The sequence below is a fragment of the Notamacropus eugenii genome, chromosome 5 (assembly GCF_028372415.1).
Source record: "Notamacropus eugenii isolate mMacEug1 chromosome 5, mMacEug1.pri_v2, whole genome shotgun sequence".
In the NCBI taxonomy this organism is placed as follows: domain Eukaryota; kingdom Metazoa; phylum Chordata; class Mammalia; order Diprotodontia; family Macropodidae; genus Notamacropus; species Notamacropus eugenii.
The window spans coordinates 298,950,475-300,103,907 of record NC_092876.1 but is presented as its reverse complement, the minus strand read 5'-3'; the positions used below and the strand labels follow the sequence as shown (position 1 = coordinate 300,103,907).

The window sequence follows — 1,153,433 nt, the reverse complement described above, 5'->3', positions numbered from 1 at the left end:
TTCTAGTTCATATCAGCTTAAAAATAAATACCAAGGATGGCCTTGGAAGGAAAAAAGAAATAGCAAAGGATTTGATAGGCTAAATGTGGGTTTGTGCTGAAGGGGAAGGGGAATAAGATTCCCAGGCAATCAGCCTGAGTCCCTCAAGCACTTGATGAATGTTTATGAGTTGACTGTTGTTGCCCGTCTTTCATTTTTTCAAAGAGGACCAATGACATCATGGGTGATGTCTTGACTTGCTCACAAATTGGATTGAAGGAAGGCAAAGGCGCACAAAGTTCAAAACCTCACTCTGTCTTCCAGAGTAGTAAGTCCAGTGGCAAGACCAAAGTCAGGACAACTAGTGATGGCCCAGGATATAGTGGATGACCTTGGCATCGTCAGTGTCTGACCAGCTTCAGTCACGTTCATTACTTCTGGAACAAATTCATCTCATCTGCCCATTCCACTGGGGGAAGTCTTCACATGCTTGGGGGTGGACATCCAACTAATTCACCCACGTGTTTGAGGTCTGTCAGTTAACCTCAACCTGCTTTAACCTCTCACCAAGACAATTTTACTGTGGTATGGCAGCTGTACCTCTACAGTTTCTTAGAGTCTCATGTAAGAGTTGAGTGACTGGGTGGACACCAAAGGTGGGTGGACAGTCCTAAATGGGGCTTGGCAAGTCCTCACACCAGAGGTGCTACTCCTCACTTAATGTCCCATACACCTAACATGGGTTGACTATATAAATAAGCAATTCAAATACTTTCTTAGATCCCAGGGGCTCATGAAACTACCTCTTCCTCCTCCACTGCCTGGGACTTGCCTCCCAGAATCACTGGCAGCCCAGACATTCAGTTACTTAACCTTTCTCTATCATTACCACCAAATCTGCTGTTGGAATTATGGATTCTGCCCTTCAAGACTGTTAATGATCAATTAGTCTTCTGCAGTCTCCTATATTCGGCAAACCATTTAATCTCTGTGGGCCTCAGTTTATTCACCTATGAAATAAAGTATGGGATCACCTTAATTTGTCATAATGTAGAGATGGTTCTACCTGGGATGGAGACAGGGTAGAAAATAAAAGAACTAAGGAAAGGAGGTGGTAAAATCAAGGAAGATTTCCTGGAAAAGAGGTGAGTTTTGAGGAAAATTTTGAAGCAACTAAGGGATGTTGTTGAGTGAGAAAGTGTAGACAAGGAAACTCTTAGAATCAGAGTAGGATGCATTAAAACAGGCCTGCATAACATACAGCCCGTGGGTGGCCTGCCAAAGTGACTGAAGGGCCAGGTGTTGTGCAGGCCTGTTTTATATCCTCTACATTTTTTGCAGGCCACCTGAAATCCTTTGACTGACTGCCCACAATGTTGTGCATGCCTGATTTAAAATATAATACATTATCTTTTCATATTCACAAGTGAAAATAATCTCCATAGGCCTTTTGGAGGAAAGAAAAGAGAGAGGGAAAAGATTCCTGGATTATGTAACTGTCGCTGAGTAGCCCCAGAGAGCCCTCATAAATTCCAAAAAGTTCTCAGTAGAACCAAATTCAAGAACCAAGTACAGATATTTGAGAAAGAGAAGATAGGGTAACAACAGTGGGAGACTGGAAGGGGACAGAGAAAATGAATAAAAAATATTTTATTTGTTTAGAATTTGATAATCATTTTTAAAATCATGCAGAGACTCCTGGGCATTGGGCAAGATTTTGGTCACAAATAGGACCCCTTTTAGTTTGTCTTGCTTTTCTCATTCTGGCTTACTTTCCAAGTGAATTTTATCCTAGTTTCTCAAAGAAAGAAACAAGAGGAGGTGCTCAATGGCAATGAAGCAGAAAGTGTGGACTGGGTGGCATGGAGAGCCACTGACTCAAGTGGATGCTCATAGAAATGAAGGGCCACTGTAAAGGCAACTGATGCTTCCAGCAGGGGGCTACTATATAGGGCTTTGTCTCAGTGAGGGGAAACAGTGAAGTTTAGAGAAAAGAGCTAGATTTAGATTCACAAGACTCAAATTCAAATTCAAGCCCTCCTTTCTTGTGTGACTTTGGCGCATTAGCCTGACTATGGATCACTGTTATTGGTGGAATTAAAAGGTGGTGGAAGTGATTTGCATGAGAGACTCATGAAGTCAAAGATGTTCACTGAAGAATACATAGGCAAGATCACGTGGAAATTAGCAACCCCAACATTCCCTATATTCCTGGAATGGCAGCTCTATCCATCACAGGCATCCCTAAGCCTACATTCCTGCATTCCACGGTATTTTGTGAGTCTCACTCTTATCCCATGAGTCTGGTAGCATACAGGATGCTGTGTCAAGCTTGAACCTAAGTGTAAGTCTAGGCCTCCATCAAAGGAGATGTTTTTCTATAGTGCAAAGATACTAGAAAATGTTATCCTGACATTTCCTTTGTTAAAGGTAGAGAAGAAACCTGTGCCTGAGGAAAATGACTTATCAGTAAGAGATGTCCTTAGGAGCTGAGGGTACCTGACATCCTAGGACTATGGACTTAGGTCTTCCAAGTTAATGGTTTAATGGGCCATTATCCTTCAATAACCCTCTATAATCATCTATAAAATGAGGAACTAGATGATCTTAGCAGTGTTTCTGAGATCTAAATCTATGACCTCTGAGGCCCCTTTGAACCCTTAGGACTTAACGTTTTGAAAAGATTCTATGACAAAATGAGTATATATTAAAACATAGTTAATCTAGAGACCAAAGTCCAGAGAGTGGGAATACCTAATTCACCTTCCCATTATTGAGGTGCTGAATATGGGAGAAATTTCCAGAAAATTGAAGTAAAACCCAATGCTACCAGGGCTGAAATGTTTCCTATTTTAACCTTTCTTAGGTTAAACCTAGGCTTTCTCAAGTATGTTACACATTTCCCTATTTTCTTAAACAGAAGCTAAATAATTCAAACTTTATTTAAACGAGTGTGATCTAAGCATTTTTTAATGACCCAGGAACATTACAGAAACTCAAAGATGGTAGGAACGTTAAGAAATCATGCATTCCGTTAATCTACCTGAACAAGTTTACCTGAACAAGAATGACCTGCTCAGTGATCCTCTGTTTAAAGGCTTCTAGAGAAGCAGAACTCACCACAACTCTTTATTACGTTGGGTAACATTAAAGCAGTTTTCGTCTTTTCTCCTGGGCTATTAGCTGTCACTTTTGCAGTCAAGTCTTCTCCCCACCCCACCCCTTTTAATTTGTTGTTTCTAATTTGCTTCAAAGCTGAAAAAATCAGATAATCAAAGTTGCTAGAATTCTATGTAAATTAAGAATCAATAAACCTTGAATGAAAGCCTTAGGGCTTTTCCTAGAAAGTTAAATCTAGCGGTTTTAGTGTAATGGTTCCTCTGAGGTTATTTTTGCTTACTTTCAGATTCCCATCAGTGTTCAAGATAGCTGAGGTTCCACGAACCTGACCTCCTGCAGAAGCAGGGTGTTACTTAATAATGATCTAGAGAGAGAGAGAATGAATGTTCTTCCTACGGGATCCCACAGGCACAAAAACACTCCGATTGCTAGGCACAATAACAAACATGATTCTGGAGTTAGAAATGAATTTCTCTTTCTTCCACTGAAAAACCTATGAATAGTTTTTTCACTTGCTATTAGAATAAATAGAATGATGTGTTCTGATCCATCCTCACTTGCCAACACTCTGATCTCCCCCATACACTTCTCCAGGTGATAAAATGATGAGAATAGTGACTGCTTTGAGTCTTCACAGCATTCATAGCAACTTAATCCTCATTGTTGTTAGGGGATAGGAAGCAAGGAGGAGAAGGGAGCTGAGACTCTCTGATCTAACCTGGACTGTTTTAGTTTCAAATTTCCAGGTGGTAATCGTGTTAACTGAGATGGTACTGGAAGTTGGAGAGACAAGAAGATGACAGAAGATAGAAGTTCCATCAAGTCATCTGACACTCATCTGGCAGACTAGTAATCTGATTCAATGAAGCTCTTTATTTTATCTCCTGCCCTCTGTCACTCAGCACCCCTGACAGGCTCAAGTTATCCCAGGGCAGGATATCTACACCCCTCTCCCACACAGCATAGGGACACACCTGCAGGTCAGGAAGACCCCACTGGTGGGTCATGATGAGCTGAGCTGGGCCTTAAACAGTGACTGTTCCCCTTGGGTGGTGTGTTAGGAGGCCATTCCTACGATATGTTCTGTTGCCTAAATTTTACCCCTTGTCTCCATCTATTCTCACTGATCTATTGCCAATCCTGGGCCTCACTTGGAAAGGGAAGCTTCTTTGGTCCTGAACCTAAGTATCCCCATAACAGTCATGCCACAGAAAGAGACAGTGCCATATATATGCCTTTGTCCTGCCCATCTTCATATCTATCCCCTACTCTACTATTTCTGGGGGTTCAGAGACCTTCCTTACCCACAAAGAGCAAGCCCTAAGAAGAATCCTTTCTAAGTTATGACCAGTTGTGTTTGGGATTTGTGCCATATCCCCAGCACTCTCCTTCCATGTTCTCTGCTAGTGGTTTTGTTTACTAGGAAATAATAATACAAATATTTATACAATGCGTTAAGATTTATAATACTCTTTACATCTAATTTTCACTACAACCCTGGTGCTATTTATTATTAAATGTTATTATACACATGTTAAGAGAAGGAAACTGAGGCTGATAGAGGCTATGACTTGCCTAGGTTCTCAAAGCTAGTAAGTATCTGGGGCAATGTTTGAACTCAGGTCTTCCTGACTACAAGTTCAGAATTCTATCTTAGCTACTTAGGTGAGAGAAAGAAGGTGATTCTGACTATATGCTGATTATAGAAAAGATTAAACATTAATACATGTAAGCCTGTCCACAATATTCACTTCTACCATAGCTGTGGCAAAACCCTTCCCTCTTTTAATATGTACCACTCTCAAGATGCATGTTTCCTTTCAAAAATGTTTCCCTTCCTTTCAGTAATGTTGCCTGTAATGTTATTGTATTAACTTGTTAAGGAAGGCCCTGTGACATAATGAAAAGAGCACAGGATTGAAAGATTGAGCACCAGGTTTCAAATAGTAGCTCTATTCCTTAAGTGACTTGGAGGAAGAAAAGGAATCCCTCTCTGGCCCTCAGTGTCCTCATCTGTGAAATAAGGGTAGAAGGAACTAAATTATTTCTAAGCTCCCCAACTCAAGATTCTGTGAGCCTAGGATCCCAGCTTTTGCTTCCTTGTCTCTGTGAAGGACTCAGCTGCTGTAGTCTTCCTGACATGGTCAATCATCTAAGACTCTGAGCTGGGGGTTGGGGGTGGTGAGGGGCACTTCATTGTTTTCAAAATGACTAAGCTTTCACCAAAGGATGGCCAAGGAGATGAAGCAAAGGCAGCAGGTTCCGTAGCCATTTGTTTTTACTTACTGTTCCCATCTCTAATAAAGGCTAAAAACAAGAAAAGAAGAAAGTCAATGATCCTTGACTTTGGGTCTCATAGACTTATATGGTTTATCATGACCACAAAATCATCCAAGGCTGGGGATTCTAGATCAAGGAGTCTAAGAATTTCAAAGGACTTTCAAAAGCATTTGGTCTAACTGTCTCATTTTACATGCAGAGAAACCAGAAAAAAGATCAAAGAAGCATCCAGCTGTTCTTCCTCTCTGAGATGGGGTGAGGCACAAGACCACCAGCCTTTTCAGTCTTCTCCAACCAGCCCAACCATTGTGATCTGCATAGAATAGAGGAGTATCAAGGACTAGAGGAGATTAAAAGTTAATTTCCTCACTACAATTTCGTTTAGCTATTTCATGTGAGGAAGAAGAGCCCCCCAAATTTAAGGAATTCTTACCCCCCAGGGCTATGTGACAAGAACCCAGGACTAGAATGAGCTCATTTTTTGTTTTTTGCTTTTGTTTCATTTTTGTTTTTGTTTTTTTTACCATAAGTCAGCTGAGAGTTGAACTGAGAGAATAAAGTGAGAGGTGGGAGATTAAACAAACAAACAAAGAAATATGGTCAAACATCTGCTTGCCTCCTATGCTACAGTCTGACTGAGGGGTGATGGTTCATAGCTACTCAGTAAGAAGCTATTGCCCTTCCCTGTAAGTCACAAGCTTATTCAGCATAGCACCTTAACAGCATGATTGACAGTGGCAAGTAGCCCAAAAGATTGCACATCACCTGAAGACTAGAGGTGAGGCACAGTGGAGGGATAAAAGAGCTTGATGAAAATGCTGTATCCTGGGGGTGGAGCCAAGATGACAGAATAAAAGCAGGGACTTGTTAGAGCCCTCCCCCTAAATCCAGTCAAATATCTGTAAAAAATGACTCTAAACAAATTCTGGAGCTGCAGAACTCACAGAATGACAGAGTGAAGCAAATCTCCAATCCAAGACAGCCTGGAAGGTCAACAGCAAGTCTCTATCTCACCAGGCTGGGAGGAGAGCACAGTACAGCGTGGGCCCCACCAGCACAGAACAGACCTGAGCAGGCCTGGGGCCAAAAGGGGAGGTACTGAATTACTGGCAGCTACAGCATTTTCCAGATTTCTCGACCCCAAAATGTTAAGGACAAATCAGAAGGTCAGTGGAAAAAACTGTCTGACCTGTGTGAGAGAGTAGAGTGGTTCCACCTGGACCCAGCCCATCACAGTGGAGGAGCCCCCAGAAGCCATAGCAGCAACAAGGGTAGTAGCAGCTGTTTCTGGAGCTCTAGGCCCAGGTTGTGGGAGGATGGAACAGCTGACAATACCCCCCACCCCACCCCCAGTGAAAGTAAAACTACCTTGATAAAGAGCTCAAAAGACAAGTAATTGGCTGAGGAAATGAGCAAAAGCAGGGAAAAAACATCAGACTATAGAATTTTACTTTCATGACAAGGAAGATCAAAACATATAAGCAGAAGGAGACAGCAAAGTCAAAACTCCTACATCTAAAATTTCTAAGAAAAATATGAATTGGTCTCAGACCATGGAAGAGCTCAAAAGTGATTTTGAAAATCAAATAACAGAAGTAGAGGAAAAAATGGAAAAAGAAATGAGAGTGATGCAAGAAAATCATGAAAAATGAGTCAACTGCTTGCTAAAGAGGAGGAGCCAGGATTAAAACCAAGAATCATCTACTCAGCAAAATTGAGTATAATACTTCAGGGGGAAAAATGGTCATTCAATGAAATAGAGGACTTTCAAGCATTCTTGATGAAAAGACCAGAGCTGAATAGAAAATTTGAATTTTAAATACAAGAATCAAGAGAAGCATACAAAGGTAAACAGGAAAGAGAAATCATAAGAGACTTACTAAAATTAAACTGTTTACATTTCTATGCAGAAAGATAATATGTGTAACTCTTGAGACTTCTCAGCATTAGGGTAGTTGGAGGGATTTTATATATATATATATATATATATATATATATACATGTGTATATATATATGAACAGAGGGCACAGGGTGAGTTGAATATGAAGGGATGATTTCTAAAAAAATAAAATTAAGGGGTGAGAGAGGAATCTATGGGGAGAAGGAGAAAGGGAGAAATAGAATGAGGTAAATTATCTCTCACATAAAAGAGGAAAGAAAAACTTTTTCAGTGGAGGGGAGGTGACAGGGAAAGAGTGAATCTTTCATTAGATTTGGCTTAAGGAGGGAATAACATGCATGCTCAATTGGGAATGAAAATCTATCTTACCCTACAGGAAACTAAGAGGGAAAGGGAAAATGGGAGGGGGTGGTTAAAGAAGGGAAGGCAAAAGGGAGGAGGGGTAATTAGAAGTAAACACTTTTGAGGAGGGACAGGGTCAAAAGAGAGAATAAAATAAATATGGGGTAGGATAAAATGGAGGGAAATATAGTAAGTCTTTCACAACAAAACATGGAAGTGTTTTGCATGACTACACATGTATAACCTATATCAAATTGCTTGTCTTCTCAATGGGGGTGTGTGGGGAGGGAAGAAGGGAGAGAAGTTGGAACTCAAAGTTTTAAAAATGAAAGTTAAAAATTGTTTTTACATGCAATGAGGAAATAAGACATACAGACACTGGGGAATAGAAATCTATCTTGCCCTACAAAAAGAGGGGAAAGGCATAAGAGAAGGGAGGGGTGTGATAGAAGGGAGGTCAAATGGCAGAAGGGGTAATCAGAATGCATGCTGTCTTGGGGTAGGTAGAGGGGAGAGATGGGGAGAAAATTTGGAACTCAAAATCTTGTGGAAGTGAAGGTTGAGAATGAAAAATAAACAAATCAATTAATAATTAAAAAAAACAGAAAATACTATAACCTTCTTCCAAAAGAAAATGGCTAATTAATCACCATGGTCCAGGTTCTAGATGTGTCTAGAAGAGTCAGCTTGAGGCTTAAGAATGGTAATACTCTCATTATCTTATTACTATGCTATTCAATTAAATACCTTCACTAGCAAAACCACTAGTGGGGGTTTTTTGAGTCATGGTTTGGAAAAGATACCCACTGAGAACCTGGGATTGGCTTTCTAGGGGCCCATGGGTGGAGTGACAGGTTTAACAGACAAATGAAGAAATAGTTTAAAATAGTTTAGTTACCTGACTGCTCCAAAGCATCCAAATGCATTAATCTGTAGCCTACTGTCCTTTATACAGAGACAATTACTTAGCCTTTTCTGTATCACAAACCCCTTGGTACTCTGCTAAAACTTATAGTTCCCTTCTCAGAATAATATTTTTAAATTCATAAAATGAAATATATGGGATTACAAAGAAAACAGAAGGGTAAGGAAAAGGATTTTTTTTCCACTGAAGTTCACAGACTCCCTCGAAATCTACCCAGAGACCCATGTCAAGAACCTCTGCTCTAATACTTAATTTACTGAAAGACTCAGAGGACTCTTTAGAACAACATTCCTTAGGGGGAAATGATTAACATTCTTTTTTTTTTTTTTTTTTGGTGCTGAAGATAAGACTTAAATTACAGCAATCAGGACTCAGGCTAGAAAATAAAAAGAACTCTAAATCTAAATCAAAATATACTTGAATATCTACTTTGGTCTCCAATAGATTTTTCTTTGATAGAGTTTTGGTTTTGCTTTTAAGAAAAAAAGAAACAGCACTCCGATCAAAGTTTGGGCATGGGGCATAATTCATTCAATCAAAAATATTCGACAAATGCTTACTGTGTACCAGACACAACTGAGAGCAAAGGATGAAAAGAAAAAGAAAAATTAGACCTTGACCTCCAAGAACTTGCATTCTAATGTGGGAGAAAACATACGTACAAACAACCAAAAGTATCAGGGGTGTCCCAGGAAAACTTCAGAAAAGGCTGAAGTTCTTCACAGGCTAAAATTGAGACATTGAAAATTAAAGGGGAAAGTCTTCAGAGACAAAATAGACTTTGTTCACCCTAGGAAGGGTAGGACACTTCAAGACTCTATTTGAGTATGCAGAGTCCCATAAGATAATGAGTGCTTTTAGGGCATAGACTTCATTTATACCTTCATCTCTAACTATTCAGCCATATAAGGTTCCCAAAGAAGTATGGGAGGTAAAAAGGACTGAACTGAGACTAATTGTTCTAATATTACATGGAATGACTTAGTCAGGAAGAATTTGTCAATAGGACAAGCAAGCATTTTCCTGTCTAGCGATTACAAGCAACTTTAGAGCTGAGGTTCTGATGAGTCAAAGGAAAGAAGCTTCTGTTGATCCCAGGGCTCATTGCCCTAGTTGGAAGAGCTTTGTAGCACTCAAGCCAAAAAAAAAAATACTGGGATACTTCAACTGAACAGTACAGTGCCAGGGCAGCTAGGTGGTGCAGTGGATAGAACACCAGTGCAGGAGTCAGGAGGACTGACCTGAGTTCAAATCTCACCTCAGATGCTTGATACTCACTAGCTGTGTGACCTTGGGCAAGTCACTTACCTCCAATTGCCTCATCCTGGGTCATCTCCAGTCATCCTGATGAATATCTGGTCACTGGATTCAGATGGTTCTGGAGGAGAAGTGAAGCTGGTGACCTGCACAGCCCTCCCTCACTCAAAACAAAGTCAAGTGCAAGTCATATCATCATTTCTCTGATGGCATGGTCTTCTTTGGCAATGAAGGATGAACACACACACAGTGCCATCCAGCTCAGTCAGCTTGGTAGGCAAAGACTGTAGTTACCCACTAACAGTGGAGCAACTTGTAGCACACATTATAAGGATCTTCTGGAGAGAGAAAACATAGAGGCTTTATAGCTCCAGAACTCTGAGTTGTATTGTGCAGGTGTGTCTCATTATTACTGTACGTCTGTGCTCATTGTTCCTTCCTCCTGGACTCTAGAGTTGTGGGAAAATGTGCCTCTGGTTAGCTGAGATGCTATGCCACTAAAAACATGCCTTCACTAAAGAAATTAGTCCACCAGCTGTTTGTTAAGGGAAAGCACATTGTTGAAGGCTTGTGAGCTGGAATTTAGGAGAATAACTACTGACAGGGTTAACCCAAGAATCCTCTAGGGATCTCCCTAGCTACAGCTAGACATGGGCAAGAGGCTAGCAGCTAACGGGTATGGGAAAAGCAATGAGTCTTCATGGAAACTATGGATTCTAAAAGGCAGAGGTGAGGAAGGAGAGTCCTTTAATCCATAGGGTACAGCCTGTACAAAGGCATAGGGAAAAGAGACAGTGTTATCTGAGAGGAAGTGCACATAGTGATTGGAGCACAGAGTGCATAGAAGGGAGGAATGTATAAGCAGACTAGAACAATAAGAAGGGGCAGGTTGTAAAGAGCTTTAATGTCATATGGAGGAGTTTCTCTTTGATCCTCAAGGTAAGAGAGAGTCATTCAATTTTATAGAGTAGGGAGGAAGTATGGTCACCTTGTCAGCAATGCAGAGGATAGATTAGAGCGTGGAGAGAACTTAGACAGGAAGATCAATTTAAAGGCTCTTATTACAATGTCCAGATAAGAGATGATGAGAAAGCTAAACTAGGCTGGTGGCTATGCTAATAGAGAGAAGGGAATGTATCTAAGAAATATCATGGAGAAGGAAGAACATGATTTTGGATTATGTGTGTGTGTGTGTATGTGTATTTGATTTTGTGTGTGTGTGTGTGTGTGTGTGTGTGTGTGTGTGTGTGTGTGTAATAAGTGAGAGTGAAAACTCAAAAATGGCACCAAAATGGTGAACCGGACTGACAAGAAGGGACCTGGTGCACTTGACAATAATAGGGAAATTTGGAAGAGAAATAGTTTGGATGTGACAGATATTGAGTTCTATTTTGGACATGGTGACATCTGCCCATGAATAAACTCCTTAGAGCTGAGTAGACCACCATGTGGGAGAGAGTATAGAGTAAAAAGAAAACCTAGGACAGAAACTTAGGAGCCACCTAGAGTTAGGGGCATGACATAGATAGTGGTCAGTTTCAGAGGCTGACAAGGAGTAAACAGGTAGGAAGATAAACCAGAGATTAGCATTGTGTATAACCAGAGAGGAGAGAGTCTCTGGCAGGATAAGGTATCATATGCTCCAGAGATTTAAAAACAAAAGATAAGTATTGGAAAAATACTATTAGATTTGCTCATTAGACATCTCTGGTAATTTTGGAAAGGACAATTTCATTTGAATGATGAGGTTAGATGTCAGAATAGGTTTCATGTGAATGGAGAAGAAGTGGAGGTACTGATTGCATATGGCTTTTTCAAGGAGTTAAACGGAGGAGAGGAGAGGAAAAATGAAATTCTAGCTAACTGGTGGGCATAGGTTGATCTAATGAGGGTTTTTAAGGATGGTAGAGACTTGTTTGTGTTTGTAAACAGAAGGGAAGGAACTGATAGAAAGAGATTGGAGATTAGAGAGATAGTGGGATACCAGTGGGGGCAAACACCTGGAGAAGACAGGAAAGGATAAGATTAAGGATATTTGCAGAGATGTGGGGCTTGGCAAGGAGAAGGAGCACCTCTTTGGCAGAGATTGCCATGGAGGAGATATCAAGGGGTGATACTGAAGGGATGTGAAATGAAAAGAAGGGAGGAAGAGGGAGCTTTAAGTGAATGGCCTCAGTTTTTTTTCAGCTAGGTATAATGTCCTCAATGAGATGGTTTGGAACAGTTGCCATGGGGAGTGGGTGGTTGATTAAGAAGAAGTAGAAAGCCAGCCTTGCTTCAGTGAGGAGCCTGTCAAAGTTAGGTAACATAAACTTGTAGTGAACATAGTCAGCATGGCTTTGTAATTTCTCCAATCTCTGTTTGGCAGCATGTGAACAGAAGCGAGAGGGCAGATAAAAGGGATGATTGGGAATTGGGATTTGGCAGTGAATAAAGGAAAAGGGATATGGAAGTAGAAGATGGTATAGAGGTGGATTGGTTCATTAAAAGAGTGGAGATGGAAGATCAGAAAAAGAAGGAAATGTCACCGTAGCAGGAGTGATGACCCAAGAAGGTATTAAAGGATGAAAAGACTGAAGGTCACAATGAAGATGAAAGACAAAGTTAAATTTTACTTTCTCACAGGAGACCGCTCATGAAGTGGGGGAGATAGAAGAGGAGAGGGAGGGAGAACAGTGAAGGAAAGAAAGAAGAAATAAAGGAAGGACGGAAGGAAGGAAGAGAAAGAAAGAAAGGGAAGGAGGGAGGGAGGGAAAAAGGAAGAAAAATAAAGTTAGGACTGAAATGTGTAGGGAGAGATGGAATGATTAAAGATTATTCTTAGACAAAGGAATTTCAGAGTTCTCACACGTAGGGGCAGAATATTTGTGGGTGGTGAGCAAGATCCAGGGTTTGACCATCCTTGTGTGTAGCTGAGGTAGAATGAAGTCATAAGAGTTGAACAGATTGACCATGGAAACATGGAACCAGGAAACACGACCATGTATGTAGAAGTGCTCTAGTATGAGGTCTGAAGCTATATTGGAGAGACAGACTAGGAGGCAGCCACTGAACTCACTGAAAAAGGAGGAAGAATGTTAGAGGGGGTTGAAAGATGATGTAATGGTAAGAAATGTGGATATACTAATCCTCAAAACAGGAGAGGTTACTCCTACGGGGTTGTAATAGAAAGGAAGTTTGGTACTGGCAGTGGGGAGATGAATATAGAAATGGAAATGGGTATGTATTAGATGTCCTTTGGAAGTGCCTTCTAACTCAGTAATTTAATTACTTAGATAGCAACCTTCATAGAAGAAGGATGTAGAAGTTATTTTACATAGATGAGTATGTCTTCTATTCTTTTAAGTAAATGACTTTAAGAAGGACAGATTGATATAATATTTTTAAGCCTTTAAGTTCTGAGGAAAGAAATAAAAGCATTCTGGACAGTCCCTGGCATCAGGAGTTTACCTTCTAATGGAGAAGACAAGATAAAGGAGACTGAGGAAGGATGTGAGTGAGAGAAGAATATGCCTGCAAGGGCAGTGGAGGTCTGGAGCCCAAAGAGAATAGTTTAATAGTTCAGCCAAAGCAGAACTATTAAAGCCCAGGGAGTTTTCAGGTGGGGAACACCATTTTCTGGTGATATCTGGTGCAAAAGTTGAGATGATGGCTAGAGTGAGAATGGCTTGGCTGCAAATGTATGGGAAGTGAGAGAGAAAGATTCATTCCCCCTAGCATTATGCAGCAAATGAAATGGCCCAACTCTCCAGACTCCCAAATCAAATGCACCCTCCATCAACCACTAATGCCCCATTCTTTACAGTAATAGCCACTAACTTGCAACATCTCTGGTCTGAAAGTCAAGTGCTTGGGAACATGGACAGAAAGGACATAAAAAGACAAATTAACCTGGGAGCCATAAAATCCTTGTTATTAAACTAATAATCAAAGCAAATGTAGCAGAAATCATTTGAAGAGGGAGAGTCTCCCCTCCCATCAATGTAAATTGGTTCCCAGGCTGTAAATGTTCCATCTGGCTCAGTGATTATGTGGCAGGGAGTCTCTGCAGGCACAAGGATGGATGATAGCCAAAGTGGCCTGAATTGACTGAACCCCAGAGTCCCAGCTTCACTGGAGTCTGATATGGAGAGACAGGATGAGTAGAGATTGAGGGAGAATGGTGGGGAGGGTGGAAGAATCAATTTCAAGGGGAAAAAAAAAACCAAAACCTGGACCCCAAGCACAATAAGAGGCCATCTGCATGACATACTCCTGGCATGAATTCTGGGTAATCACTCCTGTCCTCGGCCCTGACCCTCCCAGCTACCTCTCCTCTTCCCCTCTCCACATATAGGTCTAAGAACAGTGACCAAATCCATGCTACCTTCCCTAGAAGGTATTAGATTAAATTCTCATTTATATGTAAGCTCCCCAAAGCCTAAGATCATCCAGAATGCTTTTATTTGTATCCCCAGAACTTACGGGCTTAATAAATGCTTTACCAACCTATCCTTCCTAAAGTTATTGACTTTTAAAAAGTGCATATAAATACTTAGCAACATAAAACAATTTTTCCATCTTTTTACTGTGAAGGCTGCTACCTAAATAATTAAGTTATAGAGTTAGATGCCCCCTCCAAAGGTTGTCTAACACACAGCTGATCTTCAGCCCATTGACCTTCTCCACTCTCCATCTCTGTCACGTACCCAACCAGGATACCCCTCCTTAGTTATTATTCCCCTGCTTGTGCTGTCTTCCCTTATTAGAATGCAAGTTTCTTTTTTTATCTTTTCATTTCATTTTTTCTCAATTATATGTAAAAACAATTTTAATATTCTTTTTTTATAATTTTTAAGTTTCAAATTCCCTTCCCTCCTAGCTCCTGGAGAAGGCAAGTATTTTGATAGATTATACATGTATAGTTGCACAAAACATATTTCCATATTAGTCATGTTGCAAAAGAAAACATACACCCCAGAAGATGGGGGGGGGGGGAGATGGAGAACAGGAAAAATAAAGAAATTTTAAAAAATATACTTCAACCTGCATTCAGAATGCATCAGTTATTGCGCTGGAGGTGGACAGCATTTTTTTTATCATAATTCCTTCAGAATTCTCTTAGATCATTGTATTGCTGAGAATAGCTGTTATTCACAGTTGATCATCATACAATATTGCTATTACTATGTACGATGATCTTCTAGCTCTGCTAACTTCACTTTGTATCAGTTCATATAAATCTTCCCAGATTTTTTTGAAAGCATCCTGCTCATCATTTTTTATATCACAATAGTATTCCATCACAATCATATACCACAATTTGTTGAGCCATTCCTCAGCTGATGGGCATCCCTTTGATTTCCAATTCTTTGTCACCACAATATTTGTTACAAATATTTTAGTACATATAGGACCTTTTCCTTTGGTCTCTTTGGGATACAGACCTAGTAGTGCTATTGTAGGGTCAAAGAGTATTCACAATTTGTTGGATCATTTCAAAACTTCACCAGTGGTGCATCAGTGTCCCTATTTTTCCACATCCCATTCAACATTTGTTGTTTTCCTTTCTGTCATATTAGCTAATCTGAAAAGTGTGAGGTGGTACCTGAGAATTGTTTTAATTTGTATTTCTCTAATCAATAGAGATTAGAAGGCAATTTTCTTAACGGGGCTAAGGACTACCTTATTTTTTTTATCTTGTAATGGTAATTAAAATGGGAAGATCTTTCCCATTCATTAATAGGCCCATGTGACTTGCCTGGGCCACATGGAAGTCTGAGTCACATGGAGCTTGTGGTGGGAGGAGTTTGTTAAAGGGGTGGAACAGGAAGAGGCGGAGCTGAGAGGAAGTTAGTCATGAGAGCAGTCAGAGCTAGAAAGGATTCAGGCTGCTGGCTACTGTGAGTGAAAGAGCCTGTTTGTGATTTTGTTTAATGGAGCAGGTTTGTAGGGAGCCTAGCAGGGGGAAGGCTTGGGGCTATTGTTGTCCTCTGCTTTGTTATTGTGTATAAATTTTGTTGCTATGAGGGATTTGGCTTTCTGGTGTCTGAATAAATGTTTTGGTTCTGTCTTCCATGGGGAGAGTCTGTTGTATTTCGTGATTCAGAATTGCTCTGGGAAATTCATGTGAATTTCCATGTGAATATTGTTTTGGTGATACATATCTGTATCCTTAGCACTTAACACAGTACTTAACACATAATATATATCCTCTCTCAATCTTTTTTTCTGTATGCTTATAATGGACCCAAGATTGGAATTCAGGTCTTCAAATGTCCAGTGTAATACAAGGTGTCTTCAATCTGATCCACGATACTAGTATCAATGGAAGGAAGAGAATGGTTTAGTGGAAAGGTCACAAGTCTGGAGGTTAAGATCTAATCTCAGCTTTAATAGTAACTATCTGTGTAACATATCTCTTTTTTGCAGCTCAGTCAATTCTTGAGTCTATCAAAGGAGATAATCAAACCAAGTTACTCAAAATTGGGGATGTAGAATGTAAGGTATGGGAGGCTGATGAAATAACAGATTGGAAAACACTTTGAAAAGCTGACAACATTATTCATATAGGAGGGATTACTATTTAGAGGTTATAAAAGAAGTTAGAATTTTAAAAAAATCCAGCTGAAAGAAAAGCACTTGTGCTTTGTGTCTGAGGTCAATACGTTCCATGGAGGAAGAAGAAGAGGAGTCCCAAGTCCACTGAGGGAAATTTATGGAAGTTTCTGCCCAGAGAAGGCCAGGTTTTTGTATCTTCTGTACCTAGAGGGAGCCACAAAGTTTTCACCATTCCCCTCTGGATATCCTATTCTCCTTCATTATCCCAGAAACCAGATCTGATTTTACATAGAGCAGTGGAAGAGTAAATTCCCAATTTGCCCAAAAGCACCAATAGACATTGTCATGCCTCCAGAATTTTCTCAGCATTGGAGTAAGAGGCATGCAAAGATTCATTATTCTTGTTCAAACCAAAGGCTGTCTCAAACTTTGTTCTCCCTGAAAGTAATTGTTGACCTCTTTATTTATGGTTAGAAATATGAGCTTTGGCCTACAAGTCACAATCAATCTAGCAAAGACCAAGATCCTCATCTGTCCTCTCTAACCCTTGACTAAGCCTGCTTCCCATTCTCTGCATGGAGAATGTCACTCTCTCTTTCATTTGCCAATTAATCAAGAAACATTTATTAAACACTTGCTTTGTGCCAGGCACTGTGCTGAATCCAAAGAAATGCTTGTTGACTGATCTACAGGATGCAGACTAAGTGAAAGGAAGTGTTGAAGGAGAAGTCTCTAGCAACCGCAGTGACTAGGAAAGTGTTCTTTCGAAGGTAGCATTTGAGTTTTGAACCTTGAAGGGATTCTAAGAGGTTTAAGTAAAAAACGAAAGAATTCCAGGCAGAGGAAGAGCCAATGCAAAGGTATTGAAATGGGGAGATGGAAGGTATAGAAGATGCAAAGGTATGGAAATGGGAATACAGATGAATCATACAATGCATCACTGAACCACTGGCATAGTTGCTCCACCAGTGAAGATGAATCACAAACCTTTTTTCACTTAATGAATCATCTTTGATCTTTGACCTTTTGATTAGGGCATGTAGCAATTCCTACTGAGAAACAGAAAACGCTGAATGCTGTGTTACTGTCCTTATGTTTCCCTGGACAGGTAAGTTACTTGATTTTTAGTTTTTATTTCATTCAGTCAGTAAACATTTATTTAGTGCCTACTTTGTGCCAGTCACTGTGCTAAACCCTGGGGATACAAAGAAAGGCAAAAGTATGTGTGTGTGTATGTGTGTGTCTGTATCTGTGTCTGTGTGTATGATTGTGTCCGTGTATGTGTGAAAGAGAGAGACAGAGAAGAGAGAAGAGACAGAGACAGAGACAGAGAGAGAGAAACAGAAAGGAGAGAGAGACAGAGATGTGGAAAGAATAAGCATTTCACTGTGCTATCCTTTCTTTTTTCATTGTCCAGTTTTTGCTTTAAAAATGTCATTGAACCCTTCCTGACCTATTTTGTAGTTGAACAAAGAACTCTTATTTCTGCACATCCTGGGGACCACAAGAATTTCCTTTCTCCTTTCCTAGTGTATGTACATATGTATCTCCAGATAGAGTAGTTTAAGTTGTTTTTTCAATAGTTGGATAGCATTTATTTCCTCTTATCTTTTTATTTGTCTGAAAACCTCAATCCAACTTAAAACTTTGTAAACAAAAAGCAACCTTGCACAGCCCTCCATCATTCAAAACAAAGTCGAGTGCAAGTCATGGCATCATTTCTCTAATGCACGGTCTTCTTCAGCAACGAAGGATGAACACAACAATCTGAGTAGAAGCAGCTGCCTGAATGGGCACCCAACTAGCTGGGTAAGTCAGCTCCTCCTCTCCTGTCTGTTTCCCTCTTCTCTTCCTTCTCCTCTTCAAAGAAAGGTAAATTTGGATGGCCAGAGGATGCCCAGTTAACTTGGGGTATGCTGGCTAGATTTCTTCCTTTTCTCTTTCTCCTCTCCTCCCCTCTCCTCTCCCCTTAAACCTACTGCACTCTGAAGCCCATAGATTGGATGAGACTAGGCCTCTGCCCAAGCTGATGTAGTTATTTTTCTTTGCCTCATTAAAGGGGCTATCCCCTGACTACTTCTTAAACAGGCCTATGAACTCAATGGGCATTACCTCACCCTAAGTGAGTACCTGGAAAAACTTTGGCCTAAAGGGGCCAAGATCTCCCATTGCACTCTGGGTCATCTCCAGTCATCCTGAGGAATATCTGGTCATTGGATTGAGACGACTCTGGAGGAGAAGTGAGGCTGGTGACCTGCACAGCCCTCCCTCACTCAAAACAAAGTGCAAGTCATGTCATCACTTCTCTGATGGCACGGTCTTCTTCAACAACGAAGGACGAACACAACAACAAAAACAACAACTAAAAAGTGCATTGTAGTCATTCAGTCATCAAGCATTTAAGTATTCACTTCATGCCAGGTTTTATGGTAAACGCTGGGCATTCAAAGGAAGACAAAAAATAATTCCTGTAGTCAACTTGGTCATAAGCCTCTTTTAATTGGGTTCCTCTAGCTTTTAAACAACACAGTTATGGCCCAATGCCTGGGGCCCATTTGGAGTCTCTCTGGATACTTAGGAGCCTCCCAAGCTTCAGCTCTGCCAGCACAGCCTTCTGGAGTCCAGAGTCACTTGGTCACTACAGGGAGACATCAAAGTCACATTCGTGGAGGCCTGCTATTTAATAGGCCCCAAGTAAACGATTGCTGTATTTGCTGGATTGAAACAATCAATGCCAACTTCAAATAATTGTCACCATTTTGGTGTCCTTGACTTCCCTATCTAGGACAACATCCTATTACTACTTCCTCTAGAATATGACTTACTTTTCTCCCTTCTTTCAGCTTTAGGGGGAAGAAAAAGTACTTTCAATTTTTTCCTTCATGGAGACATCTTCAAAGCCACATATAGCAGTGTTTGTACTGTTGAGAGATGGTCACCATTGACTGATCCATCTAGGAAACCAAACGGAACCTCTTTTTAGCATAGGAAGTCAGGCCCATAGGAGCCAACTGAGCTGATTCACTTTGAGGGAGTGGTTAGTATCTTTAAGCTAATTTTAACCAAAGGTTTTATTCTATTTGCCTCCTCAATGTTTCAGCTCTTTCTCATGTTACCATGTTTATGCTGATAAAGCAAGGATTTAGGATCATAAATGTAGATCTGGAAGAGACTTCAATGGACATCTAGTCCATTTTACAATGGAGGAAACTGAGGCCCACGAGTTTAAATGCTATGTCCACTGATAATTAGAATCAGAGGTAGGATCTAACTCGAGAGTCACAGCTCTTTCCACTTAAAGTGAGGGGAATACAAGGAAACAGGGTGGTTTGCGAATAATCAGAGAAGTTGGGAGGGGAATCCTTTGTCCCAGCGTTTTAAGGGGGAAAGGGAAAAGGTAATGGGGTGATCTAGGGACTTTCTGAAAAAAGAAGTGAAACCAAAGCCCATCTTATGCACCTTTCAAATCCTGATTAAGTTCTGAGTTGCTTGCTCAGAATCATACAACCACTAAACTGAAAGATGTCCAAGGAAGGGCCTGTGTTTGTTCTTTTAGGGCAAGCCCTAGTCTACCGCTCTGAACCCCCTGGGTCCCTTTGTAGAGGTTGGTGCCTGATAGCACAACAGCTCCCGACCAGGAGGTCCCAGGCCCCAGATCTCTTCATGCCGGGGGTTTGGCTTTAAACCCCAAGAACAGCGCTCTCTCCATTTCCCTACGACTTTTACTCAAGGCTGTCACCCTAATTGTAGCCCTGAGTTTCTCTCCATTTTTTCTTTCTCCCTCTCTAATCCCTTCCTCCTTCAAGTTATTAGTCAGAAAACAGAATCAAATGTATTCATTAGGGCACTTTCTCAGTCATCCCAAGGCAATTCCTTAAACACCTAAATTAAGTTCGGCAGTTGCTTACAGTGAACGAGTGTACAGTTGGGAAATTGTACATTCTAATTTTGAAGAGTTTTGTGTATTCTTTTTGGACAAAAGCTATTCATTAAATATAGCTTATCATTCCCCATGTTGAGGTTAATGGAACTCGGCAATGAAGGGTTTCATAGAGTGTTGGAGGCTTAGAAGCCCTGGTGATCAATTCAGAGGCTTCATAAAACCTTTTCAGGGAACAAAATGCTCTAGTTTTAAACAGACACTTAAACTGGCCAAAGGACTTTTCCCAGGCAAATGTTACCTTCTGGCAAAGCACCCTAATAAAAAGGAAATGGTCTTTTCTCATGAAAAAAAATCTGTCTACAAAAAGCCCCCCAGACACCCATCCATGATGTTATGAAGTGAGGGGATTTTTACTCAAAAGAGTTCTAAATTTATGTGGCAGAGAGCAGATAGACTCATAGTATCACAGACTTGGTTAGAAAGGGCCTTTGAGGCAATCCAGTCCAATCCCCACATTTTACATATGAAGAAACTGAGTAATACTCTTAACATTGTATCCTTACCATCACCAAACACCTCCCAAAGAGAGGCTGGAGAAAAGAGCCATCAATGGCTTTGGAATCAGAAGACCTGGGTTCAGGTCCAGTCTATGTCATGTACTGCCTCTATGGCCCTGAGAAGACTCGCCTTAACCTCTCAGTGCCCACCAGCAATTTCCTAAGATTATAAATTGCAGACTAGATATGGACCTGAAATAGTAGGAGGAATTTTCTTGCCTGGAGTTGCCTAGGCCAATGAATCAAAAGTCTAGTCCAAGAAAAACCAAAACCAAAAAAAAAAAATTTTCCTATGGAAAATCATAGCCCTCTTTAATTTGTTTCATCTAATGTCACTTTTTAAAATAACTAACTAGATTAAAAGGTCTAAAGTTAGAATGAACCTTGTAAGTCATCATTTTCCAGGTAAGGAAAGTGAGACTCAAAGAGATTAAGTAGCTTACCCAAGGTGCATTAATTACACACAGCTTGTCAGTAGAAGAGTCAAGATTTAAACTGAGATCCTCAACTCCAAATCCAGCACTGTTTCTGCTGTACCATGCCTGATTTCAGTTAGATCTTTCCTTATATTCAACAGCCTAATCAGAACCATGGAACAGGGGTGAGGAAAGTCTGTGTTCCACCTGTAAGACATTAAAAATGAGATGGGCATAGAACTGAATATGAACACCTGTGAAAAGCTTAGTACTGCTTAGAAAATAGATGTCCTGCAAGGTTTGCCGTTATGGTGACACAGATAATATTTGTCTCTATTTTTTTCCCCAATAGGCATCCATAGGTATTTATTTTGGGATCACCTTTCAGTGTATTCTACACTTAAGAAAACACACAAATCTATATCAGACATTAAGAGATTTTTGGTGGTCAAAGTTGGTGATGAGAAATAAAATGTATACTAGTTGCATTAATCAGCATTTCTTGAGTTCCTCGTCTTTCTAAGAGGATAATTTGAAGGAGGGAGTTTTGCACCTGGTCCTAAAACTGGGGTGACCAGAGTTCTGTCATCCTCTCATGCAGGATGCCTGGAAGATGGCAGGTTCTGGCAGTTACATTTCAGAAAATAAACAAAGATAAACGATGCCTGTACTTGGCAAGTTCTAAAATAGACGAGCTGAGTTAAAGCCTGAGAGTTGGAAAGGACTTCAGAGATCACCCAGTCCAATCCCCTGCCCCCTTTTTAATGAAGAAGCTAAAAAACAGAGAGCTTAGTCACTTGTCCAAGGTCACACAGCTGGTATGCAGCAAATCCATAATCATATCCCTCTTCCTACTCCCCCTTCCTGTTTTTTTTTTTTTTACTATAGTACTTTGCATTTGCAGAATTCTTGCTGAATAGATCTCAAAATCCAACACTACTCTTTAAGTAATTTAATCCCTGGGAGTAATTCGGACACATTTGGAGGTTAAGTTCACTCTTTTTGTTCCAATATGCTCAATGCAAACTTCCTGGTTCTAATGCTTGCCAAATATCGCTTGCTTGGGCCATATGTTTACACTCACTTGGATTGATCATCTGTGAGCCGCCTCATGGAACTGGACAGTCGATGTAATTTAGTCATTAAAACAGATACATCTTGAACAGTTGTTTTAGTCGTTGTAAGAACAAAATCAAATTTATCCTTTCTCAATTTGGGCTACTTCTTGACACTAAGACAGCCCTTATGGTAGTTGGAAACAGCTAAGTTTCCTAGAGGAAGAATATTTATTGAGTGCCAACTATGCACCTGAAATCCTAACAACTTTTTTGTTAAAGATACAAAAAGAACTCTGACTTCATCCCCCACCTCAAGGAATTTATAGACTAGGTGGGATATGTCAGATTTACACCTGGAAAGAGTTTTAATGGCCAGTGCCATCATTTTTACAGATATGAAGATTGATCTAGAAGGAACTTTAGTCCAATGCTCTTTCTTTAAAAATGAGGAAGCTGGGAAACAGAAGTGAACTCATCTCACATCACTCAGAAACCTTCCACAACTTTCTGCTCTTTCACCTGCCTTCTCTAGCAGATTGGCCCCCTCTCATCCTCCTTCTTTAACTAATCTTCTATCTTTGTCTGCTGGTTGTTACTGGCCACACACATGTCCATGTCTTAAAATCCTTAAAAAAAAAACTCTCTTGGTCCATCCATCCTTCTTAGCTGTCACCCTACATCCCTTCTCCCTTTTGTAGCTAAACTCCTAGAGAAAGCTATCTACAATGCTTGCCTCAACTTCCTTTCCTCTACTCTCCTTAACACATTGTAGTCTGTTTTTCAGCTTTATCATTTATTTGAAATTGCTTTCTCTGAAGTTATCCATAACCTCTTAATCATCAAATCCAGTGGCCTTTTCTCAGTACTCATCCTTCTTAACCTCTCTTTCACATTGGTGATCCCCCTCTTTTCTCTGGGGTTTTGTGGCTCTTCCCTGATGCTTCTCCTATCTGTTTCTCCTCAGTCTCCTTTGCTGAATCTTCAACCAGATCACTCCTGACAAAATTGAGTGTTCCCCAAAATTCTATAACGGGGCCCTTATCTCCTCCCTATATAATATCTCACTTGGTGATTTCCTCAGATTTCATGTATTCAACTATCATCTCTGCATATGCTTCTCATATCTATTTGTCCAGCCTTAGCTTCTCTCCTGATTTCCAGTCTCATATCTCCAACTAAGTAGGGAATTCCAGGAGGAAATTCTATTTATGCATATTAGCAACTTCTCTGCAACTTATACTCTCAGTGGGTCACTTGTGTCATTGAGAGGTTAAGTCATTTGACTAGGGTCACATAGTCAGCTGATCAGAAGAACCCAGGTCTCCCTGATTCTGCAGCCAGCTATTACTCCATGGCTCCTCTCCTCCCCATTTTACAAAAAAGAAAAGCAGAACCAGAAAAGGCACATCTTACATTGTGCAAGTAATTCAGTGCATTGCTACGAGTCTGCCAGGAACCCAGCCCTATACACTAAGGCCTGTTAAAGAGATGGTATTCCCTACATAGAAATAGATATCAAAGTCTGGCTCTTTTAAATAAGTGACTTTTATGCTGATCATGAAAAGAGTAGGAATAGCCCCTTTGGGCCATCCATATACTGTCTTTTAATGTGCACGTATAACTCAATACCGTGGGAGCCTCACACCTCCCATTGCTCTTTAACTGTCTCCATCTGTTGTTCAACATGCCAGACTGAATTGTTGGACTTAGTCTAGAAAGGTCCTGGATGAAAATTTGAGGCAACTTCTGAAAACTCTTGGCACCAAATCCCAGTGTCTAACCTGAAAAAGACCATGGTATTTTGGATGCTTCCAGTTCATTTTCCCAACTTCCCCCTATGGTTCCCACATAAGGAGAGAGTTTACAACCCCAGATGGTCATCAGTTGCCTAAACTTAAGGCCATTTGTGTAGAAATCATTGTGTTATCTTCTTTATCCTACAGAAGAGGCAGCCTTTGCAAGCCACATGCTCATCATAACTTTCTTCCTATTCTTTTTTCTTTTCCTCTCTACTGCTCTATTTTCTTTTCCTTCTGACCTTTCCTTCTTTCTCTTTCAAATTTTTAAAAAATTCCTTTCTGTTTTATGCCTTTATGGCTCTCTATTTGTATATAAGTTCTGTATGGCTTTACATTGAGAGTCCCTCCCTTTCCTAGAACAAAATACCATAGCCCACTCATGTGACTCGTCTGAATTCAGGCCTTCCTAATAATGTGGCCAAACTCAAGGTGTCTGGGACAATGGATTAGCTCTGATCCCGCCCCACCGCACTCCCCACAAAAGAACCAATGAAGCTTTCAGGCCTGGAGTGAAAAAAAAGTGGCCTACTGGGTACACACAACATGCAGCTTCAAAGACATTTAGAAATATGTACTTGCTGAAGAAAAAGACAAGAGTTTTAAAGGGGGCACTGCTGGGAGCCAGAGAAGGCAAATGCAAAAGAGAATCTGTCTTTGAATTGAACCCTTTGAAAGATCTGTGAATTCTCAGCCCCGCTTCTGAAGAGCTTGATCCAGACTGTGAGCCAACCAGCAATTTTGATAACATTTACAAACATATCTTCAAAAAATAATAATAATAAAACACCCACACAAAATTCAATATGTGTTTAAGAGAGAGAGGAAGAGGTAAGGCAGGGAGAATAAAGTTTGGACTACCGCAGGATCTCCCAAGTGATTTCTAACTTCGAGTGTAAGACTTGATTGATGGATGTGGAACTGAAAGCTGAAAAGGCCCATAAAAATGTCAGTTGGTTGACATCATCCAATAATATGGGAAGTGTAAGCTTGGGTCTGACTCTCTGACCCTGCCTCTCACTGAGGAGGATTATGACAGCCGAGGGGCACATCTCTATATTGTTTGAATAGAGGAGGCCTGTGTTGTTTGCTTCTCTTTCTACCTGGTTTTCTTCAAAAATTGATTTTTATGAAAAATGTATTAGCTACTCTGGCTCTACCTGGGCACGCTGACGCACAAAAACTTACAGGGCAAGTAGTTTTGGCAACTTATCCCATAGCCCCCACTCTTATTCTCACTTCTGATTTTATGTCTCTCTTTAAAGAGAATACTGAGTGAAGCCATCAAGGTGTATCATAAGCAGCTAGGAACAGAAATTTCATTGGAATTGAACTCAACGGAATCTGAAATCAAGAACGTGTTCAAATTCTGGTTCTGCCACTACCTGTGTGCTAAGAGTAAGGATTGTGGTGTTCGAGGTATTTGTATCTCAGTGCCTAACAGTCCCTGGCACATGATAGGCATCTAATAAATACTTGATGGTGATGATGATATATGTAACCTCCCTGAATCTCATTTCCTTCAACTGTAAAACTGGAAGGTTGAACTCAATCATCTCAATCATTGGAAGGTCCCTTCCAATTCTATATCTCTGACCCTGTGACTTTTGTTACGTGACATATGCTCTTCCCATTCCAACTATTCCATTATGAGAACCTGGCCTCCCTTTCTTACTTTTGCTTTAAATAATTTACTTGTTCTAAAACATTGGTACAAGGCATCTCATATCGAAGAGATGTTTTAAAGTCTTGGCCTCTGAGTATAAATAAATGGCATGGGTCACTTAATGTATAGCAAAAGCTTCAGAGCAACAGTTCAGTGTTTCTGGAAGATTTTGCGTGCCCCTCTCACATCCAGGGTGACCTTTTCTAGTTCATGCTTACCTAGCTCAATTAACTCCTCTCAGATTTGTTTTTAAGCCATCTAGTGCCATCTTCTGGCCTTGTTTAATCATGGCAAACAGATTGAAATTTTCCTAGATGCTCAGTTCACTAAAGCTGCATCTACTATAGTTGCAGTGAACTTGAGGAGACAAGCAATAATTCATATAAATCTGCCCCCCCCAAAACATATAATGCACATACGAGCCTGAAAATTTTCTTTTTCCTTAGTTATCAGAAAATGCCCAGGAATGAATCTATGATAAAGCTGCTCTCCATGATTTCAATTAAACTTTTAATGAATATAGGTAAAAAGTGAAGCATGTACCAATTCTTGGGGTGATGAGTATCTGCTCAATTCACATGAGACAAAGTAGAATTTTAGTTTTCAAGTTTAGAGATCATCTTCCTGTAACTCGAGCCACCAAAGTACTATTTGCTCAAGGAGGAAGGACTGGAAATCCTAAAAACTCTTTTCATCTGACATTTTTGGTCTCTTACACAGAGGTCCTTCAACCTTCTTTGGCGTTTCCCTCATTTGCCATCTTGCCCTACTTCTAGCTGTTATCATTTAGAAAGGTTTTTTTATCCTTTTTACTTCAGGGGAGCTTTGTTTCCACAAGGTAATGTAGGTCAAGAAAGAAAACCAGAGACTGGGAATCAGAAGAAATGGTCTGGAGTTCCCAACTCCATTGCAAAGTCAATCTGTCTCCCTTGGTCCACTTCTTCAACCACAAAATAAAGAGGTTGGACTAAATTGAAATCCAATGCTGCATGAAGCTACTGACCAATCATGATCTCAGAAAGGAGACATGATAGAACTCCCATACATGTAGCAGGGAATTGGGAGGGAGGGAACTCTAAGAGCAAAATGGTTTATGCCCTTTTAAAACTAGTCACTTTTGCCTTTAGGTTTCGTGTGACTTTTTCTCTGTTACAATGAAAGGCTCATTTAGTAAGGGAAGGGGAAGTAGTATTCCTAGGAATTACTTTGATATAAGAACTGATGACATCAATAAGGTTTTTTTTTAATGAAGTTGAACAAGATGATCTTTAAGATTCCCTTCAATTAAAAAAAAAAAAATGAAAGTTTCTAGGACAGAAGTAATCAATGGGGAAAAAGATAATCCCTTTTTTCCTCATTATTTCTAGCTTTCTCCCTTTCTCTTCCCCTTTTACTCTTTCTGTGCTCATTCTGTTTCTTTTAAAGAGAGAAAAGAAAAAATAACCTTTCTTTATCTTTCTGCTTTACTCTCTTTACTCCTATCTTCTTTCTTTCCATTTTACTATTTATTTTTGCTTCCTTTTCTCCTATTTCCTTTTTCTCTGTTTACTCTCTTTTCTGCTTTGTTTAGCTTTTTCTATTTCCTTTCTATTTCTAAATTTCTTTTTCTCTTTCTATTTGGTTCTCTTTACTTTCTCTTTATGCTCCTTTATATACTTCTTTTAATAACAGGAAGAAAATATCTTATTCTGATGCTCCTCCACCTTTTCCTCTTTCTCTTTCCCTCTTCTTCCTCCTCCTCTTCACTCTCTTTCCCTCTCTCACCTAGTAGACAGGTTGTGAGATTGCCTAAAATAGGTAGAGAGTAAGAAGGTCAGGTTATTTATCTTCCATAAATTCTGTATTGACATTCACAAAGAGGTACCTATTTTGAGCCAGCACCAGTTAAAATTCATTATTAGAACACCATCCTGCCAGTGTCCCATCCGTTTTTTGTTTTTGGTATTCTCTCTTCCTATTTTCAGTTCATTCTTATCATCTCCTGTCCAAGTTCTACACTGCAGTATTTTATATTCCCACTCTTCTCTCCAATCTGCCTCCCAAACCATCAAAACATGATATTGGTCTGAATATAGGCTACCCGGTTTTATGAAAATACAATTTGCCAGTGTAGGGTGTTAATTAATGGAGTTCCTTGATCACTTTGATAAATTTATAGAGAAATGAGACTTTGTTTCAGACTTTTAAAAACTTCTTTAGAAGATAAGGACATGTCTCTTACTTCTTCTGGGAACATGAGTTTCACTGATGGGAAATGAATTGGATGTCTCAGTCTGATATGGAACAGATTGTTGTTGGAGGATCTGCATTTTTTGTTGGCCTAAAAGAGGAAACCAACAGCTACTTTTTTGTCCTCTTGTTTTTCAGCAAATCTAGGATCAGATCGGGGTCCTGGGTGGGATGGGGAAGTTTTTTTACCCAAATACCCTATACAGGAGGTGTCGATGAATGTCTTGGAGCAAGGTATGGAACAGCCTCATGATCTCAACTACATGGTGGCCATCCATAGAGAGATGAATCACACAACCAGAATACCAGAAGTGATAAGCTCTTAGCTCAAGAGATTCTAGCAGTTGGGACAGTAAATGTAGTATCAAAAGTATCTGAATCCAGTCCTAGGAAGACAGTTCAACAACATGCCTAGCAGTCAGGGAGAAAAGAACCGTGAGGTGTGAGTGGGGGGAATTCTTTTGCCCCAACTTCTAGAGGATTATTGAGATTGTTATTCTTGGGTTCTGCCTCTCTGACAGTCCCAAATTCAAGAGTATTGGCCTTCTACTCAGAGCAAGGGAGTTCATGAGCAAAGTCAGCTTTTTGGATAGAGGGGGAAAAAATTACATTTGTGCCCTCTCCCCCTGAAGCTAAGCCACAATATCAGGGAGCAAAGGTCCCGGATTTTGTGTTCAATTACTACAAATTATTCAGATGATGTGGGATCCGTTGAAAAGGGGGTTGTCTGTTTAGTAGCCCCAAGTATGATTCCCTCTCAGGAGAATCTAAGATCTCAGAGTGGCACCATAAAGTTGAATGACTACAGGCCTATCTCAGAGATATTACAGATTTAGTTCTAGACAATCACAATAAAGTAGGTATAGAAATAAAATGAGTCACAATTTTTTTGTTTTCTCAGGGCTAATAAAAATTATGTTTACATTATACTGTGGCCTATTAAGTATGCAATAGTATGATGTCTTTTAAAAATGTACATGCCTTAATTTTAAAAAAATACTTTATTGCTAAAAAGAAGGCGGGGCTAACATCACCTGACTCTTCAATGAGTCATAATCTTTACTGGTAGAGGGTCTTGTTTGATGGCTGCTGACTGACCAGGATTGGGATGCATTTGCCAATGTTGGGTATTGATTAATGGAATAATTCCTTAAAATAAGAAAACAATGAAGTTTGCTGCATCGACTGATTCTTCCTTTCACTTGAACATTTACAGGCCATTGTAGGGTTATTAATTGGTCTAATTTCAATATTGTTGTGTCTCAGAGAATAGGAAGGCCTGAGGAGAGAGAGAGAGACTGAGAATCACAGGTCAATGAAGCAAGCAGAACCCACAACATTAAGTTCATTGTCTTATATGGTCATGGTTTGCGGTGTCTCATTACAAAGGTAACATCACAGATCGCTATAATAGATATAATAATAATGAAAATGTTTGAAATATCATGAGAACTACCAAACTGTGACACAGAGACATGATATGAGCACATGCTGATGGAAAAAATAGCTGTAGTAGGCTACTCTGTGAAAGGTTGCCACAAATCTTTAATTTGTTGAAAAAAAATCTGCCAAAAGTATAATAAAACAAAGTGTGCTTGTATATACCTCTCTGGTTGGTGAAGTGAGACTCACTGAAATATTGGTATATTATCTAGAAAGACCAAGTTCTTTTCTTTCATTTCCCACTTCCCTTCCAGGAGGAGTGCAAACAGCAGTGGATCATGTAGAAGTCTAGGACCTTGTATAAAGGAGGACTCACCAGAGTGGAGAGAGTTGTATTGTTCATTTATGAATTGCTGGGAGGTTTTTATGTTTTGTTTTGTTGCATTTCCTGGAAGTAGAATAAAGGTTCAATATTTTAAAGATGGCCTTCAAGACTAGCCCCAAACTACGCAAACCCAGAGCTTGTTTGTGCTGGTGAATAGGAGACACTATATTCGTGTTTTTAGGACCACAGACACAACTGAAATCTCCATCATCTCCTTAGCCACAGAAAAATAGCATTGGCCTGTACTTGTGAAATAACCTGTGCTGTGAACTTCTATTACCTAGTACTACAAACTGAGGGTGGCAGATTCCCCAGGTGGAGAACAGCTGAAGATATGGCCCAGACATCAATATCTGGGGAAAAGGAGGAAAATACACCTCATCTCCTATTCCTCTACCTAATTACTGGGTGCTACTCCTCTGGAGTACCAGGTCAATATACCCCTTTCCCATGGTCAGCTTTCCCTTTGGGACAGACTGCCCCATTATACTGCCTGTCCTGAAGAACTGTGCCTCAGATATGTAGGATCAGTGCAGAGGTCAATGGAGGGATATACAACAAAGGTGGCACGGAGCTGTGGTCATTTCTCTCTGTCTGTCTCTGTCTCTCTCTCTGTGTCTCTGTCTCTCTCAGTCTCTCTGTCTCTGTCTCTCTCTCTCTGTGTCTCTGTCTCTTTTAGTCTCTCCCTGTCTCTCTGTCTCTGTCTCTCTCTGTCTCTCTCAGTGTCTCTGTCTCTCTCTCTTTCTGTCCTCTGTCTCTCTCTGTGTGTCTGTCTCTCTCTTTGTCTCTCTCTCTCTCTCTCTCTCTCTCTCTCTCTCTCTCTCTCTCTCTCTTCTGTATTCTCAATGTCCTTCATCTATTGTTGGATTATTTTTGTTTTGTCAGATTTGGGGGGGTGCCTTGGGAAGAGAGAAGGAAGGAGTTGAAGTTTTACGGACTCTTGTTCATTTTGTTTTTGCTTTTTGAGATTGGGTATCCTTGTCACAGCCAGGTTGGAAATTCCCATGATTCAATCCTGATGTTCATTATCATAGTAGCTTTAACCTGCTCTGATGCTTTGTTTTTTGTTTGTTTTTGACCTGGACTGGTTCACTCCTCCTTAAGCAGCCTGGTGGCTCCCCACTCCCAGAGGTTCATCACATGAGTTTGAGACTTGGTGTAGACACCCATTAGTTTTAGCCACATGACACCTCAGTTTCCAAACTCAGGTAGTTCACTGGACCAGACTCCCAATCTGGTATCTCTCCACTATTACTCACAAACTCCCCTTCATCTTAAATTCCTTTCTTTTATATTCCCTTCATCTGGCACTGTCTCTCTCCAAAGACACCACACCTCTTGGCATGTTCTCCCAGTGTTTGTTATTTCTTTCTCACATTTCCTGATATAAAGGGCCCTGGAGGATGATTTAGCAACCCCTTGCTCTCAACCCCTACTTTCAGATCTTCTCTTTTCTCACCCAGCACTCTCTTGCTTTCAAGTTCACTCCCTCCTATCTAGGTCTTTGTTACTCTTATCTATGAATAAGCAGGTCACTTCCCTCCCCCACCCCAATAAGTTCTATACCTGACTTACAGTCTTCTTCATCCAATCTGCTATACCCTTTCCAATACCCTTCCACTTCTTTCCACTCCCGACTCCCCTACTTTAAACATAAACAGAATGGCCATACCTTAGACATCCTACCTTTCACTGAATTTGCAAGATTTAAGGGATTGCCCTGCAGCTTTGCTGTCAGTCTGTTAGGAAATGCGATCTTACTGCCAAGTCCATCAACATCCTCTCCTTCCCTGATTTTCCAGCATCCCTTCAGATGGTGGGAATGGGTGGATGGAGAAAATCACCAATAATTCTCCCCCAAATGTTACAATTTAGACCCTACTCCAATTTGTAAAGAGATGATGTAAAGACTGAAGCTATGAGTGAGAAAGTCAGGAAGGGAAATTGTGAGAATGGTGAATCCTAGCAAGTGAGTGGTTGGTTACCCTACAGACCAGGAGGAGGAAGCAGATGGCAAATTAGTAATCTGTATGTGTTAACCTCCTCCCTAGCCATACAAAATCTTTTGAAGTTCTAGGAATTCTGTCTTCAAAATGAGATGATGGAAAAATACAATTTTTTCTTTATACATGCATGTGTGTATATATGTACATGTACATGCATACACATATATACATATATATGGATGTGTGTGTTTCCCTGCAAAGAAACAAAAAATATAAGGTTAACACATATTCTGAAATGGCTTACATTCTAACCAATCAACTACTTTCTCTATGGGCCATTTCCTTAGGGTCTTGCTCTATGCTATGACAATGGATTTATCAGAAAAACTAATCCCTATTCCAGAGTTAACTCACTAATGTGTTACACCTCCCAGGTAACTATATTTTAACCCATTTAAACTGTACAGTTCCTTGCTTGAGGCATCTTTTAAGGACAACTAATGGAATGAGAGAAATTTCTGGTATGGAAGCCTTTCTGGTACTCTTCAAACTATCCAGTCTACACTATCTAGATTGTGATTTTGTGTGTGTGTGTATGTGTGTAAGTCTGGGCTAATCCTTTCTCAGAACTGTGTACTCCAAAGGATTGTAGAGAAGGTATATTTATAGTTAAAAAAATTTTCACTTTAGTCAAAATCAGTGAGTTGGCTGGTTGAAGCAAAGACAACAGTCTTACCATAGATGTAGTTGTATCAGAAGAGAGATTATCCCAACCTTCACCAATATAGGGAATTAGGGCAAGCAGAAATAAGATAGGCCTGAAAGTGGATGCCACAACAATGAGCCAGAAAAGACTGACCAAAGACTATGGATCAAGGCATGCTGACTTGTGGACTGACAAGGCATACTGTCTGTGTAGCAGTGGTCAGTGCAAGGAGAAAGTAACTTATCTTGAAAAAAAAATTATCTTGAAAAAAAAAACTGTCAGTGAAGTTCTGGGGAAACTAGACTTATTATTTAAATAAAAGACTTTAATATTTAAATACCCAGAAGCACCTAGCATAATTTTACCAAAATTCTTTCGCAGATCTTGGTCTCAAAGAATTAGACCTGATAAACTATATAACTATGACAGAGTAATCGTTTTTCTTTCCTAAAACGTCAAAGGACTTGAATGGCTAGCCAGCTATTTCTAGAGTATCATATACTCCCATGGCTTCCTGGTGAGTATCGGGGTAACCTTGTGTCACCACTTGAGGTCTGAGAACCAAAAAAAAAGCATCAAGAAAGTTTGGGGGGATTGTTGATTTTTCTTGATGCAGACTTGTAATTTCTTTTATTTTCTTTGTATAAACTTAACAATCATCAATGAATACAAACATTTCAATGTACAATGAAGAAGAAAAAAGGAATTCGTATGGTCTCAAGAAGTGTTGTGTAGATTATGGGTGTGTTTTTTTAAAGGAGTGTTTTTAATAAAGGAGTAACAAAATTGCCTGGTTTGTCCCCTATTTGAACTTCTTTTCTCTTTTTTTCTGTGTTTTATGTTTTGTTGACACTTTTTCTCTGGCTCTATTATTACCCACTAACTTACTCTCACATAATTCTCCCCCCTCCCACCTCTCCTGACCATAACAAATAAATTTAGTCAAGCAAAACAGATCAGCACATTGGCTGTGTCTGAAAATGTGTGACTCATTCTGTACCTTCACGCACCTATGATTTCTTCAGTGCGGAAATTCCCTTCACTAAGACCGATGATGACTCCACTGTCAGTTATGAGTCTAAAAAGAGATGCTGGGGCATGAGAAGTTACATTACTAGCCAATATACATGAAAGATAGGGCTTGAATTTAGGCCTTCCTGACTCCTAGGCCAGTCCTTATATCCACTAGACCACACTGCCTATCTGGCTATATCTATTCCCAAGGAAATAATGCCACTGAGTGACTAACACATTGACCTCTGCCATCAGGTCAGTATGAAAATTGAAATAAAAATCAAAGGGACAGAAGAGAGTGGGGCGGCTGACACAAGAATTTTTTTATGATGGTTTTTGTTTGTTTGTTTGATAAAACCTCAGAAGAAGAAAGAAGATTCAAACCCTGAGCTGAAAGGAAATTGCTGCGTTTGTTAAAGAAGATATAGAGTGAGGAAGGGAAGCCGGAAAGTTTCATTTAATGCCAATTTCAACTTTAAAATTCCTTGACAGGATTTGACTCTATAACCTTTCATCATTTGAAGGTGACCTTCTTGGTTTGAATACTTTCCTCTCTTTTTATGAAGCCTTAACAGACTCCTGAGTGTCCAGTGAGAGCTATCCTGGCTGGGCAGACACCCAAAGAAGGAATGCCTGTAAATTTTTTTCCTTAGGCCTTCTGTTCCCAACACTGAAGTCCATGGTCCCAGACAGTTCCTGAGCTGGCATCATGTCATGCTACGTGACTGACATGTCTGAGCCAACCACATGGATATAAATATGCTTCCACAATGATTCCCCACCAAGACATCTGAACAGCTGTCTTTCTCCAAGCATGGGGCCCCCACATTTTAGTAATGAATAGGAGAGCTCCAGAGGAGGGTAGGGAATGTGTGGCATTACAATGAAGTCTGTGCTTTCCTTCTCTCTCCCTGAAAGGCACCCTCCTGATACACCAAATCCCAGACCTGAAAAGCAGCCAAGCTGGGTTTCCATAGGTCAGCAGGGTGCAAAAATCCCCCATCACTTAGTGCTTTCTCCTGGTTTCCACCCAGTTGGGAAGCGGGGACAGTCATGGTGAATAGGGTTTTCAGTTCACAGCCACCAAAGGAGCAATCTCACCCTTGGAAAATAAAGAAACTATGAACAGATGTACTGAGTCATGCTGAAAACATCTCCCACCTAAACACAGAGGATCTTGGGTATATTTTCTTCCCAAAGTCAGTAACATATTCCTGGCTCAAGCTTGAGGCCTTCGTTCTTCTTCTGTAGTCCAAGTATGTCAATATCCAAAGACCTGTCATTTTGTTGGTGCAGGTACCCTTTCCACCAAGGTAGAACACAACCCCCTATAACTAAATATACAGTCTTTAAAAATTACTTTCAAAAAACCAATTCTTCACCCTCTGTCTAACCTGGCAAAAAGTTTCTCACTAGTTTTAAAAGGAGGCAACTGGGTGATGAAGTGAATGGAGTGCTGGGCATGGAGTCAAAAAGGTCTAAGGTCAAATTTTGCTTCTGGCACTTACTAGCTGTATGATCTTGGGCAAGTCACTACCTCTCAGCTTCAGTTTCCATGATCTAAGAGGTCCTTTCCAGCTCTAAATCTATGACCCAATGAATGGTATATGTCAAATTTATCATACACTGTAAAAGAAAAGCAAGAAGACACAATAGAGATTCACCTGGTCCTTGAACAACAACTCAACCGTAAAAATTCAAAAAGTATTCCTTTAATGCCAACTGTGTGCCAGTCACTGGGAATACAAAATCAAAAATGAAACAACCTCTACTCTCAAGGAGTTTATTTTCTCCTGGGTAATCTATCCCTAATGCCATATTTCGAGTGAATCCATTTTGCTTCTGATTCTCTGGATTTCATTACCCTGGTTTTATTGCCTTCCCATCCTAGAAATTCTCTCACTACCTTTGTCTTCCTCATCCTGGAACATTACCCCTCTCCTCTGGCCTTCTTCTCCCCTGGAACCTCCATTTTGAGGGAAAGTCTCAAATAGCTATCCTTCTCTTCTCTTTCTCCTGTACTTTTCACTCTGTAGACTTTGACATCATTCTTCCAAATGGATACTTTCCCTCCTACCCGCCACCCCTGCCATTTTCAACTCCCTTTTGTGAGATAGTTTTCCTCATGAGATTATATAAGCTCCTTGAGGGCAGGAAATACCTTTCTTTTTGTTTCTGTTTGTGCTCCAGCACTCAGCATAGTACTTGGCACATAGTAAGTTGCTTAATAATACTTGTTGATTTGACTTGGGAGAGACTCCCAGAGTCTACTGGAATAGTCATGAAAATAATTTTTTTCCCATAGGGAACATCTCTGCATTCCCCGCTTCCTTTAGATTCACATTCTTCTCCAATACAAGATAGCGTCTCCTTCCAAAAGCCATTATTGAGCCTGCAGCAAAGAGGTCAATGGGCCAGTGACTGGGTAAGGGGTGAAGGTGGGAGAGACAAGGAGCTTGGCTTTCTCAACTACTCAGTTCTAGTAACCCAGTTCTCAAAATTCAAATAGTAACTCCAAAGCTCAGTAGAAAACAACCCACCAGAAAGTCATTGAACTAGAAAAATCTGTGATATTTTGTCTGAAAATAAATCCTGGGCCGCCGAGTTTTGTATAATTATACCACCTCCCATGAATTTAACAGCAACAAGTCAGTTCCTGCTAGGTAAAATGAAGGAAGACTTTGCCTCTGGCTCACAGCTTTGCAGAGATTCTCCCACATGGAGAGGAACAATTTGGAATCATACTTTATGTAAGGAATTCCCCAAATGTACATATATCATAAACTATCCTCAATGTTACTTCAGAAGGGAAGGGCCTAAATGATTTCACTGATAAGAAACACTCTCTCCCTCTGCAGATTGGCAACTTCCTTGCAATTTCTAATCTTGAAAACTTGCTATCTTTGTCATTACTGGTTTTGTTGACACAATTTTTAAGGGCATCTTCCTTTTGTATAGTATTTTGTATTTTTGAAAACACCCTTGCATACAATGTTTGCCTAATTTGATCTTCAACAAGAACCCTATGAAGTAAAAAAAGGTAGTAATTATTTCAATTCTCCATCTGAGGAAACTGAGCCACAGAGCACTTAAATAATGTACCAAAGGCCATTTAGCTAATCAACAGTAGAGCTGGAACCTGGTCTCCAGACTCCCAATCTGGTACCCTTTCTATAAAACCTACCTTTCCAAATATGTAAGCCTACTCTAAGGCTTGAAAATATATTGGCCAGGAGGAATCTTGGGGTACCTTTCTTTAAGGAACTTCTGTATTTCTCTAGAGTTAAATGGCTTCTATATTTTTCTATAGCTTCAATAGCTTCTGTATGACTCCAGAACTCACTTGTGATTCTATTAGCATAGGTGGTCCCCAGTGAGGAAACTTCTTCTATCAATATAGATCAGTAACTGCCCTGTATGTAACTCATAGTCTTGGAAAACTGAATAGGTCACTATGAAGTTAAGACTTGCCCAAGGTCACACACCCAGTATGTGTCAGAGATTGGACTTGAACCCAAATTATTCTCCTTCTGATGATAGCTCTCTACCACCTATGATATGTTGCCTCTGTTATATACATTAAAGAGGACATAGATACAGTAAATAGCACAGAGAATGAATAGGTTTAATCCATACACAAGATCAGTTAACAAAAGACAACAAAGTCTAGACAAGCCATAGTGAGTCACTATAACTTGTCCCCTTGTAGCCTAGTTTAATGGAAAGGGCAATGGCCTTAGGAATCAAAAGACCCAGGTTTAAGTCCAATGGCTGACCTTGACTAAGCTATGTGACCTTGGAGTTGTCATAGGATCACACACTCATAGATTTAGATGCATTTAGAGATTATCCATTCCCACAACGTCATGAAGTCTGAAAGAGGTTAAATAATTTTCCTAAGTTTATTAGTCCAAGATTTAGAACACAAAGGGACTTTATAAACTATCTAATCTCTTAATTTTACAGATGAGGAAATATAGGTCATCAGAGATTCAGTGACTTGCCCAAAGTCACATAGGTATTAAGTAGAAGAGATATTGAATCCAGGTCCCTAGACTTCAAAAACAGCACACAAAATCCCAGAACATTCCAGTTGGAAGGTACCTTACTTCAACATACATAATTCCTCCTACCACATTTCCAACAAGTAGCCATTCAGTGTTTATTTAAACACCTCCAAAGAAGGAAAATATTCCTAAAACTATCTACTCAACTTTGGGATAGCTCTATTTGTTATCAAGGCTTTTGTTTTGTTTTATTTATTTATTTTTGTTTCTTAGACCAAATTTAAATTCTCCTCTGCAACTTTCACCTTTTGCTCCTAGTTCTGCCTTCTGGGGCAAAAGGAGCAAGTCTATTTCATCTTCATGAATGACTTGAAGGCAAAATGGTTGCCCTTCAAAAATATGAAGTTAACTCTCATATCTGCCCTGAGTCTTCTATTCTCCAAAGTAAACACCCCTTGTTACTTCAGCTATTCCCCCTATGGCATGCACTAGAAGCTCTTTACCATCCTAGATGTCTTCTTTTGGATACTGTCCAGCTAAATCATGCTAAATTTGGCACCAAGACCTGAATGTCATGTGGGATTTAACCAAGGCAGAGTTTAGAATGATTACCACCTCCTTCATAGCTCAAAATCACATTTGTGATTTTGGGTGAAAAAACATTTCACTTGTATTGAGCTTGTAATACACTAATAAAAAAAAAAAAAACAGCAACAGAGCTTCCTCAGGCAAATTCTTGCCTAACCATTCCATTACTATTTTGTAATTGTGAAATTGACTTTTTGACCCCAACTGTAAAACTTTACATTTATTCCTGCTAAAATTCAGCTGATTAGCTTCAACTCAGTATTCTGCCCACAGGGATCTTTTTCAATCAAGCATTTGTTATCCAGTGTCTTCATGAATCTGTCATTCAATGTGTTAGCTTCCAGCTATGTATTATCTGAAAATTTAATAAGCATGCTACCTATGCCTCTATTCAAGTCACCGATTTTTAAAAATGTTACGTGGTCCAGAGCCACACACAGATCCCTGAGGTGGTCCATTGGAGAACTCCTTTCAAGTTGACATCCCAAATTAATGATTACTTTTTGGGTTTAGTACCTGTTCTGAATCTAATCGTATAGTCCTCTAGCCTAAATGTCACCACTGTTTCTTTAAGAAAAACATGACTTTGACACAGAGGGACTCTATGAGGTGGAGGTGAAGAAGGAAGGAATTCCAGGTGTGCCTGATGGCTAGTATAAACTATAGACCTGACCCACAGAGGGACAGAAATTGTAACCTTGGTCCTGTTCATATAGAATTCTGAATAAAGAGTCTATGAGCAGTACTGGCTCCCTAACACATGACAAGAACTGAGACTCCCTCCAAGAATAGTAATGAGCAGGCTAGGTGCATTCTGAAATCAGTGCACCTTATTGTATATAGCTGTCTGATCCCATCTAATGCTAGAAAGCATTAGAAAAAAGCCTGTCATTTTCCCGATGGATCATATGATCCTTATTCTTCCAGAAGCATAAGAGAATACTTGTTCATCCATCTAAACCCCTAAAAAAAGATCTGGGTGTTAAGTATTCCATCCCCCATACCTATAATGCACAGAGAACCTTTCTTTCTTTAAAATGCAGCTCAAGTACCATCTTATGCATGAAGATTTCCTAATTCCCCCATCTGCTAGTGCCTTCTCTCCCAAATTACTTTAATAATGTATTTAATTGCTTTGTAAATATTTTGTATTTATTCATTTTATTTTTATACTGTATATATTTTTATATTTACTTTTTTATCTCCTCCATTAGGTTGTAAACTCAGTATGAATAGAGATAATTTCTTTCTTTTTACTTGTATTCCCAGTGCTTAACCTAGTGCCTGATACATAGTAGGTGCTTAATTGAAGGAGACTGTTTTGGAAAGTCTTAATGCATTTATTGTATGTGAAGAAATAGATACTGTGCTGGCTCTGCAGATCTTTACAGAAACTCCCTACTCTCAAGAAACTTCTAATCAAACACAAATAGCACAGCTGGCAGATACGAGTTTTTGAACAAGCAAAACTGAAATCAAAAATTTAAATTTTTGCCATACTTCAACATCTCTGATGACACTTGCTATCCCTCTACACATCACAAGATAACTACCCACCCGCATGTGCCTTTGTAGGTGGTTTAATGAGTAGCTATAAAATAACTGATCAAACAGTGGCCAATCTTCTGGTGATGATCTTCTTTGAGTTTAGATGAGGCAATGTGACGTGGTAGACTTGGTGCCAGGAAACACTGGATCCATCTGCCTTTCCAGCTGAGCCAGTTGGTCATTTAATATTTCTCTGTGTCAGTTTTCCCATCTGTAAAGTGGGGAAAATAACACCAATACACCTCAGAGAGTTGCTCTGAAGTTCAAATGAAATAATATATGATTGAAATTTTAGAAATATAAATGTCTGCTGTGATTGTGGTTGTGGTTGTTGCTGCTACTGTTGCTGTTGTTAATGTTTTTACATACAGATATACAGCACATTACTGGTCTGAATTCAAAGCCTGCCCCTAGCTTGATAGGACCTGCCAACACTTTGGCTCCTCTGCCATAACCTCTTCATATTCTCTCTGCTCCATGCCTCATCACTACTAAATGCATTCTGTTCCCCCACTGAGATCTCCAGTCCTCCCAATCCCTCAGTACTTTCTTAGGTCACTCCTCTTTCTCTAATTTCTCTTCCTTTCCTCAATTCTACATTATCCTCAACTCTCAAACACCTTGCTTCCTCGTCCTAGCATCCTTCACCCCTTGCCAAACCTCAACTCCAGATTATCTCCACAATCTACCTCCTCTGCTCCTATTTAGGTTGCTCCTAAATGGAGTTGGAAAAATTCACACAGCTGTGCTAAGTAAATGAATTATAAATCCAGGTCATCCAGACCCCTCACTCCAACAAGGTCATTCTTTCATTTCTCCCTAGTTAATTTATAAGTATGTATGTATATATATAATATTAGATTATATACATTGTTATTATTATAGATCATAAAAGCTCCTATCATTCTTGTATCTTCTCAGTATTCTCTCCAATAGGCCTTGGTCTCATCTTCACATCATTCGTCTTTCCCCCTTGAGGCTACCTTCCCACACACACCTTAACCCTATTGTCCACCTCTCCTTTATATGTTGTCTCCCCCCTCATTAAAATGTAAGCTCCTTGAAAATCTTGTCTCCCTAGTGCCTGACATATATCAAACTCTTAATAAATGCTCTATCAGGCTATTTACAGGAAGATCAGATACTGAAGGTGAAGCTTAAATGCTCTGGTCACATAATAAAGACAGGATTCATTGGAAAAGACCCTGATACTGGGAAAGATTGAAGATAAAAGGAAAGGTGAACAGCAGAGGATGAGATAGATAATCTCATGGAAACAATGAGCATGAACTCAGACTGACTTCCAGGGATAATGGAAGATAGAAGGGCCCACTGTGCTATGGTCCATGAGGTAGCAAAGAGTCAGACATGACTGAATGACTGAACAACAACAACAAAATTATGATCTTTCTGTTTGTCTTTGTAAAAGCTAATTGATGCTAACTGGTTGATTGGAAGGAAGGGAGCATGCAGGATTTGGTAATCATGAGTATTGAAATCCACAGACCCTTAAGGTTACCCAATGATAGACCCCTGAGGGGAGCAGTAGTCAATTGCTCTCTGGGGACTTCTTCCATTGAGAGTGAGAGCCAGAGAAGGGATAGGGTTGGAGGGAAGTGCTATCATCTATCTATCTATCTATCTATCTATCTATCTATCTATCTATCTATCTATCTATCTATCTATCTATCTACCTACCTACCTATCTATCTAATCTATCTATATCTATCTTTCTATCTATCTATACATGTGTATGTATAAATGTTTTTGCATCCAGTCCCAGTCTCTCCCCTAAACTTCATTCCATATTTTCAGTTTCCTTTTGGACATTCCAAATGTGCAGGAGATACCTCAAATTCGACATATTCAAAGCAGAACTTGTGATTCCCCTCCCCCGAAAAAAAACACCTGTCCCAAACTTTCCTATTTCTGTTGAAGGCACCACCATTCTTCCCTCAAGTTCATAACCTTGGTATTACCCTCAATTCTTCACTCTTCCTCACCTCACATATCCAATCAGTTACCAAATTCTGGTGTTTCTGCCTCGATTACAACTCTCATATCTGATCCCTTCTCCCTACTCATCTAAATACCATCCTAATTCAGGTTCTCATTATCTGTGATATCTGTTTCAAGTCTTTTCTTTACTTCACTGTATTCTCCACAAAACTGCCAAAGTGATTTTCCTTAAGTCCAGATCTGACCATGTCACTTCCCTACTCAGTCATCTCCATGGCTCGCTATTGCCTCTAGGAGCAAATATAACCTCCTCTCTTCACGCTTTAAAGCCTTTCATAACCTTAAACCAATTTATCATTTCTACTTCCTTGTGCATGACTATCCCTTTCATGCTTTTCAATACAACCATACCAATCTTTCTTCAGTTCCTCCCGTAGGGCTCTCTATCTCCCATCTCTATGCCTTTGTACTAGCCATTGGACATATCTGGAATTCCTTCCTTCCTCACCTCCACCTCATACAGTCCCTTTATGTCAAAGTCTCTTCTAGTCAAAACTCAAGCACCAGCTTCTACTTGATGCTGTCCTTAATGCCCCCAGCTGCTAGCACTTTCCCTCTCAAACTACCTATTTATTATCTTCATTTTTTGTATTTATTATTTTAAGATAATTTATTTAGTATATACTTACAGATGCACGTTTGGTCTCCCTCAGAAGGGTATCAGATGCTTGAGAGCAGAGACTATCAGTTTTGTCTCTGTAACCCTAGCACAGTGACTGGAACATACATAGTAGGTCCTGGATAAATAACTTTTGATTGAAGAGATTCAAATATACAAAATTAAAACAAAATACAACTAAGCAAAAGAGACTCACCTTGATTGTCATACTATACTTTAACCTTTTGCTTCCAAGTATCATCTGCTGCTTTATCTTTACTGAATCAAAAGAAAGGAAGAAAGAAAGAAAAAGGAAGGAAGGAAGGAAGGAAGGAAGGAAGGAAGGAAGGAACAAAGGAAGGAAGGAAGGAAGGAAGGAAAGAAGAAAACCCTTATTCTCTAGAATCCCCTGTTAGACTTATGAAAAATTTGGAAGTGTACCTTTGGTGCAACCCCATAGCCCTGGTAAATGTTTAGTAACCTACTTCAGGGACACACACAAATACACGCACGCATGCATGTGTATATGTATCTAGCTATATATACATACATGTAAACATACATGTGTGCACATATACACATACACACACACATATATTCATGACACACTTTGAAATTTTAATCTTTATTATTAACATTTTCTTCATCACTTTCTTAAGCCTAGACAATCAACAAAGCAACAAATCAAGTCCTGATTGGTAGCATTTGCCAATTTCCCAGGTGTAAATGCTCACACTGGAAATTGAACAATCATTGAAATGGTGGCCTATTTTCTCCTTGCATATGGCTATTTTCCTACTTATTCCCAAATCATTATGCTTTTAGCAAAAGAGAGGCATCCATCATATATGCTTTAGTGTAAATGAATTTAAATTACTGCACTCTCTCTTCTAGGGGCATTTGCATTCTCAGTCTTATCTCTAATTATAGAATGAAAAGTCTTCCTTTTATTTTATCCCCTCCTGCTCCTTTTGAGGGATTTCTGGCATCAGTGGACAGGCAGAAGAGATGGAGGTGGTAATGTGATAGTGTGGAAAATCCAGCAGAAAAGGAGTCAGGAGATGTGGGTCCTCCACACGGCTCTGCCATTAGCTTATTAGGGAACCTTCGATTAGCCATTTCTCCTCTTTGAGCATCAGCTTCCTCACCTGCAAATTGAAAAGATTGGACAGGATGATGTTGAAAGTCATTTGCAGCTTTACTTATGATTCTATGACTAGGGAGTGAGAGGAATAGAAGGGACACTTTGTCCCCTGTCTGGACAGCTGTGACACCACATTCACAGCTCTCCGCAGACAGGTTTTCAGGAAGGAAAGCCATTGTCAGCGCTGTCCACCTGACCGCCTGAGAAAGCTGTTACCATGGCAGCCCACAGCAGTACTGGTCATGGGCTGCATACTTTTTTCTCTAATAACCTCTTTCCTTCTTAAATGGTGAAACTACCATTAAAACTCATGGATGGATGGAGGGATGGATAGATAGATGTATGAAAAAGTTATGTTTTATATACTTATTACATACATGATAGGCACCATCCTAAGTGCTGGAAATATAAAAAAAAAAGTGTTCTCTCCCCAAAGAAGATTACATTCTAATTAGAGAAGAAAATACGTAAAGGGGAGTGGTGGAACTAAGTGGGTATTTGGACTAGAAAATCAAAGTGATGATACGTAAATCTATAGGACAAGTGACTAAGGTCCCTTTGAAAAAAAGAAGGATGGCATGAAGATAGCCAAATCCAGATGAGCTAGCATGGTATGGTGAAAAGACCATTGCAGTTAGAAGCAGAGGGCCTGGGTTTGAACCCTACTTGTGCAACTTACTACTTGTGTTACCTTGGACAAGCTACTCCACCACTTTGGGCCTCAGTTTCTTCCTCTTTAAAATGGTCTTGTTGGACTTGATGATACCCTAAATTCCTTCCCTGTTCTAAGTCTGTGATCTTATAATGCTAAGATTATGACCAGGTATAATAGGCCACTCATTCCTTGAATAACTCACAAAAACAAAAATGTTTTTAAAATAATATTAATACCAACAGTGCACAATGTTTCATTCTGTAAGTCTGATGAAGGACTTTGCTCGTTATAACCAATGAGGCAGATAGAACATCTAGAAGGATGATTCTGTCAGCCCTTGAGCCCATATTCCTATTTTAGCATCTCTCTGCTAAGAGAAGATCAAAGTCATAGGATAATATCTAGATCAATCCTCTCGTCTAAGAAGCTTTACTGTTCCACGAGTCCATTCTAGTCATAGGAGCAGGCAATGTTATCCACTCTCAAACCAACAAAATTTCCAATCGATCAATCAATAAGCATTTATTAAGTGCCTATTATATAAAAGGCATTAGGAAATCCTATCATCCTTCCTTGTTATACACACAGGCATCATCCTAGCCCAGCTCTCCCTGCACCATCTGTCACTACCCTCTGGCAAAAGATTCCTCGCTTCCTGAACATAGATCCCTGCTAAATCTAGGGCCAAGCTCCCTTGAGGTATATGTACCTTAAATCTTAAGTTTGATTACTAAAATACATTTGTTACTTTAATCCCCTACCACCATATCCCTCAGGCTCTAGCCTATTGCTCTGTAGCTATGAGTCTTTTTCAAAGTTTAATCCTCCTTTTTCTCTGACAAGTCCAGCCCTATTTATCTATATATGCTAGTCAACAATCCTTAAAATGTTGCCATATTCCCTAACAAAGACAGGTTAGGGAAAGGATAGAAGAGCAATTTTCATAGTTTCCCTTGAGCATTGGACCTAAATCAGATCTACTTCATTCAAAAGGCTAACCTCTCAGCCACTATAACACTAAGGGATAGTGACCAGTTCTCATCATCTGGACTCAGTTCATCCAGACTAGAGTTGCTGGGTCTTCTCTCATGTAGCAAGTAGGTTCTGTGGGGTTCTGGCCACAGAAAAAGGTGCTATAGCAGATAGCAAGCTAGACCTGCAGAAAGGAAGACGAGTTCAAATACCACCTCAGACACTTACTATCTGTATGATCCTGCACACATCACTTAACCTCTCTGCATCTGTTTTATCATATGTAAAATGAGGGTAATAATAGCATCTGCCTCCAAGGATTTTTGTGAGGAAAAAAATGGAATAATATTTGTAAAGTGCTTCGTGTAAAGTGTAAAATTCTTTAAAAACTACTCTATAAATGCTAGTTATCATCATTGTCATCATCATCATCATCATCATCATCATCATATTCAGAGGAAAAGAGGAAAACTAGTTGGCCCCAAGTCCAGAGAATTTTGGAAGAGGCTAGAATTTCTTTCAAGCTCTTACAACAACAATATATATTAAGTATAACTATGTTCCAGGGACTATGCTAAGTTGTGAGAATGTAATTTTTTTAAAAGTTCTTACTCTCAAGGAGCATATATTCTAAGGGAAGACAATATACGCTAGTTGGAAGTAGTTTTAAATGTTTGCTGCCTCTGGGAGTAGAGAGATACCAAGAAGGAGGCAGGGGAGAAGGATATTTATGGGAAATATGGGGTTAAGTGTTATGACTGGGTCTTGCTGCCAGAAACTGGAAATTCCACCTTCCACACCCAGCAAGATTCCTGAGTTATCCATCTCTGGGCCTCAATCCAGGCCCTGAGTACCTAGGTGTTAAACAGATCTCTTGGTTTGTGCCAGTTCATTAAAGATGAGGGACTTGTTATTAATGATTTGGGAGGATCAGAGCCAAGCCTCCAGCAGAGCTCGTTCCAGTTTTCACAAGCTAACTCTAACCTACCCATGAGCCTGGGAACCAGAACAAGGGGCATCAGAGAAGAAATCTATTCAGAAGTAAAGAAACAAGAACAAAGCCAGACTTCACCTGCTCCCAAGGGTCTGAACCAAGGAAGGAGGACAAAAAGTACAAGGCTTAGAGAGGTTACAACAAATAACCAGGACAGGAGGACACTCATGGGTCAAAAGTTAGAATCTTACAGTACCCATACCATTCACCTTTGTATAACAGAGACATCTCTCTCCTTCGCACACCAGGGATGCAAATCTTCCTTGGCAATGTCCACCCATAGTTTCTACTTCTGCCCTGTTAAACCAATAACGATAAGGCTAATTCCTTTTCCACAATTCCAAATATTTGAAGGCAGCTATAATGGCCCCAACTAAGTCTTCTCTTCTCCAGCCCAAACAGCTCAAAGTATTTAATAAATCCTTGTACGGCATAATCTCCAGTCCTATACCATCCTAGTTATCCTTCCCTGGATACTCTCCAGCTTTTCAATATGACCAGAACTGGACAGGTTATTTCATATGTGATTTGAACAAGACAGAATACACCAGGGTTATCATTTCCCTTTTCTGGATATTAGAATTTTCTTGATGGAACTTAAGATTATATTAGGGCAGAGGGAAGAACCAAGATGGTAGAATTAAGTTGCCCAAGGTCTCTCCAGTTTCCCTCAAAACAACATTAAGTCAAGCTTCTAAATGAAGTCTGGAGAGACAGAATCCACAAAAAAATGGAGTGAAACAATTTTGTAGTCCAAGATAACTGATAAGGACTTCAAGAAAGACCTGTCTCACTTGGTTAAAAGGGGAGCACAGCCCAGTGCAGTCTGTGTCTAGGCAAGTCAGTGGGAGGCTTTAGCCTCAGCACAGATCAGCAACCAAGGCCCTGTGGTCCTGGTTCAGAAGGCCAGTGACAAAACAGGTAGCTGTGAGACCTCCAGCCCTAGAAGGCAAACTGCCAGCCCCAGAAGCCCTGCTTCAGAAAACCAGGGACCAGACCCTTGGTCACCAGTGCAAGAAGCCTGGGAAAGTGCCCCTGCATCCCAGGAGCAAAACTCAACTTTAAAAGTCATGAAATAGGATAGAAAGTGAGCAAAAAAAAAAAGTCCTAACCACAGAAAGCTACTATGGTGACAGAGAAGATCAAAACACAAACTCAGAAGAGGACAACAATGTCAAAATGCCTACATGCAAATCTTCAAAGAGAAATATGAATTGGTCTAAATTGCAAAAAATCTTCTTGGAAAAGTAAAAATATTTAGAAAATTAAATGAGAGGCAGAAGAAAAAAATGGGAAAAGAAATAAGAGTGATGCAACAGAATCATGAAAAAAGAATCAACAGTTTAGAAAAAGAAAACAAATCCTTAAAAAGTAGAATTGGCCAAAAGGAAAAGTAGGTACAAAAATCCACAGAAGAAAGTAATGACTTAAATAGTACAATTGCCCAAATGGGAAAGGAGGTACAAAAACTAACTGAAGAAAATAATTTTTAAAAATCAGAATTGGACAAATGGAAGTTAATAACTCTATGAGATATCAAGAGCAATCAAACAAAATCAAAGAATGAAAAAAACTATAAAATGTAAAATACCTCATTAAAAAAACTAACCTGGAAAATAGATACAGGAGAGATAATTTAAGATAGCATTATTTAAGATAATTTAAGAATTATTGGACTACCTGAAAGCCATGATCAATAAAAGAGTCTGGATAGCACATTTCAAGAAATTATCAAGGAAAACTTTCCTGATGTCTTAGAAACAGAAAAGAATCTACCTTTCACCTCCTGAAAGAGATCCCCAAATGAAAACCCCAAGGAATATTATAGCCAAATTCCAGAACTCTCAGGTCAAGGAGAAAATACTGCTAACAGCCAGAAAGAAACAATTCAAATATAAATTGAGCATAATCTTTCAGGGAGTGAAATGGATATTCAATGGAATAGAATTCCTTCAAACCTTCCTGATGAAAAGATCAGAGCTGAACAGAAAAATATGAAATTCAAATACAAGACTCAAGAGAAGCATTAAAAAAGTAAAGAGGAAAGAAACATGTTATTCAATAAGGTTAAACTGTTTACATCCTACATGGGAAGATGATACTTGTAATTCTTAAGAACTGTTATCCCTGTTAGGACAAGTAGAAAGAGAATTTACTTAGAGGATGTGGGTATAAGTTGACTTTGATGTGATGATATATAAAAAAGTAAGGGGTGAAAAAAGGATTATAACTGGGAGGAGAAGGAAAGAGGATGTAGAATGAGATAAATTATGAAGAGACATGAAGAGATAAAAGACATATCATAGTGAAGGGAAAGAAGGCAGAGGGATGAGCATTGTTTGAAACTTACTCTCACCATATTTGGTTCAAAAAGGGAAGAACACATATCTATACAGGTATAGATACCTATCCTACCTTATAAGGAAGTAGAAGGGGAAGGATAAAAGAAGGAGGAGGGCCGATAGAAAGAGGGCATACTGAGGGAGGTGGTGGTCAGAAGCAAAACACTGGTGAGGAGGGACATGGTGAAAGGAGAGAGAGAAAGGCATAAACAGGGGAGGAATAGTATGGATGGAAATATGCAGTAATTATAACAGTGAATGTGAATGGGATGAACAGAAACAGATGAGCAGAGTGGATTAAAAACCAAAATCCTACAATATGAAGAGACATAAATGAAGTAAAGGTAAAAGGCTAGAGCACAATATATTATGCTTCAGCTGAAGTAAAAAAAAAAAAGCAGGGAAGCAATCCTGATTGCCAACAAAGCAAAAGCAAAAATGGATTTAATTAAAAGAAACAAGGAAATAAACTACATTTTGCTAAAAGGTACCATAGACAATGAAGTAATATCAGTACTAAACATATATGCACCAAATGCATACACGCATCCAAATTTCTAAAAGAGAATTTAAATGAGATACAGGAGGAAATAGACAGTAAAATTATACTAGTGGGGGACCTCAACCTTCCCCTCTCAGAACTAGATGAATCTAACTACAAAATAAACAAGAAAAAAATTAAGAAGCATTTTAGAATAACATTTTACAGAAGTTAAATATGATAGACTTATTGAGAAAAATTAATGGAGATAGAAAGAAATATAGCTTTTCTCAGTGAAACATGGTACCTAAACAAAAACTGACCATGCATCAGGGAATAAAAGCTTCACAATCAAATGTAGAAAGGCAGAAATATTAACTGCATCCTTTTCAGGTCACGATGGAATTAAAAATATATTTAATAAAGAGTCACAGAAAGATAGATTAAAATTATTGAAAACTAAGTAATTTAATTCTAAAGAATAGGTGGGTCAAATAACAAATCATAAAAACAATCAACAATTCCATCATAGAGAATGACAATATACAAAATTTACAGGATGCAGCCAAAGCAGTACTTATGGAAATTTTTATATCTCTAAATTCTCACATCCAACAAAGCATGGAACAATAATTTCAGCATGCAAATAAAAAAATCTAGAAAAAGAACAAATTAAAAATCCCCAAATACCAAATTAAAAATCTTGAAAATCAAAGAGGAGGTTAATGAAGTTTAAATTGAGAAAACTATTGAACTAATAAATAAAATTAGGAGTTGGTTTTACAGGGGCAGGGGATAACATCAATAAACCTTTGGTTACTTTGATTTTTTTTAAAGAAGGAAGAAAACCAAATTACCAGTATCACCAATGAAGAAAAAATTAGAGCAATAATGTGGAGCTATGTTGCCCAATTTTATGCCAATAAGTCTGACAATTAAAGGTAAAATATATTAATATTTACAAAAAATATGAATTGCCCATATCAACAAAAGAGGAAATAGAATACTTAAATAACACCATTTTAGAAAAAGAAATGGAACAAACCATCAAAGAATTCCCTAAGAAAAATTTCCCAGGGCCAGATGGATTTACAAGTGAATTCTACCAAACATGTAAAGAACAGTTAATTCCAATACTGTATAAACTGTTTGGGGAAATAGGCAAGAAGAAGCCCTAACAAATTTATTTTATGACACAAATGTGGTGCTGATACCTGAACCAGGAAGAGCCAAAATAGAGAAAGACAATTATAGACTGATTTCTCTAATGAATATTGATACAAAAATTTAAATAAAATATTAGCAAAGAGATTATAGCAGTTTAATCCTGGGATAATACACTATGCCCAGGTAGGGAATTTAGGGCTGTCTTAATACTAGGAAAACTCAGCATAATTGACCACATCAGTAACAAAACCAACAAAAATTACATGATTATCTCAGTAGATGCAGAAAAAAAAACTTTTGATAAAATACAGCACCCATTTCTGTTAAAAACATTAGAGAACATAGGAATAAATTGAACTTTCCTTAAAATAAGTTTGGACAGTTTGGAGCTGCTGCCTCGGAGATCTGATTTACTCATGCACCCTACTCATCACTACTTAATCTCCAAAAATGTCTGACAAACCGGATATGGCTGAGATTCAGAAATTCAGTAAGTCTGAAAACACAAGAGAAAAACCTACTGCCTTCAAAAGAAACAATTGAACAGAAAAAGAAAGCAGGAGAATCATAATGAAATCTGCCCTGCCAATATGCACTGCACATTCCACAAGTACTGCCTTCTTAATTGTACTTCTTTTAGCTGTTTAACTTTGTAAGATGCAAAGAGATTGGATAAAGTTTAAATGACTGTGCTGCCCCTTTCAACATCAAAAGAAGAAACAACTACTGATGTTGAACTGAATGAAGGCTGAGCTGGCTGCCTCTTTCCATCTGCCTGTTCTGGCTAGTTTGGGTCCTGGTGGCATTAAAAAATAATTTTTAAAGAGCTTGCAAGTTGGTGAAAAGAAGAACCCAGTTGGGACTACAGTAAATCTAGTTAACAGGAAAATGCAAAGCTATATCAAGGTTCTGGCAAGCTGTAAAATGCATTTAATCAGAGTGCTATTTTTTTTTGTTCAAATGACTTTAATTGTTGGAATGCACAATTTTTTAATATGCAAATAAAAAGTTTTAAAACCTGGAAAAAATTATAAGTAATGTCTATCTAAAACTGTCAGCAAGCATTATCTGTAACAGGGATGAGCTAGAAGTTTTCCCAGTGAGATCAGGGGTGAAACAAGGATGCCCATTATCAGCACTATTATAGAGTATTGTACTACAAATGTTAGCTTTAGCAATAAGAGAAGAAAAAAGAAACAGAAGGAATTAGAATAGGAAATGAGGAAACAAAAGAATCACTCTTTGAAGATGATATGATGGTATATTTAGAGAATCCTAGCAAATCAACTAAAAACAAGTTGAAATAATTAACTTCAGTAAAGTTGCAGGATGTAAAATAAAACCACATAAATCATCAGTATTTCTATATATAACCAACAAAGCCCAGTAACAAGAAATAGAAAGAGAAATTCCATTCAAAATAAATGTGGACTATATAAAATACTTGGGAGTATGCCTGTCAAGACAATCTTAAAAATTATATGAACACAATTACAAAACACTTTTCACACAAATAAAGTCATATCTAAAGAATTGTAAAAATATCAATTGCTTCATGGGTAGGATGAGCAAATATAACAAAAATTGAAAATTCTAGCTAAATTAATATACTTCTTCAGTGCCAAACCAATCAAAATGCCAAAAAATTATTTTATAGAACTGGAAAAAGTATTAAAATTCATCTGGAAGAACAAAATATCAAGGGAATTAATGCAAAAAAAATGCAAAGGAAGGTGATTTAGCAGTAACAGACCTAAAACTATATTATAAAGCAGCAATTATCAAAACTATTTGGTACTGGCTAAGAAATGGAATGGTAGATCAATTGAATAGATTGTGTATATAAGACACAAGAGTAAATGACTATGATAATCTACTGTTTGATAAACCCAAAGAGTCCAGCTTCTGGGATAAGAACTCACTGACAAAAACTTCTGGGAAAACTAGAAAACAGTATGGCAGAAACTAAGTATAGACCAAGGAAGAACTCAAAAAGGATTTTGAAAATCAAGTAAGAGAAGTAGAGCAATAACTGGGAAGTGAAATGAGTGTGATGCAAGAAAATTATGAAAAATTAGTCAACTGCTGGCTAAAGGAGCTCCAAAAATGCTGAAGAAAATAACATTGTAAAAACTAGACCAACCCAAATGACAAAAGAGATCCAAAAAGCCAATGAAGAGAAGAATGCCCTAAAAAGTAGAATTGATCAAATGGAAAAAGAGGTCCCAAAACTCAGTGAAGAAAATAATTCCTTAGAGAACAGAATGGAGCAGATGGAAACTGATGACTTCATGAAAAATCAAGAAATTATAAAATAAAACCAAAGGAATGAAAAATTGCAGACAATGTGAAATATCTCATTGGAAAAACAACTAACCTGGAAAATAGATCCAGGAGAGATAATTTTAAAATACAGGACTACTGGAAGCCATAATCAAAAAAAGAGCCTAGACATCATTTTTCAAGAAATTACCAAGGAAAACTGCCCTGATATTCTAGAACCAGAGGGTAAAATAAATATTGAAAGAATCTACCTCTCTCGTCCTGAAAGAGATCCCAAAAGGAAAACTCCTAGGAATATTGTAGTCAAATTCCAGAGTTCCCAGGTCAAGGAGAAAATATTGCAAGCACTCATAAAGAGACAATTTGAGTATTGTGGAAATACAATCAAGATAACACAGAATCTAGCAGCTTCTACATTAAGGGATCACAGAGTTTGGAATATGATATTTCAGAAGTCAAAGGAACTAGGATTAAAACCAGGAATCACCTACCCAGAAAAACTGAGTATAATACTTGAGGGGAAAAAATGGCCATTCAATAAAATAGAGGACTTTCAAACATTCTTGATGAAAAGACCAGAGCTGAATAGAAAATTTGATTTTCAAACACAAGGATCAAGAGAAGCATGAAAAGGTAAACAGGAAAGATAAATCATAAAGGACTTACTAAAGTTGAACTGTTTACATTCCTACATGGAAAGATAATATTTATAGCTCTTGAGACTTTTCTCAGTACTAGGGTAATGGAGGGATTATATACATATAGACAGAGGGCACAGGGTGCGTTGAATAGGAAGGGATGATATCTAAAAAAATAAAATTAAGGGGTGAGAGAGGAATATATTGGGAGGAGAAAGGGGAAAATAGAATGGGACAAATTATCTCTCACAAAAGAGGCAAGAAAAAGCTTTTTCAATGAAGAGAAAGAGAGGGGAGATGAGAAGGAAAAAGTAAATTCTAATCTCACCATGTTTGGCTTAAGGAGGGAATAATATTCATACTTAATTTGCTATGAGAGTCTATCTTACACTACAGGAAAATAGAGGAGAAGGGGATAAGCAGGGGTGAGGGGTTAGAGGGATGATAGAAGGGAGGGCAAATGGAAGGAGGGTGTAATTAGAAGTAAATACTTTTGAAGAGGGATAGGGTCAAAGGAGAGAATAGAATAAATGGGGGGCAGGATAAGATGGAGGGAAATATAGTTAGTCTTCCATAACATGACTTTTATGGAAGTCTTTTGCATAACTACACATGTATGACATATATCGAATTGCTTGCCTTCTCAGTGGGGATGGGTGGGGAGGGAGGAAGGGAGAGAAGTTGGAACTCAAAGTTTTAAAAATGAATGTTAAAAATTGTTTTTACATGCAACTGGGAAATAAGATATACAGCCCTCCAGAAAATAGAGGGGATGAGGATAAGAGAAGGGGGAGGGGTATGATAGAAGGGAGGGCATATTGAGGGAAGGGGTAATCAGAATGTATGCTATATTATGGTGGGTAGAGGGAATAGACAGGGAGAAAATTTGGAACTCAAAAATCTTGTGGAAATGAATGTTGAAAACTAAAAATAAATCAATAAATTAGAATTTTAAATAAAGACAAGAAAAATGTTGAAAAAGAGAGGCCCTAATGTACTGTTGATAGAGCTGTGAACTGATTTAACCATTCTGGAGAGCAATTTGGAACTATGCCCAAAGGGGTATAAAACTGTGATCCAGTAATACCACTGCTAGATCTGTATCACCGAGAGATCATAAAAAAGGGGGGAGGGGAACTCACACATACAAAAATATTTATAACAGCACTTTTTGTTGTGGCAAAGCAGTGACAATTAAGGGAATGCCCATCAATTGGGGAATTGCTGAACAAGTTGCGATATAGGAATGTAATGGAATATTATTGTGCTATAAGAAATGATGAGCAGGAGGATTTCAGAAAAACATGTAAAGACTTACATGAACTGATGCTGGGTGGGGTAAACAGAACCAGGAGAACATTGTACACAGTAATAGTAACACTGTGCAATGATCAATTATGATTGACTTAGCTCTTCTCAGCAATACAATTATCCAAGACAATTTGAAAAGACTGATGATGGAAAATACTATCAACATCCAGAGAAAGAACTGATGGAGTCTGATTGTGGATTGAAGTGTACTATTTTCACTTTGGTTTTTTTTATGTCTTTTTCTTCTTTTACAACATGACTAATGTGGAAATACCTTTTAAATTATTGTGCATGTATACCCTATACTACATTGCTTGCCATCTTGGCAGGGCACAGAGAGAGAAGGGCAGAAAAAATTGGAACTCAAAATCTTTCAAAAAATGAATGTTGAAAATTGCCTTTACATGTAATTGGAAAAAAATAAATATTTTAAAAAATAAGATTATGTTAATATATATATATAGTTAACTACTATTAATCTTTTTTCTATTTATTTTCATTTTAAATAGTATTTTTCCAATTAAATGTAAAGACAATTTTTAACATTCTTTTTTAATAAAACTTTAATTTCCAAGTTTTCACCCTCTCTCCAAAAATAGTAACAAATATGATATGTTATACATGTGTAATCTTGTATAACTTATTTCCGTATTTGACTGCTATTAGTCTTGCAATAAACTAAGAGACCCAGAAATTTTTCACACAAATGGATGTCCAACTGGCCTTCTCCTTTTTGAACTTGAGAAGTTCATCTTTTGAACCCAAGTTTAAGACTTATTTATCTCGTCTAAATTTCATCTTATTATTTCAGTTCACTGACCTCCAAAGATTCTTTTAAAACATAGTTCTGGTAATCAGTATATTAGTTATGCTTCCCAGATTTGTTTTATCTGCAAATTTGCTAGGCTTGACATCTATACATTCATCCAAAGCAAGTTGGATGATATGTTAAATGAAATGTCACTGCACAGAGCCATGATGGTGTATAAGGGAAATGCCTTGGAGAATCTGGAGTATGTGTAGATATTCTGTAATAAATTTTGATTGACTAGTTATATGGTGTGTGGGAGGAGCCTTTTTTGATCGGCTGCATAGGGGAACTGTATCTTCGAAAGGCCTGGATCAGCTTCAGGCATCTCTTTGCTTTATTCAAGTCTGGCCATCCAACTAGTTTCAAATCTAATTTACTTGTTCATCTACCTAACTGGTAATAGCATCAGCCCCACATCTCTCCATATATGTCCACACAGGATAGCAAGAGACTCTTTCAAATGTTTTGCTAGTCTGCTATATGAATAAATTAAATAGTCCCCTCCGAGCCTCCGGAACCCGAGCGGCGGCCGTGAGTTGGCGCCATGGCTGCCGAAGGTGCCCGGCCGCTGCGAGGCTCCGCCGGCCCGCGGGCGCCCAGGCGGCATGTGCCCGTCCCGACGCCCCGGGTCCCGGAGCGCGCCCTCAGAAAAATGCAAGTCTGGATCACCTGAGTAGTCTGAGTGGAGCAATCCAGCTCAGGCATCTCTCCAATAACCTAGAGACTCTGCTCAAGCGAGACTTCCTCAAACTTCTTCCTCTGGAACTCAGTTTTTATTTGTTAAAATGCCTCGATCCTCAGACCTTACTCACATGTTGCCTCGTCTCTAAGCAGTGGAATAAGGTTATAAGTGCCTGTACAGAGGTATGGCAGACCGCCTGTAGAAACTTGGGCTGGCAGATAGATGATTCCGTTCAGGACGCTTTGCATTGGAAGAAAGTTTATTTGAAGGCAATTTTGAGAATGAAGCAATTGAAGGACCATGAAGCCTTTGAGACCTCATCATTAATTGGACACAGTGCCAGAGTATATGCACTTTACTACAAGGATGGACTTCTCTGTACAGGGTCAGATGACTTGTCTGCAAAACTCTGGGATGTGAGCACAGGACAGTGCATATATGGCATCCAGACCCACACTTGTGCTGCTGTGAAGTTTGATGAACAGAAACTTGTAACAGGATCCTTTGATAACACAGTAGCCTGTTGGGAATGGAGTTCAGGAGCCCGGACCCAGCACTTCCGAGGACACACAGGTGCAGTGTTCAGCGTAGACTACAGTGATGAGCTTGATCTCTTGGTGAGTGGTTCCGCAGACTTTACTGCGAAAGTATGGGCCTTATCAACGGGGACGTTCCTGAACACACTCACAGGACATACTGAGTGGGTAACCAAGGTGGTTTTACAGAAATGCAAGGTCAAGTCTCTGTTGCACAGCCCTGGAGATCACATTCTTCTCAGTGCCGACAAGTATGAAATCAAGATTTGGCCAGTTGGAAGAGAAATCAACTGCAAATGCTTGAAAACATTGTCTGTATCTGAGGATCGAAGTATCTGTTTGCAGCCCAGACTCCATTTTGATGGCAAATACATTGTATGTAGTTCAGCCCTAGGACTTTATCAGTGGGACTTTGCCAGCTATGATATTCTCAGGGTTATCAAGACTCCAGAGTTAGCAAATTTGGCATTACTTGGCTTTGGAGACATCTTTGCCCTGTTATTTGACAACCGCTATCTCTACATCATGGACTTAAGGACAGAGAACCTTATCAGCCGCTGGCCTCTGCCTGAGTACAGGAAGTCAAAAAGGCGCTCAAGTTTCTTGGCAGGTGAAATGTCATGGCTGAATGGACTAGATGGGCAGAATGATATGGGTTTGGTTTTTGCCACAGTATTCACTTGGTGTTATGGAAGGAACATGGTTGAAAATATGGACAACAGCTGAAAAAAAATGACTTTGGGTGCTGAGGCTGATAGTTCTAATGCAGCCTCTGTGGGAGCTGATTTTGCATGAACCAAAGTTCATACCTAATGGTGTCGTCATGCAGTGCACAATCATTTATTTTCCTGGGTGGGGAGTGATGGGGGGTGGGGAGAAAAGTGGGGGGAAAGGGATTATTTTATTGACATAATGCAACGCAGCATGCTAACAGTCTTCACCATTGAAACTCATTTGTACTTAGTTATGCTTGTCAATATAAAAGAACAAATTTTGGGCCTAAAAAAAAAAAATAAAAAAATAAATTAAATATACAAATCAGAACTATAAACTAATGAGTGATTTCTTTTAAACAGTGTAACCCATGCTCAAATGTCTGTCTTACAGACTATAGACACTATCCTTATTGCTTTAAGAGCCAAAGAGAATCCTGGGAAAAACCAATTAGTACTGGTAGTTTTCAAGTGAGAGTTGAGATATGACTTAGTATTCTTCCTATAGAGTCAAGTACAAGGTATATATTTTGGCTGTGATCTATGAGGATCTAGGGAGAGTCTGCGGAGGCAGAGTTAAAGAAGGCAATATGGAACTTCTTTATCAGAACTGTCATTAAGTTATAGGTTATAAAGAAACCTTATAGAAAAATCCTATGAAGAGTTTATGAAGAGCTGGAAAATACAGAGTATTCTGGAAAGACAATTCCAGGCAATTACTGAAAAGACCATTTTTAAAAGGATTAGTCTAGCTTATTGGCCAAAAGATTGAATTCACCTTTTATGTAAAAGAGAAATATGAAATTCGTAAGAGATTTTTAACCAGTACCTAAATTGATCAGCATAAGACTTTCTAGACAAATGAAAAGGAAATATTTACTGTTGTATTGAGAATATGAGGAGACTGTGGTTGTAAATTTCTGCATAATCATTATGAATAGCTATATATTCTTTATTATTAATTTTATTCATTAATAAATTATATATGTAGTAATTTTAATATTTAATTATAGACAAAGAAGATTAATTGCTATTGAGAAGGAGATTTATTCAGCTCCTTAAATAATTAATATTTAATTATACTCCGGGGTGGAGTCCTGAGCTAATTAATTAATGAGAAAGAGATCACACTCCTCAGAGCCAAGCAATCTACCATTCCCTTAAGTGTTTCAGTGTATCCTGAGGAGTTTCTGGGACTCTCTACCACTGTTGGCTCAAGCTCCCACTGCCTGTGTTCCTCCTCTGTTAGGGAGCAGTGACTAACATCCCTGATTCTATTTAACCATTTTAGGAAGGAAGCAAACAAGAATTTATTAAGCATCTACTATATGCCAGACACTTTACTAAGCACTTTACAAATATCTCATCTGATCCATCAGTTGGCTCTTATAAAGGGATTTTTATTTTAAAAATATAGTAGGAACAAACGTACATCTCTCCAATACTTCCAGACTATATGACCTTGGTCTCTGGAAGACTTGTCTCACAACTTACTTCCTACTTGACCACATCTTGTTCATACCTAACCTTGATCCCACCACCTTCACATCCCAAAGCAGCATCATTGTCAGATGTCTTCATTCAGTTTTCAATGTCATGTGTCCAGAAGACTGATCCTGTCTCTTTGCTTCTGGCACTATCTGCAACACTTGACCTACAACCTAGGCTCTAGCACAACAGAACGTTGAAAGACCTTCATGACAACCCTTTAGTTCATTAGGTTATTTGGTTCCACTCCCTTCACCCAAAATGAAAAAGAAAAAAGAACAAATAAAAAGACCAAGAATTAAACCTATTTTGGGGGGAACATGTGGTCTCAGAGGAGAAGATCTTGTAGTCCTTGACCTTACCACATGATCTCTCAGCAGACACCTTGAGCAAAAGAGTCATTGAGCTTCCCCAGAACTGAAGGAAACAATGTCATAGCTGAAGCTTCCTCAGACTCATTCAAAGACACCAACAATTCCACTGATGTAGCAGTCACAGAATTTCTATGAAAGTTCCACAGTTTCTCTATAGCAGTTAACCATCATCACAACTCTCCCAGGAATCATTTACCCCACATCTCCACGAAGAAAGATTTCCTCAGTTGTGCAAACTGGTAGGATCTATACATAACAAATCTCATTACATATTAATGAGAAATCAATTATCACAACATACTCCTGGATTTTTCTAAAACTCATAATGTTAAAATAAAAACCAGGTAACAAGTCAAGTGATAGATTGAGAGGTAACTGACATACCAGTGAAATGTGGTCCATCTCATCATATCCTACTAGACAAGGAGGCACATCCTCTATAACCTGCTATAATAACAACTTATACAATTGACCTTTCCTTCACAGCCATGATGGTGTAGATAACATACAGCCAGCTTCAATACAGCTGATCAAAGGACAAAGACAGACGCAGAGATACTTAAACTTCCTTGTGTTAGGGCACTACCTTGTTCCTATTAAAAGTCACATACTTGTTGACATACTTCTTATGTGTTATGGGTGTGCATCAATAAAACTTACTAACTCCTTTAACGGAGTCATATGAAGAAGTTACATACTTATTTCACTGATGCCCCCAGGAATCAAAACAGTTTTAGAATTTCTCTTTTAGGATTGTTAAACCATAGACTTCCCTGAAGGTGTGCATGCACACATACATGACTTATAGGCATATATATATATATATATATATATATATATATATGCATATATATATATATATATATAAATAATATGTATCATATGTAAAGTATGTCACCAATTGGGAGGTTTCCAGTATGAAACAAAATAGCTCCCCAACACAAAAAGCTAAAGTCTCTTATATCTCTGTCTTTGCATACCTACTTTGAATAAATCATTAGAAGTTGACTGTATATTATTTATGCCATAATGGATATTGAGCAAATGTCAAACTTGCATGAAGTGATGCAGTATGGAAAAAGCAGAATCAGTGCACTGTGCATGATGACTCCAACAGTGTAAATAAAACAACACAAAAAGCAGACACTGATGAATTAAAATGACCAGAGAATAGATCTCTAGAGAGAGGTAAAGAATTATAGGGGTTCTTATGCCATCAAATATGGTGCTTTTTTGTCAGTTGCTTTTGCTCATCTTTCTTTCTTACAGAAAGGATTCAATAGGGATCAAGTATATTAGGAAATGACTAACCTAAATATAAAACTAAATTAAACATAAACATAAAACAAAAGTCATCAATAAAATATTTTTAAATTGACTAAATACGCAAATGTCTTCTGCAGACGTAAAAGTCAAAAAAGCAATTATGAGTAGTGTCATGTGAAATATATATTGAATTAAGTACTAAGCTCTGCAAATACAATAAAACCTTGAGGTTTACAAGCCCTACATGAACATGACCTCCTTTGATTACCTCCTCACAACAGCCCTACGAGGGAGGTGTTTTTATTATCCCTGTTTTTACAAAACAAGAATTTAAGACTGAGATAATGAAATGATTTGTGCAATGTCACACAACTAAAAGGTATCTGGGGCAGGATCTGAACTTAGGTCTTCCTGATTCCAAGTCCAGTGCTCTTACCCACTGCACCAACTACCTACTGTCTCTATGAAGATTTGGAAGAAAACGGTGGTCTGACCTATCTTCTCAGCCACACCTGGAACTACATGATGATAGCACATTCATTACCCCTCCAAAGAGAATGAGATAGATATAGAAATAACTTCTGTTAGGCAGTATGTGCACACACATTCAACCTATTTTTGGTTGCTCAACACCAAAAATAAATTTCACATCCTTAAAATTTTTTTGCTTCCTTCACAACCTGCAGAAAATGTGAGATCAGCTGAGAATGAGCCAGAATGTTTGCATCATGTATCATATGTCTATTTTGCTTCAGTCCATACTAGTACAACCTCTGTCAGTCAGTCAATCAGTCTACAGGCATGGATTTAATGTGCACTGAGCAGAACTCTTTCCCCCAGCATCTCTGCTGGGAGAATTCAAGGTAATTAGAAAATATGGTCTCTTGCCCTGCTGATTACAGTCTAATTAGGAAGATTGAGATATAGACACATGAAACAACCTGACAGCAATTACTATAACCAAGTCCTGTCCTTTTTTCTGTGGCTCTACCTCCATCCATTTCTTCCTCTTCCTAATGACCTCACCCTTCAAACCCTAATCACTCAGTGCACACAGTAGGCATTTATTGAATATTTATTGAACGGAATGAAAAGTTTGAACAATAGAAGACCATCTAAATTAGTTTCTCTACTACTAGAGTATCTGTATTTCATTCTATTCTGATCCCTGCTACCAGTTTCATCTTTCTAAATGATAAGTATGCCATTTTCTACTCAGAAATCTCCAAAAACACTTTATCTGCTATAAGATAAAGTCTAAACTTCTTAACCTGACATTCAAAGACTCCCAATGGACCTGGACCATGTGTTCCTCTATAAACTCCCTAGCCTCATAATCTACTCACCTAGAATGAAGATATACGTAAATGTTCAAGTGGAATGTGATTGTAGTCAGGTTCTGTGTCACCTGAAAATGATTTCTGCTTGTCCAGCCTCCACACTTTTATTCATAACAACTTTACTTTTGTCGAATCACTTGCCCTTTATTGGCCCCAGTTCCTTCACTGATAAAATAAGGGGAGGGGGTTGTATCCTGAATCTTGAGCACTACAGCCCACTTAATACATCCTTGGATGCCACTGACCTTTTTAGCTGCCATATCACATTTCTGTACCTTTTGTTGAGCTTGTGGTTTGCTGCAACCCCCAGATCTTTGTCAGATAAATTGCTACCTAGCCACACCTTTCCCATATTCTACTTGAGAAGTTAATTTTTTGAACCCAAGTGTAAGTCTTTACATTCATCCCTACTAAATTTCATCTTCTTATTTAAAAAGTGAAACAGATGAGTAATCATCCCTTGCATCTATAAATCCTATGACCTGTGAACTGGAATACTATAACTACCCTCCTCCCAAGTCAGAAACTACCTATCCTCCCAAGCCCAGTTCAAATCCCGTGTCTTTCATAATGAATTTTATAGCTACCTAATTATACACAGAGCTTTCTCCTTTCTCTGAAATATTCTAGTAATTACTGTCTAGACAATTAAACCAGCCACTGAACAGGACATACCTTCTTAAACTGTGATTTTTAAAAATTTTATTATTTAACTTGTTCTTTGTTCATGTTCTATCTATTTTTCACACTCCCCAGCCTCACCACAGCTCCCACTTAATTATAAGATCCTTGATAACAGAAACAATCTCTCAATGCTTCTTTGTATCCCCCATTATTCCTACCAAATAAACTCATAGGACCGTGGACTGAGAGCGAGAAAGGATCTTAGAAGTCATTCAGTCCAACTTTCTCATTTTACAAAGGAGAAAACTGAAGCCCAGAGAGGTTAATTAACCTGAGAAAGATCACACTTTAATATGTGGTCGGGCCAAGATTCAAACCTGGATCTTATGGCTTCAAGTCTAGCCCTCTGTCCACCATGCTGGTTAAATTAGATTTGTGTTGGTTAAAGTAGATTTGAGAACAACTGCTATTTTTTATAGCACTTTAAGGTTTACAAAGCACTTTTCCTTATAATCTACAAAACAGATATTTTTTATTGCTGCCATTTTACAAATGAGGAACTTAAGACTAAAAGGGATCACAAAATATGAGAGACAGAGATGGCAAAGTCCATGTAGTCCAACCTATATCTCAACAAGAATCTTCTCTATGACATTCCCAATAAGTGGTCATCCAGATTCTACTTGAAAACCTTCAGGGAGGGGAAACCCTTTACCTTTGGAGATAATGGATATCTTTGGGGACCACTTTGATTGTTCCTAAGGTATTCTTTACACAAGGCTTAAATTTGCCTCTTTGTAACCTGTCTGCATTACTCCTCATTCTGCCCTTGGAGACTGAGAAACACAAATCTCATCTCTCTTTCACATGATGAAGGCTTGAGAATAGCTATTATGCTGTCCACTAAGACCTCTCTTCCCCAACCTAAAGTTCCCCTTTTCCTTCAACTGATTTTCATATGGCATGCAACTCAAGACTCTTTACTGTCCTGGTTAGCTTCCTGTAGGAATCATCCAGTTTATTATTGTTAGCCTTGCTAAAATATTAACGTCATACTTCAAATATAGTCCAATTGGGGAAGAATAGAATGGATCGATCACCTCCCTTGGGGCAGCTAGGTGGTACAACAGATAGAGTACTAGACCTGAAGTGAGAAAGACCTGAGTTCAAATGTGACCTCATATGCTTACTAGCTGTGTGATCCTGGGCAAGTAACTTAACCCTTGTCTGTCTCAGTTTCCTCATCTGTAAAACAATCTGGAGAAGGAAATGGTAAATCACATCAGTATCTTGGCCAAGAAAACCCCAAATGGATTCACAAGGAGTTGGACATGACTGAAAGGACTACACAACAACATCACCTCCCTAGTACAGGGAGGCCTTTCGGTGTCATCCTTGGTTGCCATATGATCCTGTTGACTCTGATTCAGTTCACAACATAACTCTGAGTTCTTTTTCAGACAAACTGAAGTCTAGCTATACCAGCAGGGATTCACGCACAGGCTAGGACTAGGCACCAGGAAGGTCAGGGTAAATTCAATAGATCAAACAATCAACAAGCATTTATTAAGTGCCTACTAGATGCCAGGCTTGTCGTTGCTTGTCCTTCCTTCTCAAAGAGGACTATGACATCAGGGAGGTGATGCCATGACATGCAAGTGAATTAGATTGAAGTGAGGGAGGGCTGGGCAAGGTCACCAGTCTCACTTTCTCCTCCAGGGCTATCTGGACTCATTGGCAAGATGAAAATCAGGACAAGTGGAGAAAGCCCTATATATGGTGGGGGACCTTAGCCTTTTTAAGCTAAGGTCTTTAATAGGTCTCAGTTGGACTGAGGCAACTCCCACTCAGTGATTAAGGCTAGGTAAGAAATGAGACCAAGAGAATGGTCTCTTTTACTTAGTCAAAAAAAAAAATCAATCTGGGAGGGGAAGACTCTCAGGGTTTCTTGCTCAAACAGAAACAATTGCTATTTACGCTTATTCTGAGCCAATCAGATTGTGCTAAGCATTGAGGATACAAAGAAATTTGAATAAGCTCTGCTTTCAAGGAGCTGATCCTAATGTAGACAGATTTTATATCTATGTATCTATACATACGCATATATATATATATACACATACATACATACATATACACATACATTTACCTATGTGTATATCTGTGTATATACACATAAACATACATATATATCTATCTATATATATACACTCACATATATATATAGATATATAGATATATATATGTAGGTACATACAGACTAATTATAAGATAATTCAGCAGTAAGAGGAAAGGGTAAGGCCCTAGCAACTAGAGATAAAGAACGATCTCATATAGAAGGTAGTACTTGACCTGAATCTTAAAGGAGATTTCAGTTTCCAAGAGGTAGAAAATATGGAGTTAATTGAAGGCATGGGAAACAGCCAAGTCAAAGGCAGAAAGGCTTCTGGTCTGTGACTGGTAAACGTTCACCCTATCTTATCCAGTCTTCAACCCACCATGCCATTCCTCAGTCAGTACCATATACCATGTTGCTTTGTGGCTACCTTCCCACATTTACACTGTTCCCCTCCCCCAAAATTTTCCTCTTACAATAGGATATGCCAATCATTTGCCCTATGGCTCCAATCACTATTTCCTCTGACTTCTCTGGCTAAAATACTCCTCCATGGCCACCACTACCCTTCCTTTATATGTTATATAACCCTACCAGAGTGTGAGCCACTTGAGGATAGAGATTGTCTAGTTTACTTGTTTGTGTTGCCCTGGAATTTGTCATAGGATCTAGCATACAGTAAGTGTCAGATAAATGTTTTTATTCTTTGATTCATAGATGTATCGCCATGTATGAAGGACAGTAAGAAGGCCAGTCATTCAGGTTGTTCCTGGTTGACTTGAATGCTGAATAGAGTTTACCTTTTATCTTAGAGTACCAAGGGATCTTCTTGGAAGAAGGGAGACAAGACTTTAGGACCAACCCTTCCCTTTGCATGTTGCCAGGATCATATTTGCCTGTTCCTGGGGTATTACCATGTCTCCCTGTTCCTGGAGATACCTATCACGGCTTAGGCCATTGAATTGTTGGATTTATGTGATTTGGCAATAGTCAGACAATTAGTTTCAGAGCCAAGACTTAAATTCAGGCCTTTCCTTCCAAGTTTGGGGCTCTTTCTGTACGGTGCCAAATACCAAATGGTATTGAATACATATGGGCAGAGCTAAATCCCTTCCTGTATGCTTTCCATTCTGTCCTACCACACATTAACCCAGTCCACCAAGGGGCAAGCCCTTGGAACTGACTCTATAACAGGAAACCCTCCACCACAAGCAACATAATATATGTACATATATATATATGTATGTATGTATATATGTATGTATGCATGTATATGTATATATAAAACCTAACCCCTATACCATTGTTCACATTTCAATGGAGGTCCCTACTGAAGTTAGTTCTCCATTCTGTACAGTATTTTGGGATTACTTAGAAATCTCTGGAGAAAGGATTCAAATCTCCCATCATTTCTCTGCCTCCCCAGCAGACATTACTGCCTCCAGTGTAATCCATGGGAATACTCCTCAGGGGCCTACTCATCCTCAATCACACTTTTTTTTTTTTTTTTGGCCAAATTAAGTCCAGCTCAACACCCTGTATCGAGATGCTGCTACCACAGCCATCCATTGCTTCTGTTTCCTGCCCACATTTTGCTCCCATTTCAGAATGCACAATAGCTTTCCTGAAGTTATTACACATAAAAGGGAACAGTGTTCTGAGACTAGAGAAAATTCCCAGGTGGTAACTCAGATAGTCAGCCAACCATCCTTTCTCACTTGAGAGTAACTTCTCTTGTGGTTGCACATATTTTCAATTAGCACCAAAGAAACCTTTTCTTCATGTGGCAATATCAATAGTATAACATTCCCATAGCACATTTCTCCTTTTAGAAAAGAATGGTTATAATTAATTGTTAAGCCCTGATCATTTGGGGTAGGGGGACCCTTCCTTCAGGTCACAGTAATAATACAATTATCCCTTCCACATCATGACTTTCCTCATCATGGTTTCAATATATCACAGGTCAGCATAAGATATGGGAATTTTGGAGGAGTTTTGCAGGAGTCACAGATGACACCCAAAGATCAGCAGGTGACACAGAGCCTGTGACCAAACAACCCAAATTTTAAGAAAAGGTACTGCACACACCCCATAGAAGAAAGAAAAATTGAAACTCTGGTATGAAAGGAAGGCTGTGTAAAAAATTTTTGCACAGATTTTCCATATTGGGGGATACACCCACAATCCCCAAGATGTGGAAGGGACAACTGTAAGTCAATCCACCAAACATCAATTGAGCATCAACTATGTGGAAAATACTGCATGAGTTGCTGAAGGGAATATGAAGTCAAATATAATAGAGTTACTTCTCCCTGGGGATCATGGATTTAGAGTAAAAAAAAAGCCTCAGAAACTGTGTAAGCCAACACCCTTATTTTACAGATGAGAAACTCACACTCCAGGGACTAAAGGACTTGCCTAAATCATCTAGTCATTTGTCCATTTCCCACAGGTGAAAATTTGCATAGCTAGGATATGAAACATGCAAATCCTCTATCTCCAAAGCCAGAGATTGTTTCCCCATATTATCCTGTGCTCAGCTTACAATCTAGCAGCTGGGACGAAAGAGCTACACAAATCATTCCATCAACAAGAATTTATGAAATGTCTGCTACGTGCCAGGCACTGTGTTAGTTACAGGGAAAACAAAGAGAAAAGAAGAAATAATCTCTACCCTCAAAGAGCTTACAGGGCAGGGAAGGGAAAGAGATCAATCCAGTTCGGCTTCTGAGAGCTCTTTATTTTAACTAATCATTCCTACTAAGTAGGAGTATGTTCATTATTCAGTGCTGAAGGACTGCAAGTGATGTCAGCACCCTCTAAATTTGGTGCCCTGAGGCAGAGCCTCAACTGTCCCACCCTTGTTATGATTCTGGTACCTATGTATTGGGTTGAGCTCTTCCCTTGTCCTGACATTCTCTCCTTTCCTGAACCAATATGTGATGGCCTGCCAGGAGAGTCCTGAGGTCTCCCCACTAACCTCAACAGAAAGCTCACATCATGCCACTTATCTCATGTATGATTTGGGGTATTTGTCCTGGGCACCAAAACTTCTAGTTATAGCTTAGGCATAAAGGGTGAATTAAAGTGTGGCCCTTGTGTCCCAGGAACCCCAGCCGATGAGCAATAAAGAAGAAAAAAATCACTTCTACTGATTAATCACCCTCATGTTGGCCCATTAGGATCACTAAGTGGCAGAATGAATAGAGTCCGGGTTCTGGAGTCAGAAAGACTCATCTTTATGAATTCAGATCTGGCCTCAGACGTTTACTAGCTGTGAGACCCTGGGTGAGTCACTTAACTCCTTTTGCCTCAGTTTCCCCATCTGCAAAATGAGTTGGAAAAGAAGCAAACCACTCCAAAATCTTCGCCAAGAAAACCCCAAATGAGGTCACAGGGAGTCAGACACAATTGAAAGATGCCTGGACAACAACCAAAGAACTCATTAATCTTCATCCTTTATCCAAAGAGGGGGTTTTTCTTCTAGACGTCCAAGTCTGAGCAGAAATAGGTCCCCTCAAACTCCCTGATCAAACTTGTCAGGTTATTTTATTAGTACTGCTTTCCTCCACACTAGAGTATGTCATACTAGCGCTCTTGGCAAGCCTGATTGAGAATACCAAAGAGTTCAATTAATTTAATTAATGTGCTCAGCACTTAACGTTGGGTATTGCATAATTAAAAATGATAATGAGATGGTAGGCCAGCATAGGGGACCAAAACAATTCTAATACACAGCACTGATGCCAAGAATCAAATTTTAGTTGTTTAAAATGTTAAAAGAGCATTGGGTAGAGGGGGGATTAAATATTATGAATACATAATGTTGTTGACACAATAAAAACGATAGAATCAACTCAAATCAGGAGAACATGCCCTTTGACCTCTGTCTAAGGTAGCGAGGTGGTACAATGGATAGTGTGCTGAGTCTAGAGCCAGAAAGCTGAGTTCAAATCCAGTTTCAGATGCTTACTAGCTGTGTGACCCTGAACAAGTCACTTAACTCCTCTCTGCCTCAATTTCCTCAATTGTAAAATAGGGATAATAATAGCACCTACCTCCCAGGGTCGTTGTCAGGATGAAATAAGATAATATTTACAAAGTACTTATCACAATAGTCAGCATTTAAATAATTCCTATTCTCTTCCCCCTTCTGTTTCCAGTAGTTGTAATGGGTTTTGTGGATCCAGCTGTAATCCTTCTTTGCCTCCCTTTTGACCAGAGAGACTGTGTGTGAGTTGACTACTAGGGGCATTGAAACCAAGAAGAAAGCAACTTTCTCACTCTAGGATGGAGTCCAGGCTTCTGGCCTCAGCATTCAGCAACATTCAAAGTGTCAACCAATAGCTAGCACATGAGCTGTCATGGACAACAAAGAAATCAGGGAGAGTTTAAGGAAAATTGGGCACTAGGCCTCAGAGACATACCTAAGTCTATGCCTCCTTCATATTCCCTTTTTGGTTTTCCAGTGAAACTTGGGGCTGTGGACTTTTTAGGGGGTGGTGGAGGTGGGGAGCTTAGAAGCAAGCAAGCTTCTTTTTTTAACTGCAGCAGGCCTCTTTTGTATCACCAAGGTTGCTACTGTGTTGTCCTTTCCTGGTGGTAACACTTACCAGGTTAGGGAGGTCTTCTAGGTCCCATAAGCTAGTGACCTTCAAAGCTGACCTCTCTATTAGCCCTTGAGCAATGCGATGTCCCATACCGATGGAACATACAAAAAGCCCAGCATCTGGATGACTCCAGGTATCTATTTGCTTCGCTATGATCCTGTTTGGTCATCGATACCTCCTTTCTCTCACCCCACCCCTCCACATTCTAAAGGAGGGTTATTTATCCTCATGAAGCCCAGGAAGATAGTACTTCCAATGCAATAAATTCTCAGTTCAAGGGATGCACCTCAGAAGGCAGCCCCTTCAGCTGTGAAAAGAATTAGCCTTTCCACTGAACTGGGCCCTTCCTCAGCCCTGCACATGGCTCTGATTTGGGATGACACAGGAGTGTCACGCAGGAAGGGTTTTGCAGAGAAATTCACCCCTCATCAAACCTGTCTGCTGGGTAGATAGTAAGGAATGTCAGATGTGCTTTAAAGAAAAGAAAGTACATTCTGAACTCATTATCCATGAAGAAAGACGGCAAGGGGATCACAGAGAAGAAATGATGAATGATAGAGCATGTTTTTTGCACTTTTAAAAGTTTATTTTATTTTTAATTTATCGAATAAAACAAGCATTTCCACAACATAGTATCATAAAAAAGATGATTGTGCATGACATTGCAAACCTACTATATACAACTTGCTATTCTTTTTAAATGTACAAAAAAATTATCCTGTAAATTTCTTTTAAAACTTTTCTCAAGAGTACACTGTGTACCAGACACCGTACGGAGTGCTGGAGAGTTCTAATATAAGTTAGCCAGACAACTCTTGGCCTCAGGAAGTTTACAATCTAACAGAGGAAGATAGAACACAAATAGGGAGGCTGACAAGGGGAGGTCATGGTTTGAAAATGGCTTGGCCATGTCCATGGAGGCTTAGGACCTGGCCAGAACAGAAAGCATGGTGGGGAGGGGTCTGGGAAATGTGTATGCAATAGGTAGGAAGTAGTCTACATATACAGGATAAGCATTCATGCCTGTTCATGCCTGAAACTTTCCCTGAGCATCCTTGGACTCCTGTTTGCAAGCTGGCAACTCATTGAGGACCTTTGGGCCCAATGTAAATGAATTAAGCTGTTGCTCAGTTCATGGTATGATTATTAAGGTTTCATAATAATTAGGAGGGGAGACAATTGATTAAAGACTTTCCACGAAACAGCAGCAACTTATGAATTATAAGCCCAACGTTAATATTACTACTCTGAGGATAAAGATTATCTGTGGGATATTCATTAAGATGATATGACAACAGATCAGTAGTTACAAATTCCCATTTGTTTCATAGGCCATAGTTGTTGGAAGTCTGTTTTCAAAGCTCGGCCCAGGAGTAGGTAACTGCTGATATGGTAAGATTTTAATGAAATGATTCAAGCAAAATATCAATCCTTACAGACAGACTGGTGGGTGTCAAGGAAGGCTTCTTGGAGGAGGGGATATTTGAGTTGGATTTTAAAGGATAATTAGAAATGCAAAAGGTAAAGTGGAAGATTGAAGATTGAGAAAGTAGAGCTGGAGGGGGCGGAGCCAAGATGGCGAAGTAGAAAGACGCACATACACATAGCTCCGAACCCACAAACCACAGAACGGCAGAGGGGACTAACCCAGGGTGAATTCTGCACCCAGAAACCACGGAATATTGGAGCGAGGGAGATTTCTGTTCCGGAGAGACCTGCAAACCTCTCACGGGGGGTCCTTCGTGCCGTGGACTGGGCGCCAGGGCGGGTAGCAGAGAGCAACCATACCGCGGCAGCGACACCGTGAGAAAAAGATCCAAGAGAGCTACGGGACGGGATCTCCAGCGGCCACACGGGTTCCCCCACCCACAGAGGGACCAGCAAACCTCTCGCAAAAGGTCCGCCGCACTGCAGACGCGGTGCCCAGCCCGGACCTGCGGCAGCAGTGGCGGCCACGGCTCCAAGAGGCACAGATCTGAAAGGGCTCCGGAGGCGGGATCTTCAGCCGCAGCACGGGCCCCCCCCACCAACAGGTGACTGACGGGGGTAGGTGAGAGAGTCTCTTTGGCGGGTTGAGAGGGGAGTGAGGTGCCCCCAAGGCTTGGGCCCCCCCGGGAGGCGGGGGCTGAGAGGCGGCTGCGGCCGGGGGCTCCCCAAGCGAGCGGGAGCCTGGATCCATTGTGGAAGGTCTGTGCATAAACCCCCTGAGGGAATTGAGCCAGAGAGGCGGCCCTGCCCCTGACCTCAGCACCTCAGCCTAATTTAACACTGAATAACAGCCCTGCCCCCGCCAAAAATCCTAAGGCGGGAAGCAGCATTTGAATCTCAGTCCCCAAACGCTGGCTGGGAGGACCAGGAGGCGAGGTGGGTGTGAGGAGAACATTTAGAGGTCAGGCCACTAGGTGGAGAAAATGCCAAGAAAAGGGAAAAGAAATAAAACTATTGAAGGGTACTTTATCGGAGAGAAAAAACACTTCCTCCCTTCCTTTCTGATGGGGAGGAACAATGCTTGCCATCAGGCAAAGACACAGAAATCGAGGACTCTGTGTCCCAGACCACCCAATGGGCTCGGCCCATGGAAGAGCTCAAGAGGAATTTTGAAAATCAAGTTAGAGAGGTGGAGGAAAGACTGGGAAGGGAAATGAGAGGGATAAGGGAGAAGCATGAAAAACAGATCAGCTCCCTGCTAAAGGAGAACCAAAAAAATCTTGAAGAAATTGGCACCTTGAGAACTAGCCTAACTCAGCTTGCAAGGGAGGTGCAAGGGGCCAATGAGGAGAAGAATGCTTTCAAAAGCAGAATTAACCAAATGGAAAAGGAGATTCAAAAGTTCACTGAAGAAAATAGATCTTTCAAATCTGGAATGGTACAGATGGAAGCTTTGGACTTTTCGAGAAAGACAGATATCTCAGAACATACCGCGCAGATTCGAAAAATGGAAGATAATGTGAAATATCTTATTGGAAAAACAACTGACCTGGAAAATAGAATCAGGAGAGATAATGTAAAAATTCTGGGACTACCTGAAAACCATGATCAAAAGAAGAGCCTAGACATCATCTTCCATGAAATTATCAAGGAAAACTGCCCTGAGATTCTAGAACCAGAAGGCAAAATAAATATTCAAGGAATCCACAGAACACCGCATGAAAGAGATCCAAAAAGAGAAACTCCTAGGAGCATTGTGGCCAAATTCCAGAATTCCCAGGTGAAAGAGAAAATATTGCAAGCAGCTAGAAAGAAACAATTCAAGTATTGTGGAAATACAATCAGGATAGTACAAGACCTGGCACCTTCTACATTGAGGGATAGAAGGGAATGGAATAGGATATTCCAGAAGTCAAAGGAACTAGGACTGAAGCCAAGAATCACCTACCCAGCAAAACTGAGTATAATACTTCAGGAGAAAAAATGGTCTTTCAATGAAATAGAAGACTAAAATTTTCCTGATGAAAAGACCAGAGCTGGAAAGAAAATTTGACTTTCTAACACAAGAATGAAGAGAACCATAAAAAGGTGAACAGCAAAGAGAAAGCATAAGGGACTTACTAAAGTTGAACTGTTTACATTCCTACATGGAAAGACAATATTTATAACTCTTGAAACATTTCAGTATCTGGGCACTGGGTGGGAGTACACACACACACACATGCACACATGTACACATACATAGAGACAGAGTGCACAGAGTGAATTGAAGAGGATGGGATCATATACTAAAAAAAAAAAAAACAAAAAAAAAACGAAATCAAGCAGTGAGAGAGAAATATTGGGAGGAGAAAGGGAGAAGTTATATGGGGCAAATTATCTCTCATAAAAGAGGCAAGCAAAAGACTTATTAGTGGTGGGACAAAGAGGGGAGGCAAGAGAAAAACACGAGGTCTACTCTCATCACATTCCACTAAAGGAAAGAATATAATGCATACTCATTTTGATAGGAAAACCTATCTCATAATACAGGAGAGTGGGGGACAGGGGCACAAGCAGGGTGGGGGGGAGGATGGAGGGGAGGGCATGGGGAAGAGAATGCAATACGAGGTCGACACTTATGGGGAGGGAAAGGACCATAAGAAAATAGAAGTAATGGGGGACAGGACAGGATGGAGGGAAATATAGTTAGTCTTATACAACACAACTAGTATGGAAATCATTTGCAAAACTAAACAGATATGGCCTATATTGAATTGCCTGTCTTTCAAGGGGAAGGGGTGGAGAGGGAGGGAGCTAAAGAAGTTGGAACTCAAAGTGTTAGGACCAAATGTAATGTTCTTACCACTAGGAAATAAGAAATACAGGTTGGGGGGTAGAGAGAGCTATCTGGCCCTACAGGACAAAAGAGAAGATGGAGACAAGGGCAGGAAGGGAGGATAGAGGAGAGAGCAGATAGGTCACAGGGGCAATTAGAAAACTTGGGTCTGGGGGGGGAGGGGAAAAAAGGGGAGAAAATTTGTAACCCAAAATTGTGTGAAAATAAATGTTAAAAGTTTAATAAAAAAATAAATAAATAAATAAAAAATTTAAAAAAAAAAAAAAGAGAAAGTAGAGCTGGAAGGGACCTTTGGGGTCAACTAGTCCAACCCCCTCATTTTTACATAATAGGAAACTGAGGTCAAGAAAGGATAAGTGCCTAGCCAAGTGCCACCCAGATTGTAAATAGAGCTGGAATTCGAATCACAGTGTAGCATAGCAGACAGAGCATGGAACCTAGTGTCAGAAAGAACTGGGCTCAAATCCCAACTCACTGTGTTCCACCTCTGACATTTTACCACCCCTCTCTGTATGAAATCTTTCCTTATCCATCAACTGCTAGTGCCTACCATCCCAAACCACCTTGTCTGCTTTTCTCTGTATTTGGATTTATTTCTTTATATTTATGCTGTATGTATATAATTAGAATTATATAATATATAACTATGTCATATCATGTATCATATATAATTATATAATGTTAATTATATTACATTACATTATATTATATGTACGTGTCTTTCCCTTAGAATATATGCTCCCTGATAGCAGGAATTGTTTCATTACTTATACTTCTATCCCCAGCATCTAGCATGGTACTCAGCACACAGTAGTAATAAATACTTGTTTACTGGTAGATTGATACTCTGTGCTAGGCACTGGGGGCAAATAAGAAATTTACATAAGATACAGTTCCCTCCTTTACAAGGTTTGGAGTCTAGTATGGGAGATTTAAAATACAGAGATAATTAACTCAAATACACAAAATAAAAAATATACACATTGAAGAAATGCAAAATAAATCTGTAGCATTTAAGGGAAGAAATATCATTACAAACTTGAGGGAGACATCATGGAAGGCTTCAAGGAAAAGGCTGTATAATGAGTTAGACTTTAAAAAATGGATGGGAGTTCAAAAGGCTAAGAGAAGAAAATTCACATTTCAAGGACTTAAAAATGAAAGGGATTTATGAAGTCATCTAAAATAGTGGTGTCTGCCCCTAGCATAATGACTGAGAAAGCCACAAATTAATATTATCTGTGTTTGATTGTATTTTATTTAATATTTCCCACTTATATTTTAATCTAGTTCTGTTGTACCTCCACGTTTGACACCACTGATCTAGAACTTCATTTTTACAAAATGACAATATTCAAACACAAAGATCCCACAAGGCAGAGAGTGGCAGAGCTGGGATTCATAACCCACATCCTCTGACACCAATGCTTATTCTTTCCACAGTGCTACCTATTATTATAAACACAAAATAGCACAATCGAAGAAGCAAAATCAGGAAAAATAGATAGAAATTAGTCCAGTTTAGCCAAAGGGAGAGAATGTAGAGGGGAACAATGTGAGGTAAGATTTGAAAATATGATAAATCATGAAGGGCCTTGAATTCAAGGCAGAGATATTTGAACTCTGAAGAGCAAAAATCCTCCTCCTCTTTTTCATTTTTCCCAGCTCCAATCAAAATCACCTTTACCTGTCTACCACAGGTGTCTGATATCCTACTGTTAGAAATTCATTCCTCTGACTTATGCTTCCCAGTTCTATCACATGCTACCTGTGTGACCTTGGGCAAGTCATTAAACCCTTCTGTCCCTCAGTTTCCTCATCTGTAACATGAGAGGGGTTACTTGTCTGAGGTTTGTTGTATCTCTAAACCTATGATTCTGTGATTATGCCCTGGAGGCTGCTGTCAAAATGTGAATACTCCTGAGAATGACAATTCGTGAACTCACTATTTGACCTTGATATTTTAATCCATATTAGCTTAGCAGATATTCATGTTCTTGGAAAATGAAGAGCAGGAAATGGAACATAGGATAAAGAAAGAACTGGAGTCAGGAAACATCCAGAACATTATTTGTTGAGATTTTTCATGTGAGACCGGAGGGGGAGGCAGGAGAGAGCCACTGAAGACAAACTCCCCCTTTCTCCTCCTCATTTTCTGTAGACTTGCCTCACCTGTTCCCTGAACAAACTACACACCCATGCTGGGGGCCTAAACACAAGTGTCGGGGAGCTGTGAGGGAGCAATGCTTTTTAATGATATTGTATTTGAAAACTCTCTGTTTTCTCCCGATCATGGACCCCTGGGGCTTTCTAGTGTTTTTCTGTGTTCTCCTGCCTGTGAGGCTGGCTGGAGAAAGCAACACCAGTGGCCTGGAACCTCCACTGTTGGAACCCTTCTGCAGGAAGAGAGCCTAGCCCCCACCCCCCTAGAGTTTTTCTGGCAGTTTAATAACAGGGGTTGTTTCAGTTTAGTATTTTTTTTTTTTTTGCCTTGCAAATAGCCTCTTTCTCTCCACCCAAACATCCTAGGAAGGATATATTTCAGAGTTGGGCTTGAAAATACTTAGACCAGAAAAGGGAGAGAAGGAGAGAGGGAAAGAGGAAGGGGTGGGGGGGGGGGAGAGAGAGAGAGAGAGAGAGAGAGAGAGAGAGAGAGAGAGAGAGAGAGAGAAGTAGAGAGGGGAGGAAGGGAGGGAAAGGGGGAGGGAGGAAAAGATGGGGAGGGAGGGAGAGAGACAGAGAGAGGGAGGGAGAGAGACAGATAGACAGAGACAGAGACAGAGAGACAGAGGTAAGTGCTTAATATGTGCCAGGCACTTGATAAGCCCTACCAATAAACACCCAAACAGAAAAAAATCAGTCCCTGTGTTCTAGGAGCTTGCATCTAATTGAGGTAGATAATACAGATACGGGAATTAGAAGGGAGGATTACCCCTTGCATGGCAACAAGGCTGCTAGGGAGGAAGTGGTAAAATCTGGAAAGGTAGGAACCAGGAGAGAAATAAATATAGATGATCTGAGTACTTCATAATTATGGTGAATGATGATGATGATGTTAAATTATACCACAGAAATGCTATAAAGAATAGAAAATGGAGATGAAAGTCCCAACAAAGCTCATTGTTCTTTTGGAGATCATAGTAGGAGGTAAATCTCTCTTAAAACATGTTCATAAAAGATTGTATGTCAATTGAATTTTGGTCAAAGTGACTTTTCCAAGGTCACATGGTTAGTATATGTCAAAGGTGGGATTTAAACCCAGATCTTTCTGACCATCCAGACCAGCACATAATACAACATACCACCCTGCCTCTTGTGTAGACCAAATTATATTTTATTTCAATATTATTATTATCCCTTATTTCAATAAGGATGCTATCTAATTAAAGGAGTCCTTTGATGTGCTTTTTTCTAATGCAAATAATTTCATAAAATGAAGAATTACCATTTAATGTATCTTTGGTTAAATGTGAATTTTTCATCTATTTATGTGTTACTTAAAGGGAAGCTTATCTATACCATACTGTAGTGTTTAACTTGAGAACAGAATCTTCTTTTATTAACCCTTTCCATTTAATTCAAAAAGGCATCATATCTCGGGCACTAGGATGAGAGAAAAAGAGAGAGAGAGAGAGAGATTATTATTGAGGGATGGAGGAGGGGGAATAAGATGAGGAAGAGGAGGAGGAGGAGAAGGAAAAGGAGAGAGAGCAGAAGGAGAAGAAGAAACAAAAGGGAACCATGAAAGCTTCTTAAGCAGGGGTAACCTGGTCAGATCTGGGCTTAATGATATACCAGTTTGACAGCTATGTGGAGGATGTATTGTATAGAGAAGAGAACATTAATAGAACAAAACAATTATAAATGAAAAGCATCCTAAAAAGAAACTAAAGGCCATATGACTGTAATGAACAATTCTGGCCCTGGAAAAGAAATAACAAAATGAATCTTGTTCTTTTCATTGAGTAGGTGAGAGACAACAGGGGCTGGAGAGTGTACATTTTGTCAGACTTGATCTCTGTTGGTTTTGTTTTTCTTGTTACAAGAGATTTGCTTGGAGTTGAGGGTGAGATGAGTAACTGATTTAAAAGTATGTAATAGTTATACAAATAACTAATAGGGTATAATACTACATAATAGCTATGAAATAATTAAGTAATAGAAGTAACTGATTAAAAAGGAAGGAAGAAAGGAAAGTTTAAATACCTAGGATTGGAGGTTTGTTCTTTTCAGTAGTCCAAGTCAGAGGTGATGCCAGCCTAAACTAGGGTGGTGGCCCTGAGTGGAGAAAAAAGGACAGATACAGAAAGTGTTGTGGAGGTAGAAAAGAAAGGACTAGGCAACTGACTGGATACATAGGGTGAGGGAAAAGGAAAGGATGAGGATAACCCTGAGTTTGAGAACATGGATGAGTGGCAGTGCATTGGTGTTCTTGATACAAATGAGAGGGGGGGCGCATGATTAGTCAGAAAGATGAGTTCTGTTTTTGGGCATATTAAGTACTAGGTGTCTATAGGACATCCGAGTGGAGTCAGCTAGTAGGCACTTGGCGATATGGAATATACTGCAGGAAAATAAGGAAAGGGAAACTAAACTGGGGAAGGCTGAGAAGTTACAGAAAAGTGGGCTCAGGGGAGGAACCTGCTGCCAAGAATCTTCGAACTTAGAGCTTAGAAATAAAAAAAAAAAACCAAGGAGACAGAAGAGATCAGTTGCATTTTTATAGAATGCTTAAAAGTGATTTCATTATATCCTGAAAATGTGCTGCTCCCTCAAACTGATGCACAAACATGCCTTGTACTTCCCAAGTCTCCCCTCACCACCAATCTTAGCCCAGGTCTCTTTCATTCATCCCTCAAGATAAAGCTCATGTCCCACCTCCACCATGAAATCTTTCCTATTTGCACCAGCCCTCTTTCCCTCTTTTGGAGTCCCCTCAGCAAAAATCTAAGTTTCAAGGGCAAGAATTCTTTCTTTTGTCTTGTATCCCTAGTAAGTTGTTCAGTGCCTAGCACATAGTGGACAGTTAACAAATGTTTGTTGTCTTGAATTGAAGTAAGCATTTTTGTCCATGACAATTAACACTTTCTGTTTTATGTTAAAATATTTCCATGGCATTTGCCTGCTCACCCCAACTAGAGTTTAAATGAAATTTCTTCAACTCTAGGACCTTATTTTCCCATGTTATCTCAATTCCCCTATCCCAACCCAACACATACAGAATACCTACCACAACTCCTAACATGTAGGAGTAGTTTGACAAGTGTTTAAAGACTTGAGTAACTGGTAATCTTGAATTAAGGAGAATGAGATTGATTCTAGTTACTGGGGGGGGGGGGGGGGGGTCCTGAATTTTCCTAGAGATCATTTGGAGATGAGGTTTTCTTGGCTGCCTCTTGTGACACTAAGAGTATCTGGGGCTACTTCCTTCAAGATAGCTCAAATTCCATCTTCTGTAAAGACCTTTTGTAATAACTGCACTAAGACTATTTGTAGAAGAGAGACAGAGACCGAGAGAAAGACAAAAAACAGAGAGGTTTTTAGGTTTGAATGAGGGTCATCTGAAAGTTCCAGTTCCAGGACTTGTGATTCACAGATCGACCACTGGGTGGCACCAACAATATGTCTTAGAAAACAGATGGCACTACTCTTCCAACGCTCTCTCCTTCGCAAGTAGCCTCGTTGGGTATCCTGGTGGGGAGCTGTGTACCAACGCTTAGACCAAAGTCATCCCACAGGAAATGAACCAAGGTTGAATCAGATTGGAGAGCCTGGTTTGGCGGGTGGTGAATGCTGATAAAAAAGCTGCCAGCAAATTTGTGTGGTCTCGGGATAGCACACACAATACCGAATAATGAGTTCCCGTTAATGAGAAGCTTTTAAATTTGTTTACCAAAAGAGCACAAAGTCCCTGCAGGCTCTCTGCCGACTGCCGGCAGCGTTGACATCCAACACCTTAGCAGATCCCTGTTGAAGTGTTACTTCTTAAGTGAATCAGCTGCCTTTTAGGGAGAACTTACAGCATCCACTATAAATACACCGTAATTAACATCACATAGATAGCAGGGAAACTTTGAAAATAGATCATTGAACATCTCAGAGGAGATGTGGGCTTCCCTCCCCCCCACGAGGAGGATATGGTCAAATTATTTATCTAGAGCAAACTGTGAAATCTACTGGTTGGGAAAATAATGTGTTAGAGAAATGTTATGGTTTTAGTGCTAGAGAATATCACCCGTTTGACAAGCTCCATAAGGCTCCATAAATGTGTCACTGGTAAGTCCCTTAAACTATAATCTCCTGAAGGGCAGGGCTATATCTCTTCAAACTGAGTCTTCCCCAGTTGCTAACAGAGGCTTCTCATGGGGCAGGCACTTAGTAAATTAATGTTGGATTAAACTAAATACTTCAATACTCAAGGGAGCACTTAAGCAGTGGTGCCCACATGTCCTCTCCCTTGGAAGTAGACAGCTTTTAGCCTTCCTCACTCCCCATCCCTCCTCCCCCATCCCCAGCACTCTTTCAGGAGGATGTGACATTTTATCACATTTTGTCAAGGATGTGGAAAAGGTGTAGACTCAAGAAACGATTACCAAAACCTTTCTCTTCCTTGACTCATGGTATCAAGTTAGTGCTTGGCTTTCTACCACCCTAAATTTGTAAAGTATGGGAGGGTGGGGGGTGGGCAGGAAGCAGCCCTGAGTAATCTGAATAACTCTACCCAGTTAGTCCCAGATAGAACAAATTGGGCACAAGGGCCAAGGGAAGTGAGGGGTGAATTGGGTGTTTTAGATATTTCACCTCTTCTTTAAGTCTAGGGTAGGAGAATGCTGGGGAAAAGCTAAGCATTTGGCTGGGTTGAGATTATTTTGCAACCTGCAATGCCCACACCTCCTCTCTCACAACTAGGTGCCACATTTGCTGCCAGTCATGTTTGGCTCTTTGTGACCTCATGGACAATAGCACACCATGCCCTGTCCTCCACTCCATCTGGAAGTCTGTCCAAGTTTGTGTTCATTGTTCCATGACACTATCTATGCATCTCATGCTCTGCTGTACCCTTTTCCTTTTCTCTTCATGGGTGTCATGTACCTTACCCATATCAGAACCTCCCACAGATGGGCATCTAGGACCACAAAGTAATCCTAACCCGACCCAATAGTGTTGATGGAGACCAACTTAGCATAGGAGAGGGGCTATGTGTTCTGGAGAGTTGGACAAATTTACATGAAGAAAGAAGTTTATAGGAACTGTTGTACCTTCGTTTGTTATTGCATCAGAACAGAGCACAGAAAAGCCAAGCGTCTCCACTAAAAATGAGAAAACTCTAGAATACCTTCTTTCAGCTACAGAACAACAGATCTCTAAGGCAAAACTGAATCTTAAATATTTGTAAAGTGCTTTGCAATTCTGAGACTGCAATATAAATGCTAGATATTATAATTAAAGCAGAACCCATCAAAAGAAGAGGGTGTGACAGAGATATCAACCAAAGGGACTTTACATACTTCAAATATGTTCTGAACCACGTTAAAATGTAGTTTGGAAATATTTGACAAAATAAATAAAAATACAGTAAATCATGGATAACTTTAATCTGTGCTTTTCTAACTCAGTCTATTTATGCATGGCTTAGTGGCCCCCATTTCTACTTGAGTTCGACACAGCTGTGGTACAATGACCAATGTCACTGGCTGGAGAACCTCAGGTAGAACTTGCACCATGTAAGACTATGAAGCATGATAGAGAACCATGTGGTGATTGTGAGCAGCCATCAGCACAACCTTCTGGTAGAAGTAGAGAATTCCAGCCAGAGCAAAGAACTCCATGAAGCTCAGGGTCAGAGGAAACATTAATGAGAATAATGAGGAAAAATGAGAAGGGCCTTCCTGCTAGGGCTGAGGAGAACTTTGACAGCAGATGGACATGAGCAAATGATACTAAAAGGGACAAACATCCTCCGGGAGCCCTACCCAGGGCATGACTATGGGTGACTGAAACTGTATGGGACTCTATTGTCCTGAGTGCTGTTGTAAGCTTTACTCATTTTATTTGATCCATAAACAAACGAAATAAGCTAATCCTTTGAGTTTTGTGAACCCTGTTCTTAGAAGCAGAGTTGGTGACAAGCCATTGGGTAGATTCCAGAGAGTGAAGTTGCTATAGTTCCTGGGCAAGGGCAAGTTGCCAGAGAAGTGAAAAAATCCTGAAATGTAATCCCTCAAGTCCTCTGAACCATGCAAGAGTTTATGACACCTTGCTTATTGAACCACAGAATCATAGGGATAGAAAAGGCACACCAAAGGGGAAGAGGAAGGGGTGGGGGAAGGGAGAAAAATAAGAATGCAGAGAGAAGGTTAATGTCACCAAAAGTCTCTATACAATAATACCCAAAGTTTTCTTCCCTTCCTCCCTTGGGGAAAGGTAGGAGGACCTTTAATGACTAGCTAAGATGCTAGGCTTTACCCTTTAGGCAATGGGGAGCCACTGATAATAATGGAAATTGGAAGGGAAATTGAATTGGAGAGGTAGGAAGAAAGTAGAGTCAGGGAGTAGCTAGGTGGTCCAGTGGATGGAGATTTAGAATGGGATTTAGAATCAGAAAAATTCATCTTCTTGAGTTCAAATCCAGTCTCAGATGCTTACTAGCAGTGTGACCATGGGAAGGAATTTGCCTCAGTTCCTGCTCTGTAAAATGAGTTGAAGGAAACAGCAAACCACTCCAGCATCTTTGCCAAGGAAACCTCAAAATGGGGTCATGGAGAGTCAGCCACGACTGAACAACAACAAAGAAGCAAGCAGGGGCAAGACCACTGGCAGCTCCACAATATGGGGCATATTCTGATGACATTGGGTACCAAAAGTTCTGTTTTTGATAGAGGTTTGGGGTTTTTTTTTTTCAAATTTTATTTTTTTCCAACTAACGAGCTTTATTTTTTTTTTTAAAAGCAAGAATTTATTTTCTTTCCTTTCTGCTCCCCTTCACTGAAAGAAAGAAAAAGCCCTTGTAATAAATATGCAGTCACACAAGACAAATTTCCACACTGGCTACATGTAAAAATGTTTGCTTCATTCTCTCATTCTACATCTTAAATTCACCATCTGTCAGGGTGTGGGTAGCATTCTTCATCAGTAATCATACTAGGTCTTTGCTTATCAGAATTAATAATTCATTCAAAGTTGTCTTCACAACAAAGTATTGTTACTGTTATTATCATATAAATTGTTTCCTCACTTCCCTCTGCATCAGTTCATACAAGTCTTCCCAAATTTCTCTGAATCTATCATTTCTGTCATTTCTCTTCCAACTGACCTAAATCTCTTCCACTTGCCTGAAATGGTAGAGGAGGAAAAATTATATAAATAAATGCAGCCTACATATTTGGAAAATACAAAAACTCCTCCAACCAACAGGCAGAACTGCAATCCATTTTCATGAACTAAGTAGAGCTCTCTGGATTGCTTCCTAGTTCCAGGCTTTGGTGGTTTTCACTTTAGGTTTAATTCAATAATTTCCTGCTCTTTCCTCTCTCCCTCCCTCCTCCTCTTCCTTCCTGCTTTCCACTTTTATGTTGACTTGTACTAAGTTAAGGACTCTTAGGATCATAGGATCACAGATTTAAAGCTGATAGGGTTGTTTAAATTCCAAAGCTAGGAAGGCCTGTGGGGCCAGTGATAAGTTAATTCTATTAACAGGGATTTGGACTATAATATAATTTCAAAACTACCTCCCTTAAGCATGTGCTTACTCTTTCTATACTCTTTTTAGCAAGCAGATCTTAAGCATTCCCCACCAGTCCTCTGATTTGAATTTTGAGGTGCAGGAGCCCAGTCATTTATCCTGAATGAATTGCCTGTGTCCCCTTAAATAAGCAAAGTGAGTCAATGTGATGTGATGGAACAGTTAAATTATTGATCCCTCCTGGGCTTAATGAGCAGTTTTTGGAAATTCAGCTGCAGCTTTCAGCATTAGCACTTTTCTTTAGCCATACAAGGGAAGGTATTTTCTCCTTAGTTTTAAGCCTACAGCTCCCATTTATAATTGTTTGTATATACCACACATGCAGATTCAAGTCAGGCTACAAGTCTAGGCTTGAAAAAAATGATCTGGATGAAAAAATACCTGATAAAGTGAGTGCAAAGAGCGTAGATTTCAAGTCAGAGGATCTCAGTTCAAATTCCATTTCTGTTAGCAGCATGACATGACCTTGAGAAATACAGAAGACCTGCCTCTGCATTTACTGTCTAAGAAACTCAGTTTCCTCATTTGTAAATGAGGAGGATTGGAAAAGGTGATGTCTAAGATTCCTTCCAGTTCTAAATCCACCATAACAGTAAATGGTGGTCTTCAATATATTTTTACTTGGATGGACCTCTTTGATGTGGCTGTCTTCCAGTGATGTTACTGAATATAAGTAACATAATGATAACATGTAAGTACATATAAGTAACAGGTTTTATTTTGGGTTGCTTCTCACAGTAGCACACAAGTTCTATGTGGAGAATTTTTGCAAAGGAGAAATATCCTGATGTTCATGTCTTGTCTTTCTTTCCAATCTGACCTTGAGCATTTTTTTCAAGGTATTAAACTTCACAGACTCAGCCCTCTACACCAGTTAGCTAGCATGTCATCCTTTTCACACTTTTCTTTCTTGCAAAAGAAAGCTTGAATGTGCAAAGGACCCAGTTTCAGCTTTGCTACAAGGAATGAGGTAATTGATGGCAAGAGGAAAAAAAAAACAGGACAAATTCAGTACAACAGGTTCATTTCCAGAACATTCTAGGTCTCCATAGTTCAGGGTTTCAAATACAATTGAATCCAGAACTCTAGATTCAGCAAATGATTTTTTTAGATAAATGTCTTTGTTGAGAATAAAAGGGAAGGTACCCACAGAATAAAATATTTTGTCATAAGATGGTAGCAGTTGATGAGGTTCAGACTCTAGGAACTTCCTTGAGCTCCCCTGGAATTTCCTCACTTAACCTGGCTTTTCATACTCAAATTGATCACTTCCTGTATCTCCTCACAGAATCTGGCCTTTCATACACAGATCTGTGATCATTGTCTGTTATCCCTTGATTGCCCTACCTGCTTCCCACCCAAACCCTCCATTGTCTGTCTCCTGATGATAGCCTCCTGGTGTTTCCAGCCTTTGACCCTCCTTGGACTTCTCAAGACCCTTCCTAAACCCCTCCTCCCATCACCCTGGACTACCAGACCACCCCCCCAGATCCCTCCTATACTCTTTTCTGTATTTAAGTCCCACCTTGCCTCCATGAAGGCGCTCAGATGCAATCCAGCTCAGACGCTGTCTAGCTGGGATTGTGTCTGGCCCGCTTGTGAATACAAGCGTTACAAAAGCTTAGGCTCCTTAAGAGGCAACCCAATTAGGCGAATCCTTAATGAACTTTGTTTTCTTTGGCTTTAAGAAGGCTTGAGTCGAATTCATTCGAGCACGACCCGGACCGTCGGTATTTTGGGGTTCCCCTCACCATTAACCTCATCACAGTGACAATGGTTATAAGGGATTAATTGGAAATACTACAAATTTTAGAAATCTGTTTTCAGACTTTGAAAGTGATTTGAATACAAGAAGATTAAAATAAATAAAGATGATTTATTTTGACCTTCAATATTTTACTCTTAGAACAATTTGAGAAGAACAAGAATGGATCAAACAATAGATAAAAATCCATTTCTCGTGCAGTTTTGACCTCTCAGATAATAAATAGAGGTATGGGGTGGGGGGAATGCTACTTTATACGCCTTCTTGTTTCTTTTAATTTAATATTTTTATTTTTCCCCAATTACATCTAAAAAACAATTTTAGCATTCTTTTTTTTAATTTTGAGTTTCAATTCTCTTCCTCCCCTCCTTCCCATTGAGAAGACAATCAATTTGACATAGCTTTTACATGTGTAGTCATACACATTTCAATGTAAGACATGCTATGAAAGAAAACACTGACCAAAAAAAAATACTCAAAGTAAAGAAAAAGTATCTTTAATCTGCATTCAGCCTTCACCAGTTCTTTCTCTCCAGATCAAAAGCACCTGTCATCATAAGTCCCCCAGAATTGTCTGTTTATACCCTTTCTGATTATTAAATCAAACAACAGTGATGTTTCCTAGGAGGTGACAATGAGATTTTTTTCACCCCAATCCTGGGACAAAGATGGAGCAATGGGCTTTAGGAGCAGAGAAGGGCTGCCTAGGGCTATAGTCACTGGGAAGAAGGAAGCACTTAGCAATAGTGCCTAGCACATAGTAGGCACTTAGTAAATGTCTATTGATTGAAACATTCCCCAGAAGTGTTGCCAACTCTTAAATTTCAGCACCCTGAAAAAAGCCCTGATTGCCAGACCTAGATATGACTGTGTTTCAACAGTCAGAACTGGTTGCCTTGAGATTTAAATTTCTTTCTAACCCTATCTATGTCCTGTCCTCGGGCAATCTCTTTTCCTTTGACGCGTACCTCTGCCTGATATCCTAACCCTTGGAACTTTACCCTGAATTTTTTTTTTTTAAAGTAGTCTATTGTGGTAGGATTAAATTGTACATTATAGTACAACATAAGCTCTTGAGGGTGAGAACTGTCTTCCTTTCCTTCTTCTCTTTCCTAGTGTGTGGCACAGTCTTCACTTACTAAATTTTTGTTCATTGATCCTATAGATGAGGAGGGTTCAAAGAGGAAAATGCTCCCTTTGGGGTTGGTTCCTAATCAAGAAAATGAAGCATGTGGCTACCCAGTGGAATTTACAATAGCCTTGTTAATTTTAGCTTTAGCAATATTGTAAGCATATTGTCCCAATGGTAATAATAATTTAGGTTTGTATAGCATCTTTAGGTTCACAAAGCACTGCCCTCACAGAAACTCTGTAAGATATGGGTTATAAGAATTTCCCCCCATTTGCAGATAAGAAAACAAACTCTGAGAAGTGACTTGCCCATGTTAACTAAACCAAAAAGTGCCTAACGCAGGAGCTGAAGCCAGCTCCCCAGAGCCAACATACCTTCCACTAGGTCACATTGCCTCTCACTCATGTTACAAGGGAGACAGAAGAGCTGAAAGGAACAGGGGCTCTGCATCCTAAGGACTGGCACAAAACTGACATCTACCACAGAATTTATCAGGAACCAGACAAGAGGAGAAAATAGTCACTAGGTGACCATCTAAAGGCAGAGCCAGATAGGCAAATTAGAATGAGGTATGCAAGCATAATAGAACTGTTACCAAGACAACCAAGGAACCTCTGCCCAACCCCCCCAGCCTGTACTGAGCATGTGTAAGATGCTAATGCATATCAATGATATTAATCATAAAAAGGAGTATCTGCAGGACATTTGTTGCATGGTATTTGGGAAGAGAATGGAATCTGATTTACTGTATATCAGGTCCTAAACTCACAGGGACGGGAGACTCAGGCTGGGCAGACACAGCAAGTTCAGGAAGTTCTTTTCCCAATTTTGTATGTATATATATGTGTGTAAGCATGTATGTGTGTGTATATATGATGTGTATGTGTGTATGTATACATATGTACTTGTGTATGTGCATGTTTATTTATGTATATGTATATGTGTGTATATATTTGTGTGAATACATACACACACATTTCTTCTACATACCACAGAATTCTGAGACACAACCAGGTTTCATCTTTGTTACTCCTCACCCAAGTAGGACATGATCAAAGGGAAGATGGAGAAAAATCATCATTGTGCACAGTCCTGAAAAATTCCCCAGGAAGAGTAAATGTGACTGGTGGCCAAAGTAGGAGAGCTAGCAAACATTCTCCTCTAACTTTCTCCTGGTCTCCTTTCATCCGTTTTAAAAGTTTTACCTATATACCCTTAGTGTATGCAAGAGAGAGCTAAAAACAAACAAGGTGCCTGATTTTAGGTGACAACTTTCTTGAGCTAGAAAGGAACAATCTAGAGAAACAGAACCTAATCACTGAACCTAAGCATGGGCAGAGTAGCTCACCACCTCCCTACCACAGTGCTTTAGCTTTCCATCACTAGAGTAACTTCATGAAACGTTTCTGAAAACATTTTAACTGAGTTGAGGCATCATAGTTTTTTCTGGTCTGCTTTTGTTGTTTATTTTAAGAGGGAGAATTATAGTTGTTAACCTGTGATGGGGAACAAATTAATGTGATGAAACAGGGTTTGGATGTCAATACCAATTGGGAGAGGTGGTAAAGAAGACAGATTTATCTAGGGTCCACCCTACATGGAGGTAAAAGAATGATTTTTGCTCCATAGGGATATTATATCCCTCTACATCAAGGAAAGTATACACACTCCTTAGCCATAGCCCTCTTTAAATGTAATTCTCTTTTGTAGATGAACAATGCATAGAATAGGTTTGGTGGAAATAGCTTCCAAATTTCACACTATTGTTGACCTTAAGGCTTTATTGATTTGGGGGGACCAGAGCTATGATTTCACTAATGAAAGGAACTCTCAATAAGGAAATTTGTTCTACTAACGTTATGCTTTGAAATTTATAGTTTTAGAGAATTGCTTGGGTCACATAGAGGTTTAAGTGTCTCACACAACTATGTGATATGGCTAGCATGTGTGAGAGGCCCAGGTTTTCTGGTCTCTGAGTCCGGCTCTCTATCCACTGTGCCATACTGCTTCTCAGTCTGAGGGCTATTGAAATGAAATATCTGAAAAATATACATTGTCTGCATTAGGTGGCTAGAAGGCAGGGTATTGAGTTCATCCATAAATATGTATACTTTGGACAGATGTTGCAGAACAATAATGAACTGGGCTCATAAAATGAGTGGGAGGTGCTGGGAAGTTGGAGGAGGAAGAGGAATCCTAAGAAGTCATGTAATCCAACCCCTTCATTTTATGGATTGGGAAATTAAAGCTCAGCAAAATTAAATGACTTGCCTAAGCCCATTTAAGGAGTAAGTGTAAGAGACAGGATTTGAACCTAGGTTCTCTGACTCCCAAACCAGCATTCATTTCCCTCTGATATACTATATGATTAAAAAAAAAAAACACCTCTCCTCTTCTTGGGTCAGGAAGGAAATAAAGAGGAAAATTGTTTTACTGCCTCAATTGTAGTCCTATAGAAGGAGAACTGGACTTAAAATCAGGAAATCTTTGGGTTAAAATACCAGATCTCACTAAGAACAAAATAGTCTTCAAGTCAAATTTAAAGGTTGGAGAAAATATCAAAAATAAGGTTCTAGAATGAAATGTCACTCATACTATTAACCATAAAATCCCAAAACAAGGAGGGACCCCTCCGTAAAATGGGGGTAACAATACCTGTGGAACTTGGCTTTTGGTGACCACCATCTGTGAAAAAATTGCTCCACCCTTTAAACGATCTCTTTTTCTTCTAGCACACAAAGAAGCTACTAAGAGATAGGAATCCTTAACTATAGTGTTTAGAGTTCTAAAACCTGAAAAGAAAACTCTAGAATTGCTGTGTGACTGCTTTGCTGATCTGGGGTCCAAGAACTGGTACGAATTCTAGTCTTTTTCACCAACTATGAGATTCTCTCAACAATGAAAAGCAGAGCTTAGTTCCTGTGTTAGGAAAATCTCTTTTCTAATGGGTGGTGTGGGCTAGCTCAATCTACTTGGTAACCCATACGGATTTGCCAAAACCTTTCTGGTCACCATTTGTAAACATGTGTTGAAAAGAGTTCACTGAATTCTTATTTTTAACTACTAAGGAAAATCTGAGACTCACAGTGGTATCATAGATTTAAAACAGAAAGGGGTGTTATGGGCTATCTAGTCCAATTCCTTCATTTTACAGCCAAGGCAAGTGAGAGTAAGTGACTAGCCCAACCTCAAATAGCTAACAAAGTGTTGGATTTGAACCCAGATCTTTATGACTCCAAGTCCAAAATTCTATCCAAGGTGCATAATTATTAACAATTAAAAAGCATTTGTTAAGAACTTAATATTCTTCAGGCACTGCTAAATTCTGGGGATATAAAGAAATAAAAATACAGTCCCTGGCCTGAAGGTGCTGACATAAAATAGGGTGGCACAATTTATGCTTGTCCTCAGGATACTCAATATGGGGGATGCCAAAATTACAACTTTGGCAACACATGCAATCCTTTAACTTTCTAGGGTTAGCTTCTCAGCCTCCAGTTCCCTAGCAGCATCTGTGGGCTGGTTTCCCAGGATCTCTGTCTCAGTAGACTACCATAACCTACATGACCTCTTGCCTTCAACTAAGGGCACCTCCCATGGTGCTTGCCCTTCCTGGGAGCAAGTGGTCCCAACAAGTTTATGCTTGGCCTATGGACAAAAATTTCCAGATCTAGCTCTGCATAATGATAAAGTATAGTCCAGTATATACTATCAGATGATTTAGTTCCACAGTTCACAGGATTTAATTAAACCAATTTAAAGGCATACATGAATGATAGCTTGCCTTAATATGTTGAGCCACCTTCTATCGTAAATGACTGGCGTTGCTAACCATAGACTACTGGCTGTCCAGAAGTCTGGGTCAATGATTATCTAATGGTAGAATTCTATCAGGTATATTTTGAAGAGGAGAGGCCTTACTGGCCCCCTCAGTTTTGCCCTGCTACAGTTCTGAGTGAAGCATTCTTTCCCATCCTTTAGCTGACTCAGTTCCTGGGGAGAAAAAAAAAAAACAACTCTGCCTCACCAAAAAGGAAATTGCCTCCGGATTCTGTACTGTGTACACACCAATGCACAAAAATTTAAGAGGTCTGTGCCACGGGTATTTAATGTTATTTTCCACTGGAAAAAAATAATGCTTTGCTCAGTCAAAACTTCATCAAAGTTTAAAAGAGGAAATATCTCTAGTTTGAGGGAGGTTCCACGTATGTGTATTCGTCCTTTGTTGCTGAAGAAGACCATGCGATCAGAGAAATGGTGATGTGACTTGCACTTGACTTTGTTTTGAGTGAGGGAGGGCTGTGCAGGTCACCAGCCTCACTTCTCCTCCAGAGCCATCTGAGTGACCAGAATATTCATCCAGTGACCAGATATTCATCAGGATGACTGGAGATGACCCAGGATGAGGCAATTGGGGTTAAGTGACTTGCCCAAGGTCTCACAGCTAGTGAGTGCCAAGTGTCTGAGGTGAGATTTGAACTCAGGTCCTTCTGACTCCTGCGTTGGTGCTCTATCCACTGCACCACCTAGCTGCCCCAAGGAGGTTCCATGGGGATATTATAGGGAGGGATCAATATCATGGAAGGAAACCTTCCATACCCCATTCATTCTCACAAGCCCCTCCCCTTTAACCCAGCCATGGTACATAATAATACCTAATGTTCATAGCTAACATTTATATAGCACTTATCATGTGACAGACACTATTCTAAGCACTTTATAATTATTATCTCTTTTGATCTTGACAACCCTGGAAGGTAGGTACTCCTATGACCCCCATTTTAAAGATGAGGAAACTGAGACAAACAGAGGTAAAGTGACTTGCCCAGGGTCACACAGCTAATAAGTATTTGAGGACTGATTTGAACTCAGGTCTTTCTGACTCTAGGTCCATTTCTCTATCTGCTGTACCACCAAACTGTCCTCAAGTTACATTTAAAGCTGGATGAAACCTTAAAGATTACCTACTCCAATCCCCTCAATTTGCCCATGGCAACCACAAAAAAAAATGACTCAACCACAAAAAAAAAAAAAAAGACTGCTTCTGTTTCTGTTGCATTTGAAGGTCTACAAAGTACTTTCCATGCATCATTTCATTTGATTCTCATGACAACTTTAGGTACTATTATTATCTGCATTTTCCAGCTAAGGAAACTGAGGTTCAGAAATATTCCTTGCTCAGGTTTAGATAGATGAAGTATCATTACTTTAAATAAGTATTTGGGTAAGATTTGAACTCCAGCATTCCTGACTCCAAGTACAGAATTCTATCAGAGGAGGAAACTGAGACCCCAAGCCAGGAAGAGAAATGGCCTTAATTTTGCTAATAGGAAGTTGACAAGCCAAGATTCAAACACGCATTATCTGGTATCAGATCTATCACTCTTTCTATTACCTCCCTATGGCCCTTGAGAACCTCAGTTTTTCTTCTAGGCTATGGGACAATACTCTGAGCAATGAGAAGGTGTTTTTCTTTGAAACATAACAGGATAATTGTTGGTGATATGAAAATAAATCTATGAGCCATGAATACAGGCCACATGACAGGTAGTAGGCAGCATGGTACATGGGAAAAGAATAATCCAAGTCTGTGAAAATAGGATTCAGTCCAACTAATTTACGATGCATCCTTGAGCAAATCACTTCCCTCTGTAGGACAGTTTTCATGTGGGCATAAGGATTTCTGCTCTCTACTTCACAGCTTTTTATTTGGTTTATTTTGGATGTGGAAGAGGTTGGGGGACCCAGACCAGCATTAATATATGGAAAACTCTCTACCCATGCCAACTGGATCCTACTCTGCAACTGAAGTCTTAGATTTAGATAAACCAGAGACACAGAGATATTGAGCAACCCCCTGTCTAGGGACACAGAGCCAATATGTGTCAGAGGCCAGAACTGAACTGGCATTTTCTTTTCTCACTTTCCAATAGGTGATGCTGCTTCTCTTTTCAAATGAACTAATGGATGTAAAAAAAAAAAAATTAGAAAGCATGCCATCAATTCAAGAGATGACTGTATTGTTTTTAATCTCTGGCCTGCCCTGCTCTGAGATGTTGTAGCCTGTAGATATTAGGCTATGGTTTAGTTCCAGGCCCACCTAGAGACAAGAGAAGCATTGCCTCACTCCAAGATTCTTGATTACCAGGAAAAAAAATAATTCCACATTTTCTGCAGAATTACACTAAAAGAAGCTTCCTGCATGTCTTGTTGTTTGCTTTTTTCTACCCATCCTATAGCACCATTAACCTGCCTGTCCATCTGTACCGCCTCCTTTCCCAGGAGCGTGCACAAGTCACTGCCAGCAGGGATCAGGGAAATCGTTCTTCTGGGTGGCTGAGCACTACACAGTGGGGACCAGACCTGGGAAGCCAGGCAGCTTGGTAAAAGAGTCCCCACCCAGCCCGCTGCCCTTGGCTGCCCCTATAGTGCTGACTCTCTGCCTGCTGACCAGGAGCAGCCAGCATCCCTCACCTGTCATGTGAAAGAGGCTGGAAAATGCAATCCTGCCAGCAGAGCGGAGGGAGAGGCAGAGGAGATGACAGGTCATTCAATCAACTCATCAGTCAAACCTCCCAGGAATCTCAGAAAACAAATTGAAGCATTGACAAATACTACTAAAATGCAATTTTCCCTTCCTCCACAATTCCTCCCCCACTGCCAAATGGAAGCCATTTAATGCTTTAATCTTTAATGAGCATGTAGCAATTCTTGATTTTCAGAATTATTCGTTGCTTTAAAATACCCAACAAGCATTTTTTTTCTGTCAACCCTCAAGAGCAAATGCATTACTTTCCACAGAGTGATTATTTTAATACTGAAAGCAACCTGTACTCATTCATTTAACAAGTATTCGTTGTACACCTACTGCAATACCAGCCCTAAGCAGAAATGGTGAATAAGGCAGTTTCTCCTTGAGAACTCAAACCTTCCATCCTATGCCCTTGGCCCCCATTTCAGGTATCCAGTGTCGTCTTCATCTTTCTTCTTGTCTTATCAAAATCAGTTTCCAGAAAAAGATGAGAAAATATCCCCCATAGGGTGTAAATGGCTGAAAATAGCCTCTCATGAGTAATTGCATTTTACCAAGGATCAAAGTCTTAAACTAAAGGAACATTGTCCTAAAGTTGGAATATGGGGCATCAGCCAGCAGGGTGAGATAGTTAAGGTCAATGATCCTCCCTGGACCTCCTGAAATCATGCCAAAAGTATGATAGGTGAATTCATACCTCCAGCCTTAGCACTATACTAAGCTCTATAGGTTTAACAAGAAAACTACATAGCTCAGTCCTTTCCCCCAAGATGCTTACAAGCCATGCAGGAGATAAAAGATAGATATTTAAAATATTTAAATACCAACATAAAACTAGTTTGATATAGTGGGTAGAAAGCTACACTTGGAATCAGTAAGAGCCAGGTTCAATTCCCATCTCAGACACTGGAGAGATAGCAAGATGACTCTAGCCAAGTCCTTTAACTTCTCTGGGCCTCAGTTCCCTTATCTATAAAATGAGGGATTTGTACTCTACAACTACTAAATCTATTATCAAACAATGAAATAAGCACTGAGAATACAAATACAGAGGATGAAGCAATACCTAGATATATATGTATGTTATCAAGCAGGTAGGTGGAATGAATAGTCAATAGGCCTTGAGTCAGAAAGAACTGAGTTCAAATCCCGCTTCAGACACTTAATAGCTATGTAGCCCTGGACATGTCGCTTTATCCTGTTTGCCTCAGTTTCCTCACTTATTTATTTATATTATTTATAAAGGGAATGATAAACAACTGCAGTATTCTTGCCAAGAATATCCCAAATGGAATCATGAAGAGTCAGACATGCCTGAATGATAACATGTATGTTATAATATTGTATCACTATCATTTTTATTATGAGAAGCCAAGAGGTGTGATATGTAGAGAATGGGCCTCTGATACAGGAAGACCCTAGTTCAAGTCCTACCTTTGCTCCTTATAAGCTATGTGACCTTGAGAAAGTCACTTAATTCCTTGGTGCCCCAGGTGACTCTATAAGACTATAACGTTCAGAAAAAGTACCACCTGCCTTAGGAGAGTAACCACCTTACTGAGATGTCCTTGGACAAATGAAATCATAAATACAGTCAAATATATATTTATATATTATAATAAATAAGCAGTGATATGATACAATGGAAAGAGCATTGGCTCTAAGTAAAAGGATATGGGATCAGACACTTGATATCTCTATGGTTTTGGGTAAGACATAATCTTCCTGGACCTTCACCTATAAAATGAGGTGGTTTGACTGCATGGTCTCTGTGCCCCTTACAGTTCTAGGTCTATGACTTTTCAAGACTATGGGACACCAGTCCCACTCATAGCCTTTAAGAGCCCTAGTTGGAATGTCACATAATAGAAATGACAGCTGCTGTACCTCTTTCAAACCATCCACCACCACTCCCTTTTCCTACTGGATCCAGACTCTATAACCCTTGCAGAAGATAATGCTGAAATTAACAGCTGGTGACCTGAGAAATAATTAAAATGTCATGAAAGCTTTGCTGAGGCTGGGCTGCCCCCATTAAACACATACCAGTGAGTCTCCTTGGGAAACCAAACCTGCTTGAGTTTACATAAAGGAGTTGAAAGTAAGGAACAATACTTCCAAAATAGCTGAAGCCTTTTAAAAATACCTGCTTTTCCATTACCCTGCCTGTACAGCAGATTATTTTGGTTGGGGTTCCAAGAAGAGCTTTTGAGTAGTTGATTTTGACTAGAGAATCTTGGCAGGTGTGCAGAGGGGTGCACAACACATCTGAGAACAACAACCCCAGAGGTTGCTGCCATAACCCAGGCTCTAAAACTCCCCCTGACCCTGTCCTTCACCATCTTCATCCTCAGAAAAGGCTGCAGATTCTCCCTTCTCATGGTAGAAGTCTATGAGACTAGCTTAAAGTATAGCAGAAGCTATTGTAGAGACTGTGATGACTGAGTCAGAACTGCTGGGTGCTAAGGGAAATGAAACCCTTTCTATTGGAGCCTTCCTGAATCAAATGGACAATATCTGCCTCTCCAGTTGGGCCCAATAGGGGGCTGATATTTAACACTAACAAGCATATACTTCAAGTTGTTCTGGCTCTTTTTTCAAGTTCAAATATCATGCTTGTCAACATGAACTGGGCTTCCCAGAAGAAGCTTGTAAGTCCTTAGCTAGAAAGAATGAAAGGGTATGATGTGAAATTGATTCTTTAGGGGATGATCCAACTAGGACTCTTCAGGAGTAGGGCTGGGGCTGGCTTCCCTTAGCTCTGAATGTCAAGCTCAAACCCTCTACGATGTCCCAAACCACTCCTTTGGTTTCTTCCAGGCATTCTCTATTCATACTTTCATCCCACTCCCACTTCTTACCTTCTTCAAGATAGCATGTTAGGCCTGTTTCCATGCCACTCACCTACCAAGTCCATTCTCTAATATCAATTAAACATATCCTGAAATTCCACCCTTGCTCAAAGCTTTCCTAGGCGGATTAAGAAAGGTTAAGAGTTTTCCTCAACAGCTAGCCAAACAAAGAATCCCTGACAGTGAGTGCAGCCAACACATCAATATCAGAACCATACATGTTTTAACAAATAAAACAGAGCAAACCTCAGTTCCAATGGGTCTAAAGAGTGATTCAGTCAGGCAGAGTTGTCTGGGTATTTCATTGCTCTAAGAATGCATCCTTGAACAGAGTTTATGTTGAATTAGTAGTGTGCTTTAGGCCAGCCTCAGGACAGATACCTTTTTGACTGTGATCCAGTCAGAGAGAGAGAATCCTAGTGACCATCACTATTGAGCGACCCTAGTAAGGCACAAGCTTCCAGTGAGATTTGATCTCAGACTATGTAGTTAAGTAAGCATTTCTGAAGACTTTTAGCCAGTAGGAAACAGTTTCAATAGGAAACAAGGGAATGAGCAAGGAACAACCAAGGAATCCAGAGCAATGGGCAGTATCTGTGGTCTGAGGTCATAGAGGATCTCTTTATCTTCTCTCATTAGAATATAAACTCCTTAAGGGCAGGATCATCCTGCTAGCTTGTATTTGTATCCTCAGTAATCATGACATTGTCCAATATATACTAAGTCCTTAATAAACACTCTTATCTTCTGTCTAGGCATCTAGGTGATGAAATGGATAGAGCTGAGCTGGGAATCAGGAAGGCTGATCATCATGAGTTCAAAACTGGCCTCAGACACTTATTAGCTGTGTGACCCTGGGCAAGTCACTTCACCCTGTTTGCCTCAGTTTCTTCAACTTTAAAATGAACTGGAGAAGGAAATGACAAACCACTCTAGCATCTTTGCCAAGAAAACCCCAAAATTGAGGTCACAGAGAGTTGGACATGACTGAAACGACTGAACAACAAAAATCTATCTCAGGAACTGTGATCCTTTATCAAAACCCTGTAGATGGCGTAGCTGTCCTTGATCAATCTCTTTCCTGCATCTACTTTCTCAATACATTCTTTCTCACTACTCTTTATAGGCTGGTTTGATACAAGAGACACCAGCCCCCTTCTCATTGTCCATCTCTCCTAGCCTCCCTAGAAGAAGGCCCAATGCAATTACCTGCTACTTGATTTAGTTGCTGCCCCCACCTCCTCAGTGCTGGCACCAGAGGGTACCATATATGACCTATTCCCCCACTGGACCCTTCAACACTCCATTGCCTTTACAACGTTGCAATGTAAAATGGTGTGTATTGGCTGGTGGGAAGGGGTAGAGGTGGAGGAAAAATGGCCACCTGGGATTAACTCAGAACCCCATTACCAAGTCTGGGCTTTCTAGTCAGTGGTTGCTGGAGCTGTAGATCTTACTCTTTGTCTCAGAAATATTACCCAGAAGTAGAGAGTCTCTGAAGAGTGAATAATCTGTTTGGAGCGTTGAAAATAATTCTGTAGGTTAGAGGAGTCAGCAAGCTCTTTATTTGATTTCTTCTTCAGCCGTGTGCCCTGGAAATTCCCATGTGCCTCATTGTAATGGTGAAAGCACCTGCTGGGCTGTGTGTATGGAAGCATTATTCTTTCTAATGTCTTAAAAATTATTATCCTGAGGTATTTTCCTAGCAATTCTGGCTATTTCTTTGGTGTGCAAGATTATAACATTTATTCCTCATCCTTATCAGGGGCCTCATCTGGCATTTGGCCCATAAATGTTTGACAAGTAGCTAACCTCTGAGATTTCTTAATCGTGTGTCTGTGTCTGTATGTGCCTGCGTTCTGTTAGAGATATTTTCCAAGGCTCCTCATTTATTATTATAGAACTAAACAGAATTTGAGCTAGCAGAGACCTTAGATATCATGCAGGCCAACTCCCCCATTACACAGAAGTGGAAACAAAGATTCGGAGATGAAGAAATGTGTTGCCCAAGGTCACACACACATTTTGTTAATGATACACACTCTTACTTGCTATAGACAAACATAGGTAAAGCATGTGTTGCTACCCTGCCTGTCAGGACTCTCAGGACCTAAGTGTAGAGACCCACAAACAAAGTCTCTTAAAGGCTAAAATAGCCCACATTAAAGCAATATCAACATAGGTTTATACCTATGAATTAACATCATGAAATCTTGTCTCAACAGTGCCCTCCAAATCACAACCACATCTTAAAGGTTTAGATAAGCTTTATAAAAATCCATGAAGTCCTTCTTTCTTCAGAAACAGCAGCTGCTGATTCTCTTTCAATGATTTTTGACAGTTCAATCAGTTATCTGAAAGTCACAGAAGCTAAAAATGAAAGATATTCTTTGCTAATGTATTCAATTGCTACAGGCGTGGGGGTTGTCCAATAAGCAGGGGGTAGAGAGGACAAATCATTTTGGAATATTCTAAGCTGTTTGGGGTATAATGGGGTTCAACTTGCTGGTTTAGTCTTATTTGCTCCAGATTTTCATAATTTTCTGGAGTGAAAGGACAAGTCAATAAGCATTTATTATGTGCTAGGCATTGTGAAAGCACTAGAAACATAAATACAAGCCAATTTCTTTTTAATGGCGGAAAAAGCCCTCAAAGAGCTTATATCCCAATGGAGTAACCCAACACATAAAAAGAAACTGAGAAGTGGGGAGAGGTATGTGAGTGGGGGCATGTTGGAGAAAGAAGTCTAGAGATCCAGGAACAGAACCCAGAAAGGAAAGAAAGAAGGAACATGACTGACCTGGGTACTGTCTTTGAGATGGAGATTCTGAAAGGAACTGATCAATCAGAAGAAAGGGCTGAAGGGAAAGAAGGATATTCCCAGGTGAAAAAGTTGCTGAGGGTAGAGTGATCTTCCAGAGTTGAGGAGACTGCTGGATCATGGTAGAGCAAAAAATACAGATAATCAGGAACAGAGCCCAAGAGGAATGAAAGAGTAAAAATAGCTGGCCTGGGTACTTCCCTGAAAATGGAGGTTCCAGGAGGAAGTGATCAATTAGATGAAGGACCTGTTGGGGCAGTGTGATCTTCCAGGTGAGAAGACTGGTAGGCATGGTGAAGAATGAAGTTTGAAGAGCTAGTAGTGTAATCCAGGGAGGAATAAAAGGGAATCCAAAAGAATGTTTTAATAAATCACACCCAAAGGATAAGCCAACTCATGGAGAAATTACCCAGGACCCACTGATATGGCTGTAGCAGCAACTGTGGAGGAAGGATTCTTTTCAAGGAAGTATCCTTATTATTTATCTTGCTATGCTATTGAATTAAATGCTTTCTTTGATAAGTGACTACATCCTCTGGTTGGTCTAGTGAAAGCAAACATTGGTGGAGACCCTTGAGTCATGATTTTGAAGAAATGTTGTGCCAAAGTGCTCCTAGGATTGTGGGTAGCTTTTGAAAGAGAAAGTTTCTCTGAATGAATCCCATGCCATCCTTGCAACTATATCTGTGGCATATTCCAGCCCAAACTCAAGGGGTTCATCATGTTGTGAATGGGGATCCCTATCCCGCCAAAAACAAGCACAGCTTTCCATGTTGATTCTCCTAAAGATGATAAGCTTAGTAGCCTGTCCCTTACTACCACAATGGCATCTAGAGCTATTTGGGTTAACTTTCTTACTTTCCATGATCTGCTGAAGAGATAGAAACTCTTCCAAGTGATGCTGTGTCTGCTGAGATGCTTCTTATCACCTGGAAGCCTTCAAAATATCTTGCTATTTCCTGGTTATCATCATTATAAGGGAACAGAAAGGGAATAAGCATTTTTTATGTACTATGTTCAAGGCAGTGTGCTAAGTGCTTTACAAATATTATCTCATTTGATCCTCATAATAATCCTGTAAGGTAGGTGCTGTTATCAAGCCCATTTTGCAGAAATTGAGACAAACAGAAATTAAGCAACTTGCCCACGGTCACATAGCTAGGTCATATCTGAGGTAAAACTGGAACTCAGTTCTTCCTGGCTCTGGGTCCAGTGCTCTATCTAATGCACTACCTACATGCCTAAGTCATTCCCAAACAGTACCATTAATAGCAGTCTCTTTGAAAATGCTAGATTATGTCATTGTATATAATACCTAGAGTAATGCGCTCTAGACCTATATTCCTTGGACCAGTGGTGGGAAACCTGCAGCCTTGAAGCCACATGTGGCCTTCTAGGTGCTCAAGTGGACCTTTGAATGAGTCCAAGTTCTACAGAACAAATTCTTTCATTAAGGGGATTTATTCTATGAAATTTGGATTCAGTCAAAAGGCCTCATCCAAGGACCTAGAAGGTCACATGTGGCCTCAAGGCCATGGTGGGTTCCCCACCTCTGCCCTTGACAGTTTTTTATATATCTCACATATGTCTTCAGCTTGCTGCCAAGTTCTCTCAATAGTACTGTCAATGCAGGTAAGAGGTATTCCCATATCCAATAATCTTTGAGGCAGTCAAGAAATTAAACGACTGAGTACCAATCTTCCAAAAAGGGCAGCTAGGTGGCACAGTGGATAGAGTGCCAGGCCTGGAATCAGGAAAACTCATCTTTGTGAGTTCGGATTCAGTCTGAGACAATTACTAGCTATGTGACCCTGAGCAAATCACTTAACCCTGTTTGTCTTAGTTTCCTCATCTGTGAAAATAAGTTGGAGAAGGAAATGGTAAACAACTCCAGTACGTTTGCCAAGAAAACCCCAAATTGAGTCACAAAATGCCAGGCACAAGTGAACCAACTAGACAACAACAACCAATCTTCCAACACTTGAATAACCATAGTAGCTATTAAACCTGTGATTTAATCAAAATGTCCTGTGATCATTTAATAATGTTAATAAATAACAAGAAATCACTGTGTCCAACATTCTAACAATTCCAGGAAAATCATTAGTATGGTTTGTAAAAGTTACATCAGAAAATAAAAGAAACTATCCCATTATAGCCTATGAAAAAATTACAAAATTATAATAACCTTTTGACAAAGGAAAAACTTTAAGGGGTACCTCCAATGCTAGAACATTTTTTAAAAACTGAAATCCTGAACGATCCTCTAAAATACAGTACAAGCCCTTCTTCAAAAAGGGGCCTCCTGAAAGCTACCTCAAGTTCAAGCTACACTGTTGGTCAACATGAATTCGAAACTGTAGCTCATGAGCACTAACTGATGCATCTCTTTTACCAAACCAATAAAACAATACATTAATTCAAAACAAAATTCACTTAATTAAATATTATAGCAAGAAAATGACAAGGACCATCCCCACCCCCCTCCATACAGTTACACTTTCCCAATAAATTCCTACGACATCACTGGGAGAAGAACTATATGAGCAGAGAATCGAGGAAGAAGAGGGAACAGAAGGAGAGAACGCATGTGATCAGGCAACATGCATGGAGAGTGCAGTGGAATGAAGTAAGCCTGTGGCAGAAGCAACTGCCAGAGCTCTGACCCTACCTGCCTGAGGATCCAGAACAGCTTGGATGACTGCCAGTGCCCAAACATCAGCAGGCAGAACAACAGGTGCAAAACCGCTCAAGAACACTGTGCCAATAGAACCATCTAGCCCCTTGGTATTTGACACCATAGGAACACAGGAACTAAGATGAGATGCATGACCATGGATACTGCACATGAATTGCTTCTACCAACTGGCTAACACAACTTGGGGAGACGCTCTGCTGCTGTGAACCTATGCCAGTACAAAAATATGGGACAAATGGTAGGATGTTTGGAATGGACTGCTCTACCATGGCTTACAAGGAGCTGCAGGCTTTAGTCTTCCCAGTGCTGTCACAATGTCTCAGTCCCAAAGAACTGCCCTGCTGGGAGACACGGAGCAAGCACTCCCCACCAGGAAGTACAGACACTCAGGCCACAGTATGATAGAAATTTAAAGAAGAAACTGAAGATGCAACCCAAACATTAGGAAAGTTGCAAGCTTGGATCCATGGTAATGGACCAAACTGTCTTTGAATTACCCACTAGCCAGTCTAGGAGGACTTTGCACTGAACCTCATACTTTATGCACATAGATCCCTCTGGGGAAATATCCACCATCACCCCATACATGAGGAAATGAGCCAATTAGATACCGTCAAGAGGGGAAAGTCACAAAACCAAACCCCATCACAGATTCATTCTCTTTCTTCCCAGATCTCTGGTCAGGAGTATTGAAAGCTATGAAGTAGGTTTTATTGCAGTCATGGGAATCACTGTCATTAAGAAAATGTTAAAGCATGTTAAGACATAGATATGATTGGTCATAGGACTAGACTGTGGATTGTAGTGAAATGATGTAGTAGAAAAATGGTCCTATGACCATCATACAAATAGGAATATGTATTAGAAAATAAGAATGTACAGAGATGTGTTGAAGTGAAATATAAGACTGTTATAATGACACCTAAAGTCATGAGTGACATCTAAAGTAGGATTGGCCAGCTTCGCAGACCCAGTCAGTCCTCCCAAAAGGCATCCCACTAGATTAGGTGAAGCCTGGAAGCTTTGGAAAAAACTCCCTTTTAAGATTAGTTGAAGCCTTTAGGACTGGCCATGGTAACCCTATAAGACTATTACATGCGCCCCAGGGGATATGCTAATGAGACAGTCCTAAGTGTTGGGCCACCCCTAGCACTACCCCTAAGGCAAAAGAATATGAGTAACATTTGATGTGGGTGTCCTAGAACTTTGAGCATTTCCAGCTTTAAACCGAAGTACCCTACCATTCATTACCCAGTGTTCCTACTGGCACCAGAATAGAAGTAATGTGTGTTCTCGATGCTATAAAGTCCAGTAAAATATAAGAGCATTGCAACTCTGTCATATCTGTCTGTTGGGGAACCTCCCATACAAGGAGGCACAAGAGCTAGGGTTTTGTTGGCCCCTCATTGTGACAGGGGCCATTGAGACCCTTCCTTTAGTTTATGAGCCAGATGCCAAGTCTTGGACTAGATTGTTGTGGTTATTGTGTTCATCCTTTCTTACCAAAGACCACGCCATCAGAGAAATGATGACATGACTTACACTTGACTTTTTTTTTTTTTGAGTGAGGGAGGGCTGTGCAGGTCAGCAGCCTCACTTCTCTTCCAGAGCCATCTGAATCCAATGAGTAGAAAGCAGGAGTTGTATAGGAGGGTGGAGCTAAGAACTCCATTGGCAGAAAGCAAGCACCATGATTAACACCCACTGTCCTTCTGAATAGGGACACCCTTGTAAGTAGGAGTATAATAGAACAGAGAAGAAATGTGTAGAAACCACACACATCTAAAGCAACTCATGCTCACATCTCATCAATGGAATCCCTGCCTTATGGGGCAGCTAGGTGGTGCAGTGGATAGAGCACCAGTGCAGGCGTCAGGAGGACCTGAGTTCAAATTTCACCTCAGATACTTGACACTCACTAACTGTGTGACCTTGGGTAAGTCACTTAACCCCAACTGCCTCATCCTGGGTTATCTCCAGTCATTCTGATGAATATCTGGTCACTGGATTCAGATGGCTCTGGAGGAGAAGTGAGGCTGGTGACCTGCATAGCCCTCCCTCACTCAAAACAAAGTCAAGTGCAAGTCACGTTATCATTTCTCTGATGGCATGGTCTTCTTCAGCAACGAAGGACAGACACACAAGAATCAGTTCTTTTAGTCCATAGCCTCAAGGGCTATTTCAGCTCTTTTGTGAATCAGACCCAGAGTCACAACACCCATTCAGCAAGTGCTAGAGGAAGTTAGGTATGCTTTTTATGAAGTTTCCTTCTATTTTGCTACTCTCCAAGTTGTTTGCCATTTGACTTAAGGTGAGTATATTTGTTTTCATTTCACCATGTCTCTGTCTTCTGGAAATCACAGAAATGTTACTGAATTTGATTTTCAACATCTTTGACTTTTGTTCAAGAGATGTTCAATGGTGATTTAGGGGTGGGTGGGTAATAACAAATTAGTCCTGCTACAAAGATAAGAATATCTTCAGTACACTTAGTGAATACTGATTGAGTTGAGTTAAATTTTAAAGCCCTTCACCATCTAGGTCCATTCCACATATTCTACAATCCAGAGATACTATCTTTCTTGTCCCTTACACAAACATTCCATCTACTGACTCTGTGTCTTTTTACTGGCTGTTTCTGAGTCCTGGAATGCTCACCTCCTCTTATCTTCCCTAGCTTCCTTCAAGACTCAGGTCAGATACCACATTTTACAAAAAGCCTTTCACAGTCCCCCCAATTGCTATTGCTTTCTTTGTCCATAAGTCATTGGGATATTGTCTCTCTTGTTAGAATGTGATCTCTTTAGACCTGATACCATGTTCTTGCCTTTCTTCATAACACCCAGTGCTCAGCACAGTGACTGATGGGAGTAACCTTAATAAATATTTATTGGTTAACTGACTGAATTGAATTAAATATCAACTCTAAACTCCAATTTGGCATTTAAATCTCTTCTCAATCTGATCCATTCCTACCCTTTTTAGGTTTCTTTCACTTTACTACCCTTCATTTTCTCTACAATGCAGCTGCACTAGCTGATATGAAGTTCTCTCTCATCTCTCTGCCTTCACTGGCAGGCCCTGATGCCTATTGTGCTTTCTCACCTCCCTTGCAGTTCTTAGAATCCATGGCTTTCCTCCATATCCATCTCAATTCTTATCCCATAAGAGGTAGCTCCTGGCTGCCCAATTGATAATGCCTTCCCCTCTCACATGGCCTTCCATCTACTCAGTACATACTTGAGTATGCCTAGTTATTTGCAAGTCATTTCACCAATTAGAATGCAAGTTCCTTAAGAAGGGCTCTCCTTGTGTCCCTGTGGCTGGCACTTAGTAAGCACTTCATAAGTGCTTAGTGACTGGTCAACTGACTAGTTAAGGGAAGCTGTTTCTCCACTCATTTCTGCCAGCCCATTGACTTAAAAACCAATTACTGTCCTTTCAGTGGTCAGTGGAAATCTTAAGAGTGCTTATTAATGAGAATGAAAATGGGCTAAAGAGCATGTGTCCCCAGGCTCTTAGAAACCATTATAATTTTTTTTTCATATAATGAATCTCTTTTCCTTTATGTATTAGCCATGTTGGGCCTAATTGATAGAATCTTTGTCATAATTATTCACTTCCAAATGACACATGCTTTAGTCAATCAAGCATGAAGCTTCTACCATATGCCAGGTACTGGGCTAGACACCAGGGATACCAAGGAAAAGTGACACAACCCTCACCCTCAAGGAACTTACATTCTCGTGGGGGAGATAATAAATAAATATACCATACAAAATTATATAGGGAACAGTCTGGAACCTGTGATTTCATTGGTATATAGGGAACGTCCAGGTGAAAAACATTCTCTGTAATTTAGTCTTGGAAAGTTTCCTAGAGCACTGAGAAGTGACTTGCACAGGATCATACAACATAAAAGTGTTAAACTGAATTCATCCTGGTTTCAAGGCCACCCCTTTGTCCACAATTCCTCATGGATATCTATATTTAGCTTTTTTCCATAGGTATTTTATCTATAGGTATAGAAAGGTAGAGATATTAGACACAAAAGGCTCTAGTATCTGGAGAGATAAAGAAATGTCTCACACAGAAGGTGGAATTAATAATTTAATTAGCATACCTCCTCCATGAAGTCTTCCCTGATCCTCCTTGCCCCTGAACCAATCTATAACAACCTTCCCCCTCAGATCTCATAGAATACTTTACTTTTCAATTCTCTGATTCACTTACCATATAATAAGTTATATGTCTATATATCATCCTCCTATTAGACTATAAGTTTCATGAAGGCAGGAACTGGTTGAATGACAACTTTCTCTGTCTCTCCCAAGACCTGGTACAGTTCTCTTCATGAACAGAATAGGAACATGATAAACACAGAATAAACAGATGGTGGATGTGTGTGAAACATGAATCAGTGAATGAAAGAATGAATGAAAAAATGAGCAAGTGAATGAATGAATGAATGAAAAAGCATTCATTAAGCACTTAATATTTGCTAAGTATTGAAAATACAAATGCCAGAAAGGAAAACAAAGGGACCCTACAGCCTTGAGGCAGAGCCCCAGAATCCTGGAGAAATATGGAAATGGACAAAAAGTTCAAATAGAAAAGACAGGATAGAAGAAAGTGAAAGGTGGCTTTAAAAAAAAGACGGGGAAGGAAAAGACTTTCTTGTTTCAGTCAAATAGTTTCTTCTTTTCTCTCAACATAGTTTATCGAGACTCTCCTATGGCTAATCACATGGGCTTCAAACTGTCCCTTTTGATCTGCTTCTGACTTTGGAAAATAGCTCTTGGCAGCTCCCAGGAGCTATACACATGTATCTGAGGGAAGAGGGCCAGCTCCCCACCTCCACTCCAGGATGCAGCATCTCTTGTTTCAGTGGAAAGGGAATCCCATATGGAAACAGATGACCCATCAGGAAATGGATGATCCCTCCCTCCTCCTGCTGAGACAACAATAGAGAAACTGTAGCATGACAGTGGAAAACAGCTGAAGTCATTTCAAATATTGAATTGGGAGCATCTTTTGATAGATCTGATGAGAAGTTAAAATCGAGTTTTGCCAGGCCAAAGGAATATAAGGGGTGAACAATTATGTTGTGAATTAGCACCGTGATAGGAACCTATCACTTCCTTTTCTTTTATAGAATTTGTGTCTTGATTAACCAGATGATTTTTCAATTCTCTACTTCACCGCAGATGTAGAAGAGGGAGGAATAATTTGGAGGCAGGTTTGTTTCTTTGTTTAAAAGAGGCTGGGAATTTTGAGTTGAGCAAACACTATAGTGATTACTAGGAATTCTGGCACCTAGAACAAATTCAGGACTGGGAGGATAATAGAGGTGGGGGTGTGGTAGCATAAAACAAATTACAGCATTAAGTGCAATCATACTCTAGGAAGAGGCAAAGAAGGTGGGGTAGCAGAGAAGAAAGTACACCTTTGTCCTGAAGTTTTATAGGGTCATAGACAATACATATAGGTTCGATTATGGGCTATAGAGTTAGAAAGGACCTCAAAGACCATCTAGTCCAGTCATTTTGCCAGTGAGAAAACTGAGGCAAGTGATATTAAGTGACTTGCCCAAGGTCACCTGGTTACAAGTGGCAGAGTCAGTATTCAAATCCATGTGCTATTACTCCAGATCCAGCCCTCTTTCTGGAAAATCTCCAGGAGTAGGGAGGAGAAGATAGTGTGGTCCAGTCAGGTGAGGTTGGGCACCAGATTGGGCCACACAGAAGGTAATTTGTACTATCTAAATATAGACTGTCTGGGCAGCCTTCGAGAGGATGCAGCAGCTGGGAGGTAGGGGTGGGGGTAACCTTCATGATGCATTCAAACCAGGCAACCCCCAGAGAGAAGGTGAAAAGGAAAGAAGGGGCTGAGGGCACTGAGGGCATACAGAGGACAATGTTCCCCAGTAAGGTGCAGTGTGCTGCAGTGCAATCCTTATTCTCAAAAGGAGGCTTCAAGGAGGTGAGATGGCAAGCAGAGAGGGGGGTCCTTATGAAAGAAAAGGAGCTCTGGAAAAATGCCCATGCCAGGGGATGAGGCTCTGGGATGAGGGTTGGAGAGAAATCCTACTTCCCCTGGCCAATCAGCACAATTACTTAAGAATTCAGTGTTTCTGAATTCAGTGGTAAACAAACAAAAACACATAGCCAAATGGTCAAACATAGGGTCAGTTCACTCTGTGCTCCATTCAAGCTGCAGGGCTTTACTGCCAACCCTGGAAAACTGTCAGTCAGAAGAGAAGCCAGTCGCAGGAGTAAGGGATGTGGATGACCATCACCAATGCAGCCCCACAAAGCATGACTCTGAGGGATCGCATGCCACAGCAGGGAGCGTTAATCTTGTATTTAGAAGAACTCTGCACACGCCCCTCCCTCCCCCCCCCCCCCCTCCCACCCACAAGCTATGTTGCTTTAGGGAAGTATCCACCTCTTTAGATAGCCATTTCCCCCTTTGATATCAGTTAGCAGTTAAGACTTTAGTCTAGATAAGGGATTCTTAACCTTTTTGGGGTCATAGACCCTTTTGGAAGTGTTGTAAAAACTAAATACCCCTTCTCAGAAGATTTTTTTAAATGTATAACATAAAATGCTTAGGATTACAGAGGAAATCAATTATATTAAAATTGTATTTTAATATATTAAAATTATACATAATTTAAATTATACAATACAAAACTCCTCTTCCTGGGTTCAAATCTAGACCCAGACACTTACTAATGGTGCAACCCTGGGAAAGTCACTTAATCCTGCCTGCTTCACTTTCCTCAACTGTAAAATGAGCTGGAGAGGAAAATCCTAAATTTCTCCAGTATCTTTGCCAAGAAAACCCTAAATAGAGACACAGAGTCTGACATGACTGAAAAACAACTGAACATATTTCAGCCATAGTATTGAGTGGAGTATCAAAATCAAGTCAAAAGTAATCAATACAATCCCTGCCCTCAAGGAGTTTACATTTTAAAGGAAAGGATAACACATTAAAGAGAGCTGCAAAGTAGAAGCTGGATATAAAGTACAGCCGGCATGGAGATGGCCTGAAGCCTTGGGCCTGAGCAACATAAGGCAAAAACTGACCAATCAGAGCTGAGGACTCAGAGATTGGAATCAAGGTTACCAGCGGGGAAGAGATAGAGCAAACTGGGAAGGGATACTTCCTTACTCCCTCTGGGTCTTAGTTTTCTCTTTTGTAACAGAAAAATAGTGATGCCTGAGGTTGATAATGTTAAAAGGATAATGTCTGTGAGGGCACTTTGATAAAACTTAAAGTTCTTCCTAGACCCTATAAATGAAGACATTTTAGGGTCAAGGAGATGAAGTGATTTGCCCAAGGTCACACAGACACCAATGTCTGTCTTACTCCAGAGTCAGTGAGTTTTGAAGTCCTTGTGCTTTGAAGAATTACCCTTTTAAAAAACCAAAACCAAAAACCCTATTTTTGTCAGGTGCCTAGAAATCTTTCTGGATCTGCCAGATGATCATTTCTAAAATTGGTCTCTCGACCTGCCTCAAATATCCTTTGGCATGAATTATACAGAATCACAAATAATAGGAGAGCTGACTGTGTAAATTAGGTCCCAATTTTGAATGCTAAGTAAAAGTCACATTGAGACAGCCAGCTAAGCCCTGTGCATTTGTCAACACGGAAAATGATATCAAATTCTCAGGAGATGGAAAGAAATCTCTGCATGTAATTGATGTGCCATCAAAACAAAATTACCAGGAACAAGGGGAATATTCCTGTTTTCCTGAGTTGCCCACAGGTCCATGGCATTCTGTGCAGTGCTGGGAGCAGCTTGGGGCAAGCCCCCTAAACCATGCTCAACTGAGTCCTGTGATGGGTTTCCCTAAAGACTAGGTCTGACCATGTCACTCTCTCCCACCCATAAACTTCAAAAATCTCCATTAATTCTAGGATCAAATATAAACTCCTTTGTTTGGCATTTAAAGCTCTTCCCAACCCGCCTCCCCCCTTTCTTTCCAGTCTTTTCATATTACTCCCCTTCACACGCTCTACACATACTGACCTATTTATTGTTTCTCACACAGGAGACTCCATCTTCCTTCTTTTGCACCGAGGCTAGTGTCTTCCCCTTTAAAGCTGTCTTCCACCTACTCTGCATTAATGTTGTATGGGCCAATTTGTATGTATGCTTTCAGGGACCCCCATTATAATGTCAATTCCTTGCCTTCTTTGTACTCTCAGTGCATGATACAAAATGAGCACTTCATTTTTAAAAAAAAAAATTATTTTATTTTTAATTTATGGACTGAAACAAGCATTTCCATAGCATAGTACAATTAAAAAGATGATTGTACATGAAATTGCAATCTGCTACACACAACTTCCTATTTCTTTCAAATATACAATAAAATTATCCTGTACATTTCTTTTTTTCCTTCTTTTTTCTTCCCTTCTCTCCTCCCTGCCCTAGAAATGGCTATCATAACACACAAATAAGTAGAAAAGTGTAAAATTATTCCATACATATTCTATTTATCAGTTCTTTCTCTGGATGCAGAGAGCATCTTTCTTCATATGTCCTTTATAGTTAATTTGGGTATTTATCATAGTCAAAATAACTTACTCACACAAGTTCATTCTTAAAGTAATATTGCTGTTACTGTATACAATGTTTTCTTGGTTCTGTTTATTTTGCTTTTCATTATTTAGTGCGAGTCTTTCCATGTTTTACTAAGATCACCGAGCTCATCATTTCTTATAGCACAGTAATATTCCACCATAATCATATACCACAACATGCTCATCCATTCCCCAGTTGATGGGCATTCTTGTAGTTTCCAAATCTGTACAGCCAAAAAGAAAACTGCTATAAGCATTTTAGAACATATAGGTTCTTTTCCTTTTTTTCTAATTATCTTTGGAAATAGAGCTAGTAGTGGCATTGCAAGATCAAAGGGTAAAGCACTTTAAAAATGCTCTTTAATTAATTGATTGATCTGATGCATAAAACTGGGGAAAGAACTAGGATATTTTTTATATGGAAAAAATACAGGTAGTTCATAGCCTACCTGGTTAATGTCTACTTACTCAGATAATCACAGATTTAGAACTAGAAAGAACCTTGGAAATAACAGTTTTACAGCTGAGAAAACTCCAACTCAGAGATTATGTGACTGATAAGAAGTCCTGAATCTCCTGCATAAGCCCATTCTCTTCTCTGATACTGCCTGGTACAGATATCACCTTATGCCTAGACTACTGCATGACCTCCTGGCTAAGGTCCTACCCACTCCAGGCCGCCCTTCACTCAGCTACCAAACTTATCTTCCTAAAGAGCTCTGGCTACTACTAAGCATCTGCTTCTAAGTAAAACCCTCTCTAAGCATGACCATTAAAAGACTTCAGAATCCCTGCCTAAAAAGGAAGCAGTTGAGAGTCCTTCTTTTCTCCTTTTCCCTTCCTGCCCCTCCCTATTTTCCCATCCCATTTTCTTAACTAAACAAAACAAAACAAAACTTGAAAATGAAAGTTGGCTGGCGAATAATCACCAGTCAGCCCTGATGTACATGAAACCAACTTTCATCCCAAACATCAAATCCCTGAAGGATGCATTTTTCTGTTTGTTCCCAGTGATCCATGAACTCCCAGCCTTTCACCATGACACATTCAAATCATGTAGAGCTACCCACACTCAGTTCTCTTCCAAGAAAGAATCATGAGCTATTATTCTTAGTCCTTATAGCTATTCTTAGTCTCAAACCTTAACAATCTTTCCTACCTGAGCTATGCGTGACCTCTCCCAGGAAAGGTAATAGCATCGTTTGGAACCTTTCATCGTTTTGATTATTTCACATGGTTTCCCAAGCTCGATGCTATTTGTTCTGGTGAGATCCGCAAAAGGAGATGAAGAGATTAAATTTGTACTTCATTAAGGGCTGTAGGTGGGAAAAGATAAAAATAAAACTGGGCATCCCGCTAGCACTCCATATTTGCACCAGGTTGAATGATGACCAAAGTAGATTTTCAATGAAGCTCCTCATTTATCATTTCTGCATCTCTGAATTTTCAGCTCTTTTCCTCTAGTTCTGTCATCAGATAATAAAATCAGGCTGTCCTTCATTTATAAAGATGACTCACTACCAGTAGGGCATTTGCATTGAGCTACTTTCCAGAAGAGTGGTAAGGATTGGAACTGAATCATCTACACTATCACCTTATATGGCTAGTGGCAGAGATTTATGAGATGACTGACTAAGATTAAAAGTAGAGCTGGGGTCCATGAAACAAAGGCAGGCTAAATGGTTGGTATGAAGATTAAACTCATGACCTCGGCCTTATTAGAGGTTGGAGGAGGGTGTGGGTAGGCATAGGTTCCATGTTTTCTTCGGAACTATATTCCTTAAAAATCTGTGCATAAATTTTAGCAGGAAGAGCCTTTGGAATAGGTTTTGAAAAAACTTGGGGAAGACTCATGAATGGTGAGACAAAGGCACAGAGCTTGACCTCAGGGGAATAAAAAAAAAAAAGGACTGTATAGAAATTCCCCTTATGCCTTTCATAGGAATACTTCCTTTTTCAAAATCTCTAATACTCTGAACCTCCCTGTGCGAAAGGTTCATCCATGGACTTCTGAAGGATGTAGATCTTGGGGCCATAACCAGATACATTCCCTTATAAGTACAATCTATTAACCTACTAAAGCTCCAACTATACAATTTTTACATGCAAGCAAAATGAAGAGGAAATGATATATATGGTGTCAACAGGGGTACAGCTGGTCAGATCAGTTCTACTATTTTTCAATGATGGATTCATAGTAGGTGTTCAAGTTTCTCTTTTTCCATGAAGACTTGTCAAATCACAAGTAATCTTTCTCTCTTCTGAACTTCAAACATTCATTGTGGTCTCATTCAAAAAATATTTCTCCCTGGCTCTAAAGTCTGTTATCTTTCCCCATTACAGAATAAGGACCTCAAGGGTAGCAATTGTCTCCCTTGCTTGCATGTATAGCCCTAAATACTTGGCACAGTGCCTGGCACTTACTAAGCGGTTTTCCATTTATTATCCTTTGTAGGGGTAGGGAGGAGCCTCTGGCAAGGAAAATTTTCAAACACTCCATATGGACTGATTCTCTGTGACCAGACATAATGAAATATATGTGTGTACATCCACATACAAACACATATATGTATATATATTCAAAGAAAGTAAGTGGCAAGATAACAGAGACAAGGTGGTGTTAAGGTCTTAAACAAAGTGTAAAGAAAGGTTTATACTCTTTGTTAGCTCTTTGTGAGGTGTACAGAAGTGTTGGAATAAGCTTGATGAAGAACAACTTGCCACTGGCTAACCATGAATCTGTGGCACCCTGAGATGCCTTTAGAAAGCTAAGATGCTCATTGGGAGACATAGCCAAGAAAGGAAATCTTTCTAGAAATGTGGTCTCTGGCAGCAGAGAGGAGCCAGTTATAGAAGAAGAACCTTCTTCTTGAAAAGGGATTGCTCTTTGCCTTTCAGCCTTGAGTCTTTACTAGATGGAAATAGATGGTCTTCCCCTAGTACAATGTTAGTTCCATGAGGAGAACAATTGTCTTGCCCTCTTGTATGTGGATCCCTAGTACTTAACTCCATGCCTGACCCATCATACTTAATAAATGGTTTTTCACTTATTCATTCTCTTTTGTACTATCACAAGAGGGGTCATTCTTTCCTCCTATCGCCCTCTACTACCTAAGTTACTAGGTCATATCAGAACTATATAACGACTAACAACAATAATAAAATTTATATCCTGATAACTCTATACCAGGCACTGTGCCAAGAACTTCTGATTATTATATCATTTTAGATACAAAATCAATTATTATCATTATGATATTATTATATCACAACAACCCTGGGTGCTATCTCGATGCCCATTTTTCAGAGGAGGAACCTGAGGGAAACAAATTAAGTGACTTGCCCAGGGTACCAGAGCTAGAAAGTATGAAGGCCAATTTGAACTCAGGTCTTCCTGTTTTCAGGCCTGAGGCTATATTCACTGTACCACCTAGCTGCCCACACTGAGAAGGGAGCAGAGAAAATGGATGAAATTCTAAAAAGTATTACCCTTGGCATCAGAAAGAACGCTAATTACAAATTTGATAGAGAATAATTCCTGGCCATCAGTAATTGAGCGGAAGGGAGGAGCATGCCCATGGAGCCCATCTGAGCAACCTGCTGAGCAGGAATACTTAGCCCAGAAGAGCGCAGCATGAGGACCGTGAGAAGGAAGATACCAGGGTCCTGATGTCCTGAAGTTTCCTGGTCCCACGTGTTCCTTACCAGTGTGCTTCATTACCAGTGAACTCTTATGTATGTGTCCACTTTTCCCACTGACTCTGTGTATATTTGTGAGAAGGTGTAGCCCAGATTTGGTGGGGGTAGTGTTTTGTGGTTACTCTTCTTGCCATGCTATCTTATTAAATGCCCTTGTTTTGTGCCAACTGTGTCCTCTTGCTGGTGATTAAATGTAGGAACCTTAGTGAAGAGATCATGGATTGTTTAGTTTTAGGAGTATCACCTCACAGCGGTGACAGCCACTCTCTGAGGAATCCAGCCCACCAGTGTGAATACTGAGGTGGGGAATGTTAGGTAGTTATATGTGTGAACATTATCCCTCTTTCTGGATTATAAACTGTCTTTGAATCATCAGTGCTTTGGATATTCAGGTATTAATTTGTCCAGTTAAGTTATCTAAGCCACTTACTGGGTAACCATTATCACGTAACGGTGTAATAATATTCAGATTTTTGTCCCCATAACTTTAACATTTATCTGTATGGCTGCTCCCCGACTCTTTAAGGACAGATCCTGTGTCTCATGCCTCTGCAGTATCCTTTACATATAAAGGATACTCGGTAGATATCATTTGATTTGTTGTTGTTTTTTTTTTAAAGAAAAGGTTAATTCAAGATGATAGGAGGGAAATTCATTTCAAAAACCTAGTCTACAGTGTTGGTCCTCCGCACCACATAGCCAACTTACTCCATTAACTAATTGAGCCAAACTGCTTTCTCATCACTGAAAGTTTCTTTGTTGCCTTGACCTTTTGGTTCTCCAGCCAGACTCTAAATCAACTCTTTGGCTGCTTCTGCTGCTAGTACTTTGGTCTCTACAATGTATCTTTCTCAAAGATTCATTCCACATTGTGCAAGGACACATGGTTCTTGGCATAGGTAGGTTGAGAGTTTCAAAAGTGGTATAATTTCAGGAGCACCAAAGGCCAGCTGCTATGCCAGTTGCTTCCCCCTCCTAAATTACCTTGTATTGATTTTCATATATTTTGTTTTTAATTATATGTGCTCATATCATTTTCCTACCCCTTCCCCTTCCAACCTCTTAACAGAACGTAAGCCCCTTGAGGACGATTTGTCTTTCATTCTCCTTCCCTCCCTTTCATTCTTTCTTCCTTTCTTTCTTGTCTTTGTAACCTCCGCAGTGAGAATAGTGCTTGGCATATAGTATGCACTTAATAAATGTTTGTTGTATAAATGAATAAAATACTCATTGAATGAGTAAAGGAATGAGTGAACAAATAAGACACTGGGAATGCTCCCAAATATATGTCTTAATTACTTGCACAGTGACGAAAATGGAAGGGTTTTTTTGCTCTAAGATACTGAATGACTGCTAATGTGCAACTGTTATCTGGAAATGAGGGAGAAGGGTATTGTACTGAGCCAGCGACTGACTCCCAAATGGAAATAATTTACCATATTAATCACAGGACAGGGAAAGTTTGATAGTGGTAAGAGGCTAAAAAAGCTCCAAAACTTGGAGCTCTTCCCAGAAGGTACGACCAAATAGACCACAGCAGAGGGGATAGAGATCCTTAACAGTGAGTAAATGGGAAGAAGTGTCTTAGTAAAAGGGAAACAGACCATGGCGTGAGGGAGAAGGTATGAAAGAAGAATAGATAAAAGACAAGCAGGAGCAGGAAAGAGGATGCTGAAACCAAATTAAGTTATTTCACAATTTTGTCAATAACCAGCTGTTGCCAGACCCCTGGGGAATGAGACTCTGTCTCCGAAGCACCAAAATGGTCAGAAAATAAAGTAGGAAAACCTTTTTTTTTTTTTTTTTTTAATATCAGAGAATCAAAACGTCCAGATGATTACCTGGCTTTTTGTTTTGTTTTGTTTTCACTTTTCAATTAGTTGTTTCCAAGAAGTTAAAATTCTGCAGATAGAACCATCGTCATATAACTAATCCTTCAGATTTCAATGGTACCTTTTCCAACAAGAATTTCCTACATTTTACAATTTTTTTTCAATATAAACCCTCCTAGTAACTTCCCATGGATGAAGTAGGCAGTGACAGATAGGTGAGATTCCTGTTTTCTTTCTTGTCTTTTTCCCATACGGATACAAGATTTTCTTACGGGAGAAATTTTCTCACAGATGTTTCCACAATTGTTTCCCTGTGGAGCAAGTTAAGAAGCAGCACTTGGAACTGATCCAGGCTGGAAACCAGCGCTGTTATCCACTGGGGGCCCCTAACATCCCTGCAAGCAATTAAGGGTCACAAAACAAAGTTACAGTTACGTATTAAATACTCTGATACTGATAACATATTATAAGGAGTTATTAATTAACTTTCCTCCTATTCATATGTTTTCCTTATCCAATCTTCTAATCCTTCCTCAATTCCCCAATTGGAAAAAAGGAATGCTTTTCCTTTGGCAAGGTACCCTGTCTTCACTTAATTCTTTTATGCTCCATGCTCTGGTAAAATGTGAGTTCCTTGGGGTCAGAGTTTAGCTTGTTTTTGTCTTTGAATACCAAGGTCTCACCTAATGCCTTTCACATAGGAGGCTATTCAAATGGATGGAATGTTTCTGAACTGAGCATTCCTGGGGCGTGCTGCAGGTGTCTTAACATCGGTAACCCCACTCTTTTTCCCACATTCATAAACCTAAGCCTTGGGTTATTTGTCCTTGCTTCAGGTTACTAGAAGCTACCATTCTCCCTAAATTTCTAAGGTTCCCAAAACCTTAGGTAAATTTAAGTGGAGCTTCCATTGGTATCCCATCCCCTTGTTCTTATAACCCCCCAATAGCAAACTAACCTCATGAATGTCTTAATTACAAAGCTTCCTTTAAGTCCCAACTAAAATCCTACCTTCTACAGAAAACCTTCCCTAACCCCTTTTAATCCCCGGATTTTCTGGTTTTTCTGTGTATAACCCAGGCTTTGCATGTGTTTGTTTGCATGTTCTTTCCTCAGTAGATTGTGAGTTTGTGGAGGACGGGGATTGTCTTTTGCCTCTTTCTGAAGCATTAGCACTTGGCAGAGTGTCTGACACATGGAAGGCTTTTTAATAAATGTTTATGGATTGATTAAGGCCCATTGGACCCTATGAGGTCATCACTATTATTATCCTCATTTTAGGGATGAGAAAACAGAGTCTAGGAAACAGTAAGTGATAGACCTCAGTTACATAGTTAGTAAGGGTCTGTGGCAGCATTCTGAATTCACACCTTTCTCCCTCCAAGACTAGCACTACATCTACCTACACGTCTTTTTTAAAGCGACTTTACTGTATAGAACTAAAGGAGAATATATAAATTAGGGAAGATTAATTATACAAAAATGAAAAATTCACAAAGTTCAATGATTCTTATAGTTCAGTCATGGTCCTCAGCACTGACTCTAAGTTACTAGACTTCTACTTGGACTTCCTCCTACTTAATATCTTTCTTCTCAGCTTGGTTTTTATATTAATTTTCATTCCTTCATCAAGGATTTAGTTGGCTGGGTATAAAATTCCCCAACAGAGCAGCTAAATGGCACAGTGGCACTGGGCCTGGAGTCAGGAAGACCTGAGTTCAAATCCAACCTCAGATACCCTACTAGCCACATGACCTGGGTAAGTAACTGTCTCAGTTTCCTGAATTGTAAAATGATCTGGAAAAGAAATGGCAAACCACTCTAGTATCTTTGCCAAGAAAACCCCATACAGGATCACAAAGAGTCGTGCATGATTGAGAAAAAAAATTACTCTCCAGTTATCCAGAATACATTTTTCCCATACTCAGTTATAGGACATAGGTAGGGGCTTAGGTAGGCCCCTTCCATTTATTGCCCCATCAACTTTGTCATTCCGTAAAATATCTTACCTGATCATAGCCTGATAATGGGTCTCCTGTTACCTGTAAACTGCCATAAAAAAATGATTTTTTTCTCACACTAGACCTCAAAACTTAGTTCTCCCCCAGATTTCAGGTCTCCCTTCTGTAAGGTTTAATGTAAGCGAATCGTGGGTGAGGGAAAGAGTTAAAGATCTTCCTGGCCCATTAATAGGCCTCAGATATCTGTTGTTAATTTCTAATGAGGCACAGGTCACGATATAAGGTCACGATATATATACTCTGAGGTAATGTTTTGCTTTGGGGCTTTTTTGGAAGGAGGTTCATGTGCCAGGTGAGACTCTGAGCAGCCGTTTTTAAGAAGCCCCCGGCTTTGAAAACCCAGATGTTGGTGCTTCTGTCTCTGGTAATGATGTATGTACGTATTGTCAATGGTCAGACAGCTGGAAGCCCTCTCTGTTGGTTAATCTTTGTTTCTCTGTTTGTGTTTTCTCTGAAGTTCAGGGTGCTGACTTTTTCCCCTTAACTAAGTGAATGATATAGGTGCTTAATTAAAGTGATTGGTGACCCTTCAAAAGTTGCTTTCCTTTTAGAAAAGCAGATCTAAGTCTGTATAGCAGGCCCTCCTGTGTATGTCGGGGTCCTTACTGATACACCCTCCCACCTGTACTTCTGACTTTCTAGATGTCAACACCATATCTCAGCTACAGTCTCACCCTTCAATCTGCTAGCAATTGTGGCATCCTCACGGTGGTGAGTTCCTCCTGGAGCTGTTGTTTTGTGGAATATCCCAGACCAGGCAACCTTGATACCCCTGGAGGCTGTGCTTCTGACTTTACAGACTTCAACACTATGGTCCCCAAGGCCCCCTTTTCAGTTCTTTTGTATATTTTCTTTCCTCATTAGAACGTAATCTCCTTCAGGGCAAGAATTGCCTTTCTTTTTGCTTGCATTTATACCCAGTGCCTGTCACTTTGGTTCAGTCATTTCAGTTGTGTCAGACTCTCTGTGACCCCATTTGGGGTTTTCCTGACAAAGATACCAGAGTGCTTTGCTATTTCCTTCTTCAGCTCATTTTACAAATAAGGAAACTGAGGCAAACAGGGTTAAGTGACTTTCCCAGGGTCACACAGCTAGTAATCGTATGAGGCCAGATTCAAACTCAGGAGGTTCTTCCAGGCTCCAGACACTATACAGCTTAGTTTCCCCTGCCTGACTATGCATAGGAAGTATTTAATCTTGCTTGCTTGCTTGTTTTCTGAATATTTCCCTTACTCCTTCTCCGGAAGTGCCCATGCTCTGGTACCTTAAAATTCCTTTCATCTTACCCATTTTTCCTTTCTTCCTGGTCCCCTGAAACAAATTCTTTTCAATTTAAATGCTACAAAATTTTAATATCATTTGATGTCACAGGCATGTCACTTCTCATTGGAGACAGATACTATTATGTCCATTAAAAAGAAATAGGAACACAGAGAGGCTCAGCAACTTTCCGAAAGGCACACAGCATTTGAGTGGCAAAACCAGGAAAAAAACACATGCTCACCTTAGTGCTTCATTCTCAGTCCAGGTTTTCCTATTCATAAGTAGAGAAGAGCCAAGAAATGATATTGGGGCATCATCAACATTTCACTATTTGCTGAAATATTAACATTACTGAACCAACTAAAGCTACCATATATGGCTCTAAATTAATATATAATGTCCTTGACTCAAAGTAGTGCCATGGAGTGTTCTAATCTTGGGCATTGTTCATATGACCAAAAGTACTGTCAGATTGGTAAATAATGGGAAGGGTAGTGAAAAATGTAAGAACTCTTATATTCTCAGTCCCAGTTACTTTAACTCACATGATTGGGGAATTGCAATGTCTTCAAGCCCTTTGGGGAATAGCTGCTGCCAATAAATCTGAATCAGAAGAACTATAAATAGCTGAGAACAACACACACACACACATACTCACATACTTGCACACACAAAAAGTGTAAATCAGAGTATTTCAAAGGTCGTATCAAGCTGGATAAAGGAATGAGGCTCCAATACCACAAGCAAATAACTAGTGACCTATTTATCGTTCACTTCTTCTGGGTTTTTTTCATCCCACACTGTGCTTTTCAGTAAATTTAGTAAATTAATTTTAGTAAAATTAAAACACAAAGATCCAAATACCACTAACTATATATATACTTACACATATATGTCAATAGAACTTTAGACAGAATTATGACCATAGTCACTGATTCTTTCCACACTCATTTGAAACAACTGAAGAATTTGCCCCATGGGTTAAGAGAAGAAGAGGGAGAAGTTGATTGATTGATTGATTCAAAGAGCATTTATTAAGTGCTTTCTCTATACCAGGCTTGGGGGGGAATACAAAGACAATAGCCCTGAATCCAGCTCAGTTGCAGTTTAGAACATTAGCCTTTCTAACAAAGGTGAGAGCAGAGGTTATCCTGTGGATGCAGCTTCTAGTGGTTTTCCTTTCCCCTGCCTCACCTGCCTGCAAAGATGTGCCAACAACATAGGTGATAGCAGGCCATACAGAGATGTGTTTTCATCAGTCCTGAAAACAGTGGGAATAGTACTAGATTTGGAGTCAAAGATCTGTGTTTGAATTCTGGCTTTGCTATGAAATATATGTGTGTGTATGTGTTATACATATAATACACACACATACACACATATATACATACATATATGGATATATATTATATATATTTATATATAATGCACCTTTTGGTACTCCTTTTTGCCTCTTGGCAGCTCTCATTCTGAGGCCCTCTCCTGTGTAATCTATTCCCAAGGGGTCTTGAACTCATTTAAACAGTCCAATAATTCCTACAGTCAAACAAGCTTAAAAATATATGTATATGCTATATATAGTGACCCCACTACTAGGCATATACCTCAAGAAGGTCCAAGACAAAAAGAAAGATCCTCGGATGTCACAAAGTATTAGTAGCCTCACTTTTTATGATGGAGGAAAAATTTTGACTGTTCATTTGTGGCATAGGAACTAATTAAATATTATTATACTATGACATAAAACTTATGTCTATGTACTTATGACTATGAATAATTCAGAGAAGTTTTAAAAGATTTGTATAAATTGATACAGAGTGAAGAAAGCAGAACCGGAAGAACAATATATGACTGCAATCATGTTAACTGAAAACAATACTAAAAAGCAGCCAAATCTTAGTTATTGTGATCAATCTTAGGCATTAAGAAGAGAAAATGAAACATTATTTTTGGTTCTTGGTAATGAATTTTGGGACAAAGGCACAGAACATGGAATATATTATCAGGAATGATTAATATGTCAGCTGGTTTTCCAGAATTGTTTTTCTTTGTTTCTAGAGAGTGACCAATGGGTATGGGAAAGGCATATATTAGGAAATTCCTATGGTGGTAGGAAAATGAAAAGCATTAATACAAAGTTTTTATTCCTTAAAGAACACTTTGGTGAATCCTTTTAATTTTATTTTTAAGCTGATGATTCATTCATATTTTAATTTGGGATCCTGAAGACAAAGAGCTTTCAGGTCAATTGTGTGACCTTGGTAAATTAACTTCCCATGATGACCCTCAGTTTTCTTGTCTGTAAAATGAGGGAGTTGAATAAGATGTTTTTTTCAGAGTCTTAACAGATAAAACAAACTTTGAGTCAGCCTCTAAGTAATGATTTTTAACAGCATCACAGGAAGAAGGAGAGAGTGATATTTGGTGGTAAGGACATGCCTGGTGCTCCTCAAGTCACGTCACATGGGCAGTTTCTTTTATTCAAAATGTTGCCTGTGCATTGTGAACTATATGATGGCTTCTCTGTTCCCCCACACAAGGCCTTTACTAGAACTATGCAATCAAACCACTCCCCCTAAATGCATTTAGAGCCAGTAGGAATCCTGCCTGGATTCCTTTTCCATCCACACAGATAACTGATAAGATTAGAACTTTTGGAAAATTTATCTCCTTGAGATCACTTTTTGAACAACTTAACAGATCTGGGTGGAAACACAGACATTTGACCTGCCCTAGGAGGTTCTAACTATTTCTGGGAAACCCAATCTGTTAGAGATAGGGTGGAGACTAGGAAAAAAACACACATGGAAGAAAATGCTGGGAAAAAAATAGACAGAAAGAAACTGACAGGCTTAGAAGAACTTGTAATCAAAGGAGGAATTGATAACAGAAATTGCCAAATTAATTTATTAGACTTAGCACCCAAGAGGGAAGGGGACAGCAGACTAGTTGGTCAGGTCTCAGAACCCAAAAGCACCAGTCTTTGATAGGTTTCTATTGGAACTAAAGGTTCCATAAAAGCTATGCTCTCCCTAGCCTTGGCTGAATCTCCTCATTTCAGAGTTTCATACTCACACACCCATGGAAGCCTTGATTTATGGCTCTGTCTGGACTTCATAGCTAAAAGAATCAGTGTGCCAATGGAACCCAAAATTCAGATCTTTCCTTGGGTAACCTGCCCTATCCTTACCCCAAGAGCTATCTCCCATGAGAACTTTAGAGGAGCAGAGTAGCCAAAATAGTGCTCCTGTTCTGATGTGCAAGGGCTTTCTTTATCCCCAAATCTGACTCACAATCTAGATCTACTCTGACTTCATTGGGAAAAGAGACATTTGATGATCATAGAATCCTGACCTTGAACCTGGAAGGGATCTTATATCATGGGAATGGGAATGTGTTGAAGGGTCCGAGAATGCATTAGCAGTACAGGATTTCTATTATCGATATTATTCCCTGGAATATTCATCAGATTTTATACCTATTATTTCATAAGTAAAGCAAGTATAATTCAGTCACCTCCTATAAAATTGGAAGAGCAGTACTTTGTCAGCCTGAAAGCAATGGTTTGGACCAAATGAGTTCTGAAACTCTTCTTCAAATTGAGGATTTGTACTGCTTTGGGATTATAACTTGTATTATTTACCAGTAGGGAAATTTAGGGAAAGGCATAGGCTAGAACTCTGGCTTCCTTGTATAGCCCTCATTCCATTACGTCTGCTACCTTTTCAGTGAAAGAAACTGCTCAATGACTTCTCAGATTGTACCTTGCCTATCATGATCCCCACTAGTTATGCGACCCTAGGTAAGTCACTTAAGTTCCATTGCCTCATCTGTAAAAATGGAAAAGATAGCACCTATCTACGTCCCCCGGTTTTTGTGAGGATAAAATGAGATAATATTAGTAAAGCTTTTTGCAGACCTTAGGCATTATATAAATGCTAGCAAGTATTATTATTATCAGTGTCTCCTCCTATCCCTGACCCCATAACTGGCTCTTTTCTGCTTCATACTCACTTTCCATTTCCTGAGAATGGAATCATTTTGCAGCTGATCTCCACTAGGGCTATTCCTCAGATCAATACCTCCATGTCAGTCTTTCCCATATTAATTCCACCAAAGTTAGTCTATGAGCAAGATAGGCACCCAATGAATTATCATCAATTGCATCCAATTCAAGCACTCCTATACAGGAAATCAGACAATGGAAAAAGTTATAGCAGACTTGCAATTCTAAGATTACAAGAACCTAGATTTAGGGTGACAAGGGATTTTAAGGGCCATTTACTCCAATTCTCTCATATAGATGTAGAAACTGAGGCCCAGGGAAGTTGAGACTCACCCAAAGCCACACAAGTAGGAAATGGCATAAGATTTGAACTAAGGTCCTGTTATTCCAAATCCAGCTGTCTGGTTAACCAGTCATAGGTTTTCAATGTGAGTTAGAAGAGGAAGAAATCAAATTGGGAGATTTGGTCAAATCTAGCACTAGCACTGTCCAATTAAATATCTTCAGAACTACCAAGTGAAAACCTATCTTGTTCACCCTCAAACTGGGTTTTGCCAGATATAGACATGGCTTAATTTCTATATTTGTTTTACCTACATTGGCTCACACATTATAAGCCATCATGGTTCAAGGAGCATGTTGTATAAAGTTTCAGGCAGTAATAAATATTTAACAAATTTTAAAATTTCATCATAATTAAAATTGTTTATTCTGCCTTTTGAAGGCTGAACATTTGATGATGGATGCTAGTGGCAAGTCATCCTTTAAAAATTCCTCATTGCCACCACTTCCTATGATCTTTCTTTCCTCCGTCCTTGCTCAGAGCCAGCATGGTATAGTGGAGAGAGAAATAGACCTGCTTTTAGGTGTTGAATCTGATGTTTTACTGTGTGGCTGTAGACCAGTCACTAACCTCTCTGAGCTTCAGGCTTCCTTGTCTGAAAAAAAGGATAGTACTATATGTACTACTGTCCTCATGGAGTTGTTGTGAGGAAGATGCTATATGAAAATATGAGATACTACTATTGTGCCTCCACAATGGGCGGGTCTGGTTTCTCTACATCAAAGCATGTACATGTATTTTGTAAATTATTCCCAGTCCACTTCTACATGGTGAATAAGGTCTTTTCAGTTGGCTGCTGAGCAAGAACTGTAGGTCTATTTAAAAGGGTCCAATGGAAAAATTCTTTTTTCTTCCTGCTGGCTACAAAATGTAAAGATGACTCTCTGAGTTCCAAAAATCAGTGAGACAGTGGGAAGGGATGCTCTGCCCTACCCAGCCCATTCCCAGCAGAACAGCTAGTGAGTGAATGACCTCATAGGTAAGCCTGGGTCTGAGACAGAGACTTCCTCCTGTTTATATCTTCTTTCTTTACAAAGAAATGCTTTATTCATTCATTCACTCATACAGGACTTTGTGAGATCTCAAAAGTCAGCAACTGAAGTCCATAGCAAAATCGGTCCTCAGCCAAACCCATAAGGACCACAGCCCTGAGGAGAGATCTATAGAGACCCAGTGCAGCAGCGAATCAAGGGCAACCAAGCCAAGCAAGGTTCTGACTTCTTCCATTGGCTATGCCACATTCCTAAGAGAACTTGGAGCAATCACTCTGATTGTTAAAAAAGGCAATAATCACTTAGTCAATCAACGATGTAGGAGGGATACTTAGTATAACTGGCAATTGATATTGAGGGAACACACCAGAATAGGGGTTTGAGCTGACATCATTAGAAAGACATTCCCAACCCCTCATGGGTACCCCTAGAATCCTAAGAAAGAGATGCCCTCTATGGACTCAACTTGCCAGTGATATTAAGAGTTGGGGAAATGTACTCACAGAGTCTATGTGGTCTATACCTGAGGTGTCATGGCCTGCTGTGTCAACACTCCTTCATGCCTGAACCAGATTAAAATGTAGATGAGAAATGTTTAAGAAAATAAGTAAAACTACAATAAACATAAATAACGTTAATTTGTATTTTTCCAAGCCAACATAGGATCGAAGGATCCAATTCTATTTGAGCTGGACCCCAGTGGAATACATTATTCGCCTCTTCCTTCTCAGCACTTTCTCCCATATCACCAGGATCCAAGCCCTACAAAAATACATTGGTCTTGGCAGAGATTATAATCTATTTTCTCTGTGCTGGTTTCCAAGGTGCTGAGCATTTTGTCCTCAACATTTCTGATGCTAATTGAATCTAGCTGACCTCCATGGTTAAGCTCACTCAGTAAGGACAGAGAGAGATTTGTTTCAGTTGTTCTCAAGGATCAGCTTGGCTCTTCTGTGCACTATTGACTCAAAAACCCAGATCTACTGTATTCTCATTTACCTAATGTTTGTTTTCTCACCATAAATTGCAGTTTAGGAGAGTAGTGTCAAACTTAAATAGAAATGGGAGCCACTAATTATACTATATAAGGATCACTAAGGGCAGCATATTGACTTAGAAAACCAGAAACTAATATTATCTATGATATATCGTATTTTTATTTATTTTGTTAAATATTTCTCAATTATATTTTAATCTGATTGGGATAATGTTGCCCTCAGTTAGCATGTGTAGCATGCCAGACTGGAATTCAGGAAAATTTGAGTTCTAGTTGTTTTCTCAGGTGCATAGTAGCTGTATGACCACAAGACAAATCACTTAACCAAGGAATTCTTCAATTTCCTCATCTGTAAAATGGGAATAGTAATAGCACCTCCCACCTAGGAGTGTTGTGAGAATCAAAGAAGATATGATATGGAAACTATTTTGCAAATATTAAAATAAATGAAAGCTATTTTTATTATGATCAAAGTATGGCCTGTCTAACAGAACAGTAAGGATAGCTTACATTTTATTAGAACACAAATGATCATCTTGAAAAAAATATTTTAAATCTCAAAAAAATTTTGAATATCAATTATTTAATTATCATGTTAATTAATTAAAATTTTTGAAATTTTGAATTTTAAATTAAAAATAACATATTTTCTTAGGGCTTTCTATTTAATTTTATGTTTTCACTATGCATTTTGTTATTTATACCACAGGAATTTCCCAGTAATGTCTCCCATGTAGTACTCTCTCTCTCATAATGAGATTAGTTCAGCAAATTCATTCTATAAAGCGAACACAACCAACAAAATATGAAACATAACGCAATTTAGTCAACCCTTCATCTTCTAAGATAAAGGAAGGATTGTATTCTATTGTTTTTTTAAATGTTTTTTCATGCATTTCATTTTTCTATCACTATAGTTTCTGTTTATAACCCCCATCTTCCCTTCCCATCCTCATGTGTACAGACAGGGATCCTTCCCTTGTACTTAAGAAAAGCTGGTAAGCACCACCAAGTGACACAGCCACCAGGTCTGTCAATGTATGCAGCGTTCATAGGACTTTGTATTTCAGAGCCACAAAGGCAGGGTGGGAAGAGGAAAGGGTCACTTTGTGCACCTTGCTTCTTTTCTCTTTCATTCCTTCTAAGGAAAACGGCAATCGCGCTCCTGTTTCACAACTCAGCTGGACTGAAAGAAACTGGGATGTACTGGGAATTCCATACACAGTATGCTAATTGCTCAACTCCAATTAAAATAATAGTAATAATTGGTTACTCTCTGGGTTCCCCCAATTAACACCATTTTGAATCTGATGCACTGGGCACAGAGTTCTCCACTGTTCAACAGGGACCACAGCAGGCCAACTCTTTCCCAGTAGGCAGAGTAACCACCATATTAGAGTTACTGACAATCCCGATTCCCTTCCCCCCATCCCTACCCAGTACTGTCCCTAGGCTGAAACATGATATTCAGACCCTGGGGATAACTATGTGATTCTGGTCTGCTACCTAGATTTTTTTATTCCTTGCCCTACATGACTTGGGACAGCCTTCACTAAGCTAGACTAGCCATGACATTGGTAACATTGCTGAATAAATGAATAGTAGCTCTCTGATTTATAAGATATTAGGATCATGGATTAAGAGCCAGAAAATACCTTAAAGGACATCTAGTCTAGAAGCCATTTAATCTTACCTAAAAAAGGTTAAATGTCACCAAGGAAGTGAGAGAGTAGGAGTTGAACACAGAGTCACTAATACCAAATCCAGCACTCTCTCTAGGGTCCTAAGTTGCTTCTATCTATGCTCTGTCCTTGAGAAAAACAATTATTAAATAACTAATTATCCATATGGGGGAAACATAATATTTATACCTCTCTGAAACCTTATTCTCTACTGGGCGAAGCCAGCCTCTGAAGGACATTACTGGTAATGAGACTGTATTTCTCCTCTGTCATGTTTGGAATCCACCCAGGTGGGGAGGCCTATTGTGTTCCACTCCTATAAAGTCTTTTGTTAGATTGCCCCAGGCTGCGGGTGATTTGGAAGCAAATGGCAAAGTCATGTCCCCCAGCCCCTCATTAGACTAGGTGCACCTCTCATCATAATACTTATTCTCTCTCATTACTTGTTTACCAATCAGAATTGATTTCCATCCTCAGGAACACTCACTCTTCCAAGGGCATATAAGTGTGGTTTGTCTTTGGTGTAAGAGCCAAATGACCATTCTCGTCTTAATAATATGCTAGCATTATTAATAAAATGATTATCCAGAAACTGTCTCTCAAATTTTTTATACATCACAATCTTTCAGAATTACTCCTCCTCACAGACAAAAATACACACATACACACATATACGCACACAAATAAAAATAAAAGTTCTTTCTCCTCTGGGGAGGAATACATTGTTTTCAATCATCCCAAACTGTCCCTGTTGCCATCTTATTAATACCAATATTCTCGCAGCAATGCTTCATGACATGACGTCAGGAGATACCATGATCTCAGAAGAATTGTAGGAGACCCAAATAACAATGGAAAGACAGGGAGAAGTAGGCTATGATACATTACTAACAAACGTATAAGAGATGTTGTGAGTGTTGAAAAAAATATTAATTCTCTACTCTGTGTTTTAGGCATGAGTCTACCAGAAACAATTTATATAATACAGCATTTTTCTAAACCCAGGCAATTTCTAGCTAATAGAAAAATATCCAAACTGGTCTAATTCCTCCATGTCCTTGCAGAGTTCTCTATCCCAGGATTATCTGAGGTAACATTTATAGGCACCTTTAATAGGGAAATTATTATGTTATAATCCAGTTTGAGAGACCAGAATTATTAACATTATTCAATCCTTCCTTGACTATTCCCATCAAGTACTGAAAGGGTTTCCTCCATTTGATCAGCAAAGAGTGCTTCTTTGTTTATTTAATTATTTAACCTTTTTTAGGTTAGATTTCATGGTTTCTAGACTAGATGTCCTCTAAGGTATTTTCTGGCTCTTAATCAATGATTCTAATATCTTATAAGTCAGAGAGCTACTATTCATTTGTTCGGTAATGTTGCCAATGTCATGGCTAGCCTAGCTTAGTGAAGACTGTCCCAACTCATGTAGGGCAAGAAACAAAGAGTACTTCTGGGTGGGTCATAGGTCAATCATTTCAGGAAACAGGGAAGTGCAAGAATCTACATGGGACAACTAAAGGGGAAAGCCTGCAAAAAGTCTGGGGATGTTGAAAATATTTCTTAGTATTTCTAAAGAAATTAAAAATACTTTCAAAATGCTTCTATAGTGACATTAGTAAAGGCATGTAAGAGGTGGGCCACTTATGTAAGTGAGAATGAGAGTTAACAGATAGACAGACAGTATGGCTATCCAGTATCCATGAAATAATAACTCAAGACATATACTTTAGCACAGCCTGGAACATTTTGTTATTGTGTCATTTCAGTCATGTCCAAATTTTTGTGACCCTATTTGGGGTTTTCTTGGCAAAGGTACTGGAGTAGTTTGCCATCTCCTTCTCCAGCTCATATTTTTATAGATGAGGAAACTTAGGCAAAAGGTGTTAAGTGATGTGCCCAGAGTTACATAGCTAGTAAGTGACTAAGGCTGGATTTGAACACATGAAGATGAGTCTTCCTGATTCCAAGCCCATTACTCTATCCACTACATCACCTAGATGCCCGGAACACAGTGAACACTTAATATTTGTTGACACTGGGTGGATTCTCTATAATTTATTTACAGAAAGACCTGGCCAAGGATCATTGAAGTTGAGAGTACCACTAAGTGGGCTACAATCTGTACCTGAGGAAGAAATGTTTTTACCAGTAAAATTATATTTTATGTATTAAATTAAGTAAGATTAGTAATAAGTAAGTAATGAAAGCTTAACTATGTTTATCTGATCATTGCAATCTAATGGAACAGTTGTAATAAGCGATTAAAGGTATTTCCTTATAAATATGACTTTAGAAGAATAAATGTCAGGATTAGAAAGAGCAAATATTCATTCATTAAAATATGTGTTATTAAAATAAAAATAAAGTATGCTTTACAAATACCAACATTGGGGCTCCTGGTTCTAAGAGCCTTATGACATCTTCAAAGGTCTGATCACTCTTCTTTCACAACTTTTTTCAAGGAAAGGGCAATGCTGGCACATTTAAGATAGAGGTTAAAAAAATCTGTAGGATAGAGATAGGTACTCAGAATCCAGCTCTAAATGGTCTTAACTCTTGCCCCGGCAATGAAGCAGAAAGTTGGTCCCTGAAAGATTGGGTGTGCTCAGCTAGCCAGCAGGAATTAAGGGGAAGGAGAAAAAATGAAGAGCTTTACCTACCACCTCTTGAATGTGCTAACAAGCATTGTAACTCTTTATGCACATGTCATAGATTTCTTTGTTGTGGTAGTTGTTCAGTCATGTCCAACTCTTTGTGACCCCAGTTGAGGTTTTCTTGGAGTGGTTTGCCATTTCCTTCTACAGCTCTTATTATAGATAGCAAACTGAGACAAACTAGGTTAAGTAACCTGCCTAGGGTAACATAGCTAGTAGGTGTATGAGGCCAGATTTGAACTCAGGAAAATGAGTCTTCCTGACTGCAGGTACAGCATTCAATCCTTTGCACCACCTAGGTACCCATCCTAGATTTCTTAGTAGACAGGAAATACTCTGATGATAAGAATTATGTCAATTTCTATCACCTGCAGTACTTTAACCATTCAGGAATATTGTTACTGGATAAATATTCATTAAAATGGAATGAATGAAGTAGGAACACTGTCGCTAGGAAATGGCTTTCCCTTTGCCCACATTATTGCTTCCTGTTTCCTCTCCTATTAATTTAAATTTCATAGATTTTTTTTTTTAAGCGCTAAAAGGAACTTAAGAGATTATCTAGTGAATCTTACCCTTTCATCCTACAGAAAAGGAAATTGAAGTCCATAAGTTGCTTCCAGAGAAAATGGAAATTGCTAGAAGCACTAGCTGCTAGACAATATTAGTGGCAGTGATGGACAACCAAGAATAATGTGATTCACTTTGTCCTCGTCCCTTTACCCCTCCAGGATTTATAGAACAAAGATTTACACAAATTGCACCAAGTGGAGGCAAACTTCTGGCAGTTTTTCATGTGGGGAAAGGGAGGAGAAGACTCCTCCTTTTCTATAGGCAAATCAAGGCAGGGCAAGGAGAGGACCAGCAGTTGATACAAAGCATATTTTTCTTAAAGGCAGCGTAGCCTTATAGAGTGTAAGACCTACACTCAAGAATGTTAGTTATGAAACCTTGGGGAAATCACTTAAGACTTGCCCTTAAGTGATATCTTAAAGCAAGGGGTGCCTTCCAAATCTCAATTACCTTGTCCGTAAAATGGATATCATAAAAGCACTTATTTCACAAGTTTATTAAAACTAGATGACTTAAAGTATAGAAAGTGCTTTGCAAATATTAATGTAACTCAGTGTTTGTATAAATATAATAGGGTAAAAAGAAAGGCCAAGAAGGAAAATAGTAAAAAATAAGATGGAGAGAAATTCACAAATAGTAGTTAGAATTTTGTCAAAGTTATAGGAATATGAGCTATTCCCTAAATGATAAATGGTCAAAGGATATGAACAAGCAGTTTTTCAATGAAAAAATAAAAATAATTTATAGCCATATAAAAATGCTCTAAACCATTATTAATTAGAGAAGTGCAGATTAAAATAACCTTGAGATATCATTTTATACTCACCAGACTGGCTAAAATGATTGAAGGGGAAAGTAATAAGTGTTGGAGAGAATGTGGAAAAACTGGGACATTAATTCATTGTTTGTGGAATGGTGAAATGATCCAACCATTTTGGAGAGGTATCTGGAATTATGCCACAAAAGTTATTAAACTACTTGTACCCTTTGGGTATAATAATAAGAGAACACTGTATATAGTATCAGCAATATTGTTTTAAGAATGACTTTGAGTGAATAAATTATTTTATCTGTTACAAAAACCCAAATTAACCATAAAAGACATATAAAGAAAGATGCTATCTGCATCCAGAGAAAGAACTGATAAATAGAAGTATGTATAGAATAATTTTACATATATATATACACCTATATATATGTGTATATATATGTATATATACACCTATTTGTGTCTAATGGTAGTCATGGGGGGAAGGGGAAGAAAAAAAAGAAATTGTGTTGTACATATGGAAAGAATAGCAAATTATACATAGTAGATTTGCAGTTTCATGGACAATTATTTTTTTGATTGTACCATGTTATGAATATTCTTGTTTTATTCCATAAGTTAAATATTTTTTAAGTTACACCAAAAAAAGATTAACTCAGGTGAATGATATGGAAAATAAATGTTTTAGAAAGTTCCAGAAAGGAGAGATCAGAGAGGACTAGAATAGCTTAGGAAGTTTCATGAAGGAAATGGGAGAAACTGAGTCTTGAAAGATAGCTCCAACGGTCCTGTCTGTGGCTACAGAGTCCACAGCTCAGGTAGTAAAACTCCATTAGCCATGAAGTTCCACGGTTAATGATGGGGGCATGGAGTGTTCTCTCCTCACCACACCCAGCAGTAAGCTTCCAAGAAGGACAAAACAGTCTGATTCTTTAGATGTATCAATTTCCTTAGATACCAATGTACCAACGCCCTTGTACTAACATTTCATATAGTTATATTGATAGGGTAGGGATAATTTATCTATAGAGCCTTGAATGCCAAGCAGAAGACACAAGACTAGGAAATAGGAGTCACTGAAATATTTTGAACCTGAGAGTGACAGCAGGAAAATTATGTTTAAGCGCCCTTAAACAATTTGGGATGGGGTTTTTGTTTTCCAAATGTATTTGACTGTACTTTTAAAGAGAGAAAGATTACCTTTAAAGGGAGAAAGATTACCTTTAAAGGGAGAAAGTTTACCTTTTACAGGAGAAAGACATGTAGAGGAGAGAGGCAGAAACTGAGATCTGTGCCAGATGAGGATCTCATTACCACTAAGGAGAGTTTCAGGCAGGATAGATGCCAACACAAGGCAAGAAAGACTCTTTCCAAAACCTTACCCCTGCACTGGATCTTGTAAAGAAAAAAAAAGAAATAATAATAAATTGGAAAATGGGGAAAACAGCTTTTCCTGATCATCTGTGTGGTTTAGGCATCATGATCTTTGGCTATTGGACTATTTCCCTATGAGCTTCCAAGCTAGCTTATTCATCTTCTCCCAAGAAATGCCCAGTCTTCTTTTTGAGGTTAGTTTTTCAGTAAGAAATGAGAGAAACAGCAGGCCCTGGATACACGGCTGAATTGCTGTACTGCTGCACTGATCTGAAAAGTAGGTCATTCGAGTTCTCATGTCAAATAACCATGCCGGAGTGCCTGGTTGGCAGAGCAGACCTCAGCCAGCAGGCTTCTTCTTGGTTTGTTATAATTCTCTCTTCTGGCAGCCCTTGCGGTCCTAGAGGCTAAAGCATGGAGCCCCTCCAGTTAGAAACTGGTCTCTTGCCCTGAAGGTAATAACAAAACACTTCCTCTTCTGCTCCTCTTATGCTGTAAAATCAAAGTGATTTTTCTGAATGTAGTTCTCTTTTAGGGGATATTGACCTTCCAGGTCACCAGCAAGTCTCACCTAGACCTTGGAGCTTAGGGGCCTAGAAAGGGATTGGAAATCGAGACCTACCTAACAAAGCCTGGGACTGTGAAACTGATCAGAGGACCCAGATTATTATTTTTCTGTCAGAGACAAATCTAATCCTGTCCTTGCCTGAAATTTCTGTACCTGCTGTCTTACAGAAGCAGAGGTCTGCTACGTACATAGGCAGCATAGTTGGCCACCTATCTTGTATAATTTGAAGGATATGCCAAAATCTCCATCTGTTCTAAGACATGCCTCTTTTCACCTGCCCCTGAGGTTGCTACTTCCTTTATTTCATTAGGGTTAATCCTTAATGGTATGACTGAATTTTAACTGAGTACTGAGAATAATAAAATATTGGCATTTTATCTGATTAACCCAGGGGTTCCTAAATTTTCTTATACCATCAACATTTTGACAGTGTGGTAAATGGGTTTGCCTCAATTCCTCAGCAGTAAAATGATCTAGAGAAGGAAATGGTGAGCCACTCTAGTACCTTTGCCAAAAAAACTCCAAATGAGGTCACAATGAGTTGGACATAACTAAAAATGACTGAACAACAACAAAAGTCTGTGGACTTCTCAAAAAACTTCTGAAATTCATAAAATAAAACATTTTTGTTGCTGCACAGTCATTTCAGTTTTCATTATGTTTCCCTGGGAAAGTCACTTTAAAAAAAAACTAAACCACCATCTGCCTCAGTTTCCCCAACTGTAAAATGGAGACAATAATAACACCTACCTTGTAGGGGGTTGTTAGGATAAATGATATATTTGTTAAAAGTACTTTGCAAAGTGACTGGCACATTCTGGGCATGATATAAATGCTTATCCCCTTCTCTCTACTAGATAACTTAGAAAGTACCCACAGAAACATAGCAGGGGTTGGGGGGGGCTGGGAGAAAACGAGGGTCCTGAAAATAAATTATGCCATATAGTATAACAGAATTAGCCTTGAACTAGGAGATTGGTAATAGTCTCGATTAGACTTTGATCAACTAAACATCACTCCTTTGGGCCTCAATTAAATGATGGGTCAAGGTTGTCTCTTCCAGTTTTTTGATGCTATACAACTTTACCAGTGGCTGGCTCTGCCATAGCATTTGCATGGGACTTTCCAAATTGCAGTGTAATTCATAGTAATTCTTGCCTGGCTTCCTCAGTGCAGCAGATCTGCATAGGGCCTTGGCAGGCTGCCTTCTCCTGCCAAAGCCAAATAGCCAATGCAGGTGGCAATTGCACATTTCACACACAATTAAGCTTTAAATGCAGTTCAACCACTTGCAAGAAAATGCAGACTGGACTTTAACCTTGGAACTTTGGGTTTTCTAATAGCTCAGATTTTTTTCTAGAGAGGACATAGGGTCCAATCCATGACCCTGGCTCATAATGAAAATGATGTGATCCTCAGACATTTTTCAAAAGTAAGTTCTTGGCTCTCAAGGACATCTTCGTTGCCTCTTCTATTCCCAGAATTTATAAAAATAGCTCAAGTATGGGTTTTTCAGAGCCTCCTTAGGCAATGGTTAAGGCTTTATAGACTTAGCAGATTGACTCACTTTTAGAAGGCTGGAGAGACCAGTACATTGAAGGCCTTAAATATCATCTTATGCTTGTGTTATAAGTACAACCGAGAAGGAAGATACTAATCATTCAATCCATCGACAAGCATTTATTAAGCTCCTGCTATGGATACTGTTTTAGGCTCTGGTGATGCAAAACCAGAAATAATAGTCTCCATCTTCAAGCAGTTTAAATTAGAACAGAAAGACATTATATACACATATAAGTATACAAACTAAGTAAAAAGTAAGGAAATGGGGAGAATAGGCAGCTGGGGACAGCAGGAAAGGCTCCATATTGAAGGTAACAAGCTGAGCTTTGAAGAAAACAAGGATGAGAAATTTGCAGAGAACAGATCAAGAGGGCAGTCAACAGACTTCTTCCCAGATCACACCACTTTGGAAGTACTGTAAACTTATAGGCCAACAGATTGATCTGTGAAAGCAATAGGACATTAAAAAAAAGACAAAAGTTCAGGTCAGACATACCTCCCCAAGGTGAGCAGAGCTCAATACTAATATAAAATTCAAATTCAAGAAATAGAAAAGTGAGCAAACAAAAAATAACCCAACCACAAAAACTTATATCATAAGAGAGAACCTCAAAACACATACACAAAAGATGATGATTAAAAAATATCTACAAGCAAGAAAAATACAGACTGGATACAAGCCCAACATGAATTCACAGGAGAGTTAAAGAGACATAAAAGAGAAAAAAAAATTTTGAAAATAAAATGAAAGAGATACAGGAAAGATTGGGGAAAGAAACAAAAGTTATTCAAGAAAATTATGAAAAGAAAATGATTAGTTTGGTAAAAGAGGTCAAAACCAATACTGAAGAAAATAAGTGCTTAAAAATTAGAACTGGTCAAGTGGAAGTTAATAACTCCTTGAGACATCAAAACAATTAAAGAGACTGAAAAAATAGAGGAAAATGTGATATATCTCAGGAAAAATGACCTGGAAAATAGATTGAAGAAAGTAATTTAATAATCATTGGACTACCTGAAAGCCATGAACAACAACAACAACAAGAACCTAGACATCCTATTTCAAGAAATTACAAAGAAAAATTACTCAGATATCTTAGAATCACAAGGCAAAGCAGAATCTACTGGTCACATTTTGAAAGAAATACCAAAATGAACACTCCAAGAAATACTATAGCCAAAACCTAGACTTCTCAAGTCAAGAAGAAAATACTCAAGCAGCTTAAAAGAAAGAATTCAAACACCATTGGAGCCCTGTTCAGGATATCATATTACTATGATAAAGAAACAGAGGGCTAAGAATATGATAGTCTAAGAGGCAAAGGAATTAGCGTTACAACCAAGAGTAACCTGCACAACAAAATGGTATAATCCTACGGGGGAAATAGATAGATATTTAATAAAATAAAGGACTTTTAGGTATCCTAATGAAAAGATCAGAGCTGAATAGAAAATCTGATATTCAAAAACAAGACTTAAGAGAAGCATTAAAAAGTACATAAGGGAGAAGGAACTAAACATGGTTAAATTGTTTAAATTCTTATATAGAAAAATGATGCATCTAACTTCTCAAAAGTTTATTATCAATAGGAGTCTTAGGGGGAATCTACTAATGTTGGGATGGCCTTGAAAGAAGAATGGAAGGACAAGAACGTGGGATGCACTAAGAGAAAGGGGAAAAGAGAAGAAGAATGGGAAAAAGTGTCTTGGATAGATGTTATATGGAAGAGTTCATAAAACAGAGAAAAGTGTGAGTAGGGAGAGAAGGGTACAACACCTCAACTCACTCCAATATGAACTGGTTAAAGTAGGGAAGGATATATATACACATATAGCTGAGTAAAGAAATGTATCTTACCCAACAGGGAAGTAGGAAAGAAAGGGTTAAGAGAGGCAGGAGAAAAGGTGAATAAGAGGGAGGGTAGATCAAGAGAAGCAATGGTCCAAAACAAAACAGACTCTTGAGGAAGGGAGAGGGTTAAAAAGAGAAGGCTAGGCATAAGAAAACAGATTGGATGGAAATACACAGTAATCATAACTGTCAACGTGGATGGGATGAACTCACTCATAAAATAGAAGAGGAGAGCAAAATGGATTAGAAATCAGAATCCAACAATATTTTGTTTGTAAAAAATAGATTTTGGAATAGAAAGCTATACATAGAGTTAAAATTAAGAGGCTAGAGTAAGATCAATTATGCTTCAGTTAAAGAAAAAAAAGGAATAATCCTGATCTCCAACAAAGTAAAATCTGTTTTGTTGTAGCTTTTAGAGTTGTTGGAGAAGTTAATATTGTTTCTGATCCTATAGAGATTTTTTTTTTCTTGAAAGAAATTACAGTAGATCTGGAAAGCAGATGTACTGCCAAGCATTAAAAAAATAAAAATAAAAACCTGATATGTACCTCATAGGTTAGCAGTTTAACAAAATTAACGATTTTTCATCTGCCTCAACATCCTGCTATCCACCAAATCCTAAAATGATTCTTGAGTCTTCTGTTCTGTCCACTGCACTTCTGTTCTTTCTCTACTCTTTGATGTCGTTCCTGGTTTTGATAGACACCTCTCCTGAGACTTCACTACTTTCTTCAGTTCATTCAACACTATAATCATTAAGTCTGGTCACTAGGGGCCTTGCCTTCCTCTTGACACATTGCTGCCAACTGAACTTTTAGATGCTAGGTAGCACAGTGGATAAAATGCTAGGCCTTGAGTTAAAAAAACTGGGTTCAAATCCAGCTTCAGATACTTAGCTATCTGACCCTGGGCAAATCATTTAACCTCTGTTTGCCTCAGTTTTCTCAACTGTAAAATGAGGTTAATAATAGCATCTGCCTCTCAGGGTTGTTGTGAAGATCAAATGACATAATATTTGTAAATTGCTTAGCACAATGCATGGCACATAGAAAACACTGTATAAATGCTAGCTATTATTATTATTAATATTTTTGCATTCTCAGATTCCAATCTGTACTTAAACATCCTACAATTTACTCTTACCCTGTCCTGGTAACCTGAAACAGAACATCATGAATGAAATTCCCTCTTACACACACACACACACACACACACACACACACACACACACACACACACACACACACACTTTTTCCAACTGTAGAAAAGTTTCAGCCAACTCTATAATATAAGAATGAGGGTAGGGGGTATATCTCCAGAGCCTAGCACATTGCCTGGCCAGAAGGTGGGTGGGGTTAATACATGCTTTTGAAAGAGAATAATAAGAGTGGATGACCATGAAGTATTCATAGCCCAAGTCGAAGACTGTTGTTTAAGGTAGCCAAGGAATGAATTGCTAACAATGAGACCTGCAGGCACTTTGTGAGAACTTAGAGATCTTTCTACTTCCCTCAATGCATATAGAGATATTGTCTCTAAAATTTTCAATTGTATTAATAATTTTTTCCCCTTACGAGTATATTAGGAGAAAGTGTGGGGCAGAGAGAGACTTAAGGGAAGAAAATTTTTCCAAGTTGGTGTTGGATTATAACTGTCCTGAGGTACCCACATCCAACTCAAAATGAGGACAGTTGAAAACTTACAAAGAAATGAGTAAAGAAGGTAGAATAAAGGAGTGTTGGGTCATATTGGGGTGGAATGATTATGCTGGAGATAAGGACCATGACTGGATATTTGAAAAGATGGAATTTGACCTATCTTCCCACTATTTGATTTGTTGATCATATATGCTTTGGGTCAAACCACTCTTCTTTTGGGTTATGCCATGGCACCCCAATGGAACCCAGATTTTTTTTAAGACAACTGATTTAGAGTAGGAAAACAACACTTTTTTCTACTATAAAACCAGCTTTTTCAGGCAAATAGCCAGGGGTACACACAGTAAGCTCCATAATACACCTCTAGGCCACTCTCACAGATAGGCATCTGTACTATATGCATACCAAGGTAGGGATAGACATCAACGTACTTTCCTTATTCTGACAATACCATGGGTCTCCTTCAGCATAACCCCAGACTTACAGGATCAGAAAGCTAGTAGCATTCCTCATAATCAGATATTTTTGGAACAAGTAATTCATTCAGGTGACCTTTTCATCATGTCATTCCTAGGATTTAAAATTACTGGGATCCATTCATCTCTTTATGCCCAGAGACACAAGCCATGTACCTGCTTAGAGGCAGAGATGGGCAAAATATCCTCAGCTATCCTCTCAAATTTTCCATTTGCTTCCATTAGCAATACTGCTAACAGGACACACTGTACTCTGAGTCAATTGGCCAACAAATTGTTGTTGAGTTTCAGCTGGGTGGGGAGCTCTGAACCAAGAAGCCATTGTGGGAATAGAAGCATGCCAAATGAAGAGAACATTACACCACTCTCTCAAAATGGCATCCTTCTCCAAATATTCCAAGGATGATCTTAAATATCATAGCCTGCATGAAGAATTATATAGCTTATAGGTAGGTCTTCTAGTCTACCAAATGGAAGAATACCAGCACAAGACTTCTCAGTCTTCCTTTTCTGCCCATGTGTCATTGCTCATGCTGTTTTCACATTGATAATACCCAACCATTTCCAATTCATGTAAGTCCTGTGCATCCTACTGTAAAGGTAATTTAAATGGGAAGATCTTTCCCATTCATTAATAGGTCCATGTGACCTGAGTCACATGGAGCCTATGATGGGGGGAGTTTGCTGAATGGGTAGAACAGGAAGAGGCAGAGCTAGAGTAGAGCTGAAAGGAAATTAGTGAGAGCAGTCAGAGCTAGGAAGGATGCAGGCAAGCAGGCAGCTGGCTAGCATGAGGGAAAGGGCTTATTTGTGATTTTCTTTAAGGGGGTCTGCTTGTGATTTGTTTAATGGAGCTGGTTTATAGGAAGCCTAGCAGGGGGAAGGCTTGGGGATGGTGTTGTCCTCTGCATTGTTACTGTGTTTAGAGTTTTGTTACTATGATGGATTTGGCTTTCTGGTATCTGAATAAATGTTTTGGTTCTGTCTTCCATGTGTAGAGTGTTGTATTTCTCAATTCAGAATTGCACCGGGATATTCATGGCTGCTGTAGGTGCTATGAATATCACATTGGTGCTATAGCTACAAGGGCCATTTTTATTCTAAGGAACTTCTAATGAAGTCTGAGAACCATAGTATCCTAGAACTTCTCGTGTTAGAAGAAATCTTCAGGCTTCCCTAACCTGAAATAATCTTTCCCTACTCTTAAATCTCTGTATATATGTTGTTTCTACTGTGTTTATTTGGTACTTACTATTTTTTGCCTGATATAGCTAGTCATAGTTCTGCTCATATGTCTCCTATTAGATCATAAGCTTCCATAGGACAAAGTGCCATGTATATCTTTGCCTTCTCCCTGGTGCCTTGTACACAAAAGTTCCTCAATAAATATTATTCAATTGCAGCATTCACTGGTATTCAATGATTATGAACATCATGAAATGCTTCATTAACCTTCTCCAGAAGAGGCTTCCTTACTCTCACACCTTCTACCTGCCAAGTCTCAGATCTTGGGAACAGAGCTCCTAACTTTGCCTACACATTGAAAAGCTTTCCTGTTGAATTCCTCAATAAATTAGAATTTATTAAAGACCTACAATGTACCAGGGACTAGAGATCCAAAAACTAGATATGAAACAATTACTGACCTTGAGGTGCTTACATTTTTTTTTAAGGGAAAAGTGTACAAATATAAGTTGATATAAAATATATACAATGTATACAAAATATGTAAAAAGAAATTTGGGGAGGAGGGAGGTATTAACAGTTAGAGGGATCAGAAAAGTTCTTATGTGGAGGGAGGCACTTCAGCTGAGCTTTGAAGGAAACTAGGGAATCAACAAGGCCAACATGAAGAAGAAGCATATTCCAAACAAGGCGGACAGCCTATACAAGGCCACAAAGGTGGGAGACAGAATGCCTTGTGTGAGGGACAAATGGTAAGTAGACCAGTTTGATGGAACCATAGAGTACAAAAAGGGAAGTAATGAGCAATAAGTCTAGAAAGGTAAGTGGCAGCTAGACTGTGAAGGGCTTTTCAAGCTGGAGGACTTTGTATTTGATCCTAGAAGCAATAGGAGGTCAGTAAAACCACTTTACCTTGGGAGTGACATGGTCAAACCCATGCTTTAGGGATATCCCACTAAGAGCTGTGTGAAATTTGGATTGAAGAACGACCTAAAAGAAATTGGTCGGGTGCCAACCCAAGCCATCCTTTCAGTTACATAGGAAAAAAACCAATCACTCATCCCATTAATAGAAGACTCACTCTGGGTTCTGTTAAACCTATTTTCTTGTCACTCATCATAGATAGCGACTTCCGGTGAACTCATGATATATTCTGGAATCTTATAGCTGGGCAGGCTCCTGTCAAATATAAGTAACTATTTTCCACCTGATATCATTACTGAATATTTACCAATAGCCATGATTTCCTTCTCCTTTCCTTATAATCTGATCTCTTTTCCAATGATACTTTTACTGTCACTCAATGACAGAGAATGAAAAGACACAGAGGAAGCTATGACTATAGTGGGTATGCTCCAAAAATTTATTTGTGAGTTCATCACTTTGAACTAAGAATATATTCTCTCGTCCAATTTCCTTTTGTTATATTTATATTTTCAGACCATAAAGGTCTGTTTAACATGGGTTCAATTAATGTCATTAGTTGATTCAGTAAAAATATGACTTTAGGTAAAATTATAAGAGCTCTCAGTTATAACTCTGCATTATAAATTACTCAACCAAATTTATTTATTAAATTTACAGTCTGAATTTTGACTAAAAAAGCATCTTAAATGATTTTATAGAACTTTTCAAATAATAAGTGGGTCAACTGATATTTGTTGAATGACTATCAAATGGCTGATTGAAGAAATTTGCTGACAGTATTGTATAGTGGCAAAAACTCAGTATCAAGAGGCAGAAGTCTCTGAGTTCTCATCTTGGTTCTGCCCCTTACCCACTGATCTTGGGCGTCACTTAATTTCTCTGACCTCAGTCTCCTTACCTGAAAAATGTAGCTGTTGAACTAAGTGATTTCTATAGTCTCTGGGACTAAAGAGGATGAGGTAAGACCATAAGGAAGATACTTAAAGAAGGCAACTTTGCTAAGGAGGCTAACCTTGAGAACAGAGTAAGTCTGGTAGAGGCCAGGTTAAGAAACCAACTGGATGACAGAAAGGTGTCAGAATCCCAACTCCATATACAAAAGTTTCTTTATGCCATGGGTTTTTCTTAATCTATGAAGGTTTATCATAAAGGATTTCTTTTTTATAGTCATCACGTTTTGTTTTGTTTTTCTCTCAGTGTGTCTCAGCTCTGCTTTCAGCTCCAAGAAACAAGATGCTCCTCCCCTCTAAACTCACCACCATGCAGCTAATTCAGGCCCTGATGGACACCACCTTTTTTAATCTTCTTTCCCCTCTATTTTGAGAACTAGAGCTAGCCACACTTCTCCCAATTTCTTCCTTTATAGAGGGTAGAAACTGGACTTTTTGCCTCACTCTGCATTTCAGATTGGTTTCAACTCTCTGGAACAAAATCCCCCCGGACACAACTCCCTTCCAGAATCATTTTGTGTAATGTTTTTCTCTTTCAGCTGTAAGTTTCTGGAGGACAGACACTGTCTTTCTTTTTATTAATTGTATTTCTAGCATTTAGCACAGTGCCTGGTACATAATAGACATATAATAAGAGTTTATTGAATTGTTTCTAGACTTCAGGTTTATCTTAGGTTGTTTCTACATCTAACATTCTCCTCTCAACTCTTACTCTACTACAGTCTTAATAACTGTGGTTGTCCTACAGCCAGCCTGCTGTGTCTTTGTGCAATTATCTTTTAACCCATCCATATCTTTCAAACCCACTCTCTCTGTCTCCCTCACATACAGACCCACAGGAAGATAGATTTAGTATTGGAACGGACCTTACAGGTCATCTTGGTGTTATTCATCCTTCATATTTGAAAAGGATCAATGAAATCACTGGGGATGTCATGATTTGCACATGAATTAGATTTAAGTGAGGCAGAGTTGAGCAAAGTCATCAGATTCATCCTGTCTTCCTGAGTCACCAAAGTCCAGTGGCAGAACAAAAGTCAGGAGGACTGGAAATGATTCAAGATACAGTGAATGACCTTGGCATCTTTGATGTCTGACCAAGCTCTAAGCATTTCACAATGCTAGAGGTCATCTAGTCTAAGCCCCATCATTTAGAAGTAAGGAAATACATTTTATCTCCTACAATTAATCTCTAAAATCCTTTCCAACCCTAAATCTGGGTACCTTTGAAGTCAATTCAATAAAATAAGCATTTATTAAGCACATATGATGTTCAAGGCACTATGCACATAATACGGGGATACAAAGACAAGATGTAAGAAGCAGTTCCTACCTACAATCTCTGTTCAGGCTAATCTGGAACACACATTATCACTGTAACTAACCTAAATTCTAGGAAGCTGCAACTTGACTTTATTTGAATAATTTACAGAAAAATGCCCCAGGTTATATTACTTTCCAGGAACATGCTTATGAAAGATAATGAAACAACCAATTTGTCTCACTCTCCCAGGTGCAATTTTTAGCTATTGGTAGGCACTTAGGACATCTGCTTTCAAATTACACATCAATTTGGGGACACAAAATTTAATTTCCATTTCAATGTATGTATTACTCATAATTTTAAATTAAACAATTTTAACTCATCTCACTTCAACACGTTTATTGAGGATATGCCCATCTCTGCATTAAAATATTAGAGGGGATATAAAGAAATAAAAGACAGACCCTGATCTCAGGAAGCTTAGTATCTAGTTGAGTAGCTTAGAATGAAATAAAATGCTATAGGAGGACAAATACAAACCAATTACAGGAGTAAATGCTAGATTATGTGCTATGCTTTAGAAACTTTCTACATTTTACAGTTTCAGAGCAAGGGGAGAACAATGTGGGCTGGAATAATTAGGGAAGGCTTAACACAGTAGGTGGAACTGGAGTTAGGCTTTGAAGGAAAGGTATTTTAATGAGAAAGCTCTATAGGATCATCTAGGAAATCACAAGTGAGCTAATTTAGACTTTATTCAGAATTAACTGATGCAGATTGAGAATCAGCAGTGGAAAGAGTAATTGCCCATCAATTAGGGAATGGCTGAATAATTTGTGTTACATGAATGTAAAAGAATATAATTACACCATAAGAAATGATAGATATAAGGAATGTTTGGTAAGACTAGTATGAACTGATGCAGAACAAAGGAAGCAGAGCCAAGAGAGCAATGTACAAAATGATGACAATGATGTAAACAAAAAGGAAAGTGAAAAGAAATTGAACTCTTAATTGTAATAACCAATCTTGGTCCTAGAGAAGAATTAAGAACAGAACCCTCACCCTTTCAGGAGACAGATGTGTATACAATGTTGTATATACTGTCAGACATACATGATCACTGTGTCTGTTGGCTTTGTTTAACTGGTTTTCTTTGTCACAAGGGAAAAATCCATGAAAAAAGTGAGTGGAATAATGGAAATGATCAACATAAAAACAAAAGATATCAATTAAAAATATTTAAGAGCTCTGGACTTGAAGTCACAAGATTGGATTCCATTTTCAAGGCTCTGCCATTGCCTATTTTGGGCTTGACCTTGAGCAAGTCACTTTAGGTCTATGGGCCTTGGTTTCCTCATCTATACAATGACAGAATTGGTCTAAATGTTTTGTATGGTAGCTTCTAACATTTTATGATTCTGATTCTTTCAGTTGTGGGTCAGATCAGTTCAGTTTTCTGATTTCTAAGGTCTAGTTCTAACACTATATAGTTTTATGAATGTAATTGAGTTTTAATCATGCACAGTTTAGCTTCAAAAACAGATGAACAGAAGATATTACTTTACTACTACTACAAATAATAGCTCATTTATATAAAACTTTAAGATTTATGAAACATTTTCATTACACCTACCTTGAGAAGGAAGTCTTGCAAAGTATTATTATTCCCATTTTGCCAATGAAGAAACTGAAAATTAAAGAAATTAGTTAATTGAGGTTGGAGTTAGGATTCTAACCCAGGACTTTGAACTCTAAGACTAAAACTCCTAACCTTACACCCTGCTACTTTAACTGCTGGTTTAATTTATTAATTGAATTATAGAATTATAACTAGGCTAGGGCAGGAGGGACTTTTCCATAGGACGAGAAATTTAGAAGTTGCTGACAATACCCTTCTAGGGACAATTCCTCCGTGGCCCAGTTCTGCTGGTAGCAATAGCAGTACGATCCTTCCTCTCTACTCACTCCACCACTGGTCTCATTCACCAGCACCCTTCTTTTGACCAACTCCCTCCTCAACAGTAGAAATTTGTCCTTAGTAGCATTTTCATCAGGGCAGAAACTTCAAGGTGTTACATGGTGGGCTTTCTCAGTATCTTCCTTCCACACCCTTGGCCATATTCCATTGAGTACACCTACCTCTAGTTGTAGGCTTTGTTCTTTCAATGTACAATCCACTATATTGAACAGTGCCAGGCCTAGAGGCCTGTGTGGGCTACCCAAGTCTTCTTACCTCACCTCCGAGGTCTTCGGTTGGCCAAAACCGGATGCTCATATGAGAGAAAGGACGTTCCAGAGTCGAACAAGGGTTGAGCTTTATTTCAGGGTCTCGGTTACAAGTGCAGGAGGGGTCTTCCTTAGGAGGAAGAGGGGGAGATTTCCTAAGGAGGCTAAGATCTTAAGGGATTGGAAGTAGAAGTACAAGTGGGGAGAGAGGGGGAGGGGAGAGAGGAAAGAAGAAAAGCGGAGCCTACTGTCCTCTTGGCTCCTCACGTGCTAAGAGAGCTTTCAGGCTTCCTCAATCCTACTTAACCTTCAGCCGCATAGTTTGCATCTGAATACCATGCTGTTAGGTAACTAGGTGTGCCCAGATCAGGGACAATCTCGAGGGCGGGGAGATCTCTCTCCCATCACGTTTCTCACAGGAAGAGGAGGAATTACTCGAGATAGCTCGGTTCACCTTGATTCCCTGCCGTTTCCTGGGGGGGTCTCGTGAGAGCTCTAAGAATTAGAAGATCCCACCTTTACCCGCCCGAGACTGTCCACACGGAATTGAGCTTCCAATCCCAACAGAACAGAGCCCTAATTTTCATGGGGGAGTGGGGGACAACACTAAAGAAACAGAAGACATCGTCCCTGCTCTTAAAGCATCTTAAAATCTAACAGGATAGACTGAATAAAAATATAAGGAAACAGCATAAGACTCTCTATGGAGAACACAGGACAAGTACAAAGGAAAGTGATGCAGACTCAAGGCCTAATCCACAGCTGAAAAGATGTGGAATAGGAAAGTTACAAGAGTCAAGCTATATTCATTAGGACAAGTCATTAATTAATCAAGGTAAACTTGGAAGCAATAAAGAACCTAACGTGATAAGGATGTGACCTGAAACTCACAGAGTTCATCAAATCACTGAAAGTCACTCTCACCCAGTATGAGAAACTTTCAAAGAGCAGTAGCACTGGTGGGCCCAGAAGGCCTGATGTTGGGTATCCGCCAGTTGGCTAACTCCTTCAAAGGTAGCATTGAATAAGTGGATGTGGAATGCCATTGCACTGAGTTCCCTTTCCTGCTAAGTGAATGATGGCTGAAACCAATGCCCTGGAAGGGAAACTCAATCTTTGCTCATCGAACTCTCCTCTATATAATTTTGACTTCAGCCAGCCAGGACTACACTGTTCTTTGAGTCCTATACTGTCTCATCTAATGCCTTTGGTCATTTTGGTACCTGTCTCTGGAATGTCCTTTCTGTTGAATTCTTACCCATTCTTTAGACTAGAGAGGGAGCAAGGCAGTGCACGGAGAGAGCTGACTTTAGGGTCAGGAAGACCACAGGTTCAACTCTCACCTCAAAGCCTACCTGACACATAATAGCTTTATGACTATGGTCAAGTGACAACTTCTCAATGCTCTAGGCTATTGTCCAGAACTTTCAAAAAAGATATTGATCTAAATTGGTAGAGAGGTTTACTTTGGAATTCCCTATACTTAAGAAATCATAAGCCCAGTCCCTTTTCTTTATCTCCCTTAACATCACTGGTCTACCCCAACACATTCAGGGTCACAGCCTCTCCTAGGATGGGGTTTCCTGCCTCTGTGGCTGAATTTCCTTTAAGTGTATCCAATATTCATTTTACCTTCAGGCTCCTCCTTCTTCCTTTTCAAAGAAATAATAATACTATGTAAAGAATGCTAAACGTAGATGGAGGAAACTGTATTCCCTGTTCCATGGGCAAAGTTACTTAATTTATCATGGTCTCAGTTTTCTCATCTGTTAAATGGGAGTGTTTGACTAGATGTCTAAGGCTGATTGAAGCCCTACAAATGTGATTTTATAGGAACTTGTGATCATAAAGATACTCATCAATTCTCAAGTCATTTTTTTAAGAATCCAATCCATTCAAAGTCAGAAGCCCTGCTTGTACCCAGATGCTAAGATCCTAGCAAAGAGAAATGGGACCTTATTTAAGGAAAGCCCTTAACTGAAGGTAGAATAGATAATTGTTCCACAGGTATGGTTAGAAGGGAAAGCAACTTTCCTCCCTCCAACCCACCCTTCAACCTTGGCCTGAATTTCAGAATCTTGAAACTTCATTCAAAGAACCTTAGAGCTAGAAGAGATCTTACCTACCAGCTACGGCATTCTCTTCATTTTATACATAAAGAAACTGAGGCCTCAAGGGTTAAATGGAAAAAAATTAGAATAAAAAAAGACAGACTTAAGAATCAGGAGACCTAGATTTAAATCTTAGCTTTGATTTTGTATTAGCAGAGTGACCATGAGTTAATCATTTAATCTCTCTGTGCCTCTCAGGCCCCTCACCAACTTTATTCTCCAATCATTAGATTTTTGATAGTCTACTTGGGTTCATCTCATGCCTCCAGGACCTAAATTCACTAGACAATGAATACATGCAAAAACAGGCCTGCCTTCTTCATTCAGCACCAGTAGAGCTTTACTCTTGCAATTAAGACAGGGCAGTACAGTCATATAAACTTTACTCACGCTTTTTACATCTTACCAAGTTAAACCCTTAGAAGAAATCAAATAAGAAGACAACAGGTTGTGTAGGACAGTGAATATTATTGTTGTTCAGTCTTTTCTGTTGTGTTGGACTCTGTGATTCCAATTGGGGTTGTCTCAACAAATACATTGGAGTCATTTCTCCAGCTCATTTTACAGAGAAGGAACTGAGACAAACAGGGTTAAGTGACTTGTCCAGGATCACACATAGCAAATATTAGCACGGCAGGATTCATCAGAGTTCCCTCTCACGCCTAGCCTATTCAGTTGTTTTTCTTAAAAGCCTTGGGCTATCCTCTTTGGTTTCCATATTCTTCAGTTTAAATTTATCAGATTTTCAAATCTCAACCACACCTGATTTGTCAGATATTTTTGTAGATTAAGCAGTAATGGGTTTAGATAAACTGCTTAAAATAGATACCTCCTAGGACTGGTAAAAAATGGATGAGAGTGGGTGGAAGGAAAAGAAGGCAATAAGTATTTATTAATTACCTACTATGTGAAGGGCACTGTGCTAAGCATTTTACAAATATTATTTCATTTAATCCTCACAATAACTTTGGGAAGTAGGTGATATTATTATCATTCCCATTTTATAGTTGAGAAAACTGAGGCAGACAGCGGTTAAGTGACTTTTCCAGGGTTACATAGCTAATAAGTTTCTGAGGCCACATTTGAACTCAGGTTTCCTTAACTGCAGGGCCAGTGCTCAATCTACTTGTCCATCTAGCTTCTTCAGAGAGTCAGCAAAACAACATCCCCTGTGTCTCAGTTTCTTTATGGATGTAATGGAGATAGATGAGAATGCTGATAAGTAGTCTTGCTATTGTAAGGATCAAATGAGAAAATATATTTGCTTCAGGTATCTTAAATCCCTGTGCAAGTGCAAGAGAAAAGTCTTAGCCACAGGCTGTTAGCAACCATCCATAAAGGGAACTAGAATGGCATTAAAGAGGAGGGAGCCAAATTCCCACGACACAATCACCTGGAAATGACTCTAAACAGCTTCACAAAGCATGACCAAAAACAATGAAACATTTGGCCATTGAAACTGAAATCCAAACACAAGGATAATTTGGCCTAGTGTTCAAGGCCCTCTTCTGCCAATTCCTAACTACCTAGCTAAATAGCTCCCACAGCTCCCCAATAATATAATACTTCCACTTCTAATCAGCTCTTTTTGTTCTTAATAAAACATGCTCATTTCCCACCTCCAAATGTTTGTTAATTCCGTGACATTACCACTTCTCCCTTTTCTCTCTCACCTGGAATGTGCTATACCCCTTCAATACCTTTCCAAACTCATCCCATGCTCAAAGGTCTAGCTCTTTTACTGCTACAGTTACATATTTAACTGGATCTCTAGAGATCATATTCTGAAGGAGTTTTGCAACTCCTGCCCTGGGGCCAGACCGCGAAAATCTGCAGACCATGTTATATCCAGCCATCCATGCTCTGAGAACATCTAAGCTCCAGCAGATAACTCATGCTATCCTCTTCCTATCTCAGTCTTTGTCTACAGGTTTCTTATCTGTATTTACAAATATGCCCAGGTCTCGCCATTCTTACAAAAAGACTCCCTTGATCCAACCATCTTTGCTAGCTATTATCCTATATCTCTCCTCCCCTTCTTAACTAAACTCCTTGAGAAGCCATCTATACTCTGGTTACCTCTACTACAACTACTCTCAATCTTTTCGTAAACCCTCTGGCTTCCAACCTCACTGTTTAAACTAAAACTTCTCTCTCCAAAGTCCCCAACAATCCTTTAATTGTCAGATCAAATGGCTTTTTATTTTCTATCCTTCTTGATCTCTGTACAACCCCTTGATCAGATAGTCTCTTCTCTCTAGATTTTTAGGACACGGCTCTCTGACAGGTGTCTTACCTCTTATCCGACTGCTCCTCTCAGACTCTTTTGCTAGATCTTCACACAAGTCATACCTCCATATCTTTGGGTACCCCCCAAGGCTCTCTTATGGGATCTTTTGGTTTCTCCCCTACTATTTCATTTGGTGATCTCATTAGCCCCTGTGGACTCAAGTAGTCTTTCGATGCAAATTATAGATAGATAAGTAGATAGATAGATAGATAGAGATAGAGATATCTATATTTATACAGTCCGATTATCTTTCCTGAGCTACAGTCACACATCACCAACTATCTTTTAGACATCTCAAACTAGATATCATAGCCATTTCCCATTCAATATATCCCAAACAGAACATCTTTCCTCCCAAATTGTCCCCTTCTTTGAACCTTTGTTGAATTGTCCAGGGCATTGTTAGCTTTCCAATTACGTACCCTGACAACCTAGTTGTCATCCTCAACTCTTTACTCAAACTCACCCCACATATCCAATCTGTTATCATCTTATTTCTCCCCTCCTAATGTCTCCTCTATACCCAGCCTCTTCTTTCTCTTGACACCACCTCTTTGAGATCTTCATCACCTCATACTTGGACTATTTCAGTAAACTTCTAACTGTTTTCCTTGCCTAAAGTCTTACCTTATTCCAGTTCACCCTCAACTCAGGTGTCAAAATAAGTTTCCTAAAGTTCTAACCCTGCCACACTAGTACCATCATCCCTTCCACTCACTAAACTCTGGGAGGTTACTATTACCTACTGGATGGTGCATTCTGTGACTGGCTAAATGTAATGTGGTTCACAAATCTTTACAGTCTGGCCCCAGGGCAGGAGTTACAAAATTCCTTCAAGTTATGACTTCTGAAGATCCAGTTGGAGATACAACATTCCAGTGAAAGAGCTAGACCTTGAAGCATGGGCTAGGTATTGGAGAGGTATTGAAGGGGTACAGGATATTCTAGGTGAGAGAGAAAAGGGAGAAGAGATAGTGCCACAAAACAAGCCACAAACATTGGGAGGTGGGATATGAGCATGTTTTATTAAGGGTAGATGAGAAGTAGAAGTGTTACATTACTGGGGAATGGTGGGAGCTATTCAGATAGGTAGTTAAGGAGGGTTTGAGTATTTGTGCATCCTGTGTTTATTCTGTGCTATCTCAATTCTGCTTTGCTCAAAGAGCACAGCACCCTTTCTGACGCAGGCACCCCATGCTGAGCAGTCCTGTGCCAGTGTCTCCCATGTTGCACAGTCAAATCCAAAGTTCTTGAGAGTGTCCTTGTATCACTTCTTCTGGCCACCATGTGATCACGTGCCCCATGCGAGTTCTCCATAAAAGAGTCTTTTTGGCAAGTGTACATTTTGCATTTGAACAACATGGTCAGCCCATCAGAGTTGCACTTCTAAAGCATAGTCTGAATACTTGGCAGTTCAGCTTCAGCAAGGACTTCAGTGTCTGGTACCTTATCCTGCCAGGTGATCCTCAGAATCTTCCTAAGACAGTTCAAATGGAAGTGATTCAGTTTCCTGGCATGGTGCTGGTAGACTGTCCATGTTTCACAGGCATACAACAATGAGGTCAGCACAATGGTTCTGTAGACCTTCAGTTTGGTAGTCAGTCTAATACCTCTTCTCTCCCAAACTTTTCTTCAGAGCCTCCCAAACACTGAGCTAGCTCTGGCAATGCATGCATCAACCTCACTGTCAATGTGTACATCCCTGGAAAGTACACTACCAAGGTAAGTGAACTTCTCCACAGCATTCACAACTTCTCCATTTGTTGTAACCAATGGTTCCATGTATGGATGGTGTGGTGGTGGCTGATGGAGCACCTGTGTTTTTTTCGTGTTAATTATTAGGCCAAAATTAGCAGAGGCAGCAGAGAACTGATCCATACTTTGTTGAATCTCAGCTTCAGAGGTTGCATTAAGTGCACAATCATCTGGAAACAAAAAATCATGCACCAATATTCCCTCCATTTTGGTCTTGGCTTGTAACCTTTTCAAATTGAAGAACTTACCATCAGTACAGTAATTGACCTTGATGCCATGTTCATCCTCATTGAAAGCATTTGTCAACATGGCTGAAAACATCATGCTGAAAAGCATGGGAGGAAGCACACAACCCTATTTCACTCCACTGGTGACTGGGAAGGCACAAGAGCTTTGTCCATTATCCAGAACCCAGGCAAACATGCCATCATGAAATTGATATACAATATTGAAGAACTTCTCCTGGCAACCAAATTTTGATATAATTTTCCATAAGCCCTCATGACTAACAGCGTCAAAGGCCTTGGTCAGATATACAAATGCTGTGTACAGACCTCTGTTCTGCTCCTGGCATTTCTCTTGGAGTTTTCAGGCAGCAAACACCATATTGACTGTTCCTCGGCCTTTTCTGAAAGCACACTGGCTCTCAGGTATATGCCCATCTTCCAGGTGAAGGATCAGCCTATTAAGGAGGACTCTAACAAGAATTTTACCAGCAATGACTAAGAGAGAGATCCCCCTGTGATTGTCACAGGATGATCTATTCCCTTTACCCTTATAGAGATGAACAATGGAGGTATCCTTGAACTCTTGGGGGATAACCTCCTCTTGCCATATAACCTGGAAAATTTCAGTCAGCTTTTGTTTGAGCAATGGTCCCCTACCTTGTAAATCTCAGCTGGACAGAATCAGCACCAGCTGCTTTGCCACATGAAAGGAGCTTAATGGCCCTCAAAACCTCTTCTTCAGTTGGAAGTTCAGCTAAGGAGGGATTGACTTCAACCTGAGGTAAATGGTCAGTGGTCTCATCATTGATTGATGATGGTCTGTTGAGAACACTATGGAAGTGTTCAGCCCATGTCTCTAGGATCGTGCCCTTATCATTAATCAATGTGGCTCCATCAGCACTGAGTACCTGTGATGCACCATAGGTTTTTGGTCCATAAATAGCTTTCAGGGAATCACAAAAGCGTTTTGGATTACTACTATCAGCATAAAACTGAATTTCATCTGCCCTCTTATTGAACCAGGAATCTTGCATCTCCCTAAGTTTTGCTTATACTTTGCTTTTGATGGAATTAAACGTTGCCTTCTTAGAGGTGGATGAACTATCCTCCTGGCAAATCCTGTATTCTCATTTTTCATTTAGCAGCTTCTGAATTACCCCATCATTTTCATCAAATCAGTCTTGGTGTTTGTGACCCAGTTGGTTGTTCTGACCCAGATGACCCACTGCTGTACACCAAATCTCTAAAAGCTGCCCACTCCTTTTCTGCTCCACTATTGCCAACTGTGTGTTGGCTCAACTTTCCCTCCAAGTCAGCAGCAAACTGTTCATGCTCAGAGAAGAGCTCTAATTTGTTGACATTAATTCTTCTGGCAGTCATTTTGCCTTGGGGGTGGCACTTTTGATGAATGTGAATATTTAGCTTGGAAAGGATAAGTCTATGATCAGTCCAGCACTCTGCACCACACGTTGCCTTTGTAACTCTCACATCTTGTCTGTCTCTTCTCTTTACAATCACATAATCTATTAGGTGCCAGTGTTTGCTGTGAGGGTATATCCACAAAGTTTTATTGCATTTAGGTAAATGGAAGACAGTGTTGGTGATGAGATGGTTATGAGAAAGTCATGAGATGCACAAGTCTTCAGCAGTAAATGACCATTGCTGTTGCTGTTTCCAACTCCATTCCTCCCTAGTACTCCCTGCCAAGTCTGGTAGTCTGAGCCTACTGTAGCATTAAAGTCACCCAGAATTATAAGCTTGTCCTCTTTTGGCCCATTGACGATAAGGATCTCTAGGTCTTCATAAGATTTTTCTTTGGTTTCATCAGGGTTTGTCATGGAAGGAGCATAGGCACTGATGATGGTGGCATGGCATTTTCCTGCAAGTGGCAATTGCATTGTCATGAGCCTGTCATTCACTCCTTTTGACAGGCATATCAGTTTGCTGATTAGATTAGTTTTGACTGCAAAACTCATGCCAACTTCACAGAGCTCACCTTCACTCCACCCACTCCAGAAAAATGAGTAACCAGTTCCAACTTCAGTAAGCTGGCCTTCATTTGCCAACCTTCTCTCACTCAGGGCTGTTATTTGGATGTGATATCTGTTGAGTTCTCTCACAACAAGAGTAGTTCGTCTTTCAGGTCTACTGGATTTTGTGTTGTCTATTAGTGTACACACATTCCATGTGCTGATGGTGAGTGGAATCATCTTTGCAGATGTTTTTGTACATTTTGTACATTTTTTTGTGTTTCAGTCATAAAGTGGGATTCCTCGCCTGTAAGCAGACAGTTTTAGGACACCTTTTCTAGCCCCTTTCCTCACACTAGGAGGTGAGCAGTGTGATCCTTAAAAGGCTACTCAGACACCGAATGGAGTGCCAAGCCCCACTGCTGCTTCCAGTGAGAAACGACCCTAGGGCCTGGGCCACCTGTGTGCAGGGTCATAACTACAGCTCCCAGTGTATTCGCACCTGCTGCTTCAGCACTTGCCTGTCCCCACAGGACTTTGAGGCATAATAGTGAAATGGTATGGGTGATGTCTTTTGATTCATGCGTAAATTGGATTTATGCAAGGCAGAGTTGCACGAAGTCGTCAGCCTCACTCTCTCCTCTTGAGTCATCATAGTCCATGGCAGGACAGAGTCAAGATGGCTGGCAATGGCTGAGGATGCAGTGGATGACGTTGGTATCTTTGGTGTCTAACCAAGCTCTAAATGCTCCACATTGCCTGCTTCATCTGCCTTCATGGCTGTTGGAACAAACTGTTCTCGTCGACCCACTCCACCAGATGAAGTCTTCACATGCTTAGGGTAGACAACCCTCTAACTCACCAATGGGTTTGGGAATCCTTTGTTACCCTCAACTTGGTTTGGCCCATCTACTGAAACAGTTTACCAGGGTGTGGCCGCTGTACATACTGCAGCTTCATGGAGCTACAAGTGAGAGTTGGGTAGAACAGGTGGATATCAAAGGTGGAAAAAGCCCTGAAAAGGGTTCAGCAGCCATCACACCAAAGGTACTGGTCCTCCCTGAACACACCTTACACCCTACTACCTACACTGAAACAAGTAGGTCACTATTACACTACTATCAACTATTAAGTGCTCTAGTTGGCATGTAAAGACCTTTACAACCTTGCATTTTCCTACTTTTCCTATTTTCTTGCACTTTACTCCCCTCTATGATCCAGCTAAGAGTGGCCTGTTTGTTCTTTGTGAATGAAAACAATAGCAACCACTGGCACTTACACAGTGCTTAAAAGTTTGGAGGGTATTTCACATGTTAAGCCACTGAAGTATCTATAGTATCTATGAAGTAGGTACAATGATTATCCTACAACAAAAATGGTCTGAACTTTCATGGATAGGTACTGCTGCCAGTACACAACAGACACAGCATAACAGTCAGCAACAGAGAGATGGAGAATGGGTTCATTATGGTCAGAGATTAGACTCACTGTTTACAAAAGTCAGTGAGCCAGCAGTATCAGTAGCTTTGTATGGTATTTAGTTACACACGCAGGATGGGTTCAAAGGACTTTCAAAGAGCAAATAAAGGAAGATGATGATTTACAGACTAAAGAATAGATGACAGATGGGGAAGATCTCTACCAGCCACTATTAGCTGATATCTCAAGCTGTAAATCTGAGCACTGACAGAACAAAAAATTAACTAATTAACAAAGGGGCTCTGATTGATGGCTCAGCTTCATTTTGCAGGCTCTAACTGGTTACATGGTCTGCTCATCTTTGCAAATTGCAAGAAGAAAGTTAAGCCAGAAGTCTGCTTATCATAATTCCCATTTTAAAGATGAGACAGCTGAGGCGCAGAAAGGCTAAGTGATTTGCCCAGAGTCACACAGTTAGTAAGTGTCTCAGGCAGGTTTCAGAATCAGGTATTTCTAACTCCAAGTCTTCTCACCCTAACCACTGCTCCACGCCTTTGAACTGCCTCTTAGCTTTCCTGGCTTCCCCCAGGACTCAGCTTAAATCGGAACTTTGGCACGAGGTCTTTCCTGGCCCTAACCTATCTTACTTCCATTATCTGGTATGTACATAGCTGCTTGTTGTCTCCCCCATGTGAATGTGAGCTTTTTTGAGATCAGGGACGGTGTTTTTGCCTTTCTTTATATTCTTTGAATTTACCCCCTGTTGATTGCTATTTCAACCTGGCCATTTTTCAAGCTATGGGCATGGACATGTATACCCTCTCTCTGCCTATATTCCTTTTCTTGTACCTTGAACCACAATTAAAACACACTAGGAAAAGGCATGTTAACTTATTGTCCTATTGTTTCACTCACCAACCCTCAGACCCAAACTTCCCTGTTCATCCCCCCCCCTCACCCCCCCCCCCCGCACCCCCCCATACACAAGGTTATCTTGCCTAAGGCAGTGATTGATTTAACTTTGTATTGAATCCCAAGGGACTGGTACAACACCTGGCAGAGAACTGATCCACACTTTTGTTGCATCTCAACTTCAGAGGCTGCATTGAGTGCACAATCATCTGCGAACAGAAAATCATGCACCAACACTCCCTCCACTTTGGTCTTGGCTTGTAACCTTTTCAAATTGAAGAACTTACCATCAGTATGGTAGTTGACCCTGATGCCATGTTCATCCTCATTGAAAGCATTTGTCAACATTGTTGAAAACATCATGCTAAAAGGCATGAAAGCAAGCACACAGCCCTGTTTCACTCCATTGATGACTGAGAAGGCACGAGAGTATTGTTGATTATCCAGAACCCAGGCAAACATGCCAACATGAAATTGATGTACAATATTGATAAACTCCTGGCAACCAAATTTTGATATAATTTTCCATAAGCCCTCATGACTAACAGTGTCAAAGGCCTTGGTTAGATCCTGGCATTTCTCCTGGAGTTGTCGGGCAGCAAACACTATATCAACAGTTCCACAATCAGTTCTCTGATGCTTGTGCCAATTTTGGCCTTAACACTAAGAAAACACAAGTGCACTACATTAGCCACCACCACACCATCCATACATGGAACCATTGGTTACAACAAATGGAGAAGTTGTGAATGCTGTGGAGAAGTTCACTTACCTTGGTAGTGTACTTTCCAGGGATGTACACATTGACAGTGAGGTTGATGCATGCATTGCCAGAGCTAGCTCAGTGTTTGGGAGGCTCTGAAGAAAAGTTTGGGAGAGAAGAGGTATTAGACTGACTACCAAACTGAAGGTCTACAGAACCATTGTGCTGACCTCATTGTTGTATGCCTGTGAAACATGGACAGTCTACCAGCACCATGCCAGGAAACTGAATCACTTCCATTTGAACTGTCTTAGGAAGATTCTGAGGATCACCTGGCAGGATAAGGTACCAGACACTGAAGTCCTTGCTGAAGCTGAACTGCCAAGTATTCAGACTATGCTTTAGAAGTGCAACTCTGATGGGCTGACCATGTTGTTCAAATGCAAAATGTACACTTGCCAAAAAGACTCTTTTATGGAGAACTCGCATGGGGCACGTGATCACATGGTGGCCAGAAGAAGTGATACAAGGACACTCTCAAGAACTTTGGATTTGACTGTGCAACATGGGAGACACTGGCACAGGTCTGCTCAGCATGGGGTGCCTGCGTCAGAAAGGATGCTGTGCTCTTTGAGCAAAGCAGAATTGAGACAGCACAAAGTAAACACAGGATGCGCAAATTTTGGACATCCACCCCACATATTCACATGAACTATCTCTGCCCAACCTGTGGTAGAGCAGTCTGAGCCCGTTCTGGTCTAATCAGCCACAGTGGAATACACTGAAATTTCAGTTTATCATGGAGATGTCATTTTGGTTCTCTACAAAGACAAAGGACAATAACCAACCAACAATACCTGGCACATAATAAGAGTTTAAATGTTGTTTTCATTCATTTGTTCAACTGTTCTCTAAGTCTCCTTCCCAATTAATTCCTGCCTGTTTCATAGGATCATAGATTTAGAGCTCAAAGGGACATTAACAACTGTCTAGTCCAAACCCCTTTTTGCAGAAGAGGGAATGAAAACATAGAGAGGTCAAGTGACTCATCTGAGTTCCATTCTTTTTTTAATCAAATATTATCTTTTAATTAACAAATATTTTTTTTTTACCTCCAACATCTCTCCCCTTAAAAAGAAAAACAAAATCATGTGAACAAATAGGCTAAGTTAGGCAAAACAAATTACCACGCTGGTCATGTATAAAAGATTATGTTCTCTTAATGTTCTCTTAATCCTTCTCCTTTCTATCAAGAGATGAATAAGGTTTTCCATCATGAGTCCTCTGGCATCTTGGTTGATTGTTGCAATGATCAGACTCTAAAGTCTTTGAAAGGCATTTCACTTTCCATCCTTGATCTTACATAAATTGTTTTCCTGGTCCTGCTCACTTCACTTTGCATTAGATCTACAAATCTTTTCGCCGTTTCTTACCCTACATTGATGTAGCTGGTATGCTCAGCTCCCTGGCTGTCTCCAAGCCAGTCCTCTGAGACCTCACCCTCAAGGATCCAGAAGGACACCTTGAGGGCTAGGGAGGGGTATCTCTTCTCAAATGACATTCTCTGGTCAGTAACTAATCCCCAGTTCCACCTAACAAAAACAACATCAATTAGCATCCACAAAGAGGTACTAACTCACAAAGATGTGGCAAGAACCAGTGTATAATAAGCAATCCCCAATAGTTCCAGATCATTTCCCCCACTACACCACCTCAGTCTCTGGGAAACAGGCTCAAAATAGCTCAGTTGCTATATAACACTGATGTTTTGCTGCTGAGCTGGGATCCCAGCTTTTCTAAAGATTACTCCTTCTTCCTTGAGACTTCAGTGATGGGCTTGCTACAACATTCGACTTGGATTCCAGCTCTCTGATATCTGTGGCTCACTCTCCCAAGTGAGAGCAGAGTCTCCGTTCCCTTCACCTAAAACAGGAAACACTGAATAAAAAGGCCAAGTGCAGAGGCCCCCTTGCCACCCCGCCCTCCTTACAAAACTTCAGAAGGGAGCAGACTCAAATATCTATCCCTTGACATGATTTCTCACCAGATGTTGTAAAGGAAAGAATTTACTAAATGAAACTTCACAGCTGAACCTGACTAAGGCCTTTTAAGGTCTCTGAAATTTGTCAAAGAGCCTCCCGTTCACCCATGTGGTTATCCAATAAGAACCAGTTATAGAATATCTACATATGTTCCATAATCTATCCAAGGCTCTTTCCTCACACTTCATCATGATTCTATTACAAGCAAGTTCCCCATCATCCTCCATATAGAGAGGCTGCATCAGCCCTACACGTGGACAGGGACTGTTCATGTGCCAAACCCTAATCAAAATAGTATTTCTTTACACTCATATAGTACAAGTCCATGCTTTTTGAGTTTTCCTTTTTTTTCTTGTAATGGGCATGAGGATATGATAAGCCAAACACACTCCCTAGCCCCGCCAAGGCCCACATTTTCAAATTGGCTGTGGGATCAGAGGTACAATCCATGGTCATCAACACAACAAAGCCGACTAGACTACTGAAGACTTAAGTCTAAGACCTCAGTCTCATTGACTGCAAACTCCACGTATAGTTAAAACTATATGACAAGTTTTAGAAACTTCTCTGTGATCAAGTATCAACTTGATGGAAAATACAACACTCCTACACACACACACACACACACACTCCCAAAGCTGGAAAATTCCTCAGAAATTGGCCCATGCACACGGAAGGAGAATGGTTAAATAATGAATGAACCAGGCCTGATTCTTCACATGGGCAGTTATTGCATTCTCTTTGGTAAAAAAGTAAAAGTAGAGGGGTCAGAACCCAGGTTGCTGCTGCTGCAGCTGTTCTGGCTATGGGATATGCTCCCCAGCACACTGATATCCCCTGGTTCCCTCTGGTAGCACATTCCACAGAAGGGGCCTCATATCAGTGCTGCCTTAAGGTCCTGACATTACTGTACTGGGACTTCCCGGTGTTTTGGTTTTACCTCCCTTAAATGTGCTTGTTTTGCCTTAATTAGTTAAATATTTCTGCTTAAGAATGACATAAGCTGAACTCAGAAGAGGTTTTATTACCAGGGCAGGATCTCCTTACCAGTATAAGAGGGAGAAGTTGCCAAGTTTCTGTTAGGAGGTAGCCAGGAGGGCTGATTCACTGGGGGAAGGCAAGGGTTTCTCTGAGCCAAATCGTGCCTCTGCTTCTTTGGACCAGGTGCTTACAGATGCCCAGTATTATCCACAAGAAGTTTTAATTAAGGATCTAATTGTGCATGGCAGGCTATGCTAAGCCTTTACTTGTTGATTAAAAAACAACAACCACAAATACCTTTCCACTCATATCCTAGAACCAAGCCAATGTTGCATAGTTATTTCAACCCCAGTTCTCCAGTCTCTGCTCCAAGTAGGTCCACCTGGCAGGTATTATTATCCCCATTTTTTCAGATAAGGGTGGCACAACGGATATTTCTGCAGCCCCAGTATGTGAGCCATTACACCATGCCACCAAGGGCCTACACCCTAAGTGCTAAAGAAATCATTCCTGTTTCTCCCCACCCGTCCCCACCTCAGCCATCTGTGGTAAGATTTTTCAATATAAGAGGTGGGAAGATGAAGAAATATGCACCAGTGTGTTTGCTTTAGGGGTGGAGATGATGGGACAACACTGACTGCTGAATGCTTCCTTTATCCATTCATCCTGCTCCTGTTTACAGATCTTCCCCCAGCTGTTCCCTATGCTGGCAATGACCCCTCAAATACCCATCAACACCTCACTTTCCTCCTTCTTTCACCTAAGCTATCCCTAACATCCTGCCTCCCCCCACGCCAAAGCTCCCTTATGAGTCAAGAGTGGTGACTACTTGTAGTATTTTGTACCTGTGAACTTACCATGTTCCATAAGCCTCAGAAAGACCTGAGTTCAAATTTGTCTCAGACACTTACTAGCTGTATGATCCTGGGTAAGTCACTTAACTCCTGTTTCCCTCAGTTTCCTCATCTATAAAGTGAGAACAATAATAACACCTTCCTCGAAGGGTTGTTGTGAAGATCACTTAAAAAACACTTAGCACAGTTCCTGACACAGAGTAAGCACTACATTAAATGCTGCTGTTCAGTTATGTCAGACTCTTCATGACCCCAAGGACCATAATTTCCAAGGGATTTTCTTGGCAAAGATACTGGAGTGTTTTGCCATTTCCTTCCTCAGTGGGTTAAGGCATTAAGAGGTCTGCCTTAACAATAAAATGAATACTAAATGTTAGCTAGCTATTATTGTGGTATTATGGTTATTTCTATAAGTACTGTAGGACACAATAAGACTATAAGCTACATGAGAGGTCAGCATCATGTCCTTTTTATCTTGGTAATTCCTCCTTCCCTACCCCCATCAAAGTACACTCATAATCATTCAAAGACTTTTAACTGAGTTGTACAGGTAAGCACTTTAAGAGCTTTGTGGAATGAAAGATCTCCTTGGATTGAACTGATTAGAAAAGACTTTTTGGAAAAGAGTCTTTGAGCTGAGGAGAACTTTAACGGGACTAGATGAGGGGTGTCTACCTCCCTCCTGATTACTGATGATAAGTTAGTATATAGTGCCTTAAAATTATCTCCTTTGAACCCTGCAACAACCATATGAAGTAGACACCTATCTACCTATAGTAGATACCTATTCTACAGGAGAGGAAAGTGAGTTTCAAAGACTTTACCTGTGGTCACATAGCTAATAAGTGTCAAAAGCAGTATCTGAATCCAGTCTTCCTGGGGCCACATCCAACACCACTCACTACTACTGCACAAACTCTCAACATGGGAGTGGTAAAAGCTATCTGTCTTGTTTGCATTCCCCACCATACAGTTATAATTTCCTTAAGAGCAGAGACTCGGTCTATCCCTTTTAAATCCATACAACTTCTCTTGTCATACATTGAGCATATACTCAGCAAGCCATACCTTTATGGTCCTGGGAAGTGAGTACAATTACAGGCAGATGTGATGTGATGAACAGACAAAACTCTAGACATTATAAAGGAAGGGGCCAGTGCCATTTGGATTGAAGGCAGAACACATAAAGGGAAGATTAGACTGAAAAGATAGGAAGGCATGGAGTTGTAGAGAGCCTTAATTATGAGGTTAAGAAGTTGACTTCATTTGGCAAAATTTGATAGGCTAAAGTGCGAAGAATCATGCCTGGCACACAGTAGGTGCTAAATAAATGCTTGTTGGTTTAACACAGAATCAGAAAGAAGCTAGAAGGAACCTTGAAGTTCATCTACTTCAATCTATTTAACTTTTAACTTAATAAATAGATATTAAGAACCACTGTGTGCAAGGCTATGTATGTAAAAAACCAAACAGTCCCTTCCCTCAAGGAAACTTCTAGTCTAATAAGGGGCTTCCACAGATGCATGATGTGACCCAAAGGATGGGATTCAGACCAGAGAAGGTAAGCAGCAGCAAGGGGCAGAGAAGGACAGTTCTGGGGAGCAATACAGATTCTCAAAGATGTTGGCAAATGCTCCATTCCCCTAAAGTTACTCATATTTTCCTTAACCCCCTCTCATCTAACCTGAAGATTTGTGAGGACCAAATGAGATAATATTTGTAATCACTTAGCCTGGGACTGAGACCATAGTGGGCATTTCATAAATGTTTGTTGCCTTTTTAATTCCTTTCTCCTTCTTGGCCACAGGAATGGGCAGAGAATGAGAATTCACAAAAAAGGAACAGAGTTTCTCCTTCTTTGCCCTCCAATTCTTTAAACAGATTTCCATATTTATTTTTGAATGAAAATAATGGACCTCCTCCTAAGCAGAGGAGGAGGGCTTCTGAGGGTAGTCACCAGGCTCTAAGTGGGAGTGACAAAGCTTTCTTTTTCCCAAGTCAAAATGTGCTAACATTTTTTGCTTCTCTTTGTCGTTACTTTCTCCCCTGAGGCCTTATTTCTGCAGACTGCTTTTCAAAGGGGCTTTTTTCCCCTAGTCTAGGTTTTTCCTTTTTACTTTCCAATAGTTCTTGATCAAAGGGGTACAGTTATTCAATTTCAAGGACCTTCTGGAGAATAAGTATTTGCAGATTTGTTGGTAATTTAGAAGTGAAGATAGAGACCAGACTAACCAGAATTAACTGGTTAATTTGGGTATCTTTGCAGCCCAAGGGCCTTTCTATTTAGGACTCTTCCTTCCAATCCTCCTCTCTTTCATTTCACTTCTATCAATAATAGGTAGTCAATAATCATTTATTAAGCACCCTTGGGAGAATTACTCTCCTCCAGCCAAAGAGCCTATATTATAGTTGTCAAGATCAGACCTTTATCAATGTAGTCCTACCTCCATACTCTTCTTAAAATGTTCTTTTTTAATTATGAAATATTTAAAAATACAAAGAACAAAAAGAGGATTGTATATGGACCTGAGAGATTCTGTTCTGTGAAGTTTATTTAATGTGTTCATATTAAATCTAATAGAGTAGTAACTAAATTGCCCTATTTGTAATAATATAAACTATTAACTATTAATTATGTTAAATAATATAAACTATTTGTAATAATACAAACTATCCCCTTAAACTATTTTTCTACCTTTATAATCTTTTATTAATTCTCTCTCTGTCTGTCTGTCTGCCCCCCTCCCTGTGTGTGTGTGTGTGTCTGTCTCTCTGTTTGTTTCTCTCTCATATGTCACTCTCACTCAAAAAAGGCAGCTTGGTTGGCATAATGGTAGAGCATGGGCATGAATTCCGGAAGAACTGGATTAAAATCCTGCCCCAGACACTAGTTGTGTAACCTGAGCAAGTCTCTTATTCTTTCTGAGTCAGGATATTAGTACTTAACTTCCAATCATGCAAATTGCAACAAATTCATCATGCGCAAACTATCTATTACTCTTGTTCTACCGATTAGGAAACTGAGTCTTGAGTGTGGGCTTTCTACTATACCAACATTGCCTCTCTAAATACACACATATGGTTGAATACTTCAAGGATTTGTGGTTTTATTAGTGTGAACTCCTTATGCAGATGTAGATTCTAGCCCTCACTCCAAGTGACTGTCTTCATGAGTTGATGTGGTCAAAAAGTTCACCTATCCCCCAGTCCAGAAGCCTGAGCAGTATGCATCCTGTTCAGACACAATCACAGCACTTCAGCAGGATAAATGCTACAGCTCCCCCACCACTGTCCCGGGAGAAAGAAAGCTCATATAACAATAACACATCCCATAGGCTGTGACCCAGCTGCAGGGTTCCAAGCATCCAGCCATGCCCTTAACTCTTCCTTCCTTCTGTGCTCATATATTATCTGTCACTATGCTCTGTTGGTCAATTTGATAAATGATTTAGCAGCACTGGTCCCTTTGCCTGACTCCCCAAAATACCACAGGCTAACTACAGCCACAGCCTCTAGTGGAAGTGTTGGTGTATTTAAACTCTACTTAAACCCAGCTGTTCACAGTCAACCAAAATTTTACTCAACACATATTTATTCAACTGGGTTTGATGCTAGGAACTACGGGTACAAAAATGAAAATGAAACAGACCCTGTCCTCAAGAAGTTTACATCTTATCAGGAGAAATATCATGTACATACAAAAGTCTTTATAATATGTATATATGATAAATTATATATTATATTGGGTATATATAATATTATATATTATATAATACATATAACCCTATCCTCTATTCTCAATCCTCACTGTAATTTTCTTTAACAATATATAACTAATAGCCTGACTGTCAGCTATATATCAACAGCATTGGCCAATATTAATCAAATAAAAAGCCCTCTTTTTTAGGTCAACTTTCTCAGTTGATCTAAAGAACAGGAACCCTTGTCGATGACTCAGATCTAAGATCGGATGTTTGTTGGGCAAACAACACACAGAGGAAATTTCTTACCCATGTAGTCAGTCACCCCTGGGGTCTCAGCACTCCTGAAATCTGAGATACAAGGGCGCAAAGATGTGAACAGGGTTTTCACCAACCAGATGCCCCCTGCTTTAGACCCTTAGCCCTCAATCAGGGTTAAGTAGGAAGTGATTACTGGTTTGAGTCTTTTAGACAATAAGCGACATGCAGCCGCATAAACACAGTCAGTCCTAGCACCAGGGAATAGTCCGATAGTCCAAACATTGTTGCACAGATGAAGCTCAGAGTTCAGGGCAGTTACAGCAACGGATCCTAGAGCTATGACACTTGGGCTGTACAACACTGGCAATGTAACGTAAGGCATACAGTAATTCAAGCTGCAGAATGGTAGCCATCTGTTTTACAGCCTTCATAGACTTTTTAAGTCTGTGCTAGTGAGGTCCCCAAGGCTGACATAGAAACATATAAAATATGATAATAATAACTAACATGATGCTCCTCTGTAAGTTGTCCCTGATTATGTGCAGGACAGTTGGGTTAGTTCTTTACTCTGGATCTCCTGCTCCCCATGGATCTTTTAAGAACTATGTACCATATTGCTTGAGTCCTTGTGGTTTACACAAACAGGAAGAAAACTACCCGAGGACAAGGAATGTGTATCCCTCAGAGCTCTTAATCTCTCTAAACGGAGTGAGGAGTGCATATAGAACAAAGATTAAAGGGCTATCTCACCAAACAGCAAACTAACCAACAATGGGTCAGGAAAGCAACATGTTCTATGGGGAAAGATCCCTGGAGTTGGAGTAAAAGGCCCTGTGTTTAAATCCTGCCTCTAGGGTAGGGTAGATGCTATTGCTCATCTAGAGAAGCTGAGCCTGGGCATTGCTTTAGCTCAGGAATTCTAAGTTGTAGCGGGTTAAATCTTATTGGATGGCTACACTTAGTCTGGTATTAGTATAATAAACCCCTAGGAATTGGGATCTACCAGGTTGCCTAAGGAGGGACAAAGTGGTAAAGGTCAAAAGTGGAGCTGATCCAAGCTCCTATACTGATCAGAGTGGGAGCCATCATATGTATGGCCCCTGCAATTCAAGCCTGAAATTTAGGGAGACCTAGCCTATAGGTATAGAATGGATAGGGTTCCAGGCCTGGAATCAGGAAAACTCATCTTCCTGAGTTCAAATCTGGCCTCAGATACTACAAGTTACCCTGCACAAGTAACTTAATCCGGTTTACCTCAGTTTCCCCATCTGTAAAATGAATTGGAGAAGAAAATGGCAAACAACTCCAAGATCTTTGCCAAGAAAATGCCAAATGGAGTCATGAAGAGTCAGACACAACTGAAAAATGACAGAAAAGCAAAAGCTAATTCAGAATAATTTTTATGCATAAAAAATAAAATTTTTAAGCCAATTATATTGAAAGAGTTATCGAAAACATTTTTCTTAAAAAATCTCATAGACCCTAGGTAAAGAACTCTTAGACATTCTTCCAGCTCTAAAATATGTAAATCTATGACCTGTATCAGCGTTTAAGATATGTCTTTGTAACCTTGGAGGCCACCTGGACTACTGAAAAAGCAGTGGATCAAGTCAGACTTGGGTTCGAGTGCCAGATGTGCCACTAACCAGCTACGTGACCTAGGGCAAGCTATAAGCTTCAGCTTGTTCATCTCTAAAATTAAAATAACCTTACTCCCTGCTTCACAGGGTAGTTGTGAGGAAAACATTTTCAAATTTTAACACCTTATAGAAATGTGAGATGGTATTGCCTTCCTTGCAGGTGCTTACCTACCTACTTTGTTGTGAGCAATATGCTTTATAAACCTCAGTGGGAGAACCCATGATTTCAGCAATATGGGGTACCAGTTGGGGAATACCTTCCAGCATCACAGATTAACTTCTTATCTATCACTGGTGGTAGATGAGCCCTAGAAATTTAGCTGAAGTTAAGCAACTAGCCTAGGGTCACACATCTAGTAAAAAAAGAGAGGAAAGCTTCAGAGTTAGATCTTCCTTATTCCAAGTGCTGAAGTCTATCCACTATAACATACTGCTCCAATCAGTAAACCTCAAAGAACTTAATATAACCCAAGTTATAATTACCTTACAAGAGAAAAGTGGCTAAGATACCTGTATATGTGGGCAACATGAATTGAATTCTTTTGTCTACTTCAAAGGAACTTGTACATGACTGGCTTCTTACACTGAGGTCAAAGAATCGTACACGCTGCCTCCCAAACCTGTCCCTGAAACTTCAGCAAAGAAGCAGGTAAAACCTGAACAGTCATCTACTAAGAAGGGCCCTGAATTTCCCTCTTTCAGGACGATTTCACTTTCTCCCTCTTCAAAAGCTGGATGGTTCTTAGTATTTAAGCTATTTCATATAAAAAGAAACCTCTTTATTTCCACAGAACTGCTTTTCCATGTTCAAGCAATATTAAATTTTTAGATCCTGGAAAAAACCTTGCAACAATGCAGAGAGAAACCTGAAGCCTGGCAATTACTGTAACATTATCTGATAAGCTCTAAATTAATTTCCATATTATCACGTTATGTTAAGATAAAGGAATGGGCAACATGAATAATAAAAGGCACTTAGGTCCCTTATTAAGTTTCAGGAGAATATGGCATATGCATTATTCTAATAATGGGAAATCCTACTGGAAGAGATATCCGCAAAGCCCTGGTGATACAGAGATGGATGATATGGTAAAATAGGTTTGGCTTCCGAACCGATGTTTTCTTTTCCTCTGTGAATGGAACAAGATAAGACACATTTGTTACAAAATGTAACTGTTGCTGGCATGCTTTCCCTCTGATTTGTTTACCCCTAATGTACCCTAAATGATGCCAGATGCAGGGTCCCGTTATCACAATGACACCTAGCAGTTCATTTTCCATCTAACCCAATAGTGCTTTCCAGTAAGGACTCTGTACAACTCTTTCAGATGAATTTCTGAAAATCCCGGGGAAAATATCACTTCCAAATGATCTCTGCTTTGGCTCTGAACTCACCAGCCGGTGCCTAATATGCTGAATTGATGAATTTACTACAAGGCGGAAAGAAAGCTTCGCATTATTTGCCAGGAGCCCTAGTCCTAATGCATTTTTTAACTTTCTTGCTTTCTTTTTAATTGCAGGTCAAAGGAAAAAAAAAAGAGCAGGTTGAAGGAATTCCTCAGAGAGGCATGAGCAGAACAAGGACACGCGCTTCTTCACTTGAAAGACTAAAAACTGCTGGACTCGCTTTATTTTCATGAGCTTATGTAGGCTTTTCCTCCAGTGGGTGTAGTGGATTGTGAATCAGAGATCTAGCTTGGGGACCCTGACCTTGCTGCCTGTGCAGCTGTGAGCACATCATCTCACCTCCATTTTCTACTCTGTAAAAATGAGGGGAGCAGAACTGAACAAGATCGAAGCTCCCTACAAGCTCTACGCTCAGGCTCCAAGTCCCAGTGGATGACCCTAACATGTGCACCATAATCCAACAGTGTGCTGCCCCTCGAGCAGAGAATAGGGGGATGCCCAGTATATACAGCACACTCAAGTGGATAGAGTAAGAAACTTCATGAGGCAGGAGGTCACGATTCTTTGATCCATGTTTTACAGTACAGGCACTTTTCTAGAAAGGCAACATGGCCTTGTCTCAGCATCAGGAACACATGGGCTGAAGTCCTGACGCTCACACACACTGACTCAGTAACCCAAGGACAGTTACTTAATTTCTTGAAGCTCCAGGAAAATCTCAAGGCTGTAATTTATGAAGTTTGGTGAAGGAAGTTTCCACATCAGCATTTCCCTGCACCAGGGATGGAAAATCACAGGTCTGGACTCCTTCCCTGCCTCAGAAAATCCCCACAAAACCCAAAAAGCAACAACAAAAAATGTTTTTCAAAATAACTCAGAAGGTCAGAGCTAGAAGATACCTTAGAGAAAGTAGTGTCTAACCCTTCATTTTCCAAATGAGAAGACTGAGACCCAGAGAAATCACATGACTTCTGTGTCCAGTAAGGGATCCAGATTCCTAACTCTCAGCCCTGGGCTCTTTTTACATGTTATGTTCACATGCATTTTGTCATACGAGATACACTTGGGAGGAAAATCTATAGATGTGTACATATATACATGTATGCAATATGTATAATAATTTTTAGATGATGAGTAGAGCTTTGAGACACATAGCTATCTGATCCTTACCAAAACCTAGTGAGGTGGGAGCTATTACCCTCATTTTGATAAAAAGGAAACTGAGGCTGAGAGAGGTTAAGTAAATGGTTCAGGGTGATACAACCAGTAAGTATACATTACCTATACGTACATATTTACATACACACACATATGTGTCCTCTAACCCTTCAATTTCTTACTGTGGAGCTAAGATGACCCTGCTTACTCAAAGGCAATGGTAATAGAGCATTATCTCTGGCATGTCCTATCAAGGGGAAGGCTTTGAGTGTGAAGCTAGAGACAAGGTATGTCTGTGACCACGGGACCAGCCTAGACAAAGCCAAAGAGGCTGATCTTTGAGTTGGCTTGCAAGGGGGTGATTTTTGTTTTGGTTTGGTTTGGCTTTTTGACCATAGCACTTCTTAAAACCCATCCACTAAGTTAGAGGTGGGTTATGATCTACATAATGTAAGGAGTACCCACACTAGCAAAATAAAAGATATTAGAAATGTTTATGTAAGTTGATCTACATATATAAAATAAACAGATGGGTAGATAGATAGCTCATAGATTAAACAGATATCAATGTTGGGGGTAAACAATAAGAAAATCTGATCCTTATGAATTTGTGTATCATCAGATTTCACCTTAAATTCAAAATTCAAAAGCCAATATTGACCTGTTTATATAATGGTAGCAGTAAAAGTTCTGGATTTTGAGTCTGGAGACCTGGATTTTAGTAGTATTTTTTTCCACTTGGACACTGACTATATCTTGGTGATTGACCAGCTATGTAAAGATTGAATTACCTTAGGGAGAAGTGCAAAGGGCTAGATATATATGTGTATGTATGTTTATGCATATATTAGTCTACTCAAGAGTAGCAAAAAATAACATATACCAGGTAAGTATAAAGATTATAAATTACATTTAATCTAACAGTAAACATAATTAGATGAGGGACAGGGAAGGTAGTATGAATGGTCAGGTTAAAGGAAAAAATTGTTGGAGTACTTAATTATAAGACTGGTTTAATAAGAAAGGATTGAGTGTTGTTTAGTGGTGTGGTGGGGGAAGAGATTTACAAGTGCTAAATATGTACATTTCTTAAAAACAGGGCTTGTTTGTGTAGTTGAAAGCATCTTTTCCTTAGGATCTGGTAGCTTTCATGCAAAGCCCCAGGGAATACATGCTGTGGCATCTGCTTCCCTGCTTTGGTTTCCCATTTCAAGCCCTGGCAGTCTTTCTGGAATATTGTACCACATGGATTCTGCAGCCGCTGTCCTGTTGTCCATCTGGCTCTGTTCTCAGGAGAGAAGATGCTCCTTCCCTTGTCTCCACAATTATTATTCCTCTTTTGGTGGTTGGAGGACATATCAGAGATCAAGAGATTCAATTCTATGTTTAGTATCTTATCATTTATATAACATATACTTATCAAAATTATTTTGTGTAACATACTCATCAAAATTATTTTACATAACATGATCATGAAAGGTGTTTATACAACACATACTCATCAAGTTATCTTATATAATGGATTTATCAAAGTACCTTAGAATCACAAAATGTTAGAGCAGGAAGGTATCATAAATTTAGAGCTAAAAGTCATCTTAGAAATCGTAAACTTAGATTAGGAAGGATCCTTAGAGGTTATCAAGTCTAAGCCACTTATTTTATAGATGACAAAACTGAGATCCAGAGAATTAAGTGACTCACCTGATGACACAGAAAATAAATAACAGAACAAGGCTATTTCTGAGCACCTGTAATTGCTCCTGCCCATACTTCCCTGTTTCTGTCACATGGCTTTGCCTGTAGTTATTGGGGATCACTATCTCCCCGTCCAAGTTGATACAGGTCTCTGGGTTCTATGTGAATTGTCTCCCATTTCTGGATATACTACAAACAAATCTACCACTCTAAACCTTGCTGACACTTAATACACACATTCATAGAGTGTCAGAAATGATCAGAATGTTAGTGATTATCTAATCCAACTTCTACATTCTACAGAAGAAGAAATAAGACCCTTTAAAGCCATATTTAAATACCAATTGCTACTAATATAGTTGTTATTATTAAATGCCTTGGCCAAGGTCACCCAGTTACTTGACGATTGACTGCCTGACTGCGTGTAGCAAGGTAAATCTGCGGCCAGTTTGCAATTTATAGTGAAGGAGAAGCAATAGACTATTACCCCTGGATATTTTTGTGGTCTAACCTGTTGGGAGTTTTACTAGCCAGTTTTGTGAAGTTTGTTTTCCTTTCATGCTCCCAGAGTTTTTGATCCAAACATTTTCCTTCCCCCCTACCCCTGCCTTTCCCAGTCCTCTCTCTTCCAGATATCCTTTCTTCCTATTTTTTCTGAGAAAACCAAAACCATCTGTCATGAGCTCCCTAATCTCTCCAATTCCACCCCTCCAAACCCTGCTACCAACTCACCGGTGTTCTCCTTTGGTCTAGTCACTAATAAATAGATGCCTCCTTCTCTAATAACATAATTCACTGTTTTGGTCTTTTGTTGTTTTGTGTTATTGTTTGCTTTGTTGGTGTTTAGCCTTTATATCCCTAACACTTAGGTATAGCAGACACTTAATAAATGAAGCATATACCCATTAGCATTTTCATTTTCTCCTCAACTTAACCTTTCCTCCCAGCTGCCTTGTTTCTGTTGAGTCTACAACCATCCTCCTGGTCACTCAGATTCCTGATCTCAGAGCCATCCTTGGCTCTTTTCTCTGCCCCATCCTCATATTTCATCAAATGTCAGGTTGCATCCTACTTCCACAACATCCAATGGATCTGTCCCCTCCTCTTCTGACCAGGCCACCGTTACAGGCCTTTATCACTTTTCGCTTGGACTAGATTAGTTGCTCCCAAGAGGGCTCTTTACTTCCAAGTTCTCGCCAGTCCATCCTCCACACATTTGTTGAAATAATATTCCTAAGGCATAAGGCTAACCATGACCTCCACCTGTTATCTTCAAGATAACATGCAAACTCCTCAGGTTGGCACTGAAAGCCCTCCACAGTTGAAACTTTTATGAGCCTCATTCCATACTGTTCATCTAAATATACTCTTCATTCTTTCCAAATTTGTTTTCTGAAATTGACCCTCCATTTCCTGCCTCCAGGTACAGTATTTGGACAAATTGTATGGTGTGCATTCCCTTCTCAACTCTGTTTCTTAGATCCTTTATCTTTTTTTTTTTTAATCTTTCATTAAATTATAAGGTCCTCATTAGATGGTAAGCTGCTTGAAGGCAGGAACTGTTTTTTGCCTAACCTTATAGTTAGTGGGCAGGATATAGAGGAAGATTCAACAAAGAAGACTGAGAGGAGTGGTCAGATAAGTAGGAGAAAAACCAACAGAGAAAAATGTTCTGAAAATCTAGAGAAAAAAAGAGTATCAAGGAGAAGAGGGTGGCTGACAGGTTTAAAGGTTACACAGAGGTCAAGAAAGATGAGGACTAAGGAGGAAAAAGCACTGATTTGGCAATTAAAAGATCAATGATAACCCCCAAGAGAGCAATTTCAGTGGAATGATGAGATTATAAATCAGACTGTAAGGGGTTAAAAAGAGGATGAGAAAAGAGAACATGAATGTGACTATTATAGATGTTCTACTCATGGAGTTTAGCCACAAAGAGCCAAAAGGATGTAAGATGATAGTGGGAATGGAAGGATGAAATGAGAGCTTTTGAGGGTGGAGGAAGACATAGACACGTTTGTAGGCAGTAGAGAAGGACCCTGTAGACAGAAATTAAAGGTAAGTGATACATGAGAAACGACAGAGGAGTAATCCATTGGAGGAGACAGAATGGAATGGGATTGCTTGAAGGTAAAGGGTTTTGTTAGGGAGTAAAGCCACTTCTCCATAAGAAACAAAGATGAAGATAAATAGAGGCAAAGGTATGTGAATGAGGAGGAAAAGAAGAAAAGAGAAGAAAAGAAGACAAGAGAAGAGGCAAGGTTCTTAGCTGAGAGGGTAGTAGGAAGGGGAACCTTGGGAGATCTGAGGAAGGATGGAAACATTTCAAAGAGCCTATTCTGGGGAATGAGATAGTGAATTAATTAGGAAGATAAAGAAAGATTGCCTAGAAGCAGTGAGGGCCCAGATAAAGTTATGCAGCATAAATTTGTTAAACACCTACTCTGATGGTTACATGATTTGCACCTTTGCTCATTGGCATGTATGAAGAAGCAAAGGCAATTGAGGGTGAGAGTGACCCAGGGTTGAGGTTTGGCAATCAGTGATATGATCAGAAGGCAAGAAGAAGACAGCATAGAGCTGAATTGGCTCACCAAGAGGTCAAGAAATAGGAAAGGAAGAAAGTGCAGGGGGTGATGACTTGGGAAAGAACGGAGGCATTAACAGGATCGGAGGTCGTGGTGTGTATGAAAAACAGGGTTTGGTACTGGAAGGCGGAGGTGAAGGTGGAAAGCAAATAAATTATAATGAGAAAAGGTGGGAGAATAGATGGGATACATTTGCTTATATTACTATTCATTAATTTTCAAGTCCTCTTCCAAATTTGCCCAGAATATGACCTACTTTCTATTTTCTAGTAAAAAGTTTTCTTTTCTTTTGAAGTTGCTTTCATTTTGATCCTTATTTTTGGTGTGCCTCTATCATGCCCTTCTTTATCTCTGTAAAGTTCAAAGTTCATGAACATGGAGGTGGTACACTTGTAGGTGATGGTAAGATCAAGGGTATGAGCATTTTTCTTTGTTGGTGAGGTTGGATGGAGGAGTAGATCATGGGGGAACTGTGAGGTTAGGGTGTTTTAGAGAGTATCAGTGTATATTTTGAAATCCTCTAGTTATATTAGGGCAGGAATTGGGAAAGATAGTCAGCCAAGTACTGAACTCAAGGAAGGAAGGAAAGGGAGTGTCCTGAACATCTATAAACAAGAGCAATCAACATTTGAATTGAGTGGCAGATATGGATTGCCCGGACTTCAAAGAAAAAGGGGGTGATAGTTGTAGAAGGAAAACCTGGAAGGCACTGGTGCTCAAGGAGTGTTCCAATTCCTCCACCTCCACCAGTGGGTTGAGGGAAAAAAGTGAAAGTGCAGCCAGTACTGGAAAGGGTGGTCAAGAACACTATTTCATTAGAAGAAAGCCAGTCTCATTGTGAGCTTGAAAATGGAAGGAGTGGGAAAGGAAAAGGTTTAAGTTAAAAACAAGTTTGTTGCATATACAGAAGACATTCCAGAGGACACAGTGGAAGAGAAATGTAGCATTTGGTTGGGACTTTGGTGGGGAGGGGGTTGAAGGGGATTGAAATAAGGAATTGGGTAAGACAGAAGTCAATAGCTAATAAAGATTTAAGTGGCTACTATGTGCCAGGCACTATACTACACACTCAAGGTACAGATACAAAAAACGAAAGACAATCCTTGAAACTTTCAAGAGGCCTACAATCCAATGGGGGAAGAAAACACATAAAAGAAAGCTGAAAAGCAGGGGTGGAAGGAAGAGGTGGAAAAGTCAAAAAGACCAAAAATGAGTGCAGCAAGGTAGGAAATAAGGATGGAGTTTGGATGATCACCTATAGGACTTCAGAATCACTGGGATCTGTCTAAATAGAGACACCATGGACTTTCTGCTGAAGTAGTTCTCCCAAAAGGCCCATTGCAAACAGTTTTATAATTGTGCATTTTTAATTTCAAAACCAACTGACTTTCAGTTACAATATTTAGTATACAACATTCTGTACCTGTAGTCCCCCCACCTCTCTACCTAGAGGATAGAGGAGGTATATTTCATTGTTTGATCCCTTGTGCCACATTGGTTGTTATAGTTATTCAGAGTTGTTTCCTTTCAGTATTCTTATCCTGCGCTTTATTGTAGTCATCGTGCAGTTGCTCCCTTGGTTCTGCTAACTTCTTTCCGTATCAGTTCATACAAGTCTTCCTGTGGAACTACTCCAATTCATCATTTTGTATTACTCAATAATATCAAAAAGTCTTGTTCAAGCAAATAATTAGCCATAAGATAAAAAATTGTGAAGAGAATCACAATTCACAAATTTACTAATTTTTTCCCCCTGCTATGGGATTTAGCTAAAATTCATTTTAGATAGAATTTATACATGTCCTCCATTGAAGTAAGAACATTTCCACAGGACAGTGTTTTGTTTTGTTTTTTTCAGTTAAAATGCTCATTAACCATTCTAGTAGTTTTCCCTTGAGTTTAACAGATAGTATTCAACCCATAATATAAAAGCCATATACAGCCTAAGGTAAGAAATTCAGCCTGGAGCAAAGTAAGAGACAGTTACTCACACTGTTCTGAATTCCTAACCCTTGACCAAGCCTTCTCAAAGTAGGACTATCCCCTAGAGAACCTCCTTCTAGCAAAGAAAAGAGAGGTCTTAAAGGAAAAAAAAGGTGACAGAGAGGAGGTGAAGGAAGTCACCAGTCTCGCAAAAGCAGTAAGGCGAACAATGAAGCAGCATGCTGTTTGAATTATACATCACATTTCTCATTAAAGGCAGATCATTTCTCCCAAGCAGATATATTCTACTTATATTCTACTTATTTTAGACAATAGATGGAGCTATGTAGTGACTCTTTAGAAACTTGTAATCTTGTCTTTGCAAAGAGCTACATTTCTTGGTCTTATTGGACATCGAATCTCATGGGAAGTATTGACTTTATTGCATTTGTTTCATTGGTGACTAGAAATGGGAAATACATTTAACCTTTCTGAAACAGGGATTTAATAAAGGACTAAGCTACTGTCAATCCTGAATTTAAGACTTTACTCCATTAAGCTTTTGGATTATTTTAAGCACTTTTAATCTTAGGGTCTTCTGCCCAGATAATTCTCTAAAGTACAATCTCTTGCTGTCTCAATAATAGAAATACTTTTCTATCCCATGACCAAAGCATAAATCTTTATCCAGCCATGTGGTTTTGGAGAGTTTCTCTAAGTCTATGTCTAAGTTTATTTCTACTATGCTAAAGATTAATTAACCTGTGAATCCAACTGAATGTTATCAGGTATATAGGTCTCATTTCACAACAAGCAAGCCAGCATACTTAAACCACTTAGAAATGTATTAAGGTCATTGATGTGTAACTAAGTGATGTATAAAGATACCAACTGGCCTACTAGCATCCCAGGGGAGTTGCACCCTGGTGGAATAACTATAGTTCCGGGATTTAATCCTCAGTTTTACAATTCAGAAACTCAGCTTTATCAATTTTGTCAGTTTATCTGTTCATGCAACTCAGGACTGAGGAAACAAGCTCTGGAAAGAGGGATTTTAAAATCAGAATGACAATTTATTCATTTGCAGTGGGAGCCAGAGTTGTAACTAGCAATTTTGGACCTGGGGCAAGTGGCATGAAATATGCCTGAGGCAGACAAGAGAAACCTTATCCTCATCAAATTTTTAAGGAAATTTCATAGTGAGTGTGGGAGATAAGGGGAAAGATGGGTGGGAGAGAGGAGACCCTTGGAACAACGCCATGGGAGAGTCAGATACCTTGGGACTCTGGTCCCTGTGTACTAAGAACCCCAAATGCCACTGAATGAAGAACTACATGAGTAGAAGTATCTTCTATATTTTTGTGCCCTGAGGCAAGTCCATAATTGCTTTATCCTAATTATGGGTTATAATGGGGGAAAATATCAGTCCCGTATCTAGAGTCCATGTTTGTACTTGGCGTAGTGTCTCCCTACCTTTGACAGTGTTGATAAGTGCTGACAAACTACTACTCTGTTACTTTGTCTAGACTCCACATAGCCCACTACCCTTTCGTTCTAACAATATTGCCTTAGATATACTGCAATTAATTAAATCACAGGCTATTTTATGTTAGTTAAACTTAATGTCTTTGACAAATTGATAAGCACATTAGGCTCATTAGTAATCCAGTCACAAGCCATCTTTTTTAATAGTGTGATTTCTGCATAGGGCCAATTATAAGCAGTTTATGTTGATTTTTATTAGCTTCTATTATACAGAATAACACTTAAATTTCTCCATCCCCCTGTTTTGGTGGAAGGGTCTTGTTTAGAGTCGTCATTCTGTAAACTAGGATAATTTGGGTATAAAGTTCATAGATCTAACACCTTATATATATATATATATATATATATATATATATATATATATATATATACACATACACTTCTAGGTTACTTTAAGCTCATTTTGTGTAAACTTCATGGATCTTCTAACTTCTCATTATGGGCCCATTTTGTCTCGATTCAAACTATTAAGGAAAAGTTGTTCTGTGTAAGAACAATTTTTATTTAAGGTCTAATTACTATTGTTTATGTCAAGTCTGGTTCAAGCGTGGTTAAAATCATTAACAGTTATTAGGATACTATTTTTATGTCCTCAAACCAAACTAATCCTTCTACCTAAGGAGTTTCAGTATAGATCTAATAGAATAAGCATTGGATTTTGAGTCAGAATGATCCTGTTCATTATTCTTATAGCACAGTAGTATTCCATTACAATTATACACAATAACTTATTCAGCCATTCTCCAATTAGTGGGCATTCCCTCAATTTCCAATTCTTTTTCACCACAAAGAATTTCTGTATTAATTAGTGCAAAACTTGGCCCTGGCCCTTTTTAGATAGGTAATCTTGGGCAAATTACCTGAAGGTATCTGAACCTCAGTCTCTTCATTTATTCATAGTTTTTGCTTAGTTTTCTATTTATTTTTTACATTCGTTTAAAAAAATTTTGAATTCCAAATTCTTTCCCTCTCTCTATCTCCTCCTCCACTGTTGAGACAGCAAGCAAAATGATATCAATTATTCATGTTTATTAATGCAAAACATATTTCTATATTAGTCACGTTGCAAAAAAAACCCCAAACCCCAAAAAACCCCAACCCATAAAAAGCAAGAAAAATAAAATGAAAAAATATGGTTCAATCTGTCCTCCGAATTCATCAGATCTCTCTATAGAGGTAGATAGCATTTGTCCTTCGGAAGTGTCTTGGATTATTGTCTTGATCACAGAGTAGCTAAATCTTCACAGCAGATTATCCTTACAATATTACAGTTACTGTGTACAATCTTGTTCTGAGTCTGCTCACTTCACTTTGTATCAGTTCATATAAGTCTTTCTAGGTTTTTTTCTGGAATGATCCTGTTCATTATTCTTATAGCACAGTAGAATTCTATTACAATTATACACAACACCTTATTCAGCCATTCTCCAGATGGTGGGCATTCCCTCAATTTCCAATTCTTTTTCACCACAAAGAATTTCTATATTTTTTTGTGCAAATAGGTCATTTTCCCTTTTCTTTGATCTCTTTGAGATATAAACTTAATAGTGGTACTGCTGGTTCAACGAGTCTCTATTTCTTCCTGCAAGGTTCTGTTGTAGTATATAGAAATGCTAACGATTTATGTGGGTTTATTTTATATCCTACAATTTGCTAAAGTGATTATTGTTTTGATTAGTGTTTTAGTTGATTTTCTAGGGTTCTCTAATGCAAAGAGCAATAGTTTTATTTCCTTGTTGCCCAATCTTATTCCTTCAATTTCTTTTTCTGGTCTTATTGCTATAGTTAGCATTTGTGGTGCAATTCTAAATGATGGTGATAATGGACACCTCTGATTCACCCCTGATTTTATTGGGAAGGTTTTTAGTTTATCCCCATTATAGATAATGTTTCATAGGACTCCTTCTACATCTATTTTGTTTCAAATAGTTGGATATAGTATTGGAATTAATTGTTCCTTAAATGTTTGGCAGAATTCACTTGTAAATCCATCTGCTCCTGAGTATTTTTCTTAGGGAGCTCCTTTATAGCTTGGTCAATTTCTTTCTCTAAGATAAGGTTATTTAAGCATTCTATTTCCTTTTGTATTAATCTGGAGAATTTATATATTTGTAAATATTCATTCATTTTCCTTAGATTGCCACTTTTAATGGCATATAGTTAGGCAAAAGAATCCCTAATAATTACTTTCTTTCATCTTCATTGCTTGTGTTTTCACCTTTCTCATTTTTGATACTGGAAGTTTGGTTTTCTTTCTCTTTCTTAATCAAATTATCCAATTTTTAAAATAAATTTTGGTTTTTTTCCCCATAAATTAGCTCCTAGTTTTATTTATTAGTTCAATGCCTTTTTTTTACTTTCAATGTTATTAATCTCTCCTTTGATTTTCAGGATTTCCATACAGGTCTTTATTTGGGAAGTTTTTAAAAATTTTTAAATTTTCTATGTATATGTATGTATTCCCTCTTTGAGACAATTTAGATGAGAGACAGTTTCATTCATTGCCTACTCCCCTCACTAAGCATTTCCCCCTCTACTGTAAAAGTTCTTCCTTTCATGCTTCTTTCTTGAGATATTTTTTCCTCATTCTTCCCCTCCCTTTCCCTTTCTCTCAGTATATCTCTTTCTCACTTATGTTTTTAGATCATCCTAACATAATCAACTTATCATGTAGAATTCTTCTAACTGACCTAATAATGACAAAGTCCTTAGGACATACATACATACATACATACATATATATATATAATATAGTCTCCCCCAAAAGGAATTTTAACAGTTTAACCTCATTGATTTCTTTATGATTTCTCTTTCCTCCTTATCTTTTTTATGCTTCTCTTGAGTGTTATATTTGCATGTCAAATTTTTTATTTATCTCTGATCTTTTCATCAGGAATTCTTGAAAGTTCTCTATTTCAATAAATATTCATTTTTTCCCCTGTAGAATTATACTCAAATTTGTTGAGTAGATTATTCTTGGTTGTAATGCTAGCTTTTTTGCCTCCTGGAATATCATATCCCAAGCCCTCCATTTCTTTAATATGCTAGCCCCTAAATCCTTTGTGAGTCTGACTCTGGCTTCATGATATTTGAATGGTTTGTTTCTGACTGTTTGAAGTATGTTCAATGACTTGGGAGCTCTGGAACTTGGCTAATTTGGAATATTCCTGGGAGTTTTCATTTTGGAATCTCTTTCATGTGGCAATCAATGGATTCTTTCCATTTTTATCTTGTTTAGTGGTTCTAGTATATCAGGGCAGTTTTCTTAATATTTTCTTGAAATATGATGTTTAGGTGTCTCTTTGATCATGGCTTTCTGGTAGCCCCAAAATTCTTAAATTGTATCTCTTTGATCTTCTTTCTAGATTAGTTCTTTTTCCAGTGAGGTATTTCACATTTTCTTCTATTTTTTTCATTCTTTTGACTTTTTTTGTTGTTGTACCTTGATATCTCATGGAGTCATAAGCTTCCACATGCCCAATTCCATTTTTTAATGAATTATTTTCTCCAGTGAGCTTTTGTGCTTCTTTTCCTATTTGGTCAATTCTGCTTTTTAAGGAGTTATTTTCATCCATAAAGATTTTTTTTTTACCTCTTTTGCCATTTGGTCAATTCTGTTTTTTAAGATCTTATTTTCTTCAGTTTTGTGTCTTTTTTAAATGAAGCTGCTAATTGTCTTTTCATAATTTTCTTACCTTGCTCTCATTTCTTTTTCCATTTTTCTTCTACAATTGTTATTTCATATTTAAAATAATTTTTAATTCTTCCAGAAATTCTTGTTGAGCTTATTTCCAATTCATAATTTTTTCTTTAAGGCTTTGCTTGTAGCTTCATTGTAACTTCATTCTTCATTGTCTTCTGAGTTTGTGTATCAATCTTCCTATCACCATAATATCTTTTTATGGTCATGGCTTTTGTTGTTTGCTCATTTTTTTCACTCTATTTTGTGATTTTCAACTTTATTCTAAAATTGTGTTCTGTTTCCAATGTAGGTTTGGGGAGAGTAGGGCATTGTCTCAAGCTTCAGGCTTTTTTGCACTGCTATTTCACAGCTAGTTCTGAGGGTTTGGAAGTTTTCAGCGGTTCCAAGGTGGTCTGTACTCCAGTCCTAACTCAGAAAGAGCCCCTGATTCCTTGCAGCTGCCAGTGATAATGCTCCTCGGAATTCTTGCTCCCTTGGGACTAAAAGCTTTTCTCTTTATCTTGTAATTGGGACCTGGAAATAGGTATAGGCAATGGAGCTACTAAGTAGTGCCCAGTCTTGGACCCAGTACTCTTTCTGACCAGTTGCTTGATTCCCTTACTGTCTCTTGCTGCTTGAGTAGCAGCTCTCAAAGCTGCTGCTGTTGATATAGCTGCATCCAAGACTCACTGCTGGTGATACCATCATGTATACTCCAGGTCAGCCTTCCCTCCAACTCAAAATGTCTTCAGCCTCTTTCTAATGCCCTAATTTGTTTTTGGCTGGAAAAAAAATGTCTCACCCTAATCTTTTGTTGGAGTTACTCCTTCAGAATTTGATATGAGGCATTATTTTAAAGTTGTTTAGGAGGGACTGTTGAGAGAGCTTGACTTTAGGATTTCCTCTAGTCCACCATCTTGGCTCTACCTGGAGAAGTTGAACGTGATTCTTTATCTGCAAAATGAGATATTGGTTCTTTTACCACCTACTGTATACATGGTTATTATGAGGAAAAGATTTTATAAACCTTAAAGCCCTATACAAATTTGAACTCTTACTATTTATTTGCAACCATGAACCAGTGTTACCTGCTTTCTGTTGCAGAATTTAAGTAAAGACACAATAATAAGTGTCTATGGTAATAGACATTATATATATATATATATATATATATATATATATATATATATATATATATATATATATATATATATATATATGTGCACATACATATGTATGTATACGTATATATGGTAAATGAGGAAAAAAATGAAAATTTAACTTACTTGACTCCCTGTTCTACACTATATTTTAATTCACTTATTTCTCTTTATTTTCTATCAAACTGATGTCTCTATCAAAAGTTTGCTGTGATAGGAGCATCCATTAGACTTAACCTAACCATGGAGTCCACTCCACTTAATCTAATCAAACTCTTGGGTTTATTCCTAAATTCAGGAGATAATTGAAGAGACAGTAGTAGAATGATAAGTATTTACTCTAAGAACCCAGATGGTAATACTACATTTACATAATGATTTGCATTTATTTGCATGTAATTTCCATAAGTTCCTACTCTTTTAATACATTCAAATTATTTACAATTGTTTAGATATCTTTAAAGACTGAGGAAGTAGAGAGAGAAACACAGAATAGCATATCATTGTGGTCAGTGCTGAATTTAGGAGTCAAGAAGGATCTACATTAGAATCCTTATATCAGCTTACAAACAATATGACCTTGGGTAAATCCAGATCCCAGTTTCTTCATTTATACAATGGGGATCTTTGAACCCATGAGGTTGTTGTGAGTAAAGTACTTTGTAAATAATAAAATGCTATATAAATGTAAGCCATTTTTATTGAGAAAAGAATGTCTGACCTGGTTAGAGACTTTCCTGTCTCTGCTGGCACTACTTCACATCCCCATAGTAGATTCCATGAAAGGACTGAAATATTTTCATTAAGCTGAAGCATAGACTGATCTTTACAAGCCTGCACTTTCAACTGAGGAGTGCTTAAATGGTGTCCCCTGCCTTCCTGTCCTAGCCTTATTCCCAAAGTCTGCCATTATTAAAATGAGAATCAGATTGTCTGAAGACAGTTGCTTAGAACATAGGGCTAATGAGCTGAAGTTTGTGGATTTGCATCCCACAGGGGTCAATTACTTTTGCTCTGTTCCATGACCATAGACTGCTCCAGTAAACCTGGTTAGTCATCTTGTAAATGTGTATGGATGGTCACAAGGGGCAAGAGAGAACAGATGCATCCATCCATGATCCTAAAAAAGAAAACCTAACAACTCTAAGTGTAGGCTCTAGTGATGGCAAGTATAGAGTGTCACTTCCATAGACAGAAAAAATTCATTCTATATTTCCTAAGGACCTAAGTGAAAGTTGTTGTCCTAGAGAGGATGCATAGTTAAAATACTGGTACCTATAATATATTATATAAAAGTAAGTTAGAGGGGAGGAGTAAGGGAAGGAAAGAGACAGAGCAGAGTGGGGAGGAGGAAGAGGGAGAAGAAGAGGACGAAAGAGGAAAGATGAGAGAGGAAGGAGGAGAAAGAGAGGAAGGAGAGAGGGAGAAGTTTGAAAAGAAGGAGAAGGTAGAAGAGATACAGAAATAGAGAGTGGGCTGGGTGCAGTCTCCAGGAGCTGACAGTCTATAAGTTAGAAGAAAATACTAGATAGATAGATTAAAAAGTTACATCATAACTTTATCATATATTTAAAAGGAAGAGCAAATTGTACATAATAGATTTGCAATTTCGTGTACAATTTTTTAATCTTCTTCTAGGCTATGGAAATGCTTGTTTTATTTCTGAAGTTCAGAATAAAAAATAAATAAAAATTTTAAAAAAGAAACCAGTCTTCATAGATATAGGTATATTTTGAGAAACAGAGAGACACAGAGAGAATGGGAAAGAGGGAGGAGAATTGGGAAAGACATAACGTAAGAGACAACATCTGAGTTGTTATTTGAAAGAAGTTTGGGATATCACAAAGCAGAGAAGAGGAACTCATTCCAGGCATGGAAAATCATTTTTACAGAGGCAGAAGATAGAATATTATGAAGAGAGAGCAACTACTAAACCAGTTTAATTAGAAAGGAGAATGTGTGAAGGGAATTAGTATGAAATAAAATCGGAAAAGTAAATGAAAGCCAGATGATGGAGGAATTTCAATGTCAGACTGATGATTATCCTATAGGCAATAGGGAGCCACTGAAATTTTTTGTGAAAGAGAGTGATATGCTCAGATCCATGTTTTAGGAATATCAAACTGTATGCCTCATTCTAGCCTACTATATCAAAAGTATAGACTCACCAAAGAGTCTTACACATCTACCTTATAATTCCCTCTTCTATTCACCCCTTTAGCTTCATGTTATCAAGAAATTATGCTTTCCTGGGTTGTGTTGTTTTTTTTCCTTCCTGTCAAATAAGATTTTGTCGAGGCTCAAAACCTCTGTGCCAACTTGATTCTTTCTTTTCACTTACCACTCTGCCAATGATTCCTTCAAATATCTTATATCTATCCATTCCTTTATTCCCACTGCTTTCATTAACTTAGACTCATTAACTCATGCCTGGATTGTTGCAGCAGCCTCTTTCTCACCCTTCTCATCCTGTATTCAGGCACAAGATAGATCTTCCTAAAGATGATCTTTAAGGTCCTTTCCAGTGAGATGATGATAGCCACCCTTTGAGGAGTGTTTTTGTTATTCATTTGTTTCAGTCATGTTCTACTCTCCGTGATGCTATTTGAGATTGTCTTTGCAAAGACACTGGAATTTGTCATTTCCTTCTCCAGCTCATTTTACAGATGAAGAATTGAGGGAAACAAGGTGACTTGCCCAAGGTCACACAGCTAATATGTGTCTAAAGTCATATTTGAACTCAGGAAGATGAGTCTTCCTGACTCCTGGCCCACCACTCTATGCACTGTACCACCTAGTTGCCTTCTTGAGGAGTGTTGGGTACTGATACTTTCAGGTTATATTCAGGATGGAAACTGACAAAACAGTAAAAGAAAGAAAAGGCCATTCTTCAGTGTTCTGGGTCTTCCCAGAAGGGAGTCACTGACACAAAGTATATATTTACAATCCACAAACAATAAATACAGTAAGATTATGTATTCTCTGCATATTTTTTAGGAAAACAAACTCTTTGAAGACAGGAATTGTTCCATTTTTGTCTTTGTATCCTTAAGGCCTTGCACTATGCTTGTTGTATGACAGGCACAAAATAAATGTTTGTTGAATTAAATTTGAGATGCTATAGAAAATTGGTTGTGAAAATCTCCTTCTTTTTTCATATTTGCAGCAGCAGCAGCAGCATGCTTGGTATGTGGGTAAAAACATTCTCATAAAAATGTTATAGGCATGAATAAATAGGCATAAAGGTCAATTGTTAGTGATGTTCTTTTGATTGTGTTTTTTTATAGTGATACCTTTCAGAATTCTTATCAATCATTGAGTATATTCAATCTTTCAGACATTTTAGGAATTGATCTTTCAATGCTTTTGAAATTGTTTTGCCTTGAGTACAGATTTCTTCTCTGTGTACTGCCCTTACTCTAGCATAGCTTCCTTGCTCTTCTTCATCTTCTCTACTGCCAACTGTGATTCCTCATATAACATGAACAGGAAGTAAAAAGGTAAAGTAAGAATGTGGTAACTGCATGATTATCACTGATGCAAAGCAATAGAAATGCTGACATATATGGTCGATATTTCGTCTTTTTTTCTCCTCTAAGTTTCATCCTCTAGCTTAATTGTTTCTTATACCAAGTTTTCTACAGACCTGTTTTTGTCATCCCTGCCCTGTTCTGTTTTACTATGAGCTATTGCTCATAATCTTCCTCTATTCTTCTTCATATTGTTTTGCAAACAAATTTCTTTTCTACATGGGTGTTGGTCTTGGCTGCCTTGTTTCTCCACTTGACAAAGAGAGCCAGGTATTTATTGACTGAGCTAGATTCTGAAGTCTTTTGTACATTCTGTGATGGCCATCATTTTTCCTTCAGTAAAACTTATGTGTGAAATGTTTATAGTCTGGACAATGTCTTTTACTTTATCCATTTCTTATATTTCAGTGTCAACAGCTTATCTGCTTTAAATAAACTAGCATTCTTTGAGGTTGTTTTAGTTCACTACATTTTCACTTTAAATATTTGAGAGTTTTGTTTATAAATTTTCTATACTTTGTTTACAAATATTTGTGAATTTTTCCACATCCAGAGACTACATTTACAGTCTGTTTAACAATATACATCACCTCTAAACAAATTCTGGAGCTACAGAACCCACAAAATGATGGAATAAAGCAAATTTCCAGCCCAACACAGCTTGGAAAATCGCCAGGAAGTGTCTAGTGCGCCACCCTGGGAGCAGAGCCATGTTAGCACAGACAGGACCTGAGCAGGTGTTGGAGACATTGAATCTCTTACATCTGTGGTGGTTTCCAGACTTCAGGACCCTGAAACACTAAGGATAAATTAGAAGGTCAGTGGGAAAAGCCTGTGGGACCAGTGCAGGAGAGTGGAGTGGTCTAGCCCCAGCCCTAGGGCAGCTGAGGGGGAAGGGAGTGGAGGAGCCCAAGGCAGCCACAGCAACAGCAGGGGCAGCTGCAGTCACTATTTCTGGAGCTCTAGACCCATAGATTGTGGGGGGATTGAGCAACTGACAGTACACCCCGTACCCCACTGGAAGCAGAGAACTATCTTGACAAAGAGCTCAAAAGTCAAGTAAGTGGCTGTGCAAACGAGCAAAAACCAGAAAAAGAATCAGACTGTAGAATCTTACTTTGATGACAAGGAAGACCAAAGCATGCAAACAGAAAACAGCAAAATCAAAGCTCCTCCATCCAAAGCCTCCAAGAAAAATATGAATTGGTCTCAGGTCATGGAAGAGCTCAAAAAGGATTTTGAAAATCAAGTAGGAGAAGTAGAATAAAAATTGGGAAGAGAAATGAGAGTGATGCAAGAAAATCATGAAAAACAAGTCAACTGCTTGATAAAGGAGACCCAAAAAATGATGAAGAAAATAACACTTTAAAAAATAGACTAACCCAAATGGCAAAAGAGATCCAAAAAGCCAACGAGGAGAAGAATGCCCTGAAAAGCAGAATTGGCCAGATGGAAAAGGAGCTCCAAAAGGTCACTGAAGAAAATAATTCCTGAGGGAGGGAGGAAAAGAAGTCGGAACTCAAAGTTTTAGGAATAACTGTCAAGTACTGTTCTTGCCACTAGGAAATAAGAAATACAGGTAAAGGGTTATAGAAAGTTATTTGGCCCAACAGGACAGAGGAGAGGATGGAGACAAGGGCAGAGAGAAATGATGGAGGAGAGAGCAGATTGGTGATGGGGGCAATTGGAATGCTCAGTGTTTTGGGGTGGGGGGAGGGGACAAGGGGGGAGAAAATTTGGAGCCCAAAAATTCTGTGAAAATGAATGTTAAAAGTGAAATAAATACATAAATTTAAATTAAAAAAAAATAATTCCTTAAAGATTAGAATGGAGCAGATGGAAGCTAATGACTTTATCAAAAATCAAGAAATTATAAAACAAAACCAAAGGAATGAAAATATATCAGACAATGTGAAATATCTCACTGGAAAAACAACTGACCTGGAAAATAAATCCAGGACAGACAATTTAAAAATATGTGACTACCTGAAAGTCATGATCAAAAAAAGAGCCTAGACATCATCTTTCAAGAAATTATCAAGGAAAACTGCCCTGATATTCTAGAACCAGAGGGTGTGAAATAAGTATTGGAAGAATCCACCAATCACCTCCTGAAAGAAATCTGAAAAGAAAAACTCCTAGGAATATTGTGGCCAAATTCCACAGTTCCCAGGTGAAAGAGAAATTATTGCAAGCAGCCAGAAAGAAACAATTCAAGTGTTGTATAAATACAATCAGGATAACACAAGATCTCAGCTTCTACATTAAGGGATCGTAGGGCTTAGAATATGACATTCCAGAAGTCAAAGGAGCTAGGATTAAAACCAAGAATCACCTACTCAGCAAAACTGAGTATAATACTTCAGGGGAAAAACATGGTCATTCAATGAAATAAAGGACTTTCAAGCACTACTGATGAAAAGACCACAGCTGAAAAGAAAATTTGACTTTCAAACACAAGAATCAAGAGAAGCATGAAATGATAAACAGGAAAGAGAAATCACAAGGGTCTTACTAAAGTTGAACTGTTTACACTCCAACATGGAATGATAATATTTGTAACTCGAGATTTTTCTCAGTATTTGGGTAGTTGGAGGGATTACATACATATAGACAGAGGGCACAGGGTGAATTGAATATGAAGAGATGATATCTAAAAAATAAAAATAAGAAGTGAGAGAAGAATATATTGGAAGGAGAAAGGGAGAAACAGAATGGGGCAAATTATCTCTCATAAAAGAGGCAAGAGAAAGCTTTTTCAATGGAAGGGAAAAGCAGGGAGGCGAGAGGGAAAAAGTGAAGCTTACTCTTATCACATTTGGCTTAAGGAGGGAATAACATGCACACTCAATTTAATATGAAAATCCATCTTACACTACAAGAAAGTAGGGAAGAAAAGGATAGTGGGAGAGGAAGAAAAGTGGGATGTGGGGGTCATGATAGAAGGGAGGGCAAATGGAAGGAGGGGGTAATTAGAACTAAACACTTTTGAGGAGGGACAGGGTCAAAAGAGAACAGAATAAATGGGAGGCAGGATAGAATGGAGGGAAATATAATTAGTCTTTCACAACATGACTATTATGAAAGTCTTTTGCATAACTACATGTGTATAATCTATATTGAATTGCTTGCCTTCTCAGTGGCAATGGGTGGGGAGGGAGGAAGGGAGAGAAGTTGAAACTCAAAGTTTTAAGAATGAATGTTAAAAATTGTTTTTACATGCAACTAGAAAATAAGAAGTATAGGTAATAGGGTGTAGAAATCTATCTTGCCCTACAAGAAAATAGAGGAGATGAGGATAAGGGAAGGGAGAGGTATGATAGAAGAGAGGACACATTGGGGGAAGAGGTGATCAGAATCTTGGAGTGGAGGGAGGAGAGAGATGGGGAGAAAATTTGGAACTCAAAATCTTATAGAAATGAATGTTGAAAACTAAAAATAAATTAATTAATTAAAAAATATATACATCACACAACTACAAGTTAATCCAAAATAGAGAAATCTATTGTTACATAGGTCTCTTCTGTATATATTTGGAATCTAATCCCAGGCTAAGTTCATGGACAGTTGTTTTATCATCCGAGTCATGGTTATTAACGTCTTTGGTTTTTTGTCTCTTCAAATTTCTTGATTTTACCCAGTTCCCTATGACGGGCATTGATATAAAAAGTATTCACTGTTTAAAAAAAGTGGAAGAGCAAAAACAAAAGAAAATGCAATGCTTCAAGTAAAAATAAACCCAATTTAAAATGAGTAGAATATGTAATATGCTTTATTTTTAATTTATTTATTTGTACAATTTTTGTAAAATTTGTAAAAAAAAATTTACAATTTTTACAATTATCATCTCTTCCTCCCAATGTCCTTTCCCCCACCCTCATTTTATATTTTTTAAAACCTTCTCATAACAAATATGCATAGTCCAACAAAAAAAATCTCCCATTGGCCATATTCAAAACCATTGATCTCATTCTGCATTTTAAGTCCATCACCTCTCTTTCAAGAGGTGGGTAATGTATTTCATCTTTACCCTTTGTAATTATGATTTCTCTTCACTAATCAGAGTTTTGGACTTTAAAAGCACTTTTCCTTTTTGTCCTTGCCATTGTATAAATTTTTCTCCTGATTCTGCTCACTCCAGGCTACTTTGTCTAATAGAAGTCTTCCCAGTTTCCTCTGAAATTAACCATTTCATCATTTCTTGTAGCATAATAATATTGCATTATATTCATATACTATGATTTGTTTAGCTATTCCCCAGTAGGTGAGCACTCTCTCAGTTTTTATTTTTGTACTACTGTGACATGAGCTGATATAAATATTTTTGTACATATGGATACTTTTTCTTCTTATTTAATATCTTTGGTATATAGGACTAGGAGTGGTATTACTGGATCAAAGGCCTTGGGGCTAATAATTGACAGTAAGTATTTCACATATATTCTGTACTATTATTCCTTCTCACCACTAAACCTGATTGGAGGCCCACCAAAAATTAAAACTGGGATAGTTCTATGGCACTGACTGACTCCTCCCCAATTTGAGACCTGATGGAACATTTATAACAGGGATTTTTTCTCTGCAGATGTGAGCTAATTTTTTTTAATGAGCCCTCAAGGTCAAGAATTACACAAAGAAATACTGGAGTGGAACAGACCAGAGGTGGAAGGTAGAATTTTAAATGGAAAGATAGAATAGGGAAATAAGGAAATAGCCTGGACCTGTGATTTCAGTAGTGTAGGAAGGGAACTTGCATTAAGTAAACTCCCTCTGCCTGTGCAGTTTGTTGGTACCTTCTCTGGACTTTCTAGCCTAGAAAGTTGCCTAGAGAGCTGAGAGGTTAAGAGACTTGCCCCAGGTCACATGGCCAGTACATGTCAGAGATGGAATCTGAGTCACACTGTTTCTAAGACTAGTTCTCTACCCATTCTGCCATACTACCTATCATATCTGAGATAAAGCTAGGATCAAAAGCAGAAAGCACAGCGAGGTTGGAGAGGAAAGCTAATGAAAGAAGTCTAGGGTTCCATACTAGAATTATACACAAGAAGTTCCCCACATTATTCCAATTTGCATGTGCTGAGAAGTGGGAGACATCTGGTGAAAAACCTCCAACTCAGGAGGCGGAGCATCTGTGTGAGAAGGCCAGTGCCTCCAGATTTTAGAGAATGTAAAGGGAAATTGAGTATAAGAAGAGTGTGAAAAGAAGTTCCTTGTGCCTTCATACTCATTCTTCTTTAAATAATCTTTGTATCATTTACTGTGACAGCTCACAGCATAACTGCTAATCAGAGTAGACCACAGATAAATTTTAGAGGATCTTTCTCATTCTCTATTAATGCCATACAACTGACCCAGTAAAGCTGGGGAATATCACAATGAACTCCATTCCCCTGATGCTACATTTCAAAACTTGAAACCTTAGCATGTCATTTCATATGGATTATGTTGTGCATACATAACTACACAAATCTGCTGACATGAGAATAATAGAAATATATGCCTTACTATTATATCTCAGATCCTAGCAATGTATGCCACCTAGGGACATGGTAGTGTTGTCATCAGGACAGACTATAGCTCTGAGATGAATCTGGATCACAAAATCATTATTAAGAAGGAATAGACATATCAATTGACTTCATTAAAAATTTTCTTGATCTTTATAGATATTCTTAAATTCTGGGCCATCTATTACATAACTCCACCAATAGTATAGGCTATATTCATACTCTAGAGCAGCTATGGAGACAATTTGAGGGATATAGACAATGCCTACTCACCTAGTCAACTCTCCCAAACGGGAGGTCAACCAGAAGTGGACATGGACACAGAGATAGAAGAGAATTCAGGACCTCCAGACCTTTTCACCATAGCCACAAGTCCCATTTGGCTTCTGCGTCCTAGATCTAATCAGGTTAAGTACCAACATCAATCAATGTTCCTTTAGGGTTGTTGCTACAGCAATAACAATAATTCACATTTATATAGCACATCAAAATCTACAAAGGGCAAAGCCATGATGGCAGAGCAAAGATAAGGCCTTGTCTGAGTTCTCCCAAATTCCCCTCAAAACAACTTTAAAACAACACCCCAAAACAAATTCTAGCAAAAGAATGGGGTGAAAAAATTTTCCAGCCCAAGACAACTTAGAAGGTAGACAGAAAAGGTCTGTCTCCCTGAGGTGAGAGTGGAGTGCAGTCCAGCACAGGTGGCACCCCAGAAAACTAGCACATGGCTTGGAGATGATAGAATTGGCATCAGAGACTTCTGGAGTTCCCAGCCCACAGACAGTAAGGGGGGGGGGAGGGGAATGTGCACAATTGGTCAGAAGGAAACACTTTGCTGGATCTGGATCACAGACTCAGGTTACAATTCCAGGGCTCCCAGGGTAAGGAGAAGCACAATCACACTACAGCTTGCAGTCATAGGGGATTGGATACCCTTTTTATAGTTGCAGGATGGAAAAGAGTGCTTGTGGTTACCAACAAACTAGAGCACAGGTAGGGAAAGCATTGATCACACCTCTCCTTAGATCATATCATCTTGGAAGTACTAAGAACTTATAGGTCCCCAGAATTAGCTCTAAAAACAGCAAAATAAATACCTGAAGTTTGGGACAGCACTCCCTCCACCCCAGAAGGAAAGCCCACTTTAACATAAAGTTAGACATCAAGAAATAGACTGGAGAGACTTCTAAGAACCAAGAGAGTGAAGTAACTATTAAATCAGAGTAACTCTCCCATATTTATTTCCAAACAACCATAAAATAGGACCCCCAAACAAATCCTAGAATAGCAGAATCAGCAAAAAGATGGGGTAAAACAATTTTTGAGCACAAGAAACTTGGAACATTGGCAAGATGTTTTACTCTGATAAAAGGAGAGTGCAATCCAGGATAGGAAGTATCCCAGCAAGCCCCATCTCAACAAGCTAGCAGTAGATCCTGAGCTTCAGTGTGGTGGAGAAAACAAATGCCAACACCAGGACCCCCCACATGCCTCAGCATAGCCAGGGGAGTAAGCAGACTCCAGTTCTGAGAACCCCCATTTGCTTCAGCATAGCCCCAGGAAAACAGGCAACCTCTAGGGGCCAGACCTCTACCTGGTTCATTGTAGCCCAGGGAAAACAGGTAGACACCAACTTTAAGCAAAAAGCCTAAGCAAACAGGCAGCTACCTGTTCCAGAGCCCCACCAGAGACTAGTAGGTGCTTCAATGTATTCCTGGGGAAATGCAGAAATATGTCACCGACTTCAGCACATGCTAGACACTAGCACTAGGATCCTGGTAAACTGCAGACCTTGGCACAAGAAGCCTGAGACAGTGCCTCCCCACCAGATAGTTCAAATTTAAAAGAAAGGAAAAAGGCCAAAACAGATGAGCAACAGACAAACAAAACAAGAAGAATCTGACCATAGAAAGTTATTTTGATGACAGGGGAGATCAAGACACAAACTCAGAAGAGGACAACAATGTGAAAACACTTCTTGGCAAAATCCCAAAGAAAAATAGGAAGTGGTCAAAAGCCCAGAAAGAACTCATGGAAGAGCTCAAAAAGGAGCTTAAAAATCATATAAGAGAAGTAGAAGAAAAATTGGGAAAAGAAATGATAGTGATACAAGAGTATAAAAAAAAGAGCCAAAAGCTTGGGAAAAGGAAACAACTGCTTAAAAAGTAGAATTTGCTAAATGGAAAAGGAGATATAAAAATTCGCTGAAGAAATCAACCCCTTAAAAAGTACAATTGGCCAAATGGAAGAAGAAAGTACTAAAGCTAATAGAGGAAAACAACTCCTTAAAAGTTAGGACTGGGCAAATGGAAGCTAATGACTCTATGAGACATCAAGAATCAATCAAACAAATTCAAAAGAATGAAAAAATAAAGGAAAATGTAAAATATTTCATGGGGAAAAACAACTGACCTGGAAAAAAGATTCAGAAGAGATAATATCAGAATCATTGGACTACTTGAAAACCATAATCAAAAGGAGGACCTGGACACCATCTTTCAAGAAATTATCAAGGAAAATTGCATCAAAACCACTTGGCACTGGCTAAGGAATAGAGAGGTAGGTCAGTGGAATAGGTTAGGTACTCAAGACACAGTAGTTAATGAATATAGCAGTATACTGTGTGATAAACCCATGGACCTCAGCTTCTGGGATAAGAACTCATTGTTTAACAAAAACTGCTGGGAAAACTGGATAAGAGTGTGGTGGAAACTGGGCATAGAACAATGCCTGACACCATACACAAGAATAAAATCCCAAATGAATACATGATCTAGGTATAAAGGGTAATACTATAAACAAATTAGGGGAGCAAGGAATAGTGTATTTGTCAGACTTATGGAAAATGAAGAAATTTATGACCAAACGAGAGATAGAGAACATTATGGAGTACAAAATGGCAAAATGGGTAACTTTGATTATATTAAATTGAAATGTTTTTTCACAAACAAACCCAATGCAACCAAGATTAGAAGGGAAGTAGTAAACTGGGAAAGAATTTTTGCAACTATTGTCTGTAATAAAGGCCTCATTTTTAAAATATATAGAGAACTGAGTCAAATTTACAAGAAGACAAGTCATTCCCCAATTGATAAATGGTCAAAGGATATGAACAAGCAGTTTTCAGAGAAAGAAATTAAACCTATCTATAGTCACATGAAAACAATGCTCTAAGTCACTATAGATTAAAGAGATGCAAATCAAAACAACTCCGAGGTACCACATCATACCTATCAGTTTGGCTAACATGACAAAACAAGAAGATGATAAATGTTGGAGAAGATGTAGGAGATTTGGAACACAAATTCATTGGTCGTGGAGCTGTGAGATGATCCAGCCATTCTAGAGAGTAATTTGGAACTATGCCCAAAGGGTTACAAAAATGTAAATACCCTTTGACCCAGCAATATCACTTCTAGACTATATCCCAAAGAGATCATAAAAATGGGAAAAAGTCCCACATGTGCAAAAATATTTATAGCAGCTCTCTTTGGGGTGGCAAAGACTTGGAAATCAAGGGGATGCTCATCAATTGTGGTATATGAATATAATATAATACTATTGTTCTATAAGAAATGATGAACAGGAGAACTTCAGAGAGACCTGGAAAGACTAATATGAAGTGATGCTGAGTGAAATGAGCAGAACCAGGAGAAAACTGTACACAGTATCAGCTACAGTGTGCAAAGACTATTTCTGGTAAAACTAGCACTTCACAACAATGTTCACTGAAACATTCCCAAAGGACTCTTGAAGCAAAGTACCTTCCACATCCAGAGAAAGAACTATGGAACTGGAATGCAGAATGAAGCAAAATATTTTCTCTTATGTTATGTTTGTTTTGATTTGTTTTTTCTCATAGTTTATCCCATTTGTTTTTATTCTTCTATGCAATATAACTAATTTGAAAATGTGGTTAATAAGAATGTATGTGTAGAACCCACATAAGATTGCATGCATCTTGGGGAGACAAGGAGGAGGGAGAGGGAGAAAATCTAAGACTTATGGAAGTGATTGTAAAAAACTGAAAACATAATTTAAAAAAAAAAAAAGAAAATTTCCATAATATCCTGGAACCACAGGGCAAAATAAGCATTGAAAAAATCCACTGATCACCTCAGGAAAGAGACATCAAAATAAAAACTCCAAGGAACATTATAGCCAAATTATAGAAAGGTCAAAGAAAAAGTACTGCAAGTTGGCAGAAAGAAACAATTCAAATATCAAGAAGCCATAATCAAGATTACACAGCTGCAATATCAAAAGACCCAAGGACATGGAATATGACATTCCAGAAGGTAAAGGAGCAAGGACTATGACCAAGATTCATTTACCTGGCAAAATTAAGCATAATACATCAAGGGTGGGGTGGGGAATGGTAATCCAATGAAATAGGATTTCAAGCTTTCAAAAGGAGATGACCAGAATTAAACCAAAAATTTGACCTCCAATATCAAGACCCAAGAGAAGCATAAAATCATAAACAGGGAAAAGAAAATATAAGGAATTCAATAGAGCTAAACTTTTTACATTCCTACATGGGAAGATAATACTTGTAATTCTTAAAAACTGTATCACTAATGTTACATCTAGAAGGAATATTCATAGACAAAGGGTATGGTTATCAGGTGAATTTAAGTGAATGACTTCAAAAAACCTAAGGGATGAGAAAGAGGAGTACACTGTATGCAGAAGGAAGGGAGAGGTAGAATGGGATAAATTATTTCACATGAAGAGGTGCAAAAGACCTATTGCAATGGAGGAGAAGATAGGAGGGCAGGCAATGAGCATCGTTTGAACATTTCTCTCATCAGTATTGACTCAGAGAGGGAATACCAAACACAACAAGTTGAATATAGAAATCTATCTTATCTGACAGGGAAATAGGAAGGAAGGAGATTAAGTAAAAGTTGGGGAACTGATAGAAGGGAGGGCAGATGGGGGGAAGGTGGTAAACAGAAGCTAAACACTGGTGAGGAGGGAAATGTTGAAGGAAGAGAGAGGACAAACAGGAGGAAAAATAGGATGGAGTTAAATACAATTAGTCTTCATAGCCTTGAAAGAGAATGGAATGAACTCTCCCATAAAACAGAAGTGGATAGCATAATGGATCAAAAAAGCAGAATCCTACAATGTGTTGTTTATAAGAGACATACTTGAAGCAGAGAGACACACACAGAGTAAACATAAGAGGCTGGAGCAAAATCTATTATGCTTCAGCTGAAGCAAAAAAAAAAAAAAAAAAAAAGCAGGTGGTAGCAATCCTGATCTCAAAGTAAAAGCATAAATAGACCTAATGAAACAAGATGAGAAAGGAAATTACATTTTGCTGGAAGGTACCATAGACAACAAAGCAATATCCATACTAAACATATGTGCACCAAGTGGTATAGCATCCAAATTCTTAAAGAAGTTAAGTGAGTTACAGGAAGAAATAGACAGCAAAACTATACTAGTGGAGGAATTTCAACTCAATAAATCCAATAAAAAAAATGAGAAAGGAACTAAGGAGGTAAATAGAATATCAGAAAAGTTAGATATGAGAAAACTTTGGAGAAAACTGAATGGGAATGGAAAGAAATATATCTTTTTTTTCAGCAGCACATGGCACTATACAAAAATTGACCATATATTAGAGCACTAAAACCTCAAAATCAAATATAGAAAGGCAGAAATATTAAATGCATTCTGTCCAGATCATAATGTAATAAATTTAAATTCAACAAAGAGCAGCAAAAGGATTTAAAATTAATTGGAAACTAAACAATCCTAAAGAATAAGGGGATCAAAGAATAAATCATAGAAACAATCAGTAATTTCATTAAAGAGAATGACAACAATGAAACAATATACCAAAATTTATGGGATACAGCCAAAGCAGTATTAAGGGGAAAAATTATTTCTCTAAATTCTTACATCACCAAAATAGAAAAAAAAAAAAACAGATCAGTGCAACTAAAAAAACTAGAAAAAGAACAAATTAAGAATCCTCAACTGAGCACCAAATTGGAAATCCTGAAAATCAAAGGTGAGATTAATAAGATTGAAAGTTAAAAAAAAAAACCATTAAGCTAATAAATAAATTGAAGAGCTGATCTTATGGGAAAAAACACACAATAAGATAAATAATCTATTGGTTAACTTAATTTTTTTTTAAAAGAATGAAGAAAACCAAATATCCAGTATTAAAAATGAAAAAGGTTTAATCACCTCCAATGAGAAAGAAATTAAAACAATCATTGGGAAATATTTTGCCCAATTATATGACAATCCGAGTGAAATTGATGAATATTTATGAAAATATAAATTACCCCCATTAACAGATCAGGAAGTAGAATGCCTAAATAACCCCATCTTAGAAAAAGAAATTAAGCAAGCTATTAATGAACTCCCTAAGAAAAAATACCCAGGGCCAGATGGGTTCATAAGTGAATTTCAGCAAACATTCAAAGAATAATTAATTCTAATAATATATAAACCATTTGGAAAAATAGGCAAAGGAGTCCTACCAGAGTCCTTTTATGATGCAAATATGGTGCTGATATCTAAATCTGGAAGAGCTAAACAGAGAAAGAAAATTATATACCAATTTCCCTAATAAATATCAATGGAAAATTTTAAACAAAATACTGGCAAGGCAATTACAGCAATACGGCACAAGGATTATACATTATGACCAGGTAGGATTTATACCAAGAATGCAAAGTTGGTTCAATATTGAGAAAACTGTCAACATAATTGACCATATTAATAACAAAACCAACAGAAATCAGATTATCATCTCAATAGATGGTAAAAAAGCTTTTGACAAAATGCAGCAGCCATTCCTGTTAAAAACAACAGAGAGTATAAGAATAAAGGGAGTGTTCCTTAAAATGATAAGCAATATCTATTAAAAACTATAAGCAAGCATTATCCAAAATGAGGATAAACTAGATAAACCAATAAGATCAGGGGTGAAGCAAGGATGCCTATAATCAATCTAACTATTATTGGATATACTACTAGAATATTACCTTGAGCAATAGGAGAAGAAAAAGAAATTGAAGGAATTAGAATAGACAATAAGGAAACAAAACTGTCACTCTTTGCAGATAATAGGATGGTATGCTTATAGAATCTATTCCTGTAGAATCAACTAAAAAACTACTTGAAATAATTTACAACTAACAAAGTTGCAGGACATAAGATAAACTCACATAAATCATTGGAATTTCTTTATATAATCAACAAAGCCCAGAGCAAGAAATAGAAAGAGAAATTCCATTTAAAACCACTGTGAACAATATAAAATACTTGGGAGTCTACCTGCCAAGACAAACCCAGGAACTATATGGACATAATTACAGAATGCTTTTTACAAAAATAAAGTCAGATACTGACAATTGGGAAAATATTGATTGCTCATGTGTAGGCCAAGCCAATATAATAAAACTGAGAATTCTGCTTAAACTAATTGACTTTCAGTGTCATACCCATTAAACTACCCAAAAAATTATTTAATAGAGATAGAAAGAATAAGAACAAAATTCATCTGGAAGAACAAAATGTCAAGAATATCAAGGGAATTAATGGGAAAAAATACAAAGGAAGGTGGTCTAGAAATACCACATCTGAAACTATATTATAAAGCAGTAATCATCAAAGCTATCTAGTACTGGCTAAGAAATAGAGTGGTAGATCAGTGGAATAGATTAGGTATATAAGCCAAAGGAGTCAGTGACCTTAGTAATCTAGTATTTGTTAAATTCAAAGCCCCCATCCTGTGGGATAAGAACTCACTATTTGGCAAAACTGTTGGCAAAACTGGAAAACAGTAGGATGCAAGCTAGGCATAGACCAACATGTCATACTGTATACCAAGATAAAGTCAAAATGGGGGTGTGGTTTAGACATGTAGGGTGACACTGTACATGTATTAGAAGAGCAAGGAATAGTCTATCTGTCACATTGATGGGGAAGGGAAGAATTCATGACCAAACAAGAGATGTAGAACATTACAAAATGTAAAATAGATAATTTTGATTATATTCAAATAAAAATGTTTTGCATAAACAAAAGCTGGGAAACAATCTTTATAGCAAGTGTCTCTGATAAAGTAATCATTTCTCAAATATATAGAGAACTGAGTCAAATTCATAAGAATACATGCCATTCCCCAGATGATAAATGATCAAAGGATATGAACAGGTAGTTTTCAGATAAATAAATCAAAGCTATCTATAGACATATGAAGAAGTGCACTAAATCACTTTTGAGTAGAGAAATGCTAATTAAAACAACTATGAGGTACCACCTTACACCTATGAAATTGACTAATATGACACAAAAGGAAAATAATAAATGTTGGAGAGGATGTGGGAAAATTAGGACACTAATGCACTGTTGGTGGAGTTGTGAACTGATCTAACCATTCTGGAGAGCAATTTGGACCTATACCCAAAGGACAACCAAATTGTGCCTACATTTTGATCCAGCAATATCACTACTAGGTCTGTATCCCAAAGAGATCATAAAAAGGGGAAAGGACCTACATGTGCAAAAATATTTATAGCAGCCCCTTTCATGGTGGTAAAATAATTGGAAATTGAAAGGATGCCCATACATTGAGGAATGGCTGAATATATCATAACATAGTAATGTAATAGAATACTACTGTGCAATGTTGTTATTGCTGTTATTTATCCTTTGTTCTTGAAGAGGAACATTAGGAAGATGATGCCATGACTTGCAAGTGAATTGAATTTAAGTGAGGGAGGGCTGTGCAAAGTCATCTAGGTTCAGTGGCAAGATATAGATCAGGATGACTGGAGATGGTTCCAGTATTGTACAATAAGAAATGATGAACAGGCAGATTTCAGAAAAACTTTGAAAGATTTATATGAACTAATGCAAAGTGAAATGAGCAGAATCAGGAAAACATTGTACATGATTATCAGCAACACTGTGTGAAGATCAACCATGAATGACTCAGGTGTTCTCAGCAACAAAATGATCCAAGACAAGTACAAGGGCACTCATGAAGGAAAATGCTATCCCGACCCAGATAAAGAATTGATGGACGCTGACTGCAGACCAAGCCATATATATTTTTACTTGCTTTATTCTTTTGCTTTTTTCCCCCTTTTAATCTGTTTCTTCTTTCACAACTGTGGCTAATATGGAAATATGTTTTACATGAGAGTATATGGGTAACCTATATAAAATTGCCTACCATTTTTGAAAAAGGGAAGAGGAGGGAGAAAAGGAGAAAAAAAATTGGAACTAAATCTTGTAAAAACAAATGCTAAAAATTGTCTTGACATGTAATTGGGAAAAATACTATTAAAAAAAGAAAGAAAGAGACTGGAAAATTAGAACCTGACCAGAGAAAAGAACCAAAACAGGAACCTGATCATAGAATGTTACTATGGTGATGGAGAAGGTCAAAACACAAACACAGAAAAAGAAAACAATACCAAAACTGCTACATACAAACTTTCAAAGAAAATGATGAATTGGTGTCAGGCCCAAAAAGAATTCCTGGAAGAATTCTAAAAGGATTTTAAAATCAGATAAGAGAGAAATAAGAGAGGTAGAGAAAAAGTTTGGGGGAGAGAATGAGAGTGATGCAAAAGAATCATGAAAAAAAAAAAAACAGTCAGCAGCTTGATAAAGGAAGCACCAAAAAATGGGGGGAATATGTATATAAATTAACTGAAGAAAACAGATCTTTAAAAAGTAGAATTAGCCAAGTAGGAAAAAAAATGTACAAAAGCTCACTGAAGAAAATAATGCCTTAAAAATTAGAATTTGACAAGTGGAAGTTAACAACTCTATGAGATATCAGGAAATAATGAAACAAATTGTTTTTAAAAATGAAATAGAAGGAAAATGTGAACTATCTATCATTGGAAAAACAACTGATCTGGAAAATAGATCAAGGAGAGATAGTTTAAGAATTATTGAACTATCTGAAAGCCATGATTTAAAGAAAACATAAACATCATATTTCAAAAAATTATTAAGGAAAGCTATCCTAATATCCTAGAATCAGAAAGTAAAATAGAAATTGAAAGGATTCATTAATCACTTCCTGAAAAAGATTCTAGTTTTAAAACTTCCAGAAATATCATAGTCAAATTCTAGAGCTTCCAGGTCAAGGAAAAAATAATGCAAACAGGCAGAAACAGTTCAAATATTGTAGAGCCATAGTCAGGATAACACAAGATTTGGCAGCTTCTAATTAAAAGGTCAGATGGCTTGGAATATGGATTCCAGAGGGCAGATCAACTATTACAGCCAAGAATCACCTACCCAGTGAAATGGAGTATTTCAGGAAGAAAATGGATATTTTATGAAATAGAAGGTTTTTAAACATTCCTGATGAAAAGACCAAAGCTAAACAGAAAATGTGATTTTCAAATACAAGACTCAAGAAAAGCACAAAAAGTTTAACTGGAAAGAGAAATCATAAGGGATTTAATAAAGTTAAACTCTACATTTCAACACGGGAAGATGATACAACTCCCATTAATTTTATCATTAGGGCAGTTTAAGAGTATATAGACAAAGGGCATGCATGTAAATTGCCCAGGATGGGATTATATCCCCCAAAAAAATAATTAAAGGAAAGAGGGATGCTCTGGGAGAAGGGGTAAAGGAAAGGTTGAATGTGGTAAATTATCTCACATAAAAAAAGGCACAAAAGAGCTTTTAGAGTGAAGAGGAAGATGGAGGCATGGACAGTGCTTGAAAATTACTCTCATCAGAATTGACTTAAAAAGGTAATAACACATATAGTTAGTTGAGTATAGAAATTTATCTTACCCTACAGGCAAGTATGAGGGGAGAGGGATAAGAGAAGGGTGGTGCTGATAGAAGGGAGGACAGATTGGGGGAAATAGTAGTCAGAAGCAAAACAGTTTTGAGTATGAATGGGGTAAAAGTGGAGTGATAGGAGAGAGGGAGAGAGAGAGAGAGAGAGAGAGAGAGAGAGAGAGAGAGAGAGAGAGAGAGAGGAAAGATAACATGTTGGAAGGAAATACACAGTTAGTAATCATAACTGTGAATGTGAATGGGATAAACTCACCTATAAAATAGAAGCAGATAACAGAGTGGATTAAAAACCAGAACCCTACAATATGTTGTTTACATGAAGCACACTTGAAGCAGGGAGCCACATAGAGAAAAGATAAGAGGCAGAATCTATTATGTTTTGCCTGAAGTTAAAAAAAAAAACAGGGGTAGCAATCATGATCTCAAACAAAGCAAAAGTAAAAATAGATGTAATTAAAAGAGATAAGCAAAACCTATCAAATTGCCTAACATGACAGAAAAGTAAAATGACAAATGCTGGAGGGATTGGGGGGAAACTTGGGACATTAATGCACTGTTGGTGTAGTTGTGAACTACTTCAACCAAACTAGAGAATTATTTGAAACTCCACCCAAAAGTGAACATATCCTTTAATCTAACAGTACCACTACTAGATCTGTACGATTAAAGAAAAGGGAAAAGGACCTATTTGTACAAAAATATTCATAGCAGCTCATTCTATGGTGGCAAAGAATTGGAAATTGAGGAAATGTCCATAAATTAGGGAATGGCTGAACGAATTGTGGCATATTATTGTGATGGAATGCTATTGTGATATAAGAAAAGATGACCAGGATCACTTCAGAAAAATACTGGAAAGCCCTGCATGAACTGATGCAAAGTGAGCAGATCCAGGAGAACATTATGAGAGTAATATTGTAACAATCAACTGTCAAAGACATCACTACTCTGATCAAGACAATGATCCAAGACAATTCCAAAAAACCTATGATAAAAATATTATTTAACTCCAGAAAGACAACTGATAAACTGAGTACTAATGGAAACCTATTTTTTTCCCTTTTTTCTTGGTGATTTTTTTTTGCTTGTGTGTTTTCTATTGGAACATGAATAGAAATATGGTTTGCATGTCTTCACATGTATTATCATGTTGTTTGCTTTTTCTATGACAAGAGAGAGTCAGGAGAAAGAGTATTTGGAACTCAATTTTTTAAAAAAAATTAATATAATTGGAAAATATTCAATGAAATAAATAAAAATACATTAGAAGGGGTGGGGGTTGATTGACGTGTGCTTAGCCATAGTATAGAAAGATTATTCAACAAGGATGCCCATTTAGCTTAGGAGGATATGATCTTCCCTCCACCCATCTCCATATGGAAATGCATCTAGTTAGAAGATTATGATGACATACAGGATGAAAATTAATAATTACTGAATTGTAGGAGAAATTATTAGTTATTTCATTGTTCACATATAGCATTTCATGGCAAGAAACTATACTTGTATTGCCTGAAAACCAAAGTAGTTTAATATTTAACTTAGAATTTCAGGTCATGAAAACCCTAGAAAACTTCAAAGGACCCAAAAATTGATGCATGGGATTTCCAATTTCCTGACAAATGCATTATAATTAATCTATGTGAAACTTAATCTATACGTCCCCTTTGGAAACTGATTATGTACCAACCAATCAAATGGCTTTGCTCCTTTGCTTGAAACTTATATGACATGTAACTCCTAGAGATTCAATGGCACAAGCCACCTATTTCAACTCTCCTCTCTACTGGACAACTTAATAAACTTCCTAAATTTCTTCAGTTCTGGGTTTTATTCTCAGTTTACAGATTCATAGTGTTAGAAGTGGGGTCCCTGATGTTTGACCCAAGAAATGTATCAACCTAGAGGAGATCAAGCAACAAAGTAAAAACTGGGTGAGTATCCCCCGTGTTTCAGGTAGAATATAATCAAGTTGTGATCCCAAACTTAGTCTTAGGCCTGAGGGCTTATGGGTATCCAGAAAACTTAGCCACCCTTATTGTCAAATTAACAGTCCTCTTGCATTGATCTACCAAGGACTGTGGGAGTAGATCTGCTGTTAGCAAATTTAGCCAGTCCTCCTCCAACATCTCTCTCTCTGTCTCTGTCTCTCTCTGTCTCTCTCTGTCTCTCTCTGTCTCTATCTCTGTCTCTGTCTCTGTCTCTCTCTCTCTGTCTGTCTTTCTCTCCTCTTTTCTTTGTCTTATTATATTTCTCTCAATCTTCCCAAGAGTATTAGAAGATAAGCCAGATACCTGGTCTGTGACTATATACTGGTGTTATCTGCCCTGATATCTTAGTGAATGTGGTACTATAATCCATGATGTAAATACAAGGACCACCAGTTGAACCATGTGACTTGCCAGAAGGGAACCCCTTTATCAAAAATTTGTGTTGTGTTTTGTTTGTCCTGATATGTCTACAGAGCTGTTGAGCTGACCTCGTTGTTATATGCTTGTGAAACCTGGACAGTATACCATGCCAGGAAACTGAATCGCCTCCATTTGAACTGTCTTAGGAGGATTCTGAGGATCACCTGCAGCATAAGGTACCAGACACTGAAGTTCTTGCTCAAGCTGAACTGCCAAGCGTTCAAACTATGCTTCAGAGAGTGCAACTCTGATGGGCTGACCACGTTGTTCAAAAACACTTGCCAAAAAGACTCTTTTATGGAGAACGCCCATGGGGTAAGTGATCACATGGTAGTCAGAAGAAGCGATTCAAGGACACTCTCAAAGTCTCTCTCAAGAACTTTGGATGTGGCTGTGCAACATGTGAGACGTTGGCACAGGACCGCTCAGCATGGTGTGCCTGCTTCAGAAAGGGTGCTGTGCTCTTTGAGCAAAGCAGAATTGAGCAAAGCAGAGCACAAAGGAAATGTAGAATGTGCAAATTTGGGGTATCCACCCCAAATATTCACCCAGACTATCTGTGCCCAACCTGTGGTAGAGCATTCTGAGCTCGTATTGTTCTGATCAGCCAGTCAGATGCCCTGAAATTTCTCTTTATCATGGTGATGTCATTTTGGTCCTCTTCAAAGACGAAGGACAACAACCACCACCAACCGCCACCACCACTATACAACTTATGAGTAATGGGTGACCTAACATCATTACTACACTCATTCACTTGGTATGACCCTAGGTAAATGAGGAAAACTCAAAAGTATATTAATGAAATAAGCTGTTAACCAGGATTGTTCATTCATAGGCCAAACAGTCACAGGGAATCCTATTTTTATCTCTTACCTACCTTCTCTATGAACTTCTCAGGAAAATCTTAGTCTCGTGCCTTGGCTTGTGTCTTGTCTTATGTCCTGTCTAGTGTCATACACAAATCTTTCTTTTTATGTGTGACAATCTAGCTCTAAGGTCTCCCTGAGGACACTCACAGATAAGATATTTGAGCTTTATGGCCCACCCACTGTGAAATATGTTTCACAGTGGAATTGTTATACCAGAGACAATCCTACCTTATAGTTCCCTGAGGAAAGCTCCTTTGACTTACAGAAATTCATTTATTTGTGCAAAGCACTTGAGATCAAACGCTCCCACAAAACTGATGCTTATTTCCTCCGGTATAAGATGAAAACTAAAAAAGAAGATTCAGTCTATTTTTTTTGTAGCCATGAGGAAAATGAAAAAAGTGTGAAAGAGGAAATGACCAGATTAAAAATTCAATTGAAGGCTTTAGAGATTTGTTGTCAGTTGCTATTGAAGGCTATGAGGCATCTATTCCAACCATGTTCGCTCCTTGCCTGTTCTACTCTATACTCTCTAAAGATCCTCCCCTACCCCCTGAGGACCTCCTAGATCTGTGGTCAAAACTGGAAACAAAAATTTTCTCTATGGAATCTTCTCTCCTTTCAAAAATGGAGCCCTCAGAAATTACAGGATATAAGGAACACCAGGTGACATATAGAGACCCTTCCCTTTACTACTATGATTTTGAGAGTTCCTACAAAATGTTTTGCATGACTGCACATGTATAATCTATGTCAAAGTGCTTGCCTTCTCAAGAAAGAAGAGAGGAGGGAGGATGAGAATTTGGAACTCAAAATTTCAAAAAAAATTTTGTTTACATGTAATTAAGAAAGATAAAAAGAAACAAGATTTTAAAAGGAACCCAAAAATAAAAGCAAAAAATAAAAATAAAAGAGTTCCCACAATAGGATGGTACATATGAATTAATTCATGTACCCTGGTCACTTTGACTGCTTCTATTCTTGGTTTTCTGTTGCCACTGTTCCTGGGATACCTAGTCCTCCTCTGCCTCATTGGGGCTATTTAGTGACAGTGTGACAGCCCAGTGAACTTCTTAGAAACTGAACAGAAAATTTAGAGGAAGCTTGTTTTATTCTCTGATGACACCAGTATCTGGGGTTCTAAAAATGGCTGTCCAGAGACCTATTTTGACTTCTGGGAGTCAAGATGGTGGAGTAAGCAGTAAATCACTTTCACCCTCCCTTATTGACCTTGAAAAACTCAGAAAATATTACCCCCAGGAAAAATCCTGAAATAGTGGAACCAGCAGAAAGATGAAGTGCAGGAGTCTTTTAGCTCAAGAGACTAAGGGAATTAAGGGAAAGGTCTCTTTTGCTGTGGCTGAAGGAGACCAGTACAGGATAGGAGGTATCCAGCAAGCCAGCATCTCACCCCACCTCAGCAAACCAGTGGGAGATCCTGAGCCCCAAAGTGGTGGAGGAGGCAAGCGCCAACACCAAGCACACACTAGCCATCACCACCAGCTTCAGATCAGCACCAGGTAAGCTACTAGCCTCCAGCTGCCAGCACCTGAGACCCCAGCACACAAAACCAGTAACCAGACCCCTAGCCCCCAGCACAAGAAACCTGGGACAGTGCCCCGCCCCCAGCCCCAGAAGCAGAGATCATCTTTAAAAACCAGGGGGAAAAAAGGCAAACAACACGAGCAAAAAGCAACAAAGAAAAGCAATGACCATAGAGAAGTATCTTGGTGACAGGGAAGATCAAAACACAAATTCAGGAGAGGACAAAATTGTTAATATACCCACATCTAACACCTCAAAGGGGAATAGGAAGTGTCTCAAGCCCAAAACTCTTTTGGAAGAGATCAAGAAGGATTTTAAAAGTCAAAAAGAGAGGTAGAAGAAAAATTGAACAATTCCTTTAAAAATGCAATTGACAAAACAAGGCTGTCCAGAGATCTCGATGTGCTTCTCCACTCCTAGGTTCTGACTGTCCACCCTGTGGTCCATGTAAACCAAAGGGGACCAAGTAGAGGAAATTTGAGGAATCAGAATACTCCAGGAGTTATGTAAGCAGTTAAATTAGTCTGTCAACAATGCCTTATTTGCATGCAGCACAATTTAGGGATTAGTATTAAAGCTACTGCAGGGGCCCATCCTTTACCCTAGTAGGCCTTTGTTAACATCCCAGATGGATTTCATTGAACTTCTCCCTAGGGAAGGGTATAAATATGTCTTGATTATGGTAGACATGTTCTTGGGATGAATAGAACCATTTCTTTGCAAAAAGACTGCCACCACTGTTGCAAAGAAATTTTTCATGGAACTTATTCCTAAATTTAGAGTCCCACTGGTTATAAATTCAGAGAGGGGACACATTTTACAAGTCAAATTATTTCCCAGGTAGAATAGAGCCTGGGCATAAAAGTTGCATTGTAGATACCACCCACTAGTTAATAGGAAAATAGATAAAGAAAAACCAGAATATTAAACAGGATTAGCTAAAATATGTGAACAAATAGGGCTGAGCTGGGTCAAAGCCCTACCACTGGTCCTTATGCAAGCTCAAAATCTGGCCAACAGAAAAAAATGGGATTCCTTCCCCATTCATTCCCCATTCTCTTTGAAAGGCCTTTGTGAGTGCCTGATACCAGTCTCACCTTGACCAGTTTGGTATTGGATAATGACTCTTTGTTATCTTACTACTCTGTTTTACAGACTGCTCTTAAGGACATCACAGTCTCATTATAGCTCCCGGGAGACCAAGTCTGCATCAAGCAATTCCAGGGGAAGTAAGTTCTTGAGCCTCACTAGTCTCAACTCTCTCAGATGAGTTTCACCACTCATACTGCATTTACAAGGAATACTCAACTGGGTGCATTGCCTATTACTGTAAACAAATCTGCCTTAACCTCAGACATATTACATCAGATTCTGACCTCGCAGTCAGAAGACCCCTACAATCTGGTTCAGATGAAAGATCCCTCCCCATGTCAGTCCTTCAGTGAACTAAGTAGAAATTGAAGAGTAGGTCTGGGTCATATTCAGACTGGCAAATATACCACTGGGTGGAGAACTTGCAGTGGCTCATAATCATGATCCTCTTGGGGTTCATCTGTCTGACAGCACTGAGTGGGAAATCTGCTCTGAGGGGCAGTAAGTGCTAAGACTACAGGTAGAATCTCTGTAAATGTAAACTCTGATTAATAGCCCAGTTACTCATCATGGTTCCCAGGAAGATTGTGATTGTGATTGTGAAATGCTTCATCCAAGTAGGACAAGGGATTTACCATCACTGAACAATTGCCTTTCCTGAAAGGAAATATGTGGGTCATGCTGTCTAATAGAATCTGAATCGCAGTAACTTCTGTCTACAAGGAGGATTTTCGACAAGCAATATCATGACAATGTGTTTATTACTGAACTAGTATTAGAAACTATACATTTCTTTGGGATTTTAATTATAACAGTTCCTATAGAAATTTCTATGATTTAGACCCTAATACTCCATTCTAATATTAGATAGAGCAATAGTTGCTTCTTCTATCCAAAGTGAGCTATGCTGAATTTGTGAACTGTTTAATACCAAGTCTCATCTGTACTAATAAGGGCATGAATTATAACCAAACTATTGCGGTCTCTACCTATGTCCACATTTGTCTTCCTCCTGTGCAGTAGGATAGCTTATGCCTATGCAATGCCAAAGAGTCCCTGTATCCTAGGGAGAGTTATGACATTCCTTCTCCCTAATATCACCATATCATTATTTAGGCAGAAAAGGAACACTTTGTCACTGTCTAAGAGTAGTGAGGATGAAGTCACCCTCCCTTTCAAAAATAAGTATGTTTCATTAGCCTCCTCTCTTGTGGCATAATATCTATATCTATATCTATATATCCATAATTACACCCACTTGACCAATCTTGCCTATGACACTGCTAAGCCTATAAATCTTATATCTACCATGATCTCTGCTCTGGAAACAGAATTAGGGAGGTCAGACAGACTGCTTTAGAGAATAGGGCAGCCACTGATTAACTTTTACTCAAGCGTAATAACCATGGTTGCCAAGACTTTCAGGGAATGTATTGCTTTAACATTTCAGGTAATAGCCATCTTATTGAAACTCACCTATGGGAACTGTAGAAATTGGCTTTAGGTGTTCAACAGTCCTTCATTGGTGATACCTGGTAAACTTAGTTATGGTCATGGCTGCCTGGCATTGTATGGCTCAAACAGATTCTAATGGGGTTTGGGATATTCATGGCTATATATGTTTTTCTGTGTGTTCATTATCTTCAATGCTCAGGAAATCTCACTGTATTGTGTAGTATAATTGTTTCCCAATGCAATTCTAAGTCCGACCTGACTTACAATCCCTGATGCTAGCTCAATTTGATTTTCTGTTTGATGACTCATTGGAAATATATCCTCCCTTAAAGGAATTCTATCAAGCTCTTGATAATATGTAGAATGCTTCTACTGGTTTGAGTTATTTTGATGAATTTTCTTTTAAACTTTCACCTACCTCTGCTTCTTAAACTGTACGTCTTCTAGAATTTGGGATGTTAGACTTTAGAAGCCCTTAATGGCAAGGTGAGGGGATGAATTGTGGGCTTTGCTGTCAGCCAACACCGGCATGGTTCTGAACATCCATCAAGTCTGGAGGGATCTGATTCCACTTAGGTGGGCTGTTTAATGTCCTTAGGTGACCAAGAAGCCACATAAATATGATTAGAAATTACTAAGAAGCTTCATTAAGGAAAGCACAGCTTGAGCCTTAGAACATCATGCCAATAAAGTCCTAGGAACATCTTTATCACCTTTTAAGAGTAAACACTACCACTTGGTTCAGTGGCTAGGCAATCTTTTAGGTCCTTTTCAATCACACTTGTGAACTGATGTCTGATTCTTCTACAAGCAGTCAGGGAATCGGGATTGTGTCTAGTGACCTGTAGGATAATATCCTCTTGGCTGGGATTGGGGAGGGGTTGGGGGTTGGGAAGGAGGGAGAGAGAGAGAGAGAGAGAGAGAGAGAGAGAGAGAGAGAGAGAGAGAGAGAGAGCTGGAAACTGAGTCCTGAAACAACTTTACCTAATGGATTTGTCCATCTTGCTCTGCAAAAAATGTCTGATCCCACAAGTTGTGAAAAGCTGTTTGCCCTTGAGTTCTTCCTAAAGAGGAGAATTACCTCTTGTGTCTCAATTGTTGATGGCATCCCAGACCATGACTTAAGTTGTGAAGATTCTTTCAATCTATGCCTTTATAAAACTTACTCCAATTTATCGATTCATCACTAACATCTGGATAAGACATCCCTACCCTTAGCCATAAAAGGAGACCCTGAGTGAGAGAAAAAATCTCACTAATCTTCCTAGTCAGCTGGTTAGCTTTCTATTTCTGCAGATCATCAATCAATTCACATACTTATCTGTGATCCCAAATTATGATAAATTCTCAAGCATACTTACTATGAATGTTTACTATACAGTAAAGATCTGGAGTGGGACATTAGACACAGATGTTTGTTGATTGAAATGAGGTTGTTAAGATTTGTAATTTTCTTTGTCTTTTTTGACAGTTCAACTTAAAAAATTACCTGAATGTTAAAGCTATTTTCCAATGGCTAAGTTAATGGACCAATTGCCTCACTTTGGAGCAATCTGTTTCAGAAAAAGAAAGTCATTTTATTAGAGGTTTTTAAGGGCTCTTGAAAACTTCAAGCAGCACTGTCAAGGAATATATTTATTCATGAGAAGATTTATCCCTTTGCTCTTTTTAATTCACAGAAAAAAATAAAATATTTATCCTACCAATTTGGTTGCTTCTAGCTGGCAACACTGAGGTGTTTTAATGAAGTCAGAATTAACATTGCTCTCTTCATGCAGCTATAAATGATTTTCCTTTTTGTGTTAGCCTTGAAACTGACTACCAAGTAGGAATCATTCTTGTTTGTTTACAGTCCACCACTAAAACCAAATTCTCTAAGCTCTGGAAAAACAATGTCTATCTTTGGCATGTCTCAGCCATAGAGCGAGGGATTTAAACACAAAGAAAGTAGATATTTGAAATCTGGGCTTCTTTCCTGCTCAAAATATTGCTGTTAAAAAGTAGGTCAAATGCTGTTGCTATAAATTTGAACATTTCCCTTAATACTTTCCTTCAGTAGGGTGGGGTGTGTGTGTGTGTGTGTGTGTGTGTGTGTGTGTGTGTGTGTGTGTGTGTTTGTGTGTGTGTGTGTGTGTGTGTGTGTGTGAGGGCAGTACTCCTGAAGCAGGGAGGAAAAACCCTGCTTCAATTAATTAAATAATGGAAAATTGCAGTTGGAAAAATATTCACGGCAAGTGACAATGACATCCAACCTTATACCAAATAAGATCATGTCATTAAAAATTATTAAGAAAAGGAATATAAGTAGTAAGACAATCATTTTTAAATGGATGCCATAGTAGCTTGTTGACCATGTTGACCTCAAGTTTCCATTCTCCCTTGTAACGTGTGATCAGGAGGTGAACATAGCTAGTGAGTGGAGTCAGGAAAACTGTGGCCAGTAAGAGCAGTGGTAATGAACTTCCTGCTTTTCCCTGGCAGTCCCTCCCTAGAAAGCTCTAGAGTAGTGACAGTCAAATTGAGTTTGCGGAACCCTGCAATTGGACTGAAGTAAGATACGACTGTGAGAAATTGGGCATTTGGACTGTTTTTTTCAGTTAGGATTCAGGGAAGACAGGATTTCTAAATCCTCTCTACCTATCCCAAAATGTCAGGGAATTTAAGGGATTTCCAGTGATTCTATCCATAAATCATTCTAGAGAAATGATTCTTTAAGTTCTACTGGAAAAGAGATCTCTTATGCTTAGACAACCAAACCTGGGATGAAAGACCTTAAGTCCCTTATAATTGTTTGCCTTCTTGAAGGTACTACTTTCCTTCTCTGCCTTGGGCTAAAGTGATCTTTTCTCAGTCTTTTTTCTTAAGTTCTACCTTCCAATCCCTTGGTATTTTTTCAGATATTTTGGATTTTTTTCAATTACATGTAAAGAAATTAACATTCTTTTAAAAAATATTTTGAGTTCCAATTTCTGTCCCTCCTTGAAAAGGCAAGCAATTTGAACATGTGTAGTCATGCAAAATATATTTTCATATATAGTCATGTTTAAGAAAGTAAAAAAAAATGCTTCAATCTGCATTCAGATCCCATCAGTTCTTTCTCTGGAGATAGACAGCATTTTTCATCATGAGTCCTTTGTAATTATCTTAAATCATTGTATTGCTGACAGTGGCTAAGTCATTCACAGTTGATCATCATACAAGATTGCTATTTCTGTGTATAATGTTCTCTGATTCTGCTCATTTCACTTTGTATCAGTTCATGTAAGTCTTTCCAGATTTTTCTGAAAGCAGCCTGCTCATCATTTCTTATAGCACAAGAGCGTTCCATAACAACCATATACCACAACTTGTCCAGTCATTTCCCCTCAATTTCCACTTCTAAGCCACCACAAAAAGAGCTGCTATATATACTTTTGTACAAATGGGTTCTTCTCCCTCCTTTTTGAAATATCTTTGGAATATTGCTGGACAAATGATAATGATAATAGTCCTTTGACATTATTTTCAAATTATTCTCCCAAATGGTTAGAGTCAGTTCCACAACTCCACCAATAATGCATTAGTGTTCCAATTTTTCTTTTTTGTCATATTAGTCAATATGATGAATGTGAGGTGGTACATCAGAGTTGTTTTAATTTGCATTTCTCTAACAATAGTGATTTAGAACATTTTTTTAAAATGACTATAGATAGCTTTGATTTCTTTCTCTATAAACTACCTATCCATATCCTTTGACCATTTATCAATTAAAAAATGATTGATATAAATTCGACTCAGTTTTCTATGTATTTGAGAAATGAGACCTTTATCAGAGAAATGCTGTAATTTTTTCTAGTTTTCTGATTTCCTTCTAATCTTGGCTGCATTGGTTTTGTTTGTGGAAAAACTTTTTAATTTAATGTAATCAAAATTCTCCATTTTACATCCTATAATGCTCCTTATCTCTCGTTTGATCATAAAGTCTTCCCTTATCCACAGATCTGACAGGTAAGTTGTTCCATGTTTTCCTAATATGCTTATGGTATCACCCTTTATGTCTAAACTATCTACCCATTTTTAGAATGTTGGTTTATACCTAATTTCTGCCAAATTGTTTTCCAATTTTCTCAGCAGTTTTTATCAAATAATGAGTTCTTATCCCCAAAACTTGGATATTTGGATTTATCAAGTACTAGCCAATTCCCTTGTTAATTAATTAGCTCAATTTGACTTCAGGGCATGAGCAGTCAGATAAAAATTTTGACTCTTTTTCCTCTCATTCTCTAATGCAGCCAAATTCTTTGTTGTGTGGCATCTAGGAGATAAGAACTTAGTCACACTTATATCTCTGACCTATTCTTTTCAATTCAACAAAATTTTAATAGTCTTTACCAAGTGCCTACCTGGCACTGTAGGCACTGAAAAGGGACAATACAGGTATAGAGATAGGCTTTATCTCTGCTCTCCAGTTGTTTACAGTTTAAGCATTATATACCTGCTAATAAGTACAGTGTTTCCAGTAAATGCAGCTCAAAGACTATAATTAAATTGTTTCTAGTAAGTGATAACTGTTGGCCCAACTTGGCCACCCTCAATCTGCCCCAGCCTGAGACTCTTTGACTTTTTTACAACTAATAGTAACAGACAATCTTTGAAGAGAAAGATGGACAGAACCCATTAGACAGAGGGTTTTTTTCCAGGACTCATTTCAAAGCTTGCTCTTTCCCTTTCTCTCCCAAGAGGACAGATTACCCTACAGGCCACAAGGCCCATTCCAGATTTCTTGTTGGGAGAAAAGAGTCAACAGTCAAATGGCCAGCCGTCTAAACTCATAAACTCCTAGAACTCAAAATTGGAAAGGACCTTAAAGATCACCTAGCAATGAACCCGGTGCTAGGCTAGGGAGGGGGAAGAAGGAGGAGAATACAAAACAAGAAAGATACACAGTCCCTGCCTTCAAAGCATTTGTATTTAAGTTTGAAAAAAAGACATACTTATACATCAAAGAATAGCCAAGAATATAATGCAGTTCTAAATTATTGTAATATCTCAGAGGGAGATCAACATGGATAGGAATGATGGAAGAAATGGAACTGGAACTAGACTTTGAAAAAGGAATAGGATTTGGACAGGTAAAGAGCAGTGGAGACAGGAAGAGAACCGAAGGGCAGGCACTGAAAACAAAGAAAAATCATGAACGAGGAAATGTCACTGTTACCATCTGAAGGAATGCATAGCCTAGAAAATTCTATACTATTATACATGAAAGGGAAAAAAAGTGGGACTTTCCTGGAACCAGTCCTAACCAACTTCAGAGCCACCTGTTAAATTTTCAGTGTGAGAATCTACACCTGAGAAAAATAGCAGTTGCTACAAATTGGGGCTTGATTTATTATTTTGTTGATTGTTTAGACCTCAAAATGTGTTAATAAGACTGATTAAACTTAAAAGGGGTATGATTAGATTACTCCCAGTCCAGTTTGTGAAACATTTACTAGTACACACATAATTACTTAAGCACAGCAGAAATACAGTAGAAGGCTCAGAGAATAGTGTCCTCACCACATTGTAGGCCTGGGACAAAGAAGAAGAAGAAGAGGAAGAAAAGGAAGAGGAATAATGATGGTAACTGGCATTTTTGTAACACTCTAAGGTTTGCAAAGTAGTTTACATCCATTATCTTATCTGAAACTCACAATGACCCCAGAAAAGGATTTCTTTTCTTCTCCTCTTCTCCAGTCTAAGTTGCCTCAGATTTCATTTTTTCCCTCCGTTCCAGACTCAGGCTCATTGCTTTGTATCTCTTCCTTCAGAAAGGCAGCTTACAAAGCCCTGGGTCTTTTTGTTTGTTTGTTTGTGTATGTTGTCTCATGAGCTTCAGGAGAAGGGGAAAAAGCATAGTAATTCTTGTAAAGAAAGGGTAATGAGTTTCAGCTGATTTTTTTTTTTTTAGGAATTGTACTTGTAATCTTGTAGTGGTCATTTCTATGTCTTTGTAGATATCAGAACACCTCTGGGCATATAATGTGATCGTAGTTGGGGGCACCAGATTTGATTTTCTGTGCTGCTTAGAAATTCAGAATCCAAGAACAAAGCTATAACTTAGAGACCCACAGTGGCAGAGGAACTTTTTGATCTAGTTGTCAGAGAGCTGAATTTTCCTCTGGATATCCCATGTGCATTCTGCCCTTAATCACATCTTCTCTCCACCCCACCCCATCCCCCTTGCCTTGAATAATTGAATCACAGACTTTCAGAACTATTAGGGACAGCATACAGTTCAAAATGTGTGTGTCTAAAAATCCCTGCTTTGCCACTTTTAGGTCTGTATCCCAAAGAGATCATTAAAATAAAAAATGAGAAAGGGACCCACATGTACAAAAATATTTATGGCAGCCCTTTTTGTGGTGGCAAAAAAATTTGGAAATTGAGGGGATGCCCATTAATTGGGGAATGGCTGAACAAGTTGCGGCATATAAATGTAATGGAATACTATTGTGCTATAAGAAATGATGAGCAGGTAGACTTCAGAAAAAGCTGGAAAGTTCTTACATAAACTGATGCTTAGAGAAGTGAGCAGAACCAGGAGAACATAGTATACAATAACAGCAACATTGTGTGACAACTAACTTTGATAGGCTTAGCTCTTCTCAGCCAAGTAAGGATCTAAGATAACTCCAAGAGACTCATGATAGAAAATGCTATCTATATCTAGAAAAAAACAACTATGAAGTCTGAGTGCAGATCAAACATACCATTTGTGCGCTCTCTCTCTCTCTCTCTCTCTCTCTCATTTTGTTTCTTCTTTCTTATGGTTCCTCCCATGGGTTCTAATTCTTCTTTACAATGTGACTAATGTGAAAATATGTATAATATGAATGTATATGTAGAACCTATATCAGATTGCACACTATCTTGGGAAGAGAGGAGGGGAAGGAGGGGGAGAAAAAAAATCTTATGGAAATGAGTGTTGAAAACTAAAAATTAATTAATTAAAAAATAAAATAAAAATCTCTTCTCCAACATCCCCAGTGGTCACTCATACTCTCCTTTGTAAAGACTTTGAATGAAGGGAAGCCTACAGCTTCCTATGGAAGCTCATTCCACTTTTGAAGAGTTCTGATTGTTAGAAAGATTTTTCCTCACAGCAAATCTAAATCTGACTTTTTGCAACTTCCACCCATTACTTCTGGCTCCACTCTCCTGGACCAACTGATTGAATGGGTGAATCTCACTCAAAGTGAGAATGTGAAAAGACTTAGCCTGAAAGGGCCAGGGTCTCACATTGTATCCTGGGCCATCTCCAGCTATCCTGATGAATATCAGGCCACTGGACCCAGATAACTCAGGAGAAGAAAATGATGTTGGTGACCTTGAACAGCCCTCCATCACTCAAATCAAAGTCAACTGCAAGTCATGTCATCATCTTGATGTCATGGGCTTCTTCAAGAACAAAGGACAAACATAACAAGCTTAACCAAGCAGAACAAATCTAATCCCTCCTCCATGACAGCAGCTCTTAAAACATTTGAAGGTAACTATCATGTCCCCAGGAGTCTCTATTCTCTTGGATAATATCGCCATTTTTTTCAACCAATCTTTTTTTTCTTTCTATAGTTGATTTTAATCCTTTATACATTCAGAAAGACATATGAACTTATTAGGAGTTTATTTTATCTTTTGTTAATGCAAGAACAAATACGTATCTGTATTCCTATTTTGTGACTGATAACAAAAATTGTTGTGCAATCAAAAAAAATTAAGCCCAAACTGAAATAGAATATTCATTTTTCTCATGCAAAGAACAAAAAAAAGTGACCTTTAAAAAACAGAATGGCCTCTTAAATGATATTTGAAAAAAAATCAGGTAGAGGTATGGACTGAACCTGTGATTTCAGTTGATTAGAGAATGGGTGAGAAAACTCCCTCTACCAACACAAGTCAATACTTCCTCTGTAACTTGTGGTCTTAAAAATTGCTTAGAGCATTGAAAGACTGAATTCCCATGGGTCACACAACTGTCATGGCTTCAAACAATCCTTAACTAGCCTAGTCTCTAAGGCCTTTATCCTTCTGCTCACCCTCTCTGTTTGCTCTTTAATTTGTCAATATCCTTCCTAGGATGGGACTCTCGGGACTGATCGTAACATTCTGGATGTGGTCTGACCATGGCAGCGTCTAGAAAGACTACACCTTCCATGTTCTGAACTCTATGCATCTGTTAATGAAGACACAGGTTGAAATGACTTTTTCTGGTTTCCTTGTCATATCATTGACACCTTCAGCTTTCAGTCTACTAAAAACTTCAATTTTTTTCAGATAAACTGCTGTCTAGCCGTTTCTTCCCCCTCTTATACTCAGCAAGTTGAGTTTTTGAACCCACAGTCAGAATTTTGGTTTTTGTTTATTAAAATTTATCTCATTATATAGACCCTTTGTTCTTGCCTATCAAGATATTTTTGCATGCTGTCATTCAATATATCATCTATCCTCAGTTTTGTGTTATTTGGAAATTTGATAAAAAATTCCATCTCTTTCTTTATCTAAATAATTGATTAAAAAAACTTAAATAACACAGTCAGTCAACAAGCATTTATTAAGTATCTACTATGTGTCAGGCATAGTGCTAAGTGCTAGAGATATAAAGGTAAAAGACAATCCCTCAAGGAACCCATAATCTAATGAAGGAAACAAGTGAACAAGTATGTACAAACAAGCTATATGTGGAACAAATTGGAAATAATTAATAGAGGGAAGGCACTAAAATTAAGTGGGACTGAGAAAGGCTTCTATACCTCAGCAAGTAGAGATACCTGGGCATGCCTAAAGGTATCTTCCTATGGGAATTGATTCAAATTTATAAGAAAAAGAGTCATTTCCCAAATAACAATTGTTCTAAGGATATAAGCAGATAGTTCACAAGGTTATCTATAGCCATATAAAAAAAGTTCCAAATCACTACTAATTAAAAAAATACAAATTGAATCAATTCTGAGATTCTGTCTCACATCTGACAGAGTAGATCTCAGATATCCAGTATTCCAGTGGATCTATGTCATCAATATAATTATTTACTCCAAAGATGAAAAATGTGACCAGTTCATGCCTACTCATCCTATCTGACACTCATCCAAGAAATCACATGAATTGAAAATAGGGAATCCACCCAATATGGGGAAAGGGCTTTCTTCAAGTTCGCTATTGAATGGATACTATGGAACATTCTGGCTCCCTCTTTGCTCTTACTCTGTAACCAGTTCATATTTTTTTATTTTTCCCAGTTCTACATTTCTTTAATGACATCCTTTTCCTGCATAATTCCTCATTCACAATGTGTTGAAGACTGCTCCTGCCCAACCTGTGCCTCACCATTGCCCTTTGGTTTATCCCCAGCATTAATTTTTCAGAGACCGTCATACTCCATGCCCCAGAGCCATATAACATTACAGCAAATATAATAATATTAAAAAGATAAATCTTTTATTTCTAAGGGAAACTTGTGTTCATTAAAAGAGTTGTGTGATTTCCCAGAGGCAATCCAGCCCAGTTTATTGTCCATTTGCAGAATCTCTGTAAGGCATATGTATTCAAGGAGCTCTATAAGTTGTCCATCCAGCTGTATATAATAATCTGTAAAATAGGCATTCTTCATACACTAACAACACAAAGAATGGAACTGATTACATTAGAATACACAGGGGAAAACTTATTACAAACATAGAAGTTATCCTTGAGTCAGTTGTTTGTGCAAATCAGACCAGGGACTCTTCAGAGCTAAAATCAGAATTTATAAACAAGAACAAAGAATAACAATAAAAAGATACAACATGGAATTAAGAAGATTTAATGCAGAATTATTTACATATACTACTACAAAACAAAAACAAGAAATAGACAAAAGGAATTTTATCAACAGTAACGTAGTTTTTTCATCTAGAAGTTAAAATATAAATTAATTGCTACAAGAAAACTCAAAACTCAAACATCCATGTCAGAAAACATTTGACTTATTTGCCAGATAGTGGGAGATAACTGATGAAGATAATATTGTGTCAGAATATAAATCATCTGCACAAATTTACAAAGAAGGATGATGAGTTATTATATATAATTTTATATAATATAATTTATTGTATATATATTATTATATATAATTTTATATAATATAATTTTATAGAGCAAAGAGAAAAAGTAGAGTGTAAAACAAGTTTAAAGAAAATTTGGCAAGATGACTAATGAGCCATCCCAAGGAAATATAAGTAAAAAAATGGGAAGAGGAATGTAAACAAAAGAAAATTAAAAAGATTTGCAAGAATTATTACAGCAAATTATTTCCTTTATCAAAGGTAGTAGACCACTACATTTCAACCCTAACATCCCATTGCCTAAGGTGCTTACAGAGCAAGTAGAAATGGCACTAAGGAGAACAAAGATTGGTAAAGTAGATGGATTGGATCAAGTACACATAGAGTAGATCTGTTATAAAAACAACAAAATTGTGAGAGTACTGAGGGATCAGTTGGCAGGCTATTCAAAGGAGAAAAAGATTCCAAGGGTATGGAAAAAAACACTGGAGTTTTGATGCCAAGAAAAAGTGATTCAAAAAGTATCAACTACCAACCTATATGCTACTCTCTCATCCATAAAGAAAATCTTGGGAGGGAGGATGGAGTTGGAGGGAAGGAGAGGGAGGGAAGGAAAAAAATCTAAGTTAAATGGTAGTGATTGTAGAACACCAAAAATAAAAAAAATTTAAAAGTCTTCATAAATCATCTGCATACAAACTAAGGGCATCCTCACATAAGACCATTAGTGGTAAACAAGTAGGCTTATGTGAATTATCATCAACCACATATCCCACTTTTGCCATTTCACAATTGACTGAAAGATGTAGAGAACATATAAATCCATTCCCCTTATTGTTTCTTCATTTTGAAAAAGCATTCAATTTTGTCAAATGAAACAATATCATACAGACGCTTTTACAGTGAAGTGTTTACTGTCTATAGAGCAAAATCGTTAAAAATCCTATGGAAGACATAACAACAATGATAAGCCTGTTCAATAACTATGTTCATTAAGCAAGGCATAAAACACAAAAAAGTATTGACCACTAGATCAAGGAAGGATTCTCTGTGGATGATAAGATGCTCCAGATGCACTGTTTTGCAAAGGAGAGTGTGGTGACTGCCTAAATCCCCAGGACGTTGCAGAGCTCTACTTGAAGGGATCTATAGTCACTGCAAGTATTTGACCTATCCATCTACAAAGAAAAGACTAAATAGATGAACATCCATTACTCAGATTTAACATACATCTGAATGGACGCCCTGTAGAGCCTGTCCATCTATCTATCTATCTATCTACACATTTATGCATGTATAGGCACATACATAGACATACAACTGATGGACAATGAATGAGGTGAGCCTAGACTTAAAAAGGAGGTAGACAGTGGGGTATATTACTTTAGGAAAGTTACAAACATTTTTACCAAGCCTAAGCTTCAGCAAAGGTCCATCTTTTCGTTATAAACATTTTACAGGTGTTGTATGGCTGCAGCTAGCCAGACACAGAATACCATTTTCTCCAAAGAAATAAAGATTAGCAACAGGCAGAGGGAAATGGAAAAGCATATGGAGAATGGAGAGTGAGCTGGTTGCAACATGTAATCAACAAGGAAATCTGCAAAACAGAAGTAAGGTCTGTCATCGAAGAATTGTGTGGCAGAAAGAGAAGATGGACTGATCACACAGTGTAAGTAAAGGATGAGAGGTGGCTGGCAAGAAACTCCACCGGTGTCTTTTTGATGTTATGTGAAAGCCAGAAGGGAGCAGCTGGACCCCTTATGGCAAACTTTTGGGAGAACATGGAGAGGAATGGGCAGGCACAGATGGGTTATGATCTGTATCATTAGTAGGCCTCCCAAACAAGTGGCTCACAGATCCATTTGAGTATTTGAGTAGCCATGTCATTTAGGATGTTTGTAATGTTCTGAGATTTGATTCATTTAGCACATCAACAGTAAGCAGGGAAATATGGAACATTTCATCATCACAGAGAATCTCTCTTTGACTCAGATTCTGGGATAAATCTCCATAACTTATAGTGAACACCTTTGATATTCATGGCAAGAGAATCACCAAATAAAATTTTCTTTGTTATTACGTCTTTTAAGGAATCTTATATGATTTTTATAGGCATGTGGGAGTTCCTTTATTGAAAGAAGGTTTTTAAGGAAGACGTTCATAACTTGGGAGTCTATGAACATACTTTAAAAGTATTTTGATAACTGTATTTTGATAAAATTGGTTTATTTTGTAATCTTATGTATTTTATTTTATATATTTAAAAGCAATACACTGATAAGGGGTCCATGGGCTTCACAAAGGAAGCTATGTCCCAAACAAGATTAAGAACTCCTGCTTTTAAGTAATGTTTTGCTCTGCAAAATTCCTGGAGAATTATTTAAGTACATTGCCAACAGTTTATAGAATCTTCCATCTTACAGGAAACTTTAAATCCTTAGAAGAAAAAAAGGAACTCAATAGAGACCTTTTTCCTTGATCATCTATCCTCTCCTTTACTATTAGAGCCACTGTAACTCTAACTATCCATGGTGCTAAGTCCCCAATACTTACCACTAAAAAAGTTTGTCCAGTCACTCATTGCACAGCTCCTTCAGCTTGATTAGCATAGATTCCAAGATAACCTGTTCATTGGAGATCCCCATAGTGAACAATAAATAACATTGACTGAGCGCCTACTCTTTTTTTTTTTTTTTTTGTGAGGCAATTGGGGTTAACTAACCTTGCCCAGGTTCACACAACTAGTAACTGTCAACTATCTGGTCTGAGGCCAGATTTGAGCTCAGGTCCTCCTGATTCCAGGGGTAGTGCTCTATCCCCTGCACCACCTAGCTCCCCCAGAGCAGAGAGGTTGATGGGGGAGTCTAGTCTATCCCTCTGGTTCCAGCCCTCACTGATGATGTTTCTAATTTTAGGGTTACTTGTACCCCAGTTCAATTTAACCATTTAACAGACTTATTTTTATGAAGGAATATTTACTTTTAAGGTATAATAACTATAATTATATAAACATTCACCCCAATATATGAGTCACAATCCCTCCCATCCTATACTATCTTATTCTCTGGTGAGGATATGGAGATTAAGTCCACAGCTTAATTAATTCTTATATAGCATGTTCCACCAAGTTCCATGGGCAAATTGACTAATCTCACCTCTCTTGGACTAGAGTCCTGGGCACCCTGGCTTCTAAAGGTTTCCTTGTTGGGCTGACAGCAGTATCTAGCCTGGAATACTATGGCTCCATTGCCTGCTCCTAGAACTGAAAAACTATATTCTCAGGGCCATAGGGTCTACCTTCCCTGTATTTCCCCCTTGCCCTGTTGTGCTATTAATAAACAAACCTTTCACTTCCTACCCCCAACCTGTGGACACTTTCAAAAAAGAGAAAGAGACTGTCCCAGTCTGGTAGTTTTAAAAGGTGCAACCCATTCCTTCAGTAGTAGGGAAAAGATCATTCTGACCCATGTGGTAGGGGAATATAGGACGCCCTGTCCCAGAAGCAGGCCTCTGCTCTCTCCCAGATAGGTTCCTCACCTTTTGGTGCTCTGAGCATGGACCAAAATCAAATTACAAAAGACAATAATGCAAGTTAATAATCAGTAGATGACAAATGAATAGTCAAGACAATAGAATAGAAGAGATCAGAGAGGAAAGGCAAATATAGATGCAACCTTAGCTGGGCCTTAAATGATCGAGAGAATTTGGATAGATGGTAAGAAGGGACGTTGCAACTATTCTCATCTTTATGGACAAATGAGAGATGAGATCTGGATAATGGTACAGTTATAAGGATACAGAATTATATTCCACATACTCCTGCTTATAAATGACATCCTAATTGCATCAGACCTCAGAAGATTACAAAACATCATACAGAGAACAGAACAGACTGAGACAAAGTTTGCCTTTCTTCCATCTGTTATTGACTGGGAAGACCACTCTATTGCTTTCTGTCTCAGTTTCTTCCATGTCTAAAACAAGGATGAGACCATCCACCTCCATATCTGTAATTAGTTTTATCCTTATTTCTCTGTTTCTGCGATACTATGTTATTGCTTACTTTTAAATATTTGTCAGCTGTCTCCTTAGAATATGGACCCTATAGAGAATACACATTTTGATTTTTGTAGCATTATGCCCCAAACCCACTCCAGTCCAATAGCCTGTGCCTAGTATAACACTCTGTATGCAGTGAATACTTAAATGGTATTGACTGATTAAGAGGGTTGTTGTGAACAATACTGAGGCAGTCATGCTATCAAAATGCTTTTAACACCTTTGAAGAAGTTATACAAATGCAGAGAATTGTCTTGCAATATATTCTATGTCTCACACCGGCAACTTATGTTTCCACATTACCAGTTAGATGGACTGTTGGCTAACCATAACAATGGCATAGAAAGGAACAAAAATGTCCCTATCTCTCAGAAAGGGAATCTCTACTTATGACTTTCATTTCTTTCCCTTTCAAAAGTTCTAACAGATTCATCAATGATGGGAAGGAAATACTGAATAAGAAAGGGGAAAAAAAGGAATCTGCCCAAATTATTCATGATCCCTGCGGTAGAAGCAATATCCTAACGTCCTTACCTCCCCACATTTATTAGACTAATTTTTCTTTAAAAGGCATTGATATCATTTTTGAAATTTGATTGGCTCAGGGTATTAAAGATTCAGGCAATGGTATCACATCCTAGTTGCCTGAGAGTTCCAGGTACCTTCTCTGGTGCTTGGCTGGTGAATCACAGCCAAAGTTGCTTCACTAAGCCTAATCAATTTAAGGTTATCTTCAGTTTTCTTCCTTATCAACTAACCACTTGCTGTTGCTAAGGAAATATCTTTTTGTTAGCTGTTGAATGTTAATGTTTCATTTTTTTCCAATATCTGTCTAATCTAAACCACCAGTACTGGATTGAATCAGACCCAGTCCAAAACAATCTCCTAGTGAAAAGCCTACTTTGTACCCTCATAACTCTGTGCTAACAAATAATGTGCTTTTTGCACCTGCACAGCATTCTAGTAGATGACTGGAATTGGGAAAGTCATAGAAGAACTGCTTGGGGAATTCCAAACCATAGGTTCTGTGTGGAATTGGAATCATTTATTGTTCTTTGTGTCCTGAACTCACTGAAGCAATCCTCATTTTTGAAAGGTTCTTTTCTTAAGAAAAAAGTACTTATGTTAAATCCTTTCTGATTATGTGATTAGTTAAAAGTTTTGTTCAAAATATATCATAACTGCCCTTAAAGTCAGATTTGCCCATTAAAATTCATTCTCCCCAATTTCCTGTTTTGTTACTTTCCTAAGAAACCTTCTTTATGGGTTTTGCCTTACCACTTTAAGATATGGTAGCTCCTTCAAGGTCAGTCCTAGGGGAGTTATGATAATCTGCAATGGGCAGGGTACCCACCCTAAAATAATAGCAATCTTTCAAGGTTAGTGAATGCACGCCAAGGTCAAGCTGCTCAAAAGATCAAGCATGAGTTTGGAAAGACTGTTCATGAGTTCAGCCACCTGTAACCCTGGCCAATCAACATGTGACATGCCTTCAACACCATATCAAAAGTGAAATTTTTCTGATAAACTACAAGGAAAGCACCAGAAGTTGGAACTCAGAATCAGCATGGAGACATGAAGGTTCATCATAGATTTGGGAGGGACATCATAAGCAGATACATTATAGCACCATTCTTTATCATCTTGAGATCTGACCAGTTATACTATACAATAAACTCACTTGGATCCTTAAATTTGATAATGAACTCTACTTTCACATTTTGGTAGTAGATAGTAGCATTTACTAAATAACTACCCATTTAGAGACACTTGATGCTTAACGTTAGGGAATGAGCCAAAATGATTCATCATCTCTCCAGACTCTGAAATTAGTCCCTTTAATGGAAAAAAAAACCCTATATAGTGTCAGAATACTAATCTCTGAGTGGTGGTGAGTTTTGAGGAGGGTTTTCTTCCATCATTCAGCTGAAACTGATCCTACATGTTCTTTTCAGTAGCATGCCATCTATCACAAGGCATCACATAGCTTAATGAACCAACTAAGATAAGTGTACCTCAGATAGTGGTGTAATGCTAAGCTATTTGTAAGTAGATACATAATCCTGGCAAGAAGGAAGGAGGGCAGAGATGAAGATAAGAGAAAGCCCAATGCTAAGATATCTCTGCTTCTATTCTGGCTTCCCCTATCACAGCTGAAAGGCTTCTTATTTCCTGCAACATTTTGCAGATGTAAAGGGTGTATTGTGTGTGTGTGCGCGTGCATGCATGTGTGCATGCGTGCGTGTGTGCGTGTGTGTGTGTGTGTGTGTGTGTGTGTGAGAGAGAGAGAGAGAGAGAGAGAGAGAGAGAGAGAGAGAGAGAGAGAGAGAGAATGAGAATGAGGAATATTTCTATTTTAGGTAACAATCCATAATGGAAGAAACTGACTTTTTGATAACACTTCTAAGCCATCTGTGCAGACAGAACAAAACAACTTACCATTTCCCAGATTCACCCTCTAGGCAAAAAAGAGGGCTGCCAGGCATCTGAAGATGATGGCAGGGATGTTAAAGAATATGGAACTCACATTCAAAAGATGACTTTCTTTAAATCCTGAAGTGTCAAAAGGGTAGTAAAAAGAAGGATGTAAAGGAAAGTCCTTTAACCTTATCTAAATTATTGTATAGGTGAAGATAATCTTTGGCACCCTCCCATTTTTAGCACCTCTAACACCTATGTTGTAGGACTCTCTTCTCCCCTGATGAATCACCCCTCCAAATGCCCATGCTGCCTTAGGTATCCTCTAGAACTCCTCAGTGTAGTTTTCTCTAAATCTGCTTTTGCTACGCATTGGCAATCCATGGCATATGCATCAGAGATGAAAGGCTGAATTGCAATGGCCTGAAGATCAGCCACTGCCACCACATGCTCTTACTCAACACTTGGACATCTACATCTTTTTGCTACCTGTTTTCGATCCTATGTTGAGATCCTACATAACAGTTCTCACTTTGGTGTGTGTGATCACTGACCCCTTAACAAGTCAGAAAAACAGGAGTAAAAATCTTGGTACAATAATTTTGAACTACTGTTAACTTCAGCTCTGCCCTTTTCCTTAACCAACCTAACAAAACTTCCCTGACCCCAATCTTTCAGATTTTGCCCTTTGACAAGTGAACAGTTAATGTGACATACTGAAGTTAAGTTGGAGGTTAATGTATTACCCTTCTCTGGTAAGATATTTTCACTTTGACAAAGATCTCCTGAAACCAAATGCCACTTCTTTTGCACACAAGACAACCTCTCCAACTCTTTCTTCCTCTCCCTCTATCTCTGTCTTATTTCCTCTTTTCATCTCTCTTTCCTTTTTCTTTCCTCTCCTCTCCTGCTTCTTCTACTCTTCCCTCCCTCCCCCTTCTCCCTTTCATTTCATCACACTGTGTTTACGACTTCTTCATATTCATTATTTATTTCCACATAATAATTATAGTAATAATGGCAATAGTTAATATTTATATCGCACTTTAAATTATGCAAAACTCTTTTCATATGCTATGTCATTTGATTTTTGTAACAACTCTGTGAAACAGGTGCTATTATCCCCATTTTCCAGATGGTGAAATCAAGCCCAAATGAAGTGGTGATTTACAGAAGTTGAGGTAGCAAATGGCAATGAGAACTCTAATTCAGGTGTCCTAATTCCAAGATACCATACCACAAAGGGTATTATCATGCAAGAATCCATAGTAACTATTTAAGAGTCTTTTTATAAGTCTGCAGAATAAGAAGGAAAAGAAAAGAAAATGAGTGAGTGTAATAGCTATCCAGGGCAAACCTCTGCATTGGCCAGGAAACCAATATCTCGGGGAAAAGTAACTGTGTCCTGCATATTTATTCAGGACAGTGATAGATTCCTCCACTGTCATTAAAAGTTAATTTAGACCTAAACCATGGAAAGCAAAAGACTTTAATCAATTAACTAACCTTATTCTGTTTTGTTTCTTCAAGCACGAAACATCCCCTGTGGATTAGCCTTTACCTTTAACTTCATTTTTTTTCCTATTTCCTATTTTGAGTATTGTTAGGGAATTTTCTTGCTATTCATTAATAGTGTGAATAATTGTTTTATCTCAGAAATTGTTCAAATTAAGCAGTGGGATTTAGTGATCTCATCTCTGCCTCCTCAGAGGCTCTGGGCAATGTGCTTTAAATGAATTAGCTGGAAGGGAACTCTTTCTAGGGTTATACTGAATGCCAGAGTAATACTGTCTCTTTATTGTCCTTCCTACCTCACTCCCTGCTGAGGTTGGATTCCAGTTTCAGGATGTGAATCAAGTCTTGAGAAGGAGCTAAGAGCAAACAAGCCTGTAAACACCCAAAACACCTTCTTTAGGATCTCCAAAAGAAGTTCCTGTCCTGCAGCAGGCAATGAGCAGTTGATACTTTCCACAAGGCTTCACAGGGTTGATTCTCTGTGTTTTGGACAGCAATATTCAATACAGACTCATTCTGGGTTGTTGTTGTGGTTATTGTTCAATCCAGAGTTCACTTTTTAAAGAGTTTGCTTCCTGAAATAAAAATAAAATAATAAATAAAAATAAAAATAAACTTCGGTTATGTTTTTCTTTCTGGTAAAGTTCAGATAACCACAGGACTTTTTGTAGTAATCTTAAAATGACTTCATTAGAATAAAGACTACATAGGATTACGAGCAAATGAACTCGTTGTATGTCATTGATCAGATCACTTAAATTTCATTAGTCTCTGTTGCTTCATTTATAAACTGAGGATGAAAATATTGGCTTAAAGGCAAGAACTGGGCCATAGTACTGATCCTCAAAATCCTTCCAGTTCCAAGAACTATCATTCTAGTAACTTAAAATATAGTTTGGTTGTTTTCTTTGCTGTAAAGGGAAAGTAAGGTGAATGGATAGAATGCTGCATCTGGAGTCAGAGAGACCTCAGTTCAAATTTGACCTTAGACATTTATTACCTGTGTGACTCTGGGCAAGTTATTCAACCACTGTCTGCCTCAGTTTCCTCTTCAATAAAAAGGATATAATAGCATCTATTTCACAAAGTTATTATAAGGATAATATTTGTAAAATGCTTTGCAAATGTTAAATTGTTAAATAAATGTTAGCTATTATTATCTAGAAATTATTAATGTCAAACAAAAGGCATCAATAAAACTTTTTAAAACTTAAAAGATACACTTTGGAAGATTTATACTTTCTGTGATACTAGGATAGATCTATAAATGTACATTGGGTTAATAGATCATTGAAGTAACACATAGCTAATTGTTGTCATTCATTCTCAAAGAGGACCCAAATGACATTACTCTGCTAGAGGCAAGTTACAACGTATCTGACTGTGACTGATGAAACCAAGAGGTTGGATACAAATAATGGATGTGAACATTTGGTAGCCATTCTCTAAATGTGCACACCTTGCCTTTCTTTTGAGCTACTTCAATTCTGCTTTGCTCATATAGCATAGCCCCTTCTCTGATGAGGGCACACCACGCTGAGTGGTCCTGTGCCAGTGTCTCCCGTGTCACACAATCAGTTCCAAAGTTCTTAAGGGAGACTTTCAGAATGTCCTTGTATCGCTTTTTCTGACCACCATGTGAGCGTTTGCCCTGTGTGTAAATTCTCCATAAAATAGTTTTTTTGGTTAGTGTACATTTGTCATTCAAACAATGTGGCCAGCCCACGAGAGCTGTGCTCTCTTTGATAGTGCTTGAATATTTGACAGTTTAGTTAGAGTTTAGTTAGAAAGTCAATGTCTGGTACCTTATCCTGCCAGGTGATCTTCAGAATCTTCCTAAGACAATTCAGATGGAAGCCATTGTTTTCTGGCATGGTGTTTGTATATTGTCCAGGTTTCATAGACATACAGCAATGAGGTGGACGCAATGGCTCTGTAGACCTTCAGTTTGGTAGGCAGTCTATTACCTCTTCTTTTTCACACTTTCTTCTGGGGCCTTGCAAACACTGAGCTAGCTTTGGCAATACATGCATCAACCTCATCATCTATGTCTCCATCCTTGGAAGATATACTGCCAAGGTAAAGGAACTTATCTACAGTATTCTGCAATTGTTGTAATTTTGCTGCAGCTGACGGTTCCACGTGTGGGTGGTGTGGTGCTTGCTGGTGGAGAATCTGTATTTTCTTGGTGTTAATTTTTAGGCCAACGTTAGCATAAGCAGCAGAGAATTGATCCATACTTTGTGGCATCTCAGCCTCAGAAGCTGCACTGAAAGCACAATCATCACCAAACAAAAAAATCATAACTCTCTCTCCACTTTAGTCTTGACTTGTAGCCTTTTCAAGTTAAGTAATTTACTGTCAGTAAACTATTTGTCTGAAAACATCATCCTAAAAAGCATAGGAGCAAGTACACGGTCTTGGTTCACTCCCAGTCACCATTCATCAGAAGAAAAGAAGCCCTCCCTGGTAAGTGAATATAAAGACCTAGAAAAAGAGAGTGAGAGTAGCAGCTAGCAGAGAAGTGGCCCCACTCACCAGTGAATTGCTGTACAGACAGTTTCTGAAGAGGATAAAGGACTTTAAGGCCCGTAGTCCAGAGTTTTGTCCTTGACTCATGTGTCTTCTTGATATGGTTCTTTAAGTTTGTGCCCATTTTCATTGGTGGGAAAGTGTGTCACCCATTTATCAGTGGAATATTAAGTTATAATTATTCTTGCTTTACCTACTATTTATTAAATATTTCTGCTTAAGACATAATGATGTTATTTGGGTTGATTTGTTAAATGGATCACAACAGTTGGGGCTCGGGAGTTACAGTTGTTAGTGGAAGAAAAATACCTTCCTCCTCAATAGGATAACCCCTAGGACCTTCAGGGTGATGTAGCAGTACATCTCCACTCTCCCAACACCTGACATGATGAAAGTGTAGGTTGGGCCATTTGAGCCAAAAAGGGCAGAGAGGAGAGACAGAGACAGAGACAGAGACTGAGATAGAGAGAGAAAATGTTTTTGTTTTTTTCCCACAGCTTCCATTTTTGTGATGAGTATAAAACAAAGACAATTGGAATGGCTTATATTGACAAGCGTCTTGCTTATTGCAGAGTATCCAAGTGGCTCCTTGGGTCTGAGGAAATGATATGTGGGAAATAAAATATCTAAGGGTATAGCAAGGAAAAAGACTAAATGACATTTCAAATCTCATAGAATCACAGATTTTTTTTAAAGTCTGAATTTCCCCTATCTTACCCAGGTAGAAAATATACTCCCTGGTCTGATTCCACTACTGATTGGTTCTGGAGCTTCGAGCTTGACCAGGGCTAATTTGTCTTCCTTAGGCAATTTCCAGCTCCCAAGGGTACTCCATATTGACACCGGACAGACTTAGTAAAGATATCTGATGAGCTTAACCCACTAAAGCTCAGAACTCCCAAGCATTCTACCAGCCTTAGCCTCCTTGGTAGCTGGGAGCACAGGCATGTATTGCCAAGCACAGCTAAGAATCAGATCATTGTAGTCCATTAGATTATAAGCTCCTTAATGTCATGGATTATCTTTTGCCTCTTTTTGTATTCCCAGCCCTTGGCACAATGCCTGGCACATAGTAAGTTATTATTAATTGATTGTAGAATGTTTTGGGTAAAAGGAAATTTACTGGTCATCCAGTACAGCTCTCTCATTCCTTCCATGAGAAAATTGAGACCTAAAAAGGGGAAATGATTTGCCTAAGATCAAAGAGTAAATCAGTGGTGGTCATTAATTGGTTTGGGAACCTAGGTCTCCTAAATCCTGGCTCAATGCCTTTCTATTAATTTTACACTTATTACCTTCTTCTTTCATACTTTCTGTTTTCAATTGTTTAGAAGTTTGTATAAAAGCAATGTCAGCTCTTTCTAGGGAAAATTAAAGAGGTCAGAACAATGTGTAGTGAATAAATTCCATTTTTATTTACATACTGAAATGAAGTAGATGAAATTTGCCTGAACCAGCATCCTTTGAGATTCTTCTGTTTCCAGGCCATTGACACTACAAAGGTGCTGCTATAAATATTCTTGTTCACATGGGACCTTTCCTTACATCCTTGATCCCCTTGGGATACATAAACCTAATAGGAGTTTTTCTGGGTCATGTTGTATACATGCTTTAGTGACTTTTTGGTTATAGTTCCAGCATGTTTTTCAGGTGTTTAAACCAATTCATAGCTGCACCAATAGTATATTAGTGGGGATGTTCTCCCATACTCCCTCCAACAACCATTATTTGGCCCTTTTGTCATTTTTGTAAATATGATGAGTGCAAGGCAAAATCTCAGAGCTGTTTTTATTTGTATTCCTCTGATTATTAGTTGTTTGGAACATTTCTTTTTTTGTTTTGTTTTTTTTTGTTTTATTTTTTTAGTTAATTTATTTTTAGTTTTCAACATTCACTTCCACAAGATTTTGATTTCCAAATTTTCTCCCCATCTCTCCCCTCCTCCCACCCCAAGCCTGCATGCATTATGATTACCCCTTCCCCCAATCTGTCCTCCCTTTTATCACACCCCCTTCTCTTATCCCCTTGCCCTCTATTTTCTTGTAGGATAAGATAGATTTCTATACCTCATTGTCAGTATGTCATCTCCCAGTTGCATGCAAAAACAATTTTTAACATTTGCTTTTAAACTCTGAGTTACAAATTCTCTCCCTTTCTCTCTCCCTACCCACCCTCACTGAGGAGGCAAGCAATTTAATATAGGTTATACATATGTAGTCATGCAAAACACTTCCATAACAGTTGTGTTGTGAAAGATTAACTATATTTCCCTCTATCCTACCTTGCACCCCATTTATTCTATTCTCTCCTTTGACCATGTCCCTCCTCAAAAGTATTTGCTTTTGATTACCCCCTCCTCCCATTTGCCCTTCCTTCTATCATCTCCCCACCCCTTCTTATTCCCTTCCCCACTACTTTCCTGTAGGATAATATAGATTTTCATACCCAATTGAACTCCAATTACCCTAATACTGAGAAAAGTCTCAAGAGTTACAAGTATTGTCTTTTCATGTAGGAATGTAAACAGTTCAACTTTAATAAGTCCCTTAGATTTCTCTTTCCTGTTTACCTTTCTATGCTTCTCTTGATTCTTGTGCTTGAAGGTCAAGTTTTCTATTGAGCTCTGATCTTTTCATCATGAATGTTTGAAAGGCCTGTATTTCATTGAATATCCATTTCTCCCCCCGAAGTATTCCACTCAGTTTTGCAGAATAGATGATTTTTGGTTTTAATCCTAGCTTCTCTGGCCTCCAGAATATCATATTCCAAGCCCTCTGCTCCCTTGGTGTAGAGGCTGCTAGATCTTGTGTTATCATGATTTCGTTTCCATAATACTCAAATTGTTTCTTTCTGGCTGATGCAGTATTTTCTCTTTGACCTGGGAACTCTGGAATTGGGCTACAATATTTCTAGGAGTTTTCCTTTTGGGATTTCTTTCAAGAGGTGATCAGTGGATTCTTTCAATATCTATTTTACCCTCTGGTTCTAGAATATAAGGGCAATTTTCCTTGGCAATTTCTTGAAAGATGATGTCTAGGTTTATTTTTTTGATCATGGCTTTCTGGTAGTCCAATAATTTTTAAATTGTCTCTTCTGGATCTATTTTCCAGGTCAGTTGTTTTTCCAACAAGATATTTCATGTTGTCTTCTATTTTTTTCATCCTTTTGGTTTTGTTTTATAATTTCTTGATTTCTCATGAAGTCATTAGTTTCCATTTGTCCATTCTAATTTTTAAGGAATTATTTTCTTCAGTGAGCTTTTGGACCTCCTTTTCCATTTGGCCAATTCTGCTAATTTTTAAGGCATTCTTCTCATCATTGGGTTTTTGGACTTCTTTTGCCATTTGGGGTTCCAGACAAGAAATGAGGCTGATTGACTTTGCACAACCTTCCCTCACTCAGAACAAACTCAAGTGCAAAGTCATGTCATCATTTCTCTGATGGTGAGGTCTTCACTGGCAACAAAGGATAAACACAACAATCCATGAGTAGAAGCAGCTCCCTGAATGGGGACCCAGAGTAACTCAGCTCCTCCTCTCCTGTCTGTCTCCCCATCCCCTTCCTTCTCCTCTCCAAAGGAAGGTAAATTTGGATGGCCAAAAGATGCCCAGTTGACTTGGCTTTTACTGGCTAGATTTCTTCCTTTCCTTCTCTTTCCTCCCTTTTCTTCCCCTTCCTTCCCTCCCTTGCTTTCCTTTCCATTCCCCTTCTCTTCCCTGCCCTTCCCTTCCCCTTCCCTCCCTTTCCCTCTCTTTCCCTCCCCTGCCCTCTCCTTCCCTTCCTTTCCCTTCTCTTCCTTTCTTTCCCATCCCCTCCTCTCCCCTTCACTTCCCTTTCCTTCCCTCCCTTTCCTTTTCCTCCCCTTTCCTTTCCCCTTAAACCTACTACACTGTGAAGCCCACAGATTGAATAACACTAGGTCCCTGCCCAAAATTCACTTAAGGGCTGTTTTCTGGACCCTCTGGGCTTAAGAGTGATTATCAATAGTAACTGTTGCTATTTCCCTCCCAGCCTGATGCAGTTATTTTTTTTTCCTCATTAAAGGGGCCATCCCTTGACTACTTCTTAAACTTCTTAAACAGGCCTTTCTACTGAGTGGGCATTACCTTACCCTAAGTGACTACCTGAATAGACCTTAACCTAAAGGGACCAAGGTCTCCCATGGCATCATGGGCCATCTCCAGTCATCCTGATGCATATCTGGTTGCTGGACCAGACTCTGAAGGAGGTGGTAATGGTAATTTGTACTTCCTGTATTGTTCCATGTGTTAAGAAGAAACAACATTGGCCTGACATGTTGAATTTTCCAAGCCCATGTTGTGGATAAGTCTAGTGTTCAGTAATATTATAAATATTCTGAAGCTAATATTCCCAGACTGTCCTTAATTTTATACTGCTTTAATCTCCCTTGTCTCAAACCTCACAAAGTCGTTGGGAGGCAAGAGTTTTATAAACTTTAAATAAAGTTTTGTAAAGCTCTCAGTAAATATGACCCGCTATTATTATTACTTTTACTTCCTGCTGCATGGTAGGTCTTAATTAATGCTTATTGACTTGACCTTTCAATCTGGTTCTCAGGAAACAATCTCCTACCAATCTTTGACATTTTAATATGACTAAAGTATTCTGTCTCCCAAAGATATTTTCATTTAAACTTCCCTCATTTTGGAGTAAAAGTTTTGGGTATATAGTATATAATCCATGGTTGATTGGTTAATTAGTCATTATGGGAGTTCCACAATTTGGATCAGGAAAGGAAATACCTTGGGGAAAGTGACCAGATAGCCCTGACCAATTCTTAAAATGCAGCAACTGGGAGGCAAGGCATAGTGGATAGAGTGCCAGATCTAGAGTCAGGAGACTCATTTTCCTCACTTCAAATCTGCCCTTATACACTTATTGTGTTGTTTGGCCTAGAGGCCGATGAGCTACCCGAGTCTACTTACCTTTCGTCCAGGTCTTCGGAGGCCAACCGGATAAACATATTGAGAGAAGAGATTTTCCAGAGTCAAACAAGGGTTAGGCTTTATTCAGGGTCTCAGTTACGTATCCATATGCAGGGCGAATTCTTCCTCTGGAGAGAGGAATCCTCCTCCTCCCAAGGGGCAAGGATCATACAGCAAGAGGATGGGAGCAGAAGAGGGAGGGACCCTCTTCCCTCCAAGGGCCCCACAGCAAGAAGAGAGCCTTCAGGCTTTCCTGTCCCTACTTAAGCTCTCCCACCACATAGTTTGCACGTGAATACCGTTCGTGCTCTCAGCCCCTAGCTAATTAACAACAGGTGTGCTCAGACCACAGGCCAATCTCAAGGGTGGGATGCTCTCCCCAGCAAGTTTCCCACTGAGAAAAGGTGGAAATACACAAGATAGCCCATGTTTCACGCCTCAATCCCCAGCTGTTCCCTGGGGGGCCTCGTGAGAACTCTGAGGTTTAGAAGTCCTCACATTTACCTGCCCAAGACTGTCCACATGAAAACTGAGCTTACACCCCCAACACTGTGTGACTCTGGGCAAGTCACTTCATCCTTTCTTCCTCAGTTTCCTCAATTGTAAAATGAGCTGGAGAATGCAATGGCAAATCATTCTAGTATCTTTTCTAAGAAAATCCCAAATGGTGTCATAAAGAGTTGGACACAACTAAAAAATGACTCAACAACAACAAAACTTCTCAAAGTGAAGTCCTGTTTATGAACGCCATCCATCCTTATTTCATGGAAATATCCCTCACCTTTAGGAAAGGCTGCTGCTTTTTCAAAAGTGAAGAACCAAAGGAGAAAAGATATAATTCAATAAATTCAATTCCATAAACATTTATTCCATGCCTCTTATATGTCAGGCACTATGCTAAGTGCTGGGGATAAAAATAAGAAAAAGAAAGTCCCTTCCCTGAAGGAGCTTCCAATCTAACAAGTAAGACAACACACAAAAGGAAATTTAAAGGGGATGAGAAATCAGAGAATATGGAGAATAAGATGCCCTTATTGTGTGGAATTAAAATCAAGCTGAGCTGCAAATGGAGAGTAGAAGGAGAAAAGATCAAAACATAGCTGTCATTTCAAATTAGAGTCAAACCGGCCCATTGTGTAGTCCTAGAGAGGTCAACTTTACTCTCTGGAGAAGCCAAAGGAGCCTCTTAAATCAAAGGGAATTTTAAGAGAAACATCACCTCTTTTTAATGCTCTCTGGGCCTCTCCTTGGCCCTATCCCAGGGAATATAGTTACTGTCCCTGAGACATTCAGACTTTTGTTTTTCAGTGTTGTATGCTCTTGCGTAGCTGAGCTGAACTCTTATTAAAGGCCTGGGGGTTCTTCAGGCAATTACTGGATACATTAATTCACATGGTTTAGTTCACTAGACATGACAACAATCTGAATATCACTAGCTTCAGCAAGGCGTAGCTTATTATCTAGAAATTTAATTTTAAGTCCTGACTTTTTCCTCCTCATTTCTCTTTTCATATTATAGCTGCCTATCAGGCCCTGCCCTTGGTAAAACTGGGAAGTAAGTAGTGAATTCTGAGATAGCCTTTGATTTTCTCCATCACTTTTCCCACCTCCTGGAATCTGGAGTTTGAAGGGGCACCTATCTTCCTCTAGGCTAGCTGTCAACTGATCTCAGTTAAAAGTGGTAAGCTGATCTGCACTAAAAGTTACATCTTGAACTGGATATCTGATAAGCATCTCAAACTCAACATATCCAAAGCTGAACTCATTTTCTTTCCCCACAAATCCTTCTGTCTTCCAAACTTCCCCATGACTGTTGAGGGTGCCACCATCTTTTCAGTCATCCAGCTTAGATGATTGCTTACTCCAACTCAGAGTACAAATTTAGAGAAATGATTATTTTTCTCTGATATTAACAACCAATTACTATTGGTGAAATCCAGGATGTTTTTCCTTACTATTTCCTCATTCTTTACTAGGTCAAATCAGGCTCTGAAGAATAGGGATGATAATGAGATTGGATTTAACATTCTCCTCAATCTTATTCAGACCCCACCTAAATGGGAAAGCCCATTATGTTCTACTCAGGCTTTGGGGGAGGGGTTGATCTATAATGAGAAGTTCCCAAAGTTACACCACCTTTCAAAAAACATACTCAGTGCCCCCCTGAAAATCTACTTTCTGTAACCCTTCAATGTGTTTTTAATTTGTGTCATTTCAAAAAGTATATAAATTAAAAATAAGATATAACTTACATTTAATAATTTATTATAAATTAGGGGGGTCCTACATTGAAATTTTGATGATGTAATATTGCATCATGTAACCATATAGTATCATATTGGAAATAAGTCATTACAGAACATATTCCTTCCCAGGCGTGCTGGACTTCCTGACATTGTGTGACATGCTCCCCCACCAACACTTGCTTACTAAGACCTATCAGCAGACTTCACCACTGATTGATTATAACTTGCATTCTGCGTGTTTATTTGGAAAATAATGTAATCACTATGCTACACATCAGATGAAACAGGTATGGTTGGTTTTTCAAAATTTTCTTCTCTTCTTTCCTTATGCTTCTGCTGCTTCCTTAATTTTATTCAATGCCCCCCAATTGTACCTGAGGCTACTGCTGTGTCCCTGCATTGTTCTAGTGCCCCAGCAAGGAGTAGTAGCCTCCACTTTGGGAACCTATGATTGCCTGTGCTGGGTGTGGTCTGGGAGTAAGAATGATGTAATCAAAGTTACTTCCCCCTAGCCCTTCACTAGAACAAGTCCCCTTCTCATTACAAGATTCATTCTTTTCATTAACTAATAAAGTTGATTGCTAGGAACACCCACCCTTCCAAGGATGTATAAGTGTCAAGAGGCCACCATGATCCATCTTTGGTTTATGAGAAAAGGCCAAATAACCATCTTTTATTAATTGCTAGTCATAATTAATAAAATGATTAATTACCCAGAGATTATGTCTCTTGAACTTCTTATATGTCACAATATCCTATCTGGTGCCAACTCCTGTTGTTTCTTCCTTGGTAGCTTTACACACACACACACACACACACACACACACACACACACAGACACACACACACACACGCAATTTTTATTTAGATATTCATTTTTTTTTGTTATTTGCCCTTTATTCCTGAAGAGGACCAATGATATCATGAGGGTGGTATCTTGACTTGAGAATAAATTGGATATAAGTGTGTCAGTCTTACTCTCTCCTCCAAAGTCATTGAAGTCCAGTGGCAAGACAAAGGTCAAGATGACTGGTGATAGACCACAACAAAGTGGGTGACCTTGCCTTTATAAATTAAGGTCTTTCCCAAGTTTCTTAATAAGCAAGTCCCAAGTCTGAGGAAATATCCATTCAGCAATCCACAGTTTAAGAAGCACTGGTCTAGGCCAGTGGTGTCCAACTCAATTAAAAATGAATCTCTGCAGCAACATGTTGCCTTAGAAAAACCACAAATTAATTAACCAGAAATTATCTATGTTATATTATATTTTTATTTATTTTGTTAAACATTTCCCAAACATATTTTAATCTTGTTCTATCTGATAGTGATTTTTGACACTTCTAGTCTAGAGCCTTAATTTGAAAGAATTATTCACATTCTGTACTGTATGATACTCATTTGTATAAGGCAGGAATTCTGTACCTCTTAACCTTTATATCCCCAGTGCCTCGCACAAAGTAGCCACTAATGTTTTAAAAAACTTTTTTAAACATGTAATTGAAGAAAAATAAAATATTTTAAATATGTATAGACATATGTCTTAATCTACAAAAAAACAAGTTTGATAACTTGAATGTCACTGTTTGTTGTACCTAATGATAAAACTAAAATTGATAAAAGTTTTCTTTTAATTTTCCTACGGACACAAAGCAAAGTGTCCAAATAACATATGCAGGCATTTAGTGGTTTATATTTGTGTGTGAGCATGTATAGTATGTATATGTATATATCTCCCCTTCTTTCCACTGATACAGCTACTATTTTGGTATAAACCCTCCCTCCTGGGCTACTACAATAGTCTGTTGATAAGTCTTCTGGCCTCAAATCTCTCCCTACTCCAGTCCATCCACCTTGAAGCTTACAAAGTTATCTCCCTAAAGGACAGGTCTGACTAAGTCACCCCTTTCCTCCAGTTATTTCCTATTACTTCCAGGACTGAATGTAAAATTCTCCATTTGCTTTCACAACCTGTCCCCTTCCTCTGTTTCCCATATTCCTACACTTTACTCCCCTCCACCTACCCTGCCATCCATCGACACTGCCTCTTTGCTGACACCCCATCTCCTGTCTGTGCCTTTTCACTAACTGTATCTTACAACTGGAATGCTCTCCCCACTCACCTCTGCCTCCTGGCTTCCATGGTTTCCTCCTACCTTGTGTCCCATTGTTAGTGCTTTCCCCTCTAAGATTACCTCAGATCATATATAGACATATACATATATATGTATATATATATATATATATACACATATATAAAATGTGCATGCATGCATGTATGTGTATGTGTATATATGTATGTATATGTATGTGTATAGGCATATATGTGTGTATGTGTATATGTATGTGTGTTTATATATGGATATATGTATCTGTGTGTATATGTATGTATTTATGTTTATATATACACATTATCTATCTATTATATATAATATATATTGTATACATGTAATGTATATTATATGCACACAGGATTATTTGCATGTTGTCTCCCTCAGTTAGAATGTGAGTTCCTTGAGCACAGGAACACTCTTCTAGTTGCCTTTTATTTGCATCCCCCAAATTTAGCAGAGTACCTGGCACATAGTAACCACTTAATAAATGGTTATTGCCTTGACTTAGACTTCCCAGGGGGATTTTAATCATCAATTAAAAACTCAAAGGAATGAATCTATAATGGTGAAAGTCCAGACACGTGGCAAGCAGAACGTGGGATAATTTTGGATGTCAGGTTTTCCTAGCACTCCTCAAAACATACTAATAGACTGTTACTTATGCTCCCTCTCCCTATTCCAATATTTTGGCACTCGTTTTCCCTGCATATGGACTTGGCTTATCCTGAATAACAAACAGTCGGTCAACAAGCATTTGTTAAGTGCTTACTATGTGCCAGGGATACAACATACAGTAAAAGACAGTCACTGATTTCCAGAAGCTCACCATCCAGTAGGGGAGACAACATAAAAACAAACATGTACAAACAAGATTTATATAGCATAAATTGAGATAATCAATAAAGAGGAGGCATTAGCATCAAAGATCAGGAAAGGCTTTCTGTAGGACACAAAATTTTAGTGGGGACTTAGTTCCTTGTTACATCTCCCCAGGGTAAGGTTCTGTTTCAGGTTACTGTGGTGGTGAAGACAAGTGACAACATTGGATACAACATCCCCCAGATAAGCCTTATCCATACCTCTTGATGCATCACTGTTTTCATTAATTTTACCATTTCATTGAACCATATTTACTAATGCTTATAACATTGAACTGGGCTATTTCCCATTAATAAATTTTCCCACAACTTAAAAAAAAGGTCAAGGGAACTTTTTTTTTGTACTGGTTTTGAAGTCCAAAGACTGGATTTGAATCTTGGCTTTGCAACCTACTCAGGTGATCTTGAGAAGTCAAGCTCTCAGAACCTCATTATCTTTATGTATAACGAGGGTATGTGACCACTCATGTTCTTCTGAACTTTAGTTCTCACCTGTCAGTATGTAGTTGGTTATTATTGATGCTATTGTAATATTATTGTACTATTATTGGTATTATTGTAGTTGATTACTATTGGTACCTATATTTTTATCATGAATCCTACGCAGGGTAGGTACCTGTAGACAACTTCACATTTCATCATGAATCCTCTAGAATCAGAGTTCCTAAGTCTTTCAAATTTGTTTGCCTTTACAATATTTTTGCTGGTGTATAAATTGTACAAATTATTACTTCATTCTGCATCAGTTTATACAATTCTCCCCTTCATTTTTACAGCACAATAGAATTCCATCTCATTTATATGCTATAACTTGTTCAGAGGGTTACCAATTGATGGATACCCCTTTCAGTTTATGATTCTTTGTCACCACAAAAAGAACTGTTATAAATATTTTTGTATATCCTTAGTTAGAATCTGTTTCACTTAGGACTAATTATTCCCTTGATTCTCCCTCTCCCCACATTCCTTTTTTTCTCTGTTCTCTAATTTCCTTTCTGTTTCCTAATTGAGTAAAATTTATTTCTGTACCCAGCTCTATATGTGTACATGTGTAATCTTTCCTCCTTTGACCAGTTCACATGAGAGTTAAATGCAAGTGTCACCTTCTCCTCCCACTCTTTTCTCTTTGTTTACATAGACTTCAACTTGCACATCTCAATTATGTGATATATTTTTCCCTAATCTTCTTCGCCCTCCCTTTTGACCCCACCTCAATGTATTCTTTTTCCCTTTCCATTATTTTAAGATCTTCAAAGCATTACAGAACACCCCCAGACTAATTAGGCTCCCTCTAAGACCCCTGATGATAATAGGGTTCTGAGAGGACACATATATTATCTTCCCATATTAGGATATCAACAATTCATCCTTATTTAGTCCTCACATATTCGTGTTTACTGTTTCACAAGGTTGGTTTTTTTTATTTCCTGTCTTAGCACTTCAGAATTTTTTACAAAGCTCTTATCTTTTCATTAGGAATTCTAGAATGTGCTCTACTACATTAAAGATATATTCCCTGTCCCCACCCCCACCCCCCACGTAGGATTATACTCAATTTTGTTGGGTGAGCTATTCGTGGTTTTAAGCCTCTATACTTTGTTTTTTGGATATCATATTCCAAATTCTTTGCTTCTTTATAGTGGTGGCTGCTAAAACATGTGTGATCCTGACTGTCGCATGTAGGCACTTGAATTCTTTTTTTCTGGATGCTTGCAGTATTTTTTTTCCCCTTGATCTGGAATCTGGATTTCTTTCAGGATATGATACTAGCAGACTCTTTATATTTCCACTTTTCTCTCTAGTTGTAAGAGATCTTTGCAGTTTTCTTATATGTTTTATTGAAATAGTGATATCTAGACTTTTCTTTTTTGATCATGGCTTCTAGGCAGTCTAATGATTCTTGAATTATCTCTTCTGATATATTTTCAAGTTTAGTTGTATTTTTTATGATGTACTTAACAATTCTCAGGGAGTTTGTATCTTGGGTAAGATTTTGAACCTGAAATATCAAACTGTTAATTTCATTTCCAATTCTTTCTTCATAGCTCTCATTTCTTCTCCATTTCTTTTTCCTTTAGCACTCTTCTTTTATTTTTAAAAATATGTTTAACAATTAAAAAAATAAACTCTTTCTTCATTTCACCCAAGAATTCTAGTTAAATTTGTACCCGAACTGTATTTAAGTATGTGTGTATATAAAAACTATAGGCATACATCAGAGACAACGTGAGTTTGGTTCCAGAGCATCACAAGAAAGTAAATATTGCAATAAAATGAGTCACATGAAATTTTTGGTTTTCCAGTGCATATAAAAACTATGATTATACCATACTATGTATTCTGTTAATTGTGCAATAGTATTCTGTCTTTAAAAATATACACAGCTTAATTTAAAAATTTTGTTACCATTCTCTCATTTTCAGTCATGTCTGACTCTTTGTGACTTTATTTGAGATTTTCTTGGCAGAGATACTACTGTGGTTTACCATTTCATCCTCTAGTCCATTTTTATATTAGAAGAAACTGAGGCAACCAGAGTTGAATGACTTTTCCAAGGTCATATAGCTAGTAAGTGTCTTAGGCTGGATTTGCACTGAGGTCTTCCTGACTCTAGACACAGTGCCCTATTCACTGTGCCACCTATCTGACCAATTAAAAAAAATACTTTATTGGTAACAAAAAAATGCTAAGCATCCTCTGAGCCTTCAGTGAGTTGTAATATTTTTGCTGGTGTTGAGTGTTGCTCCAATGTTGATGGCTGCTGACTGATCAAGGTGGTAGTTACTAAAGGTTGGGGTGACTATGAAAATTTCTTAAAATAAGACAACAAAGTTGGCCTCATCAGTTATCTCTTCCTTTCACTTAAACATTTAGATGACATTATAGGGTTATTAACTGGCCTAATTTCAATATTGTTGTGGCTCAGGGAATAGGGGGACCCAAGGAAAGTGGGAGAGATGGGAAGAGCTATTCAGTAGAACAGTTAGAATACATACAAAAGCATTGATTAAGTTCACTGTATTATATAGGCGTGGTTGGTGGTTCCCAAAACAATTACAATAGTAACATCAAAGATCATTGATCATAGATCACCATAACAAATATAACAGTAATGAAAAAGTTTGAAACATTGCAAGAATGATCAAAATGTGACATAGAAAATGATGTGAGTACATACTGTTGGAAAAATGGCACTGATAGATTTGCTCAATACAGCGTTGCCACAAACCTTTAATTTTTTTAAGGGAAATATCTGCAAAGTGCAATATAGAAAAGTGTAAAATGAGGTATACCCGTTCTTGCCTTTCAGGATTGCTATAAGTATGTCATAAAATAAAATATATAAATTGCTTTAAAACTGTAAAGTTCTATACATATCTAAAGTATCAGCAATAGTAGTAGCTAGGGGGTAAGTAGATAGAGTATTGGACCTGAAGTCAAGAAAACTTGAATTCAGATATGACCTCAGACATTTATTAGTAGCTCTAAAATGAGATATTAATGGTATCTGTCTTCTGGGATTGCAAGGATAGAATGCAATAATATTTATGAAGCAAATTTGTAACTTTAAAAGTTCAATAAAAAGCTCACTATTGTTATCATCATCATGAGTATCACCACTAGTGTGTGCATCAAAATAAAGCTTTCTAAAGAAAAGCACATTGTACTGATGAAAAGGGAGAGTGGTCAATTGAGAGATACATTAAGATACGTTTAGAGTTAGAAGAGACTTAGAGATCAGTTAGCCAACCCCCCTGGCATATTTAATACCTCTCTGCATATGAACTTCGTCACAGGGTAATTTCCCTAGATTACTGAAGTTCTTAACATGAGATCTGAGAACTTTTTATAATAAATATATTTATCACTTGAATTGGTTTCTTTTATAGTTCTATGCCTTTTAATCATTTACACACATGACTGTGAGAAGGGGTCTCTAGGCTTCATTATACTATGAAAGAGATCCATGACACTTAAAAAAAAAAACAATTAAGGCCCCCATTCCTAAAACTAGAGACCTCAGAGCCCATTCAGTCCAACCCTTCTGATTTTATAAATAAGGAAATGAAAACCCAGAGAGGTTAAATAATTAGGCCAGTGCCAAATAAAATTGTGAGGCAGTATTTGAACTCAGGTCCCCTAATTGCAGATGCTTTTTGTACTGCTCTAAGTTGCTTCTCCAAGTGGTCTTTTGAAGTCATTAGCTAAGTAATTCCACTTCTTTCTTCACTAGCTGCCTCTTTCAGTTGGTTGATTGTTGTCTTTCATTCTTGAAGAGGACCAAAGTGACATCACTATGTTGGGCTCAGAGTACAGTGTGTCCAACTGTGGCTGATCAGAGCAATGTGAGCTTTAAGCAACATGGTCAGTTGTGCCTCAAAGTTGTGCTCTCTGCAGCAGAGTTTGAATGCTTGGCAGTTCAGCTTGAAAAAGGACGTCAGTGTCTGATACGTTATCTTGCCAAGTGATCTTCAGAATCTTCCTAAGAATTCAAATGGAAACAGATCAGTTTCCTAGCATGGTACTAGTTTATTGTCTAAGTTTCTCAAGGAGATCAGGGCCAATGGTTCTGTAGACCTTACGATGGTATGTAGTCTAATACCTCTTCTCTCCTACACCTTTCTTTGGAACCTCCCAAACACTGAACTAGTTCTGGCAATCTATAGATCAGCCTCATCATCTATGCATACATCCCTGGAAAGTATGTTGCCAAGGTAAGTGAACTTATCCACAGCATTCAAAATTTCTTCTTTTGCTGTAACCAATGGTTCCATGTAGGGATGGTATGGTGTTGGATGGTGGGGAACCTATTTTCTTGGTGTTAATCAACCAGTAGCAACCCAAAACCCAAAGGCAGAAGCATGTCACCTCCCTACTCAGACCCTCCAGGTTTTGGACCAAGTGTAATTGCTTCAATTTAGCATATCTGAGAGATGTCCCAGAATGGGAAATTAGGGAGGAAATATTGGTTGGTTACAAGAGGAACCCTGGAGGCACTGGGGGAATAAAATTGAGAACAAATATGACAGTTGTACCACCACCAAATCTTGGTGTCCTTCCTAAAGCAAAGGGAAATATGTTGAATGTATTTAGACCTTTCATCAAATTCTGGCATTTGGAATTCAAATGGGGAAGAAAATTCAGCATAAAACCAAAGATCTTTTTTAAAGGTATTTATAGTGTGAAGGCATTTTTAACAACCTTGTATAATTCTCTGCATTTAATGCTTTAAAAAAGTCCTTTCATATGCATTAGTTTAAAATTCTCAACTTCCCCCATTTTCCCTCACCCCTCCCCCATCAAACCACCTATCCCTAGACCCTGAGACATAGGCAAGGTAATGTAAACTGAATTTTTGCCACTTCATTCCATCTGAGCCCATGAAATTTTCTGGAGTCTGTGATTTTTCCAAGTCTCACAGTGCCTGTTGGTGCCAGATAAGAGAAATCAGCAGATGCAACAGACCTGTTAATACACTTTATATTTGTGTAGAATGTTAGAGATTATAAATCACATTCACACATACTAATTAATCTCCTTTGATCCCTGGAACAACTCTTTGAAGCAGAAAGGTCTGACTCTCCCCATTTTACAGATGAAGAAACAGGACCAGAGGGGATAAGTGACTTGCTCAAGGATATTCAGATTCTAAGTGGCAGAGTAGATACTCAAACCCAGACAGTTTGACATCATGTCCAGGGCTCTTTTGACTACACTGCCCTGCCTCATTTTAGTAAGAAAATTCCAGAGTATCTGACTGTGATTGCATGGATGAACTTAGTAGAAATTGCTACCCTTTGAAGGTCTACAAATAAAAAGAACTGTCTTTCACCCATTATCAGTGGCATTCAATTCAATAAACTGCTCAAGTGCCTAGTATGTGCTAGGAGTTGTTTTAGAAACTAGAGATATTTTTTTTTAAAGAATGGGAATGATACAATGTCAATAAGACAGCATGCACACAACATGAAATAGTACAAATGAAGAGAGACAGGGAAAGAGGGGGAGGGGGAAGAGAGAGAGAAACTAATAACTGGGAGACCTTTCCTGCAACCCTTCCCTTTCCTGCCATTGAGCTCAATGCAGACATAATATCAGCTTTTGCGCAGGCTATTGAGGTTCTAGTGGTGAAAGCAGCAGCAGTGACAGCAGCAACAGCAGCAGTTTCAGGAGTTCTTACCACCCAAGGACAGTAATAAGATAGGACAACTGGTCAGAAAGAGATTATAGGGGACTCCGGTACTGGTACTGGGTACAGAAATGGGTCAAAGTTCTAGGGCAGAGAGAGAGCAGGGACCCTAGTTTCAGGTGAGAGTACCAGGTCAGAGGAAAGCACTAGCATTTGCAGTGGCAAGGAGATAGGGCCCCTACCTAGGTAATGACCAGAGTGCAGTTGAAAGAAAAATGACTGCACATCTCCCTGGATTACTCCCCCTTGAAAGCATGGAAAACTTAAAAATTTCAAGAACTAGCTATGAAAATAGCAATATGAGAAAGCCTGAAGCTTGGGACAGTGATTCCTGTCCCCCACTAGATGAGTAGACACCAATTTTATTTTTTTTATTATTATTATTTTTTAATGTTTAACAATCACTGCCATACAATTGAGATTTTATCCCCCCCACACCTACCCTCCACTACCCCCCTTCCTCCCCACGACTGCATACAATTCTGTATAGGTTCTACATATACTTTCCTATTGAGTGTATTTTCACTATAGTCATGCTATGTAGTCAGACTAGAATAAATGAAAGAAATCATATAACAAATCTAAACATGATACACAAAAACATACACATACACAAACATGATCTGCTACATTTTGTGAATGACTTCCATATTTCTTTCTCTGAGTGTGGAAGGCATTTTGCCTTGAGAACCACCATTGGGATTTTTTTTTTTAAGAAGTTCTTGCGTTATTACAAAATTCCAAGGTAGACACCAACTTTAAAAGAAAATTCAAAATCAAGAAAAATGCTGGAAAAATGAATAGACAACAACAAAAACCTGACTACTTTGGTGACAGGGAAATTCAAGATATAAACTCAGAAGGAGTCAGCAATATGAAAACATCTACAAGCAAAGTTCCAAATGAAAATGCAGATTGAACATAAGCCCCAAATAAAAAATTCTTAGAGAAGCTAAAGAAAGAGATTTAAAAAGAACAAAAAAAAAATGATTTTAAAAATCAAGTAAGAGTGATAGAGGAAAAATGGGAAAAGAAATGAGAACAATGCAAGAAAATTGTGAAAAGAATATTAACAGTTTGGTAAATAAGGCACAAAAGATACTGAAAGAAATAACACCTTAAAAAACAGAACTGGCCAAATGATAAAAAGAGGTACAAACCCCCCTTGAAGAAAAAAAAACTATTTAAAGAAGCAGAAGTAGCCAAATGGAGAAAGAAGTACAAAAGCTCATCAAAGAAAATAATTCCTTAAAAATTAGAATTGAGCAAGTGGAAGCTAATAACTCCATGAGGCATCAAGAAACAATAAAATAATGTCAAAAGAATTTAAAATAGAAGAAAATGGGAAATGCCTCATAGGGAAAACACCTGACTTGGAAAAATAGCTTCAGGAAAGATAAATTAAGAATTATTAAACTACCTGAAAGCCATGATAAAAAAAGAGCCTAGAAATCATATTTCAAAAAAATTATAAAGGAAAACTGCCCCAATATCTTGAAAGTGGATGGCAAAGTAGAAATTGAAAAATAAATCCAAAACTCACCTGCTAAAGGAGATCCCCAAATATAAATTCCCAGGAATATTATAGCAGAATTGCAGAGCTCCAGGATCAAAAGAAAAAAAAACTGCATGCAGCCAGAAAGAAACCATTCAAATGCAGAGGAGCCACAGTCAGGATCACATGCGATTTAGCTCCTATTACCAAAAAGGAGCAGAGGATCTGGAATATGATATTCTGGAAGACAAAAAAAAAATATAGAATTATATCCACAAATAACCCACCCAGAAATACTCAGTATGATTCTTCAGTGTGGGGAAATGGATATTTAGTAAATGAGAGGACTTTCAAATATTCCTGATGATAAGACCAGAGGTGAACAGAAAATATGAGATGCAAACACAAGACTTGAGAAGCATAAAAAGATAAACATGAAAGAAATTCTAAGAAACTTAACAATGCTAAACTGTTTACATTCCCAAATTGGAAGGTAATACATGAAGCATTTAAGAACTTTATCATTTTTAGGGAAGGAAGATGAAGTCTGTGTAGACGGAGGACATGGAGTATGAGTCTATTATGTTGGGATGACCTCAAAACAAAAGGAGGGGTGGAAAAAAGGGATTCACTGGAAGAAGGGGGAAGAGAGAAGAAGAATGGGGAAATTGTCTCATAGAAGAGACATGAAAAGAAGTTTTTATAATGAAGGAAAAAATGAAAGGGGTAATGCTTGACCTTCATACTCATCTGAACTAGTTCAAAGAGGGAAGAATATATAAACACACTCAACTGGGTATAGAAATCTATCTTACCCAACAGGAAGTAGGAAGAGAAGGGGCTAGGAGAAAAAAAGGGGAAGGAGATGATAAGAGGGAGGGTGGATTAAGGGAGGCAGTGGTCAGAAGCAAAACAGACTTTTGAGGAGAGACAGGAGAAAAAAAGACAAGCAGAAGAAAATAGTATGAAGGGAAATCCACAGTTAGTAATCACAACTGTGGATGTAAATGGGATTAACTCACCCACAGAATGGAAGCAGATAGCAGAATGGATTGGAAACCAGAATACAACAATATATTGGGGGGTTTTTTGTTTATCTTTTCAATTTTTTTCACTTAATAGTATTTTTTCTATTACATGTAAAGATAATTTTCAACGCTCATTTTTGCAAGATTTTAAGTTCCAAATTTTTCTTCCTCCTTCTCTTCCCTTCTCCCTACCCCATAAAGTAAGCAATCTGAATTAGATTATACATGTAAAATCATGTTAAATATATTTCCATAAATAATGTATTTTTTTACAGGAAATACACAGGATGTAAAGATAAAGTCAAAATGGGTATATGATTTAGACATAAAGGATGATATAAGCAAATTAGAGAACAGAACATTTTTACCTGTCAGATCTATGTATAAAAGAAGAGTTTGTGATCAAACAAGAAATAGAGAGGATCCCAGGAAGTAAAATGGAAAATTTGGATTATATTAAATTAAAAAGGTTTCACACAAACAATACCAATGCAGCCAAAATTAGAAAGAAAGCAGGAAATTTGGGGAAATTTTACAGCAAGTTTCTCTGATAAAGGCCTCCTTTCTCAAATTATAAAATAAGATGCATTCTCCAATTGATAAATGGTTAAGTGATATGAACAGGCAGTTTTCAGATTAAAAAAAATCCAAACTACCAATAGTCATATGAAAAAAATGCTCAAAATCACTATTGATTAAAGAAATGCAAATTCAGATAACTATGAGGTGACAAGTCACAACTATAAAATTGGCTACAGTGACATAAAAGGAAAATGATAAATGTTGTAGGCAATATGGGAAAATTGGGACATTAATGTATTGTCGATGGAGTTGTGAACCATTTTGCAGAGCAATTTGAACTATGCTCAAAGGGACATCAACTGTGTATATACCCTTTGAATCCAATAATACCCCTTCTATGTCTGTATCCCAGAGAGATCACAAAAAAGAGGTGAGAAGAAGGAGCTACTTACACAAAAATATTTATAGCAGCTTGCTTTATTGTGACAAAGAATTGGAAATTGAGGGAAAGCCCATCAATTGAGAAATGACTGAGTTGTGGTATATAATACTATTATACTATAAGAAATGACAAGCAGGCCGATTTCAGAAAATCCTGGAAAGATTTACATTCACTGATGCAAAGTGAAGTGAGCAGAACCAGGAGACCATTGTACACAGTAACAGCAACATTATACAATGATCAATTATGAATGACTTAGCTCCTCAGCAATACAATGATCCAAGACAATTCCAAAGAAGTCATGAAAAATGATACTCATTTCCAGAGAAAGAAATGATGGAGTCTGAATGCAGATTGAAGCATACTATTTTCACTTTGCTTTCCTCCTTTGGTCTGTTTCTTCTTTCACAACATTCTTTCACAACTAATATGGAAATTTGTTTTACAAGATTGTACATATATAATATATATCAAATTGCCTACCGTCTTAGGGAGGGGAGATGTGAGGGAGAATGGGATAAAATTTGGAACTCAATTTAAAAAAATGAACAGTAAAAATTGTCTTTACACGTAATTGGAAAAAATAAAATACTATTTAAAATGTAGACTAAAAAAATGTAAGTCCCCAGTTGATAAATGGTCAAATGATATGAACAGGCAGTTTTCAGATAAAGAAATCCAGATATCAAAGAAATCAATAGTCATATGTAAAAATGCATGAAATCACTTTGGATTAGAACAGAGGTGGGGAACCTGCAGCCTAGAGGCCACATGTGGCCCTCAGGGTCCTCAAGTGTGGCCCTTTGATTGAATCCGAAGGACTTGAGGACCCAGAGGGTCACATGTGGTCTCAAGGACACAGGTTCCCCACCCCTGGATTACAGAAATGCGAATTCAAACAACTCTGAGGTTGAAGTGGGTTGAATAATATTGCTTTTAGCTTTCTTTATTTTGCCTTTTTATTTTTTGCAACATGGCTAATATAGAAATATGTTTTACGTGACTATGTGTGTATAATAGGTATCATAATGCTTACTTTCTCAATGGGTAGGGGAGGAACTGGAGGGAGGGAGAGAATTTAGAACTCAAAAGAAAAAAACGAATATTTAAAAATATGTGTGATCCAGATGTTTGGTTAATAAAAAATAGACTATTACCATTTCCATGACTTTGCAGACCAAATTATGTATGAAATCACCCTAACTGCTAGTGCTCCTATTAGGACATAAGTTACTATAAGGGCAAAGACTGTCCTCTAATTTGTATTTTTTTTATCCCTAGTATGCAGCACAGTTCCTGGCATATTAATATGTTATTATATTAATATAATATAATTAATTATACTATAGCAGTTAATAAATGTATTTTCATCCAATAAAAATAAAATGAATGCTGCAAAACTATGATGACCAAACTTAACCCCAAAGAAGAGAGATAAGATGCCTCCCTCCTTTGCAGGGAATTGTATATAACATGAGAGGTTTTTGATATATTGGTTATTTTTGCTGTGTTTTTCTTTTTTAGGAAAAAAATGGGAAATGTAGGTGATAGAAAAACTAAAGATATCAATAAAAATTAATTTAAAAAAATCCATAGCCCTGAGATGCTAAGGTGATTTCCCCACCCCCCATGCCTCCATAACTGAACTGCAGTCTGGTGTACACTTAGGGAAACTTAAAACATAAAAACTGAAGGCAAGTGCTATAGAAACATGTAAAGAAAAATACTAATGTGTCCAAATTAATTTGGGCAACATGCTATCCTTTACTATGCTTACTGTCAAACTTTAGTCCCAGGAGTAGGGTGGTTTTACACAACTTATTGGTCCTGTGGAGTGGTGGAATTTTTTAAATCTCTAGCATAGAGACTCATTTAAATAATGAATCTTATCACAAACCTAGAAAGGTAGATGGGAAAGTTGACCTTATTGGCCAGATTTGAACTTAGTTTTCATCCAATTTAATAGAACCACACATTATTTAAAAAGACATCAAATACATAGAAACTCTTAATTTACAAGATTTACTTTTGTAAAACACATTTTATTGATATCTTTTGTTTTTGCAGTACCTAAATTTCCTGGTATCTCTCCTCTTCCCCTTTTCAAAAGAGCTATCCCACTGTTCTCATCTATAACATTAAGCAGAAATGTATACTAATATCCCATTTCAACATTAGATCTGTGAACCAATTTGACTTGTCCCGAATGGCTTGGTTCATGAAAATTTAAGGTCTGTTATCGAGTATTTCGGGAAATGTGTTCACTTTATATGTGATTTATTATTGTATAACTGTATCCTTCAATTTGTTCATATTATAATAATAATAAAATACAGCACTTAATATGTTTGAGGCACTGTGATAAGCCCTTTACAATTGTTATCTCATTTGATCCTTAAGACAATCCTTGGGAATAGGTGCTATATTTTACAGCGAGGAAACTGAGGCAAAGTTAAGTGACTTGCCCAGTATCATACACTAGTGAGTGTCTGGGGCCAAATTTGAACTCAGTTCTTCTTAATTCCAAACCCACAACCATCATCTTCATATCATCATTGGCATTTCTTTGTTTACTCCTCCTCTGTGCCCGAGTTTGAGCCAACAAAAGAAATTCCCTGTTATTCCATTGTAAGCATGGAGAGGGTGGAGCAGCTTGACAGAAGTTGAGTGACTAGTCCATTGTGTTCTGCTCAATTATATTGTCACCACTGTTATAATTCTTAAGACCTATAACCTAGTATGAACTAACAAGGTAATATGCTAGACTTTCCATTCATATGTTGTGATTCACTTTGGGTATAACCACTATTTTTTTTTTAATTGTGAATTTGTCCCTTAAGTATGTTTCCCTAGACTATTAAGTATATTCTCATTTATGATTTGAGTCTTCCTTGACACCAACAATTAATTTCCCCTAAGGAACAAATCTCAAATTTAAGAATTAAGGTTCATAGGGTTTGAAATACAGAACAGTTTCAGAACTTTTTAGAAAATGTAGCATGTTGTAGGAATGCCCGGAGAATAGATGCTTCTTTAGGATAAAGACTTTTTTGTCTTTGTATCCCTGGAGCCCAGCATAGATGGGGTTTTGTATACAGTAGGTGCTTAACCAATGTTTGTTGAAATGGATGTTTTAACTCTACAGATTGGTAACATCTATATTAAATAATAACTAAGTATATTTTATAACATACAATCTTTATGTACTTTTTATGATTCAAGATATGTATGATGTGTTGTTTATAATTCAGTATTTCATGTACTACTTAGAACCATTTTAATTCACTTAAAATACTAATTAAGTATCCATTATGTGCAAGATACTGTACCAAATGACTATCCTCAAAGAACTAATCTAACAATCTAATTTTCCAATTGTTTTGCTTCAAATATTCGTTTTATTCCCTCTCCCCAATTCCTTATCTCTTCCATGAAATTTTTTTAGGCTAATAATCTTCACTTAGTTACCATCACTTCAATCAGTGTAGAAACCTTGTTAGCATTTGTGAAATCATCTTCATACTGCTGTGGTTGGTTAGGTTTTAATTATTTCTGTCATTTAAAAAAAGTTTCTTTACACGTGTTTATCTTGTTTCCCTGGTCATATTGTTAAATCTGTTAGGCTAGAAAAAGGAGATGTCTCTTCTTATTGTTTTAATCGCTCTTTATACCAATGAATATTTACTAACAATTTTTAATATAGCCTAGATTTGAATTAATTAATTACACAAAATGTACCTTTAAAATGGTAGTAAGGATGATCAAGGACACAGGGCAGAAAAATACAGGTTTATTCTTATATATATCTTCTATATAAGGAGAGGACCCCAACTTTAGAAAGAATGGTCCCCCTCTTGTAGGATGGGAGTGTCACTGTGTGACTTGAAGGGAGGCAGAATAGATATGTCTAGTCTCTAGCCCCAACCCTTCTCCAAAGGAGACTCTCATTCCTGCCACGAGAAGAAGCGGGAGGTTGGAGCTAAAGGCCACTCTGCTCTCCTCAGAGAAAGGAGTTACCAGGCTAGAATTATAATTAAATGCATACTTAAATATTATTAGTCTAGAGCAATTTAATTGGGTTCAATTTAACTTCTGATCACTTTGTAATTTGTTGGGGGAAGGGGAACCCCAGGCTCCATGTCTAAGACTTGACCCCTTTCCTATGTAATACCAATTCCACAGTAAACAAACATAACACATAGGAAAGAAATTATCTAAACTGACAGCAAAACAGAAATTGGAGAAGTTATACATAAGAAAATACATATCAGAAAACAGAGAGTGAAAGAGCTCTCCCATAGGAAAAAGGGGAATAACTCAGTTCAGTGAAACTTAGAGTGTAGATCTCAACCAAAGGGAAATCCCAGAGTAGCAAGCTAGAGACAGGGACATGACAAAGACTGCCTACTGCTCTTGTGTCTTCCCAGTGTCTTTGCATTCAGCAGCCTGAGGTGAGGCTAGGCTCTTCCACCTTCCCTCTCAAAGCTGGAAGTCAGAAGCGTCCAAAGTGACTCAAAGCTCAAAGAAGACGAGAAGCTTGAGGAGCCCCCATAAGGACTTAAAGTTTGAAGAGTCCCAAAAGGTACTGAAGAAGCCTGGAGCCCTTTTGCTCTCACCAACTCTACTCTGTCTGCCCCTCACAAAGGACAGGGCCTTCATGTCCACCAGTAAGTAGACAGTTCCATACCAGTGGAATTTGGGACAGAGGTTACATGTATAACCCCTACAATTATTTATCGCACAGAGAGAATGCTCAATAAATATTTGATGAGCTGAATTAAGTCATGTTGATTCAATAAGATTTATTATATGCCTACTGTGAGCCATGTACTGGGCTAAGCACCATGGATATTAAAGAAAGGTGAAATTCAGTCCCTGTTCTCAAGTGATTCATAATCTAATGGGGGAGACAACGTCAGTAACTATGTACAAATATGATATATGCATGAAACATATCAGAAGGAAGATACTAAACAGGGATTTATTGAGCCCCAACTATGTTCTTATCATCAAAAGAATCTTTTTAAAAAGTATAACAATTATACTCTCTTCTCCAGGACCATGTAATCTAATGCGGAAAATAATCTTTCATATAAATAAAAACCTTTCTCACCTAAAACCAAAAACCACAGACAAAGCAAAATGGTATATAGGAGAGCAGGGGTAGGAATGAAGCAGCTTAAGTTTTTACACATACAGTAAGGACTACAGCTTGACCAGAACAGAGAGTTCATGTTGGGGAGTAGTAAAAAATGAGATCAGACAGTTGCATGGGATCAGATTATATAGGATCTTGGAGGATAGACTAAAGAGTTTGGATTATGGGTATCACCATGTTTTCTTGATGTGTAGTTTTCTGTGGGAAGAATTGCCCAAGGGAGGGTTTGGGAACCTGAGGCCTAGAGATCACATGTAGCCCTCTAGGTCCTCAAGTATGACCCTTTGAACTTCAGTATGAAGTTTGGATTCAAAGGGCCACACATGAGGACCTAGAGAGCTATATGTGGCCTTGAAGCCACAGGTTCCCCAACCCTGGCTAAGGCAATTGGAGGCAATTGCCCATCTTGTCATCTCCCCTGTCACTGCCATACTTCTTCAAACCTGTTACAGCATATATGTAACTTATCATCAGAGAAAATGACTTCACTCCCTGAGGGAGGTAACTAACTCAGTTATAGAGTTCCTACCCTGGGTCAAGCTGTTATGATCAGCGAGTAAGTGAGCGCAAGCTCAACAAGTCTACTATATCTACCCAACAGATGACCAACTCAGATGACACTCCATCCATCTCCCATCCTGTCATACACGATGGCTAGCTCACTATTCCCCCCCCATCCCCATAGCTTCATACTAGTAAGTGTGACATTACCTTCTTGATGTTCTTGGTCCTCTTTGAGAATGAAGGATGAACAGCTACAAGGGTTCTTCATGAAGGTGTCTATGTAGAGAATGAATTAAACCTTATCACACACATTTCTTACATGTGTGCCTCACTACTATTATGGTCTGACCAGGTTCTTAGGAGAAGGAATGATTTTTTATATATTATTATTGCTATTGCTAATTTCTTCTTCTCCTCCTTGTTCTCCTTCTTCATTTATTTCCATTGATTTTTTTTTTTCTCAAAAAGCTGGCACAATTTGCTTTCTGTCCCATGCGGTTTTCATTTTTGAGTTCTTGAAATACAGCTCGGGAAAAGACAGGCTTTTAAGTCCATTGTGTTGTAAATAGAGCTACTTGATTCCTCCTTAAAATCTAAATCACTCTGGCTTTCACTGAATGGCCAATAATAGTCCCAGCCCAAGCCTCTGTGGCTTATTGTTTAGTTTTAGGTTTTGATTGCTTAGGATGAGTGTAAATAGCAATTCCGTTCAGTTTTTGCCAGAAACTCTGAGGGCCTTCCACTCTTAGACTGATGTTTCTGTGAAGATAAATTGAGCCTTTTTTTTTTTGGTCTCAACTTTTACCTAGCCCTTAGTCATTGAATAGATGTGGTCTCAGACAAACCAAGACCCAGGAAAGACCTTAATTTAGAAAGGCCAAGGTCACTGGTTGCATCGTGGGCCATCACCATCTTGACCTTTTATATCTCTGAAGGACAGAGTGAGGCTGATTGGTGCCTTTTTAAAGCTCTGCCTCACTTAAATCCAATTTAAGTCAAGACATCACCCTTGTGATGTCCCTGGAAGGACAAACAACAAACACCAGCAACTCCCATGCCCTTCTTGCTGTAGGTTCAGTAATCAAATCAATGCTACCATATGTATTTCTGAAAAGAATGTGTCATTGACCTATTCTATCAATCAACTGTTGCTGTTTGTCCTTCCTTCTGGAAGAGGACCATGGTATCAGGAAGGTGATGCCATGACTTGCAAGTGAATTGGATTAAAGTGAGGGAGGGCTGTGCAAAGTCACCAGACTCACTTTCTCCTTCAGAGCCATCTGGGTCCAGTGGCAAGATATAAATCAGGAATATGGGAGATGGCCCCACCAATCAATTGGAGGATCCCCATGAATGTATTACATTCACTTCCCTTGTCATTGCTTCATTTATTTGTTATCTCCTATTGGAATGTAAACTTCTTGGGGTCATCTCTTTTGTATTTATATCCTTAGCACTTAATACAGTGCCTGGCACATAGTAAATGCTTAATAAATATTTTTTTAATTCAGTCATGAAGCTAAACTTTGCAAATAGCAAGCCAACTAGACAGAATGATTTTAATAAGCACAACTGCATTACTGTCAAATATATCTAAAAGTTTCCTTGTAGCATCATGTCTTTGTGTTCACAAGGGTGGAATTCTTTAAAACTAACTTTGTTATTGTTCAGGGCCTTGAATACTGTCTCACAGATCTCCTGTGATTAAAGTTCCAACCATTATTTTTTCTCCTCGGTTGGATGAAAATATTGGTAAATTGTTGGATGAGAATATTGGATGAAAAACCCAATTCCAACCTAGGAAGCATCTTGGTGGTTTTTTATTCTGATGACTATGAGAAGTTGCTGATTTTCAGCCTCTGTTATATAAATTACAATGTCTGTTCCCTGGAAAAAAGCTAGTGGATAGTATTAAACCTCAGGACATGGGTTTTTCTACCAAATAAACATTCCATTGTAATTTTTTTTTTCATTTTGAAGGTCAAATCATAGTAATTCTATTGAACTTAATTTAAGATTTTCAAGTTGGAACTTAATATAAGACTTTCAGGTTTGACCTTAATCTAAGACTTTCAAGTTAATCTATGAGCTCTAGGTTAGGTAGTAAACTATTAATCAGACATGGACACTTGGCTCTAGACTAGGCAAATTCATCAGAATCCACACCATTTGCATCAAAAGTACAGTGGCTAATGACCACCAGATGTCACCATTCTACTTCCTCCCTAAATGTGCCTTGAGAAAAGCTTGAGATAACTTGCCCATCTTCCTAGGGACTGAGGTAAATATACACTTCAGAACTGGACATCTTTTGTTCAAAGGAATTGTTAGAAAGGTTTCCTTGATTTCTAATGAATTAATCTATGGAGACTTGAATAAAGTTAAAACGAAAACAAAAACATCACCCTGAGAAGTTTCTGAATATTCTGCAAAAAGGATGGAATCTCTGACTTAACCTGGGCAAGAGGTTTATAGGATAATACATTTAGATATGGAAGGAATTTTAGAGGTCATCCAATCCAAGTTCTTCCATTTACAAATACGAAAACTGAAGCCTAGAGGGGTTAAACTGGATTAGTCAAGATGATAGTAATTACTTAGTTTTCTTACTCTCAATTGAACCTCTAAGTAGAGTCACATGAAAGGTATGGTCACTGCATCCAGTCTGAGGCTATGTGTAAGGTGTCTTGTGGCTCTGGGGGTAGAAGAAAAGGCATCAATTTTATGGTGTAGTGGAAATAGTCATGTACTGAGTATTCTCATGAACTGAGACCTAGGTTCACCTTTGCCACTGGTAAACTCTTTTTCATCTTGAACTCTGTGTCTAACTGCCCTGTTAGTAAAATGAAGCTATTACATTGAATGATCTTTAGAGGTCCTTTACAGCTGTGCAGTTTATGGTTCCTCATCCTTAGTTTAGTTGAAAGCATTTAGGAATGTTTGACTGCCAGAAGGATCATGCTAGAAACTGAGGGATAGAGAATAATCAACAGAAGCTTCTGTATTATCATTGTACAAAGACAATTAATTCTGGTTGTACAATGAAGATAGATTCCATCCAAAGCTCTGCTCCTAAACTCTTTATTACAGAGTGTAAATAAGTCTGGTAGTTAAGAGCAGCTCCATAAAGTGCAAACAGTATTAGATCTGGAGTCAGGAAGACTTGAGTTCAAATTCTGCCTCAAACATTTACTTACTGGGTGACCATGGGCAAGTGACCTGCAAAATAGGGATAATTAGCACCCATCTCAGAGTGGTACTGTAATAATGTATAATAAGATTATACATATATATGTATATGTATATACACACAGAAATGTAAAGTGCTTTGCAAACCTTAAGTCATTATATATAAATGTTAGCTATTATTATCACATCTTTTGACAGATTTCCCCTGTTACCACCTGAGAATGTAAAATTTACCATTTATTATCTCCAGTTAATGCTGTTCTTTTAATGAGAAATAATGCTTATTATATACTTGTCTAAGATGGTTTCCCTGAAGGCTTAATCCATGGCGGATGTAGTCAATGCTTGTTGGGAGCTACTTTCTTCCCCTCAAGGAAAGTAAGTCTTTCCCCTTCGGAATCTCCCCCAGGGACCTGGGAGATGACCATAATATCCACAGATTCTGGGAGCTGGAGATCTCATTTCTCCAATGAGTGAACAGAGAACGAGAGGGAGAGAGTTTAGGTGACTTTCCCAAGGTCACAAATTTGGAGGTCATTGTGAAAGTCAGAGTCAGAACCCAGGTCCCTTCATCCTTAAACTCTGGATTTTCCACTATGCTGTCCCCCTCCCTAACACAGGGTTTGTGCCAGTTCACATTTTCTGTCTGTCCTGGATTATTATGAGAGATCCTGGCTCATGAGAGAATTTGCGGAATAACTTCAGTAGCAGTTTCGTGAATTCCTCAGTCAGAAGTGTCCAGTGACTCCGACTTAATTGCTGACTTTGAGGCGGTCAGGGGTGAGGGGAGGGCAAGGAGGCAGAGGAGCAGGAAAGGGAGGCAGGCAGGGAGAATGCTTCCCTGGTAATTTTAGTAATTTGCAGACGGTCCCTCAGCCGAGCTCCCCGGTTCAGAATTGGTTGTGCACAGTGACTGAGAGGGCGGAGAGTTTGCAGACAGTCCCTGGCCGCAATCCAGATCTTTTGCTACGGGCCAGGAGCAGGCAGAAGTGGATGAGGTTGGGTGGGGAGGGGAGGACTGAGGAATTTGCGGAGGAGCTCTCGAAAACCTGACCGCGGATCTCTCCCTGTAAAGAGTGTTGGCGCGTTGTGTGCACGGTCCCTGCCGAGCTGGGAGTTTGCAGACCGTCCCTGACTCGGCCCGTCTCCCGGAGCCTGCAGCGGCGGCGGCGGCGGCTCCCGGGCTCGGGTTGCATTCCCAGGTAGCTCGCTAGGCAGGCTCCGCGGTGCTGCTGCTGCTGCAGCCTGCAGGCGGTGTGACCTCCTGCCCGCCCAGCCCCGCATCCTTGCACACTGGCTCCTGTAAGGGACGACGGGTGAACAGCTCCTTCAGGGGCTGCTGCTGCTGCTGCTGAGGAGGGAGGCAGCCCAGAGGTAAGGAGCGCCCGCGATGATTTGTGTTGCCCTGGGGCTGGACAAGGACGCACGCCCCCTCCCCTCCCCATCTTTGCTGCTTTCACTCCCCAGCACGCCATCCTGCCGCCCCGCTGGAGAAGGAAAGCGAGAGGAACGGGGTGACTAGACAAGCCGAGGGGCAGCGCCGGGGGGCAGCTTCTGAGCCTCCCCGGGTTGCCCTCCTTCTGCAGCTCTCCAGCGCTCGGGTTGGCACTCAGAGCCCGGGGTGGTCTGCTGCCCGGAGACCCCTTCCTCAGTCCCACCCGCGGGACGGGCAGCCCAGCTTGGTCTGTTCCTCCCTAGAGAGAGGGGGGCAGCTTTCAGGGTTGTTGGAGGCGTGTTTGGGATGGTAGAAGCCCAGGGGCATCCCCTTCGGGAGAGAAGTCCGAGAGAGGTGGGCAGGACGATGAGCGATTAGGCTGTTAAAAATGGGAGCCTCTGAGAGTGAGTCCTGCCCACCCTCGGGAGTCCTCCTGAAGTCCAAGTGAGGTCGCAGGCTCTCCTGCCTCCGGGATGCCTGGGGGCCAGGAGTCTTCCCCTGGTTCAGGGAGCGAGGGAACAGGCTAGGAGGTCTGTATTAGACTCCGGGTGCAAGGAGAATGGGGTTGGGGAGCGGTGTTGGGCATGGGATGGTGGGGCAGAAAGCGAGCGCTTCCCACGGAGACTGGAGCTAGAGATGCGGCGAGCTTGGGGCTGTGAGCAGCGCTGGCTCTCTGCGGCCTCCTCTCTCTCCTCCGCCCCAGGGCTACGCTGGCCAGTGCCCACTTAGGGGCTTAGTGAGCCCTGGGAGCGCGGTTGCCAGATTGTGAGCCCGCCAGCTCAGGGTGGTTTATGAGTCTGGGAAAAGCGAGAGGCGAGAGAAGGGGGGAAAAGGGAAAGGGGGGGGGGGGGGGAGAGGAAAAGCGAGAGCATGCTCAGTGGAGCCCAGGGAACTTCCTGCCTAATAGTGAGCCACGCGAGGCAGGCAGGCACCCTGCCCGCCCGCCTGCCTTACTCAACCCTTAGCAATTCTGAAAGTTGGGGGGGGGGGGGGGGGGAGCGGGAGTAGCCTGGGCTCCGGTCCCCTGTCCCCCGGCGTTGCCAGCCACCCCTCCCTTCCCGAATCCGGGTTCCTCTAGCCCCTGCTGGAGCCTGCCAGCGAGCCACTTTCTGCAGACCTGGGGGAGGGTCAGGAGGGGATTTGACATCTCTCATCTGCTCTTCTGGTGCCCATTCTGGTGCTGAGGTCGGGGCGGCGGGAGGCCTGGAGCGTGGTGATGGTGTTCCCCTTTTGGAACTCAGGGGACTTGGAGCAGAAAGGCAGAAGCTGAGTTTTCCCGTTGGCCATGAGTATAAAGTACAGTCCGTTTTAGTCCACTCCCTCTACAGTAAACCCTCTTCCCGCAAAAGGATTTGGGAGGCGTGTGTGTATACATTTTACTCAGTAATATACCATATAATGTATACTCATTCTATTTAATAGCTTTATAGCTTTCGCCAGGAATAGGGGTAGTGATGAAGCCGCGGGTGGAACTTAGTTATTTGGCTGACACCCTGTTTTGAGAGCCCATGAGCGGCTTGCTAAGCAGGACTAGAACTGTTGGAGCCAGGTTTCTGGGTAAGAGGATGGAGGGAGTGCGCAGGGGAGCCTGGACATGTTATATTTTATTTGGTTCTTCCACTGACTCCCTCCCCTCCGCTTCCACTCCTTGTTTGAAGACATCCATCCTTGGGAAGCTTTACAGGCTCACACAGCCGCAGGTGGAAGCCAGTTGGAGGCGGTATGGGGTTGGAGCGAAAAATTTTCTGCGTGAGACTAGGAAGTTGGGGTGACATTAGAGGAGTGTGCTACCCTTGGAAAGCGGCAAAAGGCATCTTAGAGGGTGCATGCACGTCCTTATTCCTGGTTTAAAGCACACAAACACCTTAAGTTCCAGGTATGGTGAGGAAAAGCTTTTTGGGTGTGGGGTGGAAGTGTGGTAGGGGCTGACCCCTATCCCATTTCACTTTTATCAAGTTGGGAGGGGTTGTGTGTGACGCACACCCTGTGTCTCATCCCAGCTTTAGTGGTGGATTAGTCCCTCTTTGTTCTTCTGATTTGAAAGAACCAGATTTTTGAAAAGGACTAAGGTTCGATTCTGTTTTGACCTTATGGTATTATAATAGATATCCCCCCAACCGTTCCTTGACCATAATTTACAATTTAAAATGTTGAGATCTGAGATATAATCAAAATACCTCTTCAAGCAGTCGACTAATAATCATTGGGAGAAAAAACAACCCAGGAATGAAAGGGTCCTGAAATACGAAGTTGGGTCTCTTTGAAGAGGGAGTATGGTTATAGTTCTTTCCCTTTATCTCTTCCTTTTTCTCTTTGTCTCCTTTTTTTCCTTGTCCTCTCTCTCTCTCTCTCTCTCTCTCTCTCTCTCTCTCTCTCTCTCTCTCTCCCTCTGTCTCTCTCACTCCCTCCCACTCTTCCTCCTTCCAATGTTCCTCCCTCTAAATGAGGTTAGACTTATAAAGAGCTTAGCACGGTATCTGAAACATTGTAGGCACTTAACAAATGCTTATTCCTTCCTACTCTCTCTTTCCCTTATTTTTTCGTGCCTTTTTTTTATACTAGAGCAGTGGTTCTTAAAGTAAGATCTTGAAATTTTTTGCAATATAAATTGGATTTCTTTGTAAACCCATGTATTTAACTTTATAATTAAAATCATTCTGAAAAAAGGTCCATAAGGTTCACTAGTGAAACCAGAGGAGATACTCTATCTGTTGGGCTGAGAAGCTTTGGGAAGCTCAGCAGTATTGCCTATGATATTCTGTAAGGTGTATGTCAAAACCTTCTCAGTTATTCATTTGTGTGCCCACATTTCTCTTTCACTCCCACCACAGTCAATTCCATTGACATAAGTCATAAAAAAATGAGTCTACCTGCCTGGTTCATATGTACCTAGAATCCATATAATAGGTGTTGATTTATAACCAGGATGGAAATGACAAAGATTGATAAAGGGAATGATTGGGGGAATTGGGGGGCAGTGAAATTAATGAATGACATCTGTGTACTTCCAGTCACTGGTACAAAGCAGAAGATAATAAGATTTTTAAAAAAAAATCTGATCAAATTTTGAATTTCTGGTGTTTTGTGACTTGAAAGTGTGACCTCTGTATTCATTTATATATCCATTAACATATTTACATGTATAATGCTTGCATATATAGTGGTCTTTAATAGAAACATACATCTTGGAGCAGGGACTTCCAAGATCTTTCACAGTATTTTTTTTTCCTCCTCCCTTTCAGTTTAAAAATAACAAATCAGCCTTTTACTCAACTTTCCTCCGGAAGAGTTGAAATGCTAAAGCTGCTACAGTGTCTAAGGCTGTGCTGTTACAGTAAAGAGCTTCAATTGATGGAGAAGGGTGCCCCATATCAAGTTAAAGGTACTTTGATCTTCCAGTCAAACCTTGGTCTTTCCTCCATGCTAACTGCCTGTTGATCTGGGTATAATTGAAATATTGAGCTTAGTTTCCATAAAGTCCTAAATGTTGGGGTCCTAGTTCTCTGTGAAATCATTTCCTTGGAACAATTTTGCCAAGGTCCTATGAGTAGTGGCTAGATGACGGGACATTTTTTGGCTAATTCATGTCTGTTCCTATTTTTATGAGCTTTAATGGATGCAGGTGATTTAGTTTTAGCCAGGAAGTATAAAAAACTAGCACTATTTTCTTTTTTGTATCCTGGCCTTTACCTTACATGGGGAAGTGTTTACTTTAGGACTTCTTATCAAGAATTAGGTGTAAGGTAGAGTGGTCTTTGTGACATGGTGCTTTCTTGCTGATTGGTGTAGTTTGAATTATAAACTAGTGTTTTTCAGAAAGGCAGGTGGAAGGATGAGAAGAGAAAGTATTTTTAAGATTATGGTATGTCTTGTGAGTTTTGGTCTTTGTGGATATGTCAGATTTTGATGAAATAGGAAGAGAGATGTGGAGCTAGTCATTACATTTTACCAAGCCACCTTTAGCATTAAAAATTGCTTTGAAGACTATATACTCTTAAGAAAATTTTACTGGATATTTAGTATTCAATATTCATATGAATAAAAATAGTGAAGCTATGAGGTAACTTAGAAGAGCAGATATAGTTCGGGGGTTGTAGTCCTGAAAATCTAGAGTCAGAATTTTAATATCTGTGTGATCTTGTAGATCTTGTAGATCTGTGTGATCTTAATTCAAGTAGATCCCTGAGACTTATTTAGTGTGTATTCATGGATCAGCTGAGATCTGCCTGATTGTTGTTGTTTTTTCTTTTTTTGTTTGTTGGTTTGTTTTTGTTTTTGGTTGTATCTGACTTTTCCATTTTGGGATTTTCTTGGCAAAGATACTGGAACCGTTTGCCATTTCCTTCTCTGGTTCATTTCACAGATGAACTGAGGCAAACAGGGTTAAACAATTTGCTGAGGGTAACCCAGCTAGTAAGTGACTGAGACTGGATTTGAACTCATGTCTTTCTGACTCCAGGCCTGGCATTCCAGCCACTGTACCCACTTCATTGCCCCAAATCTGTTTGTTGGCAGAGGGAATTCCTGCACTTTAATTTTACATACTGAGAAAATCTCAGTGTATATTTGAGGGGGAAATTAAATTAGATTAAGATGGAACTAACCATGGTTGCCAGGGTTTCTTTTCACCATAGTAATTTTTTCCTTTTAATTTCTATTTTTATTTCTAATGTATCCATTTTTAATATAATATAAATACATTAATTACATTTTTAATGTAATGGTTAATGTATCCAGTCTTCTCTCCTTGTAGTAAAAACCAACACTTACCCTAGAAATCTATGTCATGGAGGTCCCAGAATACTATGACACTCACTATAGCCATTTGTGTAACAGGTAGAATTTGGGGTCTTTTTCCTGTGTCCGTACATTTAAACGAATTTTCATTGACACCAGATTGTAGGCTCCTTGAAAGCAGGAACTTTCACTTTTGTCTTTGTATGCCCAGTGTCTAGAAAAGAGTAGGTACTTAATCAATGCTTATTGATTTATACGACTATACGATTGAGTCTACCCCCATTTCCCTAGAAAGACACTTGCAAAAGTGTGCCTTTCTGGGGTTTGAACCCATCAGTTTTAACAGTAAGGCCTTTTAAAAGGGAGAATTGGTTACCTCTGCGGCTGTGATCCTTCCTCAGCCTCCTTTCTATTTCCAGCTTGGAAAATCCCAGCAATCTGGGTGGGTGAGTGGGAAGGAGGGGAAGTAGGGGAGCCTAGCTGTTGTGTTATTTTTTTGTTGTTGTTAAAACCATTGCTTTCCAGAGTCCCACTTGCCTTCTTTATTCGTGGTCTAGGACCAGGGGTGGGGAACCTTTGGCTTCGGGTCACATGTGGCCTTCTAGGTCCTTGAGTCAGGACTTTTGACTGAATCCAAGTTTTACAGAACAAATTCTTTTATTAAGGGGATTTGTTCTATGAAGTTAGACTCTAGGACAGTGGACTCCAAGCTTTACTTACTTAAATTATATACTACCTTATTAATAATTGTGGTCATTATAACACAAATATACAATACTGGTACCAGTATGCTAATAATTATGTATATTAGATGTTTAAAAAGGACAAGGTAAAGATCAAACAATACTTGATCCTAGAGTCAATAGGGAGTTACTGGAGTTTAACAGGGTACAGTCCAGAGTGACTAGGGGGCTAGTATAGATGTGTTGAAGATGAGGCCCTATATGACTGGGGCAGGGAGGGAGGCAGGGAAACTTCTTAACTTCTCATTCTCCTGTTCATTGATCACACACTCTTGCCCCTGTGAGCATATTCTGTTGCCCCTGCTTTGGAGCCCACTGGAGTCATTTGTTCTTTGACCTCTTATCTGAGACAGCTTAGTTGATTAGAGATGATATAAAGGGGGTCAGTCAGATCCCAAATCTGGTCAGTAAACTTTATAACTATCAAAGAAAAACATTTCTTCCCGTGGCTTAAGTCTCTCTGCCTGAATCTGGCAAGCTCACAATAAATGTCTACTTTGGTTACCAGAAGAACCTGTAGAGACTGTGGATAGCTTAATGTAAATTCTTCTCCACTACTCAACAATTTAAAGCACATTTGCTACTGACATTGGCTCAGGAGCATTTTCCTTGAGTCAGAAGGACAGTGTATCATGTTATAACTGCCTCTCCATAACAGGTTATAAGGAGTATCTTAGATTTCATCCCTCTTTTCTCTGGTTTTGCTTTTGAAGTTGTTTTTTTTCCTTAAAATTCAGCAATACTCTGTATTCTTAATTTTCAAACATCTGTCTTCAAAGCCTTCTCCTTCTCTAGGTTATTTATTTTTTGTCTTAAGTGTTTCAGCTTTTCTTGTTTGGTACGAACTTTGACCTTGGTTTCTTCTAACATGTATTTTTATTTTGTTAAAAGATTAAAAAAAAGGAAAAGTTGAAAAAAGAGGAGTAAGGAATGGGGCAAGAATGTCTGGGCAGGGGATTCATTTAGGAGATTTGTCAAAGTAAAGATCCCCCTGCCTCAGTAGCATCACCAAAGTTTCTGTGGAATCCTAGAAAGAGCAGAAGCCTAGAAAAACATTCCTGAATACCACAGCATCTGACCACTAGGACCACTTGACTCCATGGAGTTACCATGTTGGAATGCTAATAGAATTTTTTTCTTCATTTATACTTCTGGCATTGCTTCAAGCACTACTAATTCTCTCTTTGACTTCTCCCTATTTTATACTTTGTCCCTTTCCCCCCATTTTTGCCCATGTTATCTGGTTAGTAAATAATCAGTTAGCAGCACTGGGCACCTCCTTTAATGAGTATATAGGCAAAGAAGATGTTTTTGTCTAAGGATTTATATTTTATTCAGAAATGTATAGAGCACATGAAATATTAAAAGACACTACCAAAGCAATATAAAAAAATAAACGCAGCTTAATTAAATTCAAACTGACCTCTTCGTGTCTGGGTTTCCTGTTAAAAATAAGTGATTCGGAATAGGTAATCTCTAAAGATGCCTCCCAAAAGTTTAGTATTTTCTAATCATATAAGTGACCAGTTGGTGTGGAGTGAAAGATCAAAAATGGTTGTGGAAGAATGATCATTGTTTTTCCCCTTCAACAAACATTTAATTGAATTTGTTGAACTGAATTGGATTTTTCCTTGTTGGCAGAGTTACTTGGTACACAGTTGAAATACTTTCCCAGGAAGAACCAAATCTCTGTGCCTCATTTCCTTAGGGATATTTTCCCTTGGATATTTTGAAATTAAAGTTGTTGCTTATTCTCTGGCCAGGAAATGACTTGGTTTCTCAAGAAATAGAGTAGAATGGTTTTTCTTCCTTTGAGAAGGAGGTTCAAACAAAAGTTTTTGAGTTTGTGGAATTCTTATGGCCATGTGGTATAGTACCTCATGGAAAGAGATGTTTTATCCTGTGAGAAGAATGTCGTTTAGATGTTTTTAGTCTTCAGTTATCACCACTATGCAGATGACTTTCACATCTGTGTATTTATCACTAACCTCCAACTGCTTTTTAGAAATTTCCACTTGGATGTCCCATTGGTCCTACATATACCCCAGGTTTAAAAGTAAACTTACCATCACATCATCAGCTTTCCAAAGACTGCCCTGTTTCTTAATTTCCTTATTTCTGCTTATGGTATTTTTCCTAGTTGTAAGTCCCTCAACCCTTAGGGTCATCTTTACTTTTCTCTTTCCCTCAGTCCTTAGATCCAAACATTGCCCTAGTCTTGTCAGTTCTACTTCTGTTGTACCTCACCCATCTATCCCTTCCTTTCCCCTTATTGCTACTAGCTTGGTTTAGAACCTTATTACTTCTTGGCCTGGATGTTACTACTATTACCATCACTATTACTACCATTACAACTACTTCCACCTCTATTTCCACTACTACCTCTACCACTACTGATGTTGATAATGATGATGATAATGTTAGCAGCTAACATGTTGTGCTTACTATGTGCCAAGCACTGTGCTAAACACTTTAGGTAATACGCTGGGAGCTGGGTGTTAATTATTATCCCCATTTTACAGAGGAGGATACTGAGGCAAACAGATGTTATTTACCCATGATCACGTAGTTGTCTGAGGCCAGGTTTGAGTTTAGGTTTTCCTGACTTGGGACCAAGTATGCTGTTCTCAGTGTCACCAACCTGCCTCAATTTCTGTCCTGGAATGGCCTAACTGGTCTTCTTATCTCTTCTTCCATTACTCTCCTTCCCTCACAGTGTTTCAGTTGGTTGCTTATTCATTTTTTCCCTCTTTTCTCTTAGGTTTTATTTCTGAGGAAGGTCCCGTGCTTCACATTTTCAAATAATGCCCAGTGGTTATTAAATAAAATTTAAAAATTCCTGATTCTCTTTCCACAATCTGGTCCCAACTTGCCTTTTTATATACTACTCCCCTTCCCATGCATACTTTCTATCTTAAAAGATTCTTTTCTGGCATAGCTATTGACAAGGAATGCTACCACTAGGAGCAAATTCAGTTGAGGTAGGTCAACTGAAAGGGACATGAAACTTTATTCTCACTATTCTTGGGTGTGGTTGAGGTAGACTGGACTGGTCATGGCAGTTGAAATGTAGAGTCATGGGGAGAACAGAATATTTGAAAGAAGCAGGTTTGGGCAGGGGGTGGGGTGGAGACTATCTGTGATCCAGGCACTATTAGAGGAAGAATAGTGACTTGGAGGGAAATGGATGACAAAAACAAGAATATGGACACGATGAAGTGAACTTTGGAAAAGAAAAAATGTTTGTCAAAATCAATGGAGGTGGAGAGCAAGGAGTATGAGATCTTTTCCCCTTGGTCTTATGTGTTTATGAGGATGTGTTGTAGGACAAGGGTCCTAGAAGAGAGTACCAAGAGATAAGGTGTCTTCAGGAGAAAGCTAGGTTTCAACAAGAACCAGAAAGTGGGAGCAAGGTAACTGGAAAAGTTCTTGGATGAATGGTGTTTGTTAACAATAGAGGTAGGTTTCTATGGGCACAATGGAAAGACAGGAAGGATAAGGCTGGGAAGGCCTAAGGTTGAATTTGTTGGGGAAGAGGGCAGGGCAGCAGCCAGCCTATTCAATGAAACCTTGGGACAGGGTAAAGGAAACACCTTCTAACCATTAGCGTATTAGCCTCTGGGTCAAAGCTCCAGATGCCATTTTGCCAGATGCTCCAGATCTGATTTCCGGATGCCATTTTGCCCTTTTTTTTGGTCTGTGTGCCTTAAGTTTAGGTGCTATCTCCTTAACAAAACCTTACTCGATCCCAGTAGCTATCAATGATTTCTCCTTTCTCAAATTTCTCCAAGTACTCTATTTGAACCTCCTCAGTTCACTTATCAACATTATGACTTTTGTATTTATCTTCTATTTCCTGCTAGATTATAAGCTTCTTAAGGATAGGATTGTGTATTGTTCATCTTTATATTTCTGAGCTAGGCACATAATAAACGTTCATTGTTGAAATGAAATTCTAGGTATTTATTCATGTGTTTAAGTAGTGTCTTTGTATGTATTGCATAGTAGAGTCCTTTAGAAATGAGAAGTCAGAAAAAAATCCTATTCCTTTTAGAATATTTTTGTGGGCAATTACTCTTTATCTCTTCACCCCTGAAGTAGGTCAATATTACCTTTGTGATCTCTGTATTTGAAGAATCATAGGGTTTTGGAGTTTGGCAAGAACCTTAGGAGATAATTCTTTTATGCTCAGCCCTCATCTGACCCTTCAGAGCTTAATTCTTCATTAAATCAAACATTTAGAGCTAGAAAGATGTTAGAGGTATCTATCTCTTTACAAATAAGGAAATTTAGGCAAAGACTGAAGTAATGCATCCAAAGTTATGCAAGTAATGAAGACAGGATTGAAAACTAGGTCCTCTGACTCAACATGTAAACAAATAGGCAAATTATAAGATTTGAGTATGGAAGGAGAGTGCTAACAGCTAACGTAACCCAGAAAAGGTTGTGTATAAAAGTGACACTTGAGCTGAATCTTGAAAGAAAATAGGAATTCCCACATGGAACATAGGAAGGTGTCTAATCCAGGTATCAGGGGCCAACCTATTCAAAGCCACAAAGAAGGGAGATAGTATGAGATGGTCAGGCAATTCCAGATAGGGACAATTGGTGTCAGATATTGTTAGATTTTAGGGTGTGTTTCTGAGAGACTCTTTGGAATTTTCATCCTGGTAGTTAGTCATCTTCACAGGATGGCTGAGGTACTGCTCTCTACCCCCTAGCCCAGTCTGATGACTATATAACAGTCTCTGAACCAATAAGCTTTCTGTGTTCCTGCCCTTAACATAGTGCCTTGCATGTAAATATATATATATATATACATATATATAAAACAATTATGTATGTTAAATAATAACTTTATACATGATGTATATACATATATATGATGTTTAATAAGTGTGTGGTAATTTCAACTGAATTCCAGGAATCATGTTGGAAGGAAATGATTTGACTTATAGGATGATTCATTCAACTGAATGGCTTCATCCTAGTAGCTAAGAAATGATTCGATTCCCCCTCCCCCTCCTTAACCTATATTTAGAATATGAAAATGTTCAGCATTTCCTTTTGTTATTTGGAAATTAAGTAAGTGGTAGGGAAAAGGGAAGACTCAAACCTCATAAACACTAGTATGTATGTAAAGAAGTCCCATGAGTTATTTTCCATTCTTTTAGAAAGATTACATAGTAAATTTTTAAATTGTATATTTCCTCCATTTCCCCCATCCTGCTTTGATATACTTAGTTAATTCTATCAAAAGTCATTTAACAAGCACTACTTAATCAGTAATCCCTGTGTTACATCCTGCTCATAGATATAAATGTGAGCTAGGCCCTGCTTTCAATCAGTTTACATTGTAATAGAGACATAATGTATATTATAATATATTCATACATATATATTCCTTTATAAGAATGTTGGCCAGGTTTGGTCTAGGAAGTCACAGAGATTGTGAGTAAATCCATGATATAGTGGATTATCATGCCCTTTCCAGGAGTAATGATAATAGTGATTTGATTACTGTTACCAGAATAAGAGGTACAAAGAAAGGCAGAACAGATGGCAGTATAACTGAGCTGGAGAGGCTCTGGTTTCCTAGGAGAGATCTGGAAGGGATAACACGTACTGTCTGGGTCCAATGACAGTAGACATAGTGAGTTGAGGAGAACTTTCACTTACTATTCAGTACAATTCAGCCCCCATAGTGGAATCCCCAAATTGAGGGGATTAATTAGATTTTTGCCAGGACATGGGACCCTAAAGAATGGATATATGGTAGGGTGGGAGGTAGGATAAAGTTTCTTCTATAAAATAAAGGATTTGGACTAGATGATCTCTCAGGGTCTTCCTGCTCTCAAATTTTATGACTTTGTGAAGGGAGTGAATTTAATTTTGTGAAGAAAGCTAAATAACTTTTGTTGGAAGGGTTTAAATATTGAGGGGAAGTTAACCTATTGGTAGTCATTCCACTGATAGCACATGATGAGTCTGCCTTTATCCAATACTGTTAAATACATACAGAAATCTAGGAAATAGTGTCTTTGCCCTGAGGGTGGCAATCTGCTAATACAGAAAGCATGCGTATACAATACTTTTTTCCCCTTAAAAAAAAAAAAAAACCCAGACAACCCAAGGAACATTTTTACATAGCAGTATGCTGACCAATTAAGATTAATCTGGTATAAACCAACTACTCTCTTTATTCACTTTTGGTATAACTTTATGATAAGATTTTATGCCAAATATCAGCTTAAAGAGAATTTCATTTAAAAATCAACCTCAACAGGAGGAGCTTTAAAGCATGGTTTTCCTTTCATTAAAAAAAAAAGTATGAAGTATTATTTTTCTATCTACTTAAAATGAAACAATTACTAACCAGTTATAATAAAATTAATTATCTAAGGACCATCCCTCTAGAACAGTTTGAAACCCAGAAATAGAAACCTCTTTTTGGTACAACAAAAATGGTGGAGAGAATCCAGTAGTTATATCCAAGGAGATAACTGATATAATTAGCTCCCAGATCAGAAGGAAGGGGGCAGTCTGGCAGGTGATAGCTACACAAGGCCAACTTTTTGGTTAGAAAGTCAAGAACTAGGGAAGTGGTGAAAGGAGACAAATAGAGAAAAGAGAATGACAGAGGTTAAAAGAGGTAATAGGGACACCTGAGTGGTAGACATGCTGCTAATGGGTGAAAGACAGACCTAAAACAGCTGGGAATTTAACTACTCCTCCTCTGGAACTTTTGAGGCACAGGGTTAAGATGCCACTATGTATCATAGCAGGGCCAAACATCCAGTTATATCAATAGTCACTGTTACAGTTTTGCTTGACTTCATATACATATATACTGTATATTGTTTGCTTCCCGTTCTGTGTGTGTGTGTGTGTGTGTGTGTGTGTGTGTGTGTGTGTGTGTGTGTGTGTGTGTAGTATAATTACTGGGGCAGATGCTGGGAGAGAATTTGAAATTAATTTATGAAATATAAATTTATTTATAAATATATGAAATTAATTTAAATTAATTTATGAAAATAGTCAAGGCTCACGTTGCCCTGCAAGACTAAAGTAAAGTATTTTTACTCTCCATTCATATGAAGAGCATACTGAACTAGGAGTAAGAAGTCCTGGATTCTTAGACTTCTAACCCCTTTATGTTATACATGGAGAAACTGAAGCCCAGCAAGTTGAAATGACTTCTAACATTCACATAGGCAGTAGTGATTATACGTGTAGGAGCTGAACTCAGAATCCCAGATGGCAAGTTCAATCATTTCATTTCACTTTGCTGCCTTTTTAATTTCATTTTCCTCTTGGATTAAAATGAGGCAGATGGATTAATGTCTCAGATGGTTTCTGGTTCTAGAAATCTGTTCTAGGTTGACATCAAATAATCTGTGTTCTGAACATGGTTCTTCACACAGTCGTGAATTTATCTGACTCATCCTGCCCGTCCTTTTTGATCTTGTCCACTAGAACCTCCGGAGAAGTTTGTGTAGTACCTTGTTGAATTCAGGGTACCCTTTCTGTTAGATTTTAATTTACTTATCTGGTAACCAGATTTAAATATTTACATATTTCATATGTAAATATTTAAATAGTTTAACTTATTATAAAAAGTTACTATTATATACTTAATATATAATATTTAAATGTTTAAAGCTGGTTACTAGAAATAAATTTTCCAGTGAATATTTATAGGAATCTCTTAAGATATTTGTATGAGTTACCTTGGTATGACTTATTTTTAGGGATCTACATTAGCTTGAGGAATCTATCACATTTTTAAGTGCTCACAAATTGCTGTGGTCAGCAATATGTTCTAGAAAGTTGGAGGGGGATTGATATTAAGTTTTAAGTTTCCATAATTCACCTTTTCTTGTAAAATGAAGGCAACCACTTTTATGTTGCAAATCTTCTTGCAAGTTTTCTGTACTTCAAAATTTAATAGCAGTGAGCATTTCAATGATGCCTTAAAATTTGCAAAAAGTTTGCTGTACATATTATATGTATTTACTTTGCATAACAACACTTTCAAGTCTGTGGTGTTATTATTAAAAGGCCACGGTCACCCACTGCATCTGGGTCATTTCCAGTCATTCTGATCTATGTCTTGCCACTGGATTCAGATGACCCTGGAGGAAGAGTGCCTTAAAATTTATAAAAAGTGTGCTGTACATATGTTATTATATTTGCTTCTCATACCAGCACTTTCACTTTGCATAGCCCTGCCTCACTTAAATCCAGTTCACTTGGTAGTCAAGATATCAGCCCCTTGATGTCATTCATCCTCTTCAAGAGGAAAGGACAAAGTACAACAACAATGATTTTGTTTTATTTTGTAAATAAGGAAAGAGACTAAGAGAGGGTCAATGACTTGCCCAGGGTAACGCAGCTAGTAATTGTTAGAAGCAGGATTTGAATTCATATCTTCCTGACTTCAAGTCTGCTGCTCTTCCTATGCCTCTTAATAGCTTATAAAATCTTACCATAGGTTCTGTACAAGTTATCTTTGTGTTCCTGATATATAAATAGTTTGAATTTGTAGACTTTAGATGTCACTTTACCATTTCCTCACTTATCCTTGGTTTTAATTCTTTCTCCATCACAAAATATTCTACCCTTTCTAGTAGAGACCCATTCTCCTTGGAAGGAGCTGAATTGAAGATTCTTTGTCATATTGTTTAGAAGGTTGTTGTTAGCTTCCATTAGAAGAAGATATACCCTGGATAGATAATTTTCCCCAGATCCTGGAGTGATATGCTATTTTAATAAAGGAAGAGGGCATCCTAATAGTGCTGCAGTATTTGGTTAATGTTGAAATGATTCATTACTTATAAGATTTTTTCCCTGCTGCTTTTGAATTTTGAATGAATAAGGGACTGATTTCAGAAAGAAAAAATCCCAAACTTTCAGACATTCTGAAGTCAAAAGAAATGAGTTGAAACTATTTAGAGGGAAAATGTTTGAACAGGGTTAATTTCAAAAGGTCTCTTGAGTTGTAATTAAGAAACTATAATTCTTCATGTCTGAAGATGTTGATATGAATGGTATTATTTAATGTGCAGCTGAGGAAGGAGGAAAAAAATCCTAACCTATTCATAATATGAAGTAAGCAATATTTCTGTTAGTGGTTATAACCATGCATAATTTTGTGGCTTGGGGTCTATCACCTCAGGGAATCACAGTATTTTGGTTAAAGTCAGCCACTGTGACAATCATGTACAGCCATAACTGGTCTCCCACTTTTGTCACTCATTTTTCCTGACTTCAAAAAGAAATGGAAGAAATAGTCACTTTTGTTTCAAGAGAGGTCAGTGGCAAGAACCCTAGATCTGAATTCAAAATGACTGGTTTCAGATCTTAGCTCTGCTTACTTACTGCTGTATACAAATCCTTTAGCTTTTCTGGGCTTAATTTTCTTCATCTCTAGAAGCATTTGGATTAGATCAAGGTTTCTTAATCTGAGATCTGTGACCTTTTAAAAAAATTGATAACTGTGTTTCAGTGTAATTGACTTCCTTTGTAATTCTATATTTTATTTTATTTTATGCCTTTAGAAACATTCCAAAAATGGAATTATGTAGATTTAACCAAAGTGTGCCAAAGTGTGATGCAAAAAAAGGTTAAGAATCCCTGGTCTAGATAATTTCTAAGACCACATCTAGCTCTAAATCTTACAATTTCTTGACTTTATGATGAATGAGTATAATGGCTTTCCACTTCCCTCCAGTGGCAGTAACTTTTGGTTAGTTATAAAGAATAACTTGTTAACTTGAACCTGGTATTTCAATACTAACATTTATGTTAGTGTTAGGCTTTCATATCACTGATAGTAGAACTTTAGGTTTTGTATCTAAGATTCTTCTAGAAAATTTTAATTTTTATATCAATTTGTTCTAGGTTTTACATATGTTTGTTTACAAATATATGTTGTTTATTATGTTGCTACATTTAAAAGACAAAGTCAGCAGACCTGGTCCAGCCTGGTGGTTTGCAGACAGCATAATATTATGGGAAAGGGAGTATATTGATTTAACCTCTTAAAAAGTTTCAAAGAGGCCCTTTTTTGATCCCAAGATATTGGCATCCGTGTGATGGATATCTTCAAAGGAAGAAAAAAAACAGTTGAGTCTTTTTAGTGGAAGAAACAGTGTTTCTTTCACATGGAGTTGTACTTGAAAAGTATTGCTGTGATTAAAATATACAGTCAAACTAGTTTTCAGGAAATGTGCATTTCTTGTGTCTCAAAGGAATGTTACAAAGTTACTGAAAAAAATAAAAACTACCTCTGTGGGCCAATAGATTTCCCCCCAGCCTCTCTCTCCTCTCTTCCTTTGTGTCTCTGACTCCACTCTGGCATCCAACCTAATGTAGGATCCATTTCTTGGTTTTTAGCTTTATCTTGGAGCCTCAGTTTCTTAATATGCAAAATGAGTATAATAACACTTGTACTTCCTACCTCAGTCAATGGTTGTGAGATTAGTGCTTCATAAAACTGAAATTGTTACAAAAAATGTGAGTTAATGCTATTTCTATTGTCTAAATATGGGGAGGGTCAGGAGTTTTTCCTCGATGAGGAGATAAAGTTAATTATCTTTAAGTCTTTTCTGGGTAAGAATGGTAGATGATATATCTCATAACTGGAGAAGGCAGAACCTAATTTATAAGGAATATTAACCTGTGACTTTAAAATATCCCCTCTTAGTTACATTCAGCCTGTCTGAAATTTGTGACCTGCATGGTAAATTTTAGGGTAAACTGGAGACAAAAAAATAAAGATGTTTGGAGTTTTGCCCTTCTTCAAACTTAATTTTCTTCACAGGCAACCCTTAATAACAATTGTACTTTTTGTCAGCAGAAGGGGTAGGGTCTGCTAAAAGTCCATATGTACCTCCAATAGAAAATCCATAATTTCAGAGTCCCAAATAAATGTATTGCTTTTGTCAAACTTTAGAATACAAGATACCTATATGGTCCATGAAACCAAACTTAAATTAATGCTAAGATTTGACCCTAGTTGCTTGTAGAAAAAACAAAAACAAAAACCTGTCTACTGATAGTCATGTCATTGGACTGACTAACTGAATTTAGAGTAAGACTAGAATTGCTTGATGCACTTCATCCATACCTAATTCACAGAAGAGTATGTTAAAATTCAGCAATAATTCTACAAACATTTATTACATATGTACCATGAGTAAGGCACTGTACTGGGTACTGGAAATACAAAGACAAAAGCAAAGCACACCTTACACTTAGGTAGCTTACATTTTAATAGAGGAATAAACACAAATAAGAAAGTGTGTGTGAAGGTGGGAATAGTTTGGAAAGAGAGACAGAAACACAGAGAAGCAAAGCATTTTGATCACTATCACTGAACCAACAAGAAACAACTGAAAATTGGAACTATTTTGTTAGATATTCTAGTATAGCTACCATTTTATAGTGCTTTAAGGTTCTCAGAGCACTTTATAGATATATCTCAATTGATTCTCTCTGAAGCTCCAGGAGATGGAGGCTATTTTTTTATTCCCACTTTAATAGATGAGGAAACTGAGGCTGGCAGAGATTAAGTGAGTTGCCCACAGTCACATAGTCAATAAGTATCTGAGGCTGGATTTGAATTCAGGTCTTCATGACTTAAAGTCAAGCCTACATGTTTTCTTGTCAAGCAGGAAGTATATGAGTAGTATTTCCCATGTTTTCTTTTTGGTTAGAGCTATTATAGCAGACTCAATCCAGTGGTTTAAGCTTAATAGACAAAGCCTCCTAGAAATTTAGACATAGTCAAATAAATTATACATTTATCAACCCTTCCTTTATTGTAACTAAGTGTACCTAGTAGGATGCCCTCTTTAACATCTTTTTCATTGATTCCCTTGACATTTTTGATCTTTTGTTCTTTCAGATGAATTTTGTTATTTCTATTTCCTGGCTCTATAAAGTAATTCTTCGGCTGTTTAGTGTGGTAGTAAATAAGTAAATTAACTTAGGTAGAATTGTCATTTTTTTTATAGGCTGACCTACTTGTGAACAATTAATTTTTCTCCAATTTAGATCTGTTTTTGTTTCTGTGAAAAGTGTCTTGTAACTGCGTTCATATAATCCCTGAGTTTGTCTTAGCAGGTTGATTCTCAGGTATTTTATACTGTCTGCAATGATTATAAATGGAATTTTTCTTTCTATTTCTTCCTACTGAGTTTTGTTGGTAACATATAGAAATGCTGATGATATATGAAGGTTTATTTCATATTGTATAACCTTGTTGAAGTTGTTAATTGTTTCAACTAGTTTTTTTAGCTATTTCTCTAGGGTTCTCTAAGTCTGTTATCATATCATTTGCAAAGAGTGATAGTTTTGTTTCCCAGTTTTCTTTTTCTTCTCTTGTTGCTATAGATAGCATTTCTAGTACAATATTGAATAATAATGGTGATAACAGACAGTTTTACTTCACCCCATATCTTCCTGGGAAGACTTCTAATTTATCCTCATTACAGATAATACTTGCTTTTGGTTTTAGAGAAATGCTACTTATAATTTTAAGAAAACCTCCATTTATTCTTCTGCTTTCTAGTGTTTTTAATAGGAATGATATTGTATTTTGTCCAAAGCTTTTTTATGTCTATTGGTATAATCACATAAATTTTTTTTGTTGTTATTAATATTATCAATTATGCTGATAGTTTTCCTAACACTGAACCACTCTTGCATTCCTGGTACTAATACCACCCAGTATAGTATGTAATCTTTGTGTATTTTGCTGTAGTCTCCTTGTGAGTATTTCATGTAAAATTTTTCCAGGAATATTAATTAGGGAAATTAGTCTATTATTTTCTTTCTCTGTTTTTTGCTCTTCCTGAGGTATTAAAACTGTATAAATGTAATAGAAGGGATTTGGTAGGACTTCTTTACCTATTTTTTCAAATAGGTTATATAGAATTTATTTCAATAAATTGTTCTTTTAATATATAGTAGAATTCACTTCTGTATCCATTCAATCCTGGGAATTTTTTTCTTGGGGAGCTCATGGATGGCATGTTCAATTTCTTTTTTTCTAAGGTAGGGTTATTGAAATATTCTATTTCTTCTTTGGTTAATCTGAGCAGTTTACATTTTTTTTAATGAATACCCATCTATCTCGCTTAGATTATCAGTTTCACTGACATGTAATTGGGCAAAATAACACCTTAATATTGCTTTAATTTCCTCTCTATTGGTGGTGAATTCATCCTCATTTTGGTCTTGGTAATTTGATTTTCTTTCGTTTTTAAAAAGTCAAAATAATCAATGGTCTATCTGCTTTATTGGGGTTTTCCCCCCATAAAACCAGCTCCTAGTTTTATTCATTAATTCAGTGGCTTTTTTTTAAACTTTAATTTTTGTTAATCTCTCTTTTGATTTTCCATTTTGCTGTTCAATTGGGAATTTAAAATTTGTTTTTTCCAAATTTTTTTAATTGCATGTCCAATTCATTGATCTGTTCTTTCTCTCTTTTATTGATGTGTTTAGAGATATAAATTTTTCCCTAAGTACTGCTTTGGCTGCATCCTACAAATTGTGGAATTTTATCTTGTCATCCTCTTTAATGAAGTTATTGATTGTTCTTATAATTTATTTCTTGACACACTAATATTTTAGGATTAGATTATTTAATATCCAATTAATTTTTAATCTGTGTTTCCATAGCCATTTATTAAATGTAATTTTTATTGCATTGTGGTCTGGAAAAGGTGCATTTAGTAGTTTTTCTTTTCTATATTTGGTTATGAAGTTTTTTATACCCTAATACATAGTAAATTTTTGTAAAGGTGTCATGTAGAGCTGAGAAAAGGCATACTTCTTTCTGTTTCCATTCAATTTTCTCCAGAGGTCTATATATCTTAACTTTCCTAAATTCCCTTTATCTCCTTGACTTCTTATTTACTTTATGGTTAAATTTATCTAATTCTGAGTGGGGAATGTTGAGGTACCCCAGAAGGACAGTTTTACTTTCTTTTTCCTCCTATAATTCATTTAACTTTTCCTTTAAGTATTTGGATTCTATGCCAATATATTTTCTTCTTTAAACCAATTTAGATTTTATTGAAGTTCAAGTTTTCTCTCCCCGCCATTTACCCTCTAATGTAAAAGCTCTTCCTTTTGTGACTTTTTAAAATGTGAGATAATTTTTCCATCCTTCTCTCTTCCAACTTCTCTCAGGACATCCTCATTTGTGTCTATCCAGTTTTTAAAAAGTCATCCCAACATAATAGGCACCTTCTTTCTATGTAGAATCTACATAGAATTCTTCTAACTGCCCAAATAATCATAAAATTCATAGAAGATATGTATATCATCTTCCCATATCAAAAGGTCAGATGTTTAATTTTGAGTCCCTTGTGATTTCTCTTTCACATTTACCTTTTGATGTTTTGATTGAGTCTTATATTTGACAGTCAGATTTTATATTCAGCTCTCATCTTTTCATCAGGAATGCTTGAAAGTCTTCTATTTCATTAAATATCATTTTTTTCTCCTGAAAGATTATACTCAGTTTTGCTGGTTAGATTATTCTTGGCTGTAATTCCAGCTCCTTTGCCTTCCAGATAATCATATTCTAAGCCCTCCACTCCTTATATTATAGCTGTGCTAAATCTTACGTGATCCTAACTGTGGCTTCATGATATTTGAGTGATTTCTTTCTTGCTCCTTGAAATATTTTCTCTTTGACCTGGGAGCTTTAGGTTTTTCTATAAGATTCATGGGAGTTACCATTTTGGGATCTCTTTCAGGAGGTGATCTGTGAATTCTTTCAATTTCTATTTTGCACTGTACGTCTAAGATATTGGGGAAGTTGTCCTTCATATTTTTTTGTTTTAATATGGTATCTAGGCTCTTTCTTTGATCATGACTTTCAGGTAATCCAGTAATTCTTAAATTATTTTTCCTTAATCTGTTTTCCAGGTTAGTTTTTTTCCAGTGAGATATTTCATATTTTCTTTTATTTTTTCATTCTTATGACTTTGTTTTATGGTTTCTTGATGTTTCATGGAGTCATTAGCTTCTACCTGCCCAAATCTAATTTGTAAGGAATTATTTTCTTCAATGAGCTTTTGTACTTCTTTTTTCCATTTGGCTTTTTAAAGAATTTTCATCAGTGAATTTTTATATCTCTTTGTCATTTGGCCAATTCTGTCTTTTAAGGTATTATTTTCTTAGGTAATTTTTTGTGCCTCTGAACCAAGCTGTTAATTTTTGTCATGATTTTTCTTCCTTTGCTTTTATTTCTTTACCTGATTTTTTTCTCTACCACTTATTTGATTTAGAGAATCATTTCTTAGGTTTCCCCAGGAATTCTTGCTCAGCTTTTGTCCAATTCATGGCTTTTTTTTCTTTGAAGCTTTGCTTGTAGCTGTTTTGACTTCATCGTCTTTTGAGTTTATATCTCTATCTTTCCTGTCACCATAATAGCTTTTTATGGTCAGCTTCTTCATCTCCTCCCCTTGCTTCTTGATTTGGAGCTCTATGTTAATATTTTGCTCTCTTTCTGGTGTGTGTGAGGAAGGGTTCTATCTTAAGCTTCAGGCTTTTTCACACTGCTATTTTCAGAGCTAGTCCTGGGAATTTTGAATTTTTCATACTTCCCAAGTAATGTAATCAGGGGAAGGGTGTGGTTGCTGTTCTCTTAGTCTGTACTCTATTTGTTACCCAAGAAGGGTCTCTAATTCTTTGGGATTGTAGTTGATACTGTTTCTCAAGGCTGCCAAACCCTTTGAGCTAAAAATGATACTGCTTGTCAGGGTTTCTGTTCCCTTTTGATTGCAAGGTCTCCTCTCTGCCTTTGAACTATGAGCTAGAAGTGTGGGTGTAGTTGAAGTTGCTGGAGTCTAGTCCTTCATCTAGTGCAGGCCTGCACAACCTCTGGTGACCCTCAGTCTCTACGTTTTTCACTGACTGCCTGAAATCCTTTTATATGCTGCAAGGCGCCCGAGGTTCACCGGTTGTGCAGATCTGACCTAATGGTACCACCAGGTTGCCTTGTAATCTCTTTCTTATTAGTTTCCAGGTCCCCTTACTGAGACAGGATTGAGAAATCTTGAAGCTTCTGCTTCTTGCGCCACCACCTAGGCCCACCACTGGTATTTCAGCCATATGAGTTTCAGGTTAGCTTCAACCCCAGAGTCATAGATCTTTCTTCTCAACTTCCTGATTTGCCTTGGACTGGAAGAATATCTCACTTTGACGTGTTGTTGACTTTACCACTTCAGAGTTTGATTTGAGGCATTATTTTAAAGTTCTTTGGAGGGGAATGTTGGGAGAACTCAGATGACTGCTTCTCTGTTCTAACATCTTGGTGCCTGCTAGGGGCTGTCCTTAAAGACCTTTCCTCATATTTTGATTTCACCAGAATCATAACTGTTTTATAGGACTTTCTTGGGTATTTCTCTCTATAGTTTCTTTGCACCTGACCTCATTCAGCAATTGGACTGGATTGTCTCCAAGCTCTAAAGCTTTCATCTCTAAATCTTTTGATCCTACCTTATTGACAAGGTAGATACACAGGAAATAATTCCTTTGAGGAGAAATGGGAGGATGAAATAATAACTGCTTTCTTCCCTAAAGACAAAGTCTTTACTGTTTTATTAAAATGTCTACATATTCTCCTGAAAGCCTTCTTAAGGTAATCTGCTGGGGCCAGAGTTGGTGTTTCCAGTGTCAGATTGTTGTTCTTCTTGATATAAATTATAATACCTTTGTCTTGTGTTGTTACATCTCAGAAGAGTTTTATGTATTGTATATAAGACCCTTCTTGGGTGATTAAATCGCAGCATTTTACAGCAAGGCTGCTGGAATACTACTTACTTTTAGTAAACTACTGTATTTCTTGAGTGTAGTAGGAGAGCAGTGCTTTAGCTGAAGTTTATAGTCCCCAGGATTTGCAGAGGGGAAAGTAGGGAGCAGATACTTCAATGGGACTGCATACCATTTTGGTGGGTGTGAAGGGGCATTTTGCTTTATTATTTTCTTGTTCCTAGATTTTCTTCTCTTATACCACTTCTTTGTGCCTTTTAGGTCTTTGGATGTATAGTTACCAGTCACTTCTGAGTCTTCACCTTTGTCTTCAGAATTTTTACCCTTCCATTTAGAATTGGGCTTAAGGTGCTCAGACCCACCATATAAAACAGCTTAACTGATGGCCACACAAATAAAACACAATTCATTTTTACTTTAAAATGACTTTTTATAGCAAGAGATGTATAAAATATTCTGATCATTAACTTTTAAAATTAAGACCAGGTAATATAAAACTCTTCAAAAAAAGCAAATGATAAAAATGCTTTGGTTTTATAACCAGGTAAGGGGGAAAATTAAAAGAGGGATGGTGGAATATGGGAGAAATAAATATAGTAAAAGAGAGACAGGTGGGCTACATTGTATACACAGATTTCCAAAGAAAATATCCATTCTGGGTTCTTTTAAGGATATTTTTTTGCCAGAGACTGAAAACATTGTTATGTTTTCACAGTTATTGTAATTGATACTTGGTCCAAGGGCTGGATAAAATTAATTACCTGGTCCTTATTTTGAATATATTTATATTTATATATTTTCTCTCCTGATAGAATGGAAGCTGCTTCAGAGCAGGACCCATTTAATTTTCATCTTTGTATTCCTCACTTCTAACATACTACCTAGCACAGATCAGTTACCTAATCAGTGGCTATTGATTAGTATTTCTCATTGATGTAGTACTGGCAATCTAGTCACCTCAAGGGGCCAAGTAATGTTGCTCTTCCTCAAGGTAACCTGGTTAAATTCATCTCTCTGAATCTAGTTCTCATTCATTTTCCTGGGAAAACCTAAGCGTGAAGGAGAGGATGGCATACCGGAGAAAAAGCAGCTAGGTGAATCAAGAAAGCAATAAATGCTCAAAACCAGCTGATTGCCTTGTTTCACTTTACTCTTCCTCCAACCTGGGCTGCTAATTTCATTTTAGCAAGCTTCTAAAATCGTAGAATTTCTATAATGTTAACTTTTCTGATTTGGACCAACCATTTCACCCTCATTCTCCATAAGAGAGATGACTAGCAACCCCAGAGTCTGCTTTTTTTTTCTACAAGAGAGGGTAAGGAAGGCAGCTTTTCACCAAGACTTTCAAGCTTCATTTTAAGCCCAAAGTAAATGATTCAGAATTCTGACAGCACCACCATGCTAGCTTCTCTCCAGTCCTGTAAGTTGTCCCTGTAGAGATACCAGTAGAACCTTTGAAAACCAAACCCTTTAGCTTTTATAGAACATGTTGCAATAGATTCTCCCGTGAATTGTGGAAAAACTGAGATGACAGCAAGATTATGCTTCTTGTTAAAATGTGAACTAACCTTTTGGTTAAAGTGACAATTTGATTGGCTTACGTTTGTGGGGAAAGCAGTAGGATCATTTGGACATTTGTCACCATTTTTTAGCGTGTAGCAATGTGAATAAAAACAGGGTACTTTCTCCAAGGGCTCCATCTCCAAGATGGAGGTCACTTTTGATGGAAGAACGGGTAGATGGTTTCATAGAAATGCCTCTATGTTTCTTTTCCGGGTCAAGCCATGTGTTTTGTGGTTTGTTGCCAAAGTGAGGTGGAGGATAGAGGGGATTTACCTATCTGATTCTTTTTGTCTTTATTCTTTTCTTTTTTGTTCAAGGGTTTGTGTTAAGTATCTAAAGTGAAAATATTATGTTAAGTATCTAAAGTGAAAATAGTCACTGGTAAGGAAATTTGAAGTTGAAATAAAGTAGACCCTTTGAACATTTTTTTTTCAAAGTCAAAAGGTTACTCAACAATGCTCCGCTCTGGAGAAAAATGATTGATTGTGTGGTGGGGAGGAAGGATGGCATAATGGAAATCTAGCATATGTAGTCAGATCTGGGTACATCCCTGTAGGGTTCTACGGACAACTGTAAGTGTTTGGTGATATCTTTCTAACGATTTATAGTTTGGGAGCTCCTCTGGGGTGCTTCTTGCCCTAACTATATTTTGATTATCAATTAGTCAGACAATTAACTTTTAGGACGGAGTATTTTACTTGGATGGTATAATTGGTAAACCCCCTCCTTCCCTCAATAAAGTCTGTGAAACATTCTCCCACCCCTAAAATAAAATCCAAGGTGAGCACAGGTGGCAAAGAGATAGCACAAAGCTCCCGGAAGTTCTTTTCTTGGAGTCCTCAAAACCTCAAGGTATGGTATAGCATTTTTTGCTGGGCCCTCTGCAGAACTTACAAGGTCCTCATTTGGTCAAGGTATGGGGGACACCACTGAGGCTAAGGCCTAGTCCTTTGCTTCTCTCTTCCCTCTGGTCCTTTCCTTTTCAAAGATCTAGCAGGACACTCACTCCTCTCTGCCTACTCCAGTTGCTTGACTTCTGAAGTAGCTCTTATACAAGAGTATATCAAGGCCACAAAACATCATCATGTTTTCTTAGCCAGTCTTCACACTTTCTCTATTAGATGATTAACGATTTTTTCTGTACTTAGTCTAAAACTTTTGATTAATTGAGGTATGTTCTCATCTGGTTAGGATGGCAGGGCAGAGAATTTTATCACTTACCTTAAATGGTGTAGGATGACTTGATGGATTTATTCAGTCAACCCCTTCCTCACTTACAGGATAATGAATGGGTTTTAATCTTGGTGTTGACACTTGTTAGTCAGGTGACCTCTCTGAGCCTCATGGTCTCCATCACTTGTACTGTGTCTCTTCTCACAAGACTGTTGTGGGACAATCTCTTCATAAATTTTAGACTCTGTATACCCCTGAGCAAGTTTACAGTAAAAGATCATTGACCTAAATGCAGCTTTGCAGTCACAAAAGGACAATATGTACTATGAAGACAATGTATGATAGAGATTTCTACAGGACTGACCTATCGTCATGGCTGCACCTGTCTATTGTGTTTGCACATGTACATGCTCCCCTAGATTAGCTCTTTTGTTCTATGAATTTTAGGAAGGAGTAGGCATGTGTGTGACTGTAACAGAATTGGATTCAGAGGTATAGTCAGAGGGACAGATTTGAGAGAAAGTTAGACAGGGCTGTAGTTATGAGATACATTACATGTTCTCAGAACTGGAACAAACAAGCAGAAACATAGTTAGGAAACAGAAATCTGAGTAAGAGCCTCAGGCAAAACAAAATATAGGGCAAGACGACATACCTGGATTGTACAGTAATGTCACTTCCAGTTCCGCAATGTCCTTTGTAATATCTTGCTGTGGGTCTTGTGGACATGCTGTTATCTTCTGTCTGGAGGAGACCTCCTTGCTAGGTTTTAAAGGATCTTGGTCCTTATCCTGCTTTATTTTTTTATCTAGTTTAAAGGTCAGGGAGACCCAAGTTCAGATGTAGCTTCAGAGACTTACTGGCTACGTGATCCTATGCAGATCACTTGATTTTGTTTGCCTCAGCTGTAAAATGGGAATAAAAACAGCTCCTACCTCACAGGGTTGCTGTGAGGATCCAATGAGATAATATTTGTGAAGTTCTTAGCATAGGACCTGGAACACAGTAGGTGCTATATAAATGCTTATTCCTTTACCCTTCATGTCTTTTCTTTTTATTCTTCTTTGGAATTCCTCTTGGTTACTGATGTTGCTATGTGACATCAATACATGGAGTACCACTACTTCCAAAGAATAAAAATGAGTATCAAATCAATGGTAATGGAGAGGTTTAAAAATGTAGAATGATAGATAGATAGATAGATAGATAGATACACAGCCTGACCTCACCACCACCACTTGCTCTCCATGGCCACTGGTTTGATACTCAATTTTTATCTTTTGGAGGTATTGCTGTCATATAGTAACATGAGTAAAGTTAGTTTTCAGAAGATGGATTTTGCTTTCATTAGAAGGATGAGGCCAGTAAAAGAGCTTTGTACTTCCCAGAAAATAATCTAACCTGATTTCTTCCTCCTTTTCAATTGTAAGCCTAACTCGTTGACCATCTGTACTATTTGTCCTATACATACATATTGTTGGACAAGTTTTTTGTGGTGTCCATCCAAATACTCATTGAAATCTGAGCAATAAACATTTTTCACCTACTTGGTCTTTCCTGTGTAGATAGGCAGACCAAATTCTTTCGAATATGAATGACTAAATGTCTTGCAAGAAGAATTGCCATGGCTTGATGCAACTGGCTCAGTGGATTCTGCAAACTGGATTGTGTGGAAGATGCCTCACGATCCCCAGAGAATTCATCTGAGGGCCAGACTTGGGTGGTGTATCTTGTCCATCTGTAATGGTAAGAGAATTTGAAGATCTTCCCTGCCCCTTAATAGGCTCATGTGATCTGCTTTGAGCCCACAGCCTAAGTCACTTGGAGTCAGTGTCAGTGGTGGGAAGAGTTTGTAGAATGGGTGGAATTGGAAGGGCAGAGCTGAGAGAAAGGAGGCAGAGCTGAAGCAGAGCAGCTAGCATGAGTGAGAGAGTGTGAAATTTTGCCTAGGGGAGCTTGTTTGGGAAGGTATGATGGAGGCTTGGTGATGGCTGTGCTCCCTTTATTGGTAATGTGTACAAACTTCATTGTTACCATGGTGGAACTGGCTTTCTGGTATCTGAATAAATATTTTGGTTTCATCTTTGAAGAAGAGAATTTATATTTTGCAAATTTACCCTGGAAATACACATGTATATCCATACTGGCTGCTGTGGGTATCACATTGGCATTACACCATACCAGTGGTGAATACCTTTGGTGAATGGAATCTATTTGTTTTATGCCAAGCCTGATTTTATTTTCAAGGGGCCATTTGGCAGTGTTATTTCTATTGTTACACCTTTCAAGTAATACTAAATAACCTTGATATATGGATGGGAAATATGGATAGGGGATACCTTATTATAAAAGAGCCTATGAGACTGAGTTTTTTTCTACCAAATTAAATGCTTTTTCACAGTAAGTATGATACTCTCATGTATCCTCTATTTTGAAGGTATCAGACATATGGCCTATGGAATGCATTTGTCCCACAACACTGTTTAGGGCAGCCAGAACTAGATTGAATGTAATTAAGAAATATTTAATGAAATAAATAAAAATATAGCCAAACATAGATAATGTTACTATATATGGCTTTCAAAGTCAACGTGTGACTGATATGGCTTAGTAGTTCATATTTCCAATTGAGTTTGATGTCATTGTTCTATATCTTTCAGTTAACTGTTAGATATAAAAGATTTAGCATATTGTTGAATATTATATATTTTGTCAGCTTGTTCCCTGATAATGCCCCAATCATGGGAGACCTCGATTGGTGTATATAGATAATTCACATTAAGATTCTATATAGATGAAGTCTGACATCACATACAGAGTTCCACACTCAGAATCTTATTCTCCTACCCCCTAAAAAGCACTGAAGAATGTTCTTTTATATCTGGCAATTAAGTGAAAAATGTAGAACAGTGATGGAAAATTCAAATGGAAACAGGAGCCACTAGACCATACCAGTCACACATTGACTTTGAAAATCACATAATAACATTGTCTATGTTTCATTATATTTTATTGTAATTTTATTAAATATTTAAGAGTAGACGTGTATAAGGTATGTATAAGGCATATTTGCATAAGATTTTGTGTGTATATATTTAAGAGTAGAAGTGTGGGTTGGTGGTTCTTGTTGCTCTTGTCACTTTTTTGATATTAATGTTTAGAAGTTTTATAATTTTTTTAATCTTATATTAAAGATATATTTCCCTTCTTTAGTTTGGTCCCTTAGTGCCTTCAAAATTTTAGACTCCAACACAGAATTTCTCTCTCTCTATTTCATCCAGTCTGACTTCTTTTCCCATATTTGTTTTCTTTAGTGGCATTTTTACCTTCATTTTGGGCACCTCTGCAACTATGAAATTAGGGACCATGCATGGTGGCCTCACATCTGTCATTGATAGTAATGCTTTCATTATTTTTAAAAATATTTTATTTTTTTTCACATCATCTGCATTTCCAAGAGTTATCCCTTTTACTCTTTTAAGAAAGGATAACACAAGTATAAAAAAAAGTTAGAAAAATTGACCAATTTATCAATCAAGTCTGACACATGTAGAGTTCCACCTTCAGAATCTTATATTCCCACTCTCTGGAAGGAGGTAAGGGACATTTCTCATGTCTCTCTTTTGGGGCCAAGCTTGATCCGTTATATTTTCACAGCATTCAGTTTTGGTTGCTTCTTTGTTCTTTACATTGTTAACAATCAATAAACATATCAAGCCATAAACATTTATTAAGTGCCTACTATGTGTCAGGCACTGTGTTAAGTGCTAGGAATAAAAATAAGAAAAAAGAAAGTCTCTTTCCTCCAGGAGATTTTAATCTAGTAAAGAAAGTCAACATACACAAGGAAACAGAAAAGCACAGAGGGAACTCTGCTCTGCCCAGGTGGAGAATTCATTCAGTTAGAGAAGTCCAAAAATAGTGCAGCTAGGTGAGAAATGGAAAAATGCTTCAACTGGACTCCCTTCTTAAATAGAAGTTTGGAATTTATGGCCCCATCCTCCAGTCAGAATAGTTGTTGTGTGTGTGTGTGTGTGTGTGTGTGTGTGTGTATTGATTTCCTGTTTTTATTTATTTAACATTGTAGAAGTTTATATGTTTCTTCCTGTGCTTTTCTATTCACTTGATAGTATTCACCACATTCATTACATTAAGAATGCATTACATTCATGAACCTAAGCCTCTTTATTTATTCTGTGATTGGGGGGTATCTATTTTATTTCTAGTTCTTTGTATAGCCAGTGTTGGTGTACGGATTTTGGTCTATAAGGTCTATGAGACATTTCTTTTGATCCTTGATGTCCATTGTTTAGCAGTGGAATCTGTGTCAAAGGGAATGGGTATTTTCATCAATTTATTTATATTATTCCAAATTGCTTTGCCAAGTGGTTGGATCAATTCCCTTCTTTATCAGTGTATTTAATATTTCTGTCTTTTCACAACCCCTCCTACAATAATAACATTTTCTTTATCTGTGCACAAAACCTCAGAGTTCCGGTCAGATCAAAGTTCCAAGATTCATAGGATAGGTAGGATTTAGAACCTGAAGTGACCATGGAGAGCATCTAGATTTCTAGACCATTTTACGGATGAGGAAAGTGAGGCTCAGAAATGTTAAGCAGCTTTTCCAATGTCACCCAGCTGCTAGAGCCAGAATTTGGATCTAGGTTTCCTTGGAGTATATTGAGCTTGAAGTCAAAATCTGGTAAAGTCTAATTCCTCTGAATCCCTGGATCTTATTTTTAAGATTAAATGCAAGTTACCCAACCCCTAATGCCTAATCACTCTTCAGTGCACTGCCAGAACTCTGCTTGCCCCCGCTACAACTGAGAAAAGAAAATCTATTAAAAATAGGTCCTCCAAGGCAGCTATTTGATTGGTCTAATACTAGGGACTGCCTTGGTAGTTTAGGAAGGGCATCCACAGCTCCATTATCCATTTATCCTGGGTTTAGCACAGTGCCCGGATTATAGTAAGTGTTTAATAAATGTTCACTTGGTTGAAAGATCACATTATTCCACATAATACAAGTAAACTGGCTACCTCATTGTTATTTATGTAAAAATAAGGTCATGAGGTCATGCTAGTAGAAAAAAATATGGTGATACAATCACAGCCACAGTAGCTCTTCTCTTAGTTAAGTCTCCTAGGAAAGACTGTCAAATGCCAAAAATAGTCTACAAACTGGGAAACAAACTAAAAATCCATCTGTCTCTGGGACAATTTAGTGTTGAATGTTTAGTTTAGACATTGCTTACTGGGTTGTTACTATAGTATCAGTTTATTAAACATTTGTGAGAAGGACTTCTGGTATAGCTATCTTACCCCACTTAAAGTGGAAAACTTTGGAAGTAGGAATGTAAAAATCACGCAGAGTTACTGTTTCAGAGCTGGAAGAGTCCACAGAAATATCTAGTCCAACAACCGTCCTTTTATAGATGAGGAAAGTGAAGCCAAGAGAGGGCCTTGCTGAAGGTCATACAGATTGACGTGGTAGGGAATGGCGATGAACTGTGTTCTTTGACAACGTTCTTAGCTCTTTTCATCATGTGGTTAAGTCTTACCATTTGGGAGAAGAGGTTATTGTGCTTTTGGATTTTGGTTTTTCAAAGACTTAATTTTGACTGATGTTTTAAATTCCCTGAACAATGATTTTGGAGACAGGACTGAAGTTATATTTGGGGCTAGTGACTGGTGGGGGAACCTTCGGAGGCTTTTTTTTTTTTTCTGTTTCATTTTCTTATAAAACCTTCCTAGTTGTCCCTCTTTTTTGGTCAGGAGCTAAAAGAAATTTATAAGCTCCTCTGTGGCTCCAGGGTGGGCTGGGAGTTGAGTGGCAGAATCTTTTATTTCCATTTTGGTGTTCCTGGTATCCCCTCACCTTTTTTTTTTTTTTTTTTTATAAATTCAGCAAAGATGAAGTTCTTTTAAGTCTGACATGTAACAGTTAAGGAGTTTCTGTAACTTGAACAAATCTTTTCTCCCTAACAACATCCCAAACTTTTTGACAACAGGTAGCCCCATCTTAAATTATTTCTTTAATAAGTAATAATAAATAACTCTTACCAATCTCCCCTAGTACCTGGCACAGTGTTAGTAGACTGTAAATGTTGGTTGGTTTTTTACTAACAAAACAAAGAATCCCAATATGTGGAATCCCCCTTCCCCATTTGCTTACTTTAGAGTTTAATGGTATCTGATATGAGGAGGTCTGAGTTCAACAAACATTTTATTAAATACCTGATTGTGCAAAGCATGGTGCGAGGCACTGGAAGGAAAGAAGTTATTTACAAATATCACCTCATTTGATCATCACAACAACTAGGGGAGGTGGGTGGACTATGATCCTCATTTTACTTTTGAGGAAACTCTGAGACAGGTTAAATGAGTTGCCTAGAGTTACACAGCTAGTCACGTCTGAGGCTGGATTTGAACTAAGGTCTTATTGACTCCAGGCCCAGTGCTTTATTTACTGGGCCACCTGGTTGTCTCTGAGCATAATTTCAAGTTAACATATTAAGATTTGTGGTTGTAATGTTGTTTCTGTTTTCTTTGGTATTGTCTGAACTGAGTATCAGAAATGTCAGAAGCCCTGTTGATTGGTTTGGGGTCTGATATTCATGGCTATTACTTTTGATGGCCCATTTTGGTATTGGATAAATGGGTAATTGCATGATCTTAATGAGAATGTAGTTTGAGTTTTGATAGTGGTATGCCCTTATACTCCAGTCAGCTGTTTCATATAATTTGAGAGCTATCGGTCCTGGTCATGAGGAACATTTGGCAAGAGAATGTAAATGTCCAAATTGCTTAGACTGATATCTAAAGGGTTTTATCACTCTGATTTTCTCCTATCTTTTTAGTCTAATTCCTCATTCTTCCGTTATAGAAAACAGATCTATTGACTGTCTCTCAAACATGTCTCACCCCAGGTCCTTCCTCTGGGTCTTATGAAAAAAATCACATTCATATGGTGTTTTAAGGCTTAGAAAGCATGTTACTCACAAAAACCCTGTGAGATAGGTCATCTGATAGTTTGATACAAGATCTATTCATGTGGATACACCCTCTGTTGATGGAGATCATTGCCAATCAGTCCATGCCTTCTTCTCCATGTTGGTTTAGGGGTAGGGGGACACAGGAATGCTTCTTTTAGATCTCCTAATACAGGATACACATGAAGCCCAGAAGCTGTCCAATGAGCACATTCTTCTCTCCTACCCCTCCCCACCCCTAACCATAGCCAGTGTAATTTTACATTGATAATGTGGCACTTGGGTGACCCTCAACTATTCCAATGTTAAGATACTTGTGTGGTGTCATATATGTGGGATGTCCAAAGGCCTTTGATTCCAAGTTCAGCATTTATTTATCTTTTTTTACTCTCTCATACAGTGTCTGGTTGAGGGACTTTGCTAGAATCTCTATCTTCCTCTTATGGAAAGTTTTCCTGTTACCGTTTTTGAACTTCTATAGAGGTTGTTGTATATCATTCACTTGGGGTTTATCACATACTACTTTGTGGGGTTATGTTGATGAATATCTTTGTTTCTTTTCTCCCTGCCTTGATTGCTTTAAGGGCAGCAAACTTACTTGCCAAAATCTTTTGGGTGCCACAAACCTTTTTTTTTTCTTGTAATCTTAGAATGTCAAAGCTGAGATTATCTTGAGAATCATCTCGTTCAACCCCCTTATTTTACAGTTAAGGAAATTGAGGCTAGACAGATGAAGTGACATGATCAAGTTTATTCTGTGGCAGAGCCCAACTCTAGAATTCAGGGCTATGGATTCCCAGGTGAGTGGGTTTTATATTAATCAATTGCTACTACAGGAGTTTCCTAAAAATTCCGTACTACAAAGAATTTGTTTAATAAATATCACTGAGAAGTGTTTATATAAACATAATAGTAGCCAAATGTAGAAGCTAAATCAGTGTTTGATGTCAAAGTGCAAATTATCACCCATTCCCAAGTTGCTGTATTGAAAGTGGGCATATTTCAGGTATCAAGGCAGCCACTAAAAGAACAGCTTAAGTTTAGAGTCAAGAGACCAATTACTGAGTGCAAGTAACAGGCAAGTAACTTAAAGTCATTGTGTCTTATCTATATCTATAAAATGTGGACAGTAATACTTGTACTGCCTACTTAATAGGGTTGATATGAAAGATATAAACCTTAAGATGCTAGACAAACATGAACTACCGGTATTATTTTTTTTCATCATTATAACAACAAAAGATTTGTAGGCTTCTGTCTGAAACAAGGGTCTATCTATTCAAAGCCAGTGTTCTTCCAATGATGCATGACTGGGTCTTGGAACTAACTCCACTGTCTTAGAAGAATTGAAGTCGGGGATAACTCAAAGAGCAGCAGGGAAGTGCATAGTGGATTTCAGCAGATGCAACTAGAACATCATAAATTCAGGAATGGAAGGGACCTTCAAGGCCAGCTAGTTAGTCAACCAGTAAACATTAAGCTCCTACTATGTGCCAGGCACTATTCCAAATGCTGGGGATACAAACAATGACAAAAGACAATCCCAGCTCTCAAGAAGTTCATATCTAATGGGAGGAGAGGGGGAGATTTCATGCAAACAAGCTATTGACAGAATAGACTGGAGATGATCAACTGAGAGAAGAAGCTAGAATTAAGTGGTATCAGAAAAGGCTTCCTATAGAATACTGGGATTTTATCTGAGACTTGAAGAAAGCCAGGTAATGCAGGAAGTAGAGATGAAGAGGGAGAGAATTCCGGATATGGGGGACAGACCCCTTCATTTTACAGTTAACTGAGGCCTAGAGAGCTTAAATGACTTACCCAAGCTCATACAGTACTGAGTGTCAGAGGAAGGATTTGAACCTGGGTACTCTGTGATTCATTTGAGCACTCTTTCTGCTGCATCACATAAAAAAGAAATTGTAAGAGGAATGGGATGAAGTATGGCACCAAAGAAATGTGTACTCCAGAAATGATGTGCTGTCCATCTAGCAAGAATGAGAGATAACAGATGGATAGGCAGACTGTAGTCATGATCTCAGGAGCAGTAAAGACCTACCCTTTGCCCCATCTGACAAACTTAGGAGAGCTTATGGATGACTGACATACAGAATGGCAGAATGGACACACTTTAATATGTTGGGATCTTAAGTTTCATTGGAATGTGTTGTAGTAACAAAGAAGAGAAAGAAGCAATGATGACTTTTGCATAGTAAGCAAACATGGTCCTTATACACTGGGCTCCCATAACCTAAAACAGATGGTATTGATATTGGAAAATATACACAAAGGACATGAATCTATGCTTGAATGATGAGAATATGCTTCTTCATTTAGTAATGGGTTATTAGTCCAAGATCTCCCAGTGCATCCTGGGCCTTCTCCAATCATCATGACGAATATATGGTCACTGAATCCAGATGGCCCAGGGGGGGAAGAGAGGCTGGTGACCTTGCATAACCCTCCCTTACTCAAAACAAAGTCAAGTGCAAATCATGTCATCGTTTCTCTGATGTCATGGTCTTTGAAAATGAAAGACTAACGCAGACATTTTCGTAGTGCTGGAGTGTTTAAAAACACTCTGTTTATAAGTCATATGAGTTGGTGAACTGTAATTTTCTCCATTTTGTAGATGAGGAACCTGAGGCAAAGATAAATTAAATGACTTGCCTTGGACCCAGCCACTTGTAAGTGTCTAAGCCGAGAGTTGAACTGAGATCTGTTTCCCAGAACAGTGCTTTGCTTTCTTCCCTAAAACCGCCTCCATCATATGATCTTATAATGTATCGTTTGTTCTACTCTGCAGTTATATTCTAATTTTTGAGTCTGTGTTTAAATGTCTTATTCATACTCATAGTAGCTATCATTTATGTGGTGCCTACTGTTTTACAGGCACTGTGCTAAATGCTTTATAAATATCTCATTTGACCCTCACTACAACTTTGCAAGGTGGTGCTGTTATTATCCACATTTTCCATTTGAAGAAACTGAGGCAGGCAGATGTGAAGTGATTTTCCCAAGGCCAAATAGCTAGTAAGTTTCTGAGGCTGGACTTGAACTCAGGTCTTCCTGACTCTAGACCCGGCTCTCTCTCCACCATACCACCTAGCTGCCCTCATTTATAGTATACTTTGTGCTTCTTGAGAGTAGGGACCATGTCTATATTCATCTTTATGCCCTCCATAGACTCTTGTAGAGAACAGATGGTCTTATAAATGTTCACTGAATTATGTATGGATGATATGCCCTCTTTTTATTAGTGTGGTTAGTACTTTTTTCTGCCTTGAAGGGGGAAATGAAAGGGAACCAGCATTTATTATCTACTATGTGTCGGGCACTAGGCTAAGTGATTTACAAATATTATCTCATTTGATCCTTATAACAGTCCTGGGAAGTAAGCTATTATTATCCCTATTTTGCAGTTGAGAAAATTGAGGCAGTCAGGGATTAAGTGACTTGTCCAGGATTACATGGCTCGAAAGTGCTTGAGACTGGATTTGAACCTGGCCCTAGCACTCTATCCACTGGACCACCTAGCCTTGATTGTTATAGGGCACCTTCTAAGGGTATGGTTTTTATACATTTTGCTTTGGTATGGTCTAAGAAATGCACTTAACTCTTTATTTTTGGTATGAAGCATCAGCTTCTCCCTTGGCTCTCTGCAAGTAAATTCATTTAGGTGTATCATGGGGTATGTATATCCCCTTTGGAATAGGTAAAATGACATTTCTTTTCCTCAGTGTAGGAAAAGAGAGTGGTGCTTAAAATTAGAGAAGGAACCTTCAAGTGCTGGTATCATCTTCTCCCAAATGGTCAAGCTATAGTGACCATATCAGTCTATCTCACAGTTTTCAGAAAATTAGACTGGGTTTTGGCTTTGTAATCTTATTTTATGCTTATATAAGGCCATTTGTAGGGAATTGACTATTTTGAAAGGAAAAAGAAAAGTCATTCTAGAATTTTCAGTTTCTTTGAAAATGAGTGAGATTCTATATAAGGACTGAATTTAAAAAAATAATAAAGAGCTGCTGTTAATGCATATCCATCAGAGAAGAAATTTGTTTTCAGTAGGAATGAAGACCTTAGTATTTGTTGGTTGTCGATAGAGGATGTTTTTGTATAAAATACTGCAAATGGCATTCAAGCTTTAATAGATAGTTTAGTAGGAGTATTTGAAGAATGCCACTTTTGATTAATTATACACATACTTTTTGAGGCTTCTTTCCATGCAGTAGCTCAACTGAAAGGGTATCAAGTAACCTGAATTATTTTTCCTTTGTAGGGACAGTATCTCTGAATGTTTTAGTGATCTTTGAACATCAAAACTTATCCTTGTTTCTGGCTATAGCTTATGTGGTATGAACTAATGAAGTCAAAGTCTCTCCAAGAGGTTGAGTTATAAAAGCTTTGTTTCAGGGCCACAGACTATTATAACACCCTAACCCTAGTCAATCATTAAAAGGTGGTGAGAGCATGACTGGTTCAACACAAAATCCTTTCTCACTGCTGTAAAAATAACTATTAAAAGGTGGAGGAGTGTAACCTTAGAGTGTGAAACTTTAGGGTGTAAAGGACCCCAAAGGTGCAAAGGGGTTGTTACCACACTTCTTAGAAGGTGTAGAAACACCTCTTTTCTTAAAAGAGGAAGTACATCATATGTTCCTTTGGAAGTAACCCCAAAGGATGACTATGCCTCCTAAAATACAGTTTTCCTTAAGCCCCAGAGAACAGAAAACTTCCTGACTGTTACTGTCCACATGTGGAGTGGCTTTAGATATGAAACAATGTGGTCAGATTGGAAAGTTGAATTGAGGTATCAGATGGGCAGAGATTAGGTCACAGAATTGTTATGTATTTACCTAATTCCATTTTTCATGGTTCTAACAGGGCCATAACATCAAAGATATGACATATACATACAGATGTGTGATAATGTGATATATATGTGCATATGTATATATGCTTACATACACATATAAGTGCATATGCATATTTGTTGCACTTGATGGAATATTGCATGACTATACAAGTAGAGTGTGTAGAAGGAACATCATGCTGAGCACTGAATGAATGGAAAAAGCATTTATTAAGGCTTTATCATGTGCTGTATACTATGCTAAACACTGGGGTTGCCAACAGAAAAAGAAAACCATCCTTACTTTCAAGGATCTAATGCTTTAAATTTGGGGAGAAAACACATATAGAAGGGTTCAGCTACAGAGCTGATGCAAAGTGTAGAGGTCCTAAGGGCACAACAGCAGGGTAGCTAGCAAGTTCCCGAAGTGCTGAGGGTGCATTGGAGTGTTTTAACTTTCAGAGGGTAGATCCTGGAGGAGGGGACCAGCCCATCACCACTGGGAAGAAGAGTGAATAGAACAGACTAAACAATGCAAACTTCTGTACAGTACAGCTTGCAATTTCATGGCAAAATGTTTTGTAACATGAACATTTATGTGTAACTTAGACTAGGGTGAGCCAGGAGGGTTTGGTACTACAAGCTTTGGTTAAAGGAACCCCAAGAAAAGGTCAGAAATATCAGTCACGACAGCATATTTTTTGAAGAGAGGTAGGAGGCTGTTATTCTAGCCTCAATTTAACAAATATTGTGACTGTCATGTGTAGGGCACTGCTGGTGATAGAGAGACAAAAAAATGGGAAGGACAACCATTCCTTGCCCTCAGAGAGATTCTTTGCATACCCTTCGGTTAGAAAAGGAAGGCAAAGGTAAAAAACAAAACAAAACAAAAAACAGCTGACCCCTGGAAATTGCAACCCCACCCCCTCCTCCCCACACTGGTTGGAGAGATAAGACCCAGGAATGCCTTCCCTGAGTAAGGCATTGTGCTGATTCTGTAGAGGTCATAACAGAAGCATAACATTACATGCTATTTCTCTGTCTTCAAAGAGCTATGACCTGGTTTAAAAAATCAACAAGCATTCATTAAGCACATATTATGTGCAAAGTGCTGGTGATGCAAAAATGAAATAGTCCCTTCTACCCTTCAGGCACCTGTATTTTACTCGAGCTGGAGATCTTAACCTTTTTTTTGTGTCGTAGACGTTTGGCAGTCTGATAAAGATAATGGACCCATTCTAAGAAGAGTTTTTAAATATCGTATGTAAACTAAACTACATAAATCTACAAAAGACACCTAAGGTTGTTGAAAACAAAGATGCCCCTTTTTTTTCCATCCAAGTTTGCAGTCTCCCTGAAATTTGTCTGCAGACATGTATACCCCAGACTTAAGGACCCTTGTTACTAGACAGACACAGACAAATAAGTTCACCTGCCCTCCTCCAAACTTATCTATTTCTGGTACTGGCATCACCATACATTCTAGCTGTCCATGCTTGTAGCATACCTTAGAGTCATCTTTGGGTCTTCCCTTTCTTTCATCCCTCGTAATAGTAACCAACTTCCACTGATTCTCTCTGTAACATCTTTCAAATCTGTTCCTTTTCCATCTTTGACACAACTTCCAAAGGAATATTCTAAAGCTTAGGTCTTACAATGTTGTTTCCCTGCACAAAAAAGTTGCCACAGTTCCTTTCTGTGTCTAGAATAAAATATATAGTCATTTGTTTGGCAGACCTTATGTGTCAGAGCCTGGATTTGAACTCATGTTCTCTTTCTCCATGTTTAGAGCCCTTTCCTTTATCTTGATGCTCAGTGGTTGAGATGGAAGTTTCTTCCTCTCTGTTATCACCCAGATTCCTAATCCTTCTCAGTTTCTAGACCTCAGCTACTAATACACACACATGTATTTGAGAGAGATATACAGATGGGGGAGGGGGAGGGAGTTGAGGATGACTCCTAGGTTTTGAATATGGGGGATTGGAAGGATGGTGTTGCCTTATACAGTAATAGGGAAGGTATATTTGCACATTTTCCCCCCTTAGAAGATAAGCTGTTGGAGGGAAGAAACTTTTTCATTTGGGGTTTTTTTGTCTGTTTCTTTCCTTGTTGCCTTTTACAGTAACCTGCACTTAAATTAATTCTCACTTTAAGACCTCACTTCAAGCCACCATCACTGACTTAGACTGTGCTTGTTTCTCTCTTCCCCCTTTCTCTGTCTTTCTTTCTCCTTCCCTCCCTTCCTTTCTTTCTCCCTCTTACCCTTAATTTAGTTGCCTTAGGTAGTCTTCCTAATATACTGATTTAATTCATGATCCTCCCCTATTCTAAAACTTTCAGTGGCTCCCTATTGCCTACTGAATAAAAGATACATTCTCTTGTCTTTGAAAAGGTCCTTCACTATTCTCTTATCTCTTTCTAGTCCTGTCTCACAATTACTTTTTCCTTAGGTATTTCTTGTTCTAGACCAACTAGAGAGATTCACCTTCTTCAGCTTGGAATGAACTCTCACCACACCCACCTACAAATCTCTATTTGTTTGAAGTTCCCTTTCAAGGCCCAGCTCCGGTGTCAGCTTGACTTTGGAGTCTTTCTGGAATCTACAGCTTAGTGTTTTATCCCTTCTCATAATTATTTTAGCATTTTCTCTGGACCTTACCATTCCACTTATCTATTAGTTTTTTGTACATATGTCTCTCTCCCCTTCCCTTCCCCCCATTGTATTAGGTTAGATAGTAAACTCCTTTTGAAAAGATTCTGGGCAATCCTGGCTCTATCCTAACTCACTGGACTTTTCCACCTTTTCATCTGTAGTCTTTTTCACCCTGAAGATGCCTCCACCCGTAGTAACCCCCTCGCCCACCCCTCTGATGATCCTTGAGTTCTTGCCTATGATCAACCATTTCATGAAGTGCTCAGGCCATCCATGCTCCTTACTTTCCTGGCTTGACTCCCAGTTCTTAGCATGTGTCTATTGTAGGTCCTTAATAAACATTTGTGGAATTGAATGTTCAATAACAAAAATGATAATTTCAGTTATATATAATCTAGAAATTTCTCCCAAGAACAAAGACCTGTCTTTTTAAATACTAGTATCTTTTTTGGTGATGATCTATGATTGTGAGTTATGGAACATCACAGTCCTCAAAGAACTGAAACTGAGCACCACCTAATGAGACAGAAAGGCACGGCATATGATCAAAGGTGTAAGCTGGCTCCAGTATCTTTATAAATGAAGAATTATGCAAGAGGGAATCTGTCATAAGTATCATTAGAGGAATGCCAAGACTGGAAAAAAAGATGAACCTATAAGGTGGCTGTATCCCCAAGAACTCAATGTCTTCACCATCCCTTTTCTTCTTTAACGTGGCAGCATTAGACAAGGAGAGAATCAAGTTTATTTCTGTTTATAGATACTAACTTTTTAGTACAGAAACAATCAACATTTAAGTTACATAACTTAGTTCTGAATAATGTAGCTAGTTCAATGGCAAACCAAAGACAAAGAACCAGAAAAGAGATGAGGGACAGAGTGAGAAGAGAGTTGTGTCATGGCAGAGGAGTAGAAGGCCCAAAACAATTGTCTCAATATCATCCCAAAAGATAGTTTGGCCATTAGGTATCTCTTAGCGACTTGACCCAATAAGCAGGCTTCTAAGTTCTTGGTTAAGAAATCATTTTTGAGTGATTCGGATGTCATTTGTTGTGTATAATGGTGCTCCTTATCATCAGGTGGTCAATGCACTGGCTTGTCTGATTTTTAATTATCCACTTTATAGTTAAGTCATTGGGCAAGAATGGGTAATGAAATGTAATGGTTAGAATATTTATGATGCACTGTAGTTTTCCTTTAATAAGTGGAAGCAAGGGAACAAGTTTTGAGGGAGCATCAAGACTAGTGGAAGTAGTAGAAATTGTGGGTTTTTTTACTCTTGAGGAGAATTTTGGTGAATATTAAATTAATATACTTATATGTAAGAGATATTTTTCTTTGAATTTTATATTTATATACATGATGTTGCATGCTGTTGTTGAAGACGATGATCATTGTGTGATCTCTACTCTCTCTTTAACCTTTTAATTCTCTCATCTATAAAATGAGCATAGTTTCCATTCTCTACTTTTTGGGATTGTTCTGAGGGAAATGCTTCAAATAAACCTTAAAGTGTTTTTATAAAAAGAGATTTATTATGAATTATAAATTTATGATATATATCCTCCTTGCTTATCTTTCTGCCTTGCCAAATAGATAAAACTTCAGTTCCTGTTTTGAAAGAACTTAAATTTTAAATCAGAAATAAAGATTTATTTGCACAATAAAATCTTTACATCATTAGAGAGACAACTTTGGAGTTACCTCCATTGGTTCAAATCCTGCCCCGACACCTAGCTATATGACCATGGGTAAATGACTTAATTATATGGTATTCCATGCCCCGCTAGACAAAACTCTTAACATTAGTTGTATATTTTTTTAAATTGATGCCTTTTGTTTTTAATATCACAATCCTTTCTAAATGTGACTTTTTCAGTTCCTAAACCCAGCAGGCCTTCTCTTGTGTCAATTATCTAAAAAGAAAAAAAAAAAACATTTCAACAAAACGAACAATGATTGAGTCTGACTGTATATGCAATATTTCAAACTCATAGTTTCCTATGAAGTGCATTTTCTTGAATCTTATCTGAAGTCATAATGCAGTTCTTTTGGTTTCTCCTTTCATTTATGTTATTTTAGCTGTATACATTATTATTCTAGTTCTGTTTACTTAATTCTCTATCAGTTATGAATTGTTATAGTATTTAGTGGTTGACTTGCATTGATGGTGGGAATTTCCATGCTACCTGCTCCCCATGTCAATAAACTCATTTATGCAGACCTCCAAAAATAAAATCACCAAAGTCTACTCCTAGACACCCGACCCTAACACCCTTGTAGTAGTCACTTTATTGTATTGTAAAATGAGAGACTTATTACTTTTGGGACAGTGTCATGGTGGCTGTATTTGTCTATTTATCTTATTGGACTTTAGGAGGGCTTCACCCTTGAGAGAAAGAAGAAAATGTAATGTGAATAGGACATAAGAATCAGCAACCACAGACTTTTTCTCCATACTCACTCTGTTCATCTGTTCCTTCATATTGTGACTTTCCAGTAGCTTTTAGAGTAGCTATGGAAGGATTGCCCTACTGAACCTCCTTCTCTTATCTTGTTGAAAGAAGACTGATGCTATAGGCCATGTGAGTTGTTTTGAATTGGGTAGAGTTTAGAGAGATGGGAGAAGGAAAAGATTTTTTTAAATTCATACTCTTTCCAAGAAGCATGCAGAATTAGAAATGTATTTACTCTTATATTGTTTAATAGTGATAGTAATAACAGTAATAGCAGCTCTCATTTATAATGTTTTACATACTATCTCATTTGATCTTACAACAACCCTGTGAAGTAAGTGTGATTACTACCCTCATCTTGCCTTTAAGAAAATTCAAAGAATTTTCAGAGAAGTGACATGGTTGTGGGCACATTACTCTGTTTAGGTTAGGTTTTTAGAAAATGTGGACTTAGTAAATAGATTGGAATCAATAAGATCTGAGGAGTGAAGCATCAGCTCTACCATGTCATCTGTATGACTTTGTTGAGTAAGCACTAGTTAGATGAGAGGCCTGAATTAGCTAATACCCTATCAGAAGATCCCTGTGAGTAACTGTAGGTTGAACAAATATAATAATCCTCATTTTACAGTTAAGGAAACTGAGTCACTTGCCCATGGTCAAATAGAGTCATAAATTTCGAGCTAAAATGGATCCTTGAGTCCAACCTTCCTCATTTTTCACATGAGAAAACTGAAGCTGACAGTGCTTAAGTGACTTGCCCAGGATCACATGGCTAATATGTGTTAAAGGCACAAACTTTTTAGTCTTAGGAACTCTTTACACTCTTAAGTTATTGAGGACCCAAAAGAATTTTTGCATGTGTGGGTTCCATTTATCCCATATTCACTGTTTTCCTGAGTTAGCACAGTGAAGGGGAGCGCCGTGAAGCTGGTATGAGTTTTGCAATCAAAGCTAATCTAGTCAGCGAGCTGGTATGCTTGCCAAAAGGAGTGAATGACAGGCTCATGACAATGCAATTGCCACTTGCAGGAAAATGCCATGCCACCATCATCAGTGCCTACGCTCCCTCCGTGATGAACCCTGATGAGATCAAAGAAAAATTTATGAAGACTTAGAGACCCTTATCATCAATATGCCAAAAGAGGACAAACTTACAATTCTAGATGTCTTTAATGCTAGAGTAGGCTCAGACTACCAGACTTGGCAAGGAGTCCTAGGGAGGAATGGAGTTGGAAACAGCAACAGCAATGGTCATTTACTGCTGAAGTCTTGTGCATCTCATGACTTTCTCATCACCGTCTCATCACCATCTCATCACCAACACTGTCTTCCATTTACCTAAATGCAATAAAACTTCATGGATGTACCCTCACAGCAAACACTGGCACCTAATAGATTATGTGATTGTAAGGAGAAGAGATAGACAAGATGTGAGAGTGACAAAGGCAACGTGTGGTGCAGAGTGCTGGACTGATCATAGACTGACTTATCCTTTCCAAGCTAAATATTCACATTCATCAGAAGTGCCACCTCCAAGGCAAAATGACTGCCAGAAGAATTAATGTCAACAAATTAGAGCTCTTCTCTGAGCATGAATAGTTTGCTGCTGACTTGAAGGGAAAGTTGAGCCAACACACAGTTGGCAATAGTGGAGCAGAAAAGGAGTGGGCAGCTTTTAGAGGTTTGGTGTACAGCTCTGCATTTGCTCATCTGGGTCAGAACATTTTCAAACACCAAGACTGGTTTGATGAAAATGATGGTGAAATTTAGAAGCTGCTAAACGAAAAAATGAGAATTTCACAGGCTATATCAGCAGGATAGTTCATCCACCTCTAAGAAGGCAGCATTTAATTCCATCAAAAGCAAAGTACAAGCAAAGCTTAGAGAAATGCAGGATTCCTGGGTCAGTAAGAAGGCAGATGAAATTCAGTTTTATGCTGATAGTAACAATCCAAAGCACTTTTGTGATTCCCTGAAAACTATTTATGGACCAAAAACCTATCGTGCATCACAACTCCTCAGTGCTGATGGAGCCACATTGATTAGTGATAAGGATATGATCCTAGAGAGATGGGCTTGATTGAATACTTTCATAGTGTTCTCAACAGATCATCATCAATCAATGCTGAGGCCATTGACCATTTACCTCAGGTTGAAGTCAACCCCTCCTTAGATGAACTTCCAACTGAAGAAAAGGTTTTGAGGGCCATTAGGCTCCTTTCAAGTGGCAAAGCACCTGGTGCTGATTCTATTCCAAATGAGATTTGCAAGGTAGGGGGAACCATTGCTCATACAAAAACTGACTGAAATTTTCCAGGTTATATAGCAAGAGGAAGTTATCCCCAGGAGTTCAAGGATGCCTCCATTGTCCATCTCTATAAGGGTAAAGGGAATAGATTGTCCTGTGACAATCACAGGGGGATCTCTCTCTTAGTCATTGCTGGCAAAATTCTTGCTGGAGTCCTCCTTAATAGGCTGATCCTTCACCTGGAAAATGGTCACATACCTGAGAGCCAGTGTGTCTTCAGAAAGGGCTGAGGAACAGTCAATATGGTGTTTGCTGCCTGACAACTCCAGGAGAAGTTCTAGGAGCAGAACAGGTCTATATGCAACATTTGTAGATCAGACCAAGGCCTTTGGCACTATTAGTCATGATGACTTATGGAAAATTATGTCAAAATTTGGTTTCCCGGAGAAGTTCACCAGTATGGTACATCAATTTCATGATGGCATGTTTGCCTGGGTTCTGGATAGTGGACAATGCTTTCTTACCTTCCCAGTCAACAATGGAGTAAAACAGGACTATGTGCTTCCTCCCATGCTTTTTAGCATGATGTTTTGAGCCATGTTGTCATATGCTTTCAATGAGGATGAACATGGCATCAAGGTCAACTACTGTACTGATGGTAAGTTCTTCAATTTGAAAAAGCTACAAGCCAAGACCAAAGTGTAGGGAGTGTTGGTGCATGATTTTCTGTTTGCAGATGATTGTACACTCAATGCAGCCTGTGAAACTGAGATGCAACAAAGTATGGATCAATTATCTGCTGCTTGTGCTAATTTTGGCCTAGTAATTAACACCAAAAAAACACAGGTGCTCCATCAGCCACCACCACACCATCCATACATGGAACCATTGGTTACTACAAATGGAGAAGTTGTGAATGCTGTGGAGAAATTCACTTACCTTGGTAGTGTACTTTCCAGGGATGTACACATTGACAATGAGGTTGATACATGCATTACCAGAGCTAGCTCAATGTTTGGGAGGCTCTGAAGAAAAGTTTGGGAGAGAAGAGGTGTTAGACTGTCTACCAAACTGAAGGTCTACAGAACCATTGTACTGACCTTATTGTTGTATGCCTGTGAAACATGGACAGTCCACCAGTGCCATGCCGGGAAACTGAATCACTTCCATTTGAACTGTCTTAGGAAGATTCTGAGGATCACCTGGCAGGATAAGGTACCAGACACTGAAGTCCTTGCTCAAGCCTGAACTGCCAAGCATTCAAACTATGCTTCAGAGAGTGCAGCTTCTATGGGCTGGCTACGTTGTTCAAATATAAAATGTACATTTGCCACAAAGACTTATGGAGAACTCACATGGGGCAAGCAATCGCATGGTGGTCAGAAGAAGTGATACAAGAACACTCTCAAGGTCTCTCTCAAGAACTCTGGATTTGCCTGTGCAACGTGGGAGACATTGGCACAGGCCTGCTCAGCATGGTATGCCCACATCAGAAAGGGTGCTGTGCTCTGTGAGCAAAGTAGAATTGAGACAGCACAAGTAAACATAGGAGGCACAAATTTGAAGTATCCACCCCAAATATTCGCATGGACTATCTGTGCCCAACCTGTGGTAGAGCATTCTGAGCTCATATTGATCTGATCAGCCACAGTGGGGCACACTGAAACTTCACTTTTGTCATGGTGATGTCATTTTGGTCCTCTTCAATAACGAAAGACAGCAATCAACCAACCAACCAACCATTTACTATATTAGAAATTAAAACTGAGAATGTTAAATGTTCTCAATTTTTTGACATTGAAATATTTACTAGTCCATTAAAAATTACAGTAAGACAATTCTATATTAACAAAAATAACATTCTAATGAAAAGTAATTATATTTCTCAAAACAATAAAAAGTTGAAAAAGTGGCATTGTTTTTGATTTTTTTTTGTAAATCTTTTTAATGTCTGACTTAATAGAAGACAGCTAGATTCTCATCTGCTTCTGTGTTCATTTTGTTGTTATTGTTGAAGTATGTTAAGAGAATCTGGCATCATGTGACTATATAGTTGGAAACGGAAGTATTTTAATAAGCAAATGATATCTCAGTTTTCAGTTAGTTTTGACCTTGATGACGCCCTTGAGCATCTGAGGACCACACTTTGAGAACTGACAGTCTCTGAGGAAGGAATCAAACTTGGATCTTCTGACTCCTAGACCAGTGCTCTCAACAGTGTTGGCACTGTGTTACTGAGCTGCCTCATGTGTAGGAAGTAGTGGTGGGAAAAGATGATTTTTAAGATTGTGCTTCTCTCTAGCATTTTATGATTTCAATATTGGGAATATTTAGTCTATCTGTGCTACATTGTTGGGGTAAGACAAGACTATCCCTTCTAACTGGGGAGGCAAGACAGTGAACAATAGGGATGGATACTAGATCTGAGATTCTACAGGTGCAGGGAACCCCTTTGGTGAGGAGCTTCCTCTGTCAAATTTCTCTAGAGCACTAAGATTAGTTGACTATCCAGGGTCTCACAACTAATATGTGTCAGGCAGCACTTGAACCTCAGTAGGTGTTACTAAAGCTCTGTCCCCCATGCACTCTGCCTTTATTCACTGTGGCAACAGTATGATAGTCTGTGCTAAACTTTGTACAATAAATTATAAGCACTAAAGGAGTTCGAAGGAGGGGTGATGGTGGTTGTAGATGGAGGATAATATGAAAGTTACCATAGATGAGGTAGATGATGTCTTTAAGACCTGTGGGCAAAGTGAGAAATAGAAAATATCCCCTTGCTTGGAATGTTCTCTCTCATCTCTTTCTCCTGCCCTCCCTGGCTTTCAAGCCCCAGATAAAATCCCACTTTCTATAAGAAGCCTTTTTTCAACCTTCTTAATGCTAACACCTTCCCTCTGTTGATTATCTCCAGTGACTCCTGTACAGACATTATTTGTACAGAATTGTTTGCATGTTGTTTCCCCCATTAAAATGTGAGCTCCTTGAGAGTTAGGGATTGTCTTTTGTCTTTCTTTGTGTCCCCGGTGCTTAGTGTAGTGCTGGACTTAAAGTAGGCAGTTAATAAATGCTTGTTGACTGGCTATAGCCAGGGTTCTAGCTAGCATGGATGAACAAAATCCAGAGATAAATCAGGGAAGTTTCACTTAAAAATTTTATTGTCTGCCTACTTTGTTTTCATTATGTATATGAAGATTACACTAGCTCTTTCTGCCTGCTGTATCATTTTGTTGAATCATTGAATTTTCAGTCCATTAAAACCCTCAGGTCTTTAGCACCTGAACTTCTTTCTAGACTCTCACTGTGCTGGTGCAGAAGTTTTTTGAATGCAAGTGGAGGATGATGTGTTTATCCCAATTAAACTATAATTTATTTCTACACATAAGCGAGAAAACTTTACCTTTCCCCAAAGCCCTTTAATGAACTTGCCCCTAAAGAGTCAGAATGATTGATAAACTCACCTTGTCTGCAGGTGCTAAAATGCAGTGAGCGACCAGAGAGGTAGAAGAGGAGGAGTAATTGACACAGACGGTCAGTCCAGAAACAGAGCATGTGCACAGTACCTGAAGGACTGAGAGTTTGTTGTATATTAAACAAGTCTCTCTGTTTAGTCACTGCTAAGAGGTCAGGTATGTATGAAATATGTAAATATGTTACAGAGTTTCCTGTAGGGTGGGGAGGGGGAAGAGAAGAAAAGGGGATTCTGAAACTAAAATGTAAATTACAATATTTACATACTTTAACATTGTTATAATCTTGAGATAAATTCATGAAGTTACATGTTCAGCCCTGTTTTCAGAAAGAACTGTGAATATTTCATTTTCTTTATATTGTGAGTCCCTATTTCCTGTGCTCCTTGGGGTTAATTTAACGTCTTACCAGAATTAAAAATATTGTTTTTCAGATATAGTTATTTTTGCCTGCTTCATCTAATGTAAGTGTGGAATTATTCAAAAAAGGAAAAGAAAATAATGTCTAGTGTTCACAGTTCATCCGGACACTCCTTCAACAGGTTTAAAATTGACTTCTTTTGATTGGATGGACATAAATTTCATTAATGTAAAAGTTGTAAAAGATATTTGACTTTTTTTTTTATAAGCAGTCCCTAATGTTTTTTAAAAAAATTAGTTTTAGTTAATCTAGATATTCTCTATCTGGTGATATGACCACTAGACACATCATGGATTTAGAGGTAGTTCCTTAAAAGAGATCACATAATTGCAGAAACTGTCAAGATGTCTTTTTAAATGCCACCTAGATAAATTAGAATGAGCCAGATGGTAGATGTGTATTTGTTTTTAGTCAGTTTAAATAGGTTTGCCCAAATACCTACAGTTTTGATCTCTGTTTACAATAAACCAATTTGGAGCCTAGGTTCCATGTTTCCTTGTTATGACATGTGGCATGATTGGTTTCAAAGGAATACATTATTGTGAGCACATTATGAGAAAGAATAAAGTAATATAATTATAACCAGCTCTGGTAAGAGCTCTTGCTGCATTTGACAAAGGATACAGCTTTTGTTGCTGAAGTGTTTCTGCAATTACATCAGAAATGACACTCAACATTAACCTTACTTTTGGGGGGCGGACCGTTCAATATTTAAGTGAGTCTACAAAGTAGTAAATGAATCATAACCTCCTTATGAAGAAATAAAAACAGAAAAGAACAGTTAACATCATCTGCAGCAAGTGTTTAAAGAACTGAAAATTTGAGTCTGTTTTAAGGAACAGACCTCACATGCAAATTAATAACTTCAACAAATGGACCTCTGATGAAAGGGGGAAAGGACTTGTCATAATCCAAGGCTCGTTCATAAAGTGGGTTTATGGAGTTAATCCAAGGTGACTAATGAATACCACAGTAATTTGCTAGGAGCACCAGATTCACATAGATATTTGTGGGGACACTGAAAATTAATTGAGTAGAACTCATTGTGACTTGATTTATCCTTAGTTAAACTTGGTCATTCTCCAGGTTGCATGGCACCAAGGTAAATTTCAATGCTGGTGCTTTTCCTTCCTTTCTGGAATGTTGATACATTTTGTTAACAGAAAATACTTCCTACAGAAACTTCAAGTTCACGAATCTCTGTGGCAGTAATAGTTTTTTTTTAATTCTCTCGATTCCTTAAAAAAGTTAATTTCCCAATAATCCTTACTCCAATAGAACACTTTCTTGAAACAGCAAACCACATAAGCAAAACAGAAGCACTAGTCATATCTAACAGTGAATACCTCATTCTACATCTCTAGTTTTTACACTTCTTTTCCCAAAGAAAGGAGGCATGTTTCACTACCAGTTCTGTGGAGTTAGGACTGATAATTGCATTTGTTTGAATTCAGTGAATTTCAATGTTGTTTTTCTTCTTTAAAAAATCCTTTTTCTTCTGTTGGTTATTTTATACTGGACAAACGTAATTATATTGAACAAAGTACAGTATTCAAAACACAAAAAAAGCTGATTGAATATGAAACCATGAGCCCATTACAAATAGGTTGCCTAATTAAAATAAAAGAAATAATAAAATCATGCTAAGTTTAAAGCTGGCCTGCTTGTCTATATTTTTGACCAAGTTTCCTTTTGTCCTGGACATTATTCTAGCCATTTTGAGAAATGCCTCAAGGAACCTTCCTTTTCTTTTGTTGACATCATTATCGCTCCTTCAAATCTCCTTCAAATTAAAAGAAAACACCTCCCCATGTGACAGACAAACATAGTCAAGCAAAATAAATCCACACAGTGGCCATGTCCAGAAATACATATCCCATTTTGTATCTCAGTGTTGTTTGCCCTTGAGTTATCATCATCATTGTGCATATCATTCTCTTGGTTCTGTTTTGTATTCAACCAGTTCAAAAAAATCTTCTGGAGTTTTTTTAATTCCTCATGTGCATTACTTCTTATGCCTTAAACTCCATTATATTGATGTACTACAATTTGTTTAGCCATTTCCTGTTTGAGTATGTTGGGGATTAAAATTGTCCAACTTACAATAAAAGAGATTGAATCAGCTCTGAGCAAATGGCACTTTATCAAAGAGTCCATGGTCCACTCTGATAATCTTTCCCATCATCTGAGATTCCCCTTTCTAGGACCTTGTTTTTATAGGGTTTGATGCCTAAATATGCAAAAGAGGCAATGGTGAAATACAGAATCTAGTTGGTTCATGGGCTTTGCTCTTGAGGGTCAAAAAAAATGACCTATCATTGGGGGGGTGGGTCACAGATTGGGCAAAGAAATGCACAACTCCGATGACTAAGTGGTCATAATATGGTCACTTGCTCATGTTGAACAGCAGAGAATGGTCTTCATGCACAAAAATAATGTACAAAAACATCAAGGCTTCCCACTCATGCTGAGTTTTAACATGGAATTTGAGCAAAACAGGATGGAGATATCTTTGTCATCATTCTTGTGGTTGTGCAAGTGTCCTTCATAAATGAGTAAACAAGTAGTGAGCATTATTTTAAAGTTGGAGGTCTCTTGTAAGAACCTATCTATCCCTATATGAATTATGTAAAATATCAAAATGATTGGAATAGAGTAGGGATTGAAATGAATTATTTCTCACAAGTACCTAGTTTGTTTAAAAAAGAATTTTTTGTTCTAAAAAACCAGAACAAAATAATCTAGAATTGTCTCTAGATGAGTATGCATTTTAAATTGAGTATATTAACTTATTACAACTAGTTATATCTTCTTGGCAACATTGCCATAAATACCTAACACAGTATTTCTCGTCATCTCTCAGTTATACCATTACAACAGTCTCCTAATTTGCCACTTTTCCTCATGTCATTACCATTTCCACTCTATCCTTCATGACTGCTAAAGTGAATTTCCTTAACTACACATCTGACCCTGTTATTCTACTATTTTTCTGTGGCTTCCTATTGCTTCTAGAATAAAAGATAAACTTTTTTGGCTTTTAAAGTTCTTAACAACCAGTCCCCAACTTCGCTTTTAACTTCATTATATGTGTTACTTCTCTTCCCAAAATAGGCTGTCCAGCCAAATGGGACTCCTCTTTTCCTCATAATTCACCTCCTATATCTAGGTCTTTTCTAATACGACCATCCTGTGTCCCTGGAAGAGAGTGAATTTCCTCCTCATCTTTCTTAGAGAATTCCTCACTTCCTTCAAGATGAAGTGAATTTTTCCTGATTTTATTTCCCTAACTAGTTCATATTTATTTTGAATTTATTCTATGTGTACATGTTGTCCCCCTCAATAGAATGTTGGTTTCTTGAAGCAGTGATTGTTTCATTCTTTTTTATTTATCCTCATATCTATCACAATACCTTAAAAGCATATGCTTGCTGTTGGGCAGCTGGGTGGTGCAGAGGATAGAGCACCGGTGTAGGAGTCAGAAGGACCTGAGTTCAAATGTCACCTCAGATACTTGACACTCACTAGCTGTGTGACCTTGGACAAGTCACTTAACCCCAATTGACTCATCCTGGGTCATCTCCAGTCATCCTCATGAATATCTGGTCACTGGATTCAGATGGCTCTGGAGGAGAAGTGAGGCTGGTGACCTGCACAGCCCTCCCTCACTCAAAACAAAGTCAAGTACAAGTCATGTCATTATATCTCTGATGGCATGGTCTTCTTCAGCAGTGAAGGACAAACATACATGCTTGCTGATTGATTAAAAATTTTGTAGTTTTGATAAATTATTGTATCATATGCAATACACATTGTTTAACTTTATACTTAAATATATATATATATATCCTTTAGGCAAGAGTGATGTGTGAGCATGTTAGTACAGCTTTTCTTAACAACCTCTTTCCTAGGATACTAAAACATAGAAGAGAGGAGGAAGTAAGAAGAGGAAGGCTAAAAGTGATTTTTAGCTTGTGTGATTAGAAACAGGATAAGTGATTGGACTTCTTAGAGAGAAAAAAAGTCACCCCAGTTCTCCTCTTCCTTCACTGCCTGGTATGTCACTTGTAGATTATCTCCAATGATTGAATTAGACACCCTAACTTCATCAGCCCCTTTCATACCAAGCCTGTTAGTCTCGCTTCTTTGTCAGAGATCAGTTCACAGCCATATAACCTTTTAGGTTTCCAGCCCACTAAACTTTCAACAGCTTCGTGTGTGTGTGTGTGTGTGTGTGTGTGTGTGTGTGTGTGTGTGTGTGTGTGTGTGTGTGTGTGTGTGTGTTTTATTACCCTTAGTCACCTGTGCCTAGTAAGAAATGTGAGATTATCCTCAGCATACTTTTTTCATTTGTATGAGATGTCTTTTTGTCCATAATCTGGCCTCCCTTTAATCTTCTCCCCTTTACATTTGTATAGCATTTCTAACTTTGTGAAGCTCTTACAAATCTGTTGTCTCTTTCCGTCCTCATTATGACTTTGTGGGGTAGTAGGTGGACCTGGTGTTGTTACTCTCCTTTCGACAGATGATTAAATTGAGTCCTAGAGGTTAAGTGATTTCTCAGGGGTCACATGGTTGATGACAAAGCAAGCAGTAGAATTCTGATCTTCTGATTCCTAGTATAGTGTCCTCAAACTTTTAAAGACAAATTCAGTTGGAAGGAGATAGAAATTCACTCCCAGTGAGTATGGCATCTGTTTGTAGGGGGTAGGAAGCTAGTACCTTCTCGTACTCTAGCTTCCTATTTTAACTCAATATTTTTCTCTATAGCTAGGTTTGAGTTGGTACTACAATATGGTGTGAGTGTAGATGTTTGCCACTTCTAAATTTTGGTGCTTTGGAGTAGAGATTCTCTTTGTCCCTGTTGATCTGTCCTAGTTACATCTTTGCCATTAACCTTTTTTATAATACTCCTTCCTACAGGTACTGTTAATTTGACAATTCATTGTACAAGGAGCAAAGTCCTTTTACTTCCTGCATCAAGCCTTGTTCACTATCAGTATTGAGTAGATGATGTTGGGCGTATTTTACAGTCCTGAAAGTCCAAGGGTAGAATAACTTGAAATGAAAAAACAAAACAGCTTGGATAGGTAGACAAAGTATTTACTGGAGACTGTGTACTATGCTACAGAGTGGGATACAAATACAATTAAGCACAACTAGGGAGTTCTCCCTCTGCTTTCTCGCTTCATTCCAGACTCAGCTCAAATCCTACTTTCTGCAAGAGGCCTTTCCTGGATTCATCTTCCCACTCAGTCCTGCTAATGCCTTCCCTGTGAGATTATATTTGTAATGTATGTATCTTGTATGTACATAATTGCTTACATTTTGTATCTCTCATTAGAATGGAAATCTCCATGAAGTCAGGGATCATGATTTCAGCACTTAGAACAGTAGTACCTGGCACATATTCATAAATTAATAAATGCTCCCGGATGATGATGAAGACAGCCCTTGCCCTAAAGAAGCTTACATTCTGAGGGTGGGGAACTAGTGAGAAAGGGAAGGTACTGGTAGCAGAATGGCTTTGAACTAGAATGAAGCAGCATAAAGCTGACCTCTCAGAGTCAAAGTCCAGGTTTACCTGGGAGGGTGATAGTCTGAGTCAAGACAACATGGATAGAGAAGTCAAGAAGTGGTATAAAATTTACTTATGCACATAACTCGCTCCATACATACAGTATTCACGCATTAGAGCTTAGAGGGTCCTTAGAGATTATTAAGTCAATGACCTTCATTTTAGAGATGGAAAAATCTGAAGCCCAGAGAAGCTCAATAATGTGTCTCGTGTATACAGAATGAATTAATAGGAGATATGGAACTGGGAACCTGCTTTCCTCTTAGTATTGTGTTCTTTCCACAATACAGTGTTGACTCATGCCAAAGCACAAATTGCTTTGGTTTCTTCTCTGATTTCTATACTTTTCATAGGTGGCCTGCTTTTGAATGGTTCCCTTTAGAGGTTCACTCAGCATTCAACAAACATTAAGCAGGTGGACAGGGTGCTAAGGTGCTAAATAATGCTGGCATCAACTCTGTCTCACAAAACCCAAGTTCACATTTTATGAAGCATAAAACTCAGAAGAACATAGCTTAGAAGAGTTTACTGTAAATTTTGGGAAAATGTTATTTTAATGATGTTGAATAATGTTAATACATATTTTATTAATGTTGAATAACATTAATAAAAGCATTATTTTATGCTCTAAAATATTCAATATATAAAGGTATCAAAATACTTATTACATGTGTTATTTTTCTTTGTGAAAACAGACTCCTCTCTTTTCCTCCAACATTTTTTTGACTCTTGTTTATTCCAGAAACATTCCAGAATCCTGGAATCCTCATACTTAATGGGTTGTCAATATATTCCATGCCTACAAGTGTTAGATTATAGGCTTTTCAGTCGTAAAGTAAGATGATTAAACTTGTACCAACAGGAAAAGCAATCTGGCAGATGTTTTTAGGATTGAATGAAGGAAGAAAAGAAATTGGAGTTAGGTAGGCCAATTAGGAGTTACAGTACTTAAAAGTAGAGGTGATGAGGGAGAATTGTTGATGGGACCAAGAGACAGATGTAACAGAGAGCCTTCTACTTAGCAGGAATTTAATAAAGATTTGCTTACTAGAACTGAGAAGTTATGGAAGGAGATCAATGCTGTCTTCCTTCTATTGGAGTTCATCCTCAGTTAACTCCAGTTCCTTCAAGTGATCTACTCTTGGACTTCTCATTGTTGCCAGCTCTGTCTAGCCTTTTAAGTCCCCTCGATCCCTCATGCAATGAGGAGTTGTGAAGAAGTCAGGTAAGAGTAAAGGTGAAGGTGAAAGGCACAGGGCTTCAGGAATTTTCTCCCAAGACTTGGAACCTGTTTCACAAGAAAGTGAAAAGGAGGGAACTTTTCTTATACCAAAAAAGGGAGGTGGGGGGAATCATCCAGTAGAGGAAGAAAGAAAGGCTTTTTCTGCCTCCTGAAAAGTTGACAGTCTCTGAACTTAACTTAAATTGCCTACATAATTACTAGAGACAAAGGACACTTTCTGACCTTTGTAAAAAAGAATTAGATTGTAGTTTCTCCAAGAGCAAAAAGTCTAAGTTGAAACTGGATTACATACTTAATTCATAGTGATCTAAACCTTCCAACTTAAACCATAGGGGCATTGTTCCATCTGATAGAAAGATCAAATGACTTAAACTTAGCCTGTAAATCATAAGAGTTGTGAGTTGTCACTGAGGGCTGCTGGGTGTTTTCATGATCATTTTAAATCTTTGCTCTAGGCATTTTTAGCAAGGATTAAAACATCTTTCCTTTGGACCACACACTTTACGGGAATAAGCTTAGGAGCCATTTCTCTCATCTCCTTGATCAGCTACAATTATTTGGGAGTATGGAAATGGTGGAAAAACTGTATTTAAGTTCCATAAGTCTGTGCTCTGGTAACAAGGGGATGCAGATTTTGAGAGAGTTCAGAGGCACTGTTCCTAGGGCATAAGAAGAGGAAGCAATTCTCTGATACTAGAGGGGTTCCCAAGGAAGAGAAATTGAGAGCCTTATTCTTGGAGCACACTACTGCTTCTGTGTAATCACATCCCAAGTGGACTCTACAAACAATCGTCTTTCCATATGCTTTAGTTTGTTATAGTTCATCTTTTAAAAATATTTTGAATGCCACAATTTGGTTCAAAGGAGTGGGGAGATAGAGGGGGGGGGAATCTCATACTGTCAATCTTTTTTTTTTTTAATTTTATTTATTTTTAATGCTCTACAATCACTACCATAAAACTTAAGATTTTTTCCCCCTACTTACCCCCACAACCCCCCTCCCTCCCCAAGACGGCATACAATTCTATATAGGATCTACAAATACGTTCCTATTGAATACATTTTCATTATAGTCATGCTGTGTAGAAGAACTAAAATAAATGGGAGAAATCATATAACAAACCAAAACATAATGCACACACACACACACACACACACACACACACACACACACACGATCTGCTACATTCTGCGATTGAATTCCATACTTCTTTCTCTGAATGTGGAAGGCATTTTGCCTTAGAAGACCATTGAGAATTTTTTCTTTTAATGTCCTTGCATTGCTATGAAGATCCAAGTCTACCAGAACAAACTCTTGCACACTGTGGTCGTTGTTGTGCACAAAGTTCTCCTGGTTCTGTTCCTTTCTCTCAGCATCAGATCATGTAAGTCTTTCCAGGCCTTTCTGAACAGTCAATCTTAATTGTAAGCACTGCAAACTTAGCTTTTTAAGTAGGTCACCTTTTTTTTTGGTTAAGTATTTCTGAAGTACAATTTTTTTCTTTTTCCCACTTAGAAAGAGAGAAAGGGTGAAGTTTGACCTAGAGAGAGACTGAGTTTTTGCTAAATGCCTATCCTCACAGATCCTTGGTTATCTCTTATGCTCTGGAAACAATGGGAGAGCAAATATTATGATTTGGGACATGTCAATTCATCTCTTCTTTGCCTTGACTTCCTTGATCTGTTAAGTGAAGGGATTGGACTAGATGACCTCCAAAAACCTAAGCTCCTGTGAGCTTTCTAGAATACTTTGAGGCCATGTCTGTCCCAGAATGTTTTATAGAAAGGAAAAGCAAGTTATGACCAAAGTGATTGAAAAAATCTTCCCAGGAAGAAGGAAGTCTTAGGGTGAAGCTTTATTATAAACTTGAGTTGTCACATACTTTAGCCTAAAAGAAAATGTTGGTTTTTTAAACCTGATGGACACATTAAATTCCTGGTGTATACAGAGTGCCATGCTAAAGCAGGATGTTTGTGAAAAAAGCACTCTGTGTGTGTGTGTGTGTGTGTGTGTGTGTGTGTGTGTGTGGTTTAAGGTTTCAGACTTAAGATTAAAATAAAAATGGAGCTGTTAGTTAGTATGATTATAACTGTAATACAGCTTAATTTGAAATTGTTGGGGGAGTAATAAAGCATATTAAACAATCTTTCAGTAAGTTCTAAATATTTTAGTCACCCTCAGAATCTTACAGGATTTCATAGGTCTTCTATCACCCATCCATCAAGTGATCATACATATACCTGATTCCAAGTACCCACAGAATTCACCAAAAAAGACAGATTTCCAATAAATCACACATTTCTTGAAGATTAAATGAAAAAGTACTTGTGGAAGCACTTTGAAGAGTACAAAGTATTGAAAAGTTTGAGGCATTATGTAGGCCCCAGGCACATGGGTGTGGGCTAATGGGGATCATTTTCTTAAATGTTAAATCATGCTTTGCTTTGTTCTGTGTTTAAGTGCTTAGGAATGGTTGCCAACATTTAACTTGGCAACTGGACTCATCTGGGTGTTGCAGCTTTTCTGCTTTTGATCATTTTTTTCTATCTGATTCTATCAGCATTTTCACCGCTACTTTGGAGTTCAATGCTAAGGTAAAAGATAGCGTCCTGATTTATGTGGAACAAATAAAACCATGTTTATAAAGTGCTTTTGTACATTGCCTGGAGTTTACTAGATACTTATTGCCACCCTCCCACCTTCCATGATTTTTACATCCTAGTAAGAAATTTGTAGATTCAAATCAACCTTTGTTCACTTTTGGATCTTTTCTGTAGTCTTCTTACTGACTTGGCATGAAAACCCTGGGCTAGGAACGATCTAGAGCTCTAGTCTTTCCCTCTATCTCAGAGCATATTCATTCCTAAATGTTTATAATAGTGTACCTGTGTACTCTAATCCTAAAGATCTCAAGGGAAGAGTCTGTATTGGGCAGTAGCCTTTGGGATTAAAGAAAGTTTGCATTTTCTGGTATTTTCCCTCCTTACATTTTTGTTGATCATATTTGTAAGATTGGTGGTAGTTATTTGGTTCCATATTGCACTAAAATGGAGGTTGGGATGCTAGGCATATACTCCAACAGAATAAAAGAAAGAGAGAGAGGACTTTTATATACAGCATATTTATTTATTGCAGTAACAAACTGGAAACTAGAGGAGTTACCCTTCATTTGGGGAATGGCTGAAAAAATTATGGCATATAAATATAATGGAATATTATTATACCATAAGAAATGATTAAAGACATAAATTCAGAGAAACATAGGAACACTTGGATGAAATAAATCAGCATATAGTGACCAGAACTAGGAGGACAATTTATATAAAAACAACTTTAAAAGACTTCAGATCTCTGATCAGTGCAGCGACCACCACAACTCCAGAGAACTGATAGCAGTATTTGCTACACAATTCTTGTCAGAGGTGCATAATGAACTCTACAGTGTTTAGATATGGCCATTGTGTGAATTTACTTCACTTTACTATGCTTATTTGTCACAAAATAAGTTAATTTTTATTTTTTTTAGGAGAGTGATTGGTGGGGGTTAGGACTAATGATAGTGATGCCAGAAAAAAAAAAGAAAAGGGGAAAAAAGGATGTCACTGGAATAATTTAAAATGCACAGAAGAAAAGAGAAGGTAGTTGGAAGGGAAACAAAGGTGAGCAGGACAGAAATGGTGAATTTATTTGGAATATTTATTAATTTAAAATGAAGTACAAACCATACATAGTGTACAGTTTCATATACAGTCCCTTCCCCCCTCCCTATTCCTTTTATATGGATGTGTTCATGTCTGGTTATTTGTGAAGTTGAGTATAAATATATAAAACAGAAGGTTGGATCTTGAGGTGGGAAAGAAAAACAACTGAATATTTGCTTGTTAAGGGGAACACTTGGTTCTAACACTGCCGTCAAGGAGCCTGGAAATCCATTATCATGCTGTATTCAGGACAAAAAGAGTCTGGTAAATTGTGCCTTTTCCCTACCCCATCTTGAGTGGTTACTTTATATTTTGTATAGCATTTCTAAAATCCTGACCTGTCTTCTCAAAAGTTGTATGAACCAGGGATGGATTCTCTTACTCAGATCCCAAGCAAGAATAAAATCTGATTGGGAGAAGAATGACGGAAACTTGTCCCTGCTCCAGAGAATTTCCTGAGAGGTTAGGTCAACATCTTGGATCTATTCCATGAACTGTCTGTAGGTAAATAAGTATCACAAGTTGTACAAGGACTCTGGGCCCATTGTAGAGTGAAGCAGGCTTTTCCTCTTCTGCTATGTGACTCAAAACAAGAGGAATCTCCTCAGTTACTGTGGACTAGGAATGATGCACTAGAGATGGCTGAACAGTTGGTTTTACAGGAATGCTTATAGAGGCAAGGTATTCTTAACAGCTTGATTTTTGATGATTTTTCAGGCTTAGATGACATGGGAAAAAAAAAGTTTTCATGAACATGCCATTCTCCTGCTCAAATTGCTTCTGTGGCTTCCTGTTGCTTTAAGGATAAAATTCAAATGTCTATTTGACATGTAAATTTTCCAGCCTCTCTTTCCCAAATGATTTCATATTACTCTCATTGAAATATTCAATATTGCAGTCATATTGGACTACTTTCTGTTTTCCATGCAAGAACTTCCTGTGTCACTCCTGTATTTTTACACTAGCAGTGCCCATGTGTGTATCTCCTGTAATCCCTTGACTCAGGTGTCATCTCCTGTCCAAGGTCTTTTAAAATTTCCAAGGTCTTTTAAAATTAAAAGAGTTGTTCTTTTTATCTTTTCACCCAAATTACTTTTTATTTACTTTGCATACACTTATCTATGTACTTGTTGTAGTCCTATAGGATACTGTTGTACTCCTTGAGGGCAGGGATTTGTGTATTTTTTTTTAAATCCCAGACGCCTAGGACTTGCCTTGTAACATAGTTTAAGTGCTGAATTAAATAAAATGTGTCTTGTCCTTAAGGATAGAAACTATGTTCCATCCACACTGGGGATTAAATGAGAGGAAATGAGTTTAGATTAAGTTTAAGAAAAAATTACTTAAAGAAAAGGCTATTCTACTCTGAGGCAGATTTCAGATGAGGGTGGTTGATATATTTAAGAATGAGATAGATGGTCATTGTGGCATAGATGATTCAAAAGATGAATCATCCCTCCCTTGTCACCCTCTTCCCTTCTGTTTCTCGCCCTCTGTCCCTCCTACTGCAAAGATTTTCTGCCAGTAAATTCTGTAGAAATTAGAACTGAAATTATTTACTTTCCTTTTTGGAAGCACATTCAGCAATACCACTTTTTAAAAAATGCAGAAAGGCTAAGCCTCTCCTCCCCACCCCACCCCCACCCCCACCCTCACCAGTCTCTTCCTTTCATAATGGGTTTCCCAAAGAGAGTCTTGAATTTAGAGTTCTCTGAAATGAGTATTAGTTGTAACTGAAATGTTTTCTTTCTTGTGACTACATGCCCAAGGGAATGGATTGTTTGTTTTGTTTTCCAGGTGAAGTGACCAGAAATAATCTAGATGTTCTTGAGGTAAGGGATTTGTCATTTGACTAGAAAGACCTGCTATTCAAGGACATCTCTTTTTGAGAAATTTTATTTATTGAATAGAATAATAAACATAGTGTATAAATGGAAAAGTTGCCCAGTTGTTTTTCAGTTGCATCTGACTCTTCCTGATCCCATTTGGAGTATTCTTGGCAAAGATACTGGAGTGGTTTGCCACTTCCTCCTCCAGCTTATTTTGTAGATGAAGAAACTGAGGCAAGTAGGGTTAAGTGACTTGCCCAGGGTCACACAGCTAGGAAGTGCCTCAGGTCACATTTGAACTCAGAAAGATGAGTCTTAGACTCCTAGCCTGATACTTTCTTTACTGTGCTACCTAGCTGCCCAAATGGAAAAGTAGAATTCATCTATTGAAGATATGATGTTTTAACGTTTACAAGGCACTTTTCTTACAATTTCCCTGGGTAGATAATTATTTTCCCAATTTACCAATGGAGAAACGAAGTCTCGAATTTGTATGTTGTCATGCAACATAATTCCTAGGCATTTTAGCATACATCCATTAATGTGTGTATGCATTTTGCCAGAGAGAAAAACATTAAGGGTAGTGAAAACTTTAGTTAATGACTTCTGATTCTTGCAATAGGGGATCTCTTTTATATAGATGTTCTGTCCTTGCCAAATGTGACTTTAACTCCTACTGAACTAATACATGATGGATTTGGTTCCTAACAAGCAAGATAATACTCTTTCAGATAAATGTCTCTGGAGTGTTCAAATGATAGGTCCTCCCTCCAAGTTATTTTAAGGCTGCATTCTCTGGAGACAATCTCTAAAAGCATTTGGGTTTCCCCAAACAGAGAAACAAAGTTCAGACAAGCTCACAAAAGACCTTTTGTGTTTAAAAGAAATGTACCTTGTTTGGAATAGATAAAGTTCTTAAGGAGTAGGTTTTCCTCCTCCTTCCTTCTTGTTCCTCTGATTTTAGGACTGATAAACCATTCAGTAAAAGGACATCTAAGTAGGATCTGGGGCAAACAAGTACTGTAATAAACAGATATTAACCCCAGTCAGGCATGGTGCCCAGAATACCAGCCAAGCATACACAAAAGCCTCTACCCCTTGGGATCCTTGAATGGATAAAGACTTAAAAACTTTAGTTGAGAAGTGCTACTTACCTAGCTGTCAAAGTGTGTACCTTTTTTATCTCCCTCTACATAAGTTTGCTTGTTCCTACCAGTAGTAGTAAGACTCAGCTGTACAAAAGGGGGCAGGCTCAACTGAAGAAAGAAAAGGTTCAGGTAAGGCTCATCTGAACAAATGGAGAACTGCTGTTTTGGCCTTATTTGGAGACTGTAGAAATGACTCAATTCAGATACTTGGAGGGAGAAGGGCTGTCTATTCAGAGCAGTACCCCTACCTGATTGAACATGTGTTTGATAAGTTGCAAATGCTTATAAGGTAGTTCAACTGGAAAGGGTGGATCTTTTATTTCCTCACATGCAAAACTGAGGGGAAAGGCTGGTGTAATCTTTAAGGTTCCTTTTAGTTCTTGTTCTGTATGATTCTGTGGTTGCAAACAACCTCTCAGTTGTACCTCTTTCAAGGAATAAATGCACCTTCATGATTTCACTTTATTTAAGCTAGTGAATTGCCATAAATACGATTTGAAGTCTGTTTTGGATAGTTGCAGTTTGCCAGGCACCCACTCAATTTCAGTCTTGCCACAAAAAGTGGAATAGAAAATATTGCCCCTTTCCACAATTGAGAGTTATCTTTCGAGGCTTTAATTAGATTTAGAGGTGGTGGCAACCTAAAAGCTTGAGTATTATCCTTCCCCATTATTGTGTGTGTGCTGAGGATGGAGTTAATGACAAGGAATGAGGTCCAGAGAGCTTCAATCACTTCTCCAAGATCATACAGATACTAATGGACAATATCAAGGATTTAAACCCAGGTTTTAGGATCTAATAGGGTTTAGAAGTCAAGGTATATTAGGCCACAAGAGTGAAACATCAGTTAAACATCACAACGTCTTCTGAATGTGGGCCTTTGAACAGACTTCATACTCTAACAGTGTCATATGTATTTAAATGTACACACACACACACAAGGTAGGGGGAGAGAGAGAGAGAGAAAGAGAGAAAGACAGAGACAGAGAGAGAAAGAGAGAGAGAGAGAAGTCCATCCAAATGGTCTGATGTGAATAAAAGTATTCTTTAAAGATTTCACTCCTGGAGAGTCACCCTTAGCAACAGGAAGTGTCTCCTCTTGAACTTCAAAGGAATTTGGAATCTCTGCAGAGGTGGGATTTTTTTTTTTTGTAAATAGTATTTTTTTCTAATTACATGTAAAGATAGTTTTCAGCATTCATTTTTATGATTTTGAGTTTCAAATTTTTTCTACCTTCCTCCCTCCCAATCCCTCCCCAAGTTAGCAAGCAATCTGAGACAGGTTATACATGTGTAATCATATAAACACAGCTCCATATTAGTCATGTTGTGAAAGAAGGAACAGAATACCAAAAAGAAAAAGTCACCAAAAAAAAGTGAAAATAGTATTCTTTGATCTGCATTCAGACTCCACAGTTCTTTCTCTGGATGTGGATAGCATTTTCCATCATGAGTCCTTTGGAAATGTCTTGGATCACTGCATTATTGAGAAAAGCCAAGTCAATCATTGATCATCACACAATGTCACTGTTGCTGTGTACAATGTTCTCCCAGCTCTTGCTTCAGAGGTGGGATTTTGGTCAAACACACATCGTTAACTCCATCCTCAGCACACACACACACACAAACAAGTTTAATGGGAATAGAACTTCATTTCATGTCCTACTGAACAATGCTAACTTAAAACAGTATGATGCCCCTGAAAATGGCTTATTGCTGACTGAGAGAGAAATTGGTTCAGTCTTCTTAAATGGGAGCCAGGCATGGTAACTGCAGATAGTAGGCTGGTATGGGGAACTTTAAAGTACTATTTCTAGCCCCTACTAACACAACTGCAGTTACTTGTGTTCTGGAGTAGGTGAATATATGTCTGCCTTCCTTGAGCTGTTATTTTAGTAAAATGTTTGCACTTCAGCGTCTGGGTCTGACACATAGCCACCATTAAGCAGGCAGGCACTGACACAGTATGCTGTGTCTGTCTGCCATAAATGTGTGTCTTACTAACTCATCTCCAGCTCTTACTCTTTCTGTAACTCAGTGAAATACTCTGCTCTTTCAAAGCCCTCTTTTGAGCGTGAATAATGTGGGTGTCTTCTCTTTCCTGCCAAACTCGATGGATCTTTGTGCTCCCTGAGGACAGGGATAGTGTTTTTGCCTTTCTTCGTATCCTCACTACTTACTACATTCCCATTAGTACACAGTAAGTGCTTAATAAATGTTTGCTGCTTGATTGGTCTTCAACTTTTTATGTATGATTCATTATCATTAAAATTTATACTGTGGAAATCTTTGAATCTTACTTTTCATATTTTCTTCTAAATGTCAATTGTTATGGTGAGTGTAGAAAACACCCTCTCCTTTTGTAGCCTAATTGTGATCATAGGCATTTATATAACACTTTAGGTTTTGAAAACCAGATGTAAATGTATTCTCATTTGGTGCTCCTAACAACAATTTGAGCTAGAAACTGTTATCCCAATTTTAAAGATGAAAAAACTGAGACCCAGAGAGTTTTAACTTACTGAAAACAAATTACTCTTGTTCCCTCACCCCATCGCAACTGCCACATGTAACAAACATTTAGTTATGACGAATTGGCAGCTACCATATTGCCAACAGGCTACCTATGACTAACAGCACTATTTGTGAGAAGGCTCACTGAGATTAAGGATACCTTCTCTGCCAGTAGGGACAGAGATTGTTCCTGTAGTAAGTTAAATGGTGAAATGCCTCACACTTCCCCCCCCTCCAAATTAAAATTTTCCTTTTGACTTGTCTCCTCCGAGATGAGTATATATTGATTTTATGTTTTGTTTTAATATTTGACTTAATGAATCATTTTGAGACATAGTTTTTCAGCCTCTGAGGCAAAATGTCTATTCACTCATGTGGCTGCCAAGGAAATTGTGATAAACAGGCTGTCAGAACACAAAGGGGAAGGGACAGAGCTGAGACTATATGTTCCTGTACCTTAGGCAACGTTTGCAAATTGCTCCCCCAGGGTGCTATTGTTTACAGGAATCTTTGAACCTTTACGGTGAAGTACTACTTGATTTTTCACAAATAATAACTGTGTACCTTGGAGAAAAGAAGTTTCTGGTATCAAAAATAGTATCTAAAAGTTTAATTTGTTGTTTTTCCTTCCTTCCCACTCTGTTATACTCTGGGCTACTCCCTATTTTACCTCGTCTTCCTTAGGTCTAGATGGAGGGAATATAAATAAATGTGAGGGGATGAGTTGGGTGTTGGGGGAAGGAACTTGAGATAGAGATCGAGACAGCCTTACCAGAAAATCCAACGAGGATGTTCTCTGATACTGTGGTTCTTTCCTCAAAGTTGTAACTCATAAACATAAACCTTGTGTGAGGTTCTATGGGTGTGGGGAGAGGGAGGGAATCAAAAAGTGGTTGTTGAAATGAATAGTTGAAACTTCAGAAGCAGATGAGATGAGCACATTCTGCAAGTGAACTCAGGACCATATGAAACCAAAGATCATAGATATGGAAACAACCTTGGAGTCTGGGTCCAATTCCCTCATTTTAGAGATAAGGAAACCGAGGTCCAGATTTAATGACTTGCCAAGAACCTGATGGTACAAATGGAAAAAAGTTAGCCAGGATCTGACTCCAAGTCTACATTGCCAAAGGAACTGGTAGAGGGAAAAGATAAGGTAGGTGGTATTATAGAGCTGGGCATTAAATGATTTTCTGGGGATCCAGATCGACAGCAGAGTTCCTTTAACATTTTTTGTATCATGCCCCCCCTTTGGGATGAAACCTATGGACCCTTCAATTTTTCAAATACATAAAATAAAATACACGGGATTCTGAAGGAAACCATTTATATTGAAAAAACAATTATGAGACCATTTCAAAGAATAAATTCATGAACCTCCTAAATTATTTTAATTTCAAGTTAAGAAATTCATTCTATAGGAATACCAAAATTGTATCCAGTATAAAGGGTAACCCAAGTACGCAAGGCTAATGTTCTCCAACCACCTAGCCCACATTCATGTTATTATGTAGAGTATGCAAAGGGGAGTTACAGATTAGAAGACTGGAAATATGTGAAGAGAGTTTCTATTTGACAGAGATAGGGATTACATCTGTGATTTCACTGCTATACAGAACTCCCAGGAGAGGTTATTCCTTCTGTCAGTGCAGATTAGCACCTTCTCTGTAACTCCCAGTGTTAGAGAGTTCCCATACACTATAAGTGACTTGAGGATTGAGACTTATCCACCTTTTCTTTGTGCTTCCAGTAATTATCACAGTACCTGACTGATGCGTTTTGATTGCTAGGTTGTTGGCTCCCTTTACTCCAAGGTCCTAAGAAAAATGTGATATGTCTAGGACCTAGGTAGTTTGTGAATATCTAGTTTTGGGGGGACTGGTCTGATATGATCAAATCATGCTTTCTCTTCAGCATTTTTTTTGGTAGGTAGCACATACCTGATCAATTCATACTTATTTTGGAAAGGGGTGGGTCATAGTGGGAGAGGGTTTGAATTTCTGATATCTTGATATATATCTTTAGTCCCTCCCTAGTTAAACTCTGAGCTTCTGAAGGAGAGATACTCTGTCTACTTATATTTCACCTTTCCTGACACCACATTCCTGAGTTCTTTGTTCATCACATAACAGGTATTCATTCAATAACTGTTGCCTGGCTGTCAAGTTCATGTATTTTCTGTATCCCACTCCTTTAGTACAATCTTTGATCATATTTTGTGCCTGGAAATAGAGGATCAATTTGTAAATAATGTCTAGTTTCTTTTTCTCCAGATCAGATAAATCAGATAAAAGATTTCTTCTTGTATGTCATGCCTCCCCTGAGAAGATACGGGAATGACATTTTACTTACCCTTTATTAGCACAGAATGATAGAGAGTAGCCGTCCTAGGGTTTGAGTCTCTTTTAGGTTAGTTCACTTAAGTAAAAATTCACAGATGGCTTTCAGGCTGCTACACATCCTGTTTTGTTTTTTTTTTTTAATATTAGGTCCATGGAGAGCCCAGTGGTCATCCTTTAAGTACAGAGCTTATGTTCCTTGTGAAAGGTTTGGTTTGTGTTTTTTTAAAAACTTATTCACCAAATAGGTAGTTGATCCAGGCTATAGAATTAGAAACATACCACCTAAATGTCACACAGCAGGCATTCAACAAGAATTTAATACCATACCATGATGTTAGAGAGAAACAGGCAAGAAAGCAAAGTGAAAAGAATGGCAGGAGAGAGTGAAGGAGAGAAAAAATGAGGCTGAGGGTGAGGATTTGAAAGGCTGATCATAATAGCTGACATTTACACCAGCATTAAATCCTCCTTTGATACTCAGAATTCCCTGGGAGGTGTAGGTTATACAAGTATTAACCCATTTTGAAGGATAAAGAAATAATTTCAGAGAACTTAGGAATTCCACTTGTTTGAACCCAGGGCTGCTGACTCCCAAGGTCAGCTCCTTTTCCATCACACTTCAGTCATTGGTCATTCAGCTAAGTTCTTTATTTTCTTCATGTGTCATTTCCTCATGGTATAAAATGAGTGTTTATGAGGTTTATTTTAAACCATTTTGTACTCTATCAAGCTACCTTTGTAACCAATGTTGTGGTGATAGTTGTAACAGCAAGCACCCTGACACATCCAGGAGGGCCTGCTATCACAAGTTCTTAGATCCACTTTTCTAAAAGGAAAGCACTTTTGAGGGGTCAGCACTCTACTTTAATCAAGCACATATATCATTCATTTAGTTCAAGGGAAAAAAGTCAGCACCCTGAACTTTTGAGAAAAAACACACAGCAAAATAAAGACCAACGACAGACAGGGCTCCCAACTGTCTGGCGATAAGCAATACATACATCACAGATCAAGAGACAGATCCAACTGTCTGACATTACATACATACATAGTTACCAGAGAGAAAAGCACCAACATCTGGGTTTTCAAAGGGGTACTAGGCTCCTTAGGGTCTGCCCAGAGTCTTATCTGGCCAAACACTTCAAATGAGTAAGCCCCAAAGTAAACCTCACTTCAGAGTATTTATACACTTTTCAGAGCCAGAGGGCATCACAAACCTTGAGAACCAGCTCATTAGAAATTAAGAAAAGGTGTGGGCCTCCCTTAATCAAGCTTCCCTTAATGGGCAGGTCTATCTATGGATGGGGAAGATCTTTAACTCTCTAATTAACATTATAGTAGTAATATCCGACATTTGGTATGGGGAATTTTTTTTTTGGAAAATGTTTAAATTAAAGTGGTTTTTTTTTTTTTATTTGAGCCTCATAACTCTAGGAAAGAGATACTATAAATATTACGGAAGAGGAAAGTTAGGGTCAGAGGGGTAAAGTATTTGCTCTGGGTCACACAGATAGTTAAGTACTGGAAATAGAGTTTGAAACCATGTAATCTTGACTAAATCCAGCCCTCTTTTTATTATGCTATGGGGAACTTTCTAGGGCTAAGGATAGATTCTGTGGTTGTTTATTCTATATAAAGTTAACAGGCTGAAGATAACACATCACCTTAACCCTTCTATAACTATCCAGCTCATTGTAAAGATACATTTTCTGCTTCTTCCTGAATCTTCTAGCCACTGCCCTAGAAATGGATCCACACTTGTGTTCTCTTCTCTTAATGAACTGATGACCAGCCTTTGGTCCTTGGACAGCAGAAATGTAACCTGGCCCGTATTAAAAGCCTTGACAGCAAGCTATGGGATTTGCCAGAACTAGCCTCCTGCTTAGACTTTGAGAATACAGAGTTATCTCCTTGACCCAATGAGACATTGAAATAGGTTTTTTAGTGGAAATGAAAAAAAAGGTTTATGAAAGAAATATAATTTAATCTTGCTGACTGTGATTCAAGGTAAATGTCAATTACGCCATGATAAAGCAATGACCACAGGGACTACTAAGGAAGACATGGGAGATAATTTACCTTTTGATTGAATGGCCACAGACTATACTTTTTGAATCTTAGAACCATAGAATCCTAGAAGATTTAGACCAACCTCTCTTCCTTTCAACTCAACGTTTATTAAATGCCCATCATTTTCTTTTTAAAACAATTTTCTTGTTAAACATTAAAAACATTTCTTAAACACTTAAAGCAATTTTTAAACACTTAAACATTTAAAACATTTCTTTTTAAAACAAGAAGGAACTGGTTACTCACAGAGGTGATATGCCTTACATAAGAATACTAATAGTACTAATATTTGCATAGTGCTTTCAGGGTTTCAAAGTACTTCACAAATATTATCTCATTGATCCTTATAAGAATCCTGGAAGGGAGGTGCTATTCCCATTTTACAGATGAGGGGGCTAAGCAGATAGGGGTTAAGTGGCTTGCCCAGAGTCATATAGCTAGTTAATATCTGAGACTGGATTTGAACTCGAGTCTTCTTGAGCACTCTCAACTCCAGAGCTCTTTTCAAGCATTATCTCCAAACCTACCTGCCTCATGCAGCTAGGGTCAGAGTTGGGATTTGAATCCAGATTATTTCACTCCAAACTGAATGCTCTTTAGTTTGTACATACTGTTCTCATGTCAGCTTTGTATCTTTTATTTTTTTTTATCTTTTTAGCTCCCTCTTTTTTTGTTACCTACCTTCCTCTAGTAACTTCTTCCATAACTTCCCCAGTTTAGTATCTCTCTTCTGCTTTGGTCTATGTTTAGAGTTTGGCTAAATTGAAAGTAAATGCGGTCTGAGGGGCACAAGCTCCTCGGAGCTTCCCTATGAATTTCATGAATTGGAGTGAAGTGTTTTTGAGGACTATTTTAGGTGCTTGGGTCCATTAGTTTTGGTTTTGTTTGTTTGCTTGGTTTGTTTTTGTTTCTAAAGTCTGAGAGGTAGAAATGCCTAGTGAGCTAGCATAGAGGCCAAGAGGACTTGGGTTCAAGTCTTGCCTCTGATATATACTATTTGTATCATCCTGGACAGATGGCTTGACTGTCAGTGCTCTAGTAGGCAGCTATCTGAAATTGTTAATTTCAAAGATGGTAGAGACCTGCATTCATAGAGGAAGCTCTTTACTTTGTGCTCTTATATCTTAAAACCATAGGTTCAATCTCTATACTTTATGAGCTCTATATTTTTAGCTAGGCTGATGGATAAGTGAGTTATCACTCTAAAGATATTGTTGATTATTATATATCAAAGTCCTCTGAGTACAGATTGAGTAAATAGTCCCCTTCCTGTCAGTGTGTATTTAGTGGCCTGTGGAAGTAGGGAATATAGTAAATTACTTTCACAGGGAGCAAATTTACAATAGAGTTCTTGACCCACTGTGGATTTTATGACAGCAAACCTATTATTCATCCCTTGTTTGGCCTAAATTTCAACTTGGAGAATTTGAACCCTTGTGGAATGTGACAATTTTACAGATTATCATCATGGCCACTTTTTAATGGTAGATTGCAACAGGAAGCTGTATTTCTCTAGGCATGGCTCATGGGAGAGCAGGGTTATTTATTACTGCTTCAGAAAGAATTTTGAGTGTCTTATAGCTATAGTTTTATTTTTATTCTACACTATACAGTTTTATTTTTATTCTACACTGTCTCTAGAACTCTCTAAAAACTTGTCAGATCTCATCACATGACACCTGGCTTAATGAAGAACATAATTCCTATCATGTAAGAATCCAGTGAAGTCTGGGCATGCTGTACTAATTAGTGACAGCTTTGGTCTTAGTGGTATCTGACATGTGACATTTGTTGCTTCTATAACTTAGAAAGTGGCTAATATATGCCTATTGTGACTTGGTTCTACTTCAGAATATATTTGAAATATAGATAATGCTGCAGAAAATAAATCAAGTTACTCTAAAGTTAGGGCAGCCACAGATGTTGAAAACCTGAGTTTGATCTGCCAGAAAGCTATAAAAAATGGTTGCAGAGAAGTTTAGTGTGGCATTTGATTTTGAAGTCATAATATCACAATAATTTATTTTCACATCAATGGGTTATCATCATAATAGGATTATAGAATTTAAAACTGGAAGGTACACCAGAAATTATCTAATTTAGTTCCCTCATTTTTTCAAATGAGGAAATGAAGACCTAGAGTGATTAAAGTAACTGGCTCAAGGTTGCATAGGAAATAACAGATCTACCTGGGAGTCATACCTGGGCCCTTTGACTACAGATTCATTGTTTTGTTATGCCTTGCTGCTTTTTGAAGACTGTTTTCTGAGCTTTGAAGCAATCTTGTCTGCTGGGTCTTAAGTAAATGAGATTCTGAATGGCTAAAGGTTGGGTCATAGAGCTCTGAGACTTTACCCTATAGGGAAATCCAAATATTGAAGTATATCATCTCCATCAGTCTTTTTATCTCTCTTGCCTTCAGCAAGAAGCCTTTCCCAGTTCTCCTTCTTGAGTAAGAACCTTTCCTCTAAGATTATCTCCAATTCATTCTTTATCTTGTTTGTAGATGGTGGTTTGCATCTCTCTTCCCTGTTAGATTATGAGCTCCTTGAGGGCAGGGACTGCTTTTGGCACATAGTAGGAACATAAATGTTTGTTGGCTTTAAAACAAACAAACAAACAAACAAACAAACGTCTACTAATTCTTTTCCACCATCATACTTGGCTAAAGTATGTGCTTTATTTTATGCCTGTGGACCTGGTTGTAGCTCAGCACTGTGTTAAAAACACACAAAGTAATGTTTTGGTGACTGTTGTACAGTTAGCTATCCTCTGTTTATGATCACCTAGCCCACAGTTCCTATTTATTGCTTGGGAGAGGGAGTCAGGCAGTTAGGGTACACTGTTACACACAATTTCTTTTTGTTCTAGCACCAATGAAGATAAATGGGGCAGGCTCTCCACAAAATTGTCACATGGCTAGAAATTGGAAAGGGACTAGATCTCATCAGCCTATGTTCTTGGCTCCTTTTAACCTCTCAGTGGAATTCTCATTGCTTACCTGCCCCCTTTCAGGCAGTGGTTGGGGATGGCTTACTACTATTTTTAACCTTCTCTTGTGAAAAGAGAGATGGAGATATGATTTTTAAAAATTCATTCATATTAAGCTCTACTTCTGTATGGAGTCTTTTCTGATCCCCTGTATTTACCATCTCCCTAAATCATCTTGTATCTATTTGTAGCTGTGTATGCCAATATTATTTCACTTCAATAAAGTATGTTCAGGGATGGATTGGTTTTTCTTTGTTCTTGTATCTCCAGTGTCTTCTAGCACATACCATTGATTGATAGGCCAACAAATCCTTATGCACCAACTGTTTACCTCTTTCCTTCTGCTTCTAAGCATCCTTAACAACTCAAGTACCACATCTTTCAGCCCTTTTCAGACAATAGTCTGGTCAAACTGGGTAATATATAGTCTATGAACATGTACACTATAGTATATGAATGCAGCATATGAATATATGGAAATAACAAGTTAGCATTTAGATGTTGCTTTAAGGTTTCCAAAACACTTAAAAATTTTATCTAATTTATTCCTGCAATGACCCTGGGAGGTAGGTGCTTTTATGATCCCCATTTTATAGATGAGGAAACTGAGACTGATAGAGGACAAGGTAAGTGATTTGCCCAATATGACACTGCAGATAAATTTTTAAGGTGAGATTTGATCTTCCAGACTCCAAGATGCAGTAGATAGGGCATCAGGCCAGGAGGCAGGAAGACTCATCTTCATGAGTTCAAAACTGCCCTCAGTCACTTACCAGATGTGTGATCTTGGGCAAGTCCCTTCACCTTGTTTGCCTCAGTTTCCTTATCTATAAAGTGAACTGGAGAAGGAGATGGCAAACCACTTTAGTATCTTTGCCAGGAAAACTCCAAATGGGGTCATGAAGAATCAGACATGAATGAACAACAACAACTTCCAGAATTCAAGTCCTTTACCTTTCCACTGTGCCCCTTAGCTGCCTTGTGTAAGAGAGAATAAAGGAACTTTAGAGACCATTTGCTCCAACCCTCAGGGAAGGGGTCCCAGGGAGGCCCTTGTAATTAAGTTCAAGGTGATGTAGGTGGTAAGCATCAGAGGCAGATTTTGAACTAAGATATGACCCCAGAGCTGCCCCACTTTCCACTGTAGCATGCTGAAGCCAGTTGTGGAAGACACTGAGTCTTGAGATCAGAGGCTTATACTTTATTGAGTAGACAATGAGGAGCCACTGAAGATTTCTAAACAGAGCAATAAAGAAGTCCATTAATTAGTAAGATGACTTTTGGCATCTACCAGAGTAACTGGGGGAACAGAAGCTGGACTGCTGGAGGGTGTGATTACAATCTCCTAAAGGCAGGGGGAAAACCATCTCCTTCCCTCTCTATCCCCTCCTCCCTCACCCTGCCTTAAAACAACTTAATTAGATACATATTCTCATCTAATGTGACATCATCTGTATTTTACCATCAGTTTTCCATAAAGGATCCACCCCCACATCCTGGAGGCCTTCCCTGACTCTTAATACTGAGGGCATCCAGGGAGATTCCCAGCTGTATTAGTGTGATCTTAGAACAAGAAATACAAAAAGATGATTATGTATTTGTGTATAACTTGTACTCACACTATCATTACTGCTAAGACTAGCTGGCCAAATGTTTAGTTCCTGTGATGATAAACACCCCCAAGAGTATATCAATATATCGGTTTAGTAAAGGCGGAAATGTTTAGCAAACCAGTGCCTAAATAGTAGAAAAAGAACAAAGTAGTAGTTGATGTCAAACATATGGCAGGTTAACCCCAGTAACAGAGGAAAGAGGACTTCAAACCTACTCATTTATTTCAGAAAGATTTGTCATTTTTATTTATATCCTGTACAATCCAGCTGCTAATTTGTGTTTCTGTTGGGAAAGACTTTCAGGGGAATGGTTAACCTCCCTTAGCACTGTCTGTGTTTTTAAAATTAGAATTATTCCATTTTAACCACAACAATTCTGTCGCTGATTCTTTACCTAGGTAGTAGTGATGTGATCTCCCATTCCCCCTATTTTTTAAGGCGATTAGAAAATGAGGGTAGGGAAAACTGTAAAAAAAGAAGAGAAAAGAAAGAGATATGACTTGATGGTTAGAATCCTTAATTTGCATCAGAAAGACCTGATTGTGTATCCTACCTCATAAACTGTGTAACCTTGGGCCAATCACTTAACTTTTTATATGTCTCAGTTTCCCCATCTGTAAGATGGTAAAGATGTCTGTATTGGCTCAGAGGGTTGCCATATGAATTTAATCCAACAGACGCATTTTACTTAGCACTTACAATGTACAAGATGAGGCAGCTAGGTGGTTCAGTGGATAGAGCAGTGGGCCTGGAGTCAGGAAAACCTGAGTTCAAATTTGGACTCAGATACTGTCTGTGTGACCTTGGACAAGCCACTGCACCCTGTTTGCCTCAGTTTCCTCATGTATAAAATGAGCTGGGGAAGGAAATGGCAAACCACTCCTGTATCTTTGCCAAGAACACCCCAAATGGGGTCGCAGAGTTAGACAGAACTGAATAACAAGAATAGAAGACACTACTGTGTGTTGGAGATTCAAAGACAAAAACGAATTGAGTCCTTATCCTTAAGGAGGTTACATTCTACTGAGTTAAATGAAATTATGTAGAACACTTTTATTTTCCCTTTGGAAATAGCATTCTAGATCTAAAGCACGTTATAAATGTCAGCAATAATAATAACGTAAATATTAAACTCACTAAAGCGAGGAGGGGTGTCCATCTGATTATGTCACCCTTTCCCCCTTCTCAGTACAATCTGGTGACTTCCTATCACCACTGGGATCAAATGTAAAATACTCTGGCTTTTAAAGACCTGTATAACCTGCCCTCCCTCCACCTTTCCAGTCTCTTTATACCTTATACCTCCCCCCATGTACTTTTGGATCTAGTAGCACTGGCCCACTTGCTATGTCTTGAACAAACATACTCCATCTGTCAATTTCAGAGATTTTTGCTGGTGGGTCTCCCATCCCTGAAGTGCTAGCCTTCATTTCCTTCTCTTGGCTTCCCTTAAAGTCCAAGTTAAAAATCCCATCTTTGACAGGAAGCCTTTTCCTATCCAACTTAATTTTACTAGCTTCCCTCTGTTATTATTTTCAGTAGAGTCTGTCTATAGATTATTTGAAGATAATTGTTTGCATGTTGTCTCCCCATTAGACTATTAGCTCCTTGAGAGCAGGGATTGCCTTTGTATTTCTTTGTACCCCCTGTACTTTGCACAGTGTCTGGCACATAGGAGGTACTTAGTAAAGGTTTATGGACTGACTGCAGAGCCACTTTTTCTAAACAGAAGGTGAGGTCTTTATATTTCTTTTCACAATAATTTTTCACAGATTTTATTTTAAATTTATTAATTTCACAATATTTTAATAAATGTTTATTAATGTATATTTTTAAAAAACAATCTGTCATTTTCAAGCAACTCCCTTTTTCCCTTCCCACCAATAAATCATGCACCTAGTTATAGTCAAGAAGTAGTTAAGTTGTTCGAATTAACTGGCTCAGTGGATAGAGTGGTAGACTTAGCGTTAGGAAGACCTGAGTTCAAATTCTGCCTTACTAGATATGTAACTGGGGCAAATAACTTAAATTTTTGGTCTCATTTTCCTCATTTATAAAATGGGTGATAATAATAGCAACCACTTCATAGAATTATTTTGAAAATCAAATGAAACATATAAAGTGTTTTGCAAACCTTAAAGTTATGTGTGTATATTTGTGTATGTGTGTATGTATATATGTGTGTATGTTTTCCCATTTAAGAAAGTTTTCCTACTTTTGTCAAAATAAGAGGCCATGGGATCACTGACTTAAAGCCAAAGGTAACATGGGACCATATAGTCTGATCCTCCCCAGATAAGGAAAGAAACTGGCTCAGAAAGTTTCAGTGACTTTTCCAAAGGTATTTTATAGGTAGTAAGTATCACAATCAATGTTTGAACCCATGTTCTCCAGTACCAGGGCCACTCACTGCATTTTCTCCCATACCCAATATCAGTGGAAGGGAATTGAATGAATTGGGGCAAGTGTGGGTACAATTGATAAAATAATGATTTTAGACTGGGAAAGGACAGTTGGGGATAGGGTATCCAATTTATCCTTTTCTTAAAAAAACTAGAAATCTGACAAAAACCTGAAAATCCTTTTCAGTTTGCAAAATTTTGATGTTCCTTTATCTCACCTATTGTCCTTGCCATTTAGCTAATCACCTTTATTAGCCTTTGGTCACATTGCTTTTCCTTTTGCTCCTAGCATTTTTCTTCCTAGCAGTGATCATCTGCTTTGCTTCCTTGGAACATTTTTCTTCTCTGTCTTCCTTATGGCCGGTTAAGGACATGATTTCTGAATTCCACTAAATGTGCTCTCCAGCATGCTTTCAGAAACTATTTCTTAATGTTCTGAGGACTGTGAGTAGTTAATGGTTGCTCTTCCTAAAAATATCTGTTCTTTCCTAATCTTAGCACGTTTCTCCCTCTCAATGACAACCTTTAGGCATATAGAATAAGGAATTTTTAGGGCATATGAAGGAGACAAATACAAGAGAATGCTAGAGGTAAGAATCACAGACCTAGAGTATAAGAACAATGAAGACCATCTCATCTGGTCCTTTTTATATGGGGAACCTGAGGCCCAGTGATCTTAATTACCTAGCCCAAAGCCAGCCAGATCATACATATCAGAAGCAGAGTTCTTTTCTCTGATAGGCTAGTGTGTTTATTTTCACAATCACAACATCCTAGTGTCCCTCCCATATGCATTTTATATACCATGGTGAGTTAGGAAGTATTGCTCAGATTTTTTTTTCTTTCTGAGACGCTTCCAGTTGCATTTTATTATAGACAAGGTGGATGGGTACTTAATTTTCTTATATTTTTTTTCAATTCTTAAATTATTCCTTCCTTTTGAAATGTAACTGGGCAGCTAGGTAGGTGGTGAAGTGGATAGAGTGCTGAGCCTGGAATCAGACTCATCTTCCTGAGTTCAAATCTATGTGACTCTTGGCAAGTCCCTTTACCTTGTTTGCCTCAGTTTCCTCATCTGTAAAATGAGCTGGAGAAGGAAATGGCAAGCCATTCCAGTATCTTTACCTTGAAAACCCCAAATGGGAATATAAAAAGTGGGACATGACTGAAAAACAGCTCAACAAAAATAAAAATGAGAATTGTAATTTCTTTGGTCTTCCATGTTTCTTTAATAGCCTTAATAACTGACCTTCCATTTATATGACATTTCAGTTATAATAGTTCAAACATATACAGCATTTAAAAGTGGCTTACATACATAATGTATGTAAAGGATCATCTCATTTCATCCTCACAATAACTTTGTGCTATTGTACATATTTTACAAATAGGGAAACTGAGACTCAGAGTTTATCACCTAGTCTAGATCCTGGTGGCTTAAATCTTCTTGCTCCCAGATCATTCTCCTTCCTTTCTTAGTGAGTTCAGTGCCTTGATCATAATCTTCCAATCCGTCCTATCTTTTGACCTTACATGTTAATGGTTTTGGTATATATATTGATGTTTCCTCAACATCGGGGGCAGCTAGGTGGTGCTGTGGTTAGAGTACCTGGAGTCAGAAAGACTCATTTTCCTGAGTTTAATTCTGGCCTCAGACTCTTGCTAGCTTTGTGACCTTAAGCAAGTCACTTGACCCTGTTAGCTTCAGTTTCTCATCTATAAAATGAGCTAGAGAAGGAAATGGCAAACTACTCTAATATCTTTGCCAAGAAAACCCCAAATGGGATCATCAGGAGTTGGACATGACTTAAATGACTGAGCAACAACATGAGAACCTCCCAGTTCCTCAGTCTTTTATAATGTACTCCTCTACTTTACCTCACCCACACTCAGCGATAATTAATTACATGCTTGATTTTGCTTTACATCTCAGGTATTCAACTGTTATGATAAAGAACATCAAGATTCACTTATTGGATCTTCACCTCTTACCTTCCATCTCTCCATTCCCCAAACCATTGTTTTACCTCACCGGGGACTCTAATTCCTTCCCCGAGTTCCCACCCCCTCATATTGCCCCCAGGATTTCCCCATCACCCCTGCTCTAGCTTTGCTTTCTCACTTCTCAACCTCAACTTTTAATTGAATTTTACATTATCTTATACCTCCCAGAAGTCCTTTTTTGAAACTACCTATTTCTACGGAGGACATTGTTAGTTCTTTAGTTAACCAGGCTCATTACCTTATTATCATCTTCAGCTATTAGCTCTGTCACCATCCACATCCAACCTGTCTCTACCTCTTCTCTTAGTTCATTTCTTTCTCTTCATTCAGGCAGCCACTGCCTTAGTTCTCACCCTTGTCTCCTCTCACCCAGGCTATTGCATTGTTCTCCTAAATGGCTGCTTGCTTCCCTGCCACAAGTCTCTTCCTTCTCCAGTCCATCCTCCACACAGCTGCCAGTGATATTGCTAAAAGCTTAGTCTGACATGCAATACCTTTCTCAATAAACTGCAATGGCTTCCTGTTACTTCTCAGTTTGGCATTTCAAGCCCTTCACAACATGGTTGCAAACTACCTTTCTAACCTTATTACACATAACTTTCTTTTACATGCTTTGTGGTATGGCCAAACTGGACTTTTTAATGTTCTTTGAACATGGGTATCCCAACCCCCATCTCCATGCTTTTGCATTGTCTATCCTCATGCTTGGAATATACTCCTTCTTCACCTCTCCCTTTTAGAATCTTTAATTTCCTTTGTCTCTCTGCCCAAATACCATCTGCTCCGTGAGGTCTTTTTCAACCTTCCCAAACTACTAGTGTTCTCCTCTACCAAACCTCCCTAACTACCAGTACTTTCCTCCACTAAACCCTCCCTAGCTTCTAGTGCTCTCCTTCACCAAACCATTTTTGTTCGTTTTATATATTTCTCTATTTGTTTTATATATTCCTCTGTTCTTTCCTTTAGATTGTCTTTGAATCCTCTTTGAGGGCAGGGATGTTCCACTTTTGTGTATATATCTGCAGCACAGAACACAGTACTTGGAGCATGGTACATGTTCAGTAACTGTTTATTAATTGAGTGATTGAAACATGTTTATGTAACTAAAGTGTCTGAGGCAAGATTTGAACATGGTCATTCTTGATTCCAAGTTCAGAGCTTTAGCCACAATGCCACATTATTTTGCATCAAAAAGTCCATTGTATCCCATCATAGAACTCCATTAATTCTGTAAGCATTTATTGTTTCCCATGTGCAAAGTATTGTTACATCCTGGGTATATAAAGGTAAAAATTAAGGGAGAACCTGCTCTAAAGGACCGTATATAATCAGGGAAGCTACTTGTACACAAATAAGAAAAAAAATTATACATAGATCAAGTAAATTGAAAATAATTTGGGAGTATTAACAACTGGGGAGATCAAAAAAGGGCATATTTTAGATGTGGAACTTTAGGTGTTCCTTGAAGGAAGTTTAGGGTCTTAATAAGAGGTGAAGGTAAGGACAGTGTGAACTTCAGGCTTGGGAGAGAGACCAAGCAAAGACTCAGACCAGAGATGGAATGCTTTGATGAGAATCAGTATGAAGATCAGTCTGTAAGAATAGGTGGAGCCAATAAATTGTGAAGGCATCTAACTGTCAAATAGGGATTTGTATTTTACCCTAGCAGTCAATAGGGAGTCACTGAAGTTTCTAAGAGGTGAGTGATGGAGTCTGGCTTTTGCTTCAGGAATATTAATTTGGCAGCTCTGTGGAAGATGAATTGGAAAGGGGAAAGATTCGAAGCAAGAAGACCAATTAAGATATTTCAGGAATCCTAACTCCTGAGCTAGGGTGATGGCTCCCGTCTCACTTCCATCTCTATGGTCATTGGAAAAGGATATTAGAAATATTGTGAAACTAGAAGTGACAAGATTTGTCAAGTGATTGGCTCTATAGAGTGAGTTACCAATGACCCTGTGATTTAGAAATCTAATAACCAATTCCCAATCATCATCCTTCTCCATGTCCTGTACCATTAGACACTGCTGGTCACCTTCTCCTGGATATTTTCTCCTCTCTGGGTCTTCATGACACTGCTTTTTCTTGATTCTCCTCCTATCTGTCCAACCAGTCCTCAAGCTCCTTTGCTGATTCCTCATTCAAGTAACACTCACTGTGTCCAACCCCCAAAGGCTTCTCCTCAACCCTATTCTCTCCTTGTTTTTTTTTTTGGGGGGGGGTAGGGGCTTTATATTCTCCTAGGTGATCTCTTCAACTCCCATGGATCCAGTTCTAATCTCTCTTCTAATAAATTGTATCTCATGGATCCAATTATATTTGCTATTCTATTACCAGATCTATATATCCAGTCCTAGCCTTTCTTCTGAGCTAGAGCTCCTATCACTAACTGCCCCCTGGACATCTCCAACTGCATGTCCTACAGGCATCTTAAACTCAGTATGTCCAAAACAGAATTATCTCCAATCTTTTCCTCTTCCAAACTTGCGCCACCATTTTTCCCCAGTCACCCGTGCTCCCACCTTGGTGTTATCTTTCACACTTCATTCTTAGCCCCTATATCCAATCCGATGCCAAGTGTTGTCGCTTCTCCATTTACAACATCTTTCATTTCACTCACACAGTCACAACCTTAATTCAGGTTCCCCTCTCTTCTCACCAGAACTGTTAATATAGCCTTTTCAGAAACTTCCCCATTCCAGTCCATCCTCCATTCTGCTGCTAGTAAACCACGTCACTTCCCTTCTTTGCAAACTCCAGTGGTTCTCTTTTACATATAGCATCAAATATAAAGTCTGTTGTTTGGCATTAAAAGCTCTTCGTAGCCTGGTCCTTTCCTTTCCAGTTTTCTTATATTTTACTCCCCTCCCGTCACCCTATGAACTAGATACACCAGCCTTTTTACTGTTCATCTCACCTAGTAATTCATTTTCACTGACTGTTGCTCATGCTGGAAAGCTCTTCCTCCTCCCTTCTACCTCTTAGTTTCTCTGGCTTCCTTCAAGACTCAGCACATATCCCACCTTCAGTAAAAGACCTTTCCTAGTCTCCCCAGATGCTAATACCTTCCCCTTTGAGGTTACTTCAGAGTAATATATTCAGAGTAATATTAATGAATATTATTATACTGCTGTCTCCCTCCTTAGGATGTGAGCTCCATGAAGACTGGGATTTTCTTTTTGCTTTTCTTTGTAATTCCTAGCATTTAGCACAGTGCTTGGCCCATTAATTAAGTACTTAATTAAATGCATATTGACCAACTAAGGGAGAGTGAAGAGCCCAGGATCTTGGCTCTAGAGCTTGAAAGAACTCTTTATTCCAGTCTCTTCATTTTTCAGATAAAAAAAGAAATGAGGCACAGGGAAGGGAAGTAAGTGACTTGACCAAGATGACATAGTTAGTAAGTGTCACAGATGGGGTTTGAATCTCCATTAACTAAAGGCATCTAGGTGGCATAATGGATAGAGCACTAGACCCAGAGTCAGGAAGATTCATCTGCATGAATTCAAATCTGGCCTCAGACACTAATTATCTGTGTGACTCTGGGTAAGTCACTTTACACTGTTTGCTTCAGTTTCCTCATCTATAAAATGAGCTAAGGAAGGAAATGGCAAACTTCTTCAGTATTTCTACCAACAAAACCCCAAAATGGGTTTACAAAGACTTAAATGACTGAACAACAGGAACAGCAAATTAGAGGAAAGGTGGAACTAATAGGAGTGTACTTTTTTGGACAGTTAGTTGTTTTGTTTTGTTTTGGTGAAATCATTATTCTCCGAAAGAAGATCCAAGAGGATGTGAAAAGAGTTTTACCACAGAAAGGAGCATTATAATGAAATATAAAGCAAACAGACTCCTACTTCCAAATCCTTTTCTAAATAGGCAAGCTAATAAAAACATATTGCTTTTTATTTGATGAGCTAGCCTAGACAAATAGTTACATGCTATGGTAATAAAGCCATATAAACTTTTCCCTGGTGCTACCTCTTAGAAATCTTTTATTTAATTTTCCTATTTGGGGAGATTGAAAGCTCGCTTCAGGAACTACCACATTGACCCCAGCTCATTCATAATGAGGATGCTGGAATGAAGAGGCCTTGTAGATCCCTTGAGGATAATCCTGGGAAGGTTGGTGTTAAAGGGCTTCTTCAAGATCAATAGGAGACTCTCTGAGCATTCTCATTCATAGGAGGCCTCTCTGGCTTTAATTCAATTCAGTGAAATTTTTAAGGACCTTTATTTGTGATGGTAGTCTAGCAGATAAAGAGCTAGGCCTGGAACCAGGAATACCTGGGTTCAAGTCCAGCCTCTTGACACTATACAAGTTGGGTAATGCTAGACCAGTTATTCCAACACCTAGATACTCTCTAGGGCTCTTAAGCTGCAGAAAAGAGTACTGATGTGCTTTGGTAGAGGAACCTTCTTTATCTGGGAGTTCTCTATCCCAGTGGAATCGCAAGTCAAGTTCCTCTTTCTACTATGTACCAGGAACGATGCTAGGGCTAAGAACTGGGAGCAGTACAAAGACAAAAAGAAAACAATACTTTTCCTCAGGGGGCTTATTTTCTATTGCTCTCATTGTTCAGGTTATTGAAAGATGATGTCAGCAGAGTGAGAGGATTCTCAGAATGGAGTTACTGCTTTAGTAATAGTCTTGTAGAAAGTTCACTTGAGTGGAAGCGATAAGTCCTTGGATAAGTTCGGTAACCTCCCTATGCCTTCCTTTATTCATCTGCAAAATGGGGAAGTGGTAGTATATACTATATAGAGTTCTAAAGGCTCCTCGAACTATAAATGTCTGTGATTCCTTGAATGAGTTGGCCTCATTGGTATCTTTTTCAGGAGTTGGATTTCAAATAGAGAATGATTCAGGATATTTGCCTCCCCATAGGTTGGAAGAGCTCCTGTCAAAATCAGAGTTCTTACCTGAATGTGACCTTTAAAAAGTCTGCTGGTTCTGCTGTGTGGGATGCAAGGGAAATGCCCCAAAGGAAGATCTGAAACCTCAGATCAACTTCAACTGTAAAAGTCGCTGTAATCTCTCTGTGAGAGGGATGGCAGTGTACTAAGTGAGCCCCTATGGAGTTTTCTGGAGTTCCTAAATTCTCTTTCTCTAGACTCATTAACTTGGTTGTTGCCAGAGTTGGAATTGTTTAATCAGTCTCCATTAAAGCTGGGCTCCCACTTGATCTCATTTTGTGTAGTATAACAGACTTTCCTGTTACTTTTAAGGCCCTCATCAGCATACCCTACACAGCCATGTATGTCCTTGTAGTGTTCTTTTACAAAGAAGTGGGGGTGGGGCAGGAAGAAGGGCAACACTAAGCTTGTGTGATACTGGGAGTTCAGTCTCAGCAATGTATCTTCAGTTGGACATGGCTTGGGGCGGCAGATGGTATTGAAGCCTCCTGCTGTGTTAATGAATAGGCATTTGCTGGAAAACCTTGAGCTGCTCTTGAATGTTCTATGCATAAAATGTACCTTAAACAGAAAACTCTGCCAGTGGCAATTTACAGGATTTTTCTTCTCTCTCTCTCTCTCTCTCTCTCTCTCTCTCTCTCTCTCTCTCCCTCCCTCTCCCCTTTCTTTTTTTTTAAAACAAGGGAAAAAAAGGGACAATGATTTTTGTAATGATTTTCTATCCGTTGAATTAGCTTTATTGACAAGCAGCATTGTTACCTACTTTGTTTTTTCATGTTGTGGATCCTTAAGAATATATGTGTTTAGCTTCATGCCGTAGAAGCTTTCATACTTGTGGGTCTGCATCTGGCCAGGAAAGGAGGACAATGGGGAAATACTCAGAACTAGACTTAGCAGCATTGACTGCCAACTCCATTTATGTCAGTTTCTTAGGGGGCTGTTTGGACCTGCTGCTACACGTGACGTGAGTTTACCAGGCATTACTTCAAGATGCTCTGAGTAGATTTTCTGTCCTTTGACCTGGCAGCTACATCCCTGAGAGCTAAAAAGGGAAGCAAAGAGTATAGTGTACTTTATCTTTTCAAAGCCTAACATGATAAAATCTTTTGCCTAGATGCTAAGAACCAAGTTGGGGTTAGAACCCAGGAGTTCATGGTTCTGTCCCTGCTAATTTAACCCTGCAGATAAATCATGACTTTGTACTTATGCAAAATTTAGGTGTTTTTTTTTTTAAAGAAAAATTATTGAAATTTCCCTTGAAATCTACAAGTATTTAAGTATATAAATAAAAACAAAAGAAAATGCAGGTAACGTGGTACAGTGAAAAGAAGCTTGCATTTTCAGTCATAGGACCTGGGCTTAAATTCTACCTTTGTAACCTTGGGGGAAGTCATTTTAGTTGTCCCTCACTTTCCTTCTTTATAAATAGGAGGGGTTTGGGCTAGATGACCTCTAATTCTGCATCTATCATCTTTTTTTAAAAATTTTTTTCAATAAGACCTGTGATTTCATTACCATAGGGCATTCCCAATGAGGAAAAAAAAATCTATTTTCATCCTCATTGAGGATACCCTCAATTTGTACATAAATGAAACCCTTGTAAAATAAAGATTTTGCCTAGATGTTAGTAGGCATACAGGTAGAGAGTTTCTATTTACTTGGTCACCTTTTTTTCAATTCATTGAGATCCTCGACTTTTATCTTGCCTTTTGGTATTTTCTCTTCCAACATATGTACAATGCTTTGCAAAATCTTAAAACAACATCTGTGTTAATGCTAGCAGTTATGAGGAGCTAGATCATGCAGAAGATTCTATGTACCTTGGATCTGGAGTTAGGAAGACCTGGGATAATTAGTAGCCATGTGACTCTGAGCAAGTCACTTTACCTCTGTTTTCCTTAGTTTGCCCAACTATGAAATGGGAATAATAATAATAATAATATTACCTACCCCCAGGATTGTTGTGAGGATCGAATGAGATAATATTTGTAAAATGCTTTACAAACCATAAAGCAGAACATAAATGTCAGCTGCTGTTGTCATCATCATGTCCTTATCTTTAATTACCTCATAAATGGGTCTCTCAATGCTCTCTCAGCTATTGCCCCAAGCATAGCTATCCTCTATATTATGTACATGATCCATCCCAGTTTCTTTTAGCCTCTGAGTTCTTTTTAGTACCATTTCCCATTCCTCTAAACACTTTAGAGTCTATGAAGTAAGGGTTCAAGTATGGTGGCTCCTCTATTCTTGGTGAAGAAAATAGTTTGTTGTAATACTTTTTGCAAATACTGCTATTTTTTTCTGTTTGTAATTCTCCTTATCTTTCAGACCTATGATTTCTTAAGTGTCTGATGAAGAAATTCGGAAAGTATGCACACACCCAACATAATAGGCTGTCATAAATTAAAGTGGAACTTGGCCTTTTGCCTGAAGAAACAACAAAGACTCAGCCCTTCCCAGTCACTGAATTACCAAGTTGTGATTGTTGGCACACCTGTGTTCTCAACTGAGATGCGGGAAAGACTTTAGTTTAAAAAGACTAAGGTCACCCCCTACATTTGGAGCCATCTCCAGTTGTCCAGCTCTATATCTTGCCATTGGACCCAGATGGCTATGAAGGAGAAAGTGAGGCTGGTAACTTTGTGCAGCTCTGCCTCATGTAAATCCAATTTACTTGCAAGTCGTGACATCACCTTCCTGATATCATGGTCTTCGAGAATGAAGGACAAACAACAATCTGTGTCCTCAAACTGACTCCTTCTCCTTTCTTCATTACTGAGTGGGATTCAAACCTGAACCTTCTCAGGGTCTGAATTTGTAAGTCTCCTCAACCCAGAATGTACTGCTGTTCTGTCCTGCTTAACCAAACTGTCTTAGAAATGCAACATATGAACGCTTTCTAATTGTCAGTGTCCAGATATCGCATGCTTCAATACCATCTATTTCTTTGTCATGAATGAGGCCCCTCCCCCCCTGCCCACACCAGGCACATTCAAGAGCCAAGTGCATACACAAATATGCCGGATGCCTTTAGGGTATCTGTGATTCTCTACCATCTTTGGAGAAACTGACACTAAGTGCAATTTAGCCAAGCTCCTGGGGTTCTGATCAACAAATATTTACTAGAGGATCTATTCATTTTTTTGTTGGCCCAGCTCCTTCCTGAATATGTGGGAGAGTAAAAGCTGAAGAGGTTGATCTCTGCCTTCACAGGACTGTGTAAGGAAGGGAGTTTCTTTTAACTGGTAGCTGGATGAAGCAGTGAATAGAGAGCACTGGACCTAGAGTCAGGAAGAGCTGAGTTCAAATCTCCCTTCTGACACTTGGCAGCTGTGTGACCTGGAGCAAGATGCTCCACCTCTGTCTGCTTCAGTTTTCTCAACTGTAAAATGGGCCTAACAATAGTAGCACTTACATCCCAGGATTGTTGTGAGATCAAATGAGATAATATTTGTTAAAGCATTTAGGGCAGTGTCTGGAGTGTGGTAGGTGCTTACTGTATACTTACAAAACAAAAAAACCAAACCTAGTGTGACCCCCCCCCCCCCCCCCCATCTCACTGCTAGCAAACTCCCTTCTCCTCCCTTCCCCCTGGTCTTTTTGATAAGTTCCCTTGCTTTCTCTTTCTTGCCTTTCTTAACACTGCTTTTTCCTAGTTCTCCTGCTGTCTTCCTGGCTGTTCCTTTTCAGTTTGCTTTGTTGGATTATTCTGGTGGATGAACCCACATGGGATGCCTCCATTAACAGGCTCACACTCAAAATCACTCTGAATTTCACTTAGCAAATCCCATAATATAGTTGGACTGGGACACTGAAAGCTACTTCAGATTTGTTTAGTAGAGGGTTGAGTATACTGCACTTGAATTAAGTAAGGGAAGGATTGTTGATTTTCCTGATTGAGATTTCATGACTGATTTCGTATTTTAGAAGACAGGATATCTGCAAAGATCACTTCGAGGACAGGGCTTTATTAACTAGATGTATGCTCTTGAGTGGAGGTGTCAGACACATATCCTGAGGTCATGTGTGACTTCAGTACTCCAGTCAAATTAAAAGGTAATCAGGAAATATTTGACAAAATAAACAAAAATGCAATAAAACATAGATGACATTTTAAAATGAAGTCAATATGTAGCTGACAGGGATCCTTAAGTATGGACTAATGACCCCCATTTTTATTTGATACTGATACCACTATTATAATGGAAAAGAGTATTATAATGGACATCCAGGGTTCAAGTTTGGATCTGGAGGTAAGTTATTTCATATGATGAGACCGTGGTTACCTCATTTCTAAAATAGAGATTTAGACTGCTTATAAAGTTACTTAACCTTTTTGACCTTCAATTTCTTCAACCATAAAATGGAAATAATAATATTTTGCACATGTAGGGAAGCACATGGTAAACTTCAAAGTACTATTTAAATATGAGTTGTTGCTACTGTCCTTTCTGGCTCTTAACATTTTGTAATTCTGTGTATAAATATGTGGAGTTTTTGAGTGCTGGAACTTTATAGCAAGAGAGTATCTGTAGCATTATCAACCAGCAGCGTCTTGAAGTATAGAAATCAGCCTATCCCACTTGGTAATTTTCCCCAGAGATTGCTATTTAGCAGCATGCTGAACGATTAGTGTTTGGAAGAGTAGTCGTCTTATCGGTGTATTTATTTTCACTGTTGTTTCATACTCTTTTGCTTGACACTTGCATGGTCACTTTCTTTGCCAAACTCATGGTGCAAGCAGAGATGGAAATTTCTGTTGACTGTAGTATTCTCCTAAATTTCCATTCCTTTTTAGCAAGATTACTTATGACCTACTCTTGATGAGTGACAGGGAAATATTTTTTTTTTTTTTTACTGTTAAAGTGGAAAAAAATGAGCCTGTGGGGAAAGTCTTTTCCCAAAGTGGTATCTGGTTTTCTCTTTATTGCGAATTGTCATCATTTGAAATGAAAGTTAGATATTATCTTTTAAATCTTCTGACCTATTTTTGATGACAAGATATATATGGTCCTGGAACACAGCAATATCTTGCTCGTATTCTTTAGTATTTATTATTCTACAGACTATTCACAGATGGAAAAAATAATTGATTTTTGTAATTGAATCAAAGCATTGGGTTGGAAAGTTATCTTCTGTAGGCTTACTGAAAACATCTTCAGGGCATTTGTTAAGTGGATAGTACAATAAATATGGATTGTGGTTTATTGGGATACCCTATAAGGTTTTTATTTATTCTATCTCTATATTTTGAGAGTTTTTTGTTTTGCATAGGTTGGTGATTATAAAAATTGGTTGGCAACTTCTATTAAAAATGTTTTCCTTTGTTCGGATAATTGTGGACAACAGTTCTATCTGTGATAATGGTCCAATTTCAATGCAATTTATTTGTTGAATTGTAATTTGTATTTTTTATGGAGCTTTATTTATGAAAGTCAGTTTCTTCAAAACCTTTGATATTCAGCAAAAGCAGTAAGTAGAAGAAAATTTATATCTCTAAATGCTTGCATCAATTAAATAGAGAAAGAACAGGCCATTGGATTGGGTATACAATTATTAAACATAGGAAAAAGAACAAACAGAAATTCCCAATTAAACATCAAATTTTAAATCCTAAAAATTAAAGGTGAGATTAAAAAAAATGAATACAAGAAAATAATTGAATTAATAGATAAAACTAAAAGTTGACTTTCTGAAAACAATAATGAAATAGATAAACCATTGGTTAATATGATCAAAAAAGAAAATAAAATCTCATTACTAGTATCAAAAATGATATCACTAATGAAGATAAATTCTGAGCAATTATTAGGAGTTATTTTGCCCAATTATATGCCAATAAATTCAACAATTTTAGTGAAATTGAAGAATATTTATAAAAAAAGATGAACTGCTTAGATTAACTGAAAAGGAAATAGAATATCTAAATAGAACTATTTAGAAAAATAAAAGAACAGGTCATAATTGACTTTCCTAAGAAAAAAGCATCAGGACCAGATATATTTAGAAGTGAGTTCTACTGAACATTTAAAGATCAGCTAATTCGAATATTAAGTAAATAACTTGGAATAATAGGCAAAGGAGTCCTACCAAACTCCTTTTGTGAAACAGATGTGGTATTGATATCCAAACTGAGAAGAACAAAAGCAGAGAAAGAAAATTGTAGACCAATTTCATTAATGAATATGGATGTAAAAATTCTAGATAAAATACTAGTCAGGAGACAACAACATATCACAACCAAGTGGGATTCATATCAGGAATGCAGAGATGGTTTAACATAAGGAAAACTATTAACATAATTGATCATATCAATAATAAAAGTAACAAAAATATATGATTATATCAATAGATACAGAAAAAGTTTTTGACAAAAATACAACACTCATTCCTATTAAAAACTCTTGAAAGCATAGGCATAAATGAATTTTTCTTTAAAATAATAAGCATCTACTTAAAACCATCAGCAGTCATTCTCTGAAATGGGGATAAGCTAGAAACCTTCCTGATAAGACCAAGAGTGAAACAAGGATGCCCATTATCCAGTTCTGTTAGAAATGCTAACAATAGCAGTAAAAGAAGAAAAAGAAATTGAAGGAATCAGAATGGGCAAGGAAGTAGTCTCTTTTTGGAGATGTTATGATGTACTTGGAAAATCCTAAAGATTCATCTAAAAAGTTAATTGAAACAATAATTTTAGCAAAGTAGCAGGATATAAAATAAATCCACATAAATCATCAGCATTTTTACATATCTCAAGAAGGGATAGTAAGAGCTACCCCATTTAAAATAACTGTAAACTGTATCAAATATTTGGGAGTATACCTGCCAAGACAAATCAAGAAAAGTACATGAACATAATTATAAAATAACTTTATGTATAAATGAAGTCATATTTAAATAATTGGAGAAATATTCATTGTTTTTGGGTGAGCGGAATCAATAGAATAAAATTTACAATTCTACCTACTCTATTTCTCCTATGCCATCCTAATTAAATTACCAAAAAAGTTAATTTATTGAGCTAGAAAAAATTCCTTTGGAAGAATATCTGTTGAGATTAACTGTTGGATTACTGGAAAGCAGTCTGGCAGAAATTTGATATAGATCACTATCTTTCACCGTTTACCAAGATATGGTCAAAATTATGTTCTGGGGAGACAGATACAAATACAACTACAGCCCTACTCTTATGGGGTTCATAAACCCCTCCATTTCTGTGAACAAATTTACATAACTCACCCATTTCTGTGAACAAATTTACATAACTCACCCATTCTTTGAGCACATGCCCAAATTCATGTGTGTCACCCATGGAAGACTTTTCGATTCTAGTCTTAAATTTTGGCTACTTCATAGTTTCTGTCTGGAGGTAAACTGCTTTCAGTTACATTCAGCAAATGCATTGGCATTTGTTTGCTGAAATCATGACTGTCTGTTACAAAAGTATTTCTCTGTAAGGCATTAACTTTTCTCATGTGCTCGGAGAATATCTATCCTTTCTTTAGATGGTGAGTGTTGATTTCTCCACAGCTGCCTTAGAGTGATGGTCCTTGTATTTTGTTAATATTGTATTGTATGCATTTTTGTTAGTATACTTTCTATATCTGTTGTGCTGGGGTTTTTTTTCACCTTCAGGGATGTGATTTAAGATTGGTATGAAGGGGATAGCTAGATGGTGCAGTGGATGGAACACTGAACCCGGAGACAATAGGACTTGAGTTCAAATCTGGCCTCAGAGACCTAAGAGCACTGTGACCCTGTTACTTAATCCTGATTGCCTCCAAAATAAATTGGTATAGACTGATTTTTAATTACTTTAAACATTTTTATTGAGTTTAGATTTTATGAATGTTTTCATTTCAAGATTCCATTGTCTCTTGATATACAGCCATAGCTTTCTCCTTCATAGTTTTAAACTTGATGAGCTTTGCCTAGAGAAGCCTAAGGTTGTAAATATCACCTTTAGTTGTTTTGATTTGACCTTCAGAAACGGGCTTTAAAGTTCTTAGTCTCTTTCTTTGGTATTAAGAAAGAAATTTTTCATATCATTGTGGTTTTTGATAGAGCCATATAATTTGATCTCAAACAGGTACATCAAGTAATAAGTAAGAAATCTTGATATGACTTCCTCTTAAATGTGGAAGGTACATTCAGTTCTGTTCAGGAGAGATGATAAAGGGTTTAAACCTAGAAAGAATCTTTCTTTTTGTTCTTTCAGCTAGTATTTTATTTTTTCTAATTACATGCAAAATCAATTTTTAATGTTCATTTTTATATAAAATTTTGAGTTCCAAATCCCTCCTTTCTTCCTTAAGATGGTAAGCAATTTGATAATAGGTTTTGAGTTGTATGTGCAATCATGTAAAATATATTTCCACATTAGTCATGTTTATAAAGAAGAAACAGAATAAAAGGAAAAAAATGACAAAAAAAAAGAAAGCGAAAATAGTATGCTTTGATCTGCTTTCAGACTCCCATCAATTCTTTCTCTGGATGTGGATAGCATTTTTCATAATGAGTCTTTTGGATTTGTCTTGGATCATTGTATTGCTGAAAAGAGCTAAGTCAATTATAGTTGATCATCCCATAGTGTTTCTGTTCTCAGTGTACAAAGTTCTCCTCATTCTGTTCAGTTTACTTTACATAAGTGATTGTAAGTCTTTTCAGGCTTTTCTGATATTGCTGGTATTCCATCACAATCATGAACATGTTTGCTCAGCCTTTCTCCAATTGAGTATTCCCTCAATTTCCAATTGTTTGACGCCAGGAAAAGAACTGTTATAAATATTTTTGTACATGTAGGTTCCCTTCCCTTTTTTTATGATCTAGGAAGAAACTTATTGTTTGGGGAAACAGTTTTCCCTAAAAGAATGCCACACTTTGTATCCATTGTTCTTTGACATTTTTATGTTACCATGTTTTAAATATGGAAAAGTTTTTCACAGGAACAGCATTTGATGTTCTTAACATAACATTACAAAAGTTTTTAACCTGTGGTTCATTAATTTATTTTTTGAAAAATATTTTGATAGTTGTATTTTAATAGAATTGATTTCCTTTATGATCATTTGTATTATATCTTATGCATTTAAAAACCATTATTCTGAGAAGGGATCCATAGGCTTCATTAGACTGCTCAATGGGTCCATCACACGCAAAAAGAACCTTCACAAATACATAAAGTAAGCCCAAGTATAGTGAGGGCTTCTTTTAGCGTTCTCACTATACTTGTTTTTATTTTATGTATTTGCAATACATGAATAATCCCTTGATGTAGACAATGGTTTACAGTGATCAAGAAAGGTAGTATAAATGTTCAGTGATTTTGGTTGACCTGTTTAGTAATTTCTGAATCAATAATAGGTTGTGCTTTGCACCCCTAGGACTTTTTGTCAGACATCATTTTTGTTCCTGTTGTTGGTTGTACAGGGTGTATCAAAAATATAAGTGCAGTTTTAAGCAATTAAAGCTTAAAACTTAAAAGCTTTCCCTGATTGGTGAAAATGTTCTGTTACTGTTTATTGTATATGTGAGAAATTTCTCTCAACTTAAGCCCTTAAAGCTTAAAACTGCACTAAAATTTTGGGACACCTTATATTTCTGACGCACAAGCTTTCTGTTTTGCTTGGCTCCAACTTTGAAACAGAAAGACAACCAGAAGTTATGTACATACTTTGCTTTCAGGGGTTTTCTTTCTTTTAATTACTATAAAGGTTTTGATGTTGAATTTTTTAAAATGTTCTTTACACTGTTTTGACTGTGTTCATCTTAACTGTTTGAATTTTGCTTTCAGTTACTGATTAAGGGAATCTAGAATTTTTGCTACACAGTTATTTTCCATGTTACTTTCTTTTTTGTTGTGTTGAATTGGGTGATATATTCAAGTTTTTTATTGCATGTGCCAACTAGAAACTGATGCTCTCTCCCAGTTCATTTTCTCATGTCTTAAATAGCTTATTTTAAGTCACGTCTGCCATGATGGTGTTTGATTCTTTGCCTTAGAAACATTCCTTGATTGCTCCATTTTTCTCCTTTAATTCTTACTTGGACGTTAGGTACCCCATGTGTTCCAGTTTGCCGGTCTTAAAATGTATGTCCTTCTCTTCAAAATCATCGGAGATACTGATGTTCTTTTATGTCTTCTGTTTCATTATTAGGAAGAATATCTGGAGTTTTTGTTAAGTGAATATTTTCAGTGACCTCACCTTTTTTAGCTTTGCCGTCATTCATCTTAGAAGCCCCACCTCAATTTCATCTCTTATTTCATGTAATTTTGGTCTAGGAATTAAATTACTTCTTAACAGTTGTCCAGCAAAATGTTGTTGTATGACTTGTATGTAGCTCAAGTTTCCACTGACAAAGAGCAGAACGAAGACCTGTCAATGGCAATATGTTTTCAATTTTGTTACATTCTAACACTGTCACATAATGAAATAATTCTTACCTTGATTGCATTTTTTTGTGCCCTTGTGGTTTACTGGCATTAGTGATCCCTACCATCTTTATGGAAGCATCTCCAGCAGGTGGACTATTGATATTTCCTAGTTTTTTCCTGCTGTATCCTGCCTTGTATTGGAACTACATGTGGAGAAGCATCACTTATTTCTCTTTTCTTATAGTCAGAATAGTTTCAAGTAGGGCCAGCCCACAATTCTGTGCCTCTTCCCATCTGTTTTTGTAACTCTTAGAAGCAGTTGCATCTCACTGACTGAAATGCTAACCTAATCAGTGGTATTGCCAAGAGCCTAATTTTCAGGAGTTTCTGGGTTTGTGCCAGGACTTCATAACTACCATGGCAGTCTCAGGGCATACAAAATCCCTACTGTAAATTACCATGACTGGCATTTCTCCTTGCTCTTTTCTGCTTCCTCTTCATTCCCACCCTACTATGAAATGGAAGATTCATTTGATGCGTTATTAATATTATCTTTCTTAAGCTACATTCTGGTTTTTTTTAAACTTTCCTGCTATGTCCATAAATTTTCCTAATATACATATACACTATTGTTTTCTTGATTGCTTTCTTTTGCCTTTAAAACATTTAGGCATTTTTCCACTCAAACCAAAAATGATGTATAAGTCTTCATTTTTACAACAGATAAAGGGTTATTATTCTGTAAAAGGGTTGCTACTTTGCAAAAACATACCTTTAGGTAGCAAGTCCAATCCAATATTTTGAAACATTTGTCAGCTAACACTTAAATTCCTTACGTTTATTGGTCAAAGTGTGAAGTATCCCTGCAGTTTTGTAAGGTGTTATATTATAAGCCTATCCTGATTGGTGAGAGAAATGTTCCGTTGTTGTTTATAGAATGTTTAAGAAATTTGTCTTAACTGTGAAACTTGATACTAGTAGACAACTCTCCTGGGATTGTTAGGAACATGAAACATGACTTAGCAATAAGACCATAGAAATATTTAGACCAAATATCTGGGCCAGGGAAAGGACAGTAGTATTTGAAGCTAACATTTATATGGCACTGTAATATTTTCAAAGCACTTTATACATATTCTCTAGTTTCATCCTAATAATGATCCTTTGAAGTGGGTGCTGTTATTGTCCCCATTTTAACAGACATAGAAAATTGAGGCTAATTGAGGATAAGTGATTTGCCAAGATTATACACAGCTAGTAAATATCCAAAATTGAATTCCAACTTAAGTGCTCCTGATTCTCAAGTCCTGAACGCTGACTGATGTCCTGCATACCCGCCAGATGTCCATTATCATTTTGGCTCTGACAGTGAGGGTGTGTGTGTGTGTGTGTGTGTGTGTGTGTGTGTGTGTGTGTGTGTGTGTGTGTGTGTGTGTGTGTGTGTGTGTGTGTATGTGTGTGTGTATGTTGGGGTCAGGGGGTAAGGAAGGTCTTTAAAATAAATTAGACTCTTCCCTTTCCAGGAAGTCAAAGGAGACTAGAATTTTTTCCTTGACCATAGGCAGATTCAAGGATAAGAAAGATTTTTATAAGACTGGACAGTAGTGGTGAGGCTTACTTGAGAAGAAACTTGGGGAGAGGGGTCCCCTTTTCTTGAACTTGAGTTGATAAAACAAGTTCTAGAAGACAGCTGAGGTATCTCATAGCTGAATAAAACCAAGTCTACATTAAGTGAAATCAGACTTTGATGTACCTTGTACTGAAAACAGGATTGTTGTGACTGATTCTAAGAGCTAGCTGCCAGTACATTTCTGTATAGGACCAAGATTAACTGCAGAGACTTTTCTCCTTTTGCCCTTCTTAGTGTTTCCTCATGTACCTAGCAGTAGAACTTTTAAACACTTGTTTGGAGGCTTGTGTACTTACTGTCTTCAGTACCCAGGACAGAGGAAAAAAAGAGAAAAGACCACTGATTTCCTTTGGAGTGCCAAAGCTGAATGTTCTGGAAAGTAGGGCTCAGAATGCTAAGGTTTATGATTGATGTTTAATTGTTTATTTTGTTATCTGTACTGCTGTGACTCCTAGTGTTGCCTTAATCTTTTGGTTTTCAATTGTCAGTTAGGGGAATCAAAAATTCTTGTTGTATTAAAAAAAAAAATCAGCAAGCCAAGTCTTGCAGAACTCAGAAAGCTGTACTTGGGAGGGACCTCTCAGATCACCTATACCAGCCTTCTCCTTTTACAGATGAGGAAACTGAGTCCTGAAAAGACATATGTTTGCAACCTTGCTGAGTAGTCACACTACACAGAAACACAGAGACCACTTGTGCAATCTGATTATGACTTAGAATTTTTCTAAGAATTTACTCAGACATGGTTATTCAGACTTTGTTCAAAGCCTCACAGTGTAGGGGAGCTCACTCCCTCCTGAAGTAGTGTATTCCACTTTGGGATAGCCAAAATTGTTAGGAGCTCATCTAGGTGGCACAGTGGATAGAGTGCTGGGCCTGAGTCAGGAAGACTCATCTTCCTGAGTTCAAATCCAGCCTTAGACACTTACTAGCTGCATGCCCTTGGGCAGATCACTTAACCCTGTCTGCCTCATTTTCCTCATCTATAAAATGAATTGGCTAAGAAAATGGCAAACCATTCCTGTGTCTTTGCCAAAAAAACCCCACATGGAGTCATAAAGATTTGGACAAAACTGAAAAGCAACTCAACAACAAATTATTAGAAAGATTATTTGTTGTCGTCATTGCTTTCTTACATGGAGCCTAAATCTCTGTATGTAGCATCTATCCATTCCTCCATTGGTCCTAGTTCTGACCTCGCACGCTAAATAGTAAAGATACCTAATCTTGCCAGGTTCTTAAACATCCTGGTTGAATTAGCTGATTTTTAATGTTCCTTCCAGTTTTAAATTTTGTCTTTGGATGAGCCTATGATCCCCTAACTTTCTATGCCTTGCTGTCTTCCTGAGCTCCCTGGTAGAAGGAAGAAAAGACTGGGGTCACAGCCCTCAGGACCACCACCTAGGGCTTCATGAATATTCAATAATCCTTTATTCAGTGCCTACTCTGTCAGATGCTACTAAGAACTGGAGATATAGAGACAAAAATGAAAAAAGTCTACCCTTGAAGACTAGGAGGGTTATGTGCTAGCACTGGGTATGAATTCATGGGCTGAGACAGATTTCAAAAAACAATCTTCTTGACCTTGTACTTAACTGAATTGTCAGTTGACTGACTGGGCTCCCTGCAGGTCCTTGGAACAGGGTTTGCATCATTATCCTGTGCATAATGACTGTAGTGAAGCCAACATTCAGAGAGAGGCAACAAAGCTCTGGTCAGAGTTGACCCTCCATATTAATATCAGTCTATCAAAGATTAAGGATACATCCTTCCTTTATAAATTAGCTACTTTCAGGGATTGCATTGGTATGGATATTTGGGGATTTGGGAAGTGTCATCATAAAAAGAGAATATATCAAAAAATTAAAACAAAAATAAATAGAACTCCCAGATCTGTGGTTGTCTCATACTGGTGCCTTTTCCCCCAGTGTGACATCCCCGGTGTAGGACATCAAGTTGTGCCTTTGAATTTCTTCTGGAACATACTTGGTTGTAGAATACAGCCTTGTCTGTCTTGTAAGCCTTGTCTCTCTTGAACTCCATCCCAGTAGGCTGAGTTTAATGAGATTCAGTTGGCACAAGTCATTCTACGTTCTTATTACCTAGTGGGTCCTATGGTCCATGAGGGAGGACTGTTGAGTAAGACCTCTCTGTGTTGGTTTTCCATACCCTCATCTTTCCATTTGTTCATTTTGCCTCAGACTAGTGCTGTCAAGTACTCATGTCCTGTTTCCACTAGCTCCAAAGGACCGTTCAGTACCTTGTGAATTGTAAACAATGGACCTCAGATTGTTTCTTGCTCCATGAGAAGTGAAGGGGAAGAAGTTTATTCTAAGAGCGGCATTTGTGCCTGGTTTTCTTAGCTCCCATAAAATGTAGCAGCATTGCATACTAAGCTGTCATTTTGATTAAGATGAGGTTAAAAAGTAGCCCACTAGCTAGGCATGGCAGAGTACATGCCCCTTAGGAGGCCCATGGGCAATGGATCACTTGAGTTTGAGAGTTCTGAGATAAGATAGACCTATCAAACGTTAGCATTAAGTCTAGCACTAATATGGTGAACCCCAAGGACCTGAGGGCTACCATGCTTCCTGAGAAGAGGTGAACTGGCCCAAGTCAGAGACATTAGATCATATTGTTGGGATTGGGTCTATGAGTGGCCTCTGTCCATCTGGATAAGATGAGGACACCCAGTCTCAAAAAAAAAATTAGCACACATAAATTTCACCTGTACATTTTTACAGAAATTAAGCACTTCCCATGTTTTAAAGTAAGTGTTAAATTTAAGAAGCAGCTAGGAGATCCAGTGGATAGAGCACTGGACCTGGAGTCAAGAAGACCTGAGTTCAAGTTTGACCTCAGACACTATTTAGAACGTACTTTGCAAACCCTAAAATGTTATATAAATGCTTGCTGTTGTTATAGCTTTCATATTAAATTTCATTCTGTAGTTTGCCTCATTAAAAAAACTATAACATTTTCTACAGATTTGACCAAGTTCTTAGATAATGATGGTCTTTTTTTCTCTGTTGAATTTCAGATTGAGAATTCTGTATTTTTATATTCTCTAAGAGGGCAGCAAATTTTGCTTTAACCCAACCTGGCACAGAACTGAAGATGTAACAAAGCATGGCTACGTAGCGTGGAGCTGAAATCTTAGAAGATGGTTGGCACAGAGTGATGCAAGTAGTAGAACCAGCTGTTAGAAGAAAACTCTGTTCTTTAGTTGCCCTGCCCAATTGTCTATAGTTCAAGTTTCCTAAATACAGCTGGTACGTTAGAGCTGGGTGTTGGATGCAGCTGGATTATGCTTGCATTATTTTTCTTTTTTTCAAAAATGAGAATCTATGCTAGTTTTTTTTTGTTGTTGTTTTTTTGCCTCTTGCTCTGTGGGGATGGAGCTTTAAGGCACTGTTTGGAAAAAAACATAATGATTTTTGCCCTGTTCTGCATGTTGGTTAAATGATTACCAAATGTTAATGTTCTTTTATTTCCTCCAAATTACTTGATAAACACAAAGCTCATTTTATAGTTCCCTATTGCTTGAGCCATTCAATTATTTTTGTGTGTGTGTGTGTGTGTGAAGTAGGTGTATCCAGACTCTATTTTTTTTCTTCCTCAAGGGGAGTATGGGAAGAATACGGAGGGAAGCTAAAATCAATATTTCCTTATTAGCAGGTCTGATGAAGATTTGATGGAGGAGGAGACAAATCAATCAACACATGTTTAAATGTCTATTATGTGCCCACACTGTCCTAGATGCTATAGGAGACAGAAATATAAAACAGAAATCTACCTAGAAAGGAGCTTAAAAATCGAATTTGGTAAAAAAAAGTTCCCTTTTTTGGAGCCTCGGTTTCTTTATCTGTGAAATGAGAATGACTTCAGAGATTGTTGTGAGGAAAAGTTCTTTGTAAATCTTAGCATACGGAATGTCACAGATTTATATCTGGAAGGCCTTAGAAGTCATTTAATCTAGGGCTGGGGTGGAGAACCTATGGCCTCGAGGCCACACGTGGCTTTCTAGATCCTAGGGTATAGTTTTTTGACCGAGTCAAATTTTACAGAACAAATCCTTTTATTTAGGGGATGTGTTTGGTGAAGTTTGGATTCAATCAAGGGGACTTACTTGAGGACCTAGAGGGCCACATGTGGCCTCTAGATTTTCCCCACCCTTGACTAAGCATAAAATTTTTTTTTTATACCAGTAAGGAACTGGAGACCCAAAAAGGTTCAGTGAGTGGGATAGCTGGGATTTGAACCCATTCCTCTTTTCCTACTTTTCTCTTATTATGAATAACACATAGAAAAGAATTAAGGACTTGAAACCTTTGGTTTAAAGGATTATCTCTGAATTTCATTTCCTTATGACCCCTAATACCTTCTATGATTGAGACTAGGATACACAGGGCTTTGTAAATGATGGTCATTTATTTTTAGCAAGGTTGTTGTTCCAGCAGGCCCATAAAAAAGGATCATGTTAATAAAAGAGCTATAACTTAAAATGTATTTCAGAACTATCAGCTGAGCTCTCCTAGTAAGAACACTGCTAATGACCCACTCTGAGGAGGTTTCAGTGAATCTTCCAGTTACTCTTATTTGGAGGGTTTTCTTCAAGTTTCTTTTGGTGGGATCAGCCATAAAATATGTCACACACAAAGGAAAATGTTTACTATATGTGCTGTCTCCTAAAATTTGAGTGTGAGCTAGCTCCTTGAGAGTAAAGGTTTTTTTTTCCTGTTTGTATCACCAAGACTTAGCATGGTGCTCAAGAAGTGTTTTTTCATTGACTTCTTCCTACTTTTTATTAAAAAAAAAAAAAAAGAATTTTTTTTTAATGTTGTTGGGAGTAGAGAGGCATATTTCTAAGCATCAGGTTCTATTTTCATTTGTTTTTCAGTGCAGGGAGACCACCTTTCCTTTATGACTACTGTGCCCTTTGTATTTCAAGAGAGATGACTAGATTTATAGTATCACTTTTGGGGGCATGGCCCAGATCATTTCCATATTTCTCTGTAGTGGAAAATAACTCTCATTCACCTTTCACTGTGTTAGTCAGTCACTGAGCATTTATTGAACACTTAATGTATGCTTGTTGATGAACAGATAAGGCATTTGAATTATTGTATAACACTGATAGAGACTTCATCATCTGATTAAATAGGAAACTTCTCGGTGTCCTTAGTACCTGCTAGAGAAAAACTAAAGGAAAGTGAGAGAAAGAACTGATAAATAGAAGTATATTGAGTAATTTTATATATATGTATATATACACACATACATATGTGTGTATATATACCTATTTGTCTAATGATAGTCATTTCTTGGTTGGGAGGAAGGGAAGAAAAAAAAGATAAAAGAGAAAAAAAGAAATTTACATGATAATTTTGTTATATATTTAAAAGAAATAGCAAGTTGTACATAATTTGCAGTTTCATTTGCAGTCATCTTTTTTTTATTACACTGTATAATGGAAATACTTGTTTTATTCCATAAATTAAAAAGAAAATAAATGTGGGGGGGGAAAGAGTCTAGGGCAAATATTAGTGGCCTACTGTCTCTGATACTTATTACCTATATATCCTTGTACTACCTGGGCCTCATTTTCATTTGTAAATTAAGGGTGTTGTCAAATTGACCCTTTACACCCAACTCTTGTGATCATTGGTGATCACCGTCTTGTTTCCTGGACCCATTTTGTCTCCAATCTCTTTGATATTGTAGTGATTTGTGCCTCTGTCACAGTGTTCTCCATATTCTGTCTCCCTAATCTATGTATTTCTTCTCCAATTTCTGGCATGGTTCTCTGTACTCAGTAGGTGATTAATAGATACTTATTTGGATTGAATGTTTTGTGTATCCTTTTTTTGCTTAGGCCTATGGTCAAATTATTTCCCTTTCATATTATAATCTACTCTCTCTTGCCCCAGACCTCTGTATCTTTTAATAGGTGAGAAAGGGGGATTGTAGAAAGGAGTAAACAAAGCAAAGGGCCTCTCGGTGGATCCAGGGTTTCACCCTGAGAAAGAAAACAATGCCTTTTGTAGCACTGGGTCAGCCCAGGGCAGCATCCAGAAAGCTGAAACAATTTTTCAAATTTGTCTTCCGAGCTCTTTCTCCTACCTTCAAAGTGACCTGTACTTGTCAGATCCCTGAGGCAGGAGATGCTGTCAAGTGCAGGGACAGCTGAACAATGCTAATGAGCCTTCTGAAAATGGTACAGTTGTCTGAGACGACTGTGGGCCCAGCAGCCGGAGCAGCCTTATCAGCCCTGATGTGTTTGTTCACAAGGCCACCTCTCCCAGAGTCTGGCTGCTTGCTTTTGTACAGAAATAGTGACTAACGGTTTCTTCAGAATGCAGCTGATTAGCTTCCCCACCCTAACCCCGCTCCGGATTAAAAGGCTTGGGATCTTAATATGTAATTTGCTGCATGTATTACAAGTTGCTAAGATTTTGTACCGTTACTCAATTAATTCTTTAATGTTCTGAGTGCCTCATAAATGGCTGGTCCTCCAGTGTTTAATAATAATGCCCTAGTTTTATCCAGAGCTTTGCTTTATTTCCAACAAGCGTGTAGGGTCCCACATGACCTAATCCACTGTGCATCTAGAGAAAGATATGAAGTAAGAGTTCTTAACTGCAAATTTGTTTTTGTTTTTCAAAATATTTTGGTAACTATTTCAGTATCATTTGTTTCCTTTGTAATCATATATATTTTATTTCATGCATTTAAAATACATTATTCTGAGAAGGGGCCCAGAGGCTAATTTTTGATTTGGGAAAGCTAAAGCTAGGGAGGAGCTTTCAATTTTTTATCAAGCCCAAACTAAAAAATAACTTGAGGAATTAGCACCATTCTTTTCACTTTTAAACAAATTTGTGAAAGCTACCCCATAAGCACAGCAATTAACAAATTCATTGTCAGTTTAAATGGAGATGTGGCTTTCAGGGTTCCTCTCCTTAGCTTTTCTGGGCCAAAACTAATCCCACAACAGGTTGTTATTTTGATGTTACAGATGACAATTGCTGTTCTTATCAGTGTTTGCACAGCCACAGTGCTACTTATCCATGGGGAAGGTGAGAAGGGTAACAGTTTTAGGGCTGGCTTTCTGAAAGGGCCCCCTGAAATTGTTTTCTTGAGTTGCCCTATTTTCCATAAATGAAGCCCCCCTAAACAAACATTACAGGGATTTTATTTTTTTCAGTTGAACTCTGTTAAACTCTCATTGTGCCCTTGAAGAGGATTCAGCTTTAAATCTGACTGTAGCCAGTCTACCCAGACTGGTAAACTGTGCAGTTGGGACCCTTTTAGATGATCAGAACATCCTACCTCCATGGTTTAGCAGTTGGGGGGGGAGGGTAGGGAGTGCATAGGTTCTGCCCTTCTCTCTCTTTACTGTCTCTCTCCCCCTCTTCTTTTTCTCTTTGCTCTCCCCTGCTCCTACTGCTCCCTTTTCTTTCCTATGCCACTCCCATTTGGGAGAGGATTGCCTTTATCTCCTCCCATGAGATCTCCTCTTTCTGCTGTAATCTTTAAATACCCAAGGCCTTGCTTCATTATTGGCATCTTTTGTACTCTGTACAAGGGGAGGCCCAGAATGTATGTTTCTGCTTTCTCTTGTAGTAAAATAAGTTGCTACGTCAGCCTTTTGGAGTTCTGATTATTGGTTAACACAGATCTACACAACTTGCCCGTAGGTAAGAGCCCAATGAAAACAGGCTAAACTTCTTTGAGCTGCAGGTAGTTAAACTAGAGACAGATTGACAATGGTTGGTTGCCATGGGTCATGTGACAAACAGGAGAGTTCCCAGTAGCAACCTTACATTTTTCATGGACCCCCTGAAATTCTTTGGTGGGCCACATGTTGTGCTGGCCTGGGTTAACAGCTTCTAGCATAAATACAACCTTAGCACCAGGTAGATGTTTCCATCTTCACCAATAAAATTCTCTTCCTCTTGAATTAGTCTCTGCACAAGATTACAAGGTCAAACTTGTCTTTTTCCATTTCATCTCTATTGTTTAATTTATAGTTCTCTAGCTCTCATAATTCCTGATGTCAATTGCATTTCATGTACTATTCTCTTCTTTTTAAACTTGCAGTAGCAGAAATTTATCTTTTTTAACAGCAGTGAATTAATAATTTCCCCTTTTGGGAGGAGAATTTCCTGAGATTTAGTGAGACATTTGGAAGTTCCCTCGGTTCACAGAACCAGTCTGGGAATCACCACCGCAAGTCCGTTCAGTAAAGCAGTTCCAGGAATAGAAGTCCCTTCAGGAAATAGATTTGTTAATAAAGACGGTAGCACATTTATGTAAGGCATTAGCAATTTACATACATTTTCTCTTTGGATCCTCTTAAAGCCCCTGTGAAATAGGGCACAAAGATGTCTCTTTCAGGTAATTCTTGTTTGGGTGTTTGATGCTGAAAATAAACAGCAGACCCATCTTTGGAATCCTAAAGTGTTTGTTAGGGTCAGTCAACCACCAGTCAACCTTTATTAAGGTTCAGTTATTCAAAAATCTTTGTGACCCCATGCAGAGTTTTCTTAGCAAAGATACTGGAGTGATTTGCCATCTCCTTCTCCAGGTAATTTGACAGATGAGGAAACTAAGACAAACAGGGTTAAGTGACTTGCCCAGGATTACACAGCTACGAAGTATCTGGGGCCAGATTTCAACTCAGGAAGATTAATCTTCTTAACTTCAGGCCCGGCACTCTATCTACTGTGCCACTTAACTGTGGGGATGTACAAAAAGGCAAAAGACAATCCCTGTCTCAAGGAGCTCACAATCTAATATCAAATACAGCAGACAGACAACTGTGTACAAACAAGGTATATGCAGAATAATCAGGAAAAGATCAATTGAGGAAAGGCGCTAGAGTTAAGGGATTCATGATAGGCATGCATCACTGTTGGACAACCCCAGTAGATTAGCAAGTATAATGACCACATGGCATTGGAAACCTCTCAGTAGTATATTAGAAAGGGCTATAGAAAAACAAGTATTAATTATTATTGCTCATGTGACATTAGAAGACTATCAAACATATAACTTCTTAAAGTTGGTTCTGTCACTTCTGGGCTGATTCATTTCTCCTCTGAAAGTCCTCAATTGTATATTGCTGTACAGTTGTCCAGTTGGCCTGTCAGTGAGGATTCAAGGAAAGGTGCTGCTTAGTCCAGTGATCCAGTGATCCTTGACTGATGTGCTTTAGCAGGTCACCTTGGAGCTGCATTCTTTGGGACTGCCAATTGTTGACACAGTTCATGCTTGACTAGGCAAATATCCTTATTGTAGAATTACAGTCAGTCAGTTAAGTGAATTCCCTTTGGGAAGCCTTGGCCAATCATGTGGGGAGGAGAAGATACCTAGAAACCATTTATTTTTTAGCCAAACTAAATGTGTGAAAATAATAAATACCAGTAATAGAACAGATGTGTTAAATGTTGACTAGAATGCAGATTTATGGTTTTACTTACCCTGTACAAATGCTAATATTTTACAGATGAGTAAACTGGGTTTTATAGAGATGAAGTAAGTTGTGCAAGGTCATAGGACTTGCACTTGGGTCAAACATAGTGTTTCAACTATATTAAAGCACACTGGGAGAAAAGATCCTGATTAATACATAGCATAGGAGTTCTGGTATTGAATTCTTGGGAAGTCTACTGGTGCAGTGGATAGAGCGTTGGACCTAGAGTCAAGAAGACCTGAGTTCAAATCTAGTCTCAGACATTTACTAGCTGTGTGACCTTGGAGAAATTACTTAACCCTGTTTGCTTCAGTTTCCTCATCTGTCAAATGATCTGGGGAAGGAAATGGCAAACCACTACATTATCTTTGTCAAGAAAACTCCAAATGGGGTGACAAAGAGTTATGCATAACTGAGCAGTGATACCACTTTAATATAGTCTTTTTGGTATTGGTTCAGATGTGGTATCCTCAATCTAATAGATTTATTTGTCTGTCATGGAAATTATCAGCCCCGTTAAGTTATTTGTAGGTTGATATATATATATATATATATATATATATATATATATATGTCATTAGGGTTTTGAATGTAAAATCAGTTGGGACCATGATGACCCTCCTTTATAAGGAAAACTTAAAGCAATGGACAACTAAGTTCCCTTCCATCTCTGAGACTGACTCAGTGACTTTGTTACTTCACTGAAAGAGCTTTGGTGCCTGTCATTTTTCTAATCTCACAAGTCTTAAGAAAGATATTGTCTGTGATGCCAAGGGAGTCCGGTTTTTGCCACAGATAGCATATATTCAGGGAAGTTTAGAGTTAGTACAGTGCTCTTTTTCTGCAGATGAGGAAGTAGGGCATCAAAGATGAGAGATCACAGTTATGCTAGAAACCGAATTGTTTGGCTTCCACAGCATTAGTCTTTCCTCTCTTTGGTCTATAGCTAGAAGGTACTTCCCTAGGTAAGATGCCACCATCACTTCTAGTAGCTTCCATGACTACACGTTTGACTGGTGAGCAAACTGGATAATATCTGGAGTAAAAGGTCTGGGAAATAGGGTTTGAGTATTCTTCAATTTTCATCCTTCAAGTCTAAAGTTGTATTTATTTACCACTTATTTTCCTGTACAAACATACAAATAACTATTTACATAAAAAATAATTTCGCAGTTGGACCATTTTTTGTTAAAAAGTAAAAGAACATGAGTTTGTGACCAGTTTGACATATCTTCTGAACAGGCTAGAAGGAAGCCCAGGAAGATAATAAAGTAAAAAACAAAAGAAAACATCACCACCACCAAACCAAACATCCTATTTCCAAGAGTGTGTTAACCCCTTTTTTTTGGGAGGGAACTGTGGGTCTGTATTTCTCAAGAGGAAGAAGAAGGACCTTGTAGCAGTTGTATACTTTGCTTCCTCAAAAAATATTGTTTTTATTTCTTGAGTGTCCTTGGGAAATTGCTATTAAATAACAAGGAGACTCAATAATGTAATTCCCTGTCCTTGTGATCAATAATGAGTTTTGCTAGATTTCTTAGGAATAGTATTGCCTAGAACCATTAAGAAATATAGTATAATAATGATGAGGTTCTTTATTCGGAGTGCTTTATCCAGTGATACTGAATGCTTTCATCTCATTATTTTTTAGCTTTCTTTTTTTTGGTTGGCTCATTAGGTTTTTGAAGCTTATTTTTTTCCCATTTTCTTTCTTCTCTGAATCAGTTCATAGGACCAAAGATCAATAGCTAGAAAGGACCTGAAAGTGCTATTTCTAAGAAATAGCTTTCATTCTAGAAGCTGAGATATGAGGGGCAAAGTGACTTTCCCAAGGTCATTTACCAGGTGGTGTGTGGCAGAGCTAGGAATAAACCTGAGTTCCCACAACTCTATAGTCAGTGCTTTTCATATTCACATAAGGAAGTTGTGGGCTTCTTTGAAAAATTTCTATGAAGCTGCCTTATTTCAAACTCCATGTGAAAAAACACAAAATTAATGGAGATTTAATACCCACACTCTGCCCAGTGCTGGGCTTCAGTCTAAAGGCCTCAGAAATCACTTCATCTCTCTGGCATTCAGTTACCACTTCTTAAAAATGAAAGGGTTTGGACTAGATAGAGAGGCAGCATGACATGAGAGATGGAGAGGGAACCCTGGAGCTAAGAAAGCCTGACTTCAAATCCCTGACTGTGGCACATCATAGCTCTAGGTTCTTGGACAAATCATTTAGCCTCTCATTCTGTTGGGCAATTCTCTAAAGCTGCGGAGAAGATACTGACCAGTATGGAGTGTAGGGGATGCTTTCTTATTTGGGAGTTCCCTATAACAGTGAAATCATAGGTATCACCCTTATCCTATCCCCTGGACTAGATAATCTTTCAGGTCCCTTTCAACTCTAAAGTTCAGTTTTTCTTTGAGAATTAATTAATTAATTCTGTAATCTGGGTTTATGGAGCATACTGCTTTTCATTCCCATTTTTTTTACCCCTTCCTTCCTTCCACCTCCTTTCCTTTCCTCTCTCTCTCTCTCTCTCTCTCTTTTTGTTTTTTGTTTTTAACTTGTGATGTAATGAGCTGTTCTTTTCAAGGTGAGAGAGAATGTCAGTAAGATCTTGAAACTTGTATTTCTCCCAAATAAAGGGTGGGTGGTAAATGAGCTGGCTCAGCGCTGGAGCTCTCCTTGGTTTAGAGACCCTACTTACTTGAAGTAGAGCATGTTCAGAAGTACTTGTTTCATCCTCTATTTGACATCAAGTTGCCATGTGCTATACAGAAAAGACCTGGCTAAGCATGGCATTTGAATGTGTGTATATTACATGAAGGCACATGGCCATTCCTTAATAGTCCTACTCTCCTGATACAGCTTTGGATTCAGCAATCAACCTACTTACATCATTCTTCTTTTCCCCTCTTCTACAATAAATGCAACTGACTGACAACAAATTAGGCTATTAGATGCTAAATCCTCATGTTAGAGAAGTGATTGGTCAGTTATATTCCATGTCTTCCAATAAAATGTTGTGCCTGACGTTGAGGACATCTGATTAAAGGCAATGTAGATGGTATATGAGATTGGAATCCTCCCATTTTTCTAAAATTGTAGACTAAGACAAATGCAAGGTTTTTTTCTTGGCATTAACCTGAAAGTCAGGCCCTAGGCCCAAATTAAACACAGCTTCAGGATAAACCCAACACAAGCAGTCATTCAATAAGCATTTATTAAACAGCTTACTATGTGCCAGGCACTGTACTGCTGTATTCTGTGAATACAATAAAGGGTAGTGAAGAATTACATGATCTGATTCTGAGTGAAGTGAGCAGATCATCCTACTGAGAGAACATTGTACACTTCAATAACAACATTGTGCGATGATAAACTATGAATGACCTTAGCTCTTTTCAGCCATACAATGATCTAAGACAATGCCAGAAGATTCATGATGGGAAATGGTCACCACATCCAGAGAAGGAACTGTGGAGTCTGAATGCAGATCGAAGAATACTATTTACGTTTTATTTCTTTTTTGCTTTTTTCTTTCTTGTGGTTTTTTCCCTTTGTTCTTGTTTTCTTTCACAGCATGACTCATGTGGAAATATGTTTAACATGATTGTGCATGTATAACCTGTATCAGATTGTTTACTCTCTTGGGGAAGGCGGGGGAAAGAGAGGGAGAAAAATTTTGAACTCAGAATTTTACAAAAAAGGCATTTTGAAGACTATCTTTACTCACAATTGGGAAAAAAATAAAATACTATTAAAAAACAATAAGGAATAGAAATAAATAGCCATTGCCTGTGAGGAGCTTACATTCATGGAGGATACAATAAGTAAATGAATAGATATATATTTATTATTATTAATATCTGTTATTAGTTGCATAAGGAGTAGCTGGGGTAAGAAGAAATAGGGAGACCCAGAAGCAGATTCATGGAATATTAGAGCAGCAGAGGACCATATACTAACAGTCTGACCTCCTCTTCCAGGTGAGGGATCTGAGAGGCAGATGGATTAAGTGCAAGTGGCAAATACACAACTCTGGGAACCAGATTAAAATGTAATTGGTAAATATTTAACAAAATAAACCAACGATAAGGTAGATAACATATTATAAATCTAAGTCAATATGTGACCTAAGGATCTTTTTTGTGTGGATTAGTGGCCCCTTTCTATTTGAGTTTGACACCATGAGGTTAAGGGATTTCCCCCCATAGTCATATATCTAGTTAGTGTCAGAGGCAAGATTTGAATCAAGTACTTCGGACAGAGAGCCTGTACTGTGTTACCTCCCAATTTTTAAGGTTTTTTATGTTACCTTTTTCTTTATCTTGAAATCTCAGCTTAAAAACAAGGATAATTTAGAAGAAATTATCATATTTTTTGCGAGCTATTTGCCAAGTGACACTGCTTTGTATTATTCAGTTCGCTCATGAGTGACAACTGCCATGTTTTCTGCATTAACAGTGAATGACAGAGATGATGGTGACAGTAATAAGCAGTAGCTGGGATACTTTGCTATTCCTGACTTTAATTATTTTCTTAAGAGAGTGAGGTATACCAGATTGGGATGAAAGATGTTTTGTCCTCACCAGATGTTTTCATAGTAGTGGTAATGGGGTTTGCAATGATAAAAATCAAAGTTCCAATTAGTCAGACTGTAGAAACTCAGTGCTGGTCTATCTGTGTTATTAGCATCAAATAAGAGCATCGATGCTGTTGGCAGGAGTTATTGGGTGAGAGATGGTAAAGTCTAATTCTTGCTGAGACTTGTTATTTAAGAAATCCCATGCCACTAAACCTACGGTGCTGCTAGTGAATCGAAATTTCCCATGCTGCAACCCAAACATGTTTCCCAAATGGAAGCCAGGAAGTATGGATGGAATGGAAGTAGGGGCTAAAATTTGAGAGGGTGAAATAAAGTTCAGTGAACTTTACCCAAAAGAGCTTTATTCGGCTTCCTTTACCCAAAAGATATTTAAGGAAAACACAAGGTTGAAAGGTGTAGATAGAGAGTGCTGGAAGAGGGAAACATGCTTAAGAGGGCTGGAGTCTTTCCAATGTATAAGCAAGTAAGGATTTGTCCTCCTGCAGTTACTTCTAAGATGATTTCACAACAGACCCAGGAGAGTGATTAATGAAGCCAGATCTGGCACCATTTTCATTCTGTTGGTTTTGCCTTTTTCTTCCTTCCATCTCACACTTTCAGATCCATCCAGTCTGTCTGGCAAGTGCCACAGCCCTGTTAATAATGAACAGAAAAGCATGGCTTGAGTATAGCTTTATTACTGCTTAGCAGATGATGATACGAGTTGGTAATGACAGAATTTAACTTTGTGTCTTCTACCTGACAAACACCCATTTGGTCATCGTGTGATGTTGGGGAGACGGGTGAAGCCAGAGTAGATTTGGCAGAATGCTGTGTTAGAGATGAGGGAGATGATTTGTTTACTAGGGCCCCATTGCCTTGTTGTCTCTGGAAATATTCCCAAGGGTTGCCAGAGACCAGAGACCTTTGTTATTAAATGAAAGACTCATGAAGGGAATGGCTTAGTTCTTCAGTGACTCTCAGGGGCACACTTTTGGCACAGTAGTCCATGGTCTGTTGTAGTTATTAAATGGATGAATTTTGCTTGCTGAATAAGTGTGTGGAAAGAAGCTGAGATGGAGAGAAACTCAGTCATATGAGAGAGTAGGAAATAAGTTTTATAGAATGGTAAGTTGGAGGTTATCTTAGAAATGATCTAGTCTAATATCCCCCCTGCCCAAAGTCAGAGATGAAAATATAGAGGCCTAGAGAAAGGAAGTGATGGGCCCAAGAATTCATAACTAGTTAACGAGAGAGGTTAGCTTCTCACCAGTCTGAAGCTCTTTCCTTTACTGTATTCTGTCTTCTTCATGTAGTGGCAAGTCTGAGGGAATAATGAGAAATGAACATAGCTAAGTAAAAACTGAGCTGAAAAGCAGACTGACACTGTAAAGGAGAAGAAAAGGGAAAGACAACAAGGGAATGTCAAAGAAAGAGGCTGGATTAACTCCCATTGCTTATCCCTACAGTAGGGGATTATTTCTCTGTGTACTCTTTGCAAGGACAGACAGAAAAGTGTCCTTTAGGAGAAAACTTTCAATTCTATTTAATATTTTTTAAAAAACCCTTAGGAAGTGATTGTATTTAAAACATATGAGTTTTAACAATAAAAAATGAACATATGTTGAAAAGTATTTGTAATAACAGACAAAAATATCAACATAGAAATAACTGTATAACAACTTTCATTTAATAAGCATTTCTTAAACAACTTCAGTGTGTCTGGTACCGCTGTAGTTACTAGGGACTTCATTTATAAAAATGAAATCCCAGATCTCCAGGATCTTATTATACTCTCTTGATTCTATTGTATCAGCATGTATGTGGATAGGCAGGTTCAAATTTTTTTTTTAAGTAAATTTTGGGTGTGACTCTTGGAGTTGTCAATATAAGAATAAACTTTGTGAAGGAGCTATATATTTCAAGGTAGCCCTTGAAAGCTGAGCCTTGAAGGAAGCCTTGAGAGGATAAAGTTAGGAGGAATTCTTCATCCCACATCTATGCAAAGGCTTGACAGTTTGCTCTCTTGAAATCTCTTTTCTGTCTTTTTGATGACCCATTCCCATATGTATAAATGTATCTATTTTTAGGTTTCTTTACTGTCATTTTTAGTGGTGGCATGAAATTCTATGGGTAAATGTTCACTTTCCTTAAATAATTTGACCTTTGGGGCATTTAGGCTGTTTCACTATTAGGGTAACCAAAGGAATCACAACAGCTTGTTTTTGGAAAAAAAAATTCACTTCTTCTAATAAAAAATATCAACTTTCAAATATCAGGAATAATGATAAAAACAACAATAATATTAGATTTATTCATAGAATATTTGTAGGTTTATGTATATGACCTCATTTAATTCTCGCAACAAGCCTTTGAGGTAGTGGCTATTATTATCCTTATTTTACAAATGAGGAAATTGAGACTGAACAAAGTTAGTGGAGTCACAGAACTTAGAAATATCTGAGAATAGATTTGAACTCAGGTTTTTTTGACTCCTATATCCTACAATGCCACCTAGTTGCCTGAAGAAGCAATTAAACTTATGTTTACAACTATATGTATTTGAAAAATGAATGTCAGTATGCAAAATTAACTTACTGTTCTTCCTGTGTTTCTAGTGCATTCATTTTACAGTTAACTGAGGCCTAGAGAGTTTAAATAACTTACCCAAGCTCATACAGTACTGAGTGTCAGAGGAAGGATTTGAACCTGGGTACTCTGTGATTCATTTGAGCACTCTTTCTGCTGCATCACGCAAAAAAGAAATTATAAGAGGAATAGGATGAAGTATGGCACCAAAGAAATGTGTACTCCAAAAATGATGTGCTGTCCATCTAGCAAGAATGAGAGATAACAGATGGTTAGGCAGACTGCAATCATGATCTCAGTAGCAATAAAGACCTAGCTTTTGCCCCATCTGACAGACTTAGGGGAGCTTATGGATGACTGACATACAGAATGGACACACTTTAATAGATTGGAATCTTAAGTTTCATTGGAATGTTGGAGTAACAAAGAAAAGAAAGAAGGAATGATGACTTTTGCATGGTAAGCAGACATGGTCCTTATACACTGGGCTCCCATAACCTAAAACAGGTGGTATTGGTATTGGAAAACATACACAAGGGACATGAATCTATGCTTGAATGATGAGAATATGCTTCTTCATTTAATAACGAGTTATTAGTCCAGGGTCTCCCAGTACATCCTGGGCCTTCTCCAGTCATCCTGATGAATATATGGTAACTAGATCCAGAGGGGAGGGGAAGTGAGGCTGGTGACATTGCATAGCCCTCCCTCACTCCAAACAAAATCAAGTGCAAGTCATGTCATCATTTCTCTGATGTCATAGTCTTCTTTGCAACAAAGGACAAACACAATAAAGGACAGGCAGACAGTGTCTTTCACTTAGTTGGCACTTAAATGCTCCATTGAATCTGTAAAAAGCTGGAGTCAGTCCATTCCAGCTCTAATGATGGAATGTGCCCTTCTATTTTTTTTTGTCTATTTACCCTTATGCTTGTACATACATTCTTCCTTTTATATAATTGTAATTGTATACTACAAGTTCTTCCTTTATTCAAGGCACTATGCGAGGTTGCAATAAGAATGGTCTTGCCTTGGATCATGAAGAGTTTGTAACCTAGTAGAAGAAGAAATAGGAACACAAATCAGTGTAATACCAATTTGGGTATGATAAATGAGTCAGAGTATGAATCAGAGAAGATTTAGTAGGAGTCAAGGTAGAAGAGCTAGACTGGGAAGGATTAGAAAGATTTAGAGAATGATAAAAGAACAACAGTAGTCCCTAAGAGTTTCTTCAGTACTTATCTGTGTGCCAGGTCCTGTGCTGGGTGCTGGGAATATAATTACAAGTAGAAAGACAGTCCCTGACCTCAAGGAGCTAACAATCTAAGGGAGAAGGACAGCACATAAAGGTGAGTTGATAGGGAGGATAGAGAAAATCCAGAGGACAGTATGGAAGGGATTGTGGCATGACTGGCCTGAGTGACCTCCTTAAATGGACTCATCCAGTCAGAGGGGAAGAGGTTGCATATATATGTGTGGGGGACTGGGAAATGGGGCATTCCAGGGCTGGAGTGAGGATTGAGATGAATGTAGAAGGACATGTACTACTAAATGAGGCTGAGAAAAAGGGGCTTTGGAGCCAAACAGCTGATAAAGGTTTTCAACACCAGCCTGAGGAGACTGAATGGCATGCACTATGAGGGAGCCACTCTTTGCAAGTTTTTTGATCATGGAAGAGAAAGGAAATGATCAGAATCAGACCTATTGATTAGGAAGATTACGTTGACTGAGTGTAGGCTCTGACAAATAGGAAGGAGGCCCTTGGTTTGCTTTTTGGCCTTTATCCATTGGGGCAGCTAGGTGGCATAGTAGATAGAGTTTGTGGTCTGAAGTTAGAAAGACTCCTCTTCCCGAGTTCAAATATGACCTCAGACACATACTAGCTGTGTGGCCCTGGGAAAGTTGCTTAACCCTGTTGACCTCAGTTTCCTCATCTGTAAAAAAAAAAAAAAAAAAAAAAGTGAGCTGAAGAAGGAAATGAGAAAATACTTCAGTGTCTTCGCCAAGGAAACCACTAATGGCGTCATGAAGAGTTAGACACAACTGAAAAATGACTCTACAACAACGATATCCATTGGGCATCAGGAGAGTGGTGCTTTGAGACCACTTCACAGATTTCTGCTGGTCAAAGATTTTGTTGGTACTGTGGAGGGTAGAGGAGGAAGGGGGAGTAAGTAATTGTCACCAAAACGTCATATGTCTTGAGGAATAGTTTATACAAATAAGTTATATGGTCTCCAGTCAGGAGCTTTATAGACCTAGACTAATAAACTCTGTAGCCAAGATTTGTCTCATCTTCCCTGTCTGCATGTCAACCCCCATGACTACTGCACTATCTCCTTCCTTACAAGGAGATGGAGGGAAATACTAATTTAGCATTGACCTCACTCACTGTATTTATTGGTAGGTCCCTACAAGGGTGGCTAATGATGTTGCAGCTGAGTGAATAAAAGGAAAACAAATCATAGGAAGCTTCAGAGGTCATCGGATCTATGTCCCCTCTCCCCCATTTTATAAATGAGGAATCAAAATTAATTTAGTGACTTGCCTAGGAACATGCAGTCAGTATAGTAGTGGAGGCAGGATTAGAGTGCAGACTGTTCTGGACTCCAAATGTGGCCACTGTACCATCCTGACTTTCTGTCTGAGAGCTGAAGTCTCTCAGTGTGTTGGTACAATTCTGAAGCAGGTGGACAGTAATAGGATATTATATTTATATTCCGCATGAAATTACAAGCTATGATAGATAGTACTGTACGTCTTTATGCTTCTCAATGCAATACTTAATCCCTCCCCAAACTCCCATTTTTGGAAGCTTACTTTTTTATAAATGTAACTGGTGTCAAAGTGAAGATATAGTCAAATGCATCTTCTCCACCCCACCCCCATTTCTCTGCTCTCTATCTTTCCCTTTCCTCTCCCTCCTTCTCTTTCTCTGTCTCTCCATTTTCCCTCTCCCTCTCTGTCTGTCCTTTTCCCTTTTCTTCCTCTTTTTCTCTGTCTCTCCCTCTCCGCTCCCCAAGAATAAATGGATTAGATAAAAGGAATACAGAGTGGCATTTTAGCCATGTCATTTCCTGCACTAATGCAAAAGGAGCTAGATTGGTCCTATAATGTAGTTGAAAGGTTCTTGTAAGTGCCAGTAAATCCTTTCTATAATTCAGAATGCATTTGTTTGTAATTGCCGGCTGATTTGTGGTACCTCAGAAAGCTCATCTGTTACCTATCACCAGTTTGGTCTCCTGTTTTTCTTACCAGGCCCTGAGATTATGTAGATGTCAAATTCTCTGAGGTCTTTTGTGATTCTCCCCACCCCACCCCCCACCCCCAGCAAGGGTCTCTAGGGGCCCTGTGCACTCAGCTGTCTCCAGCCATCACTCTCTATCAGGCTGGTCTGTCAGCTCCTGCTCTTTTGTCAAGGGAACTTTTTTCATCTGCTTAACAAATGTCGCCTGGACGGCATCTCTTTGTGACTCGGTTGTGGGCTCATCTTCCATTCTGATCATGTTCTTCTTCTCCATTTCTGCCACATCTCTTTGCATTTGTTTTCCACCTCCACACTTTATTCTGTTGGCAATTCATGGAGCTTTTTCCAAGCTAATATTCCCCAAGTCCTGTGTCTTTTTTAATTGGTTTTTCTCCTCAGCTTTGTGATCTCTACTCCGCCATTCTGTAAAGATTTTCTTGTGTTTAACCACAGCAAATACTGCAGTTTCTTGAATGACATTAGGAAAACTTATATCAGGGGAATGTCAGTCATGGTGTTAGTTTTGAAATTTTGGCTTTTTTTACTCTAATTTCTCAGTTTTACTCATTTGTCATCTCTTTCTACTACAAAGTATACCACCTGTTTCTTGTCTCCTTGTGATATGCCTGAAGATTCCAGGGGGAAAAATACTCAGCACCTTCCTGTATGTTTTAGAATCATGTTTTATTCCTAATATAAATATTTTGCAATAAAAGCCCCTCTGTATCTGTTATTAATTTTGATGAGAGCTCCAGGGGACAGGAATAGGTTTTCCTTTGGGCTTTGTAGAGGGCTTAATAAATAACAAATAATAATGCTCTTTGTTGTTATTTAATATACAGTCCCTCTCAAAACACAAGTGATACGATTCTAATAAACCCATGGAATTGCTAAGAATGTTAGAATTGAGTTAGGCAACTAAATGCTAAAAGCACTGGTCAAGGTGACCTCAGTTCAAATCCTTCCTCAGACACTTACTGGTTGTGTGACCCTAGGCAAGTTAGTTTCCTTATGTGTGAAATAATAACACCTCAGTCCCAGATTTGTTTTGAGAATCAAATGAGTCAAAATATGTAAAGCATATTGCAAACTTTTTAACACTTTATATAAATGCTACCCTTATCCTTTCTTCTCTTCCATCATCTAGAAAGTCATAGATTGGTGTGGGTATGTATATGTGTGTATATATGTATTTGGGTGTTTTCTATTATTAATTTGTTTTTACTTTTCTACAATCACTTCCATAAGTGTTAGGTTTTCTCCCCCTCATTCCTCCTTCTCTCCCTAAGACAACTTGCAATCTTAGATGGGTTCTGCACATACTTTCTTATTAAACTCGTTTTCACATTAGTCATGTTGCATAGAAGAATGAAAATGAATGGGAGAAACCATGAGAAAAACCCAAATAAAATTTTCTCTTGTGTGGTTTTTTAAAGGTAAATATTGATGACTCAGGATTTGAGTGTCCATAAATTTCTAGTTCTCCTGTAAGAAATGCTTATACAGAAGAGCCTCCACAAGGAAGTTCATTCCTCCAAAGACTTCGCATTTCAATTTCTCTATGTTGTAACTAGTTACTTCAGGTGATTCAGAACATTATTATAAAGGAACCCAGGATCAGTCTCTTTTCTGGACCATTTATAATGCTTATTACGGATTTGTACAAAGTTGGACCTAGAAGGATCCTTTAGAGATGATCAGGTTTTCTTCCATTCAGAGATTTCATTTCTATGAACCAGTTTAAACCCTAGGAAAATAAGCCATCTCACAAATATGTGCCATAGGACTTCTGGTACATACCCTCCCTTCCCCTAGCAACAAATAAGTTCCTTGAGGCCAGGGGCTCTCATTCTTTTGGTTTTATATCACAGAGTCCAGTACAGTATTCACATAGTAGAGGCTTAGTAACTGTTTGCCGAATCAAATTGAGAGTTGACTAGAGATACTGAGAGAAAAGGACTAGATAGTTTATTACAAGCTGATCCTTTTTAGTGGATAAACATCTCAAGAGCATGTTGTTTTGGTGGCAGGCCAGTAGCATAAATGTTTTTCCCCCATATCCTCCCATCACTTGTAGTTTGCTTAAAAAAATATGCAGCCCAAATGGTGTACTGGTACCCACAGAAATGTAAAAAGATTCCTTTCTAATGTATGGGGTTGTTCTACTATGGAGAATTTATGGCTCAGGAATCACAGATGAGAGAATCTGAACGATGATACTGATGAGAAAATGGACTCCTTTGAAGTATTTTTAAATGTGTATTTTAACAAGGTAGTAATAAGAAATCTTCTTATGAACTTTTGGGGGGTTTTTGTGTATTTTTCCAGATCTATTTCTTAGCATCATTTTTTGTACATGAACACTTACTATGTAGTTTGCAGTTTTCAGTACTCACGGTTGCTGACCCTATTATTTGTAAAACTGCCCTTGTGAATCAGTGAGCCCATTTAAGTTACAAAAGGTGCTAAACATTCATTGAGCAACCTTTCTTGTATGTGGCAGATGTGTTTTTCTTCTGGTACTCTGGCCCTGCCTCTCATTAAATCTAATGACTTCTCTCTATGGCTTTTTTGCCTTTATAGACTCAAAATGAGGACAAGTATTATTGAAATTTAATTATTTCCCTTCTGAAAGACCCGGCTTAGGCATGCTTGGCATTTGCAGTGGCATGAAGACCAATGGGACCAGGAAGATGCAGCTTAGATTTCTCTATATGTATGTAGGATTCTTAGAAAATTTATCAGAGAAGAGAAGCAGTACTTGCGTAATGTGGGATTTTAATGTCACTCATCCAGAAAGAAAAGGCCTGGCAAATCAAAATATCCTCCTTGGGTATTTGCAATCAACTGCTAGTCCCTTTGGGGCTTTTAAATGTACTGCCTCAGAATCTCTGTTTTTTTTTTTCTTTTATGAATGTGCAAATTCTTCCCTCTCTCCCATCTCCTAAACCATACATTCCTGAATTAGTTTTCCCCTTTTGATCCCTTAGCAAGAAGGGACTCCTAGCTAAGATGGAATCAGGTCCATTTCATGAAGCCACTCCAACTGACTTGCTTTGATTGCTATGATCCTGGGTTTGATCTGTTTCCCTCTTTACTGGGTTATCACTTAGAATGTAATATAAGCTGATTTTTGAGTAGCAATCATTACAGTCTTTATATTCATATCCTCAGTGCCTGGCACAGTGCCTGCCTGGCAGGTAAATACATAAAAAATAATTATTATTTGATTGCTTGATGTATGCTCTTGCTCTATAGACATCACAGAGTGGCCAAAATAAGGCAGTTTCCTTTTAATTGAAGTTCTTGGGATCTTTTCTTTCAACTCTTAAGATGCTCATACTCTGTAGTCCCTGCCAGTCAATCCACCAGTGTTTTTTAAGCACTTCTTATGTTCTAAGAAATAGATAAAAATGGAACAGTCTCTGTCCTCAAGCATCTTACATTTTTCAGGGGAAAGACTTATCCACTTTACACAATAAACATGGTAAATAAGTGATAATTTTGAAGGGATGGGGGGAGAGGGTGCTATAATTGTAATAGCTAGCATTTATATAGCACCTACAATATGCCAATATGTGTTAAGCACTTTAAAAATATTACCTCATTTGATCCTCATAACAAATCTTGGGAGGTAGGTACTATTACTATCGCCTCCTCACAGTTGAGGAAATTGAGGCAAAAAGAAATTAAGTGACTTGCTCAAGGTCACATAGATACTGAGGCTGAATTTGAGCCAGATCTTCTTGACTCCAGGCTCCAGGCTCCATCCATTGTGCCACCCAACTGTACTCAGTGGATTAAGAAAGGCCTCCTGCAGGAAGTAGAGAAATTAAGGACTCTAAGACACAGAGGGAAGGAAGACATGAAATGTAGGCATGGGGGAACAGCTTGCACAGTGGCAAGAAGTGGTAGATGAAAGTTTGTGTGTGATAAACGAACAAAAAAAGTCTGTTAGCTTGACCATAGAGTGAATGAAGGAGAATAAGGAGAAATAAGTCTTAGAGCCAGATTGTTGAGGACTTCAAATGCCTAATTTTAGATGCCAAGGTAAGAACACTAAAACAGAAGGGGGATTGAAGATTTAAACAATGGATAATATAACTTAGTGAGAGAAATAGTAATCTTGAAGTATTATGGTGGCACCATCCAAATATCATTTGAGGAATTTATACCATCACTACGGAATTATCCTCAGCCATGTCTTTTGGGAATGTAACTCAGTGTGTGTATTTATGTTTGGGAGGAGCATCATTAGGTACTATTGTAGAGTATTGATTTGGGGTGGGAATCCTGAGTTTTTCTGTTAAACAATTTTCCCCGAGTACACAGATTCCCTACTTTATAAGTACATGTCTGGAATGGCACAGTGAAAATAGTATTGGACTAGAGGCAGAGGACCTAAGTTCAACTCAAGACTCTGATGCTTCTTAGCTCTGTGACCTTGTGCAAGACACTTAAGTTCTTTGGTCCTCAGTTTTATCATGTGTAAAATTAGAGGGTTAGATTAGATGGCCTTTGAGGTCATTTCCATGTCTAACTCTATGAGATAAAGAACTTGGAGCAAAGATTATCTCTTCAATAAACTTCTTCTTTGTGATTTTCCTCTCTTTTGACCCTATCCCTCTCAGTTTTCTGACTTAAATCAGTTGTATTTCCTTCTCTGAACCTTTCTTTACCTTGCTTTCTCATCAAAACTTATTGGTCTTGTGTCTTATCCACTCATGTCCTTGTTAGATGACTGATAACATAATTTGCACTAAAGTATTAGGATCTGATAAAGTTGTGAGGAATATTTTAGATCACTTTTTAAATTCAGGATAGTAATGTAGGTGCTTGTCTATAATAGCTATAACTGACATTTATAAAGGTTGATTGGGTGGGGATAGATATATATACTCTAGCACTTGTGGACATAATACCAGCCCTTTGTGAGTTTGCAATTTCATGGGAAAGATAAGTATACCATTTTAGAACACACCAGAAACAGAAAAGAAACAATTCTTGGAACCTTTTTAGGATATGTTTAATTTTTCTGCCATCAGAAGGAAGCCATTTAGACACCCACAGTTTTTCTCTTTTAAAATGCCAAGTCTCTACACAAATAATAATAATAGCTAGCATTTATGCAGTTATCCCTTCCACATCATGACTTTTCACATCATGGTTCTGGTGTATTGTGGGTTGACATGAAAAATTAAGTGGGAGTTTTTGGGGGAGTTTTGCGGAAGGCCAGCAGATCACACAGAAAAAGTTTAGAAATTCAAAAATGCATAAAATATATGTATAATATTGTATAATATCAATTCAAATTTTATAATAAGGTACAGTAAGCGCACCATAACAGAAAAAAAATTCAGACTTCTTTTCTGGTATGAGAGTCAAAAAATTTTACTCAGATTTTCCAAAATGTGGGGATGCCATACTCCAACTCCTATGATGTGGAAGTATAGTGCTTTTAAGGTTTACAAAGTGCTGAACATGTTAACTCATTTGATGTCACAACAACTATGAGGTAGGTGCTATTATTATTATCCCCATTTTTTTACAGATAGAGAAAACTGAGTCACAGAGAGAAATAACCTCCCAGAGTCACATAGCAAATAAGTCATATCTTTCTGACTCCCAAGCCCTGTGCTCTATCCACATTATTACTAAGTTGCCTGTAAAATAAAATTTTCAGAAACACATAAACTATACCAGATTGAATTAAAAGGGATTTGAAGCCCGATTTTAGGACACTTTGAGTCCTTGGTCACTTTCAAAAGTCATTTTGTCAAAAAAGATGGTGTATGAGTTAGAACAGTTAGCTTTTTTGGGTAGTGAAAACTCAAGCTGATGGGAATAAACTACATGAAGGGTCTGTGTGAACAAAAAAAATGACTAGATAAACTTTGATGTAGTAATTGTAGTATGGAATTGAAAATATGGAAATACGGAATGTTGAAGTATGGAATATGGAAAAATACCTTGATATTCTGCTGCATAAAGGTTCTGTGATGCCTTAAGGATCAAGAGTTCCAACTCTATGTAGAGAATTAAAAACTTTTAACTTAAGGTTGAAGCCAAGAAAAAGAATCTAGGAATCATTGTAGTTGTTTAAGAACAGAGGACCAATGTGCTTCTGTGGCCAGAAACCCAACAGTAGATAGAACATCATCAAGAAGAGTGCTAGAAACTAAATAAATAACATTATCCTACACTTAGATAAAATAATGCTCCACAAAAGTTCTATTTTCTTGTGTGATGGTGGAGTAGAAGGAACTATAGGTTCTCCAGGCTGATACAACACATACCCTGGTAGTAAAGGTAGAAAGTACGCAATGTTCACAGTCCAAGGACCATCTGAGCTAAGTTCAGAGATGCCCACCACCAGATATTTGGCTACCAGGTTAGGGATTCCTTTGACCAGAGGAACTTGTGTCTACAAAGATGTAGAAGAGTTAGGACTTGCATCTGTTAGAGAAGTACTTACACTGATGCAGAAATATGAGGAGCATTGTGAGGTCTGTACACAGCATTTGTTGATCTGACCAAGGTCTTTAACACTGTCAGTCATGTGGGCTTGTGGAAGATTCATGACAAAATTTGGTAGCCTGAAGAAGCTCATCAGTATGTCAGTTTCATGGTGGCATGCTTGGCCAGGTTCTGGATGATGGATGACATTCTCGCACTTTTCCAGTCACTAGTGTAGTGAAACAGGGCTGTGTGCTTGTTCCCATGCTATTTAGCATGATGGTTTCTGCAGTGTTGTCAGGTGCTTTCAGTGAGGACAATAATAACATCAAAGTCAGATACTGTATTGATAGTAAGTTATTTAACTTGAAAAGACTACAAGCCAAGACCAAAATGTGGGGAGAGTTGATGTGTAACTTTTTGTTCACAGATGATTGTGCACTCAGTGCAGCCTCTGAGGCTGAGATTCAACAAAGTAAGGATTGATTCTCTTCTGCTTGTGCTAATTTTGGCCTGACAACACCAAGAAAATAGAGGTTCTCCATCAGCCAGCACTACTATACCATCCATTCATGAAATCATTACTTACAGCAAATGGTGAAATTTTGAATACTTTGGATAACAATATACTTGGTAGTATACTTTGCACTGATGTGCATGTAGATGATGAGGTTGACAAAACACATTTCACACACATTTCAGCATTTGGGAGACCCTGAAAAAATTTTTTGGAGAAAAGAGGTATTAAGCTGCATACCAAACTGAAGGTCTACAGAGTTGTGGTGACCTCATTGTTGTATGCCTTTGAAACATGGGCATTATACCAGTATACTACTGCCATGCCAGAAAACTGAATCACTTCCATTTGAATTGTCTTAAGATTCTGAAGATCACCTGGCAAGATAAGGTACCAGGCACTAAAGTCCTACCTCAAGCTGAACTGCCAAGCATTCAAACTCTACTGCAGAGACCTCAACTCTAATGGGTGGCCAAGTTGTTTGAATGGCTAATGCGCATTTGCTTTAGGACTATTTTATGGAAAATTCACACAAGGCAGACACATACAGCTCAGAAGAAGTGATACACAGACACTCTCAAGGTCTCTCTGAAGAACTTTGGAATTGATTGCATGACATGGGAAACACTGGCACAGGACCTCTCAGCATGGCATACCCTCATCAGAGAAGATGCTGTGCTCTATTTCCACATCAGAACTGTGATAACTCAAAAGAAAGGTGACATGTTCAAATTTAGAGATATCTGCACTCCAGATGTTCATATGGGCTATTTGTACCTGACCTGTGGTCAGGTACAGCTGAGCCTTCTCAGCTCGTATTGGTCTGATCAGCCACTGTTGGACACGCTGTACATTGCCTCCAATGTAGTAATGTTGTTTCAGTCCTCTTCAAGCACTGAGAACAACAACCAATCTACACAGATGCAACCATGGATCTTTTGAATTATATAAGACAAATCTGTGTCCCCATCTGAAATGCTGCTTGAAGTTCTGCTCACTGTACTTGAAGAATAATATAATTGAATTCAGGAACATCTAGAGAAGGACAACTAAAATGATTGGATGGTTGGGTTTTTTTTCTTTTTGAGGGGGGGGAAGAACATTGTTATGAGGATGGACTGCAAAAGACTGAGGTTTAATCTACATTAAAGTTCAAGTCTAAGAGGGAAAGTTTTTAAAATCTAAAATTTTAGAAACTGTGGATGTGGTACAACTAACTCAGAAAGAATCCTGAAATGCAAAAGTCAGGGGACCTGGTTTGAAATCTGAGCAAAGTAAGTTTATGGCAGATTAAAATAAAGGCTTATGATGCAATGGAAATTCCTCTGGAGTCAGAGGACTTGAGTTCAAATCCTGTTCACTTCTTATATGTGAGTTTTCAGGTGAGTCTCTGAGCCTCTAGTTTCTTTAACTGCAAAATGAAGAGGTTGAACTAGGTGACTTCTAAGGTGCTTGCCAGTTGTAAATCTGTGATCCTGATAGCCTGACATTTAATTTAAGGCCTGGTCTAGCTAACTTCAGAGAGGCTCAGCCTCATAAATAAAAATCACAGCAACTTGTAAGAAAGTCTTTAAGTGAATTGTAGAAGTGTTTTCTTCTCTCCCTCTCACACACATACTCAAGAAAATATGTTTTCTTAAAAGGAAAAAAAAATATGATTCTTTGAAAGTATTGAATTAAATGAAATTATTAGTATTAAAAATCCATTTATGTATCAGTGTATCATTATAAAATACTTTGTATTAATGATCTTTTTAATTTTCATAGCCATCTTGTGCAACAGTATGATTAGTATTAAATTTCTTTTTGCATTCTAGGAAACTAAGGTTTAGAGAGTGGCTTGCCCAGGTTTGCATGGCTTTTCATTGGGTCACAACACCTCTCTAAATTCGGTTATTATGTACTAGGTAATAAACTTAACTCACCACCCTGGAAAGGTTGTACATTCTGGAAAAAGAAATAGATTGTAAAAGGGCCTATGTAAATAAATGAATGAAGGTGTTATAAATGGATGTTTAGAGAAGCTGTGATAGACTTAACCTCTGAGGCTGACTTTAGGAAGGGTGCTATCCTACAGAATGTCCCTTGAGCCTGTTATTGTTGACATTATACGGGGTGAATGATTTCATAGGTTTGATATAGTGTGTATAGTATGTATAGTATATAGATAAAGTTTGCATTTCTTTGTTGACTGTAGTGTCCATCGGATAAACTTTATACCTTTCACTTGTACATAAATTTGTAACTTCTTTCTATTAATAATGAATATCTAATGTCCTTTAGGTAAAATTGTACTTGTAAAGGTTTCTTTCCACCTTGACTGGAAGAAAAAAAAAATCAAAGTAACACTTTTCTCGTGATTGAGCTATGACTTTTTTTTTTTAATTTAGGTCATATTTAAGTTCAGAAAACTATGATCTAGGCATTCTTGGTCTTATGGGTTGTTTGCTTTTGTTTACTAAGTAGTGGTTGTTGTTGTTTTTAACAGCCACTTGTTTAACCACGTAAGCTTTAAAGAACTTTGCCAAGAACAAATGTGAGCATCAACATGTTGGCAATTGCCCTATATACTAGATACCGTAGCAGGCTTTGCATGGCAGAATGCTAGAGATTTATTCTCCTTGAAACTCAGAAAGATAATTATCTTGAAAAGATGTCTGTCTAAGTTGTCTTCTGCGTATGTTTGTAACCTGCTCTGTTGATTTGTGATGTAAACCATGGACCTAAATCTTTAGTGTTGATTTTTTTTTGTGATAACTTGATATGATGTTGTTCATTCTAGTGGATTAAAAGCTATTAGAGTCAGAACGGTGTAGGTTCAAATCTCACTTCTAACAATTTCTAGCTCTGTGGCTGCAAGCTAAACCCTACCAAGCATCACTTTCCCCACCTGTTAAGTTAATGTACTCTTTTGTACCGATTTCATAGGGTTGTCTTAAGGCTCAGATTTGCCTAGGATCATACAGCTCGTCTGTGTCAGGTTGGATTTGAACTCAGATTAAAATGTACTTCAAAGATCTATGTTTTCAGCATTTCAATCCACTGAGACAGATTATCAGTCCACATCTGATTTAGAGATGGTCTTTTGAAAGTTGCTGTGTCCAAAAGCATTCATCACCCAAGTGACTCACATTTGGATGAATCTTTCTACTTTAGTTATGCTCATTCCTGGATAACAGGCATATAATACACCAGTACTCCTCTTCACAAAGCCTCAAATTTCATGGCATGTTTTTTAACATTTTTATTTAAATTTTGACTTCTCTCCCCAATTCCCCTCTCCTTCTCTGAGATGATAATCAATCAGATATGTTATACATGTGCAATTATGTAAAACATTTCCATCTTAGTCATTTTGTATAAGAATACTCACATAAAAGGAAAAAGTAAAAGGAATGAAGTGAAGACTAGGATGCTTCACTTTGTACTTAATCAATATCAGTTCTTTCTCTGGAATTAGAGAGCATGCTTCGTCATTAGTCCTTTTAGATTATCTTGGACCACTGTATTGCGGAGAAGAGCTGCTTGGGGGTGGGGAACCTGTGGCTGCAAGGCCTCATGCAACTTTTTAGGCGCTCAGTGTAGCCTTTTGACTGGGTCCAAGTTTTACAGAATAAATCCTTTTATTAAGGGGATTTGTTCTGCAAAGTTTGAATTCAGTCAAAGGGCAGCACTTGAGGACCTAGAGGGCTACGTGTGTCCTAGAGGCCACAGGTTCCCCATCCCTGAGCTAAGTCATTCACAGTTATTCCTTGAATAGTACTGCTGCTACCGTATACAACAGGGTTGTATACAGGGTTAAGTGACTTGCCCAGGATCACACAGCTTGTAAGTGTCTGAGGACAGATTTGAACTCAGGAATTTGAGTCTTCCAACCTCATGCTGAGGAACCCTATCCACTGAACCACCTAACTGCCTTGTCCTGCTTATTCTCATTTTTCACATGATAAAAGTGACTCACTATAGTTAGCAGCTTGCTTAAGGCCACAAGGCCTTTCAGTAGGTGAGCTCAGATTTAAAATTAGGATTTCCTGCTCTAAGTATAATGTTCTTTTTAGAATGAAGAAATCCTCAGTCTACACCAAAATGTTCCTCTACATTCTAAGATCCATCTACCATCCAATTTCTGATAACTTCATTAACTGGGTATGACTTTGGGCAAGTATAATCTCTCTGAGCCTGTTTCCTCACATATGAAATTAGGATCATGCCTACCTTATTGTGAGAACTGAATGAAATCATATAGGTTGTGTGCTTTGTGAACATTAAGCATTCACAGTGTTAAAGCACTCCACGTATTTCCCTTATGATTCATTGTCTAGTTTGTTTTGTGCATAGTACAGGTAGCAGGTAAGAAGGATCAGAGGTTGTGATTGGTGGATTAAAGATTTAGCTTGATTAATGTGATATGATTCTACATATTTTAAATATATGTATATGTATTTATATATTGATATGTAAATTTATATATATAATATATCAATGAACATTTAAGTGCCTATATACATATATGTATATATGTGTGTGTATATCCACACATATATATGAGGTGTGTGGGAGGGAGAGAGACAGAACTAGAGATATGTGTCCCCAGAAATAACCTTGTTCAGTGGTTCTTTGAGATATATGTTAGCTGACATATAAAGCAAGATTTTTGCTTGCTTGTGTGGTGAGACCCTCCATGGTGGTACATCCAAGTCCAGAATATTGCAGAATGTCCTGGAAATGATCCGCAATTACTAAAAAGATTTTGGCCTGTTCATCCACCTAAGAGATACCAAATGGGTGGAATATATCTAAAAGACCAGGTGAATTAAAATGTCTCTTTCCCAAATTTCCATTCACATTTGTATGGATATCCTATTGCACTCATTCAACAGTATTTATATCTGGGACAGACGGTTGGGCTGGGAATGGAACAGGAGGAGGAAAACATGTTTGATTGCTTTGGGGAAATTGTAAACCTCCATTCCTGATTGCAAGTTTCCCATAAGAATAGAGGCCCATTTTTCAACATTAACATTCTCCTCATGTTGCTATATGGCAGTGAAACATCGACTCCACCTGCCTGCAAAGGACCAGAAGTGAGTATCACACAGAGGCAGTGGAGTGAAGGATGATAGGTGTGAGCAAGCTCCAATGGATAGCCAACCAGGAACTCTGAGGAACATGTGCACACACACGCGCACACACACACACACACACAATGGGGGTCAAACGGGAGGAGTTGCCTGTTGGGATAAGAAGATGAACTGGTCACATGGCAAGGATGAGAGATGCTTCATTTCTAAACTCATAGTATCAGAGGATACCTAGGAAGGTCTGTCATGTATTGGATAGATCCCCTGAGATCTCCATCTTTTTTGGAAGATGGAGAAGTAAAACAGAATAGTCAGGCTTAGATGAATTTCAGTATTCATTGTTGAAAGTAACCCCTAAATTGATGACATCAGAGGTCCCTTTTGAGTTTTGAAATTCTAAATAGATATGTAGGCATGCCCTACCCAACATTATGAATTGGTTCTGTGAAAATATGACATTAGGTGAAACAACTTGAGATACTTCCATGATAGAAATGTTATAAATAGTGATAGTGACCAATCAGTGTTACAGAAAGATTTTGAAAACGTTAGGTAAGGTTTATTTTTAATATATTGTGATGACATTGGATGGATTGACACTAATTTCAGGCCTACAAATGTGTGCTGTGCATTGTATGTAGACCAGCTAGTCTAATAATATAATTCTGTCCGTCATGAAGCCTCAGTTTCCCCTTTTCCCCTCACTGAATAGTATTTTATTTTTTTTCCAATTGCATGCAAAGATAGTTTTCAACATTTACTTTTATAAGATTTTGAGTTCCAAATTTTTTTCTTCTTCCCTCCCCAAGATGGCATGCAATTTGATGTAGGTTATACATGTACAATCCTGTCAGACATATTTCCACATTAGTCTTGTTGTGAGGAAGAATCAGAACACAAGGGGAAAACAACGATAACTGTATTTCCCTCTATCCTATCCCCCACTCCTGTTTATTCGATTCTCTCTCCTTTCACCCTGTCCCTCCTCAAAAGTGTTTTGTTTCTGACTATCCTTTCCCCCAATTTGTCCTCCCTTCTGTCACCCTCCTCTTCTCCCCTACTTTCCTGTACAGTAAGATAGATTTCAATACCCAATTGTTTGTGAATGTTATTCCCTCTTTGAGCCAATTCTGATGAGAGTAACGTTTACTCGTTCCTCTTAACTTCCCCCTTCTTCCCCTCTACTGTAAAAGCTTTTTCTTGCCTCTTTTATTTGAGATAAGTTACCCCATTCTACTTCTCCCTTTCTCTTTCTCCCAGTATATTCCTCTCTCAACCCTTAATTTTATTTCCCCCTTTCTTGAAATGGAAAGTCTACCTAAATTTAATTGATTAAACTAGAGTTTACTTATAGGCAGTGTTGCAACAAGTATTGGCTGAATTCATTATGATAAAGAGCAAAATATTTTCTCCTAAATCATACTGTACTATCATGAACATGTTATAAAATTATCATTATAAAAATTTGCAGTTTTTATATAGTAGTTATAAATGTGTTTTAGTAGATTTAAAATCCATAATAAAAGACTAGGGGTTACCAGAAAAGGATATGGATTTAGCATATTTGCAACTTACCACAGGTAAGAAGGAGGCAGCAAGGTGGCTCAATGGATAGAACACCAGGTCTGGAATCAAGTAGATGCTGAGTTCAAATCCGGTCTCAGATATTCACTAAGTGTATGACCCTGGGCAAGTCATTTAACCTCTGTTTGCCTTGGGCTACTGAAAAAGGAAATAGCAAACCAGTCCAGTATCTTTGCCAGGAAAATCCCAAACAGGGTCCCAAAGAATCAGACATGATTGAATGACTGATGAGGACAGAGAGAGCAAGGCCATGAATTCCTTGGTAAAGTCTTTGAAAGTGAAACACTTTTCTTTCATCCTTTTGGTGAGATTAGTGGACAAATAACCTAAATTAAAGAAGATCAGAACTGAGATGAAGGAGGTTTCTGTTATACTGTTTCATCCTTGTTTTAATTGGGAGGTGATGATGGGGAGAAATGTGAAGCATGATTGTAATATCACTGAAAAGGCATTGGACTGGACGTCTGGAGTCAGGAGTTCTTGGTCCAGCTTTTCTGCCATTGACTCACAGTGTGATGGTGATCATTTCACCTAAGCTAGGTGTTTCTTTATGTACAAAATCAGAATGATAATAATAGAATCACAGCTAATGCTCTCCCCATACCTCCCATCTTCATTTCCAAGGAAGGCAACTTACCATACACCATAGGCCTGTCCAGAGACAAATCCAGGCAGAAAAACAGATTCATGTGTATTTCCCACCATATCACATAGTCTCATTTTATACCAGTCTGAACCATTAGAATTCAGAGAAATGCGTATGTTCCCTTTCTTACTGGCTGATTTGGAAAATTCTGGATTAGAAAGATACTAAAGTTATATTTGGTTTTCAAGTACAAGCCAACAACTATTGTCAAAGCCTCTTATGTAAGGATGAGATGAGAAGCTCATGACTGCCCTAGCTACCACACAGGGTCATGAGGATCCAATGGGAATGTATGTGAAAAGAAATACAAATATAAATAAAAATTTAAGGCATTATTATTATAAGAAAGACAGATGGGCTGGGGGAGATTCTAACTAGAAATACTGTTGCCTTTTTTGTTGTTGTTAAAAGGAGGAACTGAGAGGGAGCCAGGGTACCAGTGAAGTAGCTTCTTTCTCCAAATGAAGTGTAAACTTCTGGAATTAATCTAGAAGGTCAGTTTTTTAAAGACTTTAGAGCTGACAGGTTTAGTTACCAGGGAGCCAGAAACAGCTCTGCCAATTTGGAAACAGACCATATGGATCCCTGCACAGAAGCCCCCAAGTCCCAGGCATGAATACTTGACAGCAGCAAATATTTTGGAAAGCACCCCAAAATGGTGGCAGCAGGATACCTTAGGAAGGGCATTAGAGTTGCTGAATACCAGTCAGTGCTGGTCACTTGAATAATATTGACCCTTCCACAAAGATAGGGGTACAGGTACATTTACATGTTATATTTTAAGGGAAAATCACTATCATTTCATTTTACCAAAATATGCCACTGAGCCATCATCCACCATTCTGCTCCCTTTCATTAACAAGCTTCTACAAGCATCTGGCAATACCTGAAATGTGTTCTTAGCACTGTTTTTTTTTTTCATCCTTTTTATAGACAATGATTTCTTAGCGTTCTAAATAGTTCCCCCATCCCCAATGACTTTTTGTCATTGACCCCATTTTCTCTTTTTCAGTAATCAAGATGGTTCTACAAATGGAATTTTATTCTATAACATTGTGTTTATTTTAGAGTGAAAACATGCTACTGATTTCTACAACCTTAAAACAATTTTCCTTCCTCTAGTACATAACAACATAAGCCTATCTCTGAGGTTTGTTCACAAGTGCCTCAATTCACATTCAGCCTTCAAATTTTCAGGACCTATTCCTAAACTATCATGACCCTAGGGCTCTTATAATCGTTCCCTTTTGACATCTGTCTGCAGGCTTATAGTGGCAGACATCGGAATGAGGACCAGAATGGCTCAGAGGGTTCAAAACTCTGTCTTGATATTTGACATTTGCATATCCCATAAATTTCAATTATCTAAACTCTCCACATCCAAGGTTATTTACTGCTGGCTATTTCATATTTTCAGAAATTGGGAAGACATACACAGTATTAGTTTTAAGACTTTGATTTTCTTTTTTTTTTCCTGCGGGAGTGTTGAGGAGAAAATAGATTTTTGTTAATTAAGAAGAGAATTTTAAAACAGAAACTGGACAACAGATTCAAGTGTTCTGAATACCAGCATCAGAATAATTTCTTCACTTTTACCTAAGGGACTCAAAAATTGCTTAATAAACCAGTGAGACTACTTCTAATTTATAGGAAAGGGTTACAGAGGACCTGAGAAGCCAAGTTACTTGGACTAGATCACAAAGGAAAGCAAAAGCCAAAAAGAAAACAGAAGGCAGACATTTTCATTAAGTATTCACTGCTGGCAGAGCCCCACCTATCTGAAATACTGAGGGAGTCATCATTCCTGATTCAGTTTTCTTGCTTCTTGGCATTATGGATTCAGAGTCCAGGTCCCAAGTTGGCTGGGCTACCATTTGCTAATTAGTCTCTGGCACTGAAATTCTTTCTCCTTGTTGAAGATGTGCATCTACAAATCAATAGGCACAAAGGGAGATCAAGGCTGTGAATAGGAGACAAATTCTAGATGCTACTTCAAACAGCCAAATAAAGATAGTAAGATAGAAAAGTACCACTTTCCCAGGAAGCAACTAAGCATCAATTTAAGGAAGAAAGTGAACCTGGTGTTTAAAAAAAAAACATAACACAATAAATCTAGAATGTCCAATCAATCCTGAATTAAAACGCTAATGAAGCTAATTTCTTCTTAGTGCTGAAGACAGGGGAAAAACACAAAGGAATTTTAGGGACTACATAAAATAATGTTTCTAAGGAGGCATTCTAGTGAGGTGGAGGGATCACACTGGATTTAACGTAAGAGTATATGAATTTTAATTCTTGCTGTGCTACTAAATTGTCTCTGTGGCTTACTCACTACCACCTTTCACCTTTTTTCTCACTAGTAAAATGAGATGTTCGGTTAGATTGGTCTCTAATGTCCAAGAGCTGTGAATGGGTCAAAATTCTAAATACGGTAGAATCCAGATAGCCAGGAACCCAAGGCAAAAGTTAAAAAAAAAAAAGTTAGTGAGCAATAATGAAAATAGTTGTCAGAAAGCTGGTGCGCTTTCTTCTATTAGAGGAAGTAGAGCAGCCCTCAGGACAGAGATCATTGAGTTAGGATTCTATGTAAAATTTTGGTTAGTGATTTAATAAGCTTGGTGATCTGATATCCCCTGGTGACTTTCAGCTCTGCCCTAGTTTGCTGCAGACATCAGATTAGAACAGTGATGTGGGCTGCTGCTAGCAGACCCAGTGACAGCACTGAAAAGTGACTACTGAGGTGAAAAGAAGACACTCAGGAAAAAGGCCCAGTGGCCTGAGGGCATCTAGTGTCTGAACAAACCACCCTTCATGGCTGAACAGCCCCTGAGGGCATCACTGCATTGTAGCACACTGGAATAATGAGAACCTGGAATTTTCAAGAAATAGCTGAATTATTTTCTCTGTGTTCTGTTTACTATGGTAAAATTGGTTAAAAGAAAGAAGAATCCTGAGTTCTGGATTGTTGTGTTCGTCCTTCGTTGCCGAAGAAGACCACGCCATCGGAGAAATGATGACATGACTTGCACTTGACTTTGTTTGGAGTGAGGGAGGGCTGTGTAAGGTCACCAGCCTCACTTCTCCTCCAGAGCCATCTGAATCCAGTGACCAGATATTCCTCAGAAGGACTGGAAATGACCCAGGATGCACTGGGAGACCCTGACCAAGGTCTATGCAGGTACTCACTTAGGGTGAGGTAAGGCCCATTCATTGAATAGGCGCTTTTAAGAAGTAGTCAGGGCATGGCCCTTTTAATGAGATAAAGAAAAGAAAGACGTAAATCTGGAAGGGAAGCAGCTATTGATAATCACTTTGAAGCCAGGAGGGTCCAGAAGGACAGGCAGGGGGCAGGGTCCCATGTTGTCTGAGCTTCAGACTGCAGTAGGCTCAAGGGCAAAGGCAGGGCAGGATAGGGAAGGGAGACTAGCCAGTAAAACCCAAGTCAACTGGGCATGTTTTGGCCATCCAAATTTGCCTTCCTTTGGAGAGAAGAAGGAAGGGGAGGACAGACAGGAGAGGAGGAACTGAGTCTACTCACAGGGTTGTGTTCATCCTTCATTGCCAAAGAAGACCATGACATCAGAGAAATGATGACATGACTTTGTTTTGAGTGAGGGAGGGCTGTGCAAGGTCACCAGTCTCACTTCTCCAGAGTCATCTGAATCCAGTGACCTAATATTCTTCAGGATGATTGGAAATGGCCTGGGTAAGACTGGAGTTCAAATTCCATCACTGATGCTTTCTGGCCCTGTAAGCCTGTGTTAACTCAATTAACTTCTCTTTGCTCTAGGCAACTCTAAATTACAGTGAGTACTCTGATGGACAGAATATTCTCACCCAGGAGTTCCAGCTCCTAAATCTATTCCAATTAAAAGATGTCAAACTCAGATCTATAGAAAACTCACTAATTCCCAAAGTAAATTTTTGTTTTACTTTTTTCTACTAATTTGTTGGACAGGAACTGCAAAGTGTCTCCTGGCTGCCTGTGAGAGCAAGAAGTAAATTCAGAGAAACTAAGTTAGATTAAAGTTGAAGGAGGTCAAGGGTCAAGTTTGCAAATGAAAATATTAATATGCATTATTATTGCATTAATATGTCATTAAAGTTGTATAGGGAAATAGGATCCCTGGAGATGAAAGTACTATATAAACTCTATGGTATACAGAGAACAGTCTCAGAAAATATGAGCTTATTAAAGGATGCTGGTAATCTGGAAAGAATGAGCAATATTGTCATCTTCTCTTTGGAAATCTGTTCAAAGTGATATTAATGACATTTCAGACTATACTTTTATTTAAAAAGGTGGGGCATGGTGTGAGAGGGAAGCTGTGTAAAAAGACAAATTCGAGGATTTGATTGAATAGTCCACTGAAACTGGCTTTGATCCTTACTTGTGTTAAAGACACTTAAAAAGAAAACCAAACACATTAGCTCTCCAATCAATCCAGTTGAGAGCTTGCTTATGTATTCAAGTTTGTAGAAGATTTTGTGGAACAAGAAGAAATAAAAAGCATAGTTCCAGGCTATTTAAAGAGTTTATAATTCACCTGGGGAGACAAGACTAACATTTGTGAAAACATACAGGTGCAATATAATTGAGTATGGAATCGTATGATAAAATAATGAGAATTATATAAATTCAGAGAAGGAGATCACTGTAGATTGGTCAAAGAAGGCTTTTTTTTTTAGAAAAAAAATTTGTTTTCAGTGTTCTACAATCACTTCCATATAAATTAGATTTTTTTCCCCTCCTTCCCCCCATCCCTCCCTGCTCCCTCCGTGAGATGGGATACAATTTTATACAGGTTCTACACATACGTTCCTATTAAATACATTTTCACCTTAGTCATGTTACACAGAAAAATTAAAATGAATGGGAGAAATCATAAAACGAAACATAATACAAAAGAAATTAATCTGCTTCATTCTGCAATCAAATTCCATAGTTCTTTCTCTGGATGTGGAGGGCATTTTGCTTTAAGAGACCATTGGGAATTTTTTAAGTCCTTGCATTGCAATGAAGTACTCAGTCTACCAGAAAAATTCCTTGCACACTGTGGTTGTTGCTGTGTACAAAGTTCTCCTGGTTCTGCACCTTTCACTCCGCATCAGTTCATATAAGTCTTTTCAGGCCTCTCTGAAGTCTTCTTGTTCATCATTTCTTATAGCACAATAGTATTCTATTGCATCCATACACCACAGTTTATTGAGCCATTCCCCAATTGATGGGCATCCCCTTGACTTCTGGTTTTTGGCCACCACAAAAAGAGCTGCTATAATTATTTTTGTACATGTGGGACCCTTCCCCATTTTTATAATCTCTTTGGGATACAGTCCTAGAAGTGATATTGCTGGGTCAAAGATATGCACATTTTTGTAACCCTTTGGGCATAGTTCCAAACTGCTCTCCAGAATGGTTGGATCAACTCACAGCTCCACTAACAATGAATTAGTGTTCCAACTCTCCTACATCTTCTTCAGCATTTATCATCTTCCTGTTTTGTCATGTTAGCCAGTTGGTGTGATAGGTGTGATGTGGTATCTTAGAGTTGTTTTGATTTGCATCTCTCTAATCAATAGTGATTTAGAGCATTTTTTCATATAACTATGTATAGCTTTAATTTTTTTTCTCTGAAAACTGCCAGTTCATATCCTGGTCAAAGAAGTCTTGGGGAATGCTAGAGCTTCCTCCTAAAAAAACAAAGAAGGAGGACAATCAAGTCAACACAAGGCTTGTTATGTGCCAGGTGCTGTGGTGAGTACTGGGAAAAAAACAAAAACAACAGCTCTTTTATTGTAGCCCAAACCTGGAAACAAAAGGCTGCCCATCTCTTGGGAAATGGCTAAACAAATTATGGTACATGAAGATAATGAAATATTACTAGTCTGTAAAAAATGATGAAATAGGTCATTTAAGAGGAAGGGACACCTCCAAAGTAACACAGACTGAAGCAGGGCTACAAAAACAATTTATACGATAGCACCAATATTATAAAGAAAACAACTTTGAAAGACTTTAGAACTCTGATCAATGTAATCACTTCTTGACAGAAATGTGATGGGTTTAAAATGTGGAATGAAACATATTTTTTGGACATGGTTAATGTGGGAATTTTGTTTTGCTCGACTATTTCAAGGTGGTTTTTTTTTAATTGTTTAATTAGGAAGGGTTGGCAGGGAGAGACAAATGCTTGTAAAAATAAAAAATATATATATTTTAAAAGGTACCCCATAGATAGGATTTGAGTTGAACCTGAGAAACAGTGAAATTTGGAAAGGCAATGGATTAGCAGACCCTTCTAAAGTCACTCGGTGTAAATAAGCATTACTTCACATTCCCTTTCCCGACCTAGGAGGACCTTCTTTGCCAGAGAAAGATTCTACCAGCTAATGGAACATGGGAACAACTTAGGGGAGAAGGCTAACACTCAACCTTGAAGCAGGTTCCCTATATTGTAGCACCTAGGCAGTTCAGTGCACAGTGATACTATTGTATGAGAGAATAAGGGTATGAAGTGATAGTTATATGCACATGAGGAATAGTTATATACACATGAGAAGGTAAAAAGTGCTTTGGGAATTCACAGGAACAGAAAGATTACTTTCTGTGAAGGATGTTATTAGATTTCATTTAGTAGGTAGCATCTGGGCTAGGCCTTGAAGCATGGATTAGATCGGAATAGACTGAGAGAGGAAAGGCTTATGCCTGGTGGGTTTCATCTGTACTGGTTTCCTGACTTTTTTTGCGTTGTTTATGCATAGATAACACATACATACTGCATGCACACATATAACATGTGTGTATATGTATGTTTGCATACATCTAGGTACACATGATATATGTATGTACGTAAGTATACTTACACACAGCATACGTGTGTGTGCATGTACATATACTCTGTGTGTGTATGTATGTGTGTGTGTGTGTGTGTATATGCCTCACCTCTATCTTAGTTCTTCTGATCTGAGGCTAAGATTTTCCTTCATCCATCCCAGTGTTCCTTTAATTCTCGCTTCTTATCCATGTCCTAAACCTACTAGTCCTTTAAAAGCTGTCAATTTCATCCTAATTCTACTCCGCTACTTAGTTAACCTTTATTTCTCCTTAGCAATGACATTTCTGGATTTTGTGTCTTTCCAAGTGTTAGTATTTTAATAGTTAATTACAATTCATTTCCTCTGACCTTATCAAGAGTTGACATATCCTCAGACACAGAAATTATGGGCAGTTATTTCCAGGGATGGAGTGGAGTCACCTCAAAGGGGAGCCGATTGTTAAATTTTTAGTGCGTTATCAGTTACACTTTGAAAACAGGCAAATGCTACCAAACAGGATTTGGTTTACTGTTTTGTTGATTGTCTAGACATGATAGAAATGATAGCTAAAATGTTGATGTGGATTCAGTATAAAAGTATATTCTGCTTACATTCCTCCCCACCCCTAAAGCTGGTTGTTTAAACATTTACTAGCATACCTCTGCTTGGTAAACTTTGTCAATTTTATTCCTTCTAGAAGAAGTGAGTGAGAAAGAGCAACTGAAAACTTAAAAAAAATTCAAATACAGACATTTATTAAGTACCTGTTGTGTTAGAACTTGGAAAAAACACAAAGTGTAGGTAAGATATAGGTCCTTTCTCTTAAAACATGTACAGTATGATGCAGTGTGTGTGTGTGTGTGTGTGTGTGTGTGTGTGTGTGTGTATGTTGTATAGGGGCAAATGGGAAACACTAATGCAGATAATTATAATATGTAATATATTGAATAGATGTTTTAGAGAAGTACACAAAAAGAGCAACATGATAACTAAGCGAATATGTGTTTATGTGATGAGCCCTTTCATTTGAAAAGCTATTGCGGCATCTTGAAAACAGGGTGCTTAATAAATGTTATATCTCCTCATTAGTGGAAATCATGGCAAACTAACATGGCTCATACAATAATTTGTACCTTTGTAGGGGACAGAAGGGACCTTGGAGGTTATTTCATTCATATCTCTCACTTTATAGAAGAGAAAATACATCAGGGAGAAAGTGACTTTTAGAGATCACAGTTTGTTAGCAGCAAAATGAAGGCTAGGAATTAGCTCCCTTGACTCAAACACAGTCCAGGTCTTTACATTGCACACGTCCCCTCAATCCCCCCTACCCCCACTGCTTCACCTCAGAGCATTCTTTTTTTCTCTATACGTAGCATTGCCCTCAGTTCTGTGGAGATGGAAGAGCCAGGAGAGGGGCATACAAAAGATATGACACTGTATCATGCCCCTTCAAGGATTTGTCAGGAGATGGAAAGCATGCTCCCAAACACATTCATGGACCTAGACAAAATAATTCTCAAAAACCTCTCTGAGGATTGTTGTGAGGATCCAATGAAATGATATATAAAACACTTCAGAAACCTGAAAGTACTATATAAATGTTGTTGATGATATTAATATTATTACTATTAATAATTAAGTAGCTAGGTGACACAGTGGATCATGTGCTGGACTTGGAGTCAGGAAGACTAGTTCCTTTCCTGCCTCAGGCACTTTTCAGCTGTGTGGCCCTGCACAAGTTACTTAACCTCTTCTGGCCTCAGTTACTTCATCTCTAAAATAGGGATAGTGACACCTACCCCACAAGACTGTGAAGACCAAATGAAAAAATGTACATGAAGTGCTTTGGAAACCTAAAGTCCTACACAAATGCTAAATGTTAGCATTGCTTTTGAACAATGCTCTCTTTTGGAGTGGAAGCAGGAGGCCTGCTAAGTGAGGATGGGGAAGCCAGATGGCAAAAATGGAGACACACCGTTATTGAGTCTGGCAGGGGTGCTGAAATAGAACAAGGTGCTAGGTGTAATGGCAGGAGCGGGGGAGGTGATAGGAAGGACCTTTTTTACATGCTTGAATAGTGATCAAAGCAGAAACCTATGTGTTCTCAAGCAATATTTGCACCCTTCCCCCCACTATGTCTTTGGTCATTGGAAAGAAATTTTTGATGTTACTGTGTGGGATTGTAAGAGAAGAGAGGTCCCTGTGACATCTCTCTTGTGGTCCATGGAGATTCATTGGTGTATTCCTTATCTGAATGGAAGGTGGGCATCTATTTTTTAGTACTAAAAGGAAGAGGTATGTGTTGGGTTCAATGCTACTTTGTCTGGTCGTTTTCAGTTGTATCCAACTCTTTCTGACCACATTTGGGGTTTTCTTGGTAAATATACTGGAGTGGTTTGCCATTTCCTTCTCCAGCTCATTTTACAGCTGCAGAAACTGAGGCAAACAAGTTAAATGACTTGCCCAAGTCCACACAGTTAGCATCTGAACTCAGATCTTCTTGACTCCAGGCCCCACACACTTCCACCTAGCTGCCCATTCAATGTAACATATAATTTATTAAGTTCCTTCTATGTTTAAGGTCTTATGCTAAGCACAAAGGATACAAAATGAAGTAGGACATTAGTTGTTTGTCCTTCATTTTTGAAGAGGACCAATGACATCATTGGTGATGTCTTGACTTGTATGTGTATTAGATTTAAGTGAGGCACAGTTGCACAGTTGTTAGCTTCACTGTCTCTTCCAGCATCACTGAAGTCCAACAGCAGGAAAAAAGTCAAGAGGACTGGAGATGGCCTGAGATGCAGTAGATGACCTTAGCTTCTTTGATGTATAACCAAGCTCTAAGCTTGCTCATCTACCTTTGGTGTCCACCTTCACCCAACTCTCGCCTGAGACTACAAGAAATGGTAGCATGTATAGGAGTCAAACACCAGTAAAACCATCTAAGCAGACAAGCTAAACCAGGTTGAGGGGAACCAACAGGCCAGATCCATAGGTGAGTTAGTAGGATGTCTACCCCAAGCATGTGAGGACTTTCCCTGTCAGAATGAGTGGATGAGTTACCATGAAGGGAACTGAAGTAGGCTCTGTGGAAGGCTTAGAGCTTGGTTAGGATATTAACATGTTTACCTGGAAGATTACTAGTCATCTAGAAGTTAAGTGACTTGCCTAAGATTTTATCTTAGGCTGTAGAGTTAGAGTTGATGAAATGGATTAAAGGTGGGCACTGAGAGTTTTGCTTAGAGAGATAGTAAGATTAAAACATTTTTAAAGAAGGTTATTGCATAGAGACTGGATTGAACCAAGCTCATATAGTGGTCCAGGTGGAGACTTTGAAAAAGACAGTCCAAACTAGAGAGACATCATGGAAGAAAAATTAGGGAAGATTTGAACAGACTGCTAGTGGTGAGTGAAGAAGAAGGAGAAGGCAAAATTACTCTAAGGCTATTATTCTGGGAGAAGAAGAAGAATGATGTTGTTGAGGATAGTGGGGAAGATGGAGAAAAGTTATAAAGTAGTTAAAATTAAATTTTTTTATTTATGTAGAATCATAAAGTTAGTGCTGGGAGAGACTTTAGAGCCAGGTAAATAGCACGATAAATAGAGTGCCAGGATTTGAGTTTGAATTCAGCCCCAGTGTGATCCGAGGCAAGTTATTTAACCTCTATCTATCTCAGTTTCCTCAACTGTAAAATGGGGGAAATAATAGCTAATACCTAACTCTTAAGGGTTGTTGTGAGAATCAAATGATTGCAAATGCTTGACAGTAGTGACTGTCACATAGTAAGTGCTTAATAACTGTTTGTTTCCTAACTTCCTTATAGGAGAAGGAACAGTCAGATTTGACCATTGATAGAAATAGAGGGTGAGAGAGAGGGAAGAGGAGTCAAAGACGATGCTTAGGATGCCAGCCTGGAAGACTGAGAGGATGGTGGTATCCCTGACAGCCAACAGGGAAGGACAGTTCATTTCTTGAAAGCAAAAGGTGTTCCTGGACATATAGATAATCGTGGCCAGACAATGCAGGTTAACAGCTTCTAACGATAGATGGGGAGTCTGAGCCATCGTTAGTCTGTCTAGCAGAAGGCCTCATGTGACTCTTAGATCTTACCGCAGCAGAAAGGATAGCTTTTCTAGAAAACTCTGGGACTGTAATATGTGAAGACAAGATAGCTCCTTAAGCTCCTGATATGTGAACTCCGGTGGCTCTGAAGTCTGTGACTGTTTTGATGATCATTTTATTAAATCTTTAGTTGATAACTTGCTGGCAGTACACTCATCATTTGACTCCCTTGACTACTATTGTGAGATGAGAGTTTCTCTTACTTGAAGAGTTTTCTTTTTTCCTTTGGAGGTGGGGCCTGATAATTTCGTATTCCTGATAGGAATTGAGATAGTTTCTGACATTACTATATCTGAGTATGTGGTAATGGTAATAGTAGTAAGAATTTATATAGTACCCTAAGATTTGCAAGCTGCTTTACAAATACCACATTTTATCCTCACAATAACCTTGGGGGAAGTAGATGCTTATTTCCTTTTTGTAGCTGAGGAAACTGAGACAGTCAGAGGATAAGTAACTTGCGCAGGATCACACAGCTAGTAAGTGTCTGAGATTAAATTTAAACTTGGCTCTTCCTGACTCCAGTTCTAGCTCTCTGGTCACTGCACACTCCTCTAAATGCCTTATATTGTTTTACCAGTTTCTATTGTTTTAAGAAAGAAATCTCATTCTTCTATGTCTATAGAAAGTCAAATACTCATTGCTCAGGCTTTTGCTTTAAGCTCATCTTCTGTACCCCAGAGGTGTCAAACAAATGGGCCAGAACTAGGTTAAAATGTAATTTGGAATATTTAAGAAAGTAAATAAAGTACAGTAGAACATTTTGTTGTTCAGTTGTGTCTGATTCTTCAAGACTCCATTTGGGATTTTCTTGGCAAAAATACTGCAATGGTTTATCATTTCCTTCTTCAGTCCATTTTACAGAGGAGGAAACTGAGGCAAGTGGGATTAAGTGACTTGCTCAGGGTTACACAGTTAGTAAGTGAGGCCATATTTGAACTCAGATCTTTCTGATTTTAAATCTGATGCTCTATCCACTATGCCCCCTAGCTGACCACAATAGAACATAGATAATGTTAAGGTGTGGTTTTCTAAGTCATTATTCAACCAGGGATCATTGTGTATGATTTAGTATCCCTTTTTTTTCTGATTTAAATAGAATATACCAACTAAACACTCTATACCAACAAGTAATTATGTGTATACTAGAGTAATTTAACATGAGATGGGCCCCTCTGATAGCTTTTCCAACAAACTAATGTATGAACAGGCCTAGAATTGAAATCATTCTCTTCCTGTTTTCTCTACCAATTTGTACCCTCAGTCATCCCCACCCTCTCTCAAATCTTTGCTTTTCCCCCATCTACTGATTCCTTCCCCACTGCCTTCAAACATCCTCAAATCCACCATCCATCCTTAATACAAAATAAACAAACTTCAGTAGACCTGACCACCATGTCAAGCTGTCATCCTCTGTGTCTTTTTTCTTTCTCAACCAGACTCCCCCAGAAGCTGATTGACTACATGTTCACGGCATTAATTTTCTATTTACTTCTAAACCTTTTGCAGACTGATTTCTGGACTTCATATCTCAAATGAAACTGCTTCCTCTAAAGTTATCAGCAGACCATCTGCTTCCTTTGCAGTACTGACCACCATCTCCTTCCGTGTAATTTCTCCTCTCAGGGTTTTCATGACATCACTCTGTCCTGTTTATCTTTCTTACCTGACTACTCTTTTTCTTTCTCTTCTGCTGGTTCCTCATCCACATTATGCCCTTCTAAGTGGGTATGTTGCTCCAGACTTTGCCCTAGACCCTCTACGTTCTCTGCTGTCTTCCTCTCATTAAACTCATTAGATCCCATGGTTTTAATTGTGATCTTTATGCATATGACAGTCACATCTATCTATCCAGGCCTAGGCTTTCCACTGAGATTCAACCCAGCTTCACCAATTGCCCATTGTACATTTCAAACTAGATGTCCCAGAGACATCTCAGAGATATCTCAAACTCAGTATGTCCAAAATGAGTTCATTATCTTTTCCCCAAATCTACCCCTTTTCCAAAATTCATTATTTTCTTTGAAGGCACAATCATACTTCAGCTTTTCAGATTTTTAACCTTGGCATTATCCTGAACTCTTTCACCATTGTCACATGTATCCAATCAAGTTGCCAGATTTTGCCATCTGCCTCCAGAAAAATCTCTCAGATCTTGCCCTTTCTTTCTGCTCCTATAGCTACTTAGATAAGACCTTCATTATCTTTCACCCAGATTATCACCATGGCCTCCCAACTGATCTTTATCCCTCATGTGCCTCCCATTCCAGTCCATTCATTCTCCATATTGTACCAAAGTGAATTTCCTTAAGTCCAGATTGATCTGTGGTTCCATTCTGCTATTCCGTCATCTCTACTGGTTCCCTTTTGACCCTAGGAATAAAAATGAACCCCACTATGTGAGATTTATGTCCATTTATGACCTCACCACAGCCAGCCTTTCCAACCTCATTAGGCATTGCACTCCAACTGTCACTTTGCCACATAGCCAAACTGGTCTTACTTTTCCTCATTCCTCCTCCATGATGCTCCATCTCATCACCATACCTTTCCCTCATGCCTAGAATCAACCTCTTTCCTCATTTTTGTTTATGAAATCCCTCTCTTTCTTCAAGATGCAGGCAAAGAAGAGCTATTTCATTGTCAAGATTAGGGGATGATGTCAAGAGATTTTAGGGTAAAAAAATGGGAAAAGAGGAATAGAATGAAAGTTTTAGGTGATAGGACAGTGGAACATGAAGTCTTAAAGGTAGGTTAGTACAGCATTATTGGGGGGCAGTACTGAGGGAGTTGGTTAATGTTGCATTACTAAGTGAAAGGAGACTGTGGTCCGCCTGAAGTTTAGTCAGTCAGCTGCCTTAATTGCACTTGCCTTTTTCTTTATAGGAATTATTAGGACCACACTTGAGGCTTGTCTTTACATCTGTGTTCTGTGTTATAAACCTACAATGCACTTTATGTGTAAATTGTTATTATCATTATAGGTAGTTCTTTGATCAGATCGTAGTCTATCTACACCAACTCTGCCAGTGCAGTATGATGAAGACATGCCATGTCCAGGGAGACTCCTAGAATTCCTAATATGACATCATATCCTTAAGTCAGTAGGACTTTTTGGTTTTCCTTAGTGTACAACCTTCTACAGATGCAAATGGTGATCCATCTATAATTTATAGTCTTAGAGAATTTCATAGGGTTCAGAGAAGTTAAATGGCTTGCCCATGTTCACTTACCTAGTAAATATCAGCCTGGGAATTTAAATCTAGATCTTCTTAACTACTGTAGCTAGGTTACATAGCCTGCTTTTTATCCTTTGGAGATTTTAATCACCTCTCTGTATTTTGCATATTATGATAGTAACTTACTTATGTGGTAATCATTCATGCTTGGTCTGTAGATCCTCAGGGATTTCTGTCTTATCTTTTTGGAAAAGGCCTTCCTGGTTGTTAAATTTGGTACGGTTGGTTTGTATTGAAGTTTGTTTCTGCCCAGAATCAAAGCACAAACATTTATCATGTTAGGTGCTATGGCTACAAAGACAAAAAATGCAAAGAATAGATGCTGCTTTAAGGCCAGACATGAGTCTTATTTAAGGACTTCATAATTTGCATGACATAATGTGAAAGACATGAAAGGGGAAAGGTTGTGGTTTCACTTGAAAATGTGTTGAAATGTAGAAGTGAAGAGTGAGAAACTGACACTTTTCAATTTATGGGTAGAAAATTAAATAACTCAGTGTTCCTGTATATAACCATTTGATAATAATGCTTTGGAAAGGAGCCATCCAGGAATCATCTTGTGTTCTGAATAGTCCTTGGAGAAACCTGCATTTGCCTGGATTGAATGCAATGCATTCTTTTATCTGTCTCATAACCACTCCCCATGGGAGGAATCCCAGTTTCATTATCATCTTTGCTCTGTGTGTGTGTGTGTGTGTGTGTGTGTGTGTGTGTGTGTGTCTGTGTGTGTGTGTGTCTCTGTGTATCTGTGTGTGTCTCTGTGTCTCTGTGTGTGGTTTGGTTTTTTGGTTATAAACTCAAGCAACAGCTACAGAAAGTGCTGAAGGGGGTGATATGGACTATTCTAGGATGAGGACTCTCCTTACCCCCCAGGTATTTGCTGTCATAAGTGATCTCTCTTCCATTGCCACTTGACTCATTTTAAAATAAGCTTCCTGTTTCAAACATAGTCCAGACTTGTAAAGTTCTGTTACACCTGTTAACACACATACTCAAACGTGTAGACACATCTTCCCCTTTTATATTTGTACAGCTTATCACCCTGCCAGATCTTCCCTCCCGGTTTAGTCAAATCCTCAAGAATAATGCAAATTATTGAAGTAAGCATTTTTTTTTTCAGATTTCACATTTGATAGCCACCAAAGTGGAAACCTGGTACTGTTTCCTGAGAGTTGTCTGTTTTTTGTGGTTAGCTGTGCTGTACTAACATTTTTTTTCTCCCTTCTGACAGCAGGATGGAACTGAAAGAAGGAAACCGGCTGACACAGGAGCCCGAGTGAGACTGACTGCCCTTTTTTGAGACCAACACCATGGATTCGCATCTCCCTTTGGTGCTTTAAGATCCAACCCAAGGAAAGAAGCAGCTCCTTGGGAGTCATGGCTTTCTTTGCTCCTTGGAAGTTATCCTCTCAGAAACTAGGGTTTTTCCTGGTGACTTTTGGCTTTATTTGGGGTATGATGCTTCTGCATTTTACCATCCAGCAACGAACTCAACATGAAAGCAGCTCAATGCTTCGTGAACAAATATTGGACCTCAGCAAAAGGTACATCAAAGCTCTAGCAGAAGAAAATAGGAACGTGGTGGATGGGCCCTATGTTGGTGTGATGACAGCCTATGGTAAGTTTTAAATAGGATGTTTCTCTGTTAAAATAACTACTGGTGGTGTTTTAAAAATTACAATCACAGACTCACAGTACTCTATTAATTGAGTAATTAATTGTGTGTCTTATCATCTGCATCTTTAGGAGCATTCACTAAATTAGCTCCTTGGTAATGGTGCTCTATATATCATTTGAGCTGACTCCTTCTGAAAACAAGACTCCAGTCACCAGCATATTCTCAAAGATTCACTCTCTGATTCATTGGAGACATTTGCAGATAACTGTTGAATATCTGGGTGTGGAAGTTGCTTGGGAAATTTTCAAGCCTATCTTTTTTTCTTTTCTCACACAATACATTTCTGGACCACTTTCTTCCTCATTTCCCAACCCATACAAACTGAGTCTAATTGGAATTGGATTAGGGGAAAGGGAGCTTTCTGGTCAAACACAAATGACATGCTTGAGATTCTAGGCTATTTCAAATAATAAGATGATAGTATTTTGCATTTTTTAATATTTAACAATCATAAGAATTTATTACAAACTACACAATATATTCAATTCTTTGAATAATAGTTATTTTCCTATTAACTAAGTCTTTCTTGAGAGCTAAAATATTTAAGAGACTATCAGTAACCTCCTGTGTTATATTATATATGTTCACTGAGGGTCTAGAATTGATTATATATGTAAAAGGACAATTCCCTGGGCAAGGGAATGCTATTGAACAGGTATTTGTTTGTAAGTTTTCATGCGCATGGAATCATGCATGCATCATACATGAGCTAATTGTAGGAGTTGGTAGGGATGGCAAGGAAGAAAATGACCATTTTATATTTTTGCTTGCTTAAGGATTTCTTCCAAAATAATTTAAATGACATTTACTTCACTATTTTATGCATTTTCCAAGAAGAGAAACTAGTTTTAAGGGAGTTTGTCAAAGTATTTCTTGCATACAAGCTAATTCATCAGCCTGTCTACTTTTAGTCTCTCTCTTCAAAGCATGGCTGGTCAGTAAGATACTTGTTGCTACTATGCCTAAAATAAAATTCTCTCTTCCCATAGCTTCTCATCTAGCTCTTTATCTTGTGATCCTATTCAGTATAGACACAAGTCATCATTTTGCAAGTGTTTTCTGAATACAACTGACCCATTTTCAGAGAGTAGCTGAGAAATTAACAATTTGCTATTTAATTTTCAGTTAACTGAGAGCTTCAAGGGCATTTCTAGAATTGTTTGTTGAGGCTGTGTGAAACTAAAATAATGGTCTCATTGATCTTCAATAAACACTTTGAGGGTCCATCTACATTCAGTGTCTTAATCTACACATTATATATGCATTTTTTCTCTGTATGGGATAAGGAGGAAGATGAGAGAAATGTTTCTTTTCCTTTTCTGTGAAAGCTGGAGGCAGTGGCATATGATGAATTGAGATGCTGACCTCTTGACACAAAGATCTAGCTTCAACCTCTTACTCATATTGGCTGTGTGACCTTGGGCAAATCACTTAACTGCTCAGCGTTCTAGACAACTTTTTGAAGCCTGTAAATTGCAGAGATGCCAACTTGCATTGCTGGAGGGTGTTTCTTCATCCAAGAGTTTCAGGGTCAATTACATCATAGGTCTAGTCCTTATTTCTATTACTAGAAAAGCTTTGTGAGAAGAGTCCTCCTTTAAGTCATATGAATATTCAGTGACAAAATTCTACCTACTCTAATTAGTTCATTTCTTTCTTCATTGCTTCTCATGAATAGTTCACAAAATAGAATATTCTCTCACATTAAAGGGAATAAACAATTATGCCTCAGAAATAAAGCTTCATAGGGATAATGCTAAGGAACAATCTTTGTTTCAATTTCCTTTTCTGAATTGGGTGCCTCTTTTTTTTTTTCTCTTTTAAAAGATTCATCAGAAATTCTTGCATATCCTGCTAGAATTTCTTTCCCTTACGGCAAATTGTCATATCAGTTCTAGTTGCTCAGTTTTGTAGTTGACTATGTACTGGTGAGACAGACAGTTCAGCTGTGCTGAAGTATTTGAGATCATAGGGTGAATATCACTGACCAAAAGAGAATGGAAGCAGAGGAAGTTGAAGTTATCAGACATCACAATCTTATATCAATCTTTGAGCAAGTCCACATTTTAATTATTTAAAATTTGCTAGCCTAGCAAATTTTCTTTTTATGTAGTTGCAAGCTGAATAGATCCATGATAGCATTCTCCATGAAGGGGATTTGAGTTCAAGGCACAGTATCTGGACCTCTTTATTATCCTGATGGCCTGTGTTTCCACTGAATCCATTGCTATCAAATACAAAACGTTGGCAATCTAGTCCTGTAATTTTTTGGAAATGAGAAAACAGGAGGTTGAGGGGTTTAGCCATATAGACAGAATTGAGATTAAAATGCAAGACCCTTCAGTGTCTAGCCTACTGCTCTGCCATGTACGCAGTAGACTGTTTAAGTATCTCTTCTGAGAAAAAGAAAGGCTACCCAGCAATCATCCTTGTCTGTAGTTGGAAAGATGTCAGATAAAATATCACAGAATTCCTCTTTTCCCTTCTTATATCGGATTAATTAAAGATCTTGTAGATATGAATTAAGAAAGCATTTTGTAGACATGCCAAGTCCTTGGAAGAATCATAGTGGGTTGATTCAACAGTTCAATACTGAGTCATAAAATTCCAAAGTGAGAAGATACTGTAAAGGAGTCATTTAATCAATTTTGACTAGTAGGGGTAGTTTCCTGTTGTTCAGATCCAAGGAACAACTACTGATCATGTTCAGTACAGTTTCATTCCTGGTACTAGGGCTTACACAAGACAGCCTTCTTGAGGAGCATATCCAATCAGAGGCTCTTGAGGTCTCTCTTGTACACAAATAGAAATTAGTGAGCTCTGCAGCAATATCTACCCTCAAACCTTTATGTATTAGGGAACTGGAAAGAAACTTTTGATCCCATTTTGTGGAATTTTAAAAGAAAGAATGGTCCCCAGGACATCTCTCTTGTGGTCCCCTTTGGTATGTATTCTCTATCCAGATGGGAAGTGGGAAGATAGTAGTATCCATCTGTACGAGTAGGAGGAGTATGTTTGTTTCAGTTTGACACATCAGACATTTAATAAATTCTTGCTATATGCAAGGTGCTGACCTAGACACAGGAGATGCAGAGGTGGAATAGGATCATCCTCAGCACTCTCTCTGTTGGTCCATCTTGTTCCCCCTTGATATGTGGTAAGGGAGCCTTAAATACCAGGAAGTGCTTGTATTTTTTCCTGGTTGAGTAAGGGGTCACTGACAGTTTACAGGTATGGGAATTAGACAGTTAAACTTGTACTTTAGGAAGATTATCTCAGCAGAAATATGGTAGATAGATTGGAGAGAGGAAAGGCTGGATTTAGGGAGATTGTTATTGTATTTTAGGTCAGAGGTGATGATAAAGACCAATACTTAAGCACTGACAATATGAGTGGAAAAAAAAAAGGTGGATATAACAGATGTTATAGTGTTAGAATCAGCTGGACTTAACAACAGAGTAACTTTGGGGCATAAAACAGAGAGAAAAGAGTTTAGAATGATAAGCCCCAGACTAGGAAGATGGTGGTATTCTCCAAACTAAATATGTAAGTACATAAATATATAAGTATCAATGTACATGCATAAGAGGAGAGGGTTTGGGATAAAGGTGATAAATTTATATACCTCTGATGACTAGTCACATCTGGGGACCTCAGTCACTCATAGGTTTTGCTGTCCTACACCTTATCTTCTGCATGTTCTTTGACTCTTGACTGTTTGCTTCTTGACTGCGTTTTGACCTCTGTCCTGCCTTCACCTCTATCCTTCTGTGTATTTTTTGCTCCCACACTATAGGCCTGATGTTTCACCTGCCTCTTGCCTTGCCAGACCTCAATCTTAGGTTGCTCTTATCATGCGCTTCCTCTCCTTATACTTAGGTGTTGCTGTCCAGAACTGGAAGAAGTCATGTAACTGAATTGACTGAATACATTATCAATTTATGTAATTGAACTTCAGCTGGGCTCTCACCCTAAAGCAAAGCAATCCTGTTTTCCCTAATTGATTTTCTATTCCCACTCCTTGAGAGTCTGTTATAAACCTTTTTTTTTCTTTTTGTAAGCTCTCTATCACCCCACCTCCCCACCACATTCCCTTCTCTCACCCTCTCAGCTGAGTACTCCCCCTCTTATTTTACTGAGGAGATTGAGGCCAGTTGAGCTGGAAAGAAGTTCCCTCTTCTCCCCTTCTCTTCATCTCAAAACTCTTTCATTTCTTCCCCATACTCCTCCTTTCCTCCAGTCCCTGGTAATGATGTCCTTCTGACCAAGATCAATACTTCAAGCTAAACACTTTATTCTATCCTCTCCAGCAGATTGCTCCTTCAGTCATCACCCTCCCCTACTCTAATCTTGAGTGTTTCCTTATCTATTGGTCCCTTTCTTATGGCTTACATGGGGCAGCTAGGTGGTGCAGTAGATAGAGCACCAGTGCAGGAATCAGGAGGACCTGGGTTCAAATCTCACCTCAGACACTTGACACTCACTAGCTGTGTGACCTTGGACAAGTCACTTAACCCCAATTGACTCATCCTGGGTCATCTCCAGTCATCCTGATGAATATCTGGTCACTGGATTCAGATGGCTCTGGAGGAGAAGTGGGGCTGGTGACCTGCACAACCCTCCCTCACTCAAAGCAAAGTCAAGTGCAAGTCATGTCATTATTCCTCTGATGGCATGGTTTTCAGTGGCAACAAAGGATGAGCACATACATGTGGCCTTCCAAAATACCCAAGTCTCCCATCCTTATAAACAAAAAGCCTTCACAAGATCTGATCATCTGATCTAGCTATTAACATCCTTTATCTCTCCTTCATTTCTCAGCGAAATTCTTTGGGAGTGGGGAGTGGGGAGAACTGTCTACTCTTTGCTTTCACTTCCTCTCCTCACTTTATAGTCTAAATTCTGACTGACTCAACTGAAACAGCTCTCTTCAGAATTAGCAATAATTTCTAAATTGTGACTTTTTTTTTAATCCTCATTCTTCTTGACTACTTTTTAACATTTGACAGTGTTGATCATCATCTTGGATATTTTTATCATCTTGGATATTTTCTCCTCTCTAGGTTTTCATAACACTTCTCTTTCTATCTGACTGGTAGCTTCTTTTCATTCTTTGCTGACCCACCATCCATTTTATTTCCTTCATTTGTGGATATTCCTCAAGGCTCTATTCTGGACCCTTCTGTCTGTCTCCATTTCTGTCTGACTGTCTCTTCCTCTCTTCACTTTTCCCATCTCCCTTTCTCCCCCTCCTCCTTCTCTCTCCCTTCATTACTTCCTATGGGTTGAATTATCAGCTCTAGAACTATCTTTTTAGCCCCAGTCTTACTCTGGGGTTCCAGTTCCACCTGACCAAATGACTGGTCAGTCTATGGAGTATACTGAACTTCCCTATTTTTGTCCAAGGCACCACCATTCTTCCAGTTACCCAGCTTTGCAACTTTGGAATATATTCTTAACATCCATCTCACAGAGTCCCTTACTTCATTTGAGGCTCAGCTGGAGCAAGACCTTCTTACAAGAAAACCTGTCACATCTCCTCCCTACCCAAACCTCTGTGCCCTCTGTCATTTAGATGTAACTACCTTGGATTTATTTATTCTGCATGTACTTGTGGAACATACCATCTCTTCTGATAGACTACCAGCACCTTGAAAACAGACAGGGTCATTTTTGCCTAGCAATATTTCCATATTTCTGCTTCTGTCCCCCCCCTCACCACCACCCACAGTCCACAGATGATACAGAAAGTACTTACTATGGGTCAAGTATGGTGCTAATGTCTGGGAATGCAAGTATGTGCAAGCAACCAAGTCCCTGCCCTCAAGGTATTTACACTGAAATGAAGAAAAGAGAGCTGGAAGGGAAATGAGATGGGAAGAGAAGTGTTGGGACACCCATGATGCATTTGAGTATAGCCTTTTCCCAATGAGATTTGGGCTTTTGTTGACTACTCAGTGAATATAACTTCTAGGAGAGTCCAGACAGTTTTTAGAAATATTTCCCATGAAGACGAGCTGATGCCTTCTTTCTCCTTTGCTTTGCCAACATATTTGGAATTCATACAGGCATTTAATATAGCCTCCTGTTTATCTTTTAAAATTAGTTTTGTTTTTATTTTTAATTAGTGTAATCAAACTGTCTGATATATTTTCCAGTCACCACTCCTACAGACATCTTGAAGGGCTTATTTTTTTTTCCTTTGGAGGAACTAGGATGTTAGTACTTCCCTGGGAGTAACATTAAAAGCTCCACCATTGAAATAGCAGAAGCTCCCTTCCTACCCTGCAAGGAAAGGAAATACTCCATTCTTGGGTGGAAAGTAAAATTGACTGAAGGAAATATTAAAAGCTGTTTGATGTGGCCATAGATTGTCTCAGGGAGACCTCTGTCATTTTAGCAGGTTAACGTGGTTAATTGAGAACCATCAGTTCGTAAGAAAAAACTTTGTAGGTACAGTGCTCCCTTTTGGGGATTTTCCCCCCAGAGCTACTGTGCTGGAAACATAACTCACCTCATTGCTAAAACCACAGCCAGACATGAAGTTCAGAAAATTGTACATACCACAAGCCCAGAAAGTTAGAGAAAGAACTGAAGATGGAGAAGGGGGAATGTTTTGGTTCTTTTATAAACCCTTGCCCTCAGAATAACTTTGTGGGGGGGGAAAGGGGGAAGTGGTGGTTGTGGAAAAGTTTGGGAATATTATTTCACATTCTTCCCAATTGCATCAGGTTCTCTTTTCCAATATTGTTGTCACCTCTCATTTAAACTATGACTGAGACAATTCAGACCAATAGTTTGGGAGTCAAAAGCGAGAAAAAATGAATGAGACATTGGAGCGTCAGTGTCCAGAGTACCCCAGCAGCCAAAAGCTGCTACCTAGATAATGCCACATGTCATCTTCCGGCTGTCAGCATGTGGGCAGACTGTGGTGTCCCCCTTCCTCTTTCTTTTGCAGGTCAATCATGTCATAAGGAGTCTTTAGGTAGAATTTATGCCACACTTTCATTATGAGAAATCATTCATACCACATCAAGTCCATTGTGATGGGAAAATCTTGTCCAATAAATGATTTTTAGGTCACTATTAATACAATAGCAAACAGACCTCAATGAACTCTCATGACCAAAGTGAAATGAGGGGATATCATCATGTTTGGGGCTTTAATCAGCACATGTAGGACTGAAGCATTCAATGCCCAGACCCTGTACAATGACCCAAGTTTGTGATTGTAGTGAATCCAAGCAGATGAGTATAGCACTGTTCTTGCATGGTGCTTTTGGCATGATGGTGGAATTAAGGAATCAATCAACAGTATTTATTCAGAACCTACAATGGGGAGAAATGAACACAAAGAACAAACTTATGGTGTCTACCTTCTAGCAGAGGAGACGAGTTGCATGTGTATGCAAATTACAATATCATAACAATATCTCACATTTATATAGCATTTTAAGGTTTTCAGATTGCTTTACAAATATTTGTAATATTTCATTCATCCTCAGGTAGGTGCTGTTATTATCTTCATTTTACAGATGAGGAAAATGAGGCAGACAGGATAAATGACTTTCCCAGGGACACTCAGATATGAACTTGTCTTCTTGACTCCAGGTCCTATGCCACCTAGCTGTTAGCGTATACCCGGTATAAATATAGCTTAAATAAAATATATGCATTTTAGTTTATTGGGGGATTACAAAAAGCTTCATGCAGAAGACGGTGCCTGAACTGCATCTTAGAAGAAGAGAGGGCACTTATGCGGCAGAGGTATGGAGGGGTTGCATTCTGGGCATGGAAGAAGGCCAGCGCACAAGTTCAAGAGACAAGAGGTGGAGTACATATGTGTGTGCTTTTACTTGTAGAGTTTAGATGGGGTTTTCATCACCTATTAGTCTTTTGGGGCTTTTTTAACTTTCAGTTTTATTGATAAGTTTTGATTTTACATTACATACATTTACATACTACTCCCACTTATGAGGTCTTGTCACAATGTAAAACAGTGGAGTAAAACTAATAGTATAGTAACCTCGTCTGAAACTACATGCAACATTTCCCATCTATGGCATACCCAATCTCTGTTTCTTTTAAACGAGATCCATTTACTCTCCTTTCCACCTCCATTTCATATATATATTTATATATAATGTGTGTGTGTGTAATGAGAAAGCCAATTTAGCTGATTGAAGAGTGAAGTAATGTTCATTGAGGCTGGACAGATATGTTGGGCCAGCTTGTGAAGGGCATGAAAAACTAAACATATGTGTGTGTGTATTTTATATTTTTTGAAATGATGCAAATTTCAAAAAAAAAAAAGGTAAAAGGTTAAAGAAAGTAGATTTCCAGGGGGGCCATTGAGTAATTTTTTTTTTTTGAAAAGTGGGCAGTAGACCACGTAAGTTTGGGAACTTCTCTCCTAAAGGAAGTTAACAAATATTTAATATCTTCTGATGGAAGACTCAGACTTAACAATGACCTCAACAAAATTTTTGGAATAGCATATGACATTGTTGAATCATGTCTCCATGACCCAGCCATAGTAGCTAACTTTTGTCTCCTCTCTGTACCTTTGCAGTGGTTACACCTGAAATGCTTTCCTATCTCACCTCTACCTCTCAGAATTCTTGACCTCCTTCAAGGATGCTCTCAAATGTCACCTTCTACCAGAGGCCTTCCCTTCCTTGTCTCTCTTTTTGTCCCTAGCTCCTAGTAATTTCCCTCTAATGTTAACTTTCTCCTACTTAGTGTGTTTCTTGCATGTAGTCTCTGGTATTGTCTCCCCTCTTGGAATATAACCTTCTTTAGGACAGAAAATGTTTTACTTCTGTCTTTGTCTTCACTTTGTTATTGATGAGGTACTCCATCAATTGTGATCCAAAGCTCCCTATAACTTGGTAGATAATTTTTGTAAGTTGTGACCAAAAAAAAATTAATAACCAACCCATAAAACAAGGGCTCATAACTTGATGACTAATCTTCTTGACATTAGCTCCTTTGAATTTAGTCTGGTCCTGGAAGGGGTATACATCATTGAAGACATACTCAAAGTCTTTCTAGCTTTGCCAGAGTTTGTGGTCTCTTGCCAGAGCCTTTGAGAATCCTTGGTCACATCCATTCAATAGTGAGACAGAGGCCCAGGCTATGAATCAGGAGTCCTGGGCTTTTTTCAGGTGTTCGTTAAGTGATGAGTCACTTAACTGAAACTCTCTTAGCAGCTTTTCATTTTGTTCTACTCTGCTTGTCATTATTGTAAACTTATTTTACTGCCTGTGTCTGTGTGTGTGTGTGTGTGTGTGTGTGTGTGTGTGTGTGTGTACATATATATATGTATATATGCCACATTTCCGCACTAGGTTGTAAATTCCATGAGGGCTGGGGCCATGCTTTAATGATTTTTGTAGCTTTCGTTGTGCTTTGCACATAATAGATGCTTGATAAATGGTTGTTTGATGAGTGAATTATTCTGAGAAATTTTTTAACCTTGGTAGTTATTCTTGGAAGACTTCTTTTTATATTGTGTTTATTTTATTTTACTTTCAAAAAAAAATAGACAGTTATTGATTTTTCTCTCTTTCCCTACCCTATGGGGGAAAAAAAGAGGAAAAAACCCCTTGTAACAAATACGCATAGTAGAGGAAGATGTACGTTGGTCATATACAAAAAGTTGTGTTTCGTTCTGCATTCTGGGTCCATCAGCTCAGAAGGTGAGCGGGATGCTTCATTGTTAGTCCTCTGGGATAATGGTCAGAGTTCTTAAATCTTCTTATGGTTGTTTATGTTTGCACTGTTGTTGCTGCAGTGTAAATCATTCTCTTGATTTTACTCACTTTACTGTCAGTTCATAACAAACTTCTTAAGTTTCTCTGAAACCATCCCTCTTGACATTTCTTATAGTTACAATAGCTATATGTATACACAATAACAATTACATTCATGTTCTATAATGTGTTTAGCCTTTGCTCAATTGATGGATACCCCCTTAGTTTCCAATTCTTTGTCACTCTAAAAGGAGTTCCTATAAATATATCTATACCTATGGATCCTTTGTCCTCATTTTTTGATCGCTTTGCAGGTATAGGCTTAGGAGTGATATTGCTGGACCAAATGGTATGTTCAATTTAGTGACCTTTGGGATATAGTTCCAAATTGCTTTCTGGAATAACCAAACCAATTCATAGTTCTATCATCAGTGCATTAATGTGCCAGTTTTCCTGCAGCCCTTCTAACATCTGTCATTTTTCCTTTTTTGGCAGCTTTATCAATCTTATGTATGTGTGGTGGGATTTCTTGGTAGTTACTTCCCAGCATCCTCAAGGCAGGTGTTGTTTAGTTCCTGTTATATAAATATCTCTCCAATGGAAGCCTAGTTATAAAGTATGAGGACATTATAAAGAAAATGTGCCTTTAAGAATCAATACCAAGATGAGGAAATCAGGGCAACTGATAATAGTAAAGTGAGACAAGTTTTTGGACAGTGTCCTCAATTTTGTTTTGTACCATCACTCAAGTTATCAGCAAATTATCTCTCAGTTCTCTGGATGGAATATGCCGTTTCTTTTTGTAATTATTATTTACCGTATTTTATCTTTCTAGTGAAGCTAGGGGAAAGTGTTTCAAAAAAGATTATTGATGCAATTAAACGTTAGCTTCAGCCAGTGTGAGAATGTGTACAGGCAAGGTTAAGGTTTTTAGCCATGTTTTCTCTTCTCACAAATGATTCTAGCAAACCAGTAGATTGAAGTTCATGAATTTGAAGTCAAGAAATATTCCATTAGATAGTTGTAGCTCAATGGCTGCTTGGCCAGCCAACCTAAAGAGAGATTTTACTGCTAAATCACTATGGAATTAAACCACCTTTATAGTCCAGGCTTTGGCCAAATTTAGTTCTCTGCCTTCAAGACCCATGCTTTCCAGCATAGCCCAAGTATATCTCACAAGTCCATGCAGACAGAGAGGAGGGCAGCAGTGCAAGACTCCCACAATAGGCAATTAATTTTTGTTGAATGACTAAATCAGTAAATTAGGATATCTTAAAGAATATCCTACATGCTGGTTGGAATTGTTCTATCCCCCTTTATTTCATGCTCCATCTTTGTGGTTTGCTAGCACTCCTAGTGGAGAGGACAGTACATCTAGCAGCAGCACCCCTTGCCTGTTGTGCTCCAAAACTTTGCTTGTACAACACAATTCCCTGTATTTTATCTATTCTGCCAGCCCTGTTTTAGTCATATGTCAAAGCTCTATAGAAAGCACAAAATAGCTGGGGAATCTAGCTGTAGAAAATAGGAAGGCTGCGGTTAAAGTTAGGAGAATTTCTAATGCCCAGAGATTCAGCTCTTGTGCAAGCTCCATATGTACCTATCTCATTAATGGCTCCTGTAGAGTATAAGGACAGACTTCCATTCTTAATACAAATACACTTATTAAATATACTCTACTGGACATAGTCCAAATCCAGTTACGATAGTGCTTTTCTAACTCCTATGTCATCCCTGTGCCAGACTACTCCCTTGTTGTCATAGTAGGCTTTGTGGGTTGAGAAAGTACTCTCAGGTCCATCATCATCATCAGTAATATTCACATAATGCTTTACAGTTTGCAAATCATTTTACATACATTCGATCTTCACATCAACCCTGTGATTCTCATTTTATAGATGGAGAAACTGAGGCTGAGAGAAGACAAGTGACTTGTCTAGGCTCCCACAGTGTCTGAGGCAGCCTTCAAACAGGTCTTCCTGACTCCAAGTCTAATGCTGTATCCATGGCACCCTCTAACTGCCTAAGTTGATTATCAACTAGAAATAAGAAAGATTATTAGGAGTTGAACCTCCATATGAAAAGGAAGGTACGCTAATCATCAGCAAAGGGGACAGTAAAAAAATTTACTGAACCCCCATGATATATGGAATACCATGTCAGACCTAGAGGAGGCTATAAAAGTCCTTGCTCTCAAGGAGCTTAAAATTGAGTTCATAGTCCTGAGGTGGTTAGGTTTTGATGCTGAATGCTACTGACTCTGTCTTGTACATTTTCCCAGATGCAAATTCTTTGATTGGTGACCATAGAAATCCAAATGTTCACTTACCCCCCTGTGAAAACAGGAAGACAGGTGTCTCCTCAGTGCTAGCACAGGTTCATACCATACAGGTAAATAACTGAGTCATAAAGACAAATAGGTATTAGATCACAGATAATGAGAATCATTTAATGGTACCTTCTGTTAAAAGCTGCTTTATCTAGCAGCTCTTTGTCTCAGAGAATATCAGGCTAAGCTTATTTTTCAAATGGGACAATTTCAAGGACAAAAGCATGTTCAAAAAAAGCTACAGAATGGATGAAAGACATGGTCTTTTATCCCCCTAATTCATTAGTTTCTGAACTTTTCACCCATTTTTCATGGACATCCATCCTTAGATTTCTTTACCATTCTCTATCTTTAATCCCAATTGTTCTTTTTCTGCAAATGTAAAAGTAAATCATTAAGTATTTACAAAGTGCCTACTGTGTGCTCAAGCCAGCAAAGCCAAGTCTGCATCAGGCATAGTCACCTCTTTTCCTACAGTTTTTTAATCACAGCACAATGTTATTTTGTCTGGAGTCTTTGATAGCCCAGTAAACTTGGTAATATGGCCTTGCTGATGGTTAGGGTCATTTGCTCTCACTGTTTGGGCATAACTATCCCTAAAATTACTATTAATTTAAGCTTCTACCCTAATACATTTCTATTTTTTTGTTCTGATGAATTCTCCATGTGGGACAGTCAGGCAGCTTTGACTTCAGCTCCAGCAGCTGCTAGTGTGTCTATTGTGAACCAGACAGATATATATTTATATCCTATCCATGCCGGGTTACATCAGCTCAACCGGCAAAGCATTTGTTTAAAGGCAAGCTGGCCTCTGTACCCTTGGAATAAAATGAAGGGTGATAATTTTTCATCTATCTAAATTCAAATCTCTCATAGTTACCCTGAGCTATGTATTCCCTACACCTTGTTTCTCCCTGAAATTCAGACCTGTCTTTTTAATACCAGTGTTGTCATATGGTTGTGAGTCATCCAATACTGTAGTCTTCACAGAATTAAAATTAAGTGTCACTAAGAGGACATTGGAAAGGTACTTGGTGGGTGTGAACAGGCTGCAACACATAACAAATAAGTAACTGTGAAGAACTGGAGGAAAGGATGTGTTTAAAGAAACATATAATAATAAAAGAAAATAGTCTGATTGTGGGGGAAGAGCAAAGAATTGCCATTGAGCAATCCTTGTGATGTCAAGGGAAAATCATCAAGGCCATAACAATAGACCGCCTGGGGAGAACGGGGACAAAAGACTCTGAAGATGGATGACTGTCTTGTGATCTGCATCCATTCACATATCCATGGGTTTACATTTACTCATCTGGGGCATATTGTAGGTACTTAATAAATGCTTATTGGGTGACTGATTGATCTACATATCTTTTGTCTTTCTGTTGAGACATCTCTTTCTCTCTCTACCTCCCTCCCTCTCTCCCCCCATATGTGTGTGTGTACATCTACATCTACATCTATATCGATCTATATATGTCTATATATCTGTCTCAGATGTGTGTGTGTGTGTGTGTGTGTGTGTGTGTGTGTGGATGGGTGTATGTGTATTTTTTTCCATTGTCTTAGATTGAGGATTCCCAAAGGGTTTTAGTTCATTATTTACTTTGTATAGTCCTATATATATGGAAAGGGTTTTTGGGAGGCTTTTTGTATAGGTGATAATGCTTGTGTGATCTGGGATGATTATATTTTGTTCACTAAATCAGCATCTCAAACTCAGTTAGGTGCTTGAGGAAGTGTGCTAACTTTATTACATTCTAGTCTGTCATTTCATATTAGCATTCAATATAATTATGGTTAACTCCATTTAAAAAATGGGGACATTGCTAAGTAAGCATAATTTAATCTTTCTTGAATTTTTAATGCATATTACTCTCTAGCATTGTCATGAACTTGCACTGCCATTGTATTGCAGACCTGTAAGAGCTAATAGTGTTCCAGCAGATAGAAAACTGTATTACAGAGAATTTGTGTTCTCATCCTAGTATCTTGAAATAAAAACCATGGAATTCCATAAGCAACTACCTTGTAATTCATAAGTAATGAATTTTTCCCAATAGGCTTTGGCTCAAAGCTTTCCATCATATAAACCCTTGATATTCAGCTAGCTTTGGAAAAATCTTCTACTGGTACTTTCTGAAGATCACTTTAGAAATGGTTGGGTTGAAGACTACTTCACCCTTTTGAAAGGAAAAAGCCCTATTAGGAGTCAACTAATTTCAAATAGCCCTTATTTTATTTTATTCTGTTTAGATCTGAAGAAAACTCTTGCTGTTTTATTGGACAATATTTTGCAACGTATTGGCAAGTTGGAATCGAAGGTGGACAATCTTGTAATCAATGGCACTGGAGCAAACTCAACGAATACCACCACAACCGCTGTTCCCAGCAGTATAGCAGCATTTGAAAAAATTAGTGTAGCAGGTAAGTGTGACCAAATGCTATTTTAATGGGATGAGATGGGGAGAAATGAGGCATGTGACGCTGTAGGGATGAGGGAGCAGCACTTTAGATTATACTATAAGGTTCTTAAGTATTTGAAATCTAAAGTTTAAACAGTTTGATGTTAAAAAAAATAGCAGTTTTTCATTTTGTTTTCATCCTTATATGCTTTGTCCTTTCTAGTTTATATTCTCATTTTATAATGTTTGCTTTATAATGAATTCTGAAATGTCAGTCATTTCTAATTGAGGAGGACAATAGTACAAATAAATTGAGTACACAAATTGTCCAAAAATTTCATATTAGCTTGATCTTACTCCCTACCATTTTATGCCAATCAGATATCTTTTCAAACTTCCTGACACATTAAAAATAGACTTTGAATTCTATCTGCCTGACTCCCTGAATGCTAGGTTAAAGTGATATTAGGCAATCAATCAACACAAAGGAAAAAAAGTCAACAAGAGATAAAATGGAAGAGAAAGAATAATACTGAATAGATTATGAACCCCTTCATCATCCAAACTTGATCATAGAAAACCATAGAATCAGTATTGTAGCTGATCAAACTCCACTTAAATACTTCCAGTGATGGGGAAGGGTGGCCTATTCCATTTTTGAACACCTTTAGCCATTAGAAAATTCATCCTTTACATTGAATAAAAATCTTATCTGTAATTTTTTTTATTAGTTCTAAGTCTCTTGAAACATAGAATAAACCTAATTTTTCTTCTACTTCATGACCAGTAAGTTATTAAAGACAGTTGATATCACCTCTTCTAGGCTTTCTTTTTAGGTTAAAGATCCCTGTTTTTTTTATTGGCAATCAGGGTAAAGTGACTTGCCCATGGTCACATGGTTAGAAAGTGTCTGAGAGTATCTGAGGCTGGATTTGAACTTGGGTCCTTGTGATTCTAGGGCCAGTGCTCTATCCACTGTACCACTTAGCTGCCCAAGATTTCTATCTTTTCTGATTATATATCATGCCTTCCTGGTCATTATCCTCTGAATTTATTCTAGTTTTCCATGCTCCTTTTTAAATGTGTTGTCTGCAACTGAGCTTAATATTCTAGATATAGTGTGACCATTATAGAATACAGTGAGACTGTCACTTTCCTTTGTTCTGGACAATATGCGTCTATTAACAGCCTAAAATTGAATGAGCTTCTAATAATGTAGTCTAAAATCAAATAAGCTTTTTTTGGGAGGTTGTAATATACTTTTGACTCAATGAGATTATGACCTATTTAAAACCTTTCAGTTTCTTTTTTAATGTGAACTGCTGTCTAAGTAAGTTTCCATACCATATTTCAGCAGATGATATTTTAAAAACCCCTCAGACACAGGGCACTACCATTTACCTTGATTAAATTTCATCTTGCTAGCTTTGACCCATTATTTTGGACTGTCAGATTTTTTTTGAGTCCTGATTCTCAAGTATTGCCCAACTCTGAGCCATTTATAAATTGGATATTCATACCATCTATGTCTAAATTCAAGTCACTCATAAAAATGTGGAATGGAACAGCACTAAAGACAAAGGCAGGTGTTACTGCTAGAGACCTCCTTCCAGAACGACATGGCCCCACAGCACCGCAGACAATCAACTAAATATATTTTCTTTTATCCTTTCTTGAATTGCAGGATTTTGAAATAAATGGGAGTTAATTTTAGGCAAAAAGGCACTTAGAGATTTTGTTATTGTTATTTTTTAAAGAACAGATACTTTATAAATATTCTTGAAGATAGGATTACAATTTCCCTATTCTGGCTGTCCCTTCCAGTTAATGGTGATGCTCTAAGGCTCACATGTACTTTTGTGGCCATCATAGTAGGCTGAGAGAATGTGATAGAAGCAGCAAGTCAGATCCAAACCTATCCCTCCAACCCCAGAGTTCAGTGCATCAAGTAATTATAAGTAATATGCATGTAACTACTGGGTGGCAACAAAGCCCTGAGTGAAGATAGTTTCATTTGGTTACATATTATTGTTGCTTTCTCAAAAGTATATAGTTTTCATAGCCACTTTGTAAAAATGTCATGAATTTTGCATAGATTTTGGTGAAATGCTTCCCCATACACCCCCATTTTTCAGTTTCCTCCCCTGAAATGTCAAAATATTTGTCTTTTAATTTATACAGCTCTGTTTTGTGAGCTTCTCATAATGTTCTTTGCCTTTTTGCAAATTGTAAATTTCAACATATATTTCCAATAATCTAAGTATCCAGCTAAAGAAAAGTATTAAAAATAACTTTTAATTACAACACAGAGACAATGTCATCTAGGACATAAATCCTTTCTTCCCTGCGGTTTCTAACAACTTCTGTAATTAGACAAGGAAACCACCCACTGTGTTGAGCTGCGTATTAAAATATGTAACACTCCCTCATCTACCCCTCCCCCTGCAATGGAAAATATTGTCAGAAAGGCCCTTGGCTTCATCAGTGTTCTCATCTTTGAGAGCTACTACTCTTAGCCTTCCCATGTCCCCTATATCACTGCTTCAGAGTTATGGCTTTCTGACATCTTTGCATTATTATCTTTGATAGTGATGAGTTTCAAAGATCCTCATGAGATTGCTTTCTGGAGTCATTGGGCAGAAGAAATAGAATACAGTATTCTGGGAGTCTAATGGGAAGGAGTCTCATTTTTGTATGATCCCATCGCAATGACTCATACTTATTTAATCCATCGACAGATATTTACTGTGTGCCTTTTGGGTACATGTGGGCAGGCTAATGGCATTGGGAGAGAGATAAAAAGAAGCATATGATATACTTCTTTACCTCAAAAAGTTTATGATCTTTTTATAGAAACAAAACACAATACAATTAAAAGACAACTAATTATAAGAGGCACTCCATAGTTCACAGTAAGCTCTAAATGAATGTCAGAAGATAAGGTATTAATTAAGGAGAATGAGATTATTTTGGAGTGGAGAAATGTGGGAAGACTTTACAAAAGAGGTGAGACCTAGGTTGGATATTGAAAGATGGATAGAATTTAAATAGAGAATGAAGGGATAGGGGGACAGAGCATCTTAGGTCCTTGTTGCATGTTGGAATGTACATGATGTATTTACCAACATCAGCGAGGTGATCAGTCTGGCAGGAGCAGAAGATTAGCATGGTGTGAGAAAAGATTGGTTAGAAATGGAAATTGAATCCAGATTATACAGGGTCTTGAATGTTCGGTTGTCGAAGGTATGCAGACTAGAAAAGGGAAGTAACGCTGAGATTGGTAATGGAAACACCTGCTCTTTCAGTTCTCCTTAATACTGCTATAGATTGCCTTCAAGAGCTAAATTTGGAAGGTACTATAACAAGAAAACAGTTCTCTCTGTGGGCTGCTATTTATACATTTTAAAAATTTTTAAATGCTACCAAAATCTTGAAGACACCAAGAAGTGAGATTCAGCCATGTACCTTGATATCCAGAAATCCTTCTGACCAGAAGTTTCCTTTTATTCATCTGTCCTGTTTCTATTTTAAAAGTCACTTCCAAAAATTTAGAACTCAAAATCTTTTAAAAGTGAATGCTGAAAACTAAAATAAATGAATAAATGAAATGTTTTTAAAAGTCTATTTCTTATTTTTTCTTTTTGATAAGATGGAGAAAAGCAAGCCCTTCCCTTTCTATTAAAATAGAATCTAATAACATAGGTAGATAAAATATATAGATAGTTGTAGACTGTTTATTTTCAATGTCTTGGCCACACTAGATTATAACTAGGGACAGAAATGGTCGTCTTAGAAATACTGGGTTGCATTTTGGCTCATTGAATTAGAAAGGGCTCTAATTATCCTCTCAACTGTTAAAAGTATTTATTTATTAAATAAGTGCCTTGACTGTGCCATGTGCTATTACTGTGCACAAAACCTATCTTAACAATAAAAACAACTCAAATACCCTCTGATGCCTTATTACAGAATGGATCCTTGGTTCTCAGAAATTTATTCCAGTGATAGGTTCAGACAAACTAGGACCAGCCTGGCTAAGTTCAGAGAAGTTCATTTCCAGGACAGCCAGATAAAGAAGATTGGGGAGGGGAGGGCTGCAGTAACTGTTGAAGCCAAATTCTGCCTAATCAGAGAGGAACTGTGATCTGCATCAAAGATGGGAAGACTCATACTTCAATGATGTTTAGAAGAGAATAGTAATGTGGGACTTTTTTTTGTAGTGTGTTAGGGTTTACATAGCGCACTTAATATCTCTCTCGTATGCCTTTGAGACATATTTTACAAATAAGAAATCTGAGATGCAGAAAGACCTATTGACCTGTTCCAAACCATAGAGTAGAAGTTAGAACTGATTTGAAACCAGATCTTCCTGACTCCCAAGACCAGCCCTCCTATTCTGACACATTGCCTCCTGTGTCTCTGGTTTTGTGGGGAGGGAGGCAATATTCCTCATGAGACACTTATGATTTAATTTAATCTCACTGCTATATGTCATCGGTTCCCAAACTGTCGCGAAGATGTGGCCAACATTGCCCTCGAGGTGAGAAAATCCTTTTTTTAAAAACAGAATTTCTTATATTAGTTGAGTGAAGTTTCCCTTCTTCCTTCTTCGCATTAAGACATGTGGTAATTGCTCAGAAATGTACTTCCTGGTGTGTCTGATTGCTTACTGATGTTTCTTATTGCTTACTGTTGTGTCTTATTGCTTGCTATGTATCTTCCTGTTGATTGCAAACTGTCTTTAAATTGTGTACTATGGTAGTGGAAGTCAAGTTTCTGAATTTATTTTCTGTGCAGTAGCTCTCCCTTTTATTCCATTTATTTCAAGACCAGAAAACTTAATTTCTAAATGACATTTGTCCCAAATTTTTTTTTTTAATGCAACAATAAATGTTTTAGCATATAGTGTCCGTAAGGCACTTTGGGAGATACAAAGAGTAACTCTTGCCCTCAAGGTCCATGTTGTTTAGGAGAAGACACCCCATTCGTAGAGTGAGTAGATTGTACTCTATGTCCTATAAACTCACTGAGTTTCTGCCTCTGACATACAGCTATTGGTAGCTGATATTTATCTGGTGCTTTTTGGTTTGCAAAGTTATATATGTTTATTATCTTATATATCATCTATTTTCTATTTTCATAAACCTGTGAGGTAGGTTTTATTATCCCCACTTGACAGATGAAGAAAATCAGGCCAATTGATCAAGGTCATATAACTAGTAAGGATCTGAAGCAGGATCATACTCAGGTTTTCCTGATCCCAGGTCCCAGAATGTACTGTATATTATAAATAGCTATAATAATATAAGGTAGGGTGTAAAAGTGATAAAGGAAGGCACATAGTATTTATTTTAGAAGAGAATGCCTAGCTGGGCACAAAGCATGGTTTGGGTTTGTTTTGTTTTGTTTTTGAGCTAAGCCTTCAAATGTAGGGGCATTAGATGAGTGGAACTGGTAGGAAATGAGACCATGGAAGGGAGAAGACCCTTCCAAGTAGAAGGAGTAAAGGCAAGAGGTGTATGAGAGGAAGAGCAGGTGGTCAGTTTGGTTGGCACATAAGATGAGGAAAAGAGGAGCAGGATGAATTGAGGTGGAAGGGGTAGATTGGAGCCTCTTTTTTTATTATCCTGGACTTTTTCATTCTCTAACATTTATGTTCCTCAAGTAAACATTAGTTAATATCTACCTCAATAAAGTCAAAAGGTGAATTTAAATAAAATTAGTTATGGTTCTTGATGTGAGTTGGTTCTTTGTCCTCAGAATTAGGAGGGAGAAAAAAAAGGAAGGAGAAGGTTTTCTAGAATCCTGAACTTTAGCCATTATTCATGATCTCTTACTCTCTGGTTTTAGTTTCTGAAGTAGGCTAATAGAGAATTTGACTTATATATGAGTGAGTGTAGTGCCCTGTTGGATGGAGGAGGTGGAGGAGCAGATGGAGTGCCATGCCTGGAAGTCAGGAAGACTCATCTTCCTGAGTTCAAATGTGGCCCCAGCCACTTACTAGCTGTGTGACCCCGAGCAAGTCACTTCATCCTGTATGCCTCGATTTATTTATCTATAAAATGGACTAGAGAAGGAAATGGCAAACCACACCAGTATTGTTGCTAAGTAAACTCCTAATGTGGTCACAAAGTGTCAGACACAATGGAAAAGCTGCGGAATAACCAGAAAAGTATGCTGTTACCTACTTTCAGAATGACGTGGATTTTTGGAAAGATTGACCAAAGTGTCAATAGATGGTTTCTCTGTGGCAAACTCTAGCTTTTCTGTACTTAGATGGGTTCATAGAATGGAGGGCCCAGGTCAGGACAGAGCTGAATCCAGAGTCATGGGTAAAGTTTAAGTGCTTGATAATAAAGAATTTAAGTTTGTTAATGACAAAGCCTATCTTGTTTTTGTTAATTGTATTCCTAACTAGTATGTACAAAGCACGAGGCTTAATATTTATTGAAGTATGATGAAAATAATATTAACTAGAATTTATCATAGCACTATAGGTTTGCCTAGTACTTTACAAATATTATTTCATCCTCACAACAACCCTGGGAGATGTTATTATGATCCTCATTTTACAGATGAGAGAACTGAGGCAGAGGTTGTGACTTATCCAGAGTGACCCAAATTTTAAGTAAAGATTTGAAATGGGGTTTGAACTCAGGTCTTCCTGATTCCAGTTCCAAGGTGCTACCTCTGTGTCACCTAGCTGCCTCTAAAGGTGACTTAAACATTTAACCCTTTACTCGTGAGTACTATTCACTATTCTAAGAATTGTTCTTCCCTGCTTGTACTTGTAGGGTTTCCATACAAATGAGATGAGAAGAAGAGAGAAATTTCTCTTCCTCCTTACCCTATACTTAGATACACCTACAAACACTACCCTTTGGTCCCAGGTTTACTACCCATAAGTTTTTCATTGGTTAGCTACCGAGAATGCAAGTCAGCAATATGGCTGACATTGGACAGTAGCATGCTAAGTGTATCAGCAGATCTAAATATGAGTATGTATGTTATAGTTAACATCTAGTTACAGGCTAACATCCAACTGAGTTATGGGTTAATGTTGAATATTCAATAGTAGCCAAAATTCAAAGGAAAAAAGCATCCTTGTATTGTAAATGATCTAATTTACAAGGTTAATTGGAAAACACAATCACAAAATCGAAGGTACATTTTCAACTCAAGTGGTTGTTTTCTGGTATTTGAGTTTAAGTTGAACATGAGGCAGCCCCTCATTTCTGGAACATTTTCTCTATAATATGCCGTATTTCAGTGTTAGGTCATCAAGCCAATGGATTTTAACTTGTATCCTGAATCTTATCAAGAAAGTAAAAACCATACCATCATACTTTATCATTTGGAAATTCAAAATGACAAATGGCTCTGCTGAGTTCCTGGGTCACATTTGAAAGCATAATTTTCCCCCTTTTGTATTGCTAATGGGCCTTGAAATTAAATTGGATCTGTTTTGTTTCCTTGATCATGTTTGTTCATGGGCATTATCAGTTAGGCTAGAATAGCCCACAAAACATCTTGACCTGTTCACCTATGCAGCTTTGTTATCCATATAATATCCCAGAGGGCTCACTTAGTAAAAGTGGAAACCTGTTGCAAAGGGATTTCCTTCCTATTAATTTTACTAAGAGACTATTTGGGTTTCTTTAAGACTCATTTCTTTTAATTTCATTCTTTCAAAGGGCAGCATTAAATATCTTGATACTCATCAGAAGTGATTCTCTTTGGGCCTCTAAGGGAAATACGTGCCATTGTTAGGATTTTTTTCGTTTTGTATGTTTTTTTCATTAAAAAAAAAAGAAATTAGGACTTTACAGTGCAAGGGAAGAAGCACTCAACTCTAAGTCTCGTCACCAGCCAGGTTAATGGTTTTTAAATGTTTTCCAACAGGAAGAACTTAAGGTGTACCTAACTTGCCAGCTGCTTGGTTGGCTAAAGTATGGAAGAATTACAAGAATGAGAATTTCTGTCTCACAACTGAAAGCAGACATCTAGAAAGCATAAAATTCAGACCAAAATTCCTAGGAAAGTTGTCTCTGTGCTGTCTCTGTCAGACAGTTGAATAACCTAGTGTATAAGACCTCAAGGGAAGCAATCGTGCTGTTCTTCAGTTGTTTTTCAGTTGTGTCTGACTTTGTGACTCCATTTGGTTTTTTGTTTTTTGGTAAATATACTTGTGTGGTTTGCCATTTCCTTCTCCAGTTCATTTTACAGATGCGGAAACTGAGGTGAACCGGGTTAAGTGACTTGTCCAGGGTCACACAACTAGTAAGTGTCTGAGGCATGATTTGAACTCAGGTCTTCCTGACTCCAAGCAGGGCACTCTATCCACTGCACCACCTTACTTCCCAGGGATATCTAGGGAAGCAGTCTATAGACGTGCTAGATCACCGAGTATAGGGACCTGACCTATCCTGACCCAAAGAAACTACTTTTAAACATGCAGATCCCATTATTTCTTCTACCATCCCACAATATGTGCATATACCTATACTTGTACATATTATTGTTATTTTTAGGAAATTCTTAAGAATGATGAGTCAGCAGAATATTTTAAAATAAATGTCTTTTTAAAAATTAATTTCAAGTAGAATAAATAATAAGTTTTGTGTATGAGTCATATCTAAGGTAAGCTAGTGAAAATACTGTAATTTACAGTTACAAAATACAGTTGGCCTGCATTACTGAATAGCAAGATGAAACATTCTCTAACAAGCAAGAATTGTTAGACAACACTGAAGCTGTGATGATGTTATTGATGATGTTCTTGTGCCCTTGTTTTGAAAGATAGTCAAAGGAATTGATTGGAAATTGAAATATCTCCTTCATTTCTAAGACCTTGATAATAGGCAAAGGAAGAGATTATGTTCAAGTGTTATATTCATAATGCTACACATATCACATCTCAATAAGTGAGACCTAAATTAATTAGATTCTCATTCAATTCAATAAACATTTAAATATCTCTATGCAAGACTTCATGCTAGTTACTAGAGAGAAAGGTAAAATCAAAATACTACTTATCTGCAAGGAACTTAAATTCTCCTCTGTAGATGGGAAAAGGAGGGTGATAACAGCATACAAATATGTACATAATGCAATTTTTGACAACTGGGTGAGTATGAGATTCATGGAATGCTTTGTCGAAAATTTGGCACCTGAACTTGAAGGAAAGTAAGCATTATGAGAGAGATGAAGATGGAGTTCATTGCAGACATGGAGAATGGTCTGTAGGTAGAGGGATGCAGGATAAAGTGCCAAATTTGGGGCGTGGTCGATATTCCAGTTTGGCTAAAAAAAGTTCATTAAAAGGGAAGTATAAAATTAAGTAGGAGCCAAATTGTGGAAGACCTCCTTGTATATCAGGATGAGGAGTTTGTGATTTTTCTAGAGGTTATGGGGAGCAATTAAAGACTTCTGAGCAGGGTTGTGACACTTTAGTATCTTAGATTATTTTTGCACCTGTGTAAAAGGTGAATTGGAAAAGAAGTTGGAAGACAAGAGACAGGACAGTTAGCTTATTAACACAGTAGGTGAAAGCTGATGATTCATTCCTTCAATAATCTCATACTCAGAACTTACTATGTAGTGGGTGTTGGTGATGAGAAACTTAACTAGGGTGATGGGGACTATGTGAATGAAGAGTAGGGGAATGGGTATGAGATGGCATTCAACAAAGATTTGCTTATCAAAGATGTTGTGAAGATAGAATTGATGAGACCTGGCAACTGAGTGGATTTGGAAGTTGAGGGTGATTGGAAACTTGGTAGTGTGGTTAACAAAAATAGAGGAGCTCGAAGGAGGAGGGACAGGTATAGGTGAAAAGATAATGAGTTTTGTTTTGAACATGTTAATTTTGAGGTGCCAATAAAATAATGAGTTTTATTTTGAACATGTTATATAAAATGAGAGTTCCAGTAAGATAGCCAGGTGGTTGAAGTAAATTGTTGGTCACCTTGGAGACAAAAATATAATTAAATGTTGAGGTTGAAGGACAGATGACAATAGGCTAGAAGTGAAATAGGTGGTAAAGAAATGGAGGTAATATGCTAGAAAACTCTAGGAATTTGTGAAAGATAAAAGAGACATAGTGGTAGTTTGAGGGGACGATGAATAAAGTCAAGTGAAATTTTTTGTTTGTTGCTTTTAAAAATGGTGTAGATCTAAGCATGACCTGAGATAGCAGGGAAGGAGCTGGTCAGTAGAAAAAGAGGGAATAATTGAGACAAATCCATGGAGAAGACAAGAAGAATTGTACTTGAGCCATCTCTTTGTTAGAGATTGGAGTAAAAGAAAAGAGGAAGGTTGAAGATGTAGGCTGGGATACTTAACCTGATGTCTGTGAACTTAAAAAAAGTTTGAGTAACTATATTTTAATATAACTGATTTCCTTTATGCTCCTGTGTATTTTGTTTTATGCATTTAAAATCATTATTCTGAGGTGTTCATTGGCTTCATCAGACTATCAGAGGGATCAATGACATAAAAGAGGATAAGAATTTCTTTTATGGTAGAGGATTTTTTGAGATGTGGAATAGGGGATGCAGGAGATCTTGGTCTGGATAGCATTGAGTTCCTAGTGAAGTCAGAGAACATCTGCTAAAAAACGAAGATGGTAGAATGGTTTGTAACAGCCATTGAGAATTCAATCAAGGAGGAGTAAATGGATTGGACTGGAGCATTGAGGGCCTGCCTAACATGAATTTGTAGTCAACTTATTGTGTCTACTTCATATGTTTAAGTTAATTCATGTACTTGTGATGCAAGCTTTGTTTTGGGAATGTCTTTTATGATTTGGGGTGATGGAGAGCAGTCATCTGATCTCTTTCATAACATTGGTAGCATCATGTTCAAGATTCTTTTTGGTTGATTTTCACACTTTTAAGGAATTGACAACAAGTTAGCTATCTATTCCCATCCTTATTTTAATTTTATAAAGAAATTACATGGCACCAGGCTGAGGGAATTCTGCTCATGAAAGTAATACTCAGGAACATTTCTTTAGTATTTCATTTTGCCCAGAGTTGGCAGTGAGACCTACTTTCTGCAGAAAGTGTCACAGATGTGGTAATGGATCCGTGCCATTTAAATGTAGCAGAATACTCTGAATCCTGTGAAGTTTTGCCCAACCAGAAGAAACATGTTGTTTATGCTTTCCTATGAGCTCCCTAGTATGACAGGCAAACCCTGGTTACTCACTGGCTAATGAGGATGCTGAGCTCATGGACTCTTTTCTTCTCAAAACTTTGATTTCTTGAGAGGCTAAGGACAGAGCTAAAAGTTTAATTCTACCCCAGAATTTCCCAGTAGACCTTGATAAGGTATAACAGGGACCATTTTTTGTGTCATGGTTCATAGCAACCTGGTGAAACCTATAGACCCTTCTTAGGATAATTTTTTAAAAATAAATAAAATAAAATGCTCACTATTACAAATGAATACAATTACATTGAAAGATATGTATCAAAATATTTTGCAAGTTTATAGACAGTAATAATAGCTAACATTTATGTAGTGCTTACTATGTGCCACACACACTAAACTAAATACTTTACAGTTATTATCTCATTTGATCCTCACAACAACTCTGAGAGGTAGGTGCTATTATTGTCCCCATTTTAGAGAGTAAATGACTTCACCAGGGTCACACAGTCAGTAAGTGTTTGAATTTGTATTTGAACTCAGGTCTTTCTGACTTCATGTCTGGTATTCTATCCATAATGCCACCTAGCAGAATCCAGGTTAAGGACCCCTGAGTTAAAAGTTTAAACAGTCCATAAAGATTGCATTGATTCAGTCCCAAAATGCTCAAGAAGAGTTGTTCCTAATTAAACTTTGTACTCTCTATTATTTTATTTTCCTTGTAGCAGTTAGAAACTCCTGAAAAGTCACATAGGTTCATACCTTGATTCCTTCCCTTAATCTCAATTCATAGGGACTGACCAGAAAAATCACTGGTTGGGTTTATGGATTTGTCAGAGCTGACCCAAACTCCTAGGAATTATTCAATAGTTGAATTTCTTAATCTGAATTTGGTTTCTTTAAAAATTTAGTGTTTTGTTAACTATCGTTATGTAACAGATTTCCTCTGTCATCCTAATTATTTTATTTTAAGCATTTAAAAACATGATTTTGAGAAGGGGTCCATAAATTTTACTAGACTTCCAAGGGGAAGTGAACCCCAAAAGTTAAGAACCTCTTTGCAGGGATGATTATGGGAAGATGGCAGAGTAGGTCAGAAAATTCCAGACTTTCCAGATTTCCCCCACAAATGAGATAAAATAGTGCCTCTGGGTGAACATAGAATGGCAAAAATAAATAAGACTAGGGGCAAAACAGTAGTTCTCCTGGGACAGTTGGAGAAGATCTGAAGAAAAATCTCAGGTTGAGGTTTGGTCCCTGTAAAGAGTAAACACCTCCAGGCTAGTTCTGCTTAAACAACAAGCGGCAAGCCCTGGGGTTAGCTCGATTGGGAGGCTGCCTAGGAACTTTTACCCCTGGGACAGCGAGAGGAGTTGGGCATCTGAGCCAGGGAAGATTGAGGAAACCTCTGCTGACAAGGAACGCCAATCCAGCTGTGCTAGGGAGATGCAGCCCTGGGCAAGGAGGAGACAGCACACACCTTGAGTGCAGGAGTGCAGAAGCAGCGAGGTGGGAATACTGCTGGCTGTGGACACTCACAGGACTCTGGAAGTCTTGGTTTTGGTTCCATGACAAGGGGCATCTGACGCCAGAGGCACATCCCCCATACCCCAGGACTAGAGATGATTGCAAAAAGTAAGCTAGTATAAATTTTTTAAAAAATGAACTGGCAAAAGAGAAGGAATCCAACCATAGAAAGTTACTGTGGGAATTGAGAAGACTGGGGCTCATATTTAGAGGAAGATACCAAAGCAAAGAAATGCTTTCCTACACCAAAGAGTAACAGTCAAATGGTTACCTATGAAAAGAGATTCATAGAACTTTAAAAAGACTTGAAGAATCAGATGAGAGAGACAGAAGAAAAACTAAAATATATATATATATGAAAAACAAGAAAATTATGAAAAGAAACTCAACCAATTAGAAAAAGAGATTCAGAATCTTAAGGAAGAAAATGACTCTTTGAAAATCAGAAGCAGACAAAGGGAAGCCAGCGAAGTCATAAGACACCAAGAAGTAATAAAACAAAATATAAAGAATGAAAACATAGAAGAGAATGTGAAAGATCTCATAAGAAAAACAACTGATCTAGAGAACAAATCAAGAAGAAAAAACAAGAATAATCAGACTATCTGAAAGCTATGATAAAAAAAATCTTGATTCAGTAGCACAAGAAATAATTAAAGAAAACTGCGCTGAAGGATTAGAACAAGAGGGGAATGTTTTTACATTATATAAAAAATATAAAAATATAAAAAAAAATCCACTGATCACTATCTGAAAGAGATCCTGTGAGGAAAACCCTCAGGAATATCATAGTTAAATTCTGAAACCCACAGCTCAAGGATAAAATATTATAAGCAACAAGAAAAAAAGCAATTTAAATAAGGTGGTACCACCATTGGATTCACACAAGACCTAGCAGGGGCAACACTAAAAGATTGTAAGTCGTAGAACACCTTATATTGAAGAGCAAAAGAACTGGGGTTCCAGCCAAAAATATCATACCCAGGAAAGCTAAGTAGAATCTTGAGTGAAAAAAATGGATATTAAATGAATTGTCAGATTTTCAGGTTTTTGGTAAAAAAAAAAAAAAAAAAAAACAAAAAAAACCAAAGAAACCCTGAACTTCATAGAAGATTTGACATATAAGATCCAAGAGAAATGCAAGATACATGTCAAAGACCAATTATAAGGGACTCAATTACGACAGACTGTTTACTTTTTATATGAGGCAATGTAAAAATATCAGACTACCTTTTATATGAAGAAATGGAAAAATGTGTCTAAGATTGTTATTAATAATTGGGTAGTTCATAAGAATGATTGGGGTAGACCTGATTATGATAGGATTTTTAAAAGTTAAACCGTTTAGGAACAGCTAAAAAGAGTAATTATACAAATGAAGTGTGAGAGGGAGAATGGATATAGAGGAATTAGATGGGGGAGGAGGGCTGGTTGTTTTGGAAATCTACTTTCATCTGAAATGGGTTCAAGAGGAGACAATGCATATATATATATATATATATATATATATACATAAAGGTATAAAAGTTTTCTAAATTCAGAAAGAAATAAAATACTAAGAGGATAGAGAGAGGGGAGAGAATAAGGGAGGGATCTTTAGAGGGAAGGGTGAGGGAATAGGATAAAGGGGGGTATAGAAGGATATTTAGATTAACAGCAATGGGAGGATAACAGAGGGATCTGGGCAGGAGGGTCGGGGTAGGTAAGAGTAAAGTAGAGGAGTCAGGAGGGATAGGAAATAAGAGATATGCACAAATACAAAATAAAAATCAGGAGTAGAATTTGTTAGGGAAAAAGGAGCAGAAGTGATATTTATAATCTCGGACAAAGTTAAGGCTAAAATTGATTTAATCAAAAGAGAAAAATGGGGAAACTACACTATGCATCAACCATATTCATCAGTGTTAACTATTTAAAATAGCTAGGCAATATAAGGTTGGAATATTGCTGTGGTGTAGAAAATGACGAGTTGAACTTGGAAATAAATGGAAAGACTGGGACTTATGAAGGAAGAGGTTAGCCACCCTTAAAGAAACAGAGGACAAATAAGTATGCTGCGGTCTTACATAGTTGCATATGAATGCATTTGTCTGTATATAAGTATGATTACAGCTATCTAAGTATATGTATGTGTATGTAAGTGTATGTATGAGTATATATGTGCACATATATATCTTTATGTGTATGTGTTTATGTATGTGTGTATATGTGTATTATGTATGTATACAGACACATGTGTATGTATACACACATATACACATGCTTAATTGTAGACTTCTGGGGGATGAGGAAAGGGGAAAACAACAAAGTAAAAAGTGCTCAGCAGAGAACAAAATAAAACTTACAAGTAAGCAGAAGAAAAAATGGACAAAACAATATAGTATTTATTTTTTGAATTGGAAATTTATTACTGTATATTTTGAATCCTCTCTTACATTCTGCTGTACACATGGCAATGCTTTTGTTTTCTTCTTTTGCTTTTAAGTTTCAATATTTGTGTTTCTTTTTTTTCTTATTGTATACTTAAGTTTCAGTATCTAATATTTTTTTTTTAAAAGAACTCCTTTGCAGAGGTTCCAGAATTTGGGGTACTACAGGGAAGTTGATCCTCCCTCAAAGTTTAGCAATATTTCAAGGATGGCCAGTCATTTTAGTTGGTAGTAGGGGAATGGTTTTTTTTTGGGTTTTTTTTTTCTATGCACCAGATAGTGAATCCAAAAAAAAAAAATAGAGCACAAACATTCAAAACATAGAAAGGGATAAGCAAAGAAACTGCATTTTGCTGAAAGGAACCATAGGCAACACACCAGTATCAGCATTAAATGCCTTAGGCTCTAAATATAAAAATGCTGGTGTTTAGACACTTCCTATGGGACAACTTTTTGTCCTCCCTTTCTCTAACAATTTGATATAAGCATCTGTGAGGGGAAAAAATTGTCTTCATGTTAACCTGAAGGCAATCATTTTGTAACTTTTTTTTTATGGTGCCAACTTTATATAGATTTTATTCTCCAGGACAAGAATTGCATTTCCACTTGTTTATAGTACTGATAAAGTGCAATGTCGTTCACTTCTCCCTCTCTACACACATTCAAGTATTCAGAATGCCCAGATTTACATAGTAGCTTAAATGTTACTTTTAAACAGCTACTGCTTTGGCTACAAATTTGAGTCCTTCAATTTTTGGAAGGCTCTTTCTTCTGTCTACCTCTTCAATGATGGATCCAGAAGAAGCACCTCCATATGGGGCTGCTCTACCCCCTGGGAACCCAGCAGGTGTGCCTCCTGGTATGCGCCCTGTACTCTGGTACAGCTTAGTAATGAGGGGGTTGCGGACCCCCTCCAATTCTTTCTGCTGATATTCAAATTCTTCCTTCTCAGCAGTCTGGTTCTCATCCAGCCAGTTGATTATTTCATTCCAACTTGATTCTTTGCAGCATCACTGATTCTGTGTCAGTGAAGGTGATATAGCTTGGGGTGGTCCTGTTTCCTTGGTCATTCGTTAGCAATGATCTCCACTTTCCCATATTGGAAGACTCCCATACAGGAGTAAGAAGTGCCGAGATCAATGCCAACCGTGGGTCCCTTCGACACAGTTGCTGGAGAGTCGGGGGGTCATAGCTGACCACTCTCGAGAAAGAAGGGCTACTGCTGTGCTGAGTAGGATCATTTTGTACCTTTGTTTAAAAAAAAGTATTTTCAGCTTTTACTGGCATATAATTTTGTGACCAACCCCTGAAAGAATCAAAAGTATATTTTCATATTCTTAAAGTGGAAAATATTTTAATTTCCTGAGGCTTTCTATTACCCTAATGTATTCTTATTAGCATTCCAAAAATTAAGATTCAAGTCAGAATAGACTTTTTTTTTAACAGTGTATTCTTGGAAATATAGTTTAGTACTTAGCCGCTTTCTTAATCACCAATTATCAAAAAGTAAACAGTTTTTAAAAATTCTAACACCTTTGGTATATTAGTAGAAATTCTGAAAAAATAGTTCTTGGAGACACATACAATAATATGCTAATAAATATAAAGTGACAGAATTCCAAACACCATAATACCTTTGGACTAATTCTTGACACTTCAATTAAGAGCTTAAAAAAAAAATTGGCAAGTAAGAGCAAACATCCCCAGTTTGGAATACTGATCTACCGTGGTCCTTTGATAAAAAAATCATGAAAGGGTTCTCTGGCTCCTCCTTTAGTTTTCTGTAATACTATAGAGGAGCCATTTTACTGTCCTCTTCAGTGTCTGGCTGTGGGAGCTAGTGCTTGATTTGGTATCATTGATGAAGACTTCACTGCATGCTGTTGCTGTTGGGATGAGAGATACCATACACTGAAATTTTTATTGTTTACTTTAATCAAAATGTGACACATCCCATATGCTAATTTGGCTTAATGAGGTACATGTGTTCAGTTGTCTTATCAACTTGCATATGGTATTGATTCAATAGACATTTTGCAGTTAAAATTGTTAACATATGTTTTTCCTTTCTCTGTTTTATTTGTTATCGTTCTTTACCTGTTTTCATTGATGTGCAAGTATCAGTTGAACTGTTCTTCTATTTTAAGAACAACCAGGACAAACTCAGGAATACTGTTAAGAGTTGTATATCCAGACATGCCTAGGCTTTTGAATCCCATTTTACAGATGAGGAAATGGAGATTGAGAACTCTTCACCAGTTGGATGTCCCTGGACAAGTAACTTTGTTTGTCTCTAAACCTCCATATCCTCATCTGTAAAATGGGGATAAAAACAGCATCTATCTCACAAGGCTGTTATAGTTATTGAATAATGATGATAATGATACCTTGCATTTATATAGCACTTGTTAATGTGTCAGATACTGTGCTAAGTACTTTATAAATATTACCTCATTTGATCCTCACATTCTGGGAGTTAGGTGCTAATATTATATATTTTATAGCAAGGGAAAGGAGACAAAAAGATGTCAAAAGATTTGCCCAAGGCCATGCATACATCTAAGTAAGTATCTGAAGCTGGATTTGAACTCAAGTCTTCCTGACTTCAGGGCTAGTGCTCTATCCACTGTGTCACTAACTGCCTAACTTTCCCGTCCTCCCCTTTCTTTACTGTATAGAGGCAGCTTGTGACACTGTGGATAAAGTGCTGGGCCTAGAGTTAAGAAATCAGGAAGACCTGAGTTCAGATGTAGCCTCTTGACACTTAGTAGCTCTGTGACATCGGGCAAGTCAGTATTGGTTTGATGAAAATGATGGGGAAATTCAGAAGCTGAATAAAAACGAGAACTCCTTAGGGTTTACCAGCAAGACAGTTTATCTGTCTCTAAGAAGGCAGCATTTAACTACATCAAAAGTAAAGTGCAAGCAAAACTTAGTGAGATGGCAGGATTCTTGACTCAGTAAGAAGGCAGACAAATTCAGTTTTATACTGATTAACTATGATTCTATGATACCTGAAGCCTATTCATGACCAAAGACCTCCACGGCCTCTCAGTTACTCAATGCTAATCAGCACTGGAACCACCCTGATCAGTTATAAGAACATGATTCTGAAAAAATGGACTGAAAACTTCCATAATGTTCTCAACAGACCTTCACTTGTAAAATAGAGATAAGTAATGGCATCTACCTCACAGAGTTACCTTGAAGATCAGATGACATAATATTTGTAAAAAGCACTTAGCACAGTGCTTTCTACATAATAGGTGTTTTATAACTGCTTATTCTTCTCTCTTCCCTCACTGTCACCACAGATGTAGATAAATTTATATAAATAGATATATAGTATATAGAAATACTATTAGTAGATAAATTCCTACAGATATACTATTTATATATACAGATACAAGCACATATAACTCTTTATCTATAAATATCTATAGGTATATAATTATCTCTAGATTTCTATACATATCTAGCTAACTAGAGATCTCTCTCTATATAGTTATATGTTTCCATATAACTATCTCTAGATTTCTATATACATCTAGCTTTAGATATCTAGATATATATATATATGTGTGTGTGTGTGTGTGTGTGTGTGTGTATCTCCATATAATACTCACTCTCTCTATATATCTGTCTATTTCTTATTTATAACTCTAGATTTCCATACAGAGATAGCTATCTGTTTCTATAGATGTCTAGAGATAAAAGTAGAGATTACTATCTAGGGGATTATCTATCTTGTTTATAGGATTTAGGGACTGTTTTTGCATAACCATTGCTTCAATTTATGAATCTTTAAATGGAAATCAAGTACAGCATTTTTCACCCTACTAGCTTATATTCTAAAAACAAAACCCTGAGCAAAATTGCATGTCATAAAAGCATTTCAAGAAGAGTATTATAAATTTTGAACTTTACTCCCCTGTGCAAAAGCACTGTGTTAGGGACCAGGTATCCAATCAGTAGATTGTGTGATTGAGAGGACTTGAACCATCTCAAAGTATGGGTTAGTGGAATTAATCTTCTTTGCAGAACTTTCTGCCCTGTGGTCCATCTTTCTTATGTTGAAGACAGTTGCTTCATGGAAAGCTTGATTGCAGCACCCTGTTTCTCTTTATGTCAAGTTAAGGGCATGTTAGACGTTGACATTTTAGACGTTGACAGTTAGGGCAGAGAGACTACACGTGTCTGAGATTTACAGAGGGTTTGTAAACTGCTTTTTTATTTGCCTTGTCAGAGTTGGACAGCTACACTATTAGCTAGTCTTAAGCTGTCTTTATGTTTCATGTTTGTGAGCTTTTTGAGTAAACATTTACAGTGGAGACTTACTCTTTACTGTCTTGCAGCTGGAGATGAGATCATGAAACTTTAAAATTGTGGACAGAAGCAAATTAACATCCTGCCAGTTATCTGCCTTCAGCATTCTAATACTTCATACTGTTGAGAATACTAGAAGTCATTCGGTTTCATATTGTTGCACACCTAAGATCAGACCGCTCCCAGGATACTAATTAGATTTGGTAGGTGGCCTGTGGGGTAGGAACCTGAAATTTTTGTAGACAGTGGGCATACTACCTCTAAAAACTCCGCTTAATGACTTCTGTCTCCTTTCCTAGGTGATTTCTAAGATCCCTTAGAGTTTTAACTTTTCTTCTCTCATTATCCTTTACTAAATAATTGTGAAATAGTGCCAACCTTGGGAATTTCCCCAGTTGGAAATATGGAGGTGGTACAACTTTCTAGTGTCTATCACAGGTGAATAAATTTCATCAGTTAGTCTCAGGTTTTGCATTTCACTATCTCATCTTAGGTTCATTCCCCCTCAAAAAAAAAGAAAATTCTCATATTGTAGTATTCTACCATCACTCAAAGACAATCGCCTACCTGTCTTAACTTTATACTAATGGAACATTTTCAGTGATTGCTTTTTTTTTTTTAATGAAAGGAAGAAGGAGGGATTATAAAGTTCTACTACAGATCAAGCACTATCCTATGTGATCTACAAATATGTTCACATTTGGTCCTCATATTAGCTCCTGGAAGTAGGTACTGTTATTATCCCCATTTTACAATTGAGGAAACTCAGGCAGATAAGAGGTTAAGTGACTTCCCTAGGTCACACAGCTAGTAAGAGACTAAAGCCAGGCTTGAGTCTTCCTGATTCCAGACCCAGAACTCAGTCCACTTCATCACCTTCTATCAAGTAGCATCCATTAGATCCTGATAAATAGAAGATCAAAGTAAATATTTGAGATTTCATTTCAGGTTACAGTAGCTGGGAATGGGAATAATGGCTGGGTTCAAGAATACAGGAGGCAGTGGAAGAAGGGTTTCGATTTAAGGGGTTAGGAGAGAGAAGAGTCAGTCCTAGGTCTGATCCTGTTTGTGTGATAGTAGATAAGGTTTTTAACCTCTCGAATGCTATTTCTCTATCTTTAAAATGGTGATAGTGTCACTTGTGCTATTTATTTTTTAGGACTAGAATGACAAAAGCTTTGTAAACCATGAAGCACTATGTAAAAGTGACTTTTGCTGCTGTTATAGTACTGTACCTGATTTCAGTTTAATAATAATAAAGCACAGCTCAGTTCTTATTAACTTCTCCTCAAGTGTTCCCTCATTTGCCTGTCATATTCTTAATGAGGAAGCATCCATTTTAACAGCAATTATTGGAAACCAGCTTTCCAGTGATTTTATCTCACCTTTGTTATACTTTTGTAAGACAGTGCTTTAGTCATAAATGCCTATCTCTCTCCTTCCTGGGAATGGTGGAAGAATTAAGGAAGTGGATGTTGGCAAATGACTCTTTCTCAGAAAGAAGGATGCCTTCTAAATTCCTAGTTCTGAAGCTTCTTGGGCCATTGACAAGCATTTGGTTTTTCCCAGAATTCCAGTTAGTATGTGTCCTTCAACAAACACAGTAGACTTTAACAGCTCAGGTCAACAGTTCTGTAATCCCAAGGCTTTGGGGGGATTAAATTAACAACTAATTTTTATGATATATGGCATCAGTCAGCAGTGGTCTATATTCTCTACCATTGAGTGCCTAAGGGAATCCAATCAGGAAGTTTACCCCTCAGACGAGAGACGTTTCAAGTCATGCTTATGGTCTACTCAAAATCAAACTCTTGGTATGATATTCATGGGACAGAGTGTAGTTGAGGTTATTATCATTATTGATTCTCAATAACTAAAATAGAGTAGCATGGGTTAAGTAATTGGTTTTAAAAGGTTCCTAGAGTCCTAGATTTAGAGCTGAAAGGAAAATTAGAGGCCACTGTGTCTAACCCCTCTATGAAATGACTTGCCTAGGGGTCATCATGATAAATAGCGATTCCTTAATTCAAACTCAGGTCATTCAACTCCAGTTGTTCTTTGATTTCTACTATACTATTTCACCTTAGGATTGTTGAAACAAAAGCTAATGAGCTTTAAATAGTCAAATTAGTAGGAGAATGAGGCTAATTCCCTTCATATTCTCTAGGATAAATTATGTTTTAGGTATGAGGAATATTCTAACAGGACAAGAGAGGGGTTTTTTTGTCCCCAAAACAGATTCAAGGTTTGTGGAAATCTGTAGTTTGTCTATGCTTGGGTTTATACTTATCTAAGAAGTTGAAATCTTATAATTGTGTTTCAGTTTCGTCATTTTTGTTCCTAAAGACAAAGACATGCTCTTAGGTTCCTATAAGATCTCTAAAGTTAGCTATGTCTCTGACTTAGTCTAAGAAAGCAGTCACCCTAATGATTTAGGTAGTTTGGTAAATTTAGCATTTCCCATTCTAGGATGCAAGCTTGCTCGTCTTGTATGGATTCTCAGTGTCATAGGGTAAGAAGGAACGTCAAGAAGTCATTTGAATTGTGTTTCCTGGACTCCAGACAAGAATGTGCTGTAACTGTACTGGATAGTTAGAGTCTTAGATTTAACAGAGGCCTTCCTAGTCATTTACCCTAGTCTTTAGTCAATGCAAGTCTTCCTTCTGTAGCAGGCTCAAGAATTTGTTATTAAGTTGTTTTTCAGTTGTGCCTGACTCTCTGTGACCCCATTTGAGGTTTTCTTGGCAAAATACTGGAGTGGTTTTGCCATTTCCTTCTCTAGCTCATTTTACAGATGGGGAAACTGAGGCAAACAGGGTTGTGTCTTCCTCAGCTAGTAAGTGTAAGAAGACACATATGAACTCAGAAAGTTGAGTCTTCCTAACTTTAAGCCTGTCACTACTGTGCCATCTAGCTGCCCCAGGCTCAAAAATACCAAATGGTTTCACAGAGCAGAGGTTACACTGGGTAACCCTTCCATATGTGACCTAAATCAAATTAAAATGTAACTGAGAAATGTTTAACAATGTAATAAAAATCCAATAAAAAGGAGATAATATTAATATGTGGCTTTATATAATATAGATAAGGTAATATGTGGTTTTCTAAATTAATATGTACCTGCAGGGTACATGTATACAATTTACTGGCACTCATTTCTTTTTGAGTTTGATGTCACTGGTATAGAGAAAGCACAGACCTAGACGTGGGTTAGGTCTTGGCCCAACTTTGGAAAGCTTAGGTTGTAGACCCAACTATGTCACTAAGTAGGTGCATTGGCTAAGACATGTTACAAACACTCTGTCCCTTGAGTTTGAGTTTGAGAGTTGTAAGTAATCAGATAAATCATGTAGCCAAGCTTTTAGTCAGAATAAGTATCCCTCCTACAATATATCTGACCTTAAAGGAACCTTAGAGGTCACATAGACTCTGCTTGAACACTTAAAGGGAGGGGGAGGCCACTCCCTAAAAAGGCGATCTTTTTTTTTCTTTTTTACACAGCTTTAATTATTAGGAATATTTATTTGTGTTATATGGATATCTTCTTCCCTGAGGTTTCTGCCTGCTGTTTCTAATTGTTTGCTTTTGAACTTTACATAATAAATCTAATTCATCTTCCATATGATATACGCTCCAAATACTTAACAAAGGCTATTCTTTCTTCCTTGTTTGTTTTTTCCATTCCAAACTAACTATCCTTAATTTCTTCAACTGTTTCTCACATGGCATGGTTTTGAGGATGTTTAACCATTCCGATCATACACCCAGACCCATTATTCTATCAACTCCCTTCTCAAAATAGGTTGCCTGGTACTGAAGTTGATATTCTAGGTGTGGTCTGAACAGCTCAGAATAAAACTTCGTATCTCCCTGACTTTGAACACTATGCTTGATTAACATAGTATAACATTAAGATGATTTATTCTGAAATAAATATCATCCTTGATCTTGGAGGATTTTAGTAGAATAACATTCCTAGGGAGAGAAATATATTTTTTTCAATGTGCTGCCAATAAGCCAGATCTCCCCTATTTAGTACTTGTACAGTTTTGTTTAAATTGTTTGTACAATCAGTTCTTTGAAATACCTTCCTATTAATCATCACCACAGCATTAGTCAAGTCAGCTGTTACTATAGCTGAGAAATACATACCTTGAGCTTCCTGTGTCATACCATCAACTACTTACTTTCACTGAAGAATGACTGAATTAAAGGGATATGGTAATTTGATATATTCTCGTAAAGGAAGTAATCTGATGATGGGACCTAAAGTGGATCCACCCCACTATCCTTGGAACATGTTAAGAAATACCTTACAAAGGTCGGTAGGAGGAACAATAAAACAGTTAGGTGAGACCATAAATTATATTGGACAAAAGCTAAAATGACTAAACTCATGAATAACATATGACAGGACTATATTCTCTCACCGAGAAAGATAAATCTCATTGTATGAGAATTGAAAATGTGGCAAAATAGAAGGTAAGGGCTGTGCTATAAGAACAAAATCAAATAATGTTTAATACTAGAAGGAAGAATAATATAGACTGTAATATGGCAGTGCCTAAAATGATCTCTAAATGTCCCTTCCTTCTCTTATAATCAGTGTAACTTACATTAAATTTATTATTAAACTTCAGTTTGTTAGGAAAAAATTCTCCTTTGTCAACCAAGATCTTTTTGAGTATTATTTCAGTCATGTAGCATATTAGCCATCATTTTTAGCTGTTTCATAATAAAATTTGATAAGCATACCTTATGTGTCTTCATGCAAGGTGTTGATAACTATTGAATAGACCATTGTCCTACAGAAGTTTACTGAGCACTTCTTTCATAATGTGATTGACATATTTAGGAACTTAGGGAAGACCAATGAGAATATGAATTTTCCCAGGGTAGGAAAGTCCTGGTGTGGAAACTCACTCTCCCAATGCAAATTGCAGTCCATCTGTGTTTTAGTAGGTAAGTCCTTGTGTACTCTTTGAGATTTGGAGATAATAAGTGGCTTGCCCAATACCATTCAGCTGATATGTGCCAGAAGTGTAATCTGAACCCAGATCTCCATTACTTTAAGTCCAGTACTCTATCTACTAGTATTACATACTCTAGTTTTGTGCTGGGACATTTATTAATTACCTATTGATTATAATTATTTAACACTTATCAATCTACTTTATGTATTCATAAGTAGCTTGGACTGTATAGCTGCTGATATAAAAATTTGATATAAAAATATCAAATTATGTGAATGATCATTATCTAGTCTGTCTTTCTCTCCTGTGCTAAAGGATATAAGTAGAGATTTCTTACATGTCTTGTTGAAATCAAGATATGTTATTTCTACTACATTCTCCTTATATAGCAACCCTACCCACAAAAAGGGGAAGGAGTTTGTTTGGCATAAATGAAAAATCCTAGAATCTGTCATTTAACCCTATTATATGTCATTTGATCAATACTCTCGTAAATGCCCTCTGAGGCTCAGAGGGATAGCGACATTTTTAAAGTAACTAGCGGATAAAAATAAAGACTCATTTCTAAGAGTTAAATAGCTAGTAAAGAGCGGTCTTTTGTGAACTCATTTTGGCCCATAATGATCATTTTGCAAACCTTAAAGTGCTAATAGATGAGTTTTACCATTCCATCTGCTTTATTTTCTCAGTGTTCAATAATCTCATCTAGAATTTTGCTGACTTGTTATCAAACTTAGCACTCTTTTTTTTCTGCAATCCACATTTTTTTTCCTTCTGAAGTCGATAGCATTTTTTTCTCTTACTTTTTCTCCTAGTTCTCCCTGATTCCACAATAGTTATTGTCAATTTTCCTAATCCTTAAGAGGAGATAATACCTTCATATAAAACCCCACAGCTTGTTCTGCAGATGTGGTGACATGAGGAAACAATTTGAAAAGCAAAATGTGTCATGCAGAGGTAAGGTGTTCTTTAGGTGACCGTACAATACTTGCCTGCAAACATACCAGGATTTGAGGTTAATTTGTCCTATCTGTATTAATGCTGCATTTCCCACTAAATCACTGTGGTTTTCTGTTATATATATTAGTTAAAATTAGTCCATCTTGAGGCTTTATTTTTGGTTTGGTTTGGTTTTATCTTGTTTGCAGAGATATTTGTTACTTTCTTAATACTAGACTTACTTTCTTAGGGAATAAGATCTGTAAAAACTTGTAGATACTTTGTGGTATATGCTGTTTCCAAGTCTTACTGGAAATAATTTCCTGAAGGCAGTTGCAGCTAGGGATTCCTAATTTGTGGTTTAAAGGAAGGAATCCATTAATTTGTTGAGAATATACCATCCTATTGAATGTTAAAACAAAAGGAAAGCAATGCATTGGGGTGTTGGGTTTTTTTTGCTTTAAGATTAGAAAAAGTTAATGATCTGAAAGTGAGAAATATTACTTTTAGGTAAGGTCTCCTATATTGCTTTGACGAAGCTCCAGTTACTTCATCTGAATATCAGTTTAAGGTGATAAGGACATTTTTATTTAGTTTTTTTTCCCCTACCTTATATTGATTCTCAGCAGATTTTCTTCTGAATCTTTAATAAACACTTGAGAAAAGTTCGAATGCCAAGAGGTTGAGTAAATCATTTTTACTCTTAAAAATTTTTTATACACTTCCTTTGTGATATGTTGAATATGAAGTGGGAGATGGGAGACAGAGAGGACAACTTTTCTTTTTATTCTTTTACGACGTTCTGTGTTAATTAGGTCAATGAGCAGCTATTCTTTAAGAAGGAAGCTAGTGATTCACTGTGAGATCTTATTTGCCTGTGATCCTATCTCACCTGGCCTAGTTCTCTACCTCTCATAGTGGCAGTTGTCCAGCAGAAGATAAAAACTCTCCCCAATCTCACTGTACTCTTTTACACTATTGTTCTTACAAAGAGAAAGGATTTATGGAGGAAAAGCAAAACAAAATATGGTAGTGAGAGTTGGAAGACCTGGATTCTAATGCTGACTCTGCCTCTTACTAGCTCTGTAACCTTAAGCAAGTTATTTCAATGGTTGGCTTCAGATTCCTTCTATGTAAGATAATAGTGAAAAGAACACTGGATTTGGAGTCCGAAGACTGGCGTTTGAATTCTGGCTTTATTACTTGCTACATATGTGACTTTCTTGGGGCTTTTTAGGTCTAGAGTCTAAGTCTATAAGTGAAATTATCCTTCCATCTGCAGAAGCAAGTAAGATTCTTATCAATTCATAATTTATTTTTTAAAAAATTTTATTGATGCCTTTTACATCATCTTCATTTTTCACTATACCCCTTTCCTTGTCCTTCCTTCCGGTTGTCCCAAATAATAATGAAATGTGTAAGACCAAAAACCATTCTTTATTAGATAAGTATTCAGAGGTTATGAGCAAACACTTCTAAAAAGAATTGGAAGCTATTAATCAACATGTGAAATAATGTTCCCAATTGATAATAATAGAAATGCACATCCAAACAGCTCTGAGGTTTCACTTTAAACTAAGTTGATAAGGGTGATAAAAATGTTGGAGATGGAGAAAGGTGAATACATTAATGCGTTGTTGGTAGAGTTGTGAACTGAGTTTTGTTGTGTTTGTCCTTCGTTGCCGAAGAAGACCATGCCACCAGAGACATGATGATATGACTTGCACTTGACTTTGTTTTGAGTGACGGAGGGCTATGCAGGTCACCAGCCTCATTTTCTCCTCCTGAGCCACCTGGATCCAGTGACCAGATATTCATCAAGATGATGAACCATTTTAGTAAACAATTTGAAATTATGCAAAGGAAGTAGCCAAAATGTGTATACCCTTTGATGCAGAGATTCCATGGTTAGGTATATACCTCAAGGAAGGCCAGTGACAAAAAGAAAGGCCCTACATACACCAAAATCCCTAAAGTAGCGCTTTTCATGGTAGCAAAGATCTGAAAAGCAAGTGAATGTCCATCAGTTGAACAACGGATAGACAAGTTGTAGTATATGAATTAATGAAATATTAATTACAAGAAATTATGAATATGAAAGAGATAAGATTGAATATCTATCTATCTATCTATCTATCTATCTATCTATCTATCTATCTATCTGTATGTATGTATGTATACATGAATTGTTGCAGAGGCAAGTAAACAGAACCAGAAAAACATAAAGCAAAATAATCAAAACAATAACAGAATAAGAAAATAGATTAATTAATCAAAATTGAATGTTGTAGAATGTTGATCCAACTTCACCCCAAAGAAGAGATGGGGAAAACCCACTCCCCTTACTTCTTTGCAACTAAGATTTTTGTGGTAGTCATAGTAGGTGCTTAATAAATGTTTATTGATTAGTTAATCTCAGAATAATCTGATTATTCAAGGAAAGCATCTTAGTATCAAATATATTGGTATATTCAAATATGCTCACTATTTTTGGTTTCATGTTTTAATGTTCAGGTCTTTCTTTTCTTATGACAGTTTGGGATCCTGGCTGACCTTATGATGTATATATATCCTGGGTAAATTACAGTGTTCATCCTTATCTTTTTCTCTTCCTTCACATCCATACACAAGTCAAGTCAGAGAGTTGTATGCAGCAAGGGGTGAAGAGGGAGTCTCTTTTTCTTAGCTTTGATATTGATGGGCACATTATTGGCTAATTTTAGGTATGTCACTCTCAGATCTCTTTTTTAAACTACCTAGTCTGAGCTATTTAATTTCATTTTCCTCTCTTTTGCTTGTAGCATTGCTTTCTTCATTTACTATATAGCCTTTTCCCCGACCCCAACTTAGAAAGGTACCAAAGTAAAAGTTCAGGAATAATGATTTTATAGAATAGACTCTGATTTTATTGTCATGGGGAACACATAATGAGAAAATAATAATGGTACGTAGAGTACAAATATGATACATATGTATGTATATATTCATCTGTAATACTTTAAAATTTTCAATGCACTTTATAAATGTCATCTCATTTGATCTTCATAAGAAACCTATATTATAGGTGCTATCATTAGCCCCATTTTAACAGATAAAATGACTTGTACAGGGTCAACCAACTAGCAAGTTTCTCAGGCAAAATTCAGACTTAGATTTCCCTTCCTCCAAGTCCAGCGCTCTATATACCAAGTCATGTAGTTGCTGAAAACCCTGCAACTTAGTGCCTTAAAGCATATCCTGGGGACACTGAGAAATTAAGGGTCTTGACCATAGGCACACAACTAGTATGTGTCATGGGTGAAACACTGGAACCAAGCTCTTCCTGAGTCCTCATCCCTTCTGATTCATGGCTCTAGTTAAACTTGATCTGTGGTTTCTCACTGGGTTCCCTTTCTACCATGTGTAGTATTTCTATTTCTGTTCATGAATTTGGTTTTGTACTTCTTTTCCTTTCTCTGACCCATGAGTTCTTAATCATATCTTGTGGTCTTTGTGCCTTTGGCATTCTGGTGAAGCCTGTGGACCTTCTCAGAATAGGATTTTTAAATGCATAAAATAAAATGCATAGGACTAAAGAGGACACCAGTTAGACTGAAAATAACTTTTTAAAAAAGTTCCTGGACCCCACATTAGAAACTTCTACTCAAGAACCTTTCTTGATCATGTGCCTTTAACCTTTGCTACCTCCTTTGCCTGTGTTAGATTATGAGAGATTGACAAGTCACTTTCAGTGCCTATCTCTCTCCCTACCCTACCCCACTTCTGAATCCACTGTCAGTTTGTTAAGGTAGAGAGCCTTGTCACAGTAATGAAGGGAATTGTTAATTCTTTGTGCCCTCACTCTCCACTGGGCATAGACTGACACTGGGGAAGAGAACATTTGAGGATTTCAGAAGTGAGACCACTCACTCAGACAAAATCCTACCTTTGTGTTTTACCTGTTGTTGCCCCCCAAAAAGTAGCAAAAGTTCCTGCAAAGACAAAATCCAAAATGAGGAAAAACACACACACACCCACAGACACACACACACATATATACACACACAAACACAGAACATATAGGTACATTTTTAGACTGAGAGTATGGTGATTGTTTATATTGTCAGCTTTTCTCAGATGCTAATTTGCATATAAGATTTGAGATTTTCCAAACTGTTCATTGATTTCTCTTGGGGATTGTCAAGTAGAATCTTAAATGCTGCTTTCTGGATAAGTTCATTAGGTTCTTTAACATACTTTTTCCTTTGAGCTCACCTAGTCTCATGAAATCAGGATCATGCATACTCTTTCCATTACTAATTATCTTACCAGGACTTGGCTGAAACGTTCCTGTTTCATGCTGTTTTGCTAAGCATGCTCTATCATGCTTAGTTATGTCAGTATGTTAGGTTTTTAATCTGATTTGTTGTTGTTGTGGTTACTATCTTGGAGGCAGGTGTACAGTTTCCTAAGAAAGAATAAAATTCCTAAGCACTTTGTGTATTATAAAAGTCTTTTTTTTCCCCTCCCAGATGCTTCCTATAATTCAACATATTTTATCTAATTTTAACATCCAGGAAAAGTAGATAGGGAATAGTAATGGGAGAAGATCCCCACCCAAGGTACCATTTTTACAGGTGCAATCAACAATATAGGGTAGTAGGAAAGACAATGAGTTTATAGCCTAGCTTTACCACATAATCCTCTGTGTGACCTTGGGAGGTTCAGTTGGGTTCATTGGACTTCAATTTCTTTACCTGTAAAAAGAAAGGTTTCGGATAAACTCCAGAGGAATACCTCACATCATAAACAAATTAGAGGAGCCCAGAAGAAATTACCTTTCTGATTCATAGATCAGGAAAGAATTTGTGTCTAAATAAGTAATAAGATCACACAAGATGAAATGGACAGTTTTAATTATATGAAATTAAGAAGCTTTTGCACAAAGAAATCTAATGGGGTAATTAGAAGGGAAACAGGTAATGGGGAAAATCATTGCAACAAGCTGCTCTGTTAAGTATTTAGATATGTATGTATATACTTATTATATGTACACACACACCGAAATGAAACTTATTCAAATTTACAAGAATAAGAGCCAGTCCCTAACTCATGAATGGTCAAAGAAAATGACCAATAGTTTTCAAAGAAGAAATTGAAGCTATCAACAATATTATGGAAAATATACTCTAAATCACTAAAATTAAAGCATTTTGATGTTTCAAAACTCCTGGCTGACAAAGATGACAGAAGATGAAAATGAAAAATGTTGGAGAGTCTTTGGGAAAGCAGGTATGCTAGAGCACTGATGTCAGCTAGAACTGTGTGTCAATTGGTTCAGCCATTCTGGAAAGCAATTTGGAATTATGCCCAGAAAGTTACCAGACTATACAAGTAAGTTCTTTGGCCATTTTATATTAGTACCAATCCAATATCACAAAGAAATCAAAGAAAGAAAAAAAGAATCTGTATGTACAAAAATATAGCAGTTCTTTTGTGTATACATATATAGGCATGCATGTGTATATATACATACATATCTCAGTCTTTACTCTGAATCCATGTATTTCAGAGCCACAGAGCTACTTTTTGCTTCTGAACTTTGTTCCTAACTCAGGACGCAGACTTGGGTTTGCAATCACTCCTCACCCTGGAGCACCTCCCCTAAGCTCATGTTCATTCCTCAGTCGACTCTGGATTAGTGTTCTGAAACAGAGCTGTCAATTGGCACCTGTTCCTGCATCTTGGAAAAGGTCACAGCTTCCCTGTATGGATCTGAAATCCCTTTGTCTCCTAATACACAGTCTTGGTTTTCTTTTCTTTTTCCATTTTTTGCCATTGGTCAGACTTCATCTCTATTATCTGGCAACCTTTCTCTCTCTCTTCTCATTTGCTGATCTGAACTAGAAATACGATTTCCCCCATTTTCCCCCTTTGGGTTTCTTGAAAAGGACTCAGTCTTGTGAATTCTCTAATCTTTGTAGAGTAGTTGTCTTGAGGAGCTTGACTGCACTTCTTTCTGCTTGGCTCCCTAATGTATATTCTAGCAAAGCTTTTGATGAAATATCTCTCTATTTTGGGAGAAAGGATGGAGAGATATGGACTTGATGAGAATATGGTTGGATAAATTCAACACCATTTGAATGGCTGTACTCAAAGATTAGTAGTCAATGTGGAAGGAGGTCTCTAGTGGAAAACTCTAGGGTTCTGTACTTGACCATATATTATTGAAAATTATTTTTATCAATAATTTGGATATAGTCATGAATATGTACATCAAATTTGCAGATGACCACAAAGCTGAGAAGGAAAAAGTTAGGATCCAAAAGGCTCTCAAGGAATTAGAACCTTGGAATTAATCTAAGGATAGGGATAAAGCCTGTGCCTGTGGTGTCACTGATGATGATCCCTCTTCTATTAAAGTAATATCTCAGTGTCTTCTGTCTAATTTACAGATTTAGAATTATCTAGAACATAGATGTTATACACAAACCCCACAACACTACTGAGTTTAACATGAATCAGATTAAAATGTAATTGGGAAGTATCTAATAAAATGACTAAAAATACAATAAGAGATAAATAACATTATATATGGTTTTCTAAATCAGTATATGGTCTGTAGTGAGCCTTATGTATGGTTTAGTGGCCACCATTTCTGTCTGAAAATACCACTGGTCTAGAGCATTGAGTGGTTAAATGACTTGACCCTTATAGCACATTTGGTTTGTTTCAGAGGTAGAGACCTGAACCCATCTCCAGGGCAAGCCCTTTATCTACCATGTGAATCTAATAAATTATTCAGTAGAGATTAATACTGTCTTGCATTTGAGTACCAAAAAAAAAAATCCCTTAACTTGGAAGGTATAAGATGGAAAAAGCATGGCTAGAATTAAGTATTTCAAAAAAAGTTCTGGAGGTTTTAGTGGACTGCAGGCTCAAGATGATTCAGCAGCCCCAAACTCCAACTAAACAAAAAAACAAGTGAGATCTTAGGTTTCATTAAAAGAAGTAACATTTCTAGGAATAAGGAGAGACATGGTACTTCAGGAAAGAACTGTATTCTGCTTTCTAGTCACCGTGATTTAAGAGGGAATCTCCAAGAGGTGAGCAGCCAGAATGAAATCTCCTTGGGTCTGTTTCTTATAAGGCTTGGTTGAAGGGATTGAATGTGTTTTACCTGGAGAGAAGAAGAATGAGGGGAGATGTGATAACTGTCTTCAGGTATCTGAAGGGATTTCATGTAGAGGATTAGTCTTGTTCTATTTGGCAGAGGGCACAAGGTAGAAGTTTGAAAGTGGACAATTTAAGCTCAATGTCAGGGGAAAACTTGCTAACAATTAGAGCTATCCAAAAGTAAGATAGGCTGCCTCCTAAAGTGGTGAGTTCCTCCATACACGTCTTCAGGAAGTGCCTGAACAATGACTGTTAGATGTTACCGTGGGAAGTCCTTTCCTTTAGAAGTTAAACTAGATGGTCACTAAGGCCTTTTTCAGCTTTCCAATTCTCTGATTCTTCTGATTCTATGAAGAGATGGTCAGTCCCATCTCCATCTTGGTCCAGGTAGAACGACTGAGAAGCTTAGAATCTAGTGTTAATGAATCAATGATTTCATCTTTAAATATGCAAGGGAGTCCACTTTCTTTTAATTACAATTTGTTTCAGACAGCACTCATGCCATCAATTTCTTCCTGCATGTTTTATTAATGTGTATCTGATAATAAGTATTACTACTCATTGAGTGGAAAATATGAAAATTGAAAATGGACGATGGACTCATTAAATTGCAGACGAGTACATTATCTATGCATGCTTGGTTCCAAGCACTGATATGGTTACTAGTCCTGTGATTTAGTATATTAAGTAGAAATTAAAAGCACACGTGACTACAGACATTTAGGAATAATGAGAAGGGTTAGGAGAAAGAATAAATGCTTTGTTCTTCACCCCCCACCTTACCATATCCATGAAGGTGAGGGAACCAGTCCACCAGAATTAAAAGGGAAAGGCATTTGTGCTCCTCTATATTAATTCCATGAGTTGGCCCTTCCATATCATCCATTCTTCTGGTTTGTCAAGCCTTTTGGAAAGAACTCACACAGTCCTTTTTTGCTTTTTATTTTCCTAATTTTAAATTTTATTATTTGCCAACTAATAAAACTATATTTTCTCTACTGTCTGCCTTCCTCCCCCTGACAAAAAGGAAAAATAAAACTCTTAGAATGCATAGTCAAGCAAAACAAATTCACATATTGCTCATATCCAAAAATATATATTTCATTTTGCACTTTAAGCCCCTCTCCATCTCTTTCAAGAAGTGAATAGCATACTTCATCATCAGTCCTCTGGAATCATGATTGGCCATTGCATTTATCAGAGTTCTTAACTCTTTCAGAGGAGTTTGTCTTTACAATGCCATCACTACTGTATAAATTATACACCAGTATCCACTTGTATCACTTTGCTTCAGTTCATGATGTCTTTCCAGGTTTCTTTGAAACCAATCCTGCTTTAAAAATTCATTTATTTATTTATTAATGTTCTACAATCACTACCAAAAAATTTAGATTTTTACCCTACCACCACCCCCCTCCCTCCCCTAGATGCCATACAATTCTATATAGGATCTACATATACTTTCCTATTGAATACATTTTCACTATAGTCATGCTGTGTAGATGAACTAAAATAAATGGAAATCATATAACAAATCAAAACATAATACACACATATACACATACACAAACATGATCTGCTACATTCTGCAGATGAATTCCATAGTTCTTTCTCTGAGTGTGGAAGGCATTTTGTCTTAGAAAACCATTGGGAATTTTTTTTTTAAGTTCTTCCATTATTACGAAATTCCAAGCCTACCAGAAAAAACTCTCGCACACTGTGGTTGTTGCTGTGCGCAAGGTTCTCCTGGTTCTGCTCCTTTCACTCAGCATCAGATCATATAAGTCCTTCCAGGCCTCCCTGAAGTCTTCTTGTTCATCATTTCTTATGGCACAATAGTATTCCATTACATTCATATACCATAATTTATTCAGCCATTCCCCAATTGATGGGTATCCCCTTGATCCAGTTTTGGGCAATTACAAAAAGTGCTGCTATAAATAGTTTTGTACATGTGGGACTCTTTCCCATTTTTTTTTATGATCTCTTGGGGATACAATCCTAGTAGCGATATTACTGGGTCAAAGGGTATGCACATTTTTGCAGCCCTTTGGGCATAGTTCCAAACTGCTCTCCAGAATGGTTGGATGAGCTCACAGCTCCACCAACAATGAATTAGTGTTGCAACTCTCCCACATCCTCTCCAACATTTATCATTTTCCTGTTCTGTCATGTTTGCCAGTCTTATAGGTGTGATGTGGTATTAGAGTTGTTTTGATTTGCATCTCTCTAATCAAAAATGATTTGGAGCATTTTTCATATGATTATAGATATCTTTAATTTCTTCCTTTGAAAATTGCCTATTCATAGCCTTTGACCATTTATCATCTGGGGAAGAAACCATTCCTTTTGACATTTCTTAAAATGTCAAAGAATCAAGAGTATTCCATTACATTCATATATCATAATTTGTTCAGGCATTTCCTAGTTGATAGTCAACTCCTTAATTATTCTTTGCCACTTTGTGTGTGTGTGTGTGTGTGTGTGTGTGTGTGTGTGTTGATTTGTACTTATGAGACCTTTTCCTCTCTCTTTTTTGCAGAATAGGCTTAGTGCTATCACTGGGTGAAAGTTATGCACAATTTAATAACATTTGAACATAGTTCCAAATTGTATTCCAGAATGACTGGATTAATTCATAGATTCACCAACAGAATATCAATGTGACATTTCCTGCAGTACTTCCAACATTTACCCTTTTCCCTTTTTGTCATTTTTGTCAATCTGAGGAGTGTCAGGTAAAAAATTAAAATTGCTTTTAGATTTGTTCCTTTGCAAATTGCCTGTTCATGACTTTTAAAACCATTTATCAGTTGGGGAATGGTTCTTATTCTTACAAATTTGACGAAGTTCCTGATATATGTTGGAGTTGAAACCTTTATCAAAGAAACTTGTTGCAAAGATTTTTTTCCCAGTTTTTTTTGCTTCTGATTTTAGCTTCACTGATTTTGTGTGCAGAACCTTTTAATTTTAAGTAATTATAAATGTCCATTTGATCTTTTCAGTCCTTCTCTATTCCTTCTTTGGTCAGAAACTCTTCCTTTATACATGGATCTAAAAAGCTATTATTTTTGGATCTCCAAGAAGCTTATGATGTGGTCTTTTATATCTAAGTCCTATGTCCACTTGAAGTTTATCCTGGTATGAGATCCAAGATATTGGTCTAGTTTTTGCCACACTACTTTGCAGTTTTCTCAGCAGTTTTTTGTTTTTTGGATAATGAGTTCTTTTCTTTATTCTTAGCACCAAGACTAGAAATATATCTATGAAATTGCTGTAAGATGCAAGAATTCCTGAGGATGTCTACCATATATCTATTTACCTGTGGACCATTGGTTGTTACTTTCTGTGAAGTAGGGGATTTGGATTGTAGGATATTTATAGGACCTTCCCACTTTAAACTCTGACTGTTGTGAGTTAGCATTGGAACCCATCTCCATCTACAACACTGCTTTGTTACAGTATAGAGTAATGGGACTTGTTTCAATCAGATTAAGTTACCAAAATCTTTAGTCTGCATTTTATCTGGGCTCTTCAAGAACCTAAGACAGCTTTCTTGTCTCACTTTAAAGGAAAGCTTAACCCAGGGGCAGAGAAAATGGATTTTGGATGATTCCAGAATATCATACACACTTCTAAATTACTATGGTTCTGTTACTTTCAGTGAAACCAGAGGATTGTCACAACTGTATTTCATAGGGAAGATACATGGGAAGATATATATTTAATAATTAATTGGTGATTGGATGAATGAATGAGCTCCATTTGGGGAGAAGAAGACCATTTAGACATATTGACAACTTGGAGCATAAATGTTCCTTTTCATATTTTTTTCCCTTTTGGAAAGAAAAGGATTGTGTGTCTTGTCCATTTGGAGAGAAATAGGGGAGCCATAATCCAGCCTTTGCAGGGAATGATTAAGCCCAGCTGGCAAGCTAAGCTAAGAAATCAGCCTTTTGGTAGAAACCTCAGAAGGACTCTGTTTTAAGGAACCTTGGTTGGGAAATCACTCTTCCATGAAAACCCACAAGTCTGTTTTTTAAAAAATGTATAATTAAGCATTACCAGTTGAATCTGGTAGTGGATTTCTAGAATTTGTGGGTATTAAGTAAACTCAAAGTCATAAACTTAAATGGTAACTGAGGGAGTAACTGCCTCAGGTTATGGTGTATTTCTCTGAATTTCCTGTTCATAACCACATTGACTTAATGGAAGGTTCCTTTTTTATTTTCATCATGTCATGGGAACAACTTCTCCATTCTCTCTTAGTTCTCACCCATATTTTTCGCTAAGTGGAATTATTTTGATACTTTAAAGGAATCATAGAAAATTATGGGATTTTAGAGTGGAAACAAAACAGTTTTTCCCTTTTAATAGGACATATGAGATCGAGATGCTATTTATGAGATTGACCTTATTCTACAGATGTTGCCATCTATCTTCTGCATTTAACCTCTTTTTCTATTACTGTTTATTTATGTTACTTTATTTAAAATGAAGTTACTGTCTGATCATAAGAAGGAGAAATATTCATTTTTTTGATGTATAGAGCAAAAGAATTCAGGAAAAGCGTCCAAGATAGATGAGGCTTATTTTTTCACAGACTTATCTAGTTAATAGGAAGAAAGTATGCTATCATACTTTTAAGCATTTGTAGTTACCTTGCCAAAATACAAGCCCCATAGCATCTTGATCATGTTTCCATGTTTTCTACTGAGCCAAATTGATAGATCACAAAAGATTTAGATTTCATGTGTGCCTTTTGCATAATTGTCAGTCTTCAGGGAATATTAATAATAATAATAAATAATATTATATAGTTCTTTAAGGCTTACAAATCACATTATGCTGATTGTTTCATTCAAGCCACATTTTTGCAAAGCAAATATTAAAGGTACTATTATGCTCATTTTACAGATGTGGAAACTGATGCTCAGAGACATTAAGTGACTTGTCCATGGTCATACAGTTAATAGATTTCAAAGGTGGTATTCAAACCCAAATCTTCACAAGTGCCTTATTTAATTCTTGCTATGTCCCTAGCTTTATTCTAGGTTGGGGTGGGGAACCTGTGGCTGGCTTTGAGGCCACATGTGGCCTTCTAGGTCCTCACATATGGCCCTTTGAACCCAAATTTTGGATTCAGTCAAAGGGACCCACTTGAAGACCTAGAGAGCCACATGTGACCTCCAGGCCACAGGTTCCCCACCCCTGATCCAGGTGCTCTGCAGATACAAAAGGGGTCCTGGTTAAACCACGGACCTGGAGGAGCTTACAGTCTTTGCATAATGTAGGCACTTAATAAAATGTTTATTGAGTTATTTTTGGGGGAGGCACATAAGAAACAGTTTAAATCATGCAGACCTGTTTATAATGAAGTACCAAGTGCTGTGGTCGTCCTACAAGTGCTAAGGGGGTTCGGAGAAAAAGATGGTCACAAAATCATATAGTGGCCTCAGTAAAGTTTTATGGAAGCATGAGATTTGAACTTGGCCTTGGAGTATGATGAGGTTTAGATCCTTAGAAGGGAAAGCTTTGGAGCTTGAGGAAAACCTTGAAATACTACCTGCTTGCTTCTTTTCTAGTTTGCTTCACAACCTTTGTTCATACCTTGCCTCCAAGGAAAACTGGCCTTATGCTTAAGGAATACCACTCCCAAAGTGGGTGTGTACTGAGAAACTGGAGATTTCCACATAAGAAGAAATGTCCCTACTTTCCATTTGTTTTTCTTTTTGTTTGAGAACCCTGTACTTAGAACTGACTCCTCTATACTTCAACACCCTGCCTCCCCAACTACATCTCATTCAATGTAACCCTACTCCCCCTCCCCCAGTCTGGGGTAAGTCCACACACACAGACACACAAACACACAGACACACACACACACACACACACACACCCTCCCTCCCTCCCTCTAAAAAGCTCTATATGGTCTTTCTATCTCATTGATCCTAATTCATCAGGCTGCTTCAGGTGGTTGTAAAACTCAGCCAGACAATTACTATGCTCTTTGATCTTTTCCTTGCTGATGCTTCTACCAAATGAGTCCCTTGGCTCTCTAGTGGACTTGATAAGAGTGGGTGGTTGAGTAAAGACTTCCTGGCTATCATTTAGCTCTAAACTTTCCTGACCTATGATCTCAGTTTTACCTGTACTTGCAGCCAGAAGCAGATGTTCCTTTCCCATCTCCTACCTTTCGGTAAATTACTTGTCTCAACTTTCAAGGATAAAGGGGAACAATTTGTAGTTACCTTTCAGGTTTGTCTGATATTTATCATCTTGACAGGGTTTTGGTTGATTGTTCAACACCCAACCTAAGTCCCAAAGAGAAAGCTATCTGGGTGTAGGCTGAGAGATGTGGGTTACATGCTGTAGATTAAAATCTCTGTAGTGATTTTTGTCAATACTTGCAGACAAGGAGTGGGAGGGAAATCACAGCCTTTGTTCTACTGGAGTGTTTTAGGGGTGAATTATTTACTGGTGGTGCTGACTCTCTTTGCACACCTGTAGTTTACCTTTTAGATTTAAGGCTGTTATTTAAACTCTTCTCCAGATTTGGGCTAAGCACTGGAAATATACAATTAACTATTCAGGTCCAAACACTTTGTAAACAGACTGGAAAATACAGCCAGAAAAACAACACCTTAACAAGCTGTACCTAACCCCTGAATTGTGATTTATAGAAGGTTTAATTTTCAACCTGCTTGTAGACTAACCTAAAGCAGCAATGCTCTTCAGAGTAATAGCTATTGATAGCAAATGTGACTATTTGGAATATGTTGGGAGGTTGTGTTGAGATTTAGGGGTGCTGGGACCCCATTGGACTATCTTCACTCATTGAAGGAATAGGCCTCTCCCTTTTTCATGGATGATGAAAGATTAATCATGGAATGTTAGCACTAGAAGGGATTTTTGCTACTGCTGTTGAGCTGTTTCAGGCATGTTCAGCTCTTCATTGAAAACCCCTTTTCAGATTTTCTTGGATACTGGAATGGTTTGCCATTTCCTTGTCCAGTTCATTTTACAGATGAGGAAACTGAGGCCAGCAGGGCTAAATGACTTGTCTAGGGCTACACAGCTAGTAACTGTTAGGTCTTCCTGATTCCAGTCCTGGCGCTCTATCCACCTGCCCAAGAAGAGATTTTACAGACCATTTAATTAAAACCTTCTCATGTTGAGGTTAGGGATGCTTCGGAACCCCCAAATACAAACACCCTAGGTCTTGACCAAATGAATTGGACTAAAGCCTTCTTTTAACCAAAGAGAAAAAGCAAAGTTTATTAAAGAGCTGCCATATTGGGTTGACTTAAGAACCTCACCATTTGTGACACTCTAATTGATAAGCCGGTCAGATAGAATGAGAGTTAGATTGAATCTGAGTACCTGCATGGAGGCAAGATGGAGTTTATATACCGAAAGACTGTGGGAGGAATCTAGGGCAGCCAAGTCCTCTGGAGTAATGGGAGGAGGGGTTTATTGAGGGTCTTGAGGAGAAGTCTGAGGAGGATCTTGATGGAACTGGGATGACTAGAGGTCAGAACCAAGAGAGTGGGATTTTGATGGAATCTGGGTGGGGAGCAGCCACTGACCATCCTGAGGTAATAAGCAGTGGAAGGCTAGACTAGGTTAAGGGTGGCAGAGATTCCAGCATAGTGATAACAGAAGGCTAATGGCCTCAGGCAAATGCCAGATCCAGTGGGAAGGAAAGTTCAAAGGGAATCCCGGATAGGAAGACGAGGCTGAGAATTTTAGAGATTAACTTCTCAGTTACACAGATAGTTTGTAGCAAGGCTGAAGCTAGAACTTGGGTCTCCTAAATCCAAGTTTTATGCCACTGAATCACACAAATACACAGAGCATTAACAAAGGACCAGGCTACTTGGTTTCTTCTACTAGTATATTATGCAGGGTGTCATTTTGGTCCTCCTTGAGGATGAAAGGACAACAACCAGGTATCCAAACCAGCTCTTTTTTCATTAGATAGGTTATTAACCTCTCTAGGCTGAAGAGTAATTTGCTTTTAATTCTAAGAACTCGTACCAATTTTTCTACACCAGGGTTAGAAGTCTAGGAACTTTGCATGTTTCATGTTAATTAGTTGATCTGATGTAGGTGGGAGAGGGCTGGTTGGTGTTTTGATTCACCTGATGAAAGCAGGCTCTGTTCTTTCTCCGAGTGCCCTGGTATTTTAGCTTTCTTGACTTACCAAGTGGTTTGCAAACTAGCACAAACCCACAAATTCTGTTGGTATGTCAACTGAGTGTGATACTTTCTCGGTTACTTAAAATCCTGTACTTCACTAGCATAAATAGAAAAGAATATACAATAATTCATTTCAGTTCAATTCAATGTTTATTAAATACATATTGCAGAGAATGGGGGAGGAGAAAAAGAGGAAATACAAGGATAAGACACTGCCCATTGTCCTCTGAAATTTACCATCTGGTAGGATAAGTATATTTTCAAGAGAGAGCTATAAGCAGATATAGTTAACAGTCTGATATAGACACAAGACATCCCTTCAGCAGGTAGTAGTCTTTCCTCTCTGTGAATGCTGATACACTTTGCACTTCTCATTCATTTTTATATTCTGGTTTGTAGTATATCAATCAACCAATCAATCAATCATTAAACACTTTTTCAGCACCTACTGAAGAAAAGACAGTACCTGCCCTCAAGGAACTTGTAATCTAATGGGGGAGATGACATGAACAATATATACAAAGCAAGCCGTATGCCAGATAAATAGGAAATCATTAAAAGAAGGAAAACACCCAAATTAAGAGGAGTTCAGAAAAAAATCCTGTAGAAGTGGGATATTAGTCAGGACTTAAAGGAAGCCAGAGAGGTCTATAGATAGAGTGTTGGATGAACAGCATTCCCAAGTGGAGGGATGGAATGTTTTCTTGGTGGAACAGCCAGAAGACTAGTATTATTGGATGGCAGGGCACATGGTAGGCAGTAAGGTTTACTGAAGACTGGAGCAGTAGGAGGGAGCTAGTTTATATGTTTTTGTGTGTCTGTTTTATTTTTACCCTGTAATTTTCAGATGAGGGCAAAGATTATATCTTTTTCATTTCTTCCCCTCAGCATCTAGCACAATCAGTAAATAAATGTTGGTTGAATTGACTAGATAAAAGTTACTCCTTTGGGTGGGCAAGTGTATTTTATGTAAGTTATGAGCAAATCAGAATAGGTCTTAAATTTGAATTGAGTCCTCTTTCTTGAAACCTTTCCTCTTTAGTATTTTGTTGGAAACACACTAAAAGATTTTTGGCCTTCTTTTTTATTCTTAACTCCTTTCCCAGCATCAGAAATTTAACTTCCAGATCTCAACTAAATTTAAACTACTCTGGCTCTCTGACATACTAGTGATACTTTTGAAGTGAGAAAACTGTGCCTAACATAATTTCATAATTTCTGATGAAATACAAATTGCAGAGATTTTTTTTGGAGGGGGGGAAGGGTGTCATATTTGTGCCTTTGCCAAATAGGAGTATTGTAGCCAGCAGAAAGCTAGATTGTTTTATCCACAAAATGCCTCCTCAGTTCCTGTGACAAGTGGCTCAACGGGTACACAGTATGGTAAGAAGACATTTGTTATATAAATATACTTGTATCCTGAATGCTACCTCAGCATCTTAGACTTTAACCTTCTCCCTCTTCTGAAGAAGAAAGTTGCCTCTGTAATGAACCTTTTTATTTCTCCCTCTCATTTTTAATAATAATCAGTAGCTTACATTTATATAGAATAAAATACCACATAATTATCTAATTTGAGCCTCACAGAACCCTTTGAAGATAAACATTATTATTATCATCCCCATTTTACAGATGAGGAAGCAGAGGCTGAGTGAGGTCAAGTGACTAGCCCAGGCTTGCATAGCTAATGTCTAAAGTAGGATGAAAACAAAGTAGGAATATATGTGGAATTTCTCTTGGTTTGCAAAAATAGACAGGAAGCCCTGTGACTGGATAAGAGCAGTTGGAGAGCTTTGGACTATGCATCACTAAAACCTGTTATTTGGCAGAAAGAAAAGGAGCATATTCCTAACTAGCAGTATGAGGGTGGATGAGGATTGGGAGAAAACTGTGCTTCCAACTATGAAGATTCATCACTGTTAAAGGAATCTCACACATAATTTATCTTTCTTATCATCAAACAAAATATCTGTGTGTAGAAGGGGGATATTATGTAAATAAATAATCTATTTTATTGAAAAGGAATCATGGTGTTGAAGGTTTTCCTAAGGTATCTAATATAAAAAGACCTGAGTTCAATCCAGCCTTTGATACTTGTTAGCTGTGTGACCCTGGGCAAGTCAACTAATTCTTCAATTTCCTCAAATGCAAAATGGAGATGGTACCACCTAGCTTCTAAGATTATAGTGAGGATCAAATGAGGTAATACCTATACCACCTTGAGTATTAAAGGTAACTTCAGTGATACTTCTCAGTCTTTAATGCATTACCACCTTTTTTATGTACATTTCTGCATCTTAGTTGACAAAGTTAAATTAGTAATAAAATGCGTCAGCACTAAAACCTGGATTTTTTAAAACATGATTCACAGAATCTTATGATTGTTATGGATTTTATAAATCAATCCACTTAATTTTTCATATTGCTTAATATATAAAAACAGCATTCCACAAAAATATAGAATTTAATGTCTATTTACCATAAAATATGAATAAAATGTTCCCATAAATGGTCCTTTGGAATATTTGTTATGACTTACATTACTATTTAAAATGCTAGTAAAAAACATTTTGCTGCAGCAGCTATGAGAGTAGGAATTAAGAATAAACTCGAGGAAAATGGTATTTACATAGAGATGAATAAATGCAGATTTATGCATAAAAGAATGATTATCCAAATTATTCAGCAAACTCAGCTTCAACATCCATTCCAAAAAGCCAATGGTGTAGATATGCTGCTGTAAAATGTATAAATTTTAAAAGATTTCAACTAGCCTCAAATCTGTTTTCTTCACTATTATAGCTTCAGCTCTTGGGTCCTCATACTCTTTTAGGCAACTGTGTCCTTACACATTTCAAAGGCTCTTATTTCATTGATGGGGGTCCATCTTCCATACCTTCAATTTAGCAGACTCTTATTAAGCACCTACTATGTGCAAGGCACTGTATTAGAAGCTAGAATAGTAAAAGCAAAAAAAAAAAAGAATTATTTCTCCCTCCCAGGAGGAGCCTACTTTCTGACTTTTTATCATATGTGCTTCTTGACCATCCATATATTTTACTAAATCCTTCGTGTGGGATCTCTCCAATGTCCTGAAGTCCTTTCCTTGGATAGTTTCAGTTTTTGGTGGATACCAGTGTTGATCTACAGTTCTCCATCTGTCATTCTTTGCTCTTATACTTTGTATTTTCCAGTCCTGTATGTCTGATTATGGGTATTCAGGAGATGGGCAATATATAAATAAAATTAAATTTTAGAATTTTAGCTACCCTCATGGAGTTGATAGTCTTATATACCATTGTCAGAGTTCTTGAAAAAATAAATAACCAAAATAAAAAGTGTGTGTGTTCCTGTAGTGTCCTGTTTTCCCTGACTTCTCTGCTTCCAACTTTATAAAAAATATTAAACATGCCTATGCATTGGTTTCTTCTCACTGCTTCATATTTCAAAGCATTACTCATTCAATACTGTGTGGAATAGACCTATCCTTTTTTAAATTTTACTACGTACCCACATTCTAGAAGGTTTTTTTTTTTCCCATGACATTGAACATATTTGGGCTGTGAAATTTACCAGCATATGTATATGTATGTCTGTGTGCTCAGTTTGATTTATATGCCTCATAACTGGGTTTGCAGGAATACATTGCTTTGAAAAAGCTTTTCTACACTTGCATTTTGGCATAGTTGACAAAAGCTCTGTGTTTGTGTGCCAGTGTGTGTGTGTGTGTGTGTGTGTGTGTGTGTGTGTGTGTGTGTGTGTGTGTGTGTGTATGTGTCAGAGAGACAAACAGAAAGAAACAGAGAGAGACAGACAGGAGGGGGGAGGTGGGAGGAGTAATCATCCCGATTATATTCTAGGAGCATGAATATGTGGAAAATGTGATCCCTTTCAACTTAATTGCTTATGTCAGAGACCAATAAAGCTACATTTTGCAAATATGTTTGTAAATCAACTGAATGGCTGTATCTGGGAATGTTTGATTTAGAATCTCAAATAAAGCCTATTCTACCTGAAAATTTACAACTGGTCTTATTTTAAATATATATGACCTAGCTACCATTGAGTTTCTGTATGTGGTTTACCTATAAAGTGGAAAAAGTGACACCATTTTATTTTATTTTTTCCTATTGTTGGAGAAAGGGCTATTGCTTTCACATCATTTCAGTTTCCTGAGATATAATCTAGTTTCCTTAGCCTGGAGTTCATAGCTCTTTGTAATCTAATACCAGCCTATTTTTCCAAAGTTTTTTTTTTCCTCTCCTTTTCCCCAAATTCTAGCAAGACTGGTCAATGCCCTAGACATACCCGACTTATCTCTGGCTGTTAGTCTTTGATATCTCCCCTTATCTAATCCTTTAAGAGACAGTTCTCACCTCCTCCTTCAAGAGCCCACAATTCTCTACTTCTTTTCTCATAAGGTGAGTAGAATTGTATTGTTTACCCCGCAGATTGATCTTTAATTATGTTGTTTTTAATCATTGGAAGTTTAGTTATCACATCTTTAAAATGAATGAGATTAGACCCCAGGATTTCTACTCTTGTACCATTATGTTCATCTCCCTCCTTCTGGAATTTGGGCTCCACTCCTGGGTGATCATCTGCATTATCTTGGGGCCCAGACCTCCAGCCACTTCCTGATATTTAGTCTCCATGTTTTCAGTACCATTATATGTTATTTTCCACCATTAGAATGCAAGCCCTGGAGTTTCATATATTTGCATCTTCGTTGCTCAGCACAGTGCTTGGCATATAGTAAGTGCTTAATAAATGTTTTCTTCCTTTCTCTCTGAGTATATACCCTATGCTAGGTTTCACCTTGTTGGATGGCTTTTGTTGAGGAAAGGTAAAGTAAAATTTGAAATGGTTGCTGCATTGCAGCATTTATTACAAAGGCACCATACAAAACTGAATAAAATGTAGACATTTATCTCCTAACGGAAAACCTCAAATCTGAGCCATTTAAATCTTGATCAGAAAGAGGAAAAAAAACCCATGATGTTATTCCAGACATATGTGCAAAATCGAATTAACAAAACAAGAAATTATCTTTTCTCCCAAAATTTTTAAAACTTCATTACTTACACACATACACACACATGCGCACACACACACATACATACACACATACGTATGCTATCTTTCTGGGTCTGCAGATCATATATGTTTTTCTAGTTTTCCTGTATTCTTCACATTTATCAATTTTTATTATAACATAATGTTCAATTCCATTGCAATATCACAGTTCATTCATCCATTTTCCAGTCGTTGGTCATCCAGTTTGTTTCTGTTTTTTTTTTAGTAATATAAATAAATTGGTTTTTTTTACAGATAAAACTTTTGATATCTTTTTTCATTTAATAGATAACAGGAACTTTTGAATAAGGTAACTCTTCCTACTAAGACAAGTTGGCATTTTCTCTGCAACTTACAGTCTTAAGAGAGTTGCCTAGAGCACATGACCTTCCCAGGTTCATACAATCAAAATGTGTCAACAGGTCTTGTTGGCTCCAAGGCCTGCCATATAACCACTATTCTTTCTGTCTCATACTGAGGCTAGTAATAAGATTGCAGCATATAAAAGTATGATCTATTTTGAGATCCTTAATGAATATTGCCAAATTGCTCTCTAAATCATTTATGATAATCTCACTGGTGATGTAATAGAGTACCTATTTCCCTATAGCTTTGCCAATATTGACTTTAAACTTTCCCCCCTTCTCTCTTTTTACCAATTTAGTGGATGTAATATAGTATCTTTAGGTGGTCTTTATTTCATTTTTTTTCCTAATTATCAGAGAGTTTGATCATTTTTCACATTAAAACCAGTTTTTATTTCTTCCTTCAAAAGTTATCCAATAGTTCATGTCCTTGGATTCTTTCTCATTTGAATATTAAGTATTAATCTTACAGATATTAGGTTTTGTTGTAAATCAAGCAACTAATATTAATATTCTCTTTAGGAAAAAAACACAATAAGGAATTAGAGAAAAAATATATACATTCCAATCTAGTACCAAATATAAATGATTGGGGGTTACCCCCTATGTTTTATTATTGATCCTGCCATTCCTTTCAACATTGATAATAACAAATTGATTATACATTATTTGCCATCATCTCTGTAAATATCATGATATCTTTTCTTACTCTTTGTTTCAGACTCACTCCTTAAAAAGTTGAAAATTTATATAACAAAAAGCATTTTCTTACACAACAGTGTCTTATAGTGGATAGAGGATAACCTTTCTTACATGGAGATTTGGTTCTGCCTCTGGAACTTATTAACTGACTGGCCATGGGAAAGTCACTTAACTTCTTGAGGGTCTATGAAACTCTCTAAAATAGTAAGAAAAGAGTTGATCTTGTTTAATTGATTCAGTTTCTTATTCCCTTCACAGATAACATCCCAGGTGCATACCATTTTTTTTTTTCTCATTGACTTGCCAAAATAACTTTAAAGTTGCATTCCTATGGGGAAAAATAGACTTTCCCCCTCTCAAAAAAAATTTACAGCAAAGAATACTGACATTTACTTCAAAGAACATTCTGCTTTTACCCATTCTGGGATAGATATAGGGACATATCTCTAGTTTATCTGAAACAGAGATAGAAATAGGGGATGGACCTGTGATTTTATTGGTACCAGTGAAGGTTGATGCCTTCTTTGCAACTGTATGGTCATAGAGAGCTGCCTAGAAGACAATGAGATTCAGTCACTTGCCTAAGATCACATAGCCAGCACATGTTGGGAAGAACTTGAACCCAGGGCTTTCTGGCTTCTAGGCCTGCTCTCTTCTGAGTCTGTGTGTTTGCCCCTCATGTTTCTAGTAAGAAAAGTTATTTTGGTATTTAATTTAGACTACTCCCCTTGTATATATCTTATTTGTGTATAATTGTTTTCATCATTAGAACTCTCTGAAAGCAAGGACTGTCTCCTTCTTTTTGTGCATAGTGCCTGGCACATAGTAGGTTTGCCATAAACGTTTATCAGTTGATTGATTGCCCACATACACATTTAATGCATGCCCTATATTAAGGGCTCTTAACTTTTTGTTTGTCATGGATCCCTTTGGCGGTCTGGTGAAGTCTGTCAAACCCTTCCTAGAATAATGTTTTTAAATGGATAAAATAAAATAGGATGTCAAAAGAAATCAATTATATTGAAATAGTTACCAAAAAAATTTTTTTTAATTCACTGGCTCCATGATAAGAATCTTTGCTCTGTAGAGAAGCAGCTGAAATCTAATACAGAAAAAGAAGTAAATTTACCCATTTTTTTCCATCTTCTTGGAACCACATCATTAGTATACAGTATGTCTTATACACTTTCTCTAAGTCAGGCGTTCACATGCTTAAAGACACAGGATCATTTCTCCAGTAAGTTCTCTTCTTAAGGGCAAGCCTCCCCACTTTACCTGGTACTTATATGGAATAGTTTCCAGTGTTCTCATTCCCTTGATGGTAGTGATTTTGGTGGGTTTTTATTTTGATTTTCTGTTTGTCTGTTTTTGCTTGACTCTTACTTGAGTTAGAGCTTGACTGCTTCTCCTGGGCAGTGGGACCAGAAATATGATTCTAGATGGTTTCCTAACCTATAGGAAAGTCGTTTCATAGCTTATAGTAGAGTTATTTCATAATTATAATTGAAGTCATAGGGGTGGGAAACCTGTCACCTCGGGGTCACATGACCTTCTAGGTCCTCAAGTGCAGCCCTTTAACTTCACAGAACAAATCCCCTTAATAAAAGGATTTGTTCTGTAAAACTTTTACTCAGTCAAAAGTCCACACCCAAGGATCTAGAAGGCCACATGTGGCCTCAAGGCTTCAGATTCCTCATCCCTGTAAACCTATAGTGTAGTAATTTCCTAATTACATCAAAAGTTGAATTGTCCTGAAGGAAGATTTGCATTTTACCTTTGTCATGTTTTTCATATGAAACTGACTTATGAATGGCATGAAACTCATCAGCATATAAAATCTAATAATGGTAATAATCATTTCCGTTAATTTAATTCTTTACAGTTAAATTATCTAATTATCTACATTATCTACACACACAACACACACACACACACACACACACACACACACACACACACACTCTCTCTCTCTCTCTCTCTCTCTCTCTCTCTCCATCTCTCTCTCTCTCTCTCCTAAATGAGGCTGGCTACTATAGGATCTGGACAAATATCTTTTCTTATGAGAGAGGTAAAGTTGAATCAGATCACTTAGAAACCAAAAAATTATAGGGGTATAGGTACATAGATATATTTCCCTCTTGTGATTATTAGGTAAGGGTGACTACATGTTCTCATAATTTATATGGCGTTCAGAAATAAGAACTACCTTATCCTGTGGACAAAACAGAGTCATTTGAGAGGTTTGCCTTTTGAAAGCAAGTATTTATAGGCACCTGTATCAGCTTTGCATCTACTGAATGGTGCCACTTCTTATAAGGATCAGTGTCTTAGGATCCATTAAATAAAAGAATAAGGAACTCTGCTAAGTTCTCTTAAACTTCCCTATGCTGACAGATGGTCATTTTTTTTAGGTTTCTAGGTTGGACTGTTTTCTTCTTTAAAATAGCTTGGTTCACTTAGACAACCAGACGGGAGTCCTTAACATATCAGATGCTTGACTATTCAGTGTTGGTTGAAATGTTAATGGTACTATGTTGTACAAGTACCCCCAAGAGAAGTATTTCAAATCCTTGACATTTTTACTAAACTGCATTTAAAAAAATAAATGAAACTTTTAAAAATTTGAATTCTGAAGGGACAAGAATCACTCAGAAAGTTCTGTCTTCTATTTCTCTATATTTCATTTCTTCCTCTTTCTAAATGCCCGCCCATACTCCTCCCTCCACTCCACATCTCCCATATTAAGGATTTCCTCCACAGTGGACAACTTAAAAACATAATTATAAAAGGAGATAAGATTTCCAACCTCCTGCTGTAAGTACATACGGAATCTATTAGTCATCGGTAAGGCGTATCTTCATTGCTTTAATGTCTATTGGAAATAAATGACTATTTTATGATATGATATAAACACATTAAGTACTCATTTTTTTTATCCATAGAGTGTGATTGTACAGATGTACAGAACTTGTCCAATGCTGAATCTGTGAATTTTGATTTATTTGTACACAAAAATCCTGGTATGTGTTACCTCTACTTCTTCCCAATATTTTAATGTTGGTTTTGCCTAAGGATCTGTCCATGTCTCCTTTCCATCTAACCTTCTAAACACTCTTCATTGAAGTAAATTTAATTTAGTTCCTCAACTTTGATCTCAGTATTTACATAGCTCTAACTGCTTCCCCTCTTTTTTTAAAGTTCAAGACCTGCAGTTTCAACTGCCCGTAGGATATTTACATATGACTATCCCACTCAAATTCAGATTACCCCACTGTAAAGTCTTTGTTCTTCCCCTATACCTTTCCTTTTTGATTTCTGTGCTTCTTTATGTGGCATCATCATTCACCTAGTCTCCTGTCTTTGTATCACTGCTATCATCTTTGATGAATTTCTTCCCTCTCCTAACCTCTCATGATCACTTCATCAGCGGCAGTTGTTTCTGTCTTGGTGACATCTCTTGATTCGATTCCCCTCCTCCTTATTTGTACTGCAGCCACCCAAGTACCATCTTTCATTATCATCACTCTGAATTTCAGTAGCCTCACAATAAGTTTTCCTGCCTTCCCCACCTGCACCCAACTCTCTCTTCTAATCGACCCCTTCTAGCACTACCAGAATAGTTTTTCTTACATATCTGATCAAATCACTCTTCTGCTCAGAAATCGTCACTGGCTTCCTCTTACCTCCTACATAAAATTCATGTACTTAGTCCAAACCATCCATAGACTTTTGCCCACTTACCTTTCTGTACCTTCTCCCTTATGTTCTGTTCTGAAGCCAACATGGATGTCTGTCTCTCCTACCTATTCTGTACTCTCACACCTCTAAGCTTTCCCTCAGACTGTTCCTATGCCTGGAGACCCTTCTCCTGGTTTCATTTAATGATTTCCTACCCATCCTTTAAAGCCCCATTCAAATACTATCTCTCTGGGGGTAATATACCTCTGCTCCCACAAGATGAAAATCGTTCCTTTCCCTTCCCCTCACTTACCCTACAGAATTTTGTTTTGTAGCTCTCTGATGGTTTCACTAAGCTATAATGTATATTATAGTTATCTATGTTGGTACCTTATTCCCCCCACTAGGCTAGAATAGCATCTTGAGGATAGAAACTATGTCTTATCTGAATTTTGTATCTCCCTCAGCACTTGGAATTTTGCTTTGTGTACAATAAGCCCCTAATAAATGCTCATCAGTACGGATTCAGATAGGCCATGAGTTAAAACATCACATGAAACATAATGATGTATTTTAAATAGGATTAGTCAACTACAGGAGTATTCGTTCTCTTTCCCTTTACCCACACCATAAAGAAATCATTGGCACTCATTTTCAGGTCTTCCTTATGACTTATTTAAATCTCTCCCATTACAGTTAAAATCCATTTCCTGTGGTGCAGATCCTCTGTACAAATGACCTTACTTTTCTATATAACAATCCCCTTTAAGACTCATTCAGAGCTCAGAGTTCCAAGTCAAAGACTTACAATGGAAGGCTACACACACACATACATGCTGATCCCCTATTACGACTTTCTCTGAGCTCATGGAACCCCTATTGCCTATAGTATTTGTTGGACCCCTAAACTCTGCTATGTTCTACTTTTTAGTTTTGAGGTATAGGTCTTGTCTTCCCAATGACATCTGAAGCTGCTTGATGACTGGGAGTATGCCTTATACCTCTCTGTATTCCCATACCCCAAAGATCACAGTCAGAACAGAGGTCTGGGGTAATACTGTCCAGGATACTGAGGATTCTCTTGCCTGACTTGTAAAAATGAGGAAATATTGCTTCTTGTTCCCAGTGAGGATATAAATATAAAATGTGATGATGAACAGAGGAAGGGAATGTACATCTATTTAGCATCTGTTATGTGCCAATCACTGTGCTAGGTGCTTTACATATATTACCTTACTGAATCCTCACAACAGTCCTGGGGGGTAGGTCTGCCATTATCGCCATTTTACAGTTGAGGAAACTGGGACAGAGAGAAGTTAAGTGACTTGCCCAGGGTCACATAGTGACTAAGGGTCTGAGGCTCAATTTCAGTTTGGGTTTTCCTGAGTCCAAGTCCAGAATTGTCTTCTCTGTGTTACGTAGCTGCCTCTAAATATGGTGTCCTACATAAATGAAAGGATGTAAATTGAAAACAGTAGGCATAGCTGACATTCACAATAGAACATTAAGATTTGTTCAGCATTTTACGAATATTACCTCATTTGATTTTGATCCTCATGACAACCTCAGGAGATAGGTGCTACTATTGTCTCTGTTTTACAGATGAGAAAACTGAGGCAGACAGATCAAGTGACTTGCCCAGGGTCACATCATTATTGTCTGAGGTTGAATATGAATTCAGGTCTTCCTGACTCCAGTGCTGGTACCTAGCTGCCTCAGTGGTGCGGCAGATAATATATATTGGACAGTATAGTAACCATAGCTTTCTTCTACTTTTATCATTAGCCTTTTTCTATTCTACTGTCCCTTTTTCCTTGTTTGTTCCAGTTCCCTCTCAACTCCCTGAGTTTTAACTCATTTCCATTCCTTACCTCCATCTGCAAGTAAGAAAGCCAAAGCTAAAAATATGTCCAAAGCTGGGGTTATTCATTATTTTTCTTGTGTCATGGACTTTTCTGGCATTCTGGTGAAGCTCTGGACTCCTTTCTAGACTAATAATTTTTAAATGAATAAAATAAAATACATTGTATTGTAAGGGAAAAATTGTGTTGGAAACCACCAAAATATTAAAAGTTCTAAGTTCACAAGTCCCCAGAAATCTATCCCACTGTACATGTAAGTACATGAATCACTACCCTCTATAGAAAAAGAGATGCTTAGTATGTTGGTGGTAATAAATCTCTTGTTTTTGACAACAATCTCCATTTGTGCCTTTTGGGCACTGAGTCGTTTATTCCTGCTAGGCTTGTTAATAGTTCCTTCGTTGCCACTTAAAATCTTCAGTGGCAGGAAATGTACCTATTTCTTTTGCTCTAACCACCTCATTGTCCCTATGGCACTTGCAGATAGCTTTTTCATACCTGACTAACATCTCCATGCCGGACACACAGCTGTTGACATGGCCATAAAAATCACCGTGGAGGTGAGGTTTGCTAGGAAAAAGGGGACGAGTTGGAGGATTTGAGCTGGTATATAGTGAGGATGGGATAGAGAAGGGAATATGAAATTAGAAGATAGGGGACAAGAAAATGCTGGAAGACACATCTGTTCTTCCTTTTGTCCCTTAGATCAGGGACATACCCGTTTTCCCACTCAAGAAGAGGTATCGTAGGATCCTTAGGCAGAGCAGGAAAGGAATTTTGAGATCATCTAATCCAACTTTCACATTTCATAGAAGAGAAAAGCAAAGCCTAGCAGGATGAATAAGTTGACAAAAATTCCACCAATAATAATGTCAGGGTTCAACCTAGGTGCTCCGACTCCAAATTCAGTATTCTTTTCATTGCATCATACTGCCTTCCCAAGGAAGGGACCTTAATAATGGAGTCTAGTCTAGTATGGTAGACTCACCCCCATGTGCCATTCCCCCAGCACCCAGCAACATGTCCTCTTAAGTGTATCTAGCTGTGTGACTCCTATATGCATTCATTGCTAGAAGACCTCTTAACCACCTCTTGTCCGCCTATGTGAATGCTTTTTTTAGGAAAGTGCATCAGCTATATCTTTTCTATCCTGGACTCACCTAGGTGTTTCTCAGACCCACTGATTTCTCCTGCCTGAAACTAAGCTTTTGGAAGGGTCCTTTCCATTTAGACCTTATGAGTATGTAACTAAACCGATGACAGAAAATCTATCAAGGACTAATGAATCTCTGGAGAAAGCCTCATTGATTTAGCCAAAAAACTGCCTGTTTAAGGAATTAAAAAAATCTTGAGCTAATTAATGTCATAACACAGACTTTGGATTTTCTCAGACCTGCTACTGCTATAGTCATGTAGGAAGATCCAGACTGAAGATCCAAGAAGAGAGCACTTCATTGGTTCAGCTGGTACTTTCCTAGAGCTTTGATCTGGGAATTGGAGGACTTGGGTGCAAGTCCTGCCTCTGTTATGGCCTGTGTGAGCTTGAGCAAATCATTTAACTCTCCTGGGCCTGTCTACTTGGCTTCTCAGGCCCTTTGTAGCCAGAAATGCATGACTTTATAAATTTAGATTGGCTTTCTTAATGGAAATTCATTATGAGTCTTAGAATCTCTTAGCATACTGTCTTCAAGGTTTATGTAACCTGAGTTTCTTCCAGGCTTCATGATAGACTATTCAAACAGACCATGGACAGAGATGATGTGCACCCTAGTCTGATGAACTTAATAATTTCGCCATCATATGTAGTTATTCCTACCCTTAGCCATGTCCTAGTACTAATACTTTTTAACGGTAGTAAATGCTGGGGACTGCAAAAACAGTAGTAGGAATATGGGAGAGCTTTCCTTTAAAACATTAGCAGCTACTGTCAATACCCACAGCAACTACTACTACTAGAAACTAACACTAACACCTACCAATATTCACAACCATGACCACCACCTCTTCCCCACAGTTTATGTTCTTTATACTTGGTCTGAGTTCTTCTGGCCCCAATGTCTTTGTTTAATGTGTAAAAGCAGTGACTATGCTTATTTCTTACCAGGGTTTTATTTTTCTTTCCCTTTTCTAATGGGGGCAGACAGGAGGGAGAGAAAGTGAATTTTTGTTGATTGAAAATTGCATTTTAAAATCAAATTATATTCTTTTGCAAAATCAGAAGACAGACTAATAATGGTGGTGGTGTTGGTAGTGATAGTGATAGCAGTAAGAATTATTTGTGCTTGCCCAGTACTGATTTTTCTTTGGTGAAGTTCTAAATACCTTTTATGACTTCTGTATTATTGTGAAATAACTTGATGCACCTTACCTGTGCTAAATATTTTTTAAAGTATATTGTTGAGAGAATGACCTTGGCAAGGTTGTAACTACAAAACAGGGCAAAGAAGCTCCCCTGGACTGTTTCTGATAGAATAAGCCCTTCACAGCAATGCAAGGACCTAAAACATTTTCAAAGGACTCTTGAGAAAAAATGTCATCCACATCCAGAGAGAGAGAGCTATGGAATCAGAACAAAGAATGAAGCAGACCACTTTTTCTTGTGTTATGTTTTGTTTTGTTTTGGTTTTTCTAATGGTTTCTCTCATTCATTTTAATTCTTCTGTGCAACATGGCTAATGTGAAAATGTGTTGAATAAGAATGTGTGTGTAAAACCCATAGAAGATTTCATGTTGACTCAGGGATGGAGGGGGAGAAAATTTAAAACTTATGGAACTGATTATTGAGAGCTGAAAACACAATAAATTAACTCAATTTTTAAAAAAATTAAATGAAAAATAAATAGAAGCTCCCTGGGGGCTGATAACCCTTATGCAAACAACAGGGATATTTACAAAGTACTTCTGAAAAGTATGGATGTTTTTTATCAAAAGTAGAAATTTATTGGGTTGATGGGAAAGGAGAAAAGATAAAAAATGTGAATTTGTAAGATAAAAGTTGCCTGGCATTTCCAAAGGAATTAGGGTCTTAACTTCCACTATAGACATAATAATTCCAATAGTACTGTATCATTATGAACTGGGTTTCAAGTAGCATCATAGGCCTTAGAGCTGGCAGAGAACTAGAGAATTCACACAGGGTAAGCACTCACATGGTGGTCAAGGATACTCTCAAGGTCTCTCTTAAGAATTTTAGAACTGATTGCGTGACATAGGAGACACTGGCACAAGACTGCCCAACATAGCATGCCCTCATCAAAGAAGGTGCTGTGCTCTATGAGCAAAATAGAATTAAAGTACCTCAAAAGAAATGTGAGCTGTGTAAATTTAGAGAATCCACACCAAATTTTCACATGGACTATTTGTGTCTGACTTGTGGTAGAGCATTCCGAGCTCATATTGGTCTTATCAGTCATAGTTGGATGCATTGTAACTTGACTCTAACATAGTAATGTCATTTTGGTCCTCTTTGAGGACCAAATCAACCAACCAGTCATTATAATCTGAGTTTCAAGTAGGATTGTAGAATTTAGAGCTGGCAGATATCTTCAGAGACCATCTCTTTCACAGACAAACCTACTTCCTCATTTTACAGAGGAGAAAACAGTTTCAGAAAGGTTTAGAGATGTAAATTAATCAGGATTATTTTTTTGGTCCAGATCTATGATTTCGTCATTATAGGTAGCTCTTAAGTGAGGGAATCCTCTCTACTAATGAAAAAATTCTTCAATTTATATCTATTATAAATAAGACTTGAACTCAGGTCCATTCTGATTCCAGAGGCAGGCTTGCTATACACTACTCTATATTCCTTTACTAAAATATACATTTTCCTACTTTGTTGTCTTATAACCCTAAATGCTTACATCATTAAATTAAAATTAAAATAGACAGAATAAAATAGAATCATTAAAACAGAGAAGGAACAGATCAATGCAAATTAAAAGATAAGTAAATAAAAAAAAACTAGAAAAAGGACAAATTAAAAATTCTCAATTAAACACCAAATTAGAAATCCTGAAAATCAAAGGAGAGAGTAATAAAATTTAAAATAAGAAAACTTTTGAACTAACAAAACTAAGATCTGGTTTTATAAAAATTAAAATAAAATAGATAAATCTTTGGTTAATTTGACTTTAAAAAAAGACAGATGAATGTCTATAATACTAATAAAATTAACTAAAAAGCAAATCACTATAAGAATTGTTCCAAAAAGTCATATGCTATAGTCACCTGTTATCTGCTAAACTTAATAGATATCCCAAAGGGGCCTGTCAGTAGGGTTATCATGTGACACTAGCCTTTGTTTAACAATAGCAACAAAATCCTTCCAGTCCCTTTTAATACTTTTAATCAAAGATGCTTGTGTCATGTGTGCAAATTCTCATGATTTTAGAGATGAGAAAAAAGGTATATGGGTCAGTAGCCCTTGGTATCCTTTATTGTATGGTAATTTCTATGATTTTTTTCTACTTATTCATTATTTACCCTTCTTTCAGATATCTTGAAATTATTCCCTTAATGCCCCTCAAATTCTGCTGCTTCCAGCATAGACCTTGTTCTGTGAATACTGTGTATAATCCAGCTATTCTTCCTGTCTTGGTTTTCATAATTCTCCTTCCTCATAGAGCATGTTCGGAACTATGATATTAGAATCTACCATCATTGATGGAGTAGATAGTATATGATAGAAATCACGACAGATCTCTTCCATTTATTTGCATCCTAGTTCCTGGTCTAAGCTAAGATTTGTATTCCCTCCTCCCTTAAACATCACCACTTTTCAGTTTGATGAGGAGATATTGCTCAACAACTTGCTACATATATTTTTTAAAAGAATGGAGTCTTTCATCTTCTGCATTAACCCCTTCTCTTGTCTGTCTCCCCCTCCCCTTCCTTCTCCTACCCAAAGTAAGGTAAATTTGGATGGCCAGAGGATGCCCAGCACAGGATGCCCCGTTAACTTGGGGTTTACCAGATAGATTTCTTCCTCCCTTTCCCTCCCCTCCTCCCTATTCCCTTTCTCCCTTTCCATCCTCTCCCTTCCCCTAACCTCCTCTTGCCTCCCCTCCCTTTTGCTTCCCTTCCCTTCCCAAAACCTTAAACTTACTGCACTCTGAAGCCCATAGATTTGACAACACTAGGTCCCTGCCGAAGCTCCACTTAAGGGCTATTTTTCAGACCCTCCTGGCTTAAGAGTGGTTATCAATAGTAACTGTTGCTCTTTCCCTCCCAGCTTCATTTAGTTCTTTTTTTCTTTGGCTCATTAAAGGGGCCCTGACTACTTCTTAAATAGGCCTATTCATTGAATGGATATTACCTCACCCTATGGGAGTACCTGAATAGGCCTTGGCCTAAAGGGACCAAAGTCTCCTATTGCATCCTGGGCCTTCTCCAGTCATCCCGATGAATTTCTGGTCACTGGATTCAGTTGGCTCTGGAGGAGAAGCGAGGCTGGTGACTTGCACAGCCCTTCTTCACTCAAAACAAAGTCAAGTACAAGTCATGTCATTAGTTCTCTGATGGCATGGTCTTCTTTGGCAATGAAGGACGAACACACACACACACACACACACACACATATTCTTTGTCATGAGAGCACAATATTTATCTGTTTATTCTCAATTCTCTTTATCACCCTTACTACCCCAGGACAACTCTACTCCTTGCCCTTGGTCAGTCACTTCTTTATCACCCCCTTAATCTGACCTGGAAGCAGAGTTCTTGATGCAGTTGGTAAAGTTCAATACTTCATAAAGTTCCGTACAGTTAATTGATTGTCAGTCCTAATGCTTTTAACACATGTTCTCTTTTGACCCTAATGGTACTCCATAGAACAGGTAGTGGCAAATAGCATTATGCCCACTTAACAAAGGGGGAAACTAAGGCAAACAGGTTTACTGAAATGTTGAAAAACAAATAGCTATTAGTTTTTTGCTGTTTTTCCACAGTGGAAAGACATTGTATAGTGAAAAGAATGTTACTCTTGGAAATTGGAAGGACCTGGTTTGAAATTCCACCTTTGATGTTCAATAGTTGTGTGATCATAGGCAAATCCCTTCACTTCTCTGTTTCCTTATCTGTAAAATGGGGATAGTAATGCTTTAACTCCCTAACTCACAGGATAGTTGTGAACATCAAATGAGATAATGTATGCAGAGTGCTTTGCAAGCCATAAAGCCCTACATAAATGTCAGTTGTTATTAATTATTGTTGTTGTTAGAGATTTATAATGACTTGTCAGCTTTGCAATTTCTCTCAGAATGCAAAGCCGGCCTGTGTGGATTTATACCTGCTACAAGTTTTTACACCTTCCCCCCCCCCACCCCCCCCCCACAGTTTTATTACTCATGATATTCGTGTTTTCTCCGTAGATATCATTAATGGAGCTCAAGAAAAATGTGAATTGCCTCCTATGGATGGCTTCCCACACTGCGAAGGGAAAATCAAGGTAAAGCAAGATGGCATCCATTTATTAGGCATCCATGCCTTGGATGTCTAACTTTATGTTTGTCCTTTCCTCTTCCTGAGTTAAAAAAAAGGTTATGGTGTTCATTTCCATTAATGAAGGTAGAACTCTATATACTTGTGAACCTCAATATGTTAGGGAACTTTTTCAGCCTTGATGCTGATATATTCTGTTAAGGATGCTAACTAGTCAAGCAGAGAGGCAGAGCTCCTCCTTCAGACCTGGGCCTATTTCTGGTAAACTTTCAAGATGACACTGATAGAGAGGTATTATCGTTACAATCAGTGCCCAAGGCCCTTTATAGAAAGTCTGTTTCTTGGGTTTAAACGTCACATTTACATTTGTGCCCAAATATTTAGAAGTCCCTAGGTCAATAACCGTTAAAAAAAAATAATGTTTTTAATGTCCCACATCTGGGAGAATGATTCTCCAAGAAAAGCAGGGTTTGCAAGGTTTCAGAAAACTGAGCTGGTCATGGAATTAGGATTATGATATTAAATTCCAAGGATGTTTTCATTGTAGTCACCTGTGTCTTCTCTGAATATTCAGGTGAAAACCATACCTGGTTGGGGAGGCAGGTTTAGTAGTTCAGTTTCCCTAGAAGATGGGTACTTAATAAATTTGTTAATTGAGGATTTTTGTTTGTTTGAATCCATACCATTTCAGCTTCGGTTTTCTGGTTTCTTACCGTCTCAGATGTAAACAACTCTTTCAAACCAGATACAAACCAGTGTTCAATTCTGATTACTGAAACACTGTGTTTTCTGTCCTCTGTACTAGAAGCTCAGTTTACTCCCTGTGTTCTTGTCCTCACACTTGAGAGGGTCAGCTGGTCCTGATTCTCCTCTGATTTCCCTTTATCTATTGGCCAGAAGTGTTGCTGAGGGAACAACAATGATGTTTTCATTTGACTTTTGTCATTGCAGTGGATGAAAGATATGTGGAGAACAGATCCCTGCTACGCAAATTATGGTGTGGATGGATCCACGTGCTCTTTTTTTATTTACCTCAGTGAGGTCAGTACAGTATCTAGTGGCTTTGGGGCCTGGGTGTGGTACCTGTTTTCTCAAGTTGGGTTCTGAACTAGAATTGCTTTGGAATTTGTATTCATTTTCATTTGAATAGCCATGTGTTCCCCTTTTAGTCCCTCTTTCCTGATGCCATGCTAATAAGCTGGCACATAAGAAGTGAAATGGATATGGTTTTTATTTCCCTGCGTTGCCATTTGTACCATGTAATTTAAATATCACCTTCCTAGAGGAGCTCTAAGCACTTAAGATTCAGAAAATTAGGAAATGTTAGAACTAGGGAGGAACCTTAGAGATCATCTGATCCAGCTCCTCCATATTACTTTATTTCGTGTTTATTTCATTTTTGTTCTGGACTTGTAATGTCATTGGTGGAGGTAATTTCCTGTGCTGCTGGAGACTTGCAACTTTCTGGTAATTTACAATCCAAAAGAAATACCAGGGGCCATTCAGAGATCAAGTGACTTAATCTGCTTCACAGGGCCAGTATATGTCATAGAAGGGATGTGAACTCAGATCTCCCTCACTTTCAGTTTGCTCTATATTGACTAACCTATGCTAACTTCCCCCCTTCAATTATACATACAGAAACTTAGATTCAGAAGTATTTTAACCAAGTTCGTAGAAGTAAGCAGTGCCTGAGCCAGGGCTAGTACACAAATACTTTGTTATTTGTTATTACCATGATGGTTTTCTACTTAGAATATTATTTCTAACTAATCATGTCATTTGTTAAAGGTCAGATTTTTTTATCTCCCTTTCATCACTAAGAAAACCAAGTCTTAAGGTGGAATCCTAAGGTCCAGGTTAAGGACAGAGCAGGGAATCTAGTGTAGGTTTTATACTATCCTACTCTATCTCATTGGGCAGCTAGGTGGCTTAGTAGATAGAGTGCAGGGCCTGGAGTCAGGAAAATTCACTTTCCTAAGTTCAAATCTGGTCTTAGACATGTAGTAGCTGTGTCACCCTGGGCAAGTCACTTAACCCTGTTAACCTCAGTTTCTTCATCTGTAAAATGAACTGGAGAAGGAAATGGCAAACCACTTTATTCTCTTTGCCAAGAAAACCCCAAATGGAGTTATAAAGAGTCAGACAGCACTGAAAATGACTCAGCAACAGTAATATTCTATCTCATTCCTGCTTCAAAGATTTATTCCTCCAGCAAAGTCAGCTGACTACTCTGACAAGCCTTCAATTAATGAGACCAAGTTACTTGAACTTGAATTTGGAGGATTTGTTAACTATCACATGAGGGTTTTGCCCTGCCCTTCCCTCCCTGTATTGTATCTTTGTTCACTCTTAAATTTGACTAATTGTTATTAATAGCTCTCTAATCATTCTAGGCCAGAGGGAAGTGCCTCTGTTTTTGATAATAAATTGAAAAGTCAGCTGAATAAAATACTTTTAGCCCCACTTCTTTCATAAGGAATTCATATTTCCTTTCTTCCGTTCCATGATGGAAATCATAGGAGGAGTCTGCCCTTTAGCCTGGAGGCCAACATGGCTGCTTATATAGACGTTACAGCCCAGATTTCTGTCATTTTGCCTGTGAGGGTTGTCCTCACCCCAGCTATTGTCTCTTTTTTTTCTTGGCCCATAATACAGTCAACTTTCACGTGATAATGTTCCTAGAAAAAGAAAAGTTCCATGAAAGAAAAAAAATGAGAATGTTGGTATATTGAACCTATGGGAAGTAGACGGTTAAGTTCCTGAGACCACCAAAAGCTGTAATCTTTCACAAGAGATTGCTGAAAATGCATTTTTCTGCATATGATCTTTATAACAAAACATTAGTTCTGATAATATGCACTTTTCCTAACATAGTAACCAAGAAATAACCTATAAAATCCTGGGGGGAAGAGAGGCAAATAGGACTGGGAGGTGCAGGGGCACTGATGTCTGAAGAACGCTGAGGTTAAAAAAGGGAAAGGGACAACTTGCCATCTCTAACTGACCCTTTCTGCTCTATGGTAAACTGCTGTTCCCCTTAAAGTGCTAGCACATAGCTCAGGCTGAGTAACCCCTCTGCCTCAGCTTGGACATCCCTCTTCTTCCCCCACCCCTGGAGGTGGTAGCATGGGAAGGGAGGGGAAGGGACTGTGTTGCTGCATGCTGAGCCAGCTGAGATTCTTGAGTATCCTGTAAGAGCAGCAGGAGAAGCAGGACAGTGGTAAGAAGTGAGGGATGGTGGTACCCACCATTTCATTTATCCACAAGTTTCATTTTTTTTCTCTGCTGTGACTATATAGCCTCAAGTGTGCATGGTTACCAACGTAAAAGTGAAAATGAGGTTACCAATAAAATCAGCCAATGCTTGAAGTACTTAAAGTTAAATGGGTGAATGTTAAGGATTGACTGTATTGTCACTGATTTTTTCCCTTTAACAAAGTTTCCCTTTAACATGGTCACTCATTAGCCAAGTACACTAGTAGTCACCTTGACTACAGAGCTAATGATCATTGAAATGTCTTTGGAAACTTCCAGCTTTGGCGGTCCGACTTTCCTGATTAACGGACTTTTGTAAATGGATTCCCATAGTATTTCTTTTCAAATATGTTTGGCTTTGGTTTTCTAATGTGTGTACCCTTCTATTTCCTTGGAGTGTGGAGATCCGACTTTAGATATGCCTCTGGTCTCAGGAAAAGTCAATTATAAACACCCTTTTCACCCTCAGGGAAGAGGTTCCTTATTCAATTGAATTTTCAAAAGTCTTCCCTTACTTCCTAGTTCCAGAATTTAGCCAGAATCCAGTTCCACTGATTGACAAGCCTAGCTAATTTCATGTTCTTCTAAGGGTTTATATATTGCAATGTATTTCTCCTAAGGTAAGGGATCAGCACCTCCACTCAGCATTCCTGTCCAAGTCTAGAAGAAAGAGCTTCCTGATTTAAGATCTCCCCCTTACTCCACAAAAAAAAACGTTTAGGTGCAAGACATATATATCTCCCTTATTGTGCTACAAGTCATCTGTATTTTTTCTACCTCTCTCCCTGTCTCCATAATACAAAGACACCAGATCAGAAACAGATACAGATCAGTGGAATTAACACAAAAAAGATGCATTGCTCTCTACCTTGTTCCTTCCTAAGGATCAATCTCCAAGAGCTCTTTCTTTCAGAAATCTCTCCCAACAATGTCATGCTTCACTCTTATATTGGATTGGATGAAGATGTGACCTTTCTTGTTATGGCCAGTGCCTCTGTAGTCTTGAAGTCTTGAAGTCTTGATATGCCTGCCTTTTACTCCAACAGATTGCCCCAATTCTCCACCCCATGTCTTCTCTTTAAAATGTCTCCCTGTATACTTCACTGATGCCTATAAATACATCCTTGTCCCCTTCAACCTTAAAAAAAGTCCTCATTTGATCCTGCCATTTCTTCTAGATATCGCCCTATATCTCACCTTCCCTTTTTGACTGAATTTTTTGAGAAAGACTGTCTACACTACTTCTACACTGGATGCCTTCACCTCTTCTAAACCTTTTGCAGTTTGGCTACCTACTACATTATTCAACTGAAACTTTCTCCTAAATGATCATTGATCATTAATTTCCACATCTATTGGCCTTTTCTTAGGCCTCATCCTACTTAACTCATCCTCAGTGTTTCACATTGTCAATCATTTTTGTCCTGTATACTGTCTCCTCCCAAGTTTTTCATGATTCCGCTCTCCACTCGTTCTCCTCCTACCTCTGTGACCCCTTCTCAGTTTTTTCCTGTGGTTCTTCATCCTTGTCACACTAGCTATTTGTGGATGTTCGCAATGGTTTCCTTTTCTCTTTTCTTTCTATATTATCTCATGTGGTAATCTCATCAGTTCCCAGAGGTTCTGTTAACATCTCCATGCAAATAATTCACACATCTCTGTAGCCAGCCCTAGTGTCCCTCCTGCAGTGTGATCTTGCATCACCTTTTGGATATCGCCAGCTGAATGCCCTACAGGAATCTGAAGCTGTACATGTTTAAAACAGTACTTATTATTTCCTCCTTCCCCACCCCTCCCCCTAATCTACCTTCTTCTGGACTTCCCTATTTCTGCTAAGGACACTACCACCATTCTCCTGGACACCCAGGCTCTCAACCTAGTTATCACTGTTAGGTCCTTATTCTCACCCACCCCATAAATCAGCATTTTGTTGCCAGATCTTGCAACATACCTTATATATTTCTCCCTGTTTCCACTCACAAAGTTACCACCCTTTTATCACCTCACTACTGGACTTCTGGTTTTTCTCTCTACCTTAAGTTCTCCCCACTTCAATCCATCTTTGGATTGAAAATCAGCTGCCAAAGTAGTTTTCTTAATGTGCAGATCTGAGCATATTACATCCTCTCACTCCCCAATTAATAAACTCCACTGGCTCTTTATTATCTCTAAGTTCAGATATTCCTCTGATTGGTCTTTAGAAAGGTTCTTCACAACCTGATGCCTCCCTGCCTTTCTTCTGTTCTTATAGTCTTCTCTCATTCATACTCTCTGTTATCCAACTACACTTGCCTAGTAGATATCCCTCACACATCACTCTCCTTCTGCTTCTTTGCGTTTACACTGGCTATCACCCATACCTGGAATGCACTTGTTTCTCATATCTGTCTTTTAGTTTCTTTGACTTCCTTCAAGATTTAGGTCAAATCTTACCTTCTGCAGGACATTCCTGGTACCCCAGCTGCTAGTGTCTTCCTTCAGACCCTCCATCTACTCTCTATGTATCTTGTATGTAGCTAGTTATTTACCTGTCTCCATCACTAGAACGTGCGCTCCTTGAAGTCAAGAGCTGTTTTTACTTTTTTTGTGTTCCCAGTGTCTAAGAGCAGCGCCTGACACATAGTATACTCTTAACAAATGACTGTTGACTGATCAACTGATCTGTGGTAAAAGAAAATAAAAGTTTTAAGAATTTTCAAAATATCTGGCCATATATAAGCTCTTCCTAGCCCTTATTTTATGCAAACTTGATATTTGCATCTGAGAAGCTGTGTGAATTAAGTTCAGAAGCAGGGAAATGGTTGGGAGGAGATTTAATTCTACTCCATTTCTAAATTCATGTAATTCTTTAAGAATATTTCATCTCTTTTACTTTCTCCTCAAATCCAAAGGCTGACTAACAGGGGAGAATCACAGTGTAGTTTGGTAACTCTTCGGGGTCTTTTGTTTTTACCACCTCCAATCCCAGTATGATTATTGTAGTATGGGTAGGGTGGTAGTAGATATGGCAAGTCAACAAACATTTATTAAGTATCTACAAGTAAGCACTGTGCTAATCTTGAGGGATAAAAGGAAAAGTAAAAATAGTCCCTGCACTCAAGGAGTTTGCAATCTAACGGAAGGCAGTAAGCAGTTGAACATAAAAAACAAGATATACAGTGGATTGATTGGAGAAAATACATTCTAACCCCAGAGAGAAGGCACAACCATTGAGAGGGATTGTGAAAGCCTTCTTTCAGAAGTTGGGATTTTAACTCAGACTTGAAAGAACCCAGGGGTGAGAAGAGATAGAAATGATGGAGAGAATTCCAGGAACGGAGTTTCATCGGTGAAAGTGTACAGAGAAGACCAGAATAGAGAAAAATCAGACAGCAGAAATGCAATTGGGGTTTCTGAAACTGAAAAAATTCCTTTGCTTCTGCCCATCTTTTGTTAAACACCCAGGGACCAGTGATACTCAGTGTAACAGAATATGATCTGGACAGAATTATTGTGTCAAGGCAATATTCATTGTCATTGAAGGAGAGCTGACTGTTCCAGACATTAAAAAAAGAAAGAATGCAAAACCACTGAAGTAGTGAAATGTTAGTGACTTAAGGAAGGTTAGACTAGCATATGAACAGCAGGTTTCATATCAGATGATTTATTCCCATGTGAAAAACCATAGAGTTCAAGTAGTATTATGACCTTCGGGGAAGATGCTGCTAGTCTACTATGATAGGTACCTTCAGAGTTATCCTTGACTCTTCCCTCTCCCTGATCCTCCATTCAATTACCAAGGTTTTTAAACCAGTCTCCACATCTCTGGAATCTACCTCTTTCCCTCACTTCACCCCTCTAGTTCAGATTCTTTTTCCTGGATCATTGTGATAGTCTCCTGATTGGTCTCCATGCCTCCGTTTCATTGTCCAGTCAATCAGTAAACATTTAATAAGCACTTTTGTGCCAGGCACTATGCTAAATGCTGGGGATACAAAAAGAGACAAAAGACATTCCCTGCTTTGAAGGAGCTAGAAATCTAATCACAGACCTTCCCTACTGGTCTTCCTAAAGCATGGGTCAGACATGTCACTCCACTTTATCTCCTTCCAGATCTATTTTTTATTATACCCCTTTATATACACTACACATCCACTAATTATCTGAACTTCCCTGAACTCAGCATCACATCTCTGTGTCTTTGGAAGGTCTGTCTTCCATAACCCAGAATTCCCTCCCACCTCACCTCCACCCCAATCTCCCCCTGCCTTCTACCCTCAGTTAGTGCTTTCTTTTCAGATTATGTTGTGCTATCTGATCTCTTATACTGTGCATACTGCATACCTGTTGTACTATTTCCCACCTACCCCTCCTCAGTAAAATACTTTCCATTTTAGGGTAGGTAGTGCCTGTTTCATTTTTGTCTTCGTTCTGCGGTGCCTGGCACAAGCTGCTCAACACTGAATAGTTTGGTGAATTGAACTGTTAATTCTGTGGGGGCAGAGGGGAAACTGTAGGCTGGAGGGCCTAATTAGGAGTCTGTCAGTGTGCCAATATTACCCTTTCCAGGTATTGGATGCATCTCTTTGTCACTCAGGATGGCCTGACCTTGAAGTCTGCTCTGCCAGTGTCCCACCCTTAGGAATTATAAATATCTCTTTCTTCTGCAGCTGAACTCCTGTATATATGTTGGGTCTCTTGCTTCTTGTGTAAGCTCCTTATGAGCTGGAACTGTCTTATTTTTTCTCTTTGTGTTCCAGAGTTTAGTTTAATTTTGTTGCATAATGAATGCTTAATAAATGCTTTTTCTTTCATTCATTCTGAAATGTAGTTGCTAGTAATGTAGACAGGTGAATCTTTTGTCTAAAACATCCATGCAATTTGAGCTTGAGACTATTATAACCTTGAAGTGGAGCCAAATCACTCAGGGGGCAACAGTGGGAAGAACACTGAATTTGGAGTTAAAGAATCGGGGTTCAAATTCCAGCTCTTACATTTACTCTAGATGTTACCTGCAGCAGTTCATTTAAGCCAATCAAGTCAATAAGCATTTATTAAGCACCACTATGTTCTAGGCACTATACTAAGGGCTGAATATACAAAGAACAGGAAAAGATAGACTTCAATCTCAAGGAGCTTACATTTCACCATTTAACTCCACTGGTCTGCAGTTTCCTTATTTGCAAAATTAAGGGACTGTAATAGGTGACAAAATACCACAGCAAGGGCTGTATGGTGGAATATGGAAAGTAGAGCCTCCCCAGTAGAAAGGAGGACTGGAGTTTTGTTTTGAAAAAAGGCATAGGAGAATAGTTTAACAGAAAAGGGCTCATTACAGCAAGTGGACCATCTCCTTCTTTCTGGATTTTTCTTCCATCTATTCTGGTTTCTAACAAAAGAGGAGCAGGGAAGACATTCCAGGAAAGGAAAATGGTATGAATAAAGGTGGGAGGACTGAGACTTTCTAGGGGCAGGAGAGATGATGTCATTCTCAAGGACAAATAAATAGACAAGTTTTGCAGGTGTGGAAGGGTCCAATAGAAGATTCATGCCATTAGAGAGGGTAGGGACCCTGTGCCATTAATTATTCTATATCTTTTTGTATTTTCAGTCTCTGTCTCTCCACCGAGTTGTCACCTTCCATAGTGTGGAAATTTATACGTAAGATATCACTAATTTAGTCACAAAAGATTACCTTAGCTACTTCCTTCCTCTCTCTACAGATATCTTAGATCGCCTTCCCATTCTAAAAAATCCTCTTGACTCTGCTTCCCCTTAGTTAATTCCATTCCCCCCTACTTTTGTTTCTAAACATCCTTCATTCCTTCCTTATACAGGAAGTTTCATCCCTTTAACCATCTTTGTCCTGTTGGACTCTCTACAGTTTCTCTACATTTTGTTTTAAGTTCTGTTACCCAACTTAGATGTTGTAGTCTAATAAAGATTCATATAATGCATGAAGAATGACTTCCTGGCTCTTTTATAACTTTCAAAAATACATTCTAGTAAAATGGCATGGTGATTAATGATAATGAAAAGGGGAAAAAACATAAATTCGAACTCCCGCAATTTTTAAAGCCAAAAGATAGTTTTGTTCACTTTTGATGGTTGTTGCTTATGTTATAGGTTATATAAATACAGGCTTATATAAATACAAGCTATCTAAAAAATCTTAGTGCCAGTTTAAGTCATTTTGGAAACACTGTATAACGAAGCCCCTATTATTTTTGTATGAAATTTTGTACGTATTTTCAATTTATAGAAAGATTTTAATTGAGGTTAGTTTTCTCTAATCGTTCAATATTCAGATTCCTTCCCTATGCTCTTGATTGGTGTGTATTTTGATTTTCACTCCAGAAGAAAAATGAAGACAAATCATTTGGGGAGTTTGAAGGGAGGGAGGGGTTAAAGGAGTCAGGAAAATAAGTGAAATGTTACCTAAAGCCAAATAAAAATTATCTTGTGTTATCCAGTATTTTAACTATTGGTGGTCTTCCTTCCTTTTTTAATAATTTCATACAATAAAAGTGAATTTAGAACAATTATATTTCAACTTCTGGGAATGTGAAAAATCCATCTGTTTTAATTGATTCATTTTTTTCTAAACATGAAAATTTTTGCTAGGATTACTGACTTTTCTGGTTATCTTTTATCTCCTAGAAACTTTGTATCTCTTTCATATCTGTTATATTATTTGTGAATTTTTTAAAGGGGAAGAGATACAGACAAATATACAGAGGGCATTTTTACAGGTACACAAAGCATTAAAAAATTAAATATAAATGTTTGTTGAATGACTGTATGAATATGCCTTTAAATACTAGCCCAGTTCCTTACGCAATAATTGTCCATTAACAATTATATTATGTCTTTGTTCTAAGAGGCATGGTGATAGTTGTTGGATTGGCAGTCAGGAGAGACTAGGGTGTAAATTCCTTCTCCTATTTCTTACTAGTTTAGTGACTTTGGGTTAGTTATTCATTTAATCTCTTTAGATCAGTTACCTTATTTGTAAAATTAGGATAAAATTCAAGATTATTGTGAGGGTCAAATAACATGTTTGAAAAAGTGTTTTACAAACCTTGAAACTCTACATAACTATTAGCTACTATTATTATTCTTTCCCTTTAAACCTTGTACTTTCAAAATTTGTAAAAACAAAACAAAAAACAAGTCATAAAGTCTCTAATGTAAACACTAATTGAACGTGCACTTCTGCATTCCCTCAACATTGCATCCTGTTATTTTTCCCATTGGGCTTCCCTGAATGAACTCTTCTTTTATTCCCTTGTAACCTCAGTAACCCTGGATATTATTTTGAGTAATTCCAGGCTTGTGCTTATTTGGTTTCTGATATTTCCCATGATGGGCCAGCTCCCATTGAAATATAGTTATGATCCCTCCATGCAGTAGGATAAGCCCATGTCAGACTTTTTAATTCATTGATTTTCTTTCCCTAGCCAAGGTCACCAATGGTTACTCTTAAAATATCTGTATGAAGTAAAAAAGAGTGAGGATAAATTATTCTCATTTTACAGATGAGAAACCTGACATTTTTGTTTCTAAAGAGTATATTTGTAGCCTTTTGTAAATACACTTTGAAATAAACCATAAAATCATAGAATCTTAGGGTTAAAAGGGACCTCTGAGATTATTGAGCCCTGTTTTGATTGGGTTTGGAGAGTACTAGTTTACCCTGAGGTCCCTTACAACTCTTAGAAAGAATCTATGATTCTGTGAACTTTTGCCCCCGGCGTGAACCCCTTCTATCCTGTCTTATACAAATGATTGTCCAGTCTTCAAACAAAGCATCTTTGTTGTAAACTTAGAGTCATGCATTCAGATCAATAAATGTTTGAAGTTACAATCACAATACCTGACTTCATACCTATAAAATAATTTTAATTTTCCTAATTTTACTGCTAGTTCAAATTTACCATTGAGTTGGCACCTGACCAAAAAAAAAAAAAGGCTTGAAAACAACCTTCTCTAGAAAACTGAGTATTCAGATACTCCAAGTGGAAAGAATCAGTGACTGATTCATTAGGCAGTTTTACATTTCTGGAACACCAGGGAAATAATTTTTTCTATCTGTCTTTGTGAATCATGTAACTACCCCCATTATGGAAATGGGGATCCATAAAATAATTATTATGAATGTCATTGTTTCAGGTATATTAACTTAGCTCTCTGCAGAGCTCTTAGAATCTGCTTCCACTGCTGTGATCTTTCAGTGAATTCAAAATGAATTTCTTAATTCACTTCTCTTGCTATGTATATAGATATTACCAGTGTATTTCCTAGCTACTTGCTCCTCTCTCTTCTTCCCTAGCTCCCAACTTTATGTGACTCTTCTAGAAATCAGCCTTGAAATAGGCAACATATATTTCTAAAACTCTTTAACCTTTTATGTCCCTTTGCAGCATTTAATTGTCTTGGAATTACAGTAGTTCTGAAAGAATGAATCTGCAGAGTGATTGATGGCAGGAATTATAATAGGTAAAAGCTGTTGATTCATACAACAGTGTGTGTGTGGGGGTGTGTGTGTTTTGAGGATGGGGAATGACACTGCTTCATAAAGCAACACAGAAGCCATTTTGTGCCTTACTCATCAATCTGTTTCTTATATCTAGTGAACAACAGACGTAAAGGTCTTTGCCTCTCTGAGTTCTCCCTTGGCAGTGTGTAAAACTAATATTGGCTGAACATGCTATTAACCTTGAGTTTAAATTCAGCGTTCTTAATCCCATGATTAATGCCAAGATTAATGCCCAACAGCAAAGGTTGAAAGCTTAAATGTTTGTGAATGCGAGCATGAAATGAAATCCTAATAACCAGTACAATGATTTGGATTTATGGGCTGTGTTGGCTGCTAAAGATAACTTGGAAATGGTGTTGCATGGAGTAATTTGTCAAAGTGGGCAGTGATGAAGAATTGACTGCTTATGATGTGGGGGAAAAAAATCTGGATGAAAAACACAGCTCTCTGGTTTTTGGTGTAACACCTCACGGTAGGACTTCTTTACATGAGAAGAATACCATAGTCTTTTAAGGATTTTAGTAGTTTAAAATTTGAATTCCTCTTTCAGTAAGATATAATGGGATCCTCAGCAGAAAAGTAGGTATATAGATTTATAATAATATTCCCTTCACTCTGAGTCTTCTACTTCTCTATGTATATTTGTAGTTTTTAGTATCTTAAATTCTAGATACTTGTCCTCACATATGCACACATATGCACACACACACTCAGAAATGACATTGTAATATTACTAAAGAGGTAGATATCTTTGGCTAGTCAATTTTGCCTTGATCTTCTGTTCCTTTAATCATTTGGTTGTTTTTCTTAACCATATTTCCAGTTCATAAGTTTTATTTATTGAGATAATGTCTATCCCCAACCAGACATATTCTTGGCTCTGCTTCACCAAAATAAAAAAAAAAGGGAAAATTATCCTATATTGTACCAAAATCTTGGCAAATATTATTTATAATAAATAAAGGCATAGCTTCCAATTTATTTTTCTTTCTATGTTTAATATTTGATCTCTTAAAATAAGATTATTTCCCTCTAGGGTGTCAGAAAGTTTTCTGCTCAGGTTTCTCTTTCAATTATGTCCCTTTTATTTTCTTTTCATTATTTTTACCAGCAACCCCTATAGTATAGTACCTTTTGAAGGTTCCACTAATATATTGTATATTTCTTTGCCCTTTTACTGGTTAGTGTTGCATTCTGTGTCTTTTGCAGTAGGAGAAGGTAGTTAATCAGACTGTGTTCAGTTGAATATAATAAACTCCTTAAAACCATGGGCCATTTTTCTTTTTGTCTTTTTATCCTGAGCCCCAAGCCTTGCTTAAGAGATATTTATTAGATTGGATTTTATCCGCTGGAGCAGTATCCTTTTTGGAGATTGCCTAAATTTCCCCCAGAAGAACCTGTAGTTAATGTATAAACAGAATGTATTAGTAATTTTTTTTAAAAAGAAACATTTGAAACAGAAAAAAGATGGCTTCACAGAGGCAAGTTTGTCCTTGTTAGGCTTTATAACTTCTCTGTCCATAAATTAGCAATTAACATTTCCTAATCCCTACTAAGTGCCTGGCACTTTGTTGAGCACTGGGGCTACCAAGAAAGGCAATGACAAAACAACGTCACTAACAAACTAGTCCCTGCTCTCTAGATATCGAAGGCTAATGCGGGAGACAAGAAGCAATCACTTAACTATAGACCAGATAGGTACAGGATAAATTGGGACTAGTCCCAGAGGGAAAGCACTAAGACGCAGGAGGACTGGAAGTCTTCCTGCAGAATGTGAGCCTTTAAGGTGTGTGTGTTCCTCCTTCATTGCCAAAGAAGACCATGCCATCAGAGAAATTGTGATATGACTTGCACTTGACTTTGTTTTGAGTGAGGGAGGGCTGTTCAGGTCACCAGCCTCACTTCTCCTCCAGAGCCATCTGAATCCACTGACCAGCTATTCATTAGGATGACTGGAGATGACCCAGGATGAGGCAGTTGGGGTTAAGTTATTTGCCCAAGGTCACACAGCTAGTGAGTGTCAAGTGTCTGAGGTGAGCTCACGTCCTCCTGTCTCCTGCACTGGTGCTCTATCCACTGCAGCACCTAGCTGTCCACAGAATGTAAGCCTTTAGCTGAGACATTAAGGAAACCAGAAGGCAGAGAGGAGACCCCTTCCATTCTTAATTACCATGGCAGTGCAAACTTAAGAGATAGTCAGACTTAATAAAGCATTCAAACTGGGGGGTGTATTGCCTAAGGAAATTCTGATTTCATGATGACCAAACTTATTTTACATTCAATCTTTACATTTTGCTGGCTAAAATGATCTGCTTAGGGAGATCATGAAAGAATTAGAATGTTACATGGTAGATTTAAGTATGTTCAAAGGTACTATTTTACTCCCATTTTAATAGTTACTTTCTTTTAACAATATTTACCTGTCTCTAGGCAAAAATGCAAATTAAAAATGCATGAAACATCCAAGAAAGTTTGTAGCTATATATACCAAACCATAAAAATCTGACTGTCTTTGAAAATGGTCAATGATGATGGCTAGAACTCCTTCATAGATTCCAGGAAAACACAGTTCATATAAATTTCTCTCTACTGATAGTAATGCTGTAGTTAAGGGGAAAAAATCAACTTCTTTTTTAATATAGGAAATTTTTACACTTTACCCCACAAGCACAATTAATTTATTCATTTCACTGCTGAGAAATATATCCCTACTCTCCTCTTTTGAGAGATCATTTTGTGTTTCCTCCCCAGGGAGAGTTACTCAAAGGAAATTTGAATCTTTATGACCATCTCTGTCTACAGACTGTGTGATATAGTGCAGAGGGGTCAAACACTTGGCCAGCAGCCGTCAACATTCCTGGGTGTGGGCCGAACCAGATGATAATTTAATTGGGAAATATTTAACAAAGTAAATAAAAATGCAGTAGAACATAAATAATGTTCATATGTGAGCTTTTTTTTTTAGGTAAGTATGCAACCACAGGGATCCTTTGGTGGACCCTGTTTGTATTTATGTCTGACACCACTGATGGAATATATAGTTGAGTCTCAGTTTCCTTTTTTGTAAAATATAGATATTTGTCCTACCTCCTAAACAAAGTTGCTGTGATTATCAGAGGCAATAACATAAGTACACTCTTTGGCAAGATTCAAAGTACAATATAAACGTAAGCTGTGGTTCTAATTACTCATCATTTAAGGCTCACTTTAAACCCCTCTTCTCCATGGATCTTCTTTCCAATTTTTCAGCCCACATTATTTCTTTTCTCTAAACTTGTAGTTGAGTCATTAATATATCATTAGTCACTTTGATTTTCTCTTCTTATATTAGGTATAATATAATATAATTAATATAATATAATATAATTAATATAATATAATATAATTAATATAATATAATATAATTAATATAATGTAATATAATATATATAGGTTCCTCCCAGCTGATTCTACACTAAGTTCCTTGAGGACAGAAAACACTTATTATGCTTCTTTACCCTTAAAGTCCACAGTCCTGGACATAAAGTAGTTGCACAACAAATGCCTGCTGATTGAGCAAGTCTCAGATGTGGACTGTGGTATCCTGATAATGAACCTGGGATCACAATGAAGAGTTTACATAGCAATACAGAGGTCCCTAAAGTCTTAAAGAAATTTTATGTTATTGAAGTTTAAGTTACCAAAAAACTTTAGTCAGAGACCAAGATCATATACAGGGTATCCCAGAAGTCTTAATACAGTTTTAAGCTATTAAAGCTTAAACTATTAATGCAGTTTTAAGCTACTAAAGCTTAAGATATTAAAGCTTAAAACTGCATTAAGACACTTGGCCACTTCAGCCAAAATGATAATCAGTCTAATTATGACTAGTCAGTCAATGTAGTGAAAATAATTGTGTATATAGACGAAATACTGTCATCTTTTGAATTTATTTTCTGAAACATTGCAAATCAGAACACAATAAAAAAAATTCCAATCAAATGATTTCTTCTCTCTCCCTCCCCTCAAGTAAAACTGAATATTCTGAATATGCACCAAATCCCTTTGAAAGTGATCTCTTGTAGTCTTGTTGGATACAAGTAAACCAAGCTATGTCCTTCACCCAGACTGAGTTTCAAGTAAAAGATTGAACTTGACTTAATTTAAATTGGAATGTGCTTCTTAACTGAAAAATATAACACAAGACCCTACAGAAACCTCTGTTCTAAATTGTCAGTTAAGAGAGAGGAATAGAATAGAGGTGAATAATTAACTCATTCAGAAGAATAAAGCCTAGAAAATATTCACTTTTGAAAAATGACAAGAAAATCTATCATGTTACATAGCATTGTATACATACAGTCATTGAATCTCCTGGTTTTTGACATGATTTTATTCTTTCCTTATCTCACTCTATATTCCAACTTGACTTATATATTTATTTTGTCTCTTTCCTTTTTAATTTAATGGAATATGTCCTTACAGTACATACAAATGTGACCTAGTTTTGATCTTTTTTGAAGACTTTGTGACCTCCTTCTCAAGGGATAATCTCTTTGATATAGAATATTATTATTATAGTTACTCATAGAAATGTAATTTTATTTTCTTTTGAAATAGGATTTCAAACATCAGATATATTTTGTGTATTCTCTCTGAGAAAACTTGGCTTGTAGAACATCTACATAAAATATATATTAGAATTCTGCTATTCTAGCTACTTCATTTTACAGCCTGAAGCCAGTTGACTAAAAAGATTTTTTCTTGTTGAATGAATTTTGCCCTCAAATTAGAGGTCATTTTAGGAATTATCTGACTTATTTTTTTAAATGGCCATATACTTTATGGCCTAGTGATGATCACATGAATCTTAAGTTGGTTTTTAAGAAGAAAGTTACAGATTAAGGACATTGAATTACTAGACCTTGGCAGTATTTTCCCAAAATGCCATTAATTGAAGCCATTATTTTGGAAAATGTTGCTCACTTAAGAGTTGTTTGTTTCAGCACTTGGAGTCATTGCCAATGTTGGCTTTCTTCCAGCTTGAGTAATCATTTGAGACTTGAAAAAGATGAAAATGTTTTCCTTATGGAAGAATTGGTTTTTGTATAATTAATTAGTTTGTTATCTAGGAATTCTTTCTTCCCTTATGCCTCTCCCCTGCCAAAACCAACTCCTGTTCATTCAAATTCCCACAGTCAGAGGAGGTGAATTTTTACTTTTTCTTCTATGATGGATATGTTACATAGAAATTCCTAGCTAAAAGTTTTACAGCCATATTTAATCTTCCATATTTAAACACACAGAAACATTCAAAGTTTTGCCCAGTGTTTCAGGTTAAGATCAGCTAAGCAAAACAGCAAAATTTTTTGTCTTCTAATCTAAAGTCATCTTTTGGAACCAAGGCTCATGCAACATTTCCACCAAAGTGAATCTAAGACTCTTTCTTATTTGAAGTAGGAGTAGAAGAAGGGAGAGGCTATCTTTAGTTATTAAAACCTACTCTCATTAACATTGTTTTTTACTTGTCTTAATTCCTTCTTTCCTTATGGACAGTTTCATTTCTCTGGTCCTAAATTAAGTAGGATTTTTTGTTTTATTTTGTTTTATTTTCTTAGTGTCGTTTATTTAGACTCTCCGCTTTTCTTCTCCTATACTTTTCAGTGATTTGTTGTGTTGGGAAGCCTGAAGTCCATTGAAGCTTTCATTTTATAAATATGCTTTTTAGCAATGTTTTGGTGGGGGGCTCTCTCTTTCATTACTTTGATCTAAGCTCTTTAGTCCAGCCAAAATATATGAAGCCCAGATGTAGGCAGTGTTGTTGGGTCCAACAAGGTCTTTTCTATGTACATTGCTTATTTTTCTTTCTATTCCTTTTCTCATTTGTAGTATTTAAGATCTTGCCATTCATGGTAATGTTGTTGTAAGACCAGTAATCAGAACTTGGACAGCCAAGGCAAGTTGCTTTTTTTATGTATGGAGAGCTGTTCTAAAAATCCCTTTCTTCGCTCTGGAGAGTCTTTTTGACATTTAGAAATCATTTGTAAGTATGATTAAATCTAAATTTGATCCAGAAAAGGGAAAAGATACATTTTGCTTCTCCTTTGATCCATAAAAGGAAAAAGATACATTTCACTTCTCTGGTGAAAAACTCTGCTCCCACATTGGTGTTATACAGTTATTGTATTCAGTTCATTTACAGTTAAGTATTACTGATGGAAACCCTTATTCATTTCTACTAACTAGATTAAAAGAAAAATCACTACAGATTAAGAACCCTATTTCTATCTTCTAGGTCAAAGTCACATTTTATTGACATTCTAAGCTATATTAAAATCAGAGTTAAGTGCTATAACTTTGGCTTTCCATTCATTAAAAAAATAGAACAACAACAACATATGCACTAAATACCTTAAGAAGTTTCCAGTAGGAGATATCATTTGATTTTAGCCTTGAAGAGAGCCTGAGATTCTAAGATCCATAAGTGAGGAGAAAGTGCATTTCAGGTATGGAGGACAGCCTGGACAAAGAATGAGAGATGAGAGATGGGGTGTCAAGCTATGAGACCAGCAAGTAAGCCAGTTAGGGTGGAATGTAGAGTGTATGAAGGGGAATAATAAGAAAGGTCTGGTAAGATAGACTGGATCCACAATATGAAGCATTGAGATATTTATATTTCATATTAAGGACAATAGGAAGTCTTTTTTGGACAAATTTAAATATGAGTGACATAGTGAAAACTGTGTTTTAAGATTCTTTTGGTAGCTATGTGATAGATAAATTGGAAAAGGAGAAAGACTCAAACTGGGAGACCAGTTCAGAGGCCATTGCAATAATCTGGACAAGAAATGATGAAAACTTGAATTAAGATAAAGCTTGGGCAAATGTGAAGAGATATGTATGCAGTGTATATTATGGAGGTCAAATCAATAAGACATGGCAGTTGATTGGATGTGTGCTGTATGCGAGAGAAAGATAAGCAAGAACTCCAAGGGTGTGATCCTGGGTTACTGGAAGGGTGATGGTGCTCAAAATAAGTAGAGAAGTTTAGTGTACAGGTAGGTTTGAGAGACAGAGATAATGATTTCTATATTAGACATCTTGATTTTGAGATGCCTGTAGTCTGTTAGGTAGGAATAGCTAACAAGCAGAATTGTAGTGTAGGAGAGAGATGACTTGAATTGGATCTGTTATCTTAGCAATCAGAGCATTCCTTCTAGTGACTCAACTGAAATCTGTTCATGTCTGCCCATCTTGTCTTAACTCTTTGTCTGTGACTCCCATAAATTCATGACACTCAACATGATGCAGGGCTTCCTTGCCTTCTCTCAATATCTCAGGATTACCAGTGGATCACTCTTAACTATCTACCTGTCATCCTTGGACATATCACCAGGCCATCTTCTCTTCCTATCATACATTTCCATGATTATGTCTTTACTTATGGTTCTTCAAAACTCTTATTTCATTATGTTACAGTCTCCTCATACCTAAAATGCACCTCTCTACTTCTCTGTGTGTAATATTCACTTTGAGTGTTTTAAAAAATTAGTTTCATAGCTAAAAGTCCTATGTTACCTTCAGAAAAACTCCTTTAATATTCCCTAACTTCTCCTAGCAATAGAGGACCATCTCATTAATACTAACAGGAGAAAGATTAGCGCTGCATATATAGATTTGGGAGTCATATAGAAAGAGATAATTGAACCCAGGAGATCTGATAAGATCACCAAAAGAGGTGTAGAGAAGGAAAAGAAAAGGATTCAGGAAAGCCTTTGGAGACCATCAGAAGATATTCTTGCCCTTTATCTAATCATTTCTTTAATCAATCACAGGGAAGATTCTTTCCTCAGCTGCTTAGGGTTCTTACTTTAGAAACTGGGTAGGCCTTTAATAAAGAATTGAGCTGTGAGATTTCAGTAAGAAAGATTGATGAGGGCTTTTTTTTTTTTAATTCTGATTAGACAAAAGACTTCAGACTAAATTATTGACCTAAAATTCTTTTGTAATATTTTTCCAAAGAAGGAATCAGGGAGAGGTGCAGGAAAGAGGCCTTAATATATGAACCAACTTATCTATGGCTTTGCATTTTTGTGTTCCAGGTTGAAAATTGGTGTCCTCATTTACCTTGGAGAGCAAAAAATCCCTATGAAGAACCCGATCAGAATTCAATGGTGAGAAAGTTTAAAAACCTATTTACAAGCCTTATATCTTTAGAACAGATTCATTTTCACTGTAATTAACTCTTTCTAGAACTTTGGTGTCAAACTAAAATAGAAATGGGAGCCACTAAACTACATATATGGCATATTAACATTACCAGTATTCTATTGTACTTTTATTAATTTTGCTATTTCCTGATTATATTTGAATCTGGTTCTGGCCCACTCAGGAGTCCTTAGGACTGCATTCTTGACACCTCTGTTCTAGATGTTTCCTGCTATAACATAGAACGCTATCAAAGGAACAACTTTCTTTTCCAGTCCTATGGAAGTTAAGTCTCTATTCAGGGCTGATGGAAGGCCTGGATAAATTAACCAGTATTTATTGAATACCTGTTGTGTGTCCTGCATTATTGTAGGTAGTATGTACATGATGGGACATGAAATTAATAGAAAATATGACTTGACCTCAGACAAGGAGTTTATAATCCTGTTGAAAACACCATATAAAACCATAGAATTCTTTGAACAACATCCACATCAATCATATGTCAAGTGCTTGCTATGTGTGAGTTTCTGTGCAATGCACCAGAGAAACAAAGACTAAAACAAGAAACATTTCCTGCCTATTGTGACATGAGGGTGTGTTCGTCCTTTGTTGCCAAAGAAGACCATGCGATCAGAGAAATAATGACATGACTTGCACTTGACTTTGTTTTGAGTGAGGGAGGGCTGTGCTGGTCACCAGCCTCACTTCTCGTCCAGAGCCATCTGAATCCAGTGACCAGATATTCATGAAGATAACTGGAGATGACCCAGGATGAGGCAATTGGGATTAAGTGGCTTGCCCAAGGTCACACAGCTAGTGAGTGTCAAGTGTCTGAAGTGAGATTTGATGTCAGGTCCTTCTGACTCTTGCTCTGTCCACTGTATCACCTAGCTGCCCCGACATGAGAGTAGGGATTGGGGGAAGGAAATATCATGCACCAAATTCATGTAAGCAAAGACAAGACAATTTGAGGAGGGAGAGAGAGCATGGTGATGGGAGGAATTTAGAAGCACTTCCTATAGATGATTGATTATCTCATTCAACCTCTGAGCATAACCTTAAGAAAAACAAGGATTCAGGAAGGCAGGAGTGGGGCACTAGGGTGGCTGGACTTCTAGCTAATTGCGAGAACAGGGTTATCACAATGAGATTTAGTTAATAGCTTAGGCCTAGAAATAAAATGTCTCCATTCTGCACTCATGCTGCCTTCTGAATAACTCCTTAAAATGACCTAGAAAAATAAAAGCTCAGTTTAGTTTTACCAATTTTGGAAGGAATAGTGATGAAAGAATCATTTTAAGAGAAAATAAGGTATTGAGGGATTTACTGGGATTTTCCATGCTTTATTCACATCGTCCCATCAAAATCAGGGATTCTTTGCTTTTATTAAGTTACACCTTAAATTTTGGCTGTCTGGTGAGGCCCATGGACCCCTTTACAGAATAGTGTTTTTTAATGTGTTAAAAAAGAAAACTTAGAATTCCCAAGAAAAGCAGCTATACTGAAATGACACTGTTAAAATATTTTTATGAATAAATTCACATGCCCCAGGTTAAGAACCCCCTTAAACTACTAACTTTTTGTCTGAGATCTTGAATTCTGGACCTTTGATGACTTGGGGTGCTTTCTTTGGGCCCCTTTCAAAGTTCACTATGTTCATCATAAAATATGGAACCTCCTGTTAGTCCTATTACTCCATCAAGAATGTCAGATGTTGCGCAGCATAGTGGATAAAGTTAGGTTTTAAAAAAAAATTCTGAGTTAAAGGTTCAGCTCAGAAACAAGTTGTGTTACCCTGGGCAAGCCACTTAATTTTTCAATTCTTGTTGTACATGAGGGCACTGGGGCTACAAAGACTAGAACATGAAACATTTCTTGTCCCCTCTGAGGTAGGAGGGCAGTGGGGAGGGAATATCATATACACCTATAAGCAAATACAAATTATTGGAAATAAGGTAATTCTCTAAAATTCTAAGCTATAAATGGTGATTACTCACCAGGAATTCCCTACCTCGATGAAGTCACAGGTCCACTCCCTACCCCCCACCTCCCCAAAACTGACCATACCAACACCAAGTGTCTTGTATTTAGAACTTACTCCTTGTAGAGTTGTCCTGATTGGTCAGGGACAGAAACAAAACCTTTTGCTCCCTCTCATAACCTTTCACTTTCATGCAGTAGAAACAAAGCAGGATAAACTGTGGAAATTTCCTCTAATTCTCAGGAGAATAAAGTAGCCTGAAGAAGATGCTGTATAGAACCACTTGTTTGTTTCTCCTTATCATTAAAATAGGATTCAGGGAAGTTCAAGATGTCTCATGTGTACTCTTAATTCATTTAGTAAAAAGGAAGTGGAACAGAATTCACTTAATAAGAACCAATTGATAATGGTATACTTTGGAAGGTCACTTTCTCTCATTTCCATTGATAATCCTGGCCCTTTAAAGTTAAGTTGTACAAAAGAGGAGATTTATTTTTAAAGTTCAATATTGATTCAGCTGCTCAAGTTGAGGACAAAATGTCACCACATAAAAATCATCATGCTTCTAAAATGTTTGGGGTTGTTCATCTAATCCCATCCCATTTCCCTTTTTTCTATTAAATATCTATTTGTAGGCTGAAATTCGGACAGATTTCAATCTACTCTATGGAATGATGAAAAGGCACGAAGAATTCCGATGGATGATACTAAGGATCCGACGAATGGCTGGTGCATGGATTGAAGCAATTAAATCATTGGCAGAAAAGCAAAACCTTGAAAAGAGAAAAAGGAAAAAAGTGAGTTTCTTATTAATTTTGTTACAGTCACCAGTTTTCTTTTTAAGTTTGATTCTGTTTTGAAATAGGACCAAGAAAGAAATGTGTGCTGTTAAGAATGGCATTCCTTCAGGGTGAATTTGCTATATCTTTTGTAGGGATTTGTGTTCATTTTCCTAAATTATGGTCCTCTCAAACATCAGGAATAAACAACTTTCTGGAAATTTAGCTGTATGCTTACTGATCATAGTGTCCCCAGTTCTTCCAGACTCCAAGTCCAATATTCTGTCAATATGTCATTGATCATTGTTATTTCAAATCATTTAATTTTTAGTGTTTCCATTTTGAGTTCTTTCCATTTTAATTGTTTTAGTTATTTTATTATATTATCTATTATGTTATTTTACTGGTACTACTTCATTGTACATCAGTTCACAAGTCTTCACATTCTTTTCTGCATTCAACATATTTATTGTTTCTTACAACATACTAATATTCTATCATTTTCATGTGCCACAATTTGTTTAGTTATTTCCTAGATTGGGCATTTGCTTTGTTTCTAATTCTTTGCTACTATAAAAGCACTGCTATAAATGTTTTATTGTGTAATTGGACCTTGCTTTTTATCATTGACCTCCTCATGATATATGACTGTGAGATCTCTGGGTCAAAGATCATTAATATTTTAGTCACTTAGAATAATTCTAAATTGGTTTCCATAATGGATGGTCCAGTTTATAGCTCCACCAACAATGTATTAGTATTTTACACTTATCCTTCCACAAACTTTCCAACACTGACTATTGACATCTTTTGTCATTGTTGCCAATTTACTGGATGTGAAGTAGAACCATAGACTTGTTTTGGTCTACACTTCCCTTTATTAAACATGATTTCTTAATATCCTTTTAAAAAATGACTTGAGTTCCTTATGGCTCAGATAGGGAGGTGTGGATTTATATGCAAAGGGTAGATCATCCATCTCACATTATTTTCTTTCTCTCTTCTTTATCAATCTAGAAAATGAAGCCTCTAAATGTGAACACTGTTTTTGGACACTTTATCAAGTACTGAGTTTTGTGTTGGAAGTGTCTTGAGTAATTTGGATGTTAATTCAACATGAGCCTATCTATGTGTCTTATTTTTCAGATTCTCGTTCACCTGGGACTCCTGACCAAGGAATCTGGCTTCAAGATTGCAGAGAATGCATTTAGTGGAGGCCCACTTGGTGAATTAGTTCAGTGGAGTGATTTAATTACATCTCTCTACTTACTGGGCCATGACATTAGGATTTCAGCTTCACTGGCTGAGCTCAAGGAGTAAGGAGATTACTTTTCAATTTTGAAGCTGGAATACAAAAAAAGAAATTGTAAACTCTTGAAGCCTCTATTAGTGTGTAATTTCTTGCAGAGAAAAATGAAAGTGATAATTCACTAAACAGGAGATAAGAAGATTATTTTCAGGAGCTAAATACATACACTGTGAAAAGGATGATATGTTTTCATTGTAGCTGCAGGCTCTGGAGGCTTCATAAATGAACGCAAGAAAATTCAAACTAAGGAGCTTATTCATTGCTATTACAGGTGCTTCATACATCTGCTGCACAATGCATTCTTGACTTTACTAATTCCCTGTCTCTTTCTGAAATTTATACCCTTCCCCACTCAGCATCACGCTTTTTATATCTTACAACAAGGCAAGTTCCTGTTTGTAATTTAATTTGGGAAGAGCAAATTTCCTGAAAGCCTAGACTTCTTTTTAAGTCAACAGACTTTCAACTCCATGTCTGTCAACTATTGTGTTTCTATTTAACTGACATTTACTTCTCCTTCTATCCCTCTCTGTTTTCCCTTCCCTTCCCTTTCCTTTCCCTCTCTCTCAGTCTCTTAATTCCTTTTAGATTGACGCAGCTGGCTAAGCATTCTCACAGATACATCCATCAGTTCTTTCCACTCACACACTGGATGAACTGCCCTTAGAGAGGCTGACCCAAGATGCCAAGTTATTACTGTGTGGCATAAGGAAAAACTTCCCATTGCATTTGAATTTAACTTATACATGAAATTGCAAGGAAAGGAACATTTTAGAGAGCAGCATTAAAAGCACCTTGTAACTTTTTATTAAGAACAGATGAGGAAGAGAAAAATGACATATGCTTAAGTTCCAGGTGATACAGGACCAGATGTGTATAACTAGCACGTAGCATCATGCCAAACACAGCAATACTGTCAATGTATGGTTCTTGACAAATGCAATAATGATAGTTATAATTTTAAGAAATTGCTTACATAAGACATTGGAGTTTATCAAACACTTCTACCAATACTACAGGAGTAGGTATAGCAGGTGTTAGACCCATTTCATAGAAAGAACAAAGTTCTGAGGTTAAATCGATAGTCTAAGAATACCATTATTGAGACTCAAACCCAGATCTTCTGACTCCTAATCCTAGTCAACTTTGTACTACATAACTAGCATCTAAGTGCCATGGTTGAGAAAGAGAGACAGAAAAACAGATGCTGGGAGATATCAGGAAAGGCTTCATGGAAGAAGTTATTTGAGATATTTGATTAGAAAAGCTACCAGAGTACCCATGTATATATATAGCATAATGTAAAAAGTCTATTGTGTGTGTTTTTCCTCTCTCCCTAGGATAATGAAGAGGGTTGTAGGTAATAGATCTGGCTGCCCAACTGTAGGTGATCGGATTGTGGAACTCATTTATATTGACATCGTGGGACTTGCTCAATTTAAGAAAACCCTTGGCCCTTCCTGGGTTCATTACCAGTAAGTGCTTTGTTTTCACTTGAAACCTTATGCCTATTTTTAACAATGACATTTAACTGGCATTTGTTTTTGTATGGGGTGAGAAGATAAAAGAAGATCCTTTGATTTTGGGCTGATTAACCCTAATTGAAGCCAAATTGTTTTACAGCTACGTTCCACCTTCAACACCCATTCATTATTTTCATTGATCTCCAAAGAAGAGGAAGCATGTTTCAAGCATTCTCTCTAACTTCTCAATTTCACATCCCTTCTTTCTCCCTATACCTCCTTCAGCTCTTAAATAAAGTAAAGGTTCAATAAGACAGACTTTGGTAAGGAGATTGCATCCCTTGTTTCTTTCATGTGTAACATGATCTTGCATTTCCTCTTTCTTAGATATCTGTCCTCAAACTAATAGGAAATGCTTAGAATGAAGGCTGAGTTTTACATTTTTTTTTTTATTTTTTTATTTTTTTAATGTTTAACAATCACTGCCATACAATTGCGATTTTATCCCTCCCCACCCACCCCCCACTACCTCCCTCCCTCCCCACCACTGCATACAATTCTGTATAGATTCTACATATACTTTCCTATTGAGTATATTTTCACTATAGTCATGCTATGTAGTCAGACTAAGATAAATGAAAGAATCCGTATAACAAATCAGAACATGATACACAAACAGATACACATACACAAACATGATCTGCTACATTATGTGAGTGACTTCCATATTTCTCTCTCTGAGTGTGGAAGGCATTTTGCCTTGAGGTCCACCATTGGGATTTTTTTTTTTTTCAGAAGTTCTTGTGTTATTACAAAAATCTAAGTCTACCAGAAAAAACTCTCACACACTGTGGTTGTTGCTGTGCATAAAGTTCTCCTGGTTCTGCTCCTTTCACTCAGCATCAGGTCATATAAGTCCTTCCAGGCCTCTCTGAAGTCTTCTTGTTCATCATTTCTTATGGCACAATAGTACTCCATTACATTCATATACCATAATTTATTCAGCCATTCCCCAATTGATGGACATCCCCCTGACTTCCAGTTTTTGGCAACTATATAGAGTGCTGCTATAAATATTTTTGTACATGTGGGACCCTTTCCCATTTTTATGATCTCTTGGGGATATAGTCCTAGTAGTGATATTGCTGGGTCAAAGGGTATGCACATTTTTGTAGCCCTTTGGGCATAGTTCCAAATTGCTCTCCAGAATGGTTGGATGCGCTCACAGCTCCACCAACAATGAATTAGTGTTCCAACTCTCCCACATCCTCTCCAGCATTTATCATTTTCTTGTTCTGTCATGTTTGCCAATCTTATAGGTGTGATGTGGTACCTCAGAGTTGTTTTGATTTGCATCTCTCTAACCAATAGTGATTTAGAGCATTTTTTCATATGATTATAGATAGCTTTAATTTCTTCCTCTGAAAATTGCCTGTTCATATCCTTTGACCATTTATCAATTGGGGATATCCTTTGACCATTTATCAATTGGGGAGAGTTTTACATTTTTAAAAATGCCTGGTATTTGGGAAACAGAAGAAAGACCATTTATTAAGCCCATACTATATGCCAGGCAGGTGGATAGAATGCAGGGTCTGGAGTCAGGAAGACTTTCAATGGTCTCAGACACTTACTAGTTGTGTGACCGAGGACAAGTCATTTAACCTTGTTTTTCTCAATTTACTCATCTGTAAAATGAGCTGGAGGAGGAAATGGCAAACCACTCCAATGTCTTTGTCATGAAAACCCCAAATGGACTCACAGAGTCAGACATGGCAGAAATGACTAAACACCATATGCCAGGCATTGTGCTAAGAGTTAGGGGTGCAAATATAAGCAAGTAAGATACATATTGTGTCCCCTTCCCCTCCTCCAGAGAATTATTATGTGCCTACTGTGTGTCAGGCACTGGACTTAGAGCTTTATAAATATCTCATTTGATAAGACAGCACCTGTCCTCAAGGTGTTTACATCCTTTTTTTTTTTTTTTTTTTAAGGAGTCAGCAATCCTTTTAATCAAGCACATATATCATTCACTTAGTTTAGGGGGAAAAGCACCCTGAAACTTCAGAGTTCAGAGAACTTACGAGAAATCAAAATCAACAGACATGCTTCTAACTATCTGACGTAAGCAAGATCTATATCACAGATCAACAGACACAGATCTATATCACAGATCCAACTGTCTGACCATGACGTATATACATAGTTACCAGATAGGGAAGCACCAACATCTGGGTTTTCAAAGCCAGGGGGACTACTTAGAGAGTCTCCTCTGGCACACAAAGCTTCTTTCAAAAACTAAACCTCCAGCTTACATTCTAATGAAAGAAGAAAAGGGAGGGAAAAAGGGGAAGAAAAACAGTACCAAGTGCTATGGCATGTTTTGGAAACAGCTGAGAAGGGGTATGAAAGTCAATTGTGGTGATAAATGGGGCATTTATTTAGTACCTCCTATGGACCAGGCATTATATACTTAGTGCTGAGGATAAAAAACTTCAGGAAGGTTACCTTCCAATAAGGTAAGACAACACATGTATAGGAATGGTAGAATGTCTTGGAAATGGCTGGCAGGTGATGGGGGAGCCTATGACCAAGCAAGAGAAGGTGAAAGTTCACTGATCAGAACACTAGGGTCCAGGAGAGAGAGTTCTGAGGGCAGGAGGAAAAGGTGGAAAGGAAGGCAGCATGGTTCTGAGATTCCTAGGAAATGACAGTGGATTGGACAGGAGATTATGGTTTTTTTTATCTCCTTGTAGTTATACTTTCAGCAATGATGTTTCTGATCTTTTGCTTCCCTTTTCCAAAGTAAGTTTCCCCTGTTTATTTCCCCCACCCTTTATGAATCAGTCATGAATTTGTTCTTTAAAATTACTTTTGATTTGTAGACAGCAGTGTCTTCCTTGTAGTTCTGTGTGTATAGACACACATACATATACATATTTGTATATATAATGAGAATAATATCCAATGTCACAATATATATTGCATGCAAAATGTCTTACATATAATTAGACACAAACGCATACAATTTTTTTAAGTTAAAAAGTTGAGAATTTGGATGTTTTTTCTTTCATTAGACCACTGGTTTCTCCTCTCTTCTCTTCCCCCACCTGCCTACACCAGGCAAATGCATGATAAATATTAGATGGAAATTCCTATCTGAATATTTATTTAATGCTTATAACACAACCATTAACTAGTGCCATTGTGTAGACTAACAACAAAACAAAAACTTCAGTAGGAAAATTTGTGGATCAGTTAAAAAGGACAATTGTACAATTGAAATGGTTATTTATTTGGTGTTTTATTCTAATTTGATTAAAAAAAAACTTTTTCAGAGGAATCTTTTCAAACAGCATGCGAACTCATCCGTTGCTTCTTACCTAAATGCTGTCTCTATTACTGATATTAAATGGCAGTCTGTCTCTCTTAGTGTCTGTGCCCCAAGAACTTTGTTCCATGGCAAGACTAAGAATCTAGGAAGTTTGGCAGTAGTTCTGAACACCTCATTGTGGTAGGTAGATGGGCCAAGGTGCAATCCAGTAAATCATATTGAATTTTAGTTTAGAATTGTTCATTTTTCAGTTAGGAATAAACGCTTGAACTTCATTAAACTTGGACTTGAAATGAGGTTTATAAATAGCCTCTTTTCTAAGTTGCCTATGGTTCCTGAGATGTTTTACTTCAAAATTTACCTAAAGAATGTTATCTGGGGAAAGTGAGAGACTTGGATCCCAGTGGCAAATAATTCACTGGCATTTTTTTTAAAGCAGTAAATTAGATATGAGAAACATGTAGAAAAGTGTAATGAATGATCACCCGGTGTTTCTAGAGACAAGAAACAGTGAAAGATGCTCCAGAATTGTCTGGCTTTGATATATGAGTCCCTCATTGGTAGAAGGCCACTTGCTCCTGGCATCTCAGGGCAGAATATCTTTTTTAATCATCAGTTTGCCCTGAGATGCCAGACACATAGTATCAGGGTGAAGACATAAATATTAATATCTTAAATATAGTTCTAAAATATAGTAAGTGTAGAAGCTTTTAGAGAATGGGACACTTTCCTGTGAATCTCTTCTGTTTCCTCTGTTTCCATCAGTCTGACAACTATTTTAAAAGACAATCTCAGAAACAAAAAAAAAGTCCCAAGCCTTGGAGCAGAATAACTCTCCGTGTTTTGAAGTCCCCAGTTTTTAGCAATTGCATGGGACATCAGCAGCATTTTGTTTTTTAATGTTTAGTTATTCCTAGTTTGCTAGTCATTGCATATAATGGTCATTACAAAATCTCTTATAAAATGGGGCTCAGGAAAGACCTCAAGTTCAGATGGGACTTGAACTGAGCTTTCAAAGGACATAGGGATTCTAAGAAGTGGAGAGCAAGAAGGAGTGCTTTCTAGGCATGAGGAAACAGCCTATGCAAAGGCATGGAGATGAGCAATGATGGGTTTGGGGAATGTAGCAAGTGAGCCAGTTTGCCTAGAACAGTGTATGTGAAAAAGCAGTAGTTTTAACACTGGAGTCAGATTTTGAAGGGCTTTAAAGGCCAAATAGAAAAATATAATTTACTCTAGATGCATTAAATTGCTGCTGAAGCATTTTCAGTCCAAGAATGACGTAGGATATAGTGACATAGTTTGAACTACACTTTAGAAAAATCAGCTGTGGGGAAAATGAACTGAGAAGGGGGAAAAGAAATGGAGACAGGGAGATTAATTATAATATCCCAGGTGAGAAATGATAAGTTTTTTCTTTTCTTTTTTAGGGGAATAATACATACTTAAAATATTTCAAAATATTGATAGATCATTTAATACAGGGTTTCTTAACATGGAATCCATGAACTTGTTTTTAAATAGACATTTTTGATAACTGTATTTCAATGCAATCCCTTTCCTTTTTAATCCTATGTATTTTGTTTTATGATTTTGAAAACATTATTTTTGGAAAGGGAGATTTCCCAGAGAGTCCATGACAGAAAAAATAAAGATTCCCTTCTTTAAATCATCATCAAAAGGAGAAACCTGCTAGAAGGAGAGCCTTTTATAGTCCATGCCTTATCTGTCTTTTCATTTAGTGTATAGAACCTGCTATGCTGCCTATTACAAAGGAGGAACTCATTCCCTGTTTGCATTGAACTGAAAAATGAGAATAGCCATTGTGGATGGTCATTAAAGAACACCATCCTAGAAAATACCCACAGTAGCTTCCAGAATGCCCCCACAAAGGTACTGTTTTTCAGTATTCAAAGAACATGGAAAATAAAAAATATGTTGGGACCTAAAGTTCCCTATTTCCCTGTCTTCTAGACCTATGGTTCCCATTTACCTCTATAGCATCCCCTGGGTTCCCAATGGAGTGTTCTGAGGGATGCTGAGAAAATTGATGCTTTGAAAATGTTTTCAGTGAAAGCCAGCAATGACATACAAAGAATAACAACCATTGATTTGGAGTGGTCCCTGTGGTTAACTTGTGTTCCAGTGTGGTCCTGGGTTGTTGGGTTTTTTTTTCTCTCCTATATTTATTGCTTTAGGAAGACAGAATGTATTTTCTGATAGGGAAGTCATCATGTTAAAGTGACACTATACCTTTTTCCTCTTCAAAATATTCCCATCTATCCATTTTGATTTTTTTCCTCTTGATTTTGTTTCCTGAAGTACAAAAGGTGTTTTAAATTTGACCTCCAGAATGGCAGGCATCCATGTTTCTAGAAAAGGTGGAAAGTAGCTGAGCCTGGCTCTTTCAAGTCATTCTCTTCATCAGGCCTTAAGATAGAAGACTTGGTCTTGATTTATATACTTTTAAGCATGCTTGCTCAGTAGGTTTCAGAATTTTTTATTTATTCATGAGTCCAGGAAAAAGATACTATTTTCAAGGAGCAGGCACTGATGATGAAAATGAGATAAACTTAACATTGTTAGCTTTGAAAAATAAAGTTTTTTGGGGTTTTTTGATATTCACTCCTCCTTTTGGGGTAGCGAGGGTGAGAGAGGTTTGGTGTGTGTGTGTCCAAAAAATGTTTATTGGATACTTTGCATGCATTTTTCTCCCATTTTTATGTTCTTGGGTTGCATGATATCACTTCATTCCTATAGAATACTTGAAAATCATTACTTTGCATTTTAAGCAAAATTCAAAGTCTTACCTAGATTCACATCCTAGAATCACATTCATGGCTTTTTAAACTCTCCACAATAAATAAGGTTATTTTGTGTCAAAGCAGAGGTAAGTTTGACCATTTTCATGTCTCTGGCTCAACTGCACCACATGCATGCATACCTACCAACCTTCAAACGCAAGTTTTGATTTATTATGTATTTATTGACAAGAATGAGACAAGTAAGCATTTGAAAGATAAGCTACAATTCTTGTGAGAAAGCTGAGGCAAATAGTGTTTATTATATGACTACATGGTAGATTAATATTGACATATGAATTTGATATGCAAAGGAGGCACCATGGTTCCAAGGAGAAAGTAGAGGGACTTGAGATCTCATCTCAGTTGTACAATTCATTGTTAGATTTGAAACAAATAGCTTAATTTTTCTGCACTTCAGTTTGTGCAACTGTAAAGAAGAGGTTTGAACTACATAAGCTGTCATTTCTAGCTCTAAAATTGATTCCCTGAAAACAACCCGAGGGGACAACAGTCATTAGCTTTTAGATTTTTTTTTTTTTTTAAGCAAAAGCACTTCAGTGTTTAAGGTACAACTATAAGGACAAATTAGTCTTTTGCTTTTATGGTTTTTCAGATAAAGATTTCAGTTCTGAGAAAACTTGGGTTTTTTTCTTTCAGGTGCATGCTCCGAGTACTGGATTCATTTGGTACTGAACCAGAATTTAATCATGCTAATTATGCCCAGTCCAAAGGTCATAAGACCCCCTGGGGGAAATGGAACCTTAATCCTCAACAATTTTATACAATGTTCCGTAAGTATTCTTTCTCCTGCTTTCAAAAAGCCTTCCTAAAGAGCTGTGTTTCCCTTCCTCTTCTCTCATGAGCAGATCCAGATGAATAAAGGACTGTAGAAAGGTGGAGTGATTTATAGCTTGTCTTGAAAATTTGTAAACAGATTTGGCCCAGGTGCTGAAGATGCAACTTGCATGCCCCTCAGTGACCATGATAATATAACAAGTAAACAGTATAGTACAATGGGGAAAATGTTGATTTTGGAACCAGAAGACCCTGGCTTCAAATCCTAGCTCTCTACCATTTGTTACCTCCTTGTTCTTGGACTTACTTCTCTGAACCTCATTTTCCTTATCTGTAAAAGGAGAGTGGTACAGTAAATTAGAGGTATCAAACACACTGTCCACAGGCCACTTGCAGTCCACAACCCTCTCCATTGCAGCCCAAATCAGATTAAAATGTGACTGAGAAATATTTAACAAAATCAACAAAAAATCATAGATAATTTTAATATATGATTTTCTAAGTCATTATTTCTCTGATTGGTATCCTTGTGTATGTTTTAGTGACCCCCATTTCTATTTTGAATTTGACACCAATGGAATCAGTAACCTCTAAGTTCCCTGTGAACCCAGCTCCTAACCCCTAGTTAGACAAAAGTTCCAGAATTTTCTTTTATTCTCCTCTTTTTTTCTCCTCTTTTAATATCTTTTCTCCTCTCTTTTCGCTTCTTTTTTATTGTCATTCAGCAGAAGACAAAATGAGGAGGTATATTTCTTTGTCTAGCACAGGAAATATGAAAATACTTTTACAGACTATGTTCTCAGGGGAAAAAATTTAGTTTGTCCAATATCAGAATTTTCCTTTGGACTTTGCAAAGTTTTGTAGAATAGCAAAATAGGAACATTTTTTAAAAGAGAAATTGACAACCTTCCTGCTTTTCTTTTTGATATATTCTCTTTCCTTCTCACTTGATTTTAAAATAAATCCTTTTTAAAAAATTCCTCCTTTGAAATTCTTTTGGCAGACATTTAATGGATAGACATTTCTAAGCACCAGACACATGCGGGTACTCTGGTAGACGCTGAGCATATAGGTATGAAGAATGAAACAATGCAATGAGCTTACATTCTAATGGAGAAAAAAACTCTAAAAATATGTACAATATAAATATATACACACATACATATGCTATTATGTGTGTGTATATATTTTTTAATACTTCATATAGAAGATGGTACCTGAACTGCCTCCTATAGGAAGAGAGGGATTCTGAAATGGACGTAAAGGAGCATTATATTACAGGCATGAGGAATGGCTAGCACAGAGCCCCAGAGACCGGAAATGAATGGCCGTGAAAGAGGAAAAGAGAAAAAGGTCAATGTGGCTGGAGTACAGAGTGAGAGCAGTAGTAGTGCCCAATGAGATAGGAAAGAAAGGTTGGATCCAGGTTGTAAATGGGTTTAAAAGCTAAATTGAGTTTATATTGGATCATAACCGCAATAGGGAGCCATTGGAGTTGATTGAGTAGGGGAATGACATCAGACTTATACTTTAGTCAAACCACTTTGGTGACAATGTGCAGGATGAACTACAGTAGGGAGAAATTTGAGGAAGGGAGAGCAGTTAGAAAGCCATTGGACTAGTTTAACTGCAAGGAGAGGACTGTTTGATTTGTGGCTATCTGACAAGTAGAGACAAAGTGGGGAAGCCTTTATATTGAGGCTAATATAGAAGCATTTATTTCATTCCCTACTATGTGTCAGGCATGTAAGTGCTTTCCAGCTATAATCTCATTTGCAAGGCAAATGTTCTCTTTTTTCAGTTGAGGAAACTGAAACTAACAGAGATTAAGTAACTTACCAAGAATTAAGCAGCTAGTTAAGTGTCTGGAGCTAAATTTGAACTCAGGAATTTCTGACTCCAGAGCTCTATCTACTTATGCCCCTAGAATAGTGAGGAAGAAACTGTTGTGAGAGATATATGGAGGTAGAAATGACAAAATTTAGCAATAGATTTGATGCATGAGGTGAAGAAGAATGAAGAATTCAGTCAACCTCAATGCTGAGGTTATGAACCTATGAAGTTAAATGTTTAACCAGTGCCTTTGACAAAAATATGGAATGTTGAAAGGGTTGTGGGTTTGAGTACAGAAGGAGATGAATTCTATTTTAGAGATGTTTAGTTTATGATTTTTCTGGGACATCCAGTTTGAAAATGTTGGGCTATTGGTCATGAGGGGCTGAAGCAGCAGAGAAACTAAAACGAGTAAATATTTAGATCTGTGAGTCATCTGCATAGAGATGATAAGTAAGCTCTTGGAAACTGATGACATCCCAAAGAAAAAGTGTAGAAAGAGAAAAACACAGAGCCCAGAACAGAGCTTTGGATAATGTTCCCAGTCAAGGAGTGTGATATGGTTGATGAGGCAGCAAAGGGGACTGAGAAGCAGAACCAGAAGACAGCAGTCTCACAGAATCCCAACAAGGAGAGTGTATCCAGGAGGAGAAGATGGTCACCAGTGTAAAATGCAGTCTATCAAAATAATCTGAGAAAAGGCAGTCAGATCTGACAATTAATTTAGAAAGAGCCTTTTCAGTTAAGTTTTGAAGTTGGAATATAGAGTGAAGAAGAATGAGAAATAAAAGGGAAAGAAGTCAAAGTGAGTGTAGACAGATTTTTATAGTTTAGCTGAGAAAGGGAAGATATAGGAAGAAAATGAGAGAGAATGAAAATGTTTAAGGTTGTAGTCTGTTGGAGAAGCTGGATTCAGGGATACATGTAAAAGGGTTGGTTTTGGCAAGGTCACAGTTACCTCGTGAGAGACTTGGAGTTAAAGGGGAAAAAGAGTGAGGGATAAAATATCTGCTATTGACACTCTAGTTTCACTATTAGTCATGTGAAGTACTTGTGGGTTTACTTTAGAAGTCAAAACAAAAAAGTTTTGAGCTTAGAAATACTTGTCATAACTTTCTTCAGTAGTATTTATAGCCCCAGTGAGATTATCTCCTTGAAGGCAAGAGGCTGACCCATATAACTTTTTAAGGTTCTTGTGATGTCTGAGTCTGTCGACGTAGAACTCTTCACAGGAAGAGCTACCCTGCAGCTGTGGGCAGACTAATTTAGACAAAGTAGAAAGCTACAACAAATGGCAGAGTAGTATAAAAAAATGTCACCTAGGTATTTGGAGAAACAGGGAGATGTCTCTGAAAATTATGTCTCCTTTTTTCCCTCAGACCTGGGGAGGAAAAGTTCTAGAGTAAAGTATTCTACGTCCTGAGTCTTGAGGGTGGGGGTCAATGAACACCAATTTTCTCATTATAAGGTCAGAGATTAGAATTAATGACTCTTAGTTCCCTGTGTTGTTGCATACTCTGTCAGGATTCAGGTTGCTCACATGTTCAGTGGGAGATAGCTATTGTTATTTTTTTTAACTTTAAAATAATGTCTGATATGCAGAGACTAAAAAGAATGGGCAATGGTCACCATTTGTCATATTGTTCTGAATTGTGCCAAATTTTACTTTTGGGATTTGAAAAGTATAACTTTATTTTGAAACCTGTTTTCATGGTGGGATGAAAGGAGATTATTAAATTGTAGACTACCCTTTAATTCAATACTTTTTGTTTGATTGGGTTTTTTATTCACTGCATTTTATTTTGATTCAGTGCACACAACCCGATAAACGCTGTGCTCGGTTTTAGCCATTGGACTTCTAAAAGGGTTTTTTTTAAAATGGAGATGATTTAGAGCAGAGGGTCACTGTATGAGGCCGGATTTGACCAATCAGTGGCACAGTGGATGAAGCATTGGGCTTGGAGTCAGGAAGGCCTGAGTTCAAAACCATCCTTAGATACTTACTAGATGTGTGATCCTGGGGCAAGTCATTTTACACTGGTGGCCTCAGTTTCCTCATCTGTAAAATAAGCTGAAGAAGGAAATGGCAAACCCTTCTATCTCTTTGCCAAGAAAACCCCAAATGGAGTCACAAAGCGTCAGCTAAAAACAATATTCCTGACTACAGACTAGGCATTCTGTCTACTGCACCGCCTACTGTGAAACATCACTATTGTTGAGGTGTGTTCATCTGGATTATATAAGCATCTAAATGTTCTAGATGTCACATGGCTTTTATTATAGTAATTCTTCTTTTATCATGCATCATCAGGTGTTCCACATAAAGAAATTTTCCAGATTGCTATCTCTTGCCTTCCAAATGTAATTTTAATAGAATTCTTGAAAAACTGTATTGCATAGAAGATAAAACTTAGAAGGTGCCAAATGTAATTTGATAGCTCACAGTCATTGTGAATATCAGTTATTGTCCTCCACTGGCATCCCTATGTCATCATTGCTGATATTCTCTCCAGTGATGCAGATGGCATTTCACCCATTCCTTCCATTCCATGGGACTTTAATACGGATTCTCTCATAAATCTGCCTACCCAAACATCTAAAGTACTGGTCTCTCTCCTTTTGTTTTCATGACATTACAGTAGAATGAGTGAAATACATTGTAATGGAGCACCCAATTTTTCTATCCTTAGCTCCTGTTTTATTTTTTTTAGGGGGAAGGCAAAGTAATTGGGGTTAAGTCACACTTAAGACACTTGCCCAAGTATCTGAGACTGGATTTGAACTCAGGTCCTCCTGATTCCAGGGCTGGTATTCTATTCACTACACCACCTAGCTACATTTTTACTGACCCATCATATCTTCCTTGTCAAGAATTTCTCAAATAACCCCTTTACACTGCTCTTGCTACATGAATTCATCCTTTGTAATGTGTTGCTGTCTCATCACAACTATCCTATGGCTCTCCAATGCCCTTTGAGTGTCCCTCAGTTGGAATTCTTTGGAGACTCTGCTATATAATGAGGTGATTTTTCTGGGATTATTGCTAAATGGCCCTAGATCAGCAGCCCAGATAAGACTGTGGTCTCTAGCATGCCCAGAAGGCTGCCACCTGTGACGTTCTCAGTGTGAAACAAGAATGAAACAAAGGAGTGGAGGAAACCAACTAAGTCTTGTACCCGATGATCAGCTGAAGGAGGACATATGATATTTGGGGGTTAGAAAGAATTTGATTTTGCTCTGAAGACATTTCCCAACTCCTTGCTTTGCGCACAGAACACCATTCTAGGCCTTAACAGTCTCAGTCTAATGGGGGATTTCATGTATCCAAATATCTATAATATTGAGTAATGCATTAATTATAAATTCATGAGAAAGTTTCAAAGCAAAGTAGTTTGTGAGGTCCTGGAGAGCATACTGGAACAGTAAAAAAATTCTTCTTGGAAGACGAATGCATCAGTTTATAGAAGATGGCTTGGAGTCAGGAGACTACTAGTGATAGAAACCACAAATAATCCACCAACTCAGCAGCTGACCACCCAAGAAACAAACCCAGAGGTAATAGCAGAGGCTACAAAATCATCAAATAATCAGCTTGTCTTAGCTGTCCTTCTATTTCCTCTTTCAGGGTCCTGTACTTCCTTCTTCGCCTTCCTTTCCCTACTTCACCCCTCTCCCAATTCCTACTAATACCTTCTAATGTGTAAACTATTAATTAAGATATAGGATGATAAGGGCTAGTTATGATCCTTCCCAGGGATTTTGGTGCTATTGTTTTAATGAAAGGTACTGTAGAAGTAAGAGCACTGAATATAGAGTCTGTAAGGACATGAGTTCAAATTTGACTTCATAGCAGTTATTAGTTTTGTGACCACAGGCAAGTCACTTAACTTTAGTTTCCTCATATATAACATGGGAAATAGTAATGACAGCAACATAAGTGCAGAAATGAGGTAATCAATGCATGTAGTGTGCTTTTGAACTTCAAAGCACTGTGCAAATGTAAGTTGCTGTTACTATTGGACTCTTGAAGGCATTAAGGCTCCAGAAGTAACCTGAGAAATCCTTCACAGTGCTGGGATGCTGTTCTCCCAACCACATCCTATCTCATCCCCATCCCCACCCCTACCTGTTACCAAAAGATGACTTGGTATGGTAGTGTTCTAGCAGGGCCTTGTCTTTATACATCACCACACCTCAAGCTAAACCTCTTTGTAAAGAACAAGGAACAGAATGGGATTGGATTTCCCCATGCTTGACCCTGCCCACTGTCTTGTCAAGGTGCTTTCATGAACTGTCTCCCATAACTGGAATTCTCTCCTTCTTTATGTCCACCTCCTAATTCCTGTGAACTCCTTGAGAACAGGGACTTTTTTGTTGTTGTTGTTTGTTTATTTCAGAATTTTGTTTTTGTTTGCCTTTCTTTGTCTCCCCAGAACTTAGCACACAGTGCCTACTACACAGTAGAGCTTAACAGATGCTTGGCGACTGACCAGTTAGCCTTGCTAACTGGGAGAGGTTGCCTCAGGAAGCCTGAATAGCTAGCCATCTAATCTATTGGCCATGGAGTATTGGAGAGCTGAGAGTAAACTCTGACTCTCCCTCCTTTTCAGAGGCTGCTAGGTAGTGTAGTAATGAGAATGTTGGATTTGGACTCAGGAAGACCTGGGTTCAAATCCTTATTAGCTGTGTGACCCTAGGCAAGTGATTTAACCATTCTCAACCTCAGTTTTCTCTTCTGTAAAGTGGGTATTATAACAATAGCACCTATGTCTTGAAGATCAAATAAAATAATTTGTGGCTCAGTGGCTGAACTGTGGGGTTGAGGGCAGAACCTGAGTTTAAATCTTGCCTCAGACAAATGCTAGCTGTTTAACCATGAATAAGTTACTTGACCTCTCTTAGTCTCAGTTTCCTTATTCTCAAAATGAGGATAACATTTACCTTCTATGGATATCGTGAGGATAAATGGATTTATATAAATGGGACTTTGCAAATTGTAAACCATTATATAAATGATAGCTATTGCTGTTCTTTTCATTACTGCGTTTATCATCATCAAAGGGGCTGTGATCAACTTTGGGCCTTCTAAGAGTACTTAGTCACTTGTGTCAATGTAACAGCGACATTGCATTTGCCAGTCTTATTCAAACTCAGTGACATGGATTGACTTAGTTTACCGATGTTCTGGGCTATGTGTGTATGATTCCTTTCCAAAATCACATCCTGACCAGACATTCTTTTGAGGAAGAGCTGTCTACCACCAAAACATATAGCTTTAAAAAAAATTTTTTTTTGGCCACATTAAGCAGTATAGGGAGACAAGGCAGAGGGCCAGATAAGATCTGGAAGAAAAATGAAGACTTTGGGTGTTAAGGTAAACAAGGGAGGAGAAGTAGTTTGAATGCTCAGTGTTGGAATTTACAGAACCTCCTTCAGCAGCAGCATACGTGGGAGCTTCTTAGTTCCCATGAGCTGTTGCAGAATCACTGTTCAAGATAGCGGGCATGGAATGTGACTTGGCTTTTTAATCATGAAAAATAGACTCTGTGTGTGTGTGTGTGTGTGTGTGTGTGTGTGTGTGTGTGTGTGTGTAAGTAAATTCTCTCTACCTTTCCTAACTGACAAGGCTATTCATGCCTGAAGGTTTATACCACTTCCCCTCTGAGCCAGTGACAAACTTCCTTTCAGTTGGTAGAAGTTGTGCAAACCACCCAGGCTGTGGTTAGGTCTTTAGTATGTGGTACAGATGGCCCTTTCTGATGCTTTTGTGACTCATCCAAATTACTTGAAGATGTTTTACCTCTAGATAGAACAAATGGGTATTAGTTCATATTTGTATAACCATCTGTGATTTATAAGGTACCTTCTTCATAATGCCATGTGGTAAGTAGGAGTATTACTATTCCATTTTGCAGATGAGAAACCTGAGGCTTAGTGGGGGAGGGACATTAAGTGACTTATCCAATCCAGTAAGTATTAGAAGTGGAACTTGATGCTAATGCCAATGTAGTTTCCATTATGGTTGGGTAAACTTGCAGTATTCTAACAATTTCTTTTTATGGTTGTTGTTGTGTTAGTCCTTTGTTCCTGAAAAAGACCATGACATGAAGATCATGACATGACTTGCAGTTGACTTTGATTTGAGTCAGGGAGGGCTGTGCAAGGTCACCAACATCACTATCTTCTTCTTAGCCATCTGGGTCCAGTGGCTTGATATTCATCAGAATGGCTGGAGATGGCCCAGGATGCAATGGGAGACCCTGGTCATTTCAAGCTAAAGTCTTATCACATTATCACTCTGAGTGAGATCTGCCCATTCAATGAATAGGTCTCTTTAAGTCAAGGTGACCAACAATTTACTTCAACTACCTGCTCAACATCTTCTCCTGGCTATCTTACTGGTACTCTAATTTTATAACATGTCCAAAATGGAACTCATCATTTTGTTGGCACCTCAAAATTAACGTACCCAAAACAGAACTCATTACCTTTTCACCTACACCTGCCCCTCCTCCTTCAAGCTCCTCTATTTTTGTTAACAGCACCACCAAATTCCCAATCATCCTCAACTCCCAAATCTAGTCAGTTGCCAGGTTTCATCACTTCTATCTTTGATATTTATCTTTGTTTATCTTTGATAAGCAAATCTTTGTTGAATGCCATCTCATACCCATTCCCCTACTCTTCACTCACATAGTCCCCATCACCCTAGTTAAATTTCTCATCACCAATGCCCAGTATATAGTAGGTTCTGAATATGTGGTTATGAAGGACTAAATGGATCATCAACTCTCACCTATTGTGTTAACCTGCTAATTGATCTGTCCCTTGTCTTCTAATTTCTTTTTTTTCCAATTCACCTTTTATACAGGTGTAAAAATAATCTAAGACATTGTCACTACCCTGCTCATAAGTCTTTAACAGGTCCCCACTGCCTGTAGAAAAATCATAAACTTCTCATCCTGATATGTAAGGAGGTATTCCACAATTTGAGTCCTACTTAATTTTGTAGTTTCTCTAACAGGCAAGAATTGTTAGACAACACTGAAGCTGTGTTGAAGTTATCCATGATGTTCTTGTGCCCTTGTTTTGAAAAATAGTGAAAGCAATTGATTGGAGATTGAGAAATCTCCTTCATAACTAAGACCTTGATAATAGGCAAAGGAAGAAATTATTTTGAAGTGTTATATTCATAATGCTACACATATCACATCTCAATAAGTGAGACCTAAATTAATTAGATTCTCATTCAATTCATTAAACATTTAAATATCTCTGTGCAAGGTTTCATGCTAGTTGCTGGAGATATAAAAGAAAAATAAAATCAAAATACTACTTGCCCTCAAGGAACTTAAATCCTTCTCTGGGGATGAGAAAAGGAGGGTGGTAACAGCATACAAATATGTATATAATGTAACTGGGTGGGTGTGAGATTTAGGGAATACTTTGTGGAAAATTTGGCACCTGAACTTGAAGGAAAGTAAGCATTTTGAGAGATGAGGATGGAGTTCATCACAGACATGGGGAATGGTCTATGGGTAGAGGGATGCAGGATAAAGTATCAAATTTGGGGCATGGTCAATATTCCAGTTTGACTTGAAAAAGTTCATGAAAAGGGAACTATAACAGTTTCTAGAAAGTAATTGATGGCTCTAAAGAACTACTTCTCCTTGCTATTAAAGACCGTATTTAGTCTTTGACTCCTCTTAACAATCATAATATCATAGCTTTAAAACTGGGAAAGATGTTAGAACTTATCTTGTCTGACTTCCACTCTTCTCAAATGAAGAGACTAAGAGCCAGAGCTGTCATAACTTATATATAGCCCTTCAGTGAAACTAACCAAACAATCAAACATGTTTGATAGTATAGGCAATATCCATAGCCATAGGGTGGTCTATGCTGTATTTTCAGAAGATTTCACCAAGTCTTGACATACAATAAGAAGGGTTCTCCACTGTTACCTAAGAGGAGTCTTTGTTGCAAACTCATGACTATTTTTCACATCTCTGACAAGGCTGTAGGTATTATTCAGAATAAGGAGCCTTATAATTTACTTTTTAGTTGTTTGGATTAGATAGCAAAGCAAGATTAATCTTTATTCTGGTGGATAGGTTAATATAGGAAAGTCAAAGAGATATTAAACTTAAATTTAGGGCTTCCCTCCCTTTACATGAATGGCTGCAATGGAGAACGGGGCATAGGAACAAAATTAATTCCCTCTTCCCCACCCCCTCAACCTATGTAAAGTAGGATGATTTGAAAAACAGTTTATGAAGAGGTGAGGAATACTGGGAAATGAGAAACAGAGCAGGAAGTTAGATCTAGGATGAGAGAGATAGAAAAGGTTGGAAAAAGAACCTCGTTTCCTGAATAAGAAATAAGTGGGAAAGCAATGAAAGAGGTGAAGGTGGTCCCATAGGTCAAGACATCCAAAGTAACTGTACCTGTATTTTTCTATTTCCAGATTATGTACCTATTGCTTATTCATTTATTCACTTTGAACATGATACACTTCATGTTTGGGGCTATGAAGTAAGGGGAGAAAAATCAATCCTTTATTGCATAGTTCAAGGAAGTCAGGTTAGATGATCAAAACTGGAATCAGAAACAACTAGAAGCAAGCAGACACAAAGTTAGGATTGTAGTAGATGAGCATCTAATTAAGAAACTGAAGTCAGAAACATACAAGTCAGGATCATACATTCATAGCTGCACGGGATCTTAGAGGCCACTGGGTGGATGAAGAAACACTTGGAGAGGTTAAGTGACTTGCCCACAGTAGTAAGTTACAGAAGCCAGATCCTATTAACAATAATAATAATAACATTTATCTAGCAGCTGTTATGTTCTGAATCATTACCATCGCCTACCCCTACAACCTGGGTATCCTTCAGGATTCTTTCCTGAGCCTTTTTTGACCTTTCTCTCTAGAGCAGGGAGTTCTCAACGTTGTGTGTTTATTTGTTGTGGACCCTTTTGGCAGTCTGGTGAAACCTATGGACCCTTTTCTCAGAATAATGCTCTTAAATGCATAAAATAAAATACAATGGAATGCTAAAGAAGCCAATCGTATTGAAATACAGTTATCAAAAATAGTTTTTTTAAGTTCACAGGCACTCAGTTAAAAACCTTACTCTAGACTCTCCCTTGGTTGTCTGACCTGTTCCTGTTAGCTCTTAATTCAGCTCTAATCCCTCTTCTGAATTCTAGTTCTGTGTGGTCCAAATAAGCTCAGGGATGGAATGTATTCTTTTTCTTCTTGTCTTACTCTCTCTAGCACCTAGTAAAGGGTCATTCACATTATAGGTACTTAATATATCGATATTGATATATATTTTATATATATATATATATGCTGTTATCACCCTCCTTTTCTCATCCCTGGAGAAGGATTTAATTATATTAATATTCTATATTACATATATTATATATATACATATCATATATATAATATACCTTATATATTGAATATAAGAAATAATAGGTTGCCAGTGGGCCATCTGCTCCAAAATACCTTGCATATATCTCAGAGCCAGTATGTCTGAAACCCATGATCTCCACAATTCCCTCCCTCCACCAAATTCTTCTATTTCTGTTGCAGACACTTATTCTGCCAGTCACTGAGGTAACTAACCTTGAGGCTGCACTTTACTCTTAGCATTCCCTTGTCCCTAACATTAACCAATTTCCAAGTCTTGTTCATTCTGTCTCCATGATATTTCTCAGATCTCTTTTCTCCATTCAGACCACCACCATTGTAGTATATGCCCTTATCATCTCCCAGCTAGATTACTGTCACAACTCCCTGTAACAGTTGACATGTTTGTAGTCTTTCCTCTCTCCAATCTATTCTGCCAAAGGAATTTTCCTAAGGCATAGGTCTGACCATAAGGTCTCCCTGATTAAAAATTTCGCAGGCTCCTCACTGCCATGACAGTAGTATTGCAAATTCCTCATCCTAGCATTTAAGACCCTCCACAATCTACACTTCTTTGGGGATATATTCTATCTCGCTTCTCCCCTCAGCCCCCACTCCATGAAAGTGGTCACTGATTCATTTTGGGCTTTGTATCTTTGCATCCCTAATGCCTCTCACATATTAGGCATTTAGTAAATGTTTATTGAATTGAATTGAACTCCAGGTTTTAAAAAATGTCCCTTGTTTTCCTCTCAAAGACCTTTGTTACACTCCACTCTGGTCTGGGAGAAGGATATGCTTGCTGCTGTACTGTTTTTCTCCCCACTCCGTTATTTAATCACACTAGTAAGTGTAGTGCAATAAAACCCTTCCCTGGAGAAGCCAATATAGGGCTTACAGGAATCTGATTTCTTGTTGAGATGATTGTGGGGAAAGCCTATTCTTGTGGCCTTTCATGCCACAAAAGCCAGGCAATGTATTTTCTCTATTTTTTTTTTTGAATGGGCCCCTTCAATATCACTTTAAGTTATTAAAATGGGTTGTGTGATATGTTCTGTTGCCTTGGCTGATGTGAGTTTACTTCTTATTCCATGCTGAAGAATTCAAGCTAAGGAATCTGTTAGCAGATCTAGGAGAAGGAAGAATAATGAGACCCAGTGGGGATGTGGAGTCATTTTCCTCCTACTTCACCAAATCTACACATTTTTGAATTAGAGTCCCTACAGGTTACCCACCCAGCCTTCACTCAAGGCAAGGATTTCCCATACACCATTCCTGATAGATGGTTATCTCCCTTCTGGGAGATAAGTATCCAACTCTACAGGTTGCATCATTGGGCATGTTTTATTGTTAAAGAAAAATCAAGCTTTCATGGATTTCTTAGCGTCCTTGTAATTTCTAGGTTTTGACTGTAGGGCTTCTGGAGCTAAAAAAGCAACTACTTTGTGTCTTCAACCTGTAGGACATATGGGCTAGCCATGCTTTCACTGTGCCCTTATGTTAGTTGGGAAGATTTATTGTGCAGTGCTGTATTTGAACTCTATTTTAAGGTGACTGCTTCTCGTTGACATAAAGGGAAGCCCTTTAATTTTGTGAAAGCTTTGTTATCCAGCCACAGTGTAGGGCAGGTTAGAATTAACCCTCTCCATTATACGTTGGTTTGTGAAGCTTTCTAGATTTAGGAGTTTGTTTTTGTTTTTGTTGTTTTTGTCAAAGAGGCCTGTCATCCTGTGTCTTTTTACCTAATAATTCTCTATATCCCAGTTTTTCTTTATGTATGAAACCTGTTAATATCCGCACAGTATTTCACTCATTTGAATGTATTTGGCCAAATAAAAAGTTAGTTATACTAACTGTGTTATGCTGGGGAAGTCACTTAGCCTCTGTTTACCTCAGTTTTTTCATCTGTAAAATGGAAGTAATAATAGTACCTAATTCTCAGGATTATTGTAAGGATCAAATAAGAAAATACTTCTGATGCACTTAGCACTGTGCCTGGAACATAGTAAACATGATATAAATGTTAGCTGTTTCTTATTATTATATAAACTAAAAGGTACGTGTTCCTTAAAGTCATGTCTTATACTTCTTTTGGTATCACTTAAGCATTTAACTGGGCATATTTAAATACTGAAAAATCAATAAGCATATCACTAATTTTAAGAAATAATTTTTCTTGAATTAACGTTTTAATTTTCATCAAATACTTTTCAGGCTTTGCTCTTTAGAACCACTGCTATTTGCATTAATGGATTGAAATGTTAACTTCTATATATGTTTGCTTTTTTAAAAAAATAAATCTGCCAAAATAGCTCAATCAGGCCAAGAATCTTAAGGGAAATCCCATTCCATCCTGAAGCAAATGGTTAACTGTTAGCATCTACTAAGCCTTTGAAGCTACAAATCAGTATGGTAGAACAGATTCCATGTAGGAATTTAAAGTCCAGGAGACCTGAATTTAAATCCCACCTCTCACATTTACTAGCCACATGACCTTGGGCTAATCATTTCACTTCCCTTGCCCTCAGTTTCCACATCTGCAAAATAAGGACAAGAATACCTACGGGACCTCTCTGAGAGCCTTGTTCCACAGCCCAAACAAGATGATGTGTGTACAAGCGCAGTGAAAACCCTCAAGAGCTATATAAATGTCGGTTATTATTTTTTATTATTTTTATTAAAAAGCACAGTAGGATTCTAAAATACTTTCCCCAAGAGAAGGCTTGCTGGGAACAGGAGAGGGAAAGATAAATGTGACAGGGAAACAAAAGGCATCAATAAAAGTTATTTCTAAAAGCAAAATATGAAAAATCACAAGTTGCAGTACACGCTACTTCCTCTTTCGGTCCTCAACTAGGAAGAACTTTAACTCTGGCCCTTGAGATGCTTTTCTCTATGTGAGTAATGGCCTTGGCCATTGTCACTCCTTTGCTCCTTTTTTGGTATATGATGAATTAGTTTCAATGTGCCTAGCTATAAACGATAGTATGTTCAGTTTGAATCACAGTTCTCCCTCTGATGGAATGATAAAAATAATAGCTTATGTTACATAGTCATTCAGTTTACCAAGTAACTTCCTCACTATCCTCCATATGATCTAGAGAGTACAAGTATTAGCCTACATTTTACAGAAGAGGAAACTGAAAAATATAAAGTACAAATGACTTGTCCATGGAACTCTCAGTTTCCTTCTAGTTCCAATTTCTATGACACCTTTTCTCTCACAGTACTCCGCCTTCTCCACTCCTATGTCCAAACTTGTGTCTTAGCATTTTCCCTCCTATTTTTAGAATTACTTGAAAGCCATCTTTTATTTTTTGGCTTCCGTCTCCAGGATACATGCATAGAGCATTTTTGTAAAGTACTTTAGGAATGACCCCAGGGCTCTTGGCTAGCCTAATGTAGACAGTAATAGATCAAAGTATAAAAGTAAGTCAATAATGCTTATATCCGTAGGACAATTTGAAATATGAGGTGTATAAGAAGTAACTGTATAATTCATTGAATTCATTCAAGAAGCATTTATTAGCCACCTATTATGTATAAAGCACTGACAGTTATTAAGGGTACAGAGACTAAAATAGAATTATCCCCATCTCAAGGAGCTACCTTCCTTTAGAGGAAATAATATGCATACACATAAGTTAATCCAAAATAGATTAAGTTAATCAAAACTAATTTTTGTGGAGGCAGGCCCTAACATCTGGAGGGATCAGGGAAGGCTTTGTGTAGGAATTGTCTCCTGATGTGAGCTTTGAAGGAAGCTGGGGTTTCTAAGAATCAGAGGCGAGAGAGGTCTGGGAGACAACCTGGAAAAAGGCGAGAGGATAGACACAGGCGGTAAGATGTGTATAGTGAACATTGTCCTTGACTTGACTGAAGAGTAGAGTTTATAAAGGGGAGTAGTGTGTAATAAACCTGGAAGAGTTGGTCAGAGCCAGATATGAGGACCGTTAAATGCCAAACAAAGAGGTTTGTATTTTTTTTTTGTCCCAGAGGGAATCAGTAGAGTCACGGGAGTTTGTTGAACAGGGCAGTGGCATGGTCAACTCTGTACCTTATAAATAAATAAATACAAATACCAAATACCAATAATTCTCTATGGAAGATGGATTGGAAAAAGGAAGGACTTGAGACAGGGAGACCACAATTAGGAAACTATCAGTCTGGTCCAAGCGAGTTACAGAGAAGGGGAAAGATACACACAAGTTCATGTGCACACAGCTGTGTGCTTGCTCTCTGCCACATTACAATGTGAATGCTTTGAGGAAAGAGATCATGTTTTGGCCTTTTTTTGCATCTCTAGTACTTAGCACAGGGCCTGATGCATAGTAAACATGTAATAAATACTTGTTAATTGATTGGTGTTTGATTAATTGATTGTTATATTGTGGAAGTAGAGTCAAAAAGACTTGGCAGGTGATTTGATATGGGAAATGAGGGAGTGTACTGTGTTAAATATGACTCCAAGATTTCAAACCTGGGTGACTAAAAGGATGGTGGTGCCCTCAGCTAACATTCTTAATTTGAGAAGGGGTAGGTTTAAGTGGCAAAAGAATGAATTCTTTTTTGAACACATTGGAGGTATCTAGTTGGAAATATTTAAAAAGCAGATGACAATCTGGGATTGGAGCTCTGGAGAGAAAGTATGACAGGAAATGTAAATCTGGAAGTTATCTACAGATAGATAATTGAACCTCTAGAGCTGATAAGATCACCAAGACTGGCGTAGAAAACATGAAGAAGGCCCAGTGCCCTGTCATATATAGGGAGCATAAGTTGGATGCAGAGCCACACTGAAAAAGAGTTGATCCAACACGTAGAGGTGAACCAGGGGAGGACAATGTCACCAAAAACTCATGGAAAACAGTTTCCAGAAAAGAAGACGGTGGTGGTCAGCAGTGTCAGAAACTGCAGAGAGGCTAGAATTGGCCATTAACAATAAAGCATCTGTCATGGTTAGATGTTTGGGGCTAGTTGTAGAGGTAGCCTAAGGAAAACCTTTCTACATGAAGAAAAGGGCAAGGTGCTTCTGGGATCTTGGTTTGAATGTTCCCTTCAAAGAGGCTGATTGTAGCCTGTCCACTCCTTGCCCATTCTGTGTGAATCTTATCCTTGACCTCCCCTAAATTCACCAATTTGTTCTGGAAACTTTGCTAGTTTAGGAACATAGTAACATAGATTTAGCATAAGAAGGGACCTTAGAGGTCATTGAGTCCAACCATTTCTTTCTTACAAATGAAGAAATTGAGACACAGAGGGATTGTATCACCCCTACGGGGTTATTCAGCTTGTAATTGTCTGAGGTGGAATCTGAACCCACATCCTTCTGACTCTAAGTACGTATTTCTATCCAGTATACCACACTTTTTCTATAACATCTCAGCTTACTACCAGCACACTGGAGCTATCCACTCATTAGCTTTCATTCTCCTCTCATGACTGAAAATCTTTTTCAACTAATTGAATTTCCCTAATGAAATCCTTTATTAGAGTTCTTTTAGAGTTCCTTTAAGATTTTGGGGTTTTTTTTAGAACAAGTAAAAAACTTTGAAGAAAGAGAATACCATGTATCCATTATTAACAGGGATCTTAAGATCTTAAGATCCCTAGGACAAGGGGGATGTTTTTCTCATCTTCATATCCTGGGCATCAGCATGTCCTTGAGAGCTCTAAGCAGACTTAGTGCTTAATAAATATTTGTTGATTGAATGAATATGGTAATTCAGACTAGCCCAATAGTGTTATATAAAAGTTGTCCTTAGGGGATAGATCAGTTAAAAGAAAAGTTTGTAATTAGGAAATTAATTGTTTGTATGTTGATGAGTACTTTCGAAGTGCTTGAAAATAGTTCTCTTAATAGGCTAAACATTCTCCCCCAAAGCCTTATTTACCCTACTAATTTGTTAAGCATCTTAAAAGATGAGCATATCCTTTATTCTTACTGACTATGAAAACAATTTAACCCCAACCAAATGATCACAAATTTCAAATTAGAGGGTTCCAAATAGAGTTATATTGTAATGCAGACTCACGTGTATACGTATCCAAGAATTGCATTACTTCATTCTGTGTAATTATTAGCTGTTAAAAATTTCCAAAAGCAGAGAATTTCAGCACCCATAAGCACTAGAATTTTAATAAATTTTTTTCAGATTTACATATAAGTATATCCTTGCCCTAGGGGCTTAATAGTGTTTATTCTATAGAGAGACTGAGGACTTTTCTGTATCTTTTTAAAAAGAGATTGATTTGACTTTTGTTTTTTAAGTATTTTCATGTCTTAGAATACCACTGTGCCTCTCCCTTACCCCCCTTTTCCAGTCTGGACAGGATGAAAGAGAATATGAGTTTACTGATATAACTTTAAGTATCTTTATCCAGTCCAGTCCCTAAACCCAGTTGAGCATCTCTGACTATAGCTGTTATGAGAGAGAGATGGCTAAGAATAATGCCTCTTATTCTACACCAGTCTCCATAGGTAGGTCTTCTGATACCACCTTTGTCTTACTGCTATTTGTTGGTATAGATTAGGATCACCAGCAGTGAAAATACTTAGGTGAAAAGTTCTCCATTTACTAAAGGCTTAAGGTGCTATGGCAGATTTTAGCAGAATCTGTCAAACAAAATGTTGTGGTATTCTGTTTTGTTTTGTTTTGTTTTAGCAGTGTCTAAACTTGTGTTCATCTAGTGCAGCAAAGATGCACGTTAAAAATGACACACACATGCACATGTTTTTTTTCTTGATTTTGATCAGAGGTGTTTGAACATTACTTGTGAGGCTGTTTATTCACAGGATATTATCCTAAGACCAGAGAGGAGTTAAGATAGATGATTCAAATAAAAACTTACATGTAGAAGAGAATGTATGTGTAATTTGGTAATTCATCTTTTGTACCATGTCAAAGTTGGCTTGGTTGTAAATTACAGTAATAATACAACAAATACCTGTCATCCATCAGCTGTATTTTGAATCAAATACCTGCCAGTTCTCTTTTCTTTTTTTAAAGCATTCCAAGTAATGAAGACACTTGTGAAATCTCTTTGATTCTTTTGGGAAAATGTAAAATGTATTTAGGGATTTTTCCTATCTATATTTCTCTCCCTGCTCCTCACATCCCCATTTGTCATGCACTGCTAACTCCCCAAGCCTATCTGTTTATGTCTGTCTGTCTGTCTGTCTCTTTCACTCACACACACACACACACACACACACACACACACACACACACACACACGAGAAAACAGTAAGCCTGTCCTCTCTTCTTCTTGCATGAGGAATTTATTCCACTGTATACTGTTCAGTAGGCTACAGGCATTGCAGTCGCCTCTGGGCACTTGTTCAAAATCTCAAAAATGAAGTAACAGATTGGCCAGACTACCAAACTCCCCGGTCACAACCCTATTATCTCCTCATTCTGTCACCCCCATTAGGCAAAAGCCTGAGAGACCAGATGATGATAACACTTTTTATTTATGTATCATGTCTTTCATCTGAGCTCCTCACTGCATTTTGCCAGTGTTAAGTCATTCTCCCTCTTTGGGTAATTAATTTGAGAATGAGGTTCAGGTCCTTAGCCTTCTCTAGTCCAGTGCTCTAGTCAATGGGGCATGCTCCTGATGTTTTTAGAAAGGGTACCCACCCTGGCTTTGTGGAGGCATCTTTGTAGAGTAAGTCTATGAAATGATTTCACCTCTCCTCTTATCCATAGACCAAAAATAGTGATCATTGTGGGAATGAATGTGATTAACCCCCCAGTGTGTTACGTTAAATGAATATGCTTCATTTACCAGAAAGAATTTGATCTAAATTATTCATAGCCCAGCAAGAGAGAGCAGTTTAGCGGATAGTAGAAAGCACACTGAATTTGGAATGCTGGCTCCGCCAAGTCCTGGCTCCAGATGTGGCTGTAAGCAAGGTAGATTCCAAATAGAATGCCAATAAGATAGGGCCTTTGAGAAATTCTTGGGATGGACAGGTGGACAAGGGAAAGAATCTTGAGGATCTTTTCTTATGCACCTGAATTTTCCCTTCATTCTTACTGAATTTGTTGATCTTTGAAGATTACAGGCATAGGATATAAATGATGACCTTCTTAGTGAATTATTCTTGGCCAAAGTCAAGTACAAAAATATAGTGGTTTCCCCAACTGATAAATGGTCAAAGGATATGAACAGGCAGTTTTCAGAGGAAGAAATCAAAGCTATCTATAGTCATATGAAAAAATGTTCTAAATCATGATTGATCAGAGAAATGTAAATCAAAACAACTCTGAGGTACCATATCATGCCTATCAGATTGCCTAACATGACAAAACAGGAAGATGATAAATGTTGGAGAGGATGTGGGAGAGTTGGAACTCTAATTCATTGTTGGTGGAACTGTGAGCTGATATAGCCATTCTGTAGAGCAATTTGGAACTATGCCCAAAGGACTACAAAAATGTGTATACCCTTTGACCCAGCAATTCTGCTTCTAGGACTGTATCCCCAAGAGATCATAAAAATGGAAAAGGGTCCCACATGTACAAAAATATTTATACCAGCACTCTTTGTGGTGGCCAAAAACTGGAAACCAAGGGGATGCCCATCAATTGGGGAATGACTGAATAAATTGTGGTATATGAATGTAATGAAATACCATTGCACTATAAGAAATGATGAACAAGAAGACTTCAGAGAGGCCTGGAAAGACTTATATGGTCTGATGCTGAGTGAAAGGAGCAGAACCAGGAGAATTTTGTGTACAGCAACGACCCAACCACAGTGTGTGAGAGTTTTTTCTGGTAGACTTGGAATTTCGCAGCAATGCAAAAACTTAAAAAAAAATTCCCAGTGGTCTTCTAAGGCAAAATGCCTTCCACATCCAGAGAAAGACCTATGGAATTCAATCGCAGAATATAGCAGATCATTTTTGTGTGTGTGTATTACATTTTGGTCTGTTATATGATTTCTCCCATTCATTATAATTCTTCTACACAGCATGACTATTGTGAAAATGTTTTTAATAGGAATGTATGTGTAGATCCTATATAAAATTGTATACCATCTTGGGGAGGGAGGGGAAAAAATGTAAATTATATGATAGTGATTGTAGAACACTAAAAATAAATAAAATTAATAATTAAAAAAAAAGAAATGATGAACAGGAAGACTTCAGAGAGGCCTGGAAACACTGATATGAACTGATGCTGAGCGAAAGGAGCAGAACCAGGAGAAATTTATACACAGCAACAACCACAGTGTGTGAGGATTTTTTCTGGTAGATCTAGAACTTCATTGCAATGCAAGGACTTAAAAAATTCCCAGTGGTCTCTTAAGGCAAAATACCTTCCACATCCAGAGAAAGAACTATGGAATTCGATTACAGAATGTAGCAGATAATTTTCTTTTGCATTACGTTTTGGTCTGTTTTATGATTTCTCCCATTCATCTTAATTCTGCTATGCAACATGACTAAGGAGTAAATGTATTTAATAGGAATGTATGTGTAGAACCTATATAAAATTGTATGCTGTCTCGGGGAGGGAGGCGGGGAAAGAGGGGGAGGGAGGAGGGAAAAAAATTTAAGTTATATGGAAATGATTGTAGAACACTGAAAATAAATAAAATAATAATATATATATGCATATATATGCATACATATATATGTGTGTATGTGTATAAATAGATAGATAGATAGATAGATAGATAGATAGATAGATAGTGGTGTTCAGAGCCCAGAGAATGAGAAGGGAGATACTGAGGAAAGTCTTTTGCCCCAATCATTTAATGAATATTCATGTTCTCAGTCCTTTTCCTCTTTGAAAGTGGTAAGCATTTTGGTGTGGTTTACCTATTGCCTAGAAAATCCTCATTTTTGTCATTTTTGTTTGTAGACTTTGTTCTCCTGCTGAGGAGGCAATAAGAAATGTATCTTAATGATTCTGAAACCAATGCATATTTCTTCTGAGAGGATAGGGGAATTTGGCTTAGGCTAATACACAATAGAGAAAACCATTCTTGCTAGGGATAAATATGAGACAGAGGAGAGGTTTGGGATGGGAGTAGGGTAGAGAAATACTTCCAAGCAAAAGAAACTCTTCATTCTTATGTTATTGCATAAAATTAGGGTAAATATAAACATTTAGCTGTGCATGTGTTTTCTATCACTTTACTTATAAAAGTATAAACCTCTTTTCCTTTCTTTTTCAAATAGCCCACACACCAGACAACAGCTTTCTGGGATTTGTGGTAGAGCAGCACCTGAATTCAAGTGATATCAAGCACATCAACGAAATCAAAAGGCAGAATCAGTCCCTTGTGTATGGCAAAGTCGATAGCTTCTGGAAGGTAAGTCTAAGTTTTAAAAACGTATCTTTTTTTTTAAATGTTTGTTCTGTATTATAATTAAACTTTGTTCCAGGCAACAATTAAAATAAATTCTCAGGGCTTAATGTGATTTCCTTAGAAGTAAACACAAATGTTAAGGAATTTGAAAGCCGAGTATTAAGGTATCAGACAAAGGTAGTTCCTACTCTTCCATTTATTCCACATGAACAAATTCTTCATTCCTTTTATATTTTAGAAGTAATGCTATTTTAGTTTCTTGAGATACTTTGCTTTGAAGTGTCCCTGTCAAAAATAATGAGTGAGCCAGGAATAGTGGTGCATGCCCCTAATGCCACCTACCAGGAAGATATTTTGAGTTCAGGAGTTCTGAGCTGTAGTGGACTGTGCCAGTGTAGTGGACTGTGCCAATCAGGAGTTTGCATTTAGTTCAGCATTCCTGTGTTAAGTCATCCAGAATGAGTGGAGGGCCAACAAATTATCTGAGAAGGAGGGGCAAACCAGCCTAGATTGTAAGCTGACCAAACCAAAACTTCCATGCTGATCAATAGGGCGATGGTGCCCACGAGTAGTCCCTGCATTTCTAACTTGGGAGAAATAGGGAGACCAAGTCTTTAAAAAAAAAAAAAGTAGAATTTTAAGCTCTTGGACATCTAGTCCTATTTGAAGAATAATTACTTGACCTAGGAATTATACTTTTTCTAAGAAGTCTTTGTTTCTACCCCTCTGGGGCTATATTCTAAAGGTCTGAAACTTTCTTAGACTGGGTAAAGAGCTGACCTCCCTGTCTATTATTTCAGTTATCACCAGCTAAATAGTGAGTGGAAAGACCTGTCACGGATAAATGTCCCTCAATTTACTTAGGTCAGTGATGGACAGGTTTAAACTGGGACCTTCAATCACAGCAGAATTTGTGACTGCATGTATTTTGCTAAGAACCCAATACATTCTTTCTTTCTCCTCTCCTGGAATGGTATCTAATACTGAAGAACTAGACTATATTAGTGATTAAAGTAGGAGAAACACCAGGTTGACAGCCAGCCAAAAAAATTTTGTGTAGGAAACCCTTCTTCAATACACATAGGTATATGTAAGTTATAATGAGACGTTTTATAGGACAGAATTGGTTCCTGGCTTAAAAAATGCCTGCCCACATATGAATTTTGCTCTTGTTGAGTCATTTTTCAGTCTTCTCTGACTCTTTGTGACCCCATTCGGGGTTTTCTTGGCAAAGATCTTGGAGTGGTTTGCCACTTCTTTCTCCAGCTCATTTTTCAGTTGAAGAAACTGAGGCAAACAGGGTGAAGTGATTTGCTAGTAATTGTCTAAGGCAAAATTGGAACTCAGGAAGATGAATCTTTTTGATTGAAAGCCCTCATTCTCTATCCACTATGCCACCTACCTGGTATATACATTTACTCCATAAAATATATTCCCAGAATAATCAGTAAGGTTCCTTGAATGAGAAAATGTTTTAGCTGAAACAGTACAAATGCATTTAGAACTAAAAAGGATTTCATGTTAATGATTTATTTTTTTTTCTTTTCAGAGCAGTATATAGGAAGAGGACACATTCTTTCTTATCTTAATATTAATGTCTTTCTTAGATGTTGATGAATGAGAAATTGACTGAGTTAAATCAAAATGTGGAAGGGAAGCTAATTTAACTAACCCAGAGTAGCTGTTTTTGTCATAGAAAAAACATATTTTCCAAGTTTTCTAATACCTAGGACTCATCATTTTGTATGAGTGTGGCAAAAAATGCCTTCAAATTTAAGTAGGGGCACATGAATAGATTTCAGGGGGTCCTCAACTTTGGTTGGGGGAACAATTTAATCTTCGTTTCCATATAATTGGATTCTTGTATAATGTTATGCATTTTACTTTATTTTTTAAAAAAAACCAACATTTTTTTCTGGAAGAGGCACAGGCTTTATTAGATTGTCCAAAGTTGGAGAGGGGCAGGAGATGGTCCAGGACACTCCTTGCTTTAAAGGAAAACACTTCCTTTCTGCTTTCAAGGCTGTCACCTCACCTTTCTTTCTCAAGTGAACACCAAGGGGGAGGGGGAACTATTTGGGTTACAGAGGGTTATTTTATAACGTTTCCATGAAGCTAATATTTCTTCATCCACTGACACCAAAATCTGCCCTGTTAGGCATTTTTTATTTGGGGCTCTGTTAAGAAAGGAAATGTTTCTTGTTTGCATCCTCAGCTGGGTTGTAAAATGAAATCATGGGCAGGAGGAGGATGTTTTTGTGGGAGACTTAAGCTCACAAGATAAAATGAGAGAACTGTGTGTTAACTTCGTCACTGTTCCTACTTCTCTGTCCACTCTCAGGGATGGGAAAAAGTCTGTTCATATTGACTTGACCTTGAAATTGTACTGCTCCTGCCTCTAGACTTGAGTCCTACTTTCTGCCAGGTGACTTTGACAACTTTCTCGGTATCACAGATGGATCACTTGGGTCTAAAATCTCATAAGATCATTAAAAAAAAGATAGCTAGGTACAAGGAAATGTCATAAATGCCAATCAAGATCCCTAAGATATTATTTCCTTGGCATAAATGTTTGAGAACAATCTAAGATTCTCAAGGTGTTAAAATTTTCTGCATTTTTACAGGCAGTGTTTATTCCTCAAGCATGAGAAAAGGCAGTCTAATACAATGTCTAAGTCAGTTTGATTTGCTTCAACACCAGAAGTTTGTTGTGTGATTCTGAGTTTATTACATCATTCTAGCTTTGTATGCTGGGAAAGGCCCAAACAGATGTAGCACGTTTTGAAATTTTGCATAAATATAGGACATATTCTTGAAATTTTGAGCATAACACAGTGTGTAGGAGTTTAGTTTCTTTTTCCAAAATGTTCCCATCTGAAAGCATCCAGGGAACCAAGTACAAGGAACAGATGTTCCTTTTAAAATGAGTGTTACTCAGGCCACAAATTTGTGTTGTGCCATTAACATTAGAATGAGCTACCCAGGAAAGTTGTGGAGTCTTCTCTCCTTCTCCACCCCTCCCACATCGATCCCCACAAAAACGAACTTTAGGAAAATAAATGTCAATCATTTCCCCCAAATTGTTTAGATAATTAGTTGTCTGAAGGTAGGGAATTGGACCAGATGACCTTTGGTGGTACCATTTTGATCTGAGATTCTTAGGTTTTGTGCTCATGAACTTCAGGAGAAGAGTTGCTCAGACACGTGAGCAGTATAACCCTTCTGGAAATCAAGGAACCCATTAAATGAGATTATTCCTAACCTATACCCACCAGTATAACTCACTAAGACTCCCTTCATCCTTATGCATCTGTGTCCACCATCAGACACCCTGACAGTACAGTGTATTCACTGGACTTGAAGCCATATAACTGAATAATTTGTGCTTAGTAAATATTCAATGATGCAATTACTTTTTGGTGGAAATATTTTTGAAATCAGTTAGACTAGAATGATATTTCTGAAAAGGACCTGAGAGATAATTTAATTTTACAAATTAAATAACTTAGGTCCAAGGAAATGGTTGTCCAAGGTCACACAGCTAGTTAGTAACAACTCTGCGTCTAGCCTTAGTCCTAATTCCTTCTCTAAAGTTTGCCCCCCCTTTACATTGCCTCCCATTGTATCACATACTCCCCCTACCTTCTTAAGCAGAGCATATAAACGTAGTTTCACCCTTTTTTTGAAGACTCATCCATCACTTTGAACATAATCAATTGCACTCTATTATAATAAACTGACACCCCACTGTCTTAGGAGGTATTACAACTATTTGCCCTTCCAAAGTGTGGTCTCAGACTGAAATATTTCTTATTTCTGATTTTGTTTTTTATAGTTTTTCCATCTTCTCTCATATCACAACATGAGAAGTGTTATTGTGGTAGGACTTCCCTCTCCCTTTTCTAGTTTGCTGTTTCTAGCTTTCTTTGAACTAATAAAATGAATAACCAAGAATATGATAATTATGTGAAAGCAAGAATAAATGGGCTGGATGTGAAGGCCTAAGGGAATTCTTCTGTGAATAAAGTCCCAAAGTTTCAGGGTATGGACTTTTTGACTTCTATTTTGGCCCTTTGCCTTCTTAGTTCTTAATAGTGTTCCAGATGGTTTAGGAAGACGAACTTCTATGTAAGTCAATTTTATTCCAGCTCTAAGATTCTCTAATTCTTTAGCTTAACTTTTCCCAGAAACAGCTTGTCTGCTTAAGGGCACCTAATGTTAGCTCCTTTCATGTTTCAAAAGCAGCTCCCTATGGCTACTTAAGAATGGAAGCCTGCAGAAAAGACTTGTGCAAAAATGATGAAAATATCTTGTTTCATGCCTGCCAACCTATTGCTCATTGTTTAAAGGTTTCGATACTCCATTTGGCCCTTGCCTACAGTGAAGACAAAAGAGATGTAAGAGAGGTTAAATAGAAGAGTGACTCCATTTCTTAGCGTCCCCGCTGAAAACGCTTATAATAAGCATGTGACTTCATTAGTGCCCTGCTGATACATAATTAAGGTTCTAATTTCTTGAAATCAACATTCAACTTCAGATCCTACCATCAGAGGCTAATCCTTGTCACCCTTGAAATTTATACAAGGAGTTGCCATTGATTGCAACTGTAAGTGCGTGCCCCAGCATCTCTGTAACGGTTTGCCACTTGTGATTTACCTGTTTCTTTTGGAACAGATGAGATGTGCACACTTTTAAACCTGCATTTGGGATTTGCAATTGGCTGATTTGCTTTTTAGAATAACAATCTTCCAACCTGCTCTTCTCCTTTCCAGTAAGAATTCATACTGCTGCAATAAAGTTGTTACACGTTCTTCATTTTTCAAAGAGGACCAGTGACATCATGGGGTGATGTCTTGACTTGTGTGTGAATTGGATTTAAATGAGGCAGAGCTGCACAAAGTCATCAGTCTAAAATCTAGTGGTCAGAGGCACTCTGTAGTTAAATTTAGTCAGGAGGTTTTGTTCGTAATCCCTGAAGGGAGCAGAAGAAGACCTCCCCTGGAACAACCTTTCATGATCTCACCAGATTTCCTAACCTAGTTTGCTGGAAAGTCAGGGAAGCACAGTCTTGGACATGAGTGAATTACATCAGTTTTTATAATCTCGGTACTCACCAGCTCACCCAATCAGAGGAAAGACAGTGTTCTGTAACTTTTAAAGGGCTAATGGACATTTGTCATACTTGGTTTGTGGCTACCCTCTTGTAGTATTTAGTTGTCTGTTTGCCTACACCTCAGTTTGAGGAAGATCTCCAATGTCTTAATCTGCACTTGGGGAAGTCCTGTCAAAGAAGCTAGCAAGTAGAACTCTCATGGGTAGAGGATCTTTGGTTGGTTAGTCAGCAAGTCAGCAAGCATTTATGAAACATTTGCACTGTAAATACAAATACAAGCAAAAGGAAAGACAATCCCTTCCTGACACTCTACTGGAGGAAAACAACACTTAAAAAAAAACTGGAGGAGGAGGACAAGGAAAATGTACCCAGCAAGAGGGCATGATGGAGAAATCCTAAGGAGTGCAGCTTAGTAGCAAATGAAGAGATTGCTAACCTGAATGTCTTTCTTAATTGGAGCTGGAAGGAGGAGGAGCCATCCCATATGAGGAATTCAGGGGCAGAAGGTACTTCCAAGATTGATTTCCTGGCCTGAAGTGATCTTCCAGAATGAAGATGCTTGGGCATGATAGAGAAATCTGGCAAGTACAGCCTAGTTTGGGAAGCTAAAGGTCCACATTTTGGTCCCACTGGTAGACAAGGCTGACCCCAAACAAAATGACAGTTTAAGAGTTCAACTTTTATAAATTTTCTCTTCCCTTTAGTGCCTACCTCATCTCTACTTTAGGGATCTAAGGCCCATCCCCACGTCAACCTGTTCTCTGTGGGCAGCATAACATTCTTGTCTTTTCAGTTCTATCACTAATTTGCCTGTCCCATATCCTTTCTTGCAGAACTCTGTCCATTCTCTAGTTTCTAAGGTAATAGTTAATAATCTAATCAACTGAATTTGGTCTGAGAGTGAGTTTTTATGATACCTTTTCCCAGAAAAATAAACATAAGAACCATCTTTACTATTGAAATCCTCAGGCATAGTGTGCACACAGATGGGGCAGACATTTTTGGTCAAAGAGACCATTTGGTATCTCTCAAATCATACCCCTACTTCAACCTCTTATAATGCTGACTCTCGTTATAAATTCAGAGACTCTAGGCCCCTTCCCCTAAGCACATGAATTCCCTAAGCCATCTAAGACAGCTGATTAGATGTCTTGGAGTAAACTTGATCTCTTAATTAATTTTAGTTGATGTCCATCTTTCAAAATGATGGACTCAGAGACTGGATATTATCACTGTCCTTTCTTCTCTTTTCATATGCCCACATAGATATAAAATATATTGAAGAACACATACAATAGAAAAAAAGCACCAATATGTAGAAAAATATTTATAGTAGTTCTTTTAGTAGTAACAAAGAACTTGAAACTGAAGGAGTGACCATCAGTTGGGGATTGGATGAACAAATAATGTCATTTGAATGTAACGCAAAGGTTTATTCATTTGTTTATTTGTGGTTCTGGATCCCTTTGGCAATCCAGTGAAGACTGTGGACTCCTTAGAATAATGTTCTTTAAGTGAATAAAATAAAAATACATAGGATTACAAAAGATACTAATTGCATTGAAATATAGTTATCAGAATATTAAAAAAAAACTTTCACAAAGCCCACGTTTAATACAATATTATATGGAATGACGAAAGATTAGGTTTCAGAGAAATCTGAGAAGACTTGTATGAACTGAGACAGAGTGAAATGAGCAAAACCAGGAGAATAATTTATACAATAACAACAACATTGTAAAGGCAAACGGTTTTGAAAGTTTTAATTCCGTTTGATCCAATAGCCAACCCTGACTGAAGAGGGCTAATGGACTCATGTTACCCATCTCCTGAGAAAGAGGTGGTGGACTTGTTACACAAAGTGGAATCTTGGACTCATTTTGGACTTGGCCAATGTGGGGATTTTATTTTGCATGACTGCATATTTATTACAAAGTTTTGTCTCTCTCTTTTTTTTCCACTGAAGGAGGAAAGGTTGGAGCAAGAGAAAATAGATTTTTATTCACTGAAAATTAAATTTAAAAACAAGAAAAAAATCTGGAAAACAATAAGACAATGCCAGCCCTAAGCAAAATTATAAAGTAGACAATGTTTTTCTTTGCTCCCTTTCTCTCTTTCACAATGCCTTCTTTTCATCTATATACCTGTTGTATTTCCTCTCATTCATAGACATACTCTGGCACCCTACCCAGACAAGCTTTTCTTCTTCAACATTATTGTCCCCTTTTCTCACCTTTAGAACTCAGGTAATGGCAGGTTAGGCCAAACTGGAGATAGCTAATGGAATGGGTAAGCATAGCTGCAGGCCTCAGCCACAAGCAATAGGAAGAAATTCCAGCAGATGAGCAGGCCATATTAGGTAGGGTCAGCAGATATAGTAAATGAGTGGTACCTGGTATCAAAAAAGCATGATAGCAAGCAGTAGGAACCTAGACACGGGAAATGAAGTTATCCTTCCACATTGTGAGATGTAGGGATACAGAACCCCTGCAGTCTGGAAAATCCATGTAAAAATTTTTGGTCCTCACTTTGTACTAGAGAAGTCTGAATTATTATGGTATTAAAAGATAAAATATATTGATATTACACATATATTTTATGCATTTCTGAGTTTCTAAACTTTTTCTGTCATCTGCTGCCCTTTCCATGTCATCTTCTGCTTCTACAAAACTCCCCCAAAATTCCCATTTAATTTTTTATGCCAATCTGTGATATATTCCCATGATGGGAAAAGTCACAACATGGAAGGTATATCTGTAGAGCTTAAAGGCAAGATACTCCTTCCTGGAAAGATTAGTGGGGACCAAAACAAAATTCCAGTCTTGGAGAATACTGGATATTAGCAGCAAAATAAAGCAGAGATTCAAGCACAAGGCAGGAGGAGAGGGAGCCAAGTTACTGGAAAAGTAGTACAAAGTGGTAGGTTGTTCCTAAGAACCTAGGCAAATTGTCAGTTACAAAAATTTTAATATATGGTTTGAATGGGACTGGAAATTAAGTCAACTGAGGTTGACTTAATGCTAAGCTGCTGAACCTGTGAATTCAAACAGTGGCAATGGCACCTTGCCATAGTGGTTACTGATTGTTCCCAAGGCTTTGGTGAACCTGAGCTAACAACTGTTAGTAAAGTTGCTCCTATTTGGGGAACTTTGGAGAAGGATTAGTTCACTAAGCAAAGGACCATTCTCTCAGAATGAGAGTTTCACTTTGCTTTGGAGAGGAAACTGATGGAATGCTACTAATTCACCCTGAGCTGAGAATAACCCATCATTTTCTTTATGCATTACCCCACTCAGGGGTCTTTGCATTTTATAGGAGCAAACTTATTTACCCAAGAATAAATCTCTAATATTGGACTTTAATCATGTGGGATAGGCTTGTAGGGGCATTATTTTTTTAGAGAGAAGAGAGTTTTTTCCTGTTGCCGTATAAATAACATCTACCCTACTACATGCAACACTGTCCCAGTTAGACCATACAAAAACCAAGTTGCAATTGCTACAACTGTGAGAAGAAAGAATCCTTAAGTGTTGAGGGCAAGTTCTTCTTCTGGTGTAAACACTAAGGGCCCAAAGGAGTCTCTGGGGTTCAGCAGTAAAAAGGAATGTGTTCCCAAAGCCCAGCCAGCCAGTGTACATCCTGAGGGTGGAGTGATGCTGGTAGGTTCCAAATGGCTGCCTGCTCGTGCAATTCTAATAGCGCTGGGATGAGTTCATTTGTAGCTCTTCGTAAACACAGCTGTTGTGGTTGTATTTGTCTCCAGACTCTTTACTATGACTCCAAACCTAACAGTTTGGCAACAGAGATAGGAATGATGGTGGTTAGGGGTGGGAAAAGAAGTTTTCTGAGAGGAAGAGAGGAACAGCAGCTGTCAGTGAAACAAAGACGTAGAGAACAATGAGGTGATGGAGAGAAGTTTTTTTTAAAAAAAAAGGAGCAAAAGAGAGAAAGAAAGGAAGAAAGAGAAAGAGCACAGTGGATAGAGCATCAGCCCTAGAGTCAGGAAGACCTGAGTTCATATTTGGCTTTAGACACTTACTAGTTATGTGACCCTGGGCAAGACACTTAACCCTGATTGCCAAGAAAGGAAAACAGTACTGGAGGAGGCAAAAACTGGCACATTTGTGTTGGGATGGTTGACCAAAGAGGTCTAATGATTTGCCGAAGTGTCCTGTGGTACTAGAAGGAGTCACGGAAATGATGTCTGATGCTCTCTGGAAGGCACTCAGAGATCACTCACTTTGGGAGTGGGAGAAGAGATGTTAAGACTGTTTTTAAAGTTGGAGACAGCCTTAAATTTCTCTGAATTTGTAGCTATTGAGGAGGCTTGTTTTCTGAATGCGATTAGACACTGAGAAGAACAGCTGAGATATCAGTTTGTTTATGAGATTTTTTTTTTTTTTCTAAAGCGAACTGAGTAGAAAATTATTGGAAGTGCAGCCTATGGGGAAAATTTGTTTTGGATGAGAGTGCTGGGCACAGTCTGAGTTTTTCTGAAAGCACTGTCCACAGCATGAAAAGACTTAATGGCTCTCAATGACTCCAGGCAACAAATGGGCACTTGAGAGGTGTTCTTAGTATCAAAATCTCATGTTTGTAGTGGAAGCTGTGTGTGCCCTCTGAGTATTCCCACACTAATTCCTGTAAATGGCTATAGTTTGCTAAAAATGTCTTCTGCCTCATGCTAGAAGAGACTATGGATGTCCTGAGGATGAAGAGCTAGCTAACATTTTTGCAAGAGGGAGAAAGAGAGCAGCTGTCTCCCCATTTCCTGAGTTCAAAGAAGTCTTGTTTCATGAAGGAGAGGATGTAACTATGCTATATTTTTAGTTTGGGAAAATGAAATCAAAACTAAAGAGCCACAGTTTGATAATGGGAAAATACTATACTATTCTTGTCCTTGCAGGATGGCAAGGTGGAGGAGCGCATATTCACACCTACGCTCCCTTAAGAGTTAAGCCCTTCTGTTGTTTAGTCATTTCAATCGTGTCCAATTCTTCATGCCCCCATTTTAGGGGTTTCTTGGCAGACATACTGGAGTGGTTTACCATTTCCTTCTCTAGCTCATTTTACAGAAGAGGAAACCAAGACGGGCAGTGTTAAATGACTTGCCCAGGGTCATACAGCTAGTAAGTGTCTGAGACCAGATCTGATTTCACGAAGATGAGTCTCTCTGACTCAGAGCTGTTGGGTCCCCTAGGTGCCCTTGACTTAAACTACTACAGTGAAATAATAGTAGCAATAGCAGTGGGAAAGGGAAACACATGAAAATTTGTGGTCTTTCTTAAAGATAACAGCTAAAACATTTGGGGACTAAATGAATTATTTTTTCCATAAGTCTGGAAAGCACATGCCCTCATTGGAACCTGATTTATCAGTGGGCAGCAAGCTTGACATAGGAGCCACAAGGCAAAACTAAGTGATGGTTTTAGATAAAGAATACTGACTCTAAGCATAACCTGCTTATGCTGAGTTTTGAGGGGAGCCAGAATGTACATTTTTCACATTTTTACTCTGAGAAGAATAGTTTTGACATCTGAAAACTTGTCAAAAACCGAGTTAGAAAATATTAGATCTAGCCTAGTAATGTGCTTCTGAAATAGTATTTAGCATTTATAGAACCTTTTATTCTTAAAAGGTTCTTTAAATGCTATGTACACATATGCATCATCCTTTCATGATGGCATTTCAAGTCCTTTAAAATCTGGTTCTCACCTACCTTTCCATTCCCTTTTCTTATTATTCCACAGTCTCCATTTTACTCAGACTTGCCATTTTGCCTTCCATGCCTTAGTACAAGGGGCTACCCATTTTTGTGAACGTATACCCCCATTTCTAGCTCTTAGACTCTCTTAACATCCTTTAAAGCACAAGACCTGTTGCACAAAGGTCTTTCTTGACTCTCTACCCCCCTCTCCCATTAGCACCCCTTCAGCCTTGAGTCAGGAAGATGTTTATTAGATGCTTACTAGTTATGTGACCCTGGCTAAGTCACATAACTTCTCTTTCAACCTCAATTTCCTCACCTGTAAAATAAAAACTGCCATAAAGGTTTGTTGTGATGCTCTAATTAGCATATATTAGCATATATATGGCTAGTATATATATTAGCCATATATATGCTTACATATAATATAAATAATTATAGCTTAGAAGAGCATATAGGGTTCTGCAAACTTTGAAGTGCTATGTAAATATTTTCTATTATTATTACTTCCCTAGTATGAGGAAATCCTAGTGAAGAAACTCCAGCTGTAAAATCAGATCTGGCCCTTCTCTGAGACTTCTTGGAGAGAGTTCCCTAAGAGAATCAAAAGTTTAAGTATCTTGTCTAAGATCACACACTCAAAAGCTAGATTTGAACACAAGTCTTCCCAGCTCTGAAGCTGAATGTGTACCGGTTATGTTAAGCTATCGATTTGCACAAAGTGTGCACTTAATATACATTTGTTGAATTTATTTTAATAAACTCTGGAACGTACCACCCTGAGAACAGAATTGATTTATGTTTGGGGAAAATAATGATTTGATCTTTCTCTGTGAATGTCATGATCTCACTTTGGAGGAGGCCAAGATTTGAGGAAAGTTCAATGGTCCTATAAAGTTTGCCATCTTAAAGTTGGCTGTCTCTCATATTTCTCTGATATCTGAGATTCTTTCCAGTTGTGTGTCATTCTTTCCTCCCTGCAAAAAGAAAAAAGGCCTTCCTTATCCCTAGAGTAGATTACCTCCACAGCCTCCTACTCTCAAGTTAAAAAACCGGAGCACAAGCCTCTATTGATGATGGGCAGAAATTCCAAAAAAAGTAAGCCTGATTCTGTATTGAATCCTACAACGTCTTTATCACCTTTTATCACATAAGAGGAACCTAGATGAGAAGCAGCCCAACTCTAATGTCTCCAAACTTAAATGAAATAAAACTCTGTCTAATGACTAAATAATTTTGGCCTTGTCCTTATCCAGAGCCAAATAATTTATTAAGGCCCTAAATTGCATTTGACTGTATCCTACATGTTGTACAAAGAGAACCGTGCAAACATCTGCATTCAGGTAGTTTTTAATCAGACAGATACTATTAACTTGTGAAGACTATATGAACAAAATAAAACTGGAAACTAATATGAAAACGCAGACAGGAGACTTTTTATTATTGCATATACCTGTGTATTTTTTCAGACCTGTGTATTTGTGGTAGGTTGAAAAGATGGCAGAGCACCAGCTGTGACTCTCAGGTAATGAGATGCATATTCACTTGTGGCTTATCTCCTAGCTTTATTCTCTGTCACACCTCATAGATCCACAAATGAAGTGGAGAGCTGGGAGGCTGACCATTGGAATGAGTATAGCAGGACAAGGGAAACCCTGGGGGAAGGGTGCACAGGGTAGGAACAGGCTGGCCTCATTCATCCTTGAGAAAAAGCTTATGTTGTAGCCTTCTGTAGCAGGGAGGTGACTGATGGACATTAGTCCTCACTCTGCTGAGATTTAACTAGGCTTCCCTTTTAGTGCCACCTGACCTGAATTAACACAAAGCATATAGACTTCTTTTCCTATCCCCCTTGAACTCCTTTGGGTTCCTATTGCCTCCAAGATCAAAAAAAGAAAAAATGCTGCTGTGTTTGGCTTTCATTGTCCTTTGTAACCAACCTCCCCCCTACTTTTCCAGTCTTCTTATACCTTACTCCCCAACACATACTCTTTGATCCAGTGACACTGACCTCCTGGCTATTCAATGAACAAGAGAGTTCATCTCTCAGCTCTGGGCATTTCCTCTGGCTGTCCCCAATGATTGGAATGCTTTCTCTAGTCTCTGACTACTGACCTTCCTGGCTTCCTTTAAGTCTCATCTAAAATTTTATTTTCTAGAGGGACCCTTCTGCAACCCCTCTTAATTCCAGTGCCTTTCCTCTCTTCATTATTTCCCATTTATCTTGTATGTAGCCTGCATTTTATGTATTTGTTTTCATGTTGTCTTCCCCCATTAGATTTGTGAGCTCCTTGAGGACAGGGACTGTCTTTTGCCTCTTTTTGTATCACCAGCCCTTAGCACAGTGCCTGGTATGCAGTAGGCACTTAATGAATATTTATATTTTAATCAACTGGCCTTTGGTAAGGCAGTAAACAGTGTTATAGTGCCATCCATTTAGTGGCCAGGAGGTTTGCACCTGGTTCTCAATGTTTTGCAAATTAGAGCTTTCAACACTTTAGTTTTGAAACTGAAAATCCCAAATTCCCCAAAGAGCTTATCCTCAAATAGAGATGTGTATTTTTTTCTTTGTTATTTGTTTTTAGTGATAATATTAACATGAAATGAATTGGAAATGAGATAATTGAAACCACTGGCAGTTTGTATAACAGCTCAAAAATGTGAAGCAGCAACATGGTAGCTTCACTGGGGAATATCCTTACCATTTGAAGAAAATATTCATTTTCTATGAATTGTTTTGCCACATTTTTAATAGACTGGAAGTGTTTTGTTGGGAGAGGGAGAATAACAAGGAAAAAATCCATTTTCAGACGTTACATAGGGATTACCTAGTCAAACTGGCATTATCTACATTTCCTGTTCCTCAGCATTAAGTGGGGATGAGTGGGCCATTCTTGATTTATTTATGCATTGTGTTAGAGAATAATCATGGTTAGGACTTTTCAGTTTACAATGCACTTTATCCACCATAACCCTATGAAAAGGTAGTAAAAGTGTTGTGATCCCCATTTTATAGATGAAGAAACTGAAGTTCAGTGATTTTCCAAAGATCATGTGACTAGTATGCAGCAGAGTTTGTTATGTTAACTCATTTCTTACAGTTAAGGTAACAATTTGTGAAATATTCTGATCTTTTGATATTTTCCCCATGCTCATACTCTTTCTCACTCTTTTCTCCTCTCTTTCCTTTCTTCCTCTACCTGCCCTTCTTTCTCCTTATTTTTTCTTCTGTTTTCTTAGGACTATGAGGGATAAGCAATGATGAACAAAACAGTTTTGTTTTGTTGGTTAAAAAAAAATAGTGTGCTTTTTCTTTAGATTAAAAAAAAGTTAAATTCTCAAGCATAATATCTGTCTGTGTATTTTATATTGTTTTAATGGTTGCTTATATCACTTGACTCCAGGGTCAGATAGTTGGGCTTTGTTGCTTCAGACCTAAAATAAAAAGGAAGTTATTTTACTGAGTAGATAGGACATTTTAGGAATGCTCACAAAGGGATTAGTGTAAGCAATTTCTCATCCTCAGGAGGAGGATGTAACTAACTTTCTAGTACCTCACTTTGCCAGTTGGTTGAGAACTTGAGAGTGTTCATTTTCCACTGGGCCTATCTTGAGATAAAGGCAGTCTTCTGGTACCTGAAGACAGAGAGAAAGTTGTACTAAGAAAGCTATATTTGCAAATGTCAGTAGGAATTCTCCAACTGAACATCTGGATGGAGTTGGGTCAGGGAGATATGTATTTTAAACACCTCCCAGTGAAAAAATAATCTGGTCATTTTCATGCCAGCAAATACCTAAATGAAAGTCCAGGAATTGATTTGTCTTCTATATGGCATACTTTCCTTCATTGGTCTCATTTTGATGCCCCCTTGGAACCTACATCTCCCTCAATAAAGTACTTTAGATTTAGAGTTTAGAACTAGAAGGCACTTCAGACATCTAGTTCAATCTTGCTCAGGTGAGGTACTTACTGTTTAAAATATGGAAGAGTGGATTGCCTAAGGTCATAGTGATAGTTCATCGCAGATAGAACCCAGGTCTCCTGACTCCTAGTAAAATGCTCTTTATGCTACATATAATAGGCATAATTGCCACTTATCATAGTATTTCTAATGTCCTCTAATGTTCAAGAGAAATTCTGCCAAATTAGGATCTACGTATGTATTTGGTGGAGTTAGTGGATTGTGCACTGGGCTTAGAGTTAGAAGACTTGAGTTCAAATCCTGCTTCTCATACTACCTCTATGACCCAGAGCAAGTTAACTAACCTTAATTCTATGTACACATATAGGTATATATAAAATATATGCAAAATGTAAAAAAAAATAAGATTACCTAATGAGTAAAGGAGGTGCTGTGACAGATGCTGGCAACATTTAAGCTTCTGAATTTTTAAGAACTGTGTTATTTATTGTGCTTAATGTTAACGGGTGATGGGGCATGGAGATGACTGGCAATCACTCTTTGCCTTCCTAAGCAATGCTTATTCTTTTCAGTAATTTTGCTCTTAACCCCAAAAGACAATTGGACCTGTTTATCTAACTTAGAGCTGAAACATTCTATAGATGTTGTGTCTCCCTTTAGAGTGTGAGTTTTTTGAGAGCAGGGGTGGTTTTACTTTGTTTTTAGCACAGTGCTCTGCACATAGTGAGCACTTCATAAATGCTTCATTCATTCAATGCCATTAGACATTAGTAAGCACTGAGTATAAAAATATGAGAAGATGTGTGAAGTTAAACACATTAGCATTTCCATGTTGTTTCTTTGAATTTCCCCCCCCCAAGACTGAATCAGAACAGATCAGAACTTTATTGAAAACAATAAAGTAATTTTCAGACTTCTTAGGCTATGATGTTGTACATGATCCTAGTTCCAGTTAAGCTACCTTATAACATTTGTTTTTTTGCTGTCATGTAAAATATCTCCTTTCAAAGTTCTTACAAATTCTGGTGACCTTTGCAGAAGATGATATTGAAATACATGTTATTCTTCAGTGTTTTTGTGTCATACTCAGACTTCTGTCTTTAAGAACTTCAAAGTTTATTTTTAAAGCTTTTTTCAAAATTTATTTTCGTATGGATTTCTGAAGACCTTTGCACTATGTATATAAAACAACAAACTGGAGCTTTTAAGAGTTTACTTGAACTTAGAGATTTCTTTTGAACATTATTAGACTTCAGGTCCTAATTAATATTTAAAAGCTGTTGATTCATTTCTGTCATAGACTGAATGTGGTTTGTTCACTTTGATTGGACCCTAGTGTACATAATATAATAAGAAAACATCAGAGGAAAAAAATCAAAGGAAAGACTTTTCCAATACTAAAAGGAATATGAAGTTGCAAAATAGGTCTTAACCTATACAGTCTTTTCAGTTACTCCAAAGTACAATGCTTTGCCCACTAGGTGATTGGTGGTGCTTGATTATATTAGCATCAGCCCAATAATTTCATTTACTTGAATAATTGTAATTCCATATACTTGCCAGTATTTTAAATAGAGATTTATGATGTTTATAATACTACTTTAAATATCACGCATAATTTTTTCATAGTTGAAGAAACAGTAAATAGTGGGTCTATCTGAAAACCAGAAACCTCTAAATTAACATACCACCTCTTGATATATATAGGTTCTGTGACCCAGGGCACGTCCCCTAAACTTTCAGTTCTCCATTCAACTTTATAAGACCATAAATTTCAAAGCAGGTACAACCTGCATTGGTAGAGGAAGTTTACTTATCTGGGAGTTTCCGGTAGCAGTGAAATTGCAGATCCAGACCCTATCCCTAGCCAAAAAAATTTTTACTTATATATTCTTATTTAACCCTCACAACAACCATGTATGAGATAGGAATGACGATATTATTATTGTTATAAGTCTTAGTTTTTACAGAGTAAGAAACTGAGACTCAGACATAAATCAGTTAAATATACTTAAACAAGAACTCTCTGGGCCTCACTTTTCTCATCTGCAAAAATGAAAGGGTTGAACCAGATGACTCTAAATCTATGATCCTCTGGCCATTGGATATTCCCAGATATAAATAAATAATATATATGTGAGAATTTTTTTAAGGATACTTAAGTACTGTGAATCTAACTTACACATGAAGCTGAGTTTCTTAGATTTATCACTTTGTCTTCCCTATCAATGAACTTAGGACATTTTCATAACTTTTGATCCTGTGTAGTTCAGCTTGCATTTGGCCCCTATTTAGAAAGCATTAATTACTTCTTTGCCACAGCTTTGCTATTCAGTGTGCACTAAATATCCCTCAGCAGCAAGTAATTTTCCTTTTAAGTTGATTCACCTAGCTATTGAAGCACCAAACTTTCTACAGTTCCTTAATAACTAACATTTAAATAGTGTGTTAAAACTTGTAAAGGCTTTGCATATATCCCCATTTTCAGAGGAGGAACCGGAGACCTGAAGAGGTGAAATGATTTGCTCAGGATCACACATCTAGCAGGTGTCTGAGACTGGATTTAAATTCACGTAGTCTGACTCCAGAGTCCAGCACAATATCCATTCTGCCCCCAAAGTGCCTATTGCCTTCTTTCTTGTCTCTTTCTTTAGTGGACCAGAAAGTCTTTTTAAGGAGAGCACTGTGTTTGATCTGAGATATCCTTTATTTATTTAGAGTGCTCAAGACTTCTCTTTCCAGGTAAAAGGTGATAATAATGATAATGAATTGTTTAAATATATAGTGTTTACTGCGTGTCAGACACTGTGCTAAGCACTTTATAATTAATTTCATTTGATTCTCACAACAATATTGGAAGGTAGATACTATTGTTATCCTCACTTTACAAGTATGAATCAAACAGAAGTTAAGTGACTTTCCCAAGGTCACGCAGTCTGAGGCTGAATTTGAAGTTGGGTTTTCCTGTCTCCAACTCCATCACCCTATACACTGTGTCATCTAGCACAGAACCCATCTTCTTTTTGCTTGTTTTGGTGTTGTTGTTTTTTTAAAACAGCTTTTAATGTTCTTTGTTTTCAGGTTTTTTGGGGGGAGCGGAAGTTAGGAAACAGGTTTTGTTTTTTCAAATTATTTGTAAAGATAGTTGTTAACATTTATTTTTAATAAAATTTTAGAGTTCCAAATTTTTCTTCCTTTCTCCCTTCCATTGCCCCCTCCCTAAGACAGCAAGCAATCTGATATAGATTATACATGTGCCATCATGTTCAGCATAATTCCACATTAGTCATGTTGTGAAAGAAGAACCTGAACAAAAAGGAAGAGCCACGAGAAAGAAACAAAAAAAAAGGGAAAATAGTACGCTTCAACCTGCATTCAGACTCCATCGCTCTTTTTCTGGATGTGGATACTATTTTCTATCATGAGTCTTTTGGAATTGTCTTGGATTATTGTATTGCTGAGAAGAGCTAAGTCAACCGTGATTGATCATCACACAATGTTTTATTAGGTACAATGTTCCCTTGTTTCTGCTAACTTCAGTAAGCATCAGTTCATGTAAATCTTTCCAGGTTTTTCTGAATTCCTCCTGCTCATCATTTCTTATAGCACAGTAATATTCCATAACAATCATATATCACAACCTGTTCAGCCATTCTCCAGTTGATTGATATTTCCTTGATTTCTAATTCTTTGTCACCACAAAAAGAACTGCTATAAATATTTTTATACATGCAGGTCCTTTTCCCTTTCTTTGGTAAGCCTTTGGGATGTAGTTTCAAATTGCTGTCCAGAATGTTTGGATCACTTTACAACCTCCCTTACAATGTATTAGTGTTCCAATTTTCCCACATCTTCTCCAACATTTTTCATTTTCCTTTTCTGTTTTTTTTATCCAATCTGATGGGTATGAGGTAGTATCTTGGAGTTGTTTTAATGTGCATTTCTCTTATCAATAATGATTTAGAGTATTTTTAAATATGACTCTAGATAGCTTTAATTTCTTCATGAAAATTGCCTATTCATATCCTTTGACCATTTATCATTTGGGAAATGACTTGTATTTGTATAAATTTGACTCTATTCTCTATATATTTGAGAAATGAAGCCTTTATCAGAAATACTTGCTGTAAAAATTGTTTCCTAGTTATCTGCTTTCCTTCTAATCTTGGTTGCTTTGGTTTTGTTTATGCAAAACCTTTTTGATGTAATGTAATCAAAATTATCCATTTTGCATTTCTTAATGTTCTCTATCTCTTGTTTGGTAATAAATTGTTCCCTTTTCTATAGATCTGTTCTCCTAATTTCTTTGTGCTATCACCCTTTAGGTCTAAATCATTTCCCCATTTTGGCCTTAACTTAATATGCAGTGTGAGATGTACAACCCATCTTCTTAACAAACTAGTCCCTTATCACTTTTGTACTTGTTAATATCATTCACCATTTCAAAATTAGGGTTAAATGAAAACAAACAGCTTTATTCTCACTTGGGGAAGAATTTAAGTATATTTTATTTCTTAATTTCTATGATTAGCATTTTCTTATTCTTTACATTTCCTTAATTTTGTTCTATCTCATTCCAATTTTGTAAAACTCTTTAGTAATTGTATGGGGACGATGACTGAAGGACTAATTAAGATGTGATTTATTAGGAAGAGATTATCTAGGAATGTGGAAGCTGGGCCTTGGAAGCCAGGTTCTAAGGATGCCTAAAAAATCTATCATGGAGCAGAGCAAAATGTGTGTGTGTGTGTGTGTGTGTGTGTGTGTAAAAGGACACAAATATGTATGCACATACATATATATGTATATGTATTTATGGTATGTATGTATGTGTGTGTAAAAGGACACAAATATGTATGCACATACATATATATGTATATGTATTTATGGTATGTATGTATGTGTGTGTAAAAGGACACAAATATGTATGCACATACATATATATGTATATGTATTTATGGTATGTATATATATGTGTGTGTGTGTGTGTGTGTGTGTGTGTGTGTGTGTGTGCGTATAAAAGAAAAACAGAAGTATGAGAGGTTTTCATTGACCAAATGAAGGAAGGCTCATATTTGGAGTGGAGCAAGGCAGGAGTGACCTTGTCTAAGAATCTTGAAATTTGTAGAAAAGGCAAATACCTTCAATAGAAAGAAGAAATAAAAAATGAGACCTTGATAAATGCTTCAAAGAAGAGTAAATCAAAGTATTCCCTTCCTCAGGGAACAGAAATACATTAGAAAATATTGGATTTCAGAAATGTAGAAAAGATGAAAATAACTAAGGTAAGAGTTGTGATAGTCATTGGACAGTATAATAACTTGGAAGCCAACAAAAATCCTTACTAGTTTTCTATAGTCAGCCAGTAAACCATATCAGAAGAAGGCCATAGAACAGTATGCTACCAGTACAGCGAAAGAAATCCTCAAATGCACATTGGGACAAAAGTTTTGACTGGGTAGCTTAATAATGGAAGTTTCTTTTAAGCATGGAGCTGGAGGAGAAGTTCTCAGGATGAGTAGCTGTCAAAGAGGGAAGACCATTAGTTGGTCAGAGCCTTTGGTAAAGGTTCAGAGGGATGGAGGACATTGAGATGAGCATGTATATTGCATGAAGGTTTTGAAGCCATGAATAAGTAAATATTCAAGGAAGAATGTGTACAGAAGACCAAGAACACAGTAAAGTAAGTGTATATAGTCCACTTCTAAAAAGAAACAAAACAAAATGGGGCAGAGTCAAGATGGTGGAATAAAAGCAGGAACTTTCTAGAGCTCTCCCCTCAAACCCAGCCAAATACCTGTAAAAAATGACTAAACATATTCTAGAGCTGCAGAATCCACAGAATGACAGAATGAAGCTAATGTCGAAGGAAGGTCGAAGGAAAGCATCTATCACACTGGGCTGGAAGCAGAGTGCAGTTCAATGTGGGCCATATTGGCACAGACAGGACCTAAGCAGGCCCCAGCAGGCCTCAGGGGGAATGAATCTCTGGCACCTGTGGCAATTTCTAGACTTCACAACCCCCAAACACCAAAGGCAAATTGGAAGGTCAGTGGGAAAAAACCTGCTGGACCTAAGTGAAAGAGTAGAGTGGTCTGCCCCAGCCCCAGGGTGGCAGAGGAGGTAGAGGAGCCCATAGCCCTGGCTGTTTCTGGAGCTCTAGGCCCTGAGATTGTGGGGGAATTGAGCAGCTGATAGTATACCTCCCACCCCTACTGGAAGCAGAGAATTACTTTGACAAAGAGCTCAAAAGTCAAGTAAATGGCTAGGGAAATAAGCAAAAACCAGAAAAAGTATCAGATTATCAGATCTTACTTTGGTGACAAGGAAGACCAAACTATACAAACAGAAGGAGACAACAAAGTCAGAGCTACCACATGCAAAGCCTCCAAGAAAATATAAATTTGTCTCAGACTATGGAAGAGCTCAAAAAGGATTTTGAAAATCAAGTAAGAGAAGTACAGGAAAAATTGGGAAGAGAAATGAGAATGATGCAAGAAAATCATAAAGACCAAGTCAACAGCTTGCTAAAGGGGACCCAAAAAATGCTGAAGAAAACAACACCTTAAAAAACAGAATAATCCAAATGGCAAAAAAGATCCAAAAAGCCAATGAGGAGAAGAATGCCTTAAAAAACAGAATTGTCCAGATAGAAAAGGAGTTCCAAAAGCTCACTGAAAAAAATAATTCCTTAAAGATTAGCATGGAGCAGATGGAAGCTAATGACTTTATAAAAAATCAAATTATAAAACAAAACCAAAGGAATGAAAAAACAGCAGATAATGTGAAATATCTCATTGGAAAAGCAGCTCATCTGGAAAATAGATCCAGGAAAGATAATTTTAAAATGTTTGGACTACATGAAAGCCATTATCAAAAAAAGAACCTAGTCATCATCTTTAAAGAAATTATAAAAGAAAACTGCCCTTATATTGTAGAACCAGAGCATAAAATAGAACTAGATTACCTCCTGAAAGAGAATCCAAAAGGAAAACTCCTAAGAATATTATCACCCAATTCCAGAGTTCCCAGGTCAAGGAGAAAATATTGCAAGCAGCTAGAAAGAAATAATTCAAGTATTGTGGAAACACAATCAGGATACAACAAGATCTAGCAGTTTCTACATTAAGTAGATCAGAGGGCTTAGAATATGTTATTTCAGAGGTCAAAGGAGCTAGGATTAAAACCAAGGATCACCTACCCAGAAAAACTGATTATAAAACTTCAGGGGGAAAAAAGTGGTCATTCAGTGAAATAGAGGACTTTCAAACTTTCTTGATGAAAAGATGAGAGTTGAATAGAAAATTTGACTTTCAAACACAAGAATCAAGAGAATCATGAAAAGGTAAACAGGAAAGAAATCATAAGGGACTTACTAAAGTTGAACTGTTTACATTCCTACATGGAAAGATAATATTTGTAACTCTTGAGACTTTTCTCAGTATTAGGGTGGTTGGAGGGATTATATACATATAGACAGAGAGCACAGGGTGAGTTGAATATGAAGGATTGATTTCTAAAAAAGTAAAATTAAGGGGTGTCAGAGAGGAATATGTTGGGAGAAGGAGAAAGATAGGAATAAAATGGGATAAATTATCTCTCCCATGAAAGAGGCAAGAAAAAACTGTTTCAATGGAGGGGAAGAGGGGGAAGGTAAAAGGGAAAGAGTGAACCTTACTCTCATTGCATTTGAATTAAGGAGGGAATAACATGTACACTCAATTTAGTATGAAAATCTATCTTACACTACAGGAAAGTAGGCGGGAAGGGGATTAAGCAGGAATGGGAGGATGTTAGAAACAAGGGCATATGGGAGGAGGGGGTAATTTGAAGTAGACACTTTTGAGGAGGGACAGGGTCAAAAGAGAGACTAGAATAAATGGAGCCAGGATAAGATGGAGGGAAATATATTTAGTCTTTCACAACATGACTGTTATGTAAGTGTTTTGCATGACTATACATGTATAATCTATATTGAATTGTTTGCCTTCTCAGGGGGGATGGGTGGGGAGGGAGGAAGGGAAAGAAGTTGGAACTCAAAGTTTTAAAAACAAATGTCAAAAATTGTTTTTACATGCAACTGGGAAATAAGACATGTGGGCAATCAGGTATAGAAATCTATCTTGCCCCACAAGAAAATAGAAGGGATGGGGATAAGAGAAGAAAGGGGGGAGAAAGAAAGAAGGGCAGTTGGGGAGAAGGGGTAATCAGAATGCATACTGTCTTGGGGTTGGGGGAGGGGAGAGATGAGGAGAAAATTTGGAACTCAGAATCTTGTGGAAGTAAATGCTGAAAACCAAAAATTAATTAATTAATTAATCAATTAGAAAGTAGAGGAAAAGAGATTTGGAAAATCACAACACATTTTTACAGGGTTGTGTGCTGTCAAAAATTTCACCAGGGCCAAATGCTGCTATCAATTAAAACAAACTACTAGGTTGACCTTCAAAAACAATAAAATAAGCAAATAAATAAATGCTTAAAAAACAGGAAAAAAAAATAAAACCCTGTGATGTAAGGGCATCTGATTAATAACAGCCTCCAAAAGTGATTAGTAGGATATTCACGCAGTTTACTTTACTAACAGAGAATTTAAGTGAGTCTTTGAATACCAGGAAATAAGAATCATACATATAGTCTCTACTTCCATTTGGCATCTAATGATGTACTGCCTTATTCAACAGCTCTTCTGTTGTGTTGAATCCTTGTTGAAATTTTGGTTGTGTGTAATTTTTCTTGTGTCTTCCCAACTGTGACTGAAAAAAATTATTCTTTTGATTGCTGTGGTCAAAGAATTTGCTATCTAGTGGCTACCTTCTTGATGACATCTTCTTCAGGTAGATTGGTCCTCAAACATCGGACAAATTGTATCTAGCATTATGGTAGAATAACAGGAAGGGACAGAATAAGAGTTGCCAACCTCGTTACTGTGAACCCCCAGGTGTCTATAGATAGATTTCAAGGGGATCTATGAACTCAGATGGGAAAAAGTTATGTCTGTATTTCCGTATAACTAGTTTCCTTTGTAATCCTCTGTATTTCATTTTCTGCATTTAAAAATATTATTCTGAAAGGGAAGGGGAGGATGAGAAACCCAAAGATTTTCAGAATGACCAAAGGGGGCCATGACACACAAAAAAGCTTGAGAACCCTTGGAACACAGGCTGCTCCAAATTGGCAAAGTTTCTGGATTACAGGTGAACTTTTTGGCACTCTCAATCTTTATCCAGTATCCAATGAATTTACTCCCATATGAACAGAAGCACATTAATTTTGAGACTCTCCCTATAAATGGAATCAGATGACATGAAAGTTACCGCTAATTTTAAGGATGACTAAGTTTTTCCTTGAGGAGGCAAATAAATGGATTGTCAGAGTTAGTTCATTGTGCAGCCAAAGAAATAATGGAGTAGAAATTTTCACAAAAAACCTAATGAGGTTCTCTGAAGCAAGCCACTGTGTGCCTTGATACTTAGTAACTTTAATGAAAAGTCAGGGAAAAAGGAAGAATATGTTGGACCTTGGAATTGGGGGATGGATATGTTGGGAAAATAGTTTGAAGATTAAGAAATCAAAAAACTTAATGTTTTATAGATTATTCAGAAGTCTTACATTTGTATGTCATCAAATCTTGTTTCATAAAAGATTCAGAAAGTTTTGGACTTTGTAAACAATAAAAGACAGCTTTTGGAATTTAAGTTGAATGGATCTTAACTAGTTTGGGGCAGCTAGTTGGTCTAGTGGGTAGAGTGCCAGGCCTGGAGTCAGGAAGACTCATTTCCCTAAGTTCAAATCTGACCTCAGATACTTACTACTTGTGTTGCCCTGGTCAAGTCACTAAACTGCTTGCCTCAGTTTCCTCATCTGTAAAACGATCTAGAGAAGGAAATGGCAAACCATTCTAGTATCTTTGCCAAGCAAATCCCAGAATTGGATCACGCAGAGTCAGACACAACTGAACAACAAACAACTAGTTACTGATTCAGAATCATTTAGAATCAGGGGATGATAAAGGATAAAGAGAACAGTACATACAGTTATAACCACTCCAACCAGAGTTAGCCAAACAAATTATTGAATTCTGAAAATAAGGAAATAAACAAAAGTAGAAATATTGACCCAGTTCTTCACCATTTCTTGCAGAAGTCCAGTCAATATAAGATAATTTCTATTGAAAAGCGTAGAAGAGTCTAGAAGCTGTTTCTGCCAGCAAACATTTTATCTCCTGGACAAATAAGGAGACATGACTGCAAGAGGATAATATGGTTTAAAGTATAAGCTCATTTGCAAATTATTATAGAAGATTAAAGGTTATAAACAGTGTTGTCATATTTAAAAAGATACAGCTATAGAAAAAGCCCTATTCAACAACCATGTGTAAAAAAATAATTTGATGAAGCATAAAAAAAGGAGATAAAGGTGTAAATTCACCATGGGTGTTCACCATTGTAATGGAGGAGATCCAGTCATTAGTGTTAATTGTAGATTTCTTGTGAATGGAGAGGTCCTCCAAGTTCTCCTGTTCACAGATGACATCGTGCTGATTGTCTCAAGTGCCCGAAACATTGCATGGCCTCCTAGAAGAGATCTGTAACTACTCAAAAAAATTTGGCTTGACCATCCATATATAAAAAATGAAGTGGTTGATGAGTGTTTATTGCCCAGTTTATGACATGCATTTAGATAAGCATCCTACTAAGTTTGCTCTTCAGTATGTTTATCTGGGACAGATAACACAGATGGATGCATTTGGGCCCAGAGTTGAACAGAAAGAAGGTAATGAGCTAGATAGCCTTCAAAAATTTTCAGAGCTTTTTTTATGACTCTAAGCTTCCCATAGAAACAAAGGCCCATCTTTTTAATACCATCACTCTCCAGTTGTTATATGACACTAAGGCATTGTAAACAACATTCTCTGAATAATTAAAAATGAAGATCACACAGAGGGTAATGGGTGGGGTAGGTGTGAGAAGGCAGCAACATAAGTCAATTGAGGAAATTTAAGGAACAACAGTAGTAAAATAAGTCATCAGGGAAATATGAGATGGGAAAAGAGGATAGGCAGGTCATGGGGTAGAGGCAAGGGATGACAGGTGGTCTGCCAAAATGCTGTCATCTCACAAAAGTGAAATACAGCAGAGGAGAAAAGCCTATAGAAAGCTTAGCATGGGCCCCAACTAAGCTGCTAAGCCAGATCATCCCAAGAGCATTTATAAATAAAACTGGAAAGACAATAAATAAGCATAAAATGAAAGAAACTTAGCAGTATTCCTATAGCAGTCTATTCATATCACCAGTACCAGTGGAGCAACTACATTTGGACTGTTACCTTTGTGCTATGTAAAGAAGTAGCAATGGCTCATAAAACGAAATTGAAAAGAGTTACCAAATCCAAACAAAGAGACAAAAAATGTAAAAGGCAGTGGGTTACATTGGGAAAAGCACTGAATTTGGTATCAGAAGATCTGGATTCGAATCTTATTTCTAGCACTTCCTTCCTGAGGATGATCTAAATGTATTAAGTGTATCCTTGATGAAAATGGCAGGTGGGAATGGGCAAGCTGTTAAGGATGATTTTCTACTCTAGACCATATGTTCTGTGGTATATAATTGACTGAGGTGTACAGACATGTAACATCCCTTTGAGTTTGTTTGAGGATTTAAAGAAACTCTGCTTCTGACCTTCTGGACTTTTAAACCATGTCTCTACTGCTTTCTCTTCTTGTAAATTCCCACAGTGCCTGGGATTTCTTTGAACTGGCATCCTACCCACCCTGGGACCTGCTCACTATGGCGTATCCCTCTGTAAGACCTACTCCCTTTCTTGTCTTGGTTCATTCCTTCTGAAAGCTTCATTTCACAAAGAAGAGCAGGCCAGCCTTTCTCCATTCTTTCCCCAGCCTGTTCCTGATTTTCTGAACTTCAAAATCATGCCCTGGGTACTTTTACCCACCCACCCCCCACTCCACTTTTTAGCTCCCTTTTGTGTAATATCTTCCTCCATTAGAATGTAATCTTCTTGAGGATAGGCTATATACATACACATACATATATACATACACACACATAATCATGTGCACACATAGACATACATATATATGTGTATGTGTGTATTTTATGTATTTATATATAGAATACACACACAGTGCTCAGTTTAGTACTTGGCACAGAGTAATATGTACTTATAATAAATACTTGGTGTATACTTGTTTTGTTTCCTTCCTTCATTACAGTATTATTTATTAAATAAGGAAGGGCACAATTAGTCCTACATTTCAGGATTTCAGGACAATAACTGGTAGCCATATGGAAGATGGTTTGGAGAGGGGAAAGACACTACACTATAGGGACACAAGTTAGGATGCTTTTGCAATAGTCTAGGTGAGAGGTGATAAGGGCCTCTCAGTTGGTCAGTGGGCATTTCTCAAGTACCTGTGTGCCAGGCAATGAACATGAACTTGGACAGACTTAGGGAGATAGCAGAGGATAGAGGGGATTGGTGTGCCGTATGGTCTATGGGGTTACAAAGTCGGACACAACTGAAAGACAAAATACGTGCCAGGCATTGTACTAATTGCTGAGGATACCAAGAAAGGCAAAAACATGTCTCTGAGCTCCAAAAACTCACACTGTAATGAGGAAGATAACATGTAAACTACTACGTATGTAAAAGATAAATACAGGATAAATGGGCGGTAATCTGTGAGGGCAGTGAAGTGGCTCAGTGGATACAGCTCCAGTCCTGGAGGTAGGAAGACCTGATCTCAGATTCTATCCCAGCATTTACTAGCTCTGTGACCCTCGGTAAATCGCTTCACCCTATTTGCCTCAGTTTCCTGATCTGGAGAAGGAAATGGACAACCACTCCAGTATCTGCCCAAAAAACCCCAAATGGGGTCATAGAGAGTTTTGGACATGACTAAAACGACTCAGCCACAAATCTCTGAGGGAAGGCAATAGGAAATAGTGGGAGAACAGGGTGGAGAGGATAAGACAGAGGGAAAGCCTCTTATAGAAGACAGGATTTGAACTGAGTCTTGAAGGAGGCCAGGAAAGCATAGGAGTGAAGCAGAAGGGCATTTTTGGCATGAGAGACAGCCAGTGAAAAGCCATTTAATTAGGAGATGGAGTGTTGTTTGTAAGGAACAAGGCAAGAAGACCTGAAATGTCCCTGAAATGTAGAATAGCAAAATGCAGGAGGGAAGTAAAGTAGAAACAGACTGGAAAGGTGGGAAGGGACAAGGTTGTATGAGGTTTTAAAAGCCAAAAAGAGGATTTTAAATTTGGCCTCAGCTAGTGTGACAGCTGTATGAGAAGAGAGAATGGGACAGATGGGAGACATATTGTGGAGTTAGAAATGACAAGATCTAGCAATTGACTGGATATATGGATTGAGGGCAAGTGAAGTCAGTGGTGATAAGGTTGCAGACCTGGATGACTGAAAGATATTGGTAATCTTAACAAAAATTAGGGAGGTTGAGAAGAATCATGGATTTGAAAGGAAAAAAGTGCTTTTTCAACAATCATGTTCTCAGTGACGCTGTAGAATTTCTCATACATTTTTCAGAGAACTGTTTGTTAAACCTTTTCTAGCATTGATCACAAAGAGAAAATGAAAAAAGTACATGATGAATGATTATAAATGAGGCTTATTACTGGTGTAGGTAGTGGTCTAAAAGGCTTCATTAGGAATATATGTAATTTTTTTTAAAAGAGGCTCAGTTGTATAGCTATTATTATTTAGTTGATTAATCATTTTCAATGCTTTGTGATGGCATATGAGGTTTTCTTGGCAAAGATACTGGAGTGGTTTGCCATTGTCTTCTCCAGCTCATTTTACAGAAGAGGAAACTGAGGCAAACAGGGTTATGTGAGTCACTCAGGGTTACATAGCAAGTAAGTGTTTGGGGCCACATTTGAACTGAGGTCCTCCCAACTCCAAAACCAGTACTCTGCTCTACCTAGCTGCCCTCAGTTGTATAATGAGAGATCACAAGTCTATGTGATCTCTCTTTATACAACTGAGATGTATCTAAAGTTTAGTACTTATGCCTTTGGAGGCATTTCTGACTCCAGCCAATCTGAAATCAGATCTAAGGCTTGTGAGTTAGGTTCTCACACTTTCTCTTCCTATCTATCCCATGGTCCAATAATGACTCTTGCTCATAACATAATTTTTTAATAATTCTGAAATGCAGTTGTTACCTAAATGAAGCATATCATTCTAAGGAAACTCCGCTGTAAAGTGTAGTTTTAAAGAACTCCTCCCTTGGAATGTTCTTTTGCTCAGCCTTGTGAGAGCTGGGGTCCAAGATGGAGTGCTCTGTGATGGGAAGGATCGAGGGACCTCGGCCATTAGACATTGCGTAAAGCATTCATGCTAAGTCATTCATGCGTCCTCCCTCGCCCCTGTCATTTAATTTGACCTGAGCACCCTTTTTGGTACTTGGCATATAGACTTATGGCATTAAATTATTTTTTTCTCTAAACTTCCATATTATTTTCTTAAAATGAATCCCTAGAAGACACTGGTGCTAGTCTGGGAATTTAACCATTCAAATTTTAGGATTTGCAACATCCCTAAAGCTACCTCAATGAGTCTACCCATAACTAGCAACAACTCTTTTCTGAGAATGATTATTTTTATAAGGTTCTTAAAGACATTTACATTTTAATTTTATTAAAGAAAAACTTTGGCCTATGTGCTACCTTCCATATGCTTTACCAGCTGAACTACCAGAATAACCAACTAGATAATGTCTCTGGTGATGAATTTCTTTCCTGGAAACAAACTGGCCCACAGTCATGCACATATGTTATCTAATGGCTTTGTGGCTAACTGAATTAATGGTGTGTGAAGATGACCTGAATAAATTTTAAATCAGAAGTACTACAGATTATCATGGGCTGATCCTGTGATAAATTTGGATCACACATGTTTTTTTGTCTAGGCAGATATGTTAATATTTTGGTGGGGAGAAACTAAGCTCAGAAGTCAAGGTCCAGAAATCCAGTGAAGGACACAGCAGCATTTTCTCTTGAAAGTGCTGTGAGTTCTTTTTGTTTGTGTCTTAGGTCCTTTTTTTTATGTGCAGTGCAGGGATGTAGGGTGTGTCTTCACTTCCCTTTCATAGCATGACAGTTTCTAAAAGGGGAACTTCATGTGAACAGCACAGATGTGGTCTTAATATAATCTTTCCAGTAAGGACAGTAAATTCACCCCTCTGCTGCCTTACTCATCCGTGAAGATGAAACAAATGAAATCATTTTTCTGCTTGCCATGGACAGCATTCTCATTCATCAAGAGCAAATGCTCCATTTGTAAAGCTTTATTAGTATCTTGGCATTAAGATGGAATTGTGTTTAAATCCTGTCTTCTGCATGTAATGGTATGACTCTCTTTTAACCTGAGCCTTAATTTCTTCATCTCTAAACTGAGGATGTTAATATTTGCACCACCTACCTTACAGGGTTATTACAAAGAAAGGGATTAGTTTGTAAAACTAAAAGCATTAGAAAAACACAAATCGTCAAGATGATCACAAAGACTGAGCTAGAGCTACAGAGCATGGGCCCTGCCCTAAGAAAGAGGTCCCTATCTGTGGAAAACTCACTTAAAAACAAGAATTTTAGAGAGTGGTCATTCACTAAATTGGAAAATTCTTCCCAGGATCCCTTCAGGTAAGTTGTGTTACTTATGTGTAAACCCTTAGTGAGGGAGATTAGTGAACAACTTCTGTCCCTGGAGACAGGATCTGGTTTATTTCACTTTTTCCAAGATATATGAATGTTTGAACTCCTTATTGGCTTTTAGCTATATTCAGAGGTTTTCACTCCTTCAGCCTATGTTTTTAATATGCTGAAGTAAGGTGAGTGTCATTAATTCAGCAAGTATTTATTAAACATCTGCTATATTCTGTATAACTGTATGGGTTATACAAAGTCTAGAGGGCTGTACTCTATCAGAACTTAGAATCTGGCTGTTGAGACAAGCCAAATGTATGTGTGAATAGTTACATAATACTAGAAGACAGCATATGATAAAATGACAATTTAGTCCAGACTGTAATTGCTGCAAAGATTGAAAGGGAAAAGATATCCCTCTGGGCAGATATGTTTGAAAAAGGCTTCATGGAGGAAATGGAATTGGAAGATAAATCCAGTTTGGAACCAAGAGTAGGACAGAATCATAACCAAAAAGCATTAGACATAAGAGTACAGAAATAGATAAAGAATTTTTAATGAGTCAGTGAACATTGATGTTCTTATTATGTGCCAGTGTATTGATAATGCCTTTTTGCTTATTGTTAATGTAATTTTGCTTCTTAATGGGAAGATCTTCCCCAACCATTAATGGGCTAGCCCCTTCAGGGAAATTTGATTAGGGGATATTTGAAGGGGAGATTTGGAGGAAGGCCCATACTTTTTGTTAATGAGGCACTGGTTCTCAAGGGTTGTGATGCCCTCTGACTCTGAAAAGTGTATAAATACACTGAGATAAAGTTTTACTTTGAGGCTTATCATTGGAAGTGTTTGTTTGGCCTGACTAGACTCTGGGCAATCGCTAAGCAGCCCCCTACCCCTTTTGAAAACCCAGTTAGTGCTTCTCTCCCTGGTAATTATGTATATAGGGTCAGATAATTAGCTGTCTGTTGATCTGTGATGTATGTATTGCTTATGTCAGGCAGCTGGAAGCACTGCTTGTTGATCTTTATTTCTCTGTTTGTATTTTCTCTAAGTTCAGGGTGCTGACTTCTTCCCCTGAACTAAGTGAATGATATATGTACTTGATTAAAGTGATTGTTAACCCCCCCAAAAGTTGCTTTCCTTTTAGAAAAGCAGATAGCAGGCTCCCTTGTGTATGTCAGGGTACTTGCTTTTACAGTCAGGTACTGTGCTACGTGTTTGGAATTTAAATACAAACAAAACAATTAATAATTCTTACTTTCTAAGGACTTAAATTCTAATGGGGTAAGGTATCACATGAAAAGAAGTTGGAAAAGGCAAAGGTTGCTGTAAAGTAGAAAAGTTAGGAGCAAAGCCAGGAAACAAATGAGCTTGGAAGTCCAAGGAATGTATATGGGTGTGTGTGTCTGTGTCTCTGTGTGTGTATATATGTATGTATGTGTGTAGAATGTAGAGAAATTAGGTTGACTGGGGAAAAAATTAGTACATTTTAAAGTACTAAGAAATTAAATGTTGAAAAGGCAAGTAGAGGAATTTGTACTTTGCGCATTTGACTACTGGGAGACACTGAAGGAAAGTGTGTGAGCAAGGTTGAATTCTGGATGTTACCTGAATGGAGGGCTGTTTAGCATATCTGGAAGGAATCTATCTAGACATTCTTTGATAATGGTCTTCAGTCTGATAGTAGAGTTCTTGAGATCTCAAAATGTAAGTTTCCCTATCTTGGCAGAAAGTCTGTGTTGGTTAGAAATTGCTGCTTGAGGGAAGATAGGAAGAGTATTGCTGAAAAGAATGGATAGCCCTGGGAATTTAGCTACAATTTTATCATAGGTTTAAGTTTTTCTTGTTTTCAAATTGCCACTTCTAAATTAGGCATTTCAGCTACTTTTATTTAGCAAATAAATTTACTCATGGCATTTTAAAGTTCTGAATATGCTCTCATTAGACCAAGTGCCCTAATTTTTACTGTCTGCATGTTTCCAAAAGGCAATAAGGTAGCGTGAAAAAATTTCAAGAGGACTTGTGATTTCTGGAGGAGGGGGAAGCTCTTTTAAAACTAGCCCTTCACTATATGACTAAGGGTTTAACTGTAGCTCACTTAAATTTTCAATCTAAAATCAGATTCCCAATCAAAATATTTGAGCTTTCTTGTTCTCTGTAAAAGATTACTGAAAGCTTGTGAATGGGGCTTAGCATATATGTTTTATTTGACACAGAATATAGGCAAAGATGAAGGGTCCTGGTTTTTTTCTTGTAGTTGTCGTTTTAATATCCTGGTTTATCCATTGTCCTTTCCTCTGAGTGTGGTCCACAACATTACAAAAATGATATGTTAACATTTGTTATTCTAAGGGGAGATATTATGCATATTAGTACAAACTGAACACATCCATCATCATCACGTCGTATTTATTAGTGTGTATGGCACTGGGCTGTGTGCCTTTGAAAGTAAATGAAACAGATGTATTCTTTGCACTTGAGAAGCTTAAAATGTGAAGTAGACAATAACAACTTGAGGAAGCAAGCACCAGGAGGCACAGAACCACAGACAGCTCCTACTACCCATTGAGAAGTAAACCAAATCACCAATGAAAACATCCACTAATCAATTATTTACATGACTTGGAGTCAGAGGATGTGGGTTCTAGCCCTGGTTCTGCACCCTTTAACTAGCCATATGACCTTGTGCAAATTATTCCATGTTGTTGGGTTCCAGTTTCCTCTTCCATTAGAGGAATTGATCCAGATGACCTCTCATTTTGGGTGTTGTTCATTTATCACTGTGCTATATTCCTGCTATATTGGAGAAAATTTAGATCCATGTTAATTTCTCTTGAATTTAAGTCTGTCAGCTGATAATCTCTTTCATTTGGAAATTATGCTTCTGAAGACTTCCATTTTCTCTTTTGATCTCCATAATGATGCTGAGATAGTGGAAATATTTTACTTCTCATTTGGCAGTCTTGGAAAACAGACTCAGGCTTAAGCAACTTGCCCAGTGACATACTTGCATTACCATTGGATCAAAATGACAGATCCTTGAATTATTTAATTAAAATGAGATGAATTGCATCATTGGTAAATGAAGATTAAACAGTTTATAGAGCCCCAAGTTCTTGCTAGCATTTATATAGCTCTTTAAGATTTGCAACATGCTTCACAAATATCTCCTTTTATCTTCACAGTAACCCTTGGAGGTAAATGCTATTATCATCTTCATTTTAGAGATTAGGAAAATGAGGTTGAAAGAAGTTAAGTTATTTGCCTAAGATCACATGACTAATAAGTATCTAAGGCAGGATTTGAACTCCAGGTCCAGCATTTTGTGCCTCCTAGTATATGAAACTCGATTTATTCTATCAAAAATTAAGCTTCCTTTGTGATTTTAAAGAAATAACAAAATGTGAAGCATTGTAATGAAGATAATTTCTCCCATGTTCTTGGATAATACATTTACATACTCTATGGCAAAACATTAGATATGTTCTTATAAGATGTAAACAAATGTATTAGGAAGTTAATTAGGACTCATAATATATTTTCAAATTTTTCTGTGTAATATTTTAAAGTATTGGTTTAAAATTTGTAGTGGGAGGTGAGTCAAATGATGATTTCAGAAAAAGATCTACCAATAAAAATGGGTCATTTTTTTTCACAGAAAAAAACTGAGGGCTACATAGGCACAGCATCTTATGGGTAATCTTTTTGCTGATAACACTTTCTCATAGAATTTTATCTACTATAGTTATTCCATTCAGTTTTACAAAGTCATATTTTCTTTTACAGTCAATATAAAAGAAAGAATACAATATGAAAGAGAATTCTAGAAGTACCTTTAATTCAGCAACTAAACACTCAGAAACACTGGGAGGTTTCTAAAACAATTAATTAGAAAATTATAGGCAAATTTTTGTTCCCTTAAATCCTAATGAAAATTTGTATAGCAGAATTTTTCAAAGGAGAAATTAAATCCTTGAAAATATCACAATGGAAAAAAAATAGTCTTCCAAATGCATCCCTTTAATTTGAATTTTCTATTGATGTTAAAAATAAGCAATTAAAATATTTATTTAAAAAATAAGTTATATAATATGATCAGAGACAGTACTAAGACCTAGATCTCTTAATTCTCCTAATTCAGTGTTCTTTCCACAACACCACACTGTCTACCAGTCTGAACCACTTCAAGTAAGTCAGATATTTCTTTAGCCACTTAGGCATCTTTAATGACTCAACAATCACTGATTTTGGTAATGTGGGTTCTCCCTCATACATAGTCCACTATTCCTTCTGTTGACAGACATTGTGGTGTAGAAAATAGAGCACTGAATTTGAAGTCAAGAAGAACTGGCTTCTTATCCTGCTTCATCCATTTGTGAGCTATGTGACCCTGAACCAAGTATTAAATCTGAACCTCAATTTCTTTATCTGAAAATTGGAGGTGTTAATATCTATTTTGCCTAACTATTCCATTTGTTGTGATGTTTAGATGAGATTATGTAAAGTACGTTTAATACTTTAAAAGGCTGCATAAATATACAGTAACTTTTCTGAGAATATATATATATAAATATACAGGATTTTGATGTCCAAATCTGAGTTGAAAATTTTTGTAGATGTTATCATAAATTTAGAGCTGAAAGAGATTTTTGAGGTCATTGAGTCCAGCCCTCCCATTTTATAGATGAAGAAACTGAGAGCTAGAAAAACTGATTGTCACAAATAGGGGTCACTTTTCTAAGGCAGGCATTGAAACCAAGTGTTCCTGACTCCAAGTCCAAGATTCTGTCTCCTATGAATACTACCCTTTTTGATACTTCGTTTTTCCATCACCTTCACTTCAGCCATTCCTTGTTAGAAAGAAGGGAGGAGAATCAGTTCAGCAGAAGTAAGCCATAATAACATCCACTATGTATGACAGCGTATGCAGTGTTCCGCACACGTAGTCTTTCACTTTCTGCACAGAAGGGAAGGCACTGACTCCCTTTTCTCATTTTTTATCTGAGGCCAAGTTTGGTCTCTAAAATTACATGGCATTCAGACCTGTTTTGATTTTTCTGCTTTCCATTTATATTATTCTTATCACTGAGTATATTATTTTCTTGGCTCTTCTTACTTAATTCTTCAGAAATTGGCTCAGTATACACACAGTACTTTACCTGTGAGTCAGGAAGTCCTGAGTTCAAATGTGACCTCAGAACATGTATTAGCTGTATGACCCTAGACAAGTCACTTAACATCTCTGCCTCAGTTTCTTCCACTGTAAAATGAGGATAATAATGACATCTACCTCCCAAGGTTACTGTGAGGACCAAGTGAGATGATATTTTACCACACTTTGAAGCCTTACAGTACTATATTACTATTACTGTACATCAATTCATATAAGTCTTTCCATGCCGTTCTGAATTTTATTCATTGATTCTTATGGCACAATAATATTCTATTACATTGTTCAGTTTGTTTAGTCATTTTGCATATTAAATCCAATTTGGGACCCTATTGTGTTTAGTCATTTCCCAAATTGAAACAATCGATCTCATTTTATAGCTGAGAAAACTGAGGCCAGGACAAAGTCATCCAGCCATTTAGCTACAGAACGGGGATTGTACCAAGGACTTCTCTCTCCCAGTCAGCCTTTGTTTTTCTGCTATACCACGATTCTTGTCTTGAAATCAGTCAGTGATATATTTTAGTTCTAAGCCTCCAAACATAGATTTCAGAAAGGACCTTCCTTTACCAGACCTTTTGTGGAACTGCCAGTTAAGTAGATCTCTAGAAGAAAGCTTCCATTCTCTTTAGATGATACTTAAAGTCTCTGCTTACAAGCCTGCGTTTAGGCAGCTATTTCTTGTACTGGTAGAAACTGCTTTAATCATGATGTATCTTATTTATCATTTGGCTCTTCCCCCTCTAGGCTATTCCCTTCTCTTATCTCTCCAGATAAAATCAGGTGTTTGATGCTACTTTTTTTTCTCATTAAGTGTTAAGTGTAGGAGGAGAGGACTTTCTGGGATTTTGTCAGAATTGCCTGAGGAGATTCACTCGGGTCAGGTAGACTCTAGCTAGCAGCTGGCTTCTGTTTTGTTTTTTACCTTTTGACTAGTAAGACTGCTCTTTTAGTCTAGGCCTGTGTGCCAGGCGCCGGGAGAATGGCTGTTTGCAGGCAGAGACAAATTTGCCTGTCCCCTATCTCCCTGCATAATAAAACATATGCTGGCAACATGTTTTCCATCTCCTCCATCCATTCTGGGAGACAGAACAGTTATTGCTGGATGTTGGAAAGAGGCACCTAACGTAAAGATATTCAGAAACTCTTCAGTCATTTTGAAGCATTGCTGCTTACCACACGCATAATCATGATTATAATGGAAACTTCCTGGCATATTCAATTATGTATCATACTGCAAATCTGTAATCCTCTTACAGGGAATTTTCAGTAATAGCCTGGAGCACCATTGGAAGTTGTGTTGTATGACCTTCCCACATTTTGTTGATTGCCCTATGGTTCTTAAAGAGATAGGTTTTATTTGAATTCCAAAGAAAATAACCCTACTATATTTAAAAAAAAATGAGTTTTACAACTCTGAGGTATCACATCACACCTATCTGATTGGCTAACATGACAAAACAGGAAGATGATAAATGTTGGAGATGTGGGAGAGTTGGAACACTAATTCATTGTTGGTGGAGTTGTGAGCTGATCCAAACATTCTGGAGAGAAATTTGGAATTATGCCCAAAGAGCTACAAAAATGTGCACACCTTTTGACCCAGCAATATTGCTTCTAGAGCAGTATCCCAAAGAGACCATAAAAATAAGGAAAGGACCCACATGTATAAAAATATTTATAACAACTCTTTTTGTGGTGGCCAGGAACTGGAAATTGGGTAAAAGTTCATCAGCTGGGGAATGGCTGAACAACTTGTGATGTATGGATGTAATGGAATACTACTGTGCTATAAGAGCAGGCAGACTTCAGAAAAACCTGGAAAGATTTATATGAACTGATGCTGAGTGAAATGAACAGAACCAGGAGAACATCATACACAGTGTTGACCTGAAAACTTGGTTAAAGAAAAGGCAGCAGGCTAAATGCATACATTTTATGATTTAATTAATTAATTAATCAATTCCCTATTAAAGACAACGGTAACATAATGCATTATGGAGCCAGAAATGTTCTGGCTACCCAGTGCAGAAATCTTCTGGCTTATATACATTTTGCCGTGAGAAAGGAACTCTCCTAATTGAGCAAATCGTAAATTCAGTAAGACAGGACAATTAACAAAGCAATGTTGGTCAGGCCTTGGGATTCCAGGCTGGATAAACATATGTCTCGGTGATAAGGAAATCCCACCACTAGTGAGTGGCAGGCTTCCTGCCCTAAACAGATAACTGACATAGGAAAGGGTAAACAAAGTTCAGTAGAAATTACGACCTAAGATGTCTGTGCTTTCCTCACCACCAACACGCCACAACACAGCACATGTCCATAAATATCAAGATATGGAAAACGTCCCATTATTCAAGATAGTGTCTTAGGTTAAAGGTCTCTTAAGGAATGTAGAGTCAGCCTTGGCTGGCTTTGTTGACATAGGAGAGGCATTCTCTGAGTTTGCTTCAGAGAGAACAAAGAGATTATTCCAAAATTTTATATTAAACATTATCAACAGTAACAGCCAGAATATGCAAGGGTGGTTTCTGATAGACTTACCCCTTCACCACAATGGAATGACTTAAAACATTTCCAAAGGACTCTTGATGCAAAATGCCATCCACATCCAGAGAAGGAACTATAGGATCAGAACACAGAATGAAGCAGACTCTTTTCTCTTTTGTTGTGTTTTGTTTTGGTTTTTCTCATGGTTTCTCCCATTCGTTTTAATTCTTCTATGCAATATGACTAATGTGAAAATGTGTTTAATAAGAATGTATGTGTAGAACCCATATAAGATCACATGCCATCTTAGGGAGGGAGGAGAAAGGGAGGAGGAGAAAATTTAAAACATATGGAAGTGATTGTTGAAAACTGAAAACAAATAAATTAATAAAAAAAAATGAGTTTTATAAATTTTGTACAATTCATTAAGTTCCACAATTGGGATAATTTTTTTAATGTCAGGCTGATAGTGGTAGCTGTTTTCTTGGTAGCAGTGTGGTATACTAGATTATGGCTTTTTTCCCCCCTTGTTTGCTGGGTTTTTTTTTTTTATTTAAATTTATTTAAGTTTTCAACATTCATTTCCACAAAATTTTGGGTTCCAAATTTTCTCCCCATTTCTCCCCTCCCCCATCCCAAAACACTGAGCATTCTAATTGCCCCTATCACCAATCTGCCCTCCCTTCTAACATCCCTCCCTTCCCTTATCCCCATCTTTTCTTTTGTCCTGTAGGGCAAGATAACTTTCTATACCCCATTACCTGTATTTCTTATTTTCTAGTTGCAAGAACAATACTCAACAGTTGTTCCTAAAACTTTGAGTTCCAACTTCTCTTCATTCCTCCCTCCCCACCCATTCCCTTTGGGAAGGCAAACAATTCAACATAGGCCATAACCGTGTAGTTTTGCAAATGACTTCCATAATAGTCGTGTTGTATAAGACTGACTATATTTCCCTCCATCCTATCCTGCCCCCCATTGCTTCTATTCTCTCTTTGGATCCTATCCCTCCCCAAGAGTGTTGACTTCTAATTGCTCCCTCCTCCCACGGCCCTCCCTTCCATCATCCCCCCCAACCTGTTTATCCTCTTCTCCCCCACTTTCCTGTATTGTAAGATAGGTTTTCATATCAAAATGAGTATGCATTTTATTCCTTCCTTTAGTCAAATGTGATAAGAGTAAGCTTCATGTTTTTTCTCACACCTCCCCTCTTTTTCCCTCCACTGAAAAGTCTTTTAGTTGCCTCTTTTATGAGAGATAATTTGCCCCATTCCATTTCTCCCTTTCTCCTCCCAATATATTTCTCTCTCACTGCTTAATTTCATTTTTTTAAGATATGATCCCATCCTATTCAACTCACCCTGTGGGGTGGGGTGTGTGTGCGTGTCTGTGTGTGTGTCCGTGTAATCCCACCAACTACCCATATACTGAAGAAAGTTTCAAGAGTTACAAATATTGTCTTTCCATGTAGGAATGTAAATAGTTCAACTTTACTAAGTCCTTTATGATTTCTCTTTGCTGTTTACCTTTTCATGCTTCTCTTGATTCTTGTGTTTGAAGGTCAGATTTTCTTTTCAGCTCTGGTCTTTTCATTAAGAATGCTTGAAAGTCCTCTATTTCATTGAAAGACCATTTTTTCCCCTGAAGTATTATACTCAGTTTTGCTGGGTAGGTGATTCTTGGTTTTAGTCCTAGTTCCTTTGACTTCTGGAATATATTCCACACCCTTCGATCCCTTAATGTAGAAGCTGCTAGATCTTGTGTTATCCTGATTGTATTTCCACAATACTTGAATTGTTTCTTTCTAGCTGCTTGCAATATTTTCTCCTTGACCTGGGAACTCTGGAATTTGACTATAATATTCCTAGGAGTTTCTCTTTTTGAATCTCTTTCAGGAGGTGATTGGTGGATTCTTTCAATATTTATTTTTGCCCCCTGGTTCTAGAATATCAGGGCAGTTTTCCTTGATAATTTCATGAAAGATGATGTCTAGGCTCTTTTTTTGATCATGGCTTTCAGGTAGTCCCATAATTTTTAAATTGTCTCTCCTGGATCTATTTTCCAGGTCAGTTGTTTTTCCAAGGAGATATTTCACATTATCTTCCATTTTTTTCATTCTTTTGGTTTTGTTTTGTGATTTCTTGGTTTCTCATAAAGTCATTGGCCTCCATCTGTTCCATTCTAATTTTGAAAGAACTATTTTCTTCAGTGAGCTTTTGAACCTCCTTTTCCATTTGGCTAATTCTGCTTTTGAAAGCATTCTTCTCCTCATTGGCTTTGTGAACCTCTTTTTCCAATTGAGTTAGCCTATTTTTCAAGGTGTTATTTTCTTCAGCATGTTTTTGGGTCTCCTTTAGCAAGGTGTTGACCTGCTTTTCATGCTTTTCTTGCATCTCTCTCATTTCTCTTCCCAGTTTTTCCTCCACCTCTCTAACTTGATTTTCAAAATCCTTTTTGAGCTCTTCCATGGCCTGAGCCCATAGAATATTTATTTTGGATGTTTGGGATACAGAAGCCTTGACTTTTATGTCTTTCCCTGATGGTAAGCATTGTTCTTCCTCATCTGAAAGGATGGGAGGAGATATCTGTTCACCAAGAAAGTAACCTTCTATAGTCTTATTTTTTTCCCCTTTTTTGGGCATTTTCCCAACCAGTTACTTGACTTTTGGGTCCTTTGTCAAGAGTAGGGTATACTCTGGGAATCTGTAAGATCTCAGTTCCTCCAAGGTGGCACAATCAAACGTGTATACTGGTCTGGGATGAGGGAGAGATTTTTGTGCTCAGAATCTTAGCAGAGTTTCTTCTCCATGGCCACCTGACCTCCAGTTCCACCAAGCCAGCACTGGGGGGCTGCGATTCAGTCAAACTGTGGGGACAGAGCCACCATTCAGTGTGAGACAAAGACCAGCTCCCTCTGGGCCTCTACACAGGGCTGAGGTAAGACTCAGCTCCTCAATGCCCCCAGGGGTTTTACGATACAACAGTGGATGGGGGCTGCTGTGGAGGCTGCATTGGGAACTGCTGCTGCCTGCCAGATGTGGCCTCTGATGCCGCTGCCTGAGGCTGGAGCTATGTGAAGGTCCTTCTCCCTTCCCGGCCAGCTGAAAAAACCCTGTCACTGACCTTTGGCACCTGTGGGTTGAGGGATCTGTGAGCCCACTGTTACTGGGACTGGGAATTCTGCAACTGGAGATTGCACCCCAAGGGGCTGTTCCTGAGCCAAGGCTGGGCTGGGCTCCACTCCGAGTCCGGTGCAACAGACGTTTCCGTGGGCCCTTCAGGTCACCCTGCGCTGGAAATCTCCACTCTGTTGTTCTCCACTTCTGCTGCTCCAAAATTTGTTGAGAGCCCCTCTCTACAGGTATTTTATGGGCTGTGTGGGGAGAGCCTGCATATGTGTGTCTTTCTACTCTTCCATCTTGGCTCCGCCCCCTAGATTATGTTTTTATAAATTGAAATTAATCTCCCAGATTTTTTTTCCTCTTTCTCGTGAGAGCTCCAAAATTAAGTGATCCAAATGTGAAAGCTTTTGCCTTTGAGCTCGGTGCAGAAGGATTTTGTTTGTTGGTAGTCAGATGCTAACCATGGGGATGTTTATGATAGAGATTTTTTTTTTCATTTTTCCCTTTTGAATGAAAGATCTGAGAAGTTCAGCCTTCAAAGCTGTGTCCTAACTCATTGGTTTCTACCTTTTGGTCGATCACAATCCTAGAGATCATCCCACCCCAAAACTTACAAATCATGATTCTGAAGAATCAATATATTTTCTTGAAAAGTCACCCTCCAGAACCCTTTGCTTCCAAATACTATTTAATAGGTAGGATTAGGAGACGGGAGGGAGGCAATATTTTAACATTCCTTTCCTAAATAGATATGAAACTGAAGAAAAGTTTGCTGCTAGTACAGCCAAATAGTGGCACACGGGTATTTAAAATAATAGAATATTAAAGACAGGAGAGACTTTAGCAATCATATGTCTCAGTCTTCTCAATTTGAGAGAAGTGAGAGGTCTAGAGAGGGATGTGAATTTTTCAGTAGATTCTATAAGTACACACATAGTAACTTATCAATTTAGTCAAGTGTATAGATCACGTTGGGCCCCTAGGTGTTGCAGTAGACCGAGTGCTGGGCCTGGAGTCAGGAAGACCTGAGTTCAAATTTGACCTCAGACCCTTTACTGGCCCTGACCCTGGGTAAGTCACTTAACCCTTTTTGCCTCAGTTTCCTCATCTGTAAAAATGAGCAAAAGAAGGAAATGACAAACCTCTCCACTGTTTTTGCCAAGAAAACCCCAAAGGGGGTCACAAAATGTCAAACACAGCTATCAAATGACTGAACAGTAACAATAAATGCACCATGTTTGCCTGTATAGTGAAACCTCATTTCAGTTGTAGAGCAACAAGTCACTTAACCTCTTTGACTTGCTTATATTTTTAAATTTTGAATAATGGTACTTGTTCTAACTATCCTACAGCATCATCCTTTGAATATTATCTAAATGTGAGTGAGTAATTGTTGTTTTAACTTGTCATGCTCAGGGCTGGTTACTATGGTATTGAAGGCAGGTGGATGGAGCCAGTTTTTTCTTGAACAATAATAGGAGGCATTTGTATAACCTCTAAAGTGCTTTACATATCCAACAACAGTCATACCTTGGGGCCCAAGGAACTTGGACACTCACCCCACTTCCTTTTCCCCTAAGGGAGCCCTCTGCCCTGCATCCATGTATATGATCCAGTCTGGATGTAATCACCAGGGAACATGGCTTCTAATGAGAGGAGCTAGGCCTCCCTTTCCTATGCTCTGGTTCAATTATATCTTCCACTTCTGGGGAAAACCTAGCATAGGTTTAAAGCCTAGGTTTTTGCTTTTGTAGAGGGTCTCCAGAGAGTGGGAAATAGATATTCATACAGTATGGATCAGGTATAGAACAGATATTTATTTCCTTTACCAAAAGAAATACCAAATGATGAATAGTTCATAATCACAAATTTGAGAGAAAGAAATTTAAACAGTAACAATAATTTCTGTTATAGTCTTCTAGGAGGTTGATAATTTAAACCTCATTCTGCAGGATGGATGGGTAGGCATTTTATATTTCAACTCAGCTGTGCATTCCCTTCTTGTATGATCGGGCTTCTGGCAAACCAGGTCAGGGCTTGGTCACATCCTCTTGTTGTTTGACTGTAGAACATTTAGTCAGCAAACATCTATGAAGTGCTTACAATGTGCTGGGCACTGTACTGATCACTACAGAGACAAATGAAGCAAACATATAATCCTCACCCTCAAGGATCTCTCATTTAAATGAGGCAGACAATACGTAAATAACTGTGTAAAAACAAAACATATACCCTGCAACCTGGGAGCTTTTGCACTGTAAATAGTGTTGGTCCCATTGTCTGTGGATACAGAATACTGCCAGGTTAAAAAAGAGGACATTTTCGAACACAGAAAATTAAGCCTGTTTTCCTAATTTTAAAATCCTATCCTTAATCTGTTTTTGAAATGCAGATGATAAAGCAGTGTATGTAGTGGTGGACCTAGAATCAGGAAGACCTGAATTCATATCTGACTCAATATTTTCTAGCTTTGTGACCCTGGGTAAATCATTCAACCCTGTTCCCTCATCTGTAAAACTGGTATTATTATTATAGCATCTACTCCCTCGGAGTAGTATGAGAATCAAATTAAATAATCTTTATAAAAGATTAACACAGTGCCTAGCACATAGTAGGCACTTCATAAATGCTCGTTCCTTTCTCTTCCCCTTTTTTATATATAATTTCATTAAGACATTAGAAGAAAAAAATCTCTAATATTAAAGATTCCTCATGGAATACCTACCTTTTCACATCATAAGGACTACCAAAGCACAGTAGAGTAGTCTGAGAAATAATACTGCATTAAAGCATTTGTCTAGCAATCAGAACACATGAGTTCTAATTATGGCCCTGCCACTAACCAACTCTGTCACCTTGTCAAGCAGCATCGCATCTCCAAATCTCAGTTTCCTTCTATATAAAATGAGAAAGCTGAACTGGATGAATCCCCACCATCCTTTCTAGCTTCAGAATAATAAGCTCTTGAGTCATTCAGAATAGTCAGGTTCCTTTTCTGTCTGACAGCCCTTCACCGATACCTGAAGGCTGCCATTCCAGGATCTATATCTAGTAGGGGTAACTTGAATACCATCAGGTTATGATAACGTATTAAGTGCTGTGAAGTTTCCAGTCATAGAAATTTCTTATGGCCATGAGCGGGGAGATCAGATGGATTCTCACAGACATGCATGGTTCATTGTGATTCCTGAATAGATCACAGCAGTAGAGCACTCCCTATGCACATGAAATGCATGTATATGTACAAACAGGGATCATAGGCTCAAAGAATATAGAATCGGAAGAAATCTCAAGAGATATCTATCTAGTACAATTCCCAATTTTACAGGGGTAAAAACTGTGACCAAGAGAAGTAACTTGTCCCAAGTTCATTCCAAGTAATGATTAACCGAAACTCAAATCCAGGTCCTCTGACTCCAAATCTAGTGAGATATATAATATAAGCAGATTAAAAACTGTGAAGGTTTTTAAAAGGTCACTAAGTACATATAAAAGTAGAATTCACAAATGAAATTCTTAATATAAAAAGCTCAAGTTAATGGAGAAATGAGAAAAGAGCTATTCATTTTACATACTGCCACTCTTTCCCCCAACCTTGTCCTCACATCAGTGATATTTCATATTATGTTGTTTTCCTAAAGCTCTCAATTCCAGCACTAAATATCTTACTACCAGTGTTGCAAATGTACTTGCCTCAAGCTATAATCATAAACAGCTAAAGAAAGAATGAAGCAGCAGAAGCTGAGTGTTCCTGTACTAAGTTCTCACCTTTTCCTTAGCCTTATTTGTTTAAATCTGGCAATGCACCTTTCCTGCTTTCGTTGATTTAAATTTTAATAGGTTTGATTGGTTGTTTTTAAAGAGAATTTAAATCTGAGTTGGGGACAGAAAAAAAAAAAGAATTCTTGGCATGCAAGAAAACCCTGCTTTTGCCCCCTCCTGTCTTGGATTTTATGTTTCCGCTGTTCTGTCAGTACATGTTTTTCCCTAATCCTTAGTGAAAGAGCCCCTTGGCTTCACTTTGGGAACAAGCTGGGGAGGGAGGACTGGGTAACTCAAATAATAGCTTAGTAGATCTAGAAGGCGGTCTTAGAGATCTGCCAGGATCATTCCCTTGTGAAACCAATGTTCAGAGGGGTAATGATCAGTCAATCAATCAATATTCATTAATTGCCTACTATGTGCCAGGCACTGTGCTAAACTGGGCATTCCACAAGGGGCAGGAGAGTCATTCCCATAACCCAGTGAGTTAGTGGCAGTCTGATGTAGAAAACAGAGTCCCAATTGCTAGCCTAATGCTATTTTCTCTTTACAATACTAACTTCCCGTCTTTTGGACTAGAGAACATTCTGGAACTTAACCGTAAAAACATACACCTGAGAAGCAGTTAGCAGAAGGCACAGCCCTGGAAGGTGGCTTTCGGGAATAGGAGCTTTGCTCATTTATGGAGAGAGAGACTGCCAAAGGATCCAACCCACTTGCCACCTGCATCTACCCAGCCCACAATCCCTCCCCCACACCAAGGAGGAAAGGCGTTATATGTACAGTGGAAGTTATCGTCCAGTATAAAACCTTAAGCTTTGGTCTTAGTAATGAGAGTCAGGGCTAAAGAGGGAAAGTGCAGCGTAACCTGGAAAATCAAACCAGCAGCACCATATTAATGTAAAGATTACCTGCACACAGCCAGCTCTCGAGGAGGAACTGCCTCTTTAAATTACACTGACTATTGAAATACCAAGACAATCTGGGAGGCTTTTTTAAGCCATTAGTCCACAGAGCTGTTATTGGAAGCTTTGTTATTCAGGATTTCTGGGGACTAGGAGGTTTCGTATGTGAATAAAACAAGGTTTTAAATGTCACTTCTATTCAATATGAATTTGCCATAAATGTATATAAATTAATGGAATTATATATAGCCTTAATTTCTCCATGCTTCTCTGTAATAAGACTGGAGCTCTATTTTTAAAATATTGTATTGAAGCCTTTTTAAAAGACTGTCTTTTCCTAATACCACCCCTTCAACAGAACCCTCTCTTGTAACAAAGAAGCAGATTTAAGTAAAACAAATCAACATGTTCATCATATCTGACAGCATATGCTTTTTTCCTCACTTGTAGCCTCTGTGGAAAAGAGGGAGGGAGGTTTCAGAATCAGTCTTCTGGAGCCAAAATTGGTCACTTGCATTGATCTAAGTTCTTATGTTTCCTAGCATTGTTTTCCTTTACATCACTGTTTATAGAACATGACATGACCGAGGATGTGAATTACATTTCTTTTTTCTATCCTGTAATACTTTTGAGACATATTTAAATTACCATTTTTTTGTATCAGAGGCTAATGTTCATATGTGGTTTTCCCATCTGAGCATAATGATAATATCTAGCATTTATGTAGCATGTTTAGGTATGCAAATATATAAAAATAAATTTTGCATTTATCTGACCCTATCACCCTAGGTGATAAGTGCTATTATGATCCACATTTTACAGACAAGGAAACTTAGGCTGAAAGGGGTTAAGTGACTTGGCCTGGGAATCACACAGCTAAGAAATGCTTGAAGCTGGATTTGAACTCAGGGCTTTCCCATTCAAATCTAGCGCTCTATCCCACGGTGTAACTTGGCTGTCTATATGTTGCAGTTTGGGGTATTGGGAACCCAGAAGTGCAAGGGGGGGGGGGGTGGAATTTGCCTCAAAAGAATTTAACCACTCAAGCCTTTCAGTAAAAGTAGCAAGTTTACTGTGATGCCAATAGAGGCTGGCAAGGTTCTAAATGAATCTGTGCAATTTAATAGGGTTAAGATTGGTACTTTTATACAGGAAAAGACGATGGGAAGATCTGGATAGGATTAAGGGGTGGCAAGTAGCCTGGGGTGGGTCAGGTGCAGACCATGAAAGGAGTTTAGTGATAGGGCCACCATGAAAGGAGAGTTAAAAGAATTATTGAATATCTGGATAGGCCAGATGGCAGTATGGGAAGGTTCAAGGCAAAGAACCCAGTGTGGGAAAGTTCAGGGGCAAAGTCCAGGTCCCATCCCCCATCACGAAGATAAATTAATATAATAGGGCATTGGACTGGAAGCAAAGGGATGAAACAGCTAGTGCTGATTCTGCCATTAACTAGGCTTGCAACCGCAAGAAAACCTCTAGACTTCAGTTTTCTTTAGAGAGTGGAACTCAATTTTGATTCTATAAAACACAATGGAGTAGGTGGGGTTGTGGGAAGAACACTCAGGAGTGTGAAAGTGACTCTTTGCTGTCCAGTCACATGAATATTAATAGACTCCTGGACTGCTTTTTGTTATTTTGGGTTTGTGAGTGGTTGGGATGGAAGGTTTGGGACAAATATAATCTGTGGACACATCCACACTCTGTATGCATTGCTTTTAGACACCTGAGTGGTTGGGGAATTTTTTTTCTCACTTTCAGAAGAGTAGCACACTATTTGGAACTGACCTCTTTGCTAAACAGACTTGAGATGAATGTGGAATGAAAGGAGCCTTGAGAGGTCATCTGTCTATCCCTTTGCCTTGAAAGTCAATAGGTCATTCTTATCTAAGCAACTAAGGATGCAAAAAGAGGCGAAAGATAATTCTTACCTTCAAGGAAGTCTCAATCTAATAGAAGCATTTACAATGCTGATCTTGAAAGCTCCTACTAACCTTGTGGTTTCCTCTCACAAAACCTGCTTTTGTTATGTTTGATTTGAGGGCTTAGGGACCAGGGTTAGAAAGAAAATTTACCTTCTCTTTTTATAGCAAACCATCATAAAGCTTGAACCTTTATAAAATGAAGAGATGGAGGAGAAAATCAAGCTTAAGCAGTAGATTTGGCAAGTGCCAAGCAAACATGAAGCGCTCCAGGCGGAAAGCTATGCAGTTCCACCCACAGAAAATTTTGACTTATAAAATCATTCTCAAAATATAGTGCCTTACAAACACAAGAGATACACACACACATATACTGTATATGTATGAACATACACATATATTTCATGTATTTTAAGCATGATATGTTTGCATTTTGTGTGCACATATATAGATATACATGCACACACTTACACACATAATACGTATGTCAATTGCTTCTGTAACTCTATATAATGGAGTGCTACATTTAAGCATTAAAAGAAATATGCTTGTTCCTCCTTTCTTCCTTACTTGAGTGCTGTAATTATCTCTACATTACCTTGGTTAATAAATAAGAATTGTCCAGGGCCACTAAGTCTCCTTGAGCTCAGAAATAGGCAGGCTCTCTTTTTGACAAGAGGAACCGAGCCATTCATCAAAGGATAGATTGGCAGGCACTGGGTGCTTGCTTTCCACAGGGACTCCTTGGCATCTCCAAATGTCTATTCCAGGCAGACTGAGTTTTCAGGGCTTTCCTTTCTCTTCCCCAAACTTCCTCCCCCACAATGAAGATGAGCCAAAACTGATGTGTTGAGTTCTTGGTAATCACAAAACCAGGATGTTACTTCAAAATAACTTGCCGTAAGCTATTCATTTGGTATTCAGTAACAGGTTGCTACTGCTGCTGCTGCATAACATATTTTTCCTTTGCAAAACTGTATAACTACTATATGGTTCTTTTGCCACTCAATACCCAAGCCAGAATTTTTAAAAGGAAAGATAAAACTCAGGACTTGGATTTGTAAATGTCTTTGCAAACCTTAAAATTCTATATGAATCTTAGATTTTATTATTTTCATCATTATTTCTAAATTACCATAAAATTATAAGCAGTGAGTTCCATAGTCTCTGGCTTTTCTAAGATAAGGTTTTTTTTCCTTTATAGTAAGTTATGACCCATATTAATAGAGTGCAAAACTCAAGTAACATATAATGTGCATTTGTGTTCTCTAGAATAAGAAGGAGTACTTGGACATCATTCACACATACATGGAAGTACATGCAACTGTCTATGGATCTAGCACTAACCACATGCCGAGCTACGTGAAGAATCATGGAATCCTCAGTGGAAGAGATTTACAATTTCTTCTCAGAGAAACCAAGGTAAGTCAACCTTTTGTTAAGAGCTCATCCAGTGGCCATATTTATCAATGTGTTTTTAGTTATTATTGTAGTTAATGTCAGGCCCTTCTTCTTCCTGTGTGCTGTGAAAAGTCTCTGGAATGTTATTTCCAGGGAGTGACTTTCTAAAGTGAGAGTTCACAAGGATTTTAGATGACAATTGCATCCATCATAATGAACTCTTTATTTGTAAGGAAGAGGTCACTGAACTATCTATTCCCTTGCTACTCCAGACTATTTCTCCTTATGCCTCCTAATGATAATTTAAGAAGTGTTTATTGGATGTTACAAATATTACAGAAGTTCAGAAGTGGGGAAAGATCAATGTGGACTGGAACAGTCAGGAAGGTCTTCCTGGGGAAGCCTTGAGCTGGGCCGTAAAGGGTATATAGTACGTCAATATTGAAGAAGGGAGAGCAGAGGGCATTTTAGGTGGGAGAACAATGTGCATACATTACAAAATCACCCATTTTGAGAATTGGAAAGGATCTCAGCTGTCCTTTAGTTCAACCTAAACACTAAGTGAACACCCCTTATAGTTAATATGCCTGGTAATTGGTTCTACAGCTGCTTCTTAAAGATCTCCAAGGAGGCGGAACAGTTCTCAGGACTGGAAAGTTCTTCCTGACGTCAAGCCTATTTATTTGTCTCTTGACAGCTTTCAACTGTTTCTCCTGGTTCTGCCCTCCAAGATCACGTCTAATCCCTCCTCCATGACAGCCTTTCAGATCCTTGCATACAGCCATCTTGTCCCCTTCATTCATCCTTCTTTTCTCCAGGCTAAATATGCCCATTTCTTTCAACCAATCCTCCACTCTTATGAACTCAATGCCTTTACCATTCTGTTCGCTCTTCTCTGAACACATCAGCTTCTTAATGTCCTTCTGAAACAACAGATCCCAGAACTTGAAATGGAAATGACCTTTTTGAAGGGGAAGGTGGCATAGGGGAAAGGGAAAAATGACTATTGAAATGGGGAGAAAATTTGGAATTCAAAATCTTGTGAATGTTGAAAATTAAAAACAAATTAACCAATAATAATAAAAATTGTAACCATTGTAAAAGCATACCACTTATCTAAAGTGGAGACTTAGTGTTGGAAAGTGATGTTATATAGGGGAAGCCAAATCACAAAGGGCCTTGAATGCCAGGCAGAGGTATTTGAAGTTTACCCATTAGGCAATAGGAAACCATTAAGAGTTTTTGAGCAGGAAAGTAGCAGCAGGAAGTAATAGTTTTTTGGGAAATTTGTGAGATTCTCACTGTCAGTTTAAGTGAGAGCCAATATTTCGCATTCTTCCCATCTCCTTGTTTACAGATAAACACAAAATGAGTTTAGGTGATTTCTAGGAAGCTGTTAGTTTAGCATTGACTGACAAGTAGTTTTCTAGATTAGTATTTGCTCACCATTTGCCAAGTCCTTAGAATACTAAAAAATGGCCAACCAATTGTCATTCATAAGTAGGAGGTGCAAGGGGATTTGAGAAAAATAATTAGTTTCCTTTTGCACCTCAATCAGTTTGTTCTGTGTATTTTATAAGGCATGAAAAAAAGTATTTCCTAAGTATATTCTCAGATCACTGTATTTAACTGCAAAGGGAACAACTATGTTAAGGCATTATGGTTCGAGGAGAAAAAATACACACTTTGGAGGCAGAAGAATGGTGCTCAGACCTGACTGTGTCATGCATTGTTTGTGTGACTTTAGGGACACAGGGAGATTAAATCTGTAAAACAAATGCTATTTTACTTGTTGGCCTCTGAGGCACCTTTGAGTTTTAGATCTGTCTTCCTATGATTCTGTGGCCCAAAGTCAATTGGGCATTGTCATTTACCTTCTTAACAAGATGTTGATATACATGTCCATAGTCTAGGGGGAAGAAATCCTCAAACTGAGGAGAGAGGGTGAATTGCCCCTGCGTTGCTCCCCTTTTCATATACATATGGGGAGACTGAGGCTCAGAGAATAGTGATTCACTTAATTCATATGATAATTGGTACTTGAACCCAACTATTTTGACTCTGTGCCCATATTGTTGTTATGTTTTCCTACCCATGCTTCGATTTTTCCATTTGTGAAAGGAAGATAATTTCCCCTTTTAGTGGTGAGTTCTTTAGATCCTTGGACAATGACACATTATATTCTCAGATTTGTTCTCATTAACACTTTGTTGCCCTAGGAAATAATTTTTCAGTCTGGCAAATATTCAAATAGTCTGCAAAGTCCAGAGAAATCCTGTGATTTTATTTTTGCCACTTGCTTTCATCAGGTACCCCAGGGCAGAGAAAGGTACAGTTTGTCCTGAGCTGAAATCTTTTGGATGAAGGTCCCAGCCCTTTTGTGGCAATGCTATTTTTACCATTTGTTTTGCTTTTGTACTTTTTTTTCCATACATGGCATGTTAGAAAAAGCTCATCCCCCTTTAAAATAACATTTGGCAGTGTAGTTGTTCAGTAGTGTGTCATTACTGTCTTTCACACCTCTATTAACTTCATGAATGTCTTATTCTGCCTCACACATTTAAAAAGAATGCTCACCCACCACCTCTGGCATCTATTTTCAGTCACTTGGTGGGGAATGGGCCAAAATAGAAACTATCCAAAGCCCAGGAGAGGACAATAGAGGGACCAGGAGAGATAGAAGTATTGTTGCCAGGACACCCTTGACACACAGGTGTGGCCAACAGAGCTGGACCATGAGAAGCAGGTAGTATTCGTTCTTGGAAATCAAATGCCTTTGTTTTATAGGACTGGTCCAGTTATGTATTGTTTCTTGATTTTCCTAGAGCAGGTCCAAATACTCTGAGTGGAATTATGGCTGACTCACTTAGTCACTGTGAAAGAAATCAGCCAGGGTATAGCTGAGATGATTTTTTGCACATGATGCCAGCAATAGCTAAAATGAATGAATCTTGAGTTTTGAAATAATGACACTAAAGACCAGTGGAGCTTTGCGTCTACAACCCATTCTGCCCATAACTTCTTCCTCTGCGTCTCCAGGCAATTTAAAAGCAATTTATTCTGATCCACGTTAGAGGTAGGGAACTGGAGGTGCAGGGAAGCAAATACTACTGGAATGAATGGAATCCCTCACTCTCTTCAGTTCCTCATTATTTCAAAAGGAAGTGAACCTACTACTCCTCAAGAGGTTTAGACCCATATAGAAATGACTGATGCTTAATCAGCTTCTGATTCATTATTTTTCATGATGAACCGTCTTCCTGCATTTCTGAACTGAGTGCAGGAAACCCTCTGTTCAGGAGAAATCTGTACCCTGAATGCCATTAGCCAAAGGGTGCATCATTAGCACTCTCAGGCTGTAAGAAGCAAGTGAAGACAAAATGTCTTTAGTGATATATTAAGTCTGAACCAAAAGAGCTGGGATATTTAGTGATTCTGAAGGACAGTCTTGACAGAGAAAGGAATTTTGATGGTTTAATTGCTTCTCAGAAATATACAGAAGGATAATTCTTAACACTAAAGTCCAATAGTACAATTCAAGCTAGGAAGTCACAATTCTATAGGATGGCCTTTGAAAGCATTTCCCCTGGTTCTTCCTGTTTTCCAATACAAACATATCTTTTTGTTATGTATCTAGCCATATTCCCTTCCTCTCCATTTCTCTGCTCTCCAATCTTGGTTTCACCTTGATAGGATCACCAACCCTTCTTAGAAATTAACTAGGGGGAGTGATATCCCACACTGTAATCCAGCAAACCAAGGAAGAATACTGGAAGATGCAGAAAAAAAATGCCTATAGAAAAATGGAAGGAAAAGGAAAGAAGCATTTATTAAGAGCTTATTATGTGCCAGACACTGAGCTGAGCACTTTACAGATACCTTATTTATGAAACCACAAGAGCTAGTCTCCATATCCTCAAATTTTAAGTTGTAGAGGAGTTACAGACCATGTTCTACAATTACTGTCTGTCTGGAGAAGGTGTCTTCCTGGGGATTTCCCTCTTCTTTCTGCATCACACTTAATTGTTTGTTTTCCACATGGAAACAGCTCCCTCTACAACTTGAGCAGGTCAGAGAGATGCGGTTTGATAATCAGTTATAGCTCAGCAGGACCCATGAGACATCTGTAAGCTTAGAAGACAAGATCTCTGCCCCTAGTTCAGCAGTTTTAACTTTTTTTTTTTTCTTGTAAGGGACCCTTTTGGCAGTCTGGTGAAACCTATAGAGGTTTCACTCAGAATGTCTTTAAAAGCATAAATTAAAGTACATAGGCTTACAAAGGAAACTAATTATATAGACAGTTTTGTGTGTGTGTATAGGTGTGTATGTATGTGTATATGTGCACACATATGCATGTGTTATGTATACATACATGAACGTGCATACATATATACACACATGTGTATACACACATATACACCCAAGGTCAAGAGCCCCAGGGTAAGAAATCTTGCCCTTAGTGCTTTCAGCAACTGTTCCTCACCAAACTAGATCCATGAGACAGGATGGTCATAGTGACATGAATCCAAAAGCTATTTAATTAGTATCTGCTTTGTGCAAGGCACTCTGATTTGCCCTGAGGGAAAAAGAAACATAATGAAGACTTGGTCCCTTACATTATGGAACTTATTCTATATTAGTCTATATTTATTCTGTATCTACTTATTTGTGTATTTTTCTTTCCCCCTAAAATGGCAGTTCTTTGTGAGTAAGGATTGTTCCATTTATTGAATTTCTATCCCCAGCACCTAGCATGGTGCCTGGTACAAAGTAGACACTTTGTGTTTCTTCATTGGATGATTGATCTAACTGGGGCGCTATGTCATACTGACAAATACACACTATAATGTAATAACTCTGCAATTCTGTAGTATGTGTTCAATAACAGCACAGTAGTTCTAACGCAGAACAGAATATGGTAGGGGTACAAGGGAGTGGCAGGCAAATATTAGGCCTGTGGAAAGAAAGGTTTTTACACTAAGAGAACAAGGAAGACTTTATGGAAGAAGCAGCATTTGATGATCTGGGTCTTAGAAGATAAATTCTAATTCAAAAAGTTCTAATTAGAACTTAGAAGATAAGTTCTAATTCAAAAAGTAAAGATACAGTAGGGAAGGGAAGGAATATACTGGATCAAAGAAGAAGTATGAGCATGAAGGCAAGCAAACATGTCAGCCAGGAATGGGTTCTTCACCCACTTGGCCAAGATAAGCTTTCACTGGATGAGTGTGTTGTGATTCAGTGATTGTCTATTTCTGACCAGAAATTTAGAGTATGTGAGCATTCAATCTCAATGACAATTTTATCCAGTTCCTTTCAGCTCCCTGGTTTTTTTTTTAGATTGGGCCCTTTCCTATTCAGATAACTATATTTAGCAGATTTCCTCTTAATGAATGATTAGCATTGTGACAGTTGACATTTCTAAGCTAGGCCCTTAGTATAAGGCACTTTACGAAGGACAACTGCTTTTTCAGGCCATGAGGTTTCCAGTTGGTGAAGGGTCTCCTGAATCAACATCCCCCTTTTTACCTGGTTCATTAAGAAGTCCCCTCACTCAATAGGATAAGACCCATTAATGATTAACAGTACTTACTGAACACTTGGAAAGAAATATAGGAAAGAAAAGAGTGTTTTATTGTAGTCTCTGGATTTTGTTTTCCACAATTTTAATTTGGCCACTTTGCTCTCCTCCTTGTCCCCAATTCTGAAATTAATGAATCCACTATGCAAGGTTTGCTGCTTTGTTTTCATCCTGGGGATTTCAAGTGACTGAAGTCTGGGGTTGGTTTTTCAAAGAGAATCCTAGACAGCTGAGTACAACAAGCTTGGCCTATCCCCAGTGGACTGATCTCTAGTAAAGGATCTGTGGTTTGGCAGTGACTTTAGCAGGCTTCAAACATAAATGATGCAAAATAATGCCTTTTGTCTTCCTAGCATATTTGGGGCCTTCTTGCTCTTCTGTGACATTACATTCTAAAAGAGTTTTTTGGAGATGAAATAGCCCAGCTGTCTAGCAGGACTTTCAGTTATTGTCACCTCTCCTTTCAGTGCTGGGTTCCAAAGGATAGGAGCATTGGGAGTCAGGGAGAATCTCACTGCCCCACTGTGCAACCTTGGGGCCTCATCACTTTCCTCCTTTGTAAAATGAGTCTAGTGGCTAGATTGGCTGATCTCTAAAGTCTCCTCAATGTAACATCCTATGACTCAGGTCATGTGCACCATAGACAGTGCATTAGTTTTATATGCATACTTAAGGTGGTTAGTTCCTGGCACTACCCTAGGAGCATGCCCTATTATCTATTTACACAACAGTTTTTATAGATATCTCTTGTAGGTAAAAGTGAGTAACAACTCACATTTATATGGTGCTTTGAAGTTTGTAGAGTGCTTTCCTCACTATGAAACTAGAGTGTCAGCATATTAAAAGAGAAGAAGCAAAGACCCACCAGGAACCTGTGACTTCTGTGTAGCATCTGAGAAATGAACTTTAGACTTGAAGTCAAGAGCCTCTCTGTTCACATGTTCTCTGCACCCTATGTCAGGTGCTCTTCCAGTTACACACCTTCCTCCAGGATCTTTGAAGTATGGGGCAGTTCATACTCAAGGCATAAAGAAATCACAAACGTATATTGTGAGGAACACTGAAGAAAGATATTCTCCTTGCTCCATACTCTCCCCACCTCCCTTGTATGTATAGCAAAGGCTAGATTTAGCATTTCATATAAAGCCCCGAGGAACTGTATGTAATCACATGAAGAGGAATCTGGACTTAGACTGTCATTAGCATACCAACTGTATAATCCCCTCACCAATTCAGACTTTCATGGCCTGAAAAAACTGATGTCCTCCCTAAAATTCCTTATACTAAGGGCCTTAACTCACATGGCAGTCTCATTCATTACAATGAAATGTTCTGAAGATAGTAATTTGAGGGAGAGTAGGCCCAATCAAAAAACCAAACAAACCAAGGAGTTGGTTAAAGGAATTGGTTAAAACTTCTCTTGAAATCACATACCCATAATATTCTAAATATCCAGTTAGAAATGAACAATTCGTAAGTCAGGATGCATCAATCAAGTGAAGTCCTTACCTGCTTAAATTAGCAACTTGGGCAAGTGGGTGAAAGCCCACCCCTCGCTGAGTGCGTGCCAGTCATGTTCTCCTGCCTCCACCCTTTTTGTATTTCCTATACTTAAAATGTCTTTTCTTGCCAGGGCTACCTCTCATCTTTGCTTAGTAGCTGTGTGCTTAGAAAGATGAAACTGATTATAATACTAGACTAAGCAGGTCAGAATTAGGAAAGTGAACATTTTTCAGACAACTTGTGCAGTATTTACCAAAGCACATGACAATTATTTGGGGGATTTTCTTCTGGTTTGGCTCATTCAGGCCAGCCCCCTTCCCTTTTCCTCTCCCACAACGTGAATGATTTCATAATTGAGTCCACAGGCTCTTTAAAAATCATCTTGACTTCTACTTAAGAGTCCAAATATTGTCTATGCCATTAAAAAAATACCACACCCAAACCTAAACTCTTGTCAGTTCCATTTCCCTCATCACGTAGAAAGAGTCCAAACCTGAGTAGTTTTTCTGAAATGTTTGTTCTTGTGCAGCCAGGTCCCAATAACATGCTATGAACGCAACGGATGGTACTTCATCTGTTTTCTATTGCTTAGGATTGGTTGGAAGATTTAATTTCATAGCATGTAAGGCCTCTATTTAGAAATGCATATTGAAGGAGTTTAAGGCGAGCAACCATAGAGATGTTTCTTCATCTGGAATATACTCATTAGATCCCAGACCTCTGAAGGGTAGAGATAACATAAATAAAATATGCTCAGTTTTTAGCTGAATAGGGAAGCTCAGCGGCCCCTGCACTTTAATGCATACTTGCATTTTTGTACCTTGGCTGTATGCTAAGGATGCTGAGGAAGTATGCACGTAGACAGGCAGTTAGGAGATTTCAGTTGCACATGGTCAGATTGCAAGCATGTGATAAAAGCCAAATGCATATGAAGGCTTATGAAATACCCTTTTGGATTCACAAATTGCCCAACCCAGGTGCCACTCAATATTTTGAAATTAGCTAGCTATGTGAACTTTGGCAAGTCCTTATGCTTCTCTGGGTTTTGCTTCCTAAAAATGTGAAATTCAGGGATTGGATTAGAGAGACTCTAAAGAAAAAGTCTTTTTTGACTTTTTTTGACTAGTTTTTCTGATTTTCTATGTTAACAGCCTGCAGTGACTTAAGAAGGATACTAGGCTGGAAATCAGGAGGCCTGGGGTTCTAGTCTATATTCTTTCATGAACTAGCTGTGTGACTATATTAACCATAACCCCTTTGAGCCTCTCTTTCTTCATCTGTAAAATGGGAACAAAGGGGGATTCAATAATTGTTAAATCCCCCTTCCCGCTCTACCATTCTGTGGTTGAGTGGTAATCACATGTGTTGTTTGACATCAATGGACCTGACTATTCCATTATTAAGGTCACAAATAATAGGGCGTATTCAGGAAGCAGGAAAAATAGTGAGCTGCTGGGAGGAATAACTTAAAACTCTTGTTTTGATGTTTCCAAGTAGTTTATTTCCTGTAACCTTAATTAGCACCATGAGAAAAATTGTTGAAGAGAAGTCGTGTGCTGTTGTTTAAGCTTTCCTTTAAATTGCCATGGTTTCTGTGAGTCAGTGAAAATATGTATTTTGTGGGGACTTGGTGACCAACACTCAGCAAAGAAGGTGGCACCAATTCAGATGTATTCAGATATAATTAAACCTAGGTCACATTCAAGTCCATTAAGCAACAGCCCCAAATACTTTTAATTAATGGGTTCAAATTGGTTGGTCATGGGAGCTTATTTAAAAAGAAAAATCATTCTATTTGATAGTCAAGCACTGTATGTCTTATCTGTTTTTCTCCAGGATTCTTATTTGCAATTCAGTGCAATGCAATTTGCGATGAAGGTTTCAACACATGCCCTTATTTACAGAGGTTATGAAGCAATAGGAACCTATATCTCTGACTCAAACCTTTGGGGACACAGTCTGAATCTTCTATCAGTCTCTATTACCAAGAATGTCACAGATCTAAATGACAGTAACAATAAACATTTATTAAAGCACATGCTTTGTGAGAGGCATTGTACTAGATGTTGAGGATTCAAAAACAGGGGAGAGGGGATCATATATCCCTTGCCTTCAAGGAGGCAATGAGGGGAATACAACATGCACACAAATACATGTTATATGAGGTAGAAAGTGAATGGGGCAAAGGGGAAATTCTCTTAAGGTGTTCTCTAAAGTTTTTTGGAAAGAGATAACCATTTTCTTCTTTTAACATATTTGTTTATTTTTAGTTTTCAACATTCACTTCCATAAGTTTTAAATTTTCTTCCCCTCCCCCCCCAAGACAACTTGAAATCTGATAATGGGCCCTACACATACATTCCTATTAACCACATCTTTGCATTAGTCTTGTTGCATAAGAAGGCATCATTTTCAAATGAGACAGAAGTTGGGGCCATGAAATCAAGTACTGTTTTATGGAGGAAGTGTCTTTTGAGCTAGACATTAAAGGAAGAGAAGAACTTTGATGGATGGATTTGTGGAAGTGATAGTGAGGGGAGGTGCTTTCTAGTCATGGGGGATGGTCTACATAAAAACATGGAGGAGAAAGATTACTCTTTCCATGGAGAATCAGGGAAGAAGAAGATATTGGATGAGATTGTGGAGCCAGAGGCAGAAAAGTAGAAGATGAGATCAGGAAACAGTTTGTTTCAGGGGTATTATGCATGAAGGGAGTAACAAGGCTTGATAGATAATGAGAAGGCATTGTACAGGGCCTTGGATGCCAGGCTACAGGTTTTGTATTTGGGGAACCGCTAAAAGTTTTTGAACAGAGGATTGACATACTGTCATTAATATAATTTTTGTAACTGTTTGACATGGGTTGGGGCGGGAAGAGACAGAAAGCAAGAAAACCAGTTAGAGAGCTATTACAATCATTCAAGTAGAGTATGACCCAGTGGTAGGCTCATAAATGTTTAATAACCATGTCTCCAAAAAAAACCCAAGATGAAGGAATGGCAAATTTTTAATTTTAATGTTCGTTATTAACATTTTCTCCATCGCTTAAGTCTACACAATCAAAACAATAAATCAAGACTTGATTTGTAGCACTTACTGATTTCTGCAGTGTGAATACTCACATTGATAATTTAAAAATTGGCTCTGAAGAGCCCATATCAGCTGTCTCCAGCACACCCCTAAATGTGACTTGTAGATGATTGGGAGCAGTGTGATCAGAGAGGAGAAAATAGATCTAAGCAGTAATAGAGGCAGAATTAATAGATGTTGGTATCTATAAGGGAAAGTTCAAGAAAGAGTTTTTGGCCCTAGGTAAATGTATATTTATGATACACACACAATGTTAGGAAGATAAGAAGGTTTTAGAGGTTAGTTGGTAAGTGAAATTTTAGATATTTGATATATGGTATTTAGATACATGAGGTGCTGGTGAGACAGAGATAGAATTGCCAGTAAGAAATACAGATCAGGGAAAGGATTGGATATATACAGATTTAGAAGTTGTATAAAAGTGATAATTCAATTTCAATCTTCAAGGGAGACAAAATACTAAGAGAGGACTAGGGCTTAAAATAGATCCTTGTGTGGGAATCCACATGCAAGTGATGGAGAGGTCAAGAGAAAACATGTAGGAACAACTGGAGAAAAACCAGAAGAGAATACAGAATTAAGGAGTAATAAAATATCAAAAAAGAGGAGGCAGGCAGAGGACTGGAAATAGGCCATTGGGTTTAATATGTAAAGGCCTTTCTAACTTTATAATGCTATGTTTCCTGTCACTTAACAAGTCAGACTTTGTACTATCAAATCTGTCAGAAAAGTGGAAATTCTCCCCAGGATATAGAAGCAAGTAACAGATACCCAAAGCTATCAAGAGTAAGAACCTTGGCTAGCTCTAGGACCTTAAATTGGTCAAAGAGAGAATGATTCTCCCTTCTCTTTACCAATACCTGGTATTTCCTTGAATTTTTTTTTCAGGTACATCATTTTCTCATGAATATACCCCCACTCCTAATGAAAGACAGTATAAAGATGCTAAGATGTGGCTAACCTGTAGAGGAAGAATCCATTGTTAGATCTTAAAGCCAAATCTGCTATAACATTTACTAAGTACTTGTGATATGCAAAGCACTGTGCTAGACCCTAGGGATAGAAAGATACCACACCAGCTCTTCTCCAAAGGGAGTGTGACAAGTTCACAAGGGAGAATGAGATAAATACTATTAGAAATTGGAGGAGGCTGAAATCATATTCACCAGAAGCAGTCAAGGTAGACTTGTTAAGGATGTACTGCCTGAGTTGGACTTTGAAAGAAGAGAGGGGGGAAATTGGAAGGGATAGGATGTTATTCCAGCTGTGGGGCAATGCTGTAAGTAAAGAAATAATAGCCACAGAGGTAAGGATGAGGATTGGTGGTAGAGTAGTGATGATATTTCTGAGCCAGAATGAATTTTGGAAGGCAGCAAGTGGAAACCCCTTATCTTTCAAAGGGAAGTAAGATTCAAAAAAGGTTGTAACTTTTCGAGGGTCATATAGTAGGTTGCAAAAGTAGATTTGAACTCAGTCTCTCTGACTATTAATCCAGTTTTTTCTTTCTTTCTTTTCTTCTTTCTTCCCCTCCTTCCTTCACTCCATCTTTCCTTTCTTCACTTTCTCCTTCCTTCACTTCCCCCTTTCCTTCCTTCTTTCCTTCATTCATTCCTGCCGTATTTACTAAGAAGGTATATCAAGGACACTCTCCCAAGCACCATCTTGGTCCCTTGAGAGTTCTTTGTATCATAACATTGCCTCCCTAGTCCAATAGTACTGAATTAGGGAGATTCCTGAAAGGTTTAAATTAAATGAAAAAGGTTGAGATCAGGTCAAGCTGGAAAGGACAACAGGTGCTGGATATTACAATGTCAAGATCGGGAGTTTATATTGTGTTTGGTAGGCAATGAGTTACCACTACAGAATTTTGAGTAGAAGAGTGACACGATTATTACAGAGTATTAGGAAGATCACTTCAGGAGTATCTCAAAGGATGACTTTGAAAGCAGATAAACAGGAATTATAGACACCAGTTAGGAGGCTATTAGTAGGGTGGACAAGAAGGGCTGAAAGTTCATGCTAAGGTGAGTGAGTGGAAGTGAAGAGGGGCTGGATGAGAGACGTAAAGATAGAAATGACATAATTAGCTGGGTTGGACCCCAAAAGTGAGAGCTTCCTCTCCCTGTTCAGAGACTATGTTTACATGTTTATACTCTTAGTATCTCCAGTGAAGGTCACCACTTACTTTATCCTATCTTTGGGGATCTTTGGGGAAAGGTGTAGTATCTCCCTATAACTGCAGTGTTAGGTATCCCCTTCCTTCAGGAAAAAAAAAGAATGTTCCATTTATGGTTGTAGACTAGCCATCACTTCTGAAAATTTGTAAAAAAAAAAAAAAAAAAAAACCTTGAAATTTTGCTTCTTTGCTCAACAAAATCCTAGGCTACTCCCATTATTCAAATGGAGCCAAATCACCTTTATGTCCACTTCTGGAATCTGATTGAGGATTGAAAGGATTCCAGATCCCTTGGTACTGTGGTGGGGTGAGGAGGTAGGAAGAAGACAGTTATTACTTAGAGCTTTTTTATTTAATCCATTCTGTTACTTCCCTGTTAAACCAGCTGTAGAGGCAGAAACGAGTAGGGGAAGAAGGAAGTCAGTGCATAAACGCAGTTCTAATTCAGCATCTATAACTCTAAGAGCCAGGAAAGTGAGAGGTTAGGTTCTTGGCATTCTCCATAGTTATTGCAAAAGCAAATGATCCCCCATGGAATGTGAGCTGTCTTAAGTTGATTTGCCTATGGGGACAACACAATGGGTTTGCTGATACCATACTTAATATTTATTGTTTGAGTACACTCCACACTGTACTTAGCACACTACCAAACTCTCCAGAGGGTAAGCCCTCACCATCTGGGAACTTAAATTCCTAAGGAGACAGTTAGACAGTAGAATCGGCTAGTGCCAATTAAATCCTATTTCATTTTGGACTAGGAAAAAACAATGCCAAGCTGCAGCATTATGTGACCCTCATTGTCCCTCTGTCTTAGCTCTGCTGAGGTCTGCAGACTGTCGTTCTGCTGCCATCTACCGTCTGCAGTAGGAAAAGCCCAACATTTTGCTTCAGCTGTGGGTACTGGCAGCTTTACTAATTTTACAAAGAATAATGCCTTCCCTTTTCTACCAACCCTCCTAAAAAAAAATAGAGTTCTGATGGTGTCCAGTGATGTAACCATTCTAAAAACCTGTGTCTTCCAGTCTGCCATCATGTGTTAGAATACTGTCATTCGAAATGTAATCAAGCTACCAAGTGACCTTCTGTGGCATCCCCCAACCCCCAGCATCACTGAAAGGCTCTGTTGTTTCATCCATTCAATGAAGAAACCCCCTGCTTAATTTGCCAAGAGTTTTCTTAGTCATGTTCTCTGGCCCATTACAGAAAGATTATTGTTGGACATTAGAACCTCCTCCTCCTCCCTCCCGCCAAGCTTATTCCTTCCCTTTTTTTCATGGAAGAAGAATATAGCGCATATTAATGACATTTCTAGAAAGCTTTGCAGTTGTATTTTTGCAGAGAGTTCAGTGGGAGTAGACACCTTTTCCCTACCTCTCACCTAAGATGTCTGTGGATGTCTTTCACAACTACCGCAAGCTCTGTGTTGAGAAATTTAAAGTAGTGATGACTCGTTTTAATTGAAGGACAACAATCCTGAATTGTGTGATTTTTCTTGTTTTTTGCAGTTGTTTGTCGGATTGGGGTTCCCATATGAGGGTCCAGCTCCCCTTGAGGCTATCGCTAATGGATGTGCATTCCTGAATGTCAAATTTAACCCACCAAAAAGCAGCAAAAACACGGACTTTTTTATAGGCAAACCAACCCTGAGAGAGGTAAGCATCTATCAAAACCTTAACCAAAAGACTGTAACTCTAGCCTAGTACTTCACCAAACATTATCCTTAGCCTTCTGATTACAGCAGGCTTCTCTAAGCAGGGGATGAAAAGCAAATGAAATTGATTAGCCAACATTTCTTGACCACTTGCTATGTGCAAGGCATCAAGTTAGGCATGTTAAGCTGTACAAAGAAAAATGAAGCACATTTCTTGCCTTCAAGAAGAAGCAGTGTAGCTGGTTGATGACATATTTGAGCGGTGACTACAAAGTGATGTGACTGATGTTTTTTAACAAGTCAATTATAAATGAATGTTCTCCCTTCAAAACAGTAATGTTGGGAGACTGTATTCAGTGATTCTGCCAGTGCTCAAAAACATTTTTAGAACTATTCTTTTGAGAAGAGAAAGGTCCTATTAGTCAGAGGGCTTTATGGTACAAGTGGCAACTGAGCTAGGCCTTCCTAGATAGAAGTAAAGTCTTATTGATGGTTTTTGATTTGACATCACAGTCCTATCTGGATATATCTATGTGTCTATCTATCTGTCTACTCCCCTCTGTAAACTTTTTCATGATAATAAACTATTAAAAATCAGTTCAAAACAAAACTAATGAATTGATTGCATCTGAGAGTATATAAAACATTCTACACCCATAGTTCTCTGCATCTCTACTCAAAGAGTCTACTAATGGTCATTCCAGTTAGTGTTCAGTTTCTTTAGTTCATTTATTGCTTTTATGTTCTCACTATATGCATTGTTTTCCTTTTTTCTGCTTACTTATCTCTGTATTTGTTGATACGTCTTCTGTGTTTCTCTGAGTTTCTTATATTCATAATTATACACAATCATAATTTCATTGTATTCATGTACCATGATTCATCAATAGCAACAAGGATGCATTTTCTTTCCAGCACTTTACTACCACAAAAAAAAAATACGCATATCTTTTTTGGTATCCTTATTGGTGTATCACAGGATAACTTTGAAAGTTCCATGTTGAATTATTATATACTTAAAAAGAAAATCAGTAGATCCCTAACCTCTCATCGGAGGTCTAGGTCTAGTCTTGCATCTCCAACTGCCTATTGAACATCTTAAACTAATTGTCCCTTAGACATCTTAAACTCAACCTACCAAGTACCCTCCACAGAAGAGATATTCATGGTTTCATGTACAATTCTCTCCTTTTTGCCAATGCATATTTGGAAATGCCTATTTTACATGGGAAGAAACAAATATTTATTAAATGCCTACTATGTTCCAGGCACTATACTAAGCATTTTACAAACATGTCTCATTTGAGCCTCATAACAACCCTGGTAGATAGGTGCTGTTATTTCCCCTTTACAGTTGAGGAAATTGAGGCAGACAGTTAAGTGACTTGCCTCGGGTAATATAGCTAAGACACACTAAGTGTCTTAATTAGCTGGGATGCAACTTGGGTCTTTCTGACATCCAGCCTAATGCTCTATATACAGTACCACACAGCTAAACTGTTTGTTAAGTTCAGAATTTTAAAAATAAAAAATAAATATATCTTTCATGGTAGCACATTCATCATTAACAGTGGGTTTTTGGAAGTGGCCAAATTGGCTTTTGGAGCCAAGCCTAGTGAATTAAGCACGTGATCAAACGGGTTAGTGTGATTTAAGTAAGAAATAAGGGTGATCTCCTGGTGTGGCTCATCAGCTGTCCCTGAAGTAAGTCTAAGAAAGATATTCCTGATTGAAGCAAATGCCTGTACCATATATGCTGGTATAAAAATAAATCTCAGCCCTAAATGGTCATAACTCATACATAGGAAAAATTGGGCTTTGAAAATAACTCATTAGCTCACATCTGTGTAGTGTGTTAACATTTAAAAAGCCCTTTTTTCTTAAGAATCCTATAAAGCATGTATGTGGTACAAGGATTACTATTTATTATCTTTTTGAAGGTGAGGAACTGATTTTCAAACATTATAAATAACTCAGAAATAATAAGCAACTTCCCTAAGGTCATATGGTTAGTAAATGGTGAAGACGTAACTCAGGTCATCTGACCCAAAGTGGTCTGTTTTTATATTCAACCCTTCTTCTGTAGGTCTGGAAAAATAGCAGAGGAGAATCAATTCTGAGAATGCTAGAAGAATATGAAGGGACCAGGCTGTGAAGGGATTTTAAAAGTCAAAGAGAATGTTATATTTGATGCTGGATACTGGATAGAGTGTTTAAGAAGTGAAAATGTTTGGAGGGTAGGGGAGATAATGAATTCTAATTTGGTCAGTTTAAGTTTGAGCTACCTAAGGGCTATCAGTTCAAGATTTCAGGAGAGAAGTTACGGCTGAATGTATAGATCCTGGAATAATCTACATAGAGAAGATAATTAAACCCATAAGAGCAGAGGAAATCACTAAGTGAGATAATATAGGAGGAGAAGGGAAGAGAACCTAAGACATGGTGTGGGGGAAATGCCCATGGTTACTGTCCATGCTAGTAAGTCTTAATAAATGCTTGTTCCCTTTCCTGTTCTTATTCTTTTAAGTAAAGTTAGGCTAATAGCCTGGAAATTTTTCATACTTCTCTCCTCTTCTGTGGGTTTCTGACCTGCAGAGAATGATACAGATTAATTATGGGTTGAAATGAGACTCTTGCAATTATTTATTAGACACTTTCTGAGTTTTGTTAGTTGATCTTTGATCATGGAGAACTGGAGATATATGAAGTATTGAAGGACAAATATACTAGTTTTCAAGAAAAGGGAAATTTGCACATTATCTGATAATGAGCTTAACTTCAATTCTTGGACAAAAATGGTGAGATAAAGTTGTGTGATAGGATAGTCAGGTTGATTTGAAAGTGGTTGAATATTTGGACCAAAAAGTGATCAAGAATGTGCTCCATGAACTGTACTTGACTCTATGTAGTTTTGCTTTTTTTCATTGAGTTTGATAAAGGCATGAATAACATGCTTATAATTTTGGTGGGAAAGGATAGCTAATAAATTGGATTTGAGAAGACAGTATCCGAATAGATCTAGAATGACTAGAATGTTGGACTAATTCTAGTAAGATGAAATTGAATAAGGGTAAAAGGAGAAGGAAAGAGAATAAACATTTATTAAGCACTCACTAAATGCCAAGCACTAGGCTATTAGCTTTTTAAATATTATCTCATTGGATCCTTGTGACAACCCTGGAAGGTAGGTATTTTACATTTTACAGATGAGGAAATTCAGACAGAGATGAAGTGACTTGCCTAGGGTTCCATACCTAGAAAAGTGTCTGGTGCTGGATTTGAACTTGAGTCTTCCTGAATAATATCTAGCAGTTTCATATGGTACTTACCCTGTGCCAGGTACTATGCTAAGTGCTTTACAAATATCTCATTTGATCTTTATAACAATCCTAGGAAGTGGGTGCTATTAGTATCCTCATTTTACAGATGAAGAAACTAAGATAGAGCGAGGTTAAGTGACTTACACAACTAGTAAGTGTCTGAGGCCAGATTTGAATTTAGGTCATCCTGGTGGAAGGGCACAAATATACTTCATAAGTTCAAATTGAGGCAGGCCTTGTTCACCAGCAGTTCATATGCAAAATATGTGGGGTTTCAGGTTGGTAGAAAGCTGAAGAAGAGTCAGTAATTTGATATGACAGCCAAGAAAGCAAATTATCTCCTAGGCTACCTTGAGAGGCATCATGTCTGTGACTAGGGAGGTTATAATCCCACTGTATTCTGCCTTGATCAGACCACATGTGGAATGCTATTTTCAGTCTGGATGCCACATTTTAGGAAAAATTCTGATAAGCTAAGGAATATCAAGGGAAGGGCAGCTAGAATGGTAAAGGGCCTCAAGTTTACATTGTATAAAGATCACCTGAAGGAATTGGGGATATTTATGCCACGGAAGGAACTAAGATCTACCTTCAAGTCTGGTAGCATCTGGAAAAGAGGTTAGATTGGTTCTAATTGGCTCCAAAAGGCAGGAAAATCATCATCGTAATAATAAAGCTTCATAAAAGGAGAATTGGCTGCCTGTGGAAGTAATAGGTCAAGGCTAGATGACTTCTCAGAAAGGTTTTATGTTCAGGTAGAGGTCAATAAACATAAGGCACCTATCATGTGCCAGGCACTATGCTGCCCTCTGAGATCCTTCCCAACTCTGAAGGTCTGTGATTCTGTGAGTTCTGTGTTCTGGGTCCTTGAGGATACAAATAATGATAAGATATGGTCCCAATCACCATGGAATTCACAGTCTAGTAAGATACATAAGCTTGTATGTTGATAAATATCATAGGGGATTGGAATAGTACTTATGATTTCAATTGTATAGGGAACTCCCAGATGAGAAAACACCCTCTAACCTCTACAACTAAGTGACTTGCCTGAGGTCCCCCAGCCAGTTGGTATCAGAGGCAGTTAGAAAGCTAAGTACAAAGGAAATGTTAAGCCATTTGAGAAGATACATATAAAGGACCATGGGGACTCAGAGAAGGAAAAGATCACTCAGCCTTGAGAGATCAAAAGTTTTCTTCTCTTCTTTGTGATTTCAAACACTTAAGTGCTTATTGGCATAGTATAGAACATTGTACTGGGCATTGAGAGAGACAAATTAAGTAATTCATGGGATTTTTTGCCCTTCATGGAGCTTTCTTTTAGTCTAGTTAGAGGACTTTGAAAGTGGCCAGATGTATATCTTCTGCACTGTTCGTAGGATAGGAACAAAATAATCATTCCTGGAAGACACAAGAATATTCTGTTATTACTGGAGTGACTGGGAACTGGATGGATTGAGTCAGGGAAGACTTCTTGGAGAAGGTGAATCCTGAGCAGATTTTGGAAAGAGGAGAGGGACACATTAGGACTGTGGCAGGAGGCTAGTATTAATAGTCTTGGCACCAGGGGCCAGTGTCTTATGCTTGTTCCCTTGGCTTGAATAAGGATGGTGCAAGCCTTTGGTATAGTGGGAAATGTAGAGTAGAAGACATGGCAGAGATAGGAGATTGCAATGAATTCTTTCAATCGATATTTATGTATGATTTTTTTAAAACACTGTGCAGACCAAACAGGTTTTGCCTAAAAGATTAGGAAACCTAAATGTGAAGAAAGACAAGCTGGCTAGACAAATATACCTATTGTAAAGTATCTTTGCAGGCCAAAAAAGGATTCGTAGTGAGAAATAGTCTAACTTAGTGCTCTGGGCCAAATTAAGTTATTAATACCTAGAGGATACAACAACTATATATTCCCTAGGTCCCTTATAGAACTATCACATTGTCAGCACTCATTAACTAGAAAAACATCATATTAGCATAATTCTTATTCTCCAGATCAGTCCAAAAACTTGTAAGGTATCTTCCTGGTCTTATTTTTTTTTTCTTTTTTCTCTGCTTTTTAGCATTACTCATATTTTTGTAACATTCAAACCTTGATTTTTATCATAAGCCTCCCTTCTGTGCCTACTTGACAGTCTAAGCTGCTGTTTAATAGATACTGGCTGATATAGGTGATATTCAGTGATGGATGGTGTGTGGCAGGCTATTTTATTTTCATCTTTTGGCGGGGTACTGTTATATCTTCCATCTTACTCCGGAAGTGACACACCATTTCCTGTCTCCAAATGGGCTTCGTAATTTGTTCTTAGCCTTGAGGTCATCCCTATTTAATTGTTATGTTGGTGTTTAGAAGGCTTAAAACCAGTTGTGGGGCAGGTGGAAGGGGAAAAGAGGGTGGGATGTGAATGGAGGTTCCTTTATTTTCTCGTTTGTTTTTAATACTCAGAGAGTGGTCTGTTACTTGCACCAGTACAACTCAGTACCATAAAAGGCACAAAAACCAGTGTCTGGCACAGAAAGGGAAATATCAGTTGCATGATGATCATGTATTTGGTTTTGTTTCTTTTTCAGCTAACTTCTCAGCATCCTTACGCTGAAGTTTTCATTGGGCGACCACATGTCTGGACCGTGAATCCAACTGATCATCGTGAAGTAGAGAATGCAGTGAAAGCAATTTTAAATCAAAAGGTTAAAAAAAAACTACATTCATTTTTTCCATGTATAGCATGAACCAGAAAATGTTGTGGGTGCTGATTTGGCAGTCATCCTAAATGCTTTGTTTTCCTAAGTCAAACTTTAGCATTGCGCCTTACCACTAAAGATAGACAAATCGATCTAACCTATAGGATTTGATTTGACAAGGGAGTTTCCCACATTATCTATGAAATGAAAAAGAATAGGCCACAATTTCACTTGGTTCTTATTCCATTAGAAAGCTCTGAAGGCAAAAGATAGAAGACGGGCCTAGAACCACGGCATGTGCCCATGATAAAGAGATAAGAAAAAGTAATCAAGGAAATGCTCGAAAATGGTTTTTTTTAATAGCAACTCATTCTTACCTTAGTGCTGTTCAAATTATAAATTGTATAGTACTATATAAAGAAACTATTAGTTACTGTGCTAAATTAATATGTATAAGATAAGGTTTCCCTGTTAGACCTAATTAGAAGATTGGAATTCCAATTAAGTGGCAATAATTTTTTTTCTTATTTAGGAAATTACATTGCGTATGTCCTTTGGCTTTCTCCAAACTGTGTTATGCCGGTTAAGAGAATCTCTGTAAGGGCCATGTACCTGAAGTATTTTACTGTAGAGTTAACCTTTTGTCAGTCTTCTGTTTCAGTGCTCAGGGCATCAAATTAGTTTAGGTGGTGCAGTGGATAGAATGCTGAACCTGAAGTCAGAGGACTCATCTTCTTGGGTTCAAATCCAGCCTTAGACACTTACTAGCTGTGTGACCCTGGGCAGGTCACTTAATCTTGTTTGCCTCAGTTTCTCCATCTGTAAAATGAGCTAGAGAAGGAAATGGCAAACTACTTCAGTATCTTTGCCACGAACACCCCAAATTGGGTCTCAAAGAGTCAGACACAATTGAAACAGCTCAACAACAACCACAAGGCATCCCACATTAATAGTTGAGCACAAAGTAATATTGCCCTTGCCCACTATTGCCAGGCACTCTACAGTAGGTAGAATTGGAGCCAAAGTAGCATTTCAGACCCTCTTTTCCCAAAATATTTTCCTTCTATTTCTCATCATATTTCTCCATTTAAAAATTGCTCCCATTGATTATGGAACTTTTTTTGGTGTTAAAGGGCCCCCATATTAAATGTGATTACACCTGCTTGGGAGTTGATAATATAGTGAATTATCAGACCTAGGCTGATCCCTCATCATGGAATGCAGGAAACCAGAGTTCTAGAAGGCTGTAAGTTTGAGAAAGCCTCAAAATTCTGGAAGGGATTCAAGTGAGTCCCAGAAATAGACTTTGTTTACTCCCTAAGGCTCAGTCTCCTCATTTCAGCTCAGCACAGCTCAGGTTCATTCCTAGATTAGTCAGAGAATGATAAACTTTTTCGGTTACATCAATTCTTAGAGACCATGTACAAAGTTATACAGGGATTAAAATCTACTTTAGTGGAGGAATTGCCCACCCTGATGCAATCACATCACATTGAGATATGGAAGAAGTTATCAGCTAATGAGCTAGTGGGCATGATATGGTGGGTAAAGAACTGGGCTTGAAACCAGAAGGCTCTGGGTTCAAGTATCATCTCTGACACATCCAGGCTGCATGACTTTGGGCAAGGTACTTGATCTCTCTAACTTTCTGACCAGAAGTTGCCAAGAACTTGGTGACCTGCGGAGATGGAGGGGATTTCCTCACCTAGAGTGAAATCAGGAGGCTAGTTCTTAGCATTATCAACGAATACCATTGGGGATTAGCTGTCACTTATTGGAAAGTAAGACTTTGTAGGTCCAAAGAGGTTCCTATGGCAGAGAGCAGTGGATAGAGGTGCTGGTAAAAATTCCGTGAGATTGAGTAGATCCCTGAAAAAGACTATGTCAACCTGAGAGGAATGTTGAGAAGTGGGAGAAAAATCTCTTGCATTTGCCTGATGCTTCTGCTAACCAGTTGTGACCAGCAGCTTGGAAGGCCTGGTTCCTGGAGAATGACTTCTTTAGGCTACAGTTGAGCTAACTGCATAGCCCTTTGGTCTGTTGCAGGTGATATCAATATATTTCTGTTTCTCCAGAAAGATGGATCTCCTATAGAGCATCATCATTGGCATGCCTAGATCCCTCTCCAAAGGAATGTACTTAATATGTTCAACAATTTCAGGAATAAATGACACTTTTTGTTTTTGCTTGATGGAAAAATTGCTACAGTTAAGAGCATTTAATACATCATATTGGCAGTTCATGTACTCTCATCATGTTTGCTAGGCTAGGGCTTCATTTGGGTAGAGAACAGTAAAAATAGTTCTCAGATTTAGTTTGTCAGAATAAGTCTTTTGAGTTAATAAACTCCCTTTTCACTTCCGTGTGCCCTTTGGGATACGATGGAGAAAAGAATTCTGTTTTTTAGAGCTTGTTTTAGGCCCATAACTAGATTTGCTGGCCACATGGAAGGTGGTTTTTATCAGTTTGTCTAGCTGTAGAAAAAAATATTGCCCACAGCAAAATGTGCTAAAACCTGTGAGTGAGTGAATGAGTCCTCTATTACAGAGACTTTTTTTTGATCCTTTGTATGAACCTCTTAGTAGACATCTGTTGGAATGTGAGAAGTATAAGTGGCTGACAGTGAAATGTAAATACAAATTCTTTAAAAGAACATAAAATGTAATAGTTAATGTGAAAGACCATCTCTGTGGAGAGGACATTTTAAAAGACTTGTAGAAATAATAGAATATCTTCAAAGTACTTTGAACTCTTCAGAGATACGTACTCTACAAATAGGAGTTCTGCTATGAAAATCCTTGGTTTGATCCCACAGTACTTAGATACAGTTCCTATATTCACGCTACTTCCTCAAACCACTACCAAACATACAGATTAGTGTTACTGATAAATATTACATGCTGCATATAGGGGAAAAAATGTTGTATTTGGTCATGATTCATCCCTCCAACAAACACTATACTATGAATTATGGTTATAAGTTAAGGACATTTCATGGGTAGCATAATGTACTAATACAAGACCATGAAAAGTAAGGAAACTCAAGTTTGACCTAGTTTTATTGCAGCATTGTTAATAGTCTGAGAATTACCATTATAGGGTTGGTCCAATTTTCTGTCCTACAAATTGGCCATCAAGATGTGATGTAAAAGCTACAAGGTCTTGGGTAGAGGCACTAGAATTTGTCCTTCTGTCCTGGTTATGTAAGACTTATTAGGGCATCTGGAGTGGGAACAACAATTGAATTCCCTGGTTGTTTAGTTTGGAACTTAGATTTTATTAAGGTTCTGAAATGGACAAAAATCATAAATCTTCTTTAGAACATCATGACTGTCATGTCAGAAGCAACAACTGATAGACATAATTTAACCCAAGCTTACTGCTCATTTAGCAGAAAAATCAGTGAGTAGTGTCCTCCTTCTCCATAGAAATAATGTGTCCTGTTTCAACAGATTGAACCTTATATGCCATATGAGTTCACATGTGAAGGGATGCTGCAAAGGATGAATGCATTTATTGAAAAACAGGTAAGTCTCTTTAGAAATATCTCTTTCCTGTTAGTTGTACTGTTTAATATAACCTCAGGTACAGGGTTTTCAAGAACAAAGAAAACATGTTAGTAATTCTGTTGCTGCTCTAATGACCAGAGAAAATGAATGGATGGTTTATTGAAGCTAAAAGTGAGTTTTCTGGTAATTATCCAAACAGGTGATTTTTCCCACATTGTGAGGGTTGTTGTTTTGTTTTTTTTTTAAATAACATCTATAGATTACTCCTAGGGATAGGGATAGGGACTGGGGCTGTACCTGTATCTGTCATTTCACTAGGAGAGAGAAATCCTACATGAGGAAATTCTCATAACCAATGGATGTCAGTGCCTTCTCTGCTAAGACTCCTAGTCTAAGAGCTGGGATTCTTATTTCTGTGGGGTGTGGACCCCTTTGGCAGTTCGGTAAAGTTTATAGACCCTCCCCTTCTCAGAATCATATTTTTAATTGAATAAAACAAAAACCATAAAATTACAAAAGAAACCAATTATGCTGAAATACAATTATCAAAATATTTATTTTATAAAATGAGTTAGCAGATCCCAGATCTCCTATCTTAAAATGTTGCCTGTCTTAAAGAGGGAAAATCAGAATAGGAACAATTAAGAAAATGATAAACTTGTTTTGTTGTTTATAAAAGTAGCTAGATGATACAGTGGATATAGCACTTGGATTTGGAGACAAGAAAGTCTGAGTTCAAATTTTGTCTCAAATACTTACTAGTTATGTTTCCCTGGGAAAGACATTTAATGTCCCTCTGCCTCAGTTTCCTTATCTGTAAAATAAGGGGAGTTTTAATAACACCTACTGCCCAGGTTTGTTTTGAGGATAAAATGAGATAATATTTGTAAAGTGCTTTTTATACCTTTAAGTGTTTAAGTGTTAATCCTTTAACGTCATCATCATTATATAAGGACACTAGAATGAACTACTGAAGGACAATATGTAGCTTGACATGGGCCCTGGATAGTTGAGTAATTTTCCAGTCTAAAAGAGGAAAGGGACAGGAATGTGATCCAGATTATCTTTCAAAAGAACTCTCAAATTTAATGTTCCCTGTGATTCTGTTAAAGACTAAGAAGCTTAGAACCCTCAGTCAGCCAATAAGGGATCATTAAGCACTTACAGAAAGATAAGGGTTAAGGCAAGACAGTAATGTATTCTATGGGTTCTGCCTAATATAAATGGGGTCAAGTGAATATGGATTTATTTATCAAATTGCAGAATTATGGCACTATTGTGTTATCCATGAAACTTGACTGAGAATTTTTTAAAAAACAAATAAACAGAAGTTCTATCTTACATAACAGATAGTAAACTTGAGGAATTATTACCTGAAGATATGATGCAAGTAGAACATGGAATTTGCATACAAAAAAAAGATTTAGATAATGTTTGGAATGGGTTCTAAAATGAATTTAGATCTAGCTCTAGAACAGGTTACTAAAGAAAAGTGAGGGTGTCCTGGGACATATCCTTAACTTTGTGATTTTTATATAAAAGGGGACAGCCACACCCTCGTATCAGCCATTGGCAGAGGCTGAATAATCATAACTCATTTATACAGAACTTTAAGACAATGCAAGTATGATTATTCCCATTTTTAAAATGAGAAAACTGAGACTGAGACATTACGTGACTTGCCCATGAGCGCATAGCTAGTAAATATCTGAGACAAGTTTGGAACCAAGGCATCCAATGATGTTTCCACTATCCCATGCTACCTTCCCAAACCCTGTCCATTTGTAGTTGTATGGAGCCTTAGACTATCTTGGGATGATATTTCCAACATTCTTATTTTTCTTGCATTAGTAACAGTGCTAAAATCAGAGAAAACCTTGAGATACCATTCAAGTAGTTATTGACTCTTGATTCCTGTAGCCTAGGGACTAGAAGGAAACCATTCTCCCAACCCTACCCCAAGTACCCTCCTGGTAGAGATGTTAATGAACCATAATGTCCCAAGTAAAGCAGCAGGAGGGGAAAGAAGAGCAAAAACTCTAGTTTATAAATGGGATAATCAGCCCTCAAATAATCAAAAGTAGACTAGGGTATATTTGAGCTTCAATTGAAGTTGTCCTGTTGCTAGGGGAAAAAAGTCATAATTCCTCTAAACTGTAAAGAGGGATGAAGATGGAGAGAGACAGAAACATTCAGACTCATGAACCCCTAGGAAAGCTTGGTACCCTGAGGAGGTGAATGGAAGATTAAAGGACTCATGTTACCTTGAGCTGTAAAATCCCAGTGCAGTTTTAATTAAATTACAGCTACAGTATTGGAAGCTGTGTGCTGCATGGCATATGTTTTACTATTAGTTGTACTGTGCTCCAAGACATATTTCAAGGTTGCCTATCGTTGCTCATCCTGGTCCCAGAGCAAATCATAATTAACAACGCTGATCAGGCATGAGAATGCAGCTGGGCAGGATAGGCCAAATGCCACCTAATCCTAATAGACCTAGGTGAATGACCAGTGGGAAGTTCTGTCCCTAGGAACATCATGAAGCTTTGCCTTTTATTCTCCCTTACTGTACTTGATTTAAATTGAATCCTGTTTTAAAATCATTTCTCTGTTCTCCTTATCGAGAACTAAGGGAGTTAGTGCCATGGTGAAAATGCCTCTCATCCAAGATCAAGAGTTCTGTTACTTTCTAAACTGAATTATTATACTTCTAATCAATGATTTAATAATTCCTCTATTAAGAAAAAAATCAGGCATTTCCTTAAAGTCAAATAGTGTGGCAGGCCTTTGTAATGGAATAATTAGTAATTAAGATTTATTTATTAAGTTAATATATTTATGATTCTTTGTCATCCTGAATTCATAGGGAATATCTTTAAAGTAATTTTTGTAGTCATTACCAGCATTAATTAGCAGTGAATTAGTTGATTAAATATTCAAATGAAATGACATTTCATTTGAAATACTATTTAATGGCATCTTAGTGACTTGAAAGAGTTAACAGTGACCAAAGTTGCCAACCTTACAATCTGCCTAAATAAGAAAAAACTTTCATTAAGAGCCATCTATGAATAATATACCAGTGTAGGAATAATAACAAGCCTTTTAAATGAATATGGTCTTTTTCTCATTGTCTGGTGGGTGGAGCAGAGAGACAGGTTTGGGTAATATTGAAGATTTAACAAATCATTGGACTTTATCAGCCTAATGGTTTCAGACTTGGAATAATATTGATGATGATGATACACATTTATATAGCTTTTTAACAATTAGAAAGCACTATCCACAAAATAATCTCATGAGGTAGGTAATATGAGTATTAACCCTGTTTCATCAAAGAAAAAGCTAAGGGTCTGAGGGTAAAGTGACATGCCTCTTGATTACCTACCTAGCACATGTAAGATGAAATGACTTTTAAGTGTATACTTGGGCTCATTTGGTTACAGCATGGTGCTGATACAAAGCTATAGGTTTGATCCCTACAGCGATCATTTGTCAGCACTAATCCTCAAAACACTAATGGTATCCAAACCCTGACTTGTCATCTCAGCACACCTCTGATGACAAGAGAACATAGATGAAACAATACAAACCTTTCCCACTGCTGGCAAAGAATTGAGAGGGCTATGACTTATTGACAGTTGTCAGCAGTGTTACAGCATACTATGAATTGTGTATAAACTACTAACTCAAATTTATCTTGTAATCCTTGCTACTGTGAAATTTGCGTTATTGTTAAAGTCTGACTAGCTCTGGTCATTTGCTCTAAAATGTTGCTTCTCCTGTCACCTATAATTATTAAATAGTACATTGATTAATAAATACCTTTCATTAGAATCAGTGAGTAGAACTCAAGAGATGAGAAAGTTCACTCTTGGTATAAATTGAGTAACTAGCTGAAATAACATTGGGTAGGAACTTAGCATCACTTGTTACAAACAAACTCTTTAGCTCTACTGCATAGGTTCGTAGACCATTAGTATTGGTAAAGAGCTTAGAGATGACCTCCTCCAGGTTCCTTATGTGGACAGTGCACTTATTAGCTATATGACCCTGGGCAAGTCATTTAGCCCTGTTTGCTTTAATTTCCTCATCTGTACAATAAGCTGGAGAAGGAAATGTCAAACCACTCTGGTATCTTTGCAAAGAAAACCCCAAATGGGGTCACAAAGAGTCGACTGAACAACATTCAGAGTTGTTTCATTATCCAAATAACCTTTAGTAGAACAGTTTGCCCTTTTTAGGTCACAATTGTCTTGAAGAGATCATCTCATCTACATGTTTTATGTTTCTTTTAGTACAAATAGACATTTAATAAATGCTTATTGATTGATTGATTTCTTCCTTCTTTCCCTCAGCCAATATTTATTAAACTCTAACTGTGTAAGTCACTATCCTAGGTGCTGAGAGAGCTACAAAGGTAAATACTGCTTTGAAATAGCTTTCATTCTAATAGGGGAGATGACATATGTGCTTATAAATAAAATATTCTATATTTTTTGAAAACAATATTCTAATTGTTAAATGCAGAAGATAAGTACAGAAAGTTCTAAATAGGAAAAGATCATTTCTGACTATCCCAGAAAATGTGACATTTGAGCTGAGCCTTAACTCATTGCTTAATTGTTGTTATAGGATTTCTGTCATGGGCAAGTTATGTGGCCACCACTTAATGCTCTGCAGGTGAAACTCTCTGAACCTGGGAAATCATGCAAACAAGTCTGCCAAGAAAACCAACTCATCTGTGAGCCATCTTTCTTCCAGCACCTCAACAAGGACAAGGATGTGCTCAAGTAAGTGCCAAGCAGAGGAGCTAGGCTCTGCCTGTTGATGGAAAAGATGTGCCAACTGCCTGTGTAGCCACGCCCACCAGTTTGGTTACTTATCCTTTGAATAAATATTTCCTTTTATGTCCAGGTTCAGAGCAGTGAGTACTTTCTGATTCCTAGTTCTGTACTGTTGAGCAAATGAAGAGAGTGGGAGGAGGGAACTGTGATTTCTACCACCACCCCAAAAATAGCTACTTTTTATTATTTTCTGTGATGAAGTCATTTACCATTCTTAGGGAGCTTAGTGACAGTCTCTACTTTGTGATTTTTTTATTTGCCTTGCTAGAGGTCAGGATCATGGACATTGTTTTCAATTCATTAATGTTTTTGAACTATGGAAGCCAATATAGATGAGGTTTCATGCATGCAAAACAGGAGAGGAGGCTTTTGCCAGCAGGCAGTTTCCAAATAACCATGAGATGAGAATAGAGCAAATGACATGGAGATGTTACAGAACAAAAAGTTCAGGGATCTCAGACTTTAAGGAGGAGAAAAGAGAGTCTAGAAGATATCCCATATCCATCTTTGGCTTTTGTCTACATGCCCACGTCCCTTGCATATATCTTCATTCCATTATTGTAGTTTCTGCTGAATTGATGTGTTTTTAGGTATCAGCTAAGGCTTGTGTTTCCCCTAGCTCAAGGGCATATAGTACTCTGTATTCAGTAGGCACTTAATAAATATTTGCTGAATGAATGAGTGTCATATTTGGAGCCTCTAGTGGAATTGCTTCTACTCTGTGATTCATTCTTCCCCCCAGTATCAAAATTCTATCTCTAGGGTCTAACTCATTATTCCCTGGATAGAAGGATTGCTTAGTCAGGAACACTTTTTACCCTTATTATCATTAATAAAACTTCCTCTCTGCTAGAAAAATTGCCTATAAATAATAAAATATTGTGATTACAATTACATATCTCCAGTCCACATTGTCTGTCATCCCACAGCACTTAAGAGGAAATTTAAATAATCGAGTAAAGTTAAGACTCACAGTATCTGTTTTTCATTTCCTGTCTTAAAACACTTCTCTTTTCTGTCATTTATCCTGCAAATCTCATGATACTCCAGTGGTAGAACACTTTTTTCTTATTTTGTTTTTTAAAGAAAGAACACGAAGCAACATCACCTCTAGGAAAGTTCTTTGGAGCAGAGATTTGGCTGATGCTGTTTTTTCCTTTCTTTGCATAATGGAGCCAAGACTAGAAAGCTATTTTCTGTTTTGACCAAAAGAAAAAAAAACCCCACAAAAAAGAAGAAATTATTTCGATCCCATACTGGCTCTTTGGACAAAGACTGATGAATTATGTATGTTGAGAGTTTGTTTGATATTCCCTGGGGCCCCTGCTGGGGTTAGGGCACTTTAGGCTATGATAATGTAATAATGAGGGTGTCAGGCCCCACTTCCATCATTATAAAGTCTCTGAAATGACCAACCTTTGACTTCTTTTCAGTATGTCTCTTGAGTCAAGTTAGATCATCCAAGCATATTTATTGAATACTTGATTGTGTGGCACCCTGAGCTAGGCTCTATACTAAGAGTGATAGAAGGCAGGCATATATTGCACAAACAGCAAACTAAAGGCATTCAACAAACATATGTATAAATCATGAATTTTCTCCTTTACCTGCAGTTAGTTAAATTCCAAAATATTTGTTAAGCACCTACTGTGTACAGAACACTGCATCCAGTGCTCAAGGAAACACAAAGATAAATGAGAAGCTCCTGCACTCAAGGAGCTGATAAGGAACTCAAACATATAAATAGCTATGATACAAATGTACAAAGAGATGTAGACAATTGTTGGTAATCCAGAGGAGAGAGAAAACCAGAGGGGAAGATTCATGGAAGAGCCGAGGCCCTGAAGCACAGAATTTCAGTAAGTAGAGCTGCATAAAGAGGGAACAGACATAAGGAACCACATAAGTAAAAGCCTAGAAGTGGTGACACTTGAGATGTCTAAAAGAGGAGTGTCTCTTCCATTTTGGCCAGAGTATAGGATATATACAAGGGAAAAGTGTGAGATCATTAGATTATAAGTTCCTCCATTAGACTAAAAGGATCTTGAGGACAGGGACTCTTTCTTTTTTTTATTTTTGTATCTCCAGAGCTTAACACAGCACCTGGAACATTGTAGGCATTTATTAAATGTTTACTGATTGATAGATATCAAACAAGAGAAGTAGTTTGGGGCTAGGTGGCAGAGAGGCTTAAGAGTTTGGAATTTATCTAGCATGCAGATGAAAACAACTGAATGTTTTTAAACCAAGTGTCATGATCCACAACTGTGTACCAGGAAGATCAGTTTGGCAGAAATCAGTCAACAAGCATGTATTAAGCCCCTGTGACATATATGTCAGGCATTTGTACCTAGTGCTGTATACAAGTTACAAAGAATGAAATGATTCCTGCCAGCAGTGAACTTATATTATCATGGAAAGCCCACAAGAATATGTAAAGAGCGCAAATATAAAGTTAATAAATATAAATACATACAAATCAGGTAACTACTTTAAGAGAGAATACATGTAGGATGAATAGGAGAGGTGAGTGAGTGGTCCCTCCTAGCTGGAAATATAGTACATTAGTCCAGGTGAGAAGTAATGAAGTTCTCAATTCAGTTGGTTGGTTATAGTGGGAGTGGAGGGCTGAAAAAGAAGAGGATGAGTTAAAAAATAACAGGACTCGACAGTTTATTGAAATGTCACAGATAAAAAAAGAAGCAGAAGTCCCAAATTGCTTCTATGTTTCAAACATAAATTCATGGTAGGACTTTTAAATCTAGGTCTCCTGGCTCCTAATATAGTGATGTTTCTACTGTGCCATGTTAACTTCTTTCCTTGGTCTACTCCCATGTAACACATGGAAAACGTGTATTAGAGGCTACCAGCTATGATGTGGGTGGGTGGCAATTTTCAGTTGGTTTATATGTTAGTGAAACTGGAAAAGAGTATCCTTCTCCCTCTTATTCTCTTACCCCTTCCCTCTGTCTCCCCCTCCCTCCCTCCTTCCACCCTCTGTTCTTCTCTGTCTCTGTTTCTGTCTCTCTCTCTCCCCCTCCCCCTTCCCTTTGTCTCTTTCCCTTCCTTCATCTTCCCCCCTCCCTCCCTCCTTCCACCCTCTGTCTTTCCCACTCTCTTTCTCTCTCTCCCCGCTCCCTCTTTCTCACTAAGTCCCTGTCCTGTCTCCCTCCCTCCAAGCTTTGTAACCCCATTCTGTTCTGATTCTTCTCATGACATAGACTGTGGGGACATCTGACCTTTGATGCCCCCAGCCCTAAGGGTTGCCTGTACTCCTTTTTCTGCTCTTCTTGCCTTTTCACCTTATTCACAAGTATGTCTACCTGAAGATAGCAACCTCCTTTTACCCTTTGCTATAATTCTCCTAAGTCAGCAAAGAAAAAAGCAAGAAAAAGGGACAGAAAGATCCCAGCATAGTGATATGTGTCTTATTATCCCAGAGGGTCCAATACCCACCTCTGTAACCAGCAGACTCGGTGATGGGAGGGGCTGGGGCTATGTGTGTGGGGCCAACAAACCCCCAGCCCTGCTTCTGTGTTTGTTAAAAGACTGAAGTGAATGCTAATGTTTGTAATAAAGCTGTTTTAAATTAATTCTCTGACCAAATGAGCCCTTTTTGAATAACTTATTCATGCATTGGTAAATGCTGATAGTGTTGTACCAAGTTATCTACAGATTCTTTTAAGGACTTCCTCTGAATATAGGTAATCCCGGCACATCCATATTCATAGGCAATTATTTTTTTCTAAACTGGCTCCTTTTTTTTTTCCTTCTCTATATTGGTTCCAGGCATCTTTGGAACCCCAGGCATTCCTTACATTTTTTCTGGTTCAGATATAAGCCATTTTCAAATTCTAGAGTCTCCTTTTCCTCAGGGGCAGCCTGACCCTGCCATTGTGGACTATGGCATAATATAATATAATAACAAGATTATTGATTTAAAGCTGGAAGGGACCTAAGAAGTCCTTCAGTCCTTCCTCTTTATTTTACACATGAAGAGCCTGAGGTCCAGGGAGACCTCACGTTCACATAGACATCAAGTGTCAGAAGCAGAATTTGAAATCATATCTTCAAATTCCAAACCTATTAGCATTTTTTTCAGTGCAGACTGCTGCCTTCTAATAGATAGTGATTAATGAATTCAATAATCCCAAAGCTACTATCCATTCTATAATAGCAAGCCCCTCACTACTTTTCATGAGTACAAACACCATAGGTATTTCATATCAGTCTTTCAGCAGTACTTATTATTTCACATATTCTGTATAAAACACTCTTCGAGGTACTTCAGGAGAAAAAAGAAGTATTAAGTCAGAGCCTCTCATGAGAAACTTAGAGTTTCTCTGGTGTGGGGGAGCACATTTTATTATTTCTCAGTGGTGCCTTGTCCATGCAGATCCTCGCATAGGTACTTAATTCTTCTTTATTCCAAAGAATTCAATGTGAGAGATGAGAGGATCCTGAGTAAGTCTTACTGTGGGTCAGTAAATAAGTTTTTTTTTCTTCTAGGGACATAACTGATAGGATGTAGAGGCACAGAGAAATGACCATAGAATCAAGGCCTGTTTTTTTTTTACAAAGTGGTGAGATTTCTTGGATCAAAGGTTAAGAGAAGTAGAAATGTCATTTGAGGTGTGAACAGACATTATGTTGACCACCTGTCAATGAACATCTTCAAAGACTCAACTTCTAAAGTCTTTGGAGCCTCTGCTTTATTTTTAAGTCTTTCTCTCTGTTAAAATGACAGCTTAGTTACCACTGGCCTAGCTTTATTTTAACACCTTGGATCATCTCTTTTCTTCATGCTTCACTTAGACATGGAAGACCCTTAGAGCTAATCTTCGGCTTAATGACCCAGATGAAGTCCAGTTGGTTCTACTATAGAGCATGTTTCAAAAGCATGAATTTGTTCCAATGCACCTGATGTATCAGGGAACATTTTGAGCATAATACAGATTTTGAGTTTGCTTCTGCATTGATTTCTTTTGCAAGAAACAGCATGAGTACTGACAACTGTCACTTTATAATAACTCAAAAGCTGTAATTTTTCTGATACACACTTCCACAAGCAAACGTCAGGTTTTTTCCAAGGTACAATACCATACTTCTTGTGTATCTGCTGCTGCAGTTGGAGCTATGGACAGAGAAGGGCTAGTCCACACCATTCCCTTTCTCCTTGTCCTCAGCCTTGGTCCAGGAGTGGCAGGCTACCAAACTTGCTTGTGCATCCTGGGGTGTGTGCTGAACATAGTATTTTTGTACTTTTGACCATTTAACATTTAAAAAGCCCTGCTGCCATTTTTATTAGATTTTTATCTTTTTTGCACGTGTCACTGACAAAATTTTTGTGTTGTGCGCCTAACTCCATTTCCTTCATAAACTCTGGTTTTATTGCATGGTTTTGCATAGGTCATTTCTATTTAGAATCACATATTTCATTATAACACAACTGCCTGTAATTTGAGGTCAAACCAATGAGCACAGTTTATAGTGGTGACAAATCCATGCTATTGCCTCTCCTCTCATAAGTTTCTTTATCTGTAAAATAAAGGGTAGGGAGAGTCTAGATGGGTGGGTTTATTGTGCCTCCCAGCTCTAAATTGTACTTTCCTATCACATTCCATGGAAAAGGACAAAGTTCAATGACTCCATTAGGCCAGTTTCCTTGTAGAACAGCCCAACCCTAGCTTAGAATAACCAGTGTTCAAAAAGTTATTGAAACATAAGACTGTCGAGAACATTAACTTGTCAAAAAAATTTCTCTGCATTGGCGACTTTCTAACTAAGAATGGTATTCATCCTTCTCAGTATTGAATTATTATATCTCCTTCACCCTTCTTTTGGAAGCCTTCCCTGATTAATCCCATAATCCCTCTAAACACATATCTATAATACCAGTAATATATACCACCTTATTTTTATCTATAACAGCATATAATACCTGCACACAAATGAATGTGTCTTCAAATTTTTGAAAGGCAACTGAGAATGAGAGGTTAGACTTACTTCATTTGGTCCCAAAGGGCCAATAAGTAGTTATGGATAAGCAGATTTTGACTCAGTATGAGAAAAAAAAAGATCTCCAACAATTAGTGCAGTCCAAACATGAAATGGGCTGCCCCATAAAGTAGTGAGCTCTCTGTTACAGCAAGTATGTCAAGAATATTATAGAGGGCAATTTTGCTTCAGGCGTGGATTGAATTATAGTTCAACACTTTATATTCTTTGGTGACATAAATATATCCATGTATGTGTCTATGTAAACACACAAATGCATAAAAGCTTTGCTATAGGTACTCATATATAGGAATAGCTGTGTGTGCACTAAGTTCAGAGACTACTTCAGGAGCATTCAGAATTGACCAAAATGATTTTAGAAAGTGGGTGTGCAATTCCAAAGTTACTTCTAACTTGAGTAAAACAGAACTGAGTCATGATCTCAAAGGAAAGTACTTAGGAAGATGTTTAAGCTTTGAGAGTTTCGCTTTGGTGAATTAAGCTACTGAACTAGATTTGATTTATTTACCTAGTTAGGAATTTCTTTATTCTACTTAACTGAATGTAGAGTTATTGGTCGTAATGACTATCAATAGACCTAAATGATCTCCCCAAATTGGTCAGGACATACTTGACTGTGTGTAATTAGACCAGATTTCCGTATGATGATTGCTCTGGGCTTCTACAACATGTTTCTGTGGTATATGCAAGTATTTAGTGTATGCCTCCTGACAGTCATTAGATTTTAAGATAACGAATTTCATTTTGGACATGTGTGTTGAGGTGCCTCTCTTGACAGCAATGTCCAGTAAGTGCATTGGTATTGTAGAACTAGGGTTCAAGAGAGAGATGAAGGCCTGCCATATCATCATGTACATAATGATGATAATGGAGCCCATGGGATTAATCACCCGTGGAATAGATGAGCCCACCAAGGGTTCGATTAGACAAAGAAAAGGGCCCAGACTAGTGTCCTACTTTAGGGGGTGGGTCATAGATGATGACCACCACAAGGGCAACAGAGAGGGAGCTACAGGTAGGAAGCAAACAAGGCAAAGAAAAAGCTAAAGAATGAGAAATTGTCCAACAGAATGTAAACTCCTTGAGGGTGAAGACTATTTCATTTTAGTCTCTGTAGCCCCAGCATCTAACAGAACATACTAGATGCTAAATAAATGCCTGTTGACTGATTATCCGGAAAGTCATCAACAAGGTCAGAAACTACAGAGAGATCAAAAACGATGAGATTGAGAAAAGGCCATTGAAATTTAAATCACCTTAGAGAGAAGTTTCAGTTGAGTGCTGAGTCAGAAGCTCAATTGAAAGGGGTTACAAAATGAGTGGGAAGTGAGGAAATGGAGGCAAAGTTTTCAGATCACTTTATATACATTATTTCATTTGAATTCCTTACTTTGAAAATTTATAACTTAACATAACAGCTTTTCACCTAATATCCCAGCTGGTCCCATTCAATACCGATCCTTAATGAAAATTTGATTGCTATGGTAGAAAGAAGTAAGGAGAACTGAATTGTAGTCTTGGTTCTTCCACTAGGTAGCAATGTGACTGGGAAGATTATTCACACTTTGGGCCTTGGTTTCTTACACGTAAAAGCAGGGGACTGGATGGTCTTCCAATGCCAGAATTCTGTGACATGTACAAATCAGGAACATGTGAGAATAGGAACATTTCTGCCATACTGGCAAGATGATGTATTTAAGTTATTGTGAAGGAAGTGAGACTTGAGCAGAATTTGGAAGGAGAGGCATATAATTTAGCAGAGACAAATAAAGACATGGCAAGGAAGGAAATGTGGCCTGAAAAAGCACAGCAGGAATCAGCAAGAGGGAGTCTGCTTGGTATATATGGACTTCATGAAGAAGGAAGTGATGAAGGCATATGGGGAAGTGATTGGTGGAGGCCTTTGAAGTTCATGATGAAGTTTCTTTTTTACAATGGAAAGTCATTTGAAGACAGTCCAAACTGGTCCAGTGTGATTGTGGAATATGACAGTCATTTCTGTGCATTATAGGATGGATAAATTGGAGGGAAAAGATCCAGAGGCTAAGAAGGAGGCAAATGTCAAAGTCTAGATTCAGATGTGATCACAGGGACTCAGACTAAAACTTAATTATAGGAATGGAGAAGAAATGGATAGACCAAAGAAATTATTTGGAGGAAGACTCAGCAAAGGGTTACTTCATTAGATGTAGAGTTTGCCAGTACTGGAGGACTTCAAAGTCTGGATTAGATGCCTAGGATATTATCAACAGATTCATGTTACATCTATGGATTGAAATAGACAATCTCTGAGGTTCCTTCAAACAGTGAAATTCTGTGATTTGTTTAAATCTTCCAATGATATTGTAATGACATAGTGGTGACTCTAAGTCTTTGAAGGCTATGTCAGAAGAGAGGTAGTATGGCATGGTGGATAGGAAGCTGGCTTCTGAGCCAGAAAGACTGAATTAAAGCCCTCCATTGACACATTCTGGCTGTGTGACTTTAGGCAAGTGACTTAGCCTCTCAGAGTTCTGAGACTATTATAAATACCCAAATTAACTATGAAGGACATATGAAGAAAAACACTATCTACATGCAGGGAAAGAAGTGATAAAAAGGAAGTATGTATACACAGACATACACACACACACATTCACTCACACTCACTTGTGTCTAATGGTAGCCATTGAAGGGGAGGGAGAAAAAACTTTACATAATAACTTAATTATATATTTAAATAGAATGAATAGCAAGTTATACATAATAGAAAGAAAAAAGAGTAAGTAAGATTTGTGTAAGCAAAGGAAAGAAGGGGTATTCTTCACAAAGAAAACAGTGTGAATGAAGGCATATTCACGGGACAGTAAAACCAAAATGATCTCCAGCCATTAGACATCACTCTTCTTGGCACTGGTTCCCAGCAGTTGATATGAGAGCCAGTCTCACCTCATGCTTGGAAATGACTGAGAAGCACAGGAGATAAGTTCATGTGATATGGGTCACTTCCTGATTGCAGGGTAGGAAGCAGGTGGTCTAAAGGGATGTTTGAGAGTGACTCTTGTTTTTCTAAGATCAGTTAAAGGTAGCCTAAATATCAATTATCTCAGAAAGCCCCAGCTCCAGGAAAATCGTCTCTGCCCTACAGGAACTGATTATGACTGCTAGGAGGGGGAAAAGAGTGTGTATTCAGAGGCTACAGGGAAGAGATTGTATATAGCCAGGAGGAACATGTGTGTGTGAACATGCATAAGCATTTGTGTATGTAATAAGTAGTGGAAAGGCAGTATATTTGGGCCCTAGATGTAGCTCCAACTGATTCTCTGGGTGTCTTGAGTGAAGTAATTTAACCCCTCTCTTCAGGTTCCTCATCTATAAAGTCGCAGTGATGCTTTAGGTGTTCTGTTAAACCATAGAGTCCTTAGGAAGACACATGACATAATAAATGCAAGGAACTTTTAAACATTGGCTAATATAAGTAGGACAGAGGTTGGACACAGTGGTGTTATCTAGTCAAACATATAGTCTTAACTTCTTGAGAGTCCTTTGCAGAAATTTATCAAAGTATTTATTGCCTATTATCCATTGTCCCTGTGAACTTCTCCATATTATATGTCAAACCCTATGAATATGAACTGCTTTGTAATCATCTTTATTAATTACACTAGTCTTGGTTACATGATTCTTGTCCTCCATCATCACTGGTCTGGGGTGTGCTCTTGAAATCCAACTGCCTAATCCTGGGAAGCAGCATGCCTGATAGTGAGGCCTCTATCCCCGAACCTCTCTTAATGCTGTGTTCAGCTTCCAAGCCATGGAACCAGGTGGTAGATGACACCAGGAAATAGTGAGGTCATTCCAGTACTTCCAACAACTAAATTACTTTGGATAGTGTCCAAGACAAACCCATGTTAATAAAAAATCCCACACTGAGGCAGTATGTGTCATAGATAATGAAACCCCAGTGTAGTACACTGAATCAGACTTGAGTAAAATAGCTATTTCTTAGGGCACCACCCATTAGATTTCAGTTTCACCCAGAGATTTATTATCTGGCCTTCAAGTCTAGTACTAAAAGGATGGATCCAAGTTATCTAAGCCTTGAACTGATTCCAGATGTTGACCTTGCCTGGTAGGTCCCAAGCCTTGGGTTCCACACTGAAGTCACTTCTTTCCAGTTACTACCTCCCTCAAAGAAGAGGCAATTATTCCTTTTTAATTCACTGGTGGAGTCTGTATCTATTCCAGCTCATTCCATACATTTGGGACAAATTGAGGGCAAAGGCTGCAATATGGTATGGTGGGAGGAATACTTGGAATCCAGGATACTGGATTCAAGAGAACTGAACCCAAGTCAGAAAATTCGGATTCAAATCCACTTCTACTGTTTATTACCTGCTTAACCTTAGGCACGTTATTTAAGTTCCTGAGGGCTTGGTTTCTTTATTAAAATAAAGGGTTAAGTCTAGACAGCTCTAAAATCCCTTGTAGCTTTTCAGTCTATCCTTCCCTAGGATCCCTCCCCTGTTGGTAGGGAGAGGGCCAGGTTGAAGAGACAGATTTAGGAAGTTTTTCAGAGCTACCAAAAAATAACCATCCTTGTATTTCCCTTCTCTGCGTAACACTCAGAGTTGGGAGATGCTTCTAGGCTTTCATAACCAATCACAACAAAAAAAATCCAGACCCAGAGATTAATAGGGATCCACTGTGATTTGTATGGTCCACAGTCTCAGACTTATTCTTTACCCTTTTAGGAAATCAGTCAAACCCATTCTTTCTCTCTGATCCCCTCATGATGGATGACCTTTATTTTCCCTGGCCTTCTGAAAGTGCTGGGAGTTCAAAAGAAGTCTCAAACTTCCTGTATGCCCCTAGCTTGGAACTTTATGCAACAACAACTTAGAGATAAGAGAGTAGGAGGTCCTCCTGAGAAGTGTTCCTACATCTCTTAAATAACATGCTGACTGAGCTGGGTTTCTTTGGCTTGGTAGGGGATTCCAAGGAGTGAGTGTACAAAAGTCCTTAACTCCTCTAAGTAGTTGGGACTTGAGAGTCCTTTGCAGAAATTTATCAAAGTATTTATTGCCTATTATCCATTGTCCCTGTGAACTTCTCCATATTATATGTCAAACCCTATGAATATGAACTGCTTTGTAATCATCTTTATTAATTACACTAGTCTTGGTTACATGATTCTTGTCCTCCATCATCACTGGTCTGGGGTGTGCTCTTGAAATCCAACTGCCTAATCCTGGGAAGCAGCATGCCTGATAGTGAGGCCTCTATCCCCGAACCTCTCTTAATGCTGTGTTCAGCTTCCAAGCCATGGAACCAGGTGGTAGATGACACCAGGAAATAGTGAGGTCATTCCAGTACTTCCAACAACTAAATTACTTTGGACAGTGTCCAAGACAAACCCATGTTAATAAAAAATCCCACACTGAGGCAGTATGTGTCATAGATAATGAATATACCTGCTTAACCTTAGGCACGTTATTTAAGTTCCTGATATAGCCCAGCCACACGAGGGCATATGTTTTGGAAGGAGTTGACTTAACACTGGAACATCATGACATCATTTTGAAAGTAAAGGTGGACCCCAGACACCTGCTTGGTGTTAATTAATATAATAAAATTATATATTAGTATACCAATTATATAATTAATTATATTAATAGAATTCATATGATAATATAATAAATTAATATAACATAATTAATATAATCAGGGTTTATATTAATATCTTACCCAACACTTTTCCCATAGAACATTTTAAGATGAGTAAAGGGACAGGATAAGCACGTACACATGAAAGGGTCAGTTATAATAATGTAGAGTTAGACATAGGGCCTGGGGTAGTGATTTTATGTATATTGGGAATTCTCGGGTGATGAAACACCTGTTAGAATAGGTCAGTACCTTCCCTCTAAATTGGTAGTCTTCTAGTTATCTGGAACACTAAGGGGCTAAGTGCTCTGTGCCAAATCAAGGGTGTAATGGAGCCAGCACAAAACAATTGCGGAATTTTCAGCGTGAGCATTTACACCTGGGAAGTCACCAAATACTATCAAGGCTTGATTTATTGTTTTGTGGATTGTCTAGACTTAATGGAGTGTTAATAATGAAGATTAAACTAAAAAGTGTGTCCTGGATATTTTTGGAGGGAGAGTGTCTTGTTAGATATTTTCCAATATACCTCTCAACCAGGGTCACGTAGCTAGCGTACAAGAGAACTGGGACTTTCTGTCTTCCAAATCAGCTCTCCCTCTACTATGCAGTGATGTTTCTGTTATAATGCATATGTGTGTGTACATATAAACACAGTAAATCTTTATTAGGGCAGCTAGGTGGCCCAGTGGATTGAGCTCCAGGCCTAGAATTAGGAAGACCTGAGTTCAAATATAGCCTCAGACACTTACTATCTGTGTGACCTGGGCAAGTTACTTAACCCTATTTGTCTGTTTCCTCATCTGTAAAATGAGCTGAAGAAGAAAATGGCAAATCACTGCAGTATCTTTGCCAAGAAAACCCAAATAAGGTCTCAATGAGTTGTATACAACTGACACAACTGAACAACAACAAAAATATTACGTGCCTACTATATGCCAACCACTGCCCAACCTGGACAGTTCAGGGAGGCATACAGGAAGATAAAGAGTTGTTCCCTATTCTCAAAGAGTTTATAGCCTTCTAGAAAAACAAGACCCACACACATGCAGACACACTTGGATGGGATCATTAAGTTAGTTTAAGTTCATTCACAAGTTATAAAATGAAGTACTATAGGAAGTACATGGGAGAAAGTAATTTCCAACCTTGGAAATCATGGAAGACTTCTTGGAGGAGGTAAGTAGCATTTTAGAATTAGACTTTAGAGGAAAGGCAGGAATTTGAGGGGTATAAAACCAAAGGGAGGACATTTGAAGTTTCAGGAACAGTTTGAGCAAAGACTCGGAAGGCTGATAGCAGAGTTAATAATGCAGGGTAGATGTTATTCTGTCATATTTGTGGTTAAACCAAAATTATTCTTGCCCCCCCCCCCGAATTTCCAATAAGTGAAGTTTTACTGTATTTCACATATTCAGAAGAAGAATAATATATTCTTTTTTGCTTTCTAGAATGTCCCACTATGCTCTCTGATGGTCGGGGAAGCCAAAATGTCTTTAATACGAAGTATTTCTTATTGCGTATTTCATAATGTCCAGCATAAGGCTATCAAATGGCAACTGAGAGTGATGTCAAAAATGTTGGATTTCGTTTATAGTCAACATTTTAGTTAAAGTTTGTGGACTTTGACCTTTGATAAGCTCTGTGGCCAGACCCTTCAGCAGACCATAGATTTAGGGTTTAAAAGTTGCTCACATCTGATCCAGCCTCCTCCTTTTACTAATGAAAAACCTGAGGCCCAATGAGGTTAAGCCACACAGGTTGAAAGCAGCTGACCCAGTACTTGACCCCAGGTGCTCTGATTTTGTGTTGAATACTCTGACTTCAGCAACAATCCATCAAAGCAATCCAGGAACAGTTTCCAAGGAACAGTTTTGTTTCCAGGATACTAATGACAAATAAACTACAACTTTGTCCTTTCCTTTATAGGTACGAGGTGATATGCCACACCACAGAACTGGCCAATGACATCCTGGTGCCCTCGTATGATGACAAGAAAAAACATTGTGTGTTTCAAGGTGATCTTTTGCTGTTCAGCTGTGCAGGAGCCCACCCCAAGCACAAGAGAATATGCCCTTGCAGGGACTATATCAAGGGCCAAGTAGCTCTCTGTCAAGACTGTCTATAGCAGCAAAAGTCCCAGGCCTCAACAGATTCAACTGGGAAGGAACCTAGCTGGGGGCAGGGAGGGATGGGTGGTCCAAGGACTGCCCCAACTGCCAGAACTCTTTGGTTTTTTGGTTTAGATGTTGGTTTTGCTACGGATGAAGTTAAAACAACAAAACGGAGTTCTAAATGGCAACAAAACAGAGAGAGAGAGAGACAGTGCAGTGGACTGACTTCCTCATGGTTGGGATTTTTTTTAAAAAAAAATCTTCAGTGAGCAACTGTGGTGAGATTCTTCTAAAACTATCCAGCTGCTCTTGGGTAAAAATAAATGAAGTTCCATGCTTCGTTTAAAAAAAAACAGTTAAGACTATCATGAAGACTTGTGTGGGAAAAATTCCTAAATCCATTAACTTATTTATTTGTGGGAGGGTTAGGGAGGGTTAGGGAAGGATGGGAAGGAATAATGCATTTTTTTCCTTCTGCTGTCCATCTTCTACTTTCACTAAATAGCATTCCAGCGTAGTTTGGGATGGTGGAGGAAGGGAAGGCAGTGCCAAGAATTGGATGTACAGCTGTAGTCCGGGCATTAGATTGAGGAGGGCACTGAGAAGGTTCCCAAAGAGTGACAAATTGTAGAACAGACAGAAGTCTTTGCTGTTCCAAACCAAATGGTACACTCCAAGGCGTTAGTCAGTTTACCTGGACATTTCTTCTGCAAAGGTGAGAGAGAGGGATAGTTCAGGCAGATGAGAAAAGCATTAGTTTTATAATTGGGAATAGCAGTGCTTGGGGAGTGCCCCAAGGGCCTAGAAACCCATCAGGTGGTGCACTTTTACTAGAAAAAGATCTCTCTTCCCCTTCAGCTTCAGTAATCTACATAAAACAATACAAAGAATCAACGTTATATGAATAATATTAATGTTAGCTTGCCAGTTTGCTGTACTTTCCCTTCACCTAAAATTTACTGGATAGAGTGGGAAAGGAGAAGAAAAATAAAAAAGATGAAACTATAAAACCCACCCTAAGACTCAATGACCTACTAGCCTTTGGCTTTGAGGAAAGGAGTTGATATGAAACCCTATGAGCAGGAGTGTTGTTATGACATTGAGAAAGAATCTACTCGCTCCTCTCTGATCAGAGCACATTCTAAAGACTGAGTGATATTTTAAAGGTTGGATGATATTTTTCCTCTGGGATAGAGGGCGGGGTATTGGGGGGGGAAGGGGGAAGAAAGATAAGACAGGCTTCTTGAGCAGAATAAATGAATAAATGACTAAATTATTCCACCTAAATTTTCACTTTTTTGGGTTCTCAAGTGGCAGCATTTTATTTTGGTTTCCGTGGGTCAAGCAAAGGTCTTCGTGGATGCTTCTTGAAAAGCCAAGAATAAATAGAACACGTGTAACTTTGCCTGTATGTATCAAGGAAGGCTTCCCCTCATTTAGCCCTAGGAATCCCCTCACCCAATAGTTGAGTCTGCTCAGCACTATAGCACAATGTTAGATGTTTTGATTAGCTGATCAGTTTCATAAAAGTCCGACATCTCTGAACTGGAGTTGGGAAGGGAAGGTGGTCCCTTGTTCTCTCTTTATCTGAACTAACTAAGGGTCCCACAAAGTTCTGTAGATTTCCATATAGCCAGCTGACAGGTTTGGGGGGGCGGGGTGTTGTTGCTGTTAAATTTGTGTCTCCTGATAGGAAGATAAAGAACTGAAATATATTCTATCGAAGGAGAATGGACCTTGGGAATATCTCTCATCAGATGTTCCTTCCCTGTCTCTCTTCTCTCATTGGGATTCTAAGAATTTTAAGCAAGAAAGTGGCTTTTCTTTGTGACTAACTCCGTAGGAAGAAACAGATGGGGCCATACTTGCCGCTCAGATTTGAGAAATACTCAAGTCACCCTGGGAGCACTTGGCTTCTGTACAGTTGATGCCCACAGCTGTGGTTTGTAGAACTGGTAGAGACAAGATAGGGAAGGAACCCTTGCTAATGCGCCTCTGTGTCTGGAAAGTTTGCTTTCTCTCCCCATTCCTTCTCCTAAATTATACCTAATGTATGACCCCAGTTCTGCATATGGGCTGCCAGAGACCCAGAGTTAAGAGTCTGAATTGATTTCTTCCCTGTCCCTGCTCCACACACCCTAACCTCACCAGCCCTGGTCATTCATGGGCAGTGATGTTTCCGGGTCATCACAGGACAGAGATCCCTGTCATAAGCATTTAACATAGGGGAATATCAAATAAGCAGCAACTTTCTTGTGACAGGAGACTGCATGGGATTCTGCTTCTGTGGTGAGGGCTATACCAAGTTCAAGAGGGAGCTTGTTTAAATCCCTTGGCGGTTAGAGTATATACACAAGCACACCCCTGCCCCACTTCCTTGTGACATTTCAGGCACCCATCACCTACACTGGGAATGGAGAGAAGGGCAGCACTCTATTAAGAACCTGCTGCCCGCGGAGAGTCCAAAGGAAGCCAGCTATTTTCCCATCCTCATAGACTAGCTGACACTGCCATCTTGTGAGCACTACATTCCCGAAGCCCGGGAGCCGCCCATGCTGCTTTGAGGCCAGCAGAGGGAGCCCCGACTTCTCAGGAGACAAAGGCTGGCTTCCCCCATGTTGGAGGAGAGCTATTGGAAAGTGACAGGGGGAGGCCTCTTCTCTGAAAGGAGAAGCCAGCGTGTTTCCTTTCTGGGCTCAGGGATGAAGCTGGCCGCTAAGACACCACTGCAGCCCTTGAATACCATTGTCCTCCAATAGAGCCTGCCTGTCAGAGAGCAGAGAGAAGCTACTGCTGCTTGGAAAATTCCAAGATTAAAGAATTGCAGCTCCTTTTTTGCCGTTATCCCCAACCACACACTGGATATAGGCCTAAGAGGAGATTTCTTGCCTTATATTTTTGTTACCCTGGAGGGAGTTACAATGAAGAGTACTAGTCTTAGTGTCTGAAGAGGCCCATGTTGGAGTCCCGGCTCTTGCATTTATTGCTTTGTGACCTTGGGAAAGTCACTTAAATTTAGTGTCTGTAAAATCAGCATCACGATACTTGAACTACCTACCTCACAGGGTTGTTGTGAGGACTAACTTTGTAAACCTTACTGGGAGTCATGGTGTCACAGTCAATCCAGTGGTTGCCCAGGGCATTCTTCCCCTGACCCAGACATGAGATCTGGACCTATGTCTCCGTCATCAGGACCAAGGTCCAAAGACACAACTGGAATCAGCTGACTTTCAAGAGCATTCATATTGGGTCAGTTGGCTGTTGAAGGAGATGGAGGACAACTTTCTATCATTCCCTCCCCCACCATCCCCTTCTGGGAAAGGCAAAAGGATTGATTTGTGTCACAAGTTATAAGTCAGCCCTTTGGGAGGGAGAATCAGGAGGGACCTGGTCACACAGGCCTCTCATCCTTTTGGCCAGGGAGTTTTCAGATCCCTGCCCCTAACTTCTGTGTCTGTGCCAACTGCAGGCCTAGATGGAATCCTAAGCAAATTTGTAGTCATGGATAATGTGGGGGGGGTGGGGAGGGGGAGGGATGCAAACCCCTAAGCATAACCAATGTTATCCTAAGCTGTAAGCATAGCTCTCCTAGACTTTCCTTTCTGTTTTTGTACCTTTTTGTTTTAAGTGACTTCTGATTTTTTTCATTGTGATTCTAAGAGCTTAGAAAATTTAAGAAAAAAAGTTAACATAATTTATTAAAGATGGTTAACAGAAAAAGCTTACCTTTGAAAGGTAAAGTGGAGAACTAGACACTGTTTTTAAATGCCAATAAAAACCTCATTTATTTCATATATGCAACTTGATTTGCACATTTATGAAGAGGCTTTCTGCATTTTTACTTAGGTTTTTTGTTGCTGCTGCTGCCCATAACTTGTTCCTTTCTTGATCGTGGCCTCGTGCTTAGAAACGTCAGATTCTGTTTCCTAGACTATATTTATTGTTTCAATCATGTGCCTTTTCATTTTTCTTTGGAGTTATATGTTGGGAGCCAGATGCTGTTTGAAGGAGTATAACAGAACACCAGTCACATGAGTCTACCTTGTTCTAAATGTAGATGTATGTAGCATGTGTTCTCCAGAATGCCCTTTCTGTCCCCACGAATGAAAAGCAGGAAAAAATGATATATGGAAAAAATTGATTATCATCATTCCTTCCAAAGGTCCACTCTCTGTGGCCTCCCCTTGATCAAAAATGCTCATCAAGAGAGCCATGAGTGAGGAAGTGGAGTTCACACCCAATTCTCAGTCTCATGGTGGGAGGACATAGAAGGGGGTGCTCACTCAGCCCTCCAGGGGAATCAAAGAATGACCCTTATAAAATGACTACCATGATTAGATTGGCATTAAAAGAACCTCAGATGTACTAAGATTTTCAAAGTTTGTGTCTAGGAAATTAGCTTGTTGGCTACATGAGAAGAAAAAGGAGAATAGCTTGGGGGGAGGGGGTGGCTTATTTTTTAAGTATTTGCAAAACGTAAGGAGAGAGTGATTCTTTTTGTTTTTTCTAACTGGAGTTGGAGATTTTCTCAACACTTCAGTAAATCCCAGATCAAGTTTAGGAGAGTAGTAAAGAATTAAGGGTCTAACTGAAAATGTTTACAATTACCAATTACCAAGACAAAACCAATTCAAATCATTCTTCTGGGGACAGCTATTTCCAAAGGCCTGGCTGGTTTTCCTCCGTATATTTTACCCTTTCTCACAATAGTAGGTTGTGTCTAAACCTGAGAGAGAAACTGCTTTGCTTTCCCCATAAATAAAGGGGTTTATTTTAATGAAAAATTCTCAGTTGTTAGAAAACTCTTTATTTTGTTAACAACAGGCTCCATTATGTGTTTCTTTCTTAAGCCTGAATTATTTTATTTATTAAAAGCATATTTAAATTCATTTGACCGCTTTCTTCAAGTCCCATCCAGCCTTATATGGCTATAAAGCATCTTCATTGGAAGAGAATGGCAAATGGGAATAGATTCGCATGTAATTTGAGATGATACTAATTTCCCACAACTGAAGAAAACTGTCTTTGATTCTCGTTGGCACCAAGGGAAATAGAAAACCAGATTTTTAATGGCTGAATGGCCATCTCTCTATGGTTCATTCCAAAAAGCTATATAGGACCAAGTGATTCCTTAACATTTCAGGCCCTTCCACAACATTAAATACAGCAAAGGTAAATGCACTCCTTATTTGTTGATCTGAAAGTGTCTAAATGAAAATATCATTCTTGACTGACCTAATAAGGATTATCTATCTAGACTGCCCTAAGTATTTGGCCTTACTAATCTAAATTCTAACTCATGGGTTTCTAATACTTTGTGACCTGAAACAGATTGGTTCACTTGAAATGTGTAGCATATTAGCCCTAAATGAAACAAGAATTTAGGGAAGGGTCTCTCTTGCACACAGCTGGACCCGCATTCATACAGTTTTTAAAAATTGAATCTTTTAAGTATCTTCTACCTTGTAGAAGTTGCATATCAATATTGATTTAGTTTTCCCCTCTGAATTTCCAATAAATGAGACTTTATTATATTTCAGATACTCAATATAGAGATAATCTCTTTCTCCCTGCTTTCTAGAATAACCTGCTGCCCCCTGCTGGATGGGGGGAATCTACAAGTACCCACCGTGAGCAGTCATGTTATTACCCCAGTTAGATTCTATGTTGTTAGTTATCTCATGATCTTTGCACCAAACTTAAAGGAATAAAGTTTTATTTGTAGTTGCTCAAGTCCTAAGAAGACCAAATTCCAGAATTTTCCCTGAAAGCTGGTGTGAACGTAATGTTGGATGTTACTTCCAAAGAGGTCAAGAACTGGACAAGGTTATTAACATTCTTTTTAAATAAAATCAGTTGTTACTGAAATGCCAGTTAATTTTTGTCCTCCCTGGTTTCTAGACTTTTACTTACCTGATAAGTCTGCCTGCTAATTCCCTTGAAGGAACATCATAGATTTAAAAAGCTATTTCTGTTCCTATACCCCACTCCATATGATTGTAATTAAAAGATATAGGAACACCAACTAATCCACTGAAATAAAAACCTTGACTGCATCTTCAACTGAATGGACATTTTTGTACTTTTCTCCCCTTTTGTGGGAGAAAGAAAGGAAGATGGCATAGATTGAATTGCATTGCCACCCACCTCCATCCCAATTACTTGAACTTATGCATTTAGGGGAATAGATCTCTACCCATTGGATAGAGAGTTGAAGGCAAAGAAACAATCTCTAGAGACCAAAAGGGGAGTCACAGTTTTAGAAGGATTTCAGGAAATGACTATCTAGAGTTGCCAACTTTACCTTTGTAAATGGTGCTTTTAGAGGAGTGAAAGAGAGGAGAAAGATATGGAAGCCAAAAATGTTATGGGCAGAAGCTTGTAATTGAGATATAATGGAAGAACCTCAGGCTAAAGGGGTTCTAGCTAGATGAAATTCTGCCACACATCTCCATGTACCTTAAAACCAATTGGTATCAGTCATAGGGAGCAAACTGCAAGATAGCTGGAATCTGTGAAATCTGGGGCTTTATTTTGTTTTTAACCAGTCTGCCCAGGTTTTAAGAGCAATGGGTTTGTGAAAGGTAAATCTGATGCCAAAGGATGTAATGTCCCTTCCACTATAGTTTGAATTCATAACCTTGATACTTTTTAAGCTTAGTTTAAATATGCAGACTGGTGTGTTCTACTATACTCTTCAAGCAGCTCACAGCTCACCAAATACCGGTTACAACTATTTCCTATTGTTCATTTCCTGAGGTTTAATAGTCCGGGATTCTAAAAATAAGGTGTAAATGTCTGAATGTACTTTACTGGCACAGAAAGCGATGCTTGTTTTTCACTGTTGTAGAGAAAACTAGGGAGAACTTTATTTTTCAATAAACTTTTTTCTTGTGTGACGGGTGGGACTCATTTTTGATTTGGAGGGGAAATGCAGGATCCATGTACAGTGTTCACTTGAATTCTATCTGGCTACTCGGAATACAGCGCATTGAAACTAGTTGTTGATGGCATGATCAGGAAGTGGTTCAAGAGGAAATGGGGACAACCAAAGCTTTAGTAATTTAAAATACTCACTGGGGGTACCCTTTACTCTTCCTCACACCAACATCAGACCATACGTCCCTGTATGTTCTCTCTCTACTTGTATCAAAAAAGGGAGCTAGGGAAACTAGCTCCATTTTATAATTTGAATCCTGTGTAATAATACACTGATAAAAGCCATCTAGTAAAATAGCCCAGAACAGGTCAAATTCACACACACACACACACACACACACACACACACACACACACACACACTTTTGTTGAAGCATTTAGTTTTCCTGCACAAACTATCCTTAAAAACAAACAAGCCTAGTATCTTAACAGAAGAGCCTGCCTATTAATGTAGTTCTCCTTTGAGGCCTGGCACCATGACTGAAGGGAATAAAAGGCCAAATCGTAGGTACTATATAAATGTTTCTTCCCTTTCCCTCTAAGATGTAAATAATTACTTCTGTTACCTACCTCTGGATTGAGGAAAATAGCTTTATAAAGAATAGGAGCTCTCATTTGTATCTCGTTTATTAATGATCAGAGCTAGAGAGAAGTTCCAGAGCCTTTTTACCTCTGATTTACTTTGGAGGTAGTGGAGAGAAAACTGGAAAAATCCCAAGAGTTGGTCCATGGAGGATAGAGTATGCTCTATTAGGGCATCAGATTCAATCTTGGACCAGATATCCTCATGTAAACCTAGATAACTGATGGTACCATTGAACACTGATGCAAGAATCTGAGGTGAAGAGATGCCTGTATGTAGTGCTCCCCTTGACCTTGGAGGTCCCCTCTGACTAGACATGGTGTGATACCTTTAGACCAAGGGATTTGAGGCCACAGGTTCTCCACCCCTGCATTAGACCATTGGACAGATGAATAATCTAACAGGTTCATTTAGGGGTGAAGAAACTGGAAGCCTAGAGTTCGTAACATTAGCATTAGAAGCCCAAAGTAGCATTAGCAGAGCACTGGAGAAAATAAAGCATTGAACTCCACATCATTTCACCCGACCTGTGCAAGAGGCTGTGTGCTTATAGATTGACTCCACACTGAATGATACACCTCTGTGGTCAAGCATTATACCTGTGGGACAAGCATTATACCTGGAGTTGGAGGAGCTGAATTCAAGGCCCAGTTGTGCTTCTTGCTACCTTATGTGATTTTGGCCAAAAGTTGCTAAGTGAAAGAAGTGTGACCAGATGATCTCTAAGATCTCTTCCAGTTCTAAATGTGTGATTCTGTGAACTTGAAGTCTTAAGAGTTAGAAAGAGCCTTAAAAGTCATCTACCCTAACCTTTCACACAATCATGGGGCCTCATTGGATGAGGTGCCTCTCAGAAAGGAGTGTGGCAGATAGTGCTGGACTTTGAGACAGGATCTAAGACCATGTTTCCTGACTGACACTAGTTGTGTAACTATGGGCAAGCTACTGAGTCTCAGTTTCCTAATCTATGAAATCAGATGGACAGGCAATACGGCATATTATATAGAGTGCCAACCGTAAATCTTTCTGACTCCAAATTCTACTTTTGACGTATTCTGGCTATGTGACCAAGTCATAACCTCTTGGGGTTTAAGACTTAAGTTACAGACCAGCTATTGATCTGCATCTGGGGAGGAAGTCATAACACACCAAAATGAGCATAATTTGTGTACTCTTTCCTTCCCAGGGCTCTAAGGAGATAATGGCTTTGTAAACCTTAAAGCTCAACATTAACTCCACATTCTAGTTTTGAATAACAGTAATTGTTAGGAAGTAGTTCCTAACTATATTATAATATATTGAGCTAATGCTAAGTTACAGTTTTAGGCTCCCAGTTTCTTCACCTCTAAAATGAAGATGCTGGGTTAATCATCTATCAGATGGTCTAAAGTTAAACTCCTAGAATCACAGAAGTTAAGAGTGAAAAGGGATCTCAGCAATCATTTAGTTAATCCTTAAAGGAACTGCCCTTTTTGTCCCATTGTACTTTTCCTGCTCCCTACTCACTTTAAATATTTTATAGAAAACTTAGTGCCACAGGCAGTGAGGTGGCACAGTAAATAGAACACTAGACCTGGAGTCAAGAAGAGCTAATTTCACATATGGCCTGATAATGTGACCCTGGGCAAGTCACTGACCTTTGCCTCAGTTTCCTCAGTTATAAAATTGGGGGTCTAATAGCACCTACCTCACAGAGTTGTTTTGAAGAACAAATGAGATAGTACCAGGTATGTAGTGGGCACTTAGTTGATACTCATTCCCTACCCCCACGAACAAACCTCCTCACCACCAATAATATCAGAGACTAAGGGATTACATACAGTGGGATCTACTTATTTTCTTCAGATTCTGGCAGTATGGCATAGTGGATAGAAGGCCAGATTTGTAAGGTAGTGGGTTCAAGTGCTGCCTTACGATCTATAATTATGTGATACATACTACCTATGTGATTCATGGCAAATCATAATCTCTTGGTGCCTCCAAGCAACTTTAAGCAGAGGTGTTCTTCATCTGCATTGGTGGATGGAGTATTTAACACAGGAATGCCCCCCCCCAAAAAAAAACTCAGAAAAGCATCATCCAGGGAAAATAGTAGCCTCACACTTGCAGAGTGAAAAATACTTCGAAATATTATCTCCCCATAACATATAAAATAGATATTTTTATTGATCATACACCATTACTTTAGAGAAGCAACAGTGTCAGAGGTATAGAACGCCTTGTGTTGAATGAACAGTTTTACAGAAGAGTCTAATCTAACAAATAGCACAAACTGAAAACATCCTGCTCTTTAGAGAAGGGTGTATCATCACTAACACACCATCATATACCATTTACCATTTTTAACAGGGCATATAGATATATGCATATAGATTATATGTATAATTTTTATTTTTTACAAATAAAAGACTTCAGTTTTTACTTCTCAAAAAATGGATCCATTTTAATAGTTACTTTCAAGTTTTGAAGGTCACTGAAAAGGGACATGTGCTTGGTTGGTCCATGCAAAGCTCTTATATGTGTCACTAAGTACTTTAAAAATAGAGTAGCTTCTTTTAAACTAATTGGTTAAGATTAGTAAAACAGTATGAAACCAATTAAATACACTGTTAGAAATTAGAGGGCCATACTTGGATGTCTCTGAAGGGATAACTGGGTAGCAGAAAGCTATGGGTCCCCTTAGTCTCACTGAGTGGAAACAGAGCTCCCAATGTCACATGTAAAACTCTTTCAAAATGAGCCTCAGTTACTAAGTAGAGGTCTTCTCCTACCCATGAGAAGATTTCTTACTCTAGAGAACAAAAAAGTGTCCACTATTTAGGGCTGGAAAAGTAAGACCTCACCTCTCCCTCCTATACATGGTTCAGTGATGCACTTTAATAGGGAAAGGGAGCCTGTGGTGCTGAGGGATGAGCAGTGCACAGACTTCTCTGTTTTGATGGATCTATTTCCCATTAGAATAAACTTTACAAAAGAAAATTCCCCAAAAAGAAATTGGATGTTCAATTAAATAATGTTGGCACCATCTGCCTGTACTTTTGAGAGTCCTCATGCTACTGATGCAGGATAGGGAACAGCTGGCTCTGCCCCCACCAGGTACCTTCATTCGAACATTTCATAATGGCGGGTCTGCCTCACCCGAGGCACCATGTCGATGAGTAATCTGAAAGATAAAACCAAAATAAGACCATCAGTCTGGCTACCATTTGAACATAAATCCTGCTTCAGACACACACTAGCTACTAGTATTGCCCTGGGCAAATCTTTGCCTCAGTTTTCTCATCTGTATAATGGGGACAATATAGTCCCTACCTCCCAGCTTTGTTAGGTAGAGCAAATGAGATAATATTTGTAAAGCATCCTGAAAATGTTAAGTACTATATGAATGCTGTATCATCATCATACTCCACTGAACCACTAGTAAAACCATGAAGTTTAGAATCCCTTTGACTTTTTTTTAAAAATGGCTTATTAGAAATGGTTAATTCAAAATGAAACTACAACTTCAAACCCAAAACTATTGTAAAATAATATGATTTTTCTTCCACATCATTCAATACAATGACTGCAGCTATTCCCAGCTAGGTGCCACTGAGAGGTGACTGTATAGACTATGAGGAGAGCAGGTATCATGCTCACTCATTATCAGAGTAAACAACTTGAAATATGTATTCAGAATCTTATCACAGTGTACATAAGCTCAGTATAGCTTCTGTGGAATACATGCTCTCCTAATGGCCTGAAAGTTAGCACACTTTCTAAGCCCCTGAATGAATACTGGAAGGTAGAAAGCAATATTGTTTAGCTATTAAATTTACTTATTTATCCCTGGATATAGAGTGGGGAGTGGTTTGGGGGAAAAGGATGATGGAGAAATATGCTTAAAAAACAGGTGAAGAATGAGAACACGAACTTAACTCACTTGACTCCATATGCAAATATGGTCAGGCCAATCAGCACTCCAATGCTCCCATCCAGGTACCAGACAGATGCGTTGTGCTTGAACACTTCTGCACTGAGAAGAATGGAGAAACCCATCACTCCGCCTACAAGTGAGTTGAAGCCTGGAAATACAAAGCATAATATCAAAGAAAGAAACCCAACCTTGGAGGTCATAATCTGAGTCATCATACAAAAGAACCCATGTGCTGAAGCTTTGGACAGCTCTTGGGGCACCTTGCCTCCAAGAGCAAACATCCTTAAGAGCTGGGCAAATGACTAAATTTTCCTGGGCCTCAGGCCCTTGAGGGTTTCATATGGAGATAAAAGTACCACAGAAAGTTAGAAAAGGAAGAATCCTTGAACAGAATCTAATCTAACACCTCATTTAACAGACAGAGGCCCAAAAGAACAAAAGGGCCTTCCTTAGTTAATGTTAGAATTGGGACTAAAGCCTAACTGTCCTAATTCCCGATCTAGTGTAGTCTCACAAGTAAGATCATGGTGTATAACTTAATAACCCTTCTATTTGATAGGTGGGGAAACTGAGGTCTGCCAGAGGTCACATAATTCATCAGTGGAAGAACTGAGATTTCAAGTCAAGGCATCCTGATTCCTAGGGCAGCTCCCTTTTGAACACGCTGTGTTGCCTTTAAATGATTTGAGTTCAGATTCTGGCAATACCCCATATCATCTGTGTGACTTTGAGCAAGTTACTTCACATCTCTAGGTCTTAGTTTCCTGGTCTGTAAAATTCAAGCACTAGACTCAATCCCTTACGGCCTCCATCCTCTTCCAGATTCTATGAGGAGTGTGCTGGAGCCAGCTCTAACCAGCTTGATTTTTAAATTTTCAGTGTGAGCATTTATACCTCAAAAAGTGGTAATTGCTACAAATGGCTTGATTATTATTTTGTAGATTGTCTTCATGTGGAAGAGAAGTAGGAGTTGAACTGAATTTTTTTTTAATTTATTAAGCACCTACTTAATACAAGGGTCTCAGGACCCCCAGGTAACTTTCTAAAAATAAGTTACAAAGTTGTTAATGTGCTTCAGGGGAGGGAATTTCCACATTGGGAGTTCCTCAAGACAATGAAATCCTAGACCTTCATGACCTGACCCACAGAAAAGTACAATGCACTGTGCTATATATTTGTCTCAGTCCACAAGCCTAGAAGTCTCATGGCCTCCTTGGGCAGAGAAATAGAGGCACATCAGAATCTCTGTCAGTCACTGAGAAAGTAGTTCAAGAGGGATTTTGCTGGAGACAGAGCCATGAGGATCTCTTTCACTTGCCCCTGAATAGCTCTCCGGGTGGCCTTGGAAAGAAATCCCAGAACATTACATGCTCAGCAGCTCAGTGGCTAGTCTACGAATAGAGGAAAAGAAAACATTCCCTATAGTTAACCTCTCATGAGCATTTCAGGTAAGGAGAAGTTTAACTTGTTCCAGAAGCTGCCTCAGTTAAACCAAAGTACTTCTTAGTTGAATAAATGTGGATGTTATTCCACCAGTCAGCAATGTGTTACAGTAGGAGACCTGTAAGAAGGACTGAGTTCAAATCCTGCCTCAGACACTGATGAGCTATTTTATCCTGGGCCAAGTCACTTACCCTCTCTCAGCCTGAGTTTCATCATCAGTAAAATACAGATAATAATGGTACCTACCTCGCAGAGATATTGTAAGGATCAAATAAGATAAAACACACAACGTGCTTCATGAAGCTTAGCACACTTTACAAATGCTAACGATGATGACAGTGATGTGGGCTCTGTCCTCAACTATATTTAAAAAAAAGTATACAAGTTCATTGACTACAATGTGCACTGGAAAGTGTCCTGTAAATATCAGCTAGTATTATTAGAATCAGGAATTTTGTGGGATTCAAATGAGTTAATGAATGTAAGGCACTTTGAAAACCTTAAAGTGCTATAGAAATATATTTATTGTTGGTGGTGTTGTTAGCTTATGATGACTGGGCCTCCAGTCTGGTAATGATTTAATTCCCTGAGCCTTCTAATGCCCTCCTGGTAAACTCAAGTAATACAGGAGTGTACTAGTAAATGCTTAACCAGCAGTGCAGGAGAGAGAATGAATAACACGCAGTTTTAAGTTATTCACATTTTTTTTAAAGTCTAGACAATCTACAAAACAATAAATCAAGCCATTTGTAGCAGCTGCCATTTTTTGAGGTATAGGTACTCACACTGAAAATATAAAAATCAAGCTGGTTAGAGCTGGCTCCAGCACACCCCTGCAGAGAATCTGAATGAGGAAGGGGGCCATAAGGGATTGAGTCTAGTGCTTGAATTTTACAGACCAGGAAACTAAGCCCTAGAGATGTGAAGTAACTTGCCCAAGGTCACGCAGATGATATGGGATATTGTAAGAATCTGAACTAAAATCACTTAAAGGTGGCACAGTGTGTTCAAAAGGGAGCTGCCCAAGAATCAGGATACTTTGGCTTGAAGTCCCAGTTCTTCCACTAATGTACTCTGTGTGACCTCTGGCAAGTTGGATCATCCATCCAGACCTCATTTTCCCCACCTATCAAATAGAAGGGTTGGACAAGATTATTTCTAGCTTTAATGATCTGTTATCCTCCGAAGAGAGGTTTAAACACCAAGGCAAGATGCAGTTCCAGGGGAAGGATGTGGGCACAGCAAGATCTAGGTGAGCCCTCTCACCCATCCACTCACATTGTTCAAGTGGCAAGAGAGTGCCCATGCCCCACAGAATAAGCCTGAGGCGCTGTACTGCTTCAATAGACTGTTCACCATAATGAGCAAACATGGCAGCTCTAAGCCTTAACCAATCCCAATCTTGCTTCTTTTTGATGCTTTGCTCCCACAGAACATTTCGATTCCTTCTTCCTCCTTGGTCTGGAGGGCTATACCCTAGCACAACCCCTTCTCAAGAGGAAGCTGGCACTTGCCAGTAGCAGACTAAGGTTCAGGTTCGGGTAATAAGGTCAGGGGTGGTATATAAGAAAGGTAACAGGATCTTCAAATAGCACCAACTGTTTAACTCTATAGTATGTACTACTGATGCCCCCAGAATTTGGGTTCTTATTCTCTTGCAGTCCCTTGTATTCTTTAGCAATATCTAAATAATGCAATCAGGACAAATACCTCACAGAAAAGAGGCTTTGATGTTCCAGGTCTTTGCAAGTTTATTGTAAACTCAGGTCATCTGCTCCAAATTTCTCATGTGTTCACCTCTAGTGCAAATTTGATGGTGTGACTGCTTTGTGCTGTGGCTTATAAAAACATAATGTCATCTCTGCCTAGGAGGTGGCCTGAGACCAGAGCTCTTTCCTTTAAAGCTCAACAGAAGGACTTATTTTAAGTCATCATCGTGTGTTCTCTGACCATGGTTACAATGAGTTTTTTGCAGGAGAGAGAACTTGGACCCTCTATTTCTCTCTGTAGTATGGTAAAGGAGGTATGATATAATAGAGAGGACACTGGATTAAAAACTAGAAGAGATCTGAGCTTTCATCTCTACTCAGATCTATACTAGTTCTATGACCTTCAACAAATAGTTGACCTCTCTGAGCCTCATTTCCCCATTTGTGAAATGAGGATCATAATGCTCTAAGGATATTTCATGTTGTGCAAACCTTAATGCATTAATGAATTATTCATAGAGAATAGTTTTTCACATCAAATGGTATTTAAGATTAGCTCATTATCTTAGAAAACAGAAATTCTACCGATTGGAGATTCATGCAGATGTGAGAACCCACGTAACCTCTTAGGAGCTGGCCCATTTGCATCTACATACTCTTTCCTTTAATCTTACTGAGATCAAGCTTCATTGACTAAAAGTTCCTTTTTTTTTTTTTAATTGTTGTTTGTTTGCTTTTGGACTGTGGGAGGGAGAAGAGTTGAAAAGAAGAAAGAAAAAAATGTGCCAACATAAGCTTTGTTCATACTTTCAAGTAATTCTCCTTTTCTTAGCCTCTCAACCCTGACTCCTTCCTTGCCAACTTTATTATGGGCACTCATGAGAGACGTCTGGCTCCCTTAGGTCAATGTCCAATGCTTGCTTCAAAAGAATGAACTAACTTTGGAACTTTAGACAAATTATCTCACCTCTCTGAGCTTTAATTTTCCCCTATTTAAAAGAGGATATTGAACTAGATTCTTTCTAAAACTCATTAGCATTAACATTTTACCATTCTGTGAGTCTGAAAAGTAAAGCATATTTTTTCCTAACGTGACCACTAGATGTCCACTCAGCTCCATGAAGTCACATAGCTAGTTCGTGTATATTGGTGGTCATCCATTAAAACAAGAACTCTTCCCATTCACCCAAGCTCAATGTCCTATTTTTTTCTCAAGGGCACAAGGTATAGGAGTGCACAGTGAGAAGACTGGTGCCCCAGACATATTTTTACTTCTAGGCTGGAATGGATCTCTCTTATCAGTGGATTCATTTAAACAATTCTGGTGAACCACTTAAATTTTCCAACACTTCTCCTGGTGGTGCTATATGGCTTCAAGTCATAATACCATGATCTCAAAAAAATCATAATTACAGGTAATTCCAGGAGCAACAAAAGGACACTTGAAGAGTGGGCACAAATGATAACTTGCATTCAATAAGAAGACTTAAGAAAGACTTCACTAAGGAGATACATACCTGGAAAATGAAGTTACCCAGTTATGGAGCTACACTAAAAGATGATGAAGGAATAACAGGACTGATACATGGCAATATCAAAAAAGTTAATATTTTATATGTTGCTTTAAGGTTTTCAATGTGCTTTACTTCAGTGTTATCAAACTCAGATAGAACCAGGGGCCACTAATCTGCGCATTAAGATACTTAGTTTTGTTATCTGTTTTATTGTATTTTTATTTCTTTTATTAAAAATTTCCCAATAACATTTTAATCTGTTTCAGCCACACTCAGGAATATTTCTGGATGCAGCAGGTTTGACACCTCTGTTTTACATAATAATAATTATGATTAATAAGCAGGTGCCAGAGCTGGGGACTACTCATTAACAATGGTAATTGCTAGCATGTATACAGCACTATAAGGTTTGAAAAACTCTTAATATACATGAGCTCATTTGATCCTCACAGCTCTTTATGGTAAGTGATATTATTCCCATTTGGCATATAAGGAAACTGAGGCTGAGAGAGATTGGCCATAACCACATAATAGGGCCAGAGGCAACATTTGCATCCAGGTTTCCTCTGATTTCAAATCCAGGGCTCTTTATAGTGTCCATACTAAACTGTCCAGGGAAACTGATGAAGACCTCCAGAGGTCTGAGAAGCAGAGGAGAGCCTTTTATGAAGGATAAAGAGAGATCACACAAGATGAGAAAGTGAGCACAACTTGTACCTGAGGAAAGACCAAACCCCTTCTTCCCCTCAACCCCATCCCAGCCAAGATCTCTCCAAATATCTAAGCATCACTTCTTAATAAGAGTACCTAATTGAATCACCCACTGGAGGAAATAGGGTTTCTTTTGATTCTTTCAAATTGAAGGGTCACCCCCAAATCAAATATAACGGCAATTCATGCCTTTCAACATTTTCAAGAATGACGCCACAAAACAGGACGAATGAGCAGAAGATTCCTTCACAAGTTTCTTTCCAAAAAACAAGATCCTCAGCAGCAGCCTCCCTACCCCATAGCCCCTTCCATAGAGAATCACAGAGTTAGACCTGGAAGGGATCAGCTCAGAGCCCATCTGGCCCCATGGCCTCCCTTTATAGATAAAGGAAACTGAGGCCCAAAGAGTTTCAGTGATTAGATGATTACCCAAGGTCACACAAGGGAGAAAGTAGTAGAGCCAGGGTTCAGATCCAATGCTCCTTTTACTCTACTTTGATAGATCTATAACTTATCAAAGTTGATAAGGAGAAATCACCGTAACTCGGCCTTCCACAGCAAGGCAGCTACCACAGGGAACTCAATAGAGTTAGTTCTAGTTTTAATCTCGTCTGCTATCCACTTCTGTTTTATGGATGAGTTCATCCCATTCATATTTATAGTTATGATAACTGTGTATTTCCCTCCATGCTATTTTTCCCTTGTTTATACCCCATTCTCTTTACCTCCTAACCTTTCCCTCCTCACACGTGTTTTACTTCTGATCAGTGCCTTCCCCAATCTACCTTTCCTTTAATCAGACCCCTGTCACTTTTTACTTTCTTATAGGGTAAGAGAGATTTCTATATCCAGCTGAGAGCGTATGTTATTCCCTCTTTGAGTGAATTTTGATGAGAGTAGGATTGGAGTTTGCCAATTCCACCCCCCATCTTCCCCTCCATTATAATGACTCTTTAATGCCTTTTTTATGTGGGATAATTTACCCCATTCAATCACCCCCCTCCTTCTTCAGTGAAATTTTCTCTTTCACATCTTTATTTTGTATTTTTTGGGGGTAAGGGGGTATCATCCCATCAAAGTCACCTTATTTCTACATCCTCTGAGTAGATATACTCCTTCTAATTGCTCTTATAGTAATAAAATTCTTAAGAGTTACAAATGTATGTTGCCATATAGAAATGTAAACAGTGTAACATTATTTATTTCTTTTCTCTTTGTTTCTTTTTTACCTTTATATGTTTTCCTTGAGTCTTGTATTTGGAGGTCAAATTTTTTTTTTAGCTCTGGTCTTTTACTTAGGAATGCTTTAAAGTCCTCTATTTTATTAAATATCTACTTTTCCCCTGAGAGATTATGTTCAATTTTGATAGTCAGGTGATTCTTGGTTGTCATCCTAACTCCTTTGCCTTCTGGTATATCATCTTTCCAAGTCCTCTGGTTCTATAATGTGCAAGCTACAAATCCTGCGAAATCCGGGCTGTAGCTCCACAATATTTGAATTGTTGCTTTTTGACTGATTATAGCATTTTCTCCTTGATCTGTGAGCTCTGGAATTTAGCAATAAGTTTTGGGAGTTTTCATTTGGGGATCTCTTTCAGGTAGTGATGGGTTCTTTCTGTTTTGTCTTCTGGTTCTAATATATGAGGGTAGTTTTCTTTGATAATTTCTTGAAAGATGTCCTGGCCTTTTTTTTTTATCATGGCTTTCTGGTAGTCCAATAATTCTTATATTATCTCTCTTGGATCTATTTTCTAGGTCATTTGTTTTTTCAATGAGAAATTTTACATTTTCTTCTTTTTTAAAACCTTTTTAAAAATTTGTTTTCTCGTATCTTGATGCCTCATAGAATCATTAGCTTCTACTTGCTCAACTCCAATTTTTAAAGAATTATTCTCTTCTGTGAGCTTTTGTACTTCCTTTTCCAATTGACCAATTCTATTTTTGGGAGGTATGATTTTCCTTAGAAAATTTTTGTGTATCTTTTTCCATGTTATTGACTCTTTTTTTCATAATTCTCTTATATTATTACTCCCCTTTCTTTTTCCCAATTTTTCTTCTACATCTCTAATTTGCTTTTTAAAATCCTTTTACATTCTTCCAGGAATTCTTTTTGGATCTGAGATCAAATTACACTTTTCTTTAAGGCATTAGATGTCCTTTTCTAAGTTTATGCGTTGATCCTACTGTTACCATAGTAACTTCCTACAATCAAGTTCTTTTTTTTTGGTTTCTATTTGTTTTTTGCTTACTTTTTTCTTCTTTTTTTATGACTTAGTGTTTTTATATGAGAGTTGGGATCTGTTCTTCACTGTCCCAGATTTTTTGTGCTAGAACTCAGGGTTTTACAGGCTTTCATTGGGCTTCAAGACTTAGCTACTTGCTTTCACTGGAGGGTATGCTTCCCTCCTGGTTGGTACTGGGGATGAGGCCTCCCTGTTGACCTCCTCTGAGTGTGGGGTTTAGCTGCTGGCCTGATTCAGATATGGGACCCTCCTATTGGGTTGCTATCAAAATAAGGTCTCTGCTGGCAGGCCCCAGGGCAGGGTCTCTCTGTTGGTCAGCCCTGAAACTGAGTTTTGCCACTGGTCAGCAGTAGGATCAAGGCCTGGCTGGTGGCTTGTGCTGGGGTTGGGGTCACTGAGGTGAGGCCTTGTTGTTCTGCACAGATTGTTCACTTGCCTGGGGGCTGCCAATTTGCAGGAGGGTAGGGCTTTACTCTTGGAATTCCCCAGATTCTGAGCCTTGCTGCAGGCCCCCTACTGTGAGGCTGGGTGCTGCTCCTCTTGGACCTCACTCTACCATCTGTGTGAGACAGATTTTTTCCTGCTGGGTTGGTAAGCTGCTTCCCTGCTCCTAGATCGATTCTGAGGTGGTTTTCTAGCTGTTTGGAGGGGAATTTTGGAGTGCTTTGGAGGGTTCCTTCTTCACTCCACCATATTGGCATCAGAAATTTTTTGTTAGAAAAGTAAACTGTGTTTTCTACTGACTTGAGGGCATTAATTAATTAATTAATTAATTAATTAATAATTCCCTTCCAGCTGTAGGTTTTTTACTACTCATTAGCACCTCCCCAGGGTGGGGCCAAGGCAGTTCAAATACATCAGTTCTTCTGTCTCTTGTTGACAACTTTGGCCAAAGATTTGTTGGGAATTTTTAAAAACTAAGATAAAAATCTACTGATTCCAGAAAAGTGGGGTATGTGTCTGTACGTGCACATACAGAAGTTGGGGAACACCATTCAACTATGTGAAAACTATAATTTTGAAGAAATGTTTGTAACTTCTAAGTATAAATAAAGTACCTAACGATAGACTTGCCTCCATGAATCTCTGTAGAAATCAGCATATTAACAGTAAGCAGATAAACTAGCCTTTGGAAGTTTTTGGAAACAGTTTTTGGTGAGCTAAATACTACCCCTATAATCCTGCCTACAGGTAATTTATTTAGCATTTTTTTTTCCTTCTTAGAGCGCAAAGATGAACTTTAACCTACTCCAGAGACAGTATCTGTGGATCCAATTAATAAGGCTTTCGTGGCCTAGAGTTAGCTGAGGGAGGCTGTTGATGATGGTCAGTTTCTCAATTAGCCAGTCTCCTCTGTACAGAAAGACCCACATTTTCCTTTTCAGTCTATTTTTTTTAGTATGCAGAGAGGGAGGGTCTCCCCATATGAAGTCAGCTAGATGAGGAAGGTGTGAGCCAACTCACCCACTACAAGGTGGGCTTTCAAAATGGGTTAAGTGGATGCTTCCTACAGGAGAAACAGTTTGCTGACCTAAGAAGTCAATCCCTTCTCTGAGAGAAAATGCTTGGCTCAGCCTGACATAATGGAGAGGCCCATGCCTCTGTCACATCAGGGAGCAAATGAGCAGAAAGCAGCAACCAGGTGATAAGGAAGGCAAACCCTAGGGGTCCTGCTTGCTATTTGCAAAGCTCAGAGGGAGGCAAACACCACCTAGTAGAGAAATCCCAAATCTTAGCAGCCTGGAGGACCGTGCTCATCCCCCTCCCACCAGGGCTCCCTGCCTCTCTCTCCCCTTCCCCCTCTCACACACAAAGGAGTCTGAAAGCTGAAACAAGGATAATTATAGTTTGGCTCCCAATTTTTCTGATCAACAAGTTCCAGGTCCTACACAATACAATTAGCACGAGGATCTAATTCCAGAGACAGATTTCCCTGCACTTCTGCTTGGTAGGAGTCTGAAGCAAAACAGTCATTGTAAGGCCACAAAGTGGAAAATGAGGAGAAAACAAGTAACAGCCCCAGGAGGCAAATTCTGGCTGTTCTGGGTCTGGGTCCCCATTTCCCTTCTGCTTATTTTCCTCTTTCTTCTTTGAAATCATTCACATAACATTTCTAACAAATACCAGGACAAGATCCGTTTACGAGTAGCCACAAATATTGCCAGACTGGCCTCTTTGTAGCAGGGGTTCTTAACCTTTTTATGTGTCATGGACCCCACTAGCAGTCTGGTGAAGTCTAGGAACCCCTCTTCAGAATAATGTTTTTAAATGCATAAAATAAAATACATACGATTATAAGGAAATCATTTATATTGAAATGAAGATTTTATATATGTATATATATGTCTATACACATATGATGTATATATGGGAATATACATATATTATTCATATATATGATATATACATATATCACATATGATATATGCGTGTATTATATATGATGTATATACACACACACATATATATGTATATATATTTTCCCCATCCAAGTTCACAGACCTTTATTCTGGAGGCATCTACATAACCTGGAGTTCTTAGCCTTGTTTTATAGAGTCATAGATAATCTGAGGAGGAAGAGGCCAGACATACCTAATTTAACCCCTTGCCTACAGTGTTAGCACATCTCCCAGTCTCTACGGAGACAGTCCCAATGATATGATTATTGCCTTCAGAGGCAGCTCATCACATTTTCAGATAGCTCTAATCGTTAGACAGCCTATCATATTGAGCCTATTCACCTCTTTCACTAGTTTGACCCTAATTTGGTCCTCAAGAACCACACAGGAAGAGTCTGATCTCTCCTCCATGTGACAGAACCCTTCAGATATTTGAAGACAGTAATAATGTCATCATCCCATTCCTGGAAAACACCAAGTTTGGGTCCCTTAATACCACATCTGGAATCCCCCTCGCCCTCAGCTTGTCTCTTCTGAATGGGTACAGGCTTGCCAATGACCTTCCTAAAATATGGCACCCAGACAGATGCCAGATCCAGACCGGCTGGCACAGAAGATAATGAATGTGGCCGCTGTCTTCTTCACTCTGAACCTCTCTGCCTGCGCACCTTTCTCTGGCTGTCAGATCGCTCTACTGTCCAAGTTGTTTTAAGATAACTGCTACCTATTCGGTCTTTCCAGTGGTTTTTGTTTGCTCATTTATTTTGTTTTAGTTTGTTTGTTTTCTTCAAGTTAAGTGCAAGACTTTGCAATTGATCCTATAAAACTAAAGTCTTGTTCATTTTGGCCCCAGGCCCTTTTAAAGCTGCCTCACAGCTTTGTCAGTCAGCCAAGAGCAATGAGAATTACTGTGGACTCACAGAAAGGGAGGCAGAGGTTTGCAGAGGCAGCTTAAACCGAGAGAACAGACAGCCTGTTGTTAAATTTTCAGGGATGACCTCTGAAATTCCCTCCAGGTCTAAATCTTTGCCCCTAAAATCATATTCTACTGATCTGTATTATGTGATGAGTGAATGAAATAAATGTACGAGAAAGTATTTAAGCCCTTAGTGGGACATAAGGAGCAAAGCAAGACCATCCCTGCTCTCATGAGATGGAAAGATGCTCCAGTGGTCCTTAAGGTGCCATTATAAGACACGTAATCATTCATCTTTATTTGGTCATTTCAGGGGTGCTTGACTCTTTGTGACTACATTTGGAGTTTTCTTGGCAAAGATACTGGAATGATTTGCCATTTCCTTCTCCAGCTCATCTTAAAGATGAGGAAACTGAGGCAAACAGGGTGAAGTTGCATTTTCATTCATTAAACCATATCAGTTCCTGATGCTGAACCATTTGATAGCATCAAGGACTTGGGGAGCAAAGACATTCTTTTCCTGTTACTCAGTAGCTGTGGCTATTGGGAAGGTCAGGGCTCCCAGACCTGCAGAGGCAGTGACCAGGTTTCATCTCCCAAAGGGTGCTTCCCTGGAAGATGGCTGTGGGAACGAGGCTGATGGTACAGTTAGATGTGGGACTGATGGAATGATTGGACATAATCAATGTCAAAGGCAGGTGGGTGACTTGGTGAATAGATTGTTGGAACTAGAGTTGGGAAGACCTGAGTTCAAATCTTGCCTCAGAAATTGATTAGCTGTGTGACCCTGGACAAATCACTTAATCTCTATCTGCTTTGGTTTCCCCAACTATAAAATGGAAATAATAATAATATCACCTACTTGTCAGAGTGAATAAAATTAGTAAAGTGCTTTGCAAATCTTGAAGTGCTATTATGATTATTAATATCCTATTCAACTTGAAGAAAGCCTCTCATTAATTGTCATAGAGCTCTATTTTTAGCTCTAGGCTGGTCAACATTTTTGTTCGTGACTGATGATGGTAGAGTAGCATCCTTATGAAATTGTCAGATGAGGTGAAGCTGGGAGGGACAGCTAACATGGCAAAAACAGAATCTAGATATAAACAACTTGGCAGGCTAGAAGAACACCTCAAATCCAGTAAGATAAACAGTTCGTATTTCCATAGCACTTCAGATTTACACAGCGTTGAAGAATGCACAGAGAGGCATTGTGTACAGAATGAGAGAGAAGATATTTACAGTGTACTCCGCCTATTCAAACAACTGCATTAGAGTTAGTTGATGAAGTCATTTCAAAGGACTAAGGAAATAGCTTAAAGAAAAGATTGTGGTGGAGGATGAGGAGGGAAGGGAAGTTAGGCTGGTATTTCAAGTATATGAAAGGTTGTCATGTAGAAGAAAGGCAGCTAGGTGGTGCAGTGGATAGAGTACTGAGCCTAGAGTCAAAGAAGATTCCTCTTCCTGAGTTCAATTTTGGACTCAGAGACCTACTAGCTGTGTGACCTTGGGCAAGTCACTTAACCCTGTTTGTCTCAGTTTCCTTATCTGTAAAGAGACCTGGAAATGGAACTGGCAAACCACTCCAGCATCTTTGCCAAGAAAACCCTAAATGGGGTCACAAAGAGTCAGACATGATTGAAATGACTGAACACAAACTAGTAGAGGAATGACATGTTCTGCTTAGTCCCAGAGGAGAGAAGTAGGAACAATGGACAAAAGTGACACAGCAGGCAGATTATGCTCGTAATTAGGACAATTAGAATTAATTAGAATTAATCAAAAATAGGATAGTAGTAAAGGTAGTTACTGATGGAATGATTCAAAATCTGGATCCATTGACCACTTTTCAGGGATTCTCTAAAAGGGATTCCTATTCAGGCATAGATCAAACTAAGGGACATGTTCCTCCCAGCTCTGAGATTTTATGACAATAAAATTCCCCAGGCAAGGTACCTGGTTTTGTTTCGTTTTGTTTTGTTTTCTGTGAATCTAATCAACTTTTAAATCCTATAAATGTGGTTCCCTCTTAAATTTTCACATATCCCATTGTCTTAAAGAAAGTGCTTTGCAAACTTGAATGCCTTAAGGAGATACTTACTGTTGTTGTTCATATGCATTGTACTGACACTTCCTAGGACCAAAGGCAGCCTAGAGATAGTGAATGGAGGACCAGGCTTTGAATTGGTGTAACCGGGGTTCAAGCCTTTCTCTCACACAAACTAGCTGTGACATAATGGAAAGTCATTTCCTTACTATGTTTCACACCAGGAGTCCTCTGCCCTAACAAAATCATATTTCCTTTATGTAAAAAAATACAAATTTATATATACAAAAATTTATATATTTATATCAAAAAAAATACAAATGTGTGTGCATAATAAGGACTTCCTTACCAAGTAATGGCACTGGTTTTCTTTAAAATAAGTCTACTGGAACTTAGAAGAAGTTATTCCACTTATTCCAGTGTTTGCCCTTACTACCTAAATCGATTCTGGAACCTCCTCTTAGAATTGTGTTCTGAGTCAGTTACAAGCCAGACAAAATAGTCATATCCTTACTTTCCAGCCACATGAGGGGCAACAAACATGGTGTAATAGAGAGCCAGACTCAGAGGCAGGACATCCTGGATTCCAGTACAGTTGTTGATACTTACTAAATGGCAAGTCACTGGACCTTTCTGAGTCTCCATGACCTCATCTATAAAACAGGGGCATTGAACTCTAAGATCTCTAAAGCAAACCTATAAGCCCCACAACATCTTCTGATTCTGCTTTGGATTCCTCACCTTATTCATCAGGCTTGACTCTGAATGATTTTAAAGGATTAAAAAAAAATCAAACCTGCCCCAGAAGGGGAGAGACTTGCCATTGATGAGAATAGTAAAAAAGATTTCTCAGCCCCACCCTCCACTTCCCCTCCTACTCAGACTAAGAATGTCTATTCCAGGGGGAGGGAACCTGTGGCCTCAAGGCCAAGTGTGGCCCTCTCGGTCCTCAAGGGCAGCCCTTTGATTGAATCCAAACCACTCAATGAAAGGATTTGTTCTGTGAAGTTTGGATTCAGGACCTAGAAGGCCACATGTGGCCTCCAGGCCACAAGTTCCCCACCCCTGGTCTATTCTCTAAGGTTACAGGGAAAAAGTCACTTTTAATGTGTCCATCCAGGATAAGTCCTTTGAAGGGGTGGATGGCACATTTGAATGGCTAAATTCTAGCATATTTGTTTAAAAATAAAACCACTTTCATACCCTTTTAGGAATACCTCATATGCTTGTAAACTTGTCAGTTTTACACAGACCCAAGGCCTTAATTAACAACATCAGGCCCAGAAGGTGCAGGAGGACTGGAGGTGCCAGCTGTGAAACCCAAATGAAAAATCCCCACATACCAGCACTTGTGAAAACGGAATGTGCTATCTTTTACGTCTGCCTGACAATAGCCTTACTGGAGGCAGAGGAACAGGTTTCTGAGGAACAAATTAGTAGACAGATGATCTCTAAGGTCACTTCCCTGGTCTAGGTCCTGTGAAAATAAAGACTAGCAGGACCTCTAAATAAATCAGCTAACCTGATTAGAGAGAGAAAGAGGGGAGGAAAAAAGGAAAAGAACTTCACATACAGAAGAGGAAATTCAAGTGAGTGGTGAAAGCCTGATTCAACAACCCCCATAAATAACAATATTGTTTTGATCTTTCTATTATAAGAGCTCAATATATATTATATTCTTGGCTTTAAAAAAGAAAGAAATAGATGTCATTTATGCCCCCAGGAGAGGTGTTCTTTCCCAAGCAATCCAGCTTTCTCTGGGCTCTTTTCCATGTTTCCCCTTGATAAATGCAGCACACAAAAGAAATAGCACATACATCAAACAAGATGCCTGAAAAGAATGTGTAGAAATAGTCACTATGTTAACTATTAAACAATGGCATTTAGAGCCATGTTTCGCCTTATTTTTTCTCTGTCATTTTTTTACCCTAACTACCCAACACTGAGTTTCCCCTAACTGGCCCAGAGAAGAATTCAAAGGACCATACAAGCCCCTTAGCAGATCTCAAAGACATTTTCTGGAAGTTTTGTGTGGTGGGAAAAACATTGGGCCTAGAATCAGTAAACCTAGAATCAGGTTCCAATTCTTGCCACTTACTGATTGTGTGACCTTTAAAGTTCCAACCTCCAAGAATTGTAGTTTCTTGAGCTCTAGAAAAAATGACTATCCTACCTCATAGGATCACTGGGGAAATCAAATGAAATCATATATCAAAGTGCTTTGTGACAGCAAATCATAAGTAAGTGTAAATTATTATTTCATGAGCAGGGTTGGAATGTGCCCCATATCTCTAAGATCCATCCCAAGACAGAAGGACAAACACCTTGCTCAGATCTTCATGCCTAAATCAGCTGTTTGTTAGCATAGTCATTATTAGAAATTATATAATTCCTTTTTGTGCATTCTTTGAGTTAGAGGTATGCTCCAGGGACAGCCAATATATTTGGTTCATTGTCCCCACACAGATGAAATCTGAAAATATCAGCTTAAATTATCAAAATATTCTTTAAAGGCAACCATCAGTTCCCTTTATAAGCACCAAAGCTCACAAGGTTTTCGAAACTTTATTTTTACAGTAAAGGATATAGAAAGGACTCTCATCTGAACCTAGGGAGGTAGTTAAGAGATCCCCATCTCCTGTGGACTATCCTTTATCCCAGGTACTTAAAGTATTACCCTGAATGGGCTCCCAACAAAGGAAAAGGCCAGTTTGCCATTCCACAGTGGTTCTCTGTGTTTCCTTGATTTTCCTCCAGCAACTCTGTTCCTATTTATGCTTGAACCCTCGGTTGCCTTTGCTTTTGTTTCATGCAAGGGTCATGGTTCCTTATCACTGATGGCGTTTTCTTCAGTTCTATTTCTCTGCTGCTTTGTGGTTTAAATACCTTACCTAAGACTGGGCTAATTACCACCTTTCTTAGAAACGAAAAGCTAGATCTTGGGGAAGGAGGGGCAGATTACTGGATCCTCAGCAGACAGCATTATAGCTCTTCACTATCTTCAAGGCATCAAGTCCCTTTCACTTGTCTAAAACTCCTGGTGTTAAAGAATTGAAAACAGGATAGATGGCCATTGATTGAAGAGTAATTAAACTAGTTGTGGTACACAGATATAATGGACTATTACTGAAGTAGGAAGAAATAACAAAAGGAAAATAAATAGAGAAGCATGGGTAAACTTAGATGAACTGATGCAGAGCAAAGTGAAGAAAACAGTATAGACAATGAGTACAGCATTGTAAATGGAAACAAGGACAAACTAGTCAAAACTGAATGTTGCAGAATTGCAAAGAACAAGAATGACTTAAAAAAAATAGGAGAAGAAAAACTGACCCAGTTCCTTTTCAGGGTGGAAACCCCTTGGCACTATCTTTTGATGCTTTTTGTATAACCAGCACTAACCGGCACACAGCAGGTAGTTAATAAATCTTTAGTGATTGTTTAAGGTCTTGTTCAGCTCGAAATCTCTAACCTTATGATTGTTTGAAAATAGGAAGACCAGTGGAAAGTAGAAGCAGGTTGAAATCAAATTCTGGAGGCGGCACCCAGAGGTAGGGTCTATGTGTTCGTACTGGTTGAAGATATCTTATACAAAGTTCTTGGTTTCCCCTAGCTGATGGACCCAAAACAGAATTAGGTGCATAGTAGAGATGCTCAATAAGTACTTATTGATTGATTGTTATTGAAGTACTGCACTCAAACAACATTAAGAACAAGACAGTCAGCAGATCCTGTCCTGAATCCAGATCTGCCTGAGTAAGAAATCCCTGTGGTCAGTTCTTGAAAGCCTTGGGTCAGGCTGCCAAATATATACAACAGTGCATTAACACTGCTTACAAGCAGATCGGTGGAGAAGGCTCCATCTAGCCAGCTCGTCTACCACAGCAGTGATAAGCTGATGCCTTTGTGTGCTTTGAATGTGGGAAAGTTGTGGTCTACGGGAAAATTGCTTCCCTGGCGCAGGGAAAAGTAGCATAAATGCAAAAGGTACTAGAATGATCAGAGTGGGGGGTTGCTCACATATGACATACTTGCCAAAAACATCACACAGGACAAACTATTACAATATCATACTTTCTGTCCACCAGAGGAGCCGTGGCTACCACTTTAATAGAAGGCAAGAGACTTTAAAAGACAGATACTGCTTCTCTAAAGTAGATATAGAATGTCTTCCACTAGGTTATTCTTTTTCTTTAACTTCTCATATCACTTAATGGTATGATCTAGACACACTAAGAAATTAAATGTGGAACACCATATATATACATATATGCATATACATATATATGTGTGTGTATATACATACATACATACATGTACATTTATTAAGCACCTACTAGGGTGGCTAGGTGGTGCAGTGGATAGAGCATTAGGTCTGAAGTCAGGAAAACCTGAGTTCAAACTTACTAGCAGTGTGACCTTGAGTAAGTCACTTAACACTATTTATGTCCATTTCTTTATCTGTAAAATGAACTGGAGAAGGAAATGGCAAATCACTCCAGTATCTTTGCCAAGGAAACACTAAATTGAAACATTGTTATGCACTGTACTAAATGCTAGGAATACAAAAAGAGGTGAAAAACGATCTAATATGTAAATGTGCATTAGTATTATACATGGCCAGCTGACTAGTCTGGGTTTCAGAAACCTGGACTCTAGGAGAGTGTTCCTTCAGCATGTCCCTTTGGGAAAGTTATTAAATCTCTTCTTTATATTAATCCTGTACACTTTCATATATTTTATATGTGAAAGAATTTTCAACTTTTGCAAGAAAGACTTTATCCAACTTTAAGAAATTATTATTCTGGTACATTTATTTCTGATCCCTGTGTGATGTTAGACAAGTCATTTCACCTCTCTGAGACTCAGTTTCCTCATTTGTAAAAATGGAGGAATTGGACTCAATGGCTTCTGAGACCCCCTCAATTCTAGGATCCTGTGCTCTTCATCCCTGACAAGTAGCCAGCTCTTCAGCTCTCAATCTGAAGGCAAATGCAGGGTTGTTCAACATCTTTCTCTCAGAAATTGAAAAACAGTTTCCCTTTCTATTTGACCTCCCTAGCTAGAGTTTTTGATACAATCAAATATCCCTCCCTCCTGAATATTCTCCTCCTGTGGCTTCTAGGACGTGACTCTCTCTCGATGTTCTTCCTGCCTCGGAAAGCTGACAGTTCCTTTGCTGACTCATCACCTTTCTCCTGCCCACTTGGGATAGATCTTCCTCTTGGCTCTGTCCTGGGTTCTCTTCTTTTCTCTCTCAATCTTCTTTTTCATGATCTTATCAGCAATTATGATTTTAATTATCAATATGCTTTATTGCTGCTTTTTAACAAAATGCTGCAGTCATTTTCTGATATGTATCCCCTTCCCCCTACCCAATAGGATTCACCCTTATGACAAAAAATAGTTAAACAAAACCAGTTTACATAGTGACCACATATATTAAAATATGGAACTTCTTCTCCCTTTAGTTGACTCCAACTCCTATGGAGTGTGTTTCATCAATTTTTATGGAAAGAGTTACTGACTAGTCTATTTAATCTGAATTTCCTGCCTTATAACGACAATCTCATTCATGCTATTTTAGGCATTGTGTATTTGATTCTGCTTTCTTCATTTAGCGTCAGTTCACATAAGTGGTTCTTCCATGTTTCTCCGAATTCTTCATATTCATCATTTCCTAAAGTAGAATAATATTCCATTACATGCATATGCCACAGTTTGTATAACCATTCTCCAAGTAACAGGAAATTTATTTTCAAGGATTTTTGCTAGTGCAAAAAGTGTTGCTATGAATTTGAGTACATAGATCTTTTGTTGTTTTTTCTTTTTTTGTTTTCTCTCATTCTTTTCTTTCTTTCTCTCCTTTCTTCCTTTCTTTCACAGTATGCCCCTGCATTCAATTAACTCTATGCAGGTACCTCCCAAATCTCTCTCCTGAGCCCTAGTCTATACTGCAATACCAAGGCTAGCTGCTTCCCAAGACTCCTCCACTTGAATATCCACAGGCATCTTGAACTAAAATCATTACATTTTCCTCAAAGTCCGTCTTCCCACCAAACGTTGTGATATCCATCAAGAAAACCACCATCCCTCCTGTCACCCAAGTTCACAAGCTCAGAGTTACTCTTGTTGGCTTTTCCCTCAACCCCGTATCTCACCAGTGACCTTGTGTTGCTCTCTCGACAGCATTTCTGCCATCCTGTCCCCTTCTCTTTTCGCTCACAGCCTTCATTCCCATTCAGAACCTCATCACCTCTCAGCTCACCAAAGTCATAATTTTCCTAATTCCTCTCCCTTCTTCCATTCTCCTCCTCTAGCTAATCTGGGCAACTAAATGACTCAGTGAATGGAGAGATGGATCTAAGCCAGGAAGACTTGAATTCATATCCTGCCTCAGGCATTTACTTGCTTAGTGGAAAAGTCATTTAAGCTCTCTTAACCTCACTTTCCTTATCTGTACAATGGAGACAATACAGCACCTACCTGCCAGGGTTGTTGTGAAGATAAAATAAGATAACGTGTAAAGTGCTTTACAAACCTTAAAGTGCTAGAGAAACATATCTAGCTGGATGGATATCCATCTGTCTTTCCTTCATACAGCTGCCAAAATGACATCTCTAAAGTATAAGTCTGACTCAACCATTCATTTATCCAAAAAATCTTTAGTGACTCCCAATTTCTTCCAGGAAAAAATACAAAATCCTCAGCCTGGCATCTAAAACACACCAAAATCCAACTTTCACCTGCATTTCCAGTCTTATTTTATTTTTCTCCTCTTCATTCACTCTCTAATCTAGTCAAACTAGCCTATTACCTGTGTCCCATACACAATGCTCTTTCTCCCACTACTGCCCCAACCATCCTCTCCCCCATACCTTGTACCCTTTCCTTACCTCCTTCTACCTCTTCTAATCCCTGGCTTACATCAAAACATAGCTGAGGTGCCATCTCCTACACTGTTCCTTTCCCAGTTACTCCCAAGTTACTCCGAGTACTTTGATCATTATTGAAATTACTTCATATCACTTTACATACATTTTGTATTTTCTTATTTGTGTGCATGTCATATCCCACCCGGTTCCCCCAGTAGAAGGTAAGCTCCTTGAGAACAGGAACTGCTTTGCTGTTTTTCCTTTTTCTTTTTTTATCATTTCATAGCCCAAGCACCGTGCACAGGGTCTTGGATGTAGCAGAGGCCTAAGAAAGGCTTGGGGAGTTGAGCTGAGCACAAACAAAAGCCAAAAAAGAATCAAATATAAATAGGAAAAAAGAAATTCCATTTTGTCACACTTTTTCTGGACATCCAAAAGGTAGTAATCATGGATGATTATTGATACAAACTGTAATTATATTAATAGTGATTTACATTTAAATAGTGTTTTTAGGTTTTTCTAAAGAACTTTCCTCACAGGGTTGAGACATAGGTCATCTAAGTGTTATCATATCCATGTTATGTGTAAGGAAAGTGGGACTTAGAGAAGTTAACTAACCTATTCAACTACCCTACCCCTAACTAACCTACACAGCTTGTAAGTAGCAGGATAGGTAGCAGTGGAGAGAATACAGGACTTGGAATCAGGAAGACCTGAATTCAAATCTTGCCTCAGATATTTCCTAGCTGTGTGACCCTGGGCAAGTCAATAAAGGCATGAAACAAATGCTGACTGGACTTAACCTCTCTCAGTCTCATGTTCTGCATCTGTAAAATGGAGATAATAGCACCTAAGTCCCATTGCTTTCATAAAGACCAAATGAGATAACATATATACAAGACTTTGCAAACATATAAATGCCAGCTGTCATTATTATTATTAATGGAAGCCAGGTTCTTCTGATTCTAAGTTTGGAATTTTTTGATAGTACTAACCCTGTACCCCATTTCCTGTCCATTCCAAAGACAAAACACAGAATTATCTGACTTGTCTTGGGTTTTTAGATAAAGAACATGGGCCGCTCATCCAGCTAAGAAGGATTTATATAAGTCTCCTTGGTGAATATTGATCTTAATTGGCTAGAGGGAGAAGTCCTAACAAAGTTGGGAAGAAGGTATGTTTTAGACTCTTGAAAGGGATTTGTTTTTTGCTTGGAGCAACATAGGGGAAAGTCAACCATGTGAGAAGACCTTTGTACTTTATGATTAATAGTCTAAGGGCCCAGAGACATATCGCTAAGAGACGGAGCTGAATATTCATAATTCATAAAGGGAATATTAATGTCCTAGAGGGAATGGAAGTATCTTTTTCTTTGGGGATCATCTATCCAAGTATATCAGAAAGAATAAGGTACTCCAAAGCTCTCAGTGCTCAAATACAGCCCATGCATATTCTTCATGCATAGAAGTTTAGGTAGGCCACTGGTTTTATACTTACCACAAAGATCACTAGGTAAGTTGGTCCTACTTACCATCCGTTATCAGAGCCCTGCTTGTCAGAACCTTTCCCAACATAAATTTTAACACAGCCAAGACACTGCATAGGATCCCACTTAAAATGGAAACACTGAACAGGAAATCATCCTGAAAAAGAAAATTGAAGATTTCAGCAAATTATTTGCTACTACATCATAAACCAAATTAGTCTAAAATGTCAGTTAAAACAAGAAATTCTGATCCAGAAAGAGAACAAATGGGTCAGTATAACCACTTCTTAGTTATCCAATTCAGTTCAATCAATTCATTGACCAACAATTAAGTGATTACTATGAACTGACTAGGGGACATACTAAATGTAGATGAGATAAGGTCTCTATATTCATGGAGTTTACAATCTATATAGAAAGGTGCTGCACAGACAGCTATTATATCAAACTGATCATCTGTACATAAAACTTGCTAAAGTTCTTATTGAATGAGAACAATGGAGTGAGGGGGGCAATAGAAAATACAAACTTGTATTTATACTTTCCAGTGCAATTCAACACACATACATGCATGTGCACATATATCCTCCAAAAGAGACACTGTCTTGATATTTTTCCAAGCTAAGTCACTTAACCTTTCTGAGCTTTGGTCAGCTAATTTTACAGATTACAGATAGGTGGTGATCCATCCTTGAAATACTGACGCAAGATTAAAATGAGTTGAGCACACACTGATTGATGGTTGGTGGGAGGTGTCAAGACAATAGGAGCAAATCAGCCACTTGGTAAACAGTGTCCATGGATAAATAATTCACCAGAGAGTTGAGAATTTGGGTTCCTCAGAGGTACACGATAGCCCCAGAGTCACAAAGTGCCTAGACAGCTATCTATGCCAAGAGGTTAAATATAGATGGAAGTGCTACATCACCTAAATTTCCACTGAATTCACAATGCAGTTGAGCTTGAATATAGCCTTTAAGTTGAGTACAAAAAAAAAGGTACTAAAAATAAAATGTGCTACTGACATTACCTCAACACTTACAGTAGACTTTTATCTTATCATGAAAAGCTAATGAGTCACTCTTATGTAACACCAATAACCTTCCCCTGATATTGGGACCCAGCTAGGGTAAATCAGGCTCTAAGGTCCACATAAACATTGGCATCAGGACTTCCATGTACATTTATTATTGCTTCTCTATTTTTTTCAAATCAACAAAAATTAAGAAAATAAGTAGGGGTTTGACAAATAGTCATTGATTGAAATTTATTATATCAGTAACACAAAAGAAAGAGATCCTGTAAACAATTTATCATCAGAAATCACGATTATAATTGAAGAAAGAGAAAGGAGATCATAAATGATAAGAGGAAGAAATAAAGGAAAGGAAAAAGAAAGAAATGATGGAGAGGAACATGGTCAGAAGAAAGGAACTTTAAAACTTTCATATTACTAAAATTTCAAATCTGCCAAATATCTGTTTCAACAAAGCAGAGAATGGCCTACTATTTGGGATTTTCCACAATGACATGTGGATAAAAATAAAAACTAAATGAGACATCTACTGTTTTGTTCAGTCATTCCTCTAATTACAGTATAGTAACATAATGGAATAGCATTGTGCCACAAAAATATAATAGATAAAAAAACATTTAATAAGTATTCACTATGTGCAAGGCAAACACAAATAAAAAAGCAAAACAGACCCTACCCTCAGAGAGCCTACATTATAGGGAGATAACCCCTAAAAGGGAGATGGAAAGTAGGGAGTGAGAAGGTTGGAGACAGATTAGAAGAGAGCACTGCTGATCTTGGCATTTCTTCAAATGGAGATTCAGGGCAGGAACTTGCTAACTGGAGGATGGGGCCACAGCAGTGGAAGCATCTGTAGCTTGAAAAGACAGCTGGGGTAAAAATGGTGAAGTTGAGAGAGAAGGAATGCATCCAGGTTAGAAATTAACAACAAGATGCGTGGAGCCAAGATGGCGGAGTAGAAAGACACACATACACTAGCTCTGAACCCATAGCCCATAAAATATCTGTAAAAAAGAACTCCCAACAAATTCTGGAGCAGCAGAAGCCACAGAACAATGGAACAGACGAGATTTCTGTTCCACAGAGCCCTGAAAACCTCTCGCAAAAGGTCCATCACACCCAGGACCCGGAGCCCAGCCCAGCCCTGACTTGACCTTGCAGCACTGAGAGGAGTGGATATGAGCAGGCTTCAGGGATGGAATCTCCAGTGGCCATGCAGGTCCCTCCACCACAGGCCCCAAAGGTTGGTGAGAGGGTCTTCTCAGCTTGCTGAGAGGGGAGTGGGTGCCCCCATAACTCAGGGCCCCTCGGGAGGCAGCAGTGGAGGCGGGAGCAGACAGGGGCTCCCAAAGCAGGCAGGAGCCTGGATCCATTGTTGAAGGTCTCTGCATAAACCCCCTGAGGGAACTGAGTCCCGTGAGGCGGCCCTGCCCCCACCTGAGCACCTGAACTTAATCACACACTGAATAGCAGCCCTGCCCCCGCCCAAAGCCCTGAGGCTGGGAAGCAGCATTTGAATCTCAGACCCTAAGTGCTGGCTGGGAGGATCTGGAGGCAAAGTGGGTGTGAAGAGAATATTCAGAAGTCAAGTCACTGGCTGGGAAAATGCCCAGAAAAGGGAAAAAAAATAAGATTATAGAAGGTTAGTTTCTTGGTGAACAGGTATTTCCTCCCTTCCTTTCTGATGAGGAAGAATAATGCTTACCATCAGGAAAAGACACAGAAGTCAAGGCTTCTGTATCCCAGCCCACCCAATGGGCTCAGGCCATGGAAGAGCTCAAAAGGGATTTTGAAAATCAAGTTAGAGAGGTGGAGGAAAAACTGGGAAGAGAAATGAGAGAGATGCAAGTAAAGCATGAAAAGCAGGTCAACACCCTGCTAAAGGAGACCCAAAAACATGCTGAAGAAAATAACACCTTGAAAAGTAGGCTAACTCAACTGGCAAAAGAGGTTCAAAAAGCCAATGAGGAGAAGAATGCTTTTAAAAGCAGAATTAGCCAAATGGAAAAGGAGGTTCAAAAACTCACTGAAGAAAATAGTTCTTTCAAAATTAGAATGGAACAGATGGAGGCCAATGACTTTATGAGAAAGCAAGAAATCACAAAACAAAACCAAAAGAATGAAAAAATGGAAGATAATGTGAAATATCTCATTGGAAAAACAACTGACCTGGAAAATAGATCCAGGAGAGACAATTTAAAAATTATGGGACTACCTGAAAGCCATGATCAAAAAAAGAGCCTAGACATCATCTTTCATGAAATTATCAAGGAAAACTGCCCTGAGATTCTAGAACCAGAGGGCAAAATAAGTATTCAAGGAATCCATAGATCACCGCCTGAAGGAGATCCAAAAAGAGAAACTCCTAGGAACATTGTGGCCAAATTCCAGAGTTCCCAGGTCAAGGAGAAAATATTGCAAGCAGCTAGAAAGAAACAATTCAAGTATTGTGGAAATACAATCAGGATAACACAAGATCTAGCAGCCTCTACATTAAGGGATAGAAGGCGTGGAATAGGATATTCCAGAAGTCAAAGGAACTAGGACTAAAACCAAGAATCACCTACCCAGCAAAACTGAGTATAATACTTCAGGGGAAAAATTGGTTTTTCAATGAAATAGAGGATTTTCAAGCATTCTTGATGAGAAGACCAGAGCTGAAAAGAAAATTTGACTTTCAAACACAAGAATGAAGAGAAGCACGAAAAGGTGAACAGCAAATAGAAGTCATAAGGGACTTACTAAAGTTGAACTGTTTACATTCCTACATGGAAAGATAATATTTGTAACTCTTGAAACTTTTCAGTATCTGGGTACTGGGTGGGATTGCACACACACATAGAGACAGAGTGTACAGAGTGAATTGAAGAGGATGGGATCATATCTTAAAAAAATGAAATTAAGCAGTGAGAGAGAAATATATTGGGAGGAGAAAGGGAGAAATGGAATGGGGCAAATTATCTCTTATAAAAGAGGCAAGCAAAAGACTTTTTAGTGGAGAGAAAAAGAGGGGAGGTGAGAGAAAAACATGAAGTTTACTCTCATCACATTCCACTAAAGGAAGGAATAAAATGCACACTCATTTTGGTATGAAAACCTATCTTACAATACAGGAAAGTGGGGGATAAGGGGATAAGCAGGGTGGGGGGGATAATGGAAAGGAGGGCATGGGGAGGAGGGAGCAATTTGAGGTCGACACTCATGGGGAAGGACAGGATCAAAAGAGAGAATAGAAGTAATGGGGACAGGATAGGATGGAGGGAAATATAGCTAGTCTTATACAACACGACTATTATGGAAGTCATTTGCAAAATTACACAGATATGGCCTATATTGAATTGCTTGCCTTCCAAAGGGAAGGGGTGGGGAGGGAGGGAGGAAGAGAAGTTGGAACTCAAAGTTTTAGGAACAACTGTCGAGTACTGTTCTTGCTACTAGGAAACAAGAAATACAGGTAAAGGGGTATAGGAAATTATTTGGCCCTACAGGACAAAAGAGAAGATGGAGACAAGGGCAGGGAGGGATGATAGAAGAGAGGGCAGATTGGTGATAGGGACAGTTAGAATGCTCGGTGTTTTGGGGTGGGGGGAGGGGACAAAAGGGGAGAAAATTTGGAACCCAAAATTTTGTGAAAATGAATGTTAAAAGTTAAATAAAAAATAAATAAAAAAAGAAATGAACAACAAATATGAGTAATTCAGAGACCTCTGATATGATGTATATAAACTAAAACATAATGAAGAAAGCAGAACAAAATATAATATACACAATACCTACCATAACCTAAAGAAAGCAATATTAAAATGAACATAATGACAAATATTAATTCCAGAGGAAAGACTGACAAAACCTTTGCATCTTTTGAGAGAAAGGCAGTGGCCAATGGATGAGGAACGCTGCCTGCCCTTGGCAGACACAGTTACCCAGTCATTTTATTTAGCTTATCGTTTCTCTTTCTTATGGGGAGGGGGACGGATGGGGGGTGATATTGGAAAGTGGCAGTGATGCAAAAAAAATATATCACCAATACAACGTTTTAGAAAAGACAGACAGTCCCTCAACCTGGAGAGTGGGAAAAGGGAAGACAGTGAGTACATGAACCTACTTGAGAACAATTAAAAATTAACCTAGAGCAAGGTCAAGATAGAATGAATACAAATTAAGCACTATGCCATTGGAGCCTTTGGGAGCCTTGATCAGTCACTTTATTTCTTGGTTAAATGCTGTTAAGACTCAAAAAGAGAAATATGAACAGTGTTCTGACATACTGCATCCCCAAGGACTTCCCACTATACACAACTCCTTATTTAGAAAACCAGAGTTTTTATATTCACAAGAAAATTATGTGGTGACTAAGCCTATGTTTCCAACCCTTCATGGAGTCCCATATTTTGTTGCCTTTTTCTGGCCAACAGCGATGCACTGGGTTGCTATCTCAGAGAACAGTCCACAGTGACTCCAATAACTTTCTCTGTCATAAATGGTAGCTCAGGGACCTTACATCATCTTTGCCTGTCTCAATGAACATGTTAAATCAGCTTAGAGCTATAAGAAGATGTAGACATGTTAAGTGCATTCTAGTCTGCTCTAAAAACCATCACTTTCCTGTAATAGACCATAACTACTGATATGTATTCTGAGTTACTGGCAAGGTTAGCCTCCCAGGCAAACCACAAGGTGGGAGGTCAACTTAGGGAATTCATTTCCTCTATGAGAAGTGTATAAGTTCAAATGCAAAAAGGTTCAAGAAAAATTAAGATTAATGGATAATAAATCTTTTAAAAGGTATTCTAGGGACTTAAAGGATGTCTGTTATACACTTGTCATCCTTACAAGCTGACATCATAAAGGTTATGTGTGGTTTGTAATCATTTAGGCGTGGAAATGATGGCCACTGAAAATTATCATGACTGCAACAAGAGCAAGTCACTTCAGACTAACTTCATTTCCTTTGGTTTTTTTTTTGAAGGGTTACTAGACCACATAGGTCAAAGAAATCACCTAGTCATGACTACCTGGATTCCAGCAAGGCTTTTGACACAGCCTTTCACAATATCCCTGTGGAAAAGCTGGAGAGAGGTGAGATGAATGATAGGGCCATTAAATAGATTCAGAACTGGTTGAAAGATGAATTCACTACCTAGCATCTGATCTCAAGAAGCCTGGATTAAGGCTTCCTTCTTGTTTCTGTTCTTTTCTACATTTTTTCCATTGACTTTAGGACATAGATTGTATGTTTATCAAACCATTCAAATGTCATAGAGTAGAAGGTCCATTATAGCTAGTACAATGAATCGAGATCCAAAAATAAACTAATAATTAAAAAGTTAGAATATTGGGTGAATTACCTAATAAGAACAAAAAGGCAGAATCAATTTAATAAGAAAAAATTTGACAAGTATAGGAGAAATAGGAAGAAAACAAAAATTTATTAGGCACCTACTATGTGTCTACTAGAAAGTGGATGGGGTTATTATCCCCATTTTACTGTTGAAAAAACTGAGGCTGACAGACCATAAGTAACTTTCCAGGGTCACACAGCTGGTAAGTATCTGGGGCCAGATTTGAACTTAGTTCTTCCTGACTGCAAGCCCAGCACTCCAGCCACCGTACTACCTAGTTGCCTCAATACAAATGTAAAGATTTGAATTTAGGTTCAAAAATTAAATTACACAACCAAAAGATCAGAAAGCTGTGACCAGATATCAGTTCATACAAATGTAACTGTAGATCTGAGTGGACAACAAGCTTAAAATAAATCAACAGTATATTATGAAAATTATAATGTACTTTTTTTCACAGGAACCTACAACACAGTAGATTGTACAAATACTACCTACATTTTACATGAGGAAACTGAGATGCAGAGCACGTAAATGGTTTATCCACAGTCATAAAACTGGCATGTTTCAGAGCTGAAATTCAACTCCAGGTTTCCTGAGCCAATGTCCAAATTGTTTTCCACCACATCAAACAAATGCTAAGTCTAAACCTCAGACGGAGTCGTGAACAACCTGAAGCATGTATATGGTAACACACACCATTAAGATAAAGATACTAGTAACCACAACAACACAGCCAATAGCATTCCTATTAGGAGTTATGAATATTTACCTGGAAAAGAGGTAGCTTATCACGCATAATAACTATTTTTAATTACTTGAAGGGCTGTGCTGAGGGAGAGAGATTAGTCTTATGGTGCTTGGCCCAAGAGGGAAGAACTAGAAACCAATGAGTTACATTACCATAGCTACATTGTCTTAAAATGTGGTGTCTTTTTTATTTCAGTTGAAGCATAATAGATTCTGCTCAAGAGCCTTATTTTAGCTCTATGTTTAACTTGCTATTTCAAGTCTGTTTCTTGTAAACAGCATATTGTTGGATTCTGGCTTCTAATCCATTCTGGTGTCCTCTATCATTTTGTGGGTGAGTTCATCCCATTCATATTCACAGTTATGATTGCTAACTGTGAATTTCCCTCCATCTAATTCTCTATATTTATCCTTTGCTTTTTTTAATCCTGTCTCCTTCTTAAGAATCTGTTTTGTTTTTAACCAATGCCTCCCTTAGTCAATACTCTTCTTACCCTCCTCCTCTTTCTCTTAGCCCCTTTTCCTCTTCCTTTCCTGTTTGGTAAAATGGGTTTCTGTACTTAACTGTGTATATATATCCTCACCTTTAACCAGCTCATATGAAAGTGAGATTCAAGTGTTGCCTGCTTTCCTCCATTCTCCCCTTTAGTGTATAAGTGCCTCCTTAAACATCTCATTTATATTATTTTCCCCTTTCTTCCTACTCGGAATTCAGCTTGGCATGTTTTTAGGTCATTGTGCAAAAGGCTTTAAGTAAGCGGAGGCAAAGATGCTAACTTTTCATTCTACCATTTTAATATTATCCCCCATTAAATGTAGTATCCAGAAATGACCACAATATACCAGGCATGGTTCTGACCATTGCAGATAATGCTGACTTTTGTGGTAACTCTATCACTCCATTCATTCATTTTGAGCTCCCAACCCACTATAATTAAGCCCAAATCTTTTTTTTTTCAAGTAAACCACTGACTTCACCCTTCATCATATATTTGTGAAGATGATTTTTCTAACTCAAGTTTGGGATTTCACATATCCCTTTAAAAATTAATGTTATTAGATTTAGCCCAATATCCTAAGTTTATTGAGATCATTTTGCATCTAACATGATAGCAATTATTGCCATCTTTGTGTTACCTACAAATTTAACATCATGGGGAGTCAAATTCTGGTTGTCTGTAAGGTAAGGGTTCCTCTAAATTAGAGCCATTCAAATAAGAGAAAAGATAACAAGCTCCCTATCAAAAACTGGAAGGAAAAAAACACTTGTTGAAGATGGTACAGAGGGAATTCAAGCATCAGATACACATTGGACCAATATGATGCCCTCCAAATCTCAGAGTCTATGATCCTGTCATCACTATCAAAGAAAGAATTCTAGGCCTCTATCATCACCTATAAAGCATTGTGTTATGTGCTGTGAGAGATCTAAATATAACTGAAATGATAAACTACATGAAATTCCATCACATACATAGCTTACAATCCAGCAGGAATTAATATTTTGATCCATTAGTTACATAAAAGACATAAAAGAAATCTTGTCAAGTCATAAGGAATCATTTCCACAAACCACGGGACAAAGAACTTTCTGGCCTAGATAATACTCAAATCCCTCTCCTTGTGTTCTTTCTGTCAGGGGCTCTTTCTCTCATCAAATGCTGGAACAATGGCTGGCCTTTCACCTGAACTGAAGCTGCTGAATTCACAGCAGAAGGGCACTCATCAACTCTCATGGTGCCAAAAGATGGCCCATCCAGAATCTCCTCAGAGATTTATACTTCTAAAATAACTGAGGACCTTGACCCTAAGCAAAGTTGTGGCAGTATTAAAATTCAGCTTTCCTAGATAGTCACTTTTATGACTTTCCATATCAGAAAATAAATGTGACAACTTGCTGCTAGGCTCAAGTGACACACAGCTGGTCCTATTCACACAGAGATACCAAAATCTATTATTAGCATGAGCATAATGTCAAAGAGATATCTCAAGTCAACCAGTGCAACAAGTTAATAAAGGAAGAATCTACTTCAAAAACAGCCAAGTATCCAAAGTACATTTATTAAATTGCATTCCACACATAATTATTTGCCATCAACTATGTGGAAAACACTGTACTGGGAAATGTAGATCCCAAGATGATACATGTAACTCATATCTTCAAAGTATATACCATCTAGTGTAAGAGAAAAACAGGAAAAACAATAGTACACATTAGTACCTTAAAACCACAAGAGAAGGATTTCTCTTGTACAAGAGTTAGAGTTTGTGAGAGAATGAAGAAAGAGAAAAAGCACCTAGTCTTCTGGGAAATCTAATCATTTATCTTCTCCTAACTCTAATCAACCTGTCACACTGAGAGCAGGTAACCTTATTAATTAATGTACTGTTCCAATTACATCATAATTCTTCTCCCAGCCAACCCTTCAGTGACTCCCTGACTGAATAGCAGGACGGCATTGTAAACAGAAATGGGGGAGTTAAGATAATAAGTACATTTAGGAGAGCAGGACGGGGTGGGGGAGAGAGATGAGTTTGGCTTTGGATACTTTGAAGCTGAGGGATGGATAGAAATGTCCAACAGTCAGGTAATAGTACAAGATGAGAGCCCTGGACATAGGTGTAAGGGATACAGATCAGAATCTAGGATCCATTTGTATATACCTCATATTTAAATAATATATCATGCTCAGAGGGCTAAGAGTTGGAAGGGATCTCAAAGATTACCTAGTTCAACTCATATCTGAACAATAATGCCTTTATAACATACCAAATCCAAGTGATCATCCACCCATCACTTGAAGATCTCCAAGAAGGAAGAATCCTCAGATAGGACATTCCTTTTTATGATAGCTCTAACTAGAAGTTCTTTTTCCTTCTGTGCAGTCTAGGTTTTCTGCGACTTCCACATATTGCTAGGAATATTTTCTTCAGGTACCAAGAACAAGACTAATCTCACTTTCATGTGTCATCCCTTGAAATTTATGTAGACAATTATCATGTTCCTCTCTAAAGTTTCTCTTTTTTAAGCTAAACAGATCCAGTTCCTTCAAACGATCTCCATACACCACAAGTTAAAAATCTTTCATCATCCCTGTTACTCACTTCTTGATGGTCTCTAGGGCAATTGATGTCATTTCTAAAACATGGTAACTGGAACTGAACGACACAGGGCAGACTTCATTTGCTCTCTTGGTGGCCATGTGATACCACTGGTTCATATTGAGCTCAAACCCTTCCAGATATTTAAAAATGAACTTTTGATTATCTATGCTATACTGCTTCTTGGATTTGTGAAGGTGATTTATTGAACTCAAATTTAGGATTTAATATTTATCCCTCTTAAAAAAACATCATATCCAGGATGGTTTGTTGGTTTCTCCATCTTTTGAAGGATGAAATTATCATTATATAATATAAAAAATTATTAGCTCCTCCTTTTTGTCAGGCAGAGAGACAGAGAAAAACAGAGATAAAACAGAGAAAGAGACAGAGAGACAGAGACAGACAGAGAAGTTCTCTATTCTGCTCCTGTTGATCCTTGTCAAAATGTTCTCTTATCTTTCCCCTCTCCCCTCCATGCCACTTTCCCTTGTCTTGGTGCCTGAATTTCTTCATAGGAGCAAGTTTTTAAAGAGTAATGCCCCTTAGCTTTCCAGAGCCATATTACTTTCAGAGTATCAACACCAAATCTTATACATAGCTATGAGGTCAAATTTGTCTTTTGTGTTAGCATCCCTAGTTGATCTATGCTTTGGTCATTTGAGTATGAACATCTCTACTTCGGGGTTTTATTTTTGTTGTCTTTTTTGGATTTTTCCCCCAAGAATTTCCAAAGTTTCTATTGGTCTTCCTACATTATAAGTACTCTATGATAACTAGCTTGGAGAGGTGGACAGACGAAGACAATATTCTTCCTTCTCCTTTGTTGCTATTTTAAAAGCTCTTTGCTAAGACGAAGTAAATACATTCTTATCAGTTCAAGCTAAGTTTGTGCTATCCCTGGCCGGAAATCCATCATTGCTATATTTTAAGGCATACTCGAGAAATCCAAATCCTGTTCTCAGATAGAATTTTCACAAGCTCTTAACTTCGTAAATGAGTCTCTTTCTTCTGAGCCCATTACCTTCAGTAAGCAGCAGTGATTAAAATGACACCTGTGATGCTGAGATCTACCACTCCTTATCCAAGATTACATAATCTTTAGTAATGTTCTTAAATTCATTCTTAAAATACACGTTAGACCATGATTTCCTTTAGAGTAAGAACTGTCTTTTGATATCTTCATGCCCCTGTTGCATAGTGCACAATGCCTGCCATGTAATAGGTGTTCAATAAATGCTTGTTGACTTGACTTCTTGAAGTATTATCTATGTCCTTATGAATCACTAGAAATAGACAATAGTGGGTTCTGACAAGTATTGACAATTTTCCCATTACATCCTGGATCTGTGCCAAGGGAATTCAGATTATTAGTATCAGATCAACAAAGAGATTACTAAGTGATCTTCAGTAGGGAGTCACCCATGACAGCTGTACATCTCTTCTTCCTTTGACCCTAACTGGCTGAACTATCTAATGGAGATGCACATCATTGTTCCTTGGAGGACAAGGAAGAGTTTCCTCAATGTATCCAGCTCCTTCACTGTGTAGACTAACCTTATTACAGTTTCTTAGCCATAAATGTTCAGTAGGTCTCTTTCTCTCCTGCATCAAATTCTTTATGTCTCCAACCTCCAGACACAAGTCAATGTTCCCTCCTGGCATCTTCATACTTTTTGTTTTCACAAAAGAGGTATTCTATTTCTAAGCAGTTCATCACTTTATTTGATAATATGGAAAGTAGAGAGGCATTCCTTAAGATCCTTTACCTTCCCTATTAGGGGACCAGAATGAACTTGGTAAAGAGATAATAATTACTTGGCTGTGACAGAAAGACAAAGCTAGCTCATAATATAATGGTCTCCACAATATTTTCCTCTCTACTTTCCAGGAATATTGATTTTGTGTCAAAGTATTAATACCTATTCCAATCAGTATTATTCAGTTTAGTGTGATTCTATAGGGATAGTGATTATTTTTGTTATAGTCATCTATTGTTATGCATTTAATTAGTCTAATCAACTGTTACTATATATTTTACATTTCTTATAGTTAGGGATAATTAGATAAGGTCAGACAAAATCTTTCTTAAGTTGGGGTCCAGAACTTTAAACTACAGGTTATAAGTTCACTTGCTTAATCACAGGAAGCCAACTAGAGGACCTCCACCCTTTTTTGCCTGATGACCAAGCCTAGGCATGGCTAAGATATTCTAACAACATAGAAAGTCTCGCAGCATCATGTTAATTTTTCCTATTTTAACATTTTTATGTAAAGTTTTGAGTTCCAAATTCTATCCCTCCTTTTTTTCCCTCCCTGGCTCTCCTTCCTTCTCCCCGAAATGGTAAGCAGTTAGATATAGGTTATATATGTGCAATTATGCAAAACATTTCCATACTAATCATTGTGTACAAGATGACTCAAAAGAAAAAATGAAAATGAAAAATAGAATGCTTCAGTCTGTATTCAGATAATATCAATTCCAAGCAGATACAATTATTAGTCCTTTGGCACTGTTTTGGATCATTTTCTTTCTGAGAATGGCTAAGTCATTCACAGTTCTTCATCAAACAATATTGCTATTACTATGTACAATGTTTTCCTGGTTAGGTTCACTTCACTGTGCACCAGTTCATATAAGTCTTTACAGGTTTTTCTGAAATTCTCCTGCTTGTTATTTCCTATAGAATGGCAATATTCCATTATAATCACATATCACAGCTTCTTTAGCTGTTCACCAATTATTGAGCATCCTTTCAATTTCCCATTTTCAGCTACCACAAAAAAAGAATTGCTACAAATATTTTTGTACAAATAGGTCCTTTCCCCTTTTTTTGGATGTCTTTGAGAGACACAGACCTAGCAGTGGTATTGCTGGATCAAAGGGTCTGCAGAGTTTTATAGCCGTTTGGATATAGGTCCAAATTGCTCCCCAGAATGGTTGGACCAATGGTGCATTAGTGTCCCATTTTTCTCACATTCTCCAACATCCAACATTTTCCTTTTTTTGTCATATTAGCCAATTTAATAGATGTGAAGTGGTACCTCAGAGTTTTTTTTATTTGCATTTCTCTGATAAATAGTGATTGACCATTTTTTCATATTACCATAGATAGCATCATATTTGTGTCTTAAAAGGAATTTGGTAGGACTCCATATATTTTTCTAAGTGGTTTACATAGTATTGAAATTAATTATTCTTTAAATGTTTGATAGAATTAACTTGCGAATCCACCTGGTCCTGGGAATTTTAGGAAGTTCATTGATAGATTGTTTAATTTCTTTTTCTAAGATGGTGTTATTTAAGTATTTTATTTCTTCCTCCATTAATCTGGGTAATTTGTATTTTTGTAGATTTTCATCCATTTCATTTAGATTGTCAAATTTGTTGGCATATGATTGGACAAAATAAATTCTAACAATTGTCTTGATTTTCTCTTCATTGATGGTGAATTCACTCTTATCATTTTTGATACTAGTAATTTGGTTTCCTTTTTTCCTTTTTTTAATCAAATTAAAATCAAATTTACCTATTTTATAATTTTTTCATAAAACCAGCTTCTAGCTTTATTTATTAGTTCAATGGTTTTCTTACTTCTAATTTTATTAATTGCTTCTTTGAGTTTCAGGATTTCCAATTTGGTATTTAATTGGGGTTTTTTTATTTTTTCTTTTTCTAGTTTTTTTAGTTGCATGCCCAATTCATTGATCTGTTTTTTCTCTGTTACTGATGTATGCAATTAAAGATATAAATTTTCCCCTAAGTAACACTTTGGCTGCATCCCATGAATTTTGGTATGTTGTCTCATTGTTGTCATTTTCTTTAATGAAATTATTGATTGTTTCTATGATTTGTTCCTTGACCTCCTTGGTTTTTTAGCATTAGATCATTTAATTTCCAATTAATTTTTAATCTCTCTTTCCTTTGTCCATTATTGAATGTAATTTTTATTGCATTATGATCTGAAAAGGATGCATTTACTTTTTCTGCTTTTCTGGATTTGATTGTGAGGTTTTTATGTCCTAATGCATGGTCACTTTTTGTGTAGGTGCTATGTACTGCTGAGAAAAAAGTATATTCCTTTCTATTCCCATCCCACTTTATCCAAAGATCTATTATGCCTAAATTTTCCAGAATTTCATTCACTTTCTTAACATCTTTCTCATTTATATTTTGGGTTACATTTATCTAGTTCTAAGAAGGGAAAGTTGAGGTCCCCCACTAGTATAGTTTTATTAACTATTTCTTTCTACAACTCATTCAACTTCTTCAAAAATTTAGATGTTATACATATTTGGTACTTATATGTACTGATATGATTTCATTGTCTATGGCACCTTTCATCAAGATATAGTTTCCATCCTTATCTCTTTCAATTACATCTATTTTTGCTTTTGTTTTGTCTGAGATCATGAATGCTACCCCTGCTTTCTTTGCTTCAACTAAAGCATAATAACTTCTGTTCCATCCCCTTATCTTTACCTAATGTGTATCTCTCTGCTTCAAATGTGTAGGATTCTGGTTTTTAATCCATTTGGCTATCCACTTCCATTTTATGGGTGAGTTCATTCTATTCACATTTATGGTTATGATAAAAGAATTTCCCTCCATGCTATTTTTTTTCTTGTTTAGTCCTCCACTCTCTCATAAAGTCATTAGCTTTCACTTGCTTAATTCTAATTTTCAAGGAATTATTTTCCTTAGTGAGCTTTTGTACTTCTTTTTCCATTTGGCCAGTTCTATTTTGGGGAATAGTTATTTTCCTCAATAAACTTTTTTTATATCTTTCCCATGCTATTGACTCTTTTTTCATAATTCTCTTGCATTACTCTCATTTCTTTTCCCAATTTTTCTTTTATTTCTCTAATTTTCTTTTTAAAATCCTTTTTAGGCTCTTGCAAGAATTTTTTTTGGGGGCTGAGGTCAAACTACACTTTTCTTTGAGGCTTTACATATCATCATTTTGACACTATTGTCCTCTTCTAAGTTTATACCTTGATCTTCCCCATAATAACTTTCTATAGTCAAGCACTTTTTTATTTTTTTGTTTTTTTTATCTTTTTTTTGGCCTTATTTTTTGTGATCGGTGTTTTCATGTGAGAGTTGGGCTCTGGTCCTGCCCTGTCCCAAGCTTTTTGTGCTGGGGCTCAGTGTCTTATTGCTGTCTTTCACTAGGCTTCAGAACTTAGCTGCTTGCTTTCACTGGCTTGTATTGGGGGGTGGGACCTCCCTGTTGACCTTCCCTAGGTGTGGGGTTTAACTGCTAGCCTGCACCAGGGTGGGAACGTTCTGCTGGGTTGCTATAATAATGGAGTCTTTCTGGTGGCTGACCCTGGAGGGGGGATTTTGTTACTGATCTGCCCCAGGGGTTGGGCTTTGTTGCTGGGTTGCTATGGGAACAGGGCATCACTGCTGGTAGGCCCCAGGAGGAGTGGTCTCTCTGTTGGCCAGACCTGGGATGGGGCTTCACCACTGGTCAACAGTGGTGTCAAGGCCTGGATAGTGGCTTGCACTGGAGATAGGGTTGGTGGGTGGGGCCTTGCTCTACTGCACAGACTGCTCACTAGGCTGGAGGTTACTGGTTTGCAGGAGGGCAGGGCTTCATTAGTGGATTGTCCCAGGCTGGGACCCTTGCTACCAGTCCCTGCTTTGAGGCTGATGCTGTTGCTGCTGCCTCTCTTAGATATCATTCCCCTTCCTCCTAGTGAGACACACCTTTCTTCCTGTGCTGACAAGCTGCTTCCCTATCCCCAAATAATTCTGAGATGCTTTTCGCAGGGCTTCAGAAGGTCCCTTCCTCTTTCCTCCATCTTGGCCCCCCTTCCTTCTGTCCCTGGATCTTTCATCCTTCTCTTGGCCAGTGGATGACCCTTGCCTTCCCAATCAGCCCTGCCCATTTTTCAGCCCATGCAAATGCTGTCTACCAATTCTCATCATTCCTAGATTGGACTGTAGGTTCTCCTGGAGGGTCAAGATATAGGTCTGTCAACCAGTGAGATTCTGTACTTTACTCTGTATCCTCTTTCCAAACACAATAAAATCGAGACCCTGGGGAAAGAGGGTGTCTTACATCATGAAGTATAGCAGAGGTCTTTCATTAAAGGGGGCCAAGTCCCTTTATTTAATTACTATTGGCTTCTAGTTCTGCATCAGTTGCTTTTATTTCAGATTGGACATTTTGGGGCCCAGTTGTTGTATCTGTGATATCACTTAATTCTCAAAATCATGTGAACCATCATTATATCTATTTGACAGATAACATAAAAAGACAGAATTTGAATGACTTTAAGGCCATTTTTCCAGGAACAAATCATCCTATGATAATTTATTCTATTGACCCAGTGTTCTTCACTCATCCTAACTAGAATGTAAACTTCTTCAGGAAAAAGAGAGACAGTTATTTAAATTATGTATCTACTATAGTGCAGGTGATATATGTCCAATGAATAACTAAAGACAAGGGCACAATAAATTCCACTTTAAAAAATGTGCTACTTGCCTCAAAAGATGAAGTAATGTTTTCTACAGTGAAAGTTGAGAAATTAAACCCTTTCCCAAGGAATTATCAGAAGTAAGAGATTATACAGATAAAGAGATTGTACTCATAAGACAAAGGGTCACTATAAAAACAAGAAAATTGGCCCAGTGTGCTCTTGTGGCCCCCAAATTAAGAAAAATCAACAAAATGCTTGACAACAATACATAAGATACTGTCTTACCCTTAATTTTTAAAAATGAGCCACGATTCATTCAGCCCAGGACACTACGCACCATTTTGGAAGCAATAGCTCAAATAGACTATAATGGAACCAGAAGTGGATCAGAGAATGGCTACCAGAGTGTTGGACATGGTGTGGAGAATATGCAGGAAAACAGCCTACAAAGAACTGATACTCCTTCCTGGAAGGATGAAGTCCACAGGTTCAAGAATTACAGCATTTTGAATGTAGATATAGTTTTATTAAATTCTAGTATAGAAGGATGAGAAAGTAGCCTTTCAAATATGACCAAAGTAAATTTACAAGAACAAAAAAAGTGTATATTCATACAGAGAATAAGCTTCAGGAATTCATTTTCTCCAAGAAGAAGAATTAGCAAGTATAGATGGGTAATGTTCTTTGACAAATTGATGTCTCATCATCATTGCCCCACCCCATCCTCACAAAGGATACTGTGATTCAGAAAAGGTTTAAAAATGACAAAGTAATCAAATGGCCACTAAGAGAAATCAAGGTACATCAAGCCCAGAAAACCACCACACTCCCCATGGCAATCCCTTGGGGCCTTTAGGAGCAGTAGAGAGAGCACCTGCACTGGATGGACCTTGGATCTGATAGAGAAAGGCAGTTCCTGAGTGACTATATTCAAAAATAAAGCAAGTCAAAATATTTAAAAAATTATTTATTTGAAACAGGCCTATTAGCCTTACACAGTTGTGATGTAAACAAATTATATTCTGCCATCTCCCTTTTCTATACTCCCTATTCTCCTTCCTCCTCATGCCCTAACCCCACTCTCCAAATGCTCGGTGCTCCCATGCTGCTCAGGGCCTTCCATAATCCATCCCTCTCCTCCCCATGTGCCAAGCTCCTCTTTACCTTATTCCCAATCAAAATTTTAGCAAAACAAAATGGAAGAAGCAAATAGGAGCTCCTAATACCTAAAGCTACTAAAATACTGCTATTAAGACACCTAAACTACTAGTGGTGGATCATTTAATACAGATACAATTTCATCCTTTAACGATATCATTGATTCTTTTGTCTTTAAATAATTTTCATTTCTAAATATATCCTTTACCTGTCCTCTACTCATCAAGCCCTCCTTTCAATTAAAGAATAAAAAAGGAAAAAAATTAAGCAAAACTAAATAATATATCAAGCAAATTTGACGGCATATGTAATGTTTCTCATCCTGCAAAGAAGGGAGGGAGGAACGTTTTTTAATCTCTTCTCCAGAGTCAACCTTGCTCATTATCATGTAATTTCAATTTTAAAAAGGAATTACAAGGTAGAGGTGGAATTTGAGACATCTGAGAGATACATCTAAGGCTAACACATCTCAAATCATACTACATAATAAAATGTTTATCCATCCGTGAGAAGAATGGGACTCTTGGCAAGTTACCCTAGAGGCTCCCCAAATCTTTTAAATAAGCTCTACCTATTATTCTAGCATCATGAAGTTTGCCTACTTTCATTTATAGAGGGGCACTCATTAGTCAAACACCTAGCAGCTGAGTGCCCCAGCTATGCCATAGGTACTAAAAAGACCCTAGAATGAGGCTCTCATTCAGCTTTCTTCCTCTCCTGCTGTTTGTCCTCAGTGGTGCTTAGGCTGAAAGAGGAAACACTCATGTTTCACTCACTGTGATGTTGACTCTGCTACTGCTGAAAGAACCCACAGAGCAAAGGCTTCACAGATACCATCAGTCTTTCTAAGCACTGTGTAGAGAACTTAGACTTAGACTGAAATGAAATAAAGTGAAGGGGAAGAAAGGAAGGAAGGAAGGAATGGAAGAAGGAAGAAAGGAAGGAAGGAGGGAGGAAAGGAAGGTTGGAGAAAGAGAGGAAGGGAGGGAGGGAAAAGGGATGAGAGAGAAAGGGAGGAAAGAAGGGATGGAAAAAGGAATGGAGGAAGGAAGGGAGAGAAATGAGTGAAGGGAGGGAGAAAGGGAAGAAGGGCAGGAGGGATGGAGATGAATCCAGCAGAGCAAAACTGGCTGAAGACCATATAGCATTCTAAGTAACAAAAGTAATTGTCATTCTCACTAGCATTTATATTTCATCTTATTAGACTATTTAAAGACACAGTCAGCTTTCAGGTAAAACTGTAGAAGTTGCCTTCTCTTACTTGGAAAGTCTTTCCCCTTTGAATTTGGGAGGGGGGGCGGTGTAGCTACACGGGCAATGGCACAAGCATGTCTGAACACATTACCACAGAACAAGACTCAGATGTGATTAGAAAATTAGAATCAACAAATGGAGAAATTAAGGAACATAGAAGTGTTATAATCCTGTTGACGGTATTTGATTCATAGAACCATTGTGTTAGAATGGAAGGAGAAAGGAATAAGTATTTATTAAACACATACTATGTGCCAGGCACAGTTCTAAGTGTGTTACAATTATTGCCTCAACTGATCTTCACAACAATCTTGGGAAGTAGGAGCTATTATTATCCCTATTGTACAGCTGAGCAAACTGAGGCAGACAGAGCTTAAATAGCTTGCCCAAGCTCACCCAGCTAGTGTCTGAGCCCAGAGGCCCAGTACTCTTACCTACTGTACCACCTAGCTGTCATTAGTTGGCTAGAAGCCAACTGACCCAGCTCCTTGGGACCTCCAAGCAAACCTAAATCATTCCAATTCTTCAAGATTTCCAGAGCAGGAGCTTTTTGCCATCTTCCTTGGGGTAAATCAAGCATTAAATGAGATAATTCAAACTTTAAGGTGCTAAATAAATGTTGATTTAGTCAATCTAAACACAGACATAGTCCAATATAAACTCAAAACTTTGAGGGAACAGATTTTAGAGATTAAAAAACAGGTAGGATTTCATGGCCTGCAATTCCACTGAGGATGTCAATTCAAGATGGATAGGATACTCTCAAGAATGACACAAACACCAGTGACTGTGAAGAAGAAAAGGGGACCTATCCAAATGGACAGGTGTGTCCCTCATCCAAGGAATTCATCAGCCATCTCAGATTTGAAAAGACACATACAGAAGATGAAGGCATGGCTAGGCAACAATGACTGAATACAAAAAGTGGCATGATACTGCAAGAATGATAGAAGAGCTAAAGCCCAGGGCCACCTGAGGCTTGTCATGAATACTAAGGCAAACAAAAAGGAGTTTTTAAGGCTATATTGGGAGCAAGGTTTTTTTTAAAAGGACTAGAATCCCATTTATGGTGACTGAGACAGTAGGCAACAATGGAAAGCTGTACAACTAACTACTCAGCTCCTGGTTTGTTTCTGCCTTTTTGTGTTTTTTTCTTAGATGGAGAAGTGAGAGATAAAAACAGTCAATAGGGTATTAAAATAGCTATGGGGAAGTAAATAACTTGGTATAGTACTAAATTTGGGGTCTGAGGATCTTTATTTGAATCCTCCCTCTACTATGCATGCATCCTTATGCAAGTCACTTCTCTGCCTCAGCTTCCTCATCTGTAAATTGATGAGGGATAGACTATATGATCTCTGAGGTCACTTTCATCTCTAAATCTATGATCCAAAGATGATGTTGTAGAATTGAATTTGGATGTCTGTATCACAGTTTAAAATATTTAAATGACAAACTTTTGGTCAGAGAATTCATCTAATAAGGGTTAGTAAGTAAAGAGAAGGAGAAAATTGCTTTCAAACAACCACCAAGCTATATCCCATAGAAAATTGCTACAGTGTAAGAAGAAGGACTGTGGAAATGTTCAGAAATTCATGAGGAAAAAACCAAAATTATGGAAGGAGCCAGGAATCCATCTGATGGCTGCCGACATCTATGCACAAATGCGCTTAGCGCAAATTGCAAAGTGAACTAGAGAGGCAAAAGATATCTCACAGATATCACTGAAACTCGGCCAGACAAGAGCCACAACTGAAATATGTCTCTAGGAGGGTAGATGTTTTTCAAAAGAAAAACATAGATAAAGGGCAAGGGGGAGAGCTATGTATATTAAGAAGATAACACTCAGATAAGGAAATCTATACACTCTAGTGAGGAAGCAAGGCAAAGAGACTTTGGTGAGTAAGGTGCCAAAACTAAAGGATACTGTTAGCAAAGCATACCTGGTGAGTCTATCACATGGTCCATCCCCACACTCCTTTCTCTCTCTCTCTCTCTCTTTCTCTCTCTCTCTCTCTCTGTCTCTGTCTCTTTCTCCCTCTCTCTCTCTCTTTCTCTCTGTCTCTGTCTCTCTGTCTCTCTCACACATACACAGACACACACACAGACACAGACACAGACACAGACACACACACACACACACACACACACACACACACACACACACACACACACACACCCCATGCTAAACAGAGACCCTAGCCACCATTTTGCTATCTATTCTATCACAGATATAGCCTGGCCTTTTCTGGATCTGGAACCATCATCAAATCAATTACCATCGCCACTGAAAAGAGCATGTCACTTAACTCTCCTGTGCCTCCACTGATTGTATCTATGAATTCCCACCCCTTCCTGGTTACCACTCCCTTCTGCGAATTTTTTTCCCTTATTAGAATGTAAAATACTTGAAGGGAAGAGATTGTCTCCCTTTTATGCATCTCTAATGCTCAGGAGAATGGCACTTAGGAATTATACATAGAAAGCACTTACTTAATTTATTCATTCATTCTTCTTTTTTCCTTCACTAAATTTCTCACAACTACCCCTTTCACTCTATTCACAAACACCATCATGTCTAGGCTATTTCAGTAGCCTTCTACTTGATCTCCCTGCCTTAAGTCTCTCTTCACAATAATTCATCTTCCACATGGTTCCTAAATTCCAGATTTCATCACCTCACTTTTCTATTTAACAAAGTCTCATGACTTCCTATTGCCTCTATTTTTTAAAATTCAATTTTATTTTATTTTTAGTTCCAAGTTCTCTCCCTCCTCCCTCCTCCTGCCCCATCATTAAGAAGGCAAGAAAATTAAAACTCATCACACACACACATACACTTATAGAGAGTCATGCAAAAAAAATTCTCTCATTAACCATGTCTGAAAAACAAAATAAAAAAGAGAAAGAAAGAAAAGAAAATGACCTTCAGTCTTCATCGGATCCATCAGCTCTCTATCTGGGGATGAAAAACTTGATTCATCATTAGTCTTATGGAACTGTAGTTGGTCATTATCTTGTGGAAAGTCTTTCAAAGTTGTCATCTTTACCATTTTGTTGTTCTTGTATAATTGTTCTCACCGTTGCCTATTACCTTTAGCATTCCTCTGTAAAGTCTTTCACAACTCAGTTTAACCTACCTTTGCAGCCTACACATCACTGCTTTTCACTTACATTCAGCCAAATTGGCCTTCTTATCATTTCTTCCATATTTGATATTCTATCTTCCATCTTTGTGTCTTTGTATTGGTTACCCTTCCAGCCTGGAATTCACTCCCTCCTCAACTCCACATCTATGAACTTCTGGAAACTAAAAGGTTTAGCTCAAATGTCACTGTCTTCATGAAGCCTTTCCTGATCCTCCTAGCTCTTAGCACTGTCAAACCCAAACTACCTGGTAACTGATTTGTAGAATTATGTATATGTGTGTTCATCCTTTGTTGCTGAAGAAGACCATGCCATCAGAGAAATGATGACATGACTTGCCCTTGACTTTGTTTTGAGTGAAGGAGGGCTGTGCAGGTCACCAGCCTCACTTCTCCTCCAGAGCCATCTGAATCCAGTGACCAGATATTCATTAGGATAACTGGAGATGACCCAGGATGAGACAGTTGGGGTTAAGTGACTTTCCCAAGGTCACACAGCTAGTGAATGTCAAGTGTCTGAGGTGAGATTTGAACTCAAGTTCTCCTGCCTCCTACACTAGTGCTCTATCCACTGCACCACCTAGCTGCCCCATATGTGCGTGTACACACACACACACACACACACACACACACATATATACACATATATATTTGTGTGTGTTGTGTGTATATACACATATACATATATTATGTATGTATACAATACATATGCACACAAATATATGTATGCATATATACACACATATGTATGTATGTATGTATGTAGGTTTACATGTATTTAAGTACTTAAGACTGTTTTACTTTTTTCTCTATACACCCACTGTGGTACTGTGGTACTTGGTACATAGTAGTCACTTAATAATTATTTACTAATTGACTGAATCACTATTCATTAGCTGTGTTTTGTGGGAGATTCTTATTTATGTACAGGAATAGGTAAGTCTTTTCCAACCATCATAATCTGGAGGAGAAAATTCCAAATCAAGATGGTGGTATAGAAAAAAATTAGTAGATCTAAGCTTTTATTTTTATGTAGGAAAAAATTTTGAGGTCTTTTGGTTGGTGTCCTTCTTTCTTGAAGAAGACCAAACAGACATCTATGTTGGAGTCAAGGTACAGTGAGTCTGACTGTGGCTGATCAGACCAATATAAGCTTGAAGATTCCACCACAGGTTGTGCACAAATAGCCCTTATGAATATTTGGAGAGGAAATGCCTCTAAATTTTTGCATCTCACATTTCTGTTGAGCTACTACAATTATGCTTTGCTCATAGAGCACAGCACTTTCTTTGATGCAGACATGCCATTCTGGGTGGTCTCCTTTAACATTGTCTCCCATGTATGTCATTAAATCACTTCCAAAGTACTTCAAACCATTTATAAACTGAAGAAGAATGAAATGAGTAGAACCAGAAGAATGATTCATATAACAACAAAAACACTGTAAAAACGAACAATTGGGAAAATTAGAACTATGATCTTGAAACTATGATTTGAAAATTATGAGAACAATGAACATTCATGATTCTAGAGGACTGATGATGAAAAGCTCTATCCTTTACAGAAAGGTGATGGATTTAGAGTGACGAAACATCTCTATATAATTTTGTATATAGTCATTGAGGGAATACATTTTGCTTAACTATAAATTTTTGTTACAAGAAGTTTGTTTTTCTTTTCTTTTTTCTTCCCAATGGGGTAGAGGGTGAGAGGGAGAAAAATGCATTTCTGTTCACTATTTTTTAAGACAGAGAGTTGAAGGAAGGGATGCTACAGATATCAAATGTCACATGTACTTTCAAATGCAGTCACTGCATTATTTGTTTTATTTAACTGTTTTATTTGATTACAAGAGATCTCTCATGGAATGGGACTAATCTGTCAATGTTAATAATGTAAAAGAATCAACAAAACTTTTTTTAAAAAGTACTCTATGAAAATGAAATTTAAATTGGTATAAAGTCTTTCATTTGGGCTAAAACTCAGCAATTTCACATGAACAAGATGAAGGATATTTGCCTACGTAGCAGATCATCTGAAAAAGATGATATGAGTCAACAACGTGATATGTGAACAACAAAAAAAAAGAAAAAAAATACTGGATTTCATTCAGAGTATGTCCAAGAACATTGGAGGTGACAGTCTACTATGCTCAGCCCTGGTCAGACTAAATCTAGTTACAGGTGCCCCCATTTTAGCAAGGACATTGGAGCACACACAAAAGAGAGTAACTATGCATAGCAAAGACCATTTGAGATCATGCCATATACAGAATGGTGGAAGAAACTGAAAATGATTTAGCCTGGAGGAGGAAAAAGGACAATGGGAAAAAAGAGAACCATCTTCAAAAATCTGAGGAGCTGTCACATCAAAGAGAAATTAGAATTTGCCTGGCTACCAAATGATGTAAGTAGTAGCAATGGGTGAAAGTTTCAAAGAAGCAGATTCATGCTTGACATAAAGACTTTCTAACAGAATTACATAAAAATGGAATGAATGCTCTGCCTCAGGAGTGATAGGTTAGCCTCACTGGATAGGTTCAAGCAAAGGATGAATGACCACTTATTGGGTGTATTATAGAGAAGATGTTTAGTCATGCTGGCCCTTTGAGATTCCTTTCAACTCTGAGTTACTGTGATTCCATGAAACCAAAGATAGATAAAGAGAGAGCAACAAGCTGACCTCATTAATTCAGGCCATTGGGCCTCCCTGAAATACTTCTCCACCTACTGAAAATCCCTTCAGAGATACCTGCTGAGCCACTATCAGAATCCTAGGGCAAGGGATGGGGGAGAGAAGCATTGAAAACTGGAGAAATGTTGTAGGCCTGATTGGAGATGGGAAGATGTCCTGACTGAATTCTTAAAAAGGTAGATTTTTCAAGCAATAGGCTGTTGAGTTTTACCTGGATTTCTCTAAAAATTCTAGACTACATAAATAAAAGAACAGTCTGGGAAAACCTGAAAAGACAAGTGGGATCACTCCCAAGTCAGCAGAGGCCCATCACGTCAGTCTAGCTACATTTCATAGGCTGTCCTTGGTATAGCAGATAGACTATTAAATTCGGAGTCAAGAAGACCTAAATTCAAATTCCACTTCACACACTTCCTACCTATGTGACCCTGGACAAGTCACGTAACTATGGCTCTCAGTAAAATGGAGATAATAATAGCACTTACCTCACAAGAGCTGTTGTGAGGTGCAAATGAAGTGCAAATCTTAAAACGCTATATAAATGTTAGCCATTGTATAAATGCAAGCTATTTCCTTTTCGCAAGAGTTACTGGATTGGTAAATGAAAGAAATAGTTTATCGAAACTTCAGTAAGACATTTTAAAAGTACATTGTGTAAAAAAGATGGAGAAATGTGGCCTGGCTGATATTTTACTTAGGTGGAATTTGGACTGCTTTCCACAACAGGGCCCAAAGAGTAGCAATTAATGGCGAGATGCCATGGAGTTCTGTTTCGGGCCCTGTTGTTGATTTTTTTCTCTTGAGACATAAATAATATGCATATCAAGTTTACAGCTAACATAGAGCTGGAGAGGATGATGAATATGTTGTTCAACAGAATCAGGATCCAAAAAGCTCCTCAAAAGCAAGAGCTATGAGCCAATTCTAATAAGGTGCAAACGTAACTGAAATCAACGCAAATACACTCCTGGGTTCAAAAGCTCAAATGCACAAATGCACCATGGGGGAAGACGTGGCTAAACAAGCATTCATTTTAAAACAACTTGATAAACTAACAATTTTAATGTGGGCCACAGTACAGTATGGAAGTCAGAAAAGACAATCATACTTTAGGCAGCATTAATGAAAGTACAGTGACCTAGCAGGGGAAGTATAGTACCACTTGTAACCTGAGTCAGACTACAGTGGGAACTTGATGTTCAGTTCTGGATTACACATTTTGGGAAGGAAACTGATAAGCTGGAATGTATCCAGAGGTGGGTCACCAAGATGGTGAAGACACGGTCTATTAGTGCATAATAGAAGAAAACATCGGAAAAAACATGATCATCAGCTAACAGTTAAGGCTTAATATGTGAAAAAGTAATTCAACTTTTTTTTGTTTGACCTAGAAATCATAAAAATCAGATAAAAAGTAGAAATTGAAGAAAGGTAATAAAAGGGAAAATTTCTTTCCATTTCACACTGTCCAAAAGTGTCATGGGCTGTTTTAACAGACAGTGAGTTCCTTGTGAGGAGAGATCTTAAAGCAGAAGCGAGTGAATTACTTGCTTCAGGGGGCATTCCAACTCAAGCATGAGGCAGACTGGATGACTTATGTGGTCCCTTCCAGCCCTGAGGCTCTCTGATTATACGTGATGTGACAGAATTCTGGACTGAGAGTTAAGAAACTTCAGGTCTTGTCATGGCTTTGTCACTAATTTGCTGTATAACATTTTCTTCCCAAGGTTTCAGTATCTTCATCTTTAAAATGAGAGAATGAGTCTAGACTCTAGAGAATACATCAGGTCACTCCAAACCTTGCTAAGTTGCCAGGTAGTTCAGTGGATAGAGCCCTGAGACCTAGAGCTCAGGAAGACCTGAGATCAAATCTGACCTCAGACACTTACTGATTGTATGACCCTGGACAAATTATATACCTTGCATCTGCCTCCATTTCCTCATCTGTAAAACGGAGGTGATAATAATAGCACCTACATCCCAAGGTTGTTAAAAATAAGATAAAATGAGTTTATATATGTAAACTGCTTTACAAACTTTAAAATACTATGTAATATAGCCATTATATTATTTAAAGTACTTCTATACAGTCTGAATGCAAACCGAAGCATACTATTTTCACTCTTTATTTCTCATGATTTTTCCCTTTTGTTCTGTTTCTTCTTTCAAAACATGACTAATATGGAAATATGTTTAACATGATTGCACATGTATAACCTATATGAGATTGCTTGCTGTCTTGGAGAGGGGAAGGGAAGGAAGGAGGGAGAAAAATTTGGAACTCAAAATCTTATAAAAAACGAATGTTGAAAATCTGTGACTTCTTCTCAACCCACAATCCATATTAACAATGAATACCATCATACAATAGGTAAATTCTTGACAAGAAGTGAAGAAATTCAACTTCTCTAAACCAAATCCTATTTTCCTTCTAATTGACAACATGATTTGCAAGATGATTCATCTTCATTTCTGTTTATCTTCAATCATCAGTGCTTTTCTATTATATGGATTTTAGATTTCTCTGGCCCCTTCAGACCCTCTGTAAATCTTTTCTGTGTGCCACCTTCCAGCAAACTCTTTTATAAAAATCAAGTGAGCCTTTTGTAGACAGAGCAGTATAGTGAAAATAAGGCTGAATTTGGAGACAGAGATCCTGGGTTCAAAACTCAGAACTACCATGGGCTTGGATCCTCTATCTGTAGAGGAAGGGGATAGGACAAGACACCCTCTTGCAATATATCCTCCTGGAGTGTGGTCTTCTAGGTCCTCCTTCCAAACTTCACAGAACTTTAATTAAAAGGATTTGTTTGTGGAGTTTGAAATCAGTCAAAGTGCTGCACTTGAGGACCTAGAGGACCATGTGTGGCCTTGAGGCCACAGGTTCCCTACCTCCTAGCCACTTCTGTATAAAGTATTACCCTTACTTTCTATGTCTTTAAGCATCTATATTTGAGAATCAAGTTTTCTTAAAGCAGGACACACCTGTAGCCCTAATTCCCACTCACCATGAATGGCAGCTACTGATTTTACCAACAGATACTCCATTGCATAAAATCTAAGCCCACAAAGACCTCTGTCATTGACATGCATGGTCTATACCCAACACATACCTTTTTTGCAAGATGTGTGACAGCAAGTGGAGGAAATATGGAAGCTGGCTTGCTTATGTCTGCAAAAAGGCGTCCTTTGCCATACTAATGAGGACAAATTTCCAACTGCCCTGACACTACATGTGTTATACTATTACCCAGGGAAATGCAAGTGCTGGCTGAATAATACATGAGTATCGATTTACAGACCCAGGTGAAATTAAAACAGTCACTCTCTTTGCTGTATCATTTAGTCTCTTGAGCCGATGAGGAAAGCCTGCTGATGGAGAAGCCACTGCTCCAAAGAGCAGCCTGCAATTTCTTCCCCCTGATTATTAAATTGTATTGATGGATTGCTGTAGATTCACATTCAATAAAATTTTTAATTGAGTTTCCATCGCTAAGGGTCAAGGAGGGTTAAGGATCAGTGTTTACCAAATCAGGTGCAGAAGAGAGGCGGGCTCAACTGTCAGTCATGACCATGTCACATGATAAAGCTTGCAGATGGTCATGGGAGACAAGATCCCTGGTGCTCCTGGGCTGGTTTACAGATCTGACAGCTCCAAACCTGTGAGTTCCCTTTAAAGAACAGAATGACAAGAAGCTGGAGGTCACAATAGGCTACTGGATGCTGTTAAAATTGGGGAAGCAGAGGCAGCTGACAAGCTTTCATGTCCTTGGAGGACAAAGGGGATGTTTTGAAGTGCTTTGCTTACACATTCAGGGACTAGGACCGGCTTCTGTCAAAGAATGCACCAAATCAGACACAAAGGATGCACCAAGTCAGATACCCGTATTCTGACACAAAAATGACACTGGAGGTGGGGAAAAGCAGAACTTCAAGACAATGGAAAAATTCATAAATGGAAACCAAAATGTTGCCACTTAATCTAAATGGTGGGAAATCTCCCTTTGATGTACAGGGAAGGCAGAACACGGACATAGCTTGCTGCCCAACCAACATCCGTAATTTTGGGAGACCCAGAGACTGAAAGAGTCACAAAACACCTGCCAGAAATTGATTAGCTTGAGCCTGTTTGTTCAACGGGATATTTATAGAGGGGTTATTAGAGGCCTTTAAGGTCCCACAAAGCAGCCTTTATATAGAACGTGTGCCTCAGTTGAACTCTTCTAAACATTCAGGAGGTACCCACTTGCCTATTATTTCAGCCTGAAAATATTGTAAGCAAGAGACCAAGTTAAAATTGGGGTAAAGGGGCTGGTTTCTTTCAGCTGCCTCCATTTTCTTCAATATTTAATTTTTCATATTTCTTTAATGGCTAAAGGGCAAGTTTTTCTCTGGGTCAGGAGTTTAAACATGGGCTACTGAAGGAGAGTATCACTAAAAACGGCAAAGCTATCAAAGGCAAAATTATGTGTGGCTGACATAATGCCTCTAAAAATTTAAGAGAAGCAGTAGCTGAGGACTGAGCTTGGCTTTTCAGTCTGTTTATGTGATTTGGGAGTTTCAGTCATTTCTCATGGTCATGAATACATCACACTGGTTCCCAAACTCCATCACTGCTGACTCAAAGTTGCTACGTTGGAAAAATGGAGGCAGATCTAGTAGTTTAGGACGAGTCAACAATCACTCCCTCTGACATCTATATGATATGGAATGAAAAAATGTGATCTTTAATACTCTTTAACTCTCAAATATATATTCCACATTCTGATTACAACTATTATCTGTGTTTCTTGGTGGCATAGATGTGATCAAGTGTGAGCAATGGTGTCTTCAGCATCAAAAATGTCTTAGGAGAAGAGAGTGTTGGGATTTCTCGTGGCAAAAGGATGGCTGTCTCACATTGAACCTTTAAGTTGAAAGGAGTCTAAAAGGTTCAACTGTTCTTATTTTCAGCTAGATTAAGAAAAAATGACTGGCAATGGTCTGACCAAGCTCTTAACACTCCACAGTTCCTGAATGTTGATAGGAATTTTTTAAATAAAATGCTAGCAAAGAGATTATCACAATATATCACAAAGATCATACACTATGACCAGGTGGGATTTACACCAAGAACGCAGAAAGGGTTCAATATTAAGAAAACCATCAGCATAATGTACCCTAACAATACCAACAAACATCACCTGACTCTATCAGTAGATGCAGAAAAACTTTCAGAAAAGCCAGGGAAGACTTATATGAACTGATACAAAGTAAAGTGAACAGACCCAGGAGATTATTGTACATAATAACAGCAATATTTTAAGGATGATCAGCTGCTAAAGACTTTGTTACTTTGATTGATCAAGACAATTTCAAAGGATCAATGATGAAAAATGCTATCCACCTCCAAAAAGAGAAATGATAAACATTCAGTGCAGATTGGAGCATACTTTTTTCCTTTATTTTTTATTTCTTACCTTGTTTGTGTTTTCTTTTGCAACACAGCTAATATGAAAATATGTTTTGCATGACCTCACATGTATAATCAATATCAAATTACTTGCCTTATCAAGGAGGAAAGGGAAAGTTGATCATCGTACCATGTTATTGTTACTGTGTACAATATTCTCCTGTTTCTTCTCACTTCACTCAACATCAAATCATGCCTCATTCAAGCCTCACACAAATTTCTCCTCACTCTTGTCCATCATCCACAATGATTTTCCTAAAGGAAAAGTCTGACCATGCCACTCCTCTACTCAATAAACTCTAGTGGCTCCTTATCACCCCCAGATCAAAATCCTCTGTTTGGCATTCAAAGTTTTCATAGTCTTGCATAGCTGCTACCCTTCTAGTCTTCACCCCCTCCTCATGCACTTTTTATTTCCTTTCTTTTCCTCAAAAAAGACACTCCATCTCCCAACTCTAGTCATTTTCACTGTCTCTGAGACATGGAATGCTCTCCTTCCTTATCTCTACCTCATTGCTTCCCTCACTTCTTTCAAGTTCTAGCTAAAATCCTATCTTCTACAGAAAGTTTTAATTCTAGCATCTTCTTTCTGTTATTTCCAATCTATCCCATATGTAGCTTGTTTGTAAACAGTTGTTTGCATGTTGTCTTGCCCATTAGATGGTGAACTTGAGAGCAAGGATTGTCTTTTACCTTTTTTTGTAATCCCCAGTGCTTAGTTCAGTGCCTGACGTAGTAAGCACTTAATGTTTATTGATGGACTACTCTCACCCATCTCTTAGAGTTAATAATAACAATAGCTAACATTTATATTGCACTTTAAAATTGGAAGGAGCTTCATACATATTATCTTATTTAATCCTCACAACAACCTGGGAGGTAGGTACCATTAGTATTCCCATTTTACAAAAGAGGAAACTAAGACAGAAAGAACTCAAGAGACTTGTCCAGAGTAATACCTAATAAGTATCTGAGGCCAGATTTGAATTCAGGTCTTTTTGACTCCAAATTCAATAGTCTAACTATTGCATTATCTTAAAAATGTAATAAAAGACTTTTTAAAACAACTTTAAAAACATGATATACCATACACCTATTTTCAAAATAATGGAAATTGAGAGGTAGATGATTTTATAGGAATGCCATATTTTGATTCCTGAGCTCAAACCTTTGCCAATCAAAAGAAAACCAGTTGTTTCTATTGGAGTTATTTCCTAGGCAACAGTTAAAGTGAGAAGTGTATATACGACCTTACAAAACGATGAATTGTCCTACATTTCAGCCACTAATATTCCAGTTCGAGTGTGCTCAGGTCACTAGTAGGGAATATTCCCCACTACTTGTTGGGCATATGGTCAGCTCTTAAATAATGTAACTATCCTTCAGCAAAAGCATTTCTTGCCATCCACATCTAGTAATAGCAGCTATATTTGACCTGCTATTTACATTCCTTTTTGACCTTATCAACTGTTTTTTTATTCTAAATATTGCTCTATTATATTCCAACTTCCAGACTGAAAAGGCAACAGTGTGGGTGTTTAAGGGATTGATTACATTCAAGCAAAAATGCACCGCTTAGCTACTTAAAATTGTAGGCCACTTCTATTTTCATCCTACACAGATTGGACCAAGGTTCCAGTCCTGCCTCTTTATGGTCAGGTTTTGCCCAGGCTCAGCGGCTGAACTCACTGACCCTCAGACTATAGCAGGCAGAATGTCATGCTGTTTCTGTTAGCTTACAAGCTGAAACTTCTGCTTTCATGTTCCCAGGGACAGGTGAAGGGGCAGATTCTCTTAGCAACATAAAATATCGCTTTGAATATTTCTGACAAAATGCTACGATAGCACAGAATCAGGAGCTTCTCCCCTTCTCTGTCCTATCTAAGGGTGTTTAAAAGGAGAATCATCAGAGTTCACTGATGAAAGAGCTGCCTTCCAGAATATGGCCAGATTGTATTTGCTGGATGTCTATTTTAATGTAAGTAAACACAACCACAAATGAATAACTTTAAATTTGTGCCACATGGCTGCCTAGAGAAGAGCATTAGAATTAAAGACACAAGAAGCTCAGTTCTGCTTCTTACTAGCTCTGTGATTGGTAGGAAATCTCAACCTCAGTCTTCACATTTGTAAAATGAGGATAATATTTTTTTACTATATACCTCATAGGCCTGTTGAGAGGAAAGTAACTTTTAAAACTTACAAAGTACTCCCTCAATAAGTTATTTTCACATTTATTTTATTCTTACTTTATGGAATAAAACAAGAATTTATATAACATAACAATAAAAGATAATTGCATGCAAAACTGCAAATCTATTACGTACAACTTGCTATTCATTTTAAAAGTTATCATATGAATTTACTTTTTTCTTTATTTTTCCTTTTTTTCTTCCCAACTCCCCCCCACTCTAGAGATGGCTACCATTAGATACTAATGGGGATAGAGAGATAGATAGATGTGTGTGTATGTAAAATTCTGTTTATCAGTTCTTTCTCTGAATGTAGATAGTACCTTTCTTCATATGTGCTTTAGAGTTGATTTAGATATTTGTAATAATCAAAATGACTTACTCGTTCAAAGTCATTAAATGGCTTGCCCAAGATGATCTATACTCATCAGAAGGTCACAAAGCCAATTAAAGCATCTATCCCTATACCAAAGTAAAAAATTGATATTATTGATAATATTGATTATTAATTGATAATAGGAAAATCCCGTTGCTACTCCAATGCAAAATGAGACCATCCTTTATCTTTTACCAGTTCTAATCCAACCTGATCATAGAGAATTTAAAGAATGACATCTACCCCTTAGTTTGGGATCAAAGATTTAGAGTTAACAGGTACCTTAAAGGTTAGCTAGTCCAACCTCCTAATTTTTCAAATGAGTGAACTGAGGCCCAGAAAAGTGAAACTAGGTCAAAGTCAGGAAGGAAAATAGTAAGGTTTTGGTCTTTGATTTCAAATCCAATATTCTTTCCACTGCATCATCATCTTTTCTTCAGTTCCACAGAACTTACAAATGAGAAAACTCTTAACGGTTTATAGCTAAAACCCTGAATTCAGTAAAAAGACAGAGATTCTAGTCCTGGCTTTGTCATAAACTGGAAGCAGGATCTTTCCCAAGTCAAATATCTCTTTCTCTTTCTCATACTTCTGATCTGTCAGGGTTATAATCCTTATTTCACCCACTACACGGTGATATTGTCAGGATTATTAATAAGGAAACAAACGTGTTTATTTAGCTTCTACCGTGTGCCAGGTACCGGGAAATGCTTTACAGATATTTCTTCATGTGACCCTCACAATAACCTTGTGCCATTATCCTCCTAATTTTACATGTGAGAAAACTGAGGCAGACATTGTTTAAGTGACTCACCCAGCATCGCACAGCTAGTAAGTGTCTAAGGCCTCTTCCTGACCCCAAGCCCAGGGCTTTCTATGCATTGTGTCATCTAGCTGCTCTTATGCTTTCTGATTTGATATGGGGATTATCTGTATGTAGTGATTCTGTTAGGGATTGGACCTGTGATTTCATTGGCATAAGGAACTCCCAAGTGAAGAAATACTCTCTACCTCTGCAGCTTAGCATCTTCTCTGCTACTTACAACCTTAGAGCTTTGCCTAGAACAATGAGAGGTTAATTATCTTGGCCAGGGCCACACCACCAGTAAGTCAGAGGCAGGACAGGTGTCCACTTCTTGATGGCTTCATGACCAGGTCTAGCCATGAAATAATAGGAATTCACTGGGGGAAGAAATACCTAAGGATAAGTAGCAGACTAAGGCTAGAACCTTGGGGAACACCCACAGTTTGTAGGCTAGACTCAGGGGTTCTTAACCTGGGGTTAAAAAGATTTTGATGACTATATTTCAGAAAAATTCATTTTTTGTAATCCTATCCATTTTATCTTACACATTCAAAATGCATTATTCTGAGACAGAATCCAGTCTTTACCATACTGCCAAAGAGGTGACAGAAAATGATATGACATAGAAAAGGTTAAAAAACTGCTACTGTAAAATAGGAAAGCAGTTCCCTTTGTAGCAGATGAAATATGGGCATCCTACCATAGTGTGGATGATACAATAAGGCTTCATAGAGAAATATGAAAAAAACCTACTGCTATAGCAATCAGCCAAGGCAATAGAATATAAAAGCAGAATCTGGAAAATACAGTCAAAGCAATCACAAGAGGAAAGGGACCTAGAAAGAAAGAGTGGTCAAATGCCAAAGAAAGATTGAAAAGGATGTCTATAATCTTAATCACTGTATTTGGCAAAAAAAAGATCACTGACAAACTTCAAGAAAATATTTTCAGTAAGGCAGCAGGAGAGATCACCTGATGCCAGTACAACTTTGAAAAAAAATTTAAGTACATATTTGATACTATTTTTTTCTTACTCAAATTCTTTTCCTGGCTTCCCATCATTATTATATCAATTTGAACTCAGTCCAGCGCTAAGATCCTCTACAATATATAACTTGAATATATCTTTTGAGATTCTCATTACTTTCCTCTATGTACTCTAAGCTCTAGTTAAACTCGCTATTCTCTAAATGTGGTTTTTCTCACACAGTTTCCTCCATTTAGAATATTCTCCCCAACTATCTCTGCCTGTTAAATATGTAAAAGCCTATTCCAAATGCCCTGGGCATCTAGGTGATACTATGGATAGAAAACTGGCCCTGGAATTAGAAGGACCTGAGTTCAAACCAGCCTCAGACACTTGCTAGCTTGTGACCCTGGGCAAGTCACTTAACCCTATTTGCCTCAGTTCTTTGTTTGTAAAATAGGCTGGAGAGGGAAATGGCAAACCACTCCAGTATCTTTGCCAAGAAAAACCCATGGAGAGTTGGCAGCAACTGAAATAACTCAACAACAATATTCCTTCCTATGCTGATGTAATCTCTCCTACTGAAATCCATGAAATTTTGAACCTCCATTTTGACCCTGATTTTATTCTATCCTATGTTATTTCTTTTGCATATGCCTTTTGTTCACCTAAGATTTTCAGTGTCATGGAAGGCATGCTCTATAAACTCCAAACAAAATAAGGATTCCCTTTTATGTTGAAGTTTTCCTAATGTTCTGATTCAAAAAAATGAAAATTACTAAATTTCATCTAATCCTAAAACACAAGACCTTTTCAATAATATTCAAAGCAGTGATGATAAGAGTAGCTTAACTAGTCACACAGTAAAACCAAAGTGGATGAAAAAAATATTGGCCAGACTATAACATGGAGATATTCAGGTAATCCATCAAATTAATTGATTGAAATGTAGACCCTGGACAGGCAATATAGATGAACTTAGCCCAAAATTGAGCTAGCAGAGAAGGGGATGGATTGCATCTGGAAAATTGTATGGATCTTTCAACTATCTCCAACTGCGTACTGCTGTAAAAGCTTACACCGAATATAAAAATTACTCCAGTAATACCATATGATCATGAATCACATAATGTCATGATCTCAAGAAGATTCAAGACAAACAACAAACTAAATGACAATGACAAGACACATTATGAGCCTAAGTAACCTATAGCTGAAAAAATAATAGGCACTATACAAATGTAAATTGTTAGGAATCTAGAAGTTTCTAATACATATAGATGAGAAAGATGAGGACAGTGAAGAAAAGACAGAAAAAATATAGATCAGTTGCCTCAAACAATTTCCTAGTAGATCAACAAGAAGAAGCATCAGATTCTGAAATGTTTTGTAAGTGCAAAAGGTCATATAGGTGTTAAACTGTAATGACCACTTCTACTCCTCTACCAGAGTTTGCTTCTGCTGATAGGATGGTCCCCCTGAAATGCTGCTTGCTGGTTGTTCAAACTGCAAAAGAAGGCATCACAGAGAAATTTTCTTCTCAGGTGTTCTAGAAAGTCCATGCTTTGTTCAGCTCCTAGCATTGTATCTGCTCAGTGAACATTAGTTAGGTGAATGAATAAATGCTAGACATCACATTTCCAGGCTATATGAGTTAAAATAGATGAAACTAGGCTGATCCTCATGTCAAGAATGTCATACCTCTGTTGAATTAGTATGATTGAAAATGTGTTTTGAACCCAGGAATGGAAAGATAAATATCTACTTCCTCATTTCCTCTCCTCCTGGAACTTTTCAATCTCTTGCTTTTTGTAAGTCATTTTCATTATGAAGTTCTTTAACATTACAATTAAATATTACAATCCAAGTTATTTACAATACTTAAGGTATTTTTTAAAGAAGACTAAAAGATTCTTCATCTTTATAAATTTTGTTTTTGTGAGTGATTCGATAGTTTGGGGAGATTTTATTTAAGTATTTAGAGAATCTGGATCGAAGAAGGAAAATGAAACAACAATAATATCTGCCACACAGTGTTTCAAGGTCTGCCAAGCATTTAACAGACTTTAACTCATTTGAACCTCCCAACTCTCCTCTGAGGTGGTACTAAATGTATCACCTCATTTGACAGATGAGGACAGTTAGAGATTAACTATTTTACCCATGGAATGAAAAATAGGAATTGTTACTCATATAGCTAAAAGTGGAAACAACTTTCCTTTGGGAATACTTTCCTTCACATAATGCAGAGTTCTCTTCCTTCCTCTTTCAGTCCTTTCTTATTTTACTTCCTTTCTCCCTCAATCTTTTCTCTTTTCTCCTTCCTTCTTCCCTTAGTCATTTCCCTTTTGTTCTCCTTCTTTTCTCCCTCATCTTCTTTCCTTTCCAGAAACTGTCATGTAAACAGGACAAGTGAAAGTAGAGATTTAATTGTTCTAAGTTGTTCTGGATAACTAGAATATCAAAGCAGTATTTCATGGATCATAGAAATGGCTGAGCATTAAAAAATCCCTGTTATAATATGTTATTCCTTTCAATGAGCTCCACTTGTACTTGACAAGTACCTATCAGCTAATTAGTCACATCATATATTCATGGAAAGGTACAGATGTCCATTCCTTACTATCCTGCCCAGTCATTTTTTTTCCTTCCACTAAGACAGAGAACTTGAAATAATTTTGGCCAACATTAGAACTAGATGGCCACCTCGCATCTGCTTGCACAGACTTGAATCAAATGCAAAATAACTCTTGTACTCTGAGGTTAATATGAGATGTAGGATCCATTTCTTCTCACAAACCACAATTACTTTAAAAACTCTTCATCCCCATTTCAGCCATTTTGCCTTTTCACTGTGGCCACCTGATTAGCAGAAGAAAAGAATGTCATGTCAAATTAAATCTTGTTCAATCACCACACAGAGCAACCATAGCAAAGTCAGTATTGGAACAAAACTTAACATCAAATTCAACTCAAAGTCGGTACAACAATAGGTCAGAATGGCCCTCATCTTACTTGAGGAGAGGGGAAGGACTATTATCTAGTTTTACATTTAAGATATCAGGGATGGAAAGAAAGGAATCAGGAGACTTTGGGCAGAGCTCTCTTTCTCATGGGATACCTCAGTGATCAGATATCAGAGGATATCCTCAAGAACCAAAGGGTAGAGCTGGATTGCTATCATTCAGTGGACTTAATTTACAGGAACATAGGAGCTGGAAGAGAGATTCAAGATCATCCAGCTTGACACCTCTCTCCCCGCTTTAGTTTTCAAATGAGGAAATAGGCCCTGGCAGCTTAAGCATGTCCACTGTCTCCACACTCTAGGTATGCTGGAGCAACTCATACCTACTTGAGCCAATTGCTAAATTTCCAGTGTGAGCATTTACACTAGGAAATTGGTAAAGGCTTCAAATCAGGGCTTGATTTATTGCTTTGAGATTGTCTAGATTTCAGAAAAGCATGGAGAAAAGGTTATTGATGCAGATTAAACTTAAAAGAGTAGCATGCATTTGGAAGAGTCAATTGTGAAACATTTACTAGCATGCAGTAAATGAGTTTGGGTCATCTCCCTGAACATGAAACAAGAACTTAGTGGGTAGCTCCAAAGAGGTATGAAACAGGACATGAGGGATTTTATTCTGGTTAATAGATTCATCTAATACAATGCTGAGGAGTGCCAGAAAATCTGATGTCACTTGCATGGATACTAAAGAGACAAGGCCCAGATGACAGCTTGGGAAAAAAGTGAAGGAACATTTCCAGACAGAACCAATACAATGCAAATTTGTTTTATTTCACTCTCCTCGGGTGGCAGCAGGTAGCCTAATGGATGGAGAGTTGGCTTCTAAGTTCTAAGAGAGTTGGGTACAATCCTTCCTCTGATGCATATTTGCCCTGGGTAAGTAATTTAATTCTCTGTGCACAAAGGCAACCCTCTAAGACTGTAAGTTGAGGAGAAGGTGATCATCTGCATCGGTATAGAAATTTCCTCAGTTGAGAGTTCCCTATGTCCATGATATTGAAGATCTAGTTCTTATCCCTATGCTTATTTATAACAAGAAAGGTGATAGCTATAAGTTGGGGGGAGGGAGGAAAAAAGAACATCAAAGAAGCATGTAAAAATACAACGAAAAGGTAGGAAGAAGACTCAGAAGGGGACATAGATAAAGATGTAGACAAAGACATAGACAAGAAGGGCCATGTAAGTCCTTAAAATAATACATAAAAGAAGGTATATAGATAGATTTGCGGTTTCACAATGCATGCTTCTTTTTTCTGACCTTTGTATATGGAAATAGTCAGATTTATTGATAACTCTTAAGTTTATATTTTTAGAAAAGTTTTTAAAAAAATCACTCAAATGGGAAATAAGTGAAGGGTGGGTAGAACCTGCTTTTAACAACTGAATAATGAAGGTAGGTCGAACAGGACAAAATAAAATGTGTCAAGGAAAAAAGTAAGTCTTATAGGAATAGAAATCTTCAGGACTGTCAAAGAAAGCAAAAGTAAGGTCAATAAAAGATGACCCAAACCCCAGGAGTGATCTTTTGAGCATCAGATTTTTCTTTTTCAAGAGAATTAGACCAGCTACAGAGAATAACCCAGAGAGTCATAAGAAACAAGCTGAGGATCATACATTGAGGTAAAGACCAGGAATTAGATTCTGAGAGATTTAGGATCCCACCATTACTGGGAGTGATGCCAAGTCAACCACAACCCAGACTACAAAACCAGAATGTCTCTGTTCAGCTTCCTGGCCAATTCAGAAAACTCTGTTCTTTTCCTTAAAGCTTTGTCTTTCTTGGTACCCCATCATTTCACACATAACCCTCTCTGTAGTTTTGGTGCTTTTTACTTATTTTAGTTTTTTTAGTAGAATTACCCTTCTAAACCGAGTTTATATGGAAAGAAGCAGTGTTTCCACATATGGCATAGCGGAGTTAGGGATCAGTACTATGGTGTTGGTAGTGTCTGGATCCACTCCAAAGCTTACCGAAGTCAACAGAGAAAAGTCATCAAGGGTGCGTGCGTGCGTGTGTGTGTGTGTGTGTGTGTGTGTGTGTGTGTGTGTGTGTGTGTGTGTAGTTGGAGAAGGGGAAGAGACCCCAGTAGGAATAAAGTAGGGACTGGCTGTGAGGACAGGAGCTCCCATGTTGCACTACCTCACTTACTAGGTAAAGATACTGAGAAGTAGAATTGGGAAATAGATTTCTCTCCAAAAAGCAAACAGGGTGTGAATCAAATAGCTAAAATATATAACACATTTTGTAAGCTTTAAAGTACTTGTATAAATGCTAGCTATTATTGTAGTCATTAATAAAGTCACTTTGGCAACAAAAATCTGTTGTTCGTCTTTGAGACATTTAATATGAACTTGAATTAGCAAAGATCTTAGAAGGAAGTTATCAGTCTACCTATTCCTATTGACTATGACATCTCAGAACTAACCAGGAGTTAATGACATGTACGAACTGCATGGTCAGTTTCCACATATCTAGCTAATCAGAGGAAATGCATGGAGGGTAGAAAGAAGAGTGAGCCCCAATCCTAAATGCTTGGTTTTTAGTTCTAGCTCTATAAAAATCCATCTGGGTAACCTCAGGCCAGTCACTGAAGGTTTCTATGCTTCACTTTCCTCATCTGTAAAATGAATAGAATATTATCTGACCTATCAACCTTACATGGTGATCATGAAATAAAATATAGAGTTGTATTAAGAACCCTCACCAATATAAGGGATAATAATACCATTTTTTTCTTTTACCAGAACTGTGATTTCATCCATGAAGGAAGCTCTCATTGAATAATTTTCTTGACCATTGCAATGCAGAAGAGCACCTCTTCTACAACTTTTAGGATTAGAGAGATGTCTAGGGTAATAAGGTAGCAAGTTGATGGCCCAGATTCATATGGGCAGCCAGTATGTACCAGAGAAGGGACCTAAGCCCAGACTTTCTTGGTTTTGAAGCCAGTTTCTATCTAATAAATATATATCTGTAGATATATTTATAAATAGTATATTAATACATTATATTGTATATTACAATATAGTAACAATTATATATTCTATCTATATATTATAGATATGACATATTTGCTATATCTATATATTATATAGAATATATTTTGTATATCACATATCCAGTATGTCTATGTTTAATTTAGATCTATATAGATCCATAAATATATTTGTTACTAGATATATAGATTTATAGAGGCCAGCCCTTTGATACAGGTCCCATATAAATACTATTACAAACTGCTATAATCCTGTGCATTCAGATTAAAGTGCTGGGTGGATGACTATAGGATTATGGAGTTTAAAACTAGAAAAGAGATTATTTAGTCTAGGGGTTGGCAAACTATGGTCTGAGCACCTGCTGGCTAAGGACATCTCTCTCTCTCTTTCTCCCTCTCCTTCTCCCTCTCCCTGTCCCTCTCCCTCCTCCCTCTCCCTCCCTTACTTTCTCTCTCTGTCTCTCTGTCTCTGTCTCTCTGTCTCTGTCTCTGTCTCTGTCTCTGTCTCTGTCTCTGTCTCTGTCTCTCTCTCTCTCTCTCTCTCTCTCTCTCTCTTTCTCTCTCAACATTTTCAATACATCAGCTCAGTACCAAAGCAGGCAGTAGGCCAGGCCATCCCTTGATTTTGCAGGCAAGGAAACTGAAGGCTAGAGAAGAGAAGCTATGTGTCTGAGGTCATCCAGGTGGTAGTAAGTCACATGGATGGGAGGTTAAACCTGTTTTCTGACTTTAAATTTGGTGCTCTTCCTGTTATTTGCTGATCTTAAGCATAGTATTTATATCATGTTTATTTTGAGGTATATGGTGGATGTTGTATTATAAATAAGGAATTATGAAAGAGTCCTGGAGTAAAGGACATTGTCAAATAAATTATGAATAAAAAGTTGGACTGGTCACTTGGCAAAAGGAAGATTGACCAGACTGCATTGCAGTAGTGTCTTCATTAGGTCAAGAGAAAGTAAGGAAAGCCTGAACTCCTTGGATGCCTCCCTCCACATAGCTCTCGACCTCCTACCCACATGGTGAACTGCCAGGAGAGGGCAGAGACAAGAGTTACCCAGGATGGGCAGGCGCAGGTTGCAATCAGCATCTTTGGAGGGAAGACCTGAATTAAGCACCAGGTTCATTTGAGTATTGGCATATGTGCATATATGTGTATATATAAGCAGGAGAGGCATTTTAGTACAAGGGACAGAGCACTTTCCTTAGTATCCAGAAGACCCAGAATCAAGTAGGCTGTATAATCATGGGAGAGCCACAATCTCTCAGTGCAGCAGGGAGTTGTTCAATTCTATAAGTATGTGGTGCATTGGAAAGAACATTGGATTAAGAGGGAGAACTAAGTTCAAAGTCTATCTTTTGTTCTTTCTGCCTGAGTAAACTTCATCTGTTTCCTTATCTGTAAAATGAGGGGTCTGTACTAAACAACTTAAACGTTCCCTTCCAGCTCTAATATAATGATACCACAATCTTAAATTATAGACAAACTACTAATATGCATCAAAGGAGGGAGTTTCCATACCTGGAGATCTCCACTCCAATAAAATTGCAGGTCTGGAACAAGAAAAAAATATGTGTGCAATTTTTATAGAAGCCTATTTTCTTCTTTTCCAAAATCTATTTCATTTACATTCCAAAGAACCTCCATATACGTTGGGAAACAACACAGCTTATGTTATTTGCACATTATGCCCCAGCAGCTGAATGTTTAACTCGTGTTATACATAGCATAAGAGAAAATAAAGTTAGCATGATTGCTTCAGAATAACTCAATGGGAATGAGCAACATCAAGGCTTTTATCCAAAGAACTTTACAATTAAGAAATTGGTAATTACAGCTCCTACTTAAAATGTAGGCACTGTTGTAATTGTTCTTATTCTAAAAAAAAAAAGTTATGTAGATTAAAATATGATCTTAAAAACTTGGTTTGTAATGTGCCTCGGGGAAAGCAATGGAATTTAATGCATGAATCAAAAGTGCAAAATGAAGTTTTATAGTTTGGGACATTGTTCAGAGTACCTATTAATTCTATATTCGTATCACAGAATTGTATGGTTCAACAGACCAACAAGGCAATCAGTAAAGTTCTCCTTGATTCAGATATTGACTGAAGAGAATACCCTAGATAAAGGTGTTGGGGGTGGAAGCTCAATTCCATGTGGACAGTCTCGGGCGGGTAAAGGTGGGAACTTCTAAATCTTAGAGTTCTCATGAGGCCCTCCAGAAAACAGCAGGGAATCGAGGAGTGAGACTGAGCTATCTCGTGTATTTCCGCCTCTTCCCGTGAGAAACGTGATGGGAGGAGCATCCCTGCCCTCGAGACTGACCCGGATTTGGGCACACCTATTGTTATCTAACAGGCAAGGTATTCAGGTGCAAACTACGTGGCCGGAGAGCTTAATTAGGGTCAGGAAAGCCTGAAGGCGCTCTTAGCGCTGAGGGGCCCTTACAGGACAGAAGGCCCCTTTTCCTCTCTTCGTTCTTCCCTCTCCCCTCTCTCCCCACTTCCACTTCTGCTTTCATTCTCTTGCTGTAAGATCTTTGCCTCCTTGGGAGATTTCTCTCTCCCTCCTAAGGAAGAGTTCCCCCTGCACATGTAACCGAGACCCTGAATAAAGCCTAACCCTTGTTCGACTCCAGAAAGTCTCTTCTCTCATACGTTTATCTGGTTTGGCCAGCTGAAGACCTGCGAGGTAAGGTAAGACTCGGGTAGCCCTCAGGCCTCTAGGCCTGGCATAAAGGTTTCAAACCGGTGAATTTCACATAACATGTCAGCATGTGGACCCATCAAACTTAAGATAATGGAAACAAGCCTTTCTTCATCTCTCTAGCATTTCAAATGTTCACAGGCTAAGGGTTAAGGTGCTGAATGGTACTGGTACTTACTCACTTAACATTTAGCATCAATAATCAGAGTCAGGATGCCTGGGTTCAAGTCTCAGCTCTTGCAGTGAATCTGATGTGTGACCTTGGACAGATCACTTCACCTTTATAATTCTTAAATTTCTCATCTATAATATGAGAGAATAGGACTAGATAATCTCAAGGTCTCTCTTTATCATGACACACAGGTAAAGGAAAGGATATGTGGAAGCTGAACAAATTTGAAAAAATTTTTTTTACATTGATACTAATAATTCCTGTCTGGAGAAGAATACTATCCAATATGTTCAAGATTAGATTAAAATTTATCTCTTCATTAATCTTATGGTATTCTATCTATCAGGACTTTCTATTAGCTGGCATGCCCATAATACAATGATAATTAGCATTCATAATGATGACCCAGAGGTACTATTACATCCTAAAGTGCCATCTATTCAAGGGAGCAAGGGATTAGAAGGCAGTAGTGAGTAGAAGACATATGGAGCTGAATTATTTTATTATCAGGTCAAGATAAGGGAGAGAAGAAAGTAGAGTTAGAGCAGGGGTACCTGAAAAAATACTGAAGGTTGGAGGTTTCAAGATGGCTAAACAGTTTTAGGAAGGGTGAGACACAGTGTAAGATAAATGGATAGAAAGTTTTGGTCATTTTAATGGAGGGATGTCAGGGGTTTTTTGGGTTTTTTTTTTTTTAATGAAAGAAGTGAAACACTTGAAGATAATGGTGAAATCCAAGGATGATCATCCTGGGCATAACTTAGATGAAGAGATATGAGGGACTAAAGAATTAGGAGGTTAGGATGACTGAGGAAGCGTCAGTGTGAATGTTGAAGACTCCGAGTATAAGAACAAGAGCTGGGCAATTGAAGAAAGTAACAGGCCACATGGTGGATGTTTTGATAAAGATGATGAGCTGCAGCCAGTAGTCAGTAAACACTAGGATACACACAGGGTGGGAAATGTTGATAGCATGAGCTTCAAAAGGAGAAAATGGTGGCCAAGGGATAGTCTGGAAGTAACAGTGGAGAATAAGTAGTATTATGATCCCCCTTCAGGATCAATGTGTTAAGGGATGTAAGAGAAGGTGCGGACAATACTAGAGGATGGCCAGGGCTGATGAAATCTGGTGATGCCAGTCTCAATGAATGCAAATCAATGGAAGGAATATGAAAGGAAGAGTTTCAGAATAGGGAAGTTTCTTCATCACAGAATGATAATTCCTGAGGGACACCAAAGGCAGAGTTAGAATGAGGTTTGGCTGAAAGTGATGGGGAATGAGAAAATGAGAAATAGGAGTTGTGAGCAGTTGATACCTATGTAGCTGACATTATTACATTACACTGATAAATGCAAAACATTTTGTTAACTTCATCATTTGCTGATTCACAAGCCTATGATGCAGATATACAGGTATTATTATACGTGTTGTGGAATTGAGGTTAAGAAAAGTTAAAGTACCAGTCCAGAGTCACACAGCTAGTAGATGATGGAGGCAGGATTCAAACCCAGGTCTTCCTTACTCTTTCCACTATTCCACTGCTTCTCTGAGGAGATTTTTAAGAGTTTTGAGCAGATATGATCTGTACATGAGAAAAATTAATTTGGTAGTAGTATGAAGATAAATTGGGGAGTATGGATGGGAGTTGGGAAAAGAAGGGAAAGGAAATGAATAAGCATTTATTAAGCACCTACAGTTTGCCAGACATTGTGCTAAGTGCTTTCACAAACCACTTGATAAATAGGGAGGTCGACTAAGAAGCTGCTGTAATAAATAACAGAGGTGAGTAGCAATGAGAGTCTGCACTAAAATTATTATAGTGGAAATGCTAGTTTTCATCCTTCATTCTCTAATAGGACCAATGACATCATGAGGGTGATATCCTGACTTACAGGTGAATTAAATTTAAGCAAGGCAGAGCTGCACAGTCATTGACCTTACTATTTCCTCCAGTCATCAAAGTCCAGTAGCAAGACAAAAGTCAAGACAATTGGTCATGGCCCAGGGTAGTACAGACCTTTCTCAGTTGAGGTCTTACCCAGATTTCAGTTTGTCCAAAGCAATGCTCATTCAATGACTAAGGACTAGGTAAGATTTGAGACAAAAGATGGCCTAGTTTATCATCAGAAAACTTTCAGTTTGGGAGAGGAAGACCCTCCAAAAACAGAAAACAATTACTATTTACATTCATTCTAAACCATCAAAACCTAAACAAAGAGCAATAGAGGCTTGGGCTAGGGCTTATTATTGGTTATTCAATGAAATTCAGAGAGATTTAGGTTTAAAGATGTAGTCAAATAGCTTCACTTAAATCACAATTGACTTTTTAAAAGGATGTTTGTTCAGAGCTGTATTTCAAGAAATCATAAATGAAAACTGCAGGATAAAAAGTAAATGGTTCTTGCTTTTTGAAAAAAAAAGATAAAAATATATAATTTTTAAAAATCTACTTTCCAACCCCCCCCAAATCTTACAAAATATGAACAACAAAAAATTATATTCCTCTGGACAGAACACTATAGTAGGAATAGAAAATTGAGGGAAGGATTTCCAGATACACCACAGAGACAATCCACAGGTTTCAGCAAGTGGTGAGATACGTCAGATGGATGAGAAGAAAGAGTCAAAAAACAAACAAACAAACAAAAACACTGGAGTTTTAAGCACTGGTTATTAGGTGAATGGTGGAATTTGATAAGATGGAATTGTATTGGTGCTCTCTGTACCCATGTAGATCACACATGTCCAATCCATGTCTTCTTATCCTGTACTCTGGAAAGTCTTCCTGATAGGATCTCCCAGAGTAGTGGGGAGAAGTGTACTTTAAGATCTTTTAAAATGGAATTGAAATCACTGACTTAGAGCTGAAACGCTGGAAGGTCACAAGAGGCCATGTAGTCTGATCCTTTCATTTTACAGATAAGAAAACTGACGCTTGGAAAGCTTAAAGTGACTTACACATTGACACAGCCAAAACGTGACAGAAGTGAGATGTGAACCCAGGTCCTCTGATTCCAAATTGAGCACTTTGCCTACCCTGTCATACTGCCTTTCAGCATAAGAGGTACAGGATTCAAGTTGCCAGTTACTTCTTACAATGATTGTATGACCTGTCCGACTCTTTTCTCCAGTCATATAGTTCCTTGGTGATAGCATCCTATCACTTCTTATATATGCCAGTCATGGTTGAGAATATGCTGGAGCTAAATCACACCAACAACACAGTTGCCATTGCTTTTTGAGTGACCCAGCTTAAATTCTTTGAAATTGTGGCACAACTGTCGGAATTAGCAAAGTCAAAAGGAAGAGTTAATTTGGGAAAAAATACATTCTGTTTGGGGAACATTGGCTTCAAGGTGCCTTGCTCCCAGACTTGCCCTGTGTGGCTTACAGGTAGTATCTCTGTGCCACACTCCATGTTTGGCTTATATTTGTAATAGCAAACTATTAAGACATTGATCCATGCTGTAGTACTACACATTAGGAGTTGGACAGGGATTCATGAATTCAACTGACAACATAATTCAGGAAATATAACTTAGAACACTGTTTTCTATGAATTGTCATCCAAGGTTTAACACAGAAACAATTTCTCTAGAAATGTACCTTCAGGTGTGGGGAAACTAGGGCCTCAAGGCCATATGGGTCCTCAAGTGCAGCTCTTTGACTGAATCTAAATTTCACAGAAAAAAGTTTAGATTCAGTCAAAGGGTAGCACTTGAGGACCCAGAGGGCACCACATGACCTTGTGTCTGAAGGTTCCTCACCCTTGTGTCTTCACTAAAGCTCCAAAAACAAGGCACTTGGTGAGAAGAAAGCCCCACATACATGCAAAAAACCTGCTGTGGTCACAAGTCATCCAGGAAGAAGGAAATCTATCTCTTCATCCACAATCCCAAGTCATGACCACTCAATAAGAGGAAAACATTGCTCACTTTCCAAGAAGATGGGGTAGCAAAGAAGGAGGAAAGGAAGGAATCATGTGATGTTGTCATCTGCCTCTGATATTACACGGGCTGACCATCTATATAAGCCATATTCATCATTTTAGCTTACCATTGGATTGTCCTTTTTTTAAGCAGTGGAGGACTAGGTTTTAGGCTAAATGGGCACCAAGCTTAGTCTCCCTTTTGACTTCTGCAGCATATCTCACACACTCACACACACACACACACATACACACACACACATACACACACATTCATTCTCTGGTCAGAGTTGTTTAAGCTGCTGTCCTAAGAAATGGCTTTCAAAAGAAGAAGGGATATTTGTTATTCTAAGATTGCAACAAAAAGGGAGAAAAGAAAGGAGTAACGCTAATTGAGTTTGAGATGTAGAATTAGGCAGAAAAGGGAACTTCAAGCACATAGCTGTAATGAGAACAGTCAAAGAGTTTAGAACGACAAAGGATATTAGAGATCAAATACTTCAGTTCTCTAATTTTAAAGATAAGTAAGCTGAGGTCCAAGAAAGTAAAATGACTTGTCTAAGAATCACGTGAAATAGGAATACTATCAGCTGTATAGGACAATTTTAGTCCTTCCAAGATGGAGAGGGGACATAGGAAATATATGTTATATTCTTAGTACACATAACACATTCTTAAGTGAAAATATATGGACTCCTTAAAAATTCTATAGATTCATAGGATTTAGAGCCAGAAAGGACCTTAGATATCATCTAGTCTAACGACCCTTTAGAGATGGAGAAGCTGACACCCAGAGAGGTTAAGCAATTTGTCTAATGTGGCAAGGAAAGTTTTTTTTCTAAATAAAATGCCTTATTTTATATGCTGTGTGGATCTAGATTAGATTCAGGACAGGCCTCCAAAAAACTTTTTCCAAATAAGGTGCTAAGTATTTCACTAGTAGAGTAGGAGGAAGGCCGAGTAAATTATGTTTTAGCTGGGTTCTCAGACATCAGGACCAGGCCAGATTTTTCTTCCTATGCCATTTTCTTTCTTCTGTGACTCAGTCAATTAACCATTATCTTCAATTTTCCCCTGCTCTATATTAAACGCATTCACTGAAACAAATGTACTATTAGTCATTTATACCTTAGTGTGAATTTAAGACAATGTGTCTTCTTTACCAGGAATAATTATCTCCTAAGTCTTATGCCTACCTAAGGAATGGAAGACTTTTTCATTATTCAAAAAATTTCACATGTCATCCTCTAGAGAAGAAAGATGTCAGATAAGAAGAAAGCCCTTCTTTGGCCCCCTAAAATTATACTATGCAATGACATCCTAAATTAGTACTTTGGCCAATTAAGGGTCAAAATAAAATGGGACAACAGGTAAGGGGGATGGGAAAGGCTGGTGTCCCAATTTTATGAATACAGTCAAATGTCAACACTGACTGTAAAAGTGACCTCTTGGCACTTTCTTTTCCCATCTTTGAAGGATCAGACGCAAGTCTGATCACCAGTCAAGGGAGATATGGAACACTGAAATTTGCAAGATCTACTTATGTGACTCCAGTCTCTTAAAAAGAGAAGGAATGCCTTGATGTAACCTCTGGGACTACAATATAACTGCCTTTAAAACCTAGGGAAATTCACTTAATATCATCTCCTCAATATAACCATAAAATCACTCCCAAATAAGGAGAATTAAGGGTCTGCCATATTTCTTCCAAATAGGTTTCCCTGCATGATCCCCAGCAAAAATTATATAAGGTCTAATAATTCTGGTTTTACAGAGGTACTACAGACTCTCATCCTGACTCATCAAATCATGTGCTACAAGATCAGCCTAGATTTTACCTCTGAATCACTGCACAGTTTGTGTACACAGAACTTATCGTCAAGGCAGGGCTTTCATCTGAGAGTAATCACAGTGGCTGCCTTTTGTGCAGATTCACTGATAGGAAGTTGTTCAAATATTCCTACTCTTTGGGCATTCTCAGAAAAGAGATTAGAGTGCAGGTAATGATTTATATCCTAAGAGCTAGGCATCCACAGGAGGATATTAATTGGAGTCATAGAGATTTTAAAAATCATACCCAATATCATTTTTTTCCCACCAACCCAAAGATTAGGTTGTGCCACTGGAATTTCCATTGCACTGGAAAACCTAATGCAAATAGTTTTGTGTACTGAAGTGTAACACAGTCTAGGGGGAAGGGGAAGGAGAAAGAGGAGGAAAGACTTAATTCTATTGAATGGACAAAGAATGACAGATGGAAGCAATATGAAATGTATCACTTTGCCATATGTGAAACAAACAGATTCTCAATACAAAAGAGTTATTTAAAGATATGTTACTTTAAAGTTAAAAAAAAGCATCGAACTCCAAATATCTGCAGAGAATGATGCTGAACACAGTAGTGACAAAGCAGATGGCCCATATGTCGAGAAAGGCTGCTTACGTTTTTCTCTGTTGCTGCTTTTCAAGTCATTTCCCTCTGCGCTGTAGTCAAGTTACCAAAATAAACATGAATTCTAATATCCTTCCTAACCATGGACGTACTGTGTTCTTTTACAATGTGACCACCACTCCCAGGAAACTTACTGCTTTGAGGATTGCATAAGAGAACCTTAATGAACAAGAGTGACCTTACCACTTCTGGGAGCAGCCTTGTTGAAAGGTCATGGATAGCTTTGACCACTATACATACAGATGACAGAAGGAATATCACCCCCAAGATCACACAGGCTCTGCAAAGAAACAAGAGGTTGAGAATCTTAATTTGGAATATACCACCCTACAAAAGCATTCATACAATTCTGAAAAGTTTATGGTTCACTAATTTCCCACTGAGGATGAACACCATTCCCAAAGCTCCCAGGAAGGCAAAAATTTAGAGTCAAAAGGCACCCTATATACCTTCTAGTTCAATACCTTCATTTTACAGTGGAGAAAATTGAAACTCAATGAGAGTAAAGTGAGTTTCCCAAGAACATATATTGAGTAAATAGCTAGGCTCATATTCAAACCCAGGTCTTTGTACTATATAAATGATTTTTCCTACCATAGGAAACGTGTTTATTAAGCACCTCCTGTGCTAAGTGCTTTCCACATATCATTTCATTGAAACCTCAAACTAATCCTGTAAGAAAAATGCTATTATGATCTTCATTTTACAGTGAAGGAAACTGAGGCAAACAGAGGTTAAGTGACTTGCCCAGGATCACACAGCTCATAAGTATCTGAGGCTACATTTGAATTCAGGTCTTCCTCCAGGTCCAAATCTCTATCCAATGTGCCACCTCTGTTACAGCATGGCTACCTGTTAACTTTCAACTGGATCAGACAGTATGGACTGACCATTAAAAATCAGCACAATGTGAAAAGCACTTAAGGAACTTCAATAAATTCACAAAGCCCACGAATGTCAAGAATAAAATAAACTTCCAGAGATTATCCCCCCTCATGCAAAAGGACATGTGAATCTCTCCAAAGCAGATGAAGCCTGCACCGTGCATCTATTATTGTGATTATTACTGTTATTACTGCTTGATTTAAGGTAAATGGAGTCCATTGTGTTTCTTTGCTTTTTTAACTGTGCATTCCTGACACAATCCTAAAGCACTAAGATTAAAAAGTCAAGTAAACCACTTGGAACAAGTCTAGACAGTTGGGCTCTCTCATGTCTGGCACTCACTTTTGTTATGTGTGTCCTACAGGAAGGGTTAGGGTTTCATCATGAGACTGACAAATAAACATATAATACCAAAAGAAACTCTATATGGAGCCAATTTATGACATGATCTACCAAAACAGACTCAAAAATTTAGATATTTAAAAGACCCAAGAATTTTGGGAAACAGGAATTTTCCTATATTATAAAATGGGAGTTCTACTACTTGCATCACCTACCTCATGGAATTATTGAGAGAAAAGGGGCTTGTAAATCTTAAAATGCTAAAGGAATATGTGCTATTTTAAAAAAAAGTCCTTATTAAGTATGCCTTAGGTGTTCCATACTGTTAGGGGTTAAATGTCTTAAATCAGAATAGACAACTTCCTGTTTTCAATCTTCTTTCGTTATAAGGGAGGCAGTCATTTCAGAAGGAATTTATTGATAATAGCTCTTCAGATTATACTCAAGAAGAAAACACTGAGGGAACTTGAAACTCAAATAGAAACTTCTCAAAGCAAGAAAGTCCATGAAAGTTTGAATCCAAAACCAGAAATGAGAAATGAGAGAGGTCTGTTTTTCAAGACATCTGGATATAAGAGCAAAAGAGGAGGAATTCAATTCAGCAAACATCTAGTAAATGCCTCCTGTGTACCAGGCACTATGACAAGTGCCAGAAATGTAAAGATTTAAAAAAAAAACCAGTCCTCCCCTCCAGGAGCTAACATTCCACTAGAGAGAAACAGCACATACATAAATAAGAATATAAAAATGTACCAAATAAATTTTAGAAGATAATTTGAAGGCAAGGAAGCAGAGGGGAGGAAAGAAAGAGCATTCCTAGCACATGAGACAGCCTGTACAAAAGCAAGAAGAGGGGTGCTGTAATATTATTTATGGAGGGGGATAAAGGTGGAGTAAGTAGGCCAGTTTGTTTGCAGTGTGTTTGTTTGTAGAGAGCCTCAGGGGCATTCACCTGAAATCAGTTCTGAAAGATAGACTGGGGGCATATTGTGAAGGCTTTTAAGTAACAAACAAAGGAGTTTGCAGTTTATCCTAGGGACAATTTGGGGCTACCAGAATTTTTGGGCAAAGGATTGACATAGATCTGTACTTTAGGAAGAACAATTTGTCAGCTATTCTGTGGACAGACTAGGGAGGGGGGAAAGTACATGCAGAGAAACCAATTATGACTGTATTATAATAGTCCAGATGATTGACTGAACTAAGATGGTGGCCAGGTAAGTGAAGAGAAAGGGACAGACACAAGACATTGAGAAGATAAAATCAACAAGACTTCTCAACTTATTGGATATGGAGCAGTTAAGAAAAAGTGGTAAAGGAAAAGAAGGAAAGGAAAAGGAAGGGTCAGGGATGATTAAAATGTTGCAGGCATGGATGACTAGAATGTTGATGGTATTCTCAATACTATCACCAACAGAAATAGGAAAATTGGAAAAAAGAGTTCAGTTTAGAGGGAAGAGTTTCATTTTGGATACACTGAATTTGAGATGGCTATGGGGCATCCAAATGGAGTTCTGAAGCACAGGAGAGAAATGATGTCTGAATTGTACATTTTGGGTGTCACTAGCAAATAGATGATAGTAGAGATATGGGAACTAATGAGATCACAGAGAATGTATTGAAAGAAAAGGATCCAGGACACATTCATGCAGAAGGGGCAGGCTTTGGATGACGAAACTGCAAATGAGAATGAGAAGGAATGGTCAAAAAGATAGGAGGAGAGCAAGGACAGAGTAGTGTAACAAAAACCTAGGAAAGAAAGTACTAGGGGACAAGAGGTTATCAAGAGTACCAAATGCTGCAGAGAGGTAAAAAAAGAGGAAGATAAGAAAAATCTATTGGATTTAGCAATAAAAAAGATTTCTTATGATAATGGAAAGAAAATTTTAGCTTATTGATGAAGTTAGATGCCAGGTTGCAAGGAATTAAAAAATGAGTAGAAGGTGAGAGAAGGAATATAAGCAGTTTTTACTAGCACTTTGTGAAAGTGAAGAAAGGTATAGGACAATAGCTTGAGGGAGTGGTAGATTCAAGTGAAGACTTAATGGATGAAGAACTGGTATAGGCAGCAGGGAGTCAGTGGAGGGAGGAGTAAGAAAGATAGAAGGAGAGAGAAAGAAAGGGAGACTATAATTAACTAAAAGATGAAGCTCTCAGAAGAGATAGCATTAAGGGCACATGTGGAAGGGTTAGTCTTAACAAAGAAAAGGCATACATCTTACACTAAAACTGTAGCAAAAAGGGAGGGAATGAAGGGATAGTGTGGAGAAGGTCTGAGGTACAGAATTGGGCAGAAAAAGGAATTCAAAACATATGGCTCTGATTTTTCAGTAACGTACGAATCAAGGTCCTCAGTTGTGAAAGAAGGGAGGAGGGGAAAGACAGGTGGCTAGAAGAAAGAAGAGAAGGATTAGCATGTAGCAGTGAGGACTCAGTCCTATATAGATTATATAAAATTTTAGATGGCCCCTATCAGCATGATTATATGACTTCCTCCAGGGGGTTTAGCAGCAGGAGAGCAGGAAGAGACAAGGTGAAGGGGAGGAATAATCCAAGGTTGGGGAAGTGACTCAGAAGGAAAATAATGCCGAGATAGAGTGATATAAGACCTTAGATGTCGATCTTCAAGCAGGAGCCCAAGGCAAGGTGTTGAAAGAAGGAAACCTAATAATACCTAGGAAAGAAGAAATCATCTAGCAATGTTAATTTCATTGTAAAATGGAGGGAGAAGAAGGCTGGTAAAAAAGAAGAAAATGGCAGGTTCAAGAACAATAGGAATAAAATATCATAGGTTGTGGTTATGAGGTGAAAACGAAAGACAATAGTCATTCTCATTTTATCAGCTCATTATCTATATGCCTAATATGTGACAAATTTTTAAAGCTATGTGATTTCTCCATAATTCAGCACTAATCTGTACTCACATAATGCAAATTAATTTTAACAGTAGCAAGAATGATTTATGATTAATAGGTAAACCCTGGGATGGGGAACCTGTGTCCTGTCCTTGGGGGGGTAGCCTTTTGACTGAGTCCATGTTTTATAGAACAAATCTTTTTATCAAGGGGATTTGTTCTGTGATGTTTGGATTCAGTCAAGGGGCCACACTGAGGACCTAGAGGGTCATACACGGCCTTGAGATCACAGGTTCCCCATTCCTGTGTAAATTTATCACCCATAAACACAAGATGCATGTGTATAGATCTGCATATATGAGTGTATTGCTATATACAGCCACATGTATATTTCACATCTTTAGACTTTCTCTACTAGAACTCAGATATTCTGTTGGTATAGTTCAAGCCCCAAAGTGTTACATAATCAAATTAGACTAGGAAATGCTGATAGTCTATTAAACTGATTTTATCCCTATTTGTGTCAACAAAGCAGAATGATATGGGCTTCTTAGGGTCAGTTTTCTGGAACTTCAATCCATAGCCTCTCAAATTCAGATTTTTGCTATTCAAACTTAATGCTTCTTAAAATACAGTTGTGAACCTAAAAATCAAAATGCTTAGAGGATAATTCAAGAAATTATAATCATTTCAAAAGCAATAAGATGCAAAGTAGAAAAAGAAAAGGATAATCTAATAACAACTAAGAAGTAAAAGTATGAAAGTACTAAATGGCAGGTTGGATGAAAGTTCCACCTGTGCCAAATCTTTGAAATGAGGCAGTTAGGAGAGAAGATATGATTGAACATAATAATAACTAGTTACCATTTAAGTGCTTTACAATTTTATACACATAACCTAGGAGGTGGGTGATATTAATATATCTATATTATAGTTTATTAAACTCAGGAAAACAGAGATTAAGTGACTTGCCCCTGATCACGCAACTGGTATCTGAGGCAAGATTTAAACCTAGGTCTTCCTGATTCCAGATCGAGCAGTCTAATCACTGTGACACCTACTTGCCTTTAAATGAAAAAGAAAAGGAGAGAGAAAGCAAAAATTATGTCATGAACAAGTAGCTACTGATCACCAACAAAGCATAGTCCTGAAGAAGGATGGAGTGAAGAATTCCAAACTAGGATTTGTTAACATAAAGCAGACAACCATGGCTCTTATTGAAAATTCAAAGTTGGACTTGAGGAAGCACCATGGACAGCAGCTCAGTGACAGCATGGCAAGGAGGATGAAATAAATGTAAAAGATCAGAGACAGATGAAATTAGAAGTGATTTGGAAAGCCTAAAAAGAAGGGAGGAGGGAGGAAAACAAAGTGTGCTTCTGCCCTGACATTGAAAATGGTACAAAACTATGAAAAATAAGAAAAGTATCCCTGAGATTTGGTGAAGGAGGCATATTTGAGTTAATAAAATCAAGTAGGTCTTTAAACAGACTCTAGATAACTTTATGGCCAAGTACATTGTAGAGGGGACTCCTGCTTAGGAATAGGTTAGACTAGATGACCTGTAAGGTCACTTATAACTAAGATTCTGATTTTACTCGTAATGAATAGTGCACACAGTCAGAGCTGGGTGAAGCATTTATGCACCTGCAACATAATTCAGGACCCTTGTTGCCCTCATCTGTTGAATTTCAAAATAGCACTCTCTGTCTATTACTATCCACTGGAGGTTTTGAGCCTTGCTTAACATGTGACTTCATCTATAACATAATTAATATGTATGTATTATGGGCAGTAGATTGTTCTGGCAGTATAAACGTGTGTTTATAAAAACAACACTAATAACTGTCTCTTTGTTGCTCTCCTCCCCTAACCTTTCTCCACCCCATTACGGGATGCATCCTAGGCAGCAATCTGCTTCAAGGTATATGCCTAGTCCCAACTCTGCAAACATTTTCTATTTTTTAAATGCACTTCTATTTCAAAGTATTTTGTTTGGTGGAGAATGGTGAGGGTAGTGGAGGATTCATCTTAATAGACGAGGACTTCCAGGATGCTCCCAGAACATGGGCTATAACCCTAAAATGAGAACATTTTGAAAGGAGAAAAATATGGATACTTATTTAAGAGAGATTTCAAGGGAAAATACATATCTTCTTGGAGAATAATTTGGTACTGAAAGGAGGGGAAAAAAAGCTTCAAGTTTAGACCTCAAGGATTTATTTCTATTTGAAGGGATCTTGTGTAAAATCACTGGGACTTAATTATTAAACTATCGTTTAATCTTGAATTTATAGGGGGAAAAATGGCATCTAAAAAATTCTAAAGTTATTGCCTGATGAATTTCATTTCCTCAAAAAACTTGCAGAGTGGCATGTTTGTGTACAACAGCCACAAAATCAAAGGAATTACTCTTTCTCTTCTCTAGAAACCAATCTAATTATGGGCTTGTTTTCAGTTTTTAAAAAAGTCACTCTGTTCCAAGAGCTTAACAAAGAAATATGGGCAAAGTAGGGAGAAAGATAATCCTCTCCATTTTTATCACACAAAAAAGTCATTTTAGGCATGCTCACATCTACATTTACAAATACAATGTAGTGTGATGGCCAGTCTTGGCATAAGAAAGAACTGAGTTCAATTCTGACTTTGGCACATACTGGCTATATGACCATAAGTAAATCACTTAACCTCCCAGTGCCCCCAGGCAACTCTCTAAATCTATAAAATTAAAGACAAGTTACTGATCTCCATTAGCAGAAGGAGTTTGCAAACTGGGAATTCATTGTACTGATGAAAGGAACCCATCTTCCCCTCACCCTCAAAAAAAAAGTATAAACTAAATGAAAAATCATGTCCTCTGTATGATATAAATAAGACTATGGAATTCTTTTTGTGTTATGAAAGGATTCCTTTGTAAACAACATTTCTTAAAGGTTTGAGAGGGACTTCCTAGTACCATCAAATACGTGCTATACCTGGATGATCTTAAATTTTATTTAATTGCTAATGAGCTCCTAAAAATCATTTATTTATCAAAGGGTCTAGGAAGAGGGAGAATAAAATACCTTAAAGTCAAAGTGTTAGGAATCAACTGCCTGATGAAGACCAATCAGAAATTTTAAAGGTATCTTTGAAATGTAGAATAAATCAATAAAAGCCTGCAATTTGATTCTAAAAAATTGACTTTATGCACAACTCATCAACTGTTACATAAAAGAAAACACACCTGTACTTTTTTGATTATATGTCCTTCACTACTGTTCCTATAAGCAGAGGATCAAAGCAGAAAATGTCTTAAGATCCATTTCTAATCCAGGATGTTTGAAATTCTATGTATTTGAAAAAAAAAAAAAAGAAAATCTAATCTCCTAATCCTTTATAAACTAACAGCTTGTAGGAACTTTTTTTTTATCATTTTAATTTTCCTCCTAATGCTACAAATTTAAAAGAAACTGTCAGCCTTTCTCTAACACGGTAGTCAGCCTGTACCTTGGCACTTCTCTGTTAGCACAACTGAGATGGCTATTATTAGCAAAGGAGTATGAAGCTATTTTTTAACATTTTATTAATAATGCATTATGTTTACATAGCATCTTTCCTCTCAAGCACTCAAAATTCTTTGCATATCAGCTCATAAATCCCTTGGAGGTCCCTTACCAGCAAAGTTGTTTGGGGGAAAGGAGGAGGGCAGGGATATAAACTTATTTTTTAAGCAAGTTTAAACGTAATATTTTAAGAAGTATTTTTTCCAATGTCATCTATTGATTGCCCAGTTAATTTGAAATAGAATCTACATCACTTAATTTACAGTCTAGTACTCTGAATGACCTATAGACCATCAATCACTGCCATGTTTTGGGCCTCACATGTGACAATTTTATAACATTCACTCCAGAGACTGTCATAAGATTTGGGACATTGCCTGGATTCTGGCCAGGAATAAGCAGAGCAAATGCTGCCTACTTGGTCTCCTTCTTGGGACTTTACTCTTGTCTTGGGAAAAAGGTGGAAATGTTTGGGGAAAGGGAGTAGGAAGAGAGCAGATGAAAAATGTAGTCAATGTAGCCTGACCAGCAGACACTTGAATGAGCACCCAGAATCCTGCATAGCAGTTACACTACAAGGCAGCAGAGGTACAACAACCAAGAGAAACCTATACAAGAAATAAGCAATCTAACCCAGCCCACTTCATCTCCCCTGATAAAGCAAGAGGCAATTTTGGGGAGGAAGCATAGAGGTTTTTAAAGTAATAGACAAGCCAACCACCATCCACTGCTTTCAAAATTCTAGAGTTTTATAATTTCCAGATTGCCTTAAAATGCAATTACTCTTGTTTCAGACACAATCGCTGTTTCCTTGAGGATAGTTAAAAGCTGATAGATATTTGCACCAAAATTTAAGGGTGAAGGGTGCTAATTACAGATATGATTGAGAGTCTCTAAATGAATTAGTTGAAAGTATTAATTTTCAGCTCTGAAGGTGGAACACCAAAACCTGCATAGACACTCAGCTCCTTACTTCAATTGTCTCCCCTCCAAATACACACAAAAACCTTCTCATAGTTGATATTGAGATGAATATCTAGACCTTGATCAATTTATGCACATATGGGACTTTAGTTCTTATTAGTAAAGCCAAATTTATGTTTATCTTATAAATTCTAAACTACTTGCCTATTTTTAATAGGAGAGTGAAATCCAAAGGTGAGTGATGACAAGCTTCTTTCCATTTTTTCACCTTTTACTTAAATTCTAAAATATGCACTTCTCACAACTAATCAAATTAATTCAAAATTTAATATCTAATATTTGATTTATGATCCTTCATGCCAGATTTTAAAATATTAAAACATTCTACAATAAAGACCCTTCTAGTATTAGTAGCTAGGTGCACAGTGGATGGAGGATAAAGACTGTAGTCAGGAAGAACAGTTCAAAACCTGCCTAAGAAAGACACCAGCTATGTGACCTTGGGTAAGTCACTTTGATTCTATCTACTTTGGTTTTTTCCTTTGTAAAATGGAGATAATGAATGGATAATGCATTTATTGAGCATTTACTACATAAAGAACACTATGCTAGGTGCCGAGGATACCAAGAGAAAATTGCGTCCCTATTTTAAAGGAGCTCACATTCTCATGGGAAAGACAACACATGGAAGGTTTCAGCAGCACATTGGATAGAAAGACCCATGATCCTTGGGGCACAGGGGCAAAGCACCTACCTCTCCCAAGGTTATTGTAAGAGTAAAATGTAATATTTATAAATGCACTCTGCAAGTCTTAAAGTACTATATAAATATTTTTCCCAGTAATTTTTAATGTGTTTTAAACTTGAATGTAAAATGAGAAAAAAATTGCATGTACACAGGAAAACATGAGACTATTCAATATAAAACATTAAATTTCCATTTCAGGAAAACCTGTGTAATGAATACTAAATACTAAAAGCTGCTCAACTTTCTTTGCTTCCTTGTAGGTTTTCTTTTGTTCTCTGCTGTCCACTTTTTATTTATTTTTCCTTTCCTTCTCACCCCTCTGCCCTAGAGAAGGCTACAGTTAAGTTCAGATATGTGTGTGTGTGTTTGTGTGTGTGTGTGTGTACACGTACGCATGGATTTCTACAAACATACACATTTACAGTCATACACATATATGTAAAACCACACTATGCTTATTTCCACTTGTCATCTGTTTCTCTTCCTTCGTAAGTCCAAGTCTTTCCATGTTTTTCTAGATCCACCAGTTCATCATTTCCTATACCACAGTAATATTCCAACACAATCACACGCTATCTAAGAGATTGTCTATGAAAATTTCTTTTTCTCAACTTTCTGCATCCCTTCTATTTTTGGCTGCATGGGTTTTATTAATATAAGAAATTTTCAATTTAAAGTAATCAAAATTATCCATTTTACACTTCAACAATACTTTTACCTTATAATATAGTTTAAGGTCAGAAACTACTGAATCTGCTTTCTTTCCATCTTTTTTCCTCTGGATTCCTTGAAATTCCTGAAATTTATTCTTCCAAATGAACTTTGTGATTATTTTTTTTCTTCACTCAAGCCCACTTATGCCCCTGGAGGTTGTGTCTTTCTTGGGGTCTTCCCAAGTTGTTTTAGGAGAACAATTGTTTTACCCCGGTTTTTGTGTATGTCCTGCTGCTCTAAGTTTACTCCGAGGTAATGTTCTATCTTCTGTAGAGCCAAATGCTTTCTGATCTACTCCATCTTCCTATAAATGCTAATTATTAGTAATTATTATTATTATTATAATTTACATAAATTATTTAAATGTGTGGCAAATCATGAAAACTAAAAGTCTAAGTTATGAACACATGCTATATTTTGGATTCTTTGTAGTGGATGTTACATTAGAAAGGATATTTCTCTGCTTTTGTGCATAAGTGTTCAAAAGGCAAGGAAGTCAACAAAAGTCTTTTTTCAAATGGAATGGAAGGGTGGGTACAGGTAGAAAAATGTGCCATAATACAAATAGGTTTTCTTACTCTCCCTCAATCCATTTCATCCTAGCTATTAGAGCCTTTCCAGCAAAAATTATCTTGTGATCATTTTGCATCTCCTCTGAATATGCCCATGCATATGTCCATGTTGTCTCCCCCAAGTAGACTGTAAACTCTTTAAAGGCAGGTATTGTTTTAATTTTGTCTACGTATTCCCAGTACCTAATACACTACCTGGTACATAATAAGGTACTTCAAAATGCTTGCTATGTGAGACTGATTGGTAGACAGGTTAGCAAACCTGTATGGGATTTTAAAAATATTTTGACAACTATTTCAATGTAATTTATTCCTTTTGCAATCCTATCTATTTTATTTTATGTGTTTTGGAAATATTAGTTTGAGAAGGGAATCCATAGGCTTCCTCAGACTGACAAAGGTGTCCACAACACCAAACAGGTTAAGAAACCCTGCTCTAAAGACAGAAATTTGGAAACAGTAAACATTATTTATATTAGGATGGTTTCTACATTATGAACTAAAGGCAATGAAAAAATAATGAAACCACTTTAAATATTCAATAAGATGATTAAAATGATGAGAACCTCTAATTTTCCTGTGCCCCTAGCTTAGTTTCCCAAAGACCAAAGTAGTACAAACTTAGAAAAGTCCAGAATGACACCCAGAACTCAGTCGAGACCTGATCCATTCAGGTCACAAATTCCAGTTTTTTGTACCCATTGAAAATCATGCATCAGGAAAAAATCTTACTTAGTTTTGAAGTTGAAGAAGAATGTGCAAGGAATGTCCCTAAGTATATACAGGTGGGAGGAGGTAAATGATTCAGTTAAAAAGAAGGAAAGGTCAGAGGGTCTCATGGCCTCACTCTTCACAGTTGAAGGAAATGAATCAGTTCTAATCAGACAAATAGACCAGAGATCATTTTAGGGATGTAAAAGCTTAAACTAAACTAACAGAAATCTAATTCTAATTCTGACATCTATGAGGCTATTGGGGGAGGAGGTCGTGAGTAAGTAATAAGGGGTCTTCCCCTGCCTATTGCACTATTTAGGGAATACAGATTAAGAAGCATTTAAACAGTAACAAGGGATCAAGAGTAAGCACATCAGTTAAGATGGTCACTATTGCCAAGAGAAGCATGGTTGTTTGGGCATTGTATTTCTTTCTTTCTTTCCTCCTTTTCTTCCTTCTCTTCCTTCCTTCCTTCTTTTCCTTCCTTCTTTCTTTCCTTTCATTTCCTTTCCTTTCTTTCTTTCTTTCTCTTCCTTCCTTCCTTCCTTTCTTTTCTTCTCTCTCTCTTTCTCTGTGTCTCTCTGTGTCTCTCTCTCTCTGTGTCTCTGTCTCTGTCTCTCTCTTTCTCTCTGTCTCTCTCTCTCTGTCTCTCTCTCTCATGCAGACTTCACTAGTTGCTCCCTATCTACCTATCTAGGAACAAAGCAGGATTTAACATGTGACTTATTAAGTACATTATTATATGCTGGGTCTAGGAATACAAAAACGAAGGTAAGATTATACTAGTCCTCAAAGAGTTTATAGTCTACCTAGGGGAGACAACATGGATATATGCATGGGCACATTCAGGATGGATGCAAAATAATCACAAGGTAATTTCTGCTCAGAAGCTTCTAGTAGCTGGGGAGGGAGGTGAAGATTCAGAAAAGGCTTTATATAGAAGGTCTCATTTGAGGGTAACCTTGAAGGAAACTTAGATTCTAAGAAGGAAAAATCAGGAGAGAGTGATTCCAGGCATGTGGGACAGCCAATGCAAAAGCACACAAGCAAGAGATGAGTATCACATGTGAAGAATACCTGGAGGGGAGTCAGTCAGTCAGTAATCATTTGTTAAGTGCCTATTATGTGCCAGATATGGTGCATAGCACAAAGGAAGGTTAAAAAAAATCCACACAAGCTGTATATAGGATTAATCAGTAGAGGGAAGGTACTAGAATTAAGGAAAATGGGAAAGGCTTCCTATAGAAGGTAGAATGTTAGCTAGGACTTAAAGAAAACCTGGGGCAGAGATGAGAATGGAGAAATTCCATGTACGGGGGATAGCTAATGGAAAGCATGGTATCGGGGGAGCAACAAAGAGGCTGGTGTCACAGTACGTAGAAGGGATGGAGTATGTAAGACCACTGAAAAGGCAGGATGAAGCAGATTACATAGCGCTTTGATTTTATATAGGTTAGAGGGAGTGACTAGAGAGGAACCACCCCTATTGTGCAGAGGGGTGACATATTCAGACCTGCATTTTAGCCATGGTGTATAATAAGGCTAGAAAGATAGGTAGCAGCAGACAAGGAAGGGCTGTAAATGCCAAACAAAAGAGTTTACATTTGAACCTAGAATCAATAGGGAGACACTGGAATTTACTAAGTAGGAGAGTATTTTGGTCAAAACTACTTTAAGAAAACATCACTTTGGCAGCTGTGTGGAAAATGGTTTGGAGTGGGAAGAGATTGACATGGAGAAACCAATTAGGAGGCCCACTGCAGTAGTCTAGGCAAGAGATAATGAGGGCCTGCTGTACAGTGGTGACTATGAGATTGATGAGAAGGAAATGGACTTGGGAGATGTTGTCGAGATAGAAATGACAGAATTTGGCGATGGATTGGATATATGAGGTGAATGAAAATGAGAAACCCAGAATGACACAGATTGCACACCTGTGTGAGCCAAAGGAAAGACATCACAGCAGTAGCCGTTCCCTATCCTCAATCAGCGTCTTTTCCAAAGAACCTAGAGGGCTCATTAGAACTAGATTTTCAAACCATTAGGCAAACATTATCTTCTTCAGTCTCAGTCATATCCCCAAGAGGCAGAATAAAAACAAACTGCTCTATGGGCATGCAAAGATGGATACTACAGACACCTCAGCACACTCTGAATGGTTTTTCCTTAGAATTGTGAGGGCCAACGTTGAGCCATCTCCACTCTCTCATTCAGTAGTTTTTGTGATTAAAAGCAAACATTAACAAGATATGCTACAGTTTAAGAAGGTAGTCTATGCTACTACAGTCTTTCTTCAGGTCAAAACTTAGTGGTTTATCTTTGAACTTCACTCCATACCTCCTCTTAGCAAGATTCACTCATTCAATTCATACTTACTGAGCATCTATGTGCCTGAGAAACCAAAACCCTGGGCTACAAAACAAAACTTTTTCTGCTTTTAAAAGCTGAGATTTCATTGGATGCAACACATGCACAGGTACATATGTGTTATACCCAACATGTTTTTTATTGTAATGCCTAAACTTTTTTTTATATTATTTATTTGCAGTGTTCTACAACCACTACCATATGACTTAGATTTTTTTCCCCTCTCTCCCTTACCTTCCCCCCTCCCTCCCTGAGACAGCATACAATTTTATATAGGTTTTACACATACATTCCTATTAAATATATTTTCACTATAGTCATGCTGTGTAGAAGAATTATAATGAATGGGAGAAATCATATAACAAACCAAAACATAATACGCACACAAAAAATGATCTGCTATATTCTGCAATTGAATTCCATAGTTCTTTCTCTGGATGTTGGAGGCATTTTGCCTTAAAAGACCATTGGGAATTTTTTTAAGTCCTTGCATTGCTAAGAAGATCCAAATCTACCAGAAAAAGCTCTCATACACTGTGGTCGTTGCTGTGCACAAGGTTCTCCTGGCTTTGCTCCTTTTGCTCAGCATCACATCGTGTGTCTTTCCAGGCCTCTCTGAAGTCTTCCTGTTCATTATTTCTTATAGCGCAATAGTATTCCATTACATTCATATACTATAATTTATTCAGTCATTCCTCAATTGATGGGCATCCCCTTGATTTCCAGTTTTTGGCCACCACAAAGAGTGCTGGTATAAATATTTTTGTACATATGGGACCCTTTCCTATTTTTATGATCCTTGGGGATACACTCCTAGAAGTGATGCTGCTGGGTCATAGGGTATGCATATTTTTGTAGCCCTATACCCAACATTTATGCAAAATAATGAGAGGCAATCACAATTAGGGGAACTAGGAAGCGCCTCTCATAGAAGAGCTAAGTTCCTGAGCTAAGTCTTGAAAAGGGTATTAGAGGTTACAAAGTTGGAGGTAAGGAGAGAGAATATTTTAAGCAGGGGTAACTGCCAATGCAAAGACTTGGGGGGCAAGAGATTAAATTGTAGGGAACAGAAAGTAGGCACATTTAAGGGGAATGGAGAGTGTGTGATGGTGAATAATGTACAATCAGCCTGTTTGTGTTTGTCCTTCGTTTTCGAAGAGGACCATGACATCAGGGAAATGATGATGACTTGAAGTTGATTTTAATTTGAGTGGGGGAGCCCTGTGCAAAGTCATCAGCCTCACTTTCTCCTCCAGTGGGTCCAGTGGCCAGATATTCATCAGGATGACTAGAGAGGACGCAGGGTGCACTGGGAGATGTTGGACCCTTTTAGGTTAAGGCCTTTTCAGGTACTCACTTGGAGTGACGTAATGCCCATTCAGGGAATAGCCCTCTTTGAGAAGTGAGTCAAGTGATGGCCTCTTTAATTAGAAAAAAAGAGAAAAAAATCAATCAGGGTTGTCGTTCCAAAGTGAAACAGTTACCATTGACATTCACTTAAAGCCAGGAGGGCCCAAAATACAGCCATTAAGTGAAGCTTGGGTAGGTACTTATTGTGGTCCAATCTATGAACTTCAGAGTCAAAAAGGAAGGAAAAACACGACCTGTGAGTAGATCAAGCTGCCTGAATGGGGACCCAATCAGTTGGGTAACTCAGCCCATCCTCTCGTTCTCCCTCTCCTCTTCTCCAAAGGAATGTAAATTTTGATGGCCAGAAGCTGCCCAGTTAATTTGGGGTTTGCTGGCTAGAATCAACCCGGTAAGACAGATTGGGAGAGGTTTATTAAATGTCAAACAGAAGGATTTGCATTTTAACCTAGAGGCAAGAGGAAGCCATCATGCTTCACCAGCACAGGAGTGACAACTACCCTTAACCAAATGAGCTGATTCTGGATTGAGTCTCAGTCAAATCTGACTGAGTTGCTTACTATCAGAAGGCCTTGGGAGGCAAGTTATGTCTTTTCTCTGGGTCTCAGTTTCCTTGTTAGTAAAATGAGAGATTTAGACTAAATTATCTCTAAGGTTCCTTCTGCCTCCTCTAAATTTATAACTCTTAGAAAACCTGAAGAAAAAAGAGTGATTCACCCTAGACTAGCTGTTGAATCAGTCATAATTTGCAAAGCTATGTATCTACTCCTTATTCTAGCACAGACCTGCACAACTTGACAGTAGGTAGGGGCCAAAATTAAAACTGGTTAAACTTCTTCGTGTCACAAATAGATTAGACTAGAGACAGACTGACAATAGTTGTTTGTTGTGGGTCACATGACAAACAGGAGAGCGTGTGCAGTGGCAATCCTACATTTTCTGAGGAGCCTGAAATCCTTTGGCAGCCACGAATGGCCCAAAGGTCTTATGTTGTGCAGGCCTGTTTGAGAAGAAAGCAAAAACTGAAATATGGGTATCTGAGACTCATAGCCTTACCTAACTTACTCCCTATCCAGTTTGAGAAACAACATTTAATGAATAGGCTGTGAGCATTCTGTTTCTACTTCCTGTTGAAGAAACAAGTCAAGAGGGCAACAGCTTGGCTGAGTTCAGGGAAATGACCTAGATGACATTCAGAGACACTTTTCAAGCTTGTTGATGTACTGGACAAAACTAGAAGAAGAAAAAAAGGATGTAGACTAAGAATGTAGATTAATTAACAAAAGGAAAAGGAGATCTGAGAAATCAAAACATAAGAGTTTAAGTAGAATAACTTTTTGGTCTCTAAACTTAGTTCAGGCACAGTGAGGTCCGTCTGCCCGACCTTCAGCAGGGCTGTTACCACCATGTTCTGCTGAGCTGCTATCGCAGGCTCCTCTGCCTAGGCTCTGCAGCCACAGTGGATCCAAGTCAGAAATATGGCAACCCTAAAAGGTATTACCAGGAGACTGAAGTCAATCAAAAACATCCAGAAAATTACCAAGTCTATGAAAATGGTGGTAGCTGCAAAATATGCCTGAGCTGAGAAAGAGCTGAAGCCAGCCAGAGTATATGGAGTTGGATCTTTGGCTCTTTATGAAAAAGCTGATATAAAGGCTCCAGAAGACATGAAGAAACACCTCATTATTGGTGTGTCCTCAGATCGAGGTCTTTGTGGTGCTATCCATTCTTCAGTTGCTAAACTGATGAAAAATGAGGTTGCTACCCTCACGGCAGCTGGGAAGGAAGCTATGATTGTCAGAGTTGGTGACAAAATCAGAGGCATACTTCATAGGACTCACTCTGACCACTTCTTGGTGACATTTAAAGAAGTATGGAGGAGGTCCCCTATCTTTGGAGATACTTCAGTCATTGCTCTTGAACTACTAAATTCTGGATATGAGTTGGATGAAGGATCTATTATCTTTAATAGATTCAGGTCTGTTATCTCTTATAAGACCAAAGAAAAACCCATCTTTTCCCTAAATACCATTGCAAATGTTGAGAGTATGAGTATCTATGATGACATTGATGCTGATGTGTTGCAAAACTATCAAGGGTATAGCCTGGCAAATATCATCTACTACCCTCTAAAGGAGTCCACCACCAGTGAACAGAGTGCAAGAATGACAGCTATGGACAATGCTAGCAAGAATGCCTCTGAGGTGATTGATAAGTTGACTTTGACATTTAACTGTACTCGCCAAGCTGTCATCACAAAGGAGTTGATTGAAATTATCTCTGGTGCTGTGGCTCTGAATTAATGGATCCAAGTTTTATCTAAATTCAAGAGGTAAAGACATGAAATATGAAGCAAGCTAAATAGTGAAGCCTACTTTTGTCTATCAGAAGAACTCCATTGTGTACATGGTCTGTTGTGTACATGGAAGACAAAATATTTGTAAATTATCTTACAATAAACAAATTATGTGAAAAGCAAAATAAAATAAAATAAAATAAACTTAGTTCAACAGACCCAGAAAATGAAAGTGTTAACGGGTAGGACCCAAGTGTATCAGTTGCATAAGCTGACAAAATAATTATTTTATAATTTAAAAAAGTAATTTTAGAATAATTTACTATAGTTTTTCCTATTGGTGTAAGTGTACTTTAAATACAAATAATTATAACCAGATATTATAAGTTTACTCTGAAATAAAAATTTACATTCTATCTCTATTTTCTTTGAACTATGGATAAAAAAAGACAGTATATTGAGCCAACTGATGAAGCTTAGTCTTTTTAGGTATTCTTAAATTCTGGACCTTAAGAAAGGAGAATATTATTATTTAACTCCAAGTGGCATTACTGAAATACAAAAAATTGAACCTTTGCTAAAAATTCTTCTATTTAGCCATTCCAGATAATCACTGTTTCCCTGGCAGCTTCCTAAAATCCTCAGAACAGTTCTTTTTTGCCTTCTCTAACTACAGTTGGCTTTCTATAAAATTAATTTGTCTATTTTTAAAAACATATCTAAAAAAGAGAAGAATCCATTTGAAGAAACAATTAATCTGAAAGAGGACATCAGTCCTTTTCATGCTGAGGTCACCATCACTGGCGTCTCTTTAACCACAACCCCAAACAAAATGGTAGGCTTAAATTTTCGTTGAAACTTTGATTGACCAGAACCTTTAATTAGTAAATGAGACATTTAATTAATCCTAAATCAATGGAACCCTTAATTAGTGAGGACTTTATATCTGTATGAAATTTTTTTTATTAAAATAAAGAAAGCTGATATTAGGAATTTTTAGAACAAATAACTTTTGGGCAATGTCAAGGAACATGCAGTTCCCAATCTCTTACATCAGGTGTTGGAATCCAAACCATCAATTGATTTTAAGGCATTATTTTTTTTTAGATATGATCCCTTCCTATTCAACTCAACCTGTGCACTCTCTCTCTCTCTCTCTCTCTCTCTCTCTCTCTCTCTCTCTCTCTCTCTCTCTCTCTCTCTCTCCCCACACACACACACACACACACAGCCTCTGTGTGTGTGTGTGTGTGTGTGTGTGTGTGTGTGTGTGTATAATCCCTCCAACTACCCAGATATTGAGAAAAGTTTCAAGAGTTACAAATATTATCTTTCCATGTAGGAATGTAAACAGTTCAGTTTTAGTAAGTCCCTTGTGATTTCTCTTTCGTGTTTACTTTTTCATGATTCTTGTGTTTGAAAGTCAAATTTTCTTTTCAGCTCTGGTCTTTTCATCAAGAATGCTTGAAAGTCCTCTACTTCACTGAATGACAATTTTTTCCCCTGAAGTATTACACTCAGTTTTGCTGGGTAGGGGATTCTTGGTTTTAATCCTAGTTCCTTTGACTTCTGGAATATCATATTCCATGCCCTTCAATCCCTTAATGTAGAAGCTGCTAGATCTTGTGTTATCCTGATTGTATTTCTACAATACTCAAATTGTTTCTTTCTAGCTGCTTGCAATATTTCCTCCTTGACCTGGTAACTCTGGAATTTGGCTACAATATTCCTAGGAGATTTTCTTTTTGGATCTCTTTCAGGAGATGACTGGTAGATTCTTTCAATATTTATTTTGCCTCCTGGTTCTAGAATATCAGGGCAGTTTTCCTTGATAATTTCACAAAAGATGATGTCTAGATTCTTTTTTCGATCATGACATTCAGGTAGTCCCATAATTTTTAAATTGTCTCTCCTGGATCTATTTTCCAGGTCAGTTGTTTTTCCAATGAGATATTTCACATTATGTTCCATGTTTTCATTCTTTTGCTTTTATTTTGTAATTTCTTGGTTTCTCCTGAAGTCATTAGCATCTATCTGTTCCATTCTAATTTTTAAAGAGCTATTTTCTTCAGTGAGCTTTTGAACCTGCTTTTCCATTTGGCTAATTCTGGTTTTTAAAGCCTTCTTCTCCTCATTGGTTTTTTGGACCTCTTTTGCCAATTGAGTTAGCCTATTTTTAAAGGTGTTATTTTCTTCATCATTATTTGGGTCTCCTTTAGCAAGGTGTTGACCCTCTTTTCATGCTTTTCTTGTATCTCTCTCATTTCTCTTCCCAATTTTTCCTCTACCTCTCTTACTTGATTTTCAAAATCCTTTTTGAGATCTTCCATGGCCTGACCATTGCATATTTAATTTAGAGGTTTTGGATGTGAAAGCCTTGACTTTTATGTCTTCCCCTGATGGTAAACGTTCTTCCTCATCTGAAAGGATAGGAGAGAATACTTGTTCACCAAGAAAGTAACCTTCTATAGTCTTACTTTTTTCCCCTTTTGGGGGCATTTTCCCAACCAGTTACTCAACTTTTGGGTCCTTTGTCAAGAGTGGGGTGTACTCTGGGGACCTGTAATATCTCAGTTCCTCCAAGGTGGCACAATCAAGGGAGAGGCACTTGCTCCCTGGCCTGGCTCCCAGCTGAGACTCAGATCAGCTGCTCAATTCCTCCAGGGGCTTTATGTGGAGCTGCTGGAAATCTCCTCCACTCCATCATTCTATGGCTTCTGCTGCTCTAGAATTTGTTGAGTCTTTCTTTACAGGTGTTTTATGGGCTGCGGGGGAAGAGTTATAGTATGTACATCTTTCTACTCCACTATCTTGGCTCCCAGGGGTTATTTTTTAAAGGTCCCTCTGAAATACTAGTACTAAAAGTCCTTCAGTGACTTCTCCCAACCATTAGGGATCAGTCCATTTTCCTAACAGTAGCCTTTTCTCTTGCTATCCTTTTCTGCCACTCTTCCCTTCCCTCCCCTGTCCAGTATCTCTATTTTTATTCTCAGTTGACTGACATCAAACCTCTGCTCATTGATAATTACAGAGTTTGTTGATAGTTTTTAAAGTCTGGAAATGAAGCCCAATACTCTTACTGAGTACCTGTCTGTCTCTGGAGAGATAATATCCAGGTTCCTGGTATTGGGATTTAGAGCCAGTCAGAACGTTTTGGATCCCAGTTTGACTATGAGCTCCTTGAAAGTGGAGAATGCTTTTTGCCTTTCTTTGTAATGTCAGCTCTTAGCACAGTACTTGGCACATATTATGTGCTTAATGAATGTTTACTAACTGACTTACTCATCTTAGATAGCATCTAGTACACAACCCTATTATTTTACAGAGGAGGAAATTATGTCAGTTAATGGAGAACTTACCATAGTGCAACCTGCCCCCCTACCCTGCCATTGCCTGTCTCAGTGCCCAATGAAGGGATTCATATTTTAAATTATGAACTCCAAAGAGATAGGTACTATGCATTATCACTTTGCCCATAAAGGACTACATGCAAATGAGTACTTACTAAAACACTTATTTACATGGTGGTGATGGACTAATCTGGAATATGGATAAAAAAATGGATGAGGTCTTTGAAAAAGCATTTAGCAGCTGCTGTCCAGAGGTAGAACAGAGTTCAAATTTTGGACTTTACCAACTTTAGATCATTATAAATCATACAAGTCACTTTTTCTCCAAATCTTCACAAAGAAAATGGCAAACAACTTTACAAGATCTCATTAAAAGAAAAAAATGGAATCCAAACTACAGCATCATTGAGGCAGAGGCAATAATTCCATGAAAAAGAAAACATGGAAACCATAGGTAGGGAGAAATTCCTAATCTGGCTGGGGCTGTGGGACCAATAGTATAATTGAATTGCAAATATGCTACAGTTCTACTTCAAAGTTTCTTGGGAAATGACAGTGACCAGAAAATGAAGGTTGGATGCTCCCTGAAAAAGGAGGAAATTCAAGACTTCGCAGACAAGTTGGAGGGGATGTCAAAATTTTAAATTGTGCTTAGAGACATTGTGGATAGTGGAAAGTGTTAGCATTGGAGTTAGGAGGAAACAAGACTCCAATCCTACCTAACATTTGCTAGTTTTACAACAATAGGCACCAGTTTCAGCTTCTGTTTCCTCCTCAGGAACCCTTTAATCTTCTCTGCTGTTCCCCAAACCCTCCTCAACTCCTCCTTTCAAGTGGCCTAATTCAGAAATGGAGAATGGTCTGTATTATACACACCTAGAGCTAAGTAAAATAGGAGGGCTGAACTACTACAATATCTATCAACTATGAAAATGCCGTAAGTTCAGATTTAGAGATTATTTCCCCATGCCGGCCATATGCATTTCTGGGTAGAAATACTGGTAAAATGGAGCTGGGGCAGAAAGAACTCCCATAGAAAATCCACCTTGGTACTTAGAATTTCTTCTGCTTGACTAATATTGCCAATTTTCTGACAGAACCACATAAATGGGAATGAAGCGTAGGCATAAAATGACATTAAAATGTAAGTGAGATATACACAAATAGAGATATATACATTTAGGAAATTTCTAGACCGAGAAAAAAATGCCTTAAAGTCAGTACACCATAATTTGTTTCTAAGCATACAGAAGTGTTAAGAATGACATTTTAAACTTGATTCTGTGGCATTTTCCCCATCCTCCAAAGTCCCCCTATTTCATAAGCAAGAACCTGACTTTTATACCAACAATCTGGTACATATGGCACATAACATACCATATCAGTAGCTGAAATTTGTAATCTGGTCCTGTGGGTCTTACTCCCTGGAAAGTTATTGAGTAATTTAGAATTCTGCCCTTCCTTAGCTGAGTAGAACTCTCTTAAAATAAATTTAACTATATCTGATCAGAAAAGTCTTCCATTGCCTGTCTGCTTTCTGGCTGAAGGGCAGAAGAAAGAGAACTGGCCTGGAAGTCATCAGACCGGGGGTCTTATTCTGACCTTTACAGCTACTTAACTGTGAAACCTTAAACAAGCCCTTTAATATCTCTAGTCTGATCTCCCCTATACGAAAAATTACATTCTCCAAGTTCTGTTCCCATTCCAACAGTCTATTCTATTTTAAATATTGAGAGGCTAACATTTCTAATTCAAATTAGAATTTTAGCTATCACTAAAAATATTAATTCTTATTCAATATGAGCTAAAGACCCTCACATATTATCATAATTTAAATGGTAGAATTAGAGAGTAGGCATTTATAGTCACTAGCAAGTTAAAAATAAGTTTTCTGCTGAACAGTTAACAAATCATTATGGGCTTTATCTCATTTATCACCAGAGTTGTCAGATAATAGTCAAGATATAACTGAAAACATGAAACCTTACTTATTTCTGCAACTTCTTTGTGACCTACAGACTGTGCTGTTTTGAAAGGCTGACAAATTTCCTAGAGAAGGGGGAAAACACAAATGAAATTTTAAAAGGGAAATGTCATTCATCCGTGAATCATCGAGTTGGTTTTCTAAACTCCTTTAGAATTTTACTAATTTGTGCTGCAACAACAGTCTCAGTTAACCTGACTTGGAGATGGCACAGAATTTGGAAGAAATATCTTGCAGTACTGGACACTGCTGGACTTTGACTCAGGAAGACCTAGGTTCAAATCATACCTCAGACACAAAATATCTCTGTGACCCTGGGCAGACCACTTAACCATTCTGCGTCTCCATTTCTCCATCTGAAAAACTGAGATAATTAAATGAAAAAATGACTAAAACACTTTGCATACCTTGAAATAGGGTCAACTATTTCTAATTCTTTCTAGAAATACTAGAAAAATTTCTTTACAACATAATCTCTGCTATGACCCAGTCTCTTGACTTGGCTGAAATCATGTGTCTCCTTGACTTGGACCCTGAGGATCTAATGTACAATGAAAATATTTACCACAACACTTTATTTCCTCTTGCTTTTGTGTTAGTGAGTCCTTTTCAGTCATGCCTTACTCTTTGTCATGCCATTTGGAGTTTTCTTGGCAAAGACGCTGGTGTGGTTTGCTACTTTCTTCTCCATCTCATTTTACAGATGAGAAAACTGAGGCAAGCAGGGTTAAGTGATTTGCCCAGGGTCACACAGCTAATAAGTGTCTGAGGTCACATTTGAACTCAAGTCTTCCTGACTCCAGGCCTAGCACTCTATCCACTGTGCCCTTTGCCTGCCTCTTATATCTTCCTATTGATCATTAATACTCAGTATTAATTAATTAATACTTGGTATTAATTAATTAATGCTCAGTATTATCCTATTCAATTTACAGATGGAAAATATAACAACAAAAAGGCCAGGAAATTTTCTCCAGTCTTGAGCAGATAAAAAGATACTTTGGAGCAAATGGAGGGAGGATACCTTTTTACACTCAGAGATTATGCCAACCATCAAAAGAAAACAATTACAGGTTCAAAAAGGTCTTAAAGGGTTAAACACATTCTGGGCTGGCTGGATCATTAGCCTAACTCAGGATAGCATTTTTCATATTCCCAGATTCTAACTGTGGACCGCTGATAATATTCAACAGAAGCATATTCTCCCGGATGCTCTACTATTAGAAATTGTTCTTGGGCTAGCCATCTCTAAGAGTAGAGCTATTACAAAAGCTGACCATTTTACAACACAGAAAGTATGATGTGATGAGAAGGTCCAATCAAAGAGAGGACTGGGGGGAATCAAAGAAAAAGGAAACATTTTCTTTTTGAAAATCCCATATGTCCCCTCTGAATTTCATGGATTTTTCTTTACCAGGCATATACAGTGGAGTTGCACAATACATAAATTTAGCTTATGCAAATCCAATTACCCGGGTTCGTAAGAAAGAGAAATAAGAAGTTAAATTGGGCTGGTGATTCCATCTGGAATTTTATACAGCTAATATATAACCTGGAGTAAAACCTGAGATAGGAACTTTGAATCTGCCTCCTCTCCCCTCTCATGGGCAGGTGGTGGGAGAGGGGAGGTGGTAACTGAGAGAAACAGTAGGCAGGCACTGAGAGGAGTGCTTTGTGTAACCAAGTCTTGTACCCAGTTCCACTTTACTCATCAGTTAGTCCTTACCCCAAATTTAAGGATCCAGTTCATGAACCTCCCTTACCTATATTGTTCCAACCTGCCAGATACTGTCTACTTTGGAGACTTTCTTTGAGGAGAGTGTAAGTTAGACTATATAGGGTTTTTGCCTTTTGGTTTGACTTTAGAACCTAATTTCCTTATAAGATACGTGTTTACTGTATTTGAAATCTTTTCCCTTGTGAAAAGGGACCCTGTTAATCTAATCCTATTGAACTAACTTAAGGTGTGTGTCTGTCTCAAGTCATCACAGTGATCAGTTACCATGGTAAGACCTAACCAGGAGGCACAAAAACCAACCAACAGAAAATGATGAGTTTTGTGGGGAACAAGATGGGATGTTTAAGATATTAGAAATGTTGAATGTCAGGAGGGCACAGCTCTGACTTCCATGAAGTCTCTACTTCAGAAAAAAGAGAGAGAGCCAAGCTAAAAATTTTAGACCAAGCTTAAAAGAGGAGCCACATCTTGTCACCTTTCCACTTCTCAAATGCTTAATTTCTCCCAGTAGAAGTTGGAGAAAGTCTGCCTTGTCTTTAATAGGTCAAAAGTCTCTTACAATATCAATATTTTACTAGAAAGGAAGGAAATACCCAGTATGCAGTACTTAACATGTGCCAGACACTTTGCTAAGCATTTTTTATAAATATTATCTCATTTGATCCTCACAACTCCACAACAGAGATGCTATTATGATCCCATTTTACAGTTGAGAAAACTGAGGCAAAGGTTAAGTGAATGGCTCAGGGTCATACGGTCTATAAGTGTCTGAGGCCAGATTTAAACTAAGGTCTTCCTGATTCTAGGCCTGGTGTTCCATCCACTACATTGCCAGTTGCCTCATGGTTTCAGTTCAAGCTTACAGAATAATAAGAACTAAGCTATTTAATAAATGGAAAAATAATGAACCAGAGATAGGAGTGACTCAATAAGATGATGCAACTTTCAGGAATGTCATTATGTCTTATGATATGCATGTTATATAAAAATCATCCTTTTGCTCTACTCCCTCCAAAATTGCTTTGCATTCACTTTACATATTTTGTCCATACTTCGTCGGTGTACATGTAGAATATAAGTTGCTCTTAAGTAGAATATAAACCTCTTAAGATCAAGGAATGTGCCATTTTTTTGGCTTTTCTATTGCTAAGGACCAACACAATGTCTTACAAACCACAAGTACTTAGTACTCAGTAAAAAAAAGAAATGCCTGTTCTGTTAATAGACATATCACTCATTCTTTCAATAAGGATTTATCAAGTGTTTACGCATAAGCCAGGAGCTAGGGGCACAAAAACACAACAGTCTTTGCCTTCAAGGTGACAGTGCAAAGTGTGCTGGAAGTCAAGAAGACCTAACATCAAACCTAGCCTCTGACATTTACTAGGTGTGTGACCCTAGACAAGTCACTTGCCTACTCTCAATTTTGTTTTCCTCCATTTATAAAACTGGGTTATAATAATAGCATCTGCCTTTACATGTTGTTGAAAGATGAGCCCTTTACAAATATGTAAAGTGCTTTCAAGCCTTAACACACCATATAAATATTAATATTATTATTAAGGAGTTTATAGTCTACTGAGGGATTATAAAATGAATTTTGAAGGTTGGGTAGGATTTAGGTGGAAGGGATGAATTCTCCTCTGAGGAGCAGGATAAATAAAGGTACGGCCAAAGAAATGAGTATGGAAGGATAAAAAGATAGTAAGAAAGCTGGTCTAGCTAAAGGAGAGTTTTTGATAGAGTAAAGAGGATGCAGCACCCTAGCCTAGCTAGCTACCCCATGAGCTACCTTGCTCTTAGAGTAGAGAAAACAAAAAAGATGCCCCTGGCCACAGGTAGGCTACTCTCTAAGATTCTTCCAAAATTTACTTTTGTGTGTAATGATGCTATTGACTACTTACAAGCCTTAATTTAAAAGCACTATATAAAAGAGAGTAATTATTTACCAGTAATAGAGATAGAGCAGACTATCTGATCCGGAAAGGATACTAGGTTTCATCTAGCCCAACCATCATATTTTACGGTTAAAGAAATTGAGACCAGAAAGGTTGAGTATTCTCCAAAATTTCAGAGCTAGAAAAAGACAGAACTAACACTTTAATTCTGATTCAATCTTACCCCAAGTCCAGAGGGTTTTCTACCATCCTATGCATTTGCACAAAGCCATGTGTATTCTTACTAGAGCTTTTTTGTAGCCTAAGTTAGTTGGTTTGAGGAAAACTCAGGTGTTTGAGTATCCTAAACTAGATCTGTTTTCTATCAGCATTTCATTTAACTTCAATTCTAGAGTAAGTGAGGAGACCATCCAATCCTAAGAGAGGGACCAGAGAAACTCTCAGTAGGTTTGTATTGCAAGCTAATTTTTTCCTATACTGACACAGTTCAACCCTCCACGCCTTCATGGACACAGAGCAGATAGCTGGTTAAAACAACGCGGAAGATTCAATAGCTTTTCCATAAATAATCCAACAGGCTTACGTTGAAAAGTATAAAATTTTACAGATGTCACTATCCATTTGCTTTATTTTGCCAACAAAGAAATGGTCCAAGAGCAGTGGGCTGTAAACCAGTGGAGTAAAAGGCGACAGTAGCAATAAAAACTATAGTCATTTATTATTCCTACGGCAATCATTTTGCTGGATTATCTAAGGGTCATTACACTCCAGCCTAATGTTGCAACTACCTCATTTTTGGTTTAATTTGTTTGCCGGATGATTCTGAATTAAGCAATTAAGTCATTGCCTTAAAAAAATGTACTTTTCAGGTTAAAATAAATGTTCTTGTTACAAGTTGTCCCTGTGATACACATCTCCTTCCTAATTCCCACCCCATTGGCTTTCTGACAGATGGACTAAGTGACACAGCACCTAACCAAGTCCATAATGAAGCATGGGATAATTGCTTCTCTACATTCAATCTGCTCCATTAATGGCAGGGGTGGTACAAGGCAAATAAGGGTCCTGTAAAGATTAGTGAGCATGTGTACATACACACAACACACATGCAAACACACACACACCATCTTCATTCTTCCCCTCTCTCTTTTAAACTTAAACCTTTAGTGTAGAAAAGGCTCCCCTCCCACTGGATATAGTGAAATGGTTTTGTCTTTTACCAGCCACATTGTACACTTTGCCTTAGGGTACACTCTGAGCGTGGCACCAGATACACATTGAATCACTGAACTTTGATGACTTCTCTAGATAAAAACAAACACTATCCTGTCAAGAGAAGTTGAATTATTCATCAGCTTCTTAAAAGGTGTTATATCAAAACTTGACCTAAAAGAAAATATCAGAAGCATAAAGCTCAGTGATTAGGTTGTTTGTTGGTTTTTCCTTCATGCTTCCTGATGTCACCAAGCAGAAGTCGGGGCCTCTGTTAGCAGTTTTCTTAACAAGCTATAATCATTTCTGAAGCAGAACAGCAATGGATACATGCCATCAACTATGAAGAGACAGAAAGAGATCTGGGCTGAGAATAGGGGACCTTGGATTCCAGTCACAACTAACTACCTGTGTAGCCTTGGATAAGTCACTTTACCTCTTTAGGCCTCAGTTTTCTCATCTGTAAAATGATAAATCCTGTCTAGATGACCATATTAGATTTTAAGTGCCTTGAGGACAAGGACTGTCCTTTGCCTCCTTCCCAGAGCTTAACACAGCTCCTGGCACATAGTAGGTGCTCAAAAAATGTTTATTGTTTGATTGATAAGTAATATTGATTAATATACCATACTTGGAAAGGACCATAGAGACTGAATTGGACAGGGAAGGATTTCACATAAAATTATAGCCCAGATGAGTCATCGTCAGCTGTGAGTTCTGAAGCCGCATGTGATATAAGTGTACAAGCAAATCCCTATGTAGGAGACATCAAGTGAAGAGAAAATAGTTAGCTAAACCATATACATATATATATGCATATATATAGTTTAGTGCTCTCTCACTCTCGCCCTCTTTCTCTCTCTGTGTGTGTACACATATGTATGTACAAGAAAGCTCTAGTAAGAATACACATGGCTCTGTGCAAATGCATGGTATTCATCAGTATCTGAATGATGAAATGAAATGAAAATTCATCATTTTCAGTAGAAAAACCTTTGGACTTGGAGGCAGCTCTAATTAAATTCTTCCTTATAACAAGCTAAATCTTGCTCTAATTCTGCCCTTTGGTATAATATATATGTATATATGTATGTATATATGTATATGTGTATATATACATATATATGCATGTATATATGTATGTATACATACAGAGAGACTATATAGACTTTTGCTTGCTTATTCTGTTCCTTATTTTACTTTATAAAAGGTCTCACTGTACAAAGAACTCATATGTGAATATAAGGATAGAAGGTAGGCAATATAGCTGTGCTAAATGTGATGTCCTCATTTTTTCTTTCCAAATAGATGGTGATGCCCCCAAATTTGAAAGCTTAGATTTTGGGATATAGGAAGAAGATGATACATTAGAATCATAGGATCATAAGATCATAGACGAAAATGTGGAAGGGACCTCAGACACCATCTAGTCCAACCCCCTTATTTTATGGATAAGGAAACTGAGGCTGAGGGAGGTGAAAAAGCTTGCCCAAGGACAAGTTAGGATTTAGACCTTGGTCCTCTGACTTGGGAACTAGTATTCTTTCCACTGACCATACTGTTGCCCAAAGAGCATGGACGCCCCTCTTCAAGAACAAAATCATAATCAAGCCCTTGTGCAATCACTCTATCCACAGGCAGAGTGCCATGCATTGGCATATAACCACAGGGGCCCAGGAGATATGTCCCTGGAAATTAAAAGGCATGGGGGCCAAAGACAGGTATATTTTACCTTTTCTATCATGTATGCTTGTAGGCATTAATGAATGGGAGGTAACATCAAGGACACATAAATTATATTGTGCCATTGCCATGATGGCAGAAGCTCAGCATTGTGATATGATATAGATCTCTAAGGTAGGAGAGACTGACCACTCAAGCACACAGGTATCACTGGCAGAACTTGGCACCAAGCTTGCTTATCAACCAGGTGCTGAAAAATAGACTTTTTTCCATCCCAAATCAAAGACTATGGAGTCTAACACCTTTGTTTTACAGGTGAGGAAGCTAAGAGGCCCGAAGATCACATAGCTAGTAAATGAGCAGCAGTGCCCTCAGGTTTCAAACACAAAGTCCTATGAGTTCAAATCTTTCCACTGTGAAACACTGCTTCCTCTCTGCCAATATCTGTATTTATTACAAATTATTTACCTGTCTTTCAACTCAATAAAGTCACAAAAACACAAAGCCAAGTGCCTACCTGGGTGTGATTCACTGAAAACCAGTCTGGGCCCTCTGTGAAGGATGCCCATGGAGAAAATACTCAGAAGGAGAAATGCCACTTTCCCCAATCAGGTCCCAATAAGCAGGGGGAGGTGGGATGCGGCCTCTAGGCCGATTTGAGCAAAGGAGGATGTTTCAGGAAAGCTTCTAGAAACAAGCAAAGGGCTGGGTCTCATATCTCAGGAAGCACCTTGTGAGAACACTGTCTATTCCCAGTTCTGCGTGTTTCTTCATCTTCCTTGTGTCTAGAAGGGCAGGACCAAGGTCTTTAGCTCTTGCATCCTCAGGTCCAGGAGCCCCTGTAGTCACCACTGACCAGTCTCAATTGTCCTCAGTGGAGAGATAGGCCATATTGATACAGGTGGCCCTCATGCAGGACTTCTAAAACTAGTTTAAGTATCTTAGCTGAGATACAATTCCATAAGCATCTCCTATTAAAAGTGTCAGAGTGATTTAAAACTATTTAGCTTCTTTGTTGTCCTTTCCAACTTTAACCTTTCTACTCTTGGAGAACATTATTTTCTAGACCTACAAGTAAATGATGTTTTTCCTCTTAAATGCTAATCCAAAATTCAGAGAAGATTATCAGAAGGTTGACTACCAAGTGATGAGTTTTGGTAACATAACAATTCATAAAACCAGCTGCTAAGTCATAAGGGACTCCACTGGAAGAAGGCATTTAAATGATTTCAACAATTTTTCCTATTGCCCTTGAGATAAAATGCAGACTCCTCACCTTGATGTTTGGAGCCCTTTATAATCAGGTTTCCCCCATCTGACTTAAGTTATAGTATAGTAACACCAGTACATATATGTATAGTTTATAATACTATTACACAGTATGATTATGATATATGCTATGAGATGCTACATTTATGATATGATATGACATTTTATTACATGATGTACCATTTTAGGATAGGTGTTACTTATTACGTGACATTTTATGATATGATAGTAACTTTTTTTTTGTTAATTAGTATGATAAAGAACATTGGATTGAGAGTCAAAGCACCTTAATTCAGGTCTCAGGTTTGTAATCTGCTCTGTCTGTGTGACCATAGGCAAGTTACTTAAATTTTCTACTTTAAATTTTCTCGTTTATAAAATTAAAAGTTTAGACTAGAATAGTCTATAAATGTCCCTCTTAGCTTTAATTCCTGTGATGTGATAGTTTCATGTCATGAGATTTCAAATTCAGGTCTTTCAAATAAGAAAGCACTTTCTAAGCACTAGAACGGCTTCACAGTGGAACAGGCTGCCTCAGAAAGCAGTAAATGCTCAAGCAGTGGAAAGATGAGCACCTTTCAAAAATGTTAAAGAAGTAATTCGTGTACTATGAAGGTGGACTAGAGGCTTTCTAAGGTCACCAACCAACTCTAGGTTTCTACATTTCTATATTTCTACATTTCTATACGCCATTAGAGTTTAAGACCTTTATCATGTACATTAACCCAGTGGATACTCATTAATCAGTGATCAAATAATAGTAACAGAACGAAAGATTTGAGGAGTTTGATGGAAAAGGGTGGAGAGATTGATTCTTTAGCTACTGAATCCCTGCTTGCATGAATGCCTCCATCTTTGGAGCCCCAAGAAATAGCACCCTGACAGCTATAGGAATCATTTAATTCTGTCTTTTCAATCGGTTATAACAACAACCTTGTATATTTTTCAGAAAAGGTGCCTCTGGCTGTTCTATTCAATATGAAACTTGGATCTATGAGGAACAGGAAGGAGTTTCTTCTCTGTAAATCTATCCAAGCCATTTTTAATCCATAACAAAAATTAAATTACTAGGTTAAACTTCTTCAATAACTCAGTTGTGTACCTTCTTTGGGACTAAACCCAATCATACAAAACTCACTTCTGGGGTTAGAGGAAGAAAGAATGAATTAAAAGAGTTATTTAAGTAGCTGGGATTTTCTTCTATTTCTATTCTCAGTTCTCACTCTCTAGACACTCTCTCCCATCACTACTACTCACCCACAGACAACAACAAAAGACAGACTTTTTTTCCCCTTGAAATAAGCTGACCACTCCTACATGACAGGGTTTGAGAACCCCTTAGAGCTTAATTTGCAAACACACCCAGAGACCTTCTCCATTCTGCTTTGATTTTAATTCCTGTGATTTTTTTTGGTTGGAATCATACAATTCAATAAATATTAATTAAGTGCCTATTATGTGCCAGACTTTGTGCTAAGCACTAGGGATACAAAAAGAGGCAAAAGACAGTCTGTGCCCTCATAGTGCTTACAATCTAATAGGGGAGACAGCATGTAAACAAATATATACAAAGCGAGCTGTATGTCAGGCAAATAAGAAATAATTAACAGAGGAAAAGCACTGAAATTAAGAGGAGTTGGGTATGGCTTCCTGTAGAATGTAGAATTTTAGCTAGTACTTAAAGGAGGCCAAGATCACTAGAGTGAAGGAGGGAACACATTCTAGTTCAGGTATGAGGGACAGAAAGATTGCCTCTGAGCTAAGAGATGGAGTGTCTTGTTTTAGAAAAATCAAGACATCCCTGTCACTGGATGAAAGAGTATGTGATAGGAAGTAAAGTGTAAGAAGACTGGAAAGGTAGGAGGGCACTAGGTTATTCAGAGCTTTGAATGCCAAACAGAGCACTTTGTACTTGCTCAGGGAGTGTGGTGCCAATGTGATACCCACAGCAGCCGCCATGGATACACATGTGTATTTCCAAGATAAATTCACAAAATGTATACTCTCTTCCTCAAAGATGAAACCAAGACATTTATTCAAACACCAGAAAGCCAAATCCATCACAGTAACAAAGAAATCTATACACATTATCAATGTAGGGAGTGCAGCCATCCCCAAGCCTTCCCTCTGTTAGGCTTCCCCACAAACAAGCTCCCTTAGGCAAAATCACTCCCTCTCTCACTCATGCTACCTGTTCTGCTCTGCTCTGCCTGCTCTCTCTTTCAACTCCACCTCACCCTCTCTTCCTGCTGCACCCATTCAGCAAGCCCCTCCCACCATTTGCTTCATATGACTCAGGCTGTGGACCCGGTCAAAGCTCAAAGCACGTCACATGGGCCTATTAAGGGGCAGAGAAGATCTTCAAAATCTGTTAACATTACAGGGAGACAAAGGAAGCCACTAGAGTTTATTGAGAAGCTGGGTGGAAGTAACATGAACAAACTTGCATTTTAGGAAAACAACTTTAGTGGATGAATGGAAAATGGATTAGAGTGGGGAGAGACTTGAGGCAGATAGGCCCACCAACAGACCATAGCAGTGATCGAGGCATGAGGTGATAAAGGCCTGCACTGGAGGGGTGGCAGTGTCAGGGGAGACAAGGGGAGAAGCTGCAAAGGTGAAATACACATCTTTTTACTAACTTACATCACATTTTAATGGTGATAGGGGGTGGGTAATAGCAAAGAAAACAAAAGAAAGCAAAGAAAGTATTTAGCAGTAAGGTTTGAAGGATGTTGTTTATGAACCTGATATTAAAGGGTACTAGTCTTTATTAAGAATTTGCTTGGTGCTATGCTGAGTACTATACTAACCATAATTCCAAAATAATGATACAGTGTCATTCGGATAAAGGATTTTCCCTTCAATTAAAAAAAAAAAAAGCCACATTAAATTGATCTCACCTGTCCTATCAGTTAATTAAATGCCTGCTGCCTGAGCGTATTCTTGTTCTTGTTACATGGCTTACGCCTTTTAAGGTCCCATTAAACCATCAATCAAGCAATCTAACTCTTGCCCCTAGTCCCAATGCATTTCTGTGTTTCCTATCTTGGTTCCTCTGCAAAACAAGTCTGGTTCAACTCATACCCTGGAACTCTCAGCTTTGCTAGAAAGCCTTTGTTGTCTACTTAACTATGCAACGTGACGAAATTGCCTTCTCCCTGTCTTATCTCCATTTTTCTGTTGTTGTTGCTGTGGTTATTATTGTTGTTTTCCCAGAAGTTTGTTCTGACAGCTTTTTCAGGGCTTCAACTGACAAAAGCTATAAGCAAGATCATTAAGTCCTATTCTAAAATAAACCAACAAATGCAGCCAAGGAAGCTCTCTCCTATCCCCATCCTTTGTCTCCTAGACCAACAATTATGCTCAAAATAGTTATTGGAATTGAAAGAGTAGCTGAAATTGTACTTTCAGAATCAATTCAATTCACCATTTTTAAGTACCTATTAGATACAAAATTCTGTGATAGAGAAAAACATTCCTTGGTTTCAATGAGATTACAATTGAGTAGGGAAATAAGACATATACAAAAATAACTGACGAGTCCCCCATTTCCCTCCCATTCCCCAACTTGGAATAAGCACAGATATCCTTTGACTTACCCCAGGAATTGTGTAGAAACTTGAGCATGCACAGATATCCTGTCTATTTCTGGCTATGTGTGCCTCTGCTGGGTGAAATTCCCTAATGGGTTGCTGAACTAAAACAAAAGGTAACTATACAAGATACCCTAGTTCCTTGGAAGAAAAGGCAGCTTCCCGTTGATGACCATCTTGGCTTCCACACTTTTGGCAGCAACATATGATTTTCACTAGGAGTGGCAAAGGGAGCTATTTTCTACTGTGGCAAAATGGCAACAAGATCCAGTGACTCAATTATCTGGGCTTCCATCAGAGCCCCCGATTGCCTCTTCCTTTAACATATAACTTGTGAATACTGAATGGTCCTGGAAGGCCTCAGAGAAATAGTAGCAGCCACTGCGTATAGCAGCAGAGGAAATATACTGGTACCCAGGAAAGAGTCAACATCAGAGAGAAAGCAAGAGCATTGGGGAAAAGATCTTCTTTAATTGTTTGATTGGGTTTTTGTGTCCCAACAAGACATGAATATTAGCTTCCCAAGTGATGGCATTGTTGCTGATAAAGTGTTGGATTCTAATTATTCTATTGCTTAGTATTCCCTTTTCTGTGTGGGAATAAATTGCCTATTCCACACTTGTTCCATGTTTGTGCATTATCCTGTTGTTAGGGAAAACCCTAGACTTTGAGCCTATAACTATTTCTACAATTAGCAACTCTATAAGTAACAACTTTCGGGGATAGTAGGATAGATTATTAGGGAACCTAATTCTCCTATTAAGGAAACAGACAACACTAGGTCAATGAATCCATGACAGGTGAAGAAATCTGGTAATGCTGCATAGGGGGAGGGGGGTGAAGCTAATTTATACTAGCTCATGAGAGCTATTTGTTAAATTTTCAGTCTAATCACTTCTACCTCAGAAATTGACAAATGTTATAAATCATGACTTGATTTATTATTTTATTAATTGTCTAGATTTAAAATGATGGAGAAAATGTCAATAACGAAATTTAAAAGTGAATCATATGTATATGAATCATATGTATATTTTTCCTTTTCAAGAGTCAGTTGTTAGACATTTACCAGTATACCCCTGAACTAGGCAAGGATTTGGGCAAGTCGTCAGCCTCCATAGCCTCAGCTAAACCATGCCTAGTTAACCAAGTGATAGACAAGTATATAAGTGTATACATAGAAGTCAAACAAATGTATACAGTAAGGAAGAAAGGAGGGAGAAGGAAAGCTCTTCATTGAAGAGATGGTACCTGAGTTGAACCTCCAAAGAAGGAAAGGATTTCAACAGACACAGACGTGGATGATGGACCTACTGAGGAGAGCACAGACAAATGGAACAAGCAAGTATTTGCTGAGGATCTACAGGGAACATTTGTACTCTAATATTCTCTCGGGATACATAGGAAAGAACAGACACAGGGTTACTAATTGCAAGAGGAAAACAGTCTCCTGGGGAGACAAGACAAATGTAATCAACTCAAAGGGAGAGATGCAATACTATAATGAATTTATTAAGTGGGAAAGGGGAGCATGTGTTAAAGAAGCCTTGACAGTTAAACCTTTGAGTACAAGGAATCCTTGTATGCCCCAGTTTGGTGTCCATGGGTAGGTACTCATGGAAACAACTGGAAAGGGAGAAGGAGGTAACTACCCCCCAGTTACATAAACGTGTGTCTATACACAGATACCCATATTTATGTCTATTCACATATTCATATGTATATGAATATTCAATGACCTGAGGCTCACACACCTTAAATTAGACTATAGTCAATCCAATCATCACCAAGGCCAAGTTGTTGATGGCCTACTACTCCTGTTTCTCCAGGAGGATCTCATGTAGTGGAAAGTATGCTGGGCCTGGAGTCAGAAAAACTAGATTTGAGTCCTGCCTCTGCCACCAGTGTGAACCTGGACAACATTTAATCTCTCTGGGCATCAGCTTTCTTATCTGTAAACTGAAGGGGTTGGTCTCTCCAGAGGGATGACCTCTAAGGTCCTTTCTAGCTCAAGATCTATGATTCCAGCTCTCAGGCTCCTCTTTAAAAAAAAACAAAAACAAACAAAAACCAAGACCATCTTTCCCCTTCAAGGCAGCCCTTCAGGTTTTTCACTTGATTTCACCTGTATGAAAATGATGGGTAGAGAAAATTATACAGTATAATCTACGTCTGCCTCGGAATTCCCTGGGAATGGAATCTCCCCAATCTTGAGTCCTCATTATTCTATCTTCAGCAAACTGTGAGAAGCCTGACTTCTCCTGTGACACATTCACAGTAAAACGTGGTTCAGAGGTCTTTGTTCTGACTCAGCTACTATAGTCAGCTTGACACTTCGTGAACAAAAGAAATCCCTACCCACAGGTTCTTAACCTGGGGTCCTTGAACTTGCCATTTTAATGCATATTTTGATAACTATTTTTTCAATATAGTGTCCTACATAATACTATGTATTTTATTTTATGTATTTAAAACATTATTCTGAGAAGAGGTCCCTAGGCTTAACCAGACTGCCAAAGGGGTCCATGACATACACACACACACACAAAAAGGTTAAGATTCTAGCACAAAAATAAGCCTGCATTCACCTACATGAAAATAACTATAGGCAATTCTCTTTCCAAAACATGTCTCAATAGGTCAAGCATTTCTGATGAGTTCTTTAAAAAGTTTCAGATAACAATGTTGTAATCACATGCAGATAGGATATATCCTGAGTAGAATATTTTCCTTCAAACCCCTTTCTCCACCTAAAAGTAGTAGTAGTAACCAAGATTTATATAGCTCTTTGAGGTTTGAAAAGCACTTTACAAATATTGTCTTATTTTATCCTTACAATACCACTGGGAGGTAGGGTGTTACAATTACCATCATTTCACAGATGAGAAAACTAAGGAAGACACAAGTTAAGTGACTTGCCCAAGGTCTCACGGCTAATAAGTATCGTAGGCTGGATTTGAATTCAGATCTTCCTGACGCCAAGTCCAGTGCTTTATTCACTGTATCATGTAAGTGCCTCAGGGAATAAGACTTGATCCATCTTTAGGACTAAAATAATAGAACTCATTTTTGGGGTGAAACTAAAAAAACAATGAATTAAGATGATCATTTACCATTCAAATTACCAAATAATAAATTTGATTCTGATAGTATCACATACTTAAAATTCCAAAATGCAAGAAAACAATGATGAATACATCCATTTTCATTCCAGTTGACATAGTCACAAATACCTTGATTACCGATCTACACCAATAAGGAAAGTCAGGTGAATGATAGGGTTGAGCATCTCAGGTTTTCTGCCCTGTTTAAATCCATCTCTGACTTTGGTAACCAATGACACTAGGAAAACTGGCTTAACACAGAATCACAGCTGTGACTGAGACACAAGATGTGCTTAGGGAATACCATCATTCTGCTGTGCATGAGAAGTAGGTAAATTTATCAATCCCTACATATGTTCCTAATTTTCTGCTCCTTCTATCACCATTGGGATTGGCAGACTTCCCAAAGCACAGCTGCTATGGTGGGGAGTAATCAAAATTACAAATCAGGGGAATTTCAATGGAAAAAACTATAGGGTCAAATATATATCTCCCATACAATACATCCTACAAACCCTTCTGAATGCAAACAAGTGTAACAAACAACATTATATTTGAATTCACTCATAACTTAGATTCTGCTTTTGGGGGGAAAATTGTATTAATTGAAAGAGGATAATAAAAATATAGGTTCTTAGAGCAGGAAATCACTATAGATACCCTCATTTCCCTGAGGCCCAGAGATATTCCCCCAATCTAGTACTAAGGGCCTCAAAATTTGTGAATAATGTAGATAGGAGAGTTTTCATGTAATACAGTATTATGGTTCAATAGTAGGATAATTTTTCATGTGGCAAGAATAACTTCCCCTGAGGTGAAATTTCAAAGGGGACACAGAAGATTCTAAGACTCTTCCCCTTCACACCGTATGAAGCACATTTGTTACTTGAACAATGCAAATTCATCTGAATCTGTGACCTTTTCCTCTTTATACCTAATATCTAGAATGCCATCCCTTTTCCAGAAGCCCCAAAGCATCTTTAGAAACCCCCACTAAGATGAAGAGGACATATATGGACAATGGTCATTGGGATTTGATAAAAATTTAGTCACATGAGTCCTTCCTACACCTGGAAAAAAATTGTGTTGAGCCATTGACAAAGTCTGTCTTTCCCAAGATGAAATCCCTCCAAATTGCCAATTATCTACTTTTATAGAACTAACCCAAAATTCATACTGGAAAAAGAACCTTGATCCTGACCAGGTTTGACAAAGGACCTTAGATATTCCAACCTGAATTACCTAGCATGTGCCAAAAAATAAAAACAAAACAATAGGCAAGGGCCAAGGGAGGCATACTCACCATCTTAAATGGTCGGTATAGATATGACAGGTCAATGGAGCCTTCAAACCACTAATTCTTCTGCTAAAGTCAGCTTGTAAGCTCTCTGAGATGTCAGTCTGAGATGTCTTCAGACACCAAACACAGTGCCAAAACTTAATAAATGCTTGCTAGAGTGAATGTAATTAATAGGTTTCTAGAGCACAAACCATAGCACACACCCACATTCTCCCAAAGAAGCAATGAATATTCACCTATTGCATCTTGAGAGAACTGAGTTATAGGTGAAAGAGAAATGGATTCTAAGTCAATTGGCTCAAGTTCCACCTCTGACACTTGCTAACTATAGCTTGTTGCTGGTGAGTCATTTTTAGTCATGTCCAATTCTTCATCACCCCACTTAGGGTTTTCTTGGCAAAGAAATGGTTTGCCATTTCCTTCTGAAGCTCATTTTACAGATGAGGAAACTGAGGCAAACAGGATTAAGTGACTTGCCCAGGGTTAAACAGCTAGTAAGTATCTGAGGCCAGATTTGAACTCAGGAAGATGAGTCTTCCTGCCTCTAAGCTCCCATACTCTATCCATTGTACCATCGAGCAGTAGGATCCTGTGACAATTCACTTAGGCTATTGTTTAAGAAGGGTTTGAATTGCAGGTCATTTCCAAGGTCCTTTCCAGCCTGAGGTTCTAAGATAAGTTTTCAGTTTCCTTGGTCCCATCCATTCATCAGAATGGAAGTAGGGAATTGGGGAGAAAATGAATATCCAATAAAAAACTAAAGCATCTTGAATGTGCCTTTTATGTTTCTTCTTGGTTTTCTCATAATGCTGCATAAAAGATGCACATCTTTAGTAGACAGAGTAAAAGAAGCCCACATGTGCCAATGTCCCATATGCCTGGAAAGCTCTTCCTCCTGGCTTCCCTGGCTTCCTTCAAATTTCAGCTAAGTAGAAGTAACTTCTTCGACAGAAGCCTTTCCAAATGCTCTTGCTTCTACTGCCTTTGCTTTATGAATTATTTCCCATTTATCCTGTCTATAGCATGTTTGTACATATTTATTTGCTTGTTATCTCACCATTGTGAGCTCCCTGAGGATAGTGTCTTTTTGTCTCTTTTTGTATCCCCAGCATTCAACATTGTTCCTGGTATACAGTAGGCACTTAATAAATGCTTATCAACTGACCAATTACAAATCCCAAAGGGCAATCACTTTTTTGACACTCCACTGCACCAAATGAAGCCATGTGGAAACAAACACAGGAATAAGAATTCTTTTACTTTCGTCACATCCTTGGGTAGCTCTGAAATATTGAACTTGCAACATCATTCATTTTCAATTTGCAAAAGCTACCATGCCTTGAATTATATATTTCCATAGTCAGTCATCTCTGCTATAAGTTGTAGACTACTTGCAAACCCACATTGGTAGTAGAGGCTTCTTCGCTTGGAGGCCTCCCTGAGTCTATGGCAATGAAATAATATGTCTGGGTTCCTCCCCTCCCACCCACCCCACAAAAATAACTAAAGAGGAAAATCTCTAAAGTGATTTCTTTCTTAGAACTGTCCTTTGCACGTGTCACCTCTTTCATGAAACATTCTTTAATCTCCCACTCTGAAAATACTTTAACACTACATTGTTTTGCAATTCTAATACTTATTTCCTATACATACAATCTTTTTTTAATCTTTCTGTCCTTTATTCACTGTATATTTAATCTGTTTACCTTTTATTGGGCTACTCAGTTGTAAATTCTGTAAGGGTAGGGACCAAGTATAATCTAAAGTTTTATCTCCAATAGCACCTAGTACAAAGTGCTCTACCTACAGGAACTCAATAAATGTTTATTGAATGAAAGAATGAATAAATGAATGAATGCTGAGAAGCCAAATATCCACCATCAGATATTGCATCTATCTGTAGAGAACATTTTTCTTTTTGTATTAAATGTAAACTTCATATTGTTTGAGTTACAATTACAGTTTGATGTCTCTCTCATCTTTAAAAAACTTTGACCAGACCCTACTATCCCCTAAAACTGTTATCTTATATCTGTCTTTTTCTCAGTCAAACTTCTTGAAAAGGTCATTTTCTTTTTGTGGAGGCAAAGAACTGGAAATTGCAGGGATGCCCATTAGTTGGGAAATGACTAAACAAATTGTGGTATCTGATTCTGGTGGAATACTACTGTGCTATACAAAATGATGAACTCGATGATCTTAGAAAAACCACAGATAGATTTCCCTGAAATAATGAAGAGCGAAATGAGCAGACTCCTAAAAAAAATGTAACAGTAACAGCAACATTGTTTTAATAATGACTGTGAGTGAATAAGTTATTTTGACTATTATAAATTCCCAAATTGACGATAAAGGACATATGAAGATAAATAGAAGTATATATAGAATAATTGTGTGTGTGTGTGTGTGTGTGTGTGTGTGTGTGTGTGTGTGTAAGCCATATAGGGTGAGGGCAGGAGAAGAAAAAAAATTTACATGATGATTTTGAAAGGAACAGAAAGCTGTGCATAGTAGATATGTAGTTTCGTGTACAATCATCTTTTTATTGTACTATGTTATGAAAATGCTTCTTTTATTCCATAAATTAAAAAAGTTATTCATACTTTCTACTTCCACTTTGTCTCTTCTCACTTAATCCTTAACCCATCATAATAGGCTTTTGACCTCTTCAGTCGACTGTAACTGATTTCTCCAAACTTACCAGATATCTACTAATTGACAAGCCAGACGGTCTTTTCTCTTAAAGATCTACTTCCTTTGGCACTTTTGACACCTTTGTCTACTGCATCTGATTTTCTCTCTGGATTTCCGTGACATTACTCTCTTCTAGTTCAACTCCCACCTATCTGTTCACTCCTTACTTTTCTTTGCTGGTTCATTATTTCCACATCAAAGAGTGGTCATTCCATTGGGTTCTGTCCTGTCTTTTTTTTTTTTTCTCTTCTCCTCAATGACCTCATTAACTCCCATTGATATAACTATTATTTCCATGCAGATGACCATAGATCTATATATTGTGGTCCAGCTTCATATCAAGCTTTAGTTCCATATCACCAGTTGTCCACTGGATATTTCAGATTGGATATCTGAGAAATGTCCTAAACTCAACATATATAAAAATGAAACTCATTATTTTTTACCCTAAACCTTCTCTTCTTCCAACTTCTCTATTTCTTTCTAAGAACTTGGCAACAGATGGGATGTGTACAACGAATGTGAGAGTAATACCTGGGTTTCGATCCTGGGAGACTGGGAAAATGGTGGTGCCCTAACACTAATACAGAAGTTTAGAAGATAGAACCCATATAGTACCCTATAATTAACTGCTTGCATATACACATGTATGTGCATTTATTAACTTTTATTTATGCCATGCATATTTTATATGTAATTTTATCTCCCTTTTTAGAACATGAACTCCTTGTGGATAGGGATTATTTCACTCTTCATACTTGTATGTAGAGCATCAAGTGCAGTGCCTGGCACATAGTAAGCACTCAGTAAATCCTTGTTAAAACAACATAGTAAAAACAAATAACTCTAAAAGACTGAGGAACTTTGATCAATGTGATGACCAACTGTGAGTCCAGGAAATCAATGATGAAGAATACTTACCCACCTCTTGACAGAGAGTGATGGACTAAATTTGCAACATGTGGCTCACATTTTTAGACATGGCCAATGTGGGAATTTCTTTTGCCTGACTATTCATAATTGTTTCAAAAGTTTTGTTTTGTTTTGTCTTTCTGGGGATGAGGGATTGGGGAGTAAAGAATAAAAAGACTGGAAAAAGGGAGAGAAATAATCACTGCTTGTTCATTTAAAAGAAAAATTTAATTTAGAAGATATAAAACACAATTAATTGGTTGGTTAATTGATTGATTAAAGGAAGTGAGTCACTGGAAATCTGTCCCACACCATTTAACGTAGCAAAAGAACTAGAGTTGGAATTTCAATGGACTCCTTGTCACAGAGCTCTTCATCTTTCAGGCACCTTCGATACGCAGCATTGCTCATTCTTTTTTTTCCCCCTGATACCAGAAGGGAAAGTTGCTACCAACCAATGCCAGCTTTCTATATCTAGATGGCACCATGGATAGAGTCTTGGACCTAGAGTGAGGAAGACTTACATTTAAATTCAACATCAGACATTAACTAGTTGAATGACCCTGGGCAAGTCCCCTCTTCTGTAAAATGGGGACAATAATAGTATTTATTTCCTAGGGTTTTTGTGAAGATAGAATGAATTCATATTTGCAAACCTTAAAACACTGTCAACAATAGCTATTATTACAGTTATTTGTTGTAATTGTTATTGTATCTCCCTCCACTTCCAGATTTCCTGGTACTTCTGAGGAGTACTTTTTCTCATTTTAGTCACAGCTGGGTCTAAGCACAGATGATGACAATTGACAGGAAAGTAGCCATCATCCTTTCTACTATAATATTTACAAATTACCCATAGCAGTCTTGGCTAGTTTGCTGTCGCCAGGGTGAAACAGAGTGCTTTATTCAAGTTCTTGGCTATGACATAAACTACAGTAAGACACTGTAGGGTTTTTCTCTTCCCTAAGTTCCCAACCACAGCACCTAATGCTAGTTGTGGACAAATGAAAGGTGTCTTCTCCTTAATGGAAAGGCTGCAGAATTTTGCCAGATCTCTTCTCAGGCTGGGGAAATTAAGAGGCTCCCACACAGCTGCTAGCTCTGCCTCTATAAAGTACCAGCATGTAAATGGGCAATGAACAAGTTCAGGCAGAAGCCAAGAGTAAACCGCCCTCATCTGCAAGGCCATCAGAGCATCCAAGGCTGCAGTAATTCCAAAGTCAGTCCTCTGCCCCAGTGTGCACATAAAATACAGCCTGATGCTTTTGGGAAATGCAGATATTGGCCCAGAGAGGAACAAAGAGAATGCTTGCAGCCGAGACATTTAAAGCACATCCCAGACTACAGCTCTCTGTCTTTTGAGTTAATACCAAAGCCCAGGACTATGCTATGGGTTAAAATGCCTTCCTCAGGCACCAGGGCGCCTTAACCTTTTTCATGTCGTGGGCTCCTTTGGCAATTTGGAGTAGCCTGTGCACCTTTTCTCAGAATAATGTTTTCAATGCATAAAATAAAATACATTGAACCATAAAGGAAACTAATTATTTCAAAATACAATTATAAAAAGAATTTTAAACAAGTTCGTAGACTCTGTGTTAAGATCTCTTGGCCTAGTACAAAAGTTATCCCTCTTACAAATGGTTTTTACATTTTAAAATGAAGTATTATTATATTTTAAAATAAAAAACCATTTTAGCTCTCTGGCCGTGCAAAAATAGGTGGGCAGCCAGATTTGACCCTCGGGTGTAGTTTGCTAAACCCTGGCCCAGTGGATAGAGCACTGGATTTAAAGTCAGAAAGATTTCCTCTGACACTTATTAGCTATGCTACTAGGGCAAATCACCTAACCTCTCTGAGATTCAGTTTCCTTGTCTGTAAAAAGTAGCTTATATACCCAAAATAGGTACTTTATAGGATTTTCATGAGGATCAAATGAGATAATACAGTCTGGCAAACTCCAAAGTGCTATATAAATACCCATTGTTATCATTATTATGTACTAGTTCTGTAGGGAATTCATCTTTTTACTCTTTAATCCCTAATATATGAATGGATTTATTTTCTTAGTACTATATTGGAATAGCTGGGGAAACTGGTCACTCATAAGTGACACTGGAAGTGGTTTGAAAAGGAAGGGCACAGTTGATGGAGGGTCAGCTGTACAAAAGGTCATTCAGGGTGAACAAAATTTTCCAAATGGTACAAGATGGGGCAGTGGCCATTTTTAACTTACACTTTCTGTGTACTTTGTAAGGATGCCAAAGGACTGTAATCAAACACATTATTTTTTCACCTCAGGAAATTAAGGACCTGAAGAAAAGTCTTCATCATATATTCCCTATCCCCTTCCAGACTTCCTTCCTGAGTCCATTCCACCAAGAGCCTCAGTATTAACATTGTACAAATCTTCTGGTTGGTTCATTCCAGGGGTGGAAGGGTAAACAACTTTAACCTGCCCTGATGGGAGAAGCCAAAGCCTCAGGGATACACATTTCACTCTAGGCACTCTGGCTTACCGGTGTTCTGTCTATCTTAATGGAAGGTTTCCTATGTTCTTTTTATGACAGTAGAAGGAATTTGGTCTGATCTTTTCCCTTAAAGGGAACTCTCCAGAATGACTTCAAGTGTTCAAAATAATGAATTAAGGAAACTGCTGGCAGAGTGGAGAGGGGAAGGGGAGGGGAAGGGGGTAAAGTTCTAGCATTTCAGAATCTCAGAAGACTTGTGATGGGCAGCATGGACTTAGAAAAAGAAAAGCATGGAACTACTCAAAAAAAGACAAAGAAATAATACATGGGGCCACATAATGCTTTTGAAGGACTAATGGGATATTCCTAAGCGGTCAAAACAAGGTAGTCTAGTGACATAAGCTATGGCCTATGGAATACTAATGCTGGTCTAGTAGTTCACCTGGGGGAAAGGAACTCTGAGAATTAATTCCCTGTGGACAGAATTGACAGTTCAGAACCAGAGTGAAGCTAAATATAGCCCCAAGTGGCTATGAAAGATTACCATAACATAAACAGGGAGCATAGGGGGGAATGAGACATGAAAGTTCTCTCACCTAGTCCACCCATTCACTAAAGAATACCTTCCCCACCTACTCATAAGTTTTCCTAAAAGGTCTGTATTTTTTCTATCACCTTTGGAAATAGAGATTTGTGTCGAAGACGACAGTTCTGTTACTTGATTGTTACATCGTTTTTGTCTTAACGAAATGATTTTGCTTTTGAATTTATGGTTTATGTGGTTGGTAAACTGGACCATGCTGGTACAGTTCCAAGCCCTAATTTGCAGGATTGATTAGTTTTAGAGTCCAAGGTCTTCAGGGGAGGAGTGTTACAGTTCTGTGTTAAATTCTGTCATTTATTATTATCATCATTCATTCCTGACATTTTTTGAAGTCACAAGTTTCCCTGAACCTAGGTTTAAGAGGATGCATATAAAAGGCTTTGAAAAGTTAATAGTATTAAGTAAATGTGAAATAATTATATAGAATCTCTCAGAACCTCAGATTTCATGCCAGGTAACCTCATGGGTAAAAGGAACAGGAAAAGAAGCTTTCTGCTGAGAGGCAGCTACTTTAATATAATATCACACACACACACACACGCACACACACACACACACACATGCATGTACTTTTTAAAAAAGATTAGGTGTCTCCATGTCTCCCAGACTAGAAGTATAAGGAGTGATTCCAGAAGTAATTGACATCAAAGCTTTAACGTGTTGTTATTGACATGGACATGTTCACCATTCCCTAGACTCACTGCATTGATGCTAAACTTCATTTTGACATCCAATCTGCGTAAACCACAGGAGTCCCAAACTCAAGAGATCTCTTACCAGCCTCAGCCTCTCTGATATCAGGAATTACAGGAATATGTCCTCATGTATTGCTACTTTTATATATTTCTAACGCTTCATGAACAGAGGTTGAATTAGATGACCTCTAGGATCCAATCCAACTTTGAGATTCTATGTTTCTTGTCCTTCTTAACATGCCTTTACCTTCATTCAGAGCATGATAAAGCAAACAGATAGTTAATCTATCATGGGATTGATTAAATCATCTTTCGTTGTCAATCTTTGCATTTAATCCCACAGATAATGGGATCAGCCCTTAGAAGATGATGGAAGCCAAAATCATCTGCCCCTAGTAGAATATAAGCTCCTTGAGGGTAAGGACTATTTTTTTTCCTTTGTAAGCTAACACAGTGCCTTGCCCATAGGAAATGCCTTATTAAAAGCTTGTTATGTTGGATCTTGTCCAAAAGATCAAAGTTCCAAATAATATGCTAGCAATTGACCTAAGAAAAGTTATTTAAAATATACAGCAATGTACTCCTCATGGAGGCTTTTGAAGGGTGAGTATCCGGCAATCAGTATATGGGATCTGGATAAAACCTGGGACTGAGGGACTTCTGCCTCATGAGAAAACTCATGGTGTGGGATCTTATCAGATGGAGCAGGAACATCACAAGGGTGAGGCAATATAAGGATCAATAATTGATGAACACACATATTTTAACTTTATAGCAGCAGACTTTTTATAAGATATTAAGAAGTGATCATTTTATAGTTTTTCTTAGAAAGTTTGATTATTTTTGTCTTATTTGTCATATCATTTACATGTTTATTATTTATATATTTTAAACAGCTACTGAACTTTTACATTTTGTCACTTTATAGTTTCTTGAAATATGCCTTATGTAGACCTCCATGAGCATAATCACATGGCCAGATTTATTGTGAAGTTTGAAGTGTTTTGTGTCATACAAAATATTAATTGAATGAAATCAAAATTTCTGACCTTATCAAGTTAAAACAACAGGACTTCATCCTGTGCACTAGATTCCTTCAATCTAGCCAAGTCTCTTGGCTCAGCAAATTGGATAAAGGGGGAAGGATAGGAACCACAAACAATACACCTTTTTCTTCAAATGAACAAACACTCAAAGACTTTTCTTGCAGTGTTTCCAAAGTTTCCCTTTCAACCTTCTGCTGAGCATAATGAAATTTGGGTAGACTTGGCAGAGGAAAATGAACTCCTGAACTACAAAGATTTGTTTTTGCCTCGTTGTGGCAGAATTATGAAGCTGAGGAGGTGAACAATGTCCTTCCATCTGCCAGTCCTTCTCCTTCCAACAGTGTAGATTTGTAGCCTAAAGAGACAGCTAGGATTGGTGAGCTTTCCTGTTACTCCTGGCTGTGCTGTAATCAGATGGAAAATGTCAGGTGCCCATAATGGGAATCAAGCTGTACCTTTCATTGCAGGTGTCCTGATTCTCTTCCAAAACTAATTTCAGCAGGTGGTTGCATTTTCTATTGACTTACACTACTGTACATGCTGCATGTTAATCAGAGACTTGAGACCATATACTCATAATTCCCCATGCAATTTGACTTGGCCAAAACCTGTTCGTGCTTGTCTCATTCCTTGCCATATCAACTGATCACTTGCCCTGGCTTCATCTTCAGCCCTTTAGATTTTATTTTTTTCAATTCAACAGATGTTCAAACTAGCTTAAAGATCTTCCTTCACCACCAACCCTGCCCCCCAGCCATATCTTCCCAATAAGAATAGCATTTATTGAACATCTACTGTGTGCTGAACATGATAGTGGGGGTGGGGGCAGGGGTAGCGGTAGATTTTAAAAGATAAAATGAAAGCTAGTCACTGCCCTCAAGGAGCTTACATTTTTAATACCACATGAGGTCCATTCATTTTTTTCTATGATAATAATAGGTGTTTTTTAATTGCTCCAGTTTTTTTTAAAAGGAGTCCAGAAGGATTCATAAATTACAGATTGAGCTGGGTGGTATCTAGGATATCATCTCAACTAACTACCTCATTTTTTACAGATAAGGACATTGAGGTGCAGAGAAGTGAAGTCTTTACTCTATTTGCCCCTTATTAGAGGCCATATTAGAGTCAGAAGCCAGAACCAATAAATCTTATTTGTTGAATTAAAAATAAGGTCCACCAAAGGGTAGGAGACAGAAGAATTGTTTGGTCCCAAGAAATTCCCAGAAGCTGAGGATCAAGACAGAGCAATCAATCCAGTATCAAACTTGCAGTCAGGGGCTAAGGAATATGCAGAAACTAGAGGTCAAGCTAGAATAGGATGTTAAAACCAAGGCAAACAGTCAAAAATAAGAGAGCAGGCAGATGCTAAAGTCCAACACTGCTACATAGCAGGATATACTAATGACCAGATTCCTATGCTATGACTCATCACAAGTTCTGTAGGAAGGAGCAGGTGAGTCATGAGAGGGAGAGGATAAGTGATTTAACAAGGTGAAGAAAAGAGTTCACACTCAGGAAGAGTAAAATCTCAATCCTCTGGTCCTCATTTTTATCACTGTTCATTAGAGAAGAATAAAAATAAGGTTCTCCTGTCATACAAAAAGAGGGAATGGTTCTTACCAGAAACAAGAGAAGCATTAGCTGATTAGAGTGAATGGCAGAGTTGATCAATGTGTCCCCCAAAAGAAGAGACAAAATGTTGAGGAATGTAGGCATGGCCCTAAGAGGCTAATCAAGTTGGAAAATCCTTGGGCAAATCAATCTACTTTTCAATGTTTCGTTGAGGATTTTGTTTTTTTTTTCGGCTACAGAAATTGTGGTCAAATACTGCTCATTTGTTCCACAATTTGGTAAAATAACTCACCCAGTGCTATTTAGACCACCAGTGACAAATTCCAACTCTTTAAAAGACAGAAAAATCATGTTAGAGACCCTTAAAGGGTCCTAAGGTCCATTACAATGCCTAAGATGAAAATGTATCAGATACATTCTCAACAGAAGGCTATCTGTAAGTCTTTTCACTCTACAGACTTCTAATCACTTGAATATATTCTGTTCATTTCCAAAAGCAGGGAAGTGACTGATGATTAATGAACAGAGGGAGGAGAATTAAAACTCATTATGAGGTTGGCAAAAACTAAATAGAGAAGGGCCATAGAGGATGCTAACATTTTCTAAGGAGTTTAACTCACTTCTGAAAGGTTTTCCCAACACTATGGCTCTGATATTTTCACCTTAATGAGCAAAGGGAGTGTAAAGTGACATGATGAAATAGATAAAGCAGGGAACTTGGAGTCAGAAAGATCCAAATTAAAATCCTGTCCCATATTTTTGCTAGCTTTGTGACTCTGGACAAGTCACTTAACCTCTGTCTCCCATTTCCTCATCTGTAAAGTAAGGATAATGATAGTACCTAAATTTTAGGGTGATTGTGAGGATAAAATGACATATGTAAAGGGCTTTGAAATCTTGAAAATGCTATATAAATACTTATTATTAATCAATCATAATAGTTCCCTCAATGGGATTATAGTTTTCAGAGAACTAAGGACCTTTTCCAAAGAATGTGAGCATTTCCTCCAGTACCTTATGGACTGAGTTTCAGAAACTGAGGCTGCTTCCTGATGAATGGCTGACTAAGGAGCATGGGGCAAAACTTAGAAAAGCTGCCCTCACCCACTGCTGGTAAAAGGAACTGGAAAACCAGTTCTAGTTTTTCCTAACCACTCTAACACTTACACTGCCATGTGAAAGCACAACAAAGTAGATCTTCATGGAAGAAGGGAAAGGATCTGTTTCTTCTGCTTTCCTCTCTACTGCTGGCCCCCTTTCAATTAATGGTAATTTGCAGCAGAAAGACATAACTAAACTTCATGAGGATGCATATAGCCTGAAAAGTGAGTTCAAACTGGAAACAAAATTGATACTTGTGTAATGGTAATTTAAATGGGAAGATCTTTCCCATTCATTAATAGGCCCATGTGACCTGCCCAGCTCACATGGAAGCCTGAGTCACATGAGTCTGTGGAGGGAGGAGTTTGCTGAAGGGGTGGGCATTAATGCCCACATCCTTAAGGATGAAACAGAAAGTGGTGGAGCTAGAGCACAGCTGAGAGGAAGTTGAGAGCAGTCAGAGCTAGGAAGGATACAGACAAGCAGGTAGCTGACTAGTGTGAGTGCCTTTGTTTATGGTAACTGCTTGTGGTTTGTTTAATGGAGTTGGTTTGTGGGAAGCCAAGCAGGGGGAAGGCTTGGGGCTGGCATTGTTCTCTGTTTGTTCTCTGCATTGTTATTGTGTATGGATTTTTGTGGCTATGATGGATTTGGCTTTCTGGTGTCTGAATAAATGTTTTGGTTCTGTATTCCATGTGGAGAGCCTGCTGTATTTCATGATTCAGAATTGCACCAGGATATTCATGGCTGCCATGGGCGCTGTGAATACAGCATTGGTGCTACAGCTTGTCAATTGAGGAATGGCTAAACCAATCATGGTACAAGTTATTACTGTGCTGTAAGAAATGATGAATGTGGCCAATATAGAGAAGCATGAAAAGAGTTCAATGAACTAATGCAGAGTGAAATAACAGAGCTAAGAAAACAACATACACAATGACTACCACAATGAAAATGAGAACTACAAGAGAATTAAAAGTGAATTTAAGTGTATAATCAGTATAATATGACTGGTCTTCTCAATAAATAGGGGAGGTATAGGAGGGAAGAAAAGAATTTAGAATTCAAATCTTTAAAAAATGAATGTTTAAAAATTTACATGTAAATTGGGAAATAAAGAAAAATATATTGATTTAAAAAAGTAAATGTAAGATTTCAAAGAACAAGCATGGGGATAAGAACAGATATGAAAAGATACCTCTCCTTCCCATTTCTATGCTTTGCAGGGGCCAGAGGTCCATGGTGTATGGTTTATCACAAATATTTTCAGACTCTTCCAATGAATTTATCAATTTTGCTAATTTTTTCACTTCTTTTCTTTTTCTTTTTTATAAAGGGGAGTTCTAGTCTAATGTCATTTATACAGGATGTTCCAAAAGTCTTAGTGCTTTAATAGCTTCTTTGTCTTTAAAAGAACAAAAGATTTGAGCAAAAAGGAAAGTGAAATTTCTAGGTTATCTTGTAGTATTCAAGGAAACAACATCGTTTCCAATCTTTACTATATTCTTGATTTTAGGAATCTATTCACAAAATGTGAGCACATTATATTAAAGGTTTTAACATCTAAAAATATTTGGTATGGCTCTTGTTATAAATGTTCACAATAGACTGAGAAATTCTGTTTACCTTAAAGTGAAAGGCTGATTAAAAACTATTTTACTTGCATATAGATGCATAGTATTGAAAAGGGTCTTATTCACTTTGAGACAAGAAAGTCTTTCAACCTCCACATACCCCAAACCTCCCTTCAGTCTCTCCACTCCAATCCATCTTATGCACCCACAGAGTATGCAGAAGCTAATGGTCAAGGCAGAACTGTTAGTCAAAATCAAGGCAAAATGTCAAGAATCAGAGTGTAAAGGAATTAGTCTTTCTTAGGAATTGATATTCATAAAGCACAGATCTAACCATGTCACACATCTCCTCAAGAAACCTCAATGGCTCCTAATTGACTTCAGGAGAAACTACAAACTTCTCTTTGGCAATTAAAGTCCTTCACAATCTGGTGCCAGGTTATCTCGTCAAGTTAATTACATCACTAGACATGATTTCTAAATTCCAGTCAAACTGGATTTCTTTCTGTTACCTGTTCACAACATTCTGTGTTACATCTCTGTATCTTTGCACACATCCCCTATGACTAGAATGTTCTTGCTCCTCACCCATACATTTTACAATTCCTAACTTCATTTAAATCTTAACTGTGACCTCTGATGAGGCCTCTTCTTATTCTCACCTCAACTCTAGAAGTCGGGGGGGGGGGGGGGGGGGGGGGGGGGCGGGGGGGAGGGGAGAGGCTGAAAAGGAGACAAACATTTATTAAGCACCTACTATATGCCCAGGACTATGTTAAGAGCTTTACAATTATGTCATTGTATCTTCACAACAACCTTGTGAGGTAAGTGCTATTGTTATCCCCATTTTACAGATGAGGGAACTGAGGCAGACCGATCTTTTTTTTTTTAAAGAGACTTCTCAAGGTTCACACAGCTCATAAATGCCTGAAACTAAATTTGAATTCACAAGATGACGACCTTCTTTGGCTTAAGCCCTCAGAATTGGATCTAGCCTAAGTGAGTCCAGAGTCCCAGAAGAGGAAAGGGAGGTTAGATCATAGATTATGGCAATAAAGAAACAAATTAGGAATAAAAATTGGCTCCAAAACAACAAATGCATAGATTCTGGGTGGCAGGTGTGTGTGTGTGTGTGTGTGTGTGTGTGTGTGTGTGTGTGTGTGTGTGTGTGTGTTTCAATACCAAATAGCCACCCAACCCCAGTTATATGACTTGACCCTACATCAGGTAGAAGAGGCTTCTGCTTTCCTTACAGTGGCAATCACAGGTTAAGGACTCATTCTGAGGCTTGGAATCTTCTCAGAAAGCAAAAGGGTTCTGAGGTCCAGCTGGCTACTTTCCAAGATGATTTACCCAATTCCTAATGATTCAACCTAATCAAAGAATTGATAAGAAGGTTCTCTAATCCATCTACCCCTATCATTTACTTGTAAATGTCAGTACTCCAATTTTTACATCCTGTTGACAGTCCACAGCATGATTTGAATTTACAGGGAATAATCCAAAGATTAAAACTAGTTAAAATGAAGTTTGCAGTAGAGAGGATTGTGATCATGGTTTTAATCATGAGATTAGAAGTTTCTCTATGACTCATGACACTGTCAGGTGACCAGCTATCTATCTAGAAATTACCAAATCATCTTCTAAGGAGTCTGTCTTAGTAAGTACATGCATACTACTTTTTAAAAAAGACAAATATTTAGGAAATATTAAATATACAGTACTCAAGCCAAGGACATTTCAAACCATGGAGTACTATCACCATCTACTTTGTTTACAAGGTCCCCAATACTAACGAAAAACCTCCAGAAGTTATAAATTTATGATAGGCAGGTAAGCAGCTATAAAGGCAAGGGGAAGGATATAAATGGAATGATTCAATTAGAAGAATGATATTAAATGAAAGTAAGACTTCATTAATTAATTAATTTATAAATAAATAAATAAATGAATTTATAATTAAATTCAGTTTAAATTGCATTTTAAAATTCAAATTTCCTAGAAGACTATTAGATTCTGCAAATTTCATTCCACTTTGAAAAAAGAGGGAGACAGATAGAAGTGATGTCTCTTTAGATGATGCAAAGGGTTTTTTGTGTGTGTCAATGTAAGTGTGTGTGTATATGTGTGTGTGTATGTGTGTGTGTGTGTGTGTGTAGTCCATAAATGCTGTGAGTTTAGATCATTACTGTTGGGAAGCATATGAGTTAAAAATGATAACTCAGAGAGAGAGAGAGAGACAGAGAGAAAGAGAGAGAGAGAGAGAGAAACACAGATAGACATATTCTGCTATCTCCCTACAGCATTCATGTCCGAAAGAAAAATAATAATATCTAGCATTTACATTGTCCTTTAAGTTTCTAAAATACTTTACAAATGTCATCTCATTTTATCTTTATAAGGACTCTGGAAAGTAGGTGTTATTATCCCTATTTATTTACAGATGAACAAGTCAAGGTGGGGGAGAGAGGGGGAGAAAGAGAAAGAGACAGAGAGAGAGAGAGAGAGAGAGAGAGAGAGAGAGAGAGAGAGAGAGAGAGAGAGAGAGAGAGAGAGAGAGAGAGTCAAGACCAGAAAAAAGAACCACAAGCAGTCTGTTGAATGCTGAGGGACCTTACATTTTGGGAGTGTACAAATGGTCCCCAGTTCCCTACCTTCAACTATCCCTTCAACTGGCTTCATCAGGGGAAGCATAAGATGTTTATTAAAAGCTGTGTTGGCAGCACAAAACACTGAGTGAGCTCACTCTAAAATAATATAACTGTATCATGCAGACATGGATTTCTGGGTTTCTTTAGTAAACATCATTACTCCAAATAAAAAATTCTCTGCAAACTAGCAACCAGGTCACATTTTCTCAAAGACCCAATTGTCTAAAAGGATATGAACAAAGTTTGGAGAAAACCTTCCCTCTTCTGAAGAGTTTATTTATCAAAGGTAGACCATCACACAACAATAACATAAAAATAATGCAATATACCACATTTCACTTACAAACCATTTTTAATATCTCATTTTATCTATGTAACAACTCTTATCACACAGATAATACTATGCCAATTTCATAGATGAGGCAATGGAGGTGCAGAGAGGTTAACTGACTTCCCGTTGGTCATGCAGCCAGTTAGTGGCAGAGACAAGACTCAAGTTTCCTGACTTCTAGACTGGTATTCTTTCTCCTCAGACTATCTAAACCCCACAAGAGGTGATCATATCCTTCAAACCCACCCACAACTACACACCAACTGCTCAGTCTGAATGACATATGGTCTTAATTATGCTTGGCCTGTCAACAAATAATTCCAAATGGACACAATATCTGGTATTCAAACCAACAAACAAAAGCCTAATCTTTTGTAAAAGACTCCATTATATGACCAGCAGACACTAATACTCTGAATCTTGTCTGTTCTCTCTCAAGAAGGTTCCTAATTAGCAATTCAGAATTTCTCTCAATCTGAATGGATAGCTTCACATAAGATGAGATTCTTCATGTTTTCTGTTATTTTGTCCTTTTTTTCAATATTATCTTTTTTTTTATCTTTTTTTGGCTTCCAAGAGGAGCCAAAGGTGGAGAAAAAAGGAAATATTTGTCTTTGAAGATATTTACTCATACCACTACTGTGTAAGGTGTGCTAGTTCATGGGAATGTCTCCAAATTTTCTAGATTCCATCCACTGATAATACAAGCCACTAGTTGTCTGAGAGGAATGTCCTCCCAAAATATATTGGATATCCTTTTACTGAAACCAAAGCAGCTGTGACATCAGGGTATCAAAGACCTTCTGTTGTCGTACATACAAATTCAAATTTAACACAACGAATTCTACTGCTGCTCATAAGCAATTTTAATTGCACATCTATGGGCAGTGGCTACATTACTATCTGAATGCCAGGATTTCAAGCACACTTAAAAAACATTAATGTGTTTGAAAATGACTTAAAATCCCTATGATTAGATGTCATTCATTTTAGACTTAGAAGAGTACACTTAAAAGGCTGTCTAGTAGTCTTTATTGAGTTCTTCAGCCTTCCACTAGTGCCTTTTATCCCATCTTTCTCTGTCTTTGTCATGATCTTGATCCATTGACCATCCCAAAAAGGCAAGTAGGTGACACAGTGGATAGGGCACTAATTTAGGCCTGAAGCCAGGAAGACCACAGTTCAAAGCCAGCCCCAGACACTTCCTAGTCATGGAATCCTGGGCAAGACACAACTTCTGTCTGCCTCAGTTTCCTCATCTGTGAAATGGAGATTACGACAGCACCTATCTCACAGAGTTGTTGTAAGATAATAATTGTAAAGCACTTGGTATAGTGCATAGTGCATGGCACAAAGTGGGTGCTTAATAAAAACTTATTTCCTCCATTCCAATATCGTACATCTTTTAAAAATTTTTCCTTTATATTATTCTTATGAACTTGACAAATATGAACACAGTTTCCTTGTACAAAGGACAGAAAAATTACTGCATTTAAAGCTGAGATCTCCACTCTATTTTGCTTAAGTTATTTTTATGTATTTCAAATTTAACCTTCCATTTCAACGTGTTGGTCTGTGTCGCCCTTTATACTTTCTTATGCTCATCTTTTAACAAATGATTCATCAAGGCTCTTTTCTTTCTATTTTTCTGTTATTTCTGTTTTGTTTTGTTTTTTAACAATCATTATCACTATCTCCACAATTTCCCCTAACTCTCCCCCCTCCAAAATAATAAAATAATTATAATGAAATAATAAATCCCTCAACTGTAACAAATATGTGTAGTGAAGCAAAACAAATCTACACACTAGCTATTTCTAAAAATGCTTGTCTCATTCTGTATTTCCACTTCATATCTCTCTGTCAAGATAATCCGTCAGTATTCTACTAGAACTATGAATAGTTATTGCATTGACCATGTCTTAAGCCTTTTATAGTTGCTTTATTTTAAAAATATTGTAGTTATTGAATAAATTGTTCTATTGGTTTTGATCATTTCACTTTGCATCAGTTAATACAAATCTTCTCAGGTTTGGTGATTCTATCCCTTTTGTAATTTTGTATGGTATAGTAGTATAATATTGTATTTGTGTACCATAATTTGCTCTGTAATTCCCCAATGGAAGGGCATTCCCATTGTCTCAAGTTCTTTGCAACAACAACAACAAATTTCCATAAATTTTTTGTTCGTATGGATTCTTTCCCCTTTTGATATCATTGTGGCAGAAGCTAGAAGTAGTATGCTTATTTACTATGTTTATTTCCTCAGATTCTCTTTCTTGGTTTATTGCTCTAGCTAACATTTCTAGAACGAGCAGAGCAGTGGCAGTGAATATCCTTGCTTCACTCCTGTTCTTATTATAAGACTCTAAAATTTCTTCATTATAGCTAATGATAATTCTTGATTTTAGATAAATACTATCTAGTATAGTAAGGAGCAATTCATTTATTATTATTCCTTTTAAAGTTTTTAAGTAAAATTGGTGTATTTTGTCAAAAAAACCCTCTTATTGATATAATCCTATGTATTTTGTTATTAATATGATCTTTTACATTTATAAGTTTCCTATTGTTAACTGTTTATTTCTAATATAAATCCAACTGGTACATTGCATAATCTTTTAAATATACTATTACAGCCCCGATGCTTACATCCATAAGTATTACAATATTGGTGTACAGTTTCTTCTTTTGAATTAGCTCTTCCTGGTTTAGGTATCAGGTATTAGGTATTTCATAGAAAAAATATTGTCAAAGCCCTCTTTTTTAAAAAATTATTTAATTTATTTTTTAATTTATAAAATAAAACAAGCAATTCCATAATATAGCAGAATTAAAAAAGGATGATTACACATGAAATTGCAAATCTAGTATGCACAATTTGCTATTCCTTTTAAATATATAATAAAGTTATCATGTACCTTTGTTTTCTTCTTTTCTTCCCTTCTCCCCTCACCTAGAGATGGCTATCATTAGACACAAATATGTAAATATTTGTCTCATTCTGTATTTCCACTGCATTATCTCTCTGTCAAGATAATCCATCAGCATTCTCCTAGAGTTACGAGTAGTCATTGCATTGATCAGAAGTCTTAAGCCTTTTATAGTTGCCTTCTTTTATATCCTCTACATATTTTTCTTTTAATCATTCTATACATACTTCTATTTATCAGTTCTTTCTCTGGATGCAGATAGTATATTCCTTTATAGGTCCTTTGCAGTTAATTTAGGTATTTTTAATAATCAAAATGATTTAATCGCTCAAAGATGTTCTTGTAACAATATTGCACACAATGTTCTCTCTTGCTTCCGCTCGTTTCATTCTTCATTATTTCGTGCAAGTCTATCCATGTTTTTCTAAAATCAAAGAGCTCATGTTATAGCACAATAGTATTCCATCACAATCATATACCACAACTTGCTCAGCTATTCCCCAGTTGATGGGCATCCCTGCAATTTCTAGTTCTTTGCCATCACAAAGAGAGCTGCTATAAATATTTCAGAACATGTATGTTCTTTTCCTTTTTCCCTAATCATCTTTGGAAATAGTTCTCATAGAAGTATTGCTGAGTCAAAGGATATAGGCATATAGGAAGTCTTCTTTCTATTCTTTTTTTTGAAAATAATTTAAAATAGGAATTGATATGCTCTTTGAATGTTTGCTAGAATTTATTTATAAGTGCATTAATATTGAGTATTTTTTTCCTTTAGGAGTTATTTTATGGTATATTGGGTTACTTTTTCTGAAACTAGGTTATTTAAATCCTTAATTTCTTTTTTCTGTTAATATGATTACTTTTGTAAGTATTCATCAGTCTCATTTGATAGCCATTTTATTGCCCTGATTGTTTTTCTAATGGCTTTCTTAATTTCCTCTTGATTTGTCATGAACTCTCCATTTTCATTTTGGCAATTTGGTTTTCCTCTACTATTTAAAACTCTAACAATTTCTCCCATGTACTTTCAATCTCTCATTCTCTGATAGCTTCTTTACCTCTGCCCACAGAATATTCAGTTCCTTTCTAGTCTGATCAATCCATCACAAAGTATTTACTAAGCGTCTGACATTTTTCACTTGTGTAATATGTACCATACAAGGTGCTGGAGATTTAATGACAAAATTGAAACTGTCCTTGTCCTTAAGTAGCCTGTCAAAAGACTAGCATTCTAGACTAAAAAAACCTTTCCTTGGACCATTCATTTCTTTTCTACCCATTCTTGTCAAACTTCTACATAGAGCAGCCTATGCCCTCTACCTTCATTTCGCTATTAGCGAATAATACTCTTTGACCTAGTTTCCTCAAATAAAATGAGGATAATAATAATAATACTTACCTCATGAGGATATAATGAACAAAGTGTTTTGTAACCCAGAAGTGTTATATATAATGTTGCAAAACTCAAATAAATGTATCGACATAAGGACAATGACAGTACTTCTAGTCACCCAGGTAAGAAACCTTGAAATCCTCTTTGACTTTTCTGCTCTTTGTCTCAGACATCCCATAACTTGCCAAATCATTCTACCTCTACAGTCTTTCATTATTCACCCCCTGATATCTATTCACATTGAACCTACCCAAGTTCAGGCCATTCCTTTGTTCTCAGCTTTTAACGTAAGTATCCTTATTGTAATATCTATTGTTGGTCCATTTCTCCTTTAAAGAACCTTTCACACGACTACCCATATAATCTTTATAATACATTTTTCTGATCTCATTATTCCTCAAATAATTACTTATTGAATAAAAAATTCATTCTTGATCCTAACACTCAATGTCCCTTATAATCTGACTCCAATCTAGCTTTTCATATACATATCACGTAATTACCCTTCCTACATACATACATACATACACACACACACACACACACACACACTCATATATTTATATATTCTGTGTTCCAGTCAAACTCTTTCCCTTGTTTTAATCTTGTTCTCTCCCATCTCTATGTCTTACCTTAAATCATTTCTTGAATAGACTCATTTCACTCCATTCTATCAAAGAAAAGAATGCTTTTGATTTTTGTACTGTGCTAAAAATTCTCCCTTATCTCTTGTGTCTACAAAGCCTTAATTTTAAAAAATATATTCTTGTTCTTGTCTTTTTTTAAGTCAATAAGTAATCCTTCTTTTTCTTCAAGGCCTATCTCTGGTGCTATCCTCTTCTCAATGTACATTTTGATGCTCCCCTCCTATAGTTTGATAGTGAGCTTTTCCTTTTCATATTTCTCATATTTTTCCTGGACCTCTTATGACATTTTCCTGCTATCATATTTTCCCCATCCTACCCCAATACACACATCATATCCTTTCCTATATCCCCAGTACGTAATACAGTGCCATTTACCTAGTAGTCATTTAATATTTGTTGAATTAACTTTAATAGTAATGGTGACTAAAGGGAAAGAATGAATGAAACAAGAAATATAATATAAATAAAACATGAAATCTTGGCTAAAGAGTCAGGATACTGGTTTTACCACTATGACAAACAACATTAGGTATACATTAAGAAGAAAAAGTCAATTTGCTCCTGCTTTGTAACATATTCTTTTATTATAGTGCTATCAACAGAAGAGACAAGGAAAGGGAAAGGTATGAACTAAGTTGCCACTATAAAGACTTCTGTGGCAACTCTTGCTACTGAAGTAGTATGGAAGTGGGAGAAGCAGTCATGTGACAGAAGTTAGGGGGTGAGAGATTGAGAGAGTGAATGTGAGCCATGATAGATGAAGGTCAGTGGAGGGGGTGAGAGTGGAAAAAGAGATCATTTATGAGTGTTCCAGGATCCCCCAACAGTAAGAGACTTACCTTAATGGTAAAAAAAACAAAACAAAACAAAACAGAATAAACCAGCAGAGCAGAGGGAAAGTCTCTATTTAAGAAGTTTATAATTCTGTACTAATCACAGACTAAAAAAACCATAGCATGATAAATTCAACAATGAGAAGGTTCATTATTGTATAAAGGAATGTCAGCTCTCTACCAGAAGAGGCACAAGTTCCAAACAAACTCAAATACACACATACACACACACAACACACACACACAAAACACACACACAAATATGTATATCCATACACATAAATATAGCAACTTCATGTTATACCTCATACCATCAAAAGAACTTCAAGATGCTTCTTTACTTACAGACATAAAGTATTATAGGTCAAAGTTCTAAATAACCATCCTTTTTCTGCTTGCTTATGTAGACCTGATCACACCCAGTAACCACAGTTCTGCAGTTTGCTGCTGTCCAATCTAAAAAGAGCTCAGATATACTCACATGTATTCCCTGTGTGCAGAGTGTACAGCCGCTGCATTGCTGTAGCGCCACAGAACAATTGCCGAAGACAAGACATCCAAGATGGCATCAAACTAGAGGAGGGAAATAAGAGAGTCAGTGGTTTTCAGGGTCATTTTTCTGGGAACATTTAGCAAATTAGCTTCAGGGAAAGGAGACTTCCTATTCACTTTTTAAAATCACCACTGATTTACCACACAGTAGTAAACCCTTGGGGATTCAAGAACTCTGTACATCTAATCCACCATCATAAAAAAGGTATCGTCATCTGTGCTAACCTATACACAGTCTTTTATACAGCAGGATCTGTTAGTATGTTCTCTAGCTGCCATTCCTCAGGAAACATTAAGAGTGATTCCAGAGACACTGAATCTAGTTTTAATACAACTTAAATCATTTAGGTGAAATTCAGCACATCCCTGCTAAAGGACTTTGGGAACATTTTTCCTATGTGCTCTAAAGCTTCTCTATTGGAGAGAGAAAATAGATTTGAGAATGAAGTATATCTATGTGGGGGAGCATGAGGGGAAAAAGAAGAAACCTCAATGTTGTGGACAGTGTTTAAGTGAAGCTCTTTATATTCTATTACCTGCAGGTCACACTTTTCATCTGTTGAATTTCTTTTCATCTGGTCAAATTACAGAAAAATACAACTTCTTTCCCCAATTATTTTACAAATGAAGCTTTCAGAACAGTAGAGCTATCTTACTTCCTGTCCTCTGTAAATAGCATCACAACAGAAATAATAGGTCTCAGCATTCCTTAACCTAGGTTTTAGAGCAAAGGTTCTAAAACTGGGGTCTATAAATTTGTTTTTTCTTTAAAAATATTTTGGTGACTATGTTTTAATATAACTTCCATAGTAATCCTAATTATTTTGTTCTAGATATCTAAAACATTGCTCTAAGAAAGGATCCACAGGCTTTACCAAACTGCCAAAGGGATCCAAGAAACAAAAATGCTTAAGAACTCCTGCTCAGTCTAAAGCAAATAGGGGTTTGCTTCAGAAGCATATATTTCCCCTGGGAAGTGACTAAGGCCAATCCTAAACAAGACCTAATCTTTCCCTTAAGTGTGATCCTATTTTTTTTGTGGGGGAGGGAATCACACCCAACCAGAGGATAGTTGAATTAATATAATTTTCAAGACTACCGTGAATTTAAGGGACTCAAGAAAAAGCTGCATGTCTTAAACATCCTAGAAAGTGGCTGCAGGAAAATAGGCATTTACTTTGAATGAGAGATGGTCATCTGTCCAGGGCGAAATATCAAAACACTTGAACTGCATGGCTGGGAATATGGTCTCAAAAGCAATTCTATTGCTAAATATTAGGATATTGAGCATTTATGAATACTGAAGAATCCATCTGTGTGTTGAGATAGTCCCCATTGCCAATCTTCTCGAAGTGAGTTATTGCATCCTGACCACCCATATTCACAGAGTCCATGGCAAGGTTACACAACTCAGATAATGGGGCAAAGCAGCATAAAAGGACATTTCAAATTACTTACAGCAAACCCAAAAGCAGAGGCGCTGTACCTCATTACGGAGACAGCTAAAAAGAAAGAAAATATTATTCAGAATAATTTTCAACCTTGTTAGGGATATTTTCTTTCATCCTGAATATAGTCATTAGAAGTAGCCTTTTCAACACTGGAGGAAAACCACCAAGAAAACAAAGATCAATGAGGTACCTATGCAAATTGGAGAACTCAGAAACTGAGATGCTCCATCTTGGCTTATTCTTAGGAAGAGGACACTGTTCATTCTCTTACTTCATAGACTCAAATGGAGAAAAATATTCATTATAAATCAGACTCACAATCTGGGCATCAAAAATTGACAAAGTCTAAGAGAGAAAAGGAGAGAAACACACACACACACACACATACAAACATGCACTGAGAAACTCTTAGTGTTGAACATAAAAGTTGTTAAGATGACAAAGCAATCAGTCAGGATTTGGAATTGTAAAGCAATCAATCATGAACAGGCACACTGAGATACATTACAAAGCTAACCCTAAATATAAAAGTGTCTCAGCCCCCAAAAGATTACAATCTACAAGTCATAAATACATTCAAAGAAAATTTGATCCAAATTCAAAGTAAAAAAAAAAAACGGGTCAAGGAGGGATGTGGCTTTTCCTGTGTTTTGGGGAAGAGGTGTTTTTTTTTGGCAAATCCATTTGGTGAAACTTTCACATAATTCTGTAATTAAACACCTATACAATGGTTGGCACAGGGTAGGTTGGCCACTTTGACAATGTAACTTAGTTAAATACACTTCAGCTTCACATGTTTACACATGTAGACTTACATTAGAGACATATTACAATCTCTTGAAAAGGTTGTGTTGGTAAAAAGGGTAGAGTGTGGAGGTGTGAATGTTGTCATTTAATGGGAAATGGTAGAGGATTGGGGACTGAGAATGTGTAATTGATGGCACCAGTAGCAGTCCTCATTGGTGGCAGGGTAAGGGGCTGTGGCAAAAGAAATTGATTCATATGCCAAAAATAATCTGTTCATCAACAACCTTAGTGTGAATGAAAAGGGAGGCTGACTCCTATGCTATTATAAGTAATTAAAGCCTTTTTCATTTCCTTTCATAAGAGGATAGAAGCAAGGTACTATACTAAATCAAAGCATGAAGAAATATAATTTGTAACTAAAAACTACTGGAGATTTTCCCTATTTTGCATAAACTCATTAGAATAACTACTCTTTTCCTTTTGCATCTTATTTTTCTGGATACTCTAATTGATTGCATAAAGTGTCCCAGGCTATATTTATACACACACACACACACACACACACACACATACACACATATGTGTATGTATATATGTCCCTGTGTCTTACTCAGAGAAATTAAAGATATGCCTGCTATTGCGAACAGATTAGTGGCTATATTTACAAATACAAGCTGTACCATTACATGTTTTTTAATTAACTTTTTTTAATTAACTTTCTATATTTTATACCATTTCAATGCATTGTAAAATGGGGAAGATATGCGGAATTGTGCAACTTTTTATAAATATAGATGGGCTATTGCTAAAGCATGGTGGAGTCTCTTGGAGTCAAATGCCTACATTTCAAATATTCAAAATCATATTAAAACACAATTTTAAATTAGTTAAAATAGCTACTTTGAAGCCAGTTAAAAGTGAGATATTCTAAAATGAAAATGGAATATTTTTCCATCAATCAGAACCTCATATGATAATCCTACTAAAGGTAGTACAATTTACCCAAGAGCTCTTAATAGAGTAGAAAGCTTAAGATTTCCATTTTTCTTATAAATTGACTTCCAGTCATTTTCTTTGTGAAGTAGAAAGGAAAAGATGCTAGGAATCTCTTCAGGAACAAAGACAAAGCCCTAAGGATCATCTTATCCATAGAATCTTCAATTTTCAGTCAACACCAAAGCCAATTTTCTCTACTAAATAAGAGGAAAACATTAGCAGAGGGCCTGATCACAGAGAGTTCAATTGGGTCTCTTTCCAAATTTCTGGGAGGACCTTGAATGGCAATTCTGTTTTCCTTTTGCTGTACAATTCAGTGCAACAAATTCTTTTCCCATCCCTGGGTTAAACTCAAGCAGGTCAAAATCTTACCAAGAAAGTCAGATCGAACTGGATCATTCAGTCGAGCACATTTTCACCACTTTTCTAGCTAAAAATAAGTTTCAATTGAATAATATTAGGCTGTGGCCAGGAGGCATAGCTCAGTGATGAGATAATGAGATATGGCACCTTTGACATCAAGAAAACATTTAAATTCAGCCTCGATCAGTGGTGATTAAAAGCCACTGGGAGCCCCAAACTCAAAGCTAGAGGGGTGGCTCTGTGAAGAGAGCTATGCAGAACAGACAATAGATCAGTATTCATTTGACCTTAAACTACTGCTGTGACTGTCAATGACAATAAATAAACCAGCCGTTAATTAACATGGAGGCTGAACTTCACTGTCCCCTCAAACACCATCATCACCCCCTCAAAGCTGGTTCTTCTGGGGAAAATGAATATTTCAGAGGTTTGTGGTAATGAAGTCATCACACCTGCCACTCCCATGCTAAGTTCATTCAATCTCTATTATAGTAACTGGGAGCCATAGACCTCTCTGTCCCATATGAATTTATTAGACTAGAATAAAATCACAGAACCCTATGGGGAGATGTTCAAAGGCTTCTCTGCCACTGAAGCTTAGAAAATGTGTCCTGCCCCCAAGAGGCATCAACATTAAATATGCCTCATGTATTGGGAAAACACATGGAAAATAAAGACAGTTTACATCAGCTGGCCATTCTTTCTACTTTAATCTTATTGGCTGCTTATTTAATTTCCCACTGCAACTGTTTCTCTCTCTCTCTCTCTCTCTCTCTCTCTCTCTCTCTCTCTCTCTCTCTCTCTCTCTCTCTCTCTCTCTCTCTCTCTCTCTCTCTCTCTCTCTCTCTCTCTCTCTCTCTCTCTCTCTCTCTCTCTCTCTCTCTCTCTCTCTCTTCTCTCTCTCCCCCCTCCTCCAACTCACCCCTATACATAATTACAACAGATGCCCCAGCTTCCTCCTTTACTGAGGAAAACGATGAACATCCAATGAGGGCAACTCCATGTCACCTCCTCTATTCCACAACATCACTCTTTCTCTTCCTCCTCTCCTCATCTATGCATATGTACATATATAAATTTAAATATTATATATAATACACACACAGGTGTTTATATATTAATATCTGATTTCTACATTACCAGTCCAGCTGAATTTCTCTACTTGCCCCAGCCAGAAAGTCATTTCTTATAGTAAAAGATAAAAAAGGATGAAAGAAAAAAGTTCCAATAAGAGCACAACACTCATTTTTCTGGAAATTCTGAATCTCCATCCCTGCCTTAAGGTTACTTTCCATTTGTGCCCTTGACCTTGTACCTTCCCTGCTCAAGTAGGACAGTAGCTCCACCAATTGTTTCCTCATCTATTCCTCATCTATCCCTCCTTTAATTCCCTCCCAATTGCCTTCAAAATATCCATCTCCCTAATCCTTAAACAAAACAAAACAGAAACAAAAATCTGAGAATTTCCTATTCCTTCTATCTTAATGAACTCCTGTGGCATCTCTTTCCTCTTCCTGATGTCAGTTAAACTTTTTGAAGAAGTGCCTATATCTGATGGTTCCACACCCTCACCATCTATGCTCTGATCAACCCTTTATAATATAGCTTCCATTTACACCACTTCACTCAAAGTACTCTTGCAAAACATGACCAAATTACCTCCTAAATACCAACTTTCAGTTGTCATACACCTTGACCTCTCGGTTGCACTTGTTGGACACTCACCTCCTCTGGGTTCTTTCTTTGAAAAGGACCACACTCTTCTCCTACTTCTCTAATGTTCTTTCTTTTATACACACACACACACACACATGCACACACATACGCACACACACACACTCACACACACGAGTTTTTCCCAAGGTTCTGTCCTTGCTGTTCCGTCCTTTTCTCTTTATATAGTCCCATCTTTGAGAGGCTAACTTCTTAGTGGGGCTTCAGTGTTTACTTCTGCATTATTCCTAAATCTAAATCACCCACCTTGACTTCTCTCCTAAATTCCCAACTCATATCTCCACCTGTTTGCCCTATAGACATTTGAAGTTCAGCATGTCTGAAATTGAGCTCAAGATCATAGGATTGGAGAGTTAAAGCTCTGAGGGACCTTAGAGGTCATCTTGATCAAATGGATAATTTTACAGATGAGGACCTTGGGACCCAGATATCTGCCCAAGATCACAAGGATCTTAAGTAGAAGAGCCCAGATTTCACTCTCAGTCTATAACAAATTACCTTACCTTTTCTTTCTATATGCAACACATTTATAACTATAATATGAACTAATATCTCCCTTATAAACTTGTCTTTTATTCATATGTGTAACACATATACATCGCTCAACTAAACTATAAGTCTCGTAAGAGTCAGGACGACAGGGATATAACGTGTTACGATCTACCTTTGTGACCTCCAGGTTAACATTTTTATTGGTCCAAAATTTTCATTCATTTCATGAAAGGAAAAATATGAATACAGGTGTCTATGTGGGCATGTGTGTGCATACACACACAGACACATTCACAAAGACCACGGTGTGAGCACTCACTGAGGGTTCTCTCTCCTCTAATATTTAGTTACCAGTCTCTTCAACTGGATTTCTCTTTCATCTGTCCCCTCCTCCCTATTCTCTCTCTCTCTCTCTCTGTCTCACATACACACACACACACAAACGCACACACATGTATACATATAAATTATAGACACTTTATATCAATAAAATTATAGATAACATGACATTAACAGATATTGCACAAATATGGGTATATACATATATGTATATGTGTATAGATATCTATTTCTATGTATATACATTCTTATAAAATAGTAGGGCAGACAATTAACTCAAATATTTATACCAATCTAGTTAAAAAATGGAACCTCCTTTCCTTTCTTAACTTAGAGTTCCACTGTGCCAAAAAGAATGCCAGTTGGAAACTCAAAATTCAAACAAGACAGCTGGAGAGTGGATTGGATTCATTGTTGGGATAAAACCACATGTAAATTGTACAGCTGAATAAACAAGCAGAGGAGAAGGCTTAGGACAAAGCTGTAGACATTTGCAGTATGACAGTGTGTGTTTCAGGGAATTGTGATGTCACAATCAGCAACGTGCCATTCAACCCTATTAAATAAAGAAGGCAATTGCAATTGCAGGCTAGATTTATAGGAACAATGAAGACCCATCTGTCAAGCTGTCCAAAGCCTAGCAATAATGATCTCGAGCCTCAGCAGTCCTGCTTTACCCCAGGCCCCATAACACCTCTGGCTGCTAAATTATGTGACCAGTAAAGCTCTGTTAATAAATCAATCTCTCCTTAATTAGACTCTCTCTATCACTCAGATTCCTAGACCACAGCACTACAGAAAGCTATGGGTTTTTTTCCAATTTACAAAAAACTCAACAACCTCTAATATGCTGACTTTAGATGGGGATCAGATAAATAGGGAAATCAAATTTAGAGATTCAAAGTTGATTTTGTTCCTTTTTCCACCTGTCTGAAAACCTTCTGATAAATTAGATAATCTCTGTTCTCCCAAAAGATAAAGTTACCACTCATGACAGACTGAAGATGAGTGATTTATGTACTCATTCATTCATTTACTCTTTCTTGGTCTAATTTCATTGGGTAAAAGGAAATGAATTTTAAAAACACACTGCAGATTGGTAAACTGTTTATTGTTTCAGGATGGTATCCTTTGGATGGCCCCAGCTCACTATGAATTAAGAATATTCCAACTTTACTGCATAGGGTTACAAAATTCTGTTCAATTTATTTATGATTTCTTGTACTTTGATTCATCCAATGATATTACATTATTAACTGATGGTTTAACCATCTACCCACTCACCTCTCACTCACTCTCCTTTTTCTGTACCTAACTGTGTCAAGAACACCTGCCCATTCTCGGTCCCTGAAAAGGGACCCAAAAGGACAGCCTAAGTATATGAAAGTAGCTTTGTGGTTTACTCATCTCCCCACACATATCTGTTGCTGTGATAGTTTCCATAGGTAAATCAATGAGTTGACCGTATATGCTCTCCCTCTGCAATAACATAGAGGATGAAGCTTTCTGTATGGGTAAGTCACAACCAGAGGAATGAACAGGAGCAAAGAGAACACAAACCTTGAGTCCCTCTCCTGGCTGCTTGCAGCTCCCAGGATATTTTATGCAGTTTTTATTCAGAGGAATAAGTAAGGCAGTTAACAAGTCTTTCTTTATGGAAAGAAACAAAGACTTAGACAGGAGTGGTGCAGAGAATAGGAAATTTGAGTTTTAAACCAGGGAACTATAGGATGTGTGGAGAGCTCCTAAGCATAAAGCACAGCCTCCATTTCCTCACTGACTCTAATGTCCCCTCCAAATCTTATGGCTGAAGTCTTGCACTCCACTCCCAAGCAGTATTCTCAGTGACTGATGAACAGCCTTTTGAAATGTGGTCAGTTAAAAATGATAATAATATTGAGGCTGGGCAAAAGATTATAGTATTGGTTTGGGGCACCCAGATATGTAATAACATGTTCTGAAAGTGGAAGTAATGTGCAAATATATAGTACTTTTATTTTTAATTTATTCAGGCAATTATTTCAGCAAGAGATACAAGGGAAAAAAGATTGATTTCACTTTCTTCATCAGTAAGATAAGAAGGTTGAATGATCTCCTATGGTCCCTTCAATTTCTAAAAATCCTTTGATCCTATGTGATAGCTATCACACTGGAAAGAGTAAAAGGTATTCCCTGAATTCAATGTGCTCTCTCACCTGCATACCCTACACTGCTAATGCCCTCCCTCCTCAGAATCTTTCTCTCGTTTCAAGGCTCAGATCAAGTATCACTTCCTCCATGAAACCTCTGGTTCCTCCACCCTATTCCCAACCATCTACAAATGTTCTCTCCTTCCTCAAATTTTTCTAGAGCACTTTTTCTAGATTTTTGCTTTGCTACCATCTCCTCCTACCTTATTCTATTTTCTTTGTGCATGTTATACTATCCCTAAGGGAAGAATTCCTTGAGGATTTCAAGGGTTTCTTAAGGGTTAAGACTGAGACTTCTTAAACCTTTCTAACCTCTGTGCTTTGCACATAGAGGTATTTAATGTATGTGTTTTGGATTGAACCGAATCATCCAATCATGGGTATTCAGAACAAAAAAATAGATTGCAATAGCCTGCTACTTGGGTTCCCTGCCTCAAGTCTCTCCCAACTCCAATCCATCTTCTACTCAGCTATCAAATTAATCTTCTTAAAATTCAAATCTGACCATATCACACACACACACCAACACATACATACACACACGATAAACTTCAGTGGATCTCTATTTCCTCTGGGATCAAATATTTTAAAAAGCCCTTTATAACCTGGCCCCTTCCTATTTTCTTACACCTTACTCCCTTTGATCCATTTCAGAAATTGTTGGAGATTCTGTTCTAATCCCAAGCCAAGTTTGCACAAGGAGGTAGGTGTCAGTTGTGGGAATCCATTGCTCTAGTACTTCAGTCTGCCTCTGCATAAGATGGGATTAAGAAAACATAGACAGAGAGGAGTCCACGTAGATCTCTGCAAAAGTAGCTATCTTAGCCATTTGAGAGACCAAGAGATAAATACGGCTGAGGTGGAGCTGGGTGACGGAAGCCATTGAATTGTTTTAAAAAAAAATTTTTTTTTAAAGACTGGGTCTGACTATCTCATCCAGGATGGAAATGCAGAGGTCACTCACAGGACTTAGTCCACTGCTGATCACCAATAATACTGTGATTTTCCCCATTTTGTCCTGGGCTCTATTTCATTGTTCCTTAGGCAGCCTGGTGGTCCCTTGCTCAATGTATTGGTGTCAAACTCAGTGCAGGCACTTGAGCTGTCTTAGCCCTACTGCAGTTTAGAACTCCCAAGCTCAAGTCAACCTCAGTCTCCTCTAGTAGCAGGAATTACAACAGGTATAGGCCACCATGTGTACCAACAGTTTTTCCAAGTAGCTGAAAAGGTCAGGTCTTCACTAATCTTTATCCCTACTTTGTAATGGATTTGTGACTCACCTTCACAGACCTCACTGCTTCCTTCTAGAAAGCATCTTCACTTAAGGATTAAGTGAGTTGAAGAAACTAATGGGCAATTAACTGGATACCATTACCACACTTTCTTTTCCCTTCCAAAAAAAGAAGAATCTAAGCCAAAAAAAAAAATTCATAACTAGAACTGAACATAATGATTTCTTCAATCAACAGAGCAAACTTTATTTGAAAACCTGTGTTTACTTTTTATATGCTTTAGGTTGTCCAGATCTGTTGTTTTAAAATAAAGAATTATCAGGTTTCATTAACCTTAACAGTTGTATAACTCTACCCAAGGAGACTAAAACTAGATTTGTTTTTTCTTTACACTGTTTCTTGATTCTTAGTCCAATCAATACCTTTAAGGTAAATAAATAAATGAGCCATTATGGGCTGATAAAACAGGGGAGAGAATATGCTGAAAAAGTTAAAGGAATAACCCTACCCCTTCTTAAATAAGTGATGTTCCCATAAGCAGTGCCTATGCAACAGGTTTGAATGACAAATATGAGACTCAACTCCCCCCTCCTCATGGGGAAACCATAGCTCAAAGGCATCAGTCCTCACCATGTGGCATCATCATGCCAAGAGTTCAATAGTACAGCTGGTTACTCTGGTAGGAAAGAATTGCACCAGGCATTGATGAGCTTGCACAGATGGAGATCGAAGTTGTACACACTTTATACAATCTGGGCCAATTTCCCAGAGACACTTTGACACAAATCAAAGATAATAAGTTTGAGTGTGTGAAAAAGAAAATAAGAGGAAGGAAACAGCTTTTATTGACCCTAGGATAGTGTTTTTGTCCTAGATTGGATAAACTGTATTGCCATGCTACACTGATAAGTGACCACTTCTGAAAACAAAGAGGAAATTGAGCTTAGGGGTGCCTTCGGCACAGTTGGCTCATCCACATTTTAAAAATATGTACTAAAATTCATATGAAAAAGAAAAACCAACCAGCAGAAAGCTTCAGGGAACATGGAGGGAAGGAGGTGAATTGCCAGGTGCTCATTCCAAAAGAAAACTACCATCCCATGCCACAACAGTAGTAGCATTGTATTTCACATATTCATGAAGCCCTGAAGGCTTCGTGGCACCTAAGATTCAGCTGAAGTCTTTACTTCATTCAGTCATTGAATTAACATTTATTGACCACCTACTACATGCAAGATGCCATGCTACAAAGAGGAAAAAATACAGTCCTTGCCCTCAGTTTGCTAATAGTGTAAGTGAGCTTGGGGTAGGGTGGAGAATAGGTACACAGGCTGCCTTGGCAAAAAAAAAAGTGTTTCCCCTGCTACTCCATCCTCTTCATCTCTAAATAGATGTGCCTGAGGAGGGAAGTGATGCTTAGATCAAAAATCTGTTAGCAGCAGCAGATGATGATGATGATGATGATGATGATGATGATGATGATGATGATGACAGCATTTATTTAAGATCTGCAAAGCACATTATTATCATACTATACTATTATTATGCTCTATTGCTACTATATTATCTCATTTTATCCTCACAACAACCTTGGGAGTTAAATGTTATTTGATCCTCATTTTACAAATGAGGAAACTGAGGTACAAAAAGAGGCTAAGTGACTTGCCCAGGGTCACACAGCTCCTAAGTGTCTGAGGCTGGATTTGAACTCAGGTCTTCTCAGCTTCAGATTCAGTACTCCATCCACTGTGCAGCCTTGTAGACTCAGAGTTTGAGAAACAGGCAAAAAGTGTTCACTAAAGCAAAATGTTTAGATGCCAATAGAAGCAAGGAGAATTTAATTTTCAAAGTTAAATACAAATTGCAACACTGAGTCTTGTGGGATGTTTTTTTTTAAATAACCTGAGGCAAGAAGGTAGTTATATCTTCTACAATAAAGTTTTGAAGCACTTTCTTATGTTCTAAGTCATTGAAAACCATTAATTCTTGAATACCATATCTAGTAGCTCTCAGTTAAGGAGAATATTTAGTGAAGTAGAGTATCTGTTTCCCAACCACATTGCAAAACAAAACTTCCCTTGGGTAAAAATCTGATTTTTCCAAGAGATGTTTAAAAGTTGCTTTATCAAGAGATTCATAAAGTATTCTTTTAAATAGCAAGTTTATAGTTTTAGAGCTAGAAGGAATCTTCAAGATCCTCTATCCAAGCCACTTGTTTTATAATTGAGAAAATTCAGGCCAACTTAACTTGCTTAAGGTCACATAGATAGCAAGTAATAGAGCTGGAACCTGAACCCAACTCCTTTTACTCCCAGCCTGGAGGTCTTCCCATTGTATAATACAGTCTCCTTCTGCTCATGTATTTCACATAATATGATTTACATAATTTCAATTTAGATGCAAACTTTGAAGAGCCTATTTATTGAGTAGAGTAAAAATTTGTATTAAGTACATACTCATAGGGATATGTATAATAATGATTTTTTCCAGTAAATAAAATGAGTTTTAAGAAAATGAACCAACCATACCATCTTACTCTGTGCCACTAAAAGATTGCACAGATTTAGTTGATATTAAGGTTAAGATCGGTCTTGCCATAAATTCAAAGACTTTCTAATGACCTTGGTCTCATTCAGCTGAGCTAAATGGAAAGATGTTGGACCAGGGAAATTTCCTCAGTACAGTCACATAGCATAATCCAGGATTGAGGCTTGCTCACTTGTCAAAAGCAAAATAAATGAAGTTTCTCTTATGTGGACTCACAGAATGTTCAGCAGTTGGATGAGCCTTAGAGATCACTTAGTCCAACCCACTCACTCTGCAGATGAAGAATTTGGGGTAGAGAAAAGGAAAGTGATTTTCTTAATGAGAACGTTAGAACCCAGATTTAAATTACTCTTTTTATTTAATTTTTTTTTTACTGTTTTATTGATGTTATTTTTTAAATACAAAAAAGTCTTTTTCTAGTAAAAGGAAGGCTGGACTTTGAATCCAAATATGTCTTGTGGCTAAAAGTCCAGTGCTCTTTCCTAGGCAATTAGGTAGCACAGCGGATAGATGCTGGATCTGGAGTCAGGAAAACCTGAATTCAAGCCCAGCTATGTGACCTTAGGCAAATCACTTAACCTCTCAGTCTCAGTTTTCTAATTTGTAAAACGAGAAGAATAATACCTATCCCAATGGTTGTTGTGAGGATAAAATGAGATGCTATTTGTAAAGCGCTCTGCAGCCCTTAAAGCTCTACGTAAATGCTAGCTATTGTTTTTCTTACCCACACTCTTGCCCATACCCCCTCCTGTATAAGAAAGAAAAGCAATCAAATTGAGGGATAGAATGACTGTATCTAAAAGCATACCAGATATTCTGTACCTAGAGTAAACCACCTCTGTACAAAAAGAGGGAAGTGTACTTCATCTGTATCCACCTGAAGCCAAGGCTACATTTGACGTGATATCTGATGAATCTTTCTGTTGATTTCATTTACATTATTGTGTCATTGGACACTTTATTCTGCTGTTTCAGCGTTCTTTGTTCTGCTCCAACTCATTTTCCTCCCCACGTTTCTTTGAATTCCTCATATTGGTCATTTCTTGTGGTGAAACAATATTCCATTACGTACATGGACCACAATTTATTCAGCAGTCCCCCAGTCAATGGGCACTTACTTTATTCCTATTTCTTGCTACAGAAAATAATAATAATTTACTGTTTCCCTTCCCCTTTCCATTCTACTGTGCAGCTGTGGCCAATGTGATAGACCCAGATGATTGGCCCTCAAATGTATTAAGCTTGTTTAGAACTTCAACTGGACAGTGATCTGGAATGGATTCTGTTTGGCACAAGTCAGTATAGACTAGTGAAGGGCGATACTGTTTAAATTAGAAGGCTAATAAAAACAAAAACAAACAAAAAAAAACCTTATCAGGCAACTAGGTACTACTTACATGCATACCTAGTTAAAGTATAATGAATTACCAAAATGATTTGACATAACCTGTTTCTGCCCTAAAAAAATCTTGGGTGCTGTATCTTTTTACAATCCATAAAAAAAGGGTACTAAATCCCTCTTTTCAAAGCACGGCTCTAGCACTATCCTCTACAAAAATCTATTCCTGATTCTGCAAACTGCTAGTGCTCTCCCTCTCTAACTACCATGTATCTAAAGACTTTGAATATATTTATTTTTATCCTGAATATGCTTATGCGTGTAACTGTTATCTCTCTCCATAGAATGTCAGGTCTTGAAAATAGGGATCATCTCATTCATTATAGCAGAATGTGTAGCACAAAAAGTGTCTAATAAATACTTGTTGATTGGTTGACTAATTGAATCAAAGAGGATGGTATCACCTATAGTATATTTAGCCTGAAAACCCAAGTAAGCTCCGAAAGAAACCAAGCACATATTTCTTTATTTCAAAGCATACGTCAGCTGAACATATCACTTGCCTGAATATGGAAGCTTGAGAAATCACTTTGAGAGATGTGTGTCATTTTATGCACAAAATGTCTACTTAAGTGGAATATGCAAATAACTGGAATTTTTCCATGCTTTTTATAACTGACAAATGGCAAGTGAAAAAACCTGATTTAATCCAGATTTTGCCTTCCAGGTTATTTCACAAGGTCAGAAGAGATTCAAACCAAGCCTCATATACTTTCTGCTTCTATAATTTTTCGTAATTTTCATAATGATGTTAATGTATGTGTTTGGTGCTTTTTTGGTATTCTATATGTTTTTATATTGAATTTCTTCAAGTAAAAAGGCACACTGTTGAGAAAGTGGCACATGAAGAACAGGTAAGCTAGTGTGGCTAGACCATAGATTGTGTGGAAGGGAATAAAGTAGAAAAGACTAGACAGGTCCAAAGGGGTTAGGTTGTGAAGAGCTTTAAATGTCCAACAGATTTTATATTTGATCATGGATGTCATAAGGAGACATGAGAGTTTATTGGGCACAAGGATGACATGGTGAGACCTACTCCTTAGGAAAATTGCTTTGGCAGTTGATGAATGAATAGACTGGAGTGGAAAGGGACTTGAAACAAGGAGACCAATTAGAAGGCTACTGCAGTAATGCAGGCAAGATGTACTGAGAGTCCATAGTATGGTGGTGGTGGCTGTGTGACTAGAGAGAAGGGGACATTTGCTAAAGACGTTGTTAAGGGAGAAATGACAAAGCCTGATAAAAGCTTGATTGATAAAAGATGAGTGAGTGTGAGTGAGGAATTGAGAATGACAGAGATTGTGAGTCTGGTTGATTGGAAAGATTAGGAAAGTTGGGAAGAGAAAAGAGGTTATAATGCATTTTTCTTTGGATATGTTGAGTTTGAAATGCCTATAGGACATCCAATTTAAGATATCTGCAATTCAGGTGGTGGAGTGGGACATATAAAATAAGGATATATTTTTATATATCATATATATTTATACATATTTATATTAAAAAATGGATATATTTTATGTTTACGTAATAGCACACATGTTGCACCACCCCCCATATAGAATGTAAACTCCCTGAGGGTAGAGATTGTTTAGGCTTTTTATCCCAGACCCAGTAGCACAACCCCCAGATCCTAGTAGAAGTTTAACAAATGCTTGCTGAATCAAATACTCCAGCTTCAAACATTTCCAAATAACTAGTGCTGAAATTCATATTCTTTAGAATGCAACATTCAAAGTTCCTCTAGATTTGAATTTGGCAATAATATGAGATTTAAAATACAGCATTTTATGAATTGCCAAAGTGCTAGAAACTAATATATCACAGTGCAATTCCACAGAGGAGGTAAGGGAAGGAAAACTTAGGAATGCACAAAATCATTTATTCATCATGCAGCCTGTGCTCCAATTCCTTAGGCTAGCACAGTGGTTTGTGTTTTTAATTATTTTTCTGATGCTTTACAATAAATTAAAACATTAAAAAAAAGTCACACAGGATACTACAGAAATACTGATAGCACCATGATGGCTTTTATGAAATAAAACCTTTATTATCAAACGCTAATGTAGAAAATCTTAAAACATTGAAGAAGGCTATATAAAATTAACATGTACAAATCCATAGTCCACTCTATTCGTATTAACTATATGTGTGTTTATAGCAAAAAAAAAATCATCAAGGTATTAAAACCACATAATAAATACAGCTGTGTGAAAACTGGGGGAAGGCATAAAGCTAAGCCATTGTGCAATACAATTTGAGATAGAGAAGCCCCCTTTCCCAAAAGCAATTCTCTTATGGTTTTGCAAAGGTGCTTGTAATTGACATGAATAGAAAATTCCTATAGTTTATGTACTGTCTACAGAAGGTCATATAGGAAGATGCAAGCTGGAGATTATGTCATGTGAGGATCAGCTGAAGGACCAACGTTATGTGTGATGAGTAGAGAAGGAAAGGACTCTCATGAACAAACAGGATTATCTCTGTTCCACTTGGTCCTAGACTTTAAAACTAGAAACAATGGGTGGAAGCCATAGAAAGGCAGCTAGCCCCAATACAAGGAAAATATCCTAACAACCTGATCTTTTCAAAAAGTGGAATGAGCTTAATTGGGAAGCTATAAGTTCCTCATCAACAGAGGTGTTTAAGAAGAAGCTAAATGACTATTTTGTTTATTCAGTCATTTTAAGTTGTGTCTGACTCCTTATGACCCCATTTGGGATTTTCTATTTTTGTTTTTGTTTTGAATGGGATTGCCTTGCCCAGAATCACACAGATAGTAAGTGCCTGAAGTCACATCTGAACTCAGGTCCTCCTGACTCCAGGGCTTCAGGAGACAGCAAAGAAGGAATTGCTGTTCAGGTACGGTTTGGACTATTATTTGTCCTTCATTTTCAAAGAGGACCAATGACCTTACAGGGTGATGTCTTGACTCATGCATAAATTGGAATTGAGGCAGAGTTAATGCAAAGTCATCAGTCTCACTATCTCTTCTAGTCATTGAAGTCTTGTAGCAAGACAAAAGTCACAATGACTGGCAAGGAGCCAGGATACAATGCATGACCTTGGTGTCATCAATGTCTGACCAAACTCTAAGTGCTCCACAACGCCTGCTTCAGTTGCCTTCGCTGCTGTCGGAATAAATTGTTCTACCCATTCTGCTGGGGGATGTCTTCACATATTAAACACCCCCTAACTCACTAATAGGCTTATTAATTACCCTCAATCTGGTTTAGCTCATCTGACAAAATGGTTTACCAGGTGTGGCTGCTGCACATGATACAGTTTCTTGGAGCCACAATTTGGATTACATGACCTCTGAATTCTCTCATAATGGTGATTTTCTGAAAAAGCTAGTCTTAAATGAGGTATCCATTAGCATACATTAATTTATCAGTTTTCCAGAAGTAAAAAGGAAGACTTCATAAGGATAGCAAATTTGAATAAGAAGACTCCACACGCAAAAAAAGTGTAGAACAAAGGTTCTTTATTTCTTTTTAAATAATATTTTATTTTTTCTCAATTTCATGTAAAAACTCCTATTCATTTTATTTTGTGCATTTAAAAACATGATTCTGAGAAATCCATAGGTTTTATTAGATGACTAACGTGGTTTGTAATAAACAAAAAAAAAGCTTACAGACCCTAGAGAGTTTAGATTGCTGCCGGGGAAGCTGGATGCTATTGAGGAACAGTTTGGATGGAAAAGGAAATCTTAGAAATTTGACTACCTGGAACCAGAAGAAAAGAAGCATTATAAAAGGGGAAGGTAGTGATAAAAACTCCTTCCATTTTACTAAAATTAGAGCTAGAACTGCAGCAAAAAAGAAAGTTATAATTACAAAGTAAAATGGGAAAACAAATTTAGAGCTGAAAGAATTTAAGAATTTAATCCAAGTTGTTTATTTTATGATGAGAAATAAAATGACTTGATAGATATTAATATAGATGTTTAATTAATAAATAGATATTAAATGAGAGAACTGGAATATGAACTCAGGTTGTCTAACTCCAAATCCATAGCACACAGTGTCCTACATCAGCAGCTAGAAAAATGGTAGTTTCATTGTCTCTGAATCATTTGCCTCTTCAAGGTCTGTTTCCCCTTTTATAAAAATAGAATTAACTTCTGCCTAGGAAAAAAAATCTTAATGGAGCCTTGGTCACAAGTAACTTTACTCAACAACCCCCTAATAATATCCCAAGTTGCTTCTTTGCTCCTATCATTTCTGTGTGATATCATATAAGAAATAATTTGGACCTCTGTTTTCTCAGTTTTTAAATAATAAGATTGGGACTAAATCTCTGAGGTTCCTTCCAGCTCTTACATTCTATACGTAATCCATCACTTGGAACCTGAACCCTGGACTAATACAGATCCACATTCTTTCTTTTTCACACTAGATCTTCCTTTTTGGCCAGACTGGAAGTAGAGTCCATCCTTACAGGCCCCACTGATCATTATACAAACTTTTAAGCCTCTTTCATTTGTCTGATGTAGGCCAATGCACATCTTCTTGAGCAGTCTAGTGACCTCTGTACCTAGGCGCTCTTCCAGGTGCTGACATCTGACTGGCTTTAAGTCATACTGCAGCTCAGAACTCCCAAATTCAAGCAACCCACCAACCTCAGCCTTCCCAGCAGGGTCTGCAGGTTAGGTGTCATTATATCTGTCTCCAGGTTCAACCTTAAAGGGCAATAATTAATAGCCAATAATTAATATTCTCTACGGCTTATTTGCCCCACCCAAGATGTCAGACTCAGAAGTCGAATGTCATTTGTTTCTAAGGTATTAACTCCCCTGCTAGCTACCGAAGCTAACCAAAAGGCCTTTCTTAGTCCCTGCTTTTGCCTTCCCTACTAAACCTTCCCTCATTTGCTCTGTACTTATTATCTTCTATGTACTAACTTATATATGTTATCTCCCTCATTAGAATGTGAACTCCTTGTTCTTTGATTTTGAACATATGTCATACTTACCACAAAGCAATCCAAGAAGGATATGTGTGGGATGTAGCAAGGATCTAGTAGCAAGGAGCCTACCTCACAAAATCAATAGAGGAAATCCCTAATGGTGGAGGTGAAGCTCTTTAGTGAAAACAGCACCAGCATCTCATCTTGCCTGCCTCCAGCTTCCATTCATGTCGGATCAGGATCCCCCTCTGTCACAACCAGGTTATTATAGCTCCCACATACTCCACTCACCTCAGGAACTCTGCCCCTGTCCTACACTGGCCCAGCGGTTAATGTCCCTTGGCCCCTCCACATTCCTAGTCACTGCCATGACTCCCAGAACCCTTCCACTCTCTTCTCACATAGTTTCTTTCTTATTCTGCTATTCTACATTCATCCTCTGTGTTCACTATCCTCCAATCAGTACAAGTACTGGGCCATAGCATTATGGGAAAGCTAGTTATTTTCTCCACCACGAATGTGCCCTCCTGCCTCCCTCCACTGCCCCTTACTAAGGGAGAGCAGTGTCATCTGCCATCAACTCCCACAAGTGCTTCCTACATATAACTACTACCACACGTGGACCAATTTCCTCAACTTCTACAAATACTCGAGAGTGAGGACAAATATTGACAATAAACAAGGTGGTACTATTGGTCAAATTAAGCCATGACCAATGATGCTCAACATGCTTCACAAAGAAATATCATAAAGACAAATTACCTTAACTGTCTGAAGCACTCAGAGTTCCTTGGGAAAAAAGAGAGCCTATAAGATGAAGCTCTGTGACCTACAAAGAAAGTTCCATAATGTGGTTTATTTGTGGAAACAAGCTATTACTTTTATGTTTTTCACGATGCCCTAAAAGTGGGAAAACAAAAATGTTGTCAGCATTTTTTATCTATATCTGTTTTCAGCAAACTAGCATCCCCCAGCATGAGGGATTGGACAGCAAGGTATGCCTGCTTAACACTTGCAGAAAAAGTGAGTGTCCTACAAAGGAAAAAGCCACCAATCTGGGTGCAGTAAGACTTTCAGCATCTCTAAATGGCTCAGCATGAGATCTTTCCTGGTCCCACAGAGCATCCCTCAGATGACAAAGCTCTCTTTCTAATGGAGAGAAAACTTCACACACACAAAAAAGCAGCAGGTAAGAAGGATAATGGTCACCTTGCTTCTGAGGCCATCTTGTATTTTAAGTTCAGTAGGTGTCAAACCTTCTTCAAAGTAGAAAATAGCTACAAGCATTTTCATTTCCAAAATGGAAAGGGCAAAAACCTTCACTGTGCCAATAAACTGGACTCTTCTGATATCTTTATATTTCTGTCACCTTCAACTTCTATTATCAATGTTAATTCCCATTTTGGGAGTGACATGTTTATCTCTTTTTTATTTTTTTTATTATTTTTTAATGTTTAACAATCACTGCCATACAATTGCGATTTTATCCCCCCCATACCTACCCCTCACTACCCCCCTCCCCCCCACGACTGCATACAATTCTGTATAGATTCTACATATACTTTCCTATTGAGTATATTTTCACTATAGTCATGCTATGTAGTCAGACTAAAATATATGAAAGAAATCGTATAACAAATCAGAACATGATACACAAACACATACACGTACTCTAACATGATCTGCTACATTTTGTGAGTGACTTTCATATTTCTTTCTCTGAGTGTGGAAGGCATTTTGCCTTGAGAACCACCTTTGTGATTTTTTTTTTATAAGAAGTTTTTGTGTTATTACAAAATTCCAAGTCTACCAGAAAAAACTCTCGCACACTGTGGTCGTTGCTGTGCACAAAGTTCTCCTGGTTCTGCTCCTTTCACTCAGCATCAGGTCATATAAGTCCTTCCAGGCCTCTCTGAAGTCTTCTTGTTCATCATTTCTTATGGCACAATAGTACTCCATTACATTCATATACCATAATTTTTTCAGCCATTCCCCAATTGATGGACATCCCCTTGACTTCCAGTTTTTGGCAACTACATAGAGTGCTGCTATAAATATTTTTGTACATGTGGGACCCTTTCCCATTTTTATGATCTCTTGGGGATATAGTCCTAGTAGCGATATTGCTGGGTCAAAGGGTATGCACATTTTTGTAGCCCTTTGGGCATAGTTCTAAATTGCTCTCCAGAATGGTTGGATGCGCTCGCAGCTCCACCAACAATGAATTAGTGTTCCAACTCTCCCACATCCTCCCCAGCATTTATCATTTTCTTGTTCTGTCATGTTTGCCAATCTTATAGGTGTGATGTGGTACCTCAGAGTTGTTTTGATTTGCATCTCTCTAATCAATAGTGATTTAGAGCATTTTTTCATATGATTATAGATATCTTTAATTTCTTCCTCTGAAAATTGCCTGTTCATATCCTTTGACCATTTATCAATTGGAGAATGACTTGTATGATTATACATTTGAGTCAGTTCTCTATATATTCTAGAAATGAGGCCTTTATCCCCGAGCTTAGCTGTAAAAATTCTTTCCCAATTTACTACATCCCTCCGGATTTTGGTTGCATTGGGTTTGGTTGTGCAAAAACTTCTCAGTTTAATGTAATCAAAGTTATCCATTTTGCATTTCATAATGCTTTCTATCTCTCCTTTAGTAAAGAATTCTTCCCTTCTCCATAGATCTGATAAATACACTATTCCTTGCTTCTCCAGTTTATTCATGGTATCAATCTTTTTACCTAAATCATGTACCCATTTGGACTTTATTCTTGTGCACGGTGTCAGGTATGGGTCTATGCCTAATTTCCGCCACACTGTTATCCAGTTTTCCCAGCAATTTTTGTCAAACAATGAGTTCTTATCCCAGAAGCTGGGGTCCTTGGGTTTATCAAACAGAAGGTTGCTATATTCCTTGCCTACTGCATCTTGAGTGCCAAGTCTATTCCACTTGTCTACCTCTCTGTTTCTTAGCCAATACCAAGTGGTTTTGATAATTGCTGCTTTATAGTACAGTTTGAGGTCTGGTACCGCTAGGCCACCTTCCCAAGCATTTCTTTTCATTAGTCCCTTTGATATTCTGGACCTTTTGTTTTTCCAAATGAATTTTGATATTATTTTATCCAGCTCTAGAAAGTAATTGTCTGATAGTTTAATTGGTATGGCACTAAATAAGTATATTAATTTAGGTAGAATTGTCATTTTTATTATATTAGCACGGCCTATCCATGAGCAACTAATGTTTTTCCACTTACTTAAATCTGACTTTATTTGTGCAAAAAGTGTCTTGTAATTGTGTTCATATAATCCCTGGGTTTGTTTTGGCAGGTAGACTCCTAAGTATTTTATACTGTCTACCCTAGCTTTAAATGGGATTTCTCTTTCTATCTCTTGCTGTTGGACTTTGTTGCTAATATATAGGAACGCAGAAGATTTGTGTGGGTTTATTTTGTAACCTGCAACTTTGCCAAAGTTGTTTATTAATTCAAGTAATTTTTTACTTGAATCTCTGGGATTCTCTAGGTACATCATCATATCATCTGCAAAGAGTGATAACTTAGTTTCTTCTTTGGCTATTCTTATTCCTTGAATATCTTTATCTTGTCTAATTGCTACAGCTAACATTTCTAGTACCATATTGAATAATAGTGGTGATAATGGACAACCTTGTTTCACCCCTGATCTTATTGGGAATGCATCTAGCTTATCCCCATTGCATATAATGCTTGCTGAAGGTTTTAGATAGATACTGCTTATTATTTTATGGAAAGTTCCCTTTATTCCTACGTTCTCCAGTGTTTTTAGTAGGAATGGGTGTTGTATTTTGTCAAAAGCTTTTTCTGCATCTATTGAGATAATCATGTGGTTTTTGTTAGCTTTGTTGTTGATGTGATCGATAATGCTAATAGTTTTCCTAATATTGAACCAGCCCTGTAGTCCTGGTATGAATCCTACCTGATCATAATGTATTAATCTCGTGATAAGATGCTGTATTCATTTTGCTAAAATCTTATTTAAAATTTTTGCATCTATATTCATTAGGGAAATTGGTCTATAATTTTCTTTCTCTGTTTTGTCTCTTCCTGGTTTGGGTATCAAAACCATATTTGTATCATAGAAAGAATTTGGGAGGACTCCTTCTTCCCCAATTTTCAAAAATAGTCTATACAGTATTGGAATTAACTGTTCTTTAAATGTTTGATAGAATTCACTTGTGAATCCATCTGGCCCTGGAGATTTTTTCCTAGGGAGTTCATTGATGGCTTCTTCAATTTCTTTTTCTGAGATGGGGTTGTTTAAGTATTCAACTTCCTCTTCTGTTAATCTGGGCAATTTGTATTTTTTAAAATATTCATCCATCTCATTGAGATTATCGAATTTGTGGGCATAAAGTTGGGCAAAGTAGTTTCTAATTATTGTTTTAATTTCCTCCTCATTGGAGGTGAGTTCACCCCTTTCATTTTTAATATTAGTAATTTGATTTTCTTCTTTCTTTTTTTAATCAGATTGACCAAAGGTTTATCAGTTTTATTAGTTTTTTCATAAAACCAACTATTGGTTTTATTTATTAATTCAATAGTTTTCTTAATTTCAATTTTATTAATCTCTCCTTTGGTTTTCAGTATTTCTAATTTGGTATTTACTTGGGGATTTTCAATTTGTTCTTTTTCTAGCTTTTTCAACTGCAAGCCTAAGTCATTGATCTCCTCTTTCTCTATTTTATTTATGTAAGCATTCAAAGATATAAAACTTCCCCTAATAACTGCTTTTGCAGTATCCCATAAGTTTTGGTATGTTGTCTCACTATTGTCATTCTCTTGAATGAAATTGTTGATTGTTTCTATGATTTCTTCTTTAACCCAACCCTTCTTTAGAATTAGATTATTTAGTTTCCAATTGATTTTTGGTTTCTCTTTCCATGGCCTTTTATTACATGTAATTTTTAATGCATTATGATCTGAAAAGGATGCATTGATTATCTCTACCTTTCTGCACTGGATTGTGAGATTTTTATGTCCTAGTACATGGTCAATTTTTGTAAATGTTCCATGTACTGCTGAGAAAAAGGTATATTCCTTTCTATTCCCATTTAATTTTCTCCAAAGATCTATCATATCTACCTTATCCAGAGTTTTATTTACCTCCTTAACCTCTTTCTTGTTTATTTTGAGGTTAGATTTATCGAGTTTAGAGAGGGGGAGGTTGAGGTCCCCCACTAGTATAGTTTTGCTATCAATTTCTTCCTTCAACTCCCCCAACCTCTGCTCTAAGAATCTGGATGCTATATCACTTGGAGCATAAATCTTTAGTAATGATATTGCTTCATTGTCTATGGTGCCTTTTAGCAGGATATAGTTTCCATCCTTATCCCTTTTGATTAGATCTATTTCTGCTTTTGCTTTGTCTGAGATTAGGATTGCTACTCCTGCCTTTCTTACATGAGCTGAAGCACAATATATTCTGCTCCATCCTTTGACCTTTATCCTGTGTGTATCCCCCCGTTTCAAATGTGTTTCTTGTAAGCAGCATATTGTTGGATTATGGCTTTTAATCCATTCTGCTATCCGTCTCCGTTTTATGGGAGAGTTCATTCCATTCACATTCACAGTTATGATTACAATCTGTGTATTTCCCTCCAACCTCTTTCCCACCATTTGTGCTTTTAGCTCTCCCGTCTCCCTTCCCCTCCTCAAGAGTATTCACTTTTCTCCCCCTCCTCCTGCAGCCTTCCCCTCCTTCTTTTAGCCCCCCTCCCTTTTACTCCCCTTTACTCTTATGGCTTCTTTCCTCCCTTTTAGCCACCCTCCCCTTTCTTCCCCCTTCCCCTCCTACTACCTATAGAGCTAGTTAGGATTACCTACTTAAGATTATTGTTCCCTCCTTTGAATAAATCAGATGAGAGTACCTCTCAAACAATGCTCATCTCCCTCCCCTCCTTCCCTCTACTATAGTTTTGTACTTCTTCCTGTGATATAATTTGCCATTTTCTGCTTCCCCCTTTTCACACCTCCTATTACAATCCCTTCTCATACTTAAATCATATTTTTGACATGACATCATTTACTTTATGCCCATTCCCTCTACATATATCCCTTTTATCATAATAGCTGCACAGTTCTCAAAATTAACAGGTATCATCTTCCCTTATAGGGAGGTAAACAGTTTGCCCTAATTGAGTAGCAAGTTTTTGTTTTTGTTTTTTCCCCTCTGTTTACCTTTTTATGATTCTCTGGAGACCTGCATTTGAAGATCAAATTGTGTATTGAGTTCTGGTGTTTTGGTCAGGAAGCTCTGGAAATCCCTTATTTCGTTGAATGACTTTCTCCTTGCCTGAAATGTTATGCTGAACTTTGCTGGGTAGTTGATCCTTGGTTGAAGTCCCAACTCCTTTGCCTTACGGAATATTGGGTTCCAATTCTTTCGATCTTTTAATGTAGAAGCTGCAAGGTCCTGTGTGATCCTGACTGTGTGTCCTTGATATTTGAATCGTTTCTTTCTGGCTGCTTGTAGTATTTTCTCCTTCACTTGATAGCTCTGGAATTTGGCAACGATATTTCTTGGGGTTTTGAGTTTGGGATCCCTTTCGGGAGGGGAATGGTGGATTCTTTCGATGATTATTTTGCCCTCTGAGTCTAGTACTTCTGGGCAGCTTTCCTTGATGATTTCCTGGAAGATATTATCCAGACTCTTTTCTTCACTATGGGTTTCTGGCAGGCCAATAATTCTTAAATTTTCTCTCCTGGATCTATTTTCCAGGTCAGTTGTTTTTCCAATTAAATATTTTAGATTTTCTTCTATCTTTTCATTCTTTAGATTTTCTTTGACTGATTCTTGTTGCCTCGTAGAGTCATTAGTTTCTACTTACCCAATTCTGATCTTCATCATATTGTTTTCTTCAGTTAGCTTTTGCATCTCCTTTTCCATCTGACCAGTTTTTCCCTTTAAGGAGCTATTTTCTCCATTTAATTTTTGTACTTCTTTTTCCATTGGACCAATTTTCCCAGTTAGGTTTTGTGTTTCCTTTTGCATCTGATCAATTTTCCCAATTAGGTTTTGGGTTTCCTTTTCCATTTGATTAACTCTTCCTTTTAGAGAATTATTCTCTCCAGTTAATTTTTGAACTTCTTTTTCCATTTGTTCAATTTTCCTTTTCAGAGTGATGTTCTCATCAGTGAATTCTTTTTTTATAATTTTAAAATCATTGGCCAGTTTTTCTTTTATTTCCTTCTTCAGATGTTCCAGGTAATCTAGTTGTGCTTGCGAGAAATTCATAGTCCCTTCTGAGGTTTCAGATGGAAGTACAGTCTCAGCTCTGACCTCTTTGGTGTTTGTATTTTGGTCCTTATCCCCATAGAAAGATTCTATGGTTTTTTCACTTTTCGTCTGCTTTTTCTGATTCATGATGTTGGCTGAGTGTTGTAGCTTCTGGTTCTTTCAGTCAGAAGGTACAGATCTTTAAGTTGAGCTGACGTGTGTCTAGGCTAAAAGCAGGCTTTTGTTTTTTGTTTCCCAGATCAACCCTGGGGTTAGCTTGTTAGGTGTGTGGGAGGGGTGGTCTGTTCTCAGGAGATCTCCTCAGCTGACCTGAGGCAAAGGCAAGGTCAGGGGATGGTGATCCCAGCTTCCCTATTGTCTTCCCTTTTCCCCTGGAGGGCTGGGGCATGCCTAGAAGCTAATGCATGTTCCCGCCCCTCCTGGGGCTCATCTCCCAGCGCTGAGGCTTGCCTGGGTCTCAGTGCGAATTTTCTCTGCCCTGGGTCGTCTGTCTTTCCGGATCGCCTCTGCCACAGTAGGAAGAATCCCGCTTTGCTATTTTTCTAGCCTCTGGTGTTATGAGACTATTTGCCCCCTTCTGCTGTTCTCGCTGATCCAGGATTTATCTGGGGAAGTATTTTATGGTTCTTTCACGGTCATCAGCGGGGAGGAGAGAGCATTTACTGATCACTCCGCCATCCTGGCTCCCGGAAGTTCAAGTAGGTGACTTTCCGAAGTTTAGTCTTCAGGCTGAAGGTTTCAAGGGCTGCTGCGCTGATATCTGGCGCTCAGCGGCTCTCACCGGCTCGGTTTGGCTTGTCTCCTGCTCCGCTGGTTTCGCCACCACTCTCGGGCTTCTCAGGTCCCTTCCGCCCTGCTGCGCTGACCACGCTGCGCTGTGCGCTGGGGGCTTACCCCACGGAACAGATCCTTCCCGTGGACCTTCCAGTCTAACCTGGGCTCCGAATCTGTCAAAGTCTGTCACCCACTGGATTCTACACCTCCAAAGTCTGGTCAGATTCTCCTTTCAGAGATATCCAGAGGAGTTTGTCAAGGAGCTTAGGTGAGTGGTTGCTTTCACTCCGCCATCTTGGCTCCGCCCCCCCCATTCTTTCTCTTTTTTACTTTTAATGAAAAAAAACATAGGAAAGGATATGACTGATAATCTACCCTCTCTTCCTAAACTCTCCTAAATTCAGACCCTCTAAAAGACTTAGGAAAGACCACAAAGGCTTAGCAATCAAACTGGCAAGATAATCACCATTATTATTTACTGAGTATATTTCTTCCACTATAGTTCTACACTGAAGTCTCATTATGGAATAGAGACATGCCTGAGTCCTCAAAAATTAGTCTAGAAAGGCACAAGCTCCCGCACTGTCCAACTAAACTATCAATTCTCAGCTTGGAGTACGCCATTAGAAGATCAACCTAGTTAAAGCCTGAGACATTCATCAGTGCAAAGCTGGGCTTCCAGCTAATCATTCTTCTGACCACAGTAACTCAAGGAAGTTTACTGAGGGAGTTTTGAAGGGGTTGCTATCTGCATTGGTGGAGTACAGTTATCTTCCATATCATGACTTTCCCCATTGTGATTTGGATATATTGTGAGTTGGCACAATGGGAATCTTGAAAGAATTTTGTGAAAACTACAGACAACATTCAAAGGCCAACAGACCACACAGAGCTTATGACCAAATACCCCAATAAGGGTACTGCATATACCACATAAAGGAAAACAATTCAGATTTCTTCTCTGGTATGAAGGGAGAATTAAAAAATTTTCTATGAAGCTTTTCCAGATTAAGGGAGCTTCATGTCTCTAACCCCAGAGATGTGGAAAGGATAACTGTAGTACTCATACTGAGGATGAAGTCATTGACCTTTTGAAGTATTGAACTACTGACTGCATAGAAAATTATTAAGCACTTGGGAAGCCTGGTAAAGAATGGGTTCTCTTCTCTCAGACAGCTTACAAGCAGGCAGTAAATCAGTGTGTACTGATAATTACAAAAGTTTATTGGAGCTAATAATTTGTGCTAACAGAATGGAGGAAGGCAGAGGCTCCTTCAGTCAAGTTTGATGAAGCAAAGACCCTTGACTTACTACCTAAAGGGACAGATTGATAGTATACAGCAGATGGGAAGAGAACTCCTCATCTCAGGCTTGAATGAGGGAAGAGAAAGAAAGCATAGTATAAATTGTTAAAAATGAAATAGCTTGCCTTTTCTAATCTTTCACTTAAAAAAAAAATTCCCCCAAATCAAAAGAATTAATCTATTCCAGGTCTGTGTATATAGCAGATAGCCCCATCATAGTATTTTTATCTAATTTGCAATCAACAAAGAAAGCTTAATAATTTCTCAAAATGCTTATGATGGAACTTTGTGTGTATGTGCGTGTGTGTGTATCTCAAACACACACACACACACACACACACACACACACACTATCTTGCCAAGATCCAATTATGGTATATGGTTCCAACACAAAAGATTCTAAAAAAAGTCTTAGATTGAGTTCTAAGAGGATACACTGTGTAGTTACTGTGTTTTTACAAGAATTAACATCTCATATGACTAGAATAAAGAATAAATAATGGATAGTCCACCATTAATATCTTTGAGAAGTCAACGTAAAGTAATGATGGCGCCCTTCATATTGAGTGGTCCCTAGGGGGACATTTATGAGATAATCTGAGTCATGCAAGATGAGTTCATATGGATAGGTTATGAGATGCATTATAGGAAAGAGTGGCCACATGAATATGAACACAGATCTAACACTTGAGGAAATGACACAAAACATTGTCAAATCAGGCAGCTCTAAAAATAGAAAGATGACGCCCAAACATTTTCATAGCATGGAAACTGAAATCAATGCGCCATTTCAGAGTTCCCCAACCTTGACCTGTAGATGTTATTGAAAAAAAATCTTTACATTACATTACATACTACTGAGTTCACTCTATACTACTACAGGTACTAAAGAATCATGAGGACTAGGTTCGCTCAATAGAAAAGAGAATTTTTAAAGGAATGATGTGGGAGACCACTGGTGACCAGGAAACAGACAAATGGTTCTGTGATTGATTACAGGGATCGGAAATTGTTATCATAAATTCAAACTTTAAGTAATTTGAATGGGAGTAATTGAATGGAGAAACTATTAGGAAAAATAAATTCCATCCTGACACCCAAATGTCCTGTTAAGGATGTTGGTCCCATTAACATAATTTGCCATCACAACAGATCCTGCAAACAGTGTTCCAGCAGGGAAGGTAGAAATGTGCCAAGTCATAGGTTAGAGATCTAGAGCAGGTGGTTAGAGGAGAGCCAGACAATAATGAATGTGTAAATCCTGAGCAGGAGAAGGAGGAAGAACAATGGGAATAAGGACAAGGGTTGAGAAGAAGAATGATAAGTTTCCATAAGGATAAAGACTGTCTCATTTTTCTATTTCCCTACTGAAATAATGCTTTGCATTCAGTAAGCATTAAAACTACTGAAGGAATAATATTAGTATATATACAGATGGTATTTTAAAGTTAAAATAGCACTTTGGACACCACTCCTCCACTTGGATATACACATATATACACATATGTATATATGTGTAGACATACACATGTGTGTGCATACAGATACACATATATGTGTGCATGTGTCTAAATACACCCATGGTATAATATAATGACACATTACATATACTCTTCTATCATATCACATTATATTATTATGTTGGCACATTAATGCACTAGTGGATTATGAATGGATCTAGTGGATCTATGAATGGGTACAACCATTCTGGAAAATAATTAGGAATTATGCACAAAAAGTTAGTAAATAGTGTGTGTTCTTTTCTTTGACCTAGCTATACCAATGCTATATCAATATCTAAGAGATATTAAAGAAAGAAGAAGGTTCTTTACATACAAAAGTATTTATACAAACTTTTCTATACTGGCAAAAAAAAACCCAAGAAGATGTACAATAATAAAGAAATGACTGAATAAGAGGCAGTATGTGAATGTAATGGAGTGCCATTGTGTCGTAAGAAATTAGGAAACAGATTATTTCAAAGAAATAAGGAAAGACATATAAATTGATGATGAGTGAAATGGGCAGGACAGAAGAACAATTGATACAATAACAGCCACACTGTAAAAAAAAAAACTTTGAAAACTCTGAGAAATATTATCAGCACATGAACATTCATGATTCCAGAGGAATGATGAAGAAGTATGCTGTCCATTACAGAGAGGTAACAGATTTAGTGTGCAGAATGAGACGTAAATATATGTGATGTCTCTCTCTCTCTCTCTCTCTCTCTCTCTCTCTCTGTATATATATATTATATATACATACACATATATGTGTATATGTATATAGATATAGAGAGAGTGTGTGTATATGTGTGTGTATACATATATATCATATATAGTATACAGGCATTGGGGGAATTTGTTTTGCTTTACTATGTGTATTTGTTGTAAGAATGGAAAATAGATCTTTGTTCATTTTTTAAAAGGGGGGGGTGGTCCCAGAGATGTGAAATGTTGCATGCACTTTCAGATGAGGTTTTAGTATAATTTGTTTTACTTAACTGTGTTTCCTTGTTTATAAGAGCCTTCTCATGAAGTGACAGTAATCTGTAAATGTGTGCATTTGTTTTGTGAAAACAAAACACTTCAATAAAACTGAAAGTTTAAATGATATTCTGCTATATTAATTATATTAAGTACATACCTCCTTACTAACAGTCAATGGTGGTAAAAGAATGGCATATATCTACTCTGGGGCAGCTAGGTGGTGCAGTGGATACAGCACCAGTGCAGCAGTCAGGAGGACCTGAATTCAAATCTCACCTCAGACACTTGACACTCACTAGCTGTGTGACCTTGGGCAAGTCACCTAACTCCAATTGCCTCATCTTGGGTCATCTCCAGTCATCCTGATGAATATCTGGTCACTGGATTCAGATGGCTCTGGAGGAGAAGTGAGGCTGGTGACCTGCACAACCCTCTCTCACTCAAAACAAAGTCAAGTGCAAGTCATATCATCATTTCTCTGATGGCGTGGTCTTCTTCAGCAATGAAGGATGAACGCACACATGGGTATCTACTCTATTTTTCTAAATATAAACATCTCATACAGCTAGAGCAAAGATTTAAGGTATAAAAAAATGAGAAATCACATAACATATAATCTATAAATATCCTATACTACATATAATATGATAATATTATAACTCTCATTTTCAAGCTGAGGAAAACAAGGTCAAAGAGGGTTGACTTGCCCATGGTCACAGAGATAATAAGTGCTAGAACAAAAACTCATACCTAACCCTTGACCTCTAGATGAGCATCTTTTGACTCTACGATGCTGAATGAAAGAATGAATTATTAATGAAAGAGAATGACAGCAAGAATGCGGAAGTCGGTAAGCAGATAAACTCATTATGTGGAAAAGATTTCTAGCTATATGTTGGTGCAGGAGTAAGAGGTTGTAGGTCAGCACAGGTAGCTGAGAATCAAAGATGAAATATGAAATAGTGTCTTGGGAATAGCAATCTTCCAATAAACTGAATCTGGGTCATCACAGAGCTTGGAAAAGTACCCTGTTTCAGGGATATGCTTGACTAGATGTTAGGTCCAGCCTATTTTCATATTTTGCATAGTTTTCAGTATATTCTGTTTAGGCAAGAAATGGTTTTGAAATGGACTGGGTTTACTTCACGCTTCTATTTCATTGGGATAGTTTCCTGTAGTATGTGACATGTGCATTGATTATACTTACATTCTCATCTACTTTATATAGGTGAGTATGGAACAGATGCTGTCAATGTTAGATCTTCTATGGACCATGTTCCAGAAGGCCATTTGGAGAAGATTTAACTGGATAAAGAATTAAAGCAGGCATAAGAAAGCCCTTCCCTAGCATGCAGATATGAGGAGCACTATAGATCCAAAAATTACACAAATACTGCAGATGTTATTAATACTTTCCCCCACAGTATTTTTAATAATGTGCCAATCTATTTCCAATGTTCCTTGATTGTTTAAAAAAGGGCCTAGGAAGATAAAAATTAATATCTCATGAGCATGCAGAGCATGAATTTTTCACAACCACAGCTGAGATTATTCTGACCATACTCTCAGAAGAGGGAGAGAAAAACATCTGTCACATGTTGCTCCTACAGAGACCACGTTTTTCTCCCTATCCCTCATTCTTCTATTACCAAGATCCAAAATATTTCCCTGGTCCCTCTGACTCCTTATCCAGAGCTTAAAATAAAGAGGGGAGAGGGGAAGAAATGGTACGACTTGTTAATCATTTCAAGGAAAAGGTACCCCATGCTTTATTTAAGATCTTCTTGAAAAGAAATAGGGAATGATTTCACCTCATCCTGCCCCAAAGAATGAACTCATTTCAGACTCTAGTATCTTCTCTCCTCCAAGAGGATAAATCTCAGTCTTTTTAAAAGATGTGTTGTTGTTGTTTTGGCTTGTGGTTTTTTTTAGTGTAAGGCATTCAGAGTGTTCAAAACCCCGTTAAGGGACACAAATTGACAACTTATCTGAAATTTATCATCTTAGAAATATGCCTGAACCACTGAACCCATGGTCACACAGCTAATATGAGTCAGGGCAGAACTTGAACACAGACCTTGATAACAAAAACAGGCCTCTAGCCATTACAGAGCTCCACCTAACAGTGTTTTTAAGAGTCCACTATTACATGCTACCTAAATAAGAGTTCAGTATCTAGATTATTGATATGATTAGTGATGATTTTTCCTTTTAGCAAAGAAACTGTAGAATGACATCTAATATTCACTCATACAAAACTCCAGTCACTGCTCTTATAACGTATACTCATGGGGTAGTACATAACACATCAGGTACATGGGATGTTCAGCGAGGACTAGCGCCTCTGGTGTGAGGACTTGTTAAACCTTTCAGGGCTGCTCATCCCCTTTTGGTGTCTCACTTGTAGCTCCAAGAAACTGTAGCACACATAGCAGCCACACCCTGGTAAAACCATCTCAGCAGATGGACTAAACCGGACTGAGGGTAATTAACTAACTGGCCTCAAATCTGTCGGTAAGCATGTGATGACTTTTCCTGGCACAACGGACAGAGGAGAACAATTTATTCCAAGGGCCGTGAAGGAGGCCGAAGCAGAGGCTGTGGAAAACTTAGAGGTTGATCAGACATCAAAGACACCAAGGTCATCCACTTGCATCCCAGGCATTAACACACCTGTCTTGCCACAGGGCTTCAGTGACTCTGGAAGGGAAAGTGAGGCAGATGACTACGCAACTCTTGTAAATAAAATATTTTTATTAAATCATCAAAAATACTGTTCTTTAAGTAGATCTGTGACTCAGAAGCTGTAATTCTTATTGAAAATAGGTAAGTTTACTCCTCTGTAAATGTCTGGAAATGGATTCATCATTTTCTACACTTCATTCTTTTTACATGAACATAAACATATTCATTGAAATCATATTCATTCACTGTGAAAAGCCTTAATTTCCCCAATGTTTTTGCTGTCATAAATAATGCAATCAAAAATGTCTTTTTTAAAGTTATTTTTTCTGGCTCAGTCCTTTACAATCTCCTTACTATGTTTCTAATGGGAGTGAAACAAGTTTTTTAATATTCAATTTATTCATTGGAGCATGGGTATTTTCTAGTAACACATGTCCTTGGATTCCCTTTCTCCATTGTGCCTCACTTCCAAGACAATACCAATTCTTGCAGGTGTCAGAGAGGATGCTGTCCTGTGATAGAGCTTCTCCCCCACATTCCTGATTATATAGCCAAAAATCTATATCCTCCCCAAGTTACCTTTCTTCTTCTACTTACCCTACAAAAATAGGATGAGTAGACTTTGCAAGCACCAAATCCCCCAGGTCACATCCAACACAAAGTCCAATCTCCCTTCCCAGACCATCTCTATTTTCCTATAGGAATATTCATCAGTAGAACCGCTCCCATCACCAAAGCAAGGTCGCCTTCCTCCTCCCTTTCTCTCCTTTTCAATCTGTCTCCCCACTTCTTACCCACGCTCCTGCAGGCTCCTCTCTTCCTAAGAGATCACAGGGGTCATCTTCTCCTTGCTAGCCCCTGGCATATCACACGTTACTCTCTCTTCTCCTGCTCCCCTCCTATTTTTCACATCTCCTCCTATGTTGTAATGTAGTCTCACAAAAAACCATCAATTAACCTATGGGTAGAATCACTAGGTTTTGTCCCTAAAGGTCCACGTCCTGTCCACTGCTACTTCCTCTAGAGCTCCACGTTCACTCCTGTAAAATCAGTAAGAAGTTTCTTATTGATCTCTCTGCTGTCATTCTGCTACTCTTGCTTTCCTTGGCTACCGCATTTATTGACTCCTGTACTTCTGTGGTTTATTGTGTGGAAAAATAATATCTTCCTTTCTGACTTTCTTTCTAAAAATGTTTCATGTCTCTTTGCTATTGAAGATCCATAATTTTTTTTCACATATTGGTTAATCTCGGATTTTCAGGATAGATCACCCTGGGCTGCACCCTAAGCTCTACTGCTCCTCAGAACACATTATTCCATATCTTCCTACATTTTCTGGTGATTTCAGAATAGTATTCTGTTATTCCAATGTTCATTCCTTTATATATGAAGCTCTTTCTCCTGAATCTTTTCAGAACTTGTTGTTCCTGAATTGAATTGTTGAATTTAACGACTATGAGTCTTACATTTTGCAGCCTTAGGTGTTCTTTTTTTTTTTTTCTGGAGGTGAACTGTGGATTCTTTCAACTGATATTTTATTTTTTGTGTTCAGAAGTTCTGAGCAGTTCCCTTCCATCATTTCCTTCATCGTGGTGTTGTTTATTTTTTTCCTTTTTCTGGGAGACCTATGATCCTTTTGTTGTCTCTACTCAACTTTTGTTGTCTTTGAAATCTCCATGTTTTGAGTGCACAGTGAGAATAGTTTCTTTTAATGTTACTGTTTTTTGCTTCTCTTCTTCTAGATTGCCTTTCACTTCTATATATTTGCATTCCAGATCTATTGTTCTCTGTGAAAACTTGCCATCTCCGATTCCAGCTTTTCTCTTCTGCTTGTTATTTTTGCTCTGTAGACCATAACTCCTGCTCTCATAATTCTCATTTCTCTTTGAACCACTCAAGAATAGTGTGCTGTGATTCCATGTGATCCTCACATTCTACAGGATCTTCTGTTCCATTAAATGTCGGATCATTTTCCTTCATTCTGCAATATTTATTCATAGATGTCTGAACTTGTTTACTAGACCTAGAAGTCATATTTCCTTCAGTTCTTTTCTTTGTTGAATGATCTGCTCATCTTTAATATTTGAGTTTTCTTCTAAGATCTTTGTTTATTTCAATTCATGGTTTTGGTTTTGGTATTTAAAACTGAAGTTGCCTTATCTTTAGCATATAATTTCTGTTTTGTAGAAATTTTATTTTTTTATTTTTTCCCATCTTATTTTTTATAATTTATTTGTTTTCATTTTCTACAATTACTTGCATGAGTCCTAGATTTTTCTCTCCCTCTATCCCCCCTCCCTCCTGAGATGACATGCAATCGTATATGGTTTCTATACATACGTTCTTATTAAGCACATTTTCACATTAGTCATGTTGCATAGAGGAATTAAAATGAATGGGGGAAACCATAAGAAAAAAATAACAAAACATAACACAAGAGAAAACATTCTGCTTCATTCTGCATTCCAATTCCATAGTTCTTTGTTCGGATGGGGATGGCATTTTGCCTCAAGAGTCCTTTGGGAATGTTTTCGGTCCTTGCATTGCTGTGAAGGGCTAAGTCTACCAGAAAAATTCCTCACACACTGTGGTTGTTGCTGTGTACAAAGTTCTCCTGGTTCTGCTCCTTTCACTCAGCATCAGTTCATACAAGTCCTTCCAGGGCTCTTTGAAGTCTTCCTGTTCATTGTTTCTTATAGCACAGTAGCATTCTGTTACATTCATATACCACAACTTGTTCAGTCATTCCCCAATTGGTGGGCACCCCCTTGATTTCCAGTTTTTGGACCACCACAAGGAGAGCTGCTATAAATATTTTTGTTCATGTGGGACCCTTTCCCATTTCTATGATCTCTTTGGGATACAGCTCTAGAAGCGATATCGCTGGTTCAAAAGGTATGTATATTTTAGTAAGAAGTTTTAAAGCTAGTGGGAATAAGAGAAAATGTCTAGTCTTCAATCTTGTCCATGTGACCTGAAAGTCTTCCTTTTCAGAACATCTCAATTTTCTTACTTCTAACTTAATTAAGAAATCTGCTCTCTGTGTAAAGTCATGAAAATAAAAAAGTTACTTCTGTGTATGAGATCAGCGATTATATGTCATCATTCATATAGTACATTAATTATATAAAGTATCATTTCATCCTCAGAACCCAGAAAAGTAGATGCTATTACTGTCCCCATTTTATAGATGAAGACACTGAGACTGAGCAAGGTTAAGTGATTTTCTGAGGGGCGCACAGCTAATAAAAATCTGAGTCAAGATTTGAACTCGGGTCTTCCTCATTGCAGGTTCAATGCTCTATTCACCACACCCTCTCTATCTGCCTCATAATTATAGCCAACATTTATATAGCACTCTAAAATGTGCAAAGTGACTACGAATAGTATCTCATTTTATACTCACAATAACCTTGTGAAGGAGGTGCTACTACTGTCCCCATTTATTTACAGATGAGAAAAGTGAGGTACAGAGTTTAAGCAATTTCCCCATAGTCATGTAGCTACTAACTATCTGAGGCCACCTTTGAACTCAGGTTTTCCTGACTCCTAGTGTAACACTCTATCCACTGTACCATCTAAGTGCTCTAATTAAATAATTGGTTCTAGTAGTCCATAAACTCCAAGTCCACACCAAAATCCATGTTGAAGAAAACTAGCTTTTGATCCAACCATTCAGGAGAGCAATTTGGAACTATGCCCAAAAGGTAATCAAACTGTGTATACCCTTTGATCAAGCAATGCCACTATTAAATCTGTATCCCAAAGAAATCATTAAAAAGGGAAAAGGATGCACATGTACAAAAATATTTGTAGCAGCTTTTTAGGTGGTGGCAAAGAATTGGAAACTGAGGGGATGCCCATCAACTGGGGAATGACTGAACAAGTTGTGGTACATGAATGTAATGGAATACTATTGTGCTATAAGAAATGATGAGCAGGTGGATTTTAGAAAACCTGAAAAGACTTACATGAACTGATGCTAGGTGAAGTAAGAAGAACCAGTAGAACACCGTATACAGTAACAGCAACATTGTGTGATGACCAACTATAATGGACTTAGCTCTTCTCAGTAATACAATGATCCAAGGCAATTCCAAAAGACTCATGATGGAAAATACTATCCACATCCAGAGAAAGAACTATGAAGTCTGAATGAAGATCAAAGTGTACTATTTTCTCTTTTTTGTTGTTTTGTTTTTTCTTTTTCATGGTTTTCCCCTTTCGTTCTGATTCTTCTTTCACAACATGATTAATGTGGAAATATGCATAATATGATTGTACAGTTATAGCCTATATCACATGGCATGCTGTCTTGAGGAAAAGGGGAGGGAGAGAGAAAAATTTGTAATTCAAAATCTTACAAAAATGAATGTTGAAAACTATCTTTACATGTAATGGGAAAAAATAAAATACTATCAAGTGCAAAAAAAGAAAACAAGTTTTTCATATCCAATTCCTCTACTAAAGAGAACTTTTTTTTCTGTTTATATTGAGAAAATGGCCCATTAAATTTCTGCTCTGCATTTTAATGACTTTTGAAGTATATGAAACAAAGGTGATTTGGGTTGGAATGAATCCTTTGATTGCAAAAATAATTAGGTCTCTTTAAATCTGTGTGTCATTTCCATTAATTTAAAGGACCTAACATCTTACCTTAGATTTTTAGTTAGGTGACCAAATTATTTCAGAACGAAAGTCAAGTCCCAAGCCAAATGAAGCAAACCAACAGGAAATATTCTGAAACTGAGGAATTTCCTTTTGAAAAATGTATTCTGAAAAGAAATGTTTCCAGATTCCAACCTTATTTTCAGCAAGGATTTCAAGTCTTTCTTTCCATTGCATATATGAGTGATCTTTTCCTCTTAATAGCTCTCTCTCTCCTGCAAATAAAAGTTGAGTCACACAGTTATGACAAGGGACTAAGGCAAAGAGCAGTGAGTAGCAAATCCAATTGATCTCTGTTTTGTCATTGTAGTTCTTCAGTCCTTCAGTCATGTTCGATTCTTTGTGATCATGTGGACCATCATATACCAATACTGTCTGTGGGGTTTTCTTGGCAAAGATACTGGAGTGGTCTGCCATTTTCTTCTCTAGTGGATCAAGGAAAACAGAGATTAAGTGACTTGCCAAGGGTTACATAGTATATGAGGTTGGGTTAGAATTCGGGTCTTCCTGATTCTAGGCTCAGCACTCTATCTATTGCACCATCAGCATCTTTGTTTTAGTCTGCCACTAACTGTGCAGCCTTGGGCTAACTCAGTGATAAAGAATCTGGATTTGATGATCTCCCTAAATTCCCTTCTATTAGGATAAGAATAATACAAAAAATAACACATCAGTGTGTTTACTGATCATTCACCAGCTACCAAAAACTGCACCATTGACCTTTACAACCATCTTCCCCTGGACCATTCCTCAGCCAACATTCTTCTGCCATAGAAGTCCTCTTCTCAACATTGGAAAAAGTTATTTTCTCTATTTCCTCTTTATTCTAATTTTACTAAATAGCAGCAGCCACAGAATACAGGTCACTCTCTGTCCCACATTACCTTAAATAAAGAATAAGCTCTTGAAATTCTCCACAAGAAGAGTCTTCACCCTCATTAGTTCATGAGATCCCAGATTTAGAACTGGCCTTCTCTGCTCTCCTACCTAAGAATGATGTCCAGACTGGGAAGGATAACTTAAAAGTGGTCGAGATTAGGGAAGAGGTGAAAGAAAGTACTTTACCTGCCTTGAATGAGCTCAACTTATCATTATAAAGCTAGAGCTGGAAAGAATCTCAAAGACCATCAAATATAACTGTAACCTGCAGATGTGATTGCTAGACCACCATCCGTAATCTTTGAAGTTAGATCCCCGGAGCCTACAAACAGGCAAAACTTCCAATTTTAAACTAAAAGAACAAGGGAGATTTTTGAAAATTACAAGCCCATGAGCTTGATGTAAACTGCAGACAAAATTCTCCCAAAGATTATTAAGGATAGTTTGTAAATACTTGTAGATAAAATGATTACTATGAGTCAGCAGGGAGCCACTAAAAACATATGTCTAAATCTCTTTTTTTTAAAGGACTATTAATGCATAAAAGAAATACTATAGATATGAACAGTCACAGAATCATTGCAACTAAGAGCTAGGAGGGACTTCAGAGGTCATCTACTGCAACTTGTGAGGGAACAGGAATTCTTTCTCGAATATCTGAACAAGTGGTCATCTGATCTCTGTTTGAAGACCTCTAGTTAGGGAACGTTTGGGGATCCCACTCGGAATTGTCTTCATAATGTTTCACAATTCCCTTCTCTGCGTTCATCAGCTTCCTAAATGAAAAAGATACCATCAGTATAGTTGATCACGTTGACTTCTTCCAAGAGCCTTCTTCTCAGAGATCTATCCCTAAGGAGAACCGGAAAACACACCTCTTCTCTCTGAAAGCCGAAAGCCAGATGAGTAAGACTCCTCTTTTCTCAAGCTCTAACCAACCCTAATCCTCACAAAGCCAGAGCACTCTAATCAATCTCCACCAATGAGTCTTATGCAAATGGACTTTGAGATCCAAGTTACATTACCAGGCTTATAAAGTATTTCATTTGCGCCTAAGACTAAGACTCTTGTACTGCTATCATTAGCATCCCTGCCATAGCTCCCCCACGCCCGTGATAGAGTGCTTCCATTGCATTTGAGTTGAGGCAGATCAAACCAACCTGAGTCCACAAAAACGGACCCCATCAAGTTTATTAGAGATGATTATAGCCTAGGCTCTAAGTTGTTTAACTACCTCTTTATATAAACCAGTGGTTCTCAAAGATTAGTCTGGGAATCTGTGGGGCTCTTTGGGACTCTTTCAGAGAATCCACAAGGTCAAAACTATTTTCATGATGATAATAATAAGATGCTTTAATTTCTAATATAGAAATAGCAATAGATAAAGCCAATGTAAATAAAAGCTCTTTGGAGGAATCTTCAATAACATTTAAGAACATTAAGGGATCCTGAGAACAAATACTTTTGAGAAGCTATGAAAGTTCAATGTGCTTTTATTAACACTGCGTAGGCTACCTCTCATTGCCCTATAAGAAGTTCCTGTTATTACTCAACAACTACTCAATAAAATCACAGATGGTCAGAAGTCAAAGGTGAAATAAATATCACAAGAAAAGCTTATAATGAAGTTTTATCACTCATTTTTCTATGAAAAAACATTTTGGAATGGTCAAAACCAAGTTCAACAGATGCTGCTGAGCATTTACTACGTGTAGCATTTATTAAACATCCATAGACCAGACATTGTGCTAGGCTCTGCAAATACCAAATACCTGAAATAGGTATTTTAGGGAGAAAGGCTGCAGGTAAACAGAGTATATGTTGAAACACATATATACAGAATAAATATAAGGCAGTTAAGGGGACACTAGCACTTGGGAGGGGTCCCCAGGAAAGGCATTGTGTAGAAATTTAAGTTTTATTTTGATGAAAGAGTAGGATTCCATGGGGCAGAGGTGAGAAGAGAATGATTTTGAACACAGGGGGTGTGGCACAGAGAGGCAAGCGATGTCAACTTGTGTGTGAGGAACAGAGAGAAGGTTTCAGTCCAGGTTGACTAGATTAAAGAATATGGGAAGGAAAGTAATATAGAATAAGGCTAGAAAGATAGGTTCAGGTAAGGTTCTGAGGACTTTTAAAATCCAGAGGAGCCTATATTCTATCTGAGAGGCTATAGGGTGCCACTAGAGTTTATTGATCAGGGGGATGATACGGTCAGAGCTGTACTTGAGGAAAATCATTCTGGCAGCTCTGTGGCAGATGTGTAGTGAGAGGCGTGAGGAGTAGAAATCAATTAGGAGTCTATTGCAATAGTCTGGACTAAGGGTTCTTAACCTGATATCTGTGGAACCTACAATGTGCAGGCACTTTGCTAAGTGCTTTACAATTATTAGCTCATCTGATTCTTACAACAAACCTGGGAGATGGTTGTTATTATTATCTCTGTTTGGTAGATGATGAAACTGAGGCAAACAGAGGTGATTAGGGTCACAAACTAGTAAGTGTATAAAGCCAGATTTGAACTCAGGTCTTCCTGACTTCAGGACTGGCATTCTATTCACTGCACCACCTATGTTTATTATCACTGACTTCTAACTGAAATTTGGCATTTCCATCAATTATGATGGTAGGCAACAAAATGTTATTCTTAGGAGTCCATAGAATTCACCAGCTATCAAAGGAGTCCATGAAATAAAAAGAGATTAAGAGCCTCTGGTCTAGACAAAAAGTTAGGGGCACCTGAAGTGCACCTGAACCTCCAAGTAGAGAAAAGGGATCGGGCACGAGAGGGGCTGTGGAGGCTCCACAGTACTCTACTGTGGAGTAGAAATGGAAAGATTTGTCAACATATTTGATATGTAAGGTGATAAAGGGAAGTGAAGGATAACACCAAGGAAGGTTATGAACACTGGAGACAAGAAGAATAATGGTTCTCTCCATAAAAATAGTTAAGTACAATATAGAGGAGGGGCTTGGGGGAAAAAGTAATGAGTTCGGTTTTGTACATGTTGAATTTGAGATATCTCTCAGACATGCAATTTGAGATGTCCAACTGGCATTTGTTGACCTGGGACTGGAGCTCAAGGGGGAGACTATACAGATATTGGAGTTATGGGGATAGACTTGGAGTACACTTGAAGTTAGGGGCTATGAAATGGAAGATGACTCAGCAAAGGAGATTGAGGAATCGTCCAACAATTAGAAGGAGAACCCATAGTAGGGTCACAAAAAGTCAAGGAGCAGAGAGGATCTGGGAGGAGAAGGTGATCGATAGTGTTAAATGCAGCAGAAAGGTCACGAAGGGTAACTGAGAAAACACAGATTTGTCAATTAAGAGATCATCTATAACTTTGAAGAGAACAGTTTCAGTTGAGTGATGAGGTTAGAAGATAGCTCACAAAGTGCTAAGAAGTGAGTAAGAGGAGCGCAAGTAGAGACAATGAGTACAGATAAATTTTACTCAGAGTTCAGTTAAAGGGAAAAGAGACACAGGTTGATAACTTGAGAGAATCGTAGCATTTAATGGAGGTTTTCAAGAATAGAGGAAGTTTTGGAATGTCTGAAGGCAGTAAGGAAGAAACTAGTAGATAAGGGAAGATTGAAAATTAGAAATAGGAAGTGGATAGAATTAGATAGCAGCGGTCAATCTGCTAGAGAAGACAGGAGAAGATGAATTTAAGGACACATGTAGAGAGGTTAGCCTAGGCAAATGGGAGGTCCACCATCAGTGGCTGAAGGAAAGGAAGAGACAGTAGGGGATTGTTTAAGGGGTTATGAGAGGAAGAGAATAAGAGAACAGGGAGTTCATAGCAAATGGCCTCAATTTCCCCCAGAAAAATAAGAGGCAAAGTCCTCAATTGAGTGGATTGGGATGGAGGAGGAGACATGGAAGAGATACAAAAGACCTGAGGAGAGAAAAGCTTTGGAAGAGCTTCTATGGAGAGTAGGATAAGGAGTTAATTAATGAGAAATAAAAAAAAAATTGCTTTGCTACAGTAAAGACTCAGTCGGAATTAGACAATACAAGTTTGTAGTATATATCCAGTCAGTTCATTTACATGACTTTGTCTAGCTTTGAAAGGCAATAGTCTAAGAGTATTTAGCAGAGGTGGGGAACCTATGATCTCAAGGCCCTCTACTTCCTCAGGTACAGTCCTTTGACTGAGTCTTATAGAACAATTCCTTTTATTAAGATTTGTTCTGTGAAGTTTGGATTCGGTCAAAGTGCCATACTAGAGGACCTAGAGGGTCACATGAAGCCTCAAGGCTATAAGTTCCCTACCCCTAATGAGGGCTTAATATGTTCCAAGAGTAAGGGGAAAAGAAATAGATGATAGGAATAATCTAGGGTTGTTACTACCATAGGCACTGTGTTTAATGGTTTACTGTGGAGTACCACTAAAACTCCACGTCTGGATCATTGCCTTATCGTGGCAGAGGGGTTTGCATAACTCAGTGAAACTCCGTTGTGCCATGCAAGGTTACCCAAGATAGACAGACCATAATAGAGAATTCTCCACAGAGAGAGCCATGATAAGCTGGATGTTATCAAAGAAAAAATTACTTTACCAGAGCAGTGGGGTGGGGTACAGTTTGGACTGGATAAGAAGGGGCTAGTTGCAATTTATGTTTGAATGACATATACATATAATTCTAAAGTATAATTAAGTAATGCATACTGAGCATCTGAATATACATAGCACTTACATTCAGAACTGAAAAGCTAAGAGTGAGGGTGAAGTCCCTCCCTGCAGACACTTTTATTCTAAAATAACATTAGTGTAGGTACAAATACAGTGAGTCAATCATGAAGGCAGGGAGGAAGAGACTAGTAGGTTTAAATACCCAAATAATTTGAAATGCTTATTTTATCTCTTCCAGAACTATCCACCAGGAACCAAATGTGCTGATCTGTTTCATTTCCTGCCCTTTCCCTTGCACATGGAAAAATCTAAGATGGTTAGTGTGTTCCAGAAGTTCTGAACTATTCAATAAGTCCAAGAATCCTAGACAGCACTGGGTTCCCAAGACTTCCCAAGACTGCACTTTTTAGTCTGTGCTTGTTACCAAGCTCATTTCCAGGGGCCTTGAGGGGGTGTGCAAGGGTGGCATCGTACCTGCCCCAACCTTCAGTGCTTTGTCTGCTCACAGTTCCCAAGATTACCAGCATGTCTGCAAGAGGATGTCCACGTTAAATCTGAAAAGACCAACTGAAGCGTAAAAATAAATATATACATTGGTGAATCAAATGGTGAAATTTTAGGATCCAAATTTTCTATTCCTTGACACACGTAGTGAAATTTTGAGGTACTGCTCTAGTTCAGGAAAACCCTCCACATGCTACTAGAGAGAGCTCACCTTGCTGCTTGGATCTCTCTTTGTTTAGCCAGATGAATCTTACTTAAAGTAGCAGCCCAGATCACTCTCCCCATATCCCCAACAAATGATTTGTCAGACTCTACTGAATTCTTCCAACCAGTTAATGAAGAGAAGCTATAAAAATTAGGAAGAAGTCATATTTAAATTTTAATTGTAGACATATATTTCACCTAGTGCATAAATGCATCACACATTGAAATACTACAAATACCTATTTCTTTCAAAGGAAGAATGTAATATGGTGCCCGGGGAGTCAAAATCCAGACCTCTGGCCTATGGTGCTCTTATCATATTTTACTCTGCACCATAATTAGTACATATATTTTATTTATTGGATAACATGTCATTTATTTCATAGATTCACTTTGGATAGACTCCCTATGGCAGGTTTTCTGGAGGGACAAAGACAAATTAACAAAGAATGAATAAGCACAGATGAGTTGTGATATCTACTGACAGACAGGGGACCCACTTCAACAAACTCTCACAGAGCCATCCAAGTATTGCATATTTTAATATGTGCTTTGTCTCCTTTGCTACATTGAAAGCAAGGGAAAGACTGCAATTTAATTTATTGTTATCTCCCAAATTGCCAATAACAGTATTTTGCACAAATTAGACTTCTGATATATATCGTCACTGGATGAATCACCTTAAAATAAGTCTTCACAAAGACCTAATAGTATATATCATTTTGCTATATTAGACTCAAACTTACCTTACTAGGGACTGTGGCAAATTGATTTTATTTAAGAAATTATTTTTTAATACCAATGTTAACATAGCCAAGAACCAGGCTGGTAATAGTCAAAAAAATGATATTTAGGGGAGTTCATGCTATTTCTATTAATACACTATGTAGGAAAACCACTGATCATTCAATTTACATTTTAGGCAATTAGCCAAATGTGTTTTTCAGTAGGATCTTGCGACATTCCTTTGGGGTTTTAATTATGCAGCATTAGTAATATTAAAAAAAACAATGTTGGACAGGACAATATTTCCTGAAGTATACCTATACCTCACAAAACCTATTTTATTCACTTATTTGTTTCAGAATGAAATTGTTCATCTTTGTTCCCTTTCTGTTGCAGAAAAAATTCATTTCTTTCTTATTTGTAGCCTCTCTGGACCTCTTCCGCGTCAAAGGAAAGTAAACTGTTGCAGCAAATAAAAATGCTTTTTCCACAAGGCAATCTAGCATCACCGATATGCCTATAGTACTATCCTGGGCAGTGATTGTCCTGGTAACCAAGACTCCCTACTACCTAGGTCCAAGGATTTTTTTAAATAATATTTTATTTTCCTCCAATTACATGCTAAACCAAGGATTTACCTTTTTCCAACAGTAGACTACACCATTCCATGCTGCATACAGTTCTGGAAAATGCTTCCTAATATTGAGATTTTAGTCCTCTTTCACATATTAAAAGAGTTCAAAAAGCACACATAAAAGACAAAGACAGTGAGGAAAATAAAGCAAAAGGAGGTAAATAACCTTTTCTAATTCAGTGATTGGATCTTTTTCCATCAGCATCTGCCAGAGGCAGCTCCACAATGAGAATCACAGACATATTATCCAGGTCATGAAAGTCAGGCCAAAACCAAAGGACAATTGCCACCTTGGGATCCATTCCATTGTCCTTACTGCAGGTAAAATGGGAACCCGGCTGACATCTAGAGCGGAGGCCCAGACCAACAGAGCTAATAACAAGATATGTCTTTTGGATGGAGCTTGAAACCAGCAGAACCAGAACAACCCAGTCTCCTCCTGAGACCACAAAATGGTGGCCAAAAGGAGGGAGGATTTGATTTAGGCATTTACTAAACATCTCAGATTTCAGACAGTTCTGATACCTTGAACTATATGAACATTATAATGTCTCTAAGTTTTGATTTCTTCATCTATAGAGATTTATATATATATATACACATATACATATATATATACACACATGTATATATGTGTATATGCATACACAAATGTGTGCATATATGGTTATATACATGTATATGTGTATACATGTATATATATTTGTATATGTATATACATGTACAGTGTGGCATAGGAGAAAGAGCATAGGATTTATGGTCAGAGGACCTAAATCCCAAATTGATTTCTGCTACTTACTATATTTGTGACCCTGGGCATGTCATTTTATTTATTTCTGTGGTTCTCTATAGCTCTGATATTCTATTATCTCTCATGTGTTTTTAGTGTTTAGTTGGAAGGAGCCAACTTACAAGTTACCATTAACTAAGAAAGGATTTCTGAATAAAGCAGAGTAATGGACGATATAATCTTCTACCAGAAGCTTTTCCTGATTCCCTTTAATGCTAGTGCTCTAGTGTCTCTGTTGATTATCTTCAACATCTCCTGAATGTGCAGTTACTCCTTCAACATCTCTACTTTCCCCATCACAGTTTCACTGTATCATGAGTTGGCATAAGAGAGTAAACGGGAATTTGGGGGCAGCTAAAGGGAAGCCAAAGATGATACAGAGCCTATGACCAAATACTTACAATATTTTACCAAATATGATCAAATTTTACAATATGGTACTATAAACATCCCATAAAAGAAAAAATAATTGAGACTTCTTTTCTGTTATGAAGGGAGGGCAAAAAAATTTTACACAGATTTCCCAGATTAGGGAGGGGGCTCCATACTCCTAGCCCTTCCATGTGGAAGGAACAATTGTATCTTGTTTGTACATTGTTATTTGCATATTATCACCCCCAAATAGATTGTGAGCTCCTTGAAAGCAGCAACTGTTTTTCATCTTTCTTTATATTCCCACAAATGCTTTTGACTGATTTACTGAATCTAAATTTCTTCTAATTCTTAAATCATTGGCAGAAATACAGACTTCAAGGTGTATTTATGATCTCACACATACACGCTCAAAAGTACCAATACACAATGGATTTTACCACAGAGGTCAAGAAAGGAAGAGATCAGTGTGGGCTGGGATAACATGGGAGGGTTTCATACAGGAGGCAGACCTTGAATTGTATTTTCAAAGAAGAGGATGAAATGAATGAGTGGAAAGGAAGGAAAGCATTTCAGGTATGATTTAATTAAAACATTTGTCAGCATTTGGCATGCCTTAGAGATTATTAATAATTTCCTAAAAAGTGCCACTACAGATTTAAATTTATCCAATTAAATTTAAATTAAATACCTCATTTCTCAAGCAGAGTCCAGCCATCCAACAATAGAATCTAAGGTAATTACACACCATTTTCAAAGCGATTGGCGCCCCACCCCCAAATCTCCATAGAGATTTCAAATCACCTTCTTTCTGATGATTAACATCCTCAATTTAGCCAAGTCCATCCAGATTCAGAGAACCCACAACATAGCTCTTAAGGGGATAATTCCTCCCCACATTCCAAGTTCTAAACAATGTATTACATGCAGGATGAAAATCTCAGAAGACAGAATGCTTTGCTTTGAAAGCGAGCACCACCACTAAGGGTTAATAGTGTCTGATGACTAGAAACCTGATTCATAAAAAATTAAAGACAGCTCTGACACTGGGATTTTTACATGCAGTGCTTTAATCCAGTGAGATGCTGGCTGTCAATGTCTTCTCCTACATAAACGTTAATAGCATATACTTCCACAAGGGGTTATGGAAAGGGAAGAGTAGAGGTCAGCCTAGAAGAAAGGTCAGGAAAGTGATTTAGAATGGTCTTAAGAACTTTAGCTAAGGAATTTGAGAGGTTTTCAGGAGGTGAAGTTAAATATAGATGTATTAAATATCATTTGTATTTGCAGTCCTTAAAGGATTGTACTTGGGCAATTGCAAACCATCCCCACTCCACAGTGGCAGCAATAGAGGTACGCAATGGCACATTTTAATTTTTATTTCTTTTCCTTTTGTATTAAAAAAAAAGAATTAAATGCCAAACCTTAGTGTACATTTGCACTACTACATATCTAAACGTGGGGTTTTTTTCATTGTGCGTTACAGGAGGACCTAACTTCACTGAAAGCTCCAAGATTATTCTGAGACAGTTTGGCTTCTGTTAGGTGGTAATTACATCCTATAACTTATTAAAGAAGAAATCCCATTTCATAAAAAAAAAAAAGTCATTACCAACCAGAATAAAAACAGACTCTAGCTATTTATATGCTGCCTGTCACTGTGATCTGACACACACACACAGCAGGATAAAAACAAAGACATATGTGATATGAAAAGCTTCTCCCCAGCTCCTTGTTAGCATAAGATATTGTAGAAATGTATGCTAGACTTAAATGGGAGGAAAGGGGGGTAAGATACACACTGAAAGAAATTCCGTTGGCCTATTTTATGAATTTATGTTAATTTCCATCTCCTCACTTCAGATAGTAACCAAGTAAATGTCATTTCATAAAATCCACAAAAGTGCCAAGTTTGTGAAAAGGGTAAATAAGGCCTATTTTTGAATCTTACACATAACACAAAGTCTTGCAGGATAAGAGCCTCAATTCATTATCTCATCTTCTGTCCGAGATCTCAGACCTGCAACTATGACAAGGCAGCAAGTGTGCAAGATAATGGGCTTCAATGACCACAGACAGATGATAGATAGAGAATAGGAATGGGTATAGAATAGATTCACAGACACATATAGAACAGAATAGAGAGATGCTAACCATTTGCAGACAAGAAATCTGAACTGCATGGGGAATATGCATGTGTGATCAATCATATATTCAGTTCTCAAAAGCTCAAGAAAAAAACTACGTATAAAAGAACTACATTGACTTAGTAAGACCAGGTCATTCACAAACAAGATGACAAATCAAAAGGTAATGACCTGGATAATTTTGGGGGGGGGGGATGAAAGAAGGTGGACATAGATATCAAAATATATAGGTAAGCTAGGTATGAATATCTAACATGGCTCAGGCAGGTGATTGGCATTAAGCTCCACTTTACTTTTACCACTAGAGCGAAGGCTCAGTGCTTAATGTAACTGAACAAACAGTAGGTTGGCTCTCGCAACATGGTGTAGTACAAAGTAGACTAACTTAGACAAGGTCCTAGGTTCCCATTCTGACCTGATGCTTTATAGCTGTGATAAAACAAGCAAGTCACATAACCTTCGGTGCCTCCTTTTCCTCCTGTAAAATGAAGGTGCTAGACTTGATAGACTCTAAATCTATGCTTCTGTGATTATTCAGGTCTAAATTTAAGATCCTGTAATCCCCACTTTGCCTCAGTTTTCATATCTGAAACATAGCAATAACAGTCATAATACCCCCCAATCAAGTATTGATGAACAAATGAGATCACTCTTGTAAAGTGTAATATCAATAGCTGTAACAAAGCAACTACACTAATTACCCCAAAGTCCAGGGAGTAGAGGGAGAATGGGGATGGAGGAAAGGAGAGGGAATTCACACCTTAAATTGAACATGGACCAGTTTTATTAGCAAAGAGCATTCTCTGATTGAGTGAGGGTTTCACCAAGTCCACTTCTTGAAGAGTTAGCCAATCCTTCAGACATGCTCTTCCTTCTTGCATCTAAACTCTTTGAGAAATTTATCCTCACTAGGTGCCTCCAGTTCATTACCTCTGTTCTCACCTCTCTACAATCTGACTTCCAATCTCAATATTCAGTTATTATTTTTTAAAACACAGACCTAACAGTGTTACCTCCTCCCCAATCTTCAGTGGCTCCCTCTTACAAATACAAAAACCTCAGCCTGGAATTTAAATCCCTAAACAACCAGTATCCCACTTTACTTTCTAGTTATATTTACTAGTACTCTCCTCTATCTACTCTCCATTTCTGTCAAAGTGGACGGGATGGCTGCTCCCCAAATGCAACATCTCTTGCCTTGATGCTCCATCTTGGTAATGTGCTCTCTTCTGACTCTGACCTTACAGAATTTCTGCTTCCTTCAAAGCCCCTCTTTCATAAGATATCCATTCTCCACAGTTATTAGCTCTCTCTTCTTTTGAAAAGCACTCACTTACTTGATAACACATTGTATCCCCCTCAAACCCAACAGGATCTGAGTATCCCCAGAACTTAGCACTTTGATTTACACATAGATGCTTAAGGTAGATTTAAACACAGTCCCCCAGATGTGGTCTGACCAGAGAAGAGTAAAGGGACATTATTACTTGTCTAATTCTGGATCATACACCTTTCTTAATGAATTCTAGAAAAGCAGAATGCCATGTCATATTGGCTGCTTCCTCTTGAACTTACAATACACTCAGCCTCTCAGAAATCTGTCTTAGGGACTCCTCTCAGGAAACAAGTCAAAGAACGATGCCCAACCTTCTTACCATTGTCTATTATCATCCCATACACCTTGATCAACAGTCTTAGACCTTATTTGATACATATCTCACCCTCAAAATATCTTTTTAAAATACTTTTGTTGTATTAATATTCACCATCAGTACTAACTCAGACTTCAGCACCGTTCTTACATATGTCTTTCATATTCATCCTCAATAACTTGATCTCACTTTAATCTTCTATCCATATTTCAAAGTCTGAGTTGGATGAGTTTCCTGCTCATTCTCGCCAGTGCCTTTAGGCAGCTTCCCTTTTTCACTCCTCATCAGAAAAATTTCTGCTTGTGCCTTCAGAATTTAATTATTTAAGGGTTCCCACCCCTCTTGGGCTGATTTCCTCTACAAAGTATAATGTCATAGGATGCAATCAGTCCTTTTCCTGGATGCTTTAAAATACGTTGTCTCCAAACCAGCCTACGCCTGACTTTTCTTTATCAAAAATTCTACGACGGAGTGGCCACTTGCCTGTAAGGTTGGTCACTTGCCCCAATAATTTTTACTTCAGCAACCAGTTTCTATTTGTTGGTTGGAATCACATTAAGAATAACATTATCCTGAGTCACTTGTGCCATTATTTTAATAATGAAATGATCATTAAGGCAAGTAACCAGTTTATCAGATGCTCTATTTTTGGCAAAGGGAGCTTCAGCAGATGTGTAGATAGCTGAGGTCTCTCATTGGTGCAATAGAATATTTTCATTACAGATCTGTGAATTATTTCCTAAATACCTCTTCTAGTTGTCCTTCCTGTTTAGGTTGTCTATGATACACTCTTCCTCCAAACAATATAACTTTTCTTCCTTCTTCCCCTGATCTTTACAAAAAAATTTATCAATCAATCAGTGGAAAGAATGTTAGCTCTGAAGTCAAGAGATGGTTCAAATCTAGCCTCTGATGCTTATCATCTATCTGATCTTAAGCAAGTGACTTCACTCTCTGGGTCTTAGTTTCTGGGTCCCAAAATTTGAGAGTTGGAAGAAACATCAGAAACTATCTTGTCCAATTCATACCTGAAAGGAATATTCACAATAATACATTTGACAACTAATGATTTATTTATTAAGAGTTTACTATGTGTCTGGTTCTGTGTTACACAGAGCAGCTAGGTGGCCTCTTCAAGTTCTTATTCTCATCTTCCTTCAAGACTCAACTCAAACCTTAAGTGTTTGGAAGGAAGCCAAGGAAGCCAGGAGGAAAGGTAAATAGAAGGAGAACATTTTAGGCAGGGGGATAGTTCTTGAATTAGAACTATTTTTCTAAAGCTATATTCATATATGTGTATGTATATATATATATATATATATATGAATATATATAGTAGCTTCCTTCATGTTATTATCTCTAATTCTCCCAGTTTACTAACCAGGTTCAGTGCTTCTGTAGAAACAGATATTGTATCTCTGGATAGTTTCATTCTACCCCTTCTTTTTCAGTTGAAAGTCTTCTTGCTTAGATTTGCAGGATTCTAGGCAAATGCAGATTGACCATGTTTAGGCGTTCTTGGTCAAGAACTCAACATTTTTGTATTTTAAACCTTGGTTCATGAGGCAACATACTGATTCTCTGGCATAATTAGTCAACTTCTCACTTCTCAGAGCTGCTTGTGTCTCCTAAATTACATTTCTTCCATTGGCAGTAGAAATGAAAATACTAAGTATGCCCTCAAGGCCCTCATTTTTTGCTTCACATTTCATAATCCTTAGCCATGCTTTCTAGGTTCCTTCCGCTGGTTTCTTGTCCTTACATAAATCACTAAAGGCGGATAGCAGCCAGGTATCATAATTATTGAGATTATTTCCATGTCCTAGATACATGCCCCAGGAAGGCAGTCTATCTCTATGTTTATATCAGGTCAACAAATAGTAACTTCAATATCCTCCATGGGAGACATTAACTAGTACTAATTTAAAAAAAAAACCCAGCTAATATTTATACACTGATTTAAAATTTTAGGCATTTTATAAATATTATCTCATTTGATATTCACAACAACCCTGGGAGGTAGGTATCATTATCAACTCTATTTAATAAATGAGAAAATGGAGGCAGATAGAGATTACAATTTTTCAAAGATCACTCAGCTAGTATCTGAGGCTAGATTTGAACTCAGGTCTTCTTGACTCCAGATCCAGCATTCTATCTATTGTATCATCTAGCTGCCACCATGCAAACTTTCAGCTATGCAATCTTGGGTTCCTTAAGGCTATCTAAGCTGATTGTCTAGTTAAGGCACATTTTAAAATTTCCATTAACCTAGAGTTACCAAACATAGAATTCACGGATGCCCAAATTTCAGAGAATCAAAATAATGCTTAATATAGTAATTCGAACTTAACAGATAATGGACAAAAAAATGTGAACATGTGGAGAAATATCAAGGTATTTTGAGATGGATGCTTTGAGATAGAAAGAAAGATAAGGAGACTGACATTGGATGGGTCCAATTTTCTTACTAAAGCACATTCTAGTTAGCTGGTGAGAGTATAGGGAGGCGAACCTGGAATTACGTACAAGAATGTGAAAAAGCCAGATGGGGAATATGATTCAGCATCAGCAAGAGAGAATGTTAGTGCTGCACCTTAGAGATCACCCTGTCCAATGCCTTTATTTAATTCTGAGACTAAGTGACTTCTACAAGGTCATATAGCTTATGATGAAAGAAAAAGAGACAGAATTATTGGGTAATCCGTAAATTGATGGTGAGCAGTTTCTGTTGGAAAACCAAAGACAAAACCATGAAGAGACTGAAAGCTTAAATATGCTTTTGGAAAAGGGGATGCCCCTGACAAGTAAAAATCAACCCTGATTGGTAGACATTTTGTGACAGTAGTCTTCAGCTCTACCAGCTAAAAGTGGCTTGAGCATGAGACTCAACAATCTCTAGTAATCTGGAGAGGGGAATCCATAATCACTCTAAGTTGATCTGCCTGCCTCAAGCATCTCCTTTCTCCAATCTAACCTTCACACATCTGCCAAAAATATGTTCCTAATTCACAGGTTGGATCATTCCACTCTCTTATCCAAAATAATTCAGTGGTTACACATAATTTTAAAAATAAAATTGGAAATGTCTTAGTTGGTTGGTTTTCTCCTTCATGAGCTGGGTTACCATAAATTCTAATGGAAGATTATAAGGACAAGGGCTTGTTTCCTCAGGGTTAAAACTCACCTAGACTGGATTCTGTTTACACTCTCAGGAGAAAGTCTCCTACTTGGGTGAGGTCTAGCCTAAGATGGAGGAGCATGTTCCCTGAGAGTTAGGGCAATTTCATCAATCAGTCATGTCTTTCAGAGACTGACTGACCTTCTATAGGGGCTAAACTCTAAATGAGGAAATAAAAGGAGAAAAACCTGAATCCTAATTTAATAATTGATTATTAATGTGATGGCAAAATAATAATTTCTCTCAAGCTAGAATGAAAAGCAATATGTAGTCCTAGGAAACTGGGACACATATTGAAGGATGGGAATAGTGCCTAACTTAGAGAGTTTCTTAAAAGAGGAAGCCTAAAATTCCTACTACTAAGCTACCTTTGAAGTCAATTGAAATTTGATTTAATAATGCTGACCTAAACAATAGTAACCTTGCAGACACAAGTGTATAGATTACATATAAGCAGTGAGATCTAAAGAGGCAGCCTGGCAGAGTGATAGAGAGCTTACTGTCAGGACGATGTCCGTCCAAATCCTGGCTCGGACACATCACTGGCTACATGATACTGGGCAAGTCCTTTAACCTCTCAGTGTCCCAGGTAGCTCTCTGACACTGTAAGTTGCAGGGTAAGTGCCAAGCTACATTAGAAGGAGAGTTTTCTCACCAGAAGTTTTCTAAATGGATGAAATCAGAGATGTCATAAAATGAAAATCAAGTCTGAATGTCATCTCTTCAAGCATTGAAGAAATACAAAAGCAGCATGGACTGTTGTCTGAAATGTCTTAAGAACTGTGAAAAATGGCAAATATAATTTCCATCCGCAAGAAGTGCTACAATCCTTGTAGGGCACTATAGGAATGAGAGACAGCTGCTACTCCAACAAGTCCTATTATATTTGTCCAACCTTAGCTCCTATTTCCCATAACATCTTCACTGCAGGTTGGTCATATTCCAGTTACCTTACATTCCCCATCCCTCTTCCATGCTTTTGCTTGTGTTGTTTCCTCTCATCTAAATGACCTCCCCACTCCTATCTGACCATCCACATTCTACCTATCCTTCAAGGTCTGTCTCAAGAACCACTGTTTTCATGAAGCCTTTCCAGATAACTCCAGCCCTAATTGTTCCAAACATACAGGAGGCACTCAATAAGTGATTGTTGATTGAATCTTCTTGTTCCCAGAATTCCTAATATGATACACAGGGTAGCATTTGATGATGTACTGTCTTACTTTGTTCTCAGATTGTCTTATGTTAAAACAATAAATTATAATTGTAGAAGGAAAGTAATCACACCACTAGGCCAATGATATATCATGAACCATGACAGGTATACGTAAGGCACTTAAATTCTTATTGAACTTTCATATTGCCATACTGGTGGGATGTACAATAAAGGATGTTATCATTATTATTAACAAAAAAATTTAAGTAAGAAGAATTTGTTAGAAAAAAGGTAAAAATCGGGAGAGGCGGAGCCAAGATGGCGAAGTAGAAAGACGCACATACACATAGCTCCGAACACACAAACCACAGAACGGCTAGAGGGGACCAAGCCAGGGTGAATTCTGCACCCAGAGACCACGGAGTATTGGAGCGAGGGAGATTTCTGCTCCGGAGAGACCTGCGGACCTCTCGCGGGGGGTCCTTCGTGCTGCGGACTGGGCGCCGGGACAGGGAGCGGAGTGTGGCCCTGCCGCGGCCGCGACACTGAGGGGAGGAGATCCGAGAGGGCTACGGGGACGGGATCTCCAGCGGCCACGCGGGTCCCCCCACCCACAGAGGGACCTGCAAACCTCTCACAAAAGGTCCGTCGCGCTGCAGACGCGGAGCCCAGCCCGGACCTGTGGCGGCGGCGGTAGCGGCCGCGGCTCCAAGAGGCACAGATCTGAGAGGGCTCTGGAGGTGGGATCTTCAGTGGCAGCACGGGCCCCCCCACCAACAGGTGACTGACAGGGGTGGGTGAGAGAGTCTCTTTGGCGGGTTGAGAGGGGAGTGGGGTGCCCCCATGGCTCGGGCCCCCCCAGGAGATAGAAGCTGAGAGGCGGCTGCAGACAGGGGCTCCCCAAGCGGGCGGGAGCCTAGATCCATTGTGGAAGGTCTGTGCATAAACCCCCTGAGGGAACTGAGCCTGAAAGGCGGCCCTGCCCCACCTGACCACCTGAACTTAATTCTCACACTGAATAGCAGCCCTACCCCCGCCAAAAATCCTAAGGCGGGAAGCAGCATTTGAATCTCAGTCCCCAAACGCTGGCTGGGAGGACCAGGAGGCGAGGTGGGTGTGAGGAGAACATTCAGAGGTTAGGCCACTGGTTGGAGAAAATGCCAAGAAAAGGGAAAAGAAATAAAACTATTGAAGGGTACTTTATCGGAGAAAAGACACTTCCTCCCTTCCTTTCTGATGGGGAGGAACAATGCTTGCCATCAGGCAAAGACACAGAAATCGAGGATTCCGTGTCCCAGCCCACCCAATGGGCTCGGGCCATGGAAGAGCTCAAGAGGAATTTTGAAAATCAAGTTAGAGAGGTGGAGGAAAGACTGGGAAGGGAAATGAGAGGGATGAGGGAGAAGCATGAAAAGCAGATCAGCTCCCTGCTAAAGGAGAACCAAAAAAATCTTGAAGAAATTGGCACCTTGAGAACTAGCCTAACTCAGCTTGCAAGGGAGGTGCAAGGGGGCCAATGAGGAGAAGAATGCTTTCAAAAGCAGAATTAACCAAATGGAAAAGGAGATTCAAAAGCTCACTGAAGAAAATAGATCTTTCAAAACTGGAATGGTACGGATGGACGCTAAGGACTTTTCGAGAAAGACAGATATCTCAGAACATACCGCGCAGATTCGAAAAATGGAAGATAATGTGAAATATCTTATTGGAAAAACAACTGACCTGGAAAATAGAATCAGGAGAGACCATGTAAAAATTCTGGGACTACCTGAAAACCATGATCAAAAGAAGAGCCTAGACATCATCTTCCATGAAATTATCAAAGAAAACTGCCCTGAGATTCTAGAACCAGAAGGCAAAATAAATATTCAAGGAATCTGCAGAACACCGCATGAAAGAGATTCAAAAAGAGAAACTCCTAGGAGCATTGTGGCCAAACTCCAGAATTCCCAGGTGAAAGAGAAAATATTGCAAGCAGCTAGAAAGAAACAATTCAAGTATTGTGGAAATACAATCAGGATAGCACAAGATCTGGCACCCTCTACATTGAGGGATAGAAGGGAATGGAATAGGATATTCTAGAAGTCAAAGGAACTAGGACTGAAGCCAAGAATCACCTACCCAGCAAAACTGAGTATAATACTTCAGGAGAAAAAATGGTCTTTCAATGAAATAGAAGACTTTCAAATTTTCCTGATGAAAAGACCAGAGCTGGAAAGAAAATTTGACTTTCTAACACAAGAATGAAGAGAACCATGAAAAGGCGAACAGCAAAGAGAAATCATAAGAGACTTACTAAAGTTGAACTGTTTACATTCCTACATGGAAAGACAATATTTATAACTGTTGAAACATTTCAGTATCTGGGCACTGGGTGGGAGTACACACACACACACATGCACACACTCACACATACATAGAGACAGAGTGCACAGAGTGAATTGAAGAGGATGGGATCATATATTAAAAAAAAAAATGAAATCAAGCAGTGAGAGAGAAATATTGGGAGGAGAAAGGGAGAAGTTATATGGGGCAAATTATCTCTCATAAAAGAGGCAAGCAAAAGACTTATTTGTGGTGGGATAAAGAGGGGAGGCAAGAGAAAAACATGAGGTCTACTCTCATCACATTCCACTAAAGGAAAGAATATAATGCACACTCATTTTGATAGGAAAACCTATCTCATAATACAGGAGAGTGGGGGACAGTGGCACAAGCAGGGTGGGGGGGAGGATGGAGGGGAGGGCATGGGGAGGAGAATGCAATACGAGGTCGACACTCATGGGGAGGGAAAGGACCATAAGAAAATAGAAGTAAAGGGGGACAGGATAGGATGGAGGGAAATATAGTTAGTCCTATACAACACAACTAGTATGGAAATCATTTGCAAAACTAAACAGCTATGGCCTATATTGAATTGCCTGTCTTTCAAGGGGAAGGGGTGGAGAGGGAGGGAGCTAAGGAGGTTAGAACTCAAAGTGTTAGGACCAAATGTAATGTTCTTACCACTGGGTAACAAGAAATACAGGTCAAGGGGTCAAGAAAGCTATCTGGTCCTACAGGACAAAAGAGAAGACGGAGACAAGAGCAGGGAGGGAGGATAGAGGAGAGAGCAGATAGGTCACAGGGGCAATTAGAAAGCTCAGGTTTGGGGGGGGGAAGGGGATAAAAGGGGAGAAAATTTGTAACCCAAAATTGTGTGAAAATAAATGTTAAAAATTAATAAAAAAAAAAAAAGGTAAAAATCACCTCTATAAAGGGTTGCTGCTTCTGTCTAAACTCATCTTGGCCTCCTATCCTAAAGCTAGTAGTCCCCTTTCTCTCAAATCCCTGTTTCCATTGCTAACACGGCCATCCTTCCAGTCAATCACTCTTGAAACACGGACATCATTGATTCTCCACCTTCATCTCTCAATCCCTCACATCAAAACAGTTGCCAAGTCCTGTTGATTCTATCTATCCAATATCTCTCCTATCTGTATCCTTCTATCCACTCACCCTAGTACAGGCCTTTATCACTTTTCATTTGGACTACATAACAGCTCTAAGCTGGCCTCCCTGCTTCAAGTGTCTTCTTTCTCCAATCTCTAACCATCCCACAACTGCCAAAAGTATGTTGCTAATTCACAAGTTGGACCACTCCATTCTCCTATCCGAAATGAAGCAGTGACACTATAGCTTTAAAAATAAAATGAGAAATGTCTTAGCTTAAAAGGCCAACTCTGACATCAATCTACCTTCCCTTTCTTATTTCATGTTTCTCTCCCTAGTGTACTCTAAATTCCAGTCAAACTGGACTACTAGTCATTTTCCAATCTCATCCCTCAGTCCCCTTTCTCCTACCGCAATGAATTCATCTCCCATGTGTACATCATCTTGGCTTACTGAAGTTCTTATCTTCCTCTGAAGACCCTATCAGGTATCATCTCCATACTTTACCTGACTGAAAAGCACTTTCTTCCTTCTAAGATTTTTCCTAGAGCACTTTGGAAGGAATCTTTCTCCTGCTATATTCTACACAAGTCATATTCTGACTGGTATCATAGCTATTTTGATAACAAGGATTCTGTGTTCCTCTCCCTCACATCTTTGACTCCAGGGTGCTAGCATGGTACTTTGCAAACAGTAGGCACTTAAATGTTTGTGAACTGAACTGATGACAAACACTCAAATACAAAAAAAAAAAGCTACCACGAGATTAGAGGAAATGCTTTTTTCATATATTATGAACTGACTTAGAGACAAAAATTAGCATAAGGACAAGACACTTTTCTGGGCAGATGAATGTTAGTAGCAAGATCTTAGGGGAAATAGTGCTGAGACTTAATTAGTATATTTTAAAATGACCTGAAAGAGGATCTGAACAGAGTATCTCCAGACTGGCAAATGATGTTAAATTCTTCAAGGTAGTAAAACAATGAACCAAAAAGGTTATTGTAACTTTGGGGAGTCATGAACCCTTTACCAGTCTGGTAAAGCCTAGGGACCCTGTCCAGGCTTTTAAGTGCATAAAATAAAATACATAAGATTGCAAAGATAGCCAATTATATTGAAATACAATCATCAAAATATTTTTTAAAAACAAGTTCCCATATGGCAGTGATTGTTAAACACTAAAAAATAAAAAAATATAAAAAAAAAAAAAGTTCCCAGATCTCAGGTTAAGAACTCTGAGCCTAAAAGAGTTTAACATAAGCTTTTATGATTAAATAATTTGGAGGGGTGAGGAAGGATACATTTGAAATATGACATGGGAGGGGCAGAAAATAATCTAAATAGTATATAAAAGAAAATGGGTTGAGAAAGATCAGAAGACACTGCAGAATATGTAAGAACATAATGGACCAATCTGATACCATGGCCAAAAAACACAAACAATAAAACATTGAGAATAATCAAGAAAAGTTTTCAAATAAAATTAAAACCACTTCTTACACAAAATCATAGTGGAACCTTATATAGAGTTCTTATGATACCTTAAAAATATAAGTTAAACTGAAGAAGATCCTGAAAGAGTTGCTCTGTGCATATGTAGTGACAAATAAGACATTATTTAACACAGTTCTAGCAAACTTATGTAACCCATCTTCTCTCAGTGTTGATATAGGCAATAAATAGGTTAAAGAGGGATTTATACAAATTCAAGAGCCATTATAATCAAAGAATATAGAGTTGGAAGGGACTTTAGAGACTGGTCAACCTTTGATCATTGGATTAGGAAACTGAATCCTTGACAAGTTCATTTGTTTTCCCAGGACAACAGGTAGTATTATAAATAGTAGCAGTCTTGAGACATTCAAATCCTAATCTAGTGCTCTTTCTGTAACACCATCCAAGAATAACTAGAGAGGATGTAAGAGATACTGAATAATTCTCTCCCTTCCCAAAATTGGGGCTTGTCAAGGAGTGAAATAGAGAAAGGAGGCTTTTCTAGAGTCCCTTAATGTGGCTAGTCAGATATGAAACTCAGGCTGAACAAGTCATTTATTTCTACTTCAACATTCACCCCATTTGACCAGGTCACTTGCTTCCATAGGCTAGGTTTAGCTTATTTCAAAATTGAATGGTTGCATTGAACTCTACTCTAGTTGGGTTTCTAAAGTATTTTGAAGAAAGTTAGTCCTGTGTAACGGAAAGAGGATGGGATTTGGAGTCAGAAGACATGGCTTCACAGAACACTTCCACTAAGGCCTACTTGTATGGCCTTGGACAGGTCCTTTCACTTTACTGGGCCTCAGTTTCCTCATTACAAAATGAGGTCATTGGACTAAATGATCTCTAAAGGTCCTTTCAGTTTGGGCTTCTATGATTCTAGAAACAATTTCTTTTGCAAAGGTGAACATGTTTACATATACCCTTAACTTTTAAAGTTGATTTCATGGGAAGGAACACTCCCCTTCCACAAAATGCCCTGTGGTACTAATGACAGAAACACAATGCTTTACTGAGTGCACCAATTTTCTGACTTAGCTCCTTAGGAAATCAACGACCACCAACAGACCTAAAATAAGAAATCTCTATGTTCTCTCATGGTGGCACCAGCATTTTATACTAAATTCCCTTTAATGGTGAACTAAACTAACAGTTTTAATTACACAGCTTTGGAGATGTAGGTACTAAATCAATTACAGAACTTTAATCCTTATAATTACAAAAATATTAGCACCTTCACAATGGACAGCTCTTGAATCCTGAGTACGCTTGTGATTTCATCAATGAGGACGTCTCTCTATCAACGTACAGGGGCCCCTACCCTGCATCTTCTGGTCTTATAGACTTGCTGAGGGTCCCACAGATAGTGTGTGTGTTAGGCATGGACCTGAAACCCAAGCATTCCTAATTTGGAGACCTTCTTTCTATCTGCTATACAACACTGCCTCAAGAGTGTTAAAGCTTCATATTCATTGGACTTACTTTTGTGGGAAATTAATCTGTGGAGAGAGAGGAAGTAAACACTTATATAGTACTTCCTGTGTGCCAGGCACTGCACCAAGTGGTTTATAAACGTTATCTCATTTGATTCTCCCAAAAATCCTCTGGTGTAGGTGCTATTATTGTATCCATTTTACAATTGAGGAAACTGAGGCAAACAGAGGTTAAGTAACTTGCCCAGAACAAGGTTGGATTTAAACTCGGGTCTTCCTAACTTCAGGCCTAGCACTTTATCTACTGCACCACCTAGCTGCCAAATCTCTGACCAGTCTGGTACACCAAAAAGCTTCCCATTCTTAACTGTAGGTCATAATGGAGAAAAACATAAGTCTTTTAGAACAAGCTAGCAGAATATTAGAATAATGTCAATCCTTTGCCTTCTGGTTTTTTTCTACTGTATTATGCATTAATCCATAATGAATTTAATCACAAAGTCTTGCTAAAGAAAAAAAAGACGCTCTCTCTGTTCATGTAAGCATCAAAACACAAATGCAATAAAGGGAGAATTCCCTACGAACAACCATTCCAAGGAGACCCATGAGAAAAGATTCAAGACCTACCTTAGGCAACATCTATAATTGATGCAGCTGAAAGTCAGAGGCATACATGCATTACAAATGAAACTCAATGTCCCTCTCCCTTAAGCCCCAATATTCCAAACTGTGGTTTAGCCTTGTTGTTATGCAATTGTCAGCCAGGCTTAAAGACTTTTAAAACTGCAGCTTGAACTAAAATATACAAGTTGTTTTCCATTACCAGCACCTAAAGCAATGGTTTTACTTTCATTGGGATGAGAATGTTAATTGCCTTAATGAAAAATGGGGAAAAACTCTCTGCTGAATTACAGCAGACTTGATGTCTTTGTATCCCTAACAAGCTTTGGTGAAATTAAGTGGTTCTGACATATTTGACTTCATTCATTCGTTCAACAAATTTAATAACTCAACTTCAGAGAAAAGACCAGACAAGTCAAGCTACTCTTTTGGTTTTTCTTTCTACCCATTAGCATCAAAGCAAGTTCCCCAAGCACAGTGTTCCCATCAGCCTCCAAACCAAGTCATTAGAGTAAATTAGTTCCATGGACCATAGAAAGAGAAAAAAAATAAAAAATAACAGACTCACTAATTCAAATGCCCAACTTTTAGAACTGCCCTCATTTCCCCCCTTCACCCTTCTATCCCTAGCATGAGCCATCAAGAAATAGTGAAGCTGTATAAAGCCTAAGATACAAATAAGGAAAGATTAAAAGATAAAGGACATGAACAGAGAACAAGCCTGTGAGCTACTTATATATCATTAATTTACCGCTAGGGACTACAATGATTCTCCTCCATCCAGTTTCTCACTTCCTGAAGGATCCTGATCCTGGAGGTAATATTTAAAATTCAATATTGATTACATGATCAGTGACGATCAATTGACAAGCATTTATTAAAGGTCACCAATGTACCAAGTATTGTGCTATGCACTAGGGGTACAGACAGGGGTATGTAGAGTCAGTTTGAGTCCCCAAAAGTAGATTGTTAATGTTTTAGTGTGAGCATTTAAACCTTGATTGGCAAATGCTACAAATCACTATTTGATGTGTTGTTTTGTTGATAGTCCAGACTTAACAAGGTCATGTAGAAATGTTAATAATGCTAAAATTGTATCATATATGCATTTTTTTTGGAGAGCTGATTGTTAAAGATGTTTCAGCACATCCTTGGATAAAGAGACAAAAATGAAACTGTTTCTGCTCTTGTGGAACTTATATCTATCAGAGAAGACAAAATATGTGCATATGCATACTTATACATTAAATAAAAATAAATACAAGGTAGCTTAGAGGGGGAGGGCCCTAGCAATTAAAGGTGGGGGGGTTCATATCTGACATTTAATGTTTATACAATGACAGGCAAGTCACTTAACCTGTGCTTCAATTTCTTGAGGGAGATGGACTAGTTGGCCTCTGAAGTCCCTTCCAAAGTTATATTTTAGTATGGAAAAAGTAGAGATGAGGAAATAGTGAATTCCAGGTATAAGAGATAGCCCCTGGGAATGTACAGTCAGGGAAATGCTAATAGTTCCCTTTGGCTGAAACATAGAGTATAAAATAAGACTGGAAAGATAGACTGGAATCAAGATTAGGAACGACCTTGAATACCAAGCTAGTAAATTTATAATTCTGTTTAGTCAAACCACCACCATCTTGTCTACCATCTCCTCTCACACCCTGAGTGAGAAAACCCTAGGACCCTGAGTCCACGAGTCTTGGGAATAGAAGCGACCCCCGCAAAAAAAAAAAATCAAACCTGCTTCTAGACCAGCTCCCCAGAGCCATCATTGAGGGGAGAAGTAATTGTGGAAAAAGGCCCACCACTAGCAATAACTGCTGACCAACTTAAACTAATAGGAAGATGAGAATGTGAACCCTGGAAGTAACAGTACCACCTCACGCACTGCCCCTGGTACCAGCTGACCTCATAGCCATCATCTGGGATAGCAGCTCCTTTGGAGATGAGTCAATCATCCCCAACTGCCACCTAACACCCACACACAAAGTAGGCAAGTCATTCTGAAGGAAGTATGTGCCAGGCAAGTCAGACCACCACTACCAAATACCAAATGATTCAACAACAGAAAATGATATGATTTATCAATGGAAATATAATTTTAAAGGACTTTGTTACAGCACTCTAAGGACCTTTCCATCTGACTCATAGGTGAAACTGCCCATATGTTTTATCTTCTTTATTATAATGTCAGCTCCTTTAGAGTAGAAACTGTCATATTTTTCTGTTTGTATACCCATTGCCTAGCATATGCTTTACATATAGTAAATGCTTAAGAAATACTTCATTCATTCATCCTAAAGGCAAGGTAGCTGCTGCTGAGTTTTTAAAGAAAGAAAGGGATTAGTCAGATGTGTGCATTAGGAACACGTGAGCAACTCTATAAAGGATGGGATAGGAAGAAGAGAGAGAGGAGGCAAGGACCATCACTGTGGAGGAGGGGCCAAACTCAAGAAGAGGATATTAATGTGGTTAAGGTGAGAGAGATGATGAAGGCATGAACCAGCGTGGGCAGCACTATGAATGGAAAGGAAAGATGTGAGAAACAGATTAAAAGTAGAACTGACAAAACTTAACCAAACATTGACTATGTGGAAAGAATTTAAAATAGCTTTGAGGTTTTGATTCTGGTGTTATGAAAAGAAATTGTCTTGAAAGAAGGTTAGGCTTGGTGAAAAAAGGGTGAATTTAGTTTTAGCTGTTGATTCTTTGGCATTGGAATATCATTCAAGTACATGTATGAGACCTGAAGCAAGGGAGTAGAGAGAGTAGACTTATAGTTAATATCAGAAGATCTAGGTTTGACTTCCAGTGCCAAGATGGCTGAGTGAGGAAGGAAATCTCTGAAGCTCTCCCAAATTTACCTCTGAACAACTAGAAAACCACTTCAGAATTGATCTAGAAGCAGGAAAACCACTTATTAGCTCAGTAAGAATGATCTCTCTCACTGTGGTGAGAGGGGAGCAAGTTCCAAGAACAGTGGCAGCAGCTAACCTCACAGCAAGGGGCCTGTAGCAAGGCTCCAAGTTTGGGGCAATTCAGCCTTCTGCAAACCAGCAGTCCCCTAGGCAAGTAAGCAGTCTGTGAGGCTCAGCAAGGTCCTACCCCAATGACCCCATCCCCAGCACAAGCTACCTGCAAGGTCTTGGCCCTTTTGCAGAATAGTGAAGCTCCACCTCAAGGTTGTCCAACAGCAAGGCCCCACTCCTAGAGCCTACCAACCAAGAAACCTATTTCCATAGCAACCTAGAAGCAAAGCCCTAACCCTGGAACAGGTCAGCAGCTAAACCCTATACCCAAGGGAGGACAACAGGGAGACCCCACCCCACAGTATAAGCCATAAGGAAGCTTATCTTCCAAAGAAAACAAGCCCTAAAACCCCGTGAAAGGCAGCAGTAAGACCCTGAGTCCCAGAACAAAAATCTAAGGACAGTGCAGAGCCCAACTCTTACATAAAAACACCAAGTCACCAAAAAAGGCAGAAAAAATGAGCAAATGAAACAAAAAAGAGCTTGCCTATAGAGAGTTACTATGTTGATAGGGAGGATCCAGGCATAAACTTAGAAGAGGACAATAGTGTCAAAATGGCTACATGTGAAGCCTCAAAGAAAAATGTAATTTGGTCTAAGGCCCCAAAAGAATTCCTGAAAGAGTTTAAAAGGGATTTTCAAAAACAAATTAGAGAAGTAGAAGAACAATTAAGTAATAATTTTTATAATAATAATTACTCTGATCACTGATCACATAAGGAGAGTAATTCAAGAGAATCATGAAAAAAGAGTCAATAGCATAGGAAAAGATATATAAAATCTTACAGAGTAAAATAACTCCCTGAAAAAATAGAATTGGCCAAATGGAAAAGGAAGTACAAAAACTCACTGAAGAAAATAATTCCTTAAAAATTAAAATTGAAGAAGTGGAAAATAATGACTTTGTGCACCATCAAGATAAAACAAAATAAAAACTTAAAAATAAGAAGAAAATGTGAAATTTCCCATTGGAAAAAATAACTGACCCATAAAATAGATACAGGAGAAATAATATAAAAATTATTGGACTATTTGAAAGCCATGATCAAATAAAAAGCCTGGAAAACATCTTTCAAGGAACTGTCAAAGAAAACTGCCTTGCTATATTAGAACCAGAGAGCAAAACAGAAATTGAAAGAATCCACAGAGAAAGACCTGAAAGGTCCCAAAATAAAAACTCCCAAGAACATCATAGCCAAATTCCAGAGTTCACACATCAAGGAGAAAGTATTGGAAACAGCCAAAAAGAAACAATTCAAATATTGTGGAGCTACAGTCAGGATTACACAGGACTTGGCATAGTTCACATTAAAGAACTGGAAGGCTTGGTGTATGATATACCAGAAGGTAAAGGACTTAGGATTATAGCCAAGGATCACCTAACTGAATGCAATCTTTCAGGAGGAAAAAAATGGATATTATATGAAACAGAGGACTTTCAAGCATTTCTGATTAAAAGACTAGAGATGAATAAAAACTTTGACCTCCAAAAACAAGACTCAAAGGAAACATAAAAAGATTTAAAAAAAAAGAAATAAGAAAGGAGAAAATATAAGAAATTCAATAAGGTTAAACTGTTTACATTTCTATATGGTAAGAATATTTGTAATTCTTAACAACTTTATTACTATAAGAGCATTTAGAAGGAGTATATGTAGAGAGAGGGTGTGGATATAAGGTGACTTTCATGTGATGATACCCAAAAAAACCCAAGAAACAAAATAGTGAGAAAGAAATTTGCAATAGAAGAAGAAGTGGGAGATTGAATGGGGTAAAATATCCCACATAAAAGAGGTATGAAAGAGTTATTATGATGGAGGGGAAGGTGGGGAGGGGCAGGGAAAACTTAAATCTTACTCTCATAAAAATTGTCTCATAAAGGGAATAATATGCACACTCAGTTGGATACAGAAACCTATCTTACCCTATAAGAAAGTGAAGATGGATGAGGGTAACTGAAGGGAAAGGGAGGACTGATAAAAGGGAGGATAAATTGGGGAAGACAGTGATCAGAAGTAAAACATTTGTGAGAAGGAAAAGGGTAGTGGTTAAGAGAGGGAGGATTAACAAGCAAAAAATAGCAGGGAGGGAAATACAGAGTTAGTTGTCATAGCCATAAATGTGAATGGGATGAACTCACCCATAAAATGGAAGTATATAGCAGATTAAAACCCAGAATCCTACAATATGCTGTTTACAAGAAACACATTTGAAACAGAGAGATACACACAGTGTAAAGGTAAAGGAATGGAGTAGAATTAATTATACTTCAGCTGAAGCAAAAGAAGCAGGGGTAGCAATCATGATCCCAGAAAAAGCAAAAACAAAGATAGATGTAATTAAAAGAGTTGAGGAAGGAAACTTTATCTTGCTGAAATGTACCATAGATAATGAGTCACATATAATAGAGGGGATAGGTCATATTCTAAACATATGTGTACCAAATAGTATAGCATCTAAATTTTTGAAGGAGAAGTTGAATGAGTTACAGGAGGAAATACTATACTATTGGGGGACCCCAACTTTCCCCTCTCAGAACAAGATAAGTCTAACCAAAAAATAAACCATAGAGAAGTTAAAGAGCAAATAAAATTCTTGAAAAGTTAGATATGGTAGAACTCTGAAGAAAACTGAATGGAAATAGAAAGGAATAGACATTTTTCTCAGCACCTACACAAAAACTGACCATGTATTAGAACATAAAAACCTGGGGGGCAGAGCCAAGATGGTGGAGTAGAAAGACACACATACACTAGCTCTTACCCCACAGCCCATAAAATATCTGTAAAGAAGAACTTTCAACAAATTCTAGAGCTGCAGAAGCCACAGAACAACAGAATGGAAGAGATTTCTAGCCCAGAGAGACCTGAAAAACCAACAGGAAAGGTCTGTCGCACTGGACGCAGAGCAGAGCTGAGCCCAGCCTTGGCCACATGGCACTGACAGGAACAGGCACTGACAGGAGCAAATCCCAGCAGGCTTCAGAGACAGAATCTCTAGCAGCAGTGCAGATTCCTCAACCCACAGGCCCTAAAGGTCAGTGAGAGGGTCTTTTTGGTGGGCTGAGAAGGGAACAGGATGTCCCCATAACTTGGGCCTCCTCAGGTGGCAGCAGAGGAGGCAGCAGCAGACCCAGACTCCCAAGACAGGCAGCAGCCCACATACATTGTTGAAGGTCTCATCGTAAACCCCCTGAGGGAACTGAGCCCTATGTGGCAGCCCTGCCCTCACCTGAGCAGTTGATCTTAATCTCTCACTGAATATCGACCCCACCCCCACCTAAAGCCCCTGAGGGTTTGGAGCAGCTCATCTGAATCTCAGCCCCCAGTGCTGACTTGGCAGAACTGGAGGCGAGATGGTTGTGGAGAGGAAACTCAGAAGTCAAGTAACTGTCTGGGAAAATGCCCAAAAAAGGGAAAAAAAAATAAGACCACAGAAGGTTACTGTCTTGGTGAACAGGTGTCTTCCCCCATTCTTTCAGACGAGGAAGAACAAGGCATACTGTCACAGGAAGTCCAGGCCCCTGCCTCCAGGGCCTCCAAAGGGAACTTAAACTGGGGTCAGGCAATAGAAGACCTTAAAAAACAAGTTAGCAGCTTACTAAAGGAGAACCAAAAAAATGCTGAGGAAAATAACAGTTTTTAAAAGAGGCTGACTCATTTGGAAAAAGAGGTCCAAAAAACCAATGAGGAGAAGGAGGCTTTAAAAAAACAGAATTAGCCAAATGGAGGAGAAGGTTCAAAAGCTCACTGAACAAAATAATTCATTGAAAGAGAGAATTCAGTCCATGAATGATGATGAGATAAACCAAGCTGTTAAAAAACAAAACTAAAAGTTTGAAAAAATAGAAGATAATGTGAAACATCTCATTGGAAAAAGAACTGACCTGGAAAATAGATCCAGGAGAGACAATTTAAAACTTATGGGACTACCTGAAAACCATGATCAAAAAAAGAGCCTAGACATTATCTTCCATGAAATTATCAAGGAAAACTGCCCTGATATTCTAGAACCAGAGGGCAAAATAAATATTGAAGGAATCCACTGATCACCTCCTGAAAGAGACCCAAACAGAAAAAATCCTAGGAATATTGTGGCCAAATTTCAGAGTTCCCAGATGAAAAAGAAAATACTGCAAGCAGCTGGAAAGAAACAATTTGAGTACTGTGGAAATACAATCAGGATAACACAGGATCTGGCAACTTCAACATTAAGGGATCGAAGGGTTTGGAATGGAATATTCCAGAGGTCAAAGGAACTGGGATTGAAACCAAGAATCACCTACCCAGCAAATCTGAGTATAATACTTCAAGGGAATAAATGCTCATTCAATGATACAGAGGACTTTGAATCATTCATATTGAGGAAAAGACCAGATCTGTATAGAAAATTTGACTTTCCAAGACAAGAATCAAGAGAAGCATGAAAAGGATTAAGAATATATATCATAAAAGGATTCATTTGGGACATTTCTCAATTTTTGAAAATAATTTGTGAGTATAGATAGTTTTGGGTTTTTTTTTTCAAATTTGATAGAATTGTCCTGTGAATCCATCAGGACCAACGATTCTTTTTTCTTTAGTAGTTCCTTTACAGCTAAATTTGTTTCCTAGTTTCTTTGTCTATTTTCTATTTCATTGATTCATTTTTCTGATCTCTTATTAAAAATTTAGATTAGGTAAAGGTTTATTAAGTTCTATTAGTATTTTCAAAAAGCTAGCTTTTAGTTTTACTTATCATTTCTATGGAATTTTTATTTCTAATTTGTCTGTTTTACCTCTCAATTTTAATATCTCTTTTTGTGATTATTTATATTTGCTTATTTGTTGGGTTTCTATTTTTTTGAACATACATATCCACTTAATTTTGTATTTTTCTATTTTGTTTAATGTATATTTGCAAAGATATTTTTCTCCCAAGTATTGCTTTAGGTGCATCTCAGAAATTTTTACATGTTTTTTCATTATGATCATTTTATTTTACATTACTATTGATTGTTTTTAGGATTTGTTCTTTGATTCATGAATTATTTAGGATTTCATTTTTAAGTCTTCATTTTGATTTGTATTTTTTGTTTGTGGTTCCTGAACCAATGACTATTTTTAATATGTTATAGCCTATAAAGGATAGATTAGCTATTTCTGCCTTTTTGTATTTGTTTTTAATACCTCTATGTCTTTGTACATGATCAATTTTTGTAAAAGCTTTTTGTAGAGAGTACGCATATTCTTTTACATTACCATTTAGAAGATGCCAAAACTCTTTAACCTCTAAATTTCTCTAGCAATTTTTTCAGTCAATATTTTCCCTTATGATTATCTTTCTGTTAGACTTATCTAAAACTGATAGAGGGCTCCCATCACTACTGTGTTACTATCTATGTCTTCTTGTAGCTTGGATTTCCTTTACAAATTTGGATGCTAAGTCATTTGGAGTGAATAAATGTGTTATTGAGAGTGAAAAAAAAAAAGAAATGATGAACAGGAAGACTCCAGAGAGGCCTGGAAGGACTTATCTTAACTGATGCTGAGTGAAGTGAGCAAAACCAGGAGAATATTATACACATTATCAGCCACAGTGTATGAGGACTGTTTCTGACAAACTTAGCCCTTCACAGCAATGCAAGGACCTAAAACATTTCCAAAGGACTCATGTTACAAAATGTCATCCACATCCAGTGAAAGAACTAAGGAATCAGAATGCAGAACGAAGTGGACAATTTTCTCTTAAAAAAAAAAGAAAAGAAAGTGATGTACACTATCAGCCAAAACCACTCTTTCATCTAGTTTTTTTTTTTAACTCTTTTGGGGGGAGAAGACTTGATGTATCTGTGTTGTCAAAACAAAGAAAATACAAATATTAAAAAAAAAGAACATAAAAACCTGACAACCAAATGCAAAAAGCAGAAATAGTAAATACATACTTTTCAGATCATAATGCAATAAAAATTATATTCAATAATGGACAATGGAAAGAGATTAAAAATTTATTGGAAATTAAATAATCTAATCCTAAAAAAACAAGTGGGTCAAAGAACAAATCTTGGAAACAACTGATAATTTCATTAAAGAAAATGACAACAATGAGACAACATAATAAAATTTATAGGATGCAGCCAAAGTGGTAGGGGGAAGTTACATCTCTAATCTAATGGATTATATCAACAAAATAGAGAAAAAGCAGATCAATGAACTGTACAGCAACTGCTCAGAAACTCATGGGAGTTCTATATCTGACATGTATAATCTATATCTGACTGCTTACTGTCCCAAGGAGGAGGAGGAGGGTATGGATGGAAGAAGGAATAGAATCTGGCACTCAGAACTTTAAATAAAAATGGAGAAAAAAGGTACTTTCAAAAAAAGAAGATGATCTGGGTTTAAATATTGGCTCTGAGTAATCCCATTTATTTCTCTGCCTCTGCCCAAAATGGAGAAGTTGAAGTAGATAAGCTGGGCAAGAGAAAGACCAAGGAGGAAGAAGAAGGGAGAGATGAGGAGCAGTATGAAGTAAGACACTGGGCGGGGGGGGGGGGGGGGGGGGGGAGACACACACTTAAAGTAAGATAACCCAGCAAGAAGCAAAGAAAGCAGAAGGCAACATTATCATGGGAACCAAACGAAACAGGAGTGTCAAAATGGGAGTGGACAACATCATCAAATGCAGTGGAATGGTTAAAGAAGGTAAGTAAAACAAAATATTTTTTAAATCACAAAATAATATTATTATAACATAAAAATTTCCAGATACAACATGAAGAAAACTCCTCGTTGAAACCATTAACTAAGTTATTCTGACTCTCCCAAGGAGGCAAAGTGCTGACCAACACATCCATTGCATCCAGGTTCACCAAAAGGAATCTCCATTTTGCATAGGTACCTCTTTCTCAGTCTTAGGGTACATAAGAATAAGTTCTAAGGAGGCTCTGCCAAAGCTAAGGAGATTCTTATTCCTTGTAGATCTAAGGAGATGCTAATAAAGCTACGCCACAATAATGATGATGATCATATCACTTTACATTTATCTCTATCGTTACTCACAACCCTCTGAGGAAGGCACCGCAGATATTGTGTCTGTTTTTGGAGCAGGAAACTATAGCTCAGAAGGAGGTAAGTGACTTCTGGTTATTGTCCTTCACTCTCGAAGAGGACCATGACAAAAGGAAGAGGATGCGATGACTCGCAAGTGAATTGGATTTAAGTGAGGGAGGGCTGTACAGTCATCAGCCTCACTTTCTCCTCTGGAGCCACCTGGTTCCAGCGGAGATACAGATGAGGATGACTGGAGATGACCCTGTAAGTGATTTCACAGAAAAATCTCATGCAGGATTTGAATGCTAGTCTTTCTGAAAACAAGTCCAGTCCTCTATTTACTGTACTACATTGACTATCAAACTACATTTAAAAGAATTCATATGTACATTACAGCCTCATTAATTCTAAGTCCACTGATTTAAAGCTTGTGACGTTCAGGGCTCAAATGAACTAGTTAACTATTTACGAAGAATAAATAACAAAGTATTTGATAGCAAAGAACAATGTAAGTAAGATTACAGGATGTGGAAGATTTCAGCTACATAAGAGAAACTACCACCTATAACCACTTTAGAACATCCAATGGTATATTGATTACAATCAATAACTATGGCCCCTAGGACTTTGTGGTAGGCAACACAGGCAGGGGCTCAGAACTGCTCCAGGGGCTGTCCACCCTGGGGAAGAGGAAGGTGAGGAGCCATGGGGGAAAGAGGGGGAGAGGGAGCTCTCACAAGCAGTAAGAACTGGGTTAGTAGCTTCTCTTTATAACAGGTAAGCTGTCTTGGTGTATACCGAGGCCCTGACTTCTGGCTACACCCACTTTGCAGCCCAGAATAGACAGCATCAGGGAGAGGGAGGGGGGGACACCCTGACAGCTGCCCACTTGTCATTTCTCTTCTGTCTGGCACCAAATGATCAATATTGCATTGCCACTGTAGAATGATAACAGTCAGTCCAATTACCAGCAATCCTCTGCAGTTGAATACCACTTAAAAACTGCTGCAAGAAGCCCCAACCCCCAAGGGTACATCTCAGTTCACACACACACACACACACACACACACACACACACACACACACACACCCCTAATATGCACCTTCCTGACAGCATCTCTGACTTCAAGACTATTAATCTAGTTTGACTTGCTGTACTTAGAAGTAACAAAACTCTATCTCATCAAAAATAGTCTTCAGTTTAGAACTTTTCACCAGTGGGCATTATTAACCTTCCTTATAGAATATAAGCTTCCTGAGGACAGGAACTCTTTTTGTTTTATCCTTTTGCCCTAGGTGCCCCTATCTATCATAGTGCCTTGAATATAGTGGGCATTTACTAAATGCTCATCAAACACCATCCCCCTTCACTTATTCCAAATGACCACTGTTTTTCTATACTGCAACTGCCACCTGCCCACCCACCACTGACTTCAGGTACGGCACTATACATAGGGGAAGAAATACAAATCAAGAAAAGGTCTTCTACTGGGGTGGGCAGAGAGGGGAAAAGAAACAATACAAAAGAGGATGGTATTTAGACCATTGGTGTATGGAGGTGGTCAAAGACACATCCACTTGGGCACTTAAAACATCCTTTCAGAATCACTGCAATACTCACCCAAAGGGTGTCATCAACATTGACAGCAAATAAGGTACTTTCCTCCTTTCCAGAGGAGGGGAGGGGAGTAACAGGAATAACTGATCTGAGAATCAGCTGGATGGGCCTACTTCAGCTGGGCTCTCTTTGCCTAGGTTTAGTTATAGTTCAAACAGTTGCCATAGCAACACTCCCTCAGAAGGCACACCCCCCTCCAGAATCAGGAGCATCTCTCTGAAGCAGACAGTCTTAACATTTAAACACTGTAAAACAGCTAGAAATCTTTTTTTAATATTATTTCTATATCTGTGAAGTTCTGGGGGTTAGAGGTAGGGTGGGTGAGAAGGGGGTGTTTTGGCTCCCACGGCTTCTTAGGCAAAAAAAGAAAAAAAAATTATTGCTGATATGAGACAGACTGTGTTAATAGGATAAGGGAAACATTGTGACAGCTTCACTCAAATAAGCGTCAAACACTTGAAAAAAAGAAAAAATCATGAAAATGATCTTCAACAAAGCATGACAATAAAGCCTACAAAGAATGAACCAAAGAAAGCCTAGAATTCCCAAGCTGCACAGAATGAGGTACATACAAAAAAGAATGACAAAATGAATCCCAATCCAGGATGAGCATTAGAAATTCTTGATTAGGATTAAGGGGGCAAATGAGGTGGGAGATGGCAGTTGTAAGTGTCACAGATCAGTGAGAAGAGTCAACATTAGCTTATGAATGTTTTAGTCTTCTGATCACCTTTGCTCAATCCTTCTATGATTAGGAGTGAACATTAAAAGGTTCATGTGAATTCATACAGCTGCACAGCAAAGGGAAGGTTTTAGGCAATGTGCGCTGTTTATTCGACTGCAAATTTCACTCAACTGCTGCTCTCCTCTAGAGGCAATAGGCATAAAAATCCTACAAGATAACAAAATCTGGATTCATGCTTGTCTATATGTTACTGCTATCTATCTTACAAGCACTTCTAATCAATCTAGTCAATATAAAAGTGCCACTTGGTGGGGAACCTATGAACCATTGTCAGATGTTGACATGTTCTTTGAAGAGAAAATTACTTTTGTGTTGAGCTTTGGATAGCTCTGAAAAATTCTATTTACTGGGAATATCCATCTGATAGCATGGAGTGAGGATTCTGGTACTGCTACCAAAATAAAATTTCACAACCATGTCTGTGTCACACATATATATACACACACACACACACACTCACACAGAGATGATGTTTACATAACAAAAAAATAATTAGAAAAAATGGTCAATTTACAGTTATCCTGAGAGATTTTTGGGGGGGAGGAGGAAAATATTCATAGAGTCATTTTTATTTGGTTTTGGAAAATGTTTTTTCAGACAATTTACCTTGTCTGAATTCTCTTAGACTAATACTGAAAAACTTCATATTCTGAGAACTACTGGAAGTCAGGCTATGGTTGGTGGGTGGGTGTTCTTCCTTCGTTGCTGAAGAAGACCATACCATCAGAGAAATAATGACATGACTTTCACTTGACTTTGTTTTGAATGAGGGAGGGCTGTGCAGGTCACCAGCCTCGCTCCTCCTTCACAGTCATCTGAATCCAGTGACCAGATATTCATCAGGATGGCTGGAGGTGACCCAGGATGAGGCAATTGGGGTTAAGTAACTTGCCCAAGGTCACACAGCTAGTGAGAGTCAAGTATCTGAGGTGAGATTTGAATTCAGGTCCTCCTGACTCTTGCACTGGTGCTCTATCCACTGCACCACCTAGCTGCCCTATGGTTGGTGGGTATATGCGGAGTGGTAAGGATTGGAGATGTTTTCCAGAGGGTTGTTTACTATGACTAACTCTCAAATGAGTACGCTGCATGGTTCGGGAAAATGACTTTTACTCTAATTTCATTTTTATCCCTAAAGTGCTCTATGAATTTTTTTAAAATTTTAAGCTTCCATCTTTCATCGCAAGTAATATATGATGAAAACTATTCATAATGTCCCTGATAATATAAACAAAAATATTAAAAAGCAATTGAACTGCATTAAATGTGATGACCAGTTATGACCTCAAGAAAGAGATAATGAAACATTTTCCTCTGTACAGTGCTCAATATTTAATAAATGTTCTCTGCTTGAGTGTTGACTGAATAATTGAATGTACAGAGAGGAGGGAGGAGATGAGGCCACAGTTGTGAAATGCAGCACATGCTGCCAGATATTACCATTTTTTGCTTAACTCTTTTCTTTTGTTACAAGGAAGCATCCAGTGGATGGGAGGTATAGATCTATATCTATATCTATAAAGGTATCTATAAAGGATCAATACTTTTAAAAGAAATAGCTACTCAATTTTGAAAGCCCTTCAAACTCTGACCAGAGCAGTTGAATAACAGATTTGGTGTTACTTTGAAGTTTTTGTTTGCTGTTTGTTTTTTGCAACTGTGACACCCTACCTTGCTGGGGCTGGAAATGTAGAAGATATTTAGAAGTCCAATCCCGCTGTGATCCACACAGGAGCTTTTGACCTGCTCTATGTCTGACCTGGCCTGGTTTCCCTCTCCTTAGGAAATCTGATGGGCCCCAGTTCCTGAGATTTACACTACATGAATGCCAATTTAGTGCTCAAGGATATCCTATCTGTTTATCCCTCTGCAGGTCAGAACTCCATGCTCAAGAGATCCCCCAGTCTCAGCCTCCTTTGGAAGTAGGGTTTACGCCAGCACACCTGGCAACCACAGTGATTTCAAAAGATAGATGATGAAACATAATTCCATTCTCTTGACAGAGAGGCAACAGACTAGATGAGATGGAAAAAAAGATATACGTTATCAAACTTAGCCAATGGCTGATTTGTTTTGTTGGATTATATACAGTATATTTGTTACAAGAAAGGTTTTCTACTGAGGGCTGGGGATGGAGGTTAAGTGATAATTTAGTAGGTAATGATAGAAACCAAAAAACTAAGAGCATCAATAAAACTTGTTTGAATGCACAGGGGAAAAAGTACAGGAGGGGACACAAGCAAATAGCAGAGGGTTTTGTTTTGTTTTGTTTTACCATCTTGTTAAATATAATATGAAAGTAGTTAACATTGTATAATACTTGCTATATGCCAGGCACTGTGCTAAAAGTTTTACAATTATTAATTCATTGTATCCTCAGAAACCCTGGAAGGTAAGTACTATCATTATGCTCATTTTACAGATGAGGAAACTGAGGCAAACAGAGGATAAATCACTTGTCCAGAATCATACAACAAGCATCTGAGATCAAACTTAAACTCAGGCCTTCCTGACTTTATCAACTGAGCCACCAAAATGCCCACAGGATATCACATAATGTGATATGATAAAATTGATACAATAAAAGGCAACATAACAATGTAATCAGTATATGATATAATATGTAGGTAGTGTGTCATAGTATATGCTTAATAAAATATATTTTAAAACAAACTATGCATAATTGAAGTTCAATTTCTTAGACAAGTCCCTACCTTGTTCTTTTCATATATTGAAATACTTGTTGATGATAAAATTCACAATAGAAAAAGAAAATTGTCTAAGAAAAAAAGAGCTAATAATGCTGGCTTCCCTCCAAATTCTAAGAAAATCACTAAATTCATTCTAAGAGTAATTTCCTAAATTAATCTACTTTCCCTTTTTCATATTGTGGATATATTGAAGGAAGGGAAAAGTAAGGAAAGAGTTGGCACCAAAAATATCTTGTCACAATTTGTTCCACATATATGCACTTTAAAAGCTACCACTTGGTGACTCTACCTGTGATTACTCTGATTTCTATTTAAGCTAAAACTAGGTAGCTTCCAAAATTCTAAATTTTACTATTGTAAAAAAGTTCCAAAGGACAAAGCACCTTATTAGATCACTGCAAGCCTCTTCTACTAAAGAGGCTGTTGATCTGGGGTCCAGGAACTTGTATTTCCACATAATTGGTTTCCTGTGTAATCCAATGTTACCCTCTGAATATAAAAACATTCCAAGAAGGAATCCACAGACTTCAGCAGACTGCCAAAGAGGACCCTGACACACAAAAAAGGTTAACCCCTCTGTATGTTTAACCAGTCACTCTGTTTTCATTACTCTTTTCTGTAGTCAGGCAAAATATTTCATGGGAACCTACTCCACAACCATATTGCATTACAAACTGGGTCAGCTCGTCAATATCAATGAGACCTACATGCATTTTTCTGCAGAAAATAAGATTTACTTAACCTCTCTTCAGGGTATTTCACATCCATGGACAACTATCCACCAACTTCCATTTCTCCTGAAACTCACCATTATAAGTGATCCAATAAAGAAGAGAGAAAACTGTGAGGGAAATCACTGTCCTACCTCAATGAAGGCAGTCTGATTTACAATACATGGATTCTTAACTCTCCATAACAATGTTAATCATTCTCCATTGCTTAAAAATTTCACTCATGGAATGAATATAATTTTGAATCTCATAACACAATCCTTTTTCTTTGAGAAAGAATAAATCTCTGACTAAATTTAATTATAATTGAAAATACCAACCTCATTATAACCATTCAGTTAATTGGTACATGCCAGAACATACCATTGAAATTGGCAATATTTTAGTGGCAATGTGGATAAATGAAAGGTATTCAAAAAGCTTTGTACCAGCACTGTTGGTATCTTTCCTTTCTCACCTGATCATCAGGGGAAAAAAAGAAGCCTACAAAATTTGGTGACTTAACAAAGAATTTCTTTTTCCTATGAGCAAATAACAGTTCACCTTCAACAGACTTCCATATCATTTACAAAGTATTTTCCTCACTACTCCCCTGTAACATAGGTAGGATACGCATTTTCATGCATTTCCCTGACTTCCTCCCATACCATTTTGCAGATGAGAAGGATAAAGTTCAGGAAGAGTTCAATGAGTCAATGGTCATCCCTTTGCGTCAACAACTCAACACAACTTCTGACTCCAAGACCATGGTCTTTTCTCTATCCCAGTGGTGCCAAACTCAAATAGAAACACATTCCTGTGGACTGCCTACTGGCTTGGGAAATTATAAATTAGTATTATCTGTGTCACATTGTATTTTGTTTGGTTAATTATTTCCTAATTACATTTTAATCTGATTTGGGCCACACTAGGGAGTTTTGCAGGCTACAAATTTGACATATCCACTCAATATTATGCTCCTTTTTCAAATCCCTAAGTCATATCCCACTCCCGCTTCTTGATTTTATGTTAATTTTAAAGGATAAGCTATCATTTCAAAGCAATGTCATGCCAAAAATGTCTGGAAGTGTTAGCTGACCACAAGCCATTCAGTAGGAATCAATCCGGTAACTATTGTCCAAAATTTCAATGCAATGTCAAACTCCATGACTAGAAGCATATTATCCAGATGAAGGAGTTTCCATCATTCTCAGCCCTAGTCAGATCAAATCTAGAATACTGTATATATTTTTTGTTGTTATTCGGTCGTGTCTGACTCTTTGTGAGCCCAGGGACAATACTGTCTATGGGGTTTTCTTGGCAAAGATACTGGAGTGGTTTGTCATTTCCTTTTCCACTGGATTAAGGCAAAGAGAGGTTGAGTGACTTGCTCTAAACCGTTTAGCTAATAGGTGTCTGAGGCTGAATTTGAACTCAGGTCTTCCTGATTCCAGGCGCAGCACTCTACTGAGCCATTTGGCTGGACCCATTCAAATCCCAATTCAAAAAGGACACTAATAAGCTGACCTGCAGCCAGGATAGTAAGCAGGACTTGAAACCATGATGTATAAGAGATGATCGAAGATACTAATATATGGATTGGAGGAGGAAAGAAATAAGACCACTAAAAAGTTTCAGAAAGGTAGACCAGTTCAAAATAAGTAAAAAATGTCTCAAAGATTAGAACTATAGAAAACTGTAATTAAATGTCTTGTTAAGTAATGAGTTCTCTGTCAAGCAGAGGCTGGCAGTCAATTGTCAAAAATGTTACAATATAGATGATCTAGATGATACGGTATAGATGGATAATAATTGCTCTAGATAACCTCCAAGTTTCCTCTAATTCTAGGTTTGCACAGTTCAACAGTGAGGCAATATTTGTAAGGGACTTTGCAAATCTTAAAGTGCTACATAGATGCTAGCTATTATTAATAATGTTCTCACTATTACAAATTCCCCGTGTGGTGGTATATGCTTATAAATTCTCCTACTAAAGAGGCTACAACTGATAGATCCTTGAGGTCAAGAGTTCTGAGATGCCATGCACAAAACTGATCAGGTATCCTCATTATGACTGGCAACAATATGGTAAGCCTCCAAGTGGAGGGAGAAGGGTTCCTCTAGGCTGCCTACACAGGGATGAACTGGCCCAGGTTAGAAATGGATTAGGTTAAAGCTTCCATGCTGATCAGCAGGCGGTTTGAGCTGGTGGGTGGAAACTACCCTTTCATATAGGGATACCCAGTCTCAAACATATACATGTCTATATATACATAATACAGTAAGTTAATAGGTGGCTTATGAGTCCCCCTCCTTAAGCATGCTAATTTAAAGGATTTGGGTTCTTCAGAGAAAAGAGTTTTATTCCTATGGCCAGCAATGACAATTTAGTGCCTTCCCAAATCGACAAGCCCAGTATTCATCTATACCTCACTATGTTTAAGAAATGAGAGATTGTTAGGATAATCTAATACCCCCATAAGCCCTCTGAAGCCCAGTGAGAAAATGGCCAATTGTTATGCTTACTTAGATGCCTTGATACCATAGGGACTTCTCCCAGAAGAAGAAACCTGCTCTGACATAGCTCAGATTTCCTGTTTTTTGGGTAGCCTATCGTTTCTGCGGAAGACATTGTGAGTTATTAATCCCCAACAGTATTTCTGCAACAAGAGAAGATTTTAACAAAGACCAGCAGGCAGCAAAATGTCACTGACTAGAGCTGCTGCCTAAATGGCCCATAGATGTGTATAATCTTGTCCCAAAGAGACTTCTCCTTTGTCTAGTTGTAACAATTCCATTCAATGGGACATGAGAGAAGATGAAAAAGATGTTGAAGATGGGGAACCACGTCCTACCCTTCTTAAGGCTGAAAAGATTCCAAATTAATTTCAGGACACTGTTAGAAATACGACCAATAATTTTTCACTGAATATTTCTTAACATACTACGAGGAAGGAGAAAGCAATCCCCTTTGGCAAGTGACTTCACTCAATCTGTCAGTTAATTTTGTAGAGGACCTTGTCTGAACATTAATGACCTCCTAATTCACCTTCTTCTGCTAGACAGAATCAGCTGGTAAAACCGGATTATTTTTTATCAAAGTACCTAATCATTCAGACAATAATTTTGCCACATCTAAAGAAGGAAATGGCAAACCATTCCAGTATCTTTGCCAAGAAAACCCCAAATGAGGTCACAAAGAGTCAGATACAACTGAAACAACCGAATGAGAGGTTTACAGATAAGGTTTCCTTCTCTGCTCCCTCTCTTTGTTATTAAACAAACCCACTACTTATTTTGTCTTTACACTAGCTATGAAGCTTTCAGGAGCAAGTGGCAATGGGTTAAACTCATAGTCATTTCAGGAACATATAAGATCTAAAATCAGGAGATTGGCATGGAGATTAATATCAGAGGGTTTTTTTAAAAAAAAAAAAAAAAAGCAATATTTTGTTCCAAATTTTCTCACTGACTTACTTCCTGATTTTACTGTTAGATTTAATCATCTCAAATATACCTTTGGAGGAAAAAAAATATGAGCGGTTTAAAGGAGAAGAATGACTTTTTAATTCTCCACCCCCTCAAAAAATAAGGAAGTAAGCTTAGAAGAGCTAATGGGAGACTTAAAAAAGAAAAGAAATCAAACAGCATCTCTGGATTTACATTAGAGCTGGCTTTTTCTTTAAACCCTGGGGCAAGAATATTTACTTGACCAAGTAGTTGGCAGTAACTGGAATTCTGGAGGGTACACACAGGTACATACACTTATGTGTATATGTGCGTATATATAAACCTATCCGCTAACAAGCCTATATTTATACATCTAATACATGCCAGGCACTGAGAGGAGGAGGGGATACAAGGACAAAGATCAAACACTCTGCCTTTGAGAAACTTACTCTCTGAGTGTGTTTGTGTGCACATACGCACGCATGGGCAAAGTAATAGTTACAATCAAAACACCTAAATCACTTCATCTACTAAAGAGCTGAGAGAGCTTCTAATTCGTACGGGCAAAAGCAGTATAGACATGAGTAAAATCACACATCTATTGAGTATTAAAGGCCTTGGAGAAGCCTGCTTCTAGCTGACTTCAAATCTGGTCTCAGATACTTGCTAGCTATGTGACCCTGGACCAGTCACTTCATCTCTCTTTGCCTCAGTTGCCCCATCTGTAAAATGGGGCTAACAATAACACATCCCAGTGTCATTGTGAGGTCAAAGGGAGATATCATTTGTAGACTGCACAACCTCACAGATTCAGTGGCATGCCTGAAAGAGGGTTAGGCTAATAGTACAGAAACTTTAGCTTCTAGCTGTAACCTGGAACCTGCTCTGTGTCTCAGTTCCCTGATCGCTAAGGCCCTTTGGCACCATAAGAGTCTATGAACCTGTGATCAGACAATTAGCCTTCTGAAATAGGAATAGAAAATGCAGAAGTTTCTGTTAGCATATGTTGACATATGCTAAAAGAACAACTCCCCAGCTGGTGAAAAGTCATCATATTTACATTTTCCTTTGAATCAAAGACTTAAAAAGAAACCTTCACCACAAACTGAGTTGTAAGTCTAAATGTAGCTGCTTTTAATAGGCTTTTCAAAATAGGGATCATAGTACATGATGCGCAGGACTTCCTTTCTGCCAACTGTATGGTATTGTACCATCTTCTTTACTTGTTTAGCCTTTATTAAGACAGCAGATAAATGATTCATTTCAATCAGACCTTAAAGATGAATATCAAAGAATCTCCAAGTTGGAGAACAGCTTCCATGTCATCTGGTCCAACCTAGATCTCAACAAGAATTTCCTCAACATCCTCCCTGAGGAATCAGAGATGTTCCATTGACCCCACCCAGCCTACTCTCTAACCATCTCCAATGAAGGGGAAGTCACCTTCTCTCAAGGAAATCTCTTCCATTGTTGGACACCTTCAATGATATGGACGATTTTCCTTGCACAGAGTCAATATCTCCCCTTCTGTATCTTCCAATTTCTTGATTCTGACCTGTGGTGCCAAACACAGCAAGTCTAGTCCCTCTTCTGCAGGTCAGCCTTCAAAATCCTTTAAGGCAAACATAACACCCCCCATAAGCTTTCTCTTCTCCGGTTTGTGCATACCTTGCTTCTTCAAATAAAGTATAATTTCAATTCACTTTAATTTAAAGCCAAAAAGGAATTGTTTTTAGTGAAGACAGAGGGAGTAGAGAAAACAGGGAAAGAGGTGGAAAGGGGATAGGGAGAAAATTTGTCACAAAATAAAATAAATATAAAAACTCCAAATTATTTAACCATTGACAACCATTTACTATTTCTATTACATACATTGCACTAGGCAATGGAAAAGATCCTAATTATCACAATAATAATGAACATCAAATATCTGTCCTCAAGGAATATGGTAAAGAAAAGAAACCAAAAATAATGGATTTTGAGTCAAGAGGACCTCAATTCACATCTTCACCGGATACTTGGCATAACCTCAGGCAAGTAACTTTATTTCTTTAAATTTATTTCCTCTACAACATCCACAACAAATGTTCCTAGAACCTTTTCCCAAAGACTCCTCTAAGTAAATCCATTTGTTTCTCTTTGGGGATGCTTTTGATGGTTTAAGGATTTAAAATATTGCTTCATTAGGACTGAAATTACTTGAACTATAAAGAATTTTTAACATTTTTAAATATTTTGATGTTTTATGGATTCAAAATATTATTTGCTGGAGACTGAAATTATTTAGACTATACAAGTACTTTTTTTACATTTTAAATTTTTAAAAGTTTGATGTTAGACAAGCAAGTATGATATTAAATAGTATGGTTAGAAACCAAAGAATCCCATATTTCACTTGATTTCTTACTCAATAATTTACTCATAATCAACACATCGATAAACATTTATTATGCACCTACCATATGCTAGGGGGTATGTGTGGAGGGGGAGTGTTTAGGGAGGAGTAGCACCTCTGGTGTAAGGGCTTGCCAAGCCCTTTACAGACTGCTCATCCACTTATGGTGGCCACTTGACACTCAACTCTCACCTGAGGCTCCAAAGTAGCATGTACAGCAGCCATTCCCCAGTAAAACCTTCTTTACAAATGGGCTAAACGAGGTTGAGAGTAACTAGCAGGCCTCAAACCCAAAGGTGAGTTGGAAAGATATCTGCCCTAAGCATGTGAATGCAGTCACAAGATAAATGAAATCAAATAAAAATATCCAATTTCTACTTTATTTCTTAGAGGAAAAAAATTTGATGTTTCATTTTCTAATATCAAAGCCAATAAATACTTTTTTAATTGATGAATTCCATACTTGGGAGGGGGAAGCTAGCAACTTTTCAGTCTAAATCAAATCATTAAAGTTCTCTAAAAAAGAAGTTATCCCTACCTAATGCAGAAACATAACACGCTGATTCATGGTTGTTATTTAAGGATCATAGGTCTAAAACTAGAAGGGTCCTGAGAGGGCATCAAATCCAACCAATTCATTTTACAGGTGAAGAAAGTAAGCCCTAGCAATATCTTGATGGCATAAGGAATAACTAAATTCTAAATTGTATCTCCACTACAGACTAGCTAAGTATTCCTAATCCAGTCATTCTATGGCAGTTTCATTATGTTAGAGAAGAGTGGTTAGAACAGATAATCTCCATGATCCCTTCCATATAGAGCTGAGAGTCTTTGCTTCTGTATTGATGTATTTGACTTTGGTTTATTAACGTGGCAGGAAATGGAAAAGAGAGTCTTTTCAGCCAAACTAATTGCCTTTATAAACCACAGTTAGCAGGTTCTGTTATTTTAAAGATATTTCTCTTAAAAGTAGGAATTGATTTGCAGGATCATTGAACTGGTCCCTCTTGAGACCAAAAATATGCATGTGAGAAGTACTGACTATGGTTAAGTGTGTATAGTCTGTGGCCATGGACTAGAACAGAATAAAACTACCTTGGCTGCATTAGCACCATGTTTTATTCAATGAACTAACTAGGCACAGACTAACATGCAGATATGACTACAATGGTATTTTTATCCAAGACCACAAGAACAAGTTTTGTAAGATGAAAAAAAATGATGAATTATTTACCTGAGAGACAGAAGTGATGCCATTAGGAAAGCTGCACATTCTATCTAAAAACACAATTTTCAAACAATGTATTATTTACAGGATATAGTGAAATGGCCTTGCCAAAGAAAACTGCAAAATCCTAGTCCAATGCTTTCAAAACAAAGGTATTGTTGGTTTTATAAATTCAGTAGCACTGACATCATTTAAGGTGTTGGAAAGATATTTTACTTACCTTTATGTTAGTTCATTCTAAAATCTTTACATTAAAAGAGAAAAGTGCACCAGTTTTGTTGTTTAAAATCTTTCTGTTGTGCTTTTATGCTATTGTGGATTTTAAGAAGTACACAAAATTACCATAAAAACTCTACATGCTATAAAGCCATTCTAATTCCATTGCAGAAATGTCATTTAAATTTTGTTCCCTCTCACATATTAAAAAAATCAATAAAGATGCCAGCTTGAAAGAGGCTTTTGAAAGTCACCAAGACAAAGAGCCTGGAGGCACCATATATCTTTCTGCCCAGTTATAAGCTCCAGAAGAGAGATTTTTAATGAAAGCCATCCAAGGAAATAGATAGATGTAAGTAACAAACTTTTATCATGTCTTTGAAAGAAGACCCCTAAAGGTTTTAATTCATTCACCTCCATGTTACAGATTTAAAAAATGAAATGTTAAGGGAAGAGAATAAAAACTAAATAATACATGATGTTATCTTTGTCTAAGACAAGAAAATAACCAGAAAAGTGGTCTTCAGTATGGGGTGTGGAGAACTGGCTCCTTCTTATGTATCTAGCGTTGAAAAGCTAGCTAAGCATTCTTCATTTCCATTATGTTTTGTGATATGCCAATGTAACACCTTCTTTGAGCTACTCCCTCAACCACTGTTGTTATCTGTCCCTCCTTCTCCACAAGGACCATGACACCAAGGAAGGTGATGCCATGACTTGCAAATGAATTGGATTTAAGTGAGGGAAGACTGTGCAAAGTCACCAACCTCACTTTTTCCTCCCGAGCCATCTGGGTCCACTGGGAAGACATAGATCAAGACAACGGAAGATGATCCCTTCCCCCAGCTTGCACTCATACTGAAGAGTCATTTCCCAGAGGAAAGCTGCAACTCTCAGGTTCTGAGACATCCTATGGGTTCAGGCTCCTACTGCTATAAGTCACTGGTACAGTTCTACTTTATAGTTATACCAATTGACACAACTAGTTCTTAGCAAAGACAATTACTACAGTGGCATAGAAGCAGTAGCTACAAAAATATAATTCCATCCTCCCCTTAATCTGGAAGGGATCTCCTACAAGTGGTTGGCGGAAAGAACATTTGGGGTACATGTGCAGCCAAGCCAACTCACAATTCTGCAAATGCATGTCCCTAAGGTCTTTTCTCTGCTTATAAAGTCTTCATGGTAGCTAGATGTTGAATTGCCAAAGCTAACTGTCTTTTGAGTCCATAGCTGATTCTTTTCTTCTGCTACAGATCCTGCTCCTTCAAGCTGCCTCCTCCTGAGGAGAAAGTGAGGCTGGTGACCTGCACAGCCCTCCCTCACTCAAAACAAAGTCAAGTGAAAGTCATGTCATCATTTCTCTGATGTCATGGTCCTCTTCAAAAACGAAGGACAAACAGAACAACCTATGCCTATCTAGATCATAAGTCTCTGTTTCCTCAAATATGATTTTATTCCCCTGAACCAATAGACTTTCAAACTGCTGGATAGGATGCTCGACTGAGTAAGGAACTCCAGTGCTATATGCCATAGCCAAGGCTGGAGGGAGAATAGAAATTCCCTCTCCCTCCCAATGCAAGGGTCTCCTCTACAAGCAACTCATTTGAATTGTTAAACTTCCTAAAGCGTTAGAGGCTTAGATAAATTCTCTAACTCTCATGACCTATCAAACCTTTCCCAAATAGGAATTATGCCCAAGAAGTAAGAGAATTTAAGCTATCTCTATAGTCTAGGACACCAAGAACCAGCATGAGGTACCAATTCAGTAAACTAACAGCAGACAAAGCTACTTAGCTAGCCCCCAAAGTGTTCCCTTAGCACTGTCTTTTTTATCTTCCACCAATACACATGAACTTAGAATAGAATTGAACTCAATCCCCTTCCCACCTCTTTCCTCTGTGCCTCAGAAATTCAAAAGGTCAAAGTTTGCTCAGGCTGTGACAGCAGTATTGGCAGTGCCCTATGCTTAAACAAAGCTCATCCAGAGAACTGAGAAGCAAGGAAATGGGGAAAGACATGTGTGTGTAGCTGTATGGCATTCAGTTAAGTCAGAGAAAAAAAGTCTGGCATCCAGCCAGGGTCAGTTCAGTCACCCCCTAGAAGTCACTTGAGGAAGAAGTGAAAGTTGGTGAACCATAAATTACCACTTGGGAAGAAGTTAACAAGGTTTTGGTGTCCAGCCCCTAGGGAAAGAGTCAGAAAGTGAGCAAGAGGGCATAGTAAGAAAAAAATTGCTGAAATTACCAAAGATCTCAGGAGAAAGAAACTTAGTAAAAGACCTTGGGCATAAATAAATTAACCAAAAGAAAAGATATTAATAATGGAAGGAAATATGACCTCCAGATCAGGTAGAAGAGTCCAGAAATCTGTAAACAAATATTACAAGACAAAAGAAAGTGAATCAACACCTGATAGGCAGATGATCTCTTAAATTCCCAAGGGATCATGGACCCATAGAAGGATGTTTCTGAGTGGTTTAAAAGAGAAGTAAGAAGTGCAAAAAAAAAAAAAAATTATGGACATCATGGAAGAAATAATTGACAAAATAGAAAAACCTGAATCCATAGTAGTAAGTCTCACAAAAAAATAATATAAAATAGACAATAACTGAAAATGCAAACACATTGAAGTGAAGGATGTCCTAGAAGAAATAAAGCATATGTGCCCATTTTTGTTCATCTAGTGTTATGATCAACAACATAGGTGTTCATACTTTGTAAAGAGATATGAACACTTGTTAACACATTAATACCTTTTCACCTATTAGGACTACTTATGACTACCTCTGAATTGAGTTTAAGAGAACAATCCATGCTTCTTTACACCACCAATCAATCAACAAGTACCTGTTAAGCAGTTGTTATGAGCCAGAAACTCCGCTAAGCACTAATGATACAAAGAAAAATCAAAAATAGTTCCTACCCTCCTAATGAGGAAGACCACATACATATAAATATCTGGTGATATATTTGGTTTTTCAGTGGCCATTAAAATATTGTGTAAGTAACCAATGTGTAGTTATCCAGACTTTTTGTTTTTAATTTAGTTTATGTGTCCATTCTGAGTTATTGTCTTCCTGGTTATTCTTTTCATTAGTAGTTTAGAGAGAATTCATCCGTTGAGTAGTATATTGTATGACTTCGAAAATCTCTTCCCACTCTATAATTCTGTAAATCTAAAGTAAATAAAATTCTTCCATTTTGACCAATACTACAGGCTGGGAATTAGCTTTAGGAATAAAACTAATTAAGTAATAAAATAAATAAGTGCAAAAACTCAATTAAATAAACTAAGATAAAAATAACAATACTTTAGTCTGGTTTTGTAAAAACAACAGCATTTATTAGAATTTGTGTGCCCAAATAAATATTGTCAAAAAAATCAATTTGACAGTCTATTCTCATATCCCAAAAATGCTATTACTCACAATAATTCAAGAACTCCTCTAGAAAGTGCCAGTAGCCAATTTATAAGCTATAAAAGAAAGTCTACCTCACTACATGACAACCACTATTTTAAAACTCAATGTAGTAATTTCCCCTTGTTTTAAATGTTTTATTGATTCTTAGAAGTTAGATTTTTTTAAACATAACTATCACTTTTGAAAAACAGTCCTGACTCCAAAGAAAACCCATCCTCACTTGTAATAAAGAGAAACAAAACATTAGCCACGCCCATCAGCATATTCAGCAGTCCAATCCACAGTATACTGCCTATTAGTGGGAGAAAAATGTATTTAATCAAAAGTCCTCTGCAAGGCAGATAAGTCATTGCTTTAATGACTTTTTTCTTTGCTGATATTTACACAGCATGACTTTGCATAAATTATCTCATTTGATCTTCACAACAAACCTCATAGTAGATGTCACTATATTCTAAATTTCAATTTCTATTAGTGTTATTTTTCTTTACATTATGGTGATCTATATATATATATACATATATATATATATACATCTGTCTATTTATTTATTTACCTATGTGTATGCATGTATGTGTATATATATATGTATATATATATATATATATATATATATATATATGAGGTGAAACCACCCTCACCATATTTTAGCTTTGATACTTAATAAGTCAAGACCATGTCAATCAATCAAAAGACCTTAGACTAAGTCTGAAAAGTCATTGGACAAAGTAAAATTATTTCTATTCTGATGGGCTAGGAAACTTGGTCACATCTCCATAGTTCCTCTATAAATTTTTGAGCAAGTTGAAAAGGGAAGGAATTACAGAAATTGGAGCATGTGGTTTCCCAACACATCCCTGAGAAGGAACTAAGGATGGGGCAAGAAACAAGAAAGCCATCACCTTCAACTTAATCCTTGACCAGGTCTCCTTCTCTGTTCCAAATTTGACCAGAGGAGGACTGTCTAGCTTTCTAGTATTATTTTTTATGGTGTATATTTTTTATTTTTTACAGATTAGGAAGCAGAGACAGTAAGCATTTAAGTGACTTATCACACAGCTTACTAGTAAGTGACTGAGGCCAGATTTGAACTGAGGTTTTCCACTCCTAGTATTCTCTACACTGAACTACCTAGCAGCCTCTCTGAATCTTGATTCTATGTATTGGAGTTAGCACATCAAGGTGAAATTTCTCTAGGCCAGATGACTTGATCTGATTTAGGATCACAGTATTTAGAGCTGGCCTCTATCACTTACTGGCTGTGTATCCCTAAACAAGTCACCTAAGTGCTTACTGAGTCAGTTTCTTAAAATTTTTTCTGTGCTGCCTCTCTTTAGAAAAACTAACTTGCACCAATTTAAATTCTCTCCAAACTGTTTTTTTTGGTTTTTTTTTTGCCATTGAAAGTTTAAAGAGTCTTCTCCTTGTTTGAGAAAACAAGTATTCAGCTATAGATTTTTGTAGTATTCCACTAGTACCATCACCAGGTCAAAAGAAAGTGAGGAAGTCTTCTTATATGTGGAACAAATCCCCATGGGAAAAAAAGACAACACAGGCAAGATTCACACAGGATAGGCAGGGATGGATAGGCTAAAATTTGAATCACTTGAAGGAACTTTCAAGTCTATGAGATCACAGACAAATCTGAGCATCTGAGATGTTTATGAATAGCCTGAGAACCTAATTGCCCTCCTTTTATTTCCAAATTTCCAAATTGCAGTCTACTAAAAACCTCAGCTCTTTTGTACATGAACTGCTTTCTAGGCACCCTACCCTCATCCTGAACTTGTAGAAACTGATCTATGAACTTATTGGATTTGAAAATGTTTGCAATAGAGCCTCACTAAAAATGAGGACTTTCTAGCCTGTTGGCTGGGGACAGGGATAGGGACCGAGTCTCTGATTTCATGGGTATTACAATCTCTCAGGAGAGAAGGACCCTTCTACCAATGCAGGTCAGCATTACTACTTTGCATGCTACAGGCTCAAAGAGTTGTTTAAAACATAGATGTCAAATGCATGACGGCATGTGGCCAGCAATACTCCTGTATACCCTAAACCAAACTAAAATATAATAGGGTAATGTTTAATAAAATCAATAAAAATGCAATAAAACATAGGTAACATTACATTTTTAAATTGTTGATATGCAGCCCACAGAGATACATAGGTAGGGATTAGTGGTCTCCATTTCTATTTGAATTTGACATCATTGCCCTAGAGCACTGAATGGCTAAATGACTTTGTCAAGGTAGCCTATTTCAGACAGAAGTCCTATTCACTAAGAAAGAATAACATTAGAAGAATTTGGATTACTACCTTGAATTTTCTGTACTCAGTGTCTTAAGAAGGTAACAACTAGCAAAGAAATGACCCAAGGATTTGAAGCTAGAGAGGAAAAATGAGAAGACAAAATATTCTACACAATAAATCAGATCCTAAATAATGTGAAACCAACCTTACTCTGAAATTTTCATTAACATCTTTTACCCCTGGAATATTCTAGAATACTGCCATGATGTATAAGCTATCATTCACATTCAGTCTTCCTTCACTTCAGTTTATCAACACTATACTCCTATTTTCATGCCTTATCATGGTGTGAGTTGCTAATAACTACTAATGTTCAGTGGACTTGGGTATTTGAAGGCAATGTCACTGAGTGCAAACTCTGGAAGGTTTTACCAGGCTGGAAAGACTTCAAGTTCATGTCCCATAATGGACTATATGTCTACCATTTGAAGACCAGCCTAACTAAGTTCAGAGAAGTTCATTTTCAACTTTATTAAAAGATGATGACTTTTTCAGTGACAGCAATTACTTCTACTAATTAGTAGAGAGGTGTCATTTGGCACCGAAGGAGGAAATGCTCTCATTGACACAATCAAAGAATCTTGAAATTGAAATAATACCCCAAAGGCACAGTAGAAAGGGAAACAAGAACCAATTGAAAGACACACCCTATTTTGAGGTTGTTAGTCCAAAACTAACCCATTCAACCTCCCCAAATTTTCTGATCATTCATCCTGACCATTCATTCCTGCCATGCTTTTTTTTCCTTGCTCAATTCACTGACTGAAAGGACATCATCTGTAGTAAATATACACCATAAAACATTAAACTTGATTATTTCTATGAGAACCAAAGAAAGAGATTAGAGTTTAAAAGGAAGCAGCATGTTACAGAAGAAAGACAACTGAGTTTGGAATCAGAGGAACTAGGTTTACATTCTAGATATGCAATTTATTACCAGCTACTTGTCTTTGGATAAGCTACTTAACTTCTCTGGGTCTCAGTTTCTTCATTTATAAGATGAAGGGAATGGATTAAATGATTTCTAAGTTTTCCTCCTGTTTTGAGTCTATGATATTCACAAAGTCAATGTAATGTAGTGGGAATTACATTGGAGTTGGAGCCAGAAAGCCTGGGTTGGAATTACAGCTCTACTGACTACTAGTTCTATGATCTCTGGCAAATCATTTAAACCCTTTGATGCTAACTCTCCACCCTGTAAAATTACTTCTTTCAGGGTAAGGCAAAACAGTTCTTATTTTTGCGACTGTCTTAGAGACGGATGTCCAAACCATGTGGCTGCTCTCCATTCCATTACTATGCTCGCACTTCCACAACCTTTCCTGAATGAAAACCAATAGATCCACACACAGAAAGAAGCCCATGAATTCATAGCCCCCAGCATTTGCTGGATATAAAAGGACACTATGAAATAAATCAAACAAGAAAGACCATGAAAACAAGCTTATCCTTCCTTAACCACAGAGCATCCTGTCTTATGCAAGTGAAATCTTCAGACTCCTTTACATAAAACCTGAAAAGGAATGGGGGAGTGGAAAGGAGGATGAGAAGGATACCATTATTTAAACACTACAGTCACAGGAGGAAGGTATTGAACTTGGGGTCAGAAAATCATGTTTCCAGACCTGACCATGCATCTTTCCTCTGTGAACAAATCACTCAATTTATCAGAATGTTTCTTTTTTTGTAAAATGAAACTAAGGCTTGGGCTATTTACTTTACATGTTTATTGTGAGAAAATCACCTTGCAAAGCACTATAAAAATGTGAACTCTTATCTCAGAAAGCCTCATAGCAATAAGAAAATGGAAAGCATGACAGATTTGGAGTCAGAGGTCCTGGGTTCAAATGCTGAGTTTGCTTTTTACTACCTGTGGGACCTTGGGCAAATCACTTCATATCTCTAGACCTCAGTATCACTAATCTATAAAATGAAAAGGTTAGACTAAGTGATGTTTTGAGTTCTATCAGTAAATCTATAACTGACTATTTAAAAAAGATGGGAGCATTTAAAAATATATTTCAGTTAAGATGAGACATAAAATATAGAAATAATATCAGTGTGGGTGCTTTAAGGTTTACACAAAGATTTTACACATAGTATCTCATTTGAGCTTCAAAACAAACTAAGAGAAAGGAAATATAATTATTATCTCCATCTTACAACAGAGGAAACTGAGGCTTAGTGAGGTTAAATGATTTGTCTCTGGACATGCCACTTGCATCAGAAGCAAGATTTGAACCCAGGCTGCTCTATCACCAAATTCAGCATCCTATCCACTAAGCTTCTCAAAGACCAACATACGAGAGTTGAGAAGAGTTCTGTTTCCAGCTCCAATATCACTGAACCATGTGACCTTGGACAGGACATCCTCTCTAGCCCTCAGTCCTCTCAAGTAGAAAGGACAGACGAAATTATCTCAATGGTCCCTCCTGGTTCTACAATCCTATGGTTCTGATCCTCATACACATTTTTAAAACCTGTATCTATATCCCAAAGTTGTGGTTCTTGGAAATGCTAACACCTTTACCACCTTTCTCTGAATATAAAACCAAGCTCCCTCACCTTTATAATCCACCTTATTTCTAGTGAAATAATATAGTTGACAATTTTGGAATAGAGATTCGGGGGCTTTTTTGAAGGAGTTAAAATCTGCTGAGAGATTACAGAGAGAGAGGGAGAGAAAAGGAGGGAGAGAGGGGGAGAGAGATCAATAGATAGACATAGCCATATGGAACACATTCTAGTCATACTTAAGAAAAAAACAAAATCCATGTTAGTGTTTGGAAGTGGGATAAAGTTTGTTCAAGGTTGGGGGAAAAGGAGGAGATAATGTTCAGCTGAAGGGATGCAAATGCTGAGTATACCAGGAATCACAAGTGCCTTCTAACTGATGACCAAGCAAGAGAAAAGCATCAGTCAGCAGAAATCCGAGATCACCCGCTGCCCCATCTATAACATGAGACCTCTCCATAAAAAGCAAATGATTTGAAATGAAAGTCCCCCAGTTTAAAGGATTCTGAAATGTATACTACTTATAAGCTCCCATAAACAAATGGTGTGCTGGCTCAATCATTTCCCTTTGAACACTCATTTTTTTTCCTAATGATGATTTCTAGCTACTCTAGATAAGTCTATAAGCTCAAAGTGCTGCACAGTAGGTACTCATACTGTCTGAATAACACTTCAATTCTTTAAATCCTTTCTTTCTAATAGAAATTAGTCTGAGCCTTTGGTGTGTGTGTGTGTGTGTGTGTGTGTGTGTGTGTGTGTGTGTGTGTGTGTGTGTGTGTGTGTGCGCGTGTGTGCGTTTACTACCATCCTCTTCCGAAGTCATTTCCAGAACCCTACTCATTAGGAATTATGCTGATATGTTTGTGTGTCTTTACTACTCAGACCATCACGATCCCTTAAAAAATGCTTATGCCAAGTCGTGGTGAACTGAATTACAGACCCACAATGCTCAACATCCTAAAGGCTTCAAAATCCCACTTGCATTTCACACTGTAGATACTTTTTGCAAGGCTAATATCAAAGGACTCTATGAAGCCAAAGTGATTCATTGAAAAATGTGGGCAGGGAGTGTCTGGGGCAGAGAGTAAAATGATTCATCACCAACTTGGTTACTCTGCTCAAGATTTGTTCAGCGGTGGGTTGGAGGTGGGGGAAAGGGGAAAGTAGAAAAAAGAAATTCTCCCCTATTGCATAATAGTTACAGATCACTGCAGGGAATATCAGGTGTCTATTGATGATTTCCATTTTAGTCTTTTTTCACTACTTAGAAATTGGGCTTCTTTCCAAACTGTTCTAGAAGCAGAACAATGAATATCCATCAACCTGGGATGCTCCTCCTTTTATACATATACATATATATTTATACATATATCTACATATTCATTAAATCTCCAAGTTCTTTTGTGGCTCTCGTGGGTCTCTGTTCATGATAATTGTTCATTCCAATTCTGTCTAGTGTTTTTATTTGCCTAGAATACCTAGTTGGCCTTTAAGGTCTACTTTCCCCGTTAAATTTCTGCAAATGGTTTTGTCAACACCTAGTACCATCCTTTGCCAACTGTCCTACAAGCTATTTACTTCCCAACTTTCAAATCATCTCTCTATAACCATGCCTTTCCAAAATAATTTGGTATCATAGTAAAGAAAGCATTGAACTAGAAGCCAGATGACTTGGGTACTAATTATGTATCCATCTATGATGAGCTTTCTTTTTTAACTTTAGGCAAGTCATTTAACATTTGTGGGCCTCATCTATAAAATGGAGATACTTCTTGCTACCCATTCTACCTCCTTTCCAAGGTAGTTCCAAGGATCAAATGAAATAATGTATAAATGTGGTTAAAAACGTATAACATTGTGCAAATGGGGGGCTATTTTTTTCAGTCGGATCTATGATTTTCAGTGGTATGGAAAACTCCTGTTGAGCAAAGTTCCTCTACAAATGCAATTTGCAATGAATTTGCAATTTATAATCATAGAGAGTCTCCTCTAGCATCCTTCTGGCCACCATGCCTCTACATATGAGTTTTCCCATACCATAAGAGTGTTAGCTGTTTGAAAGATGAAGCTGTCTTTCTGTTTCCATTTTTTCCTCAGTATATACAGTATCTAGTATGAAGTAATGATTTAAAATATTTATTCATTCTTAATAGGGTACATGGGGCAGCTAGGTGGCACAATGGATAAAGTACCAGGCCTAGAATCAGGAAGACTCATCTACGTGGGTTCAAATCCACCTAAAGACACTTACTAGATGTGTGAACCTGGACAAGTCACTCAACTCTGTTTGCCTCAGTTTCCTTATCTGTAAAATGAGCTGGAGAAGGAAATGGAAAACCACTCCAATATCTTTACTAAGAAAACCCTAAGCGGGGTCACGAAGAGTCAGACGTGACTGACACACTTGAACAACAACCACAAAGTACACTACCATGTAGCCTACTCACACCTACCATTAGCCTCTTCATTGACATCTCTGTGGTATGAATTTTTAATTCTTCAACATAGTCCATGTCTCAATGCCATATGGTAAGATCAGTAGAGTGTGACTTCTGAAAAGATGAATCTTTGCTTTCAGGGGAAGGTTGGAGTCAATAAAGGTAATCCAGACTGTTCTCTTCCTTCTTTTGAACTCTGGGCCCAATTCATTATCTAGGTAGAATGAGGGACAAGTACTATAGGGTGTCCACCCAAATGCATGGGCAATAGACATTCTTCATCTACTTGGTCTTTGTATGTGGATAAATGAGTCAATCTCATTTGAGGAATTATAGGTTATTTACCAGGAGACTGAGCAACGTTATTGGAGTGGACACAATCAGTACAACATCATCCCCCAACAGAAACTTCAATGCACCCAGAGACAATAATGTAAATGGAAAGAACCACCACAACAAAACATTTTAATGCTTTGAAATAACAATGACCAAGCTAGGCCCCAGAAAGAGATAACAGAGGTGAGGGACTATGGGTGTGAAATACTAAATCAGATGTGGGCTCATCTATTGGTTAGTTAAATTTAACTTTTTTCTCTTTGTTCTTTTATTTTTAAAAATTATTCTCTGGGAGAGGCAGGGTAGGGGAAGCAAAATATTGGAAGCTTATATCTCAAATGTAGATGATGCAAAACAAAAATGATCAATTTTAAAGGTAATTACAGCTAACAATTCACCTTGGAATTAGAATGAAGAAAAACAAACTCTCATCCCTTTAATTATCCTCCCCCCCATTACACCCCTATGCAGTCAGAGCTCTTAAGATGTAATATCTCACAACGACATTGAAATAAATTCTCTGAAAACTCCTACATTCAAAGTTAATTGTATTACATTATAGGGTAAATGGAATGAGGGGGAAAGTTAATCCAACAGTTTCATGTTGTGGTAAGAACAATATTGAAGTTGAATTGGAAAAATTGGGTTTAAATTTCAATTCTGAAATCATCCGTGACCTTGGGCAAATCACATAACCCCTCAGATCCTGGTTCTTTTAATAAAATTTGTACTATCTACTTCACAAAATGTAGTAAGGAAAGTACTCTATAAATATCAAAACACCATGTAAAGATATTATAATTTTTATTATTCATTCTGCCTTGTTGAAAATACTCCCACTACCCCAGAGAATATAATATCTAAGAAATGCATACTGTAGTAAGCTAATACACAAATAACTATGATGCATTATAGTATGAGAAGCAACATTATAGTATATAACACAGAACAGTACACAAAAAAATTGGCTTTGAGGTCTGAAGAACATGGGCTCAAATTCTGCCTCTGAGACACATAGATATACAGATTAGATAGACAGACAGACAGACAGACAGACAGACAGACAGACAGACAGACAGACAGATAGATAGATAGATAGATAGATAGATAGATGGATAGATAGATAGATAGATGATAGATAGGCAGACAGATTATGACTCTGGGCAAATACATAATTTCTCAATAATCCCAGAAAATTCTCTAAGAATATATTACAGACAAGTCGCTGATGTTCATTGATGAAGGGAGTTGCTGATGATATTATAATTATATAGAGAGCGGGGGAATCAACAATATATACAGTACCATAATAATTTGGGAGTAGGAGGGAAAGGAGGGAAGAGAAATCCTATAAAGGCCAGATATCTCATCTCACTATATTTTAACAAATCTTAAGATTATCTAGTCATGTTTCTGTTCATCAAATGCATAATGATGAGTAAGATTACATTAAACTCTATATAATGAGAAAATGAGTGATACCTTTGAGTTAGTATTCCATCTCCCTGGCCTGCCTTCTCTTCTACTCAGCTAGGTATCACTGTGGAGAGAGAGAGAGAGCTAGACCTTGAGTCAAAAAGACCTAAGATCAAATTGAGTTTCAGATATCAGCTGTTTAGCCCTGGGTAAGTCATTTAACCTCTGTCTGCTTCAGTTTCTTCATCCATAAAATAACACCTACCTACCAAGTTCATTGTTTGGATAAAGAAATAATATTTGTAAAGTTCTTTATAAACCTTAAAATGCTTTATGCATTCTAGCTATTTTGTACTATTGTTATTAATTATCATTATTAGCCTCCCATCAGTACAATGACTTTCAGTTTGGCTGGATCTAACAGCTGATTGATTACTGACCTCACTACAAGCTGCTGACAAATCGAAGCCCAGGAATTACAGTAAGATAGTGCAACCATGATTTCTCAAGGGACAAAGAGAAACGGCATAATTTAGTTTAGATATGAATAATTCAGATATTTCTTGTCTGAAAAATGGCTTTCAGATAACTAAGTCTAAATCAGATTGAATTAATTAAAGATGATGAATAGGGACTAAAGCAAATTTAGTTATTTTCATTCTGATTAATTTCACAGATGACAGAAACAGATTTTTATGAATGCTCACAAAGGACGATTCCCAAGGAAAAGCAGCATGCATTAGGAAATTTGACCTCCACATTTTGGAAAGGTTTTCTTAAAACAAAGATGGCACAAAGATGGCTTCAATGAAATTGTCTATCAATTAGTCAGGAACTCTGACAACACTTTAGGGTTAGGAAGTGAAAAATAATCGCAACATTAAGGCCTAGCACCATGGTTCCCAAACTGTGAGTTCCACAGTGCCACAGGAAACACAGGAAATTTCCAATTTTGAGAGGAAACACAGCAACTCTACATCTGTCATTCATTACACTAACTACTACTCAAAGCAGTTGACAGTTTCAACATTAAATCACAACTACTTTCCTTTTGATGACTTTCGCAAATGGTTGTGATATGTTTTTGTTTATTTGTACTTTCAAATATGCCAATGATTTCCCAAGGTTTCTCATTTGTAAAGTTGCATCTTTGCAAAGCTGGGCTTTTGGCAAATGAAAAGTAAGTGATGAAAGCAAGTACTGTCCAAAAATGAATGTGGAGTAGGAAATAAAAGCCGTGGTACCCAATCTGATTCCAACGTTGAAGAAGCTGAACAGTGCCCAACAAGGGTACATATCACTTTAGCAAGTTATTGTGTTTACTGGAAAATGAAACAAACACATCTTTCTCTTTTTAATTTATGTGTATTATTTTTTCAAAGGTTAGTTACTATTAGTAGGACATATTACTTATTAAGTTGTTACTACTTAACGAAGGGAACTGTTAGGTATTTCTTTTAGCATAAAGATTCATTGAAAAAAATTACTAAAACCCCTAAGGCACCATGATCAAAGAAAATTTGAGAACTTCTGGTCTACAAGGAAACCTCAACTTCTTCCCAACCACCAAGGATTGCCTCCTAAACCAATATTCCTCTAAGCAGGGAGTATAGCCATAATAATTGAATTCCACTTACTAGAAACAAGTCTGATCTTCTATCCAAGCAAAGTAGATCATTGGCTACATGGCTACCCTTTGAAGGGCTCTAGGCACCATGAAAGGTCCCCATCAAAAATCTCTTCTATCCTCAAGTCTTAGAAATTCTACCATTAGGATTCATTCCTCTGAGTAAAGTCCCCTTGAGGGACTTTTTAAAAAACCAAAGGAGAAACATATTAAGTTATTAACAGCAAGATATGAAACTATTTACCAGCTCATTTTCTTCTAATGAGGAGAGACAGCATGACCAGTCCTGGGACAGTGTGGTAGGAATGGGGGAAGAGGAAGAGGAAGAGGTAAGTATTGCTTTAATAGAAGAAGTAGAGAACAGTACTAAAGAAACTCAACCAACTTCGCAATTTTGCCTGGGTCAAGCTACTGAAGCCATTAGAGCTTCAGTCATTCCATTACTTAGAAACCACCCCATGGTCTACCCTCATAGAATCACTGAACACTGCAGGTAGAAGAGACCTAGATCATTTAACGTATATACACATATATGTATATATACATAAATTCAGAAAGAGAGAGGGGGGGGAGAAAAAGAAAGAGGGAGGATGGGGGAAAGAAGGGAAAAGAGAAGGGGAGAGAGGGAAGAAAAAGGAAAGGGAGGGAGAAATATGGGGGAGGGGAAAGAGAAAGGGAGAGAAAGAGGAAGGGAGGGAAAGAGGTGAGAGAGGGAGGAGGAGGGAAGGGAAGGAGGATATAGAAGGAGAGAGGTGGAAGAAGGGGGAGAGAGAGAGAAGGAAGAGAGAGACAGAGACAGAGAAGTTAAGTGACTTGCCCAAAGTCACACAACTAGTTACTATCAGAGTCAGAACTCAAACCCAGATATCTTCTAGCCCAGAGTTCTTGCCACTATACTATATTCCCTCAGCCACTTCCATCTAAATAGCTTATAAATGAAACATTAATTGGAGAACTGAAAGTAAAGCACTCTCTTCGGTTTTTCTCTTTCTCCAAAAAGCAACCTGATCCTAACAACAATTACTTTGCTTTATGCTGTTGACATCCTCTGGATTTCAAAAAGGACCCTGCTGGGTTGTTTCAAATTTTATAAATACTTCCTAATCTGCTTCCCTATTTAAGGAGCAAACCAAAATACACAAAGTTAACCTGTGTCCACCCATTCTACAAGAGAAATGTCACCCCCAGATACAGACTCTGAGGGGTGATGCTAAACCATCCCTTTATGATCACAGAAGTATAAAAGATGGTTATATTTCCAAGATAACATCCATAGAATCCTAAACACAAGAAGGAAAAAAAATACAAACAACACATCCCCACTCCTACAGTTAACAAAATGCCACCTTCATTTGCTACATACAATGTTTTATTGTATATTCAGACGCTAAAAACCCAGAGATCAAAGAAAAAGGAAGAAGAGGATATGATGTTTAAAACATTCGTTTTATTAGGATCCTTGAAAATGATTCTTTGTTAATTGCTTTATAATGAATTTTTATTAAAGAGCATTACTTTAGGCACAAGGAGACAAGATGCTAAAAGGTCACCACAACTTTACTAATTTCTAGCTGTATCAGCTCAACAAGGAATTTTTGCCACTCTGGGCTTCAGTTTTCTCATCTATAAAATAAAGGGGCTGGGCTTATCAACCTCTCAGATCCTTTCCAGTTTTAATCCATGGTCTGTGGTTCAGTATGGTATAGTTGTGAGAGGGCTAGATTAAGAATAGCACGACTAGTTGTTCTGGAGAGCAAACTGTTTCATCTCTCCTAGTCTGAGGGTCCTCATGCTTAAAATAAACATAAGAATAGTTCTGTGTACCTCACAGGCTCAAATGAGCTGTGGTATGAAGAGTTCTCTGTGAATTGTCACACACTATACCAATGCAAACCACTAGATGCTATAAAACATATGTTAGACTGCCATTACTTTTTATGCAAATACATTATTTCAATGTTTGGGACACCAAAATGGTCACCTAAAATCATAAGCAATTGAATCAAGGCAGTTACTTGAATGTTGTGCCGTCATTCTCAGTTGTGTCCAGCGCTTGGTGACTCCATTCAGGGTTCTCTTGGCAAAGACACTGGAGCATTTCTTTTTCCAGCTTATTTTATAGATGAGGAAACTGAGGCAAACAGGGTACAGTGACTTGCCCGGGGCTGCACACTTAGTAAGTGTTGGAGGCTACATTTGATCTCAGGAAGAGGAGTCCTCTTGACTCCAGACCTGGAGTCTATCCACTGTGGCACCTACTTGCCCAATTACTGAATAATGCACGTAAAAAATTTGTTACTGAAGAATGGGATTCGGGAAAGTCCTTATTAGAGGTACCTTCTATGAACAACTAGGTGGCACAGTGGAGAGAGCACTGGGCTAGAGTCAGGAAGACTTGAGTTCAAATATGACCTCAGTCACTTACTGGCTGTGTGAGTTTAGGCAAGTCACTTAACCTCTCCCTGCCTCAGTTTCCTCAACTATTAAAAAGAGATGATAAAAGTACCTACTTCCCAGGGTTGTTCTGAGGATCAAAAGAAATAATATTTGTAAAGCACTTAGCACAGTGCCTGGCACACGGTACTATATAAATGATGGCTATCGTTTTCATCATTATCTGCATGAAATACTGAAAATGGCGCTGGACTAAGCATCAAATCAGGGAACATGGGTTTCCGTACTGACTTTGCAATACCCTATGTGCCCAAACCTAAGAGATGGAAATTCAGTGGAAAGAATATTACATTTAAGGTTGAAGGCCTTGGATCTGAACCCTGGCTTTGCTACTTACGATCTGTGTGAACAGGACAGCTAGGTTGTACGATGGATAGAGTGCTGGGCCTAGAATCAGGAAGCCTTCTCTTCCTGAGTTCAAATCTGACCTCAGACATTTGCTAGCTACGTGACCTTGAGCAAGTCACTTAAATTTGTTTGCCTCCGTTTTCTCATCTGTAAAAATGAGCAAGAGAAGAAAATGGAAAACCACTCCAGTATCTTTGCCGAAAAAACTCCAAAAGGGATCACGAAGAGTCAGACACCACAAAAAAATGACTAAACAACAACATTCTGTGTGAATTCAGGCAAAATATTTAAACTTTCTGAGTTCAGGGTTTCTAATACATGAAACAAGAATTTTGGATTCAGCGGCCATCACGGTCACTTCCAACTCTAAATCTATGATCTTTCAGCTTCAGTTTCCTTGTCTGTAAAATGAAAAGTTTGGCCTAGTCTGACAGTTTTCAAATTATGGTTGAGAATGGACCCCTAGAGGTCCCTGAAACCCTTTCAGGGTGTCTGTGAAGTGAAAAAAATTATAATAATACTTTTTTAAATAACGGTAAATATTGGCATTACATAATCCATATAAACAAACTATTTGGGGGCCTTCAATAACTTTTTAGAATGTAAAAGGGTCCTGAAAACAAAAAGTTTCAGATCCGCTAATCTAGATGAATTCTAAGGTCCCTCCTGGGTCTAACTTTCTGCGATTGTGTGACTCAGATCGGAACAATTGCTCCTCTCTCCACGCTCTCTGAATAAACATGAGGTCCTGTGAGACAGACTAAAAACCCTGAAAACTGACCATTCTAAATAATAATGCCAAGTCCCAAAATGTCTACAAATACTCAAAACATAAAATGAAAACAAAGCAACATATTAAATAACTTCTTCTACTAATACTTCAAGGATCCATTGTTTTCTCCACGTGGATACTCCTTCTAATATGACAGATCAAAACCCTGCTATATTCTATTAATAAGTGGCCTTCAAGAGTCATGGGAGTTGGGAAAAAATTCACATCTCCTGACAGACAAATATCTATGTTGAGGATCTCCAAGCTTTATAAAAACTGGTCTTCAGACAGCAGACATAAACCTCAAGAATTTCTTAGTTTGTGTGGACCTGTCAGAGCCTGAGCCCCAGGAGTACAAGTTAAGAGAACACACAGACATTTCTATGGCATTAGAGTCAAATTCTAGAACAGAAGTTGATTCTTTTGAGCCAAATCTAACCCACTACCTCTTTTTGTATGGCTAGTAAGTTATGATTTTTATATTTTACATTTTAAAATAAAGTTGCACAAATAAGTAGTAAACAAAGAAAATGTTACTTAACTTTTATTTCCGTCTTTATAATAATAACATATTATAAAGATATAAGTTTATAATAAAGCTAATAAATATAACATAGTTTAAGCATTATTATATCATAAAATAATAAATAATAAAATTTATAATAATATAATAATTTGGCATATGGACCAGAGTTTGCCAAATCTTGCTCTATAGTCTGATTATTCACGGAAATCAAGTCATCATATACCAAGAGTATCAAAAACATAACTTAGGTTCTCTGTGTTTATGTGACTTCAAGAAGATGTAACTATCTTTCTATCAACTCCCCAAACAGCATCCATATTTTTACCCATATCATTTTCTTCTACCAATCATATCTAATTGATGCAAATAGCCATCCAGAATGAAATATGCTCAGAATTATTCTATAAACACAAATTCCTAAGAAATCCCCACCAAAAAAATATAATGAAGAAATGCCACTTTAATTAATTGATGTGAACTGGGTGGCCTAACGTCCATTATTCCCAGTCTAAATTTCTTGAGGCAATCAATGCAAAGAATTTAAGTACTTACCAGACTATTCAGCTCCAAATAAGTGTTAATAAACTGAAAAAATGAAAATTCCTTTGGCAAATCTCTAAGAATTTACATAAGTCTTAGTCAAGTAAACGGTTTCATGGGAAAAGAACTTCTACATAATAATTTGGAGTAAAAATTAAAAATAAAACAGTAAAAGGATTTTAAAGTAGTGCTCTGAATAATTAAAAGCCATTTTTTTATTGAAAATCTCGTTTTAAGTAGTTCTTTTTACAAAAGGTAAATATTGAATGCCTCAAAAATATTTTTAAACAATCAAAAAAAGATTTTTGCCCCAAAGCAAAGAAACATATACATACATATATATATACAATCCTCTAAAAAGTTAGTGGTCCAATTTTGCCATATATCCAAACCTACAAACAACAAATTTACATTTTTACTGTTATGCTGATACCTCAGTATTTTTTTAAAAAAGGAATTTTTTTCTTTGTAATTCTCAGTTTTAAAGTACAAGTTTCCTAGAAATCCTAGTGTTTAATTCACAGATTCTAAATAATTCCCTAAGTCAGACTTCAATACATCATTAGAGAATGGCCGTCACCCTAGGTTTTCAAAGACTATACTAATAGAGTTCAAGGTCCAAATAAATTGGAGAGATTTCCAGAATGGACCCTTGAATGCACTGTAGGTTTGCTTGGTTTAGCTAATTTCAGAGAGGCCCAACACCAGAGACTTAGCAGCTAGGTGATGCTTTATTTTTTTAAACATAATAACTAATGAAACTACTATGGAGATGTGGACAGAATACCAGGTGAAATAGAAGAGAATTAAAGTACTGGATCTATAAATTATCCAGGTGCTCTCAACTTCAAAAGAAGTAAGCAGAATATTATCTTCATATTATATTTAAAAAACCTCAGTTGATCAAATTCTCCTCTTTCCACCACCTGAGTGCTATCCATTGCATACAAGGCCCTCAATGCTTCACATTAATGCAGTCATGAGTCATATGTGAATAAGAGCAAGAGTTATGTATTATAAGTTGAAATTATTTATTTATTTAACTTTTAAATAGCTTCTTGTATGCAGCAACATGATAAAGATGTGAAATTTGTGCATTGTTGGAACTTCTACCAACCCAGCAATGGAGATGCCTAACTAGTGCGTATAATTTATTAGATCAGTTTTAGAGCAGAGGCAGAGAGAGACTTGTTTAAACTGATCTCCTTAACTCAAAGTCCAAAATTTTATCCAATACACTCCAGATTCTTAACCTCTCAAATGTACATTGCAAATTGCCTTAAAATTCATTCGTGGCTTGCATTGCTTTTTTATTTGAGGTTAAAATTCTTTCTGCTATTAGCATCATGAAATATCAGTTCATATATGAAATATCAGTTCAAGGCTAGTCAGACTTCCTAAAATTTAATGCATGAATTCATGAAGAGACTTTAAAAAATTTGATTTAGGGTAACATTGAGAAATGGTCATACTTCTGAAAATCCTTGATGGATTCTGAAAAAAAAATAGACATTAAAGAACAACTAACAGAATTTTAAAACTAAAGGATACCAGTTAACCTTTTTAGATTCACTTTTCTATACATTCACCCACATCAAACTTTTTAACCTCTACTTTTAAGTGATTTATTTTAAAATATTCACTCTTATTTTTAAATATTTAAAATATTCACTCTTTTAAAGTGAAAAACAATAAATGTCAAGATGCTAAAAGAAGAAAGTGCTAACATTGATACTAAATAACTCATCTGATCTCTTTAAACCTCAGTATTTTTATCTGTACAATGGGAATGAGAACATAATAACTCAGCTAATCTCTTTGAGCTCCAGTTTCTTTATCCATACAAAGGGGATGATAATGTGAACTTTTCCCATAAGAGTTTTAGAAGAAAAAAAATGAGTACTTTCAGCTCCTAACTGTCCTATGGGTTTAAGATCCTTTAATTTTATTGTTTTCATACTTCAAAATAATACAGCTTTCTGTGATCCAATAGTAAACTTCAAGAGTAATTAAACATTGGCATTTTTATACTAGAAACCTAAGTGTGATATGGTTGAAAAAAAAATTAATGTTGGTGTCCAGAAACTGTTGTTAAAATTCTGTCTCCAACACTAACCACTATAACCAAAGGTCCAGAATTGAAGCTCTGGGTTTTAGAAGGGCTAGATTTAATTTCAGACACTTCTGACTCAGTAACTCTGGTTTAATCCCCCAAAAAGTTTATCCTCGGGACAAAAGGATAGGGCTCGTGATCAGTACTCTACAACTCACATGGACACTTTTACAAACTAATACTATCACAAGATCCTAGATTTAGAACTGAAATATACCTCCAAAGTCACTCTGTCCAAAGCCCTGATTTTAGAGATCAAGTACTCATAACACAGTCTACGTGACTTGCTTAAAGTCATGGGGATACAAGTAGTAATCACATCAAACAAAAAAAGAGACTGTATTTAACCTGACAGGAAATACAAAACATGAATGGACTTATTCCTGAGCCCATAAACAGTCAAAACAGCCCTTCTTCCCTCTCTGAGGAATATCTGGCTCTCCCAGGGACCCACACAGTAATAAATTGTGTAGGACAAGCCTGGGGGAGTTGAACCAAATGGAAAGAACTAGGAGTTGATAGAAACTCAAGCAATCCAACCGTACATTGATCCTTCCACCCCCAGGGACTCATACATTCCTCTATAAGTTATAGTTTTATAACTAACCTTGGTTGAAGTTCCCCAAAAGAGGAAAAAATAGAGTCAACTCTTCTCTCCTCTTATCAGAATTGAAAAATCCATTCTTCTCTGTAAACAGCTCACCAAAAGTTTCTGATAAGGGCTATAAACGGGCAGTATACAAAGAATAAAACCATCAGTAAATATGGTAGTCATTTAGCAAGGACAATTTGGAGGTTCCTGCTGTGCTGGGAGCAACTAAACAGCTGAATTATAAAAAAAAAAAATTAATTGTGTGTGTCCTGTAAAGTATAATTCTAGCATTTTTTAAGTCTTAGGAGTTAAAATATAAGAGGCTTTCCAGAAAGGTCATGGGAAAAAAAATGGAAAAATTTAATGAGAATGTGTGTCCCTGAAACAGTAGACCCTAACAGACTGGGGGTTATGTTTATGGGGTGTACATTCTAGCAAGTGGCTCATGGCTCAAAATACCACAAACAGCATGAAATTGGGGACTTCAATTTACCAATACATGCAGGTATAAATAATAACTGTTGTTCAGTTATTTCAGACATGTCCATCTCTTTGTGATCCCATTTGGGGTTTTCTTGGCAAAGATACAGCTCCTTTTAAAGATGAGGAAAGTGAGACAAAACAGGGTTAAAACGTGACTTGCCCAAGGTCACACAGCTAGTAAGTGTCTGAGGCTGGATTTGAACCCAGGAAGATGAGTCTCTCTGATTCTAAGCCCAGTGCTCTACCTACTATGGCATCTAGCCGTCCTATTGAATAAAGTATTCAAGTTCAATTTAGAAAGATTAAATTAAATCTCAATTGCCCCATACCCCTTTCTACAACTTGCTAGCATGTGATTCTATGCCAATTTTTGTGCTCAAATTGTAAAGATCTCAAGGTTGAAAGAAGCTTGCTCCCATTCCAGAGATAATTGCATTTCTTTGTTGTGACGATAGCTTGGCTAACTCTTGAGGTCCAAGGCTGGAAGGTGCTATAAAACAGTATTATGATTCAGAAAGCATTGACTTTGTAAACATTTTCATTTTTTAAACTAATCATTGGAAACTGCATTACTTCCCCCACTCCCACACTGGAAAACAGAGCCAGGGTTTCTATACAAATAAACATGTCTGCAGAAACCAAAGTGATATAAACCCAGGGAGTAATCTGACTTTGAAGTGAAGCAAACTGGAAATAAAATAAGAAGATACCAAGACCAACCTGTATACTCCCCTTGATGAGAGAAGAACCCACCTTATCCACAGGCAGAAGAGCAGGCACCTGGTTGTCTTAAATAAATATGCTCCGTGACATTGACTGTGACTAAGTGTGTGTGAAGTACAGGTGGCAATTGTGGTTCTCAAATTACACTTAACTGTACAACATATCACTCGACTGAGAGTTAAATAGATCAGAGATGAATATTACACACAGCAGCAGATCTTTGCCAAACTGCACAATAAGCAACTCAGTAATGCTAACCTGGGGCATGCTGGTCACTGTTTAGCAACGACCTCCACCCCCCTTCCCCAACATACACACACATACACATATAATCTGCATTATTAACAATATTAATTATTGCTATATAACTTTCTTAAGTCTAAAAATCAGCAAAACAATAAATCAAGCCCTGATTTATAAAATTTGCTCATTTTCAAGGTGAAAATACTCCCATTGAAATTTTAATAGTTGAAAGCTCTCTTAGAGCACTCCTCTATGTACCTCATAGAATTTTTATGAAAATCAACTCTTCTAAACTATTGTAAACCTTAAAATGTCTGTCAAATGTGAGTTATTGTGATGTTACATTTCTATTTTTTTTTAATTCCAGTATAGAGGGAAAAAAGATTAAATTAACTTCAACAACCGTGGAACATTTACTATATGTACATATCCCACACTTGGACCTGTGAGAAAAACAAAGATGCAAAAACTATAGTCCCTTCCCTCAAATAGCTTATAGTCTAATTAAGGACATGCAACAAATCATCTACTCCTTTGTGTTATTAACACGTAAAAATCAATTGATTGGTACAAAGAAGTAAATAGTTCATGTAAGATTTGCCACCAAATTCAATACATATTTAACAGACGTCTACTACACGCAAGGGACCGTGCTGAGGGCCAGAGATAAAGATAAAAATAAAACCTTAATATGTAAAAGATAACACAAAGTATGCCAAAGATGACACAATAATTTCAACAGAAAGCGAGTTTTAACTGGGAAATGGGGGTAGGGATTGGAAGGCCGTGTGTAGGAGGGAGCACCTGAGCTGCCTTAAAGGAAGTAGGCATTTCAAGAGGAAAAGTTAGGGAGTGAATACAATATAAAGTTTCCACTTAGAAGTTGTCAAGTTCTTCTAAATGCAAATTTATTAAAGTTCAAAGTGTCTCAGAATAGGTTTAAACCTGGAGGGAGTATTGTTGATTTAGGGATTAGAAATTTAAATAGGAGTAATTTGGATTTTTAAAAAACAATCATTGTAAAGCCCTTAATCATTTATGTAATTCTCTAATCCCCAATAGAAAGAGAGGTTCCTTACTCATCCATAATCACTTTCTTTGACCCTGGCCTTCTAAATTTTTCTCTTAAGCATTAGCCATATGTAAAACTCCACACAACAGAATCACAGATCATTAAAAATAGAAAGAATTTGAAAGCTTAATCTCATCTTACAAAGAAGAAAACCAAAGCCTTGTTCTTGTTGACTTGCCCAAGGTCTCTTCACTAATGACCAGCAGAGTCAAGAATCAACCCAAGACATTGACTCCAAGTCCAGTGTCCAATCTGCTATGGCTCTGAAATCCTAGGAGGCAGGGGCTCATGAACTAGGGTCTGTAAACTTAGGGTTTTAAAAAATGTATTTTGATAATGTATTTCAACATACTTATAATAATGACAACAGCAACTATAAAAACAATAGCTAGCATTTATATAACACTTCAAGACTCACAAAGTACTGTGTGTGTGTGTGTTGTTCCATGGATCTTATTTTAAGTATTTAATAATATTATTTAAGTTGGGCATGGTGCTACATGCCCATAATCTCTGCTATGTGGAAGCTGAAGCAGGTGAATCTCTTGAGCTCAGGAGTTCTGAGTTTCAATGGGTTAAGCTGACTGAGCCTCTACACTGAGTCCAGTGTCAATATGGTGAGCCACTAGGTTATGGAAGAAAGAGTGTACTAACACAGGAGGGAAACAGAGCAGGTCAAAGTTCCTGTTTCAATCAGTAGTGGGATGGGACCTGGTGAGGAGCCACCACACTTTCATTCTTGCAAGAGAGGGAGACTCAGTCTACAATACACAACAACAAAACATTATTCTGAGAAGAGATCCAGAGGCTACACCATATTGCCAAAATGGTCCATGACATGAAAAAAAAAAAGATAAGAACCCTCTTCTAGGATTTATTTTTTCAATAGTATCATACCTTATGGAAGAGAACTGATTAAGCCAGATGGCAGCCTATGCTCAGTCAGCACAGTTCCCAAGAGACGCATCAGGAGTCACATATCCTGAGAGTCAATTCAAGGAAGAAAAATTTCAGAAAGTTATCAGAGACCTTTAAATGTACCTATGTCACTCAAAATTGTGATGGAGGAGCAACTCTCCTCTGTTGGTTTTAGCAGATTTCCTTTAACTGAATCAAATCGTCGTTTCCCAAAGTGATTAAAACAACTAAGCTCTGTTCTCATCTGTGTCTTCAGATTTACTCCCATCATTTTCAGACTTCCATCTCGACCATCTTTCAGTGAATATTATTAACTTATACAAAACTGCTAGAGTAGCGTTCCTAAAACACAGTTCTGACAATGTTACTACCCTCTTCATACTATTGTGGCTCCCTGTTATCTTTTGGAGCCAATATAATCTCCTCTGTGACATTTAAAGCCCTTCATAACCTACCCTCAACATGCTTCCTTTCTGCTCTTACTAGCTATCATTCTTCTTTAAGCATTTCATAATCCAGTTAATCTGATTTTCCTATTCTCCAAACATGATACCATACATTTCCTTCTCTATTCCATGGTGATGGCTATCCCCCATGCCTGGAATGCATTCCTCTTTTACTCTACTTCTTAGAATCTCTGGTTTCCTTCAAGAGTCAATTTCAAGGGCCATTTTCTACTGATTCCCTTTTGATGTTGGGACCCTCCCTATTAAACTCACCTCATTCCCCCCCTCATATGTGTTTACATACACATATATGTATACATATATATACATATCATGTCAAGGAGCATTTATTAATCACCTATCATATGCCAGGCATTGTGCAAAGTGCTAGTATATTTTGTCTCCCTGACAGGTATGAAAAATCCTTGAAAACAAGAACTATTTCACTTTTGTCTTTGTGTCACCAGCAATGCCCAACATATATATAGTAAGCCCTTCATTTTGTTAACTAATTGCTTAATGTATAGATTTTTTGTCACTAACATCAACTTTCCACAAATCCACCACTCTTCCAATTATCTCAATGTCTATAACAACTTGGCGGGGGGAGGGAATGAATATGTAGGAAAGGGACACATTGGTTGCTTGCTAACTGCCTCATATGCCACCATGTCATTTAAGAAGCATCTTTTAGAAATTAGACCATGGCTGAGATGAAGGAAGGAGTATTTAACTGAGAGCTAGTAAATGTTCACAATCAGTTCATTAATAGTCTGTAGAAATGACAGCCTCTAAACCTGACCTAGTCCTTAGTACTCCTCATAGTCCCCACCACAAGACGATAAATAGGGCCTAGACCTCTGTGGACATTCCAAGAATCTTCTCTGAGAGTGGAGGATACTACTGGGGAGAAAGGGAAGGTGATATATAGAGGAGATTGTTTTCCAACCAATCTTTCCTTTTCTAAAATTTCTGACTGAATTTAGAATTTCTAGAAAAAATAACACCCATTTCACCAATTTATTGACAGAAACTTTTGCAATCAAATATAAACTTCTTAAAATTCCATTCTCAAAAATGTATAGAAAAGTTTCCCTGTTGGTCTTCACCTCACCCCAAATATAAATGCTTGTATTTGAGTCAGATAAATGGAAATGTAGTAGGAGAGTTCAGTTATTTCACAATAAAGTTTCATGTTAGGATAAAGAAAAATTAGGACAATTGTTTTATATAAATTGGGCATCTGATTGATTTCTAAATTTAACTAGGTTATAAGTTTCTAGAACAGAAGAGCATGTCAGTCAAGGGATTCGGTGGTTCTATTCCTAATACAACCTAATCCAACACTGAGGCCTTGATGAGCAAAGTATGATCTTCGGCACCCAGTCTAACAGTAATAGTGCCACGTTTGAATGTTAATTTGGTTGGATCAATGTTACATAGAAATTGTGCTGTCTGAGTCTACTCTCCCCAGAGATTGAAGTGGTAGAAAGGAAAATGATTGGGGGAAGATGCCTGTGTATCTGCTATTGCTGTATCTTTGAAGTAAATATCCCCTTATAAAAACTAATTGGTGTTAATTGGTTCAATGAAAGTGGGACACTAATCATTGGTGGCTAGCAATAGAGGGGAATACACCCCTAATGGAGGCTTGAATGCTAGCATTAAAGAGATAACATCAATCCTGCAGGCATATCCCTGAACTCTAAGGAGAGAATGTACCCAGACTCCCAATGAGGAAGGTGAGGGAATAGATATTTGCTATACTTATATCATTATGAGTCAATTGTTAGAGTATTAAACTATTCCCTTTGCTTCTATGAGGAATAACACTTAAAAAGTAGACAAGATAGATGGGTGGAGGAAAGCAGGCTAAAGGAATAATAGGAAGGAAGACCAAGTAAGAGGCTATTGTAATAATCTCAGAGGTCTAGATGACCCCAGAGGATTCTTTCATTTATAGGATTTTCACACTGTTTTTATCACTACAGTGGCACATATTACATATTACTTACACTTACTTGAATATGCCCTACTAGAGTGCAAAAGTTCCTTGAATACCATCTGTGTATTTCCCCACAGGACCAAACACAATGCCTAGCAGTGGATGCTAAATAAATGTTTATTAAATAAACATGAGGGAAGGTCTCCAGTGGCATGCCACAAAATTGTAGACCCAGAATTTTAGAGAAGAAAATTACCTCAGACATCATCCATCTGAACCCGTACCTGAAATGGAATCTACTTTACAATAACCCTAGTAAATAGTCATTCAGCCTCTATATCCTAGATCTCTAGTCTCTCCTGAGAAAATGTCATTAAACAATTTGCAGAAATCTAGCTATATAGTGACTAAATTATCTCCTTGATTTGAGTGTAGTGACTGTCAAAATAGACAATGAAATTAGTTTGATATAATCTAATGATGATAAACCCCTGCTAGCTCTTGGTGATAGATTCAGTTTCATGCTCCCAAGCTATGCCTTTGACATAGATCTCTGTCCTTGGTGCTGGCCTGTTAAATGCTTTAATTAAGGAGTTGGATGAAAAGACCTCCTTACATTTCCAGATGGCACAAAGCTAGAATTAACAGTAATATCAGCAACAGATGCAAGAGTCAAAGTTATCTCAATAAACTAAATGGAATGTCAAGCCAAAACCAACTGGATGAAATTTGAAAAGGATGGATGTGAAGTCCTTCATTTAGTTTTTTTTTTTTAATCAATGAAATGTGTTAAATAAAGGAGATATGGTTTAATGGCAGTTCTTACAAAAATTATATGAGGATAAGGCTGATTTTTTTGCAAGTCCAATATGACTTATAGCTCTCCTTTAGTGATCTGAGCTATTATCACAGGTTTAACTATTTACCTCTATGTAGATGATTCCCAAATCTATCTCAGCATTAACTTATGAATGACCTGCGATACTGTCTGTGAGGGTACTTTGCTCCACTAAGACTGATCCCTAGTAACTACTTGCTTTAATAAGTTGCCTGAAACACAGAATCATTCAATTAGTAAATATTTTTAAGCATCTGCTATGTGCTAGGCACTGTGCTAAATACCAAGGATACAAAGAAAGGCAAAAGACAGTTTCTTAAGAAACTCATTAAAAAAAGACAACATGCAAAAATTATGTACAAATAAGACATGTACATGATCAATATGAGATCATCAATGGCATTTGAGGATAAGAATGAGGAAAGGCTTCCTACAGGAGGTAAGATTTTAGCTGAAACTTGAAGGAAGCCAAGAAAACCAGGAGACAGAGATGTGGAAAGATAGCATTCTAGGCATGAGGTACAGCCAGAGAAAATGTCCTGAGACAGAAGATGGAATATTTTGTTCAAGGAATATGATATTTAAGGAATAGAAAGGAGCCTACAATGACTGGATTGCAGAGTACTTTGAAGGATATAAGGACATTTCAGAGAAATTAAGTGACTCATCTAGGGTCATGAGACTATTGTTAAAGTTAGGATTTGAACCCGGGTTTTCCTGACTTCAAGTCTAGGACTTTGTCCAAAACACCACATTTCTTTTAGGTGTTGAGTTCCAACTTCTCACCCTGATTTCTAGTGCCACATCTCCCTACTTGACATTTTCCTTGGATGTTCTTCTAGCATTTCAATCACAACATGTCTGTAATATAAGGATCTTTCCCCTAATGCCATAACCTCTCCTGACATCTATATTTCTGTTCATGGTATCACCATCCTCCCACTTACCCAGGTTCATAACTTCGAAGATATTTGACTCTTCCCTGTCCCTCACTCTCCCTTCTATCCTACATATACTACACAGAAGATCCCATTTAATGTGATGGAAACCACATGCTTTATGATGGTATGTGATGAAAGTGTCGAATGTCTTTCAACACTTTGAGGATTCCAGTAGGGCAATAATGTCAAACTCAAGTAGAAACAGAAACATTAAGCCATATATAAGGATTCCTGGGAGCCACATACTGACTTAGAAAGCCACAAATTAACATTAGTTTTTATAGCATTTTTATTTGTTTTGTTAAACATTTCCCAATTACATTTTAATCCAATTCAAGCTGCACTCTGGAGTGTTGTAGGTTGCAATGCAGCCAGGAGGCTGAGAATTTGAAACTTCTGTAGTAGAACATTGGGACCTAGTCACTAAACTGTCTTTATTCTCACTACATAACCTGCCTACCTTCTTTTCCAGCCAGCCAACTATCTGACATTTTTATACCATAGGCAACATGGCACAGTGAATAAAAGATTGGCCTTAGAGTCAATAAAACCTATGGGTTCAAGATCTACCTTTGATATATAACTAATGAGGTAACATTAACTTCTCTGATTCCATTTTCTTAACACCAGTTCTCTTTAACACACACAAATACACACACACAGACACACACACACACACACACACACACACACACACACACACACACATGCATCTAAACCTTAAATGACATCCCAGTGCCTAGAAAATAAAAGTCCTGATCCCACCATGGCATTCAAGACTTTCTACATTATAAACCTTAGTCTATCTTTCCAACTTTATTTCCTACTCTTTACTCTCCCCCTAATGAGGTAACTGTGGTCATCACTAAACCTCGTCATAGCTCTAGGCCACTATTTATGACTATAAATTAAAGATGAATTGCTAAGCTATATTAATGGAGAGAATTCCTCTAGTAGAAGTTCCATATGTAAATGAAGTCACAGGTCCAGACATCTCTCCTCCATTTTTTAACATTGTTTCTCCTGTACAATTCTTCATTGGCAATCACTCAACCTACTTATGCCCACTGTTCATTCTTTCAGTTAGCCTTTAAGTGATCTGCAACTTTAATTTTTAAAATACTGATATTCCATGTGTAGGACAAAGATTGTCAAATATTTACAAAGGAATATTTGTAATTATCTTAAGACCCTTTAAAAATAATTTCTTTGGTAAAAATTTAAGTAGATTTTCCACTCACCTTTAAATAGTCTTTCCTTGATTTTGACTGTAAGGAGCTATCATATAATGTATCACAAACAAGAAAGTATGTGTGTGTATGTATGTGTATATGCATGTACACCTATGCACATATGTATGTGTCAGAGCAAAGAGATAGTGGAGAAGGATGGGAAGCATAAGGACAAGTAAGGACCAAAGAACAAAAAGAACCAAGAAGATATGCATGGAGACCTATGTTGTCTATTAAACAAGTGAAATAAAATTAATTTCTTAAAAATTACCCAACAAAAAATTAAAAAGGAAGAAAGATATAAGCCATCAGGAAGCAAAAAACACACAGATAGAGTTTTTTAGATAGCAATCATGTGACAATACTAAGAAAAATTTCAATGCAGCCAAATCAGTGGATCTAGTTGATGCACATCCTTGATTACTAATTTAATTTTCTTTGGTGCTTTACAATTTTTAAAGTAAGAATCTTAGGAAAATAGACAAGCCTAGTGTTGGAGATACAATGATCCAATATTTCCAACATCTCACTGTCTATGTATGTCAGTCAAAATTCAGCTTATCAAGAGCAGAATTTAGCATATTCCTTTCATCCTTATACCAAGCCCTTCACATCTAGACTATTACAATAACCTCTTAACCATTCCTTCAGTAGTTATTCATGCTAATAACAGATTAATTTTTCTGATTCCATTTTGATAACAACAGTCCTCTTTAACACACACAAATACACACACACACATACATATGCATCTAAACCTTAAATGACATCCCAGTGCCTAGAAAATAAAAGTCCTGATCCCACCATGGCACTCAAGACTTTCTATATTATAAACCTTAATCTATCTTTCCAACTTTATTAACTACCCTCTTTATTCTCCCCCTAAACACATCATGAAAACTGTTATCTACATAACTTTGCTCAGGATACATCTCCTGCCTAGAATGCCCACCTGTCTATCTATTGAAATCCTACTCATACATCAAGACCTGCCACCCACTCAGGTGGCACTTATCTCTTTATGTATCAGTTGAGATTCCTAGACCTTTCTTCTTTAACAAACCAGGCAGCTTTAATCTTGAGGTCTCTCTAATAAACTAAACACTTCATGCTTAGATTAGACTTTAGGAAAACCTAAATTTGGTTCATCTTTAGCTTTTCCCTAGGGACATTACACTCTCAATAAACATTTGAGCATGTAGCACATTTATTCTAAGGCATGGAAAGAACAGAAATGAGGCTTACCTCAAAATCCAGTTGGCAAAGGAATTGTGCTGTTTCTCCCCTCTTATGTCTATGGAAACAAACTCATAAGGCCAAAAGAGAAAGTCCCAGAAGTGTGATTTGAATCGGGTATCTCAATGAGGGCAGAATTCATGTCTTCCCTCTTGCCTGCTTCCTCTGAAGGCAGGATAATCTGCTCACTGGCTTGCTGTGGTACCTGAGCTGTCATGCTACATCCATCTGCTGTCATGCAAAATCCAATGCAATTCTGCACTATGCATAGCAGTGCCAGATCATTGTGACTCCCACAATTCCTGACTGGACTCAGGAAAGTCTCCCTAATTGACCATGTATATGCTTGCATTGCCACATTCCTAATAATTACGATGAGCCAGCAGGAGCCCTGTCCACCCTATCAGAGGTCTTCTTGCTGAAAGCTTTGCCCCAAGCCACAGGGCCCATAACATTACATGAAAAGATGTCTTGGTTCCCTTCATAACTGTTCAAGTCTTTTCCATTATGTGCATCTCTTCTGCATTACATCCTGCATCATTACATCTCTCGTACTGCTGTCACTTTTCATGTATATAAACTTTATCTTCTTAACCACACTACAAGCTACTAGAAAACAAGGACATCTCTTATTCTGCATGAAATCTTCTACAATGTCTAAGAGTAGATACTCAATAAAAATCCATTAATGAATGACCCAACAAAGGAGCAAAAATATGGGGGTAGTTACCTATACAAACAATCAAAAATATGACAAAGTAGATTCATAGTCTTGGGTTTACCTCCCACTTTGTTTTCACAGAACAGAATACCTTAATTTATCAGTAAGGGATCCAGAAATTACCTGAACAAAAAAGTTTGGTCCTGACCTCTGATTTCACTGATCTAAGGAACCTCTAATATGGAAACTGCATTTACCAATGCAATCAACAACCACATCACAGTTTATAGTTTTAGAGATTTGCCTAGGGCACTGATAGGCTAAGTGACTTGCCAGCTGGCATGTTTGGGGAAGGACCTGAACCTAGATTTCCCTAACTATAAGGTAGCCTTTTGTCCTATACTCTCTTCAGAAAGTTAAAAAGGAAAGAAAACTAGGAGTGAGGATATCATAAAGCTATGCTACAGATCTCAGAACCTGAGAACTCTCCTTTAACTTGGGAAGTAGCACTGGAAAATAGATATAATAACAACAATAACTACTAACATTTATACAGCTTACTAGGTGCCAAGTACTGTGCTAAGTGTTTTATAATGATCACAGTAAAGCCAGGAATAGAACCAGAGGACAATCTGGGATGTGAAGAGATAGAAGAAAACAAATTTCCCAAAAGGAACCCTATCTATTTCCTAAAATAAAGCAGACAGGCCCTGGAAGGTAAGGGAGGTTAAGACCGTTCCCTGTCTAATTAGACCATCCCAGCACTCCAGCTGAGGCCCACCAGCCCTACTTGAATGTGTCATTGCCATTTCTGTGTAAGAACTGCACTCTCCTGCTAATAATGCTCCCTGACCACACTTTTAATTAAATACAATGTGCAGAATGCACTGAGAAAGGGAAATGGGCCTAAGAGGCAGCTAGTTGGTTTTTCCCCTCCTCACACCCAAAGGGATAAGTTCTATGAGAGCCCCAAAAGGGTAAAGGTGGTTTCCTAACAAGGTCAATGACTTCTATATAAACCTATTTTGAGAGGCTGTAGAAGTAAAAATGTAGGCCACTACTACAGCCATTTCTGGGTTTGTCTGCAGGCTGATTTTGAAAACTTAGCATCCAACATTAGTTCCTTTCTGCTTTATCATCATTCATATGAACTGGTGGGAGATTCAGTTGCATCTTTGATGTCCTAAGGAAGAGCAACCGACCAAATTTCTCAATAACATGGTGGTCAGTCAGTAACCAGGCAATCACTAAACATTGCTCTATACTGGGTACTGTCCTGGGGGCTGGAGATACAAAGAAAGAAAAAAAAACATAATCCTCAAGGAGCTTACATTCTAATGGGAAAGAAAACTTGCAAGTAACTAGGGACATACAAGATATATACAGTATAAATGGGAGGTAATCTTAAAAGGAAGGTACCGAGGGGATGGTGGTGAAGCGAAGACCAGGGAAGGTACCTGTAGAAAGTAGGATTTGAGTTCAGTCTTACAAATAGCTAGGAAAGGCAAGAAGCAGAGGTGAGGAGGGATCACATTCTAGACTTTGGAGGAGACCAGTAAGAAGGCAAAGTGAAAGGTGTTAAAGTTAGGCTTTTTTCAACATAAATTGCCATGGGCTTATTTGAGCAGTATTTACACAATAATTTGAATGTTGTTAATTATGTGTGGAGCAGTTATGCAGGATAGAAGAGAAGGGGAACTAAAATCTTTGATGAAATGATCAGAGGGTGAAAGGGACAAGAAGGAGGGAAAGTTGTCAGCATAAGATTCCCAGACTGCACTATTCCTTGTCCTTCCACCCAATTTCCAAGAGATTATATGGTCATTTGTCAAGGAATCAGTCTGATTGAAAGGCCATCTAGGTGACAATTTACAAAATCATTCTGAGAGCAAAATAGAAGTTATATTTGCTGTTTCACAGTGAATTTTCTGGGTAAGATATAAGTACCTAAAAAGCCTTTAAAACTATATTTTAATGATTATAATATGCTCAACTAATATTCTTAAACTATCCTATCAATATTGGGCTATCAGTAGAAATATGGAAGAATGTACTCTATTTGTCAAAAGACATAATGGTGGATATCAGAATCCATTCTTCTGGGTTATTTCCTCCCACAATTGCCTTAAGAGATCTCACTCTTAGAACTATACAAATGAGGAGTATGCCCATCTCTTCCCCTGTGGATTGAAGGGAGAGAGAGAGAGTGTGGCAGTTCAGAACCAAGTAACAATAAAACTATAAACTGTGATGTGGATGTGGTCCAGATCTCAGGCTTGGTACAGGATCTCATTTCCAGAATCTAGCCCACTCTGTAGAGAAACATCGGGGCAGGAATCCCAGACCAAAGAGGAACGTACAACTCTGCCAATCTGAACTAACAGAGCTTTCCAGCTGGCTATAAAATCAAGAGCAGTCTACTAGACCCAAACCCAGGTCAAGAGCTTTCAGAGCTCAAACCAGAGAAGCAACAATCAGACTTTGCCCTGGATCAGACTTCTTTGAAACCATTTGAAAAATTTGCAGGTTTCCAGACTGTCCCTGAGATCCTAGAATAACACAACATTCAATACCCTAAGAAAGCAGCAAGAGCACTCCAGAATAGCCTCAGAGACTTTCCTTAACATCGAGTCCAAAGTTAAGAAGTAGGTTAAAAGAATGAGTGAACAAAAAGAAGTCCACCATAAAGAGCTATTATGGGGGCATGGAAGTTCAAGACATAAATCTAGAAGGAGGAAATGAAAAGGGAAAAGTTTGCCACAAGAGATATAAAACCTTGCCCAACCAACAAACTTCCTAAAAATTAGAATGGACCAAATTGAAGTTGATGACTTCATGAGGCAAAAAGAAATAATACAATGAAGTCAAAAGACTGAAAATAGAAGAAAATGTAAGATATTACATAATAAAGAGAAACTGACCTGGAAAATAAATTGAGGGAAAACAATGTTAGAATCATTGAATTATCTGAACATAGTGACTCAAAAAAAAGAGCCTACAAAATCTATTTCAAGAAATCTTAAAAGAAAACTGCCCACATCTCTTAGAACCAGAGGGCAAAGTGAAAATACAAAGAATTCATCAGTCACCTCCTGAGAGAAACTCCCAAATGAAAACTCTCAGAAACATTACAGTCAGAATGCAAAGTTTCTAGGTCACAGAAAAAAATACCACATGCAGACAAGAAGAAAAAATTGAAGTATCAAGGAGCCATGGTCAGGATCAAACATGAGTTAGCAGCCACCACTATAAAGGAGTCAAGAACTTGCAATACAATATTCCAGAAGGCAAAGGCTTGTAACCAAGAATAACTTACCAAGCAAAATTGAATATAATGCCACAAGGAAAAAAAATAGAATTGTAATGAAATAAAGGACTTCCAAACATTCGTGAAGAAAAGAAGCAAAGAAATTTTGAAGTTCAAACCAAGAGTTCAGAAAAGCATGGATAGGGAACACAAAAGAAAATGATAAAGGACTCAACAAGGATAAATTACTTACATTCAAATAGGGAAAACTGATACACATGCCCTCTTAGAACCATATCATTATAAGAGGTCAAAAAGAGAATCCAATTACATAAGGCCTGGGATTGGTTCTGTTATGTCTTGAAGATTATAAGGGGGAAAATGGAAAGCAGGGGCGGAGCCAAGATGGTGGAGTAGAAGGACAGATTACTCTAGCTCTACCTCCATATCCCATAAAATACCTGTAAAAAATGACTCTAAACAAATCTAGAGCAGCAGAAGCCACAAAATGACAGAGTGAAAGAGATTTCCAGCCCAAGACAGCTTGGAAGGCCAACAGGAAAGGTCTATCACACCAGGATCAGACCAGAGTGCAACCCAGTCTTGGCCACATGGCATGGCAGGGACAGGACTGGAGTAGGCTTCAGCGCATGGAATCATGGTAGCAGTTGAGGTTCCCAGATTATTCAACTCACAAACACCAAAGACAGCTTCAAAGGTCAGGGAGAAAGTTCTTTCACCTGGGTAAGAAGGGAGCAGGATCTGGCTCATGCCCCAGAAGCAGGGCAGTAGCAGCCACTGCAGCAGCAGCAGTGTCAATTTTTGGAGCCCTCAGCCTAAAGACCCTGGAGGAATTGAGCAGCCAATCTAGGTCTCAGGTCTCAGTGGTGGTCTTGGGGTGAGGAGGAGTGCCAGTGGGGTGGAGCTGGTGGAGGCTTTGGAGAGGATCCTCTGCAGAAAAGGTTGTGGTTGCTCCTAGACCAGAGCACAGGCCAGGAGAGGAGTAAACTCCTCTCCCTTAATTCTGCCACCTTGGAGGAACTGAGAACTTACAGGTGCCTAAAGTATATCCTCCACTTGACAAAGGACTCAAAAGTCCTGGCTGGGAAAATGCCCAAAAAGGAGGGGGGGTGGTGGAATAAGACTACAAAAGATTACTTTCTTGGTGAAAATGTATTTTCTTCCATCCTTTTGGATGAGGAAGAACAAAGCATACCATCAGAGGAAGACATAAAATTCAAACCTTCTACATCAAAAACCTCCAAAAAAACATTCAATGGTCCCAGGCTATGGAAGAGCTCAAAAAGGATTTTGAAAATCAAGTAAGAGAGGTGGAGGAAAAATTAAGAAGAGAAATGAGAGCAATGCAAGAAAATCATGAAAAGTGAGTCAATAGCTTGCTAAAGGAGACCCAAAAAATGCTGAAGAAAATAACACCTTTAAAAATAGACTAAACCAAATGGCAAAAGAAGTCTAAAAAGCCAATGGGGAGAAGAATGCTTTAAAAAGCAGAATTAGCCAATGGAAAAGGAGGTTCAAAAGTTTACTGAAGAAAATAGTTCTTTAAAAATTAAAATGGAGCAGAAGAAAGATAATGACTTCATGAGAAACCAAAGAATTACAAAATAGGACCAAAAGAATGAAAAAATAGAAGACAATGTGAAATATCTCATTGAAAAAACAACTGACCTGGAAAACAGATCCAGGAGAGAAAATTTAAAAATTGTGAGACTACTTGAAAGCCATGATCAAAAAACAGCCTAGACAGGATCTTTCAAGAAATTATCAAGGAAAACTACCCTGATATTCTAGAATCAGAGGGTAAAATAAATATTGAAAGAATCTACCAATCACCTCCTGAAAGAGATCCAAAAAGAAAATCTCCTAGGAATATTGTAGCCAAATTTCAAAGTTCCCAGGTCAAGGAGAAAATATTGCAAGCAGCCAGAAAGAAACAATTCAAGTATTGTGGAAATACAATCAGGATAACACAAGATCTAGCAGCTTTTACATTAAGCAATCAAATGGTTTAGAATATGATATTCCAGAAGTTAAAGGAACTAGGATGAAAACCAAGAATCACCCAGCAAACCTGAGTGCAATACTTCAAGGAAAAAAAATGATCATTCAATGAAATAGAGGACTTTCAAGCATTCTTGGGGAAAAGACCAGAGCTGAATAGAAAATTTGACTTTCAAACACAAGAATCAAGAGAAGCATGAAAAAGTAAGCAGGAAAGAGAAATCATAAGGGACTTACTAAAAGTGAACTATTTACATTTCTACATGGAAAGATAGTATTTGTAACTCTTGAGATTTTTCTCAGTTTTGGGGTAGTTAGAGGGATTATATACATATAGACAGAGGGCACAGAGTGAGTTGAATAGGAAAGGATGATATCTAAAGAAATAAAATTAAGGGGAGAGAGAGGAATATATTGGGAGGAGAAAGGGAGAAATGGAATGGGGCAAATTATCTCTCATAAAAGAGGAAAGAAAAAGTTTTTTCAATGGAGGGGAAAAGGGAGGAGGTGAGAGGGAAAAAGTGAAGCTTACTGTCATCACATTTGGCTTAAGGAGGGAATAACATGCACACTCAATTTGGTAAAAAAAAAATTTATCTCACACTATGCCCAAAGGGATACAAAACTATGCATACCCTTTGACCCAGCAATATCACTTCTAGGACTGTATCCCCAAGAGATCACAAAAATGAGAAAGAGTCCCACATGTACAAAAATATTTATAGTAGCACTCTTTGTGGTGGCCAAAAACTGGAAATCAAGGGGATGCCCATCAATTGGGGAATGGCTGAATAAATTATGTTATATGAATGTAATGGAATACTATTGTGCTGTAAGAAATGAGGAACAGGAAGACTTCAAAGAGGCCTGGAAAGACTTATATGATCTGATGCTGAGTGAAAGGAGCAGAACCAGGAGAACTTTGTGCACACCAACGACCACAGTGCGAGAGTTTTTTTCTGGTAGACTTGGAACTTCATTGCAATGCAAGAACTTAAAAAAATTCCCAATGGTCTTTTAAGGCAAAATGCCTTCCATATCCAGAGAAAGAACTATGCAATTCAATCGCAGAATGTAGTTGATCATTTTCTTTTGTATTATGTTTTGGTTTGTTATGATTTCTCCCACTCATTTTAATTCTTCTATACAGCATGACTATGGTGAAAATATATTTAATAGGAATGTATGTGTAGAATCTATATAAAATTGTATGCCATCTCGGGGGGGGGGAGGGTAAGGGAGAGAGGGGGAAAAAATCTAAGTTATATGGTAGTGGTTGTAGAACACTGAAAATAAATAACATTGATATAAAAAAAATAGCATAAAGAAGCAACTAACCTAACTCATAAGCAGTAAATATACCATATGAATAACAAAAAATTTAATGTTATTTTATCAGTAAAAAAATCTATCTTACACTACAGGAAAGTAGGGGAGAAAGGGATAAGTGGGGTATGGGGGGATGATAGAAGGGAGGGCAAATGGGAGGAGGGAGTAATTAGAAGTAAACACTTTTGGGGAGGGACAAGGTCAAAAGAGAGAATAGAATAAATGGGGGGCAGAATAGGATGGAGAGAAATATAGTTAGTCTTTCACAACATGGAAGTCTTTTGCATAACTACACATATATAGCCTATATTTAATTGCCTGCCTTCTCAATGGGGATGGGTGGGAAGGGAGAGAAGTTGAAATTCAAAGTTTTAGGAACAAATGCTGAGAATTTTTTTTGCATACATCTGGGAAATAAGAAATACAAGTAATGGGGTATAGAAATCTATCTTGTTCTACAAGAAAATAGAGGATATGGGGATAATAGAAGGGAGGGCAGATTGAGGGAAGGGGTAATTAGCATGAATGATATCTTGGGGGTGGGGGAGGGGAGAGATAGGGAGAAAATTTGTGACTCAAAATCTTGTGGAAATGAATATTGAAAACTAAAAATAAATATATAAATTTTAAAAAAAAGAAAGGGAAAGAAGAGTACACTGGAGGGGAGAAGGGAGGGAGGGAAAGGACAAGGAAAATTATCTAACATAAGAAGACATCTATAAAACAAGTTGAGGGGAGGGTTTGAAGTAGCTGAGACTTGAACCTCACTGTCAGTTGAATTGGTCAAAAGAAGAAAACACACACACACACACACACATAGTATTGGCAATAGAAATACATTTCACTTGACAGGAGAATAGGAGGGAAAGGGGAAAGGAGAAGAAGGAATTTGAGGGGAGGTAAATTAAAGGGATTGGTCCTAAGCAAAACAAACTCTAAGAAAACACAAAATCATTTATCCACATTTAGAATGTAAGTTCCTTGAGGAGAGGGACTATGTTTTTATATTGGTATTCCAGTTCTTGGCATAGTGCTTGGCATATGATAAGTACTTGATATGTGTTCTTCCATTAACCTTAACCATCTTTTATTTGGAGAGATCTGAACTTCAAAAATATATTTAAATGGGTATACAGAGTTGTCCCCCCTAAGAAAGCACTGAAAGTATGTTTTCCCTCAGTGTATACATAGAGTTACAAGATTAACACTCATTTATTCAAATCTCAAAAACATTTTTATTTATTTTTCTTAACTATGGGGAAAAGGTGGTAACTTTCATTGTGTGTATAATATCCCCAGTTTGTGAACAGAATACAACTTCTATTCCTATCCAACTTGCACTTCTGATTCTCTAGGACAGGGGTGGGGAACCTGCAGCCTCAAAGTCACATGTGGCCTTCTAGGTCCTTGGGTGCAACCTTTTGACTGAGTTCAAGTTTTACAGAATAAAACCTTTTATTAAGGGGATTCATTCTGTGAAATTTGGATTCAGTCAAAGGGACACACTTGGGGACCTAGAGGGCCACATGTGGCCTTGAGACAGCAGGTTCCCCATCCCTGCTCTAGGACTTTATCTACCATGCCTCTGAAATATCTTCAACGTGAAAGCTCACTGAAGCTTTGGAATTCATGCACTGGTAGCACCCTCTCAGTCTAGTTGGATTGTTCCTCTAGAACCAACTTCTAAAGTGGATGGTCATCAAGGACAATTACATCTCCATTTCTCTCCAGGTTGCATTCCTGATTCTCCTGGACTTTCTCTACCATGTCCTCAGACCAGGGTAAATTAACTTAGCTTCCCCTTAGCTTCCTTTTAGGTGTTGTCTTTCCTATAGACTATAATATTCTTGAGGACAAGGACTGGTGGGGTTTTTTTTCTACTTATATTTGTATTTCCACAGTGCCTAACACAGAGCAAGCTCGTAATAAATGCTTCTGGACTTGCTGACCCAATCATCTCCAATACAGGGACCTGCCCACCCCCACTCCCACACAACTCTACAACTGTACATTGGTCCTAATCAGAGGGCCACCTTTTCTACTCATGTGTTACCTAATAATATTCAGGCTTTCATTTGCAGAACCAGTTTTAAAATTCCAAGCAAGGTTTCTTTCTAAAGGAGTCTAGATGCTCATTATTTTGTTTTGCAGAACTCTGTGGGTAGGTATCCAATTCAATATATTCACAAATTTTAAATATATTTTTATCCTATTAATCCTTACAAAGCCACCAAGTCATTAAAATGGAAAGTATTTGATGTGGAATGCTTTAGCTATGTTAGAAAATTAAATATTTTTCAGATAACAGAGAAAAGACTTCAAAATCAACAACACCAAAAACTACAGGGCACCTGGCAAACTGAAAGCGACTGGAAAAATCATAGGTTAACAGTGCAGTCAACATATCAGGTAGAAATTTCAGTGTTACTAGAGCTGTTTAAGAAAAGTTTTCCCAAAATTTTGTATTCAGAAATTCTGTCCACCCAAATAAGGCAAAAGGATTTCAATATACAAGCATACATTTCAATATACATACAATATACATAGGAGAACTGCTGGACAGAGTAGTTGCCCACCAACAAATAGATATTGGCTATTAGAAGAATGGAGGATTGTGGAATGTGATAGCATGACCATCAAGAGTCTCACAAGTAATCTGAGATAAACCTTCCAGAAGGAATTTATGACATATCAATTAACATTTCCCAGACAGCTAACAAATTTTTCCATGCAATTTTATAAAAAATGTATTTATTGAAGTTCCTACATAGAATGTTCTGTGATTTGGAAAAGTTGAGGGTAAATTTTGATGCTCCTTCCCCTATGTAGAAGATAAAAATCTTTCCTCTCAAGAAGCTTATGATTTTGTAGAAGGCTTCAGACTACATAAAATTGAATTGAAGAAAATTGGGATCTAGTCAGGAGTGTGTTGGTAAATGTTTAACAACCACCTGTCTGGTTGTTAAATACTCAGTTTAAAAAAATACTAAGTTTAATCTGCATTACTAACATTCTCTACATTACTTTCTTAAGTCTGGAAAATCAACAAAACTATAAATCAAGCCCTGATTTGTAGCATTTTGCCAATTAAGGTGTAAATGCATTCACAATAAAAATTTAAAAATATGTATTAAGCACCTACTCTGTGCCAGGCATCCTTACATCTAGTACTAATAACAATGAACACCACAATCATCATAAAATGTTAGAGCTAGAAAGGTCCCTTGGATCCATGTCTCCTGAGTCCCAATGCCTGTTCTTTCCACTCATTCAATGCCTGCTCACCAGGTACCCAGAAATGTATTAGGCACTGTGTCAGTCTTCAGTGCCCTTGAAAGAACCTAAACCCAGAGTCTGGGCATGGCTAGAGATGTAATCCTGGAAAAGCAGAAGGCAAAAAAGGCAAAAGATCTCATTTTGAAAGGTATTCTCTGTAGGATGTGCATGCGTGTGTGTGTGTGTGCAAGAGAGAGAAAGAGAGAGAATATGTATGCTCGAGTGTCACCCTGGCAACAAGCCCCTTTAGACACTGCTCTATGCCCTTTGGATACTTCAACATTAATAGATTATGAGGCTAAATTTTAAAATTGGAGTTTGCAGTAGAGAATTTTGAAACTCACTAGACTGAACAATCAAGTGAATCATATATGGCTTGTGTCTTGCAGCAAGTTCATGAAGCATCATGGCCTGAAAAAGGATGAGTGAGTAAAGGTGACTTCCCTGCCTCTCTTAATATCTTGGAACTATTAAGAAGTCTAACCACCCTGAAATAAAACTCAAAGGGCTGTTTTATTAGATGACTTTAAGACTGTAACTCTTATCACTTTTATTCCTATTTCTCTATAGGAAAGGGGGGGAATGATGCATAAATGGCTTTAACACACAGGCTAAGTGACAGGATTTGTGGGACACTGAAACACTCACTACAGTCTGCCTCCTATACCACAGAGGGTATAGGGTTAGACAATCTGTTCTTCTGCAAGGATTTAAAAAGCAAGTGGCATAGGACTGGGCCAGGTGGTTTGGCTCACTCCTTTTAAAACTCATACCTAGTAAGAGAAACATTTCCAAGCGTGAAATGGCATGACCACTACCCCAGTTCTGGTCCTCATTACCTCTTTCTTGCACTATTGCAATTAAGCAACCTAATCAGCTTCTGGCCTCTCTGCATCCAGTCTTTCCTTCTCCTATTCCCTTTCACGTAGCTTCCAAATTGATATTCCTAATGCATGGGTCTGACTATATTAAACCTCATCTCAAGAAGCTTCAGTGACTCTCTCTTGCCCCTCAGACAGGGATTCTTAACTTTTTTATGTCATGGACACCTTTGGTAGACTCCTCAAAATAATGTTTTAAAATGCATAAAACAAAATAGATGGCTTACAAAAGAAACAAATGTCTGATCATGAAATAAAAGGGAGAAAAAAGAACAGGGAAAAATAGGGGTCATGAAGACATTTGGGGGTAAGAGATTCATAACTAAGATTTTCTAAGATAAGGATCATCAAGCAGTGGTAAAGCAAGATGCGTGGTCCTTTAAGCATGTCTACTTGTTCTTTCAGTTAAAATCAATGAGTCTGCATTTGTGTTATTATCTCATTAGGAGGTAAACACATGTTACAACGCTTACTATGCACAATGAATCATTAAGCAATTTCATCCTTTCTCACACCCAATTTTATATATACATACATTTATACATATATACATAAGTGTATGTATATATATGTGTGTATGCATATATATGTGTTTTATATATATATATATATATAAATCCTAGGATTGAGGGCTAGATGGGATTCTAGAGGTTATTAGGTCCCATCTTCTCATTTTGCAATTTAGGAAACTGAAGTCCACAGAGAAGTGACTTGCCTAAGGTCACCCAATTGTATCAGAGCCAGGATTCAAACTCAGGTTCTCTGACTCCAAACCCAGAGCTCTTCTTTTTGTTTCTGGTGTTGTTGTTGAATAGTCTCAGTCAAATTCAATTCTTCATGACCTCATTTGAGGTTTTCTCATCAGAGACACTGGAGCAGTTTTCCATTTCCTTCTCCAGCTCATTTTACAGATGAGGAAACTGAGGCAAACAGGGTTAAGTGACTTGCCCAGGGTCATACAACTAGTAAGTGTTTGAGGCCAGATTTGAACTCAGAAAGATGAGTCTTCCTGACTCCAGGCCTGGTGCTCTATTCACCTAGCTGCTGCTCAAAGTGCAGATCCTCCTTTCTACTTTATCATTGTCCCATCCTTGTTCTCGGTAATTACTCAATATCTCTAGAGTTCATTTGTTGCCATGTTTCCCTACTCCTCTTTTTCTTCCTATCTCTTCTTCCTCCTGCCCCATACTTCATTTCCTCTGGGTCAAGGTTTCCCTGCCTTCCCAGAAGACAATTATTAAATCTAATAAAGTCATTATACTCATGAGCACATGAGACACTGTAAGAAATGTTCATCTTCTTCACCCGTCCGTAGTTCCTGGGTCACATTATCACAAGGACGTTCTAGATGTAACAAATATTTTGTCTATCATATTTCAATATATCAAGAATTTGTGATATCTTTAGTGTGAGTCTTCCCAATTTTGATTCCAGCTCTAGGAACTCTATTCACTGATAGATGTTTTTTGTGAGTTTCAACAATAAAAATGAATTTGAAACCCTATACTCAACATCATGAGCTGCTCATTCTATAGGTATATCAAACTCAACATGGTCCAAAGCAGAACTTTGATCAAAAACTTTGTTGAGGGGAGAGGAAAAGGGGAAATGATGCTTCCATCTACCATCTTTTTGAATTTGGCTTTGAAATCTAGAAGAAATTCTTATCTTCTCCTGTCAGGTGCCACCTCTGGTAGAAATTACCTCCACAACCATCCTGTCTCTCCAGTAACATGGCCACCACACTAGTTTAGGTCCTCATTACCTTTTTCTTCATCACGATATTGCCTCCTAATCAGCTTCTGACCTCTCTGCATTCGGCTTCCCCTTCTCTAATTTAGCTTCCACACAGCTTCTAATTTGATATTCCTAATGAGTGGGTCTGACCATGTTATACCACACCTCAAGAAGGTTTAGTGACTCCCTCTTGCCCCTCAGATAAGGATTCTTAACCTTTTTGTGTATCGTGGACCTCCTTGGCAGTCTGGTGAAGTCTCCATACCCCTTCCTGTTAAAATACATACAATGAAATACATAGCTTAAAAAATTACATTGATATTAGGCTGTAATTTCTTTTTCCCGTCCAAATACACAGACTCCTTGAAACCTCTGTATGGGGCCCATGCATCCTAGGTCAAGAACCACTGCCTCATATAAAATAGAAACTTATATTTGGTGCTTATATTCCCTCATGGTTTGGTTCCTTCACAATTTGGTACCACAGTTGTGGTAAGTTCCAGACTTACTGCACATTCCCCACAGGATATATTCTAGCTAAACTGGTCTACTTGCAGATTCTGTCTTATGTATCTGTGCCTTTCCACAGGCTGTCCTCTTTATTGAGAAAGCTCTTCCTTCCCCCCTCTTCCTCACAGAATTCTTGACTCCTTTCAGAGCCCAGGTAAAGCACTACCTCCTATAAGAAAGGAAGTATATTCTGATCCTCCCTGTTTTAGTGACTCCTCCTTCCATTCCGAAATTTACTTTTTATTTACTGCAGACAAGGATAAATTTTTGCCTCTTTTTGTATCCCCAGTGCTTAGCAGTATCTAGCGCACAGTAGGTATTTAAGAAGTGTTTATCAATCTATAGATTGCACCTACATTTTATATTTAATTTTCTTTGTACATTCTGTCTTCGTCCTCCCCCCATCCCTACACAATAGAATATAAGGTTCTTGAAGTCAGGGAATGAAATGTTTATGGTGCTCCTCTGCACACAATTTGGTTGTAAGTTCTTGTGGTCTCCTGGAACCACATACATTGTGTAATGGAGAGTCACTGCACTTGGATAAGGTTGCAAATCCTACCTCAAACCCTAATTGTCTGTGTAATTCTGGGAAAGTCTATTAAACTCTCTCAGTTTCAACTTTCTCCTCTATAAAATGAGGTAGTTAGACTCAAGAGCTTCTTAGGATGCTTCCAGATCTAAATCTAATGTTGAATTGTTGTCTTTTCCATTCCTAGTGAGCAGCACAATGCCTGACACATAAGTACTTAATGTAAGAAATAATAATAATAGCTAATAATACTAAATAAATAAAAATAATGATAATTTCTATAGTGTCTATTATATGCCAGATATCATACTAAACACCTCACAAACATTATCTCATTTGATGCTCACAACAACCCTGGGAGATATACTCTATTGTCATCTCCATTTTATGATTGAAGAAATTGAGACAAAGGTGGTTCGGTGACTTGCCAAGAGCTACACAGTTAGTTAAGTGTCTGAGTCTGGATTTGAACTCAGGTCTTTCTGACTTCAGTTCCAGTGCTCTATCCACTGCCTGACCTAGATGCCTCTGTGTTAAATGAAGAGATTTTTATGTTAATTCATAAATACATCAAAGACTTGTATTTTCACTGATGTAGAGACACCTTCCACTGACATAGTTCAAAATTTCTTTACAATATTTAGCCTTAGAAGGTTCCCTGTGTGGCTCAGAGAATTACATATTTTAACCATGATCTCTCAGTAAGTGTCAGAGGCACAACATGAACTCACTTTTTCTGACTTCTAGTGCAACACTCTATCCATTATACTAAGATGCCTCATTAACTTGCATCAATGAAATTAATATACAAACCAGTGCAGAGGGCTAGTCTATACTTTCTCTGGCATTTTTTAATTATTTAATATAATGTGACTATTGACAAAATTACATTCTAAGATTACCAAAAAAAAAAATTGACTCTCCTCCCTTAAATGGCAGTAACCCATTATAGGATACACCTTTAATCTTTTGTGGTTTACATTAAGGTACCAGAAATCAATCCTTGAGGAAATTCTCTAAGATCTAAGATACCTCACTGTGTGGACTTGAGTCTGACCTTGTCTAGCATATCTATGCTAGATCCCTTGCAATCCAAATCTGGCAAAATGTAGATCCAGATTTCAGAATATAGGTCTGAAGGTGGTAGCAGTCTTTTAAGGGGGAAGAACTATTTTATTTCATCTTAGAATATAACTTTTTCCAAAGACAAGTTTTGTCATTTTAAAAATAAATGCTAGGTCTATATGTGGGTATCTGACCTTTCAGATGCCTTGGGTTTAGTGAAGAGAACCAGGTTCATTCAGAGCTCAACCTCTATCTCATGTAATCTTGGGCAAGACATTTAACTTCTGGTGCAGTGAAAAGAAGAATATTGAGACCAAAGTTCAAATCTGATCTTAGATACTTACTATGTGATCCTAGGCAAGTCTATTAACTTCTGTTTGCCTCAGCTGTAAAATGGGGATAATAACGACAGTGCCTAACCCATAATAATCACCTTATAAATTCTGAGTTCAAATTCAACCTCAGACATTTACTAGCTGTGTGATCCTGGACAGTCATTTAACCCTGTTTGCCTCAGTTTCCTCATCTGTAAAACGACCTGGAGAAGGAAACAACAAACTATTCCAGTATTTTTGCCAAGAAAAACCTGAATGGGGTCACAGTCAGACATAACTGAAACAACTGAACAACAACCACAAAATCCTCCTCTTTCTCCCATCACCCCTAAGTGCTAATCTGTGAAATGGAGATAACCCTAAAATTCATAACGATAATATAAAATGTCAAGCAAATATATACGACAGCATTCTAACTACTCCAGATGTAAAACACTTGTCACACCAAGCCAATGCAATACTACTGACAATTATTTAATACCTGAGATATGTTTGACAATGTTTGATTGCTATATAGTTGATAATGGTCACAAAAATTCACTGATAGCAATCAATACAAATAGGACTTGGGGGAAAAAAGTTTACATGGCATGCAAAAAAAGCACTAGACTTAGAACTAGAAAGCCTATGTTCACATCCCAGCTCTTCTATTTATCTGGGTGACCTTGAACAAATCACTGAACTTTCTTCATGTTTCAGTTTCCCGATTTGTAGAATGAGGTCATTTGACTAGATGACCTCTAAGTTCCCTTCCAGTCTGAAATCTGGTGGTTTATATTTATGGTTGCTCAATTAGGATAATTATTTGTTATTTAACTAAATTCATTTCTACAAACATTTAAGAAAAAATCTTATATTTTAAGATATTATGCTAGGCAGACACAAAGATCAAATTAAGAGATAAGACCACATATCTGACCTCAGAGAGCTTATAATGGAGTAGAAGAAATAAAATTAGGTACATATGTTGTATATAGATTGGAACACTAAATGCATAAGAGAAGTGCAAAGTGGCATCAGAGACGTGAGGTAAGAAAGAACTCCTGCTAGAAAGATCTGTGACAAGAAGTACCTCTCGTTACAGTCAACTGACTTGAGTAAGTGTTTAGTAAGCACCTACTACTTTCATTCTCTTCATTTTGCATATGAAGAACCAGAGGCCCAAACAAGTTAGTCTACTGTGTCTATACATCTACACACACACACACACACACACACACACACATATACACACACCATACATACACACACACACACACACGCACACAGCAGCCATCCTCTCTCTCCTTTCCCAACACAGCTAACCCTATTTCTAATCAATGCTCTTTCATACCTCTAATCAAATGGGAGAGACCAGTTTAAAAGGAAATGAAGGGGTCTCTTCTTGTCCAGAAATGAGGTGATGTAAAGACAAAGGGCATTAATAAAATATTTTTTAAAAGTAAATGTCTCTGACGCAAAAAAAACCCCAACAACCCAAGTAGCCAAAGGAAATAAAGACTCTGAGAATGCTGTGACACACTAAAGACTCACTTTTCAACTAATGCCTGAGAATGTTTTGACATTTTGCAAACACCACACCTTGTTTGTTCTACCAACTAATTTTTGCTGAGGAAAAAAAAGTGGTGACTTGTCAAACTAGGTTAGGTCATCACATCATGTACTGGGTTTTTGGAATACATTATCTCTGTGCTTTTTGTGTCACTTTGTTTTTCAGTCTGCATCCCCTTTTCTGAAACTTGAAATTTTCCCTTAGACACATTTCAATTTATTCTGAATCTCCGAATACAATCTTTTTCAATCCCTTAGTTATGCCTGCTTTTCCTAACATCAGTCACAACACCATGAAAAGGATGGCCTCTGAAATGTACAGCACACAAAAGAGCTTAAATTCAAAGTATAGATAATGCTTTATATGGGACCTAAAACGCCTACTGCTCATACATTTGGGTCATCTCAACTAGAGGGTTTGAAATGATCTAGTTAAAGTGACCGGGATGATACCGCAAGTTCTTAGTTTAATTGTATCATTAGAAGCATTATACTTTATATCTTGGGAATGGGGCAGGAGGGGAAGAAGAATTAGAAGACACTAGTTCATTTAGTTTCAAGAGTCAAAAACAAATGTGTCAGAGGCATGACTACTAATGAAAGGACTTTCCATTTCTCAGGATGCTTGGACCCAGGGCACAAGTGTTCGTTGGACAAAAGCAATGACTATATTTCCTGTGAAGTTTCGTACACAGAGGAGAATGCTTAATTGGGGAAAACAGGGGATCTTTAATAAAGGTAATGCAGTTGGGGGGGGGGGGATTTATTTAGTCATAATAAGAGAAGAATATTCAACAAAGATGATATACAATAAGGATGTTCCAACTTGATCCAGCTGATTACAGTCAGCCTGTCTGAGTTGCCCCTTATGGTCTGTCAGCCACGCATCCGAACCTACCTGGAGCACCTTTTAGATTTTTTGTATTCAGTTTACCAGGAAATGATATCAGCAACCTGGCCCAATCTTACCATCTGAGCCAATCAGCTTTGGAGGATAGTTCTGAATTCAGGTTTTTACTTTAATTTGCAGGAAACTGCTGTGGAGAAAAGTAGACTGCTAGAGAGCCTTAGGTGGAGAAACCATCTTAGCCACCATAGGAACCCCAAAGATGCAGGACCATAAGATTACTGTCCCCAAATGTTTCCAGGAACTGGATAATCAGTTTGGTAGCACTGAGAGTATAGAGGATAAGTACATGAAGTTCCTAACTTCAAAAAGGAAGAAGAGAAAGCTTCTAGCTTTTTGTTAGGATTAGAAAAACCATTTCAAAAAACAACAAGCAAAAAGGGGCAATGATTGTAGAATTCAGTAGGCTGACAATAATAGCACCTAACACTAATATGGTATTTTAAGGCTTGTAAAGCATCTGATGTACATTCTCTCATTTGATCCTCACAACAATTCTGTGAGGTAAGTTGCTATTATTTCTATTTTTTGCATGAGGAAAGATGCTAAGAGAGGTTAAGTGACTTGTCCAGGGTCACATAGCCAGTTAGCATCTAAGACTGGATTTGAACTCACATCTTGCTGACTCCAAGTCCAGTGCTTTATCCACTGGGCTACATGGCTGCCTCATGTGACAAAGCAATATGGTTGTCTTTAATGCTATAAGAGTAGTAAGAACATCCTCCCACTTACTCAGAGTTGTTCTGATTGATCAAGGAGGCAGAAATGAACCTGATCAAGAAGAAAGAGAGAATTCAGAGGTAACAAAAGTTGATCCTACATAGCCTTAGTCTCATGAGGTTTGAACCACTGAGATCAGAAAGGAGAATAACTCTATTTAAACCTCACTGAAGAAACCTGGACCAATCCTGCTAAAAAGAAGTCACCATAGGTCAAGACCATATCCATTGGAAACAGGGCACCAGAATGTCAGGTCTGGAGTCAGAAAGACCTAAATTCAAATCTAGTCTCAAACATTTGCTAGCTTTGTGACCCTGGGCAAGTGGCTTAACTTCTGTCTGCCTCTGTTTCCTCAGCTGTAAGATGGAAATCATGATAGCACCTACTTCACAAAGTTGTTGTGAGCATCAAATGAGGTAACATTTGTAAAGCACATCACACCATGCCTGACATATAGCAGTATATTAATAAACTTCTCTTCTCTTCCTATGAACTAGACACACTAAAGTAGGGGAGGTTGAACATGGTTTAATCAGAAGCTGCAGTTTTATGGACTGGCATAAAGACATGGAAAGAGGGTCAAGAATATGTCCATCCCAGACCTTGAGGAGAGGTCATATTGCCCCACTATCATTTTCTGAGGTCCATTCCACCTGACTCATAGGACCCATCCACCAGGGACAGTGACGATGGAAACACAACCTGTCTCACTACGTTGGCAATGGATCCTAAGAGACAATTATCTTCCAGCTGTTTTAGGAGGTACACTTAGAACACATGTTGGGGTTTGTCCTCTGTGGCCTGAGTTGAAAGGGCCACCCACATATGGGTAATATCAGCGTGTGATGAGTTCCCTGAAGTCATGAGCATCACTGAGAAGATAGGTATTACAGCCTAGGGCTGCCCAAATCTGATAAACATTTCTGGAGCTGGCCAGGACTGATTCAATTTTATTCAAAACATTATCCAAGTACTACAGGTAGAGAGCTAGAGCTGAGGTTATAAACATGCAAACGATTCTTACGGAACAGAAGGTTAGATGCAAGGGGGCTAATGGCACAAAGCATAGAAGGCTGGGGTTGGAACCAGGGAGGTCTGCATTTGAATCCAGCCTCAGAAATTTCCTGTTTGTAGGACCTTATCTATTGGATTGTTTCTTGGATACTCACTTCTCTCTACTTATATATCGTTATCTTTGTGCATTGTTTAATTAAAGTAAGATTATTATAAACCCCTTGAAGGTATCTTTCCTTTAGAAAAGCAGATCAAGAACCAGTGCTAGCATCCCTCCAGTGTACTGGTGTTATTGGCCTTACATCTCCGCAGCAGCTGCTAGTATCTTTACCTATACACCTTGCTACCTGATCTCCTTCACAGGGATATATAGTCAGCTGAGTGATGCACTGGATAGAGTGCTGGGCCAAGAGTCAGGAAGACCTGAGTTCAAATCTGGCCTCAGACACTTACTAGCTGCGTGACCCTGGACGAGTCACTTAACCCTGTTTGCTTCAGTTTCTTCATTTATAAAATGAGCTGGAGAAAGAAATGACAAATCACTCTAGTAACTTTGCCAAGAAAACTTCCCAAAAAGGAATCACAAAGAGTCATATACAACTGAAAACAACTAAGCAAGAATAACAACATATAGAGAGAGAGATTAGATATAACTGGTATGCCATCTGATGACTGAAATTTTTTAATTAAGTATGTGAATAGCATACCTGATAGGAAAGGCCTCTATCTATTTCCTAGAATACTTAGGCCCAGAGGACAAGTGTGCACTGAAAGAAAATAAGGACTCTATTTCCCACATTATCATGTACTCATGACACAACTATTAATTAAGGAGAAACATAAACTTTTGAAAAGAAGTGAGCCATGAGGGAAAATGACAATAATGATGGCAGAGTCTGAAGTGTTCCTGCGACCCCATGGAGCAAGGAAGGAAAACATCTAGGGCACCCTACAACTGAAGACTTACTAAAGGAATGAGCAAAAGTACAGGAATCGTGTAACTGCAGCGTCTAACCCCTTCTCTCTGACCAAGTCTTCCCTATAAGAGCTGTAGGCCTACGGAGGTGACTACTGGGAAAGAGGAGTGGATATGGAAAGACCATTGAGTGGAAATATACACAATGATTGTTTTCTGTAGCTTTATTATGTATTTCTGCCCTAAATATCTACCTTATATTTTCAGTGCTTTTTTTGCTGTTAGAGTTAACCATGCAATTATCTTTGGATGTTCTCAGAATTATCTCAGTGGGATCAACAAACCATAGAAGTGATTTGTTGAAGAGAATCCTGCATGAGCCCAGAGTTATTTTAAAACATGGACTACTTCAAAATAAACATTTTATATATATATATATATATATACATATATATATATATGTATATATATATATATAATGTATATTGTAGTCCATGTTTTAAAATATAACATATCTATTATATTATATATAATATATATTTCTTAATATTTAGTGCTAAAGATAAGGGAGTAGCATATACCATTCATGCTTAGTTAGAACAACTGCTAGAATAAAAGAGTAAGAATCCTTTGGAGAAAAAATTTGGTACTCTATTTCCCCATACATTATTCAACATTTTTTTTTATTAGGGAAAAGGGGGACATGGGAGTGGCAGTCGTTTTCCATTCCAGAAGAGGAAATGTAACATTTGTAAGATAACCTACCTAATCATCATCAGGCTTTAACGTGAAATCTCTATTCCCAAGCAAATGTTTTTTCCAACGTTATTTCCCTATGCTACATCTAATAAAGTCCTCCCCTAAACAAAAGAAATTTCCTCAATATATCTTTATATTTATTTCCTCAAACACACAAATAATAAAGCCACAATGGCTTTATTAGGCATGGAAGTGCTTGAATAGCCATTATGCTCCTTCCCAGTTCAAACATCTTTCATCCCCTTTACACATGTAAATTATTATGTCTGATCCGTAGCATCTAACACAATCACCACAATCAAATTATCCTTGGGGGACAACAGACAGGCTTGTTTATCTGATTTCAGCTGGAAAGGGGGGAGTGGAATTCCAGAAATAAGAATTTCTCTTGATTAGATTTCTAACTCCCTCATAAATGTTTATACTCTCTAATGCATTGTAGCCTACTTTTAAATGTTTGTTTCTGGAGCCAAGGAATGGTATGCATTTCTAATATAAAACCACTTCAAGTAGTCTATGCCAAGGTTTACAGAGAGCATTTGGTCAAATTCTAATAATCCCTCTTGGGAGCTAACACCAACTTCCAGCAGCAGGTCCGACACTGCCTATTACAACAACATACATGCCAGAGCAGCTTCTAGAAATCATAATTTCCTTCCCTCCACTACCTCCACCCCAGCCCCCATCCACATATTGTATATTCCCACTCAGTTCTGAGGAATGTTGATTCAGACATCTTGGATGATATATGTCATTTACAACCTAGGTCTTTCTGTTAAGGTAATAAAGTAATCTCAAAAGAGAAATAAATTGTTCTCTTCCTCCAGTGTGTAAATACATACACACACACACACACACACACACACAGTATTTCTATATAGAGACTGAGCTCCAATGTGTCACTGCTTAAGCACATGAATATCTTAATAATGAATAAAAACATCCACTGTGCACAGTTCTCATTATGGCAAGCATTTGAAAAAGAAATTCATGCCATGGAATTTTTAAATGAAAAACATGATTTTCTGTACACAGAGGAAATTCCATTTTCTTGAATTATTTGTTCTTGATTGAAATTAATGTTTTCATTTTAGTAGATACCACAAACTAAGGAAGCATACCATAAGAATCTTACTTTTCTAAGCAAAGGAAAAGCAGAAATTTTCACACAGTACCACAACAAAATGCACATTGATACCAATAAGAAAAGTGAGAGAAAATGCCATGCAATGTTTCATTCATCTGTCTGTATTAGGTTCAAGAGATGGATGCCAAGCATATGTATTTGTCATATTTGTCACCTGAGACTGAAGACAATTCATCAATAGAGTATTTTTCCTTCTTCAACTGATAACAGCCATATATTTTCATTTGTATACATTCTGATTAGCACCATAGCCTCCATTGATTTCTTTTTAACCATCACTTTCCTCTATTAAAAAGAATAACATATCTTTTCCTTATTTTATTAAGATGTAAAGACCATGACTACACCAGAGATCTACTAACGTGCTCCAAATCATCTTAAATTAAAAGAAAAACTCCCCCCTCCCAATATGAGCATTTAAAAAAGAAAAGGCTAGTGTTTATATATGGCTTCACAACTCATCCAATACTCACTAAAGGCAGCCACTGCCAGCGCCAAGGTAACAATGATGGAGAACCAGGATACCCATAATGCCTTTTTTCTGTAGTTCTGAGCTTCATGAGGTTTTAGTCTTGTGCTGCTTTCTAATAAACCTGACAAGAAAAACGAAGAAAAAAATTAATAAACAGGGAACTCACTTATTTCTCTCTTAAGAAACCTATAACCAGATTTAGCAATCAATACCTAATCAATTCTTGAATGTAAATTTGGCAAATTGGGGGTTATATTATTTCTTTCAGGTAATGAGGTCATTAAGACCAAAATTAAAGACTGATTATGTTAATGCTCCCCTTTCTATATGAAGATAGTGTTGAAGCCCCACTTATAAGAAGCTATCCTCTCTCAATTATTTTTCCAGGAGTAGGAGTTAATTCGAATTCATCTATCCACTGGATAAACTGGATAAGAGCTCTCTTGTACTACCACTGCAAAGCAACGAACCAATGAAAAAATTCCTGTTTTTCCGTAATCTTAACAGCCAACAAACCCAAATGTGAGAGAGTTTTCCCTTTTCTTCACTCTTTCCTTCACAGAACTATCTGGTAGTTATTCAACAAATTTAACAAAATAAACTTCAGAAAACAAAAGTAAACAATAGATATTAGGAATTTTTCTAGAAAACTTTTAAATTTCCACAAATCAATAGACTGACAGAATATAGAAAAAGTGCCTGTGTAGAAAAGATTCCACCCAATTTCCTACATTTAACATTCATGATACCATACATTGTGAATATCTTTTATCATTGATAAGACTGAAATATTACAAAAGCCTAAAATCTGAATCAAAGATTATATTCACTTTGTCTTCAATGGTCATTGTATTTTATTATACTCTAATTCTCTGAAAATTCATCACCCATATAAGTGTCTTTTATCTAAAAGCTCAATTTCCAATCACCAGAGCCATGAAGTAGTAGGTGAAGGCACTCCAGTGCCTTAATAACCAATTAGAATTAAGAAAACTACCCCAGATGCCCAATATATAAGCAAAAATGCCCTGACATATTTTGTTTTCTAATAAATAGACTTAGAAAGGAAATATTTGTTTTACAAATCACATATATCACATAGTGTTTTAATGAATAGGCATCAATTAGCCCTTCATTTTTTCCAAGGAAGGAGGAATCACATGGGAATTCTACGACTTTCCCAGGGTCTGGCACATAATAGGCATTGAACAAATTGTTTATTGACTAATTAATTCCTCAGTGATAGGTTATTAAACAAAGCAAAGAGGGAGAATGTCAGCAAAGAACCAGACCACACCTCTAGGAGTTTAACTTTCTAAAGCCACTCAGCTTATTGTGTCTGAAAGTATAGCATATTAAAGGAGACAGGTGCATTTAGAAATGGTAAATATAAACACTGCCACTATTATCCCTAGACTGCCTCTAATAAATCCAATTAAATACAAGAGATCTTTTCACTTATCAAATTTTGCCCTGGGTAAATGTACTCTTAATTTCAAATACAGCGCCTCTCTTTGTCTAATCTTTCCTAAACTATAGAAAATTACCTCTTCTTACCTGAATTTTACTATCCCATTCATGTAAATCATAACTACAATTACCCAGGTTGAAATGAAAACCTGAGAGATTTTTGTTTTTCTTCTTCCTCTCACTCTTACTGCCCCTTAACCCTACAGGTTAACCCTGTGTTACCCTAGATGACAAAATTTAAAAAAAAAAACCTTTCATCCTTGCCTCTGGATTATCACCACTAAAACTGTATTGAATACTGACTTCATAAACCACTGAAGCACTGTCATAGGGTAGATGCTTTTAACAATGACAGTACTTCAGAGGTTGATCTGCTGAATGAGAAGCTAAGGTTTCCTTCTAGGAAAAAATTTAAAATTCAGAGAGGAACTATGAAGATTTGAGTTTTCTATTTAGCCCCATAACATTTATCCTCATTATGATGAATTTACCCACTGCCAACAACATGCCGGGCATCAGATACAACAGAAGTTTCTTCTCCCACACCAGTCAGTCAACATTTGCCTGGAGGAATTTCTAGGAATGAGAAGGTATCTTTCCAACTTAGTATCATTGGTCTATCCCCACCACCACCCACAATGAAGCTGCAAATGGCCTCTATAGTCAATCAAAGTATAATTTATTTTATATTCATTAACCAGCTCCTTAACCTCTCCCCAATGAGAGTAACTGCTGTAAAGACAGTCCTGGAATTGATTAGCCTTCTTTGTTTCTACCAATCCCTTCCCAACTCCACCTTCAAGAAATGGTTTGAGATTCCATCCAAAGAACACAACTGAGCAGAGAACATGCAAACCTAGCAGTTAGGCTCAGAGATTAGCTACAAAATGCAGAGAAAAGTATGAGATATTCCCAACTTAAAAATCCCTGATTTACAAAAGATTCACCTATACCACTCACTACTAGACTAGCCAAAAAAAAAAAATATTCAGTTATACTTCCCGCATATTTTCACTTTTCTTGACTACCAACCTAATATTTTACAGGTTGGGAATTCATTTGGGAATAAATTGTCATTCAAACACTAGTATAAATGAGTCCAATCCAACTGCTTTCTTCTTAACATCTTACTGAGTGCTAAGATGAATTTAAGGGAGCTTCAATTATAGCAAGGACTAGTGAGGAACATTTTGGCAGGTAGAGCAGGGGTGGTTAGGTGCACAAAGAAACTTCCTCCATTTCAGAGTTTCACCTAAATGTAGCTCTGCTCTAAGAAAAAGGGAAATAGCTAACATGAATATAACACTTTAGGGTTTTAAAGTGCTTTACATACATTATCACACTTGATTTCTACAAGAATTCTATGAGATAAGCAGTGTTTTTATCTTCCTTTTCAACTGAGGAAACCAATGCTGAAAAAAATCTAAGTGATTTTTTTCTCAGGGTCCCATAGCTAGTAAATGTCTGAGGTAGGATTGAAATTCAGGTCTTCCTTATTTCAAGTTCTTCCACAAAGCCACCTTGCTGCCTCTGAGAAACTTCCTTCTTTAAGGAAACATATGACTGCTTCTCTTCCCCTCCTAGTTCAATTATAATGTGAGCTCCCCTGAATGAATTTTTTGGACTAGCGTAAGAATCTCATCATCACTCATTTCTAAACAACTGACTCACAGTCAGTCCATTCTATGCTTGGGGCTCTGGATAAAAGTATTAGAGTAGTGGCATCCACTAGAGACAGAGGGAGAGGATTGTAGGCTCACAGGGGTGAGATGTGACCTCAAGGAAACTGAGGCCCAGGGAAGGTCAATGATCTTTGATGACTCTCACACAGGGAATGAGTGTTGAAGGCAATATTGAAATCCCAAGACCTGTGACTACAGAGCCAGTTGTCTTGTGAGTGTATGTGGCAGCAGCAAAATCCAGACGATCCCCATTGCCCCAGTACCAGCAGATGTTTAAACCATTGTGAAGCAGGTAGTTTAAATCAGGCGCACAATAAACTGTCAGGATTGTCACAGATTCCCTATTCTAAATAACTGAATGCCAAAAGAAAAATAGAAATAAGGTCTGCAAAGCCCTTTTCAGGTCAATGGTAAAATGATAATAAAATATACAATTTCTTAATAATCTCACATTTATATACTGCCTTAGAGCATACAAATCACTTTCCTAATAGCAACACTATAAACAGTGTAAGTATTATGCTGACTTTAAAATGAAGAGCTTGAAACCAAGGGAGGTTGAAAAAAAAGCCAATAAGTAAATTAGATAAGATTTGAATCCTGATTCAAGGTCCAATATTCTTTCCATTATCCCACTTTAAGAAATGAAGACAGGAATACTGCAATAAACTTTCTAAGATAAAAATATGCTTTATTTGGTAAAAAATGATTTTTTCAACTTTAGCTTTTTGTTTTCCAGGACATGGAACATAAATGAGGCTTGGCTTTTTCCTCCTTTTTCTTTCCCTAAAGAACCTCCCCTGCTTTGTATTTACTTTACCTTTCAGTTTCAAAAAGCAAGTGAACAGCATCTTGTGGCAATGAGCCAGCTGTACTGCAAAGGATACTTAGGGCTGGGTAGGAGAAAAGCAGGAACAGGAGAGCCAAGCTATTGTATTTGACATGTACTGAATTCACACATTGACATATTTCATGAACAGGAAGCAAATTCATTCATACTGCTATAGCGTGAGGAAAAAATGAAAATCAGTTTACCAGCAAAAATAACCTAGAAATGAATTCCCAGAAGTGAGAGATTTTTCTCACCCTTTTGCTACAAGTTGTAACTTGTTATAGTACTTTATTAAAATTATCATTTTGAGGGGTGGGTAGAAATAGACCATCTTTTAAATATAACCTGCAATGCTACAAAAATAAGCTCAAGGCAGGTGACTGACTGTCTTCACCTCAAAATAAGATCTTAGGTTTTAATTTGTAAAAAATTCTTCAAAACCCTGATATGCTACCTGCAAAGTCTCTCATAATATTTCTTTACATAATGTTTTGTTAAGTATATGGGAAACAGGAGAAGGGTAGAAACACCAAGGTATTTGCAGAACTCGGTGCATTTGGAGCAATTCCAATTGTCTGTAAGCATCTCTGCTGGTTCTCTGGGAGTTGCTGATTCCATTTCATTCTATGTGAAATTCTACAGTTTTAAAATTCAGAAGTAAAAAAAATGGGAGTCATGCATTAGGATATTAAATATCAAACAGGAACACAGTTGAGAGAGGCTAGAAATGGGGTATAAATTAGATAAGACTGAAAAAATACATATTGATTCCAATCTATAATAGAATGCCTCTCATAAAGATTTCTAAGTCGGGGAAGGCTAAATGAGTTGAATTTCTCCAGATGACTGTTTGTAAAATAGGTCTTAGTTAATGAATAGATCCAGTGGTTCTGTTAAGACAGCTAAAAATCCCAAATTGTAAAGTCCATTTCTCGAACCGGTGACTGCCTGGCAAAGAAAGGAAGTAAGGGTACAGCTATGAAGCAAGAATCTGGGTTCTGCAAACCGGCTGAACCTGAAAATACGAAAGGAGGGGCAAAGGATGGAAAAAGAAGAAAGGAGAGGAAGATAGGAGTATCACCAAATCTTTGCTGTTTCTTGAAGTTAATTGAAAAATTTGAGAAGTCAAGAGTTTAGGTTTTGTTACTGAAAGCCATTATAGGAATGTGATAACACAACAGATGGGGCGGGGGGCGGGGGGCGGGGGGGGGGAGGCCGAGAAAGGAGAGGAGAGAGATAGCTGATCAATAATAACCGCAGAGACATTTTGTGTTGCCTCGGTATATAATCTCCTGGGTTTTAGATTCATTCAGCAAAGCTCTTGTATTCACAGCAATCAGGAGTCGCCTTTGTCCTTTAAAACCGTGTTGCTTCTCTCTTTGCCAAAAGACGGGTCAGGTTTGCTGCCCAAACAGATACACTATGACCTGGGACATAAAGTACGTGACTACGCAGTAGAAATCGATTTGAGCAGTAACACAAAGAACGAATTCTCTCTCACTACCTTGTCCCTTCCTCTCTTTGGTACTCCCACACTTGTCCTCAGGTGTTGGAACACGGAGCTCTCGGCTCTGTGGTGGACACAGCTCCAGAATCGAAGAAATAACCTGGAGGAGCTAAATCCGCATTTGGAAATATTCAAAAGGGGAACTAGCAAGGACTGAGTAGAGAAACCAAGACCCCCAGCAGATGGTGAATACTCTATGGTTTGGCAAGGCCACGATGAAGGTCCCGGGATGTCGGCGCACCTCTGGAAAGAGAGTTGTGCCCAGGGTACCAAGGAAAAAACAGAAATGCACCCACCAGCTGGAGGGCTCCAACCCTAGGTATTTCCACGCAGTGACTCATGGGCTCCAGGGTCCCAAGGAAGCCCCAGCCTCAGGGTACCGAAATGCCTCCCTCAAACTTTTTCTGGTGGAGCGGGATGAGGATGATTCCTAGGTGTGGTGCTGAAGGGTAATTGGTAGAAAACCGAAAAGAGAGGTTAGGAGAAAGCTGGCCACGTTGATGGAGGGTAAGGGGATGAGAGTACCCAAGGAACGAAGAGCATACACACATACACATACACACACACACACACACACACACATCTTTCTTGGAATCCTCAAAAGCGGTAGCCGTGAAGAAAGCCGGCTTTGGGAAGCATCGGCTGGAAAGCAACCTGCTTCATTTCCATCCCTCCAAGATATAACCACTTCATCTCGGCGCCAGGAGTCGGAGACCAGAGCTTTATTCCCAAAAGGGTAGAGGACAACGGCCCCAAACACTGGCCCCAAAGATGGGGAAGAAAAAGAGATGCTGGATGGGAGGAGAGGAAATCGCCCAGCCCCAAGGAGCCCTGATCCTCTCCCACCATGCCTAGCCTGTAGACAAGTTGCGAGACTAAGGGATAAACGAAGAGCTCGGACATGGGAAGAGAGGACTTAAGGTTACCCACTCACTCACCTCTATCCTCCAGCCCGTCACTAAACTGGCCGCTTTCACTGATACGGAGATGCCGCTCCTCCTGCTGCGGCTCTCGGCCTGGGTGAGACTGGGAGCCGGTGGCTAAGGGCGAGCTGCCCCCGGGGGGCTGCAGTGCACTGGGCTCCGGGGGGCTGCCATGCTCGCTGTCTGTGGCCGGCTCCATGGCAAGGAAGGAGAGGGACGAGGCTGCAGAGGCAGGAGACCGTGGCCAGAGAGTAAGAAATGCTAGGCGAAGCGGGCACTTGGGGGAGGGGAGTGGAGAAGGGAGGGGAGCTTGGAGGGAGACGCTGGCTGGAGGTGCGTTCTGGTGGGCAGGGGCGGGAGGGCACGGGGGAAAGGGAGGAGGAGATTCGCCTTGGAGCTGGCAGCAGGCTGGCAGACCGGAGCCCAGCACGCTTCGCTCCACAGCTGCAGCCCTGAAGGGGGCGGCCCTCGGCTGCCCGCCCCGCCCTCAGGGCAGGTGCAGAGACAGAGACCCCGCCTCTACCCTCTCCTACCCTGGGGCGTTCAAGGGAGCCCTGCTGCGGAAAGAAACCCGGAGAGACAAGCTGGGCTGGGGCCATTGGGAGTGCCGGGGACGGGCACGGGAACAGGCACAGTGTGAACGGGGTAAGGGAGCAGGATAAGGGACACGACAGATTTAGGAATCGGTTTGTGAGATCCCTACTGACTACTTCTTTGGGGAATATGGGAGGAATAACGACGCAAAGTGGGTGGCATTGAGTTTCCTTTTTCCGAGGGACCCTTATGGCCTATAACTCTGGCCCGCACATTATTGGCCCTGCTCTGATAATGATGGGAAAGTTTCAGATTGGGATGGAAGTAGATAAGAGGATGAAGGGAGAAAAAATAGAGAAAAGGGGTTACTAATTTGTCTTTTGTTTTCTTTTTTTAAAAAATCAAGGTGGAATTAAAGGTTAATTTCTCAGGAATAAACCTTGAGCATTATTTAGGTGACTTTACAGGTTGCTGGTATGCGCCATGCTCAGAAAACTACCAGACCCTGCCAGCTGTCATGAGAATTTCTAACTGCTTTCCCAAGGCCCAATTTCCTACTAGCCTCAGGAGCATCGAATGGAACTTCTGAATATCCTGTGTCACAGATCTCCTTTGTCCCACGGTAACCAAGGCATGAGAGTGCTGTACTGCATAGAGAGCTAGTCTCAGTCAGAAAGGTCTGGGTTGAAGTCCAACCTGGTGTCAAGTACCAGCTATGGGACCATAAGCAATTTACCCAACCTCTTGATGTCCAAGGCTTTCTCTAAGACTAGATGCTGCAGAGAAATTGCTAATGGAAGGCGTTCTCCATGCCAATAAAGCCAAAGGTCTTATCCTCCCCCTAAAAATATCACAGGCTACTCCCAGGAAAGAACATTTCTTAATAGTAACCCTCTACCGTAGCCCAGCTGGCATCCTCCCTGTAACTCAATACTCTCCCTTTCCCACAACTCCTTCAGCTTTTGCTTCTTCTGCTGTTTCATCACCGCATACTCTCACCATCTAGGATATCTTCAACCAATTTCCTCCTTTCAAAAACCAGTCTTTCAAGACCAGAATGAAGCCCCATATCCTCTCTGAAAAATTTTCTTTGGCCTCTCCAGCCCATATTGATCCCTCCCTCTCCTGACCTCTGACCAGATATTTTGTTATTATTCATTTGGCATGTTATTGGCTCACATCCATTTGTAGGTATAACCCAGGATTCAAGAGTAGTACAATTGCATATGGCTGTTTTCATTGGTGAAGGAGAAAGCATTTAGGTTCCTAACTCTGTTCAGGGAAGAAGCTTTGGAAAAGACAGACTTTGGGAACAAATAGAAATGTAGAGGAGTCAACCTGATTTCCAGCCTGGGACACTAGAGATTTCAGGGAATTTCCTCTCAAGTGAGACTGGGGACTTTCTCTCCTAGTACTGCCAGCTTCTCTCTTCACTGGCATGGAGCTTCTTTGCACCAATGAAGAGAGCCTTATGTAACCAGTTCAGCCAAGGTTGAACCCCTGAGTTACCCAACAAGTCCAGGACCCTGGAATTTTTTGAAGCCTTCTCTGATTTCTCCCCTCCACTAGAAGTGATTTCTCCCTTTCCTGTGAAATCCCTTAGGACTTGGTTTGCATCTCTTTGATTTCCACCTTATATTTGTAATTTGTATACATTTTATTCCTTCCTAGGCTATAAGCTCTGTTAAGGGCAGGACCTGTGCTTGAGTCTTCTAGCACAGTATCTCCAATACATAATAGTTGCTAGATCCATGAATGGATATATATTTTGTATTCCTACACAACCTATTCTAGTGGTATTTTCAGTCAGTAATTTTTTTCAGTCATTTTCAACTCTTCATGACACCATTTGGGGTTTACTTGGCAAAGATACTGGAGTGGTTTGCAATTTCCTTCTCCAGTATATTTTAGAGATGAAAATATTGAGGTAAACAGGGTTAAGTGAATTGTCCAGGATCACACAGCTAGTTGGTATCTAAGGTCAGATTTGAACTCAGAAAGATCAGTCTTCCTGCTTCCAGTCCCATCATTTAACTGCTCTATTACAATGGCATACCTGTAGTCAATTAAGTACATATTGAATTTAATCAAAACCTATATTCTAGATTTGTTTTTAGATTTAGCTATTTTAGTCAAAAATTTAAATTCTCTTTCTGTACAAACATTTTACCAGATGACTAAAAACATCAAAAAGAGCTTTTATGATTTTAGTTTGACTTAGTTTGATTTTTCCTGACCAATATATGCTGATGGTAAAATTCCTTATCATTGGTAGAGGACAGTAAAGAGAAATGGAAGGAAGAAAAAAAATGTATTTTATCCATTAATCTTCACTAATTTTACAACTAATTTTACTGTCATGTCAAAGGGTTGGTGACTTTATTTTTACTTTAAAATGGAGTCCTGTTTCCTAGGTGCTACTGAATCGAAAGACCATTGGTTTTAGAGTCAAAGGAAAAGGCTCTGGATTCCAATACTGTTTCAGTTGCTGTGTCATCTTGAACAAACCACTTCACTTTCATGGATGCCTGTGCCCTATATTAAACAAAAGAATTGGACTAAATGATCTCCAAAGCCCCTCCTGGCTTCACAGTCTATAATACTTTCACGTATAGATCCTATTGTAGCAAGCAGACAAAATCAATGAATTTCTGGTACATGTATTGTAAACACTCAATTGCTAGCTACAGTGCTCATAATGTTCAAATGTCTCATCAGGCGAATAAGAGGATTTCATTCTATCATTTCTCCCACTGTTCTTGATTAGCTGGGACAGTTTACTCAGCTGACCGACTGGATTTACCCTAATAAAGATATTCCATAAACATGGCATGAAATGGGTCTAAAAATAGGTAAAATGTCATGTTTAATGTGACTATTTGAGTCCAGGCATACCTCCGAGATATTCTGGGTTCAATTCCAGACCACTGCAAGAAAGCAAATATCACAATAAAGTGAGTTACACGAATTTTTTGGTTTCCCAGTGCATATACATGTTTACACTATACTGTCTATTAAGTATGCATCCCTTAATTTAAAAATACTTTATTGCTAAAAAACAAATGCTGACCATCATCTGATGGTTCAGTGAGTCATACTCTTTTTTCTGATGGAGGGTCTTGCCTCAGTGTTGATGGCTCCTGACTGATCAAGGTGGTGGTTGCTGGAGGTTGAAGCGGTTGGGACAATTTCCTAAAATAAAAGAATGCTGAAGTTTGCCCTTTCTCTTGATTTTTCCTTTTACTGTAACACTTAGAGACCATTGTGGAACTATTAATTGGCCTAATTTCAATATTGTTGTGTCTCCTGAAATAAGGAGGCCAGAGGAGAGGGAGAAAGATAAAGAACCTCTGGTCAGTGGAGCAGGCAGAACACACACTATTTATTAAATTCATATGGGGATAGCTCATAGAGCCGAAAAACAATTACAATAGTAACATTAAAGATTATTGATCACAGATCACCATGACAGACATAATAACAATGAAAAACTTTTAAATATTGTGAGAATTTCAAAAATGTAACACAGAGACACAATGTGAACACGTGCTATTGGAAAAATGGTGCCAATAGTCTTACTTGATGTAGGGTTGTTGCAAATCTTCAATTTGTTTTAAAAAAAAAAAAAAAGGCATTATCTGAAGGTGAAGCACAATAAAGTGAAAATGCCCATACTTACTATCACAGGTCCCAAGAGTTACATAAGCATTCCATACCCCAAAAATTCAGTAAAAATCACTTTAGTGGAGGATTAATGGCCCATTAGGCTGTAAGCTCCTTGAGGGCAGGGGCTGTCTTTTGCATCTTTTTGTATTCTTAGTGCTTATCACTGTGCCTGGCACATAGTAGGCACTTAATAAATGTTTTCTTATTGATTGATTGGTACAGCACTTGACTTTGAACCCACACGATTAGAAGCAGACTGCACCTTTAGGGACAGGTCAATTGGAGTCTGGAGTGACTATGCAGGAATTTTGGTTAAGGACAAGCTAAGAAACTACCAGTCAAGATGAAAAAGCACTATTTCATGAAGCCACAGAAACTCTGTCCCTTCACTTGAAGCAAGTAGAATCAGTTCATGATCCCATCAGCATATGATTAGATATATATATATGTATGTATATATCTGCATAAGCATATACATATGTATCTTTCAGTCCCATAAATTCTTTAGAGATTCAAAGGTGAGTCCATTTGTCAGAACTCTAAGTTAGCAAGCTGCTTTTTTTTAAAGTGGCATCAGATTTGGGAGTTTTCAAAATCTGAAATAAACAGGGAAATAGTATAAAGTTAAGTGGGGGCTGAAAAAAAGACTTCTAGCCTGTCAGGCCCAGAGTGAAGGGCTATATTGATCATGGAAATTAATGGTTTTCCATGGAGAGATACCATGCCCACCTCTCCTTGATCTCTCTCTGGGCTCAACTATTTTTTCCACAGATGGAGAAGAATGATGAGAGGTGATGCCCTTGATGCTGTAACACTACCAAAAAAAAGGGGGGGGGGTGAGGGATTATGTGATGAACTGTCTCTTACTGCTTTAAGCAAACTGCAAGGGGAGCAGTAGATAGAATTCACTAGACAGGAAGAGAGCTTCATACATTAGCTTTACATGAATAAACTGGAGGGCTACCAAAAGCCAGCTGGGAAATCAGAAAAACAGGCTCAGATCCTCCTTAGGAAAGCAGCTAATAGAGCAAAGAAAAATTTACTTGCAGTAATTTGTCAAATCTATACGCTCAGGGTCAGACCTCTAATTGAGAAATACCTAGGAGGATCTTAAGGAGCTGGTCAAATGAGAGGTGCCCCACTCCCTTGACTCCTTCAACCCAAACCTAGCTGATTCTTTACTGTGCCTACTTTGTCACATAAGAATTAACAGACAGAATGGAAAGAACGATACCCACAATGCGATTCCTAAGGGTAAAATTAATAGATAGCCCAGGAAGGTACAGAGATATCTGTACCGACGGAAAAATCAGAGAGGAGCAAGGAAGGACAAAGGAGAAAGATGCCACCAGCAGGATAGATAAGGCCTAAATGACTGCCTCCTTTGATGACTCACTCATACCCTTATTTTAGCCAATTTCAGAACCCAGAACATCTGAAATGGAGACTTGACTGGCATCTGGTTAGGGAAAGAAGATTCCTCTTGACTCAATCTCACCAGTACCTAAGATCATCTCTCTTAAAAAAATAATAAGATAAACACTAAAGCCAATGAATAGTTCCATATATTCTCCAGCTTATCTTTATGTATTGTCTTCCCCTATTAGAATATAAACCCCTTGAGGGTTGGGACTGTCTTTCTTTCATTTTTATTCCCACTATTTCTCTATCTATGTAACAGAACACGTGAAACTGTATCTTCATTAAAGTTCACTTTTTTCTGAAATTATTTCTCTCATTTTTATAGCTTAATTATACTCCATTCCCTTCATATACCATAATTTGTTCAGTCATTCCCCAATTGTTGGGAATCCTGTAATTTTCCTGGCTTTTTCTCTACCACAAAAAAAATAATTACTATAGACATTTTTGTAGGAATAGGTCCTTTCTTCCTTTTTTAAAAAGTTCTTTGGAGTATAATCTTATTAAGTGGTATCACTGAGTCAAAAAGTTGTGTGCAATTCAGTGACTTTGGTGACATAATTCTAAATTGCTTTCAGGTTCACAATTCCACCAACAATGCATTAGTGTGGTTTTTCCCTCTAGTCATTCCACCATTTATCATTTTCTTTTTTTGTCCTCCTTATCAGTCTAATGGGTTGCTTTTGTCTAATTATTAATGGTTTAGAATTTTTTCATGTAGCTATAGATAGCTTAAATTTCTTTCTTTAAAAATTTGCTGTTTATGTATTTTGACCTTTTATTTCTCAGAAAATGTCTCTTGTTCTTGCAAATTTGAATCTGTTCTTTGCATAGTCTGGAAATAAGACCTTTTTCAAGGAAACTTTCTGCAAAGATATTTTCCTCAGTTAACTGCTTCCCTTCTAATTTGAACTACATTGGTTTTTATTTGTGCAAAACTTTTTTTAATTCTACGTAATCAAGATTGTCCATTTAATCTTCTGTGTTCCTCTCTATCACTTATTTTGTCATGAACTCTTTCCCTGTCCAGAGATCAGAAAGGTAATTTCTACACCATTCCTCTAGTTTGCTTATGATTCTACTGATTGACTTCCATATTTTTTAACTGGTAACAAATAACTTTGAGCTGTACTGTTCTGCAGTTTAATTTAAAATCTTGTACTGCCAGGTCCCCTTCCCTCCCACTTTTTAAAAAATTATTTTCCTTGAGTTTCTTAACCTTTTTTTCCTTCCAAATGAATTCCATTATTATTCTTTCTAATTCTATAAAGCAATCCGTTGGTGGGTGAATTGATATGGCACTGAATAAGTGAATTAATTTGGGTAATATTGTCATTTCCATTATATTTGCTCAGTCTACCTATGAGCAATTAATAGCTCTCCACTGATGAGACCTAAAACCATTGCCACTACAAAGTACTGAGGCAAGAGAACTGGCTAAGTTTTTAAGACCCTGGCTTTTAAATGACACTGATTTTTGAGTATGTCACGTTTAGGATATGGACTGGTTTTGCCTTTCTTTGTATCCTAAGTGCTTAGCGTGGTGCCTTAAATAGAGTAATATGCTTGATGGCTGACTGAAGGTCCCCTTGTTAGGCTGGGAGTTTCTAGAGAGCAGGTATTTGAGGAAATGGTGGGAAGGGTCCACCTCACTGTTAAGGCCAGTGAGCCCCAGATTGCCCACTATAGTGATCTCATCTGTCCCCCAATGTATTCTAGAAATAGGTATGTTGAGTAATTGGAACAAGTCTATTGGTTCCCTCTCCCAGAGCATTAGAGCCATCTCAAATAATAAGGCAAAATGGTAACTAATAGAGCTTCCATTGTTGCTGTTCAGTCATATCCAGCTCTTTGTGATCCTGTCTGGGCTTTTCTTGGCAAAGATAACTGGAATGGATTAGGCAAACAGAAGTTACATGACTTGCTCAGGGTCATACATACTGAGTGTCTGAGGCCACATTTGAGTTCAGGTCTTCCTGACTCCAGGTCCAGTGCTCTATTCACTGAGCTACCTAACTTCCACTGCCCTCCAAAATTATAATGAAATAGTAGTAGCACCCTTCTAAGGTAGTAAAAGAAGTAACTATAGTCATTCAGAACTAGATAAATACCACCATCCAACAGCGACTCGTTTGGCAATATGAAATAAAAAGGAGAGTAAATTATGCCAATGGACTAAGCTGGGAAAGGTTTGCAGTGTATAAATTCTTAGCACCAACATTCTACTGCTACTGTTTTTATAATTTTTAGACATTCAGCTTTGACTAAGGAGAATATACATACTTTTTCACCACATTCCTCTACTCCTGAATAGATAGAATCTATTGCAAGGAATTCACTCAGCTAACTAACCAGTTGTCATAATAAGGATATTTCACAAGCATAGAATGAACTCCTTTTGGAAAATGAGTAAAGTTCTTTATTTGAAATGTCTAATCCATTCTGGAGCCACAGGCTCCAGAAGGATAATAATGACATGGGTCTAGAATAGAGTTGTTCAACAAGAGATCACTAGCCATTGTGGCTTCTGGTATTACAATCCAAAACTGAATCTACCTCAAAATATAGGCAGGCTAAAACCTAGAATGGCTATATGGGAATCCTAACTTTGAAGCATCTGAGAGAATATCAGTCTGGGAAAAATATCACCCTCCTTACAATGCCATGTGAATGGTATACTTTCAGCCCCATACATATTCATCAGGTGGGCAAATTTTGGTTTTTTTAAAATGACAAATGTTAACTACGGGAAAAGAGTATCAGTACATAACTGATATTAACATCTAAATAGTATATCTATATCTGTTAATCTTTGGATATCATAGAAATATGAATCTATCCACACAAACATACATAACACACATATGCATACATGCGTAATATATATACATACATACATGTGCCCTAATAAATATTTTAGGAATTTTAAGAGTAGCCCGCTATATTTTTTCAATATCAGAATTCTAAATGACTTTAAAAACCAGGATATCTCTGATCTTATCATCTTTATTTTATCTCCTCTCTTACAAGATTGTGTAAAGGTCAAATAAGTATATGTAAACAACTTTGCAACATTTAAAATACTATATAAATGATAGTATTATAACTAAACAATCTACAAACTAGATAATCAATGATGTTGAGTTGATTAGAATAAATATAATCTAAATTTCACCAGTTGAAAAGCATCTTTTTTTCCCCTATTCTCCAATACTAGTTACTCTCCTAGAAATTTTTTTTAAAAACTTGAATTAGGTTAAATATTTTTTTCCTGAATAATCAACCCTTCCTGACCAAAAAAGCAATTGTTGTCTCTTCTGTATTCTCTGAGTTCCCCAGCTTACCTGATGTTTCCCCTTTCTGAATTTCCATTATACTTAGAGCCAGAACTATACTTTTAATATTTAATTCTCCACTAATTATTTTATATCTGTTACCTTTGTCTACTTAACTAGTCTCTAAGCACCTTGAAGGCAGGGATCATGTCTTATACATTAAAAAAAAAAATCTTCACAGAACAAGTATAGGACTTCTATGTAGTCGTCCTTCAAAAAATATTTGATTGATTGCAGAAATATTCAAACCCAGAGGATAATGCACAAAGTAGACAGACCAAAAGGCAAGACTTCTTAAAATGCGGCTGTGGGAGATATAAAATATGACCTAAGTTAAATGGAAATGTGTGACTTCATACTTAATCACTTTCAGCATAGGTTTTTTTAGTACCTTTAATTATCAGGAGGGTTGTGAAAATTTTGTTTAAGTCCAATATCTTAAACTTGTGACCTCCATGATAACTTTCCACAACTACATTTTGGTCTATAAACCAGAGGTCTACAAATTCATTTGCAATGTATTTGCATGTGATTATATACAATTTGCATACCTCCTTATGCAATCAATTCACCTGTTTCTAACCTTACTGCAGTATTTAGTCAGTTTAGGATTTTCTTTATTATATCTGTCTTTTGAACTGCCACTTTAAAATTTTATTGTCTTCTTCAATACAAATCCTCAATTTTCAATGTATTGACTGGGCTTCCTTATACAAGAGAAATGTAAGAGGAAAAGAAGAGGGCAAAATTACAGAGATAAGAAGAGGTAGATAAGGAAAAATCACAATTTGGGAAGTATTGTCTTAAATATAACTAAGGATACAATCCTAGACAGTGATCTTCTACTAATTGCTACCTATTCCTTAGCATATGTAAACTGGCTAAAGATAAAACTATGTTTAATTTGCATTTATATTATTTGTTGAAATGGATAAGTTTTGTGGCTGACAAATGTTACCATTTTAATCATAGCCTGAAATTCTCCATCCTTCCTTCCTTACTTAACCCTGAGAAAATACTCTCAAGAATGAAATCCTGGCAGTACAGTTGAAAATTAGTCCAACAAAGAAGGAAAGGGCAAGCTATTTAAAATGAATATGCAGAGGACTCGTTGACCAAATGAGACCTTTAAAAAACATGTACCTGACACCAAGAGTAGGTAAATAAGGATGTACACAAAAAAGAGGCACATTGCTCTAAGAGTAACATCATGAATAATAAAACTCAGAATGTCTACATTGTCATAAGGAAACAAAAATAGGAATTTTTGCTACATTGGGAGCAAGGAGAAAAATTAAAGAAGAGGTAGAAATTGCTTGAGTTGGATGAAAATGATGATAATGAATAATAGAGAGGAAATAAATCTATGCAACTCTTGTTTTCCTTCTGTTTTCTCTACAAAGAATTATAATCTTTGTTCTGGAAAAGAGACATTATTAAGAGGAAACTGAAATCCAAGATAATTGAGGGGATAGTACACATGGCTCTTCTGGTTTCCAGCTTCAAGAGAAAAGACTTATTATTCCAAACTGTCTTCAGGCCCAAGAAGGGAGAAAGGAAGCTGCCAACCTCTACCTTGTTCCTATCCTCAATTTGTTGCACTAGAGACTTTGGGGAATTTCTCCTTGTGTGAGATTTTAGATGCTTTCTTTCTTGGTTGAACTGAGTTACCTCACTCCCAATGAAAGAGCTCCTTTGCTCTCTACTATCTAGTACACAGTTTATTATGAATACTTTCTGTGATCTCTGTTTGTTATAAACTTGGATAAATGGGTTTATTTGCTATATGGGTTAACTGTGGAACTGACATATGATGGGAAAGTGGTTAAGCCTGGGATACAGAATTTAGGACAGTCCCCTTTAAGGAAGAGTGATCAAGAGCAATAGTTTGAATGTGAAAATAAAATCTCTTCAATTAATAATATTGAACGGAACAGAATGATTTAATTCTAGCTTGATACCCCCGGAGTAAAAAGTGTTTCTTCCCATTTCCCCTCTTGCCAGGAATCAATCTCCCTTGGAGAAAGGTAAAGGGAGGAGAAACTAAAGATGTCTAGTCTCACTTTCCTATGAGCCATACCTCAAAGATCTATGTGGAAATATATAATATCCATGGACAAAAAAATTAAAAAAAACACCCATACTACCTGTGCTACATATAGTTGGCTTTTTTAAAGTATATTTAATTTTTAAAGGTTGTAACAAAATTGATCTCTGTGTGTCCCTGTCTGAACTTATGTTTTCTTTCAGAAAGAAACAGAGATAAAGCCTCTTGTGATATCTTTGTGGACAAGTTGGAAAGTTACAGGGAAAACCAGTAGTCTTCAAAATGCCAGCCCATTGTTTTATCAGCTACTCAGAGAGTGGGAAAATGAGTTCCATCTACCTCCCCAATAATAGTTAATCCTGAGGCTTGTCTTCAGTACAGCTACAATTACCTTTATACCACATTATTCACCCTCCATGATGGAAGCACAGTGTGTATGCTCATGCCCATCCCCTCTTCTTTCAGAGCATTTCTAACCTAAACATTCCCTGGGTATCTAGAGCAGCAGCAGCAGCTGTGCAAATGCTATTGGGAAAATCACACACACACACACACACACACACACACACACACCAGTATATCCCTCAGATTACCTGATGGCTGTGGCCAGTTGCCCTAGAAGAGTAGCTTCTGAGATCCAGAGAAATGATCAATGAATAAAAATTATGCCCTGTTCAAGTCCCATTTTCATCTTAGTAGGGACAGAGTAAGTCTCCAAGGAGGAGTGGGTATGATGAGTTATGCTGTATCAAAACAGTAATTAGATTATTTTTCAGCTCCCTTCCTGCCACCACAATCCACCTTCTTTAAAATTTCCTTCTTTCTGTTGAGAGAAATGCCATCCTTTCCTTTCACAGGGTTAGTGTCACCTCTGACTCAGTTCACTCTCACTCACCTCACATTATCTAATCAGTTAGCAAATCTTATTTTTACTTCCACAACATCTTTCACATCTGTTCCCTTCTCTTTACTTATAAGTAGCTATAGCTACCAGACTAGTTCAGCTTCTTATCACCTCTTGCCTGGACTATTTCAATAGTCTCCTAACTGAACTTCTTTTCCTGAGTCTCTCCCCTCTCCAGATTATCTTCCACATGGCTACCAAAGTATTTTCCTGAAATGAATATCAGTGCAGATCTGACCATAGTCCTCCTCTACTCAATAAACTCTAAGGGCTCCTAATTGATTCTAGGATCAAATATTATTTCATCTTTATTGTATTTTTTAATTTCTATTTTTGTACGGTTTTTAAACTGTATAATTATTGGTACAGTAGGACATGTATATAATGAATTAATAAGTAAATAACTGACATATTGGCAGTGAGTGCTTGAAGATATTTATATAGATATACACAATCAAAAATGTTTGGTGGCTACTGGGTTAGACAATAGTATATTTAGGTGGATTCCAAACTGGTAACTGACTGAATCTAATGAATAGTGATTAATGGATCAATGTCAACCTGCAGATAAGTATCTAGTTGGAGTACCCCAGGAATTCAACATTTTTATTAACAGCTTTGGTGGAAATATTAAATAAAATTCTTATCAAATTTCCAAATGACACAGAACATTCAGAATTAGCGAATAAAATATTGGATGATGAAGTCAACAACAAGAAAAAATATTGATTACATTAAACAATGGGGATGAATCTAATGATTGATTGTAAAAGAAATAAAAGTAAAGTACTACCCAGATTTTTAAAATTAGAGATTCCTGGGTATGTAACTGTTCATGTCAATAAGACCTAGTAAGAAATTAAGAGATGGCTGACCTAGTACCCTTTTCAATGGAAATTCTAGGAGGAGCCATCCAATCAAAGCAAGGGGGTTGAGAGGATGAGGACATTTCCAAAGTATGAATTCTAGGATAAAGACTTTTCTGGGACATGAAGGAGAAATTGGGAGTGCAGCCTAATGAGAAATGAAATGTGGTTTCCAGAATGAAGACTGGAACAGGTGCATTCATTTCTGCCCTCGTCAGACCATACCTGTGTTCTAAATGCCATATTTTGGGAAAAACATTGGCAAGTTGGGCACATATTGAAGATGATGACCTGGTAAAGAGACTGTAAACCTTGTCATATGAAAATCAGATAGAATAATTAAAACTGTTTGGTTCAGAGAAAAGCAAACACTAAAAAAGGGCATGATAATTGTTCTTGAGAATTTGAAGGGCTATCATTTGGAAGGGGATTAGGTAAGTTTTACATGGCTTTACAAGGCAAATTGAAGAGCAATTGGTAAAAAGCTGAAAATAGGCATATTTGGGCTGAATATAAAGAAAAAGCTTCCTAATAATTAGTTGCTCAAAAATGGGATAATATACCTAGGGAGGTAGGGAGTTTTCCTATCACTTAAGAATTTCAAATGGATGCTAAATGACCATTTGTGGAGATATGGTAGAAGGAATTCTTGCTTACATATAAACCAGACATGAAGAGTTTCAAGTAACAAGTACTTATTAAGCACTTACTATGGTCCAGATATTGTGTTAAGTTCTAGGGATACAAAGAAAAAGCAAAGAGGTCTTTGTCTTCAAGGAGTTTACATTCTAGTGGGAGAGAAAATGTAGATAAACTGGCACACATAAAATACACACAGAATAGATGTGAGGTAACCTTAGAAGGGCAGGAGATGGCACTTGAGTTGAGTCTTAAAGGGTACCAGGGATTCAAAGAGTTGGAGATTAGTAGGGAGAGCGTTTCAGGAGGATAGGCACAGTGATGGGAAATACAGCTTTACATGTGAGGAACAACAAGTAGACCAGTAAGCTAGACTGCAGACTCCACAGAAGGAAGTAAAATGTGGGAAAATTGAAAAGACTGGAAGGGGCCAAATTGTGAAGAGCTTTAAAAGTCCATTAGAGAGATCTGCATTTGACTTTAGAGGTAATAGGGAGCCACTAGAGTTTATTGAGTAGGAAATGGTATCCCACACCTATATATCAGAAAAAATCATTTTAGTAGCTGAGTGCAATGGAGAATAAATTGAAGTGAGGAGAGACTTGAGGAAAGGAGTCCAGTTGGAGGTAAATTCAATAGTCCAAGTGAGTAATGATGGCCTGAATTAGAATTGCAGTTGTGCAAGTGGAGAAAAGATATGAAATATGTTACACACAAGTATATCACACAAAGTTAACAAAAAAGGAAAATGACAAATGCAGGAGGGGCTGAGGGAAAACAGAAATACTGATGCATTTTGATGGAGCTATGGATTGGTATAGTCATTCTATAGACCAATTTAGAAATATGACCAGAAAGTTCCTAAATTATGCGTACCTTTTGACTAAGCAATATGAAGGTACAAACTTTGATCAGTGCAATGACCAGTCATGGATTTCAGGGGATTCATAATGAAACATGCTGCCCATTTCCTGACAGAAAGGTGGTGGACTCAGGATGCATATTGAGATATCCTTTTTTGGAAATGGATAATGTGGAAATTTGTTCTGCTAAAACATGTATATTTCTTACAAAGTTTTCACACACACACACACACACACACACACACACACACACACACACACACACACACCTCCCTTTGGCATCTAGGATTTTGCTTTTCTTTTTTCCCCAGTGTTGAAGGGGGAAGAGAAAATATATATATTTGTTCTTTTAAAAGAAATTAATTTTGAAAAAAGAAAAAATTTAAATCTACACATGCAGCAATATCACTGTTAGGCCTATATCCCCCCAAAAAAATCAAAGAAAGATGAAAAGGCCCTACATGCACAAAAATATTTATAGCAGCTCTTTCTATGGTGTCTAAGAATTGGAAAGAAAGGTGATACTCATATTTTAAACAAATGAATTATGATATACAAATGTAATGAAATTCCAAAGTGCTATGAGAAGTTATAAAAGAGACAGCTTCAGAGAAATCTGGGAAAACTTGTACCATACTGCTTGCAATAGTAATTTAAATGGAAAGATCTTTCTCATTAATTAATAGGTTCATATGATCTGCTTAAATTGCCTGGAAGCCTGGCCACATGTGGTGGGAGGAGCTTGCTGAAGAGGCTGAATAGAAAGGGTGGAGCAGAACCAGGAGAAAGTGAGTGACTGGGGTCAGGTCAGGGGGAAAGAACACAGGCCAACTGATACATTGTGACAGTTGATGGTGAGAAGGCCCTGGCTGAGGGAGGGGAGGTTTGAGACTGACACATTGTAACAGTTGATAGTGAGAAGGCCCTGGCTGGGGGAGGGGAGGTTTGAGACTGACACATTGTAACAGTTGATAGTGAGAAGGCCCTGGCTGAGGGAGGGGAGGTTTGAGACTGACACATTGTAACAGTTGACAGTGAGAAGGCCCTGACTGGGGGATGGGAGGTTTGAGAATGGCTTTGCCCCCTGCTGTGATCATGTTTATTAACTTCTTGGTCACCAAGAAGGATTTTGCTTTCTGGCTCTGGGATATGGATTTCTGGGGCTTAAATAAATGTTTTTCTTCTGTCTTCTATATAGAGAGTCTTTTATATTTTGTGACTGAGAACTGGCATATTCCTAGTCACCACCTGTGCTGTTAATATTGCCTTGGTGATACACTGGTGCAAAATTAAGTGAGAATGAATAGAACACTTTATACTATAACATCATAAAAAATGAACAATTTTGAAAGACTTAAAAGCTGATCGATGTGATAATCAATCATAATTTCAGAAAATTGATGATGAAAAATGTTACCTCCTGACAAAGAAGCGATGCATGCAGAATGAGACGCATTTTTAGACAAGGTCAATATGTGAATTTATTTTTGCTTTGACTGTGCATATAAGTTGCAAAAGTTTTCTTGAGGGGGGGTCAGTTCTCAGTGGGTAGGAAGAGGTAAGAGATAGAGAAATAAATGATAATTTAAAAAAATAAATTGTATTAGATAGGTAGGGTGAGTGAAAGTAAGGAGTTAAGAATGACACTGTGGCTTTGATCTGAAAGGATGGTGGTGCCCTTAATGGAAACAGGGAAGTTTAGAAGAGCTGTGAATTTTGGGTAGAAAGATAAAATTTTGTTTTGAATATGTTGAGTTTGAGTTGTATCTAGTTTGAAATGTTGATGATATAGAACTGGAGCTTATAAGAGAAACCAGAGCTAGATATCCAGCATGGGATATACAGTACAGATAGATAGATAGATAGAGATATACAGTATGGGACTGCAAATTATCCACATAATCAACAGGAACTAATGAGATCACCATATGTGAATGTATGAAAGAAAAGAGAAAGAAGCCCTAGGATGAATCCTTAGAACTCAACCATTTTTATAGTAGTCATGTGAAGATTCAGCAAAGGAAACTTGAGAAGAAGCAGTTAGGTAGGAGAACCAAATGAGAAAAAAATCCAGAAAACCCCAAGAGGAGAGAGTATCTAAAAAGGGAAGGTGGATGGTCAACAATGACAAAATCTGCAGAGAGATCAAAAAGAATGAAGACTGAGAAAAGATCTTTAGCTCTGGCATTTAAGAGATCTTAGAGGTACTCTCTATTAATTTTCTTTTCTGCTTGAGAAAGGGTTTTTGTTACTGTTTTAAACTAAGTTAAGAAAATTAAATAGCACTTTAAACCTATGGTATTCTCTCATATATAAACCTATGTAAATAGATGGGTTTTGAGGAATTGTCTGTCTTCATTTAGTATTATGCAATATCGTTTAGTTTTTCACTTCTGCACACACAGACACATTTCCCAGATCTAAATAAGTCAGTAAATAGATAGACAGACAGATAAGTAGATAAACAGATAAATGAATGAATACATGAATGGATAGATTACATTAACAAATAGATAAAATAACTATCTTAATTCTACTACCCACTCCTGCTACCATTCCCCTCATATCCTCTTCCCCTGCGTCTTTTGCTCACAAACCACAACTCTGTAAAATCTTGGTGTTTCTCTACCTCTCTGGAGTTCTGTCCTTTTGTTCCCTCTTCTTTTTCTACCTACAGGCTTAATGAAATCATTCCTCAGGTTTCTGTCCTGGACCTGCTTCTATTATTCCTCTACACTCTATTCAAATGTTTATTGAATTAAATGTTCATCTCATCCACTCATACAGTTTCATGAAAAAAGTAGATTATGCTTCTGAAGTCATTTACAATCTGATTTTATTCCCACAACTCTCCTAATCCTGTTCTTTCGAATGTCAGGAATGACTTCCTAATTTTCCAAGCGCAATTATTTTTTCTTAGTCTTTTTCTTGTCTGCAGCACTTGACAAAACCTTGCCCTCTTTCATTGCCTCCCATGAGTAACAAATGGCCCAAAGAAGAAATCATTTTTGATAGACATGAGGCCCCCTGCTGTATAATTTGAAACTATCAAACAAAATGCTCCATAGTATCTTTCAGAGTAGAGCAACTAGGTGAAACAGTGGATGGAGTGTCAGCCTTGGAGTCAGAAAGACCTGAGTTCAAAACTTACTTCAGACACTTACTGTCTGTGTGACCCAGGGCAAGACAAAAATCACTTAACCCTGTTTGCCTCAGTTTTCTTATCTGTAAAGTGAGCTAGAGAAGGAAATGGCAAACCACTCCAGTATCTTTACTAAAAAATTCCAAATGAGATCACAAACAGTTAGACACAACTGAAAAACAACTAAATAAAAACAAAAGCTTCTAGATTCAGAGATAGCAAAATATTACCATAGCAATAAAAGGAGAAGTTAGGTAAAGACTTTAAGGAGTACTATGTGACCCAAGGAATATAAAGGATTCATAGACTCTTGGGAATGGAAGGAACCTTTGGGGTTAAAGAGGTCCATCTCCCCAGCTCCATATAGCTGATGGGGGAGGAGGGCGTCAAACCCATAGAGGCTCACAAATTAAAAGTTTCCACAAAATGAGTCTCCATAAATTTTTCTATTACAAAAGTTTTATGTAAAACTACCACCATAGATAAACATGTTCTACAAATATATTAGTAGATAAGCAATTGTTTATTCATAAACACAAACTCCTGCATTTTCCTCATTTTCTCTTCATCCTCATTCCCACTGATTCCTTTTTTTTATAAAAGTTTCTGTACTTTTAGGTACATTAAATATCTAGACCTTTCTACAAAAGATCAGAGATAGTATATTTGAGTTAGCTTACCTCCCAAAAAGACATTGGAGAAGTCATAAAATATGGATTAAAAGGATAGATCTCTGCGATCTCTGTGATATCTCCATGTTCTAGACACACAACAAATGTGTTTTATGCTTTTGTTTGGGTCCTGGGGTAATGACCATGGAAATAATGATTAACTTGCCTGGGACTATGGAGGAAAGTGTTCACAAATAATACAAAGATCAGGGAATTGCTGGTTATCAGAGAAGTAACCTCAGATTCAGCTCTCTGTTGGTCTGAAATTTTCCAATTGAGGCCTTCCCTTTTTCACCCTAGAGGGTATAACCATTCCTAAGCTCCTGACCTCTGAAACAAGGCAGGTATATTCACTTGTCTACTCTCATCTGCAATCCCCAGGTTGCCTCCATCTTGAAATTATGTTATATACTAGCAAGAAGTAAAAAAGAAGCTTATGGTTCAATCAGAAATTTGCCTCAAATGAAGGTCACCTCATAATCTAATGGGTGTCAATCCTTAAAATTAAATTTTCATCCCTGTCAAGATTGCAGAAAAAATGGAAAGATTTGGGGCGGAGCCAAGATGGCGGAGTAGAAAGACACACATACACATAGCTCCGAACCCACAACCCATAGAACATCTGTAAATAGCAACTCACTGCGAATTTGGCAGGACCAGAGGCCACAGAACATTGGAGCGAAGGAGATTTCTGTTCCAGAGGGACCTGCAAACCTCTCGCAAAAGGTCCTTTGCGCCACGGACTGGGAGCCAAGTACAGCCCCGCCACGGCTGCGGCACCGAGAGGAAAAGATCCGAGCAGGCTTCAGGGATGGAGTCTTCAGCAGCCGCATGGGTCCCTCCACCCACAGGTGACGGGGGTCGGTGAGAGGGTCTCTTTGGCGGGTCGAGAGGGGAGTGGGGTGCCCCCATAACTCAGGCCCCCTCGGGAGGCAGAAGCGGAGGTGGGAGCAGACACGGGCTCCCAAAGCAGGCAGGAGCCTGGATCCATTGTTGAAGGCCTCTGCATAAACCCCCTGAGGGAATGGAGCCTGTGAGGTGGCCCTGCCCTGACCTGAGCACCTGAACTTAACCTCACACTGAATAGCAGCCCTGCCCCCACCAAAAGCCCTGAGGCTGGAAGCAGCATTTGAATCTCAGACCCCAAGCACTGGCTGGGAGGATCAGGAGGCAAAGTGGGTGTGAGGAGAATATTCAGAGGTCAAGTCACTGGCTGGGAAAATGCCCAGAAAAGGGAAAAGAAATAAGACTATAGAAGGTTACTTTCTTGGTGAACAGGCATTTCCTCTCTTCCTTTCTGATGAGGAAGAACAATGCTTACCATCAGGCAAAGACACAGAAGTCAAGGCTTCTATATCCCAGCCCACTCAATGGGCTCAGGCCATGGAAAAGCTCAAAAAGGATTTCGAAAATCAAGTTAGAGAGGTGGAGGAAAAAGTGGGAAGAGAAATGAGAGACATGCAATCAAAGCATGAACAGCAAGTCAGCACCCTGCTAAAGGAGACCCAAAAAAATGCTGAAGAAAATAACACCTTGAAAAATAGGCTAACTCAATTGGCAAAAGAGGTTCAAAAAGCCAATGAGGAGAAGAATGCTTTCAAAAGCAGAATTAGCCAAATGGAAAAGGAGATTCAAAAGCTCACTGAAGAAAATAGTTCTTTCAAAATTAGAATGGAACAGATGGAGGCTAATGACTTCATGAGAAACCAAGAAATCACAAAACAAAACCAAAAGAATGAAAAAATGGAAGATAATGTGAAATGTCTCATTGGAAAAACAACTGACCTGGAAAATAAATCCAGGAGAGACAATTTAAAAATTATGGGACTACCTGAAAGCCAGGATCAAAAAAAGAGCCTAGACATCATCTTTCATGAAATTATCAAGGAAAACTGCCCTGAGATTCTAGAACCAGAGGGCAAAATAAATATTCAAGGAATCCACAGAACACCGCATGAAAGAGATCCAAAAAGAGAAACTCCTAGGAACATTGTGGCCAAATTCCAGAGCTCCCTGGTCAAGGAGAAAATATTGCAAGCAGCTAGAAAGAAACAATTCAAGTATTGTGGAAATACAATCAGGATAACACAAGATCTAGCAGCTTCCACATTAAGGAATCGAAGGGCGTGGAATAGGATATTCCAGAAGTCAAAGGAACTAGGACTAAAACCAAGAATCACCTACCCAGCAAAACTGAGTATAATACTTCAGGGGAAAAAATGGTCTTTCAGTGAAATAGAGGACTTTCAAGCATTCTTAATGAAAAGACTGGAGCTGAAAAGAAAATTTGACTTTCAAACACAAGAATGAAGAGAACCATGAAAAGGTGAACAGCAAAGAGAAGTCATAAGGGACTTACTAAAGTTGAACTGTTTACATTCCTACATGGAAAGACAATATTTGTAACTCTTGAAACTTTTCAGTATCTGGGTACTGGGTGGGATTACACACGCACACATGCACACACGCACACACACATAGAAACAGAGTGCACAGAGTGAACTGAAGAGGATGGGCTCATATCCTAAAAAAATGAAATCAAGCAGTGAGAGAGAAATATATTGGGAGGAGAAAGGGAGAAATGGAATGGGGCAAATTATCTCTCATAAAAGAGGCAAGCAAAAGACTCATTAGTGGAGGGATAAAGAGAGGAGGTGAGAGAAAAACATGAAGCTTACTCTCATCACATTCCACTAAAGGAAGGAATAAAATGCACACTCATTTTGGTATGAAAACCTATCTTACAATACAGGAAAGTGGGGGATAAGAGGACAAGCAGGGTGGGGAGGATGATGGATGGGGGGACATGGGGAGGAGGGAGCAATTTGAGGTTGACACTCATAGGGAGGGACAGGATCAAAAGAGAGAATAGAAGTAATGGGGGACAGGATAGGATGGAGGGAAATATAGTTAGTCCTATACAACATGACTATTATGGAAGTCATTTGCAAAACTACACAGATTTGGCCTATATTGAATTGCTTGCCTTCCAAAGGGAAGAGGTGGGGAGGGAGGGCGGTAAAGAAGTTGGAACTCAAAGTGTTAGGATCAACTGTAATGTTCTTGCCACTAGGAAATAAGAAATATAGGTAAAGGGGTACAGAAAGTTATCTGGCCCTACAGGACAAAAGAGAAGATGGAGACAAGGGCAGAGAGGGATCATAGAAGAGAGAGCAGATTGGTCATAGGGGCAATTAGAATGCTTGGTGTTTGGGGGGGGGGGAAGGGGACAAAAGGGGAGAAAATTTGGAACCCAAAATTTTGTGAAAATGAATGTTAAAAGTTAAATAAATAAATTAATTTTTAAAAAAGTAAATAAAAATGGAAAGATTTTTTCATTTATCTTTAAACCCTTAGCCCTAACATTATAAACTTGTATATAATAGACACTTGATAAATGTTTATTGGATTGGATTAGGTTAGGTTGAATTGGGTTATGTTGTATTGGGTTGTATTTCCCACCTGAGTTTATAACAATGATACACATGTCCCACTGACTATTTTCTTTTTCTGCCCCTTACCTCTGCTCTTCTCCAATCCTGTGCACCTGCCTAGTGACAGACCCCTCTTGATCTCTGGTAGCTCCCTGACCTCTCATTGTTATTATCTGATTCATCTTGCCTTGACTTTACCATCACTTTGCTGCCTCATAGTGCCACATAATAATAGGATACAATCAAGCATGAGTCAAGCATTAAGAGCATGAATAGTTCCAGAATCCACAGGTAAAGAAAAGTGAAGTGAATGACCCATGATGGAGAAGGGAAGGTGGAACCTGACAGGACTATTATAACATCCCATAGCAGCCTTCTTTCCACCTTTCATAATAAAGATACCCCACACTTCAGGAAAATCCCCCAATTCTCCAGCCTTCGTCTTCACCACTACCAAACATTTTTAATTCAAGTGTTATCTTCTTAATACCATACTCCACCAGACAACAAAAGCTCTGTGAAAAAACAAATTAAAGTGGGCCTGCACACTCTTCAGTCATCTTCTAAACTCATTTTCCCTCTCAGCCAACAAACAGTTTTTTAGAACTGTTCAGAATTCACTTCTTTGTTTTCTCCTTAGTTTCTTCCTCCTCTCTCTGCCATGGGAATTGGGAATCATAACTTTATTGGGTAGAAACAAATTGATATCTTTAGATGAAAGGTGCTATTCTAAGCAAGAATACTTCTGATTGTAGTTTAATTTCAGAATTGCAATCCAGAGTGGCACTATCTCAAGAGACTGTGATGTTTTGTAGTCCCTTGTGAAACTTGAGAATTGCTGCTAATTCCGTGATCCTGGTTTCATGAAAATATGTTGCAATCTTCCACTCCTCTTGCTTTTAAGTGCTGTTCTCATTCTGAACTTCCTCCATTTATTGCCTCTCTTATCTCATGAAGGAAAACTCTTCAAAATGCTGCCAGACTATTCCAGATCCAAACCAAATACAAGCAAGGTAAATAATACTAAAGCTTGAATGCTGTGGGTTGTCTGTACCTTAGGATGGGTCTATGACCTGACAAGTCTATGAAAAGTTATCATTGATTTAGATGAAGAGTTCTGAACCTAAAGTCTGTGAATTTGTTCTTTTAAATATATTTTGACAAACTGCATTTCTATATAATTCATTTCCTTTGTAATCCTATAGATTTTATTTTATGCATTTAAAAACATTATTCTGAGAAGGGATCCAGAGGCTTTATCAGATGAACAAAGGGGATCTATGACACAAAAGAGGTTAAGATCTAGAAAAAGCTAGGGATAGTTAATTAAGGTTATATCATACCTCTGCCATGTTCTTGGAAAAGAGAGACAATAAAATTTTCTTCTTAGTTAAAAGTGATATTTTGAGAATATACTGAGATTAGCCTTGGCTCCACAGAGCCAGTGATACACAAATCTATCCTTGTGTTAGAGGATCCAAATGATTCATACATCATCAGATGTGGTCACTGTGATGTTTAGTTTTGTTTAGTTATTTTTCCTTTGTTAAATGTGGGAGAAGTCTGGGGGATGGGGGAGAAGTAAAGATAGTTAATTGGAAAGTGACAGCTATTCAGAGAACTCAGTTTGTTCAATTAGTTTTATAATGCTCTGTAATTATAATAGCTCTCATTGTCTGCTTCCCAGGGGACTGGAGAAGGGCATTCCTTGTCACATGACAGTTGGTCTCCACTGTGACAAAAAACACTTCATTTTCTCCTGGCCACTTCCTGGTTTCAATTCCATTCTAATTCTTCCATTGCCTGATCTGTCTGCTTTGGCTGCTTTTCTCAACATTGCATCACATCTTATCCAACCCAGCATGTGTTTGGTTCCTGATCCTGCTTCCGCCTTGAATTTGGCATTCCCAGTTCTCTCCCCCACTGTTGATTCTCTCACTGCCAATGCCACATGCAGGGACCTCCTACAAGAACTTCTGCCCAACCCTTCCCTGGCTCTCCTGCTGCAGCTACTGGCAATTAACTCCCTCATCTCCTGCCATGTGTTAGCCAGCCCTAGACATGAACACAACAAATGATTCTGCTGGGGAAGAAGAATTTCAACTGAGCAGATGTCAAATCTCTGTCCTTATCATTTGGTAAGCATAGAGCAACTGGAGTGACTGGAGTCCTATCAAATACTGATGGTTTCATAGCATAGGGTTAACCCACTTGTCAATAGGTGGGAGAGACTGGCCCTACTTCTAACTCAGCTCCCCCAGCCATGATCCAGGGAAGCAATATTTGTGGAAATTCAATCTGGCAACTGCCTCTTCAGGTGCCTCCTCAGCAACCACAGCTACTGAAAACCTAGAAAAGAAAGTTCTTGCCAATAGTCTTTGATCCTGTGAAAAGGCTCAATATCAGTAACATATGTTTTTTATCAGTGAAAATGGCATTAAAAATGCTGTTACCATATGCTTTGCCACTGTACCTTAAGGACCATGGGATTTTTCCATCTGACTTGTAGTTGATATCTCTTTTATGTGTTTTCTCCCTTTATTAAAATGCCAATTTCTTGAAAATAGGGACTGCTTTTCTATTTGCATGCTCCACACTTAGTATAATGCTTTGCACATAGTAAGTACTTAACAAATACTTTTTTTCCCTTTCATTTATTCATTAAAAGCACTGCACAACTTTCCAAAGGAAAACTAGTCTGCTCTCCTCCAGTTCAATTCTGGGCTCAGTGAATTGTTCATTCAAGGTATCTCTCCAAGATCCATGTACTAATGAATCAAATCTATGCATTAACCATCTAAGTCATCAAAGTCATATCACAGTCTGAAAAATAGATATTCTTCATCCACTTGGTTTTTCCTCTACAGAGAGTTAGGCCATGTGCATCTCATGTAGGAAGCTTGCAACATTTCAGGGCTTAGTGAAATCAAGACTGTCATCTGTAAACAGAAGCATCTGGAGAACCTTAACATCTCTACAGATTCGCTCCAAAGTTTGCACTTTATATTGAACATCTTCCACAGTGATGGCAAACACCTTAGCCAGCACCTGTCTCTGCGTTTTATTCCTCACTTAATATTAGTGATCGGAGAACCCTTGAATGAAGGTAATTAGGAGAGAAATACAATAGGGAAGAGAAGTCAAAGAAAGTACAGATGAGGCATGTGTGTCCCACTGAAAACTATCCCCGAGAGGTTTCTATTCTACTAAAGCCACTGAGAACAGCTGTTTTGAGGCTGATTGCCTTAGCATTCTTGTTCAGGATTGTTATAGGTGGGGTATATAAGGGAACCAGATAGAAGGGACAGGGCTGGTATATTATTTGGAGAACTAGTTATGATTGTGTTTTTGTATTGGGGATAAAGCAAGAGAGGAGTCAGACGAAGCCTGTGGGGATAACTGGACAGCATAAACCCAGCAGTTGGAGCCCCTGGGTATGTCTCTCATGTGTGCATTTATGCGCACTGTTGTCAGCTCTCTCTCTGGGGAATTGTGGTTTTTGTGTCCCTAAGGTATTGTGTATTTCTGTTCTCATGAGGTCTGCTGCCTGGGAACATCTGTACCTACTAGGAGAAGCTATGATGAGAAAGTATTCATGCCCTAGATCACCTTCCCAGCTATTCCCAAATGATGCTGACTGAATTCTGGCCATCTTTTTCTGCTTTCCCCTGTATGTTTTCTGCTTCTCTGGGCTTTCTCTGAGCTTTTTCTTGCTGGGGCCAGGTTTCAGTATCTCTCGCTATTTCCGAAACATGCTGCAGCATACCTCCCTTCCCTTTCTAGCTCTAGCTTCCTGAGGGCAGTGATTGTCTTGTGTTTCTTGCATTTGTATCCAGAGTTCTTAGCACAGTGGCAGGCACATAATAAGAACCTAATAAATGTTTTTTCAGCCATTGAAGCAGATACTTCCTCCTTGGGAACACTGTCTGAGACCTTCCTCCCCTCAAGGGCACACTGAAGGATTTCTCCCACCCATTCCTCTGTTAGAGTATAAGCTTCTTGAGGTTAGAGACTCTGTTTTTGCCTTTATTTGTATCCACTACACTTAGCATAGTTTCTGGCTCAAAGTAAGTACTTAATAATGTTTGTTGACTTACTACTGATTGACTGACTACCTGACTATCACAGATCACAGGGCTCCTGATCACTACAGTAGCACACTGCCCAGGCAGCTCTATTTCTCTATGGCATAGGCCAAGGTGATGTGAAGGTCAGGGGAACAAATGCAGGAAATGCAGATATTGCGGAAATGACCTGAGCATAACTGGACCTTCTAGTGTATCCTTCTCCATCTTCTGGGGTTAAGGGGAGGAGAAATTAGCTTTCTCTGAACATTGTCAATTGTTCTTTAAAATTCTACCTGTACTTTTTCATTAGATCAGTGGCATTAATGACATTGAGAACATTGAGAGCAATTGCTTTTGCCTGGTTAAGGCCTTTGATGAAGAGAGGAGCCCTTTGTGCTTTGAGACAGAATTCCTGGCTATAAGGGATCATTCTCACAAGCATCATGACAGTAATAAAATTGGTAATTGGTACAAAGCATGTGGTAAGACCACTACTCACAAGCATTAATGATCTGAGTCCAAATCCTGTCTCAGATACTTATTAGTCATGTGATCATGAGTAAGTCATTTAAACTCTCAGATTCATTTTTTTTAACTTCTAAAATGGGGACAACAATAGCACCTACCACATGTTATTATAAAAACAAATGACATAATATGTGTAAAGTACTTTGAAAACCTCAAAATGCTACATAAATACTAGTTATCGTAGTTATTGTTAATAACAAGTTTTGATGGCAAAGAACTTTTGGGCATGGAAGAAGCAGTGCCAATAGGAATTTTGAAGAGGGATTGAATGAATGAATGAATGAATGGAAAAAATATTTGTTAAATACTATGTGCTAAAGCATTGTTCTAAGACCAGGATACAAATACAAAAATGAAGACAGTCCCTGCCATAAAGGAAAGCAATGCATATAAGTGAGTGGTGACCAGAAAGGAGTATTTTGATTAGAAAGGTTCAGGAATGGCAAGTGCCATAGAGAAATAGACTGACACACATCTTCTGGTAACAATGGCAGTATTAATTAGTGATTTTATTATGGATGGCACAGTGAACTGAGGGTGGATGCCAAGTACAGTGGTCTAGAGCATGTAGCAATAGTTAGAGCAGATGTCAAGAAGGTGGGTATGGAGGAAAGTGAAGTGTAGGTGGAGGTGACCTAAATATAACAAGCTGGACAGTGGGGACTGCAGGATGGACATTCTGGCACTAAAAGGGTTAAGTTCTCCAGGGTCTGGTGTCTGCTCTGGGCAACTAAATGATGCCTAGAAATTGAAAGTCTTTATTAGATAGGTATGGCATGACAGACATATTAGTCTAGGCATGACTGCCTAGAAAACCAGCACAGAAAGAGGATTCAAGATTACAAAGAATGGAACCTCTGACTTTTCAGGCACTCATGGTGGTTGTCATGGAGACTATTCAAATGGCACTGAAAGTTACCTGAAGTTTCAGCTAGAGTGTGAGATTATGTAGTGTTTGTCCAATTGAGGATTAACTTTCTTTCCTAAGGAGGTAACTTCAAAGACAAAGCTTGTGTTGATTATCTGTTAATTATCTGAAGTATTTGCTCTACTTCTGTTTCACTTTTTATTTCCAAAACACGCTGCCCTTTACCTTTGTTCCCTTTCTAGATCTTCTAGATCATTGCTCTCATAGAATGTAAGCTCCTTAAAGACAGGGATTGAACTGCTCTCAGTCCCTGAGAGAAAGGGCTAAAATATGCCTCAATATCCTCAGTATCTACATATTTTGGAATTACTCCAAGACGAGCATTTCTGGAAAGAGCTAGTGGCACCCAGTGCCCCAAGTTCATGGACAAGCAGCAGATCCTACACTGTATACTGGCACAGCTACTTCAGGAAGCAGATGGGCCTCCAGCAAGCTCTGGATGAGGAGTAGCAGAGACTTTGTAAAACAAGCCATTCAGAAAATGATGACCCATCTGGCAGCCATAGCATCATGCCTTGGAAACATGGATATCCTCACCTACGATGAAAATGGTGGGCTCATGCCCTTCTTTGCTAGCATCTTAAGCTCTAATTATGCCATCAAAGGCAGCCCTTCTGCATACAATTTTCCTTCATAGATAATGCCTATATTTAATACATATACTCATTAATTTTTTTAAAGAGGAGAAAGGTTGAGAACCCTAAGCCCATGCTTCATGTAAGCTTCTCAAGGTTGACAGTACCAAATTTTACATGATCTGGGTTCCCACTGCAACACTCCTAATTATCTGGCCTGGCAGTGCTGGTGAACTGGGGGTTGGGACTACTGAAGCCTCAACTTCCCAAGGGAAGGTAGAGAACAGACCAACAGATATACTCTGAAGACCTGAGTCTTCCAGAGTACCTTTGTACTGGTTATAGAAAGGCCTGTGGTTTTTATTCACTCTGGTTCTGGTCAATAACTCATATAGTTCAAAGTACGTATCCTTTCTTCCCCAACTTCAACTGGGAAAAAAGATCGAAATACCACTTCCAAAGCAGATCTAGGACTTTTTCTTGTCCTTCCCCCTCCCAAGGTTCCACTAAAGTAATAGGAGAACCCTGACCAATTCATGGTTATCCAGGAGGGTAGAGTCATAAAGTATCAAGAATTTAAAGGACTTTTGAAGACAAAATAGAAATAAGCAGTGTCCTCCGAGTGAAGGAAAAATTAGTCAACTAACATTTATTAAATATTTACTATATTTGAAAAATATAGTCTTTGATTTCAAAGAACTCACAATCTAATGGGGGAGACAATGTATAAACGTGATAAATTGGATATAGTTTCAGAAGGAAAGCACTAAGATTAAGGAAGAGTGGAATGGGCTTCCTGCAGAAGCTTGAGACTTGAAGGAAGCCAGGGAAACCAGGAGGAAGAGATTAAGAAAGAGTTCCAGGTACAGGGAACCATTGATGAAAATGCTTAGAATGCTTCCCTCCATCAGAAGACAGAAAGATTTTTTCAGATATTAGCTGGTTCCCCAATCATAAAAGAAGTAGCCAGGGTTGATGAATATCATACCTTTGAGAATACTCCTTCTGAGCCATTTAAGTGTATTTCAGTGGTTTGAGGGATTTTGGTCATCAGAAGCCAAGGAGGTAGTTGAGGTAGGTCTATATCAAACAGTGAGGCAGATAGGTGGCATAGTGGATATGGTGCTAAACATGGAGGCAGGAAGACCTGATTTCAAATTCAGCCTCAGATTTTCCTATCTATATGATCTTGGGGAAGTAACTTAACCTCCATCTACCTCAGTTTCCTCAGCTGTAAAATAGGAATAATAATAGCACCTACTTCCTAGGGTTGTTGGGAGGACCAATGAGATCATATTTGTAAAATGTTTAGCACAATGCCAGGAACATAGTAAGCACTTAATAAATGCTTATTCTCTCCTCCCTTCCCTTCTCATTCTCAGAGAATTATCTGATACTGGTGATATGATGGTTACCCTTCATCAACATCTATCCTGTACACCCTCTTTGACTTGCTAGGAAAAAACTTTTATAGAGGGATGGAAGTCTGTGATTTTACATTTAGGGGACTCATGCAAGACTTTTTTACCGAAGAAGTTATTTCTACAATGTCCTGGAGTTTCTTCCACAATTGCCCTTCTGTGTGTCTATATGGCTTTCTTTGGCTCAGAGCTTTTGGCATTGCCATAAAGAAGAAATACTCTGACTCTATGTTCTTGGGAAAGTAAGGACCACTGAGGGAGAGGGTTGTTAGTCTCTTTCTGTGCATGTCAGATAAAATTTGAAAAGTTTCTTAGACTAGCCTCTACATCAAAGGCTCAGAAAACCAAGTCTTGGGACAAGTCAACAAGTATTTGTTACTATGTGCCAGGTACTATGCTATGCACTGGGGATACAAAGAAAGGTAAAAACAGTCTGATTTTAAGGAACTCCCAGGCTAGTGGGTAAGAGAACTTGCTCACAAGTATTTATGAATAAAACATATAGATAGAGAGTCTTGTGCAAGGAATAGCAAGGAAGTCAGAGTTACTGGATCACAGAGTATGGGAATGGGAGCAAGGAGTCTTGTGATCTCATCACCATGACCAGTGATTAGGAGATGTGAGTGAAAATCCAACCAGCATTGGATAGGGAGGCTAGAGGCTAGTGAAGCTCTGTCATCAGGAAGGAATAAGAAGATAGAAGAAGTGAGAAAAGAAAGGATTGAATATGAAAGTCTGAAGGGATTACTTACTGGGAAATATCTATTTTCAAAGTCAAGAACCATGGAAAAGCAAAATACCACTGGATGGCCAGAGTCCTTCAAGGCCAATAGACCAAGATAAATATCAAAGATAGGCGCAAGAAATAGTACAAACACACTCTTCAAATTGGATTCAAACCATCTCTCCCCTCCACCAGACACTCAGCCTTAGCACCTGGTCCTTCAGAGGAAAGGTGACCAAGGCAGAAATACACCACCTTAGGGCAATTTCGATTAAAATTAATCTAATCTGGGGCCTGTCGATGTGTTGTGTTGTTGCTTCCAGCCCATCCTAACCCCACCCTGTAGTTCCCACTAGACCTTTCCCAGAATCTTTATTTTTTCATAGGTTTTCCCCTCCCCCATTGAATCATGACTTCTGAGCCCATAAAACTCCTCCTTTTAACGGTCACTAATCATCTACTAATTTCTAAGTCATGACTTTTTCTCAGAGTTCAACCTCTTTGGCCTCTTTGCAGCATTTAACACACCTAATGGTACATCCCTTCTTCCTAGATATTCTTTCCTGCTTCAGCTTCCGACATTGTCCTCTCCTCTCTTCCTCCCCCACTCTAAGTGTGAGTATCCACCAAAGCTCTATGCTTGGTCTGCCTCTCTTCCTCCATACCCTTTTGCTGGTATACTCATCTGCTCACATTGATTCAGAACTTTTTCACATTTATACAGATGACTTCTAAATCTATATATCAATAACCAATCTATATCATGAATGCGAGTTCTACATGCCTAGCTGACTGCTCCATGGATGGGGAACCTGCAGCCTTGAGGCTACATGTGGCCTTCTAGGTCCTTGTGTGTGGCCTTTGGACTAAGTCCAAATTTTACAGAACAAATCCTTTTATTAAGGGGTTCCTCACCTCTGTAAGCTAGACGTTTCTACCTAGTTATCCCATTAGCATCTCAAGCTCAGTATGTCTGAAACTAATCTCATCATAATATCTTTTAAGGCTTTGTTTTGCTGTTCAGTTGTTTCAGTCATATCCAACACTTCCTTATTAAATACTGGAGTGGTTTAACATTTCCCTTTCCAGCTCATTTTACAGATGAGGAAACTGAGGCAAACATGCTTAAGTGATTTTCCAGAGTCACACAGCTAGTAAGCATCTGAGGTCAGATTTGAACTCAGGTCTTTCTGACTCCAGGCTGGGTGCTTTATCCACTGCACCACCTAGCTGCCTCTGTAAACCTATCCCTCCTTCAAACTTCCCAATTTTTGGTAACGACACGACCCAGTTTCCTAATAACATAGACCTCAAATCTTGACATCATCTTTGATTTTCATCTTTTTCACCTCCCACATCCAGTCAATTTCCATATTTTCTCAATTCTACTTTCATACTTCTACATTCTTCACTTTCTCTACCCACATAGTCGCCAACACTAGGTGGGATTCTTATCATCTCTTACCTAGATTGTTTTTACACTGACATTGGACTCCTTAACTCTAATCTCTCTGCAGTTTCCAATCTATCCTTCATTCAATTGTCAAATTAATCTTCCTAACACACAACTATGACACTCTCCTCCTCAAAAGCCCTCAGTGGCTCCCTACTGTCTCTATGGTAAAGTGTAAATGCCTTTATTTGAGTTTTACATCTCCATAATTAGTGTCCAACCCACTTTCCAGCCCAGTTTTCTTTTTCTTTCCTCCACAATTCTACATTTCACTTAACTAGAATATTAACTGTTTCCTGAACTCAATATATCATCTATCACTTTCTGGCATTTACTGAGACTCTCCTTCATGCCTGGAATGTGTGTGTGTGTGTGTGTGTGTGTGTGTACATATGTGTATTTATCAATTCTGTCTTTCAGAATTTTTATGTTACTTCGTAGATCAGCTCAGGAGTTAACTCCTTCAACAATCTTTCCCTGATCCCTCTTCCCCACTTAAAAATGTTCTTTCACTCATCAAGTAATTCTAGGGCACTTTGTCTGATTCCATCCTTTATATACATCCTCTTTTAACTCACATTGTTCATATTTATGTACCAAAAATGGGAATTTTGGCTCTGGGGCAAGAGGGAAAAAAGGCACCCTCAGTTGGGGGTGGAGAGGGACAAGATCTCACCTTTACAGATTAGCTGGTAGCTTCCAATCCAATATAGTCCAACAAATATTTCTGAAGTGACTATTATGTGCAAGGTACTGTGCTGGGCATTAGGAATCAAAAAAAAAAAATCTTTCCTTAAGGAGTTTACATACTTCCAGTGAGATGCAACATGTAAATAAGCATATATGTGACAATTTGAGACAACGGAGATGGCACCAGCAATTAAGGAGATAGGGAAAGGCTTCCCATGGGAGGTGGCACGTGGAATGAGACTTGAAGCAAGTTAGTATCCTAAGAGGAGAGGTCAAGGAGGGAATAGATTCCAGATATGGGTTGGGGGACACCATCTATACAATAGCACAATAATATGAACATCAGAAATTAAATCAACTTGGCTAAAATTAAGAATACATGAAGGAGAATTATGTGAAACAGACCTAAAAAGAGACAAATCATAAAAGTTAAGCTTAGAAGTTTTTAATTTACCCTAAAGACAACAACAAGTTATTGAAAATTCTTGAGCAGAAAACAACATAATCAGGCTCGGAGTTTCAGAAAATTACTTCAGCAACTGCATGGAAGATTGGAAAGAGAGGAGAATAGAATCTCTGAGTACATTTAGGAGGCCATCACAATCATACAGGTAAGGAATGATGAAAAACAGAACTGGGGTAATGGGTATATGATTGGAGAAGACATGAGAGTGAAACTATTGGAGATAGAATCTACAAGATTGATTAGATGTGGGAGGAGGGGAAGTCAGAAGGCAATGACACTGAGGCTACAAATCAAGGAGGTTAGAAGAATGATACTCTCAACAGAAAACAAAAATAGGGAAGGTTAAAGGAGGAGTGGGTATGGAGGAAAGATAATGAATTCTGGTTTGGACACATTATATTAGAGAGGCCTATAAAATACCCAGTCAGATATTCAACTGGGTAATGTGAGAATGGAGCTCAGGAAAAGAAAAGGTTAGAGTGGGATACATAGCTCATAGAGAGTCATCTTCAAAGAACTAGTTGAACCAATAGAAGTTGATGAGAACAAGTGATGTTCTCACTAAGACAACGAGTACTGAGAGAAGAGACAAAAGGGCCCAAGATAGAGCCTTGATGGATACTCAAAGATTAGTGAAGAAGACTAAGAAGGAATAGTCAGGCAACGTGGAGGGAAATGGCAGGGAATTAGACCACAAAATTCAAATAGGGAGGAAAGAGAATACCTGGAAGGGGAGTGTGATAGAATCTCAAAAGATGCAGACAAATCAAGAAGGCGGAAGACTTAGATGAGGTTACCTATAGAATTTAGTAAATTGATAGATTCTCAATAACCTGAGAGATGTTTTAGCCACTGTTGTGGAACTGTAGTTCAGTTGCCAGAACTTGATGAGAAGATAGGAACTAAGAGCAATGGGCTGTTTTTCCCCTTACATGTTTAGTTGTGATTAGAAGGAGAAACATGCTTACTGTTTTAACTAATTATTGTTATCAAGTAGGTGTTAGTTAGACCAAGTATGGCTGGGAGGAAGAAAAGAATAGCGACCTTTCCTCCCCAATCATCCTTATCTGAATGTAAGCTTGATCCCAGGACTCCTCCCTTTCCTTCTGCTTCATAATAATGATGGGTGAAGCATCCTCTCCCCCTGTCAAAGCACTGGCACCCGTGGCAAACAGATGAACATGTCTAAATCAGGACCTCTTTGGCAGTCTGGGGAAGCGTATGGACTCCTTAGAATAACATTTTCCAAATGCATAAAGTACATGCGATTACAAAGAAAACCAATTATGTTGAAATTCTGTTATCAAAATATTTTTTAAAAACAAGTTCATAGATCCTAAGTACCTGTTTTAAGTGGTCTGTCCCTCTAGATTTGTGAGGAGGTGGTGGCATACTGTCTTGTTGGGGCTCAGGTGGGAAGTTTATAGCCTGCCCTTCCAGATGCTGATAGGATGCCTCTACTCCTAGAGCACATACTGAGGTTCTCCTCCTTCACAGGTCCTCTGGTCCTGCCTCCTTGAACGTCCCATCTACTTAGTGCCTGAAGGTTGGAAGAATCATCCATTCTTCACTCCAAAACCTTCTTGGTGCCAAGGCCATCATCCCCTGCCCTGATTTAAAGATTGAAGACCATTCCCACTTCCAATTACCAGCCTCAGTTCAAGTGGGAAGTGACCAGGGTATTGCAGCCACAAAGACCTCCTGGAAGAGGAAGTTCTGACTTCATCAAGCCATGGTAGAGTGTCCCAGTGGAGAAAGATATTCTCCAAAAGAGCCTAAAGTGTTGTCACCAGGGAGATGCTGGAGCAATTGATAAATTTTCACTGTACAAAATGGTTACTGCTCAGGGTTTGAGTTATTGCTTTGTTGACATCTATTGATGTCTAGACTTTAAGAAGTGTTGATAATGCAGATTAAACTTTAAAGTATGTGAGAAACCTGTTGTTGAATGTTTACCAGCACACCTCAGTTTGTTTGAGGCAGCTCCCATTCGGTAATTAAGTCTAGATGAGAATGAGGCAAAGAATAGCCTCTTTTACCTAATCAAATAAAAATCTGAGAGGGAAGAACCTTCAGGTTTCTGGCCAAAATAGAAACAATTACTATGTACACTCACTTTGAACCATCAGAGCCCAAATAATGATCAAGTGAGTTTTGGGCTAGGACCTATTGTTGTTCAATCAAGGAGAGCATTCAAACGAATTTGGCTCCCTTCAGAGTTAGTTGCCTCCTTTGATTGCTGCTTCTGAGCCAATCCTTCCTTCCTTCCTTCCTTCCTGCTTCGGCAGACTGAGATTGGATTTGTCTTGTGGTTAGCATGAGCCTCGAGCCATTTTTGCTGTTGCTGTAAGTTCTATCTTTGTCTGAATGAGATTGAATGAACCAGACCCCAAAATTCCAGTCTCTTACAAAAAAGGGATAGACACCAATAAGGAAATAATTTTGTAACTATATTTTAAAATTGTTCTTCATTAAAAATATATTTTAAAATAATCAGCAGGAAAACAAATTGGGTCCTTTAAGAAGTCTCTGATAAGAAGCTACTTGGATATTGTCTAGAAAAATGGGTAGTCATGAAATAACTAGCCTTTATATAGTGCTGTGTTACCTCACAACAAACCTATGAACAAGTGCTCTCATTCTTTCCATTTTACACATAAGAAAACTCAGGCTAAAGTAATGACTTGTTCAGAGTCACAAATATAGTAAGATTCTGAAGCAAGATTTGCACTCCGGTGTTCTTGACTCCAAGTACAGGACTCTCTCCATCACCTCACTAACTTAAATAGTTTAGTCTAACGAATTCTTTCTATACCAATCAGAAATTTTTTTAAATAAAGGAGCAAAAAGCATATAAAAGAAAGAAATTAGAAGTTACCTAGTTAGTAATTTAGTCCCTAGGATATACATAACTTGATTGGAGAGAAGTTATTTTGAGGCCTCAGATAAGAAACAGAAGAGACCTGACATATTCTTTTATTGTAGGACCGCTTCTCCAACCACCACTGAACTAGCAAATTAGGAACCCAAATGATGGATTTACTACTTCTCCCCTCAAGGTTCTAGGGGTAATCCTGGATATGTTGGGGGTAGAGGTTCCATATACTATTGCTTATAAGAATCCCCACTATATCTTTCATTAATTATTCAGGTGACAATTAAATGGAATTAATTAGTTTTTCATTATAGTTATTTACTAAGATTGCATAGTATATAAACATCCCTCCAAAAAGTCTGGGACTCATTTTTCCATAGCATATTTGTTGGAGAAAAAGGAAAATAAGCTCAGGTATGCCCACAGCCATGGGAGTGGGATTTCAAAGAATGAGTCCCAAGGAAGTAGAACATTTTTCTTTTTAAAATTATTTTACAAGAATATCAATACTTTACATGTTGACACAATAGACACTTTCCCAAACCCTCTCCCAAATCTACTATAATACATATTCCCAAAAACATTTAAGCAAAACTATTCAATAACGTGATTGTGACTAACAGCAGGGCAGCTAGGTGGTGCAGTGGATAGAACAATGGGCCCAGAGTCAGGGAAGATTCATCTTCCTGAGTTCAAATCTGGCCTCAGATACTTACTAGCTGTGTGACCTTGGGCAAGTCACTTAACCCTGTTAGCCTCAGTTTTCTCATCTGTAAAATGAGCTGGAGAAGGAAATGACAAACCACTGTGGTATCTTTGCCAGGAAAACCCCACATGGGGTCACAAAAAGTCAGACATGACTAAAAAAATGACTGAAGACCAATAGCACACTGGCCTATGTTTTTCTTCATCTTTTCCGTTCTAGTCTGGGAAAGGTCAGATAAAGGCAAGTGAAACAGAGTAAAGAAAGTATCACAGGAGGACTAGGGCTGCCTCTGAGCCCTGGCCACTTACTGAGGCCATATGCTCAAGGTCTTTTGCTAACAGCCATATGCAACCAGCAATTTCTGCTTTATGCTTATGATTCCCAGTCAAGAAGGGAGGGGATGTTGAAGATGACCAGTGATTGAGCACGGAAGAGCAGCTCCCCTCTTGGATGAAGGAGAAAAGCTCCAGCTCATTTTCATCCTATTTAGCATAGGATTTGGGCAAGGGGCAGAGGATGTAGTCTACCAGAAGGAGCCATCACTCCATGGTAAAAGTTTAAGGCCATATCTAAGTAAAATCATTTAGTGAAAGAGAAGCAGCAACTGGCAGAGGGCTGCTAAAAAAAACACAACTATCTAGTGCTCTAAGATTTACAAAGAGTTTTTCCTCCTAATAACCCTGCATGGTAGTTAGTATAAGAATCATGGTCTCCAAAGTCCTTTCTAGCTCTAATTCTAAATGGAGCCCACTTTACAGGTACAGAAATTGAGAGTCAGAGAGATTAAATGTTTTGTCCATGGTTGTAAGAAAGTGTCAGAAGCAGGTTTTGATTCTAAATCCAATGTTTTTTGCCAAGGTTTCTTAATCTCAAGTCCGTTGACTCCCCAAAGGATCTATGGGGAGATTTCAGGGGATCTGTATGGGGAGAAAATTATATCTTTATTTTCACTACTGTTAGCATTAGTGTTGTCATTTCAGTCATGTCTTATCTTAGTGGCCCCATTTGAGGTTTTCTTGGCAAAGATATTGGAACAGTTTGCTATTTTCTTCTCCACCTCATTTTACAGATGAGAAAGCTGAGGCAAACAGGGTTAGGTGACTTGTCCAGGGTGTAATGAGAGTTAAAGATCTTCCCCTGCCCATTAATAGGTTTCACGTGGAGTCCATTAAGGGAAGCTTTATAAGGGGAGGCTTGTTTTGTAGAAGGGCCCATACTTTTTGTTAATTTCTAATGAGGTACTGGGTCAAGAGGGTCTTGATGCCCTCTGGTTCTGAAAAGTGTGTGTGTGTGTGTGTGTGTGTGTGTGTGTGTGTGTGTGTGTGTGTGTATTCTGAGGTGAGGTTTTGCTTTGGGGTTTACTCATCAGAAAAGGTTCATGCGCCAGATGAGACTCTGGGTAGCCATTAAGGAGCCCCCTGGCTTTGAAAACTCAGATATTGGTGCTTCTCTCTCTGGTAACTACATATGTATGTAATGGTCAGACAGTTGGATCTGTCATGTATGTATTGCTTATGGTCAGATAGTTGGAAGCCCTGTCTGTTGGTCTTTATTTCTCTGCTTGTATTTTCTCTGTTGGTATATGTGATTAAAGAAGATAGATAGTTGACCCCTCAAAAGTTGCTTTCTTTTTAGAAAAGCAGATCTAAGGACCTGTACTAGTAGGTCATCCTAGGTATACCAGGGTGCTTGCTGTTACACAGGGTCACATAGCTAATAGGTGTCTGAAGTCAGTTTTGGACTCAGGTCTTCCTGAATTCAAGTCCAGCATTCTTTCCACTGCACCACTTAGCTGCCCTTTATTTTCACTACTCTCTAACTAAAATTTAGCATTTCCCTCAATTATGAATGTAATTCATAAACAAATATTATTCTGAAAAAGAATCCATAAGCTTCTCTAGACTGCCGGAGGAATGTATGAAGCAAACAAAAAAAAATATTTTTTTAGCTTATCTGCTCTGCTAATTATATGCAACAATGGCCAAGATGCTCAAATGCTTAAATGGACATCATCATAGACAAATGTCCAGAGAAATGTTACCTAGAGGCAGGCCGATAGAGAAAAAAAACAAGACTGATAAAAGGAAGGAAAGGCACAATGTAAGATAAGCACTACAAAATAAAAGAGAATGGAAGAGGATAGCATTGTGATTCCAAGATGGTAGATTCAACATGTTGGTATAAAATTAACTAAACCCTTTGTCAAAGGTTAAAAACAATGTCTGGTATTATCCATGGAGAACCAATAAGTCTTTTTTTTTTTTTTAAGGATTACTTAATACTTAGTCTAATAAGGATGATCAATTTAAACTAGACAGTGTGATGAGGTCATTCCTTAACTTCTATACACTAAAATTTGGTGCAGTGAATACAGTACCAGGTTCAGAGTCAGGAAGACTTGAGTTCAAATCTGATCTCAGACATTTACTGGTTGTATGACCATGGAAAAGTCACTTAATCTCTGTTTGCCTCAGTTTCCTCAACTGTAAAAAGAGGATAATATCACCTACCTCCAAGAGTTGTTGTAAGGGTCAAATGAGAAAGTAATTGTAAAGCTCTTGGTATAGTGCCTTACACATAGTAAACACTATATAAATGTTAGCTATTATTTCTATTATTAGTTGTGCCCCTATCCTGAGCATGCCCTAAACTACAATGGTCTATAATGAGGAATAGGACCTTCAGGATGGTAAAATTCAGATGAGCCCTGGATTTGAAAGTGAGGAATTGAGTTCAAATCTTGTCTCTGTCACCTGCCTTGGACAAGTCATTTCATCTCTCTGATCCTCAGTTTCCTCATTTATGAAATGAGAAATTTTCATTTGGTAAAATCTAAGATCTCTACAAAATCTAAATCCTATGACACTACAACTATGGAATCTGAGAGTTGGGCTGGATTTCAGAGACTATCTAGTTCAAACCATATCTGAAACAGGAATACCCTCTATAGCAGCCTACATGAATTGTTATCCTGACTCCGCTAACATCTCCAGTATCAGGAAAAGTCCCTCCTTCCTGAGGTAACCCATTTCATTTAAAGACAAATCTAATTGTGAAGAAGTCATGTTTAAATAGAAGCCAAATATTCTTTCCCCTAACTTCTGCCTATTCCTCTTAGTGCTCCTTAGTCTTCTGCATGAAAGTCCTTCATTTAAAGATAACTCTCATATCCCAAAGTTTTTTCTTCTCCTAGATAAACATCCTCCTTTTGGAATGTATCTCCTCCACTCCTCCACCTCCAACAGAATTAAAAATCCCAAATGGACTAATGATATTGCACACAAGGACAATTACAGTTCCTAAGAAACTTGTCTTTCTAGCTAAATTGAAAAATCTGCTCATATCGCTGACCTAAAACAATGAGATCTCTCACTTTACAAAACTACAAATTCTGTTTTCCTCTGTTAGAATTCACTGTCTTTAACTTGGTTTTTTGGTTTATCCCTAAATATGCCTGGATAGATTTGTTCCAGGGTTACTGGAGGTATAATCAAATGAGAAGAAAAGAGAGATCCACGAGACCTGAGGATTAAAACCTAGAAATGCAGCATTTGCTATCTTTGATATGCTATACCTTCCAGGCACACAGCTGCACAGACTCAGCTGAGTATAAGGACGGAGTACATTGCTTCCCAAAAGAACATTGTCTTGATCTGAAGCCTTGAGTAAGACAGTCACTGGTGCCTTATGGTTTTCCCTTCATGGTGTTTCCCAGAGAACCTCCTTCTTAACCACAGTATCAGACCTGAATCTCTCAGTTATCTCCTTGCCTAACTCTGGATTTTCTGCCAATTATGAGTTTGGACCATGCCCTTGTCTCCTAATCATGTTTCTCCTTTCTCCCATCTTGTTAATTGGCACCCTTCTAGGAGACAGAATGAGATAGCTGCCTCCAATGTGGGCTGCTAAAAGTATCACAGGAGACTCAGCAGGGTCACAGAATTAGAGCCACCACAGGAACAACTATGGGGGGAGAGACCTTTGTCAAATATAGGAAGAAGTCATAGGACTGGAGACAAACAAATATTGCACTAAATTTTAAAAGAATGGAAAGGTGGATCCAGCAAACTACAGAATGGCAAGTTTGATGCCAGTCCCCAGCAGAAATCTAGAATGGAAAGTTCCAAGTTGTTTAAAAAAAAAAAGCTGTTGAACACTGAGAGCCTGCATAGGGTCAGTAAGAACAAGTCACATCAGCCTACTCCATTTCATTCTCAATAGGACTACCAGACTGGTAGACACAAAAGAATAGTTTGATCTACATGGTGTCTCTGAATTTCAACAAAGCATGGCATTGTCTGGAAATGTTACAGGGCCTCTTGAATGAGATTCATGGCCACTCAAAATGGATTGGTTTAGTAATATACATAGGAAAAACAAGGGGGGAGAAAAATGCATATTACCCAGATTATAACATGCAGTCAGTTGAACAGTCTACGTAATTATTTCATTAGTATACATATATTAGTATATATTATATATACATATATATATTCATGTATATGTGTGTCTTAGATAATATCAATGAACAATGAGATGCGTCTAGAATGTAACAGGAGTATGCAGGTGGGGCTGGATTGCCATTGGAAAATTTTGCCGTATTTTCAGTGACCCAAGCTGTTCCCTGACACCAAAGGACCATGTTTTTTAATAATAATATTGCCTCCATCTTACTATAGGGCTGCAAATCAAGGAAGCCTGATATCCAAAGAAGTAGTATTTTAAATGACCTAAAGGTAAAAGGAGAAACACCTACTAGATGTACATATGCTGCAAAATATGATTAATGCTTAGGCCAGTCATGGTTTCCTTCCTCTCCAGGCTCCATTCTAGGTTATCCAGACTCTATTATGTCCCTGCAGGAGGTAGTTACCTTCTCCCTCCCCACCTTCTTTTTGGCTTCTTTTATGTGTGTTCTTTCTCCATTAAGATGCAAGCTCCTTGACATTCAGAACTGCCTTTCTTTCCACTTGTATATGTATTCTCTGAACTTATAAAAGTACCTGGCCCATAGCAAACGATAAATAAAAGCTTGTTTATTTGACTTAACTCTAACCTGACAAAAGATATAATAGTATGTACTACAGGAGTGGGAAAAAGAGGTCACGTAGTATGTAGCAGTCATGTAGCAAGAATGAGGGACTATAGGTGCCGTCCCGGAGTTGCAGTAAGATCCATGAAAAATGAGAGACTGGGAAAAAATCCTCTAGTGTATTGGGTAGATGATAGGATCCTAGATTTAGAGCTGACAAGAACCTAGAGATCTTTGAATCTAACCTCAGAATTCTAGATAAGTTGAGAAAGCTGAAGCCTGAGAAGGCTTTTCCCATCGTCACATAGCTAGTACTTATTATATGAATTTCAACCCAGATTTTCCTGACTCCAGGTCAAGCTTTTTTACTACATGTTCCTCCTCTGTCCACTCCATTATGCTACTCCATGCTGCCCAAAGATCTGCTATGGAGAATTTATGGAAAGATGGAAGAAAGACTTCCTTAGGATTAGAAGGCAAAGATGAGTTGTGATTTGCACCAGTAATGGAAATACACCTACCATTAAGATAATAGATTCATCAAAATTTGTGTCAAAGTGAATCATGATATCATAGAACCAAAGATTCAGAACTCAAGGGGGCCTTAGAGATCATTAAGTCCAACCTTTCATTTTACAGACAAGAAAGCTCAGGCTCAGACAGGATAATTAAGGTCACACAACTAGTAAGTGGTAAAAGCTGGGGTGTGAATCTAGGTATTTTGACTCCAGTTCTGGTTCTCTTTCCACTATGCCATGCTATCCTTGTGGACAAGATGGACTAATGTGGGCTTGATGATGGCCAGTTAGGCAGATTCAATGCTACATGATACCAGAGTCTATAATAATCAAAGCACTGTCATGTCTAACCTTGCTCTACATGTGGACAAGACCAGATGTAGGATGGAGGAAATAAAACAGAATATGGAAGAGACAAGAGTCTGCTAATAGTATCAGAAGGAAAGAAGCACAGAGAGGGTAATGCACAGAAGTGCAAATCAAAGACGTCCAAAGCCAGTCAACATCCAGAGAAGCATCAGGCAAGCAAGCATTCAGAGCACAAGACATCAACGTCTGAGACTGACTTGAGCTAAATCAGGGTTAAAGTTTAAAATATCCATGATACAAAGAGGACTTTGAATTACGTCATGTAGGCTGCTGCTACGTATTTGGCCTACTCATAGGGCTCTACTGGATTCTCAACTTGGTCTCTTACTTGTAGAGTTCTTAGAGTTCTCTAAGTTCCTTCAACTAAAATCTATTTCCTTTGAATTTATTCACTTTCATTTTCCCAAATAAAATGCCTTGCCCTTCTTTAGATTCTTATGTATGACTTTCTGTCCTTGCTGCTTCCAGCACCTCCTAATTTAGTATCCATTGCACTTTTCAAAATTATGACGTTTGAGTCCTTTCTTGGAGCACTAATGAAAGTGAGAAATGAGAACTGTGTCTAGAAATAAACCTCTGAGGTGGTCCAAAGGGAGGTATGCTGAGAAAGAGCCAGGTCAAGAGGACTCTTTTCACCTTAACCAGGAATCTATTAATTTGTTTTCTTAAGTGTTTTTATAACTATTCAATATAATTGGCTTTGCTTATCATCCTATATATTTTATTTTATGCAGTTAAAAAAATTACTCTGAGAAGCGGCCCATATGCTTCCTCAAATTGCCAAGGGAACAGTTTGACCTAATGGTTAAAATTGGTTAAATGGTTAAAAACCTCTGCCTTAAGGGAAACAAATGGGTGCAAGTACCTGGGATCTTTGGTATATGAAAAATGTTCTTCTGATTCTACTAAATTCAATAAGAATCTATTAAGTGCCTACTATGTGCTAGACAATTAGGTCAGATGCTAAAGAAACAAAGACAAAAATGAAATACTCCTCTCAAGGAGTTTACTTATATTCTTCTGGGGGAAACAACTAATGTATAGATAAATACAACTACAGAGAAAATAAATACAAGAAATGTGAGAAGGGAGGAAGGAGGAATCTAGGAGGGAAGAACTAAAGACTGGAGAAATCAGTGGCTCTGATTGCACTTGAGTTATTCAGTCAATACACATTTATTAAGTGCCTACTATGTGCCAGGCCCTATGCTAAACATTGAGTTTATCTGAGCTGAGGTTAAGCTTAGAGTTAGGGTTCCAAAACATGGAGATAGAAAGGGAGTGCACTTCAAGGGTAGGGGACAGTCTGTGTAAAGACATAGAGACTGAAGATGGAATGTCATGTGTGAAGAAAAGCTTGGAAGTCAATTTGACGAGGATATAGAACATATAAAGAGAAGTCATGTACCATTGGCTTGGAAATAGGTTAGATCCAGATTGTGAATGACTTTAACTGACAGAGGAGTTTATATTTTATCCCAGAGAAAACAGGGAGCCCCTGAAGTTTCTTGAGCAGGGAAGTGACATGGTCAGACCTGTGCTTTAGAAATATGTTTTTGGGAACTGTGTGGGAGAATGGATGGGAGCGGGGAAAGGGAGAATTCAGGGAGACCACTTAAAAGTCTGTGACAAAAGTCCAGAAGTGAGATGATGAGAGCCTAAATCAGGATCATCAGTTCATAGATTTAGAAGCCATACAGTTCAACCCCATTATTATATATAAAAGGAAACTAAATAATGGATAGGTTACATAACTTACGGTCATGCTGGTAGTGTCAAAGATAATACTTGGCTCCAAAGCCAGCGTTCTTTCCACTGGACCACTTATACAAGAAGACATCAAAAGATAGAACACAGCGGCATCAAACTCAAACAGAAACAGGTCTCTGTAGGCAACACATTGACTTTAAAAACCACAAATTAACATTATCTATGTTGTATTGCATTTTTATTTATTTTATTAAATATTTCCCAGATGCATTTTAATCTGACCTGGGCTACACTCTGGAGTTTTGCCGCTTCTTGTGGCCCAAGGACCATGAGTTTAACATTTGTGACATGAGAGATGTGGTTGAAATGAGAATAAACAAGACAGGGAACAACTGTGATGGGGAGAGTCAATGAGACTGAGGAGTACAAGCTTTCTAGGTGGAGACAATTAGAAGGAAGGTGGTACTCTTGAGAGAAAAGGTGACATTAGGAGATGATATAGTTTAAGAAGAAAGACAACAAACACTGTAATGATGGGGGTCACTCTATGTAGAAAGCTTTACAGTCTCCCTTTGATCTGGATGCAGACCAACTCACCTTGAAGTATCCCTAAGGTAGTATATGTATCCTCTACTATGTATGGATGCAGTGTGTACAAAGTTGTTTGCATCCTATCTCTAGCTCCATTTGAATGTGAGAAAATACAATGGATTTGCCTCTCCTTGTATCCCAGCATTCAGCATAGTGCCTGGCACATAATAAGTGCTTAATAAAGTGCTTGTTGACTGACTGGGGTGATGGAGAGCTGAAGGTAAGGAAGACAAGTGAATTATTGGAGGTAGGAGCAAGGGGAAATATAGGAAAGGAGTAATTTGCTATATTCATTTCTGTTTCTTCTACTGTGCAGATGTTGGGATGCCCCTAGGCTCCCACCTTTTCTAAAGCCGTCTCTTCAATCAAGCTAAAGGATGGAGCATCATTAGTTGTGAGAATCATGCTAGGTTATGAATATGAAAGTGACAGCTACCCTCTGAAAATGTTCCTGAAGCTGAAAAGACAAAATGAATTCTCAGGATTTTTTTTTTCATTCAGCCTGATATAATTTTCTCCTTCCTCTGTGAAACTATTGCTGAGTAACCTTTTCTGAACCCCACAGCTTGAGTAAGGAAACAAATTTCCTGCTGCCACAGAAACAGCCTTTTACTTACCCAGCTTTGGGTTAAAGTTGAAAACAAGTAGAGAGTCACATTACACAGGACTCACAGTCTCACAAACTGAAGTGCCCATTTACATGTTTATGTACCAAGTGCCAGGAGTGAGGCTTTGAAAAGCCAAGCTCCTTTACCTGAGTAGAGAGAACAGCAAGCATTGTTCAGGCCACAATGCAATAAAACTGGCAGGTATGTATAGTAAGGATGGAAATGTGGACCAGGACGGGAGGCTCATATCTCTGACTGCTTCATCTAGGCTTTTATTCCTAGCTTCATTTACATGCCAGCTGACAAGGCCAGTGGGAGGAAGGAAAATCTCGATACCTCAACTTCATGGGAACTTTTTTGTATAGAGGCCCTTTAAATGTGTTTTGGGGATGTAGACTTTCAAACAGGAACTTACTGTGAGTTAAGAAGTAATTTTCTCACTTCCCAGTCAGACAGTTGTCTGGGACCAAGGACCTCAAGTTTTCATAGACACTATTACCAGAGATAAGATGATACTTTTTGTGGCCTGCTTAGCTTGGTATGATAATTAAAGCACTCTGCTGTGTGCAAAAAGAATGATAGACCACCAAAAAGTGATGAGCAGCAGGTAGCCCTAAGAGCTAAAAGCCAATAGGTTATAGAGGAATTTAGCTTAATAACCATGAAAGAAGTGGAGATGTCCAGTGAAAAACAGATAGGCCACAATCCCAAGAGTATATCAATGTCTTGGAGGTATGAGTTGCCCTAACTACATGTGTTCCAATGTGTGTGCCTTCCATGCATATGCCCTGGTCACCAGAGTTCCTGTGTTCCCTCTATATATGTTTCCTCGTATTCTGATCTGGGCCTGACCCAAGTCAATCCCCTGAGAGTTTAGGTTCAATATTGGAACAAAATGAGATATTTGTAGGCACAGTTGTGATGGAGCCAGTTCGTACCAGCCTGTGAGAGCCCTTGTTAAATTTTCAGTGTGAGCATTTATATCTCAAAAACTAGCAAATGTTACAAATTAGGAACAGACTTATTGTTTTGTTGATTGCCTAGACTTAAGAAAGGGAAGGAGAAAATTAATAATGCAAAATAAACTTAAAAGTATGTCATGTGTACTTTTTTATAGAGTTAATAATTAAGTACTTATTAGCAAACCATTGATTAAAGGTCATTTGACAGTTAACAAGGAGAGTTACTTGGCCATATCAGAAGGATGAAGGATATTCAAAAAGGACACATACTGAGGACACCCTGGATTGTTCTAGCTGAGAGAAGCAACTTTGTGTGACTTGTCCATTGTGTTTCACTAAGCTTAAGCGAAAACTTGAGGAACAAGTCATGGCTGTTTTCTAGCCAGGCAACCAAGAAGTTATGTCAACAATCCCTAGCCCCTTGAGCCAACTATACAGATGGTTTCAACAACTTTTGAGGAAAAACTAGCCTAAGTTTCATGAGAGAAAGGGTTAAGATATTGTTCCTGCTAGACCTAGCCATATATATTCCCTACATGTGAGATCTCCATGTGTGTTCCCTGGTCACATGTATAAGTAAGTGACAGTTTATTTGTTTGGGACATAGATCTGCTCAAGGTTCTAGGAGAGTTGTAAGTTAAGTGTAACTCAGAGTTCTTAAGACGCAGTTGTTCATCTGAATGAGACAAACTATACAATCCTATAGTGAAGGAAGAACACAGTATGCTTTTGTGAGTTATATATAAAGAATTAAAGAAATCAAGAACTTTTCATGTGGTGATTTGGGAGATACTGACATCACAACAACTTATATGATTGCGGAAGAAATATGATATATCCAATCACAGAAAATGAGAATTTGGTTACTAACCTTAATCTATGTAAGGTAAGTTGATAGAGAGATACGTATACAGAGAGAGAGAGAAACTTAGTCAAATGTATAAAAATAAGAGCCATTCTCCAACTAATGTGTCAAAAGATATGAACAGGTAGTTTTCAGACAAAGTAATCAAAACTAAGTGATATAGATACAAAGGTGCCTTAAAGGTTGAATTGCCCTTTGCCTGGTTTATCCTCTAAAGGTGTGCTAAAGTCTCTTGATACAAAGGTGCCCTAAGGGCTGAGTTGCTCTTTCGCTGGCACCCTAAAGTCTCCCCTTATCTTGAAATACCACAAAACTTCCCCTGGACTATAAAATTCCTTGTCCACCCACCCATCCTAAGATTCCCTTGTCTCCCTTGTGTCATTCATTGTCCTCATCCTGTGTCCTTACCTTGCAAGACATCCTAGATTTCCAACCCCCATAAGAAAACCCTAAAATCTTTTGATGTAAGTCCAGTCCTTTTCCTATATCACTGCCTTTGTTTAGCTCTTTTCTAAATCTCAGACCCGCTGCTTTTGCATCAATAAAGCTCCCAATGGTTATAGAGAAGGTCTAAGTGAATTCTTTCACCCTGAACCAGCTCTAACAATTCTAAACCTCCTCAAATAGCCATAAGAAAAATAATTCTCAATCACTATTGATTAGAGAAACGTAAATTAAAACAACTCTGAGGTACTACCCTACATCTATCAGATTGGCTGATACGACAGAAAACGTTGGAAGGTATATGGGACAATTGAGACACTACTGTTATACGTCCTTCATTCTTGAAGAGGACCATGACATCAGGAAGGTGATGTCACAACTTGCAAGTGAATTAGATTTAAATGAAGCAGAGCTGTGCAATGTCACCAACTTCACTGGATGTGTCATAGGCATCTCAAGCTCAACATTTCCAAAACAGTACTATTTATTTTCAATGTACCCCCCCAACCTATCTCTTTTTCAAATTTCCTTAATTTTGTTGAAAACACCAATCATCCTTCCAGTCACTCATGTTTTCAACCTCATTGTCATCCTTATCTCCTCACTCTTTCATATCCAAATACTTGCCAAATCTTGTCTACTTTCTACCCAGACAACAAAACTCCCATCACATATTATCCTCTCTACTCAAAGTCATCACCCTAGTTCACCCTTCTCATATTTATACTGTATCAATAACCTCCTAATTAGTCTCCCTAGTTCTTTCTCCCCATCCCAATTCATCTTCTATAGTCACTGAAGCGGATATTACAAAAGTACAAATCACTCCCCTACTAAAATGGTTCATTATTGCTTTTAAGATCAAATGTGAGCTTCTCCATTTGGCTTTTAAAGTCCTTACAACCTGAATTTTAAATATGTATGTGTATGTGTAAATATATATGTGTGTGTGTGTGTGTGTGTGTGTGTGTATAAAATGTTCCATTTTCTGCACACTTGAGTGTATCCTGCCAGTCTTTGTTGTTCTTCACAAAAGATCCCCCCCCCATTTCCTGTCTCCATGCCATTGCATTGGCTGTATCTTATGCTGAGAATACATTCTTTTCTAACCTCCACCTCTTACAATCATTGATTTCCTTCAAAACTGAGAACAAGTACTACCTTCTATAGGCATGGCCTTAACTGATCCCCCTCCAACAACTAGTATTCTCACTTTGCAAATTTCCTAAAATGTATTCTGTACATATTTCACATATATGTTTGCATGTGTATGTTGTCTCACCCAGTAGATAGAATGTAAATTCCTTTAAGGGAAAGGAATATTTCCTTATTGCAGTATCTGACTCATAGTTGTTGCTTAATGGATGCTTACTGATTGATTACTTAAGGGGTTAATTGATTTGTCTATGATCCTACAGCCAAGATGTGACAAAGGTAGAACCTGAGCCCAAATCATTCTGACTCTGAGGCTGGTCCTCTATCCACTATAGATTCTAACTCTCTTCAGTGATGATAATGGTGCAAAAAAAAATTATTTGAAATTCTCAGAGAAGCTAGGTAGTGCAATGAATAGGGCACTGGCCCTGAAGTTAGGGGGACCTGAATTTAAAGCCAGCCTCAGACACTTACTAGCTGTGTGACCCTGGGCAAGTCATTTAACCTTGATTGCCACCCAAAAAATTTATGTGAAATACTGGCAAAGATACTATAACTCTACTTCCAAAGAATGATTTATTGCAACCATGTGGGATTTACAGTTGCAATACAAGAATGATTCAACATTATGAAAACTATTAGCATAATATATCACATGCCTGACACATAAGTGCTTGTTGATTAATTGATCACATTAATAACAAAACAACAAAAACCAGATATTATATCAGTAGATGCAGGAGAAAACATTTAATAAAATATAACTCTCATGTTAAAAAAAAACAAGAAATAAAAAGCATAGGAATGAAAGCCTCTTTCATTAGTATAAGCAGAAGTATCTATCTAAAACAAGCATTAGTATTATTTGCAATAAACACTGGAAGCTTTCCCGGCAAGATCAGGAATATAAAAGCATAACTCTCATTGTTTCACTGCTGCTTTTTGGCACAGTACTTAAGATGCTAGTGATAGCAAGAATATAAGAAAAAGAAATGAAGAATACACATTGATGAAGGTAAAATTATCTCTATTTGAAAATAGCATAATGGCTCACTTAGAAAGCCTTGCAAAATCAATGAAAATATCTCAATAATTAATAACTTTAGCAAAGTATTACAAATCCACAAAATGATCAGCTTTTCTCTTCCCTTTTTTTCCTTTTTCTTTTTTCCTTCCTTCTTTCCTTTCTTCCCTCCTTTCTCTCTTTCTTGTTTACTCCTTGGGCCTGCAATTTCATTGGCACACAGGCAATTTCTTCCCAGGAACTCACTCTACCAATGAAGGTCAACACCTTCTCTGAATCATATAATCCTAGAGAGCTGCCTCAGGCACTGAGAGATTAAAGAGATTTGTCCAGGACCACACACCATCAGTACATGTCAGAGGTAGCACTTGAATCTAGACCTTCTCAACTTTGATACCAACTCTGTCCATTTCTATATCTTACTAAGAAGAAAAATATTTATAGATATATATGAGGAGAAAAAATAGAAATGCCACTTAAAATAACAACAATTCATTAAATATCCTGGAGTTAACCTACAAAAGCAAGCCCAATGCTTTCATAAATAAAATTGCAAAACAATTTTCAATAATTCAAATAATTGTAGAGATATCCAACACTCATGGTTGCTGTACATAAACTTGTTAAAATTAATATACAAATCAACCTGCAGATCTTATTCTGTGCCAATCAATTCACCAAGGAGACACATTCGGTATTAGCTAAAAGAGTAACAAAAATTTTATAGGAGAACAGAAGGTTGAGAGGGAAAGAAGGAGGGGGAAAAGTAAAGATGTTTAGCATTAGCAGACTTGCAATTATATCATAAATCAGTAATTATTAAAACTCTGGCATTGTATAGAAATAGAAAAGGGAATCAATAGAATAGATTAGATAAAATGAAAATGTAGCTATCAACCTAAACTCAGGAACTAAAAGCACTAGAGAAAGAAAACTATTTGTCAAGAACCAATGGCAAAACTGGAATCAAGGGCCAAGGATATTAATATGTTTCAAAAGAAGAAATGTAAATCATCAATAACCATCTGAAGAAATGTTCAAAATTGCTTGTAGTCATATAAATGCAAATTAAAACAACGTGGAATTATCACATCAAATTGGCAAAAGTTATAAAAAATTTTAAAAGTCAGAGTTGGATCTGACTCTGGAAAAGGACTGGGGAACAATCAGACAAATTCACCAATGACAGAGCTGTAAACTCTTCCATCTGTTTTGGAAAACAACTTGGAGGAGTGAAAGAAAAGTTGCTGAATTGTTCCTACCCTTTGACCCAGAGCCCCATTGTCTGTTTTCTACCCCAATGAGAAAAGCCCCAAATACAAAAACATTCATATCAACATCATATTATCAGCAAAAAGTTGAAAACAGAGTTTACGTACAACAAAATAAGAAATAGTTGAACAAATTATGGTGGGTGTACGTAATGAAATGTAACGAATACAGTGAGAAATGACAACTATGAAGAATTCAAAGAAATATTGGGAAATGTATTCAGTGTTGCAGAAGGGGAAAAAACAAAACAAAAAAGAATAATGTACAATGCAACAGGATTCAAATCATACACAGTGAGCAGCTTTGATACAAACTTATTAAACTTAAAGCATTTGTCCTTCCTCTCTTTAAAAATATTAGTAAGCTACCGCTTCCAATAGTGTAAAATTCCAACCAAGCGTTGTCAAAAATCATTCTTTTTATACTATTTTGCCGACCTATTTTCAATGACTGAATTTTGTGGGGGTTATAATTATGATTTAAGTAGGAGTTTATATTCTATATTGAATGAAAATTTATCAATAACGAGAGCCGGTGATAATAGCAAAGTTTCGCTAAACTATTTTCAATCACTGAACATTGTGGGAGTTTGTAATTGCAATTTAGGTAGGAGTTTATATTCAACGTTGAAAGAAAATTTATCACTAACAAGAAACAGTGTTAATAACCGTGTTCTGCTAAACTGTTTTCAATCACACTGAACATCGTGGGGCTTGTAATTGTGAGTTAGGTAGGAGATTGTATTCTATGTTGAAAGAAAATTTATCAATATCATGAAATGGTGTTAACAAGAGAAGTGGATTTGTTGTCCCTGAGAAAGTACTGCAGCAAAAGTGTCGTATACATAGCCTGGTCTACATGTGTACCATGGCACTCCTGGACCAGAAAAAATTGTAACTGAGAAACAGTTTTTAAACTAAATAAAAATACAATAGAACAGAGATCATATGTGGTTTTCTAAGTCACTGTATGGATTGCAGGGATTCTTTATATACAATTTAGTAGTTCCCCCTCCCCATTTCTATTCAAATTTGACACTATTGTACTTCAGTATTAGTAGCACACATCAGATATCTTATAAATTAGAGGGGGTTTTGTGGGCTGGAATCTAGTAATCCTTTATAACATTATCTCTTCATTTCTCACCAGCTGCTCTGCTTGGTTTTGATTCTATAAACATCATGCTCCCTCCGGGTACACCCTGGCACCCTCTGCCTTTTCAGTTTCCTTTTGGGTACTGTATTCTTTCATTGGATTATAATCTTCTTGAGGGAGTGAATGTCTTTCTTCTTCTTATTTGTATCCCCAGAGTTTACCGTTGTGTCTGACACATGGTAAGGGCTTAATATTATTGACTGACTGATTAACTTTATGACATTTCTATGGTAAGATGAGTTTATAGCTCCAAGCATCTTAAAGAAAAGAAGTCTTTAAACAACTAATCTATATGCTATTCTGGAGAGGGGATTCCTACAGCTTTGAGGAAACAGACCCATTTTCCCACTGCTTCCCATATGGCCCTCACTCTTTCATCAGAAGCCTTTGGCTTCTGGATATTGTCTTTTGATGTAGATACATTGAATACTAGATATTATGTATCTACATGACTGGAGAGTTGGGCAATGGAGTGGGAATGACACGTTGGCGCTTACATTTGCTTTAATTCCATTCCTATTTTTGTGATTTTGTACAAACAACTTTAGAGTACCCTCTTCACTTTCAGGTTTCATTACTCTTTCTATTTCTTCTGCTGTCCCCCACCAAGACCCCCAACCTTTTTTCCTCACTTGATAAGACATCCAACCTGGCAGGCCTCGGCATTTACACTGTCTTTAAAGTGTTTTATATTCATTATCTCATAAGAGGGTGCCTCTTCATCACCTCTCCAAATTCCCTTTTTAACTTTGTCTCCTCTTCTAGGTGTTCAATGCCCTCATATTGACATGATCCCTGACTTCCCAGAACCCTCTGCCCTCTACCTCACAGAATCCCAGCCACCCAGCTCTTCTCAGTGATATTTCTCATTATTAACCTTTCCTCCATTTCCCCCACTCTGCTCAGAAATTTTTGTGAACTCTTCCCTTTGGATACTGCTATTTCCCAAGGAAAATACCAGCTAATAGTGCCAGAGTTATGATAAATGCCTATTTGATACACTTCAGAAACATCTATATGCATTCACAGGATCTTGCTCACAAGAGGCAGGTCGATGTGGTAGAAAGTTGTTTGGTTGTTGTCCTTTGTTCTCAAAGAGGACCAAAATGACATACATCACTGTGCCAGAGTCAAGTTTCAATGTGCCTGACTATGGCTAATCAGACCAATACTAGCTCTGAATGTGCTACCACAGGTCAAGCACATAGAGATCGTGTGAATATTTGGGGTGGATACTCCAAATTTGCATATCCTACATTTCCTTTGTGCTGTCTCAATTCTACTTTGCTCATAGAGCACAGCACCTTTCATTCCATGCTGAACGGTCCTGTGACAGTGTTTCCCATGTCATGCAATCAATTCCAAAGTTCTTAAGAGAAACCTTGAGAGTGTCTTTGTATCACTTCCTCTGACCACCATGTGAACTCGTGCCCTGTGTGAGTTCTTCATAAAACAGTCTTTGGCAAATTTACATTTTACATTCAAGCAATGTGTCTAGCCCATCAAAGTTGTGCTCTCTAAAGCAGAATTTGAATGCATGGCAATCTAGTTTGAGTAAGGATGTCAGTGTCTGGTACTTTATCCTGCCAAGTGATCTTCAGAATCTTCCTAAGACAGTTCAAATGGAAGCAATTCAGGTTTCTAGCATGGCACTGTTAGACTGTTCATGTTTCACAGGCATACAACAATAAGGTCAGCACAACAACTCTGTAGACCTTCAGTTTGGTAGTCAGTCTAATACCTCTTTTCTCAGAGCCTCCTAAACACTGAGCTAGCTCTGGCAATGTGTGTGTCAACCTCATTACATACCTGGAAAATACACTACTAAGGTAAGTGAACTTATTACCAAACTTCTCCATGTGTTGTAACCAAAGTTTTCACATATGAATGGTGCGGTGTTGGCTCATGGAACACCTGTGTTGTTTTGGTGTTCATTATTAGGCCAAAATTAGCACAGGCAGCAGAGAATTGATCCATACTTTGTGGCATCTCAGCTTCAGAGGCTACATTGAGTGCACAATCATCTGCAAACAGAAAATCATGCACCAACACTCCCTTCGCTTTGGTCTTGGCTTAGAAAATACAGTCTTTGAAATGAATGAAAAAGCATTTATTTAACGATCGCTATGTGCCCAACACTATGCTAAGCACTGTCCGTTACAAACACCAAAGAGAGACACTCTCACCACTCAAGGAATTTACATTCTAGTAAGGTAGGGACAACATATTCCAGAGCAATGATCAGGGACAAGGGTTTGGGTTTGGGAAGTCACCAGGATGATAAATGGAGCCCCTGGAGAGTTGATGGACACACCCTTTATAGTAGTAATGACATTATTGATTCCATTACAGTTCCAGGACTAGAAAGTTAGGAGGTTGGAGAGGTAGAAAAGGGAGAAGAAATTTTTGTAGTGCAGAGGGTAAGAAGGTTCAGAGGGTGCAACATCAGGCAGGGAAATTAGCAGGAATCTGGCTGGAGTGGAATGTGCAACATGGTTGGGACTGGCTAGGTATCATGAGTCACCAGTTAGGACATCAGTAGGAATTTGAAAGGGTTAAATACCCCCAGGAAATGGTCTCTGGAAGTTCCACTGTTACACAGCAGCAGGCAGGGTGGATGGCAAGAATATGGTGGGGATGGAATGTAAAGCATGGCTGGAGACAGCTAGATATAATGACAAAGCAAGAAGACCTGGTTTCAAATCTGCCTCTGTCACTGGTTGTATGACCTTAGACATGCCATTTAACTCATCTGTGACTCAGTTTCCCACCTGTAAAATGGTTTGACTAAAAGGTTTCTAAGGTTCCTTCTAGGTTTAAATTTATGTTTATATAGAAGATAATGATCTTCTAATGTCTTATTACAAAGGACCATGGTATTGGTGACACGAATTTCCAGCAGGTGGTAAGCCAGTAGAGGAGATATTTGAAGGCAAACAGTCCTTTAGCTCTCTCAATTTGGATTCAGAGTACCTGAGTTTGAATCCCTACTCGGTTATGTACCAACTGTACAACCTTGAACAAATCATTTCCCTTGTCTAGTCCTCAGTTTCCTTCTCCATAAAAAAAGGAGGTTGGACTAGGTTACTTCTAAGGTCCCTTCCCGTTCTAAAGCTATGATTCTAGGATCCTAATGAATCATATTGACTACCTGCTTTACCTACTCAAAGATCAAGCCTTTTTGAGTATATGGTCCAGCTTACAGTACAGAAAACATTCCAATTCCTTTCTCCCTCTCCCAATATTAAGCCCTGTATATATAGCTTGGAGACAACATTGTAGTGTAGGGTCTTTTTTCTGTGACGTAGAAAGAAGAGGGGGCTTGGTGGTGCAGTAGATGGGAGTGCTGGCTTTGGAATACAGATCTGTAAATCCTCCCTCAGACACTTATTAGTTGCATGAAGCTGGGCAAGTCACTTAACTTCTATCTGTGTGAGTGACCTCATCAATAAAGTGAGGATAATAATAGAACCTATCTCTCAGACTTGTGAGGATAAAGTGAGAAAAAATTGGTGAAGCAGTTTGTAAACCTGGAAGCATTATATAAACATCAGTTATTATTACTAGAATAGAGAGTCACAGAATAAGAGTTTGAGGTTTTGGAAGGGACCTTAAGCCCCATCTAGCCTAACCCCCCTCATTTTACATATGAGGAAACTGAGGTCAAGAGAGGGTAAATAATTTGTCCAACATCACATAGATTAAAAACAAAAAAGTGGGAGAAAAAGAATTTGAAGCTAGGTCTTCCAATACCATATTCGCTTCTCTTTCCACTATACCGCACACCCTAACTCTACTACACTATTGTACTTAACTGTATCTCTACTCTGGCTTCCAGACTGGAAAACTGGACAGAGAGAAAGTTCTCTGCACAATGGTCTCCATCCAGAAAACAAGGAGAGTTTTTGACTCGACATAAGTATAATGAGAATGAATAGTGTACACACGAAGGCAGATTTATGAATAGGCAGAAGTGCTTACTAATGAATATCATTATTTATTATTACTAATTGCTGCTACCAAAACTTATTTATCCTCAATTCAAGGCTCACCCTGTGCTAGGTACAGTCCATAACATGGAAGACATGCAACCAAGCCTCTCACAAAGCTTACATTCAAGAGGCTCCCCAGATCTGGAGGGCATGTGAATGAAAGTCTCTATTCAGACATGAGCATGAGATGCAGCCATGACAGTAGAGGTATTTTCTAAGGAACAGTAAAGCCCACATCGGCCTGGGGTAATTCAGATGGCCTCCATGAGCAAGGAGGTGGACTTCCTGGCTTGGGGGGAAAACTGCTTAGACACTTGAGGAAGGACAATCTTGAGCATTCCCATTGACTCCTGAGCAGCAAAAAGTGATGGGAAAAAACACCGTTTTCTTAGGATTTGAACACAGGAAAGTGTTTTCATAGATTCTAGAGGTAAAATGGACCTTAGAGCTTATTTCAAAGAGAGAATATAACACAGATAACTGAACTAGGAGTCAGAGGACCAGGGTGTGAGTCTCTTAGCTATGCCAGTTACTAGTTATGTGACCTTAGGCATTCTTCAAATCCCTCACAATTTGACCTTGGGATTTCTTTCTAGGATTACGGCACATTCCTCGCCTTCACGTTCACTACCTTCACTATGGCCAAACCGGCCTGCTTCCTAATCCCCTCGCTTGGGGGCTGGTGCTGAGCAGACCACAGGTCTAATCCCTTTTAGACTATCCCAAACAGGCTTGCACATAGTACGAACTCCATAAATGCTTCTTGGATTGGATTAGAATGGGTTGGATTGGGCAAACCTCAGTTTCCTTATCTCAAAAGGGTTTTATAAGGATCAAAGAAGAAAATACGTGAAAGCCTTGGGAAAATTTAATAAAGTGCTTATAACTATGTAAAGGATCTCTAAATTATACTCAGTGAGAAAATAAACGTGTACAAAAATGACTCAACAGTAGAGATTTAGAATCGAAAGGGATCTTAGAGGGTATCTAGTTCCAGATAAGAAAACCAGTTCTGCGAATTTTTAACCTGTCATCGGTCACACAGCTTGAAAACTGACACCTATTGAGATTAAGTGGCTCTCTCAAGGTCACACAGAAAGTAGACAGCAGAGTTGGGATTTGAATTGAGGTTATTTGACTTCAACTCCAGCAAATTTTATATCTTCTACTTTTCAGCACCATAAGAAAAGGAAGTTCCAAAGCTTAGCACAATGCCTGACAAAAGGGAGGCTCTTAAGAAGTGTTTATTGATTGATTAATTGATTCCATAGGCAGAATACAAATGCTATGTTACAGAATAAATTTGGAAGATTCTTGCTTATTTTCACTATGGATGAGCAGCTTTTCAGACGTGGAAAGCCAAATGTCCTTTTATTCATTGTATGTACAGGTAGGTTGAGGATGTGTAGTCATCAGAAGGTTTCCACTCTTAGACTTCAATGGGAGGTTAAAGGGTCCTGCTCTAGATTTCAGGTAAAGGATAACCAGTGAGAGTAATTCTAACCATTCCTCCCAGCTCTCCCCCACTCCAGCCCAGGGAGCCTCCCCAGAGTTTTCAACTTGAATTCACCTTAGGGAAGAAGGAGAGTAGCAAACACTACTTGGGGAGTTATACCTTAAAGGTGTGTGATCATTATTGCTCAGTGATTTTCAGTCATGTCCAATTCTTATGACCTCCTTTGGGTTTTATTGATAAGGATACTAGAATGGTTTACCATTTTCTTCTCCAACTCATTTTACAGATGAGGAAACTGAGGCAGACAGAGCTAAGGGACTTGCCTAGGGTCATACAGGTAGTGACTGTGACCAGATTTGAACTCAGATCTTCCTGATTCCAAGCCCAGTGTTCTATCCACTGCACACCTAGATGCCCCTTACATATCATTAACATATTTGGAGGAATTACCCCAAAGTCATTGAAGTCTTGACCTGTCAGGGAGGAAAGGGGTTCTGATAGCTGAGGTAGGAAAATACCAAGGACAACCTTTACAATTTTGCCAAGCACTGGCCCTGGCCAAGCCTCTCAAAATCAAGCCCTCAGTAACTATGATCACAGATTTAGATCTGAAAGAGACATTAAAGGTCCAACCTTCTCAGTTTACACATGAGGGAAATAAGGTCCAAGGAAAGTAAGTGATTTGCCCAAGATCACACAGGTAGAAAGTAAAAGGCAAAGCTAGGCTTTGAACACTGCTCCTCTGGGTCCAGATTTGTGACTCTTTCTAAGATGTCTTACCTCTTGTATCCAATGTACAGCATAGTGTAGAGAATGCTGGGCAGGACAAACTGGGTTGAAATCTTGTCTACACTTGCTCCACTGTGTGACCAATGGCAGGTTATAGCTTCCCAGTCTTCTCATTTTCTTATCTTAAAATGAGGGTAATAAGACCTGCCTCACAAGATTGTTGTGAGACTCAAATTAAATTGTATGTAAAGTTCTTAGCAAACCTCACAGACCTACATAAGATGTGTGTTGTTATTATAGGGGTGAAATTAACTAGATCTGACAGGATATTCTGTTCTGAAGAAGGAGAGGAGAATGGTGATGGATGTCAAGACAACAGTCTTGAAAAGGACATGATTTAGTAATTGGTACATTATTTTCCATTAAAGCCCTTGTTTTTTATAAATTCTGAAGCTGTCTATTTTGTCTAGGGTAGTGGCCATTTTTGTAACTTCCTTATGATCTCTATTCACTGATTAGCCTTACTAGCTCTGTGATTTTGATAAATCACTTCACATGTTTGCCTCAGTTTCTTCATCTGTAAAATAGGGTATACCTACTTCCCAGAACTGTTGTGAGAATAAAATTAGATAAAATTTACAAAGCACTTTGCAAACCATAAGGCACTATATAAAGGTGTGAGGTGCTGCTGCTACTACCACTATTATAATTATTAATTATTACCCTATCTATAAATAGGACCCCCAGGAGTTTCAGGTCAAATTTTGCTTTAGGCAAATCTCTCATGCTTCTGTAAATGGCTCTTGGAGTATAATCCATCTTTGAAGTAAAAAAAATGTTTTAAAATATTCTTTATTTTGGCATGTCAACATGCCCTCTCTTAGATTCACTCCATTTAGCAAAAACAAAAGAAGAAAACCCTCACTGATTTTCTGAAGATTTCATGATGCTTCCATACAACACTGTTGATAAATACAGTTTCTGTTTTCTAGAAAGTGGCAGTTTTTCTTAATTTAAGAGACACCAAATGGTGCAGAGTCTCATGGACAAATTCAGATATGGTCATCACTTTGCTTAGCTAGAGAGAATATATTTCAGATTTCCATTTTTCTGTTGAAAGACCTTTCTAATCACCCAGATTCACAAGTCAAATCAGCAAGCATTTATTAAACACCCATTATGTGACAGGCATGGTACTAAGTGCTGGGGATACAAAGAAAGGCAGTAAAAAAAAAGAAGTCCCTGTTTTTAAGGAGTTCACCATCTAAAGGGAAAAAAATAACATGCACACAATTATGTACAGGCTAAATATATAAGGATAAGGTGGGTATTATTAAGAAAAAGAGAAGGCACATTAAGGGGCATTGTAAAAGTCTTCTTATAGAAGGTGGGATTTTATCTGGGACTTGAAGGGACCTAGAGAGGCCTGGAGATGAAGTTTAGGAGGAAGAAAATTCTAGGCATGAGAGACAACCAGTGAAAATGCAAGGAGAGGAATGGTATGTAAAGGTGAATAAGATGTAAGAAAATTGTGAAGGTAGTAGGAAGGGACCAAGTTATGAGGGCATTTAAATGCCAAACAGAAAATTTTATATTTGATCCTACAAATAATAGGGAGCCAATGAAGTTTGTTGACATTGTCAGACATTCCTTTTAGGAAGCTGGATAACCGAACAGAGAATGGATTGCAGTGGGAAAAATAATCGAGGCAGAAACCTCAAAAGTGAATGCAATAGTCCAGGCATGAGGTGACAAGAAGGTTCACCAAGATATTGTGAAGGTAGACTCAACAAGATTCAGCAAGTTTGGATCTTGGGGGTAAGAAAGAGGAGATTATACTTAGGCTGCAAACCTGGATGATGGGAAGATGGTAATAATAATTCTTGACAGTAATAAGTAATAAGAAAGCGAGGAACAGAGGAAGGCTTTGTAGGGAAAATAGCAATTTCAGTTCTAGACATGTTGAGTTTAAGATGTCTTTAGCACATAGAAGGGGAGCCTAATCTAAGAGGTGGGCAGAGGCAATGGGAAGATAGGAAAAGGCTTTAATCAAAGTTGTCCCTGTTCTTGAAATGACTTATCCATAATCCATTTTCTACCATTGAGCTCCTACCCATCCTTTAAAGCACAGGGCAAATGCTACCTCTTTCAGGAAGTCCTCCATGATGTCTATATCTCTACAGAGTTAATAATGTCCTTCCCTTCTTTGAGCTTTACTTAGAATTTTGCCTCTGATTCTCTTAATTATGTTTTATCATGCTTTAATGTTGTGCTTATTTTTATATGCACCATATCCTACTAGACTATATAGTTCCTGACAACAGTAGCCAAAGTCTTGTCTAAACTTTCTATATCACCCAGGATCGATATACATAATAAGCTAAACAATGAATGTAATTGAATTGCCAGTGAAGGATCAATACAAATGAGTAGATGAGGGAAAGTAAAAAAAATATCAATATCTTACTTCTATGGATCTGTGTTGAAGAAGCTAAGTTGTGTGGTGCTAGACTTGGAACTAGAAAGACCTGAAATAAAAACTTATCTCAGATCCTTATTACTTGTAGTAACCTGAGCAAATCACTTACCCTCTCTTAGCTTCCTCATCTGTTAATTGTGAATGATAATAGGACCTACCATGGCTTTATTGGGGGTTTTTTGTTTGCTTTTTTGTTTTATTCATTTATAGTTTCAACATTCATTTCCACAAGATTTTGAGTTCCAAATTTTCTCCCTATCTCACCCCTCCTCTCTCCCCTCCCTGCACCCCAAGACACCTTGCACTCTGATTACCCCTTCCTCCAATCTGCCCTCCCTTCTATCACACCCCTCCCCCTTTCCCTTACCCCCATCTCCTCTATTTTCTTGTAGGGTAAGATAGATTTCTACACCCGATTACCTGTATTTCTCATTTTCCAGTTGCATATAAAAACATTTTTTAACATTCATTTTTAAAACTTTGAGATCCAACTTCTCTCCCTTCCTCCCTCCCCACCCATTCCTACTGAGAAGGCAAGCAATCCAATATGAGTTATACATGTGTAGCTATGCAAAAGACTTTCATAAAAGTCATGCTGTGAAAGACCAGCTTTACTTCCCTTCATCCTATCCTGTCCCCCATTTCTTCTATTCTCTCTTTTGATCTTGTCCCTCCCCAAAAGTGTTTACATCTAATTACTCCCTCCTCCCATTCTCCCTCCCTTCTATCATCCCACACACACTCCACTTATCCCCTTCTCCCTTACTTTCTTGAAGTGTAACATAGGTTTTCATACCAAATTGGGTGTGCATGTTATTCTCTCCTTAAGCCAAATGTGATGAGAGTATGCTTCACTTTTTCCCTCTCACCTTCCCCCTTTTCCCCTCCACTGAAAAAGCTTTTTCTTGCTTCTTTTATGAGAGACAATTTACCCCATTCCATTTCTCCCTTTCTCCTCCAAATATATTCCTCTCTCACCTCTTAATTTTATTTTTTTAGATATCATCCCTTCCTATTCAACTCACCCTGTGCCCTCTATCTGTATGTATATAATCCCTCCAACTACCCAAATACTGAGAAAAGTCTCCAGTTATAAATTTTATCTTTCCATGTAGGAATGTAAACAGTTCAATTTTAGTAAGTCCCTTATGATTTCTCTTTCCTGTTTACCTTTTCATGCTTCTCTTGATTCTTGTGCTTGAAAGTCAGATTTTCTATTCAGTTCTGTTCTTTTCATCAAGAATGCTTGAAAGTCCTCTATTTCATTGAATGAGTATTTTTTCCCCTGCAGTGTTATACTCACTTTTGCTGGGTAGGTGATTCTTGGTTTTAATTCTAGGTCCTTTGATTTCTGGAATATCATATTCTAAGTCCTTCAATCCCTTAATGTAGAAGCTGCTAGCTCTTGTGTTATCCTGATTGTATTTCCACAATACTCAAATTGTTTCTTTCTGACTGCTTGCAATATTTTCTCCTTGACCTGGGAACTCTGGAATTTGACTAAAATATTTCTAGGAGTTTTTCTTTTGGTATCTCTTTCAGGAGATGATTGGTGGATTCTTTCATTATTTATTTTACCCTCTAGTTCTAGAATATGAGGGCAGTTTTCCTTAATAATTTCATGAAAGATGATGTCCAGGCTTTTTTTTTGATCATGGCTTTCAGGTAGCCCCATAATTTTTAAATTTTCTCTCCTAGATCTATTTTCCAGGCCAGTTGTTTTTCCAGTGAGATATTTCATATCATCTGCTATTTTTCATTCCTTTGGTTTTGTCTTATAATTTTTTGATTTTTCATAAAGTCATTAGCTTCCATCTGCTCCATTCTAAACTTTAAAGAATTATTTTCTTCAGTGAGCTTTTGGATCTCTTTTTCCATCTGACCACTTCTGCTTTTTAGGGCATTCTTCTTCTCCTTGGCTTTTTGAATCACTTTTGCCATTTGGGTTAGTCTATTTTTTAAAGCGCTATTTTCTTCAGTATTTTGGGGGGTCTCCTTAAGCAAGCAATTGGCCTGTTTTTCATAATTTTCTTGCATCACTCTCATTTCTCTTCTCAATTTTTGCTCTACTTCTCTTACTTGATTTTCAAAATCCTTTTTGAGTTCTTCTATGGCCTGAGACCAATTCATATCTTTCTTGGAGGCTTTGGATGTAGGAGTTTTGACTTTGTTTTCTTCTGTTTGCCTGCTTTGGTCTTCTTTGTCACCAAAGTAAGATTCTACAGTCTGATTCTTTTTCTGGTTTTTGTTCATTTCCCCAGTCATTTATTTGACTTTTGAGCTCTTTGTCAAGGTAGTTCTCTTCTTCCAGTGGAGGTATACTATCAGTTCCTCAATCCCCCCACCATCCGTAGGCCTAGAGCTTCAGAAACAGTGGCTGCAGCTGCCCCTGCTGCTGCTGTGGCTGCCACAGGTTCCTCCTCCCCCTCTGCTGCCCTGGGGCTGGGGCCTGGACCACTCCTCTCTCCTGCACTGGTCCTACAGGCTTTTCCCACTGACCTTCCAATTTATCCTCAGCATTTTGGGGACATGAAGTCTGGAAATCACCACAGGTTTGAAAGATTCAATCTTCCCAAGGCCTGTTCAGGTCCCCTCTGTGCACTCATGGCCCACAATGGATTGTGCTCTGCTCTCTGCGTGGCACAATAGACACTTCTAGGCTATCTTGGACTGGAGATTTGTTTCACTCTATCATTCTGTGGGTTCTGCAGCTCCAGAATTTGTTTAGAGCCATTTTTACAAGCATTTGGCTGAGCTTGGCATAAGCACTCTAGAAAGTCTGTGCTGTTACTCTGCCCTCTTGGCTCTATCCCTATCATGGGTTTATTGTGAGGATCAAATGAGATGGCATATATAAAACAATTTGTAAATTTTGAAGCACTATATAAATGCTAGCAATTATTATCAATATGTTTACTTGCTCCAACAATGCAAATGGCAACTAATCCACTCCTTTTTATCCAGTTTGACATTGTCCATGTACTACCACAAATCATCCACAGGGAGCACCCTCAACATGGAAGAGAGGTGACTTCCTCCAGCTCTCTCAATACTCCACAATTACCAATATAAGCAAGAGGCTATCTGTCTACACACTGTTTCTTTTCTCACTATTAGACCTACCCACTTTCATTTCTGGTTAGTTATCTCATTGCTTCCATTCTGCCATCTAAACACAATTCTCCCTTGATGTTAAGCTGTAACCTTCTTACAGCTACCCTGCGTTAATGGTGACATTGTTCTTTAGGTACTAGTCAAGTCAAAGGAACAAGCATTTATTAATTACTTAATTTGTGCTAAATGCTGAGGATACAAAGAAAGGTAAAAAACCAGTCCCTGCTCATAGTCTAATGAAGGAGATAACATGCAAGTGACTATGCACAAACAAGATATACAAGAGAAATTGAAAATAACCTGAAAGGAGAGGCACTTAGATTAAGAACAGGGAAAGGCTTCTTGCAGAAGTTAAGACTTTATCTGGGACTTGAAAGAACCCGGGGAAGACTGCACCTGATGACTCCTATGTACAAAAATCATTGTCCATTCCAAGAATTCTTCTAAGCATATGGAGATCCCTGGAAACAATTTTTCCAGATGTCATAGCAAAGACTACACAAGGAGAAGTCACAGCCTAGTCAACCTTATAATAAATTCAAAGTTGTTCCTTCTCAAGTATAGTAAGCTTCCAACAAGAGAAACCAACAGGACCAAGGCCATGGTACCAAAGGGGTTAGGAGTACATGTCCCTCCTTGTCAGCAACCTACACAGCTAGCTTTCCTGTTGCAAACCTAGCTCTTTGCAGATCTGAAGTATTGTCTTTCTTGAGCTTTCTTTTCGGAAGAAAATTCATTAACTTGGGAGCAGAATTCATGCTGAGCTGTTGAAAAACATCTATCCTCTCATCAGTATCCCCTGCACTGCAGAAGAATGTGTTGGAGAAGATAGAGGAGTTCCTCCAGGGGTTTGCCAGCATCTTTTATTCATCATTAACTTGTCTATATACAGGACATTGTCTCTGAGGCTGTCAAACATTGAATGAACATCATCATCATCATCATAGCTAGCATTTATATAATGCCTACTGTGTGCCAGCACTATGCTAAGCACTTTACAAGTATTAACTTGACAAGTATGACCCTCACAACAACCCTGGGAGGTAGGTGTTATTATTATACCCATTTCATAGCTGAGGAAACTGAGGCAGACAGAAGTAAGTGATTTGCCCAGGGTCACATTGCTAGTAGGGGTCTGAAGAAGATTTGAACTCAGGTCTTCATGACCAGGGCCCCAGACATCTACCCACTGTACCACCTAGCTGCCTCACAGTTATGGAATAGTTCTAAAGTGGTACCCTCCCATATCTCCTGAATTTATCCCCCCTCATTCAGACAAGTAAATGCCTAAATCTCTAGTCCTTTAGTTGTCACAATTTTTCAGCAAATAAATTCTCTTTCTTCTGGGCTCCCCCACCCAGGGCTCATACAATGCCACCAATAACAGTAGCACCAAGAATGGGTAACTCAGACCAACCATGGCTGGCACCCAATTACCACTGTCACTGCTGTGGTGCAACACTGTTGATTGCCAGAATTAGCCCTGACTCTACTTAAGAATTAAGTAACAATTCTGGGCTTTGTGAAGATTATATTTTAGTAAGTAAATTTAACTTTTGAGATGAAAGGAGCATCCCTATCTGGCACAATACCTTTCATATAATAGATGTTTAATAAATCCTTGTTGAATTAGATTGGATTAGATAGAATAAAGGGGAGGGACCAGGAAGAAAGAGCAAAATAAAATAATGGGGCCTTGGTAAGTTTCAAAAATCAGGGATGTCAGGGAAGAAGGAGTCTAAACTAGATTATCCTGGACAAGTTATCTGATCATGTTACATATGCGAGACTTGGAGTTAGGAAAATCTAAGTGGCAGCTGGTACAATGGGTAAGAGTGGTAGACTTCTGGTCAAGAAGGATTGAGTTCATACTCCTACCTCAGATACCTACTGGCTGTGTAATACTGGGCAAGTCACTTAATCTATATCAGCCTCTATTTCCTCATTCTTGAAATGGGGATAATAATAGCACCTACCTCCCAGGGCTGTCATCAGGATCCAATGCTATAATAATTGCAAAGCACTCTGCAAACTTTAAAAGCATTATTTAAATGCTAGCTACAATTATTTTTCCAATACTGCCTCTGACACTAGATTTGTGTTTCTAGGCTAGTCACTTCACCTTTCTGAGACTTGGTCTCCTAATCTGTAAAATGGAGAAAATAATAGCTAACCTTTATAGAGTATTTCAAGGTTTACAAAGGGCTTTACACTCTTTGCTCATTTGATCCTCATGAAAACTGTATGCAAGTGGTGCTGTTTTCCCCATTTTAAAACTAATGAAATTAGTCATTGTGAGAATATGGAAGAATGAGGCAAGAAACTACCTAGCCCTCCCAAATTCCTCCACAAACAACTTAAAATAATACCTCAAAGTAAATTTTAGAGTGGCTGAAATAATAAAAAGTCCGGGTAAAGCAGTCATCCAGCCTAAGACAACTTGAGAGGTCTGGGAAAGACTGGGGGGGTGGGTTGGTCTGGCATGACTGAAGTGCAGATATCTCCAAGTCAACAAACAGTAAGTCCTATGGGCAGCAACAGCCTTACGTTCTAGAACTTTCCCCATGAACTGTATAGGGGTTGGATGGCTGATTAATGGAAGATTGTGAGGGCCCTCCACTGGTGCTGGACAGAAAGACCAGGAGCATTGATAGACATGATCCCAGGATGTGTCTGTAGGTGAGGAGGAGTACTGAGTGCAGTCTTAGAGGGGTGGGGGTCCTGGTGGTTGTAGCTACTCCCTGGAAGGTGGAGTTCCTCGTTTCAGCTCTAGTGCAGAGGAAGGAGCTGATGTTTGCAACTGCCTGAGGGACATCAGGAAGCAACAGCATTTGTGAAGGCAGTGGTTCTGGGGGCCCTGGTCCCAGCTCAGGGGAGGAGAGGAGTATATGAGATCACTGATAGACCAAGGTATGATCCAGGGAACCAATGGCCACACTTAGCCTTGGATTATAGAACACTGGAAGAACTAAGAGGTCAAAGGCCCCCAGATAGAGTTCAGAAGACAATAGTAAAAAAAAAAAAAAAAAAAAACCTGAAGCTGGAGATATTATGCCCCATACCCCAGTAGCAGAGGCCAACACTAACATAAAGTTAACAGCTAAGAGATAGGCCATTAAAATCGGTAAAAAACAGAAAAAGAACCCAATCATAGATAGCTATCATAGTGGTAGAGAAAATCAGGGTTCAAACTCAGAAGACAAAACAGCTTCTTATAAAACTTCGAAGAAAAATATAACATGGTCACAAGTTCAAAAAGAGCACTTGAAAGAGCTTTAAAAAGACTTTAAAAATCAAATAGAGATTCGGAGAAAGTTGGGAAAAGAAATGAGTAATGCAAGAAAAGCAAGAATATTATGAAAAGGAAGTCAACCAATTGGGGGAAAAAAGAGATCCAAAAACTTACTGAAGAAAGTAATTCCTTAAAAATTAGAATTGAGCAAGGTGAAGCTTAAATGACTTCCTAAAACTTCAAGAGAAAATAAAATACAATCAAAAGAATGAAAAAAGAACAGAATGTGAAACATCTCATTAGAAAAACAACTGATCTGGAAAACAGATTGAAGAAAGATAATGTAAGAATTCTCAGACTACATGAAAGTTATGATTTTTAAAAAAGAGTCTAAACATTACACATCAAGAAATTATTAAGGAAAATTGCCTTGAAGTTCTAGAACTAGAGGGTAAAATAAAAACTGAAAGAGATACTAAAATGAAAACTCATGGGAACATCATAGCTAAGTATCAAAGCTCCCAGGTCAAGGAGAAAATATTTCAAGCAACTAGAAAGAAACAATTAAAATACAGAGGAGCTACAGTCAAGATAATAAAGATTTAGCAGCTTCTAACATTAAAAGACCAATGGGCATGGAAATAATATCCCAAAGAGCAAAGAAGCTGGGTTTGCAACCAAGAATAACCTACCCAGTAAAACTAAGTATAAATCTGCAAGGGAAAGATGGATATTTAATGAACTAAAAGATTTTCAGGTATTCTTGAGAAAAAGACCAGAACTGAACTGAAAATTTGACTTACCTAAATTAGGAGAAATATAAGAAGGTAAACATGAAAGTCTACTTATAAGGGATTTAATAAAATTAAACTTTTTACTTCTTTTATGGGAAAATGATATTCGTAACTCTTAAGAATGTTATCATTACTAAGGTAGTTACATAGACAGAGGGCTTAGGATTGAATTGATTAGGATGGGATGATCATAAAAAGTAAAATTGAGTAGAAAAAGATAAAATGGAGCAAATTATCTTATACAAAAGAGGCATAAATGGAAAATTTGTTGCAGTAGAGGGGAGGATAGGATGAAGGTCAGGTGGTGCAGAAACCTTATTCTCATTGGAACTAGGTTAAAGAGGGAATAATATACATTTGGTATGGTATAAAAGTCTTCTTAATTTACAGAGAAGCAGGAGGATAAGAAGATAGGATAAGGGAGAGACTCTTAGAAGGGTATGCAGATTAAGAAATAGGAGGGCAAAGGGATAAGATAAGGGAGGGACATTTAGAAGGGTGGGTGGATTAGGGACCAAGAGGTAGGAAGTAAATTGTATTTCTAAGGAGAGATAGGGTAAAGAGAGAGAGGAGGTGAGAGACAGAGAGAGAGAGAGAGGGAGAGAGAGAGAGAGAGAAAGGATAAACCATAAGGACAATAGGATGAAGGGAAATACACAACTAGTACTTATAACTTTGAATGTGAATAGGATGAACTCATCCATAAAACAGAAATGGATAGTAGAATGGATCAAAAAACAGTCACCAACAATATGTCATTTACAAAACACATTCTAGAAAAAGAAATTGAACAGGCCGTAAATGAGCTTCCTAAGAAAAAAGCATCAAGACCAGATGGATTTACAAGTGAATATTGCCAAACATTTAAAGATAAACTAATTACAATATTAAATGAATTATTTGGAATAATAGACAAAGAGTCCTACAAAATTCTTTTTATGAAACAAATATGGTGCTGATACTTAAAATGGGAAGAGTAAAAACAAAGAAAAACGTTATAGACCAATTTCGCTAATGAAGAGTAATGCAAAAATCCTAAATAAAATACTAGCTAGGAGACTACAATAATACATCACAAAGATTATATATTATGAGATTTATAACAGTAATGCAGGGCTGGTTCAATATACAGAAAATTATTAATATAATTGCTTATATCAAAAACAAAAGTAACAAAAATCACATGATTATATCAATACATGCAGAAAAAGCTTTTGATAAAATACGGCACTAATTAAAAACACTTGAAAGCATAGGTGTAAATGGATATTTCCTTAAAATTATAAGCAATATCTACCTAAAACCAACAGCAAGCATTATCTGTAACAGGGGTAAGCTAGATGCCTTCCCAGGAAAATCAGGTGTGAAACAAGAATGCCTAGTTTCACCAATATTATTCAATATTACCAGAAATGCTAGCAATAGCCATAAAAGAATAAAAATTTAAAAAGTTAGAATGGGCAATGAGGCAATTGCAGATGATATGATGGAATAGTTGGAAAATCATATAGATTCAACTCAAAAGCTAGCTGAAACAATAATTCTAGCAAAGTAGCAGGATATAAAGTAAACCCACATAAATCATCTGCATTTCTATATATCACCAAAGAAGACCTATAAGAAGAAACAGTGCATTTAAAATAATTGTAGACAAGATAAAATACCTGGAAGTATACCTGCCATACAAACCCAGAAATTATATGAACATAATTATAAAATGCTTTTTATACAGATAAAGTAAGATTTAAATAACTGAAGAAATAGTAATTGTTCAAGGGTGAGCCAAGCCAAGCCAAATGTCAAATAATAAAGCCAATATGATAAAAATGACAATTCTATCTAAATTAATCTGCTCATGCAGTAGCATTCCAATTAAATCACCAAAAAATATTGTGTTAGGAAAAAAATAACAAAATTAATTTGGAAGAACAAAAGGTCAAGAATATCAAAAGGAGTTAATAAAAAGTGTGAATGAAGGAGGTCTAGCAATGTTAGCTCTTAAACTATATTATAAGGCAGCAATTTTCAAAACTATCTAGTACAGGCTAAGAAACAGAAAGGTGGATCAGTGGAACAGAGTAGACATGCAGTAAAAGTAGTAAATGATTATAGTATATTTGTATTTGACAAAGGTAAAGATTTAAACTTTTGGGATAAGAATTCACTGTTTAGTTATATGAAAAAATGCTCTAAATTATTATTGATTAGAGAAAAGAAAATTAAAACAACTTTGTGATGCCATCTCACACCTATCAGATTAGCTAAGATAATAGAAGGGGAAAAGGACAAATGTTAGAGGGCATGCAGAAAAAATGAGTCACCAGTACACTGTTGGTAAAATTGTAAACTGATCCAATCATTTTGCAAAGCAATCTGGAATGATGTCCAAAGAGTTATAAAGCTATGTATACCCTTTAACCCAGCAGTACCACTATTGGGTCTGTTTCCCGAGATTATCAGGGAAAAAGGAAAAGAACTTATATGTTCTAAAATGAAAAGTGAAAAAAGCAGAACCAAGAAAATGTTGCATACAGTTATATAACAATATTGCCCAGAGAGTAAATGTGATTAAAATATTCTGAGTTATATGAATATTCAAATCAACTACACAGGAAGGAAGGAAGATGCTATCCACCTTCGGAGAAAGAACGGATATGTGGAACTATGTAATGTATAGGTTCATATATATATATATATCTGTCAAATGTTGGCCTTCTCTAATGAGGTGTTGGGAGGGAGGGTGGAACTCAGTGTAACAAACTTGGAACTTAAATTAACAAAAAATATTAAAAAATAAAAAGAATCAGGAAATCAAAGCTTAGAGAGGTTAGGGCTATAAGCCGGATCAGAGTCAAACTCAGGTCTTTCTGATTCTTCATCAGAAGTATTCTATCTACTACTCCAAGCTTCCACGAATAACATTTGTAGTCTTTCCTTTTATTGTGAATCTCATACGAGATATAGATATAAAGCATGCTTTTCATACTTTAAAACATAATGCAAATGTCAGCTCTAATTATTGAATCACAGAACTAGAGTGGGCAGAGATCTCAGGTGCAATCCAGACCATCACTCACCCTGATCCTGTATTTTGCTGATAAGGAACCTGAAAGTGAGGGAAGTTAAATAACTATCTGCAGGTCACACAGGTATCAAGGAGCACAGATAGAATATGAATGCAGATGCTCCAATACCAAAGTCCTACCACAGACTCCAGGTATTAGTGGTCCATTCAAATAACTAGCATTGATGACCATCTTATTTTTATGCCCTCTTCTCAAAAATAAACAGCACCTTCTGCTTGTGCTTTTCCTCAGTACTGAATGAAGAAAACTTCAGAAGATTGGCTAGCACAAAATGGAAACAGGAAGGCAGTGTAACACTTGGTTCTTAAGTGTTCCCAGAACTAAAGAGTGTACATATGAACAAACCAAACACACTCACAATGCAAATAATTTATATGGATAGTAAATATTCTATGTGTAGCAAGGATTTAATTAGAGAAAAGATCTTGAGGCCTGTCAACTGAGAGGAATGCAACCCAGACTTCAGGGCTGGCCTCTAGAAGGAGAGGCTGGCAAAACAACCCTATAAGAAAGCGAATCAATGATGATGGGGTTTGGGTGATTAACACAATCTTGTTCAAGTACAGTAATGATGGTTTGCCTTTAAATTGTACAAAGCCCTTTCCTCGTATCAGCTCAGTAAATAAGAAATTGTAACTATTATCACTTTTTTAAAGATGGAGACGTTGAAACGTAGAGAGATAAAAGGACCTACCCACAGTCATACAGGTCATAAATGTCCAAGCCAAGACTCAAATCTAAGACTGGGAGAAAGGTAGGAAGGAAGGGAGGAAAGAAGGGAGGAAAGGAAAGAGGAGGGAAGAAAATGAAGGAATGAAGAGAGGGAGGAGAGGAAGGAGGGAGAGAAAAGGAAGGAAAGAAAAAAGGAGCAGGACTAGTGGGTAAATCAAACTACAGAGTTGTAGCTACAGTTTTCTAGAGTGGCTTCTCAGTCATTGTCTCCTGTTGACCTTCTAAGGTGGACACTTGTTGGCTTTCCCTCCTCCTCCTCACCCTCCCCAACTTCCAACCCAGTTCTCAAGCAGATAGTCAGCCCCTGTCATCTATGCTACACTATCCTGCAGTGCTTTGCCTTTCACACAACTTCTCCAGCATGTAGTTTTCTTCTGCATGGGGCAGCTAAGGGGCACAGTGGATAGATTTCTAGACCTGGAGTCAGGAAGACCCCTTCCTGAGTTCAAATCTGGCCTCAGACACTTAGTAGCTGTGTGACCCAGGGCAAGCCTCTCAACCCTGTTTGCCTCAGTTTTCTCATCTGTAAAATGAGTTGGAGAAGGAATGGGCAAACCACTCTAATATCTTTGCCAAGGAAACCCCAGATGGTGCCACCAAGAGTCAGACATGGCTGACAAACAACTGAACAACAAGAAGAAGTTTTCTTCAGCTCCTAGAAAATGGTGTAAGCCACTCTTTTTCCCAATGAGCCAGTTCTCTGTAGGGGAAATAGTTTCAGGATCTCTGTTTTGACAGACCTTTGCAAAACACAGCCCCAGACCAGCATGCCTCTGTTTCTGAAGCCTTCTCTTGTTCTACAATTCATTCAACCATGGGCCACATACAAGAGTTCTCTCAAAGATCAAAAACATCCTCCTGGCTCTTCTTGTACCTTAAAGGCCACACTTCTGGCCATTTGCATGGGCTCTTCACTTTCTAATCTCACCCTCCAGTTTCTAGCAATAATCCCTAGGGAAAGATGGGTGGGGAAAACTAAGGAAAATTTTTCAGTTTTCCAAAGATATGGGACTTTTTATGATATAATTTTCCTATGATATTTAGTTCAGTGATGGGTGAAGGAAGATAAACACAACACCAAGGGCCTTCCTGATACTCTTAGATTTGAGCCTGGGTCCTGCACAAGTCATATGTCTCTAAACTTCAGTCTATTCATATATAAGAAGGGGATTATAGGGGCAGCTAACTGGTGCAGTGGGAAGAGCACCTACCCTAGAGTCAGGAGAACATGATACTTGCCCTTACTAGCTATATGATCCTGGGCAAGTGGCTTAACCCTGATTGCCTTACCAAAAAAAGGGGGATTATAATTACCCACCTCACAGGGTTATTGTGTTGAAAGTTTAGTGTAAACATTATGGAAATGTGAGGTATCACTAGGGTACCTTTTAAAAACTGATTTAGGCTAATATATGTCAAAGACTTGTGGTTTTATCAATATGGAAACACCTTCAGTCAATCAATCAACAAATAGAGCTCCAGGCTTAGAGTCAGACCTGAATTCAAATCCACTGGACATGTAGTAGCTATGTACCCTGGGTAAGTCACTTAACCTCTTTTTCCTCAGTTTCCTCAGTTATAAAATGGAAATTATAATAGCACCTGCCTCCTAGGGTTGTTGTGAGAATCAAATGAGATGTTTGGAAATCATTTAGTACTTGGCACTAGTATGCTTGGCACATAGTAGGTGCTTAACACATGCTTGCTCTCTTGTTTTTTCCCTGTTAGGGATCTGCCATGTGCCAGGCACTATGCTAGCCCCTGCGGCTACAGGGAATGGAAAAAAATTCTTGCTTTCAAGGAGTTCAGATGCAATCCTGCTTAGGACTCAGAGATGTTAAACTAATTTGCCCTAGATTACATGGTTACTAGGTGATAGAAGTTAGGCTCAGCTCCAAGTCTTTCTGACTTGAGAACTGTATGCACATATCAGGGGTGGGGAATCTGTGATCCCAAGACCCCATGTGGCCCTCTAGGTCCTCCAGTGTGACCGTTTGACTGAATCTAAACCTCACAGAACAAACCCTCTTAATAAAAGGATTTGTTCTGTAAAACTCAGGCCAAAGACCATGCCCAAGGACCTAGAAGGCCACATGTGACATCAAGGCTACAGGTTTCCCACCCCTATAACATGCTTATAGTCTAATATACTTGGTACAGAATACAAAATGGTTTTACTTTTAATTCCTTTTAATAATACATAATCTCCTTGAATGTAGGGATTATATCACTTTATCTTTGTACCCTGAGCCTAACTTGGAGATATTAAACAAGTCACTTAAGAAATCTCTGTTGAATTGAAAATTGAGCGAATAATATTTTTCTTTGAAACATCATGCAAAGCACTCTTGAAAGTAGGCACTGACATTAGCACACTGGGTAGAGATTTTGCTGCTATTTTGCTGGGCAGGAGTTCAAACCAGGATGCACAGCTTTGGTCAGCTAGCTCACTATGCCATCTAGTGTGAATGGGGGGAGGAAACCAGAATTGGTTTCTGGATAAATGCCTTATCTAGGTTCTGCAATTATGAGCAAGGTATTGATGGCTGTAAGGTGAGAATCACTTCACTGATCCAGCTAGGTGCCAGGTGCCTACCTGCCCCTGTCTGTAGTTCTACTTTGCTATCCTTTCATCTCTAATTTAGCTTGTGACCGTGTTTCTCCACATTTCCTTATGATTTCAGAACCATGGTCCTTGCCCTTCCCCCTGCCAGTGTATAACAGCTACAAGCTTCCACTGTCCCAGAGTCCAGGAATCTGGACCCAGTCAGGAGACAAGACAAGAGAACTATGGCCCATGAATATATTGAGCTGGACCCTGTGTGCCATAGTATCTGTGACATGTGTCACATTTTCTTATGTCAATTAATAAAAATTAAATATTGTAATAATTTATTATACTTACTGAAAAACTGTTACAATAGTTCATTTTTATTGCCAGACAATTTCTTAATTACATGCTGTAATAACTGAGATATAGAATGTCTAGGGGATGAAGAGCTGACCTTGGAATTTAGAAGACCTGAGTTTAGGTAACATACTAGTTATGTGATCCTGGGCAAGTCACAAACCCTTAGTATCTCAGGCAACTCAGACTATAAATAATTGTACAATTCTGTCTATTTACACTGATGAAGGTAGTTTCCTCCCCAAAGAGCTCCCTACCCAAATGAAATCACAAGTCTGGAATAAGGAACTAAGAATTCTAGTTCTGGGATCATAGAATATTAGAGCTGGAGGGACCTTAGAGGTTGCTTGTCTAGCTCTTAGTCAATGAAGAATACCTTCTATAAAATAGGGGGACTATGGGTATGTAACACTTCATACATCAGAATTTTGTTGGTAAATTGTGTTCAACTAATTTTTTCTCTTTTTTTACTTTGTTTGTAAGGTGTGGCTCTGAGGGTGGAGGGATACTTTGGGAAATGTAGTTGCTATTAAAAAAAAAAGATAGCAATAAAAATTTGATCAAGAAATCCTTTCCACAATATCTCTGAGAAGTAGCTTGCCAGTCCCTTCTCAAATACTTTCCAATGATGGGAACTCATTGTCTTATAAAACAGCTCATTCCATTGTTGGATAGCTCTAATTGTTTAAAAAAACACCTTTACTTATATTTACTTTGTGAAATGCTTGTTTCCAGTTTTCCTTAAATCCACCTAAGTGGACCCACCATAGCCTACTTATGCTTACTATGTGTCATTATTGCCCTTTGAGTTGTTGGTCATTCAGATTCTGGATAATGGTGTTCCATGGTACACAGATATTTAGTTTCATCAGAAGAATATTGTTAAAGAGATGGGTTTTTATAGCAGCAAGAACTCTGATTTCATTAAAGGCACTGAAAAGTTTTCTAAATATTTTTCCCAAAATTGGCAGACCAATCAGTGTCCTACTTCTATACAATTCTAGGATCATCTTATTATCCCTCTTCAACATCTTTCCATGATCTACATAAGCCCCAGGAGGACAAGGATTTATCTTACCTAAACTTTTTATTTCTGTGTGTTTAGCACTGTGTTCTGCACATAGTTGGAATTAAGTGTTTCTTAAATTAATGAATTAATTCAGGCTACCTATTCAGTTAAATGTCATAGAAATGTGTATTTTTCATACAAGTCAAGTCAATAGCATTTAAGTACCTCCTGTGTGCTGTTCACTGTGCTAAGCATTTACATTACCACCCCAAAAAAGCAAAAAATTGTCCTTCCCTTATGGAGTTTGTAGTCTAATTAGGGGGACAACACACAAACAACTGTATGGGATAAATCAGAGAAAAACAACAGAGGAAAATCACTAAACTTAAGAGGGATTGAGAAAGATGTCCTGTAGAAGGAAACATTTTATCCACTGTCTCAAGGTTTCCAGAATGCTTTACTCAAAAAAATTCTATAAAGAAAGTAGTGAAAGTATTAGTATTCAAGCTTTTTACAGAAAAGGAAACAGGTTCAGAAAAGTGATTTATCCATAGTAACACAGCTAGTAACTATTAGTCAAAATCATAGGATTATCTAGTCAGAACTCCAAGAGACTTTAGTCTGACTCTTTACTTTTATAGATGAGGAATCTTAAAGCTAGAGAAGTTGTGACCTTGACAGGCTTACACAGGTATTAAGTTGACTCAAACCTCCATCCTCAGTTTCCAAATCTTGCACTCTTACTAACACACAGCACTGATTCAAGCTTTGTTTGGACTCTGTACAGAACAATTTCCAAAGCACTGGCTTGGCTTTGCAAACTTTATGGGTTCATAGAAATGTGAGGGTTTTGCTACTACTGCTATTAAAGTGGCTGCCTGCTTTACAATCCCTTTGATGTCGGTATTCTAGGGAATCTTGAACAGAGTAATCTCTGTAGTCTATCTGCAAAAAGGGTATTGTATGCTTTTAAAAAGTATGAGAGACATCATATTTGAGGAGAACTTTCAAGGCTAGCTTTTGTTCTCCCAAGTCAAATATTTTTTTAAAAATCAATTGATGGACTTAGAAGAGGTAGCAGTCATATCTGGACCCTGTGAGGTTCCATAGCTGCCCTTAGTAGTTATAAAGAATATTCTCCCGATGTTGGTGAGAGTATGCAGGAGAGGAAATCAGAGGAGGACTTAGTGTGTAAAGGACTGACTATAACTAAAGCATGAGGGTCAGGTCTGGAATGATTTGTGTTGTCAGAGAGAAAAAGAAATTAGTAATTCAGAGAGTGTGGGTCAGTGGTATGTATTTGAAGGTGACTCCTTGGCTTTTGAGAGTATATATTGAACTGTCTGATTGGGGTACTCTGGAAAGTCTGGGAAAGTAGAAAAAGGGGGTACTTAGGCTAGGTGGAGGCTGCCATGTTCTGCTGATACTTTCAGCCCTAAGACTGAGGGCATAGGTACTTTAAGGAAGGATTCATCCTCATGGATTAATTCTAGCATTTTAGGACCTGTGATGGCCAAGACCTAATGGATATAGATATGATTGGCATCATTCTGCACTCTCCAATAATCTCTCTATAGGGGTTGGATGGGTTGAGTCTGGATGTGAGGTTTAACGACAAGTAGGCTGTATTTAGGAACATGTGAGAGTGTGTCCATGACATCAACAACAATAAACACAACAGGATCTTCAATCCCCTATACCTCTTGGCCAGTTGTGTGACCATGAGGATGTGGTCTGGTGTGGAAAAGAGTCTATGAAAGGCTAAACATTTCCTTCTTATGTTTTCATCAAAGAAACCTTTGATGTGTTAAATAATTTGGTTTCTGTTCCCAACATTCAACTGAAACCACTCCCTCTAAGGTTGCTAATGATCCATTTCTTGCTAAATACAATTATTTTTTCCTCAATCTCCATCCTTCTCAACTCCTCTGCAGCACCGATGCTGTTTCTTCTTACTGTCCCACTCAAGTTTTCATGACACTACTTGGCCATGACTCTCTGACAGTTCCTTCTCAAGTCTTTACAGAACTGTTGCCCATGTCCTGCCCCCATGACTGTATATACTCCAGGTCTCCTCTCTCCTTTCTCTGTCTCTGTCTCTCTGTTTCTCTCTCTCTCTGTGTCTTCTCTCTCTCTGTCTCTGTCTATCTCTGTCTCTCCCCCCACCCCTTTCCCTCTCCCTCTCTGTAAACTCCCATGAAAATTTGCACCTATATGCAGATCACCCTCAGATCTATATATCTAGTACTCATCTCTTATCTCATCTCTCTAGTACTCATCTCCAAGTGCCTGCTTAAATACAACCATTAAATACAACCATTCGAGTATTCCATTGGCATTTCAAACACAACATATCCAAAACAAAACACTATCTTTGCCTCTAAACCTACCTCTCTTCCAAACTTCCCTACATCTATTAAAGATACCACCATTCTTCTAGTAACCCAGGTTCCCAACCTAGCAGTCATCCTCAACTCTTCCATCTTCACACTCTATATCAATTGATTATCAAATCTTATATACTCTACCACCCTAACATCCCTTGCTTCTATCTCCTTCTATTTACTTAAACCACAACCACCCTAGTTCAGATGCTCATCATCCCTCACTTGGACAGTCCATCTTCCATATTACTTACAAATTGATATTCCTAAAATTCAGTTCTGTTCCTTTCAGTGAATTCTTATTCTCTTTATGATAAAATATAAATTCTTCTCATTATCACTTTCCAATAAGTCTCTAGCCTGTCTTCCTAGGCTGTTTACATGTTACTCCCTGCTCATACTCAGCTCATGTGTCTTATAACCCTAATACCTATGAACAGTAGATGATTACTAAGCACTTGATTAAGTGACATGATGTATTATATGAAGCTTTAATATGTAGATAATAAAACAGACATACAGCATCAGTAACAGATATCTTCTGTTCTAGTAAAAGCTTTGTTTAGCATGTGTTCCATTCCTGTGACCTTCCAAACTTTAAGACACTTGATATCAGTTTCTGAGTGTCAGCAAGGTAACACAGTGAATTGAGCTCCAGGCCCGGAGTCAGGAAGACCTGAATTCAAATCCTATCTCTGACACTTACTAGCTGTGTGACCCTGAGCAACTCAGCCTCTGTTTGCCTCAATTTCTCCACCACAAAAATAGAAAAACCATCCAACGTGATGAGGATAATTTGAAATAATCATCATAAAGTGCTTAACCTGGTTTCTAGTACATAGTAAGTATCGCATAAATGTTGGCTACTATTATTGAATATTATTAGTAGTCTTTGACATAATTTGTGTGTGTTTTTTTCAAATTCAGATGTTTCCATCTTTATTTTCTTCATTGCCTTTGCCTCTTCTTCCTTCATTATATCCAATAATGAGGTGACTCAAATGTGAGAGTTCCACTTTAATCACTAAAATTTCTGGTTATGTTGAGTTTGAGGTGCCAATTGAAATATCCAGATGTGGATGCCCTAAAGACTTTTAGCAGTTTAAGTCTGGAACTTATAAGAGCTATCATGACTGCAAGTATAGATCTACATGTCATCTATATAGAGGTGGCTGAAGCCCTGGGAATGAATAAAAATTGAATGAAATGAATGAAAAAAATGAATGAAAATTCTCTTCAGGAGAAAATATATAAAGGAGAATCAAGATAAGGCCAGATCCTTAGAGAATATCCATATTAAGTGATGAGAAGAGAATAAGGAACTGGAAGAAATACAAAAGAAGTGGTTGCAAACAACGGAATAAAGCAAAGAGAGTGATATTTCTGAAATTGAGGAGGAGGAAGCAGCCAATAAGATAGGGTAATCAATAGTGTTTGAAATGGCAGTGTGGTCAGTGAAAATGAGGACTGAAAAAAGAAAGCCATTAGACTTGGTGACTAGGAGGCAACCCTAGAAAGACCAACAGAGAGTAGTAGAGGGGTGAGAAAAGAAGTCCGATTAAAGGAAGCTACAGATTGAATAGTAAAGAATTGAAACATTTTCAAGAAGTTTGGGAGACAAAGAAGAAAGATGGTAGCCAAATATCTAGAAGGGCCAAGGGAAGAGATTGGGGTGGGAAAGGAGGTGGATTGGAAAGGCCTGAACATGTTTCTAGCCAGTTGGAAAGAAGTCAATTATAAGGAAATGGCAGCAGATGCAGGAGAAAGGACAGCAAGGACCGTGGAGATTACAGCAGGGAATGCGATCAAGTACACAGGTAAAAAGGTTAGCCTTAATGAAGAATAAAAATATATCTTCTACTATGACTAAAGGAATACAACAGAGAGAGGATAAAAATGCTGAGATTTGAAGACTGGAGAGAGGAGGACAGAATTCCAACTTTAGGCACAATCCAACTTCCATTGCTACTGCTATGGCATTTGATCATTCAAAGCACACCTCTGGGCCTAGAAAAGTATATGGAGATTACAGGACTTTGCAAATAACTGCCAGAAAATGAGCTGAAGAGATTACGTGACTATTTTTCACTCAGTCAGTATCTACACCTGTTATAGTCTCTGGAGATATAAACTGACAAATACAGAATTGCAGAATCTCGGTTACAAGGGTCCCAAGAGGCCATCTAGTCCAATCTGAATCTAAACAAGAATCCTCCCTATAACATGCATAACAAGTAGTCATCCAGGCTTTGCCTAAAGACTTTTATTGAGGGAAAACGCACTTCTTCTCAAGACAGTCTATCCAGCTTTGAGTAACTGTTAAGATTGTTTCCCCTTATTCAGTACTCCTTTGGGGCTACCTCCCCAAATCAGCACCCATGGGTTTACAGGTCAGGTCCCCAAACGGGTGCCTGTTCTGGTAGGTTCAAAGTAGTCTCACACTTCTAAAACAATAACCCTTGAGCCTCCATCAGTGTGCTTAACTAGTGGATAGTAAACACAACTAATTCAAAATATAGACATTTGCTAAGATGATATAGCAGGAAGAGTAACTATAAAACATTCCCCTATAATTCCATAAATACAAACAACACCAGTTGAAGACTAGGGACAGACTACGAGTAAGTGAGACACACACGTAAGGAACTTATGCAGCCAAAGCAGCTCACCAGACTTCAGGCTACCAATACCTTCCCCTTTTCATGGAGTCTTCACACTGCTTCTCTCTAAGTGCAGCATTTCTGCTGAGCAGAGGACTCTGCTGATGTCTCTCAGCCTATTTCTCTGCACCACTTGACTCTTAGCTGTCAAGGCTAGTTTTCTTTGGAATCCAAAGTCTATCTTTCTTTTCTCCTCCCAGGAGCCATACTCCTTCATACTGTTTTTTGCCTTGGATGCTGTTGCTTTCTGTGAATCGTGTCTCCTTGGAAATAGTGTTTCTTTGCTCTCTGCCAGATACAATTCACTTATGCCTGGATTTCTGAACTGTGTCTGAGGCTTGATGGGCTTAGCTCTTTAAAGGCCTCCATTGGCATGGTCAATCTTCAATCAGTCAATGCCAAGATCTTCTTCCAATTCAATCAGAGTAACTTTTCCATATTTTGTAAAAGAATAATAGGGTATAGAAACATTCATTAACAAAGTAATACCTTGTTATCATATTTATCTGCTCTTTACTTTCAAGAATTGGATCAATTAGACAGGTGAAGAAAGAAATTCCCCTAACAACTACATTTAAGGGGAAAGAAATTCCCCACCAACAACTCCATTGACATCAAGCCTAAATTTTTGCCTCTTCAGTTCCGTGTTATTGCCTCAAGTTCCCTACTCTGCCTAAGCAGAACAAATGTAATCTCTCTTCCATATGCCAGCCCTTCAAATCTTTGGAAGATAGCTAACATGTCATCCTAAGCCTTTTCTTTTAGAGCCTAAATATCCTCAGGTATTTCAACTATAATATTATTTCAAGACCCTTCACTAATCTGATTGCCTCCCTCTGGATGTTCTCTAGCTTATCAATGTCCTTCTTAAAATATGGTAGTTCAGGACTGACCACAGTATCCCAGGGATTGTCTCACCAAGGTAGAATACCATAAGACCAACATCTCCCTAGCCTTGGATATAGTGTTTTTCTCAGTGTAGGCTAAGATAGCATTAGCTTTTTTTGATGCACATTGAAATGGCCATCCACTAAAACCCTCAAATCTTTTTCAAGCAAACTGTCTAGCTACATTTCCTTCACTTGTGAAGTATATTTTTTCCTTTTTTTTCACAAAGCTTTATATTTATGCCTATTAAATTTTACATTATTAGATTCATCCTCCTGACCAACATATTCCTCCCAACTTTATATCATCTGCTACTTGAAATATAGTCCATCTATGCCACTATCTAAGTCATCAATAAAAATGTTAAACAGCACAGGGTGAAGCATAAATCCTTGAGATATTCTACTAGTGATCCCATTCCAAGCTGACTTCAAATCCTAAATGACTTTTCTTTAGGTCCACTCATTCAACCAATTCCTAATTCAATTCTCTATACATCTCTCCATCTTCATATAGATGTTATGAGAAATTTTATCAAATGGTTTATTAAAATCATGATAAACTATATATTTCCCTGATCTACCATCCTGTCGAAAAAAGACATGAGGTTTGTCTGGCATATGCTGTTCTCCCTGAAGCGATGCTCACCTGTTGTGATCACCACTTTACTTTCCAGATGTTTAGAAAACAAGCTATCAAAGGTTAACCATCTCCACAACATATATTCAAGATTTTGCTGGTAATAAAAGTAACATTTCTTGACTATTGTTCTACAGACTCCATGCTCTTCCCTCTTTTCCAAACCTGTGATAGCTCTCCCATTCTTTCATGATTTAATTCAACAAATATGGTACCTATTATGTGCAAAGCATTGTGCTAAGCTTTAAGGGGATATCAAAACCAAAAAGAGAAATGGTCCCCAACCTCAAGTGTGTATTTCAAAGATCAATGACAGTAGCTCAGTAACTATATCTACCTCAGTTTCCTCAATTATGTAATGGGGGTAATAATACCATGTAAGTTTCAATGCTGTTGAAAGAATAAGACAATATTTGTAAAGCTCTTAGCACAGTGCCTTGGATATAGTAGTTATTTAATAAATTGCTTGTCCTTTTCCCCCTTCTCTTTCCTTTTTTCAGTACTTGGGTATGTGGGGAAGCTAGGTGGTGCAGTGGGTAGAGCACCAGTGCAGGAGTCAGGAGGACCTGAGTTCAAATCTCATCTCAGACACTTGACACTCACTAGTTGTGTGACCTTGGGCAAGTCATTTAACCACAATTGCCTCATCCTGGGTCACCTCCAGTCATCCTGATGAATATCTGGTCACTGGATTCAGATGGCTCTGGAGAAGTGAGGCTGGTGACCTGCACAGCCCTCCCTCACTCAAAACAAAGTCAAGTGCAAGTCACATCATTATTCCTCTGATGGCATGGTCTTCTTCAGCAACAAAGGACGAACACACTTGATTATATATTTCCTCTGGACTTGGTAACTTGAATCAATTAAAGTCAATTAGGTAATCTTTTACTATGTTTTTTTTTATCTTGGTCAGGGTAAGACCCTGGGGTATTCAAGGAAGACTAGCACTTCTCATGTGAGGGCTTGCCAAGCACTTTTCAGGGCTGCTCATCCACCATCAGTGTTCACCTGATTCACCCAACTCTCACCTGTGGCTTCAACAAGCTGTAGTATGTACAGTGGCTACACTCAGTAACACTGCCTTGGCAGACAGGCTAAACCAGGTTGAGGGTAACTGATGCGCCTCACATCTGTAGGTGAGTTAGGGGGATGTCCACCCCAAGCACATGAAGATTTCTTCCAATGGAATTAGCAAATAAGAACAATTTGTTCCTATGGCCATAAAAGCAGAGGAAGCAGGTACTGTGGAGTGCTTAGAGCTTGATCAGACATTATAGATATCAAGGTCATCCACTGTATCACAGGCCATCACCAGTCCTCTTGACTTTTGTCCTGCTATTGGACTTTAATAATTCTGGGACAGTGAAACTGATGACTTTGTGCAACTCTGTTTCATTAAATCCAATTTATGGATGTCAAATGAAGGATCAACACCAACATTTATGTTGAGCAGCAACTTCCTTTACTCATTGTTTTGTTCTCTGCAGTCCAAAGACTATTATTGTCGTTAGAGAAAAGAGAAGCAAAAATAGGAGTTGAGGGCCTCGTCATTCTCTCCATCATTTATTATTATTCTCCCATCAATAATGAGCACCAGTCTCTCCTTTAATCATCATCTTTCCCTCAATATGGCTTAAAAATAGGAAATTTTTTTCTTGCACTAACAATTCTGTCTCTAATCTCGATCACTTTTACAAGACTATAACATCTTGTATTTATTCTCTTTGACTCATCCTCAATTTCATCTTCTATCCATATCTGTTTAAAATTTGCATAATTTTAAAAATTTGTACAAAATTTGAAATTGTTAAATTTAAAATTTGATGAGTTTACAGTGCAGCCAAATCAATCTCTTTAAATTCTTTTCCTCTTCCTCAGAATTGTTTTTCTTTCTGTTTTTAGAATTTCATTCATAGAAACTTCCGTTTTTTCTCTGGGTTCATGTCTCTTGCAGAATTTTAGTCCATTGGGATCCCGCTTCTTCTAAATTCATTGAAATATACGCCTCTAAAATCTATGGTGAGTGTCCGGTTATGCCTGGTTTCTCTCTCTTTTATCACAATTTATAACTGGTCATTTCTCACAAAGATTCCCATCTTTCTACCTCAGCAACCAGTTCTCAATTTGGGGTGAAAATCATATCAAAGATAGAAGTTGCCCTCTATGAACTTGGAGCACTATACAAAACTAAAGAGTAATAGTATTAGCTACTCATTTGTGGGTGATTTTGTAATCAGCATTTACTATAATCTGAAGACTTTTGCTTACCTTGATTCACTAAAGGATAAGTGGTATAATCACATCGTATTCTTGCAAAGAAATCAAGAAAATCAGGCATATGGATTCTTTAGTGAGTGCCAAACTCAACATGAAAATTCCAATGCATGGAGATTCTATGCTAAGATCTTTGATGTACTCACAAGTAGCACCTTTAAGCGATAAGCAAGTTTTATATGACCACAATGGTCTTTTTCCAGACATTGAAACACTGAATAAAATCCAAACCACTGAATGGAGTCAGTAAATTCCTTACAAAGGATTTTGTAATTTAGCACGGTCAGATTTTGAAGATTCTGAAGATTAGATTCTTGGGCAATAAATCCATGAAGTCCAACCACAAACAAATCAATGTAGCTAAAGTGAGAAGGGGATTAGTTTAACTGCAGAGAAAAAAATCTTAGTTGAAAGTTTCTCTGTTAAAGGTCTAATCAAGTTGTTTTTTATAGCAAAGGTCACAAATGAGTTTGTTCACAGCGACAACTTAAAATTCATTTGCAGAATATGTCAGTAAATAAAGAGTATAAATATGTATTTGGCAAAAAGCTGATAATGGTAAGACTGACTCTCAACTACTGTTACCATTATGGAAATATTGTCACAGTTGTGGTCTTCAAAGATACTAACACAGGGAAACAAGTTACTCTAGGTAGTTCCAGATTCACAATATGTAATACTTCTCAAAAATACCAAATTGACTTTCAAACCTTCAACCAGTCCCCTGACCCCTTTCTTTTTCTTCTTTTATCTTCAATTTCCTCATATTTACTCCCCTCCCACAAACTTTTTAATGACTTTTTTTTTTTGCTGTAGTTCTGCTTTTTGACATCTCCATCTTTTTTTTATATTTTAAATCATCTAAATTTATTGTGTATTATGGTGACCACAGCAATATTTCTCTACTGATTTCTCTCCCCCATCCTATCCCACTACTTTCTCCCTCTTTCTTCTGTAGTATATTTCTTTCTCCTTTTAAGATAATTAGAAAATAACAAAGTTGCTCCCAAGCCCACTGTCTTAATTATTACCTCTCTGACTCCTGAAGGCACTAGATCCCTGAGGGGGCTCTTGTTTCTTCTCCCCTGTTCAAATGTAAGTATTTCATTAGTATATAGTCTCTTCCAATTGCTCAAATATACCTACCTTTCTAGGTTCCTCTTTGATTTCTTTGTTTGCATTTCAAAGTATCTCCTTAACTCCAGTTCCTAAGCTTCCCTAGCCTGCCTTTAGACCTGGAGCTCAAAGGCTCCAGTGAGCTACACCAGGAGTCCTCAGGCTTGTGCTGTCTCTTTGTGTGGACCTGTACTGGAAAAAATACACTTACTGTAGTTTCTTCTCGAATTTCTTGGTTAGTGGTTGGTAGCAGTGGTTGTTCTTTTAAAGTACTTCCTGGAGTAGTTGTCAGAGAGAGAGCTGGGCTATCCTACTGCCACTCATTTTACCTTCTTGAGCAAAGCCCCTAGAGTAGGGGAGGAGACCCACGTGACCTCAAGGCTACATGTGACCCTCTAGATCCTCAGATGTGGCCCTTTGACCAAATCCAAATTTCACAGAACAAATTTGTTGTGAGGTGTGGATTTGGTCAAAGAGAGCCCCATGTGGCCTCGAGGCCACAAGTTCCCCACCCCTGCTCTAGAGGAAGGGCTCTGACCATTTTTCCATCATGGAACCCTTTGGTAATCTGGTGAATCCTACGGATGCCTGTTCAGAATAATTATTTTAATGGATAATTGAATGAAATGATAGCTGTCATTTAGAAGTTAGTAAAAATAAAGATGCAATTTTTTTCCCATCTGGGTTCGTGGGTCACCTGAAATCTCTCCTCAGACTTCTCGGTGGCCCCTGTTAAGAGCTCCCCAGGTTAAGAGCTCTTTCCCTAGAAGGCTGAACTGAGGTTAATTCAGTTTACAAACCCTTCACCAGGACCTTTAAATAAAGTCATTGTTTCTCTTGCTATAGCACTTGCATTTCACCTTGAAAGCATGATTTATTTTTGGTTGCAACATGAAAAGTCAAAAGAATCAGACACTTTTGTACATCTGAAACCTAAAGTCCTTTGAAGCCAAGTCAAGTTAGAGCTTTCTGTAAAACTGTTCCTTGTCATGTTTTTAGGAAATGAATGGAGAAACAGGTAAAAGATATCATGAAAGACATGTATGGTGGAAGGAAAAAAAAAAGATGGACCAGTCTTTTAGCAAAAGCAAGGAATAAAGACAGCCCACACATGTTCTCACCGTGTGAAAAGAAATCTGAGAGGGTCAGACAGGAGAATGTGACCAAGAGTCCCGCAGATTACACAAGTGCAGATGGATCACCATTTATGTTGCTGGAGGGCTCAACATCATTGATATCACATGTTCATTTCACCATTAAAGATGTGTTTTAGGATTTGTGCAAGGGTATGCTGGTGCCAGCTCAAACTGGCTCACCAGAATATATTGTTAAAGTTTGAATGTGAGCATTTACATCTCAGAAATCAGCAATCACTTAATTTATAAATCAAGAAATAAAACCAAGGATTTGATTTATTGTTTTATTGGTTGTTCAGAGAGTGATGAAAAAAACTTTAATGAAGCAGATTAAACTTAAAAGTATGTCATATATACATTTTTTGGAGATCCAGTTGTTAAACATTTATCAACACAGCACTAGCTTGGGGGAAGCAGTCAGAACACTCAACACAGTAAAGATCTAAAGATCACATCTAAGATCACTAAGTTCATTATATTTAAGGTCTACTTATAAAGGTCAAATGCACTTAGTGTACAATCAGAGATGAGGTTGACTTTTAACTGTTTCGTGTACTATGTGGTATAATAGCCTAACTTCAGTTCATTTTTGTCTTTTTGAGAATCTTGTAGTCAGTTCATTTGAATGAAGCATTTTAGCATCTGTTCAGGCAGTTTTGAAAATCAAATTTTCCCCACTGAGTAAATAACCTCCCAGTTACCCTGAAATGCAATTTTTTAATTTCCATGTCAAAAGCTCTCCTTGGCATATTGTTCTTAGTTGGGGAGAGGGAGAAAAAAGGTGTACATGTGTGGACACATTTGGTTTGGTCTTGTATTTGGGGAAATGAAGAGGGTAACTTCCTTTAGGTTAGAACTAGTGATTCCATGTTTTGTTCCCCTTCCAAACCTACCCTTTTCCAAATGGAATCACCAGAATGTCCAGGTTAGAAGGGTTCTCAGAGATCACCTAACCCAACCTGTATCTGAGCAAGAATTCTCTCTAAAATACACACAACAAAAAGTTAGCCACTTTGCTTGAAAATCTCCAATATGCTGGTAAATATTTTAACAACCTGCCTTCTGGAAAAGTAGGACACAGTTTTAAGTGTAGTCTAAATTATTAACACTTCCTCCATCACTTTCTTGTCTAGATAATAAAAAAAAATAACAATTCAAGTCCCCTGATTTGTTTAGTTATGTCCAACTTTTTGCAATCCCACGCAGACTTTTCTTGGCAAAGATATTGGAATGATTTGTCATTTCCTTCAACACCTCATTTTACAGATGAGGAAACTGAGGTAAACAAGGTTAAGTTATCTGCCCAGGGTCACACATTAGTATCTATGGCTGGATTTGGACTCATGTCTTCCTGACTCCAGTCCCAGTGCTCTAACCACTGTGCCACCTAGCTGCCCTCATTTGTAGCTTTTGTTCATTTCTGAGGTATCAGTGTTCACACTGAAAACTTAACCACTGGCCTATAAGCCAGTATGAACTGGCTCTAGCACTCCCTTCTTGGAAACCCCCTGCATAACAAGACAGCCCATTCCATTCTATATAGTTCTAATTGTGAATTTTTGCTTGTTTGTTTAAATCAGTCCTAAGTCTGTTTCTCTGCAATTTCTTCCTGCCCCTCATAGATCTGTTCTCTGAAGCCAAGGAGAATAAACCTAATCAGTCTTCTACATGTTGGCCCTTTAAATATTTGAAGACAATGATACTGTCTGCTTTAAATCTTCTCTTCTTTAGGTTGAACATCTTTATTTCCTTTAACCAATGCTTGTATGGCATGAATTCAAAGTCCTTCAACCTCCTGGCTGCCCTATAGATTATTACTGGTTTGGGTAAGATGGGAAAATTTGTTATAAAGAAAAAAAACTAGCACCAAACCCACTGCTCCAGATATATGCAGCTTTTAATTATAAAGCTATATAAGAAATAGAATGGATGAATGAAAAAGCATATATTAAATACTTACTATGTGCAAAGCACTGTGCTAAGTAAGTACTTTGGATACAAAGAAAAAAGTAAGACAGTCCTTGCTCTCTAAGAGCTCAGGGAGATAACCCCAATAAAGTGACTCAGACAATTTACAGCATGAGTTGGAATTAATAAGTGTGGGTTAGGGGCTTTTCATCCCTGATCTAACTCTCAAAGAGAGAAAAGTGTTTTTATATGGTGGGACTATATATTTCACTAGTTGTGGAAAATGGGAAGTTGATTATCTTTTAATATACAATGTAAATAAATGCTTTCTTACAATATATGTACATATATAATGGATATATGTATATGTACATTATGTACATATACACACATATATTGATTACCATAAACTATATTGAATTGTTTCATCTCTGCTACTCTTAAATTGTGCCAATAAAACCATTTAGAGCTAGTCCTTCCCTGAGATATTTCTAGTTCTATATTAATGTCTGTATTGTCTCTTCAAGGTGATTTTTTATGGGACTCTGCCTATTCATCATTGGCTAAGGAGATACTAACTAGCCTCCATCCATTGTTCACCTATGGACTCGCCGGATTTCTTGTCAACATAAAGGAAGTAGTGTAGTACAGTAGAAAAAAAACACTGAACTTGGAGTGATAACATATGAGATTAAGTTCCAGTTTTACCACTAATTTACTATGTGACTTTAGGCAAGTCATTTAACCTCTCTGGGACTCGGTTTTCTCTCATATAAAATGAAAGGGTGGAATTGAATGATCTTCCTAAAGCAGCTGATATGACTGTGTCACTCCCCTACTCAATAAAACTCTAGCAACCCCTGATTTCTTACAGGGTCAAATATAAAATTCTCTGGTTTTTGAAGCACTTTCCAACCTGCCCCCTTCCTACCTTTCCAGTCTTCTTACTCTTTAGTCCTCTCTACATATTCTGGGTAGGTAGGTGGAGGCAAGCCTGGAGTCAGGGAGAGTTGAGTTCAAATCCAGCCTCAGATACTTCCTAGCTCTATGACACTAGCTCACTTACTCTATAGACACTAGTTCCATGATTCTGGGCAAGTCACCTAACACTGGTTGCCTCAGTTTCCTCATATGTCAAAATGAGCTGGAGAAGGAAATGGCAAATCACTAGTATCTTTGCCAAGAAAACCCCCAAAAGGGTCACAAAGTATCAGACACAACTGAAATGACTGAACAACAACAAAAGCATATTCTGTGATTTAGCAAACTGGACTCCCAACTCTGCATTTTCACTGGCCCCTATACATGAAATGATTCCCCTCCTTCTCTCCCCCTCCTGGCTTCTCTGGCTGCCTTCAGGACAACTCAGTTTGTAACTAATCCTTTACCAGTCCACCTTAATCTTAATTCCTCATCTCTTGAAATTACCTCCAATTTTCCCTCTATGAATTTATCTATAGAGTCTTTATATGATGCCTCCCCCATTACAATGTGAGTTTCTTAAGTTCAGAAACTGCTTTTACTTTTCTTTGTATCTTTTCCCTATGCTTAGCAGAAAGCCTGGAAGATAAGCCTGGAAGCTTTTTGACTTGTCTCTAATGGTGCTTCCAGTTCTAAATCTATGATCTTATACCACTAAGAACTTTTTTTAGTGCAAAGAAAAGGGAACTTCTATTCTGTCACAAGTATAGAATTATATGAATCAGACTGAGAGATGGAAGGGATTTTAGAGGTCATCTAATACTATGCCCCTCATTTTACAAACAAGGAAATGCATTTGCAGGAGGACCTCACAGATGTTAACTGGCTTGTGTAAGGTGACATAGGTATTAAGTGAAAGAGAAGGCTTCAAACTTAGTAGAGGGGTAACTAGGAAGGTACCACAGAAGCCTTGTCCCAGAGCAGAAAATTTAGAGGCTACCTAAAGTACTTTCTTTGAAGAACACTTCGTTTTTACCCAGCTCAGGCAAAGGAACGTTTCCTTCCTCTTCAGCAACATAGAACCTTTTTTATACCCCAGAGTATGCTTCCTTACCCCAGTGGCTATATAATTGTCATTGGGCATACCAGTCCACATCCACCAACGTAGAAACCCCGTGTTGTATGGGGTAGTTTTTCTATTGCTAGACTACAACACAGATGAACTTCCCTTCTCTTAACAACCATTCTTCTGGTAGAATAGAAGTGATGGTGGTGTACCTGGTAGGACAGGGAGGGTAAGAGGAGAAAAAGGAAAATGTTCTCTTCTGTATTCCACCCAGTCCTATTTGATAATTATGAAATCTAAGTCTTCTGACTCAAAATCCAGCACTCTTTCTACCTTTTACTATACCTTGTAAAACTTAAAGTAATAATAGAATTTCAACTCATAAAAAGTGGCTATGTACTATACAGAACAATCAGTGCCACGAAGTGGAGGAAATGGTAGAATTGATCATCTCAACACGCTTGAAAACAAGGAAATTTGTTACTCCCTCCATGTAGATTATATATGAAATCCCTTGTATTGTGTTAACAGGTATTACTATAACCTTTCTATCTTTACAAGATACTTGGTTTCTAATAAAATAGCAGTAGTGAGAAAAATAACTGCCTTGACTTCTTACTAATGTAAGATGTACTGATGTACTGAATTTGTTCAGCTTAATGATTTGCACAAGAAAGCTTGTTTTTTCTTTTACTAAAATTATATCCTTATATGCATGTGTATACATAAGCATATAGTTTCCAATCAGTAAAATCTGTCTTCTCACCCTAATTCCCCCCCATGAAAATAAAATAAAAATAAAACCAGTGTAATACCTGCGTGTTTAAGCAAATCAAATTTCTGCACTGGCGATATTAAAAAGCTGATGCCTCATTGTGAACCCTGCGTCCTTCACCTCTCAATGTTGCATTAATAGTTCTGTAATTGTAGTTGGTGATCGCACTCATCAGAGTTTTAAATTCTTCCAGAGTTGCTTGTCTTTAAGGCATTATTGCCATTCTTGTCTCTGTTGTGCACTTCGGTTCATATTGATTCCCACAAACTACACTGAATTGTTTCATCTCTGCTGGTCTCTCTGAGAAAGTCTCTCTTCAACCATCGCTGTTATTTCTTAGAGCATAACTATTTCATCACATCCACATCCCACAGCTTGCTCAGTCATTCCCCAATTTATGAGTATTCCCTCAGATTTCCATTCTTTGCCACTTAAAAGCAACTAGAAATATCCTTGTGTTGCCTCCCTAGTCTGAACTCTGCAAATTCCTGACCTGAGTTTGGTTCTGAGCAACAGTAGAATGCCACTGGATTCAATAACTATCAATCCACTAGGAAACTGCCGGTTCAGAGCAACAGAATGGCAAGCTCCTCTTTGGTCTGGGATTGAAGGTTTCAGACTGGGTTAGAAGCTGGAACTGATACTCTGCTCTGTTGCTGGGGTCTGACTCACACTGCTGCTACCTCTGACCCTGCTTCTCTTTCAATACACATTCCAGGGTTTGTATTTGGGGTGGGGTTGGGGGGAGTGGGAACAACATATGAGTCTTCTTCCCTTAGTGTTTCTCTGTTTTTGTGACCTGAAACTTGGTAGTATGTGACAGAGCTGCTGGATGGTGCCTGATCTCATCAAGGTGCCCTGATATAGGTCTAAATGTGACCTGTATGCTTCTGGGACCTCCACTTTCCCTGTCACACAGTCTCTCCCTGAGTGCTAGAGTGTTTCATGCAGTGGGTTCTTGTTCAGACTCATTCCCATTGTCCACAGGCTCTCCATCTATCTCTCTGTGCTAACCTAGTCCAGAAAATATGACTTACTATGACTTTTCCTTCAATTGCCCTGTCAGGATTCAGGCTGGTGCATTCTCCAAATCTGTTTGGAAGAGTTTGAGTAGGGGAGGGCTTGCTGGACAATTTCCTGACATTCTGTCATCTTGGCTTTTCCTCTCCAAACATGACATTTTTCAAAAGAAAATCTTACCATTTTATTAAAATAAATTAAGCTGGGTAGATAGGGAATTTAGATTTAGAAGACAGTTATTATGGAGACTGAATCATTCCCTTCAGTAACAATAATAATAATTAGCACCTACATAGAACTTGAAAGGTTACAAAGCACTTTACAAATATTATCTCCAGTTATTCTCACAAAAATCCTGGGAAATAGGTGATATAATTATCCTTATTTTTCAGATGAGGAAACTGAGATAGACATAGATCAAGTGATGTGCCAAGGTCATATAGCTATTAAGTATATGAGGCTAGAATTAAATGCAGGTCATGTTGACTCTTTTATCTAAATGTCTAGAAGAAGTGGAAGATTCCAGCTTCTGGAAGACACCTTACACTGGAGACTATTCTGCACTTGAGAGAGACTGTGTATGTAAAACTGACTTGGAGTTAGAAAAGGGGGGTTCAAATTCCACCTCTGCCTCTACCGTGATTGTAGGCAAGTTGCTTAATCCTGCCAGTCTCAGTTTCTGGAACCATCTGAAACCATCTAGATGATTTCTTAAGCCTCTTTTCATTCTTAATTTATGTTTCTATGATCTTGGACTTGTGAATTGTGTTCCTGAAACAGTGTTGACAGCCTTGTGAGGTGCACTCAGGTAGTGACAACCCTGTGAAGTTCTCCACTTCTCTGAGGCTTACCCAAGTCTGTATGTATTCTCCTCTAATGTTAGCAAAAAAAAAAAAAAAAAAGGATGCCTATATTATTATAGCAAATTAGAACTTCAGGCAATTAAATTGGAGAGTTTCTTCCTAAAATTCAATCTAAAATCCATAAAAAGGAGCTGTGTCCTGAATCATCACTAGCAGGACTGTTGTTCTGACAGTTTCCAGTGCACTTTGAATCAAAGGCTGCCTGCAAAAATCCTTGTTCAAAGAAAGATTGTTTTAAAGTGTTGACATTTCTGAAATATCTTCAGCTTTTCAGGTAAAAGGTGCTGATGTGGGTAAATTAAGAAGAAAAAGCCCATAGGAAATTCGTCAAGTAGAAGGGGAAAGAAATGAAAGGAGAGGAGGTGAGGGTATTGACATCAAATAGTTCTCACTCAGACGGGGGAAGGCAAGCTCATCTACTGTCGGGGCAGGTGGTTAATAGTGAAAAGAGAAAAGAAAATTCTGGGAACAGTGGCTGTGGGGGATAAAATAAGAAACTGATAAAAGTAGAGCTAAAGTGATCTTGTTCCTCACACAAGACAACACATCTTCTTTCTCATCACTTGTGCACTGCTGTCCCCAATGTATGAAAGTCATTTCTTCCTCACCTCTGTGTCTTTGAATCCTTTCTTTCCTTCATAACTCTGTACACATGCCTCCTTCTACATAAAGATCATATTGATCCCTTGTATGGCAAGCAAAGTAGGATCTTTAGCTGTTTTTGTTTTAGTATAATAAAGTGCCTCTGATTGAATCATGCCTTTATCAACCAAGAGTCTTTACTAGGAGTAAAGTACAGAAACAAGGGCTTCTTTAATTAGAAACAGTATATGTACTGTTAATTATTTTAATGTCATTAAAGAACATCTTCCTCACCCATTGGTTGGTTGGTTTTTGTCCTTCATCACGGAGTCACTGGGAGATGGGCAACAATAGGCAACAGGAAGTGACCAAACAAATTCAATTAACCGAACAGCATGCTGCCATGAATATGATACCTATTTAGAACCAAAAGTCCCAAGTTCTGCCTGTGTGACTTTGGATAGATCAAAAATTAAATTAAAATTTCTATCTAATAATATTTTTTAAACTCTTTCTGAACATCAAAATGAAATAGCTATCAACCAGAAATCAGATTCTTTCTCACAAGAGGTTAGAATATGGAGGTCCAGGTGAAGGGTGGCAAGATGGCATTTCTTCTCAGGAAGTTGCCTGGAGATGGGGCTTGTGAGAATGATTTTTCCCAACAAGTGGCTAAAGCAGGTGCTATGGAGCATTTAGAGCTTGGTCAGGCACTGAAAATGCTAATGTCCACTGCACCCTGGGTCATCTCCGGTCATCTTGACTTTTGTTCAGCCACTGCACTTTGATGATTCAGGAAGAGAGAGTGAGGCTGACAGTTTTGAGTATTTCCACCTCATTTAAATCCAATTCACATGCAAGTCAAGACACCACCTGTGATTTCACTGGTCCTCTTCAAAAACAAAGGATGAACAAAAACAAGGGAAATTTTTCTCAATGAATTCTAGTCTCAATATGAGATCCAGAATAGGAGTGAACAAGAATAATATCGACAAGTACAGGGTGAAGTTTCCAAGAGTTCCAGCAATTGAGGGGACTAGCTAACCAGGGTGAGGAGAGTCATACTTAGCCAACTGAGACCAGAGCTAGATTCCAATGTGGCTGAAATGAGTGGTTTATGTTGCTGGCCTGAGTGACCATGAGCTCTACATTTTATTTATCTGTCCTCCTTTGGGAAAGTTAAATAGACATGGGCACTACTGTGCTCCTCTAGGCTTAATGCTCATTTGACCTAAAATTCAGTTCCTCCAACTCAGTTATCCCCTTGAGGCCACATCTCCACTAGCAGCTTTTCAAGATCTATATCCAGAAATAGAAAATTACTAGAAAAGCCACAAGTTGCAAGTAACTTCCTAGGACTTATCTACTGGAGTGAAATGTTATATACTCCTTGAAAGATGACGAGGGGATTTTCCCACACTGATGTTGTTGCAGACCCTTTTGTGTACTCATGTACTGCTAGCCTGAAGACCACCATTTCTTAAACTGTATTTTGGTTTTCAGTTTCTACTCATTCACCCACTCTCCTTGACACAAATTCCTTCTGCCAAAAAAAAAAAAATACTCCCAAGTTGGATGAGACATACAATGCCAGGAAAGGATGTCATTTCTTGAGGAAATTATTGATATGAGATAACCTCACTTCATGAGGGAGTAACTTTTTAGCTATGGCAGGTTGACTCAGTCAATGAAATGATCCATCAATCAATAAGCATTTATTAAGTGCCTACCATCTGCCAACCGCTGCGTTAGTGGTGCTGATACAAAAAAAATTAAATATTCCCTGCCCTCAAGGAACTTCACATTCTAGCAGTAGAAATAATGCACACATCATCCATGTGATTCTCCTGCATATGCTTCTAGGACTGAGCCCTCATTGGCCAATTCTCTATTACATAGGCATAAATAAAAAGAATAAAAGGTAGATTGGTGGGGAACACTAGTAGCTGGGGGCATTGGTGCAAATTCTGCCTCCTGCCTTTCCATCTAATGTGGAGCTATATCTTTCCCATTTGAAATTTAACTTGACATAAAAATGGACAGATAGTCTGAGTGCTTTACTGGTATCCTTGAAATACTAAAATATGAAGGGGAAGTTCTCCAGCATATTTGATAGATCCTATATGACAAACTTGGATGGGGACATAGAGTAAGAACTACACAAGATAAATGTCATGGATTTGTATGAGAGGAGAGAATCCCCACTCCAATGAGATTGTGGGTCCTTTTGAGTATTGAAATACATTAGGGCAAAGGTGTCAATTATAAGCTTTTTATCTGCCTTAATACTTAGTAAAATGCTCTTCATATTTGCTTAAGAAATGTTTATTGAAATGAATTGAATTTTTTATTGGAGATTATAGATATATTTAAGTTTTGGTCTTGATTTTTCCCTCCCAATTGGGTGTGACTTGAATAAAATCCCTTGTCTATAGATCACTTACATTCCTGGTCACTTAGTAGTTACATCTCTACAATGGAAATAATATTACTCACTCTATCTTATCCACAGAAGGCCTGCAAAAGTTAATAAGATTATATTTGTGGAGTTCTATACATGCCTTGAAAGAAAAGCAATAGATGTATAAATAGAAGATAGCATGTGTAGTTATTGAGACATTTTTTCATAATCAAATATGCAGTTGCAGGATTATCATTTTTTCTTGGGAACCTCTCCATTTCTGTTCCAGAGGAAAAACAAGACAAAACAGAACAAGATGCCAAGTGGAAATAAAATGTTAGTTTCATGAATTTGTAAGAATCATTTAAATTTATGATATTTGGAATTAAGTGACATACATAATTTCTTTCATTTATTTATTTGATGATTTTTAAATAACTCATCACAAAGGTCTATTTTAACACATGGGAAGGAAATTCTGTCAGACCTGATTTCAGGGACTTCATCTTCCACCCACCTTAAAATAGACACTATTTCATCTCTTCCTCTTTAGCTTCTCTTTTTTTTTTCCTGCCATAGGAAAAAAGAAAAAAGAACTCAACACTCCATGTTAATTTCCCTTTCCCAGATGTTTAGCTGGGAAACAAAATCCTTTTAAAGCCTGAGTAGACTAACACATGAATGCAGAAGTGTTGGTAACACTGAGGGTGTGACTGACACAGACAACTCCTACTCACTGAATTTTAATTATGTAAGTTCGATTGTCACTTCTGTCTCCCTTTGTTAAATTCATAGTCATCACAAGGTGTGTACCTGTGAGAATGTCTGCAATTAACAAACTCCCAAAAAGCAAAACGAATAAAGGTGGCATTTAGGTTTAGAGCCAGAACTAAATTCAGATTGGGAAAAGGTTGGTCAGCTGTGAAATGAAAATGTTGTTTTTACCTCATGGTAATGACTATTGCATCAAGACAGCTTATTTCTAGAAGTTACAAGTAATCTGAGTTTCAGGTTTGGGGTTTTTTTTTAAGGGGTAGTTCCTATAGACCCCTTTCCCACTTTGGGGCACATGTATAATTAGTATATAAGTAGAAACAGTTCTTAGAAAATGGGCTGGACTTTGAGTAGGAAACCTGGGTTTAAATCTTTCCTCCACCTTTTGCTGGTTATAGAATTGGGCAAGTAACAACCTCTCTGAAATTTTGAATTTTTCCATCTGTAGAATAAGGATGTTCTTTTGGATAAAGGGTTCTTAATCTGGGGGCCTTTGAACTTTTTTTGAAAATATTTTGCTAACTGAACATGGCATGTGGCCTCACCCACCCCTGATCTATAAGATGACATAGATAATCACCTTCCTTGGACTTGAAAGATTTACTATAGTTGAAAAACATATTATTCTGTGGCCATCCCAAGGATGAATTCCCACAATTTATTCTATTCCATTCTGGGGCTAGACCAAATAACAGTCTAGTCCTAATCTGAACAATCAAAGTTTTTCCAGTCTGGTAGGACCTAAAGAGCTTGTGGTGCTTTGGCAAAACTTTTTAGGGTCTAGGGTCATCTCTGTGCCACAATAATTTTTAAAGTCCCAAAATAAATTACAGAATGTTCCAGTTAATGGGCCAGCCATACTAAAGTATATTATATTAACATGTTTGTTTTATTTTCAAGGATGTTACCCCAGAGGACTCTCAATTCAACAAAACAGATGAAATCTAATTTTTTTTTAATTACAAATTTTACTTCCTAGCTAAAGGGTTGATTGAGAGGCAGCATGGTGTAGTGGGTTAAGAGATGACCTCAGATTCAAGAAAACCTAAATTCAAGACCCATCTCTATTACATATGATACATGGCTCAGTACAAGTACAAGTTATTTAAAGTCTCAATGCCCTTAGCAACTCTCTAAGACTTTAAGTTGCAGAAAAAGTATTTACCTGCATTGGTAGAGGAAGTTTCCTCATTGAGAGTTCCCTATATTGATAAAATCAAAGGTTCAATATGTCTCCTCATCTAAGTAAAAAATTCAAGAGCAGAATGGATTAGAATGAGAGTTTTGGTTCTCAGTCTAATACACTTGAAAATCTTTACAATGTTCTCAGGATTGTCTTTAAGTGGAGAAAAATGTTTCATGCCCCTCCCTTTAATTATAATGAAGTATGAAAATTTTAATGTGTCTGATTAATTAACTCGGACAAATACATGTGGACCCTTGGGTTTTCCACTAAATGGCAATATTCATTAATAGCAAAATCAGTTTTAACTCAATAAATATGGGTTTTGGTTAAAATTGTAAAGATTAAATAATTTGCTGTTTCCATGGCTTTGCTGTTGCCATGCATACTTATTCACTGTCATCAAAATTTAGTCAAATTACACTACCTTATTCGGTGACTTGTCAAGAGAACCAGTGGTTCAATAGAGAAGCCCTAGGTTATGTGTTACCGTATGCATGATATAGATCATTTGTAAGTTGTCAAGTACAGATAAAGGTAGAATCCAGGCTTTAAAAGCAAGTCTTTTTTTTAAAAAAATAAAAGACCAAAAAAAGTCATATTTGTGTTTTTAAAAAGTAAATTAAAACAATTAGCTGTGAAAAAGACTTTTAAATTATCAGTTGAAACAACTTCATTTAAAAACTTTAATTTCAAAGAGCAGACCATTTCACTGGTTTACTAATTTGTAGACTCTTCTAACTCAATAAAAATTGTTTGAGATTTTTTTTAATTGGCTTTATTCTTTTTCAAGGGATTGAGTCAAGCATTTATCTGTACTTGAGCATATCCTCATCCCTTCCTTGCTACCTGCTACTGTTTTTCCTATATTCTTATAAAGTTCATAAAGTGGTAGAATTCACTCAATAGTATATTTTTCTATCAATTTCTCATTGAAGAAAAGATGAGATAAAACAAGATAATGGCTTTCTTTTCTGTCTCTTCTCTCTCTTCGCCTCTCACCAAGTTTCCACACCTCTATAATCCATCTATTTCTAGCATTTCCTGTTTCCTCCCCCTCTCCTCTAGGCCTCTCAAGTTCTACTCCATTTTTCCAGACCCAGATAAAAATTGTGCCTCCTCCATAACGTTTTCCTTGATCACAGTGATTTTGTTCCTTTTTTAACTTCAATGGCATTTATACATGATTGCTATTTAACTTTCCAGTTGTTGGAATAGATTCAATTGTTTAATACATATGTATCAAATACCTATGCTGGGTACTAGAGATACATTTTTTAAATGACAATCCATTTCTTCTGATCACCCTCCCACCCCCGTTTTCCAGTATAATATATGTGTGTGTATATGTATGTATGTATGTATGTATAGTGTGACAAATGTAGCAATATAAGATTGTGTGTGTCCCCATGTAACATATGCATGCCCATGTGTTGTCTAATTGAGACTAATGGGTGTCAAGAACATATACCTCTGGAATCTGGACCAATCCTCCCCAAAAGAGACTGCAGTTTCTGCCTTGAGGTAAACCTTGAGGGAAGGGCCAGGGCCAGGCAATTATTCCTTCCCCCACTTTTCTCTATGAGGATCATCAGACTGTAATTACATCTGCTCCCTTTCAATATTGCCGTTCTAGAGAGATGAGTCTGAATGATGGGACAATAACCTGGATGCTCGCCTTTAGCTTATATCTACAAGTCTAACTTTCCTATAAACTCGGGACTATGTAAAATTGAAAACTGATTTTTAATTCTGTTTTGTTAAGACTTAATCAAGCTCCTTCACTGTATCTCAAAGTTCCTTGCTCTTGAAGATTCACTCAGGTAACCACTTGGGTCACTATTCTCCTCTCGGTCATTGTAACTACCTTTACTTACATTGTGGCTTGTGTCCCTATCCTTGTGACTTCACCTTCCACCTACGTTCTGGAGAAAACTTACTAAAGATCAAGCTGATTCAATCAAAGTTGATGTAGCCTCTCCCAAATATTCCAGATAACATGTTTTGTGTATGGTTAAGGCGGTTTCAGAAAGAGAGGTCCAAATGATGTAATATCAAGCTGATGTCAAAGGTTTTTTCTTTCTAGTCAATCAGAAGAAGACATACCTATGTTGCTTGAGAGTTTGCTCTGTCATCTTGTTAATCACTATAAAAGATCTTATCATTCCTAAATCGGGATCTTTGATCATTGAGAGATCACTGATCCATTTTGTTGGAAATTGATAGCCTTGTTAATAGATAGATTGTGCTTGGAACTTTGTGTTTCCAAATTTCTCTCTCAACATCAAAAATAATGAGTGGTGAGTAAAATAGCAAACAGAAGCCAGAGAAGTTATACAGAATAGAATATACTAGAAAATGCCCCAAAGTGATTGAACTTTGTAGATGGGAGCAAAAGAAAATCTCAGCTTAACCGAAAGAGAGAGTCTAATCTTATCCACAAGAAAGTCTCTAAAATCTTTAGGGAGGCAAACTAGAAATCAGGTATATATTAAGGAGCTGAATTCCTCTACATGTCTATAGCTTCTAAAGTGTTTTTCTCTCTCTCAGTCTCTTTACTAGAATCTTGCAAAGAATCACGTCTCTTACATCAAATCTATCCATTACATAGGTACTGTACATCACATCTTGCTCAGCCCTTCTTAATTATTTCAGAATCCTATCTCCTTCTGTAAACACAGTAGTATGCAATATGTCCCAGGCTTGGGTAAAGGCCCAGTTACATTAATAACTGAAAAACAAAGAACATTATAAATAATTATAATAGTTTATAATTTTCAAGTTTTTAGATATATAAAGTTTACATTGCTTGATAATATAGTCATAATTTTAAGACTCCAACATAGAGTCACTTGGGCTAAGTGGTCCTAATGTCCATAAAAGTATATAGACAAAAAGAGAAGTTTATATTTTTGCCCTGTTCTGATCTGTGTTAATTCTTTGTCAGGAAGATCCTGCTTTCAGTTCTTGATTGGATGAAACTCTTGACTAGTTGCAGCCTGAGTCACTCTCCTGTTGCCTTAAACAGTTAACTTAGTCTGTAGTCCTGTTAAAGAAACTCTGCCTATCCAACCTTCATCCAAGCCTGGTATTGATAAGTGACCACAAGAACTTTTCTACTACATCTAGGTTTGACAAAGAACACCCCCTCTCACATCTGGCACCAATTATCTGTACTTAACCAAGCCCATTTTTCCAGTATATAATGTCACCACCCAAACCTCAACTCTGAGCATGTTGACTCCCCAACACATCTCCCTCACTCTCACACTGGAATGAAATTCTTGAATCCTTAGGGATGAACCTGTGTGTGTGCATGCATGCATGTGTGTGTGTGCACGCGCATGCATGCCTTTGTTTGCCTGCTTGCTGCACCACACAATAATAAAGCCACAGTAACAATTTCCTGAAAATTCCTGAACCCAGGTCTTTGCTTTAATCTGAGCCATGAGACCAAATAAATCTCATACAAATGAGAGGTCCAGACAAAGTCCTATGGGACATTTGAGAAAGAGATCATTTTAAGCTTGGAAGACCAAGTAAGGCTTCATGTAATGGCCTTGAAAGAATTTGAAAAGCCAGAAATGCTATGGAGGGTGAGGTGGGGGTAGAGCAGGAAGGATGTTCTCCATGAAGAGGTGAGAGTCAAGGTTAGCTCAAAATAGAATAGATGAAGGGAAGCATAATAAAAGCATCATCTCTCCAATGAGATTATACATTCCTTGAGTTTTATCCCTTTGTATCCCTCAAAGCACTTAGCATAGTGCTTTGCATTTAGTAGGATTGAACCAGAAGTGTGATTTCACTGAAACAGGGAACTCCCAGATGTGCAAATTCCTTCTACCAATGCATGTCAGCACCTTCTCTGTATCATACAGTCTTAGAGAGATGCCTAGGATATTTAGAAGTTACATGTCTTGACCAGGGTCATACAACCACTATGTGTCAAGTCCTCCTGTTTCCAAGGCTTAGTCTTTTACATTTGGTGGATGTTCAATAATTATTTGCTCCCTTGATTTAACATTCTTTATTTGTTCCTTTGGCTTCTCCTGGCAATAGCTATACAAGATTTTTCTGGATGACTCAATAGATCCAAGGCTGGTCCACCTGAGGGACTGGGGTCATAACTAAAAGTCTCCTTTGTGCTTTGTTTTCACATATGACTGACACTCTGTTCCCTTGTGTGGAGATGGGACTGGTCAGGAAGTTATATGAACCCCAATAAGAACAGTGAATGACTTGAGAATAAAGTAATACAAAGAAGGCAAGAACCCTCCCTGTGGTCTAGAGATAAATAATCATGATGATGAAAGGGCACAGCAAGGGCAGTCCAGGTTCTATTTCAGTTAACTGCATGACATTGGTCATGTACCTATGATTTTAACAGAAAAACACTTTGGTTTTGAAATGGTCTTGGAAATGCATAGCCTACCATCATGGGGTGTTGGGAAAGGGGAGCTCTCTGATCCTTGATCCCATAAGTTATAGAGGATGTGGAAGTGGATATCATGAGACAAGACCCTGATGTAGACATGCCATGTGGATGCATGGGCAAAAAATATGGTGGCCTCCCCTCCCTCACCTTCTAATGCCTCACATCCCCTCCCCTATCCCACTCCCACCATGAAGCAAAGCCTCATTTGTCTTGTGCCAGTGCTTTGGTAAACTGACCTGACAAGTGTTTCAAGAGTAATAAAACACTGTTAATGTATGTGTATAACTCTGAGGAAGGAAGAAATCCTAGAATTACGTGATCTTAGGAAGGGACCTTAGCAGATCATCTACTATGATTTCCCACACAATACAGGATTTCCTAATGTAGTACCTCTGATGAACCAACTAAGAATTTTAGAATGCAACCCATAGATATTAATCACCATAATTGTCAGTCTATTACAGAGATTAATAACCCAAAGTGTATTTTAATAACATCATTAGTATCCCTCATTATAAATATACATTAGTTAAGCACCTGGCAACTGGTACTTGTAGGAAACATTCAACTCATGTTAGGGGAAAGTTCCCTGGGGTCTGTGAGCCTACAATCTAAAAGAGACAGCACTGACCAGTACAAACATGTAAAGGACATACAAATACTAATCTCTGAATAAAACATTACTAGGTACACATGGAGGATGTGATCTCTTTGCCATCATAATTGGATGCTGAAAGTAGATACCAACAGTTCCTCTTTTCTCTCCTGTGCTTTTAGTGCCTTCCTGAGGCACTTCTTGAGATTCTCTGAATCCCAGGGTAATTGAATAGTGCTTTGCCATTGAAAAGGATGCCAGGAGTCGAAAAGGCCAATAGAAAAGGCCACCCAAAAAGATGCAGTAGAAGATGTTAGCCTCACTGGGGGAAGGGGGAGGGGTGATGGCACTAACAAAGAGGTGAATGAAATTCAGAAACCTTAAACTGGCTAATGGTGAGAACTGTTGACCACTAGTCAAGAAGAATAAATTAATAGGTCTTCAGAGAGGACTGCCTGTTCCTCTATGTGTACACAGACCTAACTAACAAAAAAGCTGGAAATACGTTGACTATCCCCTGAGATATGTTAGATAGGGCTGGATCATCCCCAAAAAAGTGGTCTTTGTTTTTTTTGCAAAATTACATGTTTCAATGGCAGTACTGGTGGGAATGCAATGACAAAAGATAGAGTAAGTAGGTGACAGTAGGTGCCAAGTAGAGCAGCAGTCGCAGAGAGGCAAATTACTCATAGGCAAGCTGATTCTGGACCAACGCAAACGGTCCATGAGTCAAGTTAGGAGTTGTAATAATATGAGCTAGGAGTAAAAGACCAGCAATGGAAGTAATTCCAGGATTAAATCAAAGAATTCCTGACTCAAATTGGAAGTTATAGGAGTCAGCACCATGGAGACACAAAAGGCAGAGAGAAACTATATGGAAGAACAAACCTGGAGCTTTTTCCTTAACTAGTCCTATGAGTCATGTGAATTGGAAAGGTGGAAGGGAGGGCATTGACTCCTTAGTAACCCAGAATTTTGTCTACATTTGGAGAAGGGGGTCATATATCCATAGGGACACTATGAATCTGGAGAAACTGTATAAGTTACTGAAGAAGATTGGATCACCCTTGGGAAAAGTCTTTTTAATAATCTATGGGCTTAGAGATATGGGTTTAAATTCTTTGTTGCATAAAATAAAAATAATATAAATAAATTTGTCCTATGGCTCATTCACATGGGTTTCTTGCAAGAAAACTGACACACAGACAAGAGTTGAAGTTTATCATCCCAGTGGAAACCTTGAATGGTGGCATGAGCCAAAACTAAGTTGAGAAATAAAAAAAAAAAAAAAGATCATAGCCCTTAAGAGGCCAAGTTCTCAGGTTACTACTAGTCACAGGCTTCAGATAAAATTAATAGTTCGAATGCAGTAGAAATGTGCCATTATTTCCTGGTAAGGCTTCAAAAGACATAGAAAATATCATCCAAAGAAACTTACTATCTGGGAAAGTTTCATGGAAGTTATCACAGTCAGCTAAATCAATTAATCACATACATATGCTATTATTTTAAAATGTGTTTTTCTCTCATTACTTTTTTTTTCCTTTTCACAACCCTTGTCAAGAAATAATCCATTGCTTTACTATTCCCAATAGATTAGCTCCTTTGGCAACCAAGAAATAAACTATGCCAGGTCTGAGGTGCACTGAATTGAGAAAATGAAATAATAAAACTTTTAGATACCAAAATAAAAATACTTTTCATCACTTTGTCATGCTGAGGGAATTCTTGGCTAAAAAGCTAACCAAGAGAAACTGAAAGGGTTTCTCACATCTCACCCTACCCCACTCCCACCCCCATTCTGGTATTCAGTCTTCTCTGGAGACACTGAAATCCACTTGATGTAAGTCTAATTCAAGTTGTCCCCATGTGGTGACTTCGTTGCTGGTAATTTTAAGTCAGGCTTTAGCTATTTGTCAACTGGTTGCCCATAGATACCACAACGGCCATTTCTTCATCCCCTTTTCCATGGCAACGCTCTGTTATTGCCTAATCATCTTCTGTACTGAAGGAGTCCATACTTCCAGGTGTATTGCACCATTCCTACATTGTCTAGCTGAGGTCCATTCTGAGACCAAAGTAAATCGCTAACCTTCTTCTGATTACAAAGACTTTTTCTGGTGTGCCTTCTCAAGAATATGAGGCATTACTGATCCACTACTGAATTTTTCACTAACATTTTAGACCATCGCAGTAGTGATATAAACCTTATTTTCCTAGTATCTGAACTAGACATTTCTCTAGAAAACCTCATTAACTCCTAGGCCCCAAAGGTTTTCAGGATTTCTTGGAAATAGTAATTTCCAAGTTGAAGCTTATTAGCCTGAAATAATTTAGGCAGTCTTAACTTTGGACATATTTAAGCCTTGGGTCAGGAAAAACAGGACTATTCAATTCCCATTAAGTCACAGTACAATAAATCTTAAGTAGGGGAAGATAAAAGGAAGAAGCATTTATGTAGTGCCTATTACGTTCCAGGCACTATGCTAAGCTCTTTACAAATGTTATCTCAGTTGATCCTTGGTGTGTTCACCCATCAGAGAAATGATGACACAATTTGCACTTGACTTTGTTCTGAGTAAGGGAGAGCTGTGCAAGGTCATCAACCTCACTTTCTCCTCCGGAGCCATTTGGATCCAGTGACCAGATATTCATCAGCATGACTGGAGATGGCCCAGGATGCAATGGGAGACCTTGGCTTTAGGTCTTAGGCTAGGCCTTTTCACATACTCACTTAGGGGGAGTAATGCCCATTGAATGCACAGGCCTCTGTAAGATGTGGTCAGGGAATGACCCTTTTAATGAAGAAAAGAAAAAAAAATAACTAAATCAAACCAGCCATTAAGTGGAGCTTGGGCAGGGACCTATTGTTGTCAAATCTAGGGGCTTCAGATTGCACTGGGTTTAAGGTTTTGGGAACGGCAAGGAAGGAAGTCTGAATGAGCTCCAGAATTTGAATTTTTATGTCTGTTCTGATCTTTTAAAGTTCACAGGGTCATAATCTAGTCTAGATTGGCTCATGTCAATCCTTATTTACCTAGAATCAGGAAAGATTACAAATAACAGACAGAAATAGAGGCAGCACATTTTACTCACACACATGGCTGCCAGGTTGAGTTTGGGCAGTCAGAGGCAGTGACCGCTACTACTACACCTATTACTTCTCCTCCCTCCCCAAGGACTATGGTTTTTCTTCTTCCTTCCTACTTGAAAACCATCAAGAAAGAGTGATTTGTCCATTCCAGTCTTTATACGGATTCTCAGTTCCAGCTCATCATTCAATTAAAAGGTTTTTGTTTTTGTTTTTATCACCATGCAACAAACCAACAGTAAATAATCATAGGATACCTTTGTATGCTCTGAATCAGAAAGGGACAGGTATCCTCCACCGTGCCCTCCCAGAAGGAAGTTCACCAAGCCTATACCTATATCGCCAGTAATCAGAGCATATCATATACTCTAAGGACTAGGACCCTTATTGGCCAGTCCCCCATTACACAAGAATGTCTACAGTGATTTGTGACTCATAAAACTTTACCTACATTATCTCATTTGATCTTCTCAATGACCCTGGAAAGTAGAGGCTATTATTATCCTCATTTTAAAAAGATGAGGAAACTGAAATTGTAACAAGCTAAATGACTAGCCCAAGATCGTGCAGGCAGTGAGTGTGTAGACTAAGATTCAAAATCAAGTCTACTTTGTCTTGCACTTGTTCTACTATACCACTTAGCTGCCTCTAAAGTATATGATTCTCCCCACCCCCCCAAAAGAATAAAGAACAAGACAAGGCTATTTTATGGATTTACTTGTTGTACAGATTTATTATTACAGACATTTATCTTGGTGACAATTTTTTAGCCCATTGGGCATAGTTTTAAATTGCCCTCCAGAATGGTTGGATCAATTCACAACTCCACCAACAATACATTAGTGTTTCAATCTTCCCACATCTCCAACATTTATGTTTTTCCTATTTTGTCATGTTAGCCAATCTGATAAGTATGACTTGGTACCTCAGAGTCATTTTGATTTGCATTTCTCTAATCAATAATGATTTAGAGTACTTTTTCATGTGACTCTAGATAGCTTTATTTTTATCCTCCAAAAACTGTCTATTCATATGCTTTGACCACTTATCAATTGGGGAATGTATTTATATAATTCTCATAAATTAAACTCAGTTCTCTATGTATTTTAGAAATGAGACCTTCATCAGAGATATTGGCTATAAAAATTGCTTTTAGCTTTCCACTTCCCTTCTTATCTTGGTTGCATTAGCTTTGTTTGTGCCAAAGTTTTTCAATTTAATGTAATCAAAATCATCCATTTTGCACTTTATAATGTTCTCTATCTCTATCATGAATTCTTCCCTTCTCCATGGATCTGACAAGTAAATTCTTCTTTGCTCTCCTAGTTTGCTTATAGTACCATTCTTTATATCTAAATCATGTAGCTATTTTAACTTTATCTTGGTGTAGGGTATAAGACGTTGGTGTATGCCTAGTGTCTGCCATATGATTTTCTAATTTTCCCAGCATTTTTTTTAAATAGTGAGCTTTTATCCCAGAAGCTGGAGTCTTTGGATTTATCAAACAGCAAATTAGTATAGTCATTGACTATTGTGTCTTGCATACCTATGCTATTCCATTGATCCACCACTCTATTTCTTAGTCACTACCAAGTATTTTGATGATTAATGCTTAATAATACAATTTAAGATCTGGTATAGTTAAACCCCCCTCCCCTGCATTTCTTTTCATTAATTCCCTTGATATTCTGGACGTTTTTTTCTTCCAAATGAATTTTGTTAATATTTTTTCTAGTTCTATAAAATAATTTTTGGTAGTTTAATATGGCACTGAATAAGTAAATTAATTCAGGTAGAATTGTCCGTCATTTTTATTATATTAGCTTGGCCTACCCATGAGCAATTGATATTTTTCCAAGTATTTAGATCTGGCTTTATTTATGTACAAAGTGTTTTGTAATTGTATTCATATAGTTCTCAGATTCATTTTGGCAGGTAGACCCCCAAATATAAAATATGTTAATATTTACTTAGCATTTTGCTTATGCCAATCCTTTGGGCTAGGTATTCCAAGTACCATTATCCCTATTTTACAGATAAGGAAACTAAGACCTAAAGAGGTTAAGAATGAAATATGTACGTGTAGTAGTAGAAGATAAGGCTGGAAATATAGACTGGGCTCAAGTTCATTTGGCAAGCCATGAGAGATCACTGAAGAGTTTAAGCCATCTGGAAGAAATTGGGCTCAGATCAGCATCATACACCATGCTCTATAATAAAGTCAAAAATAACTAATTATATCATAACAAATAAGAAGAAAAGCAGATTGTATAACATTCACAGCTATAGATAGGAGATTTATTCTTAACTAAACACGGGATAGCAGATTGACTATATGAAACTGAAACGCTTCTGCATGCACAAAAAAATTAATTAATGCATCTAAGATAAGCAGGGGAAACGATCTTTGCATTTGGTACCCAAGACATAAAAACAACTAACAAAACTATGTAATACCAAAAGGCATCCCCCCCAAATATAAATGGTATATAAACAAACAGTTCTCAAAAGTTCTAGAGCCCCCATATTCATCATTGAAGGGAGAAATGAAATTCCTCATCACTATCAACAACAGCTGCTGACTAGCTGCCATCAACAGGCAGACAGGCACAGGATCCCTGAGGGAGCCGGCAGCCATCAGTCCTATTTCTGGCCCAGCCCTCACCATCATCATCCAGGGAAGCAACAATTTATAGTTAAAACCTTCCGTATGTGTTATTCCTTCCACTAGAATGTGAATTCCTTAAGAACAAGAATTGTCTTCCCTGTTCATATCTCCAGAACTTACCACCATGTTTTGTACACAGTAAACCCTTAAAACATTTTATATTCATTCATTCATTCAAAAGAACTGCAAATTATTAAGCACCATATGAAAGATTGTTCCAAATAATTTGTAAGAAGAGAAATGCAAATCAAAACAACCTTGAGATTTATCTAACACACAGCAAACGGGTAAAGATGACAAAAGATGGGAATAGTCATTGTTAAAAGGATTGTAGGCAATGAGGTACAATAGAACACTGCTGGTGGAGCTGTGAACTGGTACAACCATTTTGTAACACAATTTGGTATTATGCAAATCAAGTGACTAAAATGTCCATAATCTTTGATCCAGAGATTCCACTATTAGGCATATATCCCCTGGAACTCATTAATTTTTTTAAAAGTCCTCATATACATCAAAATATTTATAGCAGCATTTTTTTGTTAGCAATGAATTGTAAACAAAGTGGATGCCCATCAACTAGGTAATGGCTAAACATGAAATATATGTGACAGAATATTATCATGCTGTAACAAATGATGAATATCATAAATGATGTATGAAAAGATTTAAATGAGTTGATACAGAGTGAAGTAAGCAAAGTCAAGAAAATGGTATGTACAATGACTGCAACAATGAAAAATGTCACGAAACAATAGAAAATGAATGTTGAAAAATTACAAAAAATAAGCATGACCACCAAGAAGAGATATGGGAAGACACCTCTCCCTTTTCTTTTTGGAGGTGAGAGATCCTTGGGCATGAAACATTGTATGTTTTCATAACTTTTATGTCTTAATTGGTTTTTCTGGACTGTTTCCCCCTCCTTTTTCACCTTGGGGAAGATCTATTTGTAAAAGTATCTTTCTTTATACCAAGCCAAAGATCTGCCTCTCTAAAACTTTCATCCATTACTCCTAGTTCTTCCTTAAGGGATCAAGCAGATAAATTTAATCCCTGTTCCACATGACAATCCTTCAAATATCTGGAGACAGCAAATGTGTCCTGTAACCCAAGAGCTCCCCTTGTCCAAGTTGCTACATTCTATTTCCTTCAATTGGTCATCATATGGGGGAAAGGAGTAAGGTAACAAGCATTTATTAAGTACCTACTATGTGTCAAACACTAAGTGATTTACAATTATTATTTAATCTTCACAACAATCCTGTGAAATAGATGCTATTATTATATCCATTTTGCAGTTAAAGAAACTGAGGCCAAAGGAAATGAAGGTCATATAGCTAATGAGTGTCTGAGGCTGGATTCAAATTCAGGTCTTCCTGACTCCAGAGCCAGCATTCTATTCATTGTACCAGCTAACTCACTCCTCTAGATGCACTACTCCATCAGTGCCTCTTCCAAAATGTAGCAGCTACTCCAGGTATGATCAGAGAGGGCAATGCTGGGATTATTACCTCATTTGTTCTGGACACTCTGTTTATCCTAATTTAGTCAAACCACAATAGCTTTTGGTAGTCTAATCATTTTATATAAGTCTGCCACTGGAGAATGCTTATCCTCATTGTCAATCTTAGATTGTCTTGAAATTGACCTTAAGGAAAAAGAATCTTTAGCCATCTCAGAAGCTACTGGTTGAAATACAGATCCTCAGTTATTGGATTCCATCATTCTATAACAAATTTCACTTTTTCAGGTTTGAGGCTGTGTAGATAGAATAAATCTAAGATTTCTAAGACTTGTGTTAGTACAAAATAGGTATTTTTAGCATCTAACAAGGTCAACTTACTACTTCAAGAAGACTTCACCTGCTGTAAAATAGTATCTACATTTTGAGAAATCAAAATTATGACTTGACTGGAAATATTATTTTAAAAGTTCTTCCTAAGAATAATCTATAGTTAAGGATTGAATATCAGTTATTGTCAGAAGGGTACAGTGGGAAAGATCCCTGGAGTAAGGATTTGAAGTCAGGAAACCTGGATTCAAATCCCTACTCTGATACTTTAAGTCTGTAACCTTGGAGAAAAGGTTTAATTTCTCTGAACATTTTCCTAATCTATAAAATGGGGAAAATAATTATACCTGTCTTTTGTGAGGATCAAATGAAATCATACACATAGAGCTCTTAGACAATCTTATAAGTGCTAGATATCTATGATTACTGTTATTTTTGTGAGAGGTAGTATGGTAGAATGGCTAGAGACCTAGCCTCAAAGCCAGCGACAAAGGCTCAAGTCTTACTTCTAATCTATGCTGGTTCTATGCATGTAGGCAAGTCCTTTAACTCCTCAGTGCTCTGGGTCATTTTCCAAGACTGTAAGTTTCTGACTTGAATTAGTACAGGATCTTTCCACAGAAGATACTGACACCAATGAAATCATAGATTCAGTTCCTATCTGAATGATTATTATTATCTCCAGCAAGACAATGAGCAAATTCATGAATCAGTTATGTTTATACTTCTATTATAAAATCTAATAATTAGTCATCTTAAATAAGACTGCATGCCTTAATTCTGGGTGTTAGGACATGAAAATGATGATTGAACCTAGTCAGAAATGAAACAATCCCTGAACCAATGATCCTACATCAAGGTAAATCATCTTATGTAAATGATTAAGATGACAATAAGAGTCTAAATCCCATGCATATTAATGCACTTATTAATTGTTCTCCTTCACTGGGATGTCAGCTGATATGTAGAGTCTTTATCCCTAACATATTTATTTTTCCCAATTATTTTTAATTCATGGAAATGGAATGGAATTACCAGTCTTCTGGTAAATATGCCAATGCAAATATATTTAGGCAGAAAGTCTAAAAGAAAAAGAAATGTCCATGTATCTCCCTAGAGCAGAGCCAGAACTAGAAATGAGAAAGTACTCATCCAGTATTCAATATATAATAGGATGGAATGGAAAGCACATTTTAAAAATAGCTTTAATAAACGTGCATTTTTAATGCCAGAAAATTCCACTCTTCGTGACACAAATTTATTTTGTGGTGTTATATTGCCAGTGTAACATTCAGGATTATTGTATGTGTTAGACACATCGTCTAGCACTAACATATGAAGGGCATGATTATCTTTTTTGCTGTTGTTTGAGACTGGGTCACTCAGGCTGGAAGTACAGCCGCCATAGATGGCTTGTCTCTACAGCTGATAGGATAGAAGTTTTGACCTACTCCACCTCCACCTGAGCCAGCTGCTCCCTCCTAAGGCTACGTGATGGACCCTTGCTTTCAGAGGCTCACTCTGTTGGTGCTGGATTTAGTGCAACACCTGATTGATTTTAGACCTACTGAAGCTCAGAATTTTTGAGTTCAAATGATTTGCAATCTTCAGGGTCCTCAGCAGCAAGGACAACAGGTACCACCAGAGTAGCAACCCTTGCCAAGGTGCTACTTCCTAATGATGCACAATAGACTTTGTTTATGTACCACACAGAATCATGTCTATGTATGTCTATCAGGTATCATAGATGTAACCCACAACCCCACACTCCTGAATCTGGGCTTACACAGATCACAATCAATCTTGGAGCTTCTTGAAAAAAAAAAATTCTGTGATGTTTTGCCTCCACCAAGAATTCCTTCCAGGAAATCTCAGAATATACTTCTAAAATAATTTGTGTTTACCATTTAAGTAGATTAAAAGGTCCTTAACATCTGTACAAACATTCAAGATAATAATATATATTTGATACAGGAAAGCATGTATTTCACTCCATAGGAAAAGCAGAAAACACGTACTCAGGTAACCCGTAAAATAATTTATCCGTCTATTTGTTCCACCTTTCCCAGAGGGCCTTCCAGATTCATAGATCCACCCTAAGTATTTAGACTCCTTCCACCCTTACTCCTGATAGGAAAAGAGCCTGGAGTTGTTACAGAGAATAGCTCTCAACATCCTAGGAAGTCTCTCTTTCACTTAGGGACTCATGGAGGCTTCCATCTTTCTGGTACTACCCCAGGGGTTTGAACTCCCCCAGAAACAAAAATGAACTTGAGGTTCTCAGAGAAGCAATCTCTTTACTCTTGGACCTGCACTGACCAAATAACGCATGGTAATAGCAGAGATCAAATCCAGGTATTTTGCTTCCCAATATTGTGGCTCCTTTGCTGATCCTTCAGCTTTGATACTTTGCTTCTGATCCTCTTTTTCTCAAGACACTGAAACTGCCTAGGAACTAACTATCCCTTCTCTGTCTAGAAGACTAGATTCTGTTATTCATATTGTCCGGGAAATCCCCTCATCACTAGGTAGGATAATGAAACTAGTATTCAAGGACTCCCACTACTTAGCCAAGTGATTTCCCTCTGTTGGCATCACATGTTTGAGAGCTTCTCCAGGGGCAAGTTTCAAATATTCTCAGTGTTCCCCATTGACCAACTGCTGCCATCTCTCGAAATAAGGGAGGGAAGTGGGATAGTTGATAAGTTCTTGGGATGTGCAAGAGCTAAGTCAATCCTCAGGAGTTTCCCAAGGACCAAAGTTTTCTCTTAAGTCTCCAGTCATTTATTTGGACTTACTTTTTCACTAGATCTCTTTGAAAAGAAAAAGGCCAAAAAGACCAACTTTATGGCTATTCCCTCCCCTTTTTACCTCACAATAACCCAATCCAGTCAGTTCATCTCCATTGAGTTATAATCGAAGTCTCAAAGGATATAAGCATATCAATTTGACTCTAGGAACTCTCTCATCAACTCCCCAAAAAGCAATTTGAGAGTAGGTTCTGTGACCTAGCCAAAACCCTGTGGTTATAAGCCTCACCGTATATAATATTCAGGTTCCCCTCTTCCCAAGTTTCCTCTAAAAGAGACAACTAAATTGGGATAGTCATTTTCAAATATGTAATAATCTTTGATATCAAAGAAAGATTAACTTATTCCGAGGGGCTCCAAAGGGTAACATTAAGATCAATGACTAGAAGTTCTATGAAAGAGGGTTAATTTCAATATAAAAAGTAACCTCCTGACACAGAATAGCACAAAAATAATGAATAATCCAGCTAGCATGATAGCTAATTCCTTATTGCTGGAGGTGTTTGAATTGTAGATGGATGACTAATTGACTGAAATGGTAGAGAAAATTTCAAAAATGTCAGAGGGTTGGACTAGATGACCTCAAAGGGTCTTTCCAACTTGGATTTAATTATTCTAATGGACCTCATCTCAGTTCCACCCAGAGTGCTGTTGAGACACTGAAACAGTGAGTCAATTACCAAAACAGTCAGTTGCTGTGAGTAATATCAAAAATCAAACGGTGATAATTTCTTCATGCTGGTTTTCTACATCATCTCTAGGAGCAAGACAGTGACAGTCTGTGTTCTCAAGACTCTAAGAAGGTAAAATTCTTCTGTCTCAGAAAATAACACCTGGCCAAATGAGCCCCATTGGGATGCCTGTCCAGATCATTTCTGTGACTGTAAAGTCATAAATGACCACTTTCAAAGTAAACTGGAGAGCAAGGACAAATGGATTACAGGTGAGTTGACCGGTAGGTAGCCTTCTGAAGAATCGGAAGATGAGGCTAAGATCTACTCTAGGCTATAGAGATGTAGTGTTCGAAGCTACCAGAAGAGGGAAGCAAAGACCTGTCTGAAGCCAAGTAGCTAAGGACACTACTGCCAGGAGCTAGAGAAGATTGGTTTGGTTGCCTAAAGAGAAAAACAGAAGTCTGGTCATCTGATTTTTGGTTTGATTTTTTTTTTTTTTTTTTTTGGTGCCGGGAGGGAAAATTTGGGGAAAGAATGTAATTCTGACTATTAGAGGGAGCAAAGTAAACCAGGAGCCAGCTTCCAGACATATATGAAGAAACGTTAATGGGATATCATACTGGGAGCCAATATAAAACAGACAAATCAAGAGCTCAGTAGGAATTGATCAATAAGCATTTATTAAGCACCTACTATGTTACAGGCTCTGTGCTAAGCTCCAAAGATACAGAGACAAAAATTAAATAGTCCCTAATTATTCAAAGGCCATATCCTCCTTAAGTTCAATCAATCCATTTGGGATTCAACCAATCAAGCATTCAAGAGATGAATCTATCTTTCCTGTCAGGCTTCCTTAATGGTCCAGCTACAACTGTCATTCTCCCAGAGAAATCAGCCATGCCCAATCTTTCCTAGAACCAGTCTTCCATTTAGGATGAATGACTACAAGAAAATCAAATTAACTTCCATGTTGGCATATGTATACTTGTTTTTCACTCTATCTAACATTCCCTAGGACAATTAAAGGTTTAAGGATTGATTCAGTTCAGTAAAATAAAATTGAGAAATTAGGACAGACTATTTATATGTTACCTGGAAATTGAGAAGTGGAAAACATTTCTTTTTTTTGGATGCTACTCAGGTATACTCCCTCCTAGTCAATAAAACATATGCTTTGGAAAAGAACAGATTGTTGTCACACTTTTTTTTTAGATATAACAATCCAAATTAATAGTTCAAAAAGCAAATCCAGGGCCTTTGTAGAGGGCTGTGCTTTCTCTAAATATGATTGGACATATTCAGTCCCTTGGCCAATAAGCATTTATTAATCATTTACTATGTGCCAAACATTGTGCTAAACTCCAGAAAAAGGGAAAACATGATCTCTTTCCTCAAGGATCTTACATTCTAAAGGGGACAATAACATGTAAAAAAGCTAGGTAGATGAAGTGATATACAGAATAGATGAAGTTAATATCAGAAGAAGTACACTAACAATAGGGCAGAATAAGAAAGACAGAAGGTGGGATTTGAGCTGAGCTTTGAAGGGAACCAGGGAATCTAAAAGGTGGGGCACCATAGGCATAGAACAGTCAATGCAAAGATACAAAGATTAGAGCTGGTGTATTGGGCACTGGGAATAAAATGGTATTCTCTCTATTCACAATGATAAAGAATGACTCATTTTGGAATAAATATACCATATGTTTACATAACATTCTGTTTCTCTCACAGAAGTTTCATAAGTAGCATTTCCCATTTGACCTTCCCAACAATACTCTGACAACGGTTAGACAGGTGGAGGGATTGAGTTATCTAAGGTCACACAATAAAGTAGTGACTAATCCCAAAAGTCTAGTTAAGCATGATATAAGGGGGAAACTTCCTAGAAACTAGACCTATCTAAACATGAAACAAGCTGCCTTAGGAGATAGTGGGGTCCTACCTCAATAGACATCTTCAAGCAGCCTGCTTAACAACTCAATGAGTATGTACTAGAGGGAAATTCTTCTTCAGGTTTCAGGTTAGATTAGATAGCTACTGAGGTCCCTTCCAACTCTGATTCTGTGACTATACAGGAAACTGTATACGATTACGTGTCATACCAAGCCACACCATACCATGCTACACTGTACTGTATTATATTATGTTGTTGTACAATCATGTCTTCATGACCCCATTTGAGGTTTTCTTAGCAAAGATTCTGGAGGGGTTTGCCATTTCCTTCTTTAGCTCATTTTACAAATGAGGAAACTGAGGCAAACAGGATGAAGTGGTTTGCCTGGGGCCACACAACTAGTAAGTGTCAAAGGCCAGGAAGTCTTCCTGACCCCAGACCTGGCACCGTGCCACCTACCTGCCCAATACTATGATATCCCCCAAGCTTAAACTATACCTTAATATGTACACTTTGTTCTAGACTAAACTTATCTTGAATATTCAATAAATATTGTTGAGCAATAGAGATAGTTAGGTTGCAAAAGAGGTAAGAGTCAGGAAACCTAAGTTCAAATCCTGCCTCACATACCAGCCTAAGGCAAGTCAATTCACATTGTTTGCTTCATTTTCCTCATCTGTAAAATGAGGATAACCACAGCACCTGGCTCCCAGAGTTGTGACGATAAAATGAGATAATACGTGTAAAGTGATCTGCAAACCTTAAGGTGCTATATAAATACTGGTTATTAGATGCTAACTTGGGGCTATTTTGACAAAGCAACCTAATATAAGAGTCAGAAGACAGCTTTAGCAGCAAAAGAGTGAAACTGGAGTGGCTGTTCAAAACAAAGCATGCAATAATCTTTGGGCATATGTGTAGGAAAAGGGATGAACAACCTTGAAATCCCTCATGCCTGGAATATATTCCTTCCTCACCTCTCCCATTTAGAATCCTTTATTTCCTTAAAGGCTCAATTCAAGGACCACCTTCTACATGAAACTCTTCATGATTCCTACCCTACCTCTCCCCCAGTACGTTCCCTCCCAAAATAACCTTGTATTTATTTTGTCTATATCTTGTAAATACTTTTATATATGTATATGTTGTCTCTCCCCAATAAAATGTTAGATCTTTGAGGACAAGAGTTGTTTATTTTTGTCTTTGTATACTCAATACCTATAACATATGTAGTAGATAGTTAATAAAATGTTTTTGGTTGATTGGCAGATTGAAGGCAAAGGAATAGGATGTTAATTGAATATATTAGTGAATTAATAACAGTCACGTAAGACATATAGACACCGAGCAGCACTTAAATCTGCTTCACATTCATGTACCCTGGCTGCAAGATCACAGTCCATGTGAGAGTCTCTAGTAATTAGAAGTCTGTAAGAGTTTGCTGTTACATGTTTATATGTAGATGCTTCTGCTGTATCTTCAAGGAAGGAGTCAAGAGCTCTTGTGATATGTTCATGTTTTACTCTGAGCTGAGTCTGACCCAAGGTCTCTCTGCCAGTACAAGTTAGAGGTGATAACTAAAACCCAAGAGATTGAGACCAAACTCTATTCACTCTGTCACACCACCTTTGGCATATATCAGGTGCTTAGATGGCACTGACTGGAGTCAGGAGAACTTGAGTTCAAATCCAACCTTAGGCATTTACTAGCTGTGTGATCCTGGACAAGTCACTTAACCCTATATACTTCAGTTCCTCATCTATCAAATAAGCTAGGGAAGGAAATGGCAAACCACTCCAAAGATCTTTCCAGAATAAAAAAAGAAGCCCAAATGGGGTCACAGAGAGTTAGAAATGACTCTACAACAAAGTACCTAAATAAGTGCTTATTCATTGATCTATGAGTAAGTATATTTTTTATTCTGCTTCTTCTACTGGATTATTGAGAAATTTCAAAGATTTCAACAAAACGTGGTAGGTAGCCAAGGAGATCTTAGGTTTGGAATGATCAAAGTAAACATGGTTTAAATCAATTATACCGTCTAACCTAGCCATCTCACTACTTGATATATTTTCCAGGGAGATCAATGACAAGAAGAAAGATCCCATATATAACTAAATATTCATAGCATCACTCCATGATGTCAAAAAAAAAGAAGAAAGAAAGAAAGAAACTGGAAGTATAGTGTGTGATCTGAGAGGTTTTAGAAGACTGGAAGGTCAATATGAATTAGTAGTATGATATGATAACCTCACACCTATCAGTTGAGATAATATGACAAAAAAGAAAAATGATAAATGTTGTTGAAGATATGGGAAAATTAGGACACTCGTGCACTGTTGGTGGATCCAGCCATTCTAGAGATCAATTTGGAACTACGCCCAAAGGACAATCAAACTGTGCATATCCTTTGATCCAGCAATACCACTACTAGGCCTGTACCCCAAAGAGATCATAAGAAAGGGAAAAGCACCACATGTATAGAAATATTGATAGCAGTTCTTTTTGTGGTGGCAAAGAATTGACAATTGAGGAGATGCCCATCATTTGGGGAATGGCTGAACAAGTTGTGGTACATGAATATAATTGAATACTATTGTGCTATAAGAAATGACAACAGGTAAATTTCAGAAAAACCTGGAAAGACTTACATGAACTGATGCAAAGGGTAGCAAACAGAACCAGGAGAATACTATACACAGTATCAGCAACACTGTGTGATGATCAACTATGTATGACAACTCTTCTCAGCAATCATGTTTAAAAAAAAAAAACAAGATTTTAGATACGACATAGATGTAAGAGATGTACTGATTGCAGAATATGCTAAGGGAGAAGGGAAGCAAATGATACTGATTCACCATTACTCCAAATAAGGTTGATGGAGACCCATTTGAACAGAGCTAGAAGAGAGCAGTCCCATAGTATGCTGAAAGAAGAAGAGGGTAGGTAAAGAAGAGGGTAAGTAAAAGAAGATTTTCAAAGGAAAGATGTTCTCTGGCTCTGAATTATATTTTCAAACTATAAACAGACAGGAGAGGCAGGAACTCTAGAGAGATCATTCTATGGGGACTCACAGCTAAAAGAACTGTGAGAAAGTTACAGGCATGCCAGTGACCAAGAAGTAGATGAAGACCATAAGAGGCAGACAGAAAAGTAATGCCTGCAAGAAGTGACCACCATCTGCTGGAATCTGAAGGGAACTAAAGGAAGTGGGGAGAGGAGAGAAAAGAACATTCCAAAGCATCAAGATTTTCACCCAGGACAGTAAATATCAGTTGCAGGGACTATACAGGTGACCATTCCAAACCTTGTTTTTCTGATCTGTTGTTCTAAGCATGAAATGTTTTAAAAGTTTAGGTTTGGGTTTTTTGTTTGTTTTTTAGTGTGTGTGTGTGTGTGTGTGTGTTTGTGTGTGTATGTATACATCAGTAAACACCCCAACGTGTATGTTTTTTGCTTTTTGGTATATTTAGTTTTTGTGGATTTTTTTTTAGCTTATATACAGAGCACATTATGAGAAATGCCAGACTGAATGGGTCAAAAGCTGGAATTAAGGTTGCCAGGAGAAATATTAACAGTCTCAGATATTTAGACAATACTACTCTGATGGCAGAAAATGAAGAATTAAAAAGCCACTTGATAAGGGTTTAAGAAAAGACTAGAAAAATTAATTCGAAGCATAATGTTAAAAAAAAAACAGTTAAGATTATGGCAACTAGTCCCATAGCTTCCCGGCAAATAGAGAAAGAAGAAATGGAAACAGTGTCAGATTTTATATTCTTGGACTCAAAGATCACTGCAGATGGCAACTGCAGCTATGAAATTAAAAGATACTTGCTCCTTGGAAAGAAAGTTACCACAAATCTGGATAGAATACTAAAAAAGCAGAGATATCACCTTTCCAACTAAGGTCTGTATAGTCAAAGTTATGGTTTTTCCAATAGCAATATATAGCTGTGAGCTGAGTGCTGCAGAATTGACACTTCTGAACTGTGCTGGAAAAGACTTTTGAGAATCCCTTGGACAGCAAGGAGGTCAAATTAGTCAATACTTAGAGAAATTAATTCAGAATATTCACTGGAAGGACAAATACTGAAGCTGTAGCTTATTTTGCCACATAATGAGAAGACAGGGTTCATTAGAATAAACTCTAATGTTGGAAAAGATTGAATTCAAAAGGAGGACAATAGAGGATGAAATGGATAGGTGGTGTCATGGAAGCAACGAACATGACCTTGGACAGACTTGGGCAGATAGTAGAGGACAGAAGCACCTGGTGTGGTCCATGGGGGTCATGAAGAGTTGAACTTGACTGAAGGATTGAATAAAAACAACAAAGTGGAGATGATATTGTGTGTGGCATTTATTTCATATACTCATTGTGAGGATCAAGCTAGTGTATATAAAGCACGTTGCAAACTTTAAGGCCCTATATAAATGGCAGATATTATTACCTATTTCACAAGGTGGTTGTAAGCATGAAATTAAATAATTTGCATCAAACCCCTGCAGGTTTATCATCGGCAATGAACTCCAAGTTTCTCCTATCGTTCTTTTCCCTCTACCCTAGACACACCCCAATGGGAAATCAAGAATAATACTGCAACATTTGTGAATGAATATGAAAAGGAAAGTATTCTACCTATCACACTACCCACATAAGCCTATAAAGGGGTCCTTGCATATGTTTAAGACAGCCCAATCTCAGTTCTCCAGGGGAAATAATTATGCTTATTGTGTACCATCAGGTCTTTTAAGAGAGTCAACATGTCTATTGGTAGGATTCTTTCTGTGTTTAAAAAAACTTCAACTATTGGGTTTGATGAAGTGATTTTTTTAAAATCCTTCACCTCCCCTGCACTGTAGTTGTACCAGACTGATTGACAATGCTAACCTTTTGTGTTATGAATGAATGGTATGTAATTGCCCATTATGCAAATACATACCACCTCATTCCTGAATTAAACATCAATCGTGGAAACAGATTGAAGAGGGCTCTGAGTCATGACTCAAAGCAAAAATGAAATGAATGGAAAGATGCAAGCTCCACATGGGCTGTCAAGTTGACATGCCTGCATTCAGTTGTGAATGAGCCCCTGGTTTTCCCTATGTGTCAGTAATAGCTTCTTTCTGCAGAGTATGGAGCCTTATTAAGTTACTCTGATGTGACAAGAAAATAATACAATCAGCTGGGCCCCTAGACTGAACCTATATCTGAGTTCCAATAACTGAGAGGGAAAACAAAAGAAAATTAACAATACGGCAGAAGTCTGTTTTTCTGGTGTAGTTGAGTTATTTACTCAGTTGCAGTGGCAAATTGATGAAATACAATTATTGGAGAGCTCCCCTACATTGAATGTAAGGTGTCAGAATGTGACAAGAAAACCTTATGAATTTATAACTCTAGATGCCCAGAAAGAAAATACATGACATTGTTTTTATGTTCAAAAACAACACTATTGATGATGATCAGTATGTGTGTATGTTTGTGTTTTGTGATGTTGTGAGTGTGGATTGTAACGAGCAATTCCCCTTTTGGTTTTGAGCAGTGGTACAGACCTGACACATTAAAATTTCTTGACATTTGACTTGCTACTAGTTTTGGCTGCCATTCTTCATCTTCTCCTTTCTCCTTAGCCCTTTCCCCCTTTCCTGTCCTTGCCATTTCAGTCTCAGAAGATGCTCTTACCTCCTACTTCATAGAATAGATAAATATAATCTATATTATTGCCTTCAGGTAGTCCTGGGAAGAAGACTCATCATAGGGTTCAATGGACTTGGTGGATGCATTCCCATTTCGGGCAACAGGACAGGTGGAGAGGAATGGAAGTTGATCACCGTAAGTTCCTGAATAACTAGGATGGGCAGAACTATCATGAGAATAAGCTAAGCCCAGCACATTGGAATATGCATCATGGAAGTAAAGGTCCAAAATGATAAGTCAAGTCGAGAAGCATTTAATAGGTGCCTACCATGTGCTAAGCACTGGATAACAAAACATTTACATAGAACTTTTGAGATTTGTTAAGTTCTTTTCTCACAACAACCCTGAAAGGTAGATAGCAAAGTACCATTATCTTCATTTTACAGATGAAGAAACTGAGACAGAAAAACTGTGTGGTCAGCATCACACAGTTAATAAATGTCAGGGCAAAGGATCATGCCTGGTTCTCCTGGCTCCACATTCAATATTCTCCCTACTACCTCACACTGCCAAAAAGCAGTTAAACAGTGTCTAAAAGAGAAGCAGGATTACAGCCAAGTCCATGGGAATCAATGAGAGAGGGAAAGCCCAGGGTCAGGCACTAAAGTGAGTTCACTGCTGACGAAAGCAAGGTACCAAGTTGGGCAAACACTTTATTAATTTGTGAGCCATCAAGGGCCTTGCTGGCACATAAATGTTTGGGGCATTGTTGTGCAGAGCCAGCCCTGACTTCTAGCTTCTTCTGAATTCTCTTTCTTTGAAGCATTTGTCTGAATACCACTTTCACTATTCTCCATGGTAACAACCATCTCTCACTGGTGGCTACAGTCATGCAGCTGAGTTCTATTAACTTCCTCCCTATCTATTACTGTCCTTACACCTGTCCTCCCATCATTCTCTAGTGTCTCAGAGGAAAAGAATATCTTTCCTGGACACTTGCATCAAGCTTTCCACCCAGAGCTATAACTAGGGGCTTTTTGGAAGGTGCCTGGTGGTAGGAAGAGATTAACACCTCAGGACACCAATATGAGGCAGACAGGTTGGCAAGGGTGAGCTTCCCCTGACAAATCATCTCATAGCTTCCTATTTTCATTCAATCTTTTTGTGTAACTAGATGAGCATGACAGACCCATGCAGGGGCCTCTAGAGGACCAATATTGAAGAAGGTACTTTCCATCCTCCTGTTCACCTGAGGTCCCTTCCATTCCATCACTATCATTCTTGTCCACGGGCAGGCTTGAGCCATCGGCCCCTATCTCTCCCTATTCAAGCTTATAGTAGGTGGGGACATGGCAACTGGAAAAAGGTCAAAACCCTCCACTGAGGCAGAAAGGTAAGGGAAGAGTAAGGGGGGAGTAAGAAGGAAAATATGCCCTAGTATCCATATAAACCTACAAAGTGCTTAACCAAAAAGATGTATAACCCAAGGTCTTGACCTCAATACGTGTGTATGTGAGTGTTAGAAAGGGAAAGCAGAAAGTAGTGTGTCATTGTCAGACCCCATGATGAACAACAGATGGGAGGAGGAAAGGCATGAACCTTCAAATATACACTTTTCTTCCATTTATTCCTGTGTCAATACAAGGCTCCGATGCCTCTTCCCATTCTTAAGGGATGCTGACCAGAAAAAAGGAAAGGAGCCATTAAACTTTCAGGCATGAGAATAGGAAAGCTTACAGCAATGAGGTGCCCAATGCCAATCAGATGGCCCCTTGCCCCACCTCTCTGGGTGAGGAGTGAGAATACCTACCACCTTTGCAGGAATGGGGACCCATACGCATTCCCTACGGTCCAATGCCAAGATGTTGCTACACAAGAGGCCCTCTAATTCTAGGTCTCCAGCCCTGTCCAAGCCTCCCTATCCCCTTAATTGGACCCAGACATGGGCCCCAGGATAAGTGGGGTGATGGATGGCCTAAGTCCAGCTGCAGCCTATCACCAGGTAACCCATGCTTATTCTCTTCTACATACCCAAGTACCAAGCATCTCCCCAGTAATAAGGTATGAAGATGGTTAGGGAGATTCACTCATGATTCCCACCTCCATGATCCTATTGGCCTCAGTTTGGGCCCAACCCTCTACTACTGTACTCTATAAATACTCTATAAATTCCAGTGGTTCCCTATAACCTCTAAGATCAAGTATGAACTTATTTGACACTCAAAATCCTTTACAACCTGGCCCCAACACACATTTACAATCTTATAATCCATTATACCCCTTGACAAACTATGATGCCAGGGTGTTGAGAATGCAATAAGCCCTTAGAAAGAAAAAGTTACATGGCCCTTTAAATTTGTTGGCATCTAGGACAAAGTCTTATTTGTTCCACTTTGGGTACATCTCTGCCTTCAACTCTGTTCTGAATGTTATCACTTCCTGACTCCTCCATAGAATTATGCGCAGAACTTTACCCATATAATGGAACAATCCTACTTGGTTGGTGTGGCTTCAGGAAATCAAGGTCTCACAAATACTTTGTGTCAGAGGAGAGACTTGAACCCTGACTCAATTGCAAGCTCCATCCATTACTACATGAAAGTGAGCTGCAGTGACTTAAACTCAGACTGAACCTTGGAGTGAGAAGTGACTAGTATACAAAACAGAAGAGGAGGTGAAGGAAACAGAAAAGGTGACCTGTGAATTCCAAAGACCTATAATAATGCAAAATGATTCACATGCATCATCTCTTTGATCCTCACTACAACTTGGGAGGTAAGTACTCCAAGTACAAAGCTTCCCGACTTCACAATGTGATTTAGGGTCAGCCCTCCTCACTCCCCCAACTATCTCCCATCCCTTTTCTAACACTTTCCATTTATTCTCCAGAGCCTGTTCCATTGCCTTCAAAGATGCTTGATTATTTTGTATTTATTTGTTTAAGTTGTTTCCTCTGATAGAACATAAGCTCCTATATGGCAGGGATAGTGTTGGTTTTGTATCACTGTTGCCTAGCAAAGAGGTTGACAGGTAGGTAATCAATAAATCTTGGTGAATGAATGAATGAATTTGAAAAACAAACAACGAAACCTTTGTTCAACCCTATAGGCCAGCCATTAGCTGTCATCCTGCTTCTTTTTTATTTCAATCTGTCAGCCTCCTAGAACTCAATAATGCCTCTGCTTCCACCCTCATCATTCCCTCCTTCACCTCTTTCAACCTGACCTTGCTGTATTTTTGTGCTAGCCCTGCCAGAGGTAGGACTGGCCAGAGGCTGACACAGAGCAATCTCTGTGGTTCAACTAATGATATCAGCACATCTGAGAAGGACCATTTGCTTCAGATAGGGAAAGACTAGAAGAAAATAGGTCAGTGATATTGACAATAGGTCAGAGATACTAAAAAAATAATATCCCAACATATCATATGGATTTCTAATGATGGATTTCTGGGAGGAAAGAGGTTTATAGAATGATGCTGGGGATGGAAGCTCAATTCCATGTGGACAGTCTCAGGCGGGTAAAGGTGGGAACTTCTAAATCTTAGAGTTCTCATGAGGCCCCCCATAAACACCAGGGAATCGAGGAGTGAGACCGAGCAATCTCGTGTATTTCCACCTCTTCCCGTGAGAAACATGATGGGAAGAGCATCCCCCTCAAGACTGTCCCGGATCTGGGCACACCTATTGTTATCTAACAGGCACGGTATTCAGGTGCAAACTATGCGGCCGGAGAGCTTAATTGGGATCAGGAAAGCCTGAAAGCACTCTTAGCGCGGGAGGGGCGCGGACAGGACAGAAGGCTCCGTTTTTCCTCTCTTCGCTCTCCCCTCCCCCTCTCTCCCCACTTACACTTCTGCTTCCAATCTCTTATTATAAGATCTTTGCCTCCTTGGGAGATTCCTCGCTCCCTCCTAAGGAAGAATTCCCCCTGCACTTGTAACCAGGACCCTGAATAAAAGCCTAACCCTTGTTTGACTCCGTAAAGTCTCTTCTCTCATACGTTTATCTGGTTTGGCCAACCGAAGACCTGTGATAGAGGTAAGGTAAGACTCGGGTAGCCCTCAGGCCTCTAGGCCTGGCAGAACGAGTGGGCATGGATGAGCTCTGTATCATTGGAGGGAGTAGTCATAGCAATGAGGTCACAGATCCAATGGAGTATTAGAGTATTTAGAAAATAAGAGTCAGAGACTGGATGACCATTTTTAAGTCATCGCTATACTCTAGTCCATATTTCCAAATGCTCTGGAAGCTCTCCACTGGGGCAACTCATCCTGTAACTTCAAACTTAACAAGCCCAAACTAAACACATCATCTTCCCCACCATTCTCCTTTCTAAATTTCTCATTCCTGTTAGTCACAACATGAATATTCCTTTCACCCAGGATAGAAACATTAGAACAAAAGTTTCTGAATAAGATGGTGACCTGAAAAGCCACAGAGAAGCCTAGTTCTCCCAGCTAAACATAAATAAATACCTGAAAAGGATACAATAAAGACAAAGAAGCAGATGTAGCCTTTCATAACTACAAAAAAAACAGCCTGAATTTGGCAAAGAATGGCAGAGGGACTGTGCTAGAGTTGTGCCATTTAGGGTTCTAACATGGCTATAGAGAGGGGGCTCCCTAATCCATACAATAGAACCTTAGGTGACTAGCCTGAAAACAAAATCCTAATCCAAGCTCTGAGGCTGAAATTATGAGTAAACCAAAGAAAATGATAAACACAATGCAGAAATACTATGAGTTAGGAAATGCCCAAAAGCTAGATTGGAAGAAGAGAGTAATCCCACAAAAATTATAAGCAGAGACTCAGAGGGGGCAAAATGTACTAGCCATAATGGCTAGAAGAAATAAAACAAGAAATGAAGATGAAATTAGAAATGAATGAAAGTTTGAGGGGAAAAAAAGGAGAATATACAACTTAGAACAAAGAACAGAAAATCTAACCTGAGCAATGGCACTCTGAAAATTAAATGGAGCAAAAAGAACTCAATAGCTCCATGAGGCAACAAGAAATATTTGAAAAAAACTCAGAAGATTTTATAACAAAAAAAATGTAAAGTATATATTATCAAAAGCTTCTAAACTAGAAAATGGGTTACAGAGAGATAGTTTAGGAATGAACTGAATCCCTGATAGCCATGGTCTTTGTCTCACACTGAATGGCAGCCCTGCCCATCCAGCTTATCTGAAAATCAACCCCCCAGTACTGATTTGGTGGAACTGGAGGCCAGGTGACTGTGGAGAGGTAACCTCTAAGATTCTGGACATAAAAATCCCTCTCTGCATCCAGACCAGTACACACTTCATTGTGCCACCTTAGAGGAACTGAGATCTCACAGATACCCAGAGTATACCCTACTCTTGACAAAGGACCCAAAAGTCAAGCAACTTGTTGGGAAAATGCCCCAAAAAGGGGGAAAAAAATAAGACCATAGAAGGTTACTTTCTTAGTGAACAGATATCTCCTCCCATCCTTTCAGAGGAGGAAGAACAATGCTTACCATCAGGGAAAGACATAGAAGTCAAGGATTCTGTCTCCCAAACATCCAAAATAAATATTCCATGGGCTCAGGCCATGGAAGAGTTCAAAAAAGATTTTGAAAATCAAGTTAGAGAGGTGGAGGAAAAACTGGGAAGAGAAAGGAGAGAGATGCAAGAAAAGCATGAAAAGCAGGTCAACACCCTGCTAAAGGAGACCCAAAAAAATGCTGAAGAAAATAACCCCTTGAAAAATAGGCTAACTCAACTGGCAAAAGAGGTTCAAAAAGCCAATGAGGAGAAGAATGCTTTCAAAAGCAGAATTAGCCAAATGGAAAAGGAGGTCCAAAAGCTCACTGAAGAAAATAGTTCTTTCAAAATTAGAATGGAATGGAGGCTAATGAACTTATGAGAAACCAAGAAATCACAAAACAAAACCAAAAGAATGAAAAAATGGAAGATAATGTGAAATATCTCATTGGAAAAACAACTGACCTGGAAAATAGATCCAGGAGAGACAATTTAAAAATTATGGGACTGTTGGGATTGGAAGTTCAAATCCGTGTGGACGGTCTCGGGCGGGTAAAAGTGGGACTTCTAAATCTTAGAGTCTTACGAGGCCCTCCATGAACAGCGGGGATTCGAGAAGGTCAGACTGAGCTAGCTCGGCTAGCTCGGGTATTTCCGCCTCTCCCCGGGAGATACGTGATGGGTGGAGTCTCCCTGCCCTCGAGGTCGTCCCGGATCTGGGCACACTATTGTTATCTAACAGCTCGGTATTCAGATGCAAACTGTGTGGCTGAAGGTTAAGTAGGATTGAAGAAACCTGAAAGCTCTCTTAGCACGTGAGGAGCCAAGAGGACAGTAGGCTCCGCTTCTCTTCTTTCCTCTCTCCCCTCCCCCTCTCTCCCCGCTTGTACTTCTACTTCCAATCCCTTAAGATCCTAGCCTCCTTAGGAAATCTCCCCCTCTTCCTCCTAAGGAAGATCCCCTGCACTTGTAACCTAGACCCTGAAATAAAGCTCAACCCTTGTTCGACTCTGGAACGTCCTTTCTCTCATATGAGCATCCGGTTTTGGCCAACCGAAGACCTCGGAGGTGAGGTAAGAAGACTCGGGTAGCCCACACAGGCCTCTAGGCCTGGCATGGGACTACCTGAAAGCCATGATCAAAAAAAGAGCCTAGACATCATCTTTCATGAAATTATCAAGGAAAACTGCCCTAAGATTCTAGAACCAGGGGGCAAAATAAATATTGAAAGAATCCACCTATCACCACCTGAAAGAGACCCAAAAAGAGAAACTCCTAGGAACATTGTGGCCAAATTCCAGAGTTCCCTGGTCAAGGAGAAAATATTGCAAGCAGCTAGAAAAAACAATTCAAATATTGTGGAAATACAATCAGGATAACACAAGATCTAGCAACTTCTACATTAAGGGATTGAAGGGCATGGAATATGATATTCCAGAAGTCAAAGGAACTAGGACTAAAACCAAGAATCACCTACCCAGCAAAACTGAGTATAATACTTCAGGGGAAAAATTGGTCTTTCAATGAAATAGAGGACTTCCAAGCATTCTTGATGAAAAGACCAGAGCTGAAAAGAAAATTTGACTTTCAAACACAAGAATGAGGAGAAGCATGAAAAGGTAAACAGCAAAGAGAAGTCATGAGGGAGTTACAAAAGTTGAACTGTTTACATTCCTACATGGAAAGACAATAGTTGTAACTCTTGAAACTTTTCAGTATCTGGGTACTGGGTGGGATTACACACACACACACACACACACACACACACACACACACACACACACATGCACACACACACACACAGCACAGAGTGAATTGAATAGGATGGGATCATATTTTTAAAAAATGAAATTAAGGGGTGAGAGAGAAATATATTGGGAGGAGAAAGGGAGAAATGGAATGGGGCAACTTATCTCTCATAAAATAGGCAAGCAAAAGACTTTTCAGTGGAGGGAAAAAGAGGGGAGGTGAGAGAAAAAACATGAAGCTTACTCTCATCACATTCGACTAAAGGAAGGAATAAAATGCAAACTCATTTTGCTTTGAAAACCTATCTTACAATACAGGAAAGTAGGGGAGAAGGGGATAAGCAGGGTGGGGCAGATGATGGAAGGGAGGGCAGTGGGAGGAGGGAGCAATTTGAAGTCAACACTCAGGGAGGGACAGGATCAAAAGAGAGAATAGAAGCAATGGGGGGCAGGATAGGATGGAGGGAAATATAGTTAGTCTTACACAACACAATTATTACAGAAGTAACTTGCAAAACTACACAGATATGGCCTATATTGAATTGCTTGCCTTCCCAAAGGGAATGGGTGGGGAGGGAGGGATGAAGAAAAGTTGGAAGTCAAAGTTTTAGGAACAACTGTCAAGTATTTTTCTTGCTACTAGGAAATAAGAAATACAGGTAATGGGGTATAGAAAGTTATCGGGCCCTACAGGACAAAAGAGAAGATGGGGACAAGGGAAGGAGGGGATGTTAGAAGAGAGGGTAGATTGGTCATAGGGGCAATTAGAATGCTTGGCATTTTGGGGTGGGGAGAGGGGAGAAATGGGGAGAAAATTTGGAACCCAAAATTTTGGGAAATGAATGTTAAAAGTTAAATAAATTAATTTAAAAGAAAGAAAGAAAGAAATGAAAGGAATGTATGAGAAAAAGAGTGTATGAACATAAAAGGGTGGGGAAGTGGACATCTCATGATCCTGACTCATTTGTATTTGAAATGGACAAAGGAAGTCTTAAACATATACACATAAACACACGCAGTTTGGTATAGAAATACATTAAATTCAGTGGTGAAGCAAGTATGGACAGGGAAAAAGGAAAGAACAGTTCTAAGGGGTATAAGAGTCAGAGAGGAAATAATCACAAAGTCAACTTCACCTTCAGAAGAAGGTCATAAAGGGAAGAGTTAAAAAACAGAAAGAGTTGTAAGAATCAGAAAACAGAGTCTGGGCTTGGTGAAGAAAAGAAAGGCAAAGGAACAGAAACGGCGCAGTTTGGTTACAGATGTCTAGTTTGATCACTACTCCTGTTTCTTCACCCCATTCTTCTTTGTAAAGAGGGAGAAAAGTAAACAAGGTCAACATGTAGAGAAATATACAATTAACTCACCCATTCAACTGAAGAGGGAAGTAGAATGTATTGGAAAGCAGAAACCAACTTAAAAAATAAAGATTCACACGCACTGGGAACAGAATTTATCATGCTTCAGGAGAATTCAAATAGCAGAGATAGTGGTCATAATCTCAGACAACCAAAACAAAAAATAGAAATGGTTAAAGGTGATAAGCAAGGAAATTACATTATACTTAAAGGCACTACAGATAATTAAATAATATCAATAGCTAATATATGTGTACACCAAATGGCATAGCATCTATATATTTAAAGGAAAAGTTAATTGAATTACAGGGAAAAATAAGCAGCAAAACTAAAATAGTTGGAAACCTTAATGTATCTTTTTAAGGCCTAAACAAACCTAACAAAAAAGACAAATAAGAAGTAGGGTCTGAAGAGAATTTTAGAAAAATATTGATGAATGAGGTTAATTAATGAGTGAGATTATGAATGAGAATTAATGAAATTAATGAATCAGAACAGAAAAGAATATGCCTATTTCTCAAAAAAATGAAGTCAGCTTCATCTGATCAATCTCTACATCAAATCTACCTAATATTTAGTGTTCTAAAATAGAAACTTTTATCCTGCATGCATTACCCTCATCTATTGACAAAGATAAAATGGAAAAAAATGAACTCAAATAATTGGAAGATCCCCCCAAATGTTTCTAACCCGCTCTATTTTTTTTAAAAAATAAATTCCTTTATAAACCAGTGTGATCCAGTGGAAAGAACATTGATTCTGGAATCAGAGGATGTAGATTTAAATCCTACCACTGATTCTTATTTCTTGTGTGACCTTGGGCAAATCACTTAACCTCCCTGGACCTCAGTTTCTTCCTCTGTAAAATGGACAACCTCCAAATCCCCTCTATTTCTGTGATCCTCAGCATAGTTCTTCATCCTACTCTAACCTGAAGCAGTCTATTTTATTTTTAACCTAGTGAGGTGAGCCAGAGTCCAGTTCTTAACAATTAGCACAGGGAGAATTGCTTTAAGGGTTGCTGACCGGTGGCAGGTCTGACAAACAGTGGATATTTTTAACTTGAATGAGACAGCTCCAATGAGATTCCAGCTTAAGAGACCTTAGCTACTGATTGGCTAGGGAGGATAAATCTTTGTAGAAATTCAAGTAACTTGATTAACTCAATGGCCTGCACAGGTATCATTGGATAATACAACATCTTTTTAAGACGTGTCTTCAGTTGAAACTTTGGAGATGAAAATTGACATCCACAGTCATATTTTGCCTAAAGAGTGGCCTGACCTGAGAAAGGTAATTTTCAGTGACCTTGCTGAATTCCTTCCTATTCCCCTCTGTGATTTCTCCATGTTTATGTTATAACCCTCTCTCTTTCTGTGGGAATAAGATTTTAGGTTTCCTTAATTTTGTGTGACTTCATTGTTATTGATTCTAAACTTGTTTTCCATGCCTCTGGCATTTGTTTTAAGAAACAGTTTGTGAAGAAATCAGAACTTTACTACTTTTAAAATTATTATTAATTATTATTATTGCCAAACCCCACCCCCTGTGGATCACAAATCTGTCTAGCAGAAGTCAGTCAGGTTTATTTGGTTTAAATCAGATTAGTAAATGAGCAAACAGATGCACAAGGATGTGTCACAGCTGCAGAATTGAAAATCGGGATTTTCAAGTAAATGACCGTCAAATTCATTTGCGTAATCATCTCAGAACATTGAAAGCCTGGCTGTTTTACAAGGTTTAGGTAATAGTTTTTAGAGAGTGGTGCACGGTCTTTTCATCTTTTGCCCATGGCTTTTGGCAGAACTTCAGATGATAAGATTAGAAACTGAGGGTGTTCTCCCAGATCATGGAGTTTAACATTTTCATTTTATAGGTAGGGAAAATGAAAGCCTAGAAAGGTTGTCTGCACCAAGTCAGACAGGAAGAAAGTCATAGAGCCAGGATCTGAAACCTATCTTCTGATTCTATCTGCAGAAAACCTGGGTTCAAATCCTAGCTCTCCTTTCTGAGCATTGGTTTTTCCCTCTCTGGAAATAAGGGGGCTGGATTCAAGATCCTCTGAATCTTAAAGTCTCTGCCAATTCTAAATCCTACTTCTGTCTAGTTTGCCTTTCTGTTTACATTATTGCTTGATAGATTTATTATGAAGAATAAAGAAGCTACGATCTCAGAAACTAAAATAAAGGACATGTCCTTTGTAAAATAGATTTGTCTAAAGAGTACAATGTGGGGTTTCCTAAGTCCAAAATTTGCCTTTCCTTTCTTCACAGTGAACTAGTGAATGAATGTTCCTTAGTGAAGCCAGGGAAGAGAAGTAGTTTGTTTTTTTTAAATGAAGTTAAAACAGTTTTCACCTTAGCTCAAATTGGGAAAATCTTTGTCTCTCTTTTTAAAATACAGTGTGCAATCTTCTAGAACTTTTACACCACTGAGACTAGTCTGCCTCCTCTAATCCAAGTTAAGAAAGAAAAAATAAATAAACTCCAAAATATCATTTAAGTTTTATTCCAGACACAAATGAACTTATTTTTTCTCTATCCGTGTGTTCTGGAGGATTGGTAATCCTAAATTTTCTTTTATATAATGATACAAGTGAAAGCTCGAAATTTTTACCTACCTCTAAAAATTCATTACTCAGGAGCATGTGGCTCCCCAATACCAGCAGCCAAGAGATCAGAATTCTGAAATGGCCCCTTTTGAAATGTTGTAGACCAGAACTAGGAAAAGAACATACAAAAATAACTCTAACAACACACTGGGGGAAAGGAAAAAGAAACTAAAAACGATGAAATTATGACCTAGAAGTTGGCCCTAAAGAAGAGATAAGAAAATATATCTTCTTTTTTTCTTTACAGAAGTGAGAGACCATAGATGTGAAATATTGTCTATAATACCAGACTATGTTGAAGGAACGGTTGCTTTTGCTCAAATGCTTTCTTTTTCTCTTCCTTTTTTATTCTTAGTTTCAAAAGAATTTTATGTATAAGCAAAACATTAATTTTTTAAAAAATTTAAGAAAAGCTACAAACCCTGACTATACATTTCTGTAACTATCATCAAAAGAGGTCTTTGAAAGTTCTTTCCTCCCTACCACTTTCCTTCCCAGTTAATAACAAAAACCAAACAAAAATAATGTGACTATGACATCTCTGCTGAAAACTTGCTCCTTAGGGTCCTTTTGCCCTGGTTGCATATTCCTGAAGGATAAGTATTCTCTTTGATATTAATGATTTCGTGAAATACAAGTACCACAAGCTCTCAATTCATAAGTTTTAGAGACAGGAGCAGTTAGTTCCTTGGGGGATAGTATTCAGTGCATTTAGAGTTAGGAAATATTAATAATTTTATTGCAGTCTTTATGGCTAGAGCATCACAGTTTTTTTTCTTTTTGCTTTGAATAGCTTAGATACTAGGAGGATCTGGTTTGATTCATACAAAACACGATAAGCAGTGAACTCAGTTCTCTATACAAGAGTCCAGTACCACCAAATTTCAAAGCTAGACTCTAGGTACTAGACTTCAATGCATGTTTTAAGACCTTTCACGTTGCATGGACCCAACAACAGCTCCCTCTCATTATCCTGCCCTGAAATATAATATACTGTGATATTTCTCTGAAATGGTCCACAAGATCTATCACTGTTGATTGCTTCCCAAACATAGAGAGCCAGAAGAACACTTACATAGAATCTGCAACATTTCAGAAGTGGAAAGATGAGAAAGGCCCATGTTGCTAAAGTCAGAGAGCTGATAGCAGTGGTTTTAAGGGATTTTGACATACCAATTTTCATTTGAGAAGGGAAGAGAGTCAAAAACTCTCAAGAGCAGGACCCAGGAGCAAGACTTGTGCCAATTTTGCCCACAGGTATCATTTAAGCAGGCACTGAAATGGCTCTACCTCAAAATTTCTCCCCAGTGATACTGGAAAACCTTTGTTTTGTACCTGCCTGAAATATATTAAAAGACCATTTGCTAATGATATTTTTAAACATTCTGGGGAAGAAAACATAATCCATTTTAAGAAACTGGTAAAACTTAACAGTCATTCATATCTTAATGTGAATGAATTTAGTCCACTTGCTTTCCTTCTAACATTTTTCTAAGATTGAACACTAAGAGAATAAGAATTTTTATAGGAGATGCTATATGCTGCAGAAAGCATACATGGATGCCTCATAAATAATTGAAAGAAAAAACCACTCCTATATATATCAGGAATCTAAGGTCTTCATCCAGGCTCTTCCATTAACTAAAGGTGGACCTTGACCATGTCATCATAATAATGATCATTGTAATAATAACAGCTAAAATTACATAGAGTTTACCATGTGCCAAGCACTGTGCTAAACACTTTACAATTACTATCTCATTTGATCTTCACAACAGCCCTGGGGAATAGATGCTATATTATTCCCATTTTATAGATGAGAAAACAAAGATGAGTATCTTTACTTCCTCTGACCTATAAAATGATGGATGGGAACTTTATTAGATATAAGTTCTTTGTAGTTTTAAAGCTCTATAATTCTAGGGCAGAAAATCATTTTGGAATAGGTATGAATACAGGAGGGAATGGAAAGTAAGCCTGAGTCAGATAATGCAGAAAAGGACTTTGAACAGCTGACTGGTAGCATGAGGACACTGGGTAACTGTAGGACAGATGTGGAAAACAGAGGTGACCTCATTGATAATTAGCCAAGGTCAGCAGGTGGGAGATTGTGGAGGAGGTGTGAGTTTGCTGACTTTTTTTAAGAGAACCAGTTCCAGGATATCAAATGCAAGAATAAGAAGCTATTCAAATGTGTCAGAATAAATGAATACAGACAACTAGACAATTCTGCTTCTCCTGACCCTAAGAAACACTCTAATGGAGGTACTCTCAAGTAGTGGATAGGGCACTGGACTTGGAATCAGTTCCTGCCTTAGACACTTATTAACTGTTTGACCTTGGGCCAGCCATTTAAGCTCTACATACCTTAGTTTGCTCATCTGTAAAATGAAGGGCTGGACTCAATAGTCTCTAAGGTCTCTTTCTGCTTTAAATCTGTGATTCTATGAGCGCCTTTCTCTGACTTGTCAATGGGAGCAATTACTGAATGAGTGACAATCCATGTGAATCCATTTTATGCTCCAAATTCTCCATACCTCCCAGAAACTTAGAGCTGCATGAAGTCTGTAATCAGTCCCACTCCCCCCACCCCCATTGTGGGTTGGCAGCTAATTAAACAGCGACATTTCAATTCATTCCATATTTACGCTGTTCCGTGTACTATGAGGTGCTAAGATGAATTTTTACCCTCAAGGAGCTTATATACCAATAGGGAAGACAAAAAAAGTAAGTAAAAATAAGATGGGGCCAGTGACAAGAGAGTTATCAACAATACGCTAAGAGAAAAGAGAGTGAATTGGAGAGTCTGATGTAGTACACAGGGTGCTGGATGTGAGTGAGACCTGGCTTCATATTGTGTGTCATAGACAAGTCACAAACTCTGCCAGCCTTAAACAACTCTCTAAGACTACATTATAGACTTCCGCAAGCAGAAGTTAGGGGCTTTTACATGAGGGGAGCTTCTTCTCATAAGCTGATGGGGGCAGAATGTATATGAGAAGGTCAGAAGTGTATACCTGGAATAATTTCCTCAATACATGCAATTGCTGGTCTCATGTCCAACCTTCCCCTGATCCCTTTCAATCATGACACTAACCGGCATTTTGTGACTAGCTGCTTTCATGTCCACTGCCTCTGAGGACTGACATGACTTGCCCTTGACTTTGTTCTGAGTGAGGGAGGGCTGTGCAAGTCACCAGCCTCACTCCTCCTCCAGAGCTGTCTGAATCCCGTGACCAGATATTTATCTAAGATTAGCACCCTAGGGAAAAAAGAAGTGGAAGGAAAAGAATAGGAACCCAGGTGCCCTGACTGCAAGATTAGTAGGCTTTCCATTTGCCCACCATCACACATCATCTGTGTGTATTAGGTCTGTAATAAAATCCAGACATTTTTTTCCTTTTCCCCTACCCTAAAGATGACTACTATGACACAAATACATGTGTGTGTGCGCATGTGTGTGTAAAATCATTATACACATACTTCCATTTATCAATTCTTTCTCTGGATGCAAATAGAAAATTACATGATAACTTTATTACATATTTTAAAGGGAGAGCAAGTTGTACATAATGATTTGCAGTTTCATGTGTAATCATCTTTTTATTTACTATGTTATGGAAATGCTTACTTTATTCCATAAATTAAAATTTTAATAAACATTTTTAGAAAGAATCCAGATCTTCTATTAGTCTAGTCTTCTTTGTACCATGATGCTTCAAGTTATCCCACTATGTTCTCCTAAACGTCTTCCATGTCAATGTACAAAGAATTTTTCTTCAAAGTCTTTAGCTTGATTTCCAAGCAATGGATCAAACCATCAAATTTATTCTATAACAGTTTTCTAATTATGAGCACAGATATCAATACAAATTGAATGACTAGGCACATAGCCAGAAACTCAACTACATTAAATGCATATGCGAACTTGGGTAAATGGAACAAATAAAGATGCCAGAGACACAAATAAAGTTAATATCATGCTTTCCTTCTTCACAGACCCTAGGGAAATTATGGTGTAAAGCATATTAGATGTAACATTAAAGATTTTCCTTTATTTTTAAAATATTTCTTGAAGTATATAATGTAACTTCCCTCTCTTTCATCTGCTTTTCTTACCATTTCTTTCTTTTTCCTTTCCATTTTTTTCAAGCTTCTTAATAAACATATTAAAAGAATAATCTGGTCTTAGGTATCATTTTAGAACCTCAGGCCTCATTGAAAGAATCAATGCCTCTTTTAAGCCCTTCTTTGCTTTTTAAATATTAATAGGCAAACCAAGGTGACCTTCACTTTGTAGCTAAAGGGAGGAAAGGGGGCAGGCAGAATCAACAGGGCATTGGCTAATCATTAGATGATTGCAAATGAGGAGGATCAAAGAAACAGTTAGGATGTGCTTTTCATCTTTTCTGGAAAATAGTGTTGTTGGACCTAGTGGTTATTGCTGAGACTTTGGGAAATATCCCAACTGAGGAGACACAGATTTCATGAGGCTGCATTTTTGGTTGTTACAAATTCACTAAGGTCACCAAAAATAAAGATTCTGACCAATAAAATAGTAACAGTGAGAATTGTGGGTGATATTTGGTACTACTGGAAGAGTCTTGGATTGGAAGGCAGAAGAAATTGGGTTCAAATTTTGGCTCTGCCACATACCACCCCTACGGCATTGGGCAAGACAATCTCTCTAGGCCTCAATTTCCTTTTCTGTCAAATGAGAGTTACTTCCATAGTCCCACTAATTCTGCATCCAGGATCCTATGACTCACAAAGTAATTATACAGAAGCATGTAAAAATCCCCTCCTCTAATAAGGCCCAAGGAAATAAGCAAATCTAAGGATGTTGTTTATATATGTATATTTTCATCAGCTAATTACTAATTAATAATTACTCTCTTTTGCTACTTTCAGTTTTTAGGAAGAAACCATAATAAACATATCACGATTTTGTGCAATACCATACATGAAAGTTTGGTTTTCACAAAGAAAATAAATTAGAGGTTATTTGCTATCAACTTTACAGGAAGAGTTCACTATAAATGTTCTTTGAATTCAGGCTCTTTCTCTTATTTGCTGTGTGGCTTTTGCTGTGCCTCTAGGAATTTTTGCATAAAGAGAAAAGTGTACAAAGGATGCTACCATTTGAGGTATTGCCAAAAAGTTGTAGCTCTGCCTAGTCACGGTTTCATATATCAATTATCTTGCAAACTAGCCATTGAACTGTTATTTCTGCGGTCTTTTGGATGTTTTCCATACCCTCTAAATTTAATACTCTAGAACAAAACCCCATTCACTTTGCCTTGGTTGTATCTCTGAACCTTGAAAAAATCATCATTCTGAGCCTGTTTCCTCATCTGTAGAAAGAAAATAATATTTATGTCACATATATCACAGTACTGTTGTGGATTTCTTTGTAAACTTTAAACCATTTCATAAATATAGGCTATTACTATTTAAAGTGGTGAGCTCTCAAAAAATGTGATTTAATTTATGAAAAATTAATGTACAGGTAACTAGTTCAGTAATATAGCTGTTATAATCATTTGAAGTTAAAGCACCAAATTAAAAATGCCTTTAAAGTCTGTATTGACTGCAAATGCCTGCAAAGATTACACAAAGCTCTTTGAACTTGTTAAATATCATGGGATAGTCCACAGAGGAAAAATCCAAAGAATATTATCAACAAGTGTGAGTGGAGTTCAACTGGAGTCCTGCATTAAAAGGGAGAAAAAAGAATAGAAGGAGAGCACGGAGTAGAGGGGAAGGAGCATATTTGCTAAGACTGAGCACCCGAGACAGTCATCACAGACTCCACCCACATCTAGTAGGTATTTAAGCCATAGCCAATGCAAACATATCTTATGTTAGTCTGGATACCCCAAGGCATTGAAGGATTTCTGAGAGAATGAGGAAATGAGTGGCTGCAAAGGTTCCATGAAATTTATAGTTGCTTTGCTGCAAGGGTCTAGAATTTTCTTCCACTGCCTTCCCTGATACTGTTTTACGTGTATGTCTGGCTGTTTTATTTCTGGGTAGAGTCTGCAGGAGTTTAATATGAAAGAGATCTGTTTCTCTGAAGGTCTTATAATAATAATAACCGTAATAACAGCTAGTATTTACATAGCACCTACTATGTGTCAGGCACATGCTAAGGGCTTTACAAATATTGTCTCATTTGATCTTCACAACAACCCTGAGAGGTAGTAGCTATTGTCATCACCATTTTACATTTGAAGAAATGGAAAAGGCAGACAGAGTTTAAGCCACTTGTGCAGGGTTGAACTGCTAATTAGTGTCTGAGGATTGATTTGAATCCAAGTCTTCAAGGCTCTATCCACAGCACGACCTACCTGACCTTAATCTCAACAAAATAGGAGGCTAGGTTATCTGCTATAACAAAAACTGATGTTTGTATGGTGTTTTAAAATTTGTTAGGTGGAAAGTGGATAGAGTACTGGACTTGGAGTCATGAAAATTCTTCTTCATGAGTTCAAATCTGGCCTCAAACACTTGCTAGCTGTGGGACCCTGGGCAAGTCACTTAACCCTTTTTGCCTCAGTTCCTCATCTGAAATATGAGCTGGAGGAGAAAATGCAAATCACTCCAGTATCTTTGTCAAGAAAACCCCAAATGGGATCACAAAGAGTCTGAAACAACTCAACAACAACAGCATTCTACATACGTTACTTCCTTCGGTTCTCACAATAGCCCTGTGTGGCGAGAATGACAGGTTATTATCCACATTTGCCAGGTGAGGAACCCAAGGCTTACAGAGGCTTAAATGACTTAGAATGACAGATTTGGAACTGGAAGGGACTCTAGAGTCGCCCAGCCCAGCTCCTTCATTTTACAGATAAGGAAACTTACTTACAAAATTTATTTACAAAAGACAAACTATTTGTCCAAGGTCACACAGATAAAAGTGGCAGAACTAGATTTTAACCTGTCTTCTGACTCCAAATCTAGCACCCTCTACTGCACCACATTTGTCACTAGTCATACATACTGAGACACCAAGAGAGATACAGTGCATAAGAGGCTGTAATCAGAGCTAAATTTTAAATTTCCAGTTCTTGGAGATGGTGCAAACTGAGGGATGCTGAGGCCTTGGATGGTATTCTGTTGGTGCTTGGCTGAAATAGGATGAAGAAGGGAGCCAAAATTTAAGAAGTTAAGGAATCATGACAGATCAGAGCTTTTTTTGGAAGGATTATCAACATGAATCATGAAAGCCTTGAGAATCCTAGATTTAGAGGTAGAAATGACCTTAGAAGTTATCTAGTCCAATCCCTTCATTTTTTTTCCAGATGAGGAAACTGAGGCCTAGAAATGAAATGACCTGTCCAAGGAAACACAGGAAGCAAGTAGCAGAACCCAGATTCAAACCTGGGTCCTCTGATTCTAAATTCAGTGCTCTTTCTAGTGTACCACACTGCTTCCTGCTATAGGAGATGATGATGCAAAGAGAAGGGCCCTGAACCAATGACTAAACTTGTTGAAATTGTTGCAAAAATGGCCAAGGGATTGATAAGCAACAGCAACAAGGATGGAAAGAAATCTGTACAAGCAGCACGCTTGAACCTTGAAAAGCAGTTATTGGCATTCCCAGATACGCTGACCTTTCCTCTTGTCCTGTAAGCTCTGGTTCTGTAACTCCCAATTCAGTCTTCTTTCCATCATTCCATGCTACCTTTCCAAGGAAGCCTTAGGAATGGCAAGAGAACGCACTGCCATCTTACAGTCTGAATTATGGAGAGAAAGGGAATTTTCGAGAGTTTAACGTCACCTAGTTTCACTAGAAACCCAGGGGCCTAAGATGAAATCTGAAACAGGGATCCGAGCTGGAAAGATCTTTACAGATCATCTAATCCCTTTATTTCACAGATGAGAAAACTGAGGCCCAGAAAGAAGAAAAATTTGCCCAAGATCAAATGGGCAGAACTGGGTCTTAAAGCATCGGGCCCACCCACACAGCTCACACAAAACACATCCTCTTACACAACCTCAAATCTTTGCTTATCAAGAAGTTTCCAATAGCCCAACAGTGAGCCAAATATGGTTCACTATAACATATAACCAGTAATGAACTCCAAAAAACAGGAAGAAATGATGTCATCAAGGAATACATGAGAGGAAGAGAAGACAGGCTGGCCATGTGGGGAGGGAGAGGATGACAGGAGCACAGCCAGAATCTTCCACTGCTACCCTCGTGATGTCATTACAGAGCAAGAAAGACCTTGTGTCAATCTTATAGGAGGATGTTTCGCCAATTGGATGTGAGCAGCTTCTATAAACACATACATGCATTATATATATATATATATATACACACATATATATATAATATGATATTTGTATATTATTATACATAACATATAATACAATTTATAATATAATAATAATAATATATATTTAAGGATCAAATCATATAATAAGCACTTTTCACTCAAAACCAAACCAGCACATTTATTCTGCACACAAGGACGATATAAAATATCATTATAGAAATATAGAAAGACAAAGCTTAGCAGAGTAACAGAAATATTCCCATATCATCAGACCGGGGAGCACAGACACCTGAGTTCTGTTCACAGGCTGGGTGGGTAGGGGGGCCTTGATAAAGGCTACCCAGAGTCCCTAATCTGGGAATTCAAAAAGGTCTCAGGGAAAGTATCTTTCCCCTGAGCAAACCCCAAGGCAATATCCGTCTCCTAGAATATATAGTTTCCAAACAAATACTGGGGACCTGATTGGCTCAATGCCAAAGGGTGTGAAAGCCTATGTGACTCCGCCTACCTGACTAATTGATTCTACGTTATTCAGCACAGGATGTATTACAATGGTGAACTGGGCCAGAGTTCAAAGGAGTAAGACATCCATGATTGATAAGGCAAAATACTTGTATACCTTTAGACCTGGGAACACAGCCCCTGTTCTGTTGGGATTGGAAGCTCAATTCCGTGTGGACAGTCTTGGGAGGGTAAAGGTGGGAGCTTCTAAATCTTAGAGCTCTCATGAGACCCTCCCAGGAAACGGCAGGGAATAGAGGTGAACCGAGCTATCTCGAGTAATTCCGCCTCTTCCCGTGAGAAACGTGATGGGAGAGAGATCTCGCCGCCCTCGAGATGGTCCCGGATCTGGGCACACTATTGTTATCTAACAGCACGGTATTGAGATGCAAACTGTGTGGCTGAAGGTTAAGTAGGATTGAGGAAGCCTGAAAGCTCTCTTAGCACGTGAGGAGCCAAGAGGACAGTAGGCTCCGCTTCTCTTCTCTTCTCTCTCCCCTCCCCCTCTCTCCCCGCTTGTACTTCTACTTCCAATCCCTTAAGATCCTAGCCTCCTCAGGAAATCTCCCCCTCTTCCTCCTAAGGAAGACTCCCCTGCACTTGTAACTAGACCCTGAAATAAAGCTCAACCCTTGTTCGACTCTGGAACGTCCTTTCTCTCATATGAGCATCCAGTTTTGGCCAACCGAAGACCTCGGAGGTGAGGTAATAAGACTCGGGTAGCCCACACAGGCCTCTAGGCCTGGCACTGTTCCAAGGAGAAAAAGGGTACATATGCAGTCACATGTGCCTATAAATGTACAGAGAAGATATTTATATTCCATTAATCCTTCAGAGGATGAAGACTAGAGTACCCAGGATAGGGAGGTATGGATTTCTTGTGTTGGAAGGAACTTCAGGATCAAAGAGATCACAGATCTATTTGAGTATTCTAGTTCATTTATATTTGAGTATTAAGTTCACATCATATTTGTTGTTATTTGTTTTCAGAAATTTAAATACTATGTTCCTTGAATTGAATGTTTTCATAAACAATGGTTTTGTTTCCATTTCTACACTTTGAGAATTTACTGTGTTTTCTACCTTCCACAGAGATATGGCTACGGAGGATGGGTGCAGCTCCATCATGACAGCAAGGTTGGTGCCCTTGCTCCCATCAGGTTTTCTGGACCTACTAGTTCCCTACAAGCCACTGGCACAGCATAGAACCTAAAACATGTGTGATGCCAAAGGATGGCCTCCAGACAGCTGAGTTCCTTTGTCTCCTTGATTAACTTTGCATTCACCAAGAGACTGGAAGGGAGATTTCTCAAGGTTGTTAGGAAAAATGGTTACCTTCAAAGAACAGCATTTGAAAAAGATGAAACTGTAGTTTAAGATGCCATTAAAAAAACATTTTTTGCCCTGGAACCAATTTGGGCATTTATTATTCTGCCGTTAGGAACTGACCTAGTCCTCACCACAGGTTATTACTGTGTATTAAGGTGGGCCAAATAAATGGAGCATTTCAGATTCCAGTGCAAGTTAGAAAAATTAAACATCAAAGGCAAAGGAGAGAAGCCTTCACTGGAGCCAGGGTTTGATAATAGGAGAAAGCAAGGAAGGAGAAGGAGCCTCCAGGCAATCCAATTTGCAAATAATTAGGCCCAAGGGTGAGCTAGAAATCTGGCCCTGGGAAGGACTGTCTCCTCTAACTTTATTCACAGAGTAATAATGAGCCATCATTAACACAACAGGAGCCTGCTTAGCATTTCATCCTCATCCTCCAGTTTTCCGATTTCTATTTATAAAGTGTCAGTGTATGTTTTGTGCATCGCACATAGCACAAATGCAGTAAGGAGCAAGCATTGTCCATCACTTTCTAGAATCCACAACCTGAACTGGCTGGTTATTTTATAAAAGGTAAAGTACTACACAGGTGGAGATGTTTTAAGGCTATCAAGTTGCCCAAATCGAAAGGACTTAGTGCCTAATTTTTATCTCATTGTTTCATTTTAAGTTTGACTCCAGAACATAATCTGACTGCTCTGGAAATCTAAGTCTGTTACAGAGACGTCAGTCCATAAATATTCAGTGTGTACCCAAATGTAGGGAGTCATATCAATTTTTTAATAAGTGACACCATCTTACAAAAGAAATTGTGGTATTTGTAGGGGCACTGTATCGATGATATAAGCATACCATTTGAAATGTTACCTAGAGCATTTAGGTTCGTAAAAACTTTATTATTTCATTATAATCAAACTCCTCAGTAGCATCACTAGGCCAATTGCCCAAGATACAAATCAAATAAAATCTCAGAATGTTAGAGTTCAAAGGGATGTTGGTGATCATCTTGTCTAACCCTATCATTTTACAAATGAGAAAAAATGAGGCCAAAGTCTATATAAAACATAGACAAGGTGGTTTGGGTTGGGGTTGGAGATATAGCTGGAGGAAATTAGAAAAGACATCTTAGGATGCAGCACTAAAGCTGAGCTTTGAGGGAAATTAGGAATTCTAAGAGGTAGAAGTAAGGAAGTAAGGTACTCCAGGAACAGACAGCACAAAGGCACAGCGATGGAAAATATCATGTGTGTATGATTAATAGCAAGATGGTCAGTTTAGAGGGCCATGAAGGAAAACAAAGCAAAATAAGCCTGGAGAGTTATACTAGGACCAGGTTAGGAAGAGGTGTAAATGCCAAGGAAAGCAGTTTTTGTTTTATGCTAGAGGCAATAAGCAACCAAACATATGCCATGATCAGGTTCTTCACAACCCCTAAAACATTTAATGACCTTGTATAGTAGCAAGCACCTGAGCACACCAAGGATGGCCTGCTAAGCGCAAGTGCTTTGATCTGCTTTTCTAAAGGAAAGACAGCTTCAAAGGGGTCAATAATCTTTAATTACAGATAAGCGAGTACAGAAAATACAAGCAGAGAAATTAGCAGAGATTAGACAGGGTTCCAACTGTCTGAACATAGTAATCACTTATATACACCAACAGACTGAGAGAGCACCAGCATCTGAGTAGTCAGGGGGCCCTTAGCAAACAGCTACTCAAAGTTCCATCCAGAGAATCAAAAGGTCCTTCTCATGAGCAAACCCCCAAAGCAAAATACCAGCCTCCCAGAATATATAACAAAGATTTGGTCCATGATTGGTTCAGATCCATAGGCACTAGACCTACAAGACTCAGCACAGCTGCGAATTATCAGGGTTCAAAGGAAATCAATCTTTCAGATGTTCTCAATTTAGCCTAAGCCTGGCAAACTGAACTCCAAAAAGAGTCTGTGTGCTTACACTTTGCAAGATCCTTAAAAGTAAACTTCTAGTGACTCATTTGGAGATTTAAATTTCCTAAATATCTGCTAATATTGAAGAACTGTGCCACCTGTCCCCACTTCGTAATATGAAGGATTGCTTGGATGACATGCTTCAGAGCCATCTTGACAATTTCAGAGTTGGAAGAGATTTCAGTGGTCAACTAGTCCAATCCCTATTTCAAACAAAATTCCCTCTACAACATAGCTGGCAAATGGTCATTCAGCTTTAGGCAAACCTTCAAGAATGTACTACCTCCCCAGGCAGTCCATTTTGATTTTGGATAACTTAAATCATAGATAGAAAGACAAATGGACACCCAGACAGACAGACAGACAAATAGGGATTTGTGGATAGATAGCACCTTTTTTACATACTTACACTCTGCGCCAAGCATTGTGCTAAGTGCTGGAGATACCAAAACAAGAAAACAAAATAGTCCCCATTCTCAGAGTGCTTACATTCCAAAACAGGAAAACAAAAACATAAAAAGGACCTGGAAAAGTAAAGACTATAGTGACAGAGGGCAAGGCATTTGTTGGAGAGAGAGAGAGGACTAGGGGCTCCTACAAATATAAGAGAGTTTTTTCTTACCTAAAGCCTAAATTTGCCTCTGTAATTTCTATCCATTCACTGCACCCTCCCACCTCCCCCCAGCCCCCCACCCCCCCCCCCCCCCCCCCCCGTATGCCCCTAAGAACCAAAGAGAACAAATTGAATCTCTCACATGATAGACCAATTTGCATTCACTGATAGTTTCATGTGCCCCATCAGGTTATCCACCGTTCTAGGTGTCCTGTTCTTCCCTAGTTGCCTCACCAGCTGTCCTTCCTAAAAATTGCTGCCAAGACATCCATGATACTGATAAACAATTGGGAAATTTAATAAGTGTTGGTGATTATTGCTAAAGAAAACTATTAGCAATCTGAGCAGCAGAGTGGCATAATCAATACAATATTACTTGAAGATAGAAAGATCTGGGTTCAGTCCCACCTCTGATACTTACTAGCTTCATGACCATGGGCAAGTCATTTAACCTTTCTGTGCCACAAACAACATTCTAAAATTATAAAGTTATTTAAGGAGTTGTGATTGGTTTGGGGTAGGGGGGAGTCACAATTGATGGTCCACATCAATAGATCCTTGGAAAGTCAGAAATACGTATATATATGTATTCAAATGGGAACGCAAAGTAAAAGGGAAAATATCTACAGAAAAATTAAATACTTGAACTTAGAAAATAAGAAACCTAATCTCAATAGGCCAGTCTCAAAGGGAAAAATCAAATAAGTCATTAACAAGCTTCTCTGCAAATGGTACCAGGACCAGACTATTCCATCAGTGAATTCTTCCAAATCTGCAAATGACTTGTGATCTCTATATTCCAAGATTATTTCTAAACAGAATAGAAATGGCATGGTAACTCAATTCTTTTACTAGGCAAATGTGGTTTGACCCCAAAAAGTTGACTCATTAACAGTATAACAATTATGACACTACTCTCCTCCCACCTTCTCCAGATAAAGAGAAATAATGAAATCTGGGATTTTTCATTTACAAGGTGTTTTCTTTCTTACACATTCATTTGGTAAAAACCAAAATTATCTGGGATAGCTGGTCTTAATGCCTAATTTAGCAGAGATTTGATCCCAAAAGATCTTCCTGAAACATTTTACAATTGTATTTTTCTCTCTGTTTCCCTTCTCAATCCTTAATTCTTGAATAGTCCTAGAACAGCTCCAGTGACATTTGTTTATTATTGTAAAGCTTAATAATGATTTCAAAGAGCAATTCATTTCTCCTTTGATTGGTATATGTTGGAAACAGGCAAATCCTTGATCCATACAGCCACTTTTGGTGCACTGGGACATTGGCCAGTGAAAACATGAAAACAATTTCTTCAATCTAGTTAGTCATCATAGCTGTTCGCCTTGTGATACAGTCAATGGGACTGTGAAATATCAAGGACAGCAATAAATTTCTGGATAACAAATCAATATCAGGTATTTAAACTGAATAGAATACTGGCTAATTAGATTATGTTCAGTTTTGATTGCTTTCCATAGCATACAATCAAACCTCAGAATTATCTTGTCCATCCCCTACTCATTAAAGAAAAGGATACCAAGGCATAGAGAGATGTGAAATTACTTGACTGATTCACACAGCAAATTACTGAGAAGACCCAGACTAAAATCCAGGTTTCATGACTTCAGAATTATAACTAGCATTTTCATAACTTTTCTGAAGCAAATTTCACAAAATTCACTAGAGCAATGAGTCATCGTCAACTTTTTAAGAAAAATACATTTGGTAGGAGAGAGAGACAGGGATCCCAGGAAACAGGGAGGCTAAAATAGTGTTCTCCCATATACTCTACGGTCCAGCCATACTGACTTACTTATTGAGCCTCACACAGAATATACCTCTATGTTTTTGCCCTGTCTGGTGTCCCTCTTGTCTGGAACTCTCTACCTCCTCACCTCCACCTCTTAGAATGCCTTACTTATTCAAAAATCAGCTCAAATACCACTTCACTTTCCATCTACTTCATCTATATCTCTTATATACCTTCTTTATGTAAATATTGTCTCTCCCTTTATAGACAAGCATTGTTTTTTCTTTGTATGCTCAACGTTAAGCATGATGCCTCCTGCACACAGTAAGATCTTAATAAATACTTTTTATTATTATACAAACTATAAAAATATTGACTGATTGATTCACAATAGTTCAAATGTCAATTCTTTTTATAAGGCCTCCTAGTTCTTCCTCCTTCAGCAGCTAGTCTCTTTTTCCTGAAATTACCTTATATTTACATTTTGTAGTCTCCGTCCTGAAGAATTTAAGTCTCAGTGTAGAGAATGTTTCATTTTTGTTTTTGTATCTTTAGTGTTTACCACAATGCCTAGTACATACTAAGTATTTAATAAAATGCTTGTTGGTTAATTGATTGACATATACTCCTCTCCCTTCCAACTCTGAAATTCTGTGACTATAATTCTGTGGAAGAAGCAGAGAATTACATGATCTCTAAGATTCCTTTCAGCTTTAGCATTCCTTGGTCACATACAATGATAAATACATTTTCCATATAAATAATTTCCTCCTTTAAAAAAATAACTTTTAAGTGCTCTTTTATACTGAACAGTATTCTAATACTAAGCAAGGAGGAGAAGGAGGGGAGAATCCTTCATGTGACAAATGAAATACATTTTCCAGATTTTTTTCTTCAATGCCATCTCTTCATTTTACTTCTTCTCCTCTCTCTAAAAACGCTTATAACTCACTCACAGCTTCACAACTGAAATCGAATCAATCCCACCAGCATACTGGTGCTAATGACCAGGACACAGGCATTCTGAGAGAGAAATAATTGTTATGTTTCTTCTCTCTGGCATGATTTCACTTGCTCAATGACTCCGAAGGGTTATTGATCACCGAAAAATGCAAATGTTGTTAAAGAGACCTAAATTCACTCTGCGGGTGAAATGTAGTCTGGGCTTTAGATGAAGGAGCTAGGGCAGAACAAGTACATAAAGAGAGAAGGAAAAAGCAAAGAATTATAGTTCAAGTTGGCTATGAATAGAGCTCAAAATTAAGTCTTGGTAGGTGAAAGGAGATAGAGGGGAGGGGAGGAAACAGCCAATCAGAGGACAGTGGCTTGTGTATTTTTGTGTGTGTGTTTTTTTTACCTGCTCACATGCATTTTGCTCTCCCACTAGGGATTCAAAGGTCATTCTTTAGTCTTTGAGGTAGAAATAACTTTCAAAAGGCACTATTCCCAGAAGGAAAAGGGAAACATGAAAAAATGCTAATCTTTCTATTAACTAGCAGTGTAAGAGTCCTCACCATGAGAGACAACCTAGAAAAGTGTAGAGGACACTGGAGGCAGGAAGACCTGAATTCAAATCCGATTTCAGATATTTTGTTACCGTGGGACCCTGGGAAAATTGCTTAATCCTTCTGTGCCTTGGTGTTTACTCATCTGTAAAGTGAGGGAGTTAAACTTAATGGACTCTAAGTTCCCTTACAATTCTAAATCTCCAATCCTATGATTTCTCTGGTTCTCATGTTCCTCGAGTATAAAATAAGAGGCTTGAACTGTAGGGTATAAGGTATCTCCCAGCTCCAAAGTGATCCATTCCCATCCTTGCCTAATCTTTTCCTATGACAAAGTCAACATTTGCAAAATGACTGTGACAATAATAATAGCTAGCTAGCATTTATATAGCACTCTAGAGACAGCACCCTACCCACTGCACCATCTAGCTGCCCCTAACAAAAGAAAAGTAGCTTGGCATACTGGATAGAGCCCCAAACTTGGAATCATTAAGACTTGAATTCAAATTCTGCCTCAGGTACTTGCTAGCTATGTGACCTCAAGGGAGTCATTTCTGTCTACCTCAGTTTCCCCATTTGTAAAATGGGGCTAATAATAACTATTTCCCAGGGCTGCTTTGAGGATAAAATGGGATAATACTGGTGGAGAACTTTGCAAAACTCAAAAAGCATTCTATAAATGCTAGTTATTGTTCTTCTAAATCATGCTTTGTGACTTTGGACAAGTCACTTAGTTTCTCAATCCTTCCGTTTCTTTACTTTAAAAAAATGAGGAGGTTAAACTAGATGTCCTCTAAGGTCCCTTCCAACTTTAAATTATTGATTCTATGATTAGCCATATTTAGTTATAGAAACACAGGGAAGCTTTCTGAACCCCTTCACCATTAACTTTGCCCTTATTGCCACCTGGCTTTAATCAAATGAGTTATTTGTCCCAAACTTAACTATAGAATTTAAAAGCATATGTCCAGTTCCAAGCAACTATGTAGTCAGGAAGTTTTCAGTAGGTAAATGCATTTCTACTCCTAAGGGGAAGCAAAATTGAAGATTTAAAAAATCTACAATTTTTAATGGGAAAATCCTTGCAAAACATTTACAGCTGTAGTCTTTTAATTTGATTCCAAAGGCACATCAGCCTCTTTGATTCACTTTCTACTGACCAAAGGTTTTCACCCTAGGGAGAAGCCAAAATGATGAAAGATGGAAAAGTGTTCCGAATTGTCCAAGAAAACTGCTGGAATCCCATAGTTCGTCTTAGAGAAATGGATCAAACAGGTAGGTTACTATTTTGTGATTAACTGCAGCTATCCTCTAGAAGTTTATTGATTGAGATAGCATATAACAAGAATAATAGTGTGGAATTTCAAGGAACAGAGACTTGGTCACACGTTTTTCAAGCTAACTGCAAGATTATTATGTTGACATTCTCAACAGGCATTTATTAAGTGGCTACTATATTTCAGGCACTATACTTGGCAATGGGAATTCAAAGACATAAATGAAGCAAACTATACTCTAGGGGCGATTAATACAGGAAAAGTGGAAGAAAATATGTACATCTCCCATCCTTTATCCCTATTATCCCTACCCCTATTTGGCCTAATTCAGTGAAGTAAGGCTGCATATAAGCTGAGTGTTGTCCTAGAGATGAGAAAGACCTGAATTCAAATCCTACTTCAGATATTAACAAGCTGTTATGACTCTGGATAAATCCCTTAACATCAATAAGTTTTAGTTGCCTCATCTGTAAATCAAAGATAACAACACCACCTACTTCAGAGTATTGTGATAGTTGTCCTTTTGTAACAATAAAATGAGATAGCACGTGTAAAGATCCATAAAACTTAAAGAGCTATATAAATATTAGCTATTTTTATTATTGTTGTTATTATTAAAATCCTAGTAAGTGAACTCAGACCAAAAGGTTTTTCTATAGGGGAATGTGGGGATTGTGTATTCATATGAGCAAAGACAAAATGAACATGTTCCTATTTGGGGTGAGTAAATCCCAGAACACCTTCAATTATACTAACCTTGACTAAGTGAGACAGACCTCAACACAGGGCTAATGGGAATCTTTTGAAGTCCCCTCCTGCCTCTGTGGGGAGGACTACATCAAATAATAATATTGCAATCTCCACATTTCTATTGGCTTTCAGGGTTACAAGACACATTGAGGAGGTGGTCTCCTCAGGCCCTCTCTGTGCTAACTTAATTGTTTAAAATCACTGAACAGCAGAAAATATCCTTAGTGATGGGTTCTGGAAAAAGGGCTTTAGAAGCCTACCTAGAGAGAAAAGAGAAAGCGTTTCCGGGGAGGTGAGGAGAAAGACTTGATCTCAAGTGAAGCAACTTAGAATCTCTTCCCCTCCAAGGGGAAAACTCAAGAAGACAGGACTGAGTAACTGGTGTCATAAACCAGCTGTTAATGACTAAACTTGAGTTTAAAATGTGCTTCTTGCTTTTCTGCCTCTCTCCCCCTTTCTGTTTCCATTTCATCTCACCACTCTTTGTTCCTTTGTCCTTGGGACAAAGAGATAAAATGGTAAGCTCTAAGGAAAGGAGTTTCAAATCTGCCTGTGTCATATTCATGGAGGAAAAGAAATTTAATTAGTGCCCTCAAGGTCACTCCACCACCTGCCCCAAAGCAAAGCTGTAAAAGGATGGAATAATAAGAGGCCTGGGGCTGGTGTCTGAATTAGGCCCAAGGAACCGTATCAGGAATGGTAAACCCATCCAGGCCCTGTGTGTCACAGGAAGGGAGGAGGAAGGTTAGGACAGAAGAAGGGAAGCAGCAGGTTTATCACCTAACAGAGCCAGATGCAGTTTTGCTGGAAGGGTAGAAAAGGTGGTTTGCCTGGTATATAACCCTAGGGGAGGAAGAAGCCTGTCTTGGTACAGTACATGCTAAAGAACTAGCTGCTGGGGGTTGGGGAAGGACATGTGTGGGAGAAAGAAGCAAACCCTAGGACATCACTGAAGGAAAAGGACATACTCCAGAGAAGTATTGTGTAGTGACTTGCCCAAAGTCACACAGATATTAATGACAGTTTCTACCTCCAAATCCAGTACCCTTTTCACTACACTAACAAGAAAATCAGTAGTGATTGGTGAGCCCCTTTAACAGTGATCCTAGACACAATACCTGCTGCCTTTATTGACTGTTTCCAGGAGTCTGAGTGAGTAGAAAATAGAGCTAATTCATTTCCCCTTTAAGAGTGAGGATCCCCCTGCCCACCACCGGGCTTGGCACAATTTGAGGCATGGAAGTTGTATTTAACATGTCATCGCAGGATGTGACTGAACACAAACTGGGTGTTTCAAGCCTGACTTAGCAGGTTTGGCCTTACTCATAAGTTTTCCTGATGAAATGGCAGTCTGCACTGAGTTCACTTTTGAGTGCTTAGAGGAGTTCCCTTTAAACCTAATATAATGGAATCTGGATTCATGTGAGGGTAGGGAAAAGAAGAAACCAGAACTGAAACTAAGGAAGGATGACTAAGTCTTTTCCTTGGGACACCAAAATTTAGAGGGCCCAAAATTTTAAAATAATGATTTTTAAAGTTTGTGCAAGGTCGGCAGTAAAGTGGAGTAAAGAAAGCATTTAGTAGAACAGATCAATAACCTGGGCATGCAACTAAAAAAATAGAAAAACAACAAATTTAAAATTCCCAATTAAATACCAAAATGGAAATCCTGAAAATCAAAGGAGAGATTAATAAAATTGAAAGTTTAAAAAAATTGAATAAATAAAAGTAGAAGCTGGTTTTATGGGGGGGGGGGTCAATAATATAGATGAGTTATTGGTTAATTTGATTAAAGTTTGTACACTTGATCAATTTATTACATTTACATTTTGACAACATTCACACTACTTCAGTACCATAGAACAATTAATTTAGCACCTAGAGAAAAACAGAATAATAATTTAAAATAGGAAGCTATTAGGAAGCAGACATCTTCCTGCCCCAGGTACACACCAGGTAAACTCCTTCCTGTCTACCTCTACACTGTTCCCCTCTCCCAAATGTGAATGACCTTTCACCAGCAAGGGTCTTAATATTTGTATGGGTCCCCAGTGGAAGCCAGTAACCCAGGGGCTCTGTCTCTCTCCCACAAAGTAGTGTCCTGGAGTCTCTCCTCCCTTATATTCCACCCATCCCCCAGTTTGTACTATTTAAAATTTTGAATTATAGATTTGAAGTGCTGATAGATTTCATGCTGCTTGCCCCAGGTGCTATTCAACTAAGGTGCAAATATTGCTAGTGACAATTCTAATAGGAATTCAAAGGGTGGTAAGGTTTTGGGGAACGGATGACATACAAAGAAATATAAAGAGCTGACATTTTCTCTGGTTTGATCTGTTTTCTTGATTAGGAGTAACTGTCCAAGCTCTTTCTACAGTCCCTGTTATGTTTAGCTATTGGGTAAGTGTAAAGCTTTGAACTGTCCATTTGAAAGGCTTAAGCTTACCATTTGGTAGATAGCACAATTAGAGCCTTCTGTACTAACAGCCCCCTTCCCTTCATCTACCCTCTCCTTTTATGGCTGCTCCTGTACTCACAGAACCAGGAGCAGAATGAGTAAAATTTCAGAAGCAAGCAATGTTTGGCAGGGTTACCCTTCCCTCTCTCTTTCCATCAAAATTTACCAGTCCTAGGTTTCAGTTCTAGATTTGCTAATCTAAACTAACAAATTCATTCATGTTAAAGAGTAAAATGATTATTAAATGCATTAGCATTACCCTTTCTAGGAAAATGTACATTTGAAAAGGAGGTTTCCTGGAGTTAGAAAGCTTTAACAAAAAATAAAAAACAAAAAAAAGGTGTCTAATGTTGAGAACTTTAGAAAACATGAATGAACTAATTTATACATGCATGAAAAAGTATTTAATAGTGACTATGTGTCAAACACTGTTCTAAGCACTAAGAATACAAACAGAAAAACTGAGATAGTCCCTGCTCTCTAGGAGCTCCCACTCTAATTAGGGGGAGACAACAACACATAAAAGAAAGTTCTGCTGGAGAGTAAATGGAAAAGCTCCAAAGTTGCAAGATTGTTTCCATGAGGCAAATGGCAAAACTCAGAGGAATTTCCATATCCTCAGGATATGTAAATAGATCAGATGCCAGTGCTGGTAGACTGGGTAAGACATTTCAATTGGCTTAAAGAAACGTTTATTAAATTTTCACTACAGGGTAAAAAGTTATTTGGCAAGGTGTTTAGAGAGCCAACCCTGAAGTCAGGAAGATCTGAGTTCAGATTCTACTTCTGACACATTCTAGCTATGGGTGAATCACCTAATATCTCAGTGCTCTAGGTATTGATCTAAAATAGTGAGTTTCAGACAAGTAGAATGAGTGGAAGCAGCTTCCATATCAGGAGATCCTACACTGATCAAATGAGATTTTTATATAGTGCTTAGCACAGTACCTGGCACATAGTAGGCATGCTATAAATGCTAGTTCCCTCCTTTCCATCCCCTCACTGATGAAGGCACACATGTCTAGGGCTATAGAGAGATACACAACTAGTTCATTCATCCCTTTTTATTTCTTACCAGGCCAAACCTCATGACACCTTAGACCTGTGCCAGATTTTAAATAACGACTTAGCTACAACTGTTGCAAAGTACCCAAAGAGGTTTGTTGGCTTGGGAACATTGCCAATGCAGGCTCCAGACCTGGCAGTAAAAGAGATGCAGCGATGTGTGAAGGAGCTGGGTTTTCCTGGAATACAGATTGGATCTCACATCAATGAGTGGGACCTGAACTCCAAGGAGCTCTTCCCTGTCTATGCTGTAAGTCCCTGGGGTCAAACTCAAATAGAAATGGATCTCTGGACCCTCACATTATCCTAAAAAATCACAAATTAACATTATCTATTTTAAGTTGTACTTTTATTTTTTAAACATTTTCCAGTTGCATTTTAATCTGGTTCAGGTTGTGCTCCAAAGTTTTGCAGGTGCTTGAAGCCCTTAGCAGAAAGTTTGACACCTCTGCTATAGGTATACAATGTTCTTTTTTCAGCTGTAGGATCCCAACTTATCTAAAAGTTGGTGTCACTATATCAAAGGATCCTAGATTTAGCACCAGAAGGTGTCATTAAGACAAATCCCCTCATTTTACAGATGGAGGAAACTGAGACCCAGAAGAGACTGGTCTCAGTTTTGTCTGTCAACGTGAGAGGTACAGGAGTGATCCATTGTGTAAATCTTTCCCCTCTCCACCACTCAATAAACACCCCTAACATTTTTAAACAAGTAAACTTGACTTAAAAATGAACACCTAAGGTAGACTTAAAAGGTCAAAGAAGGGGGAGGAGAGGTGCCACAGAATGACAACACACAGCCTGAGGGTGGTGGAGAGAAGGCATTATTTCCAGACATCCACTCCAATCCCCAGAGATTTTAAGGGCAATTTATGTGCTCAGGAGTGCCTGAGATGTTTTTTTTTAATAACTCCCTCTCCCCTAAGTAGCATCCCTAAGCACAGTTGAGTGGTATGCCCAGAAGCAGAGAGACACTTAAATGCACACTTTTCTTAGACCTTGTGTTAAATAAAGGCAGAATCTTCCTCAGGCAAACAGAATGTACTTCCACCCAATCTGGGCTTGTGATATACCTATGATGCAATTCTAGCAAATGGGGAGGACCTCCTACTCTACTCTAATACCTGTTATACCAGCATTCACTTCACCTAAGTCTGTTTCCTCCTCTGTAAAATGAAGGAGGGAGAAGCAGAGTCAATGGCTTCTCTAAATCTATTATCCTATGATTAATTATAGCAAGGATCCTTGAGGGTAGGGATTGTCTTAAGTCAAGTTTGAGTCCACAAGTACTGTCGTGCCATCCTTTCCATAGTACCCTGAAAACAGTATATTTTAAAAGTTTGGAACCTTTTGGTCTTAAAAACTACTTTATTAAAATGCAAATATACTTGCCATTTAACCCTTCAATTATTAGTTACCACCTTAATTATAACTTAAGATCCTAGTTAATCTTAATACCATTTCAGGAGAAATGTGACACAGGATAGTCCGAACCAGTTAAAGGAATGGGATAACTGTGTATGATTTGATTGTCAGTTTCATAGTTTTATCTAGTAAGGCTGCCTGACTTTGGTGAATAGAGCACTGAACTTATAGTTTGGAAGACCTAGGTTCACCTACAAGTTGTATGACTCTGAGCAAGTCATTTAACCTCTCACCCCCAATTTCCTCATCAAACAGAAATAATAGCACTTGTTCAAAGTTGGAAGGATCAATAGATGTCATGTATGTAAATGTTTACCTCACAAACTTTAATTATAATGTAAGCTATTATTATTTTCTAGTCCCAGAACTGGCATAACTGTAGGGTATTGGTTTCCCAACTTTCACTTTCCAAAGAACCACTGGTAAGGAGGAATTAGGTATAGCAGACATGGAAGAGAGAAGAGGGGTAATGACAGCCATGCCAGTTTAAAAGGCTACAAGCTGTTTGCTTTGGTAGAACCTGGCAACCAGAATGTACACCAATGGGAGGACAAGCCACCACCTCAAGCAATAACTTTGACAAAGTCACCAAACAGAGGCCTGAATTTTGAGATTAGTGTACTGTATAGGGATCTAGTCAAGTCCATGGACATAAACCATAGACCATCTTTATCCTATTCACATTGGGCTCAAATCTCTCCAGGTCCTATGGCCTTCTTTGGTAGTAAATGGACTTTGTCTCACTTGCTACCTTCTGATTATTAACCCATGATTTAATGCTCCTATTACATTATGATAAATTGATAATTTATCTTACAGTTAACCAAATATATAGAGAAGTAGGCTTATGAATCTAAGATCAAGGTTTTAAAACCCAAATAGACCAGTAAGCTTCATTATGTTCTACAAGAACAGACTACATCCTTACTTCTAATCAAATGCTGTAAACATTCCTCTTTGATCTGAAGGGGAAGCAGACCAGAGACTGTGAATAGATGAGTATAAATGCAATTAGAACAAGTCAGAGCATTTCTTCTAATGGTGGATCAGTAGCATCATCTTCATATATTAAAAGCTCACAAAAGACACTTCCCATGTCTTGAACACCAAATATGCCAATGTCCCCTACATGTAGGTAGCCATTTAAATATTCCCACCCTTTCTTCTACCCACTCCAAGGAGCTTTCACTCTGGCTAGCAATCAAGCTTTCTTGGTGCTCAGAGTAGGGGAACTATCCAACTCCGTGACTCTTCACCACCATTTCCTTTCTTCTCCTTCAAGTGGATCTTGTATAAATACATTTTTGAATGAACTGTGGAATTGGTCATAGTTCAATTAATTCTATCTCCAGAAATTAGTTTTTTGTCTGTTCATAATCCCCTTTAACCTCCTTTCTCCTCTTTCTTTTTTCCTCTATCTATCTTTTTCTTTGCCCCACTGGGAGTTAGAGAGACAGGCAGAAAGACACACATAGGTAGATTAACTTACAGAGAAAGACCCTATGTTATTAGTTATCTAATATGTCAAGAATTTATTTATTTATTTAGTAAATACTAAATTTTAGTATTTCTTTTTTTTCTTTTATCCAGGAACCCTGAGAGTCTTCCCCTCCCCGTTTGATTTTTTTTTCTTTTTTTTTTATCAAAAAGGGGCCATTCCTTGAGTAACTACTTAAAGAGGCATATTCATTGAATGGGTATATCTCATTCAAAGTGAGAATCTGATAAGATTTTAGCTTAAAATGGCCAGGGTCCTACATTGTATCCTGGGCGTTCTCCAGTCATCCTGATGACTGGACCCACATGGCTCTTCAAGAGAAACTGAGGCTGGTGACCTTGTACAGCCCTCCCTCACTCAAATCAAAGTCAACTGCAAGTTATGTCATCATCTTGATGTCATGGTCCTCTTTGAGAATGAAGGACAAACACAGCAACATACAACAATATGTCAAGAAAAAGAAAAATCATAAATTTGAGATATAATTACTGTTGACCTCTCATTAGCTCCAGAAAACTTCATCAACTTCTTCATTCCTCTCCAGTTAAACCAACTTTTCCTAAAGCACCAATTCTAAAAAGCAATTTCATATTTAAATGCTTTGTTTTTACAGTTTATTTAGAAGCAGTATGACTGCATAATTCTAAACCATTTTAATCATAAGCACACAGTATCAAAGAATCACAACTTTGAAAGGAGTATCAGAAATCATCTAGCCCACTCATAATTGACTTCTTTGTCATTCATTCTTGCTTTAGCTCTACTGCTCAAATCAGAAGGTAAAAGGACACCTTCCTCAGGTCACAGAGTTCAGAAGAGCTTTGAGAGGTTTTGCCAGATATATTTGGGGCTACTTGATGACTTTTGGAGGAAATGGGCAGGAGATTTGTGTTTGCCTACCCTTGTTTGTAAAATTTCTCCATTGAAAGGAAGGTGTTTTTTCATTCCCATGTTCCAAGTTGAGCTTCCTTTACTCAAAATGGGTTTGGCAATATATTCATTTGTATGGTGTCTGCCTGTTGTGGTGGCCTTAAGTAATTCTGCATGTGACTGATAGCCCAAGGTTACCTATGTTTTTCCACACCATTAGGGAAAGAAATTTGTATCGCCCAAGGGTTTTAACAATAGCAAGCATTTATATAGCTTGTTAAGATTTGCAAAGCAGACATATTATCTCATTTGATCCTCATAATCCTGTGAGGTATATATTATTACTATTACCATTTTACAGATGAGGAAACTGAAGCTAAGAGAAAATTACTTACAAGTGTCTGAGGTAAGATTCCAACTCAGGTCTTTCTGACTCCAAATCTAACATTCTATCTACTGCACCATGTAACTTTCTTCTTATAAGTATTATGTCTGCTCCTGATATATTTTTGTGGAGGCCATAAAAAATGCAGCTATGTTTTGGGCCACTATTATAACCTGTGTTTTAGCTTGGGATTAAACAGGCTTTAGAAGAAATGTGACTAGCTCCTCTAAAACTCTTTTCATAGGAACTGGCATTTGAAATTCCAAACAATTTACAACAAATCAAACTTGAAATCAACCCTTCTCTAGGCTGGGGCTTGTTTCTATATAGTATCAGTGAATTAAGTCTCCCACTAGTGGCCTCTGCTCTGTTATTTACTTCCTGTGCAACCCTGGGCAAATAACTTAGCCTCTAGAGACCTTAGTTTCCTCCTTTATAGAATGAGTTTGTTGGATTAGATGATCTCTAAGATTTTTTTTTCTATCTTTAAATCCTATGAAACCATTGCCATCTGGGTATTTTTGTACCAACACTTGAGCCTAATCTACTTAGAGGTCAAGGTCCTCCTGCCTAGTTCCTCACATTTATCCTTTTTCTGATCTACTTTTTTTCCCATTGAGGCCTAACTGCTCTCTCCTCATTTCTGGAGCAATATGCCTTTTTCTAATCCGAACTTTGATTAAACTAAAACCCTTTTCTCTTTTTCTAAGTATCCTGTGTGTCCCACTCAGACACTTGGGTTCCCTTTGAACCTTTCTATTTTCTAAACCTGGAGTCATTTGGGGCTCCCTGGAGATATTTTGGAGAGGAATTCTAGGGATATCTCTTATTCATTCATTGACTATTTGCAGATAAACATGAGTCATCAGCCTGATTACTCCAAGGATATTTAAAGTAGTTGAAAAAGAAAGATGATTCATTACAGTTTGTAAAAGTAATTACCAAAAGATGATACCTCAGGATCATAGGTGGTTAGAGATGAAAAAAACCTTAGGGAACTCATTCAATCACCTCATTTTACAGATACAAACAGAAAAATGTCTTGTCCAAGGTTACACAGTTAGTATGTAGGAGAGGCGCTATCTGACCCTGCTCCTCTGATTCTATAACCAGTATTCTATCCACTACAAGATGAATATTAATAATCATGGCCTCTTTTTATCTCTTTGGAATTCCTTTGCATTTGTTAAGTTTTTGCTGTGCTCTAGGAGAGAAGCACTATAGTGTAGCAGATAGAGGACCAGCCTCAGAGTTGGGAAGATTTCCAATACATAATGATCACGTAACTCTAGGCAAGTTCCATAACCTGGTAGTGTCCTCTAGCCAATACTTATAGGACTAGAGGCTGTTGATTTACATTGGTAGACCGAGTTAACTGAAAGGGAGCTTTCTATGAAGCGAAACATAAAAGTCCCAACCCCACCCCATCCCCTAGAGGAAAAAAAAATTATTCAAGACACTGTACACAATTTAGTTCCTAAGACTTCATCACAATGCTAAAAATTTCTAAATCAAAAGAACATAGCCTTTCTTGTTTAGCATTTACTAAATGGCTACATAGACTATTTGAGATACACATTTTTATATAGTCCCAATATAGTGGGGAAAATGTGAAAGAGAATGAGCATTTACATTGTTCTTACTATGTACCAGGCACTGTGCTAAGTACTTTACAGATATTACTTCATTTGATGCTCACAACAACCTGAGAGGTACGTGCTATTATCATTCCCATTTTACAGTTGAGGAAATGGAGGTAAACAGAGATTAGGAGACTTGACAGCTAGTGGGTATCTGAAGCCCTATCTGAACTCAGGTCATCCTGAAGACAGGCCCAGAGTTTCATCTACTATGTCACCTGTTTAATAAGACCATTAAACCTACTAAAGAGACAAGAAAGAAAAACATTTTTTTCATATAAGATACTGGAAAAGAGCACTCACTCGGGAGTCAAAGACCTGGATTTAAATCCCATCTCTCATGCTTACTATCTTTAGGACCATGGACAAATCACCAAACCCTCTCAGGTTTCAGTTTCCTCATTGGTAAAATGAGAGACATTGCCTAGATGGCCTCTGATGTCCCTTGCAACTCTAAATCTATAATTCTACACTTTCAAGATCCAGATGTACCTTGCATAAGGTTGTCATAGCCAAAGTCATGTTGTAATTATATTATGCATTCTATTTTTTTTTTCCTGTAACCTAGAGCTCTGGATTTTGACTATAATATTCCTTGGAGTTTTCATTTGCTTTCATTTGTTTCTTTCAGGGGGTGATTGGTGGATTCTTTCTCTTTCCACTTTGCCCTCTGGTATTTAGAGATCTAAGTGGTTCTCTTTTAAGATTTCTTGAAATGTGCCTAGGCTCTCTTTCTGATCATGGTATTCAAATAATCCAATGATTCTTCAGTTTTTTTCTCCTTAATCTGTTTTTCAGTTAAGTTGTTTTTGCTTTGAGATACTTTACATTTTCTATTTTTTTCCTCAGTCGTTTGGCTTTGTTTTAATATTTGTCTTTGCATCATGGAATCATTGACTTCTGTTTGGTCCATTTGAATTTTTAGGGAGCTGCTTGGGTAAGTATTTATACCACTTATGCCAAGCTGTGAATTCTCTTTCCACTTCTTTCCTCCATAGATTTCATTTCTTTTCCATTTTTTCCTCAAGTGCTCTTGTTATTTATACTTGTCAACTCTTCTAGTTAAAAAGCTTGCTTCATCACTTCCAGTAATTCTCATTAAGTTTGTGTCCAAACTATTTTTCTCTGAAGCATCGTTTGTAGATATTTTGACCCATTTTCTTCTGCATTTGTGTTTTGAGCATTCTTGCCAGCACAATAGTTCATTATGGTTGGGATTCTTTTATTTTTTCCCATTCTTTTAGCCTACTTCCTGACTTCAGACTTGATTTTTGGGCAAGGCTCTGAGGCACTTCTGGAGGGAAGGTCTAGGGTGGTCCTATTGATGCTTTCTTTGGGCACGGAATGTTGTGCTATTCTAGGATCTCAGGAATAGGCTTAGAACCTATACGACTTTAGTGTTCCCAGTGGGCTGATCTAGGGCAAAGTATAATTGCTGACCCCCTAGTTTGAGCTCTGCAAGTTACTGACCTGGGTTTAGGTCTGAGTAAGAGAAGATTGCTACTATATTTAGCCCTATCAACTAACTGGAAAACTCTGTTGGCTTAGAGCAGCAGAATTGTTATCTCCCCTTTGGTCTAGGATTCCCACCCTGATTATTTAGGCTAGGTGCTCAAAGTGAGACTCTTATTTGAGCCTGAGGTCTGGGCCACATTGCTACTGCTGGTTGCTTCTGAGCTGAACTTCCTTCTTTCTTGGTACACTGCCCAGGGACTCTATACCCAGCAGAATGCTACTCCTTGGCAGAGATGATATTATCAGTCTGCCCAGGATCTGAGACCTAGAACAGGTTAATAGGCAAAAAAGCTGCCAATTCATACCTGTCCCAGTTGCAGTACACTGACGTGGGTCTGGGGGTGACCCAGTGTGGGTCTGGGTCTGGGACCTCCTCTAGCTCTGGTGCCCTAGGCACCAGAATGCTCTGTGTTTGACACGCTCCTGAGCCAACCTGTCTTCAGGGTCCATGTCTATGTCCTTATACTGACCTGACCTGGACAAAGGACACACTGTCATTTTTTTTTTTTTTTTTGGATTTCCCCCTCAGGATTTGATCTAGTACATTTTTTTAGATCTGTTTGAAGGAGTTTATGGTTTGGAGCTCATAGCACTGCTTCATAATTCTCAGCCATCTTTACTCTGCCCCTCCACATTATACATGCTAACCAAACTCCACTTAAAATCATGAACCCTAGTATAACATTGACTGATATGCTACTCATTTATAATCTTTTTATCATTGTTCCTGTGGAACTAACTGCTGTTTATAATATTGTTTTTGCAAAGCATTAGATTCTCACATTAGACTGTGAGAGCAAGGGTTATTTGTTTTTTGCCTTCCTGTGTATCCCCTGCATTTAGTATAGTGCTTGGCACATAGTAGGAACATAATAAACTCTAGTTAAATGAATAACTAATGGAACTTCAAGCTTTTGTGGACCCAACTCGTGATACCAGGTAGGGCAGACTTATAGCTTCCAGTATCCATTGACCCTTGTTAGGAATTTTTTTTTTAATACAAACATTAATGCCAAACATTTACAAATATTTGTAAATGGTATTCTCTCTTAATAGGTATGTCATTTCCTGAAATGGTTTGAATTTGCTATTGACAATGAATTTATTTACAATGAGCTAAGCAGAGCAGCCTACACAGCAAGGTTTTCCCTTTGTACCACGTGGATTCAGAGACTCACCTATGGCTATGGAGATACCCTAGCAACTAAGGGAAAAATAACAATTCCACTGTGATTTTTTGGCTCTCAGTTGACTTGGGTCAAACTACTCTGATTCCACTTCCAAAGTAGCATGCCCCATAATCCCCTTAGTTCTCCTACAATGTATTCCCATTTCTGTATCTGGCATGTTGAAAAAGTAGAGAAGGAGAAGCTAAGGAGGCTTCTCTGAGAACTGATAGAACTTCCTACCCCATGAGATGCATAGAAAAATTGCAGGGAAAATTCTGCTCACACCTAGGCTATAAGATTATATCTCTTTGCCCGAGTGGGTCTATTAGATAAAATCTCTCTAACTATCAACCAAAACTTTTGAATATGTATTTGATGGATTATTTTGCCAATATAAATCAATTTTATCCTAATCTTCTCTTCTGCTTTTCTTCAACCTGTGAGTGTTATTTGCAGGAGCAAAACTTATCAAAGAATTTGTCCTCTAGGTCAAGAGGTGGCTTCCTAATTCCTTCAATTTATTTGTTCAGTTCACTATTGTATTCAGAACCCAAGAATGGTCATTTCCCCAGAGTGATACACTGCAGGCAAATGTAAACTTAACTGATATTTTGCTTCTGGCCAATCTAAAATAACCTCTTTTGTGTTGCTTGCTTCCTTGAAGGCTGCAGAACAGCTAAACTGCTCTTTGTTTGTACACCCCTGGGACATGCAGATGGATGGAAGGATGGCCAAGTACTGGCTTCCCTGGCTAGTAGGTTTGTATTGGTTTTGGAGGCTGGGAATGTAACAACAGCTTCATATGTTCCCAATCATCAGCTAAAACAGAGGATATCAAATTTAAATCCTTAATGGGAATATAGAATAGAGCCTAAGGACCAGATTCCTCTATTAGGCTCAACTAGTGGCTCTTCGATTGTTTTATAATCTAATAATAGCATCAATCAAAGTGCATTTACTAAATGCCTGCTAGATGCCAGGCATTGCTCTAGGTACAGAGAATACAAAGAAAAAAAATAAAACAATACCTTGACCTCAAGAAATTTATATTCTGTCAGGATGACATGTACACATACAGATTTTTTTTTTGACATTTTTTTTTTTTATTTAGCTTTTAACATTCATTTTCACAAAATTTTGGGTTACAAATTTTCTCCCCTTTTCTCCCCTCCCCCCCCAAACGCCAAGCATTCTAATTGCCCCTATGACCAATCTGCTCTCTCTTCTATCATCCCTCTCTGCCCTTGTCTCTGTCTTCTCTTTTGTCCTGTAGGGCCAGATAGCTTTCTATACCCCTTTACCTGTATTTCTTATTTCCTAGTGGTAAGAACATTACAGTTGATCCTAACACTTTGAGTTCCAACTTCTTTTCCTCCCTCCCTCTCCACCCCTTCCCTTTGGAAGGCAAGCAATTCAATATAGGCCAGATCCGTGTAGTTTTGCAAATGACTTCCATAATAGTTGTGTTGTATAGGACTAACTATATTTCCCTCCATCCTATCCTGTCCCCCATTACTTCTATTCTCTTTTGATCCTATCCCTCCCCATGAGTGTTGACCTCAAATTGCACTCTCCTCCCCATGCCCTCCCTTCTATCATCCCCCCCCACTCTGCTTATCCCCTTATCCTCCACTTTCCTGTATTGTCAGATAGGTTTTCATACCAAAATGAGTAGGCATTTTATTCTTTCCTTTAGTGGAATGTGATGAGAGTAGACTTCATGTTTTTCTCTCACCTCCCCTCTTTATCCCTCCACTAATGAGTCTTTTGCTTGCCTCTTTTATGAGAGATAATTTGCCCCATTCAATTCTCCCTTTCTCCTCCCAATATCTTTCTCTCTCACTGCTTGATTTCATTTTTTTTAAGATATGATCCCATCCTCTTCAATTCACTCTGTGCACTCTGTCTCTATGTGTGTGTGCATGTGTGTGTGCATGTGTGTGTGTGTAATCCCACCCAGTACCCAGATACTGAAATGTTTCAAGAGTTACAAATATTGTCTTTCCATGTAGGAATGTAAACAGTTCAACTTTAGTAAGTCCCTTATGACTTCTCTTTGCTGTTCACCTTTTCATGGTTCTCTTCATTCTTGTGTTTGGAAGTCAAATTTTCTTTTCAGCTCTGGTCTTTTCATCAAGAATGCTTGAAAATCCTCTATTTCATTGAAAGACCAATTTTTCCCCTGAAGTATTATACTCAGTTTTGCTGGGTAGGTGATTCTTGGTTTTAGTCCTAGTTCCTTTGACTTCTGGAATATCCTATTCCATGCCCTTCGATCCCTTAATGTAGAAGCTGCTAGATCTTGTGTTATTCTGATTGTATTTCCACAATACTTGAATTGTTTCTTTCTAGCTGCTTGCAATATTTTCTCTTTCACCTGGGAGTTCTGGAATTTGGCCACAATGTTCCTAGGAGTTTCTCTTTTTGGATCTCTTTCATGCGGTGTTCTGTGGATTCCTTGAATATTTATTTTGTCCTCTGGTTCTAGAATCTCAGGGCAGTTTTCATTGATAATTTCATGAAAGATGATGTCTAGGCTCTTCTTTTGATCATGGCTTTCAGGTAGTCCCAGAATTTTTAAATTGTCTCTCCTGGATCTATTTTCAAGGTCAGTTGTTTTTCCAATGAGATATTTCACATTATCTTCCATTTTTCCATTCCTCTGGCTTTGTTCTGTGATTTCTTGCTTTCTCATAAAGTCCTTAGCCTCCATCTGTGCCATTCTAATTTTGAAAGAACTATTTTCTTCAGTGAGCTTTTGAATCTCCTTTTCCATTTGGCTAATTCTGCTTTTGAAAGCATTCTTCTCCTCATTGGCTTTTTGAACCTCTTTTGCCAATTGAGCTAGGCTAGTTTTCAAGGTGTTATTTTCTTCAACATTTTTTTGGGTCTCCTTTAGCAGGGAGCTGATTTGCTGTTCATGCTTTGACTTCATGTCTCTCATTTCTCTTCCCAGCTTTTCCTCCACCTCTCTAACTTGATTTTCAAAATTCTTTTTGAGCTCTTCTATGGCCTGAGCCCATTGAGTGGGCTGAGACACAGAAGCCTTGATTTCTGTGTCTTTGCCTGATGGTAAGCATTGTTCTTCCTCATCAGAAAGGAAGGGAGGAAATGCCTGTTCACCAAGAAAGTAACCTTCTATAGTCTTATTTCTTTTCCCTTTTCTGGGCATTTTCCCAGCCAGTGACTTGACCTCTGAATATTTTCCTCACACCCACCTCACCTCCTGATCCTCCCAGCCAGTGTTTGGGGTCTGAGATTCAAATGCTGCTTCCAGCCTCAGGGCTTTGGGCGGGGGCAGGGCTGCTATTCAGTGTGAGATTAAATTCAGATGCTCAGGTGAGGGCAGGGCTGCCTCTCAGGCTCAGTTCCCTCAGGGAGTTTATGCACAGACCTTCAACAATGGATCCAGGCTCCTGCCTGCTTGGGGAGCCCTGGTCTGCCGCTGCCCCTTAGCTTCTGTCTCCCGAGGGGGCCCGAGCCATGGGGGCACCCCACTCCCCCCTCGACCCGCCAAAGGGACTCTCTCACCGACCCCCGTCACCTGTGGGTGGAGGTACTTGTGCGGCTGCTGGAGATCCCGTCCCTGAAGCCCGCTGGGATCTGTTCCTCTCGGTGCCGCGGCCACGGCAGGGCTGTACTCAGCTCCCAGTCCTGGCACCCAGTCCGCAGCACGAAGGACCTTTTACGAGAGGTTTGCAGGTCTCTCCAGAACAGAAATCTCCCTCACTCCAATGTTCTGTGGCCTCTGGGTGCAGAATTCGCCGTGAGTTACTTCTTTGTAGTTGTTCTATGGGTTGTGGGTTCGGAGCTATGTGTATGTGCGTCTTTCTACTACGCCATCTTGGCTCCGCCCCCCACATACAGATTTTTACAAAATTTATAATTTATAATTTGGAGGAGAAAGGTACTTGAAGCTGTGAGATCATGAAAGTCTATGTAGAAGGTGGAACTTCAGCTGAGTCTTGAAGGAGACTTAGAAATTCTATCGAGAAGAGATGGAAGATGTCCATTCCAATAATCTTGGAGCTTCTATTCCTAAAACTGAGATTCTCAATGTAATGTAATGAGATCCCACAAGTAATATAAACCAGGTGACCAAATTTCAATAGGCTGATTATCCAGTCTGTAATAAGTTACTCAGAATCCTGGTTCTCTTCCTCCACACATTTTCAGTCATATCACTTCTAGCTATGACTCTACTAGATTCCATAGAAGGAAAGGGAAGTAATTCACATTGGGCTTCTTTGGTTACTTGTTATTATCCCTGGTAATAAAAGGAAAATGGTTGCAACTCACAGCTGTCAACAAGTTTAATGAATATCCATAGAATTTGGTGAACAGAAATCTCTCCCTTATCTCTCTGCCTTCTTATAAAGGGGAATCCAATAAGAAAAGATTTCAGAATAGCTTAATTAGATTCTTCTGAGGGCTGTAGGGCAGCCTGCATTTTTTTTAATATCAGATGATGAAGCTTCCTGCCACTAACACCACCACCCCACCCCACCCCCAGAATTATACTCTAATGATCTGACAACTCAGAATATGCCTGTTATGGAGTCTGAAGGTCTGAAGGTCTTCTCAACAAGGTTTGTGATGTCAGTCTAAGAGAAGGGAAGTTAATCATTGCATTTGGTGTGGAGTAACTACAACAAGAATCCTAAAGAACTTCATAGATTTCATATTAATCTACACTGGTTGGCCTTGACCTTATCCCTTGGGGGCAGACAGGACAGGGGGAAGGACAGAAAAGGGAAAAAGGGAACCAAATATTGTTGTTTCCATTTTAGAGACAGGCAGACTAAAATCAACTTGCATGTTCATAAATCATCAAATGACCCAGGAACTCAAACTAGGTCTTCTGACTCAAAACTAGTTTAAATCCCTAAACAACCCAACCTAAAACTTAAAAATAGTAAGTTTACATTATCTCCAAAGTAATGGCATTTTTAAGATCTATATTTATCCAGTCATGGGAGCATTAAACTTAAGAGATTACTGAATTGAAGAACAGGAAAGAAAAAAATCTACAATCCCTCTGCAACAGCTTTGATTCAATCTAACAAGCTATGCATCTTGCTTGCTATTTTCAGGCATGCCAGCAGAAACCACCACAGCCATTTGTTCCATGATTATGGGAGGAGTCTTTAAGAAGTTTCCTAAACTTAAAGTGTGCTTTGCACATGGAGGTAAGCGCCTGGGAGGCATCATTTAACAAATAATTGTATTCATAGGATTTAGAGCAAGAAGGTAGCCAGTTGTTCAGTGGATAGAGCACTGGGCCTTGGGTCAAGAAGACCTGAATTCAAATCCAGACTGGGAAACTTTTCTAGCTGTGTAACCCTGAGTAAGACACTTAACCACTTAACCTCAGCCTCAGTTTCCTCAACTGTAAAATAAGAGTAAGAGCACCTACCTCAAAGGGTTGTGGTTAGAAGTAAATGAAATAATATTTGTTTAAAAAAAAACAAGCATGCATGACAGTGCCTGACACATAGTAGATGCTATATGAATGCTTATTCCTTTCTCTCGCCTTGTTCCCTTTCTTCTACATACCTTGGTTATACTGAAAACTTGCCTCCACATCAGAAAAAGTGATGCCCAATCATTGATCTCCTTGATCTCACTATCACCAACACTAATTTGTGCCTCTAATCTGTCAAGCTTTGAAATGTTTTCTATCATTTTAAGGTCACTGGACTTAAATGGACATGCCAGTTGGCCCAAGTAGCACAGAGTAGAAACCTGCAGAACCAGTTACATTTCATTAGCACCATGGACAGAGCACATGATGGATTCAGTTCTGTAATCAGGGAATAGAAAACATAGTCTCTGCCCTGGAGAAGCTTGTAGTTTAGTGTGAAAAACAATTCCAATACATGGTATGATTCTCCTGCTAGAGAATAGGAAACTGGCTTCCTATTGGAATAAGTTCAAAATCCAAAGCCTGCACTTCAAGGTCTTTTATCAAATGGATCTTCCTTATACATTCAAGGTACAACAGGATTTTAGAGTTGTATAAAACCTCAGATGATTGAGTCCAGCCTTCTAATTGTTTTTGCAGATAAAGCAAAGAAATAAATCTCAGAAAGGTTAGGTGATTCCTCCTACACATCTCTACACATCTCTCAACTGTCTGTTGAGAGTTCAGACTAGGACTCAATTCTCTTGATTCCTGGTCCAGTGCTACTTTGCTTCTTTTCTTTTTATTTCCCCAACAAGGCTCCTCTCAGGTTAATAACAATACCTTTTATTTACATAGAGCTTTAAAGTTTACATAGTCTTTCTTCACTAGTGCATGAGGTAGGGTATTATATCAACTTACAAATGAGGAACCTAAGACTCAGGGAGATTTTGTGTTTATCTAAGGTCACATAAAATGTGTCAGAGTCAGGAGTCAGTACACAAACCAAAGTGTCTTGATTCCAGGTCCCATGCTTTTTCCATTAAACAGTGCTACTCCTGTTTGTTCTCCCTGTAACCATTCATTTCCAATCCCACCTCTAACACTACCTGTGTGCTTTTGGGCAGCTCATCAGATCTCCCTGGGCCTGTTTCCATATCTGTAAAGTGAGGAGGTTGGACTAGATCATTCCTTCAGGCTCTAGATCTATGATCTGCTCTCATTTTGTATGATTACAGCCTTGGACAGATAACTTGATCTCTGGGACCTATTTGTCTCATTTATAAAATGGACATAAGAAATATTTTATCTGCAAGGGCAGGTGGCTGAACCAAATGAACTCTTAAGATCCCTTCCAACTCTAAGATACATGACTATAAAAATCAACTGACATTCACTTGTAGCTGCCACCATTTAGGAAAGACAGTGATAAGCTGGAGAAGGGCCAGAAAACAGCAATCTGTACAGCAAGACCTTTGAGTCCATGTCATGTGAGGATTGGTTAAAGTACTGGATATTTTTATCATGAAAAAGTAAAGACTTCAAGGATAGATGATAATTATTCCAAGTATAAGAAGGGCTGTCATGTGGAAGTAAGAGACTGATTCTGTTTGGCCCCAGAGGGCAGAACCAAGAACAATGATTGGAAGTTGCATAGAAACCAATTTAGGCTTAATGTCAGGAAATTTTTCCTAATTACTAGAGTGATCCATAAGGGAAATGGGTTGTTTTGATAAGTAGTTCCCCTTCATCAAAGATCTGCAAGCAGAAGCTGGCTGACCACTTACTTAGTATGTTGTAGTGGGAATTCATTTTGAGTCTGGGTTAGACTAGATGACTGCTAAGTTCCCCTAAAGCTCTGAAAGTTCTGTTTCCAAGATTATTAACCCCAACAGATTGGAAAATCAACTGCACATTATTTCAGGAAAATTGTTGGGAAGTGGATAGAGGAATCATGGGGAGGGAAAGGAAGTTTGGGATTTGGGGAAGTGGGGATTGGTCTTAGCATTACCACCAGAAGGATTTTTCTTTCTGAAATAACAGCGCTTGATTAAAAGTGGCTCATTCTCTAACAAGGCTGTAGAAGACAAACAGACAACAGAAATATCTCACTATAGTAATTACCAAAAGGAACTGATGGAAAGGTTAACACATTAAATGACAATTGAGTTAACTGATGTCAAATTTATGATTTCTTGTAACTTTTGGTGCCATTGTTTAATGCACTCATTTAACTGATAGATTTGGGGGCAGGAAACATAAGAGTAAAAGGAGCTTATTCATTATGCTTATTGAACATTCGTTTATATTATAATCATTTATTAAGTACCTATTATTTGCCAAACACTACATTAGGTACTAAGGAATACAAAAACAAAACAAAACATAACACAAGAGAAAATATTCTGCTTCATTCTGCATTCCAGTTTCATAGTTCTTTCTCTGGATATGGATGACATTTTGCCTCAAGAGTCCTTTGGGAATGTTTTAGGTCCTTGCATTGCTGTGAAGGGCTAAGTCTACCAGAAAAATGCCTCACACACTATGGTTGTTACTGTGTGCAATGATTTCATTCTGCTCCTTTCTCTCATGGTTTCTCCCATTCATTTTAATTCTTCCATGCAACATGACTAATGTGAAAATGTGTTTAATAAGAATATATGTGTAGAACCCAGATAAGATTGCATGCCATCTCGGGGAGGGAGGAGAGAGGAAGGGGGAGAAAATCCAAGACTTATGGAAGTGATTGTAGAAAACTGAAAACAAATTAATTAATCTTTTAAAAAGCTGAAAGAATTCCTGCTCCCAAGGAATGTGCACTCTATCAAGCAAAACAATATGCATATATATATGTAGGCTATTATTATTATTACTATCATTATTATCATCAATCTTTAATAGCAAAAAAACACACTAGGACTTTTGGGACACCCTGTAGATATAAAGTAAATATATGCAATCAATCCAGAGGTTAGTCATATTATGCAATAGCAGCCTCCTTCCTATACTGAGGAGTGCAGCAGATGACCTGTACAGCACTACTCTATCTCACAGAGATTCAGTACTCCCAGTCTGGTCACTCTAGCTGTGTGGCATCTCAAGTAGGAAACTACTACTTTAGCCCCTACAATCCTCTTACCTCCACATTGCAACAAGGAGGCTATCTTAGTACATTTCTAAGTAAAAGAAGAAAAGCCTTAAGGTCTCCCAGATGAAGATGGGAACATGGACATGTCTATATTTTGTCTCCATCATTGTGCTACCATAGTTTTGTAGTCCAGGTGTCATCATTTATCCCTGAGGAAAAGTTGAATATACTGTCCCTATGTGCTTAGATACATGAATATCCTAAGGGAAGTCTTAGAGAAGACCTCACTACAGATCACTGCTAATTTTTACCTATGACACCTTGGAGATATAATTTTCTCCTTTGAAAAATGAGGTGTGGAGTGTGGGAGGGGATATATGTTTTTTATGGTTTCTCCTGGTAATAGATCCTACAAGTAATATAAACACCATGGTTGTACTTAGAAAACTAGCTATTCATTACTGTTATGCTTGTTTGCATATTTTCTTCCTAAGTGTTCCTACAGTACTTTATATAATGGTTCATCTGTCACTTTTCCTCCATTAGAATCTCAGATCCTCAAACAGACTGTGTCATTTCCTGTGTCAAATAAGAAAGGGACAGTCTCTGGAGCCAGAAGTTCTATGTTCAAATCCAGTGTCTAATGTGCCCTTAGGCAAGTAACTAGGACTTAGCTTCCTCATTAGTGAAACAAAGGGGTTCAACTAGGTGGCCTCTAAGATCCCTTAGAGCTCTAGGTTTGTGATCCTATGTTTCTTGTAAGTTTAATATTCAATACATAATTGTCAACGATGACAATGATATCTCTGCTTTGTCATGTATTTTTCTGATCAACAAACAGTTCCCTCAATAAGAAGCTTTCTTTGTAGGTGGTGCTTTTCCATTCACAGTGGGGAGAATATCTCATGGATTCAATGTGCGCCCTGATCTGTGTGCCCAAGACAACCCAACTGACCCACGGAAATACCTTGGTTCTTTTTATACGGACTCCCTGGTTCATGATCCTCTGGCCCTGAAGCTGCTGACAGATGTTGTAGGAAAGGTAAGCTGACATCCTCTTGAGGTTTGCTGTTGCGGAGGAAATAAGGGAAGAAGAAGCTGAATAAGTTTGTTTTTTTCTCTATTTCCTACAAAATAAACAAGAAATATGAATGAAAGAAAAATGAAAAGAAGGCAGATAAGAACTCTATTTCTCTGTCACCTACGTAATTGAGTGTCCAGACTTTCTGGGCAGGCTTACTTACACAAGGAGAATTCTTGGGACCCAATATTTTTACCTTGGAATTATTATCCATTCTGAAGGGTTTAATCAGCCCTGTATTTCCACATCTCTTCCCAAGAAGAAGCTAAAGAAGTAGGACAGAAAGAACACAAGAACAGGGGAAAAGAATCTTGGTTCTTGGTTCGAATTGTAATTAGTTGTGTGACTTTATGCATGTTACTTAATATCTCTGGACTTCTGTTTCCTCATTTGTAAAAATAGTACTAATAATAATAAATAATAAGATGGCTAAATTAGATAATTTCTAAGGTCTCTTTCCACTCTAGATATATGATCTTGTGGGCAACATAGTAGGCAGCAAGGGAGACAAAACAATAATTTAGATATTTCCCTATACTGTTGGAGAGGGTATATGATACATACACAAATATATCATACTACACAATAACTAAAGGGAAGAATAGAATATAGGTTACAGGAACAGAGAGAGACAGAGACAAGGCAGGTATGTAAAGTGCTATATAAGTCAGAAAAATGAAAGATCAGTTCTGTATTTTGGAATGACATTAATGGGAAGTGAATTTGGTTAATAAGATGGTGTTTGAAAACAACTGGTTTGGGATTGGTGAACCATGTCTTAAAATATAGGAATGATGGACTTTTGGGCCAGGGATGAAGTGTACCCAGTAAGGACTCATAAAAAAATGTATTTGTCTTAAGTCTTGCAAATCTAGTGGGGGGGGGGGGGTTCCCTAAAGCACAGTGGGAGGCTTTAACCTGAAAAGAAAGAAGTAGGGAAAAGACTGCTTATATGTTTCTACCAAATTAGATACTATAGAGAGTAGGTACAGCGTATGAAGAAGAAAAACAGTACAGATGCCCAGAAATTCACAGGAGACAGATTCCAAGAAAGGAGCCAGCAATAAAACCCTTGGCCTCAAATATCTATATACAACTACACAAAGTATGGGTTATAACCAAGGTGAACCAGAAACCTTTATTCAAGGAGGCAAATTTGATATCACAGGTATCACTGAAACTTGACCAATGTAACTTATAATTGGAATATGATTTTGGAAGTATATTCAGAAGGGTCTAGATAGGTAAAACATGTGGTAAAGTAGGAGGAGGAGAATAGTGTTGGATATTTAAAATGTAAACTCATGTATGGAACCACAGAAACCAGAGGGAGAGGCACGTGAAGAGTACAAGGTGAAGTCCTACAGGGTTACAGACAGAAGCAATATTATCATTTGATTATATTATAGACCACCTGGACAGACTAAGAAAATAAATGAAGAGTTGGAGAAACCTAGAAAACTTGGCACAAACACAGAACATAGTAATGATACAGGGCTTTAATTATCCAGATATCTATTGGTATTCTCTTTCTGCCAAAAGCAGAGGGGCTAATTATTTTTTGGCTTGCCTTGATGTTTACATCTATCAAAAGGTGAAGGAAGCAACAAAAGCAACTTTTATTCTGGATCTCACTAATTCCGGAAAGGAAAAAAATAGAAATGAAGGGAACTCTGGAAAGAAATGATCACTCTATGCTAGAATTTGTGCTAGAACAGGAGAGAAAAGTTTATGATATTGCACAAACATAGATTATAGAAAACAAATTTCAGAGAGTTGAGAGAAAAGGTAGGTAGGTTTAAATGCACTACAGTCCTTCAGGGAAAGTCAAATCAGGAGAGATGGAAGTTCTCAACCATGAGAGGAACCTCTGATGAGGTACAAAAAAAGAGTACTGCTTAAAAAGAACAATGTGGATGTACAGGAAACTCACTGACCAATTTGGATTTTAAAAACCATGTACAAAAGATCAAATGAGGGCAAATAATAAAGGATGGGCACAAATACATGGCATTTAACAACATTCAACAAATGTGATCTTGTAGGAATAGTGTCAGAATGAACTAAGTCTGATAAGAAAAGTGAAGGATAACCAAAGAAGGGCTGTCGTATTCTACATTAGGGAAAAAGGAGGATCAAAGAAAGGATACGGATGCTGCAGGGACAAGGTGACAATGAACTATAGAAACAAGACAGAACTCCTCAATGCTTGTTTCCATTTTTTCTACCAAGAAAAATTAACTTTGGAGTAGAAAGGAAAGAAAAAAAATTAGACAGCAAGGAATCAAAACCCCAAATGAGTACAAAGATAGGAGCATCTAGCTTCAATGAGAGGCACCGTATCCATGACTAGGGTGATATTAATTCCATTAAACTCTGATCAGACAAGATTATATCTGGAATATTGAGTTCAATTCTTGGCATCAGATTTTAGGAAGGACACTGATAAGCTGGAGAATATCCACAGGAGGGTGATCAGGTTGTTAAAAGATCTTAAGATCATATATACATATATATTTAATGATTGTTTGAAGGAACTGGGGATGTTTAACCTGGAGAAGAGAAGGCTTAGGAAAGACATGGTAGCTGTCCAAGTATTTGAAGGACTGTCATGTGAAAGAGGGAAAAGAAAAATCTAAACAAAGGTGGAATGTAATAAATGTGGACTAGTAAAATACTATTAGAATTAACTGGAATTATTGGAATAACAAAATGTCCTCAGAAGCATTCTGAGAAAATTAGGAAGACTTCTCTGTACTGTTACAGTGCAAAGTAAGCAGAACCAGAAGAACCATCTCCACAATGATAGAAGGAAACCAGTATCAGACTGATGAAATAAAAGGCATCAGAATTCTCATCAAAGCAGCAACCAATATGACTGGTGCCCAAATATACTCTATCTCATCTTGACAAAGAAGTAATAAGATGATAGCTGCCCACTGAAGCATACTTTGTCAGATAAGGCCAACATGTTTGTTTTGCTTGGTAATTCTTTGTTACAAAGGCAAGTTCTTGAGAAGGGCCATTAAGGAGGAACAAGGAGGATGCATCATTGAAAAGTAACACTGATATAAGAAAGAAATAAGTATCAATAACCAGTTTGTTTGACTTATTCTGCTTGGCTTTAGAAGACACAGTTAAGAGCAAGAAGTGGAAGTGTCAGAGACAGAGTCAGATGTGATATAAGAAAAAACTTGACAACAATTTGAACCATCCAAAAACAGACTGGACTGCCTCAGGATATAATGGGTTCCTCCTTACTAGAGATTTTCAAGCAAATGCTGGACAACCACTTACCAAGTTGTGTTACAGAGAGAATCTTATTCAGGTACAGTTTGAACTAGATGAGCTCTCAAGTCTTCTAATTTTGAAACTTGGTGGTTCTCCAATTCTGTGCATCCAATGGGAACATGGAGAGGTGTAGGTCCTTGAATTCCAACAAAAGCAATATGGATGTTATTTAATAAGCAATATAGAGCCATTAAAGGGGCTTGAGCTGAGAAATACCATAAATCAGATCTGTTCATAAGGAAGCTTAATTTGGCAGTATGTGAAGGAACAATGGGAAGGGGGAAACTAACTTGAGGAATTGTTGTTATATACTTCAATCAGATTGTAATGCACCCAGTGCTGGGATGGTAGGAGTAGTCATGAGCAATGAACTGATTCAAGAGATAGTTTGTAAATAGATTAACTAGGACTTGGTAAGAAGTTACATTTGAGAAATGAGAGGGAAGTGTCAAAGGCAACACTAAGATTTGAATAAGAATGATTGAATGAATAATTATTCCGTTGACAGAAATGAAGAAATAAAATAATAGTTTGTGACAGAAAAACAATGAATTCATTTTGGGTATGTTGAATTTGAGATGACAGTGGAATAACTAAATTGATCCATTATCTCACTGATTAAGAGGTCTCTCTAACAATAAATATCACAACATATTTATATGCAACTCTTGTCCATGCCTTCCCATAAATTGGCTGTAGAGGTCCACCCAATATGCTACAGTCCTTTCTCACTTTCTCCTACTATTGCACTCTGGCTTTCTTTTTTTTTTAATCACTTGCCCTCATCATGTTTCCAGCTTATTTTTTCTTCCTGTCTTCCTATGGTTGACATCTTTTATCCCTGTTCTTCTTCTAAGTTCACCATTGGTTATATGTTGTTGTCTGGTCATAGCAGTCCCAATGGGAGACACATACACACACAGAGACACGCAGAGACACAGAGACACAGACATAGACACACACACATACACATACACATACACATACACATACACATACACACACGCACACACACTATCCTCCAAGCCTGGAATACACTCTCTACTCACTGCCTCTTTAAATCCTTGACTTCCTTCAAGTTTTCCCTTGAACTTCATCTTCTGTAGGAGGCCAGTTATCCCAGCTTCTAGTGCCTTCTCCACTAGTACCTTCCATCTATCCTTTATGTATCTTGTATGTACATTTTTCTCCCCATTAGACTATAAATTCTTTTTATGCTTCCCTAATGCTTTACCTCTGAGATTACCTCAAATTTATTATATATATATATATTGCATATATATACACATATATATGTCTTATTTTTATGTGGTTATTTGTATATGGTTTCTCATTAGAATGTGAGTTTTTTGAGAATAGAAATTCTCTTTTACCTTTCTTTTTATGCCTTACCACTTAGCACAGTGATAAGGACAGAGCAGAACTGAATGTCCACTAAGTCTAAGCCACAGTCTTTTGCCTACAAATCTGTTCATATAGCACAGGAGTGAAAAAAGATGAAAGGTACCAAGGAGATCAGACCTGGGATATCAACCAATTTGTTAAGCCTGGGTTCAGAAAGTATGTATAATTGAATGAGGCCAGAAAAGATTTTGTAGAGCATGCAAACATATTTTGTTTGCTTACAGACTACTATAGGCAATTGACTATGCAATCTCACCTTATCCACACAGTTCTGATAAATGTCCACTGGCATTGGCAATAAAAAACTCTGAACTTTGGACTACTTAGAGGGGAAGGCCAGTCTATCATTTCTAGAAAGAGTATTAAAAAAGACAGTGGATTGAGTCCCTGGCTATTTATGTTGCCTTGGCTAATCATTTAACTATATCAGACCTTGCTTCTCATTTATAAAATAAGGGGATCACACTAAATAATATCTAAATTTTCTTCCAACTCTAATGTTTGATGGCTCTATGTGCACCTGTCTTTGGAGTTGGAAACTAAACATAAGGGGAGTGGGCAGGAGAATGAGGAAATGAGGAATGAGGAAAGCTGAAAGTTTACCAGTAACTCTCCCATGGAATGTTGCAACTCACTTTCTACTGAAACATCCAACTGCTTCAAAATGAAAGTAAAATTAACTTTTGTCCATATCTTCTTTGGTTATTATCATTAAAGTTAAATCCTGACAAAGTAAGAGGGGAAAAGAATCTTAGCTCATTTGCTCCTAGTTCTTTTGACAGGAGGAAATAATTTACCTTTAAGCCTTAAAAGCAGGTATTAGCTTAGAAAGCAAAGAATTGCCTGATCCTACAGCTTAGATTCAGTCACAAAAAGAGAAAAGAGAGAGATCTGTGATGCTCTGGATCTTTTATAATGAATAATTGTCCATGTCTGTTTCATAGTTCATTATACAAAACAGAAATCATGAATAGCCTGAAATTTCCACTATCAAGTTCAGGGCTGGGGAACCTGCAGCCTCGAGGTCACATGTGGCCCTCTAGGTCCTCAAGTGCAACCTTTGGACTGAATCCAAATTTCAGCCACACTTGAGGACCTAGAGGATCACATGTGAACTTAATGCCACAGGTTCCCCACCCCTGATCTACTTGCTATTATTGTGATATATAGTAAATATATATATATGCATGGTATCCCTGCTAAAATAAACTGTAAAATCTCACTAATTTTTGTTATAATGGTGTCTGAGACCACAGTCCTTAAATATTTGACTTACAGACAGTTAGGTGACATAGTGGATAGAGTGCCAGCCTGGAATAAGGAAGCTCTGAGTTCAAATTTAGCCTAAAATGATAATAAGCTGTATAACCCTGGGCAAGTTATTTAAATTTCTATTTGCCTCAGTTTCCTCAACTGTAAAATGGACATGAAAATAATAGTGATTACCTCTACCTAGGTTAAAAATGAGATCATGTGTTGTGAATCTCAAATGAGATAATATTTCTAAAGTGCTTAGCACAGCGCCTGGCATGTAGTAGGTATTTGTTTTCTTTCCTATGCTTCAAAATAGCTGTCATTTCATCAGTATGGGTATGTCCTCCCTCCACTGAAACAGCTCCCAAGGCCTCTGCTTCTTAGTAGATGGTCTTCGTGAGATCTTGTGGCCCAACAAGAACCTGGAGACCAACGTTCTAGTCATGAGACTCTCCAAATTTAGACTAGCTAGTCCTTGAAAAATATACACGTAATCTGTGACTAGGGTCATGCATAAAGCCTTTTCACCTTTGTTAGACCTATAATCTCAGTCAGAAGAAAACTCAGTGATCACCAAACTCAACCTACATAAATGAATTCCCTCTTCAACAATATAGCAAGGGGTCATCCAGCAGATTTCCAGTGATGAGAACTTTGCCATCTCCTAAGGCAGTTTCTTCTACATTGAGATAACCCTAATGGTTGGCAAGATTTTTCTTTTCTTCAAATGAAATTTGCTTCTCTGCAACTTTCATTCACTGTTCCTAGTTTTGTCCTTTGAGGCCAAGAAAACAAATCTAATCTCCTTTCTACATGACTTTTAAAATATTGGTATACAATTACCACTCCCATAACTCTCCTAGTTCCTTCAACCAGTTCTTGCTTTGCATAGTTTTAAAACCCTCACCAGCCTGGTCACTCTCTTCTGGATGTGCACTGGTTAATCAATGACCTCCCTAAAATGTGGCACCCAGCAACTAACACTATAGGCATGGTCCAACCAAATCAGAAAACAGAGGGGATTATTCTCCCTCTTACTTGGTACTATATTTGGTAGTATACCTCTACCAAATAAGTCTAAGATTGCACCGTCTTTTTCTGGCTGAAAACCAAAATTCCTAGACCATTTTCACATGAGCTGTTGTCTGTAACTCCCCCATCCCATCCTATATTTCTGCAATTCAATTTTTGAACCCAGGTGTAGTTTACATTTATGCCATGGAACTTGTAGCCTGTGAAGATTTTTTTGGATCTTCAGTTTTATAGTCCAATATATTACCTATTCCTTGCAGTTATGTCATTCACAAATTTGATAAGCATTTGATTCATCCTTTCATCAAAGTCATCAATGAAAATATTGAACAGAAAAGCACTAATGATAGGTCCTGGGACACATCCACCCAGACTGACATTCATCTGTCACTAACCTTTAGATCAAGTCATTTAGTCGATAATCATTTCTCTACCTCACATTACTTTATCTTATTCACAAGGACATTCTAAGAGATATTACCAAATCCTTTGCTGAAATCAAGGAACACTATGTCTGTGTTATTCCTTTGACTTTCCAATCTAGTACCCCTGTCAAAGAAGGGAATAAGGTTAGTCTGGCATGATCTGGTCATGATGAAACCAGACAGGCTCTTAGTAATCAATATTAGTGGTCAGAACCTAAGTACTCACAAGCCATCTCTCTAATAATACTGTTTTAAAGACACAAATTGTCACCTTCAGAGCAGGTTTGCCCTTCTTCCTTTGAGTCACAGGTCTGGATGCTAGAAATAGATACTGGAACTATAAGCTGAAGTTCTCTCTATGCCTTCTGGAGAGTTTTTAAGGAGTAGTCTGGGTAATGTGCATAATCTAGTCAAGGTTCTCTGGAGGAAGGTAAGAAGCAGAAAGATTCAGTGAAAGGTACTAATAGGAGGCATACCCTCCAGGTGCTAGGGGAGGGAAGAGGTAAAAAATACTGATTACTCATGAGCAATGAACAGAAGCATTTTATATAGGTATAAAATATATAAATATATATGTATAAATGTATAAATATATAAAAATATATAAATATAATATATATGTATATATAATGAATATTAACACATAAATATATGTATAAATATATGTGTAATTTATACATATAAATATATATGTAATTTATACATATAAATATGTATACATACATATATATATATATATATATATATATATATATATATATATATATATATATACACATATAAAATAGAAACTTGTCCAAGAAGGAATATCCTTAAGTCACCTGATTTGAAAGACTGGAGGTCTATAAGATCGCAAGATCTGTGTCACGATTACCAAGGAGGCATCAGAGTAAACTTTCCATGGAGCAGCTCTTAAGATCTAATTCCCGGAAGATGCAGCAGTGTGCCCCCATCTACCAGATACAGCTACAATGATAGGGGTGAGGATGAAGGGACCCAGAACACCTGGCTGAAAGCTGAGGTGGAACTGGATTAGCAATAGTAACAAACAATCAGATGACAAACAATCAGCAGCTGGCAAAAGAACAAAATGGTACAGTAAAAGTACAGAAAGGTACAGTAAAGATGTAGAAGAGTGAATTCCTTTTTCTACATTTTTAGTAATACTTTATTTTTCTCCAAATACATTAAGCAATTTTTAATGCTTTTTTAAAGTTTTGAGTTCCAAATTCTATCCTTCCCTCTCCTCTCCTTACTCCCTGAGATGGTAAGCAATCCAATATAATTTATATATGCACAATCATTTAAAACATTTACATATTAGTCATTTTATACAAGAAGATGAAAGAAGGAAGGAAGGAAGGAAGGAAGGAAGGAAGGAAGGAAGGAAGGAAGGAAGGAAGGAAGGAAGGAAGGAAGGAAGGAGAAGAGAAGAGAAGAGAAGAAAGGAAAAGGAAAAGAGAGAAGATAGAATGCTTCAATCTGTATTGGAATGGCATCAGTTCTTTCTCTGGAGGCAGATAGCATGCTTCATCATGAGTCCTTTGGGATTGTCTTGTATCACTGCATTACTGAGAATGGCTAAATTATTCACCATTCTTCATCATACAATATTGCTGTTGCTGTGTACAATGTTCTGCTCATCTCACTTTGCATCAGTTCATGTAAGTCTTACCAGGTTTTTCTGAAATCATCCTGTTTGTCATTTCTTATAGCACAAATAATATTCCATCACAATTAGATGCTACAACTTGTTAGAATTAATTCTTGTTGAGGCTGCAATCAGGGCAGTACTGAAAGTCACGAAGATTGACTAGGTTTCTGGGGGAGGTAGACTCATGGCAGCAGAGAGTGGGGTGTAGATTCAAGTCTTCCTGGACTCAGACACAGGTACTTTTGGGGTCTTTTATTTTGTAAATAAAATTGTCCTGTTTTGAAATATTATGGTCCTGGGGGTTTGTTGTAGCTAGCATTTATATAGATTTTTAAGATGTATAAAACCTTATAAATATATCTTATATTATATTACATTATATTGTATCATTGTATTGTATCATAAACATTATCTAATTTTATCTTGCGAGGTAGGGAACAGCTATAGTGGATACAGTGCCAAGAGTCAGGAATACTCATCTTCCTGAGTTCAAATCTGGACTCACTTAACAACTGTGTAATCCTGGGTAAATCACTTAATACTATTTGCCTCAATTTCCTTATCTGCAATATGAGCTAGAGAAGGAAATGGTGAACCACCATAGTCAAGAAAAGCCCAAATGGGGTCACAAAGAGTTGGACATGACTGAAAAGACTAAATGACAAAAATTACTATTATCATCCTCATTTATAGATGAAGAAACTGAGCTCTCTCAGTTAAAAGAGGCTAAGTGCCTCTTAAGACATGCCCAGGGTCACATAGTTAGTAAGTGTCTGAGGTCAAATTTGAACTCAGGTCTTCCTAACCCCAAGGCCAGTGCACTGAACTAAAACATCTAGCTCCATATCTATTAAGGAGAACTGGGGGTTACATTTAAAGATATGCCAGATACTGAAAGGCCCAGATTCCACCTGGGGAAATGATGTTTTTATCCTTCATGCTCAAAGAGGACCAAAATGATCTTACAATGTCGGGGTGAATGTACAATGTGTCCAGGTGTGACTGATCAGACTAATAAGAGCTCAGAAGGCTCTACCGTAGGTCAGTCATAAATAGTTAATATGAACTTTTGGATAGAAGATATCTCTAAATTTGTACATCTCTTGTTTCTTTTGAGCTACCCCAATTTTGTTGTCCTCATAGAGCACCAATGCCTTCTTTGATGCAGGCATGCGATGCTGGGCATGCTTTGCCTGTGTCTCCCATGTCTTATAATTGATTCCAAAGTTCTTCAGAGAGATCTTGAGAGTGTCCGTGTATTGCTTCTTGTGACCTCTGTGTAAGTGACTGCCTTGTGTAGGTTCTCTGTAAAATATTCTTTTAGGCAAACATACATTTGGCATTCAAACAACTTGGCCCATTGGAGTTGCACCTTCTACAGTATAGTCTGAATGCTTGGCAGTTCGGACCAAGAAAGGACTTCGGTGTCCTTGGACACTGAAGATGTCCAAGGACATCCTGACAAGACATCTTCAGAATCTTCCTAAGACAATTCAAATGGAAGTGATTCAGTTTTCTGGCTTGGCACTATTATACTGTCCAGGTTTCACAGATATACAGGAATGAGGTCAGCACAACGGCTCTGTAGACTTCCAGTTTAGTAGGCAACCTATGGCCTCTTCTCCCTCACACTTTACTTCAGAGCTTCATTTTCATCATCCATGTGTACATCCCTGGAAAGTATACTGTCTGGGTAAATGAACTTATCCACAGCATCCAAAATTTCTCCATTTGCTATAGCGGATGGTTCCGTTGATGAATGGTGTGGTGCTGGCCAGTGGAGAACTCTGTTTTCTTGGAGTTAATTGCTAGACCAAACTTAGCACAAGCAGCAGAGAATAGTTACTCTGATGACACTCATATTCATCATCTCAGCCTCAGAGGTTGCATTGAGTACACAATCATCCGAGAACAAAACGTCATGCACTAACTCTCCCTCCACTTTAGTTTTAGCTTGTAGCCTTTACAAATTAAATAATTTACCATCAGTGTAGTTGCTTACATTGATTTGATTGCCCTTTTGGTCCTTGTTGAAGGCATCTGACAATATTACAGAAAACATCATGCTAAATAGCATGGGAGTAAGCATATGGCCCTGTATCACTCTGTTGGTTGCTGAACATTGTCCATTATCCAGAACCCATGTAAGCATGCCATCATGAAAGTGATGTGCAATACTGATGAACTTCTCCAGGCAACCAAGTTTTACCATGATCTGTCACAAACCTTAATGACTAACTGTATCAGAGGCCTTGGGTCAGATTGACAAAGGTTGTGTACAGACCCTTGTTCTGCTGCTGGCATTTCTCCTGGAATTGTTGGGCAGCAGATACCCTTCAATCATTCCTTGGCCCTTTCTGAAGTACTGGCTAAAAAATCATCTTCCAAGGGAAGAATCAGCCTCTAAAGAGGAACTCTGACAAGAATTTTGCTAGCAATGACTAACAGAGAGATACCCCCATGTGATTTTTACAAGACAACAGATTTCCTTTTTCCTTTGTAGAGATGGAGAATGGAGGCATCCTTGAACTCATAGGGGAATGACCTCCTCTGACCATATAACCCAGAAGATTTCAGTCAACTTTTGTATGGGTAGTAGAGCTCCTACTTTGTAAAACTCAGTTGGAATAGAATCAGCACCAAGCACTGTGCCACAAAAGAGGAGACTAATGACATTCAAAACCTCTTCTTCAGCCAGACGTTCGGCTAGAGATCAACTTCAACCTGAGATATACAGTCAATGGCTTCAGCATTGGTTAATGATGGTCTTTTAAGAATACTATAGAAGCATTCAGTTCATCTCTCCAGGATCATGTCCTTATTGGTAATCAATGTGACTCCATCAGCACCGGGTGGTTTAGATGCAGCATATGTCTTTGGCCCACAAATAGCTTTCAGGGGACCATAAAAGTACTTTGGATTGTTACTATCAGCATAAAAGTGAATTTCATCTGCCTTCTTACAGAGCCAAGAATCCTGCATCTCTCTAAACTTCACTTGTACTTTACTTTTGACAGAGTTAAATGCTGCCTTCTTAAAGATGGATGTATTATCCTTCTGGTAACCCTGTGGAGTTCTCATTTTTCATTAAGCAGCTTCTGAATTTCCCCTTCATTTTCATCAAACCAGTCTTGATGTGTGCAAGGGTTCTGGTCCACATAAGTAAATGTGGTGCTGTGCAAAAAATCTCTGAAAACAGTTCACTCATTTTCTGCTTCATTATTGCCAACCATGTGTTCACTCAGCTTTGCTTCCAAGTTAGCAACAAACTATTCATGCAGGAGAAGTGCTCTGATCTGTTGATGTTAAGTCTTTTGGTGGTCATCTTGCCTTGGGACCTGCCATTTTTGCTGAAGGTGAATGTTTAGCTTGGAGAGAACAAGTCTGATCAATCCAGCTCTGTCATACATCAGCTTTGTCACTATCACATCCTGTTTATCTCTCTTACTTACAATGACATAGTCAATTAAATGCCAATATTTGCTGGGAGAATGCATCCATGACATTTTATGGCATTTAGGTAAATGGAAGACAGTGTTGGCGATGAGACATTGAACAAATCAGTACAATCTAGACATAGTACAAGTCTTCAGCAGTAAGTAACAGTTGCTATTGCTATTTCTGACTCCATCCCTTGTCATGTTGATAGTCTGTGCCTCCTCTGGCATTGAAGTCACCAAGAATTACAAGCTTATTCTCTTGCAGCACAATGAGGATGAGAGTCTCCAAGTCTTAACAAAATTCTTCTTTGACCTCACCAGGGTTTGTCATGATGGGAACGGGCACACTGATGAGGGTGGCATAGCAGTTTCCTGCAAGCGGCAATCACATCACAATTCTGTCATTTACTCCTTTTGGGAGCTGTACAAGCTTATTGACTAGATTACTTTTGATTGTGAAATCTGTGCCAGCTTCACAATGATCCCTATTGCTGCAGTCACTCCAGAAAAATGTATCTGGCTCCAGCTCGTGCAAACTGACCTTCACTTGCCATCCTTGTTTCACTTAGGGTTACTATTTGGATGTGATACCTGCTGAATTCTCTTGCAACAAGAAGTCTTCTTCTTTCAGGTCTACTGAATTTCTTGTTGTCCATAAGTGTGCACACATTTCATGTACCAATGGTGAGTGGAATCATCTTTGCAAAAGTTTTTGTACATTTTTTTGTGTTTCAACTACAGGGTAGGATTCTGACCTGCCATGGTAAGCAGGTTAGGTTAAGTAAAGAAGACAATTTTTAGGGTACCTTTTCTAGCCCCTTCCTCATGCCTGGAGGTGAGCGATGTGGTCCTTCAAAAAGGCTGCCCAGATATACAAAATGCCCAAATCCTACTGATATTTCAGTTCAGTGAGAAGATAACCCTATGGCCTGGGCCACCTGTGTCCTGGGTTGTGACCATAGCCCCCATTGTATCTGCACCCGATACTTCTTCACTTGCCCATGACCACAGGACTTTGAGGTAGGTAAAAATGGTAAAATGGTATGGATAATGTCTTTTGACTCATGCATAAACCGGATTTTTGAGGCACAGTTGCATGATGTCATGGGCACATAATAATGAATCAGATAAAGGAGAGGTACCTAAAGTGTACCTGGGCCCTAGTATTAACCATATAACAACATTAGTTTAAGAAATTCATCCATTCATGCAATAAGGGTTTATTAAGTTACTTGAGACTGCTAGGTGGCTATACTAGGTAGAATCCAGGGTCTGGAGTCAGGAAGATTCCTTTCCCTGAGTTAAAATCTGGTCACAAATATTTGCTAGCTGGGCAAGTCACTTCACCCATTTTCTTCATCGTAAATGAGCTGGAGAAGGAAATGGAAAACCCCTCTGGCATCTTTGCCAAGAAAACCCCCAAATGGGATCACAAAAAGTTGGACCTGACTCAAACGACTGAACACAACAACAAAAGTGCCTACTGTGTGCTAAGCACTAGAAATACAAGGACAAAAACAACCTACACTGAAGAAGCTTAAATTTATTTATTCAGATTGGTTTCAGAAACATCTTTCATTTGTGACAGTCTATTAATCAAGATTTGATGATTCTGGGATTGTAAAAATATTAAGTTGCATCAAACTCCTGGGCAAAACTGTACAGCTAAAAATATCTGAATTCTGCATTACATACAATCCTTCCACATCTACCTTGAAATGTCCAGTCACCCTATTCTCAATCTCTTCTTCCCATTGGCCCGGTCTCCCTAAGAAGCCCTCCAAACTAAACCTCTCCTGCTCTGCATCCCCTCCACCCAATCAAAAGTTATCTGACCTATGTTCCATTCTCATGTAGTCCAATTCTTTCTTTTCCAAAGTAAAAACTACCTCATCTGATAAACTAATCTCTGGTGCTGATGTGGTATAGAATTAGGCTAGCCCTCTCTTCTTTCCCAAGTAATCTACATTTTAATATTGACTTTTTTATCTAATTCAACAAAAGTGACTATACTATCCAGAATTCCAAAATAATAGGAGAGAAACTTAGCAGTTGAGTAAAAGGCAACATCTTATGACAATCCCCTGATCTTCTTAGTTAACCTATATGTGGGGTTGCTCACAGTTCAGGGGTTGTAGAAATTAGATGTGGACTTCACAAGGTATTTAGCTTCTCCAGAATAGACAGTCTTTGGTTGTTTTGCTATATGATATTGTATGGAAATGGCATCATGTTTTCCCAGGCCCTGTGTTGTTTTATCTTCACTCAGGTCAGCTTATATTTTTTGTCTAGAAATAAATGAAAGAATAAAAAGGAATTTATTAAAACTTACTATAGGGATACAAAAATAATTTCTTTACTTCCTATGTGCTAGCTAAAATTAGTATCTTCCCTCTGAGATTATTTTCAATTTATGCAATATATCTTTTTTGATATGTAGTTGTTTACACATTGTCTCCGTCATTAGATTGTGAGCTTCTTGAGGTCCTTTCTTTGAATCCCCAAGACTTAGCCTGGCACTTAATAGGAGCTTAATAAATGTTTGTTGTCCTGATTTGACTTGCTAGGCACTGTGCTAAGTGCTGGAGATACAAATACCAACAAGCAAGGAGCTTATATTGTACTAGGGAAAGAAAAGACACGTGGGGAATCATGGTTAAGGAGGAATGTTCTGGACAGGAAAGTCAGAGACAGTGATTGGTACCACAGGACAACTAATTATCCTGGAATGCTAGAGCTGATTTGATGATTGTTCACCGAGCTGAAACTGGAAAGGGATGTGAAGGAGGAAAGAAGAGGGTACTCATGGAGCAACATGGTATGAATATGGCAAGAACGTGGCAAGGTAGGTTTGGGCCTAGGCTAGATACAGTCAACATTTCCCATTCCGAAGTCCAAGATCTGAGGACAGTCATCGTCATGGACAGACATCAGGGAAATGACAAAAATGTAACTTCGATGTTTGCCAATGCCAGAGAGGCCAAATTATAAAAGCACCCTGCAGGTATTCCCCAGACTCCAACTCACACTTCCAGGCTGGGTCTTCAGAGAGCAGCTGCTAATTTTACTCTCAAAGTTCTAGATCAGCAAGTCCAATAGAGTCCCACAGGCCACATTGCTGCCCCAACATTCCAGGGTGGTCAAAACCAGGTTAAAATGTAATTGGGAAATATTTAACAACCACAAAGAATACAATCAAGCATAAGTAAATGTTCATTTTGTGGTTTTCTAAATCAATATGCAACCCCAGGGATCCTTGTAGAAGGTTTAATGGTCTCTGGTTTCTATTTGAGTTTGACACCACTTCTAGAGGACCCTGGTGTGGGGATGGGGAGTGGGGTGGTCCTCTTTCTAATGTCTTTCCCTGTAGTGTGCCTCCCTCCTGATTATCAGTTTATATCCATCAATCAGCAAGCCTTAATTAGCTTTTAGAAAGGAATATTTACTAAAATGGCATCATGTGAACAGTTGATACAAAGATCTCCTCCCCAAATGTCTGTGATATACTCTCCCTAAGGGAAAGTGGGCTCAAGAGTCAGTACATGAGGCAAAGACGATAACTCAAAACTCCTGGAAGTCTCTTTTTTTCTTTCATGGAGTCCTTACAAAGTCGCTGTTCTGCATGGTCTAGCTTTCTGCCTAGCTCCTTATAGAGTCTTCAAGCTGCTTTCCCCCTGCAAAGGGAGTATGAGGTTTTAATGAAAGAAATGATATAAAGCGCTTTGTAAACCTCAAAGCTCTCTATAAATGGCAGTTGTTATTATAATTATCATTAGCCATAGGATCTCCTGTCTGGTGATGACTTCATTCCCTGAGCCTTCTACTGTACTCCTGCTGAGCCCAAAAAATATTTATAGGGCAATCTAGGACTGTGCTGCTAAAAGCTGAACAACCAGGATGGGGGCAAGGGTGGGGGGATGTGTACATGCACACTTTTCATTTTGATCTGCATTATTAATACTTTCTTAGGCCTAGGTAATCAACAGAATGATAAATCAAGTCCTGATTTGTGGCAATGATTTCTGAGTTGCAAATTCTCACATTAAAAATTAACAATAGACTCCCCAACTGTTTTGAGCTTACTCCAGCATACCCCTACCTCAGTGTGTCTAGTTTGCTCTCAGCAAAGACACTACTGCTAGTCCCTGGTACTCCTGTGAAGCCACCTATGAGAAATCTACATCCTTCAACCCTTCAAAGTTAACAAAGTCAAGGGCAGATGAAGGAAGAGAGTGAGGTCTCCTCCTTCTTCCCCCTTTGTCCAAAGGAATTCTCTCCCCCAATCTTTCTCCTCAAAGATACCAAATACTCCCCAAGGTTCCCTATTATATCTAAGATCTGACTGAGACATGATGAGATTAATTTAATAACTTTCAACTTTTACCCTTTCACTAATACTTTTATTTTGGGAGGAGAAAAAATTCTTTCAGCTTAAAATGATGGGGAGGTCCTCTTCACCTCAGAGGGAGAATACTCTAGATGGAGAACATTTTATATTGTCAAAAAATAGTGGATGTGTTGATCAACTTTGCTGAACTGATTTTTTTCTCTTCCTTAACCTTTGTTGAAAGGAAAGACTAGATGGGGAGGGCAGAAGGAGGGACATTCAGAAATAAATGGGATGGAAAAAAAAAAAGGCTGGTAAAAATTTCAGGCTTAAAAAAATAAAACGGAGATATTGTATCCCTGCAAGGTTCCTACTCTTGGTGGCAATTTCCTATAGTCAAAAGGTTTGTAAGCTTAACACCAGATCTATTCAATTATAGATTATTGGTAGGGGGATATCCAAGGTTAAGTCTAAAATTAAGCTGTTAGGCATAGGACGTTAGACCAACAACAATAAGTTAGGATCCTTTAATTCTTAGTAATACTGTGGAGACAATTAGGTCAAGAGCTTGTGAAGTTAGCAACATAAATATTATTTGTGTCTCAGTTGGTTAATGTTTAAAAAAAAATTCTTTTGTGGTCCATATTGTAAATGCTTTAAAAAGAAGTATCACCTGACCAAAAGGTTGAATTGCTCTGTTATAAACTGTGTTAACAATTTAAAAAAAGAAAAAAAAGAAAAAATAAATAAAATGGTGCAGAGAGGGTGTTAATCAGTATTTTTTTAAAATAAAATCCTTTTAACTCCTACACCTAAAATATGTAAGCATGCATGTCCTTGAACTTCCTTCTAGAGAACTAAATAAGTTGTTAACTATGTAAACCTTATGTGCTTGATTACAGCTGGTATGAAAAATAGGCTCACAGGTTTGAAAAGAGAGATTAACTAAAATAAGTAAGGGAAAATCCTAAAGGAATGCTATATTTGATGATGTTAAAAGCAAGATTGAGTACAGTAAAATGAAGACAGGACAGATGTTTAAAGTTAAGAGCATAACCAATGCTGTGAAGAACAATGACAAAGTAGCTTTGTATTGTATTTACTGTGTCAAGAGGAAAACAAGTCACTTAAAAGCCACCTTACTTCAAACAGAACTGTGACAACTCCCTGTGTTCCCAAGGGAGAAAAATGAAATTTGAATAGTTCAAAGTCAAGTAAACCCTGAAAAGATAACATTTACTGCAGTTTATTTAAACTAATGGTGGTCACTAGGGAAATTTCAACCAATATGTCATAATGTTTAACTAAAATAAAATAATGAGGATAATAAGATTATTTTTGTGTGCTCTGCGGTGCTGTGCACAAGATAATACAGTGGAACCTTGATAAATGGAAACTCAACTACGCAGAATTCAACTAAGCAGATTTTTTTTTTCTATTAGCCACTTCTAGGAGAAAAAAACAAACCATAAGAAAACAAACTAAAAAAAAAACAATAACCTTCTAGCCTATATCCTGAACTCCAACACAGTCAGCTTAATAATAGAAATAACAGTTAACATTTGTGTAGCTCTTTAAGATTTGCAAAGCACTTCACATACATTTTCTCATTTGATTTGATTCTCATAATAACCTTGTAAGGTGGATGTTATTATTATCTTCATTGTATGGATGAGAAAACTGAGGCCTCGGATCACACAGCTAGGAAGTATCTGAGGCAGAAAATGAAATCTTCCTGGCTTTAAGGGCAGAACTCTATCAGTTTTCCCATCACCTAGATGTCTAAGTATTTCCACTAAGGGCAGAGAAAATTTTTCAGTAATGGACCATAAGATGCCATTTTTTTTATATGTTCATTCATCCAATAAACATGTTATGAGCAAGCACTGTGGTAGATAGTCCTAATGGGCATAATATAAAATATACTGTATATTAACCACCATCCATATACATTTGGCTTACTTATTTCTTGGCAAAGCAAAATTTTAAATTGAGACTTTTCTTAACAAATGCTGTGTAAAAAAAATGCAAGTGACTAGATGGCGACTACCTACAAAGGGTTTTTTTAAGTGCTTTCTTTAGTCTTTATTTGGTGGAAAATGTTTGTATCCTAAAAGACATTGTTCAAGGCTCTTCCATCATGAAGCTTATAGGCAGAGCCACACACATAGTCATTCTAGGTTTTTCAACTGACTAGAGAACTTAAAACTCAGTTTTACAAATATAACACATTGTACCTCTATACTATAATTCATGTCATAATTAATATTTAAATATAGCATACTTCTATATTACATTTAATATCAAAATACAAAATAGATATAACAACTAAGAGGAAAGCGATAAACCTTCCTTTCAGCGTGACTGGTCTAGCTCATTACACCAATTGCAGAATTAAAGAAAGCTCTAAGCATATGGTTATGCTAGCAAGATTCTTCTGTTTCATCCTAGCCTATCACAGGAATAATGAAAATGACAGCTCACATTTTATAGAGCACTTTAAGGTTTACCCAACAATTTTCTATAACATACCTATAAAATAGGGGGTGCAGATATTATTATCCCCATTTTTGCAGATGAGAAGACTGAGGTTCAGGAAGATTTACACAGCTGATAGTAGGTTTTGGAGCTGGGATATGAATCCAGTTCTTCTGACTCCAAGATCAGGGCCCTTTCCACTATGACAATCTGCTTCTAACCTTTAAAAGCAGAACTTTGGCCCCCTGATGAAAGATCCTCCTTGCCTAGGAATCTTTGGGTATCTCTGTCCAGAGGTAGACAACAGATGAGATCGATACTCCTCAAATTCACTTGGAGCTGGTTGGTCCTGTTCTTAATAGCTTGTCATTAGATATTTTGTCTTCAGAGATGCAGCCATTCTTTTAGTCAGGAAGGGATCCTGACAAGAGGCAGAGACACATGTAATAAAAATAATGGTGATGATATTTAGCATTTATATAGGGCTTTAAGATTTACGAAGCACTTTACACATATATATATATTAATTCAACTGATCTCTATAACTTATAATAATCCTATGAAGTAGGTGCTACTATCATCCCTATTTTATAGATGAGGAAACTAAGGTACAAAAAGGTTGGGCAACTTGCCCAAGATGATAAAACTAAGTATCTGAGGCATCATTAGAACCCAGATATTTCTTACTCCAAGTCCAGCATTCCAACCATTTGACCACCTAGCTGCCACAATATGGGTGCAATATGGAGACCTAATATGGGCCAATGAACAGCAAATATCTAGTTTTTTTATTAATATTATGCTGAGGGTAAAATATGACTCTTTAGATTGAAAAAAATGAAAAAAGAAAGATAAACATTATCGGAATTCATTAGAGAGTGTTTTGATTCCTACCTAAAATTTTGTAAGTATATAGGTTGTTTTGAATCTGTATCTTTTCCTCATTTTTAATAAGAAACCTAAACTTCCTGATCTGGAAAGTAAAAAGTATCTTTTTTCATTTTATAGTAAAAAGAAAAAATATGGCCTCTTTCCATGGAGTTACATCACCATCTTATGGCCTTTTAGGAAGCTGCTACTAAAAAAAAAAATTTTTAAACCATGTTACACTTTCAGAACAATAAATATTAATAAGACCCTTTCTATAAAAGTAGAGTGGTGTGATAGAAAGAACACTGGTCTTGGAGTCAGAAGACCGAGGTTCAAACCCCGTATTGTTACTAAGTGACCTTGAATAAGTAATTTAAGCTCAGTCTAACTTTCTCATCTATAAAATGGGGTTCAATTCAACTAATATTTATTAAGTACTATGTTCCAGGCACCGTACTAGTCAATGGCGCTACAAAGATAAAAAATAAAATAGTCCTTGCCCTGAGAGAGCTTATGTTTCACTGAGAGAAATAAAGTCAATGGCAAATCTCTGGGTCATTTTACTAAAAATCTCTCTGCCAGATGACATTTATCTCTATGTTACTAACTACTCCTTGGATCCAATCATTCAAACAATTCTGAATCTATCTAACTATACTATTATGTAAGGCAGTCAGGCGGCATAGTAGATAAAGCACTGGACCTGGAGTCCAGAAGACTCATCTTCATGAGTTCAAATCTGACCTCAGACACTTACTAACTGTGTGACCCTGGGCAAGTCACTTAACCCTGTTTGCCTCAGTTTCCTCATCTATAAAAATGAACTGAAGAAGGAAATGGCAAACCGCTTCAGCATCTTTGTCAAGAAAACCCCAAATAGGGTCACAGGGTCAGACACAATCGGAAATGACTAAAAACAAACAATACTATTATCTAACCCATATCTCTTCATCTGGTCCACATGCATATTACGAGAGATTGTCAAATATCTGACTAAAACCCAGCCATCCCAAGTCTGTAGAATTTCCCTGATCTATCAAATATGTTCAACACATCATGGGGCACTGCGACCCCTAGTCTTCTCTTTTTCAACAATAAGAAGGAAGCACTAGTAAGACGAGCAATTGTGTACATATCCAGTACCAGAAAGGGCTCAAGGAAGACACCAGTCTCTACACGGTTTTCAGAGAACTGCTCCCTCCCTTGCCTCAAGCAGCTGCTTATCTTACTAATCTAGAGAGTGCAGTCCGTATGGATTTATCCATTTAGAATCTTAGTTCATCTTAGTTACCTTGAAAACTATTCTTTCCTCCCTGGTCTGCTGAATTTCAGGGAAACTTAATCACATGATCATCAAATAATCAATTAACAAGCAATTACTAAGCACCTACTATATGCCAAATACTATGTTATGTCTCTGGGGAGACAAAGGCAAAAATCAAATAGTCCCTACCCTCAAGGAGCTTACATTCTATTGGATAAGACATATATACATACATGTATTATGTATGTGTAAACAATATATACAGAATAAATACAACTTAATTTTAGAAGGGATAGCAGTAGCAGCTGGGAGCAGAGGTCAGGAAGACTTCATGTAAAAGGGTCTTTTTGAATGGAGTCTTGAATGAAATGAAGAGTTCTGAGTGGCAAAAATCAAGAGGGAGTGTATTCCAGACATAGGGAGTCAGCCAGTGCAAAGGTGTGGAGATAAGAGATAGTATCGTGTATGAGGAAAAGTAAAAAGGCCATTTTGATTGACCATAGAGTACAGGAAGAAGAATATTTTATAAAACTGGAAAGGCAGGTTGGAACTAGGTTAAGAAAGACTTTAAAAGAGGCATTCATATTTGATCCTAGAGGCAGTAGAGAAGGGGGGGGAGTGCCAGTGATGGCATAATGAAGCCAATCATAAGCATAGCTTAATTGTGTAGTCTTTACTCATGACCTAAAGCACAAAAGGAACGTAATCTAAATATTGTAAAACAACTGCCACACGGGCTACACATGTACATGTGTACATCATGTAGCAAGAACCAGGCCATCCACAACCAACCTACACACATACCCCCAACTCTGGAGTTCCTAGATACAACTTAAGTGCCCAGACTCAGCTGCTCCCCTTAACTGCTTGCAAGTATCTGCAAAATTTTCCTGAATATTGATTACTTTCTGATTCTTACACAGCTTTGGTAAAAAAAAAAAAATCCTTTTAATAATCCTTAGCCTTGATTACTAGCCTCAGATGTTCTGAGACAATATTTCTGATAGCATTCTCATAGAACTGTACCACTCCTTTTTTTATTTATCCTGTTATCTACCTTTGCTTCAGTCTTACATTGTACATGTATTTTAAAATTCTTAATTGATTAGTGAGTTCCTTGTTCATCCATAACTTTGTCTTTAGATAGTCCCCCCTTTTCTTCTTCATCAGAATAATTTTTGTTTGTATCATTACCTTTATCTTGAGAGCATCCCATTCACTTGAGCCTCCTTCCTATCTATAACCTCTTTGAAATCAACCTTCCAAAATCAAAATTTTCTCTGTAAAAGAGCTCTAAGAGATGCTCAGAGAATTGAGATTCTCCCCATCACAATTATATCATGCCTCCCTGTTGGGCTTGTCATCTATTTCTGGAACTCATTCCCTTTCTTCCATCTGGCAGGATAATCTAGTATACTACCGCCATTGTAACTCTTTTATTCCTTTCTTTGCTGATAGGAATTCATATTTGTGACAGGTTTGTCTTCTGCTCCACACCAAACATGCACCCTCTGTTGTTGCCTTAATAACTTCTGCTCCATAGTCTTAGCATCCCAGCACAGAACAATGCTAAAAGTAGCTGTGCTAGGTGCTATTGAATAACCCCTTTCACTTCCCTTGAAGAATAACCCTTTAGTGAGCCAATTAACACTTTATGACATTGTTCATATACCTAGTATAGCAGCTGATCAGAGGCACATTGAGATCAGAGACTATGAAAGGTAACATAGAAGCAGATTGCTTGAAAGACTGTGGTATTGTTGTAATTGCTGCAGGAATCCCAAAAAAAGCCAGGAACGATTCCTGATGTCCTTTTCAACACCAATTGTTGTGGCTCTAGCTGCTTGATGCCTCTGCCAAATGTTGCCCCAAAAGCCATGGTCTGTATTGTTGCAGTTCTGGTCAACTCTAACATCCCAATCACATCTAAAAAAATTTTTAAAAGCTGTGTACAATCCTCAACAAAATCTTTGATGAAGCAAACTCTTCTGTTGAAGAAGTGAAGGGCTTGGGTCCAGCTTGAGTTAGTGGTGACCACACAGGGAAGATCATCACCTCCTTGATACATACTTACGGTGGAATTTTCTGAGGAGCAGCTGAAAACTTGACAGGAAGAATCCAAGAGAACAGAACAGAAGTTGTCAAACCTAATGCTAAAGCAGGTTTTACTACACTAAAGATGAACTATGCCAGTACCAGATTTGTCTTCTCTATTCTGGAAACGATGAATGGAAAGAAGAGTCATGGAATGCTCTTCCAGCAGATCAGAAGAAACAGAGTGCTCTTGTTTTTCCATAGCCTTGCTGCTTGGGGAAATTGGCGCTGAGGTAAATTGGGCATTAGAAAGAGCTCCCCTTTTGAAAAGAAAATAGTCACAGAGACCACTGGAAAGTGCTAAAAGCTTCTATTAAGAAAGATGTGGATTTTGTGAAGAATATGGAGTAAAAAAGCTAATGTGGAAAGAGAAATCCATTTCCTAAATTTATTAAGGCATCATGTCACTTAAGAGATATTTCAGATGCACGGCATACTCTTTGAAGAAATGGATAGTATTAGCATATTATCACCCTTTCAAACTGTCAATTGGTATGTTGGTACATCAATAAAATGTTCATTTCTATTTTTTTAAATAACTCAGATTGCTATAGATTGGTTTACAAAGTGCTTTCCTTGGAATAACCTGGTACCTGAAGTCCCGGTAGAGAAATTCAAATCTGATTCTTGCATGCCATTTTCTTATCACTTTCTTTTTAATTTCCCATAACTACTTTTCTCTAATGCAACTCTCTACTCAAGTCAGTGGCAGTGACAAAATCACTACTTAGACATCCAAGGGAGTCAGTTTCTTCATCATCACCAGGAACGTTTCCTTGATCCCTTGTGGTTATTACATTTGTCTCTATAAGGATCTCTAGAATTAGGTAATGGTCCTCAGATTTCATAAATGGAGGCATTGATTTTAGGCAGCCTTCTCAAGTTTAGCCACAAATTTCCTAATTTGTCACGATCTTTTTTGTTTCCTTATTCTGTTGCTCCCACATTCTAGCTGAACTTTCCAGTTTCCCAGCTTATTGATGCAATGTTGAGAAACTCAGGGCCAAGTACATTTCTGGGGAATGGGGCATGGGGATTAGCAGACTTCCTCTAAATTGACATTATCTTACTAGTATATAATCTTTGGGTCTAATCATTCAATCCCAAATCCTTTCAGTATCTCCATTTAAGATGTGGGCCCAGGGCAGATCATTTTCCACCTGTGGCTGCTATTTTGTTTGTTATAATTCTTTTCCCCAGAAACTCATCTTCCTGCAAGATCACATCAACTCTGAAACTCACGCTTACTCAGTAACCCATAACCCTAGGGCCCCTCTCCCCCGCTGAGTGGAGAAGGTGGAAGGTAAACACTGGAAGAGCCTTTCACCTACAGCTGTCACTCTAAGTGAGCACCTGAATAGGCCAAGGTCTCTCAGTGTATCTTGGGCCTTCTCCAGTCATCCTGATGAATATCTGATCACTGGATCCAGATGACCCAGGAGGGGAAGTGAGGCTGGTGACCTACATAGCCCTCCCTCACTCAAAACAAAGTCCAGTGCAAGTCATGTCATCATTTCTCTGATGTCATGGTGTTCTTCAAAAATGAAGGATGAACACAGGCAGACAAGCCTCTCTATTAAATTCTGGAAATATAACCAGGGTATATAACATACATCCTAATTATTCATGTTAAGTCATCACCTCGCCACCTCTGTATCCTTCATCAGGAAGTTATCAACCACCATAACTTTTCTCATCTTCCTAATAACAATACTGAATGTTTTCTCTATACTCAATAATGAACATAACTTGAAACAGCTATGAATCCCATCATACTTCCATGGAACAAAAGAAGTTGCTACCTCTCCTTTACAAAAAGAACCTCAAACCTATTCCACAGTCCAAAGATTAAGTGATCTGTCTTCCCTTCCTTCCCAGTGTCATCTTCTTCAAACCCCCAGACACAAACAGAAAATGCCCTCTGCTTTTTCCAATTCTTTTTTCCTTGTTGTTTTAACTTTGAAACAATGGAAGAAATAGCACTAGACTTGGAGTTCAAAGATCCAGCTTCCAAATTTGTTTTCCACATTTACCAATTGCATGAATATAGACATATTATTAAACTTTTCTGAATAAGTAGCCTCATTTTGGGAACTACCAGTTTCTTCTAGACTTCTCTGAAACAAGGAGTGACTAGCCTTTTCAAGAATAAATTAGTTCTACATATAGTTGTATGGAAAAATGCTCTAAATCACTATTGTTTAGAGAGATACAAATCAAAACAACTCTGAGGTTCCTATCAGATTGACTAACATGACAAAACAGGAAAATGATAAATGCTGGAGAAGATATGGGAGGATTGGAACACTAATTCATTGTTGGTGGAGCTATGAGCTGATCCAACCATTCTGGAGAGCAATTTGGAACCATGCCCAAAGGGCTACAAAAATGTACATACCCTTTGACCCAGCAATACTGCTTCTAGGTACCCCTCATCTTGTACCCCCAAGAGATCACAAAAATGGGAGAAGGTCCTACATGTACAAAAATATTTATAGCAGCTGTCTTTTTGGTGGCCAAGAACTGGAAATCAAGGGGATGCCCATCAACTGGGGAATGGCTGAATAAATTGTGGTATATGAATGTAATGGAGTACTATTATACTGTAAGAAATGATGAACAGGAAGACTTCAGAGAGACCTGGAAAGACTTCTATGAACTGATGCTGAGCAAAAGGAGCAGAATGGGGAGAACTTTATACACAGCAACAACCACAGTGTGCAAGGATTTTTTCTGGTAGACTTAGATCATTGCAATGCAAGGACTTAAAAAATTTCCAGTGGTCTCTTAAGGCAAAATGCCTTCCACATCCAGAGAAAGAACTATGGAATTCGATCGCAGAATGTAGCAAATCATTTTCTTTTGTATTATGTTTTAGTTTATGAATTCTCCCATTCATTTTAATTCTTCTATGCAAAATGACTAATGTGAAAATGTGTTTAATAAGAATATGTATAGAACCCCTATAAGATATGCCATTGTGGGAAAGGAGGGAGAGGGACAAAAATTTAAAATTTATGGAAGTGATTGTTGAAAACTGAAAAAAAGTTATTTTTAACAGAAAAAAGAAAGAATAGATTAGTTCACATCCCAGATATCTGAGACTCAAGCCGCAGGAAAACTTTCAGGAGAGCCACTGCTGCTTAAGAACCAAAGAAAGGATTACATACATCATTCAATAGTAATCACAAGCTACTCATCAAGCTGCAGATGCCAAAGACAATGGGAAGATGGCAGCCATCCCTAAATCTATATAATAACAGAATGCATTCTATTATAGCTCTATTGAGTTTGCTGTTTGTACTGCAAATGAAATCTGATGATGATAAGGGATTCAACTGTTCACATAACAGAGATGCATTAACTTTTCCAGGCCAGTAGTATTTTCATTTATTAAGTTACCTCCTGGAACATTTGAAATACAACCTGAGAAAGCTAAAAATGTAATGAGGTAGCAAGCTAATGAACCTTCAACAAGACTGTTAATTATATTACTGAGAACTTAGTAAGTACTTGAACTCAAAAGGAGATATGCGCCATTGACATTAGTATTTAACTACTCTCTTCCAAATTTCCTTCATCAAGATGAATTTAAAATATAATCACCTTTGTTATTTATAGTATTAAGAGTCAAGATTAGCACTGAGAAACAAAGTTCATTTTTAAAAATCTTATTAAGCGTTTATTCAATACCTACTCCCAACTAGTACTGTGGGAAATCATAGTTTAAGATCCAGTTCTATTCAATTAAACTAATATTTTGATTTGCCATGCTATGCTCTGTGATCCAGGAAAACCGGCCTCCTTCCTATTCTTCACTCAAATAGCTCCATCTCTCAACTTGAGGAATTGTCACTGGCTCTCCCCCCGCTTGGAATTCTCTCCCTCTCCATTTCCACTTCTTGGTTTCCCTGGCTTCCTTCAAATCCTAACTTTAAATCCCACCTTCTACAGAAAGCCTTTTCAATTCTTCCTTGATTTTAATATCTTCTTTCTATTGATTATCTCCAATTTATTCTATATTTTGTATATGATTGTTTGCACATTGTCTCCCCCATTAGACTGTGAGTTCCTTGAGAGAAGGTAGTGTCTTTTCCCTTTCTTTGCATCCCTAGCACTTAGCAAAATGCCTGGAATAAGGTAGGTATCTAATAAACGTTTATTGCCTGATTGACTGCAAACCTCTGTTAGACACTAAGGACAAAAAGATCAAAACTTATGCAAAGCACAATTTAAAGAGAATAAATGTACACACAATTAAATATGGTAAGTAGAATGTGATAAGGGCAAATATGGAAGCCAAAATGTTCTGAGAAAATTGGGGGAGGAAGAAATCACTTTTAGCTGAGGGAGAAGGGGGAAAGGATCATGGATGACATTATGAAAGAGGTGGGCACCTAACCCGGACGTTGAAAGAAGAGAAAGGTTTCAACAGATGCAGATAAGCCTGAAGTATAAAGTTTCAAATCTCCAGACCTCCCATCACAGGATGTCACCAAGCAAAACCAGATGGCCACTTTCCAGAGATAATGTCAAGGGGATCCCTGTTCAGGTAAAGTTTGGAACAAGTGACCCTATGAGTCCGAACTCTGAAATAAATCCTGTGATTTTTAGTATGTCCCTAGCAGAGGGGACATTCTGAGAGTGAGAAGTCAGCAGGATGAAATCAGGGAACAACTAATAGTCCACTTCTGCGGAACCGTACAATACATAAATGAAACTAGTGTCATTTGTAGCCTGTGTAGGTTATAACCAGATTGTGGAGGTCTTTAAATGCTGTTTTATATCTTCAAGGCAAAGGAAAGTCGTTGGAGGTTTTTGATCAGTAGAATGATAGCCAAATGTGAATAAAACAGATTATTTTGGCAACTCTGTGAAGGATGAGTTGAAGAAAGAAAATGCTGGAATACAGGAAGACCAATTAGAAAGTAACTAAATGGTATAATGGATAGGGCACTGGACCCAAGGTTAAGAACACCTGAGTTTGAATCTTGCTTCAGACACTTACTAGCAATATGGCCCTGGGCAAGTCATTTCACTTCCCTCTGCCTCATTTCCTCACCTGTAAAATAGGGATCATAATAGCACCTACCTTATAGGCTTGTTGTAAAAGACTTTGCAAACCTTAAAGTGATATATAAATGTTAGCTGTATTATAATTTGGGTGAAAAGTAATGGGGACCTGAACTAGGGTGGTAGCTATATTACTGAAAAGAGAGGATAGATGTCAGGGGTGTTTTTGTAAGTAAAATCCACAAGCTTTTGCAACTAATTAGATGTAGAAGTGAGAGAAAGGGCATAGTCAAAGATGACCTTTAGGTTTTGATGCAGAACATCTAATAAGATGGAAGTGCCATCAATAGAAAGACAATTCGTGAGGATTAACAGATCCAGAGAGAAAGCTAAAAAGTCAGTAAAAAAAAGCTTAGTTACAGATATGATATATTTTAGGTGCTCGTAGGACATCTAGGTGAAAATGACCAGCAGATGCAGTTGGTAATTTAGTTCATGGGAGAAAATGGGGATAGATACATAGATTTGGAGTCATCTGCATAGAGGTCATATTTGAAATAAAAGGATTAGATAAGATCACCAAGGAAGAGAATATAGAAAATAAAGAAACAGAGCTGAGGACAAAGTTTTGGAGAATATCATGTTTAAGAAAGGGGGAAAAGAAGCAGCTGCTGTACAAGAAAAGAGGAGTAGCAGAAAGGAACTGTTTAATTGAAACCAAAGGAAGAGATAAGTATTTAAATAGAAAGGGTGGTTAACATTGTCCAAATAAAACTGTCTGGTGAACCAGATCCCTTTTCCTAGACAGAGAAAAATACTGAAGACATAAAAGTAGAAGCATTTAAAGTGACTGATGAATTTATAAGGATAATCACAGAGTACCAAAGGAACTTCACCAAGTCCTGTGTATAACCTTGTCTGGTTTACTCATGGTTGGCATATCCGAAGGTGCTACGGGCCTCCAAATCCTAGAATGTTATTTTTGGAAAGGGCTCTAACTCCTTTTGTCATCTTAAGTAAATAGAGAGTAAAGCCACTGTTAAGGGTCATCAGAGACATAACATTTTTATCAGTGACTTGAATGAAGCTGTAGACAGCATGTTTATTAAATCAGATTTGAAATGCAGCTGAGAGGAATAGCTAACACATGGAATTAAGACATTCAAAAAGCCAAAAGCTTTCACCAGAGAAGAATGATAAAATTAATAAAATGACACAAAAATATATAAATGTAAAGTTCTATAATTGTTTTAATAATCAACTATACAAGCATAGATGGGGAGAAAAGGTGTGAGTAAACAACAACTCATATGAAAAAAAATCTGGTGTTTTAAGGGACTAATTTGAGTCAAGTGTGATAAGGTACCCAGAAAACATCCCCATATTTTCTCAGAACATTTTAGCTTCCGTATTTGCCCTTATTACATTCTACTTACCATATTTAATTATGTGCACATTTTCTCCTCTTTAAATTGTGCCCTGCATAAGGTGGTGCAGTGGATAGAGCACAGATCTTGAGTTAGAAAGTTGTTGTCATTCAGTTGTTTCAGTCATGTCTGATTCTTTGCCACCCCATTTGAGGTTTTTTCGGCAGAGATACTGGAATGGTTTAACATTTCCTTCTCCAGCTCATTTTACAGATGGAGAAACTGAGGCAAATAGGATTAAGTGACTTGCCCATGTGTCTGAGGCCAGAATTGGACTCAGTCTTCCTGACTGCTGGCCTACCACTCTATCCACTGCACCACCTCAACTATGTTCTTGAGCCCAGATAATTAGGAAGACCTGACTTCAAATCATGCCTGAGATACACAGGAAAGATAACAGTACCTACCTTGAAGGGTTATAATGGCCAAATGAAATAATCAAAAAGCATTTAGTGTAGCCCGATACATAGTAATGCTATATAAATGTTAACTATTAACTAAATGTAACTAAGGGATTGTCCTACTGTCCCAGATCACAGCTAGACCACAACTGGAGTTTTGTATTCAATTTTTATTGTCATCTATGAGGAAGATCACTGATAAACTGAAGTGGGTTCTTTCAGACTTGATGCTGAAGCCTCATCATCATCATAGATATTAATAATAGCTCATTTGATCTTCTCAATAATTTTGGGAGATAAATGCTATTATCATCCCATTTTACAGTTGAAACTGAGACAAACAGGAGTTAAGTGACTTGCCCAAGGTCACACAGCTAGTGTCTGAGGCAGGGTTTGAACTCAGATCTCCTGACTCCAAGCCTGTGGTCTACACATACACAGTGCCATCTAGCTGCCCATACTGCTTCTATATTGAATGCAGTGTCTCCCCTATTAGAATGTGCGCTCCTTGAAAGCAGGGACTATCTTGCTTTTCTGCATGGATCCCCAAAGTTTAGTACAGTACTTTGTACAGAAGAAATGCTTAATAAATACTTATTTTTATTGTTCATTCATTTAAATACTTGAAGAGATATCATGTGGAAGTAGTATCCAATTTGTTTTGTTTGACCCAAGAGGTTAGAACTAGAACTGATATACAAAAGATACAGAGAAGCAGATTGTAGCTCAACTTAAAGGGGTGGGGATGAATCTTTCTAACAATTAAAACTATCCTAAATTCAACTGGGCTTCTAAATTGGGAGAAATTCCCTTCCATCAGAGGTCTTCAAATGGAGGGTAGATGATAAGTTATGAGGTATGTCATGGTCAGGGTCCTTCTTCCCATATGAGTTTGACTAGTTAGTTTCTGACAAGGTTATTCACTAATTCTGAGACTAGATAGTTAACTCCTACATATTCTGAACAATGCGGGCTCCAAAAAAAATGCCTAGAAGAAATAATTATATAACTTCAGTTTCCTGTGTTATGGATCCAAAAAAATCTTAACAGAGGCAGAGGAGGGAAAGCATAGATCGTAAGTAAAAAGAGAATCCTATTAGGAATGAGTAGAACTGGATTCCAGCACCAGCTCTTCCATTAACGACCTATGCAGGCAAGTATTTTAACTTCTCTGGACCTGTTTTCTCATCTGTAAAATGAGAGGGTTGGACCAGATGATCCCTAATGTAGTTACTGGTGTAAAATTCTATGAAATTACCACAAAAGAACAGAATTTTAAAAATTTTTCAGAAGAAATAATTTTTATTTCTGCTTTTGAGTTATGTGTTCTCTGTATTAAAGCAGAATAGATCTGCCTGCAAATTACTAATACCAAAGTAGGTTATCATAACACTGGGAATGCAAGCAGTAGTGACTAGAAAGATAAACTAATTTCTGAACCTGATTTTCATATGTAAGGAACTGACAAATGTAACATAAACATTCAAATTGTTAAAATGTGTAATCATAATAGAATGGTTTTAGAACTGCAAATGGTTGTGGAGGTTTGGGTTTGGTTTTTTGTTGTTTTTTTTTAAGGGAGCTTGGAAATAAGAACAACTATATCTCCAGTGAACACCAAGAAGGCAATTTAAGAAAGGATCAGCTGTTTGCACAGATGTACAGAGACATAACTTCTGGTCTTGGGGGGACTTCCATCAGCAGCTTGGTTTGGTATAGCAGTGAGCACAGAAATCAGGAAGAGATTTATTGATCCATCATGCCTTGCCTTCAACTTTCTTTCAAACTATTTCAAATGAAACATTTTTTTAATCTTGATAGATTTTATGGGTTTTATTAAATGAACCATCATTTGGACTTCTAGCAGCTCAAAATTAAAGTGCTAAAGGTATGGTTTAAGTTTGAATCCAGCCCTACTTTTTTTTCTCTTTGTCAAGTTATGTTTTGTGACAGTTATGTGACAGACATGTTCACTGTATGAAATTATCCAATTGTATTAAGACCAGGAATACAATTCTAATTAAAAATGACAGTGTTATGCCAATGCAGCGGAAGCTCAGACTTATCCTAAAAAGGAAATAGGATCCACTGTGGTTGACACATTTAAAGAAAAAGAAGCCTATAATTATTTTTAGCTAAAATCTAACTCCTCCAAAACTATATTCTTCATTCTGATGTCACATTATCTATGGCTGCATAGTTCAGACACTTAGCGCATGTGGTTAATGAGACCAAGGTCTGGAGTTCAAGCTATCCAGGCCTCTTGGAATCCTAAAACCTACACCTTAGAGCTCAACTTGTATTCTCTTCCCCCTGTCTTATTTTATACCTACAGGAAAGAAAATCAAGAGAAATAAACTATTTGTCCAAAGTCACAAAGCTAGTTTGTAACAGGACAGAGGCTTGAACCCAAATCTCCTAATACCTAGTCTAATGCTCCCTCTATTGTATCACTTTGCCTAACAAGCTACAACTTTACTCCAAAACCAAAGATGGTACTTCTTACTTGTTCATATCCAGTAGTCTTAAAAAAGCCCTGATCATGAGCACTTGGAAGGAATGCAGTTGGACTGAGTTAAGCCTGTCATCACTATTGGAAAAACAGCTCCACATGATAGCTTCACTGACGGAATATCAGTAGTGTCACCTTCAGATACAGAGAAAAGTTATACTTTACCACACTACAGAGAACTGTAATCAATGAAGGAATCATTCTTATATTTACCTAGGAAATCCATCCTTGAAATATATGTTAAGTGACCTTAAGGATAATGTAATTTGTTCAACAAAGAAGGTAATGAATTTTAATACTATCTTAGTTATTTACAAAGCATCACAAAATGAATATTGAAGCAACACCGTTCAAAAATCAGATAAAGATCAAGTTGGTAAATGTTTTGTTTGGGGTTGGTTGGTTGTTTAAAAAAAAAATGTAGAACAGAGTAAAAGAGAACCAGATTTAGAGTCCAGGGATTTGGATTCAAGTTTTACATCTGCCACTTCTAGGACTGCCTGCGTGGCTTTGGATAAATCACTCCACTTCTTGCGGCTCCAGTTCATCTGTAAAATGAGGGGTTTGGACTATATAACCTAAAGCTTTAAAAATCCTATATATTTTGTGTGCAATAATTTTTTTCATAAATTATATTATCAGATAGAATCACGTTGCTTTAATGTAGCCCAAGGCCATCAATATTTTCGTATCAGGTAGAGGCCTTCATTTTTAGATTGTCATTCTATATTTTCCTCCAATTCCCTTAAACTACTCAGTTTTATAACTTTAGGTAACACCATGGTGACATCTGCTGGAGATAAGATGTTAGGATGAATTTTTTAAAATCTTCAAAACAAGAAAAAATTCTTTTCACTCTCAAAATATCATGGTCATTATATTTTATATTTCCATTGGCCTGAAAGAGGATAAATCAAATGCAGGTATAGTTTCTTATTTTAAAGAAGTATTTTTCAAAAAGTTCATTTACTACGCTACTTTGGTATCCAATGAAGTTATAGATTTTTTTAAAACCGCATTTTTCTGTTTTCAGGATAAAGTCCTTTTGGGGACTGATTATCCCTTTCCCCTAGGCGATCTAGAAGCTGGAAAACTGATAGAGTCTATAGAGGAATTTGATGATGAAACAAAGGTATGTTATTTGAGCTTTGGTTTCGATTTTTACTTCATTATTATTTATTTGGAGTATACTTCTAATTCATGTTGGACTTGAGTTCACATAAAAAAAGAGGTCAATAGCTATGACTCTTTTAAAAATGTCACAGAAGTGTAGATGTAATGGTCATAGGGTGTTTGATAATTAACAGCACAGGATTAGTCACCAGATCAAAATGTTTGATCACTCATGGAGTAGAAGGTGTTATTCTGTCTCCAGGCAGAGTTGGATGGCCCAATGGATAGAGCATTGTACCTGGAGTCAGATAGAACTGAGTTCAAATCTGGCTTCACACACTTCTTAACTGTGTTACTACGGGCAAGTCACTTAACTTCTGTTTGTCTCAGTTTCCTCATCCGCCAAATGGGGATAATCCTAGCATCTACTCACTTTGCAGGCTTGTTGTGAGGCTCAAATGAGATATTTGTAAAAAGAACAGTACCTGGCACGTAGTAGGTGCCATGTAAATGCTTATTCCCTTCCCTCCCATTTAACTTCTATCTGCCTCAGTTTCCTTATTTGTAAAATGGGGATGATAACAGCGCCTACCTTTCAGGTTGTTGTAAAGACAAATGAGATACTATTTGTGAACCGTAAAACACTATATAAATGTTAACGATTTTCATGATCATTCTTATCAATAGCTAATCTCACATGGTTTGAAGGAAGGTAAAAAGGCAGTAATCAACCAATCACAGCCAACGTGGATAAACCACCAACTGCACAGAAGCATCTCCTAATGTCTAATTGATATTTCTAGGTCAGATAAATCTGGGAAAATTTGTCCACTATCTTTCACCCTTCTATTTCAAAGCTCCCACACTTCTAAACAAGCCCTACTGCCATGATCCTATTTTTTTTTTTACTCCAGTCTCTAAATCTTAACTACCCAGAAATCAGCCAATCAAAACCCTCAAACAGCTGAAGATTTCATTTTTTTAAGCAAATGTCAACAAAAACAAGGAGCTATAAGGGATGTGTTTAATGAGCCTTTTCCAAGGGTTATATCCTAGCATAGAATTACCTAGTGTCCTGCAAAGTTTACATCCACAATGCCACATCATAAATGTGTTGAAGACGGTATAGTCAACTTGGATTTGAAATCAGTGGGCGTAACTGCAGAGAAAGCCTGGCTTTGCTGACTACTAGGTGATCTTGAACAAGTCACAATTTCTCTGGGCCTCAGTTTTCTCATCTATAAATGAGGGTGTTGAACTGATGGCCTCTGAGATCCCTTCCAACTCTAAATTGATCTATGATTTGGTTTTGATACTCACTAGCTGTGTAACCTGTGGCAAATAACCTCACCAGGTCTCAGCTTCCTCAATTGTAGAATGAAGGGGCTGGAAAAGATAACTTCTAAAGTCTCTTATGGCTCTAAATCTGTGACTTAAATTAAATCACAAAGGGCTGCAATATCTTGAATCACATTCAGGAATCTGCACTTACTGAGAGCAGAAAAACATTCTAAAATGTGTGGGGTTGGGGAGAAGAAAGTAGGAGGTGTTTCAGACACAAGAGTTACAACTTAGAGAGTTTTCCACATAGACTCAGTTAATCAGAAAATAAAATTAATTTCTTTACTCAAACATTCTAGTAAATTAAGATTTTAATATACTTTAAAAAAAATCATTCTTCAGAAAATAAAAATCCTTACAGTAAAGAACCTTCTGAGGACATTGTACTAGAGGGATTTTTGCTGGAGGGTAAGTATAAAGTCCTCTTATGAGGTGAAGCAAGTGGTTCCTCAGAACTGCATGGGTCAAGTGAGTTGAAACTATTTGAGGCTAAGGGAAATTATGTGTGATCATAATATATTGCTGTATCCAAAGCAGCACAGACTACTGTCTCTGGAATCAGAAGACCTGGGTCCAAATCCCCCTATACTTAGTGCAAATCATTTAATTTCCATTGACTTCATTTCCCTCATATGTAAAATGAAGGGATTGAGCAAGATGGAATCTAAGGTCTCTTCCAGCTCTAAATCTAAAACATTATGAAAATCCTCCACAAACTCCCCTACTTCATCCCCAATATGGCAGGGGTTTTTAGAGTTAATGAATTTTTTTACTTGGATAGCTACATTTCAATATAATTGGTTTCCTTTATGATCCTAAGTATTTTATTTCATGCATTTAAAAACTTTATTTTGAGAAGGAATTCACAGACTTCACCAGACTGCCCAAGGAGTCCATGACATAAAAATGATTAAAAATCTCTGCTTTATGGAAGTATAGGTACAAACTTGCAAGAAGTTCTTAAACTCCTTGTGTCAGGGAGATTCTCTTGGTGAGGTTAATATAGTCTCTTTCACAGATGGAAAAGGAAGGTTAAGGAAAGATTTTGGTCCTCATTTCTACCTTATGTGAAAATTATGGTGAAATTTTAACATATCCATTGATACCTATTTCCATTCATGTCTTCCGATGACGAGCCAAATCGCCTTACCTTCATTTAGTCATCAGAGGATCAAACAAACAAACAAAAATTTATATTACTAGTTGATATGCTTAGAAGCAGAAGGATAAGATAAAACAACGTTATTTGAATTTGTCGATCCCAGAATCCTACAATCCAAGACTTGTCAATAAAAAGTTGGACTGGATCATTTCTAAGATTCCCTTCCAGCTCTTACATCTTATCATTCCCTAATTTCCCAGAAAGGTTTCCCAAATGCAGGTCCCCTAAACAGTAGCACTCCATGAAACCCACTTGCTGATCTACCAAGCTTTTACCACCAAAGATCCTACACTAAAGTCATAAAGGCATGAGTTCTTGGTTCTGACATTTATCAGCCGTGCCACACTGAATGAGTTTGATGCCTCACTTTCTTTATCTGGAGGTTGTATAAAGTGCTACGTAAACTTTAAAGCACTAAATGTCAGTTAGATAAAAGAAAAATTTATTAAATTCCTACTCTGTGCCAGACATTATGCTAAGCACTGGAGTTATAAAAAGAGGTAAAAGACAGTCATCACCTTCAGGTAGCTCACAGTCTAACAGAGAAGACAGCAAACAAACAAATATATTGCAAGGAAGCCATAAACAGGAAAAACAAGTTAAATAAACAGGGTAAATGAGTGTGAGCTATTACATAAAATATAATTTTTCATCCATATAAACACTGCTCTGGACACTTCCACCACAGTGAAAGGATGGATATTTTAGAAGGATCTTAGCTTCCAAATCCATCTTTTTTTGTCCTAGGATGAGAGTTCTAATCTCCAGATTCTCTGATTGTGAGCCAATAAGATTTTAGTGTGATATTCACTAAAATGTTTTCTCTTATACTGAGGCAAGCTCTTAAAAAATTATGAATATGTGGCACAGGTTCCACACACCAGAGGTATTTAATACATTTTTCAAATGAGTTGATTGTATTTTAAGTAGGCAATGTAGCCAGGAATGGTGGTACATACCTATAATCCCTGCTCCTGAAGAAGGCCGAGGCTAGTTGATTGCTTGAGCTTGGGAGCTCTGAGCTGTAGGCTTAGTTGGTGAGTTTAGCCCCTCATCAATATGGTGAGCCCCAAAGAACTGGGGCCCAAGAAAGGTCAAAATGGCCCAGGTCAGAAATGGATCAGATCAAAACTTCAATGCAGATCAGCAGTAGGACTGGGACTACATGTGTTTGCTGCATTTCCAACCTGAATGAGATGGAGACCCAGTTATCATGGTCATCATTGCCATCATCATTATCAATAGTATTAATAATAAAAGGAAGTGTAGTATAGTAGATAAAGTGTTGTACTTAAAGCCAGGAAGCCTGGGTTCAAATTTAGTCTCTGATAACTATTAATTGTGTGACTATATCAACTAAGCCTCCTGAAACTCAGGCAGCTTTCTAAAACTCTAAATTATAGATAGTTTGCAGAAACAGGTCCTTGATGGATTGACTTAACAACCACCAGTAACACTTTAAAAATGTCTTTTTCTTTTCCAGGATAAACTCAAAGCTGGCAACGCTTTGGCATTTTTAGGTCTCGAGAAAAAACAATTTGAATGATTGAATTTACTACTGAGGCAAAACTTCAAGAGGATATATCCTATTTTTCTCTGCTTCTATATGTGTCAGATCTATCTTACTATAAATTTTATCACGGACTATATTTTCAGAAATAGAACATTCCAAAACATCAAGTTATTCACAACTAAAATTATTCACCACTTTCTTCATTTTTCTATGAAGCTTTTCATGCAAGAAATGAAATATGAGAAAAATAGAACAATGTACTTGTTCTCAAACTATTTTAAACCTATGTGGCAGAACAATTAAATGTGTGGAAAAAGAAACAAAACAATATGTAGCCTGCCAGGTGGCCTTCTTTTCAGTTACATCTATGTCTATGATATTGTTAAGGTATTGATATATTCAGACCAAGATATCACAAGCTTCTACCAATGTGTTTTACCAAACTGGATGACTGAATGCAAAGCAAAGTCATTTGACAAAACAGAATAATGAGAAAATAACGGAACCAAGGTGGGGATAAAATGTTCTTGGCACCCATTCTCAAATAGCTGCTGTTTCCCTGTGTCCCACTCATCTCAGCTCCTAATTTAATACTCATCTCCCCAACATAGCAGTAGGAAGAACCCATCAATCACTCACAGACAGTATGAAGGGAATTCAGTGAGGTAGAAGAGAGGATGAAAAGATATCAGGACATAGATGTTTTCTTCTTCTCTCTTTTGGTCAACCTCCATCATCATCCAACCTTGTGACACTTGCCCACACGTTTTTCAAAACCCGCCACTCTGAGAGGTTCCTCACACTATGACCTCACATATATTCTTGGGGGTCTCCTTCCAGAAAGAACATGGAATCCATATTTGGACATGCCATATACATATTCTTGTTTTAAAAGATTATGATTAGTTTCTATTTTGAAGAACAAAATGTAAAAAAGGCCCCAAATTTTCTGTCCCCAATTAGTGTATATTTATTGAACAGTGCTTAGTATTACTAGGGACATTTTTTAAGACCTTTGCCATCAAGAATCTTATAATCTAGTCAAGGAAATAGAAGTAGCACTTATGAAGCTGTAAGGGAAATAGTTCTATCATACCACATACACACACACACACACACACACACACATTTCAGTTAACAAAATGCACTGCATTCATACTTTTATCAGTTTGAGTTATAGAACTAACTGATGAATCAGTGGACATGATGTGTAACAAGATTGTTTACAGTTGTCTCTATATCAGAGTGTATACCCTGACAGATACCTCTGGAAGGAGCATGACTCTGCACCAGAGAATGTCAGCTCCTAGTATACTGGATAGAGAGCTGAACATCTAGTGAGGAATACCCAAGTTCAAATCCAGTATCAAACACTTACTAGCTGTATGACTATGGATAAGTCCTTTAACCTCTGACAGTTTGTTTCCTCATCTGTAAAATGGAAATAATAAGGGCATCTATCTCTCGGGGTTGTTGTGACAATAAAACACTATTTGTATTTTGCAAACCTTAAAGAACTGAATAAATGCTAGCCATTATTATCATTATTATTCGCTACAGCCTAAACTGCAGTATTTCTTAAACTGTGGGACTCAACCCTACATGGGGTCACAAAAAAATGTGGCAAATAATAACAGATTTCTGAATGCACAACGACAAAAAAATAATTAAAAATCAAAGGGGTAATGAATCCCAGGTGTTTCTGGCAGCGCTTGCCCATATTGCATCGCAACTTCACTGTGGCCTTGGTTCTGGACTTCCAGGCCATAAAATTCCAGGAACTGTAAGTTGCTCCTTTCGTAGATGTATATCTTATTTATATGCCTCACTATCATTGCACTCTAAATTTAAACCTACTGTCCCCAGGACCTTGTATGTATGGGAAGACAATAAGTAATCAATCATCTACCGTCTGGGAACCTGGCTTATCCATGCAAGCAAGAGCTGAAGGAAGTAGGCCCGAAAGGGATGTTACACTGTAAAGTCTCTGAAATAATTTTGGAGCCCTTTGTATTTTCATGGATCCATTGAAGAGTCTCTCCATCCAGCACTCTTATATTAGGGTATCCTAGTTTTGCAGAGATCTAAGAAAAATTTGAATTTTTCTTTCATTTGTTTTAGGTTATAATTGGAAAATATGCTTCCTTTAGAAGTCAACTCAGTTTCTTTAAGATAATTTTTGTGTATTGAAATGCCTGAGGCCTAACATCTGCTATAATACGGAATCCTTACTCAAATGAGGTATTTGTTGTTGTTAGTCTGTAAAGCACTTAATACACAGCCTGACCTGTAGCAAGCATTTAATCTATCTCCTTCCCTTCCCCCAGGCTTCCTGCTGCCAGTAGAACTGGGAGCTGGGAAAGTAGCACTGAAGGTGTTGATATAAAACAATTAGCAAATAATATCGTATATGATTATTAAAGTATATGGTAAAGAAGCTGAGAAGAAGACAGAATTATGTGAGCTAGAGCAGCTAGTGAAATCTTCCTGGAAGAGATCATTCCCTTATTTGAAGGTAGTCCCTCTTTTCCTGGGAATTCTTCCAATACCTTAAACCTCAAGTATGCCTTTTGCTTCCACATTGTTAGAAACACACTTGACACTGAAAAGTATCTCTGTTAGTCTATTTTTTAAAGTGTTATTTTCTTCATCATTTTTTGGGTCTCCTTTATCAAGCAGTTGACTCATTTTTCATCATGATTTCCTTGCATCACTCTCATTTCTCTTCCCAGTTTTTGCTCTACTTCTCTTACTTGATTTTCAAAATCATTTTTGAGCTCTTCCATGGCCTGAGACCAATACATATTTTTCTTGGAGGCTTTGGATGGAGCAGCTTTGACTTTGTGTTCTTCTGTTTGCATGCTTTGGTCTTCCTTGTCAACAAAGTAAGATTCTATAGTCTGATTCTTTTTCCAGTTTTTGCTCATTTCTGCAGCCTTTTACTTGACTTCTGAGTTCTTTGTCAAGGTAATTCTCTGCTTCCAGTGGGGGTTGGGGGTGTACTGTCAGTTGCTTGATCCCCCCACAATCTGTGGGCCTAGAGCTCCAGAAACAGTGGCTGCAGCTGCCCCTGGGCTGCTCTGGCTGCCACAGGTTCCTCTTCTCCCTCCCCCTTCAGCTGCCCTGGGGTTGGGGCCAGACCACTCCACTCTCCTGCACTAGACCCACAGGCTTTTCCCACTAACCTTCCAATTTATCCTCAGTGTTTTGGGGTCATGAAGTCTGGAAACAGGTGTGAGAGATTCAATCTCCCCAAGGCCTGCTCAGGTCCTGTCTGTGCTGGTATGGCCCACACTGGACTGCGCTCTGTTCCCAGCATGGTGAGAAAGGCACTTCCCAGAAACCTTCCAGGCTATCTTGGGCTAGAGATTTGTTTCACTCCCTCATCCTGTGGGTTCTGCAGCTCCAGAATTTGTTTATAGCCATTTTTTACAGATATTTGACTGGGCTTGGGAGCAGCACTCTAGAAAGTCTGTGCTGTTATCAACACTGAGAAATATCAAAGAAAATTTATTAAAGTAGAGTTCAGAGAAATTGAACACTTTGACCAAAGCTGACTCCACCCCTCTTCAGGAAGCAGGAGTCCCTGCTATGGGAATGAACAGGTAGTTCTCCAGGAAGACTACAATTTGTTCAGACCAAAGCAAGCCATTTATACTGTTTCAAATTTCGGACTTCCCACCACACAGTCCCATTGGTCACAGGACTTCATGTTCTTTTCTCCAATAGGCTTTCCCTCAAGCCTGCACACAAGTTTCTGACCTTTAATCTGACTGTTCTAGGTCACAATCCTGATCACTTAAAAACTGGGATGAGTTTTCACCCTGTGGAAACAGAACTCCTTCCTTGTTTCCCACAACATTCTACTTCATTATAGTCACCAGAGCTAGAACATACATTCTTTGAGAGTAGCACGGTGGTATGTATAGCATTCGTTAAATTCTGGAAACTTTCTGATAAGATTTCAAAATCAAGGCCTTTACTTAAGATGAGTATAAATTCACAGACACCGAGAATGTTGGTTAAGAAATGTGACTTTTTTTATTGAAATGATAGATACTATAGTTGTCCTTTCTCCTGAATGCATCTTGTAGAAACTGCTAGTTTCCATACTCTCTTGTGTAAATGCGTATCTTACTCTGCAAATAGCCTCTCTCTAAATATATATAATATATATATATACTCAAATATATATCCATCTATGTAACTACATTGTACAGCACTATACATAGTGAGATTTCCTATATGTAACTATTTCCATATACCATTGTGCCATTTTTATATATCCTATTATCCTGTACTAGAACAATATGGGGATTTGTATACCCATCTGATGATCCAAAGAAAACAGAAGGAGACCCTTCCTATTGGCCTGAGGATCACTGCATATACTGGAAATAAGCCTAACATGGAGTTAACATAAAAGTATGCAACTCAAAATTGAGGACTCCTTAGAAATTGATCAATAACTACTATAATAAATTATTTAGAATTAGTTGATGCAACTTTCATGGATACCTCTTTCAAGTAAGATTATAAAAACAATGAACAATGAAGATGAGCAGATTATCTCAATCTCAATCTTTGGCTCAAAAGGTGCTAGATTTCCCTATTAGAAAAACCTGCTGCATACCCCAGAGTCAAGCATAATGGAACCTCTAAGTAGCTAAGCAGCTGATGAGGCTTGACTATTTGTAGATCCTTCTATTATCTTCATTAAATGGTGCAAGCTTTGTAGGGAGTGTGTCAAGATTTTTCTTTCCCCAAAGGATTGGGGAAATCTCATGATGATACAGAAAAAAATCTCAACTTATTCAAATCTGTATCTCCACTCTGTGATTATACATCGTCTTCTATGTAGCAGTGAAAATGATGGGGTGCTTGGGTAGCTGTGCTTGGACCCCAATTCCAAGACCACATTTCTCCCTAGCCTCAAAACACTATCCCTGACAGTTTCTTCCCAACCCAAGGACACTATACCTGGCAATTACTCATGAGTGAACCCCAGAAAAACTTCTCTCTCTCCCTGGTATGGTAACAAACTGCACCTGTAGGAATTATTTTGAACTGGCTTTGTACTAGCTCATAAAGATATTCAGTACACACTGGACTACCAACTCCCTACTTCATTATAGACAACCTGGACTTCTCATAATGTGTATCCTAGCCTTAAGAAACATGTATACTCCCTACATCTATCTTGTCAAACAAGACATTGATTGGTGGCAGACTTGGCAATCCTCAGTGGGCCCTAATCACTAGTTAACTTAGTGACATAGTAGACCTAAAAACCATACCTCCCTGTAGCCCTGTCTTGGGCTTTTCCTAGTGAACTCTGGGTAAAACACCTGTGCAGTAGATACATAAAGTACATATTCTTTTAAGAACTAACCACTCCTTACCACTCCCTAATCCTGACCTGAATCACCTAATTAGCATATTTGGCAAATGTTTTACTATAGTTTATCCTATATAAACTTCAACTTGTACCCCCTTAAGGTTGCATGTTCCTTAAGAACTTTTTGCCCATTGAAAAGTGTAAAAATAAATCTTTGCCAATTCCATTCCAGACAACCCTGTCCAGTATTCCAGTCCTTTAGGGGTACCCAAATGCCCCTCAAAACCACATCAAAAAAAGCATTAGATTTGGACTTAGACTCTCTTGGTTTAAATTCTCTAGTTTATTATTTACTATCTATGCAAACTTAGGGAAGTCACACAGTCTCTATTTCAGTCATCTCATTAGTAAAATGAGAATGGAAAAGTTCAGAATAGACTGGATCCCCTTCAACTCACAAACTGTATAGCTGTATATAGAAGGGAAACATGCCACTAATGCTATAGGATGATATGTCATTTAGCGGTATAATTAATCTATTTCCTACTGGTCCAATGTGACATAGAGTCTTTGCTAGATAATGCACTACTGGTTATGCAGCTGCTGCTGCTGCTGGAAGGTAGTCTGCTAGTCCATCTGATCTCTCCTAGGCTTCACTAGTTACATGATTGTGGAGCTTCCCTCACTTTCCAGTTTTAGGTCAAGTCCTCAGCTGAGGCACTACCTCTACCCCCACTTTCACTGTTCATTCATGCTTACCTTTTTATTTTTCTCTATGGTGTTTTTTAAAAAGGAATGCTTGAAAGTCTCCTATTTCATTAAAGGTTTCCTTTTTTTCTTCTGTAGCATTATACTCAGTTTCACTAGGTAAGTTATTCTTGGATATAAGCCCATATTCTTTGCCTTCTGGAATATCATATTTCAAATTATCCTCTCCTTTAGTGTAATGACAGAAAAATCTTATGTTATTCTGACTGTGGCTCCTCAGTAATTGAATTATTTCCTTCTAATTGCTTGCAGTATTTTTCTTTGACCTGAAAAGTCTGAATTTTGGCTTTGATGTTCCTGGGAGTTTTCATTTGGGGGTTTCTTCTAGGAGGTAACCAGTAAATTCTTTTATTTCTACTTCACACTCTGGTTCTAAGAGGTCTGGGCAGTCTTCTAAGATTTCTCGAAAAATGATGTCTAGATTCTTATTATGAACACAGCATTCATGTATTCCAATGATTCTTAATTTTTTTCTCAAGGTCTTTTCCAGGTCAGTTATTTTTTTGTGTGTCTTACATTTTCTTCTCTTTTTTCATTCTTCTGACTTCATTTTAATATTTCTTGTTGTCTCGGGTCATTGACTTCAATTTGGTCCCTTCTAATTTTCAAGAAATTTGTTGCTTGGGTAAGGTTTTATATCTCTTATGCATAGTTCCTGAATTTGGATTTTATGTTAAGGGCAATTTCTGTGCACTTCTGAAGGGAAGGTCTGGGTCTCCCATTGCTGCTTTCTTGGAGTATTGAGTATTGTGTTGTTTCAAGATCTCAGGAACAAGATTTTGTACATTTTTGACAAGTTGATTCCCAATCCAATTTTTTCTTCCATTGATTTCATTTATTTTCCATTTTGTCTCAAACACTCTCATTTTATTTATAAAAACTTTTTATAAAACTCTTGCTTCATCTCTCCTAAGAGTTCTAGGTGAGTTTGTGCCCAATCAATGTTTTTCTCTAAGACATTGCCTATAGATATTTTGGAATCATTCTCTTCTGTATTTGTGTCTTGAACTTCTTGGCCACCATAATTACTTCTTATGGTGGAATTCTTTTTTTGTTTGTTTGTTTGCCTATTCTTCCAGTTTACTTCCTGACTTTGGACTTGATGTTAGGGTTAGACCCTACCACAAGTCTGGAATGAAAGGCAAGGGCAGTTCCTGTTATTGTTTTCTTGGTTGTTATGTGTTGTTCCAGGATTGAAGGGGTGGGGGCCAGGAGAGAGAGGCTATGAAAAACCTGCAAGCTTTCAGTGGTCCCAAAGTGGTCTGATCCAAGGTAAAGACTAATAGATAGACTAGCACTTAGAGTCTTTGCTAATGTCATGTGAAATTGTACAGGATATTAGATCCTAAGCTTTTCCTCCCATTTATATTTTATTCCTTCCATGAGCACAGGACAAAGAAGGTAAGAATTCTACTGTGGGCTGGGTAGAGGAAGAGGGATGAGGGGACTGGCTACATGCATGTGAAAAAAACTTCATTACCTTTTTAGATTTTTAAGCCTTTCCGGAATTCTTAATTATTTGAGGCACTATGCAACTTATTGTTAAATTCAATTTATTGTGTTTAATACCTGCTGATGTAGAACTTTTCAAAAAAAGTCTTTGGGAAGGTCAATTGACATACAGATGAACCCTGCAGTGGGCATTAGAAAAGGGGAAAATCATTGCCCAATAAGCAGTTGAAGGTTATGAAGAGTCTTCAGAAGAAATGTAAATGGAATGTTGAAGGGAAAGCTGAACTTTCTCAGGACTGTCCTCATCCTAGGTTTTCTAATCTGAGATGTCTATACAACTTCTAGATGTTTCCATTCTCTGCCACAGCTCAGCTCGGTTTTTTGCTTATCAAGCATATGCTTGACATGCCTTGAATATTCCAGTCTTGGAGATGCAGACTCTTATCATCTCTTCCTTCTTCCTCCCCTTTTACACAAATTACTTAAATCTCTTACACAATAGTTTTGACTAATTAATTCATGGACTTATAGGCCATGTTCACTCAATTTTGTTTCATTGATTCAATAAAGAAAAATTCTACTTGAGGGAGAGGGGAGTTGGAATATGATTTGTACACAAATAAACATAATACAAGATAGGGAAATATAATATAATACATATAACATATAATATAAATAAATAATATGATAATATAAAATATTTAAATTATATATTTATATTAAAATATAATATTAGAATATAAATATAATATATTATATAATAATATAAATATAATACAAGATAGGGAAAAATGGGAGGAAAATCTTCTGGAAAGATCTGAGGAGAGAGAGAATATTTTCAGCTGTAAGGATATCAGGGAAGAGGAAGAGCCAAAACAGAAAAAGAAAATTATAGATCAATTTTTCTAATGAATATATATGCAAAAATTTTAAATAAGATTTTAGCAAAAAGAATACAGCAACTTATCATAAGAAGAATACATTATGATCAGGTGGGATTTATACCAGGAATGCAGGGCTGGTTCAATATTAGGAAAACTATTAACATTATTGATCATATCAACAACAAAACTAACAGAAACCACATGAGTATCTCAATAGATGCAGAAAAAGCTTTTGACAAAATACAACACCCATCCCTATTGAAAATGCTGGAGAGCATAGGAATAAATGAAACTTTCCATAAAATAATAAGCAGTATCTACCTAAAACCTTCAGCAAGCATTATATGCAATGGAGATAAGCTAGATGCATTTCCAATAAGATTAGGGTAAAACAAGTATGTCCGTTATCACCACTATTATTCAATATGGTACTAGAAATGTTACCTGGAGCAATAAGAGAAGAAAAAGAAATAGAAGGAATTAGAATAGGCAAAGAAGAAACTAAGTTATCACTCTTTGCAGATGATATGATGATATACTTAGAGAATCCCAGAGATTCAAGTAAAAAACTACTTGAAATAATAAACAACTTTGGCAAAGTTGCAGGTTACAAAATAAACCCACACAAATCTTCTACATTTCTACATATTACTATCAAAGAGAGAGAAAGAGAAATTCCATTTGAAGCTACAGTAGAAACTATAAAATATTTGGGAGTCTACCTGCCAAAATAAATCCAGGGACTATATGAACACAATTACAAAACACTTTTCTCACAAATAAAGTCAGATCTAAGTAAGTGGAAAAACATCAGTTGCTCATGCACAGGCCGAGACAATATAATAAAAATGACAATTCTACCTAAATTAATTTGCTTGTTCAGTGTCACATCAATCAAACTATCAGATAATTATTTTGTAGAGCTAGAAAAAATAATATCAAAATTTACCTGAAAGAACAAAAGGTCCAGAATATCATGGGAACTAATGAAAAGTAATGCTAGGGAAAGTGGCCTAGCTCTATCAGATCTCAAATTGTATTATAAAGCAGCAATTATCAAAACCACTTGGTACTGGCTAAGAAACAAGGGTAGTCCAGTAGGATAGGATAGGTACTCAAGACACAGTAGTCAATGAATATAGCAATCTACTGTTTGATAAACACAAGAACCCCAGCTTCTGGGATAAGAACTCACTGTTTGACAAAAATTGCTGGGAAAACTGGATAACGGTGTGGTGGAAACTGGGCATCAACCAATGCCTGACACTATACACAAGAAAATCAAAATGGATACATGATCTAGGTATAAAGATTGATACTATAAACAAATTAGTGGAGCAAGGAATAGTGTATTTATCAGATATATGGAGAAGGGAAGAATTTTTGACTAAACAAGGGATAGAAAGCATTATGAAGTGCAAAATGGATAATTTTGATTACATTAAACTGAAAAGTTTTTGCACAACCAAACCCAATGCAACCAAGATTAGGAGGGAAGCAGAAAACTGGGAAAGAATTTTTGCAACTAGTATTTGTGATAAAAGCTTCATTTCTAAAATATATAGAGAACTGAGTCAAATGCACAAGAATACAAGTCATTCCTCAATTGATAAATGGTCAAACGATATGAACAGGCAGTTTTCAGAGGAAGAAATTAAAGCTATCTATAATCATGTGAAAAAATGCTCTAAATCACTATTGATTAGAGAGATGCAAATCAAAACAACTCTGAGATACCACATCACATCTATCAGATTGGCTAACATGATAGAACAGGAAGATGATAAATGTTGGAGAAGATGTGGGAGAGTTGGAACGCTAATTCATTGTTGGTGGAGCTGTGAGCTGATCCAATTATTCTGGAGAGCAATTTGGAACTATGCCCAAAGGGCTCCAAAAATGTACATACCCTTTGACCCAGTATTACCACTTCTAGAACTGTATCTCCAAGAGATCATAAAAATGGGAAAGGGTTCCAAATGTACAAAAATATTTTGAGCAGCTGTCTTTGTGGTGGCCAAAAATTGGAAATCAAGGAGATTCCATCAATTGGGAATAGTTGAATAAATTGTGGTATATGAATGTAATGGAATACTATTGTGCTATACGAAATGATGAACAGGAAGACTTCAGTCCTGGAAGAACACTGAAAATAAATAAAATTAAATTTAAAAAAGAAAGAAAAGAAAAAAGATATCAGGGAAGGATATATGGAGGAAATATGGAGGTTCTGAGCTGAACCTCAAAGAAAAATAAATAGAGATGAAGAGATAGTATACTCTAGGCATGAGAGATGGCCTTTGTAAATGCATAGGTGATGGAAATGACATAATCAAGTTCAGTGAATATTTGGTAATCCAGGTTTTTTTAAGTTTTATTTATATATTTTATTTTTATATAACATACATTTGCAGATTGCTCCCACTTCATGAGAGGTATTTTGTAACAAAGTAAAACAGGTAAGTAAGTAAAATAATACAGTGACCTCATTTGAAAGTAGATGAAACAATCCATATCCAAAGTACCCTCACTTCTTCATTTATTTTAAATTAATACAGATATATTTTCTCTCTCTCCCACCTCTAACCCCACTGGGAAGAAAAAGAAAAGAAAAACAATTCTTATAAAAAATATGCACAGGGAAGCAAAAATATCTCCTTTATGGCTGTATATATGTGTGTGTGTGCATACAGATGGACAGATATATCTGTATATATATATAGATATATCTATATAGAGAAAGATATATATATATACACACATACATATAAATACCCATATGTGTGTATATGTCTGTCTGTATGTGTGTGTATGTATATGTGTGTGTGTGTCTGTGTGTTTGTGTGTATAATTCTCCTGGCTTTGCTCATTTCATTCTTTATCAGTTTATAAAAGTCCTCAAAATTGTTCATTTTTATATGTTATAATAAATTATTCTTTGAATTCCACTCACTTCACACAGCATCAGTTCATATGTCTTTGAATGTTCTTTTAATCATCTGTTTCCTCATTTCCTACAGCACAATAGTGCTCTATCACATTCATGTGCCACAACATATTAAGCCATTCCTCAATTATTGAACATCTTCTTAGTTTCCAGGTTTTTGGCAACACAAAAAGAGTTGCTATAAATATTTTTGTATGTAGAGAGTCTTTACCTCTTTCTTTGCTCTCTTTCTAGTGTAGACTTAGCAGCAGTATAGGTGATACAAAGATAATATATGATTTAGTAATTTCTTGTATATACTTCCAAATTGTTTTCCAGAATGGTTGTACCCATTCTTAGATCCACCGACAGTTTGCATCAGTGTGCCTATTTTCCTACCCCCTCTCCAACAGTTATCATTTTTCTTTTTTGTATTCTTTACCACTCTGATTTGTATGAGGTATGAATCCCAGAAATGTTTGAATTTGCATTTCTCTAATTAGAATGATTTAGAACACTTTTCATGTGTTATAGATAGCCTGGGTTTCTTCCCTTAAGAACTCTGTTCATATATTTAGACTACTTATCAATTAGAGAATGGTTGTTCAGCTTATTGAATCAGTTCTTTATATATCTTGAAAATGAGGCCTTTATCAGAGAAACTTGTTTCAAAGATGTTCCAGTTTGGAAGATCATAGAATGCATGAAGGGGATTAATCTTTAAAAAGATGAAAAAAATTACTTAAAGAAGACTACACTGACAATATGATGAAAACATCTGACATTTGACAAACTGAAAGACTTTCAGGTATTTGTAACAAAAAAATCAGAACTCGATGAAAAATTTAATATGAAAGATCCAGAAGAAATATAAGAAAATCATTAAAGACAAATTATACTGCACTGATTAGGCTCAAACTGTTTATTTATGATACATGTTAATGTTATCAGTATTCTTAAAACATATTTTTACAAAGATAGTTTGAAAGAAAGGTTGGGACTGAGTTCTGGGTGATTCTAAAAACCAAAATTGGGTAGGAAAAGGTAAAAAGGAACAATTATCTCATAAAAATGAGGCTTGAAAGAATTAATACAGAGGAAGAAGGTGGGAATGGAAGTCTGGTAAGGAAGAGGAAATTAAGTATACATCTGAAGAGGTTTAGAAGTCTTCCAGACTTCTAGAGATGAGAAAATTGGGGGAATAGAGTTGGGAAGGAACTTTTAGAATGTTGTATAGATTAAAGCTAGAAGAATGGGGGAAGAAGAAAAGTGAAGGAACTTGAGAGGGGTGAATAAAATAATGAATAAGAGGGTAAAGGGAGAAAATAAGGTAACAGGGATAGGGCAAAAAGAGAAGCTGAGTAGGAAAATAATAAGTAAAAATAAGATGGAAGTAAATTCACAAATAGTAATTATAACTTTGAATGTAAATGGGATGAAATCACCCATTGAATGGAAATGGATAGCAGAATGGATTAAAAATCAGAATGCAACAATATGTTGTCTACAAGAAACACATTTAAAAATCAGAGATAAGAGTTAAAATGGAGGGTTGGAGTAGAATTTATTATGCTTCAGCTAATGAAAAAAAGGCAGAGGTAGCCATTATGATCTCAGACAAAGTTATGGCTAAAATAGATCTAATTAAAAGAGATAAACATGGTGACTTCATTATACTAAAAGGTACCATAGAAAATGAAGCAATATCAATACTGAACCTATATGCAACAAATACTATAGCATCTACATTTTTAAATGAATTACAGGTGGAGATAGATAGTACTATTATAATAGTAGGGGACTTTAATTTTGCCTTCTCAGAACTAGATAAATCTAACCAAAAAATAAATAAGAAAAAAGTTAAGGAAGTGAGTAGAATTTTACATAAACTTGATAGGATACATATCTGGAAAGAACTGAATGGAAATAGAAAGGAATACACCTTTTTCTCAGTAGTTCATGGTACCTATACAAAGACTGACTGTGTGTTAGTATATAAAAATTTTATAGTTAGAAACAGAAATATTAAAAGTATCCTTTTCAGATCATAGTGCAATAAAAATTCAATAAGGGACCAAGGAAACACAGATTAAAAACTACTTGGAGATTAAACAACCTAATCTTAAAGAATGAGTGAGTTAAAGAACAAATCATAGAAACATTTAATAATTTCATTAAAGAGAATGACAATAATGAGATAGCATATCAAAACCTATGGGATACAGTAAAAGCAGTGATAAGAGGAAAATTTATATCTCCAAATGCTTACATCAATAAAATAGAGAAAGAGCAGATTAATGAATTGGGTATGCACCTATAACAGCAAGGACCCCAGCATACACAGGAGGACCTGCTGTACAGGTTCTTAGAACTGCTTTTCTAGAAGAAAAGCAACTTTTTAGGGGTCAACAATCATTTTAATCAAGCACATGTATCATTCACTTAGTTCAGGGGAAAGAGTCAGCACCCTGAACTTCAGTGAAAATACAGAGAAATAAAAATCAACAGATAGGACTTCCAATTCTCTGACCATACATCCCAGAACAACAGACAGATTCAACTGTCTGACCATATATACATAGTTACTAGAAAGAGAAGCACCAATATCAAAGCAAGGGGGCTCCTTAGCGGCTACCCAGAGTCTTGTCTGGCCAAACAAACACTTCTGATGAGTAAGCCCCAAAACAAAATTTCCCCTCAGAGTATTTATACACTTTTTACAGGTGGAGGGCAGAACCCTCTGACTCAGTGCCTCAACAGAAACAAAAGGTACTAAGGCCTATTAATGGGCAGGGAAGATCTTTAACTCTTTCCTCCACCCACCATTAACCTTAAATTACCATTACAACACCTTAAAAAAACTAGAAAAATAACAAATTAAAAATCCACAATTAAAAACTAAATTGCAAATCCTAAAAATTAATGATGAGATTAATAAAATTGAGTAAAAAAATCATGAATTAATAAATAAAACTAGGAGTTGATTTTATGCAAAAAATAAAATAGAGAAAAATTAGTTAACTTTATTTTTTTTTTTTATTTAACTTTTATCATTTATTTTCACAACATTTTGGGTTACAAATTTTCTCCCCTTTTATCCCCTCCCCCCCAGTTAACTTTATTTTTTAAAAATAAAAGAAAGAAAACTAACTATCATCAAAAACAAAAAGGGTGTCTATATCACCAACAAAGACAAAATTCAAGTAATTTTAAAATACTATTTTGCTCAATTATATGCCAATAAATTTAAAAATTTAAGTGAAATGGAAGAATACTTAAAAAAAGAAATAAATTGCCTAGATTAGCTGAAGAGGAAACAGAATACCTAAATAAACTAATTTTACAAAAAGAAATTGAACAGGCCATAAATGAGCTTTATAAAAGTATCAGGACCAGATGGATTTACAAGTGAATTCTATCGAACATTTAAAGATCAACTAATTCTAATATTAAATAAATTATTTGGAATAATAGGTAAAGAAGGGATCCTAAAAATTCCTTTTATGAAACAAAAATGATACTGATATCTAAAACAGGAAGAGTAAAAACAAAAATAAAATTGTAGCCTAATTTCACTGATGAATATGGATACAAAAATCCTAATAAAATACTAACTAAAAGATTACAACAATACATTACAAAGATCATACATTATGATCAAGTGGAATTCATACCAGGAAGGCAGGAATAGGAACCATAAGGAAATATGGAAAACTATTAATATAATTGATTACATAAATAATAAAAGTTTAAAAAATCACATAATTGTATCAATAGATGCAGAAAAAGTTTTTGATAAGCACTCATTTCTATTAAAAATACATAAAAAATATTGGTATAAATGGATTTTTCCTTAAATTGATAAAAAGCATTTATCTAAAACCATCAGCAAGCATTTTTTGTAAAATGGGGATAAATTCGAGACTTTCCCAGTATGATCAGGTGTAAAACACGGATGCCCACTGTCACTAATATTATTCAGTACTGTTTTGGAAATCCTATTAATAACAACAAGAAAAGAAAAAGAAATTGAAGGAATCAGAATAGGGGAAGAGGTGATAAAACTATCTCTTTTTGCAGATGACATGATGATATTCTTGGAAAATCCCAAAGACTCAACTAAAACGGTAGTTGAAACAAATAATAATTTTAGCAAAGTAGTAGGATATAAAGTAAATCCAAATAAATCATCAGCATTCCAATATATCACAAACAAAACTCTGCAAGTTGAGATAGGAAAAAATACCACATTTAAAATACCTGAGAGTACACCTGTGAAAATAAACTCAGAAACTATATAAGCAAAATTATTTTTAAAAATTTTATACAAATAAAATCAGATTTAAATAATTGGAAAAATATTAATTGTTCATGGGTAGGTATGACCAATATAATAAAAATGACAATTTTACCCAAATGTGTGTCCATTTATGTGTTTGTGTGTGTGTATGTGTGCGTGTATTCAACACTAACCCAATTAAATTACCAAAAAATCATTTTATTGAATTAGGAAAAATAATAACAAAATTCATTTGGAAAAACAAAAGGTCAAGAATATCAAAGGAAATAATGAAAAAAGTATAAATGAAGGAAGTTTAGCAGTACCAGATCTTAAATTATATTATAAGGTAGTAATTATTAAAACTATATGGTACTGGCTAAGAAATAGAAAAGCAGATCAACGGAATAGAGTAGACATATAATTTACAGCAGCAAAGAAACATAATAAGTTTGCATTTGACAAGTGAAAAGACTTTGGGATAAGGATTCATTATTTGGTTAAAAAAAAGAAAATTGGAAAAACTGGAAAGCAGTGTGGCAGAAACTGGGCGTGGACCAATACCTTTTACTATTTACAAAGATAAAGTCAAAATGGATACATGACCTAGATGCAAAGAGAAATTTTACAAGAAAATTAGAAGAACATAGAACATATTACTTATAAGACTTAAAAATAGGAGAACACCTTATGAATGAATAAGAGAGAGAGCAAAGTTAGGTATAAAACGGATAATTTCTCTTATGTTAAATTTTAAAAATTTTGTACAAATAAAATAAATACAACCATAATCAGAAGGAAAGCAGAAAATTAGGGGGAAATTTTTGTAGACAATTTATCAGATAAAGGTCTCATATCTAAAATATATAAAGAACTTTGTCAAAAAATAAGAATGATTCATTCACCAGTTGATAAATGGTCAAAGGATATGAACAGGCAATTTTCCAATGAAGAAATCAAAACAATTTGTAGTCATATGAAAAAATGCTCTAAATCAGTATAGATTAGAGAAATGCAAAGGAAAACAACTTTAAGAAATCATTTTACACCTATCAGACCGGCTAAAATGATAGAAGGGGAAAGTGACAAATGTTAGAGGGGATATGGAAAAATTGGGACACTAATTCATTGTTGGTGGAATTGTGAACTGTTTTAGAGAGCAATCCCAAATTATGCCCTAAGAGTTGTTAAACTACCTATACCCTTTGACCCAGCAATACCTCTACTTGTTCTATTTCCAAAGATGATTAGGGGAAAAGGAAAAGAACTCGTGTTCTAAAAGGTTTATAGCAGCTCTTTTCAGGGTAGCAATGAACTGAAAATTGCAGGGATGCCCATCAGTTGGGGAATGGCCCAACAAGTTGTAGTATATGACTGTGATGGTATACTACTGAACTATAAGAAATGATGAGCTTGATGATTTTAGAAAATCATGGAAAATACTTGCATGAAATAATGAAGAGCAAAATTATCAGAACCAAGAAGGTTGTATATAGTAATAGCAATATTGTTTTAAGAACGACTTGGAGTAAACAAGTTATTTTGATTACTGTAATACCCATGTTGACCAAAAAGGACATATCAAGAAAGATGCCATCTGCCTCCAGAGAAAGAACTGATAAAGAGAAATACATATAGAACAATTTTACATACATATATATACGCATATATATATATGTATATATATATATATGCGTATATATATACCTATTTGTGTCTAATGGTAGCCATCTGGGAGGGAGAGGGGTTGGAGGGAAAGACAAAAAGGGGAAAAAGAAATTCACATGATAATTTTGTTGTATATTTCAATGGTATAGTAAATTGTGCATAATAGATTTACAATTTCATGTATAATCATCTTTTTTATTGTACTATGTTATGGAAATTCTTGTTTTATTTCATAAATTGAAAATAACAATAAATAAAAAATTTTAAACTGGGCTTAACTTGAAAACTAACCTTCAAAAATAGCTTTAGCTACCTATGTTTTCTTACTTGATTGCCAAAGAGCTGGAAATTATCAATAACTGTAACCTCTCAGAGCTCAAGGATTTTGATACTGATAAACAAGCATGGGTTTTAATAAAATCATCTTCTGCCTTACCTCCCAATAAAAATGTTAGGTGATCTTTAGACACTTTAAATCCAGATTGAGCTTTTTCTTTCTCAGAAATCTAAGTTCTGTAAAGCCTGCTTTTCCAGAATAAACCTATTTCATTCACAGTAAAAATGTGTTACTAGGCAGCCAGAGAGTGGATAGAGCACTGGCCCTGGCCCTGGAATCAGGAGGACCTGAGTTCAAATCCTGCCTCAGGCACTTGACACTTACTAGATGTGGGACCCTAGGCAAGTCATTTAATCTGACTGCTTTGCCTCCCCCCCAAAAAAGTGTGTTGATCAGTCTATCTACCTTTGAATAATTTTCTTCAAAACATCAGAATCTGTAGCTGCTGAATCCTCACCTGCCCTGCTTGCCTTTCTAGTAATTCAAACATTCTGCAATTGATATAAAAATTTTTAAAACAACCATACCAACCAACATATCAACCAAACAAATTTCTTCACTCTCCATTTCATTTCCATTTTCTTTCATTGCCTTAAATAAATTTGAAGCTTTTGTCTAAATGGCTGTTCTGCTAAGAGGAATATGGTTTTGATTACAATCTTAAATCCATATAGCTAAAAGACACTCCATTTCTATCACTGTAACACTTCTATTGCTTGAAGCTGTTTGCAATCACAAAAAAACTGATGCAACTTTACCTTTAGTTTGCCTCTATGTTTTAAAATATTTTGTACCACAGATTCAACATTCTGACATCTCACCCTATTTTAGACTTAAAGTGACCACATTTATGCCATTCAATTACATCAAATTTTTATTCTAATGTAGTAACAAGCCTCTTCTTTTTTGCACTATTTCACTTCCATTTGTCCATTTTTCAAGGTATTCTTTTTAAAAACATTAACACAAGTGTTGGTAATGTGCCATGTACCAGTACATCATATTCACACTCAATGACAAGCAACTGTAAACTGAAGATGTGGTAATGTGTTAAAATTAAAAAAAAAAACCAACTTAGCTCTCATGACTCACTGACTGAATTTTGGTTTACATTAAATATATTATTTTATAATTTTAATTAAATCAAATTTCGCATATTTGAACTTGCATTATTAATCAGATCAAGCTAGGGGTGTGTGTGTGTGTGTGTGTGTGTGTGTGTGTGTGTGTGTGTGTGTGTGTGTGTGTGTGTATAAAACCCACAGGGTTTGCCCACAATCTCAAGCAAATACAATCTCCTATTCTTCCCACACTCAGTAGAGTATGAAGAAATTATCTCCTTTAAACCTCATACTCTCATGTGAGGAGAGTGAAACTTCTCCCCACCAGTAGCCCTCCTCTCTCTCTCTCTCTCTCTCTCTCTCTCTCTCTCATTTCTACTCAGTTCTTAGCTAAGCTGGTCTCAGGCACTGCCAACCTAGTACTAGTTGCTGTCCCAACTATTCTCTTGTGGTCATCCTCTATGTGACAGAGTCCCCTATGTCCAAGTAGAGTTCCACTATAAAGTTTTGGGAGTTTCCTGATGATTTTTGGGTCCAGACATGCTAAGAATTATATCTTCATTTAGTTAGACTTCTGTAGGCCTCTTTCCATGTAAATCTGTTATCATATCATATCAATTTTATGTTAAATTTACATACTTTTAAGTGCCATATGAGAGGCAGCAACATAGTATAGAAGATAGAGACAAAGGAGTCAGGTCAACGTGAGTTCTATTTTTCCACCTGATACATAATACCTATGTGACCCCAGGCAATGCCCCCAAGCAACTCTTTAAAACTTTAAATTTCATTACCTCTTGGACTGAATTGGAAGAGATGGTTTCCTCAAAAGGGATTATCCTCTGCCAGTAAAATCACAGGTTCAAACCATTCTCCCTATTAAAAAGAAAGTCATAGAGAAACAGACTTTTATCAGGGCGGCTAGGTGGAGCAGTGGATAGAGTGTGGGCCTACAGTCAGGAAGACCTGCATTCAAAAATGACCCTAGACATTTAGTAGCTGTCTGGGCCTCAGCAAATCACTTCACCCTGTTTGCCTCAGTTTCTTCATCTGTAAAATGAGCTGGAGAAGGAAATAGCAAATCACTCCAGTATCTTTACCAAGAAATCCCCAAATGGGGTCATAAAGACTGACACAACTGAAATGACTGAAAAACAAGACATTTATCTCTCAAAGAATTAAATACTATTTCAGGAAAGGTCAGTGACATTTGAATATAAATTTCAAAACCTGAATTAATATTTATTTTTTGATGGATTCATCCAAACAAGAAATAAAATAACTTTAGTAATGATTCTTTAGTAAACTTGTTTTAGATTAGTGTTATTTTAAATTAGTAACACTTTAATTTATCAAGCAAAATGATATTTTTAAAAAATGTTCATCTTTTTCTTTCCAGGGAAGGAATAAAGTAGGAATAGGGACCAAACCTGTGATCTCATTGGTGTAGGAAATTGCAGGAAAGATCTTACTCTACCATCATTTTATACTCTCTACTCTGCCTCCCTGTAGGGAGGCACCTTCTCTAAAATATAGTCTTGGAGTTGTCTAGGCAAGCCTTCTTAAACTTCAAGTTTCCACAAAATTCGTTGGTGTTGCATGGCCTATGGGCATGTGCAGTATAAAGCGTGCATGCTATTTGTTTAGAATCAAGGCTGCAGTGAAGTTGCCGATGCAACCCAGCCAAGCGCTGCTAGAAACACCTCAGATTCCTTACACATTTGATTTTTAATTAATTTTGTTCATTGAGCATTCAGTAACCTTTTACTGTTGACATTTTTTCAAGACCACATATGGGGTCATAGTTTAAGAAGCAATGGAGAGCGCCGAGAGGATAACACTTGCCCACAGCCACAGACAGAATATATCAGAGACAGAATTTGGTTCCAAATCCAGGAAGACTTAGGATCAGTTCTTTCCACTATTCCATACTGTCTCTCTGTAATTTCTCTGTGCTTCAATTTCCTCCCTTGTTAAGGAGTTAAATAAATGTTGTGAAATGAACTAAATAAAAAGGAGTAATGCAACCAAACTGACCTCCTAGAGAGAATATAAACATTTGGTGAATGTTAGAAAAGGAACTCATTTCTGTCACCACCTAGTAGCTTCCTATTTTATTTAATTATTTAATTCTTCTCCTTGGTGGTGCAGTGGTGCAGTGGATAAAGCACCAGTGCAGGAGTCAGGAGGACCTGACCTCTCACCTCAGACACTTGACACTCACTAGCTGTGTGGCCTTGGGCAAGTCACTTAACTCCAATTGCCTCCTCCTGGGTCATCTCCAGTCATCCTGATGAATATCTGGTCACTAGATTCAGATGGCTCTGGAGAAGTGAGGCTGGTGACCTGCACAGCCCTCCCTCACTCAAAACAAAGTCAAGTGCACGTCACATCATTATTTCTCTGATGGCGTGGTCTTCTTTGGTAACGAAGGACAAATACACAGCTATTCCCCTTCAAGAGGTACTTAGTTGTTTCTATATTGCTAAAGGACTCCCAGTGCTGCTGACAACCTCTAAATTCAGCAACCTGTGACAATACTCTAGTTATCTAACCGTGTGGGGGTTGTCCTTTGTTCTTGAAGAGGACCGTGATATGGGGAGATGATATCATGACTTTCAACTGACTTTGATTTGAGTGAGAGAGGGCTATGCAAAGTCAGCAGCCTCATTTTCTCCTCTAGAGCCATCTGGGTCCAGTGACCAGATACTGATCAGGGTAATTGGAGATTCAGGATGCGGTGGGAGACTTTGGCCTTTTTAAGCTAAGGTCTTTCCAAAGTTCTCTATTTGAGTGAGGCAACACCCATTTAGTGAATAGGTTTCTTTAATAAGTGAGTCAGTGGGAGGGTAACACTCTTGGGCTGCTGGCCAAAAGAGAAATAGTTAACTATTTATATTCACTCTGAGCCAGGAGGGCTCAAAAAATAGTTACAGCTCTGACTGAGTAGTTTAGGTAAGGAATACAGGTAATGAACACAGATAACTCAGGCAACATATGTAAGAATATGGACAAGAACAGGAGACAGGAATCTCCTGCCCAGAACTCATAATTAAGGAAGAGTTGGTCACTTCAAATAAAAAGACAAGAATAAATTTTAAAAGCAAAGAAAACAAAGGGAAAGTTATCACTTATCTAGAAGGTAGAAAGAATCTCTATAATTTTGTCATTGATTTATAAGAATTTTGATTAGTTCAAATGCAAAGCATATTTTAACTCATTTTAATAGTTGTTTATATTCCTACATATATCCATATAGAGCTGCCTAGAGAAAATTATAATTAAAATATAAAGATATTCATACATATATATTTTGACAGGTATGCAGTATGAAAATCATAATAAAATTAAGGAGATAGAAAAACAAAGTCTAAATCTATCTGGATTCAAAGGGAGATGGCAGACTTTTAATTGATGTGAAATATTAGAGAGAGCACTGAATATAGAGTCAGAGGACCTAAATTCAAATCTTGACTTTGCTACCTACTTCCATATAAAATTAGACAAGTAACTGCTTTTCTTGACCTCTGTTTCCTCAATTACTGAATGAGGGAATTGGACTAGATGACCTTTAAGGTCCCTTTTAGTTCAGGGATTCTTAACCTAGGATTAATGAACTTTAAAAACATGTATAAACATATTTCAAGATAATTGATTTGCATTATAATTTTATGCATCTTATTTTATGATTTTAAAAGCATCGTTCTGTGATGAGATCCATAGACTTCAACAAACTGGAGAAAAGATCCATGACACACACACACAAAAAAAAGATTAAGAACCCATGTTCTAAACCTTACAGTTTCAAACTACATACTGAAAGCGGCAAATCTAGAGCCTTGGACATAGCTTTTTTTAATATTGCACCTAAGTTTGGGGCATTAGTCTACTGGCAGATGAATATAGCTTTTTTCCTAGCATTATGTAAGTTTCAAATCTAGATATGGCATGTGAAACCCAAGATTCACACAGCCCAGGTCCAGTCCTGTGGACAGAACTCCAAAGAGTCAACTTCTCTCCTTGACTCATTTTTGGTATTGATTGTGTCCAAATTTCCCCAAATGTGGTTAGATATCCCATTTCCCACAGAGACATTTAAGATAGTAAATGCATTAGGTATTCAACAGCCTTTAGTGAAATAGGCAGTACATAAGCAAAGGACTCACAAAAGCCAACGAACAGAAAAAGATACATATAAAGTACTCAAATAACCCATTAACTTTCCACTAGAAAATAAAAACTTTGGAAGGCTACTGGACAATTCCTGTTTTTCCCATGTACCCATACCATACAAGTAACTCGTGGTAATAGAAAGGTTGGCAGTGCAATCTTCTCCCTTTCCCTCTCCAAGAAGCAAACTGTAGAGAAAATCTTCTCCCTTGAATTTAGGTACTCTTGAACTTGGGTTCAAGAAACAATGCCCAAAGCTGGTACTACCCAGTAAATCTCCATTCTCTGCTTAGAAGACTAGATTATGAGATCATGTTGCCTAGGAAATTCAAAAATCCCCTCTTCTCCACAAAATAGTTTAACTGTTATGAGCATTCCATGAACTACCCTCTCCAGCTTAGTAGGCACACCTATCTGTTTCTGCTATGTGCTTCTATTTTAAGTCACCATTAGATACTCCTAGGGTAAGAAGAAATAAATCCTCTGCTTTTGTTGCATTTTGACAGAAGACACAAGGAGAAAGCTGAAAAAAGAATCCTAAAACAAGTGAGAACCCAAAGAGTGGTTCTCACGCTTATTTTATATAGACATTGAAAAGAAATGCAATTCCTCCAACAGGAGTCTAGTCCTTCTCAGTTGAAGCTGTCAATCATTTTGAAAAATTGAAAAATTTGAAATTCAGTTTTGAAAATTTGAAAAATTTGAAAAAATAGTCACTAGGAACCAATCAGAGGTTTTCTCTGTGTCTTCTCAGTAAGATACATGCCCTCCTCTCCTTGATGAGTTGACTGAGGAACTTGACTGAGGAACTCATCAAAATATCTGCCTTCCCCACTTATTTATATAAGGTTCTTCTCATTGGTGTACAGAATGATGATTTAACATTGAGAGCCTATGTGAAAGGTAGAGTTGGCACAAAACCTTGGAAGAATAGCTCTTTCTTGTTTCCTGTCTCAAAAAAGGACATATGTGGTTCCAGACTTTTTTCAAGGAGAAAGAGAACAGACTTTGGAAGGCAGACATATAGAAGAAACCCACTTCCCCTCCAACATGTCCCAGACTTCCAGTTTGTCTCTTAAGAGATGTTGGGAAATTTCCCTTTGAGTAAGAAGATCAGAGACTCTTTCAGTTGAGCACCCAGTAAGCAAACTTATTCACTCTGTGTATTGTCTGGCATATTCTAATCTATATGATTTCTCTGATTTCTGTTCACTATCTGCTTGGACAAAAGAGTTTATTCACTATTTGCGACAGTTTTTTGTGTAAGGAGCATTTAGCAGAAAGGGAATCAAGCCTTTGGCTGTACATTGTACCCCTTCCTGCAACTAGAAAAACAGCTTGAACCAAAAAACAAATCATTTCCTCTAGTCTACCAATATTTAAGGTGCCCAAAAAATATCATTCTGATCCAGTATTCCTTCTCTGAGGAGAGCAGAGCAGCCATGCTATTATCCCCAATCCTGCTCTTCTCCAGAGAGAAATTAAAGTTTTCCTTGGAAAAGGGTGAGCAGATTCCAAAGATATCTATTCATGCCTCTCTGCAAAAGCAACATTTAGACAAAACCATGTGAATAACCTACATGGGCAAAACACACACCCTACAGTAGAATGCTAACTCCCTGAAGTCAGGGACTGGTTGATTTTTTGTATTTGTATCTCCAGTGTGTGACAGAGCACCTGGTAGATGCTTAATACTTTAGGATTAATTTATTTTCACCATTATGCTACTAAAATTGAAAGCAGAACCCAAGCACAAGTCATGAACCAAAAAAAAATTTATGGAAAGATGATGAAGGGTGTTAGAAGTCACTTATCTCTAACACTCCTCTCAGTACTGAGTTTTCTTATCTTCACAAGTGGTGTGCTCCTATATATGGGAAGAGCAGACAGGTGCTATTTGAAGCTCAGCTTCTATGCTATTTATGAATAAAGAATCTTTCTTCCTATGTACAATCTAGGTCTCAGAGATTTCAAGAACATTCATTGGTCAGGATGCTGATGTTTAGTGTTTCTGAGTTCTTATTTGGTCCTTTGGACTGTCACAAATTGTCACAAATTCAGTAACCTTAACAGGCAGAGTCTTTCTCAGGATGACTACCATGGCCTATGGAGCTTCTTACAACATTAATAGTTTGCCTTTTTAAGACATATAAAACACTTTTTACACATATTGTTTCATTTGGTCTTCAAAACAGTTCTTTGAAGAAGGTGCTATTATTCTCCCCATTTTACAGATAAGAAAGCTAAGAAAAAGAGGTTAAATGACTTGCGTGGCTCACAAATGAAGAAAAGAAGGAAATAGGCATTTATTAAATACCTAATATGTTTAGGCACTATGTTAAGTGCTTTATAAATATTTTCTCATTTAAATCTTCACTATAACTCTGAAAGTTAGCTACTATTAGCATCCCCGTTTTCTAGATGAGGAAAGTGAGACAGAGAGAGGGTAAGGTTACATAGCTAGTATCTGAGACTGAATTTCAACTCAGGTCTTCCTCACTGCAGGCCCAGTGCTCTATCCTCTACACTGCCTAGATGTTTTACATAGCTAGTAAGTGTCTGAGGAAGAATTCAAATGCAGATCTTTCTAAATCCAAGGATTTCGTATTCCCAGAGCTTAGAACTATACCTGGCACATACTTGCTGACTGACTGGCTTGTTGATGGACTTTGTAATGGTTTTGGAGTTCCACTATTCTAGAAGAGAGGGAAGCCTATGAAAAGTAGTTTTCACAGAACCCAAAAATGACATACAGAAAAAAAAATTATCAAGCCTTTGACAAGCCGAGAGTTTACCAGAGGTTACAATAGATTTTAGCCAAAAATTAACAATAATAAGTACAATTCTAAAGCATGTGACAATTTAGCAAGCAAACTGGGAAGTCATCATAAACATCCTTTGTTTTTAAACTGAAATCTCCTTTATAGGGTATGCTTCCTGAAGTCAGAGACATCTCACACACATATGGTCAGAATGTATTAGATGAAAGAGTTCACTTAGTCATTTATCTGAGATATAGTTTTCCTTAGTACAGATACAATGCAAATAAATTTGCAGATACAAAGTATAAAAATGCCTCTTTATCTAATGTGGCTAAGAAACTCCATAGAGATCAATTTTCCATAAATTTATGACTAATATGGCACCTGAATAAAAGCAGATGCCATAGGTCCCACATACCTATTCTGAGTCAATCACGGCCCAGACAATGAAGTGTTGGCCAATCAATGACAGCCAGAGTGATTTGGGTTTAAGGAGTGCTCCTTAAGAAAAAACAAGGTTTCAGCACCAAAATTTACATTCCTTTGAGCAGAGCACCTGAAGATAAGAGTATGATACCCTATGTGGACAGAGGGAAAAGAAGAGGTGAGCCCAAAGGTGAGGCAGAATGGGAGGAGCAGGGGAAAGGGGAGGGGCAGAGCAAGGTGCAAGGTAAGAGGAAAGTCAAGAAAAAAGGAAAGAGCTGTGTTGCTCAACTAGTCAGTTCCAGTTGGGTGTCCAATGAGGCAGTTCCTCTTTCTACTTACAAAGGTTGTTGTTCGTAGTAAATGAACAAAACAACATAGTATTTGATAAACCCCAAAATTCAAGTTTTAGAGGTAAGAACTCTCCATTTGACAAAAATTGCTGGGAAAACCAGAAAATAATCTGGCAAAAACTAGGCATAGTTTCTCATCTATATATACATTTCACATCTCACAATGTATACCAAGGTAAGGTCAAACTGGGTATATGATTTAAGTAAATTAGGGGAACATGGAATAGTTTACCTGTCAGATCTATGGATAAGGGACAATAGAGGTGATAAGGGAGAAATAAGTTTCTTAGCCACATTAGATAAAGAGAGATAGAGAGCATTTCACGATATAAAACAGATAATTTTATTACATTAAGTTTTAGAAAGTTTTATACAAACAAAATCAACGCAGTCAAGTTTAGAAGAAAAGCAGAAGACTGGAGGGGGTGGGGGGAAAGAAATTTACAGCAAGTTTCTCTGATGAAACCTCATTTCTCAAACATATAGAGACATGAATCAAATTTATGATACAAATAATTCCCCAACTGATAAATTGCCCAAGGATATGAAAGTTAGTTTTCAGAAGAAGAAATCAAAGTTATCAATAGTCACGTGAAAAAATGCTTCTGAATCACTATTGATTAGAGAAATGAAAATTAAAACAACTCTGAGGTGCTACTTCACATCTATCAGATTGACTAACTTGACAGAAAAGGAAAATGACAAATGCTGCAGAGGATGTGGGAAAATAGGTGCTCTAATGCACTGCTGGTGAAACTGTGAACTGTTCCAACCAGTCTGGAGAACAATTTGAAATTATACCCAATAAGCTACAAAATTGTGCATACCACTATGAGGTCTGTGTTTCGAAGAACTCAAAAAAAAAAGAAAAGGGACTTATATGTACAAAAATATGTATAGCAGCTCTTTTTGTGGTGGCAAATAATTAGAAAGTGAGGGGATGCCCTTTAATAGGAGATGGCTAGATAAGCTGTGGTATATGATTGTGGTGGATTGCTATTGTGCTATAAGAAATGATAGGCAGGGTGGTTTCAGAAAAACTTGAGAAGAATTATATGAACCCGAGATTTCTTAACTCCAGGATCAGTATTTTATCTACTGTTCCACCATCAGTCCCCAAGTCAGTTTGAGGCTTTGTGCCAGCAAGTACTACCAAACCATGAGGGGGATTTTTGTTCATCACCCCCTGGGAATGTGAGACTGTTTGCTAGTTAAATTGTTGTATGAATTTGAGCATTTCTGCTATGAAGTGTTGCCACTTCTGAATAGTTGGTCTTCCCATCCTCTATGGGGAAATAGGTATCCTTGGACACAGTGGCTCATAGCCCAAATTCTGGATCTGTGCACAGCCTAAATGTATCTATCTCCAGTTTCTAAAAAGTCAGCAGTATTCTGTCCCCATGGGGTTTCCAAAGCAGGGATAGCAAGCAAGAAATGGATGGCCCCTGAATTTAGCCCTTCCTCCTCTTCAGACAGGGATCTCTCTCTGACTGGAGAAGTCTTGGAATGCTTCCCCATCTCTAAGGGGTTTGGTTACCCAAATTTGTCTTTATCTTCATCAGATTTTGCCCATTGGGCTGAATGGTTGTATCCAGCAGCAACTGGTGAACAACGGCGTATTATCTTAAGACCTAATCTAAAACTGTGGCATCCTGGAGAGAGCACCAGTTCTGGAATCAGGAAAACCAGAGTTCAAATCAAGTCACAGATACTTACTAGCTGTGTGACCTTAGGCAAGTCACATAATCTCTGTTTTCCTCAGTTTGCTCATCTGTAAAATTAGCATAACAGGGCCTACCTCATAGGACTGTTGTGAGAATCAAATAAGATTTGTAAGTTGCTATTTGTAAAGTGCTTAGCACAATGTCTGGCCTAAAATAGGTGCCATATAAATGTTTACATGTATATGTGCTTTATACATGTACATGCATTTTTATCCATGTCTATTGCTATTCAGTCATTTCAGATGTGTCTAACTCTTCATGACACTATTTGGGGTTTTCCTGGCAAAGATACTGAAATAGTTTGCCATTTCCTTCTCCACCTCATTCTACTGACAAAACGCTGAGACAAATAGCGCTAAATGACTTGCTCAGGGTCATACCACTAATAAGTGCTTGAGGCCAAATTTGAACTCAGAGAGATAAGTCTTCCTGACTCCAGGCCTGGCACTCTCTCCACTGTGCCACCTGGCTGCCCAACCAACTACTCATTATGTAATGATCATCCTTCCATTGGTACTCTTAAGTTTTCCTAAAACATAACAATTGTGTAGCAGGACTCTCTTCTTTGGCCATTAAATTTGATTATTACAGTATTACTTGGCTCTTCTGAGCCAAGGCCATGGCTAAACAATAGATGTACATGATGTACATCACTCACTCAACTGACATAGGTCATTAAATTCAATATCTTCTACTTTCTCACTTACTCCAAAGCACAGGTCAATAAACAACTATGGCTGTTCAGACCTCAGTGGCCCCATCCTATTCAGCAGAATGTGATTAAAATACTCTAGCCAAGAATCTTCCTAAGGAAGGTTTAGTTTCTAGCTCTTGATTCCTACCAGGTCAAGCATCTGGTATATACTAAATTAGGCACAGGACTTGGATTCAGGAATACCTGGGTTCAAATTCTTTCTATGTGCCTCAGTTTCTTCATATGTTAAATGAGGAGATGTGGATTATCATTATTTTAAAAAATTTTTTTATTTTAAAATGAGAGGGATAGATTCAATGTCCTCTAAGGTCCCTTTTAGCTCTCAATCTATCATCCAACAAAATCTCTACCCTGATTAGAATTGTTGACCTGAAAACTTGGTTAGAGAAAAGGCAACAGGCTAAATGCATACATTTTATGATTTAATTAATTAATCAATTCCCCATAAAGATAACAGTTACATAGCACTATGGAGCCAGGATCAGAACTGGCTGGCTTAGTACAGAAATTGACTGTCTTAAGTACATTTTGCCATGAGAAAGGAGTTCTCACATTGTAAACACACTGTAATTGGGTTTTGTGATCCCAGGCTATGGGCATCTTCCTTCCTTAGCATGCCTTTGTGATTCAAGGTAAGGAAAAGTCCCATCACCCAGATTGCAGACATCCTGTCCTCAACAGGCCTTTGAAATGTTTATTCACAACCCAAGGTGTAGGCATCCTCTAAACAAAGGAGACTATTAGGTCCAGACTCTTCTTAATTCAAACTTTGGCCCTTATTAAAGTCTAAAAATTATATTAAATATTAACATTCCCTCCTTTTGGTCAAAGGCAAGCCGAAGGCTTCGCCTGTAGACCAACAAAGATATGAGAAACTAAATTTTCGTGTAGGTCTTGGGAAAGCTGTCTCTGTCTGATGTCATCTTCTTCAGACCCTTTCAATCTTGGAGGGCAAGGTCCACACAGGAGCAGGGGCAAAGGAGGTGACAGATGGATCCAAGAGTCTACACAGAAAACCTGACATGGTCTCCCAGAAAACATATGATTTGATAGTTGGCATGAAACAATACAACATAGTTAACATGGCTAAAGGCACTTAGCAATAGTTCAGTTTCCCAGCCACACAAGACTAGGCTCAAACAACACATTGAAGTTTTTTTTTTTCAGTTCACAAAATTGCATTTTTACATTAAGTCAGGTACAATTAAACTTAGATGGCTCACAATAGGCTTGTTTTGAAAAAAAGGAGATTTACATGTCATCAAGATAAACAAGAAAGCTTAAACATGAACCATACAAATCAGTGCTAACTAAACAATTACCAATGGTAACTAACATTAAGTTCCTTGTATCCCAGTAACCAATTCTTAAACAAAACTTTGAATCCCAGATTTCTCATGTAGTTATCTGATACCTAGATATCTTTTCTTTGACAATAGGTTTTATTCTTAGGATAGTTCAAAAAGAAAATTCTGCCTTTCTGGTTCAAATCTAGAAGTTCCCAGATACTTCTGACAGTATAAATTAGTACAATTACTTAAAATTTGTTCTCCATTTTTGAAATTTCAGAACATTTCAGTTTATCTTATTTGCCGTTTCTGTTTTTACCTAAATCTTCTACCTGCAATAAGAATCTTTTAAAATATAAGACTTCAACCATAAAATGAACTCATCTGCCCTTCAAATTATTGGACAGGTACTTTAACAGAGAAGAAATAATTTACCACTATCTTATACAATCTTGTGCAAAAATCCAGATTTGAGATCTTCTTATCAAAAACATGATAAATTTTAGAAGCCAATCATATACTCCTGTATATAATTCTTAGAGGAATCAGTCTGATCCTGTTACTTTTCCTCAAAATTTGCTCTTATTACTTTGCCTAATCATTTCCTCGATATTATCTCTATATTATGTTTATTTTTATTTGGCCAGGAAGTAGGTTAAAATTGTAAGCTATTCTTTCCTGCATCCCATTTTAGTAACTCAGAGATGCACCAATTTCCATTTATTATTTGAGAAACTTAGTTGTACTTACAGAACTTCTTAACTACAAAGATTTGCTATAAAAGAAAAAGAGAGGGACAATGTTAACAGAAGGAAAGGATTTCCTTAGTTCTGCTTGATTCCAGGAATAAGCTATTATTTGACATGTGAGGTCACCAGGTGCTGAAAGCAGGGCTTCAGAGTAATCAGGTGGGGAATTTCCTTTTTCAGAAAGGAAATAGCATATTTGGGAAATAGAGTTAGGAAGATCCTACCTAGGCCATGTCCAACGTCGTCTTCAAAACCTTTCCATGCATCCACCATTAGCCTGCAGCACATGTCAATTGGCTTTATGATAACTTAGACAAGTATTCCTGTAATCAGAGCTTCAAACAATAGTAAATTGCAGTCCCAGTCTTATATAGCAAATCAATATTGTCTGGTATCCCTCAGATAAAATACTTCCTCACACTTTAAACCACCTGAAACTGACACAAAAGTGTCCAGAACAACTATGGGGGTTTAGATAACCCATATTTATTCCCAAATTTTATCTACCTTTCATAGTTTCAAGCAGAACTTAATTTATCTTTCCAAATCTCTCAATCCTATTATCCAGATTATTCCATTTGCCTTTGCATTTTAACCATAAGACAAGATAGCTCCTAAGTTATTGCTTTTTTACTAGCATAACTGTACTGGAATCCTATTCCAGCTTAAACAAAGCAAAGAAGTTAATGACTAAACTTATAAATTGATGGAATTGTCTTTGTTTCACAAGTTGTTATTCTTCCCTAATTATACTCACTCTGGAAGAATGAGATACTTCAGGAATTAAATCTTTTACATAATAAATTCAAATGCAAACTTTAATTTAGGCCATAGAATGACCACATATTCAGATCAAAACAGCTTAATTTAACAGTATATTATTTTGAAGCTTTAGTAGGCCTTCTAAGAATCACACAGGACTTTTCAAAACATTTCTTCTAAAAGAATTTCCCTTCCTTAAAAACAGTTAAAATTTACTCTGATGTTCACTAAACTCTTATGAAGAAAACAAGTTGGAAACTTTTAAAATGCTTGATACCGCTTTCCTTTTTTTTTTTTTTAAGCAAAAATAAACCTTTAAAACTGGAAATCATTAAAGCTGAATTGTTACAAAAATGTTCTTAAGCAATATGAATTCCAAAGTATTATAACAAACTGAATTCTTAATTATTGCAGTATTCTTAGATGTAAGAGACTGACTCACAGAAAAACACTGTTGCTTTTAAAATCCTTTTTTGAACAATGGGAACATCTTAAGGTGAGTCTTAAGTAGTTTACATAATTTTCTGCACATGTTCTAATTTCAGATAAAAATAATATTAGATTTCCCAGTAAGATTACACAAAAGGCTCACATGTTTTGCTGATCACTTGTTATTGACCACAGAAATTTGCTATAGAAGGAAAAAGCAGGGACATGTGACATACCAAATATGACAGGATAAAACATTCTTTACTCTGTTGAATTCAGATGGGAGTGAAATTCTCCAACCATGCAGTATCTGTTTCATAGCCAGACTCAGGAATAGACAGGTGAGAAACATTCCTTTTTAAAGGAACACAATAGGGAAACTGAGGCAGGGGGATCCCATCCTAGAATGAGTCTAGAATTGTCCCCTCGGTGTTTCCTTTCCAGATACAAACTTCACCTGTTAACAGTACAGGATCACATTCCCTCTGAGTAGCTTTTGGCATTTGTCTCAGATACTGATTTAATGCAGACAACTATACCCAAATTCAAACTCAAAACCAAAAATAATTATGGCCCCAAATGCCTTTACCTTAAACAGCAAGTTTCACTAATCACAGCTTAGAGTCAGATAACAGTTATTTCCACTCTTATGGAGTTACAATAAACAATAAAGATTTACCAGGACACACACACATAAGGGATTCCATTTAACATCTTTCCTTCTCAAATTTAAAACTTGTCCTGATGTAAAAGCCAATTATTAAAAATTCTCTCTATCTATTACAACTTCTGTGCAAGTAATAGTCATTGTTTAGAATCTGCATTAACCAACCAAATTCCTTTACTAGGACTGATAATCTTACCCACAGGAATGGGAGGATTGTTCTGAATGGGCAGAGGGAATCTAGATAAAATTTTCACTCCATTCCCTCCTTTTCATACACAGGAATCACTTAACAATTTTAGGTTTCAGCATTAAAACAATAATCCCAAATAACTTAGTTAACAATGCTACAACTTCATAGAAGATAGCCAAATTGTTTAGCTTCAACTTTTTTAACAGACAAGGGTGAAAATACCTGGTTTTCTAAATGGCAATTACAAAACATTATAAGACAAAGTTAGCA

The 1,153,433-nt window shown here is 38.0% G+C and overlaps 3 protein-coding genes, 1 long non-coding RNA gene and 3 pseudogenes across 16 annotated transcripts; 5 read left to right on the top strand and 2 right to left on the bottom strand.

The window, feature by feature from the left end:
- The first annotated feature begins 55,811 nt into the window (after positions 1-55,811).
- Positions 55,812-56,881, top strand: LOC140506266 (F-box/WD repeat-containing protein 2 pseudogene; annotated as a pseudogene).
- A 200,598-nt stretch (positions 56,882-257,479) lies between these two features.
- Positions 257,480-628,078, top strand: MGAT5 (alpha-1,6-mannosylglycoprotein 6-beta-N-acetylglucosaminyltransferase). Of its 11 annotated transcripts, none has more exons than XM_072613263.1 (19): positions 257,514-257,920; positions 261,224-261,363; positions 305,674-305,830; positions 402,059-402,442; positions 416,843-417,013; positions 475,751-475,827; positions 476,772-476,861; positions 495,678-495,749; positions 498,403-498,564; positions 499,693-499,862; positions 501,196-501,330; positions 508,117-508,250; positions 529,707-529,840; positions 578,914-579,063; positions 592,898-593,044; positions 598,935-599,051; positions 602,498-602,572; positions 607,190-607,347; positions 620,995-628,078. In XM_072613263.1, exons 4-19 carry the CDS (start codon positions 402,202-402,204, stop codon positions 621,191-621,193), a joined length of 2,232 nt encoding a protein of 743 aa, XP_072469364.1. In that variant the 5' UTR covers positions 257,514-257,920; positions 261,224-261,363; positions 305,674-305,830; positions 402,059-402,201; the 3' UTR covers positions 621,194-628,078. The 11 variants fall into 11 exon arrangements, with proteins under 11 accessions (XP_072469365.1, XP_072469360.1, XP_072469362.1 ...); XM_072613260.1 differs by having other exon boundaries at positions 402,056-402,442; XM_072613259.1 differs by lacking the exon at positions 261,224-261,363 and having other exon boundaries at positions 257,501-257,920; positions 402,056-402,442.
- Positions 520,815-525,069, top strand: LOC140506264 (uncharacterized). Its single transcript, XR_011967840.1, has 2 exons — positions 520,815-524,396; positions 524,430-525,069. It is a non-coding gene; the product is annotated as an uncharacterized lncRNA (long non-coding RNA).
- A 2,764-nt stretch (positions 628,079-630,842) lies between the features above and the next one.
- TMEM163 (transmembrane protein 163) lies at positions 630,843-910,471 on the bottom strand. The gene is made up of 8 exons (XM_072613271.1): positions 910,034-910,471; positions 903,606-903,725; positions 765,884-765,927; positions 764,355-764,446; positions 704,136-704,232; positions 654,006-654,117; positions 632,624-632,765; positions 630,843-631,864 (listed from the first exon to the last, which is right to left on the bottom strand). The coding sequence occupies exons 1-8, from the start codon at positions 910,215-910,217 to the stop codon at positions 631,804-631,806; spliced, it is 852 nt and encodes a 283-aa protein (XP_072469372.1). The 5' UTR covers positions 910,218-910,471; the 3' UTR covers positions 630,843-631,803.
- LOC140506258 (ATP synthase subunit gamma, mitochondrial-like) lies at positions 720,374-721,470 on the top strand (annotated as a pseudogene).
- A 61,508-nt stretch (positions 910,472-971,979) lies between the features above and the next one.
- Positions 971,980-1,032,718, bottom strand: LOC140507887 (dolichyl-diphosphooligosaccharide--protein glycosyltransferase subunit TUSC3 pseudogene; annotated as a pseudogene).
- Positions 1,032,719-1,041,181: 8,463 nt separating this feature from the next.
- Positions 1,041,182-1,121,764, top strand: ACMSD (aminocarboxymuconate semialdehyde decarboxylase). 3 transcript variants are annotated; one of them, XM_072613256.1, is made up of 11 exons: positions 1,041,182-1,041,322; positions 1,052,522-1,052,566; positions 1,059,756-1,059,852; positions 1,062,955-1,063,004; positions 1,064,141-1,064,377; positions 1,068,282-1,068,326; positions 1,073,294-1,073,387; positions 1,077,723-1,077,818; positions 1,081,991-1,082,163; positions 1,116,122-1,116,220; positions 1,120,188-1,120,545. In XM_072613256.1, exons 1-11 carry the CDS (start codon positions 1,041,266-1,041,268, stop codon positions 1,120,248-1,120,250), a joined length of 1,056 nt encoding a protein of 351 aa, XP_072469357.1. In that variant the 5' UTR covers positions 1,041,182-1,041,265; the 3' UTR covers positions 1,120,251-1,120,545. The 3 variants fall into 3 exon arrangements, with proteins under 3 accessions (XP_072469357.1, XP_072469358.1, XP_072469359.1); XM_072613257.1 differs by lacking the exon at positions 1,068,282-1,068,326 and having other exon boundaries at positions 1,120,188-1,121,764; XM_072613258.1 differs by lacking the exons at positions 1,116,122-1,116,220; positions 1,120,188-1,120,545 and adding an exon at positions 1,093,766-1,093,813.
- The last annotated feature ends 31,669 nt before the right edge of the window (positions 1,121,765-1,153,433 follow it).

What these genes read in the sequence shown, in the direction of transcription:
- MGAT5 (XM_072613264.1), top strand. Translation starts at nt 402,202, where the DNA reads ATGGCTTTCTTTGCTCCTTGGAAGTTATCCTCTCAGAAACTAGGGTTT. An exon ending in ACTGCGAAGGGAAAATCAAG is followed by an intron (nt 475,828 to 476,771) that starts GTAAAGCAAGAT and finishes TTGTCATTGCAG; the next exon opens with TGGATGAAAGATATGTGGAG. An exon ending in TTTTTATTTACCTCAGTGAG is followed by an intron (nt 476,862 to 495,677) that starts GTCAGTACAGTA and finishes TTTGTGTTCCAG; the next exon opens with GTTGAAAATTGGTGTCCTCA.
- TMEM163 (XM_072613271.1), bottom strand. Translation starts at nt 910,217, where the DNA reads ATGGAGCCGGCCACAGACAGCGAGCATGGCAGCCCCCCGGAGCCCAGT. An exon ending in TCTGCACACAGGGAATACAT is followed by an intron (nt 704,233 to 764,354) that starts GTGAGTATATCT and finishes GTTTCTTTGCAG; the next exon opens with AGCCTGTGTGATCTTGGGGG. An exon ending in CAGGGCTCTGATAACGGATG is followed by an intron (nt 632,766 to 654,005) that starts GTAAGTAGGACC and finishes TTGTATTTCCAG; the next exon opens with GCTTCAACTCACTTGTAGGC.
- ACMSD (XM_072613256.1), top strand. Translation starts at nt 1,041,266, where the DNA reads ATGAAAATTGACATCCACAGTCATATTTTGCCTAAAGAGTGGCCTGAC. An exon ending in AGCTCCATCATGACAGCAAG is followed by an intron (nt 1,052,567 to 1,059,755) that starts GTTGGTGCCCTT and finishes TTTTCACCCTAG; the next exon opens with GGAGAAGCCAAAATGATGAA. An exon ending in AGCTCTTCCCTGTCTATGCT is followed by an intron (nt 1,064,378 to 1,068,281) that starts GTAAGTCCCTGG and finishes ACCATTTTACAG; the next exon opens with ATGAGGAAACTGAAGCTAAG.